At 47.0% G+C, this 1,153,433-nt stretch overlaps 4 protein-coding genes, 4 long non-coding RNA genes, 1 other non-coding gene and 1 pseudogene across 32 annotated transcripts in view; 5 read left to right on the top strand and 5 right to left on the bottom strand.

Annotated features, from left to right (window-relative positions):
- Positions 1-40,809: 40,809 nt before the first annotated feature.
- LOC103540919 (cytochrome b5-like) lies at positions 40,810-41,276 on the bottom strand (annotated as a pseudogene).
- Positions 41,277-103,553: 62,277 nt separating this feature from the next.
- On the top strand, positions 103,554-112,048 carry LOC139083683 (uncharacterized). Of its 3 annotated transcripts, none has more exons than XR_011540596.1 (3): positions 103,554-104,113; positions 104,630-104,779; positions 107,589-108,307. It is a non-coding gene; the product is annotated as an uncharacterized lncRNA (long non-coding RNA). The 3 variants fall into 3 exon arrangements; XR_011540594.1 differs by lacking the exon at positions 107,589-108,307 and adding an exon at positions 111,737-112,048 and having other exon boundaries at positions 103,558-104,113; XR_011540595.1 differs by having other exon boundaries at positions 103,558-104,113; positions 106,640-108,307.
- Positions 112,049-243,457: 131,409 nt separating this feature from the next.
- AGAP1 (ArfGAP with GTPase domain, ankyrin repeat and PH domain 1) lies at positions 243,458-802,744 on the top strand. Of its 17 annotated transcripts, XM_070618668.1 has the most exons (20): positions 243,458-243,728; positions 435,598-435,656; positions 443,247-443,334; positions 444,022-444,033; positions 468,419-468,504; positions 472,566-472,707; positions 477,777-477,911; positions 519,597-519,724; positions 520,846-521,001; positions 528,615-528,707; positions 594,034-594,138; positions 616,294-616,462; positions 637,433-637,591; positions 672,579-672,740; positions 709,698-709,775; positions 729,110-729,264; positions 732,583-732,673; positions 741,365-741,587; positions 798,048-798,303; positions 801,152-802,744. In XM_070618668.1, exons 1-20 carry the CDS (start codon positions 243,566-243,568, stop codon positions 801,353-801,355), a joined length of 2,664 nt encoding a protein of 887 aa, XP_070474769.1. In that variant the 5' UTR covers positions 243,458-243,565; the 3' UTR covers positions 801,356-802,744. The 17 variants fall into 17 exon arrangements, with proteins under 17 accessions (XP_070474769.1, XP_070474766.1, XP_070474764.1 ...); XM_070618665.1 differs by lacking the exon at positions 637,433-637,591 and having other exon boundaries at positions 243,486-243,728; XM_070618663.1 differs by lacking the exon at positions 444,022-444,033 and having other exon boundaries at positions 243,486-243,728.
- LOC139083729 (small nucleolar RNA SNORA25) lies at positions 762,687-762,813 on the top strand. Its single transcript, XR_011540636.1, has one exon. It is a non-coding gene; the product is annotated as a small nucleolar RNA SNORA25 (small nucleolar RNA).
- Positions 802,745-836,625: 33,881 nt separating the features above from the next.
- On the bottom strand, positions 836,626-839,826 carry GBX2 (gastrulation brain homeobox 2). 2 transcript variants are annotated; one of them, XM_070622144.1, is made up of 3 exons: positions 838,844-839,478; positions 838,536-838,561; positions 837,623-837,833 (listed from the first exon to the last, which is right to left on the bottom strand). In XM_070622144.1, exons 1-3 carry the CDS (start codon positions 839,375-839,377, stop codon positions 837,725-837,727), a joined length of 669 nt encoding a protein of 222 aa, XP_070478245.1. In that variant the 5' UTR covers positions 839,378-839,478; the 3' UTR covers positions 837,623-837,724. The 2 variants fall into 2 exon arrangements, with proteins under 2 accessions (XP_008536739.2, XP_070478245.1); XM_008538517.2 differs by lacking the exon at positions 838,536-838,561 and having other exon boundaries at positions 836,626-837,833; positions 838,855-839,826.
- An 11,746-nt stretch (positions 839,827-851,572) lies between these two features.
- On the bottom strand, positions 851,573-916,384 carry ASB18 (ankyrin repeat and SOCS box containing 18). Of its 2 annotated transcripts, XM_070618651.1 has the most exons (6): positions 916,072-916,384; positions 896,300-896,422; positions 892,644-892,911; positions 873,060-873,564; positions 858,557-858,670; positions 856,415-857,761 (listed from the first exon to the last, which is right to left on the bottom strand). In XM_070618651.1, exons 1-6 carry the CDS (start codon positions 916,280-916,282, stop codon positions 857,576-857,578), a joined length of 1,407 nt encoding a protein of 468 aa, XP_070474752.1. In that variant the 5' UTR covers positions 916,283-916,384; the 3' UTR covers positions 856,415-857,575. The 2 variants fall into 2 exon arrangements, with proteins under 2 accessions (XP_070474751.1, XP_070474752.1); XM_070618650.1 differs by lacking the exon at positions 896,300-896,422 and having other exon boundaries at positions 851,573-857,761; positions 916,072-916,382.
- On the top strand, positions 896,760-898,300 carry LOC139083277 (uncharacterized). Its single transcript, XR_011539874.1, has 3 exons — positions 896,760-897,140; positions 897,337-897,440; positions 898,168-898,300. It is a non-coding gene; the product is annotated as an uncharacterized lncRNA (long non-coding RNA).
- LOC139083278 (uncharacterized) lies at positions 916,131-918,957 on the top strand. Its single transcript, XR_011539875.1, has 2 exons — positions 916,131-916,322; positions 918,213-918,957. It is a non-coding gene; the product is annotated as an uncharacterized lncRNA (long non-coding RNA).
- Positions 918,958-954,939: 35,982 nt separating this feature from the next.
- IQCA1 (IQ motif containing with AAA domain 1) lies at positions 954,940-1,110,561 on the bottom strand. 4 transcript variants are annotated; one of them, XM_070618669.1, is made up of 19 exons: positions 1,110,230-1,110,561; positions 1,100,046-1,100,367; positions 1,095,746-1,095,865; positions 1,091,773-1,091,964; positions 1,089,022-1,089,093; positions 1,068,575-1,068,780; positions 1,044,557-1,044,641; positions 1,034,147-1,034,278; positions 1,019,060-1,019,135; positions 1,012,225-1,012,331; positions 1,011,956-1,012,054; positions 1,009,710-1,009,768; positions 1,006,581-1,006,663; positions 996,871-996,978; positions 992,355-992,554; positions 978,217-978,303; positions 967,361-967,538; positions 960,654-960,892; positions 954,940-955,557 (listed from the first exon to the last, which is right to left on the bottom strand). In XM_070618669.1, exons 1-19 carry the CDS (start codon positions 1,110,238-1,110,240, stop codon positions 955,429-955,431), a joined length of 2,505 nt encoding a protein of 834 aa, XP_070474770.1. In that variant the 5' UTR covers positions 1,110,241-1,110,561; the 3' UTR covers positions 954,940-955,428. The 4 variants fall into 4 exon arrangements, with proteins under 4 accessions (XP_070474770.1, XP_070474771.1, XP_070474772.1 ...); XM_070618670.1 differs by lacking the exon at positions 1,110,230-1,110,561 and adding an exon at positions 1,102,835-1,102,957; XM_070618671.1 differs by lacking the exon at positions 1,091,773-1,091,964.
- A 37,257-nt stretch (positions 1,110,562-1,147,818) lies between these two features.
- LOC139083280 (uncharacterized) overlaps positions 1,147,819-1,153,433 on the bottom strand; it is an 8,255-nt gene continuing 2,640 nt past the window's right edge. The window contains exon 2 of the long non-coding RNA XR_011539877.1: positions 1,147,819-1,153,057. This is a non-coding gene — a long non-coding RNA (uncharacterized lncRNA). The remainder of the gene's footprint in view (positions 1,153,058-1,153,433) is intronic.

Raw genomic sequence — 1,153,433 nt, forward strand, 5'->3', positions numbered from 1 at the left:
ACTTAACATCTGCTGATACCGTTCAATTGCATTCTTGTCCCCTATGCCTGGATGATCTTTTCCCACCTCTTCGCATGTCTGGGTTGTTTAGTCTTTACTAGTCAGTGCTGAGCACAGTTCTCAACGCAGTAGAAAGTTAGCGACTCCACCTCTTATGAGACGAGCTGCACAGTCATCTTGCAAAGGGTGAGAACACCGGGAGGTGGGAGGGATTGTGGCCATTGGTGGAATCTCCTACATGGTGGACAATGGCGGAGAGCAGGCTGGCCCAAGGAAATGGGGCCCGTGATCTCCCCAGAAACAGAAGGACCTTCCAGTACTGAATTCCTTCCGGGCTGGCCATCTTCACACCCCGGGGCCCCACGAGAAATGATTGGGGTCTTCCTCCTGGGATAAGAGGCACGTGACTTGTGGGAAAGATTCTATCTGTGTCATGTCCCCGCTCAAGGTCACTGGAGGGGTCTGATCAACAAAGAGTTGCATCACCATCCTTTGTTACACATCGTGACGATTTGTCCCAGGGTCTGTAGCCTGGTATTCAGCTCTGTCTGCATCCCCTCTGGCGGCAGTGATGGACAGCTGGAAGAGGATGTCCAGACTCCTGCCGGATGTCAGAAAAAGGCAATCTCACATCTGGAATGAGTCACCAAAGGAAAATATCTGCATGGGAAATGCAGAGATTAGGGACACAAGCTGAAGATCTACACAAGCATCTTTAAAGATGCTATTGTGATGAGAAGCACTGGCCCAAAGCAATTACTGAACACATGTTGAAGCACATGCTAAGGCACGCACCCTCAGGACTCAGGGCGATGGGCTCCCGGGTCAGCGAGTGGTGGCCCTGAGGCTGGTGGGGGCATGAGATGTCAGCAGCTGGAGGGTCACCTGTCCTTTCCTCCTCAAAGAGGATCTGCAAGGCCGGGCATAAATCACGGGGTTTTTTCCCTGTGGTCACTAGATGTCACTGCAGGAAAAAATCTGACCAGAAAACAGATGCAAGGGAGAGAGATATTAATGTTTGGGATCCTAAGGAAGTGGTTGCCTTGGCAACAGGGAGCACGTGAAAGAACTCCTTCATGGACAGTGTGGGGTGTCTGAGTGATAGCCCAGCCAGTGCCCCAAATAGAAGATGCTGTCTGGAGCCCAAGCCCATGTATGGGAACTGAATGAAACAGCGAGAGAGACAGAGACAGAGAGAGAGAGAGAGAGAGAGAGAGAGAGAGAGAGAGAGAGGGAGGGAGGGAGAGAGAAGAGGGGGGAAAGGGAGCCAGAGGAGGGAGAGAGACTCACAGGGTGAGTGCTCAGCAAACCTGTGTTGATTCTGAGTCTGAATTCCAAATATGCACAGAATGGTGATTTGTCCCTCCAGATGTTTGTGATCCTAAAAAGATGCGTTTTATTGGCAAATTCAACCACAACTACAGAAATACTGAGAAAGGGCAGAGCCCAGAAGCCCAAGCATGTGCCCACAATTGAGTTCTCCACGGACAGGAAACCGCTCAGATACCGACCCAGGAGCAAGGGGTGGGGAAGGGGGTGCGTGTGGGGACAGGAGAGACTGGTCTCTAGCTGCTTCTCTCTTCTGCTTTGCCACTTTCTCTTCGCACCTCTTTGCAGGAAGGAGAGGAATTCTTCCTCAAGATGGGGAAATGGGAGAAAGCGGGAGAAGGCGGGAGAATGGGAGGCTGAGCGTGTTAACCTTCCAAGCCCATCTTGGGCTTTTAATGGAAGCACCGACCAGCTAACTAATCGCAGGCAGCCGGGAAACCGCAGACAAAGATTTCCCTGCCCCGTGGCCACCGCTGCCCTAAACAAAGTGGTAACGTGGTCTTTGCCCCCCTACTCCCTTCCCTTTCTCCTCGCTCTCCCGTCTCCCCAGGTGCCATGTCCTTGAACTGCCCTTTGCCTTTTCAAAACATCCACTCTACTCTGAGCTTCCTTCCTGCCTCCATCAGAGCTGGTTCCCTGAGTCCCACTGACCTTTGGATATTGGAATAAATGAGCTCCCTGGAGCCCCCGAGGGGTGACCCTTCAGAGGATGTTAGTAGTTTAAAGGGTAGCTTCTTATCCAAATGCATCTCTAGTTGTTAGAAGGTATGCAAGTGAGAGAATGGAGAATTCTAGATCGGATTCCATCCAGAGCCATCCAAACCAGGCATCTTGGCAAGTCCTTGGGCAGGGTCTTCCTCAAATCCCTGAGTGCCGAGGGGTGGGGGGGCCAGGACGGTGGACCATGATCCCCGGCCTCCCGTTGGGAAGCGACAGAAACACCCAGAGAGGCTGATGTCTCCTGCAGCATCCTCAAGGAGGGTTGCCAGAAGGAACAGTACCCATAGGAGATCAGAGCAAGTGACAAAAAGGCAGAGAGATGTGGCAGTGACCAAAGTCCACAGAAAGTGGAAGCCCACACTGTCCAGCCATGCTGGGATGCTGCGTCTGGGTCACATCAAGGCTGTGCAGGACCGATGGGCGGTGGCAGTCCATGAGAGGCAGGGGGTGTTGGCCGCAGACAAGGGCTCCTGGTACCACAGCCAGGAGACCTCTGGGGCCGGCCTTTTGGGACGAGCTGCCGGACTCCTGTGGGCTTGACCCCTCTTTCTGCTTGTCTGTATTTTTATTCTTCTACAAGGAACATCTATTATTCGTATTAGTTAAAAAATATGAAAGCATTATTTGCGTTTGCTTTGCACATAACAAGCTGGTTTCCACAATATTTCAAGCATTTGCTTTGTCTCATGCTGTAATTATTACTAAATGTCTGTTAAATATGTTGAGCCAAATTACACACATCGGCTGTTGTTAAGACGACGCGTCTGAGGCTGTATTTCAGATGTGCAAGCGTGATGAGGACGTGGGTGTGCTCACAGGAGAGGCCTCCAGCCTGGCCGTCAGGCCTGCGTCTTGCAGCGTCAGGCCCGGCTCACCAGCTGTCACAGTTCAGGGGACCTTGGACAGAGTCATTGCCTCCTGCCCATGGGCTTTGGCTCTGCCATCTCCCCCGCTCTCAGCCGGAACGCTGTCTCCCGGGCGCTGCTGGTTGGTGCTGCTTGCTGCTCCCCATCCCGCCACGAAGACTGGGGACATCAGTCCCCGATGACAAGGGGCGCATTTTCACCGGCATTTGCTAGGAAGAGGGGCAGGCTTTTTGGGTTCCTGGACCCAATTCCAACGCATGTATGTGCGGGGCTTCCCCACACCAGCAGGCAATTCTTGGACACCAGCGGGGTGTCAGAGTTCAACTCAATTCTGACACTGTCTACCTGGAGGTAGCGTGAGATTCCATGGGTTGAGGACTCGGTCCTACAAGGCTGCACCTCCAAAACTCCTCCACCCCAGGCAAAACCACAGGCCCTGCCTTCGAGCAGCCCGTCTCTCTGCAGGCCCCGCACAGGCCTGGCTCCTCCCCTGACCCTTCCAGGGGACACACTCTGCCCGCACACCATGCTTGAATGCTTCTGCCCCACCTTCCAGTCTCCGCACCAGGGGGGCTCAAGCTGAGGTCGGTGGACCAGCTGCACCAGCTGCACCTGCGAGCTCCTTAGAAACCAAGAATTTCAAAGAGGGTGAAAGGGGTAACAGAACACGCGTGTACGTGATGGATGGTGGGATTAGTCTTTGCTGGTGGACGTGATGGAGTCTACACAGAAATTGAAATGTAGTGGTGTACACCTGAAGTTTATGTAGCATTATACATGAGTGTTACCTCAAAAAAGAAAAACCTAAATAATTAAAAAAAAAAAAACGAAACCAAGAATTTCGGGTCCTGCCTCAGACCTGCCTGTCAGAATCTGCATCTTAACCTTAAAGTCTGAGAAAGACCAATGTGTGCCAGGGGTTGGCAGAACACAACCCACCGGCTTAATCGGGTGACCACTTGTTTCTGTATGGCCCACAAGCTGAGACGGGTCCTTACATTTTTAAACGGTTGACACCATAGACTGAATATTTGTGTCCCCTTAAAATTCTTATGTTGAGGGGTTGGCCTGGTGGCATAGTGGTTAAGTTCATACACTCCACTTCAGTGGCCCGGAGTTCAAGAGTTCGGATCCGGGGTGCTGACCTACACCACTTGTCAAGCCATGCTGCAGTGGCGTCCCACATACAAAATAGAGGAAGATTAGCACAGATGTTAGCTGAGGGCCAATCTTCCTCAAGCAAAAAGAGGAAGATTGGCAAGAGATGTTTGCTCAGGGTCAATCTTCCTCACCAAAAAAAAATTCATATGTTGTAACCTAACTCCCAATTTGATGGTATTTGGAGGTGGGGCCTTTGGGAGGTCATTAGGTCATGAGGGTGGAGCTTTCATGAATGAGATTAGTGCCTTCCTAGAAGAGATCTTCTATGATGGAATACTATTCAGCCATGAAGAAGAAAAAACTTCTGCCATTTGCAACAACATGGATGGACCTTTAGGGCGTTAATGCTAAGCAAAATAAGGCAGAAGGAGAAAGACAAACACCGTATGATCTCATTTATATGTAGAATCTGAAAAAAAACTGAACTCATAGAAACAGAGACTAGAATGGTGGTCCCCAGAGGTGGGGGTTGGGGGGTGGACAAAACGAATGAAGGTAGCGAAAAGGCACAAACTTCCAGTTATAAGAGAAATAAGTTCTGGGGAATGTGATGCACAGGATGGTGACAACAGTTAACAATACTGCTTTGTATATTTGAAAGTTGGTAAGAGAGTGGATCTTAAAAGTTCTCATCACAAGAAAAAAATTGGTAACTATGTACAATGATGGACGCTAACTAAACTTCTTGCAGGATCATCTCACAACATACACCTTTATCAAATCATTATGTGGTACACCTTAAAGTAATACAAAGGTATACATCAATTATATATCAATAAAACTGGGAGAAAAAAAAAGAGACCCCAGGAAGCCATGTGAGGTCACAGCAAGAAGTTGGCCACCTACAAACCAAGAATTGGGGTCTCACCAGACACCGAATCTGTAGGAGCCTTGATCTTGGCTTTCCCAGCACCCAAAACTCTGATAAATAAGTGTCTGTGGTTCATAAGCCACCCAGTTTATGGTGTTCTGTTACAGCGGCCCAAATGGACTAAAACAGTTGGGGAAAAAAATCAAAAGAAGAAGAAGATTTCACGACGTGAGAATTATGTGAAAGTCATATTTCAACATCTACAAATAAAGTTTTATTGGGACACAGTCACACTCATTCCTTGATGGGTTTCCATGGCTGTTTTCACACCACAATGGCAGAGTGGAGTGGTTGCAACAGACACCACACGTGGCCCACAAAGCCTGAAATATCTACCATCTGGTCCTTTCCAGGGAAATTTGGCCAACCTCCATCTGTAGGATTAGACCCCATACACTCATCTCATCTTATTTCCCATGATTTTCCAACACTTGTTCTCAGGAAGATGAAAATATGGCCTCCCTCTTTGACCTCGTCGCCCTATGCCACAATTTGTATGACTTCCATCCTATTCCTGTGCTCCCACCTGTACTCACCTTGGACAGACCAGATCATAGAGTAGATCCCACCTGTTTCTGAAGCCTTGGCCAGTTTCTCTTGCCACCTTGACTTCTTTGCTAAACTCTGATCGCCGCCTGGCCATCAGGAAGTCCAGTTCAGTGTGGGACTGGAGTGCCTTCTTCCAGTTGTATTTGTTTTCAGGATTGCTAAGGAGTGTCTGGTCCAGTCCATCTTTTTCACCCCAGCACTAATGGAGCCCTTGGCCCAGAAAAGGCACTCAATAAATTGTCGACTGAGCCAATGACGGAATTAATGAGCTGTGGCATCTATTTCTGGGTGCTCCTCGCAGCACCCACCATGGCTCTGGATAGCTGGTTTCCAGTAAAATGACGAAGTGATGGACTGATTTTCCTTCAGGAGGCCCAAAATGTCTCTCTCGTTCACCCACGCATTCTCCACAAACATATTAAGCATCGATGCTGTGCTAGTTTCCAGGGTTACAAAGATGAGTTAAGATGAAAACCACCCCTTTATCACCTTACAAACCAGGAGCAGAGGGAGGCGTGTGCTGTGAGTAGCCCAGTTGTTGGCTCCTTTTGGTTCGTGAAAAGCTCTGTCCTGCCACCAGCCATCTCTGGGAGGGCCGGGTGCACACGAGACACACCTGCTTCCAGACTAAGAGAGGCGGCAGGGGAGGTCCTGCTGCCACCCCCTTCACCGGTGTTTCCTGGTACCGAGGTCCCTGCCGTGGCTTGGGGCCAGTCAGAACCACTTTGGAGGGCCCGACAAGTGTTTGTCTCGCTGCTCCGTGCTGGCCTTGGGGTTCCACAGGGACGGCAGTCTCTTCTGGGGGCTGCCTGAGCCCCCGGGGTGCCCTGTGGTCTGGAGGGTTGTGATATGTGTCCTCCCCATCGCGCTGTAGCATCCATGCCAGGGTCCCAGTGTGTTACAGGGTGTGACGACTGTTACGGGCTGAAGTGTGTTCCATAAAATTCATAGGTTGAAGTCCCGATGCCCAGTATCTCAGAATGTGGCTGCATTTGGAGATGGGGTCATTACGGATGTAATTAGTTAAGAAGAGGTCCTGCTGGAGTAGGGTGGACCCATAATCCCATAGGACTGGTGTCCTTATAAAAAGGGGAAATCTGGGCCCAGTGACAGACACGCACAGGGGAGAGATGATGTGAGGACGCTGGGAGAATGTGGCTGTCCACAGACCAAGGGGAGCGGCCTAGGACACCTTCTCCCTCACAGTCCTGGAGAGGAACCAACCCCGGCAACCCCTTGGTCTTACACTTCCAGCCTCCAGACTGTGAAACAGTGCATTCCTGTTCAACCCCCTTGGTTGGGGAACTTTGTCAGGGCGGCCCTAGCAGACTAGCGCAAGGACTCAGCCCCGCCCCCTCTGCTGGTAGAGCTCCCTCCTTCTCTCAGGACTTTGGTTCACGGGAGGGGTCATCAATGGCTCAATGAACATCCAGGATGCTGCTCTCAGAACCCCACTCCTACCGACAACCAAGGTTTGGCTATTGGGTCCAGCTCATCTTGCCTGACTCCTCCCCATTATGAGGACGTCTCTTCCCGCGGGCTCTTTGGACTCCATCCACCCACAGGGACCAGCAGGGAAGCCCACCCATTTGCCAGATCAACAGAGATTAGTCTGGTCCCCAGCAGAGGGAAGAGTGTGAGGCTTTTCCCAGGAAGGCCCTCAGCCCCCGTGCAAAGGTTGCCCCACCACTGACCAGAGCTGGTGCCCACACGCTGGACCCTGGGAAATGGGCAGTGGAGGGGAGGCTCACACCGAGAGTCCTGCCCCGGGCATGTGAGGAAGCAACATTATAGTCATAATAGACACAGGCACAGGCTGCAGCCATGGCTCAGAGCAGGGAGTAACGCTGTGCCTCCCAGAGGAAGGACCTTCAGCAGGGAGGGCTGTGCAAGGCGGTATAGACAAGGCAGGAGCTGACATTCACACAGAACGGATGGCACATGCAGGGTTTGTGAGCAGCTCAGGGAGTGGCGTTACAGAGGTTTTGAAGAAGGGAGCACAGAATAGGTGGGGCCGGTGCTCTGCCCTGTCTGGAAATAGGGACCATGACACGGCTTGAAGAGGCTGCGACATGATCAGATGCACTTCGGAAAGAGCATTATGCCGGAATGGCAGCTATCTGAGAGCACGCGGCATCGCGCTGTGCTCCACCTCTTCGCTGTGCTCAGAATGTGTTTCTCCTTCTCACACATGGGCTGGAGCATGCACGTGCACACACGCCACACTCATTCTCTCACACACACACCACACACCATGCACACTGCACACTCTTTTCCACCTTCTCCCTGATAAACACTTCCTAATGTTTGTGTTAGGCTGAGAATCACGCTCTGGGAAAAGCTCTTTGAAGTTTAGAACGAGCAGGGCAAATGTATTCACCTTTCTGAGCATTAGCCTCCTCTCCTGTGAAATGGCATAATTATCTCTGCTGTATTCACCTACAGGCTTGTTAAAAGAATGAAATTAGAATTTGATATTGGATAGTGCTCTCTACATTGGCATAAATGTAAGGGGTGCCAAAAAGGATAATGATGGTGACAAAGATGGTGACGATGGTGATGATGATGATGGTGATGGTGGTGATGATGATGGGTGTTGAAGATGATGGTGATGTGATGGTGGTGGTGATGGTGGTGAAGTAGAAAGCCAGTGTTTCCTACCTTCCAGGCCATTGACCTCCTGGCTAGGTGACTGTCTTGTGCTGCCCTTGATGCCATAGCCCAGAGGGGACTGGTTGGCCAATGTGGAAAGAGCAGCTGTATTCCCCAGATATTCACGCTCATTAGAGCACAGAGGCCCCACTGCTCACGGACCCTCTGTCCTTCACTGGGGGCTTGTGCCTGGCACTTGAAGGAAGAGTGAGGGCTTCCTTGGCACCACCCACCTGCGTGGCCCTGTGCTTCTGGAGGAGGTCCTTGACTCGTGGACTCAAGGGGTGAGCACCATAGGCCTTCCTCCCTGGTGGGCGAGGCAGAGTGACGCTACTTCTTACAGCCCCATGCCACCAATTCGTGGCATGCTCCCCAGTAGGAAACTCCATTTAGCAAAGGGAAATGGAAATTCTGTGTTCTTTCTTGCGAGTTAAAAAGTGGTGAGTGGTCCTCTGTCTTAATCACCTCCCTTTACCTCTGTCCTAGAAATCTGAGACTTATAACAAGAAAAACACTGTCACTCAATCGCCAAAGGCCTCACAGCAAATTCTCAAGGCCTCAGGGCCTTATTCAGCAACTTCATTTTCCCCAGGGCATTAGATCCTTTAAGGGTTGTCCCTTGCTGACTGAATATTTTCAGTTTCTTGGAACCAAAGTGAACTTCCACAATATTCCACGTAATCAAGGAGAAGAATTAGAAACAAATGCACGATGGCCCACGGTGAGCCCTTGGTTGGGGCAAACAAGCATCGCGCAGGGACGACAGGTGAAATGGGGCTGATTCTCCTCCGTCTGAAGGAGCTCTCCCACACGGGGACGGAGACTCAAGCAGTTGATGGAGACGCTCTCCTGAGACAGGCCCCAGGGCTCCGTGTCAGAAATCCCGCTGATCACTTCCCACCCCGTATGTTTTGAAGCTTGGTCAACAGCATTTACTGCTAAGAATGTTATTAAAAGTCAAACCAAGCAATTCTTGCCAAACCCCAGGGGGAACGTTACTGGGAATGAATAATTTTGAAAAGATCCTGGCAACCGAGTGCATTAACCACAAATGGCCAGGAAAGTGGAGCACAGAGGCGAGAGGGGGCATCAAAACTCAGAACCGTAAGAAATGCCAGCTCTCTCCCCTCAGGCTGCTTGGAGGTGCCAGTGCCTGGGCCCACCCATGGTCTCAGCCTAGGGGGCTGCCTTCCCCCTCTTTGATCACTAGAGAGGAACAAGCAAATTCCTCCTCAGCAGCTTCTGCACAAAACTGCAGCTGTCATGGCCTCAGGCTACTTATAAGGCCCCTACAGGAGTCACGAGGAGCTGAGGCAGGAACCACAGCCAGCAAACAGCTTCACAGAAGCCCACGTGGCATGCCCTAGACGGGCCATTGTGGTGGCGAAACCAGGGCATCCATCTGCCTCCTGGTCTCAGGTTGGGAACACAGTCTACCCTGAAATTTCCATAACATCTTCTCTGCCTCTCCTTCTGCGCTTGCCACCGATGATCGCCATTCTGGGTGTTGCTGTCTTCAGGCAGGCAGCCCACACCAGGCTTTGGCATCAGCATATCTTCATGATGTTAAGCCCATGACAAGACCAACCAGAACCTCAGTTTTCTCCTCTGTCAAATGGGAATGGTCCTCTTTTGGTTACCAGAACAGAGACCCATTTTGGTTACACCAGAATCGGTAAGGGGACCCTTAGAAATAAACATGGCAAGGATCTTGAGCTTGGGGCCATTTTGCCAAGAGACTGAATTGTGTTGGACTCCAAGCAATAGCTTGAAGGGTCCAGCGGCTGACCTGCTGACCCACCACTGGCTCTGGAGGGTTTCCTCACAGTGGGGTATCCACTCATCCAAACCCTATCGCATCACCACGACGTGGCTAAATTCTCTCTCTCTGTGTCATTCTCCATCCAGTCTGCATTCCCGGGAAAAGATCTTCTGGTATGATTGGGTAATGACCTTTCCCGTTTTTGGCCTTTTTAGTGTGAAGCTACATCATAGGGTGCTGGACCGACTGTAGGTTACGTGTCCTTGGGCCACGTGTCTGTCCCTGGTTTAATCAGATTGCAGAGGTCAGGGTCACTGTGAAATAGATAGAGGGGATGCTGCCGCATCCTCTGGAGGGGAGCAGGCGTGTGGGCCACACTTCCCAAATGCGCCCTGTCACAGGAGTTGTGGCATTTAGAACCGTCCAGGCTCCTGCCCTGGAGGGTCTGCTTTGATCTGGGCCAGGGAGGGTCAGAAAAATCTGAAGCTTTCGCAAGTGCCTTCAAGAGCCTCTTATGATCCCCACACAGAGCTGGCTTCATGGGTGTGTGACCAGCACAGCTGTAAGGGCCCCGACTCAGAAGGGCCTCACGCTTGGGGTTAATGCTCTGGGTCACTGTCTTAAACTTAATCGTTTCCTCTTTGCATGTGTGTTTTGTAAGTGAAGTCTGATGGGGTAATGGGGCCTGTGCCAGGAGCTTGGAGCCTCAGGTCGCTCGTGGTCTCCCCATTTCCCTGCCTCCCCAGAAGGAGTTCAGGTCCCCAGCCCCTTGCCCCTGGGTGCCCAGGCCCTGCCCTGCCCCCACCCCAGGCTGAGCACCCGCAGCCTTGTGCCGTAGATGGGAACCGGGTTTCATCTGCAGGGGAAGCTCTTTGCTCTGCTGTCACCCTCTACCCCTGGGGGTGTCTGGGCAGGAACACGGGGGGTCAGGCTGGAGCGTGTGTGTCCAGCAATGTCTCAGAATGGAGCATGACTGGGCTTGGTCGGCTTTCCCCAAGACCGGGAGTGCCACACCGCAGGGGGCGCATGACTCAGTGGAGGCCCCTGTTCCAGGTACTGAGCCCCGGATTTCAGCCTCGTGAGAGCCCGAGGGGTGGACCCAGCTAACATGTGCTAGACTTGTGACCCATGGGAGTTGTGAAGTAATATGCTTGTGTTGTTTTAAGTTGCCAAATTTGTGGCAATTTGTTATGAGGCAATAAAAAAAAAATGAATACAGAACCCGTGAGAATGTAAGTCTCCAAGAAATCTGTAGAAATCCTAGTGAGGCTTTGGGGCACTTACCAGCTGTGGTATTTGGAGAGTCCAGGTCCCTATTTCCTAGATTCTAGGGCATAGGGGACCGTTTGACACCTGGTCCAAACCAGGCACTGCTGTGCCGTCTTCTGCACTTTTCTGGTTCATGACGATGCAGATGGTTGGACATGGTCTTGACTGATGGCTGCCCAGCTCAGGGCCAGGGTCCTCCCTGAGTGAGCAGGTGGGGAAATGGCTGGCTCTCCCTTGACGTGCATGCCATGAGGGTCACCAGGGAGCTTGCCAACCTGTGAATGCCAGAACCCACACCCAGATCAGGGAGCCAGGGAAGATGCAGGTGGTCCCTGCATCAGTCTGAGAATACGAGGCGGGGGTGGACCAGGGCCAGCGTGGGTTTCCGTATTAACACCCGGGGCATTCAGGTACCAATGCACAACCCAAATGGACCTTTTCAAAAGGAGGAGTGTGAAGTTTACTCAGTAACTCTCTCTCCTACGGTGGTGTTTGCAAACACTACCAAATAAACTATTGACTATTCAACAGAGCAGGGCTCTATCTTCCTTCTAACTGGGGAGTGAGAAACTCATGTCCACTGCCTACCCAGGATGAGAGCTCGGTTACAGGGTTTGGGGCAGGCAGAGCCGCGTTTCAGGGCCTGGAAGATCAAGCCCCGAAGCTGTGCTCTCACTCAGGGACCACGTGTCTCTCCCATCCCTGCTTCCTCTTGTGCAGCTGCTCTGTTACTCTCTAACTTTTCCTCCTTGCCCATGTTGTACTTGGGCCAATAATGGTCACCCCCAGCCCTCAAGTCTACATGACTTTAGAGTTCTCGTGTCTAACTGTCCCAGTTGGTCCAAACGATGGGGTGGTGGGGTTTCCTGACTCACAATCCAGAGAGAGAAGCAAATGTCTCTGCCTGGCTCCCCTTAGCTGGGGCTGAGCTGGTTGGTTGTACCAGGTGTTGCCCAGGACCTGACGATGCCCCTGGGGCTGTGTCCTCCTCTGTCTCCGAAGGGGCAGCAGGCAGGACAGAGAAGGCGGATGGTCAGTGCAGCCATGCCAAACGCGCCTGATTCCATCAATGAGGATATTTCTGACGTGGCCTTCTTAAGGAATGGGAGGTACCACACTTTGTTATATTTCATAACGTATTCATGGCGATCGTAATAACAACTGCTCTAGGGTTCCTGTGAGGATTAAATTCATTTCTTTATCATGTGACACACACAGTTTTTTAAATTGTGGTAAACAAAGCGCATAACATAAAATTTACCAACTTAACCATTTTCAAGTGTGCCATTTAGTAGCGTTAAGTAAATTCACACTGCCGTGAACTGGATCTCTGGAACTTTTTCATGTTGCAAAACTGAAACTTTATACCTATTGACCCACAACTCCCTAGGGGGGCTGGCCCGGTGGCCGAGTGGTTAAGTTCAGGTGCTCTGCTTTGGCGGCCCCAGGTTCCACCAGTTCAGAACCTGGGTGCCGACATGGCACCACTCATCAGGCCATGCTGAGGCGGCATCCCACATGCCACAACTAGAAGGACCCACAACTAAGATATACAACTACATACTGGGGGGCTTTGGGAAGAAAAAGCAGAAAAAAAATAGAAGATTGGCAAGAGTTGTTAGCTCAGGTGCCAATCTTAAAAAAAAAAGGAAAAAACCCCTCCCCATTGCCCCTCCCCACATCCCAGGTAACCCGCATTCTACTTTCTGTCTCGATGATTTTCACTACTCTAGGGACCCTGTATAATTGGGATTATATAGTATTTGTTTTTTCGTGACTGGCTTATTTCACTTAATGTCCTCAAGGTTCATCCGTGTTGTGGCATGTGTCCAAATTTCCTTCCTTTTTCAGGCTGTATAGTATTCCATCATATGGATATACTACATTTTGTTTATCCATTCATCTGTTGATGGGTATTTGGGTTGTTGGCTATTGTGAATAACGCTGCTATGAACATGGATATGCAAAGATCTCTTCGAGACCCAGCTTGTCCATTCTTTTGAATATATATCCAGAAGCAGAATTGCTGGATCATATTGTAGTTTTATTGTTCTCTTGAGGAACCTCCATGCTGTTTTCCACAGCAGTGGTACCACTTCGCATGCCTACCAACAGTGCACAAGGGTTCCAGTCCCCCCACATCCTCACCAAAGCTTGTTATTTTCTGTTTGTTTGTTTTCTTAATAGTAGCCATCCTATCAGGTGTGAGGTGATATCTCACTGTGGTTTTGATTTGCATTTCTTGGATGATTAGAGATATTGAGCATCTTTTCACATGCTTGTTGGCCATTTATCTACCATCTTCAGACAGGAACTGCCTTAAGCACGAGGAAACAGTGTAAACAAAAGGAACACTTGCCTTTCCAGAGAATACATTCTACTAGGCAGAAAGAAACCAAGACTAAAACCACACTGGTGTGTCAGGTGAGGACAAATGCTATGGAGACCCACCAGGTGGGGTTGGAGACAAAGGTCACGCTGGGGCAGGAGGTGACTTTATGCACAGAGGCCAAGGAAGACTCTAGTGAGTAGGTGCCCATGGGGAGTCCTGGGAGGGGAGTTCCTTGCAGAGAGTGTGGGAAGGAGCCTTCCAGGCAGAGAGATGTGCAAAGACTCTGAGGAGGAATGGCTGGTGTATCTGAGGACCAAGAAGACCAGGAGCTGGAGGGGGCTGGAGGGGAGGAGGCCCGAGGGGCGTGGCGGAGGGGTGGCCACGTGTGGTCTTTAAGTCCAATGGAAGAGTGTGGCTTTTACTCTGAGCGAGACGGGGGCATATAGAGTATCTAGCACAATGTCTAGTGTAAAAAGTGTTTAATATTACTGATTATTTTTAATGTCAGCACATTTTGTTCCTTTAACAGAAAATGCCTTGGCTAATCTAATTTTACAGGCAATTTAAGGACAGGGTCTGAGAAGACAACATATTTAAAAATTCCCTCTTCTGTCCGGAAGCTGGGAGGGGTCCCTGAAGGGACTCCCTGATCCTTCCAGAAGTTGCCGATCTGGAATTTGTTCCACATGTCAGTCATTTGGCTGCCTCCTGGAATTCTTTAAACTCTTAAGGAATTCGAGGGACCTGGTAACTGTTATGCAAGAAAACATTCCGGGGAAGTGTGTGTGTGAGAGAGAGAGAGAGAGAGAGAGCACATAGCCTATGAGATTCTGTTGGACACCCCAGCTTCTATTGACGTCCGTAGCCTGGAAAGAGGACTCGGATGCAGCCTGTGTCTTAAGCTGAAATCTTTGAATGTTTCCAAGCCTTCAAAATAGCTTGGACAGGTTGCTGTTCTCCATAGCATAGCGATGACTTTCTGATGTCAGAATAATCCCACCCAGCAGGTTGGCCTCGGTGTGGAGATGGAGGCTTTCCATGGAAGAGAGTGCTGTTCTTAAGAGCATCACTGCACAGAGCAGAGGCTCCAGTCAGCCTCCCTGGCCACTGGGGCAGCTGTTTCCATGGCATCCATTGGCGCTGGGCACACTGAAAGAAAGGGCTAGATTGGAGTTGGAAAGATTCTTCATACCATCAGGGAAGGGAAGTGGAAAGGGGAGGGTGTGTACACAGAAGCAGAGCCTTCTGGGTTGTTCTTTTGCGGCCAGCCCTGTATTGAGAGAGCTCCCTCCTTTTGCTGAGAGCAGGTAGAGTCCTTAGCATGGCTCCTTGGCATCATAAAGAAGGTTTCGTTTTGAGTAAAGTGCAGGAACATGTCAAAGGATTCCAGAATGTTCCAAGGCTATTTGAGTCGAATCCATGTTGCATCATTTCCTTTGTCCACAGGGCAGTAAGGTCACCTCTGACAAGCCTTGCATCATTTCCTTGTCAGTTCTGGCAAAGAAAGGATTACATATCTCCATTTCAGTGTGAAGGTCATCTGAGGAAAGAAATCATCCAGAGAGTTCTGTAGGGTTTTCAGGAGCCCACAGATTTCTTCCTGTGGAAGCGATGACAAGTCCTTGTCATGCTGACTCCAGCCTGTACTGTGCTTACTCCAGGACTAGAAAGTTCGTTCGTTTCCAATCTTTTCTTCCAGAGTAACAGCTTGACCAGAACATCTTGTCGTTTTCTAATAGCACCTGGATCTATTGCAGACTCGATGTAAGGATTTATCTTCCTCATACGCCCAAAAATATTCTCCCAGGAATCCCAGCTGTGAGTGAACGTTATGTGATCAAATAGATCTTCCTGTTCTCTCTCTCAAGAAAAGATAAGCTGCGTAAATTTGTGCTTTAGGTCGGTTAGCTAAGGCCTCCTCCAGACCCCCAGGAGATGATGCAGTAGATAGAGGAGGAGAGTCAGGTAGAAATGATGACTGCTGAAGAGAAGGAGGAAGGTGAAAGGGGAGGAAAAGGGCAAGCAAAACAAAACAAAACAAAATCCAAACAAATGAAACCAGCTTTGCTAGAATATGGATGGATAATTGGAAGATGATAATATAGAGATGTGAATGCCTTTGGCCATAATTAAGTTGGAAAAGCTCATTCACTCTACACCATTGAAGATCTCTGGGAAAAGAGAGAACATCAGCTTGAAAAGCTTAAAATTTAACTGATAGTCACTGCTTGACATAGAAATGACTGTAATCTCAAGATAATCTGCAATTAGCGTTCTTCCCAGTGGTACAATAACTACCTGCCATGGTTGCTACGGAGATGAAATCAGGTAAAGCTTGAGAAAGCCCCCATTAGACTGTAGTGTGTTATTCAATTTGAGGGATCGTTATTTTCAGTCATCAGATAAAAGCCACTTTGCATAAAAAGTGTTTGTTGAGGTGCTACTAATATGCCAGATACTTTAAATTCATGATTTATTTTAATCTTCACAATGACCCTACAAAGCAGGTATTGGTCCCATCGATTTTTTTTAAGTGAACATAACTCATAGCTTGTCTATAAGAGACGTTTCGAAGTGTTTCGAGTTTGGGAGAAATTTCCCATGCATACAAAGGAGCTCTAAACGTAATTCTTGATACCATGAGAAGAAGAAGAACATAGCATCTGGATTAACTGAATTTAGCAGCATTAAACCTGGAGCCGAGGATTAAACTTGCTTAGATGTTTATTGCAGTGGGAGAGTGGCTGGTCAGTAGACATCCATCCTCTGAGAAGAAAAATACAGAGAGATTAAAAGTGCACGGTGAAAAAAGGAGAAAGGGCATGTTTCCCAGATTACCTTAGCTACTAGACATCACCTTACTAATTGGTGTTAATGAGAAAAAATTAGCTAGGTCTTCCCTGGTTTTTCTCAAACTACTGGTCTGGGAATCGGACGAGAGGCTCACAATGGAGGAAGAGACCAGGGAAGTTTTTGAGTAAAGATGCTCTATGGACAAAAAGTGCAAGATGACCCCAGGCCTTCAAAGGAGCCACAGAGAAAAGTGTTTCCTCTAGCATCATGGGTTCAGAACATCCTAGGCTGAAAGAAGATGCAGAGAGAAGAGAGAAAGCTAAGCTAGAAAGTGTCAAGGAATATAACCACAGGAATAAACAGGTAGAAAATGGAGCTTCTGGACCTACCGACGAGCATGCTTCCTACCAAAGGGGAGTTTATTTTCAGTGTGGCACTGTGACTATAAAACTGAAGGATTTTTGTCAAACCTAAGCTGACTCCTTTAAAAATAGCCCTTTGCTGTGTATTGTGGACCATCAGATGCTGTTCAAGATGCTAGAGAAAGAACAGTGGGCAGGACCCAGCACCTGCCCTTACAATGGTTCCTGTCTAATGCGAAGTCAGAGAGGTAAGCAGAGGTTATGAAGCTGAAGGACAGTGCTCCCACAAGGAGGACCAAGATCCTAAGGGACCAGGGCAACCCAGATGAGGCCTGACACACAGCATCCTTAGGGACAGGGAGATGGAGCTAGGCAGTGACCCCCCAGGATCCCACCAGCTCCTCGTTTTAAAAGTGAGGGAGGTACAAGGAAAATATGCACATGGCCAATAAGCCCATGAAAAGATGAGCTCAACATCACTAACAATTGGGAAAATGCAAGTCAAAACTACAGTGAGATGCTACCTCACATCCATCAGGATGGCTACTGTCAAAAAAACAGAAAATAACAAGTGTTAGCAAGGACCTGGAGAAACTGGAACCCTTGTGCCCCGTTGGTGGAAACGTAAAATGGTGCAGCTGCCATGGAAAACAGGATGGAGGTTTCTGAGCAAATTAAAAATATCCAGCATTTCCACTTCTGGGTATGAAGTCAAAAGAATTGAAAGCAGTGTGGAAATTAATAAAATGAACCTTAACTAAATTGGAGTCAGGAAGACCTGTAGGGGGAGCTCTCACACCCTATCACACTATCTTTTACACCAAATAGGAAGAGACTGAGACTTGCATCTTCGACTAGAAGGAAAACTACTTTGCTACTGAAGGAAGATTCTCTCCCTAACAGGCAACAGCTCAGCCAATGAGAAGCACCACAGCTCAGCCAATGAGAAATGCCTCAGCTCAGCCAATGAGAAGCCATTGCTGCCCTGAACTGTTACTTTCCCCCATTGGGCTTTTATTTAGAACAGCCCCTCCTTACTCCTCCTTTTTCTTTATAAAAACAGCTCCCCTCCTTTGTTTTCTGGATTTGCCTACAATTTGCCATAGCATGCACATCCCAAATTGCAATTCTTTTCGCTATTCCTGAATAAACTCATTTCGAGATAAAATCTGGTATATACATACCAGGGAGTATTTTTCAGCTTGCAAACGAAGGAGATTCTGACGTGCTACAATATGCGTGAGCCTGGAGGACACGATCCTAAGTGAAATAGGACGAATACTGTATGATTCCACTTGCGTGAGCTACCTGGAGTAGTCAAATTCACAGAGACAGCAAATAGAACGGTGGTTGCCAGGGGCTGGTGGGGGAGGGGAATAGGGACTTAGTGTTCAATGGGGACAGAGTTTCAGTTTCGCAAGATGAAAAGAGTTCTGTGGATGGATGGAGGTGATGGTGGCACAACCGTGTGAATGTACTTAATGCCACTGAACTGTACATTTAAAAATGATGAAGTTGGTCAATTTTATGTCATGTGTGTTTTATCACAATTTTTTTAAAAAAGGTGGGCGAGGGAGGCAGATGCTGGAAAGTCAGAAGTGGAGGATGCAGGAAAAAGGTGTCCTTGCTCACAAGTGCTGTGGCCTCTCTCCCCTTCTCCAAGGAGAAACCCTGCCCCCATCACTTGTGGGTCTGTGACCTTCCTGACGAGTGGGTACCACATGTGGTGACTGCTGTCGAGGTTCACATTAGCCTCTTTAAATGTGGATAAAAATGTTCCCCCAAAAGAGGTGGGCACACAGAGTGACATATGGGGCCCTGTTCCCCTCGGACTAAATGTGTAACAAAGACAGTTCTGTGCCAGTAGCTCCTGTGGCTGACTGAGGCTGAAGCATGGTGAGGTCATGGATCAGGGTGACAGAGCTGGGCGACCCCATCCTTCACCTCCTCGTCCCCGCTCTTCGGGGTCACTGAAGAACAGGGGCTTTCATTACTCAGAGGGAGAAATGAATCCCGTCATTATTAGATTTTGGTAAAAACATGTCACACTTCAGAAAAGTCCTTGCTGGAGCTCTCCAGAGAGCCGACAGTGTTGTTGTATGTGAAGAAAAACCACTTCGTCTCTCCTGGGCTGGAGACAGATGTGTTTATTAGCCTTTGGGGGTCCTTAACACGAAAACACAAGCGCGGCGCCCTCCTCGCCACCCTCCAAATGAAATTAAACCACAAAGTTGAAAGCAAAATACAGAACAAGTATAAAGTAATTTACCCATGTTCTTATTCTTCCCCATGATCACTGCTGTGACGAGATTTGATTTAAAATTTTTGAAATTAATATACCTTATTTTTTTAAAAAGTTTTAGGTTGGTGGAAAAATTGAGCAAAACGTCCAGAGTTCCCATACATCTCTCACTCCCCCTACACACATAATTTTCCCTTATTACTAACATCTTGTATTAGTGGGGTCCATTTGTTACAAGTGGTGACCCAACATTGGTACATTATTATTATTATTAATTAAACTCCATAGCTGACCTTAGGGTTCATTCTTGGTGTTGTACACTTGATGGGTTTTGACAAATGGATAATGTCATGTATCTACCGTTATAGAATCACAGAGAATCCTTTCTTTGCCCTAAAAATCCTCTGTGCTCCACCCATTTATCCCTCTCTTACTGCAACCCCTGGCAATTATGGGTATTTGTACTGCCTCCATAGTCTTGTCTTTTCCAGAATGTCATAGAGTTGGACTCATATAGTATGGAGCCTTTTTAGACTGGTTTCTTTCACTTAGCAATATGCATTTATGTTTCCTCCATGTCTTTTTGTGGCTTGATAACTCAATTCTTTTTTCACTGCATTTCTGTTGTTTTTTTCTTTTTTCTTTTTTTTGGAAAGGACACTTGTGTTTGCTTGAGTCAGTGCCCAATGCATCTCACAAGCATACACAGACACACACAAAATGATTTTAGATTTATAGAAAAATTACAAGTATAGAACAAAGTTCTTACATGCTCCTCAGCAGCTTCCCCTAATGTGAACTTCTTTATATAACCACAATGTATTTGTCAAAGTAAGAAATTGACACTGGGATACTATTAACTCAAGTACAGACTTTGCTCAGGTTTCACCAGCATTCCCTCTACTACCCTTTTTTTGTTCCGGGGTTCTATCCAAGACATCACGTTGGATGTCATTGCAATGTCTCCTTAATCTCCTCTAGTCTGTGACGGTTCCTCAGTCTTTCCTTGTTTTTTGTGACCTTCACTGTTTTGAAGAGAGTACTCAGGTATTTTGTAGCTTGTCCCTCAATTTTTGGTTTGGCTGATGTTTTCTCGTGACTAGACTCGGGGTAGGGGTTTTGGGGACAAACACTGCAGAGGCAAAGTGCCCTTCTCATCGCATGCTATCAAGGAGTCTGTGTGATGAACTTGACTTGTCACTGGTGGTGCTAACCTTGATCGCCTGGCCAAGGTAGCATTTGCTAGGTTGTTCCCACCATAAAGTTACTTCCCCCCCTTGCCATAGTCTATCCTTTGGAAGTACGTCACTAAATCAATGGGGTGGGGGGTGAGTTTCCGCCGTCTTGATGAACCAGTTTGTTTACCCATTCACCTATTGAAGGACATCTTGGTTGCTTCCAAATCTGGGCAATTAGGAAATTTTTAAATTTCATAATTTTCAACTCATTTGAGTCAACACCTGGGAGCGCAATTGCTGGACTGTGTGGGAAGGCTTACGGTTAGCTGTGTGGGAAACTGCCCAGTGGTTTTCCGGAGCGGCCGTCCAATTTCACCCTCCCCCCAGCGATGAACGAGAGTTCCTGCTGCTCCCCATCCTCGCCTATCAAATGTTTAGATCAAGATCATTTCATTCTATTTTGGAGTGACCCAAGCCTGGCATTCCCCAGTGTGGTAATTCTGCACTCATGGGCATACATGCCCTTTGAACATTTCTGCTCTGTTTCAGGCCATGTTCGAGTCCCTCTGCCCCTCCTGGTTTTGAACACAGGGAGATTCCTCTGCTGGTACTTGCAGGCTTTAGTACTTGACTCATCATTCGCATAAATAAATAACGTTAGTTTGCAGAGGAGCCCATGCCCTGGATTGATTGTAACAACACATGTCCAGCCGTGCCCACTGCCCCAGAAGTGGCCAGGCTCTGAGGCTGGTGTCATGAGTGGTCTCTCCTGCACGTGTGTGTCCTCCACTGTGCGCATCGAATTGATATTTCCTCCTCGAAACGAGCTCTCTACTGTCGAGTTCAGAGAAGTGCTGTGAAGGGCTCGAGTGGTCCTTGCAGGGAGGGGATGCTGGGCTCCAGAAGGGTCTGGCTCCTCCGTGACAAAGAGCATGTCCTATGCAGGGGAATTAGGTGGCTCAGAGGGAATGAAAGGTGAGACTCCCTGAAAACTTTACTGATTTACCATTATCGATAAATTAACCTAACCCTGGACATTTCCAGTCTCACAGTGAAATCGTGGACCAGTCGCCATGTTGGTGGCTCCCCAAATGCAGCCACTTGAGCCCCAGGATCAGGCCTTCCTCCTGTCTGTCATTTATGTGTCTGTCACAGACCCTGGCTCTGAGCAGAGGGTCTGAAATGCAGTCTTAGTGTGTGGTGGCTGTATACAGTGAATCACGAGGCAGGAGGAATTCAGATTTGTTCTTTCTGCAATTTTCCCCCTGAGCTCCACCTTTCTTTTTTTAAATTTAACTAATTAATTAATTAAATTGCTTTAAAGGCATGCTTTTTTTTTTTTTTTTTGGTGAGGAAGATTGACCCTGAGCTAACATCTGTTGCCAATCTTCCTCTGTTTTTTTTCTCCCCAAAGCCCCAGTACATCATTGTATCTTCTAGTTGTAAGTCCTTCTAGTTCTTCTATGTGGGATGCCACCACAGCATGGCTTGATGAGCGGTATGTAGGTCTGTGCCCAGGATCCAAACCAGTGAACCCCAGGCCACTGAAGCAGAGTGTGCAAACTTAACCACTCAGCCACGGGGCTGGCCCCTCCACCTTTCTAGTCGGTGAACATTTTCCGTGTAAGAAAAATTTACCATGTAAACATATAAATATTCAAATACATATCTGGCTTCATTTTTGTTTTTGTAACAGGAGATAAACACACCAACATTCAACTTCATAGAACCTAAAAGCTAAGACCTTTGCACTAAGAAATTTTTTTGCAGGATTCCCCCAAAATAGTAAGTTCACCGATTATAATTAAAATATTTCCACTTATAGGGGCTGGCGTGATGGCATAGTGGTTAATTTTGTGTGCTCCACTTCAGCGGCCTGGGGTTCATGGGTTCAGATCCGGGATGTGGACCTATGCACCTCTCATCAAGCCATGCTGCGGCAGCATCCCACATACAAAACAGAGGAAGACTGGCACAGATGTTAGCTCAGCGACATTCTTCCTCAAGCAAAAAAGAGAAAGACTGGCAACAGATGTTAGCTCAGGGCCAATCTTCCTTGCCAAAAAAAGAGAAAAATTCCACTTATTAAAACTTGATTCATACTCAAATTTTCAGGAAGTGTTAAACAATTTACATAGTAACTACCAAGCAACACAGAAATGTTATCAAAACACACATTTTTAACATCACTGCAAGTTACATGGTCAGTTTCACTCATCAAAGGTCAAATGACTGCCCTCAAATGGCACGTTGGGAAGAGAATCCCAATTTCCTGAAACATGTTCTTGTGCCAGACCCTGTGGCATTGCAGGACAAGGATGATGTCTCCCTTGGAAGGGTGCCTCACTGGCACCTGCGACCTCAGAAATGTTTGCAAAGGAAAGAACACAGTGGGATGCTAGCGGTTGCCATCTGCCATCCGTGAAGGATGGGGTTGAATTACAGAATGATGGAGCTGCTCGTGGAATCCAGAAGCCAGCTGTTTCGGTCTTTGCCCTCCAGCAAGAATGCACTTCACAAGTCTGAAGAGATCATCTCTTCATCCTGAAGGATCCTTGGGGGAGTAAAATTCCACAAAATTCCTTGGTAACCCATCATCTTTAACAGTCTTCTCTGCCACAAATTCCTTTGGATGTTGCGTGTGTTGAAATGTCAGTTCACAGGATCATGGGATCCCTCTTATCTAAGTGCTAGAAGGGATCCCTGGGGTCAGTCTGGCCTCAAATTTGACGAATTAGAGACGAAGACACAAAGAGGTTAAAGAATGCTACTGACATCACAGGGCTAATTGGGGGCGGAGCAGAACATCTGCCAGATGATACTTTCCACCCATTCTTCTGTGTCTGCTTCCAGTTGTAATGATGCTGGGGCTCTGTGCATCTATTTTAAGCCTGGGATCATTCTCTCCTGCCGATACGTCAATATAGTTTGGATACACATCTGTGCGAGGCTCCGTGTTTGACCCTGAGGGGCAGCATCCTTATCAATGTCTGGGTGAATCAATCCAGGTGTCACCTGCGTCCCCTTTTCTCTGGGTCTGACCCTCTTCCAGGGCAGGGAGAGCCAAAGGCTGTCAGCGAATCCCCAACTCTGATTCCTCTTGCTTCCCCTCTTTCTCTCTTGCTTCTGTGCCATTCCATCCAGGTTCTGCCAGGCATCTCAGGAATGTAGGGACCTCCCTCAGGGATGCAGGTGTTCCGGGGAAGGACTCCCACGGTGGACAGCATCCTCCCCTCATCCCCCCGTCAGCTCTGTGCTCCTGGCCGGCCTGGGATCCTCCTCAGACCCACCCTCCCCCCGTCTATCCCTCCCTGCCTTCCTAATTCTGGTCACCGAATTGTTCACCATCTTGTTCCAAGCATATTGGTGATTAATTTGTTTTGTTTCAAAGCACTCTCACCTTCCTTGTTTTTATTTGTGTCTTTTAAGAACGCTGTGAAATGGGACAGACGGGATGGGGGTTCCTGTTGCTCTTTCAGAGATGAGCAAAGGAAACAGCAAGCCTTCGGTACCTCAGGGAGTCATTCAAGAAAGTGGCAGAGCCAGATGAGATCCAGGCGTTCTGAGCGGGTACCAATTCCTCTTCTAGAATTGCACGAAGCCTCCTCTTCGCAAACCCTCAAATTATTTTTCTCTTCCCTCTTGTCTTCTCCAATATCTTTATCCAATATCTCTAATATTAGTTATGGGTTTTGCTTTATAAACCTTTCATCAAACTGGCCCGAAACTGGCTTGAAATAGATGTGACAAAGTGAAATGGGATCCAGAGCTTGAAATGATGTGCACCGGTGTCCAAAGATGCTGCTGGTCGCAACCAGGACAAGCAGCCCCAAGGAACGTGACGTGAGAAGGAGGGGCTTGTGGGGGGAACAGGCCAAAACTCCCGGGGAGGGGGGCAGGTAATGCTGGACAAGAAGGTGCCCAATGAGACCACCAGCGTTTTCTTAAGAGAAGCAGCACGGGAGAAAGTCAGGGCCACATTGTCACATGGGCGTCACAAGTTCTCCTTCTGAGTTCTGCCACCGATTCACCCAGGGTATTGGGAGGGCTGTTCCCACGTGCAGGGCCGGCTCTGTGTTCATTGATGAAACGCTGCCCCGTGATGAACTCGCCTTCCCGGGATATTTATTATCTCCAGGCTGATGAGAAGCTTTTGAGCACACTGAAGGGAAATTCTAGGCTGACGCAGAATCCTTTTTATCTGAGATCTGGGAATTGAAGCGATAACCCCTCCTGAATTCTGCCTGGGGAGCAGGAGCGTGGGCTGTGCGTGTAGGGGGGTAGTTCCCGCCTGGATTCCATTCCACACACTGAGAGCTATACTGTGAGATATAAAGAAGAATAAGGGAGAATCAGGATGAATGTTTCAACCCCGTGAACAAATAGAGTGCCACTCCGCGTCGTATTTTCTTCCTGTCGGCAGTGTCTCACCCTATTACGATGAAGTCAAAGATCATCTTAAGAACGCTCTGTCCTTGTTTGAAGCAAGGCATGACTCCCAGTTTCTACTGATTTTTCCTTTTCCTCTTTCTCCTCCTTCTCTTTCTTCCTGGAGAATTTCACCTCCCTCCCAGCTGCTCCTCTCTCAGTCGCTCCATGCCAGTCACCAGCATCCTAGGCACCCGTCCCTCCACGTCCCAGCCCCCACAGGGTGTGCCCCTCACAGATCTGAGCCCTCCCCACTGTGTCCACCTAATGCCAGCACTGCCCTCCCCGCTGTGGGGATTGCGACCTCTCTCACCTCATGCCCTGCAGTGGGCTCCCCATAGCGCCATTTTGCTGCTCAAAGGCCCACAATATCCCATCGCAAGCAGACCAGGACCAAGCTCCTCCTCGTGGCCACTCACGACCCGGCCTCTCTCTCCTCCCCACCTCGGCCTCCTTTCCTGCTTTTTCCACCTACGACCATCCTCTGTCCAAAGTCGGCTTCCACATCAGGGGTTGGCCTTTCTGCCCCTCCCCAGGCACAACCCCTAGAGAGCCACTGCGTGGCTGTTCCCTCCTTTTCTCTGTTCTGTTCAAGTGTGGCCCACTTGGCCACCCCGTCTAAAACAGCCCTCGCCGGTCACTCTGTCCCTCCCTGCCTGGTTCCCCTTGTGGCACTCTCACTGCCTAAATTGGTGCTTATGTGTGCCCCTGGCCAATCTGCTGGTCCCCGACCCCACACACACCCAGGAGAACAGAAGCCCCCAAGGTGGGGGGTTCCCCTGACCTGTGTGCTCAGCACCTGTCGAACGTGGAGAGTGGACGCCGACTCGGTCTTCCACAGCCCCTCACAAGTCATCTCCTCTGTGTAGCCTTTTCCCTCTTTCCCCACTAGAGCCACTGTGGTTTGGCCGTGGCTCCCTGTCACCGTGCAGGGACACCTGCTTTCCTGCAAGATGGAGGGCCCCTGGGACCCGTGTGTCATTGGCCTGCATGCCCACTCCCACCCACAGGCCAAATTGCAGGTTGGTCTCCCGGGCAAGGGGAGAAAGATGCTCTGGGTCAAGTCATCGGAGCTTCCGGCTCATTCCTGGGACCGAGTTCTTCCCTTCTCCTCTAGGGGCCTTCACGGCCTTGCTCTCTTGAGTGAGCTTCTTGACCTGGGTTCCGGGAAACAGTTACCAGTCTGCACTTGTGTGAGACAGGGTTCTCCAGGGAAACAGAACCAATAGGATGTACTGAGAGAAACTTATTTTAAGGGAATGGCTCACTCGACTGTCAGGCCGGCAAGTCCGAAACCCACAGGGCAGGTAGACAGGCTGGAGGCTCAGGCACGGTTCCTGTGTTACAGCTTTGAGGCAGAATTCCTTCTTCCTTGGGAAACCTCAGTTTTTGCTCTTAAGGCCTTCAACTGATTGGATGCAGCCCACCCACATTACAGAGGGTGATCGCCTTTGCTTAAAGTCTATCGACTGTAAATATTAATCATATCTACAGAGGACCTTCACAGAAACTTCTAGAGCGGTGTTCGACAAACAGCTGGGCACCGTAGCCGAGCCAAGTTGACACATAAAATTAACCATCTCAGGACCTCAATGACTCCCTTTATCCAGACTCCTGCCCCCACCCATCCCTGTGTTTGACTCCTTCTGGGCTTCCTGTAGGACACCTCCTGATCACTTGGTCACCTTCCAACCCCAGGTGGCATGTCTGAACTTCACATTTCTTTTCTTCTTTTTCTTTTTAAAAGATTGGCACCTGAGCTAACTTCGGTTGCCAGTCTTCTTTTTTTTCTTCTTTTTCTCCCCAAAGCCCCCCAGCACATAGTTGTGTATTCTAGTTGTGAGTGCCTCTGGTTGTGGCATGTGGGACGCCACCTCAGCACGGCCAGATGAGTGGTGCCACGTCTGCGCTCAGGATCCGAACCAGCGAAACCCTGGGCCACAGAAGCAGAGCATGAGAACTTACCCACTCAGCCACAGGGCTGGCCCCTGAACCTCACATTCTGACCCCATGAATCTGATGGTCCGTTGATAACTGGGCCCCATCTAGTAGTTTTTTTCCAGGGCTCGTTGTGCAAGGGTCCCTCAGCAGCATTTCTCTTTATTTGCGATATTATATGTGTGCTGAGCTCTCTCTCTTGTTTAGTGATGTTGTCCCTAAATGACCTGACAATAGACAAACAAGCAAACTGATTTCCTGTCTCTAAAACACAGAAAAATGTGGACAACAGAATAGCCCAGTTTCGCTCATCAAATTCACTGATTAAAATAGCCATCTTGCATAATATCTTAAAAACAAATATCCCATCCAGTAACAGAAGAATCAGTAAACAAAATGTAGTACATACATACAATGGAATATTATTCACCTGCGAAAAGGAATGAAATACTGACATGTGGCAATGTGGATGAACCTTCAAAATACAATGCTAAGCGAAAGGGGCCAATCACAAAGGACCACCTCTTGTACGATTCCATTTATATGAAATTTCTAGAATAAGTAAAGAGACAGAAAGTAGTCAGAGACAGAAAGTCAAAGAGACAGAAGGAAGATTAGAGGTTACCAGGGGCTGGGGGAGGGAGAATGGGGAGTTATTGCTTGATGGGTATAGAGTTTCTGCTTTGGACACTGAAAAGGTTTTGGAAATAGATAGCGATGATGGTTGCATAACATTGTGAAGCTACTTAGTACCACTGAGTTGTACACTTAAAATGATTAAAATGGCAGATTTTATGATATATATATAAAGTACGATATATGTACAAACAATAATGTGATATACCCAAAGCGTTGACTTGAATGCTTTAAATGGGTGGGTTATATGGTCGGTGAATTATTTCTCAATGAGCCTGTTTAAAAAACAAGCAAGTATTCTTATTGTCATCTCAGATCCAAGAGAATGTTATTATTATTGGTTTCGGCCCTTTTAAAGGGAAAAGAAAGAGATGAACTTGAGAGAAGAGCTCTTTTTGCCCTGAGGAGCTCGGGGAGGCCCCCTCTGATCCCTGGGTGGTCCATTTCCAACCCACCAAGCCCTCCCTCTCATGGGATGCATTTCCAACCCCCGCCGAAGCTGGGTTTGTCCAGCCATGCTGCCCAGCTTCCCTGAGAGGGACCCAGGGCCAAGCATCAGGCGACAGACACTGCACGGTGAACCGAAGCCGCCCAAGAGGGCAGGGCTGTTTTATAAACACCATCTCTTTTCAAAGCTAATCCTGTGGATTGGACACAGCTGTGTTCATTCTGCCCGGTTCTTTCATTTCAAAGCTGCTCTGTGCACTTTGATCTGCCACGACCAGTCTGTGGGTGTGGAAGTTGTTCGTTTTAATTAATGATTTACTACTTCATTCGAGTTTGTTCTAGATTTGTTCACTTTCAAGATGCCACTTGGGCATCTTCTCATTTGAAGCCGTCATGGAAGAGCAGCGTGGGTTACAGAACGTGGCTTCCAGGCATGTGTGGCCGGTTGTTTTTCCTGACTTGCACCTTTTGTCTCTTTGCAAAGCTACCTGGGGGTCAGTGGAAATGTGTGCATAATGGAAGGGAAGAAGCGTGGTCTGAGGACAGGAGAGCAATCTCCTGGAGGCCCACGCATTAGTCAAGTCCAATATGATCTGCTGGGGAAAATCAACTTCCAAAGATCAGGTTTAGAGCAAGAATGAACTTCTACAACTTCAGCCCTCTCCCCCTCCTCCAAAACATTACTAAAACCAGCAAAGTCACTCTTTTTTTTTTTAATTAGGGCTTTTTTAAAGTATGCCCCCCCCCCTTTTTTTTTGGTGAGGAAGATTGGCTCTGAGCTACCATCTGTTGCCAATCTTCCTCTTTTTTTTTTTTCCCTCCCAAAACCCCAGTACATAGTTGTGTATCCTAGTTGCAGGTCATTCTATTTCTTCTGTGTGGAACACCACCACAGCATGGCCTGATGAGTGGTGTGTAGGTCTGCGCCCAGGATCTGAACCTGCGAACCCCAGGCTGACCAAGCAGAGCGTGAGAACTCAACCACTCGGCCACGAGGCGGGCCCTGGAGTCACTCTTCATTAAGATGTTTGTACTCATCCTGAGATGCTCATCCCAGGGACAAACATCCATTTCTGAAGAACTTAGAATTCTCAATACCTTAGTATGTCTCCAACACAACACTCATGAAGACACACTTACACCCACGTGCGCATACACACACACACACACACACACACACACACACAATCTTCCAATTTCCCTCTTTAGTTTGTCTAAGATTGTCCCTGATCGACAAACCACCCATCAATCATGGTGAGACCGGAAGTGGGAGAGTCTGAACCACCAAGCTGAATTGTTAATCCTTACTACGAACTCTAAAGCAGGTGGCATGAAGCGTTTGACAGATGAAGGCGCTGACGCTTAAAAAGGGTGAGGAACTGCCTCCAGGCCACCAGGCCACGGGGTCCTGGAGCGTAGATCTAGGTACAGATGCGTCTGGATTGAACGCTCACGTTCTTTCCATGCAGCCCGAATGCTTTTCCAGTGGCCCAATGTGGAATGAGAAATCCACAGACAAAGTGCCCATCTCCATAGGATTTACAGCAAGATATGCAAGCAGCCAACATCCAGCCCCTTGGCAGAGAAATTAAAGTTCTGTTGCCACGGACCTGTGTCCCACTCACGTGTGCCAGGCAAAGACGCACTAGATCACTCGGGAAGATCAGTAATGCTCTGGCATCATACCCTTCGCATCAGGCAACATTGTTTCATCGCAGAAACAGAGCCACAACGCAAACACCAGTCATCAGGGACAGACACATTGCTTTCTGGACTCCTGCAACCAACCCTGGCAAATGGACATGCTATGACTGGTTGTCGCTTGGGTTATTATGCACAGTGATGTGTGTGTGTGTGTGTGCTGTGTTGCTACCGATTATAACACCTGTATGCTGCTCCCACTGTGTGTCTGATGGGTTGACTCTCAAGGACCAATGCCAAGAGATAAACTAATCCTTGAGAGCAAAGCCCTGTTCACACCTGTTTGCATCTCAGCATCTAGGATGTCCTCTCTCAGAAAGACCCTGACGGTGTGTGAAATTCACCCTCCTCCACCTTGAAATTGTAGTTGGGGGGCTTGGTAAATGTGAGCCCATATCGTGGACAGCCACATAGTGACAGACAAAGCGCCAGGACTGTGCATCTGGATTGAGTTGATCACTGGGGACCAGAACACCCCTCGGACCTCAGCAGAGAAGTACAGGCAGGTTATGGAAATCTTGTCCTGGGCAGCAAAGGAATGGTCGGGAAGAGGGGAAACTCCAAGGGCAGGGCTGGGATCTGGACTAAGATGAGATTCTCATCTGAGAGTGAAGATAGAGACGCAGCTGGAGGGAGACCAGGAAAGCAAAGCAGGAAGGCTGGGACGATTGATGCTTGGCTCTCTAGATAAGAAAAGCTTAAAATTGAATTTTTAGTTTTCCTTTCCAAGTGTTCCCCCTCTCAGCGAATGATCCAACAGACACTGGGGGTCATCCATGACCTTTTCTTCTCTCCCTTGAGCCCTGTGTCTGCCTCTTATCTAGTTCTACCAATTTGCTGCCCTCCCAGCATCTCTGGAATCTGCCTCTCCCTCTCCAGCCTTCCATCAAGGCTTGCATGGACGATCACGATGTGCCTCCATCTGCACCCTCTCACACTGACCCAGTATAATCTCCCCCTACCCCCACCACCCAAGTGATCTTGGGGAAACACAGCTATGCTTGTATGACCCCTCTGCCTGAATCACTTCTATAGCGCCCCACCTTTAGGCCACCTTGGACTTGGCCTTGAGCTCTGTGTGGTCTGACCCATGGACCTCCCTAGCCTCATCCACCTTGCTGTTGCATCCTCTCTGCCCCCACCCACTGCTCCTTCAGTCCGTGTTTCACCTCATGCCTTCCCACCCCAGGGCCTTTGCACAGTCTGTCCCTCCTGCCTGGACCCCCTTCCATCCTTCTTTCCTCAGGTAAGTCCTGCTCACACCCAGATCTCAGGACAACTTTCCAAGAAAATTCCGCCACCTCCCTCCGTCCACCACGTGTCTGGCCCTGGAATAGGATTCTGAGCTCATCCCACTGAGTGATGAGACTGTTGCCATTTTACATTGACTCGTAGATTAGTGATTGATGTCTGTCTCCATCTGGACCACTTGCTTCATGAAGACAGAGCCACAACCACACCTGTTGCCTCACCATTGTGTCCCCAGCACCAAGCAAGTGCCTGGGACATGGCAAGCACTTGATAGATGGTTGTTGACTGAAGGAAGGAATCTAGGCTGCGTTTTGACCATCTTGGTGGCTAGAGAAACAGTGAAGTCATTAGTGGTGCCAGGCCCCCCTCTGATGGTCAATCTGCCGGTCAACATTTCGAAGTTTGACTCTGCCTGTTGCCAAACAGCCACATGCGAGTCGGGGGCACAGCTGCTAAGCTTCTCTGAAAGGTTTACCTTTTTAATCAAGATATATGTTTTCCCTTTGCCTAATAAAGCCTTTTTCCAGCTCCAGCCTCAGTCCCAGGTCACCAGGCATGGGGGCCACTCACACCAGTTAGATGGCAGAGTCGTCGAATGGACTGTCATCCCAAGCGCGGGGGTGCGCAACCGGGAAACAGAAGATGTTTCCAGGTGGCCCCAAATATTTCTGTCTTAATAGGCACGTCTTTATTTGTGTGGAGTAAAAATATACACAACTGGTATATCCAACCTGGGACTTCACAGGTGTTACTGCTCAGGAGAAGGCTAAATAGGAAACAAAATGAATAAATAAAACCCATTTACAAAGTCTATTTATAGAAAAAGTAACTAAGTCAGAGTTTGGCGAACTCTGGCCCGTGGACCAGATCCAGCCTGTTTTTGTGCAACCCATGAGCTAAGAATGTTTGTGTTTTTTTTATGTTTTTAAAAGGGGGTAAAAAAGAAGAATAGATGACAGAGACTACATGTGGCCCAGATAGTGTAAAATGCTTACTATCTGGCCCTTTCAGACAAAGTTTGCCGGCCACTGAGCTAAGTAACCATAGGCAGGCAGTAGGTGTGGCTGCAGTGGTGGACGGGCGTGTGTGATGGACATTCAGGAAACACGGTGCCCTAGAAAGTTGGATCAGAAGTCAGGGTTGTCTGGATTCAAATCTCTACTACACTCCAGCTCTGTGACCTTGGATAAGTTATTTAACCTTCCCAATCTTTGCCTTCCAATCTGTAAAATGGGGACAGTAATAGCACGTGCTCCCCAAGAATGGTGTGAAAGCTGGATGGGATGTTACATACAAAGCAGTTAGCATAATGCCTGGTGCACAGTCGGTACTCAACGAAGGGCAGCTATTGTGGTTTCACAATAAAGTTTACTGGGTTTTTTCTATCACAGAAAATTTGACAAAGATCTCATTGCTTTGAAAGAACTTCTCAGAGACAACCGCTGTTGCCATTTTGGTGTGCTGTCTTTGGCTTTCTAATCTAATTCGTGCATTCTTGTGTTCATCTCTCCATTTACTTTACCATGTGCCGATTGGGTTCCCCCAAGAGGCAGGGGCTGACATGACGTGAGAATGCAAGAGGGTTGGCGGGAATTAACTCTGTGAAAGAGGAAAGAGGGAAGAAGTGGGATTGGGCAGGGCAAGCCTTCAGACCATGATGCAGCTCTGACAACATCTCAGCCACCAAACGGGAGTTCCCACATCGGGCAGAAACGTCCGGGCCCCCGTATCCACTGTGCACAGGCATTGTCTACAGTAGCCACGAAGGAATGTGGTCTCTTCCCAAAGCCAGGGTGGAGTCTGCAGTCTCTGCAAGCAGGTGGCTAGCAGCCCACTGCATCCTCGCGGCCGACCGGCAAGTCCTCTCTTGAGGGAGATCCAGCGTGCTTGGCCAAGACCACCACAGTCCACCCCTTGCTCCCTGGGCCTCCAGTTCCCCATACAGCACCAGAAGCTGCACCACCAAGGCTCCAGTGGCGTCTCTTTCTGAGGGAGGCTGCCAGTGGTCCTCCTTTTCCCCACCTCCACTATTCATTAGAAGTCCGCCTCACCCCCTGCCATCACCTCAGCACGTCTGGGGGGCTTACCTGGTGATGTGACCCAGACCCTCATTCAGCAGGCTGAGCCCCTGGTTAGCATCCCCTTCTCAGGCTGAGGCTGCTGAATGTGATCCGTTCCTAGGGGTAAGGAACACCAAGGAGCCTGTGAGTGGCTCACTTGAGTTTCATATGGACTCCCCTCTGCCTGAATCTGTAAGAGCAGCCCTGCCCCCTCTTGATGACCAGAGCCAGTGACCCCTGCCAAGATGGTGACTCTTTTCTACCTGCTGATGGCTCGGTGCACAGTCCACAGCTGGAGGCAGCTATAGCTGGTCCTCTACTTCATGGAGCCCTGGCTGTTTCCCCGAGCAGGTAAGCATCCCCTGGGGAAACCAGAAACCCCAAAGAGTCCCAACTTGCAGGAAAGGGAAGCAAAAGTCTCCCAGTAGAGTCTTTTGGAAACTTGGTGTGCTGGTTCAGGTCCTCTGGGAAGCAGATGCCAAGACGGGATTAGACGCGCAAGAGGCTTCCCGGAGGAAGCACTGTGAGGATGAGGGGCTCGACCAGGGCCTGGAGGGAGAGCCTTAGGCTCCTGCAGGCCTGACGCCTGTGAGGGAAAGAGAGAGAAGCAGAGAAGGTGGAGCAGGAAGGGGCTCAGACTGCAGCACCATTCCAAAAGAGGTCTGGCCAAGTTCATCAAGCTATGCTGTGGCACCATCCCACAGTATGAGTAGAGGAAGATGGGCGCAGATGTCAGCTCAGGGACAATCTTCCTTAAGCAAAAAGAGGAAGATTGGCAACAGGTGTTAGCTCAGGAACAATCTTCTTCAAGCAAAAAGAGGAAGATTGGCAACAGACGTTACCTCAGGGCCAATCTTCCTCACCAAGAAAAAAATGAGGAGTTCTCGACCCAATTACCCATTGGAAGCATCTAGTGGAAGATAGAAGGGGAGGAGGCAGAATTGAGTAAGAAAAGCCTTTCCACTGTGATGGAGATGTGACACCTGTGAAAGGAAATGGGGGAGGAAGCCTGAATGGGCAGGGAGGGGCTCCGTGGGCAATGCAGACCTGATAAAGTCTGGTCAACCCAGTGGAGAGACCAGAGCAAAAGACCACCAGCCAGAGGAACTCTATTCTGGGAAGATGTGCCCAGGCCCCAGTGCCTGGGAAAGAAGGACTTAGTCTCCACTCCAAAGCTGAGGTTGACCTTGAGATTGCTAAGAGCTGGACCAGCTCACCATACTCTTGAGCTGAAAGGCATGTTCTTTTTTTTTTCTTGGTGAGGAAAATTGGCCCTGAGCTAACATCTCTGCCAGTCTTCTATTTTGTACGTGGGACACCGCCATAGCATGGCTTGATGAGCAGTGTGTAGGTCTGCACCCAGGATCGAAACCTGTGAACCCCGGGCCACCAAAGCAGAGCACACAAACTTAACCACCCGGCCAGCCCCAGAATGTTCTTTCTTGACCGGAGATTTCGGCAGTGCACCTCCACCCCTGCCACACAGAGCATCCTTATATGATCAGTTTCCATTTCATTGCCAACAGTAAGTCAAATGACTGCTTATTTTCTTTTTGAGGAATAAAACACTGTTGAATATTTTTAGTGCATATTTACAAGTATTTATATTGCTTAAGAGAGTTTCCTCAAAATAAAATCCCAGGGTCAAAAGTATGATCATTTTTAAGATTCTTGGTACAGAGTGCTAATTTTTTTCACAACAGCTGGACCATTTTGCATTTCACCCAGCCATACAAGAGCATGGTTAGCTCCTTGAAAAAGGCCAGCTTAGGGCAACCTAGTTAAAAGGAAAAAAAACCCTTTCATCATGCTATTTATTTATTTATGGTAACTTGAATGGGATCTTTGAATACGATGGACGTTGGACATTTTTTTCTGTGTTGTTAAACCAGTAGCAGGTTTGTTAAAAATTGGTTAGTCTGCATCTTCTGAAAGGCAGATGCCAAGATAGGATTAGCTTTGCCACAGACGCCCTAGGGTGACAAAGCTCTAAATCAACTGGAGATATGGGTTATCCTCCACATGTTCCACTGGGAAGCATTGCAAAGTCACATGGGGTAAATGTCTGGATGTATAATCTATTACAGAGAAGAGGTACAGGCCTGGCACCCATAATCCAATGTACCACCTCCTGATGGGAGATTGTCCTCAAAGGCGCGTAGAGCTGCAGGTGATGGTGATGGGCAAGGGGGACAAATGCTCCTGGTAAGAGGGCAAATCAAGAAGAGCTTTCTTTCACGTTCCCTCTGTCTGCCTTCTTTCTTTCTGATATACAAAGCTCTAGGATGGCCTTTGGAAATGTTACTGGCTTTTGTTTGGGGAAATACCTTGATGCACTCCGGCGCAATCTTCTGATCACGTTGCAAAGCCTCTGGTGAGCTGTAGAGTACACCTAGCTGGACATAATTTAAGGCCGTTATTGGAATAGAGAGTATATTTTCAGCCTCGGACACAATATATCATGAGGCAAATTTGATTAACATACTGTTCTGTACCATTCCAGAACCATCCTGGGGAAGGGGCTGAATGGCTCACCAGTGGTCCCCGGGCCCCTGTAGGGTACCCAGAAGAGCCGTGGTTGAAATTAGGGAGGGGCCTCATGAAGGTGAGAGGGCCTCATGACAGATGGCTCTTCGCTCCTGGAGGGTCCAGCCACAAACCTCTGGTGGACCATAAGTCTTATCGTACAGTCCAGTGGGCTGAGAACACAAAATTCAAGGTGAATGTTTATCCTTCACTTCTCACATTTTCCCAGACGGGAGATGTATTGGTCAGCGTGGGCTGGGTTACACTGCAGTAACAAACAAGGGCAAAAATCTCAGGGGCTTAAAGCAACAAAGGCTTGTATCTGGCTTACTCTGCATGACCATTCAGGTCGCTGGCTGCTCTGCTCCACCTGGCCTTGCTCAGGGGCCCAGGATGATGGCAAAAACTCCACTGAGTGGGATGTTGCCAGTCCCATGGTGATCCGTTCACTCTTACAGGCTCCCACCCAGAATTCACACACAAACCACTCACCCCTCCTTGTCCTAAGAGAGTCTTATCTGCCTTTGTCATCTTAGCCATTCTGGTGGGTGTGTAGTGGCATCTCTTTGTGGTTTTGTGTTGTATTTCCCTGGCGACGAATTAGGTCGAGCACTTTATCATATATGTGTTGGCCTTTTGGATGGCCTCTTCTGTGAGATGGATGGCCATGTCTTACGCTCATTTTCAACAGTTTCCTCTCTTTCTTATCAATATGTGAGATGGCTTTATATTTTCTACACATGAGTCCCATGCCAGATATATATCTTGAAAACACTTCTCCCACGCCATGGCTTACTACCTCCCTATCACCCTTTATCTCCCCATTTTAATTAAAAACAACTCAGACAGAGCTATCTCCTTACTGCGTGGGGACGACCCACCCTAGGTCTCTATCCATCGGGGATGGCTTGATATTCTGGTCATCACTTTTCAGATAATCTAGGACCCTACAGATTGGTTTATAGATAGGTGGACCTGCTTCAACATTTCTCCTCCTGCAGAAATTAATGCCCACAGTCCACTAACACATGTAACTTCTTAAATGGGACCCTAATGGGAAATATACTTTTACTCAGAGGTGTTGGCCATGATTCCCATCAATCTGCTATAAATCCAGCCATCTTCAATCCAGCCATCTAATTCCATTGAAATGACGTCTGTTTCAATCACGAGAGTCTCTGAATCAATTGAGGTCCAGAGAAAAAAGAAAAAAACGTACAATTTTCCCTTGTGTTGGATCCTCTTGGAGGTTCCCTGCTTGCACACGGGACCCCCAAGTCACTTCCACGGCAAATCCAAAATGGGACAAATTTTGGTTCTATGAGAAAGGGACAAATGGACAACATCATGTCTCTTTTTTAAACGTAAGGGAGAGTCTTATAGACTCTCTGGATGTAGGACAGGTGTTTGGACAAAGAGCATTGTTCACCTTGTGGGTGGGACCAGAGCAATTCTGGTCTGAGACCATCGGTGCCTTTTCCGTGAGGGTGTGCCCGAGTGGAAAGGACGATCATGGGGGACAAACAGCATCTGATGGGGTCAGAGAGGAAAGCGAATGAACAAAGTGCCCCTTGGTGGGCACGGCTGATGAGGAGAGCATCCACGGGGCCATCAGCAGAGACCCATTGAACATATTCTGGAGCCTCCTTTCCAGGATGGTTCCAAAAAACCAGTGTCTGCACACACTGTCCTCAAAACACTCTTCGAATTGTTCTAACAAAGGCCACAAGGATTCCTCGGAATTCTGCCTGAAGGGGGAGCGGATGTGACGTCTCAACATTCCAACTTCTAAGGCTCCTTTTCTTTCCCGGGAAGCTCACGATGCCCTGACTGGGCTGTGGAGGTAGGGGCATTCCTCGCTGGCTGCGGGGTGGTGGGGGACCCCTACCCAGGCTAGATCAAGGAAGCATTGAAGACATGCTCGATATAAAACACAAAAAGGACTGAAAATTCTAATACAGCAATCCTTGAGTCTACATATGGTTTTCCAGGAGAGGGGCTTTCAGCTCCTATAAAAACCCAGAGTAAATAAACAAGCTCATTGAATTGCCAAGAGTGAGAAACTTTCTTTTGAAACATTTCAAAGCAAGTCAGTGAACCCCGTGCGGTAAAGGCCTCTTTGGCTCCAAGAAGCTGGAAGCCTTTCCCACCCCCCACGCAGGCTACCCAGGGGTGATGCGAGCTTTCCCTGGGGTGGAGGCAAGAACTGTGCTAATGAGTTGAGGGTCCTGAGACCCCTGGGTGCTTCTAATAAAGTAAGAAACAAACTATTCTGCCCTGAACTCTTGGGCCTGAAGCTATCGTGGAAATGAAAGAAGAGAGAAGGAAGTCCCCAGGAGACTCAACCAAGGGGCTCCTCAATGCTCTGCTCAGAAATACAATGGGGAGAGCGGATCAACCTCACTGGGCATTGGCAGCCATCCTTGGTCAACCTGCAGACATGGCCCCGTCGATGCTTATTTGTGTTTAGTCCAATAGGACTTTGAATCACTCAAGTCAGTCAAGTAGCTGACTTTCACCCACCACATGTGCACGTTCCTTGTTTCTGCTGTCCTGGAGTTAGGTGGGTCTGCATCCCCCAGAACTGGGAGCCTCTGGAGGCCAGCGGACACCCGAGCTTTCAGGACCCTGCACAGCTCTCACCCTGCTCCAGACCCAGCTGCTCTGCATCTATGGCTCCCCACGGTGCCCCCTACCGAAACCCTACCAGAGATCCTTCCAGAATGATCTGCTTTTTAATCCAGATACCACCGTAAATGGAGACCGGATTGGTTTTTACATAGAATTTCCAAACCCCCAGTGAAGATACTATCACGGGGTTACAAATGTGCAGTTACTAGAATAAGAAAATGGGGAAACTAGATCTCCTTTGCAGGTTTCACACTCCGTGGGAGCTGTGTAGCGGGGAAAATCGCATTTTGGTCTAATCTAATAAACGTCGTTGATCCAGTCAACTAGACAGTCTCTTGAGACGGCTGGGTCTCTTTCGTGTCACGGAGTCTTCAGATTGCCTTTCTCTCCCTGCTCCCCTCCAAGGTGGTTCTGGGAAGAAGGGGATGCAATGATACTGTGGCCTTGGGGGAGGGACAGCACCGGGCTCTGTGGTCCTCAGCGTGCATCGTCCGGGGGTCACCGAGGTGTCGTTGGTTGGCCTTTGTCTCCTGAGTTCTGCCAGCTGCTGCTGCTCATGTCTCTGGCTGGCACAACTTGTGGTCTGTTCTCAGCTTGGCCATAGCCCAGTGGCTCTCTCTGCTGACCGGGTGCCCTCTCAGTCGTGTCTCCCCCAGGTGTTTGGCGCCATCTCTGCCTACAGGGTCATTTCACCCCGCCTGGCTGCTCCTCTGGGAAACTTCCCAGCCAAACGTCAGTGACCCCTGAGTGCCCCCGCAGGTGTGAATGGAAGTTTCTAACTGCCTTCCATACCTGCAGGGAGTCAAGAGCGTCTTGGGAGTGATGGCCTGGAGTCTCTCTCTTCCTGAGCCAGGATTCTCCTCCCCACTTCCTTAATGGGAAGTGACACAAAAGCCCCTCTGCTTTTTGCTTTGTCCTCCCTCTCTCTGTTAGCATGCATCCCCCATGTCTCTTGCACTCTAGCCTCAATCACGACACACATCAGACTATTTTCTCCGTCTCCTACCATTCTGGGGAGCGATCTACAGCAGAATGACACTGTGCTTGTATCAAGGGTATCTGTATTTTCAAGCTTGTACTGGCTGGAAACAGTCAATTAAAATTTTAGGAATTCTGGAGGTTGGTTGTTAAACACAGGCATTATTAAAAATTAAATTATATAAACACAGATAAATTCTATTAAAAGAAAAGGTAATGAAAACTTAAAACATCACTTCCTGATTCTTTTACTGCATTTTACTATATTATCTATGCCTCTGTTGATGTTATTTACATTCATTGCATCTCTATGGTGAAAATACAATAGGATGGTGGCTCCTGTGCCTCTCGTCCCAAGTCCACATTCAGTCGTGTCACATGCGTAACCTGAAACGCCCATGCTGGGTGTATTTACACCATGCCCATCAGCAAAGCTACACATCAGGGCTTGATTTATTGTCTTTTTGATTGATCACAATTCTTTGAATAATAAAATATACCATAATTCAGTATTCATAATTCTTTTCAATCACAACTTTCTTATTCTCAAAATCCATGTCTGATTCAATGTTTTTACTTATTTGTTTTATCCACAATCTTTCAATTTTTAAAAAAATTTTTTATCAAGGTCTTATTGGTTTATAACATTGTGCAATTTCAGGTGTACATTATTATGTATCAGTTTCTGTAGAGACTGCATCGTGCTCACCACCAATAGTCTAGTTTTTATCCGTCACCATACATGTGTGTCCCTTTACCCCTCTCATCCTCCCCCAGCCCCCTTCCCCTCTGGAAACCACTAATCTGTTCTCTTTATCCATGTGTTTGTTTATATTCCACATGAGTGAAATCATACGGTGCTTGTCTTTCTTTGTCTGGCTTATTTGACTTAACATAAAATCCTGAAGGTCCATCCATGTTGTTGCAAATGGGATGATTTTGTCTTTTTTTATGGCTGATTATCGTTCCATTTTATATATATATATATATAACTGAGTTGGACTTGGTCACATGGCCTGCTGTAACTAATGGCGTGACCCGTGGGCAGGGACTATGGTGCATCTGCTCTGAGCAGAAGCTTTATGGGGCACGGTTGGCATCACTTGCCCTCTTGAGCCCCTGCAGTCCCCCTGCAGGTCATTACCCAACATTCTCACATCAAAGAATTCTTCATCTTTGTTCCAGTGACGGTTCCCACTTACATAGTTATTGGACCCCGATTCACCACCAGCCCTCATTTTCCTGTGCCCTCGGCAAGGGCAGGCCCAACACTGCACCGGTAAAGCCATCTGCTGCTCAGACAGAGCACTTCTCCTGGAGCAGAAGCCTGAGGCCGCCTCCCAAAGCCCCTTCTCATCTGCCCTCTGAGGCCATGACCCACAGGGCCTTGGGAGTGAGAGTTGTTCCGAAGTCCCACGACATTTCAGTATCCACTGTTTTCCTTTGAAAGCGTCGCTCCCCCCCGTCCCCTTTTATGTTGCAGACCCTCTTGGTAGCGGGCGCTCAGTTCTGTCCAGTGAATGCCTTTGCCTTGGAGGGGAGAGTTCTTGAGGCAGAAGTGTTCTGGGTGTTTGAATCTGGTCCAGAAAGTTTGGGCAAGAGGATGGGGGTGACTCTCAAGAAGGATGCAGCCGACTTCTTGACTGGGCCTTAAGGTGGCTCTGAGAAGCTCTGGGCCAGGGACCCTTCTCGTTCCTGGCCACTATATGCAGTCTGCTCAGGCACCCCACTCCGTCATGCGTGTCCCAGACATGACGCAGCCCTCATCTTAACATAGCCCTTTCAGACGCAGGGTGCCAAGATTCTGATCCTGCTTCTCTTTCTTTCTTTACTTTTTTAACCAAATAGACAGGCAAACCTGGTGGTATACTTTAAACGCGAGATATATTTTTAGAAGGTCATGCCCAACTCAATAACTAAATTACGTAGGGAGGAATCACCAAAATAAAGTTGACGAATAAAAAGAGACACCCCAAAAGCTCAGGAATAGAAATAATAGAACAGTTCTTTTCATTTTGTTTGTTTCTAATGGAGACGGAAAGAGAAATTGACCTAGTAACATTACTTTTTCCGGTGAAGTTTTCCGTCAGTCAAAGTAGTTCATGCTGGTTTCTTTTCTTTCTTGTCCTAAGCGATCTCTTCTTCCGTTGGCTTCTGAGAATGTGTTTGGTCTTCTCCCAAGCAGAGGTGAGACATCAGGACTTCATAGGACTGGTAGCTACTTATGCCGACCATCAGTGTGATGGCTGGGATCGCCCCATTGGCCCAGCGACTGGAATTAGAATCAGTGGTAGCAATAAGAGTTCCCGAAGGCTTGGTTATCTTTGATCTGTCATCCAGATGAAGCTCCCCAGTGGTCTGTGTTTTGGACAATGCTCTAGCCTCTGTAGAGTACTCAACACCCTCCAAGTGTTCAGTAGCATCACCTCCAGTTTGTCCCCTTAAGACTCCTTCCTCTCCAAGATGCTCTTCCAAAAATGTGGTCAAATCGTCACCTCGTGGTGCAGGATCGCCCGGGTACTTTCTCCGTGGTTGTGCTTCTGAATGTCTCCCAGGGTGAGGCACTTCATGACCATGTATGAGCACTTAGCCATTTTGGTCCACACCCAGCCTCCAAGGCCCTGCGGATACCAGCGTGCATCTCAGAGAGCTCAGCCCAGGACATTCCCCATGGGTCCCGGCCCGATGCCTGGGGCCTGATCCTGTTTTTCTGGCACCAAAACAATGAGAGCAGAGTGGGCCGCAGAAGGAGCTATAGTGTTAAGAGCATCAATGTTGATGCCTGATTGCCCAGGTTCAAGACCTACCTCCACCACTTCCCAGCTATGTGACCTTGGGAAGTTCATTGCTTTATTTGTTTGGGGCAAATCGCTTACTCTGGGAAGCTGGACTTTCTGACCCAAGCAAGGGTCGTGAAGCATGCCTTGCAGGGGTGTCCTGAAGATGAGCCAACAGGAGGCTGGGGCAGAGCAGGGCTCCTGAGATGCTAGTCGCTTCTCTCCGACTTTCTGTGTATAAAGGAAAAGCTGTGGGGGAGGGAACAGTACAAGATCCAGACTCATAGTCTTTATGACTGTTAGGAAAAATCCCTAAGAATTTCCCAAGCCAGATTTAGAATAGAAATTGAAAACATACATATTCCAAATATGTCTATAATTGACTGTTTATTAAACAATACAAATACGCTCTAAGAATAAAGGAAAAACAGCCATATCTTTGATTCTAACTTGTGGTTGGTATTTTTTAACATCCAAGAGATCCTCCTTTTTGATGTTTGTATTTCAACATTTGATACTTGTTTTTCAACATTCTCCCTGTAATTGTTTTCTATTCTGCTAAACAAGGTCAAGGAGGAATTTTTTTTTCACACTTGGAAGCCAATGCCACATGCATTTTGGTGGTGGTGTTCTTCTGACAGCTCTCTCTAGGGAATTAAAAATTATTTGTGGTCTCATCTTCACATGAGACCATGAAGAAAATATAAGCCAGAAGCACGCCTCTCGTGGAGCTTCAAAGCCCTACCAGATCTGCCTTGGCAGAAATTTTTCTTGCTGCTAATTGAGTGACTAATTCATACATTTTGTTAAAGAGTCACTGTTTTCTTCAACATCTTCACAAAAGACATAGTGACAGCAGAGAAGTACAGGACCACTATAATGACCTTCTAATTTTCCCTTTGACACACCCTCCCCACTTTTCTTATAGTTACTAAATTATTCAACATTTCTTGAAGCTGATTTTGGAGAGGGAGCCCTGATACACCTTACAATTTACCCAACATTTTGGGGAAGAGTGTGCTCATTTGGGGGAAAACTTCTATACTGCAAAGTTATTATATTGTGTGTTTTGATTCAAGTGTAACTATAGCAACTGCCTCTAATTGGAGATCAGTGAGGAGTGAGCCCCATGAAAATTAACTTTGCCTTGGGTCATTTTCATTAAAGCATAAATATTTTGAGGAAAGAACAAGTCAGAAATTTTTAAAAGAGAAAGGAGTAAGGAGGGAAACATATGTGTGTGCATATCTTCTTGACTTCTTCTGTTTTCTTTCCTGTGCCATTAAACTAGGAAAATGATCAATATAAAAGAAAAACAGGAGGCCAGCCCAGTGGAGTAGTGGTTGAGTTGGCGTGCTCTGCTTCGACGGGCTAGGGTTCATGGTTTTGGGTCCTGCGCACGGACCTACACACAGCTCGTCACCATGCTCATGCTATGGAGGTGTCCCACATACAAAAAAATAGAGGAAGGGGGCTGGCCCTGCAGCCGAGTGGTTAAGTTCGCGCGCTCCGCTGCAGGCGGCCCGGTGTTTCGTTGGTTCAAATCCTGGGCGCGGACATGGCACTGCTCATCAAACCACGCTGAGGCAGCGTCCCACATGCCACAACTAGAAGGACCCACAACGAAGAATATACAACTATGTACTGGGGGGCTTTGGGGAGAAAAAGGAAAAAAATAAAATCTTAAAAAAAAAAATAGAGGAAGATTGGCACAGATGTTAGCTCAGGGTCAATCTTCTTCACCAAATTATAATAATAATAATAATAATTTTAAAAATAAGAAAGGGAAAACACATTTGAAAAAGATAGTTTCGTAACATTCATTTTTAAAGGGCATTATTTAGTGAGGTAATACGTTTGTTCTTGTTTATATGCATGAACTCCGACTATTACACAAGCGATACCCATCTGGAGAATGAAAGAAACTTCCCATTACTGCTGAGGGTTGGGTGGCAGTACAGGTTCTCCCAGGAGGAGGCCTGATGGGGTAATGGATGCAGGCAGCGTCTGGATGCTACTGCTGGGCCCTAATCCTGCACCACGGTTTGCTGGCTGCAGAAGCTTGAGCAAGTTCCCAAACTCCCTGAGACTAGGTTTCCTCATCTATAAAAGAGTAATAATACCGGCTTCATAGGGTCATTCACGGAATTAATTAAGATAATCAATGAAAAGTGCTTGTTGTTGGCACGGGATATATCATGAATAAACATTAGCGATTATGCTTATCATTAGAAGTCTCATTAATGAGGCAGAGAGCTTATGGAAAGCTCAGGAGTAGAAATTTGGAGACATTGGTCCTAAGACGTACTCTTCCAGAAGCTAGCTGGGAAATCTCTTCCCCTCTCTGGGCTTCTGTCCCGTCACGTACAGTCTCAGAACGTCAGACTACACGACGTTTAAGATCCATCCAATTCCCACATCCTATGCTTCTCATTCAGCCTCCCATCAAATACCTTTTTCAGTGCCATTGTCTCATTTACGTTCTGAAGAACCCAACAAAGTGGATGTTAGTGAGTCTGCTTGCCTCAGGCGAGGACGCTGGGGCCCCATAGAGGGTGGTAGAGCCGGGATGGGCGGAACTGAGTATTGACACCAACACATCTCACATCTTTCTCATCCTCCTTTGAGCTCAGGGTCTGTGTAAGGAGGTTCAATGAAAGGAAACACACAAATCACCCAGCTATAGCCATGCCCCAGAGTTCAGACTGACTTCTGCATTCAGACGTCATGGATCTGATCCTTCCTCGGGGCCTTCCTTATCCAGTTTGTTCACACTCTGTAATCTAAGCGTCCTTCCCAGCGCTCAGCTGGGTTAACTAGCCTGGAAATGACAGCCTGGACCCTGATGTGAGGCTCTGATTCCCAAACTTCCCCATGAGCTGTGCACGATGACTTTGTGAATATATTGACCAGGATTCGTAGAAAGAAATTTTGATTCATTTCAGGCTTTTAAAAAATCAAAATACTCTGTAAAAGAAAGCACACCCCCCGACACCCCCTCCTTCAGCAGAACTGAGCATTTAAAGGGCCTGGGTGATTCTGATTATTAGAATCACATGGGGAAACATGTTGATGGTTAAATTAATAATTCTAGTAAATGGATAATCCTACCAAAAGAAGAGGGGGAAATCCATCGCATGAAACTTTGAATTTAAACTCAACAATTCCATCGTTGTTCCTGAGGAAGCAGAGCACAGGGAAATTTCAGGTAAATATTTGCAGTCGAGTTCCCACCAGAGTGACGGGTAGGGATGACCCCATTGCTCATGCCAGCCCCAGTCTTGCCTGTGACCCCAGGTAACCGTCAGAGCGATGGGGCAATCTGAGAGCTTGGAGCGGTGACTGTCTGGAGGTCTCAGGGGAGACTTGAGCAGAAATGTTTCTCCTGAAGGATAAGTAGAACTTGTGGGGTGAAGAAATGAGGGCATGGCCTCTAAGGAGAGGCTATAGCACCGAGGCCAAACCTTTGAGTTCAAACTTCATCTTTTAGCTCTGAGGGTCTCGAAGAGTGAATGACAAGCTTGAAGACTGGGTTCTTCGAGAAGCACATGCTGAGACAGAGTTAGGAGTACAAGAGGTCTGTGGCATCATTTACCAGCAGATGCCCTGGGTAAGAAAGACATGTAACTAGATGAGGTTGAGATGTCCAGCCTATTTAGATTTGATACCTCTTCTTTGATCAGTTTTGGCAACTTATAAGATATTGGAAAAACATCGACCACTTTCAGACTCTCAAATTGATTAGTTTAAATTATGTTTACAGTGTTATCTTATTTATTCATTTACTGAATAGGTAGTACATTCATAAGTTTCAAAGAGCAAAAAGTTTAAAAGTGTATGCAATAAAAATGTGCATCTTTCCCCTGTTCTCCATCTGATCAATTCCTACCATGCAGGGTACTCAAGTATATATCCAGTGTTATCAACTTCTGATGCATTCTTCTAGAGCTTTTGAGTGTACATGGAAGCAAAGACAAAAATGTATCCATTCCTTTTTATACAAATTAAAGCATTCTGTATACACAGTTCTGATTTTTCCATATTAGTACAGAAAGACTTTTCTTATACCTTTTCATGGCAGCATAGTATTCTGTGGAATGTCTATACCACGTTTGGTTTATCCTGTTGATGAACATTTACTATTAAGAACTTTGTCACTATTTGTCACTGTTGAGAACACTACTTCTATGGGAAAAAAACATTCTTTATCTTAAAATTTTAGTTTATGTCAGCGGTTATATTCTCTTTCTAATTCCAAATGCTGTATGCTGCCTTTCTCTCTTTTTTTCCCTTGATTATACTTCCTAAAAGCTTCTTTATTTTGTTAACTTTTGCAAAGAATTGGATCTTGACTTTATTATTTCTACGCATTTTATTTCTAACTTATCATGTGCTTTTATCATGATTGGCACTTACTTTTTTGCTTATTTTTATTTTTATATAACTTCTGGAGTTGAAGACTTAATTAATTCTTTAAAATCTTTCTTCTCTTAGTAGTAAAGGTTTTTAAAGCTCTAAATCTGAATTGACAACATTCTGCAGGTTAGAATTACAAATCTAATTTCTAAATCATTTGTAAATTGACTTTGACAACAATTGTGTTTCTCTTTGACTCAAAACTATTTGAAAGAGTGCTTTCAAAATATCCCAGTACTTAAAATTTATTTTTTACTATTCTTTTGCAGACTATTTCTAGATTTAATACATTTTGGTTAAGTAGGATGACCTGTGTAATTTCCACTTTGGAGAATGTAATCAAGTTTTCCTTCAGCCTACAGTTAACCAAATTTTGTAAATATTTCATGGATATCTGGGGGGACAAAAGCCTCGTCTCTTTATAAGGTAAAAAATTCAATATGTGTCTATTAAACTAAACACGTTAACTGCAGTGTGCAGATCCTTTTCTTTCCTTGTTATTTCTTGCCTCCATCTGGCAAATTCTGAGTTGACACATTAATGTCTTCCATAATTATTGTGTTTTGATCATTTCTTGTAGCAATTCTAATGATTTGCCCTTTTCCATATTTCAGTGCAGTGCTGTTTGGGGATGAAACGCGTTCATGACTTTATATATCCCAAAGTATTTTTATGGAGCGTGCAAATAAGGATGAGCGCTGTATGAGCTTTTCCCTATTTACAGAGCAGACTGTGGAACAACTTTCCTGCCTCTAGTGTCCTCTCTTTAACCACCAAATTTGACCAAACCGCACAGAGGGTACAGAAATCAGTTTGCTCAGTAATTTCGCTGATGTTTTCAGAAGCTCAGCCAGTGTCTTTTCCCTGAATGCCATCCAGCCATTGCATGGGGCTCATGAACTCTTCCAAAGTATTAGTTTACAATTTCTTAAATGATGGGGTCACCATAACAAAATGAGCCGGGTCTAATTTGTACCCAGACGCAAGTTTCTACTCTTGGCAACATTTGCTCTATTTCATCCCAAAAAATCTACTGTAAAGATTAAGAACTCAACCACAGTTGGGGTATTTTCAAAATGATGTCAAATTAAGCTATAATTCATATTTTGCCTTGCCAAATAAAGTTTAACCTATTGCAATAGCGAAGAAATTTAAATACATTTCTCAGTCCCGAGTCTATATGCAACCATATTTGGGCTTTGATATTTCGCGGAATTTGGAGAGGTAATAACAGGGATATTTTTCCCCCTCTGGACACCATCTTTCTGGCAAAATCTTGTTTTCAATAGCCTTATATTATCTTTAGGCACTTGTGCCCTTATTCCTCAGCTGTAAATTCCTGGAAGTGAAATTGTCATATCAAATGAGAAGAAACAAAATTTTGATATACAATTTGAAATTGCTCTTTCAAAAGCTGATCTCAATCCGCACAGTCACATTTGCTATATCACAAAGCCTCTTTCCCATGTCCCCACTATGCCAGACATTATTGCTCTTATGCTTTCAATCTGGCAGAAAAAAAACATTTCGCCATTTTAATTTGCAATTCTTCAATTGCTAATTTTCCTAAATTTAAGGCCGTTTTTATTTCTTCTGTCAGTTGATTGATCATATTCATCACTCCTTTTTTGATAGGGTTATTTGTATTTTTCTTATTTTCTTTAAAAGCTGTGTGTGGGGCTGTAAATCTTTTGTTATATTGATGAGATTTTTAAAGCACCCTGTATTCCATCCTTTCACTTGTATGACCCAGCTGAGTTTTTCCAACTCATCATTTTTGCATATAAAAAGACGCTGCAAAGCAGGTTGATACTGTTGTTCCCATTTTACAGGTGACAAGAATGGAACTCAGCTTCAGTGGACATAAACTGACACAAAACCAGGTCAGGTTCTGCAGTTCCATGCTTGTTTTTGTCCTCAATACCCTAATGGCTTCTCATACAACTTTGTCACCAGAGCTGCCATTGCTGCTCCTTCTATTGCTGCTCCTACGGCTTCATACTGTGCAGTCCACTTCCATTTGCCCCAGAAACATCTACTGCCTCAGAAAGCCTGAATAATCCCTAAAATCCTAATCTGGGACCAACTTGATTTCAAGTCCTGTCTCCTTAAATTCATGGAGTTTCAGTTTTCAAAAATATCTATGTTCCATCTTAACGGGGAACATACGTTGTTTTGATTTGGTTGATTTTGTGTTCAAGAAACCAGAGAACAGTTCTGTGGGTTGAGACAGAGTCCCGAGGCGAGACTGCCTCCCATTTGATATTTGCCATGAACACTGGAGAGCTCTGATCCTAATCTCAGAGCCCTCACTGCAAATTTCCCTCCAGAGACTGAGGTTGACGAGATGGCCAGATCGCGTCATTAACGACCTTCGGTAGATGCCAGCCCGCTGAACTGCTTCAAACAGGAACCAGGGAAAGTCAACACACACGGTGTCCTGTTTCACGACTGCAGCACAAAACCAACATTCCTTTTTTGGAACCACATCTCTCTGTTGGGGGCACATTTGTGGACTAGGGGCAAGCTGCCGAGCCTGGTGACAAAAGCCAATGCTGGCCAGCTAGTAAAATGACAGGGTGGCAGGAGTCGCCTAACGCAGTGGGGTGCCCAGACCGTGCAAGTCTTTGTTGAAGAGTCGTGTCCGGGACGTCCCTGTCTGCTCTCCAGTTGTGAGTGGTTTTGACTGCTCTCCACCGGAGCGATTTCTAGACCACTGAAGTTCTCGCTGACATGACTTGTGGGAGTTTTGTTTGTTTGTGCTACGCTGGGTTTTAGAAACTCTAGAAAGTGGCCACCGTAAAGGAGGTCAATGTTGGTCAATTTGAATTTCTACACAGCGAATGCCTTGAGCGTAGGAAGAATTGCTCCCTAAAGACAGTGGGGGCCGCAGAAATGTTTGTCTAATGCAATCGACTCTGTATACAGATTCCCTTAAGAGTTAACAATGTAAATTCATGAATTTGGAGAGGAGTAGAGGGGACAGTCAGGGACAGAGAGGTGAAGATGGGGTTAAGACGATGACTGCAGACTCACAGAGCAGCCTTGGGCAAGACACCTCAACTTTCTTCGTGCCTCAGTTTCCTCATCAGAAATAAATAACCCCACAGGGTTATTTGTGGATTAAATTGGATAACACACTCAGAGCTCTGCCTGTAAATAGCAAGTACAAAAGCGTTAGCTAGGATCATCAATGTCACTGGAGTGTCCACCGTCCTGAGAGCCTTCTTTGTCAGGGGCTCTGCCTTTCGTGGTCCTCTGCTGGCCCAGTTCCCGTCAGCTCTAGTTTCGTCATCTCTCGGATCACTTCTGTGTTTTGCTTCCAGTTCAATTATAACACTATGTTTGTGAATTTAGATTATGCAAATTTGAAATGATATTAACAAATTAATCCATTTGAATTACATGACAAAATTTGAAATCATGCAACTCCTGAAAGTCAAAACATCACATGATTTCAAGGCTGGCAAGCTGAAGGACTTTGAAACCGTGTTCTCTGTGTCCTTGCCCTTGCCACATGGTGGTGCCGTGTTAGCTGGTGGGCAGCCGCACCAGAATGCCTCTCCCAGGGTTATTCTAGAATTATGCAAAATTTAGTTATCCCATAGCTTCAAGAGCACACCTTTTTCCCAAAGCTTCTTTCTGGCACATTATTACTATTACTCCTAGTGACGTTGCTATTCCTGCTATGGAGGCTTCGCATGATTCAAATTTTTATTGAACAGTTAATTTGCACCAGGTACTACGCTAGTTGCTGGAGATGCAACAAGAAATAAGACATATTTCCTTGAAGAGCTTATGCTCTGAGGTGAAGAACATCCCGTAAATAGACTCCAATGCAACGTGATGTGTGTAAGCAGGAAGCTACCGGTGCGTGTGTAGAGCCTGGCCAATCAGAGATGCAAAGGCTTCTTGGAGAATAACCTGAGATGCCAGGGTCAGAGGGATTAGGTGAAAGGTGGTGGGGAAGAGAAAGGCGAGGAAAGAATTCAAGGCAGGTAACAGCAGGTGCGAGGACACAGAGCAGTGAAGAGGGGCATCTCAGCGCCCCCATCTCCCACATGGGACTCTCCTTAGCCCCATGGCATGGGTGTGCGTGAGGCCAGCATAAAGGGAAGTCTGCCCCGGGGAAGGCCTGCAGGTCTTCTCTATTGTTTGCTTGACTTTTTGTTTGTTTTTTACGGGTACTAGATGCACGAACAAGAGCACAAGAATGTAAATTCTGCTTTAATTATTATCTGAGTCATTACTATTGTTATTTGATTTTCTGGGAATGTGCCCTTTATTTTAAAACAACAATAAAAGCAGATCGTGGAAATACAATCCCTCTCTCCTTATACAGCTCTTTTCTTTTTGTGGGGAAGATTGGCCCTGAGCTAACATCTGTGCCCATCTTCCTCTATTTTGTACGTGGGACGCTGCCACAGTGGGGCTGGATGAGCGGTGTGTAGGTCCGCACCCAGGATCTGAACCAGCAAATCCAGGGCAGCCAAAACAGAGTGCATGAACTTAACCACTATGCCACTGGGCTGGCCCCTTACATGGCTCTTCTTGCCGTCCACACCCTGGGTGGCAGTCCCAGGAGAGAGAGGAGCAAGGCCTCTCCTCTAGGAGGACCGGCTTTCGGCCAAATAACAGGCAGCACTAGCCCAGCACAGTCAGACTCTGTATGTCACAATGGATCGCCTCACTGACCACACTGGAGGCGACCTTTTCTCATGATGTCAGCATTTCACCATGTGTTGATGCAGGTCTGGGAAACTCATTATTCTTATTAGAAGTCAATGCTGTGCTCCACGGTATTCCTAGGCCCCCTGAAGCATGAGGCAGATCAGCCCAGTGTCTCCCTTCCCCATCAGGGTTAACAGGAGGCAAGGACAGAAGGAAGGGAGACATGTAAAGGAAAAAAGGGAGGAGACAGAAGACTGGAATGGGAGAAAGGGGAAGCCAGGAAGGAAGGAGGGGGACAGAGAGAGGAGATGAGCATCACCCAGGAGGCCCTCAGCCTCTCCCTGGAGCCTGGAGAGCAAAGCTGGTTCCCTCTCTCCCACCTTCCTTTCTTCCTTCCTTCCTCCTCCCGCTCTCCCTTCCTCTTTCTCTCTTTCTTTTTCTTTCTTTCTAATTTTTCCTTCTTCAGAACCTTAAGAAAGAGTTGGTAATTCTTCATCCTTAAGGAATTACGACAAGCTTTAGGACCCTTGGAGTGTGCAATGCCTCGGAAACACAAAGAGTTTATCTATTTTCCAAACAAACCAATAATTAGATCACTCCGGATAACTAATATCATGTTTCCAGGAGCCCTGTGTAGATGAGAAGCTAATATTTGTACAGTTGACCTTAAAAATGTGACAGCTAAGAAGCTCTTGGAGAGATGCTCAGAAAGGCACCAATTATTAAAGGACTTAGCAATGCCGTGTGGACAGGAACTTTCAGAATTCTTTTAAAAATACGTTTGCAGTTGTGTAAATCACTATGCTAGAGTGTATGGAATTATTCTTTGACAGTATAATTACATTTTAATTGTGTAGCAATTATGCATTCAATAGTAATGAAGGGGAAATCCAGTAGGCAATCAGCTGCCACCAGTGTGAAATATGAAGACTTTGTGGTTCCTATGAGAGAAGACTTCCGTGTTCCGGTGCATGTGCATCTTTTAGTTGTATTCAGGCATTTACAAAGATGGTGAGGACTCTCTCAAAGGCCGTTGGACGCTCAAATTCCCCAAAGAAACAGCCACTGTCTGTCAAAAACCAGCTAGAGGCTATTTTACAAAATGTTCTGAAGACATATTTAGGAAAATATTCCCTGTTGGGCAATCAGCTCCCACTGGACAATGAAGTCTACAGAGAAAAAAGGAAGCATTTTGCAGGCGCTGGGCTGGGTGTGGGAGCCTTGCCCAAGAGTCTCCTTGGACAGTTCCATTGAGAACTGCTCTCCTTTCTTTCTGCTCTGAACGTGAAGCAATTCGGGCCAGAAACCACAACTAGCACTAATGAGCATGGAAATGGTCCTTCCTCCCAACGATCTGTGTATGGTTTTCTCCTTCATTTTTTACACTTCCCGTCCCCCCACCTCCCTCACCCACAGATCCCCGGGCTGGGCTCTGAGGATGGCAAAACCTCCAAATCCCTTTTTCTGTAAACTATTTTCTCAAACACTAGCTTTCTAAAATGCTGATGCTCATCATGTCTAAAATGGTGCTTGTGGCCTTTGGGCAAGTTGGGAGCTGTTTAGAAAACGGGAGTCTGTTTTAAAATGGATCTGGATAGTTACTACTACAAATTAGACGCTCATTGATCTATATCCTTAAGAGGAAGGGAAGTAAGTCATTTCTGAATTTGAAGGTAGAACCAAGCTAAACTCAATCAGGGAGATGCCAGGAATTAGCTGCGGAGGAGGCAGGTGAACTTGACTTCTTGGGGGTGATTTCAGCAAGCCTGGAGGGGACAGAGAGCAGGGACCTTTCCAGTGGGGTGCTGGCAAATGTTTGATAAACCAGCTGCCTGGGGGAAAAGTGTTTGTCAATGTCCGTGGTGTAAATATTTCCACCATGGTCAATTTTAAACAATCAACGTGACACCATTGAATGCACAGTTGGAAAGAAATGCATATAATTTGCTTTCACAACCCCATTTCTCTCTCTTTATCTGTCTATCCTTCTCTCACTCTCTCCTTGTCTCCTCTGTCCTCTCTCTCTCTGTCTCATTTCTAGATCATTTGAAAGTTGAAGACTTTGTGTCCCCCTAAATATCTCAGATCACACTGCCTGATATATTTTAAGGATAGACAGACATAAAGTGTTCTTCAGTTTTGTTGGGGAAGTAGATGTTCGCCATTTGTTTTTGGTTTCCCAGAATTCAAAACCCACATCTGCAGTATGGGAATCCCCCACCTTGTGAATCTTGGTAGAAGAAAGCAGAACCCCAAATGCCAGATCCTCTCTTTCCCAGCATCCCTTGCAGCTAGGGCATGGTCATGTGACCAGTCACCACCAACCAGATGTGCACCTCATCCTTTGCTTTGGGAGTTGGTGACACTTGAAGCAGGAGGCAGGCACTCATCATGGAGATGGACCCCAGCTGCAGTGAGGGCCCAGGTCGGCCATGGCAGCCCGGCTGTGTGCGCTGATGGGGCTGTGGGACCAGTGCAGCCCAGTCTCCCTTCTCCTGCACATTTCCCAGCCTAGTTCTGGAGGCTGCCTGGTCCCTGTCCATAAACTCTTTTTCTGTTAAATCCTAGTGCTGGCTGCCCTGACATTGGACCCACAGGGCTGTTTCATGCTCCACCACTAGTGTCTCTCTGCACACAAACAAATGGGGCCACTGTTATGGTGGAAGTAAGATGAGCAAGGGAACATTTTCTCTATCCTCACTCAGTGGACATTAGTCTGGATCACGAGAGGGCCAGGCTGCCTCTGGAGTCATGCTCCCTTGGCCCCAATCTCAGCCTCACCACATCCTGATGGAGCTGCAAGACAGGGGACCCTCCTCCCTCCCCCAGGCTCGGTTTCCATGTCTCCCTCATAGGGTACCAGCAGGTACGGCGCTCACAGGATAGCCGTGCAAAGAAGAGATGTGGGTGAGCACTCCTCACATGGCTCATGCCCAGTGTGGGCTCCGTGGCCTCCGCTTCTGTTCTTAGGATGTTCCTGCTATTACTGTCTGTCCTGCTTTACTATACACGACCTCTCAACCATCTAACGTTGAGAGAAACCGTGTTTTTATCCTACAACACAAACTATATTTTACAAAGGCAATTTTCAAGATTTTTGCAATAATGCGTCATGGACCCCCGAAGCTTCCCCTGCTCTTCCATTGCCTGTATAACCCGGTGGAGAGCGCCTCCAGCAGGCGCTACTAGATCTGGGTAGCCTAACTACAGTCAGCTTATCTGAAATCTCCCCTCCACCTGTCCTTCCCCAGGGAAGGAAATAACCTTTTGTGCATGATTGTTGAATGTGCCTCTAATGAGCGTCTGAGAGGTCACGTGACTTGCCAGGTTTAAATAGCAGAGTCAGAGTGGATCCCGGATCCTGGGCGTCCTGGTTTGAAAGTCTGTGCCATTTCGTCAACAGCGGCGGACAATTAGCAGGCTACTGCAGAACTGTGTGAGGGGCTGGTGGGCGGGGAGACAATTCAGGGGAAGCGTCCTTTCTCTTGCAAAGAGAACAGGATTATAAACTGGGGCGTCTTTTATGAGACGTTGCTCAGGTAGTCTGCTACAAGAGCCTGAGAATATTCACAATTGGTCTAATTCCACTTCCAGGAATCTGTCAAGGGGACTCAATCAGAGACACAGTCAAAGCTTTAAACGCAAGATTATTTCAGCTTTATTTGTAAAAGCAGAAATTAAAAACAACTGAAATAACTTCAAGAGTGGAAATGATCGAAAAATTAGAATGCATCCTTTTATGCAGGCATCAAAATCCCTGCTTTCAGGGATACGAGAAATTGTTCATGAGGTAACGTTAAGTGAAAAGAAGGACTTAAAACCATATCCACTATATCAATTTTATATATATATATATATATATATATGACAAAAAATGTGAAGAATGATTCTTTCTGGCCAGAGGGATCATTGGTAATTTACAGTATCTTCCAAATCTCTACAATGAGATTTTGTCAAAGAATCTCCAGAATTCTCTAGTGCACATTTTTCCTATTTGTTTCATTTTTTGTTTATTTTTATCCAGCTTTACTGAGACATATTTGACATGTAACACTGTGTAGGTTTAAGGTATGCAACGTTTCAATTTGATACACGTATGTATTTCAAAATGATGACCACATAAGGTTAGCTGACACCTCCATCACCTCACATTTAACTGCTACGTTTTTCTGTAGTGGGGACGTTTCAGATCCACTCTGCTAGCAACTTTCAAGTGTGCAGACAGTATTGTTAACTATAGTTACAATGCTGTACGTTATACCCCAGAACTTACTCATCTCGTAACTGGAAGTCTGTACCCTGTGACCAACATCTCCCCATTTCCCCCATCACCCAGCCCCTGGCAGTCACCATTCTACTTTCTGTTCTGGTGCACACTGATGTATTACAATAAAAATGAATGTACACGTCAACGAGTCTCAATGGTCTGGATTCCAACATCAAAAAGAAAATGTTCTCCTAAGACTAGATGAAAAGGAAAAACAATCTGACAAACCAGCAACAAAATGACCACAGATGACGGAAAAGAGACAGCAGGAAAGCAGAAAGAAGGCAGCCAACGAACAGCAGTGTAAGACCAAGCTGAAATCGATTAAGACGTACTGTGAGAAATCTTGTCATTTAAAATGAAGGAATTATAGAATTAATCAGGAAAGGATGGACTCACACCTGTATTCAGGGCAATGAGGCGGGCAGAGGGCGGGAGACCTGGAAAATTAGCTGTGAATTTGAGCTTCTGCCACCAGCTCTGCTGTCATCCAGAAGGGTTTGGAGACATCATTTTCTCTCTGCACCATTTTCGTCGTCCCTGACAGCGGAATACCACAAGGGACCTCATGGAGTTGCTATGGAGTTAAATGAAGTGTATTTGAAAGCACTTGTGTAATAATGCGTATAAATAGCTGCTCAATAAATTTCCTTTACATTTCATCTGCTGAACAGCATAGCAACAAAATACGCGAAGGAAAATTTATTAGACACACATGAAAAATAGACAGAAACACGACCGCTATGCGAGATAGTAACTCATGGTTGTCCAAATTCAGACAATAGCAACCACCTCAAATTGTTGTCTGGGGATCACGAGAGAGACAAAAGGGTTTTCTGAACTGTAAAGAAGACTAACTGTGTTAGCTGTTTTCCAGACTCAAAACGATATTTATGGAAAGTGATTATATTTTTTCCAAGATCATAAAGAAATTCTCAATAAATTTTAAAGAAGTACAAATCTTGCAGTCCACATTTATGACCCTAATATAATATCTACTATTAGTCATTTATGTTTAAGCCAGAGAAACTTCAGCCCCTCCGACATTTCTCTCCTGGATAGTAATTATATATAACAAATGAAATAAAGAGTTTAATAGTAATTGATTTAGAAGATAAAACACTAGCTATTGAACTAAAATTATAATAATAACTCAAACCATGCCTAAAAAACGTAACTGGGTACTGGATTCTGGAAGCTGAATTAATTTATGAGCTCTGATGTAATTTTAAAAAATCACAAAAGAGACGTTCAAAAGATTTGGTAATAAAAAATGTTTAAAATATATAAATGAGAACAGGCTGAGATAAAATATTCCCCCAAATACTGAGAGTCTATAGAGTTCACAGAAATTGATTAGAAAAAAATTAAAGATCCAACTGATAAGTAGAAAAAGGATTTCAACCCACAGTGCATACTTCATTATTAACTCGTATGTATTAGATGGAAAAGAAAATAAGAATATTTAATTAAATACCCATATATCGTTCCTATGTGCTGGACATCGCTAGAAGCACTGGCATATTAACTATCTCCATCCTCATGACAAACCTGTAAGGTAGACAGGGTTGCTGATCCCATTTTACAGATGGAGAAAAGAATCACAGAGAGGTGAAATGACTCACCCACAGTCACACAGCCAAGAAGGGCAAAGCCCAGATTCAAACCCAGGGTGTATTCTCTCTTGATCACTGGACCACATACGTCGCCAAGCAGAAGGTGTGCGTGAAGACGTGGATGCAGCAGGATATTTATAGTGGTTAAACATAGAAACAACCAACAATGTGGGAACGCCAAAATAAATAAATTACATTAACTGAAGAATTTTATGCTGTCATTAAGTTGGTAATTCAATCATCTTGGAGCAACTTGAAAGATCCGATGTTAAGTGGAAAGAGCGTGAATGGCATGAGCACTATGTTGGCAAGGATGTAAAACATGCACGAGAACACTAGAAGGGTGCATGGAGAGTGAGAACAGTGGGTGTGGCTACGAATGACACCCACACAATGTCAAAGGAAGTAGTGGTTGGAGAGGAAAGGTTGAACCGCGTTCCAGAACCCTGCATTTCCCCAGAGACAGCACCCTCTCTCACTGAAGGGGCTTCCCAGGGCGCAGCAGCTTCCTGCCCATCCACCCCTCTGGGCTGACTGACCTTCATCCTTCGGTCCCATCGCCTACTTTGGGAGGACTTCCTGGTACTCCATGAACCCCTGGCTTCCGGGTAGTCCTCTGTGTCCCCACAGCACATGCTGCTCCCCACCTTGTGAGGCTGGCTCCTTTCGGTGCCTGTGGCCCCCAGTAGGCCCTCGAGATTGGGGCTACATCTTCTCAGTTTGTGTGGCCCCAGCTCCTGCCATGGAGCCTGGCCCAGGATGTGTTCACTGAAGAACTCAGACGTCTAGTTCCTGCAGATAGAGTTCTAATAGCTTCATAACAGTCATCAGAAAATGCAAATTTTATATACCGTAAATAATACCATAAATTTTAGCCAAGAATTTCATATTATGTTAGGCATTCCAGAGCACCATGAATGGGAAGATTGCTAGGCAATTTTTCTTATTGAAAGGGAATGTAAGACAGTACATGCCTATTAAACTGAGATGTCAGATGTGGTCGGCCCCCGGCCGAGTGGTTAAGTTAGCACACTCCACTTTGGAGGCCCAGGGTTCGCCGGTTCAGATCCTGGGCTCGGACCTAGCACTGTTCATCAAGCTATGCTAAGGTGGCATCCCACATAGAAGAATTAGAAGAATGTACAACTAAGATACACAACTAGGTACTGGAGTCCCTGGGGAGAAAAAGGAAAAAAAATAAAGGGGAAGATTAGCAACAGATGTTAGCTCAGGGTCAATCTTCCTCATCAAAAAAAAGACCCAAGAAACAAAAAGGTAAGATGTCAGATAATTAATTTTTAACCTTAATTCCCAAAGCACCATTGTAATAACCATTCTTTTAAAACTTGCACATTTTTCTAAAGAGCACATTTCAATATAAAACACTTTGACGAGAATTTGTATGATCTTTAAAATGGCCCCAGGAGGTAAGGTTTTTATTTATCCCGTTTTACCCATGCAGGGCGGAGGTGGTATGGCAGATGGTATAATTTGCCCAAGGTCATCCAGCCAAAGAAGCCCATCTCTTTAGTATATACTGAACAACACCTAGGAAAAACATTTAAAAGTGAACTAAGTGCAACACAGAGATCCTCCAGCCTTTTGTGACAGTAACAAAATCAGTGATGGCTCACACTTCTAAGGCACTGTCATTTTCAAAGAGGTGTGGTGTGTCAGCTCAGTTTCGGTTTCCACCCTCTGAAGTTGCCCAGGGCTGCCTTTGCCTTATTTGGCTTGGGCTCTAACGAAGCTGAGAGATGGAGGGATGCTCCAATCACAGCACGGAGCCTTCCGAGGGTCCAGCAGGGCACTCCCAGCTTGCCTGCGCCCTCTCCTCTCATCTCAGAACAGCACCTGAGATGGCCCCGCTCCTTAGGATGCCCAGGTAGATGCAGGAACTGAAGATGAGATGACTCAAGTAAGGCTCCTAAGATCGCACAGCTGGGCAGTGGAAAAATCAGGGCTTGAAGTCAGCAGTTCTGGGTTTGAACCCACAGCCGGCACACTTAGCCCCACAGGCAGCGGTTCTCAAATTGTGGTACCCAGAACAGCAGCCTCAGAGGGTCTGGGAACTTGTTAGAGATGCAGATTCTTGGCCCACCGTCCGCATCTGAATCTCTGGGGGTGGAGCCTAATAATCCGTGTTTTTGCAAACCCTTGGATGATTTGATGCTTTCATCCTTGTGTGTGCGTGCGTATGTATATATTCATACACACGCACACGCACATAGACATAGACATGGCTGTTCACTGTGGGATGAAGGCTCTAATCCACTTGTTCTTGACTGGACTGGACTCCTAGGATTTAATTTCTAATTCCATCCTCTTTCGAGGCACTCCACCAGCTGTCCTCCACCCCGCCGAAACCCTGAACCACTTGGAGGGTTTAAAAGCAACTCATCAACAACAAAAACAGAAGGCACACAGAAACAAACAAAAAGCATCGTCTAGACCCCACCCGGGGAGCATTAAGTCAGACGCCAGGGGTGGTGCCAGGCACTGCCCTCCTTTAAAATTCCCCAGATGCCAGACAGCTGTTTCCCCAGACGGGTGGATAATCCTTGGCAATCGGTTTATATCCAAGAGCTGGGCCCTAAAAAGTGGACTGGAAGCTCTGGGTGGGGGGGTGGGGGGCAGGGGGACTGTCGGCTGTGGGGTCACCGTGGGGGTCAGTCTTCACCGTAAGATGAGCCCCTGGGCTGTAGCTTTGGGGAACCTCTAAGTGTTTGCTCCCTAGTGAACAGTAAGTGTTCATCCCTGGCTGCTCAGAGGCGCTTCCCCGGGGAGGCATCCGGGCTCAAGTGAGCACTAAGCCTGGGGTCTGAGCATCTTGTATGCAAACCCTGCCACGGGGCCTTGGGGGCTGTGGTATGAGTCAGATTGCTTCCCTCCGTCCCTGGTACAGGGACACCTGCCATCGTCTTCTTTCATGCTATTTTTGTGGCTTTGTTCCTCTTTCTAAAAATCCCTTTTTTGTTGTTTCAGTGGTATTTCAGGAAGAACGGTTACTCAGTGCATGTATTAAGCCTGCCACTTCTAACCAAAAATCTGGACTAACAAAAATCTTCCTAACAGGGTCCTCCTTCATCCCAGTTGTGTGTCCACACACACTCCCCTTCCTCTCTAGAGAAGCAGCCACCTCTTATCCTCATATACTTACTCTGTCCTCTCCTACCACAGGGCCTTTGCACGTGCACCTCCCTCTGACAGGAATACTCTTCCCTCTGCATTCCTCCTGCTTAACTCCTTCTCACCTTTCATAGCTCAGTCCAAGCGCTGTCCCCTGATTGGAGCCTTCCTGCCCCTGGGCCTGTGTGCATCATATTGCCGTGCAGTTTGATTATTTGATTACTGTCTGGTCTTCTCAACTCAACTGTAAGTTCATGAGGCCAGAAAACTTGTCTGACTACGTGCATCGTGGGATCTATCTCCTCTCCTCAACAAATATCTTTTGAATGAATGGTCAAGTAGGGTCTTGAAGGCATTCTAGTCCTTACAGTAGCAGGAGTGCGATCTGAACTGGCTTCTCAGGCTGGTGAAGTTGACTCATCTCAAAACTCAACCATATAAGAGCTGCTCCGAGCTGCCTGGATCTACAGTCAAAACCTGAAAGCGCAGGAAATCAGGCCTTTACTGAAAATATCTCCAAGGCCAGAAACACGCAGGCAGGTCACACGCTCCCCTTACACATTTATTTGATATTCCGTGCCTAAGATGAGCATCTTAGAGAAGGCAGAGAGTGAGGTCATCTGTGCTTGGTCCTTTCTTCTGCTTCTCACCAACAATCTGTTCATATAAGATGTCAGAGTCTCAGTAAAAAGGACGTAAAATCCACAGGGTGTTAGCGCATTGGCTTTTGTGGCAAACTTTAGGAATGTTCAGTAAAATCCATAAAACAAACGAGGTTTCCAATTTCACAGGTGGAATAACGCTGCCATGTGCAGTGACGAGTTTGGGGTGGTTGGACGCTATTCCCTGAGTTGAATTCCATTGAACAAGAAGCCCGGCTGGGAAATGTGGATGTGCGTGCTGGCCCCATTCTTTGATGCAGCTGTTGAGGGTTCCGGGATCTGACAGAGTCATGCATCACTTAACGACGGGAATGCGTTCTGAGAAAGGCATCATTGAGTGATGTCATCGTTGTGCGAACATCACAGATGCACTCACGCAAACGTAGATGGTACAGCCTGCTACACACTTAGACCGCATGGTACTAGTCTTACGGGACCACCAGCGTGCATGAGGTCCATCATTGACTGAAACGTTGTTACACGGCGCATGACTGTATGAGGTTAAGTTAGCGCAGTCCAGGACAAGATGCCTCCTGCTAACCTTCCTCTGAATTATAACCCCCCCACCCCCATAGACATTCTGCATCCGGACTCTGCCCTGACAAAGGCTTCCTGTTATTCTACTTGGCAAAGTAGACTGGACCTACTACTTACCAAAAGTAGACTGCACAAGAAGCCAGACACCTGACATTCTACACCAGCACTTCCCCAGCTAGCTCAGGCCTGGGAGAAGACCATTTTCTCTCCTTTGTGTCTCTTGATACAGTGATGATGCGGGCAGGGAGGAGCTGTAATTCCTTCCCATTCTAATATGTCGTGCGTCGCTTATGAGTTCTGAACCTCAGTGTCTTTTATTCACATGGGACACCGTGGCACCTTGCTTGATTACATGTAGTGAGAGACAGTGGTACCCAGGAGAGAAGAGAGAAGTCTGAGATCCATGCGGGCTCCTAAAGGAGAGCGATGTACTGGTGGAAATTAGAGAAATAGAACCCTAGAGATTTCAGGGAAGGAAAACGGGTCTAAAAATGCATTTGGAGAGAAGTTACTAGGCTATAAGGAGTGTGTATTAGTTATGTATTGCTGCATAACAAATTAGCCCCAAACTTAGAGGTTTTGAATGACTCACATCTCATGGTTTCTGTGAGTCAGATGTGTGAACACACCTCTGCTGCCTCCTCTGCTCAGGGTACCTAACAGCCTGAAATTAAGGTGTCAGCAACTAACAGAAGGCTGAGGAGGGGTGGGCTTGCAAGCAGTTGTCAGAAGGATTCAGTTCTCACTGGCTGTTGTCTGGAGGTGGCCCTCAGTTCCCATGGGGCCTCTCCAACAGGACAGCATGCTCCATCCAAGGGTGCAAGCTGGCCAGTGAAACAGAAGTCACAATTTTATGTAACTTAATTATGAAAATGATGTCCTGTCCCCTTGCTATGTCCTATTGGTCAGAAGCAAGTCTCTACGGGCAGCCCCTATTACACCTTTCTCTGTCCTCCTGGAAACGGAGCCTGTTGGGAAGTGTCAGGTCATGCATGGCGGTCAACATGGGCATCAAGAGGCCACCAGTGCTGTGTCAATGTCCTGGGGCTGCCCTAACAAAGTACCACAAGCTGGGTGGCTGAACAGAAGTTCACTCTCTCCAGTGCTGGAGGCCAGAAGTCTGAGATGATGGTGTCGGTGGGGTTGGCTCCTTCTGAGGCTGCGAGGGGGAATCTGTTCTGTCTTCTCTCCTTGCTTCTCGTGGTGTCATGCCTCCCTTGGCTTGTCTCCCTGTGTCTTCACATCGTCTTCCCTTTGAACGTGTCTGTCTCTGGGTCCACATTTCCCCTTTTCACAAGGACATCAGCCACCATTATCACCCACCCTAATTGACCTCATCTTAACTAGATCATCTGCAAAGACCCTATTTCCAAATTAGGTCATGGTCACAGGTACTGGGGCTGGCCCAGTGGCACAGTGGTTAAGTTCGCTTCAGCAGCCTGGGGTTCGAAGGTTCAGATCCCAGGTGTGGACCTACACACTGCTCATCAAGCAATGCTGTGGCAGGCGAGCCACACACAAAATAGAGGAAGATGGGCACGGATGTTAGCTCAGAGCCAATCTTCCTCAGCAAAAGGAGGAGGATTGGTGGCAGATGTTAGCTTAGGGCCAATCTTCCTCAAAAAAAAAAAAAAAAAACTGTTCTGTCACATGAAGAATGCTCTCATGGAACTTTCTTGGGATCCTATCAAAATAGCCTCTAGAGAGAAGAAGGATTTAGACAGGACCCACGGCCACAACTTAAACTCCATTTCCCAAAGCCTTGGTGTCTCACTTTGGGAGCCACGTGAGGTCCCTGTTTGCACAGGCGCTCGGTAGAGACAGCAGGCTTCGACTTCAATCCAGTGTGTTCCCCAGTGAACAAAAGGATCCGTGGCAAGAAGGAAATGAGATGAAAAACCGAGAGCCAAAAGGAGCGTGGACAGCCTCTGCTCCCATTTCCCATTAGGGATAAAGTCAAGGGCCAGAAAAGTGAAATTATCCGTCCAGGCCGTCGGTGAGTCAGAGGAAGCCACGCAGCCACACCCCACTCTTGTCACGCACACGCTGACCTTCTCCACGGGCTCCTGGCCCAGGCCTCGGCTAGAAGCTCCCTCAGTCAACCACAGAGCCTGTCTGCTCGCCCCCGGGTGAGAAGAAACAGCAAAGAAGCCACGCCAGGGGAACAAACAGCAACTCTTCTGGGGTTCTGACAGCCTGAGTTACAGAGGGATGTTTCCAGACGTGTCTCTAAGCATTTTACAACACAGAATGCTTTTCAAAGGCAAATTTCGGAAAATGCCAGTCCATGAGGAGATAATAGTGGGTTTTCAGAAAAAGAGGAAACCAGGATGGTTGAACATTTCTGCTCTCTTTGAAAAACCACAAAAACCACAGCAGGAACGAATGTGACAGAAGAAAGCTTCCTGCCAAACGTGGGAAGGAGAGAAATGAGATTCTTTCTTTTATAACTGAGAGCAAGACTGGTCCTCCACCGGACGTGGAAGATGCCTCTTGGAGGAACAGACCGTTCCCACGGTCACAAAACACGGTCATTTTCCAAGAGACAGATGGGGTGACCCGTCAGCCTCCAGTTTATGCCATAGTGCGAGTCAGTACTTATGAGACTTTGCCACAAAGGGTAGTTAAAAATGGGATCACAGTTAAATATAATGGCATCTGAAGAAGTACCCATTTAGCTTTGACAACAGACAAATGACAGCAAGAAATAGCATCTATTGACTAAAAACTAAACTGAGAGCTTGGGTTTTTTTTCTTATTATGCTTTAGATTAAGTTTAGTCTTGTAGGAGATTTCAAATATCTCACAAGCCACAAATTTACTTCTAGCTCTTTCTTGGGTTAGCTTCGGTTGCAGCCAACTTGTGCCAGGCAACATCTCAGCCGTGGCTTTAGCTGTTACAAAAAAGGGAGTCCTCGTGGCTGAGTTGTGCTGTCTTCTCCCATCTCTATGACTGATGAGCTCAATTTATGACCTGATTCCAACAGACAGAGGAGAGACCCAAAGGATGTTTTGAGAAATGGCTTGTAAAACGGGTTCAGAGAAACTAGAGTCAAACACCAAGATGGGCTCCAGGAACCACTTCTTTCGGAAGCACCAACAGGAAGAAGGAAAGCTGAGCTGACATTTCGCATGGGCGCTTCTAATTATTTCTCACAGTCTTTTTTCTCTGTACCTCTTTCTTCATATCAACAGTAAGTATAATTGCTAAACTGTTCTGGGATATAAAGATAAGGATGCAGCTTTTTTAAAATGACAATAGTTAAGAGAATTTCGAGAGCATTTCATCCAGGTTAGACTGTAAGTTAATGTCAAACAGCCCTCTGCTGAGCACAATGTTGCAGCCTTAGAAGAAATTAAATAAAAACCATTTGGGCCAGTCAAACTGCCTGTCTAAATCTTCATTGGAGAAAGAATGCTGGCCTGCTCAGCCGTTCCGTATGGTTGCAGAATAAGCTTCAGACAATATCACAGAACAATAATAGATTAAGGAAGAAAGAAGCAGGGGATTATCTCAACTGATATAGAAAAAGTATTAAGTAATGCCCAATACTCATTAACGAGAAAAGAGTTCTCAGCAAACTGGGAGAAGTGACTTCTATAACTTGCAGTCAATCTTATATTCCTGATGGAGAAGCTTTAGACACATTCCTTTTAAGAATGGCAACAACACAAGAATGCCCATTGTTACAGGTACTGTGGAATATGCTGTCAGGGGTCGTGGGATACAGTAAAAGGAAAGAAAACAAATAAAGAGGATAAGAATTAAAGAGGAAGAGATAAAACCATCAGCACTTACAGACTGAACACTTATTTACCTAGAAAAACTAATGGGCTCCACAGACAAAGGATTGGAGGTAATAAAGATTATTTTTCAAACTCTTGGTTACAAGATCAGCCTTCAGTAACATTTCTCTACCTCACGTAAACAGAATACAGGAGCATAATTATAAGGTCATCTCAATAGATGCAGTAGAAGAATTTGACAGAATTCAATGTTCATTCATGTTAAAAGTTGGCATCCACCTGACAATAAAGGGAATCCTCTTCATTTGCTAAAGGTTATCTGCAAAAAAAAAAAAAAAAAGAAAAGAAAAAGAAAAGGAAAAAACCACTTATTTTTTTTTGGTATGCATTTTGGTGAGGAAGATTGGCCCTGAGCTAACATCTGTTGCCAATCTTCCTCTTTGTTTTTTTTTCCCTTCCCAAAGCCCCAGTACATAGTTGTATATCCTAGTTGTAGGTCATTCTAGTTCTTCTATGTGGGATGCTGCCACAGCGTGGCTTAGTGAGCAGTGTATAGGTCTGCACCCAGGATCCGAACTGGTGAACCCCAGGCTGCAGAAGCAGAGTGCACAAACTTAACCACTTGGCCATGGGGCTGGCCTCAAAAACCACTTTTAAACTATGTGGTTAAATGTGAATTGTTGAAAGCTTTTTCTTCGGACCAGGAACAAGGCAAGGATGCCCACTAGCATCTTTTCTACTGACACCATACGGAGGTCCTAAGCAGTGCAACAAATCGAGGGGACAAAAGATGTAAGATTGGAAAGGAGTATATAAGACTATTGTTGCTTGCTGACAATGTGATGTTATTCAGAAAGGCTAGATTAAATGTTATAATTAATAAGCAAATTTATCAAAGTCCCTGGATAAAAAGTCAATATTTAAAAACAAATTTTACTCCTTCATGTCAACCACAATTAAAAATTAAATTTAAAAGCATTTTCTGTAACATGAAAAACTCGTCAAATACCTAGGAGTGGATCTTATCAAAGATATGCAAGGCCTTTATAAAGAAAATCACTAAATGTTAATGGGAAAAATTTATAAAATCTAAATTAATGAAGAGATATACCATGTTCATGAATTGAAAAGCTCATTGTTATAACGATGTTTGTTCAATTCAAATTGATTTCTAGGCTCAATGCCATTTCACTTCAAAGTCCAACAGGGTGTGTGAGTGTGTATGTGTGTGTATGCAAATTGACAAACGTATTCTTAAATATATATGTAAATATAAAGGACTAAGAATAGGCAAGATAATCTTGAAGATTAAGGACAAAGTTGGAGGATAAACACAATTTACTGGTATATTGGGACAAAGGTAGACAGAACAATGGAACCAAATAGAAAGTTGAAAAGTTGACTCATAGATAAAAAGATACTTGATTTATGGCAAAGATAGCACTACAGAGCAACAAGGAAATGGTGGTCTTCCCCTAAATGTGCTGGGTGAGTTAGATACTCATATGGAGCATAATGAATCTGCATTCCTCCATAATTTTAATCTCAAGGATTGTAATTCTCACTGTGAAAGATAAGCAATAAAACTTCTAGAAGAAAACATAGACTATCTCTGTGATTTTGAGGTTGCAAAGGATACTAAACAGAAGCTAAGAGGTATTAATGATACAGGAAAAGATTGACAAAGTATACTGTGTTACAGTTAAGAACTTCTGTTCAACCAACGACACCATTATAAGATTGAAAAAGCAAACCGTGGAGTGAGATAAAATATTTGGAAGACATACAACTGACAAAGAGCTTGTAGAGGAAATAGAAAGTATTCCTAAAAAATAAGAAGAAAGAAATTAATACACAGGTCAAAAGAAAAACGGCAAGAAATTCAACAAGCACTTCACAAAGGAAATTATCCAAATGATCAATAAAGATAAATAGGTTTTCATTCTCATTAGGCATCAGGGAAGTGCAATGAAAACCACAATGAGATATCACTGGATACCCACCAGAATGGGTAAAATTAAAAATACGTGTATATATATATTTTTAATAAAACTACTGATGGCAAGATGTGTGATAGGAACTTTGGTATATTGAGGGCAAGAAATGTAAATTCTACAGCCACTTTGGAAATGGATTTGGCTGTATCTAACAATACTAAACATATCCAGTACTTCCACTTCTAGGTCTATATCCAACAAAATACCTATATATGTGCACAAACAGACACGGTCAAGAATCTCCATAGCAGTATTATGTCACAAACTGATAACGACCCAAGTGTCCATCAAAAACAGAATGGACAAATAAATGGTGATATAGCAATGAAATAGGAGACAGCAATGAAAACAAACTAATCTATGTGTATCGAGATGAATGATTGTCAGAAAAACATTGTTGACTGAAAGAAAGTAGATGCGAAAGAATGCATAGTGTATGATTTCATTAATATGAAATGTAAAAGCAGGCACACTAATCTTCTGGTATTAGAAACTGGGACAGCACTTACCTTTGGGGGCAAAGAAGAGAATAGCAGCTGAAGGGGTGCACAAATGGAGCTCTGGGCCAGGAAATGGTCTGCTTCCTGACGAGTGTGTTTGCTTCATAAAAAATCATTGACATGATCTCACTTACATGTGGCGTCTAAAATAGTCTAACTCACAGAGGCAGAGAGTAGAACGTTGGCTGCCAGGGGCTGGGGGAGGGGGAAACGGGAAGATGTTGGTCAAGGGATACAAAGTTTCAGTTATGCAAGATGAATAAATTCCGGAGATTCAATGTGCAATGTGATGATAATAGTTAACAATAATGTATTGTATCCTTGAAATTTTCTAAGAGAATATATCTTGTATTCTCACACACACACACAGAAAAATATGGTAACCACGTGAGGTGATGGACATGTCAATTAGCTTGATTGTGGTGATCATGGCGCAATGTACACATAAATGGATCTAAGAGAACCTGATCAGATAGACTGACCAGCCTCTAGGTCATTTAACCTCCACCCATGGCCATTTCCCACATTGTGCCGTGGGCTCCTCCACAGGCTCCAAGCCGGCAGCACCTTGACACAGTCTCACATGTGGCCTTAAAGGCAGACTCACCTTTGCCTGAAGCTGACAGCATCATGGACACCTCTCCTGAGAGCCACACACTCTTCCTTCCTGTTTCAAATTCCCCTTCCCACCACCCCCAAGCCCTTGATTCCTCTCCAAGGACCAAGCTCGGCAGGGCGATGAGGCAGAAGCGACTGATGCACCTGGAGCCCAGTGATCCAGGCTTTCTTTCCACCTCGAGATATCAGTGCTTTCCACTTCTTCCAAGACATGCGGACAGACACTTCGACCTAACTGAAGGTCTTGCCCGAGGTAAAAAACAGAACAGTCCTGATGTTAAGGAGAAGAAATGAAGAACCGGAGATGCAGTTTAAACCGCTTCTTTCTATCTTGGGCTTATTTGGTATTCTATGGTAAGCTCTACTTTTCCGGTTTATGTTCTGAATCCATTTTGGATCTTCACGCTCTCGCTGCCTGAACCGACAGGAGCGTCGGGCATTGAGAGGTTTCCTTATAACCGCAGTGAGAAACAGACACCGCTCGGCAAGCACCCTTCTCCTTGCTTCATCCACTCCGAGCATTTGACCCTCACACTTGCATGATGAGCAGACAGCTCCCCTGCTTCACGGCTGTGGATCCAGACTCAGGAAGTCTGTGGTGTGTACAAGGCAACACAGCCAGGAACTAGGAGACCCCGCATTTGAACTCAAACTGTTGGACTTCAAAGTGAATGCCCTCCCTCCAACACTAGAAGAAAGCCCCAGCTATTCCCCACGGGCTAAGATCAAGTTTCAAGTTTGAAGCTGACTTTGAAAGGCGTCAAGATTTGCTAAATTCATGGGGCTCATGGTCCCAAGTCTTCACCCACTCTGCCTTTTGCAGGTAACTTTGCAGTGTCCTTCTTCCCACCGGGAGTGAGATGACCAGCCCTACCTTCTGACTTTGGTCTTGGGCATGTGACTTACTTTGGCCAATAGGATGAGGCAGAAGTGACAGAATCCCAGCTTCAAACTGGACCTCAAGATGCTGTGCATATCTCCACTTGCTCTCTTGCCTTACGCTGTTGCCATGGGAACCTGCCCAGGAGACCTTGCCAGAGGATGAGAGATAGGTGCCTCCTCATACCTGCCTAGTCTCACAAACCATGGCCAGCCTGGATCATCGGCAGCCAGCCTGTCCCTGGATCTATGAGTGGGTATAACCAAGATCACCAGATCCACCTTGCTGTCCCCAAGGTGACCCCCTACACGTAAGAAAAAGATGCCTCTTGCTGTATGCCACTGAGATTTCGTGGGGTTGTTTATTGTACAGCATGAATGCAGTAATCGATCATTGATACAAAGGCAAAATTTATTTTATTTTGCATTGCTAATGAGTTAGTAATTTCCACGGTTTTATATGTTCAGTTCTGCTCCAAAATGGATGCTTACACTGAAAAATGAGAAAGAGAGCGAGCTGGAGAGAGGCAGAGAGCTCCATGGCCATTTAGATGCTGATTCTGAGCCAACGATGCTGATTACAGGTGTGGCTGCAAATCAACGAACTTGCTTTTCTCCTCAGTCTTTGTAGTTGAATTTCTTCAGTACATACTCCTTAATAACTAGTTCATGCTCCTAGGACAGGATCCAAACATTAATCAGTAATTCACCTTTGACTTTGATAGAGAACACTGCAAGTTAAAGATGCTGCTACAGCAGCACCAATCGTGAGGTCCCACGGCCGTACGGCTGGGACCAGCATTGCTCTTTCCCTATCATGCAGTCTTCGGGGTCAGACAAAGCTGGTAAGGAAGCTTGAGACTCGTCATTAGAAACTCCCTCCAGGAAGGCGCTCCAGGGGGGCATCCTGACGGGCCTTTGGGTGGATGTCTGTGCGCCCCCTGCAAGCCAGGTACTGCAGGCTGGGTTCACCTTGAGGATGCAACGGTGGGCAAGATGAGCCGTTCAGGGTCCTCATCCTGGGAGAGTCCATGGAGACACATCCTAAGGCGAAAACTCACATGGACAACTCTTTAAATTGTGTCCAGCCAAACAGTGCTGGATGCGAAACAGGTCTGGCAAAATGCTGATAATCATTGATGCTTGTTGACAGGTACGTGGTGATTATTACATTGTTCTCTTTACATTGGTGTGATTTTGAAAATGTCCAGAACGAGATGATTTTTTTCTTTAGTCAGTTCATTAAAACGGAAGCCAGAGCTTTGTGGTTGCTTCCTCAGGGAAGCCATCCCGGACCTCGCACCGCAGGCTGTCATCTCACACCGGAAACACCTTTTTGGGCAAAGACCGGAAGAACGATCAGTTAGAAGGTAAACTTAGTGTCCTGAGTGTTCTGGAATGTTCTGAGAGGTGATGCAGGCCGCTGCAAGGGTGCACCCATCCCTTTCAGGGCTCCAAACAAGGCTGTGGATGGGAGCCCAGGCAGAAGCCCGTGAGAAGGAAGGTGGAGGCTGGCAGAAGACAGGGGGGTTACTGACACTCCTGGAACAGATTCTGAAAAGAAAGCAAAGCGTATTTCCCACGTTTAAAGTAACATCTGCACATTTCACAAATTTTGGCACTTCAAAAAAAATAGATAAAGGAGAAAACCATCCCTCAAGTCAGCAGCAGACAAAGCTGGCAAGAAAGCTCCCTCCAGCCTCACATGTGCACGCATGGACATCCGAGGGATGATGGAGTCCCGTCTATTACCTTGCTTCAAACACTTAAAACAGGAACATATGCCTGTCTCCAAATACTTGTCATTTTGAGGCCAACATTTGAGAAAATCAATATTTGCTCTGGAAAAAGGAGGCTGATGAATTAAACTAGACGCTAATTCCAGATATAACGCACAGGCGTCTTCAACTGAGGCAGGCATAAAATCTCCAAGAAGAAACCCCACAGCAACCACAACGAAGGACAATCTATGTGTGTAAATTGGGGATTGAAAATATACCCGCTAAACTGCTAGATAATGCTAAGCGTGGCACCTTTTAAAATCCTAAATTTTCCATTCATATCTAACCTTCAATTCAATTTATCCAAAATCTTTCAGAACTCCATGAGAAAATGAAACAAGTGAAATTTGATTTAAAAAATAAAATTTGACGTTTGAAAACAAAAGCAGGCCATTTTCTTGGGGTCAAGAAAGGACATTTTCTGAGATACTAAAATTTGAACGTTGGAATCGGAGTTTCAAAGATCAGAGAACCCAATGAAATATGCACGAAAGAAAAGTGCTCTGAAACATCAGTGATGTTTCAATACTGATTTGTGAGTATCACTCACTTATTTACTTGTCAAAATAAACTTGACGAGGAAGAGGTTTTCAGACGAGGTTTGATGTGTTAGTGGGTTAAATGTGACAGACTCAGGGAGGGTAAAGTCAATGATTTAATCACGCCAGAGCTCGGTGAGTCAATTCACTTTCCCATGACACACATAATTTATGACTGAAAGTTAATACATACAGTTTTCTACACCACGCATTTTAACAAATGCAGCTTCTAGAATATTCCTGCACAGGCTTGAGTTTATTAATCAGCTCTCACTTAAAGATAAGTATTAATGCAAACCTTAAGATACCACGGTTATGTTCCTTGTCCCCTTGGTTAAACAGATTCAGAATTTTTTTAAAAGAGAACGAGTACATAATTAAGTTAAATCTTGTGGTGTATACTTACATTCTCTCAACCCCTTGTTTTCTAAACCAGGCAAGGTTGCTAACCAAACGCTTTCCATCCTCAAAAGCAGTTCTGCAAATACAGCACAAGGAGCATCTCAGCAAGTTCTGTCGAAACTTGTGGTCAGGTTCATACAACTTTGAGACAAAGCTCAATGACAGTATCTGGGGCTGATCAGAATTTCATCCCATACACAGGTCTGACGCTCGTGTCCAAAGCCATTGGAACTGTTTGGTGTGACCAGCCCAGGGTACCCACGGAGACCCTTTAAATCTAAAGCTTTGCCTGTTAGACATTCATTTCTCTGCTTACTCAACTTCTCTGTTCCTTCTTCTTTTCCCCCATTCTTTCTCATATTTTTGCTTTGTTTTCTCTTCCTCAGCTCCCCTTTCTGTTTCCCTTTCTCGCTCCCTCTGTGTCTCTGCCTCCACATTACATATGGCAAAACGAGGCAGCAGTGGAGTGGCTCACTCAATGACTCTCTGGTGGCCCAGAGGGATGACAGTCCATTCTCGTTATTCGCGGTAGTTGTGTTCTATAAAGTTGCCGTGAACACAGAATCAGTGAACACTGAACCATTGCTCCTGGGGAAAGATCACCATTAGGTTCCTATGAGCCTCTGGTCTCATTTTTATCAACTGATCAATACATGACTGTGTTTTATGTGTGTTTCTGTTCAAAGACACCTTATTTAATATATCTTGCTGATTCATTAACCCTGAACTCACAGCCAACAGCACTATCACTCATGGCTGAACAATACTTACCTAACGCTCATATTTTCTCAAAGGAGCCACTTTCAACAGTGAAACCAGCAACAAAAAGCACAAATACATGAAAAACGTGACACGAAGTAGACGACGAAAAGGACCCTTGCTTTCTGTAGGAGAGCTGAAACAAGAAGGCAGAGAACGTCTCCTTGTTCTGCCTCAGCTGGGAACACGGCAGGCAGTGACTCCAACTTTTTGAGGTATTGCTCGTGTCTGCAAATGACCGCTGAAGCACCAGGAGTATTGATTTGGGGGTTCCGAATGAATTTTAACAGGTGGGCAAATTTGCAAATACGTGATCTTCTGAAAGTGAGGATCAGCTGTATTTTGTTTCTCCTCGTCCGTCTCAGTCTCTTTATTGCAAAATATACTGGGGGAGGAGGTAGCAGGGGAGGTGTTCTCGAACTGTGCTTTGGGGACCCTCGGGGTTGGGGGGCAGGCCTCAGAGCTGGAGCTGGGAGGGCAGGGCCCCCCCACAATCTCCGTTTCTTCCTGTGGCAGGCCCTCCTCTGGTGACAGAACTGCTTTCCTCTTGCTCCCACTATGTGTTTCCATCCAACATAGATTTGCAGCACACATCACGCACCCAAGGGTGGGCGTGTGACCCACTGGGGCTCCTATGAGGACCTGACCTCCCTCTCCTGTCTCAATATTCAGCCCAAGGAGGCAGAAAGGGTTGCCGAGGGGGACAGAGTCTTCCAGTGCATGGAGCTGGGCCCTGGGAAGGAAAGCCACTCCTGTTTTGTCTGGAGAGTACCGCGAGGGCATTGTGAGCATAGTGTCGCTGTCGGCCACCTCCTGCCTGGGAACAAGGCCATTGCCGAGGAAAACGGAGCCAAGGGATGGGAGAAGGAGAGAGGAAACCAGCCCAGCCTGATAGCAGCATAGAGTCTCCAACACGGCCGTATGTGAGGCCAGCTCACTCTTACCCTCCAAGTAAATGCACTGAAAAGAATATGTTTCTTAAGTGCATTTGAGTTGGGTTTCTGCCACTTGGGAAAAAACAAAACATTCTTATTTGCACACATGGGCTGGTCAAGTTGGAATTCACCTGATTAGATGGTCTTTATGATTCTTTCTCTTTATATATTTATATTTTCCCTCTTTTTTCCCCAGAGACCCCCGCCCCCTTCTCTCCTTTACCCATTCATAACACGGGGCTGCAGAATTTAGTTCATTATTTGTCACATTTTTTTCAACCAAGTTTCACGTGTATTTTTCTTATGTTGAAAAGCAGAAGGATAAAGGATTTCTTTACCTCTGTCGTTCAAATCATATGAAACTGATTTCTTCTTGTAAATGATGGTGGATTTTTTTCCTCCCGTAGGTGGTGTCCTTTGGTTTTTAAATAGGCATATGGCATATATCCGCCCAAGTGATTAAAAAAGAAAAACAATGCCATCCTCTCCGATGCAGATAGTGTGGGCTCCAGATCACAGCAGGAGTGACTTCATGCGAGTCTGATTTCAAGGCCTGTGTGTGTCGGAAGGAACAGACAGCTCTTTAGGCTGGTTCAGTTCTGACTCATGTTTCCTGCAACTTTCACTCCTGGTTTCCGCTGAGGCATCCTCGGGGCTTGTCTTCCTGGTACAGAGACGCCAGATCCGGCACACAGCATTTGGCAGCTCCTGTTTCTAATCGCTCCCCCAGAGCCATCAGGAGGCTGGTGATCAATCAGAGCGGAGAGCCATCTCTCCGATTACGCCACCCTTTTTTGAATCCAAGATTCTTTCTCATCCGCAGAGGCTACTTGACATCATCAATTTGACCTGGAGGATCAGAAGATGCAAGCAATGAATCTCATCTGCCCTTTTCCTTTTTCAATCTCTGAATAATAGCTATCGCTTGCTGGGTTCGAACTATGTGTGTGGCATTTTCGATACACAAATTTAATTAATTATCACAAAACTCATAAAGAGTAGGTATGCTTTCTGTACCTTACAGACTAAGACACTAAAGCTCAGAGAGGTTAAGTGACTTGCCCAGAATCGCACAGCTGGGAGATGGCAGAGCCAGGATTGGAATCCAGTCCTGTCTGACTGCAAGCACATGAGGTTCCAGCTACCTTTCCAGGGGCCACTGCTACGGAGGATAGGGAGAGCCGCTGCTGCTTTGCTTTGTGGGAAGAGGATGGAGAATTCTTTTAGGCATGCAAAGAATTCATCTCCTAATTGCAATTTTCCCCTCGAAGACGGAGATTCCTTAACCTGAGTTCTCTCTGCCTTCGCCCCAGCTCAGCTGCTCGGATCATCCTTCTGGAGAAACCAACGCTGCATGTTTGTGTTCTCAAATAGGTCTGTTTTGTTTTGTTTTATGCAGCAGGCAAGGACGGGGACCTCATGGCAAGGATTTCTGCTTTGAGGCCAGCCTGAGCAGAAAGATCAAGGCGGGAAAAGGCGGCCTTGCATACAGGTGACCAGGAACAGAGCAGACCTGGGCTGTCCATCCAGTGCCGCAGCCGCCAGCTGCCGAGCACTGACACGTTGCCAGTCCACGTGGGGCTGCGCTGTTAGCGTAACGTGCACACCAGGTTTCCGAGACTGAGTATGAAAAAGAGAATGTCAGATATCTCATCCATAATTTCTTCATATTGACTCTATGCTGAAAGGATTATAGGTTGGATACATTGCGTGAAATAAAGTATATTATTAAGATGAATTCCACCTGCTTCTTTCACAGTTTTAGTGTAGCTGCCGATAAATTTTAAACGACATTTGAGGCTCACATGACATTTCTGCTGGACAGACTGGACAACAGGATAGACCTACCGGAGGGAATTAGTGTGACCACGACCCGAACTTTCTAAGGCTTATAGAGTTACCGCCGTAGGAAGAGAAAATTTCACAAGGAGGAACCCTGAGGATGGAATAGGGTGTTTTTATGAAACCCTTAAATATCCAGACAAAGTGGTAAATCTATAAGGCTCATAAGTCGGTGATTAAAAGTCTGTAGCAAGCTAGAAAGAAATGCATGATTAACTTTGGAAGCTAATTAAAGCTGTAAAATAATTGGATTGATGGGGTGGCCTTGGAACATGGCTGGTACTGGCCCCCATGGCCTGGGGAGTTTGGCCGATGGGAGGTACTGGCAGGAGCTGAGGGCAGGAGGGGAGAGAGGCCAAGGGGTCGCTTCTCTTGGCCCCGCCCTCCTGGCTGTGGGTTGGTGTGGCTGCATCTCCCCCAAGGCCACAGCTCCTGACAGATGGTCACTCCTAGAGCCACAGCCCGTTCTCAGGACCAACCCCTGCCCCAGCCCCAGGAAGCTCCACCAAGGCTGGCCCTTTCCCTAAAGCCTGCCCGCTCCTCCAACACTCTTCCCTCTGCCCTCTTCGCTGATCCCTCCGGAATGGTACTGACCAGTCCCTGCCCCGCCCCCACCCACCTGCCCCTGGAGGCAGAGCAGGAAATAAAAGGACAGATCTCACCTCGGGGTCAATTCAGCCATGCCCTAAATAGCTGGGAGAGAAACCAGACCGAGGCAAACCAGGACGCCGCCAAGCACGAACTTAGGAGCAACCAGAGAGAGCCCTGAGCAGAGTCCAGGAGGTAGGGGGCATGGAAGGCGCACAGAAAAGGAGAGGGGACCAGAGCAAGTTTTGCAGCCCAGCAGATCCAGGTCTCAACTTCACTTTCCCGTGGCCACTCGTGTGACCGTTTGCACATTTCCCAACCTCCCTGGCCTCCTTTTCCTCATTTGTAAGATGGGCAACGTCCGCCCGACACGTGACTGAGAGGGCCAGCCCAATGCATGCCTGGCACGGCGAAGAGAGATTGCCAATATCCAATTTATGGTTTCTTGGTGCCGATAGACAGGTAGCACAAGCCTGGGGGAACATCAGCCCTGACATGAATCCTGGGAGTCAGGAGAAGCAGCCGACACCAGCTCCCTCATCCTCAGCGACCTCCCCTCCCCACCCAGCCGTCCATTCTGGAGTAGAGGTGAGCTGTCAAGAATCGTCCCCAGCCCTCCTCACTGATAACTGAGAGTGTCAATCATGCGCGGTGACTGCCCGAGCAGAGGGAAGCCGCAGCTGCTGGGATGGGTGTCCTGTAGGAGCCTTCCCTGCCCCCACCACTGGGCAGGAGACCATCGGGTGAATTCTTCTCCCTGCGCCTGTGCTCTGCCCCCATCTGCCTAGTCCACTCTATCCCACAGCATCCTGTAATTTCCTGCCTCTCACTCAACACCCGTATCTTTCATCCCCCTAAGCTTCCCTGAGCCCACTGCACCCTGCACTCCATGAGCAGCTCGTGTCCCCAGTTCTCAACTCATCCACATGCTCCCAGGACCTTCCCTTAACTGGCATTCAGTCATCTGTTTCCTGAGGTCACCATTCCCCTGCAGCCACGCCAAGTGGTGGCTTCAAGGTCTCGGCAACGCCTTCTCTTGGGCTTGCGACCTGGGTTGCACCATCTCCGCCTCGACTCAGCCAGCCCAGCATCCCTCCACGCCTCCTGATGACCTGACAGGCTCTCCCGCACCTGGTCTTTGCCAAACCAGGAGTGCGAAGCAGGACCACTGAGAATGGGTTGAGAGCAGGCAAGATCTGAGAGCCCTCCCTTCCCCCATTGCCCGCTGATCGCTTGGTTAACTGCAGCATCGACACACCGCCCCGCCTCCCATCACCCTATCTCCTCACGTCCTTGAACCCCTCGCCACTAGTGGTCTTCCCCACCTCGTCTTTCATTCATCACGATGGCTTTACCTCCTACTTCACAGAGAAGAGAGAAACCTTGAGCTGGGACCCCCTCCAGCTCCCTGATGCAAACGTACATCCCCACCTCCGTCTCCACCCCCTCCTCCTTCCTTCCTGTGACACTGGGACTTACTCCCAGGAGTCGTCTTTCCACCCTCCTCCACCTTCCACCCGGGCCGCTGCCCTACAGCTTGCACCACCCGATCTCCCTCTCTCCTCTGTGCCTTCAACCTTTCTCTTCACACTCCCTCCTAGATGCTCTTAATCAGCGGAAGACCATTCTCACATTTCTCCAATCTTGAAAACAAAACACCCAGCAGACGCTCCAGCTCCAGCCCCGTCTTCTGCTTGCTGCCCTGTCCACCTCTCCGGCCACCTCTCAGGTCTCTTTCTCCCCTCCTTCTCTCTCCCTTCATCGCCCCCCAACTTCGCCAAGCTCCCTTCCAGCCCAGCGCTTTCATCTTTGCATTTTCCTCCACCTGAAGGCTCCTCTCCCTGCTTCTTCACCTAGTTCGAGCCCAGCTCTGACTGCTGCCTTCCCCTCCTTCTGGGCCAGGTCACCTGTCCCTCTGTGTCTCTCCATCAAAATGGGGTGAAGCTGGACTGCCTGCTCTGCTCCTCCAGCCTTCCAGGGCCCATCTAGTCCTTCAATATCCAAAATGGCTCCAGCCCCAGCCCAGCCCAAATGACCCTAGGAGGGTCACATGACTGGAGGCTCTCTGGGCAACCAACCCCTATTTGCTTCCTAAGTGAACGGATGCTTTAGGCCGGCTCAGTGCAGCCCACCGAGACTATTAGGAAAGCAATCCCAAGCCCATGCCTTTGGAATGACAGATGATCAGCCACATCCTCCCCTAGGCAGGGAAACAGATCTGGCAGGCTGTGTGGCTGAATCCCACCAGCATCAATCAATGTCATCAGCTCACGTTTCTCATGAGATTCAGGGTCTCTAAACAGTCTCACTGAATCTCATTTTAAATCAGGGTACGCAGACTTACTACAAACAGAGACTTAAAATTCATAAACTGCATAATTCTTCCCTCTCCTGAAGTCTTGGTGTGATGCTTGAAAACAGAATCTGACCTAGAATGCTGACATGCCCATCTGCAAACCCCCAGCCTCACTCCCTCTGAGCAGGCTCAACCCTCTTTCCTGGTGGCAAGGAGAGAGAGAGAGTTGTCAAGGCAGATGAATTTCTGGCAACTCCATGCTCTTCTGGGTCTGGGGTCCCTGCATGCAGCAAAAGCAAGCAGGACAGTTGTATTCCCAGGGCACCCAGGATGAGACGATGGGATAGATTCTATCCCATCGGCAGGAAAACGACGTCAGGAAGGCACAATGGCCGAAGCGCTCTCCCACAAGAAGGCTGATGCGTTATCTCTATTCCCAGCCAGCTCCCTGGTCCATGAGCCCAACCACAGTCCTGTGGAAACTCCGCCATCTCACCCCAGGCTCTCCCTCCCTCTCAGGATCAAAACCACTCAGTCTCTTCCCCTTTGTCACTTCTAGGTGTCCAAATATCGTCGCGACCAACACACGTGTTTGTTAATCAAGATAAATTTGTCTTATTCTATGGAATCAATGTGTTTTGTCTTAGCCAACAGAATTTAACACTAAAAATATTTTCAACTATGCATGAACACATTCCAAATCTCAGAATCATAAATGTGACTCATTTTATAGAGCACATCTCTCTCCTGGTTAGTATTACCTGTGTAACAAGAGGCTATGGTTGAAGCTGGCAGTGGGATGGGGTGGAGGTGGAGGGTGGGAGGGCGGGAGAAGACCTTTTGCCATATTGGGCTTCCCTCCACCCTGAGGTGGCCCTTGACCTCTGCAGATCTTCTGTGAGCTTCACGGAGCCCTGACTAACTCAAAACCATTCTGCCACTTATTTTTAATCAACAGGAACAAAACATAGGACAAGCATCTGTTGATAATTTTTTTTATATCAGAGAATGTATTAGTTTGCTTGGGCTGCCATAACAAAACACCACAGACGGGGGACTTAATCAACAGAAATTTATTTTCTCACAGTTCTGGAGGCTGGCAGTCCAGATCAAGGTGCCGGCAAGACTGGTTTCTTCGGAGGCCTCTCTCTTTGGCTTGTAGATGGCCATCTTCTCACTGTGTCCTCACATGGTCGTCCCTCTGTGCAGGCGTCCCTGGTAACTCTCTGTGTGTCCAGATTTCCTCTTCTTATAAGGACACCAATCAAACAAGATTAGAAGACACTCTAACAGACTCATTTTAACTTAATTAGCCCCTGAAAGACCCTTTGTCCAAATACAGTCACCTTCTGAGGTGCTGGGGGTCAGGACTTCAATATGGGAATTTGGGGGGCAGGACACGACTCAGCCCGTATCAGATATGACGTCATTCTCGATCATGGCTTCAAATACTGGTTGTGCCACTTTCCAATTGCATTTCCAAGGGAAGATTTCTCAGTGTCCCTGAGCCTCAAATCCCAGCGTAGGTAATGGTCACCATCCCTCAGGGCACAGGGAAGGATTAAACGAGATAATGTGGGCAGAGTGTCCAGCGTGGTGGGTGACACAGAATAGGTACTCAGGGAGTATAAGTTCTCTTCCTTTTGACCCTTTGCCCCCTTCTCTGTACCTAAAGACAGGAGCCCTGCCTTGATCGCTCATAAAGGGGAGCAAGTGTTCACTGTACTGATAATGACAGGTTGCCATGGCACCCGCTCTGTCCTCCAGATCTCTTGGTAACCAGTGACCCCATCAGCTTCACTGAGGTTTCTGTTCCAGAACTGTGGAAGCTCAGAGGCAAGTTGCTACACTTTATTATGACACAAACCTACATTGACGTTCTTGGGTGTAAAGAGCAAAACACAGGCATTATTAATGTCTTGTTACAAAATGGTTGATAGTAAAACTTCTTGCCTATTCAGAAGTCACTGAAGGGTTACAGAGATAGCTTGTAGCTGTGTTTTTGCTTTCCCATTTCTCAGTTACTATTTTTAAGGTGACTTTTCTATGTTTTCACTTTTTTTCTTCTTTGCTAAGTATATTTCCGTAATTAACATATTTTCACTTAGCAGATTTATTTTTATCATCATTATTTATGTCCGTCTCTTCTGTTTTCATAAACTGAGAAATGAGATTTGTTTTCCCAACTGCTTAAAAATTACTTTAAAACTTCATTTCAATCAGAATTTTTTTTCTCATTTTTGCCCTATTTTCTCCATCCTCCTGCTTTGTTTTCAGTTTACTTTAAATGGAGGACGACTTTGAGGAAAATCAAAATATTGTTTTACAAATAACAGTTTCTCCCCTACTCTCAGCCCATGAATGGAGCTATGGATGAAGGTCTGTCTGCCTCTCAGACTCTCCTTACTCCATTTGATGTAGTCAATCTTATTGCCACCTTTTAATAAATCCATTCTTCCTGGGCACCAAAGAGCTTCATTAGCTGAACATGTTTCTTTTTAAATGTCTCACCTGGAAGTGCTGCAGCCTTCTCGTTCTTGCATATGTGGATCCAATGCCAGTAATGGCTAACTGGATATACCTGCTCAGTGACCACTTTCCAACGACACCCACAAAAGACTCACCAGTAAGATCTTGTCACATTCCTGTGGAATTGACGCCAGAGGACAACAGAAGCCTTTCTCCATCCTGGGGCTCCAGTTGTCTACAAAATGCCTCGCTCTCTAAATTAAACTGATATTTTTCTTTCCTGCAGACTCCACCAATAATCCATTCTGCTTTCGTGGTCATAGATTGCCAACTTTTGAAGGGATACAGCACCTTACTTTAAAAATTTAAAAACTCAGCTTGGAAATGCAAATCTCTCTGCAGGGCTGAGTGAATCCAGCGAGGTAAACCAGAGAACTGAAAAACAGGCTGATGGGAGTTTTGCCCAGGATTTGAATAATTCTGTGTCTGCTGCTCAAGTAGAATTTGGGAGATGTGGTACCAAGTTCATAGGTAGTTTATCTCCTGCTACTCATAGACACAATGGAAGCGAACATTCGGGATGCCCATTGGGGGTCTCTACAAACCACATGCCAATGACTTGCAATCCAGTTTCGACAGTCAAATGTACTAAGTGAATGAATGAATTGCATGCCAGAATAAGAATAATTATATTCCTCTATCCATGTAAGCCTGGGCCTCCATTTGCAGTCTAATCTTCTCCCTCTTTGAAAAATGAAGAAACTGAGACCCAAAGAGGTGATTTGACTTGGCTGATATCCCACTGTAGCCTGACTCTCTTTCTGATCCCTGGTTTTCTTTTTTCAACAACTCCATTTCTTTCTGAATTGCGTTACACGGTGGAGGGAGTGCTAACCAGAACACGTACACCTGGCTTTCTTACCAAGTGACTTAACTAGGACAGAGACGCTAACTCCATCTGTACCAACTCTTTCCTCATCCACGCAGTGGGAAAAGAATGCCTCCTGTACCACATACCTCACTAGAGATGGGGAGAAGTGTTCCTCAGATGAGACTGTGGGTAGGATTTGAAAAAGTAACCCGACATTAAATACCAGTGACTGACATTATTTTAGTAGCATTTTCTTCTTTTGTGTCAACTGAAAGCTACTTAAGATGATATTTCTTTCATCATTTTGGTACAATTGGATATTTATTAGGAAAACTTCCTCCTGGATATCTCTGAATTCTTTGTTTTATGTTAAAAAGCTTGCGTGATGGAAAGAATGTGGATTGACCAGGGAGTATTAAATTCTACGTGATATTGTACCATAACCTGGCATACCAGAAAAACTACAAAACAAAAAATGTGTGTGGCCGTGACACCACCCCAACCTCAGTGGCCAGCCACAGAAACATTAGGAATCTTGGAGGAAGTCACACTTTGGTTACAGGCAACCACAGGGAACTTGCTGTCACAAGTGGCCTCGTGGTTATATTACATCAACTGAGAAGCAGACTTTCTTCGGGTCAGTGAGTCATCCTCCAAAACCTTTGTTCTCCTTTGAGTGCATGTGAGATGAGATTATCTATTTACACATTATTCTTAAAATTCTAGAACGGAGCCCATAAGAGGCATTTTCTTTACTTCACTCCTGAGCTTTCGGATTCTTTTGTCTTAGCTCATTGCTGCCAGCTTGTTAGTTCAGAAAGCCTAAATTCTTCCATGAGAATTACGTGGCCCCTATGCCCATTTCTCACCCATCGGATTGGCAGAAATTCACAAGGCTGACAATACACTCTGTTGGCAAAGTTATAGGAAACAGACATTCTCATCCATTGCTGGGGGGAATGCAAACATGGCATGACCCCTATGAAAAGGAAGAAATATGTATACATGTATTCTTAGATTTTCAGCTGAAAAGGGCCAGGGGTCAAGAGGCAAAGACATCCCAATGGGAATTTATGCACCTGATGCTCAGATCTTGGTCTCTAATACCATCCTCCATTAAAAGAAATCAGAATTCTCAAAAAAATGGATGATTCCAGAGCTGTAGTAGGGTAGGTCCAAGATAAGCCTGGAATATCTTCCTATACATACACTAAGGAAATGCTTAAAGAAGAAACGATGGAGACTTGTTACAAGGATACAGGAGCCAGCTTGAAGGGGTTCCCACTGGTCAAATCTGGGACAATTTTAGTACCAAAATACTTAAGTACAGTAAAGAATTATAAACCATTGAAGGACACAAGAATTCATACTGATGTGTGTGTGTGAGAGAGACAGAGACAGAGAGACAGACACAGACAGCAAGAAAGAGATTACACAAGATGGGAGGTCTCTTGCTCACAGGAAAATGCTGAGACCCAGTTGGTGACTGTGGAGAGAAAGCTGGATTGAAAAATCATCGTTTTGCAATCATCACGGTAAAGATTGGATCAGACAAGAATCAACAATGGATGGTAACCCCAGGGCAAATTTTTCATGAGGAGCAGGATATTTTGTGGATATCGACAATCTGGTTTTAAAGTTTGTGTAGAAATTCAAAAGACCCAGAGAGCCAACACAATACTGAAGAAGAAGAACAAAGTTGAAGGACTGACATTATCCGACCTCAAAACTCACTATAAAGTTACACTAATCAAGACAGTGTGGTATTGGTGACAGAATAAACAAACAGATCAATGCAACAGAATAGAGAGCCCAGAAATAGACCAACATAAATATAGGTAACTGACCTTTTTTTTTTTTCTGGTGAGGAAGATTGTCCCTGAGCTAACATTCATTGCCAATCTTCTTCCATGTTGTATGTGAGATGCCACCACAACATAGCTTGATGAGCAGTGTGTAGGTCCACACTGGGGATCTGAATCCGTGAACCCTGGGCCACCAAAGCAGAGTGCACAAACCCAACTACTACGCCACCAGGCTGGCACCTATAGGTAACTGATCTTTGACAAAGAACAAAGGCAATTCAATGGAGTAAAGATAGTCTTTTCAACAAACCATGCTGGAACAACTGGGCATCATATACAAAATAATGAATCTAGAGACAGATCTTGTGCCAAAATGGATCATAGACCTAAATGTAAAATGGAAAACTATAAAACTTCTGAAAGATAACGTAGGGGGAAATCTAGGTGACCTTGGGTTGGATGATGAGTTTTTAGATACAACACCAAAAGCTTGATCCGTGAAAAAAAATTGATGTTTTACTTTAAAATTAAAAACTTCCACTCTGTGAGAGGCTGTTAAGAGAATGGAAATAAAAGCCACAGACTGGTAGAAAATCTTTGCAGCACACATATCTGATAAAGGTCTGGTATCCAAAATGTACAAAGAACTTTTAAAATTCAGTGATAAGGAAAAAAAAACAATTAAAAAATGGGCAAGGGGCTGACCTCACGGCCTAGTGGTTAGGTTTGGTGCACTGCGCTGCCATGGCCCGGGATTGGTTCCTGGGTGCAGACTTACAACACTTGTCAGCAGCCATGCTGTGGTGGCGCCCCACATACAAAATAGAGGAAGATTGGCACAGATGTTAGCTCAGGGCCAATCTTCCTCAAGCAAAAAGAGGAAGGTTGGCAACAGATGTTAGCTCAGGGGGACTCTTCCTCTGCAAAAAAAGATGGGCAAAAGATCTAAACAGATACCTCACCAAAATAGTATAAAGATAGTAAAAAAGGATATGAAAGTATGCTCGACATCATACATCATTAGGGAACTGCAAATTAAAACAATGAGATACCACTATGTACCTACTAGTATGACTATAATCCAAAAACCTGACAACACCAGATGCTAGTGAGGATGTGGAGCAACCGAAATTCTCATTTATTCCAGATGGGAATGCAAAATGGTGCAGCCACTTTGGAAGACAGTGTGAGAGTTTCTAACAAAGTTAAACATACTCTTACCGTGTGGTCCAGCAATCACTCTCCCAGGTATTTCACTCAGTTGAAAAACATATAAATGTAAAAATCTGCACACAAATTTTTTAGTAGCTTTATCCATAGTCGCTAAAAACTGGAAGCAACTGAGATGCCCTATGACAGATGAATGGCTAGCCAATCTGTGCTACATCCACACGATGGAATATTACTCAGCAACAAAAGAAATGTGCTAACAAGGCACAGAAAGAGATGGAGGAACCTTAAATATGTATTTCTAAGTAAAAGAAGGAAGTCTGAAAAGGCTACATAGCGTAGGATTCCCACTATATGACATTCTGGAAAAGGTAAAACTATAGACACAGTAAAAAGATCAGCAGTTCCCAGGGGTGGGAGAATAAATAGGTGAAGCGTAGGATATTTGGGGGTAGTAGAACTACCTGGGTGACATGTGACATTATGCATTTGTCAAAACCTATAAACCTGTACAACACAAAGAGTGAGCCTTAATGTAAACTACGGACATTAATTAATAATGTACCAGTAATTGAATGTGATTGTAATGTAATGTAATTGGAACGTTAATTTTAACAAATATGCCACACTGATATAAGATGCTAAGAACAAGGCAAACTCTGTTGGGGGTTGCGTAGGGGGGATGGGAACTCTCTGTACTAGCTGCCCAATGTTTCTATAAATCTAAATTTATTCTAAAAAATAAAGTGTATTGATTTTTAAAAAAAGATTTAAAAAATCAGTCTCACAGTAGGTAATCTGTGCAGCCACAATGTCACTTTATTAATTTACAATGATGAATAGTTATTAAATTGGACAATATAATCATGAAATAAATATAAGGAATATTTTCTCTCTCTAGGTAGATCTGCATAATAAATTAATTAGCATAAAAAGAAAGGGAGGAAGGAAGAGAGAAGAAGGGAAGGAGGGAGGGAAGAAGGAAGGAAGGATGGGAGGGGCAGAAGGAAAAAAGGAAAGGAGATAGGGAGGGAGGGAAGAAGGAAGAGAGGGAGAGAGGACGGGAGAGGGGAGGGAGGGTGGAAGGGAGGGAGGGTAGGAGGAAGGGAGAGAGGATGGGAGAGGGGAGAGAGGGAGGGAGGGAGGGTAGGAGGAAGGGAGAGGAGAGGGAGGGTAGGAGGGAGGGAGGGTAGGAGGAAGGGAGAGAGGATGAGAGAGGGGAGGGAGGGAGGAATGGAGAGGATGGGAGAGGGGAGAGAGGGAGGGAGGAAGGGAGAGAGGATGGGAGAGGGAGGGAGGGAGAAAGGGAGAGAGGATGGGAGAAAGGAGGGAGGGTAGGAGGGAGGGAGGGTAGGAGGAAGGGAGAGAGGTAGTGCCTGGGACAGTCTGAAAACCCTCCTCCAACTGCCTCGACAAGCCATGTCCAGGCCAGTCTGAGGTCATGTAGCCCAGAAACTACTCTGTGAAATAAAGCCCAGTGACATGAAGGGGCACATATTCCTGGTGTCTTAATGGACTTCTGTGATAAACCCAAGGGCCACCGTAGAAAGTGGGCGTGAACCAGGAGCAAGACATTCTCTCATGTGGGGTTTTCCCGCCCTGAGGTCCGTAGACCCTGAAGTTCACAGAGAGCAAGAACACGTTAAAAACTTCATTCCAAAACGTGTACCTGTGTGAATGTGCCTTTGTCTGAAGAGAGTGTCTACAGCTCCCTTCAGATTTTCGCAGGGGTTCCTAACACTCCCACATTTTCCTCTGCTTCATTCTTGAACGTGTAGGTGAACGATCAAATCTCTTACTCGTAGACCTGTTCCATAAGGACATCAATTCACGGAAACTGTGCCTGGGTGAGCAAGAGCATTCAATGGAAGCACAGGAAGGGATCAAAGATTTTTCTGGGCCTTTTGCTGTATTCAACAAAGAAATCTGGGGGCACTTAAATAATTCTCTAGTAAAGAAAATGTGGGAGTTTTTTGTGGGGGTTTCTGCTAAGAAGTGCCAGCACGTTATACAACACACATTATCCCACTTGTGTGCAGGTTTTAGCCAGCCCTGGTGGTCTAGGGGTTAAGATTCAGCCCTCTCACTGCCAAGGCGTGGGTTCATGATGGGACCACTCTCCCCGTCTGTTGGTTGTCACACTGTGGTGGCTGTGTGTTGCTGTGATGCTGAAAGCTATGTTACTGGGATTTCAAATACCAGCAGGGTCACCCATGGTGGACAGGTTTCAGCAGAGCTTCCAGACTAGGAAGAAGGACCCGGCCACTCACTTCCAAAATCGTTGGCCATGAAAACCCTATGAACAGCAGTGGAGCATCGTCTGGTACAGCACCCCAAGGTGGGAAGATGCTATGAAAGACGAGGCAGAGCTCCATTCTGCTGTCCATAGGTTTGAATCCACCCTATGTCACTAACAGCAAGAACAAAAAATGCAGGTTTTACCATATACACACTCTATCATGGACACCTTTTTGGAGAACAAAGAGTCGATGTTCTGAACTCACCTTTTCTCATCTTTAATTCCTGCTAAGAATGAAAACTTTGGAGATGATAGTTCTGAAGTTGAAATCAAGTTATTTTTAGGAATTGGGTTACAGACTTTTTTATCTGGGATGTTTCCTGAAAATTATAGGGTTTTACTCTCTAAAAGATCTTTGGGAAGCCACGCTTTTCTCAAAATGTATACATTTCATAAAAGGGATGAATCATCTTCTAGTCAAAGGTATATGTTGTCTACAAAATCATAGCAAAGAATTGACTAGACACGGGGAGCCTCCTTCCCTGGCTTGGAGATCTCAAGGGTTCTGGTCTGGTTATTTCTTCAGCTTTGCTGACATGCATCGACTTTGCTCCTTGTCTGCACACTCAGCCTGTGGAGCAGGCTTTCTTCCTTAGTTGAACACATGCCAAGCGTGACTGATTAACAGAATCTTAACAGGATTTACTCCCGATCGTATCTCGCATTTGCTCCCAGAACTTCATTATGATAACAAGGATATTTGCTTTGCATAGTTATTTGTATAGCCAATGATTAACTCCATGCTGCATAAGAAAAGTGCTTGTCAGAATCAGGGCTGGCCCTCACACTTTGAAGGTGGAAGCCGTCTGATAACCTTCCTCCAACAAATCCAGGGAATTCAGGATTTAGATGCTCTTGGTCAAAGGTGGACCAAGCCCTTCTATTCAGTATCCATTGCTGTGTAACAAGTGATCATACATTTAACATCTCAAAAAAAAAAAAAAAAACACATACATTTGTTATCTCACAGTTTCTATGGGTCAGGAGTCCGAACACAGCTTAACTGGGTCCTCTGCTCAGGGTCTCTCAAGGCTGCAATCAAGGTGTCAGGCCAGGCTGGGGTCTCATCTGATGGCTTGACTGAGGAAGGATCTCCTCCCATGGTCACACGGTTGTTGGCAGGAATCAGTTCCTTGCAGACTGTTGGATTCTTGGTTTCTTTCTGGCTGTTGAGCAGAGGTAGCCCTCAGATCCTTGCCACATAGGTCTCTCTGTATGGTTCTTCCTCAAAGGCAACAAGAGAGAGTAAACACAGAGCAAATCTGTTAGCAAGACAAAAGTTACAGTCCCTTGCAACCTAATTGCAGAAACAGCATCCCATCCTTATAACCATAGTCTGCTGGCTACACACAAGTCACTAGGTCCAGCCCACACTCAAGAGGAAGGAATTACATGAGAGTGCAAGTATGAGGAGGTGGAATCATCCTGGGTCACCTGAATCACGCTCTCCAAAATTGCGTCTATTTACAGAGAACCTGTGAGTTTCAAAGTTCTTAAAACTTGACCTTTAGACCACGATGGCTCTGTCCAACGCCAGGATGCAAGAAATTGCAATAAGCGCTGAGGCAGCCACGGAAATCAGCTGCTGACATCTCCTACCACCGGGGGCATAGTTGACTGACAGCCCCAGATGCCACCTCTCTGGATCCACTGCCACGTTCTTGTAGGGGACACGCTTCCTGCAGGCTGATCCCACTCAAGGCCTGATCACTGTGGGGCTACAAACTCAAGCCCATTCCTACCAGATTTGCAACTCTTACCACAGGTGACTTCTGGCTCAAAGACTCCCTGTCAGCCCGGCCAAACCATTCTTGGAATGGCACTGCAGTCTGAGACGACTCCTTCCTTCCTTGTCTCTTTCCATGGAGGTAGGATCTCCATAGTGGTCCACAGCTCTCCCTGCCTCCCTCGGTCCCTCCCCTTTATCCTTCACAGCGTTACCCCACGATGACTCCTTTGCATGTCTAATCCCACCTTGGCATTAGCCTCTTGGATGACTCAGTCTAACACAAAGATCCGAGAGAGAAAGAAAGAAGACCAGTTTTAAGATTTAGGGGCCAGAACAATTGAAGCTTGATGCAATCTTACTGGGTATAGTGCCGAGGGAAGAGGAATTCTATCCACTTAGTCTAGCAGATTCCCTTCAATCTATGGAAACCCTGGACTTTGCCTTCATTGACCACAACGAGTGGAGCCCAGGGAGAGCTGAGGGGCAGAACCCCTTCTCCATGGGGTTGTCTGCACGTGTTTCCTGGCTAGCCAAGGCGGGCAGGGCAAGCGCTTCACCACAGGGCTACCACACTTTACATATCAGAACAATCTTGCTTCAGGCCCCTTCCTAGTCCTTGAACCCCCCTCCAGCTCCCCAGTCAACACAGCCACAACCAGATAGAGCTGCCTTCTCCTCGTTCTGTGGCGACCCTGGGTAGCTCTCCATCCCAGGTGCAATGACTCCACAGCTGGCACACCCATCTTCAGTGGGCCATGAAGTGATAGGGCCAGTCTGGAATAGCTGCCATCCTGGCCAGCAGTGGGGGAGGACTCTGAGCCAAGGCCATATCCAAAGTCCTGTTCCACTGACTCAGGTCCGGAACCCACTCAGGATGAAAGGGCCCCTGTATGAGCCACATCAGGGACAGCAAGGCCTTGGCACGGTATTTGGGGTTTCATTATAAGGGTGACTTTGTACCCCAAGCTTGTGCAAACTGGGCATACTGGTTGCAATGGCATTCTTTGACTTTTGCCTAATAGATAAGTCTCCAGGCTTAACAACAGAGCTCTCCATCTTATTCGCATTCATCTCTGACCACATGCTGGAAGGGCATATGGCCAGTGTTCTTCCACGCTACCTGCTACCCATCCTCCTAACGAAAGACTATTTGGGTGTTGAAGTGTTGGAGTACTTGGGTTATGGACTCCTGCTCTGACCTCTAGCCCTCAGCTTTAATCCAAACCAGGGCTCTCAGACCAAGTGTCTAAGATGCCTGACTTGACCTCTTCGTAATTCCGCAGTTAAAAGTAATTTTTTCAGCCCAACTCAGAATGAAAATAAACAAGAACTCCTAATATATTGCATGTTTAAACAATTGGAAAAGTAAATGATATTCATCTATTACAAAACAACAGGGGAAAGAAAAACCCGTCTAAGAATTTCAAATGAATTGGCTAACGAGGCGTCGGCCCTTCCATTTGGGCTTTATTTATCAGGAATATAAACTACCCTATGAAACCTAAGTAAGAATTCTGAATAAATTCGTGAAGGCATTCAACAAACGTTTATCGATACTTATGTTCCAGGCTCTGTTCTAGGTACCGTGGAACCAGTGGTAGGAAAAGAAGAAAGAAAAATTAAAAAATCCTAGAAGCCTAGAGCCACAGAAATCCCAGGGGCAAAGACTTAATGTGGACCGAGTTGGGAAGCTCAAGTTATATTCAGGAATTTCGAAAGGACTTGTTAATATACATTAATATTTCCTTAAATATACTTTTAGATTGGCAGTAAGGCATTTCTGATGATGCAAGAGACTTCCACATATGACATAGAGTAGGAGGGGTCTGCCTCACTCATATCTATATCTCCTGTCAGATATTCTAGGCAAAATTACCCTTCCACCTACTCCACAGGTTTTTTTCTTTTTCCCAATGAAACAAGTAAGGCTGAAAATATCGGAAGAGTGGAAGGAATCGCTCTCACTGTCTTTTCAAAGCCCAGTCGAGTCACTCAGCAGCTTGCTGTGCTGATGAAAATCCAGGCTGATTCCTTTCACTTATGACACCGTGGCGGAGACCGTGGGCCACCCACCTGGTGTCTCTTCCTGCCCCTCTCTCTGCGTGCCTCCACCACGGAGGTTATAAGCAGGGCTGGCTTCATGGGCCTGTGATCACACAGGTGCCCCGAGAAGGGGGCCCCACCTGGGGTTTAATTCTGTGTGCTTATTATCTTAAAATTGTTAATAACTTTCTTTTCGAATTTGTGTTCTGTGAAAGAAGTTCAACGGGACATGGGAGCATGCGCTGGGAGCTTAGATTCTGGGCTCACCTCCCCTACCTTCCCCACCCCACCCCTCCCCACAACGAGTTCTCAGCCACCTTCTCCCCCCACCCAGCAACTGCAACTGGAGACCTGGGCAGGCGTGGGAAAGGCCAGCAGGTGCACCTCATACATGGAGTCAGGGGACAGGACCCAGGCACCAGTGAGTGTCTGCACTTACTTCATGAGCATCCCTATCTCTGACATTAGATAGCAGATAAAAAACACCAAGGCAGGTAGAGAGACCACATAAAAAAAGAAAAGATTTTCCCTTGCTTTTTGAACAAGAAGCTCTGGATTTTTATTTGGCATGGGGCCCTGCAAATTATGTACCCAGCCCTGGCCATTAGTGCCCAAAACTCTATTTCCTAGCCTCCTGCCACTGGCCTGTGGAAGAGATCTGGCCGACATGGCCAACTTGCAGAACGTGGAAATGTTTGTCTTATTCAGTGTCAATTTCCCTGTATAGAACAAAAAGCAGGTGTTCAATAAAATTTGATAGAGTTAACTAATTACTGCACACTATGTATTTGTGTGCTTGCTAATCGTATTACTCAAGGGCTTGCACCCTTTTTCTATTTGATCTGTCCTGTGGTGAGAATGACATGTTTTCTTCCAGCAGAGCTGTCACCAGGTTCTCCTTTTAATTCTCATAACACTTTCTATAGCAGACAGCTGTGTCCAGTACATGAAGGTTTATACGACAGATGCTTTGGGACTGTACCTTTTATTAATATAAAAATCTCTTTATTTTTTAATGATTTTTGCCTCAAATTCTACTCTGATGCTAATATTGCTCCTTATTTTTGCATATATATGTGTCCCAATGTATCACGTATCTTTGGCCATTTTCTACCGGAACTTCTTTCACCTTTTGATGGATTCCTCATCAATATCATGTAGCCAAATTTTGATTTTTTTGTGCCCAATGTGAAAACTCTTTGTCTTTCGACAAGGCAATTTATCCAATTGGCGTTTATTACGGATTTTTTTGTGTGTGTGTTTCCTATTTGCTGGATTTTTTTTAATTGTGTTTTTTAATTCCTGACTTCTGGTGAATTGTTCCAGTTTTTTGATATGCAGCTTTGCTTGTCTTTTCTATAGTTTAAGAAAGTGGGAATTCCTGCATGCGTTCTCTTGACATATGTTTTTTCACAAATACGTACATAAAGACTATATTTTTCTTCTAATGTAAAGAATTAAATATCAATAATTTCCTCTCTTCAAAAGATAAGATCTTTCTCCTGCTTTTGAGTCCTCATTTTCTCCTCCCCCGACACTCCTTGCCCACCCCACCCTCAGGTTCTACGGAAATCACCTGATTTTTACTTCAAGACTGACTTTTCTTTATTAAGTAGACTTTCTCAAAAATTGCCTTAACTGTCGTCACTACCTTATCAAAAAACTTTTAGATACTAATCAACGAGATAAGCTTCCTTGTTTACGCTGTTTCTTTTATAGTCTATCCCCTCTCTCGTGACATTTTTATTCTGATTTGTTTTTCGTCCTGCTTTCTTACTTCCCTGAATAATCTTTTTATAATGAGCCACTGTGGTATATTTTCTGAGTCCTCAAGTATTTTAAAATAACTGGGCCTTCCTAGTGAACAATAATGAGTATGGGAATAAAAGTCCAGAGTCATAATTTTTTCCTTGGAACCCTCTAAAAATCTGTCTTTTCATTTTGTATTGCAATTGAGAAGCTGAACAAAAATGTTATATTTTTCATTCTAAATAATCTCTTTTTTTCCCTTAGCGAAATCAAGTAGGATCGTCTGTATTAGAAACACACATATGACACCAAGATACGGCCAAGTGGACAGCTTCTTTCAACAGTCCTAAGAGAGGAGCTTCTCTATGGGCATTGCATCTCCTGGGTCTGTCCTCTATATTATTTTAGCCTTTCTTTGATAAATTTTTTGGTTTTTTAAAATCTTTTCTCTTTTATGTCTTAAGAGAATTTCTCCACTCATTCTTCTGAATCATTAATTTGGTTTTGAACAGTACCCATCCTACCCTACCGTCTGTTGAGACTTACTTCTGCTTGTGGTACCTCACCTTCACTGCAGGAGGATGATGTTCATGATTGGCAATCTTAGGCCCATGATCTGTCATTGTTTTCTCTCTTCATCAATGGAAGACTAAATTGATGCATATCGATCACCAGTGTAGACCTTATCTGCCGTTTTACAGATCAATGCGCAGTCTTACCTGGCAGGGAGGCAGGTGGCTCAGGGCTCCACCTCTGGCGATTCCCTCAATATGATGAGTTGGAAGAGATAGGCCAAGAGAAAGCTTACCTTTCTGAAGGTGCAGGTGGACTGAGGAGAGAATACTGGAACGTGCCACTGTGGAATAATAACATAGTGTGTTCAGGGGCAGTTGGGTGTCAAGGTCCCAGCTGCACCTGGCTTGATCCCTACACCAAGTTAAGGAAATTTATGGGGTGAATGTTTCCATCCGCAGTTTTTTAGGTAGGGATTTTGTGGAACTCCAGAGGCCATTTTTCTGTTCCTGGCCAACCACAGCCCTCCCAGCTGTTCCTGTAGCATCCAACAGCGGGTGTGTAGGTGCCTGGCCCACTTAGAGCTGGCATTGCCAGGAGGCTGGAGTCAAGATGTCGCATTAGAGCTGTGGGGCGCCCACCCTCTGCTCTCCCTTGGGTTCACTGGTTGAAATCATGGTTAGTGGCGCCACTGCCCTTCTTTCCCTTCTTACTCCACATTAGAAATCTTTGCACCAGAATCTTACAACAAAACCCCACGTCCCCTTCCTTTATTGAGCAAAAAGTCCATGCAAATTAAAATCGATATCGTCAGTCTCCAGTGTGGAATGCTGAAATCGCTCTCAAACTGAATCTTGGTCTCCTCCTCTTACTGCCCCACCCTCGGTCGCAGGCTGGGTGTTCCTGGACTGGAGGTTCTCTGGGGGCTAATTACTAGCTCTCTAGGCAGGCCCTTCTCAGTTTGGGTGCCTTCTCTGTTCTGTTTCCTGGTTAACATCACTCATTTCCTCACTGGGCAATTGATGGACGCTTTCCATCTGGTGACAAATGTCTAACCCTTGTGCTGGGACTCCCCAGTCCTGTACCCTTGGCAGACATCAGTAATCCATCACTGCTTGTTTGGTCTGAGTCTAAATGTGGCCCTGACTGTTTCGGTTTTCTATTGCTGAGATAACAAATTGCCACACATGTAACAGCTTACACAGCATCGATGTGTTAATTTACACTTCGGTAGGTCTGAAGCCCAACATGGGTCTTCTTAGGCTAACATCTAGGTGGTGACCAGGTGGCATTCTTTTCTGGAGACTATAGGGGAGTTTCTTTGGTTGGTGTGGTTCTTGGCAGAATTCAGCTCCATGCTGGTGTAAGACTGAAGTCTCTATTTCTTCGTTGACTCTCAGCTGGGGCCACCGTTAGCAACTAGGGGCCTCTCTCAGGTCCTTGCATGTAACCACCCACATCTCAGAATCAGCATCAGAATGTCAAGCCCTTCTCATGCTGCCATGTTTCTGACCCCTCCTTCTGCCTTCCTCGTCCTCTTTTAAGGACTCATGTGTTTACATCGGGCCCACAGAGATAATCCAGAATATTCTCCCCGTCTCGAGATCCTTAACCTTAATCACACCTGCAAATTCACTTTTCCCACATCAGATAACATACTCACAGGTTCCAGGGGACCAGGGCGTGGACAGGCTTACCACACAGACCAAATCCAAATCTTCTCCTTTTTTTTTTCCCCCATCTTTGTTGGAGAATTGTCTTAGTCCATTCAGGCTGTTATAACAAAATGCCACAGACTGGGTCCCTGATAAACAACAGAAATTTATCTCTCACAGTATGCAGGCTAGAAGTCCAAGATCAGGGGACCAGCATGGTTGGGTGAGGGCCCCCTGCCATGTCGCAGATGTTTCCTTGTATCTGCACATGGCAGAAGTGGGCAAGGGAGATGTCTCTAGTCTTTTTTATTAGGTCACTAATCCTGTTCACGAGGGATCCGCCCCCATGACCTAATTACCTCCCAAAGGCCCCACCTCCTAATACCATCACCTTGGGGGTTAGGATTTCAACATAGGAATTTGAGGGTACCACATTCAGACCATAGCAGATATAATTGACAAATAAAAATTTATATGGTTAAGACACATGACTTAATGTTTTAACATACGTATACATTGTGAAATAATCATTATAAAGCTAATTAATGTATTCATCACCTCACAAAGTTACCATTTTCATTTTTTGTGGTAAGAACACTTAGGACCTACCCTCATAGCAAATTTCAAGTATATGATACAGTGTTGTTAACTATATTCACATTGCTGAAGCTGAGATGTCTGGAACTTATTCACCTTATAGCTGAAACTTCATACCTCTTACCCAACATCGCCCCATTTCCACCACTCCCCCAGCCCCTGGCAACTGCCATTCTACTCTCTGCCTCTATGTTTGACTACTTTAGATTTCACAAATAGGTGAGATCATGCAGTATTTGTCTTCCTACAGTGGAATATTATCCAGCCTTTAAAAAGAACATCCTTGATCCAAGGATACAAAGTTGCAATTATCTAGGATGAGTAAGTCTAGAGATCTAACGTACAGCATCAAGACTATAGTTAATAACACTATACTGAACACTTGAAATTTGCTAAGAGAGTAGATTTCAGGTGCTCTGATTAAAAAAAATGGTATCTATGTAAGGAGATACGTTAATTAGCTTGACTCTATTAATCATTTCACTACGTATATGCATATCAAATCATCACATTGTACACTTTAAATATATACAGTTTTTATTTATAAAAGTAAAATAAAAAGAAAGAAGTCCTAACGTTGCAACAACATGGAGAACATTATACTAAGTGAAATAAGCCAAATCCTTCTCAAACTGTACTCCAGGAGGGCACTGCAAACTGATGCTGGCGCTGGAAATAAATCTAGTGCACGTATTTGGAATATAGAGATGGGTATGTTCAGCTAATCGTCACCCTCCACTCAGCGTGAACTTTCAGACGACGATTCTTCCTGGAGTAAATTATAAGAAGATTGACACTACTAGGAAAGAGGACGGTTATTAAATGGCCCTTGTGGTTCTGCACAGTGTCTTTCTGAGTTACGTCTGAGCCTCCGTGATTGCTGCCCCTCCAACTGGGAGCATCTGATTCCCACAGCGCCAGCTGCAGCTGCCGAGCTCCACCGACGCCGCTTGACTTCAAGCCACTTAGAGATTCTGAGACCACAGCTACCTGACATCAAAGTAACTCGTCAGCTTCAAAAAATAACAAGCACAACAATTATAAACAAAGCAGCTGTTTGAACAACTGCGGGTTTTTTCCCCGTTAACTGGTTGTTTTGTCCGCTGACAACTCTAGAAAGAGCCTTCGCAAACAAAGGATGCTAGTTAAATAATGGATTTTTTGTGCTGGGAATGACTTCATGGATAAGGGTGATTGACGCCTCCAAGGGTCTTGGATAGGCAAGGATGTAATTAAGAAGCCAGCTGATGTGGGCTGACAAATCCCCCTCTCACTTTAGAACACTGATGCGAGGAATAAATTTCATTCTTGGCATTTAAACCAGCTTCCCAATTAACCATTTCCTTCATTTCTCCATTTTCAACGTTTCTGTTTTCCTGGCATTTTTAGAGATTCATTCCAACAGTGCTATCACATGGGTCCTGAAGGGTTATCCATTATCGGATTGTCCATGATCATTATCAATCTGCTTAGAATTTATGCCTTTAATTGATTTGTTGTTTAACAAAATAAAATCTGTGCGTGGTTTAAACAAATCAAAGAACTCCGGAAGAGTTCTAGCGAAAGGCAATGTTTTCCTGCTCCACTTCTTTGTCACCAACTCTTGTGCCAGAGGCAACATCATTTGACTTTTTGTTCTTTTTTCTGATGGTTATCCCATATGTCTAAATACTGTGTGCATAGCATTCAGCTCTGATTTATCAACTTTTAATTTGCTCTTGGCTTTCTGTTATGATGTTTCTTGTTGCATCAGCACCCCCTTCTCCCCTGCATCCAATAGACTCATATCACTATTTTTAGTCACTTTCTCAAACATTACCCCCAAGAAACCTCTTCCACTCTGCATTCTGTTTCCGTGTCTGCTTCCCAAGACCCAATTTAACACAGTGGCACCAGGAGCATCTGAAGAAACGGATAATAAGATGGGCTTTGAACAGGATGATTCAATATCGTAAAGATCTCTGTTCTCTCCATGTTCATTTGTAGATTCATCAAAATTCCAATAAAAATATCAACAAACAGTTTTATGAAGCTAGAAAAGAGATGCCACATTCATGTGTAAAATTAAGCATGCAAGAAGAACGAGGAAATCATAGGCAAGAAAGAAATCCATCACAGGGTTTAGCTCTTCCAGATATGACAGCCTTCTGTGAGGCCTCTGTAAGTAAAACACTGTTGTACGGGATGTGAATAGACAGAAAGGTGGAATAGAGGCAAAATCCATAAATAGACCTAAGTACACATGGAAATTTAGTATATGGTAAAGATGGTGTTTCAAATCACCAGAGCAAAGACAAGCTGTTTAATACACGGCGTTAGGGGAACCAGGGAACCATTTGGGAAAAGACAGAATCAGGCCCACACCTCTCATGATATGCAAGGAAAATATTCCAAATGGATTGGTGATCTAAATGTAAAAACATAAAGCCATGGACATACTATCTGTAAACGTGCATGAATTCTTTTTACCTTAGTACAGAGAAAGGCTTTCTATGACACAAAATGGAAAAGCAACACAATAAAGAGTAATAAACTTGACTCCATAATATAAAAAAAAATTTTTTGCGCAGAAAAAGTCATCATAAATAAAGCTAAAAGACAAATGACAATTCAGAAATATATTCACAACATTTATCAAAGACAAAGGGTAATATCTCTAATATAAAAAATTCTTAGAAACTGAGAGGAAAATGACCAAACCCCTGACAGAAGAATGGTCAAAAGACAGCAGACTATTTATAAAAAGATATGAAAATGATCAACAAACATGAAAGTATTCTCACTCCCACTCATAGTAAGAGAAACGCAAATAGAAACTACACCAAGATTCTACTTCTCACCTATCAGATTGACAAAAATTCAAAAGTACGATGACATATTAGCTAAACTAGGAGGAAATACGTTCTCTCCTAGGTTGCTGGCAAGAATGCAAATTCATACAATCCACTTGGAGGGGAACTTGTCAATGTCTAACAAGGCTACGTCTGGGTTCACATTTTGATCCAGCCATTTGACTTATGAAGACAAGTTACTCCTTGCAGCACTGTTTGTAACTGGAAACAATCTAGATGCTCAGACCTAAGAGAATGGAAGAAGAAATTATGGTGCGTCCACATGCTAGAGTGCTATGTAGCTGAACAGAAGAATGTCAAGATCTCCATATGAAGGGATTTCCAGGAGACATTAAGGTTGTTTTTTTTTAAAAAAAAAAAAAATAGGCACAGTGCAAAAGAGGACTAAGTTATGCCACCTTCTGGGTAGGAAAAAAAAGGAAGAATAAGAAAATCTATGTGCATCTGTTCATTTGTGCAAAAAAGAGACACAGGAAGGTTAAGCCAGAGCCTACTGGCATTGGTTACCTCCCGAGAATGGGGTGAAAAGGATGAGAAGGGAGTGTCTCCATGAGTTAGCTCTGACTTTTGGAACCACGTTAATGTTTCATATAGTTAAAATCAACAAGAATGAGAACAGGAAAACTAACAATGAAGTACAAACAGAAACAAACGAACTTACTTTCAAATGAATTAAGGTGATTTCAAATGAATACCATAACTACACTGAAGGATGAGAAGGGAGAACAAACCCCAGTAACATTCCAGCACAAAATTTTCACTCTGTGTCCTTAGGCCAGAAACAGAAAGAGCAGACAAAATTGAACTCTAGCTATAAGTTTTGTTTTTCTCAGGGGTATCGGTTAGCACTTTGGAAACCTCTACATATTCCAGCATGGAAGAAGCAAGTAAATATATTGTGGATTATGGGAGCCAGGTTTGTCATTATCTGAAAAGGAAGTTAAAAATATGGAAAGAAGGGAGGCAAGAGTGAACCCTGCAATGGTATATTGGAGGCATCAGCAAGAAGGCATGGCTTTAAAGATAAATAGATGGATAGATGATAGATAGATAGATAGATAGATAGATAGATAGATAGATAGATATACAGGTAGGTAGATAGATAAAGACAGATGATTGATAGATAGATGGGTAGATAAGTAGATAGATAAGATAGATGATTGACAGATAAGAAGGTGATTGATATATAGATGAATAGATAGATAGATAAGATAGATGACTGAGAGATAGATGATTGACAGATAGATGATAGAGAGATGAGTGAATGAATGGATAGATAGATGATGGATGGATGGATGAATAAGTAGATATTGATATATTTCTTCTGCTCTGTCTGCTGGGAGGGCCTGCAATCAATGATACAAAGTGGTAATGAGCAAACCTGTCACCCAGATCTTGGTTTCTAAATAAAAGCATCATTCCCCATAAAAAGAACCAGGATTTCTTAGAGAAATGGCCAGTTATGGGTCTGAAGATGGAAAAGATCTCAGGAAAGAACCTGGAACACCTTGTGTCTCAAGATAGGATTGCTCTAAGAATTACAGGAACATGTCAAAAGTACTTAGGCCCTTCCCCAAAGCACTCCCTAGCCAAGTCTGGGGCAATTTGAGGACCAAAACGAAAAATGATAAAATACTGGCAGACACAAACAAAGAGAGAAGAAAAAAATCTCCTCCTTAGAATAGAATGCCAAGTAACACTTGTAAAAGGAATCATAAAATTAGAAAAATCACCACTTGACGACCATCATAACAAATACTGATTGAGGCTGTGACTGGTGACTTGATAAGTATTTATCACTGTAGTGATGGCACGGGAACACTACAGGACCTGGACAGAGAAGGTGACTTATGAAAGAGCTACCAGACCAGGAAGGCTCATCCATCAGTTGTGAAAATCCAAATTGGGATAGAGCTTAAGCCTGTCGGCTGATCAGAGAACTAGAGATTTCTTCGTTCCCTGGACAATCCGTTTCCCTTCAGCCTCGTCATTGCTAGGCACATCATAGAGGATACCCAGTGAGCCTTGAGGGAGCAGCAGGGATGTGCTTAACCAGGACCTGCCAGACTGATAGAATTGCTTTGCGGTTTAAAGGATAACTTGGGTAGCAAGTTGACATGGAGGAAGGCAGCATTCTTCTGCAAACCAGTGGCTGGATGGCGCTTAAGCAGCTCGCAGACTATTCCCATCCTTGGAAATAGCTGCTAGGATTCATTAGCACCAATAGCCTTGCCTCTTCAAAAACCACGCAATCATAATTCTCAGATCGCAGGCTTGGCGTCCCTGCGTGCAGAGGATCTCCTGTGAATTGCAGCATTTTTATTCCACCGGATGTGCCTTGTCGAATGAAACCTATCGAGACCATCCTGGGGTGGGCACCCTATGGTTAGCCTCCCTGTCTCTGAGTGACACTAAGGAGAATAATGACATTCTTCCCGACCTGACTCCATCGTTTTAATCACGTAAACCATAAGCTCCCCTGCTGCTAATCCAGCTCTGGGCTCCTCGGTTCCTGAAGGCAGCCTAGTAGGGGATTCAATTAATGATCCGCCCTCGCAGAATAATTCACGCAGTCGTTACAACTGGGAAAACAGATTCGCAGTGAAGAGAAATGGAAATTGTAGGTGCCCACTGGACCCCATTGTGTCTCATAACCAGCAGCACCGTCCGTGCAAGGAACGATAGGGCTTTTGCTTTGGCTTGATCGTCAAATCAAAATCTCCACTTTCTTGTCTCTTCCCTGGTTAGCATCTGTTTAGCTAAAGGGCTATGAAGATGCTAACCCCATGTTTAGTTTGTTAGAGTGTTTCTGTGCCTGCTTCACCATCCAGAGTATTCTTTGCTTGCTTTCCGGAGGAGAAGAAAACTACATGATCTGTGTGGCAAGAGTGTTTTCTTTCTGGAATGAAGAAAGTAAAGTAATTTAAAACTCAACATTTTTGTTTTAATTCAATATTAATATAGTGTAGAGGCAGCATCGAGTTTTTTTAATTTATTGACTGTTCTGAAGTCCTTTATCTCAATACTTCTTTGAACCGCCAGTTTTGCAAGTTTCATTTATTTCAGAAAAAGCAAAACTGCTATGTTTTTCCTCCTCTCTTTTTTAAACGAATATAGATACTTCTTGGAGGAGTTACAGAACCACATTAGAGAAAACACGGAAAATAGAAAATACTATCCACAGCCCCAACGTCAGAAAACAAATGTTTGCTATTTGTTAGAAATATTTTGCCCCGGACTGTTGTTTGCCTTTTTATTTTTGCATTTTTTCCATTCGCAGTTTTCCATTTTTATTTACACAGACATGTTGATTTCTTTTATTACTTTTAAACTTAGAAAGGCATGCCTCCTCTACAGTGGTCAATTTTAATTTCACATAGCTGTCTTTATACTTGATTTTTTTTTAACTCTTTAAACCATTTAGAAGATACTTTGGTGAAAGGTGAGATTTTTTTTCCCCAAGGAAATACCAAGAGATGTCCAGGTGAATCACGTGGGTCCCACCGTGTCCCTCCCCGCCCCAGTGTGTGACAGCAGCCCGCCTCCCCCTGTATGTCCGATAGATTACTCCTGCCCAGACAAAGACTCCTCTGGCTTGCTGACTTCTGCACACAAGTTGTTCAAAGCACAAGGGCCCCCAAAAAAGAAAAAAAAAGCACTAGGCGCAGCTTGTAGTTCAACGGTGCTCTTGTTGTGTCCCCTGCCAAGAGGACACCCCATCGAGGGGCCAGAACATCGTATCCTGCAGAGCCAGGAATTGTAGGGACAGAATCACCAAGTCCCCCTGTGGGTCAGTGGAAACCAGATGAGGGAGGGCGCTGATGCTTCACCCTTGGTTCCAGGACACCGTCTTCTTACTACCGGGGCACCGTCTGGTTCAAGGTGCCTACTGCGCCCTGGAGGGCGGCTCCCATCCCCTGAGTGTCTCCTCTGAGCTGGCGTTTCAGTTGTGCCTCATCAGACCATTTTACCGCTTTGTTAGGAGGGCCGTTCTGGAATGGCATGATTTGTAACATACCCATAGAGCTCCTGCTCGTGGGCTTGCTCCCTCCCTCCCTGTGGTCCTTCTATGTGAGTGCTATGTTGTGTGGGATTCCACGCTTGTGGAGTGGGCACTTCTAAAGCACTCAGGGAGTGGAGAGAGTGGAAGACCCCTCTGCTGCTCTGAGGCCCCTCAAAGCTGGCAGCCTTCCATGTCACCCAGTATACAGGCCTAAGCAGTATTTTGGGGTGTGGAGAACCAGAAGAAGTTTACCAAGTTATGCTTCCTTCTTTTTGGAAAGAATGCAAGATAGAGCAATTTGCCTTCAACTCTGGAGGAAATTCTAAACACGCCCCTGACAACTGAGCCCTTAAAACCTGAACTGATGTAATAGGTCCCTGAATCCTTGTAGTATTAATTGCCACCCTCTGGAGCACATGTGTCTCACTTAGGCCTCCAGGATACCAGCCACCTCTTGCTCATGATTACATGATATCATCAATGTAATGGGATAATGTGATGTTCTGCAGGATGCCCAGATGGGTCCAAAGCTCTCTGACCCATTTTATGACAGAAGTCAGGAGAGTTAATATAGCTCCCGGGAAAATTCCTGTCCATAAAAGCTGAGTATAAATGGTTTCCAATCCTCTCTCCTGATTGAGATAGAAGGGAATACATTCACAAAATAGATGGTTGTATAATGTGTACCCAGGGCCATAACAACCAACTCCGGCAAGAACACTACACCCAAGCCAGCAGCTGCAATGGGGCTCCTACTCAGTTGAAATGGTAGCAGTCTAGAGTCACTCTCCAGACCCTTCCGCATCCAGATCCATCCTGCAGGAGCCACACTGGCAAATTAAATGGGATTATGATTGGGACCACCACTGTTGTACTTTAGGTCTTTGATGATGGCACTAATGTCCCCACAAGATATAACATTATTTTTTATTTGTTATCTTGGGCCAGAAGAAGGCAGTTTCAGGGGCTTCCACTTAATCATCCCCACTATGACAGCTCTCAGTCCACGAACCAATGGACCAATGAACCAATATGGGGGTTCTTCCAACTATGAAATATATCAATCCCAATTATATAATGTGGAGCAAGGGAAATGACCACCTGATGAATTCATCAAGCCACTTGACACATTCTAAGTTGGACTTTGGCCGGGATGTCATTTATTACCTCATCCCTGAATGCCCTCACTCCAACAGGGGACCATGATGACACTTTGGGTCTCTGAGTATCAACATCAACACAGACTCTTTCACTAGTAGTACACGAAAAGTCCTGGCATTCTCCTTCCCCAAGTGTATGGACACTTCACTAAATGGCCATAGTCCCTGTGGGGAGAGAGCAGGGGCATTGTTACAGTATCTAGTTGTGATACGGTTGGGGGCCTTTTACTTCTGGGACCCTGGGGAGCTCTTCAATCAATGGGTTTCCAGTCTGAAACCTGGCTCACGTCCAGGACCTGGGCAAGAGTTTGTGACTTTTTCTTGGAACGACTCCCCCGCCCTCCTGTTCATCCGTTTGGCTTCCTTTTGATTTTAAATACGAAACACATCACTGCTGGAGGCTCATCCATTTCTCCCCTGGATGCCATGTTTTATTAAATATCTTCACAATTCTTTGTAAGTCATGCCCCTTGGTGCTGCTCCAACTTTGCTGTAGTTTTGATAATTGTGACCGTCTAGCTTCTGGTGGTTAGGTACTGGCCCATGGTCTCTATTGCCTTAGGGCTTCCAATGTCCCTAAATATCACTATCAATGAGCCAAGGTCTGTGACAGCCTCTCCTACTCTCACAAGGAAAGGCCCACATGGAACAAAGGGGAGATGCCTGAATTGTCACGGCAGATGGTGGAAGACTGGATTAAAAGGCTCGGGAGAGTGGGCATGCTGGAGTGGAGCAAAGTGGAAGAGCCTTCCTGGAACTTCTTAGTGATGCTGGTGCCCCTCACCAGCACGTTCCTGATGGCCTTGGTGAACAATGTGTCCCTAGGCCTTCCCATGGAACATGGAACATAATAGTCTAGAGAGTCTTCTGGCCTCTGCCAACCCAATAAGGAGCTCCGGAAGGAAGAATTCCCGTTAGCAGAGCCCTCTATTGGTCGGGAATGGCCAGGTTCTAGTATCCTGACCATGCTCTATCATTGGCTGGGGGCTGCCCAAGAAGGGCGTGGCCTCTGCTCCAACACTGAGGCAGGTCCTGAGGGCACTAACTGCTGGAGGATGGCAGCTAACTGTGCCTCCTGCAGCTAAATGGCAAGTTCTTTCTCGAAGGAAGATTAAAGCAACACCCCTCCAAGGTTGCCACATCTCTGGTGCAGTTACAGGTCTTTCCATAACTATCTGTATTCTTTTTATATTTTTCACAATTTTTTAAAGAACTATATAAATCGCAAAGTATTTTATAAAAATTAATTGACAGTTTGGCACCGTACCCGTGACACCTTGCAGTCATTGGTGACCTTGGAAAAGGCAGAGTTGCAAGAATGGAAGGCAGATGAAGGAAAGAAGAGAGCGGTTGGGTATCAGTTCTGATCAACAGTAACACGGCTATTAAATTACCTTCTCATCAAGTTTTTGTGATGACCCCTGAGACACCCTGCATTATCTCCTGGTGCCATGACTGACACATGGTGGGTTTGCAGTCTGGGGTCACCACAGGACAGGAGGAGATTGGGGAATTGGTGAGGAATCCATCTACCATGACAAGAGGCAAAGCTGGAAGGGTAGGTAAACGAATGGAGCTGAGTTCACGAGGAATTGAAATTAGATGAGGAACAATGTCTGCAGGAGCCTCTGGAAAGTTAAAAAGATATGAGCTGCCGAAAATAATTGTTATTACTATGGCACCAAATTTTCCCACTTCCCCTCCCCTCTCCGGTGGGTTTGTCTGCGTGGTATTGGGCTGATGAAATCTCTTAAATTCTCATTACTGTCCATGCTTCTTCCCTGGGAGTGGGGCATCACCCATTACTACTCTGGGTCTATATAGAATAAACCAAGGGAGAAATATCAAGTTATTTGGTTCAGAACACACATTAAATAAGCTCCTGTATTTCTTCTACGGCAAAATGGAAAAAATACCAGTTTATCTTGGGAACGCGAATGAAAAATGAAAGTTGTATTTCCTTTTTGCCTTTGTGGACAGGAATCTTAATACCGACTTTCGCACCCAGTTTTAGCAAATGATTCACCTCAGATCCTTTTTCTCCTGTTAGACAGATTTTCTGATTTCTTTCTAGGTATTTTGCTTTGCTTTATGCGTTTTAACTCTTAAGATGCCTTAAATCTAGTGGAAGTAGAAGTATAATTCTCAAGAAAAAAAATCCTGTCTTGTGGAGCCAATATGAAGATTAATGTGTTAATATTTACACAGAACTTCGAGAACATGGGTGAGTCGGATTTTTTTTAATACAAAGTCATAAGCAGAAGCATTATAATAACCTCTTCCGTTCTGGAAGCTGGAGAGCTCTTATTTACTCATTAATTCCCAGTTAAGGAAAGCATAGCTTACAGCTGTCGCATTTCCCTGAAGCAAATTACTTCCTTAGGAAACTACCAGTGGGCTCTTTGCAAAGCACAATAATGGCGGAAGAGCAATCCGGGGCTTTGGAGATTTCATACTTCAACCAGGCTTTGCCGTCATCTGCCCATAGGACCCTCACCAAAGCAGTGCTCTCCCCAGGCCTGTCTCTTCATCCATAATGAGTGGGTTGGACGGTAGATCTTAACCAGTTTGGGGTCACAAGTCCAGGGTGCAAGACCTAATGAAAGCCATGGAACTTCTCCCCCCGAAATACGTAATACACAACATTTTTGTACAGTTTCAGGGGTTTGTGGAACAAGGGGCACCCACTCCAGAGCCATTGCTGAAGACTCCCAGATGGCTTCTTAGGTCTTTCCCAGCTCTTAAGACTTATAATTCCGAAATGAAGGTGCCCCGTTGGAGGAGGGGAAAACATGAAGATGTACGAGGCTGCCAGCTTCCCATGAAGGGCAGCCTGCCCTTTGCACACCTCCCCTGGGTCTCATTCAAATAGAATGGGTGGGAAAAGAAGGGGTACAATGCCAGTAGGAAAAAGGCTTTTGAGTATGGCCAGATGTTGGGCATTCTTTACATTTTTTTCTGAGACCACAAGTATTTCCATGCTTTGAAATTGTTATTCCTTTGTCCTGATATGAGCTTGAATTTACTCCCTAGAACTCATGCCCACTTAACATTCTTAGCACTTCCATGTTTGTGTCTAAGACTTTCTGGTGATCACCAACCCTGGTTCTATCACTGAGTCATTAACTAATTCCGTGAATCCAAAAGGCACTCCTTGGAGAAATTAGCCCTTGTTTTCTATCTGTTCTTTCTGTAGAGCAATGTGGTTCCTCTTATGTAGCTCACACAAGACACCTTGATTCACAAAGGGAATGTGTCTAATCAGACATTCTCTACCAAAATAGAAACACTGGAATCTGAGGAGTGTGCTCCGGGCTCTGGTGCCCTCGCTGGTGAGATCCTGAGATATGGTCTCCTAACCTTTCTAGGCAAGATGGCCAACCCATTCCTGGCCTTTTGCACCCTCTGTGGGATGTCCCAACTCCAACTTTCCTGTATCACCCTCAATTACCCAGAGACCTCACAGGTCCACCCCACAGAGGCCACTCCTTCTGCCCTGTGCCCTGACTGGACAGTGTTCCCCTCAGTTGGGCTGGGGTTACGGTCTGGACAGACTTGACCCTGAATGTTTTGAGGCTTCAACAGTGAGAATCCTTTGGGTTGCAAATATCAGAAACCCAACTCAAAGTAGTATATACAAGAAGTGGGATATATTTAAAGAATTCTAAAGTGTCTCAAGAGCTCAGTAGTAAGAATCCATCTAGACTTCAGAAACAAATGAATCTAGGGGAAGTGGGGGCTGCAGTCTCAGGAGTCTTTCTCCATCTCTCGTCACCCTACCCAGCTCCATTCACATCTTTGGTCCATGTGGCAGAAACCACGTTGCATGTCTAAACTTGAGGCACTTAAAGGAGGTTGACTTCTCTTTCTCAGCCCCAAGTCCAAAACCCTACAAAGTACTCCTGCCCATGTTGATCAGGTGTCCGCTTAAGATCCAGTCCATGGCAGCCAGTGGGCGGTGTCATGCAGTACTATCATAGGGAGCAAGAAATGGAATGGAAGACAGATGAGGGAAGTTTCCAGAAATGGGTGGGGATTGCGCTGGGTGGAAAGAACTCCTATCTCCTTTCTTCTTCCTCCTCAGGTCCTATAATCACCAACCTAGAACTCCTCCAACCTTTATTTATAAATACTTATATTTATATAACTACTTTAAAAGAGGCTTAGTTCCCCCCAAATGTCTCTTATTAGGGGATCCTTAGATAGACTATATAATAGGCACGACCTGGAAAATTGAAGTTTAAATACCTCTTGAAAATAATACCTTTGCCTGTGGTGACAACCAGATGGCCCCAAGGAACAGGCTCTGCCACCTGGGCCCGTTCCCCTTCCCCCAACTCACTGACCTCACCTGGAAGCAGAAGTTTGGCAAAGGTTGTGAATGGGTGGAATGAAGGAATTCAGAAAGTCAGTGAAAGGAAGAACTTCAAAGGATACACTCAGAAATTGGCACCAGTAGGGCATTCTTGACACTTTTTCATGCTGAGCAGATCGTACAGTTCACATTGTCCCAGTTAGTGCCCCAAAGCCCATATTAGCTGATGTCCCGTCTGCAGCTCTGACCACCATCACCGTCTCTCGGTGAGCAGCCAAGTGGCAATCCTAAAAATGGAAAAATGTGTTCGATGCCACTCTGACCTCTGCTCTAGAAAATGAAGTTGCTTCAAGCTTAAGGCAGTTTCCAATTTCTCTTCTTGCTTCCCTTGGGAAGTCTGATCAGGAGAGTTTCTGCACATAGCACTTCTCCAATCTTGCTGGAAAAGAACTTGTAGGGTGGTAGTTCTTCATCTGGCATCTTTGGCCCCCAGGAGACCTCTGGATGGTGGTCAGGGGAACCACGATGCTGCTGATGTTACGTCTGAAAATTCATGTGTATTTCTCTGCGAAGTTCTCAGCTTCCATCAGATTCTCAAAGTGACCCGTAAGCTGAGAGAGATTTCAAACGGCTATTTTCTGGCAAGAGCTGAAATTGATCCTACTTTGGCTTTCTTCAGATTTCACCCCACCCACTGATACTTCATTCTGCCATCCAGGGCCACAGAGGGACTCATGGAAACACAAGCCATGGAGGCAGCTCTCTCACGGAAACAAGACCCACCCAGCTATATCATGTCTTGAAGAGCTATGAAGGGTAGACCAGGAGCCCAAGAAACTTTGGAACCTTCTCCAGTCTCCCCTGGCGTTCTCATCAACTGCAACAGACTCAACCATGGCTTCTAGGTAGATGGATCCAAAGCCTGGATCCCCACCCTTCACATTGCCTGAGCTGCGTTTGAATGGGGGCAGTCAGTAGTTACCTCAAAGTTAATGTGTGTTAGGTGGTGTGGGGAACACCACAAGTTTTGGAGAGAAGCCCGTGCTATTGGAAGCTCATATCATTTAGCAACTGATAAAGGTGGGTCAGTCCTGACTCTTTCTGAGCCTCCGTCTTCTGCAGTAGTGGGGAAGATGAGACCTACCCTGCTGGCTTGTGTGAGCAATGAAGACCAAGGCTAGTACTTTGCTCAAAACTGAAATCAGTTTCTTCCCCTCCCAGCTAGACTCCGCCCAGTGTCCTCCTTTGTAAAAATCTCATCTCTTCATGAATTCATTCTAAAAACAGTCCCCCAGTGCCTGCTCTGTGCCAGGCCCCATGCTAGGTGCTGTGGATGTGGCATTGGACACACAACTATGGCCTGGCCCTGGCCAAGCTTCAGTTGTAATGGAAGACAAAGACTGAACACAAGTAAACAGCCTCACAGATGAAATAAAACAAGTGGAGTGAAGTGTTTTGAAGGAAGCAAGGGGCTAAAATGGGGCTTATAGGAAGTATCTCTTTGGGAAGAGTGGTTGGGGATCCTCCCTAAGGGAAGAGTATCTAGGTTGAGATCTGAAGGATGACAGAGAGGCAGCCATTGGGGGGACAAAGTGAAGAATATTCCAGAGGAAACGGCATGGACCATCCAAGAGGAGGGAAGAAATAAACACATTTAAGGGATTGAGAAATGGCCCACATGACTAGGGAAAGTGCCATGAGATGCAGCTGGAGGGTAGCAGTGGCCATCACACTGGGCCTTGTCCAGGTGCCACGGAAAAGCCTTCGGGAAGGGCAGCCACAGAAATTCCCTCTGGCCACTGGATGGAAAATGACTGGAATAAGCAAGCATGGCAGTAGGCGGACAAGTTACAGGCCAGTGCAGTGGTCCAGGCAACAGACAGGGGAAGCTGGGGTGGGTCCAGGAGGGAGCCTAGACAGAAAACCCGGCTCTCATCCCCTCTCTCCTCCCCCACACCCCATCGCTTTTCCTTTAAAACGTATTGCGTGCGTGATGAGAACTTCTCCCCAGTCCCACACCCGCCAGCCTGCTCCAGACGAGAAAGAAAGAGAAAGGGAGAGAGAGAACACTTTGGTGAGCAAAAGCTGCTTTCAAAGAAATTGATTCCACCATGCCAGGCTTTCTAGCATCCATGACTATCAGCATTCTCCTCTGCACACCGTTGCCAAACTCCTTTTCCCCAAAGACGACCCCAACAGGGCACTTTTCCAAACCTTCAGTGACTCTCTCTTCCTCCCTCTCTCTCTCTCCCTCCCTCTCTCCTCGTCTCTCTCTCAATAGTCTGGTGAAACCAATGTACTTATATTTGAGGACAAATCAGAGAGCTTTTAAGAGAGGATTTTAATTGTTTTCAATCATCTATGGCAGGTTTCATTTGTTGGCAATAATTGATAAGGCAGAATTCATATGCAAGAGGGGCAGTGTTTTGAAAAGATGTTTGATGCATTTAAAATCAACCTAAAAAAATGGATCAATTTGAGTGAGATTCCCTCAGGCTATATTTACATACAATATCCTTTATCTCTGTGTCCTTTGATATCACAGCATAACTGGCATCTCCAGGGATTCTGTAGGATAAGAGAAGAGGATTTCTTTCCCTTTTATTGTGTCTTATTTTGTTCCAGTCTGAAGCACCGGGATACTATACCATAGATGAAAAATGAACAGAACTACTTGCTCTTTCCTAGTGTGGAAACCTGCTAATCAAACAGCATTCTCTCAGTTCCGCAGCAGAAAACAGGGAGAAAGTCAGCTTTATTAGCTGAGGCCATCTTTCCTCAGCCAAGAACTCTGAAGCTTTAAAAGATCTAAGTCGGTATTCTTTTAGCGTTCAAAAGAAACACGTAATACTCTGACCCGGTCATTTAACTCGATGGAGAAATGCTGTCTTGTAGCACAAGGACGTTAATTTCCTCAAAAACTTAGGCTGAAACAAAATGCCGTGCTCTTTCATTATAAAATTCTTCTGACGAATCTCCAAAAATAATTTCTCAAATTATCCTAAATTTAGATATTTTTAAAATATCTCCTAACCCAGTTTTCCCCCTCAATCTACATTTTCCTGGAGTTCTGGTGAAACATCGTTTTAGAAAATCAGTCAACTAAAATTATATAATATATAATATATAATTATACTAATATATATAAATATATACATTTAAATTTAAAATTTAAATATAATTAGCAACTAATTTAGCTATCACGCTATTCAACTAGGTTGAATGTGAAATTTTCCAGAGTTTGGACTTCCTCTCTTCTTGGGTTCAGAGGCCACTCCCACTTGCAAATGGACATTGCTCTTGAACTCTGTTAGCTGTCCCACCAAACGTTGGTCTCTGTCCAATACTCAAAAATGAACTTGGCTTCTATTAAAGAAAACAAAAGTGATTCATGAAGAGTGACTGGATGAGTACCAAACTCAGGTGAAGTTCCTGTCAGTAGGGTGAGACTCAGTCACTCCCACCAGCGTATGCGAACCAAGACAGACAGCACCGGGACTCCGTACACTGCAAGCGCAAGTGCAGAATGGGCTACGTGACACAGTTGCCTTTTAGCCTGATGAGGGCTGGTCCTGTGGTGTGGACTTCCGCATGGTTGCCTTTGCTGGTCAGTAACAGCCTCCTTTCCGACTCTCAGTTTGCCCGCCTCCCTTGGTTTTCGGAGGTGGCGAGGGTCTGTGCGGGGCTGTGTGAGGTTCTGGTTCCCCGAGCAGAGCGCTGTGGGTCAGCCACTGCTTTCCGTGGTCCCTGCAGGGCTGGTACTGCTTGTGCTGTTAATGCTGCTGACAGGATTTGCAGAGACTGGCTTTGAACCACAGGGGTCCAGGAGAGGAGTGGTCCTCTGTGGCTGCGGTGTGCTGGAGCCAGCTTGTGACAGCTCACAAGAACCAATCAGTAAATTTTCAGGAATTTTGCAACCAGTCGTTAAACCATCGGTAGCTTAAAATGAGCCATGATGAGAACACTTACACCATGGAAGCAGACAAAAGTTAAAAACCCAGGCTTTGGGGGGTTTTTTCCCATAGAACCAGTTGTTAAATATTTACCAGCATACCACTGGGCTGGGTCATCTCTTGGCTACCAGGAGACCAAGACATATAGTTCCTAATTGCTTTCTTGGGCCGGGGAGTCCAAGAAGATGGTGCTGAAGGGGATCAGACTTCCCAGAAGAGAGTGTGGTTCGAGCCAGAGGTTCTATCAGAGATGTTCCCCCAGTCAGCCTTGAAAACATGAGTCACTTCTGTTGCTTTTCACTGAGTCTAATTGCATAATAGATGTCTGGGACAGCTTGAAAGATGGCATCTTCGTTTTCTCTCATTTTCAATATTGCTTCTCTGGGATCTCTGGGATGACCTTGAAAGAAAAGGTGAGGTTGAAGTAAATGGCTAATAAGATCACTCTCTATTCCATTTCCTGAGAAAGGTGAATTTCTGGGTGAACGCTTAAATGACATCCAAGGTTAATTGCAGGAGAGGGCGATATGAAAACGCATTAAAGGCAGATATACTGTGTGGTAAAATCTTTCACAGCAGCAGATGCTGTCAGTGCCCCTCCCCACATGCCCTTGAGTCTTACCATTGTAATGAAGGCCCCCTCTGCTTCCAACCCCAACAGCTGTATCTCTCTGCCTGAGGGCTTTCTGCTGGAGAATTAAAGTCCCCAGGGAGCAATCCTCAAGGAAAGATTGACAGGCGGTGTGTCAACGCCCCAGCGCCTACGTTGGGATGACTCTGAGTCATGTTCCATGATGTTGACCAAAACTCCTCAGCGGTTTAAGGTCCAGCGTCCCACGTGGTAATTGGCTTAATAATTGGCTCTTCATTGGGTTTCCCGCCTTCCCCATCTCACTTCTCCATTTTCCACTAGTGTTCCTAGGATTACTTCCCAAGTTAATTACTGGAGCTGGAATCCTTGCCTCACTCAGAGGTGGGATCCAGGGAAGAGGAACGAAGACAATTCTCTCTTCTACTGAGACGTCATTCGCCCAGGGCCTGATCATCTGCGTGTCCTGGTCTCGTATAGCAACAGACGTGTGCCGAGACGCAGTGACTGCATATTCCAGCCAGACATTCTTCCTGCATCTGGACCTGCAGCTGGATGTCTGTGCCATCATCCAGCCTGTAATTAAATCCAATTGAGGCTCTATTCCATTCTGGAGGCCTTCACTGATTAGGATCTGAGGACTGAGTAGAGAATGTGTGTCTGATGATCTTTTCTTTTTAAGTTTTAAGTTTTAATATGGAAATTTTCAAGCATACACAAAATTAGACCAGATAGTATAATGAATTCTTTTGTTCTCATCACCAAGCTTCAATAATTATCGACATATGGCTAATCCCCTTTCATTTATACCCTCTATCCCCTTTTTGCTGGATTATCTTAAAGTAAATCCAAGACATCACATGATTTCATCTATAAATATTTCAGTAGATATCTCCAACAGATAAAGTCTCATAAAAAATAACAGCATAAAAGCATCTGCTAAAACATACTACTGACATCATACTTAATGAAGAAGGACTGAAAATTTCCGCCTGAGATCAGGAACAAGACAAGGACGTCCCCTCATACCACTTCTATTCAACATTTTACTGGAGATTGTACCCAGGGCAATTAGGCAAGAAAAAGAAACAACAGTCATACAGATTGGAAAGGAAAACATACTGTTATCTTTATTTGCAGATGACATGATCGTGCATATAGAAAATCCTAAGGAATGACACAAAAATCTATTAGAGCTAATAAAGGAGTACAGCAAGGTTTCAGGATAAAAGATTGATTTAAAAAACTGATTATATTTCTCTACACTAGAAATTCCAAAATGAAATCATGGAAAGCAATCCCATTTACAATAGCATCAAAAAAATAAAATGCTCAAGAGTAAATTTAACAACAGAAGTGCAAGACTTGTATATTGAAAACTATAAAACATCTTTGGCAGAAATTAAAGAGACCTAAATAAAAGGGAAAACATCCTGTGTTCATGGATTGGAAGACATTGTTTAGATGGCAATACTCCCCAAAATGATCTACAAATTCAACGCAATCCTTACCAAAATCTCAACTTCCTTTTTTGCTGAAATAGACAAGTTGATCCTAAAATTCACATGGAAATGCAAGGACTCAGAATAGCCAAAACTATCTTTTAAAATAAGAACAAATTTGGAGGACTTACACTTCCCATTTTCAAAACTTACTACAAGGTGATAGTAATCAAAATAGTGTGGTACTGGCATAAAAATAGACATAAAGATCAATGGATTAGAAATGAGAATCCAGAAAACTCCATACATCGACAGTCCATTGATTTTTGACGAGGGGCCCAAGACAATTCAATAGGGAAAGAGTGGGCTTTTCAACAAATGATACTGAGACAACTGGATATCTACATGCAGAAGAATGAAGTCAGATTTCTATCTCACACTATATACAGAAATCAACTCAAAATGGATCAAAGACTTAAATGTAAGAGTGAAAACTATAAAACTCTTAGAAGCGTAGGAGTAAATCTTTGTGACTTTCAGTTAGGCAAAGTCTTCTTAGATAGGGCACCAAAAGCACAAGCAACAAAAGGAAAAAACAGATAAATCAGACTTTATCCAAATTAAAAATTTACATGCTTATCAAGAAAGAGAAAAGACAGTCCACAGAATAGGAGAAAATATCTGCAAATCTAGTATCTCATAAAGGTCTAATAATACCCAGAATATATAAAGAACTCTTACAGCTCAATAAAAAGAAAAATAATCCAATTTTTTAAATGGACAAAGGATTTGAATAGACAATTCTCCAAAGAAGATATACAAATCGCCAATTAACACATGAAGAAAAAAAAAAGCTCAATATCATTACTCCTTAAGAAAATGCATATCAAAAATGAGATGCCAGTTCACATCCACTAGACGGCTATAATCAGAAAGATAGATAGTAACTTCTGGTGACAGTGTGGAGAAATTGGAACCGCTACACATTGTTGGAAAGAATACAAGATGTTGTAGCTGCTGTGGAAAAGTTTGGAAGTTTCTTATAAGGTCCAACAGAGAATTACCATCTGACCCAGTAATTTCACTCCTAGATATATACCTGAGAGAAATGCAAACATACGTCCACACAAAAAGTTGTGCAAGGATGTTCATAGTAGCATTACTCATAATAGCCACAAAGTGGGAACAATTCAAATATCCATCAAATGATGAATGGATTAACAAAATATCGTATATCCATATCATGGAATATTATTCAGCCATAAAAAGGAATGAGATACTGACACGTGGTAAAACATGAATGAACCTTGTTATACTAAGTGAAAGAAACCAATTGCAAAAGACCCCATCTTGTGTGATTCCATTTATATGAAAGGTCCAGACTAGGAAAATCCATAGAAACAGAAAGTGGGTTAGTTGGGACTAGAGGGAAATGAAGAGTAACTGATAATGGGGTATGGTGTTGGGGGGCTCATAAAAATATTCTAAAATGACATTGTGGTTATGGTTACACAATTGTGTGGATATACTAAAAACCATTCAAGTGTACACTTTCAATGGGTGAATATATGATATATGAATTGCATATCAATAAAACTGTTTTAAAAAGCAGTGACTAGGCTCTTCCTGGGAAGAGAGAGTCAAAGCATGAGAGAGATTTGTGACTTGCTGTGAAGACGGAGGGGGACACGTGAGGAGGAAGCGGGCAGCCTCCAGGAGCAGGAGTGAGACAGAAAGGAAACAGGGACTTCAGTCCTCCAACCACAGTGCACCAAATTCAGCCAATAAACTGAATAATCCTGGGAGTGGATTCTTCTCCAGAACTTCCAGAGAGGAGCACAGCTTGAATGACATCTTGGTTTCAGCCTTCTGAGACCCTGAGCAGAGAGTCCAGCCATGTCACTCCCAGGCTTCTGACCTACAGAACCAGGAGCTGATAAATGAGTGCTGTTTGAAGCTCCTGGGTTTGTGGTAAGTTGTCATGCAGCAATAGAAAACAAATACAACCTGCTGCTTACAGCACGGATTTTCTCTTCTTCTTCAACGTACGTCCCTGCTCTCTGTCTGCAAACTTGTAGGCTGGAAATTTTGACAAAGATGAAGCAGTTCAGCTCCAAAAAATGAGATTTTGAGGGCTTATCTACCACACTTAACACTTTGAAAAGATGCAAAAGGACACTAAAGAGAAATAACAAAAGAATTGATAAAAAAGTGAAAGTATAAAAAAATCTAAAGTTTTATAATTGTGTTAAAGGGCAAGGTGGTAAAATGCAATTTAACTATTTTACTGCCCAATATATAAAAATCATAAATCTACGATATGATAAAAGTCAAATAGGGGCCAGCCTGGTGGCATAGGGATTAAGTTCGTACGCTCCGCTTCGGCAGCCCAGGGTTTGCAGGTTTGGATTTCGGACGCAGACCTACACACCGCTCATCAGGCCACACTGTGACAGCATCCCATGTACAAAAAAATAGAGGAAGATGGGTACAGACGTTAGCTCAGTGACAATCTTCCTCAGCAAAAAAAAAAAAAAAAAAAAAAATCAAATAGGAAATATTCTAAAGAGTAATGTGACAAACTAAATGGCAATTTTAAAACAAAAATTGTTTTAAAACTCTTAAAAAATTAATTTTTAAAACTTAAAATTTCAAAAATTAACATTAAAAACTACAAGAGAAAATATAAAAGAAATTATTAAAAGTTAAAAGTAGAACCATTTTAAAGAAACTCAAACTTCTTAATCCAAAAATAATTAGGAATTAAGTGAAATAAGCAGGACCACATAATCAAAATCATTAAACATCAGTAAAACAGTACAACATTCCCCAAAGGCAATTTAAGACTAAGGTCATCGAAACCTAAGATCCTAAGAAGGAAAAGGAACAGATGAAGCTTTGAGGCAGGATGGGGGCCCCACAAGCGGGCTGGGCCCTCAGCCTCAGGGGCTGGCACAGATGAAGCCCAGAAGGATGCTGTCTTGCAAATCCTTGTCCCTTTCACTTTCTGGTAAATTACTACCTGCTGGGGCAGAATTCCATCCAAGGAGCAGGTGCCTTAATGAGCCCGCACAGCTTTTTCCAAGGCCACACTGGCCCAGCAAGGTCCTCACCCCAGTGTCCAAGGGCTCTGTGTTTCGCTGGAGGTGGGGGTGCTCTACAGTCCCCCCAGAACCAAGGAGTCAGCACACCTGTGCCCTGAATGGAGGAGTCGTCCCCCAGCCTGGGGAGGACCCAGGAGTCCTGCCACCATTTCGCAGCTGCACTCACCCCGACTCCATCTCTCTTGAGGCATCTATTGGGTGCAGTTTTTCCTACACATTGCCTACCCTGGCATCAAAATTCTCTTATAGGACCTGGGACTCCCGTGGACACAAAATTTCCCTTGTTGACCACAGCCTGACTCCAGGGAGACTCAAGTCATACTCTCCATGGACAACAATAGAGAAGAAGACCCAGAGACTTAATATGGCCCAGAAAACACAGAAAGAGCAGCACTTGGTTGATTTCCATGGTTTGAGATAGGACAATGCAAGTCCACAAATGCTTAGTTCATTGTCACTAGAGCAGTCACTATGGGACAGCCTAAAATGCACAAACCCCATGCAAGAATGAGAATCCATTCTCATTCCCTCCCCACTGAGATGCCCATGTCCTAAGCATCGCTGGGTGTTATCTGTGCTTGCCTGGCTCCCGTCTACCATCAAGGAGTGCCTGTAATGGAACCCTCTCCTCCCGGCTCTTGTGCAATTATTCTGTGGCTTCCTCTTTACAATAACATCATGAAGAGCAGTGGTCCCACCCCAGAGGAAGTGGAGGAACCGTTCTGTAAGGTCTCCAGGTCACACTCGGAGAGGACCTCAGCGTCTCCTGCAAATGTGCTGGGCGTGTTGCCCAGAGTTCATTAAAAATCAGCATGGATCTTTCAGAATACAGAAATTGCCCAACTTTCAAGGTTCAAATTCCTCTGTTGCTCAGAGTCATGCTCATTAAGGTCCCACCAAGCCCTGAGTCAAAGGAACACAAAACTCTCCTTTACGACAAAGTCGGGATTATAAGAGCAGCTCTTCTCTTGGCTGAATGTTAGTGTTCCAGGAGATGTAGACATTCAAAGTTCAGTCAGCTTCATAGAGGTCAAACATACTAAGTCCAAGCCTTGAATGATTAGGACATAATTCCCAAGGAGAGGGCAGACACTGGAATGTGAAGAAGGAAGAGAAAGTAGACAGGGAAAATGCCCGCATTTGGAGATACACATATTTTGAAATATATATGAAATATATAAATGAAGGCCCTCCCAGCTCCACGTCTGGCTGCCAACCCCCAAAGTCAAATCACTTTTGCCTTCAGCTCCATCTTTCTGGTTCTTCATACAAATGGAAGCCTGGGTCAAGGCCTCTTGGCTGACAGATGCCACTACATCACTATATTGTAATGAGACGGAGGTCACCTTATGGGTGATGGGCCCGTGTGGGCGTAGCTGGGACAGAGGACAGAGATGAGGACAATCTGGTGCATTAAATGGGGTTACCGTGCCCTACAGTTGGGGAAACACAGTGACTGTGCCAGTCAGGATCCTGGCAGGATGCAGAATCCAACTGGGATGATTCAAGAGCAATTACGAAGAGCCAATTTACAGAGCTCTGGGGGAGGCAAGGAGACACATGGAGGATGCTGAGGCATCCAGAGCCCAGCAGTGAGGGGCACTACCTTGGCCATCCCCACATCAGGCCAAAGGGAAAAGGGGGAAGTAGCTCAGGTGTGGAAAGGGCCCAACAAGAGCCCAGCGAGAGTGGAAGGCACGGAGATGGGGCCATCCAGAAGGAGCTGGAATCATGCAGGAACACAGCCGCTTCCAGAGAAAGGCAAGAAAAGAGCAAGACCCTATCAATAAAGAAGGTCAGGTTTGAAAAAAGAAATGAATGACTAGAATTTTAAAATATTGTCACCAAAAATCGAAACTCTACAGAAGAGTTAAAAAGTAAATTAAATCCAGCAGAAGACTCTCGCTTCTGAGCCAATTATAACAAGTCAAAGTTAAGTGCCATCTGATTTTACCCTTGAAATATTATTACAGGAACCGGAGGATACTCTGCTGAGGGGCCGATGACAACGATTTGTAGAAATGAGCTCTGAAACCAAATTTGAGGATCTATGAATTGCAGACTGCCCACTGCACGGTAGAAGGCCTTCTTTATAGGAATATGGGTCAGTTAATCCATGCAAGAGAGCAACTAATTGTGAGGCAGATTCACCCTGAGCTAACATCGGCTGCCAATCTTCCTCTTTTTTATACGTGAGCCACTGCCATAGCACAGCCACTGACATTTATTCACTCCACAAATATTTTTTGAATATTTGCCATATACTGTCTACTCTTATAAGTGCTTGGGATAAATCCATGGGGGATAAACCCTGGGCTTAGGGAGCTTGCATTTATGATAATGTAATAGCAAGAAGACCTGAATTACGTTGCATGTTGAAAGTGGTAATTGCTGTGAAGAAAAGACACAGACGCCCCTCACTCTGCTCTCCTTGTTGGCAAAGACAATGACCACCTACTCTTTCTTATTGTAAATTTCCCTGACACCAGCATACGTTTTTTTCACCTGCTTTTCCTGTTGGGCTTCCTGTCCTCAAAGCCATCAGTGATATATTTTGCCATTTGTGATGTAAATGGTAACCTAGGCATACGGCAAGCTTTCTTCTTGCCGTTCACATTGCATACATAGAGATGACCCTGAGGTGAGCAGCTCAGCCTCCGGCAGCCCCCTAAGTAAGGCAGGGAGGGTAAGACACTCCCTCGGCCTGGCCAGGGGATCCCACAGTTCAGCCTTCCCCCAGGCTCCCCATTGACCAACAATCCCAAGCTATTGCTGGCGTCAACGTAGCCTGAAAATTGATGCCAAGCCCAGATATTGCTCCACAGCTGAACAGGCCCCTGGATCTCTGGAAAGCAAAACCCACAACTAGTTGACTTCCAGGGAATTTGGCATCATGGGAGGGCAGAAAATGGCATAGAGTCAGCCCCTGGAAACTGCAGGTACTTAACAGAGACCACCGACATTTCTGCAGGTACCTAGCCCCTCTCCGCTCCCCACTCCAGGAAAAGCCTGATCAGGATGAGAGGTGGAGAAAGGAGGGAGACGGAGGCGAGAGAACTGACTGCATTGTGTGCCTTAATGTTAGGGTGGGAACGGAAGCAGAGGTCCGACGATGCCGTTGCTGGAAGGGGGACCTAATCCAAGGAACGTGGAAGGTGGGAAAGGCAAAGCAAGCATTCCATCCTACAGCTCCCAGACCCAACACGACTCCGCCATCAGACCCCGTTTCAGACTTCAGATCTCCAGCCCTATAAAATAGCAAATTTGTGATGTTGGAAGCTGCTGCCTTTGCTGTAGTTTGTTACAGCAGCCATAGGAGACTAACATAGTCATCTTTAAATCACTCCGCTCCATGGCTACTGGCTTGTACACATCCCTTCATTCCATAAATACTTACCGCCTCGGGAGACAGCCATGAAAAAGATGGACGCAGCCCTGCCATGGCGAGCTTACAACCCCTTAGGGAAGATCAACGTAAAACAAAGAGAGTTCCAGATTATTTCCTCCATATCCTTTATAACAAACAGAGCGACCTCACAGGGACTCTGGAGGGGCTGCTTTAGTGGGCGGTCAGGGAGGGCCTCTCTGAGGAGGTGATGTTTGGGCTGAAGCAGGAGCTACAGAGGGAATAACTAGCGAAACGAGTTCCAGGAAGAGGAAACAGCACGTGAGAAGGCCAGGAGGGAGCAGGGAGCTCCAGGGACGGAGGGAGAGCCTTGTAGATGGAGAAAGAGGCAAGTGCCACTTTAGGTGGGAAGAAGGCTCAGGGGCCAGATCACACACACTGCTCAGGTAATGTGACGTGGAGGGGATCTATGTGAAATCTTAAACCCCCGGGATGTATGAGAAGTGGTGGGGACCGATTCTGTGAAGATCAGATACATGCTCCTCTCGCATTTATAACGTACATGGAATGCCCTAAAGCTCATCTCTCCTATCGGAATAAAGATCATTTTAAAATACTAACATCGTGTCTGGTTGATTAGTCAGTGAATCAGCCATAACTTCAATGCAGGACTAAGCTGTGGATGAATGGAGTAAAGGGCCGCTCGGGGAAGGAACGGAACAAAGAAAAAGAAATCTATTCTGGAAAATAGGAAATGAGAAAGCCTGAGGATTCCACAGTTAGAGGGGCTGCGGTGTGTCCAGGGCGGAGGATCCAGGTGAGCAGAGGAGGACAGAATCATAAAAGCCTTGAAAAGTGGGGAGGGGGACATGGCTGGAAAGACTGGGTTAAAGGATCTTGCTAAATAGTTGTGTTATGAGGGCGGTGGGACCCAGAAGGGCCTGGTGGGGTCCAGGCAACCAGGAAGACTGCCAAGCAGGGCCTGAACCCAAGAGCTGTGTCCAGGTCCTGGAGAAAGGAAGCCCACGTGTAGGGGATGAAGACAGCTGGGACTCATCAAGAATCCCAGTTTCGTTCTGTGTCGTTGAGAGTGATGAATGTATTTTCACGTGTACATTGAGGTAGCACTCCTGAGAACTCAAACACCCAGTCACTCGACTATTTTGAACTTTATCTAAGCAGCCTTATGCAGTCAAAAAAGGTGCTCCAGGGCTGGCCCAGGGGCACAGCAGTTAAGTTCTCACGTTCTGCTTCGGCAGCCCTGGGTTCGCTGGTTCAGATCCTGGGCACAGACCTACATATCGCTTGTCAAGCCATGCTTTGGCAGGCATCCCACATATAAAGTAGAGGTAGATGGGCACGGATGTTTGCTCTGGGCCAGTCTTCTTCAGCAAAAAAAAAAAAAAGGAGGATTAGCAGCAGATGTTAGCTCAGGGTTAATCATCCCACCACCGCCAAAAAAATAATAATAAAAAAAATTGTGCTCCAACACCTCCACTTCTAGGAATTTTGTCTGAGTGGTAGGCACCAAGATTTATCTTAAAGATATTCATTATGTCATTTTTATAGTGACAGAGAAATAGAAACCCAAAATTAACAGATGGGTAAAATAATTTATAGAACGTTCGTATAGTGGATGATTATGCAGTCATTAAAATTCATGTCAAAGAAAAATTATAAGAGGCGGAATTTACTGAGCACTATCTTGTAAGTCCTTAAAAAAGCACCTAGCACATTGTCTCAGCTCATTTGATCCCCACCACAACCCCAGGAGTTATACACTAGTGTTAGTCTTCTCTTTTCAGATGCGAGAATAAGGCACAGAGATGTCAAGTAACTAGCCTAAGGGCACGTTGCTAGTAATTTCTAGAGGAGGTAAGAAAGCAAGAGAAATTAATCAGCAATTTCCAAAACATCTAAAAATTAACCATAACCAAAAGCACGAGAAAGCCCATGGTTCCTTTTTATTTTATCATTGCTTTTTGAAAGGAAAAGTATCATGAGCCACAGGTGCAACTCCATCTCCCCAGGGAATAAACAGGTGGCATGCACATGATGCACTCACCACGCCTCTGAGGTATTACGGTCCCCAAGACAGGTGTGGCGTCGCCCAGAGCACCTTTCTTGGCGTCGAATCTCAGATGGGCAGTTCTAGTCAAAAGAACTTGACTGCTGTGACGGGAGGGAGGAGGAAGTGTGTAATTCTTGGGGGCAGGCCTCAATTCCTTCCCTCCGTGAAACCCGCAACCTTCTGAGGTTTAACGGCATCACTATGACTTCCTTCCTGGTCTGTTCATTGAAGTCTCCATCTAAGAAAGTCAGCACTGGAAAAGGATCTTGGAGGACAGCTCATCCAGCCCACCCATCCTGCAGAGATGCTGGAACAGCTCTCTTTTCCTTCCATGGTGGAATTTTCTTTCCCTGGGATGAGCTGGGCCTCAGACTCAGCAAATCCTAACTGTCAAGTAGGGTGGTTCACAGAGATGGAAACAAAGTCGCCCTCATTTGGGTATCTGGGTGAATTAAAGATGACCACAGACTCTTTGATGCTTCTCCCATTGAGAAGGGAAGCAAGGTTTAGATCTGTGCCCCCTCCCCTGAATCTAGGTGGGCTCCATGACTGCTTGACCAATAGATCATGACACAAGCAGTGCCGTGTCATTTTCCAGCTTCAGGCCTTAACAGACTAGCAGCTTCCACGTTTCGTCTCTTACAACACTTGCTAGTGGATTTCAGCCACCTGGCTGGGAGAAGCCTGAGGCACACGGAAAGGCCATATGTGGATGCTCTGGTCGACAGCCCCAACTGAGCTACCAGCCGACAACCAGCATCAACTGCCAGCCATGTGAGTGCGCCATCTTGGATGTCCTGTATAGCTGAGTCTTTAAATGATTCCAGCTCCAGCCGTGCACGCTGCAGCTGCACCAAAGAGCCCACACGAGAACTACCCAGCTGAGCCCAGCCAACCCACAGAACAACAGTAGATAATAAGGAGTTGATGTTTTAAGCCACTAAGCATTGGAGTGGTTTGTGTGCATTAACAGGTAACCAGAACAAGGGCCAGTTTGCGTGCCTTCCATCCTAGAACATCAGTACTCAAAGAAGACTTGGGATTCATTCCTTCATTAGACAAATAGCTGTTGAGTATTTACTACGGTCCAAGAAATGTTCCAGGCACTCAAGATTCAGCAATGAAGAGGACAAAAAGGTCCCCGTTCTCGTGGAATTTACAGGCTGGCTTGGAGCAGAGGAGGAGGGAGATATCGCTTAATGATAAGTGCCATGCAGAGAATTAAAATAGAGAAATAAATGTAACCTTGAATTGTACATTTTTTTCTGATATTAATATTGTTGTTTTCTAGCTACAAGCAACTATCTTTCTTTCTGTTAATATTTAACTGGTATATCTTTTCCACCTCCTTAATTTCAACCTTTTCGTGTCGGCTTACATTTTACTCTTGTAAACAACATATATTTGAATCACGCATTTTTTAATAGTTGCAACCAAGCGCTCATGTCTGTTGTAATTACTGATGTATTTTGGTCTAATTTCTTCCATGTGGTTTCTTTTTTTTTTTAACCATGCTTTTAATTTTATTCTCAATAAATTGAATCTCCTCTACAACATCTTTTCCAAGTTTCTCTCCAAACCCAGTTCCTGCGTAAACATCTCCAACCTCGAACCTGCCTGCTGGATAACAGGTGAATAAGAAGATTCCCCTCAATTTCCACCCAGTGCTGTATTTTGGTCTTTGTGTTGGATCCACATTGAACGCGTCTTGTCTATCTTTGACCCGACAGCCCTGGAATACTGGAATACGTCCAGCAGGCACTTCCCCTTTCAAGTCCTCTCTGTGACATCCTCTGTTCCGCCACCCTTTCCCCCAGGACATAGTTTCAAGAGCCACTATTCCACTTGCCACCAACCCTTTAAAGTGTGGTACCCACAACTGAAAAAATTAGCCTTAGAGTAATCTGAACTGTCCCAAGAATAATGAGACTATTTCCTCCCTCGTTTAGATGACACACTGTCGTTGCAGGGGCTGAGCTGGCTCTTGAGAGCTGAGGTACACGACGCCCAGAAAACTCACTGTCAACCAGTCTCTCTATCTCTTCCTTGAATCTTCTCAACGCAAGTACAAGGCTGTATAATCATCCCCAGTCAGACTTCATCTTCTTACAGTCAGGCCACTGCTCCAGGGTGTCAAGATGCTTTTGGATTTCTCCCAACATTGTGTCAACCTCAGAAGTAGATCTTTTCTTTGCTTGGATTTTTCTCTCTGTATTTCCATGGCCCTCGTCCAATAATTCTTTATATTCTTTGTCTTATTTACTGGAAATATAGTCACACCTGTTGGCAGTTGGCGGAGAGGGGTGGCGGGGGAGGTCAGAAAGTTACCCCTAAATAACTTGCTCATAAACTCTCTCTGTGAGCTCAAGTAGTAAAACTCCCACATAACTGGTGTGATTATCTATCTGTAGGAACGAACCGAGAGGTTGCTAATGTGTGACCGAGAAGTTTGAGGACATTTAAAGGAGCAATGGAGAGAAATCTCAGGAAGGCAGGATTGCGTTGTGATTGGCATGTCATGAGCAGAAATATACTGATTTTTATCACAGATGGTTTGTATAAAGAAAGGGTGGCTCAGCCATGGCAGTATTAAAAAAACAAAAACAGAGACTCCTAGAAGCAAACATTATTGGTATCCTAGATTTGACCATGTCACAGTCTGAATTGTGGTCCCTCAAAGCTCATATGTTGAAGTCCTAACCCCCAGTATCTCAGAATGTGACTGTATGTGGAGACGGGGTCTTTAAAGAGTTAAGTTAAAATGAGATCATTAGAGTGGGTCCCAATTCCATACAGCTGATGTCCGTATAAGAGGAGATTCAGACAGACACACACACACAGGGAAGATGATGTGAGGACACTGGGAGAAGTTGCCATCTACCAGCCAAGGAGAGACGCCTCAGAAGAAACCAACCCTGCTGACACCTTGACCTCAAACTTCTGGTTTCCAGAACAGTGAGAAAATACGTTTCTGTTGTTTAAGGCACCCAGTGTGGGGTACTTTCCTACAGCAGCCTGAGTGAAACCCTGTCATTGCAGGGACTAAGCTTGTACTAGCTCAGACCACAATAACTTGGTGAGGCCACCCCTGAGGTGGCTGGCAGTGACTCAGGCCACCTTCCTGAGATCACTCAGATTCCTTTGTGCTGACTGTGCTCCCAGGAAACCACCTGCTTCGTGACTTCCCTTGAGGTTGGGCTGCCTCAAGAATTTACTTAATGGCCGCACTTCTCCTGAAATTTGAAAATCCAGCAGACAGTTTGTTAGCGTACACACGCATGTATATGTATATATCAGTGTACACTTACCAGCATCTGTACCCCATGACTATGGCTGCAGACAGGATCACACACCAGCCTTGGGGAGACGGATGGATCTGTGGCCTCAGTGCACTGGCAAAGTGGAGTTTCTGAAGATGCAAAGTTGAACGCCAGACCCTGAATCAGTGAATGAGCTAAGACTATGCCATTTTAAGGGGCTATCCAGGCTATCAAGTGATATGCCTCTGTCTTGTCAACTATGTTCTTGGAAATGCAACAACGCTCATGCAACCTAAAGATTTTGTTTGTTTCCTTTTCAAAAGCAGAAAGATATAATGATTTAAAAATTCAGACGTGCCTACAGGAAGCTGATAGGGAGGGGCTCTGATAGGTAGAAGGTGAGAAGTGAAGTCAGCTTGGGCATCTGGGCCCATATTGCGTCCTACCTGGGACTGCACGTAATTGGTTCACCATGAGCATCTCCTAGTTGCAAGAGTTCTGAGGATGGGGATGGAGGAGGTCTCTGGCATCTGGTACTCCTTTGTTTTCCACACCAAGTTTTTGATACAATTGAAATCAGAATGGAGGTTCAGTACTTTCCCAGTGGCTTCTCTTGGCCTCTGGGTGCTGGCAAGAAAGAGCGTGAGATGAGGGAGGCGCCATCTCCAGCACAGGGCCTCTCCTCAGGGCCTTCAAGGAATTTAAGGGACTCTGTAAAACCCTGGGGGTCCTCTCTGGGCTCCTTCCTCCCTCTAGCCCTTCCTGGCAAAATGCAAGTTAAACCCGTCAACCTCACGGCCCACCATCCCTGTTGGGATTCACCCCAAGACCATTCAAGGCTTTCAGCTCCTCTCCATGGTCTGAAGGGCCTGATGTGGCCCCAGCCTCACCTCATCATGCTCTCCCTGCAGGCCCAGCCACAAGGCCTCTGCTCCCCTGTGAACCTCTCCCCACACTAAGCCTTGCAGATGGCACCCCATCTCCACCCCAGCCTCCTCCTTGGGGCAATTCTTCCTTCCCCATCAAGACCTTCCAGGTGAGTGTCGCTCCTCAGTTACACTCAGATAGGCCCCGTGCTCCATTCTGTCAGAGCCTGCTCCTGAGTCTGTATGCAAACACTCATCCAGGTGACAGGTGAATGACCAGCTCCTTCATCAGGCAGTGAGAACAAGGACAAAAGCACAGAGTCACCTTCCATCAACACTGGCCGAATGAGAGAATCGACAAATCCGCCCTCACAGTGGGTCCTGGAACAAATGAATTGGAAGCAGCCATTTCACACTTTAGACACAATTCCCGCAGGATTATTTTCTTTTTCCTTAGACCGCTATGATTGGAAGGATCAAATTAGCCATCCAAAAGGGTTATGACAGTTGGAGGCAGGTGTGACAGCAGCAAGAAGTAATGCTAATAGCCTGACGGTAAGCAAAGAATGTTCAAACAAGCAAAGAAAACCCAAATGACTCTCTCGATGGTTTATAACTATCATTGGAAACAGAGCACAAACTGGGCAGAGGGAAGATGCTTGTCCCTACACTGAATGGCCAGTGGCTGCCATTTTTCTTGAAAGGCAAATTGTTGTCCATGTATTCTCATCTTAGCGACAAAGACAACGTATATGGTGCGTTCTGGATGGATTCCTGCCTCAAAGCATCACAACGTTTGGCTGCTTCAGTGATCTAAGACGGCAATTGGCAGACTTTTTCTTTGTGGGCTGTATGACCTCTGTCACAATAATTCAACTCAACCCTTGTAGCGTGACAGTAGCCATATACAAGACTAAGCAAATGGGCGTGGCTGTGTTCCAATAAAACTTTTCTGGAAATTCATAAAATCTGGCAGCGGGCCAAATTTAGATCCTGGCTGCAGTTTTCCAACGTCCCTTTAAAACAGTTGTGTTGTGGGGTTCCTCCCTTACCACCAGTGTCAGATAAGGGAGTAAAGGGTCATCTTAGTCTTGGGACCTTCAAGCCTTAAACAGCCTTAGCTGTCATCCCGTCAACTCCTTGGGCTGGTCCCTTTCCCTCTGCACTTTGCTGGAGCAGGGGGTGAGATCTCCAGATTGTGCCCTTGGACCGAATCCCTGGTCCAGCACTACCAGGTCATTGTGGGGTCTTCACAAGTCGTTCAGATGAGAATGCATGCATCGCAAACTCCATCCCTCCCGGAGGAAGCCTGAGAACCACGAACGGTGTTACTAATGAGTCTTGCTGCCTAATGAAGAGCACTGCTCAGCTCTTAACACTATAGCTGATTAAAGCAAATACCCTAGCCAAACAGAAGAAGCTTGTTTTGCCACTTCGACTGTGGGCATTAACCCAAATGAAGCATACTTGCACAGAAGTAGGGATAGAAAATACTCCTGCGTAAATTCTTCATATTTACCTTTGTGAGTCCTCCAGCCATGTGTTTGTCATCTGCCAGGGTGAGCCTCCTCCTCTTCTTTATTCCCCCTCCTTAAACCTCAAGCATCATTGCCAAGACTAAGCTTAACACCAGAGCCAATTAACCGTAAATTAATTGCCACCCTAAATAATCAGTTCTGGAAATGACTCCAGTGGCCATTAAATTTAGACTTCGGTGAGGCTCGTCGGAGGCGGTGTTTATGAGAGGATCAGACGATTTGAGAATGCCACGAGCACAGGAGAGTGGTCAGGCAGTGTCCCCTCTGGTCCTCCCAGCTTGAAGATGCAGGAAGTCATTTGTGCGGGAACAACAGAGAAAACATCACACAGAGAAAATTGCAAGGAGAAGCAATTTTCCCTTAAAGAATACGAACCATAGCTTTGGAATTCCAGAATAGCTAGGTCACTGAGGCCTCACTTGATAGTGATTTCTGGGTAGTTAATTTTTGTCTAGGTTTCACTGAATATCTATATTTTCAGGAGGACATATTTAGAAAAGTAGGACTATTTTGTGTGATAAAGGGAATGACATGAAGGAGGACAGTTTCAGATATTTGTCCATCAGATCTCGTCACAATGAGGCGATAAAATAGGTCAAGTTTATGAGTTAAAAAAAAAATGTAAGGTCATCATAAGACCTTTAATTATGAGGTTAAATGTGCTATAAATTTAAAAAATTAAAATTAAATCCAGTCACTGGGGTTTTTCTTCAGCAGAGACTCAGAGGACCCGCAAAACTGAAGCTGTTTCTGCCAGCTCCATTAAGCCCAGCATCAAATTTGAGAAGAAATTAAGATTTTTTTCAGAAATATTTCAAGGAAAATCTCAAAGTTGATTTGAGAAAAAAAATGGGGTTTCGCTTCCATCTGGGATGTAGAAAGCTGGAAAAAGCATCACTCCTACCCTAATGATGAGAGAAGGCAGGATAAATTGCAAAGTCATAACATGTTTTAACCTAACAGAGATCTGAGGTTGCCAGGCAACCAAGTACCCTGAAATCTGCTGAAAGGAAGGTAGCTCCAAGGTGGGTACAGCGGCCTGCTCACCTGTAGCACAGCAAGCAAGGAAGAGATGCTGAGACCATAAACCCAGGGAGGAAGAATTCAGGTACAATTCTAAGGGACTGCAGAAGGTTGAGTATGGGCTTGCGTGAGAGTAGACAGCCTCAGCAGACACAAGCGCAATTTGTACCACTGCAGGCTCTTTTACACAGACTTCCAGCAAACGCTTACAAAAATGGTCAGGGTTTGGGTAGGAGACAGGATGTAACTTCCTTAGCGGTACAGACCTGGAAGAAGGGGCAGCCGTTGGTGCAGGAGAGACAGCCCCACCCGGACCCTACTCGTCTGGGAACAAAAGTCTTAAGCCTCTGAGGGGAGAGATAGCAAGCTCTATCTCCAACAGAACACAAAAGGAGACCCGCTGGGCCTAGGAGGGGGTGAAAATAAAAATCCTCTACTCCTGGGGTGGGGAAGCGAACAGTGCTGGGCCCAAGATCCTATGCAAATATCATTGAAGGCTTTTCCCACCAAAGGCACATGGCAGAGTTTGGCCACCACATGAAGGAGAGACTGTATCGCTAAAAGAGCACCAGACTAAAGACACTGGCAAGACAAGCCCTACCTAAGACAGAGGCTTGACCAGGACAGCAGAGAACCCAATCACCCCAGTCACCAGGCTACCAAGCACCAAGAGCAAAGAACAAGAGTGTACCACCAGGAGACAGGCAAGAGCATGGAGAAAGACCCCGTCTGTAACAGAGGCATCCAGAGAAAGGCTAAAGCTGAACATGGGACAGGAACATTGAGAAAAACCTCCAGCTCCCCCATCCCCTCCATGAGGATAGGCAGCATTAGATGATTTCAATGGGGATGGTTGTGCACCGAACAAAGCCATAGGAACAAGAAAACCTAAACCCAGCTCAACTCCTGGTGAGAACAACTCAACCCCACACTAACAGCGTAGGAGAAAAAGTTTGCCCACTCCAGGCATGACACTGTTCACCTCTATCACTACTGTTCTACACACGATGTTGAGCATGAACACAAAAATTCTGAGACAACAAAAAGCAAGAAGAGGCAATCTTCTTCCAAGAGAAGAGACAAAGAAATCAACAAAACCAGACTCAAAGATGATCCAGATATTCTTTCTATCAGATAGGAAATTTAAAATAAGTATGATTAATAAGTCAAAGCTTTAGTGGAAAAGTAGACAAGTGTGAACAGATGAAGAATTTCAGTAGAAAGGTGGAAACTATAAAAGCCAAAAGAAAATGCTAGAAATCTTTTTTTTTAAATGCACAGGAAAAGGAATAAAGAATGTCTTTGCCAGGCTCATCAGTAGACTAGACACAGCTAAGGAAAGAATCAGTAAATTTGAAGATAGATCAATAGAAAATACCTAAATGACACACAAGGTAAAAATAAAAAGGGAGCATTGAAGAATTGTGGGACAAGATCAAGTGGCCTTACATGCGTATTATTGCAATCCCAGAAGAGTAAAGAGAGAAAACAAGGCAAATGAAATATTTGAAGAGAAAGTAGCCAAGAGTTTTCCAAAAATAAAGACTTTAAACCTCAGATTGAAGAATACTAGAGAAGCCCAAGTGGTCTCACTTCCTTCTCTCATAAACTACCTGACCACATCTATGGAGTAATGTGGAAAGGATATGCTGATATTCAAACTGCTCAGTGTGTGGGCAGAAGACCAGGCTCAAAAACAGGCAGCCTGAAGGTCCACAACTATTACCAGAAATGCCTGAATGTTAAACAACCCTTTTGATGAAACACTTGGAAACAACACAAGGGAAAATTCAAGTGTAACAGACATTATGTTTCAAACCAGTAAGTGTTGGGTCAAAACTCTGGAAAAAGTTCACGTCGACACAACATAAAATGTTCATGCATTCAACAAGTATTTGTTATTTTTTTTGTGTCAGATTTTGCAATTCGTCTTTTTTCAGTAATTTCTCCATTTCCATTAAAGCTCTCAAATATATTATTTATAAAAATTCCTTAAAAATAAAGTATCGTATCTTCTTATTATCCATTAAATGTCAAGATCTGTAGTAATTTTCCTCTTTTTCATTCCTAATCTTGGTAATTGTGTTTTCTCTCTTTCTTTTCATGCTCAACCCTGCTACAGTATATCAATTTATAAATATTTCCAAAGACCCAACGTTGGACATTGTTGTTTTCTCAACTATAGGTCTGTCTTCTATTTCACTGATTCCGTGTTTTACCCTTATTATTTCCTTCATTTTCTTTCTTTCTTTGACTTTAATTTGCTTTGCTCTTACTTTCATATTTTCTTGAGATGAAAGCTTAGAAAATTGATTTTTAAACTTTCTTGTTTACTTATATTTAAAGCTATGTATTTCCCTCGGAGTCCTTCCTTTGTTGCCTCCCACAAATTTTGATATGTTGTATTTTTCACCATTATTCATTTCAAAATACAGATAGTCTTTAATTTCCATGATAATTTATTTTTCAATCCATGGGATATATAAGTATGTTGATGAATTTCCAAATATTTAGAAAATTTTTAGTTTCTGTGTAATTGATAATGAGCTACATTCCATTGCAATCAGAAAATACATTCTACCTATTTAAATCCTTAAACATTTATGGAAGTCTGTTTTGTGGCTAAGCATATGGTTTATTTTGGTGATTGTTCCATCTGCATTTGAAAAGAATGTTTATCCTCTAGTTGTAGAATGCGGCATTCTATAAACACCAACCAGGTCAAATTGGTTAATAGAGTTGTTCAAATCTTTTATACTCATAATGACTTTTTTTCAGCTTATTCTGTCAGTTATCGAAGGTGGTATTTTAGCATCTTTAACTATAATTTAAGATTTATTCATTTTTCCTTAAAGTTACATCAATCTTTGTTTTATGCATTTTGTAGCTGTTATTAAGTGCATAAACATTTTTACTAGTGTGGCTTTCTGTTAAATTGACCCTTTTATCATTATATAACATTCTTTATTTTTGATAATGCTTCTTGTCTTGAAGTTGACTTTGATGTTAATATAGCCACTCCAGCTTTCTTATGCTTAGGAATCACATGCTACATCTTTTTCCATCCTTTGTTTCCGTGTCTCTCTCTTCATATCTACAGAGTGCATCTTGTTTAAAAAAAAAACCTAAAAGCGGCTGGCCCCGTGGCCCAGTGGTTAAGTTCGCGCGCTCAGCTGCACGCGGCCCAGTGTTTCGTTGGTTCAAATCCTGGGCACGGACATGGCACTGCTCATCAAACCACGCTGAGGCAGCGTCCCACATGCCACAACTAGAAGGACTCACAATGAAGAAGATACAATTATGTACTGGGGGGCTTTGGGGAGAAAACGGAAAAAAATAAAATCTTTAAAAAAAACAAAGATTATTCCACCTTTTCTCCCCTCTTGGGGAGGTGCTGTTGCTCCTCGTCTCCTCGCCTTCCTCCTTTCCAGCTCATTCCTTAGCTTTCTGCAGACCATGTACTCAGCAATCCCACAAAACAGAATAAGTTGGCCAGGAGAACTAGCCTGAATTTGGGTCTTCTCCTGATTTCTATCCATATGGCCAGACCACATGGCCATTAAAACGCCTCTGGTTTCTTCTCACCCCAGAATATTTTCTCTGTCTGCTCTTGCCCAGACTTGGCGATTGCCCTCAGAGAAAAAAGTGTCTACTGATCTCACTTCCCCTGGGAACAATTTGTCTCTGTCTGGAATTTCATTCTTTTGGACTTCTTTGTGTCACAGCTCTCAGATGGTTTTTTTAAACGCACCATGTTTTTTTACTTCATTTAGTTTTTTCTAGCTTTTATGGAGCAGGTGATGGTCCATTGTGATCTCTGCGTCATAACCCGAAGAAGAGACTCCCATTCATCAAATGCATGTGGATAAACCATTATGTACCAAACCCTATGCCCATTGCTCAGGATACAGGGGTGAATAAGAGATATGACCAAAACTCTAGATCAGAACATCAGGATGCCACAGCAGTGCTTCTGGAAGAGCTGAAAACGGTGAGTGAGAAAAACTACTACTTCCCAGAGCAAGTTTTTGTGCATCTAATGATCCTGACTTGTGCTAGAAGTGAGTAATTTTCTGGCATGCATTCAATGCCATTTTTATTGTTTCTCTCCTAATCATCCATTCTTTTGCAACCTCAACTTGCCACCTCTGCAAGTCTGTAAATTTGGCATATTTCTTCTCTTTATTTTCCCATACCCCCTTTGCCCTTAAAAACCACAAGCAAAGCCAAGCCAACAATCTCATTCTTCATGATATGCAGACAGCTATTGAAAAGAACAAATAGTAAACATGTAAAATATTAACAATAAACCCCGTTTCTAGGCCATTTTGCCTCTCCAAACTTATCATTCAATTGGTTTTGCATTTCCTCACTGTTAAGTAAAATAAAACAGATTAACTGACAGTTAATATTTACATCACCACCACTAAATAATTTGTAGAAATGTACAAATGCCAGGTGGCTGCATGTTAAGTAAAACTCATCAAGTCAGTGCCTACAGGATGCCAAGCAAGCAGCTGTAAATTGAAAACTTCAGCCTGTTGGCTGTGTTGGACTTAACTATGCAAATGCTTTGACCACTTCTGTGGAATCAATCGAATGTTCTGTCACGATCAATTAACCAGAAAACTCTCCCAGGCCAGTGGTACCCAACACCGCCTTCATGGCTCCCACAGAGCAAGCAGGAAACAGAGCACTCCATTTGGAATTACAAATCTAGTTTTCATGTAGGTCTGCCATTAACGAGCCATATGTCCTGAGCGAGTTACTTCCTCCACTCAGGCTCCAATTCCTCATCTTTAAAACGAGGAGGTTGGACTAGTCAAACATCTCAGTACCTGCCATCTGTCACATCCTACATTCCTGGTAATTGGCCATAACTTGTTTTTGAAATACGCATGTTATAAATACGCATGTTCGTTCCGGGCTAGCTCACAGCCAGGTAGTGAAACAGGAGAGCTTGTCTTTGGCTTTTCCAGCTCAGCGACTCCCTCACAACCTCTTTCTCCCTCTTTCTCACCATAACCTCTCAGATCATTTGCACCAAGGTTAACACACGAGCAACAAAGTAAACATTTACCCAACCTCAGGCTTGAAAAGGAAAAGAGAGGAGACCACTGAGTAGTCAATTTTATGAGTTGAGCTCGGAAATCAGAGGTGCCTAGTTCACAGCCTGCTTGTTCCCGCTGTGTGACTCGAGCAAGTTGCACATACACTATATCTATTTCCTAGGATTTTTATGACAATTAAATGAGAAAATGTCTATAGAGTCCACCAAAGTATGTTTGACAGTTAACAAGGAATCAACAAAAGTCAAATATTGCTATTGTTCTCTCTCCTTAGCAGGCAGTGATCAAAATCTTAAGATAATAGAACCAACTTATCTGATGGTTTGAATTGTTTGTTCAAAAGATGGTCATTCTTTCCCTTCATGCTAAGGATGGAGCACTTTGCCCTGCACCATTGAGGCTGAACTTGGCCATGTGACTTCCTTTGGCCAATGGAATTTTAGTGGACAACACGCAAGTAAAAGCTTTTAACGCGCTTTTATAGTCTGGCTTGGTCTCTGGAGACTTCTGCTCTCTGCCAGGAGACCGTGCCCCAAGCAGCTATTACCCATGCAGCCTGGGAGCCAGAATGAAACACGTGCAACCGACCTGAGTTCAGCTTGCAATCTGAAGCCCAGTCACATTGCAGTGAACCCTTGAGCGTGAGGGTGAAAGATTGTTGTTTTAAACCAGTGGGTTCTGGGGTGGTTTATTACACAGCATTATTATGGAAATAGCTGACTGATACATGTTGCAATGATGCTATTGTGGGTCAAAGTCTGGAAAGAAAGGAAGCCTTTCAGGTGTCAATCATGTTTCCTGTCCTGCCTTGTTTCCATGAATCCACTTTCTTTCTGGTGCTTGGGGAATCCCCCAACCCCAGAAAAACTTCATTGAGTACCTCTCCACAGGCCCTGGGAATATAATGCAAATAAGACATTATCCATGTCCTCTTGCTGTGTAATGAGAGCTGTAGATAAGTTAATGAGAAGTAACAATTCAGCGGCTTCACAGACTACAATAGAAAATGGCAGACTGTTACGGGACTTAACAGAAAGGACACCTGACTTCGGTTCTGGGATCAGAGAAGGTGGCAACGTTTAAACTGAGACCTAAAGAATGAATGGGCACAACTGAGGCATTTCACACCGAGAGCCATGTAACAGGGCACCAGGCAGCCAGAGCCTGTCTTTCAAGATGGAGTTCCTGCCTCCAATGGCTGCTTTCCTCCCCTGGTGAGCTGGGTTAAACCACAGAGAAACCTCAAGACAGATCAGTGTTTGCCTCACTCTCCCTTGGGGAACTGCTTGGAAATACCCAGGCTGGAGCCCACTTCTGGAAATTCTGAGTTAGCACATCTTGGAAATGGCTCGGGAGATCTGCTGTGTAAAGAAGCTCCCAGATGATGCTAATACTCCCTCCATTTGGGAGTCGCTGAGGCTCTGCCCTCTCCATCTTTTCCTTCTCCTGGGTACCACCCTTCTCCTGCGAGCCAGGCTGCCTGCAGGAGGCATTCCTTGAGCCCATCACACCGGGCCAGCTCCGAGGGAAGAAAAAGCCTTTTGAAGGGCCATGGGGGGCAGTGGGAAGTGACCCCTCCTCTCTTCCCATGGAAAACTGCCAGCAGCCGTGACTGGGGAGTTTCCACAGTTGTCAGATGCCTGTGTCCGCAAGGACGATTCGTAGCTGGGGTTTGTGGCTCCCACACCCAGAATCTAGCAACAGAGTCTGGACAGAAAAGACTTTGGTTTGGGCTGGAGGGTGTGAGAAGATTCTAAATCTGGAAACTCGATACCATGCTGCTTCTGAGCTTTTAAACCCAGATTTTCAAAGGGAACGTGGATTGCGGTAATTTACTCAAACATATTCCTGGAAACCATAAGTTTAACTAAATCATTTATGAAGCCGACTAAACTCCACTCTGGTCCCACGTGTGTGAGTGCTGCGTCTCCCCAGCCCCTTCCTCGGGCCACACATTCACATGCAAACACACACGCACACACACTCTCACATTCACACACAAACACACGCTCACACACTCTCACATACACACATGGCCACAGAACCTGAGGAAGAACGAGGGTCAGAGCCACCTGTGAGCTTCAGCAAACACGGCATTGACTCCTATTTTTTTCCTGTCCAAATGGGTCATCTAGTTAGGGTCGCACAAGGACAAGTGTGAGCTTATATCTGTGGTTCATACAGCTCACACATTCCACTCTATATTGAAAATCTAATTTCCTGTCAGGCAGTCTGACTTAAGGTTGGGGGAAGCGGATCTCGTACGTGGTGTGCTGTGTGGTGTGCAGTGTGCGTGTGTGTGTGGGGGGGTGTGTGTGTGGTATATGACATGGATGTATGCAGTGTAGTATGTGTCCATGCGGTGTAGGGGGTAGTAAGTGTGTGTGTTAGTAGATGTGTTTGATGTGGTGTGTGTGATGTGGTTTGTGTATGTGTTGTGGTGTGTATGGAGGGTAGTGGTGGTGTGTGTGTTGTGCTGTATAGTGTATGTGTGTTGTGATGTTTGTATGGGGGTGGCGGTAGTGGTATGCATGTGTGTGACATGTGTGGTAGATGTGTTGGGGTATGTGTGTATGTGGTGGTGTGTGTTGGTATGTGTGGGGTGTGGTAGTGGTGGTGGTGTGTGTGTGCAATGTGTGTGGCGAGTGTGAGGTATGAGGTTTGTCTGTGTGTGTGTGTGGTGTGGTGTGTGCAGTATAGTGTGTGTATTTTGTGTGATTGAGTGTGTACACATGAAGACAACAGAATCCAGAAGGGCATTGCCATGACAGAGAAGGAAATTTCTCCCTACGACCCTATTTTCCAAGTTTTCCCATTTTTTGCAAGTTTTCTTTCTGAATGTCATTTTCACAGGTTGGACCTACCTCCAAGGTGAATTTCTTTTCTGGAAATAGAAATTATCCAATCAATGTGCTTCTGAGCAACGTCAGCAAAGGCAATTTAAGGGCAGATTAAAGTTCCAAATTTCCCATCAATTCCTATGAACACGTTAGATCTTGAAATGTCAGAACAGCTGCCTTCCCAGCAAGAAGTTCCTCGCCTTCCCTGGAGAGGAATTTCACGACGGGGCCACACCGAGGCACACTGTGGACATCGGATGCTCTCTTCCTCCATGCCTTCCCACGGGTCAAACAGCCAATGCACAATCTTCTTCCTCCAAAACAAGCTCCAATTTTCTCATCAGATGTGTCTCCTGAGGCCCACGTTCAGAACACCTTTGCAAAGGAAAGTCCAAAAATGGAGATGAGAAATGAATGTGCTCAATCTCCTGGGGGCAGCCACCAGCACTTCACTTCTGAGTGTCACTTCGCAACCTCTGGGCAGAGCAATGGAGGGGAGGCAGGTGTGAGTAGGGTTGATGGCAGCCTGTTCATCCAAGCAGGATAAAGCAGAGCTGTCTCTGAGCAAAATGTCCAAGGGGGTGGCCCAGGATGATTGATGGTGGACATCCAAACAGACCAGTGGATGCTTCAACCACCTCGGCCCCAATTTGCTCCCCCAGCTCCATTCTCTGCCCCAGGAGATTGGCCAGTATGGACCACCTCAATGGGGGCCATTGGCTTCTGGATTCTGGTGGGCTTGGCCATGGGGAGCCCAGCCAGGAGGTAGGAAGGAGGAACAGAGCAAGGTGTGTGGAGTCACCACTGGCTGGCTGGTTACTTCATCCACCGACCCAAGATCTGAGCTTGTGGAAGAGGTCCAGTTCCACTCCTGTCCTCTGTCCCTCCCTCAGGCCTGGGACAGATAACAGTGCCTGACTGGCGCTGACCCGGGGATGGTGCCCTGCCTCTGGAACTCTCCCTACGTCCGTCTCATGCCTTCGTAAATACTTCATCAAACTCTCCTTGAATGACTCAACTTGAGTGCACCATCTACATCTTGTCAGGACCCCACTGATGCACGCAGGTTGTACAAACCCCTCCCCTCTCATTTCTCCACCTTCCAATTTCCATTTCATCCAAGCTTCAGGGAAAACAGGAACCATTCATGCCCGCACCTCCTATTAACCCTCAGGGCGGCTTATCACACTTCATCTCTCACCCTACCTGCCACCACCCCAATGGCCTCTGGCCAACTTTGCCCCAGAGCCCCTCCCCTTTCTGCTCTGCCCTCTGGAACCTTTGTTCCTTTGAAACATACACCCCAACATCACCATACCCTCACAGACTGCTCTCACTCCTCCTGGCTCCCCATCCAGGACATTGCTTTACTAGTAACCTCTCCAGGGTGTTCCTCAGCTCCACCCCCACCCCCAGAGCCCACAGGTCACCAGCTGGCAGGGCACCAGCTGGGGCAGGAGAGGTAATACCTCTGGATCTCCATTGCAGCTTTCCAACCACTGCATCTCCACACTCATACAGAGCTCTGCAGAAGTAACTCCCACCTCGACCTATGCAACAATGAGCAAAGTCCAAATGTCCCCTCTCTTAAGGCCAGTGCCCAACCTTCTGGCAGTCTCCCTAATCCTAGACTTTATCACCAAGCTTCAGTCTCTCTCCAACAGATTCGCCCTTTTCCGTTTATTTTTAAGAAAACCTGATCAAATTGAGCTCTTCGGGTGATGAGTCATTCCTCTTTCAAACTTCACCAAGCTCTGTGACTCAGAAACTCCAGCCAGGGAGCTCTAAAATGATCGTCACTCATCTTCGAAAGGACTGGCCAAGATACCACGCGAAGTATAAATAAAAAGAAACTAGCTCATCAACAGACTCTAGACAGTATCAAAAGGCTTGCCCAACAACAGGAAATGAGGCACACATTAGAGTTTGAGAAAGAAATTGGTCATTTCGGCTAATAGCATTTTACCGATTCTAGACAGTCATTGTGAGTTTGATTTAAAGTAAATGCCTCTGTTTTTATTAGGGATGGTGCTGTGTTTAAGAACATTTACAAATAAGATAAAAGAAAAATAGTTTCTGTCTTTATTACCATGACCAGAGTCTCCTATGATTTATTATATTATTGATGAAACAATGCCTTGCCCCAGGAGAGTAATTTTTCTCCCTTTTCTTAGAAGGATGACACCTAGGAAGAGCACATTGGGCTGTAGAGAAGCACAGAAGATGAGGAACTCTCTGGAGCTGACCTTAGGCCCTGGCGACCTGGTGCAGGTCCTCAGAAGGCCCCAGAGCAGATGAGGACAGACACGGAGCTTCAGATCCCATCGCCTGCGTTGTGGCCCCAGCCTGGCAAGGCTCTCAGAGAGATCGGAGTGGTGATGAGCTGGTCTGCTCCCCAGTGAGGCGCCTCCATCTGTGCCCAGCCTGGCCCTGATTCACTCAGCTCAATTTCAGATACTCCTGAGGGCCTCCAGAGGTCCAGGGATGTGAATAATTGGTCATTTGGGCAAAGACTGGGCATCCTGAAGAGCATGTGCCAGCAGGTCTCTTGGCCAGCAAGGAAATCTGGCCGCCTGCTCAGCATGGGCCTCTCAGCTCCACTTCCTCCTCTGCTCATCACTGGGTACAGGTCTGAAGGGTCACTTGTCTTTCACTGTTTTTGTGTTTGGATGGAAGTAAAAGACAGTAACATTAGTCCTTACCATTTATAAAGCACTTGCTCCAAGCCAAATACTGTGCCGAGCATCTCAAAAGCCTCAGCTCAGAAAAACCCTAGGAAAGAGTTGTTATTTTTAGGGAGCTGATGCTCAGAGAAGCTAAGTAACTCTTGCAAGATCACACAGCTAGTGACACAGCTGGTACTTAAACCCAAGTCTGTGTTACTGTAAAACTCATTCTCTTAACTACAGCTTTCAACCACTCGAAGGTCTTAAGACACAATCCCCACGAATATCAAGGGTGCCGTATCACAATTATTGGATCATCATTCATTTGATGAATAGTTCTTTGCGTCCTACACTGTGTAATGCGCTTTGCACATAAATACATTGAGTTAAGAAGAAGTCTTCAGAGCAAAAAGCCACGTGCATAAATATCCGGAACAAAGGTAGTGTGTGATAGGTGTGTAAGTTGAAAAATCCTAGATGGACTGAGAAGTGGGAGAGAGCACTGCGGCTGGGTGATTAGGGAGCAGGAAGAGAGGAGACAGGATGGAGACACGCCGAATTAGGGCATCAGGCATCCCAGAGGGAGGAGACGCTGAGCAATGGAGAAGTGCAGGGTGTGACCACCAGCTCCCAGTTTGGGGAGAGGCAGCGCGTGTGGAGTAGGACACCCTGGGTGGACCTGGAGGGAGCAAAGCCTCCTCAGATCCCAAGCAAACTGGGAAATGTGGATTTCATTTTACTGGCAAGAAACTTTGGAGCAGAGGAAATGCCATGTTCTGAGCTATGATTTAAGGAGATCAGACTGAAGCCTTGGTTTGTCAGTTAGATTGGAGGGAGGCTAGAATGGGGTGGGCAGACCACGGAAAAGAAGACGTAAGAGATGTCCTAAGGATCTAAACCACAGCCACTGCAGGGAGAAGGAAAAGGAGGGGGGAGCTTCTGTACCCTCGGAAAGCATCTGAGAGGACATGGGACTAAATGGAAATGCGAGAGAGGCAGAAGGGGGATGAGCTGAGCCCATGGAGAAAGGAGGGATGTCATCATTAAGGGTTTGAGAAGAGGGGCAACAAGCAGAGGAAATTGTAGACTAAGAGTTGGTTAAACCATCCTTCCCAGACATGGACTCCAGTGAAGGCAAAACCACAAAGGTAAATGAAAGATCACAGTGGACTAGAGAGAGAGAGCATAGAAGATCGAGGACGGGAAGATGGGAAGACAAGGGCTCATGAAACATGAGATGGTAGGGGGGTCCAAGAAATTGGAAAGGACAAGGATCGCTCGTTGTCAGGGAACAAATGGAAGGGAGGATATTGAACAAAAGGAGCAGGAAACTGAGTCAAATGCTATGGAAGGAGCAGAGAGGATGGCAGCTGAGCACGGCTGATGGCTTCAGTAAGATGTGTTTTCTGTGTCAACCAGATCGCGGTTTCCTTGAGTGCAGAGACCACGTGTCATTCCTCTTGGTACCATACAATGCACCTCTTATGTGGGTAGTTGCACCCTGAAACAGGATGTAGGATCAAGAAGTCATTGTCTATCCACTCATATTCTCCCACCCACCCAGCAGAACAGAATAAATACTAAGACTCCGCTGGAAGTGAAAAGGGCTCACAGTTACTTTCCTGGAACGTCAAGGAGATCGTGCAGCCAACAGCACACCTGAGAGTGAAGCAACGGGGGGCACTCATCTGCCTCCATGCAAAATGTAGGGTGGGGAAGTCTGCGGGATGAGCAAATGAGAGCCATTCCCACCTCCCCACGGATGGGTATCCTAGAAAACCATCCAAATCATTTGGACCTGAGTAAGGGGGCATAACGATGGATGGACAGTTGAGGTTGTCCCAAAAGATGGCAATGTGCAGGACACATTGATCCAGCCCCACAGCTAACCTGAGAGTCTGGGAACAGCCTAAAGTCTGCTCCCCAAGGCTGCATGAGGCAGGGATGACCCTCAGAAGAGAGCAGAGACACGGTGGAGGGGACCCCACCAGGCACAGCTGGAGGAAGTTCCAACGTCCGCTGGCTGGGAGGCCAGGTTCCCAATACCAGGGCCGCCTCGCTCTCCTACAGCTCTGCTCCTTCCTTAGAAATAACGATTGGCTGTTTAAACAGTCAGGGAGACTCACTCTAAATGTTTCCTTTTCCCTCTTGACAGTGACTAAAACATGAGAACAGTGACCCAAACCGTTTCTGATGGAGCCCATGTCAGCCACTAATCCCGAACGAGTGTCAACAGAGGAAAAACGATTACTGAGCATATTAAAAGATTTGCCAGTTCCAAAGGGAAGAGCCGGTCAATCAAAGTTAAGCCCAATAAAAGAATTACTGCGAAGGGAAGAAGGAAATATTTTAAACTCAGCTATATTCTCAGTACGATTTGAAAGGACTTTATGTCCTTAAATCAGGCTATCTTGAAAAAAAGAGCCACCTCAAATCGAAAAGAGACCTACATGGAAGAAACGATGACTGCACAGTTTCACTTATAGTGGCAGTAACAATAGATCGTATACTGCAGAGACAAACAGTAACTTAACAGAACACATGGAAAAATCCTTCCAGGACGATAAAGAAAAAGATAGGATGGGAAGTGAGAGAGAAGAAAGGAGAGATTAATTCATTCGCGTGCATTCATGGAACAAATCCTTATTGAGCTCCTATTATGTACCAGACTCTGTGCTGGGTGCTGCGATGCATTAGCGAGCAAAAGAGATGCGGATCCTTGCCACTGAGGGGCTCACGTTCAGGCTGGAGCAGACAGACTGCAAACAGAGGTTGCAGCAGGCTGGAAGACATTGAATGCTACAGAAAAGGGAGAAGTGAGACAGGCGAAAAAAGGGTTAGGAGTCCAGGGATGAGGGCGGTGGGTTCGTTTGTCAAAAGGGTGACTGGAGCGGGCCAAATTGAGAAGATGCTATTTGAGCAAAGACTGGCAGGGAGGGTCCCAGCATAGGGTCTTTTGGGCAGAGCATCCCAGGTAGAGGGAACAAGTACAGGGCTCCAAGATGAGAGGGCCTGGCACAGTCAAGCAACAGTGCCAGGGTGGCTGTGAGTGGCAGGTATGATGGTGGCCAATAAGGCCAGAAAATAATGGGTGGGGGTGTTGGCACATATGTTGGGCCTTGGAGGCCATTGTGAGAGTCTGGGCTTCTATTCCAGTGAGATGGAAAACGACTCCTGTGAGGTTATTTTTGAGCAGAAGAGTGACCTGATCATATTTAATTTTAAGAGAATCACTCTGCCTACCATGTCGAGAAAAGATGGGGAGACATGGAGGTGACAGGGACACAGGGCTGGAAACAGGGAGAGAGTTCAACAATTTCAGAGAAAGACAGCAGTAATGCAAAACAGGGCAGTCGCAAAAGGATGCTGGAAGGCGGTCAGTTTCTGGATAAATTCTGAAGCCAATCCAGTGCCAATGGGGATTCTTCGTGGTTTAGATGTGGGAAGCGACAGAGAGAGGAGTAAAGATGGTTTCCAAGTTATTTGGCAGGAGTAACTTGGTTGAAGTTGCCATCAACGGAGACGGGAGGATGCTGGAGGAGGAGCCCTGGTTAGTGCATGGGGAAGTCAGTTTTCGACATAATAGGGTGGAAATGTCCGTTGGGCGTCCAAGTGGGAACGTCAAGTCGGAAGTCTGGAACTCAGGAGAGAGGTCAGGACTGGAGATGGAAATTTGAGTCTCAGCCTCAGCAAACACACACCTGGCCTAGATCAAGAATGGTGCGTTCTGAGCCATGTTATGTGAATATGTTCTATTGATCACAGCATGGTAGAGGCAAACACTTAAACTGCAACATGTCTGGCTCTGGGAATTTCATTCGCAGTCTCCTTTGAATTGGACATTGTCACAGAGTCACAAAAAACAACTACGTGCTATGTAAAACATCTTGAATGCCCACAGCATCACCTCACTGCAAGAGTGGCGGCTGCAATCTACCCACCTCAATTTGCATCACCGATCGATACTGAGAGCTGTGGTCCCACGAGGAAAAGGGTCCAGTCAGAACTCAGTGATGTCCTGGGAACAAACGAGTGCTTCATATTAACCAGCCAGCCAACTCTCGAAACCACACAAGAAAACTTCAGCAGAAAATTATCACTCAAGTTAGTGATTAATAATAAAAAGAATTACCAAAACATAGATAAGTGGGAAGGACGGGAATAAAAATAGGACACTCTTATCAAGTTATATGAAAAAATAAGATACTTGCTGGGTGACTTTTGCCCAAGACTTTGAAAGTTCTCGAGTCCCTTCTGCTTGTGAAGGAGGATGGACGCCATTGTGAGTGTTCAGGAGGGACATGATGGCTGCTGGGTAAAGAGTTCTGGAGGGAATTTGTGCAAATTTCACTCAGGGTCAGTGGATGGACCAATCTCTGAGCATCCACTATATGCCACAAACTGTGGGGCACTACAGACATGAAATAACATGGATCCCATTCTTCCCCCTGCTCACCTCTCCACTCCCCAGCTTCATTCTGATCTTTTAGCCCCGGAAGATTGAGAGCAGCTTTGCCAAGAGCAGTCCTATCCATTTCATATCACCCTTCCCAATAGAGGGGGAAAGGACAATTACACACACCCTCCTTCTATTCCTGGTCTGTCCTCTCCCCATTTCTCCCATGAAAATCCCGCGAAAAGGGAACCATTGAATTAGCCCTATTGACCTTGAAACCTACTCCATCTCAAGGGAAAGAGATGGTGTCCTCCAAACCATCATAGACCAAAGCAGCAGGTCTGAACTCCCCCGCCCCCCAGGGACATTCGCCAATGTCTGGAGACATTTTCTGTTAGTTCAAGGCGGGCAGTGCTACTAGTGGGTGTATCCAGGGAATAGAGGCCAGAGATGTTGCTAAACCTCCAACAATGCACAGGACAGCACCCCCAACAAAGAACAACTCAGCCCAAAATGTCAATAGTGCCGAAGGTGAGAAACTTTGGTCCAAAGAGATGAAGCCAGATAGAATAAAGAGATCAAGGCAAATCCATTACTATTCCTGTGAAAATTCACACAAATGCTCTATTTACTCAAGCTGTCACTGGCAGCATTGCTTGTATGTATTCTATTCCCTTCTGCCTTGATGCTATGACTTCGGAAAAGCAGATGTTCTTGTGAGGGGCGGGGAATGAGAGCCCAGCAAAACTTAAGCAGATTTTTTTTAACCTGGCTGCACGACTACACTGAATTTTTATACAGACCTTCTGCCTCATCAACTTCCACATGGTCTCATCTCATGCTGGAAGTAGGGATGATTCTGCTACTGGGACGCAAACACTTCCTGAGATTGGTACCTTGAGAATGTTTGAAAGGAAAGAGGTAATGAGAGCTGGCCAATGAAATTCCTTAAAGGATTAGTAAACATATAGACTCACGTTTTACAAAGAGTAATGGATAATTTCCTTAGAAATTGGTTGGACATTTTAATCTGATGCCAAGCTTGATTTTTTTTTTGAGTGTTTTATTACTGCTTTAATAAATGGAAATCTAAATTAAAATAGATATAAAGTCAGAGTTGATTTTTACATTAAGATCGCCTTATATGTTCAAAGGGTAGCTCTCCGTGAAGGCTCTTGCCTCCCCAAACTATAAATAGTGTAGTAAAATATTAAGAGAGCCTTTGATTGTGAAAATCATTTCTCCTCGTTCTTCTTGTTGCCATTGCAGCGGCTCAGTCTCATTGTTCAGGCTCTAAGGATTAGACCACACGCCTGGTGCTTTGAGGATTTTTTTTTTAGGTTTGCAGGCTATGAGTGTTAGATTTTTGTCTCTTGATTTTGCTGGCCATAGGAAATAACGTGAATAGAGACATGAAAGGAAATGATTTCCTTTGCCATTTTTGGTATGAGGGCCATGTCTCCAGTCAGCTTTATTTAATGAACTTATTTTCCATGGTTTTACCAAAGGGTAGGCTGTCTCTTACAGAGGGGATAGAATGAGGTCCCACAGAGAGTCGTCTTTAACATCATTCAGGTGTGTATGACACCAACCACGATACAGAGTGGAAAAGTACTCACTGGAGAGAGACGTCCCACAGAGGTAACACATCCAGCTACCAGCTTCTTCATTCAGACTAGCATCTCTGAGTCACGGAGTAAATTGATACCCTTCTACTTCGCCTTAAACCAGGTAGATCTGACATACGCCAGAAAATGAACAAGACATCCAAAGATTGAAGATGCCTTGCTCACAGGCCCCAGGTAACACAGAAGGATGCTTAAAAGATGGAAATTTTGCTAGTAAGATTCCTAATTTCCAAATGCATGACACAAATTTATTTTAATTTAGTGTTTTTCTGTGGCATTGCCTTAAAGGGCTAAAAATGTGCTGGCAAGGGAAGTGGCGAGGGGACTCAACACTTCCTTTTTGGTAGAATGGGAATTCTTGAGCGAAAAAAGAAGGGAAAAGAATTGCTATTGTGTCTATTATGTGCAGATCCTATAGAAGCCGCCTGGCAGATGTCCCCGCTCCTGCCCCGCTAACAGCCCTGTGGGGTGGGCGCTGTCAGTAAATTATGATCATGAGGCTCAGAGAGGTCTGGCAACTTGCACAAAGTCAAAGCAAGGACGCGGTGGAGAAGGGAGCTGAGCCCAGGGCTGAAGGCCGAATCTGTGTTGTCTGAGACCTTCCAAAAGCAAGTGCCTGTCCCAAATGGGAAGGAGAAAAAAGTGTACTTCCTGGCCTGTCTCCCATTGGTCGGATTTGCATGGGTCATTACCTTCCCATGGGTCCCGTTGAGTGGCCTGTGGCATTGTGCACAACTCAGCCACAACAAGGCAGCAAGGGGAAGGATGCCAGTGGTGTCAGAGAAGGGTGAGCGCTGTGGGGTCTTGCCTCCCAGCCACACAAGAGACCTGGAACAGCCCCCACAGCAGGCCCGGCAGCAAGGCTGGCAGCAGCAACCTTGCTCCAAGATTACAGCCTGGTGCCCACCATTGCTGGGTGCTGCCAAGGGGCCCATAAACTGAGTCCTGGCCCAACGGCGGTTCCGGTGCTTCCATTTGGCACCTTCTACTGTCATGACTTTCACCCCTTGTCCCAGGGAACAGCTGTGTAGGTCCTGCCAGCTTCCAAGCCCAGTTATCTATTAGTGGGTTGGGGAAATAATAACACGGTGGTGTGTAGACCCGTGGGTCCACTGGGAGCTCACTGGAGTTGGAAACTGCACAAGGGCACACTTTGCCATTGCAGCAGCAGGCAGCAGCCTCTGCTGACCCTTTCTTGACTTTCGTATGAGCTCCCTAGGGCTGCCTTAACCATTGCCACAAACGGAAGGCTCAAAACCACAGAAATCTGTTCTCTCACAGCGATGGAGGATTGAAGTCCGAGATCAAGGTGTCCGCAGGGCCACGCTCCCTCCGAAGGCTCTAGCAGAGTCCTGCCTCGCCTCTTCCCAGCTCCTGGTGCTTGTTGGCAATCCTTGACTCACAGCTGCGTCTCGCCCACCTCTGCCTCGGTTGTCACGTGGGCTTCCTCCCTGTGAGTGTGTCTCCCTGTGCCTCTGTGTCCAAACCTCCCCTTCTTATAAGGACACCAGACACTGGATTTAGGGTCCACCCTGATCCAGGATAACCTCACCTTAGGTTGATAATACCTGCAAAGACCCTATTGCCAAATAAGGTCGCATTCATCCGGGACCATACAGGGAGTTAGGACTTCTACATATCTTCCTGGGGGACACAAGTCAACCCACAACTTTTTATCATAGAAATCAAGAAGCCCCCTAGTTGGCTGTCCGTCTCATTCACCCTTAAGAAAACCATCATCCATCTAGTCATTGTCAACACTGTCCCCTGAGGGCCAGTACTGCCTGCTTGCCATAACGGCCTTGGTACACATCGCTGAGAAACCTTCACCTGTCTCTGACGGTTAAGTGCCCAGGATTCCGTTCCTACTAGGGACCCAGTTGTGTGGGAGCCTCTCTCAGTCAACCTCGGCCATGGAGGACAGCTACCTCCAAACCTCTCAGAGCCACCAGCAGCCCCTCTCTTGTGCATTTCCCATCAACGTCATGAAGGGAATGCCCTCCGGGCCACTCTGAGCCCCCAGATCCTACATGGCCAATCCGCCCTAAGACCCCATCTCCAGGAGCATTCTGACCCACTCCTCAACACTAGGCCTTTGTCAGGTTATGCAAGCATGGGCACCCACCAGGCCCTGTGGGGTCTCACACCTCAGTGACAACAAGGGTGGAATGCAAGCAGCAAATGGCATGGATGCAAAGGGAGAAGAGGCTAGGCCAAGCCTGCCACAGCATGAGGGACCAGCATCAGTTGTCATTGCAGGTGCTTCTTACCACATGGCTCCCAACCATAACCCAGTGCTGGGCCCTCCAGCCAGGAAGCAAGGCAAAGGTGTGGACATGGAGGGGTCCCCAACAGGAGCAGGGTACGCACATGGTAAGGCTTTGACTCCTCCCAGCAACCCTCTGAAGGGAGTACTTCTGTGGGTGAGGGGAGGGTGGCACAGCAAGGTTTAGCAACTTGCCCAGGATCACAAGGCCAGGAGGCACCGGGCCAGGGTTCACTCCAGCTCCAGAGGAGAGGGCTTGCTGGTTTCACATGCTGCCGTAGCGGGCTTGCTCCTGTAAGATGGGCAGCATGGCTGGTCAGCACCCACCAGCAGAAAAGCAGAGGCAGGCACCGGAGATTCAACCAACTTAAGGTCGAAAATGCTTATGATTGAAAAAGCACGATCCGTTGGCATCTTGCTTTCCAAAAAGTAGAAGAGACTCCCAGGAGTTTCCTCCTGGAGCAGAAGCCCTCAGCCCTGCTCAGAAGCAAAGCTGGAGGGCCTCCTCACAGACCGCCCCTATTCATCAGCACAGCTGAGTCGCTGGAGGCCGCCTCCCCACGCGGAGAGAAGCCTGGCCGTGGGAGGTCCAGGATGAGGGCACTTGGGCAAGTGACTTAAATGTTCCCGATTTCCCTTTTCTCAGATATAAAAGAACTAAATAAGTCTCTCTTTGAAAAGTCTCCCTTGTGATCTACCAGGTTATATGGTGTGATGTTAATTTCATGGGTCAACTTGGCTGGACCATGGGGTGCTCAGATATGTGGTCAAACATTATTCTGGATGCTTCCATGAGGGATTTTTGGGTGAGATTTATGCTTAAATTGGTGGACTTTGAGTAGAACAGATAGCCTTCCATAGTGTGGGTAGGCCTCACCCAATCAGTGGCAAGCCTGAACCAAAAGACTGATCTCCCCTGAGGAACAGGGAATTCTGCAGCAGACAGCTTTGGATCTGAACTACAACATCAGCTCTCTCCCAAGTCTTCAGCCTGCTGGGCCACCCTGCACATTTCAGACTTGTCAGCCTCCATAATCACGAGTCACCTCCTTAAAAGAAATCCCCCCGTATATACCCATCTTTGGTTCTGTTTCTCTGAAAAACCCTGACAATACAAATGGTTCAGAACTACACAAGCATAGGAGAGCTTCCAATACTGCCGGCTCAGCTTAGCTGGGAATGTCTGTCCCATTATCAGGCTTTGGAAAGACAGAACGGCAAACTTTTTTAAAAAACTGGCTCAGTGTTTAACTGCTTCACTCCATTTACTATTCTTTGAAAACACAATGTTGCCAGTCAGAAGTTTTTTAAAAATGAATTCCAAATAGGCAGCAGTCAAGGGAAAAACAGGCTGTCCCTGGGCTGGCTGGTCCTCAGCATCTCCATTTAGGACTTTGGTGGACGCGGATGCTGTGCACGTTCACAGACGGGGAAAGTCTGGATGTCTTCCTTCCTAAGCTTGAAGGACTTGCTCTTGAAATCTGTGCATCTGAAAGACAGAATCCTTTAGAGACAGAAAGACCATCTCAGTGGTTTATTGTTTCCTTCTGCATCAGGATCTCATCGCTTTCCTTATCCCTAAGTCATTGCTGACGATGATTTTCCACCCTTGGCTGTGCATGCGCTCAGTTAACACTCCTTCTGATTTAATTCACCCAGAAATGCAAAAAAAACAAAAAAGACAGAAAGCTTGGGGCTGCTGTGATTGACTGAAAGGAAAGATCAGACTGCCCAAAGAGGCCTTGTTTTCACATAGGTACCAAAGGCATTTATTCTAAGAAATAGGATCAGTTTGCACGGCCGTAGCACCATATTTGCATCTGTGGGTAAGCGTGTGTGAAATCTATAGAACATCTGCCATGTGAGTCATCAGTGACAAAACTGGCTCTCTTTCCTTTCTCTCCCTCTGTGACAAAAGGACCCAAACCTGTCCCCACACCTCCAAACTTCTGCCTCAATTCTTCTGGTTCTTTTTGTTAACTAGGTTATTGGGGGGTTTTGCTCATTTGTTTGGTGTTTGTGGGGTGTTATTTGTTTGGTTTAGGTTAGTTTTATTTTGTTTTGTTGACCACAAAAGACAAATACCAAATGATAGGGAGTGAAAAGTTCGGGCTCCCATCCCACTCACCTCTGGTCCTCGTAGGTCATTAATTCCCCTTTAGTTCCCTGGCCTGTGGCACGTGGCCCTCCTCTCCCAGGAAGGATTCCCGGTATTTCTAAAGGTCCGCCAAGCCCTGAGCTTTAGGACAACTGTTCTAACGTTTCCACGTGCACCAGAATCACCTAGAACAACCCACTTAAGTGATTTTAAGTTTCCTAGCAGCCTCATTAAACAAAGGTAAAAGGAAGTAGGTGAAATTAATTTTAATATTAAAATAGTGTTAAAATTTTAGTTAATTTACTGTATCCAAAATATTATTATTTTAACATGTAATCAATGCAAAAAAGTTTAATGCCGTATTTGACATAGTTTTTTTTCATAATAAGTTGCAAAATTGAGGTGTATTTTACCAGCCCCCCTTGAAGGGCCCAGTTGCCACAGTGACACTGCAGCTGCCACACAGGACGGTGCAGGCCTCAAAGGCTTATTCAAACACTGGTTACTGGGTCCCACACCCAGAGTTTCCAGGTGGATGGGCCTGGGGTGGGGCCTGAGAACCTGAATTGTCCATCAAGCTCCCAGATCATCTGATATTCCTGGTCCAGCGACGTACTCTTAAGACTGATGCTTTGGGGAAATACAAAAACAACGAATGAGGAAAAATAATTACGTAAAACCAGGTGCATTTGCCATCATTTTTTTCCATATGGGATGAGGCTCCTGGTCTCCAAAACCTCTGCTTCTTGGACAGGTGTGCTGGGGCACATGCCCAGGCCGGGTACCCCCAGGCTGGGAACACAGACGACCCCACCCCGATGCCCTTTGTTGCTCTTGGCCAGCACACAGAGTCATTTTGATGACTCTCAACTCTAGCTCCAGCGTGAGACTTCTTTCTGGAGACCAGATTGCTATTTCTGTGCATCTGTGTCAGGACACACGTGCTTTTGAGAGTAACGAGCCTTCAGTCACCACCAGCAGAGAATCAGCAGCCCACGCCAGCCTCCGTCCTGGGCACCTGCGCCAGACACACACCCTTCTGTCCAGGTGACACCATGACTGCCTTTGGGCTGCAGTGGGGGCAGTCCCCGCTGAGTCGTGGAAAGGGTTTCTGTGCAGGTCTAAGCTCTAGACACAGTGGGTGCAGTTGTCAGTTTTAAACAAATTACAGGCAGGGGAGATCGGCTGCCAGTAGTCTGTTTCTCATGTTATTTTCTTCTTTCCAAATAAGGAGATGAAAATACGATGCATAAGAGAAAATGTAGGAAAGGCCTGATAGTGGGTTTCCAACACTTGAAGGTTTGTCTTTTGCAAGAGGCCCCATCCCTGGCCTGTGTGCCCTTGAAGCTGAGACAAGAGATGGGGAGCAGTTAGAGGGGACATGGTTTCAGCCTGGCATCCAGAGCCAGACAGCCAGGATGAAGCTCCGCCAGCAACCTCCCAGCTGTCAGCCCCGGGCCATGTCCTTGGCCTCTCTCTGAGTCTCGGTGACTTTGTCTGCAATGTGAGGGGAATGGCAGTATTTCTCCCCGACTTTTGTTGCAGACTAAATAAAATGATTCCTGTTGGGCCCTTAGCATAATACCAGACACCTACAACATGGTGACCAGAGGCAAGCTGTATGCAAAGAGGCAACTAGGGGTCATAAGGATTGAAAGTCAAGTAGGGGGAGGTGTCCTATTAGTACACATCATCACCCCAAGATCTGTTCTGCCCTCCTCAGACAGGCTCGTCGGGCATGGAGGGCATGAAAGGCAGACACAGGAGAAATGGAAGGTTCAGAGGAGGTCAGAGGGCAGCACACTACGGGATCATAGACCCAGGATAAGCCTCCGGTGGGAGAAGGGAATAGATTATGACAGCCCCTCCCCTTCTCTTGCCCTGACCTCTCTCCTGAGTGGGATTACGGAGGGGGGGGCTGAGGCCACGGGGGAGGCTTTGTCTTAGGGGAGATGCTAGACAAGCGGTCAAGGGGAAAAGTCACCGAAGGGTGGAAGCCCCAGGCTCCAGACCCCAGTGTCAAGGGGGCATTTACGTTGCCGGTTTCCTTCTGGATTGTCTGATCGCCCTCGCCAGCTAGAACAGGAGATCAGATTCTGGGCAGAAACCTGCTCTGGAAAGAAAAGAAAAGAAAAATGTGTTTGTTTCCAGCAATTTTGTGGGGGGGTTTCCCAGATCCTAGAGGGGCATTAAGCAGATGGCTAAGGGGTGTGTCAAAGACCGACACAGTACAAGCCGCTGTGGGCAATAAGCCCCCTTCACCATGCCTCTAAGGGGATCTCACCAAGTCTGCGTGGCCTCCGAAAGGGTGTTGCACGGGGTAGGGGCCTGCACTGGACTAGAGCCACATCCAATACGGTGGCGACCAGCCCCACGGGGCTGTTAAGCCCTTGAACGGTGGCTAGTCTGAGATGTGCTGTAAGAGTCAGATACATATCAGATTTTGATGCCTTTGTTGGGAAAAAGAATGCAAAATTAAAACTAAACAGGTGAAATTAATTTTAATAATATATTATAAATTATATATCATAAAATATATATAATGCATATATAATTATATGTTACATATGTAACTCATTATATAAAAAAATTACCATTTCAAAAGGCAATCAATACAAAAGTATTATTTTTTAATGTGGCTACTGGAAAATTAAAATTATAAATGTGGCTCGCGTTAGTGGCTCACATTACGTTGCTATTGGACAGCGCTGGCCTGGAAGAGAGCTAAGAGTCAATCATTCCTTTTATGGTAGCATTTCCCAAAATATATTCCTGAGACTATGAGTCTCAGGGGGGTGTTCTCCACCAAAAGCTTTCCTTAGTCAAACAAGCTTGGGAAGTTATTTCCTCTCTCCTTTGAAGATACACATTTGCACATAGTTAAGGATCCCAACTAGTCTTGTCATGAGGAGATCTGTTTAACTCAGCATCTCTCAAATAATCGTAATCTTCCATTCTGTCCACGAACATCCCACAGAACCAGGGTTCCATGGGGCATACTTTGAGAAATGTGTCTCCAACACACCCCTGGGAATACTCTCACTCAGCCGCAGAAGCTGAAGATGCAGCGCAAAGCAACGTACAGAACGTAGCAGGCTCCGTGGGAAAGCCGCGGAGGAGAATACTGTTTCCCTGCTCTGGGTCAGTAACGCTCAAGATCAGAATTAATGTCTGTGGAAGGATGGATGAAAGAAGGACAGATGCTGACTCTCATCAGTCACCAACTAAATCATCCTAATATCTTAATCACTGCCTGTTCTTCACGGGCAAGAAAATTACTTTGGGTGGGAGAGAGAATAATAAGCATTAAATACTCTAGGCTAAAAACATCCACCTATGTGGTTACAGACTTACAATTGTGACTATTTCCACTAAGTAAATAAAATACTATTTGCTTCTGGAGGCCAAGGGTCTGTGATTTAAATGGCTTGTCTCTGTCAAATCATCAAAGTGGAAAGTTAGCAATATTCCACTTTCTCCTCTCTCTTTAGCGGGGCCGTGTTGGGGGAGGGGACTTTATAAAGATCAGCAAGAGGACTGCCACCGACACCACCAGCTGCTTCTCTGACTTGGGGACAGCAGCCACCTTGGTCACCCCGGAGTGACTTCTTTGTCCAGAAGAATCACTTGAGCGACCCTCCTGTGCCATGGAAATAATGTCATTAACTAGCCATGGCCTTGGGGAAGAGGCAGTGGAGCCATTTTTGGTGGCTTCTCCCTGACATATCTGACGCATTTGATTTATCCCAGCAGACACTGCCGTCTCTTAGGAGCCCCTGTCACACTGATGGTGTTGATTTCAGGGAAACTGACTTTTCCGGACACCATGGGTAGAAACCAGTTAAGGGATTTTCTCTGCCTGCCATCCTCGATCACATGCATCTTCATGCTCTGTCCAGAAGCTGTCAGACGGCCCCGACCTTAGCATGGAGATGGAGATCTCCAACGCTGGGAGTGGCCTGAGACCCCAAGAGTGTCTCAGAGAGTCACAGAAGTTGTCACTCAGTGACTGAGCATGGATGACCCAGGACCCCTCTGTGACCCACCTGTGAGCACTGCAGGGACCACCAGTGAGAAGCGGGGGGAGGTTCTGAAGCTTTCTACCCACCTCCTGGAACAAAAGTTACAAGGCTAGTAAAAGTCCGATTTTAACTCCCTTCCTCCCTCTTGGGATGCAAAAGTTAAGTGTCTTCATAGCCTGTCCATAGAGACATCCATATAAAAGGAAAGGAGAAGGGGAGAGAGGGAGGGATGGGGGGAGTGAAGCACGATGTCTAAATAAACTTTCCTGCTTGGAGCACCTGACTTCTGGGATGTACTTATTTGACCTCAATTAGGATCTACAGCATCCAGTCTGAAAAAACATGGTAAGCTTGACATTACTTGCTTAAGAACAAGGTTCCTGATCTGTTAGTCTCATCTGTCCCATTAGAAGGTGAAATCATATACTCCAGGGGTCGCCTAAGGATCTCCCTGAGCACCCACCTGAGGCTCACCAGCAAGAAAAGGTGCCAAGGGCCCAAGGGGGGCATCGCTGTGGGGAAAAGGGTCTGGGCCATCAGGCCACCTTGCGAGGGAAGGCTGCCTGGGAGAGAGGAGCGAGTGCTGGAAGTTGCCCAACCCCAGTCCCAGGAACAGAGCATAGGAGAGTAAAATAAAGCAAGCTGGACCCCCCCGAGCTGGGCAGGGAGCCGGGACAGCAAGGACACCACTGCAGCAGGACCAGACACGCCACAGGAGGCAGGCCCACTTTCTCCAGCTACACTGCATGGCAGCGGCATTGGCAGCCAAGACCAAGGTCTGCTCGGAGAGCTGGCATTCTCCAGCTTCCCTCACCAGGAAGCTTTTAGAAGCAGAACTGGCCACCCAGCAAAGGAAGCACTGAGACTCTCAGACAACACGAGGAGAGGTGGAGACTCGTTTTTACTTGCGACAGAAGAATTTCTCAATCTTCAAGGCAAATAGGACTATAATTATTTGCCATTAATGATGTACCTGGGCAGATAATAATGATGAAAGTTCCCCTTAATTCACAGGAGAGTTCCCCCAGAAGGACCAGACAGTGTCCACTTCCTTCCACAAATGTCCTTTTCTCTTGCTGTCCGTAGGCCATTGACCTGTCCAGCAAGAGCTGTGAGCTGTTGGGTAAATGAAAGCAGCAGCATTTTCCTCTGGAACCACAGCCCTGTGGCCAGAGCTCCTGGGGAATGACAAAGTCTGGAGGGACTTGGTGGTCAAGGGAATTGGCCAGGCTGCTCAAATGAAGGTTGTGCCTGAGCACTTTGGGCCACCATCCACCCATGGTCCACCTGGCTTATGGGCCAGGTGCACCCTGCTCTTCACGAACCACCCAAAAACTTCCTTTTGAACACCTTGCTTTAGAACAAGATGGAAGAACAGCTGAATCAATGAATGGTTAAAACCAGCACGGAGCCCATCCTCCCTTGGTCTTATTAGAAAGTGAAGGCTGGGTGGGAATAGGGGAAGACCAGGGCAGGGGTGGAATAGGGCAAAGCTCGCTCACACCTGGGGCTTCCAGGTGACGCCACTGCAACCACACCTCTGAATGAGCCTCTGAACCTCGCCCTCCCTCTGAATGAGTCTTCCAGGTTCCTCATCTGCTCCAACCACGCCCTGGCCTCTAGCTCCTGCAACTTTCTGTGCCCAGAACATAGAAGCACCTTCTTGCTCCCCCAGTAAAAACAGCTTCCCGACCACCCAGCCAAGAACAGAACAGGGACAGGGGTCATTCCATGGCCTGAGGAGCCATCAGCAAGTTGGGAATGGAGGACCCAGACCTGGCTTTGCAAACCCAGGGCTCTGCACGCCCTCTGCATGTTACCAGGATCTCAGCATTTCCACACCTAGGAGCTGGCCTCACTGAGGGAGGAGCTGCATAAATCAGATCATTAAGGGGCACAGATGAGCTGATTAAGCAGTCAAAGTGCCGGGTAAGGGTTCTGCGGTGTTGTTATTTTTAGTCAGGGGGGGTTTGAATTGTGACGTGAGGCATCGTGAGAGTAGGCTGGATCAGCTTTAATGAGGTTCCTCATTTAAGTCTGAGGATGCACATTAACACCTGTCCTAGCACGGGTTTCCGTGGGCAGGAGCCATTATGGGTCTCTGGAGGAAACAGGCAGCAAGCAAGGCAGGGGCAGGAGCCTAGACCTTAGAAATCGTCCAAACACTCCTGATTACCTCCTGACCCCACACCCGCCACCTGCCCCATTTTCCTGTTCTTTGTTGCAAAGCTCTTGAAAAGAGTTCTCCAAACATGTGCTTCCTCCATTCACTCTTCACCCTGCTCCCCTGAGGTCTTCTCCCCATCACTCCAGCAAATCCAACCCGGTCAAGTCACCGATGACCTCCCATTGCCAATTCCAACAGCCAGTTGACTCCTAAACACGCCTGTCCTGCCCCAGTCTCATCCCTGGGCTTCTTGCCACGTAGACCCAACGGCCTGCTCCCCATCTCTGCTTGGATGTCTCAGAAGCTTCTCAAACTTACCCTGTCAAAACAGAGCTCTTATTTTAGCTCCTCAGCCCACTCCTCCACCATCACAGCCCACAGCTGTGAGCACCAAACCCAGCCACCAGTTCGTTCAGGCCAAAGCAACAACCTCCTTGACTCCTCTCTTTCGCTCCCCTCATCCAGTCCATCAGCAAACAGTGACAGCTCCACCTTCAAAATATATCCAGGATGTGGCCAAGTCTCACCCCTACTACTAGCAAACCAGTCCAAAACACTCTGACCTCCCCCAGACCAGCAACACCTCCCAACTGGACCCTCTCTGTGCTGTTCCCCGCAACCTATTTTCAACTTAAATTAGATCATGTTACTTCTGTGCTCAAAAGCATCAGATTTTAGTTTCCGCATCTATAAAAAGGCTTTGGTCTACGTCAGCTCTGAAAAGTCTTACGCTTAGCATTCCATGCCTATGCTCCCTCTCTCTGAAAGTGTTGGGGGAAAGTAAGCAGTAGAGGAGATTACAGAAGAACCTAAAGATTTGTTAGTCTCGGCTTGACTCGCTGATGACAGGACCACACAAGTGTGGAGACACAGGGGTGCTGGTCGCTATAAAAGCTATAACAGTGTCTTAGCAAGAACGTGGTAGGAGAAGAGACGAGCATGACCACTGGGGAACCATTCTCCTCTCTGCACATCTGCCGGAAAGTGAGGCGAGCGAGAGAGTTGACATGTTAATAATGGACTGGAATTCTTACGCATTTGCCATTTATGAAGTGATTTGAGAGAAGGAAAGTGACTGAGGAAAGTGTGGTTTATGACATGTCACAGAAAACACCTCTGGAAAATCTAGATGACACCACAAGGAAATGCATCTGTCAATATCCACGGCTAAATCAGAAAATACTGTTCCAATTTTGGGAGCTCTGGAATAGATGGGTTTTTAAGGCTTCCTCGTCAGTTGTAGGCTTTAGGTTTGCAAAGAAAAGCAACAGCAAACTCAACCCCTAAGAAGCCGCATCGAAGCAAGAGAAAACGAATCACACTAACGTAGCTCCGTGCTCATTTCACGAGCAAGGAAGAGCTCCAAAATCACAGCTGAAACTCATCCTGAGCTCAAAATGTGGGCTCGGAGCAAGCGAATTATCACATTTTCAAGAATCATCACCAACGAGAAGCGGAGGGAAGCTGACGTAACTATGAGTAGTTTAGAATGAACAGCTTGCCTCCCGGCTCAAAAGTTTATAAATAAAAAAGAGAGATAAAATCTCACTGTGCCCTTCCCCACGTAGGCAGTGATCAAGGTCAGAGGGACCTGGAGGCCAAGTCCATGAGGCCTCGTAATTAGCCTGGTAAAAGTTAGAGAGCTTTTCCCAACCTTGGTTTGGAGAGGCCCCGCCTTCCCCAAACCCACACCTTCTCCATCCTCCTCATCTTCCCATACCGACATCTTACAAATGACACTTTCCTTTCACAGCAGGTCTTGGGCAAGCATCTACAGAGCCCTCACCGTGTGCACCAGCCACTGTAGAACTGAAACCACCCCCCAAAGAAGACCTACACTTTTTTTTTTTTTTTTGGTGCAGAAGATTGTCGCTGAGCTAACATCTGTGCCCATCTTCCTCTATTTTGTATGTGGGATGCTGCCACAGTGTGGCTTGATGTGTGGTGTGTAGGTCCACACCAGGGATCCAAACCCAGGAACCCCGGGCCACCGAAGTGGCATGCAGAAATGTAACCACTATGCCACCGGGCCATCTCTGGTAATGTCCCTACAGTCAGAGAGTTCACCCCAGTCCAGGATCAAAGGCAGGGCAGCTGCTGCTTCTCCTGGCAGAATGGGATGAAGCATAAAAGAGGAACTGACAGACGCAATGGGGGTTTGGAGGAAGGGAAGTTTCCATTCTGTCACTGGGATGTAGGAAGATGACTTGAAGGAGATGACACTTGAATTGGGCCAGGAAGGACTGTGAATGCCAGAGAAACTCCAGAAAACCCTGCCTTCTGGCGTGGATGTCATGGTCACACTTCTGGGCTCACCTCGACCCCAGCTTGGGGGCATGGAGCTGTTTCTTTGACTAGACCCAAACTGAGTAGAAATCGTCTCTCTCCTCCAAAAACTATGAACGCATCATATTGCAAGAGTTCACCAAACCCTTTGACCTTTTTTTTGGTGAGGAGGATTAGCCCTGAGCTAACATCTGTGCCAATCTTCCTCCAATTTGTATGTGGGATGCCGCCACAGCATGGTTTGATGAGTGGTGTGTAGGTCTGTGCCTAGGATCCAAACCTGTGAACCCTGGGCCATCTAAGAGGAGCACGTGAACCCAGCCACTCTGCCACTGAGCTGGCCTCCTTTCGACCTTTTTATGTCTAAGTGTCAGACTCAAATCAAAGCTATGGGCCCTCACTGTCCCCAGTAATTGCACAACCACACAAAAGTGTGGGTCCCAGCCACGATGCCCATCCCCCTCCTAATACTCCCAGGACACTAGTTTGTGGCGTTGCTGCTAGAATGGGAATGCATACTCCTATAAATGATTTATCTTCTCTCATAGCAAATTGTTACATTGTACTTGACCAACCTGTGATACTGGATCAAAATAATCAAGTAAAGTAAAAACAATTATTCAGAGATTCTGTTGCAATTGCAGGAAGTGTTGTAATTCCTCACTTATAATGTCACTTAAATTAAACCCCAAGGCAAAAAGCAGTTCTAGAGCGTGCCATGCTAGGCATGGCGGTCACTCGTAAGGTGTGGAGGTGTGAGGTGTAACATAAGTGCCACCAGGCAGGTCCTCTTGGCCATGCCCATCCCATCTATTGCCCTGACTCTGGGTCTGTTGCTTCTAAACTTGTTGACAGACCAGTTCCTTTTGCCTCACTCATGCTTCTCCATCAGGATGGATGGATCCCCCATCAACTTAGCTCTAGCAGAAATCTAATCTGGCTTCCTCGGTCCTGCCTCCTTGGAAACCCTCTTCCTAGACTCACAGGGCAGGATAAAACAGCCCCAGATCAGAATTTACCAGAAACTCACCTGTACTCCTCCTACAGACTCTAAACAGCTGCCTGACACACCTGCAAATGCCTCATTTGGCCTCCTCCATCTGCAGCCAGCTCAGCACAGCACCTGGGCTGCCCAGGGCTTCTCAGAGGCAGCTCTTGAAACTGAGCTGGTTTGACAGCATCGTTGTCACCAGCGGAAGGAGTCTAAAATGAAGATTTCCAGGTCCGTAAGTCGTATGAGCTGGAGCCTGGGAGTCATTGCTTTCAGAAGCATCCCAGCTGTTCTGACTTCAAGCTGAGTCTGGGACCACTAGCCATCCTGTGGATCCCGTTTCCATGTTCTGTGCCCTCTGTCATTGCTATAAAACTACAGTGTCACCTCCGTCCTCATTTCTTCAACACTTATGTCCTGAGTACCTTCCACGGGCCAGGCACTGTGCTAGGTGCAGGGGGGTGGGGGAGGGTATTTATGGGAAATTAGTAAGACACAATCTCTGCAATGAAAAAGCTCCTTGGCAACCACAAATAACAGAAATATGAACAAATCATTGCCATACGCAGTGAACAGGTCTCCATTAAAATAATTATCAATGTTCCATTAGAGCTCAGCGAAGGAGGGCTCGTCCTGCCTGAAAGTCAGAGGTGGCTGCCCAGAGCCACGTCTTGAAGGACAAGGTAACTAAACAGATAAAGAGAGAGGTCACTCACCATGCCAACCCGTTTTCTTCTAGAGCATCATTTTTCAGGGTTACAGGGTCGCGATTTTAAGGCTGCCCCACCATTTACAAAATCAGTCTCCTATTATTGCACGCTTAGGTTGCGTCTGTTTTTTCCTATTCTAAACATATTGCAATCTTGAAGACTTAAAAATATTTCCCTCTGGAAAATTCCGTAACATACAAGTACCTGGTCAGAACGGCCTGGTCCCTGAGTTTTAACACTTTTTTTCTTAATCTGTGTCTATTTGAGAGGTGAAAGTTTGATTATTCCTTTAATTTCTATTCCTAAGAATATTAATAAAGGGTACTTATATAAATATGTATTGGAATTTTTAATTCCTCATTTGAGAATTTTTCTTGTCTTTTGATCATTTTTCTGTTGCAGTATTTGCCTTTTTCATACTGATTTCAAAGAATTTTCTTAATCTTATAAAGATATTGACCCTTTGTTATACATAGGTAATATATATTTCGATTTCTTTTAATCTTTAATTTCTTTTAATTTACCTTTTACTTTCCAATATGATGTGTTTGAGGATACTAAAGTCTTCTTTTGCATAATAAAATCTGCCTATATTTTGCTTTATGATTTCTGCTTTGGAAGTATCCCATTGCTAAATTACATTTTTAACTGCTACACATTTAATAGCTTCTGCTACATCATCCTATATTTGTGTCCTATCAGTGCATATTGTAATTACACGCTGATCGAATCTACTCTTAAAGGGTCATTTTTAGTGCGTCGAAATTTTTGTCACTATATAAGAAGCAGTAGTTTCTCAGAGGAATCAATTTTCCTGCAAATATGAGAAAGCTGCTCCTGCCTTAGTTCCCAAATCACTAAAATAGCTTTCCCGAAGGTCCCCAATGACCAGATTTAGCCGGCATATCTCTGCCCCGTCTGTTAGAGTATTGACTCTGCTGCCCCCTCCCATTTCCTTGAGATTCTCCCCCATTTGGCTTTGGGACCTGGTCTTGCTGGTTTACCCCCTGCCCCTTCCATCCCTCTTTGAAGGCCCTCTTGGTCCATTTCCCTTTTTTCTAAGGATTGCAGACTCAGCTTCCTTTGCTCTACCTCAATTGTTCTCAAAGTGTGGTCCGTGGACCAGCAGCATTGACTGGGAGCTCGTTAGAAATGCAGATTTTCAAGCCCCACCCCAAACCTACGGAATCAGAAATTCTGGGGCTGGAGCCCCACACATGCTGGAGTTTGGAAATGACTGCTCTACTCAATATCAGCAGAATTTCCAAAGCCATTTTCCCCCGCCCAGAAATTTCTTGTGAGCTCTAGACTCACAAACTAAACTCCCCATAGGACATCTGCCTTGCTGATGTCTACCAGGCCCCTGGACGCAACATGTCAAAATAATATCATTTTATCCCCTCAGCCCTCCGCTGCCCTCACCCACCTCCATCACTACCTTTCTCCATGAATAGCACCTCCATGTGCCTCACCTCCTTCCAGTCTCTTCTCCTCTCTCACCTTTTCATGAGTCCTGCTCATCATTGCTTCTAAAACTGCCAGCTGCCACCTACCCACCCCCTTCTCTCCCAATCCCCCTGCCCTGTCTCCTCTTTTTTCCCCATGGCACTTGCCACCCTCTACATATTTACCCAATTGTTATGTTTACTGTTCATTGTCTGTCTAAAATGGAAGCTCCGTAGGGGAGACGTCTTTTAATGCTTTGTTCACTGCACATCCCCAGCATCCAGAAAATTGCCTGATGTATGGGAGGCACTCGATAAATATCTAAACGAATGAATGCATCTGTCTGATTCAGCCCACTTCCACTAAGATTTTGTTGTGTTAAGTCAGACTTAGAAAGATGACTAAGACATGACTTCATGAGTTTCACAATACACTGCTGAGTGGAAAAGGCAGATTATAGAACACTGTGCTTAATGTGATTGCTTTATTTGTAACGTATGTACACAGATGCTGCATGTGCACAGCCATAGAGCAATGTCCAAGAGGCAAGTCGCCAAAACATCTGAAGTAGTTATCTCCGGGTATCTCATTCACACCTCTGCCTCATTCATACCAGGGTCAAATCCCGTGGCACCTCTGGTCATGCATGAATTCCTACCTGCCATACCCAGAGGAAACATTCGTTTGTTATTTCCAGAGTCTCAGCTGCTTGGTCTTGTTGCCACCTTTTGGAAACTGTCCACAACTTCGTTTTCTGTGGCATCCTTCTTTCTTGGTTCTCTCCCCATCAATTCCCCCGCTCCATGTTTCCTCCTTTGCCTCACTCTCCCTCTCCCCTCCCACCCTCATCACCCACCCACTCACCTACACTGGCCTCAAATGCTAGTCTGTCCTTGGGCGTCACCCCGTTCTCTATGCTCTTCCTGGAAAAGCCATCCGCTCTCCACGGAAAGTCCACTTTCCAGGCCCCCTCTCCATTTTACTCCACCTACATGGGTCACCTGGAACTTCGGGGCTGCAGCCTTATATATCGAATTCACGGCTGCACGTTTCTACCTGGCCTCTCAAATCCACAGGCACTTCAGAAAAACATCACTAAGACTAAAGTCATTTTGGGGCTTTTCCTGACTATTCTTTCTGTTTGTTCTTCCCAATGAACTTTATAATCAACAAGTCTAGGTTCAGGAAAAAAAACGTGGGTATTGTTATTGGGATTATGTTATATGCATAAATTAATATGTAAAATTGTCATCTTTAAGTTGTTGAATTTTCTATCCACGCACACGTGTGTCTTTCCATTTATTTAAGTTCTACTTGTGTGTTTTTCAGAAGGGTTTTACAGCTTTCTTAAAGCAGGTTTTAGACATTTTAAAAAATTTATTGCAGCTATTTTATTTTCTTCCTTGCTGTCATAAATTGGGTCTTCTCTCCCATTATATCTTTTGTTTTGGTTTGTTTGTATATGTAAAAGGATTAATATTTATACTTACATTATAATATATAATTATATTCATATATAAGAATATTTAATTATTGATAATTAATTATTTCAAATAATTAAAATGTTTAAATTTAAATATTTAAAATGGTTTAAATATCACTATTAATTTAAAAATTAAATATTTAAAATGATTATTAATATATTAATATTTATATATTATGCTATAATATATAATAAGAATAATTTATACATTAATTTCATAGGTGGCTACTTTACTAAGTTCTCTTTTTTTATAGCTTTTTCATCAATTATTTTGTGTTTTTCCAGATATATAAGCATATCATTTACAAATAGAGATAATTTTAGCTTTGCCTTCCAGCATTAATGCCTTTGATTCTTTCCCTTGTCAAAATGCATGGGTTAATAACTCCAAGACATTGCTAAATAATAGTGACGTTAGTGAGCATCCTCGTCTCATTGCTCCCTTCAATAGGAAATTCTCAACTGTTTTCTAAGTAGGGTGTTAGTTTGGGGGCTGAGATAAATAATTTTTTTTATCATATTAAGAAAGTATCCATCAAGTCTTGTTTTATTGAGTGGGTATTGTCCTTTTCCAAATTCCTTGTTTTTCTTTTTTGCATCTTTGGAGATGATTTTAAAATTTTTCTCCTTATGTCTATTAGTATGATGGATTATATTAATGGATCTCCTAATATTGATTCAACCTTACTGTATTATTTATCTGTTGTTACGTAGCAAATCATTCAAAACTTAATGACTTAAAATAACAATAAATATTTATTTCCTCACACAGTTTCTGAGGGTCAGGAATTGGGGGGCAGGTTGCCAGGGTAAGGAGACATTGATCATGAACAGCTGTTAACTTCACACAAAAAAAAGACATTTGGGTGTTATGTGTCTCCTGATGGAAGAACACACCATCACCTATGAAGTAGTCTTGTTAAAAAAATTGAACTCAGGAGCTAACCCTGATGGCCTAGTGGTTAATTTTGGCCCACTCCACTTCAGCAGCCCAGGGTCGGTTCCTGGGTGCAGAACCACACCAGTCCTCTGTCAGTAGCCATGCTGTGGCGGTGGCTCACAGGGAAGAACTAGAAGGACCTGCAACTAGAATATACAACTGTGTACTGGGGCCTTGGGGAGGGAAAAAAAAAAAAAGGAGATTGGCAACAGATATTATCTTAGGGTGAATCTTTCCCAGCAAAAAATTGAAGTCAGATTTGATCATGCTTTGACCCAACTACCAATCAATTTCTGAGAAATACAGAGAACAGATGGACATGTAGAAGATACCGTGGGGAAGCAGTCAACAAAATCCAGACCACAGGAGACTGTCCATGATAAATAATTTTCCAACATGTAAATTGTAAATGAAAAAGAGAGAGAGGTAGGGAAAATCTATAGATAAAAAACAGATTTGAATGACACAGTATTCAATCACAATGTACGGATTTTATGCCTCAAAGAAACTGTAACAAAAAATCATGAGATGACTAGAAGTTTGATCTCTGGCTGACTACCTGATCATCTTAAGGAATCATTGTTAATTATTTTGTTGTAATAACGGCATTTTGAACATTTTTTTTTTAATTCCTCGTCTTTCAGGAAGACATCTTGAACTACTAATGGAAGATGAGATATGATGTCTGGGATTTATTTCAAAGTAATCTGGGAGTGGGAGGTAGATGAAGCAGTCATCTTGGCTATGACTAGTCACTGTTGAAGTTGGGTAATGGGCACATGAGGTTTCATTATCTTGCTCTGTGTACTTTTGTAAATATTTGACGTTTTACCATATAAAAGCTTTCTAAATATCTGAACACATCATTTTCTTCTCGCATTCTGAGCTGCTTCTCTTCTTGAAAGTCTTATTTCAGTTAATGGCATCACCTTCTGCCCAGGTGCCTAAACCAGAAAGCTAAAAGACAGCCAATTCTCCCCGCTCCCCTTCTCTTCAGAGTCTGTCAAATCCTGTGTCCTGACGTTTTAGATCTCCTAATTTTCTGACGGAGGTAAAATTCACATAACCATTTTGAAGTGTACAGTTCAGTGGCATTTAATGCATTCATAACGTTATGCAACTACCACCTCTCTCTAGCTTCTACACTTGTTCATCACACCAGAAAATCACTGTACTCATCGAGGAATCCCTCCCATGCGCCCCTCCTCCCCTCCCCTGGTAACCACCAATTAGCTGTCTGTCTCTGTGCATTTGCCTATTCTGGATAGATCATATAAAAAGAATTGCGCAACCTGTGGTCTTTTGTGCTGGCTTCTTTCATTTAGCATAATATTTTTGAGGTTCATCCAAACTGTAGCATGTATCTATACTTCTCCTAAATTTTTATTAATCGCCTCCTTTCTTTCCGTCCCCACCACCACTGCTTGACGTCAGGGCTTTATTCTCTCTTCCCTGGGCTATTTAAACAGCCTCCCAAGTGATGTCTCTGCCTCTCCAACCCATCCTCCCTACTGCATCTGAAGGGATCGTGTCTTCTAGCAACACATCTCACTCCCCACGTTAGCCAGTCATCCTTCCTTCAAGCTTCACACCAAGATCTGTTTAAGTTAAAACGCTTCCTCCCTTGCTCTTTCTTCTCTCTCTTATTTCCTTGATCATGTTCATTCTAATTATTCTAACATTTAAAACATTCTTTGTCACGTTCATTGCAGCATTGCTTTCATTAGCCAAACACGAGGAACAACCTACAAACCCATTCAGAGAGGCAGGGTTGGAGTAACTATATTACATCCACAGGATGGAATGCAACCATCATGCAGTTGTTAAAAGGAACGAGGCTGAAAGAAACTGAGAGGAGGAGCTTCCTGGAGTGATGCACTGAGAAGAACACAGCATCGCTTATGCAGTGCTCCTGCCAAAAATGAATGACCTGACCCTTATCCGAAGGAAATAGTCCGACAAACTCAAAGTCAGGGACATTATACAAGACAACTGGCCTGTATGCCTGAAAAGATGTCAGTGTCACTAAACACGGGGAAAAGAAGAGCAACAGGTCTGGATTGAAGAGTTTCAATGCACAGGATAACCAAATGAAATGAGTGCCCCTGGAATGCATCCTGAATCAGAAAAATAAATTGCAATTAAGGACATTATTGGGGCAACTGGTGGAATTTGAATAGGGACTGTATATTAGATTGTGCTTTAAACGAATGATAAATTCCCTGAAAATGATTTCTACACAGCTTATATAGGGGAATGCCCTTGTTTTCTGGAGATACCCATTGAAGTATTTAGTGGTAAAAGATAATGATGTCCCCAATTTATTCACAAATGTCGTTGCAATAACAACAATCATTACAATGTATATATTTATTGTATACATATTATATGTGTACATACGTATGTAATAACATGGATATGTTATATTTACAGACAGAGAGAGAGCAAATATGGAAAAATGAGAACAACTGGTGAAACTAGGTAATGGGAAAATAGAAACTCATTGCTTTGTTCCTATAATTTTTCTATAGGCTTGAAATTTTTCAAAATAAAAAGTGAAGACAAGATGCAGTAAATTATTATATGCTGGCATGGAAAGATGTCCCAAATATCTTGTTAGATTTCAGAATATATTTATGAACTCCGCATGGAAGAAGTCTAGGGAGATGGACCCAAGCCACATCCTACTCACAGCGGCCGCTGCCCCAGACAGTCCTGGCTTCCCCGACTCGTCCCGAGATGTGACACTTGCCCTCTCACGAGTGTCCCTTTATGGATTGTAAATCACGTGGTCACCAGGCGATAGGAATGGGAATGGAGGATTTTACTTTTTACTTCATTCAAATCTGTAGAGTTTTAATATTTTTAATGGTGAGCATCCACGATTTTCTACTGAAATACTCTCTTAAAAAGTCATAGCTATTCGTCTCTCTAATCTATAGGAATGGGCTTTGAGTTACTCATCAAAAAGCATTATAAAAGCCTGTCAAATATGCTCCATCTCAATTATTAGTGCAACCTGAAAATTAAAACAATCAGACTGACATAAATTAGGTGAACCACACATCGCATTAGCAAAAATGGGAGAAGGAGTTGACCTTTTCGCACACTGCTGGAGGGAAAATAAATTAGCTCAGCCACTTTGGAGAGTATTCTGTAACATCCACTGTAATGGAAAATGTGCACGCTCTATAATGCACCAATCTAACTTTTAGATCTATATGCTAGAGAAACTTGATGCACAAAGAGACAAGTACGAGGATGTTCTTTGTAGCGTTATGTGAGGAATTAAGAGAGGAACTGGAAGCAAATATCCATCAGCATAGGAGGGGGCAAATCAAATAAATGTAGACCTACAAGGTTCAGTGTTAAAGAGATGCACCAGAGCTATATATGACAACATGCATAAATTCAAAAACTTGAGATTAAGTGAGAAACACAAGATACAGAATGATAAGAACAAGTTCACGCCATTTGTATGCAAAGTTTTTAAAAACACAGAAACAACACCATCTACTATTTATCCATGCATGTATATATTTAAATTATTTCTAAATGGAACAGAGGAATATGTACCCAGCTCAGGAAAGTAATTGGTTTTGGGGAAAATCAGAAGGATATAGAATTGAAGTGGGCAGTGGGCAAATCTGATAGATACATGGAAATTAGCTATATCTGTAATGGTTTAATTTTTGAATTAAAAACTGGAAGAAAATAGGTCAAAACATTAACAGTTGTTAATTCTAGGTGGTGCGATAATGAGCGAATATTTCTAAAAATTTCAATTTTTTCAAAATAAAGATGAAGATTTAAAAATATGTAAAAGAATAGGTATTTTCACAATATTCTTACACTACTGGGGCAGAGGTGGGGTCCTTGACAACGTGGAATAAAGCTCATGCCCTCAGGGAAAAAAAATCAATACCTTGACAACAAGTTGATTCTAAGGCATAAAATGTGACTGGAATATTGAAGCGTCTAGACAGAGGAGCACACAGAAGTGAAGTGGATCAGAACTAGCCAGAGACACAACCCGTATGCAGGATTGATTTACCCTGCAGTTTTATATCTGCCAAGATGTTTAAGGGAGAAATCACGGCAGATGCTCAAATGCATCTCTTTTGCTCCCAACATCCTCTCTGAGTTAGTGACCAGTGAAGTGGGAAAGGAGGACCAAGCCTTTTCTTCATGATGTAAAAGCGAATCTACTTATTTCAAAATGGACAGGTCAAGATCCAAAAAATCTTCTCACACTGCAGTACGGCAAAGTTCTAGGCACACCCAGCATGCAATGGTGCTCAAACCAGCGTTCACCAGAATCGCCTGGGAAACCCACTAAAAATTCAGATTCCTGGGTACCACACTCAGCAATGCTGATTCAGCAGGGATGAGGTGGGGCTCAGCATTCCCGTCTTTAGCAAATTTCCCCAAATGATTCAGATGTATGTAGTCTGTGGAACACAATTGGAAAAAGACTAACTATTAGGGGATCAGCACCTCCCACTCAACAACAGCTTTGGTTGTGCTGAGTTAGTTGGTTGGTTCGTTGGTTGGTTGGTGGTTAGTTGGTTGGCTGGTTAGTGCTTGCTTGCTTGCTTGCTTGGTGGTTGGCTGGTTGGTTGATTGTTTGGTGAGTGCTTGGTTAGTTGGTTCGTTGTTGGTTTGTTGGTATGTTGTTTGGTTGACTGGAGTGTTTGTTTTCTCAAAACTATGGCCAGAATATCTGCCCATTCCTTCCCATTTGGCTCCTTCTCTCCGTATTAGAAATTTTGAATTTTCAGTAGACAATTCCATTCCGCCCTTGTCTTTCACATCAGAATAAGGTCTTGGAGGGTTAACACAAGAGGAGCACTCTGGAGTCAAACCTTTTCCTCAAATCTGTCTGTTCTAGAAACATGTCCTGAGTTATCTTAAAACCAAAGAACAAGCCTAGTGCTTTAGTCTTGGGCTTTTGAGTGAGAGTCCTCATAACTGACCAAGAAGAGGAGGAGTGTGCTTGCCGTATAAAGAATACTTCTCAGGCGAAGGCGCTGTGCTGGTTAATTTTATGTGTCAGCTTCACAGGGCCACAGGTGCCCAGACATGTGGTCAAACATTCTGAGTGTGTCTGTGAGAGTGTTTCCGGACGAGATTAACATCTGAATCAGTAGACTGGGTAAAACAGTTGCCCTCCCTGATGTGGGAGAGCCCATCCCACGCATCGAAGGCACGGACGGAACAAAAAGGCTGACTCTCCCATGAGTGAGGGAGAACTCCTCCCGCCCGACTGCCTTTGAGTTGGGACACTGGTTTTCTTCCTGCCTTTGGACTCAAACTGAAACTCTGGCTTTTCCTAGGTCTCAAGCCAGCCTGCCTTCCACACCATCAGCTCTCCTGGATCTCAGGCCTTCAGACTCAGCCTGGAACTGCACCGTCAGCTCCCCTGGGTCCCCAACCTGCCACCTGCGGATCTTGGGACTTGTCAGTCTCTGTTATCACATGAATCAATTTCTTATGATAAATCTCTTCATATATTTATGTATATAAATACACACACACACACACATATCCTATTGGTCCTGTTTCTCTGGAGAACCCTGACTGATTCAATAGAAAGGAATACACTCACGTCACAGAAGAGAGATCTGTGGTCTAGAGAAGTGAAGTGAACTTGACAAAGTTCACACAGGTTGTGTCAGGACCAGGATTTAAGACCACATCTCTGACATACCATGGCCTTCCACCTCAATGCCCACTCACCACGCCACACTCCTGTCACTCCCTCATCTGCTCGTTTACTTTGCTGTGGCTAATGATTGATATAAGATGATCACTGAAAATGATGGACTAAAGATGCCAACAGGCCCAGTGAGAGGATGCAAATTTCTTTAATGGCAAAAGGTACCCCTACATGTGGAGATACCCTGATGTGTTCCAGATCCCAGGTGGCTTCTCGCACCTGGCAGAACTCTCATTCCTCGTAGGTGGGGTCGGCCATGTGCACGCCCAGGGTGTTCAACTCTGGGGCTTCCAGAAAGCACATGCCAGGTTATCTCCTGCCTTATGTGGACACCTGGTTCCCATGTCCTCTTTTATTGACTGTGTCTGTGTGTCCTTCTGCCAGTCAATCACATAGTCTCACAGTGACCATTGTGCACTCGGCTATTTAGTTAGGAAAGAAAAGGTCCTAAGTCTTGAAGATGAGGGGCAGGAATTCTACCACGTGGATCTCTGCAAGACACATCCTATTAAGCCCAGAAAGAAAGCCGGCAGTCCAGGGCTGCTGTACGGAGACCCACATCCTTCCATGTGCCAAGAAGAGACACAGAGGAGCCCCAGGTGGGAAAAATGCTAGCATTTGTCCTTTGAAGCTGCCGGCTGCACAAATGCACAGCTGTTGGTTGAGTTCCACGGCGAGGGTTGGACACCTGACTAACAGGGGCTGACCGAGGCTGGGTCTACAGCAGAGGAGACTCAGACTGTTTCAAATCAGGCCATCAGAGGAGTGACAAAGAGGAGATCGCAAAGAGGAGCCACAGCTGGAAAGAAAGGTGACTGTCCGCCCTGGGAAGAGGCAGGGCGAAGGGGGCCAGGCCAGACTGAGTGTGGAACTGTCAACAGACAGTGATCTGAGAAGCAATCAGTTTCATGTTGGCGCCAGGGCTAGATTGAGTTCTCCCAGAAGGGACAGAATTTCCAGGTGGGTAAACAGTTGGGACATAGAACAGAGAAGCGACGCTGTTGACACAGGGGAAGAATCATTAGACTTGGAGATAAAAGATTTGCTGAGTACCGCAGCTCTGTGAGCACGTAAACTGAGCTGTCTGGGTTTCAATTTCTTCATCTGTAAAATGGGCTAAGGGTATCTATTCACCATCCTGGTTGTCAGAATGAAATAAGAAGATGTGTTTTGTAGACTATTGTCACATCGTGTCCATGGATGTTAAGGTCTAATTGTCTGACCTATGGTAGAGTGTTTGGGAAGACTATGTTGATTGCTAACTTTCATTTTAGTGAGGGCTGTTTGTACATGATCTAAGCTAATCCCATTGCCATCCTGGGAGGTGGACATTGTCGTCTCCTGTTACAGTGTTAGAGGCTCTGAGAGCTCCGGGAACACCACCGTGTATATTCCAGTCCTGGCCAGGGCACAACCACCGCTGATGGAGTCCTGGCCCCTGCTCTGCTCTCACCGCTCATTACCTGGCTTCCCCTCCGCCTGCTGTTTTCTGTCTCAACTTCCTCTGTGGGGATGTGTGACAGGAAACCAGCTCCTGCCCCAGCTGATTACCGCACACAGAGGGCATTTTTGTGCAAGGCCGAGGCTGGACATGACCAGCGTGGCAATCAGGGCTCTGGAAGCATGGCTCACCCTCTCCCACCCAGTTTTCTCGCCTCATCTCGGCCAGGGTCCCCTCGGTGCTCCTTTCTCTGCTTTCCCAGACATTGTCCCAGGCCTGGCGGAAGACAGGCTTCCCCGATGCTTCCCGCAGTCCCGGAATGTATAATGAAGTCACCAGCCTGCGAAAGAAAAGGGCTCTGTTTCTGTGGACGACGGGGCTCAATTCCAGGACGTGCATTATGCAGTGCTGATCCTCAAAAATAAAGTGGTGACTGTTAGGGGCATGTCATCTGGCCTGGCAGCTCTAAGAGGGGACATTTCATTTCTGCTCTGTGAGTTCCTTTACGCCCTTTGATGGGCTCTGTGGCTATATGACCACATGATGGCCCATTGCTTTTGTACCAGAATGGTATGTGCCTCCCGGAAGGAAGGACAGAGGGGCTCCTGGAGGCTGTCGGGGCCCACGGTGGCTCTCATCCAGGCCCAGATGACATGCTGTCTTCACCTGCAGTGAAGACCAGACACGTCGCCCTGTCTCAGCTCCTGGGGTTGACTGAGGGTGCCACCTTTGTCTTATATTAGGTTGCCATACTCACCTATGTCTGTCTCTGAGCAATTGATTTCACTTCATTAGTCTGTTCTGTTCCTTTAGTCTGTCTGTCTGTCTGTCCTCAGGCCAATTCCACACTGTTTTAGGCAGCCCGGCCTCTTTTGAAGGCCCCAGGGCCCTAACCCCATGGAAGCATCTCTCAGTCTTAAAGCTGAGACCCTCTGATTCCCGGAATGTTTCTGCTCTTCTCCATCTGTGCATCTATAAGTATTGCTTTGGAGTTCCCGCAGGACTTTGACCATTTTGACGCCCTCCAGTTTTCTAGGTTTCCCCAAAATATAGCCAAGGAGAGACAACTGTGAGTTTATGGTTAACGCTCTCCTAAAGAGAGCCCTTTCATCTGGGCTAATTGGGTTGGTTTGTTTGGAGGAAGATCAGTCCTGAGCTACTGTCTGCCGTCACTCCTCCTCTTTTTGCTGAGGAAGACTGGCCCTGAGCTAACATCCGTGCCCATCTTCCTCAGTTTTATAAGTGGGATACCTGCCACAGCATGGCTTGCCAAGCAGTGCCATGTCTGCACCTGGGATCCGAACCAGCGAACCCCCAGCCACCAAAGCGGAGTGTGTGAACTTAACCGCTGTGCCACCAGGCCGGCCCAGGCTAATTGTTTTAGTAAGCCAAATCTGCCTTCAAATAACCAGGTTCCTAAGTCATTCTTTAGGGACTTCTGTAGAGCATGACTTTAATGACTAGTGACATGAGATAGCAATTCTGGTTTCATCGTCAAAAATGTCCATGCCCTCCTCCCATGGACCTGACACCATGCTCTGTGCTGAGGTCCTGGGTGTCCCCACGTGCTGTAGATAATGAAGGAGCGATGCTGAGGCTGTAGACTCCAGATGGTGATGGGCCCCTGGGAGTGATCTGGCATCTTCTGTCTTTTTATAGACACTGCCTGTATGGGCGGCTCAGTCCAGCACACCACCTCCCCAACCTCGAGCTGAGAACAATGCTGCACCCTACAATTGTCTAACGCCATACAGTTTCCAAAGAACATTTACTTATTGTATGAGACCCTTAGTGCCTCCTGCTGAAGAATTCAAGGCCCGTTTTGAAGGTGGAGAAACTGAGGCGCAGAGGTGATATGTGATTTCCCATGATCCCACAGCCCATGAGCGATGGACGGCCCAGGAACTGACCTTGGTGTTGCTGACCTACCCTATCTACCTGTGTTAGTCTGCCGGGGCTGCCCTAGCGAACTACCACGGGCTGGGTGGCTTCCACAACAGGAGTTTATTTCTTACAATTCTGGAGGTAGAGACTCCAGATGGAGGTCCAGCAGAGTTCAGTTTCTGGTTGTCTGCAAAGCCCTCTTCCTGACTTGCAGACGGCCACTTCGCCTTAATCTGAGGATTCGTGGAGAGAGAGAGGGACGGAGGGAGGGAGGGAGTGCACACATGCGCACGTGCTCCAATGTCTCTTCTTATAAGGACACATCCTACCGACTCAGAGCCCCATCTTCATGACCTCATTTAACCTAAATCACCTCCTAAAGATTCTGTCTCCAAATACTGTCACATGAGGGGGTTAGGGCTTCAAAGTATGAATTTGGGGGTTGGGGGGACACGACATAATTCAGTGCATAGCACTGCTGTAACACATTACCACATACTGGTGCCTGAAAACAACACAAATTTCCTATTTCCCATTTCTGGAGGACCGAGGTCTAAAATCAAGGTTTCTGCAGGGCTGTGTTCCTTCTGGAGGCTTCAGGGAAGAATCCATTCCCTCGCCTTTACAGCTTCCAGGGACCACCTGAGGTCCTCGGCTCACGGCTCCTTTCTTGAGTCGCTTCAACCTCTTGTTTCATCATCACGTCTCCTGCTTCTCACTCTGCTCTCCTGCCTCCCTCAGACAAAGACCTTGTGATTACACGGAGCCCCCTCCAGGATAATCTTCCCATTGCAAGATCCTTAGCTTAATCACATTTGCAAAGGCCCTTTGGCCACATAAGGTCGCATATTCACAGTTTTCAGGGAGTAAGGCATGAATCTCTGTGGAGCCATTATTCGGCCTCCCACACTGACTTTACTCCTCGAGACCACAGATCTCTCCTCTGTAAAATGAGGAAGTAGGACAGGAAGATCCCTAAGACACTCGCAGACTTTCTCCCGCTGTGGCTTGTGGTTAGCAGTGCTCAGACAGACAAATTCTGACTTGCCTTACGTATATGTGTCACCTGCCTGTCATGCTTCACTGCCTGGGAGCACAAATGAGGTCACATCTCTGTTAGGTCATAGCGTCCTTCCTTGTACAATCTTTGTACTTTCTTAGAACACCTCTGTGTCAACGCTTTTGCACATCAACATTATTTTCCACTTCCAAGAGAACTTCAAGATGAATATATTTTGCTCAAATATTAGACAATGTTCCATTTTTTCGAATTCTCATTTTTTCTGCAGGCATTGTTTGGAGTGTGTGCACACTCATTCATTCATTCCATAAGTGCTTGCTCATATTTGTGTACCAAGCACTGTGTGAGATTGCAAAGATGCCCACAAGGCAACTTGAGGAAGTAAGAAAAAACTGGATGGGGATTCAGGACACCTGGTGTTTCCATCAAGAACCTGGCAGGAAGCACAGTTCAAACGAAGAGACTCTGGGGAAAGGATTCCTTGCCTTGCCCAGAGGTGTTGGCAGGGCTAGGGGACCACACGAGAGATGGTGGGGAACCCAGAGACTTGGCACAGGGGGCAGTGTTACCACACCTAGGGCCACAGGGACAAGGGAAGACAGGTGAGGGCTGGAACCCTAGAGGAGGGAGGTGTCATGATGAAGGATCAGAGCTGCTGTCAGAGACAGGATGTCAAAACGGGGAGCGGGTGGGAAGAAATCCCCCAGCCCCTCTCTCCTCCCACCCTCTCATCTTACGCCAGTGCCTCCTATTGATGGAACCCAGCCAGAAGCCAGCCAGGAAGGGTTATCAGAGGATGCAACTATGGGAGTTCGTCTCTGGGGGCACAGAAAGGGCAGAGAAAATCAGAGAACGGATCCTGCTAGGGTGAGATGGGGGAGGGGATGAAGAAGAACCAAGCTCCTTGCTTGCTGGCTTTCTTACCGAATATCTTTGCTTCCTTGGGCAAGTTATATACTTTAGGTTTCTGTTGTCCTCACCTAAAAATGAACCGGAGAAGTGAAACCCACCAGTTAAAGGATGATCTCTACCATCTAATTCAGCTTTAATAATCTGTGGTTTGAGACACAGACATAAAAATAGAAATGCATAGATATATAACATATATTCAACACACCACCGAGCCATATGCTTGTTTTCAGTAAATATATGAAATATTGTGAAGATGCGGCTTTCCAGGCACCACGCTGTATAAATATATCAACTGGGTTTCCTTTGGAACACATGATGCAAAGCTGACTTCGACAGAGCTAAGAGGAAAATCAACAATTAAGAGCACTTTCCAGCACTTGCTCTGGCCTGATTTCTTTGGGGGGTGGCAAGAGGCGTGTGACTGTTAAAGCTTGCTTGGGATTTTAATCTTCACACAGATAGCTGTCGTAAAACGTAATGAAACTCGTGAAGCAAACCACACTGTGGCAGCTGTCTCTCCTCACAAGCTATAAATTCACTGACAAGACAGACGTTACCAACGTGCGCGAAAGGAAGAATTTTGCAAAGATCAAGGGCCATATCCGCAGCTTGTGCCTCCCAGGAGAAAGAGAATGAGGCCTCTCGGCCCGTGTCCCAGATATGGCAGTGGAATCTGACAGTCGCTGGCACAACGCTATTTTGTGGTAGTCTAATAATACCTTTGAACAGAGAGAGACAGCCATTGGCAACAAATAAAAATACCATGATGCATTTGGAGAGCTTAACAGAAGCCAGCTTTCTGCTGTTCGATGACGTTCTCAGTTGTTAACCCCCTGGCCCTTACCTCAGAGTGGCTGACCTTGCCAGAAGTCATCTCCTGGATTTGTGCCATTGGAATGTCTTCTTCCTTGTCATTGCAATGGGCGACGTCTTCGCTCCTTCCCTAGTGCCATGGCCAGGTTTTGAGATAGGTTACCAGAAGGGAGTATCAACTGATCGAAAGGTGTTGGTTGTTAGTTCAAAAATGAACACCTGTAGGGAAATTTCTGGAAGGACACACAGGCAACAACGTATCCTCTGGGAAATAATCAGAGTTCCCCTAGGAAGGAGAACTAAGGCCCTGGAGTAGAAGAAGAATTTTATCTTCACGATATACCCTTTAGTTCTGTCTAAATGTTTGACATGTGTGTGTATTACTCTTTTAGTTAAAAAACACTCTTCTAAGACGTTCAACCCTTCTATAAGCTCCGGTCCTCAGGTTTTCAATGAGAAGATATTAGCCACAGAATAGTTTGCAGAGAGTCTGCGATGTGTTTGTACATAACATACAACCCTGCGAAGGTATGATGAATGAGTTTACTTAGAATTCATAGAATCAAAATAAATAAAATCCAAACGCTATAAAACATTGGAGGCAGGGCCGTCTCCAAGTGCACTGACAGGCTCAGCTATAGGCATCTCGGATTGCTTAGCTTAGGGAGGTGACTGATGTCATCCGAACGGAGTAGAAGGTCCTGCAATCAGTTAGCTGAACGGGAGAGTGGATGTTGCTCTTGCAGGAGAGGACATTATTGCGGGCAGCGTGGCCACTGCCAGCTCTTCCTATTTAATGACATTTCTGCTGGTAGATTCTTTTGGGTGTTGAGGCCTTCCGTGATCCCCTGACTTTTTTCTGAAGAGTGGAAGGAGAACAGAGGCGACTTCTGGGAGCCTGCGCGGTCTGGGATTTGGATATTGTTAGGCACTTCTCCACTACCTTTTTACTCAGGGATGCTCCCCTTGGGGTAAAATTTAAGGCTTCCAAAAGCCATGATTTTGGAAATACTCCACCTTGACCATTGAACCTTTGGACCCAAGGCCACGATGACCTCTGCTCCGAGGCTATTCTTGAGTTTTAGTTTCCAGATCCAATGGCCCTCTCTGTGTTTCAATCTGCTTCCAACATCCTCACTCCACCCTTTTTTCCAAGCTCTCCAACTCCAGCTCCTGTCCTAATTCTGGAATTTGACAATGTTCTCTCCCCAGTTTCAGATGCCACCAGTCCCTGGAGCCAGAGGTCTAGGTCCCCTGTGTTCCCCCAGCTCAGGCTACTCTGGTGAAGAAAAATTCATAGCAAAGGAAATGAGTTAAAAATTTTAAATAAATTGATGCCAGCCTGGTGGTGCAGCAGTTAAGTTCGCACGATCCACTTTGGCGGCCCTGGGTTTACCAGTTCGGATCCTGGGTGTGGACCTACGCACCATTTGTCAAGCCATGCTGTGCCAGGCATCCCATATATAAAATAGAGGAAGATAGGCACAGATCTTATAGCTCAGGGCCAGTCTTCCTCAGCAAAAAGAGGAGGATTGGAGGCAGACATTACCTCAAGGCTAATATTCCTCAAAAAAAAAGAAAGAAAGAAAGAGAAGAAAATTTTAAGTAAATTGAATGAGGAAAGAAATCTGGAAAAAATCTGACGAAAAATAACTATTGCAAAACCAACTTTGTAGTGCACAAAAATTACCTACACTTAAAATATTCATTATCAACAAAACTGTTGTCTCAACCAATTGGTCGTGTTGACCAACTGGCTTTCCACGCAACTGCTTTCAGGAAAATTGTTTTCAGCTATGTCGTTCGCTGCCCTGGGTCTCAGCAAGATCTTCACCCAGCTTTGCCATGTCATGATTTCACCTAGAACACTGCCTCCCCCACCAACTCAACTTCCATCTCCATCACCAAGCACCATTGTAAGGTCAGACGTGAACCAGGAATTGGGGAAATTCCATTCTTTTCAGGAAGAACTGCAGGCCAGTTGATAAGGGATCGAAGACATCTGTAAACTTTTGGCCAATACTCCACCAGCTAGAGGACCGCATGAGCGAAAAACCAGGAATGGCTCCCCTTCCTTCTCGTCTAAACCAGCCCTGCCTCAAGCTGGGGAAGATAGCTGAATCCATTCCGTCCTATGGTCTATGCCTCCTGCACCTGTCTTCCAGTGTCTTACTAAAACCTCTGTTTAAGCCTCTACTAGGCTCCCTTGTACCCAACACCCATCCGACCCTTCTGTTCAAGGAATTACTTGATTCCTCTAATTTGGGGACTTTCTCTTCTCTCCGGCTTCACAATTCTGAAGATGGCCATTGAGGTACCACAATACCGGGGATCCGTCTTCACGTCAGGGTCCCACATGGAACATCTTCATCCTACAAAACCTTGGTCCATTTGAGGGATGTTCTGAAGTCGCATTAAGGACCTCCCAGGAGATCATCATGCTTTCTTCCCCTCTGGTTTGTGATTTTTATCTAGGTTTGGAATCCCTCTTTACAAACTGAAAGCTAGAAAGTGAACACTGTCGAGGAAGAGAGACAGGGACACAGAAGAAGACATTATTGGAGTATGTTTGTCATAGAATTTCAGACACATAAATGACCTGGGACATCATCGTCCCACTGCTGCCAGATGCACAGATGATCCCTCCATCGGCGTCTGCTTGAAGCCCTGGGAAGGCAGCACTCCCTGGTTCTTCCCTTTTTCACGCTCAAAATGCCTTGATTGTTCATTGCAGTTTTTTCCCTCCTCCTTTGGGCAGACACGGTTTTTATCAACTTTAGTCCCCTTTTACACCCTTAGTCTTTGTTTCTACATATAAGTGGTATAACTGAAGATTATTTTCCTTGTTAGCTACAAAAACCTACCAGCTTAGGCACAGGGGAGAATGATGGAAAGAGGGATTGTTCATGTCATTGAAGGAGCGGGTGACCCACCCAAGCACGGAGAAGCCAGGGTGCAGCTGAAGCTGCCGACACCAGGACTCAGATGCCGCATGCCTTCCTCACTCTTCTCTCATCTCAGCCTCTCTCTGCTTCCCAGCCTCACTCCCGCTCACTCTGGGCTGATTTCCCCATGCAGTTGGAAATATGGCGGCCAGCACCTATCAGGTTGGCTATCTTGGGTTTCTCACCAACAGAGACAGACTTCCGCAGGTGCACAGTGGAAAGTCCCTAGGGAGGTATGCTAAACAGCCTGGCTTGGGTCGGGTGTTCACACGAGGCTCAGCCTGCAGCCAATGTTTATTAGCTCTTGGCTCTGACTCTGCTAACACTAGGGACTCAAGCCCATCCACACACTGGAATGGAAGTGCCATCACCAGAAAAGAGCAGAACAGACAGAACAAGTGTCCTCTATATAACATTATTTTTACATTTTATGTAATAATAACAAGAATAGCTGTGACCGTAACAGGGAAGATCGGCTGGCTAAGGCGGACCAGATTCCTAGTGTAGACAATAGTGCCTTCCACCTGAATTGTTTGCATCTAGAATTATGCATGGAGACTTGCGTAGTGCGGTGGGCAGAATAACGCCCCCCGAAGATGTCCACATTCCAAACCCTAGCACCTGGGAATATGTTACATTACGCGGCAAAGGGGAATCAAGACTGCTCACCAGCTGATCTCAAAACAGGAAGATCATCCTGGATTATCTGAGTAGGTCCAGTATAATCACCAGGACCCTTAAACATGAAAGACGGAGAGAGGAGAGTCAGGGTCAGAGCAATGTGATGCGAGAAATATGCAACTGGACTTTGCCGGCTTTGAAGACAGAATAGGACCACAAGGCAAGGACTGCCAGGGGCCTCTAGGAGCTGGAAAAGTCAAGAAACCTGATCCTCCCCTAGAACCTTCAGTAGGAACACAGCTTTGCCAACGTCTTGATTTCAGCCAGTAAGACCCACTTTGGACTCCTGACCTCTAGAACTGTAAGACAAAACATTTGTGGTGTTTTCAGCCACTGAGTTTGTGATCATCTGTTACAGCGGCCATAGGAAGCTGCTATCTATAGAAATGGGGCTGTAGGGAAGACCTTGGTTTGCGGAGTTGCGTCATCACAGCAGATAAAAGGAAGAGTTATAGGGTCTCTGTTCTCTTCTGAAGCCCATGTCCCTTGACTAGGTTTGAGACCCTATGTTTAGATGATTTGGGCTGATGCTGATGGAACTGCTCTTATGAAAGAACCTCATGAGTCTCTGGACATCGAGGGGCCACGTGACAAAGTGTGGCACTGAACTGTGGGGAGAGGCCCTTCTCTTCACCTTTGCTTTGAACCCTATTCCATTCCTGGCACACAAAAAAACATCAGCTTTGGAGACCTCTGGAGGTGGCAGCCTTGGCATGAGTAGGTCTCTTACCATGATGAAAACCATCAGCTGAGGGAGCTGAGCGATCTCCCCAGAGTAATAGCCAACAGGTGGGGGCCAGAGCAGAATGGGAAAAAATGAGATGGATGCATATGTGCAAAATGTTGCAAACTAACGTAGGAGGTTCCCATGGAGGCCTTCTATGAGGCCATCAAGATCCCAGATTAGAAACCACCGGAACCATAACCTTCCTTGTATTTTCCCATTAAATCTGCTCAGCTCAATAGGACGTAGAGAGCAGCCAAAAAAGGAATTGTGTGGGCATCCTAAGATGACCCTAGCACTCACCATGACTTTCTATGTTTATTATGACCCTGATCTCATGCTGAACTCCTATCCCAATTTCAATATTGTTTGTCAACATTTACACATGGTGTTTAAGTACTTGACCACCCCATCCTTTGAGTCTTGGCTTCTCCAGTGTTTCCTGGAGCGAGACTCTCCCCTGCCCCCCAATACAGTTTCCTGTCCTCAGACAATTGATTGGTGCCCCAGTCGGGCAAGCCTAGTCTTCCCATATAATGGGTATTTGGAGTAACAAGTGCGCTTTGACCCAGGTACCGGCCACTGCCTCGGTTCCTGAAGCCATCAAAAGTAACGGAGACAAATTCCCCCAAATTCAAAACAGTCCACTCCTTTTCTCCTTCTCCAACAATAATGGAAATTATAAAAATGTCTAATTTTAATTTGGTCCATTCACCAGCATTTCTAAATTGTCATGAACCAATGTCAACCCTATTATGCAGAGACATAGATTAAAATCTTTCTCTGTAATTTACAACAGTTAACCCTTTCTTGAATCCAATGCTCCAAGGCTAAACCCAGCTTTGTGACATCAGAACCAGTTAATGACAAAAAAGCTAATGCTTGCTGAGTATGAATACTTCAGTTCATTTCTGCCACTGCTCTCCTTTGCCATTTTTGTCAGAAATCATCCCCCAATGATTCTCCATTGTGGTGGTAAGCCTTAAAGATATTGTCTGCATTGCACCAAGCTCTGTGCCACATGCATTTCCATATGGCATCTGGCTTATTTTCCTCCATTGGCACCAATCTGTCTCATGGACTTTCCAAAAGGCAAAACAGACATTCTCTCCTAGTTTGGTAACCATGAACTCTGCCCAGATCACTTCCAAATAGAGGGAAAGAATGTTCTCCTACCCATTAAAGGAGTATGTCATTTTCTCCCACCCATCGATCACCGCTCCGTGGATTTTCTATTAGAAACTGACGCTCCTTAGCAACTCCCTAGCAACAAAAGCTTACCTGAAATTTTATAAGGCTTTCCAGAAATTGTTTTCTAAAAGGACTCATTCCTTCCCAACATTTTTACCCTCAAGGAAATAATTTCTCTTTATTGCTTTTCCTGATCATAAAAGTAATACAAACTTGCTTTAGAAAATTCAAGCAAGATACAGATATGAAAGTAGAAATTCCTGGCTGATATGACTCCCCCTGCCCATCCTCCACCGAAGAAAATCTCCCGACAAAACATTGTTAAACAAGATTGGTTTGTGGTTGGTGCTGCTAAGTAGAGTTTAAGTAACTTTCATGGGCAATAAGTGAGAAAATTATTTTTAGGTGTCAATGTCTCCTTTTTAAGACAGTTACTACCAGAATGCCAAATTCCAGGTTGTTTTGTGGTTGTTTTCTTTTCTTTCATGGATAAATGTTCCCTTTATCCTGAATTTCAGCTTTCTGTCCACGAGAAATTTATAGAGAGTAGATCAGAATGAGACTGATGAAAGTAAAGACTAGGGTGAAAGACTTTGTTAAGTTGGTTTGATCCAATAATCTGTTATGGTATGAGGTATAAAGACTGAAATGAATTAATGTGAAGGACAAAGATGAGGTGGCTACTTAGCAGCTATCACACGGGTAAGATGAGCTGGAACCTTCTGTAGCTGAAAATAACCAGACTGCTTTCTAAACCTAATGCAATTAAAATTGGAAGGAAAAATAAGTTATCTTGACCTCACATACATCCTAAAACAGTCCAGACTTGTTCCCTTTCTAACTGTGGGAAGTCTGAGCTAGCAGAATTTTCTATTAACTGGCACTGAGGAAATTTGTGTAATATATTGTGGTCTGGCGTCTGTCTTTAGAAAAGCTTAGCATCTTAATTCTAGTTTTCCATATCTAAAATAAGTCAATATCCTAAAATAAGGTCATTTATTCTGTATCATATAGACAAGATTGAAATGATGCTTAAATTATCATAGATTTCTCCAGAGAAAGAAGAAACCTGCATTCTTATAGTCACCCATTCATTTAGGAAATGTTATTAAGGATAAATTATTGCATCAAATCTGTCACCCAAACATGTGAGAATAATGTGTTCACAAAGCATGGATCTTGGGAAAAAAAGAATAAATTCTTGATGAGACTTTTTGCTAAACTTTGAAGATTCCAGGATGAATACAAAGAGACAAGTAAACAATAATACCACAAAATGCATGTTACAGTCATTGAGGGCATTTGCAAGGGCAGTGAGTACACACTAAAAGGAAGCATCTACTAAAAGATGTACAAACCACAAATGTGTCAATGAACATTTTCTCATTAGGAACAACTACAAGTCCCTCTTCAAATTACCCACTTAGCAATTTTTCATTTAAAAAAAAAAAGGACTTGATAAGTGTATTCGTTTTCTAGGGCTGCTGTAACAAATTGCCACAAACTGAGTGACATAGAACAACAGGAATTTATTCTCTCCCAGTTCTGGACGATAGGCACTCAAAATGAAGATGCCAGCAGGGCCATGCTTTCTGCAAAGGCTCCCAGGAAGGATGCTTCCTTGCCTCTTCTAGTTTCTGGTGGCTGCTGGCAATCACAGCATTCCTTGGCTTGTAGAGGTGTCACTCCAACCTCAGGCTCAGTCTTCCCATGGCTTTCTCTCCTCCTTGTCTGTCTCTGTGTCCCAATTTCCCTCTCCTTATAAGGAAAACAGTCATATTGGGTTTAGGGACCACACTAATCCACTGTAACCTCACAGCTTCATTTTGTTTGCAAATATCCAAGTACGCTATTTCCAAATAAGGTCACAGTCACAGGTCCCAGTGAACATTAGTTTTGGGGGAACACTATTCAACTCGGTACAATTCGTAACTGTTTAGAAGGGAGCATTTGTTTTAAATTGCCGCTTGAACATCATATTCAAGTAAACTGGAGATCTATTTGTGGTTGGTTGGTTGTTTAATCTGGAACATTTCTCACACACACAAATACTTTCAGAGTAAAGGGCAACCATCATCAATTCAAAGTCAACTAATTCTCAGAAGGAACTTACACTCTGAAAACAGGATCTTAGAGGAGAGAAGACCTCTCAACCTGAGTCTCGTTTCTCTCCTAGGATAACCAACCATCCCCTTTGGTCCTGGACTTTCTAGTTTCAGTACTGAATGTCCTGTGTCTCAGGAACCCCACAACAGGGCAAACGGGGACAGCTGGTCACTCCACCAAGCCTATATAAAGGCAATACAGCTTTGAGAAAATCAAGACATTACCAGGATGCGAGCAGCACTGTGAAATCCACCCTACATATCTGTTCTTAAAGCGTGCTTATATCAATTAACCGATTAAAAGGTGGCTGGGAATCTTCATGTGAGTATCAACATACAGTCAGCCCTCAATAAATATGTATTAACTGGTTGAGTGAATGCCTTAATAAGAGCATCATAGGACCATAATGTGACTGACTCTCCAGGAGATCCAAGACCAGGAACCCTGGCCCTACAGGTAACACCCACCCTGTCTCGGGCCTGGAATGTTACCATATCTGAGGCTCTTTTCCTTTGGATCTTAAAGACTATCGAAGTTGGAAACGCTTGTCAGTGCAGACGTCCTCAGGAAGAAGCAGCCCTCCCCTCGTAAACCGGAGTCTTGGGAAGAACTGCCCAGGGCTGAATACTGTGAAAAGCCCCAAGGGAACAGCGCAGAGGCAGAGACAGAGAGCCTGACACGCAAGATGTTTACACAAAGCCTACCAGTACAGGTGCTAGTATAGAAAGCATATACAAAGAGGCCTGCTCTTGGTGAAGCAGCTGGAAGAGTTTGTAAATCCCTGGTACGAAAGAGAATAAATAGGATTTTTATGTCAAATCCCGGCTCTGGCACTCATTTGATATCTTGAGGTGGGCAAGTCACTTAATCTCTTTGGGCCTCGGTTTCCTCAACTGTAAAATGAGAAAAATAATCTGCCCCTCCCAAAGTCACAGGCTTGGTATCAAGTCTGCCAAGTACCGTGAGTCTGGAAAGCACAATTGAAATATAACGTGTTACTATGAGAACAGCATAGAGGAAATTTTATTTGCTCTGCAGCACAGTGAGAATGGGATGTCAGCTCCACGACTTAAGAAATTCAATTGCACTGCTTCCAACCTGCATTGTGGTTCTGAAATTGTAGATTCCTTCTCTAGATGAAAATAAGCTTCATAATACCTGTATCATTCTAAGGCTCTATTCACATGTGATTTTGTATTAAAAAAGAAATACCTTGTATATGCTTATTATAAAAATTTCCGGTAGGATAGAATACAAATAAACATTAATCAAAAATAAAGAAATCTTTCCCAGTTCTCGCCTCATACCCATTGCAAAATTATATTATGACTCAATAACCAGATGTTTACTGCCAACTCTAACAATTTTAAAAGTAATATGCAAGCTTCCTCAGTTGAGGGGCATGGACTGCTGAAAGGACTTCTCTCTCTGTCCTCATGTTCGAGGGGCTATGAGTTTGGATAAAAATTACCCACAACCTCATACAACCTCTCTGGGTTTTGTTGACTTTCCTGCCAGTCACGGTAGTGTGAGATGGAGAGACTCTCAGCCACCGCTCTTGATGAGGATGTAAGGATTCGTGTGACGAGTAACTGGATGGGCTGGTGACTCATTATTCTCCGATGGGCAGAGCTGGCATGTCCTCCTTGAGCCCTAAACGTGCATGTGAGTTCATGCTGAAATTGCATGGAAACCAACATTTGGCTTCCTAAACATGCAGAGGTTATCACTACCAAGAAGGAACGTCCTGGTTAGGAGACTTGAAACCTTGCACAAATACTTTATCTCAGGCTCCAGAAGGAAAAAACAGTGTTCCCAAATGGAGCAAATACCAGAATCCCCACAATATTTGGTCCTGGGTCGCCACTCTCCTGGCTGGACCCCCTGATGCTGACCAAGAGTGATGGTTTTCAAACATTGCTTTTCATCGTGTCCTTCCTTCCTTCCTCCCTCCTTCCTTCCCTCTCTCCCTGCTCTTTCCCTTCCTTCCTTCCTTTTAAACCAGTGGAGCCCTTCCTTTAAATGAAATCCTATGCAGGAGCCCCTTTTGCCTTCTTCCTTCCCAATCCCCCTTTCCGGGAAGATCTCTTTCTTAAGAACAGAAACCTTGTCGGCCTAACTCACCAACTTGAAATTATGCTCAGAGAATTGGCCAATATTTGTAAGAAAAAGGGTTGTTTGCCTTGGAAACATTTCAGTCTATAGACTCTGAAGGACCTGAAGTCTCCTTCAGAGACCCACGAGACCTAAAGGACCAGATACACTGAGTGAGGGCAGAGGCAAAGAAAAACAGAAAGGGGAACCTGGCGAAAGGCAGCACAGAGAAACGGAGGGGATGTCAGGGTCCATCAGAGGCTGCCTCTAGATTGGTGGCACTGACTCCCTGGGAGAAGCCATGGTCTCATTCTCCTCTCCCCTCCACCTGTGCTCGTGGTCAGCTCACCGTTGGATTTTCTTTCTGGTGATGAATTAAAATCTACATGCCTTTCCAGATTTAGGTCATAACCAAGGGGTTACAGGTGAAAACTGAGAAGCCCAATTGCTGTAGTTGACCCCCGGGGAACACAGTTTTCAAACCTCTAACTAGGACTTCTGGATCCCAAATCCCCACATAGCATCCCCATCCCAGACTCACCCAGGGAACAGTGAGAATCAGGGATACCATGTGGTGGACCGAAGTCCTCTAGGAAACTGCTCTTCAAGCTGGGTACCTGGGTACAATAAGAACATGATTACACTTCGACCTTGTTCCCAACACAGACACTGACAAGAAGAAGTTAATCTCATTAATTTGCTGTTTTCTTGTTTAACCTGAGGGGTAACTCAAGGGTCAAAAAGATTTCTGAGCTTGTTCTGCAGAAGAAAAAGAATGCCTTCAAGGAAGTTACAGTCACCAGATAACTAGCCCCAGCTGCCCTTGATGCCCAGAAGTCTGATTGCCCAAGGGCTTATCTGGAGAGAAAGAAACACGGATTTCCCCTTTGTTTCTCCAAAATTCCTCCTCCCAAGCCTCTTAGCTCTCTAAGCGCTCCCTGCTTTCTTCTTTCCTTAAGACAGATTTGAGAGAACCTATCCCCTGCCTTCTCATTTTCGCCAATTCGAATAAACCTGTCTCCATCTCCAAGCACCAGATGTCTCAGTGATTGACCTATTGGGCCCCAGCACATGAATTTGAGATTAGGAGGTTCAGTGTCACTCTCAAGGACTCTAAGAAAGGGAGGGAGAAGATGAGGCCAGGTGGCATTGGGGAGCAGGGTTGTGAGAGGGGTCTCATAAGACCACAAATCAGAGGAGCACTTTGCCAGGAGTCCCTTTCTCAGACCACTTGCCCTCCAACCCAAGGATGCAGGCTGAAGGATCTCCTCCCAGTCTCCCAACCAGGAGGAGACCCTGCAGGAGGCACCATCCATAAAGACCTTGGAGGAACATAACACCCTTTTGGTCTCAGGCCAGTGCTCTGAAAACAACTCTGTGGGTGTTGAACTCCTTGAACTTTGAGTAGAAGAAAATGATTCTTCTTTAGTCTGAGAATGTTGCCCAGGACCAGGAGTTGAGACTCTCATTTCAGAATAAAAGCTTCAATGGCATCTTTCAAAACTCACCCTACTTGCTTCTTCATATTCTTATCTTAAAAAGGAAGAAAAACAAACAACCTAATTTAAAAATGAGCAAAAATCTTGAATAGACATTTCCTAAAAGAAGATATGATAATGGCCAACAAGCAAACGAAAAGATGCCGAATGTGACCACTCATTAGGAAAATGCAAATCAAAACCACAATGAGACACCACCTCACACCCATCAGGATGGCTGCTATCAAAGGAAAACAGAAAATAACAAATGCTGGTGAGGATGTAGAGAAATTGGAACCCTTGTGCACTGTTGGTGGGAATGTAAAATGCTGCCACTGCTATGGAAAACGGGATGGCATTTCCTCAAAATTTAAATATAGAATTACTATATGATCCAGCAATCCCACTTCTGGATATATACCCAAAAGAACTGAAAGCAGGTTCCCCAAGAGATATTTGTACACTTCTGTTCATAGCAGCATTATTCACAACAGCCAAAAGGTAGAGGCGACCCCCATGTCCACTGACAACGAATCAATAAGCCAAAAGCAGTATATCCATATAGCGAAATACGATTCAGCCGTAAAAGGGAAGGAAATTCTGACACATGCTACAACATGGATGAACCTCAAGGACATTATGGTAAGTGAGAGAAGCCAGTCGAAAAAGACAAATGCTATACGAATTCACTTATATGAGGTACCTAGAGTGGTCAGATTCATAGAGACAGAGAGTAGACTGGTGGGTGCCAGGGCCAAGTGGGAGGGGGAATGGGGAGTTGTTGTTTAATGGGGATACAGTTTCAGTTTGGGAAGATGAAAGGAGTTCTGGGGATCCGACACACAACAATGTGAATATACTTGACACTATTGAACTGTACATTTATGAATGGGCAAGATGGTCCATTTCGTGTTATGTTTATTTTACCACAATTAACAATTTTTAAATAATAATATTTGGAAGAAAAGTTAAAGTCTGAACATCGTATAAAGACAAAAGCACAATGATTTACGACAAAAGGGAATGCAAGTTATCTACAGTTGGTCCTATTCAATAAGGAAGGAAATATAAAAAAATGAAAGGCTCAGTTGCGCCTAGTGATGAAGAATAGAGGGAATAAATATAAACCAAAGTGGAACAAACAGGAAGAAAAACAGACCACGGAGAGTTTGTTAGCTTTTGAAACTTCTAAACATTGTGTGCCAAACGGTCGTTCTTCCAAGCGGTGTAAGTTGACGCCCCCAAAGTAGATGTTACCGGCTACTCTGTGCTCTCATGGGCTCCCATACCTTTTCTCATCACACATGTCAAAGCAAATAAAATGAGTCACATCTGTCTCCCCACCACACTGTCTCTCCCATCAGGGCAGGGATCACCTCCATTTCCCTAACTTGTTATCCACAGACCATCTGACAACTCAGCAAATATTTTGTTGACTGAATGGTTGATTAATTGATTGATTGATTGATTGACTGATTGAATGCATGCACGAATGCATACATAAATTGCAGACATACCATTGCTGGAAGTGTAAATTAGTATTGCATTTTCCAAGAGCAATTTAGCAAAAGCTCTCAGCACTTCAAAAGCACATACCCTTTGACTCAGAAATTCTCCTACGAGAAATTTATCCTGCAAATAGACTCCCACGAATGTGCAAAAATGTAAACACAGATGTCTATCGCAGCATCATTTGCAACTGAAAAATTCCGAATGCCATCTAACGGAAATTACAGCATATTCACATGACGGAATACTACATAGTCATTTTTCAAACTAGATCTTCATGTAAAGGTATTCAAAATCTATTTTCAAATTTAAAAGGCAAATTATTGAAGAATATACTTAGGATAATCCTGACTGTGATTTTTTTTAAGTGCCTATACTTAAAGAGAAGTTCTACAAGGAAAACTCTCAGGGATAGGACTGTGTTTAAGAGGGAGAGAAAAACTTCTACTTTCAGGTTACAGCTTTCTATGCTCTGAATTTTACTTACCACAAGCAGGTATTAATTTTATAATACAAATAAAACAATTCTCTAGCCTAGATCATTAAACTGTAGAAAATGTATCCACTGAAAGTTGGAATATGGTACATCAGTACATGCCATGCTTGCTCAGATTGTTGTCTGTAAGCAGGGAGCCACTTTAGTGTCATCTGAATGCCAAGTTGGCCTTCCAATGCAAACCAAGCCCCTGGTATCAGCCATCAGCCGTCCCAGGTCACATCAATGAAACGTTATATGAAGCGTTAAAGCGTTCATTTTGTTATAGATAATGTCTTGTTTTGGAGGCGTGAAGGTGGGGGGTGGATACCTTGAGGAATTTCCAAATACTTGAATTCATCAGGATAGCCTTCGTTTTGCCACAATAACAAATAAACCCTCAATAAAGGTTGATTTCTCACAATGCAGGTCAGGCAGCCCCCTTACTTCTGTGGCTTCCAAGCTCATTGTGGCAGTGGAAGAGAGAGAAGTGGAGAACCTTGAAGGATGTTCTTAAAGTCAGGCTTCAAGGTGGCTCCCACAGCTTCTGCCCACATCCCACGAGTTGGAACCCGGCCACAACCTAACTTCAAGGGAGACTGGGAAAGGGAAGAAGAATGTTGGGCAGTCACTAATAGTCATCACCCGGGTACCCTAATGTTTCGTATGGCATCAGTACCTGCTGGTGTCCCTGTGAAGTGAAAAGGGAAGGTGTTGTCATCCCCTTTTATGAAACAATGAGATGGATGGTTTGTTCAGCATCACCAAGAAGCCAAAGGGCAGGGCATTAATGCTGATTAACCTTGTGCCATGTGCCAAGTGCTTGTGCCAGAGGCTTGAGGTATGGGATCCTATGTAAGTCTCACAGGCATTATCTTCCCATTTTACTGGTAAGGAGGGATGCTCAGAGCGGGGTCATTCCTCCAGATCAAATGACTGCCAGGAAAGAGCTCTTCAGACCCTGGACATGAGCTCTAGCTCCCGCTCCAAGTGGTCAGCTCCTCCCCTGCCCTGTTACCTTGCGAATGCCAGCTCAGCACCCTCACCTCACCCCTAGTTCTAAGCCAACCCCGCTAGGGAAAAAAGGAGCCTCAGCCCCACCAGTGGGAGGGGGCCAGGTTGTTTTCAGTGTCCCAGGATACCTCTCCCCTGCCCCTTCAGCCTGGACTAAGCAAGAATTCACTCTGCTTTCCTGATTCACACTCAAGTTCCCAGCTGGGTCCTGAGTCCATCTCTGAATCCCATCCGGCCTCAGGGCCTGAAAACCGATAGAGATCTGCCAGTCCACTCCTCCTCTCCATACCCCCGCCATGACTGTCAGCTCTGGACAGGCTGAAGGCCAGCCCCTGGATTCCTTGGCCCAGTAGGACCCCCAATCTCCAGCTCCAGGTACCAAAGTCTTACCTCCCTCAGCCTCAGCCTCACAGGAGAGCAGGGTTTGTGATCCTGTGTGGATGGGATCTATATCCAATAATGGCCCATATCCAGCCATCAAGAGCACCAGCCCTACACAGGTGTGCAAGCAGTCACATGACCCCCTTCTCCCCCTCCCATCTTAGCGAGTAGACATCGCACTCAACTCTTGACTCCAACATCAACCCCCTGTGGGGAGTGCAGGCCAATTTTGGAGAGATCTGAGGTCTGAACACCCTTCCCCGTGACCTGGACCCTACAGAGTGTATCCCACCACTAGCAACAGACCTGCACCTCCAGAGCGTCTCCGTGGAAACTCAACTTTTCCAAACGTGGCCTAGAAAGTAATCCTTATTGCAGTGTAGGGATTTCTAAATTGCTAGGGAAACAAAGTACCTTTTTTTTTTTTTTTTAAGGAAACGAAGGAGCAGGAAAGAGTTCAGAGAAATTCTAGTGTGGCTGTGGGGAGGTGGTGTCAAATTTGCTGTGGCAGAGCTAAGAGCTCTGTCTTCATGTAGGGGACCCTACTGTTTTGTCTGCCCAGCAGCCTCTTCCTTCTGCTGGGACTAACCTTCCCCACTTTGTCCATCTGCATGGCCCACTGGGAGCATCCAGGTTCATAGATCATGATGCTAGGAAGCTGACCCAAGCCAGGCTAAAGAGTTCTTTAGGTGGGGAGGGAGATGCCGACAATCCATTAAGGTACTGAACTCCTGGTATCAAAGGGGATGTTTTTAATCTGAAATGTACCAAGGTTAAGTCTAATGTATATGTCATTTGGAAGGGAGACTTTCCATGTCAGCTTGACTTTTGTCTTGAATGGCACCAAGGCTAACGTGGGAGCTGCTGGGGGCACCATGTTGAACTGTGTTAAGAAGGATGCAGAAATGGCTCGTCTGCAGCAGTGGGAAGACTGACACAGAAATCGAGGGAAGGAGCAACTGGAGTCCTTGAGGGTGATCTCCTTCAGGGTCTCGTTGAGCTCCAGGGCCTTGTTCCATTCCACCCTGAAGCTCAGTAGCTTCCAGGCCTTGGGTTCATACAGGCCCCTATACCTTTAAAATGAATTTCCCTTCTTGCCTAAGCGGCTCATGTGACTTTCTGGTCTTGGCAACCAAAATTCCTGAGTAATACAAGCTGTCATTGAGAAAGACCAGTATTGATCAACTAGCAATCAGAGTTTTCTATCCATACTCTCGAGAACCTTTATAGAATGCATCTAAATGGTGAACAAATTAACTTGGCAGGCAGGCAGCAAATATTTATCTTCCTTAAAATTATTTACTATTCTGACCAAGCTTTCTCAGAATTGGCAAACAAGTTATTAAATTAAATCAATTTTGTTTATCGTATACAAGGCAAAATATATCAGTAGCCCAAGGTAAGGTGCTATTTTTAAGGCAATTGCTTCTGATTTTTGGCACTTGGAAATTCTAGCAGAATCTGCCCGTCTTTCCCAGCCCTGGGTGGCTGAGTCTCCAGTTTCCTGAATTTCAAACCTGAGTTTGTTTGTTTTTTTTTTAACCACATTTGGACCATGTGTACCTGATCACTTGCCCGAAATATAACAGGAAGGAGGAAATGGGCTAAAAAGAAATTCAGTGAGTTCTGCCTTGGCTTTTCCCCAGGGACGTGTGTTTATGGACGGTGTCTGTGTGGGCATGTGCAATTCCTCTCCACAGGCATTTATTTTGCCCCTACTGTCTGCCAGGCCCCGTGCCAGCTGCTGGGTACTCAAAGATAAATGCGGTAGGGTCTTGGCCCTCCAGGAGCCTCACAAGGTCATGAAGAAGATGGCTAGGTAGCCAGGAACCATGATACCATGTGACAGGTCCAAAAGGAGCACAGCCTTTGGACTCATAAAGAAGAGATGGAGGCAACCTGCCAGGTTGATCCAGGAAAACCACAGAGAAGAGTGGGCGTGGGAGAACAGGGGTGGCCCTGATGATGGAACAGTAGGCCTGCCAAGCAGACAAGAGTGGGAAGAGCATTCCAGGAAGGGGAGAAGGAAGAACAGAGGCATGGTGCTGAGAAGGCGCTCAGGGGCTCAAGAAACCGCTGGTAGACCAGTTCCCTGAATAAGCCAGACCCCACACCCCGCAAGGACAGCAAGGAGAAATGCCTCTCGTTCTTTCTTTCTTTCTTTCTTTTCTTCCTTCCTATCTTCTTTTTTTGTTTGTTTAATAACAGCTTTATTGAGCTATAATTCACATACCATATAATTCACCTATGTAAGTGTACAATTCAACAGTTTTTAGTACATTCACAATGTTGTGCAACCTTCTCCACTACCTAATTTTAAAATTATCTGGGCCGGCCTGGTGGTGTAGTGGTTGGGTCACTTACTCCACTTCAGCGGCCTGGTTTGCAGGTTTGGATCCTGGTGTGCAGACCTACACACTGCTCATCAAGTCATGTTATGGCAGTGTCCCACATGCAAAGTGGACGAAGATTGGCACAGGTGTTGGCACAGCGACAATATTCCTCAAGCAAAAAGAGGAAGATTGGCAACAGATGTTAGCTCAGGGCCAATCTTCCTCACCAAATAAATAAATAAAATAAAATATTCTGTTACCCTCAAAACCAATTCCATACTCATTAGCAGTCACTCTCTCTCCTCCACAGCCCCTGGAAACCATTAATCTACTTTCTATCTCTATGAACTTGCCTATTTTGGGCATTTCATATAAATGAAATTATATAATATGCAGTCTTTTGTGACTAGCTTGTTTCACTTAGCACAATGTTTTCAAAGTCCATCCATGTTGCAGCATGAATCTGCGCTTCATTCCTTCTTATTGTCAAGTAATATTCCATTGTATGGGTATACCACACTTTGTTTATCTATCCATCCATCCATTGATGGACATTTAGGTTATTTTCACTTTGGGGCTATTATGAATAATAACTTCTGTGAACATTCACATGCCAGTTTTTGTGTGGACATACGTTTTTATTTCTCTTGGGTAGATAGCTGGGAGTGGAATTGCCGGGTCACAAGGTAACTCTATGTTTCACACTTTGAGAACTGCCAGACTCCTTTCCAAAGCAGATGCGTTATTTGACATCCCCACCAGCAGCGTCTGAGCGTTCTAATTTCTCCATATATTTGCCAACATTTATTAGTGTCTGTCTCTCTGGCTACAGCCATCCCCGTGGGTGTGAAGTGACACCTCATTGCGGCTGTGATTCGTATTTCCCTGGTGACTTCTGAATTGAGCATCTTTTCATGGGCTCTTTCTTTCTTTTTTAAAGTTCCTCCTTTAAGCTCAATAAATACCCACCTTCTCGACTTAAGAAGTGACCTGAAAGAGCTGAGGGATGTCACTTCGATTGGACAGGTAAAGCATTGCCTGACTCAGGAAGGACATAGCCACTGCTCACAGCTATCAAGCTGGGTAAAGACCCACTGCACGTTTGAAAGGAGGAAAGCTCTGAGCATCCATTAGTGTATTTAATTCCTAGCATTAAAGCGGATGTTTTTGGGGGCCAGGCTGGTGGTGCAGCAGTTAAGTTCACACATTCCGCTTCTGCAGCCCAGGGTTTGCTGGCTCGGATCACAGGCACAGACCTACCCACTGCTTATCAAGCCATGCTGTGGCAGGCACCCCACATATAAAAAGTAGAGGAAGAAGGGCATAGATCTTAGCTCAGGGCCAATCTTCCTCAGCAAAAAGAGGAGGATTGGCAGTGGACATTAGCTCAGAACTAATCTTCCTCAAAAAAAAGAGAGAGAGAGAAGATGTTTTAATCTGAAATTTCCCATGATTAAATACACTCGTATCTGTACAAGGTGTTGGAATTCTCTTTAATAACATATGAAAAACACAGAGACTTAGAAATCCAACAAACCTAAATGTTATTCCCTTTCTGTCACTCATTAATTGGATGGCTTTCAACAAGTTACCTACGCTCCATAAGGCCCAGCTTGCCCATCTGTAACATGAGAAAACAAATACCTAATTCATAAGCTTATTGTGAAACTTAAATTGAGCGGTATGTTAAAAGATCCAGTCACTCGGTGGTCGCTTAATAAATTTCAGTTCCTTTCTCTTTCTCCTGGTACTTGACTGGGGACAACTTCACAGTAGCACGTCGTCATGAATTTTCTAACTGTTACCTTTCACATCAACAACAAAACACTCCCTGGGTCTAGGGAAGAACTTTCCCACCCCATCTGCTCAGTTGTTCGATACACACTCCTCACCTCCTCCTAGCCTGGCTCTCAGCAGCAGGGTAAATTCAAAGAAGGATCAGATAGTATTTTCCCCTGACCTTGAGGACCTCAAAATCTCAGTGTTGACAATACAAGGAATTAACAAGATGGTTCCGATGGTACGGAGAATTCGCAATCAGTCCAGAGATTCCTGGAAGGCCAAGTTTTCCGGGAAGGTCGTGGAGAAGTTGGTCCTTGAGCCAAGGGCATGAAGAGGAAGAAGAATTGGATGGTTAAAGAGAGAGACACCATTTCCTCCCAAAAAGAAACTGATATGTGAGCCGGGCCTACACACAGAAGGTATCTAATGATTGGGAGGAAGTGAGTAAAAACTTTGGTTGAGCAGAATCCACATGGAAAGGAGCTGGAAATCTAGTGGTGAGAAACAGCCTATCAGAATTCCTGCTATTCCACCAAATATGGCTTTGTTTCATTAAAAGTGATTGGCAGAGATCTCCTACATGGCTGCCGTCAGCATTCTCAATGACTGTCTCGTGGTTTGCATGACTTTTCTCAATAACAGTCAACTCAGGGCCGGCCCAGTGGTGTAGTGGTTAAGTTCCCACGCTCCACTTCAGTGGCACCAGGGTTCATGGGTTTGGATCCCAGGTGCAGAGCTACACACCACTCATCAGGCCACGCTGTAGCAGCATCCCACATACAAAATAGAGGAAGATTGACACAGATGTTAGCTCAGGACCAAACTTCCTCATCAGAAAAGAAAAAAGAAAAAACAGTCAACTCATGGACAAATGGAAAAGCATTGTCTTACCAATACCATCCACCAAACTCTCACCCGGGGTGAGCTGAGTGGGGCTGGGGGATAAGGCAGAGGCCCCACAGAGCTGGCCCTGGAGCCAGTGCTGGCCAGTATCCATCATCAAGCCAGGGCAGGTTCCCTGCTGGGGTCTATGTCCCTTTGGTTCCACTCACCTCCTCTCTGGCAGCCCCCTGGCACGGGCTGAGTGGTCCTGACTTTCCTGGTTGCTGGTTTGCAAGGCCACAGTGGAAGAATTGTGTACCTTTTGAGTAAATATACATACAAAAGTATATGTATTTATAATAAATACATATATATATATACACAAAATACATGTTAGGGACTGGATGTTTGTGTCCCTGCTAAATTCATTGACGCCCTAAACCCGAATGGACAGTATTTAGAGATGAGGCCTTGAGTGGCAATTAGGGTTAGATGAGGTCAGGAGGGAGGGGCCAGAGCTCTTGGTCTCTCCCCTCTGGCACACAAGAAAGAGGCCAGGCGAGCACACAGCCAGAGGACGGCTGCCCACAAGCCAAGAGGAGAGGCTTCCGGCTGAAACGCACCTTGCTGACACCTTGATCTCGGACTTCCAGCCTCTAGAACCGTGAGAAATACATTTCCATTGTTTAAAGCCACTCAGCCTATCATATTCTGCTATGGCAGCCGGAGGCAACTAAGATAATATATATACAAAAATATTTGCTTCTTGGCAAAACTCTTGAAGTACCTACAGTTGTGCAAAAAAAAAAAAAAAAACCTATTTCTCTTTATAAATAGTTTATCAGCTTTTAAAGCAACAGTTAATATTTTATTTTTAGGTTGTTTTCCAGGAAACCCGTATGCCATACGGCAAAGACCCCTCCTGATACTGCAGAACTTAATGAGTTAATTTCACGTTATCATTATAGCTCCTTGCTTCTAGAGACTTCCAGGTCTTCTAAGCTACTAAAGAACACAAATACCTTATAACATTTCTTTTGAGCTCCATCTGTGTAAAGCACTGTGCTTGTACCTACCAATATATTTTATTTAGTATTTTTCGAACATTTAGTATTTTTAGTATTTAGCATTATTCATTTTGTCGTTTTTCAACTTCAAACTAACATCCATAATACTGTATTGATTTTATAATTTGGGACATGCATTTTTCCAAATAGCACAATTTTTTTTGAGGAAGATTAGCCCTAAGCTGACATCCGCCGCCAATCCTCCTCTTTTTGCTGAGGAAGACTGGCCCTGAGCTAACATCCGTGCCCATCTTCCTCTATTTTATGTGGGACGCCTGCCACAGCATGGCCTGCCAAGCAGTGCATAGATCCACACCCAGGAGCGGAACTGCCAAATCCCTGGCCGCCACTGCACCCCTGGGGCCAGCCCAAATACCATAACTTTTTGAGCATCTTGAAAAAGTGTTTCCCCAGTGAGTCTGTTTATGGTCCAGTAGGTCTGGGAAATGTTGAACTGGAGACCAGCTTAGCTCACCCCTTGTGGAGAAAATCTGAACATGAGGTAGGGAAAAAGGGCAGTGGAACAAAGCTATGGATGTAAAATATCATTTTCCCACAGGAACTGCCTATTATTTGAGTGTGAACGGTATTATTTGCCTGCATCCAATCTCTGGTTCTATTTTGATAGCAAGCCACTTTACCCGGCCACGCACAGTTTACATGTGATGTGTTCAAGGCATGATTGCTTTTAGGAGCTGTGCGTGTGTGTGAGATTTGCAATCCTGAACCCCAATAGAAAAGTCTTTGGCCTAATTGCTTGCACATTAGATTTTTCACAAATGTCCTCAATAGCTGTGTTGTTGGAAAACTGGAAAAATTATATAATTAACCACGTTGATGACGAGAATTTTAGGGTGCTGAGAGACTGGTCAGACCTGCATTTGCGTGTACGTGCACCGACGACGCAGGACCACCCCACCCCCACGGGCCGGCTACATCCGGGTCTCCTGACTTCAGACTTCAGCCCTTCCTCCAGCCCAAGGGGCCTCGTGGCGACTTGCGCCATCCCCTTCGTGTTGTGGCACAGGAGAGAGGCCGCTCAGGATGACTCAGTGTCCTGGCGCTCATCTCCTGTCGCTTTCACTAAGGCCAGTCTGGCTGGGGCGCCCGCTGCCTGAAGCTCCACTTAGCCAACAGCTGTGTTAGTCACTTAATTCAACGGGAAGACACAGCCGCCATCTCTGTCCTTCAGCTATTTCAAAGCATCCTGTTCCGGTGGGGTTTTACCACCTCCTCCCTCCCCCTCCTCCACCCAACACCGACACCCACCTCTCCAGCGAGGAATTAACGTACAAATTTGAGCTGACTTCCTAGGAAGAAGGTAAGTTTCAGCATGGGAGATGCAGCCTTTAAAAAAAAAAAAATGCATTTGCTGCATCGGAAGAGCTGGAACTGACATGGACCCGTGATCCGTGCAGACGATCATGGTGTGGCTCTTGAAGGAGGTTTGGAAAGCAAAACCTCGTCCGTTGTGAGAAATGAGAGCGTTTCACTCGGACTTTCCAGTTCCATTCAACACGCACTCAGTTAGCACCAGCTGTGTGCAAGACCCTGGCTGTGTCGGGACATAAACGACAAAGATACGTGATCTCTGGCTTCAAAAGAGGTTATAGTTTTGAAGAGGAAGAAAACACGTCTGCAAATGCAGTGCATTTGTTAATGGAAGGCAGGAAGTGTTCTCGTGTCAGGCCAGCCGCAAAGCCCCCGCTTTATCTGCGGGATGGAGTCACACGTCTGCAGAGAGCAGGACAAGCCCGCAGTCCCTGGAACACCCAGAATGAACGAGCCAGTGCCGACCCGGAGTGGTCCTCACGCCAAATGCGCAGTCACGGTTCTGGTATAACTTGGGGTTCTTCTCTGGGGTCAGGTTCAGAGGCTCTGGGATGTCCTGAAAACCCCGTTTGCATAGGAAGCCCTCAATTCCATGATGGGGGCCTTTAAGAAGGATTTAGAGCTCACGGTAGATCGTCTCACTTAGGTTAAGACTCCCCAAGTCTACAACCAGCAGGAAGAGATGGGCACCGCCCAGCAAGGCCTGGGGAGGACCCCTGGAGAAAGAAGGGAACTCACTCCGAGCGGAGGAAGAGTCCTCTCCTGCTCCTGAGGGGCAGGGAGCCAGAAGGGGGCCTCATGGCCTCCAGCCAACCTGGCCCATGAGGCTCCTTCCAGCCGTCCAGTCTGTCCCCACCCAGGGTGTCCAGTGCTACACTGAAACAGGCTTCTGATGCCCTCCTCCCGTTCACAGATTCCGCCTTCATCCCTCCTGAGCTCACTTGCAGGACACACCTAACTTACTCCAGATGCTTCCACCCTTAACCTGAGCGATTCATTTCCTCTTCTGGAACCTCCTCCCTGCTCTCCCTAAGGTCGCGCCTGGTGCCTTCCAGCATCCATCAGGATTCCCCACAGAGGGACTTTCTGAGCCACCATTGTGTAGCCCTCACCCAGTCTGGTCCAGGTCCCAGGGCCCCCAACCTCTGAAAACACTCATTGGGATCAAGCCATGCAGAATCAGCAGCAACCAGAGTGGCCAGCTGGAGCTCAACCAGGGAAGTAGTGGTGGCTGCCCACCCGGAGTGGAGACCACAGGGTCTTGGAAGAGCAGTCATGGCTGTATCCTTGGGGAAGGGCAGGGGTGATGGGGTCTGGGCTAAAGGGGGGCACAGAAGGGTTACAGTGGACTGGACCTAACCAGAGCAGGACAGGTGCCAACAGCCTGCCCTGTTCTGAGGAGGGGGGAAGGACAGCCAGAACATCCCAAAGGTGGGACAGGGTGACCCAACAGGACTCTCCTGGGACAGATGAAGGTGCATCTACAACCCATCTCTGCAGCCAGAGTCACCTCAGCACAAGAGGAAGAGAGAGATGCTGGGGCTTCTCCACGTCTCTGTCTCTCAAACATTGCTTTTGTCCATGACCCATAGTAAAATATACATTTTACTTGGTGACCCATTATATACACACCTTCACACACACACAAACACACGTACACACAAATGAAACGAGTTTCATACATTAGTTACTCTTAGTACAATGCACTCTGATATTTTCTCTATTCTTTTTTTTTTAAAAGTATGCTTTTTGGTGAGGAGGATTGGCCCTGAGCTAACATCTGTTGCCAATCATCCTCTTTTTTTTTTCTCCCGAAAGCCCCAGTACATAGTTGTATATCCTAGTTGCAAGTCATTCTAGTTCTTCTATGTGGGATGCCGCCACAGCATGGCTTGATGAGTGGTACGCAGGTCCACGCCAGGGATCTGAAGCAGCGAACCCCAGGCTGCCCAAGCGGAGTGCACTAATTGAACCACTTAGCCATGGGGCTGGCCCCCTGATATTTTCTCTATTTCATTTTTTTTTTTAAATGCAGACCATAATCCTCCAAATTGATGTCATGACGTCCTAGAGGATCAGGACGCATACTATGAAAAGCACAGGTCTAATATCACGTGTCTTCAAGGGAGGAGAACAAATGATGGGAGGCCAGGTGGACGTGAAGCTTGGAGGATATAGACCTGGAAGGGGGCTCAGGCCGAACCCAGCACTCACCGTGTGTGCGCTCAGGAAGACTGCAGTTCTAAAACCCAGATTGATGGCTATTCTTCCAGGATCTCCACCGCTAGGAAAAGGGAAAGAGAGGAAAGTTAATCACTATTATTAACAAACAAGAAAAGAATATGCACTGTTCCACATGACTTTCCATTATAAAATAATGGCCTATAAACTAAAAACAACTGAGAAATTTTAGTACGCTCACCTTGTGTGTTGCCAATTATTTAAATTTCACAAATTCGTGAATGCTTGCAGAATATTAACACGGCTGGCTTAGCAATAGGGGCAGGGATAATTCACATTTATTGCAACGTATGCGTGTTTAAAATTATTGGAAGACTTCCAGGCTAAAAACAGTGGCCGTGGAAATGCATGTCACTCCACAGAAGGAAGAATCAAACAGCCCACCACTTTCTAAATGTCTTAGGAGAAGGCTTAAGGAACTGTAACGGATCGTTAAAAGCGAGACTAGCTGTAGTTGCGATGAGAGAGACTAAACTGCTGATAGTCCCGGCAACCAGAATGCATATGGCGGGTTCTCGGCTGAGCAACGGAAGTCAGGTACACCCGAGTACCTGCTGGGTGGGTCCATTTACGTGATATCTAGAGAAGCTACAACTAGCCAGTGGTGATGGAAATCAGATCAGTGTTTCCTCAGAGAGGTGCTAGGGTGGGGATTGTGACTGTAAAAGGGTACAAAGGAGCTCTCTGGAGAGACGGAAACATTCTATACCTTGATTGGGATTGTGGTAATATAGGTAACACACTTATCAAAATACATCAAATTGTACATTAAAAATGGATGCATTTTGGGCCAGCTTAGTGACCTCGTGCTTAAGTTTGGTTCACTCCACTTTGCAAGCCCAGGTTTGGTTCCCAGGCATGGACCTACACCACTAGCCTGTCAGTGGCCATGCTATGGTGGCAGGCCATATACAAAAAGAGGAAGATTGGCAGTGAATGTTAGTTCAGGGTGAATCTTCCTCAGCAAAAAGAAAAAAGGGAGGGCCAGCCCAATGGTACAGCAGTTAAGTTCACACGGTCCCCTTCGGCAGCCCAGGATTCACCCATTCAGATCCCGGGTGTGGACATGGTATCGCTTATCAAGCCATGCTGTGGCAGCCATCCCACATATAAAGTAGAGGAAGATGGGCACGGATATTAGCTCAGGGCCAGTCTTCCTCAGCAAAAAGAGGAGGATTGGCAGCAGATGTTAGCTCAGGGCTAATCTTCCTAGAAAAAAAAAGATGTATTTTGTTGTATGTAAATTAGATTTTAATAAAGTCGATTTTTTAAAAGTAGGTAAAATTAATCACCATGCTCAATTGGAAATAACATAGATAATGCAATAATAAGAAAAGAGAAAAAAATAATAAGCTGCCCCCAAAATAAGACTCTCGATAATGCTTGGTAGAAATTTCTAACTCCCCATGGAAGCCAACTAAATGAACCTCAGCACACACTGGTGACACGTCAGTTTTAGTTTATGAATACCCCATTTTAGCCCCTCTTGATAACTCACTCATAAAAGCACTCGGTCATGAATAAAATGCTAGTCCTTGGATCTGCACACTTCATTGCACAAGCTATCAAAAGTGACTTGCCTCTAGGGATCTGTCTGAGCCCACAGCTGGACCTTCTCAACATCCAGCATTCGAAAACCACGCCTCGAGAATCCCTGCCGTGCCCACGCTTCCTCTCGCTTCCCGGCAGGAAGATGGCGTGTCAGGCCACTCACACATCCGGTCAGTCTCCATGATGCAGGACAAGCTGGGTCTCTCCCTGTACCTCACCTGTCTCCCATCCAGCAGAGCAAGCAAACGGTTTGCTGTGAGGTCTCTTCACGCATCTCAAGTCCGTCCTGGGCTGTTGTCATTAGATAACCCCATACCCGGCTTGTGACCTGCCCTTCTGTAACCTGGCCGGTGCCCACTTTCTGTCTCACCTGAAGGCTGTCTGCTCTGCCCCACAGAGGAGAATGGCAAGGGGACCGGACCTCAGGCACCACCCTCCTGTGACTCCACCAGGAAGATGCAGCCCCAGCCTCCTCGGCCACAGCCCAGGCCTTTTCCCGTTTCCTCCCTCCGCACATCGTAACCTCTGGGCCCCAGTGAAGGCTGGAGTGGGTGTCCCAAGTCTGTACAGGCAGACGGAGAGGGGAATTAGAGCATCTCCTGTACCCAGGCCCCCCTTATGTTTGTGGCCACACAAGCAGCAATGGAGGGCCACAAACCACAGGTCTACATACTTTCAGTTTATAAGTTAAGCTGCATTTACTGTCTGGCCTCATCCTTTACCCCCCGGAAACTTCAGCTTACTCTCCCAGAGTCGACCTTGTGACCCAGAAGCTAAACTAGCCCTAAGTCAGAACACGGATCAGCTGGGCCGAGACCAGGACTCCTGGGTGATGCCTGGCCGGGTCAAGCTCGCCTGGGACCTTGGATGGGTTTTTAAGTGCCCTCCTCTACCACCTCGGGATTTCCTGGCCGTGAGAGTCGGGGAGAGCACAACTGTCTGGGGACCCGCCTGCCTAGACACCCGCTGTAGGTGATTTTGGGGGGCCAACTTGAAACAAAAGCAGCTCCCCTCTCTCTGTGTGATGTGGAGGGGCAGGATTTGTGGAGAAGGGAAGCTGTGTCCAGCCTTCCGGATGCAGGAGGTAAAGAAGCCAGGTGTAAGGATGGGCCCAGACTTCGCCCCTGCCTCAGGGCCACGTCCCGGGCCCCGGACTCACACACAGCTCGCTTGGCTGGGTAAGTTTCACCTGTCTGTGGTTCCTGACTCACCATCAGAGGTGTGTGCTCCCTGAGCAAAGGGACAGGTGACAACCTGGAGCTACTGTTGGTGTCTGAAGTGGGTGGAGGCAGTCTTGTGGGACTGAGCCCTCAACCTGTGGAATCCGATGGCTTCTCCAGGTAGAAAGCGTCAGAATTGAGTTAAGTTGTAGGATACCCAGCTGCTGTCTGAGAATTGCTTGAATGTGTAGGGGAAAAAAAATCCATACATTGAAATCGAAATCAGAATCGTAGTTGCAGAATTACTGGACATGGAAAGTCATTCATGATGTACTGATAAGTAAAAAAGCAGATTATAAAATGGTATATATGATTGATTCATAAATACCATAGAGACCATTCTGAAAAGATGTACAACAAATCCTTAAATGTGGTTCCTTTTGGAATGGCAAGTATTTTTCTCATTTTTTCTCCCGGTTTGTCTTCTGATAGTTCAGCAATGAAAATATATTACTCATAAAATAAAGAAATGCAAAATTTTTAAATCAAGCTTTTATTTGGTAATACATAATGGTTCATATGCCAACACTTGAGTGTGACTCCTCAGTGCTCCTTTAACACATTTTAGTGGTTGCAAGGGTGGGACTATTTTTGTATCACTATAGCATATCAACCCCTGGATGTGTTGATTTCTGGAGGAAATAAAGATCAGCACCTTGAGAGAAAGCATGGGTGACCTGCAGGTGTTTCCCTCAATGAAGGCAAAGCCTAAATATAGAAAATTCAGCTGTGAGAATGAATTCATGCTGTTCCGTGATGTGACCATAAGCAGATTTTTTTCAAGTACGTTGCGTGTGGAGCAGGGCTGTTTGGTGGATCTCAGGATATAAGGTAGTTCTCCACTCGGTACTCAGCTCTCGCTCTGTTTCTGGGTCATTTGGCACCGTATGCCCACACCATCCTGTTGGAAGGGGCCCAAGGGAAAGACCACAGCGGTTAAGGGCACAAAAGCTGGCCTTTGCCAAGAACAACACTCAACGCCACTCCGACTTCACAGGACAGGACTCGACCCAGGGAGGCAGGCTCTCTCCCCTGGTGGAGAACACAACCCAGAAAAGCACATCTTGCCCAGGACCCACTAAGACATTCCTGGAACTTACAAAAATAACTTCCAATTTTAGAAGGGACGTTACTTCAAATGTGTGTCCTACTTCCAAGTGAAAATCAAATTATGACCAAGAACATAATCTCCAACGTGACTTTGAAATGCTTCCATATATATTCATGACCTTTCTGCAGGTTTCCATGTTTATAGGGGAAAGAATTTTGTAATTGTCAAAAAAGGTTTGAGTTCAGCCCTAAATATTCCACCGTCCTTTAATTAAGAAGAATTCTCATTTTAGGTTCTAAGAAGAGCTGTTCTAAACTTGAGTTAAACCCTGTTGGCTGAGGTAGGTAGAATTTGAAGCTCCTAGATTTGCCTGTAGAGAAGGAATAGAAACTAATTTGGGGAGAGGAGGAGAGAGAGAAGAGTGAATCTTGGTGGTGGAAACACGTTGGATGAACCAAAGCACAGTGTGGTGTGAAATACATGGAGGAGTTTGGCGTCTACTGGATGTCTACTTTGGCTAAAAGCAGAGCCTCTGAAAATATCTTAGCTGGTTTTATAACAAGTTCACTGCTAAGAAGGCAGTCAAGGGCATGAGAAGGACTGACACTGCTAATAACAAGCTAAGCACCAAGAGCTAAAGAGTGATGTGGAAATGATGGAACTTGAGAGGTGAGCCATCGTGGTGTTCGTGATAGCCAAGAAGGGGACTGTGTGTGAAGCCAGTTCCATGGCTGATCTCAGCTGAGGAACTGTGGCTAGGACGAAAGTCCCTAAAGAGGAGTATACCCCTACAAATGAGTAAGGGGCTTCAGATTTTTTTAGTGTTCACCAAGACAAGGTGAAGTACTGTAGGAAACCATCCATTATGTTGACATTAGTCAATTAATCAACAGTCTGTGGGTATAATCTTTCAAGTGCTATGCACGATTAGATGAACTTTAATCCAGGACACATGTGAGCTCTTGGCCCCAGTGACATCATGAAGATTTTAGGAACCTCCCAGAGTTGTCCATGGGATTCCACCTTCCACTCATCCATCCCTCCAATCTCCCTATCAGAAAAGGCTTATTGTGTGAACAACATGACCTGTTTCATATGCACATTTTCTGGTTCCTAGTGACTGCCTACAAACAACTCTTTAATAGTAAGATCTTAAATTTTTCAGCAAACATATTAAATTTTCTATAATCATAGAGCCCTTCTCTTTCCATTTCAAGTGTTTTTGTTTTTACCCTCTTTAGTCTTCGAGCACACACCTCATTTTCGTCATCACCACGAGTGTTTGCTGGAACAGTTTGCCTTTGCCAGTTTTTTCAGTACTTCATCCTGCAACTCAACTTCATTCTGTATAATTCACTTCCACGAACATTTTATTGAGTGATAACTATGTGTCTGGCACTGAGCTAGAACCTGAAGATGCAGGAATGTATAGAGCAGGGGCCGCTGTTCTCAATAAGATTATAGGAGAGAGAAATTCTACATACACTTGGGCGGGCAGTTGTCAAAGATGTTAGTTTCTGAACATCCCATGAGAGCTGGCCTCCAGGGGACATGCCTTGTGGTAGACAGACACTAAGATGGCCCCCGTGACCTCAGCCTCCTGGTGTTGGCACTTTCATGTGGTTTCTTCTGCTTGAGTGTGGGCAGGACCCTGTGACTTGCTTCTAACCAAAAGAATATGGCAGAAATGATGGGCTATCGCTGCATGATTACACTACATTGTATAAGGCTCCATCTAAGCAGCATCTTAGCATCTGCATCTAAGCAGACCAGAGCTAGAGACTCTCATTGGGAGTTGATGAAGTAAGTGACCACACTGGGAAAGCCCACACTGCAGGGGACTCCAGGTGGCCTCTAGAAGCTGAGCGCAGCCTCTAGAAGACAGTCAGCAAAAAGCCAGGGCCCTCAGTCCTGCGATCACAAGAAAATGAATTCCGCCAGCAACCTGAATGAGCTTGGAAGTGGATTCTTCACCAGTCAAGCTTTCAGATGAGAACACAGCCCAGCTGATGTCTTGATTGCAACCTTGTGAGAACCTAAGCAGAGGACCCTATTAAGTCATGCCAGGATTCCCAACCCACAGAACTTGTGAGATAATAAATGTGGGTTAATTCAAGCCACTAAGTTTGTGATAATTTGTTATGCAGCAACAGATAACTAACACACGTCCCTGACCAACATGAGGTGGTGACAGCTGGAGTCTGATGAAGTTATTGTCCTTCTGTTGGCAAATCAGGAATAGAAAAGTCCTGATAAAAGACCACCTTAATCTATACACACACAAATATAGATACAAAACCCACTGTAAATTATTCTCTTTTTCATGGTGGGAAGGAGATAATACTTAATCATAGGTCTAGTGCGATGGCATTTTCTCTAGGCTACTTATGGAAATGAGACAGAAAATTCAAGATACTCAAGTAAAATAAATCCACTCCATGAAACACAGTGTTTTCATCAGGAGCCAGAAGATCTCCTTTGACCTTAAACATGGCAATTTTACATTTATCTCTGTTCAATTTTGTTAACTTCATCAATTGTTCTAGCTTATTGGGTTAATTTTTAATCCATAATCTTTCACCCAACGTATCCTTCCCAGATCTGTGTCATCAACAGTGTCCAACGATGAGATTATTACTTTAAAATAATCTCCATGAGGACAAGATGGATGAACATGACTCAGCAGCAGTTCATGCTGGAGAAACTGACTACAAATTCAAGGACAGGACTGCCATGTATCCAAAAATCATCTTGGGCTGTAATGGTTGGAGTACTGTGTCCGCATCAAGGCAGGTAGCGGTGTTTGGTGTGGTCAGACCACATCCATCCCATTGGCCCCGTTCTGAGAAAGATGTTTGAGAGGAGATATTGAAAGTGACCAGGCGTGTTCGTTAGGGAAAGCACCAGCTGCGATGGGTGAAGCCTCGTTCAATGGAAAATGATTGTGGGAACGTGTAAGAAACCAGGAAAGGACAGAAAACTCTCTTTAAATACTTGAAGGACTGTTCTTAAAGACAGGATACTTGTCAATGGACAGAAGTTGCCCATCCAGGCGTGCTCCTGCCCCCGCTGTTGCACTAGCTCTTTCCTTTGCCTGGAATGCTCTGCCCCAGGAGGGTGAACCACTCCCTCCTCACCTCCTTTCCATCTCTGACCAAATGTCCCCTCTCAGCGAAGCCTTTCCTGACCACCCTAGTCCTCGCACCCTCCTATCCTGGCACCCCCATCCTCTGTCCTACTTTACCTTCCCCTTAACACCTGTCACCTGACCCACCAGTGTTTTACTTACGTATTTGTTTTCTGTCTGCCCCCCCAACAGGGTGCTAGTTCCACAAGGTCTGGCACTTTACCTGTTCACTGATGTTTTCCCAGTGCCTCCCTTTGTTTGTTGAGCGCACGTGGTAAGCACTCATAAATATGTATTGAATTATTAAGTTAATTAATTGATTATTCACTAATTATTATTCATATATTATATTCATACATTATTCACATATCAATTATTTTTATTATTCTGCCTTTTAGTGAAGCCATTTTTCATGTCCTTTATTTCTAGATTATAGCTTCTTAAGGGCAGAGACTCTAAGGGAAAACATTTTGGAGTCCCTAAGTACTCAGCACATTGACGAAGGAATGAACGAATGAGTGAACAAACACGCGAACAAACCATCGGAGGCCCAAAATGCAAATGACACACTACAAGACGAGGAGGAGGGGTGGCCCGGTGGTGCAGCAGTCAAGTTAGTGCACTCCACTTCAGTTGCCCGGGGTTCACTGGTTCAGGTCCTGGGCACTGACCTAGGCACGGCTTATCAAGCCATGCTGTGGCAGGCCTCCCACATATAAATAGAGGAAGAAGGGCACGGATGTTAGCTCAGGGCCAATCTTCCTCAGCAAAAAAGAAAAAGAAAAGAGGAGAATTGGCAGTAGATGTTAGTTCAGGGCTAATCTTCCTCGAAAAGAAATTTAAAAAAAAAGAAGAAGAGGAGGAGTCACAAGGAAGATTTTGAATGGAGGCTCTGAATTTTTTCTTGCAGCAAGAACTCATGCTTTTGCTTATACTGCTTATAAAGGAGTAGGCCCAGTTTTTAAATTTATTTTTACTTATTCAATGCAATTCAGAGTTTTTCAAATTGAATTGGAATTCTTAAAGAAAAATCTTCCTAGAGTCAAAGAAGTTTGCAGAACTCGAGGTTTAACCCCGCTGAACAGACTTCCTATGGGAAAACTTATAGAAGCCTTTAAAATGCTAACGCTCCTTCTGAATGAGTCACCAACATTCATAGGTTAGAAATTAGCCCTGGCACCTCTTTTCCTCGTGGCCTCAATAATTGGAAAACTCTATGTTAACTTGTCTGTTTGCAAAAGAAGTGCGATGTGAAAGTCAAGAGAAGACGCTAAGGTCCAGAAGAGCTGGCATGACCTCTGAGTCTGCTAGGCAGTGGGGAAGGATCCGACATTATTTTAAAATAATAACAATAATAGTAAACTTTTTTAAAGTCTGTAGGTTTCAAGGTAAGGAAAAAGTGAAGAAAGTGTGAGCCCCACATACAGTCAAGAGAGAGAAGAAACCTGTCTTTTTTTTTTTCTTTTGAGGAAGATTAGCCCTGAGCTAACTACTGCCAATCCTCCTCTTTTTGCTGAGGAAGACTGGCCCTGAGCTAACATCTATGCCTATCTTCCTCTACTTTATATGTGGGACGCCTACCACAGCATGGCGTGCCAAGCAGTGCCACGTCCGCACCCGGGATCCGAACCGGTGAACCCCAGGCAGCTGAGAAGCGGAACGTCTGAACTTAACCACTGCACCACCAGGCTGGCCCCGAAACTTCTGTCTTTGAGGGTAGAGCATGTCTCATGCATTGGGGTATATCTCTTGCTCGTTCTTTCTCTCGCTCTCTCTTTCTGTCTTTCTCTCGCTCTCTCCCACTCTTTTTCAGGCTCAAACAACAGCTAAAGTGGAGAACAAGCTTCACGCCAGTGGACTGGAACGTGCCTCAACCCTGTTCATGCCAGCCCTCAGAGTCCCCCAGAGTCACTTCCAGTACCATGTGGCCCCCAGGGTGTAGGTGGCCAAGCCCTGAGTTGGAAAATGATGGCAGAAGGGTAAAAAGTGAAAGAAAGCCTACCTAAAAGTCTTTTCCCTTCCAACTCGTCATTAAAAAAAAAAACAGAAACGAAAACTAAGGCTAATGTCAATGTCATTGGACATCTTTTCCAATTTCTATGAAGAAAGTTTGTTTGCAGAAAGCTGTTCGCTTCCGGCGTGTGACACGATGCTGGCGCGGCCACCCTGCTTCTTCCCGGAGGGGTTTGAAATATCAAAGTCTGTCGCCTCTATTCCTGTTGGGAAAGGGAGACTTGGCTGAGCTTTTCTGTCGAAAGCTTTCATCAAAATAGTACATTCAAGTTACATAAGCTTATATATGGAGAGAGAGAAAGATGTTCAAATTTGGAGAAAATGTAAACCCAAATGCTTGCTGTATTTTGGTGGAAGGTCTAAAGGTTCTTGGTGGGGGCGCTCATTCTTAGCACAGGAACAGGGGTGGGTTTGACACAGCAGGCGGCTGCTTTGGCTGGGTTGCAGAGTGGCCCTTAAAAGTGGGAAGGGGAGACTAAACCCCGAGCCATTGGAAATTAGCCATCAGCCTGAGGAGCTTGCTTCTGTAATCCTCCCTTCTCTTTCCTTTCCACATTTCTGACAATGTGTCTAGATGGTTCTTGTACTCAGGGAGAGAAGAAAATAAGTTCTATCAAAAAATTAAGAGGCACAGACATTTCTGTGGGAATAAAATAATGTTCTAAAAATAATATGTTCAAGTTAAATTATTTACATCCATCAGTTGCCTACTAAGCTATGGGAAATTGACCTAGTTATGGAAGTCAAAAGAAATACAATTACTACTAGGATTTGACAGATTTCTCTTATGCATCCCTGGCTTTGGTGTGTGGGCTCATTTGTGGAGTGTTTCTGATGGCATGGAAAAAGCACATGCGCGAGCCTCATGCATGTGATGGCTACTGAAGGATGGAACATTCCCTGAGGTTCTGTTTCCAGCTGGATCCCAAAGCCAACAAGAGGCGCCACTACCTGCACAGCCAGTTGCATCCTAGAGGGCTCATGAGAGGTGGCAGACTGGGCCTGCTGCCATCACCAATGCCACCACTGCCCTCCAGGCTGCGTAGGCAGCAGACTGAGAAACTGGAGGGACATCAGAGTTATGAGTCATCAAACCCGTAGAGGCAGCGGGTCATGTGGAGGAGCCACAGGAAAATCCCCACAGGGATTGAGGGGTGCCTGAAAGAAGGAACGCACCTCATCCCTCATTTGGACATCTGCTTACGAAGCCAACTGGCTGGTCTCGCCCACTCTCTCTTAGCAGGAGGACAGGAGAATTAGGATGAATGGGAGAGCAGACTGAGAGGGGCAAGGCCAGGAGCAGCATTCTCTCCCCGTTCTTCCTGGCAGGGGTGCCTGAGTTTCCTGAGAATCTGGCAGGCTGTCTGGCAGCGAGGATCCCATTCAAGAGGGCGGTCTGCCTAGAGAGGAGGCCCCACAGCAAGAGGCTGTGAGGTGTATGGCCAGTGGCAGAATCGGAGTTGGAAGAGGGCAAGCAGGAGCCTTGAGAACTGAGTATGAGAGGCCTGCAGTCAAACAACCCCCCAAAAACTCACACATGTGCCCCCTGAGCGCCAGCACCTGGGTCCCCAGAGGCAGCCCGGTGGACCACAGCGGTGCCACGTGAAGACCTAGGCCTCTTTCCTCCATGCCTCCTCCTGGACGCCAAAACACTGGGTCCCCGAGAGTTTTTCTCAGTGTTCCTGTTCTGTGCTCCATGATGAGTTCTTCCTGTAAGTGTGTGCCCCAGAGGTCCCCCTCTCCTCATTCCTGCCCCTCTCTCAGCGGAGACCATGGTTATTTATGAATCGTGCTTTTGAGCCTGGGATGTGGGAGGCGTTCTTCTCTGGTGTCCTGCTTCATCCTCCGTCTCAAGCAGACCCTGGGTCCTCGGGTCTTCATGGGGAGAGGGGCTTCTCTGGGATCCTGTCTCACCTCCCCCAGGAGAAGACTTCTTATGTTCTGGGTCCAGGATGGTTTCCAAACCCCACTTCCAGGAGTAGCGGGCTTTTGTTTTCTATTCCCTTCGACCAGATGAAACGGGTCTTGATCTGGGCGCTAGTCCTGTCCTTCCCGGAACAGCGTAAGGCTCCTATTTCCCACATGAGAAGGTCCCGGGTGGGCCTTTGGGCCTCTCCCCAGGCCAACGCCATTAGGGATGTTTTCTCCTTTATCTCAGTCCCCTCCCAATCTTTCCAGTGGGCACCTGGTGAGGTCCCTGGAGAAGAACCGTGAATGGCTGCCAATTCCCCCTGTGTCTGCAGCTCCCAGGAAGCCTATGCTCTCTGAAGAGCCCACATTCAGCCTCTGACTATTGGCTAAATCTTCTTACCTGTGTGTTCCTTGGCCCCATCTTTCTCCCATGGTCTGACACAGATCAGCTGGTGCTTATGTCCTCTCTCTCCTCGGAGCTACATGATTTTCCCCAGATTTCACATTAGTCGTTTGCCTTTAGACCCCAGAAATCTGATGGGTTCAAGAAAAGTCACCGTTTTGTAGATTTTCTTGTTGTTACAGTGGAGCACTCCTCTTTCCTCCTTTCAACATCCTAAGCAGAAGCTGGAAGTCCCCCTACCTTTTTCTGAAAAGAATAGAAAATATTTAAAGGATTAAATTTGATACATTTCTGTGAGCTCCTTCTGAGCTGACTTTTAGTTTAGTTTTTTTTTTTTTTTTTTTGATGATGAATGTAACAACATCTGGGGGCTGAGTGGTTTGCGTTGTATGATACTTTTACGTCAAACAAAAAATTCCAGGGGCCAGCCCCATGGTGTAGTGGTTAAGTTCAGTGCTCTCCACTTCAACAGGTCTGGTTCTTGGGTTTGGATCCCGGGGTGCAGACCTACACCACTCATCAGCCATGCTGTGGCAGTGACCCACATGCAAAGTAGAGGTAGATTGGCCCGGATGTTAGCTTAGGGCAAATCTTTCTCAGCAAAAAACAAACAAAAATTCCAAGCTGATGAGTAGCATTTTATAACTGCCCAAAGTCTTTCCCTTGAGTATATCCTCTAACTGGTCTTTGCAGCAACCTGAGACTCTCATACAGCGTCCATAGTCGCACACCTGTGAGTGGCAGAGCTGAGATGTTAACCCAGCTCTCAGGGCCTAATGCTATAATTATTTTCTCTATAGCACACTTTTCCTTGTAGCAATCTTATGAGTTATAGAAGCCAGATGCTATTTTTCTTATGTTATTTTAATTAAAAAGAAACTTGAGTTCCAAGCAATTAAGGTACTTGCTTAAAGAACAGAATTAAGCGTTTCAGCTCAAAGCTGGCTCTTGAACCCCACTCCTCAATCAATAATTCATGTATTGGGTACCCTGTGCCAGGCATCCCATTAGATTCGGAATTAACATTCATTGAGGCCCAGCTTTAAGTTGGGCACAGGCTAGACTCTTTCACTGTCATCTCATTTAATTCTTAAAACAGCCCTGTGAGATAGGGACCATTATATCCATTTAAAACATAATTTTGTTGTTTTTTAATTTCTGAAGTAATATGTACTGATGGTTTTGTTGGGTTCTTTTTCCAATCAAATTCTATAGAAGCTTATAAAGTGGAAAATAAGGCCCATCCTCCATCCCAATTCTTATGTTCCATAGGGAACCCCAAGTAGGTTATTTATCTTCCAGAGGATTCTTACGTGTTCTTCCAAATGATGTCTATACATACAAAAGCAGACCCATGCATGAATACATTGGTACTTCTTTCTGTCTAAGTGAACTGATACTAATTTGCCACTTGATTTTTTCACCATCTCTCTCTCTCTCTTAGACATCTTTCCTTATCAGTAACTAAATAAACATCTATGTTATTCTTCCAAGAAACTATATAGTATTCCATTAAATAGCTATTCTAAAATGTATTTAAGCAGTTCCCTAATTGAAAGCTATATAAGTTATTTCTAGATGATATGATTATAGGCAGTGCTATAATAAATTAGCTTTGTGTCTTGTGGGCAAGATAATTAATCTCTCTCTCTCCCAATATTCTCATCTGTATTATGGGAATGAAAATAGAACCTTCCAATAGGTTGTTGTAAGGATCAAATGAGATAAACGTGTAAAGCACTTAGGCCGGTGCCTGGCATGTTGTAAACACTCAGTAACTATTGAATATTATTATTATAAATCTTTGCATTCTTGTGCAAGAATAAACAATACGTTTCTGTAAGTAAAATTCATGTGTAAGAGTAGAGACATTTACAGTTTTGCTAAACATAGTCAAATGGTCTTCCTAAACATTTACTCTGAGTGGTCAACCCCGCTCATAAATAAATGAGCATCAAAACAACCACGCGATCCCATCTCCCACCTACCTAAGTGCCAAAGATGAGACTTACGGGAGGTAACCAGAGCTGACAAGGATTCGGGGAGTGCGTTCTCATAGTGAGTGGCATCGTGCGTAAGAGGCTGCCTTGCTAATTTTGTCAGGCTGTTCTTAGCATTGTGCAGTTTGTTTGTTTTAAGCATCTATGCAAAGTCTAGTTTGGCCTTCAATGATCCGGAAGTTGAGGGGTCTTGGATAGTGTCCCTCGGGTGAGAAAGACCCTCCCAGGGGCAGTGATCCAGCTCCTGGGCCCAGATGGTTCCCAGTGAGAGGCTCCCTCTGTATTTTAGCTCCTTGAAGTCATGGATTTACCATTCCAGTGGCACGTAGGTCCATGTGCAGTCACATGAAGGGACAGAATAAGTGACAGTGGCAGGAGGATGAGGACCCTTCATTTGGAGGCTCCGAGGCCAGGGGTTAAGAGGCCAGGCATTGCCCCCTGCCTCCACCAGCCTCCACGGGGTGAGCTTGAGCAAGTGACTTCACCTCTCTCAGCCTCTTTCTCTCCTCAGTAAACTGAGGACACTATCGGTTCCTGTCTCCAGGGCTGGTATTGACACCAGGACAGCCATGAACTGCTGAAATATTTCTGTACCAGCTGGTAAATAGCCACCATCCTCATCTCTGCCTGAACCCTCCATGTCAGCTCTTTCTGCCCCTCCCCTAGGGCTCTCTCCCCGTGCTCGCACAACGGAAGGGTTATGTCCTGGCACAACAGCCGGGACTCAGCTTTATCACCATGGCCAAGTCCACTTTTGATGGATCGTGGCTCATGCCCTAACAAGGTTGAACCACTTGAATGTCACTCTTGCCCATCTCATGGAGTCATTGGGAACATTCAGTGGGATGATGCCCAAGAATCACCTGGTACCTAGGACAAGCTAACCATCAGCAGTGAATTGTGGTTGTAACAGAAACCAAACTGTTAGTGTGCAACAGAGACAAGCAATCCTAGTGCAGGGTCGTGCTCCGTCTTCCCCGCTCTGTCTAGCTTTGGCAGGGGAAGGATTCCTGCTTGCAGTGTCTTGAAGACAAAAACAAAGGAAGCCAAAGAGTCAAAGGTGATCCCCATAACGTGGGACCAGGAAAGAGGGGGATAGGGAACTGAAACAGAAAAGCCTAGCTGGCTAAACGTCTAGAAGGGGCTAGTTCAGAAATTAGGAATTGAATGTGGGAGAAAGCCGTAGTTTCTGGAAAGGTCAGTTTCCACTTGAAGGGGAAAGCTACAGGCTGACTCAGTGTGAAAGCAATGAAGTCAAAGCCTCTGGCCTGTTCACTTGCAGGGGCTTCTTCCAAGACCCTGGGGGAAGCCAAATAATGTGTTGACATGGTCATACATGTTTTTGAAGACTTTGCAAAAGTAAGATGCTTTCACAGCCATTGGTTATGACCACTCTCTCTCTCTTTCTCCACCCTCCTTCCTCTCTGAATACTTCGCCTCACATCAGCGGCGTTAGAGTGGAGTGGGCAGTTTGGGGGACCGACTGAGAGGAAGTTGCCCCCGTGATGTATTTAGTTGGAGCTTAATGGATATACTTACCTGGTTGGTGGTTACTTTTGTTCATAGTCATGGTATTTCCAGCCACCTCAGCATAAGAACGGCTGCCAGGAATAATCCTATTGCCAGCTCCATGACTCCCCTGCTGTGCTGACTCGGTGGCCAATTTGTGACACGAAGATATCCTTTGCTTCCCAGCATCATAAGCATGTGTGTAGAGAAGCAAAAATAAGTTTAAAGTAAGAAGCCAGTAGCTAGACTGTGGAAAATCCTGCCAATCATTACATGTGTAAAATTACAAGCTGAGGATTCAGTTCTCACGGATGCCGAGGTAAGCGGGAGGCTCTGTCCGTCGGGAACATACCCAGAATGCAGCATATCCAGCTATAAATGGACCACATTTTTTTCTTTACCATGGGAATTATGTAAATAGAATTTACTGGAATTTCTATGTAAGTTGCACTAGCCTGCAGCAGTAATACAAACAATAGGCACGTCTGTGCCTAAAGATGCATATTTTGGGCACTCCAACTTTTGGATCCTTTTTTCGCCATATCTGTCACATCTTGTCCTTAAAAAGTCTGATAGTTCTAGATGAAATGGCATGCAAAATTGCTACCCACACAGCAAAACAGCCTACGCAAACAAGATTCTCATGGAAAACATACTATTTTTCTATAAGTCAGTGTTTGTAGTATGAGAGGGACTCAATTACAAAATTATGTGTAATCAAAAATCTGTTGCACTTTCTTTGCTCTTTATAAATAGTCATTCTTGTGCCTAATTTTATATTCATGATTTTGTATTCCTCTTCTTAATGAGGCCCTCCAAATTTGTATAAAGCTTCAGGCTCCACAAAATCTGGATCTGCCCCTGCACAAAATTATGGGGAGAGAAAGTGTTTTCCTCCAACTTTTTGTTTTGAATTAATTTTAGACATAAAACAAAGTTGCAGAAGTAGTATACTCTGCTTCCAGCTCTTGTTAACACAACCATCGTTTAATCAAGAACAGGAAATTAACATTGCTATGATATTAACTAAACTGCAGTCCTTAGAATCTTATCAATTTTTCCTCTAATGTTCTTTTTCTTTTTTTTTTTTCTTTTTGAGGAAGATTAGCCCTGAGCTAACTACTGCCAGTCCTCCTCTTTTTGCTGAGGAAGGCTCGCCCTGAGCTAACATCCATGCCCACCTTCCTCTACTTTATACATGGGACGCCTACCACAGCATGGCTTTTGCCAAATGGTGTCTTGTCCGCACCCAGGATCCAAACCAGCGAACCTTGGGCCGCTGAGAAGCAGAACGTGCGAACTTAACCACTGCACCACCGGGCTGGCCCATTCTTTTTCTTTTCCAAGCTTCTCTCCAGGATCCCGTACTGCATTTAGTTGTTGGTTCTCATTAGTCTGCTCCTGTCTATAATAGTTCCTTGGTCATTCTCTGTCTTTCGTGACCTTGACACTTTGAGAGACTCTTCATCAGTCATTCTGTAGAATGTTTCTCAGTTAAAGTTTGGCCAACATTTTCTCAAGAGTGGAATAAGGTAGTACATGTTTAGCAAGAATATGGCAAAAAGGACATTCCATCCTTTCAGTGCATCTTATCAAGGGGTTCATGATGCCAATATGTGTTATAAATTGTGACATTTACCTTGATCTTGTGGTTACGCTGGTGTCTGCTGGGTTTCTCCATTGTAAAGTTATTACCTCTGTTCTTGGTTGTGGATAAGAACCTTGAAAGAGATATTTTGAGACTGTGCAAACCCTCCTTCTCCTCAAACTTTCTCCCATGAATTTTAGCATCAGTGGATCTTGTCTGCAACAACGATTACTGAGGTGTTGGCTTACTGGTTATGCTTTATTTCCCCCTATTTAGCAATTGAAATTTATCTTGAGGAAGAGCTGTCTCCCCTCCGCCATTTATTTACTTACTTATTCAATTATGTGTTTATACCAGTATGACCTCATGCTGGCTTTTCATTTTATTCTCTATGTTAAAATTCAGTGCTATCATCATTTATTTTCTTGTTCAAATGTTTCAGCTTTGGCCTCTTGAGGTTCCTTCATGTTGATTCCTGTGTTCTTTCAACAAGCTCCCATCTTTTCTTAAGCCTTTCCATGCTTTCTGGCACCCCAAGATGCTCTAACCTTCTCTTGTATTTTTCCTGCCCTGGCACTGGGATCAACCACTTCCCCCTGCTTCCTTTAATTGGAGAATGGTGTTTAGTGACCAAGATATGGGCACCAGATGTACTTATTGTTACTGGGGTGTCATTGCTTCTAGACTCTCTTAGAAGACCGAGCTAAGAAATAGACGTATATATAGTAACCCATGTGTATACACATATCTGTATTTCTCTGTTTATCTATATCTATCTACCTCTATAAAATCATGAGTTATTACTAATACTCTGATCCCAGTTCAACACCACAGAGTTCGTTTTGCCTTCTCTATGTAACAACCAGTTACTACTGGAGAGGCTACCAGTGTCATGGAAATAAGAGCAAAACCAACCTTTCAGAAACCCTCAGTCTATCGTCCAGCCCTGGGGCCTCATGGACACTCCTCAGGGGTACTTATCCTTTAGGGCCCCTCCTCTAGGGCCACAACTTAAAACAGACGTAGGGGCTCAGCCTCCACTGGGAATAAGTAAATCACTTTGTCCTCTGTTTTCACCTTAAAGCCAAGGACACGAAATAGAACTAAAATGATCTAATGATAATTGTCAGTTCTCCAAATGTCACGACTGGCAAAGATTCAGAGAAATTAAGATGCTAGCATTATGCTGAATTTTATTTCTAAATACACTTTGTTGACACTGGAGTGCTACCGGTCTACAGCAACTAACTGTATTTCAGGTGAAAGAGCTGCATATAATTTGAGTTAACCCTCCGATAAGGGCAATTGACATCCCAGGATTTAGATGCTCATGTGATGCGATGCCTACTATGTTATGCAAGACTTATCAATGATGACCTCAGGAGAGTGCCAATACTCCAAAAGGCAGTCTACTCGTCCTCCTTAATAATATAATAATAATGGCATTTAGAAGCTTGTCCCTTGCGGCACTGGTTTCCGTGAAAGGAATTTTTCCTAAACACTCTTGTTCCTTGTCCTACCTCCTACTTTTCCCAAGGGAGCTGGGGTCAGTGACCTGACTGGGAAGTCAGGGAAAGAGAGCAGGTGTGCATACGAGCCCATCCTGCCTCCTGCCAGCAAAGACGAGACGTTCTGATCTGCTCCTCCCAGCACCCAGCTCTCTGGGTCCAGAACCGCACATGCGGAGTTTTGCTCTTTGTCTTTGCCTGTGGTTGAGCAGCTAGGTCTAAGTCTGAGCCTGGTGCTGCTGCCCATCCTAAGCCACGATCTGGTCCAGGAGTACTTTTTGGATTGCAGAAGACAGAGGTCCACTGAGGCTTTAGTGAGGACAGGCCTTGCAGATTTTGAATCTTGACAGTTTCAAGCAGATTTAAGACAATCCGAGAGAGTTTTGACCTTGGTGAGTCACTGAGGCTTTGAGTTGTCTTGTTTTGCAAAAGGAAGGGCGGCAGGCCCTGACCTTGACGGACAGCAGGCTACCCACATTTTAGCAAATGTTCCCAGGCTGTAATGGCCTTAGGAAACTCGGGCGGGTGATCGGAGGCCACAGAGCTCAGGCCTTAGCGAAGGCGTGTACCACTGGGACCAAGCAGGTGTGCCGGCCAAACTGGAGCTGTGTGGGTGGCTATGATGTACCAGCTGCTGTGGCTTGACCTTGAGCTTTGCAGACACAGCTGGCATTTGCTGACATGCACACCAGTATTGCAGGTGAAGCTAAGGCTGGAGGAGAACTTCCTTGACCTTGTTGGTTTTTCTGCCTTCAAACTGGGAGACAGCTGAGTTCTGCATTTGCTACAGAGAGTTCTAGCTTTAGAAAGTGGGTGCTGAGCTTGGGGAGAAGGGCAGTGACAGACTGGCTGCCCGATTCCATTCTGCATGCACAGCCAGAAGAAAGTTAGAGGGGCTAAGCTTTAATCGCGTGGTTCCCCACAGGGTCCCCAGCTGGTCCTAGAAAAGTTCCTTCCAAAAGCCCTAGTCCTGGCTTTAGACTTCAGAGACCCAAACTGACCCACCTTCAGCAGGTGGTGGATTTTTAATAATAAACAAAGAAAAAGAAACAGGAATCTCTTATGAAACATACACTGTCATTTCAGGTTAAGGGAGAGAAATAACTCAGCGAAATTTTTGCAAACCCAAAAGCTAGAAAAGTCTGTCCCTCTAAGGATTGTTATTTACTCAGAAAGCCAAGGCGAAATCAGAGTGACATTAAAAGAAAAATACCCACAACGCTTTAGGCTTATGATCAGAAGAGGAGGCTGGAAAAATAAAAATAAGGCGGACTGGAGGATTAAACTGGAGAGAGAGAGAGAGTTCTTTGAGAGATAGGACAAAGGGTGGGGTTTTAGCAGACATCCAAAACAGTGTCGAAGGACTAACTGAGATCCAAGGGCCAGAAAAGACAGATCTAAACAGGGAGGAAGATGCACCAGGTCTGACCTCTCTTACAGGGAAATAGGAAAGATGTCATCGCCGTGATCTTGGCTGTTCACAGATCAGAAGGAGATGGAGTTCCGCGACATCTGGCAGCTGTGCTGGGAGGATCTCCTGGGAGGATGCAAGGGAGGGGACACTCAGAACATCGGGGTCTATGGAATGAGCAACCAGGAACCCACGATTAATGGTTGGACAGACATTCCAAGTGGTAACAGAGAATCTGAACAGATTCGAGAGAAGGCCACCCAGACCAGTGTGAAACACTCAAGGCAGCCTCCTTAGGTGCATTTCAAGGTGACACAGTTGACGTGATTCCAGGACATCCTGCCCTGTGAGAACAAGCCTCAGGAACGAGGACTCTAGGAGAAGGTACAGCCAAGATGCTCTGAGCCAAGAGGACAGTCCTAGATCAATAGATGGAGCCTGGCTGCAAGGCTCATCTGATGGGAGAATGTGCCCTGGTGGAACGACCCAGCTGAGAAAGGAAGCCATACAGAGACAAGAACTCTTAGACACCGGAGGGTCGTCACAGACCTAGAGCAATTCAATTTCATTTTTCTCACTCTGGGAGCCTCACAAAGCGGAATGTGGAGGAATAGCTTAGAAGAGCAAAAGCCAAGAGAAAATAGAAGTGATTCTGCTCTTAGACATGGTTCTAACCCGATGTGCATGAGACAAGGAGAGGGAGCCATTCAGAAAGTGGCTGAAACTGCTGGAAACTCAAGGGAACCTCCAAGAGAGTAGGACAGCAGAGGGAAACCCATGCCACCAAATGCTGCGAGGCCAGGCCCCAGAAAGGGAATGCTCTCAACGAAGCAGCACAGAGTGTGGGCTCAGAGAACCAAAACCAGAGGTTTTGTGCAGAATGAGCATATGAGCTCAAACAAGACCTATGCATGGGTCTTAGACGATAGATGTCAAAACTCTGCAAGAAGGCAGCAATGTCTCCTGTGTGCAGGTGGGTTCTCCCCAGATGGGATGAACATAGGACTGTCACCATGTCCTGATGGTAGATTTCTCCCAATTGAGATTAACTCAGAGGTCAAGGACTTGAGAACCACTGTCACAAGCACCCTGGGGGCATCTTGGGGAGTGAAGGAGGGTTCTCTCCATCCCCACCCTTTGTTCACATGCCCTGGGCCACTGCAAGTCTGGGTGCTGGCCTGCCTCCCTGAGGTGGCAGGTGTGACATGGGTGCTCTGTGATTCCTGTCCTTTTAGCTCTCACACTCTTTAAAAGAGGCACACACAAGAGACCCACTCAACCTCCTGAGGCCTAAATCGGTTTCTCAGCCTTGGCTGCACCTTGGAATCACCTGAGGAGCCTTGAAACAGTACAGATCCCAGAGACTCTGAATTAACAGGTATGGGATATGGGCTGGGTTCTGGGAGCTGCACACGCTCCCCAGGTGTAGCGGGACAAAAATCCGTGTCCACCCACAACCTCAGAATGTGACCTTATTTGGAAATAGGGTCTTTGCAGAGGGAATTAGTTAAAAATCAAGATGAGAGAACACTGGGTTAGGGTGGGCGTAAATCCAATGAGTGTCCTTATAAGAGACAGAAAGGTACCCACAGAGACACGGAGAAGTTGATGTGAAAACAGAGGGAGAGATGGAAGAGATGAGTCCACAAGCCAAGCAGCAGCAAGGATTCTAGCTAAACTAGGAGAGCAGAAGCTAGGAGAAGGCAGGGGATGATTTCTCCCTCCGAGCTTCCAGAAGAAATCAACCCTGACAACATGTTGATTTCAAAGCTGCAGCCTCCAAAGGTACGAGAGAATAGATTTCTGTTGTTGTAAGCCCCTCCATTTGTGGTCATTTGTTTCAGGAGCCCCAGGAAACTAATGCACCAGTTGACTGTCCTGTGTGGCGAGGTTGGCATCCCCTGCCCCTTCGGATGGAAGAGAGCCCAGTGGCACAAAGAACTCTCAGTCGGCCCCCACCTTCTGGCAAGAACATCTCTGCCTGAGCCAGAGAGGAATTAGAAACCGGGGAGCTCGATTTTGGGTCTTCATTTTCTTTGACTTTTCACTCACAAGGGCAAAAAATTTTTAATTCCAGCTTTGATTCCTTTGGACTTCTGCTTCTTTGAAGTTTAACTGGCAAGAGGACCTAATCTTGTGGTTTTATTTTATCCCCAGTTACTTCTTAATGAAGAAAGTGTTTATATTTAAATAGGAGGCAACTTATTACTGCCTTTTAATTTGGGGAGTATCTTTAGGGTGTCATTTGATCACATTGCAGAAATTCTGATAGGTGATGTCAGAAACATGGCTAGATGTCATTTGAGGGGGAAATAGAAGGTGGGATGAGTGTGTGGCCTTGGGGAAAAAGTGACCTTGAGTTGATCTAATTCAGGCAGTGTTCCAACTGATTTCCAAGCTATTTGGGAGCAGAGTCTGTACTCTGTTACATGGAAGACCACGCGCCTGGTTTGGGTAGCATCGTGGGAAGGTGGGAGCAAACCTGCCCGGACAAGCTTCTGGTCTCCTCCTCTGAGACGTGGGGCTTGCCCTTGGTTGATCATTGGTCCAACAGCTAAGCCCAGTGGGTAAAGAGGTGAGTAAGCTGGGAGTACGGAAGCCACCCCTCTGGCCCCTGGAGGAGGAACTTCCCCGGAACACTCCAGGCCCCCTGCCCCACCCCACAGCAGTGGAGCACGGTGCCCGCAGGCAACGGCACCAGCCCGCGTTGCTGTGCTGCGTGGAGCAACCTGACAAAGCTCTGTGCCCCTGAGACTCTGTCCTGTCCCTTCTCTCACACCCAGCTCAGCACAAGGCAGGACAGGCTAAAGTGTGTCTTTCCGGGCGTGAGCACACTTTCTCCCTCTGCAGCCTGTGCCCAGTCTCGACTGCAAGGCAGGGAGCTAGCAGATTGGATCTGGAACCTGGCCCCATCAGTAATAAAGGTGATACCAAGGTTTCTGTCTGCAGATTGTTCTGTCTTAGTTTACCATCATTCAGAAGTCAGGAGGGAGAGAAATGCCATTTATTGACCCTGAAAAGTGCCATTTATTGACTCTGAAAGCAAACACCACTGACCCTTACGGAGCGCTGGCCCTGTGCTGGGCTCTCTGCCAGGACGTTACAGGACTGTTACAATATTGTTGTATTGCGTTTTCACTCCTGCCCTGGCAGGGAGGCAATCGCCGGGTGCCATTTCACAGATGCGTGCGCGGAGGCACAGGGAGGCAAAGTGATGTCACAGCAACTGGGAGTGGAAGAGCTGAGATTTGAACCCAAGTAGTCTGACCCCAAAACCCTAAAGTTAATGAAAGAAAAGCATATCCGGATAGTACCAAAACCATTTTTGGTAATATATATTGCATATATCTATAGTATATATGAGTATGATATATACTCATAAGTATGTGAGTATATATATATATATATACACATACATACATGAGTCTATGAGTTTATATATGTGAGTAGACATATGAATATATGTATATATATATACTCATAAGTCTTTTGATACATAAATATCATATATAGTAAATATAAGTGTGTTTATACGTGTATGTATCCAGCAATTTCTCTTATAAGAATTTATTCTAAGAGACAAAGAGCTGTATAACCCTGTATGCATAAGGCTGCTCAATGCACCTTCTTCAGAATAACAGACCGTGGAAACGTTTTGAACATCCAAAACAAGGGTTGATTAATTAAATGTATTGCAATAGACTCAGATAACAGTAAAAGGATTTTTTTAAGGCACATAAATAAGAAAAATGAAGACTAAATGACAGCAGTAAGATTTGGAATTTGGAAAGCAGACCAATGAGTGATGATGACAGCAGAGCCAAGAAGTCTTAAGCAGGCAGTGAGAATGCCGAGAACCAAGGTGCAGAGTCCCCAAAAGGTCTAGGTATTGGGGGCACCAGGTACATCTAGAAGTGGGGTGAGTAGGGCGGTGGCATAGAGCTAAACCAAGGAGAATTGAGTAGGCGTTTGTTCAACCTCTCCTCTCTGCTGAGGAGATGGCTCCCTCCCACTCCTGCAAAGCCTGGAAGTGGACCCTCTGGAGAAAGCAAAGCAGATGGCTCTGGACCGTGCACCCCAGGCTTCATCGAGGGCAGGGCCTCCAGTGAAGACAGGGAGCTTACACTGAGACCCCTACCCTCTAGCCACTCCAGGCAGGATGCTGGAGGCGTCCCCTCTGGAAAGGCCAAAAAGGACCACAGCATCAGGAATTCCCAACTAAACAGCCCAGTCCTTGGAAAAGATGGACAAGGTCGGAAGACTGGGATCTGGTTTTGCAAAAGGAAAGAAGAGGTGACCCTGGAGGGAAGGCTGCTGGCCTTCCAGTATGTGACTTTTGAGACACGTCTGCTGCCCTGACCCCCAACAGTGGCCAGTTTGAAGCTCCCAAACTGAACACAATGAGAGCCAGACGGAGGAGATGGGATAGACGGAATGTTCCATAAACACTGGTGGAAATTACACCATATCTGGGGACACAGCCCAGAGTCAGGCTGCCGGGGAGCCAAGATAAGAGCAAAGCCGTTGGTCTGTTAGCACAGGAAGTAGCATAGGGGTTGTGACAAAGCTGCAGAACTCAAGGGACCAGAATTCCAAAGAAACCCAGCAAGTTTGTGCTTTCATGGGGAAATTCATTTCGGATCACAGAAGGGAATAAATACACCAGGGAACGTGCACCCTAACTCAACTGGACCGAAGGCCAGTGGTTGGAAAGAATTTGGGATTCACAAACAAGAGATAAAAAAAGATCTTCCTAGTTCAATTGCTAATTGTGACCTTCGGCATTTGTATTTTATGCATCAATTTGTGGTTTTTGTGACTCAACGAGGAACACTGATGACAATCATTGGTTGGCCATTAGCAGCCCAGGGGTGTGCTTCAAGATACTGGGGAAGATGTGCTCAAGTGGGGGTAGCTGAATAACACCAGGAAAGCTGGTCAAACCACACTTAGCACCAGAGGTCTTCCCATGACCCTCACAGAAACATTCAGACAGTGGAAGACAGGGTTAGAGGGTGTTCTGGGTTGAATTGTGTTCCCCCACCAAAACATAGGTTCAAGTCTGGACCCCTGGTACTTGTGAATGTGACTTTTTAAAAAATAGGGTCTTTGCAGATATAATTAAGACGTAAGTTAAGTCGAGGTCATACTGGAGTAGGATAGACCCTTAATTCAATATGACTTGTGTCCTTATGAGAAGAGAACAAGAGACACACACACAGAGATGGCCATATGTCAACAGAGGCAAAGATGGGAGTGATGTGTCCACAAACCAAGAAATGTCAATGATTGCTGGCAGAGCGAAGACAGAGGTGTGGAACAGATTCGACCTCTGAGCCTCCAGAAGGAACCAACCCTGCTGACACCTTGATTTTGGACTTCTGTCCTCCGTCACTGGGAGAGAATGAATTCCTGTTGTTTAAGCCACCCAGGTTGTGGGATTTTGTTTCAGCTGCAAAGGGGTTCAGAGGTGCATTCAGACCCAGGATTGGAATCCACATCTCCTGACCCACTTCCCTCCACTGGCCTCTGCTCATTTAGTTGCTTGTTATCAACACTCCTCAAGGCATGTGGGGCAGACAAAGCAATTGCTCCACTGGAGGGAAAATTCTGAAACACATAGATTTAGAGAATTGCCTATAGCCACGCGTTCCAGCATTGACAGAGTGGTCAGGCTGGCTCCGGTTATAGATTTTTGTTACTGGTACTTAAATACAAGACCAAAATCCCTCCAACCTGACTTTCAAAATTCAATATTGGTGCAGAAGAAAATCAGCCTTTGTTTTTCATATATGAGGGAAATTTCTCTGTTCACAAGCAATTGGAGAAAACAAATGCGGCACCAGAAGACTCCTATTTCTCAAAGCCCTACTTCTGACTCTCAACTGTGCTCTGCTGTTTTTCAATAAAGGACAATTGGGCCCATTATGGTTGTGTGGTCCCTAAATAGCCATGAGTCTGTGGAATTTGTGCACTGTGGAGCACAAATTGGGTCTTCTTTAAATTTCTTATTAATTAGATACCTCTTATCTGAACGCAGCGTAATTTCTGCCTGTTCCCCGCGGGAAGACCTTATGGCTGTGCTAAGCATTGTGGGACCATCTCCGCTGCCGGTACCTGGATTCCATGGGTTGGCTCCCTCCCAGCACAGCTCCAGCCGGATAGGATTCCTGCTGCCGTGTGCTGGCTGCCCACCGGGAGCTGGGATGGAGGATGTGAAGTCGGCTTCTGCCAGAGAGGGAAAAAGTCCTCCTAGTAGCACCAAAAAAACTGAAAGAACTGCAAAACAGATCTCAGTACCTGCCAACTTTTTTTTATTTCTCTTTTTATTTTGCTGTTGTCCTAGTACTTTGTTCTAAAACAATCTTAGAAGCTCTGAGAAGAGAACTGGGAGATGTTGAAAGGGTGAGAGGGAGAAGGGAAAGGAAATTAGGGAAAATTCAAAGCAGGGGAAGGAGGCGCAACGTGCCATACATATACAAATTTTTTCTCTGTTGTCTTAGAGTTTCAGGGAAGGTCCCATTCCTGAGGACAATAGGAAATAAATAACTTCAGGTTCTAAGGTAGAGCTTCAAGAGACATCCCCAAGGGACTCATCCTGAGTTGACCAAGAAGACTCTGCAAGCCTTGAACCCACGACCATAGCAGGGTTCAAGGCGAAGACTAGAGCATATTGGAGATGCCTGGTAGGAATCATAGTCCAACTGTAGCAGTGGGGGAGGGTGCTAAATAGTTCCCCAAGACTCCCACCTCCAACCCCAAAAGGCTCCAAGAGAACCTTCCTTAGAGATTGTTGGTCTGTGTGTTACTCCCACCTGAACGGTTTCTAGGTTGCAGAAACTCATAGCCACCTTACAGGCCTGGGCTGCAGCTTAGATGGGAGGGCTTGGGAGAGCTGGAACCTGCTCCCCAGTGGGGGCTCTAATGGGGGGGGGGGGCACTGAATGAAACATCTGTAATAACAGGGCAAGGAGAGAGGGCAGCAATAGAGTTGCATAGACCCCCAATATCTGGTGTGGTACCAACGCATGGGTTTTCTTTGGGCCAGGTGGATGCTGAAAAGATAGCCTGATAGAGCTGACTTTATGGGAACCCACACAAGAAGGTAGCTTTCAAGGTCATGGGACCTCAGCTGTAAGAGGCTGTGGGGTGGACCCGTGGGCAGAAGCTGAGGAAAATTGCAAAAAAAGGAAAAAGTAGTAGATGATATTGGGACAAGTGGTTAGGCATTTAGTGGGAGATGGGAAGTGATCCTTACTGCAATCTTAACACCAAAATAAATTCTAGATGTGTGGTTTGCAATACAGTAGCCACCGGCCTTCTGTGGCTATTTAAATCCAAATTAATTAAAATTAAATAAAAGTAAATACTCACTTATTCAATCACATTAGCCACATTTCAAGTGTTCGAGAACCACAGGTGCCTAGTGACTACCATATTGGACAACACAGAACATATCCATCATCACAGAAAGTTCTATTCAACAAGGTTGCTCTAGATGGTTCAAATGTCTACATGTAAAAACTTACTCTATTAAAGCACTAGAAGAAAAATAAACACAAATTTTAAAATCTTGGAATGGAGAAGTATGTGAAAACAACTAAAAAAACTAAACACCAGGGGATAATTGTTCAACTCACTAAGCAAAAGATTTAAAATTTTCTCTGTATGAAAAATACTCTCATAATCAAAGTTTCATATAGTGAAAAACCAGGGGAAGATTTATAACCCATAAGCAGATAAAGAGCTAATTTCCTTAATAAAATAATAAGAAAAAGACAAATACCCAATAGAAAAATATGCCAGGAGCCAGGTATTTCATAGAAGCAAAGATACAAATGGTCACCAAATATATGACAAGATGTTCAGCCTCACTAATGTCTAAGGAAATGCAAGCTAAATAATGATGATACCATCATTAAATAATGGAAGAGACTACTTTTCAACTATCACTGGCAAAAATTTAAAAGTTTGCATGCAGTATGAGCTAGAGTGTAGAAAATCTGGTAGATTCACACATTTTCTGGAGAAGAATAAACTAGAGCAACCTCTTTGAAGATAGTTTATCCGCAGAAATCTGAATTTAAAATGCACATTACCTTTGACCCAATATTTCCATCATTAAGAATTTCCCCTAAAAATAAACTTGTAAATGTGCACAAAGTTATAGGCACAAAATGGTCACTGGCAGCCTTCTTTGTTACAGTAAAAAAACAAACAAATCTGAATGTCCATTAAAAGGTCTATTTAAGTAAATCACACTACCATGGTAGACTGACATACCATGCACCCATTAAAAATATATGTGCTAAGTAAAGATGCCTAAGGTATAGAATAAAGTGAAAAATGGAAGGCCAGAACAGTGCAGAGTGTGATCCTAACTTGGTTTTGTTTTGTTTTAAGATGTAGAGAATATACATATAGATTTTGCATATATGCAAATATGCATAGACACCAGAGTACACAAGACTTTGCTAATAATTACCCCCAATGAGTAGAACTGGGTGGGTGGGGGGGGGGGAGCATAGCTTTATTTTCCTCTTTAGACCTTTTTGGACTTTTTGGGGTTTTTTTACCACATGCATTCTTTTTTTATATTAAAAAGGAAATTGTTTCAAAAACTGATAAAGGTGCTGTATAAATGGAAAATTGTCGTCACTTCCGACTTAAATTTGATTCCGAAAGGATGGTAAGCACCCAAGTAATACAGACAAAGGGACTAGGATGAGTTTAGAAGCTGTGAGATGAGACTCTGCCCCAGCACACATTGAAATCAGGAGCTGCAGAGCCAAATCACGGGGGAAGCAAAGGACACTGTTCCTGAGTCTCCACGTCAAAACGCCGGGCCAGGTATCACCTGACTCCAGCTATTGGACACTCGGGGAGCGGATCCAGCTCTGACTCAGAGAAGGATCTGGTTCCAGGGAATTTTGTCATCCAGACCAAACCATGTGACACCCCAGTGAGAGAAATGACCGGCCAGTGTAAAGCCGTGGAAAATTGATGTTGGTCTTGGCTCCAGGCTTCTCGGAGGTTTTTCTATTAACCAGAGGTGAACTCAGGTGCGAGGTTAATGGAAAGGTGCAGAGCAGGCTGTCGGGGACTGCTGTGACAGTTTATACGGCTGCAGAGGAGGCAGCTCCTGTGACAAGTGGACATTCTCTTCTATTATAAAATAGCCCCTGGGACTGTGGCATGGAAGGCCTCTTGCGGCATGGAAGGCATGGAAGGGCTGGAAACTCAGCCTGGAGGAGAGAGACAGGCTGGAGAGAGGCGCAGCTGAGGATGTAAGTGGACAAGTATAAGCCTCGTTTTGTTCTCTGTAGAAACAATGAAACTCCAAGGATAAGGGAAAATGTTTAAATTTTTTAAATTCCCTAATATCCCACCACCCTAAGTTAACTGATTTTATTTGTGCATATTCTCTTCCTATCTTCCTTCGCATGGATACATAGTTTTCACATTTCTAAATGAAACATATGCAACATGTAGCATTTTCCCTTTTTAAACCACACAATACATAGTTTTAATGTACCTTATTTCACCAAGTTGACACACTGTTTCTGTTATTGCATAATTCTACATCATCGGATGCTTCTGATTTGATGACCTGAAAGAGATTACTCCAATGAGCATCTTCAATGTATAGTTTCTTTTCTCTTGTTAAATTACTTCCTAAAAATACTAGCGCTGAAATTACAAGACCAAAGACATGAACATTTTTGCAACGTGTTGCTACATGGCTTTCCAGCCCAGTTATAATAGCATTCAGTGGCTAGAGTTGTCGAGAGGAATGGATCTAACAAAGATGGCACCTCAAAGCCAGGAAGACAGTAGCTGTCTTAGACAGCTGGGCTGTTATAACAAGATACCATAGACTGAGTGGCTTAAGAAATAAAAACTTATTTCTCATGGTTCTGCTGGCTGAATGTCTGAGACGAAAGTGCCAGCATGGTTGGGTTCTGGCGAGAGCTTCTTCACGGCTCATAGATGGCTGCTTTCTCACTGTGTCCTCAGATGATAGAGAGAGCTCCCTCTCTCTTCGTATAAGCCCACTAATTCTATTGAATTAAGGCCCCAATCTTATCACCTCATTTAACGTTAATTACCTCCTAAAAGCCTTATCTCCAAATACAGTCACACTGGAGGTTAGGGTTTCAACATATGAATTGCGGGGTTGGGGGGTTGGGCAAATTCAGTCCATACAGAGCATCAGCCTTGCCCAGTGGGATAGCTCCTGGACCATTAGCACCCAGCTCCATCCAAGGATACATGACTACATCAACCACAGCTCTGGAGAAAAGCTAGAGTGCCATGTGTGAAAAGGGATCATGCACTCTGCACCTTTAACAGAATTTGGGGGAAAGTCAACAAAACAGAGGAATGAGAAGGCTAGATTTCTGTTCTAAGACCTGGAAACGGATTCCAACCTGGTTTGCTTGTGATTGACATCCATGGAATATGAACTCAGCTGAAGCAAACTGGGAACAAGGCTATTACGTTCTAGTCCTAAACCTGCCAGTCAACAATCCACTCTCAGGTTCTCCCACCTCCAATCTTTTCTGACCTTATATTGACCTGATATCACTACCAGGACTTTCCTAGCTTCCCTGGGATCCCAGGGTAATATCATGAAGACTGGTTTGTTTGGTTAGAGAAGCTCTAAAAGCATTTTTGGCCTCCTGACATCTCCAGCACCTCAGAGACAGGTGATGCAAGAGCTCAGGCTGAGATCAAAGGCGTAAGCTTCACAAGGATTAGTTCATATTGCATCACCTTTCCAAACTCCTCCCAGTTCAGTCCGCATCCTCCCTCCCGTCACCATGACAAAACATCCCATACAAGCAGGGGCTGTTCTTTTTAAGGTGAGACAGAGAAGTGCGCCTGCAAATGTGTTTCTTGCCACATCTGGTCCCCTGCAGGACCTTCGATGCATCCCATCCAGTCAGCACTGGACAGCCCTGTGTGGATCAACACTGTCCATAGGGATGGTTATTCTGCCCCCAAGACCAGAACTGATGGATGAGGCCGCTCGAGCAAGCACAGCAAGATGAGGAACCCTGCTGTTTTTCCACCTACACACCTGTACCTGAGGCAGAGCGCTGGAGCATTGCTGCTTGCTCCCCACCCAGCCTTAGCACTCGTTCCACCCCAAATTTAAAACTCTGCATCTGGGTCCAACCCATGAGCAAGTAATGTAGATTTTACTGATTTTCCACAGAAGGAAAAGAATGCCATATAGTTTTCCAAAAATCACATGTGATATAGTAAAATGTAATGAAATTTTCCCAATAGTCAGGCTGCTTTTCTTTCTAGGTTTTAGACCAGACTACCTGTCACGGGGTCTCCCTCTCCCCATCTTTTCCCTCAGAGCCTCAGAAAAACACCTTTTTTTTTTTTTTTAATCATCCCAGGCTTTTCAACTCTACTCTTCTGCAAATATTTACTCCCTCTCTTTGAAACAACCCTGTCATTTGCCAAAACTTGACCGGATTCGGCTCCTCAAGCCTATCCCTGGAGCTTCAGCTCATCTTGCCTGTGAAGGTCAAGGTCAAAGGGGGGTTCAGCTGTTACACATAATAAATATATGAACACAGGGGAAAGGAAAAGGGGAATCTGGCCCAGACCCTAGGACCAAAGACACTGAAGCTGACGTAGAATATAGCCTACCTCAAGTCCACAAGAGCACACACTTGAAATGAGTTAATTAGTGATGAGAAAGTATTTACTTGCTCTCTGCCCACCCTGAGAACTTTGAGAAGGAAGTGACTCTATTTCTTTTACCACGGTGTCCCAAATCTCTAGTGCCCTGCCTCGCACAAAGCGGGTCCTCAGTAACCATTTGATGACTGGTGGACTGGCCCTGTTTTTACACTAACTCCAACCAAGTCTATAAATATATGTATCTCAAAAAATAAAATGAGATGGCAGAGGGCATGTTTAATCTAAACTCAGATGTACTTTGAGTTTGAGAACAAATGTAAAAGGAAATTAAACATTATAATTACACATGCATACATTAAAGTTACTGATGTTACTAATAAGATCGTGGGTGGGGTTGATTGCTGGAAACGCAATCATAATGATGTGTGCTGTTGGCATTTTAATGACTCCACTTTCCAGGTGAGAAAACCAAGGCCTGAAGATGATAATGAATTCACCCAAGTCAGACAGTTACCAATGGCAGAGCCAGAATTTGAGTCAAGTGGACTGGCATATGCAAGGTTCTGTTTGTGGTTAGATTCAGTGGTTCTGTGGAGAGGGCGCTGGACCAGACATTTGTCCTACTGCTGCCTCTAGCTACTGACCTTTGGGTGACTTGAGGCTAGCTTTAAGCCTGTCTTCTCATCCATAAATAAGTGCCATCTGGAGGTGCTGTGCACAGGTCTGGCATGCTGACATCATACACACAAGACGGGTTGGATCAACCATCACTTCCAGGAGGAGAGGTTTGGCCAAGAGCGAGCCAGCCTGTGGGCCAGTCTGCTGGCAAGTGGAGGAAGGTGACCTGCCTGGGGCCAGAATTACTGCCAGAATTCAAGGACCCCTAGGTTCTACTGCAGGTCTGGGGGAAAAGAATTGGCTAGAACACCCATCTCACCTCAGTGAGGATTTCTACCCTGGGAGTGACTTTGTGCTTCTAACAACCAGGTGGGCAGTGTGGGATAAAGTCACAGCTTTGGAGCCCCAGAGAAATGTCTTTGGAGGGAAAGACACAGAGATGCTATTCATTTCTAAGAAACTTCTAGACATTGCTTTGGTTTTCATAAATATAATGGGTTTCCTAAAACAGGGCTGTCGTCTAAAACATTTTAGAGAGAAATTTGGTAGCAAAGATTAGCACAGCAACAACAAAAATGTTTCCACCAACAGCTGTGTAGGTTGTAAGAACCATCCCCCCCACCCCCAACATTCCTGTACCATCCTGGTTAATCAGAGATTTTTGGTGGACAGGTACATGACGGGCTGGCAACTCAATGTGCTGTGGGAAGACCAGCACCAACGACTTCACCTGAAAGCTGTTGGCAGTGCAGAATATGAGGCCTTACCGGAGACCTACTGAATCAGAACCTGCATATTTAATACAAGTCCAGTGGATTTCTGTGCACATTAAAGTTTGAAAACCACTGGCCTACAGGTCCTCTGGTCCATCTGACCTTTTTAGAGTCAGGAAACAGAAGCCCAGGAGAGGAAGTCATTTACTTCAGTTGATAGGAAGGTGGTGGCTGTGCCAGCGTAGCCCCCCACCCCTGACCCCTTGGCTGAGGCATGGATCACTACTCCTTCCTCTGCCCCAGCACCTCCCCGCCACCTATGACTCTATTCTCCTTCCTGGAGCCCCAGAGATGGATGGAAGATGGACCAGCTGGGCAGCCTCCTAGAGCGGCAGACTGCCAGAGACACAAAACACTCCTGTGAAAGAACTGAGATGGGGAAAGCATATTTCTCAGAATACTCACAGAGATTGCACGTATGTGAAGAAGGATGGGGAGACCATGGCTGGTGCCTTTCCCTGTGCCCTAGGCTCACATCCTGAACATACAGATGGATTTTCCCTATGGGAACCTTGGATTCTTTGGTTTCCCTGCGGGAACCTGAGAGATTTCTTTGGCCACACGACTGTGCTAGGTTTGAAATGTCAGGGAACTGAAGTCTCAGAGAACAGTCCTTGACCAACGAACTGGTGGATAAACACCTTGGCATCCTCACCCTTTAGGGGGCAGGGGCCACTTTGGGGTGAACCCTACTCAGTTTCCTAGAGGACCCCAGGAGATGGAGCCCCAGTGGCCCACAGCGGCTCCCTTCTCAGGAACCCACCCTCAACTGTTCCCTCCTCTTTCCTTATCCCATTTCCCAACACCCACTGGGGCTTCCTGGAGTCATCTTCCAAATCAACTCTTCACATTCAAATCCTCACCTCAAGGTCTGCTTCCGAAGGAATCCAACCGGACCAGGGTGAGAAGCCCAAAGCCCGTCACCACATGGCATTCTAAGGATGGTGGTTTCCAGTGCCTTCCAGAACGTCTGTCTCCTGAGTAGGCAATGCAGGTTTGGGGCAGAGCCGAAATGCTGTGAAGAATAGAGATGAGGACTGGCTCACTTGAGCTATCGCCAAGGCACCTTTTCCTTTACTCTCCTGGAACAACCCAGCTTCGCACCTACATCCATGAAACGTTTAGAGGACATTGGTTTGGACGCGTGCCAAATTATCCTCCTTCCAGGTTACCCGGCAAGCTCTGTCCAGCTTTGGATGAAGCTCAGAGCTGTTTCTTGGTTGCATAACTGCTTCAAAGATTTGGTTGATACAACATAGCCAATGAAATTTAGAAGTGAGTTGCCAAAGGCTGGTGTATAATGTGAGCTGTTCATAAAGTTCCTGTGTACTCAGTCCCATGGGTGTCAAAATAGAAGGCTCTATATTTACTTTGTTACTCCTTCGGTGTCATTCATAGGTGCCCCACAGGGACAGCAGTGGCTACAAGGGAGTCTAGATTAAGAATTCCCTGACTTTCGTTCCAGACCTTGCCTGTGATTTCTCATGCTCTGTTCCCACTAGAGGTTTGCTATTAAGGCAACGCTTTTGGAGATCTCTGTACATCTGGGCAGAACCCTCTAAAACTAGCGCAGGGGTCAGCCAACGCTTTCTGCAAGAACCTGACGGTAAATATTTCAGGCTTTGCTGGCCATGTGGTCTTTGTCATGGCTACTCACGCCTGTGGTGTGAAAGCAGACATAGATGACATGCAAACCAATGGGAGTGGATGTGTTCTAATAAAACTTTATTTAGACTCAGAAATTTGAATTTTATATAACTTCCGCATGGTTTGAAATAGTCTTCTTTTCACTTTCTAAAAAACCATTTAAAATGTAAAAATGATTCTTACCTCACAGGCCATACAGAAACAGGCTGTGGGCGGGATTCAGCCTGTGGGCTGTAGTTTGCCAACTCCCGATGTACTGTTCTGTTAGCCACTCTCCACTCTCAGTGGAGGGAAGGAAAATAGAATCAGAGGGAGGTGTCAGAAAAGAAATCTAGGGTGCGTCCTCTTCGCCAATTCCCCGCCTGCCCACATCATCCCTTTGCTCTATCTGCTTGCATGATGGGCAGAGCAAAAATCCCAAGTGGATGATGCCCACAGATGATAACAAAGAAGTCATTAGCCTAGAAAATATTTAAGTATCCAGAAAGTATTTTGATGCCCTGTGCTGGTGCTTCTTTCCTTGTAACTTTCCCTTAAAGTGAATCTAATGGGGAACCTCATATGTTGAAAAGATAAAAGTGGAACTTTTATGTAAAGGGATCCAGGGTTGTGGGTAAGGGAGGCGGGAGAACCCAGCAGATTCATTACTACTGAGAGCTAGCTTCCTTGGGGGGCTCCAAGGAACACAGTTTGACAATCACTGTTCTAAGAAAAGGAGGAGGCAAGTCCAAACAAGTGGGTGCTGTTCCTTTTCCAAAGGCAATCTTACCTTCTGAAGATACATGTGGAAAGTTGGCCAGTGCTGTTTACCAAATGCCCTAGATTGCCCAGCACATTGAGCTAGGTGGGTCACAGTTTAGCAAAGCATCAACATATAGGCAAAAAATAGCACCTGGTGAGAACAGGAGAGCAAGATTAGTGCAGGAAAAATGCTCTTCAATTACACAGGAAATCGTGCAATACCCATACACATTGATCTAGACATATTTTTAACGGGCTTGTCTTCCATCTCACAGAAAATGTCTCCGTGATCATGCTGATGAAATATTCCATTTGTGTTTTCACAATCAGGAGAGACACTATGGTCAGAATGGAAGGCACACGTGCTTACACTCAGAAGGTAGAAAATTGGGCTTTAAATTCTGGGTATGTCACTTCTGGCTGTAGCCTTGGGCAAGTCACTACCTCCTTGACCTTGTTGTGCAAGATCTTAGAAGGGTAAATGAGAGAGCGTAGAAAGGTGCCTCGCCAAGTACTTTGTGGGAATTCGATAAATATTTAAACTCAATCTATATTTGGAAATCAAATGAAAATTGAAGACCAGAAAAGCAATCCTTTCTGGTTACTGTTGTTTTGTGCACATTCACAATGTATTAAATCCTAAAGTTGAACAAAACCCCCAAAGATATTGTGGCAGATAATCTATAAAACAGACAAAAAATTCAAGCCCAAAGATGCTTTCAAAATATATGACAAATTGGATGAGAAAAAATAAAGTTAGTAAACACTACAGCAACCCTCCTTTTAGCTGCCTCAATAGATCCATTCTAAATCATTCCTTGGTTTTCACATGATCTGGGAGCCGATTATATAATTTCAAAAGTGTCTGTAAACTGCTCATTTGCATCTGATTTCTCAATGTCTAATTTGTTTATCAGCCAAAGCTATGTGTATAAAATCGGCTTTTTAATCAGCTCGCAGAATGTGTATAAGCAAATTAATCTTCCGTTTTATGAGAGAAGAATTCATGCACTTGGAATCATCATGCATTTTGCACTTGATACACAGAGGAAATGATTTACACGACTGTGTTAGCATGTGTCTCTATAAACGCCCACTTTAAAAACTGCTGCGAATCTAAGGTCGGTGTGCAAATTATAGATGCATTTTCACACCCCCAGTAGCTGACATGAACACGGACTACTGTTTTCATGGCACATGCAGAAAATGGCTTGAGGGGGTTGCTAGGAGCATAAGACATCTTTGCTTTTTACCTTCATTTGGAAAAGAAAAAGTAACAGCAGCTGGCTCCGTGGAAACATTCGAGGGAAACAGTTGCTGTGTGGCTATATTTCTACCAGGCAAGAGGCAGGGCCATTTCCACTATGCAGTGGAATGTCTTCACTGAGGCCAGCACCATATGTTGCTCCAGGCTACCTGACACCTCCAGCCTGTTGGGTTGTAGCCCTGTGGATTCGCATCTCTCTGTGGGTTCAGGACTTGTTCGCTTTCACAGGCCTGTCTCTGCTCCTGGGCCTCTCTCTAACAAGCAGTGCAGCTTGGGTAAGTGACTTCAGCTGTGGGGCCTCAATTTTCTTATCCATGCATGAAAGGGACTCTGAGGACCCTTTCATAGCATCAGTTGTGACAGTCTGAGACTGCAGCCTTCTAACTCCTCTTAGCACAAATCTTAGGAGCTGTAACCCTGGCCTGAATGCAGACTGAACCGGGTGGAGCTGAGCTTCACTCTGATATGCCATTGAAAGGACTTGCCTTGTCCGGCAATCCCACTCTGGGTATATACCCAAAAGAACTGAAAGCAGGGTCTCCTACAGATATTTACGTGTCCACGTTCATAGCAGCATTATTCACAATAGCCAAAGATGGAAGCAACCCAAATATTGGTCAATGGATGAATGGATAAACACAATCACTCCAAAATTGAGTGGCTTAAGACAATAATAATCATTTATTATCTCTGAGAGTTTCTGTGAGTCAGGAATTCAGACAAGGCACAGAGGGGACATGCTGTCTTGCTCTGCCATATCTGAGCCCTCAGCTGGGAGACTGGAAGCTCGGAAGCTGGAATCGAGCGAAGGATCTTTTATCCGCAAGTGGCCGCTCCATGTGGCTTGGGCTTCCTCACAACATAGTGGTCAAGGGCAAGTGGAAGGAGACAGAGAGAGAGGGAGGAAGGAAAGACAAGTAGAAGCTATATAGGGGCCAGCCTGGTCGCAGAGCGGTTAAGTTTGCATGCTCCACTATGGCGGCCTGGGTTTTGCGGGTTCTGATCCTGGACGCCGACCTACAGAAGGCTCATCAAGCTATACTGTGGCAGCATCCCACATACAAAATAGAGGAAGATTGGCACAGATGTTAGCTCAGAGCCAATCTTCCTCCCCAGAAAAAAAAAGCAAAAGAGCTATATTTGCTTTATATGACCCACCCTCAGAAATTCTGTGCTATGGCTTTTGCTGCCTTTTATGACTGGGAAGTTCACACAAATAGAAAATGTGGGCACCACCCCTCTATTGCTTCCCTTAGACAAGTGGAGTAAAACAGATCTGGATTTGAATCCTGACTCAGTCACTTATTAGCTGTGTGAACTTGGGTGAGTTGGCTATTGCTCTTTTCGTGGTAAAATCCAGTGTTTTAGGTGTTAGAATCTATCTTTTACAGCTAAGAAAACTGAGGCTTAAAGAACTGCGTGCTCCATCGCTGGAAGGACATCTCTGGTTACAAAGCATTTGGACACATACCTCACCTGATGTTCACAATCTCCCTGGGTGATGTCACTGCTTTCTTCCCTGGGCCAAACAACTGAATGAGAAACACAATTTCAGCTAAATGGCTCACTTGCATGGCCAAGGATGACGTGACAGAGTGGACTAATAGCCAGCTCTGCACCATCTCTCAGCAATAGGATTATACAAACACACCTTTGCTATGTAACTTCTCAGGGCCCTCCCACTTCGGGCGGGGTGTGCTTCCCTCCCCAGCTCTGGGCTGAGTCTTGTGACTTGCTTTGGCCACGGGGATGTCGGCAGATCTGAAGAGTGCAGAGGCTTGGAATGCACTTTCCCACTGGGGCTTGATCTCTTGCACTTCCGCCATCACTAAAAGACCTAAATGCCTGGTCTAGCCTGGCAGTGCCCCGAGGAGGAAGAGAGCTACGTGGAGCAGAGATGGATGGCCCAGGAGAGCCCAGCCTAGGTCAGCAGTGTGCCCAAACTGCAGACACACTCTGAGTGTGTTCTGGTCCTCACCCCAGAGTCATTTCCCCAGAGAGGGAAAAATCTGCCTAGGGGCTAAATGCAAAATAAGGAAACTTTGTCTTGGCATTTTCTGAATCCCACCTCCATCCCTGCTCTCCATACCTGCCCCTATATGACCTGTCCCCACCTCCACCAGGAGCCCAAAGCCTTTATGAGACCCTGATTCTCAAAAGCTCCCTACTGCTCTCTGCAGATGACCCCATGAGATGAATCAGCCTGTCATATTACAGTCTACACAAATGTCAAATAAAAATCTCAGAGCTCTTCAACCAGCCATGCAAGTAATCTCGAGAAATCCATTCAGGCAAATGGATAAAGCACACTGAAATCCAGAGACACACCATGTTTCATATATTTTCTAAAACACTTCTTAGAGATAATTTAGGTGGAATAGCTATGTAGCTATGTGTAAGGGCAGCTGTGCAGGTTTGGGGATGAGGAGCATTTCGATGTTTAAAGCTATGGCTGTAAAGTTTTTCTTACGGAGGACACAACGCATGCTGCTGTGCTTTAGAAGAACATATATGTCAATGGCTAGTTGCTAGCAGAAGTGCCCTTAATTCACACTTTTAATTAAACATTACCAGAATTATTCATCCAACTCTAACTCAGCCACTGAATGTTTGTGTGTGTAAACCCTGTGTTCGTGTGTGTGTGTGTGTGTGTGTGTGTCTTCATGGCTGTCTTCATCCATACCTATTCTCCCTTACTCTCTGTTCACAATCTCAGAGTTGGATTCAGAAATTGAACCCTAGAAACAATGCCTCTTCTACAGAGCGTCCCCTGGAATGTAAGCTCATTAAGGAAGGTGTCATCATTTTTATCTTTGCATTCCCAGAATGCAGCATCCTGTCTAGGATATAGTAGGTGGTCAAAAGAAGATTTGTTGAACAAATAAAAGAGAGAATGAATGAATGCATGAATGAATGGGATGATCATCAGGCCTTTCCTTGATACCTCTAATGACAGGAGAAATTCACTATTTTGAGAGACAGCTTGCTCTCCTAGTTAGGTTTTCACTCACAGATTAAAGTCCCTGGAAGGACTATCCTATCAAAAATGGCCAGGATTCGGGGCCAGCCTGGTGGCAAAGTGGGTAAGCTCGTGTGTCCCACTTCTGCGGCCTGGGATTCGTGGGTTCAGATCCCAGGACTGGACCTACATATCGCTCATCAAGTCACGCTGTGGTGGCTTCCCACATACAAAATAGAGGAGGATTGGCACAAATGTTGGCTCAGAGACAATCTTCCTCACACATACACACATAAAAATGGCCAGAATTCTTGGCTGTATTTACATAAGGTGAATCTGAAGTAACCTCTTGGTGAATACCACTACGTCTCATGTTAGTCAGAAAAACTAATTTTCATTTCGATTAAGCTAACCATTATTGAAACACCTACTGTGTGCCTGGCATGATGAGAGGGGAGACTTTACTGCTGGAGAGATCTTTGTTCATTCATTAACTTACTGAATATTTATTGCTCCTACAATGACCAAGCACTGTGCAGAAGAGAAATGGTCTTTGTCTTCATGGAAATTACAATTTAATGGGGAAGCTATTCATTTAACTTGCATTTATTGGGCACCTTCTCTGTGTCAGGCACTTCTTATAGGTGCTGGGAATAGACTAGGGAATAAATCAAACCAAAATCGTGCTGTCACGATGTTTATATTCTAGTGGGGCACACAGACTACACCTAAGATAAACAAGGAAAGTATGTATTGCATTAGATAGAGAGAAATGCTAAGAAAAAAAATAAAGCAAGTGTATTAGTTTCCTACTGTTGTCATAACAAAATGATGCAAATGTAGTGGTGTGAACAACATACGTTTATTATCTTACAGCTCTGGAGGTCACAAGTCAGACATAGGTCAATAAGACTGTGCTCCTTCTGGAACTTCTCGGAGAGAAACCATTTTCTTGCTTTTTCCAACTTCTAGAGGCCACCTACGTTCTGTGGCTCATGGCCCCCCCTTCCTCCATCTTCAAAGCCAGCAGTGTAGCATCTTCCAGCCTCTCTCTCTGTCTGACCCCTGCATCTGTCCTCTCACCTCCTTCTCTGACTCTGACCCTGCTGCCTCCCTCTTACAAGGACTCTTGTGGTTGCATTGGACCTACCCAGACAACGCAGGATCACCTTCTCCTCTCAACATCCTTCAAAATCGCCTCTGCAAAGCTCCTTTGCCATGTAAGGCAAATATTTATAGGTTTCAGGATTAGGATGTGGGCACCTTTGGGGGCCATTACTCTTCCTGCCACAGCAAGGAAGCGAGCCATGAAGCGCTGGTAAAGAGGGATGCCATTTTAGATGGGATGTCAGAGAAGACCTCCTTCTCTGGAAATAACATGGAGTAAATATGTGAAGGGAGTGATGGAACTGGTGAAGTTTCTGGGGGGAGAACATTCTTGACAGAGGAAAGGCCAAGTGTAAAAACCTGAGGGGGGAGTGTGCCTGGTATATGGAAGGAACAACAAGGGGGCCAGACAGTGTGGCTAGAGAGGGGAGAACAGGCCAGAATAGAGATGTTGAGGCAGGAGAGCGGCCAGGGAGCTGTGGGGACAATCCCTCATCGGTCTCTTGCACTTCTGCACATCTGCGGGCAGAGGCATGCACTGCCTTTGTTCTGAACCATCTTTTCAAGAACCTTGTAGAGCAAACAGCCTTGGGACATAGAGATGCTGTCTTCTGTCACAGTAAAGGGCAGACATGTCCATGATAACAAAGATTGTGTCTCCCTTTTGAGAGAAAGGCAGATGTGCTTACTGCCCATATGAAAGATTGGGGTTCTTTAAGCTTAGGGCTCCTCTCCTATAGGGGAACTCACTATGTGTGCATCTGGCCTTCTTGGCCCTGTGAGAACTGGGGCTCAGTGAACCAGCCCATGAAAATGCCGATATTCTAGCTGCTGCTATTGCTATGAATAATCGAAGTCCATTGTTTCTGACCCAGGAGTCTTGTGTCTTCTGTCAGCATCCACGAAATTGCAGCAGACTAACTTGTTAGCTTACAAGCAGGGGGAAGCTCAGAGGCTGCACAGGTCTTGATAGCAGCTAGTGCCTACAGGGCTTCAGAGGCCAGAGTAAGCAGTTGGATTTTACTCTGAGTGGATGGGAGTCATGGGAGGGTTTTGAGCAGAGCCGTGACATGATCTAACTTAGGTTTTGTTTCTTTTTTTTTTTTTGAGGAAGATTAGCCCTGAGCTAACATGTGCTGCCTATCCTCCCCTGTTTGCTGAGGAAGACTGGCCCTGAGCTAACATCAGTGCCCACATTCCTCTACTTTATATGTGGGATGCCTGCCACAGCATGGCTTGACAAGCTGTGCATATGTCTGCAGCCAGGATCCAAACTGGCGAACCCTGGGGCGCCAAAGCTGACCGTGTGAATGTAACTGCTGCTCCACCAGGCTGGCGCTGCTAACTCAGGTTTTGCAAGGTTCACTGGAGCTGCCCTATTGTGAATAGACTGTAAGGGCACATGGTAAGAAGCAGAAAGATCAATTGCTAGATCAATTACCTAGCAATAACCCAGAGGCAAGAGGCCAGCCTCGTGGTGTAGCAGTTAAGTTCACGTGCTCCACTTATTTGGCCCAGGGTTTGTGGGCCTGGATCCTGGACATGGACCTACACACCGCTCATCAAGCCATGCTGTGGTGGCATCCCACATTCAAAATAGAGGACGATTGGCACAGATGTTAGCTCAGGGCCAATCTTCCTCACCAAAAAAAAAAAAAAAAAAAAACCCAAAAACCACACACAAAAAAACCAGAGCAAGAATCAGGACTTGAGCAGGGTGGAGGCAGTGGGGTGGTGTGATGTGGTGGGATTCTGGATCTTTTGGAGGTTGAGCTGACACTATTTGAGGTGTGAGAGAAAGAGAGTCAACAAGGATGGCACCAAGTTGTCAGCCTGAGCAAAGAGAGTCCTGAAGTGGCCCATAACTAGGATGGAGAAGATTTCAGGAAGAGCAGGAGGAGGGGACAGCAAGAGTTCATCTTGAGACATGTTGAATTAAATTGCCAGTGGGCATCCAAGAGATGTCAAGGAGGCAGATGGATATGAATTTATTTTTCAGGGGTGAGGTCTTAGCTGGAGATGGGAATTTGAGGTTCATTAACTTTTATATGATATTCAAAGCCAAAACACAGAGAGGGGCTGGCCACTGGTATAGTGGTTAAGTTTGCACGTTCTGCTTCAGTGGCCCGGTGTTCACTGGTTCGGATCCCAGGTGTGCACCTATGAACCGCTTGTCAAGCCATGCTGTGTCAGGCATCCCACATATAAAGTAGAGGAAGATGGGCACGGATGCTAGCTCAGGGCCAACCTTCCTCAGCAAAAAAAGAGGAGGATTGGTGGCAGATGTTAGCTCACAGCTAATCTTCCTCAAAAAAAAAAAAAAAAAAAAAAGAAAAGCCAAAGACAGACAGAGATCGCTGCATACGGAAAAGAGAAGACGCCCAAGGATGAGCCCCCAGGGCCTTCCATATTTAAGAGGATATAGAAATAAGAACGAATTGCAAAAGGGACTGAGCAGCCAGGAGGGTAGTAGGAAAACGTGGTGAGCACATTATCCCAGCCAGGAGAAGAGAGGTTTCAAGGAGGGAGAGTGAGCGATGAGTGCTGACAGTTTAAGTAAAATGAGGCCACACGCTGGCATCCCAGGTATTACAATCTCTTGTACATGTAGAGCCAGAGGCATTTCCTGGATGGAGAACGAACTCTGCATAAGTGTGTCAGGGGCCCTGCTGGGACTGAGGGATGGGAAGGAGGGCGTGAGTGAAGGCCTAGAATGCTGAAGATGGTTGGCAGATTTGTCTGGGCAATTGTGAGTCCGGAGGGTGTAACCCAACGAGGCTGGATACCAGGATGCGCGAGCCACGCGCAGGCTGCATGGGAACCAGGTCAAGGCTCCGCTGGCTTTGATCAGGGATGCTAGGGTAGCGGACTTTTGTTTCCAAAAAACCACTCGCATGGGTCGGGGCAGGGACTCGGCCGGTGAGCACAAACCAGGCCCTGTGGGGCCCCCGATGGGCCCTGGTGCTCCGCGCATCTGCAACAATCCCATTTGCCTCAAACCTGCGGGACGAGCCCTCTGCGCTCTGGACCGCTGCTGCAGTGCGGTCCAGCTCCGCGGGGTCCCCAGGGCTGAGATCACGTGGGAACTGGGGTGGGGGGTGGACGCGCAAGGGGCTGGGGACCCACGCGGAGCAGGCGGCGGCGCTCAGGAAGCTGCAGCTTGAGATCCCTATCTCAATTTTTTTTTTTTTTTTAAGGGATAGGATGCCTCGGAAGCCTCCGTGGTATTTCATCGCGCCTTACATAGCCACCGTGCAAACTTCGGTTCACCCGCGGAGTGTGCCACCCACGCCCCCACGGCCACGGAGGCTCTTTGCCTTTGGGAAGAAATTTCGTCTATTAAAACGAGGCACTCACGTCACTTTTAGGAAAAGGAGGCAGAAAGTTAAAAAATGGGACGGTGGAGCCAACAAAGTGCGGTCTGGGGATGCTGGCGAGTCGCAGAGGCTGCTGGAGCCAGCAGCTCGGAAATAAACAAAAACGCGCACCGCCTCCCAGGTCCCAGGGCGCGGGGCAGCGCAGGGGCCGGCGGACAGGGCCGGGGCGGGAGCCGGGCCGCGCCGGAGGTCGGAGGCGGGATGGCCCGGCGTCCTCGTCCCCCGGGCCCCGGCCGCGCGCCTGGCACCCAGCGCCGCGCGCTCCTCCTCCCGCGGTCCCGGCGGGGCGCGGACGCGGCGCGGCGCGGCGCGGACTACAAGTCCCAGGAAGCCCAGAGGCAGGCGCGGGGCGGAGCCTGGCGCAATTCCCCGGGATCCGGCGCGCTGGGAAGCGCCGCGGAGGACGCAGCGGCGGCCGGAGGGCGGCGAGCGCGCGGGCGGGCGGGGCGTGGGCGGAGGCGGGGCCGACGTGGGCCGGAGCCCTGCGTGCCAGGGAGGGGGCCGGCCGGGCGGGCGGCGCTCGGAGCGGGCTCCGCGTCTCGCACGGTGCCTGCGGCTCGGTCCCGGCTCGGCGGGCGGCGCGCGGCGGCTCGGCGCGGGGGCCTCGGCGCGCTGGGCGGCGCAGCACGCAGCGCGCGGACCCTCGCCGCGGCCGGGCGCCCGGAGCGGCGCGGCACTGCCCGGGGGCCGGCCCTCGGCCCCGGCGCTCGGAGCGCGGCGGCTGCCTAGGCTTTAATGGCTGCTCGGTGGGGCAGCGCCTAGGGCTGGAAGGCGGCTGCGGCGCAGGAAGGCGCCCGAGCGAGCCTCCTCCGGGCCGGCCGCGCCCGCCGCGGCGCGCTCCATGGGGGCGCGCTGACCCGGGCGCCGGGGCCCGCTCGCTCGCCGGCCGCGCGTCCCGGCCATGAACTGAGTCCCCGCGCCTGCTCCGCCCGCTCCTTTCTTCTCGCGCGTCCTCCGCCCGCCGCCGGCGGGCCCGGCTCCCCAGGGGCTGCGGCGCCCCGGGCTCGGCGGCCCGCGGGCCCCGGGGCGCGGGGCGGCGGCGGCGGCGGCGGGGGGCGCGCGGCTCCGGGCGCGGCGCCTGCACCATGAACTACCAGCAGCAGCTGGCCAACTCGGCTGCCATCCGGGCCGAGATCCAGCGCTTCGAGTCGGTCCACCCCAACATCTACTCCATCTATGAGCTGCTGGAGCGCGTGGAGGAGCCGGTGCTGCAGAACCAGATCCGGGAGCACGTCATCGCCATCGAAGGTGAGGGCCGGGCCGCCGCGGGGCTTCTGGAAAGCTCGGGGGAGCGGGTGCCCCCGGCGCGGCGGGGTGTGCGCGCGCGTGTGAGTGTGCGTGCTTGTGTACACACGCGCCGGCCCTTGGCACGCGGCTGCCCCGCCGCGTGAGCACTGCGGTGCTTCTTGACCCTGCAGGGCCGGGCGAGAGCCGAGGGGGAGGCCGAGGGCCGGGCGAGCGCGCCGCGGGCTCTGCCGGGGAAGGTGGACCGTCAGCGTTAATTCCAGAATGGGCAGTAGAGTGTCTCCTGTGAGAAAGTGGTTCGATGAGGCCGTGTCCTGGGCAGTTCGAGGGACCCGGCCCAGCTGATACCGGGGACCAGCTGGAAGGATTGGCGGCCACCGGGCCGTGACAGGTTACCAGGCCAGGGCCGAGCGTCTTGCTGGACTTTGAAGACGTGTTTTGAGAGGTGCTGCTGCTGGGGATGAGGCTCTGGACAGCATGTTTAGGCGGAGCAGGCCGTCCCCCTTCACGTCTTTGCCAAATTCAGGGGCACAGTGGAAGCAGCTGTACTGAGCCCACGCAGAGAGCCAGCCCCGCTGAGGGCGGCATCCTGTCCAGGTGCAGGTCCACCTGCCTTGTGCAAAGGCTGGCCTCCATAGAGCATTTTCTACCAAAAGTCCCGGGCCAAGTTAGAAGAACCACCCTAGCAGGAGGGCAGGGGATCCCACAGCCTCAGGGTCTCACTTTCACATCCCTGGAGGCCACCCCCCGTCCTGCATGTGAGGCAAGGCTCTGACCCCCCCGGACAGGTGCAGCAGAGTTCTCCTTTCCTGGGCCTGTGGTCTCTCGGGGTTATCAGTGGCTCTTGTTCCTGTGCTCCTAGGCTTCTGGATTGTCTCTGTTTGGTCCTGCCCAGATTCACCTGGGGCACCAGGCAGGATGTAAATGTAGAATATGGAGTTATACCCCAGCCTCGATCAATGCAGTCTTTCCCCTCACATCGCTGTTGGCCAGTGATGGCAAAAGGCTTGTAGGGTGGGTTGCCTGTAATATGGAACTGTCCTAAGCGAAGACCAGTAGGGCCGCTGTTGAGGAACAATGAGAACGTTCCAAGGCTTGGCAGTGTCCAAAATCCCGGCTGCGGGCAGTCGCCCAACTACCCCCATCTGTGAGTGGGGGCGCCTCGGTCACTGGAGGGCTTTGCTTTGGCCCTTGAAGTCTGAATTGCTAACCCCAGAGTGCCTTGGTTTGACGCTTGGCCGGTGAGATGGAGAAGGTGGGTGTTGTGGTGCTGATCCTCTTGGCATTTGGCAGCTCCATGGACTTGAACAGTGTCCCGGCCAGACTGCTGATTGGCTGGCTGTACCCACAGGGGACTTGCTGATTCCCAGAGAGGATCCGAGCTGTGCTCCAGCTTTACGTGGGGCCTGGCTCTCAGTGCACCTGGCTGCCTTGTTGGCAATTTAAGGTGCTTCCAGATTCCTCGAGAGGCACAGGCTGCAGTGTGCCTCTGACGAGACTTATGGGAGGCCGTGGACCTGCACACATCTGCTGCTGCCGGGGTGATGTTGCAGAAATGGTCCTCCAGCACCTGAGCTCTGGTCCCATTGCCATCAAAGTGGAAGGGCCCAGTGCCTGTTTCACTTGTCTCTTTCCAGCTCTCAGGCAGCATCCTCAGAAGTCTGATGAAACACTTTGAAAGCCGGTGCCCAAGTATTCAGTGCAGCTGGCTGAGAGCACCTTGTCACTGTGCACATTCCTCTAGCTGAGTGTGATTCATGACGCCTCCTTTTCATTTCCCGTTCTTGAAGCTGAGCTCTGGGCTCTCAAGCACTTTCAGCAAAGCAGTTTGACTTTCTAGCAAGAGGATGTGTTTTTGTGTTTCTTTTCTTAAAAAAAATACTGTGTGAGTCCTAGATGATGGTTTTTGGTAGCTTGATGCCTGCCTTTATGATGCGAGACTTCACACCCCTTCTTGGCTGGAATCCTTATCATTTTTAAGAAGACTCAGAATCAGTGAATGAATCCTGTTTGGGGCTTTGATGATGCTGTTATTTTTCTGTTAGAAAAAGGAGCGTCTATCTTGTGTCAGGGCTGTTGTTAATTTAATAAGGCTTAAGAACCATTCAAATATGCTTCTGTTCTTTGCATTATTATCAACAGTGATACCACCTTTCATTTGTGTAAAACTTTAGCTAAGATACTCTTGCATTCATCATCTCATTGTGTGGCTGTACCAACCCCGGGAGAGAATGTGGGCCAGCTTCAATATCCTCGTTTTATAGAGGATGGAGGCTCAGGGAGGGTTATTGACCTCTTGAACGTTTGACTGAGGTCATTCAAAGTCTGGTCTGAACCAACAGATGGTTTGAATAGAGAGCCCAGGTCTGCAGCCTCCCCAAGAACCTTACGCTGCCCCTTCTAATGAAACCTAAGTTCATTTGTTAGAATGAAATGTTCTCCCACTCTGTGCCAGTTTGAAGATATGGTTGTGATTTATGTCTACATCATTGATATTTTGGACATGGAGAGGATTGCTCAGTCGTGGCAGGACGACATTTTTCCTGTGAGAAGAGACCTCTGCAGAAACAGTTTTGTGCAGTTGTGTAGGGTGTGGCTTATTCACACGTACTGAACCAGAGAGCATTGCCCTGGGGTCTGGAGACTGAAGATGCGTTTGGAGGAACCCAGTGCGATAACTGAGTGTTCCCCCGGAGCATCACAGTAACCCCAAGAAACGTACGTGGATCTGCTCCTGCCTAGGAACCTTGGAGCTTAGGATGGTCCAGCGGCAAAGTGTCAATCTTCATGAATTTTAAATATCACCATTTCCAATCAGGACAAGTATATGCACATCGTAGTCAATAGTTTAAAAATCGCTCGTTCCACCAAACAGAGAAAACTGCATTTTGGAGGATGTCTAGCTAGACATTTTTTCCCGCCTCTGTGTGTGCATACACAGAACTGGAGTCATACTTACAAGCTTCTTGATCAGCATAGTGTGAGCATTTTTCAGTGTTATGAAAAACTTTTAAGATGCGATTTCTCATGTTGGCATAATATTCTAGCATTTGGCTGTACCATAATTTACTTAAAATTTCCCTGTTTTCTGGCGTCTTCAGGAATTTTTGCTGTTAGAGTGGGGAGTGGCCTTGTCAAAGGGAAGGCTGTTTTGGCAAATGTTCATTTCAGGGTGATTCAGAGTGGGGTCAGGATTGAAAAAAGCTCTTAATGATGGATTGAATCTGATGTATTTTAGTTGAAAGAGCTCACCAAGATTCCCAAATAAGAATGGGTCTGTGGCCCTATTTGGAGGCATGGGAAATGTGATTTTGGTCTGTCTTGCTTTAGAACATTACCTTGCCAAAAAAAAAAAAAGGGTGTTTTTTTCCCCCAAATCTTTATTTTAGACTTTGAGAGATTTATTTTTTCCCTCCAAATCGGTGGCGTTTATGGAAACATTGCCGATCATTTTCAGATTCACCTGATCAGATTTCTGGGGTGTCCCACAGGGCTGTGCCATGCTGTGAATTGCAGCCCTATTGCGCGGGTGTTCTCCGTGCCCAGAGATGAGCCTGCAGCCTGCGTGCCCCTAGTGTCAACAGTTTGTTTTCGGTTTTCCCCATCTGATTCTCCTTTAAGAAGTCTGTCCGGGGTTGACCGGTTGAGGTAAATGAGTCAGCTGCCTTTCTCATTAAATAAAGCTTGTTCTTCTTTTAAGGATAAAGCCTCTATTAGCAACTGCACGTTGTAATTCAGCCTGCCAGCCGCCGAACTGTGATGTGGAAGAGAACCCAGCCAGCTCATTCATCTGGCAGTGGTGGGGCCCCCAACCAGCATTTGTGCCTCCACCTGCACCAGGCAGCAGATTGGGAGAACCAAGTTCCCCACTGACCCCACCGGTGGTTGGTGTGTCTTCCTCTGAGGGTTCGGGAGAGGTCCCAATGGTCTGTCCTTGGCGGGAGTAGTCTGCCAGGATTCCTGGTAAGGGCACTTTCACAGGAGCATTCCAGGGCTGGGCCCTGGCATTTGGGGCCCCTGGGAAGATGGGGCAGGGAACCCACTTAATCCCATGAGACAGCTGCTTTGTGGAGTGTCTGTGTACAGCAGATTGCCAAGTGCTGACCCTGTATCATCTTGATGTATCCTGTGGCAGTCCCATGACATAGATGCCACCTCTGAGACCCAGAAAGTGTAGGACACTTGCCCGAGAGAGGGGATGTGGGCTGATCCGACCTCAGCACCGGCTCTGTACCTCCTTATGAGATAGAAACCCAGCTCCTGATTATTCATAGTCCCACAAGCCATATGTGCAAACCATCCCAAGAGTGTGTTCCCGCTACAGAGGTGTCAAGCATTTGAGACTGCTACAAATAGCCCAAAGTATCACGTCCTCTGTCAAGTGGCTTACCACGGCAAAACTTTTGTAAGAGCTGATTTTCATTGGGAAATTTATTTGATCTGGTGTTTTAAGTGTAGGTGTTTAGGGAACAAATTTCTTCTTCCTGCCGTGGACGAGCATAATTTTTCTTTGCCACTATTGACTATATTTGTAATATTTAAAATTTCATCCAAGGTTGCAGGTATGGGGCCTTTTAGTTATTGATGTAAATACTGTAGTCTCCTCCTTAAAAAGAATTCTCAGTTGGCTATTTGTTGCTTCCAGTTAAATTTCATGCCTTACTGGCATCCGACTCCTCCCGGTCCAGGCGTCCCTTCCCATCTGGCTGATGCCATCGTCTTTCCCTGCCTCTCCCAGGCACAGATGGGGTCTCCTGCACTGTGTCCCCAGCTCTGTTCTCTTGTCTTCCTCCACCACTCCAGCCTGAAGGACTGGGAGCCCTTTGAGGGCAGAAATCGGGTCGTGTTCGTTTTTCCTCTCCTCAGTGATCCAGCGTGTCTTGTCTGGTCCTTGGAGGATGTCCAGGAATTGTTTGTTGATTGTTGACTTGCTGGAGGGGCTGGCATTTTCTCCGGAGCTTGGGTCCTTGTGCTGCTCGTTGGTAATATAAATAGTGTTTATCCTCCGGCAGAAGTGAGGGTGTGTTGAAACTTGTCGTGAGAGCACAGGTGTTAGAACTGGGCACCTTTTGGATCTGGTGGGTTAGCCTGGGTGGCAACTAAATGCCATGTGGCGTTTGGGGTGGAAATGAGATTTTTTTCTAGTGGATGTAGGGGAAGAAGATCTGCTTGCTGAATCCTGGCCACTTTTCCAGCCTGGCTGTCTGCAAGAGGTTGGCGTTTCTTTATGTCCGGTGTAAGTGGATTTCAGACATAGAATAATATCATTGACAGGGACCAATGAGTGACAGCTAGGTGACTGACATAACGTAGTCTCTTCATTCTAACATTGAAGACCGTGCTTCTCAAACTTGAGTACACAATCAAATCTCTTGGCAGGCTTGGGAAAACAGATTGCTGGCCTCCACCCCCAGAGCTTCTAGTTCTGTAGATCTGGAGCGAGCCTGAGAATGTGCTTTTCTAACAGGTTTCCAGAGGATGCTGATGCTGCTGGTCTGGGGACCACACTTTGAGAAGCATCACTGTGAAGGGCAGGGTCTTCTCTGGGCCAGCCCTCCCATGCTCCTTCTTCCAGGCACTGCTCCAGTCAGTGAGAGGTCTTCCTCTCATCTTTCCCTGCAGGTTATGGGGGAGGCCAGCAGCCCAGGGAGTTGCTGAGGGGTGACACAGCTTAAACACAGCGGGAGGAGAGATTTAAATCCGGGTCCAAATGAGTTCAAGTCCATGTTCGCTCTACTCCCACGGTCCTGAGTACCCTGTGAGGGAAGTGGTCAGGTGGGGGATGGACATCGCCAAGGCGGTCCCTAGGGAGGTAGGACCAGCTGATGTCCCATTCCCTTTTAAGTCCTGGTCTGTGGTTCTGTGGACTTCCCTTCCTGTCTTTTGTTGATTTTCAGCATCCTCTCCTATATATTTAGATGTGGTTCTTCAATATTCACTTGTTATGATAATTGGGCAGATAATACGTTTTGTTACCGCTGTTTCAGAGCTAAAAGAGCATTTCTGTGAAAGGAGAGATATATGTTATTAGCAGCTTACAAGGCCTGTTGCGGGGAGTGAGGGGGGTGCCTGGAGGAAGTGACTCAGGAGGGAGAACCCGCTACAGCAGCTGCAGGAACCTTCAAAACAAAACCTGTGGCCCTGTTACTGCCACCTCTGTCTTTTGCCCAAACCAGACTTTTTATTTTGTTAAGACGAAAATCCCTTATTTTGCATCCTTCTCTTTTCCTGTGTACCCTGCAGGTGTTTATAGTTCGTGAGTCTCGCTCTGGCTTGTTTTAACTACTGATTTGGTCTTTTCTCAGATTTCTCAACATTCAGTCAAACCCGGGTCCCGTGCTCCCACCCGCTTCCCCAACGCTCCGGATGCTTTGAGTCCTTTGCTTAAGTGATTGAGTTGGGCAAATCGGATCAAGCTTAGTTATTTTTAAAATCCAGGGTTCGGGGTTCTGATCTGCTGCTTAGCTCCATAATTCCTTCCCTTGGTGCAGTACCTCTCTCTGAGAGGCGGAATCCACTCTGCAGAAGGGACTCTAATCTCTACAGCATCTGTTACTGTTGCGAGGGGTCTGAGTGCGCACGCGCCTTCGTGCCCCCAGCCAGCCCCATCCTTCTGGGAGCCCTGGGCCTCGGAGGGGCTGAGAGGGGTTTTTGGTTCCCGTTTCCTAGTGTGAGAAGCCTGCACACTGGGCTGTGTGTGGAATGACTTTCCCAAGATGCACTGATGACCCTTCCAGGGGCTGGGCTGGTGTTGTAGTTTGGGTCCAGCCCCTCCATCTCCCTGTGCTCCCCACTCACAGCGAACCGAGGCCAGAAGTGGGTGTCTTGGCTCCGGAGGGAAGCAGAGCAAATACCACCCCCGCCAGAAGAGGTTGTTAAGGGACCCTTTGAATATACCAGCCAAATAGTTTGTCTGTGTGCGAGGTCGGGACATTTTCCATAAAGAGCAGACTAAATATAGACTCGAGGGTGGGGACCAGGGCCCGAGAGGGGGCTGTCATCGCTCTGATATTGTTTCTTCCACTGGTGATGAGAACTCGCCACCAGCCCGGAACAGGTGGCCACCCCGAGCTCTCTGGGAACAGATTGGTGTTTTTGTTTAACCGGGGGCTCATTTGCAAATTTCACACTTCTCCCGCTGTTTGATGGGGATTGTCTTTTTTTGGGCTGCCGTGTTGGAGTATTTGTACCGTGTTTCTACACAAGCAACTGTCTAATCTTTAAAACTGCTCACGCCGTCTGGTTGTCATTAGCATCATGGTTAGAAGCTGCTTTTTTTTTTTAAAGGGTGGGAAACACTTCTCACGGTTCTGAGAGAAGAATTCCAAATAATGACCAGCCATGTTCACCAGCGATTTATGTTTGGTCTTAGAAATGTCAACATTCAGCAAGCTCTAGCAAATAGAAGCATGTTGATTTCCAGCTTAAGACGTGGGCACGCGTAAGCTACTGTTACCATATTCTCAGAGAGAGAACAGTCTCAAAGAGAGAACAGTATCATTAGGAAATGAACTTTTAACTCAGTGAGTTTTACTTGATATGGACATACTAACCGTATTGAGGACACTTGAAAAGAAGGAATTAGAATTTTTTTTTTTAGTGAATGCCTACCACAAAACAAGACCCACTTTAGTTTTCTGAAAGAGTTTTTTCTTTGTGAGGGCAGATGGTGGCGTTCAGCAAGATTTGGTATTATAGATAAGTACTTGCTCGCTTTTGTAATGGAACAGAAATTGCTTTGGAGAGAGCAGATTGCCCCAAACTTCTGCTGTTTATGTTTCCAGTGTCCTTTTCTGCGAGGGGCAGAATGGGCATACTTTCCAGGGAGGGTACTTCCGGAAGCCCGTCAGCCCACCCTTTGTTGTTGTTTTCGAAGATCTGGGTGCTGCTGTGAGCGGTAGTTCAGTCTTGTCCTGTTCCAACACAGCTCCTGTTATTTCAGGCTGCTGAACCTGCTCTCAGACACACACACACACACACACACACACACACACACACAGAGACGCACATGAGCTTTGTTTCAGCTTTAGCTTCCACCCTCAGGCCCGGGTCTCTCATTTTCCACAGATGGTTATTTGGAGTTTGGAATTGAGACCCCTTCAAACTGCCTGAATGTCTTTAACTCTTTTTTTGACATGGAACTGAAATACGGAAAGATGCCCCTGTCAGAGGGAGGAAGTTTTCACAAACTGACCACCTGTGGGTAACCAGCATCCGGATCGAGAAAGAGAAGGTGGTCGGCAGAGGCGAGACTCGTCCGTAGTGTGTGTAGTTAGAGATGATTGCCTTCATCCATTCTACTGTTGGTAGGCATTTGGGTCGTTTCCTATTTGGGGCTGGTAGGAATAGCACCGCTGTGCACATTTACATCCATATCGTTTGGTGCCCGCGTGCCCCTGTTCCTGTAGGATGTGTGCTTGGGAGCTAAGTGCTCTGTCTTCTGTTACTCTTCTCCCTTGCTGGATACAGCTGATCCTGAAACCACTCCATCAGGCGGGTGGCCCCTATCTGGAGAGACTTTCGTTTGCTGTTCCAGGTTCGTTTCATGACACTCAGACTGTGCTTACCTGCTGCCTCCCTCTTTTGCTTTTCATTCTTTCCACTCTTTGTACATAAAAAAAAAATTTAAGTGGCTAATACATTTCCAGCTGGATTTGGACTGTCCTGGGTTGGAGATAGCCTTTGGGTCCGTGTTGCCGTTTGAAGGGAAACTCATTTGCTGCTCTGAACGGTGCTGTGGTTACGTATTAGCACTCTTCAGTTTCAGTTGTTTGTAGCAATTATGTGGAAGACACAAAAGAAAAAAAGAAAGGCTCAGTGTTGCCAACTCTCTGCTGTTCTCAAGGGGTTATTTTCTTTGTTTGTTCTGTTGTGTCCCGGGAGCTGCCCATCCCTGCTGGCAAAGGCCACGCTAACCAAGACCTAAACCGGGAAGCTTATTAGGACCCAATGGCTGTGGATCGAGGGGTGTGTGCGGCTCGGGGGTGTGTGTGCGTGTGTGAACTTCTCCAGCGGCTTAACAAACGCAAATATTTATTTTGAGGGATGGGGGTGGGAGGGTCACGTTTATCCTCACTTTGTTGAGTGTAGGAAGTGGCTAATGTGAGAATCAATGGGCAAGATTTTATCAAGCAGCAACAATGAGCCAGGCGCAGTTTTTGTCTCTCGGGGTATGCACATGTGTGGGACATGAGCCCCTCTCCCAGCGCGCCTCAGATCCAGCCCAGGGGGCCACAGCAATACCTGCTGAGATAACCAGCCATACGAGGCAGTGTGGCTGCCTCGGGGAGGGGGTTCTGTGGAGAGCATGAACTCAACCGGACCTGGAAGCTGGGTAGCATCCGGCAGTCCATGGAGGGCCTTTCAGGCTGGTGGGTAGTGGGAGTGGAGCATCCGGAGCTGAATCTCTGCACTGCGTGGAGAACTGGGGGTGAGAGGCCAGAATGATGGAGAAGAGTGCTGCTGGCCCTGGAGAGCAGGCTGGGAGCGCTTTCCTCGGGCAGCAGGAAACTATTGATTGCGGGTTTCCTTTTGTGGAGGGGAGCGTCGCTGTGATGCTCAGCTGTTGCCACAGAGGATAGAAGAGGCGATGACTTAGGGCTGGGGCGTGGCAGTGGGGAGGGGCAGGGTGGGTTCCAATCAGGGCTGTTGTGAGGGAAGGTGGGAGCCTGGCTGGGGAGAGAGACAGAGGGGCCTTAGAGACACACGTGGATGTGCAGCCCCTAGGTTGCCTGTGCATCTTGGGATGGAGGGACCCGGGAGGAGGGACTGAGATTTGATTCCTGGGAGCACAGGAGTGGGGGGCAAGTCTGGGGGATTCTACCTTTAGATGCCCAGAGGTTTGGGCAGGAGGCAAGTGCTCGGCCCCACAGGACGGTTACCCAGGATTTGTAGAGGAAGGCTCTGTCCCAGTGAGATGGGCTTGGTTGTGTGCATTCAGGAGTCACCCCTGTCTGTCAACAGGCTGAGAGTCAGGCATCCAGAATGCATTGCAGCCACTTCCTCCTGTGCAGATTCTTCACTGGGTGTCTGAGGCACAGTCTACGTCCGTCAGTCCCTTGGAAGTATGGCTGGTGTGCATCTCTCTCCAGGAGCTGGATCAGCCCATATATGACACTGAGCTTCTGCTCGCAGGGCTTGGGCTGTGGTCCTGCCGGTCCGGACAGGTGATCTCCTGGCCACCTGTGCCTCTTTCAGAGCCGTGCGGAGCGTCTACCATGTGATGCTTGATGCATGTATCCATCTAGATTTGTCTATCTGTCAGGTGTGTATATTTTTCACTTAATGGCTTTAATCCATAGTCTTGTAGAGCGGGTGCTGGGAGCACAAAGGTGAGCAGTACAAGGACAGGGCGTGTGCGTGCGGTGGGCCAGGTGTGTAAGGGCCTAGGCGAGTAGAGGGTGCAGAGAACAGGCCCAGGGGCTCCCGGAGGAAGCCCTGTTTGAACGCCAGAAGATGGGCAGCTAATGACATTTGGGGGGGGGTCTTTGACAGATGCGTGTCATCTTGCCTCATCGAGCAGGAGGCCTTGGAAAACTGTCATCTCTGCCGAAAGAAACCCCGCTTATCTTCCCACAAAAAAGTCAGTTTCCAGTTCTTCACTTAGGAAAAATTCAGTTTTCCCGAGCTTTCTCAATCTGTACTTGCTTTCTGGTCATTTTATGCTGGGAATAAAAAATGTGTATATCTCTTTCTGCCCGTAGTCTAAATCAGAGTTTTTTCCCCTCCAACTCCCAAAGCCCCGACCCTTTCCGAGATCTCCTGGCCAGGAGCACCCTGAGAGCAGTGCTCCGGCCGGGGGCAGTTGTGTTCTGTGCTTCTCCCCACAAGTCTTTAGGGCCCCACCTGGGTGGCGAGCGGCGTCTGGACTCCGTGGCAGTGCTGCTGTTTCTGAAAGTGGCTCAGGCTTCCAGACTTAGACTGCAGAGCCCACGTTCCTTCTAGAATCCTAGCTTCTTCTGATGGAATGGAGTGGAATGGGAGATTTTTCAGTTTGCAGGTTGCCTGCCTGGGGCTCAGAGAATCGTGGCGTGGTGTGATCCTGTTGGTCTGGGAAGATGGGGCGCTCCTGCACTCCTTGAACGTGAACGTTGGGGCGCTTGGTGGAGAGCAGGGTGTGGTCGGCGAACGGCTCACCTGTTCAGCGGAGCCCTCACCCACCTGTGTGGACTTCGGCCCCTCCTGGGTCTGCCCTGGGGAAGGGGGCGTGCCGCTGGTCTAGGGTCTGGGAGTTGTGTGAGCAAGACGTTTTACTGCTAAAAGAGATGAAATTTGGTCGCAACTCGGGCAATCTCTTTTCGTCAACATTTTTTGATGAAAATTTTCAAACGTGTGGAGGAGTTGAAAGAATGTTCAGAGTGAGCTGGTGCATACCCATCGCCTTGACTTCCTGCTTGTTGATGTGCTGGGTATCTCTCCACCCAGTCCAGGGGATAATTTAAATAGCGTTTTCCATAGAATGCAGAGTTTTCCTAGGCTGGTCTGATTTTGGCTTGGAATCCAAAAGATTTCCGGAAAGAGTGGAGTCTGATTCCAGGGGGATTGTTGGCACAGCAGGGACGAGGTTTCGTTCAGGTGGATCGAGTGCGAGGCTGTCTCATTCTGCAGAGAAGTTGGTGTAACTTGTGCTTTGGAAGGGCAGCCTTTTTGCTGGGTTAATCTTGATACGGTTCAAACTTGAATGCAAAGGGAAACTTCGCATTGGACTCTGTCTTGAATTCCACATAAATTGAACTCTGACTTGACTTGTATGCTGAGTTGTGTGTTTGGGAGGGCAGCCCCTCTCTGGGCCTCGGTGATTTTGGGGGTGGGGTGGCACAAAGTCTTCTGTGTCCCAGGACTTTGCTTTTAGGAGGGGCCAATGTATTGATATGGAACACAGGTATTTTCTTGTTGGAACATGTCACACAGGGACAGCTTCCTGGAAGCAGAGCGATGTCACGGAGGATCACAGCCTTGGTGACTTTACGTGGTCTGTGAGGGACAGATAACCCTAGCCTGGGGATCTGAGACAGGCTTCTGGCTCAGTGACTTCCCATGGGATCTTTGGGAAATGCACGTGTCCCATCAGGTGTCAGTTTCAGATCCCAGAATCTATGGGATTGAACTTTGATCTCAAGGTTCTTCCTGACTCCGAAGTGGTTGCCACTGCCCCATCCATTGCTCCTCAGTCCCTGAACTCGGGACCAGTCTGACCAGGTCTGGTGGAGGCACAGTTGGGGAGAGAGGGGAGGAGAGGTCTTGATCAGTGAGGTGGGATTGCCCCCAGGGCATTGTGTTGAATTGTTGCACCACCACAGTTCTTCCCCCAGCAAACAGGCAGAGAGTACAATTCCATTTAGTAGAGTAATACCCCAAAAGGAAGGAAATATTGTATGCATGTGTGTAATCCATGTAGTACCTGGATGATCTGGCACTTGTGTGCCTTGTGTAACACGTGCACACGTGTTCAAGGCAGGAGTCTGCAGAAGGAACCTCCTCAGTGGTGATCTCCACAATATTCTGTTCCTCCAGACTTCCCCAGAGAGAGTAAAAAGCAGGTGTGAGACTCTGTCACCCTGGTGATGGTGTGTCATTGTCCTGATACTGAGCACGGGGTGAAAGCGATGGGTAGGGTTACGGAGTCTGTGTTGTTGTATGTGGGAGGTCTTAAGGCAGACTCTGGAAGTCTGACTCATCTCTCAGTCACCTCTCCAGTTCTTGAGTTTTAGGGAGCAGGCTCCAAACTGGAGTCGTCTCGGGCTGAACTGGGAGCTGAATTCTGGTGGGATTCTCCTCTCTGCCATGTTAATCAGAGAACCCGATTAGGCTGGAATTCTTGTCCCCAGACTGGGCCCCAAGGGGGCATGTCTTCTGGGTCGTCCTTGAGCCAGTGATGACCTCATCATGGGCTAATGATCCCCGGGCTCCTCCTCATTGACCCCCTGCAGCTGTCCCCACATCCTGCCCATAGCTGGCCTATGACCACACAGCCTTTTTTTGGGGGGGGGGGGGGCGGGGTGGTGGCTACTGAATCAGCAGATTCCTTTCCCATCATCTCTCGAAGTCTTCACCACAGTTCTCTGTTGCTGTGAGCATGTCATAGGGCGCATCTCCGGGACCCGCCCAGGTTACACTGGCCTGATGAACTGGACTCTTCTCCTCCCCTCTCATGGGACTTCAGGCCATCTTGGCTCATGGCCCTGCCTTTGCATCCATCCCAAATTTCCATTTAACTGAGCCTCGGTATCTGAAATCTCAAGCCAGACTCCGGGTGCGTTTTTTGTTTTGTTTTTAAATTTTTTATTTACTTGAGGCCACATTGGTTTATAACATTGTGTAAATTTCAGGTGTACATTATTATATTTCAGCTTCTGGATAGACAGCATCCTGTTCACCACCAATAGTCTAGTTTTAATCCATTACCATATGTATGTGTCCCTTTACCCCTTTCATCCTTCCCCCAATCCCTTCCCCTCTGGTAAGCACGAATCTATTCTCCATATCTATGGGTTTATTTATCTTCCACATATGAGTAAAATCATATGGTATTTATCTTTCTCTGTTTGACTTATTTTGCTTAACATAATACCCTCTGGGTCCATCCATGTTGTCGCAAATGGGACGATTTCATCCTTTTTTATGGCCAAGTAGTATTCCATTATATAATTGTGTGTGTGTGTGTGTGTGTGTGTATATATACACACTGCATCTTCTTTATCCATTCATCCATTGGTGGGCACTTGAGTTGCTTCCAAGTCTTGGCTATTGTGAATAATGCTGTAGTGAACATAGGGGTGCGTATATCTTTTCAAATTAGTGTTTTCAAGTTCTTTGGATAAATACCCAGCAGTGGGATAGCTGGATCATATGGTATTTCTATTCTTAATTTTTTGAGGAGTCACCATACTGTTTTCCATAGTGGCTGAACCAGTCTGCGTTCCCACCAGCTGTGTATGAGGGTTCCCTTTTCTCTACATCCTCTCCAACACTTGTTATCTTTTGTCTTGGTAATTATAGCCATTCTGATGGGCGTGAGGTGGTATCTCATTGTAATTTTGATTTATTTCCCTGATAACTAGTGATGATGACATGTTTGTGTGAGCCTGTTGACCATCTGTATATCTTCCTTGGAACAATGTCTGTTCACATCCTCTGCTCGTTTTTTAATTGGGTTGTTCATTTTCTGGTTGTTGAGCTGTATCAGTTCTTTATGTATTTTGAATTAACCCCTTGTTGGCTATATGATTTACAAATATCTTCTCCCGGTTGGTGAGCTGTCTTTTCCTTTTGTGGATGGTTTCCTTTCCTGTGCAGAAGCTTTTTAGTCTTTTAATCTCCATTTTGTCATGGTCGTCTCGTCATAGTCCAAGCCGGCTTTTAGCTGAGGGGAATTTATGGCAAAATATATTTCAGTTGCCACTTCTTTAATTGTCACTCAACTAGGAGTTGAGTTTCTAGAAACAAAAACAAAAAAAGGTTGGTGGTTCTGAGTGACCTCCCCTTTCTCCCTCACTCTCACGATGACCACCCTCCCCCCAAAAGTGGAAAAAGCTTAACTTTTGAACATGTCGTCTGCTGAGGACAGGGACCCTTTCCTTCTGACGGTTTAGTCTATAAAGGACGGCTCCAGCCTCACTCACATTATCGTGGTGGGAGGAACTTTCAGATGACTTGCCTGTCCCTTTCGTCAGATAATTTCAGTAACAGGCAACCAGAATTCTGCTCACAGCTTGGCTCCCTTCAAGTCCAGTCACGTGCCGAATAATGACGTTTCAGTCAACGATGGACCTCGGGTAGGACAGTGATCCCATAAGACTAGTGCCATGTAACCCAGGTGTGTAGTAGGCTATACCATCTGGGTTTGTGTACGTACACTCTATGGCGTTCACACGATGACGAAACTGCCTAACGACGCGTTTCTCAGAATGTGTCCCTGTTGTTAAGTGAAGCCTGACTGTATTAAAAGACCTCTTGCTCCTGAGGCCTTATCTTAAATGCCACAGGGACCCAGGGACCCGGGGAAGTCCTCCTTGGCCACCACACCTAGCTGGACTCCCTGTTCATCCTCCCTCCCTCTCTCTTGTGTGTGTATGTCTCTCTCTACATATATGCAGCCCTGTGTTCACTGCTGCATTATTCACAATAGCCAAACTTAATGCGATTTATAATTACGTTTCTCTGTGCGTGTGTGTGTTTGTATGGATGCATGAGGATGTCTTCCCCCCCCAGAAGGCAGGAGCAGTGGTCTTGGTCTCTGTTTAATAGGCCGGCCCCAGCAGCCTGGGGGGTTTCCTGCTAATGGCAGAAGGGATGGAGAAATGCGTGGACCATCTTGTTTGGAGTTTATACCTTCCAGTGTTAGAGGACAGAATTCTCCGTCCCACTGCAACCACATGTTGATTCTTAAAACAGCCCCTGCCTCAGAATCCTGGAGGAAGATACTGTGCAAAGCTAATTTCAGTGAACTTTTCCAGAAACTTGAGTTTAGAAGAGCCATGTTCCATGGTTACTGTTACCTTGGCTCTTGTTACATAACTGCTCTTAGATTCAGATAGCGGGAATTTTCTTCTTTTTTTTTGGTGAGGAAGATTGTCCCTGAGCTAACATCTGTGCCCATCTTCCTCTACTTTGTATGTGGGACGCTGCCACAGCATTTTTGATGAGTGGAGAAGGTCTGTGCCTGGGATCCCAAACCTGGGCCACTGAAGTGGAACATGAAGAACTTTAACCAGTCAGCCATGGGGCTGGCTCCTAGTCTTCCTCTATTTTGTATGTGGGACGCCACCACAGCGTGGCTTGATGAGTGGTGTGTAGGTCTGCACCTGGGATCTGAACCCACAAACCCCAGGCTGCCGAAGTGGAGCATGCAAACTTAACCACTACACCACCGGGCTGGCCCGCAGACACTGGAATTTTTAAAGCTTGGATTCCAAACATGACAAACTATGATGACTATGATGCTGCCTTTTTGGGGGCTTTCTGGACATAAAAACAGGAATTTTAATCAGAAACTTGAATTTCTCTGACCAAGAGTTTCTGGGTTAGGAGCTGTCAGAAGCTGCGTCTGTGTGAGCAGGGCCACCAAGACTCAAAGCCACTAATGAAAGCTAAGCATTTACTCTTGTTTTCCTCGACCCAAGTCTGTGCTGATCTCCTGTCCTCTGTCTACACTCTGCAAAGATGGGAGAAATGAGGGCTGGGGGTGGACGAGGGAGCCGAATGGACAGAGCCCAGCCTGTTGGACAGAGCCCCCAGCCATCTGTTTACGGGGTTTGGTAGAGTGTGTTTTCTTGCTCTTTTCTCTGCGTGCGTTATGATCTCTAGCTGGAGTCCAGCCTTTTCTCTGAGCTTGAAGGAGACTGGAGCAGCCTCTTGCAGATTCTCCCAGAAGCCCCCGGGTAGCCAGGTCACAGCCAAGATTTGGAGCTGAGTCGAGTCCTTTCTCAGAACTCCCTGCTCTTTCATTGGTGGACCATTTTGCCATCATGCATGCTTGTATTTTTATGCCTAGCTTCTGTACCTGGAGAGCCCCCAAAGAAGCTGCTGTTTGGAATCTGTCACATCATCTGTAGATGCCTAATTGCTGAGTGGTCCTCTGTACCAGGCCCAGCGTGCGGTGCCGACTGGCTAAGGAGCTGCACGCAGCATCTTCTCCCCCCACCCCTGTGATTCTGTTTCAGATGTTAGTTATGAATTTGTTTTTAAGAAGAGAGGACATAAACAGCTCCTTAAAAATGCCATGTGCTCTGAGGACAATCAGGGAGAGGCCAGCACCAGGCTGTGGATGACGGGTGGGGTGCGCTGGCAGAGAAGTCTGGGCCAGCCCTGTGGTCCTGGGCATGGCTCTGCTCCAGCAGCAAGGCAGGCACACGTTTGCCTTGTAAGTGATACCATTGCCTGGAGGCAGCCCTGACAGCTGCTCCTGCTCTGGATTCCAGAAATTTCTATTAAACATTTCATGAACACCTTCCTAGTTTCTTCCCTTTCCCTCCCTTAAAATCCATAATAGCACCAACTGTTTATTGTGTGCCATCTATGGGACCCCATGTTAAGGGCTTAACATCCTTTGTGTCTCTTTATCCTGGCCATCCCAGGACAGAGGTGGCAGAGACCCTGTTTTACAAGCCAGGAGCCTGAGGGCCTAGAGTTTAGAGCCTCGCCCAGATCCACCCACGCCTGGCTGATCCAGGATTTGAACTCAGGACTGAGAAAGGAAACCTCTCAGATCAGCCCGTGAGACATGAGGGGTTCTCTGTTGTCTGCACCCCTCCTGCAGATTCCGATTTGCGGTTCGAAACGCACATTTGTGCTCAGTTTTGCTCACCGGGGTTTAAAAGAAATTAACAGCTGTGGGTTCACATTTACTCCATTGCTGAAGTTTGGTGGCACTGGGAAGCTCACCGGCGGTTTTGATTGTGTGAGGAGGGGAGATGATGGCAAGCCAGCTGCCTGCGATTCCAGGTTCACAGTGTGGGAGGAGGGAGAGTTTCCAGACTACGTGCTTTTGCAGATTCACCCAAGTTCAGAGAATCTGCAACAACCTCTGATCCCGGCTGGTTGAAACTATAGCTCTTAACTTCGAGCCACACGAATTATGTGACATTTTAATAATGCAGATGCTCGAAAGCAGTTAGTGTTTTACCCGCATAAATAGAAGTTCCTTTTTCTCTGAGCTATAATTAGCGTAACAGGGAGAAACGGATGCCCTGGGAATCAGCGTGATGTGCCTGGGGTCATGCAAAGCAGGATGGCAGAGCCGGACGTGGCAGAATGCAGTGCACGGCCTGACGCTGCTTTCCTAGGGGAGTGCAGCCAGTTTTGCATCTGGGAGGCTTGGCACGTGATTTGCTTTCCGACACAGGTATGGGCGGGGTGGGTCAGATGGCACCGTCCCTCGTTCAGAGAGGGGCACCGGGTGTGGAGAGGGAGGCGTGGCTCACCTGGGTTGTCCGGTGGCGGCTCTCTTCACTGGGACGGCGGTTCCCTGGTTCCTGTCCAGTGCCTTGCCCACAGCGCTCCTTCCAAGGGCATTTGCCCAGACTCCCCTTGCAGGCATGACTTTGTCATGCCTCCCTATCTGTTCAGGGAGCAGACCACGGCGTCCTGCCCGTCCTGCAGGCTCAGTGAGGGGCGATGGGGCCTTGTATCTGGTGATCGGGGAGCGGTGGGAAGCATGGGTGGTGGCTGTGCCCCCCCCTCCACCGCCTCATCCTCCGCGGCATCTGAGCGGTGTAGGGAGTGTGTGGTGGTGCCACCTGTGACTTCCCACCTGAGCCACCCTCACCGCTTAGGCAGGACTCACCTGTAAGACCCTGTGACCCTCATGTGATGCAACAGTTGCTGGCAGTTACCGTCAGAATTATTGGTGAATTTTGCAGCTGCAGTGCTCTTTCTGGACTTATTTTATTTTATTCTACAACTTAGAGTTATGGTTTCTATAGGAGAGAGGGCATGTATTGGAAGTCGACAATTTAATGAGTTTTGACAGATGGATGCATCCGTGAAACCACAACCAGGATATTGAACGTGCCCTTCTCCCTTCTCCCAGACGCTTCCCCCTGCCCCTTTGTGACCCCTCCCCCCTCCTGCCCCCGTCTGCTGGCACTGATCTGCTGTCTGTCATTGTGGATTAGCTTGCATTTCCCAGAATTTAATAGAAATGGAATCACGCGGTAATGGACTCTCTCCTTGTCGGGCTTCATTCACTCCACTTGACGATGCTGAGATTCATCCCGGTTGTAGTGCCTTTCTGTAGCTTGTCCTTTTTATTGCTGAGTAGTATTCCATTGTGTGGCCTGACCACAGTTTATCTTGTTGATGGATATTGATTGTTTCCAGGGTGGTGGCTTTTCCTAGGAAAGCTGGTGAGAACCTTCAGGTCCAGTTCTTCGTGTGGGCACGTGCTTCCGTTCCTCTTGGGTAAATTCCTAGGAGTGAAGTGGCTGGGAAAGGTGGTGGGCGTATATTTAACATTTTAAAAAAAACAGCCGAACTGTTTTCTGAATTGGGTGTGATTTTAAACTCCTGGCAACAGTGTGAGTATCCACTTGGGGTTTAGGTTCAGCAGGCTGCTGGCTGTGGCTGTCGGGGGATGACACTTGTCCTTGAGAAAGAGGCTTTGCCGCCCGTGTCTCATGGGCTATGAAGGGTCCTGTAGTAATGGTGGGGCACAGAGGCTGTAGGGGTGAGGCTGAGGATGGGGAGAGGCAGAACAGGAAAGAGGTGAGACCTCCTTCGAGATGGAGGAGTCCAAGAGAGACGAGCTGTGATCACATATTATATTTGTGAAAGTCAGACCTGTTTGGGTGCCTATGAAGCAACTAAAAAGTAAAACCATCTCGGTGCAGTCTAAGAGTGGACCAGGAGCTGCCTGTGCATCCGGCCCCAGGGCAGGCGAGGGTGAGGCAGGGCAGGAGGCTGTGGGCGATGTTTAGAGTCAGGTCCTGGTTCCTCCGCATCACTTTGACTGTGGCCTCAGTTTTCCTGCTGGTGAATCCCAGTTTCTGGCCGACATCAGTGGTTCGTAATGAGGGAAGCAGGCAGTTTTGCCCCCCAGAGAACGTATGGCAATGTCTGGAGGAATTTTTGGTGGTCGTAACTTTGGGGAGGGAGGTGTTCCTGGCATCTGGTAGGTGGAGACCAAAGATGCTTCGAAACAGCCTCCGGTGCACCGGGCAGCCCAGGATTGCGGGAGTGCTGAGGCTGAGAACGCAGGGTAGGCGTCTGGTCCCTCCTTGCCTCTGACCTGCAGCGCGGAGCTCTGCGCCCACCGCGGGCTGCTCGGCAGTGGCCTTCTCCAGGTGGTCTGTCCTTGGATGGAGCCCTTCTCAAAGAGGAGGTCTGGCCTCGTTCCCCGGGTCTGACCCAGGCCCCCAGGGAGGGGGGCGAGGGGCTGCGTGAGCCTCGCCAGCTCCTTCTCCCCTCGTTTTCTAGGAAACTGGCTCCCCAGGGGGATGGGCCTCTCTCTCCTGCTGTCCCTCTTCCAGCGCTCGACGAGGCAAATTCCACCGGCTCTTTATGACTCACCGCCTGGCAGCTGAGCTCAGGGCAGCCTTAACGAACCTCTTTGATTATTAACCTTCGCTTGGCTCAGGGAAATTACTCACTTGTTCTCGGGCCAAGAGCAAACCTCTTGGAGACTTTCTGTGTAAATCTTTTTGATGAGCCCACGTTTGGGAGAGTTCAGTTCTTTTACTCACAGGGTTGGGAAAAAACCCCATGTGATTTCTCAAACGGTGGGTTTTGCTCCCACAAAGATTTCCTAGAAGCGCTGATGGTGGGGGTCAGCGTATGTGGAGGGCGATGATGATCAGTGTCCCTGTCGGCGGTCACTTTGTGCCCCCATGCCGCATCGGCCAGCTACGGGAGAGCAGACTTTTCTCTCGGGAGTTTGGCGTCAGTTTTCTTACTTTTGGGGAAGAATACCAAGGATGGGAAATGCTGGTTTTGTGGATGGGAATAAGAAAATAACCCACGCCCTTCCTTCCCCATTCCTGCCTCACTTTCCCTGTTAGGATGAGCCATGGTGTGTGCTGTTGGACAGAGACCTCTGACCTGGATGTAGGCTGTGACCTTTGACCTGAAGGTAGACCTTGACCTCTGAGCTGGATATAGGCCCTGACCTCACTGGGGTCCTGCCACTGATCAGCAGCTCCTGTGTCCCCTGAGGGCATATAATCTCCCCACCAGCTGGAGAACCTGCCCTTTGCCTCCCTCTCCCAGAAATTAAGATACGTGAGTGAAAATATTATTCTTTTAAGCACTTTGGATGTTGTAAGATAAGGGCGCTGGGCTGCTCGCAGGAGTGAGGGGCTCCTGGCTGGTCCGGACCCCTGCCCCAGGGCAGTGGTGGGATTCTCGTGGGCGCTGTGGTTCTCGGGGTTAATCCTTGGGTCCTTCCACACCAGGCTGGTCACTTTCCTTCAGACTGTCTTGATACCTCACTACCTTAAGGGTTTGAGATCGTGAAATCTGAGATGCATGGAGTGTGGTTTTCGTCCCGCGTGTTCACGTCGGTGCGTTCACGTCCGGCTGCTGTCATCCCCGTGGCTGGTTCCGAAGGCCTGGCTTCCCTTCTCCATGGGGACACACGTGACGCCTGTGCATTGGGCCCATCCTTCAGGCCTTTCTTAATTAAAACTCCAAGGCCCATGCACACGCAACCCCCCCCCCCACTTTAAACCTTCTTGGGAATTGTCGAGCTCTTCCAGATAAATCATGACTTTATGGCTTTTCAGTTTTGAACGGTGTGATAAGCCCTAGGATTCTGTCGCTGTTTTATGATCGGTTTCGCAGGGTGCGCCCGTTCCCCCGCATCTTTGATGGCGCGTAGTCGACGTGTATTTATGTTTCGCGGTGAAGCACAGGTGATCCTAACAAGTCTCACCTTGCTGTGCATCCCCGACTCCGTGCATCTGCGCTCAGATGTCCGAGGACGGCGATGTCGTCCTTCGTGTTGGACAGCTTGGCTAACCCATAAATAGATTCCAGAACAGATCTGGCCACGCCTGGCCCTGCTTAAAAGCCCTTAATGGCTCAGCAGGGTTTTCAGAATGAGGTTGACATTCCTCGGCTTCACCCCTAAGCCTTTTTAGAACAAGTCATGGGGTAAAGAGAGAAATGAGCGTGCAGTTGCTTCGCTGAGCACCCAGGGCCCTTCGAGCTGGGCCTGCCCCTCCCCGCGGGCACCTGTGCTGCAGACAGTTGCCTGGGGGCCATCTTGTCTGCCTCGGGCTCCTCTTGGTCTGGCTGCTGTCTCCAGGTTTGCTTTTCTTTTCTTAACAGAGATGCCTTCACCACTCACTCACTCACGTGTCACCGCGCCCTGGGGGCCATTCGGATGGCTCCTGAGGGTGATGCCAACATGTGGCCTGTGCCCTTTGCTCTTGCTGTGGTCTCACTCGTCTCTCCCCAGCGTGGGCTCACTGTGCTCAGGGACTGTGGCCATGGCACCAGACCCCAGTATCTCGTCTAGGACCAACTGTGTGGTGAGAGCTCCATGGAGCTTGACCGGTTGAGAGTGGAAGGACCAAGCTCTGGCCATGTCTGATGTGTAATACACATATTCAAGGACTCCAGTATCCCAAAGACGACGCCCGTGGCCGAGGCTGTGCACCCAAGCTGCCGTTAGAGATTACCATTTTGAGAATTACCTTCAGAATTTAGGTCACTAAAAAAAGATTCCCAAATTTAGGCAATCTTTGCCCTAAGCAGCTGGTCTGTGCTTTTTAGACTCATCAGAATTTGCTTATCCTTAGAGCAGAATATGGTAAATTGGTCTGTTTGGGTTCTTGGTTGAAAACGTCAGAATCCCTTTCTGGCTAATTCAAGCAGATGTGGAATTTATCAGAAGGATGAGGGGGCAACTCTGAGCCTGGGAGGCTGTCCTGAGAGCCAGGCCTGGGGATGGACTGAACCAGGGCCCCTGGAGGGGTCCAGGAAGCAGGCACAAGTCACCGTGTCTGTGGGGCACCGGGCTTCTCTCTCCCATCACACTTGGAGGGAATCGGCCACCTCTTGGCCACCTTGATTGGCAGCCCCATCAGGAAGGCAGTGGAGAGAAGAGGGGCAGGCCCTCAAAGGCTGATTGAGAAGCTGTATCCAAAAGCCCTGCCCGTCAGTGCTGCGCAGCCAGCAACAGCATCAGGCGGCAGAGCGGGGAAGGGGCGTGGCTGTCCAGCAGCGTGAGACACTCACCACCAGTCGTGAGCATGATTTTGTGCATCTGCTGAAGTCCACTTTCCTTGTAATTCTGCGCGAAAAAGTCTGGTTGCTGTTGACCTGGACATTGTGGGGTGCACTCATGCGTCTCTTAACGATGGGGACAGTTTCTGAGAAATGCATTGTTAGGTGGTTTTGTCATTGTGCGAACATCATAGAGTGCACTTACACAAACCTAGATGATACAGCCTGCTACACACCCAGGCTACATGATACCAGTCTTATGGGACCACTGTCGTGTGTATGATCCATCGTGGACTGAAACGTCATTATGCGTTGCATGATGCGAGTCTTTAAGATGTGCAGACATCGTGTGCAAGCTGATAAGTGGCTTCAAACATTCCGAATGACTCCTTGCAAATCTAAAGGATGGAAATTACAGATACAGGGAGCTGGGAAGCTGCCAGAGGACAGCACTGCCTTTTTTATTTATTTTTTATTTTTTTTATTTATTTTTTTATTTTTTTTAAGATTTTTGTTTTCATTTTTTTCCTTTTTTCTCCCCAAAGCCCGCCAGTACATAGTTGCATATTCTTCGTTGTGGGTCCTTCTAGTTGTGGCATGTGGGACGCTGCCCCAGCGTGGTCTGATGAGCGGTGCCATGTCCACGCCCAGGACTCGAACCAGCGAAACACTGGGCCGCCTGCAGCGGAGCACACGAACCCAACCACTCGGCCACGGGGCCAGCCCCAGCACTGCCTTTTAAGTCTTAATGGAAGTGAGATACTTTTTTAGGCTCAACTGGGGATAGCTGAGTGACACCGCGATCGGGGGCCTGCTAGGTGCAGGGAGAAGTTGCTCAGCTGTGTGTGGACTGTGCAGACTGCTCATCCTGCTGGTTGTGACGGATGGCTGGCCGTCTCAGCACCCAGGTTCCGGCTCTCGCTCCCGCCCCGTGACTTTGCTGTTGCTTGTGCAGACCGAGTGGTTCCCACGAACACACACTTGCCTGTGCTTCCTTCTTCTCCCAGACTTTACTGTCACGGCCTCCTGTCTTCCCGTTCCTCCAGGGCACACGGCACCCATTTACACGCATGCCTGGGGATAATAAATGCCCTATGAAGCTTGTGGCAGGAACGCCTTTCCTGAGTTGTACTCTGCTCCCCAGGCCTGGAAATAAAACAAAACAAATGCTGTGCTCTTTCTCTCATACCCAGGAACCTTTTATTTGAGCCTTCCTTGTGGTTTCTGCTTCTACTCCATCTTATAACTCTTGATTGAGGGGCATGCACTATATGTTGAAGGAGTCTTTGAATGAAGTCTGGGGCTGCTGCTTTCTAGCTGTGTGCCTTTGGGGAAAGCTGTTTGAATTTGGCGCCTCAGTGTCCTCCTTGTTCTTTTGGAGGAAATGAGTGTGAGCACCTGACATCTGGGCTGTGGGGCACCATCCAGGCTGTCGCTCTTGGTGGCTGACCTCCCTCCAGCTGGCCTCTCGTCACACCTGGAGACACCCGGACAGATGTTTGTCTAGTGGATGTGCATTCATTTGGCTCCCTCGGGAGACTTCAGATCTTCTCCATGTTCTGGGGGTCAGTGGTGCGGATGCTCAGCTTGCGAGAGCGTGCTGTGTGGGGCTTTCTCCCACCAGCCAGGTTGCTGCAGTGAGACGCAAACTCCATAATGGGGTTAAGCCAGAAGTCATGCAAGTCATGCAAGTGCTGTTGATGGACAGTTGCAGACAGAAGCATCCTTGGCCCGGAGGGGTAAGACCTGATTGGCCAGGGTCGCTGGGGCGTATTGGGAGGGCTGGGTGTCTCTATCAGTCTGCAGGGCTCTCCTAAGAAACTACCACAGGCTGGGAGTCTTAAGCAACAGACGTTTAGTGTGTCACAGTCCTGGAGGCTGGAAGTCCGAGACGAAGGTGTCAGCAGGGCTGGTTTCTCCTGCATCCTCTCTCCATGGCTTGCAGAGGGCCATCTTCTGGTGTGTCCTCACGTGGCCTTTTTTCTGTACGCATCCCTGGTGTCTCTCTTTTCTTAGTAAGGACACAAGTCCTATCAGATTAGGGTCCCACCTTTATGACCTCATTTGACTTTAATTACCTCCTTAAAGACACTTTAATTACCTCCAAATGCAGCCATGCTGGGGGTTCGAGCTTTAGTGTATGAATTTGGGGGAACACAATTCAGAACAGTGTCGTTCCCTCCCCTTGCCTCCCCCATATCACCTGTGTGTGGCTTCTGAGGATTTGTTGCCGATAGAGCATCATGGGTGTTTCCTTAGTCGCTCAGACTCCACAGCTGTGTAGATACGGCTCCTGGCTGGGCGGTTCAGCCACTGACTTCCAATGTGGATGGAACCCAGGGGACAGCGAAGTTCTGAACCTAAACTGAACTGTTTGTTTACTGTCTTCATGATAATTTAGTCTTATATCTTTCTTTCTTTTATAATATCTTTGTATACATTCTCTGTAACATATTTAATTATATTTGGTCCATAATATGTATATTTTTATCTCTTATTGTAATTTTATCTTAATTGAGGTTGCAGAGACTAATTTTTACTGGGAAAAAGTAATAGCCATGAGGTTACTGTTTTATTAAAAATGTAAAAGAGTGTGTGTTTAGATTAAAGCTATTTTTAAAAATAGATAAAATAGATTGTGAAAAAAATAGGAAATTTGGTTTAAAGAAGAAGCCTAATGGCAGGTGGAAATAACCGTTCGCAGTGAGGCTGCGGTCCAGGGTGGCCTCGCTGGGTTCTCACACTTTGGGTTATTGTCCCGTTGGCAGAAAGCTCAGCCAGGTTTGGCTCCTGGCGCACGGAGCAGGGATCCAGCCTAGCAGGTCGGCCACAAGCCTGGCCCAGAAACCATGTCCACAGGAGGAGGGAAGGGTCGGCCGTCTTCCCCCTTGCCTAAAGACGACTGTCCTGCTGTGTTCCTTTTACCAAGTTTAGTTCTCTTTGTAGCTCTGGTGTTTAAGCCAAGTAAGAATAATCGAAGTGTTTATGTTGATCAGTTGATCGATTGGTTGATCCATTGATTGAATTGTATCACGAGTCTCCCAGCCCAGCTTTGGGCAATCTCGCGACCTTGACTCGTCCTTCACTGACTGACAGTCATTTTTGAATGCTTTTGAAAAAGGGTTTTGATAAAGAATTTTAGAAGTGACAGAAAGAAAGTTGACTCTCAGCCCCCATCCCGTACCCCCTAAATTACCTCTTCCAAGACTTTTTGTGATCACCTCCCCACCAGCCCCCCATTGGCTTCCTAGAATTGCTTTTGATCTCTCATGCTGACCCAGAAGTCAGGATGGCAGTTGTAGGTCAGCCTGTGTCAGCTGTTCCCGCTGTCGGTCTTTGGGGGTGGTCCCGGGCTTCCAGAATGGCTCTTCAGCTGGTGTTCCCTGTGATAGTACAAAGAGAGAGAAGAGCACAGAAAGGTTTGGATGTCTTAATAGGAAAACAACCTCCAACCCACGCAGAAACCAAGAAGAAAAATGAAAGATTATTCACTTTATAAATCCTCAAAATAATATTACTTTCTGTGTCTTAAACCAGAGGCACAGTGGCATCGCCATTGGAGATGTAATCCTTGTATTAACTTCGTAGCCAGGCTGGTGACTCCGACATCACTTTTTTAATGCATGCTCCTCTTCCAACCGAAGGGCCCCTGGCCCGTGGGCCTCGTCGGCAGCTGTAGCAACAGGAGGCCATGGCCAGGTGGCCCCACACCGTTGGGGACAGCAGAAATGTCAGAGCAAAAAACCTTGACATGTTTGAAGCTGGTACTATTAATGATAGCAATTTGCAGATTATGTGACATGAATCATGTTCATCAGTTCCTATTTATTAATTCGTTTAATCCTCAGACAACTGAAAGATATCGATATAATTCCCAGTTTATAGATGTGGAAACTTGAGACTAAGAGTACTGAATGGTAAATGATTCATTTCCTCCCTAAGGAGATGATCTAATGATATACCTAGAAAATATAGAATTGTGTGTCTGTGTTTATATAGATATATTCATGTGTATGTATGTTGTCTGTGTGTGTAGTGATTGAAGGTACAAGAAGCAGTTTAAACTTGAGTATTTTGAGTTAAGTATTATTTTCAAAAACTTACAAAAAAATTCAAAGACATAAAAATTATGTAGAACAGCATCATGACCCTCCCATAAACCCATCAGCCAGCTTCGATAATTATGAACCCGCGGCCAACCTTATTTCCTCTATACACCCTGCCACCTCCCAATATTATTTTGAAGCAAGTCCAAAACACCCTATCATTTCATCGTAATTATTTCAGTATCTCCAAAAGAGAGCTTAAAAAAAAAAATAGCACACATGACCACGTTACCCTGATCACACTTAACAAATTAACAGTTCCTTAATATCATCAAATAGCCAGTTTGTGTCCACATTTCCAGTTGTCTCAGGAGTATTGTCTGTTTTTTCTTAAGTTTGTTTGAGTCAGGATCCGAATAATGTCTACAGAGTGCGATTGGCTGATCCTATGTCGCTTTTAATGTGTAGGTTCTGCAGCATCTTTCTCTTCTCCCCACGTGCATACTAGATTTGTTAACAAAGCTGGATTGTGTGTCTTGTAGTGGTTCCTTGGTCTCGATTTCTTTGACTGCATCCCCTTGGAATTTTTTAACTTGCTCCTTTGTGTTCTGTGTTTTCCTATAAATTGCTGGTTTTTGGAGGTTTGTTTTGGTTCCGGGTCTGGTTTCGTGGGCTAGACTACTTCCTGGGTGGTGGCGGGGCGTCATGAGAAAGAACGTCCCTTCTGGTTGCCTGTCTGTTGATGTTAGCAGTTTCTGAGGCTGTCTTTCTACTGATGATCATGGTCAGGATCCATTCGTGCTTAGAGGCTGCAAAATGCAGTGATTTTGTATTCTTTCGTTCGTTCTTTTTGGGTTGTTGGGATGCTCTTGGGAAGAAAGCATTTCTTTCTCTGTGCAGGTCTAGGGTTTGCCCGCCTCTGGGGTGTCGTGATTGCCGGTGCGTTTTGGGGGAAGGGAGCAGTTCCCTACAAGCCGGGTTTATCCAGACTTGCGGTAGACGGCACCTCGCCGGGAGCCGGCTCCTGGGAGAGGTGGGTGTCTCAGTTCCCACTCGGGGTGGGAGCTGTCTGTCTGCTGAGGTGTCATCCTCACCATAATTAGCTAATTTGGAGAAGTGTCTTGTTCCACCCAATGAAGAACAGCAAGTGTTTATCCAGTTGCAGAGCAGGCTGGACTGGATGTCTGCAGGGGAGGAACTGTCGTGGTTGTAGATGGATGGGGACGTGGCGGTCACTGGTGAGATGGCTTTGGTTTGAATGCCCCACTGACTGTGGGGCGACCTCACCAGGTTGTGGATTCCTGCTCCACTTCCCCGTCTGTCCAGGGGGGCTGATGCCGCCCATTTCCGCTGAGTTGTGTGGTGAGTGTTGAAAGGGGAATTCGCACAAGCTCTGGGCACAGGGCCTAGCACAGTGGAGACGCTGCTTAATCAGTGTTTCCAAGCAGCCTCGCTACCACGGCCTTCATGGGGGCATCATTGTCACGTGACCTCTGGCAGAACTGGGGTCCCTGCGGCAAGTGCGGCAGACCCTGAACCCAACGACACCCACAGACATTGGCTCTGATTAGAAGTTCTGCTCAGAACGAGTGGGTCACGCCAGGGTGAGGCGGGGGATGGCACCCGCTCAAATGTAACATTTCATCCTGCCTCACTGTGGGGTTTGGCAATAAAAGGACCGAGTGGTAGGAAGCTGCAGTGTTTTGGGAGTCAAAGTATACATTTGTATCAAGGCTCCACAGTGGTGGAGAGGCTTCAGCCTTTGAGCTGAGAAGCTAGGGAGAGGAGAGGGTACAGGTGGGTAATTGCTATTAGAAGACAGTGCCACCGTGGTGCTAACCAAGTCCCACATGTACGTATGATCCCACCCACCCAGCCTGCCATATTCCCCGAGGCTCTCTCCCAAAGGACTAGTTGACGGTACACACCTCACCATTCCTTTCCTGTAAATGTTCTCATCACACAAAGTGGGAAATCAAAAGGTTGTAAATGGAGAGTGTGCCTAACAAGGTCCTGCTTCCTGAGCAAGGGAGAGACTGGGCACCCAAGAGAAGAAGATAGAAACGTGTCACCCATCCTTTTAGTGGCCTGATCTCATCATGGACCCAACATAATGGGAGGGAGGAATTCTTTGGGGATCCGGCATCTCCTAGGGTCAGTTCTTGGATGTTGCTGGCTAACGACACATTACATTCTAGATATGCTAGGTAAAATGTCTCCATTGCAAAATAGGATTTTTCACTAAAATAAAAGCTTTAACAGGTATCTTGTGTTCCTCCTTAGTCTGAAGAATGTGAATGTCACCTTAAAAGGTCAGGGTTAAATTTCCTAAGGTAGTAGATGGGGTGGGCATGAAATTTAGCCAAGAAAATTGAGATTGATCACTTCCATTTACTTTCCCTTTTTTGGGGTAGTAGCTGTTTCAACTATTTTATGTCAGCGCCTCCTTTGAAACTTGAGATACTGATGTGGTCTTATGCAAATGTCTCCATCACAAGAGCGAGAAGACTGATTTATAAAGTGGGTAGACTGAGCAGGAGCTGTATCTGGATGGCTGGCTTTCAAAGTCAAGGCCACTCAGCCAGATGAATCCAGAGGCATGTGTAAGTTCTCTCTCTTGGTGCAAACCTGTGGACCAGCTGTGGATGGGTGTCCACGAAGGAGGCCCCTGGGAGGGCCTTCAGTGCGGCGTAGATGTCCCGACCGTCTCCTCCGCTGGGAAGGCTTGGGCGTGGCTGTTGCCTTTACTTAATAACTTCATCTTTGTTTGCTTGGTAACTGTGAGTTAGGTTTTTATTTCTGAGGCAAGAAAGTCATTTGAAAACGTAGAATATCCCTCTTGTAATCCTGTTACATAAAAAGATTTACCAAGCCTCTGCGTAAGTTAGGGTAGGGAGGAATGAATTATTTGGAGAAGGTAAAAAAGCCCTGAAAAAAAAAAAATCCTGCAAGCAGTAGGAGCTTTACAAGGTGGTTGTAAATTAAAATCAAAAGGAGATGCAGATGAGGACGTGAACCATGGGGATGATGCATAAAAGAGCATCGCCATCCTGGGGCTGGAAATTGGGGGCTCTTGTTGCTTCTTTAGGTTGAGAATAGTTGTGATGCGTAATCACCCTAAAAGTTAAAGGAACAGTGTCTTTCTCTCAAATCTGAAGTGAATGTGGGTGAATTCTGGTAGCACTTGTCCAAAAAACTATATGGGCGGACTTCCACTGATGAAGTGGAACAGTGGGTCTGATCCAGTGGTTTGTTCTGGGAAGCATGTCTCTCCAAGCTTTTGGGAGGGTGGTGGTCTCTTCTTGTTTTCCTCCTGAAGCGGAAACACGGTCACGCTTGGAGTCTTCCGTGACACTCTGTCCAGTGACAGTGAAACAGTGGTGGTTCTGTGTCAACTTAGTGTTTTGTTGATGGTGGCAGTGATCGGCAGGAATAGGTGTGGGATGGGAGATGGCAAGATCCCCGTGAAACAGAAAACGGCGGGTGGTGTGTCATTATAGCAGGGGGATTCAGGTTGTCAAGGAAATCATTGCCTAGGCATTCTCAGTGTGGAAGTGTGGCTTGTTATGTATCACCATGGGTTGCTCCATGATAGGGATACACTCTGAGAAGCTCGTCGTTAGGCAATTCTGTCATCATGCGAGTATCACAGAGTGCACCTAAACAAACCTAGAGGGCACAGCCTACTATACACCTAGGGCACAGGGTACTAATCCTGTGGGACCACCATTGTATGTGGCTCCGTCGTTGACTGAAATATCATTATTTGGTGCATGACTGTATTTAAATTGACCTCAATCAAGAAGTTATTATTAATAAGTGGAAAAATGCCTCAAAAATAGCCATCCTCTTGTTTTTAAAAAGACTCTTACTTTAAACATTAATAATTTCTGTTCATTGTGGGATTATGCAAAGTAGAAACAAAAACCCCCATAACCTAGCATTTCAAGATGCAGTGTTGAGGTTTTTGTGCATCCTGTCATTCCAGATATTCTTTACTTCTTCCATTCACATCTTAGAACAGAGGCTGTTATGATGCTTAGAGCCTCATGCCCTGGTTTTCACACCACGCGATGTAACGACAGCATCGTCACCACATTGCATCTCTGTCAGCCTTTTGAGTGAGCAGATGTTTCATAGCTATCCACACTTTCTTGGGCATTTACGTTGCTTCTGAGTTTTTACTGTTCTAAACAATGCAATAAAGGACGTTTTCCTAACAACTGCACTGAGCACTTCTTTGTGATGTTCTCCTAGATGGGTAATTGTTCTGTCAAAGTTTTCTTCAATAAAAATAGTGTATTGTTGCATTGATTTCAGAAAGTTTGCACCAATCTACCCAAGGAGGAGAACGGACCCCCTTCCCCACCCTCCACACTCAGGGATATTGCCTTCGAGAGGGAGGTGGTGGGCTGGGGTGGCCTTTCCCAGCCCGGCTGCAGGAGTGAGCTAATTCTCTCACCCCGGCAAACCCCAGAGACAAGCCAGCACCTGCACACGCAGGTTCCCCCCTCCTGCCACCTGCCCCTTCCACTGGTGTTTTCTATTTCTTAGGCTTCCTAAGGACATGGATTATGGACATTAGGCTGATTTCAGTCTGGAATTAGAGAGTGAGATGTAGCAGTGCCCAAAACTCCAGGGAAAGCAGAAGCATAGTGTGTGCGAGTTGTCTGGGGAGAGGCGGCAGAGGCTGTCGCTCTCATGCAGTCAGTGGGAGATTGGCTTCTCGACAAGTTGTTTGCCCAGCTTCATGCAGGAACTTTGGAGGAACTCACCTCTCCATCCTTTCCTCATGAGCTCCGGGGTGTTGCAAGCATCCTTGTATGCGGTTGCTATTTTAGATCCCTGTTTGGCTGTTGGTTGCTTGATTGCCCTACCGTGTATTTTTCTCTTTCCTTCCTTGTCTGTGGTGCTGATTGTTTTCCAGGGCTACAAAACACCTCATTCTCTAGCTCAGGAATCTGACTCCGCTTGGGGAGTGGCTCCACGCCACCTCTCTACTGCCTGGTAAGGTTTCTGGTTGCACTGTGAGAACCCCTGTGACCATCCGGTGTCGCCTCATCATGGTTAGAACACCGGTGCTTTTATCTTGTGGGAAGCGATTGTCCTAAGGCCTCTGCAGGGAACTGGTATTTCTGTAGTGTGAGCTGGAGGTTGCTCTGTGCTGGCGGCTGTAGTAGCTGCAGTGCAGTGGGCATGTACTGTGCGCCGAGAACTTTGTGCACGTTGGCCCCCTCTTATAATAATCTACAAGATCCATACTGTTATGTCCTTGTAGGGATGAAGAGACTCAGAGAATATGAACATCAGTAAGGTCTGCAAGTGGCAGATGGAGAAACCAGGTTTAGTGTCCGGGAGAACCTGACCCCCACAGCCCACCGGTGGAGATTGAACTGACAGGAGCTGCAGATGGTGCGAGCGTGTCGAGTGTCCCTGGGACGGGGGACAGAGGTGCTCAGCCAGCATCAGACTGGTCAGCTCTGAGGAGTGAGCACAGAATGCTCGAGAGCTTGGGCCGAAAGAGCTCAGCTCCCGATGTCGAAAAATCCGAGAGTTGAAAGGGAACAGTGAACATCTCTACTCAGATTACTTTCGTTTCTGTATTGATCTGTCCCCATCTGGGTGGTCCCCTGTGTGAGGTGCACATGCTTGCATGTGAATTTTCTCTGGGACTGTTGTGGATTTCATCCCCTTGGCCTGACCTGGGAGTCAGGGCTGTGGCAACATCAGAAGTAGAGGCTGAGGGGCTGGCCCGGTGGCCCAGCGGTTAAGTTCGCACGTGCCACTTCTCGGTGGCCTGGGGTTCACTGGTTCGGATCCTGGGTGCGGACATGGCACCGCTTGACAAGCCATGCTGTGGTAGGCGTCCCACATATAAAGTAGAGGAAGATGGGCACGGATGTTAGCTCAGGGCCAGTCTTCCTCAGCAAAAAGAGGAGGATTGGCAGTAGTTAGCTCAGGGCTGATCTTCCTCAAAAAAAAAAAAAAAGAGTAGAGGCTGAGCAGTCGAGAAGTGAAGCTGGGCAGGCAAAAATCCAAGCCCCATGCCTGCCTGTGCTCCTGAGCAGTTAGGGGAGGGCCCAGAGCTGCAATGGTGCTGTGTGTCCACCCTGCCGGGTGATGGGGACGGGGTTCTGGAACACCTATCCTCAAGGCTTGGAAGGTTAAAGTAAGATGTGCCTTCTCATTCCTAAGCATCGGTGTGGTTTTGGGGTCAAGTGGGGTTGGAGAGGCAAGAATCAGCACCCAAGGACTGGGAAGAGAAGGCCCAGGACAGCCCACTGTCTCTGGCCTCTTGTCTGTGTCAGGACATTTATCAGCCACCGCCTTGAAGCTGACAGAGCTGGATGTCTTGAAGTTTCTGTTGAAGAAGGAGTAGTAATTGGACGTGAGTTAAAAAGTACCTGTGACAGTAAACCCCACTGTGGTGCCGCGAGGCGGATGGGAGTCCAAAAGATGCAGTTACATAAAATACAAGCAAAATTATTGCCGGGTTACTGAACAGACCAGAGTGAATGCAGCCGACTCCCCCGGCTGGTCTATCAGAATTCATTACTGAGGGTTTTCAGTGCCCCATACTGTCTGCCTGATGGAATCTCCCATTTGATTGTGCTTTGACCTGGTGGAGCTGCTCCTTATAAGGGCTTTCACAGGGTCCCTTGATCTTGGTCCCATATTAGTTTTCTATGGTGCTATAGCAAATTACCCCAAAGTTAGTGGCTTACAACAGCACACATTTATTCCTTACGGTTCTGGAGGTCAGATGTCCTAGGATTAGTGTGTTGGCAGGGCTGTGCTCCTGGAGGCTCTGTGGGAGAAGCCGTTCCCCTGCCTTTTCCAGCTGCTACAGGCCACCTGCATTCTTTGGCTCGGGGCCCCTTCCTCCATCCTCAAAGCCAGCAGCGTAGCATCTTCAAATCTCTCTCTGACCCCTGCTTCTGTCGTTGCATCTCCTTCTCTCTTCTCCTGCCTCCCCCTTCCAAATTATAAGGACCCTCATGATTACGTTGGGCTCATCCGGATAATCCAGAATAATCCCCCTATTTTAAGATCCTTAGCTTAATCACATCTGCAAAGTCCTTTCGCCGTGTAAAGTCGTATAATCACAGGGTCTGGGAATTAGGGTGCTGACAACTTCGAGGCCGTGACTTTGCAGAGCACAGTCCTCTCACTGTTTCTCAAGAGGGCTGAAGTTCCTGCAGGTGATTCTTTTTATTTTCCTAAGTAGGTCCCCCTTTTTTTTTTTTTCTGTTTGTGGGCGAGGAAGATTGACCCTGAGCTAACATCTGTTGTCAGTCTTCCTCTTCTTTTTTTTTTCCCCTCAGCCCCAGTACATAGTTGTATATCCTAGTTGTAGGTCATTCTAGTTCTTCCATGTGGGATGCTGCCACAGCGTGGCCTGATGAGCGGTGTGCAGGTCTGCGCCCAGGATCGGAACCGATGACCTCTCGGCTGCCAAAGTGGAGCCTGCGAACTTAACCACTCAGCCACGGGGCCAGCTCCCCTGCAGGGGATTCTCCTCCCACCAGCCAGAGACCGGGCACACCTGTCATCACAGGGGCTCAGCCAGTCCCCGTGGGGTGGAGGCAGGGGGCACCCCGAACATCAAGCTCTCTGTCACTCTCTGCCAACTTCCGCTTCAGTTTAGGAAGTACAGTTGGAAAATGAGTAGCTGAATGCTGAGTTGGGGCCGTTGGCGCAGACCTGCTGATGCGTGTGCACCACAAATCTGGACTCAGCATGAGGAGGCTGATTTTGGGATCCCAGCTTACTCTCATGGTCCAGACTGATGCCTCTGGCTGTCCTTCCCTACTGGGGCTCCTCTTTTTGCTGAGGGGGAAGCAGGAGGCATTGCTCCCTCTGGTAATTTGTGCGACTACTGGCCCCTTTGCAGCCTCCCCCTGCCCCCACCCCCCACTCTTCTGTACTGAAGAGGCATCACTCTCACCTCCACAGCCATTCTAGTGGGGCTGACTTGTCCCTGTCCCCTTGGCCTTGCCTATGTCCCATAGCTCGTGACTGCCTCTCTCCCATGTCACCTGCCACTTTCTGCCTTGAAATGTGGTCATGATTCGTGCACGTGTCCTCGTTCATGCAGTACCCGTGGTGGGACAGGGGAATTGGGAGACCTCGCTTCTCTGCCCAGCGTTGCCTCTGCACTGCGGGCAGGAGCCCCAGCCCTGAGAGGTGGGGGTCCATGGACTGGACAGAAAAAAGAGAAAACAGGAGAAAAAATAGAGTTGATCACAAGTAGAACTTGCAGGGAATGTGTTCAACTCTTCTGATTATTCATGTGTTTCATGCTCAATATAGAAAATGTAGAAAACTATAAAGAAGAAGAAAAAAATCGCCCATATTCTTCCACCTGGAGGCAATTACTGTTACCTTGGGAAGGTGTCCTTGTTTTCTCACCCTTGGGTCTAATGAGGGTTGGTGTGTGCCACCTACACAGTTGTGTGTCCACTTTTTTCCTACTTAATCTTTGTTACAGTGGCATTTCCCTGGGATCTCACCTTCATCAGCAATCTTATTTGTGGCTGCGTGATATTTACTCATATAGGTGTATTGGAATTGACTCATCCCCGACTAGATTTTTCTTTAACTTTCTGAGTGCTTCAATGAAAAGATGACAAAAATTAATGTTTTAAAGCAGATGAAAAGGAAACCAAGAGCCCCTGCCTCAGTTTACCCTTCATCTCCTCCCTGTGTGCAGCACGGCTGTGGGTGGGGCAGCCTGTGTGCCGTGCTCCCTCCTGGAGCTGGTGGGTGGCGGCCCTGATCGTTAGCTTTAACTATGAACAGCCGAGGTCAAATACCTCTTTTGTACATTGGCAGACATGGGTTTTGCTCTCTTTGGTTTGGTGGGCATGATGGTGTTTGAAGAAAAAAAAAAGAATCATTTATTGCTACTGATCTTTAGAAAGGGTAAAAAACCCCAAAAGCGTGTGTAGTGCCAGTCTGGTAAGAGTGAGGGGAACAGAACAAATCAGGGCCAGGTTAATGAGTATTAAGGAGTTACAGCCTTACTTTAATTTAATGTTTTTGTTAAAAGGAATGATTTTTTTTTCAATCTACTAATAGTCCATTAAAAATCAAAAATGGTCACGTTCATTAAAAACCACAGTCAGCCCCGTTCTGATGAAAGAGGTTTTGACTTCCTTCTTTTTAGAATTAATGAAGATCCAAATGTTTGTGGCAGGCAGGAAATCAGGCGGATTTTAATAGGAAATTATGTAAGAAAGCTTAATGACTAATTTTTCTGGTCAGACAAGTGGAGAACGGTCTTAGAGAAGTGCGTACATCCATTACTCCTTAGTTTACTATATTATAATTACCATTGTATAGAAAGATGTCAGATAATTAGAAACTGGGTGGCATTTTGTGCTGAGGATCAAAACAAAGCTTTGTCTGGAATGTCGAGCGAAATTTATACTCTGGCTGAGATTAAACATGTGGCCGGGATCCTATTCCAGTTTTTAAAACCATTGGCCAGGCTTTATTCTGTTTTTTTGGTCTTTGTTCTTCTGTCTTCCGCCCTGATGAAAAGGAATGCTCAGAAAATGGCATTGAGGGGCCGGCACGAAGTCAGCATTGAAATTTTCTCGAGCGTCCTTTCCCCTTGGCCACGCCTCGGCTCTTCATTGAGCTGATATCCTCCGCTCCATAACCCATGCCAGCTTGAGGGCCATTCACCTTTTTTGATAAATGCCTGAAACTTGATCTAATCATAAGTTTATTTATACACGCACCTTCGTGTTGAAATTGTTACTTAGTTTCATCATAATGTATGCCCACAGCAAATTGTTTCCTTAAACCCCAGGGGTGCCCCGTGCCTCGGTTTCCTTGTCCAGTAACACGGGGATAGTGCTCGTTCCTGCTCCCAGCAGTGTTGGGAGATTTGAGTACAGGCATCCGCAGGAGTGCCCACAGCAGCCTCCTGCACAGAGAAACGCCCGGGAGTGCTAGCAGTCTTCTCTCTCTCTCTCTCAGATTGTTGAGCATTTTGTTTCAATCTCATTCCGCGCTGTTCAGGGCTCCTTGGATGAGATATCAGTGGTAGCATTGACCTTTTCTCCAAAATAGTATGGTGAAACCCAGGCAGGTGACACTGGGAGGCAAACGCCAGCCTGGAGGGAGCAGCCCAGGGATGCCTTCTTCCTGCAAATGCCTTCGGCCCATTCCCCATCCTCCTCCCCTAGAACATAAGCTTGTGTGCCAGGAGATTTCGAAGGAGCAGCCACTGATGTGGGTAGCCTTCCACCCCTGCAAAGGGTTGTCCGGGGCGGGGGGAGGGCTAAGGCCACCCTCTTGCTGCCAGCTCTCCTGTGCCTGGTCGATTCCGGCTCCTCGCAGGACAGAGTGCACACACACGCACGGGAGAAGGGATTTGTGATGCCCTTCAACGCCGCCCCATTTCATCGGCGCCAGCGTTTTCACCGTGCATGCACGAACTTCCAGGTAGAACTGAGTTCAAGAAAAGGCAGGACTGTGTGTGATGAGCAAGTGCATTGAAGAGGGTGTGGAGGTCACCGGCGCCTGACCCTCATTATGTCAGTCACTGCCAAATGAAATTAGAACTTGACTGCCCCTTTACCCCGTCAAGGAGCAAGATGAATTGATCTCCGAATAGCATTTCGGATTTAACCGCCACATGAAATGACTGCCTTTCCTCTTTATCCTCCCTCTCTCTGTTCTGCGCCATGGGTAGGAAGGCGCAGTGTCGTGGCGAAAGGTTTCCTCAAAGACCCCGGGGGCCGGGCTGGGCTGTGCCGGGTGCCCCTTGGTGGCTCGGCTCCGAGCTCCAGCCCTTTAATGCTCTTTGCTGTTCGAGGCATGCACTTTCATTTCTATAGAAAAGGCTTTCTACCGCCTTTAACAAAACTTGTATTTTCATGCCTAATAAGTGAGTGTGTGTGCACACAATGAGCTGGGAGAGTTGGATGCGGAGGCAGGTTCCGTAGGAGGATGTTGCCCATGACTGTCTCTGCATAACCCGGCAGCAGCGGTCTGCGTTCCAGAACCTTCTCAGAGTGGGAGACCAATGTTTGGAGCCCAGGCCCCGGCTCCTCCCCCCTTTGGAGCTCTCCAGGGTCTGGCCATAGAGGCCTTTTCTGGCTTGTTCTGCAGGACTTTGGCTTTTGCTTCATCCGTGTTACTTGCTTGTCCCCCGAATGTGCCTCCCCTTTTAAAGCTTATATTGCTAAGTTGCGTGCATTTCCATTTGCTGGTGATGTTTTTTTCCAAATAATAATAAGAATAAATAATCTCCATTTCCATTAGTGGAAGTCCTAATAATCTTTCAAGGACAGATCAAATGTCTGATTTTCCGTGAAAGTTTCCTCCCTGTAGCTCCCTGTGGGGAGAGGGGATGTCTGCCTTCTTTGTGGCCCTTTCTCATTTTCTTACACTGTGGTCACATGCAGCCCAGTGTGTGTGTGTGTATATGTATGTGTGTGTGTGTGTGCGCACGCACTCACACATGGGGTGGGCACCTGTGAGTGTATGCACGGTTGTGGGCATGGGTGTGTGTGTACGTGTGTCTCTGTGAGTGTGTGCATGATTGTGGACATGGATGTGTGTGTATGTGTGTCTCTGTGAGTGTGCACACAGACTTGTGCATCAGATGCATGTGATTGTGTGCACAAGTGTGCATGCACCTGAGTGTGCACAGATGTGGGCATGGGTTTGTGGGCGCACGGGTGGACATGGGCATGTGTCCCTCAGGCACTGGCACTGTGTCTGTTCCTCCTTGTCCTCCACGCTGTGAGGTGCAGCACATGGGAAATGCGTGTGCAATGAACAGCACGAGCTGAGCTTCACCCGAGGGGAGAGCTTTCACTCGAGTTTTGCACATAAATGCTTTAAACTGCAGCGTGTTGATGCCGTGTGAGTGTCTGCTTTTCTTAGCTCTTGTTCTGCTTCTTCTCTGTCTTCTCCTCCCATCCCCCAACGTGACAGACTAACAGCTCCCTGCTTCTCTGATGGTGGGCAGGTGCCGGAGCCTAACTCATTCCTTTGTTCATTCATTCATTCATTCTCTCACTCACTCATTCATAGTTCAACAGTCTCAGTTGAGTCGCTCCCATGTCCCGGACCCCGTGCCAGGCATTGGGGATTCAACAGTGAACAAAACAGGCACAAACTCGCCTTCCTGGAACCTAATACTTTTGGGGTAGGTGGAAGATACAAACAAGAAACAGAATTTAGTAAAATATATGGTATTTTATGTATATGGTATATATATGGTATATATGATAGCTAGTAAAAGATGACAAGGAAAAGAAAACCTCAGGGAAAGGGTATCAGGGTGTATGTGTGTGGGGCGGTGATGTTGAACACGTACTGGGATCATGGAAGGCACTGCTGAGAAGGGACCTCTGACTGCAGACCCAGGAAGGGGGCACGGAAGGGTGGAGATGTCGGGATGGGGTGGATGCAGCTTCCAGGCAGAGCCCTGGAGTGGGAGGAGCCTTGAGCTTTATAGGAGCAGAGGGAGCTGGGGAGAGAGCTGATGTAAGCTCGGAGAAGCAATGTGGGCCACCCGAAGGGCCCCGTGTGGGCTGAGGACATAGCTGGGAGTGGATGGACGCTGGTGGCCATTTGGGCAGCAGACCCAGCGCAGCTCAGGTTTGCATCTCAGCTCCCTATTGCTGCCGTGTGTAAAACAGGAGAAATCTTGGGACTTGCAGCTCTTCACATAAAAAGCATCACTTTGATTCTAATAATCACTTCTAATATCAATGTTGCCGAACCTGTAGGAGCTTTCGAGTTCAAATGATGGAACTCTGAATCCAATCCAGTAGTTGTCTCAACAGTTGAGATACCATTGGCTGCAGGTCATGGATGTTTCAAGGCCAAGGTCACCGAGTGATCTGGGAGGACTCACTGCTGGGAGTTACGTCTGTTTTTTTTTTTAAATTTTTTCTCTTGCCCTCTTTTTTTTTCCTGCACAGCATTGTCAGCCACATTTTAAATTATGTGTCTCTGTCATCAGAAAAACTGGCATGCTTCCCCCTAAATAGCAGGCTTGAAGATTTTTTCTGATATTTTGTACTAGCCACACTTAAGTGGCTTCGTGATAGCTCTAAATTCATATTTCCTGTGGCTGCCTGATGTCGTCATAATTGTTGCATGTTCAAGATAAAGCTGAATTTCAGCTTATACGCTGTTCTCCCAGGATAAATTCAGAGAACAGCTATAAAGTCTAATCCACATGGTGACGTTGTTGGAAGGAAAACAGGGTTAGAGCTTCTAAGGAGCCTCTGGGTGTTTATGGTTGTGCAGATTGGGTGTTACCGATTTATAACACCAAATCTGAATTCCCAGGGCAGGGACAAGACCAGTCTTTGGCTGAGGCCTATTGGGTCTGTGGTGGTGCTGTTGAAGAAAAAGGAGCATCTTATTTTTGTGTGATTAGCATTATTTAATATCAGAATCCATTGGATTATGCTCAGATGGTCAAAGATGTGCTGGCCTCTCTCCCAGGCTTAAGAGGAAGAGTGTCAGCCATTGTGTGTGTTCGCTCACACACGCCTCTGCACAGAGGCTGGGGCTTGCTCCTGAGCCCAGGGGTCCCATTCTCTGGAGAGTTCTCTCTGCATAGATTTCTGTACGCCTTGCTGTCTCCTTGTGGCGTGCCTAGAGCAGATTGTCACCTGGTGGTCCCTTCCACTGCAGGAGCCGCCGTCCGGCTCTTTGGTCCAGACTGAACCATCTCAGCCCATTAGTCCTCCTAGGGGCTTCCTTTCCCACCTTCTCATCATAGACACTTCCCTCCCCTTGATGCCTTTTCCTTGTTGAGGACTTTTCTTTTTGGGGGTAGATTAGCCCTGAGCTAACATCTGCTGCCAATCCTCCTCTTTTTTTGCTGAGGAAGACTGGCCCTGAGCGCACATCCGTGCCCGTCTTCCTCTGCTTTATATGTGGGATGCCTGCCACAGCATGGCTTGCCAAGTGGTGCCGTGTCCATACCCGGGATCTGAACCGGTGAACCCCGGGCTGCCGAAGCAGAACGTGCCCACTTAACCACTGTGCCACCAGGCCGGCCCCAAGGACATTTTTGAAGTGTGTCATCCAGGGTAGGATTTCATATTCCAGAGCAGGACTTGGAATACCAGTAGCGGAGAATTGGACTACCATAAGGAAAGGATAAGACGAAAGATGTTTTTAAAATTTGCCATCACTTTACCATAGTGTTTTAACACCAATGAAAAATATAAGTAGAAAACTATTACCATTACTTTATTATAGCATTTTAAACCATTTTTTCCTGGTGTGAGGCAGAAAGAAAAACTTGATCGTGTCTCATTGACCACTTTTTAAAGTGTGAGTTTTAAATTGTTTATTTATTGTTCAAGCCGAGCAGCAGTTATGTTCTTACGTACAGACTCTCAGATGATGTAAGAAAGTCCAGCGAACCAGCACATACACTGCCTTTTCCTAATGGAAAGTGGTGATTGCTGTGGGTCTGGAAGACCCTGTGCGGCATTGCAGCAATTGGTATGCAAACATCCGACAGCTTTGCACAGCTTCTCCTGGGAACATGTGTTAGGAATGTTACCTGCTGTGCCTGAAATTTTATGGTGCTACTGGATTGTCTCTGCTTGAGAGAGAACATTAAGGGCGTAGAGCAGTAACAATGCTTTGGAATCTTCAAATGTGCCATGTAGCTGTTTCTTGGGGTTTTTTCTAATTTAACCCTATGTTCACTCTTGAGATATAGGGATGGATGATGGATCTTGTCCCTGCCCAGGGTTACTTGGTGAGGGGCACCTGGTCCAATTAGAAGGAAAGATGTTGGTCTCCTACCTCCCAGTCTTGGTCCTTTTTAGGATGCCATACTGCCTCCTTCGTGTTGAGTGCCTAGTTTTCATGTTGCACCTACTTTTGGAACTTTTCTCTCCACCCTCCTTCCCATGTTTCCCCTGTCAGGTGGGAGGGAGGAGACTTAGAGGTGAGGTGGCAAAAGTTGCTACAGCAGCCCCCAGAGGGGACCCAGCCGTGGGGCAAAGGTAGTTGAAATGCGTCTCATCTTCACTTCTCCCCTATTAGTCATTTGTTTCTGAGAAGAGAAGCTTAGGTTAAAGATGCTTGAGTGAGGGGTTGCTGGGGGGCCTCTGTGGGGGAACGTGTTAGTTCTGGATGCCCGTGTTGGGGATGAGGGACGGAGTGACTATGAAAGAAAAGAGCAACTAAGGAAATTTCGATTTCCTTTCTCATAGGGTTTTGGGTATAGAAAATTAAGCCGTTTTGTAGTCCGGGGCAAGGGAGCACCTGGCACCTGCATACACCTTGGTCCTGCTGGGTCTCAGTTCAGGCTGACAGAACTGTGGAATGTCAGTCCTCCCCAGAGGGCCACTGCATCCTGCTGCCCCCCCTCCCCCAGCAGGGTCCTCAGGAGGGGGGAGCGCGTGGCGACCTGGAAGCAAGTGGGGACCCTTCCTTTCTCATTGTCCTTCCTCAAAATCCTTTTCTCTACCCTTCTTGAGCAGAGAACATTGTTTTTATTTAATAAGATCAAAAAGAAAGAAGCCTGGTTATCAGAACAGCAAAGAAATGTAAATAAATGAGGTTTTTAAAGACTCTAGAAAGCGTCTGCTTTCTCTCCTGGGCGTGCTGTGTTTGGAGGGGAAGAGGAGACTGGAGAGAATCTCTATGAAATACTCTTACAGTGCCAGAGAGCAGACGCTGAGTGAATGTTGGATGAATTAAAATGGGATGAAGAGACCGTTGTCAAGGGAGCTGACGGAGTTACCTGGGGAGACAGGGCGTTTATCCACTTCACGCCCACGGTGGAAGGAGGGAGGTCCCGGCTGGAGCAAACGCTTCAAGGAGAAATAAATGACTTCTGGTATTTGGGGGGCATAGAATAAAGAAGCTGCAGGGTTGGAAGGATGTGTGCGGCCAGCATGGTTCTTTATGTCATCATTCAATTGCTTGAACAAAGTCTAGATAGACACAGACTTAAGAGAATTTATTTTAAATACAAGTAATACTTGCTTATGGTTAAAAAAAGGAGTATAAGGACCAACAGTAATTATAGTTAATTTTCTTTGGAATTTTCCGGAAATTTTCTTTTCTTATGTAAGCGTGTATCTCTTACTGTAAAACAGTTAAACGTAGTCATTCTATTTAACAATAACCGTTGGACAGGGTCCTGCGTCAGAATGTGCAGACTTATTTCACACTAACAGGAATGAGAATGTACAGATGAAGGGATAATAAAAATAATTGCCCACGTTCCCCATCCAGTTAAAAAAACATACAGGAACCTTTGAAGTTCCCCAAATGCCTCTTCTCCATTCAATTTTCCTCCCCTCTTCCTCACAGCTAACTGCTATCCTAAACTTTCTGTTCTTTATTCCCTTTCTTTCGTTTACAGTTTTACCGTTTGATATCTATCTCCCTAAAATATATATTGCTTGGTTTTGCCTATTTCCATAAACTTTACCCAATTACTTGTGTGTGGGTCTATGACTTGCTTCTTTGGCTAAGCATTCCTTTTGTTATGGAGTCATGATAATACGTGTAGCTATGGTTCCTTCATTTTCGCTGCTGTATAGTATTCCGTTTTATGAAGTACACGGTATGACCACCACTGTGGTTCTGTCTTATTCTTTCCAATGGCTGCCTCATTTTTTTCTCCTGCTGACAGTGGATATTAGCTGATAGTTTAAATGGATGAGGACCCAGATTGTGAATGATTCATTTGTTCCAGGAATGAAACTCATATTCTCTTTGGAAGCAGGGTTATTGCTCTGAAGGCTAGAACTATTTGCGTGCTTTGTAGCTTTCACTTTCATTTCTTGCAGCCCATCTTCAGAGCAGGACCCGGGAGCAGAGTGCGGTTCAAACAGTGAGTCCCTGATGGCCAGTTGTCAGAGACCCAAGGTCGAATGTTTGAAGCCAGAGGGCAGGGAGCCATCCTGAGCACAGGGGCCGGGGCCAGGGCTGGGGTCGAGGCCTTGGCCTTCAGGGAGCCGTTTTCTTGTGTGGACACATTGGGAGCGGAAGTGAATCCTCAGATGAAAAGGAAGCAATCCACGGAGGTTGTTTCCTCCTGCGGTTTCTGCCAGCTCGCCTCAATCAGATCAAAAGAGCTCGTCAGCTCCAGCCTCCATCGCCGAAAAGTAAAATCTCACTTTCTTTCTGATAATAGTTTGCTATTTAAAATATTGAGTAGTACCAGGAAAAACCCACATCCATAAATCCTCCTCGCCCATCTGATTCTAATATATGAGTTTGATGTGTTCACTCAGATTTTTAAAAATGCTTATAAAACTATAGATATTTTACATGAGGTGGTCTTAAAAAGAAAGTTGATTTTTCTGAGACTTTCAAAACAGTTTGCCACATTTGCTTTATCTGTCTATGTGCCGGTGAATTTATCTCTATGTTCTTTTACTGAACCGTTTGAGAATGCCTTGTGGGTATCAGGACATTTCAGCACCGAATACCACCACAAGCATCTCCTGAAACACAAGGAGATTGTTCTCCTCAATAACCTTTGACCAAATCCACATCACTGTCTCCTGTGCTGGCCTTACTGACAACGTCCAGTTGTCCTAATACTGGCCCTGGTGGCTTTTAAGACAAGTTTCTGAATTTTACTTTTACTTCCATAAACTGGACTATTAGACTAGGGGGACCAAATTGCCCCTGGGGTTTTGTCCTTTGTTTTCAGGATTTGGGGATGTTCTGATGCTGTCCTCCCTGTTCTCCTGTCGGCCGGCCGAGGGCTGGCTTTTCTTCCGGACCTGTTGGGCAGGTTGAGGCAGTCGTTCCCTGGGTGGTGCGGCCCCGCCCCAGCGTGGTGTGCTAGGTTGTCTTCCCGTGTGCAGTAGCCCGAGGCAGCTCCCGGGGCCAGGCGTGGCCCTGGGGAGTTGGGCTGGCAGGCTCTGAGTGGAGGGGACTGAGCTGGGGCATTGTGCTGAAGCACGGGAGAAATGCTGCCGGTTACAATGTAGGTTACAATGTAGCCGTTCTGGAGGATGCAAGTTAGCTGCTTCTTGCTCTTAAGTTTCCTCTCCTGTGGAGCATTCTCAATAGGAGATCGTTAAATCCGAGTCTGGAATTTTGGCTGTCATTCCCTGTATGGGAGGATTTAATAGCTTTGCGTCTTAACTAGGAGATGAAGGGCCTGTCAGAGCATCCAGGGGAGAAGTCAGAGGAAGGATGTTGTTGGACTGAGCTCCACGTTAACCTGTGGCTGCCTGGGCGGTTTTCGGGGCCCAGGCCTGGAGCGGTGCCCCGGGGTGTGACAGCATGGAGGCATGAGCAGTTCTGTCTCCTCAGGGATCCTTGTGCCTCCTGGAGCCCTGCCCTGCAGGTGGGGATGAACTGAGACCCTGCCCAGGAAGCCTTCTCCAGGACCAGCCTGGCCCTGGGCTGCCCTCTTGCTCTCCCTGTAAAGTTTAACCTCTCCTGCAAAGATCTCTTGTCGTTCTGGTATGAAGCGCCTCCTGACTTTGCCTTTCCCTGAGGCTGCCTGGAGCACCTGTGCTTGGAAAGGTCATTTTTCCTGCTTTCAAAACAAACTCTGTCTGTTACTATCAGCCATCTCCAGAGGGTGCAGACCATGGTATGACAGACAAGGGCCCAGAACACAGTCACCCTGGAGGAAGGCAGGGCAGCACCTGACTGGGGATTGGGGTTGGGGTGCGAGCTCCTGCACCCTGCTCCTGCTGCATTTTCTCCCACAGGGGTGCCCCCACTCTCTCAGGGGTGCAGCTTCCTCCTGGGTGGGGTTAGATGATACAGTTTGGTATTTTGTTTCCAAACAGATTGAGCAAAAGAAGATAGGGATTCCATTTTCTGCACCTTTTCCTAGCACTTGCTCGAGCACTTTTCTGCAGGATGAGTGCCCCTGGGAAGAGAATGAGGTCTCCTCGTGGAAGTGTCTGTCAGCTCTGCCTGTGATGGCAGAAAGTCTTTTTCTGACCAGCTCCTATATGGTTCCTCCAGTCGTAGCTGTGACCACAGCCGAGTCCCTGTGACGGGCTCAGCTCTTCTTATTCATTTGCAGGAACTGCGGCGGGAGCTGAGTGCTGTGCAGGAGGAGCTGCTCTGAGCCCTCACCTGTCCTACCAGGTGTTCTTGGGGGTTTCCAGGAGATGCATGTGCTCTCTAAAAGCATGGACTTGGGAGGGAAAGTGATGGATCTCGGATGACATCCTGCCAAGGGCTTGGCAACATTTTCCCCCTGTTGCCACAGTTATGACAATTCCTATATCTGTTGCCCGTGCCCATGACACTCTTCTGGGCTAAATTAGGCTGGCTCTGGTCATGCCCCATTCCTTGTGTGCTGGCCACCCCGTCACCTCCCCCATTCAAGGAAGCATGTTTGAATGCAGAGTGACTGGGGGTGACATTTTTATAAGGCTCACCTTGAGTGTGCTCAGAGGCCTAACAAACATTTACCTTGTGAATGGCCGTCTTTATGAGTGATGACTGCTTACTCGGATGTGGGTTTCACTGGTTTCGGGAACTTGATGCAAGTGAGTGGCAGAGAGCTCCAGGCCAGTGGTCCAGGCAGTGGTCCATCAGGCATTGTGGCGGGGTGGGACAAAGGCAGCAGAGACACACAGGGTGCTGCTGTGTGCTTTTGTGAAAAATGCGCAGGAGCCAGTGGGGGGGTTTGTGCCGCCCGGCATGGCTTATGAGGTCCTGAGCTCCCCAGGGATTAACTTTTTCCCCTTGAGATGAGGCTGTGTTTAGTTTCTATTATGTAAGTTTTAGGAGGCGTGGATGCTCTTGGGGGCTTGACCAGCCTCCTTGGGGTGGAAATTGGATCCTTCCCACAGTCTGTGGCTGGACATAGGCTTCGTTCACTGGATGCCAGGTTCTCAGTGTGGGGCTGACCACGTGAGCCCCTTCCTGTAGTGGTTACAGTGAAATAACCCAGATGTGCGCCAGTCTGTCGCCCACCAGGGTGGGGCAGTGTGTGCCTGCCTGGGTGGAGGTGGGAGGCATGCCGGACACTTGCCCACCCCATCGTAGATGCCTAAAAAACTCATGCTCCTTATCGCATGAAGCCCTTCACTGAAGGCCCTCCCACCCTGTAACTGTCAAACTCGAATTTCCAGTTGATTCAAGGGGAAATCTGTCTTCCTACTGGAATGTTGACTTTAGAGAACCTTTTGTCTCAGGTTTCAGAATCGCTTTCTTTCCTCCTGGTGAAGACTGGCCCACGGTCATGTTACCATCTTCTCAATGGTCCTGTACTCTGTGGGTAGAAGTTTTTAATAGTTGAGTGTTTAAATTTCGGCCTGAGTTAAATGATATTCTGATGACACCAGCAGTCATTTCCACGTATAGATGCATCTCTTACTCCCTATGCAAAAGAGTTTGACTCTTTTCTCAACCTTCTCTCCCTCTTACCCCCATTGTGGCCGTTTTGTTGTTTAGATCCTAGTCCCTTAGGGAAAATAGGCCTCTGTGCTCTCCAACGATGTGGACACTCCCAAAGCCGATCCCAGTGACCCACCTAGGTTCAAAGGGCTTGTTAATAATAGAGCTGTTGGTTAAGATCATTCTGGCTCTCACTTCCTTCTTGTGTCTCAAATAGTGTAAGCGTTCGAGAATGCCGTCAGTGAAACACGGCTTCATCCAGCCATACAAGCGAGTGTGAGCATTTTGCCTTTGAAAGGAAGGGACGATTTTTCAAGGCTGTGAGGTCCTAGAGAAACAGTGCATCCATCCCAGCTACAGCTCTGCCGGGCCAGGGGCTGAAACTGCGGTTAGAGGTTTCTTTAGAGGACATTTGAGACGGAGCTGAAACCCATCTGGGTCTCTTGCAACTGCAGATAATGAAGCAGGGGAAATAGTAGAGGGGTTTTTTGCTTCTAACACATGGTCGGATTTAGTCAGACTCAGTAACTGTTTCCTGAAACCGTTGAGCTGCCTCGAGGTGTGTGTATTGCTATCCTTAGTTGCTGTTCCTCCCGGTGCAACGCCCCTGCGGATTCCCCTTAGGGAAACAGAGTGTATGGCACCCGTGCCCTCTGGGAAGCTGGCCCTGCTGGTCGTGGGCCTTCTCTTTTCTGCAGTAACTCTCTTTATTCTGGCCTTTTTGGATGTTGCTTTATGTCATTGCACAGACTCGACCTGCTTTGGCTCTACTGGCCTTGGACTGGGACAACCTCTTACACACTCCATCATCTGCCAAAGCACCAAGCCTCATTTGGTACTTGCTGAGTACTTGTTGGATACAGAGCGTGAAGGGGGAAGGGGTCCTGAGGAGACACCCTGGAGCCTGGAGGACAGGGTGGGCCGCAGACGGCGGGCTTCGACTGGTTGGTAGAGCAAACCCCTTGCTTGTTGCTTTGACAACTCAAGTCACTTGTGATCCCTTTATACTGTGCATTCTCAATGAGGGTGAAGATTAGTTCTTAGGGGGAAACAACCCTAGATACTGCAGTGGTTTGTGGGCTTCCAAAGGGCTGCAGGACATAAATAGATGTAGATTATCTCTGCTATTAAAATTTCATGGGGGAGGGGAGTCCAGTGGTTAAGTTTGCGCCTTCCACTTCGGCAGCCTGGGGTTCACAGGTTCGAATCCCAGGTGCAGACCTATACACCACTCATTAAGCCAAGCTGTGGTGGCGTCCCATATACAAAGTAGAGGAAGATTAGCACAGATGTTAGCTCAGGGAACATCTTCCTCGCAAAAAGAAAAAAAGATTCACGGGAGAAGAATGATCAGGAAAACAATTCCGAAAAGGCTTTTTAGGGCAGGAAATAATGAAAAGTAGGTTGAGAAACACTGCTTTATGCCAAGCGAAATTCTCGCCTCCAGGCCCTCATTCATGGGGCCCCCCTCTGCCTGGATGTCCCCTCCACACCCCCAGGATCTTGGCTGGACCCTCTTCATTCTTCAGGATTCTGCCCAGGCTTTGCTTTTGTTAGGAAGCAGTTTCCACGCTGGACTGTGGTGGTCTGTTGTCTGTGATGGAGGGGTCAGAGGGAAGAATTTCAGGGACATGGGAACATCTGTCACCAAAGGCGGCCAAACCACTCGGGGCCGTTGCTGTAAGTCAGTCGATGTCTTGCCATCGTGTGTGAGTATCGCTCGTCCAAGCCAGGAGTGGAGCTGCAACGAACGCCACGGCTGAGTGCCCAGTGGGCTGTCTGCTGCCCCCCGATCGGGCCTGCTGCTGCTTCGGGGCCTCGATCATCCCGCAAAGAGAATATAGGCAGCTTAGACATCTTTTTTCAGGGGCAGAGGGGCCAAGAGAGGTGGAGGTTGTCGTCTGGCTGTAGCCTGGTTTTCACTTAGCCAGGTTGAACTCCCGGTGGTTCCTGGCATTCTGTCAAGAGCAGGAATGATGGTCCCAGGACCGTGCCTGGGATCCACGCATCTGTCCCGGCTCTCTGACGGGAGCAGGGCTGGGGTCCTTCCAAGATGGCTCTGGGCTCCATCCAAGATTCAGGTTACTTAGCAGCTGATGGGGATGACGGGGTGGGAGTTTGGGGGGGTGGGGTGGAAGGTGGTGGCGGGGGGATTATTGGGGTGATAGCGAGGGCTTATCTTTCGTCACCAGTCCTTGGGTCCAGCATCACGTGAGTGCCCTCGTGTCGGCCAGAATGAGGAGCTGCTGGTCTCAAGCCTCCTGCTTCGCTCCTCCTTGCCCAGCACGTTGCTTCACCCCTGTGGTCATCAGTTTCTTCTTGGGCAAAGTGAAAAGATTTTATTTAGATGTTGCTGTGAATCTTGAAGCAGATTAGAGAAAGCCAAGCCATTGTGGAAGCAGAGTGAGAAGGCAGCCGTCTGCGGTGCTCCACTCCTGATCCATATGGACCTGCTGGGCGGGTGGTAAAGCTGTGCAGAGGTGAACCGCGTAGGAAAAAAGACACGTCACCATGATATCCAGGGGCCTTTGACTGTTTACAGGAAAACACGTTTTAAGGATTGTGGTGGCACTGTGGGGGGATGTTCCTACCCTCCAGTGGAGAGCAGAAAGTGATGGAGACAGTGGACTTTGGGGTCAGACCCCGATGTCATCAGCCCCGCAGAGAGAAGTTTAGTCATTTGGTACCCACTGCCAAAGTTACGTATTTTCCCTTGTGATTCTAGAAGGCTTTAAGAAATCTTTTGGCAAATCTTTTCCTCGTATTGTGTGTATATATATATATATATATATATATATTTTTTTTTTCCTCCTAACACCTGAGTAAAACTCCAGGCAGTAATATACTGCATAGATTGATTTTCGAATGGTTTCCCAAATTCATATGGCTCCAGAGAATGAGCCTGGGCTCCCTTCGAGCCTCCTGGTCCTGGTTATATGAACATTGTTTTACTGCTCAGAGCACCTATAACATAGTAAAACAAACAAGTCACATTCTTCCAGCATTTTCCATCAGCCACCCTTGGAGAACCAAACAGAGATGAATGACACCACAGCGTGTGAGGCCAGATTTTCAGGCTGGCACAGGCAAAACCTGTGGGTGCCGTGAAATCTATTAACACAAAGATTAGTGAACCCTCGGTGAGCACATCTGATGGAAAGGAGGGGGCTTTCAACATTCCTGCCTGCTGCTGTTTCCCTTTGCCTGCCTTAATATGATTTATATTCTCCCCCACCCCCTGCCAGCCTTCTGTGCGAAGTGTGTCTAGTGTGCCCAAGATTCAGCCTGGGGCTTGTGTGAAGTGATGACACGGTGAAGATACATCTTCCATGTTCAATTTGGAAAGGAATCTGTTTCTCCCAGGAAATACTCAAATTTCTATGATGCCAACCTCCCGGATGACCTCTTAGCTTCTGAGTCCCTTAGACTGTGGGGATTGCCTTATTTCACCTCATTCCCATGAGAAGCTGAATTGGCGGGTGTGGGAATGAATTGGGAGTGAAGGCAACAGGCAGATGCTCGGGTGTCTGCATTGAAAAGAAAAAGCTCAGTAAAATTCCATGCCTCTCTCTGTGTTTAACAACCCGTTCTTCAAATCATTTTATGCAAATGCATATACAGCGGTAACAGGTACAATAAATGTCTGTTAGCCGAGCCTCAGGAGGGTAGCCCCTGGCTGGAGTTTCTGCCCAAATGTCATCAGAAATAGTTATGTCCATTCTAGAGCAAGAAAACAGAGTGATGGCTCTAAGGTTCCTGTTCGTTCTAGAACAGAGAGCACAGGCCACACTTGGGACATGAATGCAGCCCTCAGCCCCACTGACCCATCTCCTCGGAATGATGGCGATGACCCTGACCCCGTGCTTCCCTGCATCCCCAGTGTGCCATCCTCCCCAGCTCAGTCTCCGTATTCCAGTGGTGTGATTCGTGGGGTGAAACACTGAGAGATGCTGCCGAATGGGCTCATTCTCTCCTCTTTGTGTCTGTCTTCTCCACTTTAAGATTTCTTCCACCTCCCTGCAGCTAACTTCCAGAAACACTGGGGTCTATAAAGGCCCACCACAGCCCCTTATCTGGAATGTGGAAATCCAGAAGCTCCTACATTTGCAGCACACTCGCTGGGCAGCAAAGGCTGGGCTGTTGCACCAGGAGGCTGCTTGTGGTCTTCATGTGTCTGTCTGTGCACGTGAAGGTGCACACATTTCCCTGCAGGATTATCCATGTGTTGCATTAACGGCTGCTCCAGAGCCGGGGTCAGCAAACTCTGCCCGCCAGCCAAATCCAGTCCACCATCCCCATTTTTGTAAATGAAGTTCTATTGGAACAGCCACACCGCTCTGTGTGTGCATTCCCTCCGGCCGCTTCTGCCTCTGACCCTCTCCAGGACAGTTGCCTCGAGGGACCTGCGCTGTCTGCACAGTGTTGCGATTTGGGTGGAGAGCCATGCATGCCTGGGCATGTGCGGAAACGGGACTCGGTCTCTGTAGAGAGACAGCCTGGAGGTTCTTGGAGCTCACGCAGGGACTGGATATTTCAAGGCTTCCCGTTCCTCTGACACCATGTACCTCACAGTTCTCGGAGGAGGGTGTGCTAAATAAAGGGGGTTCCCCAGACCTTTCATACTGAAGGAATGTGGACTAGGAGAGGCTGCTCGGGACAATAAGGTGGGAGAGGCGGGGAGGACCAAGACGAGAATCAGTGTGTGCAGCTGGCTGGATGTGCTGGGGGTTGACATCCCATCCGCCCCCCTCTGGAAGGACAGTGCCTGGGTTTGCAGACTGCATAAGCCTCCTACTTTCGGATGGCCTCCGAGAGCACCCCCCGAGCCACTTGTTTGGAGAGCTGCTGTTGAGGTCAGAGGCGATGCAGGGTGTTCACCAGCCAGCGTGAAACGCTTCGCAGCCAGCCTCTATTTTTAGCTCTGCCAATCTGTCCTGGCTTTCCCGGTACAAGTTGCATTTGCCCGTTGGTCTTCCGCATGCTTGTGGGCAGCTTTTGTTCCTTTGGATTAGTTTTCTTTTCTTTCTTTTTTTATTAAAAGCCCCCTTTCCACAATCTGATTTTTAAAAATGAGCCTGATAATGTTTACGTTTTAGCACTTGGTGAAAAACGTTAAGTGTATTGCTATTTCTGAGCACCTCACACGAGACTGTTTTATGAGCACTCGGAGTGGTTTCGTTCCACGGAGAACCATTTAAACCGCTCAGAATTGTTGATTCAAGAAGCAAGGTGGGAAATACGGAGGGCTCCCTGGTTGCAACTCACAGTGCGATGGGAAGATCAGCGTCCCCTGGGAGCCTGCTAGAGATGCAGGATGTGTGCCTGAATCATAATTGCGTTTGGATCCCCACGTGATTAATAGACACATTACGGTTTGAGAAGCTCTGGGCTGCCCCGTTAATCCGTCATCCTTATGATTTGTGTGTGTGGTTCACCCCAGGTGGAGGGAGTCAGGAAAGTAAGCAGTAGCAGCCCCATTATGCTCTCTGGTCCAGGATGCAGTCACCCCAAGGGTGTCATGTCACCTGTGCCAGAAGGCAAGCTAGGGCATCACCCCAGATTCCGTGCTGCGTCTGTGTCAGGGAGGCCCTTTGTGGGCAGCACCTCCTCCACGCGCCGGGGCCTCGTCAGAGGCCTTCCTGACAGTGCTCTGGGCAGCCACTAGCAAGAGGGAAGTCACCCTCCCACGGAACCCTGTTGTCAGATCCAGGCTTGTCCTGGGGCCACTCCTTGCACCTTTGTGCACAGCGTGCTCTGCACACACCTTGTGTGGTTCAGTCATCAGAGAGTCACCTCCATGGCGGTGCTTTCCTGCAGCACGCTGGACCACGACAGCCTCAGTGCCTCCCCTTGCCACGTTGAGGGAAGGGTAAAAACAGCTGCTGGAGTGAGTGGGAAGACCAGCCCTGCCCAGGGGGAGGGCGATGAGAGGCTGTGGGGTTCCCAGGGGGACCGCAGGTGAGGTGTTTAGAATGGGGTGGGGATTGGCCCTCGGCTCTCGTGAACTCAGCTCGCTCTTTGATAATCCGCTGCTGTGTAAATGATGTGACTGTCCTCCTGTTTGTCCTTAGGACACTGGGTGAATTCTTAGGGAGGGCTGGTAGGGTTGGTGCTTTAGAGATCTGGTGCGTGTCCACGCCCTGGCAGAAGTAGGAACAGAACTTAGTTCTTCAAGAGTGCTGGGCTGGGAGTGGGCAGGGCCTGGGCGGGCCACGGCTGGCATGGTGACCACAGGACTGCTCACTCCTAGCCTGGGCCTTTGGCCAACTGCGAGTGGATTGTTACTGAGCGCGCAGGTGGCCCAAGGCTCTTACTTCTCACGGTGTCAAGCAGGTCTGTCCCCACGTTCATGCCCTGAAGCTGGGGTCTCCTCTGGGGTTTCTTTTCCTGCCTCTGCCTTTGGAGCCCTTTATGAGATGGAAACCCTTTGCCGCTGGTGGCTCTTTGCCAGCCAATCATCCTACAAAGGTCAGCTGAAGAGCAGAGTGGCTCCCCAGGTCATGGTCTGCTCTGCCATCTTCACCCCCAGGGCCACTGACAGCATCCCCTGGGGGCTGTCAGGATGCCGGTTCAGGGGCCCCACCCACACCTGCTGCCCCAGGAAACGGGGTTGATGGAGCACCACAGACAGGTGTGTTTGCCCCAGCGGTGCTGAGCATCGGCAGGAGTTTGGGTCAGAGAGTCTTCTGTCCTACACCTGAGAAGCAGGGAGGTGGGGGCACCATGCTGAATGTGGCCGTGAGCCTGGATCCTTCCGTGGCTGAAGAGTGAGCTCTTTGAGGCTGCTGATAAAACAGGATTTCTTAAAAGTGAGTTTTCATCAGAGGAAAGAAGTGGCAGGCTCAGCAGGAGTGGATGCAGCAGCGGATGCCCCATCCAGGGGGCGGGGAGCCTCACGCCCCGCCAGCCTGGCTCCGGCGCACGTGGGTCCACCTGGGGAGGGTCGGGCCCTGCCCTTGCGTCTCACTCTCCAGAGCCTTCCTTGCTTCTCTTTTGCCTGCCTCGTCCGCCTTCTGGGATCGGGGTTTCCAGGTCCCCGCATCTCTTGAGTTGATCCTGAGCCGGTGAAGAGACAGGAGCTGGACAGATTCTCAGACCCCTTTGTGAGACTCATGGAAACATTTTTCTTTCCCAGGCGCATTCTTGGAGGGCATTTGCTGAGGGTTTGTGAGGGGGGCGCCTTTAGAGAAGGACAAACCCTGGGTTTTCTCTTGGGTGTGAAAAGGGCTCACCTTTGCTCTTCCCTTGACTGGGAGGTGGACAAGGGGGGATCCTCTGTGCAGAACACACAGAGAATTGCAGCACCCAGCACTAGGGTGACACCAAAATGGGCAGCTGCCACCCTTCAGCCAGGAACCAGCGCTTCAATGAAGGAGACGGACTGGGAGGAGCGAGGGGGGTGCTCGTGTCAGTTTATCCCGATTTATTTCACCTTCTTTTAAAAAGATACGGGCAGTTAGCAGAGTTTCTTGAACTCCAGTGTGGGTGGTTTTAATTGGGCCCCTGCCAACCCCTTGAACAGGACTTCAGAGAAGCGTTAAAAGGATGAATTGGAGCATCGTCTGAGTGGCTGTGAAACCTGCCCTCAGCCACGTTCCTCCGCATGGGTCTCCTTAGATCCACTTTCCATTCTGCATTTTGCTGGCATGGAGAAATATGGTTGCTGCCGGGAGGAGAGGGAAGTTGGTGCCAGAAAGGTCTATCAAGGGACAATTTTATAACTGGAAATGGTTTAGGAAACCAGGTTTGGAACGCTTCCCTGGTATACTTAGAATGCGAGTGGGATTTTGTTGCATATTAATGCTTGCCGTTGTTGGTGGCCGGGAAGACCCACTGAGTCGCTCGGTCAAATAGAACCGTTAGCTGTTTGGATACAGTGCAGAACTCTGGGGGATGGACTTTCCAGAAGGTATGGAATTCTTCCGTCACTCCTTTATTCAGCTTGTCGTTCACTTTCCAAGAATGTCAGAGAAGCAGTTCCCATTTGCCAGGCAGTGGGGCTGCGGCTGGGTGAGTGGCTCATCCACCTGCAGGGGTGATGGGCAGGCACACACACCTGCTGGATGTCTGCAGACAGGTGTGGCTAAGGTGCGGAGAGGCTCAACCCTGAGAACGGAGGCGGAGGGGACAAGGAGGGTTTGTCAAGGTGCCAGAGAACCAGGAGACAGCGGTGTCTGCCGTCCAGAAGGTTGAGTTCCAGGAACCCAGCTGCGGAATCTAGTGCCCGGAGACGACTGTGCTGGGCTGTGTCCTCACCTGAGCCAGGTTCCCGCCCTGCAGAGCAGTGAGGGCCTTGCTGCGGGCTCATGTCGTGCTGCCAGGCAGTGCCCGCCTTGGTCCTGACCTCACGCCCGCAGTTTATTTGGCTGTGGTTGTGGCGGCGCTCTAGTTGTGTAGCTCCTCTGAGCCTCGGTTTTATTTTATCTGCAGGTAGCTCTCATCTGTGTCTCACCTTGTTGTTAGGATTAGTTAAGAAAAACAGGTTCCAGGACACTAGCATGTGGTGAGTGCTTAGTAAGTGATTGCTGCTACTGTCATTGTCATCACCATCAGCAGGCTGAGTCTTGCTGTTTCAGCACGTCTCCCTGACCTGTTGCTTGACATTCGGTGGCAGTCGGGTCTGTGTGTGAACTGGAGCCTGGTCCCTGAAGACGCCCCTTAGCAGTTTACATCTGGAGCCACAGCAGGACCGTTGGTTGGGCTGTCACCTCCCAGGACTTTGATTTGGAGGGAGCAAAGGGCAGGACCTCTGGCACGCGTAGGGGGTGGAGTGGGGGCTGCAGGAAGAAGAGCCATTCAGGCATCTGTAAGCATGTGGGCCATTCCTCTGTGGAGCTCCCTGTGCTCTACAGGAGAAGTAGCATTTCCTCTTGAAAATGCTTAACTGAGGCTCACTTGACATGTGAGTGAACCTCAGCTCAGGGATCAGAGAGCCGCTATCCCGTTCCGCGCCTCCCACCCCTGCTGGCGGGGGGGGCCCCGAGCCAGGGTCGGTCTGCTGGGGCCCGTTAGTGGGTGGACAAACGCTTCTCTCCCCTGAGTCACCTCTGGCCAGAAATTTGGGGAGTCTTATTTGTAACTAATGTCAAGTCGCTGCAAGAGACCTGCAGAAGGGATCCAGGGAAAACGACCTGCAAAAATAGAAAGGTTTATTGGAGGTAGGCTTTGGGGAGAAGGAGGAGGGAGCCTGTGAGAAAGCGTATTAATTTGCAGGTAATTAGGAGCCCTGATCTTGAGCATCTCGTTTTAATTAGCACGAGTCTGCCTGGTGGTGTTTCTGCTGAAGCAGAGAGTGTGGCCTGCTTAGCTGTTCCTCAGGATTTATTTGGGTTTCTTATGCGGGAAGTTGGCATGCGTCTGGGCCTCTTGGTCACAGCCCTGGGGTGGGGGCAGGGCACCATCTCTAGGACGCCCCCAGCACTCCAGAGCTTTCCTGGTAAGGAAGGGAAACCAGCACCACACTGCCGGGCCACAGGCCTTTCGCCAGAGCTTCACTACGCTGGGCCTGCTGCTCCCGGTGCCTCTCAGGGCACCACCGGGGAGGCCTCCAGCGTTAGGGAAGGAGGAAAGAGCGTTCAGTTTACATGCCTGTGATTGGAGGTTCCAAGGGCCTCGTAAAAGCCTCCATGCTTTGGGACTGTTTTTTGTCTGCCGAATGAACTTTCTCTCCATCCAGTAAAATTGTAGAGAGGTCAGGGAGCTGGTTTCCCAGGGGGTGAGCAGTTGGTTTCTCTGCATTCTAGAACCCAGGGGAAGTCCTGGCGAGGTCAGAGGGGGTGGAGGGGGCCAGGTGCCCCTAGGCAGGGTCTCTGTGATTCTTTTCTTCAGATGGGTCGTTTCTTTAGAATCTGGGTTAGTGTGAACAGTATTTCTTGTTAAAGGAGCCAGCGGCTTGCCAGCTCTGTGACACCACCCTTCTTGCTGTCCCCAGCCCTCAGTGGTGCAGGGAGCCTGCTACCTGCTCTGTGTGCTTTCCTGCATGCCTGGTGGGTCTGCTCAGCTGAGAGCCAGAGGTGGCACGGCCCCGAGGAATGGGCTCCCTTATCACTTGTGCCCGTCGGTCTCCACTGCATCTCTGAATAAAGGCAGCCCCCAGTGCAGTGCCTGGACCCTGGCCGTGCGCACAGGGAGATGCTCGTAGATGTCCTGCATCTGCCAGGTGGCTGCACGTGTGTCGGGGCAGCACAGTCTACAGGCTGGACCGGTCCCAGAGGGCTCGCCGTGGAAAGCGGAAGACGCTTAGGCAGTGTGCCCCCGCCGCTCCAGATGTTGTGCAGCAGGAAGAGACGGCCATGCCCAGAGGCTGGGCTGTGCATGAGTGCCTCAGTCTTTGTGTCTTTTCATCAGGTTACTTTGGACGAGATAGGAGAGGAAGTTGACCCAAAGCATGTGTGCGAACTTCTGCTTTGGTCTTGGCAGCCTCGCTCTGTGATTCAAGCCACGGTTGGCTGCAGTGCTCAGGGGAAGAGAGGTGGGGTCACCGCCCATCTCTGAGTATTTGAGGTTAAAAGTCACATGGCACGTGGCATTGCCATTTGTCTGAGGCGGTGGCCAGTGGCTGATGCCACCTCGGGTTTGGCCAGGAGATAGATTGGTTGAATGATTGGTTGGTGGTGTTATCCAGTATTTGGGCACCTGCTCTGTGCCACATACTGTTGTGAGGCACGGCCATACAGACAGGAATGCAGACCCCCGGGCCTGGCTGCCGCTGTCCTCGCATGCTGTCTGTGGGCTCAGCGGGAGCTGCCCGTTGGAGGAGCTGCGATGGAGAGCAGTGACGGGTGACCGGCCACAGCTTCGCCCTGGGAGGAGAGACAGGTGGACTGAGACTGGGGGGGGAGTGGAGGGGGCGGGTATGTGCGTCGTGGGAGGGGAGCAGCTTGGTAGCCACACCTGTCACCTACTGCTGACCAGCAGAGGTGGTCCCCTGGTCCTCAGAGCCGCCTCCTGGTGGGTTTGGCGTCACAGGGAACTCCTTCTGCTCACACCACCCATTGGTCCCCAACTCCAGGAACAGGCCTGTGACCCCCGGGGGTCCCTTTGTCCTTGGCTTATACCTGCCTTCTGCATTCTGGGACTCAGCCACTGCTCCAGTGGCCTCACACGAGACAGGAGGACGCTGTCCCCACAGCTGGGCCTGCCAGGATGGATGTTGCTCAGGAGGCATCCCCAGGCCCCTCCTGGAGATGAGTCACATGGGAATCTGGGGTGACACAGCCTGAGAAGGGCTTCAGGAGAGAGGCCACAACCCTCACGCTTTCCCTGCTCAGGCTGCTTCTGGGCGCCTGGGCCCCCAAGTGACCGCTGCCTGGGGAGGAGGGCAGTCCAGAGCCTCCTGCAGATTCTGTGGGAGGGGAGCTTTGTTCTCAGTCTCTGCATGTCCCCTCCCCCCTCCCTCCATGTGTGTGTATATGTGTGTATAATAAACTATATATATTAATACTAACCAATAGCTATGAGCTTACTGCCTTAGATAGTGCAGTAAGCTGAGTGTTAACACTTTCTCTACCAGGCCACAAGGTTGTGAGTCTAGAAATTGGGTTTGGTTGTACAGTTGAGCAGTGGCTACACCCAGGAACGCAAGCGAGACCCGTGCGAATGCTCACCTACCCTGTGCGAATGTGTTTCCGGAAGTTTGTTTTGGCTGAATCCCCAACACAAGCTTATGTGGTCTTTTGCTTTTTGATTGGGAATGCAGGAGTCAGATTTGAGCTGAGGGGTGTATACTTTTGCATGCAGGCTCGATCATTTTCCAAGACACTGAGCATTTAGCAAGCGCCATTGTTGCCCCAGGGCTTTCTGGAGGTTGGAGGTGGAAGCCAGAAGGGCAGGCCCGGTTTCCCAAGTGGCTGAGACCTGGGATCCGTCTGGTGTGGTCCCGGGTTGGAAGGACTCTGGAGCCGTGGGTCTGATTGCCTTGCCAACCAGGTCTGCTTCTCACTGGCTTGTAGAGCAGAGCTCATAGGACACAAAGCCCGCACATTCCTGGTCACGGAGCTGAGGGCCTGTAGGGGAAGCACCGAGAACATCTGTCTCCTGCTCGCTCCTTCCCTGTGGTTCCCAAACGTCTGTCCCTCTCAGTGACTACGATGTGTCGTGTGTTGACTTCCTTGTAGGGCTGGGAAGCCTGGCTGTTTCCTCCAGTTGGAAGATGAGCAGTAGAACTGTGGGGATTAGCATGTAACTCAGCAGACAGCCGTGCTGGGCAGGGGCTCGGCCACTTTGATTTGGTGAAAGGACTGGAGTCTGAACTCATTGCTAAGATTCTGGGAACTTTTGGGAACTAAGGAGAAGTGATGGTGGTGGTGATGACGTTAACGAACATGTGTTGGTCTTTCCTCTGGGCCAGGAACTCTAAAGGCTTCACCTGAAGGAGTGCACTTAATCCTCCTGCCGTCTCGTACTAGAACTTTCCTTGCTGTCCAGGTAGGAAATGGAGGCACAGAGGCCTCACAGACTTGCCATGGGCCACAGAACACTGGGGGAGAACAGAGTCCACCCAGACTGCCTGACCCCAGAGCAGCATGTAATGTGCCTGTGTGCACCATCACGTGCTGCTGGGGTGGCTCCTTGTGAGGAATAGCCCCAGCTAGACTTTAAAGGTGTTTCTTTTTTTGGTGAGGAAGATTGGCCCTGAGCTAACATCCATGCTCATCTTCCTCTATTTTGTATGTGAGACCCTGTCACAGCGTGGCTTGATGAGCAGTGCTAGATCTGCACCTGGGATCTGACCCTGTGAACCCTGGGCCACTGAAGTGGAGCATGCAAACTTAACCACTGTGCCACCAGGCTGGCCTCTCTTTAGAGGTGTTTTTGGTTGTAGTTGGTGCCTGAATGACCTTTGAGGTCCACGTTGGTGCTTCCCTGAGTCCTTCTCCATGCGGGTGAGGTTTTGGTCCTGGACAGGTTAGCGCACCTGTTTGTAAAGTGATGGGTTTGGACTCTGAGCAGGGGCGGTCGAGGCAGACATGTCCGGGCCTCAGTCCAGCTTTGCTCCTTTGTCTGACCTTGGGCTCGGTGTTCAGCTTGCCTGAGCCTCAGCCCCCCGTCTGTAAGTGGGAGGAGTACCGTGTACCTGAGGATGAGGCCTTTCCTGTGGGGGAGGTATAGCTCTGTTTGCGGAGGGCACTGGCTAAGTGCACACGTTCGTGGTGACTGTTCAGGTCCTCGGAGGCCGTGGGGGTGTCTGTGTGTGAGCCTGTCTGTACGTGTGTGTGTTTCTGTTTGAGCCTGTGTATGTATGTGTGCCTGTGTCCGTGTGTGTGTGTGTGTGTGTGTGTGTGTGTGGAGTGAGGCCCCAAGGGGATGGCCTGGCACTGCCCCTGCCACGCTCTGCCTCCTCCCAGTGGGAAGCACGAGCTTGTCAGGACTCAGATTCTTGGACGCAGGTTGTCTTCTTTCCCCATTTCATGATTTATTTCTTATTCAATTCTCTATTGACCTCATTACAGATTTACATCAAATGACTTCAGCCATTTCTTTTCTCCTTCTCTTAAATCACTTTCCTCCCCTGGAAATCCTTCCTGTCACCTCTTCCTTGTTACCCGTGAGGATGTGTCTGCCGCTGTCCGTCTCTGACAGGTTTGGTTCTTTGTGGGCTTGTGTGTGCGTCTTTCTTAGCCTCAGTTTCCCTCTCTGCTCTCTTCTTCCCTCTCTACCTCTAATGCACACGACCGGCTTCTAAGAATAAAATATGACCAGGAAAGCCATATGTGTTGAAATCCGACCTCTCAAGCCCTTGGAAATACTCAGAGCCCTTCCAGAATGTTCTCACATCTCCATCAACTTCCTTTCTCTTTCGACTTTACCCCGGCTACCCCCTCCCTGCCAAGGCTTAGCCTTCAGGAGAAATAAAGGGACCCCAGAGAGTCCAGCCCACATTCCCCCACACTGAGTTCCAGGAAGCCATGTCTGGTTTTCCCCTAGGAACAGTGTGAGTTATGATGGGATGCGGGCCGCATTCCTCACGAAGGACGCAGCCTCCAAAGGTCTGATTGGGAAGATGCAGCGACTTTCAACGGCTGTAATTTATAATAATCCAGTTATGCTCTCGGCCATGAATATACTGTACAAACGGATTTCACGAGGAGCCCCGAGGCAGTGTGAGTGGAGGAGTAGAGCCCACCTGAAATTGCGCTCTGTGCTGGCATTACCACAGCCTCAGACAGGTCTGCTTGTAATTAGGCGAAGAATTTCATTACGCATTTCATTGAAGTCTTTTTTTTTTTTTTAAAGTATTCGCCAGCTTAGAGTTCATGAGGATATGATGATGGGGTGGTGTGAGTGTCCGGAGACTGTTTGGAAAGTTGTCCAGGGGCGTGAGCGCTGGTGTCTTATTTGTGTCTCGATGTCCTTCTCTCTGGCAGGCGAATGGGGCCTTTGCAGACAGCTGGGCGTTCAGGTGCTGGGTGGCTGATTCTCAAAGTGACATGTCTCTCATGATAAGGAGTATTCTCTCAGATTTTAAATCAGTTTTCATTACGAGAGTAGTGCGTACTTACTGTAGAAAAAATTAGAGCAGAAGATACAAAGTTAAAGGTATTCCTCCTCTTAATCCCCAGAGGTAACCACTCTATGTTTCTTGGATATCCTTCCAGAAATCTTCTATGCCCATGAAATGCAGCATATAATGTTTTACTTTTTAAAAATAACAACTTTACTGAACTATAACTCACACACCATAAAATTCACCCCTTTAAAGTGTACAATTCTATGGTTTTTACTGCATTCCTTGACTTGTGTGACCATCAGCACTATCTGATTTCAGAACATTTTTGTCACCCCAAAGGGAACCCTGTGCCTGTGAGCAGACACTGTCCATTTCTCCCTCCTTCCAGCTCCTGGCAACCTCTAATTTAATTTTTGTCTCTATGGATTTGCCTATGCTGGACATTTCGTATAAACAGAGTCATAGAATTTGTGGTGTTTTGTGACTGGCTTCTTTCACTTAGCATGATGCTTTCAGGTTTCATCCATGTTGTAGTGTGTGTTAGAATTTCCTCCCTTTTTAGGACTGAATTCCATCGTGCATGTGTGCATGTGTGTGTGTATATATTGTGTTTATCCATTCATCCATGCATGGCCACTTGGGGTTGCTTCCACCTTTAGGCTATTGTGAAGAAGTTCCTACCAGCAGTGTAGGAAGGTTCTAATTTCTCTACATCCTTGCCAATACTTGTTATTTTTGTCTTTTTGATTATGTCTGTCTTAGTGGGTATAAAGTGGTGTCTCATCATGGTTTTGATTTGCATTTCCCTAATGACTAGTGGTGTTGAGTACTTTTTCATGTGCTTATGGGCCGTTTGTATTTCTTAGGAGAAATGCCTGTTCACACCTTTTGCCCATATTTTAACTGGATTATTTGTCTTTTTATTGTTGAGTGGTAAGAGTTCTGGATACTAGACCGTTACCAGATATATGATTTGCAAATATTTTCTCCTATTTTGTGCATTGTTTTTTCATCATAATACTCTACTATATACAAAAGTCTTTCCTAAAGTCCAATTTATCTAATTTTTCTTTGCTTGGATAGGCTTTGTGTTATATTTAAGAAATCACTGCCTAATCTAAGGCCATGAATATTTACTCCTGTGTTTTCTTCTAAGGGTGTTCTGGCTCTCCTTGCATTTAGGTCTTTGATCTGTTTTGAGTTAGTTTTTATATATGGTGTGAGATAGGGGTACTTCTTCCCTTTTTAGAAGACAAATGGAATCCTGTGAGTGCTGCTCTGCAGTTTGCTTTTCCCCCTTCACAGTACGTTTGGACATCTCCCCATCAGCACGTTCAGATCTCTTTCTTTGCTACAGCACCTGTGTCATCCTGTTGTATGGCTGCGCCATCACTTGTTTAATGAGTCCCCCCGTTCAGTGTGACTTGCTCCGTTCCCCACTTAGAAGCAGTGTGAGAGGGACCAGCCTTGAGCATGTGCTCAGAAGCAGGTTTAGGCACCAGGGTTTGTGTGCCTTGTCTTCCCCTACTGTGGTGGGCAGAATAGTGACCCCCAAAGTTATCCATGCCCTAACCTCCAGTACGTGTTCCCTTCTATGGCAAAAGGGACTTTCTGGGTGTGATTAAGGTAAGAACCTCGAGATGGGGGCATTATCCTGGATTACCTCGTGGCTCCAATGTAATCACAAGGGTTCTTAAAAGGAGAAGAGGGAGGTGTGACAGTGACCGGTGCAGTGTTGCTGGCATTAAAGTTGGAGAAGGGACTAGGACCCAAAGAAGGTGGGTGGCCTCTAAAAGCTCTTGGAAAAGGCAAGGAAGGGATTGTCCCCTGCAGCCTTCAGAAGGGCTGCTGACACCTTGATCTTAGCCCCGTGAGACCCGTGTCCAACTTCTGCCCTCCAGAGCTGTAAGATATAGTAAACCGATGTTGTTTTAAGCCACTAAATTGGTGGCAATTTGTTAGAGCAGCAAGAGGAAACAGATACACCTGTCTCTCAGCTGTTTGCAGCTTCAGGTGTTCCTAAGCTCTCTGCTGGACCAAATGAGGCTCCAGGGAATTTCAGCTGCTGCTGGACCAGCTGCCCTGTGTCAGAGTTCCTCATGTCTTCTTGAAAAGTCCTGGAAAGCGTTGACCAGACTATCAGCACAAATAAAGGACTTGAGGGTTTCTTGGGAGTGTGCCCTGTTCTCCTGAGGTTTGGGCCGCGTGGAGAAGGTGGCACACCGAGGCAGGAACGTCCCCGGATTGGCACTGCCGGGCGGCCTTGGTCCTTCCTCAGAGCCCTTGTGATGTGGCAGGTGTAGTTGTGTTGCCGTGGCTCTGCGTCCTAGTCTGTTTTTTTTGTGTGAACACCGTGTTTCGGCTCCGTGTGGGTCAGAGAGGCCTCAGTGGGCTGGCCGAGGACCTCGCCACCTTGTCCGGTGTGATTCCTTTGTGTCCCAAATTCTAAACCACCGACAAAGTGACCTTGAGAAACCCTGTAGGTCGAGGGCTACCAAGGCATGTGGGGGAGTGGTAGGGGGGAGCTCATGAAGCTCTTCTGCTGATGACGGGGTGGGAGGGTGTGGGGGGGCCTGGTTAGAGGGTCTTCCTCACATGGTCAAGTGTTGTTGGTTCAGGTGTGTAACCAGGTGCTTCCTCACCTCGGGGGGATGCTGAGATGAGACCCAGGGCTGGGATGGGCCTTACCTGCCCCCCTCCAGTGCACGGCCGACCCTTGTCACGGCCCAGGCCAGCGTGCTTGATCGAGCCTCTTGCCATCTACGTATCTGTTGAGGATGTCAGGAGGATTAAATAGCTAATTCCGTATTTGGAAAAAAAAATCTGTGAACTTAAAGGCCCATGCAATACCTTTTTCGGATTAGAACTGTAGTTGACTTAGTATTTAAGGCAGAAACGAAGGCCTTTGATTTAAAAACTGTTGACAGATTTGAGCCTAAGCTGCTTCTGTTTGCGGAAGAAAGCCACTGACTTCCAGTCAAGAAGAAACACGACTTCCCTTGTGCCCTCCCCAGGTAGACTTCGTCATATTTTATAACGCAAGGCTTTTAATTTTAACTCATGTTGTGGCTCTTCCACAGGCTAGGTGGAGGTTTTCCTGCAAATGAATTAGCTAATGCTGTGACATTGTCGAAACGAGCAGACACGCAAAACTCTCAGCAGATCATAACAAAATATTTGAGCTTGGAGATTGGGGTATGGGTAGTATTAAGTTTTGCATGTAAAAGATGATCTCTCGTGATCGTCTTAAAGGAAATCGGTGTTTAATTAACTTGTAAGGCTGTTCCCCACGACTAAAAGGGATTCCTTTATTCATCTGTTGCATTAGGTGCAATTGAATTGGTTCCTTTATTTTCTTGTACTGTAATAAGCAGTGTAGTCCAATCATAGCACATTATGGCTGTAATCAAGTGATTATAGTGTGCGAGTGTGTTTTTTGCCGCTGTGGGCTTGAGGAATGAGGGAGGGGTGGTAAGTCTTTTCTTACACTGCTGATCACTAACCATGGGGAGGGATGGTGGAACTCGCCTCTTTTTGTGCATTTTGAGCAGAGCGTGTTGTTCTCCAATGGCATGGATCCCATGTACCCTCCCACCCCCCGTCATGGCAGGTGCCTGCTTCTCTCCTCCTCATCTGGGCTTCCAACCCCAGACCCCCAAGTCCACTTCTCCACCCCCAGCGATGACTTCTCTCCGTGTGCCTGGAGCTTTTCGCTGGCTTTCTAAATGCCACACCCGGGGGCTGTCTTTAGTCCGTTTTTTCCCGAAACCCACCTGCCCTGAGCTTCTGCTGTGAAAATCCTCAGGAAGAGCAAAGGGTGGCAGTCCTGGCTCTGCGCCTGCACAGCCTGCTGACCTTGGGCAGGTCAGGGTGCCTCAGCTTCCCCATCTGTAAGGTGGCGATGGCAGCGTACATGTCTGTATCTCCTGGGGTTGCTGTGGGGGCCACAGAAGGGACTCTGCATGCAGTGCTGGCATGTGGGAAGCGCGGGAGCGCCACTGTCTGTTGGAGGTTTGCAGGCCCAGGTGTCTCCCAGCAGCCCCCGGCTGTGCCCTCAGACAGCTGCCTGGCTTTGGCCACGCTGCCCAGCTGAGACCTGCTCAGTGTCCCCAGCACCTCAGGGTGGCGATTCTTTCTGTCCTGCCCCTTTGCTTCTGTGTCTGGTCTTCTTGTTGCCTCCACCTTCCCGCCCTCTCGAATCTGCCTCTGCCTGCTCGTCTCCAGGACGGTGGCTTCAGTCCACACCTGCTTTAACTCTTGCCCTGGTGACTACAGTGGCCCCCAGGAAGCTTCCCGAGCTCTGCTCATAGTTGCGATCTCCCCCGCGTGGGCTACAAACTCAGATGCGTCGTCTTCTTCTGTGGAGGAAATTAATGCATTATTTGGATCCAGGGTGTTCGACAAACGCTGTTCTGATTTTGCAGTCGGACAGGAAGTTGTAGCTGAGAACTCTTTCTGTGTCAGTTACAACCCTGGGGGCCTTGGGTGGTTATTATAAAGTTATCATCCCATTCTGGGTTGGGTGATTTTTTGATTTCTGGATAAATTCTAGGAATTTGCCCTATTTTCTTGATTCTCATTAACTTGGCTGTGGCTTGGGAAGAGGCGCCTGCATGGAGAAGAGGGAAGGAAACCAGCGTTCATTGAGTGTGTGGGGTGGGTAAGGCACTGTGCCAGCTGCTTAAAAGTGTTAGTCGGTTTAATCCTTGTCACAACCCCTATGAAGTGGATGGTGTTATCCTTCTCTTCCAGATAGGGAAACTGAGGCTGGGCTGGGCTGAGGGCCTTGCTCCGGGTCACATGACTGTGATGAGAAGCTGGGCGGTCCGTCCATGCTCTGTGGGCCCCCCGTAACCCTCTTCATGAGAGAGGGTGTGTGTTGCTGTTGGTATGTTGGTCTCCGCTTAGTAAGGGAAATGATCTCCGGAGAAGTCAGGAGGTCTTCCTCTTGGCAGTTTCCTTTCGTCCCGCACGCACTTTTTCAGCCCACACAACCTTTTAAAATCTATTTATGGTTATGACCCTGGCCTGCATCCATCGAATCTTAAAGAGGTCCAGCTACTAATGACCAAGATGTGACATCATATGATGCTTTCCTCTGACCGATGAACTGGCTTTAAATTACTGCCTTGAGCTTTGCTTTTGAGCAGTAAGACTCTGGGGGGACGCTGTTCCTATTACTGAGCATCATTTTCCACAGATATCGATCTCGTCTGACATGCCATAGGCCAAGGAGGCCTCCTGGTCCCTCACTTGGGGGAAGCATTTTAATCCAGTCGCTCAGGCCAAATACCTGAGAACACCTTTCTGCAAATTCTGCAGAAGGGTGCGTGGTTTTGAGGATGCCATCAAGTGCTACTCCTAAACTTAGGGTTTTCACATCATTCATCCATTTAACACTGATGTGAGCCAGACCCAGGGTGAAGTGTCACCCTGGACCCTCACCCAGGGCCTGGCGTCAGCCCCCTGCTCCGTGGAACTGTGTGCCCCTTGGCAGCATTTTAGACCAAGGTGGGAGCCCCACTTAGCTTTGCGGTGTCTGTTTTAAGGGAATTAAGGGGATACTTTTAAAAAGTTCACCTTTTTAGTGTTCTCTTTCACAATTTTTCGCATGTGTTAGTTGCACAACTCATGCCTACCTGACGTAATTGATGGTGTGACACGTGGAAGGGGATTCTGTGAGGGACTAACCAGGCATTCATGTATTCGAATGTCATCATGGAGCCACACTTTTCCTAGTTATTTGTGATGAAAATGTTGTTAAATGACCACTGTGAAATAGAAATACCCAAAACTTCTTGTGTTACTGATACTTAAAATCTTTCAAAGGATGTGTTGTCGCTGAACTATTTATTATAATGTGTTATGATGAAAATTTTCAAACACACAGAAAAACTGAAAGGATTTGACAGTGAGTCCTTGTACACCCACTACCTGAATTCTTCAATCAACGCTTAATAACTGTGCTTGCTTTGTCACGTGTCTGTCCGTCCCTCACTTGTTTCATTACTTGGGTGCATTTCGAAGTCAGTTGCAGACTTCCGTAAGTATGCTGCTAAGTACCGCCGCGTGCATGTCCTCTGGTAAGTCCAGTGCAATATTGGTTTATAGTTGTTCTTCCTTTTGTGATAAGCTTTTGTACGCGATGAAATGCACAGGTCATAGGTTTGCCACTCGATAGGTTTCGACAACCTTTTCCTCCTCTGACATAGAGGGCCGGGATACAAGTGTTGCAGAGAGCAGGTGCTTCATCTCTTGTGTCTCCCATCTGTGGTGTCCAGCTGGGCCAGCCACACTCAGGGAGAGTCTGTCTGAGGACCACATGAGTGGATGCAGATCCAGGCAGTGGTTCCGGTCAAATGGTGAGTGCACCTAGAATTCCCTCCCCTAAGGGCCCTGTTGGTTCCCTGGGGCTGCTGTAACAAAGTACCCCAAAGGGTGGCTTACCAACAGACCTTTATTCTCTCATAGTTCTGGAGGCCAGAAGTCTGAAATGCAGGTGTTGACAGGGCCACACTCCCTCCAGAGGCTCTAGCCCTGCTTCCTTGCCTCTTCCAGCTTCTGGTGTTTGCTGGCCGTCCTTGGCGTTCCTTGGCTTGTGGCTGCATCACTCCAGTCTTAGCCTCCGTTGTCACGTGGCCTTCTTCCCTGTGTGTTTCTTCTGGGTGGACGTGAATTTTGGGGGGAAGTGGGGCACCATTGAGCCTAGTACAGGCCCGAGTCTGGTTGCAGGGGCTGTATGGACCTCTTCCCCTGGTCTATCCCCCTAAGTGGGGAACCATGCTCCAGTGTGCCCACCCCCAGGCCAGCGGGCAGCTGTGGGCAGAGGGTGCGCACCGAGCTTGGATGGGTGGACTGTAGGCCTTGCCTCTCTCCTTTCCTGTCATGGTTGAGCTGGAATGATGTGTAGAAATGGAGATCCTGGAAAAAGGTGGGGAGACAGTCTGTTTCATGGGAGAGGGCCTGCCTTGCCAGGAGCTCCTCTGTCCCAGGAGAAACCCTGACCCATGGCCTCCCTTCACCAGGTTATTCCCCATGTCAGCCACTGTGGCTCGCTCCCTCCTGCGGCTGGGACACGGGTGCTGGGCACTGTGTAGTTGGAGGATCTACCCCTTTGTGTCTTCATTTTCTTCTGCAACCACTGCCCTCTCCTGTTCCCTGCTTTCTGTCGCCTGTCCCTGTGAGAGGTCCCACACTCCCACCATGTCTCCGGCTTTGCTTGGGCTGTGCTCTCCCTCTGCATCCCATCCCCGTCTAGTCCTCTTCGCTGGTGGGGATTGTGTGCACGGTCCCTGAGGCCAGAGCTGGGAAATTTCCAGAGGGTGGCATTGGAGCCAGCGTTCTTGTTGGTATTCAAGTACTGAGTGGATGTCTCCTGGGAGGTCATCCCAGCATGTGTTGGGGGGGTGGGGTGGGTGATTTTGCCAAGGCCCTTCTGTCTCTGGTGCTCTGACTCGGTGGGGGTTTCTGTATTGACCTTGTGATGACTCAGGCAGAAGTTGTCAGATCGAGGCCCATGGGGAATTTGTCCCTGACTGGGTCTTGGGGCGTTCCACCAGCCGGTTTGAGGGCAAAGAGGTGGTTATAGATGGATGTGCAATTCCACATATGTGGAATCAGAGCTGCTGTCCACTGGCTGCCTGCTGCATGCCAGGCGTGGTGCTAAGCGTTTACACCCATTCTCGTGTTACTTGGCCTAATAACCCATTGAAATAGAGCCTTCTTTTGGCTGAGAAGGAAGCTGAGGCTCATTGGCCAGGTAAAGGCAGGTCCTAAAGCCGCTAGTCCTGAGCACGTGGTGGGCACTCGTAAGGATGTGTTGGGTGAATGTTGACTCAGAGTGCCAGAGCAAGACTCAAACGCAGGAGAGAGAAGTTCCATGTGTACACTAGGGGAGAGGATGTAGATCGCTCCCATCATAGAGCAGATATGAGAGGAAAACCATTGTGTATGCGTCTCCTGTGGCTGCTGTAACAAATTATTGCGCGTGTAGTGGCTTAAAAAATACACACATTTATTCTCTTGGAGTTCTGGAGGTCAGAAGTCCATAAATGTGTCCACAAGGCTGCGTTCTTTCTAGAAGATCTAGGGGAGAATTCATTTCCTCTCCTCTTCCATTTCTAGAGGCCACCTGCATTCCTTGGCTTCTGGTCTTCAAGGCCAGCCATGCAGCATCTTCCAGTCTCTCTGTCTGTCTCTCTGCTCCATCATCACAGTGCCCTCTGTCTGACTCTCACTCTCCCGCCTCCCTCTTATTAGGACTTTGCGATTACATTGGGCCCACCTGGATACTCCAGGCTAAGCTCAAGATACTCAATCACATTGGCAAAGTCCCTTTTGCCTTGTAAGGCAACATATCCACGGGTTCAGGGGACTAGAAAGTGGGCATCTTTGGGGGCTCATTATTCAATGTGCCTCGCACTGTGAGAAGGATCTTAGAGCAATAACAGGGACCACTTTTGGATGCCTGCCTTGGGGCAAGCATCTGTTTATGTGTGTTCTCATTCAATCTTCACGGCAACCTTCCAAAGTGGGGAAACTGAGGCTCAGACTACTGGGGGCCTGCATGCAATAAAGGGCAAAATGGAAAGAGACCCTGGCATTTTATGCTTCTGAGCCTAGAGTGCTGCACCCCATCTCCCCACACGAGAGCAGCGTGTGAGCAAGCCCCTTGCACAGGTTCAGTGATTCGAAGAAGGGAGGGGCCATACCCACGTAGCGGGTGTGTGTTGCGCTCTGCTGAGAGGGTTTGTAGCCTCACTTTAGCTGACTGGTCACGGGAAACGCAGGCCTCCTCTTGGAGCCCATTGGTTCCCAGACTGACCTGTCTGTAATGCTTACTCCTCAGGCCGCCTGGGTCCAGCATTCCCCATCAGTACTCATTGTGGACACTGTCCTTTTCCACGTTGGTGCTCTCTTTACTTCTGTAACCAAAAAATGTATACGTTTAAAATATTTATAGAATTAAACATTAAAACCATAATTATGTATCTAAGGGAAAAAATGGTGTGGCTGGCCCACGATTAAAAGTACTTGGAGAACCCGTCTTCTCTGCTCCTGCCTCTCACGGTACTTTTTTCCATTCCTTCCTTCACTCTGTTTCTCTCTGTTTTTTGCTTTTTAAAGAGAGAGCCAGTGGGGAGCTGCTTTTCTTTTTGTGCAGAATGAGTCTCCAGGCTTCCGTCCCATCCAGCTTTTGCTCTGCTTGCTGGGCTGAGCCTGGCGAGAAGGGCTGGTGATACCGTGTTTTTCCCTGAGCCGTTGTCAGTGCCGTTTGCCCCAGTGGAGAAGGCACATCTGCCTGAGCAGGCAGCTGTCCACGTACCAGCCCCACCCTGCTTGCAAGCCATGGATGTCTGGGGCCCGGGTGGGGACGGGCCGTTCCTTCCAGGCAGCAGCAGCTTCATTAAGGCTGGTCTCCCTCTTGCTGGCCAAAAGGAATGTCAAAGCCAGATCTTCATCTTATAATGTATGCGAAAGTCACTCCTTAAAAAAAGGTAAACTTGGATCTCTTGAATGTGGAAACACAATATAGGTAAGTACCCCCTCTCTTTCCTGTCTTGCGTTGTAAAGATATAGGGAAAGAAATGACTCACTAACTGAAAATTATTTTGATTCCTTTCTGGGTGCGTTTGGTGGTGGTTTTGTGACCACTGAATATTAAGTGCTGATCTTTGGAAAATGCGTTAGACACTAGTTTTTAAAATTAATTTTGTTTGGGTGTCCCGTGATTCTTTTAAGTCCAAAGATTATTTAGATTCTGGCTTCTCTGAGCTTCAGTTTCTTCATTTGTCAAGTGGGGATGACAACAACCCTCTGGTAGCATTTTTATCAGGATGAAGTATGCTGATGTGTTTAGATGATTAGAACAGTGCCAGGCAAGTAGGAAATCTTACATGTCTTATTATTCCTGGTAAAATATTTTAAATATGATGTCCATGTGTCCTGTAGCTCTGCGTCCTCCAATATGGTAGCCACTAGCCACATGGGACTATTTACATTTAAATGAGAAATTCAATTCCTTCATCACATTAGCCACATTTCTAGTGTCCTATGGCCACCTCTTGCTGGTGGCTGCCATGTTGGGCCATGCAGATAAGGAACATTTCCATCCCTGCAGAGTTCTGTTGGCCAGTGCTGGTCTGGCTAAGGTTAAACTACTAGCCACCTGTACTTCCTTTGTATATAAACCAATTTCCTGGGCCCATTTCCACAATTAATTTTACTTGGAAAACTCCTTTGTGTTATAGGGAAGCTGTGAATCTTTGTTTTAAAGACAGCTCTTCTGGAAGACAGAAGGATGCGTTGGCTTAAAGGAAAGAGGCCAGCAGGGCCCTGTGGTGGAGTCAGTGCTCAGTATGGGGAAAGTGAGCCCCGCAACCCCATCCTGGAACTCCAGAGGTCCACCGTCTGCTCTCTGCCCTGACACGGGTGTGGGCTCGGCCTCTGTTTGGGTCTGAACCTCATTGCACTTTACTTCACAACGTCAGTGAAAGGGCATTAACCGCAGAGCAGCTCCGAGGGTGGTCAAGGGTGAGGAAGAAGGCATGCCGAGCCCTCGGACGCGACTCTGCTTCCCCTGTGGGACTAGTTTCTGTGCCATCCTCTCCCTGTCTCCTGGCCCTTCACAGCCACCCACCCCTCAGTGTGTGCTGCGAGACTCAACTTCTTACAGTCACGGAATTCCAGGAATGGCATTCAGGACATTGGGTCCCCTTTGGCTTAGCAGCACCAGGCGTGCCTCCCGTCGGCTGCTGTCCTGGAGCTGCTGTGCCGGCCGTGGCCCGCAGGCCCCCTGCAGGAGTCTGAGCGCCATCAGCGCTTCTTGCGTGGCCTTGTGAACCCAGGGTCTGGATCCCGTTCGCTGCGGGCCAGGCTACCACTCCTGGTGGTTGGGGTGATGTCCTGTCAGCCAGGTTCCAGCACTAGCCTGCGCCAGCCGGAGCTCCCCGGTCCTCAGGACTTCCCGCATCTAACCCCTTTTGTACCATGCCCCCCACAAGCCCCGCCACCCCTGCACAGGCTGCTGTGTTCCCTCCCCGGTGCCTCCTGCCCCTTTCTCTGCACCTGGCCGTTGGGTCCAGCTCAGATCTCATCTCTCTGGGGAACCAGCGACTTCCATCCCCATCACCTCAGCCAGAATCACCTCTCAGTCTTTGACAGGCTGCCACTGTTGCCTCTTCAGAGCCCTCCATGGTCCCACCTGTTGGGCTGTTGTGTGTGTGTCACCTCGTTCACTTCAGCCATGCTAGTGAGGACCTACTGTGTGCATGCTAGAGGCCAAGGCCACAAAAATGCACAAGACCAAAGCCTGGCCCTGGGGGCACTCCTGGGGCATCGGGAGTGGGGCGGTGGGCAAACCCTCTGCCTGACACTCCTTTTGGAACGTGAATAGATCCCTGGGAGAAAATAAGAAACAGCTATGGCTGCTGCCAGGCTTTTGCTTTCCCCTCCTCCCCGTCTTTAAAGTGGCCTTGCACACATTTACTTAAACAGTATTTATTTTTTTAAAAAGGGACTTGTCTTCATTGAGTCTTCCCCGAACATTCAACTTAACTTTCATAGGAAAAAATCCTCTTACTTAAATTCCTATTTAACCAATTTGTGTAATGTTTAATCAAATGATGTAATTACAGTTACTCTTATTAAAACTCCCATTTAATCGATTTGTGCAATATTTAATTAAGTGATGTAATTACAGTTATAAGTACAGTGGGTATAAGAAAGTTGGAAAGCAACACAGTGGGCTCGTGAGGACCACATTCTCAACTGGTGGGTACAGAAGGGTGTGGCGAGCCCAGCCACTGCCCCTTGGCATGGGTGGGCTTGGCCAGGTACGTTTTAGGAGGAAAAGACGGCCCCAGTTAATCTGGAGAGTCAGCTTGAGGTGGTTGGTCCAGAGAGCTGTTACCATATGGAATATGCACTTCTAAAGTCCAAATTCTTCCCTCGTCCCCACCATTGGGACCGGCCAGTGCAGAGGCTGGAGGCCCCGTGTGTCCACACGGCTGAAGCCGTCTCCAGGGAGGATTGTCTGTCTGGCTGGCTGGCAGGCATTCTGTGCAGCCTTCCCTCGCTCCTGGCACCACCCCTCTGTTTAGCCCGATGCTTCCTGTGTTGGCCAGGAGCCCTCTGGCTTCACCAGGCCCTGACTGTTGGCTTCTCAAGATAGGGCCTGGGTGTCTTGGGGTCCTCCCCCGCCTTTAGCACACAGAGCCAGGCCTGACCTCTGGGCCTAAGGTCTGCAGGGATGTCACCTCGATGTTGCCGTCTGCTTAGTAGCACTCAGTCCAAGCTGGGTGTTAAGACTGTGTGTAAATACATTCTGAAACTCGAAGAATTTGGGGCTGGATGGACTCTTTCAGGTTCTTCTTAAATGTGACTGATGCATTTATCATTTGGATAATCATGCTAAGAACACGTATTAAATCTCTATCCCCTGCACCAGGCGTTAAAATCTTCTGAACAGAAAAGCCAAATGTCCCCTTACCTTATTGGGAAGACGTAAATGGATTGATTTGATTGCACGTGGTTTTTTTTGCTAACAGACTGTTTAATCAAATGTAATTAGTTGGCGTGCATTATTTGATAAATTCCAGCCACCCATAAAGAGCCCTGTATGACAGTGTGGTTTCTTGTTCTAATAGCAGTGATCATGACACCTTTAAATCTCTTTAAATACTTCCCTGTGTCCATCCATAGGTGAATGGATAAAGATGTGGTATATATATATATATATATATATATATATATATATATATATACAATGGAATATTACTTAGCCATAAAAAAGAATGAAATCTTGCCATTTCTGACAACATGGATGGACCTAGAGGGTATTATGCTAAGTGAAATAAGTCAGACAGAGAAAGACAAATACCGTATGATTTCACGTGTATGTGGAATCTGAAAAACAAAACAAATGAACAAATAAGACTAAACAGAAACAGACTCATAGATACAGGAAACAAACTAGTGGATGCCAGGTAGGGGGGGCAGGCGAGATAGGCGAAGGGGCTGAAGGGGTACAAACTTCCAGTTATAAAGTAAGTAAGTTGTGGGGACATAATGTACAGCATAGGGAATATAGTCAACAATATTGTAATAACTTTGGATGGCGACAGATGGTAACTACACTTGCCATGGTGATTATTTTGTAATTTATATAAATATTGAATCATCTGATGTACATCCAAAACTAATAGGATATTGTATGTCAATTGTACTTCAATAAAAACAAAAACAAGCCCCCCCAAACCACTTCCCACCGCTGAAGTCTTTGGTTTCCTTGGTTTGGAAGTTCTCATCAGGCTATGGGGAAAGTGAAGAGTCATCCTTCTTGGTCACTTTGGTGCGGCCGTTTCCGAATAGCGTGTATATGTGACCCTTACAGGGAAGGTCTTTTGCTCTCTAGAGAGGCTGTATCAAGAGCCAAAGTGGCCAAGTCAACCAGGAGGGAAGGAACACCACGAAGAAAAGAAAATCAAACAAGAGCAAATGACTCATTTTGAATTTTCTGGGATCCTTAGTTTAGAATCTAAACTTTCCGTGAGTGACTAAGAGGACAAGGAGATTGTTGGATTCAGTGTGGTTTTTTCCAACCGCTCGATCATTTATAATTTGTGGCATGGGGTAATTGAGTGCTTCCTAAATTGGTGTTACACGCAATGGTCGTTGATTATGTTTGTATTTTAACGTGTATTAGAAAGAAATCAGAAGCGTCAGTTCAGAGGAACTGTTACTTAGGATAAATCTAAAATGTAGAAGAGTTTAAATGGATTGAAAGAGAGTGAGTGATAGGATAGGTGGTACTTAAGTGTGGCAAAAGTCGTGAAGGTGGGACATGATGCTGGAGATTTGGGATGCAGATCTAAGGAAACATAATTAAGGCTGAACCTTTTAAGATCCAATTTGATTATAAGCTATTGAAGAAAATATCAGTGAACGTCCACCTTGTCCTGAAGCTCTGTCCTCCCCTGTCACTTCTCTGATGTGTCCCATGTGCCGTGCACTGGCAGCCCAGGTGTTGGACGTGGTGATGCACACACAGGCTTGGTCCACGCTTCGGCTCTGTTCCTATAACCTGGGAGAAAGAGCTGCCTTAGGGAGAAGCATCAATGCACAGGTTTGTGTATTTAAAATGATACAGGTTTTCTTTTTTGCAAGGCTTCTTTTCAGCTTTTTCTTTTCACGTGTAGTTTCATCTTGACTGTCTTCTGTTTCTCGTGTCCTTTTTCTTTCTGTAAAGTAAGTGCCTCTTCCCTGAGATTGGGGAGGGAAGTCTGTCTTTTTTGAATGATCTCCTCTTGAGGTCAGAGAAAGCAATCTCTTCTTTCTGTTCTTTTTTCTCTTCTTGCGGGGAGGAGGATTGGCCCTGAGCTAATGTCTGTGCCTGGCTTCCTCTATTTTTTTGCGTGGGATGCTGCCACAGCATGGCTTGATGAGTGGTGCTAGGTCCGCACTCGGGAGCTGAACTTGCAAACCCCAGGCCATGGAAACGATGTGTGTGAGCTTAACCACTATGCCACTGGGCCCTCCCTTCTGTTCTCTTTTCAAAAGAGAAGATGATGTGGAAAACCAGCATTTTTTATGAGGCAAGCTGTACCCTCACAGGGCTTCTCGGGTGCTTTTCTTTGTCCTGGAGCTCCAAACTTCCTTGGGTGTTCCTGCCCCGCCTGCAATAATCCCGTAATGGCAGAGACCAGAGTGGGTGGTGCACCTCTCCCCAGAGCCTTGTGACAGGGGTTATCTGGCGCCCACCAGGGCTCCCAGGACCCAGACGCCCTGCTCTTGGCTTCGGCTGTGGCTCTCACTGATGGATGATGCTGGCAGCCACACCCCAGTTCAGGGGAGGCCGCTGGGGAGGGACTAGGGGGGTGGTCAAGCAGGCACAGTCCTGGGGACCAAGCCGGGATCCAGAAGAGGTGGCCCTAGAGAATGTGCGTGTGGGCTGCTGGGCCAGGTTTGCCCCTGGCAGTGAGCCGTGGCTGGGAAGATGTTTAGAAAGGGCTCTGCCCGTACTCCCGGCAGGGTTGCATGCCACCGTGGTGTTGATGAGTGTTTAGAGGCAAAATGGTTTAGGAGGAGGATTATATAAAGTGAAACAGGTGGAAAACCTGTGAAAGGCTGGCAAAGTAGGACAAGGGTAAGGAGGCCACAGTATTTGTGGTTCCTGCCGTGTGCTGTTTGGAGGGCTGGTGGCCCACTGCTGATCGCCTCGCCTGCAGGATCTGAGGCATGTGGTTAGCCGTGGAAAAGTGACAGAGTGACACCCACCCCCCGGACCTCTCTGTGGTGAGTGGCACATCTGTGCAGAGGAAAGGGGCATGCAGGGTCACTTAATTTATTTGTGGGCCCTTCCATCTAAAAGAATGTTGTGTTTTAAAGCATGGCAGCTGGTATAGCCCTTCTTTGTGGGCAAGGCTGTGGGAAGAGTGGCAGATTCTAACTGGTGTCTGGGGTGGGGGGCAGCCTTGTGGGACTGAGCCCTTAACCTGTGGGGTCTGACCCTACTTCTGGGTAGTGAGCGTCAGAATTCAGGTGATACTTGGACACCAAGTTGGTGTTCAAGGAGCTGGAGAATTGGTTGTGGGAGTGGAGGCAACCCACACGTTTGGCATCAGAACTGTTGTGTGGATGGAAAACGTCCTCATTAGCGGTACCCAAAGTCCTAGAGCAGAAAGAGCCGGGGACTCAGAGTCAGGACGTTGCATTGCTGCCTTGGTCTGACTGTCCGGTCCTGTAAAACTCTCCTGTTGGAGCCACAGCAGCCTGGCAGTGACTAACCTCCTCATTTGACAGGTTGAGAGATTGGCCCACAGCAGCTGAATGACTTGTCCAGGCCACACAGCCATCCCTTGTTCCTAGCCGGCTCTAACAGACCTGCTGGTTCGAGCGCTGTCTTCACAGTGGCAGCAGGCTTGCTCCCCTGCGCGTGTAAACATCACATAGAGGAGGAAACACACAGGAGATTAACATCAAGGTCCAATGGTATTTACGTAGCAGTTTGAATTTTAGAAGGTTTTAAATACATTTTATCTGTGTGTGCATTTATCATTTCATAGTGTCATGTAAATGAAGTGATCTTCCTGTCCATTCTTTGACATTTTGACAAATCCCAGAGAACCCAGTATATGTGGATCTGTCCTCCTTTCTATGTTTGGGAATGCCGTTTGGAGTTCTGCATCTTAGGTGACCGTCCCCTTTTCCTGTTGGTACACCAGGGGTGTTCTCTCAAGCATCATAGCTGAAGCCACATCATTTTCCTTCTTGATTTCCAGTCTTTTAAAACAATGTTCCCTGAAAAGAGTTTTTGCTTTTAATGTACTAAAAAAAAAAACCCAGAAAGACCGAGCGAGCACGTTTCCCTTTCATTTCAGTCTTTATGCCATTCCCGTAAAAATACAAGTGGGCGTTTCATTGCACCGACATGCCTTGCTTGGCAGTGGGCATTACCAGTGTGGAGACGTATTATGCAGTTAATTTCCATGACACAAGGTTCTCACGTACACTCTTTCTGCTCCCCCAGCCCCCAATTATTGATGGAGGTGCTTTAAGTTTTGGGGTTTGTGCTACAGAAAGATTCACAGACCCTCACTCACACAGCAGCTTGCAGACAATTCCAGGGGCTTCGAAGACCCTCTGAAGGCCCCCTCTGTGGACCCCCTGAGTCAAGACCCTTGACCCGCTGTGTCTTGCATCTGCTTGGCCATGGAGACTCAAGGTGATGGAGGACCAGGCTGCCTTCCAGCATCCCCATCTGCTAGGAGGGTGTGTCTTACACCCTAAGGGTCAACTGTGGTCAGTGTGCACTGGAGATAGAACTTCCAAGAGAGCGCCCAGGGAAACAGGCACAGACGGGCAAGGCTGCGTTGTGGGGGACGCCTAGGCTCAGCCAGCTGTAGGCAGAGGGACCTGTGGGTCAAAAGATGGGAGTGGCAGAGGTGGGGCCAGTTGGCCTCAGTGAGGGAACAGCGTTTGAGAAATGGATGTGAACGTTTGGATGGCCAGTTTCCCAGCACTTAGCTGCAGCTTTGAAGCCCTGACCCCCCCATATAATGGCATTAGGAGCTGGGGCCTTTGGATGGTGATCAGGTTTAGATGAGGCCGTTGAGGGTGGGGCCCCCTGATGGGATTAGTGCCCTTGTAAGAAGGAGACCCCAGAGAGATCTCTCACTTTCTCCATCATGTGAGGACACAGCATGAAGTCATCCATCCCCAAACCAGGAAGTGGCTCTCACCAGGAGCCAAATTGGCCAGCACCTTGACCGAGGACTTCCCAGCCTCAAGGATGGTGAGACAGACGTGTCTGTCGTTTAAGCCCCCCAGACTGTGGTGTGTTGTTACAGCAGCCCGAGCTGACTGAGACACATCCCACCAGGAAATACTGAGTTTTTCCTGTGTGCAGCTGCATCCCGAGAGCCTGACATAGGGCTGGGGGGTGGGGATGGGGGGTGAGGCACAGTCCTGTGGCTAGGAGCACGTGTGTAGGCACAGCGACTTGAAACGTTCGGGCAACGAGCTTGCTGCCCAGGAGTTGAGCAGGAAGCTGCCTTGGGAAGTTGGCATCAGGCGCTTCAGCTTCTGGCAAGAATGAAACATCTGGTCACCAGTGGGCAGAGCACCTGACTTGGCGTCCAGAGGCTGGCGTCACGGTGCTGCTGACACTCAGTAGATTGCTTGACATTGGGCCTCAGGTTCCCTGCGGGGTTCTGTTCATCTCTGTGCCTTGAGTCTCTGTCCAGTCTGTCAATCACCGTATTCATTTCATTCTCCAGTCTTTCTTCTTAAACTGTTTAGGGGCTGGGAGGTAGGACCCTGAGTCAGTGTGAGTTAATGCACCTGTTATTTTTGTGTGTGTTGTAGTCCACACGGCCTTCTGTGTGCACTGAGGTTTGTGAGCATGATCTATTCTAGTCTTGGAGGCAGACAGTGCTCGGTGAATGTTTACTCTCTGCGTGACCTGGAAGCATTACCTCATTTTAATGAGTTGGCTTGGCATCCGGTTTTGAGAACTTTGCTGCGTGTATCCTGGTGATGTTTACCAACAGTCACTCTGTGTTGAAGGCTGCTGGAACCTCAGAGGCCACCAAGGGCAGGTGCAAGTACCACAGGCGGAGGACTGAGGAGAGGAATGCTGGGACTAGAGGGCCCCTCCCAGGAGGGAGGGATGCTGCAGGGAGCATCATGGGCTGCGGCCTCTCAGGACCTTCAAGGGTCCTTGCAGGCCCTCTTGCAATGAGTGAGTCTGCCTGGGCTGAGGGTCCAGCCATTTCACTCTCTCCTGGATGATACCCACCGGCCGCGCACACTGCAGGGCTCCCCGTGGGGCTGGCTGAGCTGTCCTGGGGTCTTTCCCTCTAGTTGTGTCCTGCTTCCTCCCCTCCTTCCATGGATCTCCATCTCCTGTTGACACCCTGCATGCCAGACTCCACCTCTGCATCTTCCCCAGGGGAAGAATTAATGTTGCCGTGAAACCTGGGATTTTCTTGAGGTCCCTTAGCACCTCTGTCCCGGGGAAGTAGAATGTGAGCCACACCAGCCCTTTAAAATTCTCTAGTAGCCACACAAGAAAGTAAAAAGAAACAGTGAAATTAATTTAACTAATGCATTCTGTTTCATCTAGCATATCCACAGTATTTTTCTTCCCATCTGCAATGATAGGGAATTTATTAGGAAGGTATGTTACATTCTTTTTCGGTCCTAAGCCTGTGGGTTGCGATGCTTCACTCCCGGCAGATCTCAGTTCAGCCCAGCTCCGTTGCAAGTGCCGGGTAGCCACCTGTGGCTGGCGGCCTCCTCACGGGCCAGCGCGGCCGCGGAGTTTTGATTTAATCCCACTGTCTTGACCCTCTGCCCAGAGCATTTGGCAGAACAGACGCTGCCTCTGCTAGGTGCTTGCCTGGAAGGGAGTCCACTGTTTGTTTGGAAGTCATCTGAAGCCCTCATGTCTCTTGGGGGGGGTCAGTGGTGGCCCAGAGTCCTTGCCGCCCAGAGCGTGACAGCGGGGAGGCAGGTGATTTGCTGCCCCTCACCCCCACGCCCGGTTATTTCTGTGTGGCCAGTTAACTCCGAGCATTCTGAGCGTCCGCCGAGTGGGGGGAGTGTGTGTCGTCACCCCGCGATGGCTTGGCTCATTGAGCCGTAAACAAAAAGTGCATTCAGCCCTGACGGTCTGCTCCCGCCTCCAGGAGGGAGAGTAGGTTGGCTATTTCTGAAATGTAATCCTTCTTTCAGTGCTGCACAAAAGTCGCATGTCTGTGGGCTTGGGACCTGATAGATTGCCTTTGTCCCCATTGAAAAAAACAAAACCCGGGCCTGGTCCGAACGAACGGGGCTGTTGGAGGAGGGCTCCTGTTGCTGAGAAGGGGGCAGCATTCGAGGGGTAGAGGGGTGGGCTGGCCTGCACCTGAGGCCGTCCCAGGTGCCTGCTGCAGTGCTGGCTGCAGGCAGGACTGCCCCTCATGGGAGACAGGTCACCGTGTTGTCTGGACTGGGGTTCCGAGGGCCCGAGCAGGAGTTGCTCTGCCAGGACGCCCAGGCCCTGCGACCCACCGGGTGCCACCTCCGCTTCCCGTCCTGTAACCCGAAACGGCAGTGCCCGCTCTCCTTTACAGCTCCTGAGCTTCTTAAAAGAAGTCAGGGACATGACTGAGACCTTTAGATAGATAGTGAGCACGCAACTTGTGAATGGACTCAATGCCACTGAATTCTACACTTAAAAATGGTTAGAATGGTAAATTTCATGTTATGTAGATTTTTACTGCAATTAAAAAAAATTATAGTATGCTCTTTAAACAAATATTTGTGTTAAAGCCCAATAGATTTTCAGTGTTTGGGGTCAAAATTATACATCGATAATAGATTTATATCCATCTATATCTATCTTATAGGTTATTCAAATTACCCATCTGTATCTATCTGGATATATAGATATAGATATATAATTTTCTGTTTCCTTTCTTTCAATGGTCAAAGTCTTAGATGAGTTAAGGCTTTTATTAGTACTGGCTGAAGTGAAAAGGTACCCGGTTTAATAACCTTGGAAAGAAGATCAGGAAACAGAATTGTCCTCGTGAGATAGCCCGCCTCATCTCTTGTCACAGTGGCGCGCTTATTTTCGCGGCTTGTTTACCGTAATAGAACTTGTGTGCAAGGCGCGCTGTGTCATTCTGCCCAGTGCGGGCTTCAGGAATGAAAGCTTTCTTCTGTTCCCATCGGCTGGCGAGCCTGGCTCCGTGTTCCTCCTTGTGGGAAGCATCCTGGAAGCCCCTGAAAGCCTTCCTGGGATGTCAGACAAGGAGCGTTTTGGGGCAGTCAGCTCCCTCTACTGAAGTAGCCTCTGTCAATACCAGACGATGCTTTTGCTTATTGGTTAATCCTTCCCAGTAGATGACCTTTCCTTGTCCCCTTCCCTCCATGCTCTAGGGTCACAGACCTTTGCCTTTTAAAAGCTCTCTTCCTTGGGCACACTAGTTTTCTTGGGGCTCAGCACAGCTTACGTTAGGCTCCCCGTGGGTGAAGTGACCCTTTTTTTCCCTTTTGGGTGAGGAAGATTTGCCTTGAGCTAACATCCGTTGGCACTTCTCCTCTTTTTTGTTTGTTTGTTTGAGGAAGATTAGCCCTGAGCTGACATCTGTGCCCGTCTTCCACCAGTTTTGGTGTGTAGGATGCCCCCACAGCGTGGCTGGTGAGTGGAGTAGGTCCATGCCTGAGACCTGAACCCGCGAACCCAGGCCGCCGAAGCGGAGTGCAGGGAACCACTCGTCCATGGGGCTGGCCCCCAAAGTGGCCCTTTTTTGTTGCCATTATTTAAAAAAAATTATTGAGGTGAAATTCCCGTAACATAAAATTAACTATTTTAAGGCAAACGCTTCAGTGGCATTTAGTACATTCACAATATCGTGCAACCACCACCTCTGTCTGGTTCCAGAGCTTTTCGTGGCCACCATACTCATCAGCAGTCGCTCCCCATTCTCCTCTCCCTCCAGCTCTTGGCAACCACCAATCTGCTTCCTGTCTCTATGGATTTACCTATTCTGGACGTTTCATAGAAATGGAATCCTGCAACATGTAGACTTTTGTATCTGCCTTCTTTCACATAGTGTCATGTTTTTGAGGTTCATCTGTGTTGTATCATGTGTCAATACTTTGTTCCTTTTCATGGCTGAGTAATATTCCATTGCAAGACTATACTACCCTTTGTCCACTCCTCTGTTGTTGGGCATTTGGGTTGTCTCCACCTTCGGCTGTTGTGGATGGTGCTTCTCCATGGACATGTGTGTATATGTATTTGCCTGAGTCACCTGTTGTCAGTTATTTTGGGGTATGTCCTTAGGAGCTGAATTGTTGGGTCATATGGTAACCCTACATTTAACTTTTTGAGGAACCGCCAAACTCTTTTCCCCTTTGTTTTTTGTAAATTAATGGGGAGAATAAAGAAATGCTGGCTGCTTGCCAGCTGTAGCGTGATCTGTGTCCTTGTATTTTTTCATCGCAGTGACAAAGGCTTCGTGGTGCTGCTGGACAGAGATGGTGGTTGGGCAGGGCCTGCTCTCCCGCCCTCTGGGTACCTTCTTGACGCAGCGTCAGATGAATCCCAGAGTGCTTTCCCTCTTAGAGTGAACGCCCCTGCTTTTTAAGAGGAGGTCCTTGTGTGCCCGTGTTCATGGGCATCCTCAATGCAGGACTCGTTTTGCTGAGTTATTCGTCCAGGGTTGTTTTATTAATTGATGAGAACTTTTTGTGTTTACTTCTCTTTGGCTTCTTCAGTCTCTAAGATCTTGACAGTGGTCCTTCGGTCATAGCCAACAGCGGAAATGGTGAATAAAACCAGACAGTTCAACTATAGGGTGGAAGGAAAAATATCCAGAGAGAGCCTTTGGATCAGCTGCCATGTGAGAGGAGATTATCTCTGAGCACCGGGCCTTTGCTCTAGAGCTCCTAGAATCCCGTGCCCCGCTGCTGTTATGGTGCATAACAAGTGCTGACTGCTGTGTTTGCGGTAGTGCCGTTATCTGATCCTCGTGATAACCCGGTGGGGTGCGGAGGGAGGTTTTCTTCTCATGAGGCCGATGCTCACAGAGATTGGGGCCCTGAGGAATGCGATTTGTGCAACGCGGTTGTCTGAATAGCACGCAGGAAGGTTTTGTTGTTCAGTGTTCACCTGGGACATCTTTCAGGCCTAGGTGTGGGGGTCCTTCAAGAACCAGCCTTCAGTACGTGAAATGCTTGTCTCCCATCCAGGGAGGACATTATTGTAGCAGGAAGCAGCCGATCGTGGTGGATGTGATGCTGGAAAGAAGCTCGAGGTGATGCCAGGGCGGGTGTCAGCCCTGTAGGAGGAGAAGAGACACTTGGTCCCCAGATGTGGGCTCTGGAGCTCCTGGTTGTAGTTTCAACCCGTGCTGGTCCCAACTGGAGCCTGACCTTTAGCAGATCAGTGAGTGTGCTGCACTTTCCACTCTGCTGGGTGGCGCTGCTCTCCGAGGCTGTGTGGCAGTGAGCGGTGCCTTGGGTGCCCAGAGGTGGGATTGCTACGGGGTCTCCTTGTGCTGGACGGGCCCACACGGTGTAGAATTGTCTTGCCCCAAATGACAATGGTGGCCCATTGAGGAGTCGCCTTAGACATCACGGCAGCTCGTTGCACTGACAAAGTCCTCTGTGGTCGGGTCCTGGGCTCGTGTGTGTAATTGTGTGGTCAGGTTTCGGTTGGCAACCTTGCGATTAAAGGACACCAAAATTTGGGCTTCTCAAATAGAAGAGAAGGATCTTTTTAGAAGGATGTATAAATGTATAAATGTAAATCTGATTTATGACAAAAGCATAGGGTGTGTTTCAAGGATTTTGCTGCTGGGGTGATGGCCTGATGGGGCCCCGAGTAAGTCAGAAAGAGGTCACTGGTCGTCCTTAGCCCGTCTCACCCATCACTGTTCATGAGGATTTGGGCTCCTTCCTCCAGCTTCCCAGGAATCACAGCGTTCTGTTCTGGGCCCTGAATTTGCTTTCACACATTAAGCAGCAGCTTTGGCAAGAATTTCAAGAACCTTTTTGATGCAATGTGTTTCTGGATTTGGGGGAAACATTTCAAAGAGCTTTCCACTCATTTAAAATTGTTGGTAGAATTTGGCTCTGAACCTGCCGGGTGCCCCTGTGTTTTAAAGTTGAAATGACTCCCTAGGAAACTGGCCATCTCCAAACTCACTTGTGCATTTTCCAGAATAATCGTCATTTCTCCTTGATTCGTGGAGGTGAAAGGCCAAAGCCAGGGGCCCTGAGGCATCTCCGAGGGGGCTGGCCCAGCCTGGGCCTCAGACGCTTATCCTGAGCCTCATAATTAGAAGATCATGGCTGTGGCGATTTTGCCAAAGAAATGCCTTTGGACCCACCTGACTTTATTTCAGGCAGAGGGCAGAGCAGTGTCATGGTCTGTGAAAGGAGTGAGGTGGCATCAGCAGTACCCTGGAGGCTGGGGGTAATAAGTAGGTTCGGAGGAGAGACTTAGAAAGATCCGCAGAAACGTGAGTCCATTTTGACTAAATATATTTTTCCCTCCCTAAAAACTCGAAGTTAAAAGCAACAGGTACCTTCGAATCTGTTACACACCAGCTTTTCGCCCATTGGCGCCCACCGTTGTCTTAATTTCTGCTGTGGGCTCAGCTCGTCATTTTGTGCAGATGCCAAAATAAAGCCGATCTCGTTGCTTCTGTTTCACTGGAGGGTATCTTGAGACTGCGAGGCGAGCGGTTCAAAATCTGCGACCATGTGCTGCAGGGGTTGGTGCAAACCAAAACCAAGTGGAGACACCGGCTAAATTCTAAGGCGACCTGATTGCAGCGGACACTGAGGGGCTGCTAAATTTAGGCAGATTCTGGGGACAGACCAGATGGAAGGAGGTTTAGGAGTTTAGCTAATCAGTGAGTCAAATACAGGCTGGGAGAGGGGTGGCTGAAAAGAAATGCCCCTAGAAAAACAGCAAGTGTAAGGGTTTTGGTCAACTTTAGGCTCAGCGTGAGTCAACAGTGTGGTGTGGGTGCACTGGTACACGCACACATGAGTTGGGGTGGGGTGGGGTGAGCCCTCAGGTCCTCTAGGGCCCTGTTATCTAGAGGAGAGAAGCCCACTGCACTCACCACTGGCCAGACATTTACCTCTGCAGATTCACTTCATGAGCACTCTGCTTGGGCAGCATGGGGTTTGCAGGTTCGGATCCTGGGCACGGACCTAACGCCACTCATCAAGCCACACTGTGTCCCACATATAAAGTAGAGGAAGATTGGCACAGACGTTACCTCAGCGACAATCTTCCGCAAGCAAAAAGAGGAAGATCGGCAACAGATGTTAGCTTGGGGCCAATCTTCTTCACCAAAAAAAAAAAAAAAAAAGAAGGGCCCCAGCAGGCATCAAGCTGCAGGCTTAGCTGATATGCCCCATGGGTATGACACGGGGAGGGAACAGGGGTGGTGAGACCAAGGGAGAGGCTGTGCCCTGGGGGGATGGTGACCGTCCCAAATACTGAGACTCTCTTGTAGGGAAGAATGTGGGGCCAGGTTCTGTGTGACGGCTGGGCCCACAGAGACCATGAGGCGGGCCCTGGATCCACAGGAGAATGGCCTCCAGCAGTCACAGCCGCTGGTTTGGGGTGGAGTGAGCCCTCCACGAGTCCCAGCCGAGGCTGGACCAAGAGGATGCTGCACACAGGACCACAGGTCCCAGAGGCCCACCCAGGCTGACATTTCTTGGTGATAATCCGTGTGCTACCCTGAGTCCTGGCTCCACAGCCCTCCTGATCTGTGTGGTCAGCGTGGCTGCGAAGGACCCGCATGTGACATTTTTCTCTCTCCCTGCGGACTATGGTTCTTATATGTGAATAAAACACACCCCCGGGAGAGGTGATAAACTTGCCCCACCAGAGAAAACATGGCTTGGGGACAGATTACGTCCTTTCCATCCCCAGTAGGAAAAGAGGGGATGTCGACGAGCGATGACGCAGAAGGCGGTTTTCTCAGGCACGTGTTTCGTTGGAGCATAATTCACATAGTGTGCACAGCTCTTCAGCGTGCAGCTGGAAGAATTCCCACGAAGTGAACTCACATGTGTAGCTGGCAACTGGATCTAGAGAATTAACTAGGATGGCGGTTTTAGTCCTGTGAAAACAGACACATTTGCTGTTTAGCTCGGTCCGTAGTTCTTGTGCAGTTTAAGGAGGAAAGACTCACGAAATCCCTATTTGAACAGAGGAGTTATGGCTTGAATTGAATGAATTTTGAACTGTTTGTATGGAGAAGGTCTAACCCAAATGTCAACATGGTGGTAATAATAGAAGCACTTTTATTTCACTTGTTAACTGAGCAAACACCTCTTATCTGCTCATGTGCAGAACATTCTACTAGGGAACAGAGAATGGTAATAGAGGGAGAGTTTCTGATTGAAGGAGGACTGAGTCTTGTCCTCTTTTTTTTTTGTGTGCTGAGGAAGATTGGCCCTGAGCTGACATCTGTACCATTCTTCCTGTCTTTTGTATGTGGGACATCGCCACAGCATGGCCACTGACAGATGAGTAGTAGTGTAGGTCCACACCCGGGAACTGAACTCTGGTTGCCGGAATGGAGCGCACTGATCTTAACCACTAGGCCATGGGGCTGGCCCCCCAAGTCTTGTCTTTTAAAGCAGATGGAGCTACAGACTGCTGAAAAGTAAAAGAAAAGTAGAGGTGGTAGCATTCTTTCAGTTCTGCATCTTCCTTGTAATAATCATAGGTGAGGGCTGAGATTTCAAGCTCACGACGTGCCTGGTCTTCTAGGAAGGACTAGAAAGGTGTCGTTGCCTTTGTCGCACAGTAGCCTTTCACTGACGAGGGTGCTGGAGCCTGGGGGCCAGTGAATGAGCTGGCCCGAGGTCCCTGTGGTGAACACCAGGAAAACCCCTGGTCAGCACCTGCCTCGCCCCCACAGCTTCCCAGGAACTGAAGTCCCATCGTTTGCTGGTGGGTGTTAGAAACTCTCGTTTTGCGTGGAGGATTTTGTTCTACCTCTGGTTAATGAGGAACGTTTTGGGGAAGGGTAGTTCTCAGAATTTGTGAGGGATGAAATATCTTAGAATGAAGGGGAAACTAGGGTTTCTTCTCCTGCTTCTCTGTGAACAACCCCGCTCCTCCCCATTCTTTCTTTAATGCCAGTCCCAGCCCGGCACCTTCTCAGTCCCTGATGCTGGGATGTACGAACTCCTTTAGAACCCATGACTCGCCACCGCTGACACACCTGCTCATGTCTGGCCCCTGACTCTTAACCCCTCTGCACAGTGAAATCCTGCTCAAAATAAGCATCGGCTTTTAGGAGAGCTGTTTGCGGTCCTCCAGCAGCCGAGTTATTAAGAAGTTATACTGCGTCCAAATTCCATAATTCCTTTGTGGGAAAGTTTCTGGATTTCCTTAAATTTACAGAGTGACACAAGTAATTATTTTCCTGTTCCTTTTAAATCCGTCTTTGCTGGGAGGTTATCTAGTGTCGATTATAGATCAAGAATGCCGTAGATGTTACTAACTGAAATCTGTCAGTAGGCTCTGGGATGCAGCCACACTTCCTTTACAGAGTGCGCTGGGGCTGGTTCATACTGCTGGGACCCTTTACAGAGGCTTCAAGCAGGGGAGGGTCTGGCTTGTTTCCCCAGCGTGTTTCAGAGTCTTCACTGGCCCCTAGTTTGTCAGCGGTGTGGATTTCCTGCTGTTCATGCTGGTGCTCACCGATTTGTTTCCATATTGAAAGGCAGCTGTGTTTCTTTTACCTTGAATGTGTCTGTCTCCTTCCGTTTGGGCTACTGTAACAAAAGTACCAGAGACTGGCTGGCTTAGACAACAATTGGTTTCTCTTGGTTCTGGAAGTCCAAGATCAAGGTGCTGGCAGAGTCCGTGTCAGGTGGGGTCCCGCTTCCTGGTTCACAGACAGCCGTCTTCTCGCTGTGTCCTCATGTGGCCAAAGCAGCGAGGGAGTCTCTGGGGCATCCTTTATAGGAGCACTCATCCCATCCATGAGGGCTGCATCCTCACGCCTACGCACTTCCCAAAGGCCTCGCCTCCTCATACCTTGGGGGTTGCCTTGGGTTTTGGGGGGGACACAGACATTCTATCTATAGCAATACCTCTGCCAGATATTCTAAGAGCACTTTTCCAGGAGGCCCCGCAGGCGCCCTTCCCTGGCCCCTCTTGGGTGCAGCCCTCAAGCCCTCAGGAAGGGTGCCGGGCACCCTGATCACTCGAGAGACACCTTTCTTTCACTGGCTGAGTTTTGAATTTTCACTCCAACTGGATTTTTCAAATCTAAGTCTTGGTTCTTCACGGGGAAAAGGACCATGCCAGTGGCGGGTGCCATGTGCTTTTTGGGAAGGCTGCCTTTATATTTTAAATTATTCTAGAATGAAGGTGCTCGGAGGAAGTGATGGTCATCTTAGCCTTTGTGTTGCTGGGAAGATGGAGGGTGCAGGTGGGGCACGTCCCAGCGGCGGGTGGCAGAATTTCACAGAGTCCGGAGAAAGAAAGAGGGTAGGAAGGCATTAGGAAATACCTTTTCTCTCACTGTTAGCATCTACCTGAATTTTTCCTTGATGGTAATCTTTTTAAGGTGTGAATTTTAAAAACTAGTTATAATTTTTTTTATTATAAAAACATAGATAAAAAACAACCGTAATCTCTCCATCCCAAGGTATATTTACTAACCTTTTTTTTTTTTTGAGGAAGATTAGCCCTGAGCTAACGTCCACTGTCAATCCTCCTCTTTTTGCTGAGGAAGATTGGCCGTGAGCTAACATCCTTGCCCATCTTCCTCTACTTTATATGTGGGACGCCTGCCACAGCATGGCTTGATAAGCGGTGCGTACGTCGGTACCCGGGATCCAAACTGGTGAACCCCGTGTGGCCGAAGCAGAACATGCATACTTAACCACTGCACCACCGGGCCATCCCCGATTTTGGTGCACATCCTATGTGCTTTCTCAGATGCCATGTGCTTCCTATGCTTTTGCACATATACTGGTGACAAGGAAGGAGCTTGAGCTCCCGGGCACGAGGCTAGTGGTGGAAAAGCACGAGTGATGAGCTGGGAGAGGAGTGTCAGGAAAGCTGAGTCTGGCCAAGAAGCTAGAAAAGGACCTTACTGTTGTTCCTGGGATAAGAGGCAAAGAAAAGGGCAGGCCCCCTGCGTGGGGATCATAGAGCAGCAGCAGAGTGCTCCCCCGTCCCCACACACCCTCCAGGGCTTTTGTGTCCCCTGTGGCTCACAGGGAGGTGATGCTGGAGACAGTGATCAAGCCAGAGGTGGGGCTTCCCCGGGGGTCGTCAGCAACGCCCCTCATCTCACGTCAGCCACAGCCTCTCTGTGGAATCTAAAGGTCACAAAACCTGCCCAGTAGGGCACTCCTTTCTGATGCGGTCAGATATATTTTTTAAAATTCCATAAACAGCAATAAAAATGACTCACTGTGATGAAATCGACTTGACAATAATGTGACGTCTTGGTTCTGGGTCTAGAACCCAGCACTTCTTGGCAGGATGTGTCATAGAGGCTGACGGGCTTGGGTTCTGAGTGTCCGTCGCTCTTCTTAGCGGGGTGTGGTTCCAGAAGAGCAGATGTGCGTCGCTTGCTGTGCCACATATGTTCACCTCAAGTCTGAGAGGGGCATAAATCAAAGTGTCTCTGTTCTCAGGGATCCAGGCCCAGCAGGAGGGAGAGCCGTGTCCAGGGATGGTCAGCGAGGTGGCCAAGACCCGTGCTTGTTATCTCTTTCCTGGAGCAAAGGAGGTGTTTCCTCCACAGCCCATGCCACTGGGAGGTGGCATTTAATCTAGACACCATGCTCTTGAAGGACAAGGAGCCAAACCGTAGCTTATAGAATGAGCATGATGGTGAAGGGGCTTGAAACCACGTCACAGAGCGAGGGGCTCTTTACTTTGGAGAAGGCCCTGTCTTCCAGTGTTTTTGGAGGGCTGGGCTCCAGAAGAGGCTGGTTCTAGGCTGACAGTCTTGGAATTAGGACTGTGGTGGGTTTGTGGCTTCTGGTGCGGACTCCAGAGGGTTCTCCAGAAAATCTGTCTCAAGGATCCCCTCCCTGTTGGGTGTGATCAGTGATAACCAGCAGGCCCTCCGGTGTATGGGTGTGATGTCCCTGGAGCGATGTTGAACACCAGTAATTCTATCAGAGGTGAGACGAGGGGAGGCATGAGCCTCAGGACCCTTTCTTCACCATCCAGCCACACGTGGAATGCAGTGACTCTCGGTTGGGGTCGGTTGAGAAGCCTGAATTTGGCCGAGGTTGTTCAGAGAGATGATGGCTAGAAAGCCATGTCCTCTCAGAGCTGAAGATACTGGGCAGCCTATTTTTCTGGAGAAGAGAAGACCAGTTGAGAAAGAGAAGATGGAGCGGGTGTGCCTTCTGCACGGCTCCCCAGAACCTCTTGGTATTCCAAGAGGGCACATTTTGACTCAGTATAAGGAGAGGCTGAGTGTTCCAGTCAGTGATGAGCAGATGCATGGGTCTTGGGACTGTGGCAGGGAGGGTGGCCGTGAGGGTCACTGAGTTTCTAGAACAAGCCTTAGGCAACCCCATCCTGCTTCTGGTCGCTCTTCACCTGGCCAGGTGTGAGAAAGCTGGGATGGTGGGGTACGAGTGGTGGGTCTGTAGTTCTGTATCGATGTCAGCCACCCTCCACCTGTGGGGTATATTGGGCTTACCTGTGGCTCCCAAGCGGGGTCCAGGCCAGCTGCCTTCACAGAGCTCTCCAGAAGATTCTGTCGTGCAGCTAATAGAAATGATTGGGTGGGTGAACACGGGCGCTCCTTGTACACAGACTGGTGGTCTTCCTTCACCAGTTCCTGCAAAGGCAGAGCCTGTGATATAAGACTGATCACAGACAAACAGGTTGATTTCAAAAGCAACAGTTTAAAATTAGTTTTGGAATGAATTATAGTGAAATTGATAACCTTCCACTGGGGCAGGGGAGAATTCATTTTTAATTGCTTTAGATCACATTTTTTCTGCTTGATTTACATTTCAAATGTTTCTGATCAACTTTGCTAAGAAATATTTTGAAGATTTTTGTTGTGTTTAAGCAAATGATGTCTGCTAAGCGTATAACAAATATATTTTTCTGTATATAGACACATAGTTAAATATGTATGCCAGTGCTTTGGCTTTGAGGTTTTCAAAAAATGTGTATTCAAATAATGTAAGAGATCACTACCGCTGTGTAAGAAAAAGGATGAACCAATAACTTGGTTAATTTATAATATATCATAAATATATTAATTAAAATTTTATTTTAATTATAGATTCATATGCAGTAAAAATATTTTTAAGTAGTATAAAGGAAGTGGAGACTGAGATATTTAAATGGAAACTTGGTATATTTTTAGTTCTCGAATGGGCTTTTAGTATTTGAGCTTACTTAAGAGACAGGATAACAAGTACTTACATTGTCTTTAAGATGCTGCCCCCTTCTGGTGATTTAACTTAATCTAATACTAACAGTCAGTAGCAAAATTGTATTCTGCTTCTTTTCCTATTTAAATCTTACTATTATTATTAAACCTGAAAAAACTGGATTCAGCAGTGCTCTCTCTTGCTCTGTCTGTCTTCTACTCCTTGAGACACAGGAATAGCTTGCTGGTCTCTCTACCGTTCCCACTTTTTTAAAGATTTTATTTTTTTTCCTTTTTCTCCCAAAGCCCTCCAGTACATAGTTGTGTATTTTTAGTTGTGGGTCCTTCTAGCTGGGACATGTGGGACGCTGCCCCAGCATGGCTTGATGAGCGGTGCCATGTCTGTGCCTAGGATTCGAACTGGCAAAATCCTGGGCTGCCGAAGCAGAGCGTGTGAACTTAACCACTTGGCCATGGGGCCGGCCCCCCTACCCTTTTTAAATGATTGTATTTTGCCTTCTTGCTGACTGTCTCATTCCGTCCTTCCTTCAGCCAAGGCGTGTGACACCTCTACCTGCTGGGTGCCGTGATCGGCATTTCCTGAGGTTTAGCAGTTTCGTTATTTTAGAGAATTGGGAATATGATGTGTAGTTTTCCAGATTATTATTTTTATGATATAAACACAATTTTAAGAGCATTAAAATAATTTTTAAAGACATTGAATCTCACCCCCATCCGGAGGAGGTGGCTGGAGTCAGGACCCCAGGATTAGTATTGACGAGGAGGAAGAGGGGGCGTCTGTGTGTCTGAGGCTCCTGGGACGTGGTGGATGGCCCGGGTGAGAGGAGTGGAGCCCAGAGGAGCCTGTCTGTTTCAGGCCTGAAGAACTTGCTCAGATTTCCCCAGGAAAGGGGTTTCAGAGAATAAGTGGGCAGCCTTGAATAAGTGTCCTGGCAGAGGAGTGAAGGGGCAGCCCAGGAGCCAGGATAATTGGGTGGGAAACTAAGGATTTATTGGGGAGCCGGCCAGCATGGTTATGATGCCTTAAAAATGACTGCTGGGGGGCTGGCCCCGTGGCCGAGTGGTTAAGTTCGCGCGCTCCGCTGCCGGCGGCCCAGTGTTTCGTCGGTTCGAATCCTGGGCGCGGACATGGCACTGCTCGTCAGACCACGCTGAGGCAGCGTCCCACATGCCACAACTAGAGGAACCCACAACGAAGAATACACAACTATGTACCGGGGGGGCTTTGGGGAGAAAAAGGAAAAAATAAAATCTTTAAAAAAAATAAAAAAATAAAAAAAAAAAAAAAAAAAAAAAATGACTGCTGGGCTCATCGCCGATTCTTAGAGCTGACTCTTAGAAAAGCAGGCTTCCCGGGGGAACACGCCCTCTGGAGGGCCAGAAATGGTGATTTCATCCCGCAGGACCCCATGTCCAGTGTAAACACTGCAAGACATCCTGAGAACGTCAGTGGTCCCGAGGTCTAGATTCACTTTACCCCTAGACTCCAGTCCACTACTGCCTGCTCCGTATGGTTTCACTTTTCGTAGACAAATAGAGTACTTTAAATTATGCTGTTATTTATAACTAAGTAAGGCCATGGCATGTAGATTTGTCAGTGCCAGTTATTTTAAAACTGAAGCCCGGACTGTTTTGGGACTCATTTTCAGCAGCCACCGGTAGATGGAGGGAGTGAGAACCGAGGAGAGAGACCGTCCTGCTGCTGGGTGTTGGTGTGACTCCATTGCTAACCCCGGGCTCACTCAGAAATCCCCTGTGGATACAGCTGAGATATTTATAGCTGATGATGGATATGAAATTCACAAAAGCTAGCTGTTGACAGCAATACGAACTGGCAAAGTCTATTTTAGAATGTTTCTGTCGCCTTTGAAGATTAAGAAAAATGTATACATTTATTTGCCTTGCTAAGAACCATTTGAGAATAAATCAACGTAAACCAGGATGGGTTATTAAAATAATACGGAGAACCACAAGGTCAAAGGATTTTCTTTTCAGAAGGAAGCAATGGCATGCTGCTTTGCATACGTTGTACACTGGGTGTCAGGCATTTCTCATGTTTATGAGGCTGTGTTCTTGGAAACGATTGTGTAAGGGCCTCAGGTTTGCTGTGAGGGCCTGCTGTGCTCTGGATGGGAGCGTAATGCCTTGAGTCCCTGGAAATTGCCCATAAGCACAACCTTTAATTTCAAGTCACGTGTATGTGGCGCAGCTATGCATGGACACTGTAAACACTTCCAACCCTGGATAAGGGGATTAAACATGGGGTGAGAGAACCCAGCCACAGATGTTGGTTCACGTTTATTCAACAGATGCTCAGGCCAGGAGGCAGGGGCACCATTCTGATGACTCTGGATGGGCTGTGGAATCTTGAGGAAGCAGACCCCCTTGTGAGTCTCAGGGGAGGGTCTGTGTCCTAGACTGGAACCCAGGGACCTGGGAGGGGGAGCTGGGACACCTTGTACAGACTCCTCCGATTCCAGGTGCCCACGAGTCACCCAGGATCTTGCAGGTCTGGGCTGTACCTGATAGTCTGCATTTCTGATGAGCTCCCCACCGCTGTTCCCTGGTGCAGGGTCCAGGGAGCTCTGGAACTGTGCGATGCTTAAGGCAGGCGGGTCTGGTGGTCCAGGGAGGATGGGAGAGACTCGCCGGAGGACCCTCATTGTCCCTAGAGAGTTGTTCTTCCATTGTGAGCCTCAGGTCCCTTGGGGAGAGAGGAGCAATTTGGTTATTTTAGTTCTCACGTGTGGGCAGAGAGGTGCGCGAGGGCCCCATTCCCCTCTCACTTGCTCTGTGCACCCAAGTAGTGCCTTTATTTAGAAAGCACGTGAAAAACAAATTCTTCGTTCACGGATCTAAATATTTGGGGCTGCGCATGGGCTCAGCTGCTCTAAATATTTGGCTGGTGTGGTGAGCAGGAGCCCGTCTTCCTTTGTTGACCTTTCTCTGTGTGGTGGAGTGCACAGACAGGCTCATTGTTTTCCTTGCAGCAGGTAGAAACGTGTTTACTCAGATGCCTTTGGATGCTTGTGCTAAATTAGTTTGAAAAGCTTCTTCCTTTTTTTTTTTTTTTTTTTACTTGTGGAGGATTTACTTGAAGCCAAAAAGGAAACTTCTGGCTGCTTCTAGAGGGCACCCCAGTTTACGCAGCTGATTGCTTCCTCGTAGGCTGAGAGAGCCCGTGCAGGTGTCTATTTTTAGCTGCCGAGGGTGTGTGAGCTGCAGTAAATTACACTGTGTGTGGCAGGCCTGTACGTTTTCTTTCTTCCTGTCCCAGTTTTGCCCAGGAGGAATCAGATGACGGAGAAGGTGGGGGTGAGGCGAGGAGGCTGGGGATGTGGTCTCTGTCTTCTGCCCTGGTGCCCCGTCCTGGGGTGAGGGCAGGGAGCTGGGCACTGCAGGGTGAGCAGTGGAGGACCACCGGGGGTCTTTGCTTTAATTAATCAGCCAGTGTGAAGGGCGGTAATTGGTGGTAGCTTCTCCACATATGGGAAATGACTACAAAGTCGTGTGAGGCTTTAATGCATGGCTACAAAAATAAATTTAAAAAATTCCCCATCAAGTCAGGATTTGTACAAAGTGGTCACTGAGCTTTGGAAAATGCACATGACTTTGAGGCCCCTGCCATTGCTCGCGTGTCCCTGGAACCTTCCAAAAATGGCTTTGAGAGCCCGTTCACCAGCCCTAAGACAGAAACCTGCAAAAAACCAAACAATGGGCAAAGGACTTGGTGAGATATTTTTCCAAAGAGGCTATACAGACAGCCCACAGGCACCTGAAAAGATGCTCAGCATCATTAGTCATGAGGGAAACGCAAATGAAAACCACAATGAGATATCATGTCCACTTGGTAGTGTGGCTGTTAAATCAAAAAGACAAGAGACAACAAGTGTTGGCGTGGGTGTAAAGAAGAGGGAACCCTTGTGCGCTGTTGGCGGGAATGGAAATTGGTGCAGTTATTATGGAAAACAGTGTGGAGGTTCCTGGAAAATTAAAAATAGAACTACCATATAATCCAGCAATCCTACTTCTGGGTATATATCCAAAGGAAATGAAAATAATGTGTGGAAGAGATGTCTACACTCCCATGTTCATTGCAGCATATTCGTGATAGCCAAGACGTGGAAACAACCGAAGTGTCCATGTCCGAATGAATGGATAAAGAAAATGTGGTATATGTATATACAATGGGATATTATTCAGCCATAAAAAAGAAGGAAATCTTGCCTTTTGTGAAGCTACAAATGGACCTTGAGGGCCTTGTGCTAACTGAAATAAATCACACAGAGACAAATACTGTATCATCTCACTTATATGTGGAATTTAAAAAAGCTGAACTCACAGAAAGTGAACAGATTGGTGGTTGCTGCGGGCTGGGGGTGGGAGAAGTGGGGAGATGTTGGTCAAGGGTTGGTCAAAGATGTTGTTCAGACTTTCAGTTATAGGATGCATAAGTTCTGAGAACGTGATATACAGCATGGCGACTATGGTTGACAATGTTGTATACGTGAAAGTTGCTAAGGAAGTAGATCTTATGTGTTCTCACCACAAAACAAAACGTAGTTGTGGGAGGGACTGGAGGAGTTTACTAAGCCTATAGTAACCATTTCACAATGTGTACGTGTATCAAATCATCACGCTGTAGACCTTACACTCACGTATGTTATATGTCAATTGTATCTCAATAAAGCTGGGGAAAAAGAGAACCCTGAGGACCACTTGTGAGCATCGCTCCTACCTGCTCCCTTTTTGGACCCTGCTTGTTCTGCTTGGCTCAGAATGATTATGGGCTTTTCCCCCTCAAATGCAAGCAGACCACCCTTGAGGATGTTCTAGAGAGAGAGCACCGGCCCTGTGGCCAGCGGAGTCTTTGCACTTACACCTGCTTGAGCCGAGGCCGGGGAGATGAGTGGGGATCTCCCAGAGGAGGGTGGTGGGAGTTTCTCTGGCTGAGGCAGTACCTGATCCCAGGACGTGGAGGATGAGGAGAGTCAGTGTGTATGACGGACTCAGGGAAGCTCCTGTTTCCTGGTGGAGGTGAAACTGTTCTTTCAAAACGGGCGAATAGGCACAAATTGCAGCCACAATAAACCGCACGTTGCCAACTTCACAGGAATATAAACAGCCTTCAGGGAGCACCCCCTCCCTGCTCTGTAGTCATTTAGATACTTGTTCAGCAAATAAATGTTCAAGGCCCCACATCCAAAAAGCCATGAGGGATGGAACTGTTCTGGAACTCATTTGGCCACAGATCCACACGTGATGACCTAACAGGAGGCCCTTTATGGCCTCTGTTTACCCCCCTTGGTGTGAACATTGGCATTTCCCTGTGGAACTATCGATGCACCTGGCCCCGGGGCTGCCCCGCAGGCAGGTGCACTGGGTTACCTTTCTCGGGTCTTAATGCAGCTCTCCTTGTGATGCATACCAGCACCTCTGGCTCACCGTGCCCCAGCCTGAAGCTGCAATCACCCCCAACCCTCACTCCGCAGCCGTCCGCCCGTCCCACCTGCAGCCTTGCCCATCTCAGCTCACAGTCGCTTCATTGTCCTAGTCTTTCAGACCCCAAACCCCAGGATCATCCATGATGCCTCTCTTTTCCTCGCTGCCCCCCACACCCGATCACCCCCTGGTTCCACCCTCCGTGTAGGAAGAATCTCGCAGTCCTGGACACCTCCACTGGACAGCCACTGTCTCTCTCGGGATTACTGCACTAGCCTATCAGCTGGTCTCCTCGATGTCACCCCACCCCCCATGGTCCATTCTCAGAAGGCTTCCAGGTGACCCTTAAACCCAAGTCACGTCCCTCCAGATTTTGCTCCTGCAGTGATCTCTGCGGCACTCAGAACAAACACCAAAGACCTTACAGTGGCCTGTAAGGACCGGAACCTGGGGTCAGCAGGTGATGGCCCGAGGGCCGTTTTGTATGATTCTTGAGCTAGGGATGGTTTTTATGGTTTCACATGGCGGGGGCGGGGGGGGGGGGGGCAGAAAAGTACCTTGTGGTGTGTGCAAGTCGTATGAAATTCAGCGTTCAGTGTCTGTAAATAGCATTTTGCTGGCTCACAGCCACGGCCGTTGCTTACTTGTGGCTCCGGCTGTTCTCAGGTGATGTCTGCAGAGTTGAGTAGCGGCGACAGAGACTACGTAAAACCCTTGACTGTGTCTCTTGGCCCGAGAAACCTAAACAGTTTACTCTGGCGCGGGGCAGGAGAGGTGTGCCAGCCCCTGGCCAGCCTCCTGTCCTCCTGGCCTCCTCTCCAGCCGCCTCCCTCTGCTCCCGTTGCACTGACCTTTTCGCTCCTGCTCCAGTGTGCCAGCCCCGGGGCTGCGCTCCAGCTGTGCCCACGGCAGGAAGTGCCGTGCCTCCTGCCACTTTCACTTCCTTCCAGTCCTTGCTCCAATCTCAGCTTCCTTCTTTCAGCGCTGTGCTGGGTCCTCCCTCCACCCTCACGGCTCCCCTCATTCTCTGTTATCCGGAGCACTAGTCAGCCTCTGAGATGCTGCTTCCACGGTTTGTTCCTTGCCTGTCCACTGTGGCTGGACAGTAAGCTCCCGAGGATGGGGGTCTTTTTCTCCTCGTGCCCTGCTGTGTGCCGATCGCTACAGCGTAGTATTCAACCTGCATTTGTTGAATGACTTAACGTAGAATAAATCTTCTGCAATGTACGTGCTTGGGGGGAGGTCTGTAAGTCATACAGTGAACTCTTAAGGAACTGTCTTTGTGGTGTACACCAGAGAAGGCAGTTTTTGTTAGCTACCTCCTCTTTTGTGTATAAAAAACACATTAGATTCTGTAAGTATGAAACTTGTCGTGAGCTTTTTCTTACAGAAGTAAAAAAGTATCCTTTTCCTGCACAGTGAAAAAAAGTATCTTCCTCTTCACAGTATCTCTCCACGTGTGTGAAGTATTCTCTCCTGTCTGCAATTCGTGCTGGTAAATGTTTTGGCTGTCAGATGTTGCATGGGGGGATGTTAGCACTAGGATTCTTGGTAGTTAGGGAATTGGTTGAGTTCTATCCCTGTTCGTCAGAAAGGGATGGACTGAGTTGGCTTCCTATCTCTAAGTCAGGGGCGCTGTACGCGGCCCCAGCGCACACATCCATCAGAATGCCACACTCTGCGGCCAGCCTGGTGGCGTAGCGGTTATGTTTGCGCTCTCTGCTTTGGTATCCCTGCGTTCGCAGGTCCAGATGCTGGGCATAGACCTAGCACTGCTTGTCAAGCCATGCTGTGGCAGTGTCCCACATAAAATAGAGGAAGATGGGCACAGATGTTAGTTCAGCGACAATCTTCCTCAAGCAAAAACAGGAAGATTGGCAACAGGTATTAAATCAGGGCCAATCTTCCTCACAAAAAAGAAGAAAAAAGAACACCACACTCTAGTTGCTCTGGTTTCTTCCAGTATCCACGAGGTCAAGGCCTCCTTTCAGTGCTCATTCCCCATGTTGATTTTTCTGTTGTTTTTGGAAAGCTTGCTATTAATAGTGCCCTTATCTGAGAATCTAGATGAAAAGCTGTTGCATAGCAGACGGATAAAATAGAAAAGCTCTATTTTGACATAGCTTTTTGTTAAAAGCTCTCTAGCCGTGCAGTTGGTTTGTTTGTTCATTTTTTTTTCTTTTAAGATAAATATCATGCTTGCCCTCAGAATTGAGGCAACCCCTAGATCTATAACTTGGCATCAGGAATAGAATTTTTTAAAAATGTTGGGTCAGATTTATCATTCCTTCTTCAGTCAGTATATCTAAAATGAATATTGCTCATCACTTTATGCTATTTTTTTTTGGTTTTGAGTGACATGTTTATATTTCTCGTGGCAAATAATATTTAATAATCATAAAATATAATAAGTAGGGCTGGCATTTCTTGACTGCTTTCCCTGTTTGGGGAACCGCTCTGTGCATTTCACATCCATCGGCTTCATTAGTTTATTGTTAGCCCCGCTAACAGGTAAGGGACGTCAGGCTCAGGGAGTTTGTAACTGTCCCAGGGCTGCACGACCGATACCTGCTGGAGCTGAATTTCGGTGCGTGTGGCCTAATCCTAGAGCCTATTCTTAAGCTTTTTATGCTTATCATTTAGCACTGCATCCTTTGGCACCACGTTATTTTTATCACTGTTAGTTCCTTTCTCCTCGAGGTGTTGCCAAGTGAAACGTGGATGTGTAACAGGTGGAAACACTAAATAGTCAGATCACCCTAAGGGAGAACAGAGGGAAAGCAGCGTTTCACAAATGTGAGCACATTTACAGAAATTTAAAAATTTTAGACTTACTGCACATCCGAAATTGGGAGTCTCTGAAGATGCTAAAAATTGCCAGTCTGCCCAGTCAGCACATTTTTGTTGTGTAACATTTCTTCACAACCAGCCATTAGTCTAGTCACTCTAGAATTTCAGCCAGAGGTCTGAAGAGCATAGAGGAAGCGGGGCACACCCTTGGTGGCCTGTGTTACCATGGAAACCTGGGCACGCCACATCATCTTCCTCCCACAGCCTCAATTTGGCGGTTCACAGGGCTCCAGTTGTTTAGACACGGCAGGCGCAAGCATGCATTGGCCTGTTGGAATTGTGGGTTTTTTTCTTTCTACTTTCAAGAATTTTCTGTGCTTTCTCTAATAAGCATGTGTTTTTTAGTGAAAACAAGAAAACAAGCAAATATGTTTATATGTCCGCAGGAAAGAATTCTTTGGACGCTAATAAAAATTCATTGATTCCCAAGATGGGCCATTTTCCAAGCCTCTCATAGGTATAATGTGAGGCTTCTGCTGTGGCCACTTGCTTACTGCCCGTCGGTCGTGATTGGCATTACCGTCCAGATGTGTTTGCAGCTGCTCAACCCACACACTTTTGTAAACTCTTGGCAAATGTGGTGCTGGAGGCAGGAGGGAGGGCTACAGCCCAGGCTGGATGGCTGAGAACTGATCGTATGTCTGTTTTTATTTTTTAATTTTTTTTTTTTGAGGAAGATTAGCCCTGAGCTAATAGCTGCTGCCAGTCCTCTTTTTTTTTGCTGAGGAAGACTGGCCCTGAGCTAACATCTCCCTCTACTTTATATGTGGGATGCCTGCCACAGCATGGCTTGACAGGTGGTGCATAGGTCTGTGCCCCGGATCCGAACTGGCGAACCCCGGGCTGCTGAAGCAGAAATGGCAAACTTAACCGCTGCGCCACCGGGCTGGCCCCCATGTGTCTGTTTAATGAGATCAAAGATGAACATTAATTCCCCCTTTTCCATCCATCTATCCTCTAATGGATTTCCGGGGTGGGGGGCGGTGGCAGAGCAGCATTACTGATGGGAGGATGACCCTGAGCGGTTCAGAGACCAAGACCTGCTCTGATGAGCCGTCAGCAGGGCTTCTGTTCTGAATGTGCAATAGTATACCATCCACAAGGAGCCCTTCTTCCAAAAGGCGATTAGGCATCGCAGCGCGTCCTGCACGTCACCAAAGGAGTCGCAAACCAACCATGGGAGGATGGCAGCAGGTACAGTTACTGGTGCCATGGAGCTTTAAAGCAAGAAGCAGCACTTTTTACTGTCAATTGTAATTGTTCACAAACCTGTTTTACACAAATTATCTCCATTGGCCCAGTGAGGCCGGGAGGTGGGAAGAATGGGTATTAAATTCTTGTTTACATCCTGTGTGTGGGTGGTAAAACAGGGTCACTGTAGCTGGGCTGGTGTCACAGTGGTTGAGTTCGTGTGCTCCGCTTCAGTGGCCCAGGGTTCACAGGTTCAGATCCCGGGTGTGGACCTATATACTGCTCATCAAGCCATCCTGTGGCAGCGTCCCACATACAAAATGGAAGAGGATTGGCACAGACGTTAGCTCAGGAACAGTCTCCCTCAAGCAAAAAGAGGAAGATTGGCAAGAGATGTTAGCTCAGGGCCAACCTTCCTCACCAAAAAAAAAAAAAGGAAAGAAAAAAAGAAAACAGGGTCAGGTAGGTAAGGACTTGCCTCAGGTTCCCAAGTAGGAGAGTTGGGACCAAAGTGAGTTTCTATGTCTTGAAGGCCATCTCTCCCCAACCCAGGCTGCCCCCAAACCGTGCAGGGGAGGGTCCTTGTGGGAAATGGGAGGTTTTATAGAAGCCCAACACGTGATTTGGCCAGTTGATACTTGGGTTCCAGTTATTCCACTGTATCCTGGAAACAGTGTGCTTGGATCAACTTTACCTTCTTACTCATGAAATCCAGCTCGTTATGTGGAAACCTAGCTGCTGTTATATGGACTCATGTGTGTACCCCTTCAGTGCTCTCTGCAGGAATAAGAGGACACACAGAGCCCAGGGCAGGAGGAAGGCGTTCTGGATGTCCCGGGGACTCGCTGGGAGCCTGCAGCCCCGGCTCTGTGCTGTCAGAGGGATTGAGAATGCCTCAGGGCCCCCTCCCAGCCTTTGCTCGCCTGTCACCTGAAGGGGTTGGCGCCTGAGCCTCGTGAGGCCCCCTCCAAGGGGCACACTGGGGGCGCCGGATTGGAGTCCCCCAGGACTCGGGGGAGATCCAGCTGCAGGGCATCTTCCTGGGGAGGAGGGAGTGGCGGGGAGAAGAGGAGACTGCATTCCCAGGCCCCCAGGCACTGTGGTGGGAACATTCTTTGAGGTTTTGTTAGTATTTTAGAATTTTTAAAGGGTAGATAATATCTAGATGTTGTGTTCCAGCAAAACAAATGTTGTTCTTCTGAAAATATGTTAGACAGAAAAACGCACCCGGATCTTCGCAGCCTGACTTAGAAATGCACTGAGCAAATGCCCGCTGTGTCCCAGACTCAGGGCTGCTGAGGAGGAGCGGGCCCCATCCTTTGTAGGATGCCCTGGTCTAGAGGGAGGTGGCTGGGGCTCGGGGGTTTGGACTCCATCTCCTGCACGGAGACCCTGTAGCTCTTAGCTTTGCTCACTTGTAGTTTTGGCCTCATGGCTGACTTCTCCAGAACGTCCCTTTGTTGGGCCTCAGTGTTAGGCCTGGTCCACGTCTACCATCTCTTCTTCTTCTCGCAGGGAAAGCGCGCTGGCCAACAGTGTCAGAGACTGTCGGAATCAGAGCTGGCTGGCTGGATTCTGTAAAATTCCATGGTGTATTTTTTCCCCCTTGTAATCTGGCCCTGGAAAGAGACCTGCTGGTTGGAGTTCCCAGTGGAGAGGGCTTGGCAGGGATCCTGCTGGGTGTGGTCCTCAGAGGGGTGGCTCTGTTCCAGGCCGGGGCACCGGGGATGCTCAGGGAGGGGCCATCAGGCTGTGGGTCTCACAGTGGCATCAGGCTTACCCGCCCGGTGTGGGGCTGAGCCCCCTGTGCCTGTCCAGATGCACCTGGCCCTGCAGTCTGTGTGAGAGGCTCAGAGAGGTTACGTGGTTCCTCCAAGGTCACGGACTGAGAAACGATGGAGCCAGGACAGGCACAGGGCCTGCTGATCCGTGAGGCTCTGCTGCTGTTGGAATTAGAGGAGCAATTTTCTGTGAGACGTAACTGATGGAAGACTGTGATGTCAGTCTGTTGGAGCCCTGGGAGAAGCAGGAAGGAAGGAAAGCAGTGTTAGAATTGAAGGAAGGTTGGACCTGGCATGACCCACCCCCCCCCGTCATTCAATCTTTTGACTTTCTCTTTGCTTTCCAGGTAACCCCCTGACTATTCACATGATAGTCACTGTAGTAAGAGCCGTAACAGAAATAGAAGAGCAAATTTAAGGACCACAGAGGGAGGAAGCCATGGTGAAGTTCTGCATAGGAGCGATTGCGCACCGAGCTTTGTCATTTTGGAGGATGCTTATTACAGAGGGCTTGGTGGGTTCCTTTCCTTCTTGTCTTATTTTTGGCTGTTTTCTTTCTTGAGGTGTGGAGAGTTTTGTGGCCAGGTCCTCGTGAGGCAGCTCTCTGAGCCCTTTTTCTTGATCACTGATTATAATCCTAAAACATGCTGTGGGAACACAGGAGAGGACAAGAAAAGTTGGAGTTGAAGCCACCAGTGGGGCTCGGAAGAAGAATGAAGTTGTGTCCCGGTGGGGAGAAGTCAGCATAGAAGTGGCCTGGGGATGAGGACATGAGGGTGGGAGGGAGAGCTGGGGAATGAGCAGGAAGCCCTAAGGGCTGACTGGGATAAAATTATTTGAGACTGAGAGAAATAAAAATAACTGGGGGCAGAGGAGTAAAGGGCATCAGTAAGGACAGGACAGGCTGCGCTGCAGTACCAGGCAGTCTCAGCTGAGCCTAGGGCGGCACAGGTCTGTTTTGGCTCTCACCCCACATCCGCGTGTGTGCTGAGGCCGGGCAGAGGGGCTTCTCTTCATCCTGGCCCCTGGGGTCCCAGGCTGAGGGAGCAGTCCCCATTATAGACATTCCTGGTTCTGTGCCAGGGGAAAATAGCTCTGGAGGGTCCTGTGTTTGCAGTTAGGTGCTCTGGCTCAGAAGTTACATGGGTCACTTCTTCTCGTAACTCACCGGCCACAACTGGTCCATGGTCCCTCATGGCCACGGGGGCCAGGAAGTGCAGTGGGAGGGTGTGGAAGCGTTTAGGGGCTGCTGCTGGCTTGAAGATGGGGTTCCTGGCCTCCTGCCTCAGGGGCGGGTGAATGAGACATGCTGGCTAGTTGCATGAGGTCGGGTCACTCGGCTGGAGACAGGAAGTGACCGTCTTAGAATAAGTGAGTGTCTCCTTCCTCGGGGACAGTTTGGCACAGTTGATAAGGAGGGTCAGTACTTGCGAAGCGTTGTCTAGGGTTTTCAGAATGCCCGGAGGCTCTCTCGTGGGTGCATGGAGTTAGGCTGCAAAGTCTGGACCGTCAGCTCCTCAGGTTTGACGCGGTACTAACATCAATAAGATGAGTGCGTTTCAACTTGAAGCCATCTGATAATTTCACCCCCTGCTGTTCCCTGACAGCCCTGTAGAGGAAGTAAGCATGTCTTAGTCTGACATAGTGTTCTTTCGGATTAGAAAAACAAACTGCGGACGTGCGTTGAGAGCCTGCATGTTGAGAGTTCCTCAGTTTACTGTCCTGCATTTCCCAGGTGACCGACATCCTTTAACAGTTCTCTGCTTGTTGGCTAAGGATCGTTGGAGTCATTCTTCCGGCTCTAACTGCTCTCTGTCGTCCCCTCATTCACCCCACGTTCCAGCGCCCAGGGTGTTGTACTGAACTCAGAGGATGTGCAAGCAGGTACAGCCGCCAGCCGTGGTCCTCAGAGAGCTTACAGAGGTGGGGTTTGTGGACCAGGAAGTGGAGGCCAACATGTGATATTTGCAGTTCATTGTAATACCTGCGTATCTGCGCTGTGTGTGTCGGATCTCCTCTTTTGTTCCATAGCCTTATGGTTTGGAGCTGAAAATGGAGCCCACAGAGTCCAAGATTCTCGTGAGGGTTGGGTGGATCGGGGTGAGGAAGAGGCAGCTGTGGACGGGACCCGGCTGGGTCCCCCGTGGATCGCTGGTCTGGTTCCCCTTCAGCCTTGAAGGAGGGAACGGGGGCATTCTTTATGCCCTGCTGTGCTGTATCATGCGTGCACGTGCGTTGGCTGCCTCTTTGCTCCATATCCCGTCATGGAGACCTGGGGGTGGTCCCGGTCTTACAAGCCAGGGAGAAGAATGACGTCTGCTGAAGAGCTGTTGGAGTTCTTGGGTGGAAGATGTGTTACAAGGTATCGCTGTAACTGGGCAGGCAGCAGGGCTGGGAAAGGAAGTCTGAGTTCTCACAGCTTCTTGCTTGTGAGAAAAGAAAAATGAAAGAAGAAACGATATGCAAGAGCCATGTTGCTCCTTCTGCAGGAAGAGGGGTCTCTGAGCCCGGCTGTGGGTCATCCCCTAGTGAGCTGTGAGGGGTGTGGTGACCTGTCTGGTCCCTCTGGTCTCAAATGGGGGTGCTGTTCTAGGAGAGGTGGATGCTGCAGAAGTATCTGAGATGAGAACATTGACATTTAATGATCCGTATTAAAAAACAACTCACTAATTTAGAAGTGTTGGTGTAGCCTAACTTTGGATTATGAAGAAAGTTACTTCTCACTTAAAGATGATTGTAAACGCTAACTTGTATCAAGATAGATGACCTTCGGGGCATGGCCCTGGGTAGCTGACCCTCTCTGGGCCTGAGACTGCACCTGCATCCCGAGCCTGCTGTTCTCAGGGCTCTGACCCTGGGCGGAACTGGTCTTAGTTCCATCTCTGCAGTTGGAGGGTTGACCCCATGAGGCCCACGGTCCCTCCAGCCTTGGGCTCTGTGGTTCCGATGTCTGCTCCTGTTTATCCTGCTCTTTCTAAGCCGTGGTTTCCCCTGTCTAAGCCAATGACATCTGCTTCTTTTTAATTCACATAAAAAGCCGCGTCTTTCCTGTTACAAAATACTGTATAATCAGGATTAAAGCAGACTCCTAAACCTATACACGCACCTCCACTCGGCCAGGGCACAATAACTGAAAAGGTCTTCACTGCAGCAGTGCCCGTCCCACATTCGCTCTGCTGAGGTTCACCGGGGCACCCTGACCCCGTGCAGGGCCGGCGCCCTGGGGCTCCTGGTCACAGACAGGGCGACGAGCTGGTCTTCACCTTTGGAATAAGCTCAGACCTGGCTCCCAGCTTTTTTGATCTGTTTTGATGCTACTAAACCACAGTGACCCCCTGTCCTGCTGCTGCCATAACAAACTACCACCGACAGAGGGCTTACCCAACAGACGTTGATCTTTCTTGGTTCTGGAGGCTGGACGCCCAGGGTCAGGGTCTCAGCATGGTTAGGCGGTCAGGTTCTGGTGAGGCCTCTCCTCCTGGCTGGCAGCTGCCTGACTTCTCCCCGTGCCCTCTCACTTGGTGGAGAGAGAGGGGCCAGGTACCTGTGTCCCTCCGAGTAAGGGCACTGATCCCATCATGGGGCTCCACTCTCAGGACCGCCTCCAAACCTCATCGTCTCCCAAAGGCCCCTCTCCACCTACCATCCCATGGGGGGTTAGGGCTCCCATATGTGGATTTTGGGGGGACACCTCCAGTCCTTAGCATACCACTTCCCCTTACATTTGCACCTGGTGTCCTCAGATGCATACTCTATCCCCAAGTTCCCTGCCCCAGAGCCAAGACCACGGGGTGCTCTAAAGCAGGGCTGCAGATGTCCTCTGGTTTACAAAATTCTTGCTGGCCCTGCCTCTTGCCTTGCCCGCCCTCCCCCCCGTTTCTCATTCTTGTCCTAAAGGCCAGTTTCTTTTCAGCTGTCTCCTGCCTGGAATCGTCTTCCTTCCTAGCCCCTCTGAAGGGCCGCTCCATAGGATGGTTGACGGACTCCAGCTTGGGTTTCTTCCAAGGCACTGCCTTCTGGATCCTAAACCCAGCTTCAGCCCGCGGGCCACCTCCCTCTAGCCCTGTAGCCATGTCTGCTCCCTGGATGCTGTGCTCCCCGTCCCCGGGCTGGTGCGTTGACCTGCTGCTCCGAGGGGAGGACTCTGCGCTCACTTGGGGCTCTGCCTGTTGCTTCATTTTGCCAATTGAAATCTTCCCACGGCTCAGCTTAGGGGCTGCCTCTTCCATGCTGTTCTCAGAGCACCTTCCCAGGCAGCTGAAAGGTCGCCTGGGTTTGGTTCCCTCGTGACCCATGTAACACTTTCTTTGGGATCAAAGAGTCTCCCTTTCGGATTGCAAGCCCTTTGAGGTCTAGATTCTGCAACTGGATGAAAGACCAAAACGTGTTAATATTTCCAAGTCACGGTCATTCTCCGTACAGCGTCAAGTGCTGTCACGTAAGTATCTTTAAGGAGCTGGTCTTTGGAGGAGCGGTTGGCCTGGAGCTGCTCGCATGGGTGATAATATGGGGCGCATGGGGGTGTTTTGAAGCCTGTGTAGATCACTGGGATGCTCAGGCCTGAAATACAGACTGAGGTGTCATCAGAGAGTCCCTCTCCGTATGTCTTCTCTGAACAGGAGTCCCTGTGTGTTGGGTGTCCTCGTTGATGAGCAGAAAGTTGAGCCAATCTTACAGAACAGCCATATAGACATTACGCTTAGAGTAAAAAAAAAAAAATACTATCTTGAGTTTCTGCTCAAATCTAGATGGGTTGTAAATGTCTTCATTTCTTTAAAGCGCATTCATCAATTATAAATATGAGTTGAATTTCATACCTTTGTAGGAGTTTTCACAGAAGTGTGTTTACGTATTAGACAAAGAAGTTCTTCCCGCTTCTGTCCCAGCTTTAGAGCACGTGGTCACTCTTCTGTAACATGCTGGTGGGTACGTCCTTCAGGGCTGATACGCATGTTAGGCCACTGGTCAGAAGCCCAGATGCTGCCAGCCTCCCTTGTCGCAGGGGTTCCGTCAATGTTGACGTTGATAATTATGTAAAGTTATTCCGGTCTGCAGCCTGCTGCCTCAGTGGAGAACGATCAGATATGCACTATTTTATAATTGTAATCGTAATCCGAGTGCAATTTCAAGACTTTGTCTTCCAAATCGCTTTTGGTTGCGCACTTTCCCTTTTCTCCCGAAGCCCGGGGGTCTGCTGCTTGCGTGTGCGTCTGGCGGATTTGCTGTGCTAGAAGGGAGGGCTGTACAGATTAATCCTAGCGCTTACTTCCTCTCATCTCCGTAGGACTTCAGGGTGCTCGTTAATTGATCGCACCTTTCATGTGGCTTGGAGCTGGTGCCCCTGGATGATTGTCTGTTTAAAGTGGGGCCCAGATGCCCCTGTGTTGCATATAACGCGTGTGCGAAATCAGAGGGCCAGGACTGCAGTAAATAATTCATATCAGCTGGGGCTCTTGCTGCTGGTAATGAGATCTCAGGGGCAGCGTCTTGAGTGCCCGGACCCCTCCAGATGATCTATGAATTGGTTTCTGCCTTTGTCCTTATTCAGACTGACAAATACACACTTAAGAGCTAATTGCGTTCAGGTGCTGAGGGAAACGAACACGGCTTTGTGTGGGTTTCCCTCTGACTCACCTATGAATCTGTGAAATTAGTGTAAAGAAGGGGTGTGGTTCAGATGGCCAGAATCTGGGAGTTCTCCACCAGAGCATGCAGGGTCACTTGGGGTGGCGGTTCTGTCTGGGATGGCCAGAGAGCCAGGCTCAGTGAGGTCCCTGAATGTGCCAGTGGTGGCACATACCTGCTTCTGCCTTGGGCTTGTCCTCCTGGCCAGCACCGTGCTGTGTGGACGGAGACGCCAGCATCATAGATTCTAACTTCTGCCTCCTCGTGAGACAGGAGCTCAGGTCATCTTGGTGCCCGTTCATCTTTCAAAGGTCCCGCATCTCTGGTCATGGCTAGGGGTGTCCTTGCTGCTGGGCAGTTCCATGGCCTTGACCCTCTGTTTCTCAAGGGGAGGTGAGGAAATTACGTTACATTGAAGTCCTTTTGCATTTCATCCTCTTTATATGAGCTCTGATGCAAATGGTCTTAGGGATACCTTAATAATTTGGCAACTTATTTTGTAAGAAAATGGGTTCTGCCTTGTTGTCTAAACTTGTGTACATTTATGCATATGTGGAAGTCCCCCAAACCTTTCGTCTTCCTTTAATGAGAAATAGTACATCTCTTTGAATAGAAACTGTGGATTCAGAAACTAATAGAGCACCCCATTACTGTGGAGGCGATAAAGGCTGGGAAAGCGTTTTCAGCTAAACACTAAAGCATTCTTGCCCATGGATGTTCCCTTTTCTGCTTCTTTCCCTTAAAACCTGTGAGAAATTGTAAGGAAAATATATCACAGGTAAATGGAACAACTTTATTGCTTATTACTCCAGGTGTTCGACTGATAAATTAAAAGAAGTACGTAAAATAAGCTGGTGATTATTTTAACATATTCCGTTGTGAATGTGCCTAATTGGCCACTCCTCCCGCCGTTCTGAGGAGAGGCTGTAATTAACAGCGAATTAGCATATCGCAGCCCTGTGCGGTCAGCGGGTGTCCTCGTCCATCTGCCATGTAGGGCCTTGGGGTGACACCTGGCCAGTAAGAGTGGCCCTTAAGAGTTCTTTGTCATTCAAGAATGTGTGGATGAGTCAAAATCTTTAGTCTGATGTTCTTCTGATGTTAAAAAAAAATACACACAGACACACATTCATATGTATGTTTTGGCCAAGTGGTCATGAAAGCCCCTAAATTTTCTACGTTGGTGTCTGTACATTTATTCACTCATCAAATATTTATTGAACATCTGTGAATGTGCTAGGCACCCTATCAGTGCTGGTGTGCGAAAGCAAGCAAGGTCTTTGGCCTCAGGGTACTTGGAGTCGAGAAGGGAGGGTGACATTGGCCAGAGTCACCCCAATAACCATCGTGTTAGCAGCATGGTCAGTGCTGGTTAGAGGAAAGCAGAGACCGGAAGTGGGATCAGGAAAGGGCTTCTGAGGAAGTGGGAGTTACCTAGTGAGCTGCCGCTCTTGGGTATCATCCCAGAGGGGGAATGGCGTGTGCAAAGGCCCTGTGATGGCAGGGATGTATTGGAAGAAGTGGAAGGAGGCTGTTACAGCTCAGTGGGGAGAGATTGCAAGAAGCACGGAGCAAGGGGGTAGGGGCTTTGACCTTTATAAAGCCTGTGAGCAGTGACAAGTCGTTGAAGGGTTTCTGGTGTAAAATCTTCTGTCAGTTTCACATACATTGGGAGCACTGAAGGGCCCTTCAGGAATGTGGGTCCCCCTCCACCAACCACCCCCATGTACCCTGGCTTGGGTTTTGGGATGTGTCAGGCACGGGGGCAGACACAGGTGTCCACATGGTTGGGGAAGAGACTAGATCACAGTGAGTTCTCCTGTGTGAAGTAGAACAAACAGTGGGTGCCACGAGGTGCTATCTGTTCCCATCTCTTTGCCTCTTAGAAATAAATTTGATTCCGTGGTTGTTAATTGTTTGGCTCAGATGTTTTCTCTACTTAGAGCACATGCCATGTGTAATATTCTTACAACAATTTCAGTTCACTCGGCTTCAGTAATCCTAGGGCCACCTTCCAAATAACCAGAGCCAAGTCAACTTCTGCCTGGGGGTGGTGTGCGCAATTAAAGCGTTCTACTCGAAGTGAGTGGTTTCTCTGTCTGATTGTTTTTCTAGTAATAAAATGCAAGTGTTCGCAGCCTTTTATGAAGACTATGCGAGGGTGATGCACAGCCTCTGCTCCTTCCTTTGGTCAGAGGAAGAGTTGTCACTTCCACAGTCCAGCAGTGCAGAGCACGTCCCACGCTTAGATCGGTCATCCGGGGTCACCCAACCGGGAATCAGAGGACCAGACTTTACAGGGCATCTGACCACAGCGTCCATCCTCTTTCCGCTCTGCCTCATGCTGTCTTCTAACTGACCCCACTGAGGAGCTTGCCAGTATTGTTAAAATGGGAGTGATCTCAAATGACCTAAATTGGAATGATCCCATTCTTTACTCACAGCCTGAGCTATTTTTTCAAAGTATTATCTCTGTAGTGTTGCTAGGCAGAGAATTTATTCCTTTTTGCCTAAATTTATCCATAAACATGGATCAAACGTACATTTGGCATCATTCTCGTCTCTGAGCCATTGTAGCCTATTTTTTATGCCAAGGGAAAGTATTTTAAGGCAATGGGGTCAGCCGCCCTCTGCTCTCCTGACTTCATAGGATAACTATTCTGCCTCTCTTGGGGAGCTGGGTTATTGTGAAACTAGGTCAAATTATTGTTTTTCTCTTTTTGGCTATGGCCATTCCAAAGACAGAATCCTCTCTTCAAAAACAATCTTCTTGAAAGTCATATATTCTTGGGATGGTCGTCAAAGGCAGAAAATGCAAGAAAGAGGTTTCCCTGGGCAACATCTGAACAACTGAATGACTTCTGAACTTCACAAATGCTTCAAGCAAAATTAAAAGGCAAATAAAAAACTGGGAAAATAGGTACAATGTCTGGCAAAGGATTGTCTTTTGTATGTAAAGAGTTCTTATAAAACAATAATAAGAAGAAATTCCCCAGCAAAAGGAATGGACATGGATTCATAAAAAGAAATAAAGGGGCAAATAGGATGTAAATATATTTAGCTTCATTAATTAAAGAATAATTAAAATGATGAGGTGACTTTAAAAAAAATCTAGTTAGGTACAATGTGAAAAACAAAGACCCCATGCTAGCAAAGATATATGGAAATGGGTCCTTGTCTTGGTCCGTTGCGGCTGCCATAACAGACTACCACAGACTGGGTGGCTTATAAACAGAAAATTACATCTCACTTTTGTAGAGGCTGGACCCCGGAGGGCAGGGAGGTCAGGTAAAGGCCCTCTTGTGGGTCGCAGGCTTGTATCCTCACATGGCCGAAGGGGGCAAGGGGTCTCTTCTGGGCCTCTTTTATAAGGGCATCAATGCCATTCATCAGGGCTCCACCTTCATGACCTAACCATCTCCCCAAAGCCCAGCTCCTCACACCATCGCCTTAGAGGTTCGATTTCACCCCATGAATTTTGGGGGACACATTCAGACCATAGCATTCTCCTTTCACATTAGTGAAAGAAATGTACATGGAGACAGCCCTTCTGGAAAAAATTTGGTAAAATGTAATGAAAGCCTTAAAAATATAGGTGGCCTTTGACCTTGCAATTCCACTTCTGCCTACAACCTGTCACCTGGGATTAAATCAGCCCATTAAATAAAATGCATATGTGAGTGTATAGACCCCCCCCCCCCCGCCCCCCGCTACCTGTGTGTGGCTTCCATCCCCACTTGGGGGTCTCACCCTGCCCAGCTGTGGTCGACTCAGCATCACTCGCCGCCTAGCACGGGGTAGACTTCTATTAAGTGTTTTTGCCCTGAACAGATTTTAAAAAATTAGTAGTAAAAAAAAAAAATTGTGTGCATTTAATTTTAAAAACCACTTTGCAGCTTAACAAAAGCTTGGGAAAGACATGCTTTTTTTTTTTTTGCATCTTTGAAGTGAGAAGGGGATGTACTGTGTAATTTTAAAATGCCGTTGTTAACTTCTCTAGAGATGCTTGTAAAACGAACAAATGTGAATCTTTAAATTTTTTTTTTTTTTTTTTTTTACTTTGAATGGATTAAAAAGTCAAAGTCACACCAGTTCTCCAGGGATTGGGCTGGACGCTCACGCTTGACGAATTTGCAGTAAAGAGGGGAAACATTTGCTTTCATTTTTGGCACGCTGCAGGGGCCTTACCAGAGGACGGTAACTAGGATTTTAAGGATTAATTGTAATGTAGTCAAAAACCATCCTTAAAACACTGAACAAACATGTGTGAATAGATGAGAAACAGGAGTCAAAATAATTTTTAAACACCAGGTTGAAATGTCCAGAGAATTAGATTTTGTTCTGTGCAAAGCCCAGGAAGTTACCCCTTCTGTAAACATTTTCGAAAACGCTGGAGTTGAAGAGGAAGGTAGGATGTTGGTTGAAATAATGAAGCCCCAGATCGGCAGTGTGCTTGCTGCGGCTGCTGCTTTTGGTGTTAAGAACATTTGCTTTTGAATTATAATCTCTAATCTATGACCTGGATAAAGGTTTGGGTAGAAACATCTTCTACCTTCAAGACATTTGTTTTCCTAAAAACTCTCCAAAATCAGACTTATTAAGTAAGTGAATACAATGGCTCGTTTTGGGATATTCATGAACTCACTTTTGAATTTAAAGTCGGATTTGGGAAGCTGCATTTCCTTTGTGGTGGTGCGGGTTGGGGACTTGGGAGAGTTAAGATAAAGAAGAGTTAAGTAACTCACATTTCATGGAGCATCATCCAAGCATATGCGACTTGTCTAATTTTGGGAAAATCAGCATTTGGCAAGTTCAAGCCTTTGTTTAATCACACATACGTGTTTTGTAGGGTTGTATAAATTCAGTCTTTTTGATGTACATAATTTCTGCTCTCTTTTTACTGTTAGCCCAGTTGAGATTTGTAGGCCGTTATATCCGTTAGTAACTATGACTTTTGACTGTGTTCTGGTTGGGACCCAGAGCTCCAAATTCTTGGGAGGCTAATAATTTCTGTCTCATATTACCGAACCACAGGGGCTGAAAAACTCTAGTAGGTTTTTCTGGGAGATTTTCAGTAGCAATTGGCTTTTGTGGGCTCCACACCTACACCTACTCCGCCGAGCCAATGTATCGTGTTACTGGGCACCTGCTCTGTTCTTGCAATTGAAGTCCTGATCTGTCCCGTTTAATTGGCTTCCTGCAATTCTTTTCCTTTTCTGTCTTTTACTTTCCACTGATGCAGAAATTTTCAGGCACAAATTAGCAAGCTTCAAGGTAAGGATTTATAGACTAAAAAGGCTTTAATTATTTTATCTTTGCATTAGTAAGACCCGTCATTAAGCTTGTATTTAGACATTGTACCATATGAGCTTAAAATAAGAAGACTGTTAATTCTAATAGTGTCTGTTAATCACTATTATTAATAAGCTCTTGATAGTAATATTTAAATTTTATCAAGCTCTGGTTAAGTGGTATGTATAATCTCATTTAATCCTCACCAAAAAAATAAATAACCTGGGAGAGTAAATACAGTATGTTCATGGCCCCCAAAGATGTCCAGGTCCTAACCCCTCAGTCCTGTGAATATGTGACCTTAAACGGTAAAAGGGACTTTGCAGATGTGATTAAACTGAGGCCATTTTGAGGAGATTAGCTTGCATTATCCAGGTGGGCTCATTGTGACCACACGTGGCTTTATAAGAGGGAGGCAGGAAGGTCGGAGGCAGAGGAGGAAATGTGAGGACGGAAGCAGTAGTTGGAATGATGGAGCCTGAGCTGGGGAATAAGGGCGGTCTCTAGAAGCTGGAAGAGGCCAGGAAATAGATTCCCCCCAGAGCCTCCAGAAGGAACCAGCCCTGCAGACACCTTCGTTTCAGCCAAAACTAATTTGCATGTAAGATATGAAATCTGTGTTGTTTTAAGCAGCTGATTTTGTGGTAATTTGTGACAGCAGCCGTGAGAAGCTAATGTAATAAGTACCAGGACTTACTCTGGGACATCCTGCTCGCTTAGCCCAACTGTCCATTTCCTTTCAGTGCTCAGACACATGGGTGATTCCTTCTGTATCGCCAGGAGGGCGCTGCTCTGCCTTCCTCTGGGGGGCTTTGTCCAGGAGGGGTGGCCTGAGTCTGTGCTGGACTCGGTTTTTCTGAGCTTCAGCACCCTCTGGGCCGTTCTGATACAGGCTGGTTGCCTTTGGTGATGCGGCTCAAGGAGAAGCATGTTGTACTCGCCCTGGTTCCTTGTCCTCAGTGGGGGCGCTGCCTTCCTGGGCCTCTGCGGCACCTGGCCTTGGCCCCCCAGAGACCTTGTCACATCCAAAGCCCTCCCATGCCCAATGCTGAGCTTCCTCACCTTCTAGGAATCAGCTGTTAGCACCCTGGGCTGCAGCTTCGCCCAGAGGGGGAGGGTTGTTCCTAGATGATGCTGGTGCCCTCCCTGACAGTCAGCCTCACACAGCAGCCAGCGGGAGCCCTCCAAACCCCAGTCAGGGTGTGACCCCCTCTGGCCAAAACCTCCCCCTGGCCTCCAAGGCACCGTGCGGCCTTCTGGCTCCCCCAACCCACACCTGCTGCCACTCGGGCCTCACTCGTCATCCTCCTGTCCCTTTAATGCCCCAAAGGCACACTCCCACCCATTGGTGTTTAGCACTGTTTCCTCTCCCTGGACAACCTGTCCCCCCATATCCTTGGAGCTTGGCCCCCCACTTCCTTCAGCCTCCACTCAGGTGTCCTTGGAGAAGCCTCCTTGACAACCACTGTCCCTTACCTGTTTCTTGATTCTCCACAGAGCTTGCCAGCCTGACACGTGTTGTGTGTGTCTCTGCCCGCTGGATCTGGTGTAAGATCTGTGAGGACCCTTCAGTGCCATGTCCCCAGCACATAGACCAGGGTCCAGCCAGCAGTAGGCACTTTATCTGTGTTTGTTAGTTATGCAGGTGAATCAATCTTGAATTTGCTCTCATTCTCTCTTAGTCATGGTAAATGGTGCCCAAGCTTAAGCTCTTCAACCTTTAGTGGTGACAAATTGTCAGCACCCCCCCTCTGCTGATGGAGGGGTGGTGAGGTCTGGGGGTTGGTGTGAACTCTGGGGCCAGGGGCTGCATTTGAATGTTGGCTCTACTGCTTGATTGGCTAGGTGACCTTGGGAAGTTGCTTGATTTCTTTGTGCCTCAGTTTCCTCATCTGTGTCAATAAAATGGGCGTGTTCTCGTCCCTCCTCCCAGGGTGGCTGGGAGACTTAAATGAAATAGATGTGTAGGACAGTGCTAGGGACATCGTGAGCAAAAACCACTGATGCTGTCGTTCTCGTCCTCATCATTTTGGGCACCACATATTCTTCCAAGTCTGTAATGAGAACATCTGTGTTGAGGGATCCCACCCCACTCCTCAGGGGCCCATCACCTCTCTGGTCTGGTTTCTCTGGACCCTGATGGCCCCCTGCCCTTCTTGCTTTTGAAGGCTTCTCCAACTCCACGTCAGTGACCCCTCTGGTCTCTCCAGCACGAGGGCAGGTCATGCCCTCTGTCCGTGCTTGTCCGTGTGTTGGAAGTCGGAGCGCTGCTCTTTACCATGGGTTTTATATCCCAAGTTTCTGAAGATGGAGGAGCCGCGGCTGCTACTGTGGAGGTGCTCCCAGTGTCGCGGAAGGACGTGTGATGGTCTCCCCCCAGGAATGGCCACAATACCCCGCCTTCGTGTGTTAACGTTGAGGGGGTGGGGGAATACCACCTGAAGGGAGTGCCGCTCGGCGTCGCATCCACTAGGAAGGGCATCCGCAGTGTGGGCGTTTCCCATCGCCTCTTAGAGACTCTGCCCCTCGTCTTGCAGCCAATGAAGCGGAGTTTAAAATACACATCTAAGGCTAGCGGTCGGCTTGCTGCTGTCCAACACGACATCCTGTTCATCACTTCAGAATGCCTTAACCGTTCCTTGGTGCCTGGTGGATAGCTTCCATATAGAGGGAAAACCATCCGAAAGGACTAAAGATTCTTGGTTTGTTTTTTTTGCTACACAAAATAAGATTTAGTGAAAGTAGCTCAGGTTCAAAGCGGATGTGCCTCTCCACCCTCTTCCCAGCTGTGAGAAAGGAACTCCCCGGAGTGGTCAGTGTCTGCCGGCCACCCGGCTGTCCTGTAGGCTTGAGAAAGTGTTCTCTGTGCATTAGACTGTGAGGAGGTTCTGGAATGAGCTGATTAATTCTCTCTTCGACTCTCTGGCCAGTCCGTGGTCTGTACCATCCTCATCCTCTAAGGCTCCCTTAGCTCTGTGACGGGCAGTCTCCTCTGACCTGTGTGCCCACGCGCACCTGAGCGTGGCAAATGGACACTGGACTTTGTGCCTGGACGCATTCCGTACAGCAGGTGAGCGTGGTCTGGAGACAGTTGTTGGATGACAGGCTTGGCCTTGGCTGTGCTTCCTTTAACTGAACTCCAGTGACCGGTCGTTCCTAATTTGTGGACTACCCAAAGTCAACTTTGACCCCTTGGCCAGTGTCGGTTTTGAAAACCAGACTTGTAAAACAGAAGCGGGCGGTTCCGTGGCCACTCATCTAGGCCTTATGAATTGTTTGGACCATCCTAGTTAATGTTCACCCAGCACTTATGTGGGCCGGGCTCTATTCTTAACACGAGTTCATTTACCCCAAACCCTGTCGCATGGTGAGATTTCAGGAAATGCACACGTTGCTTCTTGCACATGCATACGCTGGACAGTCATTGTAGGAAGGAGAGTGTGACATTTCTGGTCTCTTCTGCCAGGCAGCATTGCTTCAAGGAAGGGGCGTAGGACTGGAGAAGGCATACGATCTTGATGGGCTGGGACGCGTGCTCCCCGCCCACCCCGCCTGCACCGGGAGTGGTGGGGGGCAGAACAGGAGTCAACAGCAGCGCCTGTCAGTTTGAATCCGGGTCCCTTCTAGAGTTGCTCTCCTTTTCCTGTTGCTGGCCCCATGTTCTCCGGGCTGCCACAAATGGGCCTTTCCTTTCCTTTGGAACTTTCGGTATAGCTGCGGAAACAATGCATCTGAACGGACTGACTGCCTCGGGGATGTATGCACGTTCTGCGAGCTGACCTCTGCTCGTCGGTGTGGAACGCTGCGCACAGCACAGGAATCTATGGGCGGCAGCCACAGAGCAGGATTTGCTTGCCTTGTGCCAACTCGTGTAAACATCAGCAAAACATGTTTTGGGGACAGAAAATTAGTTAATTTGGAAATGGCGGGTTATTAGCCGGCGCTTGTTCTGCACGTGGCGGCTTTGAGCATGCTGCCTCAAGGTTTCAGGGTGACGAGAGCTGTGCTGGGTCAGGACCGTAGCCCCTCGCCCAGTGCCTTTTCTGTTCCTGTCCTGTGCTGCTGGGTCCCCGCACGAGTGCTCACAGGCCAGCTGCATGGACTGGGGGCCTCCCCCAAGGCTGGGCGTGAATGGAAGGGTCGGATGCTACGTCGTAGGTCTGTGACGAGCTTGCACTTCTGGAAGCTTCCCAGCAGCACTCTTGGGTGTATTTCTTGACTTTTTGGCTCTTCACCCCTCCCCACACTTTTAGACCTTTTCTCTGAATGAATGACGCATATCTGCTTTCTGCCACCCTAAGTCATTACTTTCTAAGTCAGATTTTTGTTTGAGTCTTGTAGTGTTTTTCAATATTTATGAAACACTTAGTATCTGTAACATGACAAAAGGTCATATTTAATAAGGTATGGTACCCAAGAGGAATATTTTGTTTCCGTTTTTAAAGATGATCCAATGCGAGCTGCCTCATGGATGAGTTGGATCCCACCAAGCGGGGCCTCACGGGGGTTCTCTCACCGCTAATTACTAACAGAACTTGGGAGTACGGCCAGCCTTCTCCAGAGGTGCTGGCCAAATGTCAGCTCTGCAGCCACCCTCCCAAGCGACACTTTGCTGAAAGCAAACTTATTAACCATTGTGAGAGCCTTACAGCGTAATTGTTGAAAGTATTAAATGGCTCAAGTCCTAACATCCAGAGAGAGGACCATAATGGGTGTTGTTATGCATCTCCCCGATTTAGAATTCTACCATGTTTGCTTTTTCCATATGGTGTATGTGTCTTTATGTTTATGAAAGAAAACAGTATGGAAACCATGGAACATCCATCACTGCCTCTTCTCCTCTGTTGAAGATGATTTGTGTCTTTCCCATCCGCATCTCTCTCAACTGTGACTCGAGTATGTGTCCTTGGACAGTGTATGGTATTCCACGTGCATGAGAGGTTAGAACCTGCAGTGGTCCCAATCTAAAGCTAGCCTCCTGCCATTGGAATGAAAAAAGTGTGTTATTATATGTTGTTCTGGTTCTTTCATTTTACCTGCTGTAGAATATTCCATTTAGAACTTTAATTATTTTGTAGTTAAATATTTCTTTCTTTAAACAGTTAAAAAATGTTATTTAAAATATTGTAACACATTTTTCTCCTCTGTGTATGTGTGTGCTGGAAAGGGTGTGTGCTCACGTGTGTTAGTGAGCAGTATAAATGTTTGTGTATGCGTGCGGTGGAGAGAGAGAGCTGAGGGACCTGCGCTCTTGCCCCTCGGATGGTTGTGGGTGTGCGTGTTCCATGGGATGGGCCCTCAGAGTTGCTCCAGGTTGCCGGGTTGAGACTTGGGGGACCGCCCTCTTTTCCTCTATAACCTGGAAATCTCTGAATGGAGCAGAAGACCCTACACAGACCTGAGCTACTTCAGAGCCCACTCAGAGATCTCAGATCCCAGACGCTGCGGATGATGCCTTTCTAGCAGCCGTGCGCACAGGGTGACTCGTGCTATGAGTTGAAAAAGGTGTGATGACCTGCAGGCCTCGGGCCCTTGAAAGTCTGGCTGAAGCAGCTGGAAGAAAATCCCAGGAGTCCTATTTGGCTGGGGTCGGGTGTATTCGCAAGAAAAAGGTGTGTTACCTGTGTGGGGAAGCGTGGGCCTGATTGTCTGAAAGAGAGAAAGCTGTGCTTTGAAAATGCACTGTTATTAACCCTTCCCAAATAGCTATTTTTGCAATTACGAGTCACCCAATTTTAATTCTTTATAAACTTCAACTTGAAAGAGATTTAAAAGATGACAAAAAGGGCAAGAGTGTTTAGGAGGTCTTTGTACAACTTGGCTAACACAGAGCTGGCTGTGATATATTGTGCTAGAGATAAAATGTGTCATCTGAAAGACAACACAGCTTGTTTTTAGCTTCAGCTGGGACTTTCCACTGTAATCTTGGTTTAGTGAGGGTTTCTCATGGAAGATTAAAATAAAATAATTTAGGACATTGTCACACACCATTGGTAGGGTATACATTGGCTAGTCCATGCAGAAGGCAACATGACAGCCTTTGACCAAAGCCTTGAAAATGATCACACCTTTGGTCTAGAAATTCCACGTGGAAAAAGGTATTGTGGGAAAGTAGAATATTCGCAGAGATATTTGTAAAAAGAATGCACAGGTATTTGTTGCTCTGTTTTATAAGAGTGAAAAATCCAGAAAATGTGAATGTCCAGGTTTGTTTCTATATTATGCAGTGGCCAGAAATAACTAAGTACAGCTCGCACGCTCTCACTTGTAAGTTTGTTTGGTGGGTTAATGGGGAGACTCAGGTAAGACCCACGGGGTAGGTCCTGGTGCATGTTGACTGTGTGACGCGTAGGTTAATGCCGTCGTTTTTTAAAAGTACGACTGTATGTAAAAATCTGGAAGGACATACACCAGAATGTTAGTGGTAGCCATGGTGGGTTTTATGAGTAATTTTTTCCCTAAATCTATATTCTTCTTTTCTTCCATGAACACATATTATATAAAGAAAGTTGTTTAAAAAGAAGTAACTTGAGTGTTAAACATCTCTTTTCTGGGGGCAAAATGCAGTTGAAGTACAAAGGTCTAGTACAGAAGCCAGCACGCACTTTCTGGAAAGGGCCAGATGGTGAATATTTTAGGCCGTGTAGGCTGTATGGTCCTGTCGCAACCTCTCAGCTGCCACAACGGCAGTGAAATACACAAACAAGCGGGCAGGGCCGTGTTTCAATAAAACTTTATTTGTGAAACACTTGTCGGGCTAGGGTTGGCTGGTCTGTGTTATAACAGGTTCTAGAAGATGTAATGCTTGAAATCCAGGAGAACTGGGTCAAACCACCAGGTAGGTATATTGGGTTTATTTTCATTGTTCTCATCAAGCAAAATTTCAAATTAGATTGTAAGTTCAAAAGTAAGAACAAATATGAGTGGAGGTGGTGGTTATTAGATGCTGTGGAATCTTTTTAAGAAAAAGCTTTGATCTTTCCCGTAAGGGGGAGCAGAGTCATTTCCCTGATTTGTTGAGTGGCTATGGGGCTGTTTGGGTGTTGAGGTTGGGTGTGTGGGTCTCCTCAGGTGCTGGGCATCACGGTACCCAGTCCAGTTTCTGTTCTTCATTTTGGGGTGGCAGCCGCATCCACCGACAGTTCCAGGGTAGTCACAGTACAATAATGCTCTGTCCCTCGCTGAGCCGTCAGCTGCCTCTTGCGATATTCCCATTCGAGATGACTCAGTACTGGGGCTCACGTTTATGGCTGAGAACAGATTTTTTTTTTTTTTTGGGTGATTTTTCTCAGTGGTTTGAATGTCATTTTTGAATTCTGGCCAAAGAGAGATGAGTATGAGGTCAGAACTGGAAAAAGAAGTCCCAGAATCTTCTCTCGACTTGACTGGAGGGAGGAAGAGCGTCAGTGGGAGTGTGAACTTGGGGAAGGAGTGACACGCTTCCTGGGAAAGAAGGGAGGAGAGGAGCTGACTGGGACCCGTGTCCTTCAGCGGCACAGGGAGACGGCCCTAGCCCCCTCTCACCTGCTGGGCAAGTCTCCTCCAGTCTGGAGGGAGGAGAGGGGAGCACAGACCCCTGCTGAGTCAGGCACAGGGACTGCTTTGGGGAAGTTCAATTGGGGTGGATGGTGGAAAGCTGAACAGCCCTGGTGCGTGCGCTCAGGTGGCTGTGGGGCACCTCCATGGTGTCACCTCTGATCCTTTCAAAGAAGAGGAGTGGGGTGAGAGCCCCTCACTTGGCTGCACTCCTCCCGCTGTAGTGCAGCTGCTGTTGGAGCAGAGGACACGTGGCCAGACCACCGCCATGGGCTTGTGCCTGGTTCCCTGGTGGAGGAGTCCTGGAAGTGTTCAGGGACATCAGGCAGGGAGCCCCCGGGGGATGGGGTGGGGCCGGAAAGGAGGAGCTCTTTGCGTGGATTTCTGGAGATTGGGTTGGCAGAGGGGTGAGCAGGTGGAAATGCCCAGAGGCCTGGAAGAGAAGGGCCTTTTGGGGGAAGATGGAGACAGGATGCGCTAGAAAGAGCCATTGCAGGTCTCTTAAGTGAGATGTGGCATGATCAGACTTGGGGAGCGAGCAGGGAGGCAGGCTGGGTACGATGCTGTGGGCGTAGCCAGACGCTCTAGACCAGGAGGAGGAGAAGGGCACAGACACGTAGGAGGAGTGTCCCCGGGTATGGCAACCAAGTGTCCAGCATGGGGACCGTCGTTGAGAATCTGGATCTGAACAGACTTCATGGAAGGCAGGAAATGAGCATTACTCAGGGGACTTTGATGAAGCGTTATGAATCAAAAGTATCATCTTCTGAAGTAGATATTAACCATTTCATCTCTTTATACGGAATATTTCATTGCCTTTATTTTTTTTCCGTTAGGATAGTAATACATGAATACGAAACTTCAAAATAGAGAACTGTAGGAAGACTTTGCACCAGATAAAGCACATATTGAAAGAAAAGTTATTTATTTTTTTAAAGATTGGCACCTGAGCTAACAACTGTTGCCAGTCTTCTTTTTTTTTTTTTTCTGTTTTTTCTCCCCAAATCCCCCCAGTACATAGTTGTATATTTTAGTTGTGGGTCCTTCTAGTTGTGGCACGTGGGACGCCTCCTCACCATGGCCTGGTGAGCGGTGCCATGTCAGCGCCCAGGATCCGAACCGGCGAAACCCTGGGCCGCTGAAGCGGAGCGCGCAAACTTAAACTACTCGGCCACGGGGCCGGCCTCCCTAGAAAAGTTATTTTTTGAAAACTCAGAGCCCTGTCACGCGTCCTTGTTAATGTGTCGGTGGAATTTTTCCTAAACATTTTTCTGCACGTTATTTTTTGTAAGATGTTTGAGAGGAGGTTTTGTCACCTTACGGCATAAGCATTTTCCGTGTCACGTTATCATGCAGCACATCCACGTTACACCCTGTACGCCGTATTTGATAAAGAATTAGGGGCACGTTTGGGGCAGTAGAGGGATGCGTTCTCCTTCAATCTTCATGTTCAGTAATTATGTTTATTCACGGTTGTCAATGCTGTGTGGCTAACCACCGGCTTAGTGGGGGAGGCGCATTCGTCCTTCATCCGAATGCGACCTCTTTCCCTTGCCCCCATTATGGCATCGCTCAGCCCTGCCGCCTCCGCCTCTCTTCCTCGGTCCTCGTTCTTCCTCCTAATTATTTGCTCCGAGGCCTGCACGCTGCCCCAGCTCGCCGTGGGGTCTGCATAATGTATGAACCCGAGTGACAGCCAGCGCCCAGCCCCATGCAAACAAAGAGCCCGCCTCTGAGCGGTGGGCAGATTGGGGAAACATATTGTGAACACATTCCCTGCTAACTGCGAAAACCGTGTCGTGAAACGCATCTCTGGCCTGTCACAAAATATTATGACAGGGCCCACAGTCTAGCTCCTTCATATGCAAATGTGTCTGTATCGCCTGGATGCCGGGGTGACACTGAAGGAAGCATCCACAGGAGGGGGCGACCGATGTCCTCCAGGTGCATCACTCCTGCAAATAACCATGCCGAAAGTGCTCCATTTTCGTTCCAATGTGTAAATAATCAACTTGGTGGTTCTGATACTTTCAGATCCTGGGGGCTGTGAAAGGGGCTCCCCTGAAGACTTGGAAAGGTTGCTTTCAGGGAGTTAAGTGGAAAAATCCACGCATCGAGCGTGGCACAAGGAAGGATGAGGGATTGGCCACCCGTGACCCACCAGGCAGTGGGAAATAGCCAAGGAGAGGCTGGGTGAGGGGAAAGCCGGGGAGGAAGGCTGCCTGGGATGGCTGGGCACTCTTGGTTGAGAAGGGGTGGCCTGTGTCCAAGGACTAAACTGCATGGTCCCAGTTGTGCCTCCTGTGGCTGACCTGTCTGCCAGAGGTCTGTGGGCTCCTGGAGCACCTTCTCAGAATATGTATCTCCCCCATTCTACTCCTTCCCGGGAGGAGCAGCCATCCACGGAGCCGGCCTCCATGGGTTGGGCTTCTCTGTGAGCCTGGGCTAGTGACTTAACCTCTCTGTGCTTTGGTGTCCTCGGCTGGAAAAGGGGGGTGGTAATATCTGTGCAGCACGGATGTAGTGAAAATCCAGTGAGGGGTGCATGGAAAAATGCTTAGAGACTCATGTGGCAGATAGGAAGTGCTAATTAAGTTCAGGTGGTTGTTAGGACCCTTGCTCAACTGGGGAACCCAGGATAAAGACCCACGCAGCCCCTCTTGCTGTTAGATGTGGCCGCTCCCCTGAGATGCTGCTGGAAGTGTGAGGCGGCAGCTTCTGGAAGACCTCGTTACAAGGAGCCGGTGGGTCCCTTTGCGCTTGCTCTTCACCTTTTCCCTCTGTTCCCCACATGCCTCCATCGTGGACCCCAAACAATGATGGCCACATTGGAATTGGAAAGGGTCCAGGTTTACAGACCCACGAGCCACCTGGGACAGCCCACCTGGAGATTTCATTAATGTGAGACAGAAATACCTTTCTGTCTTGATTAAGCCACTGCTACTTGGGGTTTTTGGTCACGTGGCCAAATGATCCTAATTAACACACAAGGTTATCTGCAATGATCCAAGAACGGCAGTTAAATGTCTTAAGGTGAATTAAACTGGGTTTCTGACTTCAGATCTCACCACCTGGGCAGCTTTCCCAGGAGACTGCGTGGCTGCCCTGAGCCGCCCACAGGCCATGCTCTGGGCATGGGGGAATTGTGAGGGTAGAGCCCCTGGGGACTCGGGAGCCCCCGGGCTTCCCTCTGCACACTCCCTTGTGGGGCCCCTACTTAGCCATCTCTATGACAGTCACCGCAGCCTTGAACTTTGCATGCTGTGTGCGTTACTGGCTTCGGTGGGCTGGGAAACCCTAAATACACCTGGGGCTGTCCAGTGACCATCTGCTGATGGCCGAGTTTTACACGGCTTATTTTCTGAGCTGGAATCAGGCAATCGTATCTGGTCATAGGCGCAAATGAGAACCTTCGGATGCTTTCGTTTTCGTCTCTTTCCACCTGGCTTCTCTCTGGGGATGGAGGCTCTGTCGTCTCTCCCTGCTGTTTCGGTGGTTGTGTTTCTGCTGCAAAACAGCACCGGCCGATTTAATCAGGTGACATGAAAGCTGACCGTTCCCTGTGCATCTGTCTGGTCTTCCTTCTGTGGTGCCTGGTGGTATGTTGCTGTAGGTTTATAAAACGTGCTCTGTCACTTTGATTTTTCTGTTTAGATTGACATAACGGTTTTAGAGGAAGACGCAGGAGCTTAGCCGCTGGAAAATGGAAGAAGCCACGTTGGAAGACCTGGCTGGCCCTAACTGTGCAGGAGGGCATCTCTGTTTCCTTAAAAATGAGAAGCCCAGCCTGCAGACTAGCTCCTCACTCTGGGCGAGCTGTGTGGGCTTCTGCGTTCCGCTTTGCTTGAGTCCCTCCCCCAGAAAGTGCAGCTTGAGGCTCTGATTTTCTCAGAGCCTCAGGCCACTGGACCCATGTGCATGGGCTGAACACTGGGACTGAAAGGAGCAGCTGTGGCTTTAAGACAAATTGTGGGGCTTTTCACCCGATTTTCTTACAATTATGTGTCTCTCTTGAATTTCTTCTTTGAGTCCTGGTAATTATTTATTGTATGCCTTCCAGAATGCATGCGTGAGTCTGCATTGGTGCATTTGTAGGTGGAAGTTCTGCTTTTGAGAGCTCTGTGTGTAAACGAGGTAGCTGCGTATGTTTGTTTACGTTGCACCCACACATCCTGAGGTGTCTTAAACCCAAGCAGCAGCAATGCCATTGTTATAATTATATACCCTGTGTGTGGGTCTGCTCAAAACAATAGAGAGCTCCAACTTTGGAAGGTGCCTTTGGGCACCCCTAAGACAGGACTCCATCCCACCAGAAGACGCCCGTTGACAGCTTCTCACGGGAACTGGAGCCTAGAAACTGTCCCTCGGAAAGTTATTTCTTGTGTTGAGACCGAGTCTCCCAGGCTGTGAACTAAACCCGTCTCTAATTAACTCCACCACCTCACGCTGTGGACCAGCTGTGTCCAAGACCCTGCGGCTCATCAGAGGAAGGCTGGACCTTCCTGGGGACTCGGGGAATCTCCTCTGCTGTGTTTGCAAATGTGGGCAGGCCCTTCCTCAGTGTTTCCCTTCCAAGTGAGGCTTGAGTCTCATCTTTTTGTGGCTTTTTCCTTATCCATTTCTCTCCATTACCATTTTAGTTGTGCAGTTGTAACTGAGAATGCTGGTTTTTATTTTGGTCAAAAGAAATCTTTCAAAGTGTTTAAAAGTGTTGAATTTTCGGTGAGGGTTGACTTCACGTTCCATGAGGGAGCCTTTGTTTTGAGCCCAAAGAGTTTTGGCTCCTCGTCGGGGCAGTGTACCTGTTTGAGGAATAAATGAGTGGATGGAGCAGACAGGCCCTGTCCTGTCCACCCCACCTCCTCGACCTGAGTCCCTCTGAATTGTCCACACAGTGGCCAGCTGCGTGTGGTCAGATCTGCCTGGGTTTTCTGTGGCTCTTCCTCCACGCCAGGACTGGCTCCCCCTCTGAAGTATGATATTTCTTCCCCGATGGTGCATCTTGCGCAACCTTCTTCCCCAGCACCTGGGTTAGGAGGCGCCTGCAGTGTAAGCAACAGGTGTCCTGAGTTTGAATCCTAACCTTATAGCCAGGCTTGTATGGCAGTGGGTGAGTTGTTCGGCCGAGCCAAGGCTCCACCTTGGCTGCAAGCAGGAATGAGAGTGACGTGAGGAAGGAAGGGATGGACCCCCATGCACACGCCGTGCCCCCCGCCAGGCTCCCTGGAAGTGCTGGGCAGCCTTCTCTTTCTCCTTTTCTCTGCCCAACGGGATTTGACTTCCGTCTTGCTTCGTGATAGACCCACCTGGGAAAACCAGTTGCTCTGAAAACTTGATAGTCTTTAGGTATATAAATGGATTCATTCTTTCATCCATCATTCAGAAAATTCCTCTTTCTGAGATGATCTAAAATGGTTTGACCACCATGGGTTAAATCACTGAGAAAGAAGACAGAAGAAAGGATGCACTTTGGTTTATTTGGGAAAGAATTGACTGGATCGGTGACTTTTCTCATGTAGGCGTCAGAGTGACCGTGGGGCCTTTTCCGGAGCTCTCCCACTCTCTTTGTCAGAGCCGTGCCATGGGAGCCCCGTCCCCGGGGAAGTGTTGGGGTGTGAGGTGGGGGAGGCTGAAGGATGTCGTTCTGGGCAGGACAGAGGTGTCCTTTCAGTGCTAAAGGATTCAGGCTGGCCCTGACGTTTCCTCCACCTCAGCTGGAGTTGTCTTCAGCGAGCTCTTTGAGTCCTTTTCCTTGGGGCATCTTCCCAGGGCATTGGCCTCATGCAGAGGAACAGGGTATCATCCTGGGCACTGTGCTTTTCGGGGTGAGTACTAAGGAATCGGTACACCCCTGGCCGAGTTTCCAAGGGCTCACTGGACTCCGAGAAAGAATATGAAGGGAAAGCTCTTTGATTGTGGAAGTGGTCTTGACTGTGGAAAGAGATGTCCGGTCGCAAGCCCTCTGGGTAAATGTGGAGACGGAAGAGGACGTGTCCGGAACCGAGGGGCGTCGTTAGGCCTTCCCCTTGCAGAGGCCCCAGCGCCTGCTCGAGGCTCCTTGCCCCTGGGGCCCTTCACGTCAGCTTTTCCAGGACTCTGGTGGCTTGGAGTGAGTCAGCCTGACGGAATCCTTGCGTCACCACTTGTTAGGGGTTGAATTGTGTCCCCTCAAAATCCCTATGTTGAAGTCCTAGCCTCCAGGACCTCAGAATGTGATCTTACTTGGAAAATGGGGTTGTTCAGATGTAATTAGTCAAGATGAGGTCCTACCAGATCAGAGTGGGTCCCAAGCCATTAATGGCTGGTGTCCTTGTAAAAAGGGAAAATTTGGAGACAAACGTGAACACGGGGAGAAAGCCCTGTGGGGGTGAAGGCAAGATCTACTAGCCAGGGAACACCACCGATTTCCAGTATGCCAGAAGAAGCAGGGGAGAGGCCCGGAACAGATTCTCCCTCAGAGCCTAGAGGGAACCAGCCCTGCCGACACTTGCGTCTCAGGCTTGTAGCCTCCAGGACTGTGAGACCATGAGTTTCTGTCGTTTGAGCTGCCTAGTCTGTGGCTTAAACACAGCAGCCCCTGGAAACTGAAACGCCACCTGCCTCACTCACCTGAGTGAGCACGTTGTCTGTGGCAGCAGCCCCTGATCTGGGTTTCAACTTCTCTGTGAAGTGAGGATATGACCTGCCTTAGAGGGTTATAAGGTGCCCAGCACCTCCTGGGATCTCAAAGTGTAATTGTTTTTAGGAGGAATGTGAAGATGGAGAGCTCAGAGGGCAGTATGTTTCAGACCTTTCCAGATGAGAATAGAAAGTACCATGTTATAGAGGAAAAATGAGTGTGGATGGGCGGCCAAGAGATCTACATGCTAGTGGCTGTGTCACATACTATGGTCTGGGATGTCCCTGCTGTCTCCCTGGGCCACAGCGTCCTTGGCTGTAAAATAAGTTAGACCCGATGAGCACGTTTGGCCCTCAGACATGATGACTGTGAGAGGTGAGCGTGGCATCGTCAAGGCTGCTCTGGAAACAGGAAGCCCTGAGGGGCCGTGTCTTAGTCTTGTCTGGTGTATGGCATACAGCAGGTGTCCATAAACACGAGCTCCAACAGTGAGGAAAACCAGAGTGTGCTCCGAGAAAAAGTGGGGACCAGTCTAGTTAAAGGTGAACATCAGAATGACGTGGGAAAATGTTACTGTTACTTTTATTAAGTTAAAACAAGTTACAAAATACTAGGTTAAATAGTATCTCAATTTTGTAAAAAAAAAAAATTAAATTAAAAAAATCTCTGTATAGGTGCAGATAAAAGACCAGAAAGCAAGACACCACAGTCTTACTAGCAGCCCACAGTGAGCGGGGAGATTGTAAGTCACTGGTTTTGCTGTCCATGATGGGGGTGGGGAGAGTCGTGTGATCTTGTGATCCTGGATCATGTGTGTCCTGGAGTCAAATGATGGCTGTGGCTTCACTGCAGACTAGGTTGAGAAAGCAGAGACTGGAAGAGGGGAGGCCAGTCGGAAAGCTGGTCGTAATCCGAGACGGGGATGGCACTGGCCTGAGACAGGGTTTCTCAACTTCCGCACTACTGAGATTCTGAGCTGGGTAATTCTTTGTTCTTGGAGGCTGTCCTGTGCCTTGTGGGATGTTCATCAGCATCCCCGGCCTCTCGACCTCTTAGATGCCAGTAGCAACCCCTCTCCAGTTCTGACAACCAAGAATGTCTCCAGGCAATCCAGATCAAATGTCCCCTGTGGAGCAGAATGGCCCATTGAGAACCACTGGCCGGAGATGACGGGCAGGGGGGTGAAGAGAAGGGAGCAGACTCTGGAGAGATTGGAGAGGGAGCTTCTGTAGGACTTGATGGTTGATTGCATTTGGCGAAGGCAGGAGTGGAGGGTGGGAGTGAGGCTTGGGGAATTGGGGGGCTCACAGACCAGCATGAGTTCTGCTTTGATGTCATTGATGAGCGTGCTGTTCCTGTGGGAGAGTTGAGTGGGCTGTTTGAGGGGGCTGTTGGGCCAGTGGCCGTCAAGCTCTGATCTGAGCAGGAGGGCATCCATTCGAAGGTTGTCCAGAGATGGGAAGCAAGCCATGGGAGTGTATGAACTCATCCAGAGTGCTTGTGTGGCGTGAGAAGTCGGCTTGGGAGAGAGCTCTGGGGAACCTCAGTGTTTCCAGGGTGGGCAGAGGAAGGGGAGGCAGAGAAGGGAATTTATTTCTGTGGCCAGAACCGTTGCTCAGTGACCAGTGGGCGTGAGGATAAGGCTCATGGGCAGATGTGGAACCATCGTGGGATGATCTCATGTGGGGCTGGACTTTTCCCCATCACCCACTCAGTGCTCTTTGGCCTTTATTGGTGAAGCTGTCTGCTGTGTTTCTGCCTATGGGAGATCCATTTCTGTTTGAGGAAGAATCGTGGGGATTCTTAACTCTTAGCAAATGGCAGAGCCTGGCTTGCTGCATCTCCATCTGTCAAACCAGCGGCAGCATGCTTTACCCTACTTTGCTGGGCCATCATTTCTGCTTCTCAGAGCTGTAAGAAACACTTTAAGGGCAGCTTAAACTGTCCTGGGACTCTCTTTCTGGATTATTCACGAGCTCTTGAGGGATCCAGGAATTGATAATGTCTTCAGAGAGAGACAGTTTCCCTTCTGAGAAACCGGCATCTTTATAGTTGTGATTTCTCTGTAACGGGGTTCAGAGACCCACAGTTGCTCAAAAGCACTTCTCGTTTTCCTTGACATGAGGTTCTCAGCCTCCAGGGCAACCTAATTCCATTTCTCTGTTCACAGGCACTTAACCGCTTCCCTCCCCCCAGGTGCGGCAACACCGGCACACCTGTGTGATCTCCCCCTGCCCAGGGCGGCCGGTTGTGGAGGGCCAGAGCAGTCAGGGACCAGCTTTGCTGTTTCCTCCTGGATTTCCAGGTGGACAAGCGTGCCATGTGAGCCAAAGATGCTATACCATTTCCTGCCCTGTGTTGGATTCAGGCTGGCCCATCTTCCAGCATTCTGTCTGGTTTACTGTGCAGTTAAAAGAAAAGAATGATTCCTAATGGCCATTACGGCCCCAGGCCGGGAGGGGAGGTTGTGTCCCTCCCCTTAACAGTTCGAGGGTCCCGAGAGGCCGACCTTACGCAGGGCAGAAGGATTATCTTCCAGAAAACGGATGAAGTGTGCATTACCTCCCAAATCATGAGTCACCATCTCAGAACTCAGAAGCAAGGAAATCCTGAAACTCCGAAGTACCGTTTTCCCCACTGCTGGACCGAGCGGCTCAGCTTAATTAGAGACCAGGAAGGAGTTGCGTTTCCTGGTTGTTTATTGGCTCTCCTAGTCCTTAAACAGCTAAGGTCTGTAATTAAGCTGTCTAATTGGGAATAACTACAGGGAAAGCCATGGACGGGAGAGGCTGGCCTCTTTAACCCATTTGTCAGCTCTCTTTTACCTGCCACCATTTTTATTCCCCTGTCATCTTTTAAGAGTGTCTTCGGGGCAAATTCTAAGGAACACTGGCAGGTCAACCTTCTGAACTTGGCTTTGATAAGCCTGCCCGATGGAGTGAGGCCAGGAGGCATCTCCTCCACTGGAAGGAGAACCGTCACAAGTTTGGTGGGTTGTAAAACATTGGAGAGAAAAGTGCTGATCTGTTCAGCTGGATTGAGGTGGGTTATGAAGCAATTCTGTCTACACGCTGTGTATTTTCTTGTGTAATAACAACGTCTCTATCGAGGTCATCATTTTGTCATGACCTGCCTGACACCTACACCTACAATAGTTCTTTATTCCTTTGGGAGATTAATTCAGGATACGATAGGAGGGTTTTTGCCATAAATTGCCCAAAGCACAGGTCCTTGCCCACCAGCCAATTACAGAAATGCCGTGGGGCAGACCCACGCGTTGCGCAAAACAACATGCAAGGGGAGTCTGAATTTAAAAAAATACTCTCTCATCTAACAGATGCAATTCGGGCCAATAAAACTCTACAGAAGTATGTGTCCCCAAAATGTGGATTTAAAAAAAAAATGTCCTGGTTGTGAGCTAGGGGAACTTGTAATTAGGAAAGAAATGCCTTTTGTGTCTGTGTGTCTGCAAAAGGCCTTCCTTTGCATTCCAAGGCAGTAATTCAAGCAGCACTTCGGTAAATGTCAAAAAGTTGGAGCCACTGGGCTGGTGGCGTCACTGTTTCTCTGGGTGCGTCCCGGGGTTCCTTTTCTGCCCACAGGGCCGCTGGCTGGTCCCACTCAGAAGCCTCCTTCTGCTCTTTGTCCAAAGGCTTTTCTTCTCTCCCTCATACTTTTAGTGGGATTGTCTTTTAAAGGTAAAAAAAATATGCGTTTTATTTATTTACAAGCAGTTATTGCTATAATACGATAGTACTATGCTGGAGGAAATCGTCCGTAAAGGGCGATGCCCCTAGTCTGATTTCACCAATGTGACAGATGATGTGCGCCCATTTTCCCATGTCCTCCTCCACCCTTGTTCTTCTGGGTGTGGAGAGGTGACCTTTATGTAATGCTGCTTGGACATAGTCATTAGCATTTTCTACAGTGCGGCTGAGCCTTCACAATTATTTTAATAGTGGCACAAGGTCCTCTGTTGGTCTGTCTGTGTATCTGTCTTCATTCCTTTTTTTGTGAGCGTCTAGGTTGATTGTCTGTTTCCTCAGTCATCTTCTTGCACCTTGAGTTTTTACTCAGCATCAAGTCCCCAGGTGGATTCCTGGGGCCCAGGTCATGCACGTCCCTGTGTTTTCACATTAATTCCCAGAGGGTGATCCCAAGGCGGGCCCCGCCCACGGTGTGCACCTACCTTGCTCAGCTCTTGGCTCAGGGGCTCCACCTCCTGCGTCCTGCAGCTCGCTGCAGATGCAGCAGGATTCCTTTCTCAGGTGTGCATTTGTTTCATCGCAAGGTTGGGGACATTCAGAGGGGAGGACTCACGAAAAACGTGAGGCTGCAGCCTCCGGTGTCCCCCCCCCCCCGCCTGGGGCTTCGGGCTATGGCCACAGGCGTGGGCTGGAAGAGAATTTTCGTGAGCAAGGAAAGCCTGTCCTCGAGGATCCGGAGGAGCCTCCAGCGTTTATCTGAGGGGACTGTTGCCAGCAGCCCTCTGGGGAGAGCCCTCCCACAGCCGAGGCATCTGGACGGGGATTTGGGTCCTGGCGTTGCCAAGACTGTAGTGGATGGTCATGCCTGAACTTGTCCTCCCCGCCCTCCATGTGTCCTAACAGCTGTCGGCGGAGGCATCCACAGGGGCCAGCTGTCCAAAGACAGACCCACCCTCGAAGGCAGGCGGGCCCTGGCCTCCACGCGGCTAATTTGCTGGGAGGTGAATCACTGGGCTCCGGCAGCCAGGGTCCTTTAGCTTCAGGAAGTCACACAGCTGTGGAGAGCTCCAATTAGGGGGAAGCACAGACGTAATTCTTGCTTTCAGGAGGAAAAAAATGTGACTTGAGGATCAGTTTCGGCTTCACGGCAGATTCCCTCAGGAGGACTTTATAGGCAGAGAACTTCCTGCTGAGAGGGGAAACCGAGGCACAGAGAGGGGAAGCCATGAACATACAGGTTCTCGGAAAGTTTAAAGGGCATTACAGATTTTCCGTGTGTTTTTCTTTGAATTGTGTTTGTCATGGTGGAGTGATCGTAGTAACGTGGAGGAAAGGAAGAAATCAGAAAACCCTCTGTTTGACATAAAGACATAGCTACCTGTTCAGTGTTGCCAAGTGAGACCCAAAACATCTCCATCAGTAGGAGTTTACCTTGTCCACCTGCAGGGGCCCCGGGAGATCAGGGGATCGTGCCCATCAATCTGAGCACAGTTCTGTTTCCCTTTCTTTGGACAGGAAGCCAGAAGCATGCTGTCGAAACACAGCAGAGAAACAGACTTTGTGAAAATGACTTGACTTTCCCGTTTTGCTGTCGCTTAACAGGGTCGCCAGTATCTGAGCCAGCACATACATTTGGCGCTTCTGCATCCTGTGATCTTCCTCTGAGAGAAAACTGATTATCTAATCAAAGGAAGCAGGTGACAGCGCCCGTGGCGTGTGCCGCCCTTGTTTTTCGTGCCCCTGGTAGAGGAGGTCTGGAATGAGCAGGAAGGTGGCTCCCCGGCCACAAACGGGGGGCTGTATGACAAAGCAGGCTTCGTGTTCTGGAAATGGGGAGCTTCTCGAGCCGTGGAAAGGTCAGCCTTGCAGACGTGCTGATGTCATAGGATTAGTCGAGCTGCTTCCGCCGCAGGTGGTTGTGAAGCGCTGGATGGAATCCTTGGAGGCAAGATGAGAGGATGGGAGGGGAAAGTCTGCAAGAACGGTTAGATCTCTTCCTGATTACTGAATCCCGAGGAGGAGTGGGAAGGAGGGAATGGAGCACGTGGCCAGTGTGTTCCTTTCCCGTGTCCTGGTCCTGTGGCGTGGTCACGGAGCCGTGTGTGTCCGTGGGGACTCCGTTGGAGGATTCGCTGTTGATGTTTATCTCTTGTGCATGCTGGTGCTTACACAGGCGTTTCCAAGGAGTCTACACCCTGGAACCACAGAGGAGCACCCCCGTGTATCTGAGAGGAGCTCATCCTCATCCTTGGCTCTGGAATAAACGGTCCACTTGCGGAATCTTAATCCCCTGAGTTGGAGATCAGTTATAGTCTCTCCACTTGGAGGGAATCATTCAGACGTCCGTGTTGAATAAGCACGAGGCAAAGCTGAGTCAGACACTCAGACCACGAGATCGTCTATGAGAACAACTTGGCTAAAGGGGCTCTGGGATTTGAGACATCACCGAAACGCAGCACCGTCGATGGCGGTGGTGGGCTTTCCGCCAAGTGGTGTCACATCCATTGGCACGCCGTCATCTATTGATTGAGAACCCTGACTTTTGATATATTGACTTATATAGAAATATTTTTGATAATGTATTGGCTTTGCTATCTTTCAAGAATGGCTTTTGTAGAGCTCATACGAGTGCAATGGGGCAGCACCGATCAAGGAATAAGTCTCGTCGTCTTAGGCCTGTGTCCTGCCGTAAGGCAAACAAAGTGGAATTAAGGTTGAAAAGTAACTAACTGTACATAAAGGTGGGCCCACATAACTGTGTGAGATTTGCTCATGAAGATGGATTTTTGCCAACGTGAGGAGGTTAGGTGAGCAAGTTGATCTTCTTCCTGGAAAGCCAACTCTGGGGTTCACGTCCTGATGACGAATGTTCCCCCAGAACACAAAGGGCAGCTTTTTGTTTGTTTTTTATGGTACTGGACAAATGTTTGGGCACAACTGCATGCAAATGAGTCTTGTAACTGTCATCTTGACAGTTGATCGCCGTCTACCCTGCCATTAAAGTGTTTAGACCATTTGCTGAGCTAAGAGAAGCTGTTTATCTGGGGGCATCTCAGTGGTGTGAAGGTCTCAGGTCTGACAGAAGCCTCGGAACCTGCTTTACAGAGGTTTTCCATTCAGGAATCGTGTTTTAGTAGGCTGCAGAAGAATTCCTAGTATTAACACGATAGAATTTTAGGTCTGGAAGGAATTTCTGTGATGGTTTGGTCTAATCTCATCATTATTTGATTGTTCAGGCTCCTGACCGACCAGTGTCAGGGGGCCCAGGTGGGAGCCTGGGGGTCCCTCCTCCTTGTCCTCACTGTGGACCACACAGCGACTTACTTCCCCCATCAGCTGGGATTAGAGCAGACTGTTGCGATTTCAGAAAAATTCTTTAGTTAATGTACCCCCCTCCCCCCCGTCAGAATGGAGGGTCAGGAGTCCTGGGAGTGACTGAGATGACACAGGTGACTTCTTATCTTGAGGTGTCCTCCCCCGCCTGTTTTTCTTAGAAAGCTGCACACAGTGGTGGGCTAGTGTGGAGGAGGCTTTGGCTGTGCAGTGTCCATCATGTCTGTGCAGTGCCACTTCCATCTCTTTCTGTCTGTCTTTTCCCAACTTCTAGGTCACCCCCAGCCACCTGCCCTTCCGCCTCCTCTGCCCCCCAGGGCAGTGGTTTTTGGTTTCTTTTCTTTCTTTTCCCTGCTATTGTTTAGGTGCCTGAAACTGTGACCGTGCACTCTGTCCTTGCGTCAGGGCCACTGATGGGCTCTCCATGGATCAGCTCCCATCCCACTTCAGATGGAGAACTGCTTAATAATTACGGACCCATGAAATGTCTGCAGATGACAATTTCAGACCTGCTTAAACTCAAGTGCCTTCAGTCCAAAGTTCTGAAAGGGCAGGGAGAAGTTTCCCAGGCAAAGAGGGTTTTCCATTTGCATTGCAAATTTGGCCGGCACCCTCCCCCCACCCCCAAAAGCACTTCCATCTCTTCAGGATAATGCCATCTCCTGATTGTGGTTGCCATACAGCTAAAGCCACACAAAGACAAGAGCAAAGACCACTCACGTATTGGAATTGTGGGGCACTACCTCATTCCCAGGTCGTGAGAAGCAGGGCACCCCTCCCTGACCCTGCGCTGCAGCCCTAAGCCAGGAAGGACAGGAAGGATGCATTTTTCTGTGCTGAGCAGCTCCCCTCAGAACATCCTCCCCTCCTCTTATGGTTTTCCCATCTCTTACACTAGGAGTGGGCCTTTTGAAGCCAGTCTGACCTGGGTTCAGATTTCTACCCACTCCGCTCCCCCCACATCCTGCACTGCTGTGTGACTGAGTGACTCCCCTCTAAGCCTCCAGCCGTTCATTTGGAAAAAGGAAAAAGATAACGGTACCCCTCTCTGAAAGTTGTTGGGGACTAAATTCAGTCGTACCTAAAGTGCGCACGTCCGGGTGCCTGCACGATCTGAGCGCCCGAGCAGTGTTCTCTTTCATTAGGATTATGGTTGATCCCAAGTGGGGTCGCCCTGCAGACGCGAAGCCAGTACAGTGGCTCCTCTGAGTGGACCTTGGAGGATGCAGAACTGAGTGACTTTTGTGAGGGTCCCAAAGGAGGGCGATTAGACATTTCTAGGAGGCTTATTTAAAACATGGAACATGACGTGCCTGGGAATTGAGTTGTATTGCTGCTCAGGGGTGGGCAGTGGGCGCCCTGGAGGAGGTGGGTGTGGTTACCGGGCAGAGAGCTCCAGGGCCCAGGGCCCAATGGTCAAGGGGCCAAGGAAACGTCAGTCTTCTCTAAACCAGGGAGTCAGTCTAGAGGGAGGTGTTTATTTTTCTATTTCACAATAAGTCCTAGTGACATTTTGGGTGTAGTTCTGCCTCCACTCCCAGAAAATTTAAAATTTTCCATTATTCCATCATTGACTTTGTCACGCTTTAAAAGGCCTCTCACACTTATATACGTTTTTTTTTTTAAAATGTGTTACTTTAACGATCCTTTAAATGATGTACCGTTCTTCCAAAATTTGGGAGAAATGAAGATGGGGAAGAAGAGAACATTTGACTTTTTGCTAAATCAGTCATTTTAAGATCTTTGAGTAAAATGTGTATCTAAAATGTATCTGTTCCATCTGTAATGTAGAGGAGATAGCGACATTCTGTGCCCTAGAGGAGTGCTTTGCACACTTGTGTGGAGATGCGTAAGGGGCATCTGGGGGCTTCTGGAGATGGATTCCTGGACCCCATCCCCAGAGATTCTGATTTAGTGGGTCCAGGGTGGGGCCTGAGCGTCTGCGTTTCTAACACCTACATCATTTCTGTGCTGATGCTGCTAGCCCGGGGACCACATGTCAAGGAGCACTGCCCTGGAGGTTCCGTGATTTTAAAGCATGCTATGGACACTACAGTGCATCAGGTGGCACTAATTTAAGGATCTGGGATGTGCCCAGGTGTCATGGGGCTGGCGAATATGAAATCAATTATAAATACTTCGGCTCTTCCATTAGATCACTGGCTGGCTTCTCTTAGTATTTATTCTGGAGTGCCTTTTACATCAAAGTAGTGGCTTTTTAATTTCTAGCTCGGGTTAATTTATGGAGTTTCCGAGGCAACAGGCTTTAGTAAATCAAAGTAGATCACCATGCTGGTGGGCAATTAGAAAAATGTCTTTTTGATTGGAGGGTGATCTTTGGATGGAAACGATGGAAATAAGCATCAATCAGACCTAGGGGGAGCGAAGAGATTGTGAGGGAACCCCTCGCTGCTCTGGGAGTTGGGCGGGTTTGAGGGTTCGTCCATCCACTCACCATCTCTTCCTCCCTCCCTCCTTTCCTCCTCTATACTGCCATTCCCCCATCCATCCATCCATTCATCCATCCATCCATCCATCCATCCAATATGTCTTAGTTGTTCTCCATGGCAATTCTGGGCACTGGGTACATCAGAGAAGAAGAACATAGAACTCAGCACACTCGTGCTATGGCCTGGAGTCCCTTCTAAGGTCCTGGGGTTCTTGCAAATGAGCTTGCCCTCCACCCCTCCACCCCTCCACCTGTCCACCCTGCTGCTCTGAAGAATCCCTGGCAAATAGGCAGAGAAAACTCAACATGAAAAAAAAGGTACCAGTTTTCCAAGTAGAAAAAACTGATTTCTGCAAATTACAAACCTGTGAGCTTAACTTCAACGGCAGTTAGAAGTCTAGAAAGACTTAGTAAAGGAGGGTTTTGTGGAAAGAGCTAGCGTGTGTCCCTAGTCACAGCCTCTGTGACTGACACCGTCAAGAGCCAGCCAAGACAGAGACACCTCTGTGGGTGCTGGCGAGCAGGTCCGTGGACAAGGTGAGACCCACTCGATGGTAATGCCAACCCGGAGAGAGAGCTGGTACCCGTGAGAAGACTCTGCTCTCAGTATCTACATCAGCAGTATTCTTAAAATTCTTTGTTTTTGGTGTACTCTGAACCCCATTTTGACAAGTTAAGGAAAACAAATTTGCAGTGAATGTTACAGACAAATTGCTATTTTTTTTTTTTTAAAGATTTTATTTTTTTCCTTTTTCTCCCCAAAGCCCCCCGTACATAGTTGTATATTCTTCGTTGTGGGTCCTTCCAGTTGTGGCATGTGGGACGCTGCCTCAGCGTGGTCTGACGAGCAGTCCATGTCCACGCCCAGGATTCGAACCAACGAAACACTGGGCTGCCTGCAACAGAGCGCGCGCACTTAACCACTCGGCCACGGGGCCAGCCCCTATTTTTTTTTTTTTTTTTTTTTGAGGAAGATTGGCCCCGAACTAACTAACATCCATGCCCATTTTCCTCTACTTTACATGTGGGACGCCTGCCACACCATAGCTTGACGAGTGGTGTATAGGTCCCAACCGTGAACCCCAGGCCGCCAAAGCAGAACATGCAAACTTAACTGCTGCGCCACCGGGCCAGCCCCACAAATGGCTATTCTTGAAGTTTGAAAAGCTTATGCGAAAAGATTAGAAAAACATGAACATATTCCTATCGGTAAATGGACAAAAACCAATTAATCTGAGATGCTGTGATTTGAGCAAATAAGCAAAAAGTAAAACCAGTGATGACAATGACATGGAACTATCCAATCTTATGGCCGTATTGTGGCAGTGGGGTGGGCTGCTACCAGAAGACGCCTGTGTGTTGGTGGGTAGGATGGGGGCGGGCAACATTGAGCTCCCCAAATAATGAAGGTGAGAATGGAAACTGCTTGCTCTTTCTGGATTAAAGGTTTGTACACTTTGACCCATGAGTTCTGCTGCTAGGAACCTAAGCTAAAGAAACAGAGATTTTCACAGTGACTGATGGATTGATTTGTATTTTGACACTGTCTCATTCCAGAAAGGGTATATAAAGCAGCCTACATGGATGGACAGGTATTCAAAGGCAAGATACCATCTATCTTCATTCTCTTAATGAAAATTAGCCTTACATTACACACACTGTCTTCTAGTATGAAATGTTTAAGGTTTCGGGGGGGTGTAACTTTTTTTAAAAACTAAAATTTTCAATGGTTATTTAATCAAGACAGAAATACAGAATGATGCTAACCACAGATCATACTGAAGAGGGTTACCCTCATTTTGAAACATACTTGGACTGAGCAAGAGACCAGTGGACCAGCTGTCCAGAGGGCATAGGAAAGGATCTCTGTGAGTGTCCTGATTGACAGTAAGCTTGTCCCTCTGAGCAGCCCACTTGACCCCCTGTGGCCAGGCCCTGGCTTCCATGTTTACCAGGGGACACCACTTGGACCATCTGGTCACTCTCCAGCCTCTGTCCATCACAGCCTAAGATTCTGCCCACCCAGCCCGAGGCCCTGCCCTGGGCCCCTATGTCCCTGAGGCTCTCTGTCTCTTACATTCTCTGGGTTGGTTCAGTCAACCTTGAGGAACTGCCCAAAGGCAAGTTACCTGCTCATAAGTCTGCGGGGTGACAGCATGGATTATGCCTTAAGAAAACAGCACTCAACTGGGGGTGGGGGAGGGGTGTGCATGTGAACGCAGGAGATCTCAGACGTCTCTGAAACCTATGGGAAGAGGGCTCAGTGCTGGAGTTGAACAGAAGTAGAAAAGATGTCAGTATCCATGGGCAGGCAGCCCAGCACAGAGAAGGAAAAGAGTGCGGCTTTGGAGTCAACGGACCTGCCATCATCTCTGCTCTCTGGCCTTGGGCAAGTCACTTGCCCTGTCTCCACCTCCATGAAAAGGAAATAATCCGCCACTGCTGTGTGGGTCACCCTCTTGCTTTGCTGCTTAAGGAAAGGGGTGCACATTCACTGATCCCTTCTGCCTGGTTTGCCCCAAATTTGATTATTATTGGATGGGTGAAGTAGTAAAGGGGAGACTTTCCAAGGATTTAAAGGTGGTCCGTTTGAGCAGACCACAGAGAAAGGCATAAAGATAGATAGTAAAAATCATTGATATTTTGGAGGCTGGCCTGGTGGCGGCGTGGTGAAGTTTGCATGCTCCGCTTTGGCAGCCTGGGGTTCGCTAGTTTGGATCCTGGGTGTGGACCTACACACCACTCGTCAAGCCATGCTGTGGCGGTGTCCCACATAGAAGAACTAGAAGGATTTACAGCTATGTGCTGGGGCTTTGGGGAGAAAAAAAGAAAAAGAAAGATTGGCAACAGATGTTAGCTCAGGGCCAATCTTCCTTAAAAAAAAAAAACCACAAAACATTGATATTTTTGCATAACAAAATTGTTGAAGAGCCAGCCTACATCCAAGTTTAAACATTAAAAAATAGCCTTTCTTGGGGCTGGCCCAGTGGCATAGTGGTTAAGTTTGTGCACTGTGCTTTGGTGGCCTGGGGTTCACAGGTTTGGATCCCAGGCGCGGACCCAGCACTGCTTATGAAGCCACGCTGTGGCAGTGTCCCACGTAAAATAGAGGAAGACTGGCACAGATGTTAGCTCAGTGACAATCTTCCTTCACACACACACAAAATAAATAAGTAGCTTTCCTTATTAAAAGCACTCCATGCCAGTTTTAGAAAATACAGATAAAGAACCAGAAGAAAAATCTTATGGTTGTGGAAAGGAGTTTATAATCGGGTTCCTAGGAGCTTATTTCAATCTGGGCTGTGAGAGGTGGTAAAAGGCAGTGAAGGGATTTTATTTGTAACTGTGTATTTAACGTAATGTGGGCTTTTTTTGTTTTCCTCCTGGCTTCTTTGTAGCATATGAGATGGTTGACAGGAACCCCGATTGATTCTTCTCTGCCCAATAATGTGTTCATTGCGGTGGTATTTCCTGCACAGCTGGGCTTGCTTAACTGTGTAACTACAATAGCAAGATGAAGGAAACAGATTTTCCAATTGAATATTTTAATACATGACAGATTGGAAAAGGGCACAGTATCCTACATCACTGATTGATGACAAGACAAGTTTGAATATATGCAACAACACTATCCCAACAGAGACCAGAGTCGAGTGGTTCACCCAATGGAAGGTCATACTCAGATGTCCACATGTGGAGATGAAGTGATCTCAAGACAGTGACACATTTAAAGTGACGTGAACTAGATATTGGTAGTGACTAGTGCCCCCTGGCCAGTCCTGTGGTTGACATGCTCTGATCCCAACCCACAGGACTTTTTAAAGATCTTCTCTTCCCACGTGACACTGCTTGATGATAATTTCATCTGAAAAGTCTCCATCGTGGGTCTCTGCTTTATTTTCATGGAGGCAAACGATCTCAAGAAAATTAGAATAAAAATAGCCAGCCTATTCTATGGGCTTCTCTGAACTACTTCTCATGGCTGTGTCTGGACCAAATTCAAACATCCATAAGGAGCAAGCAGTGTGTTTTCAACCCTTACGCGAGGAGGTGTCTTTGTCACTGTGATTTGCATTCATATAGGGAGCCCGGCCAACTTGGAAGGAAAATTACTTTCTGATTGAATCATATAATTTCCAAACAAAGCTCCTTCATGAATCAAGAATATTAATTACGGTACCCAGAGTGAGCCCCAGTTCTTTTTTTTTTTCTTTGAGTTGTGTGTTAACAGAAACATTTGGGCATTCGATACAAGGTCAGCATAGATTTAAAAGCAGACATAGGCTTTGAAAATTTATTCATGCTGGAATTGAGAACATGGAATTAATTAGGTGTACGGAAGTTGGAAGGTAAAGGGTCATTGCCTCCGTTTTCTTCTTTAAAGCTCTTCATTCTTCTGGGAGACCACACTTTGTGATTGTGGGCTATGCCTTCTTCATGGTGTGTGTTAATAAACTGAGTAGGTGAAAGCTACTCAGATATAAAAATATCTTTAATAGATGTTACAATAGATATCTCTAATAGATCTATATCAGATCTCTAATAGATCTCTAATAGATATCCATAACAGATGTAACAGCTGGCAAGGGATGTGTCTTGAATTTGCTTCTAGGTAACTTTAATCCTAGAGATGCCCGGGGATGTCCTCAGAGTCGCAGCATCACACCTGAACAGCTCGGTCCCCAGCCCCTCATGGCATCATGGTCTCACTTCTCTGTTGCTTTGAATCCTTTTCCTTTATTCATCAATATTATATTCCCCACTCCCAAGTTCCAAAGTGAAAGCGGATCGAGGCGACAGACCTGTGCCGAGTGCCTTTATCTGAGCAACTGGTAACAATTAGGATGTTTGTCCTGCCAGGCAGTGGGAGTCAGGCCCCAAGCAGAGCGGTGGGTTACCTTTGAGAAAGCGGGTGTCTCCTGTGTTGCTCTACTGGTCACCTCGGAGCAGGGTTCCTTTCTTGGTGGGGAAGCCATCTACACTACCATATATATATATATATATATATATAATCTTTTTTTAACACATTTCAAGAAGTATGATTTATTCGTGCTTGAATTTGTTCAGTGGGGATTTCTAAGCTCCCTTTTTTTCCCCTAGTGAGGCGCTGTCCTGCCTGGTGTGGCAGGGGAATCTCTGTTGGAAGAAGGTCTTGGTTTGTGATCTGGAGATTTCTAGAAGAGGGCGGGGTGATGCAGAGTGAGGCAAGGCAGTTGCAGCTCTGATAGCTCCCAGAAGGAACTAACAGGGCTGCACAAACTCTACCTGCAGGCAAAGAAAGCGTCGTGTCCAGGGAAGGCGGCCACCGCCTGTCTTTTCCTTCTCTGCCGAGATGGCAGCCCCCACTCCCGCTGGCCTGGGGGGCGCCCCTGCTGGTGATTGCTAATGAGGACACCGTGCAGTAGAGAATATTGCTTTCATTTCTCTTGGTGCTTTACTGCCACTGTGGAGACAGATAAATCTTGATTTACATGGAGTTAACGATGCAGTCTTATAATGTAATAACTATGAAGGAAAAAGAGAAGCATTCATTCAGCTCTGTGCTTGGGGTCTTCAGTTGAAATTTTAGGCCATAGTCACAGAGATTCTGGTTGAATATTTGAGCAAGACACACCTAGTTTGAGGTGAATCCAGTGACATACTACATTGAAAGGTGGAAATGAGAGACCAGTGTGATCCCAACCGACACGTGTGTGGTTAATTTTCCTGGTCTTCCCAAGGGGATGACAGGGAGACTGTAGGTGAAGGCAGAGTCCTGAGCTTCATCATCAGAGAGGGAGGGCTCGTCTCTCTCGGCCCTGAGTTTCTCCCAACTCATAACTGTCATTCCAGTGGGGGCACTGGGTAGCCCTGGAGCCAAGCTGTGCATTGCGGGGCCTTGTTGATGTCGGGCTGCTTTGAGTTTTTGCTGAGAAGAATGCCTTTTGCAAATCCAAATGTGACTATTTCACATTGTGTGCTCCTCTGACGTTAGTGAGGAATGGTTGTGGTGGTTATTTGTTAACCGTGCTGGCAGCTGTTATGTGCCACGCTGTGTCCCACCAGAATTTGTATGTGGAAGTCCTAACTCCCCGGTATCTCAGGATGCGACTGTATTTGGAGACAGGGTCTTTAAAGAGGTCATTAAGTTAAAATGAGGTCACTAGGATGGGCCCTCATCCAGCGTGACCGGGGCCCTTATAAGAGGAGCAGAGGACATAGACACACACAGAGGGACGACCATGTGAGGCCCGGGGAGAACACAGCCACCTACAAGCCGAGGGGGGAGACCTCAGAAGAAACGGACTGTGCCCACACCTTGATCTCAGACTTCCATCCTCCAGAACTGAGAAGCTACCTTTCTGCTGTTTCGACCCCCGATCTGTGGCACTCTGTTATGGCAGCCCCAGCACACGAACCCAGCGATGGTTTCCAATGTGATTATCAACTTTAAAATGTTCGTCTTGATACTCAAGGTCATTAAAACCTTGGTAGCCCATAAATGTTTATGGAATTTTCCTTTGCACTTTTCTTTACCCCTTTCGTAAATCGTTTTGGCTTGTGTGCACACACCTTTTGCTGTTAGCAAAATGTCTCCCCCTTACTAGAAATGACGAGGTTCTGCTTTGGAAATAACGCTGCCGACATTACCCTAGGAGGGACTGAGCTGACAAACCTGGAGAAGCTCTGATGTCTTCTGAGAAAGGCGCATTCTTCCTAATGCGCAGACCTTTGCACTGATCTCGTTAGATGTGGATGTGCCTGACAGTAAGCATTTATGGCTTTATAGGGGAGTATTTCCGCATTAGGGAAGGGAAGCCTGCAATTGACAGACTTGCCTGCTGCCTTTCAGGGTTGAGGTCAAGGGCCTGAGAGGAGGGGGAGGTGAGAGGGCAGTGGGGAGCAGGGGAGCCAGGAGAGGAGAGGAGAGAGCCAGCATGGGGGCGGGGTTCCTGGAGGAGGTGGGCTCAGCGGCTAGACTGGGTAGTGGATTTGGCGATTCTGTTGACTTTCCAGCGAGGGCTGTCCTGCAGGCTTGGGTGGAGACAGAAGCAGCTTGAAGCCAGTGCAGGGGAGGGAGGCGAGGGTTTTGCTCAGCCTTTCTAGGAACTCTAGAGGGAAAGCAGGGAGAGGGCTGAGTCTTGAGGGTGGACTTTGGGGATAATCCTAATCTCAGGGCCAGTACCTTGTCCTTTGAGATTCAAATGAATCAACACCTGATTTACCCCAATCAGCCTTGACCACCCAGCACGGGTCCCTTGGAATTCTGGGTGGGGGCTGGGGCGGGGAGCCTTCTGTGTGTGTCTTTGTTGTTTGACCATTTCTGCCTACCTGCTCCCTAGTCTTTACCACTTTGCTCTCCTCCTCCCCCGTCCCCCAGGCAGAGTGAGATGAAGTGCGCGGACTTATTTTTGCAAAGCCCTTCGTTGTCTTCTTGTCTTCACCCTGACTTCCACCCCAGCCCTCTGTGCACATGCAGACACCTGCGCTCTCCCTAGGGGACGGCCACGTGCGGGGTCAGCCACATCCCTTGGTGTGGTTCCTGCTTTTCTGAGAGTCATGGGTGAGGACTGCATGTGGATTGCTGGGCTCCAGTCCAGCTGCACCCTGTCCTAAAAGATCCAGTGCACCTTTTCAGCCTCTCCGTGACTCACTTTCCAAATCTGTAAGCTAGGGATAAGGATGGTGCTTACCTCCTAGGGGCACTGGGGGAATGGAAGGGAGTAACTGCATTAACCTCTGTGAAGTGCCTCCCGCTGAGTGACCCCCAAGCCTTGGTCACTGTTGGGAAGGGATGCCCAGGGCTGGTCTGGCAGAGCCTTGAGGCCCAGTGAGGGGAGGCCTGGGCTGCAGACGGAGGGTCATGGGGAGCAGGCTCGTGGGGAGTCTTGGCAGAAGTGCTGGGTTGGGGGCAGACCCGCCCACCCTCCTGATGGCCTGGAGTCTTTTAAGCCTGGGGTCAACCTCTCCAGTAGGTATAGCCCCACACAGCTTGGCTTTTTGGGTCCTGGGAGTCTTCAGTCAATGTAAAATACCTTCTTATATCTTGTCTGTAAGCGAATGGTTAACCTGAAAGTGTGCTGCATGCACAGCTTACAAAGAATGGCCACACCACTGCTGTCCGTTCTTTATCACGAGTGGGGCCTATCGGTGGCCAGGCAGCCCAGGCAGAAGGGTGGTGCCAGCAGGCGAGAGGCCTCATGTTTATCCCCTTGCCTGTGTGTTTCATGACACCCTGTGAATGCTGGAAGGTTCCTGAGGAGTAGTGGTAGGCAACAGTGGGGAGTCCTATAGCTTGCCTTCCTGGATGCCTGTCTCAAGTGTTAGACTTCCCTGGGCATGAACTCTTAATTCCCTAAAGCAGTCTTCCTGAGAAGAAGTCCTTCTGCATGAACATTCTGTTACCTAGTGGCACCTTTTTCATGACCAGAAATTTCTTGCGACAGCTATGGCTTCTCTGGAAATCCTTCGACGTTCGGGGTACAGTGGGGCCGTATTTGCACACAGGGGTGCAGAGCAGCCCTCTGTGGGTGACTTCTCAGACCGTGAGGCCCTGCACAGGGTCCAGTGTAGCTCCTGACGGCTTCCCTGAGTGTGCCACTGGAAAAATGGCAGCCATCACTTTGAGAACTTCTAAAGTACCACATGCCAAGGGCCGGTAGATTCTTGCCTTCTCTCTGGGTGCAGGTCACTTCCTTGAAGTAGTTCTAAGTTATTTCAAGTGTTCTGTTTCTTCATGGGTATTCTGAGCACCTGGAGCAATAGCCTGCATTTCTTTATATCTCAGTAAAGGCCCTGTGCTCTGGGGGTAGCCCTTGCAGGCTGAGTCCTGGTGAACCTGCTGACCACCCCTCTCCTGGGACGGCTGAGGATTCTTGGGCAAGTCTGCATCTGCCTTCTTTTGCACAGTGGGTGTGGCCTAGACCGAGGGGTCAGCCAGTAAGGAGCAGGCCCACTAGGGGATCCCTCCATCGAGGGCTTTCTTGAGGGCCCCAAACCTCCTCTCCTCTGACCAGCACCCTGTTCCCTGAAATGAAGCAACTGCCACAGGGCAGGCTCTCCCAGCAGTCGTGTGCCCCTCCTTCTCCTCCCCCTGGTGTTTTCGTGTGTTCCACCGAGGGAGGGGCATACGCTCTCTGAAGTGGCCACCCAAGGTCAGCTGCAGCTGAGGATTTTTGTGGCCAGGGGAAGAAATGAATCACCCTCTCCTCTGTGTCTTTCCCTAACCGCTGGAGACTTCATAGATAAACTTGCGGGGGGTGGGGGGCCTCTGTGTGGCGTAGCAGTGTAAACAGGAGCATGGGGGCGGGGTTGGTGCAAGTCAGCTGACCTCTGCTGGTATTTGTACCACGATGGAGGCACTACTGCTGCCTCCAGAATTGATCTTGGGTCAGCCACCAGGATTGATGAAGTTAACCATCAGGCAGAACACTGATAAGGGCTGGGGTTTAGAGATAAAGTTGCTGGCCCTGTGTCAAGGACCCTGGTCTTCTAGGGGGAGGTGGTTTAAATGGCAAGTGTCTGGTCAGAGCAGGGTGATTGATACTGACAAGGGGTGAGCCCAGGTGTGCACAGGTAAGGGAGGGGGGGACTCCTGAGCCCAGGCCCTAGAGATGAGTAGGATTTAGCTGATCCTTCTGGCCCCAGAATGGTGAGACTGGGAATGGCATGATCAAGACCAGAAGGGAGTTTGATGTGTCGCAATGAAGCTCGGGATACAGCAGATGACACACTTATTCTAAGCACTTGGGCAAATACTTCCTCTACATCATTGCATGTGATCGTCACATCTGCCTAGTTAGTATTGCCTTACTGTGGAAGGGAAGCCGCACTCAGAGACTCACAGTTGCTTTCCTGAAGTCTCACCGGGGTTTGCATCATCCTGGTCACCTGTGCAGCAGGGGCAGCTGGGGGCTGTCCGGGCCTGGAATGCCAGTTAAGGAGGGGGCATTTTATTCTGCAGGTGATGGGGAGTCTCGGAGCCGAATTGTGCCCTGAAATCCTGATTACAGCAGCAAGGATGGTTTCCTGAGAGTGGGGCAACTGGGATCCACTTGCTCTGGGATCCAGGGAGCGATGAAGAGGATGGGAAATAAAGGGAGGAGGGAGAGTGGACTCTTGAGGAGTGTGGACAAGGGGGGTAGAGGGCCGGAGGGCATGCAGATGGAGGAGAGTCTTTTGTTGAGGGCTGCTGGGAGGAGAGCCTTTTGTTTCTGTTTTTTTATTAAATGGGAGATAATTGAGTGTTTCCTGTGGTAGCAGGAGAGGAGATGATGGTGATTGATGGTACAGGGTCCATTTGCCAACCCTGACCAGGAGAGATGGGTGTGGTCCGGAGGCTGAGAGTGAGGCAGCTCTGAAGGCGTGGCCTGAGGTCTTCCTCAGAAGGCCTGGTGCCGCCATCTTTTCAGGGAAGTCAGCAAGCTTGGGTAGTTGGAATGGGAAAGTGGGGGCACAGGGCTGCAGTGAGGGCCTACAGGCTGCCGGCGCCCAGCCCCGCAGTTGTGTGAGCATCTGCAGTGGGTCTCCGAGATGGAGCCTTGGTGCCCCCATCACTTGAGCTTGCACAAGAATTTCCTAGACATGTGCGGGCTTGGGCTGGGGGCCGAGTTCCCAGCTGATGCTGAGGCTGCTGGTCCCTGGACACATTTTGAGGAGGACTGGTCCAGTCGGCTGGAGTTTGGATGGACCTGCTACTGAAGGAACCAAGTGGGTTCACCTCCTGGCAAAGCTAAAATCAGACTCCCGACCAGAAGTAGTTGGCTCACAAAATAGAACTTATTTGCAGCAAATAGGGGGCCACGTGGAATCATTGCCAAAGTCGTGGGGTCCCCAAACAAAGGGAAGCAGGGGCCTTTTATTTCCGATGGGGAATGAATATTCAAAAGGGAGAGGTGGGCATTCGCTTGTGCAGGCTCAGCTGGAAAACTTGCTTCTGCCTACACTGCAGGTGTTGGTAATAAGGCCTAAGCTCCTCCCAGAGAGGAGCTCTTAGCATTACAAATGAGGCAAAGGTCAGGGGCGTTGTTCTCGTGGTGGGGCTTGGTCTGGTTCAGGGAGGTTGGTGACTGCAGCTCTTAAACAGTTTAATGCTTCAGAACCCAACTTTGAGTTCCTCGGGGCAATCAGTGGTGACAGACCCACCTTTGGGGCGAGCCCACGCAGGGTCTTAGAGGCGTCGGGGGCAGGCAGAGTGGTGGCTGGAGTGGACAGCCTGGATGTCCCTCGGCCTTTGCTGGCTAGAGGAGGATGAGAAGGAGTGGGAAGGAAAAGATGCCTAAAATGAGCCTCCCAACAGCTGTGGGGGAAGTTCTGGAAAGAAAGGACAGCCAGCATGGAAGGTTGTGGGCAGAGAATGGGCTGTGGGAGGCCAAGATTGTAGGTGGCATTAGTCCCGGGTAAGTCAAAGGCGTGGCCGTGGGAGGAGGCCCTGGGAAGGCAGTGAAGGAAAACACCACTGGCTGGAGGAGGGGGGTGTGGCCTGTTCTCCACCCGGACACCGAACTCCTCCAGTCTCCTCCTCTGGGTTGGAGTGACAGAAGGGACCCAGGAGGATGGCGTGTGAATCCTAGCCCTGTGTATCCACTCGCCGCCAAGCCAACTAGTAATGACTTCGATGGTGAGAGGACTTTGCAGTCAGAAGCTTTCCAGGCTGCCTTTGATCCACCCACAGGAGTGCCCAGAACTGCGTAGCTTAAGTACCATTAACCTCCTTTTCCAAATTTGGAAGGTTTTGTGTTAGGACGTAACCAACCAGATCACCGTCTTCAGCAACCCCCCTGGGGACAGAGATGACGTTGGAGAGGAGAATCAGTAAAGATTTGAGTACTGTAAATTGTTTGGCCTTGGCAGTTTTATTTATCATCCCTCCGCATGGTCATTTCCCCACTTCCTTTGTGGAAGATTCTGGAGTTGGTGGTGATTTTTTAAAGGAGGCAAGCATAGTGCAACATCATAAGTAGGTGAGGCAGCTCAGTAGCTGCCCGAGTCCAGATGAACTCTGCATCCCCCACCCCAGCATCTTTCCTGCTATAGGAACACCTTTGCCCTGCTCTTTGCTCTCTGGTTGCTGATGGCTGGTGCATGGCCAGCAGATGTGAAGACACAAACATTTCTTTCCATTTTACTGTGTCAGAACTGGTCCCCATGACCCACTTCTCTTCCTTCCCCAGAGCTGTAATGCAAATTGTAACTACCAAGGGGGACGGCTGCTGCCACAAGCCTCCATGGTGTGTTTATCCTCCCTGCCTGAGGAACGCCGAGCTGGTGGCACGTTGGCTCATAAAGGCAGGAGGGTGGTCACGTGTCTCCCACTGCTGATGGGGGTGGTGTGTTTGGGCTTTGAACAGGCGTCTTAGTCATGTTTTCGACATTTAGAGAAAAATATATCAAACCTTCAAGTCCCCTGGGCACAGTTAAAAGATTTCCAGATATCTCGGCAGCCAGTTCCCGAACTGAATGCAGAAGTGATAACCCTGTTAAAGTAGGCTTTTCTCGTGCGGGTCACTGGCTCTAAAGACAAGCTCGGTAAACACCCAGATGTTGTCAGTGTGTTTAGGTGGCTGTGCTGTGACGGGGCATGCTGGGAGTCTGTTAGGAGGGTCTGTGTCAGACCCTTCCCTGTGTTTTGATGGTGATGTCTGCAGGAGGACGGCTGTGCAGATGTGGTTATTGGAAGAATCGCTTCCTGTGGATCCTGCAGAGGAAAGTGTTACTAGATAGGCCCAGCCCCGAGTGCCCTCGAGGACTGGGGAGAGTAGGTCCTTGGTAGGCATGTCTTGGGTTTTCTCCATAAAGATTCCAGAGCTTCGCTGCAGCTGTCTGAGGAACAGGTGCAGAGTGTGTGCTGCCCTTGAGTAAATCCTTCTGATTCCTCTGCTTAATCTCTGCAGAGAGCAGAAGACTGGATGGAAGAAACGGGGAGCCTCTATGGTGGGGGGAGCCTCCTTGCGGGGAGCTCTGGCTGGACCAGCCTCCAGCCCCTCTAGAGTGATGGGAAACCGGAGCTGCCTTGCTTGTCACACCAAGTCGTGTTTGCATTTGTTTCCCCAAAGCGGGGTCAATAGATTTGGTTTCAGTTTTATCTTAGGTCTCCTCTGCCTGACGCTTAGCAAGAAAGACCACCAAGAAATTTCTGATAGTTTCCTTTGTTTGGGAATGAGAATCTACTCACACTGACACTTCTTGATACATCTTAAAATCAAGACTTCTTCTCATTGGCCTCCTTCAGTGCATCTGAAGTTTCAGCTTGGTGTTAGATGCTTTCTGTTGGCTCACTGGACCCGACTGGCGGGGAAAGAGCTCCGGGCTGGGGGTTGGGTTAAGGTCTCTTTCAGCCCTAGTTTGCTGAAGTTTCAACAGCTGTTCCTGTTCGCAGAGGATGGAGTGATGTCACCCTGACCTAGTGCAGGAGAACAAGGAGGGGACAGTTTGATAAGGCAGCTCCAGCCCTGGGTCCACTGGCCCGTCCAGTCCTGCCTGTGCACAGGTCCCTGTAAGTTCTCATGGTGGAGCTCCCTGGAGGGCAAGCCAGTGAGCTTGGCTGAGGTCACACGTGCTCTCTGGTGCTCGTGTCCAGACCTGGCCAGCGCTGTTTCTATCTGTCTCCCCACAGGGGGCCCATGGGTCAGAGCCTTCACTCACTTTGCTTAGGATATTTTCTAATTAAAGCTAATACAGCGTTGCTTCAGATTTCACATAATGCTGACAAAACTTAAGTATTTCCCTTTCTAGCATTTTAATCAAATCCATGATACTTATTCATCTAAACTAATTGTAAGCAATGACATAGGTCCATCACAGAATGAGGACCTATGGTGGCCTCATCTATAACTATTGCTCTTCTTCCTCTTTGGGGCAGGATAACTGGAAAGAATCACTTCTCTCTTTATGGAGAGACTTTCTGGAGCTTTTCATTAAGATATTCAGAGGCAGGAATTCGAGGAATGGTTGCATTAATAAACGGTGCAATGACAAGTTGGGAAAATGTAGAAGCCACTTATCCCATTTCCACACGAGAGTCCTGCCTGGCTCTTTGGAGGAGTGGCTCTTCACTGGTGCCATTTTGTCCCCAGGAGACATGTGGCAATATTTGCACTCACTTTTGGTTGTCATGACTAGGAGGTGAGGTGCCACTGGCATCTAGTGGCCGGAGGCCAGGGATGCTGCTGAGCTTCCCACAATGCCCAGGACCGCCCCCCAACAAAGAATGATCCAGCCCAGAATGTCCGTGGTGCTGAGGTTGAGACACCCTGCTCTGGATGAAGGCCAAATACCATCTCCCTAATTGAAGCCTTTTTTTGAGTGTTTCAGCTGGAAATCATCATTTTCTGCCTTCCCCTTACCTGCCTTTTTCTTAAACATGTAACACCTTCTTCTGGGTGTGGCTGTTTATGACACTGTCCATCCCTACCTTCCCCCCACAGCTCCCGCATCACTGAGCAGGGTGCTCTGGGCATGGTTGACAAGTTCACCCTGCCGTCTACCTGCTGGATGACAGAAGAGCACAGGTGGGCCTCTTGCTGAAATCTTGGAGGTCCACCGAGTGTCGAGGTCAACACTCCTGATTTGCATGGCAGAGAAAACCCCCTGCAAGTCAAATTTGAGCCCCCATACTGCTGCCCACACAGGTGTGTTTGCGGACCGTCAGCATCTTGTGCTTGTCTGTCATTGAGGAATCCGTGGGAAGGCTGCCCAGAGAAACCTTTTGCTGGCGGGATACTGAGCTGGACTCCTGGTGCCACTAGGGTGGGTCTCCCACTCCTCTGCCCTGCCCCCGACCCCCTGCAGAGGCACCCAGCTGCCTGGCCTCCTCCAAAACTGCCTGATTCTCAGACCTGAAGATGCCTTTGGACAGGAACTGAAGAAACCCCTTCTTCTAAGGTCAAACCAAATTCGGTTTTGATAAGTAGTCCCTGGCCTGTTATTCTCACTCTCCATCTAGGTCTAGCGTATGCTAGAGATGCCCATGGAGGTCACACTACAGGGTTCCCTTGTTGAAACTGGGAAGTGTGTGGAGCACAGGGGTGGCCTTACGGTGTCTGTGTCGTCCCATGATCCCATGGTTTGGTTGGTGGTCCTTAAGGAAACACACACACAGGCAGGATGTAGGTGCTCAGAGGACCTCCCGTGGTCTTTCTTCCTGCTGATCAGAATGTCCTTGCCCCAGGGACCAAGCACACTCCTCCTCCTGTGACTGGAGGACCAGGGTGAAGTCCTCATCTCTCTTACAGTTCCACTTTCAGCCATTGGCTTATAAAATGAGAAAAATGGTCTTCGAATGAGTTCAGCCCAGGCAGGGTTGATTGCAGAGTCATCAGTCTGCAGAAGCTGGATGTCATGGAAGATCTAAGATCAGAAACCAGTTCTCCTGTGATGATCTTACTACAGTCTCATGCCAGAGGTAAAACATGATATTGTTAGTAAAACATAAATGTCTTTCTTTTTGCTTCTTATATGTATCTGCCAGTCAACCTGCTGCCGGAAAATAGCCTTTCCAGTGTCCCATGAATGGGAGGAGGGCTTTGTTGCTGACTGCTGAGGCATACATGCAGAGGCCAGAGCAAAGTCAGTGGCTGGCCAGTTTCTGTGGCCTGCAGACATGGTTCTGCTAAGATACTGTAAACCTGATTACCAGCGGGCAAGTCCTGTTCTTTGGGAAGTCAGCTTGTGTAGTAGCTGTCTTTGCTAACTACCAGAGATTTCCTTTAAATAAGGTTTATCAGCTCTAGTAACACTTGTAAAATAATATTCTCATGGAGGAGGTTTAAGTGATAGGCAACTAGAAACGGACCAGGACAGGGAATCGTGGGAGGGTGGCCGAAGGATCTCATAAACTTGGAACTGGGAGAGCGAAGCCATCTGCTGAGGGTGATGAATGGGGGCACAGGTAGGGCTGTCCCCCTTTCCTGGACGCCCCCCTGCCTTCCTTCCCTCTCCAGCATTGGCGTCTCTGCACCGCTGAGGCTGTGCTTGCTGCCTGCTGTTTGGTTTTGATGTAGCCGGGAGATCTGCAGACTTTGTTTTTTTTTGTTTTTTTTTTTAAGCCAAAATGGTGATAGACTCGAAGGCGTGGAAAAATTCAGGAGAGGATTGTCCAGAGGGATCATCAGTCTGACAAGCAACAGGAATAGAAGCATAATGCCACCTGAACATATAGAGTATGATGATATTTATTTTTAAAAGGCAGGCCCGGCTGTGTGAAAGGGGATTTAGATGTTGGAGTGACAGGTTGTGGCTGAGCCCCTGCTTCTTTGCATCGGAAGAGCCCATGTTTGCAGGGGGGTGGGGAGAGCTAACTCGCCCAGGTTTTTCCACCTAGACAGTCAGGCCTAATGTGCTGTCATTCGGAACGGTGTGGAAAGTAAGTGCTTCCTTGTGAGGCAGGAAAGCACTAAAAGATAGTGAATGTACCAGGCTGTGGCTAAGAGGTTCCCTCCTTTAGTGTCATCTAAGATTCAGTGTCATCTAAGGTGGATCAAATGGAATCTTCTACTCTGCAGCCTGTATCCTTCTACGGCAAAGTGCAAAACGTGGGCTGGATTTAAGGAACCCTGCAACAATGGGAAGGCACTAACAGCTCACTATTGGAGCTCTCAAGGAATGCTATTTTATTTTTTTACCTTGGGTTCTATGAATGCCTCAGATAACAAGATGTATTTATATATCTTGATTATGGGCCAACTAACTTCATATTAAAGTTCATCTCACTATTTGAAAGTCGCCATGGTCTCAGATAGTGACAATGGACCCCAGGCTAAGTCAGGAGCCGTGGGCTCTGGTCCCACCATTGCCCCTAGCAGAGATCCCTGCCTCTCTGCTTACAAGCCCGGTTGACCTTCAAGTCTTTGTGGCTGCAGCTGTAAAATTTTAGACTTCTGCTGAATCTTAGTGGTGCTCAGCCCTTAGACACACAGTGCTGGGCTCTGCATCGCCATCCATCCTTTTATTCCCTGTCTTTTCATGCTAAGTCACTTAGCCTTGAAAACTGCAGCGTTTTTCACACATGTGTGAATTTGAGGACAGAGACCCTGCCCTCTCACTGTGTAGTGTTGCTGTAGGTGTCCACTGTATTTGATGAACAAATAAAAAAGTCAGTAAATGAAAACTTGCTAAGATGTTGATATATTTGTGTTCAGTTCATGTCAAATCCAATAATAGTCACGTTTCTCTCCCTCTTCGTTGCCAACAAAGCAAATGCTGATGCTTACTAAGACAAAAGAAATGACATTATAGCACAGGAATGGGCACAGGCAGTGTCACCCCACGACCCCAGGGTCAGCTCTCAGCGATGAGCTGTGTAGCCTTGGGGAAAGCACCTACCCTCTCTGAGCCTCTGCATCTCCCTATCCTGGTGGGCTCTAGAAACCTCATTCTGATGGATGATTACTGCCCGTCTTCTTCTCTAGCAGTTGGTGGGTCTTAGCTCTTATTCAAGAGGGATTTTTATTGAAACTCAAAAGGTGAGACTGATCTGTCCTGGAGTTCCCCACCTTTGCAGTGAGGACATGTTCCAGGCCTGGGTCTTGAACCCTTGAGTGCCATGAACAGGTGGACGGAGCTTGTCACCCTATGATGGTGCCAGTCATGTTGTCCAGGTAGAGCCACTGAACATGGTCTCATGTGTTTTAAAGTATTTCTTTTAATAGACTTTATTTCTTAGAGCAGTTTTAGGTTCACAGCAGTATTGAACAGAAAGTACAAAGAATTCCCATTTACCACTCCCCCCCCCCGCCCCCCGTCTCCACACATGCAGATTCTCCCCCAGCAACATCCCCATCAGAGTGCTACGTTTGTTAGAACTGATGATCCCACACTGACACATCATTATCCCCCAAAGCCATACAGTTTACATCAGAGTTCACTGTTGGTGTTGGACATTCTGTGGGTTTGGACAAACGTATAACCTGTATCCATCCTTATGGTATCATACAGAGTATTTTCCCTTCCTTAAAATTCCTCTATGCTCTAATGTATCTTTTTAAAAGTAAAACAGAATCAACTAGCAGCCTTTCTGATTTATCTCATTAAAGCTGGATATTTAATTTCACTGTGAGATAGGATCCAGCTGTCCTAGGCTATAACCTCCTTCATAAGAGACCTCATGATTCATCTTTATAACCTTTTCACTGCCATGAACACAATAGGTGCCCCATAATTACTTGTTAGAACATTAAAGAAGGGGAGACCAGCACTTGCTACAGCCGTCGAATCCCAGAGTCACGCCCGGCCACCAGCACTTTCCGCAGAAACAGCCTCCTGAGGAGTTTTGGGAATTCCCAGGCCCAGAGAAGACTGTGTAAGAAGCATCTGAGTTGATTACTGGACAGTGTATTTATGATATTTTTCTTCTGAAACGTAAACCAGCAAACTGAAACATCTGTGTTCAGGACATCAGGAAGAACTGATATGTGGATCAACTATGTGTGTGTATGGTGCTGCATCAGATAATATCAAGAACCAGTATCTATAAGAGTGAGGAGGGGGGAATCGGATGGAAGAGAACATCACATATTAACGGTGAATAGTGCCTACACAGAATGCGTGGCACAGAGTGTATCAGCTAATTTAGTCCTCACAGGAAGGCTTGGGGTCTGGGTACTGCTCTCTTCATCCCCACTTTACAGGTGTAAGCACTGAGGTGTCTGGGTGTCTGAGAAGTGCACACGCCCGCCTCGGACTGGCCAGTCGTCTTTCTCCTGCCTGCTATCCTGGGTCGCAAGTGCTGTCTGTCAGGAGCCTTGCCCCACGCATTTGGAAGATACTACTCCTAAAATGTTATCTTAGGGGTGAAACTACATGGTCCTTCACTTGGAGAGCAGTGGTGTGCACAGCCCCTGCCGTCGCGGGGAAGTTGCTATCCTCGACGTTTCTTCTCTTCTCCAGGGGTGTGAAGTTAGCGGGTAACACTGCTTAAGGTATCTTTCTTCTTTAACAAGTTGTTTGAGTCGCCTCTTCAAAGCGCCATGGTTAGGAGAGATGCTTCATATAAACCCGGAGTAGGTGAGAGAGGTCCCTTACTTTATGTTTTCGCAAGCCAAGCTAGGGAGTGTTGGTGTAGGGTTAGGGTTGAGGCAGGGAGCCAGGCCCGCCCGGAGGCTCCGGTCCGGCGCCGGCGATCCACTCCGGCGCTTCGGCCTGCCCGCCGGGCCGCGCTCCCGCCGCTGCCGCCGCCGCCGCCGCCGCGCTCCCGGGACTCGGCGGCCGGGCTGGGCGCGCGGCCCGCGGTCCCTGCACGTCGGCCCCCGCCCGGCGCGCGTTTCCATTTTAAACAGCCGCCCGCCCGGTGCAGCTGCCCGCGCGTCCCGGGCCCAGGGAGGGGTGGAGGCTGCGGGGCCGGCGAACTGTGCGAAGAAGGCCCGGGGATGCGAGCGGGCTCCGCGCCGTAGACAATGAAGCCGCGGGCGCCGCCGCCCGCCCCGGGCCCTGCGCGCCGCGGCCGCACCTGCCGGCGAGACCGTCCCCGCGCTTGACCGCCCGCCGCTCCGCCCACCGGCCCATGGCTCGGCGCCCCGGGCCGGGACACCCGCACTCGGGCCGCGCGGCGCACGGGCGGGCGGGCCCCAGGGGCGCCGTCCTTGCAGCCTGAGCGCGGTTCTCGCGGCGAGCGGGGGGCGTGGGCCCTCTCCCGGCGCGCCCGCTCTCCCCGCCTCGCCGGGCGACCGCCCCGACCGCGCGGCCCCAGCTGGATGCGGTGGGGCCCCGGCGGGCGGCGCGGCGGCCGCGGCCCCGGACGACATGTACCTGCTGGACGGCAGCGGGGAGCCCGCGTCTCCGCCGGCGGACGCGATGCCGCGCGGGACGCCCCCCAGGAAGACAGTCTACCGCATCTCCGTAACCATGGTCAGGAAGGAGCAGCTGACCGCGCCGGGCCCCGGCGGCCCCGACTCGCGCCCGGCTCGGAGACCCCGGCCTGCGCGCTCCCCAGACGCGCCCGGGCGGCTCGTGGAGGAGGCCGAGGAGGCGGCGGGCGCTGAGGACCCGGAGGGCTGCCGGCCGCGCGCCTGGGACTTCCGCACCTTCCGTACCCGCAGCACCGGGCAGCTGGAGCTCGGGCGGCTCCGGCCGTGCGCACGCGGCCACGGACCTGCGGACCTAGCCGGTAGCCCCCCAGCCATGGAGGAGGGGCCCGGCTCGCCTGCGCCCTGCAGCCCCGACGTGGAGGGAGCTCGGGCCGCGCCCCTGCGGCGAAGTCTCAGCTTCAGGCACTGGAGCGGGCCCGAGGCGCCGCAGGGCCGGGCCCTCGGCCGCAGGAGGCGCCACAGCAGCTCCGGGAGCCTGGCCTGGGCGCCATGCGAGGAGGTTGCGGCCGGCGAGACTGCAGCCGCCCCCGGGGCCACCCTGGAGCCCGCGGCTGCCGCGCAGCCCTCTTCAGAGAAGCGCAACACCCTGGACGTGGGTGAGGTGCTCAGCAAGAATGATGCGCTCTCGGACCTGGAGCGCTGGGAGCGCAGCAAGAGCAAGAACCGCACACTGGACAACAGCGACCTGCAGCGGCTGGAGCGCGCGCGGGCCGCGGCCGCTGGCCCCGGCGCGGCCTCGGAGCACCGGCTGCTGCGCTTTTTCAGTGGCATCTTCGCGCGCAGGGATGGCGCGCCCGGCGGCGGCCCTTCCCTCCGGAGCGGCGCCGGGTCGCGGCCGCGCGGCTACTTCAGCAGCCTGCGGCGGGCCCCGGCCGACGCGCACTCGTCCAGCGCCGAGAGCATCGACGGGTCCCCGCGCAGAGGTGGGCAGCGCGGCCGGGGAGGGGAGGGAAGGGGGGTGCTGCGGGGGCTCCGCTACGGGCCTGCTCGGGAGAGCACGCTGGAACTTGGAGGCAGCTAGGGTACTTGTCCCCGCAAGTCACCAGCCGGCGAGCGGCCACGCCGGATGTGGACTCGGGTACTGCGATTTTTTCCCCCAGTAAGACTGCGGCGGTCTGTAAGTTCTTGACCGCCCCTGCTTCTAGCTGTGTTTGGTGGCACCTTTGTGGGTCTGCCTTCTCAGCCACGGTGAGGCTGTCTGCGGAGAGAGCACCTTGCCCAGTGGCGCCTCTCTCCCGCAGGCTCTGGCGCAGCCTTCTCCACGAGCCGGCCCTGAGCTCCCTGCGCGCTTGTTGGCCGTGATACCTGTGGGCTGCCGCAGGGAGCCCGGCCTTGGCCCATGAAGGTGCCGCCCAGGTGGTGCAGCTTGGCCGGGAGCAGCAGCTTTCCTCTTAATTTCTTCCTTCACCCCCGAGCCCTGGTCGTCCTGTGGGCACTACCGTCTGTGCTATAACTGCGTGATGTGGCCTTGCTCTCGCTATTGCGCTCCTGGTAAAAAGAGTTCATCCCAGTGGTCAGGGATGTTGGCCTCTCTCCCCACAGTCTCCCTGCCAACTGGTGTCTTAGGAGAGCAAGTCTGGGACAGCATCCTGTCTCCTAGTAATGTCTGCTAGCATACAGCCAGGAAAATCGCAGCCCCGCAGTCTGTTCTGAAATCCCAGTTCTCTGTCCTCTGATGCCTTCCAACAGGGGCCCTGCAGGAAAGATTCCAGGGGCAGACGTGATAATATTCCCTTGCAAGGATCTAGTAACCTTCTGACACCGTTTGGGGGTCAGAATCCTCCGGAAACGGGGAAACACAGATCCCGTCTCTCCACATGCTGGAGCAATACTCTGAAGGGAGGAGGCTGGGATGGGCGGTGGGGCCAGATTGTTACACCCTACTCATGGGGGGTTGGAGGGGGGACGCCTAAAGATGTTGTCCCGTGCGTTGCACCATCATTAGTAACATCCTTTATGCTAATTACTCAAACTCTGCTGCCCTTAGATATTAAGGTACTTGGAGCATGGCTGCATAGACTTTTGATTAGAGATTAACTGCCAACTCAGCGCCTCTGGGGAGGGTCTTCCTCCCTAGTGGGCTTCACCTGTCAACTGACAGCCTAGGGTGTATATTAAAACCATGCAAAAGAAACCAGTGCCCTTGCTGAAGCATTTCTAAGGTAAACTGAAGACAAATGATGTCATGTTCTAATATGCTTCTAATGAGCCTCAGACTGTGATAGAGAATATTTGGAATGAAGCAGTTGCATGTGCAGTAGTGTTAAAATCTGAGCTTTTTTTTGTTAGTGAGGATGTAGTATAAAGTTATCTGTTGCTGGGCCTGCCTGCATTCGTCTAGCTTGCTGTACACATCTTGTGTTTTAACCTGCCTTTGAATACCTACTTGAGAAGGCCTGGTGTTTCGACTCCAAGCATTCTTCCATCCCTTCCTACATGCTGTTAAAACATCAAAGACGATGTGGGTTATTTTGTTAAAACGATTGGTTTGTATGAAGTTGCTGCTGCCTTCGTTTGCGTTCAGTGGAAGTTCAGATCCGTGGGTCCCAGTTCTCCCTTTAATAGCAGGCTTGCATCTTTGTTCTCGTGGGCTTTGTAGAAAATAGTAATTAGCTGCTTGGGTTCCAGACAAGTATGCATCATAGACACGGAGGGAGAAGTGCACAGACATGATTTAGAATGAACGCGTTTCATTGTGGTACCTACTGATACAAGGTAAAAGCTTTTGGGGTTTGGGTTTTTCCTGTCTGGTCAAATGGATTGATAGTAGATTTGGAATAGTGAAGGTGTGAGGTGTTGTGGAATTTTCCCCTTTAGGGCAGTCCAAGATAATAGTAATAATAATTATAGTGACGCTTGGTTTGTTTGCCCCTTTTGGCCAGTTCTTCTCGGGGTGGAATTATTTTGGTCTGAGACACAACCCTGACGTTGTGGGTTGTGTGGAAAAACTCTTAATGAACTAGGATACAGCACACACAATCAGAACTCCAGGGCCTTACTTTATTCTGAAGTTCTAGGTAATCATGCACAAAAAACCCTACCTACCTCTTTCACCTGCTTTTAGTTAAAATGTCTGAAATGTCAGTGTTCTCAAGATTTTTTGTAAGGCCAGTATCTATTACAAGTAAAAAGTGCATCCCCCACAGCTTTTGGGTCTTCTCATTTTTTTAGTATACGTTTCCACTTTTTGTATATTTGCTTCCTATGACCTAGGTTATTCAGAATTTAGGTGCTGTTTAAATGCGGTTTTGAATTTAGGGTAAAGTTCTCCAAGGTAACCTTCAGACACAGTGGAAGCCAGGCTCAATTTCCTGTAAATGTGCACAGAGTGAGGGTCCAAAGCCTTGCTCAGACCGTGGGGCCAGGTGAGTTTGCAGGACTCAGAAAAATTGGATTTTAAGAAAGGTAAAATGGTGCGGCTGTGCCTGTGAGATCGGGCACCACCCTGTAATCAGACACTAACGACTTGTAGCAAAGCCTGAGATTTTCACACCCAGTGTGATGAATTTGTTTTGCCGCCAAGAGTCTGCCAGACATTTGTGAATAAAGCTTCCATTTTCAGGCTGTTTTAGTCTTCAGGATTACAGATAAGCTGTCGTGGACCTGTAACATAATATGTGTCAGGAGGGGCATCCCTAGTTTTCTTTAAGTCTTGGCCACAGTGTATTAAAATGTGGAGTTCTTTAAGTACAAAGGAAGTTAGAGAAGAGTTGTCATCCGGGGCAGGCTTTCCTTTGTTTGACTCCTGCTATTAAAGTTTTGAACTGGCTGTAGGAAAATAACTTTAATGGACTATGTAAGTAATTATTACGTTAGTTCAAATGGTTTACTTGGCTTCTTAGAGTTCTATGCCTCATCTTAGACGAGGTACCTGGGCTAGTGTTAGGGAAGCAAGACGGTTAGAGCTTTATTTTACAGCACACGCAGGCTCACACATTATGGACTTACGATTTTCCCATATTCTTATTCAAGGCACTACGATGAAAGGATTGAAGCCCCTACCTTTGTAGGATGTGCTTTTTCATCCCTGTTGGTACTCGCCTGTTTAGGCTCCTCGCCTTCCTTCCCCCTGATGGATAACAGTTGCCTCCCAGAGCTTCTGGGCAGCTGCGCTATGTAAGGTTGATAACTATTAGCGAGCCCTAGAACGGTTCAGAGAGGCCCTGTGTCAGATCACAGGCAGTTTCCTGTCACCTGATACACATATATTAGAGCAGAGTCTCTTGACACAAGTACAATTTAATACAAGGAAAGCTCAAATAATAAATGATTAATTACCTTGTAGGGTGTCATTTTCTGGCGCATGCTCTCTGTATCCCAGCCGGCCCTGCGGACGCTCCTTGGAACCAGCCGCAGGCAGTGCCCGTCCAGAGCTGCACGTGTCTTTAGGGTGTTGTTTCACTGTCCAGGAGGATTGATTACAGCAATAAAGTGATTCATTGATAGCCCTGACTGAGGTTAGCTTTTTAGATTAGTAATTTACAACTGATTTTTGACAGCACATTTTTATGAGTGGCTTTGTTCTTTCACTTCTGATCCCCTTGATTTGTATCAGTCAATTTGTGTTGCTTGATAGTCCATTTTATATAGTTAAAAAGAAAAACTTCAGTAGAGAAAGAGAGGAAGCAGCAATTATATGAAATTAAATTACAGAAATAACTTGATACATTTTTATTTTTAAACTTGATTTGTTACTGAAAAGGATATACCTGGTTTTAAAGAAACATTGTAGCTCAAAGTTCTCATTTGAAACATTTTGAGCTAATTACATACCTAGTGTTTCAGAATTTACTTACTTTTTAATAAATGACTCCAGATAGCAATTTAGGAAAACCCCCACTGTTTGTGTTGTAAGGTGGAATTGCTGTCCTGGAGACGGCAGCCCCGAAGGTCAGCTACAGACCCTCTCTGCAGACACTGGAGGCTTTGGCTATGTCTTACTGCATTTATTTTCTCCAATTGGTGCCCATGTGTCAGCATAGTCACCTGTTAGCTGCTTTCTTTATGTTAACCTGGGCTACGAGTATCCTACCACCGAAGGAATGTTCAAAAATACGTCTGCTTAAGGAGGTGTTCCGGTTTTAACACAAGCCCATTGCAGAAATCTTGCTGGTTATACAATTGACAAATACATTTTGTTTGGAAGTAGAAGACCCAGGTCTCAAGCACTTGGCACTATTTTTCTCAGTCGTCTTGTTTTTCTATTGCATTAACAGAGTTTCTGTGGTGTGTTCTGCAGTAGGAGCAGGAAGTTGGAGCACAGTTCCTGTCTTCAGGGGCCAAAAGCCTGTTGGGGGAGATGGAGACGTTCCAATGAATCACAACTTCAGCAAATACTTACAGGGAGGTATGGCTGTATTTCTCTGCACAGCATACCTCCATTAGAGCACTAATCCCAGGGTGTAATAACCTTGTGTACGTGTCTGCCAATTCTTATAGTCAGTGAGTCCCTTCTGGGCATGAAGCCCGTATTATTCCTCTTTGTACTGCAGAGTTAAGAGCACTGTGCCTGTCACATAGACTTTGAATAAATGTTTGTGGGAGGGATTAATAAGAAGACCGGGGGACAAAAAAGGGGAGCATATGTCCTTGAGCAAGGGAAGGAGTTAATGAAGGCCTCAGAGAGGGATAAAACACTTTGGGTCTTGCAGGATCCGTAGGAGTTTACCAGGTAGAAAAGAGGAGATTCTCCGCCAGCAAGTTGGTTGGTTAGCTCCTAAGAAATCATTCTTGTCACCCAGATCTATACAACTAATGTCAGCATCAAGCATCAAAAAGGATGTTACAGTTCCATGATGAGCTTTTTTTTTTTTTTTGGAAAAATTTTTGGCATAAAGTTTTTATTTTTGATAGGAAATCCCCTTTAAGATGTTGTGGTCTTTTTGGTAATGATTTGAAACAATTATGTCAGTTTAAAATGATGTCACAGTGAGTAAAAGAATGAAAAACAGGAAAGGTTTTATTTATTGAGGACAGTGATTGAGATAAAGTGTGTCCAGCTGCAGATATATCCCCAGGTGATGAACAGAATTGGTATTAAGGTCAACAGATTAGCAAAAAGAAGGGAGATTATTGTCTTTGCATCATTTTGAGAGAAGCACCATCTGCCCACCATCATTTTGGTCTAGGTTTTGTTCAGCCCAAATTAGAGTCCACCGCCATGTTGATGTTTGTTTGTTTGTAGCTGACAGCTTCATATATTCTATTTCTCATCTATTTCAGTGGATAGAGGCATCCACGTTTGTTCTCTTTTCTCCTGTTAATTTACTTAAGACATTATTGTAGATACTCCTATAATTAAAATAAATGTTAGCACCTGTCTGTTCATTTCCCTGGTTTTAATTCAAAGATGGGTCTTGGCCCTTTGTTTTCTTAGAATTTCTTGTTATTTTTGTTTTCGTGGTCGGTTTTCAATTCTAACCACTAATGGATCTAAAGAGTAAGAAAGCTTATAAAAAAAATAAGCTTCCATTGGTCGGAAGATGGGAACACTCTGTTCACTCATTCAGTACCAGGTGTACCAGCCAGAGGCTCCTGAAGGATCATTTGGCTTCTCCCTCTCTAACAAATGATGATAACTTTTAAAAGGAGCATTTCAGTTGATGGGAGTGAATGGGAAGATGAGGGTTATTTTCTTACCCATCCTTTCTTGGGGGTCATACAAAGTGTTGAATCAATTTCTGGGATGAGCCTGAGGTCCAAGATTTTTTTTTCTTTTTTTTTTTTTGAGGAAGATTAGCCCGGAGCTAACATCTGCCAATCCTCCTCTTTTTGCTGAGGAAGACTGGCCCTGAGCTAACATCCATGCCCATCTTCCTCTACTTTATACGTGGGGCGCCTACCACAGCGACGTCCGCACCCGGGATCTGACCCGGCAAACCCCAGGCCACCAAGAAGCGAACGTGTACACTTAACCGCTGCGCCACCGGGCCGGCCCCTAGGTCCAAGATTTTGCATGACGCAGTGTGCCAGTTGTTTTGGTCAACACACAGGAACACTGACTGTCTTTGGGTACCAGTGGGATGGAAACTCGTGTGTGTGGATGTTCATCTGTTTGAGATGGTTGTCAAAGGGAATCTTGTGCTCTCTCCCACCCTCTGTGCCTGCCGTTGCAAGGGCTTCTTTCAGCCGTCCTGCTGACTGTCAGACACTTGAGAACGGACTCTGTAAACAATGCCACCAGCCTTTCTGATGCATCTGCTTCCATCTCTAGTTCCCACGCCAGATCAGAATCACTCAGACACCACTTCCTCAGTTGGTGGGGCTTGGGGATGACAGGTGTTTCTCCAGTTCATACCTTCCTTTTCCAGTTAGCAAGGGCTTTAAAACAAGGGAAAAACCAGTTGGTCTGTGAAATACATGAAACAGGATTTTAGACATAGGGAGGGATGCCTGTTTGTAACTTGCTTTCCCGCAACTTAAGTTCTGCTACCTTAGAAATGGGCACAGTTACCTGAGCAAGGCTGGTCCTTCCTCCTTTGGTGCCACCCAGCTCATTGATAGCTCCGAGATGTTTAGATCTTATTGTTCTGATGATTTAGTTCCCGAACTAGAATCCCACCCTTCTGAGAGTCTGATCTCTCCATCATTTATGAGTAGATACCTCCTCTGCTTTCCTGGTCTGGTTCGTGGACGACCCTGGAAGCCAAGTTTATTGAAGACCCTGGGGATTGTTAATTTTGAAACAGAAGCCTGGGAGCGACCAGACTCGTCTCCCACTATTTGAGAAGCGGACATAAGAAGGACCCAGGAGTTAGCACTGATTGGTGAAATGCATAGGGAAGGGGATTTTGACTCAGAATTAGGAAGTCACTTCTCACAAGCCGAGCCATCACACTTTGGAACAGGCTGCCTCCCCACGTGCAGAGTTTCCTCTCACTGGAAGCTTCCCAGCAGAGGCTAGTTGGGGAATCTTGGAAGGGGTGTTGTGTGTATGGTCTGGGGGCTTAGAAGCAATGCTCTTAAAATCTCGTCCCAGTTTTTATGGTTAAGGGTCCTTTCAGGATCTAGGATTTTGATGATTTTTGTACCCAGTCCTGTTAGGATGTGGCTTTCTCCCAAACTTAACGAAAGGGAGATATATTATTTGTAATTTCTTTTGCCTGCCCCCCACCTGTGGCTCCTGCTTTATTCTGCTGGCTAAGCTCAGTCTTAGGAAGAGTTCTGCCTGCCAACCAGAACCGTTCTGCTCCCCGCTCCCCACTGCCACCCAGCAGCTGCGCCACGCCCAGTGCTTCCTGGGCTCCTTTGGACCAACAAGCCCCTCAAGGCGCTGATGCCATTTGTCCTTTTGGCTTCAAGATGGTGGGTGATGTCCCAGCGTGACCTTGATCTCATTCACAGCCTTTGCTTCTTTCTTGCTTTCTCTTAATGTCTTGACTCAAAAACTGATTTCAGGTGTATGAGTAATGTGATGATGGTGGCAGGAAAGAATGTTCTGCTGTTTATCGTGGAAGACTTTTAAGTTGCCACGTGGAGAGAGCGCAGTGGCCTGAGTCAGTGTAGTAGGCTTAGTCTTGGCTGCAACAGTTGAGCCAGCAAGGCGCCCTGACAAGTCACTGCCCCGAAGCCCTCATTCGTTTAAATAAGCATTTCACTGCCCACGCTGGCCGATTCTCAGGGAGGCCAGACAAGAATGTGAAACCAAGTCCCACACCATGCAGCCCAGCAGATCGTCTTTGCTTCTGAGTGATTAACTGTAATACATTTTGCAAAAGACTCCAAGACAGAAAATATCAAATAGGTAGATATACTGGGATTTTTCACTTGCTAGGAGATGTACATTTGCCCAGGTGGGGCAAACACATGCCTGCAGCTACAAGTATAAATTAATCTGACGTTTTGTTTTTACTGTCACATTTTCTCATGATGTTCAGTTTAATTACTTCTTTTTAAATTGTTGATCATTGTACCTTAAAATTACACACAGGGAGAACAGAGTCATCTTTTTTCTTTGGCTTCATCTCCCCCCACCCCCTTCTTTATTCATGTAACTGAAAGAGTAACAGTTACTTTGCAGCATATGGATTCATTTCATTCCTGATACAAGCCAAGTACGTGTTTATTTCAGAAAGCTGTTCTGAGAGCCGCATCCTAGCACGGCCTCTCGTGACCCCTGCTTTCCTCCTGGAGGGACGGCGACTGGAGAGCGTGCTGCCTGACAAGCAGACGTCTGGGTCCCTGATGGAGGCCCTCTTTCTGCTGGTGAATAGTGACCAATAGTCCTCTCGGCAGTGACTTGCAGCCTTCAGAGTAATAAGCACTGATAGATATATATATATAATTTGTTCAGTAATTGGAGTGTAATAAAGATCGTTTGGTGCATTCCACGTTATTCTGAAATATTTGGGTTTTCTAACATCATGATACAAATGGAATCACTGGACCTGTGTGGGTCTCAAGCCGACATTTTGACCCTTTTGTATGTACAATACTAGTGGTTTGGTTAAAAGCACTGTAGATTGACCCTTTAAGATTATGTCATAAAACTTGCTCACCAGCAAGTGACCCCAATGAGAGGCTCTTCGGGGTCAGGCTGTGGGGAGCTGGCCCCGTGACCAGACTTCTTGTGGGGACCCTTATCCTAAGAGAGAAGAGTGGTAATTAAGGATACGCTCACGTGAGATTGAGAAAATCTGCTTTGTCCTGGAAAGGGGCTCAAATATTAAGAAACTGGGCAGCTCTGAGCAGGATTTGACGCTTTGATCTGGCTGTGGGAGAAGTGTCGGGCCAGAGCACAGTGGGATGGAGCGGGGGTCTGAGTATGAATGCTGGTGTCCACAAGGGTCAAGGCCTGGAAGCCCCCTCTGGGAGCTGCTACCTGGGAAGTGCCCTCTGGCCTGTCCATTTGGACCTGTCTTGGATAACTCGATGTGTGAGCCCTGCCCTCATGCCTCTTCTGTGTCCTGTGGGCCAGTGAAAGGGGACCCAAGTCAGAGAGTGGCACTGAGGAGGGAAGGTTGGCCCTTCCTGGGGCCTAATCTTTGCATCAGAACACGTGACATCCATTTGGGCTGGTGCTGACACACACAGTCTGCCTTTAGGTAGCATCCTGGCAGGTGTCTCCATTGCCTGTGTTTCAGCTTGTTCTCACAGTTCTTGGGTGGATCGTCATCCTCAGGAAAAGCGTGTGGCCTAGTGGGGAGGGTGGCTCTGGCCCCTGGGCCTCTGCTCAGAACCACACTCCACCACTTACTGTTCCCACTGTGCACCTGGGCCGACCCTGGGGCCGTGAGCACAGAGGGGAGTACCCAGCTGCAATTCAGGATAAAACTGCTCTGCTTTTCTTCTCCTCCCCTCGGCTGGTCAGTCTGCCAGCCTCTTTGAGATGATCACTCCTTTTCCACTCACCACGACCAGGTTGAAGGCCAGCCCTGGAGCAGAAGAGAGAGACTTCAAACCTGGTGCTCTTGTCCTAAGCTCATTTCCACCCGACTCAAGTTCACGGCTGTTCCCACCCCATGCCACAGGACAGCGGGACACACAGGTACAGACAGCATGTTAGGAAGGTGTTTGTCTTTTAAAAGACGTGTTAGGGCCGGCCTGGTGGCTTAGGGGTTAAGCTCATGTGCTCCACTTCGGTGGGCCAGGGTTCGCAGTCTCGGATCCCAGGTGTGGACCTACACATCACTCATCAAGCCGTGCTGTGGCAGCATCCCACATACAAAATTGTGGAAGACTGGATAGATGTTAGCTCAGGGCCAATCTTCCTCACACACACACACACACACACACACACGCACACAGGCACACACACACACAAAAACAAACAAACCTTTTAAAGTTTGAAGGCCTTGCCCACCCATCCTTAATTTAGGATCTCAAGTTTATGACACAAGAATAAATGCTGAATGCATTAGAACCTAAACGTATAATGTGGTTATAATTTTTACATCTGCTGTTAGCATTGACCAGTACTTACCGAATAAAAGTATTGACCTTTAAAAGTAGATTATTAATAGATGAAGAGGTTCAGAATTAGAATACTGGGGAAATTTATTGTTTTCCACAGATGTGAACATCAAGCCGTGTCCTGCAGAGGGTCTGATTTAGTTTGCATGTTTTGTACTGTGATACTGCCGTGCTGTGTTTTGTTGCTTGTTTTCACATAGGAATAGTAATAAATACGATGTGAGGTCTTTTCAATCAGCTCGACAAGCCCGTGTAGCTTGTTGACTTTGAACGAGACACCTGGAGCCAGATGCCTGCTTTTGCCATTTTCTGGATGTGTGTCCTTCCACAAGTTATTAAACCTCTCTGTGCCTCAGTTTCCTCATCCAAGAAATGAGGATTGATTAGCACTTGACCTCCTGGGCCAGTGGTAAGGGGATTAGGGATATGCGTGCATCCCTGGTTTAGAGCAGCAGAGGGCACGACGTGAGTGTTCTGTCCCCATCACCTGTTGCTGTAGGTTACCTGCCTCCTTGGTGGTGACCCACCCCCCCCCCCCCACCGCAACAATGGGAAATGTTCTGGAAAAAAGTGCTGCCATCCTATCCAGCTTGGAAAGCAAGGTTCTGTGTGTATGAGAAATCTTACTCTTGTGAAAAATAACTTTTTTACCCCTTAAGGTAGAGTAGCTAAAAAGTAAAAATAATGATCTTTTGGAAAGGAGTTAACTATTTTGGGTTCCATTGACTTTTTTGGGGAATATACTTCTTTTTCCCCACTGAAATATATATTTAAAAATTTTATTAAAATTTAATATTTTCTTTAATATTTTGTTTGATATTACAGAAATATTTAAAAATTATAAATTATAGAATAATACATGTAGTATTATTTAATATTTAAATAGTTAAATTCATGAGTAAGTTATTAGGTAGGTGAAGAAACTGTGAATTTGAAAGGTTCACATGCTGAGGTTTCTGGTCCACTTTGTTGTCCTTTTCAGAAGAATACTTAGGAACTCACAATACTTACAGGGTTTTGGACACAACTGCTGATGGACAGATTCAGACTGGGCTTCCAAATTCCGGTCCCGAGGAAGGCCTTTTGAATAACTCTCTGCCCGATTCTCTTCCCCCTTGCTCTCCACTTGATCCTGAGGAGTCCCATTGACATTGTTCCTTACGAGACCCCTCATTGGATGGCCAGGTTAGAGGTCAGGCAGGTGGGGCTGGTAACAATCCATCTTGACCTCAATTGCCCCGTGTGTCCGGTGAGGGGAGGAACCCTAAGCCTAGAAGTGAACATTCTTCTCAACAGAAGAATCTGGGTATTTGCCGTCAAACAAATTTGCATCCCTAAGGCAGTTAGTTTTCCACACTGCAGGAGATTTTTTTGGCATTTCATTTTTCTTTAAGTCTTAAGATAGATATTGATCCGTGGAAGGAGGTTGAGTTCGAAGGTTCCATCAGTACTGGATTTGGTTTTAGCGCTCCCAGGTGGCATGCAGTAGCCAATGCTTTTGGTACCCAGGGATGTCCCCATGCAGGTCTGTGCACCACACCTTTCATTTGTAGTAAATGTGCCTTTGGGGGATAACATGACTTGTGTATATCATGCCAAGTCAACCCTAGAAAGGTCATTCGTCTTAGAGACCAGGTTAAAATCCATTTCAGGTGAGTTTCCGAACTTAGATGTACTTGATGCATGTCAGTTACAATCTGAGAAAACGTGCAGATAAAATCCTGCTGCATGTGGTGGCCCCTGTCTGAAATTCTGATTGTTTGTTTAGATGACCTGTCAGCTTTCCATTTCGTCTGTTTCCAAAATAAACATTCACAGAACGTGGCCAGAGATTTGTTAGGGATATTCGCAGCTGTGAGGGAAGTCAGAACGGTTTCTTGGGAGGGGAATGCACACGTTCCTGGGGGCTCAGGCCCTGTGGTAGAGGGGCGTTTCCTGGATTTCTCCTCTTAACCTCTGTCCTCAGACATTCAGGCCTGAGCTTTCTGTCTAGTCTTCGGGGTCTGTAGATGGGCGAGGGGTCCGTATTTTCTGTGTCAGATTCCTCAGTGTGCCTGTCAGTGTTTGGGGTCCTGTGTGTATGTTTGTGCAGCACTTTTCCCTCCATCTCTGGTTCTTCTGGGAGTCGGTGAAGGTCCCCTCAGCTCAGTTGATGTTCACATGGCCAGCCCCTGTGCTTCAAACACACTTCTGGAACTTTCTGCCTCCCCCTTGGTCCCTAGAGATCAGATCCGACCACCTCCAACTCCAGGCCCAGCTAGCATCTGCCATGCTGAGCATTTCCAGTTTCTAGTAGGCATGGAAATAGGAAATGGTTTTTTTACCCTTATGTTGAGGTTTTTCTCATGCCCTTGTGTCTAAAGGCTCGTGCTCATTACGACTAATGCAAGGGAGCTGCCACCATGCAGTAAAAATAATCATCGTTTGTTGCCCTCCACGGTGCCCGGGGGTGAGTCGCAGGCTTTGCTATGGAGGGAATTATCTTGGGAGCCCTCCGGTGACAGCTCAGGGAGCAGAGCCAGTAAACAGCGGGGTGAGTCCTAGGTCCGCAGTGCTGCCCCTCAGTCTGGTGCTCCTGCCACCAGGCTGCTATTTGAGGCACAGACTGATGGTGCCTATTTTTAGATTGGTTTTGTTGCTGTGTCCCAATAAGGCAGCAGCAGCAGCTGCCACACCTATGCGATGTTTGCATATATTGATTCATGGATTCCAACTGCAACCCTGTGACACAGATTATTGTCCCATAGATCAATAGATTAATCGGTTGTCTATAGAGAGGTATCTACATAGAGAAATATAAATAGATAGATTAAGAAATAAGCCCAGGGCTGCCTCATCAGTCAGGAGCTCCAGGGCTCCTGCTGTTAGCTCACTGTGCTGCCTTCAGTGGGTGACAGCCCTGCACACTCCTCTTCTTTCCCTGTCATGCTAAGATGGCCCTGGGCACTTGGGAGCTAGAGCGGGAGTGATGGACAAAGGGAGCGAGGTTGCTTTGTCCTCCCAGTCACTGCACGGCCCATCAGATGGCACGGTGTGAGCTCGTTGCTCTTCTTAGGCTCTTAGAATCTCAGACACAGCATCGGGCGCCTTCCCTAATGGGCAGAAATTAGGGGACTGTAGGATGTCTTCATATGGCCCCAGAATATCACATTTTTGGACCACACAGAAGCTTGTGCAGGAAAATGGCAGTGCATTTGTCAGCCCCAGGGAGAGTACGGTGTGGTGGTTGTGGTCCTGTCCTGGGCAGGTTCGGAAGGTCTCGGGTCGGTTTCTCGACTGTCCTCCTTTCATCGTCATTTCAGACTGACAGACCTCAAATTGCCAGGCTGAGTAGGGATCTTCCCTAACCCGCCTCCTCCATCTCCTCAAACCTGAGTGATGAAAGATCAGTACCATTTCCACCGGGTTGCGATTTCTGCTGTTTTTCAGAGTAGTCATGGAGCTAGGACGTTGGCAGATTCCCCCACACGCCCGTGAGCGTGTGTCGGATGGTGCCTGTGGAGTCTTGGCGGGCAGGACTGAGGCCGATGCTGTCCGAGCAGGTGGGCAATGAGATCGGGTTCTGCACCCCCCACCTGGGAATTGTCAGAGTTGAGATGTCAGGCTGGATAGTTTTCTTTTCTGGACTGTATTGAACGCTTAAGGATATTTAGTGGCATTTACAATGTTTTAAAAAATGCTGCTTTTATTTATTTTCCCTGGACTAATTTTATCTGATGGTAAATTCATCTAATGGTTGCCTATGTTTGATAAAAATGATAAAGCCCTGGGTCTCACTCCTCTGGTTTTCATGCGATATTGGCATGTGTCCCTTCTCCCCAGTCACTGGAGGGTCCAGAGGTGTTTCTCTCTTTTCTTCCTGAGGATGAATTTTACTTCCTGACCTGCACTGCGGGCCAATGCACTGGCTTCCCTTTTTCTGCTCAGAGGACCTGAGTACACATTTCTAACACAAATGACCCTGGAGAGTGAGAGCTAGAAGGGCCTTTGACCCCCGCCCCTTCCCACCCTAATCCCCACCCTTTTGAAGGTGAAAGTGGCACCTGGCCCGATGCAGGTGGGCTCCTGCAGCTGGGCTCCAGAGTCTGCAGCTGCTGCAGGCAGGTGTTGGCAGGCGTAGGAGTGGGGGGTCCATCCCAAGCATCCTTGCCTCCCCAGCTCTTGGCCTGCAATCCTGGCTCCAAAGATTACGCTTTGTTCCAGAGGCAGAGCCCAAAGTGGAGCGTTTGCTATTGTACATTTGAAACATTTAGGCACAGGTTTTAGTTTAAAATAAAAGTGATAACCAAGAAGCAAGGTGTGACTTGTTCTTAGCTGCTTGACTAGGAGGATGGACAGTGTAAACGTCTCAGCTTAGCAGGCACACAGATTCCGAGACTGATGGCCGTCACGTGTCTTTGCTGCCCCAGGAGCTGTGCTTGGCCCAGCAGCCAGATCCCCGGGCTCGTCTCTCTGACAGATGCATGCTTTGCACTTGGTGGGCTCAAGTCTGCTTGGGGTGGGTGCATTGGTCTTGAATTTTGGCTGCCCGTGCAGTATCTTTGAGTGAAATCATCGTGTTTTTTCTTTGCTCATGATTTTTCCCCCCTCCGGTCCCTCCAGTCACAGTATTGGTTTCGAGAAGTCCAAATCAATGGTTTTATTTTCAGAGTTCTAAGTCTAGCCATGTAAACACTTCGAGTCTGGGCCTGGAGGGTTTGGCGTGGATTCCTGGCTGCTGTTTTAAATATGCCAGAAGCCTTCTTGGAAGTCACTCACTGCTGGTTTTTCTCTGATTGGGCTGCGAGCTTGGGATCTCAGAGCATCAGATTAGAGTGCTGGAGCCCTGGGCTGGGGGTTGTTTACTGGGAGATTCTGTCCTCCCCCCCAGATCCTATTTCCTAGTCCAAGCAGGGCCCAGGGAAGTCTGCCCCTCTCTGAGGGACCCCTGGCTCTGGGTACTAGTTGCTAAGTGCCTTTTTTTCATACCCACACACACATGTAGCTGGGCCTGCACCCGGCCACAGGGCTGCCCTGTGGAAAGACCAGTGGGTGTGTAGATGGATTCTGCCGCTGTTCGTCGAAGGAGGGGAAGGGGAGCCTTTATAAGGGCTGTGCGTGCCGGTGACATGCTCTCACAGGTGGGGACTTTTAAGCGTTTCCATGGCAGTCAGCAAAAGTAAATTTAACACATCTTCAAAACCTACTTACCACCTCAAGTTAAAGTTAATCATTGGACACATGCCAGCATCCAGTTGGGGCACCGAGGAGTCTGTGACTCACCTCTTTCTCCTCCCTCCCCCACCACACAGCAACTCTGGGTCTAAAATGGTCAAATAACCGGGGTCACTTGTGGCTGTGACCGCAGCACACACACCGCAGTACCTGTGACTGTGGGTTCACACCTGCCGAGGCCCCAAGGGCAGAGAGCCGAGGGGCCCCTTGCTTTGGGGACCTGCATCTCACTTCCTTCCCTTCTTGTCCTCAATGAGGTCTCCGGCACCTTGCCCCTCCCCCGCCCTGCCCCCTCATTCACCCACTGGGATGCAGCGCTGACCAAGCTTGGGGACAATGGCTGATGACATCCAGGGAGCTCGGAGGCAATGCAGGGACCACAATTAAATTTCCTAGTAGAAACAGGCATGCTGTGTACCGTGGAACTTTAAAAAGAGTAAACGCACCATCATGGGAACTAGGTAGCTGGTCACCTAGTTGCAAGATAGATGACTTGCTAAAATCACGAAGCTTTCCTCAGAGGCTGTCAGTCAGCTAAACAGAATCAGTGCAGACGCCAGCCATGCCTGTTGAGTTTGACTTTGAATATCCATCCAAGGGGCTTTGGCAGAAGCTGTTTTATGTGCCCAAAGCCAAAAGCTGAGGGGGCTTCCTGGCAGGCACCACGGAGGACCAGCCCCTGCACGCCCAGTGATCATCACGGCCGGGTGTAGACAGCTCCATGTAGTAGGTTCGTCCAATGCGCCCCACTCCTGCCCCTCTGGCCTCACCCCCATGTCAGAACGGGGCGTCCACCTTCTATCTGCCCTTCAGCCCACACCTGGCGGCTGCCTCCTGCATCTGGTCCCTCAGCACTTCTGGAGTGCCACCTCTTCCTTCCTCTCCTCCTCCTCCCCCGTCTCCCTGTGCTGGTCCCTCCTCCTCTCCCCCTCCTCCTCTCCCCCTCCTCCTCTCCCCCTCCTCCTCTCCCCCTCCTCCTCCCCCTCTCCCCCTCCCCCTCTCCCCCTCCTCCTCTCTCCCTCCTCCTCTCCCATCTACTTTCCTCCTTCCATCCCTCTACCACCTGGGTCCACGGACAGCAGGAGGGGCCTTCCAGCCTGCCTGTATAGCCGGGTCTCACACACCAGCCAGAAAGTATGACTCATGTCATCTTCTCGCCTTAAAAGCCACCAGGTAGCTTCCACTGCCGTTATGATAAAACCCAAACTCTGTACCCCAGCATCTAGCCGCACTTCATTCTACTCCCGCCCTCCCCTCCACAGCTGCCCTCCTGGCCTGGCACTGCTCCCCTGCGGCGTCTCTCCCCCTGGCTGCTCCTCCAGGACCCAGGACTTCCGTGCCAGCCCCTTCCTAACTGTCACTCACCCAGCCAGCGTCTCAACTTGCTTTTGCCAGGCTCCGCCAAGTTTCCTGCCCGCCACCATCCCCTCCCGTCCTTATGAATCTCTCTGTGGGCTCATCTGCGCTAGACTGACACTTCTTGAGGGCGTGATCCGGTTGGAGTTTGTCATGGATGTCTTACTAGTTCTTGGCATGGAGCCTGGTTCCAGAAAGCCTGGGTGAATGAATGAGTCAGCGAGTGAATAGTACGCACTGCCGAGGGCGGCTGCCTTGGGGAGCTGGCGAGTGAATGGGGAGGTGCCATGACCTGTGAGCCAGCGTGTCTGTGGCGTGTCGGATTCAGGTGCTGGCCGGGTCAGGCGTGGTCCGGGCGCCTTCTTGGTGGGGCTCTGTGCATTCTCTGCAGCAGTTACCATTGGCGAGGCCATTGTGGGAGGTCCGCTGCTCAGGAAGCAGGCGCCAGGACGGGAGTAGCAGGCAGGACATTTCCTGAGGCCAGCTCTGGAGCGCCCCCCTTCGGGGTCTGGAGAGCCCCACCTGCGGTGGTGTGGAGAGGTCGCCCCACCTGGGGGGGGGTGTCTTGGAGAGTGCCCACATGGCAGGGTGTGGAGAGAGCACCACTTGCAGGGGCATGGGGAGAGTGCCCACCTGTGGGAGAGTTCAGGCAGCACGAGTGGAAGGAGGGTGGCTTTGGGCTGCAACGCAGTCTCCACGAGGGGGTCAGGCACCGTGAGGACGTGGGTGGGGTAGGGACTCCGGACTCAGATGGCTCTCAGAGCTGTCTCCAGTTAGGCAGGGGGGCTGGGCCTTTATACCCATTATCAGTCTGTGGTTGGATGTGGTCTGCCCTCCAGGGATCATGTCCTCAGGCCACACCGCTCTTCTCAGCCAAGGGCAGTCACTGGGAGGGGACCTCAGCTTGGATTGGTCCACCACCATCGCTCCCCACTGCCAGGCACTGAGGGCTGGAGGAGGGGACTGGCCGGGTGCGCCTTGGTCATGTGAAGGTGGTGTGGAAATCTCTCCTTAAAGAGCGTTAGAAGAAGTCTCGCCATCCTAATAGGAGGATGCAGAAGTTAAATAGAAGAGTGAACTGAGAATTGGTTTTAATTAGCTTTTTTTATAAGGATTTTGTCAAAGTGTTTATTTTTTTATTGAAGTATAATGAAGACATACATTATATTAGTTTCAGGTGTAAATCATAGTAATTTTTTTTATGTTATAAAATGTTCGTAAACTTCTAGAAGAAAACAGGGGCAGTAAGCTCTTTGACATCAGTCTTAGCAGTATTATTTTAGATCTGTCTCCTCAGGCAAGGGCAACAAAAGCAAAAATAAACTAATTGGACTACATCAAACTAAAGAGCTTTTGCACAGTGAAGGAAACCACAAACTGAACAAAAAGGCACCTGCTGGATGGGAAAAGGTATCTGCAAATGATGTCACTGGTAAGGGGTGAATTTCTAAAATATGTAAAGAACTCATACAACTCAATACCAAAATAACAATCTGATTAAAAAATGGGCAGAGGACCTGAATAGACATTTTTCCAAAGGAGACGTACAGATGGCCAACAGGCCCATGAAAAGATGCTCAACATCACTAGTTACCTTTTATTCACATGCAGAAAATCTCTGTCTGCCAGAAATTATCTCAGTTTCTATGCAGTAAAATCAGTTCCTATGTGTCGGTCCCAGCAGGTGGTAGTTAATGGCATTTCCATTTGGAAAACATGGTAGTTTGGGTGTCTACTAATTTTGCAAAGATACCGTGAACATTTTGTAAAAAGTGACGGAAACTGTCCTCTGGTTTTGGAGGTAGTATGTATGGGTGACTGTCTTTTTACCTTTAGTGATGCAAATAATAAGGAATAAAAAGATCAGGAAGCTCCTTTCTGTGCAACTTCTTGGGTCCCAGCATCCTTTGTTCTTCTTTATCTTTTTTTTTTTTTTTTTTTTGGTGTGGAAGATTTGCACCGAGCTAACATCTGTGCCATTCTTCCTCTATTTTGTATGTGGGATGCCGCCACAGCATGGGTGATGAGTGATGCAGGTCTGCACCCGGGATCCGAACCCGGGTTGCTGAAGTGGAGCACGAACTTAACCACAATGCCACTGGGCCGGCCCTTGTTCTTCTTTATCTTGCTCAGGCACCTCCTTCGGACCTTTGGGGTTGTGTCCTGCTGCCACTGCCCACCTCACCTTGTGTGTACATTCAGAGACTCTGTCTTCCCTCCTGAGAAGTTAGCTGTGATTAGAAAGCAGCACATCTCAGACCTAGAGGACAAAGCAGTAGGAGTTGAGGAGGCACGAGGATGTGTGGGAACCCGGGTTTCTTCCTCCCAGTTTGACCTGCATGGCATTCACAGGGATGCCCGGCAGAGCCTCCCACCGCAGCCTGCATTTCCTGCGGTGGCATTGCACTGCGTTTGATGGGCGGGGAGTGTTGATGGTGGGTGGGAGATGACGACCAACTTTCCGTAGTTTGGGAATCTCTATCTTTATTCATCTTATGTCTATTATTTTACTATTAAGTGGTCTTTGTAATTTCAAAACCGGGTAAGAATCTGACATTCGTAGTCTGAGGACTAAGACTTAAGTACAGAAATAGTGGGGACCTACTCCTTGTGTTTCCTCCTTAGTTATGCTGTTGGATGCTTAGACCTTGAGGCTGACTTGAAAGGCCTCTTGGTGTGTCACCTTGATCACCACGTGGACGAGTCATCTCACACTCCTCTAGTTCTGAGCGACATAAAAAGGAACTACTCCTGTCTGAGAAGATGTCTCTATTGCCTTTTCTCATTGAAAAACATAATGCGTGCCCATTGTAAAGAATTAAAACAGGACGGAAATCCGTTAAAGAGAGAAAGAAAATCCCCAGGCCTGCTCCTCCTCGGGGATAGCCCCTGCTATCAGATTAGTTGGCTATAATTCCAGATAACCTTCTTTGCACTTGTTTATATGCTAACTAATTTACCTACTGTAGGACAGGAGCTCAGATGACATGATCTCTCACCTAGCTTTTCTGCTCAATGTATTGTACGCCATCTATCTTGAGACTTCCCGGGCACAGCTGAATTTTGTTCAGGGTGTAGTGGGGCAAAGTCTGCACCTGTGCATACGTACCGGTACAGCAGTGTCTGTTCTGTGTCAGTTTGAGTTGGTCAGGCATAGAAGCAGGTGCAGTGAGCTTACCTTGCCAGGGGACAGAGATAAGAGGTGGGTGGTACTTCAACCGAGAGGGCCTGTGTATGTACGGGACTGGGGGAGCACCAAGCCCAGGGAACAAAGGACACCAGCAAGGTGGGATCTCTCCTTCCCGAGGATGCTTCATGAGGAGTGGACCGAGGTGGCTTCTGTCATAGACGCCGTGCGGCATTGTTGGGCCGAGGTGCTGGTGATGTTTGTGACCATCGCCAGCCTCTCTGTTGTGGACCTCATGTCTTAATCCCTTTCTGTGTAACCACTGGCAATTCTTTTGTGCTGAGAACAGAGGAGGGCCAAGACGATGCGTGCCTGGGGGCGTGCCAGGACAGGGAATGAATGTGGTGATGGGCCTTGCCCTGTCCAGTGGGGAGGGGGTTTGCATGCTTGTCTTATTTTCTAGTTTTTAATCCCCAACATCAGTGACAGAGGGGGACCCAGGACTTGGTGCAGTCCTGGAGGGCCCAGTGGGCCTTCAAGGATGATGACGGAGGCAGGCCTTCAGCTTCTGCACTTTGCTGTCTGCATCGTACTCTCTCGGACATGAGGCCAGGACCACACCCATGAAAGGAGAGATGGACTCCTGTTTGTCAGCCGGCTCAACAGCCCTGCTCCCAGGACTGTGATTAGATTTCTTGGGCATTACAAGCTGATGGGCAGTATTTATTCTAATCCTATAATGCCGCCACAGAATTGGTAGTGGCACCATGAAATCACTGCCCATTTCCTGTGCATGGCCTGCAGACTTATTTGTGGTGGTGGTGGGGGGGGGGGGCGGGGAAACGTTTGTGCTAACTCTCAAGATGAGCTCTGTTGCCATCCTATAAAAAGCAGTATCCCAACTTGTTTTTAGTTTTGATTTGCCTTGTCAACACTAAGTCGTGGGTTATTGTAGCCAAAGGGCATCATGAGGCCATGTCAAGGATCTAGGGTCTCTGAAACCTCCCTTTTGGTCAGCACGGGCCCGTTAAAGAGAGAAGCTGGGATGGCCCCCAAGCAGCTGGCTGTGGGTCTGCCTGGAAGGGCATTCCTAGAAGAGAAGGTTCTAGGATGTGAGAGCCAGAAGGGACCACATTTAGATGAAGGGATCGGGGCCCACAGAGACGAATTGACGTGCCGAAAGGTGCCCAGGTGCTCCTTGGAGAGCGCAGATCTGAACCAAGTGTTCCCACGTCCAGCTGGGGCAGTGCTGGTCCAGCTGGGGCAGTGCTGGTTTGCTCGTAGCTGTCTGTATTTCCCACAGTTAGTCGTTGCGAGCCGCCCTCAGGAGAGGTTGACTGCGGCAGTGCCCACCTGCCCCTGGACTCCCTGCAATCCCGGTGAGCTGATGTTTCTGTCGGGATGGACAGGCGATGGGGGCAGACACAGAGTGTCCTCTCTGTGCCTTTTGCCCCAGCTGTTGGGCAAGAGTGACCTTAGACCCTGTGGACTATGCTGCCTCCAGCTCCTCCAGCCAACGTCTTGGTCGTTTGTTTTGGCTGAAATTCAGGGGCCGCAGGGAGAGGGTTAATTCTGACTGCTCCTTCTGTAGTCATCTTCTGGATTCCTTGTCCTCTGTCATCGAGCTCTCTCTTATTCTACACATTAATGGCACCATGAATTAAAAATTATTACTGACTGTTTACAATTCTTGATGGAATTAAAACTGTCAGGCCCAATTATATCCAGCACGGGACTGACAGAGATTCCGCATGTCAACTGTAGGTATCTACGCTTTCTTTCCGGTTTTCTTCAGTGTTTACTTTAACCAGGGAAAATGTTCTTGTTTGTTTCAGCGTTGTCTTAACTTCCACAAATAAAGTGATTGTTGCCTACGTACCAGCATCTCAGCTGCAGACTAGATATTACCGGTTTTTTTTTTTTTTGGAGGAGGGTTAGCCCTGAGCTAATATCTGCCGCCAATCCTCTTCTTTTTTTACTGAGGAAGACCGGCCCTGAGCTACCATCTGTACCCATCCTCCTCCACTTTATATGTGGGATGCTGCCACAGCATGGCTTGATAAGCAGTGCTCGGGTCTGCGCTCGGGATCTGAACTGGTGAACCCAGGGCCGCTGAAGTGGAGCACATGAACTTAACCGCTATGCCACTGGGATGGCCTCGAGAAATTACCTTTTAATGTATGTGTCCCCTCAGACTTCAATAGGAAGAACAGCTGTCTACTTTTACAACTCAGAATAATGGCTGTGGATTTAACCTACCAATTTTGTTTTCTCTGGCAATTTCTGACTCACACCTTTTCATAAAAATGTCCTTAGTTCAATATTTTCATTTTCAAGGACTCTGTAATTTCATTTTAAGTCTTAAAATGTTTTAAAGAATCCTTGAAGTCTGTTTACAATTTTCAGTCCTATAAAATGTGGGATTCTGACTTTGGTCTAAGATGACAAAGTTCTTCTGCTTCTTAGAAGTGCCAGGAGTGGGGTTGGCCCCATGGCCACATGGTTAAGTTCCCTCGCTTTGCTTTGGTGGCCTGGGGTTCATCGGTTTGGATCCTGGGCTTAGACCTACGTACCAGTCGTCAAGCCATGCTGCGGTAGCATCCCACATAGAAGAACTGGAATGACTTAGTACTAGGATCTGCGACTATGTACTGGGGCTTTGGGGAGGGGGGGAAAAGAGGAAGATTGGCAACAGATGTTAGTTCAGGGCCAATCTTTCTCACCAAAAAAAAAAAGGGGGGGGGGCCAGGAGCCACTGGCAGGAGACTGTGTATCCTTGGCCATGACAGCTGGCATTTTATTGGTGGGGCCACGGCTCAGTATGTTCCTAGGGTCGTTGTCTCAGGGACACTTCATTATAGCAGCCCTGTGCAGTAGGTGGCAATATTGTTTCATAATTATTAATCACACCAGCCATAATTTTAAAGTTCTTGTTAACCTTCCACTTTATAGAAGCTGCCACCCAAGGCTCAGCCATGAATCCCCGTGAAGTACAGGTTGAGTGTCCACTCCGTGTTAAGCCCTGTGGTGGGTCTTGAACCAGCTTCCTGCTAGCAGCCCTCTGGAGAGGAGAGAGAAGCAGGAGGGAGGCCTGTCCCCTTGGCTGGTCTGTGGGTCAGTGGGAGTTGGTAGTGGCCTGGACCACTGTGGGCATCTGACGAGCCCTGACCCCTGCTTCTGTGGGCAGGAAAGATAGACACGACTGTGGTTAGGCAAGACATTCCAAGACTGCACGCTCAGACCCGGGCCCTCATGGCTGCCACATCTTTCCCAGCTTTGGTCGGGGCTGTGGGGGGGCGGGCGTCAGGTTTTCCTGCTGGGATGTGGGAACAAGAATAGGCTGAGTCAGGCTGGTTTGGGGCCAGGGTCTTGGGGGGCCTCTGGCAGACTTGAGCAATGGCTTTGATTTGGGGGTGCCTTGGTGTAGAAAGTTGAAATATAAAATCAGGTTTTGGGGGACATGGGTCAGTTTAGCAGGGAAATTGGGGCTGACTTCTCATAACATTGTAGCTTGTGACTCTCATATATAAAGTTGAATGTACTGTTTTTTTCCCCAAGAAGTTTCATGACCCCTTTGAATTCCCTCTGGATACATGGGATCCCCAAACCCTTGATTAAATCTTTCCCTCTTTCTACCCTGGAGCATTTTGTGGCCCAGATTTACTCGTTGGAGCCATGAAGCACCCTCCAAAAAGTGAATGAACCACCACATCCAGATTGCATTCTGCCACCAGAAGGGTTGACATAATTCAAAACCCAAATTCGCAAATGGTTTCTTTGTTTTTGATGGTGCTTTCATCACGAGGCAGGTACGCCTTTCTCCGTGGACTTTGGTTAGCAGATGAGGCGTTGTGAGGACTGCGTTTCTTCCAGCATCTTGCAGTGAAGGTGTCTAAACTCACTCCCAAGCTCTCGAGGTTTGGGAGTTAAAACTGGAAGTGAGACCCCCAGTGAAATGAGGAAAGAGCCAGGTGTGATGCTTTGCAGCAGAAAGTGTTCGGAGGCCTGCCTGTGGGTGGTCCTTCCAGGGACTCCGGTGTTGAGAGGGGCCCTGATTTGAGCTTGGAGACAGACCTGTTATCTGTGAAGATGTTCGTGTTCTGGTCCACAAGAGCTAGGACCATGGGGTTATCCTGCTTGGGGAGCCAAAGCCTGCCCTGGAAAGCTGTTTGCACCAAAGCCCATTATCACCCAGGTTTTATAACAACGAAACTACAACCAGACGGAATCAGGTCACAGGTTTGAGGATTATTGAGTTATTTATGAATAAAATGTTCTGAAGCAGCGTCAGCTAATGAAATGAATGTCCTTCTTAAAGAAAGGGAACGTGAAACCGTCAGAGCTGCCTAAAGTCGGAGGCTCCCCTGCCCCCCTTGAGGCTGTAGGGAGGCATCTATTTTCATATTTGAAGAAGGAAAGGAAAATTTTCTTCCTCGTCGTTCTCATGCTCAAATCCTCACACCCTTGACTGTCCTTATCCTCAGACATGAATCTTTTAAGCTGTTCTTTACACACTCAGCACAACACTGGTGTCCTCAGAGAGTTCTGGAATAAGGTGCATATGAAGCATTTAGGAACACTGTCTAGGAAAATGTCAGGAAAGGGAATCATCCATCCTCTGAGAAGTTTAAAGCTTGCAAATCCGCTGGGCTCATCTGGGCTAGCAGCTTTGCCTTGGGGGTTCCTTAGAGGAGAAGAGAAAAGACCCAGTTAAATGCTGGTAGTGTTGTGAAGGATTCTGAGTCGCATCATGGCCCAGGGGAAAGATGTTTGGGGTTGCAGGCCTTAGCTTGGCCGTGTCTGTGGTGGTGGGATTGGGGGCATCTTGGTGGTCTGGTGTGTGTCATCCTGCACTGGGAGGGCCAATTTCGGGAGGCATGCTATGAGGGCACGTGGAGTGGGAAATTCTTGTATGTGCATCTCGGAGGCCACTGAAAAGCAACCTGAACTTCCAGGGAAGCTGAAAACGAATCTGATATCCCCAAGGTTTGTGCTTTATTCCATTTACTACAGAGGTTCAAAGGTTTTCAAATAAGGAATTAAATTATAGCATGGAAAACTGTGCCAGGAAGCCTCTGTTAAGCCCTCCATTTGAGAGTCATCACTGTATTATGCATCAGCCGGTTTGCAGTGCAGCTCTTCCCTGCCACACTGAAATGGATTTCTTTATTTTATTAGGGACCTGCATTTCCTTCCTCAGCACAGAAACGCTGCTGCCACGGGAGCCGCAGTATCTGCCAACGCTCCTGTTCTCAGCGCATGTGCTTGCTTTTTCCCATTGCTCTTCCCCTTGAGGTTTTGGGATTATGAATGCTTTAAAAATAAACGCTCCTTCACCTTTCTGTTGCTAAAAAGAATATTTAAAAAAAAAAACTTTGTGAAATTTAAGGTTTCAAGTAAATGTCCCAATCTCTGAGATAATGTGTTTTTAAAAATTTCAGCTGCAATGTCAGGTTCCCTTTTTTTTTACCCTTGTGTATAATTTCATGAGGTTTGTCTGGAACCTGTATCTGTGGTCAGCGGAGCCAAACGGGATTGAGGGGGAAGGAGAGACCATCAAGTTGTTCTAATTGTGGCCACAGGCTGTGCTTTGGGTTGATAATTTGGAAGAAGAAATAAGAGTCCACAGCTCTGTTGGGGGGCGAGCCCATGCCCCAAAGGATGGCTGGTTTAATATACTAAGATGAGGTGCCGGCTCCCTTGTCTGATGAAGAAAGCTGAGGGGCTTTTCGCCCAAGGCTGCGCAGTGTTGGCTGTGGACATGGAGGCCTGATGGAGACTGAGCTGGCCCTCCCTGGTCCTTAGACAGCCAGGTACTCATGACCGTGAGGGTGGGTGGGGATCCGGGAGGTGGGGTGTCGCCATCTCAGTTCAAGTCCGTTGAGAGGTCTCCTGCTCTATTCCTTCAATTCTCTTGTTTTCCGCTAAGATAGAAAGAATGGAGGTATTTTCTAGATTATTTTAGAACTCTGCAGAATTTCTGGGATGTATTAGTTATCATGCCACATGGATACATTTTTCTTTATGCATTCTCATGCTGTAGGGTCAACCACATGAAATGGCCATTATTCGAACACTTTTGACCTACCAGATGGCAATTCCGTGTGCTTCAACGTAATATAAATTGTCCTGGGGTTGAGATTAACCAACAATACCTTTCAGCTGGTTTTACTCACTCGGTTGCTTAGAAGTTCGAGAGCTGATCACTGTGGTTTGATTTCTTGATCAGGGCTTTTCGGGCCACATACTATTTCAGGCTCACCTGTGGCCCCAACACAGGCAGTGAACTCAGTGTGTGTCCACCCAGTGGCCACAGCACCCAGGAAACGGGGTACCAGAAGCCGTGCTCTTTAATCACACCCCCAAAGGCGGCAGGGCCTCTACGTGGGTAGTTAGCCCTTTGGCTGGGCGAGGGGCCCCATCATTTCCCTGAGTAGGAGGGACCCAGTTCCATTTCCATTTCACCTGTGCAGAAACTGAGTGTCAGACTCGGAAGGTTTCCGAGGCTGCCATCAACCGTGGCTCCTCTGGTTCTCCCTCTGCCGTGGGGCACTGGACGTTGGGACGGGCAGGGCCAGGTGGGAGACGCCGGGCTCCCGTCATCCACGGTCTAAACTCATGATGTTGGCGTTTTACATTTGCAACATCTGCTGAGCAAATTTTGAAAAGCCGAAGGAGTCAGGGTAAAGAAATCCTTTGGGGAGCTGGTTAGAAATGCAGATGCTGAAGTTCTGCCAGGATGATGCTCACCTGTCACCAGTTTCTCCAAGAGTCTCAGGTGAGTCTGAGGCAAGGGGGGCTGCTGGGAGCTCGGAGGCACTCTGCAGGTAAAGAGAGAGAGATTTAGAATCTGCTGTCGCTGGGGTGGCCTCCTGCAGGTGGCCCACCCTCTCCAGCTGCTCCCTCGGTGGGAACCTTACCCACAGGCTGGTGTGGTGTTTAAGGAGCCTGGGACACAGCAGGCCCTCAGGTGATGGTCATCGCTACCACCAAGTTCAGTCGTAAAACTCAAGGGAGACGCTGTATTCTGTCCTCCACGTGCTCCCTTCCATGTGTACAGGGTTGTCATTCCTTGTCACATAGACGATGTGAGGTCACATGTAACGTGGGAAGTTTTCCTTCTCAGTTTTTTTTTTAATTACTGATATCATTTGTCTCCAAACCAAATTAATGGTGATAGAAAAATTGCATTATTTGCCTGTATTGCAAAGAGATTTGATCGCATTTTCTAAAGAAGACTTTCACTTTTACTCATTGTTATTTCTGTGCTCCTGAAAAGTCTTTCACGCTCTTGTTTAGGCAGAAGGGTATCAGTGTCCATGGGAGGGGCAGGGCGGGGCCGGAGGACCAGGAGAAAATAAAACACATCCCTTCTTATTGCAATTTCAGTCCCCTCCACCAGATATGCTAGTAAATTGTCCTTAACAACGAATCTGTTTAATTGAAATGTACTGTTATGCCAGTCCTATTCTTATTCTTATGGTAATACATGTTTTCAGCATGAAGTGAAGGAGGAGGAAGTCTGTCTACAGCTTTGATGCTCTTCTGACGGTCAGGGCGTGACTGCTTGGTGCGGGCGCAGCGTGACGGTCAGGGCGTGACTGCTTGGTGCGGGCGCAGCGGAAATGGGACATACCAAGGGGTAGTTTCACTGGCAGATCTTTTTAGCCCCCGAGTTTCTGGTTGTTGCTGGAACCAAAAGGTCGACGTCTGCAGCCGTCTTCATGCTCTCCAACTAAATAAACTCTGAGATATGGGAAGAAAATGCTGAAGGACAGGATAAAATTTTTCAGCTCCTTTGCGAAATCCTATGAGTTTCAAGACCTGAGTTTGTGGCTTTCGATACGTTAAGTCAAGTAAAGAGAGTGGAAAGAGTTGGTGCTGTAATAATACAAAATAACACCATGGCACACAGGGAAAACGGGGGCCATCTAATAATAGAATTACTATGATTCCATCTGTTTGCTGGAGCATTTCTTCACCTGCCTTCCTGGTGTTAGGAATTAGGTGATTAATCTCTGACCCCTGATGGCCAGCAAGGAGCTAATTAAGAAGCTGGGAATGAGCCGTGTGCTGCCACCCACCCACCCACTCCTCACTGTGCGTCTGCCTTTTGGTCTGAGGGGGTTTCTCAAAAAAGGAAAAGTTCTGGCTTTCAAATTGCGGCACATATTTTGTGTGTCGTATAACGAGGACCTTCAATTTCCTGGTTAAATTCGTGGTTCTGCGTCTGAATATTTTTGAAAACAGACCTGGAGCTGAGTCCCTCAATTCGTGTTGTTAGCAAGCAGAGAATGAAGGGAATTTTACTCAGGATGAATTTTCAGAAATTCCTGGGCAAAGGGAAACCAACAGTTCTCCTGGGAGTAAAAATAAACAACTGGATAGCTTTGTTCTGGGTTGTTTTTCTCGTTTTATTCTGCAACTCCCTGCTCTGGATGGTCTTAGGTCTGTTCTCTCATCCGTCAGCCTCAGTGGGTGTTTGCATTCCTTGGGCTATGGACTCTTGTCCTTGTCACTGAGAGGTAGCCATTGTGGGGCCGGAGGTGGCCCTAGAAGGGAAGGCTTAGGAACGACAGCCTGGCAGCCACTTTGCTTTTCTTTACGGTTCAGAAAGCAGCTCATACGCTGCGGAGAGGCGCTTTTCTCTGAAGTAAGCCTTGAGTCCTTTGTAGCAGGATCTCTTCTAAAAGAACAGGAAAGGGGCTTCGGGATGTCTGGGGGCGAGCAGATAAGACGTCTTCCTGAGACCCGTCCGGGAGTCCAGTCTTGGCCTGTCCTCTGGAGAGGGTTCAGTCTGTTTGAGCCGAGTGCATCGATTGTGATGTGATGCAGGGTGCTGTTAGGGACCCCGAGGCAGGCGGGGGGTGGGAGCCAGGAGAGCAGGGCAGCTCCAGGGTCGAGGCTCCTTTCGCTGATGCTTGGAGGGGTTTATTGACGTGTCCGTCTTGGCTGAGCCAGTCTCGAGGAAGGCTGTCCTCTTGCTCATGCCCTGCACAGCAGCAGACCCCGCTCGGCCGGCCCCGCTGCTCAGGAGGACGACCCCAAACTGACACAGGTGCAGGGGGCTTTTGGCCTCCACACGTCTGTCTGAGGTTGGACAAGAAGTGGGGGGTGGAAACAGCAGCAGATGGGGAGGAGGGAGGGCTCCTTGGACGAGAGGGGAGCTGGCCGAATGATTGCAAAGGGGTTTTCTTCCTGCTATCGGTCCTTCCTCCTGTTTCAAAGGCAGCGCTTGTTCACGTTTCCTAAAAAAATCTCAAAGTCACTCCCGGCACGCAGGAGGAAGAGCGGGAGTCAGTGGGGGGTGAAATCCTTCTGGCCCTCGTGAAGGTGTGTCCTGTCAGGTGCCCCAGTGAGACCTGTCGGTTAAGGCAGCTGTTGGGGTGACGGCTGATGGCAGTTAGCAGGAGCCCAGCCCTTGGCCGAGCCCACAGTCCCTGTCCTGTGTCCTTCTCTGCCAGGCAGGGCCAGAAACTGCCTTAAACCCCAAAGCCGCTCTCGAGCGATGTTGTCGCCATGTATGTGGCATGTGTGCAAATGTGTTTATTACTGAGTAACCCGTTTAGTCAAGAGTGTTAGAGACCAAGGCTGGAATAAATGGTGGTGGTGTGTGTGTGTGTGTTAGTGTCTTGGTGCCCTTACCCGACTGGGAACAGTGGAGGCCAGCCAACTGGACTCTCCTCACTGCCGGGTGAGGCCGGGCACAGCGCCCACTCACTCTTATTTAATTGTATATTCAAAAAGACTAGTAAGATTCAGGAAAGTTGATTGTAAAAAAATACAGCGAAGCAAAACAAACAAAAAAACGGATCAAGATGCCGTAAATTGGTGACCCAGACTTTTTGAATTTCACTTTTTCTTGTTGGTCGTCATTAATTGGCCGAACCCTGAGCATCTTTGCCTTTGAAAGTGTAGTTCTGGCAGCCTCCTCGCTCTGCATCGCGCCAGTGGGTGTTGGTGTGGTTGCAAAGCATTTTCACATTCTGAGGGTCATTGGACTTTATCTTAATATAGGGGTAAGTTAGGAAGGCCTTCTCCTGGCATCCACATTGAGTTATTTAGAATTCCTTTTCTTAAGAATGAAAATAATAATATGCCTTGAGTATGACCTGGGGACCTGGACCAGTTTCACAGGGAGCATGTGGTGTGTTTTCCTTCAACTTCAGATATTTGGCCATCCACTCAGAATAACTCGGGCTGAGAAGTTCTGCTGAACTGGTAGCATTTCCCCCCAGTCTTCAGTAACTTTGGTTTTCTGCCTCCCTGTGTCACCGCCCGCTGTGTCCTCCGGCCCCTGTCCCTGTGAATCTGTTTTGACTGTCACCTGCAGGGCCCCATTCTTTCTCTGACCACCTTCAGATTCCTGCTCCAAAGAAGCGAATTATTTGGATTTTCTGCTCCTTATAAAAGATCCCTGTTGCTTCATGTTGCCTAATCTGGGAGTTCTTTGGCATGTTATTCAAATTTAACCAATGAAATGTAATTGGAAGTGGTGCCATGTTAATGGCAAAAAATGATTAAATATCGTCAGTGTTGGAGATTACCCATGGCACCACCCTGGGCCCTGGTGACCCCCTGTGACGGCAGCTGGAGGAGCTTCATTGTTATTGACAGGCCAGAAGAAGTGAGTCAGCGGGGACCATCTGTGTTTTATTGTAAAATCAAATTCAGTGGCATTTAAGCCAGTGCATGGGAATGCGTTTTCTTAATATTATTCTACTCCAAGTGGGGGAGTTGAGTGGGGCTCACAGAATGGCTTCTGCTGACACGAGACACATCTTCTGTCACTTTTGGTTCTAGCTGGTCCAGCAACCTACACGTGTGCACATACATGCACACACACACACACTCCCAGATGTGTTCCTCTAGAGCATGTTTGTCCTTTGAGGGTTGCTGCAGCATGGAACTTGAAACAGGGTGTTCAGCCTGGTCTGACGCCCTGTCCCGCCCCTCCCCTGCTCACCCTGCGATGAGCTCCTCCAGGCGGAGACCGCACCTCATTCATCTGTGTAGCCCCATTTAGCATCGTGTCCGGCCCACAGAAAAGTCCTGATAGAGAAGTAGGATAAAGCAGTGCCCTGCCTTGTAAGACTTCTGCTGAGTCTTTGGTTATTTTTCGTTTGGCCTCATCTGAGGCAGCATTCCGTTCTGACCGGGCAATGACGGAGGTGATGAGAGTTTTTGACATAAATGTTTTTTAATGGAAGATGAATTTTTTTGGCCCTCGAAGTCAACATTTTATTTTGTTAATCGAGTTGCCACGAACACAAATACATTCCATTCGAGTGAGGATGTATTTGTGAGTGAAAGGCCCCACGCACGGTTCCAGTGTTTATATAATCACGTGTGTTTGTTTAGCGGAGCCTGCCTAATTTATAATGAATATTTAATGTTGGTTGTGACAACCATGATCTTTTGTGGTGTGTGTTTAAGAATTAGCAGTGCATTCATGAATTGAGCTCATTTTAATTCCCCCTTTGTTTTACTACTAAGATTCATGTTAAAAACCATATTATTTAATTTTTTATTTGCCAGATATTATGAAATTTGAAAGGTACCAAAAAGGTAGCAATGAAAAGAAAGTCTTTTCACCCTTGTCCCTAAGCCACCTGGTTCCTGAACAGTAAATCAACAACAGTTAAGGTTTTCATCCTCCCAGAAATGTTCTCAGCCTGGACAAGCTTCTGTGTGTGTTTGATACCTGTGCATGTGCACACACACTCCTACCTCACTTACTATGCCTGGGGATACTTGCACTTCTGTATGTTGAAGCTTCATGTGTTTTATTGGCTACTTAGAATCCACTGCGGGGATGTATCCAATTTTGCTTAACCAGTGTTGGGTTTGTTACAAGTACAGCAACAGAGTGACTCCCTGGCACACTCTGGGTGCATGCATTTCATGTTGGGAGAATCACTGTCATTTACTCCCCTGTCTTCCCTAGACCATTGAGGTCACCCCCCAGGACCTATAAGGCCACATTCCCATTTTTCCTGAGAGAGCAGTTGGTGACAGAGAATAGTCTTTTGCAGGTTAATTAGTAACATTATTCACTAGTAACCACATTAGTTACCATTTGCTGAGCATCTCAGGGGTCAGGCTGGGGGCTACCCCGTCCACGTTTATCTGCTTACAGGTGATGTCTTACCCCTGGCATGTTACGGTGGTGGTTGGGCAGATGTTCGGGTGCACAGCGTGAAGTGTACCTGGTGTTTAGCCCCCGGTGTGCTCACCGCGGTGTGGGCAGAAGCGGCTCTTGATCTTCGCTTTCGTGAACATCTTTCCTTCTGAGCTCCTGCAGGTGCACCTCTGCCCACCTGCTCTGCCCGCTGGCAGGGCATTCGGGTCCCTAAAGTCCTACGTCTCTGATGTTGAACACCAGTCCCTTCCTGCTAAGCTTTTGAGGTTACTCGAGGCATCTTTATCAGCCTTCCATCTTCTCCAACTGCTTAAGGCCTCCCGTCTCTTCCCAATCCATCCACCTGTCCTTTCCTTGAGTACCAGAGTGTTCCTCTGAGGGCCAACCCCTTCCTGGGCATCGACAGACCTCTGCCTCTGTCCTTGTCTGCTTGATTGCCCACCCCACTGTCCTCTCACTGTGGGTTGCGTTCGCCTCTCTTCCTCCAGACCCATTTCTTGTCCTTTCTACATGAGACCCCAGCGGAACTACACTGTTATGCCACTTGCTTCCATTCCCTCAACTATTTGGTTCAAATGTCATGTATCTGAAACCAATGGCATTTCTTGACTTTTAGGCCTTTTGTTAGTCACTTTACTTTTTCTTGGGCATAATGTAGGATGATGAAATTTCTGAATTTGTGGAAAATATATAGAAAGTGAATCTTATTTGAAAGGGTAGTGGCTGGGGCATCTGCCACACTCTTTACCAGCTCACTACGTCTGTCCTAAGTACATAATGTGGGTGGTGCTGTGGGGTCTCACTGATAAGCGATGGCAAATGGACGGCATGGGAAATCAAGGCGTTTGGGTCATCTGTATCTGGTGGGTCCACCTTGACCTGCATACATGGGGGTGAGAGGCAGAGATGGGCAGCCAGGGGAGGCCCCCTGGTGTGCTGGCCGGGGTGAGGCTGGGTCTACAGATGGCCCCACGGTGCCTGGGACCCCTCGTCTTGCTGTCATCTCCTAAAGTGTCCTGACTGGATCTTCAGTGTCTGATATGTTTGTGAGGATCAAAACTCCAGCACAAAGTCGTCTTCGAAACTGTAGAATGTTGTCGTAGTGTGAACATTTGGATTTTCAAAATCCAGTCGTCATCTGCCATAGTAACTTTGTTGGTAGGATTTCAGACAAGTGAGTATTTTAGTGAAAAACCAAAAGACCGGGAGTTGAGTGACTGGCTATAAGGTCAGTTCTGGGACGTGTGCCCTCAGAGGGGTCTTCACACGCCCCTGGGATGGGGTGGGGCCTGTGGGGCTGGGCAGGAGCGGTGTGAGATGCGGAAAAAGTAGAGTTACAGGGGCCCCTTGGAGTCGTTGGATGGAGTGTGCATTATGGTTTAGGGGACAGGACACCGAATTGGAACAGCCCTGTGGACTTTGGGAAATCCCAGCTTCTCTGGGGTGGAAGCAGCGTGAGGAGGTTGGTCTGCACCATCTTCAGTCCTTCTGGCTTGAGAAATGGCACGTTGGAGGCATTTTGACCTTGCACTTAAGTGAGTCATGACATCTAACTTTGCTTTGCCCTCCTGTTTTACAGATGCCTTTGTGAATAGCCAGGAATGGACGCTAAGTCGATCTGTGCCGGAGCTCAAAGTGGTGAGTGGTTCCACTGGCCTTGGTAGATGTCATTCTTCACCTGCAGGGGTGGAAGCGGGGGCCTCAGTAAGAGGCAGGGTGTGACCTGTGAGCACCCACAAACCTGTGTCCCGAGGGGCCTGCTCGTCTCCTGGGGCCTAGACGTGGGGCTTGCCTCTGAGCGCATCCCTGGGAGGGTCCAGGTGTAGCTGACAGTGTGGGGCTGGAGCCCTGAGTGTGCCTCCCATGGCCGGGATGGACGACTAGCCAGGGTGGCCTTGTGTGCACAAGGCAGGATCCATTTATCTTCTCATTTCCAAATGTCTGTCTGTCTGTCTCTCTCTCTCTCACACACACACACACACACACACACACACACATAACCATGCCTTCATTAATCCTTTATAGCATGTCACGGAAGGTTTCTGTAATGAGCCATCAAGCTTTGGAATTTGTCATTAAAAAACGTGACTATTGGGGGCTGGCCCCGTGGCCGAGTGGTTAAGTTTGTGCGCTCCGCTGCAGGCGGCCCAGTGTTTCGTTGGTTTGAATCCTGGGCGCGGACATGGCACTGCTCATCAAACCACACTGAGGCAGCGTCCCACATGCCACAACTAGAAGGACCCACAACGAAGAATATACAACTATGTACCGGGGGGCTTTGGGGAGAAAAAGGAAAAAAATAAAATCTTTAAAAAAAAAAAGTGACTATTGTATTATGAAGTAGTGGCATCAAATTAAAAGAAGAACTTTGTCTTTATTATAAATTTTATTATGAAGCACCATGAGATTATTTAAAGCTTTAAAATTGGCTTATAAAAAATTAGTTGGGTCTGTTGCAGCCACACCTTGGAGCACCTCCCCACTGTGCCCCTACCTTAGGATGAAAGGAAGGGGCAGATAGAACTTTTGGACAGTCATGTTCTTTGTTACGAAATAAGTGGCATTTGGGGGATGTGTCTGTGTTTGTATATTTACATGTATTTATGGGGGTGTATGTGTATTTTTTTAAACTTCTCAAATGATGGACTTGGGCTGTAAAATGGAGACAGATAAGCTTTCCCATTCAGCAAACTGCAGATGGAGTGTGGCTAGGGCGTGGGCCTGCTCCCTTTTCCCCGGTCCCTCTCTCTTCAACGTTTCTTTCCCCTGCGTATGCCCTTCTCCCAAGGTCCTCATTTCTGTTGGTAGCTCCAGCCTGTCTGCCCCGTGGTCCCCAGAGGCCCTTGAACCACGTCTTCCCATGGGCCCCAACCTCAGTGGTGCTTTGTGGGTGAGACGAGGCACCTGGGGCCGGGACAGAACCCTTCAGGTTTCTTGCCCCTGAGATGAGGAAATTGAGCGACAAGGAACGTGCAGATTTTTGAAGAAAGTGTATATCAGTTTTGTCACCAGCAAAAACATGTTTTTAAGCTTAAAAAATAAAGGGCGTGTAGGAAGACACCTTGAAGTTGGGAGGCCTGGTCCCTGTGCCCTCCCATCGGTGTCTGACATGCCCGTCCCCACTGCCATCGCTGGATGTCGTCGGCTGGGCCCATCTCCTTCCTGTTTGGCCCTCATTCCTTCCCCCGGATCTCTGACCTCTCTCTGTGACACCTGCCAGCGGGTTTCCTTCCTCTTGGGAGACAAAGGGTCCATCGGTCCCAGAGCCCTTTCAGAAGCCCGGTTTCCGCAAGGCTGGCCCCGAAACAGCCAGCTCTTTCTGTCCTCGGTGTTTCGTAACCACTGTACCTGGCACCTGGTAATCCTGTTAGGACACCTGCGGGAAATACCTGTCCAACGGAGGCTGAGAAGTGGGCAGTCTGGTTCCCAGGAGTTTTCTAGGAAGATTTACCAGTTTCAGATGCACCCTCACCAGACAGTCCAAGGTCCCTTTAGGTTCCGTGATTGGAGCAAAAGAACAGGAATCATGTTTGGACGTTCACAGTGATAACTGCTCTTAAAGCGCTTACTCTGCTCTGGGCATGCTGTGAAATGCCTTAGGTAATCATCTCATTCAGTCCTGAGAGCCAGCCGCCCCACGGGCTGGACCCTGTCATTATCCCCATCTCGCAGGTGAGGAAGCTGAGCCTCAGAGACGTGAAGAACTTGCCCAGGGAGACGCAGTTTGTAAGTGGCGGAGCGGGCTTTGAGCCTGGAGTTTCTGCTCCCACATCAGCACGGCTGGGAGCACTTGCTGCAACGATGGGAATGTTCTCTTTCTTTGCTGCCCACCGTGGTAGCCACTGGCCCCAGGTGGCCATTGAGCACTTGAAATATGGCTAGTGCATCTGAGGAACTGAATTTGAGATGTTTAATTAATTTACCTTGAACTAGCCTCAGGAGGCCAGTGGTCACCCTTTTGACAGTATGACACACTGCCTGGGATCACTGAGTATCGAACCCTCCCATTTAGACCCGATTTCAGTAGTCTGTGGAGGGTTCTCCCGGAGCCCACATGTTCAGACCGGCCCATAATTGCAGAAGCTCACTACCAAAAACTTGTTTTCTGCTGGTATTTCAAAAGCGTGTAATTTTCTGGAATTGATGCCCGGAGGTGTAGGGGGTGATTCCATTAAAAGGCAGTATGGATTTGTGTTCCTAAAACGTAACTCTTAAAGTTTGCTTGAATTTGCTGAAGGGATTGACTCCATCCCACGGGTCAGGGAATGTGAATGAGCCTGCAGTTCTCTCGAAGGACATTCTTTGTGTCCTGCCCCCTGACCTGTGTGTGGAGGGAGAAGACCCCAGCAGGTCAGCGGGCTCTGCTCTGCTCTGGGCCCCTCCCGCTGTGGAAGCAGCGGGCAGCTCGTCCTCATCGGCCTCCTCAGCAGATCCCGTCTGTGCTAAGGAGTTTTCAGCGTCTACAGAAACGGCTCCTTTGTTCAGAGGCAGCCTCTGTGTGTCCACAGGGCTGCGATTGTTTCCCACTCTAGTGTACAGCCCCCCGAGACAGGTGGCCCCTTCAGTCAGCGCCCTCGGAACCCCTGACTCCATTTCACAAACACAACAATTAAATGACCTAATAGCAAGCCTCGAATGGGCTCTTTTATGTCATATTTTGCAATAAATCTTCCGGAATCTGTCAGAGAAAAAAAATTCAATGTTTGCTTTCTTTTTCAAGAGTGGTAGTACCATGCCTCACGTTTTCGGAAATTGTGTGATGGCTGGATAATCAATGGCCACGTTGCTTTTGGGGCTGCAATGGATCCAAACGCAGGTCACTTGAGATGTGTGCCGGGCAGCGCATGCTTAATGCTTATCCCTGGGCGGAAAGAGTAAACGCAGCTTAGACATCCTGCCTGCGGAGGTGGGCATTAGTCAGCAGCTTGTCACATCTGATTTGTATGTTTTCACTGAATTCCCAGCTGGGATTTTTACAAAAGTCCTCGATTTCCTTTTTAGCCAACCACACCAGGTAAGTGGTAAAGATGTGGGACAACAGAGAAGTAAATTTACAAAGACCCCCCACATTCTTTCTCTTCTTGTAATGTGACAGTGTCAAGCATGGCGCCCTGACAGTTCATGGCCATGCCCAGAGGACGCAGGGGGGCCAATGGTTAGGACCTGTCGGCGCCTGAAACACGCAGTTCTGTAATTTTCAGAACACCTTTGCCCACGCTACCTCTTTCTGCCCACAATGCCTGTGGACCCAGAATGGACTGATTCCATTCTCTCCTGTGTACATCCGCTAGCAGCGTATGGATCCCGGTGGAGCTCTACGACTTAGAGAGTATTTTCATCCATTATGTTATTTCCTCCTCACAGTCTGCTGTTGGTTTCAGCCAGCATTTCAAATTAAAATCCTGCCCATGGTGTGGGAGCATAAGGTCTATGAGGTGGCCATTCAGACCGAATAAAACACCTTCCCACCCCATCCCCGAGATTGACTGATTTGGTCCTTCTAAGGGGTAAGCTGATTCTTCGTAATCATTGCCGTGTAAGGAGGAAGGAATATTGCCACGCATAGAAAGCACGGGCTGCTCCGTGCAGGATTCTGAGCATTTTCCTCCTCAGGAAAGAGGAACTCGAATCTTAATTAAAAATTTAATTCTGCGGCATACTGTTTTGGATTTTCTCAGCACGAAGCTGACAAACAGCAGGTGCCCTGGAGCAAAAGAATAATTAATAGGTAGAAATTGTGAGATTATAGAGGCCCAAGGTAAAAAAGGAGACAGAAGTCGAGTCAGGAAGGGAAACAGCTTTATTTAGGATCTGTCCACGTCGTCTGCCTTTGAGCCGTGGTAATAAAGCATCTCATTTATACTCATTAGCATGTGGTTCATTCATTTATTCAGCTGGTGTTGTTGGGTCTGCTTTGGGCTGGGGGCAAGGCTGGGGTACAGAGAAGCCAGCGACAAATGAGACACAGTCCCTGCCCTTAGGGAATTGTCGGCATTGGAGAGAGTCACACCCATGTAGTGAGATTGGTAAAATAAAGAGATAAGTCACAAGCCAGCATGATGAGAAGGGCACTAAGGATGCCTTGAGGAGAGGCATGGTTGTGGTTGAGGCTGTGGCATTCAGAAGACTTCTCAGAGGAGGCGACATCTGAACTGATTGCTGACCAACGAGTAGGAGTAGTGTTTTGGGCAGTGATTGATGGGGAAAGGTCTAGGTGTCTGGAGAGAGCAAGGCCTGTTAGGATGCGGTTTGGTAGCTGGAGTATGGAAGACAAGGCAAGGAGTGGGAAGCTGAGAGATGAAAGGGCTGTGACTGGGGAGAGGGGCAGGATGGGTTAAGGGTTTTAGAAAGGTCAGATTTTAACGTATAGCCCACAATCTCATGCCAAATTTGTTCACTCCTGTGTTTGCTCTTCTAGTTGTTGGCATCATCATTCATTTATCCACCAACAACTCTCCCTCCCGTCTCTTCTGTCCATCCATACATCATCCATCCATCATCCATCCATTCATCCATTCATCCTTCTGTCTATCCATCCATTCCTCCTTCCGTTTATCCATCCATCCATCCATCTATCCATCTATCCATTCGTTCATCCATCCCTCCATCCCTCCATCCCTCCATCCATCCTTCCATCCCTCCCTCCATCCCTCTATCCATCCGTCCATCCTTCCATCTATCCATCATCCATCCTTCCATCTATCCATCATCCATCCATCCATCCATCCTTCCATCCATCCATCCATCCATCCATCCATCCATCCTTCCATCCATCCATCCATCCATTCATCCTTCCATCCATCCATCCATTCATCTTTCCATCCCTCCATCATCCATCCATCCATCCTTCCATCCCTCCCTCCATCCCTCCCTCCATCTCTCCCTCCCTCCCTCCCTCCATCCCTCCATCCCCCCATCCACCCATCCATCCATCCATCCATCCCTTCCTGCCTCCATCCCTCCATTCATCTCTCTATCCATCCTTCCATCTCATATTTACTAGACACTTTGTTGGGGCTGAAAACTCTGATCAGTGTAGGGATTCAGACTTGGTGTCCTTGCCGGTATCCAGAGACGTAGTTTTTGGTCTTCAAGGAGGGACCTGAGTGTAGTGGGAGAGGGAGCCAAGAATGTCACTAGTGACAGTGCAAGGCCTTTTGGGTATGTGAAGGAGAAGCGGGGAGGCCATCTAAAACTCTCATCAGGTGAAGAAGGGAGGGGTGCCCAGGTGGAAGGAAGAGTGCAGTGTTCATGCGGTAAGTTCACAGACCTGCCGCCGGGCCTCTGTGCCCACAGCGATGCTGTGTGTGAGGACTGGGGGGGAGGCCATTCGTTCTTTGTTCCTGCACATTTGGACTTTGGCCTGCAGGCACTGGGACTCTCCCTGGGGTTGTGAAATGAGGGAGTAACGTTTTCACAGTGGTAATTTTAAAGAATGTGTTTGATATTCTCCAGGTGAAGAGGGGGAGCTCGCGGGAGGCAGTGAGCTCAAAGCTGCTCCCAAGATTCAGCGGACAACACAGCCTGTCCCGACGTGACTGTGAAGATGTGACTTCCAGCTGGGGGCGAGGGGAAGCGTCAGGGAGGGCTTTCCAGGTTTCTGGTTTGAGAGGCTGGGTGGGGATGTGGTCATGGAGGATGCTGAGCAGGTTGGGGAGAGAATGGCAAGATTTGGACGTGCTGGGGTTTGGGTAGCAGTGTAGATGGTGTCCGGATATGTACGAAGAACTTGTGTAGTCCTGGCGGGGTTGGGTAGGAACACCTGGCACTGGGGGGTGGAAGGGGGCTGGAGAATGAGTTTCTGTAATCAGCTTAGTGAGTGTAGGTACACCGTGGCCAGGCACACTCGGGGGTGTTAGGATCGAGGAGCTAGAAGAATCTAGGACAATCTAGGAGAGCTAGGGAAGGGGCCCAGGTGAGCTGAGAGGGAATTCAAGGAGGAAGCCCAGGAAAGAAAGTTGGAAGAAAGAGAATCTCATCTACAGCTTCTGGTGATGGCGCTGGGTCAGGAGCCAGAGAAAGGCTAGTGGTTTTAGAAATGGAAGTCGTTGGTGACCTCAGGGGCAGCATCCTCGTAGCTGTAGGGTCAGAAGTTCAGATTGTTCGGGTGGAGGCAGGAGTGGGGCCGTGAGCTGATGGGGAGGAGCAGCCTTGAGGCCTGTCCCTGGTGGACAGCGGGAGGCGGGCTCTTCACAGGAGGGCCCCTCTGTCCAAGGGCGGGTCTCTTGTTTTGTTTTTCTTAAAGAATTGATCTGATCCTCCTCAAAGGCAGATAGGAAAGATCTTGTGGGGGAGATTAAATACAGGAGGTTAAAAATTAGCACGTGGGACGAGGTTCTGGATCAGTAGCTTTGCAGAGAAGGTGGAGGGGGCTCGAGCTCCCCAGCACAGGGAAAGGGAAGGCTCCCTGAGGGGCCGGCCCTCCTCGAGTCCCGGGATCCCCGCTGTGTGGACAGGGAAGCTTTGTCTGAAGAAGGACCATACGGCCGCCATTGCCTGCAGATTACTGTGTTTTCCTCGTCCGTTTCAACGTGCTTGCTCTCCCTTGCTAGAGCAGTGGCCCTCACGGCCATCTTTACCCAGTGCGACCACCTCTGCTACCTTGACATGGGACCCGCTCTGTCCTCTTCTCAGTCCTGCAGCGTGGCCCCCGTGTTGCTGGGATGCAGACTTGCTCTCCTCCTCGCTGCCTTGGTCCAAGCTTCGCCCCTCCAGTCCCTCCCCACACTTTTCCCTCCCTGAGTGGCTTTTCCACTAGTCTCACCCAGCTCTGAAATTCTACCCCGAAGTTGTGATGGAATACACCAGAATATCCCTCTTATCCTCGCATTGCTCGGTACTGCCATTGAGTCCCATTTCACATGGTGCCTTGTGAGTATGTGAAGGGTGCACAGTACATGTTGGTGGGCTGACTCACTGCATACTTGCCTGTTGTAACCACCGCTCAGGCTCAGGGCATCTGGAAGATACCATCACCAGTGGGTGTTCCACTGGCGCTGACCTGCCTGGAGAGCTGGCGAGGCTGATGAGAACGTGAGATGTTAATTGAAGGTGTTGGAATCCCCTTCACTCCAACAGACGGTTTAATGAGCCAAATTTTGGCCATCCAGACAATGCTTGGCTGTGATTGTGTTTGGGGTTCCAGTGCCTTTTAACCTTTCTCTGTTTGCAGATTGCCAAATCGAGCCCTGTGATGATACTGATCGATCGTCTGTTGCTTTGTTCCAGGGAATTGTGGGTAACCTGGCCAGCGGCAAGTCGGCCCTGGTGCACCGGTACCTGACCGGCACGTACGTCCAGGAGGAGTCTCCAGAAGGTATGCTGTTGGGCAGGCAGTCTCAAGCTTCAGAGAGTTTAGTTTTTAAAATTTTTCTGTAGATATCCTAAATCATTACTTTGATGCATCACATGTCAAGAAAGTAATAAAATACTGAGCAGTAAAAATGTTCAGGTATATCATTCTGTAGTATTTTTAGCTAACTTTGGCGTTTGGAGCAATCGAGTAGAACCATGAAATGCTATTGAATTTATTTCCTGTCTAATGATTCTGTCTTTTTAAACGTTAATCCAGTGCTACTCCTTAAATATTGCTCAGATGTTTCTCTGATCTGGATATTGAGTGTATCCGTAATTTGTATAGACTGTTACTTAGTCACAGATACAAGCTTTTCAGATCCCACCACCATATGTTTGAGTATGTTTCTCCCCTTATATTGTATTCTGAACATTTAATAATCATTTTGCATGAGAATGAGATATTTCTTTTGCCATGAGGCATTTACGTCTTCAGTTAACATATCCATATTTTGTTTTTTGCTTTAAATACAATTATGACAGTAATGATCTGGAAGCCACTTAGCCCCCGTGTCCCTCTAATCAAGATAGAGTTCACACGCAATTTTCTAAATTATATTTTCTCTCCATATAACCTTTTAAACTCCAACTCTGAGACACTGAATTTCTGGTTCCTTCTTTTTCTTACTGGCTGTTCCATTCTTTGCAGATATGGATGCAGGTAACTATACATTTTCTTCATGGCAGCGCTTGTCTTGTTTGCAGAGAGAGGAGAGGCACAACTTGTACTGTAGTCTTCCCTTCCCTCCTCGTTCTGTGTCTCATCCGATTTTGTTTCATTTTATCCTCTTTTTTTAAGTTAAACATTTCACCCTGTTTTGTCCCTTAGATGTGTTTTTAGCAGTAGTCCTGAGTAGCTTCACATGTTTCCTGTAACACCTGTTCTAGTGTTTAACTCTTGTCCTGGAAACCATGTAACCATTCAGAAGGGTATGGAAGATGGAATTCTGTGGCTGTCTTTGCTTGGGGCGCTGCCAATATTTTGCAGAATTTTGCAATTGTTTCCTAAAAGCCTCAAGGTGGTCACATCCTTGAGGTAGTCACACTGGGGAGAGACCCACTTTTTTTATGATCCACACTGAGTTGACAATTTAGGAAGATTAGAAGTGAAGGTGAGTATGTGGGAATCAGAAAAAGCCTGACTATCCAATGAAGAATGTTTACAGGTGCTAGAAAGCTGCATGATTTAGAGAGAGGAAGGAAGGTGATCAAGTTAGAAGTCTTTCTCACTTCTTCTGGCCTCTGTTTTATTTGTTCCTTTGTGTCTGAGCGTGGATTGTAGCCACGGTCATTTTGATTCCACCTAGAGAGTCCTTTTGAGTTTTTTTTCTTGGGTTTTCTGCTGATTCTTGGGGGCTAGCTATTGTGGAGGTTGATGACAGCACCTGCAAAGGGGCTGGTTAAACTGGCCGCAAGTGAAATGATCATTGAGTAAATCTGTAAGCCCGTCCCTGGAACGCTCTGGATGTTAGCGGGGGGTCCTGGAGCCTCCGTGGTGTTGGCCCCTGGGGTGATGCTAATGCTCCAGCTTCTCTGGCATTTGGTTCAGTGTCTGGTGTGGCTAGAGTGACAGTCACTGGCTGTCTTGCTCACAGATGCCTTTCCCTTCCCCATGCAGTGCTATTTTGTCACTATTGTGGCTTTTTCTGTGTCCCCTTCGGGTGTTCACAGTTGGTTCCATCAAATTTGGGTCTGAGTGTGATTTCTTTGCAGGGGGCTCTTGTATTTTGATTAGCATGAAGGTATTTCTCTTGAATGTTCATACTTCAAAAGTAAAAGTTGCACCCAGTGGGGGGACCTAAACTGTTATTTCTAATAGTCCCACTTCTTTAATTTTTCAAGGAACACATTTCATTCTGCTGAAATTTCATGGTATCACCTACGATTTTAAAAATACGTTATTTTAAAGGATAGAAAAGGATGCATGAGTACAGGAAAGGCCATCCCTCCACCTGCAAAGTGGAAATAGCTCGACCCCTTGGAGGGGCCCGTGCCCAAGGCCTGGCCAGCGGGGAGGTGGTCCATGATCTTTTCCCATGCTCTTCAGAAGCTCACCTGGCCACCTGACCACCCATCGATGCACCTCAGGTCAAGGGGATTGTTCTCCAGGGGCGCTGAGAGCTTAGAGCAGCACCCCACCCAGGTGCACCCCAGGGGATGTGCCCCAGGGCCTCTGGGTGCTGAAGGATTGTGAAGACAGATGCCACCTTGTAACTGGAAGCCCCTGAGCCCCGGCAAATCCGTTTCCCAGGGGCCGGCCTGCTGTGCCTGCCTGGGACTAGGCAGGTGGCCTCATCTTTGCCTCTCAGTGAGACCAGGGAGCTGACTCCCACTGACTGTCCACGGTCCACGTGGCGGCAAGAGGGAACCGTAACTGGTTGTTTCTGAAAGGAAATGAATGAGAAAGCCTTGACCTCTTGCTGTCTTGCACTGAAGTTCTTTGTCACCATGAGTGAGCCTGTAGCTGGAAAGTGATTTCAATTCTTGTCAAATGTGTTAACGTCAATTGATTACCTGTTCTCCCTTCATTGAGAAGCTTTGCATATGGAATGCTCTGGAGCTGAAATGTAGAGTATCATCTCCCAGGTTTATGGGGAGCATCGGGGTCATGGGAATCCTCTCCGGGGTGTGCAGGAGGTGGACGAAGCCAATTATAGCTCAGCCCCACTTGCGACCACTTCTGTAGACAAAGGGTCAGGTGAGACCACAGCTGGTGGTGGGCATCATGGGCGCCAGGCTGAAAGGGTGGGGCTTTGAGCTAGCTGTGAGACGCTTCCATTTCTTGCTGTTATTACTACCTTCTAATTTATCTTCCTTTCCTCTTATAACTGCTAGTAGGATCAGTTGCCTTCCGGCCACACGTGGGCAGCAAGGTTAAATGAAAGGCATGTTGCTGCTGGTGTGGGTGTGTGATCTGCCTATCCACACTGCTCATTGAAGCTCCCTGCTCTTCTCATGTCTGCACATGGTTGTTCTTTTGATTTAATTAATGTGTAAATATCCTTTAACATTACTCTGACCTGTGGCGGGCATCTTTAGATTGCTGGGCGGTTAAGGTGGTGAGGGCCTCCTGTTTTTGGAAGCGAGTCCTCTCCCGGAAGGAAGCTCTGGTGCAGGATGACCTCCAGACCTTCACCGGAGCGTACTTTCCATCAGATCGACTTTAGCAGGATCTCAGAGGATAACATCTGTTGTGTTTTAATTGTGTGATACATTTTGGTTCATATTTTATTCTTGTAGCAAAGAAAGCTGACTCACACGGTTTAGATAATTTTAAAGATGCCATTTAAATGAGGGATGGATTTAAAGATGGTGTGTGTTTTTTAATTAGTGAGTTAAGAATGCAGAAGTGGGTAACTCAGTAGGGAGCCTGTGATTCCATGAAAATAATCCAAAGAGTAAAATTTTTGTACAGGCAGATTGCCTTTTAATTGTGTGTGTGCGTGCGTGTGTGTGTGTGTGAGAGAGATCTATGTATTACTGAGGCTGAGGGCTGCCATGACAAATTACTACAAACTGGGTCGCTTAAAACAGCAGAAATTGGGCCAGACCAGTGGCGCAGCGGTTAAGTTCGCACGTTCCGCTTCTCAGCTGCCTGGGGTTCGCCGGTTCGGATCCCGGGTGCGGACATGGCACCGCTTGGCAAAAGCCGTGCTGTGGTAGGCGTCCCACGTATATGGGCAGCAAATGTTAGCTCAGGGCTAATCTTCCTCCAAAAAAAAAAAAACCCAGCAGAAATTTATTCTCACATTCTTGAGGCCAGAAGTCCGAGACCAAGGTGCTGGCAGCGCTGGTTCCTTCTGGAGGCCCTGAGGGGCAATCTGGTCCATGCCTCTCCTTGCTGCTGGTGTACTGACAACTTCTGGCATTTCTTGGCTTTTAGATGCATCACTGTGACCTCTGCCTCTGTTGTCACATGGCCTTCTCCCTGTGTCTCTGTGTCCAGATTTCCCCTCTTGTCATGAGGACACCAGTCGCTGAATTTAGGGACCACTCTACTCCGGTATGACCTCATCTTAACTTGATCACATCTACACATCTACTTGTTTCCAAATAAGGTCACAGCGGGGATGTCGGGGTTAAAGACTTGAACATAAACCACTCCCCTGCCTTTTTTTTTTTTTTTTTGGTGAAGAAGCTTGGCCCTTAGCTAACGTCTGTTGCCAATCTTCCTCTGTCTGCTTGAGGAAGATTGTCCCTGGGCTAACATCTGTGACAGTGTTTCTCCATTTTGTATGTGGGATGCCACCACAGCACAGCTTGATGAGCAGTGTGTAGGTCTGTGCCTGGGAGCCAAACCTTTGAACCCTGGGCCGCCAGAGTGGAGCGTGCAGACTTAACTGCTACGCCCTGGGCCAGCCTGTTGAATGTATCTTTTATGGGACAGAATTCAACCCACAACAGTATGTACATTAGACACATACGATGTTTAAACAGAAGCTGCGTTTGGAACTGCTGAGGTTGCCCTGTTACGTCTTGGTGACAAGAGGAGCGGTTAGCTGCCCCAGACCTCCCTGACAATGCTCACTGCTAGTTTGTTCTAGAACTTCACAAAGATTGGATCAGCTTATGTGTGACCTTCACACCTCTGATGGGAATTTCACAGCTGTCATTCACTTTGAATAAAGAGAATCAGATGAAAATTACCCCTTTACCGTTAGTGCCCTATTAATGGCTGCTAATTAGAATTGTGAATGATGTTCGGGCCTGTAATCTGAGTTTCCACCTCGTGTGTTTATCTGCTTAATATTCACTGTGCACCTCACCTTCCCCACCACAGACCCCACGTGACCGCCAGTTTTTAACATTCTTGCTTCAAGATTTAAAAAAAGAAAGAAAAAGGAAGGAAGATCAGGCCATGCAGCGTGATCTGGGAATCTGATAGAAAGTATGGACCCACCCTGAGACGCTTTACTCAGAGGGGGAGATTGTGGGATCCCTGAGGTTTTTGAGCTTCAGAACAGAGTCATTGCTCCACGACCTTGTCTCCATGACATCTCTCTCTGTGTTAATCCTCCTTCATGCAGTGGGCCCTGCTTAGCTGTGCCGGGCAGCTTGTCTGGAAGGACCCTGGAGCCCAGTCAAGCCGAAACCTGGCAGCAGCCTTCATGGTGGTGTATCTGAGTTCAGGGGAGAGCGGCCACCAGCTCTCTAAGACCGTACTAAACCGTCTCGTGGACTGAATGGAAGATTATAAGGTCGGTAGAGACAAACTTCCAGATGCCATAGAGCTTCCTTCCTGTGGTTATAAAATTCACTGCTCTTAGCTAATTTTTTAAGGAACTACAGGCTGCTAAATGGGGTGAAAAGTGCCAGGATGAAGTCATGTTGTCTGAAATCCTTCTTTTGTTCCAAATCTGGAATAATTCCTCATCCAGATGTGAGAGCCATGAAAGGAGGGCAGGGGCCTGCCTGCCGCTGCCGCCCAGCAGTTGCCCGCCGGGGAGGGAGCAAGGGTCAGCGGCAACCAGACGAAGGACGTGAGCCGGGCATGACCTGGGAGCAGTTGACTCTCCTTCCCAGGTCCTCATGAGTTTAATTCATCGGGGACTCTCATTCCTTCAGTGTGTGAATCTCCAGCTTCTCGTAGACTCTTAACCAGCTCACATTTTGGGGAGAAAAGCTCTAAAGCTGTGGCAGCCCCGATTCTATCTAGACCAGCAGCTGGCAGCTTCCTGGCCAAGAGCCTGGTAATGGGGGACATGCCAGCGGAAAGGCTGCGATGGCACTGCCTCTCACCTCCCGGAGGATGATGCCTTCGTCTCTGTGCTCTCCCATTCTTCCTGGCGGTGACCACACAAGGGTGGCAGCAACCTGCAGCTTCCTCCAGCCAACTCCCCTCCCTCTCTCCCGAAAACAGAAAACGCTGACTTGTAACTAGGAAATTTGTCCCCGAGAGGGAGGGGAAGCAGCATCCTTCCCCAGTGGGAAGATAATGGGAGTTTCTCCCATATGAAGAGAAGAGTCTGCAACAGATAAGGGAGACAGAAGAAAGCGGAACATCCTGCTAATTAGGAAGCATTTTGGGAGAAAATGTTAGATACTGAGAGTGACTATAACTACTAGCTAAGGAAGAGTTTACAACGTTACAGAAAATGGGTGAGATGATAAGGTAGGCAATTCATGCAACGCAAGACAGGAAATGAGATTTTCTGAGTGTAAGTAAGAGGAAATTCCGAATGTGCGTCTGTTTTGTGGCTGGGTACCAGGGAAAGACACGGGGCTTGTCCCATCTCTTAAATCTCTCCCAGAGGAGCCTAGAAGCTTGTCTGTTTCGGTCATCTGGTTTACATCAGATATGCAGGCACCCTGGGAGATAATTGTGGGTTGGGTTCCAGACTATTGCAATAAAGCGAGTCACGAATTTTTGGTTTCCCAGTGCATATAAAAGTTATGTTTACACTATACTGTAGTCTATTAAGGTTGCATTACATTAAAAAAAAAAGTACATACCTTAATTAAAAAATACTTTATTGCTAAAAAATGCTAGTCACCATCGGAGCCTTCATCGAGTGGTAATCTTTTGGCTAGTAGAGGGTTTTGTCCAAAACACATCTGTGAAGCACAATAAAGCAAAGTGGGGTAGAATGAGATATGTATGGCTGTACGGAGATGGGCAAAGACTTGGAGGGTTCCCAGGAAGAAACGAACTGGTTCCCATTCTGGTGGAAAGACTTATAATTGTGTAGCATCTTCTTTAATGATTGAGGCTTAAGAAATAGTGTGCAAGAGGGCTGGCCCTGTGGCCAAGTGGTTAAAGTTCTGCTCGCTCCACTTCAGTGGCCCAGGTTCGCAGGTTCGGATCTCAGGTGCAGACCTACTCCACTCATCAGCCAGGCTGTGGAGGCATCCCACATACAAAGTAGAGGAAGATGGGCACCGATGGTAGCTCAGGGCCAGTCCTCCTCCCAAAAAGACACATGGTGTGGAAGGGTTGAATGATTTCAGGAATGGAGTGGGGCAAAGAAGAAAGGGAAGCAAGATGGTCCTGGGAGCTGGAGTGTCTTGCCAGGAGGCTGAGGAGAACCTGGGGTGCAGGAGCTTAGGGCTGCAGGGGCTGCCTCCCCCACACTGCTCCCTCAACCCCTTCTTGCCTAGGCTCTTGAAGGTCCCCAGGGAAAGTGGCTACACTACCTTCTAGAAACTCTGAGCCTCTGTATCAGGCCCTCTCTTGCCTGTGGCCATTGAAACTTGGGGTTCCCAGCCTGTCTCAGCGAGATACTCTGCTCTACTTTCCAGTTGTTGTCGGGACTAAGTAAGAGGGTGGATGTGTGTAGCAGACTCTGCTTTAGCCCCTGGCAAAGAGCGAGGGCTCAGCCAGTCACGCCTTTTAAATAGGATCCCTGCTCCTTTGCCCCTGCGTCTCCTTGCTCCACATGGTCGGCCAGCCCCCTCAGCTGTTCTCAAAGTGTGGTTTCAGGTCCTGGTGTCCTGCTCACTCTGCCCAACCATGCTCCTTGATCAAGCCCAGGCCAGGCTACAATATGCGTGAGGGACCATCTTCCCTCTTCAACCTGGTTACTCTGGCAGCTCTAAGGAAAGCTCAGATCATCAAAAGTAGAGCCCCATAGTGTCACCTCAGACCTGACCATGCAATTCGGATACTAGAGAAATGAATAGAATTTAAAGTGGGCTGACTACCCCTCTCAGGTTTTTCTAGGCTGGGGCTGAGTTGTGAGGTCTCTCTCACACATGGGGGTGGGGCTGCTGTACGGACTTGCTGCAACATCAGGAGGGTCTCAGGTTGGACGCAGGCTCAGTGCACGGTGACACTTATGGTGAGCGAGTCAGCAGCCATCTTCACCTTCTCATTCCCAGTGCTTTGAGTCCAGTTCTGCTCCCCCAAGGCTGAATGGGCCTGTGCTGTGGCCTTCCCCTGCCCATTTGTGGCTGCTGGTGTCACACGCTGGCGGAGAGTTCTAGTGGTCACTTCCTGTGGCAGTGAGGTCCTGCTGGCTGTAAGGTCACTGCAGCCTGGCTGGCCCTCTGTTCGTCTATCCATTCCCTTCGGGACTCTGCCTGGAATTGTTTCCCAACAGATGTGTCTCTCGTCAGGGCAGTAAATGTGTTCTCAAGGAGCATGTGTATCTTCAGTATTTTTTTTAAATGGATGTTTACTTAGTTTCTTAGAAACAAACCATGTGGTAAACACCCAGCCTTATTTTCTGGGACACATGAAATGCGTTTAAGCTGTCAGCTCCAAAAACCCTTTCCAAATCAAATAAACTTAAAAAAATTTTGTCAGCTACCACTGCTAAACAGATGTTAGGGCTTATTTCTAAAACACGTTCTTGGGTGCTGTTTAATGTTCCAATGAAAAAAATATGTAAACGCTAATAAAATTTGAGTAGTTTTGAAATTTAGCCGTTTAAATTTTTCAGCATAATTTTACCATGTTACTTGCAACCAAGTGATAATGATTACATGGTAACTTTTAACGAGGATTATTTGTAAACCTTAAGATTACGAGCCTGCTAGTAGGTTGGTTTACTCGATAAAGTGGAAATTGATTCAGATACTCTATTTCAGATACTAACCCAGCCTTCAACCACAGAAATGTCGTTGACCGCTGTCACTGTCTTCATCTATGTAACGGTCCACTAACTCAATCCTCCTCACACAGCAGCCAGATTGAGCATCAGGTGATATTGTCTAAAACAGGTGAAGGATGCTAAAATTACTACCAGAACAACAAAGAAATAAACAAGAAGCGTGTTCTGCTTTATTTGAACAAGAAAAATAAAGCTGTAAAATTACGAGAAGGAGGTTGTCATGTTTTTGGCATTGACAAAATTGGCAGGACAAACTGTGTTTTTTAAGTTGGTTGTTTGGAACTCAGAACACATCGTCCCATATTGTTACAATTAATTCAACAAGAAACCCAGGGCATACTGAGAGCTGGGCACTGGGCCTGTGCTCAGCGTGTGCGTTCCAGAGAGGAGAAGAGCCTTCTGAACAAATAACTATGATTTGAGGTCATTATTTACACCTGGTCAAATGAGACTCTGTGAACGCTCAAAAAGGGACGTGCAGGCTTCTGGGTTCCCAAGGCAGCCCACAAATGCTCATTTACGTCTTTGGACTCACAGATCCCCAAAATAGTATAGCGTGTGCTGTTGACACAACTGTTGCTTTCCTTAAGAAACCTCATGACATTCCAAGTTGTTAAAAACCATTTTTTTTTAATAGGAAAAAGGAGACTCCAGTCTAGAAAGTTTTGCATTTGAAATTACAAATCATTTTCCCTAAAGAAATTTCAGTCCAGCCGTGTGTTTGAGAATTTTAAGTGCATGACTTTGTTGCACATTAGCAAATAGTCTTGGGTCTTTCAAAGTTAAACCGCTCTTGGGTGCCACTTTGGTCCATTGCCCCATCTACCCCTGTCTTCGCTCCTTGACTTTGCCATCTTGCTGGCAGCCGACCAGGCCACCACCTGCCTGGGCAGCTGCCTACTCTGATCTGCAGGCCACAGGGTCCACGTTCATTGTCTTAGTCCAGACTCTTGGTTGCAAGGGATCGGTGATCCACTTAAATGGGCCGAAGTAGAAAAGGGGGAGTTTATTAACTCGCGTACCTGGAGCAGCTAAGGGGATGATTACAGCTTTAGAAACACCCTCGTCTACTGACCCACGTGAGCTAGTGAGGAACCTGTCTCTCTCATCTCTTGCCCCTGTTGGGCTGTGTCCTCGGCTGGGTCTCCCCGTTTGGTGACCTCATGACCGCGTGGTCCTTAGTGCTCACAGGAGACGGGCAGCATGGATGATGGGGAGGAAGAGTTGAATGTTTTTCTCAATAGCTCCAGCAAAAGAGTCAGAGACTCCTCTGATTGGCATTGCTTGAGTCACCTACTGTCCTTATGTCATAACCAACAAGCGGATCTCTTCCCTAATCAGATCCGTTATACCCGGGTTGCGTTGTGAGAACTTGCTGCCCTAGGAGAGGTGCTCAGAGCGCTATTTGAACTCACCACCCCAACGCTGCCCCTGTCAATGACTTTCACAGCCTCTGTCAAGCTGTGGACCTCTGGCTTTTTCAGGTGTTATTTTCTGTCTTCATCTTCAAGGGCAGAAAACTTAGTCTTTGGGATGTTAAGCATTATTTGGATCTCAAAGGATGAGCTCATAAAATAATTTTTCTGCATGTCTCTCCCCCGCAGTGTCTTTACTTGCCACTTTTTCTTCCCCCTCGATCAATTTTATTGGTTCCAGGAAAAGTGGGGAGGGTTGGGGAAGCTGCCCAAGCTGCATGGTCAAGGTGGGGAGGTTTCCATCCCACAGGAGGCCTGGGAGGTATTTGAATGTCTAGAACACATGCTCCAGTCATGGCTGGTTGTGGATGGAATTGCCAAAGTTGTCTGACGAAAACATTGCAGCCTTTTTTTGAGGAAGATTAGCCCTGAGCTAACTACTGCCAGTCCTCCTCTTTGTGCTGAGGAAGACTGGCCCTGACCTAACATCCATGCCCATCTTCCTCTGCTTTATACATGGGATGCCTACCACAGCATGGCTTTTGCCAAGTGGTGCTATGTTCGCACCCAGGATCCGAACCAGCGAACCCCGGGCCGCCGAGAAGCGGAACATGTGCACTTAACCGCTGCGCCACCGGGCCGGCCCCCGTTCCAGCCTTTAAGATCAGGCCTGCTTGGCATTAGAACTGTGAGGACAGACTTCTGTTTGGCGTCATGGCAATCTCCAAGACCAGGACATGGAGATAAGGGAGGTTAAAGTTAAGACACCAGCAACAGAGTAGACCAAACATCAGAAAGAATGACAAAGGGAGAACCCGTGATGTAATGAGATGCCTTCAGGTTCTCCTGTGTCCTGCAAGAGTCAAGTACCGCCAACTCAACAGCTGAGGCATCGGTGGGAACCAGCCATGAGACCCAAGAAGGACTGGGCCAGACTGTGTGTGTGTGTGCATTACATACAGCTGCCAATCATCTATAAAAGATGATAGTTTGATATGGTTCGAGTGGTTTGACCTAATGAATTCGTTGATGATTGACCCAGGCCAGAAGTGGAAACCAGATTCAGCTCACAATGTCATCTTTATTCATCCAAGGTAGCTTCCCAGATGTACTGTGTTGAGAAGGATTCTGAGGCAGGATCTAGGTTCAGGAAGAACACTAAGTGTGATGGATGGTGACACCCAGACTGGGTCTGGAAGCTACTGGTGTTCTGGTCACATGGCCTTGAGGGGGTAGCACCTGTGGCCTGCGTTTGTTTTCCTTTTCTGGAGTCCCATTTCTTACTGTTTTGCATATTGGGGGAAAAAAACCCAAAAACCACAAACAAAAGGAAAAAAAGCACTTGCTCTTTGAGGGCTGCCTGAGTGGGCCGAGTATGTTGGACTGTGGAGATAGAGTGTGGAGGAATGGGGGGCTTGCTGATGGAAACCAAGTCTCGGTGTGTCCCCTCCTCCGTACACAGGGAGGAGGGGAGTGGATTTAGGTTGAGTGAAGAAGAGGGGTTGGAGCCTGGTCGAGAGTGGGGGACGCGTGTAAGAACTCTCAGAGGCCAGGTGAGGTGGGACCGCGAGATCTGGAAGCTGATCAGGCGGCCGGTCTGTGCATCTTCCATTGCAGCCTAGGGACAGAGAGAGGAACCCGGTGGGGAACGGCTAATGTGGAAGGATTCTGAAGGGAGCTCGGGGGCTGACCCCATGGCTCCCTACCGGTCATTACAGACAGGTCATTACAGGGGTACTGGCATTGGAGAGGGATGCAAGAGGACAAATGGGAGGAGTCCTCCAACAACCTCTGGGCGTGTGGCCTAACTCACATAATGATGGGAATGAGCTGTGGGGACCAGCTCACTACCAAGCCCTCTGCAGCCTCGTCAGGGGTGGTGGCTGCCCATTCGTTCTAGGAACACTGGCTGAAGGGCGTGTTCAGGCTGTCCAGGGCCGAGCGCCCTGGCGCGCACTCTGACTTGAGCAGGAGCCTGGCGGTGCCCCAGCGGCAGATGAAGCTAAGCTTGTTCCAAGTGGTTCCAGATGCAGGAGCTTCTCCAGCCTTGCAGGATCAGGTTTAGCCTGAGAGGCAGTGACACACAGGCCCACGAGGTCACCCAGGGGCCGTCCTGTCTCCTGCCAGCAGTGGACAGCACACTTTCTCCACGTCTTAGTGCTGTCCAACTCAGAGGCGTGCGAGGGGACGAGAGTCCTCTCTAGGATGGGGACAGAGGCCTGGAGACAAACCTTGCAGGACTCCTTCATTGAAGTAATTACGCTGTTTCCATGGGAATGTAAGAGAGACAGGGTCCCAGGAGAGAAAGCAGAAGATGACAGTACAAACAGTCACGTGCATGTGTCAGCTAAAGAAATGCCAAACGTGAGACTGAGGCCCCCACACCGATCCCTCCGCCCCGTTCTGTTGCTGCCCGTGACCTAAGAAGGGTGGTTGCATTCTTAAAGGTTTGTGAAAATAAGTAAACAAATAAAGAAAGAAACAAGCAAAGAATCGGCTCTCAATGCCTAAAATATTCACTCTCTGGAGCTGAACAGGGGCAGTTGGCCGGCTTGCACACTGCGCTGTGAAAAAGCAACATCAAGTCATTCCAATGCGTGGGCCGTCTCGGTTTCTCTATATGGTCAAATCTAACAGCAACCACCCTCTTTGAGTTTCTTGAAACAAACACCTGATTTATATTCAGAGCATCGTGTGAACAAAAATTCCTAAAGCCAGGATTTTTACATGTTCAATTCTAGAATTGCATATTCAAAAATAGAGTTTATATGACAAGTTATTTTTTGATAGAAAGTTATTTTCTCATGGGAAATGCTAGTTTAGAACAATAAAATCTGAGGGGATGAAGAGACTCTTTGCCCATGTGTTGATAGCCAGAAAAACCCCTCCTTTGGCTTCTGTGTGGTACTGGCCGGCTCACCCCCACACTTGCGTTTCTAACCCTCCTGACCCTGGACACGTATCTCAGGCCACGCGTGGCGTCACTTGCAAGGAAGCCTTGTTTAAATATGCCTGGTGAGGAGCTAGGTCTTTTTCCTGAATCTCCAAATGCTCTTTGAATGTTTACCTTTTTTTAATGCTTAAAATAAATGTGCAGAGTATTAAAGATAAAACAAATAACCATAAGGACATGTTCCGCCCAAAGATACAAATGTGCATCACTAAATACATTCCATTAAGTTCACCACACTAGCTATTTCAGAGACAGTAGTAGATGCTGGAATGTTTAACTCCAACCACAGTGGTGGGCATGGGAACATTTTCAATAAACAGTTTACTTCTTTGGTTATAAATGAGATTTTATCGGGGGTTGGGGGGGATTCATCATTATATGACTCTTTTCTCCTTCAGAGTGCTGATTCAAAACCATCCCCCCACTGCCCCATGTCCTCGGTGGGTTCCGGGGGCACAGGCTCCATCTGCTCTTGTTGCCCCCGTCCCCCACCAGCCCGACTCTCCTCGTCTGTTTCCTTTTCCTCCCGCTGCCTTTGACAATAAGCTCCCTCAGGGCAGAGATTCTGTCTTGTCCACTCAGTTCGTAGCACCAACACTGTTGCTTGGCACGTAGCGGGGCTTGCTAAATATTTGTTGAGTGGTGGCTCAGAAGACCAAGACTTTATTGACCCAGTGTAGGGAGGTGGCAAGGAGACGTTGGCAGCAGAGCCGTGACAGCTGAGCAAAAGGAGCTCACACAGGAACACTCTTGCCAAATACTAATAAGAACCAAATTGTGTCACTGGCTTACAGGGAAGCCCCGGTCTGAGATTAGAAACACACCGTGCACTTGGATAAGTATACACAGAGACAATGTAACTTACCGAATCTTCTCCCTGGAGCATCTTGAGTGGCACTATCCCAGACTTGCTATTTCACTAGCTGTTTTGACTTGGGAAAAAGAAGTATTATCCTGGACCTTCCAGAATGTGTAGAATCATGAGGATGTATTAGGGAAAGCCCCAATTTTACTATGGGAATTTGAGCGTACAACACACATCTTTCATTGTCTAGTTACTACTACCGTCTTGGTTCTCCCTTTTCCTTGAATTTGCATTTTGAAACTCTCCCTTGAAGGGTGAGTTTCCACTTGGGAATCACAAAGTCGACATTGTAACATAGCAATTGTTAGGTGATTTTTATGAGGCACTTGTAACATTTAAGGAAGCTGAGAGCTGACGTGCGTTGGCTCGTGCCCCCCTCACCAGGGCCGCATGACAGGTGCTGTTATTATCTGAGTTTTCACATAAGGGAACTGAGGCACCAGAGGCCACGGGAGCCTCAAGATCAAGGCCACCCAGCTGCTCAAGGTCACCCATCCCAGAGGTGTGGGCCTCAGGTTGACCCTTGATGGGTGGCTCTGAGCCCGGTCCCCTCCACTGTTCTCACCCCCCTCTTATGCTGCCCCGAAAGGGCCACTGTACAGATCAACAGCTGGGTTCAGGGGGCTCGGAGGGACCTTGGGTCATCACGTCTAATGAATGCTGGGCTGAGCCGGCCCCTGCAGGCTGCCTGACCCTTGGAAGAGCTGCTGAGTTAGTGGGGAGAGTACTGAGTTCCATGGAGGTAGTATGTGAGCTTTAGGGGGTTAGGGTGCTAACTTCCCAAAACAGCTTTGCAGGAAAGTTCGAGTGCATGGAGCCCAGGGCAGCCCCAGTGAGTCTGGGGGCTTCGAGCCCAAGGGCCAGTCAAGTCCTGGAGGAGCCCTTGGCTCACACTCCAAGGAGTTGGGAGCAGGGGTGGTCCTCGAGGCAGAGACCCCCACCCTCAGCATCACACCAGAGCCAGCATCACACTTGGAGGGTAAACTGAGGATAGGAGATGAGCCGGCATTTGCCGGCAGGCTTCTCCCTCCAGTGAGTGGTCCCCTTGTTTCAAAGTGGAGCTCGTGAACACTTGTACAAGAAAAAACATGCTTTGGGCTCTGTGGCCTGCCTGCCTTTTGGGGTTGCTGAAAATGCAGGGCAGATTTTATTCTTTGTGTATCTGAGATTCTGCAGCTCTTATTACACGGACTGTTTTGTTGGGATTATACTGTTTTACAGCAATTTTAAATAGTGTTTTTGGTCGGGGGGAGATGAATAAAACTTAAAAGTGAAATTGGGTGTGCACTGGATGTTGGTGATTGGAAATTGGCCCAGGTAAACCAACCCACACACTTACCCAGAGTTTCCGTGTTTATTATAGTCGTAAAAAGACATTGTTTGGAGGAGAACGCTCTTAATAGGTTTTATGTGTTAAATTGCTAATGCACATTTTCCTCAACGATCTTTGGAAGCTAAGATGTAGGAAAATTGAATTTAACTATTGAGCAACAAGCCACTTCCTCAGTCATTACTTTCCAACTTCTTTTCGAGCAGCAATATCATACTTTTAGAAGACATTTTAGGTAGATCTCTGGTATGTCCTGGTCTTCCACTAATAAAACTTGTACAAAGTTCTAGTTTATAAATTTCTGACCCGTTGCTTATCGAAGACAACAATGAAGCTGTTTTTATGAACACAAAATAAGGCCGTGGGGTCTCCAGTTTCAGTTTTGTATCTGCCTTTTCATCCCGTTAATTTTGATGTTTGATTGCTTGATGTCAAGAAAACCTGAGCTACACAAGTGACACTTTAGAAAAAGATATATCAACCCATTTGCCATTTCTAGGTACTTTTCTGTTAAATAGATCCAAAAGTATTAATGTAGTAGGAATAGTGGGACTTATAAAATTCCAAGTTGAAATAATAAAAGCAATCACCCTCACTCTGTAAAAGTTTTCCGATAGGATTCTCCCTAAATCCTGGTAGGCACTAAATTCCCTTAACATACCCCAGAGTCAGCTAGTTAACTGTTTGCTTGTTATTGCTTAACTGGCTTATGTCCCACAAAAAAGCGTTCACCACACATGTACCTGGCTTGTCACTCATGAGAAGGTGGGACACTCCCCGTAGTAGGGTGCTTGTCTGCACAAAAAATTTTCAGGTTCAAAGGCAAGGACCAGGTTTTTAAAAGGCCGGTGGGAAGCTGTGAGTTTGCCAGCATTCCAGAAGGTGGGTTCTGCGATTGCACGAGAGTTTACCTGACAGGGCCAAACCCCTGTGTTCTTGGTCTCTCCGTTAGTGTGTAGCATCCTTACCAGGGCAGGCTGCTTGTTACTATGATACAGTTTCAAAAACAATTCTGTGTATATGAACAATGTTTCAGTGAGCCGTTTTCAAAGTCCCCCAGGCTCTGTGGACAAGGGCTCCTCGGAGTCGCTTTGAAACTGCAGCGTGATGAGAACCTCACCTTTGCTGGTGTGTGCACTTTGTCCCCAGAAACTCAGTTTTCTCTTTAAAGTGATGTTGAGAGTCTGTGTCACTTTTTCCTGGAACATCGTTGGCTCTTTTCATCGGCAGATTCAGATCTGTCTGCATTTCAGGAAAATCCCCTTGTATTTTATTTCTGAATAGTCTTAGTTATTCTGTTGAGGATTCGTCCTCAGAGATACCATGTTTCTTTTTATGAGGTTCATTTGTCTTTCTGTCAATTAACTTCTTTCTAAATACTTTGTCATCTCTCTGTTTTTAATCTCATTGGCTGTGTTTATTTCAAGCCATTCCTCTATGTCAGAAACTCAGCTTTCTGCGGTGTCTCTTCTGTTCCTTCCTTTGTGGGATATTATTCATTTGTTCCAAAATGTTGTTTTGGGCCTTCGTTCATCTCACGTTGTTTCAAATTCTCATCTCTGGAGTTCTTGTCTTTTTGGAAGCCTGTTCTTAAGTTGCAATCAGGAAGGGAAGGAGTTGTAAAGGATTTCCTTCTGCTTTGTGAGTTTTATTTTCTTCTCCGTTGGCTCTTGGCGGTTTGCAGGCTCCCTTCCTGCCTCGCTCTTCCCCTTTTTTTCCTCCCATAGTATCTTTGCATGGTGTCCTCAACGTATCTCCAGCTTTCTCCTCCTCCGGCGTCTGCCCGGACCTTCTCTCTGCTGAGATTGGCACTGTCTTGGCTCTGCTCTGGGATTCCTGCATGCTCTGGGTCATCACACTGGCCGTGCCCACAGACAGATCTTAGTGGCTGGTCACTGGGAAGCTGTCCAAGTCAGATGGGGGATGTGGGGAGCTCCCTACCGTCTGGTTTCCTGTGGTAGGAGAACGAGGTGGAGCTGATGCCCCTAGTCTTGAGTGTGCCGGACCAGAATGGGCAGACCACTCTGCCCACATTCCCATTCACTCAGTCATGTACCCGGATCCCCTCCAGACCAGCGCTTGGGCCGCAGGACCCGAGGCTGGCTGTTATTTCTCGGAGAATTACAGTATAAAATGAGTCGTCATGCCCTACCCACCCCTCTGATCTTGGAAGGAGTCACCTCCACACCAAGGTGATCTCTGTTACAGACCTGGCTCTTCTCTTCCTGGGACTTTGTGGGATGTCCTGCACCAGGTACCCATGACCCACGGGTGGGGGTGTTGTATATGTTGTCATTCCCGGTGGGGCCCCCTCTTGCAGTCTGGCTAGTCTTCTTTGTCTCCAGGGAGCCTCAGCGGCTGTTCACTTCTGAGGCTTCCAGCTCCCCCTCCTCCCTCCGGTCTTGGGACGGTTAAGGTTGTGCTGTCTCTTCCGTGTCTTCCCTCTGCCCTTTGGGGGCTGTTGTTGACCCAGGAGTGGCGTTGGGAGCCCCTCTCCACCCAGCTCTAGAGTCTTCCTTTTTATTGTTAAGGCCAGTGTTTTCCAGGTTTCTTATGTGAAGCTATGCCCCATTTCTTGGTGGATGGTGAATTTTCTTCCTTCTGGTTTTTACTCCCCCCCCCCCCCCTCATTTTATTAGTAATGGAGAACAGGAAATTCAGTCATAGCAAAGTTCAGATCTACCATCCTACCCTGGAACTTTCCTTTTCCCCCAATCTTCCTTTTTTATTTTACTTAGATCTGGGTTAAATGAAGTCATCAGAGATCATGGCCTGCCAGTTATATCCTCATTCCCCTCAAGTCGTAACCCTGAGTGTTTCACTCCTGGAAGTACTTTGTCTCCATGCATTGGGTCCTTACTGTTAGTACATTTTATACTAGTTCCTCTTTTTTTAAACAATGTAAGTTTTAAAAAAATTGGCAGAGAAAATGAAATCTGATTTGGTTAAATTTTGTAAACTAATATGTTACCAATAGAATTTTTTTCCCGTGTAAAAATAAATGTGATCCCGAATTCCTTTTAAATGTCATGATACAAAACTTCTCCAAAACTTCACTGTTAATAAGTTACTGACTTTGTGTTATTTTTACCACAGTTAAAAGAGCAAAATTAATTTTTAAAAAATTTCTGGCACATTTGTGATTAAAATTGTTTTATATTCTCCTAGGGAGAAATAAAAAGAGTCGTAGTCTTTTTCAATGTCTCTCTCTCATTCCACTGGCTTTAAATCAGTAGGAAACATTAAAGTTTGCACATCATCCTTTCCATTTTATCACAACACTAAGTAATGAGGAAAAAAATTTTAGGCAAATGTACAAAATGTTTTTATGGATGAGAATCTCTCAACCATGACTATAGGAGACCCGGTCCCCAAGGCAGGGCCTCAAGATTGTTGACAGGACATGAGGCCACTTGCATCTACAGAAAGGATCATAGCTACCCCACTGTGTCTTGCTCAGATACTAGAATAATGCTCCTGTCCTTTCTTATGGTGAAGGGAAATAGCATGCTCTCCAAATGCAATTTTAAACTCAAGAATAATATTCATCCTTTTCTTAGGCATGGAAAAGTAAAGATGAAAATCGAGAGTAAAAAAATCAGAGTGATAGGCAGGTTTATTTCTTTTTTGTTTCCTAAGTGCAGGGATGGTTTTCGGAGCTGAAGATGCCCCCTTCCCGGAGCTGTGAGTAGAGCGAGGAAGTCACGCCCCCTGCCTTCTTGGTGTTGGCCCTGTGGGCACTGGAAAATGACACCAAGGCTTCTGGGCTATTTTATGGGCAGTGTCGTTGTTATGAACTTGTCTTAGCATAAATTCACATGGAAGAGAGGAGAGGAAGGCATCAGTCAGCATGTTTGGATATGGCTCTTGCTCCTGCTGCATACTAGCTGTGGGGGTCTTAGCATCCCGACTTCTTTTCCTCCCCTGTAGATGTGGATGTTGAAAATGATATTTGCATCTCATGATGATGTGAGGAATAATGGAGATGATGCCGGGAGAGAAGTGCTTTGTAAACTAAAAGTGTTATAAGGCTTGCTGTTATTGCCGTTGCTTTCTGTTGCTTAGAGAACTGTTAATGATACGCTAATAGCTTTCAGTCCAATTAGCCGAAATGATAAACAGAAATGTCAAACATCTGTTGCAGTGTTTACTCCCAACAAAGCTTTTCTTTGGGAGAGGACAATTCAGTTTGTTCTTTCTCCCCCTGTCCCTTAAAGCAGAAGTGACAACACAGATGAGACACTTACATCCCTCTCTGTGTAGACTGCCCTTGGGTTTAGGAGGGCTCCATCATAGATCGATCCTACTAGCTTGAGTTTCAATGGTAGAAGGAACCCAGTTGTTTGCTTACTCCAGGACCCCAAATTTAAAACTGGTCCCCATGGCGTGAGACCAGGACTCCAGATAGTAGCCTTGAAACCATCAGAGTCATTGGTTACAGATGGATTGTAAGGGACCCCCTGACATCTTTTTAACAGATGTTGAAAAAACAGAACAACCATATCCTTTTCTTCCTGCTGTGATGCTCTTCACATCACGTTCATGATCCTGTTCTTGGGAGGAGTATCCGGGTCCCCCTCTTACCCATTTTTGGAAGAAATTAAGACCTCGACTCACTTAAGGATGCAAGCTCAAGGGCAAACGGAGGGAACCAGGACAGTTCACTGGGAACCCTGAAAACTTGCCTTTGGGTGAACCAGAAATTTAATAAATTGCACGTGAGGTTGAGTTCAGACAAGAACAGTGGCACCGCTCTGTGCTCGGATGAGATGAAAGCACTCAGTTCTGCTGTCTGCTGAGACTCAGTTAAGAAAACAAAGCCCAGAAATGACGCTTAGTTCTGTTCAGCGCCATTCTCTACCTGGCTGCTGGGTTGTTAACGTGGTGCTGTTTATCTCCGGTGACTCACCACATCTTTGGAAGCCATAGATTTAAGTGAAGGAGGGGCCTCCGTTTTCCCTTCTCATCAAGATGTCATCACGAGTACAGGTGTGTGTGGGGGGGCTCTGTGGGTCTGGGGTCAGCTCTCCCCGACCCCCGCCTGTAGCACTTGCAGCACACCTGTATGCAGGTGTGCTGAGCCAGACGTGTGTTGATGGCTTCCAGTCCGGAGGTCAGGGTTGGGTACGTTTTCTAAAAATAAAATTATCCCTGAATTAATTTAATGTTATATAATAATAATTGGCAGTCAGGAAAGGTGGAATATCATTCAGGTAATGAATTTATAGAGTGGGCCATGGACCAGCCTGTCAAAGTTGGGGAAAACAGACCTGCAGGGACATAATTGGAAATGGGCTTATAAAATAGGCATTTAAAACATCTACATTTACAATGAAATTGGCTGTAGAGTTTGGTGGTGTCCTCTAAAGTTTCGGTAGGAAAAGCTCTAATGATGAGGATGAGATGGTGGGTTTGGGTTGAAAAGAACAGGGTGGTGACCCCGGTTAATGTAAGACCAGGTTAGTGCCATGCACGCGTCCATCCTAAGGTTTTTCTTTGTGTGTTTCTAAAGTTTACTGTAGAAAACGAATTTTAAAATCTTGTTTACCTACCTGCTAGACCGTGTTTCTCCAGTAGCCAGTAGTCATATCCCAGTCGAGCCTGCTGATGATGTCATAGGACTTTACTTTTTATCTATCACCTTTTATTATTACTTTTTATGAATCACCTTACTTTCTTACAACCTTGGTGCTTAAGCACCTGGCTGAATTTTATCTAATTATTAAACCTTTGGGTTCACGTCAGATGCATACAAGCTTTTAATTTTTGTTTCCTGATTTACATATAATGCCAGAAAAATGATACAAGCCAATTGCAAGTGTCTAATGTTTACAATTGTGAAATATTGAAAAGACATCCTAACGATTTATCTGAGGGGGAGAGCGTAAAGTGCTTTTAGAATTGGCCGAGGGCTTACGGATGGAGAAAAGGATCACTGCTCCTTTTAGAGGTGATAAAAAAAATCGAGTCTGGAGTCCTTTGCCTGAGATCACAAAGCCGGAGATTATAGAAGAGCAAAAGGAGAGAGCTCGCTGCTGTCTTGGGTTTAACATTGTGACTCAGCCATCTAGAAGCATAACTTCCAGGAGGGGGAGGTGGCGGTGGAGGGATGCCGGTGTCGGGGGATCTCCGGTGGTCCTGGGGATAGGTTCTGCCGCTCTCCTCCTGCTATGAAGATCACCCGGCCTAGTGAGGAATTGGACGTGTGTGAGCGGCATGCCTGGGGCAAGCAAGCCTCTTGGCTGAACTCGAGTTCCCTGAGCAAGGGCAGGCCTCCGTGTGCACTCAGATGCTGACAAGTCAGGGCGTGTTTGGGGAGCTGCTGGGGGTGCAGGGCCGGCAAGGGCTGCACAAGGGGCGTGGTGGGGCGAGGAAGAGTGTGTGTGGGGTCAGGCTCCGAGCTGCATGTGGTGGCGAGATCCTTGTGGTTGTGGCGGGCATTGGAGGGAGGAGGGGCTGGGGGTGGGCGTGGGGGCAGGCAGGAAACTTAAAAAACCTAGCTGACAAACGTAGATGACTGATGAGTATGGACAATCAGACGGAGAGTATAAAGGAGATTTTAAAATGTTCTGGAGGTTAGCTAAATGGAGGGGTGGGTGGGGGATATAGAGAGTGAGTGTGTGTGTGTGTGTGAGTGAGTGTGTGAGCTCACTCCAGGTGAATGCATAGACTGAGGACAGAAACTTGGTATCAGAGGTTCTATGCATCTGCCAGGGCTGCTGTGACAAAGTACCACAACTTGAGGGCTTAAACAACAAAAATGTAGTGTCTCAGTCCTGGTGGCCAGAGGTCCGAGATGCAGGTGTCGGCAGGGCTGGTTCCCTCTGAGGCCACGAGAGAGGACCTGTTCCAGCCTCTCTCCAGCTTCTGGCACTTTGCAGACAATCCTTGTTGTTCCTTGGCTGGTGAATCTGTGCCCTCATCTTCACGAAATTTCCCCTTTTATAAAGACACCAGCCCTTGGACTAAGGGCCCTTCCTACCCTAGTGTGCTTTCATCTTAACTAGTCACATCTGCCCGGACTTTGTTAGCAGATAAGAGCACGTTCTGAGGTCCTGGGCGTTAGGACGTCAGCATATGTGTTTGGGGAGGACACAGTTCCACCCATAACAGAGGGAACGGAGGACTTGCATGAATTTGGTGTTGTGTTTTTAGGCTGTGATGATTAGTATCTTGGTGATTTGTTCACCACCAGGACTTGGCGGGGGTTTAACGATTGCTGAGGTTTTCAAAGTACCCCCTGGATCCCGGAGGATCCCGAGGCCCTCCTGGAGGGCACCCCCTGCAGCTCAGCCCTCATGTCCAAGAAACTCTGCTTTCCTCAGTTTCTCATAAGCACAGGAAGGAGGATGTCCACAAAGTGCTGCCCGGACCGGGGTCCAGGAGCCCCCGCCGAATCGTGAAATTACATGAACCACCTTGAAATCCCTGAAACAACTCCAAGCAGAAATGTTTTCCTGGGTTTCAAGAGCTTTAATGGTCCGGACTACATTTGCTCTTCCACAGACCTCGCCTAAAGCACATGGTCTCTCTGGCTGCTTCTCAGTCGCTGTCACCCTGAGTCAGGTTCCCAATCAAATGACAAGTCCTGGGTTGGGACAGACACCCTGGGAGCACGTAGGAAGGATTTTTAAACTTTTGCACAAATTCCCGTTGCTTTTCCCTTGTTCCTCTAAGTGTGATCAGTTAGAGGTCTAGGAATAAGATGTGAGGGGAAAAGTTTTTCCCAAAATAAGAAAGAATAGATTTCCTTTGCAAACTTATTTTTTTTTAGAGTTGAATTCAGTTCCTGTCTCCAAGAAACGGCAGATTTCCCTCATCTCTTTCTTAAAAAGTTTAAAAAATAGGGAAATAATGTTGACTCTTGCAGCTTCTGCATACTTTTCTATTGTAAGTAGATTTATCACAGGTTTAATGTATCTTTTATAAAAGCGAGTGATAACCCTTGGCGGAAACGTTGAATGACACAAGTAATAAATGCCAGCGGTGCTCCCCGTGGGCTGGGCACCTTCCCGTGGGATGTAGTTGTCCCATCTTACAGCTGGGGACACTGAGATGGAGAGAGGTGAATAAGGAGGGCGAAGTCACACAGCACCAGTGTCTGCACAGAGCTGGTCCAGCGTCAGAGGCATGTGGCTGTGTCACACAGGCCAGGGGGGATGGGTGTCCTGTGGTTGCCAGATGTTTCCTAGCTCATTTTATAATCACGACAGCCCAGCTGTGAAGGGGTGCTGTTCCCTTATTACCTATGAGGAATCCCTGATTTGGGGTCGTTCAGGGATCCTCCTACGGCGGTAGGTGGCAGGTGCTTGTCTGGGTCCAGCATGCATGCTGTCTCTGATCCGTTTCCCCATCAGAGGTGTTTCTTCTGACCATCCTCTGGACTCAGTCCTCTTTCTCAGTGATGGTGGTAAGGGGGATCAAAATGAGAGTTTATCTGCTTTAAGGTTGGAAAGTTTTCTTTGGTTTTTAAAGTTTTGTTGTTTAAGCAAGTGTGCTTTCCCTGTTAGACCTGTGCCCACGAAAGAGCGTGGGAGTGGATGTGTGTGTGCGTGTGCTTGCTTAGGAAGATTAGTCCTCTAGCTGGCCAACTCCAGCCTCACGTCGCAGCAGCCCATGTGGAGGACCTTGGGCACTTCTTAGGGGTGAGGTGGAGTGCAGACTCTAGTTTCAGCTTCTCGGGTGCTGCAGTGGCGCAGGCCCCAAACTGTGGGAGGGGCGGTCCCCATCATCGGGGAGGACCACTGTGCCAGAGAACCACATATGGCTCCAGGTGGCGGAGGGCCGACATGCAGCCTCTGGGGCCAGTGGGGAAGCTCCAACAGCATGGTTCTCCAGCGTCGAGTTATTTGGCATTTAGATGTTGTTTCTGGAAGGCGTCTGTGCCAAGGAGCGCAAAATGAGATCAGAGACTGATGCAATCCTCTCGCCAAAATGAGAATTCAGCATCCCAGTGAGGGTTAACTAGAGTGAACACAGAGCCCAGACTCTCGGAAGGTGGTTTGTCTTTGGAGAGGCCGAGGAACCCAGAAGTGGAAATATTTCCTGCTGTTCAGGAGAAGGCCTGGAGGTCCGATCAGGGATGCTGTGGGGAGGTGCACGTGGCAGTGGCGTACCCTCCGGATCTGGGTGTGTGACAGGCCAAGATATCTAGGGCCAGCCCCTGCCACCTTCACGTGCCCATCCCTTCCCTCTTTGCTCCCCCCCAGTGTTCCAGCAGGCGTCCCCCTGGCGGTTTCTCGCTAACCCAACATGGTCTCTAACCCCTCTTTGTCAGCCAGCTGCCCCGCTCTGTCTCGACTGTGCCGAGATGCCATCCAGTAGTTTCTGTCTAACCCTGTGTAGTAGTTGCACATCCTCCCCTTACTTGTGAACTGTGAATACGGAAACACCATTCCCATGATGTCCTCTGTTTTCCTTCCAAGAACTGGGTTTCTCTTGAGGAGAATACAGGTTCTCAGCCCTTGAATTTATCAACCTGTTGTAGACCAGCCACCTGCTCAGCACAAAAAAAAAATTGGTTTCAGTTTTGCGAACCCAACAAGAGAATGATGATTTCGGCGTTCTCTGTCTCTGAACTCTGTGTATCAAAGTGTTCCCGGTGGGAGAAAATTCCTGAATTTGCGCACAGAGCCCACGTTAAAATTCCACCCTTCTCAGCCACGAGTGATCCTGGCATTGCACGGCAGCCTGTGTCTTCTAACTGGAAGTGAACACGGGTTCTTAAAGACCAGTATTGAAATCGGAGTTCAGTTCTTTTAAAATCCAGTGGTTGCTGGAGACAGATCCGAAACCCACCCCCGAATGCTCAGCACTGCCTCCCAGGGCAGCATTCTAGGATGTATTTATCCGCAAGCGAAGCCCACGTCTGTTCGCCCTCCGCCCGCCCTGTCTTTCTTGTGTAACAAGACCGTTTGTGTGTGTGTGGCAGGTGGCAGATTCAAGAAGGAGATTGTCGTGGACGGACAAAGCTATCTGCTGCTGATCAGAGATGAAGGGGGCCCCCCAGAGGCACAGGTGAGTACTACACGCGGGCTGCTAACCAGCTTTAGGCTTGGGTTTCCTTGTTGAGGTTCTGATTAACGGGCGGTTCTAGAAATCAACCAGGTGCACCTCAAGAAGAGGTGACAGAGGAGCCCCGTGAAAATGTTTCTGACTACTGAGGTTTTTCTCATCTCTAAGAAACGAATTCTGTTGTTCCTTCAGGCAGAATCTTAGAGGGAAGTTGGGGCTGTGTGGCTGCTTGTCACTCTGTTTTTAAGAAGGAAGGTAAAGCTGAATCTGACTGATTTGTCAACTCAGTTGAACTGACATCTGGAAATTTCTAGTCTTTTGTTGTTGTTCCTTTTTCCTGTATGTGTTTCATCTCTGGAATAGTGGGCTCCTTTAGAAAGTTGCTGGGTGAACTTTGGAAAGCCAGTCAACAGTGCCACGCTGCTCACTGGGCTTCTTGGCCCAGGTCAGTCTCCACACGTGCAGCATAGCATGGAAACTTCCTCGAAAGGTGGGCATCCTGGGCAAAAAAAAAAAAAAAGCATGAGTCTGGAAAGCCTCTTCTTTAGTTTACTTAATCTCCAGTTTATTATTTGACTTACGTAATAATTTACTAGCTAAACACTTTAAAGGAGCCAAGAGTTAGTCAATGACCCATTAATGCAAAGTTAACATTAAAACTTTCCGTGGCATTCTTTCTTGAACTTAGATTTTTATGAAAAGTGAGACATAGAATTATCAAGTGATTAAAGGAAGATGTGGAACAGAGGGGTTGTTACAATTCTCCTCCATACGTTGGAAGACTATGGAGCTCTTCCAAAAGATGTCATAGGTTCACCGTGTTGCATGGAACCTAAAATGCCGCTGGTGGTGAGCTATACCAATATTTAAAAGAAAAATGCTGCCAGTTAAATTTGAAACAAAGCAGTCAGAAGGTATGTTCTTATATCAAAGATGTTAACATGTGAGAAAAGTTTTTCTAACATTGATGAAACAGTAGACTTGATGACAATAAGGAAATGTATGGAAGACTTCAAATGCGAAAAAAGTAGGTGGCCAAGCCATGTGAGCTCACGTTCAGTGAATGTCTGTTTATAATTAAGCCGGGCATGGTTTGATATGTGACTGACACCATCGTAGAAGGTTTGCAATGGTGATAAAAGCCAGATAACTCTTTCTCAGTCATCCTTCCACGTGAGACCGTCTGTCCTGCTGTCACAAGGGGCTCTGATCCAGGTTCCCTCAGAGGCGGCTGGTAATTAGGAGAATAAAGTCGTGTGGAAGTCCCTGGGGTCATTTCATATTTTTCTCAGCCTATAAACGTTTTGGAGTGACCAGGGACAATTTCACAATTAAAGAGCAAGCCTTAGTGATATATGAAGAATGTAAGAAAAGCCTTGATGAACCTGCAGAAATGCACATCAGCGCTGCTTTAGTGGCTCTGAGAATTCTGCTTTCCCTGGTGGAAAGCTGTCCAGGGAGGCTGGTGGCGGAGGGGGAGCGCGGAGACACAGAACTTCCCGTATTTACAGTGACGGGTGGGAAGGCTGTCCCGGGCCAGGTTTAATTGCGATAAGACCAGGCTCTGAGAGAACCCCCAGGTGCACATTGGAGAGGGAGCTCCAAGAGTCAATCATGCCATGGCTGTTATTAGGGTTGCCTTTTATTAAAAATTTTTGGGGGTGCTCATATTACAAAACCCATACCAGTGTTCCCCACATCCCCACATGTCAGCAGACGACGTCCTGGTATTTTGTCTCCAGTGGTATTTTTCCTCCGAGAAAGATCTTTTCTCTAATGTCCATAGAAAATGTATCTTTTACGTAACTTCACATGCTTAGAACATGTGAGGTCTTTTGATAAAGTAACATTTTCCTTCCTTTTAGTCACTATAATTAATGAAGGGCTTACTTGAAGCAAAAATAAAATAAGGTCTGTGACAAATAGCGGGACTCTTCCTGTGCGTTTCTCCTTGTGCCTCGGAAGCACACACGCTGTACGACGAATCCAGTAACGTTGGGTGAGTACCCGCCCTGTGTGGGTCAGCTCACTTAATCCTCGAGACCCTCCTGGCGGAGGATGCTCAGAGCATTCCCGTTCTCACAGAGGCTGCTGGTGCCCCGAGAGCTTGCCCGAGGTTGGAGGTGGTTTTGCGGCACTGACCAGGTGGTCCGCCCTGTCGATGGCACCACTGCCGGGCCTGCAACCAGGACCCCCAGGCTTTCTCCATCTTGGCCTCTGGCCACGAGAAAGGGTTGACTCAGTTTTCCTGAGCACCTGCCCTTTATTCACACCCCACTTCCTTCAGAAGCCATATCTAGCCTAGAAGCTTACCCTTGCTAAAGAGTTATCCTTTAGAGGATATCCAGATGGAGGCTGTCAAGATTATGGACAGGATTTTGTACAAAATTGGGCAGAGTGTTCTTGAACATTCAAGAAAAAATAAAACTCTCTTCAAGTTACTGTTCCTAGGCATGTGTAAGCATGATCTTTTGTTTTCATTATTATAGATCATGTCATGTAGTTTTCCCCAAAGATCATGGCTTCATGAATGAAATCACAAGACTTTGTGGCTGCTAGTGTCATCTTAGGGTCATGTAAACACTCTGCCAATTAACGGCTTTTTTTGGGCAGTTGGTGGGGGAAGCCATTGGGGTGGGGTGGTATTTGTGGAGAGCCACCACCTGTCAGGTGCAGGGCAGTCAGAACACACCTGAGAGAATGGGACGGGGTCTGCATTTCCTCTGCACGGAGGGTCAGCTGGTTGTCAGCCTCGGTCTTGGGAGACGAGAGCTGGTCTCAGAGGACAAGCACTCATAAGGAGCTCCTGCACGTGGGGAAGCTGACTTCTCCCGCTTCTTGGAAGGGAATGGGACAAGGAGATGCCCTGTGTGGGCCGGGGTCCTTGGGTCTCTAGAGGGCCATCCTGTTTTCTCAGGCCTGTCCCACGGTTCTTGGCTCCTAAGCTCTCTCTTTCACTTAATTTTATATTTATCATTTGAACTTAAGATTTACTTAAGTTTTATTGCGTGAAAATTGCATGTAAAATGAATACGCTTTTCATTTATATGTGAAAGTCTGAACTTAACTGACTCAGAATTTCCCCAAATATGTATACGAGAGCTGATGCCTTGGCTGTAAAAACTTACCTGGGAACTGCAGCTTTTAGAGAAAGCAAACAGGATTTTTTTTTCCCCACTTGGAAATAGAAGGGTAGTTGGTGGCAGACCAACCCAATCGCGACCCCGCTGTTCCAGTCGACTCCAGGCAGCTCCTGAGCCTGGAGGACCCTCCATTCACAGCCTGAGGCTTTACACAATGGTTATGAGTAGTGAATGAGATAATATATGCCTGACAGTAGGATTATTTTCCCAAAAGAGGATTTGATGGAGGTTTAACTGGATGCCGGTAAAACAAGAATAACGTGGCAAGAGGCAGCTTGCTGTGGGGTTTTAATTTTTTCCCCTTATTTTTAATTCGTTTTGTTAATTTCACTAACAGTAACAATAAGTCGTCATTTCATCGCAGGGTGCTGTAAGGATTCAGTGGCAGGTGATCTCTACGGTACAAAGATCTCTCATGACAGAGGAGTAGGCACCAGTGTCGGCCCTGGTGGAGGATTTCTGAGCGGGCCGTGGGTGCTCCGGGGCAGAGCCCCATCTCAACCTGAGGGGTCCAGCAAGGCTTCCTGGGGGGCTCTGGAGGGAAGGGTGAAACGGAAAGCTGCAGGGTCAGCCTTGGTGCCCGAGTCCAGATCGGCTCTGGTGTGAGGTGGGGTTTGCCTTCTGTTCACGTAGCTGCAGTTGGCTGAGGCGGGACACGGGTGCGCGTTCCAGTGGGAAGCATGTAGAGTACCTTCTCTGCAGATGAGATGAGGGTCCCACTGCAGGCGTGTTGTGCTCAGGATGAGGAGGGTGTTGGTGACATCCAAAGTCAGACGTGGGACTTGGCCTGACGGAGGGAGGTGCTGGTGCGCTGTGCCGGCTGTACGTCCTCTGCTCACGAGGATGCTGTGATGCTGTTCAACCCCGTCTCCCCGTGAGCCTTCTCAACCGCTTCCTCTCTCCTCCCTCTTTTCTCCCTAGTTTGCCATGTGGGTGGACGCTGTTATATTTGTCTTCAGCTTGGAGGATGAGATAAGTTTCCAGACCGTTTACCACTACTACAGCAGGATGGCCAACTATCGGAACACGAGCGAGATCCCTCTGGTTCTAGTGGGAACCCAGGGTGAGTGATGTCCGCGTACAGGTGGTGTGTAAAGGATCCCAGAGTTGAGCTGTAAGTGGATTCTTGGTCTGTATTTTCGGCATGGAGGAATTTATAAATGGCTTAAAGAGGAAATAATTTCCTTCTGAAGGCTCACTTTCTATGGTGAGAATCCATGACACTGAAATTGTCGCATTTCCTCATTTGATTCTTTGGAGAAATCACTTACTCAGAAGCCTCAAAACAAAACATATACGCATCCCCCAAAATAAAGCCTATTTTCTCTTCTTTTCTATATTAGGATATCTTAATTCTCTCTGTATTGTAAAACAATTTATAAACAATCTGAAAGGTTATTTGAAGTTTTGGTGCACCTTTAAAATAATCCTGATTTCTGATATGTAGCACAGTTGTGTTTTATTCTGCTCTATTTGTTAATGTCCTAGGATCTGCATCTTATTTTTAATCCAGCAGATCCCTCAGAGAGTATAGAATCATCTCATCATACGGGCACATTTCCTCTTTTCTTCTAGGTCACTTAAAACTTGGTCTCTGAGTAAAGTGGCATCATTTGAAGTGTCCTTGTTTTTGATCACAGATTCATCGATACGCAGCTGTCTACCATGGGGGTCTTAACTAAGAGGCCACACAGAATGTTTTTAAACATCAGAAGAAGGTTAACTTTAAAACGGCTTAGTCAGAAATATGGGTAACTAAAAAATAATCCTGTTAAGAAAAACTGGATTATCCCTTTGTTTTTTATGGTTCCTATACTGTTTTTCGTTTATTCCTTTAGAGTTAGCACCTCTGGTATGCCCTCCCACGTCCTGATGTAAGACTTTTCCAATAGGAAATTAGCTGGGTTGAACAAGAGGAATGGTTAGCTGCAGGCATCATACCAGGTCTGGTAGAGCAGAGGAGCTCAGCCAGGGTCATTGGCAGCTTTGGCAGCAAGACGAGCCCCAACCATGGTGTGGGGATGTGTGCTGGAGAAATAAAGCAACTTGCAGTAAGCTCAAAGCGTTTCTCTTGGCGTGCTGGATGTAAAATGCTGGAGTTGGGTTTTCATGGAGAGCATCCCCCGTTTTTTTTTTTTTTTTTTTTAGCAAACCCGTAATGGCCAGTGGTCTCATAACAAACCTTCAGAGTGAGAGGGAGATAAGAGAGTAAAAGCAAACAGGAGCTTCTTTATGCCTACAGCGCCCTCTAGTGGTCACCGGGAAACCGGCGCGCACCCCCAGAAAGCGCTTGGTTCTTGTTTTAATAGACGGAATTGACATAATTGGGTTGCTGTCTTGAAAATTCATAACTAAATGATGTTTTATGGTGGGTAGCCCATCTCAAGCAGACCCTGCATAATGCTACCTTGAAATTGAAACCATTCGTTTCCAGTCGGCTCCTCTTCCTGCACACCTGCCCTGGGTATTTCCGAGCACAGAGACTGTGTGTGGCAGCTCCTTACCGGCTACCTGAGTCCACGGGTTTGTGTCTAGGACTCAGAATGCCTTTTCTCTGTGGACTCACTGTGATTCACGGCGGGTAAGTTTTCAGTCTAGGCCAGAAGGTTAAGTTTGATTTTACTCACACACCTGTGGGTCTGGTAGGAGAGCGTGGAGTGGAGTGTCTGGCTGTGTGGCCTTGACTGCTGCCCCCTGGGCTCTGGTGGGGCTCAGAGTGAGGAATCCCTGTAAGGCACTTAGAGCATCCGTGGGCACTAAGTGTCGGGCAAGTGGTTGCTTTTGCTCCTTACGTTTCAATATACGGCCAGTCTTACTGAGGTCCTGCTTGGGATGCCAGACGCGTGTCTCCCTCTGCTCCAGTCCTTGGAGGTTAGTGCTGCTCTCTTGTGTTTCCGCCCCAACTGAAGGAGGGCCCATCTGTGCCTCCCACCGGGATGGTCTGTGTGTCTGGAGGAGGCCTGTGCATGGCTCCATAGAGGTGCTGGGGGGCCCTGACGTGGTCCCTGAGTGGAAGACCCTACCCCCATTTATTCCCACTAATTGGAGAAGTGTTTGTTGACTGAGTGCTGTGTGTCTGATAAGGTCACAGGTGAGGAGCACCTGAGCCAGGGAGCACAGGTCGAGGAGGACTTGTTGGCTGTCTCCTCCCCTTCACTTGTCAGACACTGTTCATACGTCAATGAGGCCATGCCCCAAACGAACAGGACAGGAGTGCTATCAACTAGGGACCTCATCTGGGGGATGCTCTGGGTCCTTAATGAGACCTCTGATTCCTGGAGCACCCTCCAGGCTCCTGTGGCAAGAAGGTGGCATGAGTGTGGGCTTCTAGAGGGTTCCACCCTCAGGTGCCTGTTAACTGCTTGCAGACTCACTTTTGTGAAGCCTGCGTGTTGTCCTGCTTTTGCACGAACTTCATGGGACGTCAGAGAGACAAAAGGCAGCTCAGGTCTCCAGGGAAGGAATCTGAAATTTCCCTCCCAGCTGGTTGGTGTTGGTGGCCTCCAGGTGGGAGGTGAGGGGATGAGAAAGAAGAAGAAGAAGAATTAAGCTCACTCCGTGAGGCTCCCTGGCGTGTGGTGCAGCCTCGCCCCGGGTGGGAAGGGCGAGTCTGCGAGGTGTCTTCTCTTCCTGGGTTCAGTCAGGGAGCTGCGTGGATGCTCACAAGTGGACGAGACACTTCTGAATGAGGCGATTATGAAATGTTTGTTCAACAGCTTCTGTTTTAAAGGCTTGCAGATTAACTTGATTTGAGGGAGAAGCACGAGCTATAAAAAGATGCAGAGTTACAGGGAGAATGGAAACGAGGCTCGTGTAGCACAGAGATGCAGAGTGAAGGGGAGCAGGTCCTTGTCTGTGACGTGACGGTGCATCTGGGAAGTCGAGACGAGACAGAAGCGGAGTGGGCATCCCACCCAGAAAGGAGGGGCTGAGGAATTGTTGGGCCCAGGTCAGGAGAAATTTTAAGCTGCCTTGACTCTTGGTGGCTTGTAAGTTCCAAATTACACTGGAGCATTGAAAAATAATGGATTTCTAACTTCTTTCTTACTATTTTTTTGAAAGATGTTTATACCTTTAAAAAATGCTTCTTTTCCTTAAGTATTGTGAGATCCAATTCATATTTATTAATCTGTAAGACAACAAGACAGGACGAGGTTTTCTTTGAAGAAATCCCTCTAACAGGCCATATCAGAATGTTCTGGAACATCTATTGAGGCGGCACAGGTCACTCTCAGTGAAAGGGGTCCTGAGTCACAGAGTTAGTTTCCCTTAGAGTAATTAAGAACCATCAGTTCAAACCTATTCCATAGAGCTAAAAAAAGCAGGGAACCAGGAAAGGAAAAGAGGGAAAAAGTGAATAAATTGTTTTCTCCAGATGCCATTTTTCATACTTCAAAAAATAGCATATCAAATGCACTTCTTGTGCAAAGAAAATTCAGAAGGTTGTCACTATCTTGTATAACTTATGCTGTTTCTTCGACTAGTAGAGAAAATCCTGTTGGTGGGTTTTACTTAAAGAGTGTTTTCTGTAGCAAAGGAGCCTTTGGATCCTCTGAGAAAATTTCACTTTAGAAAAAAGTCACTGAAAAGTGCCTTTTGTCTCACATATGGCACAGTGGCCACTAACATCCTGGCCCTTTGTCTGTTCCTGTGAGCCAGGCACGTGGGGGTGCTCAGTAACTCAGTAGTAACAGAATGGACAGCGTGGGGGCATTGTGTACACTGAGCTCAAAAATGCTGAATTTTCTTCCTTTTTTTTTTTTTTTTTTTTGGTGAGGAAGATTAGCCCCGAGCTAACAATTGTGCCAGTCTTGCTCCACTTTATATGTGGGTTGCCACCACAGTATGGCTGACAAGTGGTGTAGGTCCACACCCAGGATCCAAACCTGCAAACCAGGGCCACTGAAGTGGAGCATGCAGAACTTTAACCACTAGGCCACAGGGCAGCCCCTGAATTTTCTTTAGGAGTGTGTTTACTGGTGCCCAACATCTCTGTTTTGCTGCTCTAATGCTCCCATCTGTGCACAGATCCTGGAGCGTGGGGGGTATCCCCTGCCCTCCCATCTAAGCCATCTGTGCCCTGGAGTGGTTCTGATAAGACCTAAGGTGGCTCGTACACCTGTGCTTGTGGTCTCCAGTGCCTCCCCTCTGCTCCCCCTCCTGCCCTCGCCCTTTGGTCTCCTTTAGACACACCAAGTACTTGGCTGCCCCCCGCCCCCAGGTCGTGGCTGGTCACGCCGCCTCCTGCAGGTGAGGCTTCCCTGAGAAGGACACTGAGTCCACTGACCTCCTACGTCCTTCCCCACCTGACTCGGCTCCTGTCGCCATCCTGCATTCTAGTCCTCGCTCATTTCGTTCTTATTTATTTTCTGCCTCCCTCCCTGGCCGACTAGAATATCCCCTCCATGGGAGTGCAGACTTGTGTCTGTTCTGTTCGCTGGGTATCCCTGTGCCTAGAACAGGAGCAGACACCTAAGGGGGCTCCGTGGACCTGTTCTGAGTGGGCGAATGGGCACACCTGGAAGGAACGATGCTAATACAGTCCTGAGCCACATAACGATGTTGGAGTCAAGGACGGAGCCACATAGACGGTGGTGGTCCCGTAAGATTAGCATCATACAGCCTAGGTGTGTAGCGGGCTCTACCACCTTGCTTTGTGTAAATACACTGTGATGTTTGCACGATGACGAACTCGCCTAACAGCGCACTTCTCAGAGCAGATCCCCGTCGTTAAGTGGCGCACGACTGTGTACTGAATGCATTTAGAGGGGTGCTTTCTGCAGAGAAGGTCCCCTGCAAGTAGTGACTGTGGGGTTTTTTTTTTCTTTTTTAAAATATTTTTCTCTGGAGCCGCATTTAACTCTCACTCCTTCCTTCTGGTCTTCCTGGACGTGCTTTTATTTCACTTTCAGAAGCAGGATCCTCTGAGACAGGCTTCTAATGAATGACTAGTCTCGGGTCTGAGGTTATTATTTTGGGGTCAGCTCTGTTTTAAAAACGCTGGGTTCTTAGGAGCATTACGTCCCTGCTGAGTAAGGTGCAGCTTTTGAGCTGCTTGGGGACTTCGGCTGTGGGAGGTGGTCAGAGCTGCTTGTGGTCACCGTGTTGCTACTCTCTGTTCGTCTGCTCCAGATGCCATAAGTTCCACCAACCCGCGGGTCATCGACGACGCCAGGGCGCGGAAGCTCTCCAGCGACCTGAAGAGGTGCACATACTACGAGACGTGTGCCACGTACGGGCTGAACGTGGAGAGGGTCTTTCAGGACGGTAAATACTCGCTGCTGCGCAAACAGCATCCCTTTGCCCTATAGCAGGTCACTCGTCCCCACAGACGACGGAAACTCGTCCTTCGATGCGTGGGTGTTACCATGAGTCCGAGCGCTACATTCAAGAGTGACTCTCGGTTCTGTGCTGGTTAAAATGACGTGTTCAGAAAACACAGTGAGCTTTTATCCTAAAACAGTCCTACAGCGAATGCTGTGTGTTACATCATGTGTCCCTTTTGGGTACAGGTTGAAAAATTTCTCCAGCTATTTATTTATGCACATGAACTGTCAAAGTTACATGTGGACCACTTTCTTCCTCACTGTAGGGGCTCATTCTTAATTCAAGCCCATCCTTAAAAAACGGTTTAAATATTTCACATTAGGCTTTGAGGAGAATAAATTGAAAAAGAGAGAGAGAGTCAAGTTTGGCCAAAAATAACCACATTTTAGGACTCATGGCTGAGAGTAAGCACACCAGCATTTAGGAGTCGTTTCTCTGTCGTTGCATTTATTAATGATTGTCCATCTCCAGGAGCATCAGACAGGAAGTTCTCCTGGGGGAGCAGAAGGTTCTACGGGGGGATAAGCATTCACATACATGATTGTCAGGCCAGTGTCGGATTGGGAGAGGGGGGAGGGACAGGTGGAGATGGTGGGAGGGAGGTGTGGTCTGTAGCCTGGAGGGGTCAGGAGGGTCCGGGGTGAAGGGACCCTTTGAGCGTTGAAGACTGGAGAAGGATGCTCCTGGCAAAGGCTCCTGTTTCCGGTGGGAGTCATGGGAATTAAATCCTAGGCCCCCTCCCCTTCTGGTAAAATCTGGTTTAGACCCACCTTTGCATCCCCCTGCTCTGGTGCCAAGGGGGTTGGGGGCAGAGCAGGGCGGGCATGCCTGGTCTCTTCAGAGACGGCCGACGACGTTACTGGGGCCTTGCTGGGCACCAGCCCTGATGACCACTTGTTGATACTGGTAAACGTATTCATTATAGGATTGCTCTTGGTACTTCCCCACACCGGGCAGTGCATGCTTTTCTTTTAAATGTCCAGATTAGTTCTCAGATGAAATTGTGGGAATTCCACACTTGCCTCATTTTATTAAATGTCAAAGATGGTTCCATTTTCAAGCTTTGCATTTTCTTCCCTTTTCCTTAACAGCCGGGTCCTTTTCTAAGCTTTTCATCTCTTTCCTTTTAGCTGCCTCACAGATAATTATCAGCCTTCTGTTTTTCAGCACGTTATCCTATTTAGTTCTTTATACCTCGTATTTCTTGCTACCTTTCCCAATGACAATTCCGAAGAAGCTCAGGATTTCACCAAGAAACAGTGCAAAGTCCCTGGGGTCTGCATCCCCTTCTTCCTTCCTCTCACAGTCAGGGGGCCTCCTCGGGTGATACCCACATACTGCTGGGTAGCAAACCCCATTTAAAACCTGTGCGGGGCACGTGCTGGGCCAGTGGTCCTAGCTCCTTGGATGTTCGTGAGACCATGAAGACTTAGGGAAGGGAGCACGTGGAATTCTCCAGGGTTCTAGCAGGGCACGGTCACTGTTTGCCGTGGAACAGCTGTGTGAATAACCCTGTGAATGTTCAAGTGACGGATTTAGACGAAGGGTCCCCAGAATAGGGCCCACTGCCTGTTGTTGTAAGTGGCTTTTCTTGGAGCATAGCCATGCTGTTTATAGGCCACAGGCAATGCGGGCCGGGCCACTCGTGGTTGTCACTGCAGAGCGGAGTTAGGGGGCCAGAGCCCTCATGGCCTGCAGAGCCTGAAGTGGTCGCCGTCTGCCCGTTTACCTCCCTGAGGCAGATGGTCGGGATTGAGTTGCATGGATGAGTTTATTCTGCAATCATCGCTTTCCTTGTGCGTTTATCGTGGTTAGCAAACCTGGACTAGCCATGAGGAAATGAGCTCATAGGTGATAATCCTAAGAATTAATTCCTACTGATGGATGCCAAGATTGTGGTGCTTCCCTGCCCAGCGTCCAGAAGGTGTGAGGCCGTGGATGGGCCTGTGTGCTGGGAGAGCTTCAGTGTCGTCCTCAGGCTGCAGCAGGCGAGGGGAGAATGGGCGTCTCTCCCAGTGTCGTATTTTGAAATGTTAAACTGGTTCTGTGGCCGTGATAGCTCTCCTGGTACCTCCTCAAACAAGGCTCTGACTGGGGAAGCGCGTTATACTCTTCATGTGAGTTTTCACAGGCTTCAGAGATTTTACTACATTTCATTATTTCTTATTTTAGAAGTAATACATCCCTTTTAAATATTTGGATTGCACAGTCTGGAAAGGAAATTATACCCAGGATCTTATGATTTCTGTGATTTCATTCTTAAACGTTTTTATTTATAATGAAGATAAGCTTTCAAAATAAAGTTGGGGTTACTCTCCCTATTTTAGAGGGTAATTGTATGGTATATATTTTTGTTTGTTAAATTATAAACCCTTTAATTGTTAGTGGTGAAAGCAGGTGCTAACGGAGTGGAGACTCTGCTCGGTATTTAGAAATCATTCACAGTAACAATCCATTTTAGTTTTCGTGGAAGAAAAACTTGTCAAGTTCAGAGTTAAAGAAATCGAGGTTCAGAAAAGTTTCGTAACTTGATCAAAGGCACTCCCCCTGGATTGGACCCTGGTCTTGGGACCAGGAGCCTAGAGTGAACCATTTTGTCATGAGAACGGAAGCCATCTGGGGCCTGTCTGCTTACCTGGGGAGGCTGGGCAGTGGGCACGTCCAGCACGCAGGTCCACTGCCGCCCACGGCCTCGGTTGATTTGGAGTTCTCTGTTGACTTTTGCTGCTCCTCTGTGCCTCACGGCTTACTCTTATTTATATACTTTTTATGTCTTTGCATTGTAGAAAGAGAAAGTAAAGAAAAAGTATCATTTCTAGGTACCATTTAGCTTATCAGTTAAAGAAAACAGCCCAGGTGTATTAGACTAGCTCTGACTTCCACCTGCCCCTCCAAGCTCCTCGTTGGCCGGCTGCCCACCCAACTTTATTTTCTTAAGAGACCATGGACTTGAGGCTTTTCTTCTTCAACTTGTGACTTCTTAGTGTCCTGAAACAGGAGACAGATTGTGGAAATTAATGGAGGAACAGAATGCCTGTTTACTTTTCTCTCGTTGGTGTAGGTGCCGAATGGCTTTTGGAAGGTCATTCAGGAGAGACGTGCTTTGTGGGCATCAGCAGTATCAGGAGGCAGGGAAGTAGGTTGGTTCATTCATTCATTCACTCATTCCTTCATTCAAGCACCAGCCTTCCACACGCCGTGCCCCTGGTTAGGGGTAGAGATGCAGTAGGGAGCCCCTGCCTTGGGAAGTGAAGTCCAGTAGGGAGGACGAACATGGACCAGTCGCCCAGAGACGTAAGCTTGCATCTTGCCTAAGGCTGGAGAAGGAGAAGTGGGATGGACCAGGTGGCTTTCTATTGCCCCTTCTGGGCAATCTGGGATCATTTTCCGCTGCTGAGTTATATGGCTCGGGGAGCAGAACCATCTGGGCTCCCAGACTCACCTTTTGAGAATGAATGCACTGTTTCTCCTTAATCTTGGCAGCTGAATCTGACTTGGGATGTGCCTACCCATCTGCTTGTCCGGATTGCCAGAAGAGCCGGGCAGAGATTTCAGGGGCTCCAAAGGCTGGACGCGGGGAATTGAGGCAACTGTGGGTTACACGGGGCCTGCCCTCTGTATCCCTCAGTCTGTCCGATTCTGTGCAGTTCTGTTTGCTTCTTGCTGTGTCTGGGAGATGAACGACAGGCTTTTGCATTTTTAGCATTATAATTGTGAGTTCCGTGTTTGGCATTAAATTTTTTTGAAAGTCCCAGGTCATTTGCCTTCTTAGGGCCTGAATACGTGAAGATACAGGATTACAGAAAACTTCAGTTCATTCTCTGCAGACATTGTTTCCCTGGTGCTGTGAGTTTTTTTATAAGAAAGTTTCTTTCAGTCTTTGTAAAGGAACCAACTCGGAGTGACGGAAGCCCTTGGGTGAGCACGTCTTCCATGTCGTTTGAGTCCAGTCTCTGGGCAGGTCAAGGGCGGTAATGTTGGTGGCGGGATTGTTCAACCTACATGTTCAGAGATAACCTAAAATAATTATGTCTTGGCGACAAAAATAAATTCTTCCCTGGAAGACGAAGCAGTGCCTAGTGGTAGTGAAAAGTCTTTTGTGCGTAGGTGGCGAAAGGGTTGCTCGGAGTGGTACGTGCGCCATCTTGGGAGCAAGAAAGTGGCCCTGCCCCCTGTCTTGACGATGGAGCATTCGGGCTTTTAGTTCCCTGCAGTGGGGTTTTTGGAAATTGAGAGTTTTAGTCTCTTCAGACACGTTTGGGTTTCTCACTTACGTGGAGCGTCTGTGTTTGCAGCTTGTTTCACCTCCAGTGACAGTGGTGTGTGATGGACGTACCATGAGCAGTACGATGTGCGTCACTGTATAGTTACCTTATCCAACCCGAGAACGAGGGAGAATCGGGTGTGTGTTTGTTTTGGCATCTTATGGAATAGAGCCAATGGACTCCCTAAGTTTTGGGGGGTATGTTTTATAATTTTGCCATCTGACTTGTTTGGGATACTTTAAAGATCTCTGATACCCAAAGAAGAGTCGTTTCCCTTCATACAGAATGAAGAGTAGAGCCAGATGGTGGTAGCAAAAAATTGTTGTACTTTTCCCTTATGGAAGCTACTCTATGCGCTAGCCCTGTCTCCTTCCCTCTCTGTCTCCTGGAATGAGCTGACAGAGATTTATCTGAATCGTTTTATATGTGAGTTGTTTATTATGCATCCCAACATCAGTTGTTTTGTATGCGGAATTTAATGTTCTTGCACGTATATTCTAAAATTGTAGTCATTTGTTAAATTCCGAGTCTAAGCATCCCGTTATACGTATTAAGACATGCTCCCCACTAGAGCTTTAACTTCTTGCCTTCTTCAGCTTATGTTCCTAGGACGGTAGGAAAACCTGCATGCAGAATTTTGCTCTGACAATAATTGTTAGGCCAGGTCCAGAGGCACAGAAAGCAAGATCTAGATAAGCGGACAAATGGTAATCTGTAATTTAACTCTCCTCAAGTCTGCTGCCTTTTGTCACTGTTGTTTGTCAAGGGTAACGGGGTAGTTTAGTGATCTCATACGAAGACCTTTCCTTTTCTGGTAAACCTGCGTTATTTATATTAAAAGAAACAATTCACTTTTAGGTGCATGTGGGTAGAAAAGCTGGGTAATAGCATGTAAAGGGTTCTGTGTGCCAGTTGCTGGTGTTGCTACAACCTCATTGCTTCCCAGGGCTTCCCCTAGTTACACGCATCTGTGTATTGTCCTGGTGGATGGGCCTTCGTCTGATGGAGTGGTCCCCCTTCCAGGAAGATCCATGTCAATCTTTCAACACCGTCACGCCAGCTCTTTACATTTGTGTTGCAGTTAGCATTCTGGAAAGCACTTTCCTAGAAGCTATTCCCCTCAGTTTTCACCCCTGCCTGGGGATGGCTCACCGGGGCATGGATAACCCGTGCTATGGGCTAAGTCGGGAGAGCTGGCATGACTTGCCCAAGGTTATGCGGTTTGCTCTGCATCCTTTGCTTCCAAAGGTTTAAATCCTGATGCACAAAGAACCCCATTTCACACTAGGCGTCTGCCGCTGCTTGGTCCTAATTACGGGAGCGTCCAGAACAAGAGTAGCTGTGTTAATGAGCCCAGTTTGTGCAACCTAATTGCATGTGTTAGAGCATCATTAAGTGTGAGCATCTTCTGGGACCTTCCTCCTGTGTGCTGCTGCATCTTGTGCTGTTTGGTTTTGCTGACACCACAGTCTTTTGTTTGTGGTGTTAAAGGAGATGTCAGTCAGGCCTATTCTGTTATTTCCTGGAACCGGCTTAATTTTCATTGTTGGAATGGCCAATTTTATTATTTGTTTTTCTCCTTCCTTTATTATGTTAGAGAAAAGATTGAAGCTGATTTATTTTGATGCTTATTTTTTTTTTCCCAAAGGAGTGCTTTCCAAAATAAGATTTTTCCACATTTAAAAGCAAGACATATAGGGCCTGGCCCAGTGGCATAGCAGTTAAGTTCTCATGGTCTGCTTCGGTGGCCCCAGATTTGCCAGTTGGGATCCTGGGTGCAGACATACACACTGCTTATCAAGCCATGCTGAGGCAGGTGTCCCACAGCTAAAGTAGAGGAAGATGGGCACAGATGTTAGCTCAGGGCCAGTCTTCCTCAGCAAATTGAGGAGGGTTGGCAGTGGATGTTAGCTCAGGACTAATCTTTCTCAAAAAACCCAAAACGCAAGCCATAAATATGTGTGTACCTTTGGCATTTAGTATATATTGAACAGGTGAACTAATGAGCCATTAGGTGTCTGTTGGTATATGCCTCATCATCATTTGTAATAGTGACTCATATTGCAGTGTAAGGGCTTATGATAGAAGATAGAAGATCTTTCTAGGCTGGATTTACAGCTGGGAGCCACAATCTCTGAGATGTTGGCTTCCTAAAGTCACATCCTTCGGCTGGTGTCAGGTCAGGCCACCATGTCCTTTTTCTACGCTGAGTTTTCACTGTCCAGCGGTGCCCATTCCTGTCACCATGTCCACACTCCCCTGCGCCCCCAGCACGTGCTCCCTGCCCTCTCTGCATTGAAAAGTTGTACGTGCAAAACTTCCGAAGACAGATGGGCCGTTAGCTTGTGTTAAGATGGTGGAAAAAAAGGTCCAGCTGCCTAAATCACACTTTATTAAAGGCATTTAATATTTTAAAACTTTCTAAGGACAAGTATGACATAAAGTGACCTACATAAGGCTTAAGTAGCACATATGTGGTGATGCTGAAGGAGGGGGAAAAAGAAAAGGAAAACATTCGTCAAGTTCCTCTGAAGGTAATTGGCTGTGTCTTAAAAGGTGGTCTGGATCCTGTTTGACGGCTGTCCTGCTATTGTCATTAACCACAAGTGCCACTGGCTGTCGCTGCCTGGTAGCTTCTGACGTGGTCTAATCCCATGGAAATTAGAATCTGCAAGTAGCTTCCCATAGGGCCACGTCTGGCCCATGGTTTATCATCTCTCACTTCATTGAAAAGGCACCTGCCTGGTGTTCACATTGAGTAGAGTTTGTGCCGGCAGGTGGAGGGGGCGTGTGTGTAGAATGAGGAAGGATGTGTAGGTTTGGGTGGGTCTTCCTGTTTCTGCTGTAGCCCTGGTTCATATTTGCACAAAGTGCGTAAATGATTTATAGTGATTGTTTTTATAAAAGATGACATTGTCAATACCGCTTGTGTATTCATTTTCAATTTCAGTTAATTTCTTAACCGAAGCAGCTTTCTCTGGAGCAGGGTTACTTCACAAACTGAATATCAAAACTCAGCCACCAACTTTGGGTGTAGTAAGCCATGTTTCCAGAGGTTAAAAAAAAAAAAAGAAGAAAGACAAAAAAAACTTTAAAGTTAATATTTTTAGAAAAACAATTAGTTTGAGTTGAAAAATTCTTACAGTTGGAAAGCTGTCGACGCGTGAGTTACAAATGAGCCCAGCATCCAGCCCATAATTGCCACCAAAACTTTCCAGCGCTTTCTTTTTTTTTTTTTAAGATTGGCACCTGAGCTAACAACTGTTGCCAATCTTTCTTTTTTTTTTCCCCCTGCTTTTTTCTTCCCAAATCCCCCCAGTACATAGTTGTATATTCTTAGTTGTGGGTCCTTCTAGCTGTGGCATGTGGGATGCCGCCTCAACGTGGCCTGACGAGTGCCATGTCCGTGCCCAGGATCCGAGCCGGGGAACCCCTGGGCCACTGAAGCAGAGCGCGTGAACGTAACCACTCAGCCACGGGGCCAGCCCCCCAATGCTTTCAACAAATAGGAGGTGTGTTAAGTTAGGATGGCTCCACCAAACGTCTTCAGGACTAATTTGAGGATGCGTTTGAGGTGATGATCCTGGAATAATCCAAGCATTTAAAAATATTATCGTTATTTTGTCACAAGTATGAAATCAGCCTCTTTCTTGTTCAGAGTCTCTCTGTCTAGAAGTTGCCCCGTTGAAGAGTGTATTTCTTGTCCATTGAACTGTTCACTGGACTGAGAAGTTGGACTTTTGAAGAGGAATTATCTCCTTAGAATACTTTACTTAAAATCACCTGTCCAAAATGGAACTTTTTAGGTAGGGGGGAAATAATCTCAGTGATCAGCGTGGTCCATGCTCCACAGGCGGCAGCTGCTGGCCTCAACATCGAGTCAGGAATGAAACTTGATAATTCTTTACCTAGCTTATGGTGTGGGTAGAAGGAGCCTTTACGAATAAAGGCATTTTGATTCTTTCAGAAATAACATAGGAAGAAGTCTTCTTCAAGTCTTTCTCGAGATTGATGTTATCACAAATGAGAGACAACAAATAATCTTGTATTTCATCATGTTGTGGAATATTGTGTCAATAGAGGCTTGATGTTTTCTGGCAGTTTCTTACCCTAAGTCTGGAATTTTTCGTGCTGTGCTCTTATTAGAAACATTCAGTGGGCACTGATGTTCAGCTATGTTCACAGAGATGTCTGAATTAACTCTCACGCTGCCGACATGAGCTCATTAAACACACTATTAGTAAATGCTCTCTATTTTGATTTTCATGTTAAGACTCTGGCCTTTGCTCATAGAATTAGTTTTATCTATGACATAGAAAATGGTTATTTTAATACTTTTCTGCACTGTGGCATCGTAGCTGTGTTTTGCCCCAGGATTCTTCTTAATGACTTTAGCCAGCTTGAATTAGCTTGATGTATCATTAATGCATACAAATGGCTTTTATTTTTGTTCATAATCTGTTCATAATGCCATGGCATTCTGCTCTTTCTAATGTTTTTTAAAATGATTAAATGGTGATGTACTTTTTGACCTATCTCACCCTCTGTGGCATCGCTGATCAAAAGAATGTGAAAACATTAACTAGGAGAGTCAGACACTGCTGCGATCTGTAGCTGATGTTTCCAAGTTATTTTGAAGTCTATTTATTTTATTACATTTTTTTACCCTTAGAGAATATGGACTTAGCCATATTTTGAGTAACCCTCACTCATTGAGGAACTATCTACCACTTACTAGTTTAGCAGCACCAAATAAGTTCAGTTCATGAAAGAGAAGGAAAAGGAATCCTCCAGGAGGTCGACTTTTTAAGTTGTGAAATTCTTTGGTGCAAGAAAGGGTAGCTTTACCCCACGCATATTGAGATTTTTGCATGCTACTTGTAGGGTGCGCCTGGCCAGGCATTGGCTCCAAGAGTGCGTGAGGGAGTCCGGCTTGCAGCAGGTGGTGGGCATCACCCAGGCTGGGCTCTAGAATCTGGTTTAGTTTGTGTATTTAGTGTAGAGCCATTGTGAAGAGGGGGCTGGTACCCTAACAGCCTGTTGATCTTTCCCAGTTTAGGGAAAAGCACGCTGTGAAGAGTGGATTGCAAACGTGTTTCCCTAAAAGAAGAATAGACTGTAAAAACTTAGATGAGTAAGTTGCATTTTGTGAGATTTGCCAAAGAAAAGAGAGAGGTGATTTTTAAAGGATATAAAATAATGGAAATAAAAACCGCCCATAACACCACTACCCAGGTGCTATCATTGTGAGGCCTGGTGTGTGTGTGTGCCTGCCCGTGTGTTGGAAAAAATGGGTTATTGGACACTGTAGTTTTTTACAGCCTGCTTTTTCACATAAGTACTTTTTCTATGATATAATTTCTAATTTTTGCATTGCATTCCATTGAGTGAATGTAACAACTCCTTTGGCCCAATCCTCTATTGGACGTGTAGAGGGTTTTTTTCCACCTTTTAATTAATTTGTTTTGGCATCAGTGCTTCGGTGGATGGCTCTTTACCTAACTCTGTGTCTCCGTCATTTTTTTAGGCTACACCTCTAGAATTGAGACTGTGGGTCAATGACTTGCGTAGCTTTACACTCTTGGTCCTTGTTGTCCACTAGCCCTTTGGGGAGTCTGTACCCATTCACATTTCCTCCAGCAGGTGTCCTTTCTCTGCAACCTGGCCACACTGGATATTTTCATTTTAAAAACTTTTGTCGTTTGTAGGCAGAAAATAATCATAACTTCTAGTTTGTTTCAAATATTATTTTCAATGAATCTGTCCCCTAGTATGAAAATAAGCTCGCTTGCTGTGATCAGTTGTCTGTTAAGAGACAGCAGTCCGTCTCTGGGCGGGAAAAGGTCTGGCATGTTGGTGACATGTGGGGAGCCGATGGTCCTTGCTGCTCTTGCAGATGTGTCCTCTCCAGTGTCTCAGGTGAGCTCTCTGAGGCCGGAGCATCTCAGCTCCCCAGAGGGCACACGGCCCAGAGACTGGTCCCGAGATCCCTGTGCAGCTCCGACCTTCCAGCGAGCAGGGTTGTCAGCAAACTGCCTTATGTCACCTTAGAGAGAAGTACCTGGAGCGAAGCACCTTTGAAGAAAGCAAAGAGAACACTCCCATTGCCTTGAGGTTGGCCCTGCCCATTAGCTGATGTCATGTTAGCGCTCTGAAGGGCCCCAGAAGCCCTCTAGACCCACCCCTCATTTCCACGCACAGAAATAGTTCCAGAAAAGGCCTGCCTGCCCCCCGGTCATGGAGCAAGTCCATGGTGGCTGCCTCTTAAGCACAGCTTTTCCGCCACTCCATATCATCCTTCTGGCGTGGATCCTGGAAATTTCTCTAGACCAGTATTTCCCAAACGCTCAAAGCACATTTTGGTGAACATAAAAATCTTATTTCATTATTGAATGTTTGAGATGTCAACCTTTGGGAAACCCACACAAGTCACTACTATGAAAATGAAAGAATTCAGATGTGAGCTTGCAGTTTTTCCCATCACACCCTGAGTTGGCTCTCCAGCACAGGTGTTTCTACCCTGGAAGGTGTCCAAGGTGGAGCACCTCACTGACACATGTTGGGGCTGCCTCATCTTCCAACACTGCAGGCTCCCTCGGGTGCCACCTGCATTCAGTTACAATCGCATGCTGCCCCAAAGGGGCTGGTCCCTTCTATTGGGTGCACCTGGGGCCTATAAGCTTGTATTTAAATATATAATTAATAAACAGCAGCCTGGCCCAAAAGAAAAGAGAACCTAAAAAGTGTACACTTGGCGGATTGTCTGGCTAGCTGTTGCATTATCAGGCCTGGTGCCAGGAGAAAGCAGAGGGGATGGCAACGCCTGCTTCCTTCCCCGAGGAGATGCTCTACAGCTCTTTCACCTGTACGCGTCTGTGTCTGCAGGGGGGCGCTGTGATCCGTCCCAGCCACCTGTACTCCAAGTGCAGCCATAGTTGAAGGAGAATTTTTTTTGGTCTGTGATGTTTGGGATTTCAGGAAACTCACTCACATTTAACTTTCTGTGCAAACTGTAAGAAAAAAGGTTGAACACCGATGTAGTCATCTGCACGCAAGGAGATACTCCCAGCCCTGCACCAGGATTTCATTATTAAATGAAATGGCAAGGTGTTTGCTGCATTTAAATTCATTTCTTGCATGACTCACAGACTTGTGGAATTTCAGGTCTGGAAGGACCTGAGACCCTGTCTAGCCCCATGCCTGCTATACAGATGAGCAGGCATGGCGCGCAAAGCCAGTCCATGAGAAAGATTCAGTAGTGGCAAAGCAGGAACTAGAAATTAGGTTCCTATCTCTTGGCTGCACAGCATTACCTTTGTTCTGTAAGTGTTATAATTAAAAACCATGGATTACACTTTAAAACCTGGCAGTGAATGAAAATGCTCCTTTAAGCTATAATTATTTTTAACAAAATGTAAGCCATTTCACCACTCAGGGTTCTCGGATTAAATTCAAGACATAACCAACATATAAATTATTTCCGAAAAGTATTTAATAGAAACTCATTCACACGGACTGTTTTCTTCGTGTAATAGCGCACGTGGGTAACAGGACATTGGATCTGTAACAGGGTCTCTGAGATTCAATGAAAATAGGGCGAAAAGGAAGCGTTTGCTTTCAAGAACTCAATTTTGTAGTTTAGTAAACTGCCACTAGGGGGCATCAAAGGAGCGCCGAAGGATTGTTCTCACTTATTCTTTTGCTGTCACTATGGAGAAAACAGACATCATAAAACTAACACACTGGTTTAGGAGACCATTTAGACCTATAATAAGATACAGCCCATAAAGCGTGTGAAGTTACTGGATCAGCAGTACACGAATGCAGAACTAAAAAAGTTTCATGCTTTGGAATAGAGAAGAGAATACAGTAAAAAAGATGATGTATTCTGATTAAAGGGACCCAAATCTCTTCTTCCTTTTTGCCTTGCCTGTAACTTTAGAGAAGAATAGAAGAAAAGTTGGCAGAAGATGTGCTTATTTTCTTAGCTTATAATAAACGGATTTGTTATTTAGTCCGTCGTTCTCTCTTAACAGAACCCACCACGAGTTCTGTTGGCCTGAGTGACAGCCCAGGCCTCTCACTTTAGGGTCTGCATCCTTGATCCGAAGGCCGGTGGAGCACAGGCTTCTCACAGACACCTGGGCTGAGCAGGGCGGCCGTGCGGGTTTGAGTGGAGCCATTGCCATTGGCCTCCCTGCCCAATTCCTGGCTTTCCCTGGTGTGGTACGCTGTGGACCCTTCTTCATGCAGTCTGGTAGTTAGAGATGAGGAGCCGGATGACAAAACCAGACATTCCTGGGCAGGAGGAAGGGAGCCGATCAGTTTGGGGAAATGTAGATATTCCTTTTGCAGAAGTGAACAGCTTCTTGAAAGCAGGAAGGTGCTGAATGGCTTACGAGCACCTCCAGGAGCTGAGGACCCTTCTGGAGAGGTAGCGATTGTTGCTCCTCTGTGAGATCCGCAGTGGGCTCGGGGCTTAGTGGGGAGAACAGTCGACCACATACACAACAGACATGTGCCTGGGTTGACTCTTCTGGTTTCTTTAGGTTTATTTTTTTTCCCCCCTCTTTCAGTTCTTTTCCCCTTAGAGTTGAGGGCTTCTCCTTGCTGTTTTTCGTTTATTTATTTTTTTGCTTTTACCCTTTGTTTTCTCCCACTACGTAATTTCCATTAGAAATTGTAGCAGCTCAGATCAGAAGATGTTCTCTTTATTTGGAAAATGTGACTCATTACACTTGTAGTACCTCCGAGGAGAAACATATCACATCATGGGGGAGTCCATACGAATTTTCTTTGATCAGATTACTTAGAATTGAGTGTTTAGGATTTCTAAGGAAGCAAACATAATTTGGAGAGTTCGGTAGTTTTCAGTCCTCGGAAGAGTGGAAACATGGCAGAATGCTGTGAGCAAGCAGAGAACTAGGGAAAAGTGGGGTGAATTCATCAGAATGATGAGTAACGTCTGCTCTGGAGGGCAGCTTTCACAGACTGGTCTGTTAGTGCCGGAAAAGAATGTTTACCAGCCCCTGAAAATGAGAACTTGAGAGGGAGGGCCCGGGGGAGTAGAACAGTGGCCCAAGTTCCAGATGTTTCTGTTGCATTCAGTAAACACTGGATTAAACCATTTGCAAGGTGCCAAGGTGGGTCCACAGGGCCCGCTGGAGGTGAGCCCAGCTCTGAAGTGAGGCTGGGATGACCGCTGGGGATGGACACACGCTCAAGGGTCCGTGGACAGTTGACAGTGTCCTGGGAGCACTTGTATCCTAGTTGGGGGTCCGGTGAGGGTCGGCCCGGTGGGCCAGGCTCCAGTTCAGCCAGAGCAGCTGGCTCCGTCATCATTTATTGCGTTGCACGATGGATTTCTCATGGAAGAAGAACAGGCAGCTGCTAAAATGCAGATTGAAAAGCAGTGATCTCATACCTAGGCCCCTGATTACAGACCTCAGCAAGCGTCCTAATGAATCTGGTAATTCAGGATAAGTGTGGGTGAAAATTCCCATAAAATCAGAGTAGAAACTGTTCCCATTGGATCTTTGCCTCGATACTCGCTTTGCTGGGTATTTCTGGCCTCTGGGCTGCTGGCGCACATCTCATGTGGTTCCTGCTAATGCATTAGCTTTGTGCAGGGGCTGGTGTGACCGCCTCCCTCCTTCCTGTGTTTTCTGCCCCTTCTCTTTGGCAGGCTCTGTCCCCAAATGGTTATTAAAGAAATGCAAACAGTTCGCTGTTCCAGTTCACACTGTTGTGTGATACAGCAATTAGGAAGCCCTTGAAGAAATTAAATGATATACAAAGGAAATCTTTCAACATAATATCTAATTAATTCCTATAAATATGATGGCTAAAATAAGAGGGGAGGAGTTGAAGAAAGGCGATCATGTGAATAAAGGGCAGCTCCATGTGCCCCTGCGCACCTGGCCAGGTAATGGCGGGGAGCGCAGGTGGAAGCTCATGGCTAGCGCTGTGTGTGCTGCAGCTTCGAGAGCTGGGCGGTGATGGATGAAGCGGAGGCGGCTTGGTTCGTATCGAGCGAGTCCTGCCCTGGGAGGTGGGAGGGCATGACCCTCGGCTGCTGAAATATCTCATCCTTGCCACGAGGTTTTGCTTTCCAGAGTTATGGTTCATGTCCGTTTCTGTTAAAAGGCACATTTGTATGTATTTCATCAGTTAGCTATTCACATACATTTAAACAAACATTTGTCCCGAGTAGAATAACACCTGTTCATAAAAATACAGAAAAGTATGAAGAAGCCAATTAACATAATCCGTGATCCCACCTCCGGGTCATAAACATTTTATATGCCCATCTAGTCCATTTTAAATAACTTTTAAAGCAAAATTGGGACTTTCTTCTGTATCCTTTTTAATACCTGCTTTAAAAAGAGCTGAGCATAGTTAGTATGTTGTCTAATTTCCTCCAGAACTTGTTTTTTAGTGACCACAGTGTTCCTTTCTAAGCTGGTGTCTGTCAGCACGGACCAACCCCCGAGACGGAAGGCTGGTCCGAGACACACCTGCACTCGATCCGTTCCGTTAATCTCTCGAGTGCCTGCTGGGCGGCAGACCTGCCTGCTTCCTGCTCACAGCGTCCCAGGGGCTTACCGTTTAGATCAGGCACGGTCAGCGCTGAAGGGCCTGCACCTGCCCAGAGCACGGAGCGGTGGTTGCGTCAGGAGGAGCCCTGGGTCGGGTGGCTGCATCTCCCCTCTGTGTGCGAGCACAGGTCCTTAGCCTGTCAGGGCCACCTCTCCTGCAGCCCTCTTCACCAGGGAACTGTGCAGGTAGAAATTGGCTCCCGGGTAGACTTTGCCGCAAGAAGAGAGAAGTCAATCTCCAGAAGATGAGGGAAGTCTGTCTGCCAGGTGTATGGATTTCTCATTAGAAATAAAGAACTTGACGACATTCATTACATACACTCCACAAAAATTACTAAAGACCTGGTGGGCTCTTTTTGCACCACCTTTTTGGGGGGCAAATTACCCAAACTGAGCCAGTTTTTATAAAGATCCATTCCTAAATCTCATATCAATTCACCCAAATATAAACTCTTCTGAAACAAGAGATTTAAATAAAATAGAAGCTTAAATTTGAAGGACAGGTCTTAGAACACTCAGAATCATTTCGGAAATTAAAAGTACTTAGAAAAGCTGGTGGATTTGGGGGAAAAAGAATGCCCTTGGCACGTTATCACGGTCAGTGATAATGAGATTGGATAACGGATCTCAAAGGGACAGATTCCCAAGCTCGGGCACCTCTGAGCCTTGACCTGAGATGGTGTGGTGGGCTGAAAAGTGGCCCCCCCAAAGAGACCCCCATCCTAATCCTGCAACCTGTGGATGGTACTTTATGTGGCAGAAAGGTGATCTTCAGATGGGGACATGATCTTGGATTATCTGGGTGGGCCCTGAATGCAATGACCTCTGAAATGCAATGACCTCTGTAAGAGGGAGGCAGGGGTTTGACCACACGCAGAGGCCAGGGTGATGTGGAGCAGAGAGGTTCGAAGATTGGAGTGATGTGGCTACAAGCCAAGGAATGCCAGAAGCCCTCAGAAGCTGGGTGGAACAAGAAAGAGACTCTCCCTTAGGGTCTCTGGAGTGAGCACAGCCCTGCTAGCACCTTGATTTCAGCCAAGTGCTGCAGGTCTTGGACTCTTTTCCTCCAGAGTTGTGACAGAATATGTCTCTGTGGTTTCAAGCTGCCCGTTTTGTGGGAACTTGTTGGAGTAGCCCCCAGAAGCTGTTCAGATGGAAAGGGGCAAGATGATTCAGGAAGGCTCGGGGGGAGAAACTCGGTCCCTAAGCTCTGCCCAAGGTGCTGATGCGGGAGACGGGAGAGGGACTTGAGGACCGTGTGGCTGCCCTGGTGCTCCCAGCTCAGACTCCCACAGCACACATGCACACCTAGAAGTAGGTGCTCCACCAGGAGCCCATGGACCCGCCACACGACTGCAGCCGGCATGACCTCAGGCTTGTAAGGAGTGTGATGACAACAGGAGCAGCTTTTCAAGTCAGGTCGAACGCGAAGAGAAAAATAGGTCTCTGCCCGCTGGAGGGGATCGCCGTGTGTTCACTGGCGACCGGGAGTGCGGCGGAGAGCTCAGATCTGGCCTGTCTTGTCTTCCTAAAGGAGTGATTTCAGCCTGGAGGGACTCGAGCCCAGCAAGTTCAGGCCAGGGGGAGGGGCGGTCAGGCTGCTGGCTGTTTTTCTGCAATTTTGGTCCCCTCATCTGGGCTACTTACATCTTGTGCGGTCAAGGCGGCTCCTTATCTTAATTCCTGCTTCCCACTCATTCCTTACCCCAATCTATCCTCCCGTTTGTCACCAACCTCACCAATAACCTTTCCTAAATCCAGTGGCCACTTTCAGTCCTCATTGCGCTCACCTGTCGACCTTGACATGTGCCCTTTCCTTCTGGGACACCTGCCCGCCTCTTCCCAGCACAGCTGCTGCTCCTCCTCTGCGGGTTTCTCCTTCTCTGCCCAGCCTTTCGATGATGGAATTTATGGAGACCCAGTCCTTGGCCACGGCATCCTCTCCTGGGGTCGTCATCACAAGCAATCCAAGTCCATTTCACTGGTTCAGTAGATAGATTTTATGTACAAGAAACTGCATTTGGTGCTTCTGCCACGCAGCAGCGTGAGACAGGGTGGTCAGACCGCACCCTTGGCCTTGGCACGTGTTGACCCTCCTTCAGCAAGGGTTTACTGAGTACCATATGTATACATTGGTGTGCTCGCTACGTGATACTGGATTCTTGTCTGTAGCCCAGAGGTGCTGGAGTATTTAACCTCAGGTCCGCATGGCATGGACCCGTTAGAGTGGACACTGGCCGTAAACTACACGTTCAGTCTGGCAGCTGGGTATCTGCCCCAACCAGCCTGTTCAGAACAGGAAAACATGTTTAAATTAGTTCAGCTGATTTGGGGAAATCTTTAGACCATCAGAAAAACATTTGAGATGAGTCTAGGAGTCGGAACATTGTCTCACTTTAGCTTTATTATATTTTGTTTTATCATTCAGCCTTTCTACCTGTTTTGAAATAGCGTGATGGAAATTGAAGCAGATTCGTCCAGGGTTTCAAAAACAACCCACAAAACTCAGGTGGAATTATTTCACTATTCTATTTAAGAGGTAGTTGAAGTAAATGGAACATCCCAAAGCCCAGATGTTTCTTACAACTTTGCTAATGGCGATACGAGCCGAGCCGTCGCTAATGATGTGACATGCTGAGAGAGTCAGTTTCTCTTGACGAACTTCCTCTTTTAATTCCATAAAGACAGCTGTTATCGAATAGCTACCCGCCAATAGGCACGTGAATTCAATAGATACCGAGTCATCATCTCAGATGTTGCTGAGTCAATTACCAAGAAACCATCACTCCTGGGTGGTCCGTGGATGAAGTCTGGGCTGGATGGCAGAGCCCTGGGCTCCGTCTTTATCTTGTACCTAATGATTCAGCATCTCCCTCAGTTTACCCAGCTGTGAAATGGGGACGTCTTCCCATTATTCCTTCCGTCTAGGGATGCCCATAATAGCTGACGTGTGTCTATAGCTTGCTCGGAGGACTTTGGAAGAGAATATCTACCTATTATTAAAGAGCGGAAGGCCTCGAAAGGCAGTGTGATACGGAGCAAAAAGCAGAGCATTCATCATAAGGTTCATCTGTCGGGCATAGATTGAAGCTGGAGCCGTGAGCAGGCAGGCAGAGGCCACCCTCACTCTCGCTCTGTCCTTAGGGAAGTCACAGCTCTTCTGGGTCTTGTGCTCTTCACCTGTTCAGGAACAGTGTTCAGATGACTCTGTCTGCTTCCATCTGGATGTGGGACCAAAAGCACCGTCTTTTGTAACCACCTTTCCCCTCAGTGTTCTGGGAGCAGATTAACTCACTATAAATTTTAATCCTTTTAAATAACAACCCTGACTCATTAAAAACTGCTCTCAAGGACCTGTTAAGTGAAGTGACTCGTTAATCACGCACAGCTTCCCCCCTACTCCCGTTACAGTTCCCTGAGCTGTCCGGGGCGCTCTCTCTTGGATAACCACCATCTATTTACTAATTAACTGAGTGCCCTAGTTTCCTCTCTTGTCCTCGCCCCTAAAAAAATAGTCCTTCTTGAAAATACTACCCAAATTCATTGAAGACACTTTTCTTTTTTCCTACTTGAAGAGATTTTTTTTCCCCCTGTTTGAAGATGACTCTCTCTTTATCTCACCTGCTGATCAATTCAACCAGCCTCTTTTTTTCTAGGATCCTTAGCAGAAAAAGCATCACTAGATAGTAGTGACTAGTTACTACTTGCACAAAAACTGCTTTCCTTAGTCTTGCTCCCGTTGACATACTCTCCTGCAATTGAATGTCCACATTCATGAGCATATTTGTATTAAGTCTTGAAAATACAAATAATAGGTACCTTTTCTCTGGATAGTAAGACATTCTCCCCTCCAAATATGGCGTACATCTCATTAAGAACGCATGTCTGGAAAATCCATAAAACAGGAAGACCAGCAGCCCCGTCATCCACCACCATTTTCAGAGTCCTTGGTATTATTATCTCCGTTCTGGGGATGAGAAGACAGAGGGGTCTGCAGAGGAACAGGAGGGTCTTGTAACCAAATGGCACTGCCGAGACATGCACGTGTTTCTTTCCAGTTTTAAAAGGGACAGTGTCTGGGGGTCGAGTGCCTCCCGCCGTCACTGTGGTCGGTTTGGGTATGACAAGCAGGATCATGGGAAGATAAGAATCAAAAATCAAAACCTTCGCGTGAACAGCCGAAAAATCGCTGATAGTGAAGCGATCAAGGATTGAGAAATGTAGCATTTAAAATGGAAATGGCACCAGTGCTCTGAAGTCGAGCCCGGTTTAAATGCAGTAATTAAAATAGTTGTTCGGCTGCTCCCAATTACCTTCGCTACAGCAGGCCGCCTTTATCTTTATGGCGGTACTTTGATTCCATTCAGAGCTCTCAAATGAACTTATTTTGGTATTTTCAGTGAAGTCTTGGAGTAGAAAACAGATGCAGTTCTAAAGTAATTACCCACCGTTTTTCATCCCGTGAAAGAGAATTAAGATGAGAGAGCCGCATGTACGATGGGAGAAAAATCCTAATGAGACGATGCGAGTGGTGGGACAGTTCCTGCGTCTGTCCACTGCCTCATGTCTCCTGGGCTAGTCACAAAAACGAGGCCACCGGTGCCTTGATGGGGCCACAGTGTAGACATAATGGTGTCACACTGGGAAAATTCAGTGCTTCCATCTGAGAGTCAAATTTGCTTTTTGAAGGGAAGGATTCCCTTGTAAATTCTGGGAGAGATTGAGAAGTCATCCAATAGTCGTAATAAAAATAAGCTGGGTAGAATGCTAGAGTGGGAGGGGGTGTTAGAGGCTGCCTAGTCGCTCCGCGGCCTCGTGGTACTAGCAGGGAGCTGCAGAGCAGGGTGTGGGAGCCCACAGGTCCTGCCTGGTGTCCAGACCTGGACCAGTGATAGGTGGTGACCCAGCAGAAACACTCCACCTCCCAAACTACTCATCTCCCACTGAGCAGAGTTGTTCTGGGTGGACCACCCTCAACAGGAGAAGATTCATGAGGATGTCACTTTTGTTTGGTCCCCTAATGACTGAAATAACTGTCCTTAGGACGCCAAAATGCAAATGAGAGCATCTTAAACCAGCAGATAAAATTTTACTAGGAGAAGAATAAAAAGTGTTCTCTACCGTCATGGATGTAATGACATTCTTTCCACTGAAACAAGAAAAGCAGCATCCTTGGGGTCTTGCAGAATGGGATGAGCTCCCACAGAAAGCTTAAGAGACAGTACCTCCCCCTGTCATCATCCACCAGAGTTCTCCACTGATCAGGAGATACATGCTTACTCGTTTATGACTCTGAGTGTGTCAGTCCTCCCCCACAACACTGAAGTGTTAACACCGGTGTGTCCTAGCAGCATCTCCGACTTACTGACTGCCCTCCGCTCGTCTGCGCTTTCTCTGGGGGATGCAAGAGCCTTTTCTTTGTCTTTAATTTTACATCCATGCAATTGGTCTAGAAATTAGTCTCCTGGAAGTATTTCAAAGATAGAAAAGTGTTTGAAATGAATTTTAGGAACTCACGACATCTTTTCCAGGAGGCGCCCTCGTACAGTGTTGACGATAATGTGAAGGCAGGCTGTTGATTCCTTTTGAGCGTTGAAGTTTCCTGGAGCCTGGGATTGCCGTGTGATCTGCTGAATCCTCTCGTTGAGTAATTCTCCTACGATATTCTCTCAGTTTCATTGAAAAGCATAGACGTGGAGGCATTGTACAGCTGGGGAGGCTCTGCTGCTTTTTGTTTTGAATACATACTGGATGCAAGACCCTCCTTAGAAACCGTTTGACTTCAATAAGCTCTGCAAGGGCAACAAGTGGATCTGTGTCAAAACTTTGGTCCCTGTGTCTGCCATTTGGTGAATTCTCCGTAAATAGCGTTCAGTGAATAAGGGGCATGACGAGGAGGAGTGTGGGGCTGGTTTGTGAGCATCGTGCGGTGATCGTCGTGCTTCCAGCCCATGAGCCTCTCCCCAACTGTCCTCTCAGAAGTCCAGGCCTCCTTGCTTCTCAACTAGGCTGTTCCAGCATCCCACCTTCTGAATCCAACCGGGTGATCCTGCTCCTGGTCTCTCTGTTGCAATGTCTTCCATGCTCTTGCCTAGCATAGAGCTCAGATAGGATTCTTTCCTGCCCCAAAGCGTTTGGTGACTCCCTACCAAAAACCACGGTGGTTTCCACACTTGATTGTGGCTGTGAGGCCCTCTCGGGAAGGGTTTCCTAAGTTGAGGGCTAGTGTGCAAGGTAGATGGCAGTGAGGGGATTCCTGGCTGCAGCGCCTCCCACCCCATAAGCTTCGTTCGCTCATTCAGCAGCTGTGCATTGATTATGGGGTGCCTCCCATGTGCCAGCCCGTGCCCCCCAATTGAGCAGGAGCGAGAAGCTGAGGGTCCTCCCTATCGGGGTTGACAAGCGCCCGCCTCCTGTCGTTTCCCTCCCCTTTGCACACCTGTGCTCCGGGTGCCCTGAGCCGCCACGTCTTTGCCTTCGCCTCGAATGCCACTCCGTGAGTGAAGTCCACCGGGCCCCTCCGACGTCAGCACCCAGCTCATAACCCCTTCTCTTGACCCTAGACCTCTGTGTTCACTGAACTGGGAACAACTTCAGAGCAGGAGAGCCTGGACCCTGCTCCACTTTGCGAAGCCCAATCCCCAGCATCCGGTGAGTTCTCGGCACATTTTTTGATGGAGTGTCTGCTCGCTGGAGAGGACAGCCTGGATCCTGCAGGGAAACGGCAAAGTCAAGACAGAAGTGATTTCCTGAGCCATTCTGAGCTGGAGAGCTGAAACAAGCAGATGTGGGACAAGGGTCAGGAAAACGCCACGGTGGAGAGTCCCACCCACGTGGGCGTCCTCACCTCCCTCCTTGTTCTCAGTAGATTCCCTTGCTTCCATCTTTGGGGACAGATGGAAGCCACTGTTTCCTAGAGAAGGCCCCTCAGTCTCCACCTCCGGCCTCCATAGCTCCCCGCGCCCACCTCCAGCCGCATCTCGGAGCCCGACACTGGCTGTTGATGTTCTCCTCCACGTCATCTGAGCGTGCCCAAGAGTCTCCCACACACAGGTGCACGCACACAGACTCTCCCTTGAGTGTCACCAGTAGCGTCGAGGCTGTGTGGGAAGATGTCCTTATTTCCAGAAGGAACATGTTGAAGTATTGAGGGCTGACGTGAAAGGATATCTGGCTGAATAGGTTCACTCAGCTCTTACAGAGATAATAGGGCAGAAGCTTTGCATCTCTTGGATGTAGGTGGTGGGTTTACTGGTGTTCGTTGTCCTATTTGTTAAATTTTTCCATCTGCTTGAAAATGCTTGTAATGAAATGGTTTTTTGGGGGGACAGGGCTTTCTGGGACCCCTCCTTGCTCTGTGCTGGGCTTGCCTTTCTCCTCGTTCTTATCCCTTCTGCCCTGGGCAGTATCTTCTGTGTGTTTCATCAAGGCCTCTGAATCCCTGCTGGCTGAGACTCTTCTGAGCTTGAGGCGCGTTCATTGACTGACTGCTTGACAGCCCCTCTTGCGTATCTTAGAGGCGCCTCAAGCTCAGCACGTGCCCTTCCATCCTGGGGTCCCAGCACACCTGTCTCGTTACTCAGGTTGGACACCTGGGCATGTTCTGACCCCTCTCTCTGCCTTCCTCCCTGTGCCCACTGGTCACCAAGTTCTCTTGGTTTAACTGATGGCTCTCTGGTCATGTATCTCGTATGACCACCACCCACCAGTGCCTTGGTCCGAGCCACCATCCCTCCCACCAGGGTACCTTTCTGCACTTTCCACTTTGTAAGTGTCCCTTCATTTCCACCTCCAGTTCTTCTCCCACTGCGGCCAGAGGGACTTTTTAATTCAAGTCTAATCAGAAGCACCTCCTAATGCCTTTTCAAGACTCGGCTGTGCTTGGGATGGAGACCCCAGTCAGTGAATCCTAAGACTGCAGCCTGGCTCCTCTGTCGCCACCACCCCGCCCTGGCCGCCCCTCAGTTGCCCGCATCCTTGTTCTCCTCCCTGCTCCGGGCTCCTCCCTCATTCCCCAGGCTTCGTACTTTTTTTTTTTATCCCTGAGGTCCCAGCTCCAGTGCCGCTTTCTCAAGAAAGCTTTCCTTCCCTCCCACCTCCCGAGTTCACTTCTTAGATCAGAACCCTGAACTCAGGCTGCCCGCTGACCGCTGTGCTGTCTCGTGACCTGGAGTGAGGGGCAGGTTCCTCAGCTGGTAAACAGGGTGACAACAGAGCATCTCTGGGTGTTAATTGTGGCAGAATGCTCAGATCAGGTCCTGACAGAGAGTGAGGGCTCAACACGCTAAGCGGTGAAGATGATCTGTCTAATGTCTGTGCTCCCCACCCGGACTGTAAACCCCCCTGAGAGCAGGGACCGCGTCTAGACTCAAGTCAGTGTCGCCAGCACCACCCTCGTCTTCCACCTTTGTCATCCCTGGCACCATGGTGGTCCCTCTGCATGAGACTGGCACGTTCCTGTGCTGTGTGTTGATCAAATGACCTATCCCTCACGCCCCCCCTCACCCCCTGAGGCATACACACATATGGAAACTGAGGCACAGAATGCTTGAGTCATGTGCCAATGATCCAGCAAGTCATAAATTGCAGAGCTGAGACAGGAACTCAGGCAGCCTGGCTCTGGCACCATGTGCTTCCCCGTTGCACTTACCACCTTTGTTAGGTGATGGGTAAACACGTACCAAAAATCTAAGTGGTGTCATCAGCAAAAAAACAAAGACTCCTCAGGAACTTGAGAAATCATCGCTAGAGGACTTGAAAAAGGAAATCCTTATAGAAACACTGATGGATTGAGTTGTTTCTTTAAATAACAGGTTTACTGAGATGCTATTCACAGACCATCAGATTTACCTATCTAATTACTTTTGATTTTTGAGTTGTGTTTTTGGCCTGGCTTTTTGCCTCAACCCTTGGGGGATTTGTAATCTAAAAACAATTTGTAGTTAATACTGTCTGCTTTCATACCATACAAAGTAAGTGTTTATCACCATAGCTTATTCTCCTGAAACTCTTTAAATAGGATGTTTGGCTGCCCTAGAATGTGTCAAAACTCAGAAGTTGGCTGTGGTTTTCATACGCATTTCAGGCCCGGAGCCCAAGCTGCTCGGAAAGGTCAGGTAAATTGCAGCGAGGCCACTAGATGGCAGTGCTGTCACGGCTGGAGAGGCTGGGCCGGTGGCTTCGTTCAGGTGGCTCATCAACCTATGAGCTTTGCAGGCTGAAGGTGGTGAGTTAATGTGCCACATCAATTTTAATTTGAAAGATACAATTAATTAAATTACACATAAAGTGGATGTGATAGAAAACTGGAAGCTCATGGCAGAAGCCCAGGCAGCTATTGAAACACAGTCCAGAGTTCCTGTCCCTTGTGCTGTGTGTACCCTGAGTGTACAGTTTATGGTTTCTACCTTATAGAAAAATACTGCTTAGTTTGTCTTCTGTTAAAGGATTGGACTACACAGTCTTGTTACAGAAAACTTGATAAAGCTGTCGACGTCAGGCTCAGAATCACCATATCGACGTATTAGCCTAAAAAGTTATCTGAAAAAGAAGGTACCACATTCTTCTGGAGGGGCCGTCCCTCCCAACCCCCGGGTCTGCCATCCCTTGATACAGTTGTGCCCAATTTTCTTTCAAGAAGATAGTTTTTTTTTTTTTCTTTACAGCTTTAAAAAATAAGTTGAGGAATTTAGTTCTAAAAAAATTAATAGCTACAGGTAGCTGCAAAAGATGTTATTGGCAGATGCAGCAAAAAATATATTTCTGCAGAAAATTGGATTTTGCACATAAAACTTAGTAATACTAATAAAGACAGGTCATTACCAGTTTTAAGCCAAATAAGCAAACTCAAAGAGATGCGCTGTCAATGTGAATCTCGGTGGTTTTTTATTTTTCCTGCAAAGTGTAAATCAGCTTTAGTGTAGCGGGTACACCACGGATTAGCTCAGATCATTCCTGCCCCTTCTGACGGAGGGTAAAGTTGCCTGAGCTGAATAATTTACAGTCCTGTGGCAAGGTATGTTTATATTTAAGCTGTGCAACGGTGTAGCTAATGAGAAAGATGAGAAATTTATAGTCCTTGGTGATTGATAGCATTACTGTCTCAGCATTAATTGAAATCAGAGGGATCACAGCTGTGGGCTGAAGTTCGGGGGGGAAAAATTACTTCAAGTAAAGGAAAACTTTGAGATCTGTTTCTGAACATTTTAAAGATCGTTTTCCTGCTGACAGTATGGTTGGTGGTAGAAACAGTCGCTCCTTGCCAAGGCCTGAATAATTACACAGAGATAATGACGGTATTTCTTCTGAAACCTCCCTATGGTAGGCGGTTATAAGTGTGGAAAAAATTAAATACTGTGGAGTTTTTAAAATGGCTTTAAAATTTTACATGTATAATAATAAAATCCTGTATGGCTACTCTTTGCTGAATATTCTCTGGACTATTTAAGACAGTGAAAAAAATAAACCCACGCTTGTAATGACAGAGGCAAGCCTGTGATATTAGTCATTGCCTTCAAATTTCCACCGATTGTGTTTAATGCGGGTATGCCTAAAGTCATCTCATAGACTTGTCCCTACCTGTCATTTTTAAATGCGCCATTCTTGTTGAAGCTCAGTCTTGTGAAAATGTCTAAATTTTCCCATTAAGTGCTTAAAAAGTAATAAAACTAAAGTCATTAGACTTCACTCATCAGAGCCGTATCAGGAGAAATATTCTTTGGCGCCATAAATCTGATCAAGGGTTCGACATTCATATCCTTTGGATTCGTTCCCTGGAAATGGACGTTTGAAGGTAAATTGCTTGAGTAGGGCAGTTTAAATTTTTAATACAATCTTATTGTAACTGTTAGCAAATGATTAAAGTGCAAAGGGGCCCTCTATGTTTGGTAAGATTTATAGTAAGAGCTCTTTGATGCCTTTTCTGGGCTGAGTTATAGATGTTATGACAGTTAAATGCTTATAAAGGCCAGAAAGGCACCCCTGAAGAGTCAAATCTCCCTTAGAGACTAAATCGTGCTTCGGAATGCAGATGTCTTTTCCGCGGACACTTGTTAATTCCTGTGTTAACAGCGTCTTAGGCACCTAGAAACTTTGTAGGCCACGTAGGACCCAGTGCTGCCTTGAGCCACTGCTTTGTGAAAAACACACAAAACAGCAAATTACTGTTCTCACCACCGATTTGCTTTCTGGGGACGTGAATTAATCTTCTCATCAGATGCCTTTTTCTCTAAGGAATGCCTCCAGTTTATAAGGAGTTCCAGCGTTCCTTCTGTGGGCTCGAGGAGGCTTTGAGCTACCTGTTGGTGAATCGTGGCGGCTGTGACACTCTCCTTACTCGTTAGACCCCGTGACACCATGTGACTCCTTGAGTGGCTGCTGTTGGGCTGCTGCTGTTGGCTTGGCTGTTTTAAGGCCTGTGACTGGGCAGCAGGACTAGCTCTTCCTTAAGGGGCCGGTTAGCCCACGAGAGGCACAGACGGAGCTGGCAGGGTGCCTCCCTGGGTAGAGGCTGCCGTTCAAGGTGCAGAGCCTCAAAAGCATCGTCTTCTGCTTCCTGTGCATTTGGTTCGAAGCCTTTGTGGAATGAATTTTTAATATGTTTGAATTTTAATGCATTTAGCTCCTATACACTTTCTACTCTACCTCATTTTTTGTGTTTTTGCCCAGCAAAAGAGTAATCTGTTTTAAAGACAAAGGTGATAGTTTTATCATCTTTTCTCATTTATATCTTTTTGCAGGAAGGAAATAAATACACAGATGCTCTAAAGTTTCATTGACACTGTCATCATTTAGAGTATGAAATTCCCTGCTCTGTAATTTGCCTTTTACTTATGTGTCTCGTCCACAGATGTATCTTGAGTGTCTGCAGTGAAGAGAGAGCGTTCCCTTCAAATTGCTGTCTCTAATTCTTGAGATAGATACTAATGATTTGGGTTATTAACTAGCATAAATTTGAGTTCTTTTTATCTGTTCATGTTGGGCTTTTTTCCCCCCCTCAAAATGAATTCCCAAATGCTTCACTAGAAAACCTTATCTGTAAACACCTATATTGTCAGTAGATCAATGTGATGATGGGAGTCTCAGTGGAAGAACTTCAGACCCCAGAAGGAAAACCTGCCTTCTCTGAGTAACCAAATAAAAGTCACAGTGACGTCCTTCTTTCTCTTTAACTGTCAGCCTTGAATGGTGTCGAAGAGGCATATCGTGTGTTTAGTTTTCACAGCATTCAGCGTTAAGATAAACCCAGTAACGTGTTCAAGTTGAGATGTGCCTTTTGCTTGTATTCTCAAGAGCCGCTGTCCATCCAGCAGCCAGACGTCAGGCATCTATAGGAGGCACTAGCTTCAGCTGTAAGTGCAATGAATGCTGTGATTTTTTTTTTTTTTTTTTTTTTTTAGATTTTAACCTTTTAAGCTGTCGAGATACAAATGATAACTTTTTGTGACCTGCTGCGGTGTGTGTATATAGGTTGAGGTATGAAAATCTAGTCTGATTCTATGGCTTGTTTTCAAAGCGTCCGCCATGGATTCTTTTAATACCACTTTTCTCAGTGAGTTTGAACCATGATGTCACCAAGGACAACATTCCTTAGTTTTTTCAAGAGTTTTGAACTTAATGTCTAAAGAGTCATTATTACCTTTTATCCATAGCTAACATATATAGCCCAAGTCAAGTAAAGTTAGAAATAGTTTTAACATTTTAAAGATATGAGTACTTTGTTCCTTTCTCATTGTGGCAGGACCAGAGAAGTTAATGATAATTAGGTGTTACTTTTCTTCGTGATGGATCACCATCTTCTCGTAGGGACCTGTTAGGAAGGCAGTGAAGGACTGGTGTGTTTCACTGGAAAGAGGAAAAGACTTTGTCATGTCTGTCTCACCCTGTAATTCTACTGCGTTGGAGTGCCAGTGATGAAGTTAGTTTGAAAACTTGTTGTTATGGATGGATCTACAAAATGTGATGTTGAGTGAAGAGAGGCATCCGTACAAAATGGATGATTCCATTTGTATGAAGTTCTGCAACAGGCAAAACTAATCTGTTAAAAATCAGCAGAGTGGTTTCAAGGAAGTCAGGGTGAGGTAATAATCGGGATGGGGGGGGCACAAGGGAACTCCCTAAGGGGCGGAAATGTCCCAAATCTTCATAGTGATCTGAGTTAACGTGACATTCATTGAAACTCATGGAATGGTGCAATCAAGATTTTTGCATTTTGTGGTATGTACATTTAATCTAAAAAAGGAAACTTAATGAATGAGAGTTAATTATGCACGTGCTGAAATGCGTAGGGGTGACGTGAACTGATGTCTGCCACTTGTTTGAAATGCATCAGAAAATAGGATGGGTAGATGGATGGACAGGAATAAAGCAAAAATAGCAACACATTACAATTATAAAATCTAGGTGTTGTGTAAATGGGCTTCACTCACATTCTGTCAACTTTTTGTGCCTGTTTAAACATTTGCGTTATAAAGATTTAGGGGGAAATCAAAGCAGTTGTTTTTCTGTGTAAAGTATTGTAGTTATTTTACTACAGTACGTTAAGATGGGTCCAGATAAACTGAATTTAGTGTGAAACACTTTCTCGCTCACAGGCAGGTGTGCAGTATTAGGATGAGCTCTGATTTTTTTAAAATGAGGCTTTCCAGAATGAAAATGCATGCATGATTCTGTTAAGAATTTCAGTAATTTGTAGAAGCTAGTGGTAACAGACAGGGCTCGCTCAACTTCCCCCGGTACTAAATCCCGGCAGATTACAAATTCAGAATCAATCGGTGTTCTCTGTTGAGCTCTAATTAACACTTACACATTATTAGTCACAAACATGAAATCTTGATCGGCAATGACCTCAGGTATTCTAAATGTAAATAAAATTAGATTTAGGTCCCTTTTAATTACGTGAGGTGCTGTGAGTAATTACAATGGCAATTGATAAACTTCATTTCTTGTTGAAGAAAGAAAAAAAACTTACAAAAGTTTCTGTACCCTATATCCTTAACTCTTCAGTAACCATGATCTATGGAAAAGAATTATCTTGAATTCCACATTAATTAAATAGAATTATATATCATTTCTTTATTTGAGCCCTTGAATTCGTATAACTTAAATTCCTACTATTGCTATAATATTACAAAAAGCAAAATTTCCCCCAAAGGGTTCTTATGTGTTTGAAAAGGTAGGTTTCTGGCTGGTGGTGCCTCTTAAATAATAATAATTGATGAGTGGTGGGGAGAGCATTACAATGACTTAATGCACAAAGCCCTGTTGAAGACCAAGTGGAAATCTGTTTTGTCATCTCATCCTTCTTCCTAATTGCATCACAATACATTGTATAATTCAACCTGTGTGTCACTGTCACTTCTCCGAAGGCCTCTCGTGCGAGGGGCCACCGATGCTGGCTCATTATTAACAGAGCCAGGGAGGAGAGAAGTAATTTCCTCAGGTTCCAACCAAGACATCTTCTCTCCCACTTTAAGGAGAAAATGTCTTTTTTATGGAGATTGTTGTAAGGATAATTATTTCTGGAAATAGGAAAACAGCTTCAGTTGTGACAGATAAGTCCGTTTTTCTTGAAAGTTAAAAGATGCTGGAAGGAGAATGTGCCTGTGACGATGAGATTAGAGAAATTTCTAAACTCCCCTTTTTTCTCTAAGTGCGTATATCTTAGGAAGCAAGTGAGACCTGATAAATTTGCCTGTCAATATTAATCAAACTATATTAATTTTTTTAAAGAAAACCAATTATTGTCCTTAGCTGTATTTGTCTCAAAGTTGCTGATTTCAAAATCTAATTATAGCCTCTGTGTCTTAAATATTCTCTTATTCTCGTTTTGTCTCTTATTCCTCATTTGTGTTCATCTCCTCAGCTTTCTTTAAATTTTTGTGTGATTTCTTAGCGTGAATAGTTTTGCATGATCTGTTTTCTGCTTTTCTCATTCTTCGTGGCGGCTTTTCTTTTTTCGTGTTTTAAAATCCTTGCTGCAATCCGTTGTTGCCCTCTCTCGGTTCTGTCTTTGTAGTAATTGTCTTCCCCCGGCGTCACGACGTTCATTTGCATTTTTCCTAGGTCTTTTCTTTCACTTCACTCGTAAACTGTGTTAGTATATTTTGTGACCCGTAATTTGGCCTTTTTAAAAAATATTGGATCTAAAAGCTGAGTCCTGTAGCTTCCCCGGTGAAGAAAGCAGGGAGAGGCGGCCACCATGCAGACTGAAGAGTCAGCGCGAGCCTTCACCTTCAGGGGGTGTCAGAAACGTTTCTGCTCCGGAATCGTCAACTTTCTCCGCGAGACAGCTTGATGAGTTGAGAAGAAGTGACAGGTTCATTTTTCCTCTCTTTGTTTAGCCATTTATCTTTTGGATCCTGGCCTGCCATCTAAATTGTATTGCCAATTTATTGGAATATTCACTTGCCTTGTCTTGAAAGACGCTGATTTGCATCCAGCTTGAGAATAAGTGAGGGAGAAAGTTAATCATCTCTTGGCCTCGTGAACAGGTTTGCCCTGGGTTTAATTGTTGCATCTAGAATGTTTTCTAATCAGAGTCTGTATTTGGCTCCACGTTAACCTGGATCTTGGTGAGAATATCATAGTGCTCTAGTCTGGAAACCTTCGCTCTTGGAAAGGTCTTTCATTTATGCTCCCTTGCACATCTTTCTGCATTTCAGAATAGCCTAAGCTACGTGAGCTGCTTTCGAACTCAGCTGACTTGTGTTAGTGATTGTTTAGTCAATTAAGTGGAATAATAATAATGAGTGTCAGGTGGACATTGAGTGAAATGACACGCAGCCCTGTAAGTCTTACTGCAGCATATTAAGAGGAGAGGAGAGCTGTCTTCTGAGCTGGGGACGTCCTGAAGGAGAAGTCATTTGTCCATAAGGTCCAGGTGACCAGCCAGCATTCCAGCTCCTCTCCAGGTCTTGGCACCTGTCAGAGGTACCAGCTCCTGCCTCCTGGAGCCTCACTTTGTTGATGCTCGGAGTTCAGCTGCCCTGGGGCCCCACACACACCGGTTTGCCTTCTCACTGGACCACATGCTCATCGTGTGCTGATTACTCCCTGCTCCATGGGCACAACATTCTCACATGTTTCATGCCTCCTCATCTTTCCAGATTTTTCCTGCTTTTAATGATTCTGCAGTGTCTGTGAAATATTCATAATATCTCACTATTTTCCTCCTGAAAATAATCCCTACTTTGTTTCTGTCATAAATACACTCCTTTCTTGGGGCACTCTTCCTTCTCTGACAGCTTGTCGCTCATCTGACATCCTGAGTGCAGAAGGAGCCAGTGCCCGGAATGAGGAGCTGAATTCTGAAACAAGGAAGAGGAGTCAGGGTTTGTGGGTGCTGGGCCAAGACTGATGAGTGCTGCTTCTTGGGACCTTAGTAAAATAAGTCATGCAAGTTGTGTGAAATGTCTCTTCCAAGGGGCGCTGGGACAGGGAGGGTGTCGGGTGCACTCAGCATTCCAGCGGCCTGGTCCATGTTTTCTCAGTGGTGCAGCCACCAGGTTCATCTGGATGCCCCAGTCTCCCCCATATAGCAGGTGGCCTGGCACTTTGCCGCTGCTGCATGACGTAATGGAAGAAGAACGAGTGAGGGATGGAGGGAAGAAGGAGACCAAGTCATAGCAAAGATGTCTCCCATACACACGAAAAGGAAAAGCAGCCAAATCCAGGTATTAACAAAATGGTCAGACTTGTGGCCTGACCGAGAGCATTCCGGGACCCTCCTGGGTCATTGGCATGGATGCTGTGCCCTCTGAGTCAGGCATGCCTTGAAGGTATCATCCTGACCTCACCTGCGCCCGAGGGGTGGGGCTTACCCCCATGTGAGTGATTCATTCAAGGGGAGCAGAGCCTGGGTGCCTCCCTCCTGCCCTTTGTCCCTCCTGAGAGTCACTCCTCAGGTCCTTGGTCCCCATTCTCGTTGAGGGATCCTGGAGGCCTTCAGGATCCAAGCAGCACAGGCTGGCACGAGTGGTACCCTGGTGGCTAGGACTTGTCAGGAGCACGTGCCCATCCCAGTGTGGTGCCCTGCGTTTCTGGATGTTCACTGAGCATCAGATTTATGCCAAATGCTGGATACCATCCTGTCCTCTCTAAACCTCCCACCCTAGGGTCCTAGACAGCCAGTCAGACTGGCTGTGACACAGAATATGTCCTTTAGGCTGGAGACCAACTTGGGTGGGTCAACTCCTATCCTCGAGCGTGCTGCAGGTCTGGAGAAGCTGAAGATTTTAAATTTGGGGAGCATGCAGAGAAGAGAACCAGCCAGGAACCTGCACAGCAGGGGAGGGGGGACATGCCGAAGGTCTTAGATGAGGATGGTGGTGGAGTCAGGAAGCTGGAGAAGGAGTGGCTGAGTGCAGTGCTCAGGGAAGAGCTGGTGGCACGTGGTGAGAGGGGGCAGGGTAGCCGGAGGGGCCCCCAAAGTGTCCCCATCTGACCATCTGTTGGGCGTCCAATTAACACGTGGGGCAGACTGGAGCCTGTGACACAGCCCTGGAGGGGACTCCAGGTCGTGCCATTTGGAATGGCTTCCTTCTTCCCCCAAACATTAGGGGAGAAAGGCTGGTTGAAGCAGAGTCAGGCCCTAGAAGCCCCACGTTCAGATGGGCCGCAGACAACATATCACAATTGGGTACACGTGTAAGAAAACATTGAATAGACCATATTTGTTTCAGCATGAGGGGCTTTTAAAATGTTCTTTCACTTTCTCTGAAAGGGAAAAGGGGATCCAGCTGCCTTGGACACGGTAGAAATTTCCCCTCATTCTAGAATTCTGGAATTAATGTCAGCAGCCATGACTTTGCTCCGTCCTGAAGGTAACTGTTTATTACAGTCGGCATTTAAATCCCCCGATTAATAGGAGCAATTAAACAATAGCTTCATTTCCAGCAAATTAACAACCCTAATAGGTAATTGCGACATAAATGAAGATAAATTTGTTTTAATACAACGAGATAAAAAGAATACAGACAAGAACAGAATCTCAGATGAAGAATTCAGACTTCATTACTTCACGGAAAACTTGAAAGCTTCCTAGAAGAAATTAAAGTGAGTTTGGCTTTGTAACCATAGCCTGTCTTGGATTAGACATTTTTTGGTTTTTTTTTAATATAATAGAAATGCCACATTTTGTGGTTAGGTACACGTGAGGTAAGTCAGCATAGGATTTCTCTCACCAAACCCTTTCTCCTAAAGACCTGCTGGGGCCACAGGGACCTCGGGCAATTGACTCTTGGCCAGAACTTCTCACTGGGTTTTCACTGACACGGAACCAAAAAGCAAATGCATAGAAGAACATTTCCCTTTAACTCTCTGCTAAATTAATTTTACCATCTGTTCAGTTACAGGGTACCTTTCCTTCCTTATTAATATTTCTTATAATTAGGAAACTTCTGATGATTTATAGTTTGTTTTATTGAAACATGGAAGTGATCAGGCCAGACCTATTTTTAGAATGATAAATGTGTTGTCTGTGCAAAGGATGCTCTGGGATGGGACAAGTCAGCTTCAGAGAGAACAGCTGGGTGATTTTAAAGATAGTGGGGAAAAAAGGATGAACGCCTTGTCAGAAGGAGGATGGAGAGTTTCTCCTAGTGGGTCACTGTGTGGACAGGAAGATCTAACATACGTTAAAGAACTGAGTCCAGGCTGTCTTGCTAAACGTCAGCATACTCAGGTTTTAGGAACCACAACTTAGAATAGGTTAAATGTCCAAATTTGCTTTGACAGTTCTTAAGCGATGAAGGTTTAGCTAAAACTACATCACTGAGCTTGTATCACCTTAGAAGAACTTCTTTCAGTAGCTTTGAATCATCGAATGACGTATAATCAGCCTAGAATTCTATACCCTGCTGGAATATTGATCAGGTGTAAGGGCAGAGTAACAGCAGCTTTGCATGTGAGTGCCTCAAAACGTGGTATCTATGTGCCTCTCCGAGCCGGGGGAGCCGGGCTGCTGAGTCTAGACCATGGCCGCTCCATCACAGCTCTGTCCCCCAACCGATTCGTCCACATACTCCCTTTCTCCAGTGCCCAGATAGAGATGCCCTGCAGCTTCCCAGCCACACCAGGTGTCCTTCCAAAGCGTAGATCTTGTCACTTGTCCTTGAACAGTTTTGATGACCCCCAATTGCCTCAAGGATGAAGTCCACGCTCGTCAGCCTTCTTTGCACGCCAGATCCTTAAAAATGTCTTTCCTGTTTCCCTTTTAAGCTGCTTCTCCTCCTACCTTCTCATAACCTTCTCACCCATCCCCATTATTGATCATCTGTTCATTCATTTACCCATTTGGCAAGTGCTTGTTGAGTGTCAGGTACATGTTGCCCCGAGGAGGATAAATAAAGTATGATATCTAGCATTTTCAGCATAGTTTGGAGTTGCCCATGGAATTGGCCCATTGTCTTGGAGCATGAGCTCTTTTCTCATTGACAGCATGATTGGCAGAGTCTCCACAGGTGTGCAGGTACCCGCAGGCTGTGGATTTCTGGTTCACTAATAGTCATGAAGCATCAAACAACCCAAGAGACCTTCAAGAGTGTACCTCTTCCCCCACTCCCCCTTTTTCATTTTACAGGCTTTCTGGCATAGCTTCCTCTATGCTCAAAACTTAGATAATATGAAAATCCTAGGAGATGGGTATAGGGTTACCAACTGTAGAGAATACACTCGCTGTAACATTCATTGACTTTGAGGTTTTCATGGGGAGGAAAATTCCACTTCAGATTTCTTTCGATTCCTAAGTCACAAATTCAGAACTACATAGATAATTTGGTAATTAATTTCTTCTTAATTAATAAAGTATTTTAATGATCACTCAACTGTAATTTTAAACGGAGTTGAGACGTTAGGGGATCTTTTATTTGTTTCTGGAAGATTTACAGTCTCTGGTGGTTTTCATTATTTACGGGAGTTCTCTGGGGAAGCCCCCCGAGGTTCTAATGGGAGAGCCTGTCAGTGGAAGCTGCAGTAAATGTTATCTTTGGGTGGGGGCACCAAAGATAAAGATAAAACATGCTGTGACCCCCCCCCCCAGCCTCAAATTGTGCTTTTAAAGTATTTTTGTGGAGTCTCATGCTAGTTGATTTTTACAGATGTGGTTATTATAAACATTTTAAATATCATTTTGTTAGATCCATCGTTCGTACTTAAATTCCTGTCTAACATCACTTACTCAGAATGTTGTGTCTCCCCCACCCCTACCCCATACTGGCCTACAGCTTTCTCAGTAGCCGACGAATCGTCATCTTCCTCAAATTTGGCTTAATTTACACCGTTTGCACTTGGCATCTCATTGTGGCGCTGCAGTGTCTGTCAAACCTCTGTCCTTAGCTATGGCCCCCACTTCTCCCTGCTCCCCACAAGTCGTCTGCTCCCCAGCACAGCCTGAAGAGTGCATGGGACTCATCCGAGAGCTCTCCTTGTTCCAGAAGGGGCTGCGGTGCTGGCAGTGGTGGGAACGTGGCGGAAGCTGATGTTGCGAAGGACGTAATGATGTAGAATGTTAAAAAGCAGATCACTGCAAAGCGAGTTGATGTGTTAACTCTCCTCCAGGCACCAGCACACTGGGAAGGGGAGGTGAAAGGGCAGGCCAGTGTGGAGCCTGGGCAAGAAGCCTCTATGGAACCTGTACACGGAGAAGATTGGGTTGCGGGATCTGAGTAAATGAGTGAAGAAAGGAGGATGGAGGAAGAGGGCCATCCAGTGAATCACTTGAGTGGCTGCCTCCGGGGCCCCGTCTCTGATGAGAAAATCGGGGCTCTTGATGTGGGAGGCAGACAAGGCTCGTTGAGGGTAAGGACCAGGTCCTACTTCTCTTCTCCCGCCTCCTGCCCTCCCTTTGCTGGGCTCATAGGTGGCCTTTCAAAAGTTCTTATTGATTGATTAATTCATGTAAATCATTTAGACCAGGGAAATGTTTTACTGGTTAAATTTACTAACATATGTGGGACTATGCCAAAGATGTCATAAGCGTTAATGAAATAAAAGAGCTTAATTTGAGTGCTTAATTGTAGATGCCAGGTGGGGCCATGCAAGAGGGATCTCAAAGACATCCCCTGGCCACTGGAATCTTCCTACTGAAAAAAGTAGAGAGCAGAACCTACTGTGAATTATTGCATGTCTGATTTGGGATTATTTGTTGCATAATCATTCCTATACACCAGGCACAGGGATTCAGGGGTGAAAAGCAGAGTTTCGGCCCTTCACCATGGCCCTGACACTGTGTGTGTGTGTGCACACACATGTGTGCATGCAGGTGTACACTCCCATGCCCACGTTGGGGTGCTTAGCCAAGGTGTGGGTGAAATACGAGGCTAGCCACATTAGCGCCTGTGGGCTTTGGGAGTGCAGGGCCTCCACCGAGGAGTCTGGATGGTTAGAAGAGGAAGCCTCCCTAGGAGAGGCGAGGCTCCAGATGTGGATTCTGAGACGGAAGTGGCCCTGAGGAGAAGGGAGGCATCTTCTAGGCAGTGGTGGCAACTTGTGTTGCTTGTAGGCTTCAGAGAGCGCGACGTGTGCTGACAACCATGGTGAGTTCTCTCTGGCTTGGACATGGGGCAGTGGGTCCAGGGGCAGGCAGTGAGGCTGAGGAGGTGGCCCTATTGGGTTTTGAAGGGATCCTTGTCCTTCCTGGGGTTCTGAACCAATTAAGAAACGAGACCAAAGCCTCGGGCCCCTGGAAGATCAGATTATTACTTTCGATTGGTGAAGCTGTATCGGAAAGTGAAGCTTCTCTGGGCTTCCTTCTATGGAAATCAGAAGCAGGAGGACTTGCCTGGCAGGGTCCAGGCAGCGCGGGAGCCCCACGCTTGGCCCCCGAGTCCCGGGCACACAGACCCTCAGATCAGAGGGACCGAGAAGGGACAGTTTATTCCAAGCTCATCAGTCATATGAGTCCCTGCTCCTCAGTGGGGTTGGACCTATTTCCAGGAGAACATGTAGCAAGCCGGGAGGTTAGGGCAGTGGGAATCTCTCCGTGGAAGGAAATGACAGGAGCAGAGAACCTACTCCTCACAAACATGAAAGACCCCATTTTGCTAGGAGCTTCACCTTGCTGTCTGTGTGATGGGAGCTGTGACAAGCTGTAAGTGGAGCGGATGATGGATTTGCCTTTAAAAGGTCGCCTTGCAGTGTGTTCCTTCGGGCTGCAGTGAAGGGGTGCTTGGAAGCTGTTTGGGTAGCCAGCCGTGGAAGGGTGAGGTCTTGGATCAAGGCAGCGCCCGTGAATTTAAGAGAAATTCAGGTGGTGGAATCAATCATCTGTTGTGTCTCCTCTCCACGCCTGGGGTGGGGAGGGAGTAAGTGGTACAATCCACAGAGATAGAAAATCAAGGAGAAATCGGTTGGGTGGGAGAAGGAGCGAAGCTCAGGTTGGGCATGTGGACTTGGGGGCATTTCCAGCACATCGAGGGGAGATGGGGGGTTGGTAATAGGATACACGGTTCTAGAACGCAGGAAGGGTGCAAAGTGAGGCTTTGGGTAGATTTGGGAGGCATTGGCATTGAGGTGGTGGTTGACACATTAATGTGGAGAGATTGCCTGGGGAGAGTTCATGGAGATAAAAGAGAGCTGAGGGAGGAAGCCTGGAAGCACCCTATTGAAAGAGGCAACAAAGGAGGAGGGGAAGGAAGTTCCAGCCAGGGGAGGGAAACCAGGAAAGTTGATGTCATGGAAGGAGGAAATGTTTCAGGAGAGGAGGGAACTGTCAGTAATGCCACCTGCTGCCCAGAGGTCAAGATGCAAGCTGGCCTCCAGTTGGCCACCAGTGACCTTGACAATGGTAAGTTCAACCAAGGGGATGGAGATGAGGCCAGGTTGTAATGGCCAGGGGAACAAAGGAGGGGTCATCAGGGGGAGTCCACCTGCTCTCAAGAAGGCTGACCGTGAAAATGGAGCTCGGCCAGTGGGGTTGGCTGAACGTCTCCTCGGTGCCAGCCACCGAGCTGGATCTTTCTTATCTGCTATCCAAATAAAATTTACAGATTGTGGAGAAAGCGAGGGGACAGGGCAAAAGGATACGTGGTCCCGGTTCTGGCAGCGGAAGAGTATGGTGGGGGATGCGGGCAGGGAAAAGGGATGTTCTGTTGCCCTGCGGCAGCGTAGCAAGCTGGTGGGAGGCCGGCAGACTGCACTTGAACCCCTGTCCTGCTACTGGCTGCCTCTCTGCTTGATTTGCCTCCTCTGTGAAATAGAAGAATGTGAGGATTAACTGAGTTGTTAGATGGGCCTACCTGGCCCACTGGTCAGATGTGACCGAAAGTTATCCTTTTCCTTGTTTAGCGCGAAAGATTTAAAAAACAAAGTTGAAGCAGAAAGTGGGCATTAGGCCAGGATTTAATGAAGTCTTATTGGGGAGCTGAAGATCTTATATATATATACCTCTAATTAAAGAGTGTCATTTATCATCTAATCCAACAGAAAGTTTAAATTTGTGAGAAAGTAAAGGTGTAACTCACTTTTCTTGCTTAAATTCTTCAGTAAACCTCTTTTTAGATGAAGAACGGAAGTACATGGATCAAAGTATACTTAACGGTGCAGCTTAAAAAATGATCCCAAGTCATCGCCCAGGTCGAGAAGGGACCTCTGCCAGCCCCCAGAAGCCCTAATTATAGAGATGACTGAAGGGGCTAATTAAAGGGTATCTTTTATCTGTTAGCCAAATAAAACATCAAAATCCTGGAGGAAGTGACTTTTAAGACAACACTGAGCATTAGTATTGAAATATCAGGAGGTTAATGAAATTGGTTAGTGTCTGGTAAAAGATCAAAGATTTTCAGTAGATAGTGGCAGCACCGTTTAAGACTTTGGCATAGCTTGTGTCATCAAAATTGCTCAAGAATGTCACCAAAATTGAGAAAACAACATATGTCAATGGTAAAGATTCCAGATTCTTTTAAGTAAGCTCAAGTGATTGTTTTTCTGTTTTATTTATTCATCGGTTCATTCATATGCATGTATTTATTTGAAATACGTAACATATTCATTTGTTGAATGATCAAATGTAGACAAAAAACTCAATAGTTCTCAAAATTGCCCAGCCAGTATAATCTGGGGTAATATTTGCGTTTTAAATCGATTAACATTTAAATGTTGTAAACACAGTGAGTTGTTAATGATTATAGTTAGAAGAGAACAGCGCCTCCCTCCCCTGGCCTTCCATTTCCTTTGCGTTGTTTTTGGGAGGTTGGGGGGTGTTTCTTGACTTTTTCAAGGTCATTTGAGGGATGGACCATGGCACTGTCTTAGATGCGGTGGTCACTTTAACTTTTTCACACCCAAATGATTCATCTAGGGAAGCCTTTAAGTGAGGCTCACAGAGACACCACCCCCAGGTCACGTCTCCAGGACATATCAGCAGTTAGACAGCTGTGGCTCACAGCGTAGATTTCCTTGTCACTATGGAGGGGAGGATGGCCAAGCCTCACAGAACAGTCACGTCACCGTCCCATTTCCTCTTCTGTTCTTCTTTCTTCCTAAGTCAGATACTTCCCTTGTTTTTCATTAAGTTTTCCCCCATTTTTGTGGGTTACCCTTTGGCTCTAAAGCAGTCTATCAATTTTAGAACAAAATATTTGTAAATCATTTCCTTTTCTCCATTTGTGTATGAGGGTGGGAAGAACATAAAAATTATGGGTAAATGGGAAAAGAAAACAAATATAAATAAAAATTCTAGTAAAGTAGGAAAAAATACTACCACTTATTAGAAGTTGTGACTTCATTTTTTTTTGTAATTAATATGGTCAAGCAATAATGACATGGACAGAAGAATTTTAGGACTTAACATGGGGCTCATGCTTTGTACAACCCTGTCCATTATTTGATGAGAAGCTTTATTATGAAAATACTCTCTTTGCTCATGAACTCGCCCTTTCTTAGACTCCAGGTAGGGAAGATGGAACATTCACTTGCATTTGGAGTTTCATAAAATGAGGATTTTAATAACATATTTGACTTGTCTTAGAAAGTTTCTCAAATCTCCCCTAAGTGTAGAAAACGTTTATAGAAATGTCTACAAAGCTCTCCAAACAGCTCAGCCCTGTTTCATTCTGAGATTTGTGTTTTCTGTGAGCTTTAAGATCAAAGTCGGTGTGGTCATCCAGCTAAATAGCACCTCCAAGTCTGGGAGTGAAATAAAAATGCGTTAGCACTGATAATCAAAAACGCCCTTGTGCTCTCCTCCTGCCCCAAAAAGAAGTAAATTATCATTCACCTGCACAGCCACCATTTTAAGTTAACTTACTTCTGGTCTTCGGAATTTCACTTCACCTATGTGACACACGTTTTGCAGCCATTGGAATCTGATCCTAGATTTTATTTTTGAGTTCACATAATGATTTTTGAAATGTTCTAATATATGTCTTCAAAGATCCCAGATCAATACGCCAATGGTTTTGAAATGACAGAGTGCTGAGATATTCCTCTGTAATTTAAACATGATTAGCTGATGAAGGTTATGATCAATACACCATGGGAAGATAAATTAATTGATACCATCCTTTCAGGATGATAAGAGGCCTATTGGAGGTGGGATGTAACTAATGAAGCTGCTTCTTCATCTCTGTGAGCCATTTTTTATATATTGCATTTTCACTTAATCATATTTATACTATCATTCATTTGCATGAAAGCCGTAAGCTGTGGACAAACCAGTTCCTTTATTAAAATTGTATTCATTTGGAAAAGAAATTATTTGCAGACACTATGTGCGCTCCTGTATTACAACCTATTGCTGGGGACAGTGATGTGTTTGTTCCTTCGTGTGGGTATCTTTCAAAATTGCAACTATCTGGGCAAAGACAAGGATTGAATATCATTGAACTTAATTACAGCTAGTCCCCAAAGACACACATCTATTCAAATAAAAGCTGTAGTTATTCTCCTGTAGTGACACCTATTGGTGTAGGAAGTGTTTTCTAATCGTTGACTTCCTTTCCAATTAAATCCAATATGCTTTATCAGCGAGCCTATTTGCCAAGAGAAGTTATGGCTGGTTGAACTTAGATTTGTATTGATTAAGATAAACTCCCAATGTGTATAGTAATATATTACATAAAAGAAGTCTTTGATATCATTACATGTCCTTGGATATAATTCTACACAATAGCTTGCACAGTTAAGAGTAATTCTATAGGCTGTGCAAAAAAAAGATTTTGATTTTCCAGGGGACTTAAATTACTGTATCTTATTTAGCATTATTTTTGCCGCAATTAACTGGAACAAATCATATTATTAGAATAATTTAAACAAAACAAGTGTGTATTTTTTTTGTTTTATATTCAAGGCTTCCGAGATGGTCTGTGCAGGGCCACTAAGATCTTCCATGGAGCCAGAGGCTCACCTCCTTCTGTCTCATGTCCCACCATGTGTGGCTTCCATCCCCAGGATGGCTGCTGGGGCTTTGCTCACATGTGTGCATTATAAGCAGCCAAAGAAGAAAAGACTTAAGAAAGAAATGGACCAAGGGCAGCCCTCTCAAGGAAGGTTCCTGGAAGATGCCACATGACCCTTCTACTCTCATCCCATTGGCCAGAGCTTGCTTGCTTGGCCATATTTAGTTGGGGTACGGGGGCACAAACCAGAGGAGGCTTAGGGAAATGTTGTATTTATTCTGGTAGTCAAGTGCCCAACTGAAAATCAGAAATTCTATTACTGCAGAAGAAGGGAATAGTGGGTTACAGGGACAACCAGCCGTCTCTGCCACATTCCTTATGTTTGGAAACCAGCCTCACGTTCATTTCTTTTGTCTCCCTGTCCACTAGTTGCCCAGAAGATTGTCGCCACAAGGAAGAAGCAGCAGCTGTCCATAGGACCCTGCAAGTCGCTGCCCAACTCTCCAAGCCACTCGTCTGTGTGTTCCGCGCAGGTGTCTGCTGTGCACATAAGCCAGGTACGTCGGGCACGCGGGAAAGGTGTGTCGGAACCAGGAGAACGTGCCTCTCCGAGGAGGGGCCTCGGCCACTCTAAGGTGGATTTTTTTTTTTGTCTTCTCAACTTTATAAGTAACAGCATGTTGGTAATTGACTGAGCATTGCCTTCAGAAACCGCTGTGGCCAAGTGGTTTTTATGGGAGTCATTCTTTAATGTTTCCGTCTTCACGTAGCCTGAGTTATGAGGCGTGCCTGCTCGAGCGAAGAAGCCAGGTGTGCACTGCCGTCTTCGCTGTTGGTCTCAGTCCCCCGCCCCTATGTTGGTCCTGCTTCTCGTCTGCTTGTGGGTTGAACAATTGTGGGTTGATTTCAGTGGCTAGTCCCACTGTCTCTTAAATTTGGTAGCAGCCCTCAATTATAATTACCGTCTCCCTTAGAAACTACTATCTTTCTGTAGCAACATTTTGCTAAATCACTTACTTGGAAGTGAATAAAATAATTGTCACTTTGGAGAAACGAACCCAAGGCCCATTAAGGAAACTGTTGGCTTGGTTTTGCCCACGCTTGTGTGTTCAATTAACATTTCTTGGACAGGTGTGACATTGGCAGTTTTTTAAAGGATGTGGCAGGCAGGTGTGCTGTCACACTTTTCAGTCTGCCTATGACGTCAGTAAGTAATTGCACGACAGTGGCAGCCTCTGAGATAGAGTCAGGGATGTTCTTCTCCACTCTAGGCACCTTCCAGTTTTTCTGAATCTTGAAATTTCTTCCAAAAGCATTCTGAGTTTCAAGGTGTCCTTTATAAAATGTGGGTTGCCGTCCTGCTGGACAAAACAGTGCTCTTTCTGCGTCAACCCCCGGGCAGGGAAGGGCATTTTAAATTTTTAAATTAACTGATAGAGACTTTTCTTTCTTACGTCACTTTTCTCAGATAAAGGGACTCTGGGGTCATCTGTATGTTCTAGAATGAGGCCGTGTACCTGTGATGCTCATACAACTAGCAGAGTCAGAGAAGCCGTCCCACCTGCCGCGCAGGCGTCTCTTCAGTGTGGCTGCCTTGTCGCGTATGACCGCACATTGGTGGTGGCCTTAGGTTCCTGGAGTGTGTGATTAATCCATCCTTGGTTTTCCATCGTTACAGACAAGTAATGGAGGTGGGAGCTTAAGTGACTATTCCTCGTCCGTCCCGTCGACGCCAAGCACCAGCCAGAAAGAACTACGGATCGATGTCCCTCCCACTGCCAACACGCCGACGCCCGTCCGGAAGCAGTCCAAGCGCCGGTCCAACCTTTTCACCGTGAGTGTCAACCCTGGAAAGAGATTGGAGTGTGATTCCAAAGAATTTCAATTAGTATCAATCAAGTAGCCACATGGTTCAATGATACTTGCAGCATCCAAACACGATTAATGAGAATAACATTGATTTCTGTGGAAGTCTAAGAAAATTATGAGAAGCAAAGATTTGGATACGGAGTGAAATGGGAACTTCTCAACGTGCGGGGAGTTCTGGTACATGGGTCAAAAATGAAGAGTGAGGAGGGCCAGCCCGGTGGTGCAGTGGTTAAGTTCACATGTTCCACTTCAGCGGCCCGGGGTTTGCCGGATTGGATCCCCGGTACGGACCTAGGCACCACTTGTCAAGCCATGCTGTGGCAGCATCCCATATATAAAATGGAGGAAGATGGGCACGGATGTTAGCTCAGGGCCGGTCTTCCTCAGCAAAAAAAAAAAAGAGGAGGATTGGCAGCAGATGTTAGCTCAGGGCTAATCTTCCTCAAAAAAAATAAAATAATTAAAAAAAAAAGAAGAGTAATGGGTTTGTATAAAGATATTTATTATCCTGTGACTTTCTTAGTCTCCAGCTAAAGACTTCTCACATTGGCTATAAGGAAATGATGAAACTCTGGCAAAATTCCCCAATTTGATCCCAGGCTGGAGTGCCTGAGGATTTACCTCGAGGTAGCTTTTAGTACCAGAAGCCTCGAGTGTTTTTCGAGGCTCATTGACATAAAGGCTCTTCACTTGGACTTTTCTTTGGGGTCATCTGGGGACCATTTTAAAAACTGTAGATCAGCTCTCTGGGCTCAGGTTTCTGGACCCAAGTCTGTGCATGGGACCCTGGCATGTGCAGTTTGCAAAAGCTCTTTGGGTAATTGGGATGCAGAGAACCCCTGAACTATGGAGGAGGGACAAGTGCTGCCACCCCGTCCCCTCCCTCACACGCAGCAGACATTACCAATCAGTCGTGGAAGGCTTTGCAGTTGAGCCCAGAGCTCCAGGCAGAGCTGCTGTCATGGGACTGCAGTCATTTGCCCTAAGGACACTGCCCCTCCCTGGAATAGGTCAGTGCATTACAAGTATAGCTTTGTAAGCCAGTGATTCTCAACCAGGGCGGTTTTGCTGCCCAGGGGACATCTGGTAGTTTCTGGAGAAGTTTTGGGGTGTCACCACTGGGAGTTGGGGGTGGGTAGGATGCCGCCGACATGTGGTCATGGGTAGCAATCAGGGATGCTGTTCACCATCCAACAGTGCACAGGTCGGCACCCACATCAAGAGCGGTCCAGCCCCTAATGTCGGTGGTGCCCTGTTCTGAACAAGCTAACTTCTCCGTTTGGTTGGTTGCTGCTGACTTAGATGCAAAGATGTCGAGCATCTCTTGTCTTCAACAGGAGGAGGGCTCTCTGGGGTGGCAGGGGTCTGTCGTCTGATCGCTGCCCTTGTTTGGAGATGGCGCTCTTGATGTGGCTCCTGGCTTCCAAGTGCAGTAGATACCCCATCCGTTTCCCGCCGTGCTGGTGGCGGTTTTCCCATTGGGCTGTCATTATTGCCAAGGTCTGTGGCCGACAGCACGCACCGCCTCTTGACGACTCTCCCCTCTCCTTTGCCCAGTGCCCTGTGCCACAGCAGTTCCTGCAGACACTGCTGCTGGAGGGGCAGAGTGAGGACCAGACAGACCAGGCCCAGACCCCAGCCTCCACTTACAGCCGACATTTGACCTTGAGCTAGTTACTTAACCTCTCTGAGCTGGAAACAGTAGTGGGTCTGTGGCGGGGCTGTTGAGAAGATTCCCTCTAAGGGGTGAAGAGTCTTTGTGGCATTGCTTTCATTTTTTCTCACCAGCACTAGTTGTTGCAAATGATTTCTGATGGTGCCCCGCAGACGCGGTTGTAGGAATATGCGAGAGATTGGGAGGAAGATGTTTAGGTTTCTGCAAAATCCAGGTGAATATCTGAGATGCATAAACTTGTACACGAATAAGAGGTTTTATTGTGAAATGTCTTCAGACACAGAGAATGGCAGCAGTCACCTGAACAGCTCTGTCCAGCACCTGTAACCCTTCTCCACCCCCAGCTTGGAGACTTTCAGTTGAGAGGGTGTCACCTCACAGAACAGGCTGTGCCCTCACTCACGACCAGTGGACTTGAGAAACCAGTTGCTGACGATGCAGAGAAGGGGCGCCGTGAGTGGGACGCCGTCACACCGGGGAGGAGTGAGGACTTTTGAACGTGGACCAGGGAACCTTCTGTATCTTTGCCCCTCCTGTTAGGGCGTGGCAGGAAAACAAACACCCAGGCACGGGATACCTTTCAAGGGCCACATTTATTGGGCATTGGTTTTGGTTTCTATTCTAAAGAAAGTCATGAGAAGCCAGGAAGAATCTTTACAAACAGAGCTGTTTATAGGGAGAGCTCCAGCATGTCCCTGTCCCCTCATACGAAGGGCACCTCTGGAGGTGGAATGTGCCAGAAAATAGTATCCTGCACCCTATCCACTGGGTAACCGACAATGCAGAAAACTTGAAGGCAGGAAGATTCAAAATGATAATAACTCAGTTAAGAAATCTTTCCTTCCTCCCTGTGTCTGCAGAGCCTGGCTGTGCTTGGTGTCTATCAGGGGCCGTGGTCACCAGAGTCACCCCACGTTGGAGAGAAGGGAGGGGCTCCCCAGGCTAAGAGGAGAGTGGAGGACAGAGGGGTGGGGGCACTCTTGCGCTTATTCAAGCCGCACACACGTGGGCGTGCCCCAGTGCAGGCATCCCGGCAGAGGCCAGGGGCCCCAGCTGTCAGGGCAGGTGCTAGAGCCACTCAGAACTCATCTTACGGTGACTCAGAATCCCCATTAATTATGTCATAATTAAGGGCTCTAATAATGCAAAGCCCTGCCCATGAATCTTGTCGTCATCAATGCTTATTCCCTTTTTTAAATGTTGGAAAGCAGTTTGAGAGTAAACCATTTTAAAAATTGAATCTGGCTGCACAATGGTTACTGGCAGGAATAGAGATTGGGGGTCATGGGTTTGCATCATGGCATTGAAGGAAAAGATGGCTAAACTCCCAGGCTGGACCCGCCTGTGGGCCATTACTGGCTTTCACTTGAACAAAACGATGGTGGTGGTGGTGATGGTGGTGATGGTGATGATGGTGATGATGGTGATGATGATGATGATGATGATGATGATGATGGTGGTGGTGGTGGTGGTGATGCTGGTGCTGGTGATGATGGTGATGATGGTGATGGTGATGCTGGTGGTGGTGGTGATGCTGGTGGTGGTGATGATGCTGGTGGTGGTGGTGGGGGGGTGGTGTGGTGGTGGTGGTGGTGATTACGGTGATGGTGGTGGTGGTGATGGTGATGATGATGATGGTGGTGGTGGTGATGGTGGTGGTGGTGGTGGTGATGCTGGTGATGCTGGTGCTGGTGGTGATGGTGGTGCTGGTGGTGGTGGTGATGACGGTGATGGTAGTGGTGCTGGTGGTGATGGTGACAGTGACGTGTGGATATTTTAAGTTGAAGATCTTAAAAATATTAACTCCACTAGATGTCAGTGTCATCCAGGGAATGAAAAGGGGCAAATTAGTTTTGAAATTGTAGCAATTAAGAAATGAAAGTCTCATTGTTAACAGTTTGCACCCATTCTGAAATATGGAAAATTTCATAGACTCTTCATCCCTGGTGATTGTTGGTAATTATTGGCTTAAGTTGGCAAAAAGTATATTTATTTAGAAGTGCTTAGGAGGAGGAGAGATGTGCCATATGCCGAACAATCTTGGTGAATAAAAACCCACGCAGGCTGGCATTGTAGGACCCAGATGAAGGGACACCGTCCTTATTTATTAGGCTGTCGTAAAGAGGCCGGAGTTAATTAGGTAGTACACACATCATTTTTCAAATACCATGCTTATAAATTTTATAAAGTGGACCTGGAATGTCCCACTCTTGGCTAACGTTTTGCTGTCCCAGAGGTTTCTCTTTGCACATAATACACATTTTTTAAACAAAAATAGATCACACGCACTTTTTACAAAATAGTTCTGACTTAAAGTCTCTCCTGGGGTAGCAAATTTTGTGTTATATTTGCAGTAGGAATTATACTTTACTAATCAAAAGCTAAAACATATCTTATTTTGCTCATTTCTTTGAAAAAATTGTTTTGAGAAAAGAAATATTAAAAGGCTATATCTATTTAATTCCTGGTTTTTTTAATATAAGTCTTAGAGCAATTAATTTAGTTTTGTGGCCCTAATTTATATGTGGTTAAAATGTTTTATTAGAAAATATTTATTTTCAATCATACAAGAAGAAAAAAACAGATGCATACACTCACCACACAACTCATCAAATAAAAGCATTTTGCTGATGCTGCCACCACGGCTGGTTCTTCAAGAAACAAATATCATCAGTAGGAGTCAGCCTGGTGGCACAGCGGTTAAGTTCATGCGCTCCGCTTTGGCGGCCCAGGGTTCGCCAGTTCGGATCCTGGGCACGGACCTTTGTACCGCTCATCAAGCCATGCTGGGCAGCATCCCTCACAGAAGAACTAAAATGACTTAAGAACTAGCATACACAAGGATGTACTGGGGCTTTGGGGAGGAAAAATATATATCTATATCATCGGTAAATTTTGAAGCCCTGCCTCTGGGTTTGTCTCCGAGATACATTCCTCTGCCTCCCTGTCCAGGGGTCAGCATTCACTTGAATTTGGTGTTTCTTATCTGTATCCATGTTGTAAACTTACTCTAGTGTGTGTTCATAGTTGTACTTTGCTTTCCCTCTTTTCAAGCTTTATAGTAATGGTGTTTTTTTATGTTTTCCAAAGCTTACCAGATAACGCCTATCCCGTGAACCAGAGCCAAGCATGCCCAGTAACCAAAGATTGTGAAAAGATGTTCCCCAGCTCAGAAACTCGCTGTGAAAATAAGGCCGCAAAATTGATAGTGTAAACTGAGTTGTTCGAGTAGTGTTTTGTCTTTTGTGGAGGACAGCCTGCATCCTGTTGCAGTGGTCCAGCAGCCTCTTACTCACTCATTGGTTACGGGGAGAAGCACTGTCTGTCTGATAGTGAGGGCTCTTGGCGGAGATGCTTCTTGTCCCTGTAAGCAGGTAGTTGACGAGATGTCCCTTCATGGCTTCTTTCCTCACATGGGAGAAAGTTAAACATTTTGGTAAAGAAGGAGATGATAATTAGATGATCTGAACCTTGCTCTCCTCTGTATTCAGTGTTTGCTGAGACTAAGCAGGCACTCTTCTGGCTTGCCACCGACCTTCTGCGATGAGTGCGACAAACTCTTGTTAGCTTTCTAGTTGTGCGTGTCAGGCTCGTCGTGTTGTACGGTCACGGTTGACACAGGCAGCAGGTCCCGAGAGCTGCTTTGTATCTGATGGTTCCACGGAGGCGTGTCTGCACTAACGCAAGGATGAGCTGTCAGTGATGTCGTCTCAGTTGTCGGAGAAGTCTGGAGACCTTACTGGGAATTTATCTTGGCTGCAGTGTTTTATGTCCCATGGGTTTGTTTTGGTTTAGTGGTTGGATTTCAATTTTGTTGATATATACTCAGCCTGTTGTAGAAAAAGTAATTGTGAAGCTAAGATTCAGCATTCCTGAGCCTAACCGCTTCTCACTGCCCTCTCCTTGAGATTTTAGGTTCATGGCTGTCCCCTGAAATGTTAGAGTTGTCAGGGAATTTTGGAGGTTTTTTGGCAGTAGAGTGTCCATCTCTTTCATCTCTGAGGGTGTGATCTAACATTGAGGCTGGTCCTCCCTGGTCCTGCTTCTTGCGGAGTCTGGAAATTCTGCCCTGAGGACGGAGTGACTGTGGGGACAGATGTGCTGTCGTGAGGAAGATGTTAATTTTTTTAATGTTTGTTTTGTTAATTATTCTGGTTAATAGAGAATAATGAAGATGGATTTGCAAATTTATAAATTTAGAATGCATAGCATTCCAAAAGTACCATTAATGAGCTCTGTTGATTTAAGTTTTTTCCCAAAACGTTATCCCTGTGAGCTTTGAATCTTATTTTATAAATAGAAACCTGAAGTTCCAGCTTTCCCAGGAATCGAGATGTGCGGAAAAGAGGATTTAGGGCTATTACATGGCACTTACTATACAATATTAATTAAAGGATTAGTTAAAGAGAAAAGTGAGAGCCTAACCACCACCTGCTAAAATTCACGACAAGGAATTGCTAAGTATCTCCATTTTGCTCCGAGTTCCAAAGGGGTAACCCTTACGTTTTGCGTTCTTCTGCAACTTTCTGTTTGTTGCTGGTTTTGTTTCCTGTTATCTCATCCCAGGCTTCTATCATCCTCAGGAAAAAATGTGCACAGTGCCTGACACACAGTAGGTGGTCAATCAATGTCAGCTCTTATAACTGTCACAGAAGCATGTTTTCTAATGAGCGCCTGTGCTCATCAAAGTGCTGGGTCTGAGTTTATATCAGGGGAACGTTTCTCCCTCCTTACGTCCCGTGGCATTGCCCCTTTTACCATTAAAAAAACAAAGTCAGTGGCTCCATCTCACACCTCTTTGAAACTGGGTTCCATCAGCTTCTCCTTACAGCGCTGGACACCACAAAGTCTGTTCGTTTCATATATCATCTCAGATTTGAAAAGCACATGAAAATGTTTCTCCATTTTCAATATTGCGTGAGTAATGTTCCCATTGAAAAGTAATGGAGTGAAGTTGTCACTTGTCAGCACAGTTATTAAGGAGGACGAGTCTCAGATCTTTCTCTCATAATAAAATAAATCTGTCAGAAAATCATAGTGCTCACACTTGCTCATGCCATCAAGAGATGGAGGCTTAGCTGTGGCTCACCTTCGATTTCCCCGTGTCGCGGTGTGCTCGCGGGTGTGGCTTCTCCGGATGGAACACACCACCGCCCTCCCTGCCAATCCCCAGCCACCTGGCTGTTCACGTAACATCCACGATTCGACCAAGGAAACTGTTCTAGGAACTTGGCAAACGAAGCTGCTCTTTTTCCCCCCCGAGTTCTAGCGTTTTGTCAAAAAAGGACATTTTCAACTTCTCCCCTTTTCTGTTTTTTTTTTTTTGGTAGCCTACACTGGTTTGGCTTTGAATTTGTCATTTTCTAACCATCCAGAAGCATAAAAGGAAACATTACCGGCACCTTGGTACGAATCATGGGGGTGTACTGTTAAATTGCGCAGCTGAGTCATTAATAGAATTTTTTAAGTCCTTCAGACGTTAATTAAATATGTACATTTATGTGGTGGGTTTCCCCAATCAGCAACAAGGAGCCCTTTTCTCCCTGGCTGGATTAACTGCTGCTTTAGAATGTATTTTCCTGTTGGGTGTTACTTTCGTATACGGTCCCTTGGTTTCCAGTAATTGAATTTTGAACTCTTTAAAAAAGAATTAAAAGACAATTTTGCAGGGGAAAAGTAAGGGGAAAAGTTTAGAAAATTCTGTGTAAAATGATGGATCAGTGGAAATGGACTACTTAACAGTTCGCTTCTAGGATGTGTGTGTGTGTGTATGTACACACATATATTGTCTGTGGCTTCTAAATACGTGTTTACAGAAACTGTGCAAATAAGGGCAGACCTCATGCAATCCGTGAACCACAGCCCTTATAAACCCAAATGCTAACTTTATTTTTGCTTTGCAGTCTCGGAAAGGGAGTGACCCAGACAAAGAGAAGAAAGGCCTGGAGAGTCGTGCGGACAGCATCGGGAGCGGTCGAGCCATCCCAATTAAACAGGTACGCTGTTTCTCCCTTTGCTCCCTTCCCCGTAGCTGGAGACACACCCCGGGTCTCGCCTCACTATGATGCTGGCTCGTGCGCCAAGGTTTGTTTGATGTGTTCTGTTGATGAATGTAGAAGTCACTCACTTGACATCAATTAGAAGAGGTTCCTGTGTGTATTAATATAGGATCATTAGAATAAGAAGAGGGAAAATGTGACAACAGATTTAATGAAGTGCGGTCTGCCCGCCTGCATATGGAGTGTGTTTCGAGGCTGAGCTGGCTTCAAAGGCTGCCTTTGTAGCTCGGCTTTGATTGGGCCGCCGGCTGCCAGTCGACAGGGGTAAATCAGATCGTGTACAAGAGCCCCTTGTGATCACAGGAATAGCCCGACGTGGCCCTAATTTGCTCTCGCAGACGGACATCTGAACACTGTTTCAGGCTGGTTTGTAACAACGAGGCAATTAGTTGTGATAATCATAGCCGGTGTGTCAGCTGTGCGCTCTTGTTTGTAATTTGCTAATGAAGGAATTGTAACTTTGATTAGGTTCAGTTTCATTTAGACCTTATTATATAAAGGAACATTTACAGCTGTAATGTGGGGCCTTAATTAAACTTCCTCATTACACAACAGGACTTGAATTCAAGCGTTTGTTTTGGCCTATGTCGCTAGCCTGGAATAGGTTTTCATTAGCCCGGAAACCGGGTACCAAATTACTTTATGTCTCAAGTAAAACGGGAATTCACGTGACATGTTTTGCTATTCTGTTTCCAAGGAAAATCAAAATAAGGAGTTCAGCCGGGCACCGTGGCTTCTGGAAATGTCATCTTTTAGTTTGTTAAAGAAGGCCAGTTGATTTAGAGTGCATTCTGCTTGAGAGAGAGAAAAAAAAATCTGGGCACGATAATAGCTCTGGCTCTTATGGATGTTGCTGTGACTGATTCTTCCCTCTGGGTGATTGCTCTTTGCCCTCCTGTTCTGTGGTACCTAGATCGTTTTTGCCGAATTTTAGGAACTCATGTTGGCACTGTAGCCTTAAAAAGGGCTAGTGTCTTTCCACAACACAGTTTCACCCATTTGCACCAAGTCGGAATGCAGCTTTAGCTGAGGGCCAGGCAGTTTCAGTATGGAGTGTAGGGGAGGGTCAGGTTGCATAGGACCATGGCATCATGGTGTCGTGGGTGAGACCAGAGGCAGGGGGATCTACAGAGTTTTTTACAAGACCCGTTCAGATACCGGGCAACAAATGTATGGACTAGCAAGGGGCACCATCAAGAAAAATCTTCTTCCCTCCTCTTTCCTGGTGAGTGACGTCTTCCCTCTAAAACGGTTTCTTTGCTGTAGAGGTCCATGCACATAGCTGCTTATTCTTTCTCTGTGCATTTATTTATAAACCTAACTCTCTACATAGGGTAATTTTAAGGTGTAATTTTTATGCTATTGATGCTGTTTCCACTAGTATTATAAAATCATTTAACCCTTTGCCTCCCTCCTGGAACATATCCCTTTGGGAATATTAAAACTTCATACTAGGCTATTTCCTTAATTCACATCTATTGTCAAGTAGGGTGGGGGTGCTCGCCTCCACGGGAGCCGGGCAGGCCCCCGCTGTAATTAGAACCTTCACTCATTTGCTCCCTGCTCATCTGCGGAGGGGGCTCGTCTTACAGGCTAGGTTTTCAATATGTGGGCAGATTGGAGTTGACCATCAAGCGTAAAATGAGGATTATCCAGTCCTTGAAAGACTTTCCGTTGTGAATCTTCAAAAATAGTCTCATCAAAAATCTAAATCATGGGCCGGCCCGGTGGCGCAGCGGTTAAGTGCGCACGTTCCACTTCGGTGGCCCAGGGTTTGCAGGTTCGTATCCGGGGTGCGGACATGGCACCGCTTGGCAAAAGCCATTCTGTGATAGGCGTCCCACATATAAAATAGAGGAAGATGGGCATGGATGTTATCTCAGGGCCAGTCTTGCTCAGCAAAACGAGGAGGATTGGCAGCAGTTAGCTCAGGGCTAATCTTCCTCAAAAGAAAAAAAAAATTAAATCATGATCTGATCTCCTGGTGAATTGTGGCACAGGGAGCACACACAGTTCCTCGTCCCTCGTAGCTGCCCCCACGTGCAGCCATGGACAAACTCCTTCCTGAAGTCCACACCTGGCGGGATGGGTCAGAGTCCCCCTGGGTCAGGCTCTTCCAGGCCTCAGGTTCCCCATCTGTGAAATGGGACACTGGACAATATCTGAGTCCCTTGAAACACTGGGATGTGGCGATTCCAGAGAGAATTTTAAAATTCCTGCAAAACTGGGTTTTCCAATGAGTCACACTCAGGCTCCTTTGTTGGAGTCTTTCTGTGGGTCCCATGGATTGGTGTGGGTTTGTAGACAGTCACGTAGATTTGTCTTGCGTGCCTGCGTGTGCCTGTGTTTATAAAGGAACCAAGATCATTAGAGATTGTCTGAATTCCTAACCCTCCCAATGTGATGACTTCAACTGGTAGAAATGAAATGAGAGGATTGCAGAGGAAGGAGGCCGATGGGGCGGGACATGTCCGCATGTTCTAGAAGCTCAACAGACCTATTTGTTGAATAAATGAACAATTAAATGAGTCCTTATTATCTCTTAAGTGCTTTTCAGATGCATCCCGCTGAAGCCTCAACATAGCCACAGCTGAGGCAATGTGGTATCCTTATTTTAAATTACACCCAGAGCCGAGGAGCAGTCCAGACCAGGCAGCTTAGGAAGCGATGGGCAGCCCAGATTCGGACCCAGGCCCCTCTGCCCCAGAGCCTGTGCTGTTGCCACTGCCTGTTGGCAAGAAACCTTCAGAAAGCTTGGAAAGCAAAGTTATGTGTTTTAAATTGAATACGTGAGCCCTGACCTCAGACAAAAAAATACCTTCTGCCTGTGTAGAAGAAACTTCTAAGACTGTGCCCGCAGCAACGTGTTTCTCTCTCCAGGGATAACGTAGGCACGCTCGTCTGTTCTGGGGGTGGGAGGGGTCGTTTCATCCCATGGTGATTGCTTGTCACGTGCATTTCCTGCCCTTCTCACCAGCAGCCGGGCACCTTGTCTTAATGCTCAGCCTGTGTTCAAGTCTCGGTTTGCCTGTTGGAAACCCGCCCTCACCCCGGCTCGTGCACCCTGTGCCTCATGGCAGAGAAATGGTCTTGGAACCTCAGCAACCTTCGTGGGGCTGGCAGTGGTGATGGTTTTTGGACTGGCTACTATTTTTGATCATTGCAGGCTCTTTTTCTCCCCCTCCCCACGGGAATCTTGTAATGGATGGTTTGGGACACAGGCGAGGCAGTCTGCAACATGCCCGGCAACCTGACTCATGTGTCTACAGATTGTACATGTTCCGGTGAATTATCTTAACCATGTTTTGCTCACATCTTACAGCTCGTTCCTTGTGAGGACGGAGACCTCTTCTCCCAGCGTGGGAGCTCACCCGATCATGATAAGTGATGATTTGATCTCTTCTCTTTTTTCCCAAAGATTTCTCATCAAGAATACAACAATTTTTGCAAAATGATTTCATTTCTTGAGAACTTGGGGCCCCCTCCCCCTTTTTGTCCTGTCTGGGGCCTTCGAGGAGATTTGGTTCAGAGTTCTGTTTCTTCTTCTTCTTTTTTTTCCACTAATAAGATAAGGTCTATTGGAATAAAAATTAAAAGGCAAAGCAAGAAAAATAAAAAGCCAGAGGCCCAGCTCAGTGGCGAGTGGGCTTGTCATGTATTAATTTTTCATTGCTGCGGAGAGTTGTACATACATAATCACTTGATTGCGATGGGAGTTAGGGAGCTCCTATGGTGTCATTTGCATAAATCTTGTTAAGTCAATGGCAGTTAATGAAGTACAAATGAGCCCGGAGAAGGTGACATGCAAATCGTGGGTGGCAGATGGGAGGTCTGTTTGGGGGATGGCAGCTGTGTGCTCTCCTTTCTTTCTTTCCCTTTCGCGTTTTTTAATCTCTATATTATGGCACACATACACAGCCTCAGCCCTGGCCTCTCCCCGCTTCCCAGCAGACTCCAAGCCAGGGCCGGGCCTGCCCTTCCCGCCCCCGACGCTCGCCCGCTCTGCCAAAACAGACCGAGTGGCCTCACCCGGCTTCACAGTTAGCAACAGACACCAGAGTATATTTGATTTTTCAGAATCTGGATCAGTTTATCTTGTCGTACTTACACAATTGGACATAGATATATACCTTTTATTTGGTGGGGACAAACAAGAAAACTCCTCACTAATTCTTTCAAGGCAGTGTCTTGTCTCGTGAGATTCCAAAGAGTAAAAGATACTGTCTTTGCTTTATTATTCTTCTGTGTGAGAGTCTGGCCAGGCAGTGGTGTTTATCCAGGTGTTTTCCCCCATCCCACGTTCCTGGTTGTGCCACAAGCATTCCCAGGGTTGGTTAGGAGCAAGAGAGACAGGAAGTGTACCGGCCCCACCATGTAAGTCAGGCTGCAGCAAAGACCCCTCCGTGTCAGTGCAGACCCCTCAGAATCCCCACCCCACCCCCAACACAGGCTGATCTCAGTCATGAGTAGGGGGTCCCTTGCCTGGGGGTTTGTTTTTTAAAGATTTAAGTGCTGGCAGGCCTCCCATGAGCTTTTAGAGATTTATGAGCAAAACACTACCTCTGCTTACTGCTTCCGGAAGTTTTTTATTTATTTCATCAACCGGGTGGTATTTGGGGAGACACAAGTCTCCGCTGACATTGAAGACACGCAGGCGAAGAAGTGTGTTTGGAGGCGTATGAGCTATGATGACGACCATGGTGGTCACCCGGGAGTCATCACTTCCTGTCCCTGTGCATCTCACTCTGCCACGTCCAGCCAGAGCACGCTTCCCCCGGGGTACCACTGGAGGCCTCCGGGCAGCAGGGTTCATTCTGTGGTGCTCAGGGCTTACCAAAGGCATGGAGTGTCCTCTTAAAACTTTTTTGAAGTCTGAGTTTGGACCTTGAACCCAGATGTCGTGGCCAACTCTCGAGCAGACAGCCAGCCAGTGAGAGCAGAGATTTTTCAGCAGCCATGGGGAAACGGTCCCCAAGCCGTCAGAGGAAGAGCCAGCCTGAGTGGCACTTTCCCGGAGCACCCCGCCATCAGGCCTGTGAACTGTTTTGAAGCAATGCGAGTTTTTGATTTCTCAGTTGAGTAGAAAAAAGCAATTGTCAATTAAGTGGAAGGACGGTCCAGAGTTAATCCCCTTGGCCAGCCTCCCGCAGGCCGCTGACCCACGTTGTCTGGTACCTGGGATCAACATGAGGGGGTGGATTGTGTGGTGTTGACAGAATAAAAGCCACCTCAGGACGCTCACTTTAACATCTCCTGAAAGTTCGACACCATTCACAGCCGGCCAGTCGACTGCTCAGCCATCGTGTGCTTTCATGGAGGAAACGAAATCGAAGAACGAGCCGAAACTTGAGAGCGATTGAAGAGGAAGAAAGGGATGCTGTGTCTTCCTCTCAGGAAGGCGAGAGAAGTGGATTCTGCGGGTCTGCCCTCCGGGCTGCGTCTGCGAGGTATGATGGCCATGGCTCCTGTTTATTAAGCCTGACCACAGAGGAGCCAAGGTGAGCAGAAGGCGCCCTGAGAATTCGCTGTTCACCCATGTGGCAAATCAGCTCTGCCTGAACGTCGGGGGCCCGTTGAGTTCCCCAGAAGCAGATAATTTACTGACATGGACCCCAGTGCCCTGAAAGCTAATTTACCTCACTTGGGTGAACAACTCCATGAAAGTATTGCATCTGGCCGGGCTCACGACAGACTCAGCCAATTACGATTATTAATTTAATGGGTCAGGTGGGTGCATCACATGCTTTTAATTTGACTCCTCAAATATCATACTGTCATTGGCAAAACGGTTCGGAATATCTGGACGCCTATGCAGGAATTTACAGGCGTCCGTCTTCGATTAAATAGGGCACCCCCCCCCCCCCACTCCCTGATCCTTTTGGCAGTGTGGGTAGATGGCAATATGGTCCATACAGAATGCTCTGAATGCTTGAAGAGACTGCATGAACCAAGCTAGAGAATCCATCATTTAAATATAAATCTGCGAAGCCATTTAAAATAATCCTTCCCTTGGTCTGAGGGCTGCAGGAGGGTGATACAAAGTAACGTACGCTGAAGCGCTCCACACGGTGTATAGCTCCACACGGTGTATAAACTGCCGTGCAAACATCATGTTGTTTCCAAGAGTGGAAGTTCATTGCGAGGCTCAATGTGTCCTCTGTGTATCCGTATTCCAGGAGCTGGGGTAATATCTGACTTAGTGATTCATTTCAGCAAAACGTTGTTTATTTTCTTTAAAAGTGCAACAGCGATGGCAAAACCCAATTCCCTATGCTCTCGGCACTATAAACTCACAGCAACGGGGAAAGTTTCTTGAAGCTGGGCTTGGCACGGATGGCCCGATTTTATTTTTGACTTGATGAATCAAGAAGATACTTGTTTGCGGCACTATTGCTTACCAGACGCAACCGGCTTGTAACAGTCATGCACTCCTCCAGTGCAGACATGCCCCAGGTACTCTGCTAGGGGCTCGGGGGCACAGAAGGTGTCTACAGCCCAGGCTGGGCTGGGTCGTGCAGGGAAGACCCCGACCCATGACCTCCAGTGCTCGCCAATGGGTGTTGCAGTGGAGGTGTGTTGAAAGGACCCAGGGTTGGTTTCTGGTGAGGCCTCTCTTCCTGGCTTACAGACGACCACCTTCTTGTGTGCTTCCTATCCAGTACATGGAGCCGCATACAATAGGTTCCTTAGATTTTCAAACATGTCGACAGGAACAGTGGCCTTGCCTTGTAATCCTAGGAAGGCCTAAGGCAGGAGAACATGCAGATGGAGAGACTGTTGCAAATGGCTCTTTGGGTCACACGGACCTGTGTTGCCATCCCACCCAGCTCTGCTATCAACGAGTCACATGTTACAAGCTGAAGTGTGTTCACATGAGTGTGGCCTTTCCTCTGTGCGTGTGCTGCTGGAGTCTCTTCCTCTTCTTATAGGGCCACCAGTCATGTTGGATTATGACCTCAGTTAACCTCAGTCACCTCTTTAAGTGCCCTCTCTCCAAATAAGGTCACATTGGGGGTTAGAACTTCAACATACAAATTTGGGGGGAACACACTTCAGCTTGTAACATGTGACTCGTTGATAGCAGAGCTGGGTGGGATGGCAACACAGGTCCGTGTGACCCAAAGAGCCATTTGCAACAGTCTCTCCATCTGCATGTTCTCCTGCCTTAGGCCTTCCTAGGATTACAAGGCAAGGCCACTGTTCCTGTCGACATGTTTGAAAATCTAAGGAACCTATTGTATGCGGCTCCATGTACTGGATAGGAAGCACACAAGATTCTAAATATTCTGATTTGAAATTTTCAACTTAAATCCTCCTAAGCTGCAGTAAGCTGTTAGCATTTGAATCAGGCTGTTATGGGAACCATCCTTCTACAAAGCATATGGCCCCTCTCTATACAGCGCATTTTATAACTGTTAAGGCAGTGGAGACACTTCAGATTGGTTTTAAAAAGAAAAACAAGGCTGTAGTAAGCAAAGTGATTTCATTGGGTCCTTTCCCACGCGAAGGTGGCTCCTCCAGACTGTGGGCAGAGGCAGGCACAGCAGGGAAGGGCCAAGAAAAGCATCTTCATTCAGCAGATCCCTGCTATTCCAGGGTTTATCTTAAACATAGCTTCCCTTCTGGCCTTCTGGAAAAAAAAAATCAGTTGTGTCACAAGTTATGAAAGTAGTCACTGTGATAATGGTCATGGTGCTGTGTGTTTTTATTAGTTTATCCCAGGTATAAGAGACGATGCCCAGACAGAGTAGTTAAGTTCTCACGCTCTGCTTTGGTGGCTTAGGGTTTCGCCGGTTCAAATGCTGGACACAGACCTACACACCACTCACCGGGCGGTGCTGTGATGGCATCCCACATAGAAGAACTAGAAGGACTTACAACTAGGATATGCAACCATGTACTGGGGGCTTTGAGGAGAAGAAGGAAAAAAAAGATTGGCAACAGATGTTAGCTCAGGGCTAATCTTTACCAAAAAAAAAAGAGCTGATGCCCAGAGAAATATATACCTTGTTACTGAGAGAAGGTATGGCAAGAACACAGAGGACTCCCCCCCCCAACCAAACTCGTGAGGCCTCTCACCATTGAGGTTAAAGTCCTAACCCATGATGAATAGCTGTAAGTACTTAACCACAGTCTGCACACTTGCAAATAGCACACGGAAACGGATGTCTACCAAGACCCCTGAGAAATTCATAGCATCGAGTCTGATTTCATTTCTGCTTTATTTAGCTATTTGTACTGGAAGATTCAGGTTCTCTTCCTGTAAGAACATAGAACATACGCTAGGACTTCTCCCAAGCTGGATTTTGTTCTTTCTGTGAACAGAAAGGTTGAAAACCAAGGGAACCCCTCTCCTTCTGGCGTGAAGAATCACGCTGGCTGTCAGAATTTCCTGTTTTGTGTAAAACAGCAGCAGTGGCACTCCTGGAGCATTTGGCTGCTAGCCTAGACGCTTTTCCAAAAACTGGACAAGGGGGCCCAGACTGGACGCATGGATGCTCCCTGGTTCTTACGCATGCTCCTTTTTCATCACATTTTTTTACTTCTTGCTTCAGCGCCTTTTGCCCCAGAAGTTCTAAGAAGGGGGTGTCTTCAGACGTCTTCATGGTGCCCTCCTCAGCAAAGTCACCAGACAGCAACTTTTCTTTTTTTTTTTTCAGAGAAAGATTCACCCTAAGCTAACATCTGTTGCCAATCTTTCTCGCCCCCCCCCCCCCAAAGCCCCAGTGCGTGGTTTTATATCCTAGTTGTAGGGGTCCTTCGAGTTCTTCTATGCGTACCACCACCACAGCATGACTGCTGACGGGCGAGTGGCGTGATTCTGTCCCCGGGATCCGAGCCCAGGCCACCGATGCTGTGAGCCCTGAACTTTAACCACTAGACCATGTGCTGGTCTCAGCAACGTTTTTATCAGATAGTTCTGAGTAGCAAAAACACACTTTTTCTTTCCTGCATCTCACGGAAGGAACTTATTTTTAACTGACTTGCCGATAGCTGGGTTTTCAAACCCTTAGTACCCAAGCTGACAGGTGTGATTAAATATGTAGAAATTTGGTGGAATATTATAAAATGGGCCTGGAGGGGTTGTTAGTTTGGAAAACATATTCGTAGTTAGACATTTTCTGTAAAATATTTAATATTATAGTTAATGTTTATAGACTGGTGAAAAAGAAACGTTAAAAAATACTATGAATATCTTAGGCTCTCCTCAAATACTGTCTTCTCCAATTCTGTCAGACCGACACCCTGCTGTATTTCCTCCTACAATTTCCATCTGCTTACAACGTCATCGCAGTGAACCAGGTTGTGATTGTGTTAGATTCATAAGAATGCTGGCATTTCTTTCCCGAGTGCTTGTTGTGCATCCGTCACCGTAGGGGACACTTCAGTCATAGGGCCTCATTTAATTCTCCACCAACCTAAGACGCCACTTACTGCCCACGGCAGACGAGGAGTCTGAGGCTTGGGGAGGTTAAGTCACAAAGCCAAGGTTTGTTAGCCACAGAGCTAACAAGTAGCAGACTGTCCTTTTCCTTCTAGAACAGTCTTTCCTGTCCCATTCACTGCTGATTTAATCTGTGCTTTTGCTTACAATGACCAGCTTTTCTAAACCAGATGAAAAGTGAAGTCACTGGTATACTCTCCTCATGGGGTTCCAGCAGGACGTGATGTTTTATGTGGGGTTTGTCCTTGAGAGCATGTGCTGTCTGGCATCGACCATGGTCCTGGCGCTGCAGCCCGCCTCAGGGTCACCTGCAGGCCACGAGCGTGACTGGGGCTGGCTCACGAGAGATTTGACCCGTTTAGGCACATGGGGTCGCTTGGGGCTGCTTCCCTTCCCTCCCCCCACACGTATGGCTCCTACTGGTGCTTTTAATCTGTGCTTGTCACAGTCCCCACCTCCTCGGACCCATGTCAGATGCCTTCTCTTCCAAGAAAACTTAACTCGTCCCCCAGGAGATGTGGTACCTTCCTCCCCTCCCTCCCCCGGCGCCCCGTCACTTCTCAGCATCTTGCTGCTGTCCATTCTGATGTATCCACGTGTCCTTCCTTCGCATGTGCTCCCCACGTGCCTCCTGAGGGCACACGCTCTCTGACTGTTCCTCTCCTGCACTGTCGACAGGGCAGGCCGAGTAGGCAGGCGGTAGTGGTAGACTGAGCTGGTCAGTAGTGTGAAATGTTTTTCTTTCCCCAAAACAAATTTTATGTTTGTTTTAAAGAACATTGTATTGGAGAGGTTGCACTCTACTCTGTCGTATTTTAAGATGCAGATTTTTAATTTAATGTTCTCTAAATTTAATTCTGTTTCATGTGTATAGAATACTCTATTTAGGTGAAATACAAGAAGTACATCTTTTTTTGGGGGGGAGGGGGGAAGATTAGCCCTGAGCTAACTGCTGTCAATCCTCCTCTTTTTGCCAAGGAAGACTGACCCTGAGCTAACATCCCTGCCCATTTTCCTCTACTTTATACGTGGGACGCCTACCACAGCATGGCGTGCCAAGCGGTGCCATGTCCGCACCCAGGATCCGAACCAGCGAACACCAGGCCGCCGAAGCGGAACATGTGCACTTAACCGCTGCACACCGGGCTGGCCTCAAGAAGTACATCTTTTAGTCTTCAAAGAATAAAACCGTTCTCAATGACCACAATCCATTTCAGAAAACTAGTTTCTTCTAAAACTTCTCTACTGCTTTTCAGTATTCATACAGAAGAAAATTCATCTAAATAAATATCTTCACTAATTTTATTCACTAATGTAACTTTGTTCCTCAGGCTTGTTTTATCTCCAACCCGCAAATTTTAGTAACACTAGCCTGTTTTTCATAATTGCCAAATTTTTACGCCATTATTCAGTCTATATCAAACCATAGCCTTTGTGATTGTAATTCATGCTAAAAATAAGAATATGTTTATTGGAATAAGCTTTGTAGAAAAATAATTTATATTTTTAATGTGCATAAAAATTAATTTCTTAGAAATACATAAATATTCCAGCTACATAAACATGCAGCTGGGGGGTCAGTAACAGAAAGAGATGATTTGGACATGAAGGACTACAAGAAGCAGATCAACATGGATGGATCTTTGGCCTGTCTTTGTTCATCTAAAGTATCGGAAATTTAAAGCAATGAGAAATCGTTTTGTACTTGGGTTTATAATTAACAAAGTATGATAAAATCCTACTCTTGGCAAAAAGTAGGAGAAAACAGAGTTTTGGAATTGCATCGCTGTGTTAGTGAAAGTTAACCTGGTCCTCTTGGAGGATAATCTGGCAGTGCATCAAGGATGTGAAAAATTGTGTTAGCTTTGTCCCAATAATCCGTCTCCTAGAAATTTATCCCAAGGGAATAATTCACTAGGGGAAAGGGAAAAAATCTTAAGTGTGCAAGAATGTTCACAGCAGAGTTATACTATTTAAACCCTGGGAACTATGGACGTCCAACAAGCAAGGAGTTAAATTAGTGATTTCCAAATAAATAGCCTCTAAAGTGGCCAATTTGAAGACTCTTCAGAGGTGTGAAAAGTGTTTATAAATAAGGAGTGAAAGCATAAAACTGTATTTATAGTAGTTAGCACATGAAAATATACTCGGTTTAAAATTGGGTGAATAGGAACAAAAATGAATAAATTGGGGTGGGTTTAAAGGAGAATTTTAGAAATTTTAAGTTTTTGTTGTGAAATCTTTTTAGACGTGAAGAAAAGTTGCAAGAACAGTACAGAGAGTTCCCGTGTGCCCTGCACCCGGCTCCCCCTGGTGTTAACGGTTTACGTAAGCACAGTGCGATTATCGTCCAGGATCCCTCCTCGCATTTGGTTGCTTTCTCTGCTTGGTCACCTCCACTCTGAGACAGTTCCTCAGTCTTCCTTGCCTTTCGTGACCTTGACACTATTTCACTAATAAGAGCAGTTACATTGTAGACTGTCTCTGGGTTTGACACTCTGGTGTTTCCTCTTGGATGGATGGAACTTATGCATTTTTGGCAGGAAGACCACAGAAGCATATGTCCTTGTCAGTGCCCTCAGCAGGGGCACGTGATGTCCACGTCTTGTGTTAGTCACATTGCCTTGGTCACCTGGGGAAGGTGGGGTCTGCTGGGTTTCTCCATTGGAAGTTATTCTTTTTCCCTTTGATGGAGATGCGATGAATATCTTGGGGAGATTCGTTGAGACTGTGCTGATACTCTATGAAAACATTTTTGATGATAAAAGTTGTATTCAGTAATAAATAGGTTTCAAGAAATGAAGACAATTTCCTCCTGCTAAATGTGCGTGGTATCGAATAAAATGCCCTGGGTGCCGTGTGTGTGTGTGTGTGTGTGTGTTTAAGGAGAGCAAAGCTTATTTTCCCCTGCTCTATGCTGGGTGAATTAGAAGTGTAAATAGCACGAAATGCCACTTTGATCAAGGGAATTTCAAGAGCAGTTGTTATATGTAAACTGGAACTTTTAAGTACTTATTGGCCTTTTAACGTAGTAATATGTGAAACTGAAAAATATTTCCTTGCTTAAAAGAAAGGACAACTAAGATTGTCCTAATGTTATTTTTTCTTCTTTTTTTTTTTGGTCTTCCATTGATTTACCATCTGAGAACAACCAGTTAACCCATCCTGTGTGGAGGGAAGGGGCTAGTGAGGACAACTTTGAAACTTGCTGGGCCTTTGAGGAGGAGCTGGAGGAGCCCAGGGTGTGGAAAAGCTCAAGAGTGAGGAAGAACACAGAAGTGAGGAGGGGCCCAGGGGTGAGAGGAGCTGGAGAAGGCCAGGGGTAAGCAGAGGCCCAGGGGTGAGGAGGGGCCCAGGGGTGAGGAGGAGCCCAGGGGTTAGGAGGAGCTGGAGAAGGCCAGGGGTGAGGAGAAGCCCAGGGGTTAGGAGGAGCTGGAGAAGCCCAGGGGTGAGGAGAAGCCCAGGGGTGAGGAGAAGCCCAGGGGTTAAGAGGAGCTGGAGAAGCCCAGGGGTGAGGAGAAGCCCAGGGGTTAGGAGGAGCTGGAGAAGACCAGGGGTGAGGAGAAGCCCAGGGGGAAGGAGGAGCTGGAGAAGGCCAGGGGTAAAGAGGAGCCAAGGGGACAGGAGAAACCCAAGAATAAGGAGGAACACAGAAGTGAAGAGGAGCCCGGGGGGAGGAGAAGCTGTGAGCGCTGGCAGTGTGAGTGGACTGGTGACAGATCTGGCGAGAGTGGAGTGGCAGTTCCCAGACACCAGAGGTACTGAGGCTGTGGCCTTGCAGGCACACAGTGGGCTCTCAGTAAATCCTAGGGAATGGTCACTGGCTCTCCGTTTCTTTCATTTAAAAGTGTGGCATCCAGTTATCAAACCACAGACAGGCTGTGAGAGCCACTGTGGCCGGGCCTTGAGCCGGTCGGTGTGGAACAGGAAGACAGCCTCACGGCAGTGCTGCCACCAACCAAGGTCCATTGGAGTTTGTTCTCAGATCATTGTTTGCATGAAAATTGAAATTCTACTCAGGGTGTTGCATATGTTTCTTAAGTAATTTATCTCAGAGAATGAAGAATGCATGTGTGTCTATCTTTACATATCTATATAGACACATATGTATTTATATGACATATTAACGTATGCTAATTATATCTATTAGCCTTAAGAAGTGCTTTTCCCTGTGATCATCCCATTTTTACCCAAATAACCAAATACTCTCCTCGTGTCCGTACTGGAATTACAGTGTCCTAGGACAGCAAACACACTGTTTTTAAAGCCGGGAGGGATCCTTGGTTTACACATGGGGAAACTGAGTCTCAGGAAGGTGCAATGACTTGCCTAAGGCTGTTGCTTCTTATGTGGCAGGATCCAGGACCCCCCTTTTCCGATGCCCACTGCAGTCCTCTTTCCATGATTCGCATCGATATCTCAGGCATTTTCTTCTTCATGAGGCTTAAAAAAAAAAAAAAAACAGAAATAACAACGTTTGCCGCTGTTTCGATTGTGTTGTGACTGGCCGTTTTTTTCTAAGTTGAATCCTTAAGCTTCATATCGTTTGATGAGACGCTTTAAAAAAAATGAGGAAGAGAGTAAATAAAAATGAATGCATTTGAAAGGATGTGGTTCCTAAGGGTTGTGAACCAGTTTTTGTGTCTTGATCCAGAAGGCTCTCTGATGCCCCAGCAATCGAGTGAGGCTCTGTGATCTGATTCTTCCCATTTTCCTGGTGAGGAAGCTGAGGCTGAGCTTGCATGATTTCATAAAGCCAGTAAGAGGCAAAGACAAGATTCAAACCCAAGTTTGCCTCTTTCCAAAACCTGTGGTCTCCACATCGAATGACCTCGTCTACCGCCCCGCTTCTGGTGTGACGTCATCCGTTATATTACAAATGCAGGCTCAGGTTGGCATCCGGAGGCTGCTGCAGACGTGTTTTCTAAATAGCGCCAGTGCGGACGGGTCTTCGGTTGATGGCATCCACGCTCCACGGTACAGCCAGACCTTCCGCAAGATCTCCTCCTTAATGCGGAAACCCTCTAAGTGTATTCCACAGCGGTTGTTTGTAATTGGAGTATCCGGAATTCACTGTGGTTTTAATTAGTTGATTACTAGTTCTTTAAAGTGTACTGTACTCACTGTGGGTCTTGCAAATTGGTAACTGGTAGCTACCAGTATAATTAAATATTTCAGAGCACTTGGCTGCAGTAGCATTGAACTGTGAAGAAATAATGTTGTATAGCCAATCAAAAAGAGATCCTTGTAAACTCATTTACAGCGGCAGTGTGTTAGGACCATCATAGAGATGCTTATTGCAGGAGAAATTAAAGATAGAATTTTGTGCTAAGAGGCAATATAGAAATTAGTTCCTGAATTACTTGTTAATTGATTTGGTAATTCCCTTGGGTCTGCATGCTCTTTCCTTCCCCCTTTTTGTTGTTGCATTCAGTTAACACGGACTATTCCCAGAGCAATAAAAATATTTTTCACACCTATATTAAATATGCCCTTACCTCATTCTGCCCACATTAAAGCAGAACCAAAAAATATCTGCCTTAAATCCAGCAGGCATATCATTGTTCTATGTCTACTCATCAAGGTAACCAGTGCATTCGTGGGACCGGATAATTTCAGCAGAAGGAAAGTGTGCTTTCGTGTCTCATGTTTAAGGGAGGTTTCTCCTATTTGTTGTTGTTCTAATGGAAACCCTCCTTTTATCATCAACAGTGGAGGAAATTCTTTTCTTATTGTTTGCAATTTAGCAAGAATAACCATACAGAAAACCATTTGTAGAAAAGTGCAAATTGCTCCTAGAAATGATATTGGAAGAAAATGAGACCTGTTTCTCCGCGTTGAAATTGAGTGTGGATCAGAGAGGAGCACAGTGAGCCAGAGGCTGGTGGAGGGAGCCCCTTTCCTTCCTGCTCTGACGGATGGGGAACAATGTGGGATTTATGCATGTGTTTGTGCTGCTTCCATGCACGAGGCAGAAACTGTCGTCCTTTGGCATTTTTGAAAGAGGAAACTAGCTACACTTTGGACGGTTACCAACCTGGTGGTCTCCGCTTCATTGCGAAGAACACATTTTTAATATCTTGTTGGATGTGCTTATGACCCGTAAAGCAACACAGAAGACTTTTTGAAAAATATCATTACATTAGTTTAAGGTCGTTCTATTATTTTTTTCTCTTCCCCTGCCCCATGATCATCAACATATACAAATATCATTCTGCTTTTGCTAAATTTAGGGCAATTGATGGTTTGTTTCGATGTCTCCTCTTAAAAATGTACAATAGTATTTTATACCAGGAAAAGCAGAAGATGTTTGCATTTAGCATTGTCTCTTAAAAAGTATAAAGTTGTGGCTAGAGCTAATTGTTTATAAATTTGACACAATTATTCACTTATTTACCAAATTAAGTATGTTTACATTTGGGTCAGTATATACAGTAAAAAGTAATGTTTACTTTGGAAATATAAAGCCCTCCCAAGTTTAGCTGTCCCAGGGAACGGAAGCAGCATGCTAAATTTACTGAAATAATGCCCCGCCCGTTGATGAAAGAGCTGCTTGGGTAGATGTTGGCTCCAATAGACAGAGAAGGAATATTCCAAATGCTCTTCACTCCAGGTAGATTCCTTCTAGCTACGCACAATGGCATTGCTGACCTTTTCCTCCCAGTCTGGCTGGCTGTCTGCTGGGAGGTGCTGCTTGGGCAGCTGTGGGATCTGACCAGGGATCCAAGAAGCTGCCTTGCAAGCCTCCTCGTCGTGGACTTTGGTTTTCTCGTTTCTCCTTCCAGCCCCGTTGCCCCACTCCTCCATACCCTGCTTTAACCGTTTTCTCACAGAGCTAGCTATCCTGAAGGTTACCCCACGAAAGTTCCTACGGTGGTGCCTATCGTTATCATTTCCTCTACCAGTTTCAAAAAGACCGAAATTTAGCTGAAAAACCCAGAAGCAATGGTTTTGTAGCCCCCACCCCCCCCCCCAACACCTCTAAGCTTGATGGAGTCAAATCAACCTGCCTTTAATTTCCAGATGGCACAGATGGTGGTTCCCTCGTTGGAGAATTCAGCACCAAATCCCGGCACTGACCCGGCATGGGGGAGTGCGGGGGGGAAGTTATGGGGGTGGGGATTTACAACCCTGGGCAGTTTTGTCATCTTGAAATGTGCTTCTCCTCAAATTCCAGAAGAGAGGAAATATGTCCCCTTGAGGGATTAGAAGGGCACAGCTGTAAACATTTTATTTTAAAAATATGGTGACTTCTATCTTCTGCCCCATAAGCCTAGCTTGTGTCTGAATAGGTTTTCTGTGATTTAGCAGTTAACCTGCTGATTGTTTGTCTCCCAATGTTCGCGTGCAATTGGTTCTCCACCAGAGCTCACCTTGCTCGTGCCGCGTTCAGAGCAGACGTGAGCACCTGGCGAGCCCCAGCGTTCCCTGGGCTCCGACCCCAGCCCCCCAGGTTTGGACTGTAGGGTGCATGTCCTGCACACAAGGCTGAGGGGTCTGAGCAGGAGGTGAGGACTGGCCGTGCAGCTCCGAGGTGATGAATATTTCCGTGTGATATTTCTCATGATATTTCTGCACTTTAATGACTATTTCTACTAATACGTGTACTAATAATTTTTAATGGTTCACATTGAGTAGGTGACATTTTGATACATTAATGAGCCTTATCAATGACTTTTAAAAGTTCTCTAGTTTGCCAGGATACTTTGCCACGGCCCCCTCAAAGGACAGGGAAGAGTGGCATGGCCAGAGCGGTGACCCCCTTCTGTCTGCTCCCTGTGAGCTGTAAGTAGTGGGTCTCACGCCAGCCGCCACCAAATCATGTCACAGGCATCAGATTACACTTCCTAGGTTTGTCATGGAGGATTTCCCTTAACATCGTTCACCTGTCCTGAAAGATCTGTCAGAATTCTCGAGAAGCGGTAAGCCCCACAGGTGGAAGGGTGTTATTTGGCGGTGGCTGAATCCCTTGCTGGGATGCAGAGGGCCAGCTGGGGGATTGCTAGGATGTATGGCAGGAGTGACCCTAAAGAGAAGCTTTGAAGACTGGAAAGTGCTGGGGGTTTGGAACAAGTAGGCTTGACAGGGTTCCTGCTGGGTGAGGAGGCCTCCCAAGACGGAAGCTCGCCTGGGCCACCGTGGTCTGATGGCAGGGCATATTTACACAAGAACATGGTATGTTTTGACAGAATTATGATAAATATCCCAAAGAAAGATTAGTATGGATAATGATCCTGAAGTTCGCTTGTCTGGGGACAAGTGTTTTCTGCTTTGTTGTCAGGTTTCTGGGAAGTAATGAGCATGACTCTGGGACCTTCTTGGGTGCAAGATTTGATAGAAAAGAGGTATTTTGAAAACAATGAAATAAGAGTTATCCTGTGTTGGCTGTTACTGTGTGCCAGGCCCTGGGCTCTACCCTCCTGTGTGTTGGCTCAGTAGAATGGACATGCCACAAGGTCAGGAATTTTTTTTTTTTTTAATCTTTTTGGCCACTGGTGTATCCCAAACCCTTAGAGCAGTAGCTCTCAGTAAGTTTTTATTGAATGAAAAATCTCAATTCTCACAACCACCTTATGGAGATAATAGTATAATCTCCATTTTACAGACAGAACGAATGATCTGAGAAGTTAAGCCACTTGCTCAATGTCACACAGCTTGGAAATGGCCATGCTGAGCTCAAGCATGATGTGGGACTTCCCAAGTGTCACATTTGTTCTGGATGAACCCAGCGAGGTCCAGTGAGGAATTGCCCACTGGAGTGTGTGCCTTAGATGATTGAACTTCTGGAGTTGGAAGGCTAGCGGGTGGTCCGCGGTAGAATTTAGGCACAAGTTTACTTTGTGAATGTGTTACCCTAAGAGTGGAAGGAAGGAGAGAATTCCAGGAGCTTTTGCTCGCCTAGCATTTCCCAAAGTACATTCCAAGACTGAGTCCACTTATTACTTGGGTCTCCCCGGGTGTCCCTAGGTGATGAGTTGAGGACATGCTGGGCCACACAAAGAAAACGGGTGTCTTTTTGCACGACTCATTGCACCTTTACTGTTCTTCTGTGTGGTGGAACCTTCAAGAAAGGACAGAGCATGTGTCATCACTTGCGAGACACATTTCTCGGGACACAGTTACTCCAAAGGTCTGATCCTCAGTCTTGTGGATCAAGTGTCATTGTCTTAAGCTGCAGTTTCATGGACTGGTGTGTAGAGGTTGGTCTACAGCAGCATCTCTTTCATTCCTATAGTCTTTCCACACCTGGGACACGGGCTGGGCAGGGAGGGTGGTGCCAAGACTTTCTCTACAACCTGGGTGTCAAGTCTTTGTCCTGCCATGTGGCTTAAAGCAGAGTCTGGCCGTCCCCTACTAATACTGACCATAGGACCCACAGAGCACCACCTTCTGCAGCCCCCCTGCTCCTGGCCTTGCTGTTAGTGATGGTGCGTTGTATTTCCTCAAGAGGGAGAGCTGGACCACCTGTGACCTTGATGAGCATTCCATCTTATTGGTCAGGGGTTTATTTTCTTCGTGTCCATTCTATCACGGAGGCAGCATTGGTGGGCTGCACCTTGATTTCCGAAGGCAGAGTCTTTTCAGGATGGAGAGACTGTGCTTTGTGTTAACCAAGTTCTAACTTGAATAAGAACTCTGAGGAAGAAGGGGCCACCGTTGGACGTCTGAGCTCACGTTGACGAAATACACACTGGATTGCTCCTGGAGAATTCATAAACATTCCAGGACGAGCCCATTTGGTAGTTTTCCTACATTTCTAAGAAGATTAATCATGACATCAGCTTTTTATATTGTGTGAAGAGATGTTTTTAAAATGTTGCTCCTAAATGCTTTTTAATTTTTCACACTAAATATGTAATTTCTGCATCTTTTCCTTTGTGGGAAATTCTTCCAACCGCACAAGGGTTTGGTCTGTTAGCTTGACGGTGACGTCTGTCCTTGCATCACTGGGTGGCCGTTTCCTACTGGGCTGTATGGTAGACCCAGGACGGATAGGAGGCTCCCCTGGGCTCTGAGGAGTTTGCAGTGGGTAGGAAGTGCTGGTGGAGAGCCGGGACACCCTCTTCTAGGAGGTGAGGCAGGAATCAGGGAGGGCAGCATGAACGACGTGCCATGGAGAATGGGTGTTGGGGAGAGGCAGAAGAGGAAATGACAAGCAGTTTATGGTGATAGGCATACCTGGACCCTTCCTCTGGAAACAGTAGGAAGGAAGATTGGGAACAGGGTTAGGACTGTGTAAGGCAGAGCCTGGAGGGTAGATGTGCTTCCCATATTTGAAGACAGAGGCAGGGGGCCAAGGCAGTGGTTTCCAATGAAAGGTCCTGATGATCTGACCCAGGAACGAGCAGTGAGAACAGATTGGGGAGGCCCACAGAAGACGTGGACGGGGAAGACCTCAGCTCCACAGAATTTCTTGGTGACATCAGGTGGGTGGGACTGGATTTGGCCATTTTGGTGGCCAGTGTGGATTGGTTTGCCTAGTAAGTTAGTTGTATTTAATAAGGTTTCTTGATTATTCATTGGATTGAATTTTTCTTTGCACTTGGGTAATCTCTGTGAGCAATGTATGCTATCAGCCACCAGTAAGTGTTCTTTCCGCAAGTCAAAGGAGGCCCAGCAAGTTTTCTGACTATAAGGGGCTTTGAAGCAGTCAGATCCGTTCATTGTTTTTCTCTCAAAGTAGTCATTTCAGTAAACACCTGATCACTCAGAAAGCCACTGGTAAAGACGGTCCTTCCTTGGGGAAGTTTCCAGTTCAGAAGCCATTGCGTGCTGCAAGTTCTTTGTTAGATGCTTTGGAGCTTGAGGGGACTCGGGATTTATTTTTGGAGAGAGGCTGGGCTGTGCTGAGGGGTCAGGGTCCCAGGAGAGCCGCGGAAGGTCCCCTGGCCCCAAGCGTGTGTCGCCACAGCATCAACAAGCTGCTGCCCAACCACTCACCTTACAGCCGGTCGGAACAGGTGTTTACAGAATGTTTCTGCCTTGGAACTTTGTAATCGTTTCTCTTACATTGGGTGTTAGCAGTCACACTCTTCTCAGATGCGCTGTCAGTGAGCCCAGCAGTCAGCTCCTAAAAGATCCATCAGTAAGTGTCCACAACTAAATGGGGGCGGGGGACTTTTGACGAGATGCTGATGGGGAGCTGTCTCCTTACCTGCGTATCCCCAGGAGGTGAGTCCTGAAGCATTTCTGTGAGGCCGGCATTTCATACATTTAAAGGATGTCCCATGGCCCAGGAGCACGCCCCGCAGGATGCACAGGGATGCTGGCATCTCCTGGACGCTCTTCGTGGTGATGGCGCTGTTGGTGACCCACACCCGGGGTTTTAATTTGATGCGTCCTCAGCGTTTCACTTTTCTTCTCCTCTTCCTCCTCCTCTTCCTCTCCTTGTTCTTCTTCGTTGATAGATTTTATTTTTTAGAGCAGTTTAAGATTCACAGCAAAATGAAGCCGAAAGCATAGGAAGTCCGTCTCCCTGCTTGTGCACGGCCACAGCCTCCTCCACTGTCAGCATCCTGAACCACGATGCTACATTTGTTACATTGATGCGCCTGCACTGACACTTCATTATCGCTCAGAGTCCATGGTTTACATTACGGTTCACTCTTGGTGTTGTGCATTATATGGGTTTGGGCAAATGTACAATGACATGTATCCATCATTACAGGGTCATACCAAATAGTTTCACTGCCTTAAAAATCCTGTGCTCTCCCTATTCAACCCTCCTTGCCCCCACCGCTGGCAACCACTGATCTTTTTGCTGTGACTGTACTGTTTGCTTTTCTAGAACGTGATACAGTTGGAATCATACAGTATCTGGCCTTCTCAGAATGGCTTCTTTCTCTTAATAATATGCATTTGAAGTTCCTCCATGTCTTTTTGTGGCTTGATAGCTCATTTCTTTTTAGCGCTGAATAGTGTTGCTTTGTCTGGATGGACCACAGTTTATTTATCCGTTCACCTACCTGTGGAAGGACATCTTGGTTGCTTCCAAGTTTTTGCATTTTGAATAAAGCTGCTATAAACAGTGGTATGCGGATTTTGGTATGGACGTAAGTTTTCAACTCATTTGTGTAAATACCAAGGAGTGTGATTGCTAGATTGTACAGTGAGAATATTTTTAGTTTCATGAGAAAGTACTAAACTGTCTTCCAAAGTGGGTGCACCATTTTGCACTCCCAGCAGCAGTGAATGAGAGTTCCTGTTGCTCCACATCCTCGCCAGCATTTGGTGTTGTCAGGGTTCTGGATTTTGGCCATTCTCTTAGGAGTGTAGTGATAGTCTGTTGATTCCATTTGCAATTCCTTAATGACCTGTGATCTGAGCATCTTTTCATAGGGTTATTTGCCATCTGGCTATCGTCTTGCATGAGGTTTCTGTTCAGATCTTCTGCTCATTTTTCAATCAGATTGTTTGTTTTCTTATTATTGGTTTTAAGAGTTCTTTATACATTTTGGATAACATTGCTTTGTCTTTTGCAAATATTTTCTCCCAGTCTTACTTTCTCATTCTCTTGATCACTCCTCCTTCCTCTTCTAATAATTATCCTTTTGTGTTCCCTGTCATCATCGTCAATATGCCCTTTCATTTCGATCTTCAGCTTGTTTGGTTTCCCTGTAATGTTTCAGTAGCATTTTCTTTACAGTTTAGTAGAATTCCTGCATGCATTTCAACCATTATACACTGTATGTAAATGCATCCTCAGAATCATCAACTCTTGATTACATAATTGCTCAGAAGCATGTAATTCTTACAAGTACTTTGTACATTGTATTAAATTTAGAATAGGTGAAACACTTTATAAGTTATATATTGTAGACATTCGAAACTTAATTCCAATTAATAAGCGTTCAGGAATGTGTAAAAGTTCTTATGAATAGTAATTCTCCCCGTCTAGTCAGTGTCGCCATCTGCAATGAGTCATCAGTCACCTGTTTGCTTCCGTGTTTGTTGGCTGAAATAACCATGGGCAGACCAGGCCCCCCTGAGGCTTGGGGGTGAGCGTCCATCCCTGGATAAGGAGGCAGGTGGGTTCATGGGCGTAGGACGGGAGGCTGGCCCTCCCCTCCAGGCAGGACCTCCTTTGGCGCTGAGACCATGTCACGTCTGACTCCCAAGGCACGGACTTCATCATGGGGAAGTGAGACTCGAGGAGCTGGTGGGCTGGGGAACGTAGCTGAAGAGAACAAGGAAGCCAGAGAGAGAGCAGGTGTCTTTGGAAGAGGTTGGGAGGATTGTTGAGGGCGGTCAGCAGGCAGGCTGCTGGGGGCAGAGATTCTGGGCTGGAGCAGCACAGGAGGACCCTCAGCCTGCGGCCAGGGTGAGGTGAGGCTCGAAGGGTAGAGGGAGGCCAGGAAGCGTGGGCCAGGGCGTGGGTGCTTGCCTGGCAGGCCTGGGAGCTGAGAGGAGGCCGGGATGCCTCAGGAGAGGGAGGACACACAGGTGGCGCGAATGGGGGCTGGAAGGGGCTGGACGGAATTGTTTTGTAAACAACAAACAAATGAAACTAATGCATGCTCACAAAATTAGGAAACATCCATGGGCCAAAGAAAAAAGAAATGATGCTATCCGTTTTCTGAGCTCACAGGGGTTACCCACACTTTTTCAGACTCCTGTTCCAGTCCATTGTGTCTGGAGCCCTCTTCTCCCTCACCTGCCCCCACTGCCACAGGTCCCCTCCTTGCTCCCATCCTCTGGGCTCGTACAGACTCTCTCCTGTCACCCTGGCCTCCCTTGGAGCATGTATGTCACCTGGGTTGGTCCACCTGCTCCGGGTTCCAAGAGGCAAGAAATCTTGACTCTTGGTTATAGTTAAGATTATAATAGGTGCTCAGTCAATGTTTCTTGAATGAATGAATGGAAGAGTACCTGGTGTGTCTTTAAATATGTCTATAAAATGGGATTACACTTTATAGCTACTTGGAACCTGCTTCTGGTCTCCAGCCTTTGAGCCTCGGGGCAGCTCTGAGGCATCTTCTGCAGAGATCCATTTGAACCCCTGGTTCCTGTTATTGGCAGGCAGAAGAGTTGCCTTGACACCCAGCGAGCCAGATCTTTTTTGTGCTCATTTTTCCCAACCTCCCTGGAATAAGTTTCTAACATTAAATTCGCTTAGTCAAAAAGCATAGGAATTTTAAGACTTTAAATATGTATTTCCAAATTGTTCTCTAGAAAAAAAATACAGATTCACTCTTTTACAAGTGATATTTCTACATTCTTTCTTCTACATTTGGGTATTTTGTGTGTGCGTGTGCGTGCACACGTACGTATGTGTATGTGTTCTTGAACCTTAGGAGTAATATAGGTTACAGTTGCATCCTATTGTTTCAAAACATAAACTGTTTTATTTATTACCAATTTTTAAAAATATTTTTATTGGCTACTTGCATTTTTTTTTTTTTTTGCATGAAGTGCCTAATGTTTAAGGGTTGACACATTTTTCTGTTGGCGTCATCATCCCTGGCCTATTAACTCTCATTATTTATTAAGCATGTTAGCTTTATATAAGTTATACGTTTTCCTCACTTACGTTTTGACTGCAATTTTATTTGCAGTAATTTTTGGTATTGAGAGAGTTTGTCAAAAATTTTGGAACCGAGTCTTACTCAGCTTGTGTTTCCTCCTTTGTTAATTATGCTTCAGCAGTCTTCTCACCTCCCGAGTCCTCCTAGAATGTTGTCCTTTTACTGTTCAGCTGTTCGATTCTTCCTGGTAGCTAACCTCCTTCGTTGATTGATGAGTTTATCTGTTTCCTACTGTTCTGGACGCCACTTTGATCGTGTTCTGTAAACTTGCAGTGTCTCGGGATGGGAGCTCTCTTCTCCCCTGTCCCGTTGACCGGATCCACGCCACACCCCATCAGGTTACTTCTGCAAGTTTTGAACTAACCTTTAAAGTCTGGCAGAAGAGGTCTTTCAGAAGGAAAGAGGGGTGGAGAGGACTGGTTTGTGGGTGGCATTGGGAAGTGAAGCCTGTCCTGTCACACCCGTTCCTTCTGTCCCCAAGGAATGGGAGGCACCAATTATCAGGGGAGGTAGTCCGTTTTCACTGGTGGTGAAAGGATGTAAGAAAAATAACACTAATAGTCAACAGTTATGGAGAGCTTGCTGTCGGCCGCGTGCTGCTGCCGAATCACTTATATTGTCGTGTGGTCCTTGCAGAGTCCTGAGGCGGGGAGAAACCCCAGCCTCATACTCATACAGGGGTGGCGTCACTTACCACAAGTTCACAGTGTGGGCCGAGGCTCACAGGGGCCAGCCCTGTGAGCTTGTGCTCTGGGAAGTGGCCAAGATGGCAGGGATGCGTGAAGCTGGGGGGTTATCTGACCTCAGGGTGATATGGGCCACTCCAGAATCGTGGCCAGGACCAGTCCCTGTGGCCGTGGGCTTCCAGGGTCTCCACAGCTTAGCTGAAATGATCGTATTTGGCTACAGGCCCCAAAAACCTGGTCTCTAGGAGTCTGGAGGCTGAGCTCTGAGGGGTGTCCAGGCAGAGAGGAGAGTGGCCTTGTTAGGGAGGCAGCTGCGTGTGTCCCAGAGGTCCCATGAAGGCGTCACCCCAGGGGCAGAGGAGAAAGGCCCACAGTGCTGACAGAGAGAGAGAGCTGCCTGGTCCCCGGGGCTCATGAGGGCAGAACCAGGTCAGAGCATCTCAGTACACCTCTCGGTGGTTCTTGTGTGTGACCCCCTGACTGACTGGCAGCCATTTCTTGAGGAGGCACGTTCCAGCAGGTGCAGTGGAGGGAGGCCCCAGTGATGCTGCAGGCCGAGACTTCAGAAAGGGCTGGTTCTTAAACACCTACTTTTGCTTTTCAAATGAGTTCCCTGTCAGAGACATCAGTGACTGGATTCTCACGTTTCACTTTTATGTGCATTTAACATCCCAGCATGTAATTAGAGCACATTACTAGATAAGCTCACTTGGGCCATATTTCTATGTTGTGATAATTACAAAAGTCTCCACAAACCTTTTACCAGCTCTTTTGACATGTTTCAGGGTTTGTTGACAATAAGAAATACATCTTACATTGTGACGCAGTGAGTGTATGTGTGTGTGCATACATGTGCATACGCATATGTTTAATTGAAGTGAAATAATACTTATTAGGTGCATTGTTCCAATCTCTTGTCTTCTGTCCTTTTCTGTTTTTTAAAAAGTGCTGGTTGCCACTGACTACAGCGATTTCATGACCTGCCATTGGCGTGACTCACATTTTTTTAAAAACACCATCCTAATAGCATTGGCTCTTGGGCTGGTATTTGTGTCGTAACTCTCATCCCAGGTTAGCCCTCTCAGTGTAAAGGGCCTGAGTAAGCCCAGCAAGTATTTCCATGTTAAATCCATTCTCACTCCAGTCTCACATTGACTTCTAATTTTGCCCAATTGGAACGGCCACAGACTACTCAAGGAGCTGGTTAACCTTGCTGAGCGATGCCCAGTCGGTGAGCACCAGGAGAGCAGATTGCCCACGTGTCTCCCAGGCCGAACCCATCATTACAACTCTTGATTCACACCTTCCGTGCCTACCTTGAGAAAATATTTTATCTGGAATGTCAGTTTGGGGGGGCACTGTCCGCCAGAGTTCACCATTCGTTTTTGCCCGTTATTCATTTAGCAGACTATTATGAAGGAGGTCTCCACAAGAGGATAGGAAGATGCCGTTTAAATAAAAGGTCACCCAAGAAGGAAGGCTCTGAAATCAGGCAGCTGACGAAAGGGCTGGCGGGAAGAGAGGTTCCACTGCCAGGACCCTGGGCAGAATGCCGAGGGTCTGTCACAGGGACGAGGGTATGGCTTCTCCACCGTGGGGGAGCCTGTCGGAATCGCCCCAAGCAAGCAAGACAGACTCTAAGAATACTTTCCAGACTCATTTATGTAATATCAAGAGATCATTTGACTCCTTAATCCAGCAAATAGTAATAGTAATGACTTTCAGAGGGAAGAGACTTAAAATCTGGGTGTCACCCCCTTCCTGCCTCCCACGTCCCCACACCAGCCAGCCTGGATCAGTCTTTAGACCTTGACTGGAGATGCCTCACACTGTCTCCTCATTCCCACTGTGCTCCCGGATTGCACGACAGCATCCCTGGAGGGACAGCCACTTCCCTATGTGTTCCTCCTCCACCCCTGTCCCACACTGAGGCCAAAGGTTGCTTTCAGAAAATGCCAATTAGATTCTGTCGCTGCTTAGCTGAGAACCTTCAAAGGCTCCCCACTGCCTGCACCAAGATGTCCAAAGCCCTTGGCAGGGTCGGAGCCCTCCTCCACCAGCCAGCCCTGATCTGGATTCAGACAGCCTCCCCATGGCTCCCCACCACCCCAGACAGCTTCTGGGTTTCCAGAGGCACTGTGTGTGGCACCTGCCTGCCTTCCACAGAGAGGTTCTTCGGCTGGTAGTGTTTCCTCCTTCACCTACCCATCCATCTCCTAAACTTTCCATCCTTAGGATGCTGCCCTTAGAGTCCCTCTCCTTTGAAATCTTCCATATTTATCTGAGGCTGGGATCCCCTCCCCATCGTCCCCTTACACTTCGTCAATTCCTTTATTAAGTTACCTGGCGTGTTGTATCAACTTTTTCTTGGGGGGATGGTGGACAGTGCCTATCTGGCTCTCCCGATGGACAGTGAGTTCCCGGAGAACTCAGGGTCCTTGACTTCTAGCCCTGCTGGCACGTTGAAATGCGGTCAGGTCTCCGTTGCAGAAAGTTTGCGTCATGATAAACATTGTTACTAATCAGTCTGTATGGAAGATTAAGGTAGAAAGGAAGGACTGAGTCACCGAATCTCAGAAAGACAAAGGAGGTGGCTGCTGACAGCCAGTCTGTGGCTGGAGAGACCCTTGCTGTCACCGTGATTATTAATACATTGTAACATTTTGGGGATTCCGCCATATTTTGTATGGTTGCCAACAAAATGTTGACAGTTGTATTGTGGTTAATAAATTCATTTAGATTTATAAGCATTGTTTACAGAACCTGTTCGCCTGCTGAAACTCTGACAGCATCTGTTCCTTCTTACTAATTAACTGCTAATTACGAATGAGCTTTGTGTGTTTGTCAGTGTAACTGGCTCATGCATTTTGTAAGGAACATTAACAAATTGATTTACATAGTGGCAAAGCAATCAAAAGAGTAAACTGAACAGCAAGCAGCTAAAGCCCTTTAGCCGGTTTCTGAATGAAGCAAACTTTGGATGCTATAAATATGGTCATAAATTTCCCGTTACCTTAATTCTTTAGTAAAGGTGCAGGGATCGAAAGCAACATAGAATGAGTTATCCTCCAATTAGAGAGCTGCAGCAGGTGGCCCCGAGTGCTCGTGACGGTGACCCAAGGACTCCATTAAGGAGTCGACAGGGGAGAAGACCCAAAGAAGGGGTCCCATGGGAAACGCGTCCGGTCTCATGTGGGGATGCTAAGATTGCGTCACATTATCACTTTACATACCAGCAAAGTAAACGTTTCAGCCAGAACACAGCAAGGTGCTTGGCCAGAAATTTGAAAGCCATCATCCATTGCATTTTTTTCTCCTCTTGGATTCTCAGATTTCAGCTACCTACAGGCGCACCTTGTTTTTAAGAGCTGGCATTTAAAATGAACCAGTTTAGATGGGTGATTCCAGAAGTTCAGGGCTCGTCAACTTTGCAGGGAGATGATGAAGGCAGCCCCCTGCTTTGCTGATAAGATGACCTGTTTGCATCCTCACAGCCCTGAAGAACCAAGCACCGTGGGGCTTTCTCGAAAGCAGCCTCCTTGGTTCGAGTTAAGGGACAGAGAAGGAGAACCAAAGTGAGAGAGATGTGAGGATAAAAAGAAGGGAGGAAGTGTGTTTACCCTTGAACGTTTGTTTTCATGGTTACCTCTACACATATTTCAGGATGCTGGTGTAACACTGGAGGTCATGAACCTGACAGGCAGATGGATAGTGAGTTAATGGGTTTTGAGTATAGCTCTTGGTTAAATGTGATAACAGCGTTACAGTGGGGAAAAAAAAGTACTAGTAAGTGTTTCCTGAGATGGAGTGTTTCATACAAAGGCTCAAAATGCACAGTGCTGGCATGAGCCTTGACACTGACGTTCAGGGGCGGGACTATCTGGAAGTGCAAAGATCTGAACTTTGGAATGAGACCCTTCTTAACCAGCTGTGCACCTCAGGCCAACCCACAACCCTCTCTGGACCTCAGTTAACTCGTCTGTAGAAAGAAATGATAGAACAACCTTCTTCCAGAGTTGTTGAGTGGGTTAAGAAGATAATAGATAACTCTGTAAAGCAGGTGGCACACAATGCAGCTCAGGAAATAGCAGTTACTGTCATCATCATGTCTGCGTTCATATAAAAGTATGTATATATATAAACATCATATATTCAGCTTTATTAGATCATAGTAGTTAGAAATCGGAGGAGATTCTCCTCTCTCATCAATACGTTTATTACTGTTAGTTTCAGATAAAGATAAAAAGTTTAAGCAAGCATAAAAATGGTAGATGGGGACTGCAGGCATCGGTGGAGTGGCAAAATTACTTTACAAAGTTGTAATGTTTATTTAGCATGTTTAATTGACAGCTGAGCCATCTGATGAATGTTATTGAATGGTACTGTTGATGAAGAACAGGCTGCCATTGGTGACTGTTTGCCTTCAAAATAATTTTGTTAAAAGTGAAAAAGAAATTACAGTATGTGCTGCATAAGGATGTTTCAGTCAAGGACGGACTGTGTATATGACGTTGGTCCCATAAGATCAGTACCATGCAGCCTAGGTTTGTAGTAGGCTGTACCGTCTAGGTTTGTGTAAGTGCACTCTGTGATGTTTGCACAACAGCAAAATTACCTAAAGAGACATTTCTCAGAATCTGTCCTTGTCATTAAGCGACACGCGACTGTATGTGCTCTAACATTTCCTATAGTAGGGAGGAAGAAATAGGATCCATGCTTTCTGAAGTATTCATTCATTCTTGCAATTTTTCCTATGCATCAGAGTTTGGAAAACGTCATTCAAAATAGTTTGCTCTAAAATGTTATGAAATAATTAAATTAACTACAAATTATTTCAGGCAGCATTTACTGACCATGTATCTGTTAGCCACCATCACTAGTTACAAAAAGAAACTGATTTGAATGAGATACAGGCTACACTCCAGGGACTCACAGCCCAGCAAGAAAGCTGGCTTGTCTCAGTAACTATAGTATGTATCAGACTCCACCAGACGCTGCAACAGAAGGTGCTGGGAGAGCCCCAGGGAGCATTCACTGTAGTTCTGCATTGTATGTGCTCTGTCCTCAGCTTTTGAGTGTTTCTCATAGATGACATTTCATGAACAGAAAGTCTCTCTCTTGGAACCTAATTGATTAAAGACTTTTCTTTTTAACGCACAAATTAGAAGTGAGCACAGTTTTTTGGACTTATACTGAAAATCCAGTTTCTGATTTTGCCATTCAAGAAGTTAAGTTCAAAATATAAAGCCTTTCTTTAAGCTACCTCCAATGAACAACGCATTTATTCAAGAGACACTCTGTCAATGTTTCAGTATTTAGCAAACTAACTATGTTGAATATTTAATGTGACAGAGGTCTAGATATCAGAAGACATGCACATGGTATTTTTCTCCCCGGGGGCTCAAGTCTACATTTAGTATGAAGCAATCTTTTGTGGAAAAAACTTACAAACAATAGGATGAGTTTGAGAACACAAAGCAGTTCTATTCCATTTAAATATAACACATGGGACTCAAAAAAGCCTTTGAACCAGTGGTTTTCCTTCTAGGAAGTACATTTTTCACGTCTCTGTGCACACAGACAGATACACACATATACTCCATCCACGGAGATTGATTAATTTGGTCTGAGTTGAATGTAGTTACCTATTTTCTAGGTGAGTCCCAGCCGAAGATCGTTCATCAGAGTCACCTGGAAGGCTTGCAAAGCCAGTAAAACATAAGGGAGGAGCCAGACTCCAAGCTTTCTGAATGGATTCTTCTGGGGATGGGAGGTTTGTTTCAAAGTCGTTTTCCCAACTATTCCACTTCCGCCCCATGAAGAACCACTATTGTAGTGGAACCGTAGGCAAGGGTAAGGAGGCTGCTGTTGCTTCCTGTCCGGAAGTCCTTGCAAAGGGGGTGTCTGTGCTTTCATACGTGAAATGGTTCCTTACTTGCAGATTATCATCATTTGGAAGACATTTTTGTAGCTTGATTTCCACTCAGAAATAGATGTCACCAGCACAGGATGAGATAAACTTATAAAGAATTATGAACTTCTTTTTAAAATGAGAAAGTCAATGGAGGGAGACAGCATAACCAGAAAAGGGGAAAATTAAAATCTGAAATAATTTATGAGCAAAATAATTTTCCAGCTAAGAGTATATTAGCTGTTTACTCAAAACATTGGAGAGGAATGTTTATAATCAGATCGTATTGTGATCTTTGGGGAATTCACCGTCTCCTTGCTGCCCAAGATTTTTGTTTTTCTCCTCCTGGACTTGGAGTTAGGTTAATATCAAGCAGATTCCCCAGAGCTGACACCCCTTTTTCTGGCCAGTCTTTCATAGAGTAAGCCGCTATCCAGTGGCCACCATAGCTTGAACCATTGTCATACCATTTAAGAAAAGTAATGGCTTAGAGACATAGGGCAGTGACACTGATGTTGGCAGAGTTCCTCTAGCCTATGTCCACCTTTGCCCAGAAAGAGTTGGAAACATCCCCTCTCTCTTCTGACCTCTTTCTTAGCCTCCTTTTCTGAGTCCTCCCTTTGGAAACCTTGCTGTGTGGTGGGTCAAAGCCCAACAGTCACTGGTCCAGGTTTTACTAGCAGTATTCAAGCATGATGTCCTTCTGCTTTCTGGCTGCAGAACGGAGCCCAGCAGTGGGACCAGGAGCCCCCTTCCGGGAAAGTGGGTAGAATAATAAAGTAAGTGAGAGCCTGGTGTACTTGTGAGGGTTGTGGCTACAGCAATGGAGAGAAGAGGACATATCTGGGAGATTTTCTGGAAGTAGAATGGATAGTACTGATTTGTTGATTAGATGTGGAGGATGAGGGAGGAAGAGGAAGGAAGAATGATGCTGAAAGTTCTGGCTTGGTCAGTTTCATAGAAGATGGCCCAGTCAAAGGATGAGAAGCAGAATGGGAGGAATGGGACCACAGAGGAAAACTGAGTGTAGGTTTAGACATCCTAAGTTTGAGGAACCTGTGGAATATCCAGAGCAAGCCATCCGGTGGATGTTTTTAGAGATGAAGGAAACCTGGGCTAAAGGTATGTATTTGGGAATCATTAGTATAGAAATGGCTATTGAAGATACGAGAGTATATAAGATCAAGGAATTGCACAGAATGAGAACAGAGGGCTAGGATTGCATCTGAGGAACATGAATGTTATAAGAATGGGCAAATGAAAAAGAGCCCATAGAGAAAACTGAGAAACAGGACCAGAAAAGCAAGAGAAAAACGAAGAGACTGTGCCGTCATAGGGGAAAAAGAACGTGGCTCTTTAAAGAGGGAGATAAGACAGGAAAAGGACTAAAAAGTATCCTTTGGTCCTGGCGACAACGAGGTCATCGGTGATGTCATTGAAGTGGTGCAGAGGAAGCTAGATGTCAGGCTGTTGAATAATGAGCAGGAGGGCATAATGCAGGCCAGTGAGTGTAGACAAGAAGCCTGACTGTGATGAAAAAGAGAAAAATAGGTCTCGAAGTTATTGATCATATGTAATAATAAATGATGCAGAATCAAATTGTTGTGAGTCCCTGTTCAGAAAAGAAGACCAGGTCTTACTCATTAAGAACACTGGAATAGACATACGTTTATTTTAAAATGTTACTTTCTTATCATTTAGCAGCTTATAAATAATCACCAGTGTTTATCAAGCAGTTATTATGTGATTTGGCTTTACATTTATGAATCCATTGACTTTCCACGGAGGGCTGATTCCTTCCAGACGGCTCTCAGCTTCTGTTGTCTTCTCTCATTGCTGAAAGAATAAATTATGTTAAGCATGCATCCCTTCTCACTGACTCATCCTGGTTTCATTCCCTCATGGTTTCCTGATTCCTCACCCATATACCCACCACTCTCTTCCTCCCTCAAAAGCTCTGGGTGCCGCTTCCCTCTGTTATTATTTGTGAAGTCTTATCTACACACTCATTGATGAGTTAGGGAACTTTGAACACTGAGTTAGCAAGTGTCGCCATATTTAAATCTGTGGTCACCACTGCCTGATGATGATGATGGTGGTGGTGGTGATGGTGATGATGATGATGATGATGATGGTGCTGATGATGGTGGTGGTGGTGGTGGTGGTGGTGGTGGTGGTGATGATGATGATGATTATGATGGTGATGGTGGTGGTGGTGTGGTGATGATGATGGTGATGATGATGGTGAGTGGTGATGATGATGGTGGTGGAGTGGTGGTGGTGGTGGTGGTGGTGGTGGTGGTGGTGATGGTGATGATGATGATGATGATGATGATGGTGCTGATGATGGTGGTGGTGGTGGTGATGGTGGTGGTGGTGATGATGATGATGATTATGATGGTGATGGTGGTGGTGGTGTGGTGATGATGATAGTGGTGGTGGTGGTGATGATGATGGTGATGATGATGGTGGTGGTGATGATGATGATGGTGGTGGTGGTGGTGGTGGTGGTGATGGTGATGGTGATGATGATGATAATGATGATGATGATGATGATGATGAAAGTGGTGGTGATGGTGATGCCTCCTCCTTGTACCTCCTGTTACAAGGCGCCACTACTGGGGCAAAGGTCTTTTCCTGGAAGCAGGAACTCCCTCCATGGTGGCCCTCCTCTGCATTCTCCTGGTGGTGGGCCTTCTTCCCAGTCTCTATTCCTTAGTTCAAGAACAAAGACTACATGTTCCAAAGCAAGAAAGTCATGCCAACTCACGAGCCACTGCAGCTTGAAAATGGGTTCATGCAGAGTGATTGCTTAGTCCCAGAGCACAGACCAGATGCTCTAGGACGAGAGTTCTTGACAAAGGCTCCATAGGTAGAATTCCGGAGCCCAAGAATGTGGACAGAGGAAATTCGTCTTGAGTTCTACTAACCTCAACTGAAATGTAGCATTTTCTTCAAATCTGAATATGGGCAACAACCCACAGTAGCAATAGCTGAATCTGTGACTTTGTCACCCACAAAATCGCGGCTGTTTCACTTCACGTGGCAGTTGTCACAGATAATTTGAGAGGTGGCTTACACTCTAACTAGTATTTGGAAGTATGGTAGGTACTGCATCTTCCGCTGGATCTTACTTAAAGGGTTAGTAAATAGGCACGTTGTTTATGCCACCTACCACAGACATTTTAAAAATATTTTGATTACCGTATTTCAGTTTATGTGGTTCTTTTGTATTCCTGTGAATTTAAAGACGTTATTCTTAGAAGGGATCCTTTGGGAAGTGCCACGAAAGACCCACCCATCCACAGCAGCCCTCCCTCTGGGTTCATCTTTTCCTACCCTATCGGTTCTATACATGGAAAGTGTTTTCATCTCATATGTAAAGCTTTATATAAAATTGAGAATACGTGTCTTCAAAACTAAATGGAAATGTTTCTTGCCCTGTTGTCCCCCTTCTTGGTTTTCACCCTCGAGCCCTTTAGGGTCAGTAGGGTCAGATTAATCTGTGAGTCTCTCTCGATGCCCCCGGTGCCCCCCACCTCGGCCTGCAGCACCCATCAGCCCACCTCCACCCTTGGGGGTGACCTGAGCTCTTGGCTCCGTCACCCTCCAGCCTCTGGGTCTCGCTGACCCCCGTCCCCTCTGTCTCACCTGGACTCTCTCTCTCCTTCTCCTCTCTGTCTACTCTTCCCACTCCCATTGGACTCTCCCCTCCTCTCCTTGAGGACACTTTAGAATTGATCCTCATGCCCCTACAACGCATTAACATTCGTTGCTTCTCCGCTCCGTGCAGTCTGGACGGCGCCACTCTCCCGGTGGAACTGTACTTTCTGTGGCCAGGGAGTGACATTCTATTTCCACAAAAGGGATGCCCCTCACACAGCCTGACATCTCGCCAGCGTGTTGAAGCTGCTTCCCCATGTGATGCTCTTTCTTCCCTGGGATTCCTGCACCTCGCCCTCCGTTCTCCGCTCAGGACCTCTGGCTGCACGTCTTTGCTGGCATCACCCTCTCCTGCTCCATCTTACCCAGTAAACATCGTGATCTTTGGGCTTCCAGCTTTTAGCACCTCTCTCCTTGAATCAGAGATCTCTACTTTTAGGCCTACCAACTCCCCCAAGATCCATAGACTTTGGGGATCTCTCTGATCTCTTAAGTACCATTCCCTGTGGGACCTTTCTGCCTGATCCCAGGATGTCAGTAGACAGCGCGGGCTTGGGTTGCCTGTGGCCATATGAATAAACGTGTTTAATGCAGGGCTTGCAAAGACAAATGCACTGTAGGGCCAAGCCACAGTTTCAATGAGTCCACTGGGTGGGGTTAAGGGTTTCGCTCACGGGGCAACGGCTCCTCCCCACCGATACACCTGTCACTCACTTCCATGCCCCTCACACTCTCTGGCCCCCCTGGTCCCAGATGGTCCTAGTTTTTAAAGGAAGCTAGGAATCTGGGTTTGCACGTCAAATCTTGTCCTTTTTAAATGTTGGCAACTGATTCTAAAGAATGGTAAGCGCTTGTAGGGGCTGATGTAAATGCTTCTATAGGCTGGAAATGGGCCCCCAGTCCTGGGGGCAGAATCTCTGCCTCAGACCCCTCCGCACCTTCCCAAGAAGCTTGAGCATCTCAGCACAGCATTCCAGGCCCGGCTTGCCCTGTCTCTGTCCTGCTGTTCCAGCTTCTGTCCCAGCCTCTCTGTCCCACCCTTGCCCCTAACCCATGTCCCCAGGCGTGTGTGCTGCCTCACTGTATGTGCCCTTGCACACAGCCTTTATTGACCATCGCTCCTCCACCTGGCTCATCCTCCTCACCCAAGACTGGCATCTGGGCTGCCTCCCTTCAGGAACCTTCCTGGCTTTCCTTTCCATGGCCTTCTGAGCAGGAACCTCATAGCGCTCGTCATCCCGGGTGATGATAACTGATTATCTTTTCCGCCTCCCCCATTAGACCGTGCTGCTTGTTTGGGCAGCACTAACAGCTTATTGTTGCAGGCGTCCCAGGACCTAGCAGGGATCTGGCCTGGTGGCAGGGCTCGGTTGTCAGACAGTCTACAAGGCAACATCCCGGCCATGGGACCTGCGTTATGCCAGGCAGATTGCCTGAACAGGAACAGAAACATGCCCCAGGCTGAAGCTTAGTCCCCAGTGCCGGGCTGGTCGGGGAGCCTCAGGGGCAGCTAAGAGCTGGGCTGTCCCAGGATCTTGGAGGGGGCCAGCAGGGAGTATAGGGGTGGTCACTAGACCCCCAGCCACATGCTAAGTCAGAGCATATTGATGGTGTGTTCAGGGGCACCTGGAGCCAAATCAGACCTGGTACCCGCTTCCGTGAATGCAGTTACTCCAGACATTCCAGACAAAAGCGTGCTGCACCCTGACGTTCCGTAATAGAAAAACGGCCTATGGAGGAGGCTCGGCAAGCTGGGCTGACCCTCGGTCTGGGCTTCCTGGGGACGCCCTGTCAGGGTCACACCAGCTACCCTGGCCCTGCCAATCTATAAGGAGCCTTTCCTTCTCATTCCTCCTTTCCTGAACCCCCGGGTCTGCTTGTCTATCTCAGTGACATCCATGGAGTCACCCAAGTCAAGAACCTGGGGCTGTTCCTGGTCTTGTGTGTTGTCCTTCCCCACCCACTCCTGGACAGTCACCACATCCTGCCCACTCATCACCTGAAACACCCGTCTAGTCTCTATGCCCTCTGCAGGTGGCCTGCTCCGTTGCGCTGGTGCAGCCCTGGTGCTCCTGGGCACAGCTGAGATGAGGGTCCACCCCGCTCCTTTGCTCAGCTCCCCCACTGTTGGATCCCCTTTGCCTGCTCACCTGCCCGTCTCCTGGCCGACTGTGCAGGAGGGAGTTTTCACGGCATGCTGACTGCTGTCCCTAGACAACTCTGCTTGCCAGGTGGCCTTTGGCTGGTATCTGGGAACCTGGATTTCAGGAGAGGGCTCCCAGCGTCCCCGGAACTGATGGGAAACCCCTCTCTGTGCCTGCGCTGTTGGTGCAAACAGTGTGGTTCACGCTGAGCACCCGCGTTTCTCCTGGGAGTCTGGAACCTGGGTGCGTGCCAGGCAGAGGGTGCCTACGTGACCGGCGCCTTGTAAAAACCCTGAGTGCTGAGTCTCTAATGAGCGTCTCTGGTGGATGACACTTGACACATGTTGTCACAGCCTGTTGGGGGAGGAATTAAGTGCGTCCCATGTGAGCGCATCAGGAGGGAGTCCTGGAAGCCTGCACCTGGTCTCCCCTGGACTTCACCCCCTGTGTCCTCCTAGTGAGTTATTGACCTGGGGGTGGTTTGGGGGACCACCAGCACACTGAGTCTTTCAAGACTAAATCCTGCCTGTTTTCTAGAAAACTTTATTTCACTATATGCTCAAACTTACTTTGCATCACAGTTGCCATGTTTTATCAAAATGGTTTATATAGGTGTGTTTCTCTCCTGAAGCCTATGAGTTTGAAGGAGGCATCCTATTAAACAGTTTGCTGGACAGTTGGAAATTTGGATCTAGGACTCAGAGGAGAAAGGAGATTTTGAAGAAAGCCATTTGTAAGTTCCTACCCTGAGGCTTATAGACGCCTCCCCTTGAAACTAGATGGAGTGTGAGAGTTTGTGACTACATCTTCTCAGGGGAGCTTCCACAGTTTCCCAAAGGGCTGTGGCTTTCCCCTCTCCCCACCCCAGAAAGTCAAAAACCACTGATGATCGACATTGCCCAGGTTGAACGTGTTAACCAAAATGACAGGAGGCTGTCACAGAGGCAGCGGTGGGCATCACGCAGGCGGACCAGCGCTCTAGGGCTCAGCAATGTTTTGAATCGAGAGCTTGAAAGAAGGAACATCTCCTGAGACTTAAGGTTCTGAGAACGGGTGCCTGTAGGAATGGTGGTTCTTCTGACAGAATTGGAAACTGAGGAAGAAAAGACAGTCCTGTTCAGGAAAAAAAAATCATTGCTTTCAAAAGGAAACTGGAACAGAAAAACTCTCGTCATCACTTTTTTTCTCCAGATGATGGCCATTCTGACTTTTTACCCTGTCCCCAAATTCGGTACCCTATTTCCATTTGCACGACTCTTGCTTTCTATTTCGTCCAAAAGAAAAATGATTTGCTGTGAAAGCGATGTTGTTGCACAGTGTACGTACTCCATATTAAATTCATAAGGATTGTGAACCCCTTCATAAATTATTTAGCTTGAAGTTCATTCTGTATAGAAAATTACATCTTTGAAAAGATATGACAGGGTTAAAATGAATCAGATTTATCGTAAAACTGCTCTAACCATAGTAATTTAATCTGTCATTTTATCAAACAAGAAAAATTTTCAGTATTTTTGAATACTCATAACGTCAGTAGTACGGCTGGCATTCCTAAAGAGATCGTTTCTCCCTTTCCCTTCTGCTCCTCCATCCTGTCACATGCCTTTCTGTGTTCGTTTGCCAGACACTGACTTTCCTATGCCGCGCCTGATCGTTGTGTCTTGTCTAAAGGTGCAGCCTTGGGCACCCCCCTCGGTAGAGCTCTACTCGTTGTTTTTTGCTCCTGAGGAGGGCAAAATCCCCATGAAGTAGTCTAGTTCCCAGTGTACATTTCACATCATCAAAAATAGAATTTGGACTTGACCAGGTGGCTTCCTTTAAAGTTACTTCCCACTCCAGGATCAGAAGGTCCTGGAGTTCCACAGTCTGGTCAATACAATGGGCGTGGGGAGGCGAGGTTCAAACCGTTGACATAAAACCATTTCTGGTCTATCGTATAAAACCTGCCCATGTCTGTTCACCTATCAGAGTTACCTAGTGGCGCTAGGCCTGTTCAGGGAATGGCCATGTCGTCATATCTCTCCTCGCCTGTCCCCCAGCACAGCACCTGGGACAGTCTGTTCTTGGTTAATGAATAATGGATAAAGTCATGCTCACAGGCAAATAGCTCCCGACGCGGAGAGCGGTTACAGTGCCTATGCCATATCAGAGCGTGGTTTTAAAAAAGAGGAAAATAATGACTGTCTCAACAAAGATCTGGATTTAGCAAAAAGGGGAAATAATTCACAGTGAAAATAATAATCCATTGATTGTGATGTCCATCATGAGATCATTACTCATGAGAATAATACTGTTAATGTAGTTTGCTTGTAAGACACTATTTTCAGAGTTCTTTGATATTTTCCAGATCCTCCTATGTGTGTGTGTTGAAACGTACTTTTGCACATAACACACAAAGTTTTCCTGATCTCTTAACGAGTATCGTGAGGGAGAACATGCAGTCGCATCTTGATAACTTATTTCTTTAACTTCTTTCCCTAGCCTGTAAATATTTGGGAGAGTTTCTCTCATTTGGGCCCTTAATGGTTTTGCAGTGCTGGGGAGGGTTTTAAGAGTTGTATCCATGGCTGCTTTCTCCTAGCCCCCAACCCCACCACCCCCTCAATGATTGGGGTCTTCACCGCACGGAGCTCCGTGTGCATGTGTATGTTTTAGGAGTCTCCTGGCCGTGTTGTTCCTTAAAGCTCTAAGTAAAAATGACTTTGTGCCGTGGTGCTATGTTAAATTGGCTGGTTAATTCTGGTGTTATTTACCCTGTAATTCATTAGTTTCACCCCACCATTGGCAGCTGACAGGCTGTAATTTCACGCCTTGCAATAAAAGATGTCTCATAATCTGCTTCATTTAGCAGCAAGAGAATTTAATGAAATTAACTGCAGTCCTAATTATGCCAGTGAATTCTAAAGACTGCCATCAAGTTTCCCCAGAAAAAGGGCGAGGTCCACCTCGTGAAGGATTTAGAATATAATTTCCTGGGAAAAGTTGCAAATGTCTTCCTTCTATTGGCCAACAAGGGCCAATTATGACTACACATATGACTATAATTAACTGGTTTTTCTCTGAATGTCTCGCCAAGTATTCATTGTTTCCAATCAAATTGAAAAAGCGATCTTCTATTGGAGTGGTGCTGATGATGTCAATAAGCTCACCGGAAGTTCTCCATCAGCGGTCTTTCATCCTGTGCTGGTCCACGGCGGAGGTTTGCGCAACACCACAGCTGGGTAGCAGGTTGTCACCTTGTGACGATGAGTTGTCCTGAGTATACCAGGATGGTACCCTCCTTCTGCCCTGTCCATTCAAAGCTCAGCCTCTGGGCCTGCACTTACCTCTGGCCTGCCCACTTCCAGCTGTTCCCTGACCGGCTTGGAGTCTCCATCTCACCTGATCCCTCGCCCCGCCCTCCTCCAGGACACAGGGTCTTTCCCTGCTTCACGTTCCATCCCCCACGTGGCCCCCGCGGGAGAAGAAGACGTGTTCTTGGCACCCGATGCGCCCCTCTTCCCGTTCCTTGTGTCGCGAGGCGCTCGCTCTCCCTGAAGTGCGCCACCTCCCCATGCACACCTTTCCCCCTCGCCTTCCACTTCTCACCTCAGTCTCCTTCGCTGCCTCTGTGGTGGAGGCCAAGGAAGGGAAAGACAGTGAGAGGTGCTGATGCTCCCAGAAGGCCCAGGCTTCCCCGTCATCCCACCCATCGCCCGTGGATGGCATGCACGCCCGTCCCCATTCCTGCCTACCTCCGTGCCCCCACCCCTGGGCCACCGTCATCAGCAGCCCCTCTTTACGATGCACAGACAACAGCAAGCAGCACTGGAGCTAATAACCCGACCATGAAGAAAACACAAGTCACTGCGCGTGAGCTGACAGTGGAGACTCAAGAAGAACCACACGTTGTAACCCTGCCCAGCGAGCAATTCAAATGCAGCCCTGAGAAATTGTTTATTTCAGTATGACAGAAACATCAGCAGCACAAGTTATTAACCGCTGCCTCTCTTCCTAATCTCTCTTGACAAATGAGTGACGTTTGTCAAGTTCTACAAATAATCACCTGCCGGGGGCCGTGACCTGGCTCCCTTGGTCCCCTGCACCTGTGCGTTGTGAGCTCCATATAGAACTCTCCACGTGGCAGATGGGCACGTGTGAACGTTGGCAGTGAAGTCATTCTGGCAGCTTGTGTGGACGATGGAGATGAGGCATTGCTGCTTCTCTACTTGAGGCTTCTGGTGGGGAGGGCTTTGTAAAGAAACATGTTGGGACAACTTAGAACAGCTGCCGTGTATTCTCAGAAAAAGAGCCGCTTTGCAAATCGTCGTGTTCGTGATCGCCCTAAATCTTCGCACTGTCCCCACACGATGGGCGTTAGTTGAAAAGATGATGATTATGCTGTGAAGTTGGGGAGTTCTTGATCCACCCCACTTCCCACTCATGTCACGGCCATTCCATGGGGTGTGTGTGTTCGCAGTTCCTCGTCCATTTGGGGACCATGGCCTGCACTGGGGAGGCGGGTGACTAATCTGGCCAGGGATGTTTAGCAAGTCAGTGGCAGTGCTGTGCCCTGGCCCAGGGTTTTCCACTATGCACAGGCTCCCTGAACACAGTGTGTCCCCCTAACTCCCCCTTACACACTCGATAGAGGGGACGCTCACACAGTGTTGGCTGAATGGGGGTTCACAGGACTCTTCCAGGTCCAGGTAGCCCCTCAGGAAGGCTCTTGGCCCAGGAAGAAGCCAGAAGACCTGATCTCTAAGTGTCCTCCCAGCTGGTTGGCCTTGGGCCCGCCAGCCAGCCTCCCTAGGATCTCCGAGTTCATGGTCTGGCCTAGAATGCCAGGAGCCAGTGGTGCTCAGAAGCACCCAGACCATCAGTGTTGAATATGTACGTAAGCATCCACAGGGGGCTCCTCCCTCACAGCCAGGAGGGAAGAGGCACTCCATGAGCAATGTGGGGTTGGGCTTGGAGGGCACGCAGAGGTGAATGTACCAGGCAGGGTCAGCTCATGGGAGTGGCAGAAGCAGCCCGACCTGGGCTCCCAGGCCTCAGTTCCCCATCCCCACCCCACTTTCCTTAAACGTCACCCTTCCACGGATGCCCCATGTGGGGCCGGCAGGGGCATGGAGGTACGACGCTGGTTTCGAAGACAAGGTGTGCTGTATCCTCTTGTCGCTGCCTTACCAGCAGCATCCCTCAGTCTCCTCACCTTGGAGTGTTTGCATCTGGGGCCGGGATGCCTGGGGCAGCGTGTGCTGGGCTCATCTCCAGGTCTGCAGCTCCGAACCTAGGATGTCAGCCCCAGTGCCCAGCGCCCTGAACCGCCTGTGAGGCCGCCACAAAGTGCAAGTGCGGGAGCACACGAACAGAGGAAGAAAGGCCGGGAGCGCTTCCACATCGCTTTTAGGAAAGCTGGGGGTTCTGGTAGCCTCCTGCTAGGGAAAGAAAGCTAGCCGGGTGTTTGCACGCACGCCGAACACATCCCAGCCGCAGTGCGCCAGAGGTAATTTTGGCGACGAGCAGTAAGGAAACCTGAAGTATTTCTCTCCCAGACCCTCCCAGCTTATTAAAAGAACTTATAGACATGAAAATACATTAAAGTGGGCAAAGCGGAGAGGGTGAAAGAGATTAACAACCTTCGCTGAATAGAACCTATTGATGAAAAGGGCCTGTGAGCCGCTGCCGACTCTGCATCAAGGTGCCAGGAGCTGACAAAGAAGGTCAGGCCTGTCCAGAATTTCGGGGGGGAGGGTGTGGAAATTTATATTTAAAAATAATAAATGCCCGGATGTTCATTTCTTCCTTTTTCCCCATGGGGGAGATTTCCTTGGAAGGAAGAAAAATGCATTTGGCAGCCGATCGCCCAAATTTTTGCACCCAAATGAAAAGATCTGCTTAAAATGCAGCAGAGACAAGAGAAGCTGTGCAAGCGGCGTGTGTGTGTGTCACGTCTATTGTCTAGGCTGGGTGTTGCTTTTTAATGCCGGGGCCCAGCATGGGAGAAGGGCCCTCCTGGCGTGCGACAGAGGGTGCCTCAGCCGGAAAGGGGGCACCCCCAAATTGGCCAGCTTTTGACACCAGCGCCTGGCAGGTATGGGCGACTTTGGAGATCTTTTTAGGAAATGGCATGTTAGGGGGTGTACATCGGAGCAAGCATGCTGTGTGCAAGAGAAAGTTAGCCGTCAGTCAAGTTTTATCTCTTAATGAATAGAGACTGCTGAAGTAAGGATTAGGTAATTGAGTTTATAATTAATTAGCCATAACCCTCATCAGATAAAGCAGTTGTGAGGAATTTTTTTTTATCTCCTTTCTCTCCCCAGGGCCTGCCCTTCTTTGTCCTTGCACTGACAGCCAGCACTTATCTCGGGGCCGCTGGAGCCCCGGCCGTCAGCCCTCCCCCGGCCAGCGCCGAGGGGTGGTCAGCCGAGCCCGCATTGTGCTGGCAGGTCCGCAATCAGCCCAGCTGTCCGGCCGTGATGAATTAGCGGTGGGAGTCAACACGGAGGTGGACTCCAGATCGGCCGATAGCGGGCGGGCTGCCGCTGTTTGTCCCGGCTTCTGAGAGACCTTTGACACCTCTCAACAAAGAGGTTACAGAAGATAGAGGTGGAAAAGTGGAAGGCTCCTCAGAAAGTTGGGCAACTTACAAAAGACCCCTTAATTTCTATAGCTGGGCAATTCACTCCACAATGGAGGGAAATCAATGAGAGCTTACATTCTTTCTTTGAGGAACCTTTTTTTTGAATCCCAATTATTGGAGCTGTGCACGTTTGCGGTGCAATCCATGGTAAAAATGTAAGGCATTAAAATCAAAGATTGCGGGAAGGGATTCACCCCTATTGCACTTGACAGGCTGTGTGGGGGAAGAAAATCTACTCTCTTGAAAGACTAGAAATCTTATGATTTAGGCAAGGTAAGCGTGGAATTTTTTAAGGAACAAGGTTGTGACTTTCTTGCTGCTTACAATGCTGAATTAGAAAAATTCTGGACTTGTAATGTCAACTTCCATGTGATTGTGCGTGTTTCTTTCTAATTAACCCCCAGGCAGGTACAGATAAATCTCTCACTACTCCAGGGATGTGGCAAATCAGAGGATGTGATCTTTCTCTCCATCCGCAGTCGCTGTCTATTTCAGATCGTCCAGGCGACGAGTTTGTTTTTCTTTCTTAGCAAGACCAGGTATCACTTTTCAAGACGCTGTAACAATTATTGGGAGATCCAAGGCCAGAAGGTTTCGCCAGACAATATGACTGAATGATGATTTGGGATGTTAATGAAAATTTAATCAGACCGAATATATTATTCAGCCTCATTTATAGAGTAAAGTGTGGTAAGTGCGTTTACAAGTGCTGAGATTTATAGAACAAACGAGTCCATTTTTGTGAGGAGTAAGATGAGAAACCCACAGACTGAGGTATCCTATGGGGGAAAGAATGGTTGTTAGCTTGGTTGGGGTTTGGTAAGAAATAAATGTAGACTATCCTCAGAATGAATTTGGGAAATACCGTTATTAGCAAAAATTCCTAGTAAATTCAGCCTCCCTTCATCAGCTTCCAGTATAGAAATACTAGATGCTGTAAGTGAGCCATCCCAATGACTCCAATTTTTTAAGGAAGCAAATACAGTAAAGCCTGTATTGTAAGAGCCAGTTCTGGGCTTTCTTTGGGAGAAGAGAAAGGAATTAGATGCGTAGGTTCATACAATGATTGAGAGCAAGATGAGGAATCTAAATTACTCAGATAGAGAAAGTAGAACTGCCCGCTTGACCAGAATTCTTGGGGTCACCTCCAACAAACCCAGTGAGAAAACCAGTGATCAAGCCTTGTCAACTCCTGTCACAGCTGAGACAGTTTAGACCCAGTTCCTTGTTCAAGGTCAACAGATAGAGAATATTGCCTTGAGGAGACCACGTTCCTTCTCTGCTTCCTGTTGAATCGTGCATCGTGGCCCCATCAGCCAACCACATGGCACAAAACAGAGGGTGCCTCCTTCCTCCCTCCTTCCCTCCCATCCCCTTAGGTGGGATGTGAGGTCTGTTCTCTTAGTGGTGTCAGATGGACCACTCTTGCCAATTTCGCTTCCCAGCTGGTTATTCTTCGCAGAGGCTGGGGCCAACTGATTCCTTATGCCACCTTCAACTGCTGTTGTAGATGCGAAGTAACAGCCATCTCACCAGCAGCTGATTTAGATGCAGCCATAGCCGTAGACAGACTCCGCAGCAGTTAGCTCAGGGCCTAGAGACATGGAGGGGAGAGGGAACTTTGAATCCAGGTCAGCCTGGTGCCTGGTCCTGCCGCATCCATGAATTAGCCATGATTTAGAGAAGTTTCTTCGCCTGTGTGAGCTTTACTTGCATTATGTTAAGCCGTGGGTTATCATGCTGAATTAGAGGAACAATAGATAGCCTCATGGTCGGATCTCACAAATGGCTGGTTATCCTCCTGCTTCACTTTCTTACCATTATCTTCTTTTTCATAGGGAAGTTAATGGAGCAAATTATGAGAAACACTTCTTTGGTCATCCTTATTTTTGGAGCCAGTATCGTAAAATAGCTCTGAAAGTTTGGATCCTTTCCATGGCTGTAGCCCAGGGTTTCTGATCAGCTCTCACTCTGTGACCTATTCATCCAGAGAGGATGCTCCAGAGGAGGCCTTATCTTTCAGTCTTTCTGTCTATATTGTTACTTTGGAAATCTCAACGTCAGTTCTTTTAAACTAGGAGGGCTAAAGGACCCTTACCTAATTTTGTGAAGGAAAAGAAAAGCAGAAACGGTTTAAGGGAAAAAACATATGTGACATTCAGCAAACCAGTGGTCTCAAGCCTACCATGTGGAAACGTGCCATTGCTGACACGTGTGCTGCTCTGCATGGGCGTGGCATGAGGACAGGGAGTGGAAGATCTGACCAGCTCGGTGGCAGGTAGAAAGTCCACCTGGAAGATGGTTACTTGGACGTATCACGGGGTTAATAACAGTGTGGCAGGCATTTCAAATTCAGTCATAATATAGTTATTGAAAATTAAATGTCGACTGAAATTCGAAGTTCTCTTTGCTATCCTCTATTTAAATGTCTTTGCTACTTTTTAAACATAGTTCTTAAGTCAATTACAGATTTATCATTTTTCAAACCTACTTCTAAGCTTATTTTGCCTTGGATATATATTTAAGTTGTAAAAGTTGAGTTATACTAAATTCAAGGAGTGACTCTAGGTTTAATCCTAAATAGAGTGCAGCCTACCTTTCCTTCAGATTCGTTGCCCTGCACTTTTGGTTTTTAATGTAAATGCACATCTGCTCATACCTGGTTCTTCTTACCTCCTCGATGCTGGAAGAACCAGGAGGCCTGAGCAACCCCACTTAATTCAAGTCAGAGGACATGCGATTGAATCGGAGACGGGGTGCTGGTAAATGGATGATCAGGCAAATGGGTAGGGAGGGGACATCCTTGACCTTCCTGCCATCGAGGCATGGCTTGTTGACCCTTTGGGGTCTCCTGATGTGTAGAGGCTGCTGCATTCCCAAGAGGTCAGACTTGTCTCAGAAGGACCCAGAATATTTTACATTTTCGTCTTAATTTAGCATCACTGAGGCTGTCGCTCATTCTCTTAGGTTTGTTCCAATCCCTAGAGACTCACGCAGAATTGTTTGGGTTATGCATATGAGAAAATGCACCTCACCTGGTGTCAGCAAGGAATGGACTGACTGGCTCACTGAAGCGGGGGGTTGACCCCAAACTCTGCCATCAGGAGACACTTCTTGGCTCTGATCTCCGTGGGTTGGGACCATCATCCCACCCTATGCATTCTCATGCTGCATGCACTGAAACCCGGCGCTTGAGGTTCATGTCCTTTCCACATCTAAGCCAGTGGTAGACCCGACTCAAACAGAAGTCTCAGAAATGGTTCTCGTTAGCTGTGAGCAGCCCCACGTGGACCACCTGTGAGTCCAATACTGAACCGGTCCCTGTGACTTGGGGGACAAAATGTGCAATGACAAGGCCATCTGTTGACCCTGAGTACCCAGGCCGAGATGGGGAAGGGTGAATTTTCCATGCAAAATCAGAAAGCTGTGGCAATGAGACTAGGGATTGGTTGCAGGACAGCCACCAATAAATGTCCCCTCCCTGAGTTACCATTAAATTTCAGAACCACCTGCTCAAGGTGACACCCTGAAGACCTCCTGCAAGTAGGGCTGGGTTCCTGCCGTGAGCTCTGGTATCCGAGAAGCCCCTAGGTTCCTGTGGTGTCTGGTCGGGCACGGTCAAGGTGGGAGCAGAGCGTGAAGGGGCACTGCTGTAGATAAGCAGAAAGATACCCACACTCAATCACACCCTATTTAATGGGCTCAGATTTGTTTACGTGGGAGCCAGGCGTTCCACGTGGAGTACCCTCCCTGGAGCCCACCCACGTTCAGTGAGCAGTCAATACCCCGGTTGACCTCAGTGAGAGGTGGAGCATTCCTGGGGTGCTACTCTTGGGGCCTTCTCTGAGCACCTATAAGGAGACCCCAGACATGTTTCCCTGCCGTCTCCTGTCCCGTACCTCTGGGTTGCTCAAGGACATCTGTCAAGAAGCGTGCCACCCTTCTTGCAGATGCTGCTTTTAAAACAAACTATGAGAGTGGACGCCCACAAAAACATGACCACGTTGCATAGCTGACACACCCCGTGCGTTTCTCCACGTAGGCACCATACGGCAATGACACGGGACGTGCCTCCTCGGTTTGCCAGCTAGCTTTTGGATAGTAGCAAATACAAGGTCAGTTGTTTAAGACAAGCATCCTCCATGGATGCCCGTAGCTGATTTCCAAGAGTTCAGCGTAGATGTCATTTGAGAATTGATTCGGTATAAAGAAAGGTTCTCTGGTTAAAAGCACGAAGAACCCAGAAGTCTGCGGAAGTTCATCCTAAAATTTGCCTTTTGATCTGTGCCATGCTTTTTGCTAGATTGTTCGAATGTATTCGGTCAGTGTAGCTACTCTCAGCGCTGCTGCCTGGATGATCTTGGGGAATTTTCATTGTTCTGGCAGAGGACTGGATGATTGACAAGACATCATGACTGTACATCCCTTACTTTAGTATTGCCATTTGGGGAAAATGCTTACTTAATTGCTAAAACCTTTAACTTTGTATAAATTCAAATTGAACATCATTCAGACTACATAGCACTCTTTAACAAATTCCATCATCAACATTACTGGAGAAAGGAGACTTAAGTTGGCCAGATAAAATTATAATTCATTGAATTTTTCTTTAGTTGGTAAGCAAATTACTGTCCATCACTCCAACACATTTTATGCAGGGTTTTTGTAACGTTAGTTAAAAAATGAAAAGATGGGAGTCAGCCTAATGGCTGAGTGGTTAAGTTCACACGTTGCGCTTCAGCGGCCTGGGGTTGGCCAGTTCAGATCCTGGGTGCAGACCTAGCATCAGTTATCAAGCGATGCTGAGGCAGCACCTCACGTAGTGGAACTGGAAGAACCTACGGCTAGGATATACAACTATGCACTGGCGCTTGGGGAGGGAAAAAAGGAGGAAGGTTAGCAACAGATTTTAGCTCAGGGCCAGTCTTCCTCACAAAAAAACAAAAACCAAGCAAAAAAAATATGAGAAGATAATGCCATAGAATATGAACCTAGCATCTTCAGAGAAATATATTTATCAAACTTTTTAGCTGCATGGTTCTAGGGGACTTTTTACCAATTAAAAGCGTTTTTCCTTGTAAAAGATAAGACTCAGTGTTTTTTTAAAAAAGACGTTGAGCCTTCAAGTTGCATTTTGATAGGGAGTACGTATACATCTACCTGAATTTGTTTAAAATGTAGTAATTTAGGGGAAAATTATTTTAACGCTGTACAAAATTAAGAAAGCAGACCTTTCAAATAATTATTATGACTCTTATCCAGAAATGATAAAAAGTAATGAATATGAGTTATTTCACAGTGAATTATGTTTTGTGTGCACAATTATATGTATGCATTACTTGATGTGTACTTCCCTTTTGTCAAAAGTTACAACGTATCCACCTGCCATGAAAGGTCCATGTAACACGAAAGGCGGTTTCCCTCCCTGCCTGTGAAATGGATGGGTTGCTGAGCTGGGAGAGACTTCCTCATATTTTAATGCCAGCAGTAACAGTCCTCACCCCCAAAGAACAGGGGCATCAAAGTTGGTGGTAGCAAGGAGTATTTGCCGCTGTAATTGACAAATAATACCCCTCATAAATACTGCCAGTCTCTTCAATTAGTTTTCATCTAAAATTCGGGCTCCAAAATGATGGCCTGTCAACTGACAATGAATGGCAAAAATTAATAAATTGTCTTCTAAATAGAATGGACACTTAAGAAAAATTGGGCAGCCAATTTAGCACAGCGTGAAGCGAGGGGAACCTTTTGTACTGGCGCTGGGCACTAATGTTGTCTCCATCTTTATTAATGGTGCTCGGCGGCTGCTGACAGTTTTGTTGCTACTGGCAACTTTCTTCATTAAAATTAAAGCCAGCATCAAATTCCATTAGCCGGACTCTGGGCACCTGCATTTTCTTATACATATTGTTTCTTTTATTAACTCCCTCTCCACCCATGAGAAGTTTTAAAAGAAGTTAAATGGGAGGAATTATTTGCCAAGGTCAGAGAACCAGTGTCTCTTCTTGGGGAACAATGGTTGTTACTCGTTCTATCACAGCCCACATCCTAAAATCTACAAATCTCTCTTTTTTTGTTCCCTCCCCTTTGAAAATGGGAGCATATTACCTCCATAAAAACATACTTTTTTGGGTCTGCCAGCTTTCAGATAGGAACAACTAATTAGCACCAGACTTTCTAGTTTCTTATTTTTTTTCTGAGCAGTTTTTTTTTTTTTTTTTAAGTTCTGGCTTCCCATTTCTGACGGTATTACCGCAGCTGACTATACCTGGACACAATAGTAGCCTGATGCTTGGAGAGACTCGCATTGGGCAGGAATGCCTTCGAGTTATTTTCCCCCAAGGCATTTCTTTGATCTGTAGAACAAATTTCAACCTTTGAAGGAAAAAAAAATCGGCTTTGCTGAACAAGTTCTGAACTGTCGTCTGAAAGCTGTTGCCTGCCCTTGGCAGCCCCGTGAGCAGTTCAAACGCCTGGAATGCCTCAGCCACGGAGCTTTGCCTCTTTTCGTAGCAAGAAGTAACAAACAGCTCAGATTCTAGGACAGCTCAGTTCTGGCCTGCGTGCTGACGCCGTCCACTGCCGAGCAGAGGTGGCGTGGCTGCCGTGGGTGCCTCTCAGGAACTAGGCTGAGCTCACCAGCCACGGGGGTTACTGTCTCCTCCCAAACCAGTCTCTTAACTGCCTTCTTCTGCCCTGAGTAATGCTAAGTTTAAGGGTGAACCTTCCTCTTAATTGTTTTTCTTCTCCTCCTTTCAATTTGTATTTTACACTAAAAGAAACCCAGATGCTCATTAAAACAAGAAGTGCCAGGCAACAAGGAAAAAGGCATATACCAGAAAACCTACACCCAGAAAATCATAACTTGCCTCTGAGCATCCTGGCACTCAAGGCAAAAAGGGAAATATGGTTCTGAGCTCTGCTGAAGTCCTTATGTGTGTGCTGTCTGCATTCCTGTAATCCTGTCTAATTGACTTGAAGCCGTAGATTGCAACTGTAGTTGTGTGCTGCATGACGACGTTTCAGTCAATGGTGGACCACATATTACAATGGTAGTGGTCTCATAAGATTGGTACCATACAGCGTAGGTGTGTTGTAGGCTGTCCCATCTAGGGGTGTATAAGTACGCTTTATGATGTTCGCACAACGATGAAATTGCCTAAGGATGCATTTCTCAGAGTGTCTCCCATCGTTACGTGACCCAGACTGTATTTTTTTTTTCCTTCAAGGAAAGAGTTTATGGATTCAATACATAAGAGTTATAAAGTTTTCGGTCACCGCTGTCTCCTCATACCTTCTGCTCTCACATCATAGATCAATATTAACAGCATCTAGGGTAGTGTTAAATAAAAGAGGATCCAACAAGTGAAATATCCTTGTCTGTCTGATTCTCAATTTTGCGTATGTTTTTTAGTGTAAGAAGCAACTGAGATTCCAAGCAGTCCCTAATTAAGGACCGGGTGACGTTTTGCTTTGCAGAGGGCTGGTTGTTTTTGCAGTCTGTTGCTTCCAGCAAATATTTCTGACACTTGAATAGTGAAGTGAGTCAGTCAGATCATTGCAGGAAGGGCCTGGTACCCAGTCTTCTTTGTGAGTCATCTTAAATAATTAAATGAAGAGCATCATGCCAAATAGTTCAGTTAGTCGCATTTAAAAGTAAGCATTCACTAAGACCACATTATTTGCTGAAATGTAGACGCGCAGTTATTTAATATTGTTGATGGGCCCATAAAATACACAGTCCCAAATCTCTGTGCGTGTGCAGGGCCAGCCTCCAAGGGCTGCTCTCCCACTGCACGCCCCTCCCCACTATCTGGACCCGGCAAGGAAACAATTGTTACTTGATGATGAACCCACTAATATGTTACAGGAAATGGGGCATGAAATACAATACTTTATATATAGTATATACTAAGTGATTCTTATATTGAAACAACAAGGCCATTTTTAACTTGCTGACACAATATTTGTAGTGTCTCATCAGTAAATTGTCCTGATTAACAATCAACTTCTAGAGTGGAGCCACTGGATAATTTTTTTTTTTTTTTTAAGATTTTATTTTTTTCCTTTTTCTCCCCAAAGCCCCCCGGTACATAGTTGTATATTCTTTGTTGTGGGTCCTTCTGGTTGTGGCATGTGGGACGCTGCCTCAGCGTGGTCTGATGAGCAGTGCCATGTCCGCGCCCAGGATTCGAACCAACGAAACACTGGGCCGCCTGCAGCGGAGCGCGTGAACTTAACCACTCTGCCACAGGGCCAGCCCCCACTGGATAATTTTTTTAACTTGATGAATCAGAGAATTTGTTGAACATCCCTGCATCCTCTTTTGTGAAGGGTTATTGGCATTTGAGGAGTTGGGAGCGAAAGAAGGTATAGTCCGTTTGATGGGGTTGTTTGCGTAAGCGTGTTTTTGACTGCTGCGGAGCATTCCATCCAGAGTTTTTATATTGGTAAGGTGTCATAGGCATCATTTGATTTTACCTCTGGGGAATGCATTTCTCCTTGATGGCAACAGCAGCCGTCTCTCTTAGAGCCTCAAAGTTGGAGCAGAGAAGACATTCGTAGGGGAGGTTTGGTAGAAAGGAGGCACGTGCCAGCTGTCCCACATTCCCTGTCAGCTCTGTCAGCCGCATGCCCCACGTCTATTCAGTGGGGTAACCTCTGCCTGTGATTTGGGGGTGTGCCTGCTGAAGCTGTCTTCCTCTCCTTAGCTCCAGATAAGTTCAAACGGATGAGCTGATTGTTGTCTGTAGAAAGACCCAGTGGTGTCCCTGGTGGGCAGCTGGAGGACAGGTCAGAACACTGGTTCCAGCTCAAGGGAAAGAGTCTAGGGATGGCCCTTGACCTTCCTTATGCATGTCCAGATTTGTAAGCGCATAGAGCCGTTTGACCACAATTTCCAGCAACTTGACATTTTCTCAGATGAGATGCATTTGAGGAAGACACTGGAATCGGTGGAAAAGTTCTGCCTGACATCTTAGACATGACACAACTGAGGGACCATTTAGGAGGAAGGGACCATTTTGAACCCTGTCCCATGGGTGTCCTGTGTGCCAGGTTCCCGAGCTTGAGCTCACTCCTTTCATCAAAGACCAGGAGCAGGAGTGTCCCCTTCAGCTCGGACTGCCTGGTGACCCAGCACCCAACAGGGGACCATCTCAGAAAGAAAGCACTAACGTACTCTTGTATTTAGAGCGCCAGGGACCCTGCTGTCCTCGGCGTTCAGTGTAGCTACACGCACACACAGCCGCAGAACGTGATACTGACTGGATTTGCTTTGATTTTCCAGAAGCATAATCTCATTTTTCTTCTTAATTTCTTACCGGTTCATGATGGTATTCAAGTTCCAAGAAATTATGGAGTAGTAGTGGTGCTGGTTGTCATTGTCATAATAGGGTCAGTAATAGTAGTAGAAGGAAATATTTGTGCTGCTCATAAAAACAAAAGAAAGAAAGAAATCATATGTGGAATGTGTCTGGAGATGAGGGCTTAGCAGTATTGAGGACAGCCATAGGATTCATTTTCTGTGCCAGTTTTAATCCACAGTAGAGGCTGCCTAGAGTACTGTGTTAAGAAAGCCTCTGAGGCTCGATGTCACAGGTGCCATCTGCTGTCATTGCAGGGTAAAGATGGGGGTGCCAACCCTGGTTTAAGTCTTGCCCTAAAATGGAAACACGGCTGTTTGCCAAGCCTTTTTCTTAGCCAGGAGGAAAGTGAGTTGTCATTCCCACCTTTGATTTCTCCGATAGAAACTCTAGTTCCCGTTTGAATTGCCCTCCTCTACCTGTGCCCACACCTTCACTTCCGTAACAGATGGAAGAATCCAGAGGGCCGGGCCCTGGGTGGTGCATTTCTTTCTGCCTCTCTGTGTCCAAAGTAGCAACTTAGACTTAACGGTACGCACAGTGAGACTGTTTGTATCAACGTGGTCTCTGATGAGATGGCCTTGTAAACATGCTCTTTCTAACCAACTCTGCCTGGAGTGCAGGGCGTACGCATGTGGTTACGACAGTGGGATTAGAGCCCTGTAGACAATGTGGATTCAAATTCGGGTTTTCCTTCTCACTGGTCATATTAAATGCACAATGATGTAATCTCCATGAAACATTTTGCCATTCGTGGTAATGGTTGTAATCATTCAGTTATTTGTTCGTTCATTCAACAAGCAGTTTTTGGACATTTGTTATTTGCTGGGTGACAGGAAACAAACTAGGCAAGAGGAGAATGGTCCCCGCTGTTGTGAAGCTCGCGATGCCGAAGCTAAGGAGCCGGACGGGGCGGGATCTGACATGGTCTGGACGGCACTGTCAGGTGGAAACAGAATGCCAGCCGCATCGACAATGTCCGTTTTCTTTTGGTAGCCATATGAGAAAGAGTGAAGAGAAACAAGTGCAATGAATTTTAATAATGTTTTATTTAACCGAGTATATCCAAAATGTAATCATTTCAGCACATAATCGATACAAAAAGCTATCCTTCTTTTGCTACTAAGCCTTCAAAATCTGGCGTGTAGATACACTTACAGCACATCTCACTTCGAACTGGCCACAGGTCAAGTCTTCAGTTGTCGCATGGGGCTGGTGGTGGCCCTGCTGGACCGAGCGGTCCAGAGCGAGGGGGTACTTGACTGACTGGAAGATGCCAGCTGGGGAGGTGGGGGAGGCAGCGTGAGTGAGATTTCTGGGCCCAGGAAACACGGAGGTGCCGGAGGGTGAGCACACCATGGTCGGCTCCAGCTCTCTCACCCTGATGCTGGAGGAGCCCGGGTGTCGAGTGATGAGGAGCTCGGGTCTGCACAAGTTGAGAACGGGCTACCTATGGGACCCCAGGCGGTGCTCTGCACAGTTGTCGATGAGCGTAACCTGAAAAGGCACGAGCTCTGAGCAGGAGCAGCGTTCAGGAGTCGGGTAAGTGAGCAATTGGCAGAAATGTAAGAGAAACTAAAGGGAAGCTGGAATAGTATATTTCAAGAAGACATAATTATAAGTGTTAGGGGGAGAAAAATCTCCCATGCAGAAGACTTCTAAATAGTTTACGTTGATTGAAAAACCTGCTTCATAGCTTGAATAAAGCAGCAGCAGCCTGTGTTTTGTTGTTGCGTTTACAGGAGTCCCTCTCTGCCATGTCCACGTGTCCCCATGTGGTTGCACGGCTTCTATCTTGTGAAATTCCCAAAGGGTTCGGCCCCTCCACCCCCGTCCTCACTCTGTGACCCGCCTGGACTTCTGGCTGTGCTGGCTTCCTAGGCAGGAGATGGAATTCAGTTTAATTCTCCACAGCTCGAGGAGATACTGCACCGACTCTGAGCGGAGTCCATTTCCAGACCACAACGAGCGCCCCTGGGTTTTGTTTGTGCTTCTCGCCTCCAGGGGCGGTCTGGGTGGGCACAGAGGGTGGGCAGCCAGGAGATGATTGAGCAGCTCCGCTCTGCTGCGCGGCCCACGGAGTCCCCGGACGGCGGTCAGCATGGAGGGGCAGCCCCCAGAGGTGTCACCCAGCAGCCATTAAGTGCAGACACTGCCACTCCAGCTGCTGAAAACCTTGTGACAGAAAGCGGCCGAGCGAAAGGAAGAAAAACGAGGCGATCAAGAGATAGTATTAACTAGAAAGCTCAAGAAGGAATCTGTCAGTCCTGCTGGAAAAAAATTTTTTCTTTTTTTTTTCCCCTTTGGATGAGTGGGTACTTTTTGTTGTTGTTGCTGTTTTAGTATACCAATATATAGCAACTCCATTGTGTTTTTCCGCCCGTGTTTACAATTCATTTGGTTATGGTTGGGACTTAATTCCAGCCAGACCTACCGTGAAGTAGAAATCTCTTGAGCGTTACTCAGAGTCAACGTGGTTTTTAAAAAGAGGGGGGAAAAAAAACCCCAACAAACTTTTTTCCCTTCTCCATCATTGTTCTTGGTCTTGTTATCCGGTGGACACGGTGTTAAATTGGATTCCGTGTCCATCATTATTAAAATGTGAAGTGTGTCGGTCACAAAGCATACATTTCGGGGCAGTTAGCTGAATAATTCTTTTCTTTATTATCCCAAATTACTGCTGAGCTCTGGAGAGGGGACCAGTTTAGCCAATTATTGCCATTTGAGCTGGATTTGTGGGTGATTAGCTCCTGGTCGAATCCAGTCCCGGCCGGCTCTTTGAAGCCTAGGCCGTGTGATTCTCTCAGCAGTGAGGGAGGAATAGACGCGGCTAATGACAGGAAGGTCGCGCGGGTGAGCTGACCTGTGCGTGGCGCAGGTTTGGGTTTCGCAAATAGGGCATCCACAATAACAAGTGTGTCACTAACCCCGCCGTGCATAATCGGGGCTTTATAGGATTGTTGGAGATGCTGACAGCTCAATTAAAGTGTAACCCTCTGGACCCTACAACCTGGCAGAATGACAGAAATATTACTAACCAGGAAGGGAGGGGGTCATGAGGAAGCTGGTTAAAGATCCAGAATCGTCTCCTCGTCCGGTCGCCCCCTCCCCCGGCTCCCTCCGCGGTACAGAACAAGCTGGGAGAAAAGTCACCATTTGTGGTATAATAGACCTTCTGGAGGAGAGGTAGGGAGGTGATATGACTATAAAAAAAAAAAGGAGTTCGGTTAAAGGGGGCTTCCTGCTGTTTCTATGGAAACACTTTAAACTAGATGGAAAGTTACAATGGTACAGTTATGGCAGAGCTTGCGTGTGCTGGTCGAATTGTCTGCTCCATTTCCTTTTACCAAAACTTACATCCAAGCATTTTGTATGTGAATTTGCTGGAAGTTTCCCATTTGAGGAGGCTCTGGGGAAACCAGTTAATGGGGATTATTTTCTCACACACAGTGAAAGATTTTGTTATTGATTTACTACTACTTCTTTTTTTTTTTTTTTTTTTTTTGGTGAGGAAGATTAGCCCTGAGCTAAGATCTGCTGTTAGTCCTTCTCTTTTTTGTTGAGGAAGACTGGCCCTGAACTAACATCCATGTCTATCTTCCTCTACTTTATATGTGGGATGCCTGCCACAGCATGGCTTGCTGAGCGGTGCCATGTCCACACCCGGGATCCGAACCGGTGAACCCCGGGCCACCGAAGTGGAACATGCGAACTTAACTGCTGCACCACTGGGTCAGCCCCTGATTTACTTCTTAAGAGTATTTTCCTCACCTTGAACCACAAGCTGTTATGATCCATGGTGTATCCATAGTCTTGTCATTCTTGTCGCACTTGGGTTTTTTTTCTGTTAAACCCTGCTCCCTGTAATCTTTGGGCCACTCATCCAGATTTGACTCGATGGGCATTTTAATTAAGTGGCAGCATATTACTCCGTCTCCACTTTTTTCCTGGTTTTAGGTTTTTGATGGGTTGCATTGACACTTGGAGACCTTTTGGGTTTTTGGTGACATTTTAGAACTGAGAATGGCTATAAACTAGGCTCATTGCCAGGACTAACCATGTGCCAGGTGCTGCTATGAGAATCTGAGAGTCAGTGGCAGCTCAGACAGTCCTTAGCCCGCAGAATTCCCGGTCCTTTGTTGCGGGGGGTGGGTGGCGATCCATGTGTCTGTTTGGGGTATGCTGGATTGCAGGTGCCTACTAGATAGTCAGGGAAGGACGACCAGTTTGGAACGAGAGGGACAACCCAGGGAGTGGGTAAGTCAGAGCTGAAGATACAGATGTGACGGTGGAACCTGCATGGCTTGTGTGGTGACGTCCGGCATCGTACCACCTACTGTGCTGGGTGCCATAGGCATGCTGACCATGAGACTGTTCCTCTGTCCACAGCAGCTCACAGCCCCTTCATACACCATCGTATTAGTCTCCTAGGACTTCCATAACAAAGTACCACAGACTGGAGGGCTGACACGGCAGACATTTATGTTCTCAGACTCCTGGAAGCTGGAAGGCCAAGATCCTTCTGAGGCCTCTCTCCTTGGCTTGTAGACGGCACCTTCCCCCTGTGTCTCCACGTGCGCTTCCCTCTGCATGTGCCTGTGTCCTGATCTCCTGTTCCTGGCAGGACCCCGGTCAGATTGGATTGGGGCCCATCGCAATGGCCTCATTTAACCTTAATGACCTCTTTAAAGGCCCCATCTCTAAATACAGTCACATTCTGAGGTATGGGGGGTTAGGACATCAACAGAGGACTTTGGGGGGAACGTAATCCAGCCCATGAGAACCTTATCTAAAGATCCAAGGGGTGTTTGTTTTAGTAGAGGTTATGGAAGTCCAGAGCCTGTGACCCTGCAGGTCAGGGCTAAAGGGCAAGCCGGTGTGCACCAGGATGGCGGAGAAGAGGCAAGAAAGGCATTTCAAGGAGAAAGAAGAGAATTTGCCAATTTTAAATAAAGTTGATGGCTGCTGATTGCTCCTACATAGTTTGATATCCTGTAACAGGGCTCAACCACCTGTTTCTATAAAGGGCCAGAGAGCAAGTATTTTAGGCTTTGCACATCATCTGATCTTTCCTGTAACTGCTGACCTCTTCCAGTGCCTGGTGAAAGCAGCCGTACATACGAATGAACATGGCCGCATTCCAATTAAACTTTATTTCCAAAAAGACGCAGAAGACTAGATCCGGCCCCCAGGCCAGACTTTGCCAGCCCCAGTCCTGTAAGATTCTCAGCATGAACAGTCCCTGTTCTAGTGCACTGTCGTGGAGAGGTCCTGTGAAGCAGGAGCGTGTGCCTTGCGTGAGATGATGTATCTGACACCCATGATGCGGAATTTGCCCGCGTCAGCACTGGTCCCGTATATAAGTGATGGAGGGATGTCAGGAGCAGCCTGTGCAGACTCCACCCCCTGCAACAGACACTTCCGTGCCTGAATTTCCACCTCTTTGGGTCCAGGCATGTTCTTGGTCAAGTGTGTGTTTGTTATCTGCAAGGGACGGCTTAGCATAACGAGGGAGCAGGAACAGGATGGATAAGCTTGCATTCTGGAAGAGTCACAGCGGGGAGCGACGCCTGGATGGACCATTTTCCGCAGGGAGGCCATGACTTGGGGGAAGAATATCGGAGCTCCTCGTATGAATGACCCCTCTGCTTCCCCAGTCTCTAATGATGAAATTCCATCCGCCTACCACCCACCCAAATGCGCTTTTGTAGTGTTTTCTTGAAGTTAATTAATATAAGTAAACCTCACGTTTAATACATGTTACAGAAAAAATCTTGATTAGAATAAAAGTAATGAGCGCAAATGTGGAAGTTGAGTGACTCCTCTCATACTCTGGATCTCAGTTAAAGATGCCTGCTTTTCTCTGCGACATTGTAGAAATTCATAGAAACCTTTAACTGCCGTAATGAGAATCTGCTCAAAAGTCTTAGGAATGCGGATTGTAAGACACTGAGGAACCAATAACAGGTGTTCATTATGCAACCCAAAGAAGGACTCAAATCTTGCTTTTTTTTTTTTTTTTTAATAAGTAGAAACAGGAAACATTTCTAAACTTGTGTGGATGTTTTTAAACCGTGGAAAAACTATTGTCTTTTTAAACTTGGTCCTTAGCAAGCTCTTGGCACCCGCTCCAGTGCAGCGGGATAATTCAATTTATATCCTTGCAAAATCACACATGTACCTTCCTTACTTCAGTCAAATGCATGCATGGCCTGCGGTGGCTGTTAAAGCCGATGAGGAATGCTGCCTCAAGAGGAAAGACCCGTGGCTGTGCCTCTTGATGATCTGGTCTGGATGTGATGCAACCCGCAGCCAGCTGTTGCTCCCTTGCCACATAGGACTCTGGCCATTAAATGCTCCCTCTGTGCAAGCAGACACCAGCGCCACTCGGTCCCTCAAACTCAAAACAAAGACCGATTTGCCTGGTTAAGGCCCCCAGTCTTTAAGGCAGCCAGTAAATCTTTGTTGGTAAATAATTGCTATCGAGCAGAGTTTTAATATAAATTTATGAGTGGTGTTTTATCAGAGCTTGGGGCTACAGCAAGCACTGAGTGATGTATTTCAGATAGCACTTCCATTCATTACATTAACTTTGTAAGTTATTTAAAGCTTGTACGCTTCACATTGCTTTTGGCTTTCAATGACCTCTTGGGACTGGGCAGAGAATACACATGGCTAATAAAGAGATGGCAGCCAAAAGACAATTCTACTCTTTGCTCCACCATAGAAAAAGTTCCTTGAGCTAAAAAAAAGCAAGAAGTGTCTGCTTGGAATCCTGATATTTTGGTTGTAGACATTAAAATCACAGTCTTTCTGATGCATCAATAAATTAACTAGGTGATGGCAATTAGATCAACGTTTGCCATTTCCAAGTTAGATAAGAGGAATATTTGAGATGTTACAAAGCCCTTAAATTTCTTAGTGTGCAAACAAGTGAAAGATGTGAAAGCTTTAAAACTGATCTGGAGGGTGAAATGATTCACAGAGAGGCGGCATGGCATCCGGGTTGTGAATATAGACCATTGCTCCTGGCTTTTCGTGTGGCGTTGGTTATCTACTGCTGGTAATTAACCTAAATCGTAGTGGTTTAAAATAATGACCAGGGGCTGGCCCAGTGGTGCAGCAGTTAAGTTCGTGCGCTCCGCTTCAGGGGCCCAGGGTTCACCAGTTTGGATCCTGGGTACGGACCTCACACCACTTGTCAAGCCATGCAGTAGCAGGTATCCTACATAGAAAGCGGAGGAAGACAGGCACAGATGTTAGCTCAGGGCCAGTCTTCCTCAGCAAAAAGAGGAAGATTGGCAGCAGATGTTAGCTCAGGGCTAATCTTCCTCAAAAACAATGACCATTTTATTATTTCTCATGATTCTGGGGGTGAGGAATTTGGACCAGACATATTGGGGAGAGCTCATCTCTGCTCCACAAGATGCTTTTTACGGCTGGAGCATCCAAGATCGTTTCTTCACTCAAATATCTGGTGCCTCAGCAAACATGGCTCTGACAACTGGGGGTTGATGCCAGCAGATGAACGGCAGTCCCATATCGGAGACCTCAGCTCTCCTCCACGTGGTCTCGGGATCTGTCACTTTCACGGTCTCCCGAGCAGATCACTTGACTTCTTTCAAGGCTGGTAGTGCTGCCAGGGGCAGAACAGCGGGAGCGGCCAGGCCTTCTTAAGGCTTCAGCAGGAACAGGTGCAGCATAATTTCCACCACGTTCTATTGGTTAAATTGAGTCAGAGCGCCCAGGACCACACAGGGAGCAGGCTTTTTGAGGGCCATCTTTGGAGATTAGCTACTTTAATCTACCCTCCCACATGCAAAATGTTCATGCAAAATGGGACCCTCCTCCCATCTCCACGTTCGCCGAGTCTCATCCTCTCTTGGTATCCAGCTCAGGCTTGGAGTCCAGGATTGTTGTTTACATCAGGTACCCATGTGGATGGGGCGCCTCGGATATGATCCTTTCCACCTGAAGACCAGGGTACTCGAGATAAGTTGTCTTGGATATGCACACACACACAGTGCTGACACAGGGATGGGAGGCCTGTAGCAGTTACTGGTCCATAGCAGCTCTCAGCCCAGCTGGGCACATGCTGCTAACCCGCCCTGCTCTGGGCACCGAGGGTGTGTATTCTGCTTCCTGGAGGGCATCTCCTTGGCCCTGGGCTCTGCTGTCTCAGTAGGCCTTCCTTTTCCATAAGAAATGGCCTGTGTTCACAACCGTGCCTCTTTCTCAGCCTGCTTCTTGCTGTACTTAGGTCGAGGTCCCAGATGCTTCTTTTCAATTTGAACTTTCTCTGTGCCTTTTAGACCAACATGGTGTAATTCCTTTAAAAACCTTGTGGGTGTCCTTTGTATCAAATTAAATCCATTCCGTTAGACAAAAGCTAATCCACAGATCCCTATCTCTAATCCACAGATCTGCTCTGATTGGAAGGGTCTGGGAGGCCCTGCTTTAAATGTTTCTGAGTTCTCCTGAGGGGGTCTGACTGCCACACCCTTGATGGGTCTGCATTCTGAGATCACATCTACCAGCATCCTTGGGATTCGATCCTCGTTCTGAGGCCAGTTCTTACTCTGAGAGTTTTCTACTGGCAGGAGAAGCTGGGAATGCAAAACGGTTTTTCTCGTGGTTTTAAAATCGGAAATATCTTTTTCTAATTCTGCTTGAAAACTCCCTCTCACTCCTCTCACTCCTCCCAGATTCATCAGAGCCAGTAGCACATTGAGCGTTCTGCTGGGAAATCTCTGTAGCCAGGCCCACGGGTTCACCAGGCACCCTGGCCGTGCTGCACATTCCTGCGGGCAGCAGATCTGCTGATTGCTCTGCCAGTGCACAGCTCGGACCTCCTTTTTCCAACCTCAAGTAGCATTTTCCTCACTGGCCTGCCACGTTCCATTAACGGCTCTTACGACCCTGCCAGGCTCAGCCAGCTGCCTCTTCCAGGCCCACGTGCCACGGGGTTTTTATTCTTGTTACAGCAATACAGGATGTCTTTCTTGTCTATTGTTGCGTACGAATCTACCCCAAAACTTAGGGATTTGAGGAAACTTTTCTTTTATTATTATTTTGCATCATTTGGTGGTTCAGAGCACGGATGGCTTCTCTGTCAGAGCTCTCCAAAATGGAAGCTACTGGGATTTCTTAAGGTTTAAAGCCAGTGTAGACAGCATCTCTTAGGCTGATTCTGTTGTTAAAGTGAGACTCGGGCATCCCCAGGTCAGGATGATTTAAACAGGGGCATGAATAAGACAAAGGGTGGTGCACTGGGAGCCATCTTGAGACCAGCTACTGGGCTGGCTGTGCTAGTTGGGCAAGTTACACAACCTCTCTGTGCCTTGGTGGCCTCAGCTGTAAAATGAGGATAATCATGGTCATCACTTGCATCAGATCATTGTAAACTTGTAATGGATTAATACTCATAAGGCTCTTAGAGCAGCACCTGGCTCACAGTGAGTCCAGAATTGTTTTGAAATAATTTTTTAAGTAGATGCATAAGCCACGTGAGAGTCACGTAAAACGTTAACTGTAACTGATGTCCACGCCATGGTAGCTAGTCAGTGAGAAACAATCTTAAGCGAGAGATGCCTTTTACATGTACGAAAGTGGCATCTGAAAGATGGACCGAGTATGCATTTTGACATTCTGCCGTGCAGCTTTGCCCTGGGTCACAGAGAATCAAAGAGACTTAGAATCATAAGGGCCATTTGCACTCGCTGATGGGAACTGCCCGCCCGTGTGTCTGTAGCACAGAGCCTTCCGGCCTCTGTCATCCTCTGGCTAGTGGGATCATGGTTTCGTGTTCTTTAAAAGTTTAAAATGGACTAGTTTTAGGGTTTTCCATTTTCTTGGTACTTAGCGTAGAAAGCGTGTAAGTTCGAGACGACGGAAGCGTAGGGGTTACAGTCTAGGGGGCTCAGCCTGATGCAGTGAGGGGCTGCCGGGATGCTGGGGTGTTCTGGGTGCATCAGTAGAAGCCCATCCCAGAGGGAGGCGATGGTTTGCTCTCTTCCTTCAGTGCTGTGGGGGATGTTGACCGCGTTCAGAGGAGAGCCCCACAGTGGCAGAGCACCTGGGGCCTTTGCTTTGGGAGGAGTCTGGGGCTAAGGAGCTTGGCTTGCGTGGCCCCGTGATGGGCCAATCTCCCTGGGGCTTTGTGGCGGCTCTCTGTGGCCCCTCAACGTAAGGGCGTGTTGGGGAGAGGCTCCAGTCTCTCACTGCAGCTCCAGAGTTTACGAGCCAGGCTCGCCCCGGGAGGGCAGTGGACTCCTGCTCAGACAGCTCGAGCTGTCCAGACCCACGGGCTCCCTGACCACAGGCCTGCTCAGGCAGGGTCTGGGCGACTCCAGGCAGGGATGGTGCAAAAATATTAGTCTAGCAGATTCAGAACTGAATGGTTTAACTTCTGGGGTCTCTTTAGACTCTGAAATTCTGTGGTTCTCATTTGGTACAAATACTCTTAAAAAATCAGCGTTCAGAATTAATTTAAGCAAAAAAAAAAAAAAAGAAAAAGAAAATATGTTTTTAAGCCACAGAAGCTGTTCCCTGAGTCTCCTCATTCGTAGTCCGATTGAACCCCTGATTAGAAAGGTTCGTCTTGCTTGCCGCCTCAGAAGCCCTAGCCACGTGCCTTAACTCATGAGAGGACTCGAGTCTCATCGTGCTTTTCAAGATGGGGCTCTTTTTATCATTTCTAGAGAGACAATAGACAGTTTGCTAATTTCTCCGGGTGTTTTGGCTGACTTCTTTAAAGGTTTACACGTGTCAGCGTAGAAGTGGACCCTGATGTCAGAGAGCTGTGGGCCTTAACTCCACAGTCCTGGGCTCTCTCGGGACTGGCCCTTCGAGGAGGCGCAGGTCTGGGGATGACTATTGTCTGTGTGATAGGACAGAGGTGCCAAGTGGCCCAGCTGTGGGAGGTCCAGCACCTTCGTCCAATCCCACTATCTTCTTCTGGCTCTCTTGGCCAGAGGTCGAAAACCCGAAGCCTGCGTGCATCCAGCCTGCAGACATGTTTGGTTTGACCTGTATTACAAGCAAATAGTGTATACTCTGTTGTCAGTATTTTAAAGTAAAGAGCTGTCACATAAAACTCCAGTTGTCCTCCTTCTCTTGGGTAATCAGGAAAGCTGGCAGCACAGACACCGACCCTGCATTCCTTGCAGGGTCAGCAGATCCCGGGGGCCCCCGCTCTTGGGAACACGTGATCCCGCCTTGTCCTAGCTGACGTCCTCCACGCCGTTAAGCAGGTCTGACCTTCATGGTTAGCAACAGTTCTGATCACCCCACTCCCGGGATTTTTTCGTAGAGTTGAGATTTGCGTCCATAGATCCTCGTCCTGTTCTCCCATTTCTCAAAGACACTCAGAGTTTGGAGCGTTCCCGGGTCCTCTAAGATTTAGCAAACGGAAATCCCTTCCCTGGATCCATCCACCATGTCTTTTAAGGGCTGTGTTGGAGTTCGTTCACGGTAGAGTGATGTTTGTCTGTTCCCTCCCTCTGTGAGTGCACAGTCTAATCAGTCCCTGCATCATGGACTCCATCTGCCCTCCCGGGAGGGGAATCGGGCTGGAGGTGCCTGCCGGCCCCGGACCACCCCGCCTTTCAGGTTTGGCATTTGCGTTCTGGAAGGAGGAGCTGGTGGTTCAGGACTCACGGCTTTAGGCCAGGCAGTAGGGGGACACTGGAAGCTTGGCCAGTGTGGGCACTGCCCACAGGTAGGAACTTAGCAGCCCAGCGTAGTGGCAGGAATGAAGAGGGCAGGGCGGCGGGTCCTGGCACTTCCCATCGGCTGACAAGTTCCCTTTCCTCTGGGCCTCAGTCTTGTCTGGAACGCGGGAGCCGTAATAGCTTTGCTACCCTGACCTGTTGCTCATGGGGAGCAGGTGAGAGAGTGAGCATCCGAAGCTGGGAGATGCATCAGTGCGTTCGCACTCAGGCCATTTGAAGGGAAGCCCATCTTACCTGGTCCAGCGCTGCCCCACACTGTCAGCTGGGCAGGCCTGATGCGGGTGTGGCTGTGACGTGGGAAGCAGCGTGGCTGATCAGCTTAGTCTCCCCAACTGTCTTTTAGGGGGTCGGGGGGTCAAGTAATAAAAACCCAGCTGGGGGGCTGGCCTAGTGGCGCAGCGGTTAAGTTTGCACGTGCTGCTTCGGCGGCCCAGGGTCACCAGTTTAGATCCCAGGTATGGACCTGTGCACTGCTTGGCAAGCCATGCTGTTGGAGGCATCCCACATATAAAGTAGAGGAAGATGGGCACAGATATTAGCTCAGGGCCAGTCTTCCTCAGCAAAAAAGAGGAGGATTTCTGGCAGATGTTAGCTCAGGCCTAATCTTCCTCAAAAAAAAAAAAAGGGATTAAAGTAAATTATACACAATTCATCTATTAAATGCTGTTACTAAGTATGCAAATGGAATTTCATGTTTTAATAAACTAAAAGTCTGAAATGAAAACCTGTAAAATAAAATGTCCTTAGTTGTAAATATTGTAAGGTAAGAATGTGGTTACTGTCTTATTTTTAGAAAAGGAAATTTAGGTTTCTAAAAACCTTACGCCTTTAGTGTTCCATATGCACTCATAACTTGGTTATAGGGGAGGTGTAACGTGGCACGTCATGATGATCTGTATTATAATTTTGAACTGATGGCACATCTCTTAGTATCATCAGTATCACAAAGTTAAGTTCTACACACACAAAAGGAAGTTTGTTGAATATCTATGTTGTCTGTAAAAGAGAGGAGAAAACCAAACTACCAAGCCAACGAGCGTAATTTCCATTTTAAGATGGCAGAGATAACATGAAAATTTAAACTTTTTAAAATTACCTATGTGCCTGCTTTTTTGTTGTTTTTTTAATTTACACGGGGCTTTATATCTGGCTCCTTTTCCCTTATAGGGCATGCTGTTGAAGCGAAGTGGCAAGTCCCTGAACAAAGAATGGAAGAAGAAATATGTCACCCTGTGTGACAATGGCGTGCTGACCTACCATCCGAGTTTACATGTGAGTGTCTCCCCTGGGAGCAGATGGCAGGACGGACCTCAGCATCCACACCATGGGGGTCGGCGGGGTGGACGAGGGTCCTATGCCCAGTCAGGCCTCTCCCCTCTGAAGTGAAAGTAGTAATGGGTCTCCTGCTCCATCGTGGGATCGAGAATATGTCCCTCGCACTCCATCCAACCATGTGTCTTTCCCTCTCTTCCCCTCCCTAACAATCTATGGCTCTCAAGTTCCACAAAGAATCATAATAAAACGCACAGATGAGATAAAATTTTAAATGAGCAAGGAGTAAGAGAGAAAAAGAAGAGAGCATCTATCTGAAAATCTAGGATAAAGGAGACAATGGCATTGGAAGCCAGGATTCAGCTCTGAGCAGCTGAGAACAAAAACAATAAGTTAAATGCAACTCATAACTCAGTTTTTCTTGTCAAATACAGACACATATCAGTTTATAAGGAAACTTTTCTCTCTGTGTTGATAAAACGTGTCAGTTATCTTGGTGATTAGAGTAAAAAACAATTTTATTTTGGGAGGAAAATGCAGACATTCTACCCATAGTGAGTTCTTTTAGAAGCCTTGATAAAATCTGGAACGTTGATAATAGTTTCATAACAATACATTCCATGAATCTTGCATGATGCTTCTCTGCCTCGATGTAGATAATGTGTAGATTTGAATATGCAGTGTTAGCTGGACATCCGATTATATCACTGTGTCAAGCTTTTAATTTTAAAATTTCTAAACATTTGAAAAAATTGCAGGGTTATTGACAAGAAGTTAGAAATAAGCATAGTGAGGAAAATCTAAACCACTCCCCAAATACCACCCGGAGAACATGACTGCCAGCATGCGGGGCGTGTGCTCCCAGGCATTACTATGCACATGTGCTTTTTCCTTCCACAGGCACGTGGCCACCCTGTGCACGCCGTCTGTGGCCAGCTTTCCTAGATAATGATAGACCGCACACACATGCCCATGTCAACAAATATCCTTGTACACCACCATTTTTAATGGTTCTATAATAGTCACTGTGCAGATGAACCCTAATGGATTTAACAGTGTCTCCAAACTGGACATTTGGCAAATCGATTTCCTTCGAATGATTTTTACTGTTAGAAGTAACTCTAATCACTGTCTTCTATTTACATCTCTATGCCCTTGTCCATTCCCCTCAGACAGATTCCTAGCAAATCAGCTTCCTGAGCTGTGTGTGTTTCCGTGGCCTTGGGTGTATGTTGCCAAATTCCTGGAAAGAGTGTTATCCTCTCTATTATCTCCTCTGGCAACATACCAGAGGGCTTTTTCCCTGAACTCTCGTGAACATGTACCTTTAAAAATTGTATACATATATTCCCCCCATACTAGGCTAGATGACAAGTGGTATCCTTGTTGTTTCCTCTGCTTGCTGGGGTGAATTGCCTTTTCCCCCTTGTCTTACAGCAGTAGCTTCGCTTCTCTGGACCACGTTAAAGGGCAGGTGTTTCATTAGGCATCTCTGGCCCGTTTCTGATGTTGATGGGGATGCCTCCCCCCCTTCACCATTAGGTAGACTTTTGAGAGATGTATTTACCGTACTGAGGAAACTCCTTTGTGCTTGATTATTTGGGGAATAGAGTCAGGTTGCTCCTCCAGGTGGCCTCCACATCAGAGACTTAGTACCGGTCCCAGGAGGCCCGCCTGTGCCCCGTGGAGGTCTTTCCGGTTCTGCAGCCCCTTGCACACCCGTCTCCTGTCCGTCAGAGCACCAGAGCAGTGCGGTCTTCGCTGGGTTCTCTCCCCAGCACTGCTCCATGAGCAGGGAGGCTGCCCTCTCGCTGGCCTAGTTCTTCCTAAGACGCTCTCAGAGAGCAAGGTCTGAGTATCAACCTGGTTGCTTTATCTTACTCAGAGAGAGAGGTGTAATCAAAATATTCGTCTTGCTAGGGCTCGCTGACTAGTAAAAAGTGAGATCAGCTTAATGATAATTTCATGTCACCTTCCACTCACCCGCTGAGCCCGGGCTCCATCAGAGGAACGTTGCGGCTTCTTGCCAAAGGGAAAAATTGTAACAACAGTGTGTACTGGGAAATTCCTGTAGGAGAGCTAATGCCTGCTTACTGTTCATCCCAGCCTCTTGATTATGTGATCACCATGAGTTCTTCAAAAATTCTCCTACCCAGGCTGCTTCTTGTGATGTCCCTTGGTGTTTGCCAATTTGATCTTTTTTTTTTTTTGTAACCTGTGTGCGTGGATATACAGGCAGGGACCACAGTGGGGCTCTGTTACGTAATTGTATGGCAAGCAAGAGCCAATGTCATTTTAAAGTGCAGTGCAGTTAATGCCAGTCTCCTGGGAACTGAAACTATTCATGCAAGTGCATGGTTCCCTAAGGGAGTGGCTTAATCTAGGAATGGATGGGAATTACTGGAGCATGGAGAGATAGCATGACCTTCATTGTAATCCTTCATCAACCTTATTTTCACACCCGAGCTTTGGGTGCAAGTTTGGACGGGCAGCGAGTTCCAGGTGTGTTCGCTGACAGGTCCCTGGAGTGGGTCTGCTCTGTTCCAGGCTGTTGGGGAGCTATGGATCCCTACCAGCTGAGTTAGTCCGCATTCTTGGGTTCAAAATGGGAAGAGGTGTTCAAGGGGATGCCCATGGACAGAGTCCAGACTTCCCTCGATAAGAAGTTTGGGAGCATGCAGATGTTTCGCTGATTCAATCCCAAAATTCTACACCATGAAGAATGGCCCAATTAGTGGAAAACTACAAAAGGCGGTTGAACCAAACGATCTCAATTTAACCCCAATTGCACTTCCTAGGTTATCCCCAAGGTCACACCCGCTTGCTAGGCTATCTCCAAGATATATTGTGGCATAAAGACCACTAAAGTGACTGTGAGTTTATTGGCCACATGCAGTGATGACATAAATGGTTGAATATTGGGAAAATCTGCCCAGATTGGTGGCTTTGGGTGTCATTATTGTTGGTCATCACACTGTTACTGGCCACAGAGCAGGGGGTCTGCATCGATCTCAAATATTAGAGCCTATAGCCTGTTCCTCTCCAGAGAGCCAAGGAAAAGAATGTGGCTAGGGGCCGGCCTGGTGGCGTAGCAGTTAAGTTCGCGTGCTCAGCTTTGGCGGCCCAGGGTTCACCGGTTCCGATCCTGGCCGCAGACCTACACACCGCTTATCAAGCCGTGCTGTGACGGCATCCAACATAGAAGAACTAGAATGACCTACAACTAGGATATGCAACCATGCACTGGACCTTTGGAGAGAATTAAAAAAAAAAAAAGAGGAAGATTGGCAACAGATTTTAGCTCCAGGCCAATCTTCCTCAAAAAAAAAAAATTTAAAAAAAAGAATGTGGCTAAACAATATGATACTTTGAGGTAGAATTTTCTGCAGAGATTTAAGTGTTTATCAATAGTGGACTAACTGTGCCAGCTCCTGGTGTTATACCACTCACTTTCGATGCTGTGGTAATTTTTCCAAAAAGGAAACTGGCAAGCCTTTTTGAGGGTGGGATTCTATAAAATAGTACTTCTATAATGGGGTAGGGGTTAGGGGCTTGTGAGCACCAGGCTTGAGGATTGATCAAACACATAAGATTCAAACAGATGTTAGGTGGGGCCCACAGCAGCTCCTTCAAAACCGACATGTACGTGTTGCCGAGAGGCTCTCTTCTGGCTGGCCCAGACTTGTGTTTCCTGTCCACACGTGTGTGCTCGCTGGCCCTGACTCCATCACTAGCCACCTCTGACTTGGTGATCACATTAAACTGAGGGAATTAGGCAGGGTCTAGCACACAAGGAAGATTGGAGAAGAGTAAATGACTGAGTCAAGTTCACATAGAAATAGGCCGGCATGGCAAGGACCCTGAATCATTTTATTACGATCCCTTCACGAAGAGTTCAACGTGCTCGGGAGTATTGGCCACCGTCAGTATTTTCTGGATTGGATAGCCCAGTCTGTAAGGCTGGACTCTCCTCCAAGTTAAATTCCCAGGTGAGCGCCCCACACCCCCAAGTGCTCCTGGACAGACAGGCAGGCAAGGGCCAAGAGGTGACTGAGGATGGCGCAGTATTGCTGCCGGAGGACAGAACCACCCCGCCAGCCTCTCCCTGCCCCAGTCTTGCTGTCTCACCGCCTCAGCTCCTGCAGGCTCCCAGCAATGCCGATTTTCTCAGACGTTCGCTTGGGAAAGGTGTAGCAGCAGGCTGTAGCTTTAACTTCCTTTGGGCAGGTGGGAGCAGGAGACTGACCATTTCCTAAACTTGCTTAAAAAAAAGTTTCTGCACAGCAAAGGCAACCATCAACGAAACAAAAAGACAACCTAACAATTGGGAGAAGATATTTGCAAACCACGTACCAAATAAGGGGTTAATATCCAAAATATACAAAGAACTCATACAGCTCAACAACAAAAAAACCCAACAATCCAATTAGAAAATGGGCAAAAGATCTAAACAGAGATTTCTCCAAAGAAGATATACAGATGGCCAACAGGCATATGAAAAGATGCTCAACATCATTAGCTATCAGGGAAATGCAAATCAAAACTACAATGAGGTATCACCTCACTCGGTCAGAATGGCTATAATTAACAAGACAGGAAACAACAAATGTTGGAGAGGGTGTGGAGAGAAGGGAACCCTCGTTCACTGCTGGTGGGAGTGCAAACTGGTGCGGCCCGTATGGAAAGCAGTTTTGAGTATCCTCAGAAAGTGAAGGATAGATCTACCATATGATCCAGCTATTCCACTTCTGGGTATTTATCCAAAGAACTTGAAAACACAAAGGTATAAAGATACTTGCACCCCTATGTTCATTGCGGCGTTATACACAATAGCCAAGACTTGGAAGCAATCTAGGTGCCCATCAAGGGACGAATGGATAAAGAAGATGTGGTATTTATACACAATGGACTACTACTCAGCCATAAGAAATGATGAAATCCAGCCATTTGTGACAAAACGGATGGACCTTGAGGGTATTATGCCGTGTGAAATAAGTCAGAGGGAGAAAGTCAAATACCATATGATCTCACTCATAAGTAGAAGATAAAAATGACAAACAAAAAACACGTAGCATTGGAGATTGGACTGGTGGTTACCGTTGTGGGAGGGGGGAGGGCAAAGGGGGTGATTAGGGTCACATGTGAGGAGATGCACTATAATTAGAGTTCGGGTGGTGAACATGATGTAATGTATACAGAATTCGAAATATGATGTACATCCGAAAAAAATAAAAATTAAAAAAAAATAAAATTATTTCATTAAAAAAAAAACAAACTCTTAAGTATTTTTAAATGTCTTCACTGGATGCCCTGGATCTCCCCCAAGGAGGTCAGTTATCCGGTTTCCTTATTACACAGGTGTCCGTGGATGTGTTTACGTAAAAGATCACGCTTTGGACACGAACCACAAGTTTCAATCCTGAGCAGATGTTCTGCAGACACTGGTGTGGTGGGAAACAAACCCAGGCTCTTGACAAAACAAGCAGTCAGTGTGTGGCCCCAGCTGTGCGCTGAGCTTGTCGAATGCCACACTCTCTGAAACCGTGGCTTCAGAAACAGGCTGCCCGTCATGCACTGGCGACACTTGGCATTACAGCATGCGGCGGGGTTGGTGTGAGGCTGACGGGCTCCCTGTGCACTTGGGATGGGTCAGCTGCCAGGGAAGCACCCTAAGGCTGGGCTGCATCGGCTCCTGCCTGCCTGCTCAGAACTCAGGCTGGTTCTACACACAGATTATTAGCAAGGGACCTTAGGGTGGTGGCCCCAGGACATCACTTCCTGCTGGCACCATCACTTCAGATCTCCCTTTCTGTCCCTCACATCCTTCCCCCAGTCACATCTTCTTCCTAAACCCTCATAGTCTGCCCAGTTTTGTGGCATCATCCCTAGAGGTGTCTTTCTTTCACCCCGTGCCCCAGCTCAGTTCCTGCACAGATGATTTAAGAGACCAGCAGTCCTTGGTCCCTCTGATCCACAGCTCGGCCTCCCTCTGTCATTTAGTTAACACAGGCTAGCCCGCACCACAGAGATGCTGTTGGAGGAAGCCTTGTTGCCCCAGGCATGTTTCCTGCTGTTGGAAACCAGAAATGCTTCTCTTGGGGAGGAGCAGTAGGATGGAGCTGCCTGTGTGTATCCAGATCGTAGGAAGTGATAGTCTCTGGACATCAGACGGGAAAAGGGGCAAAATGTTGATCCAACCCAGACCGATAAAGTTCCCTAAAAGTTGGTATTAGCAACACCTCCGGACCCCAGATTTGTGCACTCTACATTCTGTGAAGTCTTAACCCCATCCTTGACCCACTGCCACACCTCCTTGCCTGTTTCAGCTCTTCCCCCAAAGGCTCGGGTGCCATCAGCAGTGGCTGCCTCGGGATGACAGGGTCCCCGTACCTCCTGCATTGTAGGCAGAGAGCAGAGATGTAGGCACAGGAGGAAGAAGCGATGGTGGATTTCAATGCCAGGTGTTCCTAAAGATCCGTGGTTCCCGCACTAGGAGCCTACGATAGTCCTGGGGTCCAGTGGCGGGGGCAGCGTAGCCGAGCCCTGCACTTCCAGTGAGGAGAGCCCCCAGCCAGAACGTGGGGCTGACAGAACTTACACATCCATGGCATTGTCTCTGTAACCGACTATGGCGGCACCTGGTATACAGGGGACCTGGGCTGCCCCACCTTTTCAGAAGTCAGCATATGCCCCTGCAGTGTCAGATTCCGTATCCATTCCCTTCTGCGTCTGGCCAGGCCCCAGTTGTTCCAGGGGGTACATTTTAAGGTGGACATTGAGAAACTAGCTGGACAGTGTCTGCTCTGCAAATCTGGAGGAAGACTCTTTTGACTGGGAAGTTTGATAGCAGTGTCTTCTAAGGTCACCTTAGACTCTTAAGAGTATGTGACTCTGAAATTTCCACCAGAAACACTTAGTGAACTGAGACGGATGGTGTCGATTGGACTTCTAAGGGAAAGCCTATCCCAAGATTGGAGCTCCTGGGTGGGACCAGTTACAGGCTAAGACGAAGACCGGGGCTCAGAAAACCCAGTTCGCTTGACTCGCCTTTCTCTCTCAAGATGCTGTTATTAAATTAAGTGAAACCTATAACCCAGTTTAGATAACACATGGAAAGCTCAACCAAAATAATGAAGCTGCTTTGGTTTTTTAGATGCTCCAAGTAGGGTGACCAGTTGCCCTGGTCTTCCCCGGACTGTGGGGGTTCTCAGGACACAGGACATTCCATGCTAAACTCGGAAAATCTTGGGCCACCGGGGACAAGTTGGTCACCGTCACTCCAGGCCTGACCAGCTTAACTGCCTCTTCACCCCCCACTTGGCATTTTGCAAAGACAGCGCTCAACATTTAAAGAAGACTAAAATAGTGCAAAGCAAGCTGTTGACTTCTGTTGCTGCTCTGCGGTCTATATTTTTGTTTCTCTGAAAAATTATATGTCTACGAGGCCTTTCAAAAGCCCGAGCCGCTGATCCTTCTTGGGGGAGATACGGATGCGTCTCTCGTGGTTTTATGACGCTTTGCTGGATCACAGTCAGAGTGGGTGAAGGGCAGGCTGTTCCGTGGACTTAAATATGAGCCTTAGGGAGCACCTTGATAGAAAACTGGAGAGGATAATGAGAAAGAACTGAGACCTGGGGGCTTCACAGTTCAGCGTCACCACCCATTCATCTTCTGTGTCAAGAGAGCAGCCATCGAGGGCACGGCTGGAATTCCTGCTGACAAAGGTGTGCGCACTGGGATTCCTAAGTGGGCCTGGAAGAGCCAGCCCGTGGCCGCACGGTCAAGCCAAAAGACTTCACGGTGCCCTGCTCAGCAATGAGGATATGTGGTGGGTGGGGACAGCCACCCCTTCTCACCACACCTGGCTCGCAGACCTGGCTGACATCTGCATGAATTGCTCACACTTTTGAAAACCTCCTTCTTGGATTTCTTTCCCATTCGGTGTATGGACTTTTCCTTCTCAGAGGACGCTCATTCTTGGGCAGATCCATTCCAAATCAAGTGACTTAGATTCTCTGGCTACACAAAGCCTTTGATTCTGTATGTTGTTGACATTTGTTTTTTTCCACGTGAATAGAGTCAAACTTGGGTTCTCTAAATTGTCATCAGAATGCTGATTTGAGAAACTTCCTACTTTCAAAATCAGACAGAATATCCACTTCTTTACTGATGCACAAGTAACAAAAAGATCTGAGATGATTTCCTAAGTAGGTATACTTCTCAAAAGAAATAACTGAAGGAAAAAGAAAGATACCTACTCTGTGAGAACAGCAACTCTCGCCTGTACCCATTGCTGGTAATTGTCATTTAAAATACACATAATCCTCCCATCAAAGAAGGGCATTTCACTGGAGGATTGAGGAGTCACTAAGAATCTGCCGTCAGTCCCTTGGGTCAGCTTAGCCCACCTGTAAAGTAGGCCTCAAATTTCTTGAGGAGGTGAACGCTGAGTCACACCCGGAGAAACTCAAATTCTTCCCCAGAATGGTTCAGAAGTCAGTCTAGCTCGACTCTAGATCACTAGACAGAAAAATTCAAAGCCCAGATTTCCAAGCATAGAACGTTTGAGTCATGGAATGATGGAGATCCGTGAGAAGACAGGCCTCCATTTCTTACTGAGAACAATGTCGGACGTGTCAGGTCCATGACACATTACTGTAGTAAGCATGATTCATTTTATGATGAACGATTCTTTGGTCTTGTTTCCCCTTTATAAGCCACAGTGCTGAGAGCTGTCCTCTAGTCTGTATGTTCCTTTCCGGTATGGCTTCTTGCATTTCCAGGCTGCTGTCCATTGTGCAGGTGGACCTTCATGCCCTTTCTGATTTCAAGGCGGACCAGCTGTTCTGGAACCTTCCATGTCCACTGCCTATTCTAGAATAGCCTCACTGAGGGCAAGGACTGCCCTGTTCCTCCCATTTGCCCAGGGCTAGTATGTGCCTGGCACATAGATCAGTACTTGTGGGTTCCACTGAATCGAGTCTTGTGGCTCCTGTAGTGTCTTTGCTCCTAGCTGGCCTGGGCCCCGAACCTCGCATGGATGATCCTGGCTCAGCTTGAAAAATTCTGGTGAGATTGGGATCAAGAAAACTAACCGCACTGTACAGCCAGACCTCCCTAAGTATAGATTAGCTTACGTTTGAGTCGGAGGAGAACACACATACCTAGGATATTATGCAAATGATGCAAAATCTAAATACACTACTGGAATCCCCCCAAAAAATCCATTTAAAGGTAGATTAGGAACATACACAGATGGCAAGGAGCAAAGATCTGGAGCTCTGTAGCAACAAATGAACCTTTTCTGTTCTAGTCTGACTGCCCGTTTCAGGCAAAGGGGATAAGATTCATAAATGATGTGTCGAACCGCAACTGGTATTTCTGGGAGAGTTTCTAAGACGGGCAGGAGTCAGCGCTGGGGAAGCAGAAACAATCCCAAGTTTGTCTGGTATCATTGGGACGAAATGGATAAGCCCTCTGTGTCGGGGCTGTGTCGAGGTTGGGACAGAAGCTCGTGTCCTGGAGTCCTCGAGTCCGGCACATGTTCTCTGCTTCCCCTGGAAACACCCACAGTCCAGTTATCCGCACAGAGCAGTTTCACCATCAGGCCTGGCCTTTCAAGCCAGTGGTGAGAGCAGCACCTCTAGGAGCTTGATGCATAGAGTTTGTCTGCTTCAAACTGTATTTAATGCCTCTTTCCAAGAAAGGCTTTGAGGCAGCTTACAACAGACAGTTGATGTGAAAGTATATATATGAAAACCCACCTATATAGTCACGTGAGAACATAGGTCCATATATTGATGCACACACAACTATGGGCACAATTTCATTTTAATTTTTCGTAGAGAGAAGGAAATCAAGGTGTGTTGGATCTCTTTGTCCTCCAAACTGTCTTTACCTCCGTTCGTCTTAACATTCCTTTCTTCCTTGGTTTCCGAGGTGTTCCGTCAGCTCCTGTCTAGTTCAGTTCCTTCTGGGGTGCAGGTGGAAGGGGCCCTGGACTGGAACTTGCAGATGTGGTTTTTGATCCTGGCATGGCTCCATCCCCACCTTGGCGGCCTGGAGGTGGCTCTGTGGAGCCCCGGGACTCGGTGGCACTCTGTGGAAGTCACTAAGCCCCTTTCAAGGTTGATTACTCTGGTTGCTCTGCTGGCTTCTCTTCCTCCGCCAGAGTCTTGGTCTCCGCCTTCCTTCCTCCCTGGGAATTCATCCAGGGAGACCTCAGAAGTCACACTTACAGATGATTTCCCAAACCCTACCTCTCCTGAACTTTCAGACCTGCGTGTCTGCTCCCTTCCTCTAGAGCGCCATCCTGCCCATCAAGTTTTTCAAAACCCGTCCACTGCGCGGAGAGTACCACTTCCTCCTGTGATTCCTGTTACTTCATCTTATAATTCTCATCCTGTTTTGATTTACTTGCCTCCATTTGATTCTTTAAAAGGTTTGATGATGAGGATTCCCACTCCTCTTAGGATGGAGTCCTCACTCCCTGGGCCTCACCTGCTCTGACCCAGCTTACTTCCTTAGGTCACCTTGCATCCATCCCCCAGCCTCTGTAGTTCTTTTGAGTTCCTCACACTTGCCGTGTGCTCTGGCCTCCAGGTCCTAACAAATGCAGCAGCTTCCACCAGGAGTGTTCTTTCTTGTCCCTCCAGCTCACCAGATTAACTCCTGCTCATCTTTCCAGTCTAGTCTTAAATGTTACTTCCTCTTGGAAGTCCCCTCCACTAGGCCTGTTTGGGCCCCCTGCAGTGTGTGCCCTCATCTTACTCCCTGTCCATGCTCTCTTGGCTTATTTCATGGCTTGATTCTCCCACAAGACTGGGAGCTCCTTGGAGCCAGAGACCTTTTCGTCCTGTCGCCAGCATCTCCCTCACGTCAAGAACTGTCTTGCTGAATGAACGAACGAATGAGGACACAGTTAGCCCTACGCTTGGCCTGTCCTCACATCTGTAGGGCTTTAGCTCCTGAAACCATAGCAAAAGAAGCCACCGCAGCGGTTAAGTTTGCACGTTCCGCTTCTCGGCGGCCCGGGGTTCGCCGGTTTGGATCTGGGTGCGGACATGGCACCGCTTGGCACGCCACGCTGTGGTAGGCATCCCACGTATAAAGTAGAGGAAGATGGGCACAATGTTAGCTCAGGGCCGGGCTTCCTCAGCAAAAAGAGGAGGACTGGCAGTAGTTAGCTCAGGGCTAATCTTCCTCAAAAAAAAAAAAAAAGGAAAAAAGAAGCCACCATGTGATGCTCTTAAGCCACGGAAATATGTCATGGTCATGTCCAAGCTCCATTTGCCCAAACTGAAGAAAAGATCTCCAAGGTGGGAGAGGAGTTTGAGGGTTCTTTGTTTTCTAATTATAGCAAGATACATATAACATAAGATTTACCTTCTAACCATTCTTAAGTGTAGAGTTCAGGAGTGTTAAGTGTATTCACATTGTTGTGCAACCAATCTCCAGAACTTTCTTATTTCTCAAACTGAAACTCTCCTTATTGAACACTAACTCCCCATTCCACTTTCCCCATCCCCTGGTAACACCATTTTTTCTGTCTCTCTGGATTTGACTACTATTAAGTACCTCATGTGGGTGGAATCATATGGTATTTGTCTTTTTGCCCCTGGCTTATTTCACTTAGCATAGTGTCTTCAGGGTTCCTCCATGTTGTATCCTTTCCTTCCTTGTTAAGGCTGAATAATATTCCATTGTATACATACAATACCATCATATATATATATGCACACCTCATTTTGTTTATCCATTCATCCGTGGATGGACCTCTGGATTGCCTCCTCCTCTTGGCTGCTGTGAACAATGCTGCCGTGAAACATCGGTGTACAAATATCTCTTTGGGGCTTGAGATTTTAATATAAAAACTACAATATGGGAGAACTATGGAAGATGGCTGAATTTTAAAGAAATCCAACCTTAACCAGGGCCCTGGTGGAGAGAAAGCACTGAGCAATTTGCGGGCTCCGGTCATGAACATAGTGGATGGTGGAGGCTCAGTAACCTCAGTGGCGGTCCAGAACCCACAGGGTATGAAAGCACGGCTCTCTCTGTGTTTGCCAAGTGCGCTCCCACGATGCAGGGGGCTGCCCCTGTCTGTGCGTCTGGTGACCTGGGAGATACTTTTGGCATTCATCCAACCACCAGCTGCTCATGTGATAAATTATTTCTCCCATTTCTCGGTGCTTTCAAACCCATGGAACAATACTGCCATGGCTGTATAAATATTGTCATGGAATACCTACAACTTTCATTGAAAAAATGACCAAAAAATGAAAAACTCCTATCTATGGCACAGACACAAAAAAGTTAGATTCTTCATCAAAGTCTTATTTCTGCCTGAGAAATTCCTTGTTTATTTTACGTAGCCCTCACGGTTTAGAAAGTGTTTAGATTTAAAATAAAATGGCCAAAAGGCATGCTCACCATGATACAAGTTGTCTGAACATTGATAACAGACAGAGACTGTAAATAGGGCGAGACCAGAAAAATAAAGTCTTCGTATCTCCATAAAAGTTAAACCACCAAATATCCTAGATCTTACCTAAGAATTCTTCTGTTTTCTTGCTTTTCTAAATTAAAAAAAAAAATAGAGTATAGGTGTGTTTCTGTAAATATACAGATTTCACCATGTGGCTTGTGGATGAGTCCTTCAGCTTCTAGCAGAGTCCATGGGATGTTGTCTTATCAGTATGCAGCCTGATATTTCATCCTTTGTACCCATTCTCTCTATCACTTTGTTTTCCATTTTTGGCCTTTTCAGTGTTAGTAGTGCCGGCCAGAAATTCTGGCAAAGGGTTAATAAATCAAAACCGTCTGTTTTCTTCCCTGACAGTAAGTTGTCACCGAGAACTCTCTGTGGGAGACGATGGACGCGGGGGGTCATGAGGAAATGTTCTTCCACTTCTTCTGAGAAATTGAATTTCATTATTACATTTTATAAATATTTCCTTCTATGGCTCATAACCTGATTGCCGCCTTGTTGCTAGGGTCTTGGGAGGAAGGGGGCCGTGGAGGCGGAAAGGCCGGCTTCTTCTCAGGTGTGCCTGTGGCCCCAAATGGAAACCAATCAAGGTGCGATTTATGTTCATTAAGTGCTTGTCAAAACTGAAAAATTTTCTAATCAACAGCAATCTAGCCGCGGCCCCCTCGATGGCTGGGAGCGCCGCCTCTGCAGCGTCGGCTATTTGCCTGTTACAACTCTAGGCTAAAAATCCGCTGATGATTACATTAGGCTAAGCTGCGAAGTAAATGAACCATGTCTTATTTAGGTGCCACTAGCTTCAGTGTAGTCCTGCCCCGCAGGGCACTTGATAGCGGTTTATGGCTTTAAAATTAGTGTAGCTTCCCATTTGCTGCAGGGCGCTGCATGTTATGCCTTTGAACTCCATAAGCAAAGAGAAGGGGGCCTTTTGTTTTCCCCCCTGATTTTTCTCCCTTGCATCTTAGCGATTTTGTTTTGCATCTTTTCCAGACGGCATTTTGCAATAAAAATGTCTGACTACCCTCTACATGCGTCCCCAACCAAAAAAAAAAAAAGAAAGAAAGAAAAAAGGAGGAGAGGGAGAAAAAAAGAAGAAAAAGTAGAAAATGTCACACGTTTGCAGAGGACAATTTTTTTTTCCCTATGCTCCGAAGTGAAAAATAGCTTTGCAGGTCACCTCTAATGGCTTATCATGTCAGAATCGCTACCGAGAGTGGGAACAACACCTTTAGCTGAAAAAATGACGACATAAAAATCAGAGGGCAGGTATTTCAGTATTTTTATTGGAGAAGAGTAGGAAGAGCCATTTGTTGAGGTCTTTGGGACTCTTTTCAAGCACTTCCTATATTATCTCAGTTAATAGTCACGACAATCCCAGGAGGCAAGAACTGTTATTACCTCTATTTTTGAAGATGTGGAAATGGGGACCCAGCATGAATAAGCAGTGTGCCCCCTGCACCCAACTCCTAAGGGATAGAGGTTGGATCCTGGGTGCTCTCACCCTGAGCCATCTGGCCAGGAGGAAGCTGACTCTGTCTTCTGTCGACTTCCTTAGTTTAAGAAACCAGAAGATGATGGTCATCAGAGAACTGACTCCTATTCATTGGAAATGAAGCTCATTCTATTACCGTAAACCGCCTTGGCGGGCAGGAGTGTTAAGAAAACAGAATAACCGTAAAAGCAACGCATCGGGAAAGAATAAAGAAGTTGACCTCTGAACAGCCCTGGTGAAAGTTTAAAATAGGAAGGAGTCCTTAAGTACTGTGATGGGCAGGAACTGAAGTGGAAACTCCCACTTCTCCTTGGGTCAAATGGCAGAAGGAAAGTCGTAGCATCGTTAGTGCCCTCAGAGGACAGATGTGTGGGCTCTTCTGTCTTACAAGTGCTGCATATTCTAGCAAATTCACCCCAAGGAATCTGAAGCTTTAAAGAACTTCTGATAGATCTCATCTCACGATGATGGAAATTCCTCTATGATTCACAGTTTCCGAGGTCTACTACTGGTCCAGTTGTTTCACGCCATATTTAATGATTGAAATGCCTGTACAGCTGAGCAATGGTGCTGGCTCCTTGACGTTCATGTTGTGAAATCTCACTCACGCTTGCCTTGGGAAGAAGCCTACAGTGAGCGAGACGACCGGAAGCCGTTTTCCTACCCGACACATTCATTTTGTACGGGCTAGGTTTGAGCACGCATGGGTTACAACTGGGTAATATTCAATTTAACCTAAAATGAGAAAAATCTTTCTTGCAGTGTAAGGCTCAATCTACCAGGTCAGTCAAGTCAGATACGATCAAGAAGCAAAAGGAAGATGCATAATTCAATTTGGAATTTTCTGCTATTTTGATTTAGATTATAATAACCCAAGCCCCCTGGGCTCATGTTGGACTTTGGCCCACACGTGTTGGATGCTGTGCCCTGAAGCACGTGGCCTGGAGATGTTGGCCCTGGCTGGAGGGTCAGAGCTCTCTGTTGTCCACGAAGCATGCCACCTCTGATCCCCTATGATCCTTCACCAACTCTCCCTTTTACCATGTCTTATGTAATTACCCGGGCCCAATAAAGCATTTATTAAGCAAAGAATCAGCTCATAACTGTAGCCTTTGCCTCAGTCACCCTTAGACATCCAATTTGCCACGTACCTTCATCCTGTGGTGGCCGCACGTCACACTGACACACACGTACAAGCATTAGTCAAGTGGTCTTTGAATGCTCCGGCAGCTCCGAAAGTGAAACACTGGATATTCTGTTGGCTGTCCTGGGAAACAAAATTATTTCTCAAAGGGTTTTATCCTTTAAAGTTGCCTCCTAGCCTGCTATTGTGGCTATGATCCTTTGGAGAGAGGGGAAAATTGTCTTCTTTCAGTGATGTGATCTGAAAGAAAGTGGCCAGAAGGTTTTTTCATAGTTTTACGAAATATTGTATCTTTTTAGTCACTTTCCTCTGTGCCTGTGACTGTGTATGAGGCTATTGTTTATGATTCTTAAGCGTGGGACTTGAGCATTCGCGTGGTCTCTTTGAACGGGCGATATGATGTATGTCTTTATAGATTCGTTTCCTTTGAAAATATTAAACGGAGTTTGGGAAAAGCAGTACATCTGACAATGGCTTCTCTTACATACTTTTTTGAGCCCAGAAGTAACGGTTTTTAAAAATAGAACTTCTACAGACTACTGCTTCCTTTTGAACCTGGACCTTCATGAAGTGTCGTGAAAACAGGGAATAATGAGTCATCCCTTTCCTCCAGGAGAAGACAGACAAGTCGGAAGAAACTTTCCAAAATCCTTGTTCTTCCCCCAGGCGTCTTCATAAAATCAGACTCACAGAGCCCTTGGCTGTTTCGTGAACATTCAGCTAGACTAGAGGTTCTCAAACCTTTTGTCCTCCGGAACCCCTTTACTTTCTTTAAAATCATTGAGGAACTCGAAAGAACTTTTGTGTCTGTGGATTGTATCTATTGATATTTTAGCATGATAGAAATTAAAACTGAGAAATCTTTGAAATCTTCATATAATTCATTTAAAATAACAAACCACCCACTAGGTAATATTATTACAGGAATACCATTTTCATGAAAAATATATTTTCCAAAAGAAAATCACGGGAAGAGTAGTGTTATTTTGCTTTTTTTTTTCCCCCCAAAGCTCTTGCATGTCTGGTTTAATGAAAGAGAGCTGTATTGTCATGTGCTTCTGCCTTCCCTCTGTTGTGATATGTTGTTTTGGTTAAAGTGTGTGAAGAAACTCTCACCTTAGAGATATTTAGTTGGAGGAAGGACGAGAATTCCAGCAGCCATTTCAGATCATTGTGGATGTTCTTGGGTGACGACACCAAAACTCAACGGGTGACAGTTTCTTAAATCTTAGGAATGCAGTGTGGAATCTGAAGCAATGTGAGATCACTAAGTTTTTCCTCCTCTGCTACGTTACAATCGAATGAATTGTCTTGCACTTTTCATGATCTTTTATCCCGGGGTGTGACACCATGCATCGGTCATTTAAAAAAATACTGTTTAACTGAGGTATGTAGATTTCCAGATGCTTTTCGTCATATAATCTTCAAAATCACATTCATTTGTATCACCATCAATCTTGTCAGAAAAGTCTGTAAGTGTTTGGAAGGTGTCAAGCTCATGGTGAGAGACACAAGTTTTCAAAATTCACCTTGTCGCTGGAAAGCCCAAATTTTATCATTGGCCGCTAATACTGTCAGCCGTTTTCCTTGCCATGGTTATTTTGTTCGTTTTCAGGAAAATATCAGGCAAGTACATAAGACTGAATGACCATGGTTAGTATCTGACATAGTCATTCTTTCAGGTAAAGATGTTGTCCCAGCGAAAATGTGGCTAGTTCAGCTTGCAACTCAAACAATTGCAGAAGTACTTTTTCGCAAAATCAACATCAGCCTTCAGGATGCGGCGGAAATGTCTTATGTCTGCTTTCCATGTCATCACCCAGAAAATTAAAAGACATGTCCTTAAGGGTTGAAATTTTTAAAAATCAGTAGGGTTTGGTTTTTTTTGGGGGGGGGGGGGGTATATTAAGAGCATTCTTAATTGAAACTGTTTTTGTTTGTTTTTATTTAGAGAGCATGGCAATGAATAATATAATGACTCCTAGTACAGTTTGTTGCCATGCCTTGACTACAAAGCCAGCAGTGTTACCCACTCTCCCATTTGCACCATCAAAGTGAATTCCAACACAGTGAAAAAGGCAGACAGTGTTTCGGAATTGTTTTAATATAGTTTTGAATTTGTGAACCCCTGATAGGGTGTCAAGGACCACACTTTGAAGATTGCTAGGCCAGATGATACAAAGAGGAAAAACCCAATTAGATTGCCTGTGGCAGAAAGGCCAAAGCAGATATCAGTATGTCCTAACACTTGTCTAACTTAGACAAAATATTGCATATTAATATAAAATATTAAATTTCTCAACATTTAGGTACAGTTAGAAACCAGAACTTACTGGGAAAACCTAATTGGAACAAAGATTTCTGTTATTTTTTCCATCACTGAATTATGGAAATGAGGAGTCTTATTACTTTTTTAAAGTATGTGTGAGTGAAATTGGAGTGATGTGGAGTACAGTATCTATACTGGACGAGAGTAGAGTTGGAAACATGGGTTTTATTCTGTTGACCTAATTTCAAAATGCCAATGGTATCATTTATGCATTTCAGCTTAGCTTTAAGATCTTGTTAACTGCTTTTAGTGCCCACACATCAAGCAAACCATCTCTCACCAGACAGCCAAAGGTAACGGCCGGATGGGAGGCAGTGAGAATCAATATACTAAGAGTATTTTTAGGAACTCTTGATGGATTGCTGTATTTTGAGCTTAACTTCAAGTGCCAAATGCCCCAGAGCTGACTAAGATGAACTCACCATTTACTGAGGACTGTACCGGCCGTCACGCACATCCAGGGCTCTGGGATCGCCAGGACAAGACGTACCCTCCTTTGCCTTTGCAGTTCTGTGGGTTTTTTTAGTAGCCTCATACAGTATTTTGAGGAAGACCTTATACCACTCTCCTTGCCAGAGCACAGGGTCACCTGGTTGATGACCTCCTCGTCCTGGTACTGTGCAACTGTGAGATTTTGGGACAACATCATACAGCAGCGAATCAATTAATTCTCCCTATCAGGAGGGACCTAGTATGCCAAGGCACTAATGACTCGGTGGCCCTCTCCGAGGGCAGCCCCACAGAAGGTGGGAGCCCCGTTAAGCTGTGCTTCTGTCAGCAAGCTGAAAGCTGTGGGTCTCTGACATGGCTCTCAATTGCTAGCAGGTTTCTCTCATTGCACCTCATTTGCATCTGGGACATCAATTAGCATGTTTGTTGAGGCTAATTGAATGAAACTCAATCATAGCTCTTAATTGCTTGACTATGTGAAAAGAAATCACATTAATGCAGCTAATTAAGTGTACAGCAATAGATGCAACATAATTAGGAGCGAAATGTAAAAAACAAGGGATGGCAAAGGTGCGGGAGCGGGCTTGCAGGGGGACGCCATGCACAGTTACGGAGGTAGCGACACGTTCGGGAGCGGGTCCCTTTGCTCCGGCGCCTGCTTGGAAAAAATAATCTGCACGATGAGCATGGACAACTTGAGAAGAAAAATGCAAATAGGTTTGCAATTACTACTTTTTCAAGCTGTTGAGGGGCAGGAGATGGCACCTCTGGGGGGCCTGGCTCTTGAGTGGGCCCCAGGGACTTGTTAAGTGCTGTTTAAAAGTACTTGGCTTTGAATTACCCTCATGCCTTGTTAAAGGGTTTTTTCCCCTTTTATCTTCGATCAGCATTTTCTGCAAAGAACGCAGAGAAGGGTACTATCTGTAACATTTGCATATCAAAATCAAGCTTGCTGTCTGTTTCACCCAGCGAGGGCCCTACCTCAGACCCATCGGGTGCACATCCCACTTCTGAGGAGGCGACATTGTTTAGTGGTTGTCGCTTTAATTCCGCAAGTACCAAGCTGGGGAGCGATGAAAAGGATGAGTTCTTGCAACAACAGAAAACTCAATCTCATTTCTCTTGGGAGAAGCCAGAAGCCCCAGACTCACGGGTCTGCATTCCACCTGTTTCTGAGCCACAAAGTCCAAGGGCTTTTATAGATTAAGCAATGCGTGTCGTAAAGTTTGTAAGACTCGTGGTGGCTTGAAATATAAGAATTGCCAAATTTATAGTCTGATTCTTCTTTTAGAATTAGCTCTTCTGAAGTTTCAGTGCCCAACTCAGGCAGGAAGACAGATCCCCGGGCCCATGCTGAGCCAAAGATAGATGTGTTCCCTTGACGCATTCAAATCCCGAGCAGACACTTGGTACGTTTCTATAATAATTTTAAATAAAATATCCTGGTTATTGTATGTTAAAACATGCCTATTAGAAGAGCCCATGCTGAGGCTCAGTCACTATCTGATTAGCCTCATTTTAGAGCCCATAAGCAATAAATGCTCAATTACGTTCCTGTTATTGTATTTTAATTTGTTAAGAATTGGCATTAAAGAAGAAAGTTATGGCAAGTTGATATTTTTAAAGGAGTAACTATGCAAGAGGGAATTCATTATTTACAAGCCTCAACTTTGGTTTTGAAACTTGGGTTTTGCTTATTTTGGGTGGACATTAATGGAAATAAATTACAGATGCTTAAGAACGACCTTTGTTTTTTTTAATGACCTTGACCGTTAGCCCTACACTAACCAAAGGACACTTCCTTCTTTGATGTTCACCATCCTCATGATGAGCTTGCTCACGAGACGTTCTTGCTTTCTTCCAGGCTGCCTTATCCTTCAGTTTAACTTAACGACAATAACTTTCTCTCCATCTTTGGTCCGCATCCTTTCAAAGTCACAGCTTTTCTCATGGTCAGTTGTATTTGGCGGGGTTTTCCGAGCATCTTGACTTCCATGTGGAGTCTTCAGTCTGTTCCCAGCCGGATACAGCCCGTCCCTTCCCCAAACCCGCAACTCTCCTCCAAGATGGCCAACCCCAGCCAGCCTGCCCTGCGCGCGCCAGGACCTCCCTCCCTGAGCTGCCCTGGGAGATCAGATGCACAGCTGGACCAGCCCGGGGTGGCTCCGTGCCTCTGCTGCCGGCTTCCGTGGCTGACAGCAGATGTGTGGGTGCAGGTATTTCTCTCTGGATGGTTTATCATCTGCTGAGGAAGGCCCAGCCTCGCCCCTCCCTCTGAAGAGCTGGTCTGAATTTGCCCCCACTGTGATGCAGCTTCTGATCTGATCTCCATTTGTCTTCTGTCCCGCGTTCCTCCTCGTTCTAGCCTCGGCTTTTTGAGGTTTTGTTCTGCACCAGGAATTGGTCATTTGAGGTCACTCCTGGGTGCTTGCCGAACCTTCTAGAGTTCTGTCGTCTCCACCAGAACGTCTCTCCCACCATGGCCGTGACCTCACATTATGTTGTTTCTCTTCCTGCCCTTCCTCCTCTGTTGAGAATTCCTCCACCCTCTTTCCTGAGTCTGAGTTGGCTCCCAAATGGCCCCGCCTCTAATTGCCTGGATTGTGAGGTGAAGTCTCTGCTCTTGATACTCAAGGCTGGCCCTCCCTCCTACAGATGGCGAAGAGAATGGCAGCTCTCTCATGCTCTCTGTCCTGAGGACCCACGTTTGCGTTCCTGCCCCTGTATTGGAATCTTGTACTTTTGGTTCCTTTCTGTATCATTTCTTCAATTGGCAAGCTGCCTGCTCATTGACAAACCAATGACTGCTTCTCAACCCCTTCACCAGCTGGCATTGTCCTGAAAGTGCCTGTTTCCCAGAAGCCACTGGGATCCTTCTCTTGGCTTCCATGCCACTCTCTGGGCCCCTCGAAGCTTCCTCTGTATACTGTGGCCAACTTTCCTCGTCCTACAGGCAGGGGCTCCATCCCTTGCACTTTGCTTCTAGAACTTTCTCTAGTTCTCTCTCTGCATCAGTTGACTCTGTTAGTTGGCAGTTACAAGCAAACGGCTCACTTTTCCAACCTCCCTGAGTCCCTTGCAGCCCACACCCTGGTTTGTTTGGCAGTTCTTCTAAAATTACGTTGACCTGAACTTCATTGCTTATACTAAATACAAATTTATTGGTTTTTCCCTTTATATTCCAAAAGGAATCCAACAAGATTCTGCCAAAGAAGGAATCTGTTTATTTCATTTCCTGCTTAGTCTTAAAACACTTGAAATGCTTTATACCTAAGAGCAATGTAGAATATATCCTTTCTTAATGTGCACTGTTGATTTAATAATATGTCTACGGAGACAAGGAGATTCATTGACCAGAAAGTGCATGAAAGGGTCGTAACTCCTAATTTGCCAACCGGCCCCTCCCCCTGGCTCTCGGTTGTCCTCTCCCCTTTCCCCACCCATCAGCCAATTATTAGGTATTCTTTTGCTTCTCACTGATTTGTTGAGTGACTGCGCCAAGAATTTCACCATCTATCTAGGTGTCCCTATTGTTCCCTGATAACTTCTAGTCATTCGCCTCCAAAGCATAGAGAACAGCAAGATACTTCTTCCAAGTACAGTGTGCTACTTGGAGAAGCATACTTCTTGAGTACCAAATAATGTACTTCCCTCTTTTTTATCATCCGGCTGTTACACCTCCATCCATGACCTCCGTGTTGTTTCAGCACCATACCACTGACACCGCGGACATCTTCCTGGTCCTGAATAAAATGCTTGACTTTTTATGTAGAGTTTCCTCCTGAGTTCCCACCAGACAGCTTCAGTGTTATCTACATGTTTAATGGTATTGCCATCTGAGACAGCAAGGTTTTACAAAACAGTTTCTATTCCATGAAATTTTACCTACAACTTATAGGAAGAGCCAGGTTCCTAAGCTGCCATCTAATTAGCAGCAGGTCAAAAAATATGATTTCATGTGCATACTTATTTCTTCAGCTGGTTTCTAATCCCCCTTAATGGAAGCATCTGCTGTGTCACCTTGTATTTCCAGGGCCTGGGTTAGTTCAGGACACAGAGGCAGAGCTCTGATTTCAATATAATGATGATGCCTTCAGTACTAGACAGATCAGAACCTCATTATTTTTAAAATGCTTGCCACAGTGGAAGGGTCATAGGATTACAATTCACGATGTCTAATAGAACCCCTTGTCCTAGATTGTAAAAGGCCTTCTTTTTAATCTCTCTTGGATGTTTAACATTTTGAACAGGATTACATGCAGAATGTTCATGGTAAAGAGATTGACCTTCTGAGAACCACTGTGAAAGTCCCAGGGAAGAGGCCACCCCGAGCCACGTCGGCCTGTGCGCCCATCTCCAGCCCTAAAACCAATGGCCTGTCCAAGGACATGAGCAGTTTACACATCTCACCAAATTCAGGTAAGCTTACAGCCGACATGCCTAAGAAATCAAGTATGGCGGCAGCGATGGAGGGTGCTGGCTGAGGACAGTGTTGAGCTCTTTTGGTTAAGTGGAGACCTTAGATTAAGGTTTAGAAGCCTCATCTCTTCTGTGGATGATCGTTTCCTCTACACCGGTGGGTTCCATGACTGCCAACAACAAATGGTGGCACTGAGTCACAGCTGCACAAACCAAACCTCTAGGTTTTCCCACGGCTGGTAGTTGAAAATAGATTTTTATATATGGTTGAGGATTTAAGGGCCTTGTAAAATACGTGAATTCATTGTTAAAGTATCAAGGATTAGTATCAACTAATTTGTAGTAACTCTGTGTATAGAAGTAGAAAAGCCATGTGGAGCAAGATTTAAAGGAAACCATCACACTTACAGAAAATTTACATTCTCTCAGTTTTATATTGTAGCTATTATGTTATTCTTTGACACAACTTTAGTTGTCTTTATTCTCTTTTGAAGGAGAATTGTTTTTCCTTCAGGATCAGAGAACGTTAGTGTTTTCTCAACGTTAGATGTGTCTAGGAATTCCTGACCTTGGTGTACAATTGTAAGCCGTTGAAAGTGTCATGGTTCATTTTTGTTGAAGAGTCTTGGCAAATGATTGTCCTCTGACTTTAATGTTCCCTTGGTTGCTTATCAGAGAAGAAGGTGTTAAAAGCTGCTTGAATCTTCCCACTAACAAACTCAAACTCTTTCAACATGTGCAATCCCTTCATAAATTTTAGTTCTATTTTTCCAGGAAAAATTTCCTTTCTTGTCTCTAGCCTATGTCGAATCTTCTCAAAATAGATTTCTGTTCTGCAGTCATTTCTAGCATATGTGTCTGCTTCTTAAAGATGCTGCATTTTTCTCTTTCTGAAATGTTATATGCTTTTAAAGAGGGATGTGTTGACCCTGCAGATCTGTGGTGTAAATGACATTGGTTGGTGAAAGCGGGGTAATAAAAAGGAGAGAGAATTTGGGGTCCACCAGCCTGGGTTCTACTGTGTGGTTCTACTGTGTGGCGTTGGGCAGGTAACTCAATGATGCTTTACCAGGACACTGGCTGGTCTTGCCTCGCCTGCCTATGACACAGAGAGGTGATGGCAGGTGAGAGAACATGTGAAAGTGCTGCGAAACTCATAAAGTACGACATAAATGTCAGCTGTTGTTACTAATTAAAATAAAACTGGACTTTCTGCTAACAGACATCAATTCATTCCAGAAAGGTGATAAGTTTATTTTGCTGGCCTCTTAGGACCTGCTGACCTTTCTTCCTAGGCATACATGGTGTTTTCCTTTTCAGGATGGTGTGCTAATGTTGTGGGATGGGAAGGGAGAAAAGTGCCCAAGAAAAAAATGTGTCTATAGTAAATAAAAAGCTAATGCCTTCATTACTTTATTTATTCAAAAAGAATTTATTGCATACCTCTTCTGTGCCAGGAACTGTGTGTACTGTGAATACGGAGTCCCTGACCTTCAGAACTTATATATGAGGCAGTCACCTTATAACTGGCTAATTTTTCCACTTCCCCTTCTAACCCATCATGTCACATCTGTCCATTTATTTATGCAAGTCGGCGCACATATGGAGTTTCTGATGTGTACTAGACACAGTCCTGAGCTAAGGGAACACAGAAGAATAAGACATAATGCCACCCTCAGGGATCTCACCCTCTGGGAGGTGGAAAGGACACAAGCAGACTGGCAAATGCGGTGCGGTGCGGTGCGGCAGGCCATAGCAGGGGTACGTAAGGGGGCATGAAGGCCCAGTGCTGATGTGGTCGGCTCTACCCCAGGAGGTTGGGGAGGCTTCAGGGCGTGGGGGACTCTTGGGCTGGGTGTGAAGAAAGAATGGGAACTCACCAGGCACATAGGATGAGGGGAGAGTGCTGGATATGCAAGACTTGGAGTTTGAACTTCTTAATCTGGAGATGTGTGTTCTTTTGGTGCTCAACTGCCACTTGTTGTCCTAAGGAAAGTGGAATGTTTGGTAACAAACAGAAAATTAAAAATGTCATATAAACCTGACCGTATCCCGTGGAGTAGGTATGTCATGGGCCTCGGCTCAGGGAGTGAGTTTTCCATGCCCAGCTTCGTTCTCTTTAAGACTCTTGCTATTGGGTGGATGGGAGGGCTCGGAGCATGGTTGAAATCCCTTTTCTCTGGTCACACCCTCACTTTACTGCAGCACGTCTTTTCCTGAGCCAGGTTAATCTCCGTACAGGGAGCCTGGCTGATTTTTTTGGATTGCAAGTAGGGACGTGAAAGTGGGGTATGATGTCCTCGGGAGCACAGTACCACTTCAGGGGAAGAAAGTGCCTCCTGGTCACGGCTGTGCTCGGGGATGTGGCAACCCTCGTCTCGGCATGCAAGTGACGTCATCGGCAGGTGTCCAGGAAGAGCATCCCTTCCTTCTGTTGTTCATAGAGCGCTCACGTGAAGAATTCCAACAGAGCAAATTCAATTTGAAGCAAACTGATGCTAGTTTTAACTGATGGACTTTTAGCTAAAAATCGGTATAAGTTATTTTAGAGCTTTTTGCTAAAGAATTTAACATGCTATTCTAGCCTTATCCTTCATTCTCGACTCGTTTGAAGTCTGCTGTTTTATTTTAGAGCTCTGGGTTAACTGCAGACATTTGTTTCTTTTTATGCTTCCTTTTCTCTTTGATTTTCCTTATTTCAATGTTATTGAATTAGATCAATGTTTTGTGCCTTGCTTTCTAGTAACTTTTGCATTCACATAGACCTGAAATATGTATGTACCAGAATCTTTGTGCATGACACTTGTTATTGTCTTAGAATAAATGTCCTTAAGTGAACTCTCTATAAGATTCTTGATACATATTTCCAAATTAATTTCTAGAAAGGTTTTTGTATAAAATACTCTTCCATTCATAAAGTGAGTGCCCATTTCACCCCCATACACTTGTTAGCATTGCTATTAATTATCATTTTTAGACTTTAAGCTAATCTGATAAGCAATAAAAATATCTCGTGTTTTATCTGAATTTCTTCAATTAGTAGTGAGGTTGAACATCTGATGATTACTGGTCATACATATTTCTTACGTTGTAATTGTTTAGATGTATCCTTTGCCCATTTTTGCACTAGATGTTTGTCTTTTTCTTATTGATATGTAAGAACTCTTTATATATTAAGGGTATTAAGACTTTATGATATATTTTGCAGCTATTTCCCCAGTTCATTATTTGCTTTTTAAATTCTGTGGTCTTGTTTACATATAGAGGTTTCCCCTGTTGAATATATAATCAAATCATGAGCATTATACTTCTGTGGTTTCTACTTTAGATAGTTAGAAAGCCCTTAATAATCCTGAAATCAAATCACAATTCATATATATATTTTTTTGAGTTTTACAATTTTATTATTGTTTTTCTCTTTTATAAAAAGTATTTGTAAATATTTAACCCCTAACCCACCTTTAATTTGTTTGGGTTGATTATATATGGTAGGAAATCTAATTAAACTTTTTCTTCAAATAGATTACTAACTGTTCTTTCTCTCTTTGTTAAGTTGTTTCCTTTCCCTGTCTATTCTATTTGTCACCTTTATTGTACAACTAACTCATTTTACCAAATAAGCTATGTTTCTGGGCCCAAGAACCTGTTCCATTGACCTGCTGACTCCACTTTGTCTTGTCCTCTGTGGGTTTACCACACTGTCTTAGATTTATGACTCAGTTTATATCTGGTAATATAACACAGCTTAATACTCTTTTATTTTATAGTTTTTTTGGCTATTGCTACCCATTTATTTTTTTCCAATAAACTTCAAAGTAACTTGAAACCTTCTCTTTTCCCCTAAAACTAATCCCATTGTGACTCTAATTGGCATTACTGTTATTTTTTTTTTTAACCTATCAGTTGTGGAGCAACTGACATCTTTACTATATTGAGTTTCTTACCACAGAACACAATTGTTTCCCAATTTATTCAAACTTAGTATCTATCCCTCAGTAAAGTCTAACATTTTTTGTCATTTAGATCCTGTATGTGTCTTCTTAATCCACTCTGTTAGTTTATATTTTTTTGGTGAAATGTGAGACTGATCTTTTTTTTTGAGGGAGGGGATGTTGTCTATTACATCATCTATTGGCAAGAAATAAGAAAGCTCCTAATTCTTGCTTTTTTCATATCCAGCCATCTTACTGAATTCTTGTTAGTTGGAATACCTAGATGGATGTTTCTGTTGATTTTCTAGTATATGGTCATAATGCCTTCCATATTTCAAATATTGTAATGCCTAACTGTATGTCAGTGTTGACTTTTAGTTTTTACCAACCAATTTAATGATTCAGATACTTCATTGCTTTGCCTCCTGTACCATTCACTTAGCATCGTTATTGAGTCTGCTGTATGCCCAGCCCTGATGAGTGCTTTGGAGATTTGGGGGCAATACAAGACCCTCCCTCCAGGGACCTTACACTCCAGGGGCGGTGGAGGAGTCAGAAGATAAACAAACACAAATAAGACCATTGAAGTTGGTGGTCAATGCTAAGAAGACAAAGGGGGCAATTGGATGGAAAATTACTCATGGGAGGGGGGCTTATGTTATTTCTAGTATTGGGGAGTCGTTCGCCGGTATTGGAATGTTGACTGCATTTCACACATTAAAATGCGAGAAAAGTGATGATCTTAATGTCAAGCTTTGCCATGGCCTTGGGGAAGAGGGAGAAAAACACACTGTCAGAGTAGCTGCCTTGCATGCAGACAACTGAGCCGAGGTCTCACTTTTGGGCTCGCACGTTAACCAAAGCAGAAGAGCTGCAGTGAAAATGGGGCAGCTCCAAACTCCATCAGGTGGTTGTGGAGTGCAGGCATAGCAGGCACAGGGCGCTGAGGGTCTCATTCAAGAAGAGCTGGCCGGTGCGTTCCTTGCCACCGACACCACTGGGAGAGAAAGTAAGCAACGTGCCTGGGGAAGGCAGAGCTCCTGATGTGGATGCTGAGGCTTGAAGGGAAGGAGGCAGACTGGGAAGCTCTGACCGTAAGGGACATAAAGTGCACCAACCTGCCCACAAACCCCTGCACCGTCGGTCTAAAGTGAACCCACCAATCAGTATGTGCCACACACTTGCTCAAAGGCTGAGGAGAAAACCCGTCCTCTGCCTGATCAACCCACATGCTCTTACTCATAAATACGAATGCACAACCAAGACGTCTGTGGAAACCAATAGTAAAAATGTGGAGGACCAAGACAGACAAAAGGACAACTGATCCTAGAAGAAGGACAGTGATAACTTGGGGAAAGGGAATTTAAGAGGAAATTATGACTACTATTATCAGGAAGACGTAAGAGGTTAGGTGTTATATCCATAAAATGAAACCAATCAAAAATTCTCTGAAAAATCTAGGGATCGAGAGTTCTTGGAAATTAAAGAAAAAAGGTTGCAAAAATAAAAAGTTCAATGAATAGATTAAATACTGTAAAGAACATGGCTAAAGACACTGTTGATGATCAAAGATATAATAGAAGAAAATATGCCAGAGGGGACACTGGACATGCCACTATCTTCCCATTTGAAGAGTCAAGTACCAAGTTGAATGGGAGAGGAAGCTCTATAAACATAAATAAAATCCTAAAAAGCATCCCAGATAGGAGAAGTGAGAGGTTACCTACTGAGGGAGGGAACTCTGATGGACTGTGGACTTCTCAAGAGCAACTCCACCTGCTAAAAGACAGTGGAAGAATTTCCTCCTAAGGACAAATAATTTTTTTTTTTTGAGGAACATCAGCCCTGAGCTAACATCTGCTGCCAGTCCTCCTCTTTTTGCTGAGGAAGACTGGCCCTGAGCTAACATCCATGCCCATCTTCCTCTACTTTATATGTGGGACGCCTACCACAGCATGGCTTTTGCCAAGTGGTGCCACGTCTGCACCTGGGATCCGAACCAGCGAACCCTGGGCCACCGAGAAGTGGAACGTGCGAACTTAACTGCTGCACCACCGGGCTGGCCGCAGGACAAATAATTTTGAACCTAGAAGCCTATGCAGAGCCCAACTATTATCAATCAAATGTGAAGGTAGAAAACAAGACATTTTGAGATGACATTCAGGGATATAGAACATTTCCCTCTCAATAGCTTTTTGAAAAAATTACTTAGGCATCTACTCCAGCAAAAAAAAAAAAAGAAGAAAAAGAAAAAGAAAAATCCAAGTTATTTATTTTGTCAGGCCTGGTTAGATTCCCTCTTCTGCATCATATCTCCCCCTGCCTCCAAGGTCACTCATTCAGGATGCCCATGGCAAGTATCTGCCATATCTATGCCTTTGGCATGGAACCTGCCTTGCCATTCTAATGAAACCCATCAGAGGCCACATTTCAGAGAACCTACCCAACTATATCTTCAGATATACTTCCACAGAAGGCAGTCAAATGTCCAAAAGCACTTTCTGACATGAGTTTGGGGCCAGGCCGGTTTGGTAGAATTGGATGCACATATGACAGAATGCAGAGTTGTAGAGTTATTTGGACGTTTAAGTAGAGAGCAGGAAAACATAATGGCCAACAGCAGGGGCTTTGAAGTCAGAAATACTCAACTGAATCCCCCTCCGCCATCTTAGGACCTTGTGAGGGTCTGTCTCTAAACCTCAGCTTCCTCTTCTTTAAAATGGGAAAATGGTACCTCCCTCCATCCTTGTGAGGATAACACAGTAGTTGCCTTTCCAAAGCTCAACCCAGGGTGACTTTTCAGAATTGTACCAGGAATCCATCCTAATAGCTGTGCTTGTCACTAGTGAAGAAAAGGAGGGAAGAGGGGAGAGAAATTGTCTTCAAATTAATTTTTAAATGCCATGGCGTGTTTGTTTATATAGCCTTTGAGTAGACATGATGGGTGAGATTTGACATACCCATGCCCCCCCACACAAGCAGCATTGCCCCTGTGATGCAGCGACCCGGGCGGGCAGGAGATGTGCTCTTCCGGACGTCCCTGGATCTCCCTGGGGTGCCCTGCTCCAGTGTGCCCCATCCTCTCTTGATACCTGTGTTCTCATAACTCCTGATTGCGACATTTTGTTCCGAGATGACGCATGTCTTCTTGTCCCTCACGTGTGTCTTTGTTGGGTATTTGCAACTGTGGCTATGTTTTTATGCTAACAGATTGATTCGTGGACCTTTGTCCTGGGAAACCTTTTCCCCCACTTCTCCCCCCCTTCCCCTACCCCAGGCCCCCAGTGGTTTCAACATATTAAAGCCGTCGGGAGGGCGGAGGCCGATTTTCCAGGGATGGGGGCGGGGATCTCGATGTGTTTGGAGTATTGAACTGCCGTTGACATCTGAAGTCTCAACCATGCTGTTTTCCTCCACACTTCAGTAATCAGGACATCCAGCAAACCCATAAAAAACCAAACTAATAGCATGAATATTCAGTGACCTAGAATACTAATTATTGTCATGAATATTAATGCGATCGGACTTGCTTTTTCCTCTCCTCTTTCTCTCCCGTCCTCTTTCTCCCTCTCTCCCTCTCTCTTTTTTTCCACTTAGCCGGCTCTAAAGATGGGTCATAATGAGAGCATTTAAGAGGGAGCGCGCTCTCCTCCGTGACAGGGGCTGGGGTAATAAGGAGAGCTTGATTAACGCGGTGCACTTGGGGGAGAGATGAGAGGCTTCACGTGGGCCTGTTCGGGGGAGGCAATGAGACACCGGCAGCTCTGTTGCTGCTCCCGGAGATTAATGAGGCCTAAGAGTGCATTAGGAACAGTGACAAAGGTTTGATCTAATGGGCTCAGTCATTTTTCCTTTGAGTGACAGACGCACAGAAGTAATTGGCTGTGCAGAATGGGAGCTCATTGGCGGTACTTAAGGATACATTATCCCCGTTGTGTGGCCCGCAGAGGCTGTTTATCAAAACTGCTCACACTGCAGACGCCGAGTCGCTAAGCTGCTGTTACAGTGGTAATAGCTATTAAAAAAAAAAAACAACGCAACATCAAAACTAGATCCGTTGTTGTCTCGTGGAAACAAAGTTTTTCTTTGTTTAGTTTCAAATGGTCTAGAAAACATTTTACTAACTCTGGAGTCTGTTCTGGGTCCTGAATGAGCTGTGCCCGTGCGCCTGCGTCCCCTCCCGGTTTGTCGAGTGGCACGCTGCTCACGAGAACCTCAGTCTGGCTTCTCACCCTGTTTCTGCCTTGGGCACCTGCTCGTATCCCACCCTTTGGACTTTGTTTATGACGTTAATCCTCGGATACATAAATTGGGTGCTTTTGCTAAACCCCTTTCTAGCAACTTGGTAGAACACTCGCAAACGAAAGCCTTATTGGCTTAACATTATTTTGCTAAAAATTAATCAAAAGATCAGTATCATGGGATATTTGCTTCCATAAACCAGGTTTTATTGGAGTAGGTTTTGATGACTATTTAATAATTCATTATTTTTAGGGGAAGAAATAAACATTTTGTGGGGTTTCTCTTAGACTAAAATTTCAGGAAGTCAGCTACATTGGAAATTAAAAGACACTGAAGTTATTATTTTTTTCTCTAAAAGAGTTACAGCATCTTCAGCTTTTATGAGAAATGCATCCTTATTGTTAGCTGTTTCTGTGTTTATACATTTCTCCCACTGAGGTTTAGGCAAATTTCTGTTATTGTTTCCATCATTAAATTGTTAACTCTTTGAGACATAGACCATTATTTCTCCTTCTTTGTTATCCTCTCCTAGTTTCCTGACCTAGCAATTATTTTTTCATTAAGTGAACATTACTGAGCATTGCCCATCATGTGAAATGTAAGTGATCAATATTGGCAATAAGTATTGTTTGGTTTCTTTCTGATAATAGTTCTTCCATTGTGGTATTCTCTGGTCAGCATGGTGGGGTCCAGTTCAAAAGTAAATCAGAATCATTTCTTCCAATTTAAGGAAACCTTCTTCAATTATTTGAACTCCAAATGGAGCATTCTTTTTTGTAAGAACTGACAAAAGCATCTTGATCTTTGATGATTTCCATTAAAAACGTAAGAAGGATGTTAGAGATACTGAGCTATACATTTCCATGGGAACAGATATCTCTATAAATAAATAAAAAATTGGTTTAGAAACGTTTTTTCCCCTCTCAAAAATATGTGTGTTTGGTGAAGAATAGTGTTTCAGCTGTTGACATGATGCTTTCAAGACCAAAATGGCCAGCATGGGAAGAGTATGGAAAGGGGAGGGCGCTGAGGCCATCTCTGCGGATTGTCCCAGCAGCCTTCTGGGAGGCAGCTGACCAAGGTGCTGGAACCCGGGTCTCGGGAAAGAGCCTTTCTGTGCTGGGGTCAAGTCTGTAATTGGCCTGCATGCTACATTCTTGTTCCCACGTTGACAGAGGAGGATTTTTCAAAGCGGTTGTGAGAGTTTGCCCTCTCCAAAGCTTGTGGCCCAGTGTTTTTTAGTTACCACTCCACAGGGAACGTCCGTCTTTCTAGGATATTTCTAGGGAATGGTAAAATCCGAAAGCATCCTGAGCCGCTGACAGGCAGCCCACCTTCACGTCGTCAGAGCCCTGAACCTGGGTGTGCTCTCACTCCTATGGGATTTCTCTACTCAGTTCTAAGAGATGATTTTATAAGCACTGGAAGGGAGAGAAAGAAGTCAGAGTAGGACTTCTGAGCCTGGAGCTGCGTGACCACCTTGGCTTCCTCCGTGAAACCTCCCTCAGAACAGTGCTGTCAAATCAACATGAATTTTGTGCAAAATACACCTATTGCATTTGTCATATAAAAGAGAAAGACTATTTTTAAATGGAACTATTAGAGCAAAAGCAGAAAGTGAACACTTGAATTAAGTTGTCAGGGGTATAATACCAAATAAGAAACTAGGGGATAAGATAGGGACATCTTAGAATTTATGTTTTATAAAACATTATTACTTGAGTGCTATAATCATATTTTCTTTCTTAAAGGAAAATCCTTAGTTTGATTCTCCTTTTGGGTAATATTGCCATACCTTCATTATCGCCACATTACATATAAACTTGTTCGTATAATTCATACCAAGAAATGGAGTGTCGCTAAGTAAGCATTGTGCAAATGAGCATAAGTAAGCGTTATGATGGCACTTGCCATAAACACCTCAGAATCTGTCATAGCAAGTGTTCCTTAAGCTGATAAAAATGGGCAAGAGGAGAAGTGCAGTGATGGATATTGTGCTGTAGCTGGAAAAAGCAGACTTTGTCTTTGGAATAAATATTTAAACTTATTTATAAATGTAATCACTAAAATGAGAACTTACCATCTGATGTGCTTAATATTTTCATCTTTACTGGTACCCAATACCAGATTATAGCCATCCCCAAGGTGGAGCAGTAACCCAGCGATGGGATGTGAGTGGGGTCTCTGGTTCTCTAGCTCGCCTTTCCCCATCTCGGGTTATGTCACTCATCCACTGTTTGCATCATGTCCTAAGCACATGATTTCTTTTCTTCCTCTCTTTCCTTTTATAAACTCTGACAACTTTAGCATAACTGATTGTCATCCTTTTGGAGTTTTGGAAGACTGAGAGTGGTAAGTGTGTCATTGAGCTGTCCCGGTGCTGAGCACTGCACTGGTCCAGGTAGTAGGGGTTCAAGAGAAATACCATCGAGTGAATGAGTGTTTGGGCTCATGCCAAGTCACGTTGACTATAACACCAAACCACAGACATGCGGCAAACAACATGAACAGTCTACACACAAAGAGACACCATCACGAGAGAAACACAAGGAAAATATTCAGACCTTTTAGATTTTAAAGAGAAAATTAGCAATAGTACCATTTTAAGCTTTTGCTAGATGATAAACTATAGAGAAATGGAAAACCCAGTCTTGGTGAGATTTATAACAATATCTGCAGAGGCTTTCCAGTCAACAAAGTGTTTTATGTAATTTGATCCTTTTATCAACCACATGGGGCATATTATTATCATCATTATTGTCACCATTTTATTATTGTTATTATTATTATATCCATTTTACAAATTATGGACTGATTGTTTTCAAGATGCCCAGGTTCTATCTTCTTTTAGCCCACTGGTCATTAAGAAAATTAATTAGCAACATATAGCATGAATCCGAGAGGTGTTAATGCTGTTTTACCCACTGATAACTCTTCTGGGATTCTATGCTATGGAAAAATCTCAAAGTAGAAGATGTCCTTTGCAGTATTGTTTATAATAATGAGAAATTGGAAACAGCCAAAACTATCCAGAAGTAGAAAAACAATAGTATAAATTATCTACATTAAATCAGTAAGATGTTATACATATCTAAAATTATTACAAAGATAATAGAATAATATGGGGAAATGGAAGGAAGTCATATTAAAGAAGTAGAATATAAAGTTGCATCTTTCCTGTGGTCACACCAATATTGGGTAGGCTTCTAATTTACATTTTTTATATATCTGTATAATTTTGCAATATAAGTTTTAAGAAATTGGTACAACAAACAGACTCTCATTTTTTTCCCCCTTGGCATCACAATTAGAATAGGGAGAAAGAATAAAATGAGCTATTTCCACATTTTAGAAAATAAACGTGAACTGTCCAGTTCCAGGATTTCCAATTCTGAGGCTGGCCACAAGGTTATAATTCGTAGTCATTACATCTGCCATCACCATTTAGTGTGGACTCATACATTCTTTTTTCTCTGATAAGCATACTGCAGAAAACAGATAACAAAAAAACTACACAGCAGTCAGGGAGAAACACAAGAGTGCCATCTCAATAGAAGATGTGTTGGATTGCAGTCCTTTGCAAAGCAAATACCACAGAAGGCAGAGTCCTGGATGCACCTTTAAGAAAAGATACTGAATGTGTCCTTGGGAAAAAAAAAAAACAAAACTCTCTTAGCCTGCAATCCTGGTTGCCAAAAGGAAGGCAGATTTCCAATGCAAATAGTGACGCAAATGGGCCTTGCTCACAGCCCTTAAATCATTGGTATCTCACTTTTTATGGTAGTGTTGTGAATTATATCCTTTTTGGGTTTATAATTAGAGGACGGAACAGATGGCGGAGGCCTCATTGGAGGTGATGTGGCCACTGGAATAGGCTTCACTGTCCAGTCCTGATTCCAGCAAACTCGTCTCCCCACCCGTGCTCACAGCAGGGCGTGGTGCCACTCTGGGTTTGCGAGGAAAGCTCGCGCTCTGAGCTTTTATAACATTGGAAGCTACATAGGAATGAAAGGGGATGTTTCTAAGAGTGAGGCGTCTGAGGGGAAGAGTGAGTTCTTATCCATCATATCCTGTAATTGTGAATTTTTTAATTATAAAATTGCACACTGGAAATGCGTGAATGCTTTACACAGGTGCTGATAGAATGCTCTGGGTGTCTCTCCCCGACTCTCTCGGGGCACTTAGAGCTTCAGCATCACCTATTGCCAAGAGATGCTGCTCTTCAGCCTATTGAACCCATAAGTCCAATGCCTGGTACTTTTTTCCTAGTTAAAGCCTTTGGTAAGATCAAGTCCTGTTTGTGAAGATGGACCAAAATCACAACATGCAGTGGGCAAAATTTTGTATTTTCAAGGAAGCTGTTGATGAATCTCTTTGAAGGCCATGAAAAGCCTTATCTCAGAGTATATTTTTAAAAATCCGAATGCGCTATTTTTAATGTAATAAGCCTATAGCTTAAAAGAGGAGTTCTGTCTTTGATGTCATTTGGTGGATGAAAACATCCTTGTTCAATAGAAAGCCAGCATCTTTTTCATGCTCGTTTGAGATCAGTTCAGGCAACATACTGATATTCGTTCAGATATAAATGCCATAGTCACTTTGAAATGCAAATTGTTTAAAGAAAAATAGCATATGGTGGAGGTAAGTACCTTTTCAAATCAACTCTTACACTTTAGGGATGTAAGTAAAGCTAAAATTATTCTTGGGCAAGAATCTGGCGCCTTTGACACATGGAAGCTTGCTCTAATCAGGGCGGCGCGGTAAGCACACACATATCCATATCAAGGAGATGGCGCTGGGGGGCCGTGGATTAGCATGGTAATGCAGCCGCCCCCTGCTAGTCGGGCCAGTAGCCAGCTGTTCAGTAGATGGGGTATTGGAGGAAACACTCTTTCTGAGTTCAGAATTGGCCAGGAAGTCGACCCTGTGTTTCATGGTAATGCAGATAAATATTTGGGGAAAAAATACTGAGACAATACCAAATAGGTCTTTTTGGCATCCCCTTCCTATGGACGCCAGCATCCCATCTTTGTAGGGCTGGCCACTCTTTGGGAGTTAATGCTGGTGAAACTGTCTTCTGCCCAACCTGACTCTATCGCTCGTATTTCCTGACCTGACGTGCATTCACAAACCATTCAAATGACCTTTTTAAGCTTTTTTTGTCGGCGGGGGGGGTGGGTAAATTTTAGTGGTATAACATATACCCAGAAAGTGCAAAATCCTAAGCCATAGCTAAGGGTACAGGTGACCAGCATCAGATCAAGAAGCAGCAGGTGGCCACCACCCCAGGAAGCCCCCGTGGGTAACTTCCTGTCCCTGTCACATGTCCCCTCCACAGACACACGAGGGCATTCGCCATCTGACTTCTCACTCCATCGATCCGTTTCGCCTGTTGATTTTGAACTGTTGGGTGGGCTCATAACGGCTGGCACTCTTCGCTTCGTCTTCTTTTACTCCACGCGCTGTGACGTGCATGCTGTTGTGGCCCTGTCAGTAGTCCATTCTTCTGACTGGTGTGTAATATTCCATCATGTGGATACACCATGGGGTACCCACGGTAGGTGGACATTTCAGCCATTTCCTGTTTGGGGCTGTTCTGAATCATGCTGCTGCCATGAACCAAAAAGAACATCTTTTACATGTTTCCTGGTGGACAAGTTTATGCACATCTGTATGTTTTTAATCTGGAGGGACGTGAAAGAGGAATCTTGAGTGAGAGAAATGTGGTGGGCTGTTCTGTGAAAGCTTCAGGTGAGGTGAGCCAGTTAGAAGAGCAGTTTGGGTTGTCCTGGCTTGGGGTAGCATCTCCTTTTTCCATACCGCTCTTCATAGAGATGAGTCCATTCCCAAAGTCTGAAATAAATCTACAGTGTTCCATGAAGTCTTTCCTGAACCTGGGAGCTGGTGTCAGCTCCCGGCCTCTGCTACCTTCTTACGGCTGTTGTGTTCCTCACCTTGCATTTTGGCCACACGTGGACTTGTCTGATAACCTTCTACTGGACTGTGCAGCTTCCCTAAGGCTATAGACTCTGTTTCCTTCATTGTGCCCAGCCTGGTGGGGCTTCAATGTAATGATACAGGGAAATCCAGGAGGTCAGACTTAGGTGGCAAATATTGGCAGGGTCCCTTTTTACCCTCCTTGCAAGTTAACAAGCTAACCTGCCAGTTTCCTGGATGATGAGACTCCTGGGTCAGGACAAATGACAGTTTAGTACTCCCAGCTAGAGCAGTGCCAGAGAATCAGCATTGTCATCTGCTAGTTCCTCCAAGGGCCAGGTGACACCAGCACACACCGTGGGTTGTATTGCAGGAGAGGAACCTGGAGTGAAAGTGAGCCCAGTCCTTTATAATGGGACACAAGCATACCTGCCCAACCTTTGCCATCGAAGGTGACATTGTCATCCTGGACAGCAGACAGATCTGCCCTCCTCTCGAGGAAGACCTTACCTCTGTCACTATACAGACATCCCTGAAATGATGATCAGAACAAAACAGTGCCAGCACCTGTGCCACAAGATGTGAAGAACACAGACCATGGAGCAGTCTATGAGAAGCCGGGTGGGGGATATTTGGGTAGGTCATTGGGAGGATGGAAGATGGGATAAGGAGAAGGAAGGGAAGGAAAGAATGGAAAGTACCCCCCTCCCGCCCTCCAGGAGGTCCCAGCCCTGATGCTCACCCCTGGGGGAAGCACGTGTCCCCTTGGCTTGCTTTTAAGGCCTCCAGTCTGTTGACTCTGGCTTAGAGCTTGGTGAGTTAGAACCGACTGTTAGACCTACCTCCTGCGCTCCAGGAAAGAGGGCCTTCCAGCCTGGCTTCAGAACCTCCTCTCTCCAGGGAAAGACAGACATGCCTGCAAAGAAGGTGATTTCCAGCCACGTGCTAAGATGCCTCCCCCTCTAATAGAGCCCAGCTCATATCTCATTTCCCAGATACACTAATGAAATTCTGTAGCAAAACAGATCTGTGTTTAGGTGGTCAACGGCTAGGGAAGGAAACAGGAGTCTTTCTCCTGGGCATTGCCAGGGCCGTGGGTTGGAGCAAGGCTTCTTCAGACCACGTGCACCTGCTCCATCGGCTCAGGGCACACTCGCACCTTTCAGTCCTGTTGGTGTTTTTGTCTGTGACTCAGTCCTGACTGTCTCGTGCTTGTGATTCTAATGGCCAAGTAGCAAGAGCTTGGGTCTTTGCTTAAATGCACTCTCTTAGCTAATAGCGTATAGGCCTAAGAATTTGACATAACTGATCAATATAGCAGTCCCAGAGCTAGGTGCTTTGATTGGTTGTTGACGGTCATTTGTGTTTTAGATCCCCAGCCACTCCGCCCGACCGAGGGAGTGGAGGCCTCTGTCCGGCACAGCGCCTTGGAGCCGAGTGAGGCCCAGCCTCGTCGTCCGGCCCCACTTCGGGCTGACCCTGACGGCATTTAAACAGCCTTTAGGAGGCTCTGCTTCGTTCTCAGGTGGTCTTGATCTTAAGATCCTTAGCTCTCAGGAAATCAGATCGGTCATTGGCTTCTCTCACAAACGATAACTTTAGATCCTCAGCCTTAATGAATAACTTGCTAACATGAAATGAATTACCATTCAATGAGAGATGGGGCCCCAGAGGACTTTGAGAGAAAACCAAGTGATTTTAAACGTAGCGTCTCCCTTATCTGCTTAGACGGTCTTTTCAAAAGCTGTGAACACATGTAGGACCGGGGTCACCATGTGGTCGCATGTCGGGCAGATATTGCTAGATGTGTACGTGTGAAAAACCGGAAGCAAGGACACTATTACTTAACCAGTTAGCGATATTCATTCAGGAACAGAAATGAAATTATCGTTAGCCTTTGTAGGGGGGGTGCGTATAAAACTAAACATCAGAGATGATGTCATAAAGTAGTATAATTAGATTTTAAATCTGTATAGTTATTAAAAATATTCACGGAACATTTGGGGGTAGTTTGCTGCTTTGACTGAAGGATTTACTCAGAGTAAGTAAGAAATGCCTCACCGTGTGACGACTGGCCCAGGACCGCTCACGTGGGGCAAGATGCTGCAGGGGCCACGTTAGGCCAGCAAGGCTGCCTCCACCGTATCGTGACCGAGTCTGAGGACCACTGGCTTGCCTCCGAGTTAAGAAATGTGTCTTTATGCATTTCCATTTAAGACAAGTACCTCTTTGTGAATCTCCAAACTATGTATTTAGGGCAGAAACAATATTTCTTACCCTCCCTAATTTTTTTGTTTGTTTTCAGTTCAACAAATATATTTCTGTGCCACCACAGAAAACCCTTTTGTCTCCTTACATCACAGTTAGTTGGTCTTTTATCATTTGATTTTCGGAAAAAACTTAAGTGAAATCAAAAAAGTGAATGAGTATATATAAAAAAGAGATTTACTCTTCCTGAGAGAAAATGAGAAATGTTTCACTTCCGAAATGAGAATCCTCGTTTGCATATTTTTAGAAGATTTTGTAAGTCACAGTCACCAGAGATCAGGAACCAGGAATGAGGCAGGCAGGTAACTGAGCAAGGTGGGGTGGAAGTGGGCCAGGAGCGTGCCCTGGATCTGCGGCGTGCATTCAGATAATACGGATTCAGAGATACAGTCAACTGATTGTCCCCCAGCACAAACACGGGCCTGTGGCTGCCACATATTCTCATTTCTCAAGCTGTGCCAGAAAGCATGGGTTTTTAGATGAAATCTCCCAAATTAATTCCACGTTCAAAAAGAAATCATTGTCCACCAAGCAAAAATGCGTCTTATGAGCTCAGCCCAGACTCCAGGCCACAAGTCTGTGGATCTGTTTTAAAGCTTTGCTTTTATAACCGTGTGTCCATATACACATTCGTTGGGCCAAAATTCATCATCGTCGTTCATCAACAGTTAGGAGTCAGGTGCAGTTGGGATGACCCACCTGGGGGGACAGTGCAGGCACCACGGGTGGCAGATGTGGCACTGGGACCACCATGGGCCCAAAGGGGCAGGGAAGAGAGAGGGGGTTACCCCAACCCACAAGCTGGAGGGCTCGAAAGTTCAGCTTTCTAAAGGATTCCATTGAGCTGTTTTGGGTCTTGTGCAGATTCTGCAGTCGGACAGCAGAAGCACACCATCTTGCCAGAAGGTTCTTCCCCCCTGGAGGTCCCAGTGTCCATTGGTTCCCTGTGGACCCCCTCAGGAGCCAAACCCCAGAGCCGCTGCACCAGCCACTTCATGTATCGGACTTGTGCTTAAAATTTCATTTGACAAACAGCTACAAGTTTGAAAACCAGCGGACCAGCCACAGGCATGTGACCAGCACCGTCGCCTAGTTTTACGTTAGTGTCTGTTTTAAGGAATCTTCTCTTTCCCTTTTCTATAGTGGATGTTTGGCTTTGAAATGAAGAAGCTGTCAACCTATGATTAGTTCTTTGTCGGATATCTCCATTTGAACATTTCCTGTGTTCCTTGTCCACGGTTCAGATTGACTCACTGTCCTGTGTGCACGTGGATGCTTATTGCTGGAGTGTGGCCTCGAGTGGTCAGTGACAGACACACCAAGAGAATTCTCTCTGCCTTTTAAAGGAAGTACATCGGGAGACTGTTAGGCTGGTCATCCTTAGGGAGTCACACTCCAGAGGGAAGGGACAGGGAAACCGGCGGTGGAGACTTGAGTGTCATGCTGGCATCCTCAGCCCAAAGGCAGACAGACAGGCAGCAAATTTATTTTTGATTTTTCAGGTGTGTGGGCTTTGTGTGCCTAAAGCTGGTATAAAATGAGGTTTTGTGGACAGATTCTGCGCTTGATAATGACTCATCAGGGGCACGAATGGGCCCCCGGGGGCAGGAAAGAATCATCTCCTTGACATTTGCACCAAATGGCAGGTGTCCCGCGGGCAGTACGGGCTCCGGGGGCCTGGCTCAGCAGTGGGGTCAGCTTGCACGTATCTTCTCGTCGTTCTTTTCTCCCATCCTCTTTCCATCGTTACCTCTCACCCACCATAAAAATGTTCGCAGTGTCCTATCTGCTAGGAATTCACACCATGAAAACCAGAAAGGGGCCTGGGGGCCCCAGGAGGGGTTGTGGGGAGGAACCTCATTCTGAATGGTGGTCTGGGTGCTGGCCTGTGGGATCAGGGTCCCCACAGGGAAGAGAAGGCCCCGGCCCACACCCTTCAGTTCAGAAGGGTTTCTTTCCAAAGGAACAGAGCTGTGGACAGAGACAAGCCCAGGAGGACAGTGCAGGCACTGGGGCTGGCAGACGGGGCGCTTGGACCACCATGGGCCCAAAGGGGCAAGGAGAGAGAGGGGGTTACCCCAGCAAGCCCCCAGCAGAGGGACAGCCAGCCCAAGGCTACCACGCAGGGAGGGAGCCCAGGAGCAAACGCCCCCATTTCACACTCCTCCCTTGTACTGGCTCCCGCTGGTTGAGCCCGGTGGGGAGCCAGGGGTACTGGCGCTGACGGACGCAGCCCAAGTGGACGCCCTCCTGAGCGGGGAGCAGGGCAGGGGAAGCGTGTGGCAGGAAGGCAACGGGCAGGTGCAGGTGTGGACGCAGGCTGCAGGACGAGACCCATGGTTTGCTGCCCAGTGGGAGCGCCAGCTCCTCGGGGGGCATGTGGCATATGGAGAATACCTGGAGGAGCGTGTGGTGTGTCCCTTAGTGCCACCTCGCTGCCCCTGGGCTGCCCCTCTGTATCTATGATGCACATGCCTGGTCCTCCTCCCTAGGCTGGCATGAGGGTCTGACCCGGAGTGGACGTGGGAACACTAGCTGCTGCTGTCACATGATGTGGGCATTTCCAGGGTTTGCGGGCATGCCCAAGTGTTAAACTCAGAACATCAGAGCTGGGAGGGAGACAAGGTAACTGGCTTGAGACTCTGCAGTAGACACAGGAGCCAAGACCCGGGCTCCCGACCTGCACTCCTGTGCGTGTCCTGGAGCACCTTTGATAGCAGCAGCCCGTGGTGGTGGCGAGCTTTCGTGGTAGTTACTTTCTGGTTTAAGTATTTGTCTTGTAATCAGTCTGAGCTCTCCACCAGGTCCACTCAAACTTTCCTGTGTGCACAGGTCACCCCAGGATCTTATTAAAAAGCAGGTGCCAGGGTGAGCCTGGGAATCTGCATTTCTCAGTGCTCCCAGGCGATGCTGCTTCTGTGAGTGTGAGAAGTACACTTAGAAAGATCTGTGGGCTTCCCATTCTTCCCTTCCTGGCTGTTAGCTGTTCCTTATGGCTTTTTTCTGGAATCGGGTAGACTTGCCTAGGAATAGCTTCCCTTACGACATTCAAGATGTACTCAGTTCCCACAACAGCATAAAATCGGCATCATTTTGGGGGCTGGCCCGGTAGCACAGCTGGTAAGTTCACATGTTCCACTTCGGCTGCCCAGGGTTTGCTGATTCAGATCCCAGGTGCGGACCTACACACCGCTTGGCAAGCCATGCTGTGGCAGGCATCCCACATATAAAGTAGAGGAAGATGAGCATGGATGTTAGCTCAGGGCCAATCTTCCTCAGCAAAAAAAAAGAGGAGGATTGGCGGTGGATGTTAGCTCAGGGCCAATCTTCCTCAAAAAAAGAAAAATCAGCATCGTTTTTTAAGGCAGAAGTGTATTTTTAAAAGTAAAGTCCTTCATCTTCATTCATCGCTTGTTTGTGTCTTACTGGCAACCGTTTCCGTAGGTGATTGCGTAGCTTTCCCGGGCTCCATGGAATTATAGTGGGGTCCGTGTTCATAGGGGAGCCCTGGTTCCCACCTCTGGCTGCTCCCAGAGTCACCGGAGTGCTTTAGGAAATGTGTCTTCTCCCGAGCCCCACCCCAGACCTTCTGGACCAATAACTGGAATACTTTGAAACCTCTATTTTTAAAAAGCTCCACGGGTAATTCCCATAATTGGCCAGATTTAGGAACTACTAATATGGTCTATGTCTTTAAAATCTTCTCCTATGAAAACCTTCTATTAAAACAATTTAGGACTTAATTGGTTCTAAACAAAAACAATCAGAGGAAAGTTAAAAAAGGAAAAAAGAATCCTAATACCTTTGAAGATCCGTATATAAAACTAACAAACTCATCCATGAGCCACAAGGTATGATTGGCTGAGCTTTAGAGAAAGGCACTTAATTATGTTTTTGAGTCTAAAATTGGTGTGACCAGATAATTCATTTTGATGTTGAGGCAACTGATTCAAATCATTAAGTATACAATGGAATCATTTTTCATCACAGTCCCTGTGCGCCATGAAGTTGCTAAGGTTATTTTTCCTCTGCTTGGTCTTTTCAAGGTTAAGAGTAAAGTTACCTGGTTTGAGAGTCTGCATTTCCACCGATGTGGCATCTGGGAACTTTGATTTGTGTTGATCATAAAGTATAGCTTCCCCGTGAAAATAATCCTCTGGCACCAGACAGGGGACTCCCAACTGGTGATCATTTTCACATCCCTTGATGGGCTGACCCAGCAGCGCTCCCATAGGGTCCATCTCGCTGGCCTGCCAGGAATGTTGCTTTTCCCAAAAGTGCGTGTTTTGTCTTCGCCTCTGCTCCATCTGGAGGTGGCGGTGGTGTCGCGTGTCTCTGTTTAGAATTGCTTTATGTGCACTCATTTGAAGGCTCCTTCAGTGTTTTATCAAGCTCCCTGAGATTGGTGCCCGCCTTTTTCAGTCTTGCGTATTGTTTTGTACGATGCTTCCATTTTCCATGCAGGCGGGACAACAGCTGCTCCCGGTGCTAAGGTCCACTGTGCGCAGGCGCGTCGACCCCTTAGACTAACTCGTGAAGGCTTCGGGGTCTGCAGTCCGCGGTGGTGTTCACCTGACTTGTTTATTCCTAGGGAATGTCACTAGTGCGTCTGGGTCTCAGATGGCAAGCGGCGTCAGCCTGGTCTCCTTCAACAGCCGGCCGGACGGCATGCAGCAACGCTCCTATTCTGTCTCCAGTGCCGACCAGTGGAGTGAGGCTACGGTCATTGCAAACTCGGCCATCAGCAGTGGTAAGAGAGGGCGCGGCCCCACGGACCCGCGGCCACCTCACGGTCCTCGGTTGTAAGCCAGGGGCCGGACACAACGCCCCCAGTCTCTGTGCTCTGCTCTGAGAATGGCGCAGCCGTGTCAACGATGCGCGCCTCGCCTTGCATCCGTGGAGTGTTTTTGTCCTTCATAGACTGTCTCGCCCACGCCATCTCATTGGTTCCTCTTGGTTCAGGAAGGAGATGATGTTCATCCCCGCTTGACAGATTTGGAAACTGAGGCTGCAGACAGGGCAAGTGGCCTACCGGGGTCATGTGATAGGGAGGCAGCAGAGCTGAGAAATAAGAGCAGATATGTGCCCCTGGTTACACTGCCTTGCACGATGTGGCCTACGCTTCCACCGTTAGTGCGCATCTTATGTTGTTAGGGTTTGGGATTTTTTTTTAAATCAAAGGAAAACATAATTCATCCTTCTTAGCAGTTTTCCAAGATTCCTGGCATATCCTCTAATTTGTGGGGAGTCTCCACCCCACTTTTTTTCTCGTGTGGGCAGCTTCTTGAGAAAGAAATGTGCCCACTGGAAACTGTCTTGACGTGCGCGTGAAACCATGAATTATGCAACGTCGGGGCTGTGCTGGCTTGCCGAAACGTGTTTTGCCTGTGGCATTTTGTCTATGGCCTGTTCACCGGTATTTAAAGGAATTCCCACTGTTGTATGTCATCCATCAGCCAGGATTTTAGAGTAATTTTAGCATAATTTGTTCTAATTAAAAGATTCAGCATCAGGTCTTCCCTGTAGACCCACCAGCTGCCACGGCAGGGCGTTGGCTTGGGGCAAACAGCATCCTTATTTCTAGTTACTCCACACTCCTCCCGTGGACACTGCCCAGCAGAGGCCTTAAAGAAAGACATCTCCAAACCAAGTGAGGAGGGAAGCTGAGTCCGTAAAGGCAGCTCCAGAGGATGCCCTAGCTACGCAGGTCTGGGAAAGCTTCTGGCTCGGAGCGCCATAGAGCATTGCCCAGGTGCCCAGCATGCTCCCAGCTCCAGGCTTCCTTCTTGATTCAAAAGAAGCTGCTTCGGTAGAGAGCGAACATCTGCCTTCAGCCTCCTTGGGGACCCTTCAAGGCTTTCTGCCTTTCATCTGAAATCATGACGATACCTTGAGAACCCCAGCGAGGGAGGTTCCACATCATATAAATTAACCACCCACAGCTTGTTCCCTTGCAACATGACATCCGTGCATTCATAGCCCTCACACGCCCCGGAAAGCCTAGTGGTGGGTGGTGGGCCTTCTCGGCAGACACATCTGTGCTTCCATCAGAGCTGCCCCACACCTGCACACCAGGTGGCCTTGGGCAGGCTACCTCACCTCCATGAAGCTCTGTTCTCTTCTGATAAATGGATGTGCTTCCGTCCCTTGCGTAGTCGCTAGGTGTGTATTGCAACACCTGGTCCGTGGCTTCCATAATTCAGTATCTACTATTGTTATTCCAGTTACTCTCTGTCGGAGGAGCAAGCGGTGTACATGTTTAATTTTGCATTATCAAATACTTTGAAATGCGTTAATTTTTCAGTTAGCGTTAGTAATGCTATCCGATTGGGTTTATTGTGTTGCTGCCTTTCTGTGAAGGTGTGCTCCCATGGTTGAGGGTGGGAGGAGCTCCAGGCTGGGCCTTCCCAGAGCCTGGTGCACACACTGCCTTGGCCCCGCCTTGTAGGGCAGAGACCTTTGCAAGCTGTCCTCCTTTGAGTGAGCGTGGTTGAGTGACAAACGTGGCCTGAGGAGAGCGACAGTTTTTAGCTTCTGTGCCTTAGGTACTCTGAGAGTTATCTTTGGGGAGAAGGAAGTTCCTGAAAGAGACCATCACCCCAATCTTTGCCTCCCCTATGCTCAGGATATTTTTACAGAAAAGGCACTGGAAGCAGCATATTCATCTAAAATCCATTTTGTACAAATATTCCTTCTGCACAATGATCTCTTTCATAAAGACCCACCAGCTAACTTTCCCCCTGCCTAACAGCTCTTTGCATCTGGTGTTGCATGTACTGGACAGGCATTTCCACGCGACCAAATCCTGAAACTCTTCCTCCCAGACCCTGGGCTTGTATTGGTCTGTACACGCAGATTTATGAAGTACCCGTAAGAGACGGAGGTTGCCTACGTACAAATGCTGTTTTTCAACTGACAAAGCAATTTCTCCCGTACTAACGCCCTTGGGTGTCTGTTCTTCATTCGCATAGCGTGTTTCTTAAAGACTAGGCTCCCTGATGTCCCAGGGCTTGAACTCTGAATGCAGGAGATCAGAAACACCAGTTTATGCCCCAGTATCAGCCTGCTGTGGGTACGGATGGAGAGCTTTAGAGAAAGCCCGGGCTGAAATTGTGCAGGTAGTTTAAGGATTAGTAGAGTTCATCAAGGAAAACTTCCCAAAGAGAATCAAACTTGAGCTATGCTTAAAGAACCAGATGGATTTTTTTTGTGTGCAAAACCGCAGGAGGAAGTTTTTATAAGCGTTGAGGCAATTTGGACAAAGACTCACAGAGGAGGAAGAGGGAAAATGGGACAGCTGAGGCGCTCTAGAGAAACAGAAGGTGTAAGTTGGAGTGGCGAAATGAGGAGAGACGAGAAGAGAAGAGATGAGTGTTGAAAGGTCAGAATTGCAAAGTTGATTAGCATCTTGTTTTAAGACTTACAGCAGACATTTTAAATAGCAAAGATCGAGAAAGACAATAAAATGTTGTACAGAAGTATGATTCCTACAGTCATCCTTCGTGCCTGTGTTTTCTAAGGATTGATGGTGTGTCACACCCAAGATACAGTTGAAAAGGGAAACCAGAGCCGTATTAATAACAAGAGCTAATATTTATTGAAAGCGTCCTGTGAATTATCTCGTTGGATCCTCAGGGAGTAGATACTGTCGTTCGCTCCCTTTTACAGATGGAGGGACTCTGGTACAGAAGGGTTAAGTTCCTTGTTCAGAGTCACATCCTGGTAAGGGCCAGGATGTCATCTCAGGTGGCCTGATTCCAGGCCTTTGCTCCACATTGGCACCTCTCAAGATGTGCTTCCCAGACAGGCAGCAGCCGCCTTTCCTGGGAACTGGTTAGAAGTGCAGATTCTTAGGTCCCATCTCAGACCCAGTGAATCTAAAACTCAGGGGTGGGGCACAGCGACCTGTGTGTTAACAGGCCCTCCACGCAGTTATGCTGAAGTTTGAGAACCACCGCTCCAAATCCTTGCTTCTCAAAGTATCGTCCATGGACCAAGTGGCATCTGACAGCCCCCAGGGAGTCGGCTAGAAATGCAGAGTCCCAGGCTCCACCAAGACTCCCTGGATTGGAGCTGCATGTTACCAGGATCCCTGGGTGATCGGGGTGCACCTGGGAGTTGAGACACCCTGCCTGCCAGGAGGGCAGCATCCTGGCTTCCCTCTGCACAGCACCATCCCTGCCTGCCTTCCGTGATTCATCAAGTGGCCAGACCCAAAGCGATTTTTAATGAACCGCAGGGCCCAGGATCTGACTGGCAACTTCAAGAAAACACGTTTATGAATGGATTTTGAGACCTCAGCTTGGGCGGCAACATTCCCTGCTGTGCCTGGAAAATAATCAGAAAAGAAACAAACACGATTAAAAGTCCTCTGCCATGCTTTTCCTTTTTAAACGGCACTTGATACAAACCCAACTCTCTTTTTTTTTTTATTTTATAATACTCATTTTATCACCTTCCCCCCCCTCCCCCCCCGCCCAAGTCTCTGGTTTGGATGTCAGAGTCATAAGAAGCTTACACTGTGCTAACAGCAGGGATGGGGGAAGCTGAGCACCTCTGAATCCCAATGCCCACGTGTTGGTGAATATGCTTTCCCATTGTCATGCACTTTTATTGTAAAACATCATTATAGTAACAACATTGGGATTCAGTTTTTCTCTGCCCCCTTGTCCACACTAAATTAAGACTTTAGCTCCCAGAACTTTTCCAAGTCTTCCCCTCTAGGCGCACAGGTACCCTGGGGGTTTCTGTCTTTTAAGCAGCTGTGAGCAACTCGTGATTAGATAGATTACTTTGTGGCATGCAAAACTACAAAACAGGAGGTTCTGGTTAAATTAAGGGGGGAAGAAAAGAAGAATCCATTCTGTGAAATGGAATGCCCCACTGCTTTATGACTATTACTGTTGTAAGGTTTTGCATTTAAGTACCTGAGGTTTAAAATTAAGTGTCTAATATAATTTGGCATTGCTAACATGAGACCCGCATCTACCCTTAGAGAAAATCCAGACAGCTCCGTTCAGAGTTTCAAATTGCCGTCTGCTGGCTTGCCAGCATCACGGAGAATTGGGTCCCTCTCCGACAAAGCACCCCATGCTGCTCAGTGTAATTTTTTAAATGCAGAAACATATTCGTCTTGAGCTTCTGCATTGAAAAAGGCTGTTCCCAGAGTCCATGAAAAATTAATTTTTTTACATTTTTTCTCACTCTCCTAAGTGTTTGACAGAAGTAATTTTTGCAGCAAGAGAGAATAAAAACCGGTGGCTGTAAATTCCTGTCCTGGAACCTCTTGTGTAGATTCTTTATGGACCCAGAATTGATCTACATGTCAGAGCCTGTTGTGGTTTCGACTGTTTATCACTGTAATGGCAGCGGTGATCCTGTGAACACCAACTTATATTCCCGGGTGAAAGAAATTGGTGTTTGCAGTCAATGAGGGGGCAGCTCAGCCTTATTGATAGATTCAGAACAATTATCTCTGCCCCAGCTATTGGCTGAGCATTTTCTCGAATCTTATTGGGAGCCTCTCTCTTTTTTTTTTTTTTTTTTTTTTTGAGTAATCATTTTCTCTATGGGTGATTTTCTCCAGGAGTGTTAGCCAAGAGTTAGCATTACGGCAGGTAGCAGGGGATCCTGGAGGGTCATTTGTGACATACTTGGTTGTCATATCTCACTCGAAGACAAAATGCATTTTTAGATACACCACACCTGTGCCAAGTGCCCAAGCCAATGGCGTGGACCTGCTGCATTTGTCTGCATGCCTTCCTGAGTGTCTCAGCAAGCCTGGCAGGCCTGCCACACCGTCTCCTGCCAGGGCCAACCTTGGGCTGAGGGCCTCAACTGTTGCTGTTGCCGTGGCAGCCACGCGCCCCGCCTCTTGACTGTCAGGCTGTTCTGATGGCTCCACCCCATCCCCGATTGCTTCATTCCAACAGTTAATCTTCGGCCGCGCTGGTTGGCCATCACCGTCAATATTGCATCGCTTCAAACGACTCTTGAGCATTTGTCTTCAACCCCACTTCCCCCTGCCTGCAGCAGGCCACCGTACAGCCTTGTCAGCACTGAGTCAAAAAACCATATCCATCTTTCAGTCTTCTCCATGGAAGGTGTGTGTGCGCGCTCACACGTGCATTTTCTTCTAAATACTTAATCACACGTTTTCTACCAGAATCTGTGGTTATTAGACAGCCGATCCAGAATCTGAAACATTTGAGTTTTTGCTAACTGTTAAATATTTTTTCCCTTTGTGAACATTTTTGGCATGGCTATATTTACGACAGAGTTTAGAAACACTGGTTTCCGCTTCCGTATTCCGGCCTGCACCTCCTTTTGTTTCTCCCTGCCCAGCAAGCTGGCCCCAGGAGGGTGAGCCCACCCTGCATTTGAGATTACAGAGAGCATGCCATAACCGTGGTTCCGAGGATGTTTGCTGTTGGTCCATCAATTGCAATTTTTACAGTTTGCGCACATTTTTCTCCCCTTGGATGTTACGCTGACAATTTTCATATGTGACCAGCAGGTGGTGGTAGTTTGACACTGTCTCTCTCACCAGGGGGCTTAGTCTGTAGGAGGATTTAAAGAGGGAGGAGAGGAGAAACCTTGACTGCCCTTTTGGCCAGCTGCCTCTCTGTGTCAGGAGCTTGACATCCCTTGCTCATTTCCTGAGCATCATTATCCCTGTGTGATGGCTGAGGTCCAAAAGGCTAAGACCATGCTCTTAATAATTAGCCAGAACTCAAAGCCAGGCTTTTCTGATTCCAAAGCTTCTAGTCTTTCCTCTCTGCCTTTATTTTTTTAAAGGAGAAATGAATACTTACTTTTAAAACATGATATCCTAAAAATTGTTGATCTTTTCATAGAGCTTATTTTTTAAGGAAATATGATGTAGTTTTTCCCTTCTCTCACTCATCCTGAACTTCTCCTTTATCATCAATTCCTCCCAAATCTTGACTGGCATTCAAACCCCACTCCCCAGGGTTTGTCAGCAGCCTTCAGCTGAGCTCCCCATGAAAGAGCCGTGGGCTCCCATCCCTCCAAGCTGGGTGCTGCCCATCTCTGCCTCCACGGTCTGTTCCCTCACCAGGCTAGTCGCCTAATTAAAGGGTTGACCCCAGTTCCCTTCTGTGCTCAGAGCCTCTTTTGTTTCTCTGCATGTGGCCAAGGAGAAAGCAGAAGCTTCCCGGGGTAACTGGCCACAGGAGGGAAAAGGTGTAGTTTTTTTCCTCCCCATCAGAATGTTGTACTTTGCCCTCTGTCTCCTTAGTTCCTTCCTAGCAGCTATTTCCAGCAGCAGGTGCTGACCAGAGGAAACGCAGCCTCCAGTATCAGATCAGGGAGCAGAGGATGTCATGCCTGAAGGCCAGTAATTCTCCTTTTGCCTGGCAAAAGTCTAGAAATCGTTTTAAGCAGATGGTGGAGAAGGAGACGGTTGTCTATTGCTCTAGTACCTGGACCAAGTCTCTTAGCCTCTCTGGCCCTCAGTATCTTCATCTAACCATGGGTCTCAACCAGGGGTGATTTTGTCCCACTAGGGGACATTTGGCAATATCTAGAGACATTTTGGATTGTCACAACTGAGAGGGGTGGTGCCGCTACTGGAATCTAGTGGGTAGAAGCCAGAGATGCCCCTAAGTACTCTGCAGTGCATAAGACAGCCCCCCACAACAAAAAATGGTCCTGCCCCAGCTGTCACTGGTGGCGAGGTCGGGAAACTGATCTAGACAGTGAAGACTTGGCCTCTGTGGTCCCTTCCAGCCACTATGGCTGAATTCCACCATCAACTAAATAAGAATCCTTCCCAAAGAAGAGGAAGCCTGTTTCCTTTCTCAAGAGGGTTGCTGCAGCTAACCCAAAGTGGCGCCTTGTCCTCAGCCAGACCGTCAGTTCAGCTTTGCAGACCGTCCCTACGGCAGAGGACACGGGACACGGCCAGCTCAGGGGAAGTCCCACTGCTGTTGCCGATCATGGCATTATGTGACATCCATCAAAGGCTCGCTGCTTGCCAGGCACAAGGACCCCACGAGCTGAGGACTGGTGTGGTCGCCGTTGGAGATGATGGGGAGATGATGGGGAGATGATGGGGAGAGGGCAGTTATGCTGACTCAGCAGGCTGGGGGCCAGGGCTGGCTTCCATCTCTCAACCACCGTGCTCAGCTGCCCCCAAGATGCTGTGGGAGAGAGGGAGGCCCCGCAGCAGGCCCAGCGGCCTTGGCTTCAGGCGTGTCTGTGTGCTGCCCGTACGAGGACGTGTGGATGACACACATTGAGAATCTTGACACCCTCCAGATTTAGAGCCCACAAAATGGGTTAAGCCTACAAAGTGAAACTAAGAGAGAAATAGCCCGAATTCAGGTTCGGCAAACCGATTGTGCAAATCTAGAATGGGGTATCCAGCCTTGGTGGGGCAGACCTGGGCGTGTAGCTTCTCTGCCAAAATGCCCTCCAAACTTACCCTGCCCTGAGAGAAGGAGAGGCCTCTGCCCACCTCATGGGTGCGGTTCTGCCCAGACCTCAGCAGGCCTACTGGACTTGCTTGTGTGGCCACATTTCCAAAAGGACGTTGGCAAATTGGAACGTGTCCAGAGCAGTGGGTAAGGATGTAGAGAAGGGTCCAAACCCACATCAGATAGAGAGGGATTGAGAGCAGGGGGTGTCCAGCCTGGCTGCCCATCCTACTCTTGGGGGTGCTTTTTAAAAATATGGGTTCCTGCGGCTGAGGGCTAGAGATGTTCTTCGTTTGCCCTGGGGTGGAGCCCGAGCAGTGGAGTGCTCCCCAGGGGTTTCTAATGTGCAGCCAGGGCTGAGATCCACCCTTCTAGGGGCGTGTGAATGATGTGTGTGATCAGGGTCCTGAGTAAGAAATAGGAGCCTTCTGTGTACATGCAGAGAGTTGAAGTAGGAGAAATGGGTAGAAGTTGCACGAAGGACAGTTTTGACACAAAGTAGCATGAAGTAATATGATACAACATAATGTGACTATTTCAAACTTTTTCCTCTTGCATCTTTTACTTCCTCCCTCACCTGATGACCCTCTTTCTGCTTCACTGATGACATGGGGGAAGGAAGGCTCCTCGTCTTCCCACGCCCAAACCTACCCCTGCCTGCACCTGGAGCTGCAGGGGTCCGACCTGCCTCCTGCTTGTACAAGGGATGAGGTGTCCCTGCCCTTGCAAAGTGTCCTCCCTTCCACCTCTGGACCCATTCTCTCTTGTTTCCAAAGGACTCTGTTTCCACATTTACCCCGTCTCCTTCCTGTACCATCAGATCGTTCCCAGTTGTTGGGTCATTCCTTCCAGCAGACAGGCCTGCCCTGACATCGCTCATCCTGGCTCCGCCGCCCTCTGTGGCTCCCATCCTCCCTCTCTCAGCTTCCCTTCTTAGCACACTTTCCCAGAACGGTGGGCCATACCCACCGTCTCCAGTTACTCACCTGTCACTTTCTCTTTGTCCCATCCCAGTCTGTCCTCCATCCAAGCTCTTCTCGAACACTGCTCTCATCCAGGTGGCCAGACCATCCACTGTGTCGTTCCCAGGGCGCTTCTTGGTTCCTTTTCTTTCTTTCTTTCTTTTTTAAAGATTTACTTATTTATTTATTTTCCTTTTTCTCCCCAAAGCCCCCCAGTACATAGTTGTGCATTTTTAGTTGTGGGTCCTTCTAGTTGTGGCATGTGGGACATTGCCTCAACATGGCTTGATGAGCGCTGTCAGTCCGCACCCAGGATCCAAACCAGCGAAACCCTGGGCTGCCGAAGCAGAGCACGTGAACTTAACGACTCAGCCACGGGGCCGGCCCATTGGTTCCTTTTCTTAATGTTCTTCTTAGTGGTGGTGACCCCGTTGACTGCTTCATCTTGCTTGAAACTCTCTCTTCTCTTGGCTTCTCTGACGACACCTTCTCTGGGTTTTCCTACTATTCTCTGGCTGCTTCTCAGTCATCTTCCTCCACTGTTGACCCCAGATCATTGACGTTGCTCAGGACTCAGCCTTCTCTCCCCCCTGCACGCCCTCCTTGAGTGGGTTTGACCGTCTGTCTAAACACTGAGGTCTCCCGAGTTCGTACGCCCAGCCTTGACCGCTCTCTCCTCCATTGAACACGTGTAACCGACTGCCCGCTTGGAAGGCTATGGACCAGCTCACACTCACTATATTCAGAGCAGATCTCCAGATTTCATTCTGAAAATCTGCGTTCTTGCCAGCCTTCCCACTGTCTCATCCTCCTAGTAGCTCAGGCCACAGGCACACAGTCGCTCAGAAATCTCCTCTTAACCTCGCCTCGCAGAATCAGTTCGTGTGCTTGGTTCTCTGCTTGACTTCCCAGAATACATCTTCTCTGTTAACCTGGATCTACTGCATTTGTGTCTCGTCGGGCCTGGTTCATCTCTTGCCTTTTATTCTTGCTTCGCTGAAGTCCACCAGACTCATCTTTAAAAACACAGACATGAGTCAGGTTGCCACTTCCCCTACACGGCTCTCTTGTGGCTTCCCCTTACATGTGAAACATTCCAGATATTTTATTTCTGGCTGACACAGCCCCAGCTGGCCTGGCCCCTGATGTTTCTTGAGTCCATCTCCCACCCCCTCCTCCCATCTCCCTCTCCATGGCTCCAGCCCACCCTTCTGCTCAGATCAGAGTGGGTCATCCATATCGCTCAGGGCTCAGTTCCTATGTGTCCACATCACCCCAGAGAGCCCCTCTGGTCCTTCTTGCACCCCTGCCCCAGCCTTCCTTTTCTTCTGAGCTTTACTGGGCACCTGCTTGTCCGTCTGTCTCCTCCCCAGTCACGAGTGCTCGCCCTGCCCACGCCCCCTTCTATCCCTTACCATGTCGTATTGTCTGAAATTAGCCTTGTTTTCTTGTTTCTCTTCTGCAAGAATGTGAACTCCGCAAGAAGAGGAGCTTCAAGCTCTTCTTGTCTCCATGTCCGCCAGTGCCTGGGGCCACACCCTGCGTATTGTCACAGCGTCCTTTGTCGTTGCTCAGTAAATCTGCCGATTTCGTTCATGAGTCAGCAAAATCGGCACCGACTCGGATAGTCACCAGAGCATCCCCAAAGAGGAGGGGGCAACGTGATGACAGAGGATGGCGCCGCATGCTTGCAAAATGAGCTCTGGGGCCTCTGCCAGTTTTATGGGATAAAATTCTTTGAATTTTTAAGATTAAGTTTTTTGGGTTTTTTTGAAACACAGCAGTTTTTGTGGTGCTTTAGAAACTGTTTCCTGACAGAGCTGGTTCCCCTCATAGACCAGAGCATGCTGATCGCCATGCGTAGTTTCTGGCAGAAACGTTTCCCGGAGCCTCAGAAGCACACCGCGCACGCGTGTTAAATTAGTTAACGGAGTTTAAAACGGAGTTTCCTACCTTAGGTGATCTGAACCCGTTTCAGAATCATTGGTAAAATCCATACTAAATCATGTAGGGATGATCAAATTAGGTGCATTTCACCGCAGTTATTTAATTTCACATTTAGCTTCATTTATTCCACAAATATTTATTGACCACTTCCTAAGTGTCACCCACCACCCTGGCCCTGGCAGTGGAGCAGAGATCAAAATGGAATTCCTGGGTCTCTGGAAGGGGAAAGGAGAAGAGACAGATAATCAATAAGTAAACAAATTGAAATATACTTTGTCAAGTGGCAAGAAGTCAGTTGGGGGTGAGAGGCGGCTGGCAGGTGCGTGTTTGCGTCTTGAAATAAAGTCCCACATAAATATGTGAGTTACTAAGCGTTTCTCCAACTGAGACTATGAAAGCAGTTTATTCATTCGTTCAGTCAACAGATACATAGTAAGTACTTGGTTACGTGCAGTGGCGCCCGGGGTATACTTGGAAGCAACCCCAGAGAAGACAGATGTGGTAATTGGGCCTTCAGTTCTGGGGAGAACTCAGTAGTCTGGAAGGTGTGGGGGCATCTCATGCAGAGGGAAGAGTGTGTGTGCGGAGGCTGAGAAAGCCGTGACCCATCCCGGGATCTGTGGCGGGTGGATGACAAGGGAAAATAGCTGGAGGTGAGGCCGCAAGGAACGAAGGAGGGTTATAAAGCCAGATGATGCAGAATAAGGAAAAGGATCCTAAAATGGTTTGTACTTAGGCCTGGGCAGCTGAGTGCCCTTTTGGTGTTCAGGGGAGAGAAGGATGCCCCTTTACAGGCTAATTCTTGAGTCAGTGTTGGTTATCACCTGATGCGTGGACAGCTGACACAGAGGTGGGTTAGGACAGAGTGGAGGAATCCAAGTCTAGGCAGCCCATGATTCTCCAGAAGTCTGGAAGCTTCCAGCAGAATTGTCACTGCAACTTGCATTGCTCATCCCCTTGGCGTTTTTAGTAACATCAACATTTTGGATCTCAATGCAACAATGTGTTATTGACTTAAATTTTTAAAGCTTCCTAAAATACAGAAGTCTAAAATTTTATAAAATTATTTAGTAGTTCTTTTTTTTTTTTTTTTTGATCCCAGCAGTTTTAGTTGCAAACTTTCAGTTTTAGGGTAATTTTTTTTTTTTAGGATAGAAAGCATCATCTACCACCCCAACATCCAGTGACCTACAGGAAGTGTGTGTAGTATGCAAAGATTCATCAAATAGATATGATATTTTTCCAACCAGAAAGAAAATTTTAAGTGATCTTTTGTATTTGCAACATTAAAACATCTGATTTTATGACACTGTTTATTTTTAAGCAATATAAGACTTTTTCTCATGGTTTTATACCACTCTTGGGCCAGGAAAATGTTCGCTTTATACCTCTGTGCTTTGGTCAGGTCCTCAAGCTAGCAATCAAGTAGTTTAAGAAACTTCAATCGTACTGTCTCTCTGGTGTCTGTCAATTATTAGAATAAAATTTGGTCAAATCTTTTTCACTCCCTCCCTTGCTTTCTGTTATAGAATTTATAAATACATACAAAAAGGGAAAGACCTAAGCTAAGGGGCTTTAAAAATTTTAGGTAACAAGAAGAAAGAAAGGAGTGGAAGTGAGGGTGTGGAAGGAGTGGTTATAAAAATATGAGTAATTGTAAGATGATTAGAAGGAGAGAGAGAGATGGGTAGATAGATAGATAGGATGGATGGATAGATAGATAAGTAGACAGATAGGTAGGTAGATAGATAAAGTAGGTAGGTAGGTGGATGGATAGATAAGTAGGTAGGTAGGTGGATGGATGGATGGATGGGTGAGTGGGTGGGTGGATGGATGGAGCTGACAGATAGATAGCTGTGTAATGGTTCATCAGAGTCATCCTCAAACCCTCTGTGTATTTTCTCCTTCAGCATTTGTATATTACCTTGGTTTCCCATTTTTAAACTTCTTTCAATGAACATATCTTTTGTTACATCTTTGCTTTATTATCTGACAGATAAGATTATTAACAGAAAGCGATATTAATATTAATTATACAATTATACTAAAATTTTTATATCACGAGGAAACAGATGGTTATTTTAAATGACTTAAAAATTTTCCTCTTTTATATGAAGAAACACTTTAAACATATTTAGTTATAAATGCAATTTTAATTGCTACATTATTTCTGCAGTGGGATTTTTAAAATCTTATTACATTTGCAGGGAAATATTTCTGTGTATATTTCAGAGGCTCTTAAAATGTGTACACATTTACAGGAAAACACTTACACTTAAAGTACATTTTTGGGGGGCTTAATATTATTAATAAATACATCATGCAATTCCTGCACCTGATCTTTTCATCTGGTCGTAGTTCAAGAATTCAAGAGCTGCTCTCTGCAGCATCTGGTGAAGTTAACGACTTACAATCGTCTTTTTAGACTGTTGATAAACAGATAGTCCTTAGCTAGACTCTGAAATTGTGACTGAGATAAGCCTTGCTACTCTAGAAATATTTTCTATGTATAATATAATTGAGAAAACAGAATACCTCTACGTATTTCAAAATTTTAACCTTCATTTCCCAAGATCGGAAACTCAGCCTTCCACCAGCTGCTGACTCCTCGTTTGTTTCCTGTCAAGCTTTGCATTAATGGAAAAAGTAAAATAAATATCACCACTCCCCAGAACAACACCCCAGAAATCTTCCGTCTGTCTGTTGATTTCCTTTGACATCTAAACATCTGGGAAAGCCTGTGTCCAGAAGCACCACTTCCCCGTCCCTAAGCAGGTGCCTTTATGGAGGGGGTACAGAGGGAAATTGAAGTCTGGGGGCACGTCATGCCCCCATCAATTAGAAGGTAGTGGCAGCGCCAGCAAGACACGCAGGTCAGGCCCCCGGATGAGATTTGTAAGGCTGAGGCATCCATTCAGGCCACACATTCTGGGAAAATTATCACCATACCGTACCGTGTGGAGCAGTCAAGGTTTGGGCTCTGACCTGAGCTGCGCCTGGTCTGTATACTCGCCTTTCTTCTTCAGGCCGGCAATACTGTAAACCAAGTGTTGGCAACCCAGTCATGTTCATGCAAGTTCCTGGACAATTAATCTTTTTTAAAAAGAAATTATTTGTTCTTGCATACAGTATTCCTTTTTTTTCCTTAAAATTTTATTGATTATGCTCTGTTTCTCATTTTTAAAATATTTTCATTCCTAGAAGCATGGATAATTAATGTACTAGTGGAAAAGTGCTGCTAGTAAATGGATGTGACAGCTACGGTGTGGCTGGAACACAATATGATGTTAGTGTCAGTTGTGCATATTTCAACCTATTTTAGTAAGCCTGTCGTCTTCCTTCTGGCAAATGGGTTAACAACCATTTTCCTTTTTAATTTTTGCAATAATAATTTTGTGGTTTTCCCTAATTAGAAAACATTACATTTTACATAAATTAAAAATACAGAGAAGATATTTGCGCTTTTTTTTTTTTTTTTTTTTTTTGGTGAGGAAGATTGACCCTGAGCTAACATCTGTTGCCAGTCTTCCTCTTTTTGTTTGAGGAAGATTGTACCTGAGCTAACATGTATGCCAATCTTCCTTTATTTTGTATGTGGAACCATCACCACAGCATGGCTTGATGAGTGGTTTGTAGGTCTGCTCCCGGGATCTGGGCCTGTGAACCCCGGGCCACCAAAGCAGAGCACACAAATTTAACTACTACACCACCAGCGTGGCCCCGCTATTTGCTTTAAAAATGAAAACTCCTACACTAAGCTTTTAGTTTTGCGGCTGCATCCTCTTCCAGTTCATGTATCTGTGTTCTTATTTATAAAAAGATTGGATTGTATCACAACCAGCTTTAACTATAGATAAGTTAAGTTTCCATTCTATCTGAAAACAGTTCAGAAGTTTGAAACAACCTCTATGACTAGCAGTAGGGTATTGGTTAAATAAATTGTGGTGACCCCAAAAGGAGATACCATTGTAGCCATAAAAATGTTGCTTTCTATGCAATAACTTGGAAAGATGTCCGTGTAAACACTAGGTGTCACTGTCTGTGAACCGGCTTCAGCATCACTCTCATGTGACCCCACCCCAGGGCCTTTTCACATGCTGCGTTGGGGAACTTCTCCTCATATGCGTGAGGACTTTGTGACCCCTAATTTCAAATTGCCCAGAGCCCTCTTGCCTGCTCTTTCTCCACACCACTTACCACCTGCTAACAACCTTTGTAATTTACTCATTGATTTTATCATCTGTCATCTTCCCCCACTAGAATTTAAGCTTCTTAAAGGTGAGGACTCCGTCTAGTTCACCTCTGTTCCCAAGATCTAGCACAGTCTCCCTCAGTCAGTTGCCCATGAACTTCCCCTTGGCCTGTATAGAATGGTATGAACAGCTGAATGTTAGGATGTATCACGTGGGCGCCTTGGATTCAGCACTTTATATACATTGTTCATTAAATCTACTGTACAACTCTGCGGGGTGGTACTATTATCCCCGTTTTCAAATGAGAAAACGGAGTCTTAGAGAACTTGAGTACCTTGCCCAAGGTCACACAGCTGGTGATGATCAGGTGCATGATGTGCAGATGGAAGCCCACACTGTGGGTGGGGCTGCCTGTGCCCCCACCCGCATGGAGTGTGTAGAAGTCACCGGAAGGGAAAGACTGAGGGAGTTACGAAAGATTTTAACTGTTTTTCGCTTGTTCTATTTTCAACTTTCAGCCATGGAAACGCATTATTCATGTGAAGACGTTTCAAATAAAGTTGTTTTCAAATATGAATTCTGTGGTTAGGACACAAATTAAGAGGTAAATGTTGGACTTTGCTGTGGGCATCTTCAGTTTGAAACTTTATCAAAAAAGTGAGAGCAGTGAGTCTGTCTCGGTGATGAGAAACAAGTGGTCCTTGACTGGCGGTGATAGAGTCAAGAAGGGCAGAAAAGAGCAAAGGGGGCGTTTGGGGCTTCGGGGGTGGGGGCAGCAGTGGGAGAGCCGGGAACTGAGAGGACAGAGACCAGGGTCAGACCAGAGCAGGACACCCGGGTCCCTGCCTATATTCTGCCACTTGGCACACAATGAAGACAACTGCAGAGATACAAGAAAACCCAGTTCAGTTCAGAGCAACCAGGCGAAATGAGGGTGCATCTCTGCAGAGCCTGGCCCGTCTCCTGAAAAGCAGACATCGTGCCAACAGTAAGAGGAGTTATTCACAAGCATGAAGTGGCTGCAGTGGGATGAGGCACGACTTAGAGCTGCGTTCTGTTGAGTAAATTTTAATGGTTAATAGCGAATATTCTTGTCTGCCTGAATCCAGTTTTGCCCAGCCCTCCTCCCTTGCCCTTGCAGGCACAGCTTGAATAAATAGGCTTGTTTTCGAGAAGTACCAGATGTGAAGTCAGATATAGACAGGCTCTTATTTTCATGTATAATTTCATTTTTAATGTTTTCCCAGAAACGTATTAAAGTTGACTTTGTACGGGGCTGGCCCCGTGGCCGAGTGGTTAGGTTCGCGCGCTCCGCTGCAGGCGGCCCAGTGTTTCGTCGGTTCGAATCCTGGGCACGGACATGGCACTGCTCGTCGGACCACGCTGAGGCAGCGTCCCACATGCCACAACTAGAGGAACCCACAACGAAGAATACACAACTATGTACCGGGGGGCTTTGGGGAGAAAAAGGAAAAAATAAAATCTTAAAAAAAAAAAAAAAAGTTGACTTTGTACGAATTGTAGCTATACCGCCTCACAAGAGAGGGGCGGCAGGGCTGTGTTTTCCCAAAGGAGCTAGAAAATGCTGTGAAATTCCTAACGATGCCACATCTCAGCCTAGTCTGCACTGTCTCCGTAGCATCATCTTGTTCTCTTTCTTCACAGTTGAACAGATCCGCTTAAACCCCCCAGTTTCCAAGGCTGTGTAGATTTGCCACTCTGGGCATGCCTTGTGGATTCCCTTTTTGTGCCCGTTTTGCATATTAAGTTTATAGGTGCCACGTTCTTTTCTCTCATTCCACCATCTTCTTTTTCCCATTTTCCACTCATCCTCATGGAATAAGAGCAAATTACGTTGAGTTGCCCCGGCTGCATAAACACCCTGGCAGAACTGAGCTAGCCACGCTGCCTCCCCCTAGCCTGTGGGATGTTCCTGCCCATCAGACAACGGCGGTTCAAAGGTCAGAGTCTCTGTTCGCGCAGAATGAAAAGATCTGCGAGAAAAGAGAGACACCTTCACCTGTGAAAAATTGTCCTGAGATCTAGACTTAGAAAACCAACTTGGATTTCATGGAAGAAAATATATACGCCCATTTCTTCCTTTTCTGTGGCCAGAGCCAGGGAGTCAGAGAGGACGCTAAAAATAGCAATGAGACTGCTCCCTCGCGCCCATCACTGCTGGGAAACGGAGAGCGCGGTGTCTGCTAGGAAAGCCAGTCGGGGTGGACAGAGGTCCACACTGGAGTCTGAGACGTGAAAGGTTGGGGGAGTGTGAGTGTCTGATGTGGGTTATCGCCCCAGGGGGCCTGGATAAACGTGAGAAACAGACCTTTCCAGTCTCATGCCCAGAGTACCTGGAAAGCCCTCTCTCCTGGTGGCGACTCAGAGTTTTCTGCACCCCAGCACTCCATAGAATCCCAGAGACAAGCAGGAGACAGCCAGCCAGTCCCAGGCAGGGCTGTGCTGGAGGACATCACAGGGTGTGTGGGCAGGAGCAATTGGTGAGCGTGTTTTCAAGAGGAAATTAGGGATCCTTGGGTACCTTCTGCAGGAGTGAGGGGAGAAGAGGAAAAGAAATGTATTCTGAGGACTGGGGGCTGGGAGGAGGCCCACATCCTGGTTGGGGAGGCTGGTGGGTAGTGGCTTCTTTGAATCTCGCCCCAGGGGATCAAAGGCAGCAGTGGGGGAGGAATGGGAATGAGCCATTCTTTGATGAATAGCAAGCGGCAGATTCCACTTCTCGCGCTGGGGCTGCTGCGCCCTCCCCTGACCCTCCATCAGCCACAGGGGGCTGGGCTCCTGCTTAAGGAAAGAGAGAAAAATGTCAGTTATTATGTTTAGGAACACAATCTTATCTTTCATTTTACTTTACAGCAATTTCCCCAAAGATCGACCATAGTGTCCGATTGAACTGTATTGACAAAATTTTAGCCGTGATAAAGAAAATGCTTTAAACTCACCGCAAATCCACCTCAGGATCTGCACACACTTCATTGTATTGTATTATATTGTATTTATCTTATTTTTGCCAGGACAAAGCCCAAATTCCAAGACAGCAGTAGAAGTAAAACGATAAAACTATTGTCGCACAAATGACATCAGTTCTTTTTTTAAAAGAATGTTCTAGAATTAATGCCGGATTGTGAACTGCTTTTTGTAAGAAGTAAGTTCAATCTAAGTTTTAAACTAAGTGATTAGTTTTAGAGATGACAGTCTGATTTCTCATTTTTGTGGAGAAGACAACTAAGAGTGACATGTTTGGCCAATGTTATGGAACTATTGAAAAGAGCTGTACTTTAAACAATACTTCAGAAACGAAATGATCTTTGGTCCACAATTTGGGATCAAGATATTATTCATGGTGTCTTTATCCCTGGGGTTATTTGTGAAGATAGTTATCCCAAGTATAATGTTTGACAGATTTTTCAGACAACGTAAAGTGATCTGTCCTGTTACAAACTTTTCCACTATTTACTGGTCCCAGGCATGTTTACTGACTTGCAGTTGACATGAGATCATCACAAGATTCGCTCGCCTAGAACACAAAAAATCAGGGCAGGTTTTCAGAGGGCCTTTTTCCATGTTTGTGAAACCCCTTACTTGCCCAAAGTTGAATGGTCATAATTATTAGATTTCCTTTGCACTTTGTTCTTTTTGTCATTTTTGGAAATGATTTCAGAGAGAGATTAAGATTGTGGTGACAGTATGTTAATAATTATGTGGGAAGCAGGCATAAACTTGAGTTGTCCCAGGCAGAGCAGGACGAGTGTCACTCTAGTTAAGGTGATTCCTGTGAGGACCCTTAAATGTAGCCTTTGGTTTTCACGGGTACCATCCGTGGGAATCATTTGTTTTATGCCCGGACAGAATCAACGATAGCCTCACATCCTAGACGATCCGAATCTGGGTTTCAGATACGTCACCCGAGGCTGCCTGCCGGTCCCTTCATGGACTGGGCAGTTTTTACCCCATCAAAACTTAGAGCTTGCCAAAGTAGGAAACTGTCAGGCTCTTTTGCAAGAAGGAGAAATCTTAACTACAGATTTGGGGTAGAGACAAAGGAGTCCACTCTGATCTACTCATTTGCCCTCTGGTTTGGGGAAGCTTCTGTCATCCTACCTGCTACATATACGTGACCTGGTAAATATTTTAGATACAGTTTTTTAATAGTGTAGTCAAAAGAGAAAGGTCATTAGCCTCATCTTCTTATTAATGCCACACCAGATTGATTCCAATATTTAATGTACAGATGACCTTAATATCTCAACTTCTTTATTCAAATGAATTGCTGCAGCCGCGCTCACCTGCCGCTAGTTAGAGACCTGAGTGGGTTGATAATGTCTAGTTTTCAGGCAGAAGAAGTTAGAGGTTAACCCCAGCCTTGGAATCTGCATCAAGTATGTATCGCAGTCATTAGTCGTTAGTGGTAGGTTAGCAAAATTCTAGAACAGCAGGAAAGAGAAATATTCCCTTTTCAGTGGCTGTTGAAGAAGTCATGTAACACTTAAAACATAAAATTCATAGGACAAATCCTCACATTTAAGTATGGGACCTTTTTTTTTCCCCTATATTTTTCTCAAAAGCGTTTATTTTGTTAAAAGGTTATACAGGTACAAAGCAGATACCCAGAGCAGCTCATGATGCGAGTTTAGGTAAATGTATTTTGAGTACTTCACGTCAATATGTAGTGATATAGCTTTACAAGTGGATTAATCTGTTAGGTTTTTACGCTGTTAATCGTATCTCTTTTTTAAACCTGTAATATCTTTCTGTTCTGTTTGCTGCTATTTCCCTAGGGCCCAAAACAGTGCCCCCCACAAAGCAGGCGTTGGGTGGGTATTTGTCGAATCAGTACATATCTCGTGTCTGTGTGCACGCACACATGCGTATGCACGTGCATGTGCTCCCTGGAGCATGTCAAGGTCATGCTCCTCTAAATAATGAGCTTCATCACCTGTGGCCCTCGGTGGGTACAGTTTGCCCTCCCCCAGCTCCAGAACTTCCTGTGGGAGACCATCATGGATGGGTTACCAATGGAAATGAACCCTTTAAAGCTTCCCCATGAGCTGAGTGGCTCAAGGAGCAAGCGAGTCCACTCAGTAACCACAAGCCCCTTGACTGGGCCAATTGTTAGGGCCCAGGTGTGGCGGAAAGGAATGGAGTTTCTGAGGCCTGCAGGGCCTCTCTTTCAAGTGGCCCGCCTTCTGTTTGAGGCACCTGATACCACGGTGCTATCACTCCCCTCTCTGGTTGGCTTGCCACCCACCATCAATAAAGGCTTGGGAACCACAAGGCTCCCTTTTCATAATCAAACCTCCTGTCCCATGGTTTAGGAAACAGTAGTGAAATCACACAGAACAAGAAGTTTTTCAAGTATTATTTTAAGTGTTGAGAACGTATCATTTCTTTGACTTTGCAAATTAGCATTTGATTTTGTCCCCAAAAAACCCACTGTTGACCTCAGATATAACAAAACATTAGATGTGATGCCCAAGGGAAATCGAGATCTCTGTAAAAAGTAAACATAATTTATCATCTTCATATGGTAATAATTTATCCTCTAAAGTGGTCAAAACTGTAAGGATATTTCATACAGATTTTTTAGCTAGGATTTAAATATATAATTATAGATACACTGGATTTTTGTTTCCTCCAACATTCAAAGACTTTACTCACATTTATGTTCTTTGTACTACAGTTTGCATCTTGGTGCATTTCTTTTTTGAAAAGCCTTTTTTTAAAAAAAAAAAAAAAATTTTTTTTTTTTTTTGAGGAAGATTAGCCCTGAGCTAACTACTGCCAGTCCTCCTCTTTTTACTGAGGAACCCTGGCCCTGAGCTAACATCGTGCCCATCTTCCTCTACTTTATATGTGGGACTCCTACCACAGCATGGCGTGCCAAGCGGTGCCATGTCCACACCGGGGATCTGAACCGGTGAACCCCGGGCCTCCGAAAAGTGGAACGTGTGAACTTAACCGCTGCGCCACCAGGCCGGCCCCCTGAAAAGCCTTTTGAATGAGCACTTGTTTTTGTTTAGTGCCCACTGGCTCCTAGGCACATACAGAGGCACATACCACGTAAGAGGACACCCCCACAGAACCAAAGCATAGCACTCAGACGGTGACGAAAGGGGACAGTGTCATGAGGGCGCTGAGAAGAGGACAGCCTCCTCCGCATGGGGGGCTGGGGAGGACTTCATGGTGAGGGTCTCTGGGCCCTCCTTGCCCTGCTGCTGCAGGCATCCAGCTGTCTGCTGTCGGCACTGTAGTTGGTCCAACTTTAATTGTGGCATATCTAAAAGTATATCTCAAGATCCTCTCTAATAGTTATCAGAACTTTTCCCCCTAAATTTATGATCTTCTTTTGCTATCAGTAGCGTATGTTTTTTGCGTCGCGGTTCCGTGCTGCGAGTCCTTAGTGTCAATTTGTAGGATGATTGTTTTAAAAGCCTTGATTGCCCACTGCAGCTACGTTTGCATGGTTTTCAGGATTAAGGGAGGCCAGAAGCCTGCCAGTGACTCTCCACCCTCTGAGCTTCATTTTTGTCCACAGCACTTATCAGCCCTCTAATGTGTGTGTGTGAGTGTGTCTATATGTGACTATGTACATGAGTTGTGTGTGTGTGTGTGTATTTATTGATAACATCTCCCCAGTAGAACGTAAGCCATTGAGGACAGGAGCTGTGTTTTACTTGCCTCTGTGGTTACAGCGCTGGAAGAGGGTCTGACACTGGTGAGTGAGTCTGTCCTTTAGTCGGTCAATTGTTCTCGCACCACACTGAGTGCATGGTCAAAGCACCATGTTGTGCTGCATCCTCTTGGTTCTCTTTGGCGCGTGACAGGAAGGGAGGAGTTGGGATGGCCCTTGGCCTGTGCAGCCAGGTGGGGAGAGTCGCTGTTGATCAAGGTGGATAGGCAGCAGGTTTGGGGTGTGGCAGGCCATGAGCAGGTGTTCAGGAGAGCTGTTTTGCCCATTTTACATGAAGAAATTGAGGCTAAAAAGAGATGAATTACCCAAAACCACGCTGCCAGGTGGCCAGGCTGGGATTTCAAACTGTCTTTCGGATTCTACTGCTCTGCTGGCTCCTTTTCATGGAACCCACGTGTGCTTCTCTCCCTGCCGTCCATCTCCTTCCTCTTATGTGACTTGATGTTGGCCATGCTGAGAACCGTGGACTTACTTATCAGGAGGTGGGCAGGGTAGGAGCCGAAATGCGAGTCGGCCAACAGACAGTATCCAGGCTTGAAAGATGTGATGGTTTGTTGACCTCACTCGCTGCTGGTGGGAAAGGCACAGAACTTCCAGAAGTGGTTTTAGCAGCCTGTATCCAGAGCCCCACAAATACTCATTTTCTTGGACTCATCTTGAAAACTGTCCTGATGTAATAATTCCAAATATTAAAAAGATATGCCAAAGTGTTGCTTTATGGTCAAAAATTTGAAATCCATCTAAGCAGTAGGGAAATAACTAACAAACTGAGGCACATTCTGCTCTTTATGAGGTTAAAAAAAAAAATCCAATTATTTACCTTTTTGACATTTGACCCTGGAGCAATGGGATGATATGTCACAACCAAATTACCTCTTTTTTCCGTCTGGGCTTCTGGGTATCAGGTTTTCTTAAAGCTGGGGACACCATCGCTCTACTTTTTCAAACCACATGATGTCAGTAGATTAAGAGCAGGGATGTGCCATGAAGAAGCAGCCTTGTTTTGGTGTGTTTCTGGACCTTGAGCGGAATGAACCGGCTGAATATGTTCAGGACCCTGGACAGAGCCCTCTCTGGCTTTGCCTAGCTAGGGCCAGCCTTCCCTACCTCACACGAGGACATCTTCTTGTGCTGGTTGGTAATTTGACTCCATGTGACTTCCAACAGAAGCAGCTAGGTTTCTAAAGATGGGAAATGTACGTTATCAAAGAGGGATCATACGTTTAATTAACTTCCCTATTTAATTAAGTTTTCTCCTAGACATGCTCAGCCTTTCCCCAGCCTGCTCAGCCAGTGGAGCCTCCCGCTGAAACAGAATCTCTTTGTAATTTAGCAGCCCTAAGCACCAAACTTGAGAAATGGTTGTGGCTGATTATGTAAAAAGAGATGAGGCTGCAGAGACAGGGAATTCTTGAAATGATTTCATTCTCACCTAACAGTACGGCTCAGAGTCCTTTACGGTTTTTGGAGTATGCTGGATTAGTTTAAACTGTGTGCAACTTGCATCCAGCTAAAAATCCGGTAGAGAACAGTTTGATTTTCCACCCTTAAATATAAAATGGTGACTTGTAACCCCCTGACACGTTCCTTCCTGGCATGTTCCCACTCTGACTTCCTGAGGTTTCTGCTTCACTTGACCACACTACATGTTCTTTCTTTCATCCCCCAAAATAAGATGATGGTACTCAGTGCAAGCTGGCCATCGGGAGCCTGAGGAAAAACTAAAGGGACTCGAGGGTGCCATTCCAAAGCCTGCCGTAGTGGGCAAGAAGGGGGAGATGAAAAGATGATGATGGCACAAAGTGAACGGCGCGTGCCAAGAAGTCGGAGAGTAGAGAAATGTGACTTGGGGGGGAGGGGACATAAACTTGAGAAGAATGAGGCTGTGGCACCCACCGGCATGTGCTGTGCTCCATGGCACAGGCAGGAGGCTGACACAACTCCCTTGGAGAAGGACAGAAGGTTCCAGGGTCCACCATTGGTCTGAGGCATAGAGCCAGGTCCTAGCAGGTGACTGGAGGCTCAGGCAGCCACATCACCCCCTTTCAAACTCAGCTTTGTGGCCCAAGTCTTGTGAACAGCCTTTTGCTTAAGTTTCCGAGTGTCCTCAGGCCCCCTCCTAACCCTCCGCTCTGACACCATCCCTACATCTGGCCAGACTGCCCAGTGTCTTTTTTGTCATCCTTATTTGATAGCTTTGTAACATTTAACACAATGACCACACTCTGTTTTTTTCTTTTTTTAAAAAACAGCTTCATGAAGATAGAACTGACATCACATACCCTTCCTCTATTTAAAGTGTACAGTCGATAGTTTTAGTATATTCACAGATATGTGCAACCATCACCACAGTCAGTTTTAGAACATTTCATCCCCTCGAAAAGAAATCCGAGCCAGCCCTGGGGATCTAGTGGTTAAGATTCGGGGATCTTGCTGCCACCGCCCGGGTTTGTTTCCCAGTCGAGGACCCACACCACTCGTCTGTCAGTTAAATACTGTGGCAGTGGCAGTGCACACAGAGAACTAAATTAACAACTAGGATGCACAACCGTGCACTGAAGCTTTTAAAAAAGAATAAAGGAAACCCTGTACCCTAATTAGTGATCAGAATTTGTGCCTTTTTTTTTTTAAGGCTTTACAAGCCTATTTCAGTAAGTAAGGGCTTCATGTAAATGAAGATCAAATTTCCTGAATTCTAGTTGATTCGGCTTCATTTACAGAGACATCTTGGTGGAATTGAACGCGGCCGGGTAGGAAACGCTCTCCCCCATATTTTCTCTCCGTTCTGGCTCCTCCTATTGTCATCCTTTCCTCCCCACTTTTGTAACTCAGTCCAGCACCGTGTTATCTCTTCCTTTCCCCCAACACCTGTCATCTTCCTCGACCCCCCATCGTGTCCCCGCTGCCCCTTCTTCTGACACCGCGCACCTCTGTGTGAGCGCCGTGTGCGGCAAAGGGGGACCGGACAATGTGCGCGTCTCTGAAACATCTTCAGAGATGGGGATTCAAGTAAACCTCCTCCTGTTGAAAGCCCCCGTCAAAGGGCCTGTGCGATGGGGCGAGGTTTTGAACTTCACTTCACACTCACCTTTCAACAGAGGCCGGGATGTTGTGGTTTCCTTGGATGGCAGAGGTGGCCTGTTCTTTATTTACCAGCCAGCACATCTCTCTGAGCTTTCGAGAGAACAGAGCCCTTATTAAAGATCCAAATGAGCTCTAGATGGCCGGCCTTGTTTCAAAGGAAACGGGTTTTAATTTATCAGCTCCTAGGATGACCTCATCTTGAGTTTTCAGAAGGTCTCACCCCTCAATTGGTCCCTACCACCGCCGACACCAACAGATAGCCCTGTCTTTGATCATTTTGAATTCTTTTAATACTAAAAACTGATTTTTAGCAATGTATTGTTCCTGATACGGCCAAATGAGTAAATTAGGGTATATGGGAAAGCGAAAAAGAAAGGAGGGCTAATGTGCATACCCCTATCCTTTTCCTTTTTTTTTTAATGGGGATGCATGCTTATGAATATAGCATCTTAAAGCGTTTTGTATCTTTAATCAACACATAGGAAATTAACAGTCAGCCGGCCTTCAGGACCATTAGCAGCTCCTCCAGACAGTGTGGGTGTCTCCCTGCAGCAAATGCTTGGTGTCCCCCCTCCATTTCAAGCCTGCCAAGGAAGAGTGGCGGGAGGTGTCCCTCCGGAGCGCCCACCGCTCCCTGAAATACAGACTCCAGAGTCTGAGGAAAGGCCTGGCCTCTGACCTTGATGGGGGCTGGGGAGGTGCATTGGGAGGGCCAACAGCAATAGTCACAGCAGTAATAGTTGTTGCAATCATAACGGTTGCAAGGATGCACGGCTCCATTCTAGCACGGCGCAGAAGGACTCCTCCCCCTACAGGTACATTTCAAGACGCTTGGGAACAGCAGGGACCATGGGAAGCACACACACGGGGCCCGGCCTATTTGAATATCAGCCGGGATATCAAAACCCTGTCCGCACACCTGGCAGCGACGCCTCTCACCGAAGTCAGCTCCTTGCAACAGTTCATCAAAAATGGCCTAGCTAATGATCGGCTGGGCAGATAATCGGAGGAGAGTTAATTGTAAGGTTCGATATGGCATCTTGTCAGCAGAGATAAGTTGTCACGTTTTCCACTTGAGCTGAAACTAAATGATTGTAAAATAAGTTATGAGTGTCCTTGGGCCTGTCTGCCGGAATGATAGCTAAGAATACATTCCTGGCCCATCAGTCTCAAGCAGGCTGCTTGATATTTATGCGAACGGAATGTTATTTTATTTCCCCTCTAGTCATGCTTGTCAGCTCTCCCAGTGAAAAGTGAAGCTGCTTCTTTGACTCATACTTCACGTACCGAAGCTCGGAGAGACTGCAGATTGTTATCATTATTGCTCGTATTATATATTTTTTGGGGTGTGCGTTGAACATTGATGCCCGATTGGGAAGAACTAATGGCCAACATTGAGCGTGCAGGATGGCGGTGGACTGGCCCATCCCGGCTCAGCGCCACGCGTCTCTGGGACTCCACGACCCTCCGTCAACGCCGGTTTAGATGCGGAGTAATGAGGCGCTTGCTTTTTTAATTTGGCGTGCCTTTTTTCTCTTCGCCTCTCCCCTCCCATGTTTAACGCTGTCGACCGCCGGCGTCTGTCCCCGTGCCCAGTAATTGATACAAAATAAAATGCGTTATCTGTATTCAGTCGGGAGGAGCCGATGGCGTTCCGTGGGCTGCGGCTGGAGCTCATTTACAGCGTCTGAGGCCGGGCTTTCGTGCCTCTTCCTTTGAGAGGTACCTTGGCAGGCTGGAGGAGTCGTCGGAAATGGGAAAGCACAGCATGGGAGCCGGGAACTCTTTGATGGCTCATATTTTAAACCAGGGGAATGTTAAACAACTTCTCTCGAAGGGAAGTTCTCGAGGCCTAGAAGCCCAGGGCATTAATATACCAGCACCAGGGCTCAGTACCCAGTTCACTAGAAACTGAAGCTGTTTCCACAGGCTCCCCCAAGCCTGGAGAACAGGCAGGGCCTGCCGGAGTCCTGTCTCCCGTCACGGCCTCCCTGACCATGGGCCCTGCCCCTCCCTGACCTCTGTCATCATTCGCCACCGTGATCACCTTCTTGTGGCACAGTGGTGGCTCCCCCGTGTTGTTGGCGCTTCTGCTGCCCCAGTCAGGCCGCCTGGTCCTGGCACCTGGAGCCTCCTCTTGCTGCAGGAGCACTTCTTGCATTGGCAGCTGCCTGTGCTCGCCCAGCCGTCCACTCCTGAGCTGTACCTGCTCCCCGTGACCCTACCCCAGGACACGTGGTTTCCCAGGTACTTGTGTGCCTGCTTAGCCCACCCACCGTAGACGCCCACCCTCACAATGGTTACAGTGCCAACGCTTGTCCTTCCTCCAGCAAGAAACTTGGAATCACATTTCCAGGGCCTGGGCTGTGGATTATTGGAGCACTGACATGGAGAGGCAGAAGACAGTGGAAAGGGTTGGGGGCTCCACCCTCACCTGCAGGATGACCTGGGAAGTCACTGCCCAGCTTGTCATCTCTAAACCGGGACGAGGACAGTTCTCTGGGTGGGCCCTCGGCCCTGTGAGCAGCAAATCAGGCAGTGGACGGGAGTGCTTTGTGCATCCCGAGGAGCTCCGTGCACATCACTGACTTTATGCATACTCCTCCTTGTCTGAGAAAGAATTGACGGGGCTTACATGCCAGTCCTGCTTTCTGTTTCCATAATTGTGATTGTTGCTTTTTTATTGTATGACGACACTGTGTCAGCTTAAAAGCTCGCCTTTCTTCCTCTCCCCCTCCCTCCCTCCAGTGGCCACATCAGGGCTCGTGTTTCACATTTTCTCTTCTCCGCCCCTCCTCGCGCTGCCCCAGGGTCTTCTCCTGACTCAGTTTTACCTTTGTCTCCCTGTTACTCTCACTCTCAGGGTTCCGATGGCCCCAGCAGAGGTCCCAGAGTCACAGTCCTATGGCTCAGGGATGCCATAGGGCCGGTGTGGCTGTGCTCACCCTGGTGAAGGTAGACGTGCACACGGTCCCTCAACTTCCTTCTCTCTGCATGTAGGCGGCCTCTGGTTACATACGTTTACATGCATGCAATTGACATGCTCGCTATAGGCGTGATTCCCCCTCTTGATCCTCTGTCGAGTAGTATCACCCAAGAAAAATCATCTTCCATAAAGGCGTCAAGCAAGAAAGGAGATAGGCTTTCTTTCACTCATTAGAAATGCGCTCTGTGGGGACAGCGATATTTGCCCTTTTTCTCTCAGCATCCCGGGCGCCGGGACAGAGCTGGCTCACAGGGCAGAGTGCTCATGAAGTGCGTGTGGTGGATATGAGGTGTCTTTCAAGGGAGATGCTTTCGCAGTGTGAATAGAGTTTATTCATGGTCTAGTTGCTCACCCAAAAATAGGTTCCAAACCATCGAAAACTTACACGGCTGTGGTCTGAGGGCAGCACACTTGTGGTTAGTTTCAAAACGGGGTTGCAAAGTTGGTAGCTTTTCTGTATTATACACCAAAAAGCAGCACCATCCACCTGTGTGAGCGCCTCTCAAAGAGAGACCAGCTCTTTATAAAACGTGAGTCTACACATACGCGTAGAACCCCCGTTTTCATCACGAATGTGTCTCCGCTGTGTCCTGGTGAAGAGTTTGAACAGGGGCCCCTTCCTAAGGCTTGTGCTCTCATGGGGAAGGCTTCCAGGTAGCAAGGAAACATGCACAGGGGAGGTAGGGTCACCATGTGGTGAGTGCCATCTCTCAATGAGGCGGGGAGGGGCTGGACATGAGGCAGCTGTGGGCGATGGCCAGAATGGGGACCCCCAAGAGGGGCTCCCTCATTTGCTTTCTAGGACCCCAACATCCTAGTTTCCACCCTACTTGGCTAGCCTAAAGCCTCACCATGGCTTCTCAGGGAAGGGGGGGAGCCATGAACTGTGTGGGGTACTGCTGAGACTAATGCAATCCTGTTGGGACTTGTCCACTATGAGGCAGGGGCGGGAGCACTGGTGGCCTCAGCAGGGGCATGGCAGCGGCTGGTGGGATGCGAGCCGGAATGGAGTGGGGTCAGGCATGGACAGCTGTGACCAGGCACAGGCGGCAAGGAGGGGAAAGGCTGTGGGGGAGCTTTGCTTTAAAGAGGAACAGAAATGAGGTGGAAGCTGGGTGAGGGCGTGGGGTCAGGGAGGGTTTGTTAGAGATGGGAGATAAAATCACCTTTGATGAGGCCAGAGAGGGTGTGATTGCTGGGGGCAGCCACTCCTAAGCAGACGGCGGAATCCAGTTCATTGGGAGGAGGGGGCAAGGGTGCTTTCATGGGACAGGACAAGGGAGGCCCCCAAAGCCCATGGGGACCCGGGACAGGGACAGGAAGCAGGGTGCTGTCTTCTCATGGCTGCTTTTTTGTTTTCTGTCTTCAGGGAGATGAAAAGTGAGGTCCTCAGTAGGGTGGAGAAGGTGTGACGTGGCGTGTTGGAGAACAGGGAATGGATTTACTCCAGGAATGTAGAGGATTGAAGGGCAGGCCAGAGGTTGGTCCCCTCTCCCCAGCTTTGGAGCCATAAAAGTAAAGGAGACCAGTCGGCTGGGGACTGTGTTCCTCCAGCCAAGCCTGAGTACAGGCATAGAGCAAGAGGAGGGTGGAAATTATCAGTCGAGTTGGGGTGTCCTGGTCAGGAAAGATGGAGGGAGAAGGACATCGAGGGCAGAGTCTGAGCTGTGCGTGATGTCCCGACAGGGTAAGGGGAGAAATGGGACAAGAAGCAGATGTTAGTCGGTAAAGACTGAATGGGTCAATAGGTGAGCTCTCGGAGGTGGGTCCTAGTGTAAGTGAGCTGGGGCTACAGGACGTGGGCAAGGGCATGGAAGGCAAAAATAAGACCCACAGGGGCTGGTTCCTGCTGGTGGCGGGCCTGGGTTAGGACTGTGAGAGAGGGTACTGAGGCAGAGGGAAGGAAAGGGCTTCTCAAGGAGAAAGCAGAGCCCAAGAGGTCGGGACCTGGAGGGAGCACCCAGGAGGAGCTGGACGTCATCACCAGTGAGGATGGGGTGAGCTGCTGCTGAAGTAGACAGGGATGAAGGGGCGTAACCGGGAGTCAGCAGGCAGTGAGCGGGGTGGTGAGGGTGTACGCTTCAGAGGGGCTGGGCTTGAGGGTGGAGGAGCGGTCTGCAGATGGCAGGGAGAGCAGAGAGGACACCTGGCCCACCTGCATGCCATGTGGTGTGTGAGGGTGGGATTCCCAGTGCCGTCCCCTGGGAGGTGTGTCCCCAGGGAAGAGCCAGGTCAGTGCCAGGTGTAGCAAGCGTTCTGAGGTTACCCGTGTGAGGGAGTTTGCACTGACAGACCGTCATTCCAGAGGAGGCGTTTGACAGGTTGACGAAGACTAGAAAAACAATGCTGATTCTGCAGCTTTCTCACCATTGGCGTTTTAGAGCAGATGAGTCTTTGTCACAGGGACTGTCCTGTGTGTTGAAGGATATTTTTCAGCATCTCTGGCTTCTACCCACTATATGCCTGTGGTGCCTCCACCCCTCTCAGTCCAATAACCAAAAATAGCTCCAGACATTGACAGATGTCCCTGGGCCTGGGTTCCCAGTTGCAAGCCAGTGGACTAGTGGAAATACAGAGCCGTGTGGGATAGAGGGACTGGTGTTGAAGGATGCCAAGGGCAAGGAGGCTGTAAGGTGCTGATGTGATTGGCACTGCTGGTCCCTCAGGGGAAGGAGGGTGTCATTACTTCTCAGTATTTCCTTCTTAAGATTGCCACTTAGCTACCTGCTTTAAGTGAGCCAGGAATTTCTCCTGGAACGACACATATTCCAAGATACTCAGAAAACTTGGAAATGAGATTGCCATGTCCCTGTCACTTACTTTGGAAAAAGTGTTCTCCAGCTGAAAGGGAAGGAGATGTCTAGAAACAGACATCATTTTGGTTTCCAGAAAGGTGAATTCTGAGCCATATACCAGTGAGTTTAAGGTCTATCCCAGTAAGATTCTGAATTAGATTGTTAAAGGAATGCTTTGTGTTTATATAGAAAAGAAAATTTAATTGTGATTTAGTTGAATCAAGATAGTTTATTAAGGAGAAAAAATATTAAATGTATTTCCCTTTATTGTTTTAAAATTGTCAAAAATATGTGTAAGTTGGGTACCCGTCTAGCTTTCAACAAAGTATTTAACAAGATCGGTCCATAGTTTCTTTATAGGCAAGGTCAAAGGTATATGAGTTGGATGCAAGGACAATATGATGTATCTTGGTCTTGTTCAGTGATCACTCTCAGAAGCTTCCAGATGCAGAGTGGTGAATCTGAAAGTCTGAGCCTCGGTCTTGACCCATCCTGTTCAATATCTTTGTCATTGACTTGGATGGATACACAAGGCTGCATGCTCAGAACAGCCAAGAATAGCTGAGACAAGTGTGAAGGGTAGCAAAGCTCGGGGACTTGCCCTGCCATATGAGGGACCAAGATGACTGAGCCATAGCCTTGAAGAGCATGTGCTGTTGGAACACAGATGGATGAAAAGAGTCTTGGGAAAGAATAAAGAGCCCAGAAACAGAGCCATCACCCCTGTGGAAGCTGTTATATAACTTTAGAGCTTATGTGTATATTCTGGGTATCTTAAAAAGATATATTGGTACGTGCCTTAAGAAAGAACCGCTGGATAATGGAAGGGAGCCGAGGATGTTTATGTTATAATGGTGCAAGCACTGTGTGCTCAGCATTGTCCAGCTCACCGTGGGGGGAAATGAGCGTGCAAGTGAGCTCCAGATAACTGACAGACAGCCGTGTACAGAAAGCCCCAACTTGAGGACCAGTAAGAGTTCAGAGATGAGAATTGTTGGTTTAGGAGAGAACGTTACAGCAATGGAGTGACGTAAGGATTCAGACGCGTTGTTGGGAAAGAACATGGTGCAGTGAATTGAACGGATACCCGAGGGGCAGAGTGACGTAATGAAATGCCCGCCCTGCTGCCGTGGAGGGCGGTTGTCTTTGCTGTTCTCCTCCTCTGCCCCGTGATTGGTGTGTAGCTCAGTGAGGATGGGCACAGTCCTCGTGAGCATTGTCTTCCCATGGTCCGATGCCATGCCTGACACAGGATGGGTTCTTAACACCTAATAGGCAGAGAGGATGCAGCCAGAGGATAGAGACCTCTAAGACCTGGGCAGAAAATATTTGAAAGGAGCAAAAATATTCATTATAAGGTTCAAGCATCAGATAACATGTAAAAGGGTTGCTTTAGGGTCAGCTAACGATCTTAGGGTCCCTAGACCCCCTTAGCAACATCAGGCAGCTTCTGAGCCATCAGAAATTGTGTGCAAATATTGATTAGACTAGCCCTTTCTTTCTGGTAGTTACAGTTTTCATCTGATATTCAGTGGGATCTAGGATTTTAAAAAGATGGATAAGAATCGCTACTTTAGAAAATTAGTTTTGTAAAAGATGGGGACAACTTACAAGGTGAAAAGCTAGGGGGCCAGCCTGGTGGTGCAGGGATTAAGTTTGGACGTTCCGCTTTGGCGGCCCGCGTTCGGATCCTGGGTGCAGACCTACTCACGGCTTGTCAGGCCATGCTGTGGCAGGCATCCCACATATAAAGTAGAGGAAGATGGGCATGGATGTTAGCTCACGGCCAGTCTTCCTCAGCAAAAAGAGGAGGATTGGCAGCAGATGTTAGCTCAGAGTTAATCTTCCTCAAAACAAAAGGTGAAAAACTGAAAGGAGAGAGACCTCCTGGAGTTGGCCACACAGTCCAGGCCTGGGGGGTTAGGACCAGACCACGGGTGAGTGTGGCTTAAATAGAGATCAGGCAGCCAGCTGGAAAGGCTGTGCAAGAAAAGAAATGGTGACTGTGAATAAAGATTCATCCTGGAGTCCCAGCCTCCACAAGGCAGAGGCTGTGTCTTACTTAAACTTGTATTCCCTCCTGAAACAGCCACAAAACCAGCCGACAAGGGCTCAGGACTGTTCGCTGCACGTGGGTAAAGTCACCCAAGAGGTTTGCCGGATGTCCGGCCTCGGAGGATGGGAGTCTGGTAGAAATGGAAGCGTGTCAGTTTCAGGGGAGAAAAAGTGGCCGGACACTGAGTTGTCACAGTTCCTGCAACTCCTTAAAGTGGTGAATGGTATTTCAGCAGCATTTTGTGAGCAAGTGTCCACCCACAAAGAGTGGACCCTGTTGACACGGTCTAGGGGTCGGTGCCGTCGGGTGCTGCCCAGGTTCTCCTGCAGCAGCTTTGGGGCATCTCCCCCCACCCCTCCCAGGAGGGGTTCCGCACCTTTCCTCCACATGTGATGGGTACATGGGAAGGAGGTTGACCCTTTGCACCATGCAAGGATGGGCAAGGGGTCACTGGTCCTAGGATGTCAGGAAGTTGCATCCCAGGGCATTTTTGGAACCATATATCTATCTTAAAAAATACTGTAATTTGTATATTTTTACATTTCTCAATATATGATAAAATTTTCTAGAACTTCACAAAATGAAACTGCTTTAAATTCAGCTTGATTTCAAGGATCTTTAAATTTGAAATCATGTCATTCTTCTGCTCAAAACCCTGTAGCCGGTCCCCATTCCCTCAGAGTAAAGCCAGGGTCCTTATAGTGGCCTCGGAGCCCCTGCAGCAGAGCCCTTCCTCTCTGCCATGCTGTTCCCTACGACCGTCCCCACCAGCCCCAGCCACTCGCCTTCTTTCTGTTTCTGAAACCCACCAAGGCTTGCTTCCATCTTAGGACCAGGTTCTGGCTATTTCCTTCTCCCCCGGTCATCCACCAGCTCACTCCTTTACTGTCTTCAAGCCTTGGCTCAGTTGTCACCTTCTCAGCAAGACCTGCCCCGTCCACCCTATTTCAAGTGTCCCCTCACTTCTGCCACCACCTCCCCAACTTCCAAGCCTCCATGTGCTCCTTTTCTCTCTCATAACGCTCACCACCTGCTGACGTACTCCGGGTCGTGGCCCAGCTGCCGTGTAAGTGCCACTCACACCGGAATCTTTCTGTTTTTCTCAGTGATGGATCCCAAGCATCTCGAAAAGTGGCTGGCCCACAGTAGGTGCTTAAAAAATATTAGTTGGATGAATGATGTATATGACACAGAACTCTGTCTTTTGAGTTGCAACGATGCTGAATCATGAAATAAAGAATTCTTGGGGCTGGCCCCGTGGCCGAGTGGTAAAGTTCGCGTGCTCCGCTGCAGGCAGCCCAGTGTTTCGTTGGCTCGAATCCTGGGCGCGGACATGGCACTGCTCATCAAACCACGCTGAGGCAGCATCCCACATACCACAACTAGAAGGACCCACAACGAAGAATATACAACTATGTACTGGGGGGCTTTGGGGAGAAAAAGGAAAAAAAATAAAATCTTTAAAAAAAAATACAAAAGAATTCTTAAGACTTTGAAGGTGTTTGGAAGGTGTTTCTTCATCACTTTTTCAGTGTAATTTTTTGTTCTGGCTGAATTACATGTTCGTTCCATTCCTGGTCCTTTAGTACTATTTTGGTCCTCTCTTTGGTAAAGATAAAAATAGACAAAATATGGGCCGGCCTGGTGGCACAGTGGTTAAGTTCACATGTTCTGCTTAGGCGGCCTGGGGTTAGCTGGTTCGGATCCCAGGTGCAGACCTATGCACTGCTTGGCAAGCTATGCTGTGGCAAGCCTCCCACATATAAAGTAGAGGAAGATGAGCACAGATGTTAGCTCAGGGCCAGTCTTCCTCAGCAAAAAGAGGAGAATTGGCGGCAACTGTTAGCTCAGGGCTAATCTTCCTCAAAAAAATAAAAAATAAAAAAAAATAGACAAAATAAATTGAGAGTTTCACTGAGAGTGAATTTCACGTTTGTGCACTGGTGTTAAAATTTTATAAGTAGCTTCAATGAGTCAAAGATTGGCAGGTCTGCTGTATCACTTCCAAATGCCATTGCTGGACATGGGTGAGAGAGAGAAATGGCGTGCCGGTTTTCACTCATAATAAACTGACGTAACAGCCATGTGGAATGTTGGGGTAGAAGAAAGAGAATCTGGAATACCTTTGTCCTGTGCGCACACAGAATCGCACCCATTTAAGAGGACCTTTTGTATGTACTCCTGAGTGTCTTTATTTCATTCCTAATGTTAAGGAATTATGGGAAGAGAAATAGAAACATGTAAAAAGTATGAACTCCCAATTTCCTTTTCCAGATCTCCCATCATGCAAAGTAGAGAACCTGAAATTCTCCAGCGCATAAAGACAATGCAGAAATAAGTGCCTGTTTTTGAATGGCGGGCACAATGGGGCGCCATGTGCGAGGGCCACCATGATCTTTTAAGAATGGATCCTCAAGGCCTCCGGTCCAGCGATCTCGTGACAGTGTATTATTTGTAGGGCTCTGTATGATATTGGAGGAACGTTGCTTTCGTATTTTTGCGAAAGTCTGCTCGTTTTAAGCGCTTAACCTTTGCGTTCTTTTGCCTTTTCCGGTCCGGTGGCAGACACGGGGCTGGGCGACTCGGTGTGCTCCAGCCCAAGTATCTCCAGTACCACCAGCCCCAAGCTCGACCCGCCCCCCTCCCCTCACGCCAACAGAAAGAAACACCGAAGGAAGAAAAGTACCAGCAACTTCAAAGCCGACGGGCTCTCCGGCACCGCTGAAGGTAAGGGTTCCCGGGGACCTGGGGGTGAGAGCCTGCGTTTCTGAAAGTTAACTTGTATCACTCTAACTTGTGAAATCACGCACCCTTAGAAGCACAAATGCACCATAATCCAGGTCACTGCGTGTGCCTTCTGTTTACAGGGTGGCGCTAGAGGGCCCTCGGAGCCTTCTCATCGCTGCCTGATTCTCAAGATGGTTCAACCAAATCACTTGTCTTACCCTCAGGTAGTTGTCACCTGGTGGATGGTAATGCTGGTCTCCCCATCACGTGCCTGGTGAACGTCTTTGGTCCTGTCCTTCTTTGGCAACCTGGGTCACCAGTGTCCCCTCCAACTGAGGTGTGCCGTGTTGTATTCCTCTAACAAAGACTGTCGCCTCTCCTAATTTAGGAATCTTCTCTGATCTTGGCTCATCTTATACCTAATAAGACAGCTGCCTCAGTTCTGACTTTCAGCAACATGTCATGATAAACACCCCTTCTGTTCGCATCCACCGACTCTGTTTTGTGGGCTCTATTAATATTCCAGTTGTCACAGTTTGTCTTGACTCTGCTTTGACTTGTTGAGTCCTTAGTTTTAATTCTTAGTGATGGCCGGATGTGGTCTTTCCAAGTGGCTCCTTCAGATGGGTTTACATTTTTTTATTCCACAGATGCACGTGGAGATACACACACATGTTATGGGAGGGGGAATTGTTGCAGTCGTAATAAACCAGTTAAAGAAATACTTCAAAGGAAAATTAAAATGGCAGAACATTGTTGTGAGACATGAATTATCATTTATGAGACCAATAATAGTAAAAGACTCTGTTTGCAACAAGGATTCCATATATGGCAGAACTTCCTCTCTAACGTTTGTATCCTTTTTCTTTCTCTATTCCTGCCACCCTTTTTCTGAATACTCTGCTTGTTTGTTCAAAACTGTAAGTTGCGATGTTAGGGGAAGTGCTCTGTTCCCTCCCAGTGTCCAAAGACGAGCCTGTAAACCCACAATGCATACGTTAGCAAGGGAGGGGCAGAGCTGATGGTGCATGCAGTGCGTTGTTTGCGTGATTCTGTGAGCTGGGTGGCGGCGTGGTTCCACTGCAGGGAGACTGAGGCTCGGAGTGTCGAGTAGCTTGCTGGGCTCTCCTGGTGGCCAAGCGGGGAAGAGTCTGAAAACCCTTCTTCGTCACCATGTTTCTTACCATTTGCCTCCCATAGGCTTCCTGCTAACAAGTTTAGCCAATAAAAACCGATTTTCTCCTGTTATGATAAATGAGGATGATTTCGTTATATCAGCAGTGGTGAAAAATAATGATTATGGATCAAAGCACCACCCGAGATGCCACTGACCTTCCCTTTGGAAAAGGAATGGGCCACCCATGCTGAGCATTGATGAGAGTCCCTCAAACAACCGTTCAGCATAGAGCACCCAGCTGGGCACGTGTGGCCACCCCTGCCCTGACGAGAGGTTTGGGGTAAAATCAGGAAGAAGATTGGCCTCCCGCCAGGACGGGTAACGTGAGCCACATGTACCCAGGGGGAGAGTAGGATTGCTTTAGGGTGAGGCCTCACGCCCATTTCACAGATAAACATTGTATCATGTTTCCAATCAGTGACTTTTTTCAAAAGCACCACTAGGTGGAAGCTGATTATCAAGTCCACCTGCAACTACGTTGTCGATACTTTATCCCACCCACATACTGACGTAGTGAAAACTCTCTGAACAAGATACAGCCTTAGAGGAAATTAGAAGCAATTATGTTTCGTTGGGCTGTTGGTTCAGACCAGTGTCCCAGGCGCCCATCAGTGAGTTTGAAGGAAGTTTGAGAAGTGACCATGAACCAGTTGGATGTCTATGATGTTTGCAGTCCACTTGCCGAGTGACTGGGATTGCGCTGTGTGCTCCGAGCGATAGTGTATGACAAGGCTGAGCAGATCCTCAGCCCTAAAACAACTATGGGCTCTTTCATTAAAGAGCCATCCCACTGAGGCAGGGATGCAGACAGGAGGACAGACTCCCAGACGCCATAGAAACACCCAAATCAGAAGTCATGACGATGTCTCAAGCATGAGTGATGATAATGGTTGATATGTGTTCAGAAGTTCAAGGCCAGTGATCATAGAGGAAACCGCCCCTCACTTTCTAGTTGAGAGAATATTCTCTCTGTAGTACCAACAGCCATGACATCTTTCCCAGAGAAAATAAGACAATAAGTTCTCTATAAAAAGAAAATGTATCATTTTTCCCTAGGAAAAGTTACCTACCCAACTATGAATGAGTGATTTCTGTGAGACACACTATATTTCATTATATCTAAGGCATACTTTTTTTTCTCACATTTTATCATCTCTGAAGTCAGAATGCATCCTACAATTGAGGTCATTTTGGATTCAGTGATGTACACTGTTTTTTTAATACTCTTATCAACTGTTAATCCAAAGTGTATTGCATCAACCATTGAAATTAAGCATTCTGTTCTTGAAATTAAAGCTAGTTGTGTATGTTTTATTTTTAGAGGGTGCTCTTTAAATTTCTATTTCTCTTTCCTGCGAGGCACAGTGACTGGTTATTGCCAGTGTATTGTCTACTGCCTGACCTTATGTTGAAAAGTCACAATTGTGGATATTAAAAGTTCTATAGAAGATATCCGTCAAGTAATTGAATTGTCTGGCTTTTGACATACCCCGTTGGAACAAATGACTAGATTCAAATGTCTTTAGAGTATGGGAAAAGTAAAATTTCATTGGAAGTCAGCTACTTCAGTCAGGGTCCCAGGGAAGACATGGCACCCTCAAGCCGGGTCATGCGGGGAGCTTTCCATAGGGAGTATCTACAGAGGCATGGGCAGGTGGGGGAAGAGGTAGAGGGATGGTGCAGAACCCCAGGGGTATAACAGAGAAAGGAGGGGCAGTTATTAGGACCCAGAGAGAGAGAAGGGGAAGTCCTCCAGTCAGGAGCTGTGGCCATCAACAGAGGGACACATCCAACCTACGATGACCTGGAAGGTGAAGGAGCCTAGAGGAAGCACCCTAACCTCACTCTCTTGCCTTCCTCGGGTCTCCTGCCCCCCGCCCCGCCCTGACCCAACCCACCAGAAGCCAAAGGGCATGAATGGTCCTGGCGCAGGCCACACAGGTCTGCCTCCAAGGGAAAGATGGAGAGAAGGTGGAGAGAAACCACTCAGGCCTTTCACGGTGCCTCCTACAGATCCCTGGGGAAGTCTGTGCCGCTGACCCTTTCATAAGTGCAGTAGATCAGAGCCCTTTAAGGGCAGGGGTTGTGCTGTCCTCCGATGTCCCCAGAGCCCACCTGAGGGAGTGGTTGGGGCTTCCCGAATGCGCTTCAGTGCGATTCTCCAGCCAAGCGCAAGACGGAGCCCAGCATGCAGTCTTCCTAGACTCTCAGCTGGGCGCAGAGGTTCTGGCGCTGGGGATTTTTCCCCTTTGCGGCATACTTGTTCAGAAAGGAGAGGCCAGAGGTATTTATCATCAGTATTTATGCTGCTTCAAAAGCCGGAACCACTCTGTCCATGTGGGGGCTCTTGGTGTGCCTGATGGATATGAGGACAGCCCTTCCGTGAGTTTCTCATGGCTCTGGCACTCGTTATATTCAATTATATTAGTTCTCTTCTGCTGAAGAACAATCATTAAATTCTACGCTGGACAGCAGAAGATGCTGTGACCTACCTTACGCAGAACAATCATTTTCTTATATTTACAACTTAAAATGAATGGAATGAATCTAGTAAATTATAGGAGCAGAAGCTGTGACTGAAGAATTCCTTATCTTTATAAATATTTCGAGTTCTGACCTGGTAATTTGATTGGCTCGTGAACATGATGAGTAAGAGAAGATGTCTGGACGATCAAGCCAGTCACTGGGCTTGTATATAATTCTTAGTAGCATTTAACGAGTCAAGGGGTCGGCCCGGTAGCGCAGCGGCTAAGTGTACACCTTCCGCTTCGGCCGCCCGGGGTTCGCTGGTTCGGATCCCAGGTGCGGACATGGCACCGCTTGACAAGCCATGCTGTGGTAGGCGGCCCATATATAAAGTAGAGAAAGATGGGCATGAATGTTAGCTCAGGGCCAGCCTTCCTCAGCAAAAAGAAGAGGATTGGCAGCAGTTAGCTCAGGGCTAATCTTCCAAAAAACAGAATTAAATTTAAATAAATAAATAAAGTCAAAAATTTGAAAGTAATCCAGCCCCCTTCTTATGGTGTGGAGCCAGTGTGAGGTACAAGCTGGAGGCGTGAGCTCTCCCTTTGTGATTTGTGATTTATGTCATTGACAGCAGAAGTGCCTCAGAGAGGTGGATGGATATATGCCTGGGTGTTCCCAGGGCTGAGACCTGAGGTTGCTGCCTTTGAGGGGTAACGGGTGCTGCCTAGCTCACCACAAAAGGGTCCCCATGTATTTCTCCAGCATCCCCAGGCATTGGCTTCCCCCAGCCTGCCAGGAGCCCCTCTAGGTTTGGATCTGTTCTTTCAACATCTATTATAACCTCTAAAAGTGTGTGAGAGTTTTTCCAACTATTGTGGCCCTTTGTGTAATATTATGAAACTTTGTGATGTTTTTATCCAGGAAAACTAGAATATTAATCAAGACTGTCAGAAATAGGACGCTTTCCCATTGAGAATTCTGAGACAGAGAGAAAGCCTCTTAGAACCCATCTTCTAGCCATACCATAAAAAATGTGAAGGCGGTGTTCAGTTTTTAAAAATAACTTCAGGTATCCCATTTCTACTTGTATTTCTATTTTATAGGAACATTGGGCATTAAAATATGGCTGACATTCTTGATTTTAAATTGTATTTGATTTGCTCAGAATTATTCTATGTAGGAAAACGTCGGATGTTCAGATCTGGGTGCTGTGCTTTATGATGATTGTAGAACAGTGAAAGTAAATTCAGATGTGGGTAAGAAGGAAGGCGGGGGCACTGAAGCCCGTATCATGGAAGGAACCTTTGAAGTCAGTGGGGAGAAGAGTTGTGACGAAGGACAAGGGGCATGGGGGCGAGCTAACGGTGTTCAAATGATGGAAAGACGGTCCTGCCTTGTTCCGGGTGGCCCAGATGGGTTTCATTGGGGCCAATGGATGGAAGCTTCAAAGAGATGGATTTTGGTTCAGATATTAAAGGGAAAACTTTGTAAGAGCCGAGGCTGCCTTGAGAGGCAGTGGTTCCGTGTCCCCTGCAGTGGGCACAGTACTGGTTGGACCATTGGTAGTGGAATTTGGGCTCTGGGAGGATAATAGCACCAGGGGCCCTGGCTTCGTGCCCAGACCAAGTTTAAGGGTATGTGCCTGGAAGGCTCTTGGGCAGTGGGGACTTTGAAGATCTTTAACGACTTGCCATCTTTTGGCATTGTCTTTGAATCGTGGTGCTCTCTGGGTATCTTCTTATCCAGGGTCCAGTAGGGAGGCTGTCATTGCTAGAGGGGAACCAGCGGTCTCTGTAGTCCACTCTGCGGTCCCGAATCTGGTGGTTCTCGTTAGTTTTATAACATTCATGCAAGTTTGCATCAAGTGTTAATTTCCCTGTTTCCCCAGTGAAAAGGCGAAAGTAGAGAGAGGTTAAGTGGCTTTCTTGTCCAGGGTCAGGTTGCTGGTAGGTGACAGAACTGTCTCTTGATTCTCTGCCTCAAACTCTTTCCACCAGGCAAAAAGCAAGTCTTTGAGGTGTGCGGAGCGGCTTTTGAATCTAGGAGTGGGGCAGGCAGAGTAGCTTCCTTGATATTTCTCAGATTCCATGGAAAGACTCTGACTTTTATATGGATCCTAACATCTAGAAGTTCTGTAGCAGGGATCTTTCTTTAAAAATGCAGGGCCAGTCTGGATTTGCCCAGTCTTGTTATACAAGAGGGTATGCAGAAAGCCTGTTGTTTTTTTCCCCCTGGAGTTCAAGGCGCTTTATTCTAAAGGTCTCAGAAGGGGATTTATTTTATCCTCCCACCTCCATCCCTTGGTCATTCATTCTGGGTCTTTACAGAACCATTGTATGGTTGATCCTGGATGGATATTGAAATATTATCTTGTAGAGGAAAAGTCACAAACTGGGCTCTCTTCCTTACGGTAGAAAAAGGACTCACCCATCACAGCTGTACCCACTAAGCAATCAGAGGTCAGTCCCCAAGCCTGTTTACAAATTTCGTTAACTCCAAGTTGCCAAGGTCAGCCAGGACTGAGTTTTCCTTCCTTCTTGCAAAGGAGAACCTGATGTTGTGAATCATTTTATTCTTTCATGAAATAGCAAGCAGCCAGCACTATGTTCTTGACTCCATGGGAGACACGAGAAATAAAATTCAGCTCCTCTCTCCCCGTAGGGCACTTAGAGCCTTCACATGGGCATAAAACATACACAAGAAAGTGTACCTCAGATTTCAGGCAGAATATTTGCAAGAGGCATGGGTCATTCAGAAGAAGGACCAAACAGCCTTGAGCTGTAAAAGTCACAGAAAGCTAACCTGTTGGAGAACTTAATTTTACATTCTGCAGATTTGGTACAGAATGGCTGTCTTATTTGATGAAACACTGCAGAAAGCATCACATTTTCATTAAATGTCATCTACTTCCAACAACTTAGAACACCAGTGGTAGTGATTGAATTAGTGGAGAAACAGAGTGTTGTTTTCAGATAGATCCGAAGAAAGCAGATGTTGCTGTGCTGATCAATTACCTTTTTACCTTTGGAAAAAAATTTTATTAATTAGTTGATGTTTTGGAAGGCACTTTGAAGAGAAAATGAAGACTTATGCACAAGCGCTGTATGGTTTTTTTCCTGCGTATTATTATTACCGGAAAGCAATACGCCGGCGCCTTGAAGCTCAGTTCATCTGTGACCGTTGAGTTGTGTTAAGTGTTGTGCAGGTTGGGGCATCTTTGGGTAATTCGGGGATTTTGCACATCATGCTTGGGAGGGCGGTTTGTTTCCTTGGTTATTGAAGAATCTTATCACCATGATGCTCCCGTCTTCCCTCTCTCCTTGGGCACAGTTAACACGCTAATTACTGCACGTTATGCACGATGGTGTACATAAGACTGGCCAGAAGTCAAGGCTGAGGGACCATCACCGCGGTTTGTTTCCTGTCTTCAGGGGCCGCCTCGTTTAATTCCATATTATTCGGAGGTGGCTAGAGGGGACAGGAAGGGAAGACTTAGGAAAGCCATGCAGGTGCTACTATCATATCATGATTTCCTCCTTTTAATCTTCATGAACATTCCAGCAGCACGCCACTCCTTGTTTTAATTTTGGCACCAAAAGGACAGAATAAGAAGTCTCCAACAGTAATTTTTTGTCACAATAAGGACTTCTTAATTGTACGTCCTTATTATTAAACTAGTTGGTTAGTGCATCTGAATCGTTGAGTTGAGCAGTTAATTAGCGTGAATGTGAAAAACCAAGAACCGGAACATCTTCCTGGAAGATATTCCTTAAACGCAGTAACTTTGACTCTGATAAGGGAACCAGGTGGGCTTGATTTCTTCGCCCTTGAGCTGGCCGTTACGGGAGACACCGTGTATTCTGACGGACTTGCCTGCTCCCCACCAACCAGATCATTTTTCTGAAGCGAGTTCTCAGGTTGGAACTCCAGCTTCCATGAGAACGAACCTGCTGAAATTGAGTAGATCTGGGTTTACTCTAGACGTTGACATTATAGATGGGGCACAGTTGACTCAAAAGCCGTCCTGCAGGGTACAGTGCTTCCGATACAAACACGCACGAGCTGTAAGCGCTCACAGATCCTTTGTGGAAGTCGGCAGGTCGGAAATAAACAAAGATGAGTCGATCACAGCAGGAGAAGCCGGAACAGAGGATTCCCCATCATGATGAACTGACAACAAGAGAAGGATTTTCGGTACTTTTTTTTTTTTTCAAGTACGTGCAAACTAAAGAGTTAGATTCAGTTCCGTGAAAGCTCATTGATCACCCGCCGCAAGCCAAGAGCTCTGCCTGGTGCTGGATGTAAAAGTGACTGAGGGGGCCCCTGCCTTCAGGATGCCCTCCGTCCAGTGGAGAAAGCAGACCTATAAACAGATTGTGGCCACCCAAGCAGCCTGTTCAGAGAGTCCGGGGCACCCCGAGCCCATGGGGATCCTGGGAAACTCCCACGGAGGCTCTGCAGAGGACATGAGCTGTTCACGTCCCATTATATAGGGACTGAAACATCTGCTATGCAAAAATAGAGGAAAAAATATGAAAAGTGATAGATCTTGTTAGAAGATAGGTTGGGCTTCCTGGGGATACTCCTGATGGAGCACAGCTAATCCTTCCATCTCCTGCTTAACAGAAGTGTGGGGTCGCCGTTGAAAATGCAAACTGCTTTCAAGGTGCTTTTCTTAAAATACAGGTATGCAACAGACCTCATCGCCTTTTCTTTTCCCTGAACGTAGGGATGCTTTTTCTGCCCATGGGGCTCCATCGGCACCAGCCGCTCACAGCCTCCAGTGTCCGTGGGCGGAAGTCGGGACAGCACATCTTCCTCCGGGCACTCTGGAACTGGAATTCTGCCTCGTTTGGGAGATTCTGAGTTAGCTGACTCACAGGATTCCAAGATAATCTCTCACAGTCATTTTCCTGACGTTCTCAACTGTGAGAGCTGCCAAGGTCTTCCCATATCACTTCACTCGGGGCAATGAACTTGAGACCCGGGGCGTGATGTGATCTGCTCGGACCGAGGTCCTGCCACTGGGAGAGGCAGGGCCAGTGGTGCTCAACCTGTGTGTTCCTTCCTGTTCTAATTGCTCGTGTCTTTTTTACGCTTTTCCTGTGCTGCGTGTATTTTATCACAAAGGGATGCAAATTGAAACTCTGACGTTCGGAAGAGAGATGTGTCGACGTGTCTGAATCTCGTGCATCTCTACCTCATGCCGGCCTGAGACATTTCTAGACTCTGCATGAGATACATACGTCCAGGGACTTCAGGAAAGAAAGACACCCACCCAGGAGGTTTATCTTCAGATGTTCTAGCTGAGTATTCTGTGTCTTTCCTCCCAGCCCTGGCAGTAAGGAAACGAGGCTGTGCTTGATTTCACAGGTAGAGGAGACTTCATTCCTCTTCCTAAAGATGTAAAATAACAACAAAAAAGATAGTGACTAAATGCAAAACTTAGTCTATGTGAAAGCAACTTGGCAAATGGAAAGTATAGAACGGAATTTTTGTATACCCTGTCTGTCTGAGTCGGCTCGGGCTGCCATAACAACCCACCACAGACTGTGGCTTACACAGCAGGAATTTATTTTCTCGCAGTTCTGAGGCTGGCAAGTCCGAGATCAAGGTGCTGGCCCATTTGGTTCCTAGTGAGGGGTCGATGGCTGACTTGCAGAGTCCACCTTCTCTCTTGTGTGCTCGTGGCCCTTCCTTGGTGCCTGCACGTGGAGAGAGAGCTCTCTCTCTTCTTGTAAGGCCACAAATCACATCCTGAGGGCCCCACCCTCACAACTTGAACCCTTATTATCTCCCGAAGGCCCCATCTCCAAATACCATCATCACATTGGGAGTTAGAGCTTCCACAGACGGATTTTGGGAGGACGCAAACATTCAGTCCATAACACCTCGTAATGCTCTGTTCCTGCCTGTGGGATTTGACGTGCCCTCCCCGTGCCATTTAAGAAAGAAGATATTTCATGGACTCGGTCCCTCAGGTCACACATGGCTCTGCATGTCATGTCTGTTCTCTCCACCCTACTCTTCTTTCTGCAGGGCCTTGGGTCCCTTGTTAGGATCTGCCATTAAGCACGAGGGAAGGAAGCCACGATTGATTCAGTGCCTGCTCTTAAACGTGTGTTAGCTTGTTGGCATGCTTCAGACAACCCGATAGTGTTGACAGGTGGGCAGTGGTATCTCCATTTTCACACATGGGAAAAAAGGTTCAGTGAGGTCAATTTGCCCTAGATCAGCAAGTGAGTGGTGAGTCTGGGGTCTACATCAGGTCTCTAGGACTTGGAAGTCTGTGAATCTTGCTCTGCACCTGTGCCGCCCCCTTGGAAAGGGCTTAGGGAAGGGGCTTGGGCATGAATGAAAAGGAGCCATGGCTCTGAGCTGTGGCTCCTGGTGGCGCTTCTCCCTCTGTGCCTTCTATTCCTCCTCAGCGCAGCTCGACAGGGCCATGCCCGCCACCCCCACCATTGCCCTTAAGAACTCGGAAGCAGTAATTCCTTCACCAGTTTTGATCTCAGCCTCTTTTCTCAGCATCCCTGTTGTGGCATGGCTTCTTCACAAACAGTATTGCTTATCTCGTGGGTGTGTGTGCGTGCACACGCATGTGCACGTATGCTCTCTGGTACATTCAAATAAAAGGATCATTGCTTCAGCTACTTTGCAGACAATTAGAACAAGTAGGATTAGAGAACAGGACGTCTCCTGTCTATGTGACAAGAGGACATCACTCCTAAGTTTTCTGAACTTAAGGACATTTAACTCAGATGCAAAGAACCCAGTTTTTTTGTTGGTGCTGAGGATGATAGCCCTGGAGTTTTTTTTGGATGAGAGGAGTGAACATATTTAAGGACAGTTTGAAGATGGGGGGAGAAGGGGCTTTGATGCAGCTCCTCATCTTTCATTTGAATCGTGCATTGCTGATTTAAGTGTTAATCAAATGTCTGCCTCACCGTGGTTGCCGGGTCTGATCACGGCGCGCTCTCGTCTTCTCAAGATGTATTATTACTGCTCTGGAGCGGGTGTGGTTTGAGATAAACTCATGTGTTTATTTTGTAATCTCTGCTAATGCCCTCCTGGCTTCACCCACACCCCTCTCTCATCTCAGACGTATAATAGGCACCAGGTATGAAGCCCGGGGTGTTCGTGCCGATGAAAGAAGTAGGCACAGTGAAAACTTCAGCAGGCGTCGCCATTTACGCACACACACAACTTAACAAGGGCTTCTTTTGTACGCGGGACGTGGAGAAAATTGGCCATTTGTCTGTGGGGTAACGGGCTTTGCTGCAATATGAAAATCTCTCAAATAGTTAAATTCAATGGCATTATAGCAGAGTTCATGAAAAGCGACTACTGCACACCGTTTAATTCTATTTAATTTTTTTTTTAAGGAGGAAAAAAGCAAAGGGAACATGTTTTCGTTTCTCTTAAACTGATTCCGCTCTGCTTTTTCTTAAAAGTGCCTTTCTAGTTGCCACACAGTGATGTGATCATTATCTGCCGCCTCGTCGCCTTGCTGCCTCTGCATGCAGTAAAATACAAAAAAAAAAGAGAGAGAGAGAGACCAGGGAGCTTGTGAAGTATGACTTCCTATCCCAAGACTCATTGCCTGCGATTCGTACTGCTTGACAGTAATGATCTTATTACAGTACTCTGGACCTTGAAGAGATTTCATGAGGAGAGAGAAAGGACGAGGCCCCATGTAATCAAGTGGTACTGAATATTCCACGCGTTTTTGATCACACACTGATTGGGCACAGTTTTAGCCCATCTTCTAGTCAATTATGCATGGCCCCTGTGCTCCTCGGATAGTCAGAAACATTGATGGCTGTTGTCTGGGTTTTGGCAGGCAGCCAGGGGTCTGAAGTGCCTTGCACACCATCCTCCCAGGATAAGTGCCTTCTAGTTGGAATTGATTACCTTTCTTTGGGTTTTGCTTAATAGCAAAACTGCGTTTGGAGAGGGCTTCAGGTGAAAAATGGACATATTAGCCAAGGAGAGCATCCGAACTCCTTGTCAATTTTTAGGCTTCCCTTGTTTCCGTCCAATCTCTGTTTAATGATAGAACGTTTGATAATATTTAAGAGATTTCGTCGTATTTGCCGCTAAGCACACATGTTGAGCCCCAAAGACAGGTTCAATTACCTGACCGCCGTGTTCGGGTGCCCAGATTAATCCAGGTGAGGCTCCAGGCTTCGAGGAGATCTCTGTCAGTTAGTTTCTGTCTTGGTGAAAAAAAAAAAAAAAAAAAAGCATTAATTATCTAGAGAGATTTTCCTCTGCCAGAAAATAAGTAATGAATTCTTCCGACCACTGACTGGCTCGTCTTAAGTAATTGGGGAGCAGACTTCGACGTGGCTGGATTTTGACGCACTCTTCTTCCTTGTGCCCAAAAGGATTGTGACCTCATCGCTCTCCAGTTCGTTACTTCCCATTATTGATCTCAAAGCCTAGCGAGATTTGAAAGGATGCGATCTTTTCCCTACCAGAAGGATCACTTGATATTGTCCATTATGAAGTTAACACAGTTAAGCAAATGCTAATACGTGTAAGAGAAAACTGTTCTAAACCAAGGGTTTTGCTTCCTCGTGTTACCCCCGTCATTCAGATTCTTGGCATTTAGATCGTCTCAAAATCATCAGATAGGAAAACTTCAAAGTTCTTTTTGACATTTTTTGTGCAAAGCTGAGGAATTGGGCACACCAAAGCAAGTGATCAGTGGGAGATGTTTCCAAAAATCTATCTCAAATCCAGCCAGGGCTTGGTGTTCGGCGGCCTCCAATTATTGAGGTGACATAGGGGATGAGAACAGTAGCGTTCCGCCACCGCGTACCTCAATAGCCTGATTTGACTCTTCCTAATTAAATACAGGTAGCTTTGTTCTTTGATTTGGTTTCAATTTGGATCTTTCTCGCTTTCTGCAAGCAGGAATCATTTTCCTCTTCAGCTGGCTCTGCAGAAGCGATGATAGACTGTGGGCCTGGTTACTAAACAGACCTAGGAGAACTTACGAGAATTCCTAACTTCATCGTCTATATGCACATACACACATAGGTTTGGGTGTTTTTTCCTTTTTCAATTTCATGAAAGTATTTTCTATCAAAATTTAGATTTAATGAGGAGTTTTTAAGAGAGAAAGTCAATCATAACAAAATCAAAGTTGAGCATCTCTTGGCAACGATAATTGCAACCCATTATGGACCCCTTGCTGCGTGTCAGATGCTCTTTATGTGTCCTCTCATCACCCTCACGGGAACCTGCCTGTCATGTGTCCCCGTAGTGACCACCCATCCCCTTGCAAGGTGGTGTTTGTGTTCTCAGTGGTCCTCCCTCTATATCTTGGCTTCTTTAGGACTCTTCCTAAGGATTAAACTCATATAAAATAACAGACTTTTATAATAGGCTATCAAAAGGATATTTCTTAATTTTAGTAAGTTAATACTCAAACCATTAAGAAGTTCTGTCGTTTTACCCATGGCTGTGTTTCATTGGTTGACAAAATGTCGTCTTATAACAGTTGGAAAATATCACATCCACAACCAACAAATGACCCAAGTTCTAAAGGCGGTCATTTTAGAAAGCTGGCATACATTGTGATGATCTGTTTACAGCCTGCTAATTTTACGTAAACAAGTGAATCCAGCACTCACATTTAGAGAGAAAGAGTCAATAACGTGAAGATATAATTTCATCAGTGAACGCAGAATACCTCTTGTAATTAACATTTAATTACCCTGAACAGGCTAGTTAATTAATGTAAACAATTTAAGATCAACTGCTTTCTTGATTCCCTGCCCCCAAACATTAGTTTCTTCCTCACACCATGGGAAGATCCGACTCTTACAGCCAGGAGGCGAGAAGGAGGGGCAAGCGGGGTGGGCTCAGCTGCCTGTAGTGACCTTGATGGTGCGCCTGGATGGGTAGGAGGCACCATTGTGGTTGGTGGTTTGGGATGGTTGTCTCGAACAACTCGTAAACTGTGTATGTAACTGTATTGTCATTGGCTCTCAGGGAGCTGCAGATAGGTGTTTGCAGCTTCTCTCCCTGTTCTCCCGCACTGGAGGGAGGGACATAGACACGGTTATGCCTCGTTACTCTGTGAAGAGCAGAGAAAACCCCCCTGCACATGTGCACTCATGGAAGGGAGGAAACAAAGGCAGCGCTTGGCAGGCATCCCCACCGCAAACCCGCACCACCGTACCGCGAGCCAGTCCAGAATGTCGATGAGGGATCCTTGGGTTTCTTTCCTTTTGGATGTTTAAAGATTAGTATGTTGCTATGATCAATAACTTGTTACCTTCTATTTCTGATCACAACTAATCAGTTTAGTTGGTCCAGCAGAGCTATTTTTTTTCCAAGTTCTTTCACTTGAAGAATTCTAAGACAGGATTTGAAAGCCATGAATTTATAGGCCAAATCTACTTCTGGGTGTAACTTTTTTCCCAACCTCAAACATATTTCAAATTACCCCTCGACAATGTCAAGATGACGAGTAGTACATTGTGTCAAGAATGCGACAGGACATTCCCTAAGTGCTCAAGGTGTGTAAGGGTGCTCACCACACCAGGGCCATCTGCAGGTCGTCCTCATGGAAGGAAGCTGGGAGAGGAAGGCTGCCCCAGGGGAGACTCAGGTTTCCTGGGATGCTGGGGCCGGGTGATCCGGGGGGTGGGCCCTGGGGGCTGGCAGGCAGGTGGACGCTGGCCTAGGAGCTCAGATGTTGCAGGACTAGGGCTTCTTCGGGGAAACAGGACCGGGAGGGGTCCGTCTGGGCGTGCTGCTCCGTGGCCGAGCAGGAGATGCTCACCTCGCCTTCCAGGGGGCTCCAGCCTTTGCTTCCAGCTCTTCCTCTCCATGCTGCCTCCTCCCTCACTCTCCTCGTTCTTACTTCTCTTCTCTCATTTCACTCTTCCTCTTTCTCTTTCTCCCTCCATCCAAGACTTTTCTTGCTCTTCTCTCTTCCCTTATTTTCTCTTTTCCCGTCTATACCTTAATCTACTTCCTTTTCTCCCTTACTTTCTTATTCTCTTGCCTTTCTTTCATTTTAATTTTTCATCTTTCTTTAAATTTTTATTTATTTATTTATTTATCTTTGCTTTTTCTCCCCAAATCCCCCCAGTAGATAGTTGTATATTTTTAGTTGTGGGTCCTTCTAGTTGTGACATCTTTTTTTTTTATTTTAAAGATTGGCACCTGAGCTGACATCTGTTGCCAATCTTCTTTTCTTCTTCTTCTTCTTCTTCTTCTTCTCCCCAAAGCCCCTTAGTACAGAGATGTATATGCTAGCTGTAGGTCCTTCTAGTTGTGGCATGTGGGACGCCACCTCAGCATGGCTTGATGAGCGTGCCATGTCCATGCCTGGGATCTGAACGGGCGAAACCCTGGGCCGCCAAAGTGGAGTGCGCGAACTTAACCACTCAGCCACGGGGCTGGCCCTGATCTTTCTTTTTATTGTGGGGAAAATATGCAACATAAAATTTGCCATTTTTAAGTGTACACTTCAGTGACATTAATTACATTCACAATGTGGAGCAACCATTGCCACGAGCTCTTTCCAAAACTTTTTCATCACCCAAAACAGAAACTCCGTAACTATTAAACAATAACTCCCCGTCCCCCCTCCTCCAGCCCCTGGTAAGCGCTAATCTGCTTTATGTCTCTATGGATTTACCTATTCTGGATATTCCATATAAATGGAATCATACAATATTTGTCCGTTTGTGTCTGGCCTCTTTCACTGAGCATGATGTCTTCCAGGATCATCCATGTTGTAGCGTGTGTCAGTACTTCATTCTTTCTTATGGATGAATGATATTCCATTGTTTGCGTATACTACATTTTGTTTATCTGTTCATCTGTCGATGGACATTTGGGTCATTTCTACCCTTTGGCTGTTCTGTAATGTTGCAATGAACATTGGCATGCAAATATCTGTTTGAGTCCCTGTGTTCAATTTTTTATGGTATAGGCCTAGGAGTAGGTTCAGCTTTTTGAAGAATTGCCAAATTTCCTCTTTTCTTACATTGCTTTCTGAGTTCTCTGTTTTTCTCATCTGTAATATGGAATTGAAGAAGCTCCTATAATTGAGTGAGTCAACTTTTGGGCTCCCTCTTAATGACAAAAATATATGACTTGAACATGTTTTTAAATCTTTTCTATTTTTCTTAAAAAAAAAAAAAAAGAATCCTCAACATTTTTAGTTAAAACTTCTTTTCATTGATGCATGAGTGACGATTGAGTCCTCATTCCCGTGCCATGAATCAGTCACACCCTACCTGAAATAGTCTCTGGAATTTCCCATCATCACTTGCGCTTCCCCATCAGGAAATGAGTTCTAAACCCAAGGGTCACTGTTCTCCAGGGAACACGGCTCTTTCCCTGAGCGGAGGCTACTTAGTCAAGGCAGGCGGGCATTTCTCACTGTTTCGGCTTGTCTGCCTAGGTCAGCGTTTTCCATCGTCTCTGAATCACTTGCATTTTTTCTGTAACTTTCCAGTAATGAGCGGCCCAGTGGGTAAATGGAATCTTAAAGACAAGAGATTATGATTTCTTCTTTCTGCCGACTTCACTTTGGCCAGGAATAGCTTTTACGCTTCCTTTTAGAATTAGTGACTTAGCATCCGTCCTCTTATTCAGCACTCATTTTGCTGTGGTCAGCGCGTGTTTCCGAGATTGGGTGTCACTGTCACCACTGTAATTCTCGTCATTCATAGGATTTTCCAATAGATGATTTCTGAGCCCTGGCACTACTCGCTTCATTTTTTTTAAGACTCCTTTGGGCTGGTGATGTTCTAGTCCTTGCGCATCTTTGCGTTTATGTCGTTACAAGTTTTAGGAATGCACCAGATTGCTCTGAACTCCGTGTTTTCATATTTCCATCTACACTTGTAGCGTTTGGGGTTTCCCTGTTCTTCAGAGTGTACATCCCCTGAGACCTCCTCTCCTCTATCCTTCAAATAAAGTTGTGGGCTTATTATCATTATTGGTAGTAAAAACTGACCTCAAGACTTAGGCAAGACCAGATCTTTACAATGTGTTACCTCTGGTCCCCTCCATCTGTTATTCTTCGAATTTTAAGTATCTTTAATTCAAGTTAATAACAAACACTTCTTGGCCGTTCACTACCTAGAGGACACCGTTGTATGCTGCTTGGAAGACCCAGAGATGAGCTAGAGGCAGCCCTGTCCACCAAGAGCTTGTGGTCCACGGGGAGGGGAAGGGTGTTTGTAGCCGTCCGGGGACTTTGTAAGGTCGCAATGTCCTGAATGAAATCTGGATTCCTGAAATCACACCCGAGCTGGTGTGGTGGGTGGGAGATGAGCAGAGCGGATGGTGACGTTAGGGGGATGGTCTGCCGCTACACTGGGTGGTGATGCATTTAGGGAGAGGTGGGCCGTTAGGAGAGGATGCACTCGGCTGGAGGAGCAACTTTGCTGGGGAGGAGGCCTGAGAGCAGGTCCTGTGCGTGGCAGTGGTGTGGAGAAGGAGGCCCCTGCATGGACGTGAGGACGTGGACTGTGCACGAAGCTGCATGCCATGGGGGGAGACGTGAGAGAAGCTGGAGGAGGATCAGGGGAGTTAAGGATGTGCTAGCCTCTGGGGCGTGGCGAGGAGACCACGAGGTGGGGAGGCTGAGGTGGTGGGGAGGGAGGACCAAGGATTCCAGCGAGCCAGGCAGGCCCTGCAGGAAAGGCCTGGGGGAGTGGAAGGGTCATACAGCAGCCCACGGTGGGGACACCACAGACATGGGGGGCCATGTGACTCTGGCCCAAAGGAGAGCAAGGGAAGGGCCAGCCCGCCAGCTCCCTGGACATTTTTTAAATCGCTGCTCCAAAACAGATTTGGCTTCAGCTGGCCTAGGGGGAGCCTGGGTGCTATGTGATTCGAATGTGCAGTGGGGTCGAGAACCAGTGGTTTAGGTTCAGGTCAACGAGGGCTATGCAAAGGGCGAGTGTCACCGAGGTACAGACGCATCGGCATGTGGGTCACACGCCAGGATCTGCAGCCCCCAGAAGTCATGCTTATGACGTAACATCGTTGTACTGTCCCAGGCACTCTGCTGTTAGAATCCCTCACTCCTTATGATGTTTGGATAGTTTTCCCACGTATTTTATTGGTTTAACTCAAACTGAAAACATATAAAAGCTCACATATTGTTCTGTGGTTTGTTAACCAAGATACCAAGGTTACTATTTGAGTAGCAGCTGCTGTTTTCAAGACAAGTTGCCCCCAAAAAAGGACCTGCCCTTCTCTGCTCAACGTGCCGCAGCTCTGTCCTGCCACACAGACCAGCAGAGGCAGTGTCTGCCCTCTGGAGCAGCGTGCCCCCAAAGGAGCTTCCTTGCAGCCTCTGTGGCTCAGAAATTAGGACAGGGGACAGCCAGGAAGGCTTGTCTTGGCTCCACAGTGTCTGGGGCTTACCTGGAAGACTCTAAATCCAGGGGCGCTGGAAACGTCTGGAGTCCTGGTCACTCACGTGTCTGACTGTTGGTGCTACTTCTTGGGACCTTGGCTGCAGGTGTCAGAACCCCTACGCATGACCCCTCCCTGTGGCCAGGGCTTCCTCCCAACGTGGCAGGCCAGCGTTGCAGAAGAGACACGGAGCCAGGAGGAAGCCGTGTTTCCTCTGTGCTCTCACCTCAGAGGACACGGAGTGTCACTTCCACCGTAATCTATAGTCAACACGGTGCCACAGTCCCACTTTGGTTCCAGTGGCAGAAATTGACTCTGCCTCTTGATGGAGTGTGGCAAGGCTCTAGAAGAGCTCATGGACCCACATATTGCTGTTGCCATTAGGGAAAATTTGCTGCAGGTAGTAAATAAATACATAACATGTCAGACTGTGATCAGTGCAGTGGAACAAAATGAAGGAAAGTAAGTGGACTAAGGACCACCAGGGGTGGGCGAGGTTATTTTCTCTTGTGGGGGCCGGCAAGAAGGCTCCCTAAGGAGAGTTCGACACAGAGACCCACTTGAGGTGAGGCTGGGAGCGGGTCGCCCTGTGGGGTCTGCGTGTTCCTGGCAGAGGAATCATGTTTTCGCTGTAGTTACAGTGTCCTCATTAAACTCAGCACTGTCCCTAGTTAATAGAATCGTCCTTATGCGTATTTTTGTTCTACTGCATTGTTTAAAATAAGCTGACTTTTTCCTTGCTCTCAATGTTGTGATTATTCACTGGTAAAATACTATAGAAATACTTTATTTTTAAAGGATTGTTATACATTTCTTATTTCTCCAGTCTTTAAAGAGTCAGTGCGAAAATATTTCAATTTCTTCTAGCTTGTTCCCCACGTGTAATTATATTCCAATATTTATAGCATTTATTCTTTCCAGGCAGCATTATGAATCAGAAAATCGTACTGTTTTTAAAAGTGGTCCAGAGAACCACCAAATACAGAGGGATGCTCAAGAAAAATGGATCCATTTTTATGCAGATCCCTTTAACAGTTTAAAATAAAGAAGATGAAATGCAAAAAAGTTTTTCAGTAATTTTATTCCGCACAGGAGTATTTTCAGAGGTTGGGGAATGGCATCGGGAGTTTTCCAACAATTGGAAACAGACGTGAGCATTTAATCCTGGGTGTCTTCCTTTCCAGTGCTCTTAAAATGAAGGCAGTCACGTAAGGTTATCTTGCTTCATGGGTAATTAAGGCATTTCACTCTGCAATTCCTTATTCTCATGAAGAAGAAGAAATTTCTCTTTTGCTGAAATATTTCTTGTAAGGGTTTTACTTCTACTCGTTGCTCCAACTTTAGAAAATGTTCCTTTTGCCTCTGATTATCTCCCATAATATCTTCTTGAACTGTGAGTCAGGAAAAAACATGTAAAGATTCTCTACAGGTTCACACTTTTTTAAAAATGTTTAGAATCTTGCGCTCCATGAAAATGAAATTGCAAGGGTCCAGATTTCTCTGTTCTCCCACAGTTACTAGTGAAACTCTGCTCACCTGGTGTGTTGGCTTTGCACAGGGCAGGGCAAGTCCAGGCAGGCAGGTGACCGTACCTGGAAAACGGCTGTGATGGTGGAAATAATGATGCCAGGCAGACACTGGGGTAGGTAGGAACAGGGCTCAGCCTCCTGGGTTTGCATCCCAACTCCACCTCGTACTGGCAGGATGACCTGAGCAAATTCCTCAGTCCTCTCCTGCCTCAGTGCTCTCAGCTGGAAAATGGGACAGTCATGCCATCTCTCTCCTAGGACCACTGTCTGGACTCAGTGAGCTCATACATTTCCAGTGCGTAAGACAGAGCCTGCCCTTATGTCCTTTCTTGGGATTCAACATGTACATACTAAAATATTCCTTTTGGGGCTAAATTACTTGCAACATATTTAGAATTTATACTGGCTCACTTAAGAAAGGCCCAGGGAGAGGCCAGCATCACCCTGATCCAAAAACCAGACAAGGACAACACAAAGAAAGAAAATTACAGGCCAGTATCACTGATGAAAATCCTCAACAAAGTATTGGCAAACCAAATACAGCAATACATTAAAAAGATCATACACCATGATCAAGTGGGATTTATACCAGGCCTACAGGGATGGTTCAGGATCCACAAATCAGTCAATGTGATACACCACATTAACAAAATGAGGAACAAAACCACATGATCATCTCCATAGATGCAGAGAAAGCATTTGACAAGATCCAACATCCATTAATGATAAAAATTCTCAATAAAATAGGTATAGAAGGAAAATACCTCAGCCTAATAAAGCCCATATATGACAAACCCACTGCCAACATCATACTCAATGGGGAAAAACTGAAAGCCATCCCTCTGAGAACAGGAACAAGACAAGGGTACCCACCCTCTCACCACTCTTATTCAACGTAGTACTGGAGGTTTTGGCCAGAGCAATTAGGCAGGAAAAAGAAATAAAAGGAATCCAAATAGGCAAGGAAGAAGTGAAACTCTCACTCTTGGCAGGTGACATGATTTATGTATAGAAAGCCCTAAAGAATCCATCAGAGAACTGTTAGAAATAATCCACAACTACAGCAAAGTTGCAGGGTACAAAATCAACATACAAAAATCTGTAGCATTTCATTTCTCTAATAACAAACTAACAAAACAAGAACTCAAGAATACAACCCCATTTACAATTGCCACTAAAAGAATAAAATATCTAGGAATTAATTTAACCAGGGAGGTGAAAGACCTATAGAAGGAGAAGTATAAGACATTGCTGAAAAAAATCAATAATGACATAAAGAAATGGAAAGAGATTCCCTACTCATGGATTGGAAGAATAAACATAGTTAAAATGTCCATACTACCTAAAGCAATCTACAGATTCAGTGTAATCCCCATCAGAATCCCAATGACATTCTTCACAGAAATAGAATAAAGAATCTTAAAATTCATATAGGGCAACAAAAGACGCCGAATAGCCAAAGCAATGCTGGGAAACAAGAACAAAAGCTCGAGACATCACAGTCCCTGACTTCAGAACATATTACAAAGCTACAGTAATCCCAACAGCATGGTGCTGGCACAAAAACAGACACACAGATCAATGGAACAGAATTGAAAACCCAGAAATAAAACCACACATCTACAGACAGCTAATCTTCAACAAAGGAGCCAAGAACATACAATGGAGAAAAGAAAGCCTCTTCAATAAATAGTGCCGGGAAAACTGGATAGCCACATGCAAGGGAATGAAAGTAGATCATTATCTTTCTCCATACACAAAAATAGAGTTAAAATGGATCAGACTTGAAGGTAAGACGTGAAACCATAAAACTTCTGGAAGAAAATATAGGCAGTACGCTCTTTGACATCAGCCTTAAAAGGATCTTTACAAATACGATGTCAACTCAGGCAAGGAAACAAAAGGAAAACATAAACAAGTGGGACTTCATCAGACTGAAGAGCAAAGTAAAAAGAAGGCAAAGGAAACCAAGATCAAAATGAAAAAACAAGCCAGCAACTGGGAGAAAATATTTGCAAATCGTATATCTGATAAGGGGTGAATCTGATAATGTATAAAGAGCTCACACAACTGAACTACAAAAACCAATCAAAAAGTGGGCAGAGGATATGAACAGACATTTTTCCAAAGAAGATATACAGATGGCCAGTAGGCACATGAAAAGATGCTGAGCATCACTAATCATCAGGGAGGTGCAAATCAAAACTACACTTAGATATCATCTTACGCCCATTAGAATGGCTATAATCACCAAGACAAAAAAGTGATCAACTTCAGAGAGGTTGTGGAGAAAAGGAACCCTCATACACTGCCGGTGGGAATGCAAACTGGTGCAGCCACTTTGGAAAACAGTATGGAGATTTCTCAAAAAATTAAAAATAGAAATACTATATGACCCATCTATCCCACTACTGGGTATTTATCCAAAGAACTTGAAATCAACAATACAGAGAAACTTATGCACCCCTATGTGCATTGCAGCATTATTCACAACAGCCAAGATGTGGAAGCAACCCAAGTGCCCAATGACTGATGATTGGATAAGGAAGATGTGGTATGTATATGCCATGGAATACTACTCAACCAGAAAAAAAGACATAATCATCCCATTTGCAGCCATGTGGATGGAACTTGAGGGCATCATGTTAAGTGAAATATGCCAGCCAGAAAGACAAACACCCTATGATTTCACTCGTATGTGGAATATAAACAAACTTACAGACAGACATAGAGAACAATTTAGTGTTTACCAGGGGGAAGGGAGTGGGAGGGTGGACACAAGGGGTGCAGGGGCACATTTGTATGGTGTTTGACAAATATTAATGTACAACTGAAATTTCACAATATTATAAACTATTTAGACCACAATAAAAAAAATGAAAAAAGAAGGCCCAGGGACAATGTTATGTTCTGACTTAATGATCATCTGTGAAATTGTGTTTTTCAAATGTTGTAGACAGCAACAATCAGAGATTGACCGTTGAATAGCATTGACCAAAAATTGTCAGCTGATTCTTCAACTCGTTCAGAGCACCCACCCGCTAACATTCTACCCACCGTGGATGAGGGAGCACAGGTGGGCTCCAGGGAGAGGCGACACTCCCATTGCACTTTGGGCTGAGTGAGAGCTGTGTTACACAGAAGTGCCGTGTTGCTACAGGGTCCCTCTCCTCAGCCTCTTCCCATAGATCTCCACTGTGAGCCATGCATGTCCCCCCTCGCACCTCCAGAGGCTGGAGAGCCCATCCAGCCACAATGTCAAACTAAAAGTGTCCGTGCTGTTGTGACTGCCATTGACGTTGGAAGTTCCCTCGTAAAATAGTAGCAAGAGTTATCGTTAGGGGCCGGCCCCGCGGGCCAGTGGTTAAGTTGGCGCGCTCTGCTTCGGCAGTCCAGTTCAGATGGCTGGTTCAGATCCTGGGTGCAGACATGGCACTGCTCATCAAGCCATGCTGAGGCAGCGTCCCACATAGAAGAACTAGAAGGACCTACAGCTGGAACATACAACTCTGTACTGGCGGGGCTTTGGGGAGAAGAAGAAGAAAAAAAGCATTGGCAATAGATGTTAGCTCAGGTGCCAATCTTGAAAAAAAAAAGTTATCATTAAAGGTGAAGAAAAACTATTTTAAAGCTCAGATGTTTGTAATTATGGCCTGAAAATGACTTAAACAAAAACTCTGCATCTTAGAGACAAGTTTGTATAGAGAGTTATTTTCCTCAACCTTGACATCAGGATGTATAGAATACCCACGATGTGCAGTTATACAACTGAAAAACCCGGTCCTTTTTAGGGACAAGGCCGTGGGACATAGTGATCTGTTCCTCGACTCATGTTGATTTAGACAATTTGATGGGCAATTACTTTCTGCCGAGGGGCAACCTTGTTTTATGTACCTGATACGATGAAGCCATTTCACATGCCTTAGTCTTGTCCCTTCGACTACACTGAAAGCCGGAGAAGGCAGGAGACAAATCTTGTGCCTGCCAGGGTCCCTCGTAAGCCTGGCACTCCCTGCCTTCTCTTATTTAATCCTGACTTTCCCCCCAATTAGATAACACAGGCATTAAGCAGGAGTAGAGGGCCCAAAACACAAAGTTGTGTTGGTATCCACGTTATGTGAATTTCTCGGCGGTGGAGCACGTTGAATTGATTTGATTTTTACCAAAACTAGAATAAGATACACATCTGGTACCGTAGAGATCAACGTGTTCTTTTGAGTGTTGTTTATAAATAAAAGCTTTAATTTACTTAAAGCCACACTACCCATCACCCTCCCGTAGAAAAATAGAAGAAAGACTAGTTAATGAAGAACCGTACCCTGTGCATCATGGGCAGATGGCAGCTTCCATGCACAGCAGCCCTGCGCTCAATGACAAACAACCTTGATGGGTCACTTTGATGCTGCAGATCAGATTTTCCCATCGAGAAAATCTATAAGCTATCCAGGGCCAATCGGAAGTCACTTACGCTTTGATCCTGCTGGTGATTCCATTTCTCTGTTAGGACCACGCTTTCTCTAGCAGGGGCTTATCTGTCTCTGTTGCTGTTGTGCCTCTTTTTTCTCTCCTGTCTCTTCTCTCCCTTGCCCGTCACCAAAAAAAAAATCCATTGTGCAAATTGATTCGGAGATCAGCCTTGATAAAACACCAGTATTTAGCCCGCACAGCCTCACGCGGCGATGTTATTAGCTATTCCTGATTATCTGGATGCGCGAGCCGAAGCTGCCGCATCGGGCTTGGAGGTGTGCGGAGATTAACGGGGGCCTTCCTGACCGTTTGTCACACAAATGGCAGTGCCAGTAAACTGAAAAACGATCAATCATTTTTCTCAAGATTGAAACCTTTTATCAGTTGTGTCAGTTTCATTATTCAATAAACGATTAGTAGCAGCCATTGTCATTCAGTCACCCGGAGTTAAACACTCAGAGCTTCCACCAGCTGAGCAGCTGCCCGGCACCTGCACTGGTTGTGAAGACACCTTCAGAGCCCACGTCTCCAGCACAAGTGACTCCGGGCTCGCCGGCCGCTGCTGCTTGACTGATTAGAGATAGTGTCTGACCTGCGTCTTCTAACTGTTTGAAGTTATGCTTGAACACACAGTTAATTTTTAGCACAGTAGTGACAAGAGCAAATGGGTGAGCATTTTCTTTTACCCCCCATCGGGCCTTTTATTTAAAATATTTTTGCACTTTGATTTAAATGCCAGCCATCTTGATTACGGAAGTGGTGTTATTGCTGCTTGGACCTAAGTCAGTGCCGTCAGCATGAGCGTGCAGTGGAGCCAAGCCCTGTCAGCCCTTTGGCTGCCCATTCTGGACTTTCTGTGGGCCATAAAGTCCAGTTTATCTGGAGGAAGGGGCGATAGCTCCTGGCCTGCAGGTCACGGACCCCTGGAGATGCCAAGGGCCTTGAATGCAGGTGTACGTCAGAAGTGAGCGTATACTGACATTGTGATTAACCGCATTTTAGAATGTTGCCAGATCGCGGTCATCAAAAGAGGCCTTGATTATTCTTGAAAAATTGGGAACCACTTTCACCAGAGAGATTGACCTTTGCCAGTTTTTTTTTCTACTTTTTCACTCAAGTTTAGTGTATCAGAAAATACAATTCCACCACCAGCTAAACGCAGGAAAGGAAAGAAGTCACTGAGTTTATTTATCTATCATTGATCCCAACTTGATTATTCTACCAGAACTCTTATTTGGCCAGTAATGGAGAAGCATGCATGTGTCGTGTGTGTGTGTGGGTGTGTGTATATATGTGTGTACATATTGCCTTTAATGAAGACCTTTTAAAATATTATAATTCTGGAAATCATTCTGAATTGTGTTTCTACTACTTTGAAAAATATTTCCATTCTTTCTTGAGATTAATCTTCCGGATTTTTTTCTGTTTCATAGTACATTTTTCAAAGGGCTGTGGCTGCGTCTCACGCCTCAGTTCCCGCAGCACATGTGTAAAGATACCATCGCACACAGTATGTGGTTAGTGGTTTATCATATGTTGATCCCTGTTAAGTTGTCTAGTTTATTGTTTAAGAAGACGCAGTGTTGAGAATTTCTAAGCTGCTCCAGCTTGCCCAGTGCAGACACTCTCCAGGATAGCTAATAGAAACCTGTCTTCTTCTTGCTCTCTGAAAAATTCAGAGTCCACTCAAATGGAAGGTTCTGGTTTACCCTTGTAATTCTAGTAGCTTCTTCTGATGGAATTCGTCTCTTTCATCCTTACTTACCTCCTCATGCATGTGTGCGAGAGATACTGTATGTTTCACAAGCTGCTTCAAATCCTAATTTTATGACAAAAGAGACATGAAAAGAATATGGCGACAAATGGTGTCACCACCGCCCCCTCTATGAGGGGATCATTGGCTGCTGTTACAGTGTTTCTTGGTAAGAAAGGATTTCATCTGTTTCTTTTCATTGGAGGTTCTTGGCCTTTGAGGGTAGAACTCACTGCATCCTCTTGCTCCTTCCGAACGGGACATTTAAACATTAAAAATGAGGGACCTACAGATGGACAATGCCACAAGACCCACCCTGAAAGGCTGGAATTTATAAAGTTTTTGAACTTTACCAGAAGTTACAGAAATCTATTTCATAACACCATTTCTTTCCATTTCTTGCTTGAATTTAGCACATTCTCAAAATTTTTTTAATGACTAAACTTCCTAAAAATGAAACCTCTGTGTGTATGTGTGTGTGAGCGAGCAGGAGGGGCTGGATATGAAACACAACGTGGGACACATGCCCTGCTCGCTGTTCTTTTAAAGGAGTGTGGAGGTTCTGCAGAGGTTCAGTAGAAAACTATTCAAATAGTATGACCACCAGTATTCCCCTCACTCATGTCTTTCCTGCTGGTTGCAGTTTTCTTTCTGTTGACTGTACCCTTGGACTGGTCTTGTGCTCGTGCAGTAATGGGAGGATGCCTGTTATGTGCTGAGGCACAGACTTTGTGCCCCTCTTGTTGTGTTGTCTGCTTGCCTCCTCCATCCCACTTCCCTGGGATGGAGGTGACCCTCTGCGTACAGAAGAGGTGACCACGGCACAGAGCTGTCACCCCACAGCCACCCCGTGCTGCTCCCAGGTTGGACACTGTTGATTCCTGAGCCAGCTTTTTCTGCCCACCACTCTCCTCTGTGTTTGTCGCCTGTTCTTTCTTGTACCTTGCACCTGGCCCTGCTGGGAGGAGGGTAAGGTAGACAGTGACCACACTGATCAAATTCAGTCATTAACCCCCTGAAACCCGAGACACCCTGCAGCCACATCCTCCGTGAAGGGAGCAGTTCATTGCAGTCCTGATGGATTTTTCTTGGCAGTTTGCATGTCCTGCACACACTGTAAATATATCACTTTTTTCCCCAAAGAATGAGAAAAGAAAACTGTCAAATAATGCGTATGTGGTACAGATTCCTATGTTCCATGTCCATTCGTGGAACTGATGGTCGAAAACCTGAAAACCATCAGGCCGTATACTCTGTAGCTCTGCTTATAAGTCAGTTTAGGATTTCTTCCTTTTGCAATTTATTTGGGGTTTTTAATATATGAAATGGGTTTTGAAGAGCATAGCCAATGGGCATCTCTAATCTTGTGCCCAAGTAAAATATATCTACTTTGGACACCATCCACTGGATGCATTGGTGATTACAAACTTCTTTGTCTTATTTACAACTTTATTATTGTTCCTCACTGTTTAAGAAAAGTTACTAATTTTGTCTCCTGAATGTAGCACTTGGGAGTCTGGAGGCCACTGGTGAGTTCAGACCTTCCCAGAGTAAATTACCACAGGGGTGTCTCGGTGAATTTCGTGAAGTCGACTCAGCATGATTTTCATCTTTAATTGTATTAAACTCTGTCACTTTTATTAAAAAGATGATTTTACTGTGCTGATTAAAAGCTGAGATCTGAATTCAACATGAGCACATTTTTTTCCTCAATGAATCAAAGCTCATTTTCTAATCATTCAAAGCCAGTCCTGGAAGTTAGCTGTGAAGTTGTCCAAACATGGTATATTTTGGTTAAATATACATGGTCATCCACTAAAGGAAAAAAAATAAGAATTTCAAGGTCAACAATTCCAAGTGAAATATAAGGAGACAGCACAGTATCCTGAAAAACTGGCGTTGGTAAATTACTGCCTGGAAGGAATATTGGTTAACAAACATACTCTGAAGCCCGTCTCCACAATCGTAAATTAAATAGCACAGCGGCCACTGGGGGTGAATTTTCAAGTTGTTCAGAATTTCAGTAGCACATGTGACATGTGCTGTTCGTGCCATGCTAAGGTTTCAAATTGTCTTTAATTTGTAAAAGTTGATTTAATGTGTAGAATAAATGATATATGGTGACGAGGTACTTCTCTCTGTGTATAATCCAAGCTACAAAATATTCCTTTCATTTGGTAGTGTTACTTCCAGCATTTTATTCTAAGGAAAAAATTTAGATGGGAGGGAAAAAAATCATATTCCTGCCCAAAGATGTTTAGTATTTCCAATAGACTTTATTTTCTAGAAAAGTTTAAGACTTAGAGAAAAATTGAAGAGAGAGTACGGATAATTCCCATATGCGCCCCCGACACACACACAACACACACACACAGTTTTTCGTATCACTTACATCTTTCATCAGTATGGTATATTTCTTATAATTAATGAACCAATAGTGATAGATTATTATTAACTAATGTCTGTATTTTAATCGATTTCCTTAGTTTTTACCTGCTGCCCTCTCTGTTTTCCAGGATCCCATCCAGAATGCCATGTGACATTTAGTTGTCATGTGTCCTTAGGCTCCCCATGGCTGGGACATTTTCTCAGACTTTCCTTGTTTTTGATGACCTTGACGATTTTGAGGAGTACTGGTCAGGTATATTGTAGGATGCCCTCAACAGGAATTCGTTTGATGTTTTTCTCAGCGTTAGTCTGGGCTTAGGGGTTTGGGGAGGAAGACCACAGAGGGAAAGTGGCATTTTCATCACATCATGTGAAGAGTGTACGATGTCAACGTGACTTATGACTATCAGTCTTGACCTTGATCCAGGCTTAAGGCTGTGTTTGTCAGTTTCCTCCGCTGTGAAGTTACTCTCCACCCCATCCCCACTTCTGCACTGTCCTCTTAGGGAGGAAGTCTCTGCACAGCCCTCACTTAAGGAGCGGTGGGTTATGCTCCTCCTCCGTTAAGGTGGAGTAGCTACATAAATTATTTGGAGTTCTTATGCATGCAAGATTTGCCTCTTCTCCCCATTTATTAATTTATTCAATCATTTATTTATATTAGTATGGACTCAGATATTTATTTTATACTTTAGATGATATTCCAATACTGCTTTCTTTTGTGGCTCCAATTCCAGCTTTGGCTGTTGGGAGCTCTTTCATTGGCTCCTGTGTCCTTTGGTCTTGCCCTCATCTGTGTGGGCATTGTCTCTTTGCTTGAGCCCTTCCTTACTTTCTGGAACTGCAAGATGCTCCAGGTTCATCTTATATATTTCCTGCCCCAGTCCCAGAATTAGCCGCTTCTCCAAGGAGCCCTGGTTCTTTCTACTGGAGAATGGTGTTAGAGACCAAGATCCAGGGGCTAGGTGTGCTTATTGCTACTGGGTTGTCATTTCTCTGCGGCCGTCTCAGCAGACAAAGCAGAGAAGAGAAATATATGTGTGTATATACACAGAAATATAATGTTTCTGTGTGTCACCATCTGCATCTCTGTTAAGTTGAGCAGAATATAGTATTTTTAATAGCATAACATTGGAAATAACTAAGTCTTTAACAGTCGGGATGATATGCTGACTCCGTGATGCAACTGTTCAAAGGGACAATTTTGAAAAGTATGGTAACATAATACCTTACCTTCAAAAGCAGAACAGTTCTCTCTCAGAGCTGTACTGACAAGTGTGATCATTGTTTACATAGACGGATAAGAACTTTAGACAGAAAATGGAAAGGATAGTTAGACTGGTCTTGGTTTATTCTTGACAGTGCGTTAATATGAAAGTAACTGCTTCTGCAGTAGTATGAAAATAGTCTAATAATGTGTTCTTGCCTGAACCTGAATAAAATTGGTGTATTTAAATTATTTTTAAATGAAAGAAAGGAAACATTTGTTATTATTTTGTTGTGTCAGCACTTTAATGACCTTGTTTAATCATTGACAGTCACCAAAGAACATGCTAAAAAGTTGTGAAGTTATGGCCAAAGCAGGTTTATGGGAAGAAATCTGTTAGTGTTTAAAGGAATGTATGTCCATAATAGCAAGAAGAATCAAAAGTTTAGCATTCTTCTTTTATTTTCCCGCTGTGATCTTTGTACTTGATTGACTAAATAAAGACCACAGATCTTAGGGTTTCCATGATTTCTCAAGCCACAGATCAGAATACTATTGGGAATTTCCAGTGAAGTCCGTCTTAAGTGAAAAGGTTAAAAATGTTTTCTAAAAGACATTTTCACCAGTCTTCTCAGATTCAGCTGGCCACATAGAAGGGGACCGTGATTGACTAAATAACCCCAAATGTCTCATTTCACTCGGCAGTTGTAGGAAGTCAGCAAAAGATGGTGGATCAAATGCATCGTCGCATTGTTGACACTGGTGGTCCAGCGATCACAGCCCCTCAATTACAGCCCTGTGAGGGAGCGCAAGCTGCGGTCATTAAATAACTATGCCTTTGATTCCGTGGCTGTAACTGGTCATTGCCTTTGAAATATGATAGCACAATTTGAAGTTTTATTAAAAAACTATTTTTTTCTGGAATTGTTGGGAAAGATTTTGTGTGTGGAAAAAAAAAAAATCCAGTAAAAGGCCTGCAATATATTCTATTGGAGGAGATGAAGAAGAAAGAAAAAGAAGAAAGGAAAGAGGAAAAAAAGAGAAGACGAATGTTTCCCATTATCAGTCATTTCTGTCTCAGGAAGCCTAAGGGGGGGGGGTTCCCAGCGTGCCCATCCCCCCCGCCCCCCCCCCCCCCCCCGCAACATGGGCAGCCCTGCGCCTGCCGTCCACTCCACAGAGCAGTGAGCCGGCCCTCGGAGAGGGGATGTGAGATGGGGCCGGGTCAGAAGACCTGCGCCATTCCCAGACCCTGCTCCCACTTGCCTGTGCGAACGCAGTTGAACAAATCTCACAAGAGGTGCATTGCACACACATTGTTCAGCTTGGAAAAACTGACTTGAACTTCACTTTTTCTTATGTGAGAATTTGGTTTGCTTTGTCTTTCTGTTTTGAATGCCAAGTGTCCAATCCTACAAATATGAAATGGTCAGGGTCCATATGACACTGTTCATTGAGTCACTAGGCCTACAAGAAACAGCATGTTCCCCATGATACTGGGCTCCCAACAGTCCAGGGCGTGAGCAGTTTCTCTTCTCATGCCCTTATCATGCATCCAGAAGAGAGTGATGCCCAGAGGCCAAGGAGCCCCAATTTCACTTTCCTAATGAGCCACCCCCCAAAAAAGCCTTCCCTTCTCAAAATGAACAGCTATGCCACAAAGACATGGAAAGACGTTTCCATCATGTACTGGTGTATTTCTAATCTCCATCTGAGAATGTCCCAGACCTGAAATCTACATTACAAATTTATCATGAAAGTGTATTCTGCTTCAACTCACTTCTTCTTTGAATCCCTGTAAGAGTTGGGCTTTGGTATCATACTGAAATACCCAATAAATCTTGGGCACACTTGAACCCTTGCTCTGCAACTGAGTATGTTTCTAGGCCAAAAGGAAAACCAACTCTCCACCTAATTGGAACTTCTGGTTTTACGGCGTATCCTGGAGTTTTTGCTTAGTTTTTATTTTCGCTGTTTTCCAGGGTTAATGGTATTTTCTGTGCTCATCTCCATTAGCCCACTAAATAGAAGCCCTCGGCAGTTTCTAAATCGTCAGAGCTTTAAAGAAGCCACCAAGATGGAAATCGTATTTGCCGTAAAGAAAGCCATTATGAGTTATTAGAAATCAAATTAAAATTTTATAATTAAGGGTCAGTTACTTATTTCAGAGTTCTATTTAGTTAGGTTTTTTTTACCTTCCACGTTCTATGGCTTCAAATTACGAAAAGAACACTAATCTTGCTGGAAACTCGTAAGGACGAAGTTCTTTTGCTTCCTGAACGTGTGTCCTATGTTTGCATGGCCTCAGGTTTCGCTTAATCCTCTCAAAGGCCCTTTTAATGGATGTTTCAATATGACTCCTTCTCTGTGTGGTCGCCTCTAGGAAGCGACCATGATGTCAAGCCCCTTCGCAGCTACAGCAGTGAATTCACATAGTGTAAGAATCTTCGGCGTTGCATCTTAGAACAAAGAAAAACACTGCCTTTTTTAAGAGACCAGAACATTTACCGAGTCTTGTTGAGCAGATGAACACTCAAGTGGCCAGCTCAATAGAAATCTCCAGTCTCTAACCTGACAATGAAATCGCCACCCACAAAAGATCACGGGATACCGGGTGCACTAAACTGGAAGTAACACAAGACCACAGCGGCATCCGTCCCCACCCGCAGCGGTTCCTAGGGGATGGTCTGTCTATGAAGCGTCCTGGTGCCTCGGTCAGCGTGAAATGCTCTGAGGAGCAAAGCGCTCCTCTCCGCACAAGTGGCATTTCTACTGATGGCATCTTTAAAAATAGATAAATGCGCATCTGGTGTGGACAGGGAGTAGCGCTGATAAGCTTGTCATTTGGCTTCTCTAAGAGGTACACGTTTACCCTCCCCTGTATGAATGGAGACGGTTATTTGTTTCGTTCTGAGACAAGACGTTCTTGGAAATGAGTGGCACACCCTTTTCACCCAGCCCCTTCCTCCGTGTAGGTAAAAAGATCCTGTTAGTTCTCATAATTGATTCTGAGGGCTGCAGCGTGCCTCATTGAGCCAGCCTGTTCGGTTCGCGCCAGGGATGTGATTCACGCACCCTTGCACGTCCAACATGGCTGACAAGGCTTGGACACACACCCTCACGGCTGCATCATTTTTTAATCAGCTATCTGAGGAATATTTATCTAATCAACAAAGAACGCTGTCAGGAGGAGACCAGCGGTGACATTAATATAAGTCTGTGGTCTCCCTGGACAATGATGGAGGAAGAGTTGAGGATAAAACCTTGCTCGGTCAAGCATGCCAACCGACTAAGGAATATTTTTATTCCACTTATAAAGAGCTAGTCAAAAGATTCTCATGTTGGGAATCTGCTGTCTGTAATTGGTTCTGAGGCATTTGCATTGCCATAGTAAAAAAAAAAAAAAAAAGGAAATTTTAAGTCCCTTATAATCATTGCGTGAACTCACACAAAAATGTGTAGCTTCCAAAAATAAGAAGATGTGTAATAATTGGGAGTCGTTAACTCTAAATGATTCCAGCTACTCTTACTTAGTAGAAAGCCATAATTTGCACATTTTCCCTTTCTTTCTGTCTCCTTTGAAAAGATTGTGATTGTCTGTTAGTAATTATGAGGAGTTGAGTGTATTATGCCATACCTCATTTGGTCATCTGGAAATTCATTTGTAACTATCAAACACCTTACAGAAATGTTCTGTGAATTAACGTTTATACCAGCCTTTCTTCTCTATGACTCAAGATGGACAGCAGTTGAAACCCAGATGAGCTGGGTGACAGCCACCCCACATGCCAATCTGATGACCCACTACCAGAAAATCAGTCATGACTGAACGTGGCCATCAGTGGGGCTGTTTCAGAAAGGGGCAGTGTTACTGGACATCCCAAGTGCATATGCCAGTACACTCATCAACATTAGTATTTTGGTACCAGAGGTGCCACAATCACCTCTCTTTTGTTTTCTTTGTAGTTAAAAGACTGCCTTATAAATTCAGTTTACTGGTAATTCATATTCCAGAGGGTTCCTTGATAACTTCAAGAGGAAATTAGAATACCTTTGTTGTTACATGGTGGGAAACGTTTGTCTTATAGTTGGGGGGGGTGAGTGTCTGTACCATCTTGACCCGCCTTTTTCAAAGTTTTGATCCTTTTAATCCTTAGAAAATACATTCCAAGCAGTATAATGATGAGTTTCATGTCCTTCTCTGTTTTTAATTCTTGACCATCAGCTGTGTCTCTTGTACCACCTCCTACCATGGTGTCCACATAGCAGTGTTGTGTTTAAGCTGAGGTCACTGTTCACCTTTGGGCGCCTTAGGCGGAGCATGCTGTCCTGCTGATGGCTTCCTTTCCCCAGGGTTGCTGACTTTTCTGCCAACCCAGATTGGGGTTCAGAAAGTTCCATGCAGTGTGCAGGCTGCAATGAGAAGAGCTCAATCTCTCACCATCCACATTCGGGCTGACAATTAGTTTGCACTAGATCTGAAATTATATGTGCTGGGGTTTTATGTCTATTGAGATTTGCATTTTGGTTTTCAAGCATCTGAGAGTGCAGAGACGTCTGCCATTTAAATAACTATGTGAGGCATTGTAACCAGTTCACAGAAGAGACTGTTGCTTCTCCAGTCCGCAAAATAGCAGAATGGAAAACTCATGGATATGAAAATAACGGTTTTGTGTGAAATAACATTAGTGACAAAATCAAAGTAAGTTAGCCTATGTTTAAAAGGAAGAAACTATATTCCCAAAATTTTTTTAATTAAAGGTAACCCCGAAAATGTAGTCTTTTGAGCCAGTCTACTTGAAGTCCTCAGGACTCACGGCCTATTCCAGAGGCCTGAGATGGGGGACACTGCCAGCATAACGGCCAGTGGCGTGTGATGGTCAATGGAGGAGGCACCCAGTGGCATCAGGTTGGCGTGCTCCTGGACCCATTTGGTGCAGTGTGTCTGCTTCCCTTCGAAGTGAATCCAGGCAGCAGCATTGCACATAGCCTGGGATTCTATCGATGCTCATATGATGGTATTTTCTCACTGAGAAGCTTCTAAACAAGTGGACTTAGAACAATCAATGCCCCAGGAGACAAATGTATGTATCAGGACCTTGGTATCAGGCAGAAGAAGTCCATTGTTTAAGAGAAAGAAAAAGGCATGACATTTTACACGTTGAAATTGATTATTTCATCAATAGGTTAATAGAAAACCAGGCTGCGAGTTCACTTCCTGCTTATGCATCCATTCGGTAATGGGAGACGGGAGTTTGAAAAATGCCGGGCATGAGGCAGGCGAGGACAGAGCTTTCCTGCACGGGAGGAGGCAGCTGGAGCTTCCCTCCCGTGTCTCGAGGGGTGCCAGCCCAGATTCGGCCTATCTATATGTAAATCTTTTAGAAAGAGGTAAGTTTTACGCTGAGCGTAGCCTCTTTGTGGCTCCTACTTTCTGGAACTTGTAAAATATGAGCCAACATGCCAGAGCTTCAGCTATTGAGATAAGGAAGCACACGCTTAATTCTGTGAAAGCATCCGTTATACCTCAGCAACCTGCTAAGTATTCGTTGACCATTTCTAAGGAAACATTTGAGGACTGACTGCTGTGGTTTCCTGGGTCTCCAAGGCATGACTTGGCACTGGTGCATACCGGAAGCTCCCTTTGCCAGGTGTGGTCTTACGTGGGACAGATACCTTGAGGATATGGAGAAGGCACCTTCTCCACCCCCGAAACATTCCATTTAGACCCATATACCCTAGAAGGGCCTCGGTCGCCATCTTTAAATGCCTACTAGTTTAGAGATTACTTTTCTTCTTAAATTATTTTGTTGGTTTTCAGACTACAAAGTAATTCCTGGGTGTTTAGTTATAGCTTAACTTTTTCTCGTTTTAAATCAGGTGACAACTAAGTTACAGCTATTTCTTACTCTCGTCATTAATATAAAGCTTGCGTCCTGAAGATACAGTACTGTTTCACAATTGCGTTTGCTTCCCTAAGTGTCCCTGTTCCTCGCATCGATTTTATATTGTCCCTCCTAACAAACCCAATATGCAGAGAAGCGTTTGAGATTCACGTGAGCAGCAGAACTTCTCAGGGGGGACGTGGGCATCACCCTGGGTCATTCTGTGGCCCCCAGAACTAGGCATGCACAGACCTACGCCGCACTGTTTGAGGTTGAGTATTTTGGCTCCAGCACTGAGCAGGGAAGAACAGCCAACCCATCCTAAGTCAGGAGTTGACCCTTGACTGTGCGTGCCTTGTTTCTACATCAGTCTGTGAACCAAAGGGTCAATGTGGCTTCCTTCTGTGAGCCTCAGACACACCTGTGGAAGCACAAACACCTGCCTTCCCCAGGTGAGCGAACGGTTATCCAAAGAGAGCCTAATGGGAGGTTTGACCGGTTCCTCTTTCTGTTTGTGGAAGTTAAGAGAGACGACAGATGGGCTGGTCGTGCCTCTTCTTCGGGAAAATGGGTGACTGTGGCGTCACTGCCTATGCTGACGTGGGTGCCCATGGGGCAACCCCGTCCAGCCGGCCCGTGGATCTGTGGCTGTGTCTTCAGCCCCATTTGCCTGAAGACTTGCTCAGATAGAGCCATGCTATTTAACTGGTAGCTGTGAAACCTCTCCTGAAGGGCTGACAGGAAGCGACCTATTAGCCACAGGTGTCCACATGCCTGAGTCGATGGTTGGGAGGGTGGGGGCCCAAAGAGATGAGAATGCGTCCCTGGAGAAGAGTGTCCTTGGAGGTGGGGTTCCCGTCTCACCCCACACAGTCCCTGCACACACTGTGAGCAGAGGGCATGCTACACCCATGTTAACTGGGTTCTGCGTTTCACTTCCTCTGGGGGTAGCTTGGTATCCATCTTTTTTCTTGGATGCTTTCTTCAGTGAGCTGAGAGCTTAAGGAGGCTGTGCTCTCTGGGTTCCTGGGAGCTCCAGGCAAAGCCTCCAGCATCCTCCCTCTGGGAAGGAGCATGGACTCCGCCCTTCAGCCACAGCAACGGTGCTAGAGTTTTGCTGGTGTAGGTTACTGTCCAGATCCAAATATGTCTGGGAGGAAAAAGCCTTGGTTTTTTAACAGTTCTGGTTATTACAGACCTACCTTCTGCAGCACACACATGATCTGCCAATCACCAGAATCTCTTTGGATTTGACATGCTGCCAATGTTTTGCCAAATCAAAGGGCTTATGGCTGCTGGCATCACAGCTCCTTCAAAAGATGTCACCAACCCCCAAGGAAAAGACCAGCTTTGCACTGTTGTGAGCAGCCACGTGTCACACCCAGCAGGGTGGGCTAAAGGGATGCATGGACTTCCTTGCCTGGGCATTTGTTTGATTTTGTGCAAACCTAATGACGCTGGCTGGCACGCCTCCGCCGTTCCTGAGTTCTGTGCTAACAGCGGGGCAGCCGGGGTCCCGCCGGCTGGCCCCGAGCGCCCACGTGCCTCTCGGGAACCGACGGCTCCGAGGTGACCTCATGTGCTACTTTGACATTTCTTTTCTCCCCTTTTCATTTGTATTTTTTTTCCTTTTTGTTTTCTCTCTTTCCCCCCCACCCCTTTCTGCTCTCGGGATGCAGCCAAACGCAAAGCATGGAAACTAAACCGTGTTGGTAGCCTGCGAAATATATACAGCAGCAGCAGCACCAACACTGAAGGTAACGCCACACATTCCCCTCTCCCCACCCCCGCCCGCCGTCCGTCCGTCCTTCCTTCCTTCCTCTCCAATGCAGAAATGGAAATGTGATTCGCCCAAAGCCGCATGCACCCTTATTGTGTTTGCAGAGTCATTCCTGTGGTCTTTTCATCTTTTTGTTTGTGTGTTTTGTTTTACCATTCATGTTCCTTTCAGCTTACTTAAATTTTGACCTTTCCCTTCCGTCGTAGAGTAGCGATGTTTAAATTACTTCAGGAACCTATTTTCTCCTCTTTTTTCTTTTCCTTTATACATGTGGGCACTCAATGTAATATTTCCCAAGTTATTACAGTTTTTAAAAGTGTTAGTATCAGGTGTAATGATCTGTAGCCAAATACAATAGTGTGCCGTGACATTTAAGTAAGAGTCTTAATTTGTTTTGTGGAAGCATTCTCCATAATACTCTCTGCAGCTCTAATCCAGAGGCAGCCAGGCCCGGGTCATTTGCATGGGCTGCTATTGCTTGTAAATTCAGTGTATTGTTGTGTTTCTAAAGGTCGTCTGGTGCCAGAGTTCACAAATTGACTTGCATTGCTTTTTCCACCGAAGACAGCCGGCATTGCTTTTGTATAATAGCAGATGGAGTTTTCCCCCACCTTCATTTGAACAACACAATTATAAATTGCCTCTTTTTTTTTATGATTACAAATGTCAAGGGTCAGAATTATTTTGATGCCAGGCAAAGGAAAACCACCACCATCAGCCCAAGCACTCGTAAGGGAGGCTGGCGTACAATCCGTGTGATGCAAAATAGGTCACAATCCAGCGATCTTGGTATAATAGGGGGACATTTTTTTTCAGTTAAGTGCAAGCCAAATGGGTCAAGTAATCACAAGCTCGTGCCCTAACACTAATTGACTTATTTGGGGATGATTATAACTGTAATATTTTTCTTAATGTCACTGTTTTCTGGGCTGTTGATTTTAGCGATTGCCAAGCAGTGGCATTAAATCTCTTGTAAATTTTAAATTGCACGCGATTTCTGTAAACAAGTCCCCTCTCTTCACATCCCGATCATTAACCTTTCCTGATTTATATCACATCCTTTTTTTCTTCCTTTCACAATTACTCCTGTCTGGTCGCTGAAAGCCCTGCTCTCAGCCAGAAAAAAAAAAAAATGAATCTGGAAAACAAAACTACATTTTCACGATGGCTTGTTAAAGACCTGTTTTTAATCATAATTTTCTTTTCATTCCTCAAGGGGAAACTGTCGTCTGTTAAGGTACCAATGGAGCCTGACCCCCTTGGTGTCTTCTTTCAAAGTGTTCACTCAAGAAAGACAAAATGAAAGAGAAAAATAAGAGGATTTTAGCAACACTCACATGCAATAGCATTTTTTTGGTTGTACTTTAAAGAGTATTAAATATACTCATTCACTGCTTTTTAATGTTAGTTTTTCAACTTAGGGTGAAGATCGTTTCTGTTCCCTCTGTCCTTATCAAATATGTTTTTCTTTCGTGTGTGTGTGCATTTGTCACAACAAATTTGTTTGTTGACTTTTGGCCCTAAAAGAGAAGAGACGTGATGTCCGGTGTTATGTGGGGTTGCATACAAAGTTGGGGGCAAGAAGGAGGCACACACTTTGGCTCCTTAACCTTGAGGGCAGACAGCTCCCCCTCAGACTCACTCATGGAGCCTTCCTGGAGACCCCGGTGGGCTGCAGCTCACAACAGGTGTGACGATTTGCAGAAGTGGGGACTGGTCAGCCTCGGCCAATCAGGTAACCTGCGGCGTCTGCCCTGGGTGATGGGTGATGCTAGCTGCTCTCTGAAATCCACAAATACCGGTTAACCAGTTAGAGTTGGGGTCCCTCAGCCGACTGCCAGCAGCTACTAAAGGCAGCCCTGGGGAGATTGGAGTCAAGAATGGCCCCAAAACCACTTCTCCCTCACGTCTTCTTGTACTCCTGTTCGGTGTTCAGTTACATTTATGAATTTTCAATTAAGCAACGTGATCTTTCTTCATTTACTTTGGGTTTCGTTTAAGATGAAGATCTGTGCATACAAAGTCGATTCATATGGCTTTTAGTTGTATATTACTGAATTCATATAATTATATAAAATAAATTCTCAAAATGCCTTTCTGATTTCCAGTCTTTGGATGTCTCTAACATGATCCTGTATGAAAATTCATATCCTGAACATTCTAACTTTTGTTCTAACCTGAGGCCTTGAGTGTTATACTAAATGGACCCATCTCCAAGTGGGGTACTCTGTAAAGTGTGCTACTTGAGTAGTTTATTTAGTTGTACCCACAAAACACAAAACTCCAGTTGACTCCAGTGTTTCCTGTGGAGAGAGCTGGAACTTGAGTTTTAGGAGTAAGAGGAGGGCCCTGCTGTGAGCCAGGCACTGTCCAAGCTGCGTGTCCACGCATTGGTGTGGTCCTCAGCACAGCCCAGAGGAAGGGTGTCCGCACCCCACTTTCCAAATCTGGAGAGTGCAGCTCAGACATTATGGGACTTGCCTGCGTCTCAGGTTGGTGAGAGAAGGGCAGGAGCAAGATTTGAACCCGATGGTCTCGTTCCAAAGCCCTTTTTCTCTTAAGTCCACTCTGTTCTGGTCCCAGGACTGCACTATCTCATTTAATCTTCGTAGTCCCCTGCCAGGTAGGTATTATGCTACAGAAATTGGGGTTTAGTCAAGTCAAGTGATTTTCTGCAGGACACATAGCTAGCATGTTGGACATATGCCCAGCTCTCCCAACTCCAGAACCTGTTCTCGGATCCTCATGGTCAATGTCAGCGTGGATGTAAACAAGTTAGAACTAATTAGAGAAACACACATACAAGCTTAGAAAACAAAAATAATTCTCTTCTGCTTTTGTCTGTCCATTAGGGCAACTTATCTCTGAAACCTAGATGGAAACCTAATTTGTATATATTTTATCGTACTAATTTTCAAATCTTTGTTACTTTATAAAAATTAAACTCTTCCCCAAGGTTGGTGAAATTTGAGTTCCTTCAACAAGAATGCAACTTTAATTTTTCGATCTCAGAAGCCTGTAAAGTGGAAGGTATATTCACGATGTGATTCTCCCCTTTATAGCTTCTAACCCAAGGGAAAAACAAATCTCAACACCAAGGGGCTGAGGCTCCACTTGGGAATGTCAGCTCCATGATGGACTTTTTTCTGTGAAAGAACACAGAGAACTAGCAGGAGGGGGGACCTCGTGTAGAAGGAAACACGGAAGGGAGGCCTGTTGGCTTGTTCGGAGCGGCAGCCCAGGGCGCATTATGGAGTCCATGGGCTTGTCCTTGGGCCTCACCTTGCCCTGCACAGCTGGAGACAGACCAGGTTATCATCCACGTTGAGCTGGGTGAAGATGTGGACTCTTTCAGGGGTGTTTAAGCTCCCTTTGCTCTTATGGAAGCAAGCACTATCTTGTCTTGATAAAGCATAAAATAGGGAAAAGAGAGATGTATTGGGAAATAAAGGTCGTTTCTTGGGGTGCCAGGCCCACCTGCGTTATATGAGCTGAACAGGCCACTTTACACTGTAGATGACGCTTACACCCAAGTACTCGCCAGGTTCAGCGTTAGCCCGAAGTCCCAGTGCAGCCCTGTCTGTCGAGGTCCATTTCTGTGCATCTGGAACTTGCGCCAGAGACAACCTGTGAAACCCATTTGGAATGCCTCCCTGCGGCCACAGCTGCACAAGAGAATGGACTCAGAGGTCCCCAGACACTGTGGTCCCAAACAGGCCCTGCCGTGGAGAAAAACAAGTCTCCTGTTGGAGAACATGGGTGGCAGACACTCTGCGTGCCTCAGACCTGTATCAGTGCCCCACACGCCCTTCCTCCACTGGACAGGCAAGATGGTCCCTGTTCCTGTGAGCACACGTGAGCAGCACTTCTAAATGGCAGGCCTCAGTCAGTGGCCTCTCTCTCCACCACGCGGTGTTCATAGTCGCAGTTCTGAGATGTCCACCTCATTCGAGTTGAGTTAAATTACAGGCACATGCTTACACACTCACAAGTCGCAGTGATGAGCCTGCCCGGGTCTCGGGTTCCTGCCGTGGCACACCATGACCTGTGCTGGGTCTGGGCAGACAGAGAGGGGAAAGGCTGATGGTCAGCCCAGGGGATGTCAGACAAAGATCTGATGCAGAGTGAGGGAGGATAAGTTCCGAATGAGGCCTGGGTGCCCTGCGGGTTTAGTGGAGAGCGAAGCTACATTCAATTTAGGGGTTCAGGAAAGGCTTCATGATCTATGGGACTTGACAGGACCCCTGTGACCACAGCGCTGAGAAATTTCCTGGCATCCTGTCCTGTAACTCCCTGGCAATCCCTGAGGGAGATCACATCCTCCACATTTTACAAAAGGAGAAACCGAGACACAGAGAAGGGCAGTCAGGAGCGCCAGGAAAGCACAGTGGCATGTGGAGACCAGGCTGGGCATTGGGGTCGGAGCCACAGGCTGAAGCCCGGATGTGGGCTCAGCAACGAGCACGGAGTACTCTTGGGCTTCAGCGGAGAGGTGTGGATGCCCCGTGGGGCCGTGACACTCAGCAGACAGCCGTCACCACGGGTGGGGGACAAAGGCTGCTCTGCCCTAGCAGGTGTGACAGTCGTGCTGTCCTTCTGAAGGACTCCCTGCAGTGTCTAGTCCACCCCGAGATGTCCCAGCAGCGTTCCCAAGGCTCCGCGTGCCCGTGGGGCCCACCCTCTGAGGCTGCCTTCCACACTCAGGCGGCGTTTTTCTTCTTCTAAATCATTGCACATGCTGTCAAACTTGGATTCTGGATCAGAAATTCTGCACACCTTGTGTTTGTGAGCGGCAGTATAGACAGTGGTTTTGAGCCCAGACCCTTGAACCAGATAGAATTGGTCCAATTCTTGCACCTCCATTTCTTAGCTCGAACCTTGGGTCATGGACGTGCCCTCTCTGTACCTCGATTTCCCCCTCTGTCAACTGGGGAGATGACGCCCGCTGCACAGGTTGGGAGGAGTCAGTGAGTTAACATAGATAGAGGCGCGGAACACAGCGCCCACACCCACTGCTCTCCTTGCCTAATGTCAGGAGTGCCACAAATTGTCATTCAAAGAAAATTCAAATGCTTGAGCATCATTTGCATAGCAAGGAGCAGAAATTCGACAAGAAGTGTTTTCCTGAAAGTGCAAGAGGAACTTTAAAATCAAGCTTCTTTTTTTCCCAGACTTTTAAAACTAGCTTTCCCAGTCCCATTTACCATGCTCCTCAAAAGAATCATCAGATGTGGAAATTTGGCTCTGGAATCAGACATGCCTGGATCCGCTCCCAGCCCTGCCACTTCCCAGCTGTGCGAATTTGGATGACTTACCGCTTAGTTTTCTTTCTCTAAAATGGAGACCATAAAACCTACCTCGAAGGATAATTGAAAAAGAAATTAAGTGAAGCCAACGACGCCCTTCCTGCAGAGCTGGGCACATGGCAAGGGTGACCACGGTGGTTGCTGTTAAATTGTTGTAAAGACTTAATTAATAGGAAAATAACTCCAAGACCACACTCTGTGTGGAGTATCCACGGAACCATCTTTAGGCCTTGAAGGTATCCGTTTAGGGCAGAATCAGCCAAAGCAGGCCCCGGCCGGTGATGAATGGCACAGGTTAAGAACTCATGCAGATAATTTCAGATTTGAGAAGCCCTTTCATGGGAAACAACTCAGAATTGACGTTTTGGGGAAAGAAGCAAGATGGCTTGCTTTTCCAGCCCTCGACTTAAGGATGACGGTTTGACGGTCATCAGAGCATCCAGCAGCACTTGGAGAGAAGACCTGTGGGCGGTGAAGGGCTCCGAGGGGGGTCTGATGAACCCACATGCCCGTCTCGATTCCCACCCTCAACTCTGAGGAGAGGAAGAAGCTCTGGGCCCACCCAGCATGGCAGAGCCCACATGTCCGTCTCAGGAGAGTGGGGACTCTGAAAAGTGATGCATACTCTAAGTTAGTGTGAGTAACGTGGTAAACGGACAGAGGACTGCTTAGTAACTAGATAAATTACAACAGAGGCCTCTGGTTTTTCTTTCTCAACCAAAAGCTTGGTCCTTGGGCTTTCAGGGGCTGCCTGGATCGTGAGCAAGAGCCAGCAAACATGTGAACACATCCACTCTCTGCATCCTGAAAGGTTTTCAGTTTGGGATCCGATTATTCTTTTCAAGAGCGTTGTTTTAGGCGCTCTCCTTCATTTAAGCAATGCGTGGCGCCCTGCGGTCTGGAATCCAGAGCTAACAGAATGGAGTTTCTTGATGCCTGGCTCTCAGACTGCTCTCCCAGCTCCTTCGAGTGTGTTCTGAAAATAAAAACCTTTGCACTTCCTGAGAATGCCCCGTGACAACAGTTAGCAGTAAGCATTCCTAACTTTGTGACCTCCCTCTGGGGACTCGCTTCTTCACAGAATTAATTCTGCTCTTCTCCTGAATTAAGCCGCAGTCCGACACCTCTGTTGGACTCTGGGCTAAACAAAGATGTTTGCCAAATTCAGAGCTTGCAGAAATATTTACCTGAGAACCATGAACTGCATGTGTTTATAATGACCAGAAGTAACGACTTTTTGCTTTTTGTTTAAAATTAACTTCTCAAATGGGAGGAGGGATTGTTCTTATATATATTATTTTTTTTGCCATGGGTCTTGGTTCTGCACAATCCTGGACCATATTCTTCAGGCTTTCCTTCACATTTATCTTTTCCTAAAAAATGGGAGAAATATTGAAAATAAATAAAAATGAACTTTTTATATTATGGTGGGTTTGGGCTGAAATCTTAAATATGTGTGGTTTTCATCATAATTGAGTAAAATATCTAAACCACATGCCTACTTAATATATGCTTTGAAAGCAGAAATGTTGATTTTATAAAACGTATGGCTCAAAAAAATTAGCATAAAACCCTGGGCTCTTTATGCCATAGCCTTGCATTATCTCATAGATTGCAGTAGACCCAGAGATGGGGCAAATAGCAGATACGTTCCATCTCAGTTTCCAGGTTTGGTAAACTGATAGTGGCTACCTGGAGAATTGTGTTAGGCAGGATTCTGAGGCTGCATCAGGCTCTTGGGAATCAGGAAGTTCTTTCCTGGCAAAACAAGGGGAGGGACCACACGCCTTTGTCATCCCAGCCCAGCCTGGCACTTCCCTTGTAGATAAAGCTGAGATCAAAGGGTGAAATGGTCTGCTCATGGGCTCCCAGTGAGTAGATGGCAGAGCAAGAAAGACAGGAGAGTGGACCCCCAAACCTGAAGGACATGAAGAAAAGACAGCGTGGAGCTTCAGGCAGAAAGTGCGAGAAACCCGTTGCTAATACACCCTTGTTAATGAGAAGAAATGACTTGGCCAAAGGTTTCAGTTGCCGTTGACATATTCATCGGGGTCCTGTGGTGGATCCTAAGACAAACGTCCTTAAAACTCTAACAACAGAAGTCAGAAGTGGAGAGGATGGCTGTTTCCGGGCCAGCCTTGGCTATCTCACTGTCAGGTCATTTTTAAACGGTGACCCCCTGGACACCTCTGGGCTATACGGATCCTGGACTCATATGGGCCCCCTGTGCAAGTGAACATGTCTGTCCTCCATACTAAACATTCGTCTCTGCACAGTTTAGATGATGCATTTTCATCACGTTTGTCATTAAATATGTCAAGAAGGACGCTTGGCCTCATGGCTAGGACTGGTCCTCAGGGGTCTGGGTTCCAGGTGTGTGGGGGAGCCGGGAGAATGGACTCAGATTCCTCATCCAGCCAATGAGCACCTTGGAGTGAGCAACCTGTACAGACACGTGGAGCCCTTCTAAATTCAGAAGAGAAACAAATCTGCTCGGTGTCATTGTCCGTGTTGCCCCAGCATCTCACAGACCTCTTGGAGCCATGGTGCCTCGGTTGGGCCCAAGCGCCCACATCCTCTTGGTCTTTGCAGAAGCACAGTGCCACCATTCCATCCCCTGAATCCACCAGTGAACCACAGGTGCGCCTCTGTCCGGCTCTCCTCCCCTTTCACCCGCTGCCCCCAAAGGCCTCCTTGTCAGATGTCTCCTGCTCCAAACAACTTCCCAACGTACAACAGTGGCAGCTGCTTTAGGCTCTTTAACCCTTTGTCTGCTAGGATTCCGCAAAAATAATTGATGACTGATTGGCCCATTAACCTTTAAAAAAAAAAAAAGTTTGACAGCCCAGCCTTGTGTAATGAGAAGGGATTCCTTGTGAAATCAGCGCGATGGCTGTGTTGCTTGCCCCTGAGGAGGCGAAATTAGCCCCGTGGGGCCTCGTCTGCATAGAAACTGGACGCAATTAGTGTAATATCCGGTGTTATTAATGTCGTTTGGAATAATTGGGCAGGTTGATTTCGACAGGTTCATGGTGCTAAAATACTATTATAGTGGACCCTTCCACAGCTAACCGTTAAACACGGAAAACTGTTTAATTCCCTGTGAGCCCAATCACAAAACTTTATGAAACAGCTCAGCCCTGGAATGTCACGCTGGGAAACAACGCCATTCTTTATTTCAGGCTTGGGGCGTGGTGGCGCTTTGAGTTTTCATTGTCGAGGGGCTGGGGGATCGCGTTGTGCTGATCACGTGTGCATCTAAACACTAAGGAACACGCCTGTAGCGTGGATGTCATCAGGACTTTCTGCGTCCGGAATTCTGGCTTTACAGAATGAACGAAGCATAAGCCACCGTCCTCGTCGCTAAGAATAGGTTGGTATGAGTGAAATGGACAGCAACGGCACGTTCTCACCGTCCGAGGCTCATGCTTCACGTTTTCGGTGAGGGTGACAATGAAGAATATGGCCCAGTCTGTCTTTTCTGACTGGTTGGCCTCATGCTGCCCATTATTGTTTTTGTCGTTGTTTATCTAGTTGCTGATAACGGGAATGGCGTCGCAGTGTCACTCCATGATGTGGTGGAATCCCGGTCCATCGGTGATCTGAGTAAGGCCGTGTCATGGGATGGCAGTTCTTCTGTGAACCTGGGGAGGACCGGGTTCATGTTCTGTCGTACAGAAGAAGGGAAAATATTGGGGTCCAGAAGTCTCCTAGCTGTTTCCTTAGTGAGTGGGAATAGTCCCTGCAACGATACAGAAGTGGAAGCCAGCATTCGCGGTAGAGGTTTACCGGGTACTGAGCTCATAAGATGAGCAGTCATCACATTGGAGCTTCCCACCAGGCATAGGTCCCTTCTCCGCTAGATTAGTCAGGACTGAGTTTGGAAGTGACAGAAGCCCGATTTAAAGAGGTTTCGGCAGACTGGGAGAATAGGTTGGCTCATGCAACCAAGTGGAGGGCAGACAGCTAGAGGTGGCTGCAGGAATGCCTGCCCCCAGGAACCTCCCATCCCTGCTTCGCTCTGCTGGTCAGCAGCATCCTCACCTGTCCACAGGTCATGGCCTGGGTAGCAGAGGTTTCCCCTCCTCTGGAGGGGGCAAAGCCACCTGCACCTGTAGGCTGTGTCTTGACAGATCCCAGATAAGAGGAGAAGGGACCCCAACTCACATATGAAAACCTGGAGGACACTTGATCTTGTGTCCCCTACTAGAACAGATCTGAGTGGCCAAGAGCATCACATGCTCTGACTGTCCTGGTGTAGAGGGGACCATCCCTCCTCCCATGCTGGGCAGTCACTGGCCACAGAGCCGGATACCTAGGAAGATGGCAGCTGGAAAGTCCCTGGCTCATGACTACCACATTATGGCACCGTGTCACAGGAACCTTGATGACAACAGTAGAAAGGCTTTCCAATAGCCAGTCCTCACATCCCTCAACATCCTCCAGATAATGACCCGTTAAAAAGAAATACGATGCTAGTGACAAGCTGGTTAGAGATTTCTGGGAAAACTACTTTTAAAAGATCCACCACCTTGATCCTGATATCAGGAGTAAGGGAAAATAACAGAAAGAGTCACTGGGAAGTGGGGAGACCCTTCCAGCTCCCATTAGACACCCTAGGGGAGCTTTTTTTTTTTTTTGGTGAGGAAGATCAGCCCTGAGCTGACACCTGTTGCCAGTCCTCCTCTTTTTGCTTGAGCAAGATTGTCCCTGAGCTAATATCCATGCCAGTCTTTCTCTATTTTGTTATGTTGATTGCCATCACAGCATGGCTTGATGAGCCGTGTAGGTCCACACCCAGGACCCAAACCCATGAACCCCAGGCCACCAAAGCAGAGCACAGTGAACTTAACCCCTACCCCACTGGGTCAGCCTCGTGCTTTTTTTTTTAATGTTAGTTTGTTTTTAAGAAATGGAGAAAGAGTGCTGCTGGTCACTTTAAGAGAGGAAAATAAGTGAGATAACATCTGTAAAGTCCTAGCATTTTTCCTGACACAGAATTGGAGCCCGGTAGTATATTTGTATTTATTATTCCATGCAATAGATTCATTACAAAGAAAACTAAGTATTCCTTCATGAAGTGATATGTAACGTAATTAAAAATGCAATTGCTCTATAATCCTTGTTTTCTTTTTTAGTCTTGGCAGGCAGACAAGTCCTCTAGCAGATAGGATTCAGTTCTGAAATTTTCACTGTGTCTTAGGTATTCACATGTTACCCACCATCAAAAAAAAAAGCCACACAAAGACAGGATCCTGGTGAACGCATGATATGCTGAGCATGAGCTGGATTCCATTCGGTGATGGTAGTGTAGATTGCTTCTAGACTCATGCACAGATCTTAGGCCCTTCCTCAGGAAGTGAGGCCTGCCAGCTGCCCGGCTCCTTATAAAGACATCTTTGCCAGAGTCTGAAATCTTAAAGAAGGCTCAGTAGCACCCTGGTGGGACTGCATCTGCACTGAGACAACATGGGGGGTTCCCTATCTTCTCCACGGTGGGCTGGACCCCGCTCCAGGTAGCCCAGGTGTTAGCAGTCGCAGTTGAGCAAGGAGCCCCATCAGTGTGGCCCACCTGGGAGAGGCTGGCTCAGGTCAAAGGCGCCACTGCCTCTCTGATTGGGAGCCATGGCGGGACCCTGCATGGACAAGACTGGAGGGGCATCTTCTGCCTCTGCTGGGGTCAGGCTGAGCCATTCAGTCAATACACGAAAATTCCCCAAACAACTGGTGATCAGTGTCCCCGAGCTCTTGCTCAGACTGAATAGCCTTGCATACAAGTCCCAGTGTTCGTACCTGTCCTGTCACTGAATCCCTTCTCTGTATGTGCCCCATACACCTTAAAAACAGGCAACACGCACACGGATTGTCACAGTGATTATGGAACTTAGGATTGTACCACACTTTGTCACTGAAGTATTGGCTGTGTGTGTCTGGATGCACGTCTTCATTATTTCGGTAATTGTGTGCCTTTCCAGGTCACAGTCATCCCATAGGACGCCCTGTCTAAAAGGAAAACTGTCCCAGATGGGTCGGATTGCAGGTGTTTGTGCAGTTGGTTCTTAATTGGGACATGAAACTTAGTTGTGCCTTCCAGGGTCCTTCAGGCCTGTTCTTTGGGCTCCCCTTTCCAATCCAATCCAATGCCTTTCCTTGGAAGCTGGGGTCCACTAGACTCGAGTCACAGGATGTCCTGCATCCCTTTGCTCTTTGCTCCGTTGAGCCTTATGGGCATTTCATCATGATCAGCAGACCCAGCCAGGGTTTCATCTTCCAGGAGAGGAGGTGTGAAACCGCGCCGGCCACTCTCACACTCTTTGGTTTGATCTATCGCCTCGAAACGCAATGTGGGGTCCTCTCTTTACCACCTGTGACTGCAGGTGCCAAGTGGTCCTTGACGTTGTGGCTTTTAGGAAATTGTCTGCCTTATTCACAATTCTTTGTAGCTCTCTTTCCCTACCTCACTGATGGAGAGAAATATGTTTGTAAACAGATGTATTTGAAGATGATGTCTGTTTGATCATAGTCTACAGAAGTACAGTTAACATTTCATTATATTGGTCTTCTGTCTTGCCCATTTACTAACTGCTGTTATTTCTCATAATTTATAGATTATTTGGGATCTCCAATGTAAATAATCACATAGCCTGTGAAAGATGATTCCGTGTCTTTATCTTTCCAGTCCTTAGACCGTTTATTCCCCTGTGTTGTCTTACTGCACTGGTGTTTAGGGTTGAGCGAAGGCTGATACGGTGGGCATCTTTGCCTGGAGTACCCTTAACTGATGTGAAATGATTGCTTCTCACATTTCATCCTTAAGAATTATGATGCTCTGGGTTTGGAGAGGTACTCTTTGTCCAAGATAAGGGGGCTCCCTTCTATTCCTAGTTTGATAAGAGATTTAATCTTATTTATTTTTCTTATTAACTTTTTTTCCCCCTCTTCTGGTTGGCAAGTTATCCACTCTGCTTCTTTTCTTATAAAGGTTAACTCTGATATTTTACCAAAACCTGAAGTTACTTCTTAACTCCCCTGTGGAATGGTTGAAAGTCCTACAACATCTTAACTCCGGTGTCCTCACCTCCACTTATTTCTCTGATATTTTGTACCTTCCCCACATTCGACATTATTATGAGTAGTATTTGATATCATTTTTGTTTAGATGTATCTATGTATTTATCTATTCATTGCTCACCAACCCTGCTAGCTCTAAGCCTCTTTCTAGAATCTTCTGAAGTGTATCTTTTGGTGGTTCCTTTAGTGAAGGTCTATTGATAATGAGCTGTTGCCATTTTTTTGTATGAAAAATATCTTTATTCCGCTCTTGTTCTTGAAAGAGCGTTTTCCTGGATCCCAGTTCTAGACTGACATTATTTTTTCTCAGGACTTTGTGGATATTATTCCTCTATCTTGAAGCTTTGTTGCTCTTGAGAAATCTGTCATCCTTGTGACTAGCATTTGTTTAAGAGCAGTCTGCCTTTTCTTGCTTCACATTCTTAAGAGCCTCTCTTTGTCTTCAGTTTTCCAGTTTCGTAGACTCATGGTATGGTTCTCCTTGTCATAAGCCCTCTTGGTAAAGGTTGTGTTTCCTGTATCTAGACCTCCACATCATTCAACAGTCCTATAAAATTCTCAGTGTTTGGCTGGCGGTTAGGCGTGTGTTATACCCTGCGACTCTTCTCTACGCCTCATCATTTCTTTCATATCGTCCACCCTCCTTGTTGTCTCTTCTGCATTTTAACTAGTTTCTCCAGATCTGTCCTCCTGCTCAACAGTTCTCACCCAGCTCCTCTTTTAACCCATCCGTGGAGGGTTTTGTTTTTTTTAACAATGATTTTTGGAATTTCCAAAAGATCTAGCATTTTTTCTGATCTGTCCCGGTCAATTTCCATGGTCTCCTTTTGCTTGAAAATTTAGGAGATTTTATTTTTTTATTTCTTTAAACAATTCACCCATGGTTATTTTAAATTCTGTGTCTGTAATTCTTTGATCTAAGTCCTCTGTCCTGTTTCCTGTGTGTTTGGTGTCTTTGGTTTGGGTTCATATATGGTTGATCTTTGCCTGTGGAATGCTTTTGTTCTGAGAAGGTGCCAGAAGCCAAGGGGGCTTTGCAGACCCAGAGCCCCTGTAGCTCCGTTCTTTCCAGGATTGCTGGATGTGGGACTCAGGTTTCTCTCTCCCACCTTATTGTGACCTTATTCATTTTGCCACCAAAAGGGTTCATCCCTTAGGATAGTCTTCACTTATGCAGGCATTCAGCGCTTAGTGCTCACAGTTCTGGTTTCAACTCATGGGTTTGATTTGGATGGGGAGAGAGAGGGTGGGCTTAGGGCTTGGAGATTCCACCTTCCTGCAGTTCCAAGAATGCAATAAGAAGTATGTTTTGTAGGGAAGGTCCTTCCACATATCTTGTCTGCCATATTGTGGGGCAGTCTGGTTGGCAGGAAAGGCTGGCCCACACCACACACAGCCCTGGAAGCCAAGCCCAGGCCAATGGAGAAGTGCTCACGTGTTGGTGCAGGGGGCAATAGTGCAAATCTGTTGCACGGTAAACTCTGAGCGATGTGTTCATTCTGAGCCAGAGCCAGTGAAACAGGCGAGGGCTGAAAGTAGAAGGAAATGGAGAGAAAGGTACAGATTGGGGGATATGTCTAAGCAATGTTATAACTGATTAGATGGCAGTGGGAAGAGGGAGAGGGTGGAATCTGGGTGATTTTGAAGTTTTATGACTAGAAATAGCATTGTAACTGTTAACAGAAATAGCAAAACTCAAAAAGGAGCATTTGACGATTATGGCAGATCTATTTTATGCATTTAAATTTGATGTGAGGACAAAATATTCAAAGAGTATCTGTGGGCATTTAAAAATCCCAAAATGATTGGGTTTTGGGTTCAGAAATACAGATTTGATGATTGACCACGTGTATTGGAAGTGACTGTCTAAGGTTTGGAAGTAAATGAACACTTGGAGGTGGTGAGGGGGTCTGGAGGACCATAAACTAAACCTGGAATCTGCTTCCCTGATGAACACATGCAGAGGAGCCAGAGGGGAGAAAAAGAAGCAGTGGTTAAAAATCTAGAAAGAATACTATAGTTGAGCTTGGTAAACAGATGGCAAGTATGCCACATGCACCCTTCCTTGCCCTAGGGCAGACATTGCTATTTGATTGTGGCACTTATTCTCTTGAGAGCCTGGAGCCAGTCTTGGAATCCCCACCATGGGATGCCTGGCAGCTTCTCAAAGGTCTCCCAGTAACAAAGGAGTTGAGAACTATCTTGCATCCCTCCCACAGCATCTCAGTTGAAAGGGCCCTAGTGGTCATCTTTGAGGTGCTGAGTTCCCTCCAGTCTCCCACTGAAAGGGCCACACAAGGCATTGAAGCCCAAGGGAGCAGAATCCAAAAGTTGGCTGCTCCACCTGTGGATAGCTCTGATGGGGAGAGAATCTCCCACCAGTGGAGTCCATCGGTTTTCTGTCTTGGGGACTCCTCAGGGCTCCCTAGAACAGGCATCACCCATCTTCTCTCAGAACTCATGAATCTCCATTGGGTGGTTCCTGGTGTCCTGCTCTTTTTGTGATGCTCCTGAGGTCCACCCTGGGTGATGGCACAGCACAGAAGGGTCCTGAACAGGAGCAGAGCAGAACCACCTCCCCCTCAGTGTAGATGACACACTTGTGGCCTGCATTCTTACTGGCAGCCTCGTGCTGTAGATTACTTCTCTTTGGGATGGGTGTTGACTGCAGTCGCTCAGCCTTTGCACGTTTGAAGCTGGTAAACAAAATCTCCACCAAACCTCGCTTGCCTCTGGGATCCAAGGGCAGGAATTCCTAGCTGTCCGTGAGGCATTTCACCTTTTGAGTCATCACCGGCTCTGAAGTCCCCTTTTTAAACTCTGGGGTTGAAACCCTTGTTTATCTGTGGTCCTCCAACCGTCTGCCCTTTCAGAATTTGATAAGCAGACTTTATGTGCCCTCATCCAAGTCATCGATAAAAATGTTGGACAGGCAAGACTGAGCTCAAAGTCCCACGGTATGCCACTCCACACCTCCTTCCAGGTTCCAGTAATTAGTACCCTTTGGATGGACTCTTCCAGTGAGTTGTTCACCCATGGAACTCTACCCGCATCCCTTTTGTCCATCCTCATAAATGCCTGTTCACATCCAGGTGCATATTCAAGGTGATTGAGCAGCTCAGAGGACCAAGGGGGAAAGTCACAAGATGGTGGTCACAGTCAACAATGCCAGACACTCCAGAGAGAAAGGGGTCTGTGGGAAACCCGTGGGCCCTGGCTATCAGTTCACCTGTAATCGTATAAAGTGATGCTTCAGTAGAATAGACGAGGGGGACTTTGTTAGAGAAAAGGAAGTGGTTAAGGGGAGCATGCTCAGGTAACGTGAGCACTTTGAGAATGGTGGACGGGAAGGGGGATGGGAAGAGGCAATCGCTAGAGGATGGAGTGAGATCAAGGAATGTATCTGTGTGGAGTAGGGGTGAGTGTCCTGAGTGCAGGTCAAGAAGAAGGGGGTCATTGGGTTTGGAATAGATGAGGAAATCATTGCTGAATCCAGCTCCACAAGAAGGTAAGGGGACCAGGTAAAGGAAGCGCGGGGGTGGGGCGCAGAGAAGGACCATGAAGTGAAAGTCGAGACAGAAGTGTTTCGTGACATAGAAGATATTAGGAAAGGAAACTTGCTTCCGGAAGAAGGAGAAGGTAGCTGGTGGAATTGATTTTTAAGAAGAGTGAGAGGCTGTAGAAGAGATGCTGTAGGGAGAGTACATTTGGAAATTTGTAAGAAATGAACTCTGATGTTCCTGCAAACACTTAAATATATTTGTTCCCTTAAGTAGATTTTGCATGGGTAGGTAAATTTCGTTTACATAGTTCATAGGGCAAAGCCAAACTATACTTTAGCAACTTAACTTGGAAGTTTTGTCTTTGCATGAGGTATTGAGAGTATTTTAGCAGAAGATGCCCAAACCAACTACTGCATTGGAACAAGACAAAAAATATCGATGTTTCTGTGGCACTGTATTCAGACCTCCACTGTTGTTTCCATCGCTCTGTATTTAACCCCAGAGTGTCTGTGTGTGCCTGTCCCTGTCACGTGGAGACGTTTGGAGAGCACAGACTGTCTCCTGCAAGCTGGAACCCTTGCACCCTCGAGGTGCCCTGCCCACCGGGGAGGAGCTGACGGCCGGCCGCAGCCGCTGAGCCTGGCCTTGGTGTAAAGCAAGTTAGCTTCTTTCCCTTTGGTTCCAGGGGATGTAGCTTATGATCCCGGCCAGAAATTTGAACAGGAAAGCTTTATGGCACGCCAGTTGTGCAGAAATTTAACTGGGAAGCTAATGATGGTAATTTTTTTTTGCTAAAAGCTCTAATACCTCCTGCTCAGAGGGAGCTTTTGTCTGTGTATTCCAGTTTCACAGATTGAGGAAGGATGAGCCTGTTCGGTAGATGTCCCAGGCTACAGTTGTCAGCTTCTTCCCACGAATTACCAGATTTTCCTGGTGGCCTAACTGTGACTTATGTAGCTCTTTCTTGCCTTGCCTATTAGTTTACCAGGGTAGTTTTGCATAAAATGTGTAAATTTAGGGCACTATCCTGCAAGAATCAGTGTGGAAAAGGTTGTAATTCATAGTATTAGGACATAAAAGCCTGTGGATCAGGAAGCTGGGCCTTTTAAAATCCACAGATGTAGCGTCTCAGCCAGTAATTACAAGGTGTAATTGCAGGTCAGCCGTGGGGAGACCTGCATGAAAGTCACAGCTAATTTTTTAAATGAAAATCCCAACAAGTCTCATGAGTGTCCGGGGACATTACTGGGGTGGGGGCGAGGGATCTGCAGACGCCACTGCCCCCAGCCTTTCTCTCCCACCTCCCTTTTCCACAGCAAGTGGGGTGTTCTGCTTCTGCATAAACACAGGGGTCGTTTGTTTTCCGACTCAAGAGCCCGATAGATTGGGGTTCAATTTCGGATGACTGTCTCACTTTCAGAACTCTAATCACTAGCTCTCCAGACCTCAGGAACCCAAGAGATTCCGAGAACGTGGGATACTAGCATAATGTGGAAGACGCCTTCTGGAGGCTCCCATGTCTCATGTTGAAGTCAGCTGCTCCTCTCCTCCCCCCCCTTCAAAGAGCATCCCCGTGCAGCCCCTTGTCTGAGCTTTCCACACCTGCTCCAAATGAAGCCCAGCTTGGCCCTTTTCAGGGGGTGGCCTGACTTACACTCAGTACGTGCACCCCAGCACTTTCCTGCAGCCCCCCCAGTGCACCCTCGTTGCAGCTTTTAACATCTCCACAGAGAATCACAGGCCTTTGGGAAGCTGGAGGAAGCGGTGGACCCTCTTGTCCCAGAAACGTCATTATGCTCGGTGAGGCTGGGCACGCTAATAGGAGAAGCCCTTCACCAGTGGTTTGGCAAACAAATGTGCCCGCCTTCCCTCCCTTTGGGCCCCTTGGAGCTGGTTCCACAGATTTAGGCCCAACTCGCCAGGAGGGTTAAATTTGAAAAGAGCAGCCATGCTGGTTTTACGCAGAACACAGTACTGTTATTGCCAGAATATGTAAAGATTTCCCCCAAAAGTGTCATGGCCCTGTTTCCATGGCAGTTGGTGGTAGTTTAGGGAATCAGTTCCCCAGACCTGGCTGTGCGTTAAGAAGGACATGAGTCTCCCATTCCTGGGCCCTGTCCCCACCCCCCAGGGATCAATGGGGTCAGGTGGGAGGGGTCTCAGCCACAAGAGTGGGGGCTGCTTCTCTCTTGAGACGGAAGGGAAGGAGGAGAGGATGCTGGACATGGCTGTAGTTGCTTTGGAGACAAGCTGAGTGAGCATCCTTGTCTCAGAGGCTGAAGGGCTCCTGGTGAGGCAGGGCCTTGGGAGAGCCATCTAGAGAAGGGGTGGGGCCGCCCGGGCAGCACAGAGCCCAGCAGAGGTCAGGGGCTGGAGGTCAGGGGCTGTGAGCATGGAAATTCAGAGGTTCATGCAGTGGATGTGAGTGAGCCAAGTGGCCATGTGCAGATGACTGAGATAATAACTAAAACAGTGGTGGGCCGGGTAGGTAGGAAGGTTGTCATCATTAATAACAATTGCTCACCAGGTGATTGTAATACAGCCAGTTCCCAGACTAGTGATTGGAAACTATGAATCAAATGAGGTGTTGTGCCTAGAAACTCAGCTCAGGATTTCCTCATGGTTATTTGTAGCTGATGATGCTATTTATATGTAGGGCCTCCTCTCTATTTTGTTTCTGTGGCAGGACCAGGGGGTAGATGACAATAGAGGACAAACGCCGACATTTATGGAGTGTCTCCCACAGCGCGGGCTCTGTGTTGGCCTGAGTTACTACACATCACTTAGCCAGTGGAAAACACTCTGAAGGAGGCGGCCCCTTCCCCCGTCGTAAGGTGAGGGAACCAGCCTTGGAGGAATCAAGAACTTGTCCGACAACCCCGATGTGGCAAGTGGCATAGCGAGATCTGAATACTAGTCCTGCTCTTCCCAATCCAGACAGGTGCCCATGGTGGCCACAAAGTCTCTTCAAATCGCCTGTAATCCCCCCACCCTCCCAGTCTGTGCATCTCTGGATCTACACACTGACGCTTATAAGGAAATTAAAACTGTATCCCAAGATTAACAATATTAACTTAATTTTCTTCCCACAGATGTCGATGGTCAGCAGTAAGTTACAATGTGATTTTCTTAAGTTGCTTCATGCGTACCCAACCCAGAGACACTGACATCACACGCTGGTTTTCATTTTTCCTCATCCCCTGAGCATTGATTGAAACCTAGCTAAACCATGCTGGCTTTAGGAACCAAATCTTGAGTGTTTGGAGGTCTGCGGATTCAGATCTCCGCTGTGTAGCCGGCCAGTCCTGTGTGTGCCGCCAGCCCCATGCAGGCGCGATTGAACCCAAAGGCACTTTTATGACCAAGGACTGGCAGAGGGGCTGCGGTCTCATGAAAGCTAAACTCTTCATCCCCTCCACTCTGTGTTTCAGAACAAGAAGAAAACTTTGAGTTTATCATTGTGTCCCTCACTGGCCAGACGTGGCACTTTGAAGCCACCACATATGAGGAGCGAGATGCGTGGGTCCAAGCCATCGAGAGCCAGATCCTAGCCAGCTTACAGTCATGTGAGAGCAGCAAGAATAAGGTAAGACCCTTAACAGGCTGCCCCCCGAAATCAAGAGCTGCTGATCGTTAAAGGGAAATGGAGGCCGAGAGTGATGCCCAAGGGAGGGGAGAGCATCATATGATGTGTGTGATTGACAAGACCCAGCTATTCTTTCCTAGCAAAAAGCTAAGTAATTGAAAAGATGAAAAACACTTTGTGTCGATATGTATCATGTAAGGTGGATTAGTGTCCTAGCTTAAGCACGTTTGTGTGGCAGACTATGCCATTTTAAATCTTCACTCTCTCAACTAATCCCAAAGAGAAAGCATTGACCTTTTATTGTAGATGATGGAATCTTTTGGACTCTTCTGGCTTATGTGGCCACATTTATTTTTGTTTTAGGCAGAATGCACTCAAGAAAAGAGATGCACTGTTCTGTTATCATAAATGCCCAAAATTCAAATCCATGTCAGGTTGGAAAACCGACTCTTGTTACAGACGGAAATGAAAAGTAGATGCCCGTATATGGGCATCCACAGACCTTAGGGAGGACACAATGTCATTTTCCAAACTGTGCTGATAAAACGTGGTATATGCTTTATTCAATTAGACGTGATTCTTTTGCATTTTGCGTTTGTTTAGCTTGGGGGGAAAAAAAAGACTTTAACCTGCGTTTTCTAGATTACTGCCCAGTGATACTCCTTATGCAAAAGGCATTTTTCCCATTTTCCTTCTCCCATTAGAGATTCCTTCAAATTCATTATTTTAATGCTTAGATGTTTTTAACCCCTTCTCTGGGACCTTTTAGAGTCTTGGAGAGCAGCTTGATTTTTCCAATTAAAATCAACTAGAAACTGAGAGAAAGGACATTGCCCACCAACCTGCAATTTCATTTGTAACCATTTAAAGAAATTTCTGCCAGTGATTTATGTTCCACTTTGTCATTAGGAAGAGAGTCTGTCTCTCAGAAAGATGGACTGTCTTATTTTATTACCCTCTTTAACCAGGGTAAACCAGACCATAGTCATTATTATTATAATGTAATTTGCTTCTCTTTTTTGAAGATGTTTTATACCCAAGGTGGAAAGAATCCCAGCCTTTCCTTTCTGAGCACCTTGGCTTTACTGAGTCATGCAGCCACAGACGTGGCACTGAAGCCAATACAGGATGCTCCCAGGCCTCCTTGTCAATGGGGATCGACGACACGTGTCACCCACAAAACATGGGAATTTAGTTTCTGAAAGGCGTAGGAGGACACATGTGGCTGAGCAGACAAACGCATCTCCAAGTTTTATATAAAATCACAGTATCCCAAGTCAGACTCTGAATCCATGCCACATCATGCAGATTCCGGAAGATCTGGGAAAGCGTGGGCCTTTTTCCTTTCACACCCTTGCCAGACTCTCCCCAGCTCTTTATGAAAACAGACGGCATTGCCTCTGGGCCTGAGGCAAACACCAGCCTTAAAATGCTGCCCCTTGTCTCTCACTGGACATGTGCGCTCGCCAGCGGCCGCTTCCCCTGGGAGGAGGACTCACTGAGCACTGAGGAAGGCAGGCTCGCGTCTGTTTACCTGGGCGTGTGCTGAACAGGCGAGAAAGTGTACAGCATGGAAATAATATCCACGAGGAGTAGCTTGAGGGGAAGATACAGACTCAGTTGAGAATGAGCTATAAGGAATTTTTGCTGCCTGTGGATAATTCAGAGTTGGTAGCTAGTGTAGACGTATGTATGCATGCATATGTTGTAGAAGTGGTACAGGTAGACAGACAGACACGTCCCTGTATATGTGTGCGCACGCGCACACACACGCCAGATGCCAGTATAAATTGTTAAACATACTTTGAATTCTCGGGTATCTAACCAAAGGGAATAAAACCCCAGTAATGCATTATGCTAATTAGACAGTAGCAATTAATCAGTTATAATTTATTATTAGGTAGCAAGCGATAAATTGTTGCACTTCAGACAATTTTACATGGGATGGTTCAGTTTATGAAGAATTCGTATACAAAAATCAAGTGTGTTGTGAGTGTCTTCTGAAGTGTATTTGGCTTTAACCAGTATATTAGATGTATGCATCGAAAGCTTTAAAATAGTACATATCCTTTCACCTAGCACTCCCCTACCTCCAGAAATTTATCCTCAGTAAATAATCATGAATATGTGCAAAGATTTAGCAGTAAACATATTCTTTACAGCACTGTTTGTAATAGAATAGAGAAAAATTGGAAGCAACCTAAATGTCCGTCACAGAAAACTTCATAACTAAGTTGTCATAAGTGGAATATTATGCAGCCATTTAAAATGATGCTGTTGGAGAACACGTGGTGGTGTGGAGAGAGAGCAATATGTCATTAGGCTGCAAAGGCAGTTTCCAAAGCAGTAAATAAATATATATGTATATATATGTGATGCTGGCTTTTTTTAAAGTACATGTATAGTCATGCATCGCTTAATAACAATGATACATTCTGAGAAATGCATCTTTAAGTGATTTCATCATTGTGCGAACGTCACAGAGTGCACTTACACAAACCTAGATGGTAGAGCCTGCTACACACCTGGCTACATGGTACTGATCTTATGGGACCACCATCATATAGATGGTCCATCACTGACTGAAACGTTGTTATGTGGCCCATGACCATATGCGTGCAGATGTGCTTTCAAAGAAGGCTGGAAGAGTAGTATCCAAATGTGAATAAACTGAACTATGGGTGATCATGTCATAGTTTATAAATTTTTATGTTGTCCTTTTCCCCTTCTATATTTTTTTAACTTGCTTAGCAAAGATAATTAAGTATAAATTTAAGAATACATGCCCCCAGCTACACTCACACTCCTCCTTGTCCCCACACTGGCTAGTGACTTTCATGCCGTAGCAACTGACATTGTCTTAAAGTGAAAAGTGCCTCTCCCAGGCCTGGAGTGGGGTGTGGACGTGGTGTCCTAACGAGCAGTCCTGAGACGTGTGTTAGGATGTTGATTCAGCCCTGACTCTTGGCTTATACACAGGTTATTTCTCTTTCTTTAATCTTCACACCGAGTAGACACATGACAGTAAAAGTATGTTAACCAATTACATTCTCCAGGGGGCAGTGGGTCTCATGTTCATCCACACATGATACAGAACTTACCTCTGTCCTCATTTCCGCTGGAGGCGTCCATCTGATAGATCTTACCATGTAATATTTCCTCACGGTGCATAGCGCATTCTCCATCGGGGTCATTGTCTGAAATCGCCCTCATCCTCTGTTTGCTCACCATCTGTTTGATTTCCCCCTGACGCTATTAGTAGAGATATAAATTTCTCGTTCTTACGTCTTGCATTTATGTGTCTTCCTGTATGCCCAGTCCCGACTGACGAGCCAGAGTGAGGCCATGGCCTTGCAGTCGATACGAAACATCCGGGGGAATTCCCACTGTGTGGACTGCGAGACACAGAGTAAGTGTGTGCGGGGAGAGGGGGCCTGGCCCTGGGCAGCAGGAGACCTGGGGCAGGGGTGGGGGAGCGAATTCTGACTAAGCCCACATGGCATTGAACCCACATCCACCGTTTGGCGTCCGAGGTTTAGTATGTGACTTCATGGCTTTTAAGGAATTGAAATATTTCTCTTTGGATTTTATTTTAACACAATACCCTTCACATGAAAGCTCGCTGACACTGTTCTAAGTCCTGCCTAGGCCTCAGGCATCCCGGTGAGCAGCGGTCCCACTGTGCGTGTGGGAGTGAAGGACTCGGCTGCATGCCCAGATTCTGTGCCGTATCCATGAATCGACTTTTTCCTTCATCACGATCATAGGCTTGTGTGCTTTTTCCATAAAAACGGAGTACAATCAGTTCGTTCCTGCCTGGAGATTTCTGGGGTTTGTTTTTTTAATTTCAAAATTATGTGTTCTGGATTTTGCCATCAAGTGGTGTCTTTTTTTTTTTTTTTTTTTAATCTTAAATTCCCTACACACTAAAGCATTTGAGTGAACTAACAGACATGGTAATTACCACTTCAAGCCTTGGAATAACCTGGTTTTCCCGCGTGCTCTGTTGTCCATAGGTACTGCTGTTTTCCCATTTCGTTGCTCACATCCTTGAGATTAAGGACTTTTCATTCTTGATGTTCCAGCCCTTAGCACAGTGCTGGGCACGTTCTGTAATGTTTTCCAGTCATATTTGTTGCTGTTGTTAAAGTGTGTGTTTTTCGGGTTTTGGGGGATTTTGGTGGAAAAGATTTGCCCTGAGCTAATATCTGTTGCCAATCTTCCCATTTTTTTTTCTCCCTAAAGCCCCAGTACACAGTTGTATATTCTAGCTGTAAGTCCTTCTGGTTCTTCCATGCGAGCTGCCACCACAGCATGGCTACTGACAGACGAGTGGTGCGGTTCTGCAGCTGGGAACAGAACCTGGGCTGCTGCAGCGGGGCGCACTGAACTTTAGCAACTAGGCCATCAGGGCTGGCTCATTAAGGTGTTTTGAGGAGAAGGAAATCCGTTTGAAACAAGATAAAAGGCACTGGCAGCAGGCCGGGTGCTGCCTAGGAATCAAAGATGTGTGTGATGCAGTCCTGGTCACCCCAGAGCCTGAAACCCAGCGGGCCAGGCTGCACCCAGTAACCAGAAAACCCAGCACCGTGGAGAAGGGCCACGAGGGGTCACACGGCAACTCAAAGCAGACTTCAAGCAGGAGTTGGCGTTTATGTGGGGCTCTGGGAATGGGTAGGCTCTGAGCTAGTGACTGAAGGAGTCATCATGAGTCAAGGCTCTGGGTGCATTGAGGAAAAGGCCGCTGCTGCCCAGGTTGGAAGCTGGTTGGAGCCAAGAAGATGAGGGCGCTAAGTGGAGAATGTTAAAGCCTTTATCCTTCCTTGGTAAAAGGATGGAAATCGTTACAGAGTTTCAGAGCAGGCCCGAGATTCTGAGCTGTGCCTGGGGAGACTGCCCAGGGGCTCCATCTCAGACAGATTGGAATAGAGAGGCAGAGTGAGGACGAGGCCAGCAAGTGGATTTTGGTCATCTGACCAGGAGGAAACGAGGCACTAACTCAGGGTGGTTGCACTTTAAAGGGAAGGGCAGAGCCCCCTCGGAGAGACCACTCATTGGTAGGACAGGACAGGGAGAGACCGAGAGGCCATGTCCATGGCCTCCGGGTGACAGAAGTGGTCTCTTCTTCAAGCATCTTGAGGTATGTCTTTAAAGTGTCTTCTTGGGTTTGAATTCTCCAATTTTACTTTCAAAACGTGTCGTGAAGTCGAGTTAGAGGAGAGAAGTAGTTATTTGAAGTATGTTTTTGTCAAAAAGTTTTTTAAAGTAAGGTCTTTAAAAGCACAAAATCTGAGAAATATTAGGAGAAACCTCCACGATTGTTTCCACCGTACATGTAAAGAGTCCTTTAAAAGGGACGATTCTGTCGCTCACACGCTTCGTGGTATGTGCCAAATTGGAGGTCAGGAATCCTTTCTGAGAGCGGGCTTGGGCATGCGAGTGCCGAGGGTGGGGGAGGCTGTGGGACAAGTTTGTTCAGAGCAAGGCCACCTGAGCAAGAATTACAGGACAAAGGGAACGAGGAGAGGCCACGTTTGACAACTCTGGAGAAAAAAAGAGGGAACAAGCTTCCATTCCTTAAACGCTCCATCTCCATCAGGCCTGTGCCAAATCCTCTCATGCATTGTCTTTTTTCATTCTTGTGACCCTGTCATGCTTGGTGCCACAGTGGGCCCCACTTATAGGGGAGGAAATGAAGAGTCTGAGGGTCAAGTTGTATATCCCAGATCACAAAACTAGCAAGTCATGTAGCAGGATTCAAACCAAGCTCTTTGCCACCTGCTGTATTTTTTTAAGTCAAATACCCGGTTTGGGTGAAAGTGCTCAGAAGAACGATGAGCTGTAAGACATCCGCAGGGCGGTTTGGCAATGTACATAAAGCCTTCAACAAGTGGGCGCCCCGCACCCCAGCTGTACACCTCCAGGAACCAAGCCTGTGGGAATGAGCGAAGGGCGCAGACATCTAGCTTCAAAGATGTTCATCACAGGGCTGTTCATAGAGCAGGAAATCAGAACATCCCAAATGTGCGAAACTTACGAACTGTTCATGGGCTGATGTCTTCTCATCGTGAAATAATAGGCAGCCTTAAAAAGTGATGTCCAGAATATATTCGTTGAGGTGGAGAAACATTACGATGCATTGCAAAATGAAATTATATAGGGCGATAAGTCGGGGAGAACCCAGCGAGTCTCTTCAGGTACTTAGGGGGAAAGAGCTGTAAGGATGCATTCCAGAGCGTTTCCCCAGGCATCTGAGCATTGGGGTCTTTGGTGATTTGGGTTGTCTCATTTTTCTATAGTGAGCATGTATGTCTTAGGAACTAGAGTATTGGGTGGTCCGTATTTCGGTGTGTGCAAGAACACAGAGAGGTCAAACGTTAGATGTAAGGAAAGGCTCTTGTTTTTGGGTGTTGAGAGGAAGAAAAGGAAGCTGTCAAGAAGAGCTTGCAGCTTTCCACGAGGCCCAGATTTCTCCTCACAGCCTTTGGGCCTGGTGTCTGGCCCTGCCTGTGTCTCCTTGTCGCCTACTCTTGTCTTCCAAGCAGCACTCTGCAGTTTCTTCCAAGGAGTGTGCAGGACACCTCTGCAGCCCTCTTGAGCATCATGGCTAAAAGGTCATCAGGCATGCCCCAGAGTTAGGGGGGTTCAGGTAGGAAGGGCAGGCCTGAGCCAAGGAGTGGCCTAGAGGGCGGGCCTGCCAGGCAATAGATGTGGCTGGGGCTTCTCTTGAAAGCCACTGCGATCTGGGCTTCCACATTCTGCTGCTGAAGCCCTACCTTGGGCAAGTGCCCCCCATGCTTTTTGTCACCGGTCCTTGGGAACCAAGCCCAGGGCCTCCCACTGGTATGTAGCCTGGGAGAGTTTTTGTTGTTCTTACTGATTAAGGGTTTTTTTGTTTTGCTTTGTTTTCTGTGGGTTTTTTTGTTTGTTTGTTTGTTTGTTTTGCTGAGGAAGACTGGCCCTGAGCTAACATCCGTGCCCATCTTCCTCTACTTTACATGTGGGACACCTGCCACAGCATGGCTTGATGAGTTGGTACGTAGGTCTGAGTCCAGGATCCAAACCAGCGAACCCCAGGCCACCGAAGAGAAGTGCACGAACTTAACCGCTATGCCACGGGGCCGGACCCTGTTTGTAGGTTTTTTTGGCAACAGCAAGAAAATAACTTTTTTGGGTCCTAGATAGCTTTGTCTCTTCTCCCCTGTAGCCATGTTGTGCTGTGTCTATAGGCTCCTTTTACTTCCAGAAAACTCTTCTCAAACCACATCCTGGAGGACCAGGTCCACATCTGCCCCACCAAGGCACATTCAGGACAGTCTCTGCTGTCAGTGACACCCTGCCCATGTGGAAGCGCGCCTCTCCGGGAGCAGCTCAGAGCAGACCTGGCTGTGGGGTGCCCAGTGGGCTGCAGAGCCCCTCGGCACAGCTCACCGGCTGAACCCCAGTATCACCCACAGGCTCTTGCAGAGCTGTGCTGAGGCTGAGGGGGTGATCACAGAGAGCTGACTGTAACTCCGCTGTGGCCGGCCTGTTGGAACGGAAGCCGTGCACTGCTCCGCTTGGCATGTCCAGTCGGAGGTGATACTCACGGAGCGTTGATGGCCTCCGTAGTTCACATAGCTATCTGAGGGGCAGAATCCCCCCAGCCTCCATTCTCTTTGCGTGGAGCTTTGGCAAAACCGTGCACGGTCCCCACTGGCCTGGCTGTTGACATAATTATGGGTCAGATACTGACGACAACGTGAGTCACACGCAGTTCAGGAGGCTGTCAGAGCGAGACAGCGTTCCTTGGCCAGAGAGAGGAGCGTCAGTGTTAAGACCGTGATACCCATCTCGGAACAGGGTCAAATTAGGGGAAATTGGTTACTCTGTAAAATGTAATGGGGCAGCATGGAAATGAGAGCAAAGAGCACCACACTCGTGTTCTTCACAGCCGTGTTGGAGAGAAAATTGGCTGCAGCCTCAGTCTCCAACAGGAAAGGAACTGGCTAATAAATGAAGTATTACGACGTTAAGAATTATTCTTAGAGAAAGTGCTTATGTGTATTGTTAGGTGAACAAAAGTAAGAGAAAGTTTTGTTTGTGGTACATTTTATTTGTAGAAATACATACAAATAAAAAAGTGAGTTGACCACGAGTGAGGTGGGTGGTAGTTCCAAAGGTTTTCTCTCCTTGTTCTTTCTAGTTTACACATTTCTTCAAATGAGCTTGTGTTATTTTTATACTTATAAAGGGGTTAAGTGAAGATTAAAGGGGGGTCGAGGGCATAGGCCCTCCGTTGGCTTATTCCCCCGCTTGAGGGCGAGGCCCGTGGCTTCACTGTCCCGTGTCCAGTGGTGGTGTGGGAGAAACCGTGGGCTCTGGGCACCACATCTGCTCTGGGCGGTTCCCTCTGGCTCGTGAACGCTTTCCCACCGGTTCAACTGTGTTGCCTCTGGGGAAGAAGAGGCTTGTGGATTTCCATGAGGTGTGGGATTTGGAGCTGCAGAAATGCCCCCCACCCGCCCGTGTTCTTGCTGAGGATGCTCCAGACCTCCAGAAGCCTGCTGGCTACATACCTGCCGCATCCCAGAACACTGGTCTTCACCATCATCTACCTGTGGTCATTGGAACGCGTCCTGCGCGTGGATGTCATCCTTCAGGTCTGGCACCAGGGCAGAGTCTTGGAGCTGCTGAAGCTTGTAGGGGAGGAGGGCAGGGGTGGCAGTGGTCTGAATTCTGAACAAGGGATCAGGGTCATTGGGTTTCCGTGTCCATAGACAGCTCATGGAGAATGGCTGGGGTGGTGGGGTGGGCATCAGAACCTAATAAGAGGTTCTTGGAGCAGTTCAGGTGAGCAAGAATAGGGCTCTATATGTACTTGGTAACAATGAGGACAGTGTGTGAAAATATTAACCACAGCACTTGGTGATGGGAGGTGGGGACATAAAGGAGAGGGAGAAGTGGCGGGGGGAGCCACTTAAGGACATAAAGGAGGAGGATATGGAGAGGGAAGATGAATTCAGTGTTGAATTTAGCTGGAAATACAACAGGCTCGGTGGCCTCGGGTGCTGTACTTGCTGGAACCTCTTGGGAGTTCTTGCATGACACGTGGGACCTATCCACACCTTGGATGCCAGCACGAGGCTACAGAGCTTGCACCCCTTTTTGGATCTGTTGTTTGAGTTGAAGATCGGGTCCCCTGATGTGGGTCTGAGCATTCCCAGCAGATGGACCAACCGTCCTGGTGCCAAGTGCACGTGGCATTGACTAATTCCATTGTTATGCCCAGTGCTGCCCCCACGAGCCTCTCTCTTCGCTTCTCTTCTTACCCTGTCTGCTCCCACCCACTCCAGCTCTTCCTCTGCTCAGGAACCCCATGGCTTTCTAGTATGTCTGCCCCTCCCTGGCCACCCTGACCTTCCGCCGTCCCCTTAAGCGTGTCCTCTGCTTTAGTTGAGCCAGTCTTTCATTCACCTGAAAACTGCAAGTGGAGGCAGATCCTAGGGAGGCAGTGTGAACTAAAAGATGCTCATTCCACCAGGGCTCTGCCGCTCCACAGGGAAGGCGGTCATGAAACAAGGCATCGTGCATGTACAGGTCTCCTGTGGCAGCGCACTCCTAGCAGGGGGTCTTCCTACAGCTGGGGGGAGGGGTCATCCCCCAGGAAGGAAGATTTCTGCTGAGACCAGCAGGATGAGGAGAAGTTGACCGGGCAAAGGGACATCATGCACAAAGAGGTCAGGGAACTGAAATGCTCCTGAGAGACAGAGGTGGGAATGGGGACCAGGTTCTGATCTTGCTGATAGGGCTTTTGGACTTGATCCCAATGGCAAATGGCAGCCACAGATGGGTTTTGAGTAGGAGCATGACGTGATTGGATGCGCCCTGTAGACCCTTGGCTGATATGTGGACAGTGGACTGCAGGGAAGAAGAAGGTGAAGTGGCAGGCAGGAGGCTGATGCATCCCTGCTGTGATGGTGCCCTGGACCAGCGTGGGAGCAGTGGGGACAAGAAGAAGGCATTGGATTTGTGAGACTGAGGACTTGGCGATTGGCTGGGGAATGATGAAAGGATCGGGTTGGTTGCCAGGATCCTGGCTTGAATAACAAAGTGAATGCTGGTGCCATTTGCTGCCAGTGACAGGTCCCTTGCAGAAGACCACGTTTACAGGGTGAAACATGGACAAGGAGGTACCTGCGCGATATCCATAGAAATGTGCAATGGTAACTGCATGAAGCTCAAGAGAGAGGAGCAGGCAGGAGATATCTGTGGATGGTGGTGAGCGTTTGGGTCATAAGAGAAGCCATGGGTTGGGTTGAGTTTGCCTGGAAGAGGATATAGAATCAGAAGAGATGGCTGCAGGACCCCCTAAGGTAGGGAACAGATTCAGGAGGAAAAGTTGGGAAGGAAATCAAGACGCAACAACCAGATAAGTGGGGGAAAAAAATCCAAAGAGAGTCTTGACCAAAGAGGCATCCGGAGGCAGTATTGTAAGGAGGAGTATCAAGAAGTCGAGGGAAACGATGGCTGAGTAGGGTCCTTTGGATCTTGCCCATGGTGGTAGCTAGTGACTTTTGGCTGCCCTGTTCCAGGGGAAAGGTGGGGATGGAGGCCAGGTTGCCAACAATTAGGAGGCGCAGAAGCAGAGGTGGCCGTTGTAGAAGTTGGGCTGTGAAGAAGAGTGGAGACACAGGTGAAAGCCAGAGGTGGAGGGGGTGTTGACTTTCCACCAACCGTCCACCACACCATGCTCTTCCCTAAACCCTGCGAGGCGCAGGCCAAACCTCCTCCATGCAGCCTTCCCATCTATACCCACTATGGCTCACCTCTTCCTTCCCACGATACCTGTGTATTTATTGTTTTGACTGTGCTCTTCAGCATTTAATCTGCATTCCCTTGTTCCATTTATTTTTTTTTAATTATTATTATTTGCAGCATATTTCCCTTCCTAACCAGAACGTCTCTGAGGTCACAGACCTCCCTTCTTGTGTATCACCCATGGTATCTCTCACCACCTTCCTGAGTGTATAGTGGATATTAAATAAATGGCTGGCTGACTTCCAATGAATTGGCATAAGCCCTTTCCTAATCATTTACCATTTATAGAATGATTCAAAATAAATATGATGTCAGCTACCTGTTATTTTATTGACTCGTTAAGTGTACCTGGAGGAAATATTGCTTATTCCTGGATGATTTAAGCCTTCCTTGCTTCTGTCGGTGGTTAAATCCATTGACTGTCAAGGTCAGCCCCATCTTCGCAAATCAGCTGTAGATTCTAGCATGAAGCCAGCCCCGGGCCTGAGTTCTCAGTCTTCTGATGATGTCAGCTAGTTTCACGCGGGGAGTGATCCAGCTCAGGGGTCCCAGTGCTGTTCTCTGAACTCATTCCTTGTCCTTGGTGCATGCAATAAAGCATGTTGCCGTTCATTCTGCGAGTCAGGGTTGATAGAGCTCAGTAATAACCTTACCAAAGGACCCTGCCCGCCATCTTGGCAGCAGTGAAGAATGGACAACTGGGCGTTGCTTCAGCGGTTACCCTTAAATAAGATCACTGAAAACCATATTTTTTTCATTGTAATGTGCCTTTCTTTCGTCTTTGAAATTTGCAAGCATCCCCATCATGTGACCAATGAAAACTTAGATGTGCCCTGGTTCCAAAGGTGGCTATGAGGGACATTATAGCCTTGAGAATTTTCTTCTCAAAGCATCCCTTCTCTTCCCCTCTATCAGCAGCCGTCCACAGTGGACACCAGGTCACTGATGATTTTTTTTTTCCACGTGCATCTCCCCTCTCAAGGGGAATGCTGCTGTTGAAGTATTGGAAAGCGCATCTTTCTGTCCAAGCCAACTTGCAATTATTTATTGTGTGGGAAATTCAAAGACTTTGACTAAAGCCAGATTTTTAAAAGTTGCCACCAACCTGTCAAATCTTTTCGAAACATCTAAAACAGTCCCGAGTTCCGGCCAGGCAGTGTTTTCAAGCCGTGCGATTCTAGGGAGGGACTACTGGATGTGATGTCTGACTGACTGGCCGCTTTGTTCCTCAGATCCAAAGGGCAGTGGGATGAGGGCTGATGATCTGATCACATGTGGCGCTCTGTTCCTCTTCCCACAGATCCCAACTGGGCCAGTTTGAACTTGGGAGCCCTCATGTGCATCGAGTGCTCAGGGATCCACCGGAATCTTGGCACCCACCTTTCTCGAGTCCGATCCCTGGACCTGGACGACTGGCCCATTGAGCTCATCAAGGTGATGTCGTCCATTGGGAACGAGCTGGCCAACAGTGTGTGGGAAGAGAGCAGCCAGGGGCGGACGAAGCCCTCGCTGGACTCCACAAGGTAGGGAGTTGGGAAGGTGTGTGGCTATGGGGCATCTTGCCAGCAGTTAGCCAACTGGGAATGACCTGAATGACAGCCACAATTACGAAGTGCCCTGGCAACCTGTAGAATTGCTGATTAACCTGCCACAGAAATGTCTATATTTAAAATTACTCTTCAGCAGACGTGGATAATTCAAACTCCTTAATTTTTTATGTTTGTTTTTACACTTTGGGATTCCTCTCCTCCTCTTAGAAATGTGTTAGGCTTCTAACCTTATGAATGTACCACTTTAATTAATACGTTTCTAATAGGCATAGACTGCGCTGTTAACACAAATTGTGAATTTTTGATTCTTCAATTTTGTTATTCTTATATCTTTGATGAGCATCTATTCAATCGGGTTCCCCTCCCCCTACACCCACAAGAAGTGAGTTTATGATAGCAAAATATATTTTATTTTCCAAAATATATTTCTAACACATTTAATCAACCAAGTTTGGCACAGCGTATGGTGACTCCTCATTAATGTTAATTGTTATTCGGTGAAAAAAGCGCATTTATTTTGAGGCCATTTAGTTTCTCATTTTTCATTTACAGCTATTATAAACCGTTTTTGAGTACACATACATATTTAATATACCTAAGAGGTGATAAAATGGCAGGTCTTCTGAGAAAGCCTGTTTCGTAGAAGCAGAATGGACCGTTCCATCCCTGTGGTTGTCCTAAGGGAGAAGCTTCTAGGGGTTTGCCTCCTACATCCGCAGTAGGGGTGTGGGGTCGCTTATAGTATTCCCTTCTCGGGTGTGGGAAGAGTCGAGGGGAGAGAGGATGTCTCCCATCATTAGCGCTTTTGAAATCTCTCTGATTTGTCTTGCCGGCGATCAGACAACACAAGCGCACATGGCCATCTATGGTTGCGCCACGTGTGAGTGGTAAAAAATCGGTTTCCGCCACTAAGCCATGATAACATGCAAAGTGTTGGTGGACTTTATTTCCTTAATGCTGAAAAATGAATTTGTGGTGCCACTTCGGTTTGCTGTAGAGAGAGAGTGAAGCTGGTGTGTTATTAACCCTGCTGTTCACATTAGGTGTTCTGTGGGGAGGGGAGGGAGCCGGAACGGGGCGCAGAGTCTATTTGTTTAGCATTGCATGGGTTTGCTGCGTGAGCTCTTTATATGTGACTTATACCATGTCATGTAAATGTGGGCAACTTCCTTACAGACCGAAGAAATGATACGCTTTTTAAAATTATTTACCTTGATTTGTCTAACACTAACACAGAAATCAGCTGAGTCATCAACTAGGAGCGTTCTTAAAAGATTTGTTCTTGTTTGAATATTTATTTTGTCATAGTTTTATGCTTTCCTTGAAGGATGTTTAGGTCTGAAAATGAAAAATGATTGGAAGTTGGATTGAGTGTAATGCATGGATGCAGAAAACACTAATGGAAATAAGTTGGAAAAAATGAACATTATGCATTTTACTGTGTATGTGTAAAAGGAGCATATATACTATTTTTAATATCGTGAATTAGGGAAGTTTGTTTTTCCACTTATTATGATTAGAAATCATTTAGAATAATTGGGAACAGAGATGTGGTTAATATTTGAAAAGGTAAATATTTATAGTAATTTCATCTTCATTCGTAAGTGAAGACTGTGTATACGGGTGTCTTCTAGTGCTATTTTGTGTATTTGAGTGTGTAAGCTCTTGAGTGTGTGATGTTCTCTTCTATCTAGTGTTATGCACATCACATCTTTATATTTTAGAGACGTTTCAGAGTCTTCCTTTCTCACAAATGGAGCGACTGCAGCGAAATCCCACCTGTCTTTTGGCCACGTTCACTTTCCTAAAGAGCTGTGCCGCGGGGTAACTCCTCTCCGAGACTTTGATAATGGCGATGTGGTCACGTGGTGTTTCCACAGGTTCCTTTGGAATTTCTGAGTTCCGTTCACCTCCAGGAGGTGAAACACATTGGAGAATGATGTTTCTTTGTGCCTTTCGCGGTTCTCCCAGAGAGTTTTGTTTTTCATTAAATTCAGCAAATATTCATGGAGCGCTTTCTCATAGAAAAGAAATGATAAATGGTGATCATAACTCTGCAGTGATTGGTGACTGTTCTCAGGGCCGGCTGAGGATGCCGGGACTCGGGAGGACTCAGAAAACAGAGGCATTCTTACAGCCTGTGGGATCCAGGGAGGTTTCAATGGAGAAATGGCATCTGAGCTGGACTTTAAAATGTGGGGTGATTTCCTGGCCTAGGGGAGTCGGGGGTGCATGTGCTGGAGGATGGGAGTGGCCTGGGTGAAGACAGGAATGTGGAAGCCTCAAGGTGCCTAGGGAAGTGTGGAAAACAGTGAGTTGTCACCCATGGGGCTAGACCCTCAAGTAAAACAGGGGGAGTGGGGGGTGGGCAAAGCCAAAACAGAGAAAAGGCCTGGGAGAGCCTTCGAGCCAGGGGTGGTGGTGTAACGGCGACTCTAGGGGTGGGCGGAGGGTGAGTTGTTGGGTCTGTTGAGGTGTTTGTAGGTGTCCCACCTGTTCCCAAGAGGACTAAAGGCAGCCAGCAGCACCATTGGAAGGGGAGGAAATGAGGCAAGGAGGCCATGTGGAAGGCTGTGGTCCTGGTGGACCATATGCATAGCCTTAGATACATTGTCAAAAATCAAAAACAAGTCAGCACAGTAGTATAGTAATAATTCAAACACTCACCACCTTCACTGCCTCCTGCCGGGTCCTCAGATGGGAATGAAAAACTCAAAGTGTGGGCTAGAATTTCCACCTGTAAGTCAGTCTGCTGTGTGAGAATAGATATCTAGTCTTGATCCTGCTTCTCCACGACAGGGAAAGACACCCCCTCCCTGCCACCCGCCTTGGTCTCTCTGCAGAACCTCGGAGTATTAGGATGAGCAGCTGGAGGGGCCTTTTAATGTGGCCCTAAGGAAACACTGAAAAGAAATATTTTAGTAAAATTTTATCTCTATCCAAGGAAAAGCCAAGTGCAGTATATCCGGTCTAATCGTTTAAAAAAGGGCCCAGCTGTTTTCCTGAGCAGCTCCAGTCCATTCCATCTTGTTCAGAAGATTCATTCTGACAGTGGAATATAATTAGAAATGTGCCATTCCGCCCCCCAGAAACACACGCACACCGATTCAGGACCCTGTAAAACGCAACAAATCCTTCTCCAAAGAAACAGCTCAGACCCCCAAAACCACCCCACGTTGCTGTCACCCAGACCTGCAAGCCGGTAAGTTAGGAGAACAGGAGCCTTGGACCAGCTGGCTGGCCTCCTGCGTGTTGTCCCTGCACCCCTGATTAGGGCAGCTTTGGACGGCTCATAATTGGTTCCGGTCATTCTCAGCCTCCCCGAGAACGGCCGTGCAAACTTGAACAGCATCGTGATCAATCGAAGCTGACGGCGGCCAAGCGGTATTGACTTCCCATTCCTAAGCCGGGGAATCATTAGTCAAGAAAAGCATCTTTTAATTACTCCCAGGAAGAAAAAAAAAATCTTTTTGGATGGATTCTGCAGCAACGGCCGTTTTTTTCCAGTGCATTCGATATTAAATTTATTGTCGCAGGAGGGGAGACGATGCCCTTCATCCCCACTATGTAATGGAGGTTTAATTTGGAGAGAGGAGTGCGGTGGAGATCGATGTGGTAACAATTAACTACATCTGGGGTGGAATCAGAATTCCCCTCTCTAATTGCTATTGATACCATTTAAGCACACACTTAAAATATTGATTTTGAGTGGGGATGCTGAAGAAGGGTAGAGGCAGCAACAGTGGGTAGAATTAGCTAGATTTTTAGGGGCTTAGGGAGGGGCAACTTGCCGTCTGTAGGACGCGGACTTCATGACATGTGGCCTTGGGTTTGTGCATCGCACCTTATGGGACGTTGTTGTGTAGGGTTGGACGTGGGGCCTGGAGCACCCAGGTAGGGCTCCAGTTCCCATGTTGGGACACACGTTGTAACCATAGGAATAAGTCACTGAGCTCCTCGGTGACCCTTTCAAATGAAAGAGTCATAAGCTCAGAGGTAGAGATATTAAAACAGTCAAGTGCGTATTTGAGTGAATGTATGAATGAGTGACTGAGAGAGAGAACTTATCAGCTCGGAATACACAAAACAGGTGCTCTTGCTACCTCCGTGCCTCGGAATTCTTTGAGTGTTCGTGAATGAAATTTCCAGCACACAGTGAAGCCATCTCAACAAACCACCCCGTACGTCCTCTCACCCTCGGCTGCGGGGGGCTGTTTTAGGGGGTCCTCCGCACCATTGTGGCAGGTTGTTCTTCTTTATTCCTATCCCCAAATCACTTAGAAGCTTTTCAGATTGACTGCAGTGACAAGAACTTCCTCCCAGGACCGCGCAGAGCTCTCTGGTGCCGCGTGCCTCTTGGCAGATGCCAACTCTGCTCAGCTCTGCCGCTTTTCTCCCTTCATCTCCCATCTTTGTGTCTCGGTGTCGAGGCTTTCGGCCTGTGAGGGTCTGTGGGGACCAGCTGCTGTTTGCCTTTCAGTGCAGGTAGCCCATTTACTTGGTGGTCCAGAAGCCAGCTGATTGGGTCTAGGAAATCCGAAGAGCCTGGGAGCAGAGAACCGTGCTCTCGATTCCATGCAAGAGCTGTTGGGAGAATCTCTGCGCCCAACTGAAATGTCCACCGCCTCTTTGATGCCACTCGGAAGGGGACCGGGTTGGCTGATTTAGTAGATGTGTTTTTCTCTCTTTGAGCATCCTTTTTCTTTTTGTCATTATTTGTAAGTTCGCCTGCACACCTAAACTCCCTCTTGTCTTTAACCTATAAAAAGATGTCACTTCGGGAGGAAGATTTAGGGCCGGACGTCAGAAATCTGCGTGGGAGAGGCCGGCCGCACACTTCCAGACGGAGCGAGTCTGCCCAGTGACACAAGTTCCGGCTCTTTTTTTAATTCTGGAATGCCACTTTCATCTCATTTATGCACATGGAGATATTGATAAAGGGGAGCTGTATCCAAACTGAAAATAATTGGATCCCCACCGCTGACTCTGAGATATTAAAAGCAGAACCACTTGGCCGCCTCTTTGTCTCGTTTGGTTTGATCAGCAGATCACAATATAGTAATCTCAGGCTCAAATTTCTGGCATAAAGATGCACTATTCCAAATGTGGCCTCAGGGAGCACGAGTACCCGCACAGCCCCGGGACTGTCTCCTCTGATTATTTTTCAACAGTTCTTGGCCCGCCGAGGTCACTGTTTTGTCTCTTTCGAGTGTTCCTCTATGCTTGACACCTTTTCCTATTTTCTTTCTTTAAAAAAAAAAAAAAATGGGCTGGGGGAGTAATGGGAAAAAAAAAAAAAAAGGACGTTGCCGTGATGACCAGGACCCATCTGCAGTTGGGTGGCATCTGCTCCCCACATGTCACTTCCCTCATTAACAAGCAATTGAATTAATTAAATGCTACTCAGAACACGCATAACAAGCTACCGGCAGTGTCCAAATTAGCACTGATAATCAAGGATGATTTCCTTTATTATCCTGCTAAGTGGTGTGCAGACTCGGAGCTCCCTGTCTGCCCTCATCTATTTACATACCCCCAGCTTCTGCCTTTGGAAGCGGAGGTTATCTTACCTAGTTAATTTGCCACGATCACGGAGCACGGCGGATGGATGCCCCACCGCCATGGCGCGGCCCCCCTCCCCGCCTGCCCTCCCCCCCCAGCCCCAGCCTTTGTATCTCAAGCTCACTGATAAATTAAAGGCCACCCCTGTGGTCTCTCAAGTGAGTAATAGAGGCAGAAATTTCATTTTGCAACTGGCTGATTTAATGATCCAAAGGGTAATTAATGGCCTGATTATCTTAATGTTAAATATGTCCGGCAGCAATTACTGTGACCTCCCGCTTGTCAAGGTCCGGGCTGTGCTCTTCTTTCAATTAAGTTCTCTGGGGCTTAATGGTATGAATAAACTCCTCTGATTCTATCATCCCGGACGGACGCGGAGGTTTCAGCGAGCTGGGAGCTCGTTTGGAGTTTTAATCAGCCTGTCTTCCACTCTGGCCATCCGAGTTAACAATTAGAACAAGGACAGCTTAACTTTCTTCTTCCCCGCACACACGGACCCCCGCCACACACTCTTCTCTGTTGTTTTCTTTCCTTTATTTTCTCTTTATTTATTTCCAGCGCTCCGAGGGAGAATTCTGTTTGTGGAGGGAGCCGCTGTTCTGCGTAGGCTCGTCTCTTCCAATATAAATTATCATGTGAGCGCTGTGGTTTTTCTGTTTGACAGGCTTAATTAATTGGCAGGAGCCCCCGAAAATGACAGTGCCACTAATTGCAACTCAGAGTGAATTTCTGTCATCGTGGTGCGCCTGTCAGCGGGCATGCCCCGGCCCCAGCCGCCAGAGCGGGCCCGCCCTCCCGGCCTCCCGTCCAGGCGGGGACAGTGTCCTGAGCAAGTGGGGACAGCAGCACACTCCTAGGAGCCGTGGGTTCACAGGCCTGCCGCCTGCATGCAGGAGTGACATTTAGTGCCAGTAAAGTTTATACGTCCGTGGCTCTGCAGGCCCAACAGCTGCTTGGGGCGCTCAGATTTTTCTTAAGATATTTTTGCAACTCCACGTTGCAGGCCGGCTCGGAATCAGGCTGCAAGAGCCATAACTCACTTCGCGACCCTCGGTGACTGGATGGTTCCTCATTAGCACGTTGCTAAATAGGCTTGAGTTTATCAGAGCTCGGCGCCCAGATCAGAAGTATTCCCCTATAAATATTAAGCCAATTAGGAAAATGTACAAATGAGAAGCAGGTTAACACTGCTTCAAAAATAATACCTATAGATTACAGTTGACAACAGATGCAGCGATTCGACTAGAAAACCTCGGCCAGGGAGCTTGGCGGGAATTCACGCTCAGCAGCAGTAGTCTCTGAATAAGCTCTCAGCATAGACTAGCTCTAATTATAAAAAGGGCAATTTTAAGAAGATTCTCTTAAGGTTAAGTAAAATGGGATCCACTTTTACAGGATAACTGTACCTTCCGTTCGCCTTTGAACCACACGGACAGAATGGTGCTCCTGGTTCATTGTGGCATCCCGCTGCACATGATCCCCAGTTCTTTATTTGATCCTGCAGGAAACCAGATGTGTCCCGGGAGCCAGCTTTGCAACCAGGGAGCTGTCTTCGGTTGAAAATCCCTATCATTTACTCTCTGAAATGTGGCCATGGAGACGATTAAGGAGTTTTTTTATTTTTAAGAATTTTTATTATCCGCGGTAGATGAAAACACAAGTCGTCAGCATCAGCTGTCTTCTGGGTGCCCTGACGAGGTTTGAGCCTCCGTCCGTTTGTGAGTGAATATAAAGGGATGTAACATGAAGATTAACCTTTTTTGGATGTGAATTATTTATCATGGAAGACATTCCAAACATGAGCTTATAAATGATCTCCAGAACAACTGCCTCTGTCTGCATTCGTCCAACAGGAGAGCATTTTCCAGAGGGCCGTTTCTTGCAGTGGTATTTTCATTATTTTGCACCAGAAACTTTCTCTCTTCCGAAGAATGTTCTGCTTCACAACATTCTGTGTGCTTTTCCTGAGCACGGAGCCACCCTGAAACATGGGATTTTCCAAGTGAGAAGATTATGAATTGAGGTCCTTGAGTCATTTGTCCAGGGTCACATAGGGCTATGGGGCAGGTCACTTGAACCCAGGATCTGACCCCTGAAACCCATCCCTGGTCCTTCTGCTCCTGTCCTTTTTCCGCTCAGCATCATGGGGCCAAATCTGATGGTCAGTCCCAGCGTCTAGAGATACCAGCTCCCCTCCCCTCACCTCCCCTGGCCTCAGCCCATACTCCTATGAGCCATGTGTATCTGTGTGTATATATATTGGTAGTGTGATATTATTATGTAAAATAACACGACTACAATATCTTTCCACTTATGAAATCTAGTCGACTCTCTCATGGTAACTTAAATAAGGATAAAGCATCATTCATTTTAGTTTAATTCATGTGGTAAGCCTGATCTTGTGAGGCACACGGTCATGATTCTAAAGTCTTCATTCTCTGGAGTCACAGTGAATCATAAAAGTTTCTGTGGAAAACAGTGCTGAGACCTCTAAATATACAGGTCAGCCAATATAGATGTGGGGTTTTAGCCCCAACTTTTCGTGGAGCCACATCCTTCTCCTACCTGAACTTTCGTCTGTTCATGCCCCTGACCCAACACTGCCTGTTGAAAACATTGAGCTTATATCAAAAACCCTCACGGTCATATTTATTTATTTTTTTGGTGAGGAAGATTGGCCCTGAGCTAACATATGTTGCCAATCTTCTTTTTTTTTTCTCTTTTTTTCTCCCCAAAGCCCCAGTACGTAGTTGTATATCCTAGTTATAGGTCATTCTAGTTCTATATGGGACGCCACCTCAGCATGGCTTGATGCGCAGTGTATAGGTCCATGCCCAGAATCCGAACCAGCAAATCCCAGGCCACCAAAGCAGAGCATGCAAACTTAACTACTTGGCCGTGGGGCCAGCCCCCTCACAATCATATTAATTATCTTCATGATGAAATGTGGAGCCAGACCAGAGAATTTATAGTTCTGGCTCCATGGTCGGGATCTTCTATGATTCTGATTTTTTAAAAAAACAGGGCATTTTCTCATTCGTAAGATGAAACTAGTCATTATTTCCACCCACTTTCTCATGTAGGTTTAATGCTAAAAGAAAATAAACAAATGTCCACACCTCTGCCTGGAGCCCCCCTCCCTGTTTTGCCCAAGTCCCTGGACTCATTCCTCATTTCTTGAGACCCAGGTATCTGTCTTCTTTCTTTACCAGACTTCTGTCTGGTCTTGCACATCCATTATACCATGTTGGCAGGTGCTACAACGCACAGAGAACATCTCTGTGTCTGGCCCCAGTACAAGAGGATTATATGCTGTGATCAAATGTCATTTTTACCAGGAATGCAAGGTTGGTTCAAACATAAAACTGAATCAAGGTAAAACACTACATTGATAGAATAAAGGACTAAAACTGCATGAGCATTTCAAGAGATGCAGAAAATACATCTGACAAAATGCAACACCCTTTCATGAAACAAATACTCAGCAAACTAGGAATAAAAGGAAACTTCCTCAACCTGGTAAAGGGCATCTGTGAAAAACCCACAGCTAACATCCTATTTAGGTGAAAGACTAAAAGCTTTCTCCCTAAGATCAGGAACAAGGATATCCACTGTCACCTCTTCTATTCAGCATTGTACTAAATATTCAAGCCAGGGAATTAGTCAAGAAAAAAGAAATCAAGGTTACCTGATTTGAAAAGAAGAAGTGAAATTACCTCTGCAGATGACATGATCTTATATATAGAAAATCTGAAGGAATCCACAGTAAAATGTTAGAGCTAATAAATGAGTTCAGCAGGACTTAAGAATACAAGATCAATATATAAAACTTAATTGTCTTCCTGTACACCAGCAATGAGCAATCCGAATAAAATTGAGGATACAATTCCATTTACAATAGCATCAAAAAGAATAATATGCTTAGGAATAAATTTAACCTATATACTGAAAACTGCAAAGCATCGCTGAAAGAAATTAAAGAAGACCTAAATAATTGGCAAGACATCCATGTTCATGGATTGGAAGACAATATTGTTAAGATGGCGGTACTCCAAATTGATGTATAGGTTCAACACAATCCCTTTCAAAATCTTGGCTGCTTTTTTGTGGCAGAAATGGACAAGCTGTTCCTACAACATATCTGGAAATACAGGAGACCCCCAGATACACAACATGATCTCAAAAAAGACTAACAAACTTGGAAGACTCAGACATATCAAAACTTACTACAAAACTATCATAATCTAAGACTGTGATATTGGCATAAGAATAGATGTATAGAGCAACAGAGTAGAACTGAGAGTTCTGAAATAAACCCGTACATCTGTGATCAACGGATTTTCAACAAAGATGCCAAGATAATTCAATGGGGAAAAAAATCGTCTTTTCAACAAGTGGTACCAGGACAACTGGATATCCACATACAAAAGAGTGAAGTTAGACCCCTATCTCATGCCATATACAAAAACTAACTCCAAGTGAATCAAAGGTCTAAGTGTAAAAAGTAAACCGTAAAACTTTTAAAAGAAAATAGAGGGGTAAATCTTTGTGAACTTGGACTAGCCCATGGCTTCCTAGATATTGTACCTAGAGCATAAACAACGGAAGAAAAAAACAGATAAACTGGCCTGCATCAAAATTAAAAATTTTAGTGCTTCAAAGGACCATATCAAGAAAGTAAAAAGACCACACACGGAATGGGTGAAAATACTTAAAAACCGTATGTCAAATAAGGGTCTAGTATCCACATTGTATAAAGAATATTTACAACTCAACAATAGAAGAGAAATAATCCAGTTTTAGTGTACAAAGAATCTATTTAAATTTAAAATGTTCAAATGAACAGATATTTTTCCAAACAAGATATACAAATAACCAATAAGCACGTGAAAAGATGCCAAACATCATTACTTATTAGGGAAATGGAAATCAAACCCACATTGAGATAATACTTCACACCCAGTAGGATGGTTAGAATCAAAAAGATGGACAATGGCAGGTGTTGGATGTGGAGAAATTGGAACCCTCATACACTGCAGGTGGGATTGCTAAATGACACAGCCACTTTGGAAAACAGTCTGGCAGTTCCTCAAAAATTTAAACATAGAGTCACCGTACAATCCAGCAATTCGTCTCCTAGGTATAAAGCCGAGAGTAAGGAAAACACACGGCTGTACAAAAATTTGTACATGCACGTTCATAGCTGAGTTACTCATAATTGCCAACAAGTGAAAACAAACAAACATCCATCAACTGACGAAAGGATAATAAAAATGTGTTCTATCCATACGATGGAATGTTATTCAGACATAGAAAGGAATAAAGTACATGCATGTTGCAACATGGATGAACCTTGAAAACATTCTAAGTGAAAAGAGCCAGACACAAAGGCCACATATTGTATGATTCCATTTACATGGTATGATCGTAGTACTTTGGGGAAAATGAAAATGATTTGGATGTCCGTGGTGACGTTGGCTGTACAACCTTGTAAGAATACTAAAACCCACTGACTCGTACACACTTAAAGGGTGAATTTTATGATATATGAATTAGGTCAATTAAAAACAAAAGACGAGGAAGAATTTCCAAGGGAAAACAGATGAGGTGGGACATTCCACGAAGAAAGAACATTCTAGGCAAAGACGCAGAAGCATGAGATGGCGGCTGAAGCCCGTGTGGTGGGGAAAGGTCAGCTCAGCCCCCACGTCTCCCCTCATTTGGCTCCGGGAGCCGGTGGAGGAGTTTATCCAGCATCATGCTCTGAGCAGGATTTGCACTTTAGCCAAAAAATCCCTGCCTTGGGAGGACAGACCAGAGGAGGGTGAGACCAGGTGGAAGGTGGTGCCTCACGTCCAGGTGAATGAGTGGGTCTGAATCATTGATCATCACAACCAGATACTGAGGGCCTTCGGGGAGCCTGTGAGAGGCCAGGCATGTCACAGCCATCGCCTCATGGAATCTGCAGGACAAACCGACGTCATTCTCCCCTTTGCTAGATGAGGAAACTGGCCTGGGCCACTCAGCCTATGAATGCAGGAGCCACAACCCAAAGCAGGTCCTGCTGGCGGCAGAGCCAGACCAAGGGGATCCAGGGGCACAACATCGTCAGGTCTCTTACCCAAACTGGACACAGAGCCTGGGAAAGACAAGCATTCCAGGTGATGTTTCGTTTTCTTTCTTGGGCCGTTGGGCAGATGGCAAGGCCTTTAAATGACAAGCAGAACAAACAAAGATAATTTCAATCGTAAAATCCTGACAGTTTGATTTCATGTGAGTGAAAGTAGAAATGACACACGTTTGTGCCCAGCAATTTTGACAAGGTGGTTAAGCAACACGGTCCAGGCCCACCCCTGCCTGTCCAGTCCTGCCTTTGGAGTGGGGTCTTGGGGCTTCTGGGCCATTCCATCCAAAACCAGAGGGACAAAGCAAGTCTCCCCCCACTGCAGAGTCCTGATTTCTCTGAGAGATTTCTTGAGGCCCCAGAGAGTGGGAACAGCAGTGGCAACACCATGAAAGCTTCAAATAGTTAAATGTCATTTGTAACAGATACAAAATGTCATCAACCTGTGGTCCGGAAGACGCACATTACTGGCGTATACATCACTAAGTCTTAGGGACTCATTCTTATAAAGAGCACCTCTGATATGCATGATCTAATACAGATGACCCTGGAGGACAGATACATAATCGTGTGACTTTCTCAAGGACCTCCAAGGGCTGCCACATATGGTCTCACACTGATCCTCATGATCTTAATGCAATTAGGAGATGTCTGTTGAAACTCAGAGAAGAGGACACCCAGACAGAAATGACTTGCCTGTGACTTGGAACAGACCTAAGTTAGCTCATGGGCTTGTCGTCCAGAGGCTTCTAAGAGGAGTCAACTGCGTGGCCGTGAGCATGGGATTCCGTCTACAAATGACCACAGTCCTTGTGCCCACCTTCTTCTCCAGTGGTTTTCAGACAGGAAGCATTTGGAAATGACCATGGGGGAAGGGGGTATGGCTGGCCTTTGCTAAAGGGGCCTGGATGCTAAAGCCCCAGACAGTCCTACCAAAGAAAGAATTGCTTTGGCCAAAATGCCAGCAGCACCCCTGCTGAGGAGCATGGAAGAGCCGACCAAAAACTAAACACATGCCACTGCCGAGGGAGCCAGGATCAGCTGTCTCCTGCAGACTGTTGACATCCTTTAAAAGACTCGTGCAGAGTGCACTCATCTTAAGAAGCAATTTTGAAATATATGGTAAAGTTGAAAATGATAAAAAAAAAAAAAAAAAGACTCGTGCAGAGTCCTCTTAAAATACAGTAACTTTCCCAGGAGATTTTTTCTGGGGGTGTGGAAGATGCACTGAAAAAGATGAATACATTTTTGTTCTAGAATGCCAAACTGTGCCTTTCTAAATGCGGTAAAGGAAATGAGAAGGGTCATGTATTCCGTAAAGTTGCAGAGGAACCGTAGGGGATGCTCAGTAAACATTGGAGAGAGTAATTTTTTACGCCCAAGACTAAAGTTGGGACTATGACACATGCGTGATGAAAACGGAGCGGAACTAAGCAGCCGGCCCAAGGCTCCATGGAGTATCAACCCAATGGAGGACTCCGTGCACAAAATAGAGGGCATGTCAGTACTTAGAAAGTGTGACATGACACTACATGAAAAAGACGCAGGGTAGTATGCACCTGCTACTCACGGCGGTGTAGAACCCAGACTCATTCAAAAGGGTAGACGACAGTTTATAGAACCGTAAGGCAGAGGGTACCGAAGACTCGTGGACAAAGCAGTGTTCCCAGGACTGGGGGAGATAAAAATAGCATTCAGATTTCATCCAGGAGGTGCCGATCTAGTGGGAATGGCGAATCCCACGTGGCCAAAATAACACAAGGCTGAAGAAGATGGCACGACAGCAGAAATACAGATAAACGCTGAAATTGCTCAAATCCTTAATAAAAAGTAGTCTTTGCATCAGAAAAAAAAAAGTGGGATATAATGTCATTTTCTGCCTCAAGTAACCTTACGATGGTTAAAAAACATTGTGATGTTAAAATTTTCATTCCTTCCATTACAACCGTGTCTACAGACAGTTTTGTTTTTCAATGATAATGTCTCTCCTCAACAAGGCGTGTGTGAGAGTTTTTAATCTCCTGGAATCAACCTGTTTTTCAAAGACCAACAAAACCCAATGGCTGTGCCAGGTAGTAAGGTGTCAACTGGAGGTGACTTCAGCAACAGTCTGGATAGAGGCTCGGCACCCCCGCGTCACACGAGGATGTTTACTCAGTTGGTACAAAGCAGAGCACCCTTTCTGGGTGAACTAAATGCCAAGGGGAAGTGTCTCTGTGAATGGGAAGGTACTGGTAAGGGATTAAAATGGGATCCTGGTTATGTCTGGAAACGATTTCCAAGACCACAAAGCACCAAGAGTAAGAAGCAGTGGGGAGAAACACACACAGGGCAGGAAGAGCGGGAATGTTCTGGAAAGTCATGTAGTTTCCTACAGGTGGAAGAAGATTTAAAATGCCCCCTGACGGGCCCACGTGTCCAGTGATCCATGAAGGCCGCTGCGTCTTACAGGGTCATGGGGCTTACGTACAAGAGGCCTTTTCAGCTAAAGATCCTGTGGCCCAAGCAAGGTGACTTGCAGGGTGGGCCTCCCCCTGCCCCCACGTTGGCCTTGGCACCTCGCCCCTCACATCCACGCCGCTAAAGTTATCAAGGTCAGAAACGAACTGAGCAGACCCCAAAGGCCTGGGGCCTCAGGAGCTCTTACCTAAATGGTTTTTTAAAAGGCTGGTGTTCCTCTTGCTACCCACAAAGTGCCACCTCCAGGAACAATGTGACGATGCCACAAAGAGGTCATGCACCAGGTCCTCAGCAGCCTGCCCCCTTCCCATGGCACCTGGGGCGGGCAGGCCCTCGCCACCATGGTCCTCCACATGAGTCATAGCAGCCCCTGGCATTCCCTGAGGGCCACCTAAGTTCACCCACCGTGCCCAGCACTTCACGCAGGCCATGTCATTTAAGTCTCCCAAGAACCCTTTTGGGAAGGTGCACTTTTTGTCCCCATGTTATAACTGAGGACAAGGCAGTCACACAGTGGGTATGGGGTGACATGGAATCTGTCCCTGGGAACCCATTTTCCAAAGGCTGCAACACTCTGAGCCTCCATGCTTTGCTGCTGGGCTGTTGTGGGGTCAGACAACCATGTGTGACACCAGACAACAGACACTGCAGTGGCCATCGGGGTCAGCAGGACCTAGGATGTCCAGGCGGCAGTGTGTCCATGCCTGTCCCTCCTGCGTCCCGCCCGTATAAAATGGGCAGTTGGGGCAGGTGGTGGGGGCTCACCCTCTCCACGCCCATTCCCTGCCACGTGGCATAGTGCCTTCTTTCCAACGCTTGGGGGCCATAACGCCGTCTGAGCACTATGGGGAGCAGATGGGAAAAACACGTTAGCCCACGTTTCTCTTTTACTTTTCAGACTAGCAACCACTGAGAGACGACTGGTCAGTCCCATAAGTCTCTGTCTGGTACATTAAATTCTTGCTTCCCCACGTGCATGCTGGTCGTACCCACCTTCCTCCTCAAGGTGAAAAGTCAGAGGTCGGCTCTATAGAGGTTATAGCTGCCTGTTGCTTGGGCATCGTGTCTGCTTTTGGGGGAGGGGTCCTTTGAGCACTCTTTATGTGGAAAGAGCAGAAAAGGGGGCATTTTGTGGTGCTTCTTGGAAATGCTGATTTTGCTCGGACCTGCAACCCAAGCATGGGTGATTTTCTTCCTGGCGGTAGGTTCCTTATTTGAAAAGGTCTCCTAGGGAGCAGGTGAAGCTGAGAGAAGCCTGGTTGACAAAGGCCAGGAGAGGGGCAGAGAGAAAGCCTGGAGGCCATGTTGTGATGCCGGGGGAGGCTTCTGGAAGGTGCTAGGTAAACTCCCAGGCCCCAAACAGTATAGTTGCTGTCATGTAAGGAACACCGATTCCTAACAAGGTTAGTCTCTTCAAGTATCTCGAGATCAGGAAAAGTGCTGTCTGGTTTCTATTTTAAAGATAAAACCAAGATAACAAGCATCATGGATTTTTCTCCTCCGTCTGTCCTGGAACCTTAAATGGCAGCTCGTGAGAGGACAGAGGCAGTAGCTTTGGGAAGAGCCCCATCTGGGTTCTGGTCCTCCCTCTGCCCCCTACCAGCAGGTGAGCTGACCATGCCTCAGTCCTGTCATCTGTGAACTGGGAACCGTAGCACCTGCTTCCTGAGCTGCTTGTGGCGCTCGAGTGAGAAGATGCAGGCAAAGCACATGGGGGCGCTGACTCATCTTTCATGCTGATGTAGGGATGTGTGTCAGGTGATCTGTGGAATTAGAGTGGCGGTTCTCATTGGGGACCGGGGGTGGTATTTGACAGTGTCTGGAGATGTTTTCAGTTGTCTCAACTGGAGAAGGGGAGATGTGGCATCTCACGGGGAGAGGCTGGGGATGCTGCTGAGCATCCTATGGCCCGCAGGACAGGCCCCACCACAAAGGATTATCTGGCTGCAAGGTCAGTCGTGCCGAGGCCAAGGAGGGAGAAGGGGCAGCATGGAGAGCTCTTTCCAAAAGCTGTCTTGGAAGAAGCCTAAGGTTAGGCTGATCCCCAGAGCCTCAGCAGCCATGGGAGAGTCGCTACCTTACACGTTTTTGCAGAGCTGAGGCCACCTTCCCGTGATGGGTCTCCCGCCAGGGGAGGCGTGAGCAGGATCAGGGCTGTGCCTGGGCTCAGCACAGAATTGGTGGAAGCCGAGAGGAGGCCAGAGCAGGCGCCTTCAGCCATCCTTCCAGCCTGGCTTCTCTCCATGCCTTGCAGGATCCTGATCACCGAGTGCCTTCAGGCCCCGTTTCCTAAAACACTGGGCAGTTTGGAGGCCTCAGCTGGGTGGGACCCGGGGAAGGTTGGCCCCTGCAGTCAGGTCTGCAGTTCTGAGATGAGCATAGAGCATCTCCTCTTGACCTGCCCGCAGGGTCTGAGGGGCCCCAGAGCGTGACCAGGAGGGCAGCGGCCACTACCAGCTCTTCAGCCGAAGTCAAGGTCAAAGGGAGGTGCTGCAGCCCGGGTGTGGACAGGGCAGAGGGAAGAGGTTGTCCTCACGCCAGGTAAAGGCCACAGCTTGCTCCAGAGGCTTTTTCCGCCCTCCTTAAAAAAGCCCTCTTTAATGTGGCGCCGCCATTGTCAGATTGAACCGCCTTTGCCGGGAGGTGAGGGGTCTCAAGGTCTGGAGGTTCTGCTCAGCCCCAGCTCCCCACCGTTCTGCCCTGGATGCTCCAGAGAGGCAGTGTGGAGAGCCACTCTCCCTGCACCCTCAGGCTGCCAAGGGCACTGGAAAGGGCTGGCTCGGCCCCCACAGATGAGCTGACTGCAGATGCCGGGGTGCTCTCCGCCTCTCCCCCAGGCACCCGGGCAGCGGCCTGCATGTGTGCAACGGCCACACAGGGTAATCGGGGTTCTGCGATGTGCAGCCACAGGACGGGACGGCTGTAGTGGCCGCTGTGTTGGCGTAAGGGTCCTGACCGATGGGCCTCTCCAGTAAATCCCCATTAGGCTGTTTGCTAAACCTCCTGAGCTCCCTTCAGACGCTGACCGTTCCCCTCACCTAAACCTGACCGCAGGCAGTGGCATCCAAGCAAGCCAGCCGAGGGTTGATCCCAAGGTGCCTGTCAGAATGACCAGAGAACTCCTGGGAAGCGAGGACAGTGGGCAGGGAGGTGGGAAGATCAGCCAGCAGGGGTTGTCCTTCCTTGGGGTCAGCATCTCTAGTCTCCTGATTTCCTACAGACTGACCGTCAGATGGCTCGTCTCCTTGAGGTGACACAGACGCAAACATTCCGACTCCATCACAGGCGCCCTAAAACTTCCCTGGTTTCAGCAGGGCCTCGATGGAGGCTCTGGCCCTGATATCTGCATATGTGGTTTGCAAATCACCGAACCAGATGAGGCTAAATAACTTATCCAAGCGCGGGGAGCCAGCCCATCCATCGGCTATGTGTGAGGGGTGTCGGCACGGCTCCTTCAGCATCGGTCACCCTATTGTCACGCCTGCTTGTTACCCTGCATTCCGCTGGCTGCGCTTTATTTCTGAAATACACTCCCCTCGTGGCTGGTTTTCATCTGGCTGTGAAGCAACCATCAAAGAAAGCTACCCTAAATGTTCTGTTCGCGGGCAGCCTGGAAACCTTTGCTGGCATGTTGCTAACACTCCATCAGGCTCTCTTGAGAACAGGAACGGTGTCTGGCCAGCCCGTGGACCGTGGGGCTATCATCTAAAGAGAGGCACACAGGAGCCCAAGAGCGTGTAGAAAAAGGAAGGACACTTTTTAATGTGCATATTTACAGCGATATCCTGTTTTCCCAAGGTGAGTGAGTGGGTCCAGTTGTTGCTGGAATAGCTCATCTCACTAGTCCTTTTAAAATGGGGGGGTCTTTTGACAGTTGCCTCATGTTGAGTTTGCGAGCCCTGTCCTACCCAGCTGGGCTGCGTGTTAAATAGAAGCTGGGGCCCACGTTCCAACACATGGCCTTCCAAAGCCCCAGTGCTGTTAATCAAGCTCCTCGTCTGCTGGGAAACTCCTTTTGCCATTGAATATGGGCCTTCAAGTCACTGTGGCTTTTCCCCACGGCTCTTCTGCTCCGATTCTGTGGGGTAGCTGTCTTGTGGTCAGCGTGCGTCCTCCACCGTCAGCATCCCTGCTCGTGGCCCCCGGCGGGGTGTGCTCCTGAGCGTGGCTTGGCCGTGCATCCTGGAAAACCCCACCTCGCTGTTGGTCTTCCTGCTCCAGGGAAGACCTCGAGGTCTGAAGCTCACACTCAGGCAGGTAGCTCCCTGCCCTTCTCCCTGGAGAGGAGGGCCCGCTGCCTTCCCCGTTCTCCTCCTGCGACCACCCTTCCCGAGCTCAGGAGAGACCGTCCGCTTTGCAAATCCGTTTACTAAAACATGAACTGTGAGAAAATTTGACCGACAGGCTGACGTGAGTGTGCAAAAGCCATTACCAGAAACGTGGGTACCTTGTTGTAAATGTCCAGATGCACACTGAACACTCGCTCAGAAGCCTTCCTGTTGAGATGGTTAAGATGAATCGTCAACTCTTGGCAATTACTGGATTATTTAGTGAGGTGGGGGAGGGGTGGTTTTAAAAAATTTATTTCGAGATATAATTTGCATACGGTGCATTGCACACACCTTGAGTGTGCGATCAGTTCCACCAGTTTTGACAACCCCACATACCTGTGTAATCCACACTCCTGCTGGTATGTTTCTCTCTCCCCAAGAAGTTCCCTCGTACCCCTTCCAGTTAATCTCCCTGTTAAGAAGTGGTCATGGATCTGATCTCTATCACAACAGATGAGTTTTGCCTATTCTAGAAATTTATATAAATAGCATGCTGGGGTATGTACTGCTTTTGTGACTGACTTCTATTCTTCAAAAAATATGTTGAATAGCACTGTGGCTCTACCAATGGTATCTTTGTCTGCATGCTTCATTCTTTTCAGAAGAATATCTGAAATATACTTTCTCATCAACAGTGGTTTTTTAAATTATCTTATCACTAAGACCTAAGAGCTTAGTATGTATGTGTCAGATGCGCTCCAGGTGGATCTGGTTCTGAAGTCGAGGTTCAAGTTCAGACTCAGGTTCAACCAACGAGGGTCGAATCTTAGTTCACCACTGCCTGGCTCTGTAGCCTGGGCTGTTTTTCTGTGTGCCTCCGTTGCCCCATCTGCGAAGTGGGGGTAACTATAGTAGCTGCCTTTACTTTAGGGTGATTTTGAGAATTAATTGAGCAATATATGTAACACAGTGCTGAGTACCTAACCTTCTAAATAAAGGTCTGCATTCTAGATAAATGTTGTCTATTAATTTTTTTTAAGGAAAAATCACCAAGCTTTTAAAGGGGAAAGATTTCTAAGAGTTCAGTTCAACAAGCTCGTTAAAAAATTGCAGTGTACACACATCATGTTTGCTACAACGTCCTACATCAAGGGATCAGCACATTTCATCAGTGTCGACAGTAATAGGGGTTGTGCCAACCCCTGTGGGACAGACAAGAGGGATGTTTCTGGAAAGACAATTCAATTATTTTCTTATGACGTAGTGCAAAATAATATACTCTGCGCTAAATTCTCTGGCTAAGACTGTGAATGGCACATATCTCAAGAAGAGAATGAAGGAAATATTTCTTCTTCGAATCTGGGGATGCAGCCTCATGTCTTAGACATCCTCCACATCCTTTACAACACACGTGTTACATACATAGGAGGTGAGGCTCAGGAATCATGAGTGATTTGCATGTGCGGTCACAAGAGCCCAAGAGCCATGACCCTCCCTGGGGTACTTTGCACCGTGTTCCACATCACAGCTGTTCCACTCGACTTTCAAGGTCAGCCATCGGCCTGTGCTAGCTGGTCTGGGAAAGAAAAGGGCACGTTGTCTATGTTCCTGTAAAACAGAGTGGCTTTTACTGAAATCCCATAATTAGCTGCAAATCAATGTACAACATCTGATGGGTAAAAAAAGATAGTTATGTTTCTTAAAATAATAATGTTTAGTGTTGGCCAGGGTTTCATGGAAATGTGCCCGTGGCCCCTCCCTCCCCCACCAACACTGCTGGTAAGAGTGAAAATTGGGAAAACCTTCCTGGAAGGAACTTGGCAATCTGTATAAACAGCCTTTAAAATGACATGCTTTCTGACCCAGCGGTTCTCCTCCTAACATTTTTCCTGAAAAATGCAGGCTGTGTCAGAAGATTTAGTTGCAAAGGTTTTTATCGCGTCGTTGTTCGTAATAGTTAAAAATTTTAAATAAAGCAGGAATCCAAAATAGGTGATTAAATAAGTTATTTACTTTAGTATATAAGTAATGTACATATTTATATCATATAAAATGTATATGTGACTGTAGTACGTAGTATATACAATGAAATATTTTGAAACCTTTAAAAGTGATGCTGCAGAAAATGTAACACAGACAGGTACTCACAGTGTAAGTTAAAAGCATCTTATAAATTAGAATGTATCTTAAGTTGTTAATTTGACTTTCTTAGAAGATGCCTGTGAGCTTGAAGCCTTAGGAGGACCGGGGATGTGCTGTTGGCATGACCAGCATGTGAGTGAGGATGGCGGACTGGCGCCACCCCAAGGGCACACTTGCCTGGGGCCCCGACATCCGCTGGCCGTGGCCCTGTGCTAAGAGCATTGGAGCTGGAGGAGGCATTGGTACTGGGACTTGAGCCACGCAGCCTTGAAACACCCCCTCCCCAGGCCTCAGTTTCCTCTTTCGTAAGAGGACCTGGCTGTTCTCGTTTCGTTCCCGTAGTCTGGGTTAGGGGAGGGTGGTTGGTTAGGGGCCGCATCCTGAATGCCACGTGCACCCACCTGTCTGATTAGTAATGGGATTGAGCTGTATTTAAATAGACTAATTTGGAAGGACTATTGGCAGGTGAGGAACATCTGTAAAATGATGAGTTCCTCAAAAGGTTAAATATTTAGGTCATTTCAAAGAGGGCTTGTAGGACTAAAACCAGGAGCTCTTAGCACTGTGACCAAAGATTGGAGTTCTCCGTAGGATGCAATTGTCACTCAATAGTGCTCTGTTTTCCTAAGGAGATAGAAGATTTAGCCACTCATATCCATGATGGTGATACGGGAAAGTAAGAAATGTCTCCCAAGTTTAAACAAAACAAAACAAACAAACAAGTTAAATATAAACATAGAATTACCATATAACCCAGCAATTCCACTCCTAGGTGTATACACAGGAGAAATGGAAACACATGTCCACACAGAAACTTGCCCAGGAGTGTTCATTCCAGCGTTATTCATAATGGTCAAAAAGTGGGAACACCAGATGTCCCTCAACTGGTGAATAGATAAACAGAGTGGCACATAATGGACTATTACTCGCCGTAAAAAAGGAACGAAGTACTGATTTGTACTACAACATGAACGATGTTGAAAACACCATGCTAAGTGAAAGAAGCGAGCCACAAAAGACCCCATATTGCATGATTCTGTTAATATGAAACATCCAGAATAGGCAGTTCCATAGAGACGAAGTAGATTGGTGATTGCCGGGGGCGGGGACGGAGTCAGAGGGAGGCATCAGGAGGAAGGGCCGTGACTGCTAATGGGCACGGGATTACTTTTTGGGGTGATGAACACATTCTAAAACTGATGATGGTGATGGTTGCACGACAATGAAAACACCGAAAACCGTTGAATTGTACACTTTGAATGAGCGAATTGTATGGCATGTGAATTATATCTCCATAAAGCTGTTAGATAAAGAAAAAAAATACGCCACACGTTTTAAGTGGTGAGAAAAATAAAAGACAGCAGGTTCTGAAGTTGTAAGTGAAGCTGGAGAAAATCGTGTTTCCGAGGCAAGTGGTAACAGTCAAGGAAGCACAAGGCATTGCCCAGCACTGAGACAGAGGAGAAGGCAAGGACATCTGTAGCATCATCAGGCCCTGAAGCCTGCACTGGGTCATTTCTTTGACATCAGTGGCCTTATCCCTGCAGAATCCTGTCCAGAAGATCTAAGAGGCACTCAAGCTAAAAGTGTCCCAGAATTTGGTTTGCGAACTGTCTAGCATAGTCACAGCCTGAGTCAGAGCCCAAATTGTGTACAAGTGGCTTCTTGCTGAGCACCTCCCATCCTGGCTCTGCCGGAAGGATTGGTCCCCACGCTGAGGACAGACTGAGGCTGCCCACAGGAGTTTGGTGTTCCAGCCGTGGGGAGGGCGGGATGTCAGGGTCTGATGGAGTGTTTCTTCCACAGTAAGTCTCCCAGAGCCACCCTGGGGCTGTGCTATCTACAGACCCTTGGGTGGGTCCTTTTTGCACAGGAGATGCTGATGGAGCCCGGTGACCAGTTCAGCACACATTCTAGAATCTGCAGTGGGCCAGGGGGAGGTGTGAGCCACTGTGGGTGAAACAGAAATGCCACCTTGTCTGCAGTTAACTGACTTTTAACAGCTTAGTGAGGCCATTTGGGCTTATTAGTCTGGAAGAGATTAATTAAAGGGGAGAGTTTTAATAACAGAATAAAGAAGAGAAAAATGACAAGGAGCAGGGGCGGGGTGCTTCCTAACATTGCCTTGGAGTTTCTCCACCGCCCAACCCCTTTCAGAGTCTCCGCAAAGCTCTTGGCAGGCTCCTTGGTGGAGCAGGTTGGGGTACCACAGTCATCTACGGCTGGCACGCAAAATCAGAATTTTTCTCAGCTTTGAAAGCCAAAGCAGATTTTGGAATTGTCGAGAACTGAGAGTTGCCCATAGCTGCCAGTGCTGGTGGTCATGATAATTCTCCTTCCAATGGATGTCCCCGGCCATCTCTAGGAGAGAACTCAATACATTCCCACAGGAGGAAAAAAAAAACTCAGGTAACCTCTGGTTTTCGCATTGCTCAAAGAATGGTTTCTTCTCTCCAAGAACAGTCTTATATTTTCCCCTCCGATCTCTCACTCATCATCACTGCTCTGTGCCCAACACTGTCCAGAATTATGATGTGAGCCACATAGCTTTAACCCTTCTCCCTGGGCAAAGGGATTGGAGCTGTCCAGTGCAGTGTTATTAAGAATTCTGCCTCTGCAGAGCGTTTGCATGCTGGTTCCCCTGCTTACCAGCTGTGCGACTTTGAGTGAGTCCTTTAGCCTCTCGGGACCTCGGTGTCCTCCTCCAAACACTGGAGAGGAGAGTGTCTGCTTCATATGGCTGTGCTGAGCTCTAGAAGTGTGTAAAGCCCCTTCCGTAATACCTGGGTCAGTAAACGATGTGCGTCATTATTATCCCCCTGTGCCCAAATTCCACTGGATTTCTACCTCAGCCCTGTTTTGGTAAAATGCCTCATACCTTGATCATCTTCCCAAGGCCTGGGCTCCTGTCTCATTCCCCAGACCTGGACTGGTCCCCTGGACCCTACAGATGGATCTTCAGGTGGGAATTGCCTGTCCCCCAGCCTTGTGAGTACGGTTCACGTCTCAGGCCATCCCAAGACCTTGTATGTTAATGCTGCCTGCTGGACTCGAAATCCTGTGTGCCCACAGCCTCCTGGACTAGCAAAGCCTTCCTGCCTTGGCCTCCCTGCCCCCTGTGACCACCAACGTCATAGCCCAGCACCATCCCCAAACACAGACCTGATAAAACACCTTGGTACCAGCTGGCTGTTGCGTGTATCTGTGACTTGCTTCCAGAAAAGTTAGAGCCGCCAGCTTCCGGAAGAAACTCAGGGCTGCCCCCAGAGAAGGCCGGCGAGACTGTGGAGAAGGTTATGGGCTTCCCGGGGAATAGATTGCCCATGACTTTTGATTTCCAGACAGTCTGTTAGACTATACAGCCCTCCTTCTCATTAAAGACCCAACGACAGTTTTCATTAAGGTTTGTCCTGACGTCCTTGATAATAAGTCACTCCCCAACTCGTCCTTCCATACCAGCTGACTGTGAGAGGGAGCAGCTTGACGTAGTGGGAACCCCAGTGAGAAACTGCAGATTCTTGTCCCACGGGGCCACAGGTCCGTGCAGGTCGCTTAACTTGTCATAACATCAGTGTCGTCTGCAAAGGGAGAGGTTGAGCAGAAGACCACCAAGGAGCCCCTTCTAGCTTGGAAAGTCTGTGATTCTTTCTTCCCTCCCTCCCCATTCATGATCAACTATAAAAGGCTTCAACATTCCTCTACTGTGAGTTAGACCGAATGTAGAGTAAAGACACCGTGTCTAAGAGACTTCTCTGATTCTCCATTTCATCATCCGCATGGTCTCTTCAAAATGGGGCAACTCCATCATCAGGTTAACGGATAAAGATACTGAGGTGCTAAGGCACATTCTGCGCTCTAGGAATGCAATGATCAGGTTTTTTATTTTTTAAACTGTTTATTAAGGTTATGATAGTTTACAACCTTGTCAGATTTCAGTTGTACATTATTGTCAGTCATGTTGTAGGTGCACCACTTCACCCTTTGTGCCCTCCCCCCACCCCCCCCCTTTCCCCTGGTAACCAACAATCAGTTCTCTTTGTCTATATGTTAACTTCCACCTATGAGTGGAGTCGTACAGAGTTCGTCTTTCTCTGTCTGGCTTATTTCACTTAACATAATACCCTCAAGGTCCATCCATGTTGTTGTGAATGGGACGGTTTTATCCTTTTTTATGGCTGAGTAGTATTCCATTGTATATATAAACCATATCTTCTTTATCCAATGTAATGATCAGTTTTTATCTGGCACGGCACAGGCTGTTCTTAATTTTCAAAAGTTTAAACTCAGCAACTTCAAGTTCATTTTGAACATCAAAAGAGTCCTTTTGTTCTTACTAAATAATAGTCTACATAAAACCTAACACTAAATACAGTAGGTATTTCCAAACCACACTGAACCAAAATAGACATGTGGAAATGTTATGAAACTTTCGTTGAATTAGTTGAATGGTGACACAAAATTACTTCATTGCAAAGCGCTCTCTCAGATGTGGTTTTTATTTGCAATTCTCGTTTTCATTCACTTAACAGTCATCCATGGAATGAACAGGAAGACTTGAGTCCTCAGTGAAAGGAGTCAGACGCCAAAGACCTACATAGTGTATGATGTTATTTCTGTGAAATGTCCATAAAAGGCAATCTAGAGAGAAAGAAAGATTTGTGGTGGCCCAGGTGTGGAGTCAGGGACTGACTGCAAATGGACATGAAGGATCTTATGAGGGTGACAGAAATGTTCTAAAACTGGTTATGGTGATGGTTGCACAGCTCTGTAGATTTGCTAAAAATCATTGAACTGCATACTTAAAACAGGTGAATTTTATGGGATGTAAATTATACCTCAATAAAGCTGTTAGGAAAAAAAAGACTTAGTCCCACCTGCCCCCAACCCAGGGGGCGTCCCGGTTTCTAAAGAAAACTGAAGAAAACCCAAGACAAAAAGAGGCAACATCAGTGAGAGTTGAAGCCACGAAAGGGCTGCTCTTGTCATAGTGAATGATATTCCAGGCTGGGAGGAGGACGAAGGAATCTGGGCCCTGATCTCTTTTCCTTGCTTTCCAAAGCTTTTTGGGTAAATATGGAACCTGCTGGGGCTTCTTCATTCCTGCAAATGGCCTGAGGTCCCCTCGTCTGCTACGACAGGCCTGTCACCTCATCATGCTCTTCCCAAGCCTCACAGCGTCTCTGACAGCTTCCGAGAGGGCCCTCTGACAGTGAGCACAGGCATGCCCACTGCCCGGTGTGTCCTGAAGATACTGCCAGTGGTTCTAGATTGGAAAGCTTGCGTCAGGGTGATTGGCTCTGAATCTGAAATGTATTTAGAGACAAAAACCATTCAGAGGAAGCCTCAATGAAGACAGCACAGCAGCGGCCACGGGGCAGAGGAAGCCTGGGTAGGCACAAGTTAATAACATGGCGGGCGGTGTTGCCACATCCTCACACAGGCCTCAGGGAGCCCCGAGACAGCTCTGCTCTTCACCAAGACCCATCCTATCCGGTAATGGTCCTCCTCGTACATGTTCTCAGTAAGATCTAGAAAATGAAAATAAGATTGTTTTCACAATCTAGAGAATGTTGTGCTTTTTCCTTAAGTCTTGAGAACATCTGTTTCTTGAACATCTTAAACATGGGCCATAAACCATCCAGACCTTCTCAGTGTGGTAACCAGGATGCCGTGTCAAAGCCGTGACTTCCAAAATGTACTCCTGTGAATTTTAATTCCAGTGACAATAAAGATGTTTCTGGAAAAAGAGGTGTGTTTGAGAAGTGAAGTAAACAAAATTATAGTGGCTTCTTTATGGTATGTACAACTTCCCAAACGAGGAAAGGGTGAAGGCTCTGGACTGTGAACATCCCAGCCAAGTGCAGTGTTTCCCCAGATTACTGGACAACAGAACCCTTCCTGAAGAAATGCCTGCTAAAGGGACCGGCCCTATGGCCGAGTGGTTAAGTTCTCATCCTCCACTTTGGCAGCCCAGGGTTCCCACAGTTCGAATCCTGGGTGCGGACATGGCACTGCTCATCAAGCCATGCTGAGGCAGCACCCCATACAGCAGAGCCAGAAGGACCTACAGCTAGAATATACAACTATGAACTGGGGGAGAAGAAGAAGGGAAAAAAAAAGATTGGCAACAGATGAAATACCTACTAAAGGTCAAGGGCCACATTTGGGGGAGTGACCATGTCCTATGGAGAGCTGAAAATACATACATATACACATATACATACATGTAGGAAAATACATACATATACACATTCCTACGTGTACACATACGTGTACATATACACACACCATACATACATATCTGATTCTACCCCCAGTTAGTGTTTCTGTATTCCATATAGTTTTTCTTTTTTTTTTTCTTTTTATTTTTTTTTAGGAAGACTAGCTCTGAGCTAGCATCCATGCCCATCTTCCTCACTTTATATGTGGGATGCCTACCACGGCATGGCTTGACAAGCAGTGCCATGTCCGCGCCCAGGATCTGAACCAGCCAACCCCAGGCCGCCGAAGTGGAATGTGCGCACTTAACCGCTGCGCCACCAGGCCGGCCCCTACGTATAGTTTTTCTATGCAAAATTTTTGAAAAGAAACAATGCTTTAAAAACAATTTTAAAGCCTTTTTTTCTGGCTACTGTTACATCGTCAACCTCTTTCCATGTCACTGTATCTTTCTTTTAAAGCATTACTTTTAACGATGTCAGGGTAACTCATCTGACGATTGTGCCTTCATGTAATCACTCACCTTTGGGCACTGGGAATGTTTGCAACAAAATACTCAAAGAATGTTAACATGAGCCTTTGTGTGTACATCTCTGAGGGGCTTCGGACTAATTCTTTTCCAAGGATGGGATCCAAGAGGGAACCTAACTAGATCAAAGGTTGTGGACTTCTTGAAGAATTTAATGTGTCATTTCAATGCTCTCTAGAAAGGGTGCCCCCCTCCGACATGCATCCTTCCTTTCTCTCCCTTCTTCACCCTACGCCCCTCGCCACCATGAAGCCAGCCCGTGTGTCACCTCCAGGCTCATGATTCTGCAGCATCTCTTTGATTGGGTCACTTCTCTACTCTCTAACCGATACAGCAGGTTAGAGTCAACAGCATATGTGTGTGGGTGCCCGCACGTGTACAGGGATAAAGAGATTTATTTTAAGGAATTGGCTCACATAATTGTGAGGGCTGGCAAATGTGAAACCTGTAGAGCAGGCCAGCAGGCTGGGAGCTGAGGCAGAAGTTAATGGTGCTGTCTGAAGGCAGAATTCCTTCATCTTCAGGAAACCTCAGGTGTTTTGTTCTTAAGGCCTTCAGCGGATTGGGTGCGGCCCACCAACGTTGTCAAGGGTGATCTCCTTTCCTTAAAGACAACTGATTGTGGATGATCGAATCACTGGATGCTGCAGCCTGCACAAGTTGACACATGAAAGTGACCATCATATCTGCCGTGGCTCCGACTGCCAGGAGAATTCATCCCAGCAGAAGCTACCGGCTGTCCACCCTGGGGGCGCATTTTATTGGCCTTTCTGCCTTTTAAAGGATAATCTTCCCGGAAAAGTATTACTACAGTGACATCTTGAACAACTTAGTGGTATTGCCTGACCCCAGATGGATTTCACACATTTGTGGCCCCTACCCGGCTCCTGCGACTTGATGCCTTTATGGACTGGACCCAGTGTGCCCTCCGGCCCCCTTCTCCCTGTAGGATTCCTATTCTTCAGCCAGACAGGTTGCTCTACAAAGGCTCCTGCCCTGTCTCATGCCGTCGACCTTGCTCATGCCCTTCGGTCCACCTGAAATGCCCCTCATCCCATGTCCTTAAATGAGGGACCACACCCACTGCCTTTCCTTCCTCACCTCCAGCTCTGCCTTTGTTCCAGCAGAAGGTCTGGCCACATATGGTGATCCCAGGGCTTGAGAGTGAGGTCCCAGTCCTGACCTCATGAGATGCCCAGACATTAGACATGTCCACACTCCCTGCTTGGGGCCAGGCCTGGCATCCAGACAGCAGAGTGCCCTCCTCCTGCTCTGTGCCAAGCACTATGCTAGCCCCTGGGACACCATGCCTGCCCTCAGGGGTCTTGCAGCCCAGAGGAGACACGGACATACTAAAAGCTGCTTGGTAATGTAATACATGCCAAACTGCAGCAGGAAGAGGAGAACAGAAGTGAAGGAGGCTTCACTGAGGAGAGAAGGGAACACCAGACAGGAAGCTGGTGGGACAGGGAGAGGCTGCTGCAGAGAGAGCTATAGAAGAAGGTCCCAGCACAATGTGTTCACATGTATTTTACTGCTGGTGAGGATAACATTCCAGACAGGGGTTAGCAGGAAGTGAGAAACTGTGATGGCTCTGAGAGTTTTCCTAATGGCAGGTTAGCCTGCCACAGTTCCATGGAGCTGGTCCATGAGACTCCTGGGTCAGAGATGAAGAAAAGCTTATTACTCACAGCTGTAGGGGTAGCCAAAATATTAGCATCGGTGTCACTTCCCAAACCCCCAGCTCCTATAGAGTGATTCAACTAGGCATCACCAGGCCTGGTAACAACTGCACCCACAGTGGGCTGCATTGCATGAGAGGAGCCCTCAGCTCAAGGAACCCGAATCTTTTATAATGGGCAGAGAGCACATTTGCCTTTGCTCCAAGCAAGACATGTCTCTCTGGTCCAAGGCTGTACCCTAGGCAACATTCTCTGAAAGATGGTTGGAAACAAAGGCCAACAAGCCTCTGCAGGAAGACGTGCAAGAGATCCCTGAAGGACTGTTTTCCAACAAGAGGATGGGAGACAGCGTGGGACCACCTCTTTCATCAAGTCTTCAGTCTAGATTCTTCAAGAGTCCAGAACCCTCCTTACTCAGGCTAGGAGGGCAGTGGGGAGGCCAGTGTGCAGCCTGACAAGTTTGGGGGCCTGTGGAGTCCCCAGGCCAAAGGCAGAGAAGGTTTCCCAGAGGCTGCATGGCCACGAGGCACTGACACTGCCAGATATCACATTCAGTGGGCCAGCTCAGCAAGGCCCGCCACCCTGTGCTTTCTTGTACATTTCATCCAGTCCTTCTTTTCCTGAGAGTGGGGATATTAGATTCCTACTGCTTCTGCACCAAATTACCACAAATTTAGTAGCCTAAAGTAACACAAATTCATCATCTCACAGTCTGGAGGTCAGAAGTCGAAAATGGGTTGACGTGGCTGTGTTCCTTCCAGAAGCTCCCGGGAGAGTCCATTTTATTGCCTTTCCCAGCTTCTAGAGGCCGCTGCATACCCTGGCTCATGGCTCTGCGTCACCCTGACTTCTCATTCTTTCCTCACATCTTCGCTGACTCTGAGCCTGCTGCCTCCCAGTGATATTGCCGTAGGGGGTAACATCTTCTCAGACTCTGGGGATGAGGACATGGACATCTTTGGGGAGCTTTCATCCATCTGCTACATGATTCTGTCCTTTCCAGACGCTGTGACCCATATCATCAAACCCCCACTACAGTCGCGGCCCAGGCTGCATGCTTCTCTCCTTCCAGATGTTGTGGTTGTGGGCCCATCTCAGTCTGGGATGCAGATGGAGCCATCTATTGGAAGGAAGGCCATGTAGACTCAGAAAGAGGAGGGTCCTAGGCTCAAATGAGGATGCTGGTCGAGAGGGCTGGGTCCACCTCAACCACCCATTGACCACCCAGAGCCTCAACTTTCTTATTTAAAAAAAAAGATGAGAATAGCAGTCTTGCCCTACCTACCCACCAGATTGTTGTGAAGCTCAAATGAGAAATGCCTGGGGGTGCATTTCTGAACTAGACCACATTTAACATTTTGCCATTCTGTATGTCACATTTTTAGAGCTATAGCATTTTCTCCATTTGAGAGCTTCTCTGTGTGTCAAGATTGGGGTAAAATGTGGACCAGTTACCAGGCAGGTGCCACATCTCTTGGTCAAAAGCCACCAAATCGTTCGTGAAAAGTTCTCCAGTCGAGATGCGTAACTTCCACCTCAAAATAGATTAGTCGGGAAAACATACGGATTGTAAAAAATGTGATGTTTCTGTCTGCTTCAAGTTCTGCTTCTTTTTGCAGGGCGATTATCTGTATAAAATACTTTTTACTTTTAAGTAGAATCCCATTGCTAATGAAACCGTGTTTTGAACTTGAAATTTGTTACAAAGAAGAAAAAATGTCATTATCCAGAAAAGCAGCCATCGCTCCCACATTTGCTGGTCTAAATAGGATATTCCTCTACTAGGGGAGATGAAAGCGGTCCCGTCACATCAGCCTATGAAATTATTTTAGAATTGAGTTTTAATCCCTGGAACAAGGAAGGGAAACGGAATCCTCATATAGGTTCCATGCATGGGAAGTCAAATCTGAAATTTAGAGATAGGATACAGAAGATAGCTCGCCTAGTCACTAATCCAAAAGAAATATGAAAAAAGAGTTGTTTTAATGTTGGAAAAAGGCAGCTTGAAAGGTAGGGCTTCCTTCCTGCAGCTTCCCCCGGTGCCCTTTTCCCCTGATCACATTTGCTGGATGTCCATTTCTGTAAGTTTTCCCTCTAGAACAAACCTATCATTTTTCACCGCGGGATATTTACGGCTTCAATCAGTGCCAAATTCAATTGGCTTCTGATCTCATCGCTGGAAGTTATGGATGCAGATATTATTTGCACTGCGGTTAATTATGGAGCAATCAAACTTTGGCTTTTCCACTGTAATTTCCTCTGCCAGCTAATTTAATTAATCACCCCCAGCTCAGCTCTTCCAGCTGCGACCAGCAGGGTCATTAATTAGGCATGTGGCGGTAGCTCACCGACCGGGTCCTGCTTCGAGGCTGCTGCCCATTTGATCTCTCAGGGAGGGAGAGATTTTCCGAAGCACCCAGGCAGGCTTAGGGGCGGGGAGGCATTGCTCCGTCCCCTCCAGAAAGAAAGATGATTCTCGACAGGCCTGTCAGGGGCAAACAGCTTACCTGCCGTGCTGGTTGGTTTATAAAACTCGCCGAGTTAGAGAAAGAAGCAACCTCACCTTCTGTTTAGACTGGCTCATGAACTTACAGAAGTGGCGGTTGGCAGTCACCTTTGGTCTTGGGTTTTTCAATCAGCCTATGCATTCCCAATAATGTAGACGTCAGTGTGAAGAGCTAAGTTCGTTGTATGTGTGTCGTTTCCCTTACGGGCTCATTACAGCAATAATATGACTTTGGAGGCTGGCTTTTTCCCTAGAGGAAAGATTAAAGGATTGGTTTGGGTCTTGTCATAAGAAAGTGACTGTTTTTGGTGGGCATCAAAATGACACCTTCATGCTTCAAATGATCCTCCATTTGCTTTGCTTTGAAGAGCCTCTTTTCGATCGGTTACCAGCTTACCTTACTGCATAGAAAGCACTCGTTACTAAAAATCATCATTGGGAGTCCATGTCATAGCGTGTGTGTGTGTGTACACGCATATGTACAGAAATAATCACCCAAATTCGGGAGGCTTTCTTATGATTATCCTTAAGTAGAGTTTCTTTTCTTATAATTATGTGGGCTTTTTTTTTGACTTAATATATTCCATAGGAAGATTTTTGTAAAATGTATTCCCTTGGAAGATTTTTGTAAATACTTTAAAGAAACTGGATATTTTAAGTCTGATATTTTTTTTTTTTTTACAAAAGGATAAATTGATGAACAGGTGTTTTCAAGAGCTGTAATAAATCATCCGAGAACAAGGAATGTCTCTTCTGAGATCCTCTCCGATGCCCTGCCCTCAATTAGATGAATCAAAGAGATAAATGTGAATGCGTGTGTGCACACGCACATACACAGGCACACACAGAGGTTCTAGTTGAGAGGGAGCAGGGGGGTCCAGCTCGGTAATTAAAGGGATAATAAGGATGCATCGTGTGCCAGGTGGAAGGAAGTGTACAGAAGAGCTCAAAGTCTGTAGGGTTGATGTGTCTGGTCAGCCAGGCAGGAAGCACCCCCATCATAAAACCCCCATGGCCTGTAAACACCAAATTTCCCTCCTGCAGGGGAAGGGGGCTAGGCGGGCCCCAGCGGGTAATGGCTCTGAGGATGGGTCCCTTTATTCGTGCCTTCCTGCAGAGGAGGGGTCTCTGCTGCTGCCGCCTTCAACTTAAACAAGTGTATTCAATCTTGACGGCCAACCCCGTGACCCGCTGGCATATTAAAATTTAAATGCATGGTACATCCATTCATTTCACGCTGTAAGGATCGTTCTGGAATGAATTGTAAGTGGAGGTTTTTCCATAACATTCCTACTCTGCTGTTGGGAATGTGGAAGATTCTTGAGAACTGCAGAACAGCCATCATGCAAAGGACTTCTGCCTATTTCTCTTCTCCAAAAAAAAAAATGTAGCAAGGAAAAAAATGGATTAATTTTTCAGTCGTTTTCTTGTCATAACCTCTGTTTAGATTTAAATAATTAAAACCCTGAAACAAATCCATCTTCCTTTTCGTAACTCACAGATCAACTGTCAGAATTTTTGTTTACCCAATTCCATTACTGCCTGAACCAGCCTGTACATGTGGAGGGGGAGGGAAAAAAAACCCACTGATTCTTTCGGGAGAACTCAGAACACTAAAGTACAGATCAGAAAGTATGGTGATTTCTGCAGCTCCCCCAACCCGTGTGGATGGAGCTGTCGGGCCGAGGAGACTCTGCAGGCCTACTGTGTTCTTGCTGTGATGTCTCTAATGCTGACCTCACGGCCCCAGCGCCAGTGTCCATTCATCCCCACTGTCCCCACACACAGAACCACAGACCCCATCCCAGATGGTAGTACCAGCTCATATATATCCCACAGGCTTGGCATGCTGCACCGGGCCCAGCACACTTCTTATTTTTCTCTGCCTCATCCCCTGACAGCCCTTACTGTCAATGAAAAGAAGTGTAGCCCTCAAGTGGGGGATGGGGTATGCTGCTGGAAGAGGGGTGCGCAGACCTAGGGTATGACCAGGCCCCTGCATCGTTCCCCGAGGGCACCCTGTGGTTTTCCAGGCCTGGGGAGCTGCCCTGCTCCGTGGGCCACCCCAGGATGTGGTCCAGCCGGCTTCCTTTGTGAAGGCATGCCAGCCCCCGGAGGAGGGCTCCAGCAGGGACAATGGCTGTCTGTCAGGGATAACAAATCCCATATCCTGGCCTTGGGTTCATTGGGCCCGGTGGGGTGGGGTGATGGCAAAAACCCTGAGGACGGTTGTCATTTCTCTGCTCTTCTCGCAGCCTTGGAACAGGAGAGAGTAAAACCAGCCCTAATCTCCTTTTTTTCCCTCTTTCTTCTTAGAAACAGGCCCTGACAGTCCGAATGTTGGAAATAATTGGATTCTAAATTCTAATTCATCTGTAAAGTATTCAGTGATTAAATTAGCCTAATAGATATTATTTCTTACGTGGCTGCATAATTTTGCCCTGATCGGATCTCTGGGGCACTGACGTGGCCCCCAATTTACTGTTGACGTGAAATTCTCAGCAGGCCAGACATAACTCTCTGCCTTCCTCAGTCTGTTTTCCCAGGTTAAAAGTTAAACTGATTTATGTCTAAAGAATATCACCTTCCCGCTCAAGTGCAGTTGCACCGTGTATATTATTCTTTAAGAAGAGCAGTGGAAGAAAAATATTATTTTACGTAATTTTGAATCCCCGTTTTCTATTCAGGAATGGAGAGATATACTGACCTCTGAAATTGTGGGCTGCACTTCTCTTGTAGATTGCATGGGTTTTTTTAATAGTTAGCAATTTTATCACAGTCAAGCTTTAATTGTCACCCATAACATAGATCTTATAAGTGTGAATACAGCCTCAAAATTTTAAATATCCTTCAGGTACAATTTTAGCAAGAGCATCTTTATTTTTTTCTAGAGCTGGTTAAATTCATGGCCAGGAATGAGGGAGTGGGGGAGGACCCTGGAGTTACATCTTCTGCCTCATTTCTTTATTTCTTCACATGAGTTTAATTTCTTCAAGTATGTGCCCCCTCCTCTCCCATCGCTTCCCTCCCCCACCCCCTGCCCTGCCTCCCTCCCCAAATCTGCAAATAAAATTTACGGCTCCCTCCCTCGTTCAGTAGCTGGAAACAGCTGGTGGGTTTTGTGTAGCGACTGAACAGTGGGGGAAAAGAGTTTTGGGCAACACTCGGGAAACCCAGGACCGAGGAGGTAGGTGGACTCAGGAAACTGTTTTCATGAGTAAATGAAGGAAACAAAGGCCGCTCAGCAGGCACAGGAGGGACACACACTCCCTCTGAATAGCTCCCTAAAAACAGAGCTGAAAAGGAAGAAGGCCCATTTGCTTCTGGGAATCCAATAAATTGTTTCAGGAAGTGAAAGTCTGTCCAGGCTAATGGAGCTGTGATTGACAGCGCTTCTCATTATGGAGCCCATCAGGGGACGGGGCATTCAGTGCTATTTAGGGGGCGAGGTGGGAGCGAGAGGGAGCCAGAGCCCAAGGTGAGGGGGGTGGGGGGGTCATTCTGTGTTCCTTGAAAGAGTCGTGCACCCCTGCAAACCCCCCACCAAGAAAAGACCACAGGAAAAGAGAGCGCTGTCTTTTGGGAGCATTTACCTTTTCTGTCGTTCCACATCCCGCTCACCATTTCTCACAAATCTACTGCACCATCTTCCTGAGAGAGCCTGTCCCTGCCCACAGTGCCTGCCGAAATGGCCGTGCAGCATCGGACGGGACTGCAAAGCAGACTTCTCCAGGAACGGCCGCCTATATGGCTCATACCCATCGCTGACCAGTTTGATGTTCTGGACAGTGATCCCCCTGGAGCATGGTAACAGGACCACCCAGCATTTTTAAAGGCTTTTTTCTACACACTCGTGGTGCTGTGGACAATCCGTTAAGGCCAGTTACAGGGGCGCTGTCTGTTAGATGACAACCAGAGACATCGTCGTTTTCTTCATCCCTGTAGGACCAAATCAGAGGAAGTTGACTTCTGTTCACCTAGATTGATTAATTATTACCCAAGACTCCAGAATGGGCTCTGGAGGGAGGGAGATCAGCCATGTTTGTGGGGAGGGGGCATTATGACCGTCCTCTGTGGTTGAGACCCTGACCTGCTCGAAAGTGGAGAGACCTTGAGGGCTGGTCATTTCACGGGAGGAGAGTGACCGGACGTGGCAAGTCGGATTAAACATCAGCACCAAGCACAGGCAAGGGTTAGGGACAGCGTATGAGACATGCTCAGTGTCACCTACCTGGAAGGACAGGTCTTAAGGGCTGATTGTCCAGTTTGTTGATGTGGTGGTCTGGCAAGACCCCGCTCTGGGGCAAGAGAGACCCTCAGCCTCCGTGATGGTCATTTCACTTCCAGAAAGTTGGAGAGCTCCGCTAGTGTTCTTTGCTTTTGAACTTTACCCATGCTGGTCACCCCGGGACCTCCAGTGACGCCCGCTCTCCTGGGTCCCAGCCTTACCAGGTCTTGGGGGCACCTGTGAATTAACCTGACGACAGATGGATTAACAGGAGAAAAGACATGCAAGTTTATTAAATTTTCGTTTTATTTGCACGGGGGCATCAGAGAAAGAAGTGAATGCCAAATGGATGGTGACATTTGACAGCTTATATGCCATCTTCATAGGGGAAAGGAGAGGGAGAAAGGCCACTTATGGGGGAGCAAATGGTTTTTGCTTCCTAAAAAATATAAGTAATGATAAATGGGCTCTTAGGAGAATGGATGGGAGATATGATTGTCTTGATAAAGTGGGTCTGAGTGTGGTGCCAACTTCTCATCTCTCTCGGGATGAGAATCCGTCTTCCCTGGTTGGTGAGAGTCTGGGAAGGGAGGAGACTTATAATTGAGTTCTTTTCCTGGAGAACCTGTTGGTGGGCAGATAAGGATAGTTCAGAGAAAGCCTCTTCCTGATTTGTTGATTCTCAGATGTCCTCAGCTCAAAATAATTCTAGGTATGAGTGGCATATTATGATCTCCTCCACGGGGAACTGGGCATCAGTGGACAATGGGGTCCTTTATTAACCTTCCTGAGAGTCTGTCAATATTTTCTCTTGGAAATGAGCAGAAGAGAAGTTTTCCCCTACAGTGCTTCAAAGGAGTTCACGTGCACACTGACACAAAGGCCGGATGACTGGCTCTGCTGGAAAACAGAAGGGCCATCAAGCAACAGACACACGTGGAGTTGGGTCTGATGTTGCCAATCCCTGTGACCACCCTCTTGAAATGTCAGGTGCTTCTGGGGCACGTGGCACTCGGCTGCCATTTCCCAAAAGGTGGCCTTGGCTCTTGAGTTACCGGATGGGGGGGATGTCTCAAGGTTGATGGCTCTGTGAACTTTAAATATTTGTCTCCGTGATTCACAGGCTGTCCGCACACCATAGATGCTCTCATGTTTACAGATGCCCTGTGCGTTCTTAAGCTGCAGGAAATAGTGTTCATTTTTCATCTGGGTTTAGCTACACTTTACATTTTGTAAACTAAATCCAGGGCTGTCTGCGTAGTAAAAACCAAGAGTACATGGACTCTTTCTTACTCAGTTTGTTTTGTCCCTGTGACTTAGAGCAGCTTATTCCACACATGCAGTTCTCTTCCCATTGTGATGTGTTTATTTCTCCATCTGCTTCTCTTCACCTGTGGCCCAGATGCTAACAGTGCGGTGCCTAACTCCTAGTGAGCGCTCAATTGATATTTCTTGAAAGAATGAGTGCCTAATAGAGCATTAGATGGTGATGGTAATCAGATCAAATTCAAAGAACTCACCTCAACCAAGAAAAAAAACGACTGTCTGTTTCAAAGTACAGAAGTGGAAGGGACGTCAACACCCATCACCTGGAGGAGTAGGGACTGTACTCGGGGTGCTGTGCAGAGCCGGAAATGCCCAGGAGGAACAGGTGCAAGCTGGACCACTCCCATGGGTGGCAACATCCACGTCCGCTTTGTACATTTCTACATGGTTGACTTTTTCTCAAAGAGCATGCACTTCTTTCGTGATTTTTTTTTTTCCTTCAAAGAAAACATAAATTAAAGCCAGTCTAGTCCGTTGCTTCAGTGCAAAGAGCAAACTTCCACACTGGTTCCCTGGGCAGATCTGTGTGTTTCCTCACTATTCCAAAATGGGCAAATTTACCTCCCAGTTGCCAGGACACAGTCTCTGTTTAAGCAGAGGTACTTTCCAATGACTGCATGATGGAGATGAGCGTGTCCCAGGCCTCGAGTCCTTGCAGAAGAGTATGTGGTGCCCGACTAGACATAGTGATACCAGTCAACTAGAAGGTTCTCTGACCGCCTGTGTCTGGTGGGGAATCCCAAAGTCTGGAATGAATCTTGTTCCGTAGAGATTTCATGCTCATCTCAAGTCCTTGTTTACCACTGGAGAACAAAGAGAAGTTTGCATAGAAGAAAAGGAAGGTGGTTTAACCAGAAAGGGCCTCAGAAAATTACAGATTCCATACAGTCAGCATTAATATGCTGCTTTTTAAACATATAAATGGAGGATTGAATTGCGAGAACATCGGCAATAAAGAGTGCATTTGTGGAATGATAATCTGATTGGCGTCCCTGCCTTTTGAATGGCTGATGAGGTCTAATTGGCATATAACGCCCTATAAATTTATTAGCGTGCCTTGCCTCTCATTGGTGGACCTGCTACTGTTAACCACCAAGAAATTACCAATTTTCAGGAGTTAGTCACTCAAGGCGCACTATAACTAGGTTTCAAAAAAAAAAAATCCACGCTGCTCATGTTATAAATCAGCCTTATGCCTGTACAGCAGCTCTCCAGCTGCAAAGTAGGCACTTGGAGAGGGAAGTTGGGGCTATGTGGGGTAGCAGGAAAGAGCCCGTGTTTACAGGAAGCCCACTGCTTCTGCTCACCCCTGCTCCCCACGCCTCTCAATTTCTTCACCAAGACCACTGGCGCTGTCTTATTCACACGTCTGCCAGCCCCAGGGCTTCAGCTGCTCAGGCCAGCGACAGGCTGGGGAGAAACTGCAGTGTTGCAGCCACTGGCATCCAGGACTTTGATGTTCTTACTGATACATTCAACCCTCAGGCATCTCACACAAGGAGGACTCATCCACCGTCTTCTTTCAGGAGCATAATAGAAATATTCAGCAGCAGACATAATTACTTCAGTTCCTTCTCTCTGGTGTTTGAGACGTGTACTCCAGAGTCACAAATTAGAAAATAATATTCACATGTTTCTTCTAATTGCTAACAGATTAGCGGCATTTTTTCTTTTTAAATAATTTCCAAATGTGCCCCAGAGAGACTGGGAAGGGACGGGAGAAAGGTGTGGAAAAGCAAACTCGGCTTTGCCAGGCAAGCGAGGGGCCCCATTTTGGCCAAGTCCTCGGACCATGATGTGTGGGAGGCCCCTCTCCTGCAGCGTGTATTCGGTTCAGATTTTTGTTATTTTCATCACTTTTTTCCTGTTGAAAGTCAGCAGAGATGGGACTTCATATTTTCTTTCTGACCAACTTGTAAACTCAAACCTCACTTCAGTATATTTATGAACACGTTTTTGTTTTTTATCGAGGTCAAATTTGTTTACAACATTATATAGATTTCAGGTGTGCATCACTGTATTTTGTCTTCTGTATAGACTGCATCGTGTTCACCACCAGAAGTCTAGTTTCCATCCATCACCATACACGTGTGCCCCTTTACCCTTTCCACCCTCCCCTCCCCTCTCCCCGCCCGGTAACCACCAATCTGTTCTCCCTATTTATGTGTCTGTTTATCTTCCACGTATGAGTGAAGTCATACAGTCTCCCTCTGTCTGACTTATTTCTCTTAGCGTAATACCCTTGACATCCATCCATGTTGTTGCAAATGGCATAATTTCATCCTTTTTTATGGCTGAGGAGCTTCCCATTGCATGTATATACCACATCTTTATCCATTCATCCATTGGTGGGCACTTGGGTTGCTTCCAAGTCTTGGCTATTGTGAATAATGCTGCAATGAACATGGGGGTGAAGATATCTTTCCAAAGTAGTGTTTTCATATGCACACATTTTGTTTGTCTTTGTTTTGTTTTATTTTGGTGAGGAAGATTAGCCCTGAGCTAACATCTGTGCCAGTCCTGCCTTATTTTGTACGTGGGTCACTGCCACAATATGGCTGAGGACGAGTGGTGTAGGTCTGCTCCCGAGATCCAAACCCATAAACCCAGGCCGTTGAAACGGATCGCGTGAACTAGACCACCACACCACGGGGTGAGCCCCAGGAACACATTTTTTGATCCCTGCACACGGTTTCTTCAGTCACATGTTTTCTACACACACACACATTTGCAGATAGGTGCTCTTTTTTATGTCCCATCTGCTTCTGGAAACAAATTTGAAGTCTCTTGTGCCTCCGTCTGTCCGAGAATTTTGGAGGGACGGACACGGAGGTTGCACTTGCCCTGGGTCCCCCCGGATACCACGCTCTAGTCCCAATTCAGAGATGTCACATTCCTCTAAATCATAAGGCTGCTGACAACTCCTTTTTCATAATGGAATTTGCTTTTATCAAATATTGTCTTAAAAAATTGGTGGCTTCGACTCTGGAAAACAGTTTGGCAGTTTCTTATAAAACTAAACATGCAAGTTCCATAGGACCCAGCAACTGCATTCCTGGGCATTTATCCCAGAGAAGGAAAAACTTAAGTTCACACAAAAACCTTTTTATTAATATTCATAGCAGCTTTATTTGTGATAGCCAAAGACAGGAAACAAGCCAGATGTCATGCAGTGGGTGAACGGTGAAACAGCCTGTGGCACATCCATACCATGGAATACTACTCAGCAATGAAAAGGAATGAACTATCAATACACACAACAACGTGGATGAATCTCCAGAGAATTATATTGAGTGAGAAAAGCCCATCCCCGGAGATTACATGCTGTGTGATTCCATTTACGGACCATTCTTGAAATGACAAAATTATAGAGATAGAGAACAGATTAGTGGCTGCCAGGGGTTAGGGATGGAGAGGATGAGTGGGAAGGAAGTGGGTGTGGTTATAAAGGGGCAACCAGAAGAACCCTGGTGATGGAGATGTTCAGAATCTTGACTGTGGTGGGTACGGGGACTTACAAGGGATCAGATTGCATAGAACCAAATGCATACACATGCAAATGGAAATGACCACAAGTAAAACTGGAGAATCTGAACAAGATGGATAGATTGTGTCAACATCAGGACACCTTGATTGTGATATTTACTACAGTTTTTCAAGATGTTATGAGTGGGGGAGACTAGCTAAGGGGTGTGTGGCATCTCTCTATATTATTTCTTTAAACTACATGTGAGTCTACCGTTACCTCCAAATTTAAGTAAAAAAGTAAAATAAACGGTGGCTTCAATATAAAAAGAATCCTAGACTTCTTAGGGAAATGGCACATCCTAGATCTGAGAAAGTACAAGGTGGGCCCAGAACACGCTGCTGTGCCGGAAAGCATGAAAGCATGAAACCATCAGGGACGAAGGGTGACATGTCAGATAGAATGAGGCAGCTCGAAGGGGCTCCTGCTGGCCACACCTGGAACAATGTAAGCATGAAAAAGAGTAATGTTGGTAATAGATCCTATGACACATTTAATTTTTTAAAAGTCTGTGGCTCTATGGTAACACTTCAAAAAAGGAGCTGGTGGAGGGTAAGGCCGTTCTTTATAGAAAATGCCAACTAATAAACAGAGAAGGAGTGAGAGAATTGGAAATCTCCGTCTTGTACCCAAGAATGTAATAATTGATTCAGTGGGGATCGTCAACGCACGGTACAACGCGTTGGGCAAAGGTCTTCAAGGAACAAGAGATTGGCCATCTTAAGGCATCAGCCCCCAGGAGCCTGGTTAGTTATACAGAGGAGAAGGTTCTGGACAGAGGACAAGTCTGGGGGCCACTCTTTAACGACATGCTCAGCCTCAGGAGTGGTACCGTCCCCAGTCTGCACCTCCTGACATGATGACGTGGGGGAAGGACATGGGACCTGTGTGGTCTTCTCACTGAAAATATGTGACCCAAATTGAATCAGACAAAACAAGATTGGGGGACATTCTACAAGAGAAATAGCCTGGACTCCTGAAAAATATCAGTCTAATGAAAGACCAAAAAAGGGGTGGGTTTGGAGGGGACTCTTAGGTTAAAGAGATGAAAGATACAGGATGACCGAAGGGAACATGTCCTCACTGACTGACTCCTGGTTTGGAAGAAAAATTCAGCTGCACGTGATATTCTGAGATCACTTGGGAGAAACCAAGTCTGGACCACTGTTGTCGATAATATTAATCTCAGGTTTCTTGAGTAGAATAGTATGGGCCATCAAGACACAAGCACTCAACTTCAGAGAATCACTCGGTGGTGTCTGTGTCAGGGAACAAGAGAGCACTCAGACCCTGGACTTTTTTCAATCGTGGTACAATATCCATAACATAAAGTTTACCTTTGTGATCCATTTTAAGTGTTCAATTCAGTGACATTAAGTGTGCTGTCACTACCATCATCCCCAGAACTTTTTTATCGTCCCAAACTGAAACTCTGCCCATTAAACACTAACTCCCCCTTCACTCCCCCTTAGTCCCTGGCATCCACTGTTCTACTTTCTGTCCCTATGAATTTGACTACTCCAGGTACCTTGTGTAAGAGGAATCATCTAATATTTGTGTTTCTGTGACTGGCTTATTTCACTTGACATAATGTCCTCAAGGTTCATCAATGTTGTAGCAGGTGTCAGATTTTCATTCTGTTTTAAGGCTGAATAGTATTTCATCGTATGGATGGACCACGTTGTGTTTATCCATTCCTCTGTTCGTGGACACTTGGGTTGCTTCCACGTTTGGCTCTTGTGAATAATGCTGCTATGAACGTGGCTGTCCACATCTCTCTTCAATATCCTGCTTTCAGTTCTTCTGGCTGTGTACCCAGAAGTGGGATTGCTGGATCATACAGTAATTCTGTGCGTAATTTTTTGAGGAACCACCATACTGTTTTCCCAAATTCTAGATTTTTGACGCATTTAAATAGCAAGTGATGGCTGTCTCGATAAAATCCTTTTTTCAAAAAGCCTGTTTGAGGGGCTGGCCTGGTGGCGCAGCAGGTAAGTTCACCTGTTCTACTTCATTGGCCCGGGGTTCACTGGTTCGGATCCCGGGTGTGGACATGGCACCACTTGGCAAGCCATGCTATGGTATAAAGTATATATAAAGTATATACATATAAAGTAGAGGAAGATGGGCATGGATGTTAGCTCAGGGCCATTCTTCCTCAGCAAAAAGAGGAGGATTGGTGGCAGATGTTAGCTCAGGGCTGATCTTCCTCAAAAAAAAAAAAAAGGAAAAAAAGAAATTCCTGTTTGAAAGACCCTCACATCCTAATGCATGAGGATGGGGAGGAAGGACCTGCCCTGGTCTCCTGCTGGAGCAGCAGGCGGTGCCACCCTGGGCAAGGCCCTCTGCAGGGAGGGGCTGAGTGGATGGGGCTTCCCAGTGGGAGATAGACAGAGGGTGGCTAATTCATAGCTTTGTCGAGTTAAGGACATTAAATAAATCATTTACTGTCACCAGCACTTCATAAAAGGACATTTTAGCATCCAGAAGACAGGAAGGACATAACATCAGAAAAAGAACCGCCCTGCAAATTCCTAAATTTAGCTTTATGAAAACCTCACTGCGTGGTTTCCATTTTGCCATTTATCAGCAGACTGGCCATAGCTTTGCCACCAAGTGATACTTGAAAGCAACTGGCCTACCCAGGACCAGCTGGAGAACTTGTGGGGCCCAGTGAAGAATCAGAATGTGGGGCCCTTGTTCAGTAATTATTGGGAATTTGAAGACGGCCACAGTAGAACTTTAAACCAAGCGTGAGCCTCTTCTGAGCGTGGGGACCTGCACAGCTGCAGAGGTTGCATCCTCATGAAGAAGTCCTCACTGAGGTCTTCTCTGTGCCGGTGCTCTAGGATTCCCTCTCCAGGAAAAAGCCAAACAGAACTTTAATGTTGTGTTAGCAAAGACCGTGACATTGGGCAAACTAAACCCTGTGTCAGTTGTGGAAAATAACACATCACCAGTTTCTGCCTCCTGACCCCATTAGTTAGATAGAGGTTTGGTGATTTTAATGAAAGAAGTTAACTTTAGCTTGTTAAAGAACGATGCTTTCCTTGCTCTAGAAAAGTCATGTGTATACTCATGATGAATTATTCTCAAGATCTGTTCCTCTACTCCATGACCAAACTTTAAAAAAATAGTAGCTGGTGGAGATGTACACTTGAGTCTACTATTTCTAACGTTTGAGATTAGTTGAGAAAGAACAAACAGCTATTATTCGTTTGTTGGGTTTTCTCTGAAAGGGGTATCTAGTCTTTAATAAATTTCCAGTTGTCTTTACATTAGAGTGGAATTCATCTTGGCTGGTGCAAATAGTCGCCAGCAGGCCATCCCCATCCTAAAGAAGGTGAGTGCCAGTCAAGGTGACCACCAATCCAGTTAGAGTGTCTTTTAGCATGTTTCTACGTTTTCATATTTTGAAAAAAGTTCACAAGCAAGTTCATCTTAAATGCCTTTTCCATTTGCATACCCTCTGGAATGCTCTTCCCCTTTTAAAATCTGTTTCATTGTTGTTGTTATTGTTTTGTTTGTTTAGCTGTTGAGGAACCGTGGGGCTATTCCATTCCCCTCTTCCCCACGCCAAAATTAAAGGGAAAACTGCGTTAAGAAGATTCTTCATATTGTTCAAAGTCAATAGTCTTCTGTCTTTAAAAAGACAATATTTCCAAGGACTGTAGTTCTTAAAGCCACTTGGCAGTTTTTACTAGAGATCTACTCAGAGCTCTCCATCACTTTCCAAATGTGTCGCCATCCTATAACCCGCAGCCGTCTCTCTCTCTCCATGTTTAATGACCACTTAGCCAACAGGTCTTTGAGGAGCCACCAGGTCATGCTTGGCCCTCTGTGATCACTCCATCTTCTCCCTCGATTTTTCGTTGAGGAAGAGCTGTGGAGTTTCCACTCCCTGGTGTTTAAAGGGCACTGGTGCACGTCCGGCAAAGGCTTATATCTATTTTACAGTATTCTGAGCGGAGGAAAAGGGCCATTTCTCTTCCCTTATCTGTTTATGATGCGATATGTTGCAAAGCTGTTCCCATCAGCCACTGTTATGGTGAACTTAATTCGCTGTGATGGGGGTCCTACCGCCAGGGCTACCTCGAGCGCCGCCGAGGAGCATCCCGTTTCATGCCACATTACGCGGAATCCAAGACCGCCTCACTCGACTGGCTCAGGCTCCCTCTCACTTGGCACAGATTTATCGGGATTTATGCTTGAAAATAGTTGCTGGCATTTTTTCTCACGTGCAAGAGCAGAAACATCCAGTGTGTGCACGTGGCCACTGTAGCTTGGCTACGATTGCTATGTGAAAACACACACTCAGTTTGCAAATTAATTCACAAACTTAATTTGTCAAACTAGCTTTGTGCAGAATAATAAAGGCGTCAGCGCAGAAATTCCAAAGATAAAATATGAGTGCGAGTGGAAAATGACAAGAAGGGAGCACAGAGACGCTAAGAAAGTTCATGAGTCAAGGTGGGGTAACTAAGGTGATCTTTCCTGTTAACTTCCCGTGTTTCATTGTGTTGTTTACAATAGATTAGAAAATAAGAGGAAATATTGAAAATAAAAACATCTCGGCTGCTTCAGGAACAATCTGGATGTTTTGCCTTTCTCTAATCGTATAACATGTTTTCAGAAATGATTTTCTTAAGGGCTAGATTTTGCTCTCAGCACCCCCCGTCTGCCTCCTCTCCACCTTCCACCCTCACCTGCCCCCTGCCCCCGGCCTCCTGGGCCCCCCATTAACTGTCCCCAGCTCTGTCCATTGCTCCCGGAAGACACGGCCCCCCAGGCCCTGCCTCCCCCTTGACCCAAACCCACCCTTTCTCATCTGGCAGCCTCCTAAATGGGCAGGTAAAGGTTTGAGACGGGTGGGCCCTGGGGCTAAGCTGTGATTCCAGGGACTGGAGAATAAACAAACATCGGCAGGTCCTTGCACCCTGGGGTTAATTTCCCATGAATGGAGCCTGAGAAGGCAGTTCAGGTCACTCAGCAGGTGGAAGGGTGAGCCTCTTGTGGGGGCCACATGCTGGGGAAGTAAGTCCACCTTCCTTTGTCCCCATGCTGGTGGCAGGAGGATGGCGTCTGCGGGTCAGGCAGGAGTAGATCAGGAGGACCCATCAAGGTCTGGCCTGGAGACTCGGACCAGGAGAGGCCGCGTGGCTGCCTCTTCCTGTGGCAGTGAGAGCGTGCGGGGTCCCGAACAGTTGGTTAAAAACTGTGAGTAGGGGGCTGCCCTGGAGTGTGATGCATTTTATAGATTTATTTTGTCCAAATGGAAAGTTCAGCCTAGGCACGCCTTTGAGTAGACCCAGTGAGAGGAAGGCCCGAGTGGACCTCGGGCCCACCAGTGTGGGGCTCTCCAGTGCTCATGGGGCAGTGAGTGCCTTCTGTTCCATCATTGACAACTACCTCCCAAGCCGAAGTCCCTCTGGGGCCTGGAGCTTCAGAGTTGGCAGGCCCTTAAATCACCCAGCCTCTCCAGAGGGGACACCAAGGCCCAGGAGAGGGTGGGCACTTTGCCTGGGGCCCCAGGGCCAGCATGGCCTCCCAGAGAGGCCTGGGTCCATTCTCGCTGTGAGCCTGCAGCTTTGTGAACGCCTGGCACGCTGGAGGCACCTGACAGCTTGTCGGGTTGGAGCTGGTTTTGCTCATTCATTGGCCTGAAGTTTCTTCACTCCCAGGCCGGCGCAAGCCAGGGACCCGCCTGACACCTCCTTTATCCCAGGTTGGAGGTTTCAGAGTAAAATCTCCATAGGTTGCCTCGAAACTTTAGATGGTGATTTACGTTGTTGCTTGGATCCTGGGGTATTTTTCTGCACACCCTGGTCAGGTTCTGAACCAACAGGTGTTGGCAGGTGCCCAGTGCTGGTGACAACCTGGACCTCAGACTCAGGTATAAGAAGACCACGCTCTGCTCATGGGGACGGGCGTCTCGTCTGGTGCCCTCTGGGATGACACAGGGCTGAGCCCGTGTGCCAGGGCGTGCACCTGAGCAGCGCATCTCGCCCTCCTGTGCCAGACTTAACTACGACTCATAGAAGTAATAAGCCCAATACGGTTGACTTTATTTAATTAATAATGATCCTGCTCTGTTCTTCCGAGCTCATAAAACACCCTCTGGGGTTGGCAAAAACACTCATAATATTGATCAGAAGTCAAGCGGGATATTTATTTGGTCTTTGCCCCATGAGCATAAATCCTTGTCCGTTGCCTCCTGCTCTCTGCGTGCAGGATTTACAGTGGCCGGTTTCTTAAAAGCTTTCGGTAATTAAGGAATAAATACCCATCGGTCTTTGTTGGCCCCCCACAACCTGCCCCCTAGCAACGCAGCCGGGGTCAAAGGTATGCGGGCCAGGGGCAGCCAACTGCTCCCGGCGCGGCTCGCGGTGGGCCGGGGTCTCCCCCTGCAGAGGGAGGAAGCCCCCCTGTTTTCCTAACATATTGTTCCAGCCCCCTCTTCCATGCCTCCCCTCCCACTTCCTGTTTTGCTTTGGAAAGCAACACTTTGGACATTCCTTGCTGCTAGCTAGCCCTTTCTTCCCCCTTCCTCTGTCCTTCCTCCGCTCTTGGTCTGCGTGTAAAACCATACGGGTCTCCTCCGGTTTCTCCTCCTCACCCCCAAGGATGTTCCTCTGCCCCGATATACTTTGCTACAGAATCTGCCCTAAAATCAGTGTTGAAAAACCCTCTCCCACCCCATGAAGGGAACAAAAAAGATGTTTTGGAAGGGAATAATGTGACAAGTGACAGGCACCAGAAAAAGTTCTTGGCCTTTTCACATCTGGGGGGAGGGGTTCCCGTAAAAATGAACACATTAGACTTGACACGGAGGGGGCTTTCGAGAAAGGCTGTTATTGCTCAGTGTTGTATAAAAGCGTCCAGTTCAAGCCTCCTTTTTGGAGATTGGAAGGAAGGCTGAGGCCAAAATCAACACAGGACTGTTCCTCCTGCCACCCTAAAATGTCATCGGTCCTGCCTCCATGATGGCCACTGAGGAGACCCGGTGGGGCATCCGGTCACCGCTCGGTGTCTGTGCTCCTAATGACTCCTCTCCTGGAGCACGAGAAGACAGTGGTGGCTTCGAAAGCCAATCAGAAGCTCTGTGGATATTTGTTAAAAACTGTCTTTTCTGGGAATCCAACCCATTAACCTCACGACCCCTTGGCAGCCTGTTGAACCTTCTCTGCCAGACCCAAAATGCGGCTGTGATGGCGGTTACGTGTGACTGCACCCCCGTAGCCCTCAACGGCACAGGGCACGGAGAAAGGGCACGGCATCATCTCTCCCAGAAAGCCACCCGGGTCCCCAAGGGTCTTTGAGACTTGCCTGCACTTTGCACCTCACTGACCACAAGGATCAGCAGTGCGCACGGACAGCCATTGCCACCAGCAGTGACCAAGGTTCTCTCTGGGACCCGGCTCCCTGGGGAGCCTCAGTACCCAGGGCACCACATGTCCCGGCATTTCTGTCTTGAGGACAGCTGTCTAAACTGTTTTCCTTTCCACTCGGTTTTTCTGCCCCATTTGTGATTTCCTTTCTCTTCGTTCTGCACTTATGTTTATTCTCAAAAAATTTGGGTAAGGAAAAACATGGGAGGGAAAGAAGGATGGGTTTTCTACCTTGGTGCTGTCCTCTGCAGCAATGGAAATGTTCTAGATCCGTGTGATGGAGATGTTCTGGGCCATCCACACTGACCAAGACCGCAGCCGCCTGCCCCGTGTGTGAGATGTGTCCAGAGGATCTGAATTTTTGTTCATTTAATTAATTTAAGCGTATACACCAGTGTGTGGCTCGTGTTGCCCCACAGGATGGCCCAGCTCTGGATTCTCTCTCTGAAGTGACTCACACCTAACCCTTCGCCAGAGAGAGGAATCAGGGCTCAAGATGGCCAAGGAGAGAGCGTGGGCAGCGTGCTGCTGCAGGCACGGCTGGAATCTCACGGCCCAGGTGATGGCTACGTGGGCGGAATCAAGTTTCCTTATTCAGTGGGGGGTGGGGGACAGCAGAGCCTGGAGGAAGAGCTCAGGCAGTGACCCCCGGGGTCTGCTGCTCAGCCATCAGAGGTGGGAGACCTGGGGCAACTTCTTCACCTCCCTGTGGCTCACCTTCCTCCTTGTAAAATGGGGGTGTTAGCAGGACCTACCTCACCAGGTGTCGTCAGAATCAAACCAGAGAATTTACAAAAGGCTCAGCCCAACGGCTGAGACAACATAAGTACTTAGTAAACATTAGCTATCATGCCATTGATGATTCTCCTAGTCTGTGCACTGCAGTCCTGCTTTTTTTTTTTTTTTTTTGGTGAGGAAGATTGTCCCTGAACTAATATCTGTTGCCAATCGTCTCTTTTTGCTTGAGGAAGATTGTCCCTGAGCTAACATCTGTGCCCATCTTCCTCTCTTTTGTATGTGGGATGCCACCATAGCATGGCTTGATGAGCAGTGTGTAGGTCCACAAACCCTGGACCACTAAAGCAGAGCACATGAAGCTAACCACCACACCATTGGGCCAGCCCAGAGTCCAGCTTCTTTTTTTCTTTTCTTTTTTTTCTTTCTTTCCTTTTTTTTTTTTTTTTTGGCTGAGGAAGATTGGCCCTGAACTAACATCCATGCCAGTCTTGCTCTACTTTTTGCATATGGGATGCCACCACAGCATGGCTTGATGTGCACTGTGTAGGTCCACACCCAGGATCCAAAACCCACGAACCCCAGGCTGCCAAAGCAGAGCACACAAACTTAACCACTACACCACCAGGCTAGCCCCTTAATAGTGACTCTTTACTTGTGTATGAACACATGTCCGTGGATTGATTACACAAAGCCCATCATTTGGCTCATGCAGAATTGTAAATGAAAGCGGAGAAATGACGAGAAAGGCTTAAAGTTTGTTATGAAGCAGCAGACTTTGTTGAGGGCAGCATCCTAATCAGTTCACGCGAGGAAGGCCGCCTGCTTCAAGCCTCCCCGCACTCGGACAAGAAGGGGCCGACTTCCATACTGGGCAGCGTGAGGTGCTGGGGACGACCAACCCTTCCCAGGACCCCCCTGCAGTTACCTTGGACAGACAAACCCTCACAGTTAGGTGCTGTCTTTGTCATCGTAATCAGCAACGTTGTCACCTGGCTGGCCTGGCCCTGGTGGCATTCTTGGCTTCCGGATGCCTCCATCCCGGATCTTCTCTGGCTCCTCAGCGAGCTTCACGTGTCCCCTAGAGCCGAGCACTGCAGGGTCTTCCAGCACCCGGCACAGTGGCCCTCCGCCCAGGACTGGAGCCCGTGACCCTAGACAGAGCCCAGGGCAGCCCTCACACGTGGGTGGGCCCCATCCCCGGGTCCTGCCAGCGAGGCTGGAACAAAGCTCTCCTTCCCCGCGGCCCTGACCTTCCCATTTTCTTTGGCAGACATAAATGTGCGTTTGCGTCCTCGATAAATGTGCGTTTGCGTCCTCGGTCCCATCCTGTCCCCATCTTCTGTTCTCGACTCTGACCTTGACCCCGTCCGGGGCTGAGTTAGCTGTCCTCGCCGTCTGCATCCCGTGGTTTGTACCCACAGGCCCTGGGAGTCCTCGGTGCTGCACTGAGTGGGGCAGGACTGGAGTCCACGCTCGCTCACCTCAGGCACACACGGCCGGGAAGCTCTCCTGCTCTTTTCAGTTGTCCTCGCGCAGGAGGAGGGAGCTCAGCTGCCATCCTTCTCCAGACAGCAGAGCTGCGGCCCTGCCAAGCTTCCGCCGCGGCCCATCTTGAAGACCGGGGCCAATCTGGGACCCTCGCTCCGATGCCCCAGCTGGTTCTTCTTCCATCCTTAGCCCCGTCCCGCCTGGACGGTGCAGGATTCCCCCGGTCTTACAGTCCAGCCGCCCTGTTTCAAAAAAGGAAAATTTGTGTCTGTCTATTCCAAACCCTCTTCTGAAACTTGGAACCAAATTGACCCTTCTTTTTTTTTCATGAAGCCTTTCCTTTTTGTCACAATTTCCAAAAATATGGCCACAAGTCTGTCATCATGTGTGTATTTTGCTCAGCATTTGATATGTGGCTCGTTTGTAAAGATGTGTAATGTGCTCCAGGTCCCTTTAAGAGCCGAGGTTACCAGGAATTGTCTGTAAAGCCCTCAGCATCGTCCCAGGAAGTGCTCCTGTGGCTTAGAGATGGTGCTTCATCTGCAGGTCCAGGCGTGTTTACTGGTGCTGGCAGCGGGTTCCATTCGGCAGGCACTAAATCTGTGGGTTGCTGGTGGGATGTCCCAGGCATCATCTTTGGGGGGTGGGGAGCACTTGGAGCCTTGGCCCTGTCAACACCCCTCAAGGTCAAGTGTGGCAAGACCTCGTCTGTCAGGCTGCAGGACCAAAGCACATCTGAGCCGGGCAGACCCCCTAAGATTCAGTGGACGCACGGCTCCCTCGACCTGGGCCCTGCCTGCCCTCTGACCCCTAAATCCTGTGCTTGCCCGTGGCTCACACATCAGGTGGCATCCTGGGCAGGGCCCAGGGAGGCATGGAGGGCAAGAAGAAGAGAAAATATTTGCTGCTTCTGTACCTTCGATTGTATCTTTTTCCTTTGGGGACTGGGTCAGTGTCTGTCTTCCCCTGAGTTGCCCACTCTCATTTTCCCCGCTCCCGTGCGGTTGATTTATTTAAAGGTGTGTCAGCACGGGGCTCAGTGAGGAGCCGGGCCTCCTGCTTTCTGCTGACGGCCGGCCGCGCCAATAATTCATTTTTTAGCTCATTAGCTAACGGAGGCTGTGAGCCGCGGGCCTCCAGGGAGCTGGAATGAGGCGAGGTGAGCTACTGCGGGCCACACTGCTCTTGAACTGGCCTTCCGTGGGGAAAATGAAAGGCTCGGCTGAGACCAGCCAGGGGTCCCAGAAGTAAGATTGGGACATCAGAGTAACGATTAGAGTGTTTGTGCTTTGGCCTCGTGATTTCTTGGGGCAAACGGTTTTAGACAGAAGCTTCTCGCAGAAAGGGAATCATTGTCCGAGTGTCCATCTTTCACGTGTTAACGGTTGGCACAGAAGCCAAATGAGAATGAGGGAGAATGTCGTTGTCCAGTGTCTTAGTCGGCTCGAGCTGCCGTAACAAAATGCCATGGACTGGGTGGCTTAAAGGACGCCTATCTCACAGTGCTGGAGGCTGAGAGTCCGAGGTCAAGGTGACAGCAGGGTTGGTTTCTCTTGAGCGTCTTCCTGGCTTGCACGTGGTGCCCACTCCCTGGATAGTCTCACGGCCTTTTCTCTGTGTGCACATGGTGACCGACAGTGAGCTCTGGTGTCCCTCTCTTCTTATAAGGACCCAGTCCCTTCAGATTAGGGCCCCACCCTTATGGCCTCATTGAACCTTAATTACCTCCTACAGGCTCTGCCTCCAAATACAGTGACGTTGAGGGTTAGGCCTTCAACATGGGAACTTTAGAGGGGGGGCGCAGTTCAGTCCACAACATTTAGGAAGACTTTAAACATCTCAAAGCTGTGGGCAGGGGCCGACCAGTTTTGGCCCCAAAGAGCCTGACAGCCATGGCGTTGTTTAAACCGGCTGAGCCCCCCTCATCCCAGCGTCTTGGGCCCCTCTGTACCCTGGGAGGGGGGATTCACAAGACGCCGATAGGTTTGTCAAGACCCCCGGCTCAGGGTCCCCACCTCACCCTGCCGAGCGCATTGACCATGTGAAGTTCTTATCTACAGACAGGCGGGAGTCAGAAACCTAAAGCACCCAGCAGGCATTTCAGCCCCCACCCCGGTGCCACCAGCGCCTCTTGTCACACACACCCACCCCCACAGCTGAGCTCTTACATGCCTGATAGCAATGTGAAGCCTTAGATACGTTATTCTCTTCAATCGTAATAACACCAGGAGCTGCCATTTGTGGAGTGACCGCGGCAGCCGGCCCATCCTCCAGACACGTGACCCCAAATCCCAAAACCACCTTGCCTGCTGTAGACATCACTGTGCCCATTTTACAGATGAGGAGAGAAGAGTCCAAGGGGTTAACTGCAGTCGCAAAAGTCTGCTCCACTAAGAAGAACGAAGCGGGCACACAAACCCCAGTCTCTCTAATGCCCAGAACTGCGGCCTTTGGTCCAACATCAGTTCTCTCGTCCCTCCCTTTGGCCACTGCAGAAAGCACACAGAATTAAGCTTTCCCCTAATTTGTCAGGGGGGCAACCACCATAGGAGACGGTCTCTAAATAATAATAAATGTTTACGCATGAGTGGGAGTTGCTGAATTAGCACCCAGAACACCCAGATGTGCACGTCTGAGTCCTTTGTGCCTACCAGCTGGATTTCAGTGCTAAAAAGAAAGCCTGACCCAGGCTACAAGCCCAGCGGCCTCCCTTAGCTTTCTGGTCTCCTCCTGGTGTCTGAACACACGGAAGCGTTGCAGTCCTGCACGTCCCAGAGGCCGGCATTGAAAGCTTGTGTTTAAATAGCACGAGAAGTTTTGGTGAGGCGCTTTGATCCCTCAGATACTAAAAGCCACACTGGGGCGTCCTTGGTGGAGGGAGGGGCCACGTGGACGTGGAGCTGGGAGGGGCAGAACCCACCGAGAAGGCCACTTTGTTTTGTCTCCTTGCAGTATTCCTCAGGGACAGTTCAGAGCACCGAGCCTGCTCCTGTGTTTGAGTTGTTGGAGGTTCCAAAGTCCTTATCAATAATGGTCACCCGGCTCCCACTCCTGTGGTATCACAGGGGGGTGCCCTGTGAAACCAGCAAAGCCTAGGCTTTGCATGAACCCTCTCCGTGGCCCTGTTCCTAATGTATATGTAATGTTGAGTCTTCTCTTCAGGAAGGCTCCCAAAATAGTATGCATTTCAGCCACAAAACCTGGACCTGCCTTTATCGTGTATTGTAAACAACACTGATTTTTTTTTTTTTTTAAGATTTTATTTTTTTTCATTTTTCTCCCCAAAGCCCCCTGGTACATAGTTGTATATTCTTCGTTGCGGGTCCTTCTAGTTGTGGCATGTGGGACGCTGCCTCAGCGTGGTCTGATGAGCAGTGCTATGTCCGCGCCCAGGATTCGAACCAATGAAACACTGGGCCACCTGCAGCAGAGTGCGCGAACTTAACCACTTGGCCACGGGGGCCAGCCCCTAAACAACACTGATTTTTAAAAGTGAAGAACAGTTTTAACAGAATAATCATTCAGATGCGTGTCGATTTCAGTGCATTCCGATACGCTCGTTCGTGGCGTGACAGAGCCGAGGACAGAAAGTCACCCCCACGTCCCCATGAGAACCCACTGACACCGGGAGACGGTCCGGAAGCTGGGGGCTCGTCCTCATTCTTTGGCCCGGATATTCAAATATTAAAAAGAAAATGGAATAATGGCTGTTAGGACTATCGTTTCTGCATTTGGTTCTTCGGTTTTTCCCTGGATGGTTTGGCAATGAGTGTTAAAATCAGCCAGAGCAGAACATCACAGTTCTGATCTTAACGCCTGCCAGAAGACGAGAGTTAGTGATTGCGATTTGAAAATCAGATGTAGCCTTCAACATTGTCCCTTTGCATTTAATTCACGTTGTGCTCTTTCTCTTTGGTGTTTTTGTGAAATGCATCAGGATGTGGTTAATACTTTTGAAATAAGGTTTTTAAGTAACCCAAAAAACACGGTGCATTGGGGATCATCCCTCGCCCTCCCCGGGGTTTCCGAGACGCGGTGGCACTTTTCTGCTTGTGTTTCGGCCCAAGTGGGGACAGCGTGCGGGCTGCCTCCGAGCTGCGCCGCATTTGTGGGTGCTGCTGGGGGTTCTCAGCTGTAGCCAAGTGTTTGTCCTGGAAATCTCCGAATGAAAAGGGTCGGGGGTCACCCTGGGGTCACTCACACGGACCAGGAAGTGAAGCAAAACTAATCCAGATTTACTCCTGGAAGAATTTGTTTGCCTAAGTATTTAAAAACAGATTAGGGCTCACCCGACACTGGATCACTGGCCGCAATGTAAACACGGGTAAAAGGTGTCAACGAGGCCTTTTTTCCTGTCCTCGAGAAGAAAAACCATCCCTGGTAATGAGTTTTCTTTCTAGAGTGTCCCGGGGGCCCTGCGGGATTTCTCTGTGCAGTCGTAGCTATGTACCCTGACGATGCTCCCGGAGAAAATGCCGAATTTTAGGGGAAGGCGATTGTGAATCAGTGTGTTCTCTACGTCTTGGTGGGTAATTACAGTCACCTCTTATCTGTGGGGCTCTCCTTTCTTCTTTCTCGTCCTCATCAGAAAGCATCTGTCCGGCTTAACAGAGCTCTCCTCCCCACTCTGTTCTCCTGACTCTTCCAATTCAGGAACTACTTGTGAAATCTCACTTCCGCCTTTTGCTTTTTTTTTTTTTTTGGCCCTTTTTTTTTTTCCCAGCAGTGCTGCAGTCTTGAGCATGGCTGAGTTGGTTTCGGTATCTCTTGTGCCCTTTTTTTGAGAAACCAAAACCAAAATCCACCATCAGTAGCCACAGTGAGACGGAGATTCCTGGGGTCCTTTCCTTTGGGTCAATACAAACACACCTTGCTTGCTTTTTTTTTTAGCTCCTCTTCCCTTCCTGCCCCCTCCTCTTTTTTCTCAGCCCTCCCTCCAGATGTCACAGGCAGCTTCCTCTCCCCATCAGACCTCAGGGGGGAAAGGAGTCTGTGATCATACCCACCCAGCTCAGGAAGCTCATTCTCAACGGGTTGTGCCATTGGGGGAGGGGGCACCAGCTGCCATCATCCTCGCTCTCTGCATGCCTGAGGCCACCACCCTCCCCTCCCCACCTCTGTCCTCTCCTCCACACCCCTGCCTCAGCTCTGGCATCAGGGGGCCACCTGCCTGTATCCTAGGCTGGGCCGTAGGACACTTTCCTAGAAAACCCAGCCGTTCCTTGTCATTTAAGGAATTCTTTTTTAAAAAAAGAAAGATTTTATTTTTCCTTTTCCTCCCCAAAGCCCCCCGGTACATAGTTGTGTATTTTCAGCTGTGGGTCCCTCTAGTTGTGGCATGTGGGACGCCTCCTCAGCATGGCCTCGTGAGCAGTGCCATGTCCGCGCCCAGGATCCGAACCAGCAAAACCCTGGGCCGCCAAAGCGGAGCTCGTGAACCCAACCACTCGGCCACAGGGTCGGCCCCAAGGAATTCTTGACATTCTCCACTTCAGCCTTTCCCAAGTGTCTTGAGAGATGAAAGCAATGCGCAGGGCAACTGAGTTTAGTTTGTATGTCTTTTCTGAACCTCCCCATCGGAGCCTCTGCCCTTTCGCATGTGGGTCTATAGCAATGTTTTCTTCAACTGGAAGCATTTAGAGACCCCGGGGAGCTCACACACACCCCCTCTGGGGCAGGTGGGTTAAGAGCTGAGAACAGAGGTCGTGCCCAGGTAGGGGGAGCCCAGCAGCTCTCTTGACCCCACAACTCCAGCGGAATGTCGTTTAATCCTGACTCAGTTGTCACTGCTTACAGTAGAAAAGACCTCTGGGCCTGTGGCGTTGTCCTGCATTGGGCCGCATCCCAGGGAGCAGGGACGTTCCTCCAGGCCACCACTTCTGCACAAAAGCAAAGGAAATCAGATGAGAGCTCAAGGCTGTGGGCGTCCTTGGTCCTCACACCTTAGGTCATCAGAATTCCCTGCAGGGCTCGTTAAAACACAGGGGTTCAGACTTAGGGAGACTTGGGGGGGCCTGAAAATCTGCGTTCTAACAGGTTCCCAGGCGGTGCTGATGCTGCTGGTAGGGGACCCCACTTTGTGAACCATAGATAAACCTTTCCCAGGGGGCTTCCTTATTCTTAGCAAAGACACTTGTCTCCTGCTATTTCACTGCCCCCTCGGTGCTGTGCGTTCCAGGACAGAGGGCTTGTGCCTTGGTTGTCCTGCCTGATTGTGACCACACCTGTCTGGTGGCTCTTGCAGGGAAGAGAAGGAGCGGTGGATCCGGGCCAAGTACGAGCAGAAGCTCTTCCTGGCCCCGCTGCCGTGCACGGAGCTGTCCCTGGGCCAGCACCTGCTGCGAGCCACCGCTGACGAGGACCTGCGGGCCGTCATCCTGCTGCTGGCGCATGGCTCCCGGGACGAGGTGAACGAGACCTGCGGGGAGGGCGACGGCCGCACGGCGCTGCACCTGGCCTGCCGGAAGGGGAACGTGGTCCTGGCCCAGCTCCTAATCTGGGTAGGTCGCCCAGGTGCCCGGCGGAGGATGGAGTCCCTGTGGGCGCTCTGTGCTGCTGCTCGGGCATCTTTCTGGCGGACGGCTCTCCTTACTAACCTGAAAATGGGAAGCCGTCATGAGTAGGGAGTTCAGGAGCTCAGAGGGGAGGCCCTGCCTTTTGGACTCGCCTGTGTGAAGTCACCTCTAGAAGGTCTGATAAAGGGAGGCATGAAGTCCGTGTGGCATGCTCTCCTTAGGTGGAGCCCGTGGTCCGTTTGCATAGCATCTGCTAGAGTTTCTGCAAAGTTCATCTTTTCCATTACCCCCTGGGTCAAGCATGGCTGGTGGTGTCTCTCTTGATCCTTTTACAGAAAACTCCCATCATCTTTTTTGGGGGGTATAGGGAGAGCGTGGAGATGAATAGTTTATATAGTTTTCCCGTTACCAAATTTTTGCTTTTTTCATTCATGTAACCCAAAAATCCTAGACCCACAGCTTGGAGCTTTAATCTGCTAGGAGTTTGTCAAAGGGCTTCTTCTGGACCATTCTGAGGAATTTCTACTGGGAAGATTATGTTTTAAATTTCTATTGAAGCATCTGTCGTGCAGCTCGAATGGGGAGAAGAAAGGAAGAAAGGGATTGTAAAGGGAGGCCCCGGCCACGTGGGCCAGGAGCTGCTCCTGAGAAGCCCACACACCCCACACGGGGCTGCCTGCACACCTTTGGGGTCTTTCGCCATGGCGGGTCCCCAGCAAAGGGTCCCCCGAGAGGGTTCCTGGGTAGGGAGGGGAGGTGTCTGCTCACCAGGAGCGGGACACTGCCTAGAGGTGGGTCACCCCCTGAGGCTCTTCTGTCTCCACCCCCAGGGCAGGGATGCGTCTGTCGCACACAGCTGAGCATGACGCCAGCATCTGACTTTTGTGATGGGTATCATGGGAGAATTAGATGCATGGGTACCAAAATCATTCAACCGTCCAGCTTCGCTTTAACACTTGTGTCTGAGTCAGCTCAGGCCGCCCTAACACAATCCACACACGGGGCGGCTCGAGCCACAGATGCTTACTTCCCACAGTTCCAGAGGCCAGATGTCCAAGATGAAGGTGAGGGCAAGGTCAGCTTCTCCTGAGGCCTCCCTGCTTGGCTTGTAAGACGGCCGTCTTCTCACTGTGACCTCAGGTGGCCTCTCCTCGGTGCCCGGGCATTCCCCTTCTTGAAAGGACACAGTCCTGTTGGATCAGAGCTGTACCTGTATGACCTCATTTAACCTTAATTACCTTTTTAAAGGCCCCGGATCCAAATATGGGCATGTTCCAAAGTCCTGGGGGTTAGGACTTCAATCATGTGAATTTGGGGGGACACAGTTCAGTCCATAAGAAAATTACATGCCATCTTTCCGTCTCAAATCAGCCAAGAGTTCCTCTGATGGTGCGGCTCCCTGCTGACAAGAGAGTGGAGAGACTCCCGTCCATCGTGGTGGAAGTGGAAGTCAATCCACCCTTTTCCCAGAACAAGAAGCTTAAAAAATGTTTGTGTAATTTAACCTAGTATTTCCCCTTCTAGTCATCACCCTAATAATCAGAGCTCCTGAGAAAGATTCAATGTGAGGCTGTCCATCACAGCATCCTGTGGCACTGTTTATACCAGTGGGAATTTTTGTGTTGCGTGTGAGGAAGATTGGCTCAGAGCTAACGTCTGTTGCCAGTCTTCTTCTTTTTGCTTGAGGAAGATTGTCGCTGAGCTAACGTGGGTGCCCGTCTTCCTCCATTTTGTATGTGGGATGCCATCACAGCACGGCTTGATGAGTGGTGCTAGCTCTGCGCAGAGGATCCGAACTTGCAAACCCCGGGCCACCAAAGTGGAGTGTGTGAATTTAACCACTACACCAACAGGCTGGCACCCCCAGTAACTATTTTTAAACACTATATGCAACAACTGAGGACAGAGTAACTGAATTATGTTTACATGGAGGAATAGTATATGGCTATTACATGTCATGTTTTTGAATAATTTTTAATGATGTGACAAGCTGATCAGAGTACAATGCTCAGTAAAAGAAAAAAAGTAGGGCCAGCCCAGTGGCGTAATGGTTAAGTTTCTGTGCTCCGCTTTGGCGGCCCAGAGTTCGCCAGTTTGGATGCTGGGCGTGGACCTATTCACTGCTCATCAAGCCGTGCTGTGGCAGCGTCCCACATAGAAGAACTAGAAGGACTTACGACTAGGATATGCAACTATGTACTGGGGCTTTGGGGAGGAAAAATTTTTAAAAAGAGGAAGATTAGCAACAGATGTTACCTCAGGGCCAATCTTCCTCACTAAAAAAAAAGGGGGTGCAAATTATTTGTATGTTTTATCTCAATGACACATATAGGCGTTTAGATTCAAAGAAAAAGCATTAGAAGGAAATACACTGAACTATTAACCAAGGTTATCTCTGAAGAGCGAGATTATAAGTGACTTTTTCTCTTGGTGTGCTTATATCATTACCTGTGTATTTCCTACAATGAAAATGAATTGCCTCTGAGATCAAAAAAGTGAGTATTTTTTGTTTTCACATTTGGAAAGTCAAAATAGAAATAGCAAAACTTGGGTTCTCATTGGTCCTTTTCTCTTGCACAAAGGAGGGGCTTTTAGTTGCAAAAAGCTCATCCTTTCCTTAAAAGAATACACCGCAGGGCCACGTTGTGCCACCCACACGTGACCTTCGGTCTCCCTACCTGGGTCATCTGCAGCCCGTCCCCAGCGGGTACGTATCTGTGCACAGGCTGCGCACAGAGGTTGAAGAAAGAGGCTGTCCCCTCCTTCTGTCGCCCCCCTGGCAGCCGTGCCTTCCACCCCCGTGATGCTAACGTGGGCTCTGTTGCCTCCGCAGTACGGGGTGGATGTCATGGCCCGCGACGCCCACGGGAACACGGCGCTGGCCTACGCGCGGCAGGCCTCCAGCCAGGAGTGCATCGACGTCCTGCTGCAGTACGGCTGCCCGGATGAGCGCTTCGTGCTCATGGCCACCCCCAACCTGTCCAGGAAGAATAATAACCGAAACAACAGCAGTGGCCGGGTGCCCACCATCATCTGAGGGGCCCGCCTGCCCCGCCACGCCCGGGCCGGCCACAGCCTCCAGCGCCCTCCCCCGGATGTTACAACACGTGAGTCCCGTCGCGTCCCCTCGCTCTTCCTGGTGGCCACCTGCCACCCGCCCCACCCCGAGCAAAATCACCAAACCTGGACAGTCCTCAGGGGGCGAAGAGGAGAAGAGGAGGCTGCAGATTCGATTCCTTTCCATAAACCACCCCTCTGATCGACAAACAGGAGCGACCGGCGGGCCCGAGTGGGTTGACGATAGCACACGGCGGCGCGGGACCTCGTCCCCGTGGCCCGTAGACAGAGCACGGCACAAGGGATGGGACGAGCGGGGGGCGGGGGGGAGGGGAGGCAAGGCGTGGGGAGAGGGGGTACCTCTCCTTAACTGGCAGTTAAGCCCATCAGTACATTTCACCTCTACCAAACGGAACGCTTGGGTTTCATCTCTTCTCCGAGGAGCTTGACGGCATAAATCAGAAGCAAGCAGAGTTTGTCAGGTTTGAAGCCCCTATGATGGTATGTGTCAAATCAGTTGGAGCTAATCTGTCCAGGGAGAATACTGGCTTCATTACACTTGTATAGTTGAGTTCTTCCAGCATTACCGCTGTTTAATAGGACGTGATTAGTCATCACCGAGAAGAAAGCATATTAGCCAAGGCGGTAGCTACGCCGCACGCTCCGATGATTGCCGTGATGTGATTGCAATACTCTTAGAAGCATCCGATTATCCCAGACATGTTCTTTCCAGCCCTTGGAGCCCTCCTTTCTAAATTCACTGTCATAATTTAGTATCTGTTTAATTTTTCAGTCCAAAGAGAAGAAATCAGTCGCTGAGTATTATCGGACTGCGTTCTCCTTGGTGCAAAAACAAATGGGGGAAAAAATAAATAAGAGTCACTCCGAAATTCAAAAGGAAATCACGAATTCAGCTAATAATAACCTGGCGAGTGCTTCTCGTAAACTAAGTCCGTGCACAGAAGGCTATTTTTTTTTCCTGAACACGAGAGAGATTTTATGTCCTTTGGCCAAGGTGGATGTCTTGGGTCCTAGTCACTCCTGGGCCACGTTGCCCAAGTCACACAGGCTTCTGTATTGTGTCTTTAGATAAGATGTGTGAAAATCTATTTGAATAAAAGAAGTTCATAAATATGCATTGATTTTTGTACAGACAAATGGCACCTCTGTTAATTTATAAATTGAACTGGATATGAACTAATAATATGCAACTAGTTGAGAGAAGAGGGTTACAGATCATTGTACATGGGAAAGATTCCCAGCAGTAAACACTTCCATTAATGTGATCTACAGCTTTTAAAAAGGAACATAGCAGAATAAGATCGTGGTACAATTTGCTTATTAAAATCGAAAAAGAAAAAAAAGAAAAGACACTGAAGCAGATGAGAGAGGGGAAAGAAGCAGGTCATTCCTCGATAGCGAAGGGACGGATCTAGATCGGACACTGCTTTTGCCAACCCAGAGGAAGGGGCTATGGCAGGGGAGGGGGTAATTGTCTGAATACCAGACCCCCGTGCTCCCACCGTTCTGTGGCTCATGAGCATCCGGAAGACTTTTCCTAAGTGGCCAGGCCTTCCGCTTCAGTCCATCACCTGATTTGCTGTCATCCTGGTCTCGGGCTGCCTCAGACTTCAGCCGTCCTCAACGTGGTGGCCAAACATAGTAACCCAAATCATGACACCTGAGGTTAAAAAGAAAAGACTCAGCCTCCAGCCCTCTGGTGGTGGGGGGGGACAGGCTTGTCTCCCTGAGGGACGACAGCAGCCTGACGTAGCTACAGGAACACAGGGCCACATTCGCCTGGCAGCCTCTGGGGAAACCCCGTGCTCTCATATAGTAAAGCTTCTATTTTGTAAGAGTTTTTCCTCTTCTTCAACTTTTTAAAAAAAGAAAAATTAGGTAGGGAAAAAAAAATAAAGCTTTACGCAGAATTTATATGTGGGTCAGTGTCTCATGGACATTTCTAACCTTAATTCAGCTCAGTGGAACGTGGGAAGGAACAGGTGCAGGAGCCATGAGTCTGTGGTCCGTACGCCCTCCACCCGATTTTTAATTGTGTTTTATCACTGTGTAGTTATTTTAAATGTGAATAGAAAGAAAAGGAAAATGGCATTGCCTATTTTTGAAGAGCGCATTACTGTTCTAATCCAGCTATACCTTCCGCACAGCTTGTAGCATAGACTTGCCATAGTGAACGCAGATATAGTATAAAGGAGATTCTTAAATTATTTCATTGTAGTTAATTCCCACTATAGGAATGCTTTATCATAGTGAAGCCTTCTTTTCAAAAGAAACGGAATTCCCTGTACGGCTTCTCTTGGGATGTATATGTGTGTACATATTATTATATGTGTTTATAATATAATATTTTCCCAACTGACTTCTTTTTTCACTAAGCCTTTCACGACCTGAGCGCTGGATGGGTTTCTGCTCTCCCCTCCCTCCAGCCCGGGCACGCCATGGATTCCTCCTTAGAAAACTCGACCCCTGCTTCGGCTATTTTTAGTGATGCTGATCGGCTCCAGGAGACAGTCTGCTTTCTTGAGCTGGAGTTTTGGCAACAGAAGAAAGGCAGGGGGTGGGTTTCAAGGGTTTTCTTTTAAAATAAAGGTGAATGGTGGCTAATCTTTATTTCAGTGTCAAACTAGATGGCAACACTCTCATTCCCCCTTAAAGCCTTATTAACACCAACAGTGGGAGAAGGCAGACCCTGGGCCAGGGTTAGAAATCACCGGTTTGGGGAGGGGTCGAGTTTTCATTGTTTATTCCCATGTAAGTTCTGTGAAGTGACAGCAACATGGGAAGCCACCACTGCAGAATCCACATAACCTTTTCAACTGAGAATTAAGATTTCCCCTTGATGAGAAACCATCCCCCGGGGAAGGTACGCAAGCAGGCAGTCACACATGGTGTAGCTGCAAGAGTGAGCTGGACGGATCCCAGACTTCACTGGATCCCTTCTGTGGCCACGAAAACCCTGCAGGGAAGGAAGGCTTGATTCTGACCCTGAAGACGCAAACCTCAGGTCCTGGGGCGGGCAGATGGTTGACCAAGCCCAGAGCCCCAGGCGGAATCCCGGCCCCGTCTGTCTAATCCTTCCCAGGAAGTGAGCACCTCGATGGGGAGCAAGTGCCATATTCGTGAGTCTTTGGTCCCACAAATAGGTGCAGCTTCCTGTCTCCCAGGAAGTGCACACTGGGTGTAATTATCCCAGAAAGCAGGTGAGGACAACAAGGTGCTTGCTGACCACTGGGCTATAGGGCGCAGAAGAGAGCAGCTCTTGCTGCATCACTCTGGACCACAGTTCTTAAGTGGGCGCCTTCTCTGCAGAGCCGTGAGCTGGCACTGGCCCTTCCAGTACACTGCAGGACCTCGCAGCTCTGCCCCCTCTTCTGAGGTTTTGTCCAGCCAGACGCGGTCTGCTTGGACCCAGCCTCTGCATCCCTCATGGACACGGGTCTTCCCAGTTTTGTGACATCTGCACACGTGCGGGGTCATTCCTACATCTGCAAAGAAGCTGTCACTAACTTCACTAGGAAAAAACACCGTCCAGGGAGAAAGACATCCCCGGGGCCCAGCAGACCTGGCTTCAGCTGGCTTTGCCATCACACCTGTGCAGCCTTGGGATGGCATCCAGCTTCTAGGACTCTTTTTCTCCATCTGTGAAACTGCGGTGGCCTTGCAGACTGTGGTGACCAATGAGAGAAATGCCAGCCCAACACCCAGCCAGGGGCTAGATGTTCAGGCAATGGGAGCATTTATTAAGAACAGAAATGCTGATAGGACTGAAGCCAGAGCATACTAGCCTGGAAACCTGCCCCCATGCTGGCACCGTGTCCTCAGCCAGCACTCTGGGAGTCGGTGATGGCACATTTGCCAGCCGCCCTCCCATTTGAGCCTCTGGTGCTGAGCCATCTTCTCTCTCTGCTGAGCCCGTCGGTGCTCTGTGGGTCCCCGCCTGTGGAGCACCTTTCTCCCCTGAGGAAAGAGCCCAGACTGCCCACTCACCATCTCATCAGCCTGCTTACCAAAATTTATCCTCCATTTCTTTTCGTCTGAGTTTGATTTTCCAGAGGCAAAGAGAGGGTTGTCTTACTGTCATGGCATTCACTAATCTTGCTTTTGGCCCAAGATGACCCTTCTCTCTCTTACGCCCTGTTGCTGTGTTGCTGGCTGGGACAGACCTCCCATCCTTCGGATGCCACCTCTGGTCACCAAGAGGCTGCTGTGACACCCTCATGTATTGGTCCTCGTTTCAGTGTCCTTTTCCTAGTTCCTCTTAAATTCAGGGCCTGCTGGAGAGCACCCTGGCAGGCAGAGTGTGGCTTTAGGCTTATGGCCTCTCTGTCTCCTTCACTGAGCTTGCACGAGTGGATGAGGAGTACCCACCTGGCTGCAGCTCTTGTCCCTTTCAAGGGCCACATTCAGCTTGTTTTATGCCTCCACTTTGTGATCACATCCTCCCCCTCAAGAGTGGCCGTTGGGTCCTGCCCGACCCCCAGACCGAGCTGTGCTCTCGGGTCACATGAGTCCCCGTGACTCCAATTCTGCCAACTCTTCCTCCTTGCGTTTCGAATGTTCTGGAAACAAGACGGGGACATCCATATTCCCCCCTAGGTATGTTCAGAAGCCATGAAACAATGTAGACCCTCTAAGAGTAAGGATGGTCAGGTCTCAAAAACTCCCCAAAAGGCAAGGATATTTGGAGAGCAAACCCATTTCCTCTAGATGGGCCACTTCACCCTGCCCCCCACATCTGCTCTGTTTCCATCCCTCATCCCCCCACAAGGTCAGCACGCCCTTTCTAGAACTCCCCTGGATTGTATTTATGTCCTTCAAGCAAAAAGACTGAAAAGTGGTCAGGAAGGAACTCAGTAGGAACATGCTGACGAGATAGAGCTCTCTTCCCCAGGAAGTAGGATTTCTCTCGAACTGCCTCCTCAAACATGGGTTTCACACACTGTGAAGTCCAGTCTCCAAGGGGTTTCCACGCTCATCCTTCACCAGAAAGCTCAGTAAGGGCCTTTGGCATCAAGACTTGCAACTTTCTCTTCCAGCCATGATCGACACCTTTCTTTCTTGGACTCCCAAGTGGTTTTCTTCAGGAAGCCCTGTGCTCAGTGAGTGTAGTGCAGGGCCCGGCTGGGCTGGGATCTCCAGGTGTGCTGCTCACAGTGGGCAGGGGGCCTGGCCACCCACCTGGGCTGCTGAGGGGTGGTGTCTGTCCCCGCTCTGCTCTACACCACCCATGGGTCCTTTGTCATTCAAGCATCTGAATCCAGTTGCCTCTCAGTGAAAACATCCTATCCTTCTAGTTATGCAGCAGAGAGAAGGGGCGGGGTGCCCGGGTGGGGTCGGTGGAAGCTGTGCTCAGACTTCTATCTCCATCACTGCCGAGAAGTAGCCGCTGGGAACCCCCGTGATGAGAGAGAGCAGTGCCAGGCAGGCCAGCCCCCCACCTTGGACCCTCACCTCTCACCTCACGAGGAAAAAGTAACATGTGACAACTTAGGCATGAGTATTTCCAAAACACGATGTTCTTCCCCTTAGAGAAGACAAGCTGTCCTTAAATAGATTTATTTTTAATGTTAATAGAGTCCCTGTTGAACGCTGGATGTCTGCTGCTTTGTAAACCTGGGTGGACACTTGCTTCCATTTGGGTTCTTCAATTTGGGTCAGAGTTGAAATTGGAGCACATTTCATTGGTAGAAGATTCTGGAAAACCGAAAAGTCTGTTTTTAATCTGTGATTTTTAAAAAGCCCAGGTTTTAGCAGGGTTTTGGTTTCCCCAGTGTAGTAGGCACCCTCCCCGAAGCAAGGGTAGGTGCGGAGCCTGCAAATCTGAGAAGCTCTCCGTGCCGCGTTTCATTTATGAAGTGCTGATTTTTGCTATCAAATGACAGCCTTGGGTTTTGGGCGCTGCGCCTGATCGATAAAAATGTTCTTGTCTGAGGCCCTCATCCCATCCAAACGGCCTTTGGGGCCCGGAGGTGGGTAGGTTGGGTCCAGCGTGCCCAGCAGGGACTGGCCGGGGCCCTGGAGGTTGCAAGTCTTCAGACAAGAGTGGCCCCAGTGAAATGGACAGATGAGCCCTGGCTTCTAGCCACGTGACACCCAGCACCCAGCAGCCGCTCGACATGTACGAGAGGTCCGCTCGGGGCTTGTTTTTTTATTTTGGCCAGGCATGTGGCATCTGTAGAGAGGGACACCGCCCCCCCCCCCCCCCGAGGGTCATGATCAAGCCAGATGATAGAGACTCGCCTGTCAAAGTCCATTTAGGACTGACCTCAAATTCTCTGTCAGTGGGAAATCCATGACCTTTGTCCCGAGATGCAGGTGAAAGAAAGGAACCAAGCAAGATTCCAGGGTGTTGGGGGAATCTTCGGGATAGAACAAATCCCCTTAACAGACCCGCTGTCCAGGACAGTCGCCCCTAAATCAGATTATGCGCTGATCTCCGAGGTGCCAGGCAGTGTCCACCACGGCCCAGGAAACTAATGTCTGAGCTGGTTTGAAAACTCTTGTAGAAGCTCACTCAGTGATTACTTGTGTCCGGACGTCCCTGGTCTTTCCACCCGTGGTATCATACCTGTACATAGGAATCCTCAGTGACAGGCCTCTTGTAAAGACACTAATGGGCAGCCCAGCCAATGGCCATTGCTCTCAGCCCTGCGCTTGACCTTGCACTGAGTGGCCATCAGAAAACATATGTCCTGCCTGGGTTCTCCAGGGCGGGGAGGACAGAACGGACCACGGGTGCCGTGAGCTGGGGCCAGGCTGGGGAATTAGTTCCCGCTTACTGCTCACTGAGCACCCCACGGGCCTCCCAGCCCCACCCCCAGGGGTCTCAGCGATTTTCTCACCACCACTGTTACCGGGGTGCACAAGCGGACTCGGGTGAGGATCGGGGTGTCCCATGGCGGATGGGCAACGGGTACGTTTAGAAACTGCTTTGTGGCAGTTCACGCATCTTGATGTTAGAAATAATGCCTTCTCCAAACCTTGGACAGCATCGCAGTTTTCCTCCTCCAATGGGTTTTTGGGTCTAAAATATATCAAATTCCTGAGGCTGCAACCCCTGCCCCACCCTGAGCACCCGAATGCTGGGGGGAGTGCCGCTTAGCACTAGATCAGAGGCCCCCCACTGAGCCCTGGAAGGGGAGGGGCTGGAAGGGTTGGCCACCCCAACCACAGACATGTGGCTTCCTGCCCCAGACAGCAGCCTCCACTCTCCTGTCCCCCGTGACTTCGAATTGGCTTCTCATCTGGCCACGGGGTCTGTTTCTGAAAGGGGAGCCCAAGCAGGTCAAAGGTGAGGAGCATTTCTAGGAGGGAGCGGGGAAGGCCGTGCCTCAACACACCCTCTTAGCATGTTTTCCTGTTTCTGTAAATAGCAATGTACAGAAGATGGAAGAGCAGTCTGGGGTTTATCCAGAGATGGGTTGGGTTTGGGTTTTTTTTGGTTTTTTTTTTTTTTTTGGTTTTTATATTACCTCATTCCGCAAGTTTGTGTTTCACAATGACTCAATGACGCTTTATTTATGTTGTTTGTACTGTAATTAAAACCATTGACAGACATTTCACTTTGCTCCTTATTTCATATGATCTTGTTTTGATTCAATATGCCAGTTTGTATTTTCCTGCCTTGGGGGTTTTTTTGTGTCAGCTGTACAGTATTCTAAGGGGAAAAAAAAAAAGAGAAAAATGTGTAAAGTAATGAAGAGAGGTGGCTATAGTGTAGAGACCTCTTTCTAATAAAGAAATGAAAATATGTCTACACCACTGCTGTGGAGGTTTTTGTTGTTTCGTTTTGTTTTTTTGTTGGGGGGAAGGTTGGTCATTTTGTCATGACTAATTTTAGGGTTGCTGTTTCCAGGCGAGGTAACTCAAAGAGTAAAGGGGCTTCCGATGCTTCTGGAAGGGACTGTGCTAGCCCCAGGCAGCCACATGCATGAGAGAATTAGCCCACATACGCTGCACTCACGGGCATTTTTACCCACTCCTTCAATTACGACAACCTTGGAGAGGCCATGGTCTCCCAAGCTAGGGATTGTCTGGGCCTGGAGGTTCCAGATGCTTCTGCAGTCTCTTTACACTAGAGCTGACTGGCCCAGATATGGGATAAAGACTTAACAGTGGCCAGGAAGTAAAACCATGCCAGAACGCTACTATGAATACCATGAATATTCATATTGTTACGATTTTCTTGTGCAAAATACATTATATCTTTACCCGCCAAATCAGAAAAGTCAAACTCACCCAAAAATGCCACCACTCAGACATCACCACGGTCAATGATTTGGTGAACACCTTCCAGAGGCTTCCGTTTACAGATAAGTCAGGCAGATGTCTGCTCACCCCCCACCCCGGCACTCTTCTATGACGATGAATACAGAGCCACCTGATCTCTGTTTCTGCTGAGATTTCCCCATGGCATGGGGAGCCCACAGCACCACGAGGTGCCAACACAGAATGGGATGCAGCACCCCACCCAGCCACGCAGTCACGCAACCCCCACGGACATGGTCACACAAAACCCAGCAGGCCAAATGCAGACTCTCGCAAGGGTTACTTGTCTTCTAGGAAATAATTAGAAAGACAGAGAAAAGTGTTTTTAGGAGGAATCAGTTCCACTTACATGGATATCTGTTATCCCTCCATTGTATTTGATTAACAGATTTACTAAACAGTGGCTTAAATAAATTAAGGGATTGTTTTTCCTCACAAGAGAAGACACCTGGAGGTGGGCAGGCCAGGGCTGGCATGGACAGTTCCAGAAGGCCATCCGGGGCCAGCCTCCTCCAGACCATCTGGTCAACCATCGTTCATGGGCGCTGTGGGGGCTCCTGGCACCCAGGGAGGACCATTCCCCCTCCAGCATCTGCATTCCAGGTGGGAAGGAGAGAAACGGCAAGAAGAGCAGCCAAATCAGGCCCTCTTATTCAGCGTTCCCCGAAGCCCCACTCTTGACCCCACTGACACACCACTGGGCAGACGGGCCTGGGCCAATCAGGGCTACAAAGGAGGCTGGGACACATAGTGGCTCAGTGAGGTGGGTGTGGTGGTAAGGAAGAGGTGGAGAGTGGGTGCAGAGTACAACAAGGTCTCTGCTCGTCCATCCTTTGGTTCCCCAACATTCAAATGCACCCTCTGTCCACACACAGAACACTTCGCTCCCCCAAGGAGATGCCCAGTGGGCAGGCTGCTCCTCGCCTCACTGCTGCCCAGCGGCTCCTCATCTGTCCTGGCCACCCCATCGGTGACTTTGTCCCCACCTTCCCTCCAGGACTCTTGAGTCAACCTGAGTGTCCATCTCCCTCCCAGGAGACCACAGCTTCTCCGGCCCCCGGGGTGGGGATCTGAATCTCTCACCTTTGCAAGCCAAGGTGCTTGAGACAATGTCCTGGAAAGATCTGCCAGGTAGGTAAGGTAAAAAAAGCAAGGCTGAATGTCTAGATTTTATAGCCAAGATTTTTAAAGTGATCATACACAGTGCTGGCCCGGCCACAATGGGACTGTCGCTTACATGCTCTTTGTGGAAAGACAGTAAAACAGCATTTCTGCAAAGAGGTACAGAACTGTGTACAAAGGCTCTGAAAATCTTCCTTCTGGCCCAGGAATGCAGGGCCTAGAGGACACCTTCATCACAGCAGGGGCTCCGTAAATAGGTGTTGGTTACGTGAATGAATCAGTGCCCAGGAATCTGGGCAAGGAGTAACGTGACCACTTCAACATTTTCTTAAAAGACGTTGTTTGTGACTTCGGTACTTATAATAACAAAATATGGGGAACAAGCTCCAATAAATTAAATAATTTTATTAGTTAAATTACAGCACATCTGTAAAGGGGAAGATGAGTCATTGCACAAATGAGTCATTTCAAATTGTGTTTGTCACATGATACAATGATACAATGTAATGATACAATGTAAATTAAAACTTAGGATACTGAAGTGTGTATGACTGACCTCTATTAAATAAAGATGTTTCTATGTCCTTATTTTATATCCAAAAAAAATCCAAAATGTTATCCATACCGTCTGTCTCTGGGGAGTTCTGGATGGTTTCTATTTCCTTTATATTTTACTGTCCACCTTTTCTCTATAAGGGTGTATTTTTAAAAAGTTATTTTGAGTTACATTTTAAAGCTCACAGTTTGCCATTGACTTTGAAGAAAGTGGTTGGGTTTTTTATTAATGTATTTTTCATTCATACTGAAATTGGAGAAATGATTGGTGAATTGATTAATAAATTAATGAAACAAATTGATTAAAAATTAGGAAGTATTCGGGTTAGGGGAAACCATAATTTACAGAATCCGAAGGAAAAGTCAGATGGATGCCTCAGCACAGACTCCAGTCTCGGCACACAGAGCTGGGAACCATCCGGAAGGCCAGGCCAGCCGGCGCCTCCTTGCTGGACCCCCAACCCCAAGGGCTCTCCATTTGTCCTCCTCACTCCCTCCTGGTTGCCCCCAGCAGGGGACCACGGCTTCTCCCCTGCCCGCTCTTGTCCCCACCATACCCCCTCTCCCAGCCAACCCCCTGCTTGAAACCCCTTCACAGCTCCCCAGAGTTCTGACAGGGAGCCCACAATCCTAAAGGTGGCCCCAGGGTTTGCTGGCTCTGCCCTCCCACCCCCCTCACCTGCTCCTCTTACCCCTCTGCCCCTCACTCCCGGCTCCAGCCACACCCAAACCTCCTGACCCCTCTCCTGCTCTGGGCCTTGGTCCACCTGTTCCCTCCCTGGGAAGACCCACTCTTTGTGGCTAGCTCTTTCTCATCTTTGGGGTCTCCAATGAAATGTCCCTTCTTCAAAGAGGCCTTCCCCACCCGAAGCCTGGCTCAGTCCGGCCCCCAGCTCTCACATTTTGCACTCCTGGCCCCTTACTGGGATTATCACAGAAGGTCCTGCATTTCATTGTGGGATAATTCACCCCCTCTGGCACCTCACTTGGGTCCCCCGGCCCTGGTTCTGACTGTGTCACCCCTAGAGCCCTGGGCACAGCCCAAATATCCGCTGAATGGATGAAGGCATGAGAAAAGGAACAAACTCCAGCACACTGATGGCCTGGCCCTGCCTGGGGCATTGGGCGCCAAGGGGCCAGGCGCACCAATGATTTTCTTTGGGTCATCCTGCTTTTCAAGAAACCAAACCTCATTAGAACTGTGACAGGGCCAAGGAGGGAGAATGTTCTGGAGGAATGCCCCCAGGTCAACACTCCGGCCCTGCCCCACTTCCTGCCAGGTCTCTCATGGCCCCCAGCTGTCCCAGGGCACCGTGGGAGAACCTCAGTTGTGGCCCGTGTTCCACAGCCAGGATCTGGTTGTTGATATGCGGGGCTCTCTGGGGCCTCCCTCAGCTGACTCCCCCAGCCCGGCCCCCACAGGGTCCCCTGGTGCCCCCTGACCCGCCCCCACCTGCAGGTGAGTGGGGCTGATGGTGACAGTGCAGGGTGTGGGGACAAAGCCTGCAGTGTGTGCTGGCGGTGAGCATGGGAGCTCCCAGCACGTCCCGAGAAGCCGCTAAGCCACCATTTATCAGCACTCAAGTCCAGTAAGGCGCCTAATTGGCCCATAAATGTCGCTGGATAACCGCACCTGACACCCAAAGACACTGCAGGCAATTAGCACTTATTTATTTGCATACGGTATCGACAAGCTCGCTGCTACCCCTGCTCCAAGGGTCTGTTTACTCTCAAGCTGGAGGGAGAAGCAGCTCATTGACTGCACTGGAAAGAGTACCACTGCCAACATGCACACAGCACACACATATACACACACCATGCACATCACACACACACCACATATATATACACATACACATCACACACACCACATACACACACACACCACATATATACACACACACATCACACACACCATACACATATACACACAGCACACACACATGCATGCACATCACACACCACATACAATCACACATCACACACACCACATATATATACACACACACCATACACACCATACACATACACACACATCACACACACATGCATGCCCATCATACACACCACACACAATCACACACACACTACATATATATATACACATACACATCACACACACCACATATATACACACACACATCACACACACCACATATATACACACACATCACACACACCACACATATACACACACACATCACACACGTATGCACATCACACACACCATACACATACACACACATCACACACACCATACATATACACACACATCACACACACATGCATGCCCATCATACACACCACACACAATCACACATCACACACACACCACATATATATACACATACACATCACACACACCACGTATATACATACACACATCACACACACCACGTATATACACATACACATCACACACACCACACATATACACACACACATCACACACGCATGCACATCACAAACACCACACACAATCACACAACACACACACCACATACATATACATACACATATAAACACACACCACACACATCACACACATGCATGCACATCACACACCATACACACATGACATATCACAGATCACATACATATACACACACATATCTATCACACACCACACATATGCACATCACATACATATACACACATACATCACACATATATACACATACATGCATCACACACCACACATATATACACACATGCATATCACACACCACACATATATACACACACACACATCACACACACACGACATATACACACTCCACATGCACATACGCACCACACACACATCACACATATACACACATACACCACACACACACACACATCACACACACCACACATGCACACCACATGCATACACCACACACACATCACACACACCACACATATACACACTACACAAATACATACGCACACACACACATCACACACACACCACACATATACACACACTGCACGTATACACCACACACACATACATATCACACATACATACCACACACACACACCCCACAAGCATACAACACACATATGCATACACACTCCACACACACATACACACCACACGCACATACGTACACACACCAGCGGGGACCGTGGGCATTTGGCACTGCCGTGCTCCTGGCTGAGGAATTCAGGGGCTAATTTGTGTGTAGGGCCGTCTCCTGTGAAATACTCAACAGATCAGGCCCCTGAGTGGCTGCCTGTCCTGTGCCATCTGTGCCGGTGACTTTGCACGGGGCATGCACGGGGCAGGCCGAGGAGGGGCGAGGAGGAGAGAGTCGCCTGGGACCCAGGCCCAGGCTGTGTGAGCTTTCAAAACGCACAGAGACTAGTCATGTTCACTCCACCCCACTCACCGTGGCTTTGCCAAAGCACACGCAGGAACCCAACTTCCCCAAAGATGACGTGTCGCCCGGATGCCAAGTTCTCCAGAGAGCTGGGGCTGCAGCTTCTCCCGGCACCTGAGCTGTTTGGTGCAGAAGATGTAACCTTACCTTTTATCAGCAAAATGCCATGCTCATTGCCGAAGTGATGGGTTGAGTTGTTTAAGGCGTGGATGGCACACCCAGACAGCCTGGCTTCCTAGACTCTGAGTGTTTATCTGTAAAATGGGCGTAAAGATAATACTCACTTTGGAGGGTTGTGAGGATTAAATGCGCTAATACATGGAAAGAACTTAGAATCATGCTTGGTCCTTAACGAACTCACAGTAAGTATTAAAAAATCATCATTAGTATCACAGAAAATTTGGAACATCAAAATAAGCAACACTGTACATAACATTAGAATCCCCCAACCCATATGCATGAAATAAACATTTTGCAGGAGATGGAGAAATGTTTATGAAGCAGAGTGAGTGTGTGCAAAAAGCGAGTTTTTCTCCAGAAGAACGTGCAGAAAATGTTGACAGGAGTTCTCTCCGAGATTAATCTTGATTTTAATTTGTTCTCTGCTTATTTGAATTTTCAGATTCATCTGAGCATTTATGACTTCTATAACTATTTTTAAAATAAGGTAAGAAAATGAAATGAACAGTTACTAAGCTCCCAGAGATAGGAGCTCTCAGCGCTTGAATGTACATCTTTCAGCCTTCTGAAAAAGATATATATACTTCTATTTAAGAAATAAAATAACATTCTTCAAACTATTTTTTAGCCTACTCTTCCCTTCAAATATTTGTTTTGAAATTTTTCAAGCCTACAGAAAAGTTGAAGAATAGAATATTTCAGAGATGTCTCATTTATATTCACCAATTTTTAACATTTTAACATATTGGTGATCTCTAGGTAGATGATAGATAGATAGACAGACAATAGATAATAGATGATGGATAGATGATAGATAGACGATGGACAGATGGATGATGGATGATAGATAGATAGATAGACAGACAGATAGATAGACAATAGATAATAGATGGTGGATAGATGATAGATGGATGGATGGATGGATAGATAGAGGATAGATAGGTAATAGATGGTGGATAGATGATGGATGGATGGATGGATGGATAGAGGATAGATAGGTAATAGATGGTGGATAGATGATAGATGGATGGATGGATGGATAGATAGATAGAGGATAGATAGGTAATAGATGATGGATAGATGACAGATAGTTAATAAATGATAGATAGATAGATAGATAGACAGCTGATAGATAGACAGACAGATAGATAGATAGACAATAGATAATAGATGGTGGATAGATGATGGATGGATGGATGGATGGATGGATGGATAGAGGATAGATAGGTAATAGACGATGGATAGATGACAGATAGTTAATAAATGATAGATAGATAGATAGATAGATAGATAGATAGATAGATAGATATAGACAGCTGATAGATAGACAGATAGATGAGAGAGAGAGGGAGGGAGAGGCAGCGAACAAACACAGGCACCATGCTGGACCATTTGGAAGTAAATTACCAACCTCATGATTTTTCACCCTTAAATAAATAAGCACAAGGACTTTCTGTGTCGTAACTACAAGACCATTATCACCCCCAAGAGAGTTACCATTGATATGATATAATACGCAGTCCATATTCAAATCTCCTCAATTGTCCCAATAATGTCTTTTATAGCTGGTTTTCCTCTCATCCCAGATCCAATCAATAATGACACAGAGCCCTTAATTGTCATCATAACCTACTTCTTTAAACTTAAATGAGCAGGAACAACTTTTCATGTCCAAAAAAAAAAAAATAACTAATATGATTTAAACACTCACCAGCCGGGAGGGTGGCTGCCTGGTTCCCAGCACTTCGCCAACGTGGTGCTAACATTTTATTTTGTTTTTCTCCAATTTGAAAGGCAAAAAATAGGATCTCTTCATTTATCTGCATTTTAACACTTTTGGGGTTGAAGTTTTTGAAGTTTAATGATGATTTGTATTTTGTTCGTTACTCTTGCATAGTCTTTGCTTACTTTTCTTTTGGAGTGTTTATCTTTTTCTTAGCGATGTGTAAACTTAGAGGATGTTAACCCTTTACAGATCACATGTTATAAAACTTTTCTCAGTATTCCATTTCCTTTCTAGTTTTATGATTTTTTAACATACGCAACTTTAACACTTACGTCCTCAGACCAGTCTCAATCTTCACGATTCTCGCCTCTGGTGTTACGCTCAGAAAAATCCTTCCTCGCTCAACATTAGACAAGACTCAATTTCTCTTCTAGTACATTTCTATTATTTGATGGTTCTTTATTACATTTAAAACTTCCACTCATCTTCCATTTGTGAAAATTTTATTTTTTCCAAATGGTTAGCTAATCGTGCCAATTCCATTTATTAAACAATAGCATGGAAGTCCTTTTTAATGTATGACACATAAATTATGGAATATTCATATAATAGACTAATATTAGCCATTGCAAAGGGTAAGGCAGACCTGTATGTACCGGCATAGGAAGGTGTCCATGATATACTATTAAATAAAAAATTCAAGTTGCAGAGAAGTGCACAGCCATGTAGCATGTGACCCCCAAAGCAAGGGTCCTATGTGTGTATAAAAAAATATAGGTGTGCATGTGAACGCACCTAGACACACACAACAGACTCCGTGGTCCCTCTCGGTGTCCTTTGCTGGCAGCTCCGCCCCCTCTTTTGACCTCCAAATGTTGGGAGTCCCAGGACGCAGTCTTGGACCTATTATATATGTTCTTTACCCTAGAACCTTCCTAGATGAACCCATAGAGGCTCAGGGCTTTCAAGATTTGCCCTTGACTTCCAAATTTCTATCTCTTGCCTTGCCTCTCCCCTGAGTTCTAGACTTCTGTATCCACTGCTGAATAGGTATTGGGGATGTTGCAGAGTTCGGAATGCTTTTGGCTACAAATAATAGAATACTCAAGTAATTGGCTTAAACATTAAAGACGTTTAGTTATATCACATAACAAAATATTTAGAGGCAGATAGTCCGGGTCTGGTGCTGTGGCTCGACAGTGTTATTAAAAAAAATAAATAAATTCGGGTTCTTTTATGTTGTTCCACTATTGTTAGCAAGTCACCTCATAGTCAAAATACGGCTGCCACAGCTGCAGACATTGCATTCACGTCCATGGGATAAAGGGATGGCACTAGCCACATCTATCCTCTTTATCAGGAAAGCAAAGACATCCCCAGATTTTCCACCATCCTCCAGCAAATTTTCCTTTCATGACTCTCTCTCTCATTGGCCAGAACTTGGTCATATGGCCATAATTTGCAGATGTTGGCAAAGCAAGTGTCTATCCTTTCCAGCCTCTGGTCTGTGGGTCGGAAAGAGAAAAAGAGGCTGGGACTAGGTGTTGGGGGAGCCAATCCGCAGTGCCTCTGATATCCAAGAGTCAAGTGCAACTTTTCCGGAACAGAAATTCGCTATTCCACCCCAATACCACCCTCCCAAATATGCCCCATCTTAGTAAACGGCACCTGGCCCTTACGCAGGAGTCATCCAGGACTTCTCCCGTGCCTTATGGGCCTGTTGTGTCACCTCCAAAGATACTCCCAGAGCTGACCACGTCCCTCCCGGGCCCGCACAGCTGCCCAGATCCGAGCGCTGGGTCACTCCAATAGCCCCGAGCTGCTGGTCCTGCCTCGTCTGCTGCCTCCTCCACCTGGAAGCCAGAGTGACCCTTTCACAGTGCAGTCAGTTCCTGAGACACCCGCGCTCTGACACCCGCGGCTCCCTAGCGTCCCCGGAGTAAACTCAAGATGCTCACCTCGTCCTGCACAAGTCCCGCGAGATCTCACCCGCCTCCTGGTGTGAAGTCTTCTCCTTAAGCTCCTCCCATCCCCGCCCCGACAGGCGCGCTGGCCTTGCTTTGTCTCCAACGGGCTGATTGATCGGGTTCCCATCTTCACACGTGCTGTTGCCCCCCCAAGTTCTGTTCCTCCTCCTATCTTCCCTGTGGCTGCTGCCCAGCCGGCTCTCTGCTCAAAGCGATGTCCCGCGAGAACTGTCCGCTGACCAGCCCACCAAAGGCTGCGACCACCTCCATCACTCCGTCTCCACTTAGTCGGCTTGTTTTGATGGCACAGACGACGCTGTAGCACGTCTTCATTGTTACCTGTTGAGGCCTACACCGCCTGCTGGAACTCAGTCCCAGCAGGGCAGGCTCTGTGTGTGTCTTGTTGACCGCTTTCCCCCAGCACCTCAAACAATACCTCGCATAGAGTAAGTGCTTATAAATCAATTGAATAAATGAATCTTGACCTTTCCTCATTGCTTAGGAAGTTCACTGACTGTAATGAGCCCAGCGTACCCCACCCAGCCGGGAGCTCGCCACGTCCTGCCTGCTCTCTCTGCCTGCAGTGTCCTCAGATGCACAGGAGCAGGCAACTGGGCCTATCTTTACCTGGAGTCATCTGATGGGCTGATGACCAGCTCTTTGGGATGCCCCAGTTCCCCCAGGTGACTTTGGTGTGCATCAGGGAGCCGACATTTTAAGTCTGATGATCCCAAATGTTCCTTCCAAATTCGGTGGCAGTCCATCCAGCCCTTCTCCTGTGGCACAATAAGTAGGTTCCATTTTTCCCTTATTTATATAGATCGTTGTTCTGAACGGTACCCACCCACTGGAATCCCTGGGAGCTTCTGAAGAATACAAATGCCGGTCTCGTCCCTGAAGATTCCAATTTCATGGTCTACGGTGGGCCCTGGGCGCCACCCACAGATCCCGACTAATACAGTATCTCAATGAGAGGCCCCCCCCACTGCCTGTGCAGCCAGGCTGGGCGTTGGGGGCTCCCACAGACATACTGTATGAGGTAGATTTCAGATCAGATGCCAGAAATGGAAAACCACAGAACAGCGGTGGTAGTTCCAACATGACGGAAATTTAGACTGAAGTTCCCTTATGGATCATATAAAACTGGGGAGCTCTGCCATCCGGGGTCCACATGGCGGCTCTGCTGCTGGAGTCCTTGGGGACCCAGCACTCCACCATCGCTAGTTGACATCCTCATTCTTATGGGCCAAGGTGGCGCCTGCATGCGGGGCTGGAGACCGGAGAAGACACTAAGAGGAGATGCTGCGAGGAGATAAAGGGTATGGCATGGCCCCAGAACACTTCAGTTACGCTCCACTGGCCAGAACCCCATCACGTGGCCACATCCGACCGCAAAAGAGGCTGGGCATGTAGTCTCCACTCTGGGTGGCATTGCCCAAAGCGTCGTATTTGCAGAGATCAGTTATTGGGGTTAGTTCCAGTCTCGACCATGGGGATCGCCCACCTGCGGGCTCAGGTGGTTCATGGGGCAGCCACCAGGCTCTGGGCGAGCCACGTGCCAGCACCCGTGCCAGAGCAGAAACACGGGTTGGCCTGGCTGTCCCTTATATGCTCAACAAAACATGGAGGCCTCGCTGGGCATACCAAGAAGGGAAACCCTAGACCTGTCCTTGCTCCCACCTGCCCTCACCCCATCTTCCATCCCCCTCACTTCTCTCCCCTACGTGACAGCGTGCACGCACATGAAGCCCTTCTCCCTAGGCTCCGAGCTTTGCTGAGAGCAGCACCGTGCCCGCCCACTCGACTCTCCCACCCTGCCCAGCAGCCCCTGCAGCCCAGGCATCCTGAGGGGGACCTCCTTGGCTTTAGGGATTGATTCCCTAGGGAGCCATGTGGATCCGGCTTCTGGGATGCGGCCTTGGCTGGCACCCTTGGAGTATCTGGACCTGTCTGGACCACATGTCTGTCCTGGGCCTCCCAGAGTTGATGAGTAACAGGCACCCCGGACCACAGATGACAGGTCTGAGCATTGCTGGGGCACTGGGCCTCAGGCGTGCCTTGTCCCTCCTGGTGACAGAGTGCACTGGCTCAGCCATGACATTGGGGCCTCTCCCCACCATCCTTGCCGCTCTTACAGCTCATTCTAGATGAAAGGGCAGCCCACACCCGGGGGCCCTGTCCGCCACTACAGAAAGGGCTGTGGTGATACCTGGAACCAGGTTCTGATGGAATCACAGGGCCGGCAAATGGCTGTGCTGGTCACACTGAGTCAGGACGGGCTGCTCTGCCAAGGACCTGGAATCCGGAGATGGGGATGGATTTGACAAAGCAGATGGCAGCTTCCGAGATCCCTCCTGCCCCGAGATGCCAGGGTCTCCACCACCCCCTCCTCTGCCTCCCGTGCCCCAGTTGGTTGTCCTCAGTGAATGTGTTTGCAGGTCTGTGACCTTGGGCAGGTGGGAAGGCACCATATGCTCAGAAAAGGGCACTTATTGGTTCCTTATTAGGCATTAACACCTGAGAGAGAGTTCGCAGCCACTCTGCGGGTGTCTGCAATGGAAGGGTAGGCGGGCTGGGCCAGGCTGCCCAAGGTGGGTCCTGGGAGGGAGGCCTGGGAACTGTGTGCCTGGGGAGAACAAAGTTGTTCACCTTTGGGCCTGACCATCCCAGGAGAGGCCTGGAAACCCCTGAAGTATCCAGCAGCGAGGAACTGGTTAAAGAGAATATGGACCGTGGTACAGGACACCGGGCAGTTGGCCACAAGATCCAGGCTCTTCCATGTGTTAGGGTTATGGGAAAAATGGCCATGATATGTTAAGTGAAAAAAATCATAGTGCAGAGTAATGTGATTCCACATACTATTCCATACTGTTTACTCATGCGTACATACGGATGCACACAGAAAAACAATTTCTGGAAGGAAACACAAAAACCATGACCTGTGTGGGGCACCGTGAGGTGCACCACCATCCACCCCTCAGGGAGCAGAGAACCCATTGAGAAAGGGTCCTCGGATGTTCACCTGTGGTTCTTTTAATTTTTCTGCACGTTTGAAAATTTTCAAAATATATTTCAAATTTCTCCAATTTCAAAAATCGGAGAATATATTTAATTAAGATGTAACAGTAGAAATGCATATATGTAAGCTATGAAAGTGAATGGTAAAACAAGCCATTAGAAATAGAAGTCGAAAATTCCCAAAGTCCCAGAGGCACTGTCTTGAATGTTGTGCCAATTGTTCTCTTACTTCTTTTATTTATTTATTCATTTTTTAGAAGATTGGCCCTGGCAACATCTGTTGGCAATCTTCTTTTGTCTTTCTTCTTCTTCTTCTTCTTCTCCCCAAAGCCCCCCAGTACATAGATGTATATTCCAGTTGCAGGTCCTTCTAGTTGTGGCATGTGGGACGCTGCCTCAGCGTGGCCTGATGAGTGGTGCCACGTCTGCGCCCAGGATCTGAACCCGCAAAACCCTGGGCCGCTGAAGCGGAGTGCACGAACTTAGCCACTTGCCTCGGGGCCGGCCCAATCCTTTACTTCTTAAAAAATAGTTTAGTTATATATCATGTTAGTTTTGCTTGTTTCTGAGCTTTATAAAACTGGAATCATATTTTTTTTCCACTCAACAGATTTTCCAGGATTCTCTCACGTTGTGTGTCACTGAAGTTTATGCATTTGTACTGTCCCAGAATGTGAATATAGCACAATTTATTCATTCATTCTCCTCTCTATCTGAGCTTCCAATTTTGCATCACCAACTAGGCTGCCAAGAATATTCTCATACACTTTCCCAGCGCGTGTGTTCAGGAGTCTCTCTAGGTCCATGCCCTCCCAGCTTTCCCCTCATGAACTCTTGAAAAGAATTTGAAAAAGTGTGTATCTTTTCGTATCTTTCAAAGTTGAAATCCCAATTTTTATCATGAGTTTAATAGTTGAAAGGATATAATTTTGGTACTTTGTACATGTTAACATTTTAAAGTAAAATAGTTACAGTATCTTTTCATTTTTTTGAGATAAAGTAGTTTGTTTCATTGTATTCTAAAGGCACTGTGCTTAACATCATTTGTATGTAAAGAATATAGAAAAAATAAGGACTGTCGTCAAAGATATAAAGCAGGAATAGGCCTAATCTAATGGTCGATGACTAATAAATATATATTATTTTTTGCCTCACTTCACAGTTAGGTCTTATTGCTCTTCAAGCTACACCATTTTTACAAATGTGTCTGGTGGAATACAAGCACCATAGCCACTGAGTATCCATCATTATCCTATTGACAACTGCATGAACAGGGTGGTCAGCTCTCAGAAATCTTACATTGCTCCATTTTTTTCTTGAAATCCTACTTTCATTTCATTCTCTCCACAAAATCCTAATACTTGTGTTCTTAAAGGTCTTTTCTTGACCACCCTGTTATATTTCTCTGCAATGCACCTATGAATATAACATGAAATTTCAATTTATTTTGACTTCCTCTGAGTTTAATTATTAAACATTATTTTTAATGATGTTCCAGCTGATAGCTGTATTGGTTTCTCTTCCATGTCATTGAAAACAGTGAATTGGAAACTACCTGACTTGCAAAAGATTTATTAGATGATTATTAGTCATTCATCTCTTCGACCTTGACATCACCTTGTACCTCTGTCTGACCGTCTAGAGTATTTTTTACAACCTGGGGGGATACACCAAAGAAAAGATTTGGGCGTGGGGAAGGGAAAGTGGAAGAAGGTTGACTTGTGAAGGGTGAAGTGAGAAAGGAGGACATTTGGAAGTTCGTCTGAAGAGATTCCCTTAAAACCATCATCAGTTTCTCATTACTCCTTGGAAAGTCTTTGTAAGCACCCATTTGAGACCACTGTTCTGGCATACATTCCTCAAAGTAAAACTGCCATGTGGCTAAGCACCCATGTGGCTACGCTGTGTTTGACTTCACAATAGAACAGGCAAACTGGTTTCCAATGTGGTCGTGCAAATTTACATTCCCACATTTGCATTCCCATTCTCTGGTTTTTTTTGGAGATTGGCCCTAAGCTAACATCTGTTGTCAACCTTGTTTTTTTTTCTTCTTCTCCCCAAAGACCCGCCAGTACATAGTTGTATATTCCAGTTGCAGGTCCTTCTAGTTGTGGCATGTGGCACATCACCTCAGCATGGCCTGATGAGCGGTGCTAGGTCCACACCCAGGATCTGAACTGGCGAAACCCTGGACTGCCAAAGCAGAGTGCACGAACTTAATCACTTGGCCACAGGGCTGGCCCCTGCCTCCCATTCTGTGTAGGAGAGTTCCAGGTACTCCACATTTTTCTACCACATAATGGTATTTCATCATTGCCTTAAGTAAATTTCTCTGATTACAAATGAGATTGAGTACATACTCATAAATTTACTAGCCAATCATGTATTTTATCTCTGAATTGCCTGTTTGTATATCTTTTTCCTATTTTTTACTAATTGATCTGTTTCTTTTCACCATTAGAAGTTCTTTTATTGTTCTTTGTACCGATTCCTTACAAAAAATTTCTTCTAGTTTGTGACTTTTTTAATGCTCTCCTTGGATGAATAGTGCGTTTTGCAACCTGTTGAAGAAATCCTTCCCCTTAGAAAGAATATTCTTCCATGTTTGCTTCTAAAAATTTTAAAATGTTGTCTTTTACATCAGCATCTTTTATCAATTTGTGTCTGGGGTGTGAGAGAAGTATCTAGTCTCATTTTTCTCTAAAGAGAGAATCAATTGCTGCAGCACTATTTATTGAAACTGTGATAAATCAAGTTTCCATATATGTGTGAGCTATACGTGCCAGGCATTCAGTTCCATTTCACTGTTCAATTTGCCCAATCTCACGTCAATACTACACTTCTTTCATCACCAGGACTTCACAAGGCTTAATATCTTCTTGGCTACCTCCCTATACCTTGTCTCCTTCTTCATGTGTGTCATGGTTAGTCTGAACCCAAGTTCTTCAAAAATCTTCATGGGGTTTTGATTGGAATCACATTGAGTCTTCTAAACCCATTTGGGAATAACTGCTGCATTTACGACACTGTATCTTTCCATCCATAACCACGATGTCTCTCTCCATTGAGTCTGATGTTCTTTAATAACTCTCAGGGAAATTTTGTAATTTTTCCTAAGTACCTTATATTTTTGTTGTTTTTAAATATATCTTTCATAAATATGCTTTCAATTTTCCCCTTTCCATCCTTATGTTTTGAATTTATTTTTCTTATCTTACTGCTTTGGTGAGGACCTCTAGTTAAAATGCTGAATAAAAGTAGTAAGAGTGGTTTTTCTATTCATTTTGATAATAAAGTTTATTGCCTATTGTTTACCAAATTTAAAATAGATGGAGAGAAGATGCCCTACCCGCTGAGCGTGGGCCCCTTGTCTCTCTTGTTCACACCTGCCTCCCCAGCACCTCCAAGATTGCCTGGTTCATGGTGGCTGTGCAACCATTATTTATGAATGGATGTACTTCCTCCAGCCATGGATGAGTGCTCATCTCACCGGTGGTACCATCTCAGTGTCTGGTCTTATAAAATTTTTGTATTATAAATTCTTATTATTTTTATACTATAAACTTTGAAGAATTGTAGTGGTACTTCATTTTGGTTTTAACGTATATCTCTTTGAACAATTTAATATGTTTATTAGCAATTAAAGAAGAAAGTATGCACTCCTCTGCTCTAATGCCTCCAATGGCTTCCTGTATCAATTGAAATAAAACCCAGAATTCTTCCCAGAGCCTCCACAGCCTTCCACAGTCAAGTGCCTGGCTACCTCTGTGGCCCCCTTGTCCCAACCACCAATCTCCTTGCCGGTTTGCTCCGGTCACATCAGTTTTATGGCTGTCCTGCTGCCTGGAATGCTCTCCCCCGAGACCTGTGCATATCTTCCTCCCTTACTTCTTTCAAGGAGCTACCCAACTGTCACCTTATCAGCAAGGTTGCCCTGACCTCCCCACCTAGAATGGCACCTCCCACTCCCTACCTCCTCACTCTGCCTTACTCTCCTTCCTGTCACTTATACGTCTTCATAACACCTGGCATTATATCACATTCATTTGTTGGTTTGTTTCATGTCCATCACACCCCACAGAATGGAAACTCCATCCTAAGACCAGGGCAGTGTCTGGCAAGTAATCAGTACCCCATAAATGTTTGTGGAATCAATGAGTTTGCTTTTCACCTTCCATGAATTGTCCATCCCCGCTCTTTCCCAATTTTCTTTCCCTTTTATTCTAGTTCTTTACATGGAAACAAACGAGTGCACCTTGTCATGTTTCTGACAAGTATTTTTCCCAGTTGTTCCTTATATTTTTAACTATTTCATGATTTTTTTAATGAGCAAGAGCCTCAATTTTTTATGAAGACAGCTTTGCTATTCTTTCCTTGTCCTTCCCACTGAGCAGATAATTATTCAGCTAATCCTCTTTCTTAGGTTTTGAAGGTTTCCTTTTATACATTGAACTCTTAATCCATCTGTAATTGTTCTGTGGTAAGGTGGGAGTGGAAGATCTGTTCTGTTTTTCCCCCAATCAGCCAGTTTTCCCAAATATCACATATGCTATAATTCTTCCTTTTCCACCAATTTGTGGAGCTTTCTTTATCATAGATTAAGTTTTCATACATTCTAGAGTCTATTTCTGAGTTATGTAATCTGTCAATCACATAATGTAATTTTGTGAGCACCAGCCTGTCTGGGTTTAAATCCTGGATCTACTACTTGCTAGCTGTATGATCTAGGGACCGTTTTTAACCTCTCTGTGCCTTGGTTTTCCCACCTGCAAAATGTGGATGACAATAATACAAAGTTACCACTTTGTAGGTCCAAAAAATGTAGCAACTATCAGCAATTTCTTACGGTTAAACGTAACACCTACCTCATAGGGGTGTTGCGAGGATTCAATTAATAAATGTCAAGTGCTCAGAAGAGGGTCTGTCCCCCGTGGATCTTAGATGTTTGTTCTCATTAAAGCAACTGCCCCTCCTTGTGATCCCTCTCTTTAATCCCCTAGCCCCATCCAGCTGTCTTTTCTTCTAGATGTACTCTGGAATCATTTGGTCCAGTTTGGGATAACTCTACTTGGGTTCTAACCGGCATTATGTTGAAGTAATCTGTTAATTTGAGAAGCACTGGCATCTTTACAATCCTTGTCTCCTCACCAGCTTCACGCTGGTCTCCCATTGACTCTGGTCCTCTCTGATGTCTCTCCGCAGAGTTAAAAGGGGAAGGGGCTACAGTGGGAGGAGCAGGGCGAAGCATCTCAGAGCTCTCCCAGCTTGCAGGGAGAGTCTCCAGGGTCTGACCCAAGAGCTGGAGGGGGACAGGGGCTCATCTTGCTAAGTCATCATTTCAGGACCAAGATAGCCCTACTAAGAAGAAATCACGTCAATGAGAACTTTTCCCGAACGCATCGCTAAATTCCTCCAGCTGAAGCAATGGAAGTGCCGGGATATTGGCAGGCCACAGGCTTAACATGCCGAATTACTCAGAAGCTGCGGGCTCCAACCTCACCAAAGATGTGGCTAAATGTCTCCAAATTCGACTGCAAATGCCTCCATTTCCCTGGCTGTCAGGTGGCTGGGACAGGGTAGTGTGGGGTTGGGGGATGATGGTGATGATGATTTTTATTATCATCATCATTCATTCATCTTGAGAAAGCGTTCCAAAGGCCCTGGTGCCCAGGTGGACAACACGGCCAGCACAGCCCCCTCAAGAGCCCTAGGCTGTCAGGACGGACCGCTGAGAAGACCCTCATGCCTCCAAGACACACTGGAGGGCATTTTGGTCCTGAGCCCAACGGGGTGGGATGTTGAACCCACTTAGTGATGTGCAAACTTTGCAGAGAGGGATGTGCCTTGGGAAGAGAGAGAGAACTCCCATGAGCTGGCATTGCCAGCCTTCATGGTCAGCTCTGAGTGCAGGTGGCCAGAACACTATGATCCCACAGCAGCTGCCCTGCTATGGTTGGCTGTGACTGCTGAGCTCAGATGAGCGCAATGGCTCCTCCAGCTTCTGAAGCAGCGTGAGGCTCACCATGGAACGGGAACACTGGAGCCAAGGGGGCATCTGAGCAGAGGAACCAGGTGACCTCTGAGGGCGCTGGGCTCTGGGCAGCTGGTCTGGGGCACAAGCACTGCTGTGTTGACCCAGAGCAGTTCCCCTGCAGCGTCCCTGCCCGGGATGCTGGGAGAGGCCCTGGTTAATGCCTGTTCTTCCGGTGGCCTCTGCCCAGCCTCCTCTGCCCTGTACGCCTTTCTTGCCCATGCTGGCTGGGGACGAGGGCTTTGCCACAAGCCTCAGGGTACTCTGTTTTCCCTACACAAGATCTAGCCATCATCCCCCTTGGCTCTGATTGCCCAAGGATGTACTGCACCCGGGGGCCTGTCGGGTCCCCTGTGCCTTGTACAGTGCCAGTGGAAGTGTTCTCAAATGGCCACAGTTCCACTCTCCTTGAGGACACTTTTGGCTGGGTCATACCTCTGGCATTCTTGGGAGTGTCCCACACCACGAAGAATTGTCCTGCCGCCAGTGCCAAACAGCTTGAGTTGAGTGTCTCTGCATAAAGGTGGCACTGGGGTAGGAGAGGGCAGCCCCCAGAGGCAGCTGTGCAGCCACCAAAGCCCCTGGGGAACCCAGGGCGCCACTCCAGCCCACTCATCTCGTCCCTGGGCGGCCTCCACTTCACTCCAGAACTGCCTTCTGGAGGGAAAGAGTAATTAGAGGGAAGAATGGAAATCTCTTGACTTTACAAATGTGACTTTGCAAAATGAGGCAGGAAGGCAAATCTATCTCCGCTATTATTCATTAAGGAAAGTCCTTTATAAATCCCAAATTAACAATTTCTCATTTAAAGATGGGCGATTATCATTGTTTTCTGGCAATTTATAGCTTTCAAAATGCTGAAAGATGAAACTTACGGTGGGGGGGGGGGGGTAAAATTCCAGCCGTAGTCGTGGAAAATGGAAATCTGCTTCGAAACTATTGATAAACACTTTTAAAATGATCAATACACTAAAGTCCAAAAGTAATAATCATATACCTATATGTGAAATGACTGCTTTGATAATACAGATGTTGCCAGTGATCCCATGAAGGTTGACATTCTAGATTCGAGTGGCACAGAGCCCCGAGTTACCAGAAAACTGAATGATTAGGCTGGTGGATTTCACCCAACTCGGAGATTCTTTGACTAACAACAGTGAAAACACAGCCTTTAAATTCTTATCGCAGTTTCTACGATGCACAGCCTCCTGTCAGCTTCCTAAATAATCCCACGCGACGCCTCTGGAGGGAGACGGGTGTTTGTGCAAAGGAAGGACTGTGCAAATATTAGGAATGATGGAGGCCTTTCTGAAATGAGACTTCAGATTGTTATTCATAACTTACACATTCATTGAGACGTCCCCTGCCAGGTGTTGTGCGGAGGACTAAGAACAAATCAGAGCACGGCTCCTGCCTCCCCCTCGGGCCCACCGAGGACCCCTGACTCTGGGTCTAAGATGTACAGCAGACCTGATCAGAGAGCACCTGCAGATAATTGAGGCCACTTAGCTTTATGGAAAAAAAGCTGAATGAAGATGGTCTTCACGGTTTGAAGGGGTGAGAAGCCATCCTTTTGAGGTGTCCTTAGCACAGCGATCACGGACACACAGCCGTCTCCCCTCGTGGGCTTCAGGCTCCTTGAGGCCAGAAAGCACCAGCGCAGGACCTGAAACCTGTTTGCCAAGTGAGTGAAGACGGTGCTGCTAACTCCAGACCTCCTCCACTTGGTGTGGACCGTCTCCACAAAGGACAGAATCGAAGGACCACGGCCTTCAAGTGTGACAAGACAAACCTGGGCTGGCAGGTGGAAGGGCTCTCACTGAACAAGTGCAGCTACACACAGCAGACGCTCACCCAGAGGAGGAAGCAGGCGGGCAGACCTCGTTCCTGTCCAGCCTTGGGCAGAGGAGCCTGCCTCTGTGCGGATAAAGACGGACACAGCGGCTAACGTGGACTCACAGCGTGCTCGGCTCTGCATGGTGCCCTCTGCGAGCATCAGCTTTGATCAGCCCGGCTGGTGCTGATGAGGAAACTGAGATGGAAGCCTAAGAACGGAAACCCAGGCGTTCTGAGTCTGAAGCTGAGCCCCTAGGCCCTGTGCCGGCTGCCGCGGTGGCCCTGACCTCACCATGCACTTCATCTGGGTTACATCGTTAACCTCCGCAGAAACCAGCCCATCTTGAAGGTTGCAACCCTGTGCCAGGTCATCGGGTGAAGAGGCAAAGGTTCAGATGGGTGAACTGGTTTGGTCAAGGCTGGCTAAGGGGAGTCTCTGTTAGGATCGGACTCCTCCTCCAGTGCTCCTTGCACTGCTCTGTGCTCCCTCTCCTGAAAGATCTACCCAATTTCAAATAAAGATGGTGGACTCTATTTGGAGAAAAAAGGGAAACTGGAAACAGGGCCAAGCATCCTCAGCCCTGCCCCCCTACCCCATCCCACCCCACCCCACCCCACCCCACCCCACCCCACCCCACCCCATCCCATATCCACCAGCAAGAGTGTTCAAGGCTCTTTCCACCACCGGCCTCCGTCTCCTGGCCCTTCCCCAACAGGCCAGTGGCTCCACCCTGACACCTGACTCCCACCCTGGGGTGGGGTATATGCCAATGACCTTGGCCTCAGCGCCCAAGGCTTGTGGAGAGACACCTCAGGTTTGGAGTGATCCAGGCCAGGCCTCACTGCAAGTGCTGCCCTGCCCAGGGCCACTTCCCCGTGGTCTGGCTGCCATCTCTGCAGACCGGGAGCCTCACGCCTGCATCTGTCCTGCTGGGCTGTGAGATAGGAGTGGGCAGACACAGCACTGGGTATAGGGGAGCACCTTTCCTATTTCCACTTGCACCCTAGGCCCCCACTACCTGGCTGGCACGGTGGGAGAGGTGCCCAGAGCGGCGACGCACAACAATCCAGGGTAATTCCTGACAGCCTGGGCTGCAGCACCCCTGCCTGCAGAGGGGCCCGTCCAGGCTGGGGTGCCGTCAGCCCCTCCCTTGTTTCCTTCGCGCTGCAGCCGGCCGGGCTTTTGTCATTCGGAGCCCGGGGCCGCGCTCTCTCCATAGGGTCAGGCGGCCACCGCCAAGACCCCAGGGCGCTCAGCTCACTGCCGGGTCCTCGCCCGGGCCAGGTGCGTCGCGGAAGTCGGGCGCGGGGTGGGGGGAAAGGGGCATGGGTGAGGGGAGGGATCTGAGTCTGCTCCGGCTGGGGGGCAGGCTTAATGGGATCAGGTCGGTGTAATCCCATTTCAGCCTTTGTCATTCGGGAGGCCGCGGAGCCCGAGCTGGGGGGCCGGGCCCTTTAAGACGACGCGCGGCCACACCAGAGACGGACCGGCATGACAAAGGCCGCGAGGGATCCAGTGGCGGGAAATAAAGAGATGAAGGCTTTGGGAGGTGGGGGGGGGAGGGGGGGAGGGGGGGGTGCCGCCCAGCATGACGTCCGCCTCCAAGGCCCGGCCGTGCCCGAGGCTTTTGCATGGGCCCTAGGTCGCTCTCCAACCTGGGCGCGCCTTGGAGTGGGGCCCCCAATTCCGGGCTCTGGGCAAGCGATCTTGACCCCGGGAGGGTCGCGCGGGGCATAGAATCGCGCGCGGGGTGAGCGGCTGCGCCCCCCGACGGCCTCCCTGCCTCCCCTGAGCTCGAAGCTGCGGGGCCCCGGCGCCACCCGGCCTCGTTCCTCTCTCCCTCGCGGCCCACTGGGCACACGGCGGTTCGGGCAGCACCAGGATCTCCTCAAGGGCTGGAGGCCTCACCTGGAGCTGCCCTAGCCTCAGTAGTCCTCTCCCGGGTCCGGCGTGTCCTGTAGGAACGGGGCAGGGCCTGTTCCCGGCTGGGCATGGAGGGTGGGCCTGACCGCAGCGGTGGAGGGGGCTAATCCAGGGCCCATAAACTTGGCAGGGAGCTCCTCGCGGTGGGTGGGGGGGGGGGGGCGGGTGCATTGCAGGGTGGGGAGGGGGAGCAGCCCAGAGTCCACGTAGAGCTCAAAGGCCAGGTTGGGGGGACGACGTGGACTCCGGAGGGGGTCATCCCAGAGACCGGAAGGGGGGTGGCTCCGCGCGGCAGAGCTTGGGGGTGTGCGGGGAGAGCTCAGAGGGTTGAGGGACGTGGACTACGGGAGGCGGGGAGGATTGTGGGGGCCAGAGACCAGAAGACTAGAGACCTGGGGGCCTCCACGCAGTGGGACAGGAATGGGGTTAGAGCTCAGAGGCACAGGCCGGGCGAAGGGGCTGCCTTCAGCGGAAGGTACAGTCCGCGGGTGGGGGGAGCCCAGAGGCACAGCTTTCAGTGCGCAGTGGGAGCTCCGCTTTGCTGGGCGCCTCGGGAGGGCGTTTCCAGCTCCTCCAAGTGGGGTCGGACTCTTGGCTACCCGGGATCCAGGAAAACGGAGAAACTCGGCAAGGCAGGGTTACACATGAGAGAGGGTTCGCACAGCTACACACATACTAACACTCTCCCGCGCCCACACCCCTGCTCGCCGCAGAGCTAGTTCCGTGGGGCGGGAGGCGCTGGGAGCGCCCTTTGGGTCTGCGGAGAAGTCTGAGCGGCGTCTGGGGCAGCAGCACCACGAGCCGGCCGGAAGGGCTGGGATCAAGCGGCGGCCTCTTTTGGTCAGGGGGTGCTTCCCGGGGCCCAGACTGGCCTTTGAGCCGCACCCGGCCTCGCAGGGTTTCCACGGTGGCGAGCCTGTCCCCTCCTGGCTGCGCGGAGCCGGCCGTGCGCGCCGCGCGCAAAGTGCGCACCGGGCCACCGGCGCAGCCAGGTGGGTCCGCGGCGCTGGCAGGAGCCCCGGGGCGCAGCTACCCCGTCCGCGGCCGGTTGAGGGAAATGGGCTCCCTGACCTTTCCCCTAAGCCAAGGAGGGCGGAAGTCAGTTTAGGTCTCCTACTTCCGAACTCTTCAAATAAGCAATCAATTTTTATGATGTAATTTATAATTTATGCAGGTTGTCTTCATACATATGGTGTTGCTTTTGTGCGTCGGGGTTTCAGGTGCTTTATTACTCTGACTGTGATTTGCATTCATGTTCGGTTACCAAGATCATATTTCTCCTGTTTACACCATAAGGGCCCGAAATGAAGATGAATGCTTTCTCCCTTCCCCCGGGCAACTCGTGGTAGACCCCAGACCGTGGCTCCCCCACTAGACCCCACAGCCCGGCTACCCCAGAGGCCCGGCGCCGAGCTCGTGGGAAGGAGGCCCCGCCGCGCCATGGCGGTCCGGGAAGCTTCGGCACGACAGGGGCCACCAGCAGGCCACCTGCTCGTGTTGTGCGCGTCTCAGCAGAGGCCTAGAGTCTGCCGGGACGGAAATAGGGGCGCGTTCCCCGGAGCCTCCTTCCGAGGGAGAAAGTCTCCTGCAAACCAGAGGGGAGGGCGCCGAGGTCGACTCTGCCTCCAGGGCCGCCGAATGCCTGCGCTCCAGCCTCTCGGGACGGCCACAGGGAGCTGGGAAGGGCCGAAGGCGAGAAGCAAGTGGTAACCAGAGGCTGAGGCCCACCAGAGTGTCGCTCCCGGCTTCCTGCGCACCCAGAACCCCCTGCCAAGGGGGACAGCGCGAGGTTCCACTTGGGACAGGCCAGGAGCCGGAGACAGCAGCCATGGAGGTCCTGTGCGAGGCTTGCCAGACAGTGCTGAAATGATTAAGCCAATTAAGCTCGAACAAACAATCGCAAGAAGGAGCGGGCGCTGACCCCGAGGGAGAGGGCGTCTTGGAATGCCGGTGCTCGGCCATCTCCACACCGAGTGGGGACGGCTCGGCGCGTAGACAACCACGGAGTTGGGATGGTCCTGCAAGGCAAACCCAGTCTCGAGACGGCCTAGAGGGCCCCACCGCATCCCATTTAGCTGAAAAGGCCCTGCGGAAGAATAATCCTGGGCGCTGAAGACTGGGAGGCGAAAGCTGAGCGTAGAAGCATGCACTTAGTCTCGAAAATTCCAACCTGCATTGGGGTTGGGGAAGGTCCAAGCGCTGGTGGCCCAGGCCGCTCCGAGGGTACCCCCAGCCACTGCGGGGAGCTGGAGGAGGAGGTTGCCTGATGCCCAAGACCAGTCTAAAGGGGACCCTGCGCCGGGAACCTGGAAATGTGGCTGCGGATTTTCAAAGTACCCTCGGTTTTCCAAAGGGTGGGGGGCACCCGGCTCCCCAGGGAGCTAGGGCAGGTGGTCGCCTGGTCGGTGGCTGTTCCTGCGGCCCCCCTCGGACCCCTGCCTGGGTTGGTGGACGTGGGGTGCCTGCAGCCCCGAGGCTCCCTCGCACTCTGCAGGGGGGTTTGGGGGGGGGGCGTAGGTCCACGGTGCTCCTAAGCGTAATTATTTGATCTGCAGATGTAAGTGGAATTTATTGTAACAACAAATATAGTGATGTCAAAACCCAACCTTGGATTAAAGCCGGCAGCCAAAGGGGAAGTGTATTAATTTCCAACAGCATCTCAGGCCAGAGCCTATTAGAACAAGCTATTCTTCAGGCCCCCCCATCAGAATTAATCATTGGGAGTTAATTTGAAGCTCAGACAAGTTGCTGTTAATTTAGTGCAGGGAGGACGGGATGGAATAAAAAGCAGAGGTGCTGGCCGAGCCTCGTGGGTCTCATTAATCAGCCAGCTGAGACGGCCTGGCTTGATTACAATTTGCAAAAAAATTCATTAGGGCCCGGGCGATTGACAATTTTTCTCTCTGCCTGTGATGTGACTCATTAGGCAGCCAAATGAAAGCCATGATGACGGCCATGATGACAGCGGCCATCAAGCCCCGCTTGTTTATCTTCCTCCCCTCGGCCTGTCTCTCGGGCGATGGCCTCCGCGCCGGGCTCTCGGGGGCGACCTGGCCTTCAGAGGTTGGGGATGAGAGGGGCAGCGTCCTCAGAGGGCAGGGGGCCCGCGGTGGCGCCGCGTCCGCGGGGCTGGGGGAGCCCCCGGCCCTCTCCTGGCGCTTCTCCAGGGTGAGGACATCCCCGGGAGGGCCAGGGAGCTTGGGCCCCGGGTGGGGCTCCCTGAAGGCGGCCCCCATCCCTGGGGAGGTTCACTTTCCAGAAGGGTTTGTGTAGCCAAGGCTCCGGGTCCCTCTGTGCCTTGCATCCCTACCATGGGCTTTTGGCGAAGGGGGTGGGTGGGGAGGGGTCACACCTGTTATGGTGGAAGGTTATGTGGAGAGGGCACTCCAGGGTCTGCGGGGAGGGCCCTGCTCTCTGTACCCAGGGTTCCTCCCCCAGACCTGGGGTGCCGGGTGGGGGCGCCCCCGCCCGCGAGGCCGCAGCTCCCCACGTCCTCGGCCAGGACTCCGCGCCGCCAGTCACAGTTCCGCCCGGGGGCCCATATCCAGTCCGGGGACTGACTGGCCCAGGTGTGGGGGGTGGGGATGGTGGCGGTGGAGGCGGCGTCTCCGTGGGCCTTGAATATCGCGGTAGCGACGTGTGGCCAGTGAGGTCCTGCCCCGAGCAGATGACGCCAACCGGCGACCCGAGTGTGCTCACCGGTCTGCCACTGGCGGGATCCGGGGGAGCGGCCGGGCCTTGCGGACCTTGAGCCGGGGCCGGGGGAGGCCCCGATGCACCCTCCACCGCTGGCCCCGGGGCGCTGGATGTGGGGGCAGCAAGGAGCTCCCGCAGCTCTCCTCGCCCTGCAGAGCCGGCTGAGGCCCTCGGAGGCCGGCGACTCCATTTTATGGTGCTCAAAACCCAAGTCTGGGCCATTTTCCGCCACTGAGAATCTTGAGAATGCGGCGGGAAACGGCGACTCGGTCGCGCCCGTCCCTCACCTTGAGCCTGATGTTGGGGCGGAGGCCTCGGTCCCCATGCGCCTCCGCCGTGGGGAGGTACGGGTTCTAAGCCGTATAAATGAAGTCAATATTAGTATTGACTCATGGCGACACGTTTCCCCTTCTTGGGCTGAAAACCGCTGTGGGTGCCGCGCGCGGCGGCTTCGCAACCCGCTCCCCGGCCCCCATTCGGAAGGCCGAGGTTGGCGAAGCCACCTGCTTCTCTTCGCTCTTCGGGCTGCTGGTTTGATGGCCGAAAGGGCTCTGGCACCACGCTCGCTCACCCTCGCTCGCCCGCTCCACGCCCCTGGGGCACCCCTGGACTGTCCACGGCCACCTCCGGTGGGCCTGACCTCTCGGGTCTGGCCGGGCGCTTTGGGGTCGGGAAAGGAGCCCGCAGAATGGGCCGGGCTTGGGGGCTGAGGACCCGGGGGTAGGGGGCAGTGGGATTGGGGATTGGAGCACGCCCCTCCCGCGCTCTGTTGGTAGTCCCACCGAGGCGGGGAGGTGCCCAGCTCCCTAGCATCCTCGCGGACGGGCCCCCAACGGGCTGGCGTCGCCCCCCCGCCCGCCCTCCCGCCCCATTCCCCGCTTTGTGCAGCTGACCACCCGGGCGCCCTTGGGGTGGGGCGGTGGTCCGGTCCCGCCTCCCTCCGACCCCGCCCGGAGAGGGAGGTGCCCGGCCCGCCGGCGCTCCCAGCCCCCTTCCGCCTGCGATCTGAGCGCTGCCGGGGAGCCTTGTGCGGCTGGCTGGGTTTCTCGACAGTCGGAAGATAACGCGCCGGAGCCCGATGGACCGGCGCTCGGCCCTGCTCGGCGAGCGAGCACCGCTTTTGGGGGCTGTTTGTAACGAGACGCGTGTCCTCTGTGGCTGTGGTCGATTCAGAGTGTCAGGAGTTTGTGCAAAGCCACCAGTACCCGCACTCACTTCCCAGCCTGCGGGCGCCCGGCGCCTCCTGTGGCTGAAGTTTGCCAGCCTCCTGGCTATCGATTAGGTTGCGCAAAGGGGGAGACGTTAGATTTCTAAGGTGAAAATTAGGTTTTCTTAAATGTATAACCCAACTGGAGCTCTTGCTCTCCAGTGAAAAACCTAGTCAAGGGCAGTGTGGCTGGCTGCTGTCCAGCCAGCCTGGGGAGGCCTGGACGGGGGACGTTTGTCCAGTATTCGTCTCAGTCCAGCTGCCTGACCACACTCTGATAGAGCCCCTTAAACAGCCCAGTCTGGACACACGTATGAGACCCAGGATTGGTCTTTTTTTTTTTTTCTCTTTCTCTCTCTCTCTCCTTTTTTATTATTCACAAGACTGAGATTGTTTAAATGTCATAACTTATAAGAAAATAAGCTACATTGAAATAAATTAAACACAACGGAGACGTGCTTCAGACATGGCTCAGATAGGGTCTGCAACCCCAGGAAAGAGGCCAGGGAAAGCCAAAGCAAAGCAAATTTCCAGGCTGCCCCAAATGCCTGCTTTTCAGTCAACTAAAAAAGCCAGAATAGAAAGCAAAATAAGTTTAAACCCCAGTGGGTGTGGTGATGTCATGTTACCTTTGGAAAAGTATGGAAAGGTGGCTGGTATGCGTGGCAGATTTACAGCAGAGGTTTTGTTTTCTTCTGGAATATGAGTGGAGAACATTACTGGGTAGTTTGGTCCTATAACTCAAAATACTGCAGCTGCGATCCAGTCTATATAGATATCTATGTACAAAGTAGGATAGTATAATAAATATTTAGTGTGTCTTCAGGTGTAGCTGGAACCCCTTCGAAAGCAGTCTTTTAAGCCTGTTTCAAGAATATACTCTCAATTTGCTTGGGATGTCCAAAGTTGGGGGGGTGACTGAGTTTGGCTTCAAACATGGGGGAGGTCCACCATGGGTTCCCTCCAGCCCTGCGGCTTCTCCACGGTGGGCCAGGCCCTGGCCCTCCTTGGGCCCTCAGGGCCTGGCCTGTTCCAGCTGCTGATGCTGACTTCTGATAGCAAACCTGCTGACATGGACGGGGATGGGGACGACGATCTTGGGGTTCCGAGAGGGCTCCCCTGTCTTGGAATTGGCATTGCCGGCCTTCACCCGTTTCCACTTGGCCCGGCGGTTCTGGAACCAGATTTTCACCTGGACCTCGCTGAGTTTGAGGGCGTGGGCGATCTGCGAGCGCTCGGTCAGCGAGAGGTACTTTTTGCAGTGGAACTCCTTCTCCAGCTCCAGCAGCTGCTCGCTGGTGAAGGCAGTCCGCCGCCGCCGGTTCTTGCCCGTGGACGTGGTGCTGCCCGCGGCGCCGCCGCTCGGCGGGGTCTCTTCCAGCGCATGGCCGGGGTCTTCCTCCTTGTGAGCCGCCTGGCCCGTCAGATTGTCATCCGAGCTGTAGTCCAGATCGCTCTCCAGCGAGAAACTCTCCTCCTTGCCCTTCGGGTCGTCTTCCACCTTTGACTCGTCTTTCCCTTGCCCTCTGACAGCCCCGGCTGCAAGCAAAACCAAACGGCGTTTTATTACATTTCGCACACTGGCCTTCCTCTCCCCTTCCCACCGTCACTTGGGCATTTTCCCTTCTTAGGGGATTGTCTTTCTATGACATTAACACATTGTGATTTCCTGGCCTTTGAGGGGTAGAGAAGGGGGAGCGTGAGAAAGCTCAAAAGAGAGGAGGAAACAGTACAGGCGACGGCCCTTTGCCCAGAACCATCACTCAAGTGGCGGCCAGGCCTCCCCTGCACCCTCCCAGCCTCCTGCAGCCTAAAGCAGAAGTAACAGGAGGCAGGAGGCCCAGGAGTGCGCCCTTCTTTGTCCCGGGGGCAGGGGCTGGGTGAGGACTGAAGTGGAGTTCACGATCCATCTTGCCCACTCCCCCCCTTCCCCAGTGAAAATTTAGTAAGCCTCCGTTTCATCACAGCCAGAGTGAGGGGGAGGGAGGGGCAGATCCCAGACCGTGTCTTTTTTTGAGACAGATTATGTTGATCCAAGGGAAGTTTCATAGCCTTAGGAGAAGTTGCCACCAGACACCCCAACACACACACACACACGCAGTCGCGCAGCCTCCCAGGAATCCGATTCTCGAAGGCAAGCAGCAAGCCCAGAGAAGGGGCTTAAGAGGTCTGGGCGCCCCTGGGCACATGCACGACTGAGACGCACATCTCAACCCGCCTCCCCTTAAGGCTCACACCTACCCGGGCCCCCAGGTCACGGCGCGGGGCTGGGTCGGGGGTAGACTCGGTCCAACTCGCGGCCAGATTTGCCACCCTGAGTGGCAGCTGGCTGGGGGCGCAAACTGCCACCCCTCACACCCAGAGACCGTGCTTGTTGCGTGGCTCTAAATGCTCCCCGGAGGCCCCGCGGCGCAGCTCGGCCGCGTCCCCCAGCTCCCCAGGCGGGGGGAGCTTGGGCTTGGGCTCGGCCTCGCCCCCTCGGCCCCGGCGGGAACCCGGAGCTGGCTCGTCCCCGCCTCCTCCCTCCCTCCCGCCCGGGTGGCGCGCGCCGCCGACTCACCGAGCGACGCCTGCACCGCCTCGGCCGCGGAGAAGGCGAGCAGCGAGCCCTCCTTGGCCAGGAAGCCTTTGCCGTCCTCAGCGTCGGCTTGCAGCGCCTCCGCCTTGTCGAAGTTGCCGCCGCCCGGCAGCGGCTGCGGCGCGAACTTGCGGGCGGCCGCCGCCTCCTGGTGCTGGGGAGACGCGGAGAAGCCGCCGGGCAGCGTGGCCATGAGCGTGGAGGTGAGCGCCATGCCCTGCGCCAAGCTGGAACAGAAGCCGGTGGGCAGGCTGGGGATCTGGTGGTGAGGGTGCGCGGGCGGAAGCGCGGGCTGCAGCGCGGCCTGGGGCAGCGCGGGCGGTGGCGGCGGCGGCGGCGGCAGCACCACCGGCCGGTAGGGCATGAACATGGGGTAGCCGGTGTAGACGAAATGGCCGGGGCTGGGCTGCGGCGGGCTGCCGATCAGCGAGTCTATGCTGAAGGCGGTACTACTCCCCAGCGGGCGCTGCATCATCATCAGCGACGGCGGGAACGCTGCGCTCATAGACGCGCTCGGGAGAGGCCAGCGAGAGGCGAAAAGTCCCCGCGCTGCGCCGCCGCCAGGAAGCCCGCCGGGAGCCGGGAGTACAGCTAGGTGCGCCGGGTAGGGGCCGAGCGGGTCCCCGAGAGCAGACGCCGCCGCCCCTCAGTCCTGGGCCCGCTGCATGCCGGGCGGGTGCGGGTGCGGACGCTGAGCGGGGTGAGGCCGTGCACCCGGGAGTGGAGAGGGCGCCCGGGCCCCGCGGGCTCGCTGGAGCCGCTGCTCTCCGCTTGCCCGTCGGAGCCCGCGCGCGTCGCGTCCGCGGCCCTCTGCCCCGGATCCCAGCTGTCTGTGCGTCCGTCTGTCCGTCCTGCAGTCCGTATCCTCCCGCGGGCCGCCGGGGAGCGCGCGAAGCTGGCGCACTTGTCTTCGGCGGGCGCCGCCAGCACCTTTAAATCGCGCTCCTCTTTCTCATTCACATTTTGCCTGCTGCCTGGCCGGGCTCGCCTCACGTGGGGCCGGGCGCCGCTGCCTATTGGCTGCGCCAGGACGGGGCGGGGCGAAAGCGGGGCTCCGCCCTTCCACCAGGGCTGGCTGCAGACCAGCTGCGGGCGCCACCGGCGGAGCGCGCGGGCAGGAGAGCCAGAGCCGGTGCTACCCGCCCGCGCCGCGCAAACTTGAAAGGCCCGGTTGGCAGCTCCCAGGCTCGAACCCCGAGGCCCGGCAGCCTCGTCGAGGGCGCCTCCAAGAGCAGCTTCCGGGGCTAGGGCGCGCCGCGGCTGGGCCGAGGGCTTTCCATTTCTTGTACATGTGCATTGGAACAAACCTGTCCTCGGCTCACCCTAGCGCTGGGTGCTGCGGCTGCGCCAGGGGTCCGGGCAAGGTTCCCAGAGTTGGGGGCAGGGTCCTGCCCCTCCAGATCCTCCCCTAGCGCGCTGGCCGGGAGCTGGCAGCCCCTGCCCACCGCGGGGAACCCTCCGGGTTGTACGCTGCGCCCTCCGCGCTCCCGGCAGGGCGGGGAGGCTGCTGGTTCCCCCATTCCAAGCTGGGCCCTCCCGTGAGCGATCCCTTCTCATTTTTCATGACATCCTTAATCATCGCACCTATTTACACACTTTGCCTGCGCGCACCAAAATAACAGCCACGATAATTATGATAATAAAGCGAGTCCTTTCTCTGCTCCATCCTCGGGGAGGAAAGGGGGGAGTTGCTGAGCCTCCAGATTGTATAACGTGAGATTATCCTGATGAAAGCTTTATGATGTTTGCTCAAATAAAAGCTGCGTTTTGTAAATAGGCGCTAATTAAGCACGTTGAGAACGGAGGGAGCGCTCACCCCGGCGCCGCCGCCCGGTTTCCAGCGCGAGGACTCGAGGGCGCGCGGTTCCGCTTTGCCTGCTGCGGGATGGAGCCGACTCCCTCAAGATGTTTCCCCTGTCTCGACAATGGTAAAACCCCAGAATCTGGGAGTAAGGGAATTGGCGGGGAGGGGGTGGGGCCTAGGAATGTTCTTATCCCCTTCTCCATGATAAAGACAAAAACTTTGAGCTCTTATCTTCCCTTTAAAAATGGGATCATTTCGTGGCACGGGCAGACCGTGCTAAGCGCGCCAGCGCGCGCGGGGCTTCCACGCGCCTCCAGGGCCTCGGCTCCAACTTCCCAGGTCTAGACGATCGCCCGGAACAGCCGACAAGCACGGGGCTCCGGAGAGAGCAGAGAAGGGCATTGTTACATCGGTCATTAAAAATCAGCTCACGCCGCGGAGCTAGTGGTTGGGGAGTTGGCCCGTGTTGGACGTGTGTTATGTATCACTTACAAGCGCATTTAATTGGGAGATAAAGATAAATCGATCTTTATGAATTTATCGACCCGATTCTTTGAAGCTCTTCTTTCTCGCTCTTCTTCTTTCTTGCGCTCTAACTCCAAGGCCCCCCGGGGGAACGTCTTAATTCCGGACCACCTCTTCAGCCAGGAGACTGGCCGCGGACCCACTGCCCACCCAACGGGCCCTGGAGGAGAAAGGGGAGGGTGCATCTTGGGCGCCCCGGAGTGCTGAGAAAACTCACTGGCCCCGCCGCCAGCCGCCCTCCGCCTCCTGCTCGCCTCTTTCCCCCGCCCCACCACCACCCGGACAAAGACGTCTCGAGCGCGTTTCCCCACTCCAGGCCGCGGTAATAGATGGCTCCAGCAGCAGGCGGTTTGAAAGGAATTCATTAGCACGCTGCCTGTATTGCCTCCGCTCCCTTCACGCCCAGACCCCGAGGTGGCTTAGGCGGTGTGAGAGGAAATGAATTCCCGTTGGGGTCCACGGGGAAGGAGGTGTCTGTGGGGTCTCTAAGCTCTGTCCTTCTTTCTCCACTCCTACAAAAGAGGAAAAGGAGAAGAAAAAAAAATCGAAGCCCAGGGCAAAAGGCTGATTTCTTTATGAGCATAATAAATACTCCCTCTTATTATGAAATAGTTACAGGCACACCGTCCCGGGCATAGTTACCTTGTTTTTTTGAATACTAAGAGAAAGCGTCGACTCCGTGCATGATTTGCGCTGCTCCTGCCGGGTGCCTTGCTGTTTGACACTGGCATGCCTGCGGAAGCTGTTACTCATTTTACCCAGGCAGGTTTGCCATCCACTTTGCTATTTCACCATAAAAATGTTGTTCTAGGGACTTCTGTCGCCTGATTACCCTCCAAGACACAGAGATTCCTTTGATTATTTTGGTGATAATTCCACATTTAAAGTTCAGCAAGAAGATTTAGGTCCGTTGAATTATAGCTACATTTGAAATAATTTGATGGCATATTATTTGCATCCATAAATTGCTGTGCAAAGTATTGACTGCAGGGGTTATAATACTAATCTTCTTTTATTAGTGAGTTCAGAGGATTCTCATCAATATGAATTTTATTTACTAGTGTGCTTTTTCTCGAATGCAACGCAGTAATATTTTCTCATCTAATGCTTAACTGCTTAGAAAACGACTGTTCACATCATAAAAGGATCCTTGTGTCTCGCCGTGATTAACAAGATTCATTTCGGGCACTTCAGCTACCTGCAAAGCGTTCAGAGCGTGGGGACTGCGGATAATAAAAGCCTTTGGAGTTTTTCCTCGGCTTCTTGGAGAGATTTATGGGCAGCAAGCGACAGGTACCTGGCTTAGCCATCCTTCGGATTCCCACCTGCTTAGCTGGGAACTGCCTCCAACTGCAGGGCCCTGGGTGACTCAGCTTGGCCCAGGCTGCGCGGGAAAACCACCAGGCACAGAGCTTTGCAACTCTGCTTTACCGGCCTCCCCTCCCTCTGACGAAGAAAAAGGAAGGACGCCTAAGATGGGAGATCTGGTCTTCCAACTCCAGTTAACTTCTGCAAACTTTTGTCCCCAGGAAACCTCCCACGGGATGAAGCTGGCCCAGTCCCTGGGCACTTTCCTCGGCTGGTGCCAAGCTGGTGTCAGGATAGTATTAAACCATTTACATCTGATGTCAGTGTAAGTGATGCTAATTAAGTTGTCCCCACGCTTCGGGGCTGTCCCAGTCAGCGTTTGCTTGCAGGTGTATGGGGACTGAGTGTAAAATGCTAAATGCACAAGCAAATGAATATTCATACAGCAAACTTGAGCTGGCCCGCGGAGTCCACCGGGAGCCTCGCGATCCCATGCTGCCACCAGGGACCGGGTCGCGGGTGGTCGTGGAGATGGGGCAGCCTGGTAGCTCCGGGTCTCTGTGGGTGCAGAGAAATCCGTGGGCCTAGCAGGCGGGGCGCTCCCGCCTGCCACCCTGTCCCAGGCAACGGGCTGGTTTCTCGGGCAACCGTGTTGTTTTTATTTATAGGGACTTTGAGTGGCCCGATCATTCGGTCATTGCCGCAGCTCTTGCTCCTGGCAATAGTTGGGAAATAGCTTGGGATGGGTTTTATTTATGGAAGGGCAATTGGGATTCACACTCAGCTAACCCAGCTCAGTCCCTCCCGAGCCCAAGATGCTTTTACAAAGGGATGCTTGTGTAAAATTCCCCATCAGACACACCAATTTGCAAGTAGCAGAAAGCATTGAAGCCTCATCTTTTTAAACTATTTTATTCAGCTTTTTTTTTTTTTTTAACTGAAAGCCCAAAATAGACTCCATGTGGTTCTAAGTGAAGTCAGCCCTTGGCTGGCTTTGAAATCGCTCCTGCAATTATGTAAAAGACCATTCACCAACAGGACGGAATTAAAAGGGATCTCGCCCGCTTCCCTTTCATTGCCAACCTCTCACGTTTGGCTTTTCAAAGCACTTCCAACACGATGTCTTTCTCCAGGACAAAAGGCAGAACAAAAAAAGTCCCCAAACTTGTAAATTGAACGTCAAGGGAACTTTAAACAATTTAAAGCCCATAAATAATGATAAAGGAGACTGGCAAAAAAGGCAAACCCATTCAATTAATAGAGTTTCCCAAGCAAAGATCAAGTGGTTTATAAAATAAAAGTCTTTGGTTTCATTATTCTGCTCCTTGACCATGCAGAAAGCAGGACAGGGGGTTTTTCTAAAGCGCCCTGAAGAAGAAACACTTTGCGGGACTCTGCGCGCCGCGACATTCTTATGGAGAAAGTTTTACTCTTTTGTCCCCCACCCTCAAAGTAGCAGAAACAAAACCGCAAACCAGAAACGTGAAAGGGAGGAGACTTTTTTTTTGCATTTCCCAAGGGGAGCTGGAAAATGTTCCCCGCAGGCCTGAGGCCGGGAACGCGACCCTTCACACCTGTGCAGCGCTCCCCAGGGAGAGCCGAGGAGCAGGCGGAGCCAAGGCCGTGTGGCCCGGGAGCCGAGCCCCCGTGATATTTGGGGGCCGGGGTGGAGGGGTCCTGCACCGTCCGGGAGCCCCCTGGACTGCGGGCGTGGACGCGCGAATGGCGCACGCAGGCGTCTGCTGCGAGCGCGTGGAGCCGGGGTTCCTCCGCACCCCGCGCCGGGCTCGGTTTTAGAGCTGGGGGCCCAGGCGTTCGAGGGCGCAGGCGGGGGTTCTAGTGCCTTTTCGGAATAGCCCGAGGGGTGGAGTTGGGGAGTTCTTGACCACTGGGGGTATTGGATCGCCCGGTGCCATCGTGCTCACCGCGCGTCTCCCGGGAGCACCCAGCCTGGCAAAGGGGGATCCTCAGCGATGACTGAGCCGTACGCCCGCCCCGGGGCTCCCAGCCTGGGAAGCGGGAACATCAGGCGGAGGCCTGGGACGCCGGCGAGGAGGGGCAGAGAGGGCACCGGCCCCGGGTGCCGCGGGAAAGGCGTCCACTTGCGTCCAGCCCGGGCTGGCTGGGGCCGGGCATCCGGGAGGCCGCGCGCGTCCGCGAACCCCAGGCCCTGGGGTGCTGGGCAGGGAGGCGCAGGCCCGCGGGCGCTTCTCACCTGGCTTTATCTCCTCCCATCTGCCCCCTCGGATTCCCGCGGCCCCACCTTTCGGGGACTTCAAACGCGCCCCGCCACCCGGCGCCCGACTTTCATCTCCCGGCACAGCGGGCATTGTTTGCGGGACTTCACAGAGATGTTAATCCCCGGACCGTGTAAACAGCAGACCGGGAGGCGGGCAGAGGGCACGGAGGGGTGAGGGGGTGCGTCAGCCTGAACTGGGGGCCTTGGGGACCTCCATACGGGCAGCCTTCCCGGGACGCCGGGGTCCAATACCGTCCCTGCGTCCCATCCCGCCCGCCTTATCCTGGAAGGCGGCGGACACGTCGTGAAGGTCCTGGGCCGGACACAGCCAGCGTCCAGTGGATGCTGAAGGAGGAAGCGTCGGGCCAGCGACCGATGGCCGAGGCTCAGCTGTGCGCCCTGTGAGCTTTCGACTCTCGGGAGGTGACGCGCCGGGGGAGAGCCCGGCCGGGGACTCGGACTGGAGCCTCTCGGGACTCCTGGGCCCTCCCAAACCGGGGCCCCAGCTGCCGCCCCTCAAAGCCCCGACCCCCTGCAGAGGTGTTCTCTTCGAAAGAGGGCGAGGTTTACCTCGAGTTCATCCCTTTAACCCTTTAGGAGCCACACTGGAGGGAGCAGGAGAGCGTTTGGATCAACAGCCACACACACCAGGGGCCCCGCTCCGGCTTTAACTTCTGCAGGGACCGGGAAAAAAAAAAAAAAAAAAAGAGTAGCGACTGCTCTTAGACAGAACTCCTTTCTCCTATTCCCTCCGATGACTGCTCCCTCCTACAAGAAACCGTGACCCAGAAAGTGTGTCTCAAGACAGGGGCAGGGCACTGGGCGTAGACAGAGGGGGAGATGTTGGTTGAAGGGAGGGAGAACCGGAATGCCTTCTGTCACTCCTCACAAATCCCTCCCGTGAATTCCCGGGGGGCAGGAGGGGGAGGGGGTCATTGTAAGAATTTCACGTAGTAGTAAGTTCATCTGGAAAACTCAAGGATCAGTATGTAACTGACCAACGTAGCTCCGTGGAGGTTTCCCCAAAGGACAGCGGTGACGATTAGAGAAAGCTGCTCAGGGAGGCTTGGCTTCAATGATGGAGTTTCCCAAAGAGAGGACAGAAGGGAGTGTGTGCTGATGGGGTGGGGAGAGAGCCATTCTATTAGTCAACAATTAAATGAAGATAACAATAGATGCCAACCCCCTCTAAAAAGGCCAACAGGAAACCACTTACAGCATCCAACTTACAGAACCTGGGAAAAGAAGAATCCACTGGGGTGGGCCCATTCCACGTTGGAGGAAAATCCCATTGTAGATCTTTGACTCTTGTTTGAGGGGCTTGAAAGCCACCGTGGAGAATCAGAGCCAATGAGAAGGGCAGTCAGTAGAGGCTGGCCACAGGACTCAACTCTCCTCCCCCTTAGAACTCTTTGAACACTCTCCTATCCCATGCTCCTTTGCTCACTGACCTGAGTAAGAGTGGAGTGCAGGTCCGGGGCTCACAAGGGGTTGAGCTAGTTTCCTCTAACGAGGTTTGAGAAATGAAACGTAGGTGGGCATCTCTATTTGCCAGGCGGGGACACTCTAAAAACTGTTCCCTAGTTAAATCATCCCCACGCACTGTCCTTATGGCCCCTGCCGCTGCCTGAGGAGGTTGGAATGCTTCAGGAAGGAGGGATCCTTGTATTTAGGGCTCTTAATTGTCCCCGCTGCCTCAGGTCCCCTGAATATACAGCTCCTCCTTGGTGGTGATCACAGAAATAATTGGAAATAGTGACCTCCTAGGCCTTCGAAACAGAAGAACCGTGGAATTCCTCCCTTTGCCATTTGTATGACTTTGCTGCCAACCATTATGTCTCCTTTATGGGTACAACCTGGAGTCCCCAAACTTTGGGGAAAGAAGGAACTGAGAGCAAAGATAGAGAGTGGACTGTGACACCAGGAAGTATCTTCATCCAGGGACCAATGTGCCAGGGCGAGTGTAGATCACACGGGAAGATGAGGGGATGAGGAGACAGGATTCCTTTGACCGCACTGAGAAAAATCCAGAAAACTTCAGAATGCTGTCCCCACACCTCCCTAGGGGACACTTCTGGGTTTTGCAGGGAATGGAAACATTTTGCATGAGGCATGTTGCCCTTGTGTGTGTGTTTGTTGAGAGACTGTTTTTCTTTCTTTTTTTTTTTCAATGGTGAGCAGAGAGTTACAGAGAGGGAGTTCGTATCCTGCACTCCAGTATTTATTCTGCAGGATGATGATAAAACACCCCCGCAAGGGGAAGGTTTTCCTGTAGCTCCTTCACCCCTGTAGACTGAGGTGGGTCATGCTGAGGTGATTGCTACCCACAGGGGACATTGCCATTGACACCAGAAGACGGACTGGGGGCGGGGGCTGCTTCTGGGGGCTTCCATGGCTGCCTGTGCAGACCAGGCTACAGCAGAGCGGCCCTGGAGGACAGGGACGGACCCGAGGGCTGGTGAATGGGCCTCATCCGGACCGTCTGCCCCCAGCTCTCCTTCTCCTGGGCACGTGAGGACAACTAGTGTCTGCTGGGAAACCACCGAAGCCAGAAGCAGTCCTGCTTGTCTCCACCGGGACAAACCTTCTGTTCCCCGAAGTCTGTGACAGTAACCAACACGAAGCTTCAGAAAGAGCAGAAATTGACCATAAAGGCTCAGGAAATAAGGGTGATTTGGCATCACATGACCAATCGGATGGATTCACTGTGTTCAGGGACTCCCCCCCATCTCACCAGTTCCCTCCTTTTATTTATTTATTTATTTAGAGAAGATGAGTATTTTAGAATCTACTTGTTGCTATGACATTCCTAGCTTATCTCTCGGTTATTATAATTTCCCCCCCTGTTCTCAAGTTTCTCTCAGATCCACTTAAATTGCAGACAATACAAAACAAGAAAACCCGGGAAAACTTAAGACACGAGAGACCTCTTAAAGTTCAACTTCATTCTAACCCAAAGAACTTTCAAATTCGGTTCATTCAGGATATTGTAAGCTATTTTGGAAATTTATACTTTAAAAGGTAATGAACGGAATAATTTATTCTGCAAGCCAAATTTTACACGGCACTTTTTTATTTTAACAATCAAACAAAGTTATTTCATATCTGTAACCGAGACACATATGTATTATGTATTTTAATAAATTAATGAGGGAATGGCAGGAAACAGTTTTATTTGAGGATTCGTGATTTCAAAACTATTAGCCTGAAAAACACCGTGGGTGTGCAGAGCGCCCCCTATGGGCCATGTGGGTAACGGCATCTGCTTTACGGCCTGCTAGGGCTTCCCAGTCCCAGGGAGCAGACCCCTGCGCGGCTCCCCTGCTTCTCCCGGGACTGGAAGGGCCGAGACGTCTACCTTTTTTCATGCCTACAATTGCACAAGAAAGAGATTCCCAATTTCTTTTCATTATGAACGTCTAGGCCACAAGAGAAGCCTTTGTCACAGACGGGGGCGGGCGGGAGGGGCGGGAATCACACCTCTGTGATTGCACACCGTGTTAAGAAATGGGATCAAATTTTGGACCTGATAATAGAAAACCCACCTCGGCTCTCTTCAAAAGCCATGCAAGGTTCTCCTGGCTCTGACTCATCCTGAGCAGGGCCTGGGAACAGAAGGATAAGAAACCCTTTGACTGTGGGCCCGAGGGGCCTGGGAACACCGCCCAGCTCACCTTGGCCTCTGCTGTTCCATCTGCGTAGTGGGCGGGAATCCCGGCTCTTTCTTGCTGGAGGCCTGACTGGGTCCCTAAAACATGGATCATTAATACAGCGCCAACGTCACGGGTTGTCGCAGGGGCTGAGACAGACCACGCAGCACGCCATGGCAGGGCGCCTGGCCCACAGCGGACGCTCGGGAGGGCAGCTAACTACCCAGCGCTCCCGCCAGCCCCGGGGCGCTGCAGACTGCCGGGTGCCAGGGGCGCAAGTCTGTGCGCTCGGAGTGAGAATATCAATATGAGAGCAGCCTCTGATCACCAGACTCTCGAGCATTTCAAAACAAACCACAGGCCACCGGTGGGTCAGGATGCACTACAGTATTTAAGAACACACGACGCCTCCGCGGGAAGAGGGCGGTCCCAAAGCGCCGCCCCCGGTCGGCGCAGCGACATCCCCTTTGCACAAATGGAGACAGAGGCGCAGAGACCGTCCCCGGCCCTGGGAGCGTTCCTCTGTGGTGGCTCTCATCCCCAAGTTCAGCACGAGAGGGGCGCAAGGCGCTGCGTTTCCAAGGAGATGACTTCTATGTCATTTTAGATTAGTATTTTATTTTAAATTATGTGCTAAACAAACCTCAAATACATTCCTTTTTGGGGGAGGGGGCTGGCAACCCGCGCCCTTTGGCCTCTTGCTTCGCCCCAAACTCTGTCTCCCCAGGGCCCCCATCCCGACCCCACCGTCGGAGGTTTGAACACCGCGGGGCACTGGGGAGTGCAGGAGGCTGGGGGGCGGGACGCGAGCAGCGGGAGGAGGACCAAGGGCTGACCCCGCCCCTCCGCCCCAGCGGCTCAGCTCGCGCGACAGGACCCTAGCTCCAGGGCGCCCCCTTCGGGTCACGGTCGGGATCGGCCCCGCGGAGCGGGAGGGCGCGTCTGCCCCAGTCCTGCCCCAGCCGCGCCGCGCTGCGGTCTCCGCGGGGAGGGTCCCGCACGCTCCCGGCCTTCGAGTCTCTGAGCAGCCGGGGCATCGTTTCCTCGTTTCAGGTGGGGGGAGGCACGCTTTTACCGCCCCCAATAGGTTCCTTTTTTTTTTTTTGAAAGGAGCAAGCCTCTCCAGTTTTAATGTGGCCCAATTATCTCGTTTGCACGACTTAAAATGTTTCTCTTTAACTCATTTCAATCTAGTAAATATGCTTCAGCAAGTAGCTAATTTCTCAGGGATGGCTTCGCCTCCCCATTTGCATATAAAGCGCGTCGGAGGCCGGCCCCATTACTGGGTGCGCGGGTCGCCGGCAGCTGGGCCTCCTCCTCCGGGGGGGACGCCTGGGTTTGATCCCCGAAAGCGGAAGCCTTGGCCCGCGCTGGGGCCCGAGGGCCAAACGGCAGGGGGGCGGGGCATCTGGGCCCCGGGGAGGCGGCAGACCTCTCCTCTGAGCGCCCCCCGCCACTGCACCGCCCAGAGCCCGCGCCCGCTCTGATCCCGGGGAAGGGGCGCGAAGGTCGGGGGCGCATTTATCCCCAAGTGCTTTTCTGAAATCGCGTCTGGAGATAGATGGACGAGGATACAGGAGAGGAAACGCGGCGCTCAGTGGAGCAATCTTCTGGCTTTAAATTCCGAATAAAAGTCTCAAATATTCCCGGGTCAGGGGGCACTGTCTCATTAAAACCACTCTCGTTCTCAAACTGCAATGCGGACATTAAAGTGCAGTATTTTTCAATTAGAGCTGACGAATTCAATCAAAATTCCATAGATTAGGATGAAATGAGGCATGGGTCATTTACAGGAGAATTTAATTGCCGAGCCATTAGACAAATAGTATATTTGCCATTCCCGCGTTATCCATCATTTTCGACATCAATACCGGGGCCGCATCTCCCCGTCCCGCAGCCGCCCGGCGTCGGCTGTAAACACTCCCTTCCCTGTATCTTCTGATTATATCTGATTTCATTTAGGGCCATGGGGGATTATAAATGTTCACGCAATCAAGTTCATTAGGGCTTCAAATCGCATTTCTGATTGGGATCGCTCTGCCGCTGTCCTCGGTGCGCCTTTCAAACCCCAGGACGAGGCTTTCAAAAACATCTTTTTGAATTTAAAGCTTCACAGCCTTTTGTCTTCCGACGCCCCCTCCTGCCTCCCCCGCCGCCGCCGCCACCCCGGGAGGCCCCGCGCGCCTCTGGCCTCCTTCGCGGGGCTCGGCACTGAACCCCATGGCCCTGAGAGCGGGGCTGGGAGGGTGGGGCTGGATCCCCGCGCCCCCCAGGCCCGCTGGGAGGGGGGCTCCGCGGGCTGCCCTGAGCAGGCCGTTCCCCTCCCCCCAACCCCAAGAACCCCCTGCTGGGCCGCGAACCCCCGCGCGGCGCGAAGCATCTGGAGACCCCGCGTGTTCGCGAATCGCGGGTGGGTGCCGGCCCCACATTCCCCGCCCACGGCCTGGCACTCTTGAGTCCCGTGGCCGTCCGCAGGCCTCTGGGCAGCGATTGGGCCAGACCCTAGGACTGACACCTGGGATCCCTTTCCGGGCTGGCCCCTTTCACTCTAGAGACTAGGGTGGGGGCGGTACCCAGAGGAGCAATTCTCTCTTCCTCTTTGCAAACCCAAGAAACAAAGGGAGCAGACTCTTCTGGAGAGAGATGCGCAAGAAAGGCTCAAGACATCCCTTCCAGCACCGTTGAAAAATAATAGCTTAATATTAACTGCTTCTCATAAAAATATACTTTCACAGTTACCAGAAGAAAACCCTCATTTTACCCCCGTACTTTGTGCTCATCGCTGTTAGCTGCCTCAGTAATTTAATTGGAAGGAAACGTGAGAAATGTGTCATTTTTGAAGAATTTATGCATCACTTCCTAGAAATCTCATTGTGTTAACTAGGAGCCTACTGCGTTCTGTTTAGAAGCCATAATCACATTTTTATGTGTCTGTATTACGAGTTAATGTGACCTCCTGTCTTTAGCAGATAAAAAAAATGTTCTTTTTCCATAACATCTGCATCAAACTCTGGCTTGCATAAAGTACGCAGATACCCGGTTTCCCCACGTTTTCCAGACTTACCAACTTTCTTTGGAGCAGGGAAAAGAAATGTGGCCGCAGAAAGCGTCTACCAAATGAATAATTACACCCCGAATTAAAACCCTGCGTTAAACATAGTCGACAGCAAATACTGCATTCTCAATCGTGTTTATTGCTTACAAACTGCATTACAAAGAAATTTACTCTTTTTATTGGAGTGATTAAGCAGAGTGTTAAGGCTGCAGAAATACCATTCTGGAAGATTAGATGAAGGCAGAAAAGCCAGCTAGTTACATTGCAGTGGTGAATGTATAATTTTGCTAAAGAACACGTTTAACACACAAATGAGGATTGGGCTGTCATTATGGCATCATAAAAGAGTCAGCTGAAAATTATATTTATTTATAAACACATTGCCTATAAAATGCGCATATTTAATACAAAGGAAGTAGGCAATTCCATAATCAATATTTTAATTACTGAATTCTTTATTATAGCAACACAATTCTATAGGATACGTCATGATTCTATAGTTTTTCTATGCTCTCCTCCCCTTTATCATGGGAGCTAAAATCTCGTTTTCTCTTTAATTCTGGGAGAGCAGGGCGGCGGGCAGGGTAAGATCGTTTGCGTATGGCGCCACCTGCAGGACTCTCTGAAAATGAATTATTTCAATACGGTGATCCGCCTGCCTGGCTCTAGAAATTGACCTCAGGCTTATTTTAGCAATTTAAAGAAATTAATTTTGGTTTTGAAATAGAAAACGGTTGACAATTTCAAGATAAGTCCTGGAGTTTGAAAAGTGTTTTGATGGCTCTCAACATATACTTAAATCCCCCCAAATAAGATGCGGTATTGATCCTAATGGAAACTTCGGAGCTTCTGAATATCCCAAGGGAACATAGAAAATTTGCCTGAGGAGTAATTTATTCTTGAAATAATGGAATAAAAGATGCACTACTCCTGGCTTATCACTTGGTCCTTGGGCAGCCCTTACGACATGAAAAGCACTTGGCAAGCTGATGACATCCGCAATTACAGTGATTAAGCATCCTCTCAGATGCCCCGCATCAGGACCAGTCACTGGAGCAGACCAGCTCATTCTCCAAGCCTATATTTTATAGCATTTTTGTAGAGGGTTAAGTGTTCTCTGCAAAAGTTCAACAGCCGGGCCCATCACCGTGTGTCTAAAGGGTTATTTAGGACATTGAAAATGTGACGATTATATACAGTTCCTGGGGTTAACAAATGCTTCCTGAAGACTCAGTGGTTTTGATTTTCTTCAAAACATGCTGAAGTGATGATTATCACGGAACTGAAAGTTAAACGGACACAAATACACTAGATGTATAAGCCCAGTGCTGCGTTCAGAATTGCAAACATGACACGTCACCTGATGCCACGTCCGGGTGCTGATTGTCTGTGGGCTGTGGAGCATGTCTGTCTATCCTGCTGTGCTGTGCACATTTCATCCTGGATTCAAGTTAGGCAGGATGGAAAGAGGCAAAGCACCTCAGGACCATTGTTGGTGGAGAAACACACTTGTGTATCTTTGGATTCTCTGTGGTCAGATAACAAGGAGCAGAGTCAATAAAGTTGGAGGGAAAATATTCCTCCTCATCTTTTTTCAGCAGAAACAGCATTTACCCTTTGTTACTTTCTGAATTTTGAGCCATGTGGATGCTTCTCATTAAAAACTAAATTTGAAATTTACGAAAACAATTTAGGTCTTATGGAATTGAGTTTTTATAATATACTCAAAGAGAAAAGTAATGATGTCCAATGCAAATCATGTTAGAACGGAAAACGTTTTTAGACCCTTTAATAAAAAAATTGCCAGAGTAGGGTCTGGCCCAGTAGCATAGTGGTTAAGTTTGCATGCTCCACTTTGGCAGCTCGGGGGTTTGGTGGTTGGGATCCCGGGCACAGATCTACATATCACTCATCAAGCAATGCTGTGGCAGCATCGCACATACAAAACAGAGGAAGACGGGCACAGATGTTAGCTGAGGGCCAATCTTCCCCACCAAAAGAAAAGAAAAAAAATTGACCAGGGTATATTTTGTTTACTGGAAAAGAAGTCAGCCAGGATAATTCTAGCCTCAAAGTAGAATGTCTTTTTGGGTGTTTATCTCAACTTACTCTCTCCCTTCCTCACTTCTGTCTTCAGTCTTGTCCTCCCCCCCCTCCACTCCTGCTCCTCCTCTTCCTCCTTCTTATCCATGTGGAATTACGCAAATCCCCTTAACCTCAGAACTTCCTAACACATGTAGCATAGAGCACAGCTAGACACAGTCCCTGAAAGAACAAATTTTTTGCTTAACAAAGCAAATCGCCAGCAGTAATTAAATTCTGCAAAACTATGAATGAAGTGCATCCCCTTTGATGATTAAGATAGGCCCAAACAGTCACACTCGCCATTTTTGTCCCATTGCAGTCACAGCCATAATTCAAGAACTGTATTTAGCACATCTGGACAGCCACTAGGACCCAGGTGATTCAGGACTAATTTCTAGTGTCAGTTTATTACCTACTTATTCTGGAGCAGCTGCGAGGTCATGTTCCTGATGAGTCAGCAGCAGCGTGAAGGGCTCCTGACATCTTAGATGGTTCAGTTCATTGCTGTGTTCCCGTTGCACGTGGGTCCGTGTTGGCCAAGAGTACTGGACTGGAGCTACTGGACACATGTCACACGGGACTGGCTGGTGGGGCAGGCGCTCATCGTAGGAGTCACATGATCGCGTGTAGGATGCAGAGATGAGAGCAGCTGCTAAGTGCCCAAACTGCCACCTGCCCTGGGAACAGGCAGCCCCCATTCCAGGAAGAGACGACCCCAGGGAGAAAGTGGCCAAGACGGGAGCCCTTCCTGCCCACATCTGTCCTGGTGTGCCCAAGTCCCTCCAGCAGCCGCCCCAGCAGGCTCCACCAGGGTTGGTTAAAGGGAAGAACAAACGAGTGAATGGTGAATCGATGAGTGAGCCGTTTAAACCTATGGGACTTCATGGATTGGCTCTTCCTGGGAGCATCTGAATTACAAAAGAAAATTCCTGGGAGTAGAAATAATGAATAATAAAGAAAGAATTCCTCCATAATGGTGGGATTTCAGGCGGCTGTGAGAACCACGTTGTGTTTAAGTTATAATTGGGGGAAAAACGTGTTTTGGGAAACCTAATCATGGTCATTATTCATCAGATTTTTAGAAATATAAAGTCCATATGTTTTCAAAGAGTTGTACTTTGTTCCAGGACTCCAAAACATTATTAAAATTTAATGCATTTTAGAAATGCAACCAGTCTGTTTTCTAAGGTGGGTGGGATGGAGAGGCATGGCTGGACGACATGCTGTAGGCAAGTGTGTTCGCTCGGATTCTAATTTGCAAAACCTAGTGAGGACAGGGCTCCTCCGTGGCTGCTGTGGCTGTATTTCTCACCACTCTTACCTTTCTTCTGTTTTTTTTCTTTGGTGAGGAAGATTGGTCCTGAGCTAACATCTGCTGCTAATCTTCCTCTTTTTTGTTTGAGGAACATTGTTGCTGAGCTAATATCTGTGCCACTCTTTCTCTATTTTGTATGTGGGATGCCACCACAGCGTGGCTTGATGAGCGGTGTGTAGGTCTGTATCTGGGATCCGAACCTGCGAACCCCGGGGCCACCAAAGCAGGGCACATAAACTTAACCACTCTGCCACTGGGCCAGCCCCCATTCTTCCCTTTCTTATTTGTCCTTGGTAATACCATTGCTTTGCTTTTCCATTTTTTACCCTTTTTATTCCAATATTAGGCTATTTTCCTCTTCTAATAATGAAACAATCATGAGAATAGAAGGAACCATTTATTGAGTTCTGTCTCTGGGCTGGCTCTGGGCCTGGGGCTTTGCCATCTCTGAGTTTGGTGGGGTCAGAGACCAGGGTAAACAACCACCCCAGTCACCCCAGCTTGTCAGTACCATTCAAGTTCGCAGACTCACAGAATCGGGGCCCCCCCCCAGACTCTGGTGCTGGAATCTGTATTTCAACAAGGTCCCTTTAGCGTGAAGCCCTGCCTTACATCAGTTAGCTCACTGAGTCCTGACCCCGTGAGAGAGGCGAAGATGATTTCACTCTCCCGATGGGCAGCTCTCTGCTGATGTCGAGTGACGGTTCTTGCTCAGTGGAGGAGCCAGGATGTGAAGCCCCATCTCCAGGGTGTCGCCAAGGGCTCCTCCCCGCCCTCCAGTGTGTTGCATCCCTTTCCAGGACAAAGGACTCTCCATAGAGCCCCATCTGACTACATCTGCCCGCCTGGCTCCTCACAGCTCACCCAGTGAAGTCCAGCATCCCGGGTGTGGAAGCCGAGACCCTCCTGATCCACCTCCTTCCAGCTGTCACACGGGGACCCTCCTCTCCAGGTGGACAGGTCACTCTTTCTCCACTGTGCCCTGCACTTTCCTGCCTTCACTCAAGTTCTTTTGATCCAGTGGTGGCTCCTGAAGGTCTGTTTGGGGGGGCTTGAGGAGAGCCATCAGCCTGGGGTGGGGGTGGGAGGGGTCCTGAAGCTGTGTTTATGTGGCCTCTCTAGGTCAGCTGAGCTGTCCATCTCAAAGGGCAGGATAGGGCTGGGTCAGCTGAAGGCAGTGGAGGTGGATGTTGAAATCTGAGTTGAAATCTGACCACTCACCAAGGTTCAGCCTGACTGCCCATTCACATGCCCACCCTCACTGGGTGGGCCCTTCCTGGCCCCCTTTCACCCCCACAGTGGGCTTCGCTCATGGTGCACACAACATCCCCCCTTATCCTGCTATCATCGGCAGGATGTGAACCCCGTTCCAGATGCTGCAATGGGAGAGCGTGCCCTGCCCCCTCTGAGGCTCGCCTGGCAGCACCTTGCACTGGCTCAAAATGGAAAAAATGGAGCCACTGCTCATCCTCAGAGGATGACCATAAAGGGTCCTTGTTCTAAAATATGGTGTTGAGTAGAAAATTTGAGGTCGAGTAAGGCCAACAGATCAGGAGATGACTGCCATTGAAAAGAGAGTTTATTACTCACCATTCCTGAGAGAAGGGACACGCCACGCCTCAGGGGCCACGTGGGGAAGCACCAGGGTTGGTCAGGAGGTGGAGGAGGGGATGTGGGCAGGAGCTTTACCATGGTTTCCGTGGAAGGAACGGTCGAGGCAGGGTAGACAGGCTTAGGGTTGGCTAGTTTGAATAATTTCAGGGGGATCTGGGGCAGAGGGGCTGTCCCCAGTGTCTGGCACGTGGCCCTGGGTTGGACTGTCGCCCAGAGTGTGAAAGCCCAACAAAGGAGGCGGCTGGGATGAGCTCTGCATTGATTGGTTGAAAAGCACCGCTGGGGGCGAGTTGTTGACTATCCCCAGGGATTGGCTCACCCTGGGAGGGGCCGGCCCTCCAGCGTCAGCAAGGCCCCAGAGTCAAAGCACCAGAAGAGAGAAAATAGAAGACATGGTTTACATAGTCCTAGACCTTTCGAACATCTCTCTTGTTATGGATGCTCGGCTGAGCTGATGGCAACCTCTGTCAACTTGTGTCTACTCCTGGCATCTGGCTGCCTGGACTATTTGCCGGAGCTGGATCAGCTGGGGTCTGCTGAGGGGGTCAGACAGCAGACTCATGTAGGATCAGAATGTCCATCTCACCACCCCGCCATCATCCTCTAGGAGCTCTGGACGGTCTTGTGCTGGAAGCACCAGTGGGCTCCTGGGGAGGCGCTCTTGTTATGCAAGCAGGTGCCCTCTCTAAACGTGTACATCTGTCATGTGTTGGGGACAGTCTTTCCAGGTGGCCGAGCTCTAGAAGGGGTGGGACGTTTCCCATGAGGCAGAGGGTCTGAGGCTGGCGGGCAGCATGCACGTTGCTAACCCACTGGGGGTGGGAGACAAACCTTGAAAAAAATACTTCTACCTTTTAGTTCAACTTTTGTTGGAAGGTGCTTTCTGATACAAGACTAGGATAGTCACAGTTTCCATCCTCACGAGCAACGTGGAGAGGCAGAAAGGGCTTTTATTACCAGTTCCATCCCGAGGTGAACCTGAAGCTTGGCGAGGTCTGTGCATCCGCCAGGCAGAGTGGGACGTCCCACCCTCGGCGCTCTCCTCGCCACGCAGCCCCCACGGAAAGAAAAGATGAGGACTCGAGCCTTAGTCCAAATGCTCTGGTTTTCAATGCAAAACACCTTCTGGCTCCAAAAGGAGATAATTTTGCAGGGACTTCGGCAATGGGAGCAGGGGTATGAAGTAAAAGCAATTTTTGCCAAACAATTTCCGGATGGCACAGCGGCAGAGATGCTGCAGACAGCGCGGGGTGTGGGCCAACGCAAAGAAGGACTTGTAGAAAGGCTGGTGCATCTGAAAGGAAGGTGGGTGGGACATCAGCCCGTGCACGTGGAACTAACAGACCTTTCTTTCCTAGCAGAAGACCCCATACCACACAGTTGATCCTTTCCAGGCCACCTGGTACCAGACAGGACCCCAATACAGGGAGAAGCACCGTCTGTTCAAAGCCCCCTCCACCAAGAGAGTCTGTACACTTTTCTAAAGAGCAGCTCCTGCTGAGTCTAGGGAAACTCTGTTTTGGGTGATTTCAGAGAATACAGGTCATCTCCTTGAATTCTGCTCTGCCCTGTTCCCTGGGCACAGCCCATATGCTATTCAGTAATGTGCATGGGACTCAAGTCAATGAAACCCGAGGGGAAATCTTCTAGAGGCTTCCAGAAAAAACACATGTTCTCTCTTTCTCAATCGATAGCCACGGTGGACTCTGTCGTGTACAGCTGTAGGGCCCGCAGCTGCCTGGTGATATCTTAAGCTCTAAGCAGATGAAGGACACACAGGAGCCAGAACCTCTGCCGCCCACCCGTCTCTGGACACTGGTTCCTCGAGCCCTGACATTCCTCAAGCCAGTGGGAGTCAGTCTTCTGCAGCCAATAGCATCCCAGCTCTCATAAAAGGCTTTTGGCTGACTGATTACTGAGCCTCTAGGAGAAAACCAGAAAAACTCAAACACGCCCCCCATTTCCCCTTCTCTCTCCTTCTTCAGATGGTTTATACTCACCTGGATGTTTGTGCAGAACGCCACCCAGGGGTAGGCAGAGACAGACAACAATTCTGTACTCAAGGCGGGAGGAAGAGCCGTTTCCTTACCTCAAACACTTCTTCAGGAATCGCCTCCTTCCAGGACTCCGACACGCGGAGCTGAGGGTAAGAGTTGAAAAGGACCTCGACGACTTCAGGCGCGGATGCGCAGGTCTTCAGCACCTGGTGGGAGATGGGGAGACTGGGCTGGCAGACTGGGTTTTGGGTCCGTGCGGGGAAAGAATGGGGAGATGTGAGGGTGTGTCTGCATCCCACTTCCACCACTCCCCACGCCTCGGTCACAAAGGGAACAGGAGCAATCACAGTAACAGTACAGCAGGCTTGTTCAAGGACCACAGCGGTTAGTTCACAGATGAGCACAAGGCAGCAAGGGGCCCATCTTATCCTCATGGCAAGTCTGGGCAAGGCGCTAAGCGTTCAAATTCCCAGGAGGAATATTTCTGGCTTGGCACACTCTCTTGGCCTCTGGAGAGCTGCTCAGAGAAAAGGAATGAGGTTCTGCTGGGAGGAAGTTTGGCCAAGGATGGTGTTCCCAATTTCTTACCTCAGTTTTCTAATATGTCAGGAAATTGGGGGAGAAGAATTGCTTGGCCGTTGAATTTCCTCTCAACTTTGCCTTTCCATTTTATTTTCATAGTGCCCACTGGCAAAGGATTCCTATTTCCTTATTTGTCAATTTATAATTCAAGTCCATTGGCTTCATCATAAAGATGGGAACTATTCGCTTTTTAAAAATAAACTTTTTGTTATGGAGAAATTTGAATGTACGCAAAAGTAGACAAATGGCATGATAAGGCCCCAGGTACCCACGTTCCACCCATGGCCAGTCCTGCCCCGTCCACACCCCCATCCCCTCCTGCTAATATTATTTTAAAGAAAATTCAATGTATCCTATCATTTCATCTGTAACTATTTCAGTGTGTCTCTTAAAGGAGCCTTTAGAAGAAACATAAACAGTGTTATCATAACAGCTGAGAAATTAACAACAGTTCTAGCATCATCTAATTTATAGTCAGTGCTGAAATTCACAGATTTCTCTTAAACGCCGTTATGCTAGAAAAAATAATTTGTTTGAATAGGAATCCAAATAAGGCCAGCACGGTGAGATTGGTTGAGATGACGTATTTTTAGATCCCTCTTTTTTGTTTCATGTGATTTACTTGTTAAACCGGGTTATTTGTCCTGTGGAGTTTCCCACTGTTGGGATTTTCCTGACTGTATCCTGGGGGGTTTTTGAACACGCTGCCCTTTCTCTGCTTTCTGTCAATGAGCAGTTGGATTTAGAAGCTTGATCAAATTCAGAATTGATCTGGGGGAGGGGCGGGGCAATGTCACAGTTCTCTGCTTTTAAGATTTACCAAGTGTTGTAAAATTGTTCTTCTTATTTCTTGGTTGAGAAAACTGAGGTTAAGCAATTTTTCTAAGATGAGGCACCGAATATCTACAGGAGACCACGGTCGGGGCCAATAGCTAAGCCCAAGCCGAGCATGCTCCCTGGGGCTCCCTGAACACAGAGCCAGACAGAAAAAAGTATTGAAATCACTCAATATGATCACTTCCTTTACAACTTGCCTAGCTTCTTTCATACCTAAAACTCCTTTAAAATACAGAAAAGAGAAATAAAAAATTTATAGTTCTTTGTTCAGAGATAACCACTATTAACATTTTGTGTGCACTGTTTTATGCATTTAGACAAAAAATTAATATGTATAACAAAAAGGGTTGATGCTGTGCATATTATTTTGAAACGATTTTTGTCCATTCAAAATAGATTGTGAACAATTCGAAAATTATAAATGAGCATTTAACATCATTTTTAGTGGCCATATTTTATTTTATGAATATATCATAATGTATTCAATGAATTAGCTATTTAAGTTGCCTCAATATTTTTTGATATTTTAAACAATGAGTATCCTTGAACATAATTCTATCTCCTTCTGCCTCTGACCACTCTTATTTAGATACTGACACTGAATTCCTGGAAGTAGAATTGCAGGCTCAAAGAGGATGTACATTATAACTTTTAAAACATACTGTCAAATTTTAAGTGTGTAAATTGGTACACTTTTTGAAGAATTGAGTATGAGAGTGTCTCTTTCACCCCACCCAAAGCATCTCATTAGTTGTTTAAATTTGACAGGTAATATATGCAATATTCACTTTTGTTTTGGTTGACCGTATGTCTTTCTTCTTTAGAGAATTGCTAAATTATGTGTTTTGCTCATTTTTTCTATATTCTGTTCTTTTTTTCATTGATTTGTAAGTACACTATTTATTAAGGTGGTTTTTCACGTAGACAATCATTTTTGCAAACAGTATTGTCTCCTCAATATTAATATTCATTTTTCTTGTCTTATTACATTGATTAGAGCTTTAAAAATCAATGTTAAATAACAGTGTTCATGGCAGCCATCATCATCTTATTCCTAATATTAATAGGATTGTCTCTAATGTTTTATCAAAAATATAATCTTGGATATTAGTTTCATCAGATACTCTGTTCTAAGTTAAGAAAATATCTTTCTATTCCTAGGTTACTACAAATTTTAGGATTTAATTTTATTTTTTTGCCTTTTTCTAACCAAGTTGATACAAAAAGATTTTCCAATATTGACTCATTTTTGCCTTCATGAAACAGACTCTATTTGGCTATTCTTCTAAATACAATGGCAGATTCAATTTGCTAAGATTTTTGCATCACTTTTAATAACTAAATTTGGTTTATAGTTTTAGTTTTTCGAGCTATTATTGTCAGGTTTTAATATCCCTTTATGTTAACTTAGTAAAACTATCTGAGAAAATGTCTATCTTTTCAATACTCTGGAAGATTTTAAAAAGTAGATAACTATTGAAATTAAGAAGGCAGAATAGATCTTGATTTGACATCATCTAAGCCTGGCCTTTAGCTGCAGGTAATAATTTGATATTTGCAATTTCTTCCACGGTTACTGGCATATTTGGTTTTGACTTCTTCTTGAATCAACTTTGTTAATCTATATTTTCCTGGAAAACAATCTTCATTTTAAAGAAATTTAGCTTTGTGTATGTATCAGTCAGGGTTCCAATAGGAAACAGACGCACCTTCGATATAGCATTATTGCAGAGGGTTTACTGATACAGGGGCTATTCAGCCAGCTGTAAGTGCAGGGGGACTCCAGGGGACAGTGGGGCTCATAGCAGAGCCATTTCCACTCCTGCACCTGCAGGATGGAGAGTCAGGGGGGCTGTCTTACCAGGAGCAGTGATCCTCGGTGGGGGCCAGCATGAAGCAGAGAGGGGCCAAGCAAATACATCCTCTGACCTCACTCTCTTTCCTTCCCCTGCTTCTGGGAGACTGCACTGGCGAAACCCAGGAAGGCAGAAGCCTTGTGGATGTGTCCATGCACGTGAAGAGTAAATCTGGATGGGAGACATGGCCACTGTATCTAGGAATAAGCACCCTTCTCATTTGAAACTCACTGTAATTGTATTCTCAATTTTTTTTCATGTTTAGTCTTACTGGAATTTTGTCTATTTTAATCATTTTTTTTAAAAAGGAATCAGCTATTGGATTTTGCTGATCAGTTCTCTTTAAAAATATTCTAATCCATTAACTTTTGCCTTTATCCTTATTAATTATCCTTATTAATGCCTTTCTCCGGGATTATTAATCCCAGATGATTAATCTTTGTTTCTCTTTCCAACTCCTTGGATTGACTGCTCAGGTAATTTAGTAACACTTTTTTCCTGGAGTCATAATAAAAGCCACTTTTAAAATGGCATGGATTTTCCTTTGAACGGAGGTGTGGTCACAGCCATAAGTTTTGAGGCACAGTCTCAAAACTTCTCATTGTCTTTTTCTCTAAAATAGTCTGCAATTAAGTAACTATTGGTGCTTTAGTTATTTAGGTGTGTGCTATGCAATTTTCAAAAGGTTATTTTTAAAATGAACCTTTTGCTCCTCATTTTCTAGTGTGCTGCAGTAAGGATTCAAATGATGTTGCTTTTGGAGCACTACAAGTTGCATTCTGTTCACAGGATACAAAGTTCAACGTGTATTTGCACATTTATGACTTGAAGCTTCAATGCATTATTTTTTTGGCCCACTTGATCTGTGAAAGACTGAGAAATACATTAAAAATCGCCTACAATTATTATTTTTCAGTCAGTTTCTCTATTTTAACATAATCACGGGTCCATAATAGTCATCTTCCTTTGTCACTGTCAAATAAATCCTTTCTTCCCTCATCATGCACATTTCTCTGGAATTCTTCTCTGTTGCTTGCTGATGTCAACACATCATTGGATTTTTAGTTTGTTTTTGCTAGAATTACCTCTGCCCACTCTTTATTTTTAACCTTTTGTTTCACTCCATTTTAAAGCATTTGAGAGTCTGTACTGGTAATACACTAGTTTAAGAAATTTATATTTATTGCTATAAATGATCTATTTGGTCTTACTTCTATCTCATTATGTTCTTTCTGATTTTTTATGCTTGCTTCCTTTGTTGTCTGATTTCTGATACATAGGTTTCTATTTTCTTTGTGTACATCTTTTATATTTTGGAAGTATGCATCTTACTTAAAATCTGACTACTAGTTACCTTCAAAATAAAAAATATTAACCTGCATTTCTCCAAATATCTAAATAGCACCTTTTGCGTTCTAGATGTGCCATCATCTCTTCTCTCACATCTCTCACAACCAATTCTTCTTCCTCCTTAAAAACATCTGGAGTTTGGGTTCCAGATTATGGATTATTACAAGACCATATTTCATGTTAGAAATAATTTTTGGTATCTGCATTTAGTTTTATTGCCTGCCTTACAATTATCTGTCTCTATTTTAACGGGATCATACACTCACCATTTGTCCTTTCAGCCATTCATTCCACAGATATTTATCAAACGCCTACTAGAAGTCAGGGATTGTGTTATGTCTGCGTGATACAATGGCAAGCTCTGTCTTCACAGAATTTTACAGTCTCAAATAATACAGTTCCAAATAGTAATAATAGTAGATGGGGGAATCACAAGGTGCTGGCAATGGCACCTAACTCTGACCTGGATTTGCAATGGCGTGGTGAGTTGGTCAGGGGAAGATTTCTGGAGGAAGTGACATTCAAGCTAAGACCTGACTATGGAGTAGGAGTTACAAAAGGTCTGGAGGATTCTGAGGACAAGAGCGTTCTAGGGGGAGAAACATTTACCAAACTTGGGAGGCAGAAAGGAACCGAAAATGCTGGCTGGGGCATGGAGTATGACATGGAGAGTAGCGGGAACACACTGGAAAGACCATGATAAGAAGGCTGGACTTGATCTTGAGGACACAGGGGAGCCTTTGAGGGGTTATGAGTGGAGGAGTGACAGGATAAGATTTCAAGTTTAGAAACACCACAATGGCTGCAATGTTGAGAAGAGGTTGGAGGGGCCACATTGGAGGCAGAGAGCCCAGTTAAGAGGATGTTTCTGCCATCTAGGGGAGAAATGGTGGTGGCCTAGGCTCAGCTGGTGGCAGTCAGGATGGAAAGAGGGGAAAGACTTGGGAGATATTTAGGAGGGACCGTTGAGAGTATGTGCAGATGGAGTTTTCCATTCTTGAGATAGTCTTTCACATCACCTCTTGGTCAACTGGAGTACCTCCATCCCATCTTGCCTTTAGCCTCCACCACTCCACCCAAACAGCCTTTGCCAAGAGCACCAATGATCCGGCTACATGTGGTGCTCAGTGCTCTGCTTCCCCTCCTGCTGTATCAGCCCATCTGACACAGTTAATCGTGTCTTCCACTTTGATACGTTCTTCACTTGGCTTCCATGCTCTTATTTCTTCATCTCCCTTACTGGTTGCTCCTACCTGGAGCTCCTCAGCTGCTTTCTCATCTCTCCATCTTCTCGATGTTGGAACGCATTCAGTCCTCATTCCTCTTCTCTATTTACTTTCCCTTCCTGGTGATCTCGTGCAATGTCCTGGCTTTAAATACCAGCCATATGCCACTGACCCTCAAAAGTATATTTGTAGCTCAGTCACATCTCTCACTCTCCCACTCCAGGCTTGAATAGCTAACTGCTTACTTGATATCTCCACTTGGCTATATCTCACACTTGACATCAAAAACTGAACACCCGAATCTCCCCCAGAACCTAAATTTACTCTACCCACAACCTTCCCCATCTCACTTGATGGCAAACCCATCCTGCCAGTCTCTCAGGCTAAAAGCCTTGAGGTCATCTTTGACCCCTCTCTTTCTCTCAGTCTGTCAAGAAATCCTGTTGGCTCTACCTTCAAAATACATCCAGAATCAGGTCATCTCCCTTGTCCACACCACCATCATCCCCCGTGTGGATCATGGCAACAGCCTCCTAACTTGTCTCTCCACTTCTCTTCTCCTCCTCCTAAAGTATTTTCTCAGCATGGAGGCCAGAAAGATCCTTATAAAATGTTCGTCAGCTCATACCACTCCTCCACTCAAACATCTCCAATGGCCAAAGTCATTACAATGTCCTACAAGACCCCACACCATCTGCACCCCGCCCCCATCTCTCTAATCTCATCTCCAGTGTCCCACTTGCTCGCTCCACCATCAGCAACACTTATCCCCTTGTTCCACGCACACAGGTGGGGTCCACCCTAGCCCAGGGCCACAGACTGGCTGTTCATCTGCTGGATTGCTCCTCACCTGGAGATGTACATAGCTGATTCCCTCACCTCTCTCGAGTCTTTACTCAAAAGCCACCCACCCTAACCGCCCTACTTAAAACTGCAACTGCCTTCCACCCTGCCTCGTCTCTCTATAGTTCTTATCACTTCACTTACCTATTTATTATGCTTATTGTTCAATGTCTGTCTTGACCATTAGACTGTAAGCTCAAGGAGGACAGGAATACTTCTTTTCAGATCTGTTCACTCATATATCCTATCACCTAATATGTTGCTGGCACATGGCTGGTGCTCAATAAATATTTGTTGGATAAATAATTGAATAAATAGAAGTAGGTTTTTTCTTTTAAAAAATGCATTAGAAAGGCATGTCTTACGAGCCCTTGATATCTGAAAGTGTCTTTTGTCATCAAAATGAAAGCTATCTGAGTCTAAAATTCTAGTGTCTAAACTTTTCCTTTAAAGATCTGTAGATGATATTTCACTATCTTATGATAATGTCGCTGTAGAGAAATCTGAGTCCAGCTTGATTTTTATTCCTTTATGAATAACTTGTTTTCTGCTTGGATACTTTGCAGGATTTTTCTGTGCCTTTTTAGAACATTATTGCTAGAATGTACATAGGAATGTGTCTCCCATCATTGATTCGCAGAGAACATCCATTCGACTTTTCTGAGACTCTTAGTGCGAGTTTTCTTCTGTTATGTCTTTGACTATTATTTCTGATCCATTTGTTCTAGGCTCTTCTTCAGGAACATCAGTTATCTGTGGGCTGGCTCTCTAGTCTGTGTCCTTCATGACCATCACTTTCTCTTTTAGTTTCCTGGCTTTGTTTTTTTCTTTTGCACTTAAGAAGAGCTTTTAACATTAGTCCTTTATAGTGAATGTTATGGCTGATTTCCCAACACTCTGAATGATTAGTTTAATTCAATCATGGTAATTCCATCCCTTTTGCCATTTATTCGTTCGGGGAAGGGTAGGTTTAAGCCAACTGGGGCCATTAAAACACAAGGAAGGGCTTCCTCAGGGCTTCTAGAGAACAGCAACTGGATATGAACAAGGAAAGTGGTTGTCCCAGCTGTGGCTGGAAGCCATCCTGTGACCAAGAGAGGAGCCATTCTGAGGGCAAAGCTGAGGTTGCAAAGCATGTGGTTCCTTGACGACATGAAGACACAGAAACCACCAATCCTGAAGCCTGCATTTCCTCTGCACTTCTTGTTATGTGGGATACGAGGGAGGCTGGAACCAAGTCAGGGGCTGCCCAGTGGGGGCTGTGATGATCAGCAGGAGCTGTCTGGGGGTGAGGGAGCCATGGAGAGATGCAGAGAAAGAGGAGGAGAAATACCCTGGCTTCTTTTTCCCTCTGTACTCCCACTTCTTATGGAGTCCCCTTGGCTGAATGCAGCCAGAAGTCAGCTGATATGGGACTGTCAGCTTGAAGGGGCTAGCTGCACCGTCACGCCCCATCAAGACACAGAGCAGGACACAGGGGCAGAAGGGACTGGATCTGAGGGCACACAGGCAAACAGCACAAAACCCTCTTTTACATCATCAACTTGATTCATTTTTTATGAATCAGTTCTGCCTTTTACTGCGTTTCATGTATCATCTCATCTAGCTCTGTGCTCTTACTTTCTCAGTATAAATTTATCCTCTCCATCCATCTTTCCATGCCATTCTATTGACTTCTCATCTTAGCCCGTTGTGTTTTATGCACCTAAAGGCTACATCTTCTTGCATTTCATAGAGGATGATGCACACTGCACACGACTTCTCAGATTTTCTGTGGAAATATCTTTTTTTCTTCTGGTGAGAGCATGGATTTGCTCTATTTTCTGGGGGTTGTCTCACTTTTTATTTTCTGTCCTCCCCCAATGAGTTAGTTCATTTTGCTCTTTATTGCTCTTTGATTAAGGCGAGATCCAGACACGAGGTGTGTCAACATGCAGGGGAAGTCCACGGTCCTTATTCTCCATCCACTGGTGAGACTGCGATGGGCAAAGTGGAAGAAGGCTGATGAGGGCGATGCCCAGTCCCTTGCCTGGTTTGTCCATTCACCTGGTGACCTGCACTTGGCCAGGAAGCCTCTTCCTCTTGCCCTCTTCCCAGTAGAGTTAGCAGGCTGGTAAGCACCCTGGTTCCTCGGTGTCCACCTCCGCACTTGACTGCATCCCCACAAGCATCCCTATTGCCTGGGCAACTTGAAACATCCTTTGTAACGTCTGCCTGATTGCCTGAAAACCAATGGCAGTGAGCAGAGGCATGTCAGTTCTTCCCGACTCAGACATGAGGTCCTCTTGTCGGCACCGTGGCTTTGCTTTCTTTCCCTCCCATCCTCCCTCCATTCCTTCCATCCTCTTGTCTGTGTCGTCACAGATATTTTAGTATAAAGACGGGAGCGGCTGCCTTTTTTAAATTGGTAATCTTATTAATATTGTAAGAATGATCACGTCTGGTCCCCGCCCTATCCCAAATGTGTTTATTCCCCAACCATTACCATCACAAAGTCAGGCTTAAGTGGGCTTCAGAGAAGGAGAGAGTCGGAGAGTGAACACAGGAGACCGAGCGGCAGAGTGAGAGCCAGGGGGGCGTGCATCTCCCCACCCCAGCCTGGCCAAACCTCATCCCTCACCACCCCACACTGTGCCCTTGATGTGTCAAAATTTCTTGCCTACATGAGTTGCCACCACCATGCCATTTCCCGGAGCACGGCAGTCTCTGATTCCCACCATCCCCCTTCTGTGTTGGGAGGAAACCACACCATAAAGACGAGCAGTTCACACTGGACCCCTCCAGATGGAGTCTGGTTACATTTATAGGGTATCCTCGGTGGTTCTTGCCACTTCAGGCCTTCCTCAGCCTAACCTGGACCCCGGAATTGGCCCCTCACTTTTCTCTGCAAAATGTCAAATGGTTCCCAGTGATTGCATGCAACACGGACATCCCCCAGCCCCTGGGGAAGAGCTGCCCCGCCAAACAGAGGCACCTCCTCCGGGCCCTCCTCCCTGGGTTACAGACTGTGACAAAGTCTTATTGCCTGTCTCTGGGAATTCACATCCTGTCTCTCCTCTGTTCCACCTCTCCGGGGCTCCCTGGCCCTCCCCAACCCCTCAGCTCTGTGCCCCCTCACGTTTGCCAGGCAGCTGGCTGCCTTCATTATTTTTACGCCAACCCAGTTTAAAAATCTCCGCCGCCTCCTTGCTGTCTGTGGAGAAGCGGCTGCCACATTAGCCTGACATGCAGATGTCGTTCGAGTCCACGCGCGCGCTCTCTGGCTAATGAGGCGGCAGAAAGAAAATTAACGGGGAAAATCACACAGGCGCTTGGCTTGATATGGAGATGGAGAAATAAGACAAGAGCAAGAGAAACAGGGGCGCTCTTGAAGGTTCTTCTCCCTCCTCCCGCTGGGGCCGGGGCGCACACACCGCTCGGGGGAGCCGGGAAAGGGAGCCCTGGTTTTTGACTACTGGTACCCCCAAATCCTCCCACTAAAACGCCTGTGAAATTGGAGTAAGGTGACGTCACTTTACCTAATTCTGTAATTGGGTAAAAAGAGAACATGAACACTTTAGGTCCATGTTTTTAGCATGGTCAATGCCCAGAAGGTGAGACAAGAAGGAGATTTGCAGATGTTTCTGGAATCTGTCCTCGCCATCAACCTCAGTTTCCCCTTGTTTGAGCTATCTGCATTCCTCACTTGGATTGACACAGCAGTCTGTGGTTTTCCACCAGCCCCTACCCCAGCACGTCTCTACACTCAAGCAGGGAAATCATGCCCAAACCCTCATTTGATTGCCATCTCTTCTGCTTAAGATGATGTAATGGATTCCCATTGTTCTTAAGACAGAGGCTCAAGCCCTTAACAAGCCCCTGCCTAGCGGTCCCGTCTCAGCTGGCTCCCTCTGCTGTTTCCTCTCCAGCTACTGGGTCATCTTTCCCACTGCACGTGTTGCAGCCTCTTTCAGCCCCAGGACATTTGCCTGTGCTGTTCCTGCTGCCTGGAATGGTCTTTCCTCCCTTCTTCACATAGTTAAGTTTTCAGCCTTCAGATCTGGGCTCATTCAACACATGTTCCGGGGAGCCTCAGGACCTTCCCCCCCAGCCAGGTCAGACCCCCTACTTGGCACTTTAGGGTGCCGAGGGCCTTGGCGTTGTTGCTCTTCTCGCCACGGCAGCTTCACATCGGTGCGTGCCACTGTCTGACTCAGGGCTGTCTCACTCACATGACCAGCAGCTCCATGAGGGCCAGAAATGCACGTTTTGCTGTGCATCACTGTAACTAACACCGAGCACAGCAGGTCCCTAGGATTGTTTGTTAAATGAATAAGGGCTTAAGGGATGCCTGTGGGAAGCACGGCCTCCGTGGTTTGGGGGACATGGTGCATCGCTGGTGTTGTCCCTGCCCTTCCCTGGCTCACGCACGACTGAGTTTGAATTATTTATGACTGCCGGCATGCGCATTTCCACTGTTGCTGCTGGCCTCGCCCTGCAGGGCACAGAAGAGCCCTGGGCATAGAAGTCGCCGAGAGAAGGGACAGAGTTGGAGCAGCTAGAGTGTCTTAGCCACACAAGCTGATTGCACATGGAAGGTGCTTCCAGAAGGTCTGGTGGTATCAACGGCCACATAAAGCTGGCCAGTCAATCTGAGCTGGGCGTCAGGGTGACTCCCAGATGAACCCCCGTTGGGGAGGCAGGGGACAGCAGGGGGCTGAGTCCGGGGACGTGGGGTCCTGTCCTGGTGCTGCTCCTTTGCAGCTCTGTGACTTTGGTGGGTCACCTGCCATCAGAGAGGAGCTGGACTTAATGGCCTCCCAGGCCCTTGGGGGCTCCGGCCTTCTGTCCTGGGGTCCAGCCAGAGAGGTGCTCTTCAAAGACGTGGGATGTGAAAGCGGTGCTGCCTTGTAAACAGACAACACGGGGCTTCACTACAGTTTCATGAATCCATCCTCCAGGCGAGGGGCGGGAGGAGAGAGAAGCGAGCGCAAAGTCGGTTACTCCAGACCAGCATCCAAGCCACAGCGTCAACTAGCGGCAGTTGCCAAACAAGTTTGGATCCACATTCGCGTGTGTTTCTCTGTCCCCCTGCCGGCTCTCCTCTAGGCCGGGCCCCACCTGTCGTGACAACTTCCAGAACTCAAACGTGGCCCCAGCCTGCCCCTGCCCTCGGCCCCCATATCTGACTCCGGTGTTAACTAGCGGTCAGCCGGGCAGAAAGGCCTGGCATTGTCAACATGCTTGCTTCCCAAGCCGTGACACCGCTTTGATCCGCGCGGCAGAGCACTGCGCACGGCTCCGATGGATGCTTCGAGTCTGCCCGCCGCGGGGACGGTGCCTTTGTCTGAGCATGGGGGAAATGTGATTTATGTCATAAGCTCGCTGTGAAACCTTTTGCCTCAGTAATTCCGAGCTCCGTGGGTGTCTCTTTACATCTATTTAAAGCACGGCTGCTGCCCACGGACGGCGTGCTCTGTGACATTCCCCGGCGCCTCTGTGTACGCCTCGCCATGGCGCTGAGGCTTGCCTGCCGAGCATCTTTGTGGCCCGTTTCAGCGCGTCTGCTGCGCGCTCCACGGGGCTGCTGAGCCGAGTCGCGTCTGTCCCTTTGATGTCGCGCGTGGTGATTAGACCCATGCCCTGGTGGAGCACTCGCAGGGGGCCTGGCTGGAGGAAGATGCTGCCGCCGGATGTCCAGACCGGTTGCCCTGGTTGTTCAGGGATAAGACTAGAACATCACAGACGCTTGGACCTGCGCTGAGAGGATTCTCAGACACGCGTTCCCCTCCGCAACCTACTCCTGGCCAGGAGCGCGGGGGGAGCTGGTGGCTGCGGATCTCACCAGCACTCGTTCACGGGACGCCCCCTAGAGGTGTGGGGGACCTCCGCGCAAAGAGGTCGGGTCCCCGTTTCCAAAGACTGAACGACAGGTCACGCGCCCTGGAGTTGCTAGAATCCCTTTCATTCACTCAACAAACACCGACTGTTTGTCAGTGTACTGGCACTGCGTTATGTGCAAGGGAGGCAATGAGGGAATAATGCTTTTTGGTGAATGCCTCAAAGTATTAAGATTTCTCAAGGAAACGCCAATGGCTTCCACAATGGTGTGGAAACGCTGAGAGATTCATGGTCACTTCCAGGAGCTAAGGACTTCTCATGGCCTCTTGGCCCCCGCTATAACATAATGTCCCCCAAACCCAGACCCACCCCCAACTTGCACCCCCACTGACAAAAGCCCCATTCCTGTGTGGCTGACAGTATTGGGGACCCCAGGAGAGGGCCCCTGGAGACCCAGAGGGGAGGCACTGTGCCTTGTCTGCATCTGAGGTCAAGGTAGGGTAATTCCTACAGCCCTGGAGACAGAGTTTAGGCACTACAAGTCCTGTCCCCAGGGATGACGACTGTGGGGCTGCGCCCAGGACTAGAACACCTGGGCAGAGATGACATCACTCAAATTGAATGCCTTCAAGGCTACCAAAGGATTATTACTAGTCACTATTGAAATATATTGACCTGTTTTTCCTTTAAAAGAATTTGCCCCAGATACTTTTCACTGTGGCCCATCACGTAAAGCCTTGTTTCTTTATTCCTTCTTTATGCAGGTTCACACAATGAGAGCTGAAGTGTGCATCCTGGTTGAATGCAAACACGGTGTGAACTGGAGGGGCAGTGGGTGAGCCTTGTTCCCGCTGGAGGAACTAAGCCTGCTGATACTGGGAAACACTAAAATGTAAATGATGGATATAAAAAGCGTTACCAAATATAAAAACGCTGGCGTTTCTTCCCTTCCAAGAGTCCACTGTATTGAAATCACTGTCTTGGTAGAGCGCCACAAGAGAATTACTCAGATGTGGCTTGACAGCGGAAGAAACTTGCCATAATGTTGCCAGGTGAGGAAACACTCAGGGAGCTGAATGGGTGGATGTCCCACTCTTCAACTATGTTTTTATAGACACAAACTTTACTCTGCAGCGTCTATTGCACTAAGTTAGCCTTTGAGAGAAATGTGTGAATCCATTTCAGACCATCTAGAATACTGTCCACCTTGGATGACAGCCTTTCAGCTATTTGTTCAAAACTTATCAGGCCAAAATATGTCTCTCGCATGTGACTGGTGAGTCTAGGTGACGAGGATACTTTTTGAATTAAGCACACCCAATTTTACACTGAATGGAACGAAGTCTTTTGGTTGGGGGGATGGGGGGACACCGGGCATGACAATCTCTTATCCCAACCAATATTTTGGGAACTTTTCTTTTGGAAACATTTTCCTGAAAAGTCTTTTCTCTGATGAGAAATCTTTATCCTTCACCTTTATTATTTCAGGATGGATCCTTCTCCTGGGGCTGAAACTCAGGTAGGAGAACTCATGTGCCTGGCACATTCATAGGAGCGTGGTGGGGACCGAATGAGAGAAACGTGCAACCCTGTAAAGCGTTCTCCTTAATCCTATTAATCGGTGGGTGCTCAGTTTGGGTATTTCATTCCCGATCGAATGCCAGATGCCATAAGAGACTGATTATCATTATTCTGAGAATTACACCCAAAGATGAGCTGCCAAAACATTCTCAGTCATGACAGCATCATGAAAATAAAGGCTTGGGGTCCCTACGTAAAAGGATACACTCAGGTACCCTTCTGGACACCCCAACCTCTTAATTTTCTTGTGACTCTAGCTGGAGGCTTCCAGGCCCTTGATCCTCAAAGTGTGGTCCCAAGATCAGCAGCCTGGGCCTCATCGGGGGGCTTGTTAGAACTCAGACTAGCCCCCCGCCCCCCCCCCCCCACCGCCCCCAGACTCGCGGAATCAGAAACTGCCTAGTGACAAGCCCCAGGGGGTTCCTGGGGCCCTGGAAGTTTGGGAAGCATTGCATACCTCCCAGCTGCATCTCCAAGTTTGACGCCGGGCCACCTCTTACCTTCGGGAAGGCGTCGGGCCACACGGTGGGGGAGCCGTAGTTGAGCAGCGCCTGCACGGTGCGCGGCGCCGCGGCCCGGGGCGCGCAGGCGGCCGTCTGCAGGGCGCGCGCCAGCGGGGAGGCGCCGCCGTAGTCGAGAGCGCCCGCGTCGGCGCCGTGCCGCAGCAGGAGGCTCGCCAGGTCGGGGCGCGCGCGGCCGCAGGCCTGGTGCAGCGGGCTGCGCTCGTCCTCGTCGCGCGCGTCCACCGCCGCGCCCCGGCGGAGCAGCAGAGCGCACAGGCGCAGGCAGCGCGCGTGCTCATCGGGCCGCCGGGCCGCCCCGCACGCCGCGCCCAGCGCCGTCTCGCCGCGGCCGTTCCTCGCGTCCACGGGCGCCCCGCGGCCCAGGTAGAGGCGCGCGTGCTCGTCCAGGCCGTGCTGCGCTGCCACGTGCAGCGGCGTGTCCCCGCCCGAGCCTCCTGCGCGCTGCACCGAGGCGCCGTGCTCCAGCAGCGCCTGCGCGCACCTGCGGAGAGGCCAAGCCGGTCACGGAGGGGGCGCAGGAGGCGACCGCCCAACACCCCGCAACCAGCCACCCCCCATCTTCCATGCCCTGGCTGCGTTTAGCCGCTCCAGACACTCCACCGGGCGAGGTGGTTCCCCAAAATAGCAAAGGTGGCCAGAGAGAAAGAAGGTAAGTTCAGATCTCCAGTGTCTAGGTTCCAGGAGTTCAAACTGAGCTGAAATGACTATTATTAAAAACACAAGGTATAACAAGCGTTGGAGAAGATGTGGAGAAAAGGGAACCCTTGTACACTGCTGATGGGAATGCAAATTGGTGCAACCACTATGGTTGTAAACTATTGGAAACGCTATGGAGATGCCTCGAAAAATTAAGAATCGAACTACCACACCATCTAGCTGTTCCACTTCTGGGTATTTATCCAAAGAACAGGAAAACACTAATTCAAAAAGCTATCTGCAGCCCTGTGTAGACTGCAGTGTTATTTACAATAGGCGAGACATGGTGACAACCTAAGTGCCCATCAATGGATGAATGGGTAAAGATGTGGTACATGCACACAATGGAATACTATTCAGCCAAAAAAAGGGAAAATTGTGCCATTTGCAATAACATGGATGGACCTTGAGGGTATTATGCTAAGCAAAGTAAGTCAGACGGGGAAAGATGCTGTATGATTTCACTCATATGTGGAAGATTAAAAAACGACAACAACAACAAAACACGTAGATACAGAGAACAGATTGGTGGTTACCAGAGGAGGGGGGACAGGCAAAAGGGTAAAGGGGGACATTTGTGTGGTGGTGGATAGAAACTAGACTTTTGGTGAACACCATATAGTGTATACAGAAGTTGACTATAATAATGTACACCTGAAATCTATATGATGTTATAAACCAATGCGACCTCAATAAAAAAAATGAGATTATGGTGAACACTGAGGATTCAAGGCCCACCAGTTACTAAATGGTGGAAATAGCTAGGAACATGTCCTAAGAATCCACGAGCAGAATTAAAACTTACGAGTAATTTGTAACTGCTTGGAGCTACTTTGGAAGGTAATGTGGTTCAGATGCCAGCGCTCCAAGCACTAGCGACCTGGGCTTTTTGTCACAGGTGGGGGTTGAGGGCCCCTTAGACCGTCAGGCTCTTTCTCAGTCGGCGTGTACCTCTCCTGTATACAGCTCAGCTCTGCTGATGGTGTGAGGCAAGGCTTGTCTTGGTCCGGTGGAGGGAATCTAGCCATCTGGCAAGGCACTGACACAGATGGGCACTGGGGGGCCCTGAGACAGGGCTGGAAGCGTGCGTGGAAAACAACTCTCCTTGAGCAGGCTGTGGATTTTAGCTGTATCCAGATTCGCCAGTGGTCTCCTAGGGGTCCCAGGCTCCCTCCCCCGGGACACTGTGGTCTCCATTGTGGCCTTCTCAGCCTCCAGGTCCACCAACTGGAGGCCCGAGACTGTCCTCTCCGCCAGGCACCAAAGCGTCTCCCAGGAGAGCAGCTTCCTCAGAGCCACGTCCGCACCTGGGAGAACTCCAGACACCTTGACCTAAGCACAGATGGCAGGCTGCCGAGCAGGCAGGCCCACGCTGGACCTTGGGTCTTGGATACTGGTGGGAAACTCAGGCTGCCCCAGCCTGAAAGCGAGCAGACAGTCACACAGACCCTGCTTCATTCTGCCGGCCCTTGTCCTTTGTGGGCACTGCCCAAACACCAGCCTCACTTCAGCCACTCACTCCCAGGTCACCTCCTGGACGCTGCCATCCATGCTCCACCTTTGGAGTCTGACGTTCCAAAATGCCAACTTCGGACCACAGCCTCTGGTCCCTGCAGCTCACCCTTGCCTGTTGGTACCCTACTCATCTCTGATCTATTCAGACTTTGGCCCTTAACCTCTCTCAGGCTTCCTGGCTTCACTTCCTTCCCTGGGCAGCACTCCGGTCACTCTCTTCTCAGCACCCTCAGTTCCCTTGAGTTGAGGGGGCATGGCCATCCCCTTCATCAGATGGCCAGATCTTCGATCTGGAACCCATTCATCATCCACCCTCTCTTCCCCACTTGGCACTGAGCTGGCCGGAGGAAACCATTCATGGAGATCGGTCTCCCATCTCAGCTGGGCCTCAGGGACCTCAGTTCACACTTTCCACTGTTGCGGGCCGGCTCCTCATTCCTTGCCCTTTAGTAGCTTCTTCAAATGTCGATCGCTGTCCTCAAGCTCCCTCCCTTATTTCTACTCTCCTCCTCCCTCTCAGCAGTCTACTCTTACTTCATTCGAAGAGCGCGGGCTCTCCAGGAACTGCCAGCCTTTCTGCCTTCTGCCAGTGAATCTGCTCCAACACCTATTAGAAATCTCTTTCTGCGACAGCTGTTCTCTCCTTCCTCCATGTGTCTCAGGAGGGGAATCCCTCTTGAGCATCTGGCCCCAGATGTGGTCCTCTTCTGCTTCCTTGGGGGTCTTGCTCTGAAAATTACTTGCTCTTTGCCCTTTCCATGTCCTCCTCTCCCCCCACCCCGCCCCATCTCAAGTGGTCACTCAGCCCTGTTGACTCCATCTCTTTAATAATCACTTGAACTGCTTCTTCCTTCCGTCCCCACTGTCACTGTCCTTTGTTGAGGCCCAAATCATTTCTTGCCTGACAGTCTCCTAATTCGACCCCTTCGCCAATCTGACAAGCTCCATGCTACCCAGAAAGAGCCTTTCTGCTGTGAATCAGAGGTTCTGTGTCTGCTGTAAAGCCAACGGCTCCTCCCGTCCGCTCCTTTCCCAGGACACAGGATGCTGCGTGGTCCAGCTCCTGGGGCGCTCAGCAGTTTCAGTTCTGGATGCTCTGTCCTGTGTTTAATCCTCCCTGACCAGGTGTGGTTCTCAGAATGCACCCTGCCATCTCACGCCCCCGTGGCTTTGTGCCTGCCGTTCCTTCCTGGGATGCCCTGACTTGTATGATGGTGGATACACTCCTATCTTTCCTTCCTCTTCCTCTCAATGCCTTCCCAGTGCCACCAGCAGAGGGTCACAGCTTTGTGTGTGTATACCTCATGCATCTGTGCCTGGCACAGCATTTATCATACTATGTTTCCAGTGTTCGTTGGCATGCTTGACTCCTCTCTTAGACTGCTGGCTCCTTGAATGTAGAGATAGGGGTTTTATATCTCTCTGCTTCTCGGTGCCTATTGCAAGACTAGCCCACGATGGGTATTCCCTAAAAGCACGTTGAACAAACTCATTTTGTTAATGAACATCTTTCAGCTTTCCTTCATGTCGATGCTGTTTTTCCTGTTATTTCCATAACTGGGGCTCTGAACGGAATCCCCCATTGAGGGTTTCCAGGCTGGAAGCAGCTGCTTTGAAATCTGTTTCCATTTCTACCCAGGGATTCTCAGTGCTTTTCGTTCTCTCTCTCTGTTTCTCCAGCCTCCACATCAGCAGGATCTTGAGAAGTGGTCTGTCTTGGGTGAAGGATCTTTGCAAACAAGTACAATTTGATGTGAAATATCTTTTGGGACAATAACCAGCTACGAGAGGATGCAAATTTTACAATCAGAGTGCTTCAGATTCACTTCCTCCACGCCTCTCTGGGAGGAATTTCGAACAGTGCAGCAGGAGGTTAGAATCAAGGGTTCCGTCTCATTTTGCCACTGAGCCTGTGCATGCTTGCAAACAATTACCAAAGATTTTCTTCTATTTAGTTTTTCTGAAAGCAGCCCAGCCTCTCCAAAGAAGTCCACCGGGAAATAAAATCGGGCCTCTTTTCCACGTCCACAACCTAACTGGCTGATGGCCAGCTTGCTATTTACGACAAGGATACTTTTCAGAAGAATGAGGACACTGGCCCACCCTCTGGAGGGCTGCAGAGGCCCTTTCCTTTTTAATGAGGAGCTTCTAATTGGCTAAACCTTGGCACTTTCTTAGAGCAGGTAATGATGTAAGTTGCAGACCACAGGCATGAGAAAAAACAACACAACAAATGGACTGGGGCGCAGCTCTGCTGGTCCACACTGGGCAGTCATTAAAAATGAAGGTGTGGGAGCCTGTGTAATGACATGGAAAGCTTTTTGTAATGGTTCTGTGAAAAGCTCAGGTTACAAAACAGCACGGAACATTCCCATTTTTTAAAAAGGCACGTATGGATATGCATAGAAAGAAAGCCTAGAAATATATAGGCCAATGTGTGTTTACCTCCAGATGTTGGGGTGATGGGTGCCTTCATTTCCTTTTTGGCTGCCTGTATTTTGCAAATTTCCATAATGAATCAGAGTTACAGTTTGAAAGAGGAGCAACAACAGAGGTTATTAATAACAAAACCATCCCCCACTAGCCGCAGCAAGAGCTCATGGATTCTAAGAATATCAGCTTAGCTTTCCAGGTTTCCAGAATGCTCTGGAATTTTCCATTGATCTGTCCAGGCATGAACAGCAATTTTGGAAAGTATGTATGGCAGTGCCTATGAGAAGGTGAATCTAGAGGAGAGGGCTGGGGTGGGTGGGAGGTATTCAGTGATAAGCAGAGAAGGGATATCAGTCTTGGGGACCTCCAAGATCTGACCTTGGAAGTGTCACTGTCCCCAGTCAAACAAAAGATGGCCTGGCGGGGAGAGCACCACCAAACCTTTGCAGGACTGTGTGGATAACCCAGCTTTGGCTGAGCCCTTCCTCCAAGGGGAGATTTTGCGAGCAGGTTTCCTGCTCTCCTGATAGACAGGCCAAAGTCAGGAAGGCCTGGGGGCAGTGTAGAGCGGTCACTGTCAGGGACCAAGGGTAGACTGCCATCTGAGGATGTCAGAACGATTTGTCTCTATCTTACAGGGATTAAGGAGACATTGTGTTGTCTGAACAGCCTTTTGGATGAAGTAGCTTGGGCAGACACTAACCCCCTGATCCCTCATTCCCGTCTTTGATAATGACTGTGGTGACAGCATGTTACAGGGCCCGAGGTTGACAGTACACAGAAAAAGTAGCTCCAGCCGAAAGGCAGGAGTTAACAGCGATGAGCCCATCAAGGGCTGTTGAATTAATGTCATTGGAACTTATTTCTAAAGGAGGAAGTAGGACTCTGAGCCCGCGTTCTGCACCTCGCTCCCATCCACCCTCCAGCATCTTCCCTAAGCACTGGCTTTTCCCAGTCACCCCCTAGGCGCAGAAGATCGGCAGGAATGCCTCAGCCTGGGCTTTCCCACCGTTCACCAGTTCCCGTATCCTTTCACACCGCCTGCTGGGCCTTCCTGCCCCCGGGAGACAGGGCCTGCTCAAGGCTCTCCTTCATCCGTCTTCCTTATTTACACAAAGCCCTCAAAGGTGGAATTTTACAGCCGCTGGTTCTGAGCTGGGAGGTCAGTGCATTCCCAAAAGTCCTTGGTCTTTTTATTTATATTTAAAAACATGTTATCTTTAGTTCTTGCAACAAATCTCCATGGCAGGTAGAATTTATAGATGGAAGAATTGAGGCTTAAAAGAAGACCAGTGACTTGCATAAGGCCATCCAGCCAGGACTGCTGTGTTTGGCATCAGAGTTCTCCATCACGCCACCCAGCCTGCTGTTTCCTTTCACTGGGATTATTTGTTACACACTTTCTATGAGCCAGGCGTGGTACTAGGCCCTTTCCGTAAGTTATCTCTAAGTTTTTCATTCATTCATTCATTCAATAAGTAGATAACATCCTCCATCCGAGAGAACAATAGCCTTTCAAGGCAGGGAGAAGTGCTTCTTCTCTGAGCATCCACAAGAGTTTCTGCACAGACCTGCTGACAGGACAGTGAAGGAAGGACGAGGTGGGGAAGGTCCCCTGCCCCGTGGACTTTATGCTGTGGGGCCGGCAACAGTAGCCTGCTTCTCAGCCAGTTCTCTGGCAACTTTGCACAGTAGATTTTATTCTCCCTAGTTTTCAGCAAGAATCCAGTTTTTGAGGTTTGAGCAGTGATCTCAATGGTGGAGACCTTGGAGATGACGGTGACACCACAGCCAGCACATCCTGCTTGGGATGTGAGCCCCAGCTACCACTGGATAATAGGATGACTCAACAACCAGCAGAAGATGGTACTCAAAGAGCAATGTAACAACGACAACAAAGAACTATTACCAATAAGGCAAAACTCAAGATTCAACAAAATCACTTAAATTTTTTTCATGGGGAAACAGACAGCGCTTATGAGCACTTTGTTAGCTATGTTAAGCATCTGTCTCCTGAGCAGCAGCTTCTATCGCCGGAAGTCGCTGGAGTCCTTGGCCAATCCTGGCTGCCCTTGACTGTTCTGCTCACATGACCGCTGCCTGAATCCCTTCTGACAGACAGAAGGGGTTTCATGCTAGACAGTGTGCTCAGTGAGAGTAATGGGTGTGATGAACCAGTCTTGTTGAATCATCATTACAGCTACTTTTCCTCTGCAGAGTTGACACGGAGGCAGACGGGCTGGAGATCTCTCCCCAGGGCGGGGTGGCTGGAGCCCCAAGGCTGGGTCTGGATGCCAGGCAAGTGCCAGCCTTTGGGGGGGGCAGGGGACACGGGGAGAGACTTGGGAGGAAAATACAGCCGTGTTTTCTCACTGAGGCCATTGCAGGAGGTTCTCTTCTGTGGATTGATTCCCCAGCTGGCTTTGAATGAAGGACGGGGACATCGCCGCCCCAAGACTTTGATGGGGGAGCAGTTCCACTTTATTTCCCTGGACCTTCTGCTGAGCCTCTCCTTTGGAGACCTGCCACCCACCCCTTTCTGTTCTGTATTTTCTTCTCTCTCCCTTTCTGCCAGAATGCTAAGCTGTGTGACTATCAAGCATAAACATTTACGATGGAAATGGCTGAGGTGAATGGACAAATCCTTAAGGGTAGAGGGAAGGTTGAGAGAGAAACTGGCTGGCCATTTCTATCCTTATGGTTTCCCTGGAGCAATGGCTGCCATTTTATTTTCTTCGGAAGTGTTGGATGGTTGTGACTGGTGATGATATTTTTGGGCAAATTCTCCCCTCCCCAGATTGCAAAAGGAGCCCTACCTTTTGGTGAACTGAGAAACGATTTAGGGAGCGAGCTTTGAGAAGTCAGCTCCACTGTTTGCCCCACTTGCCCGTGAAGTAGATCTGACCTTCTGGAAGCTTCACTAGTGTTCCTCCCTCTCCCTTCTCTCTTGCCCTGGTCCCAATACTCTGGAGGAGAGGAAGACCCAGAAGCATCAGAGTCAGAGGAGGAAGAAGGAAGAAAAGTGAAAGAGAAGACTGTACATCCTTGGGCAGGGCTCGGGGTAAGGTGGGGGAGCTTTAACTTGGATGAGAGAAAAGTTTTATGTATTTATTTTTAAATTGAGGTAAAATTTACACAGAGAAACACACAGGTCTTAAAGGGTACAGTTGAATACATTTCGACAAAAGAATACACCTGTATAACCAACATCCCAGTCAAGATGTAGAAAATTTCCATCTCTCCAAGAAGCTCCCTTGCGTTTGCTACCAGTCACCATCCCCCAGTCAACCGCCATTCTGATTTCTCTCACCACGGTTTAGTTTTGTCTTTTCTAGAACTTTCTACGTTTTTGTGTCTGGCTTCTTTTGTTTAACATAATGTCTTTGACGTTCATCCATATTGTTGCAAGCACAAGTAACTCATTGTTTTTTTTTTATTTCTGAGTCATATTTCATTGTATGGATATACCACAATTTTAAAATTCATTCTCCTGTTGATATTGATGGACATGAGTGTTTTCACTTTTTTGGCTATTGCAAATAAAGCTGCTATGAACATTTTTTTACATGCCTTCTTGTGGACATATGTTCTCAATTCCGAGTGGAATTGCTGGTAGGTGTATATCTAACTTTAAAAGAAACTGCTGAATAGTTTTCCAAAGTGATTATAGCATTATACAGGCCCCAAAACAATGTATGAGAGCTCCAGTTGCTCCACATTCTTGCCAACATTTGGTGGTGTTAGCTTTTTTCATGTGAGCCGTTCTAAGGGGTGTGAAACGGTGAATGTTTTCTTGGGGTTTTAATTTGCATTTCCCTGGTGACTAATGATGTTGAGCACCCTTTCATTTGCTTACCATTTGTACATCTTTCGTGAAGTGTCTGATCAAGGCTTTTGCCAGAGGGTAAAGGTTTAATTTGGCTTGAATTACCTCTTTTATTTCCTCAAAGTGAGTCTTAGGTATTCAAACGGGACTTGCCAAGTGACCAGAGATGCCATCACCAGGTGGGGAAGGGGGATAAACCTGTAATAGAACATGTTTGAAAGTGGTGGTTAGAGATGAATAGAGCTACTTCCTGACTATTGAGAGTTAAAAAAAAATTAGGTTAAGAAGGGAGAGGCAATCTTTCAGCATCAATCTCTCTTACTACACTTGGCTTTTGAGCCTGGCTCTGACAATTTCCATCAGGTGAGCCACCTTAATGGCAAAACATTGGCCATCGGTGAGCCTCGGTTTTCTAATTTGGGGACTGGGGATAACAATGCCTGGCAAGCCTGCTGGGAGGATGGTAGCAAGTAAGATACTTGCAAGTGCTCAGGAATGCAAGACATTCTTCTACAAATATCAACTCATCCAGTGGGGGCACCCCTCTCCAACCCCTTGTTCTTCAACAGTGCTTGTGATGCCTTGAACTCCTGTTGAACCAGGCCACGTTCTCCCCCGTCGACTTGAACAATGAATCCATCACTTATCTGGGATGTGGAAAGAGTAGGTTGTTTCCCAGATTGTGTATCAATGTCCGGGAGCCTGTCCCCTCATCAGGTGGAGACTTTTGGGGTTGGTGTGAGGACTCTGAATATTTATCCCTGCTCGAATCCTCATCAGAGAGTGCCTTTCTTGCCTTAAGAAGAGTCCTATTTCATTTCTTTCTGCCCAGATTTCAACCTGCTGGGTCTGAACTAGAAAAGAATTGCCCGGTGATTTTCTTCAATGACTTTTTCCACCTAAGATAAGTAGCTGCTTTCATAGGTCCCACTCTGGCTTATGAATTATTTTTTATTTAGTCGAATTGACACAACTGGGATGAAAAAAGAAAACTTGCACGCTTTTGACTAATATCTTCATGCAGGAAGCAAGTCCTTTTCACTTTTGTTTAAATCAAGACAGCTTTAGATGAGAAAAAGAATCAGGATTCTACTAATTGTTCTCTCTTTTTAATTATCTCAGAATTTAAAAAAAAGGTCAAGGAGAGGAGTCTGATAATAAACAGGGCGAGGCTGGCATGCAGGCTACGAACGGACGTGAAGAGAGTAACTTTACTGGAACTTTTCTTTTTGGGAAAATCTCTTCAAAAGGCTCCTAGATTAAAGCTCTGATGTGTCTTTTTGTGTGTTGAATTCTGAATTCTGAAGCTCGCCGGTTGGAAGGAAGCACAGATAATTTTTTTTTTTTTTTAATCCCAGGTGCTCAGAGACTCAAAGGTTTTAAAGTCCTGTACCCATGGTGAATTGCTGACTAAAAGGGGACGGAGCAGATCCGGGTCCCTAGGTGTGGAGACCATTGTCATCAAGAGTCAGAAAATGAAACGGCTCTGTATGTAGGTCAACGACCCCCTCTCTACTATAAGGTAAAAAAATTAAGGATGACCTAAAATCTACTATGTATAAAAAGATTCTGGAGAAACTAGCTCTTTCTTGTCAAAGTGATAATGTTTATACTACCCGAAGCCAGACCTCCTCGGAGTCTAACTTTAGGGGGACTCTTTAGAGCTGAAAAGCATGGTCGAAACCTCAAGCCCTTTCTGACATCTATTCATTTTTTATCCTTCAAGGTAGTGGGCTGTGTTATTATAGAGGTGTTCAATGGAATCTGCCAGCATTTTCCATTATAATCATCGATATCGAAGGGATCCGAAGTCAGCTGTTGCATAGTTCTGCCTGAACTTCTGGTGGTATTCATCACTTATCTTAAACTTTTCCCCAAACACCAGGATTTAAATGAGTCCGGGCTGTCAAATGAAATAGCCAGGAAGAAAGATTCACACAGAGCGACACATAGAGACAGAAGAGAAAATGAGAAGAAAAAGAAGAAAGGGGAGGAGGAAGAAGAAGACAAAGGAAAAGAGATTTTTAAAGGCCCCACTTTAATACAAAGACATTTTAAAAGCCCTTATTAAACAATGTCCTGGATCTGTATGATTTCTGAATTATCAACAGAAGCCAGGAAATTAGTTTCTATTGCACAGCACATAAGCTGAATAGCTCGAATGGGCTACACATACCTCAGTTCCTTATGAAATGCAAATATAAACTTGTTGGCTTCTCTTAAGGGCTATTGTCAGGACTCAAAATATTTTGTGCTCTGAGTAAGTGTTGCATTCTCATTTCTTAGTAAAAAGCAATATTTTCTTATATTGTAAGTGGGGAGTGGGAGCCCAAGGTGTGAAGCAAACTTGGTTTTTAAAACTCTTTCTATTTTAAAATTATTTTAGATTTACAGAAGAGTTACAAAGATAGCATGGAGAGTCCCCAAATACCCTCTACCCAGTTTTCTCTAAAGTTCACATCTTATGTTATTATCGTACATTTGTCAAAATTAAGAAATGAATGTGGGTAAAATACTATTAACTGAACTGCAAACTTTCTTTGGATTTCACCAATTTTCCTACTAATGTCCATGTTCTGGTCCAGGATCCAATCCAGGATACCATGTTGCATTTAGAGAACTTAATTTTGAACAAGAGAAAAGTAAATATAGACATGCTTTTTTCAGGGGTGGGAGGCATGGTGTGTTCCTAGACAAGAAATATCATCAAAAGGGTCATATTTTCCACAGAAATGGGAGTTATAATTGAAAGTTATATTCTTGACTAAGGATATCACAGCAAATAAGACATAGGTGACCAACAGATATGGAAATAAAGGAAAGAAACAACAACAAATCCCCATATTGATTTAAAATAGTGAAACACTGTTTCAATTTCCATAAAATAAACAAATTGATTATACCAGAGGACCCAGCCATTGCAGTCAGCACCTATGTAATTCTTACTATATGCTAGGTGCTCTTCTAAACATTTTCCCCATGTTAACTCATTTAATTCTCATAACTGTCTTATGTAATAGACTCAGGTATTACCCCATTTGACAGATGTGAATGCTGAGACACAAAGAAATTAAATAACTTGCCAAAGGTTGCATAGCTAGTAAATGTTGGCATTGAGGTCACCCTAGGCCTGAAATGTGGTAAAACAATACTGTAGCATATAAAATTGTATGGTATAGAAATATGATCAAAATTGAGTGCAATCAATGTACAACTGATTAACAATTTTTCCTGCTCCACCCCCCCCCCCCCCGGGTATCTAGAAAGACTTCTGCAATTGATTTGGTTGGTTATATCCTTAATAAAGCTGATATATCTTTTTGTCCTAGAAGTTTTCCAGTAGAAATCCATCTACCCACACCCCCAATTTTTCCACGCACATAGTATATTCTACACATTTCTGTCCCAGTCCTAGCACGTATCATTACCTTCCTCTCTTCTACAACTGCAAGCATCTTGAGAGCAGAGACCATGTCTAATGCAGCACAGCCCAGCACCTTGTACAGTTCAATAACTTGCAGGAATGGAATCATTATTGGTTGATCTTGGAGCTGTGCTTTGCAAAAACAGACAGAATTTCTATAATTTTGTCATCAGATGGCAACTTTGTACACCAGCAAATCCTCTACCAGATGAGTCAAGAACAGAAATTGGAAGTTAAAATGAGGTAGAAATTAATCTCATGTTGAATGATTGGAAAGAACCTTCCCATAGAAAGTGGAGGATGCCTGCAGTTGATGAAATGGGTCACAAGGTTTGAACGACGTGATTGGCAAACACTGAATTTCTTGACCTCTCATGGGGCCTCTGGGCTCCCAGATTGGGGCACAGTGAAGGGGACCCAGGCAGAGCCCTGTGGGCTCTTAGAGTTGAGGAGATGGAGATGGGAGAAGGGAAGCCAAGGTGGCTAGAGTCTGTGGGGCAGAGTACTGGAGCGGGGATCTTCAGAGAGAAAGAACTCTGCAGAGGGTCCCCTTGAGTATTCAGTTCAGTACTGATGGGTGTATGTGTGTGAGGAAACTGCTAGGACTGGGGAAATAGCCATCTGAAAGGATTAGAGGGACTTGTGCCCATAGTGTGCATGGGTTCAGGAAGAGTGCGTGTTCTCAACAACCAGGGTGTAAAACTTCATAAATAATGGGGCATGGATTAGAGTAACTAAGAAGGGTGTTGTCTCAGTAGTGGGGAAAATTAACCTTAGACTAAATCCTGCTCTGTTTTTGCCTAACAAAGCTTAAAAGCAAGACCTGAAAGGATCAAACTATTCCCAGATAACTTTACATCCCAGAGCAGAGATCAAGAATATTGATGGGGGGCCAGCTCTGTGGCCGAGTGGTTAAGTTCGCGCGCTCTGCTGCAGTGGTCCAGGGTTCGGATCCTGGGCGCAGGCATAGCACTGCACGTCAGGCCACGTTGATGCAGCGTCCCACATCCCACAACTAGAAGGACCTACAACTAAGATATACAACTGTGTATGGGGGGGTTTGGGGAGATAAAGCAGGAAAAACAAAAAAAGATTGGCAACAGTTGTTAGCCCAGGTGCCAATCCTTAAAAAAAAAAAAAAAAAGAATATTGATAGGAATACACAAAAATGTCCAGCAGCCAATGAAATAAATGAAAAGAAAAAAACTCAATCAGTTAAAACTGACTCAGATGATAGAATTAGTAAACCAGGATATTAAAATAGTTATTATAACTGTATTCCATATGCTTGAGAAGCTACAGGAAAGACTGAACATGATAAGTAATGACAATGGAAGATAAAAAAGACCTAAGATTGGACTTCTAAAGTTGAAAACTATCATGTCTGAGAAGAAAAATACACTGGATGAGATTAATAGCAGATTAGATATTTCAGAACAAAAGATAATAATAGAGGGAAAAAAATTTAAAAATCTAACAGCACATCAATGAACTGTGGGAACAACTTCAAGTGGTGTAACATACATGCAATTGGAGTCCCTGAAGGAGAGGAGAGGATTGTACAGAAAAAAATATGAAGAAATAATTTCCAGCAACTTTCCAAATTTGATGACAAGTATAAGCCCACAGATACAAGAAACTCAACGAATCTCAAAGACAAGAAAAATGAAGAAAACTACATCAAAGCACATTGTTATCAAATTGCTTAACACCAGTGATAAGAAGAAAATCTTAAAGCCAGCAAAAAGGACATTATGTACAAAAGGACAGAGATAAAGAGGATAGAAGATTTCTCATAAAAAATGCAAGTTAGAAGATAGTGGAGCCATGTGTCTAAAGCAAAGAAAAAAAAACCGTGTCAACCCAGAATTCTCTACCCAGTAAAAATACCTTTCAAACACTCAGAGGAAATAAAGACTTTTTCCAACACGCAAACACTGAAAGAATTCACCACCAGCACACCTTCACTGTACGAAATGTTACAGAAAGGCCTTCGAGCAGAAAGAAGGTGATGCCAGCTGGAATCTTTATCTTTACGAAGGAATGAAGGGAACTGGAAATGGGACCTACATGGATAAACATAAAAACTTTTTTTCTTCTTATGTCAATACATTTAAAAGATAATTGACTGTTTGAACAAAAATAATATCAATGTATTATGGGACTTATATGCAGAAGTAACATGTGTGATACCAACAGCACAAATGCCAGGAGGAGAGAGTGGAAGTATACCATCATATAATTTTTATATTATATGTGAAGTAGTATACTGTTACTTGAGGCCAGACTGATAAAGCAAAGATGTATATTATAAACTCTAAAGCAACTACGGAAATAAAACAACAAAAAGTTATATATAATAAGCCAAAATGTGGAATCATGAAAAATACACAATTAATAAAGGAGAAGGCAGAAAAAGAAGAAAAGAGAACAAAGAATGGATGAGACAAATAGAAAAAAATAGCAAGATGTTTCATTTGAACCTAACCATATACAAATAACATTAAATGTAAATGATCTAAACACCCAATTAAAAGGCAGGGACTATCACATTGGATAAAAAACAAGACCCAATTATAATCGACACTTGACCCAATTGACCTAATTGACACTTATGGAACACTTCCAACGATGGCAGCATACACATTCTCTTCTGGTGCACATGGAACATTTACCAAGATAGAATACATTTTGGATCATAAAATAAGACTCAAAAATCAAAAAAGAAATGAGAAAGTATTTTAAACTGATTGAAAGTGAGAATATAATATATTAAAAGTTGTGGGATGTAGCTAAAGGAGTATGTAAGGGGACATGTATAGCACTAAAAGACTATATTAGGAAATAAAAAAATCATCAAATCAATGCCATTAGCTTTCATCTTAAGAAACAGAAAAAGAAGAGCAAATGAAACCCAATGTAAACAAAGAAAGGAGGACAATGAGGATCACAACAAAAATCAATGAAACAGAAAACAAAAAATGAAAATCAATGAAACTGAAAGCAAGACTGATCAGGGAAAAAAAATAAGACATAAATCCCAATATTATGAACGAGAGTGGTGATATTACGACAGATTCTACAGCTATTGAAAGGATAATAAGGAACAACATTATGCTAATAAATTCAACAACCTAGATGAAAGAGATAAATCTCGTGAATGATAAAAACTATCAAAGCTCGCTCAAAAGAAATATCCTGAGTAGGAGCATAGCTATTAAAGAAATTCATACTTAAAAACTTTCTGACAAAGAAAACTCCAGGCTGAGACAGCTTCATTGATGAATTCTACCAAACATTTAAGGAAGAAATAATAACAATTTTACACAACCTCTTCCAGAAAATAGACGAGGACGGGACACTTCCCAACTCATTTTTGAAGCCAGCAAATTACTTTAATAACAAAACCAGACAAAGACATTACAAGAAAAAAACTACAGATCAATACCTTTCAAGAACATAGATGTGGATATTTAAAAATTTTCAGCAAATCAAACCCAACAATTTATAAAAAACAGTAATACTCATGACCAAGTGTGGTTTAATTTCAAGAATGCAAGGTTGGTTTAACACTTGAAAATCAATCAATGTAAATAATTATAATAACAGTCTTAAAAACATACCATATGATTATCTCAATATATGTAGAAAAAGCATTTGAGAAAACTTAATATTCATTTGTCATAAAAACCCTCAGTGAAGTAGGAATAGAACGGAGCTCTCAATCTGAAAAAGGTCATCTACAAATAAACCTACATCTAATATCATACTTAATGGTCAAAGATTGAATGCTTTTCTCTAAGATCAGGAATAAGGAAAGTTGTCTGTTCTCATTACTTCTATTAAACATTACACTGGATGTTCCATCTAGTGCAATAAAGTAAGAAAAAGTAATACAGGACATCCGTATTAAAAAAGAAGCAAAACTGTGTTTATTCTCAGATGACACGATTGTCTACATAGAAGTTCTATGGAATTTACAATAGGCTGCTAGAACAATTAGTGAGCTTAGCAAGGTTGCAAGATACAACATCAGTATACAAAAATAAATTATTATCAATTTTATATAGTAGCTACACACAATTAGAAATTTAAATAAAAAATACCACTTATAAAAGCATCAAAAAATAAAAACTTAGGGATAAATCTGACAAAATATGTGCAAGCCCTGTATAGTGAAAACTGTAAGACACAGCTGAGAGGAACTAAGACCTAAATAAATGGAGAGCTTTACTAGGTTCACGGGGTGGAAGATTCCTGGATATTTTTATCATATCAGTTCTCCCCAAATTGATCTACATATTCACAGCAACCTCAGGCAAAACCCAGCAGGCTTTTTTGTAGAAAATGACACACTGATTTTAAAATTTATGTGGAAATGCAGAGGCTAGATTAGAAACAACTTTGAAAAAGAAGAACGATGCTCGAGAAGTTATACTACCTGACTTCAAGATTTCCTAAGAGCTACGGTATTCAATACAATGTGATATTGGTGTCAAAATAGACAGATCAATGAAACAGAATAGAGATACAGAGGAATGGCTTTGCCATGGAGTCCTGGCGACATTTTATATATCCCCATAGGTCACACAAATACCCTTGAACTACTGCTGATCAAAGTCTTGTCAGAACACCCTGTGATACACCTGGATGGAAGGCTTGTAAGGACCTGCTATAAGGCCATTGTCCACTCACTTCTCTGTCATGAGACAGTTTCTCATTACCTCCTGGGTTCCGATGAGGTTTGGGACTTCCTGCCTTGCCCCTCTTAGAAGAGAGCTGCAGGCTATAAAACCGCTCAGCTGAAGTCTAGATTTGGCTTCTCAGCGACACAGCATCTTACAACTCACACTGCCATCATCTGGCCCCCTTTGTTTGGGTGTTGTCCTCTGTGGTGTGTGGGACGAGGACCAGGAGGAATTGGCACTTTTAGCTATTCTCCTTTTCCCTGTTTGTGTGAGTGATGAATGGTCTGAATCTAAGAGTGGCTCCTTGGGTCTTTATCAGCTGAATCAGGCAGACCTTGCCTTGTCTTGTGTGTACTTGACAAGAGGGTCCAGAAATAAGCCCATACATATATAGTCAGTTGATTTTCGACAAAGCCACAAAGGCAATTTAGTGGAGAAAGGAAAGGCTTTTTGACAAATAGTGCTGGAACAATTGGAAATCCACGTGCAAAGGGGAAAAAAAAGCTTCAGTTGATATGTCACACCATATGCAGAAATTAATTCAGTTGTAGACTGAAATGTAAAATACAAAATTATTAAATTTCTAGAGGAAAACATAGGAGGAAATCTTTGTGACCCCGGGGTCATGCAATGACTTTTTTAAGGTACAATAACCCAACACAGTCCCCTAAGAAAAAAGTTAATCAGCTGGACTCCATCAAAATTAGGAACTTCGGTTCTTCAAAAGACACTTTTAAGAGAAGAAAATATAACCCAGAAACTAGGAGATAATATTTCTAAATCATTTCTGACAAGGGGCTTGTATCCACAATATATAAGAAATCCCAATTATTTAAGAAGAAAGTAAACAACTCCAGTTTTTAAAATGGGCACAAGACTTGAACAGGCATTTCACTAAAGAAAATACGTGGATGGCACATAAGAATGTGTAAAGATGCTCCACATCACTTGCTAGGGAAATGCAAACCGAAACTACAGTGGGATATTTCTACACAGCTATAGAATGCCTACAATTAGAGAGTGACCGTACCAAGTATTAGTGAGCATGCGAAGCAGTTAGAACACTCAGATGCTGCTGGTGGGTATGGGAAATGCTCCAACCACTTCGGGAACCAGTTTGGCAATTTCTTAAAAGGTTATCTTTTCATCATATCATATGAGCCAGCCACTCCAGTTCCAGGTATCTATCCAGGAGAAATGAAAGTGTAGACCCACAAACAAAGGCCGGTACACAAATGTTCATAGCAGCTTTATTTGTAAGAGCACCAAACTGGCAACAATCCGCTGTCTTTCTCCATTTGAAAGAATGAACACATTGTGCTTCCCCCTACCGCGGAATACCGCTCAGCATGGAAAAGGCGTGAATGAAGGAAACACACAACCACATGGTGAATCGCAAAGTAATTACCTTGCGTGAAAGAAGCCAGACAAAATAGAGAATTCTAGCAAATTTGGACTAAACTGTAGTGACAAAAAGCAGATCAGTGGGATAATGGAGAAGGGGAGCGGGAGAGAGAACAGTGGGATGGTTTCAGGAGCGGGTACCTATCTCCAGAAGTATCAAATTGCACACTTGAAACACCTGCAGCTTCCTATATGTCAATTACGCCTCGGTGAAGCTGCTTTAAAAAATGTATTGTTAGGACATTGTTTCCTTCAGTCACTCTCAAGATGCTTGGTGGTCCATGTGACTTTCTGAGTCCCCCCTCTGAACTCAGGCGATATTGGTAGGTGATGTCCTGCCTTGGTCACTAAGAGCCCAGTAGGCCCCGTCTGCCCACACTTAACATGGTGGTTTTATTTTCATTTGATCCTCACCTCAGAGATAGAAGGCCAAGAAATTATAACCCAAGGGCAAGGACTAGAGCATTTTGACTCAAGAAATGTCAAGACGACACAATGCAAGCTGAGAAACGCAAACATAAATCCTGTGCAATGACACAGTGGCCCTTGCCGTCTCTCCCGGGACCTACTGCACCCCGTGGGGACAAACACTCTTCAAGGACAGCGCAGGGCTGGACGTAGAGCTGCAGGACTTCCAGGACCCCAGCTCCTGCGAGGGCGGTGGGCTGGGCGCCCCCGCGAAGGCCGGCACAGCTCGGCTTCCTGGTGGGACTCCGAAGCCCCGCCCGAGGAGCTAACCATTTATGTCACACTGTGACAATTATTCTGCATAAAATTATCATTAAAAACCCTAATTTTTCAGTCTCCAACCCCGCCAGTGGCCTTTTAGCATTCTTCTGCGGGCCGGTGATCACCCGGCTCATTACCGCGGTGTGGCGCCTCCCCCCTCCGCTCGCAATCAAGCGCTAATTACACCCGTCCGGGGGCCGGGGCCGATCCAGGACCCGCCCGGGGCGTGACGGGGTCTGCGGCTGGGGTCTAGGGGTTCTGGGTCTGGGTCCCGAGGCGGGGTCCGCGCACCGGGTGAGGGGGGTTCAGGGTCTGGGTTGGTTGCGGGTGGGATGGGCGGGGACCAGGATCAGGGCTCCAGGGTCCAAGGTCTGGGTCTGGTGGTGGAGTCGGGTAGGGACCAAGGGCGGGTCGGGGTCCGGGGCCTGCGGCCGAGGGCAGGGCCGGGAACTCGGGTGGAGCGGGCGCTGCGGCCGCCGCGGGGCTCTGATGGACGGCGAGGGCCGTGATGTTGGCCGAGGTGGGGTCCCGGGTCTGGGTGGGGTCAGGTGGTGGGAGGTGTCAGGGTACTGGCGGGGTGGGGACCACGAGGTCTGACAGCAGAGCCTGGAGGTGAGGTCGGGGGTGGCCAGGTCCTGGAGCGGTGACAGAGGCCGGGTCTGGGTCTGGGAGGGATCAGGGCGCGGGGGATGTCGGGGTCCCAGGAGGAGGCCAAGGCGGGGTCCAGGGGTCGGGGATGGGGCGGGGGCCGCGGGTCGGGGAAGGGGGGAGGAGTCTGGAGGCGGGGGCCGGCGCGGAGGTGGCGCGCTCCCCGGTCGGTGGCCGAGGCCGGGGCTGTGCCTTACCCGAGCGAGGCGGCCGTGCGGCAGAGATGCAGAGGCGCCAGGCCCTCGGCGCTGAGCAGGTCGGGGTCGGCGCGGTGCTGCAGCAGCAGCTGGGCGCAGGCCGTGTGGCCTCCCAGGCAGGCCTCGTGCAGGGCGCCGCGGCCGCCGGGGCTGGCGTCTGGGTCGGCGCCGCGGGCGAGCAGGTGGCTCACGCAGGCCGTGTGGCCGCGGGCTGCCGAGATGCACAGGGGCGTGGTGAGCTCCCGCTTGTACTCCAGGGTCCAGAGGCCTGAGGGGGGTTGGGGGGAGAGGTTAGATGAGTGGGTGGTACCCGTGGAGGGCAGTGTCCATTAAGGCTGAAATAGAATGAAATCGTCTCGTAGAAGTAGGTACCAGATGGGAATGTACCGAGATATACAAAGTGGGATCCAGCTAGACGCACGGATGAGAGAGAGAGAGGGCGAGGCCCAGGGACACGGAGGTGAAAAAAACTCAGAGAGGGGCAGAGAGATCAAGGGAAAACAGTAATGCAGGAAGATGGGAGAAGGAGAGTCACATGTACACAGAGAGATGGAGCAGAGAGACATCGAGAAAGAGACAGAGATGGAGACAGAGAGAGAGAAAAGAAATTTAAAAAGGAAATTGACAAGGCCAAAACTGAGCCAGAAAGATTTCAGGGTGGCGTATGCAGAAGCCAGAGGGTTTTTCCAAATATGGGGTGACTGGGGGCTTAGGGTAAGATTTGAAGATTTAAAAAGCTGACCAGGCAGCGTGGACCATGGGAAAATCACTGTGAAATTTACGTTTTCCAGGCTCTGAATTAGGGGCAGCTGGAGGGCAGAAAGTGAGCTGCGGATTTTTCTGGAATCCAGCTCTCTCTTGTCAAGCCCTGAACTCACCCCTTTATCGTTAAGAGGAGAAGAAAACAGACAAAACAAACTGAAGCGCAGCCCCAAGGTTGCTCAAGAAAAGCACTCAAAGTTTAGTCCTCTTGGAAGTGGCTGAGTTTCAGAAGCGTGCTTTGATGTGCTGGTCCACATTCAGCACAATTCTGGTTTGTGTCTTTGCGCTTTTTAGGGTTTTGTGTGTGTGTGCGCGTGTGTGTATAGGGTTGCTTTTTCTTGAGGGATGAATGGAGCGGGTGCTATCCATTTTACTTCTCTGAAAACTTTGGGCTTTCAAAAGGCCCGTGGAAGGTTGTTAGCGGCCAGGAGCGCTCGTGGAAATGGGGGAAGCAGTCCCTGGTGAATACACTTCAAGGGACAGGATTTCATATGGCAGGAATGACTTCTGATAATGATGGAAGAATCGATCCCATGGCTGTAATGAGCTGCAGAGGGGACCCTTTTCACAGGCCACCTCCTTCCGGGGACCCATGCTGAGCAGTTTTGAAAGACCACTCGTAATTGCCTACCTGCACGTGGTGCAGAGTTCCAGCCTGCTCCGCATCCCCAAGGCCCAGCATGGAGGTGGCTGCACACCCCGTGGGGAATGAGGGGGCCTGTCGTCCCGGTGATGGATGGTAGTGGCCAGAAGCCCTGGGGACGTGGGCCTGCATGCATTCGGGCTGCCCTTCCCAGTGAAACCCGGGTCTGATTTGGAGGGGGAGGATGGATACAGTCCTCGATGATAGCAATAACCTACATTCCTGCAGGGGCCAGCTCCTGTTTCTCGATTCTTCTTATTTTCCTGAGACTTACTGGGGGGCAGGAAGGAGGTGCTGTAGTCTCCGGGACATGCTAAATCCCCAGTCCAACTCCCCTGACCCTCAGCAGCTCTGTTCACCCACCCTGGATTCCCAAGTCTTCCCATGGACTGATGGAAAGGGGTCACAGTGGGCATTAGCTCAGCCATAGCTTAGGGCCAGCACCCTTGTCCAGGTCCAGGAAGATGGCAATGAGCTCCCATAAGTCCATCAGGAGAACCCGGGTTCTGAGGCAGCTCTCTGCATCGGAAAGCCTGAAACAAATTCTTATAGTTCCCAGCCCCTGGTCCCGGTTCTGCCACCAGGAGGAACCTGGATATAGGCTTCTCCCCACATGGTGCATCCCTCTACCCATCAGCTCCTCGATGCCAGCGCTCTCCTTGGCCTGCGAGCTGGGTGGGGCCAGGATTCCATCATGGATGTGATAGTGAGGGGCTGGCCACTGTGAGCCTGCTGGGTGTAGCCCCTTCCCCAAGGCTTCCTTCAGGGGAAGCTGGAATTGGTCACTAGGAAGTTCTCACACGAGAGAGAGCAGAGCACGTGGGGCTGCTGCTCCCAAACGAGGTCTGGTCCTTTCTGCTCTTGGGCAGGGGTTGAGCCGAAAGAGCAGAATCCAGCAGCCCTGAGCACTGTCCACCCTCTCTTCCTAGCCCGCACCGAGGCTGGGGGCCAGTACTAGCTCTTGGGGTTGCCCTTTCCTTGGTAACAGCTCACGTCCTTTCATTGTCATCTTCCTGTCATATAGGTGCACCACAGGAAAAGAGCACACTTAGGGGTGGAAAGATTAAGGAAGAAGAAAGGAAGGCTGGGAAATATGTGATTAAAAAAAAAAACCACGTTAATCGAGCATTTAAACAGTTGGCAATCTTGGTTGAATCATCACACAGCCCTTGGAGGAAGATGTGCGCCCCTGGGGGGACAGGTGAAGGAGAGGAGGTCCAGGAAGGCTCTGGGATGCCCTCCACTGGGAGGTGGTGCGGCCCGGACCCAAACTGCATTTTCTTTCCTCGAAGCCCCTGCTCATCACTGCTGCTCCGCCTTTGACCGCGATGTGGGTTTGCTCCCTCTCCCAGGGTGAGGTATAAACAGAACTGTGTCAGTTCTTTGGAAATGGTCCTTCCACATTCTTTGCCTGCCAGGGCTCACGAGTCAGGGACACAGGACACTGGCTGTTGGCTCACTGACCACGGAATCTCGAATCCTCTTGGTCTGGAAGGGCTGCTGTGGATTCCAACACATGAACACTCTTGGTAAACGTGTTGCATCTGGACACACTGGGGGAAGGGTGCCCAATGCAGAATGCCAGCCAGAAAGCCCTGGCTGCAGCCTGGTGGTCAGCAAGTCGATTCATCCCAGGTGGGGGCAAGGGGGCATCTCCGCTTGAGGGGTCTGCTTGCCTGCCCATCACACAGCGACCGTGTTCAGGTGGCAAGAACACACTCAGACATCTATGACTTAAGGACCTCTGGTTTCTTCCCCCCATCTCCCCCATCCTCATGCTTCCCCAGTTTCCAGGAGGAGCAGCTCCTGAGAGCCGTCCCTCTGTTGATGCTGACTGGGCCCCAGCCACCTCGCTGTAGCTGTGGTGTTCTCGGATTCATAGAAGGACCTTGCATGGAGCTGCACGCCAGGAGCCTGCTCCAGGCACACTCGAAGGAGAGAAGTTCCTCCTCCATCTCCCACCTCCCTGCCTGCCAGATGCAGGCACTGGCAGATCAGCACCCAAACCAATGCTCTTATAAAGACAAGAGGCACGTCCAGCATCAGTTTGGCTTTTCCAATTCGATCCCTCACATCCATCACCTACAACCCCAAAACTCATGCAAATCAAATTTCATTTATAGACGCTGTTTGCTCGCATATGTTAAATGCAGTGTCTACGGGAGCAGTCTACACACGGGAGCTATACGTTCACAGGAGTGTTAGTAGCTCCTGAAAAATAAATAATTGAGCTTTAAAGGAGTGAGGGTACCTGATGGGCCAAACGTGGCTGTAGATTTCACCTGCCACTCCATCTCATCCTTCTTGATCTCAAACACCACGTTGGCATCCTGGAAAAACTGGTCCATGAGGGGCTTGAGGCGGTCCAGGTTTCCTGTGACCAAGGCAGCGTGGTACTCCAGCACTGGGGACCCGGCACTAGCTTGAGGCTCTTTGTCCATCTTCTGAAAGATCTGAAGCTTTCCCCTCACTGGCTCTGGCCGTCTCTCCATTGCAATGCCGCTGACTTCAGAAAAGTTCTTCAGGAAGGGGAAAGATGGTCTTATGGAGTGAGAGCTATTTCTATTGTCATTACTCAATTGTCATCCAGTTGGGGCTCAGCGGTGGTGTATTTATAACTCCTGTGGGCTCTGATGTGATAATGGTTACTTGATATGACCAGTGTCGCGTGACCACCGAGACACTGAAGTGCCAGCCACCCCCGTGATTACACAGATTTGAACTCCAGAGACAGACACATCTGTACATCTCCAAAACAGCTCTCCACAGGATGAGGGCAGACACCCTCGAGTAGGCGGGGCTTTTCTTTCCTGCTCCGTAGGGGGTCTTCTTGCTTTTAGCCCATCACTTTCTCTGCTGCGGTGACCGCTGGTGGTGGATGTGCATTCTGAAGGCTGTGTCAGCTCTGAGGATGCACGAGGGAGACCCCGCTGGATGCTGCAAACAACCAGGCTGTGCAGGAGAGTCCCTGGATGGGAGGCTCCTTGGGGCCGACCAAGGATTCCCAAAGACATCATCCGGGGTCCCTGGTGGCCTGTGAGCTTCTTCCAGTGGTGGAGAACTGATCCCAAAATGCACATCTTTTGCTGAAGGTGAGAAATGCCACTTCATTTATTTATTTTTTAATGAATGGTCACAGCTCTTCATTAGTAACCTACTAGTTTCTTGGTACACTTTAGTTCGGGGCTTTATTATATTGTGTAAAATTAAGGAGGTCATTTTTTCTTATAACATAGATAATACACAATTCTCATATCTTTTTTCCAATTCTTGTTTTTCCCCTACTAGGAAGCTGGAACGGGCCAATGTAGTTGGGTTACAGGATCCCTTGCCGTGTCCATGTGAATTACAATTAGAAAAAGCGACTAGGAGCTGGCCTGGTGGCGCAGCGGGTAAGTGCGCACATTCTGCTTTGGTGGCCTGGGGTTCGCTGGTTCGGATCCCGGTTGCGGACATGGCACTGCTTGTCAAGCCATGCTGTGGTAGGTGTCCTACATGTAAAGTAGAGGAAGATGGGCACAGATGTTAGCTCTGGGCCAGTCTTCCTCAGCAAAAAGAGGAGGATTGGCGGCAGACATTAGCTCAGGGCTAATCTTCCTCAAAAAAAAAAAAAAGAGAGACTAGATGCTAGTGGGAGGAAGGGGGGTCAGGAGGGCGCTGCCTGGACGGGCAAAGGGGAAGCAGCGGAGCTCACGCCTGGGACAGTCAGCACAGAGATTCCCAAGCGACATGCGAATAATAGTAGCCACCGTCCATGCAGTGCCAGCGTTAACCCTGGGGACCCAGGGGATCCCGTCACTACGTGGTGTTGCAATCAAACAGCATGAAGACAAGAGGCAAAAAGTCTTGAAGTCAAAGAACAGGTTCATGAGGCAGCACCCTCTTATTCACAGCTGAACCTCTTAAGCAATCTATTTTCCCATGTCCCTCTGTCAATCTCCTCGGCACCCCAAAGCCGTCCTGTGACTCGCCCCTCCTCTCTAAGCCCCCCTGAAGCCTGAGCAGGCTGTCTTGTTGGCCCTTTAGTTTGAAGGGTAACCTTGGCCCCTGGGGGGCCCCACTCACTGAGATTTTCCACAACAAAGGGGGGCCCAGTAGAGTACGCTTCATCTTCTTCAGAAGGGGTACAGAGGAAGCAACCCAAGTGCCCATCAACACGTGAATGGATAAAGAAGATGTGGTAATATATACAATGGAATACAACTTAGCCATAAAAAAAGACAAAGTTGTGCCATTTGAGACAACGTGGATGGACCTTGAGGGCGTTATGGTAAGTGAAGTAAGTCAGACGGAGAAAGACAAATGCCATATGATCTCACTTATATGTGGAAGATAGACAAACACACACATAGATAGGGGAACAGATTGGTGGTGACCTAAGGGAAAGGGGGCCAGGGGAGGGTGAAAGGGGTAAAGGGCCATATGTGTATGGTGAGAGATAGAAACTAGACTTTTGGTGGTGAACACAATGCAGTCTATACAGAGTCAAAATATAGTGATGCACACCAGAAATTTACGCCATGTTATAAATCAGTGTAACCTCAATTAAAAAACCAAGCCAAACCAAAATAAAAAACAGAAGAGGTAAACGGTGGAGGGGAAATTGACTCACTTATAATTTAACAAAGATGTGTTTTCCCCTTGATTATAGACCTGATTTGCAGGCATAAATGTATGTGCACGGACTGACCCAAGGCCTCGAGGTTTCCCCCAAATGGGAAAACCCACATCTGCTCTACAGACTGGGCTGCAGCGGGCGCTCGGATGGGAAGGGCGTGGCCGTCTGTCTGGCCATCTGTGATGCCTTCATGCAGGAGATAAACAGCATCGACCGTGCCTCAAAAGCTAAAGGACTCGCATTGGTGAGAGTGTAGGTCTGGTGGGTGGCTCGATCACTACCTGAGCTGGCTGTCACAGGGCCATGGGTTTGTCTTCACCATTGTCTGACGCCTGGGCTGAGGCTGAGGGCAGAGGATACAGAAGGGCCTGGAGGCTCAAGGGGCTTGGGGCTCAGGACGAGCTGCGGGAGGAGGCTGCTGCCACCGGAGCATCCCTTGCAAATGATTCTCTCCTGGGTCGGGGGTGGGGGGGCCTTGCAGGTGGGCACCCTGGTGCCTTTTGCAGAAGAGGAAGCTGGGACTCAGAGATTCAGATAACCTTCTCAATCCTGAGGTGGTCAACACCCAAACCCCTCACTGTGAGTACAAGTGTTTCCTACCTCGTCTCTCATTGTTGTCGTTGAGCATGACACACTTTAGCACAGGAATCTGCAGTCCCCTGATGGTGCCTCAGTGTCGCAGGCCTCCAGGTGTCTGCATATGCTGTCCCCTCTGCCTGGCATTCTTATTTTCCCCTGGTCACCTGGCCCCTCTCAGTCATCAACACTCAGCTTCATTTCCCTTCACTTCCATGGCTGGTCCTCATGTCTGTACTCACACCCTCTCCATGGTGCCTGTCACATGGCTGGTTACTTGTCTGTGCCCCTACTTGACAATGAGCTTCTTGACCATGAGCTTCTGCTTCTTCATCTCCATGGGGTTCTTAGTACCTAGAACAATGTTTCACGTACAACAGGTCCTCAGTGCAAATGGTTGAAAGGATGAATGGATGGGTGTCTTTGAAATTTGCTCAACCACATTTAAATTCCTCAGTGGCTCTTCCTCTTTTTCTTAGCCTCTGCTGCCTTATTCCCTTAGCGAAGACCATTGCGGTAACCTGGAGTTTTGGCTGCCCAAGAGCAGGGACCCAAATGCTCAGAGTGGGGTTCCACCTCAGATCTGTGTGCTTCCCTGCACAGCCCACCTTCCCCGATGTGTAAAGATGCCTTACCAAGTTTCATAAGAACACCTTGTCTATTGTATGCTCCATGAGGACCCTTTAAACCTCGGTTCACAGGTTTTAAAGTTGATCTCCTTTGTCTCCATCGGCAGCAGCAAAGACAACATGAGTGTCATCGATGGAACAGCAGAGATGTTTTCAAGGGCTCACTGTGTGCCTAAAACAGTCCTGGGTGCTGTGGAAAATGCAGGGGTAAGGAATATACAGACCACACTTGCAAGGAATGTGCAGCCTTTATCAGACCTAAGAGGCGTGAGCGTACAGAAAATGACGAGCAGTGATGCTATGGGGACCATTTCCCTCATCAGATGGACACGAGAATCAAGTCAGCTGCTCCTCCCCTTCATTTGCATATTCCGCAGTTGCTCTGCTCATTTCAGTAGCAATGTTAATTCTTTGGATATCTCATTTCTCTAGGCACAGCCATTTGCCATGTTATTTTTCTGACTGTTTTTAATTAGATACATTTCTGAAGGACTTATTCCTCACAACTATGATATGATCCAACATGAGCTTGAGCTTCACTTTATACTGCAGAATTCTTCAGTACCTGATATATTTTGTTGTGAGTTATCTTTTTAAAAAATTATTTTATTGAAGTCATATTGGCTTATGGCATTGTGTAGATTCCAGGTGTACATCATTATATTTCAGTTTCTGTATAGACTGCATCGTGCTCACCACTAATAGTCTAGTTTTCATCCGTCACCATACATATGTGTCCCTTTACCCCTTTCACCTACCCTGCCAACCCCCTTCCCCTCTGGTAACTACTAATCTGTTCTCTTTATCCATGTGTTTGTTTATCTTCCGCATATGAGTGAAATCATATGGCGTTTGTTTTTCCTTTGTCTGGCTTATTTCACTTAACATCATACCCTTAAGGTCCATCCATGTTGTCGCAAATGGCACAATTTTGTATTTTTTTATGGCTGAGTAGTATTCCATTGTATATATACACCACATCTTTATCCACTCATCCGTCAATGGGCACTTGGGTTGCTTCCACGTCTTGGCTATTGTGAATAATGCTGTGATGAACATAGGGGTGAATACATCTCTTTGTATTGTTGATTTCGTGTTCTCTGGATAAATAGTGTCATGGGTTATTTTTAAAAGGGGTGGGGCCCTGGAAGTGAGTCCAGGAATAGGAGCCATTCCACCCTGCGTCCTGTGCTAAATTTAGCTTTCTCAGCGTTATATTTGTCAACAGTGCACTGAATATCCAAGCTTGATTTCAGTGGGTAGGCAGCAGTAGTCCAGAAGCAGACTTGGTCCTTTGTGAGAGCGTTAAAAATAGCTCATGGTCGACAGCATTGGTTTCACAAGTAGGACACGTAGATTACTACAGGAGCACGGCAGAGGTGTCTTTCTTTCTTTCTTTCTTTCTTTTTTAAAGAACAAGAATAGCTGTATGTGTGACTATTACATTAAAAAACAAAACAAAACACAACCAGAAACTCTACAAACACCTGTAAGCCGGTCGAATCATTCAATAAGCATTTATTGAATGTTATGTGCTAGGGTATGTTGGTAGGTTTTGGAGATTCAGAGATGAAAAAAATACAATAATCCTACCCTCAAGGATCACACAGGAAAAAACAGTGACCAGAGGACCCCGAGACACTGGAGTTCTTCAGTCTTCCTTCCCACCAACTGAGTGATGTCCTTTCGTTATAAGTCAATAATATTGTTTCCTGACCCCGCCCTCTTGGTTGGGCTCCTTCTCGCCTGCTCCACACTGCTTGCTCCACAATTCTGCCCATCCCTCCCTTGCTTGGGTTAAGCCATTTTCACCTCATTTTTATCATCCTCCTCCTTCTCAGCTTAGTCAAAGCCAACGCATAGCCTTTGAGATACCACTAAGATCTTATCTTCCTGCCTACTTCAGATCGTATGAAAACCCAGCTTCTTCCAAGAGTGAATTTGTGTATGAAGGTGCTGAGCAAGTGTCAAAATCTTTGAGGAATTTTGATAAAACAGAAGAAGGACCAGAAGACCAGAGCTTTAGTTTTCAAATAGGAAAAGAATTTGATTCCTCAAAACCTGAATTGACATCAGTCCTGGGCAAGATCCCTAAATGGATTTTAAAAAGTAATGGCCTGGAAATATTTGAAAAAGGGAGTGGGGACATTTGGAGCTCTGTGAATCACTAGGAACAAGTCAGGATGGGTAACCCATTTTCCTTCGTGAGATGGTTATTTCATTAATATGTAGAGGGGATGTAGGCATGGTGTGTATATTACAACCTGCAATGGAAGGTTTCAAGAAAATCTTCTAGAAAAGATGGAAAAAACGTGGGTCTTTCTTTAGGAAAATCTTGCTAAAAAATTCAAACTGGAGAAATGATACACACGGTGCCTGTAGAGCAGTGGTTCAAACCTTGGCTGTAAAATGGAATGACCTGGGTAGCTTTAAAAAAACACTGATGCCCAGGGGCTAGCCCCGTGGCTGAGTGGTTGGGTTCACGCGCTCTGCTGCAGGCGGCCCAGTGTTTCGTTGGTTCGAATCCTGGGTGCGGACATGGCACTGCTCATCAAACCACGCTGAGGCAGCGTCCTACATGTGACAACTAGAAGGACCCACAACGAAGAATATACAACTATGTACCGGGGGGCTTTGGGGAGAAAAAAGGAAAAAATAAAATCTTTAAAAAAAAAAAAAAAACACTGATGCCTGGATCCCAACCTGAGAGATGCTGGTGTAATGGGATGGGGGGTGCTGTCTGAACATCAAGACTGTTGGAAACCTCCTAGGTACTTCTAACATGCAGCCAAGGTTGACAACTACTGCTGCAAACTCTGTTTTCAGCCTGATCCTGTACAATATGCTTATTGATGATTTGAGTAAACGTATGGACAGGTGGGTATCAAATTGGTGGATGACACAGAGCATGACACAATCAGGATTCCAGAAGATCTCAACAAGCCAGAGCGATGGGCTGACACAATCAATGCCCCAAGCCAACATGGAAACCCCAGGCACAGAGGATCCTGTTGTCCTCATGACTCAAGGGGCTGAAAGTACCACGCGCTTCTGGGGGTCTCCCCACTTCTGGCACTAGAAATTTTTCTCTTTTGCTTTTAAGCTCAGAGGTTAGTGGTGCTATGGATGTGTGGATGTTTATACACAAATTTAGGTGGCGTAAAGGCAGCAAGTTATTTGACATTATTTTCAAACCTTCAGAGCAGATCTGTAAAGAGTAACTTGTTAGGTGTCAGCTTAAGTTCTCCCACTCCTTGGGACCCTTGGCTTTGTAGAACCTGGAGTCCCCCATGGAATCCCAGATGCACCTGTGCTTTGCCTCCTGCTGCTTCCCTGACCTCTGAGTTTGCTCAGACTGTATGTTCTGCCCTGCCCTCACACTGGGGCACAAAATGAGCTCCAACTTTTCTTGGTTGGTTGGTGTGCTTTCAAGCTAGCCCACGAACAACATCACTTTGCGAGTTTGACAGCTATGGTGAAGATGCGAAGGGGTCCAGCACAGTTGGCATGGTCTTATTCCACCTCTCTCCTCCATCTTCCCTTCCTTTCTGTCTGGTGCAACCATTAAAATCCTCCCTCTTTCCCTTTCCGTGTGGTTCCATGCATTCTCAGGCCCTGCCAGTTTCCACTTCTGCTCCAGGGAGCTGGTCCAGGAAATTCTTCTGAACAAAGCAACACCCTTCTTGAAAGAGAGGGATTCTGAGGAACATGATTTTGTCCAAATTAGTACGTTTCATATTTTTAGTTCTTCAGAAGAACTGTCAAATGGGAACTATTTGATGGAGGAACTTCATTTGCAGAGGTGGACCATTTCAGAATACTAAACAAATTTAATTGCAGTGGTCTTTTATTACATACTGTAGAGTGAACTTAGGAAAAGAAAGACAAAAATTCAAGTAGGAGAAGATACCCAGCTTTTACCTGGATGACTGAGCAAACAGACTAACTCTCTCTAACGACTAGCCAGGTAGTCAACGGGATTTGAACATAATTTTGCAAAGAATAATTTTGAGACAAATTATAAGCATAACCTTTTGTCCACAGGAGACACAAAAACTGGTTATCCATACCGAGTGTTGTAGCGTGGGTAGCTAAGAAGAGGGAGTTCTTCCCTTTGGATCGAAGGAGATGAAAAAGTAAAATCTACCTGGAAATTGTAATGAGATATACAAATGGTAGTCTTTGAGTGAATGGTTGTTATTTTCAAGTGATATTGCGGTGTTCGCATCCTGCCATTGAATTGACGAATGCTTTTCCTTTCCTCAGAAACGTCTAAGGATGAGCTCTACTGGTCCTCAATCCAGCTGAGCCCAAATGTGAGTTGGGTGGGTTTTATGCCAGGGTCAGCCTATTTCTCTCTGTCAGCGACTTTCCGTACGTTCAGGCCACGAGGTACAGTTTCCCAGGCTGCAAGACGCCCAGCCATGTCCTTGTGTTCTTGGGGAAAGGCAAATGTGCTGATTCTTTCCCAGACTATTGGACAAATGCCTTGCTTCCTTCTGGGGCCAAGTGTCCATGTAAACGGACAAGCTAGGGCAGGAAGTCATTCCCCTTGTGGAGATGGAGAGATTCTGAGCACTTTCTCAAATACGCCAATGTATGTTGTTACCCTGGTCAATTTCGAGCTTCCTATATGAATTGTGTGTATAAATGGCCGTGTACTAAATTAATCGGACCCTGGGATACTAACATGGCTACCATCTGAGCTCGAGAGGACCAGGTCTCACAGTGGATTTAATTTCAGATCATTTTTTTGGTCCTCATTCTCCCTATTTAATTTCTAAAGGCCACTCCTCCTTCGTTCCCGCTCCCTACAGTTTTTTTAAATTAAAAAATTTGTTTTTAAAAGAATAAGCTGGGCAGGTGTGTAAGACTCTGCCTTTAAGAGCTCCAGGACACGTCCACCCTCCACCAGAGTGAGTCACACAGGCATTCATACCAAAAATGTCAAAGTATCTGCACCTTCTCTCTGAATACCAATGTCAGTACAGCACACCTCATTTAACAAAACATTAAAACATTTCACTTCCTCAGATCAAGTCTATCTATTAATAATGACTTAAATTGTCTGTACTGATTTCACATTCTTAAGAAATCTCATTCCCATCATGTGGAAGAACACAATGTGGGGGGAAAAACACCTCGCCAACTTATTTTCCTGACATTGCTACCCAGCCTCGTGCAGATCGTGCAAAACAACAAAGTGACTTCTCGTGATGGATGCGATCTTACGCAAAGGTCAAGTGTTGCTTTCATCGATAGCTCAGGAGGGCTTTTTTGGAAGCTCAGAAACAAAGGTGCCCTTGAGTGCTGCCTAGCCACCGTGGTTGAGTGTGGAACAGAGCAGCCGGATCCTCAGCATGCACAGCCGCGAGTAAATAGCCCTGGAAGGACATTTATAGACTCCGGGGATGGTGCTGGAGAGCATATCATTGAAGCTTTCTCTGATAAAGGTGATGAAGCTTCTTTACGACTGTCATGGGGATTTAATTACATGATAAAATTGCAGCTTCTGCCTCTTGAGACAAATTGCATGTTAAGACTGATTGTTTTTTATGAATCTCACACAGGGAGCAAAATACTTCTCTCTTGAAGTTGGTGAGGTCTGATTGTTATGCCCTGTCATCCTTTATATCCCTTCCAGAAGTGAGACGTTTCCTGAGCCTGCAGTGGAGGAGAGAGGGCTCCTGGTGGCCTCTCCTGGTTGTTTTGCAGCTCTGCATAGAGCAAAGTGAGGCTGGTTTTGTCTGATGGACTTAAAGTTCACTTTACTTATTTTACTGTTGGCAAAAATTGAGAACTTTGATCTTCCAACAGAAAGGCAGTAAAAAGACATCATAAGAAATAGAAATGACTATCGAACATATATATAACATCCAATTCTACAAATTGAAAATGCAAATTAAAATAATGAGGTTTTTTTTTTGCCTATCAAATTGTGAAAGGTTTTTTAAAAATCAAGTTTTGGAAGAATTTAGTGATGTTCTCATAGTTTGCAGGCAGAAGCATAAATGTCTATACAATTTGGAAATATTCTCTATTGTGTTGACACTTACAGCTCATTTTTCTGGTACTAGCAGCCTATGCAGCCAGAGTTGAAATATTTGCCTTTAGGAGTGTGACATTTAGTGGGAAAGACAGAAATACATTTGCTAAATGGAGGTCCAGGTAATATGATGAGAAAGCATCAAGTAAGATATTAGAGTGACAGGAAGTAGCGATAAGACAGGCTCTCTCCACAGGTGGCATCTGAGCAAAACAAAGAGGGCGCTGAAGGGTATGGATGGCTCGTGTCCCCTTGAGGGTGTCTGTTTCGTCCTCTCTCCCTATGGCTTGGAGGAGCGGCATCCTGTTTTTCTGGGCTAAGCAACAGGCAGGTGTCACCAGCCTCAGGGCTTTGTTGCACGGGGCCAAGGGTGCAGGCTGTAAGGCGGGTGTTCAGGAACCCAGGCAGCAATCAGGCAGGCGGGGGGGGGGGGGGTCTGGCGAGGAAACAAGAGGTGACAGCAGGTTTGAGGGACCAGAGCCCAGGTGAGCAGCAGAGCCTGGGCCCTTTGGTGGACACAGAGATGTGCTGCCCAGACCCCACACTTAGGGAGGACTTGTCACCCCAGCTGTCAGCTCCCTCAGGGTCTGCCTGGGCTTCAGAGAGGAGCCTCCTCCAAGAATACCCTTCCTGAGCAGCAGATACAGTGACTGACCCAGGTGGGGGTAGAATCGTCCTGCCATTTTGACCGGGTGTGGGAAAACTGTGGCACATGCGTCAGCTCCAAGCCTCCCCTGGGGCCTTGCCAACGCACTGTGGGCGTGTGTCACAGATCAGCTTCCTCTCTGCCAATCTGGCTTTTCCCCCTGTCCTTCACAGGTGTTGATCCCCAGCAAATAGCCTGCAAGGCAAACGCCACTCAGCATCAAGATGTGAGCCCTGAGGCTCCTAGGGCACCTGGAAGGGCAGGTGGGCATGCTGTCAGAGCAGGTGAAGACAGGGGAGCAGAGAGATGGCCTACGCAAAGGCCAAGAAAGGTGAAAGGGACTCACAGTGTCATTGAGGCATGGTTTGGACCAGAGATTCTCAATCATCTGAGGGGAAGGACCAGGGAGTTTTCTTTTGGTCCCAATTTGTCACAGACTGATTCTCTTTTGAAATACAATTAAAATTAATTACAAGAAAAAAATAAAATGGAAAAAGACATATAATTACAAGTCCAGCGATGTGTGTTAACTGTCAAATTGCATCCATGTTTCTAAATGCTTACTGTAGATTTCCACGGCCAACACTTTGTGGAGCAACACCTCCCGCTGCACTCTGAGTGGCACCATTAATGAGCAGAGTCACTGGGGTATAGGATGGGTGAAAGGATGCTGGGAGAGATAGTGGGGTGGGTTAGCTCATAGCACATCATTTAGGTCCTTGGACATCTGCTATAAAATTGGAACTGTACATTGTTGGTCAAGGGTCACCAAAGTTTATCTGTAAAGTGCCAGATAGTAAATATTTTATGTTTTGTAGGTAATAAGGTCTTTGTGGCAACTACTCAGTCTGCACTGTAGCACAAAAACAGCCATGGACAATATGTAAATGAATGAGCATGGCTGTGTACCAATAAAACTTTATTTATAAAAACAGGCAGCTGGTCCTCGGGCCATGGTTTGCTGACCTTCTCTGCAGGCAGTAGAAAACCATTGCAAGCTTGTGGGAAGGAGAATTACATGCACCTCCAACATGAAACTGTTATTGTGTCCTTCTTCCTTTGTACCGTTCCCACACCTTTCTCACTTGAATGAAACCTGTTCTTTATTCTCAGGGCAAACTTGACTCAACAACCATCAACAGAGCATCCAGGTACCCAGGCACGTATTTGACTCCTTTCTTTCCTGTCTATCCTGCTTCAGGTTTGCTAAACTTCTTGAATCTGTAAATTTGTGTCTTTCATCACATTTGGGAAATGCTCCTTAATTATTTCTTTAAATACTTTTTATGCTCCATTCTCTTTCTCTTCTCTTTCTTGGGGTCCAGTTGAATAGATTAGGCCTCCTATATTGTCCCACAGTCTCTGTTCATTTTATTTTCAATCGTTTTACTTTCTGTACTTCAGACTGGATCTATTCTATTGATCTGTTTTCAATTCACGTGAAGGAAGATTCTGTCATGTTCAACCTGCTGTTAAGCCCATTGTTGGCTAGAACAAGGCCAGTGCTAGCTTCAAGGGAGGAGGGGAAATGTATTTTTTTTCCAGCTGGGCACCTTTGGGACTTTATTGGTAAAGAAGGAAAGGAGAGTGGGTGTGTAGTAGTTAGCCATGTTCCCTGGCACCAGTCTTTCCACCTCTATCCTTCCTACATATGTAAGAGTTTTTTGTTTTTTCCAAATTAAATGATCTCATTCCATTGCTGCCTGGCTCCTCGGTGCCTTTCCAAAGAAGTGTAAACACCTATGTCTAGAATTTATGGCCTCATGCAATACAGTCCCAACTTATTTGCCTGGGTTTTCCTCTTTGTCCTCTAGTTTACATACCCCAATTTCCAGGGGGGTCCTGCTTCCCCGTACAAGGTGGCATGCCCCTGTGTGCTCACGTTTGCTCATTCTGCTCCCTTTACTTGGATTCCCTTTCTTTCAATCATAGCCTGTCAAGAACATGTTCATTTTTCAAAGGCCCAGGTTTTTAGTGTCTTCCATATGCTACGTGTTCTGTTAATATTTGTTATATACCTACTGTGTGCCAGCATATGGTGACTAGGACAAACCCAGTCCCTGTTCAACATCCACTTGTTGAATTTGGTATTAGAAAATGATGGAAATTGGGATTGAGAAGTGGAACCAGGCTGTAGACAGGGTGTTTGCCATTTCTAATTAGTTCCTTCAGCATGTTTATTTCCTAAGCTTGCACACCATTGCAGGAGCCATCGTTATCTGGAAAGGTAGAAAGCCTCTTCACTATTATCCTCCGTTCTTTTTGTTCTTTCACAATTCTCCAGTGTGCTTGGGAGTGAGGCTAATGGAAGTATGTCATCAGCATACATTATTTCTTTATTAGCCTGTTTCTCAATTTTGATTCTGAAAATATCCTGATTTAGTCTAATTGCAATTTCACTGCGTTCCACAGGCAATGACGGTTCATACTGGGGGGAGCTGAGACGTGACCCGGTTGAATTTTTCTTCCTGCCCATATGCTTTGAAGCTGGACCATTAGCTCTAAGGCATGCATCTCATCTCATCAAAGTGATTCAACCTGCTTCTGGGGAAAAAGGAGCCTAGGGTGTGTGTCCGGTAGGAAGCAAAGGAATATTTTCATTTTAGGTCGTGGGAGACATTTTTCTGTATCTAAAGGAAGGGCTGGTGCTGGAGCCGTTTTATCCCTAAATAATTTAACTAGATTCAAAGATAATCTGATGTTATTGTAGGAAAGTGTATTTCTAATAAATTCCACTTGATCTGGGTGAATCAATTCAGGCAGCGCATAATTGAGTCTGTTAGCAAGGACTTTAGCAAGAATTTTGCAATCAGCGTTAATTAAGAAGATGGGACAATAATTTGTGCATAATTCCGGATCTTTTCCTGGCTTGTGAATCAAAGTAATAAGAGCAATGCTGCGGCTGGTGGTGGGATAGTGTCATTAGGTGCTGATTTATAAGTACTTAGAAAGGTTTAATTTCATTTTGCTTCGAGCAGGGTCCCCCTGCCCCCACATTCTCATCAGGGTGTGCAGTTGAGACGGCACAGCGCTTTCCTCTCTATCCTTCTCTGTCTTCGCTGACCTTCTGCCTCCCATTTCTGTTTTTATTCTGCAGCCGAGCACCCCACTCATTCGTCCATATTTTTTCTTAATACTTTTGCTGAATTATTTGAAGTCGAGGACTCCATGCTATTGATGTTGTGTGTGCGTGTGTGTATGTGTGTGTGCATGCATGTGTGTATGCGTGTGTGTGTGTAATGTCAAGTCAAAGCATTGCACACAGCTTCAACGAGGAAATTTTTTGTAGATCTTCCTGCAACATGTCTCTGGGTGGGCAAGCATCAAGAGCCCTTGACCACAAGTCAGGAAACATATCTAGTTTACACGCTGCTCCTGACTGGCTATTGACCAGGAAGGGAACAAACATGAGCCTCCGTGTCTAGGTGTAAAATACAGGTGTAGGATGAACTCCAGGCATCACGGAATGCCAGGAAGAGCAATGGATTTATACCTCCTACTAGCTGTGAGACCTCAGGCATGTCACTCAACCACTCTGAGCCTCATTTTCCTCAGCTGCAAAAGTGGGAAAGACAACAGCCCTTGGAAAGTGCATGCCCAGTAGAAGTCCTCACTGCATAGGATTCTTCTCACTTTGCCTCTACTTAAGGCTGGTTCCAGTTCTAACATGCTTTGGACTGGGGACCTATTCTCCCTAACCATCAGAACAAGGCTGGCTCTGGACCAACCTGTTGCTTATTTGCTGCATTGGAGCTCATAAACCAGTCTCCCAGCAGCCTGCCAGGCAATACCTTCCCTGACCAGTTAGCCTTGAGCTGGCCATCCCTTGGACGGCGGGGCCGGCCCACACAGCCCTCTCTTATGATGCACCACACCTGTGACAGCAATGGGGTTTTGTTATCCCCTCCACAAACACAAGTCTTTGCTCTTCGAGCCCTAGTCAGTCCAGTTTGTAAAGACACTGAGAGATGACCTGATCAATCCCATTTTTATAATGGCGGAAATTAAGATTCAGAGACAGACTGACACATTCAAGACCACACAAGTAGTGATGGCGCCAAGTCAAGAACCCAGGTCACCTCGCTGTTAGTCTCCTGCCCTTCCATCGTGCCACACGTCTCAGAGCCACCAGCAAAGTGCACGCTCTTGTCATTGTGTTTGAGTACCAGTCCTCTAAGGCAGGAGCTGTGCACGTTTAAGTGACATTCAACTGTTCAGTTTGCCCCTCCATGTGCAGGGAAGGGGTACTTGTGGCCCTAACATCATGGCGTACTCAGCGTCCAGCCTGAAGGGGCACTGGTTGGATGAGACGTCGATTTTCGCAAATGGACCCCATTTCAAAGTGCGCACACATGTCCATCGCATGCTCACCCATGCTCCTTCCCCACCCATACATGCTGTTGGGTGAGATCTCTTAATAAAAACCCAATTAGTATTTCTTTAACTTGCCTCCAGACGCTTAAATACCATTACCCCAAACACAACATAATGTCTCTAGTTTTCTATTTCAATCAAGAATTCAAGTAGCATCTTGACTTGTATATAATACCTCAGCAGCAAAATCATGGAATGCTGACATCCTTAATAATAGCAATTAGTAATCAGTTGTTTCCTAAGTAGTTTGATTACGCCAGTTACCAAATTGTACAGTTGCTGCATTTGGGGACAAGAAGGGTCTTGCCACTCCTCCCCCAGTCATCCTGTCTCCTTTCCTGCGTTCTTGGAGGTTAGTGAGCTGATAGGCATTGAAAAGAGGTGAGGACAAATAATGCAGTTGTTGCTAATATTAAAACACAGTAAAGACTTGCCCCTAGCAGAAAGTAGAATGAAATATTTCTTTGCAGAAAGACAAACCCCAGTGGTGTCCATGGAAAGGTAGTCTATGCTCACTCGGCTGAGTGTTAGCAAAAGACCTTGGCTTCCCCATGCCAGGCACGGCACCCACAGATAGAGGTCCTTCTCAGGGCTAGGACCCCGTGCCAGGCTCTAGACACCAACAAGTGTTAGGCAAGGTCCTTGCCCCTGGGGAGGTTGTATTTGAGTTTGAAATAATCAGTGGGTACATAAAATTAGCCCAGCAAGGCTGTGTGACTTAGTAACTAATGGAGACTGAGAGCGTGATGCTCTCACGGAGGGAGGAGGGGAGGCTGCAGGGCAGGGTGGGCAGAGGCAGCCTTCCAGCAGAGGCGACCCCTGCGCAGGGTCTGGACGGATGCGGTGGCCTAGGGGAACAGAGGAAGCGCTCACATGCCCCGGGATTTGGGTGTAGCCCTTGCAGGGAGGTTTCTGTTGGAATGGCGGCTCCGTCCTGTTCTGCTCACCACACGTGCGTGCACACACGTACACACACACAGACCATGCCCCAGGGCCAGAGTTCCTCACGGTGGGGCAGTCCAGAGCTGGGGAGAGATCATGGCGTGTCTGACTGGCTGAGTGCCTGTTAGTGGCTGCTCTTTCTTCCCAGCAGCCCGCAGGGCATCTCAAGTCCATCCTTGCAGGAGAGCAGGTGGCTTCCCAAGGGCACAGGTGAGTTGCGTCTTTAGGGGAATCCTGACTGATGACCATTCTCCTGCCTCACGCCTGCCACTGGCCATGCAGGGAGGGTCATTCTGCACTTTGCCCCATAATATAATGGGGCTAAAATTTTAAGTTCCTCTGACCCCTGCCCTCATCAAGGGGCATATGTCCACCTGAGGGGACTTCTCCAGAAAAAGCCGTTCCCACCACTATCTTGGCTGGTCCCGCTTGTTCTCTATGCTTTTATGGTGATGCATTGAAATAAATTATTATTATTTTTTCTGTTCTATTTGGTTGGAGTAATCAGTTCACAGACCAAGGAGCATGGGGAACCAAGGAGAGATGCAAGGTCCTTGTGTGTTCATGTTGACAAGCAGACAGAATTCTTACTTTCTTTGTCTTATTTTTGCAAATTGACTTCTTTTGACCAATATCTGGAATTCTGTCAATGCGAGCTGTCTTTGGGATGGAAAACTTTTCCTCTCTTCTCCCCAAAATGACTTTGCCAGCATGACCCTTGGCTCTCTCCCCTCCTGGCCTGGGGGCCCTCTCAGCTCTAGCCCCTCGCCTGATCCAGCCCTGTTTTCTCGCGCATCACCGCTCCTCCATCTTCACTTCCTCCTCTCAAGGAGGTAAATTCTGTACAGGGTCCGTTCCCAAGATGGGCTGCATTTCAAGGTATTGCCATAAGTTCTGACCACTCTTCAAACATTCTAAAGACCCCCACGTATATATTTGAATCCAAATGGCTCTTGTTCCTATCAGGGGTGTTCCCCAAGGACTCACGCTAACCTTGAGAACGAGCTCATTGGCTCCCGCACTCCGCATAAAGGAACCCACGATCCATCTCAGGCTGCAACAGTGAGTCTTCGGGATCATGTCCTTAGAGATGTGAGGAGACGGAGAGACCTCAACAGAGATCCGAGCCGAGGTTTCCCAAAGAACGTCTGCAAACCCCCAATTCCCCTGGCGGCGAAACCACACTGAGCCTTTCATATTGCCGTGTGCCGGTCTCTGAGAGGGTGATTCATCAGGGAACATTTCCCAAGCTCATTCTGCCATTGACCTCTGTTGGGAAGCGCTAATTGAAGCTCATGCCCCAGCTAATAAGTAAGGGCACTGGCCCAGAGAGGGAAAGTGACTTCCCTGAGGTCACAGAGCTTGTGGGTGGCAGAGCCCAAGCTTCCCTCTGGAGTATCACGTACCAAAGTCTGATCTTCTCCAGGCACCTGACAACCTGCCTGTGGTGACATCAGCTGGGCTGTGAGCTCCCGGGATGCAGTCATGTGTGTTATTCCTATTTATATTCTCTACTCTCCATCCTGCCAGGCACACAGCAGAGGCTCCATCCCCCTCACAGCCCAGATCCCTCCGTTTTCTGTCTCGCTCAGTGGCGCTCTCCTGCACTCGTCACCAAGATCTTCTTGTGGAGCTGTCCACGCCTTTCTCATCTTTGTCGTGTATCTTTGTGGCTACCCCACTCTCTCCGTTTAGACTCTTGTCCTCTCTCATCTGGGTGACAGCCTTCAGTTGCCTCCTAACTGGACTCTCCTACACTTTCCTGTCTCCTTCATATCCTACCTTCACACGTTAGCTAGAGCGGCAGACCCAAAATGCGAGTCTGACCAGGCTGCTCCCTCCGGCCTCGGGTTCAAGGCCAGCCTGCTTTCCTGTAGGAAAATCATTGGTAATGAGGTGTACCCCAGGGTCACATGCTTATTCCTTCCGCGTACACTCATCCTGCAATGAAGACAACCTGGGAAAAACTCAAGTCCTTCAAATACGCCATCAGCACCGAATTGTTCTTGCCCTGAACAGTGGCTGTTCAGTAGGGAGAAGTATGTATGGATACGATTTCGAACGAATGGGTTCATCGTGGGATGGAATGTAACACAAATTTCATTGGTTTCGAGCATTCAGTAAAGTGGTGGGGACAGTAAAGTTTGTGCAGGGCCATGTGAAAGTAATGTGAAAAGAAATGATATTTTAAATCGGGGATTTTAAATACACAAATCCCCACCAGCAGGGACAGGTTTGTGAAGGGGGATGTGAAGAGAGGGCGCTTGTTCCAGTGGGAATCCCGGCAGAAAGCAGATGGTGCGACTGCAGGGCGTAACAAGGTAGGCAGGGTTCAGGAAAGCCAGGGAGAGGTGGCCGCAGCCACTGTGGGAGCCCCATCCCTGTGTCTGCAGGGCAAGTCGGGAGCTGCTGGCCGGGAGCTGAACCATGAGCACAATGATGAAGCCAAATTGCAGCAGCGACCTGGCAGGGAGGGGTCCCTGGAGCAAATACCCTGCCCTCCCCACTCCTTCTAGCACCTTCCATGAGCTGCACCCAACAGGAGTCAGAGGGCATAGGGTGGGTTGATGCAGTTCATAAGGTCAGCCTCCCGGGCGGCACAGGGCGGGGTGCAGGGTGGGTCTGGAAGGCAAATGCAAAACGTACAGCTCAGCACTTCTGGCCAAATGGCAGCTTATGGGTGCCAAGTCCCCATCCCATACACGGCCCAGTGCAGTCTCCTGGAGAGCGGGGGTCCCAGGCGCTGTCTCAGAGCTGAGGTCAGAACAAGGGCGTGTTGCTCTTTAGGCTCCTGCCTCCTGGGCCCTCACCCCAGAAATGAGGAAAACCAAGGAAAAGAAGAGGAAGCAGGAGATGGTTTCTCCCTAAAGCCTGAAGCAGTTTGCTTAACGCCCCAGTGAGAGGCAGCCAGTGAGTGCACCCAAACCAGGGAGAGAAGCATGCTCACCCTCGTGGAAGTTCCCATCTCTCATCTTTGGTGCATGAAAGCGCCACTCGCTAGCACGACTGTCCCATGCATGTTCCCCCTTGGTGCACTTCCTCAGTGTGAGCATGCCTTCGTGCATATGTGTGTGCGTGTGCATGTGTGTACGGGTGTGCATGCATACGTGTGTGTGGAGAGGGAGTCTAGTGGGTGGAGAGAAGCCCTGAACATCAAGACTGACATTGCGGAGGGCGCATCTGACCAGCTAGAGAACAGCACCGTGTGGTGAAGTCTCAGGTCTGGAAAGATATTTTCAGCAAATATGGCAAAGGGATTATATAGATGTTATGTAAAGAAGTCCTACAAAACGACAAAAAAGATAGAAAAGAAGTGGGGAAGACACTGTCCGAGACCCGAATGGACAAATCACACATGAAGAGGTCCACAAAGAAAAACAAAACCCTATGGACAAGACTGAGCATGAAGAAAGGATGGGCGAGCAGGCGGTGGAGAATGAGCAGGGCGCACTTATTAAACTGGCGATTTAAACATGACTGTTCCTCACCAGTTATGTCTGGAGTGTCGTGCGGCACGTGCACTCAGAGGGTGCAGTCAGAGGGAACAGAAATCCTTTCGGAAAACACTTTGGAAGAATTTCTCTCCTTATTCTGGTAGTATTGCTCCTAGGAATTTATCCTAAGGATATAACCCTGAATTAGAAAAAAAAAAGCCATATGCATGCTAATACAGAGGCTAATTACTGCATTATCGATAGAGGTAAAAATGCAAACAAAGATTCCCCACTCTTCAGCATTTGGTTTAAGTATTTTGTGATTAATCTCCTCCATAGGTGATTGAAATTAAGGAGACACTGTAGCAAGGCGGAAAATACTTTAGATATATTGACTAAACAGAGCAGAGCACAAAATCATATCTATGAGGTGGTTATAAGGGGGAAATTTGCACATGCAAATAGACTAGCTTGGAAAAAAGTGGAGAAATGAACACAGGCAGGGCGTTAGGATGGTGGGGCCGTGGATTAATTTCTTTCTTTTAAAATTCTTTTCTATTGTGCTGTAATTGTTGCCTTTTTAACACACCTGGATATATACAATATATGCAGCAATATATACATATGAAACGGATATCTGAGTACATATCATCTGCCTTTTTCAACCTTTTGCCCTTCCCCTCCGGGAATGACCCACCCCTTACACACGCACACGATGGGTAATTTGGTTTCAAAGGCAGCAGATTCATTCCAGTTACCTAGGAGCACCCCGGGGGGCAGCTGAGCCGATGGGTCTTTCATCCAGTCGTCGTTGGCCATTTCGATGATGGCGTCCACCTGCTCCACTTCAGTGCAGAGCAAGTCGCTCACTCTCTCCTCGTCGCTGGCATCCAGGGCGGACTTTAATCTCTTCACTAAATCTGAGTCGAGTGGGTAGTCGGGAAGGCAGTCAGCGCTGGCCATCGTCATGTCGTTTGTGTGTTGACCCAACTTCTTCTCTTCCTCTCAAGTGAGTCCAAAGTTAGCAGCTGTGCGGCGAGTGGTGTGGGCATTGCTATAAATAGAAGGAACTGGCTCGGGTTACAGCTGGTGAGGAGGGTCATTGGCTGGCGGCCCATTTCCTCCCAGGGAGATAGGAATTAATGTCCCTGAAGGCCTCAGTTAAGGATTATCCTAGAGATGGGGGCAGTAGACACGTTTGTGAGTAGCTGAAGGAGAGGGGACAATGTTTTAAAAGCAAACTCTCATAAGTACGGTTAAATAATATCATCTTTTTATCAAAAGCAAGACTCTAACCTGAAACTTTAGAAAGCTTTTCTGAAGACTGGGCTTGGAACCCCTGTTCTGTTGAAAGGCACAGTTTGTGACGTTCTGGATCATGTACTCCTTCGCTGCATCTGAAAGGAGGGTCTGGTTCACTGGGAACTGGACGTGCCTTGAACGGAAGCCAGCGGAGTGGCATCTGGTTTCCAGATTCAGAGGCGGACTGGCCAGTCTCAGGAAGACAAAACCCTCCCATGAGGGAACAAGAACAACTAACCCAAGATTAGCGACAGCCTCCGCACCCCTCCAGGCTGGTTCAGTTGGCTTAAAGCACCCAGTTCCATGGCCCGTGGAAGAACAAGGCCCCCCATATTAACTTCTGTCCCTTCCTGGGGGTGAGTTGGCTTTTTTCTCATGATCTCTGTCTCCAGTGTTCCAGCATCTCCCCATGCCAACCTGGACACGACACACAGCTGCTCCAGCTGTTTGCCTGTGTGTCGTGATGCTCTGAGGGGCCCAGGCTGTGCCACCGAGGTTTTACAGAGCCTCCTGCACCGTGCGCCCCAATCTTGCCACCTCTTCCATTTTCACTTTCTCTTGTCTCCCCTTGTGATGGTTAATTTTGTATGACAACCTGGTTGGGCCGTGGTGCCCTGATATTCAGTTAAACATTACTCTGGATGTTCCTGTAAAGATGTTTTTTGGCTGAGATGAATGTTTAAGTTGCTGGACTTTGCGTAAAGCCCATGACCCTCCATAACATGGGTGAGCCTCACCCAATCAGTTGAAGACCTTTCTAGGACAGAGATTGACTTTCCCCGAGCAAGAAGGAGTTCCGCCAGCAGACGGCCTTTGGACTCAAACTGCAACTCCTCCCAGGTCTCCAGCCTGCTGGCCTGCCCTGCAGATTTTGGGCTTACCAATTTCCACAATTGCTTGATCTGATTACTGAAAATGAATCTCTCTCTCTCTCATCTATATATGTGATCTATACATCTTGTTGGTTCTGTTCCTTGGGAGGACCCTGACTAATAGGTCTCTGCTCCTCTCAGCTCCCGTGTATGATTTTGCAGGTTCTGTTCCACATGCTGACACTTCCCCCAACATGTCTGGCACCAGCATTTGGGAAGCCAGCCCTGGAGTTCCCACCCAATATTCATTCTCCTTCCTACTACCCAGCAGAGCCTGGGTTTTCTTTGCTGTGATAATGTGCCTGGCCCCACTTTCCCTTTCTTATTCCTTGAACATAAACTTGATGTGTGGAGCTGTGGCAGCCATATTACAGCCAGGAGGTGCCAGACCTGAGATGAAGGATCCACATACTAAGGAGTGTGAAACAGAAAGAGAGGAAGAGATGGTTCCTTGATGACATTTTCGAACTTCTACCCTAGATCTGGGCTGCCAGCTGCCAGACTCCTTGTCTTTATTCCTTAAGCACTATTCATGTATTTTCTGTGACTTGTAGTTGAAAGTATTCTAGGTTGATAAGGGTGTTCACTTTCTCTTTAAAATCAGGGAAATGTCCTGGCTTCAGTCTAAAGAGATGCAGCAGAAATGGCTCAGCCCTCAAGCCTTCCGGTCCTTGATAATATGAACTACCTGCCTTCCATGATAAAAATCTCACTGTATGTTGCAGGGACAGTAGCCATCCCCTGACTTCCTGAGCAGAGGAGCAATGACATCACCGGCTAGAGTCATCAAGGAGCAAGCAGCCCAGGCCACTTGAGGGACTGTCTTCCAGCATCACAGGGACAGAACTGGACCCCGATGGAGACATTCTTGGAATCCCTGGCAAAGGGTTCTGCTGGCAAAGGAGCTAGAACTCGATGGTCAGGCTTCAGTTCAGATGCTGGACCAACTTGCAGAGAGTATGGTTGGCCTCTGGTTCCTTCTTTGGCTAAAGAGTGATGGGTTTTGAAAGAGACTTTTGAACCTGAATTTCCAAGCACTAATGCTTGGCAGCACCAAATGCCTTGCATTTAGGAAGAAATTTGGCACCAGCACAATCGTGTAAATACAAAGAGAAGGAGGCCAGTGACCAGAGGAAAGTTGTCGGGATTGGAGTAAGGTAGTTTAAAGAAATAAAATGAGAATTATTAGAGATTGCTATCAAACTTCAAATCAGAAGGGAGGTAGAGATGAAGTACTTGTTAGGCGGATAATAAGATGACAAAGCTTCAAAATATGGCACTCACTGATCTTAATTACCGAGCTATCTGCTGGGTGTTTAATCAGTAGCACATGCACTATGCTAATTATTCCGGCTAATTTTGTTATAATGTAATTCTTTATCAACCCCGCTATGTATAAATTAGGAATTGAAATGTAACTAACTCAAATTATATTTAAGGCAACATGAATTTCTCTATTTCAGTGTGAAATCTTCTAATCTCTATTTCTTTATCTTTCCTTTACTGACTAGCTCATGTGACCCCCCACTGCCCACCCTGCCTCGGTCCCCAACAGGCTGCACCGTCATTTGAGGATGAAGGAACTCAGCACCAATATGTCCCCCTTAACCTCTTGGGAATCTTATATTTGATTTTCTCCTTCAGCGATTGCCCTTGAAAGGTGCAGAATATATTTAAGCAATCAATGGCAGACACATCCTGGCTTTCTCTGAGTCAGATAAAGGTCACTCTATTGTTCTATTTCACTTTTTAATAATCATAGGAGGGTGCCGTAGTTTACATATTTCCAGTGCTATATTGTATGTGACTTATGTCAAGTTATGTTTACAAATGTGTTTATAGGAGGACTAATAAGACAGATCCTCCTAGGGAAGCATAACATTATCTAGAATTTTTTACGTCATGTGGGTTTGCATTCAACGAGGCCAGGCTGGCACAGAAGTTTGGTGCAGCTGTGCAGAGCCCACGAGCGTGCCTTCAGAGACTGCCAGCCTTGGGACCTTTTCTCTAGCAGTACTTTCGGTCTGGAACTATTTTGCAGCGAGATAACAACGCCCGATGAGTGAATGGATACAGTGTGGATCCAATTTAGTTTCAGCACCGTGTTAGAATTAGACATCAGTGAGAGTAAGTTGCCAAAGAGGGTCACAGCCTGGAAGAAATGGCCAGTCCCAAGTACTCAGAGCTCATTGTGGCCTCAGGGTAAGGGACAAGCACTGGGCGTATCCAGATTAACTCCAGGTGATGGTGGCATAATTCTGTGAAATGGCTCCATTTCTGGGACCGATCTCTTCTTGGAGCCTGAAATGCCCCTGCTAGTTCCTGAGGTTCTGAAGAGCTGCTCCTTCAACACACGGGTTCCTCGTAAGGAGGCCCCTGGTGACTCTTGGCTCATAGCTCGCCTCCAGGTCCAGCTGCAGACCCCACCAGCTCTGGGTGGACCAGGGCTCCCTTCCCAGGCCATGGTGCTTCCGTCCATCTCTCTCCGTTCTCTCCTCTCTGCTTCCCGCAGTCTTATTCACGGCTCTCCTGCTTCCAGCTCCAGCAACACGGATACTTCTCCCTGTGGTCAGAAGCTTTTCAATTTGGCTGAAGATTCCTCTAAATTCCTTTTTAATGAGTCTCTCATAGCTTTTCAGCCTTGACAGTTCCAACCAAGACATTTGTGTGAATGTATTTACGGTGGTGTGGCGGGACTGGCTCGCCCATCAACCCACCGGGCTGTGGGGAGCCACTTTGTAAAGTGGCATTGTTATGTGATCATTACGGGCAGCTCTTTGTGCAAGGAGAAAACAGGGGCCCCTTTCATTTCCTTTGTGTTTTTGAAGACTTGAAACGACGCGACGGGATGTGGGCACCAGTTAGAATGGGATGAAAGCCGTTTACGACTCTTACAAGTTCTTTTCTTTTAGGAACCTGGTTTATGACAGCACCAGGACGGAGTTGTACAATAGGAGATGCAGACATTTTCCATTAATGTAGCCATCAAAGACAAAATAACAAACCAGCGAGTTTCATTCAATAAACACTTTTTGAGCCCTAGACTATGCCAGGCACTTCTCCATGTGTTGGGAGTATAGGGTACCCTACACTACGTACTGATCGTATAGTGTGTAATATACAACACACACTCTTCTAGAGCTGTTGTTTTCTCTCTCAACAATCCTGTGAGGCAGGTGCTATCATTGTCCCCATTTGGCAGATGGGGAAACCAAGAAGTGAAACAATTTGCTCGAGGTCGCACAGCTGCTGAGTGGAAGAGCTAAAATGCAAATGTGGGCAGCCTAATTGTGCTCTTTAGAACTATGTGGTCCTACTTCTCAGTGTCCAGCCCCACGGGGCTCCACTCTGCCCTCCCGTAGTCAAGTTTCTTCCTCTCTCTTCCTTTCTGATCTTTTGGTCTTTTTTGAGATGTGGCATTGTGAGAAAAGATGGGCAAGGAGTTGGAGGGGAGAAAAGAGGTGAGGGGCCAGGAGTAATTGAGGTATTTGGGGGAAAAAAAGTCTTGAGTGCTGCTATCACATATATGGGAACCGGATAAAGAAAGTCAATTACTTTGAAATGCTCTTCGGTTGCTGGATGGTGTTCCCCTAATCAAGACACTGTGTTGAGACTGGACCACCAGGGTCACGGCTTTTTAAGAGCGACACAGTTAATTGCAGGTATCACTGCCATTGATTGGCGGTGACAGTGGATCATCCATCGAGCACATGATGTAAGCTGAGAAGTTAGCCTTCTGAGAATTAAACTTAAAATCAACCTGATGGGTCAAAGCAGACTGTGAAGTCACGTCAAGGATGCAGAAGAGCAGCGCAAGACAGTAATCTGCTTTCAAATTTTTAACTCCTCCCATCTCAGATAATCTTGGAAATAAGGGAAAAGGAGAAAAATGGAGAAAATCTATGTCAGTGGTTGAACTTAGGGCAGAGTGCATCACCATGGCAAAAATCTTGAGGAATTTTTTTGGGAAACAGGGAAGGCAAGATTGAGGAAGGGCTGACCAGCTCTGCAAGGGCGTGAGTAGAAGGAAATGCAGAGAGGAGACTTGGGGTGAGTGAGAAGCAGAGCTTGCCTCATCAGCAGCCTTGGGAAGGGGCCCTGAGTCCCACAGCGCACCCAGAAGATCAGCATCTCATGTGACAGTCTGCTCCTGATGCCCGGCACATGCAGGCAGGGTCAGCAGTGGTCTCCCAGAAGGACAGTCACGTGTGTTTCAGAAAGGGGCATCACATCAGCCATTTTGGATGGGCATATATATTTAAAAACAAAATAAAACAAACAAAAAACTGGAAAGAAACACTCTGCCCCAGTGGTGAAGCCCTCTGGCCATCTCTGCGGCTAATTCTTTTCAATTTCTACACTTCAGTTATAGAAAAGTAAAATGTCTGTAAGGTTAAACTCTGTCCTCTTCTCTTGGGGTGGGTCTGAAGACATTTGACTGCAGACACACATAATCTGTGACCCACCCCTCTGTGTTGGGCAGCCTCTGAGATGGCCCTGATGAACTTTCCCCCAATAGTCACATCCTGTGTGATTTCCTCCCCTTGAGCGTGGGCTTGGTCTTGCTTCTAGCAGATCTGGCACAGCAGAAGTGCTGGGTTGTCACTTTGGAGATTAGGTTATAAAAAGACTGTGGCTTCAGTCTTGGGCGATCTCTTTCCTTTGAATTGCTTACCCTGCCATGTTGTGAGGCAGACCCTTGGAGCGACCCAAGTGAGTGAACTTGAAAATGGTTATTCTAAGACTGCCAACAATCACTGAGGGGGCTTGGCAGTGGGACTGTCAGCCCTGGTCCAGCCTGGAGATGATTGCAACCTCATGAAAGACTTTGAGCCAGACCCACCCACTTAAGCTGTGCTTGGTTCCTGATCCACAGAAACTAAAAAATTATAAATGCTTGTTGTTTTAAACCATCAGGTTGTGGGGATAATTTGTTATAACAACAATACATAATTGATACACCATCTGAACTACCATTTTAAGAAAGCCATAGCCATCATTCTTCCATCTCTCATTCTCTCCTTCTCCACTCAAGGAAAAGCGAACAGTGAACTTTGGTTCAGTACTGTGAAGAATGGATTATTTTGAGTCATCATAGCAAATGTCTCTTTATGAAACAGAGTTGCTACAAGAAACGAGAAAATTTGAGAAAAATCTCTAATTCATATTGCCACTGAAAATCTAGACGAACATTATGTCTGTGGGAAAGGAATGACAGGAGATTGAGAAAGATTGCTCTGAGATGAAAACCATTATTTCAAATTTTAATGTGAAATTGATACAGTGATTAGAGATTGCAGAAAACCAAATTGGTGATTTAAAAGACCAGACAGAGAAATTTCCTCATACTCATAGTACAAAAGGGACAAAAAGATGCACATAAAGAAAAGTGACATTGACTACAGATTCAGAGAATTCATTATATTTTAGGAGAAATAAAAGGAGAGAGACTATAACAAGTAAACAACGAAATAAGACAAAATAATTTCTGCAATGGACTGAATTGTGTTACCAAAATTCATATGTTGAAGCTCTAACCCCCTGAAGTGACTGTATTAAAGGTGGTTTAGGTTAAATGACGTCATAAGAGTGGGGCCCTGAGCTGATAAAACTGGTGTCCTCATAAAAGAGGAAGAGACACCAGAGATCTCTCTCCCCAAGTGCACAGAGGAGAGGCCATGTGGGCACACAACAAGATGGCGGCCATCAACAAGCCAAGAGGAGAGGCCTCGGAATGAAACCCACCTTGTTGGCACCTTGATCTTGGACGTCCAGCCTCCAGAACTGTGCGAAATAAATTTCTATTGTTCAAGCCACCCAGTCTATGCCATTTTGTTATGGTGGCCCCAGAAGACCAGAATAAGTTCCCTGAGCTAAAGAATGTCTTCTCTCCAAATTAAAACTCCCTTCAAACATGTTTAAAAATTAAGATTTGTCTTTAAATTTTAAGTATTCTTCGAGAGATTCTTTGAAAAGATAGAAACATACCTGAATATATATTCTGATGATATTTTGGTATTTCAAGGACAAAGGGACAACTCGTAAAGTTTGCAGTAGAAAAACCAGATTACTATATTGGTGGCAGGTTTCTTCCTATCATAAACTGTCACAAAGCAAGAGAGAAATATCTACAAAGTTTTAAGGAGAAAATATTGTAACTCAAGAACCCCATTCTCAGCCAATCTAGCATTCTTGTGTGGGGACATCAGACAGAGATTCTCAAACATGCAAGGACTAAAAATATTTCAAATACATTATCTCCTGAAGAAAATTACTTTAAGAATTATTCCAGTTGATGGAGGAAAAACATTAAAATTAAGAGCTCGAGAATTGAGATGTGGTTTAAAGAAAAGTTGGTAAACCGTGAACAATACAGTGAAGAAGGCAGTGATCTGAGTGCCTCCAAGGTCTAAGCTGAGGGCAAAAGTCCTAAGCACCCCAATTCCAAGTTCAGAGAGCTTCCAGCAGTTGGGAGCCAGTCTTTTCTTGGCAGGGAGGACGGAGGGCTGCCCCACCTGGCCATATAAGCCTGTCCCTTGAGAGGAGAGAGGAAATTGACGTTTTGTGGAGTTCAGAGTTCAGGGATAAACGTTCTCCCTTTCTCTTCCTACAGAGGAGAGGGTGGATGGGTGGGTAGGGGGTCCCATAGCCAAGGGAGGGGTTTCAAGAGAATCACTCCAAGATTATAGGACCTGGAAGAAGTAGGGACTGATGGTTGCTCTTGGTGAGATATCTGTTTGACCAGACACTTGGTGGTCTGTTCTTGTGTCATTGGAGAAGTAAAGGGAATTTCAGAGAGAGACGGTGGGACTAGAGAGGTGGAGAAGCAGTACCCTGCGCTCCATCATTGACCCGGTCAAGGGAGCAAACATCCTTCAAGGGAGGTGAATGGTTGGGCAGATGGCGAGAAGCTGGGTCTGTGCCAGAACCCACTCCAGGGGGTGACTTCTGTGTGAAGCAGCACACGTATTCGCGGTATGCAACAGTCGTAAATGTCTTGTGGCAGATATATTTATACACACCACCTGGGCAGGAGTAGATGCATTGCCCACTGTTACATAATAAACAAACAAATAGCTGTAGTAGATACATACATATTGCACTCTGTAGTATGTAACTCAACAACACACAGTCTTCTCAAATGCCCATGTGGTGTTTGTTGTTGCATGGACCTTTATTCATAACCTAGTCCATATAGAAAATATGAATACATTTCCAAAGAAATGTGGTTATGTTCTCTCACCACAAGTAAATAGAATAAAAATATAACAATGTCTTTAGAATAACTAAGAATCATCATTGGATGTTAAAAACAAAAGCATTTTTTAATGAATAACTTGCAGGTTGTAGGAGAAATCAAATCAGTGACCAGAAACTGTTTTCAGTGAATGACAATGAGGGTGCTGTATGACAAAACTTATGGGAGGTGGCCAAAGCTGCCCTCAGAAGAAGATTCATAGCCTTCAGTGCTTTTACTATGAAATAAGAAAGAAGGGAAACAGAGGACGTAAGCATCCACCTCAACAACTGAGAAAGTAATATAAAAATAAAACCAAGAAAGCAATGTAGCAATGCAGAACTAATAAATTTAGAAAAGCATGAAATAGAATTAATAGAAAAATACTCAAGATGATTTAAAAACTCAACATTACTTTGAAAAGAAAATGTGAATAAATCTCTAGCAAGATAAAAAAAAAAATACCAAGAGAACAAGCACAAATACCTAACCTTGGGGAAAAGAGAGGCTACACCTAGATAGAGAAGAGAATTTTAAATCTTAAAGAAAGTACATTTTTACTCATCTGAAAGTCTCGATGAAATGGGTGATTTTTCAGGAAAATAAAATTAAAAAAATAAGCAAGGGTATAAAACTACAGTGCATCAATTCTGTCAATGAAACTAAAAAAATATGTCAAAGAAATATTCACAGAAAGCTAGGATAAAACACAACAATTTATTAGCAATAACAACAAACAAAGCTCGATCATCAATTACAAATATAATTGCAAAAACCCTATGCAAAATATCGACAAATCAGATCCAGCCAGGTGTTGAGAGAGTAACACACATGACCAAGTATAGTTTATTGTAGGATTGCAAAATTTTGCTGAGCTTTAAAAAAATCTACTACTATATTTTATCTCATAATATGTCAAAGGAGAAAACAATGCTATCATCTCAATAGAGGCTGGAATAAGTTTGTAATATCTAACATCCATTTCTTATTACAGTACATTATACATTATTCTTATTCTAGTAAGCTAGAATAAAAGGATGCTTTCTTACACAATGGAGATTATCTTTCTAAAAGTAAAAACCAACCTCATATTTAATGCTGAAACAGATATTTTTACAACAGTCAAGAACAAAGCAGGCAAACTCACTGTTATCGCTTCTTCCCTGTTTTAGTTTGGAATTAAGTGAGAGGAGGCATCAGACAGATGGGGCTCTGAATGTCAGCTCCATTACTGATAAAGCCAGCTGAAGAAGGTGGCTTTAGATCTGAAGCCAGAGGACTTTGCTGGCAATCCCTGAACTAGGCAGCACACACAGTCTGGGAGCTCTGACCCTCCTCTTCCCACCCACACCCAACTAGCCTCGACCCTTCCCAGGAAGCAGAGAGGCCAAAGAGTCCTCTCTCTTCAGATAGGCAGACCCCAAAAGAATCCGGAAGGGGCTAAGTCATGAAAACAAATTCCTTCTGCCAGAGACACCAATAAAGTGCTGCCAAGGAGAAAGATACAGGATTAGAGGGAGGCCAGGGGGCATCAGAGAAGTCCAAGTTTTTGCCCATGGGAGCATGAGGCCAAGGAGACCGCCACCGGTATTCCACACTCTTCAAGGAGTTGTAGCCAGTGTGATAAGACAGGATAAGAAATAAGAACAATAAATAGCTTTAAAAAAAATCAAAATGGTCAACCGTTTTCTGCAGATCATACAGTTATTTGGAAAATCCAAGCGAATCAATGAAAAAAATATTAGTTAGAGCTTGTAGAAATGTTGAGTTAGCTCGCCTATTGCTCTCCCCAAATGACAAAATTAATAGCTTTTCTAAATTCCAGCAAAGTTAGGAAATTAAACAAGGTGTGGGGAAGAGAATCCTGGAAAAATAAATGCACATCAATATTCAGGAAATTCAATAAAAGAGAACGTTGAGAGAAAACCTGCCTTACCAGATGGCAAAATATGTGAGAGAGCTGCAATAATTCTTAAAATGTGGTAGTGGCAAAAGACTCTATGCAACACTGGGGCCGGCCCGGTGGCACAGTGGTTAAGTTCACAAGTTCTGCTTCAGCAGCCTGGGGTTCACCAGTTCAGATCCTGGGTGCAGACATGGCACCACTTGGCACACCATGTTGTGGCAGGCATCCCACATATAAAGTAAAGGAAGTTCGGCATGGATGTTAGCTCAGGGCCAGTCTTCCTCAGCAAAAAGAGAAGGATTGTAGGCAGATGTTAGCTCAGGGCTAATCTTCCTCAAAAAAAAAAAAAAAAAAGAATCTATGGAAGATGAATGAAAGAGAATAGAAAAGTCAGAAACAGAACCAGTAAATAGATTTAGAATATGAAATAGAGACATTTAAGTCATTAGGAAAGAAAGGATTTTCAATAAATGGAGCTGGAATAACTGGAAAAATAAAAAGTTAAATCTCATATTATGCACCAAAAGAAATCTCAGATGATTAAAAAATTTAAATCATGAAAATAAAATCATATAACCACTAAAGGGGAATATAGATACGTATTTGTATTACCTAGTGCTGAAGAAGGCCTCCCTAAATATTGAAGCAAGGGCAGAATCTGGAAGAAGATAGATTTGCCTAAAAAAGCAATTTTAAACTTCTAAACATCAAAAAGCTGTAAAAACAAACTGTAAGACGGCCAGCCCCATGGCTGAGTGGTTAAGTTGGCATCCTCCAATTTGGTGGCCCAGGGTTTCGCTGGTTCAGATCCTGGGTGCGGACCTAGCACTGCTCATCAGGCCCTGCTGAGGTGGCATCCCACATAGAAGAACTAGAAGGATGTACAACTAGGATGTACGGCTATGTACCGGGGCTTTGGGGAGAAGAACAAAAAGAAGATTGGCAACAGATGTCAGCTCAGGGTCAATCTTTAAAAAAAAAAGTGAAAAAAACAAAAACAAGCTATAAGAGCACTTGTGAGGAATAGGACAGAGGGTCCAACCTTCACATATAAAGAGCTTCTTAGTATTCAATAAGCACAATTCCAAGCCTCCAATGGCAAAAGGGAACAAGGGCATTTATAGCCAATTCACAAAAAAAGAAGTTAAAATGCCAATAAACCTCCTAAAGTAATGTTAAATTTCACTAATATTCAGAGAAATGCAAATTAAAACAAGATATTAAATTGACAAAGCTGTAAAAATGTGCCTGTTTGTGTATTGAGGTGTCTATCAGGAAAGGGACATTTACACACATTTCCGACGGACGTAAAATTTCTGGAGGGCAGAATGTGTAGCATGATTTTATTTTTGGTCAAGCATATATGAAATTATGCTTAGAGAAAGATTGGAAAGATGGATTCCAAATGTTAACAGTGGTTATCTCTTTTTTCCCCCTTACTTAGAAATTTACTGCTCTGCTCATTAAATTCTTAATTTCTTTTCCAAATAAACGCTGTGTAATTTCGGGATTTCAGGTGTACATTATTATTTATCGATTCCTGAACACACTTGATTGTGCTCACCCCCAGTAGTCTAATTTTCATCCATCACCATATACTTGTGCTCCTTTATCCCTTTCACCCACCCCCAACCCCCTTCCCCTCTGGTAACCTACAGTGGTTATCTCCTAATGAGTATGTTTTTAATCTATGTTTTCTACAATAAAATTTTTGTAATTATGCTGAAAAAGCACAATTTTTTTAAAAAAAGAATACATATGTGAGAACAGTTTAGAAAACTTTGAGAAATGTATAAAAGATGGGAGCTTCCCTGGAAGATACAGAGCAGCAGGGATGAGAAGCGTGGCACAGACGCGGGAATTAACAGACCAGTGGAGCAGAGAGATGGGTGAGCAATGGTCCTCCGTGGATATTGGGTCTTAAAATTGTTGAAGCTGAAAAACTGTCATTTGGAGGATTTAAGCCATTTCTGTAGTGGGGCTCTTCTTTGGGAGGGGCCATCGATGAAGCCCTGCAAATTGGAAACAACTCAAATATCCAACAATAGGGAATTGGCTAAATAAACTATGGTACATTGATTCAGTGGAGTTCTACATAGCCACAGAAATCTGTGATGAGAGAATATTTAATGGCATGGAAGTTTGTTTACAGCTTATTGTTAAATGAAAATCTGGTTTCAAAACTGAATGCATATTTTGAGCCTTATTTGTAAAAAAACCAAACAAACGTATTTATTTAAAGACTTGAAGGATGTATTTTATTTTATTCTGTTCACTTATCTGCATTATGTTTTTTTCTATAGTGAGCCTCTATTTCTTTTATAAGAGAACACATAATAATAATTATATGCAGTTTATCTAAAAAGGTGAAAAAGGAGACAATGGTTTTCAGGTCAGCAAGACAGTTCTGCAATGGCCGAATGAATCAATACCTGCAAGAAAGAGTCAGTTAGAAGGAGGTTGGTTAGCAAAAGACAAGAGAGGTGAGATGCTCCCAGGGGCCTCCTAATGCCGTCCAGGACAGAAGACCTCTGGTCTCTGGGCTCTGAACAGTAAAGACCCAAATGCCAAACCATCTATTTCGTGAGATGGAAGCTTGAGGCTACCGTAGCTGAATGATGAGACGTTTGAATCCTCTCACTAGCTCTCTAGATTTATTATAAGGATTTGGCTCATGGGATTATGGAGGCTGAGAAGTTCCATGATCTGTCGTTGGCAAGCTGGAGCCCCATTAAAGCCAGTGGTGTAGTTCTAGTCTGAGTCCAAAGGCTTGAGAACTGGGAGAACCAATGATGTTGGCTCCAGTCCGAGGGAAGGAGAAGACCGATGTTCCAGCTCAACCAGTCAGGCAGAGAGGACAAATTCTGCCCCCCTCTGCCTTTTTGTTCCCCTTAGGTCCTCAACAGATTGGATGATGCCTCCGCACAACGGGCAAGGCAATCTGGTTTACTCAGTCTTCCAATTTGAACGCTCATCTTATCTGGAAAAACCCTCACAGACACACACAGAAATAACCTTTAACCAGAATACCTGGGCACCCTGTGGCCCAGTCAAGTTGATGTGCGAAACTAACCATCACAGGGATGGACCTGTAATGGTGTGAGATTGTGGAGGTTTGAGTATGTTCATATTCTAAGGGGTAAAATCTTATATAGAGAGAAATAATGAAAGTACTGCAGAAAAGGGAAGTAAATGATGGAGCAGAAGGGCTGGTGATCAGAATGAAGTAGGGGCCCTGGCCTCTGGTGGAAGCAGGAACATACCTGGTGCTGGAGGGAAGGGAAATGAGACTGATGCACCATAGGCAGAGGTTAGTTTGTCTTGGTGTCCAGATTAGTGAGGAAGGAGCACTAATGGTGTCTTTTCTTTGGGTGAAATAAGAGTCAAAGTCATTTGCTGAGAGATGGTTGGGTAAAGAGCTTGAACACAGCAGCACACATTAGAAATATCTGTTGTGGTTAATGAAAGAGTTAGCAGATTAGGAGCAAAGAGAAAATTGGCAGATGGCATCAGGAGCCCGTGAATTTTAATGGCGCCCACTGTAGGGGAAGCTTTCTGCTTTGAGCCCATTATGTGTCTTATTCTTCTCTGGCCTGTCACAAAGCGTTAAGGACAGACATGACCTATCTTTCAGTTAAGCCAAAAGAATCATCTTGGTGAGCCCCTGTTGAAGGCTACAAAGTCTTGTAGAACAAGATTTCTGGTTCCAGGGCCAAATAGATAAGAATACATGATAAGGAACTTGATCAGCCAGGGCAATAGGTGGTGATGGTGGTGGGGAGAGGCCTTCTTGTTGTGGTAGCCAGAAAATTCATGGGCAGCTGGCTTTTGAATTGGGTCTCAAGCAATGGGCAGAATTTTGGTAGGTAGAAAGATTTTCTCCCAGATGGAGGGAAAAGGGCGAGCAAAGAGCTGTGGAGGGACCAGGAGGTATGTAGAACAGCCAGCAGGAGTGGAAGGTGTGGGTGTGGTGTCATGGGAAATGGGGCATGGGTCAGCATGGAGGGTCCTCAATGCCGGGAATTGGCTGTTGATGAGCAACTATTCAATTTTTTAGAGTAAGCTTGAGAAACGACCAGGGTGGCGTTTTAGAAAGATTAATTTGGTGTAATTTATAGAAAAGAGAGGAAGGGGGTCCCTAGGAATAGGGAGACGGCTCCAGTGTCACAGACGTCTAAAAAGAGTGGCTAATGAGTGGCAAAACAATGAGATTAAACAATCCATGTGATTATGCATTTAAACTTCTAATTTTAAATCCAGCACCCTAATTAAGCATAAATTATTTTGCCATTCAAATGTATTCTGGCTTGAAGCTCCCTCTCCGCTGGTGGTGAGAGGGGAGGAGGGTGGAGGGGGAAGTAACCACAAGTCAACAATCGTAATTATCTGTAGTTTCTACCAAAGAGTTCCAAAGGCATGAAGCTGTCCCCTGGAGATGTTACCTTCCAAATGGTGTTCGCCATTTGCCATCCGACTGATTTCTGCCTTCTTTGAGAGGTGGCCACTCCTGGATGTGGATTGTGCCCTTGGGCTGTGACTGGTTCTTAGTTTAGCTCCCTCAGCTCTCCCCGTCTTCAGCCTGCAAGAGACAGCTGGAGTAGGGCAGGTCGGGTCCAGCCAGAGTAGAGTACGGAAGGGTTCAGTGGCCTCTGTGTCTAGAGTCAATTAGAAGCCCAGTATCACCAAGAAGAATTTCCAGGCACCAACCAAGGTCACCTAGGACATCTTACACTCAAAGAGGTGGACGTCTGCCCCCAACTGAGCAGGAAATGGGTGGCACCATTGAGCCTCATAGGTGGTTCAGACATATAAGAGCAGCAAGTTTGTTTGAGAACTCATGGTTCTGCAGCTGTGGCTTCCCCTCCGACTGATGGGCCATGGGGCTAATCCATCATGCAGTGGTAATCCCATCGCCTCGCCTGTCCTACCAGCCAGACAACGCCACCTTTGGGGGGAGGAACATGTGCCCGGGAAGAAGAGGGGACTCATTCTCCTGGTACTTTGGCAGATGGCCTGGGGTTGCAGGGACCTGGGTCATCCATTGCTCAGGATAACTTTCCCTGAGTTGGAGTCCATCACCACTGAGTTGGGACCATCCAAGTGTGGAGGTCAGGGAAAAATAGAATTATCATGTTGAACAAGTCTGTGCTCGATGCCTTCTCTGTTCCTGACACTATAAGGGGGTGGAGAGTAGAGACAGTAAAGCCACATGATCCCTTGATCTAGACACAGTCCAGTCTTTGGAGCACTTTCTTACCTTGAAGCCAGCCAGTGAGCACACCCATCCATGAAAATCACCACTGGAATGAGTTGAAAAGGATGGTGCCAGTTAATTCAAGTTTCCCATGAGGATGTGCACATAACCAGAGAAAAAGTAAATCAGTCAACCTCCACAAAAGAAGAAATTGCCCTCAAGTGGATATTAAAAAAAGACCAACTCAATTTATTGAGGTATAATTTACACACAATAAAATGCCCTCATTTTAAGTGTACAATTAAGTTTTGACAAATAAATTCAGTCGTGTAACCACACCACAAGTGAGGTAGGGACCATCTCATTGCCCAAAAAACTCCAGTGGAAATTAAAAAACTCCTTCCCCAGCCTTGACTGACTGCCACACACTATTTTTGTGAGATGTGTTCACAACTTGCTTGGTGTGGTTAACAGACCACGGAAGCGGAAACCAATGGCTGATTGTAGACCGAGCGCAATGGTTGGAGTTCATAAAAATTCTGAATCTAAATAATGCAGAAACAAGTGACTTATTTTATCATCTAAATCTTACATGGATTAACTTGCTTCCCAAGTCTTGTTTAGAAAAGCTCTCTTATTGGCAACATATAGAGGTCGACAACTTTTGGGGAAGGACAAGTTTATCTCCTTTGGACTAAGTACATTTCAGACCAATACAGTTAAAGGAAAGTTGGTGTGGGTGGGGCTGTGGATTAGTGGCTGCCTGGGTCCTTGGCTCCATTTTTGACTGGCCTTGGCTCCCACCCCACTAGGAGGCTTGAGATGGAAACCATCCCTTGGGATGAAGGGGAGAGCTCACGTCCAGGGTCCCCTAACCAGCGCTGGCCCAGCAGGGGAGCTGGGTGACGCTGCCTTTGGGATGCTGAGAAATCCACTCACAGCTCCTCCACCCCTTCCCTGGCAGGACGATGACCAGCAGTGGGGAGAGGAGTGGGAGAGACCACCTTCCACCACTGACCAAAGAGACTCTCTTCCCTGTAGGTCCCCAGGAAATGGCTGCACCCAGGCTGCCCAGCAGGGGGCAGCAATAGCCAAATGTCGGTCCTGCTGATCTGCAGCCATCCAACTGGCTGGCTAATGGCTGCCTGGCCCCCATGCTCAGAACACGAGGAGCTAAGGTCTAGTGGAAGACGCTCTTGAGAGGGTGACAGGCCACACCCATGAGGATGCTGTCTGACCATCTGTGAAGGAGGAGTGGGGTCAGCGGTAAGAGCTGGGACCCACAAGAAGCTGGGATTTCAATTCAGTCAACTTGAGGTTGGGCAAAACCCCTTGCCGCCTTAGTCTTTGGAGCTCATCTGGGTTAGCATCTTACCAGCCAAGTACGCTGAAGATAAAAAAACCCCAGCAAATATCTTCTCTGCCAACAAGACCTGAATTCCCGTTAAATTTCTGCTCCTACGCCAGCTTTTCCTGCAGCTCTGAAGGGCAGAGGGATGTTGCCAGGTTGACCTAATCAAGCTGGGCCCGGCTGCTGGCAAATAGGAGAATAGTCTTTGCTTCATAAGGTAACGAGGGTTGGTGCCAGGTTGTTACATTTCGCTCTTTCCTGGAAGTTTGGGGAATCTAAATGAGGCTGCTCTGAGCAGACCTGAGCAGTAAATGGGAAGACCAGATCAGAGTGTATCTGAAAGTAGAACCCATCTTTTCCTTCTTTCTTTAAAATATACATGACATAAAATTTGCCATTTTAACCATTTCTAAGTGTACAGTCCAGTGGCTTTAAGTACGTTCATGTTGTCGTGTAGCCATCACCACCATCCGTTCCCAGAACTTTTTCCATCTTCCCAAACTGAAGCTCCGTCCCCATTAAACGCTGACTCCCCGTTCGCCCTCCCCCAGCCCCTGGCAAACACCTTTCTACTTTCTGTCTCTGTGGATTTGTCTGCTCTGGGAGCCTCATATAAGCGAGATTGTATGGTATTTGTTCTTTTGTGACTGGCTCATTTCACTTAGCATAATGTCCTCAAGGTTCATCTCTGTTGTAGCATGTGTCAGAATTTCCACCTTTTAAAAAACTGAATAATGTTCCAGGGTATGGATAGACCACATTTTGTTTATCTCTTCATCCATCGATGGGCACTTGGGCTGCTTCCACCTCTCGGCTACTGTGAGGGATGCTGCCGTGAACACTCGCGTACACATTTAAAGAGCCCGTCCTATGTCTTGCTCTCACTGTGGACCCCTGACCCCTGCTCACAGGGGCTGCAGAAGTTCCTGCTCCCAGAGCAGGGACGGCTCTGAAACAAGACGACTCCAATCTGTTGACTTTCTCAAATACCCAGGTGTCTCCCACAATGCTACAACACAGCGCAGAGAAGAAATGATTGTGGTCTGTGAGACCGTAAGCCAGGAGTTCCTTAATGTCCATTTCTACCCAAATGGCATCTTAATATGCTGCTCACAGCTCGGTGTCCGAGAGTCAGCACTGAGCATTAGAATTAGGGCTGCATCCTAATGGAGCCTCTAGGAAACATTAGTGACATTAGGAACACACCCACCCCGCTTCTAATCAGTACAGACATTAACCTGTTGAAGAGCATTATATAGAAATATTCTTCTGGAGCCTCAGAAATCTAGCAAACAATTGAGGCTTTGGCTTAAGCGTTTGGATGCTCTTCTTGACAATAATTGTTCAATAAGTTCGGCTGATTCTTATGGCCATTTCTGTAGGTCATTCCGCGAATATTTGAGGATGCTCATCTCCCTGGCACGGGTGCAAACTTTCTGTTCCTCTAAAAGCTGCACTGAGTTTTTTAATGAATTAAATTTAGTTGAAAGGAGAGAAAGCAGGTAAAAGACAAGAACAGTCATTTAACCCAAGAGAAGATACAGATGGCAAAGAAGCACATGCAAAGAGTGAAACATCAGTAGCCATCAGGGAAATGCAAATTACGATGACAAGGAGATATCACCGTACACCTATCAGAATGGTTAAAATAAAACACAGCGACAGCAGCGAATGCCGGCGAGGATGCGGACAAGCTGGATCACTCATCCATTGTTGCTGAGAATGTAAAATGGTGCAGCCACTCTGGAAAACGGTTTGGCAATTTCTTATAAAACTAAACATGCAGTATTCATAGACCCAGAGGTTTCGCTCCTGGGCATTTAATGCAGAGAACGAAAACTTAGGTTCACACAAAAACCTGTACAAGAGTATTCATTGTGGCTTTATTTGTAATAACTCCAAACTGAAAATAACCCAAGTGTCCTTTAACAGGTTAGTGGTAAACCAACTGTGGTACATCCATGGGATACTACTCAGCAGTCAAAAGGAGTGAACTGTTGACACATCAATAACTTAGTTGTTGCCAGAGGTTAGGGGTACAGAGGGCTGGCAGGAGGTGGGTGCGGTTCTAAAAGGGCCACCCAAGGGATCCTGGGGATGGCAATGTTCTGTGTCTGGACCATGGTGGCAGACACAAGAACCTCTACATGGTAAGACTGCATAGAACTAAGCACACACACACACAAACACACAAACACACACACAGATGAATACAAGTAAAACTGAGGAGATCTGAATAAGGTCGGTGGATAGCATCTTTTGTCAATATTCTTCTTGGGATATTGTACTATAGTTTTGCAAGATGTTACCATTGGGGGAGACTGGGTAAAGGGTACATAGGGTCTCTCTGTATTATTTCTTACAACTGCATGTGAACCCTACAATTGTCTCAACATAAGAAGGTTAATTAATCAGAAAAACTCCAGCAAAGTAGGGGCTGAGCTGTCAGACTCCTGTTACTCTGTTTACGATGGAGTTTGCTCCACCAGAGGGCGGCCCCCATCCATCCTGACACTCATGGCGTCCGTAAAGTCACCAAAGAATTGGGACAAGCCTGGTCAGTGTCAGCATTTGACTCAGTTGACAAGGAAATGCTCACGGGCTGCTTACACCAAATGGGTAAAACTTACGGGAGCGGAGTCCTTTCTTTCTGAGATTTCCAGACATTTAGAGAAAAGGGGAAAACAACGCCATTTGACAGCTGGCATGTAGGGTCTTGAATGTATTTTAATTTGAAAATGAGGCGCTGTGACTGTATTTGCAGCCTGAGCTTTAGCGTCCAAGGTTCCTGGCTACCTAAGCAAAAACAGGCATCAGAAGTAGGCCAGATAAAGATATATTAAAATGTAGTAGAAAAGAACATGAAGCTGTAGGATGGGGCTTTTCCTTCTGCTGCTCTATGGAAAACATGGAAACTTCCCATAAATGGAGTTGTGATGAGAGCAGGGGTTTGATCAGGTTGTGTATTTACCGTTTCTCGAGGGGCCAGAGCCATTTTGTCCACTGACTTAGCCTATTGACGACCTCAGTTAATACAGAGGGAAATCCTGGAGGACCTTGGGGGTCATTCCATATTCCTATTGAAGTTGTTCGTAACGCTCTAGACTAACGTTTGGGGTTTGCTGTAGACTAACGTTTGTATGCCCCCAAATTCCTATGTTGAGACTTGACCCCCAACATGATGGTGTGAGGAGGTGGGGCCTTTGGGAGGAGATTAGGTCGTGAGGGTGGAGCCCTCGTGAATGGGAGTAGCTGCCTTGTAAAGAGACCCCACAGAGCTCCCTCGCTCCGTCCTCCAGGTGAGGACACAGCGAGAAGATGGCAGTCTATGAACCAGGAAGCGACTCCCCACCAGACACCGGATAACTGGAGCCTTGATCTTGGACTTCCCGGCCTCTAGAACTGTGAGAGATAAATGTCTGTTGTTTATAAGCCCCCTCGGTCTATGATAATTTTGTTATAGCAGCCTGAAAGGACTAAGACAGGGTTAAAAAAAGAATATAGTCAACAGCAAGCCCCTAGCATGGCTCAAAACAACAATAACGACCCCCTTGCCCCCAATACGCCATGACCCCTCGTGTGGGTGAGAGTGTGGAGCACATGAGACTCACTCTGCTGGTCAAGTGTGAAGTGGAGAACTGACAATATCTGTTAACACTGAAAACACACAATCCTACTGACCCTGAAATGGTACTCCTAGGTATGTGTTCATCATACGTGTGTACACATTTAACCAAAAGTCTTGTACAAGAAGGGCTGGCCTCGTGGCTGAGTGGTTAAGTTCACGCGCTCCACTTCGGTGAGCTAGGGTTTTGCCAGTTCGGATCCTGGGCGTGGACGTGGCACCGCTCATCAGGCCATGTTGAGGTGGCGTCCCACATGCCACAACTAGAAGCACTCACAACTAAAAATACACAACTATGTGCTGGGGGGCTTTGGGGAGAAGAAGAAAAAAAGAAGATTGGCAACAGATGTTAGCTCAGGTGCCAATCTTTAAAAAAAAAAGTTTCGTACAAGAACGCTCTCTGTAACACGAAGAAGAAATTGGAAACTACTCAAATACACCTCAACAGTAGAATAAACCGTGGTATGTTCACGCAATGGAGTATTACAGAGCAGTTGAGAATGAACGATTTACGACTGCATGTCAGAAAATGGGTGAATCTTGCAAAAAACTTTGAGTGAAATAAGCTCGACAAAAAAGAACACAGAGTGTGGTTATTTTTTATATAAAGTTTGAAACTAAGCAATAATAAGTGACGGTGTTGGAACTCATGATAGCAATTACCCTTGGGGGGGAAGTGAATGGAAAGGGGGCGGAGGGGTCTTCTGGGTGCGGGTACGTTGTTTCTTGATCTGGGTGTTTCAGCTGGTGAAAAATCATTGAGCTGTGCATTCACCCTATGAGCTCCTTCCTCCTTATGTTATATGCCAATTCAAAGTTTAAAAAATAAATACAAGGGCTATCATGACATTCTTTCATTTACAGACAATTTCCTTGAGATATAATTCACATACCTTACGATTCACTCATTTAAAGTGTACAAACCAATGTTTTTTACTATATTCACAGGGTTATGTGACCATTGCCACAATCTAATTTTAGAACATTTTCATTCCTCCTAAAAGAAACCCTGTTAGCGGTCAACCTCCCATTTCTTTCCCTGCCCCTGGCAACTGCTAATCTGCTTTCTGTCTCTATAAATTTGCCTATTCTGGACATTTTGCATAAATGGAATCATAATCATACAATATGTGGCCTTTTGTGCCTGACTTCTTTCATTCAGCATAATGTTTTCAAGATTCATCCATGTTGTAGCATGTATCAGTACTTTTTGTTCCCTGGAATCTGTTTTTTTAATTGGAATCTTTTTTTTTTTTTGGCAAGGAAGATTGGCCCTGAGCTAATATCTGTTGCCAATCCTCCTCTTTTTGCTTGAGGAAGATTGTTGCTGAGCTAATATTTGTGCCCATCTTCCTCTATTTTGTATGTGGGACATTACCACAGCATGGCTTGATAAGCAGTGTGTAGGTCTGCACTCAGGATCTGAACCCTGGGCCATGGAAGCAGAGTGCGAAAACTTAACCACTACACCACTGGGCCAGCCCCAGCATGTGTCAATACTTTATTCCTTGTATGATTGAATAATATTCCATTGTAATGGATAGACTACATTTTATTTATTCATCAGTTGATGGACTTTCGTGTTATTTACACTTTTTGGCTATTATAAATTATTCTGCTATGAATATTTGTGTAAAAGTCTTTGGGTGGATGTATGTTTTCATTTCTCCTGGGTGTGGAATTGCTGGGTCGTATGATAATTCTAGGTTTAACTTTTTGGGGAACTGCCAGATGGTTTTCCAAAGCAGCTGCACCATTTTACATTCCCACCGGCGGTGTATGAGGGTTTCAATTTCTCCACCTTCTTGCCAGAACTTACTATTGTCTGACTTTTTCATGACAGCCATGCTGGTGGGTGTGAAGTGGTATCTCATTGTGGCTTTGATTTGCAATTCCCTGGTGACTAATGATGCTGAGCATCCTTTCATGTGCTTATTGGCCATTTGCATATCTTCTTTGGAGAAATGTCTATGGAAATTCTTTGTCTACTTTTAACTTAGGCTATTTGTCTCTTCGTTATTGAGTTGAAGGTGTTTTTTATATATTCTGAATATAAGTCCCCTACCAGATGTGATTTACAAATATTTCCTTCTACTCTGTGGGTTGTCTTTTTACTTCCTATTTTTTTTTTAAAGATTTTATTTTTCCTTTTTCTCCCCCAAGCCCCCTTGTACATAGTTGTGCATTTTTCAGTTGTGGGTCCTTCTAGTTGTGGCATGTGGGACGCCACCTCAGTGTGGCTTGATGAGTGGTGCCATGTTCGCGCCCAGGATCTGAAGCAGCAAAACCCTGGGCCGGCGAAGTAGAGTGAGTGAACTCAACCACTAGGCCACGGGGCCGGCCCCTCACTTTCTGTTTTTTAAAAATGATATTCTAAATGCATTTGTTTAAATCTACTTTAAAAGTGACAGAAAAGCAAAATAAAGACTGGGAAAGTCATAAATTTGAAAATTTAGGTTCTTGGACCTGAGAATGAGTTTTGGATGTCAGATGCCCAGTTTTAGGGACAAGGAACCTGAGGTTTAGGCGGGTTGAGTTTTGCCAAAGGTCTGTGCACACCTGTCAGCGGCCATGCTGGGCTGAACGGGTCTCCCGCCCTGTTCTGTGTTCTTGACCTTCACTCTTTCTTGCTTTTTCTCTTTGTTTCTTTGAATAAAACATAGGCTAACTTTCATTTCTTACTAGTTTAAGGAATTTCCTTTTGCTGATAGTTTTTAGGGTTTTTCTCATACCTGTCAATGGGAAGATTTTAAAAATGTTTTTCTACGTCGATTCCTTAGACATACCTCTCCCCTCAATTATGTAAGCAAAGCCTTGCTTTCCGCTGGGCCTAAAATCAAGCCTCCCAATGTATCTCACCTCTTTTTAGCATCTTCATTGAGTCTTTGCACAAACACAGATGAATTTGACCTGTCAGGACTAATCCCTGGAACTCTGTGTCACCAGGTTTTGGCCCATCTATGTTTTGACAAAGAACCATCTGGTTTCTTGCCTTTTGCAGATCAGAGAAAATTGTGAGTATTGTTGCCACCAGACAAACGGCCACATGAACGGACCACACCTAGGAGTACCTGGGCCAAAGTGTATAACCTCATGCCTCGCCCGGTGAAGTGGATGTCCATGGCGGGCGTGGGCACCATCACTCTCGTGGCATCTGTCTTATGATGGATTCGCTCCCTGCAGTATGGCGGAAACTCCAAGACGATGGCTCCACATGGTCCCCTAGTGCACTCATTTCAAGTGTACACATCGTGAGTGCTCAGGCACAGTTGTCTCCGACTTGCTCCCTTTCCGATTTCCAGTGCCTAAGTGCTGTCTAGAACAGAACTTCTGAAAATCGATGTGCATTTGAGTCACCTGGGGATGCAGTAAAGGGTGGATTCTGATTCAGTAGGTCTGGCGTGGATCCCAAGATGCTGCATTTCTAAGAACATTGTCGAGACCAGCTGCATCAGTGTCTTCTGAGACCTTGTCAGGCCTGCAGAATCTTGGGCCCCAATCCTGACCCATGATGAAGAATCTGCACATTAACAAGATCCCCAGGAGATTCAAGGGTGTGTCCAAGACCGAGAAGCACCACTCAGGGACGCCCTACAGGGGCCCAGAGCTGCAAGTGACCCTCGCAGACAGCGGCTGCATCATCGGGTTCTGCCAGGAGCCTGCACCAGCACCCCGGCAGGTCCCACCAGGAGCCCTCGAGTGCACTGGTGCCTGCGCAGGTTCTCTAAGACCACTCTGGATCATTCATCCTTCTTCCTTTCAGGCGGGGTTGATTATCCATGCTCTGTCCTTCTTCCCTTCCTCTCCCTGGTCTATTTCCTGATTGCAGAAACACTTCCCAACTCTGCTATGGTCCATTATGAACTCTCTTAGTTAATAGGCATCTGTTTTGTGCAGTGGGCCCTCTCCCCACCTTACTAGCTGTGTCTTCTCTGAAATCCCAGGGACCCCAGGCAGAGATGGGCTCTGGTGGGCAGGGTCTGAGGATGTTTTATTGGCCTCCAGCTGCCCTGAGGCATTCTGGAGCTGGCCTCGTGACACCAGCATCATATTTCAGCTGTCAGCATCCCTCACCTTCATGGAAGTCGGGCTCTGGGCTCTGGGGGTAATGTACAGAGAGAGGGACCATTTGGCTCCCAGCGTCTGAGGAGAGTTTATTGACCTAACAATGCCAGCAGGACACCTGGGTGAAAGCATGGTGGTATCCCCAGCGTGTCTCCAGGAAACCAACTTTCAAGATTTTATTGGCCCCAATATACTAATATCTCCTCCATTCTCCTGGCTTGGCTCCCCTCTTATCACCAAGACAATCTTCATTCCATGGGGATTCACCAAGGCAACCAGGAGGAAGGCTCTGCAAAATGCTTCCTGTTCAAGGGGACTTAGCTCTTCCTTCCTCAGTCAATGAAAGTCATTGGGACTCAACATTTCCAAATTACACATGCCAGCTGAGATGTGCGTGTGTGTGCTTGCATGCAGGTGCATCTGAACATGGCTGTGACGGTGGTTTGATAACGTAAGTGTAGCAGACATATTCAAACATAAGTGGCCAAGACAAAAATGAAATCTTGAGCAAACACAGATTTATTCGGCTTTGGGGAAGGTATGGGAGATCCCACGTTCTGATGAGGAGAGAAGGAGAAGAGGCAGATGTTAGGGTTTTTACTCTTTTTCATTTCCTCCAAATCGTCTGGATATTAAGCCTGTCTGGTTAACATTACACCTCCTAAACTGTCTGGTCTTTGCAGCTTTCACTCCTTAATATTATTCTGAGTGTAAATTATCACAGAGCTTAAAACAGGTTGCACCGCCCCCCACCCCCCACTTTATAAGCCCACCAATCCCGTACCCCTTTCTCTCCACCCTTACAACTCACGCCCCTGTAATAAAGTGGGGCATCTTTAGGAGGGACAGGAGAGTGAGCTGGCATCAGAGTCTTCACTTGACCATCAGAAGCGTTTGTCCTCAGAGTTGGGTCTTGTCTCCCTCCCGTGATGTGTATGCAGTACCGCCCACACGAAGTGGTCCAGTCTCTCGGGGTGTTCTCGACTCAGGAGGAGACATTTGGATGGATTCGTCTATTACTGGATTCTCGGTGCTAAGGATTTGCCTCTTCAATGGTCTAGCATGAGAAGAGCCCTGATAGAGCACCCATCTCAAGCATGCCCCCTCTATCCTATGGTGTCCCAGTCATAAGAGCGCGGGAAGGCAGGGCGTGTAAAAAGCTCCATCTGTGGGGTGGGGATGGGGTACAGGCGGAGGCCACTTACTGCAGGTCTCTGCCCTTGAGCTGGCTGCTCTGTATAGGACACTCCAGCTCTATTTGAGGGACCCTCTTTAAAATGTTATTTTAGACCGTATTTTTAAGCCTCACTGTGAATTGTCAAGATGGAGACATCCTAGCTCTGGTAGTTTGAAAATCCTCTCCCCATCACCTCATTTAAAAGAAATTTTATTTTATTGTTGTAAGAACACTTAGCATGAGATCTGCCCTCTTCACATATTTTAAGTGTACAGTACGGTCTTGTTGACTATCGGTACAAAGTTGTGCAGCAAATCTCTAGAGCTTACTCATCTTGCTTCACTGAAAATTTATGCCCATTGATTAACAGCTCCCCGTTTCCCTCTCCCCCACCCATTGCCTCATCTTGATGTAAATTCAGATGTTTGCCAGAAATCCACCTTGGCATCCCACAGCGGCATAGATGCGGGCAGGAGTGTCCTTTGTGAGCATCTCAAACAAGGTTAAGGTGTGCACACATGCTCAGTTCTCTTCAGCAAGCTCCCAGGGAGCTGCCTTCCAGAGATGTTGATCCCACCAGTGAATGTAGGGAATGCAAATCTGATGGAAGCATTTCCCCTGCTCTGAAGCAATTTGGTGTTTATTTCAACTTTTCCCTGACAACGGCTTCCTTGTTCCTTCCCTCTTGTGTCTGGTGTGGTAGGAGGCCCATCGGAAAGTGGCCCCGGAGAGGGTGGAGCCATCGACAGCATTGGGGTCCCTCTGAAGGCATCTGCAGACATCGATGTCTCCAACCAGGTCTCACTCTCTGGATGTGGCTTCTACCTACCCTCAGCCAGTTTCTATAATGGCAGAAATGATTGACAGGCGTCCTCTGCTGGGGGTGTCCATGAGGGGACCCCACTCCTAGAGGGCTGGCAGGATCCCACAGCCCTATAGTCTAAGACTTCCACTCTCCACTCTGTGTACATGAAACTTTGACCCAGCTGGGCCACTGTTGGGAATCTATCTAGCAGAAATAGACAAAGCAATGAACAGAGCTATGTATGAGAGGATATTTGTGGTGGCATGATTGGCGGTGGCCCAGATGGTCACCTGGTCAGCTGATGCTATTACTGCTCTGAGATAAAGAAAGCTTTGGCTGCTGTGGAGCCTCCCTTGGGTCTTACTTCACCAAAGACTGTGTCATTCAGTTGCAAGGGAAAGGCCAGCAGCAGCCTCCAGTGGTTGGTGCCTTCACGATCCATCTTTTAAGCCAAAGTCATGCTCTTCCTGGGCAGCCCCTGGCCCATGATAATGATGCAGTCAAAGAAGTTAGTGGCTGATGACCAGATGAAACACACAAGAAGGACTTCAGAATCTTATTCACGTGACTGCATTTCCTGCCAGACAGGTCAGGGCTGGGCTGGGACAACAGCAGCACGCACACATCGGCTGGGACTCCCATTCCATAGCTGCTCCGGGCTCCAAGCTGTCCCCATGGCCATGCCTGGACCATCCATCCAGTACTCAGTCAGCTCACACTTCGGAAGTTCATCACAAGGTCAAGAGATGCTTGTGCCTCGCACAAAACAGGTCCAAAGGAATTGCTTGTTTAATGAGCATCTCTTCTTTCCTCCCCCTTCCCCCGTCCTTGCCCGTCCCCTCGGTGTTCCACATCCCAAGGAAGAGACGTCTCTGAGATGGACATCTCCTGTGAGCATATGCATACTGGGTGAGAAGGTAGGGACAGGTGAGATGTGAAGGCCCCCAAGCAGGCTAAAAACAAACATTCTTTAAATATTTGCACAACATTTACTTATTGGAGATGGCGAATAGGTTATTTTCTATTAATAAACAAATATTCATAAAGTGACATGCTGCCATCTTTACACTTGGAATAGGAGATTCCTCACATGTCCTGGCCATAACAGAGCACATTCCTAATCTGGAATTGATGGAGAGCAGTGTTTACAAATCTCCACTTGAGGGCACTGGGATCCAAGCCTTGCTGTGGTGTCCCTTTCAATGGAACCCTGGGTAGGTGCCGACTGGTCCACCTCTTCATCAAACTCTCAATGTGCTCTTTGGGGAATGAGAGAAGTTCCCATCCTCATCAAGGATGGAGACCTTGAGCCAAGTGACTGGCTCGACTGTGCTGGCTCAGCACAGAGAGAGCGTCGGAGGTCCTTGGCCCCTGGAGGAACAATGCTAGTGAGAAGAGTTGGTGCCAACCTCTGCAGGCGTGGTGAGCTGTCTGGTGCTGTGTATTCATGCATGCCTAGCCTCCATTTGATCTGTCATTGGTGGAAGAGAGGCTGGGTCTACCTTCTTCATAGAGCCAAAGGTCTGGGGTGGAGTGCCCCTTGGTGCTGGCCTGTGGTCAGCTTGGCCAGCGGCAAGCTCGCCACCAGCCTAGGAAGCCAGGCCTACAACTTAGCAGTCAAAATCCTGTGTGGTCTGGTTGTCATCTTAGCATTAGTTGACCTTTGAAAGGCGTATCATTCATCCCTTTCTCAGAGAGAAGAGAAAAAGTAGGAATGTGCTTTGCTAAGCCCAAATGTAGCCCAAGTCCAGATTTTGAGCTACTGGCACAGTCCAGTAGGAGCCTGGCAGTCCTGGAGTTCTTCCCCCAGTGGACATGGCACCACACCGCTCCAGGAGCAAACACAAAACCTCACTCATTCCATGTCCCATCAGCTCATTATCATAAGCATTATTTAATCCTGGTGACACAAGAATCCTTTCCCTGTGTATGCGTGAGTATGTATTATGCAAGATTCAAAGTCACTTGATGCCATGAGGAAAATAAAAAGATTTCTCTGCATAGGGCAGAAATAATTTGCAAGACCAACTTGGGGTAGAGTGTTCTCAAATGAACTCCAGTGGGACCACAGCTTTCAGAGGGCCAGGCAGGCACCCCCTTTGAAGAGCTGCGTAACAAAAGGCCCTGGTTGGGTGCATTATAATTTGCTCCAACCAGTTCCAAAGTACTCATATTTTCAATGATGTGAAGAGAAATACTAATGTCACAGGATGTGGGCATTGTGCTTAATATAAATACACACACAAAAGCTAAGCGAGGGTATTTTGGACGTCTTGTTGGGGAGGACGTAATTAAATTACATCCTTAGAGAACCCTTTGAAGTCTGTGGCTAACTGTTTTATATAAAGGTAACATTCCCCATCAGCTGATGTGTCAGTTGTAGAATTCTCGCAAATTGGCAAAGTCGCTGAGGCAGGATCAATTAGTTTCCACTTGGCTAAAATCTGTCTTTCAAGAGGGAGGATGTCATCCCCGCTCTGCCGTTTGAGTCAAGCACCAAGCTCACCCATGGGGATGAGGTACTGTGCTCCGTGGGCCTTGGGAGCCCCCTGGATCCATGAGGTCTTGGCTGCTGAGCACAGGCCCCCGCGTGTGCTGGGGGAGACACGGGTTTCTGGTTGGTGTCAGCTTCTGCTCAGGTCCAGCCCTGCTGGAGTGCCACACAGTGAGGTCTCGCCACCCTCTAAGCCCCAGAAACATTGGAGCGGGGCTGGTGGGTAGAACACCGCGTCTCGCTGGGTGGCTGGCATTGGAAGTGGCCCATGCTGCTCCACATTCAGGGTAGTTGGGTTGCAGGTGGCACCTCTGCAAACTCACTGTGGGTGTAGGTACTCCTGCAGTCTTGGATCCACTGGTTTCTCCCTATCCCAGGTCAGAGGGCTCAGCGTGGGGACCTGCCTTGCACCCCAGTCTCTTGGCTGACCTTTCTTTTGGTCTTCTCGTCAAACGCGGTCTTGTCTTTGAAAGTGCAAGGCTGGTTTAACACCCCCAAAATCCATCAATGACTACACAGCTATCAGAATGACTAAGTTGAAAACTAGTAACAATAGGGACACAAAATAGGACCAAAAAACTGCAACAGAGGACACAAAAGTAAAATAGCTATCACATAGGACACAAGAAAGCTGTAACCACAAAGCAGAAATTGATAAGCTAAGTTACGTTAATATTACGAACTTCTATTCATCAAAAGATACCACGAAGGGGCCGACCCTGTGGCCCAGTGGTTAAGTTCGTGTGCTCTGCTTTGGTGGCCCAGGGTTTCGCCAGTTGGGATCCTGGGCACGGACCTATATACTGCTCATCAAGCCATGCTGAGGTGGCATCCCACATCGTAGAGCCAGAAGGACCTACAATTAGAATATACAACTATGTACTGGGGAGCCTTGGGGAGAAGAAGAAAAAAAAAAGAAAAGAAGATTGGCAACAGATGTTAGCTCAGGTGCCAATCTTTTAAAAAAAAAAAGATACGATGAAGACAGTGAAAAGGCCACGAAGAAGGGGAGACAATATTTGCAACTCATGTACCTACAAACAGTTTCTGTTTAGAACATGGGAAGAAATCTAAAGTTGGGAAGAAAAAGATAGACAACCCCATAAAGAAATGGACAGGAATCTTAACAAGCATTTTACAAAAGAGTAGATCCAAATGGTCCCCAAGCTTATGAAAACATGAGCAACCTTGGCAGTCAGCAGGGAGAAGGAATTTAAAACCACTGTGCAGTGCCGTGACACCCACTCCAGAGTGGTGACTGCCTAAATGGCCGGCCACCCCAGGTTTGGGGAGGGTGTGGGCGGTATGGGGAAATTGGCACTGCCTTCTACACTTGATGATGCTCTGGGACGAGCAGTTGTCCTCCTAGTGTATCCATGACAGCAATGTGTGCACGTGTGCACCGAGAGATGCCCTTCGAGGTATCATGGCAACATCATTCATAAAAGTCCCAAACCAAACAAAAAAGACAGATGTTCATCAACAGCAGAACAGAAGCGTCACCATGGCGCATACAGAGAAATACTACATGGCAACAGAAACGAGTCAACTGTTGCTACGTAGAAGGACATGGAAGTGTCGCACAAGATACTGTTGATCAAAAGAAGCCAAACACAAAAGAATGCATGCTCTCTACTTCCATTTCCATGAAGTTCAAAACCGGGCAGAATTAACGTATGATGAATGTGGTCGGGACAATAGCCCCCTTTGGGAGAGGGGAGGCCAGTAATTGGCTGGAGCCTGAGGGGGTCTTCTAAGGGGCCGGCGACACCTCCCCTTCATATCCTGGGTGGTGAGCTCTTTGCTGCACTTGTGCCCTAACTCAATAAAAACTAATGTTTGCCCCTCTCCTGGGTATTCGTTTTGATAAGAGACTATTGGAAAGTTTTCTTTCAAAAAGAGTCCCTAATGGCATATTCAGGCACAGTGAGAGAGCAAATATTAATGGGATTGTCCGAAGGGATGATTTCGTTATCTTTAGTGCTTTTGCTGGAAAATATCAAACATCCTTGAATTTGTATGCTTGAATCCACATTCTCAAAATTGGAGATCATTTCCCACGTTTCCACTTGTGTAGAGGCTGGGCACTCAGCTAAAGTACATTTCTCCCTGTCTTTTGCACTTGGGTGTGGAAATGTGACTTCGTGGTGACCAAGGAAATGTAAATATGATATACACGCCATTGCACGCCTGGCCCATACAACCCTTCGATTGATCCTAACTGCTCTCCCCTGCCCCATAAGCTCTCAGGGGCTTAGCACAATCGAAGCTTCTCGGCCATTTGAAGTCCAGTTAGGGTTGAGGGAGGACTTCTCCATGGAGCCATTCAGGGTCTCACCTGCTCTCCTGGAGGATTGTACCTTCCAGTGCAGCTTGAAGGAGGACGGAAAACAGTTCGATATCTATCACGTCGGGTGGCGGTAAATAAAGTGGGGTTAATAAAAAATAAGGCAAGGTAAATGGACAGAGTAGCAGGATGGGAGCTGTCACTGGAGACAGATTTGACTGTCAAAGCAGTGCCAGCAAGATGCTAGGCTGGTGCAAAGAGCCTGCTGCCTCCTGGAGGATGCAGAGCCGGCCGACCTGCCCAGGGGGCCTCCGGAAGCGTACCGACACAGCCTGAGGAAGATGGCATCATCGGCCACTGATCAAAGACACAGATTGCCCCCGCTCTCTGAGATGAGGATGACCTCTGACCAGATGGGGCTCCAGCTCTCATGCTATAACTCTGGGACAAAAAATAAGCCAGGTGCTCAGAGAATCACATGCCTAGTGAGAGCACGCCAGCTCTGACCTCCAGCTGCCTACCTTTTGCGTAAGCATTGGGTTTTGCATCTCTCAGGATAAAACCCTTGGCATTCTGGTGCCATTTTCTGTTTACATGCTGAATATTCGGTGGTGTGTAAAGAACTTTGCCATGTCATATTTTGGGTGCCTTCTCAAGGATGTATCCAGAGCCTTGTGATTTGGGAGGCGTGGTGAACTGGCCATGGTCCACTTATCACAATGACCCTGATGATTGTCACGGGTTAAAGGTTAAGGAATATTCCGAACATCTCTCGTCTCTGGGATGCTCGTTTCCTAAGGCGATAGGAGCTCAGAGCTAGAAGGACAGGCCCCAGATCACTGGGTTCTGCCTCCATCCTGCTCCTCCGAGCCACGGGGTGGTCCTGTGGGGTTGGGGAGCAGCCCTGTGACTTTGGGAAGATCATTAACCTCTCTGAGCCCTGCTTGTAAAGTGGAGATAGTTTCGGTTTTGGGTGGAGACGCACTCCCAGCGTGGTGACTGTCCATGGCGCTCTCCTGGGCTGCAGCCTCTGGCCCTTCCTGTCTGTCCTTGCTCCACCTGCAGGTGGGAGCTGTAGGGGTCTGTGTCAGCCTTTCCTGCCACAGCTGGGGTCTCCTCTGACTCCGGTGAGGAGCAGGAACCGGATGTTTTCACGGTGCACTCGCTCACTGTAGACAGTAAACACACTGCCCCTGCCCCCGGGGGGCCCTGGAGCACCTGCCTGTGCCTCTCCCCTGTTTGCTGCTCCCAGAGCCTGCTGTGGCCCTGGGTGAGGCCTGAGGCTCAGGGATGTAAGGGCCATGGGCATCTGCCATCAGCCCTACTGAGGAGATGGGGGCTGTGGGAGGAGTGTGTGTGTGTGTGTGTGTGTGTGTGTGTAGTATGTGTGTGCATGTGGGTATGCATGTGAATGTATGCATGTGTATTATGTAGGTGTGTATGTGTATGTGTGGGGTGTATATGCGTTTGTATGTGTATACATGTGTACCTGTATTTACATGTCTACATGTGTATGCATGTGTTTGTTTGTGAGTCATGTGTGTAGCGTGCTTATGTGTCCTGTGTACATGTATGTAGATGTGTGGCTGGACTGGCCCGAGGTCACTCAGCTGGTTTGTGAATTTGGACCGAGCCCAGCCCAGCCCAGCCTACCACGCGTTCTAAGAAATACAACCCTCCTCATAGCACACACAGCACACACAGCACACTGGCTGATCTTCCTTATCAGACAGGCCGGGGCAAGGACTGAGGAAGGGTCGAGCAAGGCCAGCCAAGGGCTCCAGAGATGGAGCCAGGGGTATCCCAGAGGCGATGCTCGGAGGTCTACCAGCCCCCAAACTTGCCCGCAACAAGGGAAACAGAGCCGAGTGAAAGGGTTGGAGATGGAAGGTGGGGGGGGGCCCTGTAGAGGGTCCCCAGCTTCTCACAGGACCTTTTTCCCCCACCCTGAGGAGGCAGGCACTTCCCACTCCCCTCCCCAGCCCTCCCCCTTCGTCACAGCGCTGCACCATCATCTTGCAGAGGTAGAGACCTCCCCCAGGGCACCTGCTCCACTGGGCTGGCTCCACTTTGGGCATCAGAAGTACAGTAACTGAACAGCGAGCGGTGCTCACGGAGGAGTCACTTGGTGCTGGGCACTGTGTGGAGCACACCGGTCAGAGCTGGGTTTCCTCTCCCCAGCAGCCCCATGAGGTGGAGATTAAATGCAGGCCCACGGAAAACACGGAGCGCAGAGCCAGAAATGTGGGAGCTGGGCCCAGACTGCGCTCGGATCAGCCAAGGCCTTCACTCTAACCACCAGAACGGACAGCAGAGACTATTCCTAAAATGCCTAATCCCTAGGCCAAGAGAAAGAGCGAGGCCGGGTGCTGGTTTGCCATGGGGAGGAACTGGTTTAGTTGCCTGGGGCAAGGAGACCATCATCTGACAATGAACCCAGAGTGTGGGGGCCAAACTCCCTGGACTCCTGGGTTCCCAGTTACTTCCCAAAGCCCAGAGTGAAATGTGCACCACTGACCGTCTACAAGCAAGAAAGAGTTACCGAGTGCATCCCATGTGCCAAGGGCCCCTGGACACACTGTCTCAGGCAATTACATGGGCGCTAAGTGCAGCTGTCGTGAAGAACCAAAGAATCAGACAGATCTGCCACTTCCATGTGGACTCTCAGATTCTCCATCCAAAAAGGGATGGAGCCGGGCAGCCGTCAGCCTGATCCCTGAGGCCAGGCCAGTTTCTGGGCACACAGGCCCATTGCACTGATCTGGCCTCGCACATTCATCGCATGACCATCTTATTAACGTCTCCTCCCCTACTAGGCTGCCGGGCAGTGCACGCCTGCATCCCAGTGCCTGGCACATGGAGGATGCCCAATGAAAGCCTTGGAGCAGCAACAAAGAATGGTGGCTATGGTGCAGCCGTCAATTCTCATGAGATGGAATTGTTGAGAGAACCACGCCTTAACAAACGAGCGATTCTAGTGGTGGAGACTTCAGGTGCTTGGAGACCCATATTTTGGGCCCCGGGGCCTTTTGGTTTTCCAAATCTCACTGGGTAGGGGGCTGCCAGTGTGGTTTCAAGTCCAAGGTTTTGTTAGCATCATGCCTCTCTTCAATTAAGATCTTCACTTTTGTAGACATCAGAAGCCACTTCTCTCAGAGGCTTAGATCCCAGAGTGTCGTTAGTGGCTGAAAATAGTGTCACTCTTGTCAAATAGCCCTGTGACACCTACACAATTACTGCCCTTGCATTGCATGTGGACGTCTGTTTAGGAAGAGTCACGAAGGTAGATTCTTGACTCCGAGGGTGCTCTAAAACGGTTAGTTCTGAACGGAGGCGGTCGTTTAAGCCCCGCTGGTCTCAGGAATATCATCTCAGGGGACCGTGTTACCAGCCAGTGGTTCTGGACCAGGAGCCTGCTCATTCCTCAGGGCAGGCCAAGCACAGAGCCATAGAGAGCTTCAATTCCACTTCATCAGATTCCATTCCACAGAGCGCTCCCTTAATGAGGGTTAATGACATTAATTACTGTCCCCTTCACTTAAGAAAATACTCAAGAGGAGCTAACTGGCACATAATGGTCCAGGAAGAGCTCAGGCCCCAGCAGAACTCCCACAAAGGGTCTGTTTCCCCTTACCTCTGCCAGTCCCTCCTCCCGCCCACCCCACCGCGCATGCCCCTCATTTTCCTGTCCTCATCGGGGGGCTGTCATTTCTCCTGTCTCCACGTCAGTTAAAAGGGGAGTTGCATCACATGACTGCACCACCTCTGCAAGGAGCTCTGGACCTTAAATGTGCATCACTGACAGCCTCACCGTTCGATAACCTGCCCTGGGGATGACGACGCAATGGGCATCCTCCCGCGTGTCTGACGCGATGAGCAGCTCTTGCCAGGGCAACCTGGCAAGAGCTACCCAAATGCAAGGTGCACAGATAATTTGACCCAATAACTTCTCTTCTGGGAATTTGTCCTACAGATTTTTTTTTCCCCGTACATACCCACAAAGAAGAATGTATAAAGGTATTCATTGCAGCATTGATGGAATAGCCAAAGGGTGGACGTAATCCAAATGTCTGTCAAACAGTGGATTGGTTAAATAAATGACGCCCTATCCAGAAAGTGGGGTATTACATAGCTAATATAAAATGAGGCCAATCTATGTGTGCTGATACAAAACAGTATCCAAGATATGTTATTAAGTCTAAAGAGAAGGGGGGTAGAACTACATACATATATGATATGTTACCATTGTGTAAAAAAAAGTGGAATATATGTCTGTGTGATTGTATTCTCAGGTATCTACACATCCTCTGCCACACACAAAGCAGGAGGCTGTAGTGTAAACGCATATGTGCTGGGCTCCGGTGTGTTGATACTTTGCCCACTTTGCAGTGTCGTACAAGGGGGTCCACTCGGCGTGGAGCGGAGGGCAGCTGTGAGCAGGGCGAAGCCCGCTGGGGTGGGAGGCAACATCATGGTTCTTGGTAAGCAGGAGGAGGGGCTGGCTGATGCAAGCCACACGGAGCTAGAGAGAAAACCCAGCAGTGGGAAGCGCAGGAAGTCATAGTTTGGGAGAAAACAAAGGGACCAGTGGCGATCAGGTCTCAGTGAGAGTGGGCTGCCAGAAAGAGAGTGAGCACATTGGGAGGATATTTAGGCCATCTTTACCTATATATATATATATATATATATATATATATATATATATATATATTTTTTTTTTTTTTTGGTGAGGAAGATTGTCCCTGAGCTAACAACATCTGTGCCAATCTTCCACTATTTTGTACACGGGATGCTGGCTTAATGAGTGGTGTGTAGGTCCACACCCGGGATCCGAATCCATGAAGCCCAGACCGCCAAAGCCAACCACATGAACTTTACCACTACGCTACCCGGCCAGCCCCCATCTTTGCCAATTTTTAAGACTCAAGTTACTATAAAGCTGCAGCGTTCAATATAGAAGTCACACTAGCCACATGTGGCTATTTAAATTTGAATTAACTTTAAATTAAAAAATCCAGGTTTTTCAGTTGCCGGCCACATTTCAAGTGCATAACAGACCCGTGTGACTATTGGCTTCTCCTGTTGGCGAGCACAGACCTGGACCATTTCCATCCCCGCGGGAAGTCCCATTGGATGGGGCTGCTCCAAAGCACATGGGTCGGTTAAATTTCTGTCCCTTCATTGTCAATTGTTTATTTAAGCTTCACCAACACAAATTCGTACGAGTTCTGAAAAAGGATGCTTGTTAAACGGAGACCAAGTTAAACGGCGTTGTTTACTTTTCATGTTTTCATCAGGTTCATTTCTTCAGCGTCTAGATCCTCCTACTTTGCAATGAACATCAAATCCTTGAAGTTCTCTTCTTGGGTCAAAACCAAGAGTCTGTTTCCCACGATATGTGAAAGACCGGCTCTCCGGGCCACCATCCTGGAGAGAGGGATGTTACTGCTCTCTGGGGTTAGGGTGGGGAGTCTGCCCATCGCTCCGGCCAATCTGGGCCTCGGCCAGACACAGCCTGAAGTGGGTAAGGCAGCTCAGGCCCCCAGGTCTGCAGAAATTGGGGTTCCTTTGGTATGAGAAGGCAAGTCAATGGCAGGCACTCAGAAAGCGGAGTTTGTCCAAGAGGGCAGACTCAGAGTATTTTTGGTGTGTATAGAATGTGTCCAGAGTATGTGGGCCCATGGCTGCCTCTCTCCGTGCAAATTTGTGTCGGTGTCCTGTACAGACACAGGCTGAGGGGTATGTGTTGGTGGCCAGAAGACCCCTGGGAACCACTGATGGTCTTGGGCATTGAAGATGCAGCCTCCTTGGGATCCAGGGAGAGGCTGGAGATGTAGTGTGGTCTGTGCAGGAGGAGATTTTACGACATTCTCTGGCATAAGCAAAACCTGTCGGATGGGGGATTCCTAAATTTCAAACCAAATTCATCCTACCTCAACCTGTGTTCTCACCACAATTTAGAAGCAGGTTATTTACTACCTTCCACGAAATAGTCTTTCATATTCTTACAAAATTTTTTCTCTCTTTTTAAAAAATTATTTATTGAGGTCATTTTGGCTTACAGCATTGTGAAAATTTCATTTGTACTTTATTATCTACCAGTTCCTGCATAGACTGCATCGTGTTCACCACCAATAGTCTAGTTTCCATCCGTCACCATACGTATGTGCCCCTTTACCCCTTTTGCCCTCCCCTCACCCCCTTCCCTTCTGGTAACCACCAATCTGTTCTCCTCACCTATGTGTTTCTTTAATTTATCCTTCACTCTTACTTTTCTGTTCTTTAATCTTTTTCTTATTTAGCATTAACTTTTTTTTTTTTTTTGAGGAAGACTAGCCCTGAGCTAACTACTGCCAGTCCTCCTCTTTTTGCTGAGGAAGCCTGGCTCTGAGCTAACATCCATGCCCATCTTCCTCTACTTTATATGTGGGACGCCTACCACTGCATGGCGTGCCAAGTGGTGCCATGTCCACACCCGGGATCTGAACCAGTGAACCCTGGGCTGCTGAGAAGCGGAACGTGTGAACTTTTTACGCTGTGCCACTGGGCCAGCCCCTAGCATTAACTTCTTCATTTAGGCTTTCTCTTCTCCACATTTACCCTATTTTTTTTTTTTTTTTTTTTGGTGAGGAAGATTGGCCCTGAGCTGCCATCTGTTGCCAATCTTCCTCTTTTTTTCCTCTCCCAAAGCCCCAGTATGTAGTTGTATATTCCAGTTGTAAATCCTTCTAGTTCTGCTATGTGGGATGCCACCACAGCATGGCTCAATGAGCAGTGCTAGACCTGCTCCCAGGATCCGAACTGGTGAACTCTAGGCTGCCGAAGCAGGGTGTGCAAACCTAACCACTACGCCAGAGGGATGGCCCCCACATTTACTCTATTTTTATGGAGCAGTTTTCATGCAGTCATGGGCCTGCCAAGGGTTCAGTGCTTCTCAAGAGCAGTAGACTGGGAATTAACGGGAATTATTTCAGTGCCAAAGTTTCAAATATTAGCTGTGTGGCCCTGCGCCTTAGTTTCTCCATCTTCAAAGTCAGAAGACTGAAATACAGTCACGCGCAGCATGATGACGTTTCAGTCAACAACGGACCGCATATACCCCGGTGGTCCCGTAGATCAGTACCATGCAGCCAGGTGTGCAGCAGGCTCTACCATCCAGGTGTGTGTAAGTGTGCTCTGTGATGTTCACACAATGACAAAATCGCCTAATGATACATTTCTGGAAACATATCCCTGTTGTTAAGTGATGCTCAACCCTAGTTAATTTTGCAGGTCTTTTTTTAGCTCCAGCAACCAAATTACTGAGTCATTCAAGGACAACAACTTTTATTCCATTATATAAAATATATTAATAGAGCAAAGAGTTAATTTATTAAAATATGTGCAAGATAATATACAATATATATGGATTAATAATTAAAACTAGTGTATCGATAGACCCAAATTACTTACTGGCTGTCAACTTAGAGTATTTTCTAACTATCAAATTTTAAACCTGTCCAGTAGGACGGATGACATGGAGTATCAACCTGAAAAGATTGCGGAGAGTGTGAAGAGTGAATTTTGTTTCTATACAAACTGTACATGGACTAAGGAACAATTACAAATTCTAGAAACAACTGCTACGGACAACTATCTTGGGGTACAGCCTCCTAAAGATCTCACTGAGCGGATGCAGAGCTGAGGAGCTGGTGGCAGGAGCCGGGTCGGCTTCAGATGGGCAATGGCGAGTCTCCTCCCTGGAGAGTCGGGCCATCTCCATCCCTGAGAGACGCGCAAGGATGGCTCCTCAGAAGGGCCTTACTTTTTCTTTTTCTCCTTTCTTCCTTTCTTTTCCTTCTTTTTTCCTTTATCCTTTTCCTTTTCCGTGGTACCTCCCGTTAACGCCAAGGCTCGCTTTCTACCCATAGGGGTTTTGGAATACCAGTCCTGGAAGAAAAGCGATGTTTAGAAAGATATCAGAATGACATCAATTCACCGGAATCCTCCTAAAGACAAAGAAAAGCTTGCTAAGAAGGAAGGGGCAAGCGGCATTAAACTTTGGGCATTTAATGTACGTTTAATACATTCTTTCTTAGGGGATGCTCCAACCTATATTTCTACATGGTTTGAAACTTCTATCTCAAGGAGTTAACACCTGCAGAGAATTACACCAAATCTAACCAACAACCCTTCCTGACTAAGTCCCCAGATTTCCTGGGGATCTTAGGCTATCTTTTTGTTTTTTTGAGGAAGATTAGCCCTGAGCTAACTAACGTCAATCCTTCTCTTTTTTGCTGAGGAAGACTGGCCCTGAGCTAACATCCATGCCCATCTTCCTCTACGTTATATGTGGGACGCCTACCACTGCATGGAGTGCCAAGCAGTGCCATGTCTACATCCGGGATTGGAACCTGAGAACCCCAGGCTGCCAAGAAGTGGCAGGTGCAAACTTAACCGCTGTGCCACCGGGCCGGCCCCACTCTTACGCTATCTCGAGGGTGTAGGTTTTCTTGGTGATGTGAATTTCCCCCATGGTTCACCCATGGCCACTAGAAGCTGGACTGGTGGCCATGTGTGGATCACAAGAGTCCATACACTCTGAGGGAGACTGTTGGAAACACGGCTGAAACACTGAGCCAAAATACCAACACAGCACTTTTTAATTGCAACTGGCCCTGTGATGGCATCTTCCGCAGCCTTCACATTTTATTTGAAACCTGAGAACCATCTTGGTTTATGCACTTCATCCCAGTAATACTTCACTGAGTGACCATACTATACGTTATTTACCAGTTCTACCATCAATGCACATACAGGTCATTTCCAATTTTTTTGTCATCATGAACAATGTTGAAATTTCACAATTTTGACGTATCTCCTCGCATACACGTGAGAAAACTTGTCTAGGGCATAAGCACAGAAATAGAATTGCTGGGGCTGTGGGTCACGTGCATCCAGAATCTTACTTGATATTTCCAAGTTGACCTCTCAAGTGGCTGTGAGCGGGAAGCTACCTCAGTCTTTGTTTGTCTTACAACGTCTTTATTTCCTCCTGTCTCTTGGATGCTAGTTTAGCTGGATACAAATGGCACGTAGACAGCTATTTCTCCTGAATACTTTGCAGATGTTGCCGTCTTTTGGCCTCTATTGTTGTCAAGGAGCCATCTGAGTTCCCAACTGCTGTGTCTTTGCAGGCAATCTGGTATCTTTTAAGACTGACTTGTTATCTTGTTCTCAGGTTCACGATAACGTGTGTAGGTGTGGATTTATTTTTATTCGTTCTGCTGGTCACTCAGAGTTTGCTTTTAACCTGAGAACTCATGTCTTTAATTCAGGAAAGTTCTCAGCAAACATTTCTTCAAATAGTTGTTCCTCTGATATTTCTTGTGTTCTCTTCTTCTAGAACTTCTATTAGTTGGGCCCTTAGTTGCACTTTACAAATTTTATCTTTTTGTCTCTCTGTGCTGCCTTCCAGGGGAGCTCCCCAGGATCATCTTCCGATCCACTAATTTGCTCTTTGACCATGTCTGGTCTGAAGTTCATACTTCTTCTATTTTTTTTCCTCATTTTATGTTAGTTACTATATTTTTGTGATTTTTTTTTTTTTGATGAGCAAGATTGACCTTGAGCTAACATCTATGCCAATCTTCCTATTTTTGCTTGAGGGAGATTGGTCCTTGAGCTAACACTTGTGCCAATCCTCCTCTATTTTGCATGTGGGATGCTGCCACAGCATGGCTTGATGAGCAGTGTGTAGGTCCTTGCTGGGATCCGAACCTGAAAACCCCAGGCCCCCAAAGTGGAGTGTGCGAACTTAACCACTACACTCCTGGGCTGGCCCCTCTTTTTGTAATTTTAAAAAATAATTCTCTCTTTTTATTCCATTTCTGCCCGTCTTTGTTTCAGAACTGTGTGTACATTTCTGATAGAAATCATGCCTTCATTAATTTTCCTGAACATCTTAATGACACTAATTTAACCATTTTTGTCAGATTGTCGTTAGCACTGGATTTCCTCACATGTTCTGGAATTTTGGTTTCCCGCTTCATTTTGAGTGGGAAGCCCTGTTCTGGCCTCTGTCTCTCATTCTTCCTCCTTCCCCAGCAGGCTTGCAGTTGCTTCTATTGGTCCTCTGAACCCAAATCCACAGCCGGGCTTTCTAACGGTGTTTTGAAGTTGGTTCCCATTGGTGATGTTGGTTATCACAGAAGCGGCAACGGCTGCCATTTCATCTTCCATGACTCCTAATCATGCTCTGTTTCCATCCCTCATTTTTCTCTGTGCCGCATGCCAGGCATATGGCTGCCCCTGAGTTTGAGATTTATCTTTGTTTCTGGCACTTGGGGATTATCTCATCCTTCTCTGAGCTTCGGCTCTGTTTCAGAGGAGAGCGAGACGGCTGAGTCCTTCAGGCAATGAACTCCTCATTCACTGAGACACAGTAGAGACCACGGCTAATAAAAGCGGCTTTGGAGTAAGATTTGAATTTCAGCTCTGCTTCTTTCTAGCTGTGTGACCCGGAACAAGTTACTTTGCCTCTTGTGTTTTCCATTCCTGCAAATTACCACAAACTTAGTGGCTTAAAATAAAACATTTATTATCTGACAGCATTGCAGGTCAGAAATCCAAAATGGGTCTCACGGGGCTGAAATCAAGGCGCCTGCAGGCTGGGCTCCTTTCTGGATGCTCCGAGGAGAATCTCTTCTCTCGCCTTTTGTGGTTTCCAGGGAGCACCTGCCCTGTCTTTGATTCTCTCTTCTGATTCCCTCTTCCACCTTTTATGATTACATCAGGGTCACCAAGATTATTCAGGAAAATCTCCCTATTTCAAGGGCAGCTTCCTAGCCACATTATTTCCATCTGCAGCCTTAATTCCCCATTGATGTGTAACCTATTTACAGGATCCAGGGACTAGGGTGTGGACATCACTGGGGGGGGGGGGGCACGATTCTGCCCACCACACCTCTCTAACTCAGTTTCCTCCTTTGTAAAATAGAGGGATTGTGAGGCCTAAATGCGTTAACAGAGGGCCTGGCCCAAAAGTAGTTGATGAATATTAGCTAACAGTATTATGATTATTACCATCATTCTTATTAACTATTTTCCCATCATGTCCGTGGGGCAGGGTGCAATGTATCAGGAGAATCAGCAAGACCATCAGCTGACATGTCATCAGAAGGACAATTAGGTCAAAATTTCTGAAGGCAATAATGTTCTGCCTGATTACAAGCAACTACAGCCACAGCGTCATTCCATCCATCCATCTGCTGGATAAATTTGCCACCAAACAGGTTTACTGAACATCTAGTTGGGGGCCAGGCTCTGTGCCAAGCCCTGGAGATATGGGGGGATGGGGCTAGTGGTCATGGTGGTCAAATGATTCGGTTTCCTTAAAAAATGAATAAAGTGGTCAAATATGCCAAGAGCAGATGTGAGAAGCATATGTGTTCTCATATGCCACTTCAAACTGGCAGCATTTCTTGTCTTAAGAGTATGATTGGTTATTGTCACTGGACCTCCAGCACCTGTAACAGATAGACAAGCTTCTAGAAATCACTTTAGAAAGTTAAAACCCCAGCTTAGAGAAGGCATAGCTTTTAACCCTTAAACCTAGCCCCTGAAAATCAGGAGAAAAATTACTAATCTAGAAAGGAGAAAAAAATTGGAAATTTCAGAAAAGAAAGTGTCACTCGAGGAGGATAAATATTTGCAATTACTACAAAGAAGGATTAAACAGTTAAGAAGAATATTAATTCAAATAGTTGGCAAAAACTCCAGCTTGGAGTGGGAAATATTTTTTTTTCCGTTTTGCTAGAGCAGGGTTTAGCAAACTGGCTGATGGGCCAAATTGGGTCTGTTGCTTGTTTTTGCAGATAAAGTTTTACTGGAACGGAAAGCAGCCACGCCCATGCATTTACATCCTGTCTTTGGATGCTTATGTGACATGATGCAGGGTTGAGGAGTTGTGACAGAGCCTGCATAGCTCTGAAAGCCTAAAATATTTACTCTCTGGCCCTCTGTGGAAAAAGTGTGCCAACCCTGGTGCTAGATCATTAGTGCCGGGATCAGTATTGTGACTATTTCTCACCTTCCCCTGAAGCCTTAGTGACAAAGCTGGAGGATAGCACGGTTTTTAGAGTTGGTGGAAAAGTGATACATCATAGAGGCAAATGTTCTTAATTTCAAGCAGGCCTCCAGAGACACGAGGCTGAACGAGAATTCTGATTCTCCTTCTGACAGTATGGCCAACATTGGGGTGGGTGTCATTGCATGGACATAATTTTCCTCCTTGTCTTCCCAGCTGGCCAAGGAAACTACCTTCAGGTCCAGAAAGAGAACACAACTGTGTTCATTTTGATTAAAAGGATTTTGAGGAGAGCCCGCTGGCCTGGGCATCAGGGACCAGGGTTCTAAGGTCGATTGTGCTGGAATAACGGACACAACTCTCTGCAACTTCTTTTTCTTTTATAAAAGAAGGATTTGCAAGAGTTGATGCTCAGAGTTTTCTCCAGATCTAAAAAATTCTGTGGACATCTCAGAATGTATTCAAAACTTAGAAAACTCCATTTTGGTGAGTTCTCTTGTGACTGACCATTGCAAGTGCACTGAAAAATGAAGTGGACAATGACAAAAACAACATTGGCTTGAAATATACTATTTAGGGAATGCTTTTCTCTAATCAAAACTTGTTCCATTATGTGAAATATGAAATAAAAACCAGTGAAAGCCAAGAAAAGGGTGTGTGTGTGCGTGTGCGTGTGTGTGTGTGTGTGAATCCAATGGTTTCAAAGCTGCTACTCAATTCTGCAATCTGGATGTTAATTTATAAGGTCATGGACCACAATTTTCCTAAAATTTGGAAGACCCATGCTTTACTGCTAAAGCTGGAAAGATTTTGTGATGCAAAAATTTCGAGTTTCCAAATTTCATTGCATATGGTGGAGTTCAAACTCATGGACCTTAGCAGATTCTCTAAAGGGAGGGAGGGGGTAATGTGACAAGTGTTTGCTGCTAAGATCTGGTCATACAATCATTCCATTTACCTTAAAGCTCTCTTCTTCCTCTTGGTATACCGGACTCATGCTGGTTATGGACTCAATAAACTCGATTGCTGTGAGCGGTTTATGAATTTGCTGGCGGATCCTCCGGTCCGTGAGCACACCCTTAACCACCTGGACTATGTGACCTTGGGTGAAGCCATCGGTGACCTTCGCCAGGCAACTTATATTCAAGGCATTAGTAACGACTCCTCCATTGCGTTGAATGATCTCTTTCCACAAAACTGTTGTATCCAAGATGGCGGAAAAGACAGAGAGAGCAAGGGTCACCATGGAGAAAGCGATATTAATCTAGTTTCAGCACGAGGTTGGATCTCATCAAGAAAGGAATGCCCAGGAGATCTATGTCAACTTATTAAAACTCAAATGAGCCGAGAGCCACATAACTAAATGCTTTCATCTGAGTGATTTTCAACCATGAGACACACATGTCGATGACCTTCAGGTCTATGGGTCCACAAGTCCTTGTGAACTGACAGAAAAATTAAACCACAGTCAGTATCACGTCAGTGTGGTACCTTTAAAGATGTTCAAAATCTTTCAAAATTGGAAATTCACATAGGGTGTAGATGGGATCTCTGCTCATCAGAATATTATATTTTCCAAAGTGTTTGGCTAAGTAGGAGTTTGATTTTTTTTTTTTTTAGCTATAAAGTTCATTTCTTACATTATTGTTATTATTATTTTGAGGAAGATTAGCCCTGAGCTAACATCCGCTGCTAATCCTCTTTTTTTGCTGAGGAAGACTGGCCCTGAGCTAAACATCTGTCCCCATCTTCCTCTACTTTATATGTGGGATGCCTGCCACAGCATGGCTTGACAAGCAGTGTGTAGGTCTGCACCTGGGATCCGAACCAGTGAACCTCAGGCCGCCAAAGCGGAACATGCGAACTTAACCACTGCACCACTGGGCTGGCCTTCTTACATTATGTTTATATGGAATGATGTAGATTGGAATTAGAATTGGAATGCAGATTCCAATTTCCATTAGCGACTGCCAGGCTCCGTTCCCTTTGGGTGTAAGACACTGTATTATACATTGTATTAGATAGAGCAGTTTGACCCTTATTCTCTTCCCCATCAGCTGCAAACACCCATAGGCTGACTGATCTACTGGATGGGTGCTCGGCTGTTCTCTGGGTTAGTGGGACCTGGGGTAACCGAGAGATTTCACTTAGAACACGGGGATGTTGTGAAAATGAATTATGAAATCATTCTTGATGCTAACTTTGGAGATAGAATGGACTCCTATGCAACATTTGAAATGCTACACTTAGAGAACCACCTCCATTCTGCAAAGAGAGGTTTCAGGAAAGTAAACGAGTGTGGCTGCTACTCGTTCAGTTGCATCCAGACAGCGAGGAAAGGTGAGGGCAGTGGCCAGGCTGTGTGTCTCAGAGCCAGTCTCAGCACTGGGAGGATCTGGGCAAACGTCTCCAAAGCATTCTGACCTTCTTTAAGGAATATTTGAAACAGTTTTTAAAAAGATGACCGTTACTCCGTGATCTGAGCACTGTCAGGTGGTTAAATGACCACATCACCCAAACACATGGATCCAAAAATACTGAAATGAAAAGCTGCAATTGCTGTCAAGGACTAGAATGACTTGTAATGGGGGCATCAGGGTTGAGAGCTGCAGGGAGACCAGCGGGGGACACAGGGGACCCCAAATTAGCCTAAAGTGACATCTACCCCGGATCTACTCTGCTACTCCCTTGGTGGGTTTACTTGAGTTTGAGCCAGTCTTGGGTTTACCTGTAAAACGGGAGTAGAAAAGATTTATTTCTGAGGCTGCTGTGAGAAATAAGTAAAAAATATATAGAAAGCCTTTGGGAAAGCGCTGCTCCAGCGTATGGCGGGCACTTTATTTCCAGAAGTTGTATCACTGTTGTCCTTGTAAATGTTATTATTATTATTAGTCATTCCATTTCGTACCGAAGTTTCCTGATGCTCGTTAAAACATCAATTATAAAAGATAACACCAAATAAACTACGAATATTTCAAAGCGTACTTGTGTAAAGAGAGATTGCAGCAGATGAGGATTACCCTCAGTTAAATATAACAACTGTTGTAGAGTTAGAAATCGGAAAATAAACAGCGACACCAACAACCAGACAACATCATCCCTTGGGATCAAGTATGTCTCCAGTCCAAATTTATAACACCTAAAAAAAAGTGCCGAAAGGTCTGAGTGGTGACTCTGCAGGCTGAGAAGGGAACAGGTTTAATGGGAAAGTCACAGGTGACAGCCCCTAAAGCTAAGGACCCAGTAGATAGCCCAGGCTGGGGACGCAGAATAGCTTCAGCCTTGGGCACCCATGGGCAAAACTCCTACATGGAGCAGACCAGCCCGTGGGCGAGCAGTGAGGGCCAAGGGCTCCCCAGCAACAGACAGTCAGCTCGCTCCCTTGCCCCCCATCCAGCTACAATAGTCAGAGCCTTCCAACCTGCCAATCAGAGGGATCTCTCTAAGCCAAGATTCCTGAGTAACGGAGCAAAAAACTCCCATTGTTCTGGTAGAATGTGACCATGCAAACGCACCACTGATCATCTAAAATGTATGATAGTTGGTATTCACGTAGAGTTTGATCAAGATTCCTTGAAATACGTAAATCATTGATTACTTCCCAAAGCTCACCATTTTTTAATGGCGGCGCAGTAAGTGAACTCTGTGGAGGTTGTCACAGCGATGGGGGGACTTGTTCACCTGCCATAGTCATCTCTAGATCCAGAGAATGGGAAAGAGAATCAGGCTTAACATCCCTCTCCTGTTTGATGAACTAGACGTACTAGCCTTTCAAAGAATAGCTTCTACCCCTTTTCCAAAGCCACCGGCTCATGGGTTCTTGATCCTTTAATAGTTGCTGTGAGGCTAAGAGGGGGGTCAGGTGCAGAGTGAGTCACGGCCTGTGGGCTCATTGAGGTGGGAGCCCCATAGCCAGTACTGGAGCCAACGGCAGGCTGCTGAGTCTTGGGCCCACAAGTGCAGGTGGAGAACACAAAACTACAACATGCTGGGGGTGGCACTGGGTGTGGTGCTGAGGACCAGAGGCCAGGGACTCGAGAGGGCTGAAGTCAGTGGAGGTGCTCTCCAGGCCGGGGGCTGTATCTTACCTCCCCCTCTTGGATGCAGAAAGTTCCTCCTCCTTCAGACTAATCTACCTTTCTCCTCCTCCTTAGACTGAAAGGAGTCTGGTCCTCAGGCCCCCTTCTCCGCTTTTGGCATTCCAAATGGATTCCATCCTGCCTAGTGCTTGAGATGATGTATGTAGTATCTTAAAATTCACTTTTATTTGGGATTTTTCAAAAGCACGAGAAGTAAATAATATGATTTAGGGGAACTTCTGGTCTCTGAAGCCTAGCATTCCAGAAAAATCAGAAGATGTGGACTGGACTTATCCGACCAGACACTGGGTCTGGGGTGGGGACCTGTAATGAATTGGGTTATTAGCGAACAGACCCCAGGGAAGAGAGGCAAGAGGAGGAAGCATTAGGAATGTGGAGTGAAGGAAGCCCAAAGGGATTTCTGGGCACTAGACAAGGCATTAATCAACCTTGGGGGTGGACATTCTGTGCAGAGACATTGTGAAGGAAGCAGCTAGATTTGGGGAAAGGAGGTGAATGTTGAATTATATTTGGTAAGCCTCAAGGACTGTGTTTCCTCAGGCTGAGCCACTCTTCGCTTCTCAGACCTGTCACTCCCTCACACCGCCTCGGGGAATTTGAGAAGTGGGATGGTGAGTGTGCCTGCGCACCTACGGCACTCTGCCGCCCGTAGATAGATGGCCAAGCAAAGGCCCAAGTTATGGATTTGCAGCTCATGCTTTATGGGCTGGAAGAGACCATTTTTGATCACTGCAAAGACAGGAACAGTCTTTCTTCAAGATGGATGTGCCAGCCACTGTGGCTGTGAAAACTTCAAGGTCACTGGAGGAAATGTTGCACAGCATTTATGATGGCGGCAAGAATGGCGGTCTGAACGAATCACCACGCGAGAAAGAAATACGTGATAAGCATGTGGTTTAGTGGACAGAGCCCCGGGCCCGAGACGACTGTTGTGTGCAGGCCTGTCCTCTGCCCAGAATGGAAGGGAAGCTTTCTCCTTCCTCCCGCGTGATGCTGCCGTGAGGAGATTCAGGCTGGAATCTGCAATGGGATCTGAGTCCCTCGAGGTGCCTAGCATTTTATCAAAAGGACACAGTTGTCCCTGTTGGATATCAACAGGGCTATCAACAAGAGCCTCTGGTTCTGTCAAACAACAGAAACTATTCCATCCAAAGTCAAGAAGCATGCTCTGGCCCCTCAAAATTAATAATACTCTAGCTTACTCCATTAAGATCGCTTAAAATAGATATATAATACAAAAAAAAGACAGAGCGTGAGAGAGGAAGTCTGACCAAGGAGAATGAGAGCGGGGAAGCTCGGATAGAGCCGGGAGCGGGGAATCCTCTGCAGTGACTCTCAGTGGGCTGTGACTGCTGATGCTCACCCAGCTCTGTGTAGACACCTTCCATCCCTGCCTCCTTGAACCTTAGGGGCGCCATGCGAGCCCTTCTGGCAGAAGAACTGTTGGCCCCATCTGGGTCTAGTCCCTAAAATCTCCTGTGAGTTCCTCCAGAATGTCTTTCTCTCTTCCTTTGGTGCTGGCTGGATGCAAAGGATCCAGTGGAGGACTTAGAGGCCCTAGAAGATGGAGAAGCCACTGGACGGAGGGAGAAATGACTGGGAGCAAAGTCTTCTGTACTTGGCGTGTAACATTGATTCATGAAGCCAGGATCGCAATACATCGAGACAGAAATGAGTGCACATTGCGAATGGAGTGGTTAATAAGCTAGGAGTTTATCATATGTGGGGAGTAGAGGATTGCTCTTTCAGCAAGTAACATTGACCAGGAACTTAAGACCAACCAGAAAGGACCATATAGTCCCTCTGTTTTGGCAGTGGTATTGTGTCTGGAGAAAGATTAATAGAAACCAAGTCTGACCTAATCATGTTTACTAAGACCATTAATACTAACCACTGATACCACACCACCACTGCCGCCATCACCTCTACCACCACCACCACCGTGACTACCATCATCTCCATTACTACCATGCCGCCACCACTACACCACCAACCTCCCCAGTGTCCCCCTCACAACTGCCAAGGTGACTACCATCATTTCCATCACTGCCATGCTGCCACCACCATCATGACCATTTCCAACACTGACACCACCATTACCACCTCTACAAATCTATCACCATCACCACCAACATGGGAGGTAAAGACGACCCCTCAGTGAGCCACACCTACGGTATTCACACCCTTGTATAGTTGCTGCCTTTGAATCTGGGCTGGCCCTGTGACTGGTTCTTGACCAGCAGAGTGTGGCAAAAGTGACTGTGTGACTTCTGAGGCTGGGTCACAAGATCGTTCCAGCTTCTGCCTGAACCTCTTGAAACGTTTGCTCTTAGGGACCTAGCCACTGTGCTGTGCAAAGCCACATGGAGAGGCCAGGTGTAGGCTGTCTGGTCAACAGCTCCGGCTGACCTCCCAGCCGACAGCCCCAATCAGCTCTAGTCACAGCAACGAACTACCTTGGATGTCCAGCTCTGTGGAGTCTTCATATGACTGAGTCTAAAGTGACATCAGATCACAACATCTTGAGATATTTCAAGGGAGAGCTCCTCCGTTGAACCCAGGGAACCCTCAGAATAAGTGTTGTTTTAAGCCACTGGGGAGGTTTGTCACACAGCAAGGGATAACAGAAACAACCACCAGCACCACCACGGCCATTCGCCACCCCGCCATGTTCTCCTCCGCAATCACCACCACCACCATCTTCTCTTCCTCTGTCTCCAGCACCGCCACCCATGCTCTCCCGGGAGCTGAGATGGTGTTAGACATTCTGCTAACCTCATACAAGGGTCACAGCAGCCCTGTGAAGTGTCAGTTCTCCCACTTAACAGATGAGAAAATGCAGGCTCAGATGGTCAACCAACTTGTCAAGGTCGCCCAGCTATTCAGTGGCAGAGCCCGGATTCAGAACCCGGTCTCATCAGAGCCCAGATCTCGTGGCTCTTTCCAAGGTCATTGCACTGCCTCCCAGGGTCACGTTTTTCTATTGCTGCCGTTCAAAAATATGTTTCCAAATAAGTGGATTCTGAATCTGTCTAATCAAGAAGAAAAAAACTAGAAAAAGTAAGTTCTGATGGTAGTTAATATTTATTTTAAGTAAGTCAACCTGCTCCTGGATTCGTACTTTGAGGCTGGAAAAATGAAAAAAAATCAACCTGGTGGAAAGAAGTGGTGCTGTCCGAGAGAGACACCATCACCACGGTACAAGATAAGTGACCCTAATCTACCTGACAGAAGAGAAATCACACCCACAAGGGCATTTGTCATCTGCAGGGCCAAAAATAATAATCCTTGTCCAGTTTCCTTTAGTCGTGGATAAAAAGGAATAAGTTAACAACAGAACAAAGACGTACATTTTGCTTTTATGACCCAGCTGTTGACATCCCCGGAGCAGAGCATGGCTGACATCCAGGTGCGCACATCCCTCCAGGGCACGTGCTCCCCTAACGTCACCTTGTGACAATCACTGGGTGACAAGGGCCACCCTCCTGGCTTCACATGCTTGCAAGCTGACACTGGACAGCCCAGCCTCAGTTACCCGGCCTGGGAAGGGGCTGGGGGTACTTGCCATATCTAGAAGCATAGTCTGGTCTGGGAATCAAAATAATTTTTTGGTAAACCCTGCAGAAGGACTGAAGTTCAGCATCGAAAGGACGCTTTGTGGTCCCCACAATCAGAATCCTGTCGTCCGGCTTCAAGAGTTTCAGGATTTTGGGGAGCTGTTTTTTCAGGCGTTTTGGTTCCATCTGGGAGAAAGAGAGAGGGAAAAAAAAGCATGAGCCACACATAGAAAAAAGAATTAAGAACTACAGACCATCTGCGGTGAGAATGCCCTGCGGCATACGTTGGTTAGAGCCATTGCACAGCTCTAACAAACACAATTTCTTACACCTGGTCCCGGGCCGGCTCTCGGGATGTGTTTCCTACTTCGGGTGATTTGAATCTCTCGCACATCCTGTCCTCAAGCTCTGTATTCAGATTTGGAAAGGAGCAAGGAAGGAAGCACCTGACGGAATGTTCTAGCACCTTAACCCTGAGAATGGAACACAGTGGTGGATTTCCAAGCGGAAGGAAGCCGGCTGGGGTTGAGAATTAGTTTGTGGTGCTCTGCGTCCCTCTGAGCTGTTCTGAGGGTGAACTCAAGATTTCCTTTGCTGACGGCGGTGACAATGAGGGACCGGGGTCCTGGATCTCACATCTGAAAAACACCTGCTTCTGCAAGAGCTGGTTCTGTGAAACTTCTCTCTCTGAAGCAGTTCGGAAATAGTTTGAACCTGAATTATTTTAGTATAATCTCAGCACTAAAGAGGGAAAAGAGTGGGGCCAGCCCGGTGGTGCAGTGGTTAAGTTTGCATGTTCCACTTCTCGGCGGCCTGGGGTTTGCCGGTTCGGGTTCTGGGTGCCGACATGGCACTGTTGGGCATGCCACGCTGTGGTGAACGTCCCACATATAAAGTAGGGGAAGATGGGCATGGATGTTAGCTCAGGGCCAGTCTTCCTCAAAAAAAAAAAAAAAAAAGAGGGATAGGAGCAAGATACGAGGTACCCCAGGGAGGATGATTTCTAGCCTGTGGGGGGCGGGGGTCAGATTTGGTCATGTTGCCATAGCAACACACGGGCTTTGAATTAACCTAGTCTGGCACAGCGGAAGCTGGGTAGGAGGAAGGAGAGTTGATGGAGAGGACCTCCAGAGAGATGCCCAGGCACAGTCTTGGCCATTTTTGCTCCCATTTGGCTCAGGGGTAGTTGAGCGAATCAGAGTCTGAATGTTACACCAGAGAGTGATGGGTCCCACCCGCCTGGCTTTCCTGGAGCAGCGCTGAGCACACTGTGTACACACGGTAGAGCCCAGACACCTGCCGTTTGGGCCACCAGTGGGAGAGAGCCCTGCATGCAGGAAGGGCCCGTGACTCTAGGGCAGGGAGTGGGTGCTTGATAAATTCCACCCTCGGGAATAAAAGTGAACAGCAGCGTGTTGGAGCCACAGCGGGCAGGCAGGAGTGACAGAGCTGTGCATGATCTATGGGGCCTTTGGGACAGGGACACTCACGTGCTATGGAACCCTGTTCCACGGGAGGCCCTTTGGTTGGCCCAGTCTGTCTTGGAGTCTGGCCCCGCAGAAGTGGGAGTCAGGGCTGGGACCCGCCAAACTGCTCTGCACAGGGGAGGGGAAGTGACAGGTGTCAGAGTACCACCTGGAGGGCTGGGGTGCCTGCAGAGATGGGAGACGGTGAGAGAGGGGTCCCTCCAAGGAAGGGTGAGGGGACACCCCTGGGGATGAGTGGCTGGACCGGGTTCTGAAGCGTGAGGGTGTCCACTCCACGCTGTGAGGCTGTTGGCCATGCAGCGCCTGCCGTGGTGGTTTGCATCCTTCCTCTCTTCTTCCTTTGGACCAGTGAAAAGGCCAAGTTCCATGTGTGGATTGACAAGGCGCAGATAGGCGCTAGATGAAGAAGAGCCATGTCCCCGGGGTGGGGGGTGGGGGGGCGTTGGGAGGAAAGCCTGGTGGGAAGCTGCAGAAGCTTGGGGGAGCTTTGGCTCTGGGGCTTATCTTGATCTCCAAGGAGGGGACAGGCAATTAGATCTAACGTCTTTGTTGTTGTTAACGCCGTCGAGCTGACTGACTCTTAGTGGCCCTGTGGACAGCAGAGAAGAACCCGGCCCAGCCTTTTTGCTCCATCCTCTCCCCTTCTGGCGATGTATCAGGCAATGCTCTGCTGCCATTCACAGGGTTTTCATGGCCAGTTTTCTGGGAAGTGGGTGGCCAGGTCCTTCTTCCTAGTCTGGAAGCTCCACTGAAGCCTGTCCACCATGGGCGACCCTGCTGGTATTTGAAATCCCAGTGACATCGCTTTCAGCAGCCCAGCAACGTGCAGACACCAAAGGATGAGAACTGACAGATGGGGGGTGTGGTTCCCTGACTGGGACACAAACCCAGAACACAGTGGTGAGAACGCCGCATCTTAACCACTGGACCACCAGGGCCGGCTCTCTAGCATCTGCCTTGCACTTATCACTTCTTACACCCAGGCTGGTGGTGAATCTGCAAGCTCAATAATACTAGTAAGTAGCATCTCTTGAGTGCTTACTGTGCTCCAGGTAATTCTCTGAGTGCTCGACAAGGACTTCTTCACTTGGTCCTCATGGCCCCCCTAGCAGGGGGACACTGTCCTCACTCGCACTCGGGAGATGCAGACTTGAGGCACAGAGAGGCTGAGGGATGCCCTGAAGTCCCAGAGTTCACGAACAGGACCCCAAGTGAACACGGAGGCAGTGACTCCAGACTCCTGCTCCTCCCTCCACGCTGGGGTCCCCTGCCTCCAGGGAGGATGTGCCAGGGGGCTTGCTTGTCCCCCCACAGACCCCTTTCCTGGGTAAGGGCCTATCCCAATGGAGGGCTGTAAAGGAGACTTAAAGATATATTATTATTATATTATGTTACATGATGATTACTTATATCATTATTATGGTATACATATCAGCTTTATTGAGCTAGAATTCACATACCATACAATTCACCTATTTAAAGTAAATAATTCAGTGGTTGTTAGTATATTCACAGAGTTGTGCAACCATTACTACAATCAATTTTAGGACATTTTCATCCCCTCCAAAAAAACTATACCCATTAGCCGTCACCGCTCATTTTCCTCCAACCCCCTTCTCCAGACCTAGGCAACTACTAATTTGCTTTCTGTCTCTCTAGATCTGTATATTCTGGATATTTCATATAAATACAATCATACAGTATTCGTTGTGTGTGTGTGTATATGTGTGTGTGTCTTTGCTCTTTCATTTAGCATGATATTTTTGAGGTTCACTTATGTCGTGACATATATTAGTACTTCATTTTAATCACTGAATGATATCCATTGTATGGATATGCCGTATTTCATTTATCCATTTATGAGTTGATGGACGTTTGTGCTGTTTCTGCTTTTTGGCTATTGTGAATAATGCCACTAGGAACATCGGTGTACAAGCTTTGGTGTGGACACGTATTTTCATTTCTCTTGGGTACATACACAGGAATTGAATTGCTAGGTAATTTGGTTGCTCTGTGTTCAACCATTTGCAGGAATGTCAGAGTCTCCCAAAGTGGCCGCACCATTTTACAATCCTAGCAGCAGAGGACGAAGGTTCAAGTTTCTCCATATCTTTGTCAACACTTGTTTTTGTCTATTTTTGTTTTATTTAGCCATTCTGGCGGGTGTGAAGTGGTATCTCATTGTAGTTTTGATTTGTATTTTGTTGATGGCTAACGATGTTCAGCATCTTTCCATGTGCTTATTGACCATTTGTATATGTTCTCTGGAAAAATGTGTATTCAGATCCTTTGCCCACTTTTTAGTTGGGTTACTTATCTCTTTATTATTGAGTTGTAAGAGCTCTTTGGACTTTCTAGACACAAGTCCCTTATCAGATGATTTGCAAATATTTTCTCCCATTCTGTGGGTTGTCTTTTCACTTTCTTGATTATGGCCTTTATAGCAAAAGTGTTTTTAGTTTTGATGCGATGCAATTTAATTTTTCTTTTGTTGCTTGTGCTTTTGGTGTCATATCTAAGACCCCACTGCTTTATCCAAGGTCACAAAGGTTTGTGCCTCTATTTTCTTCTAAGGGCTTTTACAATCTTAGCTCTTACTTTTAGGTCTTTGATGCATTATGGGTTGATTTTTGTATACTGTGTGAGGTAGGGGTCCAACTTCATCTTTTTGCAGGTGGCTATCCAGTTGTCCCAGTACCATTTGTTGAAAAGACTGTTCTTTCTCCATTGAATTGTCTTGGCACTTTGTCACAAAATCAGCTGACTGTCAATGTAAGGGTTTATTTCTGGACTCTCAGTTCTATTCTATAGATCTATACGTCTCTCCTTATGCCAGGACCACACTGTCCTGATTGGTGTAGCTTTGCTTTTCAGTAAGTTTTGACACTGGAAAGTGAGAGTTCTCCAACTCTGCTCTTCTTTTTCAAGATTTTCTGGGCTATTCTGGGTCCTTTGAATTTCTGTATGAATTTTAGGATCCGCTTGTCAATTTCTGCAAATAAGCCATTTTGGAATTTTGATGGGGATTGCGTTGAACTTGTAGATGAATTTGGGGATTCTTGCCATCTTAACAATATTAAGTTTTTCAATCCGTTAACGTGATGTATCTTTCCATTTATCTGGACTTTCTTTGACTTTTTTCAAGAATGTTTCATAGTTTTCAGAATAGAAGTCTTGCACTTCTTTTGTTAAACTTATTTCTAAATATCTTACTCTTTTTGATGTTATTATATATGGACTTGTTTTCCTAACTTTTGATTTCATTGCAAGTGTATAGAAATAAGTTGCTTTTTGTACATTGATCTTATATCTGGCAACCTTGCTGAACCTGTCTTTTAGTTCTAATATTTTTTTAGTGGCTTCCTTAGGATTTTCTCCATATGAGATTATGTCATCTGCAAATAGAGATCGTTTTACTTCTTCCTTTACAATACGGATGCCTTTATTTCATTTTCTTCCCTACTTGCCCTGACGAGAACCTCCAATATAATGTTGGATAGAAGAGAAAACCTTAAGGGAAAAGCATCCAGTCCTTCACCATTGAGTATGACATGAGCTGTGGAATTTCTGTAGTTGCCCTTTACCAGATTGAAGTTCTTTTCTCTTCTTACTTTGTTGAGTCTTTTTTTTTTTTTTTTATCATGAAGGGTGTTGGACTTTGCCAAATGCTTTTTTTGCAGCTATTGAGATGATGACATGGTTTTAGTCTCTCATTCTAATCATATAGTGTATCACATTAATTGATTTTTGGACGTTAAGCCTGGGATAAATCCCGCTTGGGCATGGTATACAATCCTTTTTCTATATAGTCGGATTCAGCTTAGAGGAGACCTTTTGTAACGGAACTCACAGCAGAGAAAGAGATGGGGTTTTTACAGCAAAATAAATCCTGCAGGCTGGGCCTGAGGCCAGATCACCAGGCGTCTTCCTGCCATTTCCTCCGGTACCCACAGGAGTTCAGAGCCTGCTCCAGCTCCATCAGGAGGAAACAACGGCCCTGATTCCACCCTGGAAACACTCAGTGGTCATTGGGGAGAACAGAGGAACTCAAAAGAGGGCAAAGCACAGGAGGAGGATGATTTGGAATGAGACTTCCTGAAATCCTAGAAGTGGGCAGTTCTGACAATAAGAATGAAAACCTGTTCATGAAGGGGCTGCTCCCCCATCCCCACCCCAGGTCTTTACAGAAACCTGCCATTGCTCAGACTCATGCTTCTGGGCTGGCCTGGGCAGGGAGGGGTGTTTGCTGGGCCTTTACTTTGATTCTGAATTTCCCCTCAGGGGCCAAGCTGTGTGCCAAAAAAAAAAAAAGAAAAAGCCCAAGGCAGGAACTCCGTAATAACGGGCAGATGATGGAGCAAATGCTTAAGTGCAGAGACTTCACTTCAGACAGATTCGATCTCAATCTTGGCTCTGCTCTTAACAGCTGTGTGACCTTGGGCAGGTTGCTCAACTTCTCTGAGCCTTAGTCCCTGCATCTGAGAAATGGGGAAAATCATAGAACTTAACTTATAGGGATGCTGAGAGGACTGCATGGCATACCGTGCCTGTCCGGCAAAGTGCTTAAAAAGGGAGTAATTATTCTGACATCCAAGTGCTGGTGGGAAATCAACGCCAGGTCTGCTCTAGTGAAGAGTAAAATTTTGAAAGGGGAGAGTCAGAAACACTGGGGGCTTTGTGATTTGGAGGAAACTGGCCAGATTGCCAACAGAGCTCAAAATGACTGTGTGAAAAGCTCCCATCAGTTCCTGTTGTATCAGACCGTGCGTCTTCAACTGCTCAGCTCTGGAAAGCTGCCTCCTGGCCTCTTGGCACTCCAGGAAAGCCCTCTGCTGAGATGCTGGAAGGCGGCTCCTCACAGGAGCACTAGCCCTGAGCCAGGAAACAGTCCACTGCACTTAGATGAGGCTTGGAGAGTTTGGCAATGTTCAGGATTCGTTTTGCCACGGTGGAGCCAAAGCCCGCTTATGAAAAGTGGCTATATTTTTTTAAAAAATTAAATAATCCTTTGAAAATGCAGGCGGAGCAGTGGGTAGTGATGGAGGAGGAGCTGGGGCAGGCCCTGCGTGGAGTTTGTAGCGTTGTTGGGGAGGGGTCCCGTGGGGCATTCTGGGTGACTGCATCTGAGGCTGCGGGGAGAGCTGCAGGCTGGGGATCGAGTGGCGCAGTCGTTGGATTAGCCGTGATCTTGGAAGCCAAGAGATGGTGCCCAACGCAGGCAAGGAGAGAGAGGAAGGCCGTGGGCCTGGGATGGAACCTCAGGGAGCAGCAACGTCTTTAAGGGGTGGGTAAAAGTGTGAGAAGGGGACACAGAAGACAGTGTTGGCGGGCTATGAGGAGACCGGGAGAGGGCAGGGCCATGGATGCTAAGGGAGGAGCGAGTTTTACAAAATGGGGCATTTGAACCATGTTGAATATGGCAGAAAGGGAGAGGAAGGGGATCAAAGTGTTCACTGGCAAAACGGATGTCAAAGAAGGACTTTGTGAGAGCGGTTTCTGCGGAGTTGGAAGACAGCAAGTGACAGTGTCGGCTGAGGAGTGGGCGGGGATGGTGGGAACAGACCGGGCTTTTAAGAAGCTTGATGGAGAAGAGTGCAGGCGGTGGGGGCAACTGGGACATGCGGGGTGCACACGGGAGCTGCGCAGAGACTGGTGGAAGGGGGACTGACCCAAGGGCCCTCGTGGAGCTGGCCGCTCTGTGGGGCAGAGACACACTTGCGTGGTCTCCCCAGTGGACTAGTCGCCATGGTGACAGTGATGTGGTCCACTGTCCTGAGGCAGGAGATGATATTGCTACCTGTGCATCCTGAGATGGCAGGGCCACTTGAACTTAATTAGTCTGTTCGGATAACAAATGTTGATCCTGGCTGCAGCATCCAGAGTGACATCCTAACTGAGGGTGAGACACAGCCCATCAGAAGGGGATGGAAAGGAAAGGTGAGGCCACTCCATCAGTGCTCCCTTGTGCTCGGGCCACCTGTGTTCCAGTTCAGAGCCACATCCATTACGCTGGAGGCCCACACACTCATCCATCAGGCCAGCCAACATCCCCACCGTCCCCGGGCCACCTCCACTGCCGCCGCCCCCCACCGCTGGGGCTGCCAGCCCCACGCAACTGTATTATTGTGGGCAATTTCAAATGAGTGCCTAGCATCCATGCAGCCATTTCACTTTGCTTTTCTGCAGTCCGCTCCACCGAGCCAGTGCCGCAGCCAGCTGCAACAAAGCGAGCCGTGCCCTCGCGGAGGCCCTATTGTGATGTGGGGAAGGCTCCTGTGAGATGAGGTAACGGCGGGTAATGGTGCAGAAAATGCAGCCGCAGACGGTGGCGCCTCATTCTTTACCGCCTTCGTCTCTGCACAAACAACGGACCCACCGCGTTGGAGCCGCAGACGGTGGAGAGGACAGCTCTGCTCCCTGGAGGCGGAGAAGGGAAGGGGCACCATCCAGGCATCCGCCTGGGTTGGGGGTCTGTTTGTAAGAGTGTTGGGGATGGGCTTAGTAGGACCCTGGGTCTTCCTGAGAGTCTAGCCCTGAAAGGGCTTCTTGAGGGTGTTGAGGACGACGGGAGGGGACAGTGTGTGGTCAGGATTGTGGGGACTCCGGAGCTGTGCCTCTTTGGCTCTAAGACCCGCGGGCCCACGGGCAGTCCTCAGGATGTGGTTTAGCGTAGCCTGGGGGGTGGAGAGGGGTGGACGCGGGCGTAGTTGAAGCACGCGGGAGGGCAGACTGGGAAGCCAGTGGCTGGCACTCGGTGTCGTCTACCTGAGAGCGGCATCCAGTTGGAGAGCAGGGCTCAGCCTCTGCATTCGGACGGATGGAATCGTTTCTGAGTTCCAGGGCCACCTCTAACCAGTTGTGCGCCCTCTCGGATGGAGCCTTTGTCCTCTTCTGCAAATCCGTGGGAGGCTGCCCCCCTCCCAGGGTTGCTGGGTGCTTCCCTGACATATGCATGGTACTCCCAGGGCCTCCGCTTCCTGTCCTAGGCGTGGGGACCGGGTCTCTGCTTTGGGGGTGCTGTTGGTGTCGGGGCTGTGGGCAGTGGGCACAGCAGCCTCCTGGTTTTTCTGCAGGTGGAATTTTTCCCTGTGTCTCAATGCCTTTGGGACAGATGCTGGGGCAGGTGGTAGATGCTCTGCTGGGTTCCCAGGTGGCCGAGCGATGCACTGAGAAGCCACTGGTGACGCCTCCCGGATTCCTCTCCTCCGCGACGCAGCTGCTGCCCTTGCTGTTGGCCGGTCACCTTCAGAACGCGGATGGCCAGTGCTTGTGGCCGCCCCAGGCCCTGCTGGCTGAGGGACTCGGGTAAGGGAGGAGTCAGAGGCTGGGGGCTGGGAAGGAGAGCAGAGCTGGCCCAGCCCTGGCCCCAGAGGCCCAGGAAGGCACAGGAACCCTGCAGCCCTGCTCTCCGGGGGGGCAGGCCCAGGAGGTGGGGTGAGCAGGGACCCGTGGCCTGTGTGCAGCTGGAGGATGCCCATGCCGTGGTTCCCCGTACTCCGCTCTCCCAAAGTCGGGGTGTTGGAGCTGGGTCCCGGCCTGCTGGTCGGAGGGCGCACGCCTCTTGCAGCTCTGTCTGGACCGGGACGGCTCAGGCCCCCAGCTGGCCTTGTGGATGTTCAGGGACCAGGAAACTCCTCTTCTGTATTCACTAGGTGCTCTGCGGTTTATTCCAGGGCGTGATCCATGGTCTTCAGTGCAGTTAATATCCCGGACACGCAATGGACGCTTCCAATGCAAAGGTGGACAGAGTAAGTGTCCCATTTGTCCACAACAAAGACTCTGCCCCCAAAGGCTGTCATTTTCCATAGGAAGAAAACTGGTCAGCACCCATATCTGTGGGAATCAGAGGCTGTGCTGAGAGAACATCTCGGTGTCACCAACAAGAGGGCCGAGTCAGGTGACGGTTCTGGAGACTCGAGTCTGTCATCATCGCCACCTTTGCGGCTGTCTGTCCCCTTCCCATGCATTCCCTTTAGGGGAGGCACCTACTGGACCCACATGTCATTCCCTGTTGTCAGCTCTCCCTCAAAGGCCCCCGTTAGCCCTGCCCCAGTGCTCCTTTGGCTCCCTTATAAATGAGCGTGTCACATGCCTCATGTTGTCCACCTACTCAGGTGTGCAGATGGGCGGACGGCTGAAGTTGCTGACAGCAAGCCGACAGCTCGAGGGGGTCCTGAGAGAGAATGCAAGGGGGGCTTCATGAACTCGGAGGCTGTTCTCCTTGAAACTCTTAGACAGTAAGGAAGTGGAAGCTCAGAGAGGTTAAGTTACTTGCTCACGGACACACAGCCAGCTAAGGTTAAAGGCAGAGCAGCCTGGAACCCAAGTTGCCCGACTTCCCACTCCCCAGGCTGATGTCCAGTGGGAGAGCCAGTAGCCCTTGTCCGTTAATGTGACAAAGCTTCTGATGACATCAGGTGTGTGTGACACCTTGGACCAAACACCGTGCTGCATCTCTCTTTAGCTTTCTCATCTGCTTCGTAGGAACTGCCTTCAAGTTTCCTCAGCGTGGACTTTTTTATTTTTCCAATGCACCCACTTCGCCAGCAGAGGGAGCTAACTACTACATTCCCGGATTAAATAATAAATGAGTCCTCTTAGTTTCTGAAATGACAGGGCAATCAAGGCTCATTTGGGGAAGGAGAGGTTGAGCTTTCGCTCTTTATCCAAATGATCTCTACCTGCTAAAAATGATGTATAATACATAAGGATCCAAAGTGATTAAAATCCTTATGAATTTAATCAGAAATTCACAGTTAACCACTATTTGCTTTGGTGCAAATTGATGTGGAATAACAATCATGTGTAGTTGCAATTTTTTTTTTTTTTAAACTTGTGGGAAATTTGCTGGCGATTGGTGGGGGGAAGTGCGGGGGAGGGGGGCCATTGAAAGGAGAGAAAAGAAGGAAGGAAGCAATTCAAAGGCGGTTCCCCCGAGGCCCCCAGTGCACGCACTTAGCAGTTTCATTGACGGCCTTTGTTCATAAATTTCAGGCCTTTTGCTATTTATTATTATGAACAATAGGAAATCCTAATCATAACTCCGATGTGTGCCGTCTACTCTGACGGAGCGGAGTTCTCCAGATTGTTTCTTACCTCCGAATCCTACTTGGGCTTGAAGCTCCCCCTCCCACCTTCTTCCATGCTTTCTTTCATTTTTTTTTTTTTTTTTTTTTACTAAATTGTCTCATAAAATCAGACCACTGGATCCTTTCAAATACAGACAAATACTCAGCACAGAGAGCGACAGCTGCCCCTCTGCTTTGTTCCTCCCTCAAAAAAGCAAGACCTTCTCGAGAAGCAGAGGGGGGTCCCGGGTCAGGGGCCCCTCAGAGGAAAGAAAGGGCCAAATGAAGAACGGCTGGAGTAACCCTCACCATCCTTTCGGCGCTGGGGACTTTCTTGTAGAAGGTTTTTTCTGTGTCTCCGATCCACACCACGGAGGGCTGGAGCTGGTGGGCCACCTGCAAGGAGAAGGGAGGGTCTCGGTTGGAAAGGCAACTCGCTCTTGGGCATGCACTTGAGCCCCAGCCAACAGCATGACTTGACGGCTCCCTGTGACGGCTCTCGCGGGTGGCAGAGCCTGATGGGGCTCCACAGCACGCGCCACCGTACCCCTCCTCCCCTGCAGTGGGGGCACCACCGCGGCCTCCTCTCCCACCTTATGGACACCCTGGAGGGCTGCACATTCTATTCCAGGACGCTGAGCACCTCCACTTGATTTGGTTTGAAATAAACCAACGGTTTTCTGCTGCAAACAAACAGGGAATCGGGCCACGAGTTTTAATTACAGCCTCCTCGTCTGTTGCTCCCAGCTTTATTCAAGTTTGCTCATCGTGAGAAAAACCGTCTCAGCACAAGGGGCCCCCTGACGCCATTTGTTCGTTTCCGTGTGGCTGTGCCTTTGTGGCCAAGGTTTCGCCTGGAAAGTAGCTCTGAGCCGCTCCAGGGCGGGCTGGGCTCGGCAACAGCGCTGGGACTTACCCTGGGCCCGCGAATAATTGCCACACACCTAACGGTCTCTTCAAAGCGCCCCCATGAGAGCGAAGTTTGGGCGTTTTTGCAACAATTTGTGCTTTGTGCGAAATTGAGACAGATCAAAGCTGTCTCCAGCTACAGAGAATCCAGTGTTACGGACTCCTATTTTTATATTTCTTAAAACATCATTAAGGCAGCAGGCGTGATTTTTAAACCAAGACAGGCATTTAACAAACGATGGAAAAATCATCAGGAATGCTGTGGCCGTGCCTGGTCCCCCAGCATTATGTCCCAAGGGAAGCAGATTATGCACGTTCAAAGACAAAAGTGGATTTAACTGGATCCTGGTGCCAGTCCGACACCTGGGCTGGTGCAGTCATGGACCCCCCAACAGGGATGTTCAGAGAGGAATCAGTACCAGCCAACTACGGTTTGGCAGGCGTTATTTTTTAGACCCAGGACCACAGAGTTTAAGAATTCAGAATCGCAAGTTTTAATCCCAGTACTGAGGTGGCGTGGCATGGTGTGACAGTAACAATGAGTGCCAGCAGTTAGCGAGCAGCCGTGTGCCAGACCTGGGCCACACGCATCCACCTGGAGTCCCATGCATGGTCAGGGCCAGCACGGAGCCAGCACATCCTCCCCTCTGAGGACTTCACCTGCAATCACTTGTTCACCCTCACTGCTGTACTAGAAAGCAGGTACCATTATTATTATCCCTGTTCGTAGATGGGGAAACTGAGGCTCAGAGACGCTAAGTGACCTGTCCAGGGTCACACAGTTAGAAAGCGGCAGAAGCAGGCTGCAAGGCCGGGCTGATGGCTGCCGAGTCTGTGCTGGAAGCACGGCCACATCCACAGGTTCCCTCATTTGCTCAAGCCAGACACTTGGGTATCCACCCTTGCCTCTCCAAGCCACATCTCACAATCCCAAAGTCTATCCATTTCCCTCCTAATCTCTTTCAACTCCATCAGTTAGCCCATTCTCCCAGTTCCTTACTTTAAGTCCCTCAACTTCTTTCCAACGTGGCCTAAAGTGTCACGGGGGCCACCTCCAAGGAACCATTGTTCCACCAAAGCTATTTTGAGTGTAAGTCAATATGACCCAGCTATCCCTCTACTGGGTATTTATCCAAAGAACTTGAAATCAACAATTCAAAGAGACTCATGCACCCCTATGTGCATTGCAGCATTAGTCACAATAGCCAGGACGGGGAAGCAACCCAAGTGCCCACCAATGGATGATTGGATAAAGAAGATGTGGCATATATATACCACGGGGTACTCCTCAGCCATAAAAAAGACAAAATTGTGCCATTTGGGACAATATGGATGGACCTTGAGGGTATTATGTTAGGTGAAATAAGCCAGACAAAGACAAGCACTGTGTGATTTCACTCACATGTGGAAGATAAACAAAGATGTGGATGAAGAGAACGGATTAGTGGTTACCAGAGGGGAAGGGGGTTGGTGGTAAAGGGGCACATAAGGATGGTGATGCAGAAAGACTAGACTATTGGTGGTGAGCACGATGCAGTCTATACAGAAACCGATATATAATAATGTACACCTGAAATTTACACAGTGTTATAAGCCAATATGACCTCAATAAAATAATTTTTAAAAAATCTTGCCTACTTCCAGCCCCCCAACAAAAGTAAGAAACGAGATACTGTCTGTAAAAGGTTTCCAGCTTCTTAGGCAAAAGATATTTTGTTTATAATAACAAAGGCAAGATCTTATTCTTTTCAGCCCCTCTTAAAAAAATCTTAGTTTTAGAACTGAAACCAGTGGAAAAACAATTTTCCCAGAAACAATTGTCTCCTGTCTTAGGCTGAACTGTGCTCTTGTCGATGCCACAGACCTCGCCTCTCCCATGGCCATCTGGCAAGCAGAGGATTTTCCATAGTTTTCATTTGTGCGCCTCTCTTCTCCCAATCCGGCTTTTCTTAATGGGAATCGCAGATGTGGGTACCAAGGACTTCAGTGGCACTTTTCCTCTTTCTGCTTTTAACAAAGTCAGCTGCCTGGATGGACTTGAGATACAGGAATCTTCTTAGCTGGGGATCCTTTTCAGACCAACAGTCTTATTTCTGGCACCTTGTTTAAAGTTGTTTTGAAAACCTGGCCCCACCGTTCCATTGAATGTGGAAAGTTAACCATTGTTCCCTGAACTTGATGCTCTTTCAGAGCGCATGGGGAATTCCACACTTCCTGTATTTTTCACACACACCTGTGCAGGAATTTCTTTCCCAGGCCCCGTCACCTGCTTCAGGGCCCACAGGGCTGTGTGGAGGACTCTGGCGGTGACGTGGTTTGGAAGTGCTCCATTATGATCAAATGAAACAGAAAACATTTCCCAAGAGAGTTCTTTCATGGTAACAATACGAGGAACGTTTATTTGCAAAGTGTCTTGGTATCTACGGCACCATTCTGCCCTCCCTCGCCACGTGCCACATACCATGCCAAGCACGTCCCACACCTTCCCCCCTTTTATACTTGAGGTCACTGAGGCAGAGAGAGGGGCAAGGAAAGTGCCCCACAAGTACCGGAGAAGTGTCAGACCCCGAATCAGACCTGGGTCTGCCCAACACCCCAGGCCTGTGCTGTGAACCAGGCAGCACGCTGCCATGTTGCGTGGGACATATAAGGCCTCTTCCAGAGCATCTCGTTACCCTTGACCTGTATCTTCCACCATCATCTTTCATTCCAGCAGGACGAACTCTAAAACTATCACTCTCTTGTCCTCCTGAGCCTGAATCTCTGATTTTCCTGACCTTCCTGAGTGGCCAGCTGGTCAGGGGACACCTGGTGACCGTGCTCAGTTCTGGGCAGAGAAGAGAGGCATGGAAAACTGGGCATTCCCAGGAGGAAAACCTCCTACCAGGAAGGACCGAAGGCACTGAGGCTCTTTTCTTTGGGTGAAAGAAGACTCAAGGGGGTAAGTTAACTGTTTTCAAATAGTTGAAAGACAGTCATAGGGAAGAAAGACTGGCTGTATTATTTTTGGCCCAGCATGTAGAATGAGAGCCATTCTCTCATCTCTTCCATCAAGAAATGTTTACAGAGGAGCGTTGACGCGCCAGACACTGAGCTAGGTGCCCGGGCCCCTGCCCTCAAGGAGCCCCCCAGTAGAAGAGGAGGCAGACGTGAGGCTGTGAGGGTGGCCTGGGGCTGCAGCCAACGATGGAGTGGAGCCATGGGAATGGATGGAGGGATTCCCAAGTAAAGGGGGAGAGTGGATGAGGGCACACGAGGGCTGGAGGTGGGACCACCAGGTGAAGACGTTGATGGGGTGGGGGGGATGCTGAGAAGGAAGAGCAGCACCAAAGAGGACAAAGGGGCACAGAAGACAGAGCTGTCCTCAGAGCCCAGAGAAGACACAGGTGCAGGAAGGGAGTGGGCAGCGGCGGCCAGTGCTGGCCTGAGGGTCTGATGACCAGGAGGTCACTGGTGTTGTCTCAGGGCATGGAGGGGACAGAAGCCACGTGTCAGGGAGCTGAGGTACGAATGCAACAGAGACAGAGACAGAGACAGAGACAGAGACAGAGACAGAGAAAGGTCTTTCAGAAAGATGGGCAGCGCAGAGTTTGGAGATGGCGTGGGATGGGGAGGAAAGGGGGCAGAGATGACCTTGGAGATAAGAAGGGCTGGTCTTCCTTGCGCCATGGACCTTCTGCCACAGGCAGTGCCGGTGACACAAGGGACATTTGCCGATGCACCGGGGCTGAGCTCTGAAGACAGGTCTGCCAGAAATTCGGTCCTTTCTGACTGTTATTGCAAATTCATTAGTAAAGATTTCAGAATACATATGCAGACTGACTTCAACAACGCTCTTCACCCCCTCCATTGAGAACTTCCTATCTTTGCAGACTTTTTTCCGTATTTGCACAATTGAAATTGTTCCACATTCGCTGCTTTATATTCTTGTTCCCTTAATATGAAATTTCCTTCTCCAACATCATTTTAACATGCTGTCTCATAATTTATTGATCTAGCCCCTGTTTTTGAACACGTGGATGGTTTCTGCACTCTAACTAAACCACAGTGCTCAGAGCACTTTTGGGCACATGACTGGTCATTTCCTTAGAACACCACCAGAGTCACGAGAAGCTACAGGGTCGGCAGGCTGTGTGTTGTTCATGTTTTTATGTGTGTTGTCAACCTGCACTCCTGGGAGGTCTCAATTTATACTCCCTCCAGTCCTAAGAAGTGGATCTGGCTTCTACACTCTTCGCAACAAGTATTAGCAATAAAAAAAACCTCTTTGCTAATTTGTTAATGAAAAATGGTATCCTTTGCTCTTTTCATTTTCATTTAGCGATGAAAAGCCGTCATTTAAATTACTCACAGATAGTTTGAGGTCATGGGCAATTAAATGTAATTAATTCATAATTGAACTTTTCGGAAGTTACAAAAGGTAATTTACTTCAGCTGCCAGTAGAGGGCTCTTCAGTCCCAGCAAATATCGCTACAGGTTTTCAGTTTTGTGTCACTTCTGGAATAAAGACGAATTTCCACCCACATGTGCTTTGTCAGATTCTTGGAAGCTCGATCAAACAATTAAGACATCTCCCTCGATGTGAGTTTTATGGATTTGATCTTCTGTATCCTCCAAAGAGACGTTGTCAAACATTCACCATCAGAATTAGATTCTCTTGGGTTAGGATATAATGGCTTAACGATGAAAACCTGTTTGTGTTTGGCATGCTTGAGTTAGTAACAAGATCTGCTCAAATGACTCTTGGAAGCCTTGGAAGTTCTTTTCGAAAGGGTCCTATTTTGCTTGCCAAAGAGAACTCCAGGAAAACACTAGCTACTTTTTTCAGTGGGTGTGTCTCAGTTTACCAAACTGAAAAGGATCATCCATCCATTCACCCATCCATCCACCCATCCATCCAGCAGTCTATACACCCATCTACCTTTCCATCCATCCATCCATCCATCCATCCATCCATGCACTCATCTACCTACCCATCCATCCACCCATCCATCCATCCATCCATCCATCCATTCTTCCATCCATCTACCCACCCACCCACCCACCCATCCATCCGTCTATCCATTCCATACATATTTGCTGAGCATCTATGATGTGTCAGGCTCCACGGTGGGAGGCAGGGGACATCTGGGAACTGAGAGACATGGTCCCTGCCTGCAGAGTATGTAGCTTCCCACATCTGAATGGGAGCTGCCGGGCACAGTCATCAGGCAGCCACCAGCGAGGTGCCGCCATATTGGGGAGGAGTTGGAAAGGTATGGGTTATTGGAGAGCTGGGGCTCACTTTCCTGCACTGCAGTCACTTAGATTCTGTTTAAATACTTTAATATACTTAATATGTGAAGACATTTTGTTCTGTATTTCCACTATTTTAAAGTGCTATTTTAAACTTCTATTTCCCTGCATTAGCTTTTACGAGATTGTGGAAGTTACTTCAAGTCCTCACTGGGTATTAGCTGGCATAAACCATAAATGATAATCAGAAGAAGAGCAGAGGTGTATTAAAGAGTCAGGAGCTTGGCTCAGCCTACCCTGGATGGAAAGGAAGGCAAACTGAGGCAGAGGAGAGGACCAGGAGGGAGTGGGGATGCAGGCACAGTTGCTAGACTGTGACAGGTGATGCGGGGGGAGCCAAGTCAGCGTTAGTGACAGGAACATGTGGACGCTATTGCTGATTGTCAGGCTGTACTCCAGAGGAAGGTGTCTGGACGGTGCCAGCCATCAGGCTTACAAGTCATCCGGACTTTCCTCGGAGCCCTCTCCTCCTCCCGGCCCACTCCTGACTACACTAGGGCCAATGGATTCACGCCAGACGCACGGACTCTGGGCCAACTCTGAGAAGCACAGGGGTGGATGCCGTGTGCAAGGCCAGACTCAGCCTCCCACGGCACGTTTTACCCACATTTCAGGCACCCTCTGCTGTAAGTGTTTCCAAGTCGGTTAAAAATCTTAATGCCTGTGGCATGGCGCCGGGTCCCAGCTCGTCCCTGTTATGCCAGCACAGAACAAGAGCAGATGCCCACTGTATTGACGGTGACTTACAGCCTGCAGAATGTTGTCACAGAGCCTCCTGAGAGACGACGCCCGGGGCATCTGCAGTCTGGCGCCCTCTCCCCCTGCGGAGTCCACCCCACCTCAGGGGGTACGTGGGACTGCTCTGGAGTTCCCGCTCAATTTTGCTGTGAACCTAAAACTGCTCTAAAATATAGAGTCTATGTAAAAAAAAAATCTTTGATGCCTACGTCCGCTCCCTTCCTCAACCTGAAACTGTCTCCAGGACACAGTGGAAGGGGACCTGGATTTCAGATGGCAGACCCATCAGGTCTTACGGTCACCAGTCCCTGCCTTCCTGCAACAAAGGGCTACGTCCTGTTTCTCTCTCTCCCCTCCTCTCCCTTCCCCTCCTCTCTTCTCTACCTTTTTCTTCTCTTCTCTTCTCTCTCTCACTTGAGCAGCTGTTTTTTGGGGTCAAGTGTAGATCTTTGCTTTCTCCTTCTTGCAAAGGTGGGACTAACATATTTATTACACATCTGTGTGCTTAAAACAAAAATCACCCACCAATAGCAACAATGCCTTTGTTTGCATTATTAACCAGGAGGAGGAGTCTCCGTAAGCTATACAAACAGAGCTGGCTGGGCTCCCCATCGCCTGACTCCTGGCCCAGCTGTTGACACCAGCACATCTGGGCAGGATCCTCTGGCCTGAGGCCAGAGGCTGTTGGCTGTGAGCCCAATGAGGAGGCACCAGCAGCATCGCAGCCTCCTTTTGTCCGGGCTCGCAGGCCAGTGTGGGCCACGTGGCCTAGACCGGACACTGGCTAGGCGGCCTCCGTAGGCTGCTCTGCCAGCTCTCCCTCCGGTTGTAGCCCTCAGTGGCCGGATCATGTGCAAAGGAAGGGAGGGAGGACGCGAGGACCACGGGGAAGAGACAACATCTCTCCCAAGACGCAGAGCTCAGGATGAGGAGTTCTCTGCTCCGGCCTGCTTTCCTGGGCTCACCCTGTCCCCGCTGGCCTTCTCATGAGGGGCTGCACGGTCATGGAAGGGGGAACTCAGGAAGAAGAGCCATCCCGGGCGGGTATGCCAACAGGATGCAACAACTTCCAGTTCCTTCATGGTCTCATGCCGCAATGTCCCCCGCTGATACTTTGGCCCAGGAATGGCCTTGCCCTTGGGTCACCAAGAAGGCACAGGGCCGGGAGTGACGGAACCTTCACTCCCCCAGAGGCTGGCTGGGGGCCATGTGACGGCTCTGCACTCAGAGCTAGGCTTAAATCCAGATGCCAGCCCTTTAGCTCTTTTGTCTTTTTGCTCAAATTAAGCTCTCTGGGCCTGAGTCTTTTTTGTCTGTAGACTGGGGACATTAATTCCTGCCTCATCAGGGATGGGTGCAATTAAAAAAGACAGTGTGTAAAACTCCTCAGCACATGTTGGACTCCTGGCCAGACAACGAGAGTCCTTCCTACTCCTCCACACCCAATTTACTGCTATAAACCCGAGGAGGCTGGTGTCTTGCCTTCGTAACTTCTTTTGTCCACAAAACATATGTTAAATATTAATCATTTACATGTGTTCCTTAATTGTCAGAAACATTTCTGTTTCCTTGTGAAATGGATCTCTATTCTTTTCCACATATAGGTTTTGTAGAGGAGAGAATTTTAAATAACATTTGTTTACTTGTACAGTAATCACATTTCTTTCTTTTTTTTAATATTTTGAGGAAGATTAGCCCTGAGCTAACATCTGTCGCCAACCCTCCTCTTCTTTTGCTGAGGAAGACTGGCTCTGAGCTCACATCCACGCCCATCTTCCTCTACTTTATATGTGGGATGCCTGCCACAGCATGGCTTGACTAGTGGTGCCATGTCCACACCCGGGATCTGAACCAGAGAACCCTGGGCTGCCGAAGCGGAATGTGCACACTTAACTGCTACACCACCAGGCCAGCCCCATGCAATCACATTTCTTAAAGGAACCCCCCCAGCTGTTAATCTATTGAAGTTATTGTGTGTCAAATAAAGGAACCCTCCAAAAGTAATGGTAACAAAATGGATTTGATTTCGTTCTTTTGAAATGAATCAGAGACTCTCATCCCCAGGGTGTTTCCACGTGTGCAAGGTGTTGTGGGTGAAGCAAATGCCACCAGTCAGAAGTGAGATTATGAACAGTTTCCTCTTGTGTTTTTTCTTTTTTTTTTTTTTTTTTGGTGAGGAAGATTGGCCCTGAGCTAACGTCTGTTGCCAATCTTCCTCTTTTTGCTTGAGGAAGTTTGTCACTGAGCTAACATCTGTGCCAGTCTTCCTCTATTTTGTATGTGGGATGCCACCACAGCAGGGCTTGATGAGCGGTGTGTAGGTCCACACCTTGGATCTGAACCCGAGAACCCTGGGCCACCAAAGCAGAGCATGTGAACTCAACCACCATGCTACGGAGACTTAGTTGCATTCTTTACTCTCTGGAGATGAATTCAGTAACAGGAATTCTTTATAAGAAGACGTGATGAGTAACCAGGCCCTTCTGTTATTTCACCTTCTCCAGCAAATGCTACAGATCTTGCTGTACTCAAGCCACGGGCCCCGTTCTATGGCTCACATAACACAGGAACGCACTATGGCTTCCTGCCATTGCTTTACCAGCATGGGCATAATTTCCCGCTTTCCCTTGGTTAATTAAAAGCAAATACCTCTTTGCAAGGCAGATAGCTGCTCTGTCAGTCACGCCAGGATGCAGGGGCCTCGCTGTGTGCGATTTTTAATTGAATGACTCCTACTCCTGCGACCTCTGGGTCTTTCATTAATCAGTTATATACACAGGGAAGGTGAAGCTTAATGAGGTGTGTGTCAGGCACTCTGACACGGAGTGGCCTAGGTGGATAAATGTGCTGTTCCACATTTTGATAAACTGACATTCAGCATTTTGTGGTCCACGTAATGTCAGTTTGCAATGATTCTAACAAATGCAAAGACAGTTTATCTGATGTCAAGAAAAAACCTCTTAGCAGCAGGAACAAATAATTTCCTGAGCGTGAGAACATCATGATGACATTATGTTAGCTGTGTCCTAGAGTCACACCAGGAGTGACTGAGCCATGTGGTAGGTGGGAGAAGAGAGGTGTAGTTCAGCCCTACTTCAGTGAGAGTCTGAATAATGGTTATCAAACCTGGCGGCTCTGGATCCAGACTGTGCATCACATTGCAACCCAGCAAAATTACCTAAATGCTCTGTGCCTCAGTTTTCTTATCAGTAAAATGAGCATAATGATAGTGCCTATCTCATAAGGCTGTTGTGAGGATGGAATGAATTAATACAGAGAAATGTAGAAAAGGATCTGGGATATATAGATGCTTATGAAATGCCAATTTCTATATTTGTGTGCTTCTGTCTGTTACTTGACAATGTCAACAAAATGTGGTGTTTAGAATGAATGAATTTAGGTGTTCTCTTGGGCAAGAGACGGGTTTCTTTTACTTTTCCTCCAAGGAATTTAGTGCTTAGAGTTGGTGGTTAAGAACACAGAGGCCACAAATCAGGCTGCCGGTCTTTAAATTCCAACTTGCCTTGAAATCCTGGGCTAACTTGGGAAGTGTGCACGCAGGAGGGAAGATTCCAAGAAGCTTGGTGGAAAGCAAGAGCTGGAAAACTAAAAGAACTGAGCACAGATCCGAGCTTATGCCAAGTTAGAGGAGCTTGGTAAACACCTCAGGCTTGCTATGGAAGCCTCAAAGTAAAGACTATATTCCAGGATGAAGGGATTTACTCTGGACTATGGGCAAAATCAAAACAGATCCCCACACTGACAAAATGGAAAACAGAGACTCTGTAAGTTCAAGCTGATCAGTCAGCGATTTAACTGGCTTTTAGGACAAAGCTCAACATGCTTCAGAATGTCAACAACATATCATCCCACAATGTCTAACATACAATAAAATAATTATTAGTCATATGAAGAAACAGGAAAATGTGATGCATAGTCAAGGGAAAATCAGCCAAATAGAAACATTCACCCAAAGATGACCCAGTATTGAAATTAGCAGATAAAGATCATAAGGCAACTGTTAAGTCAAGGACTTAAAGGAAAAGATAGTCATATTGAACGAACAGATGGAGAATTACAGCAGAGAAACAAAGCCTACAAAAAATAAGCAAATTTAAACTCTAGAACTGAAAAGGAAAATATCAGAAGTACAGAATCAGTCCATAAGATAGGTTTAATAGCAGATTGGAAATGGTAGAAGAAAGGGTAGATAAACTTGAATACAGACTAATAGAAATTATCTGATGTGTCAACTGGAGAGAACAGAATCTCAGTGACTTGTGGAACAATATGAAACAGTCAAATATATATGTTATTGGAGCCTTAGAAGGAGAGGAGAGAGAATGGGGCAGAAAAAATATTTGAGGAAATAAGGGCAAAAATTTCCCAAATTTGATTTAAAGCATATATTGACAGATTCAATGAGCACAGTGAGCCACAAGCACTTTAAGGACAAAGAACAAACACAAACATCTAGACACATCAAGTGAAACTGATGAAAACCAGAATAAAAAGAAAATCTTACAACCATTCAAAGAATAATGACACATCACACACAGGAGATCAACAATTTGAATTTTTGATAACTTTTCATCAGAAACAATGGAGGGAAGAAGACAATGGAAAAACATCCTTAAAGTGTGGAAAGGAAAATGTATCAACTCAGAATTCTATGTCCAGCAAAAATATTCTTCAAAAATGGAGGCAATGCAAGGCATTTAAAAATAAAATGAAAGCTAAGAAAATTTGAGGCCAGCAGACCTGGACTAAAAGAAATGCTAAAGGAAATTCTTCAGCTGAAAGAGAAATGACACCAAGTGGAAACTTGGGTCAAAAGAAAGGAGTGACGAATAACAAAAATGGTAAATTTGTGGGTAAGTGTAAAATACTACATTTTTTCCTCTTAATTTCTTTAAAAGACAAACAACTAATGCAAAAATAACAATACTCTAATGTGGTGTTTAAAACATTTCTAGATGTAAAATGTATGATAAAAGCATAAAGGACAAGGGATAATAAATGGATTACACTATTATAAGGTTCTCACATTTTATGTAAAATAGTACAGTATTAACTCTATGTAGACTATGATAAGTTAAAAATGACTATTGTAATCTGTAGAGCAATCACTAAAAAATAAGAAAGAGGCATTGCTAAGAAGACAATTGAGGGATGCAAATGAAATACTAAAAAGTACTGAGTTAACCCAAAAGAAGGCAGGAAAGGAGAAACAGAAGAATGAAAAAAGAACTGGAACATATGGAGAAGAAACAGCAAAATGGTAGACCTAACTCAACCATAGGAATAATTGCAATGAACGTAAACAGAGCCGATGCTCCAACTCAATGGCATATGTTGTCAGACTGAATAAGAAAGCAACGCTCAACCACGTGCTATGCGCAAGAAATGCACTTCCACTATAAAGACATTGAAAATAAAAGAGTATAAAAAAAGCTGATGCGGCTCTATTAAGAGCAGGCTAGACAGACTTTAAGACCAAGAGTATTACTAAGACAAAAAGGGACATTCCATCACGATAAAATAACCAATCAGGAAGACATAACAATCCTGGACGCGGCTGCATCTCATAACTTCAACATCTGGGAGACAAAGACGGAACTGAAGGGGAAAATACAGAATCCCACAGCCATGGTTGCGGGTTTAACACTCTCTTTCAGTAATTGATAGGACAAAGAAACAACAACAACAAAACAATTAGAAAATGAAAAAGCTAGTTAGAGAATGAGAGAAAACATTCGTAATACATGTATCTGACAAAGATCTTGTATCCAGAATATGTAAAGAACTCTTACAAATGGCAAGACCAATAGTCCAGTGGAAAGTAGGCAAATGGCTTGAACAGACATCTCAAAAAAGAAGTTATACAAGGACCGAAAAGCACCTGAAAATGGTGGTTCACAGTTGTACACATTTTTCAAAGCTCATGAAAATATACCCTTAAGATTTGTGCAATAGTGCAGGAGGATAAAGAAGAGAAGGACCTAGGTTTGAATCCCGATTCAGCCGCTTGAACTCGGTAGCCTTGGGCAAGTTACTAAGGTCTCAGAGCCCCATCTCTTTATCTGTAAATGGGGATTAGGACGGACTCTTCACTGGGCTGCTGTGAAGGTTCCATAAAACGAAACAAAGCTGTGAGACACCCAGCCCTGTGAGGCGCTCTATTAAATAGCTCAACAGTCTTTATTCTCTGTCGACCTTCTTCCTCTCCTTTCTCCCAGTTCTTCCAAATTCCTTTCCATGGATTCCTTTAGGACCAGCAAGGGAGAAATGGAGAGCGGGGAATGTCCTAACTTGCCACAGGGTTGGACCATTTGGCTAAGGGAAGAAACCCCATCACCATCAGTTTCCCACTTATGGCCGCTAGGATGATACAGAAAAGGAACCATTCCTATGAGCAACCGTTTATTATAACCACTCCCCATGCTTTAGAGGCCCCTGGAAAGTGTATGCAGAACTGACGTCTAGCCCCACATATGGGATGGTCCCTGCTCTGTGTACATTTTGATATAGCAAAAGCTGGCTATCTGGCATTCTAGCAACTAAAAGCGAATTGAACAGCAGAAGGATAACCTTGAGGTACTCAACCAAATAAAAATGAAATCTTGTGAAGTTGTAATATCACATATAAATATTCTGTACCAAAATGCTTTAAAACTTGGTAATCCTGGTGTGTGTGTGTGTGTGTGTGTGTGTGTGTATATACATATATGCATATTGCGTCTATATGTAACTGTGATTATCTATCTATCATCTGTCTATCATCTATCATCCGTCTATCATCTATCTATCACCATCATCTTCTATATCTGAACTATATAAGAGAATCATTGCTTTTAGGGTCGACAAAGCACCTCAATATCATTCGGTTTGACTCGTTCATTTTGGTGATGACAAAACGGAGATCCAGGAAAGTGAAGAGCTCATCTAAGATAAGAGCTGCGGAGTGCATGGATCTTTTAGGACACTGGGTTCTCTAGCCCTGCCATATAAATGAGCATTTACATTACTGTGGTCAGCTTGGCTTCCTGCAGGCTCCTCTTATTAGCTGTGTCAGGAGCTGATGTGCAGAAGGTACCATACATTGGCAATTGATCATGTGAGAAAGAATACCCCAAAATGCAAATATCTGATGCCATTATTGAGGGGAGATGGGCTAAAAACAGATATCATCGATTTAATTTTCAATGAGACGTGGGAGCATTCCAGGAAGGATTCCTGTGGCAGGAGGAGGCTGATCTGGATGGCACAGCAGGGTGTTTATGCAAAGAAAGAAGCTTTCTCTAACTTTTGGATGCTCAGCCAGATGCAATAAGTAAGTAATTTACAGGAGGATGCAATCGGGAGGTTTAAGAGGGACGTGCCTGTCAGCCAAAGGAAATTAACTGCAAGGGTCCGTGCTAGCTGCTTTAAGGAAACTAATTGCAGGATTTGAAAATGTAGTTTGAAAGACAGAGAACTGGAAACCAAGACATGTAACAGATACCTTGAAGACCATATGCAGCATCATTTGGAGGCCATTTTTGCCGGGGTATTTCCCCGCAATGTTGGCTGCGGACAAGTCGAAGAGGTTGGCTCCCGTTTCGGTACAGATGGCATGGACCAGCATTTTCTTCCCTACCCCCGACGGCCCTGCCAACAGCAGGGATTTCACCAAAGGAGCTTTCTCGTGCACTGCTGCAGAACCTAAAAAAGGCAGAGGAAAGGCTCTAAAGTCCTGCCAAGAAAATATGTGGTTCCTAGACTCAGATTCCTCAAGGCCATGACTCCACGGATCGACCCCCGTTTCTGCAACAGTGATGGATGTGTTGAAAGTATTTCGAAGCAGAGGCACGCCTTCTGTCTCAGCTGGCTCACCTTTAACGTCTATGTCGGGGCTCGAGGTGCAGCCATAGGGTCTCCCTGGGTATTCGGTACATCGCTTCTCTCCTATCCCTCATCCTAGTATTTTCCCCAAACTCATAAATTTAAAGAACATTCCTGCAATAACTTACCTCTGGCATTTTTCGGGGAGGGGGCTGGAGGCTTCTCTGCTTGTCAGCGGCAGCATTACATCCTTTGAAAGCTTGGCAAGAGGAATGTGGAGGCGGGTGGGGAGGTGGACTGGGGAGTGTTCATTAGTTGTTCTTAGGAGGCAAAAGGAAAAACCAAGATCCAGGTGGCAGTAGCCTGGACATTCTTCTGCCCTGGTGTCTAGCCTGTCGGTACAGGCAGAGTCAACCTGACACCTGATAATAAAGTGACTTGAGTTATTATGCAGTCACTCTATGCCTCGTGCTCTCAACCACACTGTCCACCTCCTTCGAGCCCAGATTGGGACTCTGGCTTGAGTATCTTCTGTGCTCCTGAACCCAAGTGGAGCACTTGTGGGCACTGAGTAATTATAAAGTGGATGGAACTAAATCCTGGCAAGTGCTTGTGATGGAAACATTGACCATCATGCTAGTTTGCTTTTGGTCAACTACTGGGTACTTTTTTTTTTGGTGAGGAAAATTGGTCCGGACCTAACATCTGTGCCCATCTTCCTCTACTTTGTGAGACAGTGCCACAGCATGGCTTGATGAGCAGTACATAGGTCCACATCTGGGATCCAAACCCGCGAACCCTGGGCCGCCAAAGCAGAGCTTGCCAACTTCTGGGCACTTTTTGATCAGCTGCAAAATATATCAATATTATACTAATTATTGAGCTTTCCTTTTTTTTTTTTCTTGTGTAGTTGAAAAGATATAAGGAATTTACCTAATAATTAGAAACAATTTTTATGGTTACCTACTATAGTCCACATAAACTTGGAAAATAGTTTTGAGCAAGTTCTGTTTCAAATGAGATTACTAGGCTTGCTTTATTTGCGATTAGTGAGGAATACAGTCAAGTAACGTGATAAAGGAGACACCGTCTTCCAGGACAGGAGAGAGATGCCATTCCTTGGGTCTTCCGTTCAACTCCTAGGTATTGAGGGCTGTTCAGTTGGTGTCCTGGCCGGGGCTGTTGGGGGTTCCAATGTGGAGAAGCCTCAGGATTTGCTGTAAAGAGTTTATGGTCAGGAGGGGAGCTAAACCTGAGCGGATGTGACTAGAACGGGAGGCGAATAGTGCTAAGATCCATGAGAGCCACAGAGAGTTCAGAGAGGAAACTAATGCCAGCTTGGCGGATGGGGTGGCTCAGGCCGGACTTCAGGAGAGGGTGGCATCTGATCTGGCCTCTGAAGAAGGGGCAGAATTGGAACGTGTAGTGAAGGGGACGTTTGAAAAGATTCCAAGGGAGCGGGGACACGATGACGGCAGGCCTGGAGCGGGAAGTCAGGTGGGTACTGGGTGAATGGCAGATAATTCTGATTGGCAAGGTAGCAGGGGACAGCAAGGGGTGGGGACACAGACTGCTGCCAGCCATAGAGGTCCCTAGAAGGTAGTTGGGGGCTGCAGATTTGCTGAGGGTGCTGGCTGAGGCCCAGGGGCAGGGAGAGGTCCTGAGAGGGGTGGGCGGAGGACAGAATAGTGCTGAGGACAGAATCTGGGGAGGGGGCAGCAGCAGGGACAGGCACAAGGGCGGGAAAGACCCAGGAGCATGTGTGTCATTTACTCCATGGAAGTGACTTTCCAGAATGAAGGGAGTGGTCACCAAGGTCATTCAGAGAGGTGAAGAGGCCAGTCCAGGAAGGCCTCTGCACCTGGGGTGTCGCTGACTTCTGGACAGCGCATCAGATGGGGTTGGGGTGGCTGGGGAGTCAATAGGGGCACACAGGTCAGTGCCCACAGCTCTTCCTGTCCATTTCACTTTTTAATGGCGGTTTTAAAAAAATCTGTAGACTGACTAAGAGACAGAGGAAATCTGCAGGCTTTTGTGCATTCACCCTTCTCAACGTTGGCAGGGTTAAAGATTCACAGGGAGGCCAGTGTCCTGTGTCCTAACCCTGGACTCTAAAACGCTTACTCATCTGTAAAAGCAGGTCCAATGTCCACCTGGATGGGTTCTGCTGGGAAGTGAGACAACGTATTAAAACTCCTGAGCAGCTGTTTCTGCTCCGTGAGCACCCTTGCCCCTTCCTTCTCTCCCTCCACGCTCTGGGGGGACAGTAATATTTCCTGGACAGAGGGGGAATGCTGCCCAGGTGCTTCCTGGGCATTCCCTTATCTGCCCAGGGGGCTTTCAAAGCTTTAATCTGGTCCTAGGAGCCCAGGCTGAGGCTCCTGAAAGCCTGGAGGCCAGCAGGAGCTTGTGAGGCTTGGCCAGGGCTGGAGAGTGGCCTTGCAGTGGGTCCTCAGTGCCCTGTGCCGAGCGACCCCATTGGTTCGTCCTGGCAAGAGTGACCTGAGCGACTGGGGCCAACAAGCACACTCCTTTTTGTAACAGGATCCTACTTTGCATGTATGAAATTTCAGCGAAGCACTCGAAGGCTGATCAGCGAATGCACTTCTCTGTCATCCTGATCTGGTTGTGCATTACATACACACAGACCGGTCATGAGAACAAGTGCCCGCTGCCTGTGGTCCTGGAGAGGTCGGTAGCCCATAGGGACTTCAGGGTCCTCACTGACGAAAGGAGGGTCTGAACAGGATGCTTCCAGAACAACCTTCTTCTGATGCTTTCTAGCCAGCTTGGACACGACATCCGTCACCTGGAACCCGCCAGCCGAGGATGAAACATCCCACATTCTCATTTGTGAGGAATTCTGTTAAAAACCAGTCAGCTCATGGGGCTGGCCCCGTGGCCGAGTGGTTAAGATCGCGCGCTCCGCTGCAGGCGGCCCAGTGTTTCGTTAGTTCGAATCCTGGGCGCGGACATGGCACTGCTCATCAGACCACGCTGAGGCAGCGTCCCACATGCCACAACTAGAAGGACCCACAACGAAGAATATACAACTATGTACCGGGGGGCTTTGGGGAGAAAAAGGAAAAAATAAATAAAAATCTTAAAAAAAAAAACACAAAAAAAAAACCAGTCAGCTCTTCGTGCTCTCTGTTCTACCACCTTACAGCTGTGATAAAGGTTGAGAGCTAATCTACTTATTTTATTTACAGGAACACCATAAATATTTATAGACATTATGTTTTATAAATAATATAAAATTATATCTATAATATAACATATATTATAAATAATAATATAAAAGTATTTATTTGTTGACCCCAAAAGTATTATATATTTATTATATATACATATATATTATTTATGTTGGCCCCAAATTCCATTTTCTACTTCTGGCATTAAGTTAAAAGAGGAATGAACTATTTCTTGCCAATAGGTTTACATTCTTAGTTAAGTAAAGTGGAACAATATTACGTGTCCAAACTATTTCCATCTCATTTTAAAGCAAATTAAAGAAACAAAATGTGATTTCTATTTCAAAATTGTCACCAGAGCACAGCCTGGCTGGAGTTCCTGCCTCTGCCCCAGGTGAGTCAGGCCATACATGTAGTCATAAAAAATAAACGTGAATGAGGGCAGCAGACATGTCCGTTACGGAGAGCCCACCCTCCTGGCACCTCTGGTGCACTGCAGAGCCTCGGGCCGTCTGTCTGAACAATCACGATGGAATCTCATTTAGCACTTAGACTGGACTTCAGTGAAAACTGGCAGAGCCTTGATCCGTTAGGTCCATGAAGCACACTGTCACTGACTCCCGAAGGGCCAGTTCTGTAAGGGACCGAGTAACAGAAGCCTGTGTGTAACAGGCAGGCCTAGCTTTAGCCCTTTGCCTAGTTGCTTAATTGTAGTTGCAGGTGCTTGCTTTGGCTGCGATCTCTCCAGAGGACGGCCGACAGGACCTTCGGCCCAGAATGTTAAGCAGGCCTTCAACAATGGTACAGACATGCTCCTGGGTAGGGCCTTTCTGTGGGCTCCGGGATGCACCGTCGCAATGGAACTAGCCTCCCACAGAATTCTCAAGAGGAAGAGTTAAGCCACAACGCACTTTGACACCAGCCAGGAAGACACCGTCAAAGCCAGCAAGCAGCACACCCCTGCTTCTGGAAAAGGCACAACAGGGCGCGAGGAGTCTTTACCTAGTGGCAAGACCCCGTACAGGGCGATGAGCTGTCTGACATCCAAGAGGGAAGGCATGGGCTCTATAGACACCTGGCGAAGAGTAGTCCCCAGGTAGCTGTACTCACCTGGGGAGAGAAGAAGCAGAGGACACATGAATGGGAAACCATGCTGGTCAGAGCTGCGTAATTTCAGCACTTGCATAATTAACACAGAACACAAATTGAACATTTCTGAGCAAATATAATCTTATTATGGAGAGTCACTATGAAGAACACATTTTTGCTCAGATAAAGCCTTGAAGAAATTTTGAATATTGCTACATGGCTATAGTAAAATGCTTTATTTTGACGATGATACTAACCTTCTAATATTTTTTTAAAATAACCTTTGAATATTGGCTACGTGAAGTGGAACCAAGTTCTAAAATGAGGGACATGCAAAGAAGACTACAATAGAGCAGGTTTTGTTTTATTTCTATTCCAAGAGATTACGTCTAACATTTGTGCAAAGTTTAAAAATAAATTATTTAAGATCGGGGCGTGAAATTTGTACTGGAGCAGTGTAAAATGGGAACCTGAAATATAATCATTTGAAAGGAAAGATATGAGTCTAATTTAGGATAAACAGAAACAGCTCCTTTGGAGGGTAATATTCATTTACATTTTTATCATTTTTAAAGGATTACCCAAGGAATAATACAGAAATAAATCTTTACAGGTTTAATTAGAAAGCATCAAAGGGCTTAATTGCAACCAGTCATAAATCTGAAGTGTTATTTTCTAACTAATTTAGATAAGGTCACCAAGAAAATTAGTTTGGCTGTCGCCATTTGTCATGAGGATGGACCTTTACACACTCGTACGAGTCTCTCTTGATGTACCTGAATCTGAAAGGAAAATATTCAAAGAATGGATCACAGTGTCTCGATCATTTCTTCTGACTTTTCCTTTCTATAACAAGGATGAATCTTACAGAGCTTTAGATGTTTCAAATGCGTGACAAACACATTTACGTGTATAGGAAAATACTGAAAAATACATTTGTGTGTGTATGAAATACTGAAAATATCAGAAGCTTTAAAGCATCTTCAAATGCTAAGAAAACTGGAGTTGAAAACCAGATAAGGATCACTGTTTTGTTGTGAAGGGCAGCCTTTCAAAGACTCCACACAGAAAATAAAGTCCTTGGCAAGGACAATGGGTTTTGGTGGGGAGAACGAGAGATAATGAAATCTCCCCTTCCAGCTTCGGCTCCTCACGCTTTTTAATGAGCAGGTAATAAATAGACAAGCGGTTAATTTCGCCTTCACTAGAGTAGGAAGAGATCCTGAAGTCACCATTAAATCCAGCGTGCAATTGCTGTAAATATGACGTTAGAGGTGAAATGAAAGTGATTGCAATTTTCCTGCTTAAGTAAATCTATATTAATATCCAGATGCACCATATTTTCTAGAACCTAACAGATTTTATTTAGACCAATTAGACTAAGCTGAATTAGTGGGTGTTGGCTCCCACAGAACGGAGGACACGATGAACCTGGGCTGACTGCCCAGTGATGAGAGTTATTCTGAAGGCATATCACTGTGTTTTGCTATTGCCCAGCGTGGAAGCCATCAACGCTTTCCGTTTCTGCATTCCAAACTCAGAAACTTCCAGATTCTCTGCACGGACACCCTCTCTTCCACAAGGGAGGGAAGAAGGAAAGGGAGGATGAAAAGGTATTTGAGGTAGAGGGCATGAGAAATGACAAAGAAACCAGAACAATGGAAAGAAAAGAAACAGGGACTCTGTTATGGGTTGGATTCTGTCCCCTTATAAAGCCCTAATCCCCAGCATCTCAGAACGGGACCTTATCTGGAAACAGGGTCACTGCAGATGTAATTAGTTAAGAGGAGGCAACTAGGGTGGGCCCTAATCCAGCGACAAGTGTCCTGTGTAAAAGGGGGAAATCTGGACACAGACATGCACACAGGGAGAAGGCCACTCGAAGATGAAGGCAGAGATCGGGTGATGCAGGAGAAGACAAGGAACGCTGAAGATTGCCAGCAAACCACCAGGGGACAGGACGAGGGATGAAATGACGAGGTCAGTTTGGGCCACGGGAGCCCGAGGGCAGCTGGGCACCCAGGTTCGGGGAGCAGGACAGAGGTGGGGACTGGAAGAGGCCCCAAGGCTGCAACCAACCAACAGCTTCTCCCTTAGTGCCGGCAGAAGGAACCAGCCTTGCAACACCTTGATCTTGGACTTCTGCCCTCCAGGACTGTGAGAGCACAAATTTCTGCTCTTTAAGCCCCTTGGTTTGCGATACTTATCACAGTGGCCCTAGCAAACTAATACAGAATTAGTAAAATAATTGAAGAGAAAAGGGGCATAGAAGCACAGTTAAAAAATAATGAGAAATAAAAAATATTTGAGAAATAAAGGTGGAATCATCCTTTAATATTTCTCTTTTATCCCACCCAGCATTGAAAAGAAAATGAAGAACAGAGCGATTTGCAAAAAAAAAAATACTAGCTTCTTAAATAAATTACTCAAAGAAAACATGTGAGAGAATACACGAGGCCCTAAGAAGACAGACGATGCTGGGCGGTCTTTGCGCCTCCCCCCATAGCCAGGACGTCCTTGGCCCTCCTCTGCACTGGAATGACTTAGCATCGTCTTCCAATGACGAAGACGGCGATGGACTATGATGGTTAAAGTCCGGGTGTCTGGACTTGTTTATTAACTTTAAGTTGGATGCAGGCGACCCAGCTTCCAGATGAGGTCAACAGAGACTATACCAGGCTGACTTTTTCTTATGACAGCTCCGCCAAGATTATGCAAGTGGTGGGACATTCACATCTTCTGAAGCTTTGGTCGTTTTTTCATATGTAAATACATAGTCATATCCTCCAAGAGGGGACCTCTGGGAACCTGTTGCATCTTCTTGTCCTTAGGGCATGCTCTGAATGCCAAAGAGAATGTGGGAAACACTAACCAGGGGTCAGTGTTCCCACCAAATGCAGAGTTACCGAACCACGGCTGGGTGCGATAATTTAGGGGAATGTTAATTTTTGTTTGTTCTCCTTGTATTTTCTCCTTATGCAGTGGCTGGGCCTCTTGGTGCTTTGTGCTTCTGTGAAGCGGACAGGGAGGGTGGTGCACAGAGGAACTGTCTGTCATCGGCAAACCCCAATTGTGCCGAAGACTGGGAGAGAACACCGCCGCCAGCAACGCAGGGACCATAGCGAGCTCTGTGCCAAGCATGGCCTGGAGGGCCTCAGCGCCTAACTAACGAAATATTCACAGCAATTTAATGAGGCAGTAGTTGCTACTATCTAACAATTGTGGAAACTGAGGCATAGAAAGATTAAGTAAAGGACCAGCATCCTTCAGAAGGTGGGAGGGAAGAGACCTTCTCCCAGCCTGGGGAGAGAGAGCTGGGGGGGTGGGTCCTTGAGCTGCGGGCATCGGGTCTGTGCCCTGGCGGCAGGAGGATGAGGGCGTAGAGGAGAGTGCTCCTTACTGAGGGAGAATCCGGGGCGGACATGAGTGGCCCCTGCAGGCCGGGGCACTGTGGGGTCTTCACGGGCACCAGTGCCCAGAATATCTCCCCAGCACCGTGGCACTGCATGGGAACTGAGGATCTGAGTGATTCCTGGGGGCAGGGGTGGGGCTCGTAAGGAGGATTATACCTGAGCAACCTCGGCAGTTTAGGAGTTGTGAAGCCAAATGAAGACGACTTAAAGAATAAGGAAATGTGCTATTCCTCGCGCCGTTGAGGCTACGGCAGGAGCTTGCTTTTGGGCAGAGGGCCAGCGCTGGGAGCTGGGGGGCGGGGGTGCAGGAGCAGAGCAAGGAATAGGGGTGGGTAGCGCAGGGGTGAGGGCTGGGCGTGGGGGAATCCGACGTCACAAGCTCGGTGTCTCAGAGCTTCGGTTTCCTGCTCTCCCCAGCCTCTTTCAGCCCTAACCTGCGTGATTCTAACGACTGCTGGGTTTGAGTGGTGTTTAAAGGAGAGTGGAGTTACGAATCATAACCGCCCAAAACAAATTTGTGTCCCTGGGGTGTTGAGTGGGCCTGGATCTGAATACAGAATCCCTGGCCCAGTGGAAAAGGTCCAAACCAAGTGGCTGCGTTCTGTGTCTGAGGCTTGGTGCTCCGTCCCCACCTGCATGAGGAGCTGGGGAAGCGCAGCCAACACCCACCCTCCCCTCATTGTCTGGGTGCAGGACAATAGTGCTCCGAGCTGTCAGCTTTAGGAGCTGTGGCCCACGGACAAGTCGAGAGGGTGGTGCAGAGAGCAGCTGGGCTGTACGTAAAAGCATTAAGGAGAAACTAAGCAAATAATATTAAAATCAGGGAACCTGAGGGGGAGGGGGCTGCCTGGATCCCTCTCTTGTTAATTCTCTTCTAAGACAAGATGAGGCCCCGCCGACGTGATGGTTAAGAACAGAGGCTTTTCCAGAGGCAGGCGGGGAGCTTTACAGCTTCCCTGGACTCCCTGGATTAGAGAAGACCTCCCTCATTCGGGAAGTCTACACTCCAGGCTGGAGAAGGGGACCTGCAGGCTTGGGGTGGTCTGTTCCAGAATCAGAAATGGGTTAGGGGGGCCAGCAGTCAATAATCAAATGACTGCCCAGACATCGAAGCTCCCTTCCAGAGAAAGACGGGTCTTCAGTGCCAAATCCGAGGGCGGGGAGTCAAGGATGGGGTTGTCAAAGGGCCTTGATGTAGCTCAGTTCGGCCAAGATGAACGAACCCAGATTAAGGAAGGATGTGGAAACATATGTGCCAGGAGACAAGTCGAGGGTCAAAAAAATAGTTGGATAAGGCTTTACCTGAGCACGTAAGACTTTCATATAATCTGTATGATAAATTGTTACAGTTAGGAAAGAACTGCTTACCATCCTTAGAGTGATTAAGGAGAACACTGCAGCTATGAATACAATGCAGGTTCAGACGGCCTCTGGCACAGGACAGACAACAGCATCCTTGGGAGAAATAGCGAGGAAAACGATGCTGCAGTGCTGTGATCACACAGGTGTGTGTGTGTGTGTGTGGGCGTCCCTTCCACCCAGGACCCCAAGGCAGAGTTCAGTCTGAAGACCCTGGCGGGACACACAAGCAGCCAACACCAGAAGCTGAATGAGGGCATACTGACCACCTATTTGAGAACCCAAGCTAAGGATCTTTTTAAAAATCCCCTTTCACCGTAAAATAAAACATTGATACAGAAAACCACGAGATAAATGTGTAGCTTAGTGAATTACTGTAAGATGGACACACTTGTAACCACTGGCCAGGTTATGAAATCACATTTTAAGCCACCCTAGAAACAACTCCCCGCCCCCCCCACCCATACCTGGTCTCAGTCACAGCTCTCTCCCTTCTGCCCTCAGTCACAAGAGTCCCACATTTATGGCAATCTCTGCCTTGTATTTCTTCATTGAGCTATCACTGAGGGAGCAGGCTTAGAAACTATAGTCTGCCTTCTGAGTCTATTTTAACCTTCAGGTTCCCTCTCTCTCTCTCTTTTCCAGTACAATCTATCTACGGAAGAACCCAGGTGTTTGACCTCTAGCATCTCCTACAGCCTGGATTTGGTTGCCTGCATTCCTGTGGAGGGGCCCACCATGTTTCTCTGCATATCCTGCAAATTGGCAGCTGGATCCAGAGGCCTGCCCTTTGACAAGACTATAGGACGTACTGAATTTTCACATTGGAAGGCACATAATATCTAGTTTTGACTCTTTTGTGACATTAGCAGCCTTGGATGACCTTTGCCCAGATCCACTGGAGGCAGCAACGTGGCGATGTCCTAATTCTATTTTTTTAATTTTCACTTATTAGAACTCATTTAAAAAAGAAATATGTCCCTCATCTATGCTGTGGTTACCTGGTATAGTTCCCATAGGCAAGGCAGGACAAATTCTTGACTCTTTTTACTTACTGGTTTTCAAGACGATGAACCCATTTCTTGTCATCTTCCAAAGATGACCAGCTAGTGTTTTTCTATCATTATGAACTTGTGAATAAAAACATATTTTGTGGATTTCAATCCATTGCATTTCTCAGCCTTACCAGAGCTCAAAATATTCCATCTCTGGCCAGAGGGAGTTTCGTCTTTTTGGCTCCTGAGTCTTTTTTGCCATCAATCTAGCCATCTTTGAAAGCTTCCTTGCTATCTGATATGATGGGATGTTCATTCCAGGCAGCGGTTGACATTTCCTGTCCCTGTCTCAAACCAGGCATTTCTCCAAGAAACTGATTTCTTTGAGTGGGAAATCATATTTTAACATCATGATCTTGGAGCTAGGAATGCTCATGGCTATTGGGTTGGTCATTATTTGTAGGAATTTTCAATGGACAGAGTTAGGAAACATACGCCGTGGTGTGCACCACAACCACCTTACAAAATTCCTAAGAAAGTTAACAAGCAGCTCTCGGGAGCCGGGATCAGCACACCACCAGTGCATGTGCGTGTGTGTGTGACAAAATACCTCACGAGTTGAAACTGGAATTTCCAGTTCAAATTCAGGATTCTAAGTTTTTACTTAACTCCTTTCCTATTACATCTTTATCTCCATTCTCGCACACAGGAGAATATTCATCTCCAAGGACAAGGGGGATGATAGAGTAGCCCATAATTTCCCATTTGCTTTATCTCACATTTTTTTTTCATATTTACTACACTCCATGCACACACACATAACCTCATAATAACAAACCCAACACTATCAATACCACTTAGGATAACTGAAAATGGTGATACTTTGTGTTTGTGCTAATTCTTCTCTCCTTATTTTTGGTGGTTGAACTATATCTACATTGTCCGAGCATGGAGCCATTACCTATTCCATGCTCCCGTGCAGCCCTCAGTTAGTCTTAGCTTTATGAGTAGGTATATATTGAATGCTTACCACCAGTCCTTGCGTTAAGGTCTCTAGTCATTTTTGGTTGTCTATAGCTCATTCTTAGTAGATTCTTCCGGAAGATGCTTACAGATCTATAATTTCCTTAATATGTATTAGCTTGGTTTGAAAGAGTTGGTCTGCTTTACGGGCATATCTTTTTGTGATGTTAATTTGTTCTTTATTCTTTCTTTTTTATGGAAACTTTGCATGGCTTTTGATGTTGAACTTTTCCATTGCTTAAATTTACGAGAGTTAATAGTCCCATACTTTTAGAAGAAACTTTGGCTCGAGGGGGCTTTTTAAATTTCAGAGAGCCCCGACTTCTGTTGTTTCATATATGGTAAAGTTTGCTTTCTTAGATGTCCCGGCTCTGGTCCCCTTTCCCAATGTTTTCTGGACCTCCGCTCTCTTTCATCTCTGTTGTCCCTGCTCTATTTAGTTGCGATCCTACTCCCAAGAGTTCCTTCCCAGTGGGAGGCCCAGTCTTGGAAAGGAGCGTGGAAGGTCACTTTCAAGAGGGTGCAGAGATGAGCCTGTTCTCGCCCCTTCGTATTTCCTCATTTCATCCCTTTGCATCCATCTGCTACTGACGAGGGGCAAACCCCTCCCAGTTTCAGCTGCTGCTCCCCCTCGGCCTTCCGTACTGTCCAGGGAGTGTTTGCTGGTTATTTTGCAGTTCTTTTGTTCTGTGTCCCCAGTGGCTTGCACTTTGGGGTTTGAGGGGAAGCCCTGTCATTCTGTTTTGGTGAAAATGTTGTCCATGCGTTTGGTTTTTGCTATCTAGTTGATGTGTCTATTTTTACGTGGGGGTTTGGGGAGATCCACTGCCATCTTTCAAGCTAAGGACCTTAACTGGGAAAAAATAAGGAAAACTTGGAAAAGACCAAAGGGAGCCAGCCCTTGTGGCAATTTGACTAGTTTTGTTAGACTGGGTCATTTTCATTGGCGGCCACTCTTAAGTGGCTGACTCAATTCCCTTTGACCTCAGGCATCTTAAAGATGCTGCCTGGAAATGGACAGAGAGATCATTGAAAAAGTCCAAGAAGGATAAGAAATTAATAAGAAGATGAGAAACATGTCCATCAATGTTTCTGAGACTCTACCATGTGCCAGGCACTGTGCTAAACAGTAGGAATTCAGCGATGAGCAAAACACGTTATGAAAGGAGAATGGAGACAAAGAGTAGAGCACTCACAGACGCCAACCACAAGTAAAGAGACAGCATTCTGTTAAAAACGTCATTTTTTCATATTAACAGAGTTAACAGAACATAATCAAGGGGATCCAGAAGAAAACCCTAAAGTACTTGAACAAGAAACACATAAGGTAAACAGAAACTCCATATATATTCCAATATATATTTATATTAATAGGAAATATCAAGGCTCCTCCAAGCCCTCAAGAAGGAAATGTGGTTTTGTTTTAAAGGGATTAAAGTAATTATTTTTTGATCAAGGGTAATGTCAGCCTTCTTGCTCCCAAAGGCCAAAACTGGGTCAATGTAAACAGGATGAATAAGATGGAAATGGATGATAACACAATACAAAAAGGGGAGAATCCTGACTCCATGACAATTTTAAAAGGAGGGTGGGAGGGAAATCTCTTCCTAGAAGAATGGTACCTAATAAATACAGAAGGGATGGGAGAACATTCCCACTTACAGCCACCGTAGCCATAATCCATGCAGCAAAAACCATCAGTGGATATTAAAGCCTTTAAGACACTTGGGAACAGAATCTCCAGGTCCTGTATCCCCCACAGACTATTCATTAATTACAAAGGGGAAAGTGAAGCTTTACAATGGAGAAGCTCCTTCACCAGTGATTAAACTTAACATCACGAGCGATGGGATTAAGTGGCATCGTGTGTCCCCAGTGTGAAACGCTGAGAAGGACAAATATCACCTATGTAGCTTTCCCGTCAAAAACGTTTAACCTGAATCAAGTTATGAGGAAACCATCAAACCAGTTCAGTTGAAGGACAATCATAAAACAGCTCAGACTCTTTAAAAATGTCAATGTTGTGAAAGACTGAAAAAGGCTGGGAATTGTTCTAGATCAGAGGAATGAAAGGAGACTAAAAAATTTGACCATCATATCCACAATCCTTGATTGGATTTTGGGCTGAGAAAGACAAAGCTATAAAGGACATTATTAGGACTATTGGGGAAACCGATTAATGAGATATTAGGTAATAGTATGATATTCATGTTAGATTTTCTGAGGGTGATTACCCTTTTGTGGTAATGTAGGAGAATGTCCTTGCTCCCTGTAGATGCGGGAAAGTGAAAGTGATACCCACATTAGGGTGGTATCAGGAATTTTAAGCTCTAAGTGTGTTTTCAGGTCATCATGTTGTTTTTCAAAAATTAAGAGAAAAACATTAGTTGAAGATGGTGATTGCAAATGTCCCCACCTCCATCCTCCCAACTACTTCTGTGATGGCCCCTTCTGGAAGGAATTGCACCTGTGAGGACTGTGTGTTGCCGAAGGACCAGGTGCTTCCCCCTAGGGCATTTTGTTTAAATATGAAAGCATGTACAAGTCTTCACTTCCTCAGTTAAGCTTATGCCAGAAAGAACGCCCCAAGGAACTTGCTAGTTGGTTCGAAGACTTGATTCTACCCCATTAGGGGAGAGAGTTGGACCCATTAGTTTGCAGCACAGAATGAATTCAAATCAATTCAACCCAACACACATTTACTACAAGCCCCTATGGGCCAGGCTTTGGTTTGGACCAAACCCAAATGAAGCATATTTCCAGCTGTTGGGACTTCAAAACCCAAGGGGTGACATATGTGACGCACACATGAATGGTTCTTTGTGTACTTTACCAATGTAATCAGAGAGGTTGACTTTCAGGGCCTGGATCAGCAACCCTTCTTCGACCAGTTCCTTATACAGAGACTCAATGGTCCTGGGGACAAAGCAGACCAGCTATTCCATGAGCATGCACACAAGATCAACAGTATTTCTGTGAATCGTCACATACGCGGTGAACTTTAACAAGATCTATTTCAAAGTACATTTGAATATATGCAAATAAATCGACTTTTGAAGTGCTTCTACAATTGGGGGAAAAATTAGGCTTTTTAAAAACAATACTTCCACTCATCCATGTGTGTATCTGATATTTCTCGTTAATAAGAATTATATCTTTGGGCATCTGAGACCCACTATAGCGCCTCCAGTCTGTCCTTTCATCAGTCTTCATGATGGCGCAAATATGAAGTAGAAATTACCCAATAGCAGTAACGCAGTGGGCCCATAATTATATATTCAGTGAGCATCTGCAAGCCGTAGTAGATCATTAATCCTTTGTGAAATTGATGCTTCCTTTTAACCCAATAGCATAATGATTTAAAAGAAATATCTATAAAGAACAAAGGCTTATATTGGAATTAATTCTGACATGGAAGATAGAACGTCTAAAGTTGCCAGCATGATGATTTTTAGGAGGATGTTATACTTCTCCATAGTGTTTACAGACGTCAAAACCACTTCTCTAAGAGGGCCTTGGGCATAGAGCCAGCACACTGGTAATTTATACTAACTGAGGGAAAAATGGAGACTGTATCCCATTTAATGAATGAAACCCCCAATGAAACTAACAAGGGCTTGGCTGGCAGGAATTCAGAGAGGTCAAGCTCAAATATTGTTCAGAATAGTCCTTTGAGATGTTTTGTCTTTTTCTTTTCTGTGGACCTTATTCTTTGCTTCTACCCTCATCTTTCTTTAGACTGAAGAATTGTAAATATAACCGTATTTAATCACTTCTTTGACTGTTCTATGATCCAGGTTAGTGTGATTAAAAGAGACTCAAGAACAACAGTCAGATTCAAGCCAAAGACCATCGGGACAAATGTTAATCCAATGGCCCCAGTCTTTGATTGACTGGAATTTTATTCTATCAAATATATTTAAAATAGTGTGCCCTCTGCTGAGAACTAAGAATGCTTTCATTGTAATGGAATTTGGGGTAACAGTATCTGACTTACTTCGAGGAAATATCAACTGTAGTGTTTTAACTTGAATACTTATTTAATATAAACATATAACGAATGCATAAAATATTAACATAAAGTTGACGAGGATCCTCTAAAATGACCAAAACCAAATATACCATGAAGCCCGGAACACAAACCTTATATTTGGATCTTTCCAATGAAATGAACTCTTGTTATGGTATACACCATTTTCAACTTTAAGACTACCTTGAACAATGATAAAAATACTGGTTTACAGTTTATATCAACTTGATGAGAGAAACAGAAGTTGTGTTCCAGTGCTTGGCAGAGAACTAGCCCCAGTCTAGTGACACAGAGTCTTTAGAATTAAAATGAAAATTGGAAGGAGAGGACCAGGTATTTCTATACTTCGGGGCATAAATGTGAACGAAATACTACTGGTCTCTCTTCATTTCACTAGACTATTGCTTGCAGCCCATTTATGATAGCTCAACTGTAAAGAAACATATGCCAAGAATATACTCAATGTTTAATGGATATTGTCCATGAACCACACGTGTGGGATCTATATTGCTAAAGCAGCATTTTATTCGGTAAAGCGATACTTTAAACGCAAGCAAATGTGAATGAATAATTTTAACTTAGCGGTTAGGTTTTATTGGTAGATTTGATTTTGGCTCTGGGTTCTCATTGGATAAGACACTTAGCATGGTCTTCTTCATCTAAAGGACTGTACTTGGTTTGGGGACTAAAGTGAGAACAAAGAAGAAAAGTGGCATTTAAAAGCTACCCAAAGATGCCCGTGGCGCTCTGTGCATGCGTGAGCTGGACCATCTTCACGGAAGGGACTGTGATGCTCCTTGTATCCCCAGGAGGCGTGAGTGTTGGTGCATGGGCGGGTGGGTGCCTCCCCAGGAACGGGCTCCTGGGCCTCAGAATGCTGCCCCGGCCCCTCTTAGGCAGCGGTCAGCCACAGCATCTTGACCCTGAGCCTTTCTCCAAACAACGGGACCTCAAGTGAGGAGACCCACTGTCTTCTAGTCATATCCTGTGGTATCCTGTTCTCTCCACAGCCAAAGCCCTCATCCTGTCAGGCTGTCTTTCCAGAGGCTTCTTGCCAGGGCACGCTGCTAGGCACGTGCACTAGTTCTGGGGTGCTCTGGGCGCCTCTTCTCCTGTGGACACTTCCCAGCTGGCTTCCTCTCCCGTGGATCTTCTCTCAACCAGAGTTTGGGAATGTATCACTGGGGCCCAGAGGGGGCTCGGGGACACCCCAAAACAGGGGAGCAACACATGATGTCCATTAACAAACCCACGGGAAGGGAGGCATACATTCCAAATGAGTACTGACATTCTTTATTAGGGATTTTATTTAAATTCCTTGAAAATATCTGAAAACCTAGGTCCTATTTATTTCCAATGTTAAGGCACCGGAGGGCCATCTCAGCTTAAAAAAAATGAGCATTTAAAATTATTCATTAGTATCAAAGTTCAGCCAATTCAGCTCAAGGAAATGGAAATAGCCCTTTTGAGACTCAGCCTTATCTTTCCTCCAATGGGCATTCATGAAGCACCTCAGTGGGCCGAGGTATGGACGAGAAGGTAAATGGGTACTGTCTCTGCCCTCAAGGAACTCAGTCTTAGCCTCCTCGAAAGCTGGATTAAGATGCTACTTCTTAAGCAATTTCATAAGAACCCCATGAATGTTGAAACTTAAAAGGAGTCACATGATCTCAGAAAAGATGGGGCCCAAGCTTGCCTTCTGGGCCCCTCCTCTTGGCGAGCATCTCTCCAGCCTAGGAGGCTGTGCTTTGTACAGGCAGCAGAGTGGTCCAGCACAGCCCCCTCGACACTTCGAGGATGACAGGGGTGTAGTGTACCAGGAAGAGGTGCCTTTCCCAGGCCAAGGCCGAGGACTTAGACCGTGTCCTGTGCTCTTCTCTGGGATGCCCTCCCCTTCTCACGTGCATTCCAGCCAACCAGGTGCCCTCTCACCTGTCAGCCGTCAGATCTTTATCCTTCTTCCTCTTTTTCCCTTTCTTCCCTTTGTTTTTCTGGAAGAAAATGGAAATCACCAACAATTTAGTAAAAACAAGTGAGCAAATTAGCTCTAGAACTTAGAGAAGGAAGCTGATTTTTGGTGGTGGGTGGGGGAGGAATAGGAGATGAGAAGTCAACTGTGGTACACTGATCATGGAGTTGCAACGTTTCCATGAATGTAGGGATTGGCCTGGAAAGTCCCAAGTTGCTTATGTGGACGTGTCCCCGGGTGGATAGAAAATGAGGTCACCACTGTGACACCTGCACAGGACCTAATGTCTATCCAGCCCTGAGCACTCTGGTTCTATTTTTCTGGGCTCTGGCACAGTGTATTACGAAGGATGAGAGAGCCATGTGCATGGGCAATGAAGCTGTGCTGGTCCTTGGTACCCAATCACCTCCCTCTGTTAGCATCTGGCCCCAAATCCGGTTCCCAAAGGTCTTTGCCGTCAGATGTTTGTGACGGCTTGAGGGACAAGCTTGGATGCGATCTTTCAAACGGTGCTGATTGCTTCACTGTTCTGTTTAAAACATACACGAGTAGCTCCCCAACGCCCCCAGGACAAAGTGAAAATTCCTCCACGTGGGTGTAGAAAGTCTTTCCAGCCTGGCCTCCATCCTCCCTTCCCGGCTCATCTTCCATCTCAGGCCTCCACAGACGACGCGTGCTCCCCGTCACACAGGACTGACCCTTTCCTTACGCTCCTCCTCCATGTCCATCTCCTCATTCATTCATTCATTCATTCATTCTTTTACTGCTGTATAATTTGGGTACAGCAAAGTATACCCGCGTACAGGCTGATTAACGTTTACATTTAATTTGTACATATAACCATGTAACCACCACCCAGTTCAAAACAGAGAACACATTTTCAACACATTTTCATCACCTCTGAACTCTTTCTCATGCTGCTTTCCAGTCTGTAGGTGACCACTATTCTGACTAGATTCACAGTGCCTGTTCTTGCACATGGAATCATGCAATTTAAACTCTTTTGTGTCTGGCTTCTTTCACTCAATACTATGATTGCAACACTCACTTATGTGGTTCCACACAGCAGCTATAATTCATGCATGCTTTTAAGTTTTTTAAATATTAAATTTTTTTTTTGGTGAGGAAGATTGGCCCTGAGCTAACATCTGTGCCAGTCTTCCTCTATTTTATGTGGGATGCCACCACAGCATAGCTTGATGGCTAGGTCTGTGCCCGGGATTCGAACCTGTGAACCCTGGGCCGCCAAAGCAGAACATGTGGGAACACTACACCACTGGGCCAGCCCCTAAATTTTGTCCTTTCAAGAATGTTCTATCAACAGAATCACATAGGATGCAACTCTTTTGCTTTTCACTCATCGTAATTCTCAGGAAATTTATCCAGGTCATCGTGTGTATTGAGAGATCCTTTGTTTTTATTGCTGTTTCCAGTTTGGGGCTGAATTGATTAAGGCACTATAAACGTGTGTGTGTGTGTGTGTGTGTGTGTGTGTGTGTGTGTGCGCGCGCGCGTGCATGCAAGTCTTGTTTCTCTGGGATAAATGCCCATGTGTGCAATTGCTGTCTCGGCCCTCTACCTTGAGCATCCTGGCCCAAATGGCAGGACTGGCTTGGGATGAAAGTGGAAGGAGGAGTCCTAGGAAACAAACTTTGGATATTGGGAGCCAACCGGCTACTCAAAACCACTGTGACATGGAGTGGTGGCAGCTTAAAGTTCAATTCGCCGGCTTCCTTCTGCTCTGGTTCCCCCAGTCACAAAGAACTTGCTCGTTGCTACTGGCCTCCCCTACAGAGCTGCCTACAGGGAGAGAGGACTGGGTATCTGGGGCGCCCTCACTGGCTCCTCTGAGAGTTGTCATCCACTTGGTGGGGCTCGGGTCATAGGAATCTGCAATGATGAGGGGTGGGGATGGTTAGTTTAGACTGTTGACTTTACCCCATTTATAAGCCCACAACCCTGAGGGCTTCCTTCACCAAAGGAAGACAGGTGTCCCTGTAAAGACATGTGTTCCTGTGAAGACAGGTGTCCCTGTGAAGACATGTGTCCCAGTGAAGACATGTGTCCCTGTGAAGCAGCCTGGGGGCAGCCAGGGTCTGCCAGGCAGCATCCCGGACGTGCCACCGGCTGCGTGGGCAGTGGCTCCTTTTCATGATCTCAGTCTGCCCTCTGCCTCATCCCTGAACCCCCAGGCACATTCACTACTCACCTTTTTACCTCCTTTCTTTCCCGTTTTAGCCGGCAATTCCTTTTCTCTGTTCACAGCTAGTTTTAAATTTTTTAGTTCTTGTCTCATCAACTCATCAACCTGGGTGAATACACAACACATCACTTTTAAGTGACTTTGCATGTCCCGCGTTTTCTTTGTGACGCTTAAAAACAGCTTAAATTCCGGGTAGATCATTAACGGGAAATTGTAAACACGTAAATGACTGTGATTAGTGACTTGTTATCAGCACAATGTGAAGGTGTGTTTACCTGCACTCTGATTTCTGACTCCAGTTCTTTCCGCTTCTCCTCTTTGATCAGCTCCGGGTCATAGTCCTGGGGGAAATTCCATGATTCATCTTTATTCTTCCACAGGTCTATACTCCAGAGGGATAAAGCAAAAGAAAATGGACATGTTCTTCAGCATGAAGGTTCATAAAAGCAGTTATTGCAATATAAAACACAAGCTTAATTTTCTATCTTTTTGCACGGAATAAAAGTTTGAATAAAGTAAGTAAGAGAGTGCTAAAATTCATATGCCCTTTTCTTCCACTTCCCAAATGGAAGCAATGGGCTTGTGCAATGTCTCCGAAGTAAAGAGGAAAACTGCTAATGTGAAAATAAATAAAAAAGTCTGATACAAACAGGATCCTTCTATATGATTATAACCATGTAAAGAGCAATATGTTAATTGTGGGATTATACAAGAATGGATGATTATTTTTGTAATATGTTTTCTATTACTTTTATTATTCAAATAATTCACTAAAATATGAAAGATTTTATTGCTAGTTCAACTCCCCATGTGGTTTTCCCTGGCCCCCTATTAAAAGACAACACTGAACACACAAGCAGCCAGGACTTTCCCGTAATTCAACAGCTGTATTTTTGAATTACGTCTTGGATGTTTTTGAAATCATACGTAGTTTACATTTCCCTCTTGCTTTATGCTGGCAGTCAGGAATATGGTTATAAAAATGTGACCCTAGAGAAAATAAGGATCATTTTGTAGCACTGGAATAAATGGAAATACAGTTCATTTCTCAGAAGAGGAATTCCAAATGTGCACCGAGGTGCCGATCAACTGGATCCTGGCAGTGGGACCGGGGTGTCTCCTAGGAGGGGGAGATAAGACTTGTCAGTTTGGGAAGTGAGATCTCTTCCTGGAATCTGTGGACAGAATGGGATGGAAATTTGCTAGAACCAAATCTGCAAGCCTACCCACTCGGCCACTTCACTAGGAACTCATCCTTAGAGCAGCGATGCCCTTCAACTTAGGAAGGCAACTGAGGGCCATGCGGGCCAAGCAGAGGCTTCCCCACCACTGTTGGACAGCAGCAATGACGTGGGAAGAAAGGGGGTCATGTGGGGCCTGATGGCAGGTGATGGCATGAATGAATAGGATGGCGGCCTCTCAACCACAGCCTCCACTATGAACACGACACTCAGATCCGGAGACTGGCCAGGAGTGTCACACAGCCAACAGAGGAAGGAGGAAGTCAACTCAGAGAGGACATCACAGTCACAGACAGAAACATATGTTTGGATGCTCCACAGAGCCAGAGGTGTTAACCATGAAGACCAAGAGTAGAGAAGGTGCTGGAGAGTCATGTAGGTAAACGAGAAAGGAGGGTCGAATCTATTGAATAAATCACAGAGGACCAGGATTAGCAGAAGGGGTGAGAAATGAAAGGAGAAGGGACTAGACATGGCGTGATCCAGGAAAAGCTGCAGATCCTGGAGAGATGGAGAAAAACGGTGACAAGATTCTGAGGCACCACTCAGAACTGGAGAATGGACAGAGAGCCACCCCAAGGGCTCCAGCCATCGGATGCCTACCCAGGCAGCACAGCCCACAATTAGGGGTCTGGTGGAACCGCCATCTTAACACATACCTATTGGTCTCACCGTCTTCGCTCTCCTTATGGACAATCTCTATCTCCCAAGGGGAGAGGAACAAGGAAGGGCAGCTGTGCTCTAGAGACACCTGTGCACCCAAGGAGCTGACACATGTCAGCAGAGCGGAAGTGATGGATGACCAAGGGCTAGGGAGCGTGTCCTTTGAGGGTGATCAGAGTCAGGACCCTGCAGGATAGGACAACCGTAGGAAGGAAGACGGGACATGGAAACGCAGTTCCAGTTTTCCAAAAGTGTGAGTCGGGTCCACAAGCCACAGGCTGAAGACGCTGACGCTGCTCCCAGTGGTTGGCATGGAAATTTTGGGAGGTGGAAATGGTCACTGCAAGGTGTTGCCACACACAGGTCAGGCAGGCCCACCTCGCTTCCTGGACAGACCAGGGGACTGTTGGCTCAGCAGAAGCAGAGCCCGTCTGGATTCCAGGTCTAGAACAGACTCGCAGGCTCATGGGCTTACCACCAGTGAACCCAGGGGAGTGTGGCCTGGCAGGGCCATGCCAGTCACTGGCTGACCACGGTCTCTGCAGGAAGATATGAAGAAGAAGTCTACGGGTAATGCAAATGTATGGGGGAAGATCTTTTAAGACAATGATGCCAACAGGACCCAGAGTTCTTCTGGAGTGGCTAATGTGGACTTATAAGAAACAGACAAGAAATAAATCACAAAGGCGGTAAAATTTTCATGGAATTGATTCACCCACGTATCCCTCTCCAGCAGGGCAGCCATGTGACAGGTGGCCCAGCCACTGGGGCAGAGACGATGGAATGGGATGGTCGTGGAGAGGGTTTGGGGCGTGACTCCTGGATGCCTGTCTGAGGGCGACCGCTGAGGTGGGGACCGAAGTTCAAGGGGTGTCATCACCCAGAGGCGGCAGGTAACCAGCCTGTGACTGAGGTGTGTAGACCAAGGGGGAGAAGCCTGGGAAAGGTTGATGGGGGCCACGCGTGGCAGGAACAGGCACATAGGGAATGGCTGGAAAGCTGGGAGCTGAATTTTCATCATTTGAAACAGTCATTCGCACGAGTGAGAGCCAGTCAGAGAGGTCTCCCCTAGTTTTTATAGTCAGGGCGTGAAAAATATGCACTGCGTAAATTGTCCTTATCAGCCCACTATGTGAAAAAGGTCTCAAGTCATAAATATCTGAGAGTTTATCCTTTTCCCTGGACCCCCTGGATGGTGGATTTTGAGGTTAGCTTGTCGGGTGTGTGTACACTGAAGGCTCAGCTAGTTTACGGTTTTTTCCTTTGAAAGTCATGGCTCATTTTCAGTACTTTTTCTGAAATGGACATAGCCTAAACCGTGGAAAACTTTAAAATGTCAGACTATAATCTGATGTTTCTTTTCAGGTGTTTAAAATCGTACACGTCCCGCCTTGAAAATCCTATAAAGGTTTAAATGCGTTAAAATGTGCTGTTTGCTAATGATTCTTTTTTAACAGATTTCCCCCTTGTACGATGACTAAATCTTCAACAGCACACCCACCTGTTTCATCAGGATACGTTAAAGCGGAATAGCTTTGTTATTTAAAGGAAGCTGCTCTGATCTTTCCCTAGATTGACTAAAATTGGCAAGTGATGCGCTTAGAAATGAAAGGAACACGGAAAACACGACACGATTATTTATGCAAAAGCAGCGGCACCTCATCACACATTCTGCGCCTGCAGCCGTAACTATGTTTTTCACATAACGCGGTGCAAGCGGCCTTTGCCAATTTCACCTCCCGATCGTTGAAATGGACTTCGTTTTCTGCTGAAACTTTGCTTTTCTCATGACACTTTTGCAGGGGGCACTTCTCAATCCCTTCAGGAATTCCATGGGCATTTATAAATGCAGGAAGCTATTCAAGGGCCTCAAAGCCCCACAGCCACTTGCTCTCTCCTGCAGCCCAGAATGAGCTTTTATCCCGGAGACAGTGAAAAGCGGGGCCTGCGAGGTTTCACACATTGGGGTGGGGGGGGGGCGGAGGAGAGGGGGCTTAATCTCGGTGATTAAAATGCTAATGTTTTATTTGAAAAGGAAAACCTTTGATTTCTAAGAAAAGAATTCTACCACGAAGACATTTAATTTCTTTCAGTTTCCAAAGACCCGGCAGGTGACAATTACACAGCCTCCTACTAGGAAAATGACACTTCCCACTTCCTGCTCCCGAGCGGCCACTGTTTGCAGCTCTAGCCTTGATGGAAACAGATATGACACAAAAGGCCCTCTCCTGGCTGGGTCAGCAGATCACAGACTGGGCTTCCCACGGGCAACATTAGATTTCCCGACGAGTAAGTTTCGCTTTTATCAAAATAATCCACGCACATCGTTTTAAACGAAGTCAAGAGAGTATGAAAAGGATTATAATAAAAACTGGTCTAACTCTGCCTTCTGGGGACACTGCCCAATGACATTCAGTCCTGTGTTTGCTCATTCATTAAAAAATGCATTGGGGGGCCGGCCCCGTGGTGGAGTGGTTGAGTTTGCGCTCTCCACTGCGGCGGCCCAGGGTTTCGCTGGTTCGGATCCTGGGCGCAGACATGGCACCCCTCCCCAGGCCACGTTGAGGCGGCGTCCCACGTGCCACAACTAGAGCGACCCACAACTAAAACATACAACTACGTACTGGGGGGATTTAGGGAAGAAAAAGCAGAAAAAAAGATTGGCAACAGCTGTTAGCTCAGGCGCCAATCTTTAAGAAAAAAAATGCATCGAGTAAATTCAGATTAACTCATAAATCTGATTTATTCATCTATTATTTAATTTGTAAAGAATTTATTCATAAGTCATTTAATTCATGGGCCAGGCACTGCTCTCAGAGCCGGCCGATGGCCGAAGGCCCTACCCTCATGGACCTGGTCCCACTGCAGGGAGGCAGCAAACACTCACATACACACAGACACACACACACACACATGCACACACACACGCACACACAGGCACGCACACATATATCGAAGTCAGATGGAGGGCAGTAAAGTAGGGTCAGGGGTGGGGCACAGGGTGAAGTGGGGAGGCTGTTATCTCATGTGAGTCTCAGGGAAGGCCTGCAGGGACAAGCATTTCAGGCAAAGGGAGCAGAATGTATGAGGGCCTTGAGGCGGGAGTGTGGTTGGCTTGTGGGAGGAAGAGCACAGATCCCACTAGAGCAGAGTGTGAAGGCATCTAGCTTCACATGGGCCCTTAGCTGTTTCTCTCTTCTTCTCCCAATGTCTAAATAATATGCTTACTAATATGCTTGCTAAATAATATGCTACTTCTGGATATACCAGTTCTGGACATGAGCTCCTGACTTCCTGTTACTGTGCATGAGGATCCGGTTTGCTCTCATTTTTCTTTCTCCGTTATTTTCTCCATGTGGTTACATCAGACAAGAAGGGAGCCAGGCCTTCCAAACCCCGGGGGAATCTGTCACCCAAGCATGAGTGTAGGATGATAATGTAGATGCCCCTGGCTCCTAGAAAGCCCTCTGGGAGCCCCTCGCAGACATCCTGCAGGACGGGCTCCACCGAAGTGAGGGAGGAAGAGGAACATGAGGGAGTGACTGTCAGGAGAAGTGAAGGCCCAAGGATGTCAACTGACAACCTCCAAGAGGGAGGTCTTGGGGAGAAAATGAACCAGAAATGATCTGATGTGTTCGAAGGAGTGGAAAATTATCTGGAAGTTTGGTGATACACATGTAGAATATGAAACAAACGAGGGTGGTTGTAAAGACCAAAAGACAATGTCATGCAAAGTAGTGTCTTAACAAATGGCAGCTACTGTTGCAACCACACGCCTGAGTCCTGGTGGCAGCCCACAGCCAGGCCCGTGACCCCACAGTGTGGGTTACTGTGATTCCTCACTGGGCGCGTCGGATGTTGTTGCTGCCAGACTAATTTACACAAGCCACCCAACTTAGGCCACTGTCCCCACCCATCCACCACCACAGCGCCTGGTATATTGTGTTTTGATGGCATGTGCCATCTTTGTGTCTCCAGGCTAGCTCTGCACCTGGCACACTGGAGACAATCAAGGTTTGTTGAATGAATATGTAAGTGAATGGGCGTTTTGACAGTGATTGCTCTGTGCCATTGTTCATCAAAGAGTTGATGAATTCTCAAACTTGACTATCGGTACCTGCCCAAAGAGGGAGAGCTATGTTTACCTCTCCTGGTTGTTGTGAAGATTAAGTGAGATGGGCATGGAACACGCAAAGCCGTGCGTGTCTTGAGCACCTAATAAATATTAATTCACGCCTTTGACCTCCTTCCTCCCCAAATAAAGCAGTTGCTGAATCCTGCCGATGTCCTCCTTGCCCCTGGCTCCCACTGCAGTTCAGCCCCTCTTGCAGAGTGGGATTCCTGCCACTAGTGGTATGCGACAGAATTTTAGGTGGCACATGGACTTTCTTACTTTGTATAACTAGCATAGCAAACCTGTGACGACTCTGAGATTGTCACTTAGGATGAGCTCAATTTATTGGTGTGAGTCTATTTAAAAAATATACATTAAGGAAAGAATAGTACCGGTGCTGTCCAGATAAGAGCAGAATTCGGGAGGAGGCCCACACATGACTGATGTTTGAAAATATTCTAATTCACATCCTTATTGCATTTTTCAGGAATTTCCAAATAGCACTAATGACCAGGGTCATCTTGGCGGGCCATTCTGTGTTGGGATTTATCTGGAGGGTGGAGTGGAAGCAAAGGCATTGGAAAATCGTTCTAGCAAATTCTAATGGAATTATCTGAAAGACCGATTCATAAGCTCGCAGATCCAGCCAGATGATAGCTGTGCTAATTATAATAATGCTCAACAACGGACCAAAGCATTCCGCGTCGGTGTTTGGGCGCACGTGATAAAAACATGATGCTGTACACACGGTGTTGATTTTCTGAGCTTACACAATCCAGGGGAGACCTTTCTTCCCTTTCATTGCCAGCAAGAGAATGTTCGTGGAAGTCTTAGGGGTTCAGAACAGAATGGAGGTTCAGACCATGTTCTCACCCTGTGATCTTGTCCTTTTACCAATTATATGCCTTTAAGGCACCCAAAGGAATCTTAAAACACAGATGGACAGAAGATCTTGGCTCTGAGCTGCAAGTCTGCAGCCTCTCATGATGGGGCACCTAGTTCTGCCCAACAGACGCTGAGTGCTAGGGCCAGGGGCCATGCAGGGTGGACAGAGCGACACCCCGGGGGCCACGCCCTTCCTCCTAAACCCACCTTTGTACACGTTATTTCCTTCCTCCATCGTAGGAAGAAAAACACTTGGTGACATCTTCCACCCTTCGTCTTCTTCCTGTTGAAGCGGAATAGTACTGTTGTTAATTACAGGCAGAGCTTGTCTGTCGAGACTGGACAGTAAGAAGTGCGTGTGTCGCTACTGCTGTGACCATGGTCAAGCACATGGACTCTTTCCTGGTTTATGGAGGGAACGTCTAGCCCCTCGCCTGCCCCCCTGGGCAGTTGCCCTGCTGGCCAGTCTGAGCAGCGAGCGCTGCGTCCACCAAGCAGGGCTTGGATGGTGCTGGAGACTTAGTTCCCCCTGCAGGTTCACGGAGGAGTCCCGTGGGACACCGGCTTCCCATCCTGGTGGCCTCCCCTGCGGTACCCCACGCCCTGAGTTTGGTCCTGTCGTCTGATGTTCTGGCTCCTTCCAGGCTCTGAAAGCTGACTCCCAGCCGCAGTCCTGCTGCCTTCCTGCACCACGTTCCCAGCATTAAGCTGCTTCCTGTCTGTCCTGCTCTGCCACCTGCCAGCTCTCGGCTGCTATGCACACCTGGGCTGCTCTCCCCCTTCTTACCTGTCCCTTCTCAGGGCCAGGAAGCCAGTCCTGAGCCCCAGCCTGGAGCTGGAGGTCATGCTTCCTTCCTGGAGCCCGAATCCTGCCAGCCTCCCTGCCCTGGGCCCCCACTGCAGAGAGAGCCCAACCACGGCATCCTTGGTCCCTGTCGCTGCCTCTGCGCAGCCAGATCAGAGCCTGCTGGGACACCTGCCACTGCAGGGGGCGGCTCTGCCTTGACCCCCAGAGAAGCCCCCTCTGCCCTACACCGCCAGGGCCCAGCTGCTCCCAATCCAGAGCAGCCAGGCCTTGCAAAGCCTCACCTGTTGTTTCTGTGCAATCATGTTACACCGTACTAAGAGTCAGGTGCCTGATGACCAGCATCATGGTTATTGTCCCCCCACCAAGGGCAAAATGAGTGATGCTTGTCTACATCATGTCCACGAGCAGCTTTCCAAAGCACTCGAAACGCTCTCTGTACAGCTCAGAGAAGGAGAGGCAAGAAGATGATGAGTGTCTCTCCCCAGCTGCTTCCGGAGCAGCCCTTGACTCTGGAGACAGGACGTCCCACATGCTGTGGGGGTCATGCAGCGCCCGTGCCCCCGATCCCTATGTATCTCTCCTTCTCCCCGACCCCAACGGCAGTCAGGAAGACCCAAGAACGAGAGCTCACAAGGGTGCTAAGAACCACAAGGAGGAAGTCCAGGGGCAGGTAGGAGAGCCCCCGCTTCACGGGGTAGGGGGATCATGGGAGACCTGTCTGGAAGCACAGCTTATAAACCACGCGGGGGCTGTTGCGGCCACGGAGAGGGGCCCCCGGCCTTGAGGAAGCCAGGGGAGAACTTGGGCCCAGACATGCCCGGGGCCTCAAAGCCAGTGGAACAACTAACCCACCTTCCAGGAGCCACAGGAAACCAAGTCCCTGTGAGGAGGCCCCACCCAGGGCACAACGCCCAGGGCTGGCACTGCCCAGTCTTGGGACCAGGAGAGCTGGCGATCTGAGAAAAATCTGCTGGAGAAGCAAGAAAAAGACCCGTATTGGGCAAAGCCTGTCTTTGGAGGAAAGAGAGAATTCATGGACAGAAGGGAAGTTTAATTATTTTAGAGATATTATTGACATCTCTCACTCTCTCTCTCTTCAGGTGTCACGAAGGACTCATGGATCTTTAATATCTGTCAATGTGTTGCTCACCATTAAGGTCATTTTTGCCTTAGATGCTCAGATGGCCCTATATGTGGCTTCTGGGAGCCCCTTACATGGTGAGGCTGTGCCTTCATGGGTAGAGGAGGAAGAGGAGGGGGAGGAAGAGGAAGAAGGGGAGGAAGGGGAGGAGAGGGAGGAGGAGAGAGAGCAGGAGCGGGAAGAGAGGAACCGGAGGAGGGGGAGGAGGGGAGGAGGAGGGGAGGAAGGAGGAGGGAGAGCAGGAGCGGGAAGAGAGGAACAGGAGGAGGGGGAGGAGGGGAGGAGGAGGAGGAGGGGGGGAGGAGGAGGAGGGGGGGAGGAGGAGAAGGAGGAGGGGAGGAGGAGGAGGGAATGCCAGAGGGGGAGGGGAGGAGGAGAGGGAGAAAGAAGAGGAGGGGAGGAGGAGGTGGGCTGGTGCTCCAGGGCAGGGGTGCATAACGAGGGGAAGTGCTTTCAGCAGAGGGAACAGCATGTGTGAAGTCTGAGCTGGGAAGGCTGTTTGTTTGGACAATTGAAAGTTCAGTACAGCCAGGGTGTACCACACAGGGGTGAGCAGACAGACACGAGGCTGGGGAGAGAGAGAGTGAGGGAGGGAGAGAGGGAGGGAGGGAAAGAGACAGAGAGAGGGAGACAGAGACAGAGAGAGGGAGAGAGAGGGAGGGAAACAGAGAGACAGACAGAGGATGGGCCTTGGGCCGCGTTCCTCACGGAGCTTGAACTTGGTTTGAGAGCAGGCAGCTACCGCAGGAGCCTGGCAGGAATGGACCTGCTTGTCGGGATGTCACTCTGGCTGGAGTGCGGGGGGAAAAAGGGGAAAAAGGCCGGAGGGGAGGTGGGGACGTCCACCGTCTCTCTGATCAGAATTCCCTTTTCCCATCTTCTGCGGGAAATTTCTCTTAAGCCCAAGGCAATGTGCCCTCCTCTGTGAAGCCGTCCTGGATTCTCCCAGGTAGAGAGGACTCTCCCCCCGTTATGAAGGGTTTGCTTCTGCTTCCTGGCGACTGTTTCTCTGTACACATCGCTCGCTATTTGTGAGTGCGTCATAGCTGCTCTCTCGGGCTGTGAGACCACGTGGAGAAGGATTCCATCTTGCTGATGTGTTGTACGCTGTACGGAACCAGGACAGTGCCTTGTCCCGAAATAGGTGTTTAAGGCACATGAGTAAAAACAAGATTTAGAAGTCTATTTGTACAACTTTATTTCTATAATAAATACCAAGTTCTCAAGGGGAACAAAACACCGTAAGGCCAGTCTGCGAAACCTCTGACCCTGACAGTACACAACGACGCGATGCTAGACGCTCAGGTGACTCAACAGTGTGCAGCTTTCCACGTGGTAACGACACAGTTGGCAGTTACTGGAGACACCTTTTAACTGGAGGAGCAAGCACAGCGGAAAGTTTCTGCTTTATTTTTCAAAGCTATTTCTTCCTTTGGTGAACAGTCCTTGAAGTTGCCTTAAACACTCTTTGGTGTCACGTTCAACATTTTATATTTTGCTGATTTGGACAATTATGGGGAGAGGGAAATTCCACAAGGAGGTTTCAATCTCAACTCCACCATCTCAACTCCAAAGTCACTTTTCTTCCTGAATCTTTTACTGCGAAGGAGGTGGTACAGGTACCCTGGGCACCCTATCCTGGTGGCTGCCTGGGCCCACTGTCTTCCTGATGGAAACTTCTCAACCAGTGTCCACACCACTGCCAGCTCAGCCAAGTGGCCGGAGAGTGTTGTAAACAGAGGATGCTCTTGTCCAGGAGCAGCCCGACCCCGAGGAGCTGGACTGACCAGCCATGCTCAGTGGCCAGTCATACTGGCTCTCTCTGCACGGGGACAGGAAAACACAGGTGGACTGGCCAGTGGGAGGGAGGTGACAATGTGGATCCCAGCTGCCATATGGACTGTTTTAGAGAAGGAGATGGACACAGGAGCTGGTCCCAGTGGACCTGGGTCCTCAGGACTCCCAGCTCCAGCCCACGCTGGCCGCGCTTCTTGGCCATGAGCCCCCCCGACGTGGTGCTGCCCCATCTTATCTTCAGCTGACCTCAGTGAGCCCGTGTTGCCACCTTATAAGCCCAATGAGTCCCCATAAGGACCAGGAGCCTAGGGATGTTCCAGCCCTTCCACTCATTCAGAAATGTCATACGTATCACAGAGTGTCTGCTCTGTCCAGACACTAGCCAGGGATGTCTAGAAAGCTGGGGGCTGGCTCACCAGCAGCTCCTCTAAGCCCACCCTTGGCTTCTGCTGGCAGAGCCACGTTGTGTATTTTGCAAAAACGCTTATTTATTGCACAAAGGACATCATCACAACAATGCCATAACAAATTTAAAAATCAGCTGCATCACCATCACCTTTATCCAAGGAACCCTTCATTTTTCTCTCCCCTTATTTAGATGCATATGCGAGGTCTGTTACATGGTAGCATAATGATAATGGTTTAAAAGTTTTGCCGGCTGAATAGGTATAACACAGTATTTATTCTTAATTTATAGTTCTTTATTTGGTGTGGCTAAATTTCATTTTTCTTGTTTTGTTTGCTTGTTTGCCAGCTTTATGACCTTATCTTGTTTACTCGCAAGCATTTCCCCAGCACCTACTGTGTGTGGGACTTTTTAGGAGCTGGGGCTACAGGATGCATCCTTCAGGCTCTGCCTTTGGGGCTGCCTGCAGGATCCCCGGTTCTCCTACGCTAGGATTCCTGGATTCTCACTGACTATGCCCTGGAAACCCCCGTTACGCCACATCTCAGTTCTTCTTACTGATGTCTGCCGGTGTCGCCTCTTACAGGGGTGTCACCTCTTCCCGGGTCCTGGGCTTCCCCGTGACTGTCAGATCCATGTTTTCCTCCAGGGAAACTGGGGGTCGCCTTCCCAGATCCCCCTCCTCCCCATGCAGCTCAGCTCTCACACTCTGGCCTGCCCACCGAGGTGAAGGGGGCATGTCCAGCCATGGCCTGTGCTCTCACATTCACTTCTTCAGCTGTCTCCATCATTAGCAAACACTTTCATTTTACTTAACCCTGTGGAGAGCTTAAAAAACATTCCCAAGACCCCAGTCCTACCCCAGACCAATTAAGTGAGAATCTCTTCAAGTGGGACATCTATATTGGGGTTTCTTTTTTCTCAAAACCACCCTGGGCATTCTAATCGGCAGCCAGAGCGAGGACCACAGATTAACTGAGGCCTTCCTTCTGTCAGCCAAGGCCCAGTCCGTTCTCCTGGGGCCTCCGAGAAGCCAAACTCTCTTCATGCCCAAGGTCAGCTCAAGGTGAAACCCTCTTGGCTCCTTCATCCATTGCTCAGGAAGAGATTTCCAGATAGTTCAACCATTGGCTATCTCCTATGGACATCATGTAATCACCCAAGCTCTGGTTAAGGAATGGTGCTGGTTTACTGCTTACAGGTGGAGCCACAGCCAACGTCCTTCATGGCCTACACCGGATGTGAAGGTGGCCCTCAGGCATGCTGCCGTTTTGACATTTCTATCACATCACGCTTTGGAGAGCTGACAAGTCCTCCTGTCTTTTTCATGAATGTCCCATGTACTTAAATTTATCCTTAAAGTTGTACAAATGGTTTTGTACGTTGATTTCTAATAAATGTCAATTTCTTACTTTTTGTGCCCTAATTGACTTTTCGCTCTTGGAGGACAGTGGCTATTCACGTCTCCTTGATTTTATATCTCCGTTGCCGCCCTTGCCTGTTAACTGACCCAGTAACGAAGACATGAGAGACGGGTGCTCTCACCTCCCACCCTCATGCAGAGAGTCAAGTCCCTGTGCTATCTGTCTTTCTCAGCTTGGCGGCACCTCATGCCGTGATCTGTGGTCTGCAGCATCGTGGTTTCTCGTCTTTTTGCACATTGGGCCAGCTCCAGGGCTCCAGCCTCCTGGGCCTCCCTTCCTCTTTGACGGTTCAAACATCCCAATCAGCAGCAGTGAGACCTGGCTTCCTGGCCTCTTGGTCCCGCTATGAAGTTCAAGTTCAACCACATACATTCTTTTATTTATTTATTTATTTAAGGTATAGTTTTTGGTGAGGATGATTGGCCTTGAGCTAACATTTATTGCCAATCTTCCTCTTTTTTTTTCTCCTCAAAGCCCCAGTACATAGCTGTATAGACTAGTTGTAAGTCCTTCTAGTTCTTCTATGTGGGATGCTGCCACAGCATGGCTTGATGAGCGGTATGTAGGTGCGTGCTCAGGATCCGAACTGGCAAACTCCAGGCTGCCAAAGCAGAGTGCATGAACTCAACCACTCGGCCACAGGGCTGGCCCCCCACGGAGATTCTTTTAGAGCAGCCAGTTGCTTTCAGATCAACTCCCCACTTTCCCTTATGGCCCAATGCATCATAAATCGCTAAGGACGAAGCATTTGTTCAGTACCAATAAACTAGTAGAGGGCTCATGATTGGCTTTTTAAATTTATGAAGCCGGTGTACTGAAACTGACCATTTTTATTAAGTTTCCATCTACTGTGCGAAATTGTTCTTATATAACACAGATAAATGCTTCATGCAGAACGTTTCTACACTTCCTTAATCACAGTCAATGAGCTATACCGAGGAACACAGAGTCGAAAATGCAGAGGAACGGTTCCAAAAGATCTCTCACCGTCAAATATTTTATCCTAGGTACTTATCTTAGAGAAATAAGGAGAATATAGAGGGAGAAACAGTGTGTCTGCCCACTCCTCACCCCAAACGTTAACTATTAAGATAATTTCCTGCCTGGCTTAAACAGAGATTCAAATGAATGGAGGTTCTGTTGCAAAGTTTCTATTAGCAAACATATGCATCTGAAGTAGGCTGTCGAGGGATGGTTGGCACTTCACATTGGTGTGTATGTGGCGAAATTCAAATAGGGCAGCATCTGTTACACTTTCAAAATGAGAGAATGCATTTTGGCAAATGCCTGTCGATATACAAGTTCCAAAGTCAGATGGATCATTCAGTGGTTTTCATTTGACCTAACATGTTCCCTTAGGCTTTGTGTCCTGGGCGTGGGGTGGGCTCAACTGGTATTCGGAGGAAGCCGATTATTTCACACTGAACTGAGAGTGAAATTACAATCTGCTTCTAGATCCAGAAGTGAAAAAGCAGCCCAGAAGTCTCATCGCTAAAAACTGTATTTAAAAATAAAAATGCACCAAAATAACACGATAGCTCGTAAAACTTGGAAAAAAATGAAGCATCTCCTAACTATTTTCGAGCTTCCATTTCGAGTGTTGTTCTATTTCTCTGCTCACACATTCCATGGAGATGAGAGGATCAAAATCACTCAAGCCTTTTCAAGCTTCAGAATGCTATTCCTTCTGACACAAAAGACGGGCAACAGATCTGAGAGATCCTACGGTGAGAAGTCTAAAAGTGTACAGCTATGTCCTAAAGACATCTGCCCCAGTTTTCTCTGATGGTGTCCATGTTTAGTCTCTGTCAGAGCTTCCTGGCTATTATTATAGTGGACGGAGCATACCACGTGCTCAAATGGGCCATCCAAACCACCGGCTGGCCTCCTTCCCGAGCCCACCCACCACAATCCAGGCTCCACACCCACCCCTGCAACCCCACAGGCCCTGCTCTCCCAACTGGAGCCCTCTTTGCTGGGAAAGCCCTTCTTATCTCTGTCCACCCGCTGATCTCTTTGCCCTTTAAGAAGACTTAGCTTGAGCTGGATGCTTGGCCTTCTCCTAGGCTCCAGAGGGCTCTCGTCCATGCTCCTCCCCCTAGTCCCTGACCTTCACCTTGACTCCAGCATCCCATTACAGGATATGACAGTCAACGGTTACTGGAACTAATGTACCATAAGAAACAATTTGTATACATATATGCATAAAGAAATTTCTGGAAGGATACACACCCACATGTTAAGGATGGTTAACTTTGGGTCATGCATTCCAGGCGACTTCCATTTATTTTTCTCTTTTTGCTAGCCAATAACCTAATTTTTCCCCCTCTGCATTGAACGTGGTTGAGTGATAAATGTTATATCTTGCTTGATATGGTAATTGGATGAGAGTTTAGGCAAGGGGCCAGGCAATTGAAGTCTTAGACCAGCAAAGGAATCCAGGGATCCCTCTGTCCTTATTTCTTACTCTGCATGGAAGGAAGTCTCTATTGTGTCTGCAGAAATTCACACATTGGGAAATCAGGGTCTAGGGAACACAGTCACCCTGAATCAGTCTGGTTCTGGTCCTGGCTACAGCCAACAGGTGGATCAGGACAGTGGTAACTACCGAATCCTGAAATGGTTGCCATGTAGCTGGCTTCTCCACCAGCACGTCGGTCTTCTCATCCATCCACTCGCTGAGAGCTTGGCCTGTTCCCAGCTGCGCAGTGTCACGCCGGTTCTAAACGTGCTTCCTATTATACTGAGAAAATGAGGCCATTTGGATAAAATGGCTTTCCTCCTCCCCATACTTTTCTCACTTCTTAAAACCCCTCTGCTCCTCTACTGCTCTTTGCTGCAGAGAAACCTCGTCTCCCTCTCTTCGGCATGATCTCCTTCCTGCCTGCCTCCCCAGGACCTCCCTCGAGCCCTGACCTCCCTCTGGCTCTCCCATGCCAGTGGCACTCTTCCCTTTGACACTGCACATTTACAGCTCTTCCTCATCTTAAAGTTCTCTCCTGACTTTATGAATCATTTTGTGACTTCTTGAAAGAGTATCTATGCTAGCTGCCCTCACTTCTCAGCCCAAGCCCCTCACTTGCTTTCAGTCTGCCTTCTGGACCTCCTGATGCTCACCACACTTTACTTGAAACAGCTGTCAGAGTCCCAGAGATGTGCTTGTTGCCATACCTTTTTCTCAAACTCTCTCTTTGTTGCAGCATTTGACACTAGTGGCCCCCTCTCTTGAAAGAATCTCCTGACTTTGCCTCCATCATATTCTTGGTTCTCTCTTCTCACGGTGGATGGACTAGGGACAGAAGGAGAACCTTCCTTTCATTCTTCCAGAAATTCACCCAGTTGGAACTTCTTGTGCTGAATTTCTCCCTGCCTCCCAGGATGTTCCCATCCCCCTCACTGGTTTCATCTCTTCTCCTGCCCTAATATGTGGATGTAATCCAGATTCTCCAACTTGCACCCACACTGGTTTTCCTACAACTCATCCACTCTCCCGCCTTCAATAGGGTTTCCTGCACAGGGCTCTGCATCGACACCACTAGTCTTGATCTTCCAACTAACTGTTTGAACTTCTCCCTAATGTCCTGCCGTCATTGAAATGGCATAGTTCTGAAGCCAGCTCCTGTCCTCCTGTCCCTCTTTCTTCCCATTGCTCCACTCAAGACACTTGGAATCCCCCTGAACTCTGGTCTCCTTCTCCTCCTCAAACACCCAGTCCACCAGGCCAGTCATCCTTCTTGACAGCGTTTCCATCTGTTCTATCTTTTTATATCCACGACTCTCACCCTAGGGTCTTCATCTGAGCATTTCCCCATTCCTTCAGGGATAATGACTGCACAGCTCTTGAGTTCCAGGTGCTGCTACAGGTGCTGATCAGAATCACAATTTAATCGGGTCATCTGGATGCTGTGGGGGAATGGATTTGCAGAATGGTGGGAGAGGAGGCGCTGGGCATTGGCCAGGAGGCTGTTCCCCTGAGATAGGGAGACATGGGCAGAGCAGACTCCTAGGGTCTCCTGACTGACGTGCCATATCCTCCGGGAAGCTCTCCATCCATCACCTCCAACACTTACAGATGCTCACTCTCTGAGTCTGCAGGGCTTCCCTTGGCTTTCTTCTAGACAACTGAACACGTCCTTTCTGGATGCAGTGGCTTTCGAGCTTTTTAGGGAGAAGGATCCTTTGAAAACACAAAGAAAACTCACACACCTTCTTCCCAGAGGAACGCACTTTCATATCAAAGTTCACGCACAATTTCAAGGAGTCTATCTAGAGAGCCCCTGTTCCTTGGGATGAGAGCCCCTGTCTCCTCTAGCCCAGAGCCTCTCACTTCTGCACATCCTTCTCTCTCACCACACTTCAACGGACACAGAATATGCCCAATATGTACATTTCCATAATGACACCCTTATTCTCACAACAGCCTCTGGGAATACACAACACCCACTTTTCCATCTTTGTGAAGCAGCACAAAATTTGGTTTGAGACAGCCTGAAGTCATATAACACTGTGGTCGGCTCAATGGCTCAACATGGAGCCGCTCCTTGGGCCAAGGTGTTGGAGAGGAGGCTGCAGTCAGAGAAGGCCTGAGAGGCACTACAGACAGACAATAACTTTGAAAGCTACTCGTGCTATACGTGGGTCCAAGGATCTTCCCAGAGGAATTTAGCACCGACTCAAGTCACTCTACGGCTGGAGTAAATTTAGAGAAGACTCTTCAGCATTCGCATGATCATGGGTTATGGAGAGGTCTAAACCATTTAAAATAGTTCCAAATGGTTTCACATATGGCTTGAAAAATAACAAAGAAGAAAGAGTTGTAAGGATGGATTGCATAGTGCTCCTTTTCTGCATTTTTGTTTCTTAAGCCAACGTGAGGTCCCCACAGCTGACTGAGAGGCAAATGAAATTAGGTTGATATTGAAAGCACATTTGCAGAAATTGCAGAAAAATGTCCTTCTGGCGCTAGCATTCTCCTCTATTAAAGTATTTTTAACAGGGGAGCTCCCTATCTGCAATCCTCAATACTTTTAGAGATGGATTTAGAGCCAAAGATGCAAAAGAAAGATTAATATTTTTTACCGTTGAAATTTGAGCCCTTTATATCTTCTAGACGCAAGTCCTTTATCAGATAGACAGTTTGCGAATATTCTCTTCCAGGCTATAGCTTGTCTGTTCGTCCTCTTCACAGAGAAAAAGGTTTTCATTTTCATGAAGCCCAATTTAGCAATCTTTCCTTTCATGAATTTTGCTTTGGGTGTCAGGTCTAAGACCTCTTTGCCTAGCCCTAAATTCTGAAGATTTTTTCCCTGTGTTTTCTCGAAAGCTTTTATAGTTTTACGTTTAAGTCTCTGATCCATTTTGAGTTTGTTTTTGTATAAGGTGTGAAAGTTTAGACAGAAGTTCATTTTCTTGCCCATGGATGAAATGTTAATTTTTGGAAGCTCATCTTTGAAGGTGTTTATGGGGCTTTGATATTTTCCCTTCCACTAGCCCCAAAGTGCAGATGAAAATTCCTAGATTGATCTGTTTTCTTTAGTCCTGCAGCATCTCCGTATAGAGGCTCTCCAGATTGATGCAGATAAGGAATCGAAAACTTTCATAGTTTAAAAGTTAAACTGTTTGCAAAGTTTCTTGATGAAATGATGGAATGAATATAAGATTACTAGTCACAGTTGTTCTATTTTAAAAGGCTCTTTCGTACAATGACAGAGGACCACTATGACAGCCCTCTCTTTTCTCATGTCACTAGTCCCACCATAAACTGGAAATCCAAGCAGAGATGCTGAAACTACAAGTTCACGCCCTAAAAATTCCTTCTAGTCATTTCTAGGTTTGAACATCTCAAGACCCCACAGGGACATTCATTAATCTTCAGAATCTCAATTAATGGAGTACCTAAGGGGAGCTCTCTCTGGCTGCTTTGGGATCAGGGAGAGAAGTGTTGGGGGCAGGTCTCTCTGTAACACGTTTATGCAGGTGGAGGTGGCCCCAGGAAGGGGCTGAGGTGGAAGGGGAAGCAGTCATAAAAGGGTGGGTGGGTCTTTGTGAGGCGGGGTGGGAGGGCAGGCAGGTTACTGGACCATTGACAATGAGTCCAGCTCTTTCTACCACCAGCTGGACATGCCCTTCCCCTCTTTCACCTTCTTAGGAAAAATCAACGAGGTAAACAGAACTTGTCTGCTTCTCTCTCAACCTTGTGAGGGATATTTGACTTTAAATACATCCTCCCACGAGGTTGGACGCAAACTTCAGAGGGGCTCAGACCCCCAACCCACACTTGTCCTTAGGTGGGACCTTGCTTTTCAGGGACTCTGCTTCTGGTCTTACCTTCGCTCCCTCCTGACCTAACTAGCCTCTCTGCCTTGGTCACTTCCTCATGCACACTCCATCCCACGACACAGCCGTCCAACACAGATCTTAGGCCACAGCTCGCTGAACTCAGATCTGCTCAAGTCACTCCCCCGAGAGACGACTCTCCCTTTTCTCTCTGGAGAGGGCTCTGCCCAGCCCCCACAGCGTCCACTCACTGCCTGCTCCATCCTTTGCAGGCCCTACACAATGCACACACTGCCCGATGGCCTCGTGTCATCCGGGTGCTGAAGTTGCCCTCGGGTTCTTTGGCTGGGAGATTGCCTGGAATCGGGCCTGGAATCCCTGGTCCCCGCCCAGCCTTCTCATCCACTGACCCTCCAGGCCGCTCTCAACAGCCCCATCCAGATAGTTGTGTGATATTTTGAAAAGAACCTCTTTTCTATTTATATAGGCTAGTGGAAATATTCAGATAATCATATCCTTTTTTTTTTTTTTAATATGAGGTCTTTTCCAAGTTTTCTGACTCTATATATGGGGCCAGCAGTTGACAGATGACCAAGTGTTATAAAAATACCCAGAGAACAAGAACACAGCTCTGCCACCGTGAGACAGGGTCAGAGGTATGTCAGAATCTACGCAAGTCACACAAAACTACTTCCCTCTCTCCCCTGTCTGACCCTTGAACCAGAATGAATAATAGGTGTCTTTTTTCTACAGGTCAAAATACCAATTGTCACACAAGGATTTAAATAGCTGGTCCCGGGATTCCTTTTAGATGCTTTAGGACTGATTCTGGAATAAAGCTTCTAAAAGTCAGTGGAAAAGATACCTGATCTTGAAGAAGCAGACCAACGTAATTTAAACATATCAATTCTTATTAGAGATCACCATTTCTTCTTTTAACAAACACATTGTCACTTTGGAGACCTGTACTTTTCATGAATAAATTCATTTCTAAGTAATTCGGGAGGATTTTCCCCTTCATTTGCAACTACTTCATAAATGCTGATGTACTCAAACTTCGCTTTTTGTCCAAAACTGTTCATCACTGAATGACTCTTTAATAGCTAGTTAATAAAATGCCTTCACTCAACAAAGACCAGACTGTGTAGCTAATAATTTCAGATTTTTACGGCACAAGCTTCACTAACAGTGAGTTTTTAATTTGCAAGTGTCAAACTCCCTCATGCATATTTACGGGAAAAGATGCTTAGAATAAAATTGAAATGCTTCCAACTGCCCTTATTCTCAGGCACTGCTTCAAAATTAGCTTGCCAAGTGAGAGAAGCATTTTAAAAATTAACTCTATCGAGTGAGCTGTCTTTTTTTTTTTTTTCTGAAACAAGTTAGAACTTCTGGGGTGCAGGCAGATCAGTAGGGCAATAGGTGGTCTCATGGGCTGGGTTCCCCAGAAATGCTCAGATTTAGTGTATTGGGAACACCACCCATAAGGGAGGGAGGGAGAGGCGCAGCACCAGGCAGAGGGAGAAGCTGAATTGTGATGCAATTGCAAGAGAGCGATCGGCTGATCCCACAGGGATTCCAGGAGCTAGGAGAACCCTAACACGACTATCTTCGGATGAGCTGCCCCAGGAGGGCAGGGGGCAACCTCATACGGACCAGCTCCCTTAGACCTGGAGCAACTCCTGGGGAGCAACTTCAGTGTGAGCGACCAGCATGCCACTCTGGGTCACCGGGGATTGAGCGCCTTGGTCCTGAAGGTGGCTTCCGAGGGGCCCATCTCAGCATCTACTACAGTGGAGCGGGTTGTGCCAAATTGAGCAGCAAGGGGTGTCTCTTCTTTTCTTCATGCAGTGAACAACAGTGGACACAATGGAAGAGCAGGACAAAGACAAATGGGGTAGGGGAAACATTTCTGCTTATCACACTGCAGAAGATGAGCATTGCAGAAGGGACCATCACCTGCAGCTGGTCGGCCGCAATCCGGCCAAGGAATTTTAAACAGAAAGTTGGCTTTTATCCCCATCGCTCACTCCTTGCCTTTATGTGGACTTTGGGTATTGCCATTTTAGATTTATCCTCACCCTTTGTCCCTTGCTAACAACTTCCAACTCTGTGGTCCATTGCTCGTCCTCCAGGATTACACAGCCTGTCCCGTTGCTCGCTCAGCGTGACACGGTGCCTGGTTCCCAAACTCAGTCTACCAGACACCACCGAGTTGTTTTTCCCACAGAGAAATTCACACGTCTGAGTGGTGGATGGAACCCATCTCTTGGGACATGAGGAGCATGGCAACAGCCATCTGAGCCGGAGCGGAGTCTCTCTGGCCCTGGACAGAGTCACGGAGGGACCATACCTTTAATGATAATTCTCCTGAGTTGATTCAGACCAGGGTTTTGGTCCTCTGTGAAGCAGTCTGTGCAAAAACGCTACTCTAAACATATTCATGTGTTAGGATGGAACGAGCTTGCAGCCCGAGCACCAGTGTCCTTAGAAAGAGTTGATACTGGGAGAACAACCTCTCTGGGAGCGCACCTCTTCACATGTTGGACGTGAACATCCCTCCAATCACCGCCCAGAAAACAGCACCTACCACGCCCACCTTGCTGCCACACCCACCTCACCACCCAGCCCACTTCACCTGCCATGCCCACCCCACCCCACACCCACTCCCATACCACACCCACCTTGCACCACACCCACCTCACACCACGCCCACCCATACCACCCCACCTCACCAATACGCTCATCCCACACACAGCTCACCCCCACACTATGCCCACCTCACCACCACACCCACCCCCCCAACATGCCCACCCCTACCATTATGCCCACCTTACCTGCCACGCCCATCTCACCTGCTACACCCATCTCACCTGCTACGCCCACCCCACTGCCATGCCCACCTCACCGCCACCTCCAGCCCCACTGCACCAGGGGAGGCCTGGCCCAAAGTGACACTGTTTGAGCTATTCTTTCCTTTGGACAGCAAGAAAGAAGAACCTCCATTAGCATATACCCAAGGTGTCCATGGGAAGTGCTAAATTTGAATGAACTCACTTTGGTTACAGTAGATACAATTATTTTGGCTTTGCAGCGGCCACAGGGTTTGCCAAGCGTTTTCCCTTCTCTCTCCCCTTGAGGAAAGATGAGCGGGATCATTTACTTTGAGGAATGAAACTTCAAAGCTCTCATACATGGGAACAAACGTGGGAAGTATCTGGGTTGTTGAACCCACCCCTTGCCCTAACAGGTATTTCTAAGTCATGAAAGGGATGGCAGCCCACTGCTGATCAAAGGGAAAAAAATGGAAAAAGAAGTGATAGCAAGCACGGTCTCCTAGGAAATGAATGACTGTAATCGAAACAGATTGGTGATTATCCCACTGATTCAAGGCAAAAAAGCAAAAAAATAAACCAAATTTCAAAAATTCCAGATTCCTTACCTTATTTTTTTCCTTTGTTTCTTTCTTTTCCTTATCTTTTTTGGCGTTCTTGGGTTTCTTTTCCTTTTTCGTCTTTTTCTTCTTTTTGGTTTTTTCATCTTCTTCTCGGCTTGCAATAATATCATCAATAACCTGATAAAAAACAAAATAATCATAGCATTTGAATAGAGCCCTATTAAGAGGAAGACTAGTTTTCCTGTGTGGAAGGAAGGATTTGTGCTGCTCAGTCTCCCTTCTGGGCCCTGCTCTGGGCCCCGGAGGCTGACCCATCCTAGGAACATCACGGGGGCTCCCTGCCTGCCATTGGCCTTTGCTTGGATTCCTCAGTGGGAGGCAGGAGTCGGATCTTGGACCGCAGATGGAGAGAGATCCTGGGCATTTCTGAACCCAGTTCCTGCAAATTCAGAGCTGCTCTGGCTCTCAGGCGTTCCAGGAACACCAGGGGAGGTCAAGGCTTCCTCAACATCTCAGCGGCAGCCGGAAGCACCAGGCCTGCCCACACCTCTTCCCCAAATCTGAGCCGAGGACACCTGCTGTTTCCTGCCTGGACTCCAGTCACGACAGCTGCCCTTGTAATAACTTTGCGTTTGCATAAAAGATTGTCCATCTCTTCTCAGCGTTGGTTTCTTCCAGCTGTGATTTAATTTATATTTCCTATAGTGAAAAAAAATCCATCTATGCTCCTGAAAGTTAAAATATTTATTAAAAAGTACCTGGTTCACATAAAATGAGTATCACTGAAGAATTAGGAAAGGTGTGTAAAAAACCATCTAATTCAGTTCAATACAACAGAGGTTTACTGGGATCTCACTCGCTGTGATAGAGAGCTACGAATTCTAGGAGATCCGAAGGGACACTGATAGGACACGTGTCCTGTTTGACCCTCCGGCTCTGCTTGTCACTGGCCACGCGACTGAGACAAGTGGCATGACTCTCTGAGACCCGGTTTGCTCAGCTCTGAAATGAAGTCAACGCTTCCACCTGCAGCACTGGTGACATGCCAAGCACGGTTCTAAGAGCTTCAGAAAGACTGATGCATTTGCTGCTAAGCACAGCCCCCCGGGTGGGAGCTGTCCTCGACCCATTTGATGGATGAGGAAACTGCAGCACGAGGAGTTCAGGAGCCTGGTGAAGGACTCGCAGCTAGTAAGCGGCTGAGCTGGGACTCAAACAGCTGTGAACCAGGATAATTTCAGAACGTAGAACAAAAGAGGCCAGATGTGGAAGAAGATATGTAAATTCAACCTATGGTAGGAAATGCGTATAGTTAAATAAAAAAACAATACTCTACAATTTCAGGATGCATACATATGGAGTCAAAGTGTAAAGAACTGTCATTGAATCACAGACACCAAATTCAGTGCAGTGGTTACCTCTGGAGAGCAAGGTATGCAATTTTATTTTATATATATATATATATATATATATATATATATATATTTTTTTTTTTTTTTTGGTGAGGAAGACTGGCCCTGAGCTAACATCTGTTGCCAATCTTCCTCTTTTTGCTTGAAGAATACTGTCCCTGAGCTAACACCTGTGCCAATCTTTCTCTATTTTGTATGTGGGATGCTGCCACAGTGTGGCCTGATGAGCAGTGTGTAGGTCCAAAACCAAGAATCTGAACCTGCAAACCCCGGGCTGCTGAAGTGGAGTGTGTGAACTTAACCACTAGGCCACTGGGCCGGCCCCTCTAATGTTATATTTTTGATGTTTATACCTATGTTCTTGGGAGCTTAGTTCACACCTTTAAAAGTGTAAAAAATAGCTTTATCATGGACAAAGCCATATAACCTGGCACCATCTGGACTTGAAACAAAATGCTATAGCTATGTGTCTAATGTCACACCATCCAGAGGGCCACCCATCCTCTAGGCTCCAGTGAAGACTTTGGCGGCGTGAGGCTGAAAGAGGGTGTGTTGGGGAGGATGAGAGGTGACGCATGCCTTGTGCACATTATTTGGCAATAAAAAGGCTGTCTTGCAACAGGATTAACAGTCCTTTGTTGCCAAAATAGCAGTGTTTTCCTTACGGAGCAGGATCACCTCGACTCATAGAACCAAATCACGGCTGCCCAGGAGTTTTATGTTCTGGAGCTCTTATGGAACATGGATATTGTTTGGTGCTTGGAAGTCTGGAAACGTTCAGAAATGTGAAGTCTTTTGTTTTTTTTTAAAAAATAAATGTGAGCAGCTAAGAAAAGAATGAAATCCTTATTTGTGGAACAACCAATGCAGTGTATCTTTTAAAGCCATATCACTTATGTTATTTCCTCTCTATCCTTGGTTTATTAATTCAATATTTTGAATAAATAATACACTGACATGGTCCACTACTCAAATATGACAAAAGAGCATGTAGTAAAATGTTTCCTCCCAGTGCTGTGAGCCAGCCAAAAAGATCCACTTGCTAACGCCAACCCAAACAGCCTGGATATGCTGCCAGAAACATTTGATATGGATCTATGCAAACATATGCGTGCACGCACACAAGCATATACATAAAGCACACTGACATTGTTGTGTTATTTTTGCAATCACATTGGTGAAAAATAGTTATGTGATTGTAGTCGTCTATTTTTTAACCAATGATGAATTTATTTTGCTCTTCAACTACGGCAAAATCTTTCCAGGTGCGTGCATATGTCCACGTGTATACACACAAATACATCTTATAATCCTAAATTTGTCAATTGGTACAGATTTTAGCATATTGTGCACAATGTTCTTGTTCCGAATTTTTCTCCTAATAATATACCTCGGCCATCTTTCCTTCGCGGTTCATAAAGAGCATCCTTGTTCGTATTTTTATAGGCATACCATAACTTATTGGACCATTCTCCTATCCATGGAGATTCAGGCTACGTCCAATCTTCTGCCGTTACCAACAATGCCGCTGTGAACAGGTGCACGCAAATATCGTTTTGCAAGTGTGTGAGCATATCTGCAGGATAGTGTTGCAAAAGTAGAAATGCTGGACCAAGGGTTTGTACATTTGCAACCTTGTCAAACTGCCTCCACTGGGTTGTGCCGATGACACTTCTGCCAGCAATGGAGGTGAGCGCTTGTTTCCCCATGTGCTCTGACACGTGGGTTGTTTGTCAGCTGAACGGGGGAAAAATGGTATGTCACTGTAGTTGTTTTGTTTTGTTATAGATGCCAATACTGAATTTCTTTTGCTTATTCTCTTCCACTACAGCAAAACCTCCCAAAGTTAGAAGTGCATTTTAACACCTACTAAGTCAGCCATGGTGTTTTGGGTAAACTATGGAGTCTGAAGGCCAAATCTGGGCTGCCACCTGTTTTCTTGGTTTTTTTTTTTTTTTTAATATATATAATTTTTTTTCTTTTATTTGAGGAAGATTAGCCCTGAGCTATATCTGCCGCCAATCCTCTGCTTTTTGCCAAGGAAGATTGGCCCTGAGCTAACATCTGTGCCCATCTTCCTCTACTTTTTATGTGGGATGTCACCACAGCATGGCTTGATAAATGGTGCATAGGTCTGCACCTGGGATCTGAACTGGCAACCCTGGGCCACCGAAGCAGTGTGTGCAAACTTAACCACTGCACCACTGGGCCGGCCCCCAATATATATAATTTTATTGAGGCATATTCTACATTTCATACGTTCACCCATTCCAAGTGTACAATTCAATCATTTCATAGTAAATTTACCAAGTTATGCAATTACTACCATAAATCAGTTTTAGAACATTTCCATCCCCCATAAGATCCCCTCATGTCTATCAATTGTTAATTCCTTTGCCCTCTCCTCCCCTCCTTCCCAGGAAAACACTAATCTACTTTCTGCCTTAGTAGATTTACTTTTCCTGGACATTTCACATAAACGCAATGATATAATAGGCAGTCTCTTGTGTCTGGCTTCTTTTGCTCAACATAATGTTTTTGAGGTTCACCTGTGTTGTAACGTGGATCAACGGTTCCTTTCTTTATTGCTGAATAATATTCCATTGCATGGATATACCACATTTCGCCTACCCACTCACCTGTTGGTGGATATTTAGACTATTTCAAATTTTTGGCTACTATGGGTAATGCTCCTATGAATAGTCATGCACAAATTTTGGGGGTGGACATATGTTTTCAATTCTCTTGGAAAGAGTCCTCTAAGAGTGGAACTGCTGGGTCATCTGGGAAATTTATGTTGAATTTTTAAGAAACTGACAAACTGTTTTTCCAAAGTGGCTGCACCATTTTACTTTCTCATCAGCAGTGGGTAAGGGTTCCCTTTTCTCCACATCCTCAACATTTGCTATCATCTGTCGTTTGGATTATAGCCATCCTAGTGGGTCTAAAATGTTATCTCATAGTTTTAATTTTCATCTCCCTACTGACTAATGAAGAGCATCTTTCATGTGCTTATTAGCTATTCATCTATCTTCCTTTGTGAAATGTCTATTCAAGTCTTATGCCTATTTTTTGATTGGATTGTCTTATTGAGATGTAAGAGTTTTTTGTATATTCTGGATACAAATCCTTTATCAGGTACATGTCAAATATCATCTCCCAGTCTGTTCTTGTCTTTGCATTTTCTTAATGGTGTCTTTTGAAGTGCAAAAGTTTTGCATTTTGATGAGGTTCAATTTATCAATTCTGTCTGTCAGTGTAGTTTTAATTTGCATTTCTCTTATATGTGTGAGGTTGATCATCTTTTCATATGTTGAACATCTTTTATTATGTTTCAAATCCATTTAGATTTTCTTTTCTGAGAACTGTCTGTTCCTATCCTTTGGCTTTTTAAAATATTGGGTTATTGATCTTTTTTTATAGAGCTGCAGGAGCTCTTTGTATATTAGAAAAATGATCTCCTGTCTGTGACACTCATTACAAATAATTCTCCCAGTGTGTCCTCTGTCATTTGACTTTACATGGAGTCGGTTTTGCCACGCAGGTTAAAAAATGTTTTTGTGTGTTATTTAATTTATCATTTTTTTCTCCTATGACTCCTGGGCTGTGTGACAGAGGTAGTAAGATCGTTTCCACTCTGGGGTTATGACATATCTCTTCCTTGGCTTCTTCTTGTTCTTTTGTGTTTTTGTTTTGTTTGACATTTAAATCTTTGATACATTTGGAATCATTCTGGGGGAAAGTATAAAGAGATAGAGATTTAATTTTCTTCTTTTTCAGATGACAGCCTGATTAATCTAATACCATTTATTAGATGATCTTTTGTTTTCTTACATAAGAAAGTTGAGATGGCACCTTTGTTAAATACTAAATTTCCATATGTATTTGGGTATATTTCTTGATTTTCTGTTCTTTTTCCATTGATGTGTCTTTCTGGTCACTTGCCTGTACCAATGGGCTCTTAAAAACATGTTCTAATACCTGGCAGGTCTGGTTCTTCCTCATTAACTTTCGTTTTCAGAATTTTACTGATTATTCCTGGTTATTCACTTTCTACCTGAAGTTTAGAATCAGGTGTGTTGCCCTCCATGTGCCCGGTCCCCCCTAAGCCCCACCCCCGACGCTCCCCACATAATGTTATTGGTATTTTTATTTGGATCATATTACATTTATAGATGACGTTTGGGAGAGTCGAAGTGTTTATGATCGAGTATTCCTATCTAAGAACATGGTATACTTTTCCATGTCTCCATCTGCATCCCTCAGAATGTTTTAAACTTTTCTTTACAGAGCAAACACATTTATTAAGCTTACTCCTGGATATTTGATCTTTGTGTTGTTGCTCTTATAAGTGGACTCTTTTATTATAGTTTCTATGTAGCTGCTGTTTGTACATACAAAAGCTACTGCTTTCTGCATACTAATTTTGTTATTCCCCATCTTACTTCCCCTATTGTTTAAAGCAGTTTTCAGTTTATTCTTCTTTACTTTTCTAAGTATAGAACATATCTGCAAAAAGTGATCGTTTTGCCTCTTCCATTCCAATTTCTGTATCTCTATGTTCTTTCCCTTGTCTAACAGTGTTCAGTAGACCCTATGGGAAAATGGTGATAATGGCCATCCTTGTATTTTTTTTTTTTAAAGACTGGCACCTGAGCTAACAACTGTTGCCAATCTTCGTTTTTTTTTTTCCTGCTTTATGTTCCCAAACCGCCCCCCATACATAGTTGTATATCTTAGCTGCAGGTCCTTCTAGCTGTGGGATGCGGGACGCAGTCTCAACGTAGCCTGATGAACGGTGCCATGTCTGCGCCCAGGATCCAAACCCTGGGCTGCCGCAGCGGAGTGTGCGAACTTAACCACTTGGCCACGGAGCCGGCCCCATCCTTGTATTTTTCATGACATTAGTGGAAATGTTTCTAGTGAATTTCATTAAGCATGATATTAGCTTTCAAACTAGGAAATATTTTGTCATGCTAAAGAAGTATCCATATATTCCATTTTTTTTGTTTTATTTTTTAGTATAAAAAATGGATGTTGGGGTCGGCCCAGTGGCATGGTGATTAAGTTAGTGCACTCTGCTTTGGCAGCCTGAGGTTCACAGGTTTAGATCCGGGGCATGGACCTATACACTGCTCATCAAGCCACGCTGTGGTGGCATCTGACATACAAAATAGAGGAAGATTGGCACAGATGTTAGCTCAGTGACAATCTTCCTCAAGGAAAAATAGGAAGATTGGCAACAGATGTTAGCTCAGGGCCAATCTTCCCCACAAAAAAAACGAAAAATGGATGTTGAATTTGTAAAATGCCCTTTAAGCATCCATGGTGATGAGCTCATGGTTTTCCCTTTTGGGTCTCTTTATATGATGCAGTGTATTCAGAGCCATCCTCCACTCGAACTATCCTTGCATTCTGAAATAAACACCACTTGATTGCGATGTTTTGCCCATTGAGTGTGCCGTTGTTTTTAGCGTCCAATATTTCAGTCTGCATTTTTGCATTAATGCTCAGGAGGAAGACTGATCCGTGGTTCCATTTGTACTCAATCTTTTTTTGGGGTTTGGTAACAATGTGATCATGCCCACATCATAAAAAGTATTTGCATTGCTTTTTTTTTTTTTTTTTTACAAATATAGATTTGACTATTTACATACATGTTATAATGATTATGCTTGGTCCAGCTCTTCATCTGTTTCCCCCTCTTCCTCCTCTTACGATTAGTAACAACTGCTCAGACTTCTGAAAGATTTCAAAGTGCCAAGCTCTGTTCCAAGTGCATTGCATGTATCACTTCATCGGATTATTACATCAGCTTGGGGAGGTAGGTATTACCAGCATCCCCATTTGCAGAGGAGAAAACTGACCCATGGAGAGGAAGCAGGTCACCTAAGTCTGCAGACCTAGTGTGTGCTGGAACTGCCATTCTCCACCACGGCGCTCTCCTGCCTCTTGCAGCATCTGCCTTTTAAGGTCATGCTGCTTTGTGGCCCCCTTGGTTTTATTTCAATGTATTAACCAGACATCCTCAGTTTTCTCTGTTTTTAGTTTGACTACACATTAACTCTACTTTTCAATGTTCCTCATGGACAATTTAGACATTCCACCCACATTTTTAATCCTAGAATTATTACCTTTCTCAACTAACATGAAATGTGCTTGGCTGCTTGCCATGGGCTTTCAAGACACAACTTGTGCCTGATGGTTTAGCTGGAGGGGCACGACCTAAACATGTGAAAAAGGGAAATAACACCAAGTCAAAAGAACTGTCACTCAAGGCAGGGCTGGATGAAGTGCCAAACAATAGGGTGCAGAGCAGGAGGTGATGGAGTGCAAAGGAGAAGAACAGGAGTCCTCCGGTGGAAGGAGGCTTTGATAGGGACGTGGGGTACAGCACTTCCTGGTGACCCTCAGGCCTCACACAGGGGAGCAGAGGGCTACAAGGAGGCTGACTCTGGGGTCAGTAGTGCTGACGTTGAGAACCCCTGATCTACAGCATGGTTTTTACCACTATGTAGTACTTCATGTCGCTTAACTAATTTCCTACTAATGAACATTATTCCGTTTTCTTCTTTCGCAAAGCTATGAACAGCACAGACAGGAAGAGCTGTTTCAATCATCTGTGGCAGGGGGCTGGAAATCACATCGCATGGGCCAAATCTGGCCTGTGGTCCATGTTTGTAAATAAAGTTTTATTGGAACACAGCCATGGCCTTTTATTTACATATCCTCTGTGTCTGCTTTCACACGGTAACGGCAGAGCTAAGTAGTTGTGGCAGAGCGTATGTTTCACAGCCTCAAATATTTAGTATTTGGCCCTTTACGAAAAAAGTTTGTTATCCCTGATCTATGGCAACTTGTCTTATTTCTTTAGTATAAATTCCTTAAATTGAATTTATGGGTCCAAGGGTATGCACATTAAACATTTTGATATTTACTTGGTCCATGTCTCTCAAAAAATGTCATGCTAATTTATGTCTCCAGCAGCAATGTATGAGAGTGACATTTTTCCACATGTTTACCAACTCTAATTCTTAGCATGATTTAAAATTTTTACCAATTCTATAGGTGAAAAGAGATATTACAACATTATTTTATATTTAAATTTCTTCGCTAGTGAGTTTATAAATTTTTAAAAATAGTATTTTTTGCCTTCTTTTCTACTGGGTGTTCAGATTTTTCTTATTTTTTTTAAGAACTCTTTATATATGAAAGATACATACTATCACATATGTTGCAAATATTTTCATCAGTTTATCATATGACTTTAATTTCATTTATGATATTTTTTGCCTTTTGAGTTCTATGTAGTCAAACATATCAGCCTATTTTCTTTATGGTTTCTGCCTATGGTGATCTGCTTATAAAATTACTCCACATTATTATTAAATATTCAAACAATTTCTTCTGGTAATTTGTGGTTTAATATTTTACGTGTTGATACTTAATGCATCTGAAATTTATTTTGTATAATAAGTGAGATAAGAATCTACTTAACTTTGTCAAATGATGATCCAGTTGTCCCAATATTATTTACTGATTATTTCATCCTTCCTCAATTATTTGAAATGTCATCATTATATTACTGAATTCCAATTTGTACCTGAATCAGTTTCTGAGCACACTATTCTGAAGACAGACTACCTGAGTTTGAATCTCAGCTCCACAACTTATTAAATGTGAATTTGGCCAAATAGCTTGATCTTCATAGGTTGGGAAGATTGACTGAGTTAATTTAAATAAAGTGCTTTGCATAGGACCTGACACAGAATGTTTGCCTAAAAAATGCTGCATGCATGCACACGACACGCTATTCTTGTTATTGCTGTTATTTGTCTATTCTTTTCCCAATACCATGATGTTTTAATGACTTTATCTTCATAATTTGATTTGTACCAAGTATGATAAGTTTGCCATGATTACGGTTCTTTTTCAAAAACTTTTTGGATATTTTCATTCTTCCATATAAACTTGAGAATAATTTTGCCAATAAAAATTGTTTTGATTTTATTGGAATTGTATTGACTGCATAGAATAATGGAAAAATAATGTGTATTTGTACTTTATTGAATCTTTCTATCCAGGGAAACAATCCATCTGTCTATTTGTTCAAGTCTTCTTTCATTTTCTTTCAGTAAAGTTTTGTCAATATAATTCTGTACAATTCTGTGTAATATGTCAATATAATTTCTTGTTAAGTTTACTGTGTTTTCTAGGAAGATAATCACATAATCTGAAAACAATGATAAAATCATCACTTTTTAAATATTTACAACTCCTTTTCTTTTTATTTTCTTATTGTATTTGTTAGAACTTGCAGGGAAATATTAATAGTTCTGATAACAATATCCTTTTCTTGAGTTTGACGTTTAATGGCAATGTCTCTCGTGCTTCACTGTTGAGTATAATGCAAATCTCCTCTTGGTTTCTATGATAAATCCTTTGAGGTTAAGAAGAATTTTCCTATTTCTAGTTGATTAAGACATTTCTAAAGACAGCTTTAGACGTCAGTTTCATCAAATGCCACTGGTGTATCTATAGAGATGATCAAATAGTGTTTCTCTGGAAGAATATTAATACAGCAAAGAGCTGAGTCTTGAAAGGTGGGCAGGAATTAAACAGAGGCGGAAGGGCGGGAGGGCACCTGGAGTGAGGGGACGTGCACGGAGGCAATGAGGTACAGCAGACGACAAGTGAGTGGACTTGGAGTTAATGGGGTGAAGTTGGGGAACAAGGGGGACAGGAGGTGAGACTGATGCAAGGAGGGAGCAGAACCTAAAGGGCTCCTGAAATCAAGCAGCTCAGAATTTACTAAGAAGATGAGCATCACGTACTGTCACATCTCTATCAAAGATAAGACAGGAGAAAGGACGAACTCATGTTGAAACAAATTTGAAAGTACACACAACATCAAATGTACGCTCATGTAAACATTTGTAAGAAAGTAACCAAGACCTAATAACACGGCGAACCCATTAACTTTAAAGTTTACGGAAATGTGATTCTGATGTATTTGCGTTTTATTTCTCAAGCATATTTGTACCTGTTCTGTGGTCTTGTTAGAAAAAATAACCGCCGAACCTCCTTCTTCTTCTTTAGGGTAGTTGGGAAACGTGCCAGTCAAGTTCCTGAGGAGGAAAAAGAACGCAAATTAAACAGCAACGAATGCAGGCCTCCGTGCTCCATTCCCCAATCTCGGGCCGAACACGATTCCTCTAAGGAGCAGAAGGATCTGACAACATTAGGAGCAAGTTTCCTTCCTCAAGGTAACTGTTACTCTGACACAGACACACCTCTCTTTAAAACAGTCTGTACTCTTCTTCCTCTTTTTTTTTTTCTTAAATTTTTGAGATACTCTGCGCTTGAGTTAAGAATGAAGGCAGAAGCACAAATCATTTCTTCCTGTTTAAAGTTCAGGATAAACACAGGATTTTGAAACTAAACAGAAGGATGGAGCCGTTCGAATTACAAATTTAGTAATAGTGCATGAAATACACACACACGCTTTAGTTTTTAGTAAGTCTAAGGTCCCATATTTTAGGAGTTCCAAATAATTTTTTTTCTGAAAGCATACAACTTCTACATTTTGAAAAGCAAACTTGAAATCGAATGTTTGGGAATTTCAGAAGGGATATGTAGCTAACATTTGTAAAAGAAATTGACTTTGAAAACAAACAGACACATAGATACAGAGAGCAGATTGGTGGTTACCAGAGGGGAAGAGCGTGGGGGGAGGCTGAGAGGGGTAAAGGGGCAAGTATGTACCGTAACGGATGGAAACTAGGCTTTCGGTGGCGAGCATGATGCAGTCTAGAAAGAAGCTAAAACATAATGATGGACACATGAAATTTACACAATATTATAAACCAATGCGACCTCAATTAAAAAAAACTGACTTTGACACAAGTGTTATATTTCTTCCATTTGTTCCACATATAGAAAGAAAAGACTACCAAGTTAGTACCATTAATCCACCAAAGGATAGAATCTAATGGTTAGAGGAGACGACCGTGCTTAAGATGACTCGGCAACTCGTGGTTCTCAAACCTTGGGCCTTCGGAGCCCTTTGCCCTCTTGATAATTTTTGAGCATCCCAAAGAGCTTTTGTTTAAGTGAGTTATAGCTATTGATATGGTATTAGATATTAAAACTGAGCAATTTCTAAAAGATGCATTTTTAACTCATTTAAAAATAACAATAAAGCCCTTACATTTTCACATAAGTAACATTTAAAAAAAATTTAGAGAGAAGTGTGTTCCTGGTCTGCATCTTTGAAGGCTCTTTCAGGTCTGGAAGCTGGAGGCTCATTTCTGCTTCTGTACTCAATCTGGTGCAACATGTTGTCTTGGTTGATGTATAGGGAAAAAAATCTGGCCTCAGGCAGATGTGTAATTGGAAAACGGAGGAATATTTAGTAACCTTTTAGATAACTGTGAAGATTCTGCTTTGACCCTACACCACAACACGCCAAGCAGTAGCTTCCTAAAGGCTGGCAGTGACGGTGAATCTGAAACCATATCAGTGAATTTTCCTTTTCTGCCACATTAAAATCCACTGGTCTGTCTCGCGTGTTCCATAGATGTTTCGCCCGTGCATGATTTTGAAACATCAGGTCTTGGTCATTTGGAAAATAATGGTGCACTGAGTTATGTGAATCTTCCCAATGTTGACACATGTCATCACATCAAAAACTATATCCACTACCAACTCCACCAATCTCATAATCCGAAAGTCTAAGTAATGGGAAGTGCTCAAACTCAAAGAGGTGACTACCAGGTTTCTCAAATTTTAGTTTTCCCTAGAAAGCTTAGGTTTTATCAGCAACAAATACTCCTACTTGTTTTCCTTCATGCTCATTTGGTTCATTTTTGAGAAAATGTCTCCCCCAAACCCAAGTCTGAATAATGAGAGTTTTAGTCATTTTCTCAATTAAAAATGACGTTCTAGGGGCCAGCCCCGTGGCCGAGTGATTAAGTTTGCGTGCTCCACTCCAGCGGCCCAGGGCTTGTCAGTTTGGATCCTGGGCATGGACCCAAACACCACTCATCAAGCCATGCTGTGGCAGCATCCCACATAGAAGAACTGGAATGACCTACAACTGGGATATACAACTATGTACTTGGGCTTTGGGGTGGGGAAAAAAAAAGAGGAAGATTGGCAACAGATGTTAGCTCAGAGCCAATCTTCCTTGCCAAAAAAAGCAATGAGCAACAGTGGAAAAAAAAGAAATACCTAACAGTTCCTTTTAAAAAAAAATGACCTTCTATTAAAAAGTGGCCAGTTCAGCTTGAAACTGGACAACTTCACAGGTTCTGGAGGCCAGAAGTCCAAGATCCTAGTGTCAGCAGGGTTGGTTCCTTTTAAGCGCTGTGAGGGACAATCTCACAGCTCTTGCTCCAGGCAGCCAGCACACTTGGTTGTGCAGCTGAAGGCATTTGTGTGCATTTCTCATTTCCTCACACAGGATATTGAAAAGCTCCCATCTGGGTGCTTCCCTGTGGCTCTGAGACATGCTCAGGGCTCTCTCAATTAGAAAACACTCAGCTTCCTCGAAGTTCCATCCTCCTCCGCCACTCACGGACGTCTCTGCTCTCCTTCACCATCCAACTTTTCAAAAGAGTGCTTCACATTCACTGCCTCCATTAAAAGAGCTCTCACAGGCTGAGTGATGAGTTTGATGTTGCTGACGCCCGGGGACGTTTACCAGTCCGCTCCCTCTTGGTCCCTCAGATGACCAAGTCCTTGGTCCTGAATGGTTCTCTGTCCTTGGCTTCCAGGCTCAGCATCCTTCTGGCTCCCTGCTGTGTCTCTCACCACTCTGTCTCTGAAGGCACCTCCTCCTCTGCCTTACATAGAAGGAGCTCCCCTTATGTGACCTATAAGCAGTATTTGAGCTCTCCATCATCTCTTCTCCCTAAAATGATTTGTTTGTGGGATCCCCTCCTCTCCCCCAGTGACCACTTGCTCAACCTTGTCTGCTGGAACCTCCTTGTGTCCCCCACCTGTAATAGCTGGGGGACCCAGGGCTTGGTCCTCAGGCTCTTCTCTTCTCTGCTCACTACCTTATGACCTCATCCAGCTTCCTAGCTTTAAATACCACCGGCATTCTTCATCTCTCCAACGCTGTGTCTCCTGTCGTCATCTCTCCTGAGTTGCAGACTCATACATTCAACTGCCGGCCCAACACCTCCCTTCAGAAGCACAGTAATCATCTCAACCTTACGTGTCCCAAACTCAACTCTTGTTCTCACCTCCTCCCCTAAACTTCCCCCTCCCCTTGCATTTCTCCATTTCAGAAAATGGAAACTCTTCCTCCAGTTGCTCCAAGGGCAAAAACCTAGAATCATCCGGACTCCTCTTTCTTTCACACTTATGTTCAATCCATCAGCAGCCCTGTTGGTTCTACCTTCCAACTATATCTAGAATCGGACCACTTCTCATTGCGTCCACTGGCCTGAGCCACCACCATCTTGAACTTACGTTACTGTGATTAACTGGTCTCCTTGCTGCCCCCCTGCTCCCCTTGGGTCTACGCTCTATGTGGCAGCCAGAACGATCCTTTTAAAATGTAAGTCACATCAAGCCACTTCTCCACTCAAGGTTCTCCAATGCCCTCACTCAAAATGAAACCAAAGCCCGTATAATCAGGTTAACCTATGCCCCCATGTACTCGGGACAGGCCCCGTTTATGTGCGATTAATTATAGCACCCCCTTTCATTCTTAAGAGTGTCCTGGTTTGGGCATTGAATTAGATGGTTCCTCCAGCTGAAATATCTCCTTCTGCCTCCCCAGCTCACCCCCTACCTCCTTCCTCTTGGCTCCTCAATCTCCCTTGATGCTCCCTCCTCAGAGAGACGCTCACTCTCAGACATAAAGTAATACACCAAGTGGTGCACTCCTTCACTTGCCTTAAGGTTTTGCTCAAATGTCATCATGTCAGGAAGAGAGGTCTTCCTTGATTGTCTTATAAAAAATAAGTTTTTTGACCAAATAATAGGTTCCCTCTTATCCCACAGCCAAGGTCTTGCTGAGATCTGTATATTTGGGATAGAGAAGAGGGGGGATGCTAAGTTTATTTTTGGATGATTATCTCCATTTCTCTTTCCATTTTGGAAAATACTTTCACAGATAGAGGGGTCTTTTCTACTTCAAACAAATTTTAACACAAAATCTCTGCAAAATGATTAAGGGTTAAATATGCTGCCTTTGTGCACGATAATGATTTAAATCTTAGCTTCCCCTCGATTATACTTTGCATCTGAATTCCAAAGACATTGGATAATCTCTGAACTTTCATCATTTTGCTGATTTACAAAGTTAACATGCAGTGTGTGCCAGAAGATCATTCCCGAATACACCCCTCCCCCAACTTCCATTTGCCCTCAAATTGGGGCAACAGCCAGGCCAGTGCAGTTTCCTCAATTGGACACACAAACCAGCCAATGGGACAAGTGATGCAGGAAATATAGACACACGAAAAATAACCTTAACTATGCATGTGAGGACCCTCTCACGTCCCCCAGACCTACAGAACAAAACAGAAAAGAGGAACAAGAAAGCTCAGAACCACCCAAGAACAGAAAATTTGAGAAATGGATGTGGAACTTGAGAAGACTATGGATTTATCAGATAGTCTGAGCTCTGAGTCAGCATCTATTCACCTGTAAGCAAATGCTGGCACACCTCAGGTGGATCACATTTTTTTAAAGCAAGAATTCAGCTTTTTGGAACAAAATTTAATTCGTATTGTTAAGTATAATTTCCAAAAGATAGACTTTATTCATTAAATCCACTCTCTAAAAGGTATCAAGAAAGATTTGAAGAGGAACACTGTGCAATACATTATCTATCCAACTTTTGAGATCATTTGATATTTTTCAAAAACAAATGACACTTTCCCATCACTAAATTTGGATCATCCTGGACTATCACAAAAGGAAGAAGCTGAGGAGGCACCAGGCTTGACCTTCTAAGTGGTGGCGAGTTCCAGTTGTTCCAGGACAGCACGGGCTCTGCTATTCCACATTTCTCCCAGCTCCTGTCAATCCTAGTTCCTGACTCAGAAAGCAGCCGCTCGCATTGCACTGCTGAAGTTGTTCAGGATAACAGCCGTCAAGCCCTGGGCTCCTAAGTGGGGCCTGCACCCGTCACATATGCTCTCCCCTAAGTGAGTTTTGAGATGGGCTTCACCTGTGTAAAGCCATGCCTCTGAATCCCCAGCCATCCCACACTCCCATCTCAGCCTGGCCTCACTAAGCTCTCCCCCAACACCGCCATCCAAGTCCTTGGTCCGTGACCCCTCCTTTCAATCGGTCTTTGGCCCCACAGATATGGCATTCGTCCTGCGCATCTCTTAGCCTAAGACTCCTGCCCGAGGCACGTGGAATCCAGCCCCGACTCAGGCAGGAGGCCAGCCAGACCTGCCCTATCTCCCTCATCTCCACAAGAGGAAGTGCAAAGTATCCCACATCTTATTTTGTACAAGGAGGGTTTGCCCAGCATCGGGGTGACTCAGGGCATGTTGTTGCCATTTCCTTATTGTGCCTGAAAACTGTCCACCGGAGCTCCACAGTGTGGAGGCCAGGGCCGGGGGGGAGAAACCCCTTCTCTGCACTCTTAGATGCCGAGGCGCTGGCCTGGCCGGTCAAAAGCTGCCACCGCTGCCACTCACTTCAATTCAGGTCACCTTCGTTCACCCCTCACAGGCGTCTCCTGCTACAGCAGCAACTTGTTCTTGAAAATCAGACGTTCTGCTTAAGAATCGCTTTCCAGGAGCCGAGGTCTCATTGTTTTAAACGGGAAGCACTCAATGCGGTATAACCACAACCTCTCCCATAGCGGGACTATTTTGGGAGGAGGCAGGATGACGGAAGTAGACTGGGAAGTGCGCTGCTCACTTCCTGAAAAGAACAGAATTCAAACAACAATGTGCCACGCTGTTCCCATTTCCCTCCGCCGGCCGCGGTCCGCACCAGGAAAAGGAAAAGATCTGTTGTCCGCCCTGGAGTCCTGTTGGCTGAGAAAATGTGATCAATGAGCTATTGTCTCGGCTTCTGTTGCAGGACGTTCCGGTGGGTTTCCCATACCTTAATAATTGCAGATGAGCACTGACACCTGTAACAAAGATTCTTTTGAATATTTCCTTGTGCTAAATTTCCACCAGTGAGTTTACTCCGGGCATGGGCCATGCTCTACTCCTGGACAAATGGGGGTTCTCAGAAGATCTCCAGAACCTACTGTGCACAGAAACTCCTCAGTGAAGAGCTGAGAGAGGAGGGCAGACCATGAACTTCCAGGCCCTCACTCGTGGGGGAGACAGGCTGTCCCGGGGCCTGCACCTGCCGCGCATGCGTTAGCGCTCCGTCTCTTCTATCCTTCACCCTTTTGCCTTTACGGTTTTGCCCAGATTGGGTGTAAAATGGAAGCCCGATCTGAATTTGCATTTCTTTAGCAGCTAGTGAGGTCTGCACTTTGCTACAGGTGTTTGTTGCATGAAGGTTTATACATCATTTTCACACATGCTTTCCACAAAGTAGTTTCTCATTTCATCCTTACGAAATTCTGTGAGATAAGCACTTTTCTCCATTTTGCTAAGGTGGAAATTTGAAAATGCGAGAGTTTCAGTGGCGTATCCAAAGGAGAGCCTGGATTCCCACGTGGGCTCTTGCCTGGACGCCTGGGGCGCCCCCGCTAATCGCCACCGCTTACTCTATTTGCATAAACCCTAGACAGTGGAGTTCTAATACTTAGGGTGTCACGTTTGCTTTAAACACCTTTCACGTGCACACATCGTTTGCTCCAAGAATTCCACTATGAGGAATCCTTACAGAAGTGAAAGCAGAGATATTTTGTGACGCACTGTTTGTACTAGCAAAACCGGAAATAATAAAACCGCAATAAAAAACTGCAAATAATCATTCTGTGGGGGGAATGGTTAGGTAATTACGGTAAAGCCCCAGTGTGGAATTCAGCTTCTGGACCTGACTGGACCTGTTCTTCCTTACCTGTTCACCCTGGCACTTCATAAATACTTAGATGGATGAATAAATTCAGCTAAGACTAATGTGCTGTACAGGAATAGCAGGGATGCTAATGATAGGATGTGAAGGGGAAAGACAAGGCTGGGGAGTGACATGGGTTATTGAAAGAAAAGAGGATGGAAGGGGCGCCCCAGGCCTGTGTGTGTGTCTGCAGGTGCACAGACACTGCACTGTCCACGTGGATTAGCTCAGAGGTGCGGGATGGGAGGGAGGAAGACCACGAAGTTTTTCATTATACATTTCAGTACTGTTTTCCTTGCTACAGCAAAAGGGAATTATATTTGTAATTAAATAAAACAACAAAGTACACACATTTATAACAAAAAATAAATTTCACATTCGGTTGGTTTCCTTTTACGTCTTATTTTAGGGTTTGATTATTATAAAGACCTTGTCATTTTCACAGCACAATTAGCCCAATTTTCTGTGAAAATATTTTTGTTTTTATAGGTAGAAAATTGTGACCTGTCTCTGGGGGAGTCAAATTCTCCATTCTGCTTTCTACTCCTTGTTGAATTTAACAATTAAAGCAATCTAGTTATCGCAATCATGTTTTTTCCATTCTTAGTACTTTTTTTTTTACTTAATTTATCAAACACTGTTTATTTCCATCTGTATTTGTCAGTTCCTGGGCTCTCTACTTTGTTGCATTGATCTATGGTTATGCTTTTACATTAGTATAGCGCCCCCTTATTTTTCTTTATAATATACTTGAAAATACAGTGCCATTTGTCCTTCCTTATTTTCTTATTTTAATCCTAATGACTTTAATAATTATGTTTTCAAGTTCAATAAATAATCCTGTTGGGATTTTAATTGAAATTGCATTATCTCTATAAATTACCTAGAGCAGACGTGTCATCTTCCCATTTAACTGGAAACATGGCACCCCTTGCCGCTTACTCAAGTCTTTCTTCCTTTCTTCCTTTTAACATTTGTAGACTTCTTAAATTTTCATGTATTTCTCTTTCATATTTAGTCTGCCATTGACTTAAAAAATGCATTTTGCCACTTTCTTTAAAATAGTTATTCTTATTTCCTTTTCATGTCATTATTCTGACAATAATTTATATTATGGCACTAATAATTATTAGGGGAAAAAGCCATCCATATCGTCCTTTCCTGTCATGGGAACGTCTATAGTGTTTTTTCATTAAGTGTACAGCTCTCTTCTCTTTTAAAAAATACTTGTTGTTTCATTCATTCAGAACATATTTATCGAGTGTCTACTATGGGCCAGAGGTTCTAGGCACTGGGTAAAAGCAGTAAACAGAAGATATAAAAATCCTTGTTTTTATTCAGCTTACATTTTATTATGCTAAGAATGAACCCTTGTTTTTCTGTTTTTAAATTTTTAAAATAAGAAGTGGATTTTAATTGTATCAAATGATCTTTCTGCATCAACTGAAACCATCATACTGCTTTTCTTGATGTACATAATCCTGAATTTTCCTACTGCTTCACGATTTATATTTCTGGGAATAAACACTCGTGGTCTAATTTTGAAACACTTGGAAACCTAAAAGTACCATCTGAAATAACAATTGAGTCAGAGAGAAAAATCAAAACACAAACAAATTGGAAATGAATAACCAAAAACGAAAATCACAACATAGAATTTTTTTTTTCCTGCAGAATAAGGATTCAATATTATAAGTGCAAGATTCTAACCTCCCTTCTCCCAGATGCCACTAGAAGGAACAACAGTTCTGGGGACAGAAACTATTTAAGCACATTTCCCAAATGCTGGAATTCCTGTGGAGGAGGCTCCTGGGCGGGGCCACAGCTCCTGCTCTGAACAGGAAGGTTTCTCTGGGCATCTGAGCATCTGGGAGTGCCAGCTCAGGCAGTGGCCGCAGGATGGGTGGTCAGCCCCGACCCGCCTTCCTGGAGGGAAAAGGGAGCCACTGTAGGGTCATGACCTGCCTTAGGATTTTAAAGGATGATTCTTCCTCTCTGTGGCGGACAGACTCTAAGGCAGCCCCTGTGTTCTCTGCCTCCCGGTGTTCACACCATTGTGTGTTTCCTTCCCCTTGAGTGTGGGCGGGACCCGAGTCTGGTTTGTAACCAAGAGAATACAGTGAGCGTGACAACAGGATGCCACCGCTCTGATTCTTCTATATGGTTGTAATTTCCACCTTCCTCCTGGACTCCTCCTCTGCTGGCTCTGATGAAGCAAGCTGCCACAGGGAGAGGCCCACCTGGCAAGGAGCTGGGGGCCACCTCCAGCCAACAGCCAGCAAGGACCTTCAGCCATCCGTCTGGCAGCCCACAAGGGACTGAGAGCTTGGAAGCAGAGAAGACCTCAGCCCCAGCTGGCACCTTGACTGCAGACTTGTGAGACCCTGAGCAGAGGACGCAGCTCGCCCAGGCTCCTGACCCACAGAAATCATAAGGCATCAGTGGGTGTGGTTTTAGGCCATTAACTTTGTAAGTCTCAGTGATACTGTTCTGCAGCAACAGAGAGCGAATACACTGTCATACTGAAAACAGATTTCGAGGAACAAGAGTAGTTGCAGTGAGATGAGTTAGGGGGTGATTGCAGTCTAGGCTGTGGCTGATGCAGACTGGGGTGACAGCAAAGATGGAGGCCTGAGAAGTGGGTGGGTTTGGGGGTATCTTGTGAAGGTAGAAGCAATGGAATTTTCCGACTGACTGGATGCTGGGCTGAGAGAAGGAGAGGAGTCAGGGATGCTGCTAAGAGACTGGAAGGTGGATTCACCATATGCTGGGATGGGAAAGGCTGTGTGGAGCAGGGCTGAGGGAGTAAGATGCCATTTCAGGTGTGGACTTGTGGTGCCTGAGATGTTCCCCCTACGTCTGAGTGGGGATATCGAGTGGACAGCTGGATCGCCATGTCTGGAGTTTAAGAGAACGCTCTGGGCTGGGGATTCACATTTGGGAGTCAACAAAACAAAGATGCGCCTGGATGAGGTTACCATGGAGACAGAGAAGCGAAGGGAAAGGAGGGAGGCAAAGCCCGGGGCCCGGGCCTCTGCTTGTGAAGAGGTGGGAGAGAAGAAGAGAGACCAGCAACAGATTTGGGTAGCTTCTATTATAGATTTTGTGCCCAAGGATTTTTCTCCTCTCTTTTCAGATTATTGCATTGCCATCATAGGATGTCACCAAAGTCAGCCTCAAGACAGGGCATTTGTCAGACACAGTTGATCATCTTGCAGAGAGTACTTAAGTCAGATGGCCTTTCCACCTAGAAAGGACGATGTCCTTGGTCCCCCGGCGGGCAGGGTCTGTTCTCTACACCAGCTCTGGTTCTCTCCTGAAAACTGAAGAGCTCAAATGCAACAACCTGCAGTCTTTATTGAAAATGCAACCTGATCTAGTAAATGCATTGAAATGATTTGCAAAGAAACGTCCATAATATTATATTCATTTATTAGGCACTTATGTGCTCAGAACTTGTTATCATCGTCTCATTTCATCCTCCCAACAGCCCTATGAGGTAGGGACTGTTATCCTCAACATTCTTCAGATGAGGAAACTGAGACTTAGTTTAAGCAATTTGCCCAGGCAGAGCCAAGCTTTGAGACATTCTAGAACCTGCAGGCTTGGCTCCACCACCCAGTACTTAACATGGGCTCATGGGCGGAGCTGAGCTGACGGCCACGGAAAATACACTGGCGGCTTAGGTTCCAGTAATAAAGCCTTAAAATAAGGCTTTAGACACAATAAAAGAGCATTTGGGAGCTAGACGTATAAGGAAAATAGTATTTTACTGGAAATGAAGAAAACTGGTGCCACTAATTAGCTGTGTGATTTGAGCAAACCTCTGCATTGCTGTGGGAACCCGGTTCATTTCTCTCTCTGCCAAATGGTGCAGCTGAACTAGGTTTATTCATTCAGTTACTAAAAAATAAGTATTGTGTGCCTGGTAGACAATTTCTAAAGTTCTTTCGGCTTTAGAAACTCGATGATTTTGAAATGTGACAAAAGTTGGTGAGGGAAGAGCAATGTTAATCTCTTCCAGAATCTATTCAATGATTAATGTTACTTTCTTCTAAAAATATGTTCAACATAGCTCTCTGCCATTATATTCTTTTATTTGAGGAAGCTTGAGGAGAAAAACACCCATGCCTTATATCTTTCAGTGAGCAAACGCAAGGTACAGACCATTTGGTAAAGTTAGGGCCTATTAAAAATTTATGCATATTGTCAAAAATTCTTACACAAACGTGAAAATGACCAGCTCTAGAGTTTGCAGTGATTTAGAAAGCAGAACTACTCACATGATAAATTTTTCCCCTGAGGTCTGACACCGAGCTTCAACGGGTCCCACATTTCAGACTCCCAGGACGGAGATTTATATGTGTTTCATCAAGTATGAAAACTATATGGATGGAGGGGTTTCCGGCTGGTCCCCCCCAAGTCACCTAGCCACCTCCATTAATGTCAGCAGGCTCATAAATTTCTCCTGCGTTCTAAAGAAAGCAGCTTGTGCCACCGCACAGAAGCCTCCTAAAGTGTCACTTGCTGCCTATAAATTTACTTACACTCAATAAAGGCAATTGGCTGCACATGGAGTTAATTACCCAGGCCCTCCTTGGGAAACTGAGGGTCTCACCATTTCTCAAAGAAGAGGAGGAAAAAGTCGTGTGCAAAGCAAGGTAATTTCTTACTGGCACGTTACAAAATCTGATTTATGCATTGATGTTTCTACTTATTAGCGGGATATTATTAGCAGTTAGCACTCAAGACGGAAGCTGCCTTCTTTTTTATTTTTATTGTTTTGTGAAGAAGATTGGCCCTGCACTAACATCTGTTCCAATCTTCCGGTATTTTATGTGGGATGCTGCCACAGTGTGGCTTGATGAGTGGTGCTAGGTCCGTGCCCCGGATCTGAACTGCAAACCCCAGGCTGCCGAAGTGGAGTGTGTGAACTTAACCACTACGTCACCGGGCCAGCCCGTGGAAGCTTCCTTCTTGATTTGAAAGTATTATCTTTACTCATGCTTGAATCCTGCAGGAACTTCCCTCCCCAGTTCTCTGCCTACTTTTATTTTATTAAAAGGATTTGTCCATCAACTCCTCTTTATTTAAATGAGTAACTATCCCCCTTCTTGACTCAAGAATCCAGAAAGCTTAGAAAAGTAGTTAGAGGAGGAAAAATGTAAGTTAGCAACATGCCCAGATATGCATGTTTTAAGCTCATTTCTTATGTGCCACTTTCAAAAATAAATAATCTTTTATAAACAGCAACAGAGTGAATTACAGGAAAGGGCGGCTTTAGGGCAGAAAGGTTAATTCTGAAGATCCTCCAACCTCATTTGATCCAGTGGCAAATGCATGTTTATGAAACACAAAGGCACAATAACTTGTGTCTGAAGTAATACATACATGTTGACGTGTCACCATATGACGCAGAAATTAAGAGCTTGCTAAAACAAACCAAAAGGCCATATATCCCGAGAGCTATCTGTCCCCCGTCACAGTGTTAAGTGCCATAAAGGAGATGGCTCCAAAGTCATCTGACTGTGCCAGTGACAGGGGCTTCAGCAGAGAGGCAGGGTATATGGGGGCTTGGCTTCACATTCCCAGCATAATACCGGTTTTAATTTTGCAGTAGTGTTCCGCCACTTCTCGGTGTGACTCCCTCCACTTCCCCACCTCCCTGAAGGGACACAGAGGGGGAGAGTACCTCTAGCCCAAGGTCACTCCAAGGACAGTCCAAGGACCAGGAGCATCAGCATCTCCCGGGAGCTTGTTAGAAATTCAGACTCTGCACCATAGACCCAGGCAACGAAAGCAAACATAGAAGAGAGGGATTACACCAAACTCAAAAGCTTCTGCTCAGCGAAGGAAATAACGAAATGAAAAGGCAACCTACAGAACTGGAGAAAATAATGGCAAACCATGTATCTGCTAAAGGGTTAACATCCAAAATATAGGAGGAATTCCTACAACTCGATTGCCCGATTAAAAAATGGGCAAAAGAACCGAATAGACATTTCTCAAAAGAGGACATACAAATGGCCACCGGGTATGTGAAAAGGTGCTCAGCATCACTAATCATCAGGGAAATGCAAATGAGAACCACAGTGAGATGTCACCTCCCACTTGTTAGGATGGCTGTTATCAGAGAGATGAAAGATAACAAGTGTTGGTGAGGACCTGGAGAAAAGGGCACCCAGGTGGGAATGGAAATTGGTGCGGTTATTATGGAAGGCAGTATGAAGGTTCCTCAAAAAATTAAAAATACTATATGAACCACCACGGGATCCAGCAATCCTCTTTCTGGGTATGTACTTAAAGGCAGTGAAATCAGGATCTTGAAGAGTTAAATGCACTCTGTGAAGTGACAGAAAAGGTATCTATTGGTCTCTGCCCCTGGTTCCTGACACAGAGCTCCTAAAACCCTTGGGATTTCCTGGGTGATAGGAGTGTCTTCTGTTCTAATGAGGAAACACTTGGTGGTCTCCTGGATGGAGGTTGGTCACCAGAAAGACGAAGCATAATTAGAAGCTAGGAAATTTCGACACCACTCTCTATCCTCCAAGAAGGCAAGAAGAGATGGAAAGTGAGTTAATGTCGATCACGCCTACGTGAGGAGGCCTCCACAAAAATCCAAAAAGTATGGGGTTTGGAGAGCTTCTGGGTTGGTGAACACGTGGAGAGAGGATGGAAGCTCTGTGCCCTTCCCCCATACCTTGCCCTACGCATCTCTTCCATCCGGATGTTCATCTGTATCCTTTACCATATCCTTTTATAATAAACCAGTAAATACAAGTGTTTCCCCGAGTTCTGTGAGCCACTTTAGCAAATTACCAAACCCGAGGGGGAAGTCGTGGGAACTCCGATGTATAGCCAGTCAGAAGTATAGGGGACAACGTGGGGTTTGCAATTGGCATCTGAAGTGGGGGGGCAGTCTTGTGGGACTGAGCCCTCAACTTGTGGGATACGACGCTATCTCTAGGTAGTATCAGAATCGTGTTGACCACAGGACACCCAGCTCGTGTTGCAGAGGATTGCCTGATGCGTGGAAAACCCACATACCTGGTGCCAGAAGGAAGGGAAGTATTGTGAGTGTGGTAGCAAGTGCGAGAGTAAAGGAGAAACACGTAGGAGGAGGTGTCTTTTCTTATGCACACACCCATGTTCATTGCAGCATTATTCACAACAGCTGAGATACGGAAACAACTTCAATGTCCATCGACGAAAACACAGATAAAGAAAATGAGGTATAGACATACAATGGAATATTATACAGTCATAAAAAAGAAGGAAATCCTGCCTTTTGTGACAACATGGATGAACCTGGAGGACATTATGCTAAGTGAAAGAAGTCAGACACAGAAGGACCAACACTGCCTGAACTCACTGACACGCGGAATCTGAAATAGTCAACACGTAGAAGCAGAGAGTAGAATGGTGGTTGCCAGGGGCTGGTGGGCGGGGGTGGGGGTGGGGGTGGGGGCGGGGGGAGAGTAACCAGGGGTTATTAGTTAAAAGGGACAAAGTTCCAGTCATATAAGATGAGTAAGTCCTAGAGATCCATATAGCTTACAGCCAGGAGTTAACAATACTGTATTGTGTATATAAAGATTTCTTAAGAGGGGAAGTCCTATGTTAAGTGTTCTTATTACACACAAAAACAATAAATCAGTATAAAGAGTGGGAGGTAATTTAAAAAATGCAGACTCAATTCCCACTGGTGACCTACAGAACTTCTGGGGGTGGGGCCCAGAAATCTGCGTTTTCACAGGCTTTCCAGCTGATTCTGATGAGTGCTCCTGCTGGAGAGGCACCGCTGTCTGGCCCAACGTGAATTACAACGTGTCGCTGGAGCTTCAGCTTTCAGAAACTGCCTATTAATTCAGCTAAGCTCAGCACACGTGTTGCCGAATCCCAGGCCCTGTGCCGGGTTCGAGGGAAACCTCAGGAAGACAGCACTGTCCTGCCCCCAAAAGGCTTGCAACCCAGAGGGAAAGACCGAAGAACAATGGAGGGGACAGTGGGAGACAGGAGTATGCCCTAGAGTGTCTGTGAGCCCACAGAGAGCGAGTCTGTCCACGGCCTTTACAAGGAGCCTCAGGGCCGGTCTTCCAACACGACTGGGTGCCTGGACGAACCACCAGAGCCTACAGCTGCTGCGTGTTCTTAATTTGATTTACCATGATGACTGACACCAAAATACGCAATTTCACGCGGGCGTGCACCTGTCCCCAAGGCCCGTGTGAATAATGCCCGGAACCTTAAATTCTCACCCCACCTCTTCTTGTGTCTCCCACTCAACCTCATATATTTTCCCCCAAAGCAAATGGCAGAAAATGGTTGCTCGCTTTCTCATATGAGTGACCTGCACGTGTCCGCATCTCTGCAGACCACAACTGTTTCCGTGAATTCACTGAAGGAATCAAAAATACTGGGTCCCCAACCCACCTCCCTGGGTGTGACCATCCCTCCCCACCGTGCTTCTGAAACGTTTTTCCTTCCGAAAGTCATTCTTGCTCCATGTAGACAACTTGGAATATAAAGGAAAAGAACGAATAGAGCCGCGATCCCACTACCCAGAAGATATCAACTGTGACCATTCTGGTGGTTTCTTTTTGATGTCCTTAAAAGCCCTCAAAGGGAAGAATTCTGAGCCTTTCCTTGAGAGCCGCTTCCGGTTTTACACAACGCTCACATTTCAGAAAGTCTTCACTCACCCGGGTTTTAGTTCTGACAGTAACCAGCCAAGTTTTTAGCCAACTTGTCTGACTTCTCTGAGTCCACTTTGTCATCTCTACAGCGACCGGAGCAAGCCAGCTTTCTCAAATCCCATGACCCCTCTCTCTCTTTCTCCCTTTTATTACACGGAACCATCACCACGCTCTGGCTAAAGATGCTTAGAAGGAGGGGAAAGAGAAAGCAGGAAGCAGGAAAGCCCTGGGCTTCCCTCTGGTACCCAACAAGCCACATAGCCTTGGGCAACTGCCATCTTTTCCTACAAAATGACACTGAATGCTTACTGCACATGGAGTCTCAAGGACAAGGCTTCTGCTCCTGGAATGCTTGGAACAAGGAGAAAAGCTTGGTATTTTGGAATCAAGACACCTGAGTGTGGATTCCAGCCCGCCCTCTCTCATGAGTCACGAATCCTGGGAAAGCGGCTCAACCTTTCTCAGCCTGGGGATCCTGGAAGAGCATCCATGGGAAGCCCCGAGTGTGGTCCCTCTTGCAGGAGCCGCGGAGAGATCCAGAAGAAAGGCCCAGCTTCTGAAGGAGTCACTAGCGATGGGAGTTGGTGGAGGCCCGAGGGCCTGGGAGATGCGGGCGGGGGCTGGAGTGGGGAGAGACTCGCGTGCAGCCTTCTGCGCATAGGTGACACTTGCCTTTCTCCGAAGTTCTGCCTCGCTCCAAATACACTCCTCACCCTCAGGAAACTCCTGCTTATCGCCGGAAGCTCTACTGGGCACGGAGTACCGTCCAGGTTAGTCCTACTGTCCCCTCCAGGGAAAGTTCCCGGAGCCCTAGATTGGCATAAACTTGGGGAGCGAGAGACAAGGAGTCTGGAGGTGTCCCCAGGTCCACACACCTTCGAATCACAAAGCTTAACTGGCAGAACTGTACACAAAAGGGCGGATCTTACTGCATTTAAATTACAGCTTAATTTTAAAAATGAGAACAAATGAACCAAGCATTCCGAGACGTCTTCCTGCGATCTGGAGACAGGCCGCTCCCGCCCCCGCCCGGGGAGACTTAGCACATTCCATCCTGTCTTTTTTGTTTGCCTGCCCTGTGACTGTCCCCTCAGCTTTATCCCCACCCCCAGCCCTTGCGGCCCTCCTTGCCTGCCTCCACCGCGGCCTCTCCTGTAGATTGAAAATGCAGCATTTTGAAAAGATGCTCATGCCTGCGAATATAAAGCTCGCAGATCCAGGAATGCAAACTGCAAATTGTGTGTCTGAGAACGTGTTGGCCTTCCTATATGCTTAAAATAATTCTTATATGGGTGTATCATGCGCCACACCTTGTTCTAAGGGCTTTTAGGTATTAATCTGTTATCCGCCCTATGAGGTAGGTACTATTAATATCTTCATTTTTAGATGAGGAAATGGAGGCACAGAGAGGTTAAGTCACTGGTTCAAGGTCACACAGCCTGTAAGAGCTGGAGCTAGCATCTGAACTCAGGCAGCCTGGCTCTGGGATCTCTACTCCTGTGTGTGTGTGTGTGGCATTTATATTGTATTTGTTTCTTATAGATAATAGATACCATCACATCATAAGATTAAAAGGCAGTGGCATTTTAATTCCCAGCCAAGCTCACCCTGCTCTTTCCTCTTAACCATCAGTTCCAATTGATTGTGTGTTGGTTTATAAAATGGAAAAAAGGTGACCTAATTTACATCACTTTCAGATTCCTTAAGATGACATGGATTAACAGGAGTCTGCTAAGGTCAGAGGAGAGATGCCAATGGGCCACTGCTGGAGCCGTCACCCTATTTGGGGGTCTTCCTTCTCTCTGGATTGAAGGATGAGCTGGACGTCAGGCATAGTTTCAACAAAGTAAGGGACAAAATGTAGGTGGGGAGAAATGGCAATGCCCCACAACTGGGCACTTTGCAAAGACCCAAAGGCCTAGGATCAGCCCTGGGTTTCTGAGTTGACAGCCACTCAGTGGCTCTGATGCCGGTGAGGGAAACAAGGAAGGGACTGCTGAATCTTCAGCAAACAGAGCCCGCCTTCCTATGGACTGACTGGGGGCAGGCAGCCTACCCGGCCTTCAGGGCTCTCACATACAGCCCCAAGGGGTCGGATGAGGCACTCCCAAGACTCTTTGATGATGCTTTAAACTGAAGCTCATCTACGGATCTGGGAACTTAGATGACCGTTTGTGACAGCTCCCAAGCCAAGAGAAATAGCAGTATAGCAAGACATTTTCTGAAAACAAGTGTCCCCACGACTGTGCTGTCAATGTCCAATATGGTAGCCACCACCAATATGGTAGCACCATTGTGCTGTCCAATATGGTAGCCATGTGGCTATCTAAACTTAAATTAATTAAAACTAAATTAAAGATTCAGATCCTCAGTCACCTTAACCCCCTTTCAAGTGCTCAATAGCCCCACGTGGCTAGTGGCTACTAGAGTGGACAGTGCAGATCCACCGTTTCCACTACCACAGAAAGTCCTGTTGGACAGCGGTGGTCTAGAGTAACACAAACTCCCTTAGTTTTGTCCCTCATCACGAATGATATCAGTGAATGAAAGGGAGAAGAGCGATTATCTCGTGGGGTTGCTGAGGGTTGTAGTAGGCTGGATAAGGGCCCCCCAAAATATTGGGTCCTAATCCCTGAAGCCTATCAATGTTATCTTAGATGGAAAAAGAGTCTTTGTAGATGAGATTACATTTAGAATCTTCAGATGAGATTATTCTGGATTATCTGGGTGGGCCCTAAATGCAGTCATAAGTATCCTCAGAAGAGAGAAGCAGAGGGAGCTCAGACACACAGAATAGGAGGAAGCCATGTGACCCCAGAGGCAGAGACTGGAGCGACGGGGCCACAAGCCAAGGAATGCTGGCGGTCTCCAGAAGTGGGAAGAGGCGAGGAACAGACTCTCTTCCAGAGCTTTTGGAGGGCACACAGTCCTGCTGATGCCTTGATTGCAGACTTCTGACTTCCAGAACTGGGAGAAAATAAATTTCTATTGGTCGAAGCCGCCAAGTTTGTGGTAATTTGTTACAGCAGCAATAGCAAATTCACTTGCTGTTCGTGCCCTGTTGAGTGGATTCAGACTCCTAGCCACCCTGGGGACAGCAGAGCGGAACCCTGCCCTGTCTTTCTGCGCCATCCTCTCCCCTTCCAGGGCTATATCAGACAATGCTTCGCTGCTATTCATAGGCTTTTCATGGCCAGTTTTTTCAGAAGAGGGTGGGCCAGGTCCTTCTTCCTAGTCTGCCTTAGCCTGGAAGCTCCACTGAAACCTGTCCACCATGGGTGACCCTGCTGGTGTTTGAAATCCCGGTGGCATAGCTTTCAGCATCACAGCAACACTCAGCTGCCACAGTACGACACCTGACTGTCAGGTGGTGTGGTTCCCTGACTGGGAAATGAACCCTGGGCCACAGCAGTGAGAGCACCAAATCGTGACCACTGGACTATCAGGGCTGGCTAGGAAATTAACACAAGCATTAAATTAATTATGCATAAGGCACTTAGAATTCTTAGTCCAGAAAAAGTGCCCAATAAATGTTAGCCTCTATTATTATCGCTATTACTGAATACACACCTACAGCATCCAATCACCGAAATGGTTCTAACGACAAGGGCGGCCAGTGGTGAGTTATGGGGAACGAGCCCCATGTTTGAGTTAGGACTCAGGGGGTACAAGGAGGGACCGAAAGCTGAGTAGAAGTTGGTGCTGGCTCGATGAGCAACGGGAACGCCCAGCAACTGAAATCATGTTTTCAGGACTGCAATATTTGACAAAAACAGCTATTTCAAATAGTTCAGGCTGTACAAAGGACAGTAAACACAACCGCCACGCTATCCAGAAGATTCTAGGCCCCTAGGGCATGATGTGAAGCAAAGGGAAACACACCTGAGGAGGGGGCGTAAGGGTGCATAGCTGAGAGCCTGGCGCCTCCCTCTGCTCCACTGGGCAGGACAGAGATGACAGAGTGTGGCCATTGGGACGGGAGAAAGTATCAGCCACGTTGTCACCGTGACTCCACAGCCAAGAAAATCCAAGAGCATCATCTGAAAACCATGAGAACTAATTTGAGAGTTCTGGAACGTGATGGTGCAAATTACATAAAAGTCTACAATGGATAATAACAGGAAATAATAATTGGAGAAAATCTCATTTAAAATAGGAAAGATACCTATAAAATTCATAACTTCAACAAGAACCTCGTGGGACCCAGGGATTTCGTTTGCACCATCTCACTTAATCCCCACAGTCACTGTACCATCACTGCCTTTCACAGACGGCCAGCATGAGGCTCAGAGCAGCGATGCCCAGGGCACAGGGCCGGCCAGGGTGCAGTTAGCAGGAACTGGGCAATGGATTCCTAGCGGCTGTATTATTTCTCTCCTTCTCTCTCTTTCTTTCTCTCTCTTTCTAGCTTTCCTATAGGTCAGTACAAAAATAAAAGGCAAATGATAACTTGGAAGGCATTATTGCAATCATACATCAAAAAAAGCTTTAGCATCAGTAATATACATATAACTACATTTTAGAGATCACTTGAAAAAAAAGACATCACAAAGGGAAGCAGATAAATGACAGGGCAGTTCACAGAAGAAGAAAGGCTATTGACAAAAACCCAAAAGATTTCAACCTCCTTATTAATCAAATAAATGCAAATTAAAAGTTACTGAAATAGCATTTTTTCTCTTATAGATTTGACAAAAGATTAAAAAGGTAATAATAAATTCATTAACTAGTGCATCCATGCAATAGAATGTTAAGCAATCATTAAAAATATCTTTTGGAAAATATTTTAAGGACATGGGAAAATCCAATGTTAAATCAAAAAATAGAAAAAGAATTAATAAAACTGTCATTAAAATATATATATGAGAGAAAAAGACTAGAAGGAACTTTTCCAAAAATTTTTACAATAGCTATCTCTGTATGCTGAAATTATAGATGATTTTAATTTTCTTCTTTAAACTCTTCTCTATCTTGTGAATTTTCTACAATGAGCTTATATCACTTTTAACATTGGGAAAAAATACTTCCTTTAAAATAATTTTAAAATGGACTTAAAAACCAAATTCCAGGGGCTGGCCCCGTGGCCGAGCAGTTAGGTTCGTGCGCTCCGCTGCAGGCGGCCCAGTGTTGAGTTGGTTCGAATCCTGGGTGCGGACATGACACTGCTCATCAGACCACGCTGAGGCAGCGTCCCACATGCCACAACTAGAAGGACCCACATCGAAGAATATACAACTATGTACCGGGGGGCTTTGGGGAGAAAAAGGAAAAAATAAAATCTTTAAAAAAAAAAAAAAAAAACCAAATTCCAGCATAACCCCTTTTGGCAACTCTTAAGTATTGATTAAATGAGCTTAGAATAGGTATTCTCAGTTGTGGGAACATATATGAATTGTGACGTGTAGGAATTTTTTAAGTTGTCGTGTGTCCTTGTGGAATTTATCCTGAGGATGGACCATGTTTCATGTTTCAAAGACAATATTTACTTTTTATTTGTCTTTGATTTAAAAAAGCAAGGAAAGGGACTTTGTCAAAGTCAATCAGATAAATGTAATCCAATTATGAAAATAAATTTGCCCTCGACCTTCCATTACTTCAAAAAGAGGAATCTTTCCATCTCCGTGCGTTTCACACGGCAGATCCACGGCAGCTGCTCTGATTTGGCCCCCAAACTGCCCGGTCAGAAGCATCAGGATGAAGCGTTCTCTAGAGGACTGGCCAGCGAGGCCTGGGTCTACTGTCAGAGGAAGCCACACGACCTCTGAAACAGCAGAAGGGGCCGCTCCAGGCGACACCAGGGCCTGAGAAGCCTCTCCTGACCCTCCCAGGCCCTCAGGTCGGGGGAAACAACCCCCATTGACTGCCAGCCTCACGGTTCCCTCTGCCTTTCCCAAGAGACGACTTCCAAGAGCGGGTTATGAAGGAATTGCGTTAATCTACTTTTCTAAAACTAGGATGTTTTAAAAATGTAAAATGTTTATTTTGGATTATCCCAGGTTGATTGCTTGTCTTTCTTATAATATAATTTGAACTCGCCTTTTTATTATAAAAATAAGACACTGAAAAAAAAAGACTTCTAACAGTACAGAAGAACATGACACTCTCTGGTCCCCAGAGGCAGCTGTGCTAACATCTTCCCGTGCAGCCTTCCAGAAATTTCCCATGCGTATACAAACATACTTAATAAATTAAATGTGCATATGAATATATATACGTATGTCTATGTATGTGTATATGTTATATATTTTAACTTAGGCAGGGTCATAATTGGACACAGCACTTTCAACTTGGTTTTTGTCACCGAACAATAAATTGGATTTTAAAATCATCTATGTAAAAGCAAAGAATCATTTCATTTATGGAAGGTCTCTTTGTGGACACCTATTCTCTGAAGTCCTGAGAAAGGGAGAGAAGTTCCCAATAACGGAGGTTCATGAACCCAGGGCACGTCACCCTCCTCAAGACCAAAATGAAGGTTTGAATTAGAAACCAAGGTGACGGACTGAGAAGACTCAGTTCTTTTGACACAATGCCTCTCTACCTAAATTTCCATGATTGCACCAAATCATCCCCAGTGTCTTTCCTCCAGATACAATTACGTAATTGGATCAGAACAAAAAACAGCAATACTGTTAGCTTGCACAATTCACTGCTTATGTGTGAAATTTCGAGACCACTCTTCTCTTCTCAGCAGAAGGCACGGTCCTATGGGGGCTTGCTGTTTCTTTGGGGGAGGGGGCGCACGAATGAGCAGATGGTCACAGTATGGTAGGAAGAACAATGGCCGTACGGAGGTCGAGGTGCTCTGCGAGTCTTAACGATCCCACGAAGTAGGTATGAGTCTTGTCCTCATGTCACAGATGAAGAAAACTGACCCAGAGAAGGTAACCGCCTTGTCCAAGGCAACACAGCCAATCCTTGGGGAGCAAGGCTCCAGTCTGTGCTCTTAATCATCATGTGAACTGCCTGCAGGAGGACTGGGGGGCGCTGTCAGAGGTCAAGGAGGAGACAGGCAGGCATCCGGGAGGAAGCACTGAGAATGGGGTTCATAAAGAGTCTCGACTTGTGCAAGAAGCTAGTGAGGTAGAGGGGTGGGGGAAGGGAGAAGAAGGTGGACAAGTGGGGACAGCACCTGAGGCTGTAAGCCCCACCCTCTGAGGGTCTCAGCCAAGGAGGGTGATGGTTGAGACCCTGGCAGAAACCCCAGAGTGGCTGACGAGCATGTGGGAACATCTGTGCGTGTCTTCCTGTGTGTGCAGCATGGTGAGGGGGTTCGATGGTGCCAAGGAGGAGAGGACCTGTGGATGTGGGTCTGAGAGAGCCACCTGTCCCCTGAGACCTGTGCTCCGGGGCACATCAGCATCCTGAGGGAGCCAGTACCTCAGAGGCAGTGGGCTCAGAAACGACAGGCCTGGATTGCAGGTGCCCAGTGACTGGAGGCACATGGCAGAAACCACAGGCTGCCTACCACAGATACAAACATCTTGTAATGTAATTTTTGAGAGGAAGTTTGATTTTCTACTGCCAGCAGATTAAATTCTCTGGTCCTGATGAGCCAACCGAAGCTGGTGTTTGGGCATCTCTGGACCTAACGTGACCATTAAAGAAAACGGATGGCCAGCTCTGGCCTCCATGGCTCTGGGGCTGGTCACACCGTCTGCCCTCTTTCCTTCCTCACTTGAAATAAAACAGAGTTTGAAGCTGCTCTGATCGGGTTACCTACGACGTGTTTGTTCTCCTGTGTGTGCTTCTCTGATAAAGTATACCTTTCAGAAACCATCCCTTGTAAACAAGCTTTAAATCACTTATCATTTCATGTAAGAGCATTACAGAAGACCCTTAATCCAGGAAGGCCCGGGCTTGTTCCCATAACTGCTATGCACCCCTCATTTCAAGGAGGCCTGGGGGCCAGGTGTCAGGTCCCGGAGTCAGCAGCTGGCCTCAAAGGATTATGACAGTCAGGGACCATGATTGAAGATCTCCAGCCTCTTATAAGCAGAGAGGCCGGCCAAAGCCCAGAAAGGAAGGGCGGCACGACCTGCTTGTGGCTGCATTCCTTGGCTTTTGGACAGACCTGGCCCGTGAAATCCTCCCATTGTGGGGCTGTATCATCCACCCATGATGCCCAGTTCCATGTGGTCTGAGAAGCATCGTACAGACTGTCGTTTTAAAAAAGATACCAGTAATTTCACTCAAAAAAAATTAGTCCCTGAATTCTTAGCCTTGACATTTCACTTCTCTAAAATGAAAACAAAAATGCTCAAGACTCTGTATCAACACGCTTCTGTGCTTAAAAACATACAAGAATCTCAACCACTACAGAAGACCCCGCCGGGGGCTATCCTCGCGGGGCTCAGGCTCACCTGCACTCGATGAACCAGTGCCGGATCTGGTCTTGAAGGTTCTCCTTGATGTCTGTGCCTTCCACTAATTTCAGGCTGTCCTTGATTGTGATCAGAGCCTCTTTGTAGTCCTCTTCATGCCGGCTCTGCACCTCGTTCCGCAGGCTGATCACCTTTTCGGCCTGGATTATTGTAGCGCTGACTTTATTAAACAGAGGAGGTGGATTCTGAAAAGAGAAGCAAAAAGATTTGAGATCATAAAGGTTACAGAGCTGGCAAAAAAATATTAGACACTATTGAAAGACATCTGTATCTTCAATGGTGTCTTACCAAAGGCTCCGGAACAAAGGAATCCGGCCCGGCAGGAAAGTCTGAAGGAGTGATTCACCACCATGGGGCGGAGGGCTGGCCATCACTCTATACCGTTGCCCAGAATCGGGCTGAGGGGGGGAGTTAGCTTGAAAAACGCATATTCAATAGACCTTTTTAAAAAAATCATTCAAACTACAGAAAATTAAGCTTTTCCAAATCTTGGCTGGTGGGAGAGCAAAGAATATAGAGTAAGAAAGTATTTGAAGCAAGAGCTGGTGAAAAGAGTTTGGCTGCTCTGATTTCAAGAAAAACCACCAAAATCAACCCTGAAAATATCTGTTCTATTGTTACAGACCTCCAAAGAAGGAAATTCTCTGTTGACTCTAGATATTCACACTGATATTACATCTTATTACTAGAATATTCTGGGGCCAGCCCGGTGGCATAGTGGTTAAGTTTGTGCACTCCGCTTCCGTGGCCTGGGGTTTACAGATTTGGATCCTGGGTGCGGACCTACACACCACTCATCAAGCCATGCTGTGGTGGCATTCTATATGCAAAATAGAATAGGATTGGCCCAGAAGTTAGCTCAGGGCCAATCTTCCTCACCAAAAAAAGAAGAAGAAGAAGAAGAAGAAGAAAAAGAATGTTCTTTCTCAAAATCTGCTGACCAGTAAGTCAAAAAATATCTGGCTATTGAGGACCAACTATAGATGTTTAGCACTGGGCCAGCATCTGTGGAGGCCTGTGGTAAGAGGAAATACAGAATCACTTGGAGACATAATTCTTGTTCTTTGGAATCCCTAAAGAAATGAAGTTGGCAGCAGATGAGTAATGCACGTCATAATAGGGAACAATGTCAGGTAATCTGTAAGTGTCTATATTGTGGATTTGGATGGAAAGAATAAGAGGAACTTGGAGAAGAAAATCACGTATGGAGCTGGTGCTGCCTGGAATCATAGGTATGAGAGTTGAAGGATGGTTCTCCTTTACAGATAAAGATACCGAGCCCTAAGGAGTTCAGAGACTCAGTCCAGGTCATGTAGCAAAAGAAGGGCAAATCCAGTGGTGTGCTGGACCAACCCGCAATGGCGTGTGAGATCCAACAGATACATTTTCAGAAATTGTGCAAGCTGGTTGCCAAAATGCTAAATTAACAGCCATTTAAAAATGCTAAATTATATAAATTTATACTTAAACAAGTTATATTAAGAACAAAAGTTATCAATGCTCAAAACTCATCACTTCCTAATTATTTTTACTGGATTTTATGATCACCTATGCTCCCGACATTATTTCTATCTGTTGTATCTCTACGTTGAAGATATTGTATAACGGCGTGCTACAGTGCGTATCTTCCCCACTGTGTTCATTCAGGTTAGTAGCTTCAAGTTGGCTGTGGTGAGAATATTTACACCATGGAAATTAGCAAACACTATTAATCAAGACTTCATGTATTGTTGTGATTTCATTGTCTAGACTTAAGAAAATGGTAGAAAAATAATAATGCAGAGAAACATAAAAACGTGCCATGTCTGTATCAGTTATATTGTGACTATCACAAACATTTGAGGAAATAGTCTTCCAATATTCAAATACTGTAATCTGATTCAGCAAAGGAGTGCCCAATTTTAAAAAGTGATGAATGAGTGAAATTCTGATATACACTTTGTTGTTTCACCTTGCTCATTAAGGCAAATAAAAATATCAATCATCATTCATCTCAGAATGACATTCGTCAATTACAACCACAGGCTGACAACAGATCCAAGAGTTTAGAAAAATCCAGTAAAGCCTTCTGTGAGAATTGATGGCTATGTGGAATTTGCAACAAAGAGCAGTATATATTTTGTTATTTGTAAACTGTGTCCACATCCTTATATCAATGGAATTATAATAAATTAGGTATGAATAGATATCATATATTTTTTCTGAAGAGCCATAGTTAAGTATTACCAGCCCACCACTGCATGCATCCAAGACTAGAACTCAGTTGTCCTAGAAGGTCCTCTCATCACTCATTGGTCATGTGCATCCTACCCATGGTCCAGCTTCTGTGAGCCTTCCTTCCCAAAGAGGCTATGTGATGTGGAATCGTCAAAGAGTGCTCAGACTCTAGGGCAAAGCTAACCTTGAAGGATGTTTGTTGACTCAGAAGCATAAAAGTAATTTCCTCTTCTTGGAAAAGGGGAAAACATAAGCCAAGGCACTGAAGTGGAAAGAGAAGGCAGGCTGTGGGTAAGAGATGTGTAGAAGAATTAGCAAATCTACAAATCCTTTATACAGAGCAGTGGCTCTTAACTTTTTTGTGTCTCAGAGACCTTTGTCTGGTGAAGCCTATGGATTGATTACTTCTCAAAATAATGTTTGCAAATGCATAAAAGTAAAATACATAAATTGATAAAGGAAACCAATTACAGTCATGTACCATATAACGACATTTTAGTCAACGACAGACTGTATATACGATGGTGGTCCCATAAGATTAGAACCATGTAGCCTAGGTGTGTAGTAGGCCATGCCATCTAGGTTTGTGTAGCTACACTCTGTAATGTTCAAACAATGACGAAATTGCCTAATGACCCATTTCTTAGAATGTGTCCCCATCCTTAAGTGACACATGACTGCGTATTGACACCCAGCTCTATTTGGTGGTGATTAGACTTGGGTCATGGGTTATTGAGAGGAAGCACAGAGGTAAAGTGCCTTTTCATCACCTCATATCAAGGGTACACACTATCAACGTGATTTATGACGCTGTTAACCTTGATCACCTGGCCGAGGAAATAGCTGTCAGGTTTCCCACTCTCAGGTTTTGTCTCTGCTCCCACATTTATTAATTTATTCAGTCTTTTATTTATATCAGTATGGACTCAAGGATATTTATTTTATACCTTGGGTTACAAGACAATACTACTTTACTACTTTGTTGTTCAAGCTGTCCCAGGGTTGGCCTCTGGAAGCTCTTTCAGTTGTACTTAGCTCCTGTGTCACTGTGGAATAACCTCCATCGTTGTGTGTATGTATGTGTCCTTTGTGTGTACTCGTTTTACATGCACATAATTTTAAAACCTCAAATAACTGCCTCCTCAGTTGTCTCACATCCCCCAAGTCTAAGACCACAGCAATAGGGAAAGGTTAGTTTCTTCAATAAATGATGTTGGGAAAGCTGGATGCGCACATGCAGAATGAACTTGGATCCTTACCTCACACCATATACAAACGTCAACTCAAAATGGCTTACAGATTTGAACATAAGACCTGGAAACATAAAACTACTATAAGAAAACAAAGGGAAAAAGCTTCTTGACATTGATCTTGGCATGGAATTTTTGGATAGGACGCTAAAAGCACAGGCAACAAAAGCAAAAACAGACAAGGGGGATTAAACTAAAAACCTTCTGCACAGCAAAGGAAACAATCAATAGAGTGAAAACAACAGAAGAAACTTACAGAATAGGAGAAAATATATGTAAATAATATATCTGATAAAGGGTTGATATCCAAAATATATAAGGAATTTATACGACTCAATAACCTGACTAAAAAATGGACAAAGAATCCGAATAGACATTTTTTGGAAGAAGACCTACAAGTGGCCAACAGGTACATGAAAAAGTGCTCAACGTCGCTAATCGTCAGAGGAACGCAAATCAAAACCCCAATGAGATATCACATCAGTTAGAATGGCTATTATCAAAAAGGCAAAAGATAAATGTTGGTGAGGACGTGGAGAAGACAGAACCCTGTACACTGTTGGTGGGAATGTAAATTGGTGCAGCCATTATGGAAACAGTATGGAATTTCCTCAACAAATTAAAAATAGAACTACCATATGTTCCAGCAATTCCATTTCTGGGCATATATCCAAAGGAATTGAAAATGGGGTCTTCAAGACATAACTGCACCCTCACACGCATTGCAGCGTTATTCACAATAGCCAAGATATGGAAGCAACCAGGGACCACTTTAAATATGAAAACCCAGATCATTATAAGGAATGTTCTTTTATTATTTCTTTACAATATCCTTCCTCTATTTCCTTAGTTCTTTTTTTTTCCTGGAACTCCTGCAATTTTCTTTACACACATCCCTCATCCTTCCCTTTGTCACTTTGCTATTTTCTGAACTTTCTCTTTCAACTTTGTTGTTTTTTTTATTTTTTAAGTTTCTACTACTATATTTTTACTTTTCAATAGCTCTTTCTTGTTCTTTGATTCTCTTTTTTCAGCATTAGGTTCTAATTGTTGGACTCAATAATCTTCTTTTATTTCTCTAAGGTTATTATTACCTTTAGGATTTTGCTTTTTATTTTTCCCTCATATTGGTTTTTTTTCCAATTTCTTTTCTGTTGGTTGATTTTGGTCTCTGTCTTTCCTAAGGGTCTGGTGACCTTTGTTGTCCACCCTTATTTAGGAGAGAGGCACCCAAAGCTGTCTGGTAGCTGTGTAAGGGGGTTGCTGACTGGTGGGGACACAGCTGCTTTATGGGAGGAATCTGAATATCAGTATCTGAATGTCTTTCTTTGGAGCTGCTCAGTTTCTGTCGACAGAAATCCTCCAGTCTGTTCCTAAGAGATATAAGCATGACTGCTTGAGAGTTAGGAGCCAAGCAGGGGAAGAGAGCTGGTGGTCCCACTGCTGAGAATATGGACCTCCTGTTAATCCTCCCTTTCAGAACAGGACCTCGCTCACTCCCCACTGCGCAGAAAGAGCAAGATAAACGTGCGTATTTCCTCTGCGGAGTTAACCAAAACCCCCTAACACAACTCACGCTTCTTTGTTATGATTTTTTCAGCATCAACATGTTTGAAGTCTCTCTCCTGTCAATAGCGTATAACTGGCTTTTGAAAAACGCAATCTGAGAATTATAGAAAAGAGGAATTTTATTCATTTATGAGGATAAAATATTTGGAGAGAATCCTACCCTCTTATGTTTTCTTGTTGAATACACTTGCTTGTTTTTCCTTTCCTACCTTCTGTTGGGTTTGTGGAATGAGCTTTAATCATTCTTGTCATGGAGTGGTTTACAAATTATGCATCTTATTTTTAATTTTCTGCCAGTATTCTTAAATTTTCAACATGTTAATTAACACCTATATTTCTATCCATGTCTAGAATTCATCAGTATCTACGCAATTTCCTTGAGCAAGGCTGGGACCTCTGCATGTGTTCACTATTCTCCCCCCAAACTTTCATACTATAATCACAGACTGTGATTAATTTTTTTAATCAATAACTATTTAAATTTAACCATAAGTTGTTCTAGTTTCTTTGTTTAGTCTTCTTTTTCTTTCTCATACTCAGTTTTCATTTTGCTGAAGCATATCCTTGAGTGTAACTTTCAGAGTGGATATGGTCTGCCATAAATATTCTAAGTACTTGCATTTCTAAGATGTCTTCATTTGTCCCCTTCTACTTGAATGGCAGTTTCATAGCAACCATGAAGGATACGTCTTCTAAAACACAGAGACGCCAGTGAATAGTTTGTTGGAAATTTAAGTGCTGTTCCTTTATAGATAAGCTGTTCACTCCCAGGATGCTTTACAAGTTTTGAAAGTTCATCCAAATGCATCCAGGTGTGGGCATTTCTTCATTCATCATATTTTCCATTTGGTGGGTCCACTATATCTTCTCTGCAAATTTTCCTCCCATTATTTTTTTTCCATTTCTGTCTCCACAACAAATATTAGCTAAATGCCAGACCCCCAGATTGAGCTGAAGTTTTCTCATGTTTTCCATCTCCCCTTTACCTATTTGCAATATGTTATAGGAGATTTCTTTATCTTCCAGAACTTATCTGGCTTCCAGTCATGTCCATTGATTAGAATTTTAAGAGGGTTATTACCAGTTTTTTTTTTTGAGCATGCTTTTATTTTCCTAGAATTTTTTCTTATTTTATATTTGCTCCTTTCCTGTTTTTCCTGGTCACTTTGAGGGAATTTTTTTAGATGTAACATATCCTCAAATATACTAGCGAGTTATTTTTTTCCAAATTCTCTTTTTTCCTCAAAATTCTGGGGAGCTACTAAAAAATACAGATTCCTAGTTCCATCCTGGAGGCGAAGAAGAACGAGAAACTAGTGGTTTTGGAAAATCTTCAGATGAGTCTGATAATTATCCAGGTTTAAGGAAACACGGACTGCTCCTGAGAAGAGGTGGGTAACCTACAGCCCACAGGTCAAAACTGTCCCATTGCACGTTTTGTAAATAAAGTTTTATTGGAACACAGCCCTGCCCATTCAGGTAATATTGTCTATGGCTGTTTTCACACTACAGTGACAATGTTGAATAGTTGTGACAGAGACCGTACGGCCTGCAAAGCCTAAAATGATGATGACGAAGAGGAAGCAAGAGGACGAGGAGGAGAAAGGTGAGAAGTAGGAGGAATGCGGGGGAGGAGAAGGAGATAGCGAAGAAGATGCTTAAAAAAAGGAATCAAAGAAGAAGATGCAGGTATCACTTCTACTGTGCACACTCACTCTACAGAAATAATCTCTTAACCCTTACAAAAATCCGGCCAGGCAAGTACTATTTTCATATAACGTGATAAACCAGAGAGGTGAATTAACTTTCCCAAATTCACACAGCTGGCAAATAAATGGAAGAGGCAGGAAACAAGCCATAGTTTATCTGAGCCATGCTCTGGGATTTGGGGCAGGATGCCTGAGCTTAAGTCTTGGCTTGGCCACTTGCTACCTCTGTGATTTTGTACACGGCATCGACTCCCTCAAGGCTCAGTCTCCTCCTCTCTAAGATGGGAACAGCGTTAGACTGTGAAGACTGAATGGAACCGTCCACGTAAAGCCCTGTCCAGAGCCTGGCACCGAGCGTGAGCTCAGAGCATGCTCACATAGGTGTTACTGTGACTTGTCATTGCACCAGGTGCACTGACATCTAACTGGGGACACCCAGGGATGCTAGGGGGCTACCGTATAAAGAAAGTTCAGGGATAAGAGGAAAACGTTCAAGTCCGTTTCAAAAGCTGCCAAACAAGTATATGACAAAACTCAAATTTTGCCTTATTTACAAAAGACATTAGTAAGATTGTAAATTTAAATCACCAACTTGGAACAAAAGAGATAATCTTTACAGAGTCAATTCATGTCATCTACTAAAATAAATTCCAAATGGATGAAATAGTTAAATGTAACAAGTATGCATTGCAAACACACACACACACACTCTCTCTCTCTTAGAAGTACTTATGAACCTCTGGGGGTGTGATTTCTCAACTTGAAACCACAATCGAGATTCTGTTAGAACACAGCATCTGCTTAATGACATAAAGTCAAGGGAAAAAAGATGAAAAGAAAGTCACACATATAATACTTTACAAAAATATGCATTAGAAAGTCTAAGGAAATAAGCCAATTGTCTAAGTTTAGTATGATGAAAAGGTACAACTTTTACTATAGGAAAAATCTCTATAACTACTTTAAAAGAGAATCCAGAATGAGAATCATAGATGATTTTCAAGAACAATGTTACAAATGATCTAAATGGTCTCACTATACGGGCACCCAAAGGAATGCCTTATATTATGTATCTTGTGTCAAAACAGGTGGGAATTTCCCTTACTTAATCATTTAAAAAAGTATCCAATTCTTACATCTTCCAGGTAATGTGTTTTATTCCTAGTGTTTACATTTTAAATGTATGAAATAATAGTTTATAATTCACATAGAGATTTTTATCTAATCTCTCCAACAATTTTTTTAAAATTGACCGTTTTCATGAAGATGTGAAAATGGATCTCTAGGCCAAATGACCCAAATTCACCTCTGAGGAACGTTTTGACGGCTTGTACTAATGTTACGATTCTCTACCAATGAATCACACGATATTGCTTCCCCTCCCATTACATTGTTCTTATGGTAATTTACAGCTTATTTCTTTCATAGACATACAAACTATATTTCAGAAATCTCTCCGCTTTCAGATTTTCCCAATCACCCCATTGACATGGCTCTCTGTCGTGCACATTCTTTCTCTACATTTCCTTACTCAGTTCACACCCATCTTTGAGGTAGAAATGAGGACATGACTCCCATTGAACAGATGAGGACACCGAGGTCCCATAACGAAATGACTTTCCCAAATCACTCTGCGTTAATGAAGATGCCAGCAACAAGGTTTCCCGATTTTCGGTTCTGTGTTTTTCCTATTATGCCATGCTGTGCTGTTAATATGTGTGTATTCATGCGTGTTTCTTCATATAGCCTTTTTCTGACAAAAATACATTTGGGGTCATTTATAGCTTCTTTCTCTAGTTGCTCTTGAATTTAAAGGTTATAATATATTTAGGTCCTATGTTAATGAGCAGCTTTTCCTTTGGGCTAAAACATCTTTTCCTCTTTGGCAACTTTGGTCATAAGGAATTCAAATTCGTTAACTCACCACATAAACAGCAACTCATTTAAAAATAAATTACGAATATTAAAGGGAAATAGAGAACACCATAATATACCATATATTGAAATACATCAGCTGTAGAATAATGCATCTTAATGAAGGCTTCCCATGTGAACAAACCATTATATTTACAAGCTTTCCACAGTTAATGACCCAGAACTGGATAACAAAACCGACGTTTATGGCAAGGTCCTCTGTCAGCAAAAATATACATATTAATAATTGATGTTGCTGTAAAAAACAGGACACAAGACGATGCTTCCCGGGGTTTGTGGGGAAATAGGACTCCATGGTCCATTAATTTAAAATGCTTATGTAATGTTCGATGGCCTTTGTCTTTAAAAATCCTGGTTCAAATCAGTAAGATAAAATGGACATTCGTCCAAATGAAAATCTGTTCAATCTATCCCTCACAAACACACTCGCAAATGTGTGATGTAACGCTGGCAGCTTTTGAAGAAGCTCGTCGTCTTGGGGGGTTTGGCTTTTTCAGGGTGGTTTCTTGTCACCAAAGGCGAAGATGGAGGAGCCAGGGGAAGGGAGGGCATCCTTCCCAAGCACATGACCGTCTCGCGAGATCTCTTGCTGTCATCAATGTGGAGATGAATTAGCTCGGGGCACCTCCTGAACACAGCGTGCGTCCATGTTCTCAGGAGCACGTGGAGGCCGTCTCGGTCAGGTCTCCGGGCTCGCAGCGCACGCTTCCTGCTCTGATTTTGCATGTGGACCGCCTCATGCTGTGGACTGAACTGCTCTTTGGTTGGTGCATTTCAAGATCGCCTGTGTGCATTTCAAGATTGCCTGTGTGCATTTCAAGATCGTGTGTGTGCATTTCAAGATCGCCTGTGTGCATTTCAAGATCGTGTGTGTGCATTTCAAGATCGTGTGTGTGCATTTCAAGACTGTGTGTGGGCGTGAGGTGGGAGGGGTGGGGAGGAGGCTGTTGCTTAGTTCATGAAAATAACCCATTTTGTTCCATCATTTCATTTCAGAGCAATGTATCTATATCTATCTATGTGTTTATACAAACGTACCTCCTCATAAAGATGAACCCAGCGGGAGAAGTGGAAAACAAGATTGTAGGGAGAGCCGGAGCCGATGGTTTTCTCTTGCCCTCTGCTTGTGGTAGTTCTGGGAGGTCTTTATTTTAGGATGCCACAATTTTAGTGGGTGCAAAACTATTAAAGAACAAAAAAATGTTCTAGCCTGTCAAGCCTAACTTCTAAAAATTTTTTAGTAGCTTTAAAAATTTGCTTAATTAGGAGCTGGGCTGCAACAGAGTCTAGTTGAGCTAATTAATCAATTAATTAGTGGTAGAAGTTTAATCTCCTTTTGTGTTCTACTTTCTTTAAAAATGTTTTTAAGTAGACACTTTCAGGGCACTTGTAGTTTGCAAGGCACTATTTTAAGTGGTTTATAAAATATTAACTCATTTATTCCTTATAGTAGCCTGATGGGAAGGTGCTGTTATTATCTTCATTTTATATATGAGGAAATCGAGGCACAGAGAGGTCAAGAAACTTGCCCAGGGTCACACAGTCAGGAAGTGGCAGACTGGGGCTTTGACCCAAGGCATTTACTTCCGGAATCTCTGCTCTTACCCCCTATGCTTTGCTGCATCTCTCCACTGATAGGTTTCTTCTGGCTTAAAACATTTTGTCTGAAAATGCTGTTTTTAGGGGTATTACAGATTATATATATTTTTAAACATACATTTGTAATTTTAATAGATATTGTTGCTCTGCCTTGCAAAAGAGGTTGCACGATTTATTCTCCCCCCGACAATGTACGACAGAGCCCGTTTGTCTACACCTTGCCAACATTGTGACGTTAACATTTTGGATCTTGGCTAACTTAAAAAGGTAAAAAATGGCAATTTAATAAGCATTTTTGAGCATCTAAACCCATGATTATAAGCCATTTGAAGAAAAATAATAGCGAACGCTGACCTGGTGCTTCCTGTGTGCAACGTGTCAGACACTATTTTAAAGGCGGCAATTACAGACAGCAGTTTCTCTGAGACTTCACACAAATCTATGAGCTTGGTGCTGTGACCATCTCCATTTTGCATATGGGGAAACTGAGGCCCCAAGAAGTTGAGTCACCACCCACGTTCACGCAGCTACTAAATGGCAGAAGCAGAATCTGAACACGGGCAGGCTGGCTGCAGAGTTCATGGGCTCACAGCCCTCTCCATGCTGCATTAAATGGCTTTGTAATGGGCCCTAATCTGAAATAAATAAGGGCAAATGTCCTGCCATAGGATGTAGATAAAGAAATCCCGGGACCAGGCGATCAAAGGGAAGGTGAGGAAGACAATTCTTTACATCATTTAATTTCTGATGACCTAGAGACCCGGAACAAGAATAATGCACAATAATAGTGAATAATACTAAGAACAACGCAAAATCAACTAAAGGTTCCCAAAAAACTAGATTGAAAAATCCCATTTAACAGAAAGGGAAATGGTGAATTTTCTTCTTTTTCAAAGCCTCCGAAGCAGACTTTTGAAATCACAGCGATGATTTGGAGCGCCCCCCACATCGAGCTCTGATCTTCTCACTCCTCCCAGGAGCCTTCCATGCGTACCTGGACCAGGATCAGAGCTTTTCTTGGTTTGCAGCCCTTTTTCTGGTGCAACACACAGAGTGTGTGTGGTGGTGTGAGCAGCCCCTGTTGTCTCAGGGACCTTCGGAATTCTCCCCCGGCAGCTGGATAAAGTAGCTGCAAAGAGATCAGACTTTGTGGGCTGTTCCAACTTCACTGGTTTTTGAGAAACCGATTTCAAGTTCATAAATCTGAGTTGCAAACAACAAAGGCCAAGATGTTTTAGATTTTGAAATTGGTGCATGCGTATTTGATGCCACCACTTATTTTGAAATATTTTGTGTTTTCTTACGTAGAAAAGTTATCATACTTGTTGATAGTTTTCTGTTGTATGAAATCACTCCGGTATCGCGACAGCTTACTGTAATTTTCCAAGGTGATTCACATCAGCTACCACGTCTTGAAGGCGTCTCTTATTCCAAGCTCCAGGCTAGCCCCTTGACCTATAATCTCTCTTGAAGCCCTTTAACACCTCTTCAAAATAGGCAGCACTCTCCTGCTCTTACAGAAGAAGAAACTGACGCTCAGAGGGCGGCGAATGTGTCACTCAGAGTCCCCCCACTGGCCCATGTGGTCAAGCTGGGCGTGCGTTCCCAGTTGGCCATCCCTGATGCCTTGTTCTTCATCAACATGGCGCAGCAAACCCTTCAGAGCTGGTGCATGCAGACGTGCACTCGTTTCTAAGATGCCGCCTCCCCCCGGGACACTTGGGCAACAGCTCTTTTGCCTTTAAAAAGTAATGTAAAATGAAAACAAAGCAAAATCAAACTCCACGAATCATAGAAAATCTGTTTTTGGAGAGCTAATTTATTTCTAGAAACAATCAAACATCCTTTTGAACCAAATGTAATGAATAAGACACATGACCAAGCTGGAGGACACACATGGTTTGGGGTTGAAATGAAAGCGTGATCGTAAAGAGCGTTTCATTTTGATTCTGTGCTTGTCGTGGCTTTGCCAGCAGTTCCCAAAGAGGAGCCCACGAATTCGGAGGGCACCAGAAGCACAGGACACCGCGTGCACCGCCTCCCCAGATGGAGCCTCGGAAGGGAGACGCCTCTTGGAGTGCGCACAGGGCACCCGAGCTCCTCCCTGGTGTTATTTGCTCATAAGAAAGAAGTCTGATTTGTTGACCAAAAAACAATCTAGAATATAGCGTGTTTCATGTTAGCATTCTCAAGTGAGCACGGTTTTACGGTATTCCGAGGACGCAGCTGATGCATTTCAAAGTGACGGCTCTCCCTCCTTCATAAGGCTCCCCCAGTGTTATTATAATGCAAACACTGATAGCTTCAGGGGAACATAAAATATACGGTGGTCATGAATGTAGGACAAATTATTTCAAAGGGATCCACAGAGCAAAATGTATTACATTCATTAAGTTTCCTACTTGATCCACTCCATTGGCTCTGCCAATTAAAGTAATTGCACATGAATTTTTAGAGGACTGTTTATTTTCCTTTGTAGATTTTTAGAATATAAATATTTAAAATGGGCAGTATCAAAAAAAATAGTGTCTATGACAACGGTCAAGGAAACATTTGGTCAGAAATTGAAGGTATAAGGATGTCTCTTGTTCTGATTCTGGTTTCAGTTACCAAATCGTCGTTCCTGGAAAGATGCCAGGCTTCCCATAAAGATAGAAATACTATTTTGATCAGATAAGTCAATGGTTTATACATTGGCATGATGTAACAAGATGAAATAATGGAAAAATGAAATTTTAAAATGAGTAGACAATATCTTAGTTAGTGGTAGAGTGGAAAATATATTCAGTTGAAACATTTCATGGATTTGGGGAAATGGATTTTTATGGTTATCAGCCAGAGAACAGAAAATATCATTCTTTTAAAAATTGAATCCATATTTTTCTCAATGGTGTAAAATTTCAATAGAACACATAATACCCAGAAAAGACGTCCTTGGACAAAAAGCAGACTGGAGAAAGTCACATTTAATACAAAACAGACAAGTTGTTCTCTTTGCACACGCTGTACTGCTGGAAAATTAATTTTACATGAGCTGAGCAGATATAAACTACAAAGTAAAACTAGAAAAATGACAGTAGAAAACATGTAATTCTATCTGTACTATTATCAAGGTAAGCTATTAAGACTTTAGGATGAAAAAATAGCATTTGGCCATGCCCTAAGTTTCTGGCATGGACACACAATAGACGTTCAGTAAATGTAGGCTGAAAGAGAGTAAATGGAAATTGTTGAATCAAACTGCTGCTAATGTAAAATTTCACGTTAAACTTCAATTATCCAGATAATCTTCCGCTAGTTTACTTTTTTTTTTTTGAGGAAGATTAGCCTGAGCTAACATCCACCACCAATCCTCCTCTTTTTGCTGAGGAAGACTGGCCCTGAGCTAAGATCCGTGCCCATCTTCCTCTACTTTATATGTGGGATGCTGCCACAGCATGGCTTCATAAGCGGTGCATAGGTTTGCACCCGGGATCCGAACCAGCAAACCCCAGGCCACCGAGGCAGAGCACACGAACTTAACCACTATGCCACAGGCAGGCCCCTAGTTTACTTTTTAAAGTAGAAAATTGGAGAGAACCATTGTTTTTATCATTACATCTCATATCTGTTTGCTTCTTAAGGGTGGCACGGAGAAACCATTTTGTCTCTCTCCCTATGTACCTATCTATACACACTAAACAATTTGGAGATCTGAGGAGAAAAAGTTGATAATATTCCATGGCCATTTGCTTTTATTTTAAATGTGTGCTTTTTCCCAATTTAGGAAGTAAAATTTAAACCTTTTGGAAAATACAATTAGAGACCAAAAAAAAATCTTCCAAAAGTTCCCACATTAAAAAAATGAACACTAGGGGCCGGCCCCGTGTGTATCAGCTAAGTTTGCATGCTCTGCTTTGGTGGCCTGGGGTTTGCTGGTTCGGATACTCGGCATGGACCTAGCATCACTCATCAAGCCATTCTGTGTCAGCATCCCACATAAAATAGAGGAAGATTGGCACAGATGTCAGCTCAGGGCCAATCTTCCTCACAAACAATAAAGACAAAAAGAACACTATTTAAACTTGGTATGTTTCCTTTCTTTTGTATGTGCATGGATGTGTGTACACATTTAGTTGAAATCATATTATATGTGTAATTCTAAATCCTGAATTTTCACTTTGAGCATTTTTATGTCATCAAAATTTCGTCATCGACATACTTTTCAGTGGTGGCATATTACTACATTAATGTAGGCCCACCATAAATTATATAACTACAAACCTACTCTAGAACTGGTTCTCTCTCATTTTTCATTATTAAAAAGGACGTTCTAGGAAACTTCTACACACATAAATCTCTATTTCTGATGATTTCCTTAAAATAGAAATAGAATTTGGGGGTGGGTGTAGACAAATATTTTAATGATCTTGGTGCATCTTGCTAACGGTCTTTTAGGAAGGCTGACTCGATTTAACTCATCATGTAAAAGAATGAGCATCTCGTTATACTTGTCAATAATTATAACTTGAAAAAACTGTTTTTGCTAATAAGACACAACTTGCCCTATTTCACCTATTCTAAGATGCATATCTTTCACAGTTGAACATGTCTGAAATTAGGGATGGATGTGTATTACAATCAAGGATGTTATTTTTGGTCTCTTTGACAGCGTTTTGTTTCTTTAAAGGCAAATACAAACACGATGCATCTTAGAATAGACATTGTAGATTAATGAAATATAGTATCTCACTTAATTTTTCTTCTTTTGGTGAGGAAGATTGGCCCTGAGCTGTGCCAATATTTCTGTATTTTGTATGTGGGACACCGCCACAGTGTGGCTTGAGGAGCGGTACGAAGGTCCACCCCCAGGATCCGAACCTGTGAACCTGGGCTGCCGAAGCAGAGCACACAAACTTCACCACCACACCACTGGGCCAGCCCCTCAAGATCTTTCTTAAATCATATATGCTGCTCCAGTATGATTTACCATGTTTTTTAAGACAAGAAAGCCCAGATGTCACAGATGAGACTGTAGAAACACACGGGCAGTGATGAGATGCCCCTTCACCAGGAAACTATGCTCTTCCAAGTGTCTAGAGCCCGGAGTTGAATTCCTTCCTCAGGCAAAATAACTCACACTGTCAGTCCTGTGCCGACACCAGAGTTGACGCACAGAGCCCTCACCTGCAGGTGGAGCCGTCCAGGATGAGGGGCCAAAGGAAAACAAAAGCTATTCCAAAACGAAATGGGTTACCATGTCATATGTCATTCAGAACGTGCCATTACAAAACTGATGAAAATTAGATAGCAACACCCTGAATGTGGGACTAAATTATATTTTTCTGTATTTAATAATACCAAGATCTTTTAATTTATTTTGAATGCTAAAATCTGAGAAAATAAAATTTAATATTTTTATACAAGAAGACCTGATAAAAATAATGTCCTAAATGGACATGTTTCTGGTTGACGACAGAACAGAGGGATATACTGTGCTCACTGTCATGTCGTATCAGCTACATACTGGTGACCAACCACTTGATTCCCGTCTCTGAAGGCGGGAAGATGGGGCTGGCCCGGTGGCATAGTGGTTGAGTGTACGTGCTCTGCTTCAGTGGCCTGGGGTTCGCAGGTTCCGGTCCTGGGTGTGGACCAAGCACCGCTCGTCAAGCCACGCTGTGGTGGTGTCCCACGTAAAATAGAGGAAGATGGGCAGAGATGTTAGCTCAGTGACAATCTTCCTCAGCAAAAAGAGGAAGATTGGCAACAGATGTTAGCGCAGGGCCACTCTTCCTCACACACACACACACACACACACACAAAGTCAGAAGAGGGAATGTGGTATTAGAAAATAAAACTTGAACAGAAACAGAAAAGAATAATATGAAGAAAACTATACCATAACATTGGTAAAAAAGTATAAATTGCATTTATTTTTTTCATTTCTTACATTATTCTCTGAGTATCTTTACTGTAACGAATAGAAGGAAAAGGAAGAATTGTATCTGATTTTTGTCTTGGTGAGATATACATTTGATAATAAATACGAAGAACTGGGAAAATGCATTATGAATTGACTATTACTTAGTCTCAAAGTTTCAATTTAAAAAGCTACAGACAAATTGTTTAAGCCATGATTTGTATCTTTTTCTTGTCTCCTATAATTTTGAATATGTATTTTATCTATAATTTTTTATAGACATAAAATACCTGTTTATTGTAGAAAGATGTAAGATCAGGCAGAAGAATAAAAATAAGACCGTGGCATTCACATTTTACATTTTGCAGGATGTAGAGAAATGCTAACACATCACTTCTTAACTGTTTCTGGGCACCACTCTCTGAGAATTACGAAACTACACTGATATGAATATTTATAGATTGTAAACTTTGCTCACATTTGCTTTTTCTTAGCAAGGAAATTCCAAGGGTTGGGATTACAGGGCAGTAAAGCCGTAAGTGTTTTAAATGTTTGTAATGAGACAAACTGGCCTCAGAAAGCGGGGTGGGGAATTCAACCCTCATGAGCCGTCCCTGGGTCCTCGTCCAAACTGGGGATCACCATTATTGATTCTCTTCTCCTTTATTAGTATAGACTTCTAGAAACGGCTGTGGTTTCTTTCCTGGACCTGTGCTGCAGTCCTGGACTCGTTCTAGCCCACCTTCCTTGCCCGTTCCCTGGCAGTTGTCGTACCTGCATCGTGGTCTCAAGGTTCTCCCTGCCTTCTTGAGCCCCCCCTTTATTCTTCATAGACGTGCTCCTAAGAAATCTCTTGCATGTCTCATTCCATTGTGGCATCTGCTTCTCACAGGACCCAAACAAACACAGGGACCTTGAAAATCTTTGCAGCATTTGCTACAGTGATTGGTATATTAATTTTTTTAATTTTTATTTTTTGAGGAAGATCAGCCCTGAGCTAACATCCATGCCCATCTTCCTCTATTTTATACGTGGGACTCTGCCACAGCATGGCTCCATAAGAGGTGCGTAGGTCCACACCTGGGATCTGAACTGGCAAACCCTGGGCTGCTGAAGTGGAGTGTGTGAAGTTAACCACTACGCCACTGGGCCGGCCCCATGATTGGTTTATTTGGGTATTTTTTTACCTCTTTGGTCCATTTTGATATTTATACTTCCCTAGATAATCTTCTCCATTCACAATATTTTCTAATTTATTACCATAGTTATTTATGATACTATCTAATAGTGTTTTTTTAATTTATGAGTATATGATGTATTTGTGTTTCTTCTTTTCTTTCTTTCCTTTTTTTTTTTTTGGTGAGGAAGATTGGCCCTGAGCTAACATCTGTTGCCAATCTCTCTCTCTCTTTTTTTTCTCCCCAAAGCCTCAATACATAGTTGTACATCCTAGTTGTAGGTCACTCTAGTTCTTCTGTGTGGGACGCCACCACAGCGTGGCTTGATGAGTGGTGTGTAGGTCCATGCCCAGGATCCAAAGCGGTGAGCCCCGGGCCACTGATGTGGAGCGTGTGAACTTAACCACTCTGCCAAGGGGCCAGCCCCTTCTTCTTTTCTTGATTAGCCTCACCAGAGCTCTGGGTGTGATTAGCATTTTCAAAGACTCAGTCATTGTCTTTATCTGTGTTACTGTTTCCATATTTTTGCCATGCATTAAATATGGGGCCCCAAGCAGTGTAGCTCACTCCAACACACCTTAACTCAACGCTGTAACAGATCCTATAGACTTGCTTTTATTTATTTTTTTAAAAAAATTACAATGTCCTCAATGTCCTCTAATGAAACCTGAGCAAGTCAAAAAACAAGGCCCCCCAAGACATGGCCGCCATCCTTGGCGGTAATTAGCTTTGAAGAGAGATGGTGCAGGGGGAGTCAAGGGCTGCCTTCAGATACCTGAAGGGTTGTCATGTGACAGGGGGACCAGACAGGCTCTGAGTGACCATGGGGGACAGAAGGACAGGGCGTCTTTGGTCATTTGAATGAAAGGAGGAAGCTTCTAACATGAAGCAGAATGGGCGGCCCTGGGACGCAGGGGGTCTGTGTCTGGGGGGCTCAGGCAGAGGACAAACCAGCCTCCTCGGAGGCCTTGGACTTGATCATACAGACGATGCGGCAAACTCCTTTGCCCAGAAAGAGACTCTAACATGGTCCCAAATCATCTCCACCTCCCGGTGCTCACACCCTCATGTGAGCCTCTGCCCGAGTCAGGGTGGACCCTGCGACTTGCTTCTAACCCGTCTGAAAAGGGCAGAGGTGATGGGTCCCCACCTCCACGATCATTTGCGTAAGATTGTAAGCAGCCCCTCTGTCCCTTGCTGGCTTTGTAAAACTTTTACCTCTTAATTATTTTACTATTATATATGCCCTTGAGATGATGATGATTATTATTATATTGCAGTCACATTTGTTTATAACACTGTGTATGGGTATTTATCCAAAGAACATGAAAACGCTAATTTGAAAAGATCTGTGCACCCCTATGTTCATTGCAGCATTATTCACAATAGCCAAGACGTGGAAGCAACCCAAGTGCCCATCGATGGATGAGTGGCTAATGAAGATGTGGTATATATACACAATGGAATACTACTCAGCCATAAAAAAGACAAAATCGTGCCATTTGCAATAACATGGATGGACCTTGAGGGTTTTATGCTATGCAAAATAAGTCAGACAGGGAAAGGCAAATTCTGTATGACTTCACTCATATGTGGAAGATAAACAAACATAGAGATATGGAGAACAGATTGGTGGTTACCAAGGGGAAGGGGGTGGGGGGAGGGGGGAAGGGGTAAAGGGCCACATATGTGTGGTCCCATTTATAATTGCAACAAAAAGAACAAAATACCTAGGAATAAATTTAACCAGGGAAGTGAAAGACCTATACACTGAAAACTATAAGACATTACTGAAAGAAATAATGACATAAAGAAATGGAAAGAGATTCCATGCTCATGGATTAGAAAAATAAACACAGTTAAAATGCCCATACTACCTAAAGCAATCTACAGATTCAGTGCAATCCCAATCAGAATCCCAATGACATTCTTCACGGAAATAGAACAAAGAATCCTAAAATTTATATGGAACAACAAAAGACCCTGAATAGCCAAAGCAATCCTGAGAAAAAAGAACAAAGCTGGAGGCATCACAATCCCTGACTTCAAAGCATACTACAAAGCTACAGTAATGAAAACAGGATGGTACTGGTACAAAACAGGTGCACAGATTAATGGAACAGAATTGAAAGCCCAGAAATAAAACCACACATCTGTGCACAGCTAATCTTCGACAAAGGAGCCAAGAACGTACGATGGAGAAAGCAAAGTCTCTTCAATAGATGGTGCTGGGAAAACTGGACAGAGACATGCAAAAGGATGAAAGTAGACCATTACACAACACACAAAAATTAACTCAAAATGGATTAAAGGCTTGAATGTAAGTCCCTTGCTGGCTTTGATGAAGCAAGTTGCAATATGAGAGGCCCACATGGAGCCGGGGGCCAACTCCAGCTAACAACTAGCAAAAACCTTCGGCCTTCAGGCTCACAGCCCACCTGGACTGAATCCTGCCAACAACCACACAAGCTTGGCAGTGGACCCTTCCCCAGGTGAGCCCCAGGGGAGGCCCCAGCCCCAGCCCCAGCCTTGTAGGACCCTGAGCAGAAAGCGTCAGCTAAGCCCAGACTCCTGACTCACAGACACTGAGATAAACTGAGTTTAAAAGGTTGTTTCAGCTGCTGAGTTTGTTACACAGCGATCAGTCACGAATAGACCCTTTCAACCCTGATTCAGTAATCGGCAGGGCGATCACCCCCAACATGGCAGCCCTATCAGGGCAAACCCATTCTCACGCCCACAGATACTAACACAGGAGAGTGGCCTGCTGACGTCGGCCAGGAAGAGCGTGTTGGGAGCAGCTCCCAGCTTGTTTCCACACTCAGAGCAGCCCGCACATTCTAACAGAGACGTGCAAATGGACACGCCCGTGCTCTCCTGGATCTCCCCCCGGGGCAGGCTGCTGTGTAACACAGGTGAGCCATTCTCTTAAATCACTGGTCATTTATTTTCCTTTCCTTTCCTTTCTTTCCTCAAAAAGCTCTAAGGCAGACACAAGTCTTACAGATTCTGTTGTCTTGCATAAGAAAACTAGATGCCTAAGAAAACTGTCTGGAAGAAAACTTACCATACCCAGGAAGACCATCTCCTCTTCTCTCTCTCTCTCGGTTTTCTTATTTTGGTGGAAACCTCGCCACACCTAAAAAACAAACACATAGTTGCTTGTTTAACACATTAAAACAATAAAGAATATGTGGTCCTACCGTTTCTCCCATATAAACCGCACATTCTAAATGATACAATGACTATGCAGTCCGGGCGGTGCACACGTGTGTGTGGATGGAGTATTTTTGATTCTGGGATCACAGGCAAAATTTTTGAAGAATGAATGAATCACGGAAATGGCCTGTGCTGCTGTCTAAGGAACTGGCTGTGGACCTCAAGTGGGGCCTCGTCCTGTACCACTGTGCTGATCACGGGGGACCAGAGGCAGTCCCATCCACCCAGGGACCACGTAGCATCCACGCTCGCCCAAGACCCTGGCAGGAAACTTGTCAACCCCAGAGCCCACCGCTGACCCGGCAACAGCCTCACACCTGTTAGGAGGCTGTGATCAAAAAGACAAGAGATAAGAGGTGTTGGCGAGGTTGTGGAGGAAAGGGAACCCTTGTGCACTGTTGGCAGGAATGGAAATTGATGCAGCCACCATGGAAAACAGCATGGAGGTTCCTCAAAAAAAAAATTGAAAATAGAACTGCCACATGACCAGCAATCTCACTTCTGGGTCTATATCCAAAGCAAATGAAATCAGGATCTCAAAGAGATATCTACACCCCCATGTTCACTGCAGCATTATTCACAACAGCCAAGACATGGAAACAACATAAGTGTCTGTTGATGGATGAATGGATAAAGAAAATGTGGTACATCCATACAGTGGAATACTATTCAGCCCTGAAAAAGAAAGAAATCCTGCCATTTGCGACAACATGGATGCATTTTGGGGGCATTATGCTAAGTGAAATGAGTCATACAGAGAAAGACAAATACTGCATGATCTCACTTATATGTGGAATCTAAACATGCTGAACCTATAGAAACAGAGAGTAGATTTGTGGTTGCCAGGGGCTGGGGGGTGAGGGAAATGGGGAAATGTGGTCAAAGGTAGAAATCTCCAATTATGAGACGAGTAAGTGCTGGAGACCTAACGTACAGCATGGTGACTACAGTTAACAATACTGTCTTGTATACCTGAAAGTTGCTAAGAGTTAATGATCTTAAATGTTCTCACTGTAAGAAAAATGGTAACTATGTGAGGTGGCGCATGTGTTACTCAACCTTACTGTGGTAATCATTTGGCAATATATCCATATATCAAATGAGGTACGTCTTAAACTTACACAATGTTATCTGCCAAATATGCCTCAATAAAGCTGGGATAAAAAGAAATGACCTAGGGGCTGGCCTGGTGACACAGCAATTAAGTTCGTACATTCTGCTTTGGCAGCCTGGGGTTTGCTGGTTTGGATCCCTGGTGTGGACCTACACACCGCTTGGCAAGCCATGCTGTGGCAGCAACCCTCATATAAAGTAGAGGAAGATGGGCACAGATGTTAGCTCACGGCCAGTCTTCCTCAGCAAAAAGAGGAGGATTGGTGGCAGATGTTAGCTCAGGGCTAATCTTCCTCAAAAAAAAAAAAAAGAAATGACCTATAATTCTCATTAGTGGGATTCCCCTACCTGGGTTTCTTTAAGAGAAACTTCTAGATGGCAGCAGTGTGGGGCTAGAGCTAATGGTGGCACTTCATGGTTTTAGAAGGAAAGTTTCTTCTGTAATGTGGGGAAACAGAACACAGTAACATGCAAGAATTTTACAACTAAAACTGTGAACTCAGATGCCTGTATAAAACTTTGCATCCCACAGAGACTTGACCGAAAACACTCTCTTATCTGTCTCTCCTTCCTCCTCCCCCCACTCCCATTTAAACACAACTAGGAACAAAAGTCCTGATCCTCTGACTCTGTTTTATGTCCGCATACTTGCTTTCTCTCTAACCTAATTCTCCTTTGTGTCACGTTGCCATTTTCTGCATTTTCCCATAAGCAACTTAACCTCCATTGAGAAAAGATGGGATACAAGTCAACGGTGCTTCTCTGACAGAGCGAAGGAAACCTCCAGCCCACTGCTAGAAGGAATGTTGGGGTTCTGGTTATTAGTGATGGTTGCTGGGACTTTTGCAAATGGTACACACTTTGCAAGCTAGCAGGTGTTAACTGTTGCTCCCCTTCTGTAAATATGTCTGTCTATAAATGTGTTTTTAAAAATTCATCAAGGTATTATATCCTCACTGAATTTCTTCTTCTTTTTTTTTGGTGAGGAAGATTGGCCCTGAGCTAATATCTGTTGCCAATCTTCTTCTTTTTGCTCCAGGAAGATTGTTGCTGAGCTAACACCCGTTCTCATCTTCCTCTATTTTGTATGTGGGATGCCGCCACAGTATGGCTTGATGGTGCATAGGTCTGCACGTGGGATCCAACACCATGAACCCCGGGCTGCCAAAGTGGAGCACGTAAATTTAACGACTAAGCCACCAGCCCAGTCCCCGTGCTTTCCAACAGTTATCAACGATCTTTAAAAATACTTGAATAAAATGCCCTGCGTTTGATACCTATTTATGACAGAATGGAAGAAACACGACCAACCTAGTTAACGGTTTCCCCACGGTAAGAGCAGCATCCCTCTGGAGTTTAACCCGGTTCTCCTAAAGGTAGGACTTTGGAATTTTCAGTTTCGCAGCGCACTCCCGACCGCGGTACGTAGATTTCTAGCGGCGTCAAGACATCTTGCCCCCCAGCTCTGAGCGCCACACATGCGCACCTTCTGAATACACACTGCGGCAGCCTCCTCGTCTGGGACTTTCTCGCCAAGCAACCTGGCTTGCTTTGCCCTGTTCTCTTGAAGGAATATCTGCTTCATGAACACGGCTCGGAGGCGACCCTGCCGAGCCCTCTCTGCCATCTGGATCACCTTAATTGCCTCTTCTATGGGGATACCCTGGACGGAGGATTTCTGTAAAAAACATTTAAGGTCAATCAGTGTTTAAACACGTCAACGGCATCAGCTGACCCCAGAAATATCACACACTTATTTCCGGCCCCACCTGAAGAGTCCCCAAATTGTGGATAAAGAGCATCATACGAATCATTTTTCCCATGAATTACGTATATTTTGATGATATACCGTGCTCCTACCGTGGTTCCATATTTCAGGATCTCCTAAGCTTTCTTCCACCATTCTGAACAAAATACTAATTAGCTCCACGATATTTTAGGTCGGCAGGAAAATTATACTAGGAGTGCCAATAAAATGGACCCAATAAAACTCGGAATTGCTATCAATGTTTCGTTAACTTAACAGTAGAAACACGTAAATTAAAAACACATCTCTATTATGAGAATTTAAAATGTAAAAATACACATGAAGTGAAATGCTGACTTTAAAGTCAATCGCAGAATGATCTAGTGAATATGACTAATGTTAAAATCATTTTAGAGATATTTAACTTTGCCACGTGTCTTCCAGCACCTACAAATTTGCTTTTTAAAATAGCCAAACGTGATGGGTACTACTAAGATGGAGAAAAATCAGGCTCGTGGAGTAAAATGATGTCTTTGGAGACCTCAGATGGGGTTTGTGGAGGCAAAGTCAGGCAAAGTCAGCCATTTTTGGAGGGAAGAGGGATGAGAGCAAGGTTGCTGGGGTATCCAGAGGCCGTGAGCTCTGAGAGGGCTCAGGCGTGAGGCTCTCTGTTGTCCCCGGAGAGAGGGAGAAGCTGTGCATGTGGCCTGGCCGGGCAGAGCCTCATGCATGGATGGAGGCAGAAGAGAGAGGCCATTTGAATCAGAAAACGCCCAAGCACAGGCTGATTCCTTTTCCAGGCCTCAGAGGGTAACGATGGCCACCATCTCAGGATGCACTGAGGTCCCAAGAGGCCATTTGAATCAGAAGACACCCAAGCACAGGCTGAGTCCTTTTCCAGGCCTCAGCGGCAGCAGTGGCCACCATCTCAGGATGCACTGAGGTCCCAAGAGGCCGTTTGAATCAGAAGACACCCAAGCACAGGCTGAGTCCTTTTCCAGGCCTCAGCGGCAGCGGTGGCCACCATCTCAGGATGCACTGAGGTCCCAAGAGGCCATTTGAATCAGAAGACACCCAAGCACAGGCTGAGTCCTTTTCCAGGCCTCAGAGGGGAGCGGTGGCCACCATCTCAGGATGCACTGAGGCTGCTCCAATTCACCACCTGGGCCACGGCTTCCCAGGATGATCGCCTCTCTGTCTAACGGGAGGCGGGAGGCACAGGAAAGAGCAAGAAGGGACATTTACTGAGAGCTGACAGAGGCCAGCTGCTTTCACATATCTTCCCATCAAATTCACAGAGCAACCTCCATGGCAGGAATTTATTGTGACCACTTAAGAAGCCTGAGGCTCAGGGAAGGGAAATAGCTTCCACAGGCTCCCCGGGTTGGGAAGGGTGGAGCCAACCTGAACAGAGGCAGACCCTCTTTCTCCTGGAGCTTCCACCGCTCCTCAGTGAGGCCCCTGGGCTCCTTGGGAGGAAGTTCTTTCACACAACAACCCCTCGGAGTTTCACTTTCACTGAGATCTCATCGCTCCAAATTTGCGACGAGCACGCCTGTCCTAAGATACACTTTGCATGTTCGAGTGGAATGACTGCCTTTCTCCTATTAAATCAGACAATGTACATAAAAGCACCAAAGCATATCATATCGCAGGTGCCCGGCAAATGTTAGTTACTGTTGTACTTATTTCCTTGAGATTCCATGCTGTCATTCTGAAAATAATTACAGCCCTTCCTGACTACTTCCCAGGGGTTTGGGGTAGTCTACTCAATAGGACAAAGATTTCTGGACATCGATGGAGGCCCCAAGAGTAAGTATTAAGTGTTACAAATGTAGGTGTGGATGATAATTTTCCCTATCAAATTCTTCTCGGGGTCTATATTGAATATCTTCAAGAAATAAGCAGCTTAAGGAGAGAGCAGGGGTCCAGTAAGACATCGAAGGGCATGGGAAAGTCACATGGATGCCCAGGGGTCGTTGACCAGAGCCCCGTGTTTTGCTGAGCATGAGGCATCTGAAATAGAGACGGGGTGGAGAGGAGCGGCTCCACCTGAGGAAGCAAGCAGAGCTGGCCAGGGCGGGACACTGAGTGAGGGAAGCAGGACACATCCCTGTGGCGGACCCCACACAAACAAAGAGGGACCGGGGCAGGGGGAGGGAGGAGAAACAGCAGAGAGGACTTTTTAGGGTTTTCCTGTAGTGTGTACGATGTAGTCTCCCTTCTCCACTGCCACTATAAAATCTTCAGTGAATTCTGCACTGTTTGTCAATGCCTTGTGCCAGGGGATGCCTGTGGGGAACTCAGTGAAGTGCTGAGTGAGTGCTGTGTCTGACTGATGCATGGACTGAAGGCACAGACACAGAAGTCCAGTGGTGAAAGGATGGCCAGAGGACCCCCAGGCGAGTCAGCCTGGAAATCTCCTTCACGCATGTCTAACGTAGAAGGGCCAGTCACTCGGGAGAGGTGCAGGAGGGAGAGGTGGCTTGAGTTAGGCGGGTCAGGAAAGGTTTCTTGCGGGATGCTGCGTGAAGTTGGGCTCTGAAGAATGAGTACCATTTCGACAGGCTGGGATGCAGAGAGAAGAGCAAGCCCTCTAGGCAGCATGCAGCATGCCTATGCAAAACGGGAGACAGCACGGGGCTGGCTAAGGCAGTGCGTGCACCTGGCCTGTTTCCCGTGCCAGGCAGACAGGGCACTTCCTGCTCCCTCCTCCCACCATTCTGGATGCCCTTGGAATCTTCCTTAACATTGTGACCCAGACTGGCAGTACCCAACGGGGCCCATCTGTAGGCAGACCACGTGCCAGTTTACCCTGTGCATGTGGGGCTGCACCTGCGCCTCAGCAGTTACTCATAGCGCCCTTTCACTCTGACTTGTTCCAGTTGGGATGGTCCACTGCTTCCTTACAGCTTGGGTCACGAGGACCAGCCAGCGGCGTGAGGCACTGATTGCGTAGGCAATGAGGGTCACCAAGATGCATAAGCAGACTTGTCAGAAGATTGATACGGCAGTGCCCTGTGGAAAGGACTGGAAGAAAAAGACTGCCCACTGGGAGGCCCCATGGGAATGACAGCGAGGCTCCAGGAGAAGGTACTGAGCATCAGAACTAAGACAGCTGTGAAAACGGGAAGAAGGTGGAGTTGCACAAATATTGGGGATAAAGGAGATACGGGGCTGGGGAACCCACTGGATTCTGCTCTCGGCTTTCCCAGGCCGGCGGGGGGCGGGGAGGTGGCGGTCTTTAAGGATTTTTTTCCCCTTTCCCCTGCAGACAGTCCATTTGAGGTGATCCACGTGTTACTCAACTTGAAGTTATAAAAGGTCAATAGGGGAAGTAATTTTTGAGTTCCTAGTAAGTTATCTCAGCATTCAATTACTTTATATGAACAACGTTCTGCTTGTGACTTTAGGTGAATTTGAGATGAAAAATTGAACTGACTCATAATCTACCCAATCTTAGAGATAGTGCTTTAATCAACAAAGTATTAAGCTTTGATCTGTATTTCCAAAGTTCTTGAAAAATAATGGTTATGAATCATCAAAAACACATCCCAAAGTTCGGCAACTTCTTACAAACTCAATAATAACGGGGGAAGGGTCCCGCTGTTCTCACGGTGAAAAGACTACTTGTTTCTCACACAATTAAGAGTAGCAGAGAAAGGAGGTTTTATAGATTAGGGAATAATGTTTGTTAAAATGATATACAAACCGTGTCAGTTACATCTAATCCACTGGCGGCTAATATTTGAGCAAGGATTTTCTCTCTCTCTTTTATGACATCCATCTTCTCCTTCAAAAAATACTTGGGTATCGGAATATCTAATTGTTGCTAGAAAAGAGAAAGAACAAACGAAAGGGCATTTTTGTCACAATTGCAGGACTCAGATCTATTTAAAAGACACTGTAAGGATGTGTCCATCAAAGGGACTCCCTTGACGTCTCATCGTCTTTAAGGGATGATGAAGCCAGTGGAGTAAGGAGAATTCGTTATCACTAAGGAGACACAAATACAGTCAAAAGGGAAAATCATAACCATGTTGCTTATTTTAATCATTACTCTAAAACTTCCATAATTCCTATCAGTTAGGCTTCAATTAACCAACTTCCTTAAAGAAATATAATATCATCTCAGCCTCCCTAAAATAATAATGCAGATTAGGATAGCAAAGTCTGGAGCTGTAGAGATCTCTGAACTAAACCTAATAATTTACCATTAAATCATTTATCATCATCTATCATCAACTATTTGTATGTAAATGGTCACAATTTTTTTCTAATTAATTCGGTTTTATTTTTACCTAAATTATGCCATTACAAAAGTTATTTACTAAATTAATTGGCTTCATTAGGAAACTTGCTTTTGACACCAGAAATATAAACTTCTGTTCTTCGCTTGTGTATATTACCAAATATTTCAAATTAGTGGAGGTCAAAGGAATATTTACCAGTTCAAGTTAAAAAACCAAGAGTGTAGAGGTGTTATTCAAGGATATGGGTGAACCCTTGGCCAACCCATGGAGACACACAGTCGTAGATACCCCATCAGTCACTTCTAGGCGCCTTCTGGTAGACCAGTTGACCAGGGAAAGCTAAGCGGCTCATCCTCAGGGTTGGCTTCCCTGTTCCCATTCTGGTGTGACTCCCCACACTGTTCTCCCAAACAGGTAATTTTGAACAGGCTTTCCCTTAAACGAGCATTATAGCATAAAGGGGTGTCTTTTCAGGGCTGGGTGGGATGGTGTCCCTGGGAATTCCGGGAGGCGGCAATAGTTGTTTTTGGAACCCAAAACTTTCTCCAGCCAATGGAGTGTTTGGGGTGAACTGTGAGCGAGCTTCCAGGGTCCAGGGGGTGAGTGTGGCCTGGGGATGGAAGACAGTCCGAGGAGGATGATGACACTTTTATTTAACGCTGTCATTTTTTTTTTTTAAAGATTTTGTTTTTTCCTTTTTTCTCCCCAAAGCCCCCCAGTACATAGTTGTATATTCTTCGTTGTGGGTCCTTCTAGTTGTGGCATGTGGGACGCTGCCTCAGCGTGGTCTGATGAGCAGTGCCATGTCTGCGCCCAGGATTCGAACCAACGAAACACTGGGCCGCCTGCAGCGGAGCGCGCGAACTTAACCACTCAGCCACGGGGCCAGCCCCTTAACGCTGTCATTTTATTTATTAATAAGCGTGTTCGAGTGTTGTACTTTTCTAACTTTGAAGACGAAACTTCATGGACATGGCTCCACCTGGTGTGTTTAGGACCATAAAATTATAATTAGGATTTTGAAGGTGAAGGAACAGAGCAACTGAGAATGGAAGAGAGGGGAAGACAGACGTCAGCTGCTCTGGGCTGGCTGCTGGTTCTCCATCCACGATGCATTTTACGTCCACCCCAGACACCTTAGGGTTTCCCATTCTCGATGGGGTGGAATCAAGGAAACTTCCGGTGGCAGAGAAACTGCCCCTACATGTTTCTCTACATCAGGGGATCTGTTAGGGCAGGCTCCTTGTCTGGCAGGTCACAGAAACAGTCTTCTGGCTGGTTTTGCCAAGAGGGCACATGGATGGAAGGATTTGGGAGCTCGTGGAACCAGAGCTGGAACACAGCTGAATGTCTGTGAGCAAAGAGTTGTGTCTAGGGATGAAGATGCCCTTCGGGACTCGGCCAGGTATTTCTGCTCCTCTTGGTGCGTCTGCTTTGTTCTCCCTCTCTTTCTCTCTGAAGAGCATTCTTCTAAGCAAACAAAGTTTCCAGCTACTTGCCAGTTTGGGAGATGGCAGTTCAGACTCTGAGATAGAAACTGGTCTCCCTCTCTCTCCTGGCTTCAGAACCTCTCAGAGAAGGGCTGGCTGGTGCAGCCACCAAGGTGCCCATCCTTGAGCCAATCAGCTGTGGTCAGGGTGTGGGTCATACTGTACAGATAGCTGGGTGCTGGCGCAACCAAATATAGGGGAGCTGCCGGCTGTGTGGGTGACAGCCACCGAGGCCCAGGCACAGAGGATGCTGGTTGGTGGGGCTTCCATCCTGAAATGCAGAACTGGGCTGCACAGGAGTTCCCAGAGGCTGGTACACTTGTGTCTGCCTGGCCAGAGCGCTGTTTACGGAGTCCATGCTGCTGCTGTTGGACGCACCCTCTGACCACCCGGACCTCAGTGCCGGCACATGGCTCAATCTGCACCTTCTAGGGCTGGTGGAAAACATGGCTGATGGTCTCCTACCATGAAGACCTCCTGGAGGACGCTGCTCATTCATCATCCCTCTCAACGCTCAGTGGCCCCATTGCTACGGGAACAATTGCACGGCCTTCAAGAAGAGGACCCAGCCGCAGCAGCGGGGCTGGCTGAAGCAGTATGAAAAGCAGGAAAAAAACTGAAAGGGCCCACCATACAAATTTCATCAACTTCTTATTCCCTGCATTTAGGAATATTATTTAATATTCTTGGAATTAAATTAGTAAATTTAATATTACTTTATTGCCTAAATTTAGGAATATGACTTAATGACTATTTATTTCACATTTATCCTAAGTTGTTCTTGCTATTTTCACACGGGTGAATAAAAGTACACTGACCTAAAAAATCTAGCGGTTTAATCCATGCTCTTATAAATGAATGCACAAAACATGGATGTCCTGGAATGATCTTCAACATTTTCACTCATTTCTGTTAGTTTCTTTAATGCCTTCTGATAAAATGCAATAATAATGCCAGGAAAGCTTGTCCCAGAAAGAAACACAGCCTTTATAGATGCTCCAACAGTTTCAACAGGAAGAAACATTAAACACCACGTGGAAAATTAAACACTTTCTCCTTTTTATTTTATTTTGGGGAAACGTTCTTTCCAAAATGGATACGGAGCTCGTAGGACCATGACACTGAAGCAAGGTGTCCACCGGCCCCTGGCAGACCCAGCCAGACAGAGCATCAGAAGAGATCCTGGGTGTCTGGCGGCGAAGGTCAAAGGGCAGCAGTGGGGGCCAGATGCTCACAGGAGGGTGCTGTGGTTACGGGTGCTGGCAGATTGCTCCAGGGTAGCAGAGAGAGACAATGGCAGGAAGCCCTCCTTTGCCATCCATCCCTCGAGTCACCACTGACCCAGAGCAAAAGACGAGATGCCTCCACCTGGGAATAAGGAACCAACAACCAACAGGCTACTCATCCCGAAGACGATGATGGGCAACAGAAGCCAGAGAGAGATTCCCTTGGGAAACAGAAGTAGGAATATGGCTACTGGAAATTGGGAGGATCTGTGCCACAGAATATTTGTGAAAGGGTCGGCCTACTCGATCGCAGCCGGCCTGGGCAGACTCCACGGTGACAAGGAAGACCACAACAACCGCAGTGTCCAAGAGACCCAAGGACTGTGTGAAGATTTGTCTGAGCCCAAAACTAAGGGAACCCAATCCTTGTCCATGACAGTACCCAGTCCTTGTCCACGGCAGTACCCAATCCTTGTCCATGACAGTACCCAGTCCTTGTCCATGGCAGTACCCAATCCTTTCCATGGCAGTACCCAATCCTTGTCCATGGCAGTACCCAATCCTTAACCATGGCAGTACCCAATCCTTGTCCATGACAGTACCCAGTCCTTGTCCATGGCAGTACCCAATCCTTTCCATGGCAGTACCCAATCCTTGTCCATGAGAGTACCCAGTCCTTGTCCATGGCAGTACCCAGTCCTTGTCCCTGGCAGTACCCAATCCTTTCCATGGCAGTACCCAATCCTTGTCCATGACAGTACCCAGTCCTTGTCCATGGCAGTACCCAATCCTTTCCATGGCAGTACCCAGTCCTTGTCCCTGGCAGTACCCAATCCTTTCCATGGCAGTACCCAATCCTTGTCTATGACAGTACCCAATCCTTGTCCATGGCATTATGGTCTAATTGACAAACCATGTTTCAACTTGTAATACAGCAAACAACTAGTAAATATGTCTAGAAAGTCTGTAGAATATTGATTCTAGGCGTCCATATCATATTTAAAGCAAAGAGAAACTGATAAGAAAAAACCCCGAGGACTTACGGGAGCCAATTTGAGGTCCTGTAAGATATCGTCGAAATAATGAAACTCGGTTAATTCCAACTCTACCATCTCATTCTTCAGTTCCAGGATGCGACCCATCACTCCATCTAGTATTTTCCGGATCAGTCTTCGTTTCTGTGGGTGGACAATCTGGTCATAGACATTCTCCAGGTTCCCAAAGATCTGCACGTACTTTATGTAGTAGGTGGCTAATGTCTGGAAGATGAACACTTGATTTCTTTGTGGCTCTAGCAACTGAGACTCTTTATCAAGCAGAGAATTCAGGGCTTCTTGGGTCTGATGCCACATCTTATTATACATTCTGAGGGAAGACAGAGAGTTTAGACAATACAGTAAGTAAAAGTTACTTTGTAAGGCATACACATTGAGCATCTGGTATAACGAAATATAACTCATTGTCAAATGTGAGCTAAAAATACCGGCCAATTCCCGGGCTGTTTAGACCACCGATGTCCTGTTTTGATGTGCATGTAATTTTGGGATAGGACCACTGCTATTATCATCAAATAAATAGTTTAAAAAGCCTTTTACCTAAATGATATAAAGTGATTCCTCACGATACCCATAAAGCCAGTATTATTATACCCATTTAAAAGATGAAGAAGTTGATGACCAGATTAGTTAACTGATTTGTCCATACATACAACTGGTGGAGTATAAATCAGAACCATCACTTTGGAAAGTCACTCAGCATCACCTTGTAAAGGTGAACATGTGCATACCCTATGAACAAACAACCAGGCATAGAGAAACTCGTGGAAATCTGCATCAAGAATGACCACAGTAGAGTTTCTGTTTTGTTTTTTCTTTTAAAGATTGGCACCTGAGCTAACATCTGTTGCCAATATTCTCTTTTTTTCTTTTCTTCTTCTTCTTCCCAAAGCCCCCCAGTACATAGTTGTATATTCTAGTTGTGAGAGCCTCTGGTTGTGCTATGTGGGACGCCGCCTTAGCATGGCTTGATGAGCGGTGCCAGGTCCGTGCCCAGGATCCGAACCAGCAAAACCCTGGGCCGCCAAAGTGGAGCATGCAAACTTAACCACTTGGCCATGGGGCTGGCCCCAGTATTTCTTTATAGTAGCAAAAAAACAAACCTAGAGATAACCCAACATCCATGAACAGGAGAATAGATAAATAAATTGGGGTATTCTCACCAATAGACTATTACACAGCAGTGAAAAATGAAGGAATTACAGCTGTTAGCAACACCCAGGAAACTTAGAACCATAATGTACAGGGTAAAAAGTAAGGTGCAGACTGTGCCCTGGAGGCTGGCCTCTTGGACTGCATCAGCGGGCTCCTGGCCCTCAGCTTGCAGCTGGTCGAGTCAGTGGAAGGAGCAGAGAGGAAGCTGGAGAGCCAGAGCAGAGAGATGGGGGTATGTCCTCTCCCAGTGCCTCCCTCCCTGGCAAGTCAACAAATGGTTGGAAGCCTCCTTCCACTGAAGGCTTACAGTGGGGACAGCTCTGCCCTTGCTAGCCCCAGGACACACACCATCCCTTGTTGGTCTCCCTAGACTCTGGCCACACCTTTATCACTGGTCCCTTTATTAGCCCTTGTGCTGAGTGAGCTATCCTTTGCCTCTGGGACCCTGACCAATACATTCATGGCAGAGACTTTTTTAAAAAAAATTGTGGCTGGCCCCATGGCCAAGTGGTTTAGTTCGAGCGCTCTGCTTCAGCTGCCCAGGGTTTCACGGGTTAGCATCCTGGGTGTGGACATGGCACCACTCATCAGGCCATGCTGAGGCAGGGTCCCACATGCCACAACTAGAAGGACCTGCAACTGGAATATACAACTATGTACTGGGGGTGGGGGGGGGGGGTGTTGCGGGAGAAGAAGAAAAAAAAAGAAAAAAGAGATTGGCAACAGATATTAGCTCAGGCGCCAAAAAATAGAAAAAATTGGGGTGATTTTTGGCTCTCTTTTTACATCCATGAGCCAGGAGTGAAAAGCTAACTGGAAGTTCAGTGTGTCTTGGAAGGGCCTTATCAACCAGAGGGCTTCACCGGGGATGGGCAGGACCCTGGCCATTTCCCTGATGAGGGTGAAACCCACGAATCTCCGGGTCTATCTACTAGGTCTTTCCTGTGCTGGCGGGCGGGGCTCCAATCTCTGCCGGGAAGCAGGTGGGTCCAGGGGGCTGGGGACTCTCACTTCCTCGACATGGTCAGTCTGGCCTCTCGTTCTCACGCTCGCCTGTGCCTGGCCTCCGGAGTCCCGGCTGCCTGCACCTGCCTCTTCCGCCAGGATGGGAGCGGCTTAGCACCTGTCTCTGCGGTCCAAACGCCCCTGATGCTGATCTAATACCGGGCCTCCCACTTTCGGCCCCACCTCAGAAGGACCAGACCTGCCTCTACCGCATCCCCGGGTTCTCCTGGAACCGCTGGCTCTTTACCGCCCCGCCTCTGCAGGGCTGCAGGGCTGCGTTCTCTGCGCCGCCTCCCACCTCTCATCCGCATCCGCAGCTGCTCCCCCCCCCCCCCCCCCCCGCCCCGCCCCGCCTCCTCCATCTTCCTGATGTCACCTATCAAATGCTCAAATGTTCTCTCGCCTTTTAAATCCTTCATTGCCCTTTGGGAGGCGATTCAGGCGGAATGGAGATAAACATGGAGCGCACTCCACCTTCTGTAACTGGGACTCCCCCCTTGCATTCCCAGGCATCCCCCTGGTCCCAGGCACTCTGCTCTGGTCCCACTCTCTGCCATTCCTCAGACACGCTGCGCTCTTTCTTTCCTGTGAGTAAGATGTGGGGGAACATCACTTACTGAAACTCTGGCCACGTTGTGTGCTACGTGTCCTCCTCGCCACATCCCACGAAAGGGCGCTCCCCTGCCTCCCACTGAGCGGGGTGGGAGGAGACGGCCCGCTCCGAAGTGGCGAGGCCAGAGTCTGGATCCAGATCTGTGTGATTCTGAGCTCAGAACCATCATTAAACGGTACCGCCAGCTCTGCCTCTCCCCCAAATTAAAGGACCACCGCCACCACCGCCGCCACGAAATACACCACCGGAACTTTTGCAACGATGACCGGTGACAAATAGAACCTCATCGTCTTAATGTCCATTCACTTCATTGCTAACAAGACTAAATATATTTCCACCTGCATATCGGGCGTTTGCAAGTTCTCTTCTTTAAATTGTTTATCCATTTAGTTAATGGATAAACCATTATCCATTTTATCCACTTAAATATCCATTTCATATTATCCATTTGGTTTGGCCTCTTTTTACACTGGCTTGTTTTTCTATTAAATTGTGGGGGTTCTTTGTATATTCTGAGGATCTTGCCATTCGGGGGCTCACCGTCCAGCTCAGAAGCTGGTTTCTCCCTACAACCCAGAGCGGGCAGTGGGCATGCTCCCTCTGCCCTTGTCCCCGCTGGGAAGGGCAGTCCCGCCCTGGACTCACACAGGGGTCCCCGCTCCAGCCCTCCTGGCTGAAATCCCAGAGCAGCTGCCAGTGGCCTGCTCACTGCTGTGGGTTTCCACTCTGCTCTCGGTGCAGAGATTTCCAGCTTGGATTAAAAAAGCCAAGTTTTTAATTGTTCAATTTAAAATACTTTTATTTTATAATTTAATATATACTATTAAATATAATATATAATATGAATATGTCACAAATTAGTATAAATTTAAAAGAAAAATTAAAACATTTTTTAAAATAAAATTTGAAAAAAGAAAATGGGCCAGCCCCAGTGGCCTAGTGATTAAGTTTCGTGCACTCCACTTCTGCAGCCTGAGTTCTGTTCCCCGGTTCCAACCTATAGCGCTGGTCGGTGGCCAGGTGGCCATGTTGTGGCAGTGGCCCACATACAAAAAATCGAGGAAGATTTGCAACAGATGTTAGCTCAGGGTGAGTCTTCCTTAAGCAAAAAGAGGAGGATTGGTGACAGATGTTAGCTCAGGGTGCATCTTCCTCAGCAAAAAAAAATAAATAAATAAAATAAATAAATAAATAAATTTTAAAAATTCTTAAAAAATATCTTTTATCTACCATTTTTACGTGCTTGGAGCAGAGATGGGAGATTTTCATCTTCCTGGCCAAAACTTAAAACCTTCTCTTGATGTGAAAAGTCTTTTAGATTCAGATTTAGATGATGGTAACAGCTCACAGTTCCATAATGTCAGTCATTGTGGCTGTTCTAAGTACCCTACATATATTAGTTCAGGTACTCCTCAACAACCCTCTGAGTTGGCATTATTATTACTCCAGTTTGCAGGTGAAGAAACTGAGGCACAGAGTTGTGCCATCTGAATGCAGGATCTGCAGCCATGCAGCCTGGCTCCAGAGTTCCTGGTCTGAACCACTCCACCTTACCACCTCCTGTTCATCAGGGTGAAAGCAAATAAGGGATGACAAGCCATGTGGCAAAGATGTGATGGACACTACAAGAAAAGTGAAGATTTATAGTTAAAAAATAAACTTTTTCTTTCCGCTTCAGCACCCCAGTGAGTTTGGATACTGAATGGCCTCTGGCACTCCACCCATTGGCTTCAAGCACCAGCGTTCTCCAAACTTAGCAATATTTTCAGAATATTGCTAGTGAGCGAGCACTGTGGTAGACAACTTTATTATACAAGAGATGCTTATTAGAAAGTTACAGTTCCATTTAGCACAGGGCATTTCACTCAGTGCCTAATAAATGCCTATAAACAATGCTATTTACCAGGAACAAGCCCATAAAAGAGCAATAACAAGACAGGCAGCATAGTCTGCCCGGTCAGAGCATCTCGGAGCGTGCTGGCGATTCTGTGGGCCATGCCTCACAAAGACAAGCCCGCGGGAGAGGGAAGGAGGAAGCACAAACGACCGGGGGAACTGACGGGCTGTGCCTGACAATAAACAGGGGTTTCTCAAATACCTGCCTGGAGAATACGAGACGGTGAAGGGCACAGAGAAGGTGAGAGTGTTCTCGGCGTACCACAGCCTCTGATGGGGGCAGTGGACCCCAAGGCCTCCGCTCACCTGATGGGTGACACAGGCTGCCCATCCCAACGGGCTCAACAAATGTTCCCATAAAACGGAAAAGCCACTCTGTTGGTTTTTGTGGACTAAATACGGTTTGTGGCCTAAACCTGTCAGGACAATATTACAGAAGAAAATTACAGGCCAATTCTGTTTAGAACTCGGCTGGGAAATTCCACTTAGCAAACAGAACACGGCACCAGATCAAAGGAATTGTTCCTTCTGACCAAGGAGAGGTCAACACGGGAATTTTCGAGACTTCAGCAGAAAAGAAAGCCGAGCTAAATACAGCGACAGAACAGTGAGAGCCGTATGTTATTTTCACAGACGCCAAGAAGATACTCAGTAAATTTTAACTTATGGCACATGCCTGATTAAGAATACTGTCTTCATACCCCAAAGAATAGACAATGACGAGCTCTTCAGAATGCCAAAAACCAGAGACCCCAAATATTTTCAAGTTGGTGGGGCCAGCCTGGTGTTATAGTGGTTAAGTTTGCACGCTCCACTTGCGCGGCCCAAGGTTTGCCGTTTGGATCTTGGGTGTGGACCTAGCACTGCTCATCAAGCCATGCCGTGCGGCATCCCACATAAAAGCAGAGGAAGATGGGCACAGATGTTAGCTCAGGGCCAGTCTTCCTCGCCAAATTAAAAAAAAAAAATTTTTCAGTAGAGAAACACTGGAAATATACCCTAAAAAATAGGAGTACAAAGGGATGAAGCAGCTACAGAAGGGATTAATATAAATATATTATAAATTATATTTGTTATAAATGTAAAATAAATATCAATTAATATTATAAAAGGGATTAGTTCAGCAAAGTTACAAGACATAGATAAAACCCACAAAAACTAAATGCAGAGGAAAAAGTAACAAAAGAAACCCCATCCACAGTATTGATAAAGAACGTTCAACATTCAAGAATCAACATGATGGGGGGGCCACACAGGATCTAGCTGAAGAATATTCTAGAATGCTAGCTGCAGAGGACTGAGGAGGCAGAAGCCATAGTCTGCTTCCGTCTGGAGAGACAGGATGTAAAGAAGGCAGACTCCAGAGACTGACGTGCAGATTTAATATTACCAACAAGTTGGTAATAAAATACTGGAAACTCTATAAAGAAATCTAGTCATAATTTCTAAATGTGAGGGCGGGGTCGATAATAAAAGAGAAAGGGCATCTTTTCAGACTTCAAAGCGTTTAACTCACCAGGAAGCATTAAGGTTGCAGTACGCCCCACGGAGGCTGCCTCCCTGGGGTGCCTGTGGGGTGAGGCCCACACCCATCGAGAGCAATGGATACTGGGTAGGGGCGGCTTCCAGCAGAGAAGAAAAATTAACGGATGGAGCACACCTAGCAGTTAAGAATGCCTAGACTCTGCTTTGGGGCAGACCCCGGGGTGGGGGAAACCTTGTTGCCCCCGTGCAGTGCACTCATGGGCTTCCATCCAGGCGTGGAGAAGCAGGAAGCCCGCCAAGGCCATGGTGGAGCTGACCCCACACTGGGACTTCTGGCTGAGGACCATCCTGGTGGCTTGAGCCATCCAAGTCCTGCCATGTGGGCTGTGGCCTCTTTCTTCCTGACCTGCTGTCTTTCCAGTGACCCTCGTTGGAGAGACCAGGCAGAGGCTGTTGGCCGATGGGGAAATACTGAGTAGCTGTGTGAGGCCAGCAACCCCCACATCATGACTCTTGTCCCTGGAGATGGACTTTGGCTTCAGTGCTTGTGTTTCCTTGCTGCCCTGACGCCCTGCCATGTGTGTCCATGGGCCACAACCCCACCACTCCCTGGACTTCCAGGGCCCTGGCCACTGTGCCTCGGCCAGCCTGGGGAGGCCTCCTTTCCCTCGAAGCCCAGGTCTGGCTTGAGCCCTACTCTGCCTTGAGGCCCTGGGATCTCAGCATCCTTCTCAGCGTGCATGAAGATAACATGAGACAAGGGATGTGGCCAGATGATTTTTTAATAAGAGCATCATTGAGATATAATTCACATACCCTAAGTTCACCTTTTTTTGGTGAGGAAGATTAGCTCTGAGTTAACATCTGTGCCAGTCTTCCTCTGTTTTATATGTGGGATGCCACCACAGCATGGCTGATGAGTGGAGTCTGTCCATGCCTAGGATCCGAACCTGTGAACCCGGGGTGCGGAAGTGGAGTGTGCTGAACTTTAACCACTCAGTCACAGGCCTGGCCCCAAGTTCACTCTTTTAAAGCATAAAAATCAGCAGTTTTTAGTATATTCACAGAGTTGTGCAATCATCACCTTTATCTAATTTCAGAACCTTCTCACCACTCCAGAAAGAAACCCCATCCCATTAGCATCACTCCCTATTTGCCATTATTTCCCCTCCCCCCAGCCCCTGGCAACCACTGATCTAATTTCTGTCTCTATTTATTTGCCTATTCTGGACATTTTACATAGTGGTATTATATAACAGGTAGCCCTTTGGGCCTGGCTCCTTTCACTCAGCATAATGTCTTCCGAGTTCATCTGGGGCGTAGCATGGATCAGTACTCAATTCTTTGTATTGCTGAGTAATATTCCATTGTATGTATACACCACATTGGTTTGGCCATTCATCAGCTGATAGACACGTGAGGTGTTGCCATCTCTGGCTATGGTGAAAGATGCTGCTAGGAGCATTCCTGCACGAGTTTTTGTGTGGACGTGTGTGTTCATTTCTCCCGGCTACGGCAAGGTGGTTTCTACAGCTCAAAGTGCCGTAAGTTTAAAATCTGAACCTGCCTCCTGAGGAAGTTGGTCTCAGGCAGGTCACTTAACCTTGGCACCTTCGCTTCCTCAAATGGCAAATTTGGATCCTGACGCCTCCCTGGACACCCCAAAGCATTACTGTGGCAGGGGGGCAGATGACAGATGGGAAGTGTTCTCGAAATGTTAAATGTGCCTTGTAAAGAGAGGGCAGGATTTTATCCAGGAGCCTCCTCTGGATTTTTTTAAAGTGCATGATTGATTTCAGACTTGAGCCTATGACCTAGAAATGTTACAGATAGTGAAGTCAGGAGGCTTGAGGGTGAATACGACAGTTGATAAAGACCAGATTGTTATTTCTAGAGCTTGGCAGGGTTTCCTAGGACGGGGGGCGGGGGTAGGGAAAGACCTGAATGTTCAGACACACCATGTACTGGGATGGAAAATCTAAATACGCAAAACCGGGAGTCCTCCCTAAGTTATTTTATCCATGAGAAACCTTCACATTCTTCCAATATTATCTAGTTGGTCATCTTCCTTCCAGAATATTCCTTTGACCTTCTTGCTCTAAGGGAGGCCAGGCTGTCCCTTAAGGACACAGCTTCCCCCGCAGCCCTGCTCCCTTTCTGCCAGACTTTTCCGACCACTGGTGTGGAGTGGGGTCACAGGGCCTCCTTGCTGCTCACTGCCACTTCCAGACCATTCTTCCCCGCTCCCCCCGACACTCCCTAGCTTTGAACCTCGTTTCATCAGATGTTATCGCCCACTGCCCCTCAGTGTCGCTGTCGTCTACCATCTGTATCATCTTTCCAGGTCCCACCAGGACATCTACCCACCAAATAGCATCGTTACCAACATCCTTATCAACGCTGCCTTCTCACTGTTGCTGTAATAAACAGCCGGAACTCCTCTCTCTGACACCGATACCTCGAGCTGTCTGCTGGGGCCCATGCCCGCACCAGCAAGGACATCACCCCACTTCACCCTCTCCTCCCCATCATCCCGTCTCCTTTACCACTGGCCCGGCCATTCTCTTCAGTAAACAAAAACGCTACTGTTTTCCTATCTTGAAAACAATCTGTCTCCGGACCCCACTTCCCCAGCTACTAGCTTACAGCCCAACTCCTTTAAAAAGTCAGCTATGCCCACTGTCTACAATTTCTCTCCTATTCTTTCCTCCACACACCCTAGTCAACCTTTCTAGTCCGTCACTCCGCTGAAGGTCGGGTCACCACGGGACTCCACATTGCTAAGTCCACGGTCAGTTCTCAGTCCTCCTCTGACTTGTCTCAGTGTCCCTCGACAGAGTGTTACTCCCTCCTCCGGGAAACATTATTTTTTTTTTCACCGGGCTCCGGGGCACCACAACCTTGCTTCCTCCTCACTGACCATGCCTTTAGTCCCTTTGCTGGCTTCTCCTCTCCTCCCCCGTCTCTTACGCTGGAGGACCCACGGCTGAGTCCTTGGGCCCCTTCTCTCTCTGCCTACACTGACTCCATGACCCATAATGACCATCCACAGGCCAACAGTTAGCAGGTGTCTGTTTCATACATAGACCTCTCTCCTGAACAAGACTTGAATATTCACCTGCCTACCGGATCGATCTCCACTTGATGTCCCACAGGCACTTCAAACCCAACCCGCCCAACACTGAACCCCTGATTGCCCCACCCACAAAACCTCGCAAGCCCTTAGCCTCTGCTCTTATTTCCTCCCCTAGAAAACAGGGTTAGTAAGAGCAGCAGTGTGGGCTGGAGCCACGAAGCCTGGGGTGGCACTATCTACTTGCTATATATGAACTACTTAACCTCTTTGTGCCTAAGTTTCCTCATCTGTAAAATAGAAATAATCATATTAACAGCTCCTACACTATAGGGGTACTGTGAAGATTAAAAGAGGTACTATATTTCAAGTACTTAGAACAGCACCCACAGAGTCAGCACTCTACTCCATGTTTGAAACGACCATTATGAAGACCCCAGGCACTGACTGCTGAGCAAGGGCTGTGGACAGGGCTGGGAGAACAGCCTTTCCAGCACCACCACCCCCTGACTGGTGTTCCCTGGTGAAAAGCAAAGGTACAATAAAGCTTCCTCAAGATCTTTCTCGACTTAATATCGGGACCTGAGTGTTTTCACAAAGCGACCCATATATCACCGTGAAAGATGAACAGGCAACGTACGGGACCCACTGGAGAGACTGCTTCCTCAAAAATACACCAACAGGGCTTGGCAGGCGTAAGCAATTAGCCCGGAGGAGCTCAGCGTCATGGGGACAGGGGGTTGTGCAAGGAGGGGGAGGAAGATATAAGTGTATGGCATTCCTTGTCCACAAGAAGGTGATACACCATCCTGAGTATTTGCCAAATGTAAAAAGGAGAGGAGAAGGGGGGAAGAAAAGAAAAGAAAAAAGCAAAGAAGCAGAGCAAGCCACCTTTTGGTTTGGAGAAGCCCATCCATGGCTATGGCCCCGCAGCCCATCACTTACGCGTTCGACATGGCTGGCCTCTTTCCCTCTTTCCCTCGCCCGCAGGGAAACTCTTCTGCTCCCCTCCAAAGGGGGGCGGGTTGCAGGGGTCGGGACACCACCTGAGGCGCTCAGGGGGAGGTCCTTCTGCAGGGAGAGACGGGAACCGGGGATATCCTCTCACTTCGGGCAGGGACAGGTGACAGCCACGGGGCTGCAAGCACAGAGGCGGGGATTCGGTTCCCGTCGCGATCCTGAGGCTCCGGAACGTGACCGCGGCCACTTAGCGGGACGCAAGGCGGCACCTAGCAACCGAGACGCTACGCCTGCGCAATGCAGTTCCGCTCCGGCCCGGCGCGGTCCCCGCCCCCTGCCCTCTATGCGCCTGCGCCGCCGCCTGCTGTTTCCATGGCAACCGTGCCCGATGCCAAGGCGGGCGGGTGGATGCTCTGGTGGAAGCCGCCGCCTCCAAGCAGCCAGGTGCAGCGCCAGTTTCCGGAAGACTCTCCGGCCAGCTTTCTCCGGGCCGGCCCCAGGTCCCACCCGCGGGCTCGTCGTCCTCCAGGCTGTCTTCCCGCCCTTCCGTTTGCCCCATTTCATCCACATCTAGCTATGTAGCCTTGGACCAGGTCCTGAATGATTGTAGCCTCAGTCTTCCCGTCTGTAAAGCGGGGTAACAGTCATTCGTTCGTTCGAAAACCTTCCTGGGCATTTACTCTGGGCCAGGCGCAGGCTTTGGTTCTGGAGGTACAAGACAGGTGCAGACGCTGCCCTTCTGGGGCTTAATGAAAATGAAATAAGTCTCTAGTGTGTTGTAAATGTAAACTGCTACATGGCTGTTACCTGTTGGCGAGTCCCTATGAGTGTTTGTTCTCGTTGTTCTTCTTTCTTCATCTTTAGTAACTGTTCAGATTTTTTTTTTTTTTGCAAATTTTATAATCTGCAGTTCCTAGAGGAACATATTCAGAACTAATGCAGTCGAAAGGGCATGGAGAGGGCGTCTGTATAAAAATGACAGAGTGAATCTGGATCACAGAACCTCTCTCCCGTGATTAGTAATGAGATGAACAAAAGAATAGTCAAGACCAGCCAAAAAAAAAAAAAAAAAAAGCAACCGAACAAAAGATACAACTTTGTGCCATAAACTTCAGAAACTGTACCCAATGAAATAGCAGCCTGCAGTGGAGAATGACAGCTAATCTCATCCACACTCCCCAAAAATCCCTACTGGGGAAAGAACTCAAGCAGACAAAATACGGAGAATCCTTGCTAATACTTTTTGTTACGAAGAAGACACGAATCTGAGAAGTGAGATGAAAGGGTGAGTAGAGTAAGCAAGCCAGCTGGGGAAGTCCAGGTGAGAGAAAACCATCATGAGTGGAAACCAATCCCCACCACCCACAGGACCTGACCAGAGCCGGGAAAATCGCTAGGACTTGCTGTTTTCTAGGGCCTTGCACTGAGTTGAGGCAAAGATTCAAAGTCGAAGGGCATTTTGTCACAGGAATGGGGTACATTCCTAACAAGGGTGGGAGTTTACCAAAATCTCAGAAGAGAAGACAGAGCCCGGACCTCGCAAGTGGACCAGTCCTTATCCTCAGTGTGTCTACAGGCTATAGAAAAGTAGATAAAAACACCATCTCCCATCCCTCAATCTCGGTCCGACACAGCGAGAAGGAATCAAGGAGAACTTGCTCACATTACATTGGAACAAATAGATGATTTGCAAAGAGCAAACCATGTTAAATATTAATAAGAGAGAAGCAGCATGTCCACTATGCAAGTCCAGGACTTCAATAAAAGGAGAAGGAAAAAAAAGGAAAAAAAAAAGAATTATAGCATGGGTGAGACAGGTGAAGAACCTAGTCTGGAAGAAGACATAACCAGATAGAAGAAAATTCTTTACACAGGTTCCCCGTAACAGAGTAAGTTAGTAAGAACATTAATAGACTAAAAGCTGGGAGAGAATCTAAAATAACATAATGAGAAGGAAAGGAAGATCATGTAATTAAGGAAACCAAGTGAAAATAGGAAATGATCCCACAGAGAAACTAAATTAGAAAAACCAAGAAATAAACTGGGAGCATTCATCTGAATTACTGACTTAGAGGAAAAGCCTGAATCAGTTACAGTGACTATAAAGGAAAAAGACTGAGACATTTAAACAATTAGAAAAAAGTTAGTTGGTATTCCTGAAAAAGAGACCTCCAATATTAATTTTTGTCAAAGATGTAAGGAAACATTTGTGAAATAAAGGAACTAAGTCTGCAGGTCCAAAGTTCTACCCTCCAGGAAAACGTGATAGAGAACAGCCAACACCAAAGATATCCTGGATGTGTCATGGAACCTGGAGGAGAGTGGTGGGGGAAGCTGACCGGCCTCAGTTTTCTTCACGATAGCTTTCAACGTCAGATGAAAAGGTGGCAATATTTACAAAGTTCTCGGGCAAAAATGTGGCCCAAGGTATTTCTACTCACTGAAGTTAATATTCCCAAATATGAAAGCCCTCGGGAAATATAACACTCATGAATAAATTGGCATGTTTTCAAATGCAAGTAATAAAAAACTCCAAGGTCCAATGGCTTAGACAATAGAAGGACTTATAATCTCCGTTAACGACAAGAATAGAGGTGAGGCAGCTTTGGACCTGACTGTTTCAGTGGCTCTGTGGCATCATCAGCCTTTGATGGTCTTTCCATCTTTTGGAGCTGTCATCCTTAGGATGTTGGATGACTTTCCTCGAGGTCATCAAATGTCTGCAGCAGCTCTAGACATTACATCCTCACTCTGTAACATCTCCAGATAGGAAAAAGGACCAGCTAGGGAATGTGACCACCGTTGTTATCTCAGAGTAGTCAGGATTTACGTGCCTTGAGAAAGAGTGGGATAAATAAAAGAACCAAATCAGGACTCTGCCAGCGTGGGAGAAGGCAGTACGGGTTGTCGTGGAGGCAGTGGTCAATGTGAGCCACAGCCTATGAGCTCTTCTAGAAAATAAACTACTTGATGATGAAATTCAGCAATCACAAGATACAAGTCATGTTAAAAAGACCAGCCCATAAGAAGACAATGAAACAGCCTCCCAAATTCCGCATAGCAGGAGAACAAATACAGCTGTACTCTGATGATATCCCATGGGCTTTGCCAGTTGATACACTTATTGACCATTTATTCTGTGCCAGGGACTGTTTAGGACCCGACAAATATTCATTCGTTAAATCTTCCCATTAACTTCATGAGGTAGGTAATATTTTCATCCCTATATTACCCACGTGGAAATTGAGACCCAGAAAAGTTAAGCAACTGTATATCCAAGGCTGTCGTCCAGTTGGTGGTGGAGTTGTTATTCAATCCACCTGACAATCTCTTCTCAAAGACTGCACCTCTAACTAGTATCTTTTTGTTGGTAGCCACACCTACCTTAATTAATATTTATTAAAAAATTGGTTTTCTTTGAGACAAATGTTACTAAAAACAGTCGTTCTCAAACCGCTTATCCTTTACTAAAAAAATGATTGCACCTAATTATGTAGATATAGTAGCAAAGGTTACTTTGGTTTCAGTGTTTAATAGTTTATGCAGCTTCACAATCAGACTGCCCGGTTTCTGGGAAAATTCATCTTCTCAGTCCTCTTCGTACATATGGAGTCATTTGGGCAAATCTTCACTGATGCTCCTTGTATGCAAAGCTCAATGGTCACTGTTGTGCAATAGGAAAAGATGACTCGGATATGAAAGAACTCTGCCTTCATGATCACAGGTATGTGTCCTGGAGGAACGACAGGCCCGGAAGAGCCCTCGGAGGTTGTCTGAACTACCTCTTGTCAGATGCATCAAGCCCTAGGGACATCTCATTCTCTTCAGCATCTCTTCTCTGCCTGGCCCCTCAAGAGTGTCCATTCTGCTTTCGGATGACTTTCACTATTATTGTTTGTTTTTACCCCAAGGCTCCAAAGCAAAACAGAACAGTCCTCTTAAACAGGAGCAGGCTTTTAAACATTTAAGCCCATGTATCCCCCACACCCCCAAGTATTGATTACAAAGCAAGCACCCTCAAGGTCCTCCGCACAAGATTTGCAGTGCCCTTGCGGTCATTCTCTCTGTCATGCTGTTCTCATTCAGTGTCCTTCAGACATAAATCAAGGACACAATGCCTTCTAGCTGTGCCTGGTAGGCGTTCCATCAGATAGCAACAGGGCCCTACCTTGGGTCCCCACCCGTTACATCTGGCGTTGCACAGCCACATCACATTGGGGATTCACGTGGTGTATGCAATAGACCAAACCTCTTACTCTTCCTACAATTTCTCCTTCTGAGCCATCTCTGTCATTCAGTGTGTTCACCATCCCATCCAGTTGCATGGCCTCCCTCATATCTAACCCATTGATGGAAATGTCCTCTATGAGAAAGCCAGGGAGCCCAATGGCACAGCACTAGAAATGTGTCCAACTTACCATCAGTTGACAAGCTATAAACCTGCCCAGCCACCCTGTCATCTGGCTCACATTTCTCCTTGTCTTCAACACTTCCATGAGATAAGGATGTTGTCAAGGGCATCGCTAATATCCAGCCCTATTATATCTAGAGCATTATCCTTATCTACTAGGCTAGTAACTATGGACAGCTGAAATTAGGATCATCTGCTGTGCCTTGTTGTTAGAGAAGCCAAGATGCTAACACTCGTTATCTCTGCTTCCTTTTCTAGGAACTCACAAATCACTTTAACGATCCGCCCTGGATGAAGGTGAAGGTCACTAGACCAGACCCTGACCTTCTTTTCTTTTAGGAGTCACCAGTCACTCAGAACCTCTCCACAGAAACTGCTGTAGTTATTTTCAGTGCGCCACGATAATTCAGCCAGACCTGGGGACTTGGGTCCCACCACTCCCACCAGAGGTGAATGCCCCGAAGCAGCTCATCTGTCTAGACCTCCGCCTCCGTCCACTCAAGCGGCAATGGCGAGCAGAGCCTTTTCGTACCACAAGGTGGCGTGCAAGCCAGGAACCAATCAAAATGGGGCCCCACTTAATGCTCGCAGGGCCACCTCCTCACTCAAGGACCCAGCCTCCTCACCCTCCTCCTTCAGTAACAAACCCCCTCCCATCCTCCCTGGTAACAGCAAGGCTAAGGCATAACAAGACAGGAATACTCTCTACTCTAAGACCAAGTTGTAAGAACCAAACACAGCTGGACCCAGCGCTCTGCCCAGGGAAGGCTCACAGCCCCCAGCCAGGTGGCACTGACGGGGGCCTGACATATGCAGCAACGTTGCCAGGAGTTAGCTTCCTGAAGGACCCAGAGCAGTCCCCTGCTTCCAGGGAGGCCCTGGGCTCTGCTCCACCCTCCCTGATCTCTCTCTGTCTTGCCCGGTCCCATTCCAGAGTCCCATCCTGCCATGCCTAAGCCGTTTTAGGTTATCTGTCTTCTGGCATGAAAATCCTAAGTTCATTTTGTTTAGGAACAATACTCTTTGCTTTGCCAGACATCTGAGGCCCAAATGGTTATTCTGACTCATCTTTCCAGTAATTTCCTCTAAATCAGTCAGTATCTTTTCCACAGTTACTCTGTTTTGTCCTAATAATTGGTGTATCATTTCATTTAAAATGTCAATGTGTTTTTACACCACCTCGTAATCCAGCTGCCACGTCTTTGGGAAAATTCATCTTCCCAGCCCTCTGGAGATGTATGAAGTCAGCTGGGCAAATCTTTATGGATGCTTGTTCTATACAAAGCACCGTACTCAAAACCGTGCAGCAGAAGAGCTGACTGCGATATGAGCTCTCCTTCGAGGAGGCGCGTGGAGGAGCTGTAGGTCTGAGGTGGTGACGGGCCGCCGTGCCAAGTCCTCTGGGAGTTTAGAAGAGATGGCTGGGAAAGTAGATGCTGTTACTCAGCTGGTGGGATCCGAGCTGACTATGTAAGGGGTGCGTGGGGCTTTGGCCTCAGGAAATAGAAGGAGAACTTTCCAGGCAAAGGAATAAACCTGAGCAAAGGCATCAAAGCAGAAGTATGGGGATATACTCATTCGATAGGCGATATTTCCGTTTGATCTGGGAATAGATCTGGGGTCATACACTGGGGTCACACGGTACCTGTGCTCACGGCAGGCAGAGAAGTTTGGACTGAGCTGTAGGGCTGCTCCAGAGCTATTGAGGTCCATTTGAGCAGGAGAATTGACGTGATCATGAGGCAAGGAGACCACGAAAGATGAGAAGTACAGACGTGTGGATAAACAAAATGTGCTAAGTACAGGTCATGGGATGACATTCAGCCCTAAAAAAGAATGAAATTCACATATATGCTACAGCGTGGATGACACCTGAAAATGTTATACGAAGTGAAATAAGCCAGACCCAAAAGGACAAATATTGTATGATTTCATTTAATATGAAATATCTAGAATAAGCAAATTCATAGAGACAGAAAGTAGATTAGAGTTTACCAGGGGCTGGGAGCAAGGGAGAACGGAGTCGTATTGCTTAATCGGTACAGAGTTTCTGTTCAGGGTGATGAAAACTTTTGGAAATAGTGCCGGCGGTTGCACAACTTTGTGAGTGTAGTTAATGCCGCTGAATTATACACTTAAGATGGTTTAAATGGCAAACGTGATGTCACATGGAATTTGGTCTTTAACAGATCACGTGGGGTCAGCGGCAGAGCGCAGTTTTGTTAACTGTTGGCACGTTTTCTGCAGCACCCCAGATATACGCCCGGAAGACAGACAGCACATCCATCTCTTTATTGACCAGCACCTGTGTATGCCTCTCAGCAGGGAGCTACGCCGTGTCGTGTTGCATCTCTTTCGTCCTTGGCCCAATTACAGATTTCCTGAGTGGAAGAGCGGACAATAGGAACTGTCAGACAACCCATCCCAATTCTTCCATTTTCTAACAGTGTGACTTGAAGAAGCTTGGGTAACGTTTCTGAACCTCAGTCCATCTCTAAACAATGAGAACACTTCCCCCCCCCGACGCCCGCCACCCACCCCATAGCATCACTCAAAGTGTGTGGTATGACCCCTTGAATGGTTTTCAGTTGCCATGTGCCGGGACACCAGATAGTATGACCCTGCGTACTCAGTATTTGGGTGACTTCGTTTATGAGATGTCTTGCTGAATGCTCAGTGCTTGAGCGTCGTTGGGCGGTTTTCCTCGCATGTCTCGCTAAATGCGTGGTAAAGAGAGGGAGTTCTCCTGACACGAGTTTGCTCAGCCCGGGACAAGGCTGCGGCGTGGGTTGTCTCGTGAGTCTGAGAGCTGGAGTTGGAGAAGTGGCTGCTGTGATCCCACAGTGGTTTGATGGGACTTCAAGGCACAGTGAAAAGGAAGTGGAATGGACTTTGATTCAGTTCCAGCATGTTCCTCATGTGGGCCTGCAGTACTGCCGGTAGCGAAGGCAGGAGAGATAAAAGCGAAAAGCGTGAAGTTCAAATTGAATTTGAAGGCCTTCTCCTCCAAACTTAGATGTCAGGAACATTTTCTATGCTTCTAAGTAGAAAATGTCATTGTACAGAAGAGGTGCATTGTTTTAAAATGTCAGAGATGAAACTCTCTGCTGTAACACGCCACCTTTATGTCTGATGTGATGTCTGTACAAAGGCAAATCGAGGAAATGCTAAGCTTCTTATATTTGCATACATAACTGGGAACGAATAAAGCATTCATTTCATTAATTCATAATTATTAAAGTCAATGTGGGTAGATCTTCGGTGCTCCAAGATCTAACATTCGCAGTTCTGACTCTTCCTGACCCAGCCCCCATGTCTGTGACACGTTATAATTTGTAATCAGGATGATTCCACTTACCTCAAGGGATTATTAAAGGATTAAGAGAATACGTATGTAGAGCACTTGGCACCACCTAGAAGCCACGTGCTGTCGTGTGGCAGCTCGTCCCTGAAGCTACTGGGGTTGCCTACGTGTCTGCTCAAAATCCACATCTCAATTAGCAGTACGTCTTCCTAATTTGAGGGGTCACAGTATCATCTTGGGAGATAGCCCAGATGTCAAAGATCTGCTCTGTAGAAATTGTTCAGTGGAGTACTCATAGCCTAGAGATTGGCTCCACAGCAATGAAAATTATACTTTTCCAACAGCTGAAATCCACATTCCCCGATAGCAAAAAGTTTCAGTTGTGAATCTTGGCTTCTCTCCAGTCCGTTACAACGATACATCAAAGGATATTTTGTACTGGAAGTGAGTCCTATTGGATAGATTTTTGTTGAGAAGATGCTAGTAAACTGATTTAAAGGGAATATGAGCAATCTGACGTTACATTCTGGATAGAATTCCAAAGATAACAGATTATACAAACACCAAAGCTATTTTACGTCAAACAAACATCACTTCCACTGGGAAATGAGTGTAAGTGTGTGTGTGTGTGTTTCTTATCAGTTGCCTTTATTATCTATAAATAAAACTGCCCAGTGTGAGAAAAAATAAAAAGGAACTAGCCAGAGGCAGGATGTTTTTAAAATTATTATTATCCTGTTTTTTCGCAAACATTCAGGCAGCTTTTGCAGCCCAGGTGCAAAGGGGGTCACTTCTCATTGTTTTAACACCTGCTGTCTTTTAAAATGAACACAGTTTCCACCAGCCATTGATAAATTCAGTCTTAAACCTGCCTCCGACAGGAATGTCTCCTGTATCTGATAACACGTCTGAATAACCAGCATGTGTCTGTCCAATTTCTGTTTTGTCTTATTTCCCTCTGACTCTCATACCCCTCCCCTCCCCTTGTGCTGTTTTCTTTTCACAATGCTTAAAACAATGGTTCTTGGTACCCCGGATAGAAAGCTTGTCACAAATCACAGCTGTGCTGTTCATAAAACAAAAGTGACACATTCATGAGACTTATTTAGAGACCTGAATGGCCAGTGGCCCTGGTTACATCAGTAAGATGCAGCTTAATGGCAGAGAAAATATCTACTTAATCTATTAGTTGACCATAGCTCACTGCCAGACTTCAGAGAAATATTATCTTGGTTTTAAAAAGTCAAGCAGAAGGCTAGTAAGAATTTTTGTATGCACACTTTGTCCTGCATCTGTCTTCCAGCTGTGTCTGTTTGTCTTTCCCTGTTTATTCTTTCCCCCTGGAAGTGCATTGCTCCCGAGAAATGCCATTGCCCTGTTCCGGGCTAGGGTACCAGAGGCCTCACAGCACCCGGGAGGGTGCCATCTGGAAGACTTCCCCAAGGCATCTTGCTGCCTGTTGATGCTCTGAGGAGCTTAAATACGAAAGCCATGTTGGGATGTGCCTGCCTCATGCATTCCTCGGGGAGCTGTACTCATCATGCTTTTTATGCTGAGAAAATGGTTTCAGACTTTTTAGCTGTCTTAACACATGAAATGCAGATAACACTAATAATAGCTACAACTTTTTAAGTACTTTTTATTAAAATATAAGTGCAGAGAAATGTGCAACTCTTACGCATACAGTTCACTGAATCTTCTCAACGCGCAAACACCTGTATAATAAGCACATAGATCAAGACACAGAAGCATAGTCGAGTCGCAGAAGCTCCCCTGTGCCCTTGCTCATCTCATCCTGTCGCTCCTTCCCCAAGGCAACCACTGCCTGCCTAACAACAAATATTTTTCCCTTATAAAGGAAGACCTTATATATAAATGTTATGTGAGTGGAATCAGACGATGTGCACCCTTTCGGGTCTAGCTTTGACCTACTTATGAGTATGAGATTCATCCATGTTGTTGTGTGCAGATGCAGTTTGTTTTCGCTGCTGTGTAGTATTCCGCTGTATGAACAGACTGCAGTTTATTTATCCATCCTGCTGTTGACGGACAGTTACTATGAATAATGCTGCTGTGATCAATCTCATACATGTCTTTAGTACACATGCAGGATCACAGAGTATGTGGGTGTTCGGCTTCAGCAGAGCTCCAAAAATATTCCAGTGTGTTGTCCCAATATTTTCTTCGATTTTCCCATTAAGAGTTCTACTTGCTCTGCATGCTTGCCAACACTTGGTATTTTCTGTCTTTTCTTTTCTTTGAAATTGTGCTATTATTACCTCATTCTGGTTTTAATCTGCGTTTCCCTGATAGGTAATAATACTGAGAAACTTTTCATGTGCCTCTGGCCATTTGAATAGCCTTTTTTTTTTTAATGAAGTACCTATGGAAATCTTCGACCAACTTTTATTGGATTTTCTATCTTTTTCTCATTAATTTGTTAAAGATATATAGATATTCTTTTTTTTCCCCTCCCCAAAGCCCCAGTGCATAGTTGTATATCCTAGTTCCTAGTTGTAAGTCTTTCTAGTTCTTCTATGTGGGACGCCACCACAGCATGTGGCTTGATAAGCAGTGTGCACGTCCACACCCAGGATCTGAACCCGTGAACCCTGGGCCACTGAAGCAGAGTACGCAAACTCAATAGCTACACCACCGGGCTGGCCTCTATATATATTCTGCCACAAGTCTGTGTTGAATGAACTCACTGGAAATATCTCCTCCCATTCTATGGTTTGCCTTTCCTCTCTCTCTTTGACGTCTTCTGATTAACAGAATTTCCTAATTTTAATGAAATCTAACATATCCATCTGTTTCTTTATGATTAGTGTTTTTCTATGTCCTGTTTATGAAATTTCTTTGTCTACTTCAAGGTAATGAAAATATTCTTATATGTTATCTTCTAGAAGGTGTATTGTTTTACTTTTCACATTTAGATCTATAATCAGGCTAGAATTAATTTTTCTATAAAGTGGGAAGTAGAGATTAAATCTCTTTTTTTATATGAACATCCAAAGCTACCAGCAGTGTTTATGAAAAGACCATCTTTCCCCCACCTCTCTGTGGTGGTACCCTTCTCGTAAATTAGGTGTCCGTATGTGTGTGGGTCTCTTTCTGAATGGGTGTTGAATTTTGTTGGATGCTTTTCTGAGTCTTTGGGATAATCATGTGATTTTTTTCCTTTTATTCTGTTAATGTAGTGAAATGCATTGATTGAATTTTGAATGTATATCTGTGATAAACCCCACTTGATGGGTGATCTTTATTACACACTGCTAAATTGTATATGAAAGATATTGTTGAGAATTTTGGCATCTATGCTCATGAAGGATATTAGTCTGTAATTTTCTTTTTTTCTTTAGAATTAGCTTTTATTTTTTTTTTGGTGAGAAGGATTGGCCCTGAGCTAACATCTGTTGCCAATCTTCCTCTTTTTGCTTGAGGAAGATTGTCACTGGGCTGACATCTGTACCAATGTTCCTCTGTTTTATATGTGGGATACTGCCACATCATGGCTTGATGAGCGGTGTGTAGGTCCATGCCTGGGATCTGAACTGGCGCACCTCAGGCCACTGAAGCAGAACATGTGAAATTAACCACTATGCTACTGGGTTGGCCCTTGTAATTTTCTTTTAATATCTGAGTCAGGCTTTGTTATCAGTGTTACGTTGGCCTCATAAAATAAGTGTGGAAGTGTTCCTTTTCTCTTTATTTTCTAAGAGTTTGTATAAGATTGGTATAATTTCTTCATAAAATGTTTGCTAGAAGCCATCTGGGCCTCAAATTTTCTTTGTGGGAAGGATTTTATTAAGATTCAATGTCTCTAACAGATATGGCACTATTTGGATTTTCTGTTTCTTCTGGGTCAGTTTTGGTAAGTTGTGTATTTCAGGCCATTTGATCATTTCATGTAAGTTGTAGAACTTCTATATTAAATTGTTTGTAATGGTCCTATAATTTTTAAAAATATCTACAGGATCTGTGGTGATATCTTTTTTGTCATTCCTGAGAGTTGTAATTTGTGTTTTCTTTTTTTCCTTGATGGGTCTCACTAGGGGTTTATCATTTTTATTAATACATTCAGAGAGGCAACCTTTGGTTTTAATAATTTTCTTGATAGTTTGTTTCCTATATTAGTTATCTGTTGCTGCATAATAAATTATCCCAAAGCTTAGTGGCTTGCAACAACACGTATCTATTATCTCAGAGTCTCTGTGGATCAGAAATCTGAGCACAGCTTGGTGGGCATCTCTGCCTAACGGGTCCCCAGAGACTGCAGTCAGGGCATTGGCTGTGCTATGGTCTCGTCTGAAGGCTCGACTGAGGGAGAGCTGGCTGCCAGCTTCCTTGTATGGCTGTTGGAAGGATTAAGTTCCTCTTGAGCAATTGGACTGAGGATTTCAGTTCTGTGTTGGCTGTTAGCTAGAGCCATCCCTTAGTTCTTTTTCATATGGGCCTCTCCAAAAGGCAGCTCACCAAGTGGTAGCCGGACTCCATCACAGTGAGCAAGCACGAGAGGGTAAGCAAGACAGAAGCCAGACTCCTTCTTTAAACTAACCTTGGAAGTCAGTCCCATCACTCACTTTTCTCGTCTCTCGGATTCTGCAGTACCTGTTGTCGGGAAACACCTGAAAAATAGTTCATTAACAACTTTTATCCAGTCATATAGCTGTTTGTGGCAAGAAGGCTGGCCTGGTACCAGTTAACTCATCAGGGCTGGACAGAATTATTGTTTTTATTTTAATAAATAATTGCCTTTGGCTGCTAGGTTCCCTCTTCCACAACACTGACAGCTTGTTTCCTTGCCAAATGTTCTTTCTTTATACTTCCTGCTTCAGAACTATTTTCTTAACATCTGTTCTTTTTATGCTTTAGTGACATCTAGATTTAAGGACACAGGCCACAACTGTAACATAAAGTCAATATGAAACGGTGGCACCTCCGTTTGTAGGGCTGACAACCTTCCTGTGCTTGTAACTGATTGAATTAAAAAATATAATAATCTAGAATCGAAATGAATGCTATGTAGTCACAATGATTTTCAGTTATTCACTTCACTTCTTAACGTTTCATCCATTTATTGCTGTTTCAAATCTATAAGTGAGTTGAAAGGTATGTCCATCACTCATTTCTTTGTGCAGAAACCTCTCACACTAGAATGTCTAAACTTTTAACCTTTGGCTCCTCACAGAAATGACTTCCCTGTCTGAGACTCTTGGGTATGGAGCCGTCATCCATCTTCCTCTAAAAAGGCACTGGGATGCACAAGAAAAAGCGAAAGTGCCCCAGAGGCCTGAAGACATGACTTGGAGGACAGGGGGTGAGCTGAGCCAGGCGGGGCCCGGTCTACTGACGCATTTGTTATTCTCTCTGTGTGGCTGATATAAATCGAGAGGCCGCGTTTCCCCAGCTGCTTGATGGGATGTTGAATGTCTTCAGACTCTGAAAGAAGTTCTGGTTTCCTTACAATCAGAGCTCAGCACGAAGGCTCTGTCCCGTCCTCGTGCACCGGCCAGTGAGCCAGGCTGGGACAGTCCTTTGCCGGATCACGTCCTTGAAGTTCATCTGTTGGAAAATGCACGGATCTCTGGTGAGGATAGCACTGCTTTCCACAGACCGGAAGTCAGAGCGGGATTACCGTTATTTCCGCTTGTTTTCAGGTCTGGGTGAATTAGATATGGAGCTGAGCTAGGTCACCAGTCCTTTTTTTGTGTGATTTGGAGCCTGTCTTACTATTAAACAGTAGAATGGATGCAGAATTCACGCAGAGGCAGATGGAGAAAATAAATGGTCAGATGTGAAGAAAAGGCAAAAAAAAAAAAAAAGGAGAAATGGATTAAAATCATAGACGTGCTCTGTATTAATTTTCTGGTGTCGTGTAACGGGTTATCGCAAACTCGGTGGCTTTAAACGGCGCCTGTTCAGGATCTCACACTTTCTGTTGGTCTGAAGTCCGCATGTGGCTCAGCTGGGTCCTCTGCTCAGGCTATGCAAGGCTGAAACAGCGTTGGCTGGGCTGTGTTCCTTTCTGGAGCTCTGGGTCTTCTTGCAAGCTCATTCAGGTGTGGACCTAATTCAGTTCCCTGCAGTTGCGGGACTGAGGCCCCCAGGACTCAGCTCCTAGAAGCTGCCTTGAGGTCCCAGCACTGTGGGCCTCTCACAGCACACAGCAGCTCACTTCTGCAAAGCCAGACGGAGAACCTCTCTAGTGGGCCACAGAGGATGGCGTCTTGTAGATTGGAACCTGATCAAGACAGCGGCAGTCCCATCCCAGGCGAGGTCCTGCCCACACTCAAGGGGAGGGGTTATATATGACATATCTGCTAGGAGGTGGGCATCTTGGGGGCCTTCTTAGAATCCTACCTGCTACAAGCTATAAAATCAAGTGGTTTGAAAAAACCACTTTGAGGGGCCACTCCGGTGGCATAGTGGTTAAGTTCCTGCACTCTGCTTCAGCAGCCCAGGGTTCGCAGGTTCAGATCCCAGGCAAAGACTTACACACCGCTTGTCAAGCCATGCTGCGTTAACATCCCACATATGAAACATAGAGGAAGACTGGCATAGCTGTTAGCTCAGGGCCAATCTTCCTCAAGCAAAAAGACGAAGACTGGCAACAGATGTTAGCTCAGGGCCAATCTTCCTCACCAAAAAAAAAAAAAAAAAAAAACCCACACAAAAAACACTTTGACTATATAAAGAAAATAATTAATAGACGTTATTTGGGAGATAGATCCCTTCATGTCCAGCCTCTATAAAATGGAGATGAGATACCAAACCTCTGTCTTAGGTGGGGTTGTTACAAGACTGAACAGAGTCATGCATGCGGAAAGCATTCCGTAAAACGGACACTACCCTGCAAGTATAAGAGAATTAGAGCATGTGTGTGTGTGTTGGTGTGTGTCTGTGTGTGTGTGTCTGCATTGGATGTCTCCCTGTTCCCCATCCAGAAGTGAACCCATCACCATTTCCACTCCCATCCACCTTTGTTTCTTTTAAGAACTTAACACATTCCACCTCTTTTTGTGATTTCTTTTGTACTTTATATATCTGTATATGGTTACATCTATATCTATATGTACCTGCACCCATCGATTTAGAACATCGCCAACTGTGGAGTTGGCACCTTCATCATTTTGCGTCCACTTTCGTGTCATCGGAAAATACAGTGAAAATAACCCACCATCAAGGCCACAACAGACTGTTAAGGGGAGGGCCGCGTCCTGCACGGGGCGGGGGCTGCTGCGGTCCTGGAGGGTCCTCGTAGGTAGATTTCACGCGGCTCCTTTATCAAGCATTTACTGAGTGCCCACCGTCCCTGGGAAAAATGTCATCAAAGTGGGGTTGCTCTCCAGGGCTTCTGCCTTTGTCTAGATGCTTCTGTGTTAAAACAAAACAAAATAATATCCTCTGAGTAGCAGTATGTGAGGCTTTCATAACAGCACAAAACGCCATTTTGAACTACTTTTGAGTTACTGTAAGAAAAAAAAGATACTGAACACAGGCGTACTTTGAAAGTTCACGGTAGTAACCAGTGGCCTTTAGGGTGACCCGCACGAGCTCGGAGCCGCTTTGCAGGTGGAAGTCAATCCACTTTGCAGACAAGCCTACCGGTGCAGGGGTCCTTTGACAGAATCAAGTGGCGTGGCGTAAAGATACCATCAGCATACCAAAGGCTGCCCAAATTGGCTCACTGAGGGTTGGCAAGAAGGCTTATTGCTCATGGCGTAAAATAAATACGAGTGAGGGAGCAGCATCCATCTCCTGGGTGAAGGAATTATTAGTGGCACGTTGACCTGGTACGAACTTGTAACAAGTTAGGAGGCATTATTGATAGTGCTCCCCTTCTCCAGGCTCAGAGAGGGTTACCTCTCCCCCTAAATGTAAACACACAAGTCTGCTTTCAATAACAATTGTCAGCCGTGTCTCAGCTTCCACTCAGAGTCCCGCTTCGCTGGGGATTTTTGGATGCTAGGGCTTCAGACCAAACTTATACGGTGAATTCTTACAAGGTTGAACGCTTGGAATCTCAAGCCATTTATCAGACGAGGACTGTTTCTTATCTCCTGGGTGAGAGGTTAGCCAAAACGTGCACCAGAACAACCACGTTTTCTTTCTCAATATTGAAGACTTCTTCCTTCTGAACTAAATTTTAATTCTGTTTCTTCTTCCCCAAGCTGAGACCTTTTACTAAACGACGCCTTACGGACTCGGGTTATAAATGAGCTCCTCTAGTTTTGCAGCTGAGAGCAGCTCCCCGCCCTCCTTTCCCCTCCCCCTTTCTTCACCTACCTCATTCTTCTGTGACCTTCAAAGACCAGATGAATCCCACATTTGCCACAGACCTCTCCTACCAGCCCAGTCACAGCACTTTCTCCCCCATCTAAATGCCTGCAGCACTGTTGTTTATTTTTTGAGATTGTAAATGGCAGAGAAACCAACTCGAATTGGCTTAGCGAGAAGGCATGTTTATTGGCTTGCAAACCTGAAAAGCTGAGGGCTTAGTGCCACCTTCCAGACAAGCTGAGTTTGCTCTCCTTTTTGCATACTAGTGTCTCATTCTCTGTGACGAGTTTCTCCGTCCCTGCCATGTGGTACATGGTAGAACATTTCTCTAGCTGATCTCAAGTGAACCTTGTTTCTGCCAAAATCAAAGAGTTTAAAGAGTTATAGGATTTATATTTTCCTTTGGGTCACTTTCTTCTTCTCTCCTTTTTTTTTTTTTGTGAGTGTAGGAATTAACAGGTCTGGTTCCACGGGCGACGAGAAAGTCTACATACTGTCGTATCTTTTCTGTTTTTCTGAGCCTTGGGAAGTGCACCAGTGACTTATGTTAATAATAATATATGAAAGTCACATTAATTGATAGGCAACTAGGGCTTTTTTTTAAACTAAGGCAAATGAAAATGTTTAACCTCAAAGTTATTGTTCCATCTTTGGGGAAACTCGAATCTCTTATTGAATTGACTTACTACCAGGAGAGGATGCTTCATGCTTCTCATCTCTGAATTGTCCCAGGGCTGCATCTCCTGTTCACACATGCGTAGTGTTCTTAAAAATGTTAGTGTGATGACTGCACAGCAACAAACTGGGGGAAAGCACCAACAGTCTAAAATACGCCAACACCACCAGTGCTTGAGTCTTAAAATCCTCGGTGTCAGGTCTATTCAAAGCTTAAGATGTGCGATATTTTCACGTATACGCAAGACAGCCTCTGATTTGTGGTCATGATTGCCTGTCTTTTCCAAGTGTGCAGGGAGGAAAAAATTCACTTTGCTGGATTTTTATAAATATTTAGTTTGATGTAATGAGTTCAAAGCATTTGCCAAAATAACATTTTTTTCCCCATGCAACCGGAAAAATAGAACTGACAGTCACAATCCGAAAAACTAAAACCGTTCCTTTTACTAAAGTGAAAAATATCTCTTTAACTTCATCAGATCAACTTAGTTTGAGTGGCAAAGGGCAGAACGTTGGTTTTCTGTGTTTTCGTTGAGTCCTACAAATCTGAGGGTCGTCAACTCTCACGTCCTCCCTTCTTGAGATGGGCCTCCTTCATGGGGCACCTCCATATTGCAGCCTGTTCTGCTCTTGGCCTTTGGACTTCTCCAAGAAGAGAGGAAAGAGGAAGAAAGAGAAAGGAGAGAAAATAGAAACAAAGAACAAGACGGCAGACTCAAACTCGACCGTGTGGAAATTGCACTAAATGCATGTAGCCTAATACCCTGGCCGAGGAGTAGGGTTAGAGGTTCCTCGAAATGCCTTGGGTCTCTGCCTGGAAGGATCTGATGGGGGAATCTGGCCAATGCCTACAACCCATTCTTTAGATTTGTTTTTTCTTCAGAAAGAAAACCTCCAAATTACTTCAGACATACTCATTGTCTACATTGCCCTTCTGACCCCATCAGTGTGGATTTGTAGAAATAGCCTGGACCCAGGCCTCGCCAAGATTTCAGTCCTGATTCTGCCGCCAAGCAGTGGGCCAAGCTCTAGGCTGGGCCTCCTCTCTCTGCCTCCCCGTATGACTCAATAGAATCTTCTCAATATAGGATTCTAGTACATAAAATAATTACTGATCCTCAACATTGCATACTAAATGAGGTGGGTTCACCCACACATCAAAAATGGGTGGCTCATGTATTTATTCGTAAGAGGAAATATAATCAGTAAATAAAAACCAGGCTATAAAACAGAAATGATATTGTTTAGAAAGTTCCGAAATGGGCATCTGAGAAGGTGTTAGAACAGACAGTAGTACCAGGAGCCTCCATCTCCCAAATTCCTCTATTATATGGATGAGAACATTTGAACTCAGTTGAGAAAGGATAAATTTGACTGGCGTCTGGCTGTCATAGGTGGCTCTCAGGAATGCTCACCATAGAGATGGATCCATAAATAGCTCTCAAACTCAAAATCAGGCAAGTCTTGCAATCATAGTTTAAATAAGGGAAAGGATTACATTAAAAATGTCAGTAAATATCTGTTGTTATATCAACGTCCACCCAACTGATAAGAAACACATCAAGTAGTCAGTGAATAAATGGGCAGAATGATGAGTAAACATTTTCACAAGAATAAATACAGTTACTAAATAAGATGGAAAAATGTTCATTCCCACAGGTCATCAAAGGACATAATTACATTCCCCGGCCCCCCATGGGAAATGATTGAGAATATTATGTTCTGTTTACTTACTCCTGGGAATTTCTCCTAAGAGTGGAGACAATCTGTACAAATTTCTTTTCAGTAAAGAAACAGGTGGAAAGACCCAAGGCCCTGGGATGGGGGCTTAGGAACAGTGCTTTTGTCCCCCATTGTTGGATTGGCTGTGACCGAGGAAGCGCAGGCCTTGGCTGGGGGTTCCAGGAGAAGGGAGAGCTGACAGCGCCATCCCAGGCCACCAGGCGTGCAAACTTGACACTGGAATCCAGTCCCGTGGGACAGCGATCTTCTAAGTCCTGAGTGGCGGTGGCTTTTATGAAAGCAGGTTTTGCTCACTGGATGGTGGGCTCCCCCAGCTGGGGAGATGGGGGCAGATGGGAGAATGGGCTCTTTTCTTAGCCTGGGTTCTCCCTGGAAAGCAGAGCCTCATGGGAATTTATTTTGGGAGGTGATCTCAGGGATGGGAGTGAGGCCTGGAGAGAGTGAACCGGGGAGGGAGGGCAAAGCCATATAAGGTGCTTCTTCACTCTGGCCACCAAGTGGGTTGTAGGGTCCCACCCACTGGGACCCTCTGAGGAGCCACGTGGAGTCTGTGTCTCAGAATGGTCTGCCTGAGGATGGAAGAGGGAGCAGTTCCTTGGGGGCTCCTGCTCCCCACTGTCAGGGGTCACTGCACAAACGTCACTCCAACACTCCCTGGCACTTCCAGGCTGTGCGTGTGTGTCAGGCAGCTGTCACAGGTGAGGGCAGCCCTGGGGCAGCAGAGGCGAGGTGCCGACAGGTGGCACCTGCAGGAAGCTGGTTGCTGGGGCTGCGGCACAAGGTGAGAAGAGAGGGTGTGAGGCAGGGTTCAATGAGGGGCCTCCGAGGCTGCTCCAGGGCCCGGTCCCAAGCCAGGGTCAGGACCGAGTAGCCTCCTGGGCTATCATGGACTTCGCTGGTAGCATGTGGGTGACCTGTGTCTTTTTATCTGGGGGAGGGACCACTGGTGACCTGCAGTCCTCGGTTTCTGCCCAGTGGTCTGGTTCTGGAAGAATGTACTAGGCTTGGGAATCCAGAAAAGCAACTCACTTAACCTGAGACATGGTTTTTTCACCTGTAAAATGGGAGCACTCATCTGGAGGTTTCCTATCTCATGGATGTTGTGAGGTAGTAATGAATTACCTATAATGAATTTCAGCAGAGATGCTTTGCAATTTGTAAATCACTGTCCAAGCGGGAAGTGACACTGATAGTAAGAGGCCAACATCGATGTCTCTGGACTGTTGGACAACTGGAATAGATGGCCTCTAACTTGCTGGAGTGCCTGCTGCATGTCAGGCACTTTGGTAGCATCTGTCATTTAATCCTCATTGCAGCCCCTATGGTGGTCACGATTATGATCCCCACTTACAGATGAAGACACAGAAAACTTGGTATGGTCATGCTTGGAGTGGCCCAGCGGGGCTCCCCACTGCCTCTCTTCTCTGCATCTGAGGAGCTTGGCAATCCTGCCCCAGTCTCTCACCACGGTGTGCATAAAGGTGGTGTCAACTGGCAGTGTAACACCGTGGCAGGCATTCTAGGGTTCGTGATCAAATTCTAGGAACACTAGAAATGGGATACCCAAAGGCTAGCTGCTGAAAGGGAAGACAGAGGAGGCGAGGTCAGCCCTGCCTTAGTTCTAAGATCAAGGCCACATTGGGATCAGCCCTAAGGAGCCGGGAATGTCAAAGACGTGGGCTTTGCTTAGCACAAGGGTTCTTAACCTGGGCTCCGTGAATAGATTTGGGGACAGTGTCTGAACCTCTTGGAATGGTCTGTAAAGTTGTGCGCACAAGGGTGGACGTGCACTTTCCCAGGAAGCAGGTTCATGATTTTTATTAGGATCTTAACGATCTGTGACCCCAAATTTTTAAAACCACTCCAGTTGGGCCATCCCAGTGTAAACACAAAAGTTACAAGGCCCCCAGAACACCCCTGGACACAATGAGACCTGTACAACCTGTTCTGCCAAGTGGCTTAAATTCCACCCGTTTTGTTTTCTTAACATGGGCCTGCCTTTAATTTTACATTTTAATCTTTTGTGCTACTATTATTTACGAGCCAGCGTGAGTGATTTTCCACAGAGAACTATAGGGAGGTAAAAGCACTATAATTTAATGATCAAAGTCCTCCTTTCCACCACCTTTGTTATTTTTTTGCACTTTCCCCAAAAGGTGTAATTTCCTTATCAAATTTAGTTTCTTCCAGTGACACGTATTCATGCTCTTTCAAGCAAGTGAAAAGCTTCTTTTAGAGAATCAGCACTTGCAAATTATTCCTCTTTTAGTTGCCAGGCTAGGAAAAAAAAAATAACCTATTAAGAAAGTGTTTATGTTCAAAGGAGGTATTCTAAAAAAATGGTTCTTTTAAAAATAATTCCCCAAACAACTCTTAACAGGTTTTGATTCGAAGGGCTCTTTTTGTGACTAGTGTGAAAAACAGCAGAAACAGATCCGACCCCCTTTCCTTGTGTGGTACTGTTAATATCGGGGCTGTCACACTTGGTGTTTGACTCCTGGAAACTTGCTAAAAATCTTGGGCTCTGTAATCCCTAACTTGGTTAACTGTGCTGGAGAGTGTTATGCAAAGTAGCAGGAGCTTTAGATGTCTCCCTAAAAGTAAAGCAGAACAGACACAAATGACGCAAAATGAAACAGCCATGAGATAATGACATATTTCCACAGTTTGAAATCATGAACACGTGGTCAACGGATCTATTCAAGGCAGAAATTGGGCTCTGTCTGCAGCCGTAGGAGAAGCCATGTGCCCCTCCCTGCGTGTGGGCTGCCGCCCTGACCTTTGGGGGGAGACCAAGATTTGCCCCCCTCCAGGCTTTGAGAAATGAAGGGAAAAACTGTCACGGGGTATGCACGGGGGTCTGCGTACTGGAAGGAGACTGGGGCAGGCTCGTTTTTGCTCTCCTTCTCTGAGAATTGGCCAGAGAGTAAGACCAGGCCTGGTGAACCTCTCGGTGAGTAGACGCTTTTCCCTAGAGAGGCGATGGGAAGCCACAGAGCCCAGTTACCATGTTAGACGCGGGATGTCCAGTTCAATTTGAATTTCAGGTGAACAATGAATACTTTTTTAGTATAAGTATACTGCATGCACGTGTGTGCCATGCATTCCCAAATGTTGCACGAGACATACTAAAAAATGATATGTGGTTTATCTGAAGCTGAAAGTTAACTGAGCGGCCGGTACGTTTATTTGCTGAGCCTGCAACCACAGCTCAGGGCGAAGGCGGCCCAGACAGGCTGTGCCAGCATGCCTGTCTTATCAAGTCTAGATGAATCTTTATTGTTTTTTTTTGTGTGTGTGTGTGTGAGGAAGATTGGCCCTAAGCTAACATCTGTTGCCAATCTTCCTCTTTTTGCTTGAAGAAGATTGTCACTTAGCTAAAATCTGTGCCAGCCTTCCTCTGTTTCATGTGGGATGCTGCCACAGCATGACCTAATGAGCGGTGCTAGGTCCGTGCCTGGGATCTGAACCTCTGAACCCCAGGCCACTGAAGCAGAGTGTGCAGACTTAACCACTATGCCACCAGGCCAGCCCCATAGACAAATCTTTACTGGGCTCTCAGGTTCTAGGGCTTCATGTAGATGGAATCACGCAGGGTGTCTTCCTTTCTGCCCCGCTTCTCTCTCTCTGATTTTGAGATTCATCCCTCTGTCAGTAGATTGTTCTTTTTTATTAGCGAGTAGGTTTCTGCTGAATCAAAGTTCGACACTTTGTTTTTCCATTCACCTCTGGCTGGACCTTTGGGTTGCTTCCAATTGTCATCTATTATGAATAAAGATGGATGTGTTTCCGTGTACAGGTGTTTTCTTTGTGGACACCTATTTTCACTTCTCTTGGGTAAAACTGCAAGTGTGGAATTGCTGGATCTGATGGTAAGTTTCTTCTAAGAAGCTGCCCGAGAGTTTTCCAAAATGCTTGCGCTATGTAACACTCTGACCAGCTGCCTTAGTCTGTCTGGGCTGCTACCATGAAATATCATAGATTGACTGGCTTATAAATGATGGATATTTATTTCTCTTGAGCTGGGGGCTGGGAAGTCCAAGGTCAAGACACCAGGATGGTTGAGTTCTCGTGAGGGCCTGCTTCCTGGTTCATAGCCAAACCTTCTCAGTGTGTCCTCACATGATGGAGAGGGCTAGGGGGCTCTGTGGGGTCTCTTGTACTTGGGAACTAATCCTATTCATGAGAGCTTCACCCTCCTGACCTGATCACCTCCTAAAGGCTCTATCTCTTAACTCCATCACGTTGGTCATTAGGATTTCAACACGAATTTTGTGGAGAACACAAAGATTCACGCCATCGCACTGGCGACGTGCGCGAATTTCACCCATGCCACCTCCTTATCAACACTTGCTATCGTCTATTTTCTAAATTTTAGTTATTCTAGTAGCTGTAAAATGGTAACTTATTGTGGTTCTGATTTGCAATTAATTAAGCTGTCCGCGTGCACCTGTTTCTAGGCACATTCTCCTCCTTGGATTCCTGTCTGTCTGTCCAGCAACACCACACTATCTTGATTACTGTGGTTTTATAGTAAACCCCGATATTACTTGCGCCCAAGGACCTGTCACAGATGACTCCACTTTCTTGGAATCCAAGCTAGGAGAACCTGATGGCACAGTTCCTCAGTGGCACCTAACTCTGTCTAATCTCCAGATCTTTACTGATACCTGGACTCTCCTGAATACATCTCTGGACCGACACGCCAACAGCGATAACTTTGGTGATCTTTCAGAGAGTCACTCTAGAACACTTTTATTTTTCCCCCTTCCTCTCTGCAATAACTCTTTTTCTCTTCACATGATATAAGAGTAAAAGTTGTTGAAAGTTCTTAAGAGTAAAATTCACTTTGCCTTTTTAACTTCTGAACTCCCAGTCTTGTACTTTTGCTGCAGAAATGTCACCACAACAGACAGATGCCTGTGTAATGTGTCAATCTCAGCAGTTTTCAGCCTTTCTTTTTGCTGCCACAAAACACACAGTAAGTGAAACGGGTGGCACCCTTGTCTGACACACTTCCGTAGTCCCGTTCATCTTCTGAGCGACTCCCTGTGCACCAGCTGCGAGGCCACCCCTTTATTTCCTGCTCAGAAATGTGCATCTATTTATTTTTGCAGTGGCGAATACTTCTAAACCTGGGCACCTTATTGTGAGTCACAGCTCGCCTGTGTCCCAGCACGCGGTGGACACGTGCTGCATTGTCTTCTGTGTGACTCAGCACACCGCCATGTACACAGCAGGGGCTTAATGGTTGCAACGTAGATACACTGATAAGCTATAGGTTAATCCTTGGTACCTCTTGGTGGTGAAAATTTAGGGCCCAATCAGTGTTGTGCTGGAGCCAGCTCACAAGGGCTTGTGCTTCTCTTCCCAATTCCACATTCAGGGACCTCGCGGTGGTAGCTGGCAATCAGCCATGATGGGAGATTTACACTACAGAATTGGCAAGAGTTACAAGGAACTTAAGTGTCCTTTGATGGACGAATGGATAAAGAAGATGTAGTGTATATATATCTTATATATCTTGTGTGTATATATATTGCATATATATATATATACACACACACACAATGAAATACTACTCAGCCATAAAAAAAGTGAAATCATCCCATTTGCAACAACATGGATAGACCTTGAGGGTATTATGCTCAGAGAAATAAGTTAGGCAGAGAAAGACAAATACTGCATGATTTCACTCATGTAGAAGATGAAGCAAACACACACCTAGACACAGAGAACAGAGGAGAAGCGGGTGCAGGAAGGGGAAACGGGGTGAAGGGGCACGTATGTATGGTGACAGATGGAAACTAGACTTTTGGTGGTGAACACGATGCAGTCTATATAGAAGCAGAAATATAATGATGTACACCTGAAACTTACATGATGTTGTAAACGAATGCGATCTCAGTTAAATAAAATTTAAAAAAAGGGTTACACATGAGGACGTTTTTCCCCAAGGAGCATGTTGTTAAACATTTCCCAGCACATCGCGAGGTACAACTCTCCTTCTGGTGGGGAGATAAGGTAGAGTTGGGGTTTTCATAATGTGCTGTCGTATGCAATGAGGACGAGCTCGCACTATCTCAGGCCACTGCGTTTTAGGGATAGACGTCCGACTGCTTTAGACAGATCTGCAAGGACACTGGATTAATTTGCAGTGTCAGGCGGAGCATTGTGATAGAACCCAGCCCCAGGCCCTCAGAGCCAGTCTCCGGAGAGGGCTCCTTGGAGAGGCCTCTAATTAGTGGGCGTGGCCAGGGGTGGGACCCTCTGGGGCTGTGCCTCCTCCTCCCTCTCTGCCTTCATGCCACTCATTTCCTCCAGCGATTGCAAAAGATAAGGATCCTGTTTTCAAAATTGCTACCCCTGTTGATGCAGAGGCACATGGCCTTAAAAAGGGTTGGAAAATTTCCCAACTGGCTGTAGTTCAATAATTACCCTACAGCATTTGGACCATCTCTTGGGTCTTTGACGCCATCCCAGCAAATTGGCGGCAAGAAACTTATAATCGTATTTACACGTGTTTTGGGTTAGGAAGGAGTGGTACAGATTTTGTTCGGAGTGGCATTGTGGTATTTCAAGAGGAGTTGTGTTTCAGGTTGAATTAAGCTTACATGCAAGTGAAAAAGTAGATGACATTTCTTACACACAGGGTAAGCCTTAAAGGAAAGCCCTATTGATCTGGGATACCACTCATGGATGGAAATCCGACACGGAGTTTCTCCCCGCGTCTTGAGAGTGTCTTATAGAAACTCAGAGCCTGCTGTGACTCTTAGAACTCCCGGTCATAGTTTCTGTGGCCTCTGGGGGCCGTTTAATGATCTAATAGGAATCTTCGTCTAATACCTACTGTATGCAGCCCCTGTGATAAACGTGAAGGTTCCAAGGAATATGGTTCTCTCCCTCCAGGAGGACAAGTCCCTTGTGGGAGACAGAGAAATAAAACAATTACAGTATGATAGTGTGATAAATGCTTTACTGAACCTAAAAAGAAATCAAGGAGTCTTTCCTGGGTGCTGTTTGGGGTGCAAAGTGATGAGAGGGAATCATCCCAGGACAGAGAGGCTGCCACAGGCAGAGGGAGGAGAAGGTGCAGAGGAACAGCCTCACACCTCTGGGGGTCTCCCCGGGGCTCAAAGATGCTGGAGCAGTGGCAGGTGCCAAGGATGGGGTTCATGTGTTGTGGGCCCTTGGAAATGGAGTGGAACAGGGTATTAACACGGAGCCACAATGTTTCAATTTCAGCTGAGACCCCAAGAAACGGAAGCCACATTGCAAAGTGGAGTCCGAGGCCACCTTGCAGGTGGGGAAGAAGAGAGCCGTCTTATTACTCTTGTCTCTTCACTCACATCAAGTTTACAGAAGAGGGACTCGGAGATGAAGGGAAATTTTGGAGGGTAATTGACGTGTTGTGTATCCCAATCCTGACCCAGTCATTCAAATGTACACCACGGGGGAAGAGAGATGAAGCCCCCATCCTCTCAAGTGGGTGCCTCGTAGGTGCAGGCTGGCGAGGAGGAGTAGCTTCAAGCGAAATCACACATTTTGATTAAGTCACTACACTTACTGTACCCTACACTGGACATCTTAATTCCTGACGGGTATAGGCACTTTTATTGGTTGAAAGTGTCCAGAATAGTGATGGGATGTGGCCTAGATTCCATCCAGGGGCAGAAGACTCAGCCTCCCAGAGCAAATTGGAAGAGACAGCGGGACCCAAAATAAAATGAATGTATTATTATATCCATGGAGTGCGTTTCTTCAACGTAGTGGTTACAGATTTGTGCAATTTGTTCCCCTGGGAAAAGGGTCTATAGCTTTATATAGACACAAAGGGGCCCAGGATTCGGAGAGGTTTGAACTGCCACTGTAGACCATGCAAGGCCATTCAGTGTGATGGGTCACCACAGGAGCAGCTTTGTCATTTCAATGGCTTCCTTCGGCGGCGGCAAGGTGGCCTGTCTGATGGGGGTTCTCAAGTCTGGAGGCAAGGAGATTCATGGGGAGGCTCCTGCAGGAGCACAGGGCTCTGCAGTGGTGAGGGCGTGTAACTGGGAATGTAGAGCTGAGGGCAGATTCAGGAGAGATCCAGAAGACTGGATTGGTGGGAACAGGGACGGCGCAGACGTTGACTGTGACGGAGAAAGAGGAGGGAGGAAGACTTGCAGTGTTCCGGATTGAGCAGCTGGATGGGGCACCGTCTTCCGACTGAGCTGGGGGAAGGGAAGAGGAGGAGGTTGTCGGGGGCAGACGATTGGCTCAGTCTAGGAAGTCGAGGTGCACTGAGGAAGGAGTAGATAGAGGTTGGATGCTTGGAAAAGAGATCTGGTGCAGATTTGGAAGAAAGTAGAGGTGCAAAGTGTAGGCAATTATTTAAAGAAACGTGGAAAGCACGGCAGCAACCTAGAAGACACAATATGGGTTTAATTTTTCTTTAGTTGAAGACACTTGCACATCTTTATAGGGGAACAGGGCCACTGGTTTTCACCCCAAAGAAGAGGAATCTGATCTACAGAAGGTGCAGGGCAATTACAGTAGAGGTCGGGGAGCCATGTGACCCTCAAAAAACCTACCATCTCTGGGGGCTGGTGTTCTTCTTCACTGCAATCCCTCAGGACAGCGGTGTGTGCTTCTTTCGGGTTCCCTGAGATGCCCTAGGTCCTTTCTGTACATTCTTCGTTTATAGAAGCTTAAGTGAGGTTGAGGGGGCTGGTGTTTCTAGCAACTGAAGGATGTAAGACAAACACCGTGACCTTCAGGGCCTCTGTCACTCAACCAAGTTTGGGAATTTGTGCCTGATGGTGTTATTCATGGCTCTGAAATGCCCACTCTGCTGAGTACTCACAGCCCCTCCTTTTGTCACCCTGCCTAAGAACACAGCTTCCAAGCTTTCTGCTCCATTCACCACCTCAAAGTCAGAGCCACACTCGGTGCTTCTATTTGATATTTCTTTAGCATTTATGTCCACGTCTGTAGGTCCTTGAACCCTCCACCCGTGCTGTCTTTAAACAGGGAAGATGGCTGCTTAATATAATTTATGTCCCATGATCATGGGACAAGAGTGCCATAGGCATACAACAAATATTTAGATGATGATGTTCAAGATATGGCAGTAAGGATGGACAAAATATTAGGATTCCAAGGAGGACTTTGTAGGAAAACGGTCAGTAAGAGACCCTGTGACAAGTCCACACAATCGATTTCTCTTTGACTGTAGTTCAAACCCACACAAGTCAGGAAGTTCAGCCGGGCCTGACTCACTCCTTCCCTTCCCCCATTGACACTTTTGTCTTCAACCTTGAGCAGGGGACAGGGGAATTCTCTATAGACTTGAGTCTCAGGACTATGACTTTTTAATGGTGTGCTTTACCCCTTGGTTATAAAACAGGAAGATTTCATGGTGTGTAATGAGGGATCTCTTTTCTCTGGGGATGTAAAACAAAACCCCTGGGAGTATACTTTATAGTCATGATGGGGAGAGTTCTTTGTGTTTTCCAAGCCAAATACTTTTGTATTACTAGAAAGAGAAGTCATGTTTATTTATCAAATTATTTGCATGGTTTAGACTATCATTGTGGAACTTCACATGCCTAAAACACACAGCACGATGAGAACCGAAAAGCCCCGCGTTTACAGCATGTGAGGAAGGAAATGAAGCTATGGAACAGCTGTTTTCTGGGTTATTTTTCAGCCTGACTACAAAGGAGGGAGCCATATTTTGACCACAAGAGTTTTGCTTCCTTTTCAGCGATTCATTACAGGAGCGACTGAAGAAAGCACAGCACAGTGCTCTGTGAATTGCGAAGCACCAAAAAGCAGGATCGTTTTATTGTCACGCCAGATTTTTTTTCTTGTCTTACGAGAAACTTGATAACTGGTTAAGATTGTTGAATTTGTGATATGAAGATTGTTTCTTACTTATTTGGAGGTAAAATGCATACTCTCATGACTGGCATGCTCATGAGGGAAATGGGCCTCTTTCACGGCTCGTTCTGGAAGGATGGCTTCTCACTGCCCCCCGCTGAGGCCTCTTGGCTTTAGTGGCTGGTGAAGTCTCCTCTCTGTCTCTCTCGGTGAGTCTCTTTCTGTGTAAGGGTGGGGGCTATTCCATGTTATTATTTTAATACACAGCTTCTTTTCCACTACAGATTTAATAAAACGTGTTGTCAGCTCTTGGTGGTTACGCTGAGAAATTAGATTTAAGAGAGCAGGAGTGTCCTCTGAGATTTAAGTTGAGGTTTATCTGCCAGCTTGGCCACCCTCCTGAGTGAAGTTGGATGTCTCTTTTCATTAATTCAGACCTCAGCAATGATGATTCTAGAAAACGCAGAAAACACATGAAAGTATAAAGAAGGAAATAAAGATTCCCAGAGCCTCTCCACATAGATAATGACTGTTTAAAAATATTATACTTAGGTGTTTTGTTTTTCTTCTTTTTAACATATTTCAAATCATACACTATAAAAACGTAAGCACAATTACTGAAGTTTAGGTCCTGAATAAGAGAGGCTCTGAAGAAAGGCAGCTTGGCCCTAGCTTTATCTGCAAAAGAATATATATTCCTTATCCAAAAAGAATAAACTCCAGGGGCCACCCCGTGGCAGAGTGGTTAAGTTCACACGCTCTGCTTCAGTGGCCCAGGGTTTCACCAGTTCGGATCCTGGGTGCAGACCTACACACCACTTGTTAAGCCACGCTGTCATGGCATCCCACATACAGGAACCAGAATGACTTACAACTAGGATACACAACTATGTACTGGGGCTTTGGGGAGGGAAAAAAAGAAAGGAAGATTGGCAAGATGTTAGCTCAGGGCCAATCTTAAAAAAAAAAAAAAAAGAAGAAACTCCACAAATATGTGATCAAAATTTTTTTAGCTTTACCCACAAGTTTATTATTTTCTTTCTTCATTCTTTTTGTATATCAGATCGTTTTTTCCCTGAGATCATTTTATTTCTTCCAGAAGTAGAAGCTTTAAAGAAGCTCCTTTTAGGAAGGTTTGTTGGTAAAAAACTCAAGTTTTGATAGTCCAAAAGACTTAGTTTTGATTGAATAAATATGTCAAAATATTCTTTGGAAATGAACACTTGAAATTACTTCTTAAAATTAAATGTTGGGGTGATGAAAATGTTCTGAAATCAGATTTTGGTGATGGTTGCACAACTCTAAATTTTCTAGAAACCACTGAACTGAACATGTAAACCAGTGAACTTTACAGTATGCAATTACAAAAGGTTTTTATTTTGCACTCATTCTCAGTGGCTAATTATCCTGGGTTTACAGTTCTAGCTTGACAGCTATTTTCTTTCATCATGTTAAAGGGATTATTCCACTGACTCTTGGCTTCCATTGTTGTGTTGGGGCTGAAAAGTCAGTTTTCAGTCTAATCGCCATTCCTTTGTGGTAGTCTGCCTTTTCTCTTTAAGATCTTCTCTTTTGACTTCAGCGCTTTGAAATTTCTTTGTAATGTACCTGAGCATTGAGTTCTTTGTACATAGGCTGCTTGAGGGCAGTTGTGCTTCCTGAATCTGAGGATTTGTGTCTTTCATCAATTCTGGAAAATTCTGAATCTTTTCCCCCAAGTATTATGTCATCCTCATGTTCTTAAGTCTCTCCTGGAATTTCCATTAGACACTTCTTAGGCATTCCCGTTGGCCTTTCACATCTTCTCAATTCTCATTCCCATTTTCCACGTCCACATTTTTCTTCATTCTCATTTTCTAGTCTGTATCCGACAGTTCCAATATCTGTGTCTTTGAGGTTTGAATCTGCTGCTTTTTTGTTCTGCTCATTCCATGCTCCTGGTGCCCTTTTCCTAACGGGTTTTGTGATTTTTCTAAAGCCATTTTGATTGTGAACCCATGATCAGTGGTCTTCATCCCCGGGAACTCTTGGAGGCCTGGGTTGAGAGTGCTTCCTCCCAGAGAGCATTGGTGTTTGCTTCAGTCTGCCTTCTGCATGAAGCTTTGCTTTAGACCAAACTCTTGCCAAGATGTTTTCTGGACCACAAAGATGAGACAGAATCAGGCCCCAAACCCACATTAGTTCTGGCCTGTTATTATGAATTCCTGGGGAATATTTTTTCTCTCTCTAACCAAGGTCAAGGCCAAGAGGGTCAGATTCTCCATCATTTCCTTAATTAACCTTCCTGTGGAGGATGTGGCAGTATGGGAGGAGGTCCCTGATCTGACCCCTTGGCTGTCCCATCCTTTATGAACAAACCGATCCAGCCAGAGGACAGCTGAGAGGACATTGCAAACCTCATGGGCAGGGGTCATTGCTGAACTTGGGAAGGGAGCAGAGAGGCCAAGTAGCGTAGTCTGAGGAGAATTGCAGATGTCAACTTTACCTGACATAACAACAAATAAGAACTCACATCAGCGCCGTTCAGTATTTATTCAATTTTGATTTATGCTTACTAGATGAATTTCTTGCCAATGAGCTTATTAAAAGCTCATTTACGTGCATCTAAAGAGGCCATATTTATCATTTGGGAATGCATTTGCTAAAGGCAAACAGCAAGGGCATACATACGTATGCTGCTCTTACCACTTGAATTTGGGCATCTTTTGGTCAAAAATAAGTCATTTAAAGAAATATAGAACCTTGATTATCTTAGTTCAACTTTGGAAGGAAAGCTGAGGTTGCCTTAGTGAGTTTCTAAGAAGCCATGGAAAACTTTGATAAACTCTATAACAATGAGATATGCTCTTCTCTTTTCTAAATAAAACTGAGCTGAGATGCTTTTTAAAGGTTGAGCTTTTCCTGTCCCTACTCTCTCCCTATCTGACCGAGGTTGGTCTGAGCCCACAACTTCCATGGAGCCACCTTCTCCTCCAGTCCTGCCTCTGGCAGGCTCCAGGCTCCACTCTCATTCTTGGCCCTGACCCTTCAGGACCAAGTGGGTTGCAGAAAGGGGGTGCGCCCACCTTTGCTGGTCCCAGTGTGCTTCACAATCTCTGCTTGGTGTCTGTAAGTCTGCCCACAGTCCTGTACAGGTCCCTGCTCAGTCACCCTTCTGAGTACAGCATCTGCTCCTGCCCCTGCCAGGAGGTGACCCCAGGTACCCTGTGTTCCCCCTCAATGAGCAGAAGGCTCTCATCCTTGGGGTCCCCAGACATGGCACACTGGCGTGTCCATCTCTTCCAAGAGCTCTTCTCCGTGAGGTACCTTGACCAACTGTTGCATCTGGATCCCTTGGGAGGCACGTTGCCAGTAAGTTTTCCAGTGATTCAATTTTTAACTAAATTACAGTGAAGTGAAGACATTCATCATGGCCGCATCCTCCTCCCTTGGCTGCATTTCTGGGTGTGAGTATAGAAGCGGGTCATAGCTGGTGCTGGGAGATTGCTGCATGGTCCGTGGTGCCCCCATCCATCTACAGAGGGAAGGGAGCGAGCCGCCGCTAATGTGCCCTTACAGCTGTGGCAGGTACAAATTATTGTAGTGCCTAGTACATCCTTGGGGAGTGCATTTTGAACACAGACATTATCTGTCTTGTGTTTGGTAGCAGAAAATTGCCTGTGAAGCACGTCTCAACGTACTTATTTCTCAAGGACCAACAGGTAGATAGCGTTTGCAAATTGCCAATTTCTCTAACGTGACTGAGGAAGTTCCCACCTCTCTGGCACTCTTGACGTCATCTTTTGTGCAGTGCGACTATGCTGGCAAGGACTGCTGCAGAGCACTGTCTACTGGGGACACCCACTGGCTTTTTGACAAGTGCACCTTGCAAGCAGATAATCAACGCACCATCTTTACAGCAGGCAGCCAAGCCATAGGAATGTGGATTCCTGCTTCACACCCAGTCCTTTCCCGTCCCCATGGTCAGGAGAGGGGCTGGCTCTCCCTGGCCAGTCTGTGCAGTGACGGTGGGGCATGGGGAAGAAATCCGTGACGTCCTTCTTCGTGCCTACACCTGGGTCAAGCGGCCCTGGAATGCCAGAGCACTGCTTTGCCAGATGAGGTCCCAGCAGGAGATGGTGGGGGAGGCATGGGCACCCTGCTGCCCACACATCTGCCAGGCCCGTGTGCTGACCCGCCGAGCCGGGTTAAAGACAAGGTCTCAATTTCCAGCAGTGCAGTTATGACTGGTGAGTCAACATTCTTCATGTCATCGGGCAGTAAAACACGCGTTGATTGATGGCATTACCTTTCCAGGAAATCTGTGCCTGTGCAACTGCTTTGTCTGGTTTCAGGCAAGCTCCACACGCCAAGGGTGACCCTGCGGCCCCAGACGAGCTCCAGGCAAGGCGGGTTCTCCGAGGGCAAGTGACTCAGTCTGCCTAACCCAGGCCGGAGACAAAATGACGCCTAATAGCTGAGCAAGGCCTTGGGCAAGGCATGAAACCTCTCTGAGCCTCAGTTTCCTCGTCTGTAAAATGGGTATATTCATACTTTCTGCAGGGCTGTTACCAGGGATCAAAGATAAAAGCAGTCTCTGTCAAACAGTAGATGCTCAGCAAGTATTTACTTCTTGTTGCCGTCATTACTATTATTGTTAATACAACCAATTTGACGTGTCATGTGCATCCAGACCCAGCTGCCTCCCGTGCCCTAGGCTCCTGGTGTCTTATTGCTAAACCTCCACCTTGTACTGAAGTCCTCACTTTGGAGACAGTCTCTTCTTCCCCCTGGGGGTTCCCACCTTGGTTTCCCTCTCTGCCACAGCACTGTAGTTGCACCTTCTCTCTGGGCCTCCTTCTGCAGGGCCCGCCCACCCCTGCATCTCGCATCCCACCTCAGGGTGGTCTCAGAGGGGCCTGGGTAACAGGACGAGGGGCTGCGTGCCTGGCACCCCGCTTCTTCTTCATCCTCACAGCATTCAGGCTTCCACCCGGCCCCACCCCAGATGCTGACCTCTCATGCCCCAGAGCCCTAAGTGCGCCTCCCGGCCAGGTGAAGTCCCTTGCTTAGGCGTCCAGGCATCCCACCAGTGACTTTGTGCTGAAGGTGGCTGCCCCCAAGAGCAGCCATGGGGCTGCAGGAAGGAAAGGGGGCTCCTGATCCCCCAGGAAGAATGCAGAGATCATCACCCTGTGAAACTCAGAGGCATGCAGAGCCCGGACAGGCACAGCGGTGACACCGCACAGCCGCGAGCTGACATGAGGGGGCCATCCTGCCCGCTACCTCCCAAAGCGCCCTGTCTCCGTGGGAGAAGGGGATCAGGCACCTGCAGATTCAGGGACTAATTGACCCCGAAGTCAAAACAGGTTCTGTCGGACTGTCCACCTGTTCTCCGCCCCCACCGCCTTAATCCACAGAACGCTGGCTTCTCAAGGCAAAGCGGAATAGTCCCAAACAACAAAGGTGCCTTGGGCTCTTTGAAACAACCCTTCTCGTTTTCAGTGTCAACCAGCGATGATTTATGTTTCAGCCCAGACCACCAAGACCTCCATCTGTGTGGGTCTGTATGTGTGGTTCTCTTGGTCTTACAGCTGGGACCTCCAGGGAGGCTGGGCCCCACCCCACCTCTGAGCCAGCTGGCCCAATCCGGGCAGATGGGGGATCCCAGGGCCGTGGCTCAGAGGCCCATCTTCCGGTCTGGCTGTCAGTCGCACCCTGCCTTGGGACTCAGGTACCAATGTTTGGATTCTGGCCTTGCTCCATATTATCAGACTCCCTTCCTTCTATCCCCATTTTAGCAACTGAAACAGAGTCTCTTCCTCTGGCGGAACTTTGTGCTGCGTTTCCTGCCCAAAATACCCTGACTCAGAGTATTTACATTTCTGTAGGGGAGACCCAGGGGATTTCTGAGACCAAAATGGTGACTATCATCTAAGACGGAAATGTGCATAGTGAAACCCTGAATGAGATGTGAAAGGCAAGGAGAGCTTCCTGGAAGGGGCATCTGGCCGAGGACTCGTGAAGGTGTCCTCGCGAGTGTGTGCAAAGCAGGCAGGAGGGGACAAATGCTGGGGAGAGAGAAAGGATGTTTCCAACTGCCTGTCGTTGATCTCTAGGTCATTTAACTTGTTTCTATGTTATCTGGTGAAAAACGGAGGAAAATCGTAAAATCAGAATTAAGGGACATGTCAACAGAGGCCCCACCATGGAAAGAAACCCACCTGTGGCATTTTGGTGGATTTCCTCCCACTCTTTTCCTCTTCTGTTTTATTCTCTGCCTAATGGCTATCCCTATGGGCTGCAAAACAGCTTCTCTTTTTTTGCAGGGAAATAATTTTATTTGGAAAAAATCGTAAATGTCTGCTATTGTTGAAAAATTAAAAAATATAAACTGCGATGACGCCATCAGAAAAAGTAATTGGAGGAGTGTTTGTCCACAAAGGGTATATGTACAAAGATATGTGTATCGGGGACCTGACAGCAGGGTAGCACCGAGCACACAGCTGCTGAGTGGTCCCCAGAGGCGTAAGGAGAGGGGTCACCATAAAGTCAATGGGACTTCAAGCCGGCCACTTGCACAGGCACCCCCCCCCCCAGGCCCCGGGGGGAGGCTCTCTCCATGTGGTCACGGTATCAAATCGTTGGGAACACGTGTAGAAGTAACACATTTGAACCACCACCCGGTAAACACATTTCTCTTCCCATTCTGATTTCAGGTTCCCCTTTGGCACGTTTCCCCACGCTGGGGGTTTGGAGGGGCACAGGTGTTTTCGATTCATAATTTTGTCTCCTTTTTCTTAAAGAGGACCACCGAAACTGTGTCGGCTCCAGGCTCCACAACTCCAGGATCCGCCTTTACGGAGAAGGAGATAGAGTTGCCTGGAGTTACGTGGCTCTGCAAGGCACCCCGCGGTGAGGGTGGGAGAGCAGGGTAACATTCTCCTCCTCTTGTCTGCTGCCGAATCCCACAGAAGCCAGAGTGCCCAGGAGCCCGTGGGTGCGTCTACCAGGTCACCATCCCGAGCAGAGTGCAGGTGGAGGAGGGTGGAGCGTGGATCTGAGTGAGGGAGTGGAAGATCGCGACATCCCAAATACCAACACCTAAAGATATTCACTGGTGACATCTGGGCATATTTATACTTGCAGTCCTTTAAAGGGACCTCTGCTTGAGGCGGAGAAGACCAAGACATGGAGAAGCCAACAAAGAGGAGCCAGCACAGTGAGGAAATACATCCCTGAGGTCTGAGTCAGGGAGATGACTAGCTGAGCTGGACAATGACCTGGTTGCTCAGAACAGAATTGCAAGTTCAATAAATTAAGGCACACAGAGAGAGGCACCTGGTTAAAACCTGAGATGGGAAAGGAAACGCCTCATCCCTCAGACATGGTCGAGGGTACTCAGGTGGGCCAGCCCTCGAAACACAGGTCAGAGGCCCGAGGGACCGGCTGTGCACCGTGGGGAAGCCTGCGTTCAGAGCAGCTTTGAAAGGGCCAACACTGGGCTAGTGGAGTGAGGCGGTTTGGTTTGTAAGCATCTGATACCGTAAAGAGCGGGGAATTGTCTCAAAAAAATACAGGCCTCAGAAAAACAACGTGTTTGCTTTGGTGATGTTTTAAGTATTTCATCTCAACTTACTCCAGTCATTCTGGGAAATATGTCCTGTATTGTTATTCCATCTGTGTGGGGCTTCGTTCCCACCTGCTGTCTGCGCCCTCGCTAGCTAGGGTCCAGGACAGAGGCTCACAAGAGTGTCTTCCCATCTGGGAGGCAGGACACAGCGCCCTGAGGAGCAAGGCTGAGCCGCGGCTGGGAGTCTGAGTTGGATTTAAGCTTCGGTGGAACTTAATCTCAAGGAGGACCGTGTCGTTTGGAAAAGTTCCCAGGTGATGCTGATATCTACCCGTCTCCCTTCCTCCATTCTGCGAAGACAGGTGATTAAGACACATTCCCTTACCCTCGAGAGGTTATTAAGACTTTGTACATTTTACACAAATAATATGAAGGATGAGCACAGCCTATGCTCACAGAGCTACAGAAAATGGCTCTGGATCCGTCGGGGGGAGAGATGAATTCCAAATGGGAGGGAGAGGGAAGGCATCATGGGGAACAAGGTGTGTGTATCTGTCAGGGCCGAGATGGCAGAAAGAAACCACGCAGTAACGGGAACAGCGAAGGGTGAATGTAAAGACTTGTTAACCATAACAGAGGACCGGAGTAAGGAAGAAGTAAAGAGACCTCTAAAGAAGATGGGCATGGCAGACATAAGGAGCAGCCATGACCCCCAGGCTGAGACCCAGACTTCCCTGAAGAGGGCACGGCCAGGGCTCCGGGGTGGCAGAGATGTTGCTATGGTGACGCACCATCAGGGCTTACCAGAACTCTGTCCTCTAGGGTACCAGGGAAAGCGGTTCACGGGGAAACGTCCCCTCAGAGGTTACTCAGGTTTAGTACAAAAAACCACCCAGGTTTCTGCTACAAAACCACCCAAGGGTGCTTGGGGAAGCTGCTGACAGCTGCTGGCTGTCAGGCACTGGGGGATTAGCACACACAAACCAGGAGGCAAAATATTTCTTCCTGCCACGGTCCACTGGGCTCTCCCCTGACACAGCTGAGCATCATGCCAACTGGCAAAGTAAACAGACTTAAAGGACTCATGTCCATTTTCATAGAACAAGCAAGAAGGTTATATTTGTAGCTGAGAGGCAATAAATGGATAAACAGCACAGAAGGATTTCATTGAATGTCAAGATTGGACGGGACTTTAAAAGTCCTATTGCAGCCCAAATCCTCACGTCCCCATCGAGTGGGTGCCAAGCTTATGAGGCATCCACGGCAGGGCAGCTAACAACCACAGTAAGCTCACTGCTACGGCAGTCTCTCCTCATCTGTGGTTTCAGTTACCCACAGTCAGCTGCGGTCTGAAAATATTAAATGGAAAGTTCCAGAAATAAACAATGCACACGTTTCAAATTGCTGCCGTTCTGAGTAGTGTGACGCAATCTCCAGCAATCCCACTCCATCCCACCCGGAAGGTGAATCAGCCCTTAGTCCAGGGGATCCACGCTGTAGGTGCCACCTCCCATTAGTCACCTAGCAGCCGCCTCAGTGACCAGATCAAATGGACTGTCGCGATATCGCAGTGCTTGTGTTTTAGTCACCCTTACTTTACTTCATAATGGCCCCAGAGTGCAAGAGTAGTGATGCTGGCCATTTGGATATGCCAAAGAGAGTCCTAAAGTGCTTCCTTTAAGTGAAGAAGTGAAAGTTCTCGACTCAGTAAGGAAAGAGACAAAATCACATGCTGAGGTTGCTAAGATCTACGATAACTTTTATTACAGTATATTGTTATAATCGTTCTATTTTGTTATTAGTTATTGTTTTCATCTCTTACTGTGCCTAATTTATAAGTTAAACTTTATCACAGTTATGTATGTATAGGAAAGAACGTAGTCTACATAGGGTTCAGTACTAGCTGTGGTTTCAGGCATCCACTGCGGGGCTTGGAGTGCATCCTCCGTGGATAAGGGGGGACCGCCTATCTGACATGGTTAGACAGTCCCTCTGCACACTGAGCCAATTTCCATCACCAGCTCTGGTTCTGCAGATACCTAGCCCGAGTCGGCCACCTGCCAGCTCTTCAAATACGTGAACCCTGTTCTTTTGCTTTGCCTTTTCCCCAACTCTTCTCTCTCTTGTAAACTGTAGATCCCATAAGCTCTCTGACAATTCAGAATCATTTCACTCTATCAAGCATGGATTCCAGTGCACTTCCATATGTCCAGGTCTCTTTTTAAGACCCCAAACCTGTTCTGGTGTGCTCTGATAGTGCAAAATGGAGCAGGACCATGTCATCCAGAACTGACCCTGTCTTGGCCACAGGGATTGATCTAAGGAGTGACTCTTGATCTGTGTCAGAAGTGGGACTTTCCAAACTGGTGCTAGGAAAAAGAAGTGTCTCTTTACGCCTGATGATGAAGCTAAGAAGACGGGAGCTCCAGAAGCTGCCTTCCACCCCGATTCCAGCCTGGGAGAATGCATCCAAGATGAGAGAGAAGCAGAGACTGGAAACCAAGAGAAGGCATCTGATGCCGTTGGAGTCCCTGGTTCCTGCCATCCTCGAGGCCAGCTCCAGCCCCTCTTTTGCCTTGGTTTGGTTACATGAACCAATAAATCCTTCTTTTTTGCTTTAACTAGTTCAAGTTGGGTTTCCAGCCATCACCAAAGAATACCAACTGCAGCCTTCCTAACTTTAAAGAAAAAAAGAGACAAGAGTACCATCGGCTCGCTTCTGTGATACGAGGTTCCTGTAGAAGCAAATACAACTTTAGAAACTCTGGGAATTTGTTCTTCATGACTTTTAGGGAAAATGTATTTAGAAAATAAGATCTTGCTCCACCTCATTTCTTCCTGAACAATTCAGTCCTAAAGCTACTAGGTGGGGCCTGCGGTGGGACCCATGGAGGCTCAGAATGGGGTAAGGAGGGCATTCTCACAGAGGGACAGTGGGGACGGTGTCAGGGCTCAGGTGGGGTGAGAAGTACATCCACACAAGGAGAAGAGGGGACGACAAGGCCCCCAAAGAAGCCCACATCCCCAAAACCTGTGAATGTTACCTCTGTAGCAAATGGGACTTTGCAATGTGATTAAATTAAGGATCTTGAGATGGGGAGAGGATCCTGGATTATCTGTGTGGGCCCAATATAATTCCGAGGTCCTTATAAGACGGAGGCAGGAGATCAGTCAGGAGAGCGAAATTGACGATGGAAGCAGAGGTTGGAGTGATGCAAGGAAGGAACATGAGCCAAGGCATGTGGGCGGCCTCAGGAAGCTGGAAAAGGCAAGAACACGTCTCCAGAAGGAAAGCAGCCCCCCCGGCACATTGATTCTAGACTTATGATATCCAGAATTGTAAGAAAGTACGTTTGTGTTTTTTTAAGCCATCAAGTTTATGGTGATTTGTTATAGTGGCAATAGGAAATGAATAAAAAGGGAATGATCAAATAAATAACTATAATGAGGATTATGGAGACCAGGACAGTCACTGTGGAGAAGGGAGTTACAAATATGGAAAGAGAGAACACTTGAATGAAACCTGTCCATTGGATCAGTGGGTTGGAATTAGAGGTGTTGGTTTATATATATATATTAATGTGCATGTGTGTGTGTATATGCAAACATATAGATGTCTTGGCTCTGACCACTGAGAGAGCCTGGGAGTTGCAATATCACTTTAGCCGTAAGCACATTTTGCACCCAGATCTTGGCTTCTAAATACCATTATCCACTAAGGTTCCTTGGAAGGCTGATTCCTGGCCGGGGTAGAGAAAGTGCAAGACGAGCCTGGACTATCTTCTTGTGCCAGGAACCAAGGAAGCGTTCAAAGAATGATGGGGATATATTAAAAGGACACAGAAGCCAGCTCCCACTGGCCATATCAGGGACAATTTGAGCTGCAAAATAAATAGTAAGAGTAATGCACTAGAACTCGCTAAATAAGACAGGAAACCACAAGTTCATACAGCTATAAATAAGTAAGCGAGTAAACAAAGTTTGAGGGAGAATGAGCTATTTGCATAGATTCAAGGTATCTCCCCTCAAAATTACCTAGGAGAAAAGAGTGACTACAGTGGAGAAGACAGACAGCTCTTAATCAAGGGATCAACGGGAACACTGTCAGTAACGGGACAGACGCATATGGTTTACCACCTGATGAGTTGCAATGAGAACACAACCTCACTTTTGTGAGATTCCTACCCAAAATGCGTAACCTGAATGTAATCGTAAGGAACCATCAGACAAACCCAAATGGAAGGACAGTCTACAAAATATCCAACCTGTTATTTTCAAACATGTCAAGGTTATGAAAGTCAAGGAAAGACTGAGAAATCCTGCCAGACTGAAGGAAACGAAAGAGACAGAACAACTCAATGCAACACATGGTCCCGGGGATCCTTTCTCTATAAAAGACATTATTTGGATAATTGGAAAAACTTGAATGGGGTCTGTGGATTTGGGGGTAGGAACGGAACCACGTTAACTGTCTGATTTTGGTGGCTGCCTTGGGATAAGAAGGAGAATATTCTCGTTTGTGAAAAATGCACACTTAAGTACAGTCACGCGTGTAAGTTTATAATCATTTAAAGGTAAAAAGGAAGGAAGAGAGAGTCTCCCTCACTAATTTGACCTCACATGGTGTTTTAAGTTCCTTAGAGGTATTTTCAGACATAAGTGGAAATGAAAATATATAACTCTATTAGTATATATAAAATCTGTGATCTTAAAACCCATAGCAGCTGAAATAATTTTATTAGATGAACTCAGACATTTCTTCTTTGTCTTCAGGTTTAGATCTTTTTGAGCTGAATCATTTTCAGGCTTCGAAGATAAAATCTATACATTGAAGTTTGAAGAGTGAAATGACAAAACTTTAGAATGTTGCCAACGTTTCAGAAAAACGAGACATAGGTTTGACCTGACGTGCTTGGTACTTCATCAGGCCCTCCAGGCTTTGATATATTCTGCGGCAGAAGTTTCCTGGAACCACTCAGAGATCAGAAAACATTCTTTTCTGTGTCAAACTTCACAATGAAGTGAAAGTAGAGAAAGCAATGCTTCACTCAGAACTTTCAAGTTTTTTTTTTCTTTTCTTAACATGTGAAAGCTAAGAATGAAAAATTTCAGAAATAGAGAACAGCAAGTAATATAAAGTATACCCATGTGCTCACCAATAAGATCTAACAAATGTGAATATTTTGCTTAAAGAAATAAAAACATTATAGAGACTATGTAGACACTCCCATGCAAACAACTGCAGCCCATTTCTCTCTCTCCCTCCGCAGAGGTGACCACTGTCCTGAAGTTGGTGAATATTCTTTCTTCCATCTATGTAAGCTTTCTCTATAGTTGCATAAACCATACATACTTTTTTTTGAGGACTTTAAAATTTTACATAAATGGTGTCTTTTTATATGGACGTTCTGCAACTTGCTTTTTTTACTGAGGTAAAATTTAATGAAAAGCACATATCTTAAGTATAGTTTGGTAAGAATTGATAAATTATACACCCATGTAACCACCAGCCCAATCAAGATATGGAACATGGTGACGACTCCAGAAAATTCCCTTCAGTCAATCCTCACCACTCTAGACAACAAATATTTGATTTCCACCATGACACAGCAATATAATTTTTCTGAAACTTTGGTAATTGCCGTGGTGCCTTTGTTGAATATCAATTGGCTGTATAGGTGTGAATCTATCTTTGGACTCTCTATTTTGTTCCCTTTCTCTATTTGTCTATCATGCCAATACCACACTAGATAGATTACATAGCTTTACAAGTTATGAAATCACAAACAGTGAGTCCTACATGCTTCCATTTCAAGACAGTTTTAGCTATTTTTAGGTCTTTTGAATTTCCATAAAAATTTAAAAATCAACTTGCCAATTTCTACAAAAACATCTTCTGGGCTTTTTTATTAGGACTACTTGAATCTATAGATCAATTTGGGAAGAATTGATATATTAACAATCCATAAATACGGTACACCTCTCCATTTATTTTGGTCTTCTTTAATTTCTCTCAGGGCTGTTTTTATTGTGTTCAGTGTAGAGGTCTCACAGGGCTTTTGTTAAATTTACTCCTATGTATTTGATGTTTTTGTTGCTATTGTAAAGAAATTTTAAAATTTTATTTTCTAATTATTTGCGGCTGATATAAAGAAATATAATTGACTTTTGTAAACTGACTTTATATTCTTCAGCCTTTCTAAATTCACCTGTTAGTTCTTAAAGTTGTTTTGTAGATCTATTAAGATTTTCTATGTAAATGGTCATGTCAACTGCTAATTAAAGTGGTTTTACATATTTCTTTCCAAGCCATATACCTTTCTTTCTTTCTTTTTTTTTCCGTATTAGCACTAGCTAGGACCACCAGTACGATGTTGAAAGGAACTGGTAAAAATAGGTATCTTTGCCTTGTTCCCAATTTTAGAAGTAAAGCATTCAATTTTTCACCATTAAGCATAACGTTAGCTCTAAGTATTTACACAGGTCCTACATCAAACAAAGGAATTAAATCGAAATCATTCTATTTTTAGATTGCTGAAAGTTGTTATCACAAATTAATTTTGAATTTTTTAAAATGCTTTGTTAATTTAGTGAATTATATTGATTTTCCAATGTTAAACTAGCCTTGCATCTCAAAGATAAACCTCATTTCGTCATGATGCATATTCTTGTATTTGATCTGCTTTTTTAAAGGATTTTTATGTCCACCTTCATGAGGCATGTTGGTCTGTAATATTCTTTTCTGCTAATGTTGGGTTACTTCTAGTTTGGGGTTCTTTAAATAGTCCTGTAAAAAACATTCTTGCATATTTTTTGGGTGCAATATTACACCTTTAAGTTGGGTATATACCTTACAATGGAATTGCTGGGTCCTAGGTATGCGTGTAGACAGTTCAGATGCCACACTTGCATGACGAGGCACAAGTTGCAGGAGCTCCACGCTAGTCATGCACAGTGGGACCAGTTCTGGTCTGCAATGCACTGGAAATTCAAAGAGAAAAAAGAACACTGGTCCTTCACCATATATAGTCTGAGTAGCACCGCTGTGTCAGGATTCTGGGGGTTCCACCTCCTTGCTAACATTCAGTAATTTTTCATTTTATCCTTTCCGGTAGGTGTTCAGTTGTACAGCATTGTGATTTTAATTCACATCTTTCCAATGACTAAGAAAGCTGCACACTTTTCATATGTTTCTCCATCATCTGGAGCTCCCTTTGTGTGAAGTCTCTAGTCAAGTCTTTTGCTTATTTTCAAGGTTCACGTTTTAAGTTTTCCTAGAATATTTAACCTGGGCCCTTTCCTAACAGCCCCTGCCCCCTCCATTTCTACGAGGCCGAAAGTGAGTGAAATATAGGGG

This window comes from Equus przewalskii, chromosome 5, assembly GCF_037783145.1.
Source record: "Equus przewalskii isolate Varuska chromosome 5, EquPr2, whole genome shotgun sequence".
NCBI classification, from domain to species: Eukaryota; Metazoa; Chordata; class Mammalia; order Perissodactyla; family Equidae; genus Equus; species Equus przewalskii.

Bases quoted from the DNA above. Each gene is read 5' to 3' on its own strand.
- AGAP1 (XM_070618652.1), top strand. From the start codon at position 401,204: ATGTACCTGCTGGACGGCAGCGGGGAGCCCGCGTCTCCGCCGGCGGAC. The intron at 594,139-616,293 runs GTGAGTGTCTCC...CATTTTGAACAG, and splicing joins CCTACCATCCGAGTTTACAT to GATTACATGCAGAATGTTCA. The intron at 732,674-741,364 runs GTAAGTGTGTGC...CTCTTCCCACAG, and splicing joins TGTGGACTGCGAGACACAGA to ATCCCAACTGGGCCAGTTTG.
- ASB18 (XM_070618651.1), bottom strand. From the start codon at position 916,282: ATGACGATGGCCAGCGCTGACTGCCTTCCCGACTACCCACTCGACTCA. The intron at 892,912-896,299 runs GTACCCTCACTC...AACCCCCCTCAG, and splicing joins AGCCACGTTTGGCCCATCAG to GCCTCTGGACCCTGGAGTAC. The intron at 857,762-858,556 runs GTAAGGAAACGG...CCTTCCTTTCAG, and splicing joins TTCCTGAAGAAGTGTTTGAG to ATGCACCAGCCTTTCTACAA.
- GBX2 (XM_008538517.2), bottom strand. From the start codon at position 839,377: ATGAGCGCAGCGTTCCCGCCGTCGCTGATGATGATGCAGCGCCCGCTG. The intron at 837,834-838,854 runs GTGAGTCGGCGG...TTTTGCTTGCAG, and splicing joins GGCGGTGCAGGCGTCGCTCG to CCGGGGCTGTCAGAGGGCAA.
- IQCA1 (XM_070618669.1), bottom strand. The intron at 1,068,781-1,089,021 runs GTAAGTTTTCTT...TTCTCTTTTCAG, and splicing joins AGATGGTCTTCCTGGGTATG to AATCCACCTCCTCTGTTTAA. The intron at 1,006,664-1,009,709 runs GTGAGAGGGCAC...CTTTGTCCCCAG, and splicing joins AAAGATCTGACGGCTGACAG to GACCATTGAGTCTCTGTATA.